Here is an 865,000-nt window from a genome sequence, read left to right on the forward strand (position 1 = left end):
CTAGAATTAAATTATTTTTCAAACATGAAAGAATAAAGGAAGAATGAAAATAGAAGCAGAAACTGACATACATAAGGGTTGCAATCAGAAAGAAACACAGCAAAAGGGAAATAATGAAAGCTTGAGATGGAAGTACAGAAATCAAAGGGGGCAGTCTGGGTACTTGCAGAAGTGTGGTCCCAAGAAATTTAACAGGACTTTTGTAAATGACGCTTTGCCTGGGCACTGCATTTTAGTTGTCACTTGCTAACACGCTAAGAGAGGACCTAGTACCTACTGCATAGCTGAAGATGACTTTGAACTTTGACCTTTAGGGCTGACTAAATCAAGCAGTTGACAGTGAGGATAAACCTCTACTGCCCACCTGTTACCATCAGAATTACAGGTCATCCGTCCACCTTCAGGATCCGTCCTGTAAGCGTGGCTATCAACAATCACAACGCCTCTTTTCAAGTTCATAAACAAAAAAGCAATGCAGAAGTTCTCACTGCACAGTCTTCACTTTACACAAGGCAAGGTCTCTGCTGAATAGCGAACCAATTGTTCTAACTTCTCCTGCTTCACTGCCGAGACACACACACACACACACACACACACACACACACACACACACACACACACATTAGTTGGTGTGGTGGTGGTTTGAATAAGAATGGCCCTCATAGGATCATATATTTGAATATTTGGTTCTCAGTAGGTAGGTCTGTTTGGGAAGGATGATGAGGTGTGTCATTGTTAGAAGAGGTGTGTCACTGGGGGTGTTGAGGTTTCAAAAGGACTCCTGCCTTTCCCAGATTGCACTCTCCACCTCTTGTGGATCAAGACAGTAGCTCTCAGCTGTCCCTTTGCTCCACTGCCATGGACTCTAAACCTCGGAACCCTTAAGCCAAATTAAATGCTTTCTTTTTAAAGCTGCCCTTGCTGTGGTGTTTTCTCACAGCAATAGCCAAGCAGTTAAGACGGTAGGAAAACACATATGAAAGGCTATGAGAGAAGCTGGCATGGCGGTACAGGCCAGTATTCTCAGCATGTGGGCAGTAGAGGCAGGCGGATCAGGAGTTCAATGTCACCTACACCGCAATTCTGAGACCATCGTGGGTTACATGAGCTACTGTCTCAAGACAGTATTAATTAAAACAAGAATTAATAAGTTAGCCAGGCATATTCCTTCATGTCTACTGTCCTAGCACTTGTTAGGTGGAGGCAAGAGGATCTAGCATTCCAGGCCAGCTTAGTATTTATAGTAAGACTCTGTCTCAAAATAATAATAATAGTAATAATAATAATAGTTATGAAATACACATTGCTCTTCCAAAATATCTAATGTCCTCAGTAAACAAGAAAAGAAACAAAAGAATTTAAAGACACATGTGTTTAGAAGTCAAATCAGGGATTCTACTCAATATATATGGATAGAAATGTGTGGATTCTAAGTGTTTTACTTGATGAATAATAGCACATAGTGAACAAACGTGTTTATCATCCTGATCATGATTGTGATGTTGCATTTCATCTTTTCTGTGGCTTTCTAGTTCTATAAGAAAAGAATGTTGGCATATTTTGCATGGACATCTATTTCCCTAGCACTGTGGATAAGTAAGATGGGGAGGCTGCAGATGTCAGGCATGCTTTGTACGTGTGCGGAGAGAGACCCCTGCTGGAATATTTCTTTTTCAATGTAATTGAGAACATCTAAATCAACCCAGAGAAACTGTGATAAAAGGGAGAGCCATGACTCGGCAGATTTTAAGATAGAATTTGAACATTGTTGTCCGAAGATAGAAAATATTTAACTTCTAACATACACACACACACACACACACACACACACACACACACACACACACACGTTTAACAGGAGAGGGTTTAGAGGTTTTGTTTTTTATTTCCTTTCAGCCTCCAAGCTTGAGAAACAAAGGGATCTGACTTTAACTACCCAACCTGAGATTCTATTCCTCTGCTCGACAAGAGTTAATCCCTTCAGTTCTGGAAGCCTCAGTCATGAGATGACATGTCTGCTCCTCTGCATTTCTTAGCTTGGCTGTTTTCAGGGCTGTGTGAGAGCATGTCCCTGGAGGTGGCAATTGACTCCACCATGGATTAGTGTCATGAGATTTAATGGATTCTAGAGGTCTGTCCTCTGCACCTGTTACTACTAGGATTCTGAGTGATGTTCCTGGGGTCTGTGGTTACAGATTATGAAAACTGAGTTTCCAGGCAGGCCCTGTAATCAAGAGTGGCTTGCCAAGACAGTGAGCCGACAGACTCTGGCACTGGAGTGACAGATGCATGGTATGTTAGCCAGCATGCAGTGGAAAATGCAAGTAAGAGTGATGCTGGCTTCAGCTGTTGAGCTTTGGTGAAGTGGTCACCAAGAGTTTCTCAGGCAGAAGATAGGCAGATAGGCACATTGAGATGTGTGCACCATACAATGGAATGTAAATTTGCTTACCTCCATTCCTACCCTTTTTTCTGTTTCCAAAGTAAAACACTACAAAAATGTCTTCTTTCCCCTCACTCAGAATGCTACATGTTCCCATACCTTCCACCTTCACCTGGACCACACTTAAATCACTACATTCTACTGATGACTAATTCTGTTTTTATATACTCATGATTTCTTCATTTCCCTGTTTACTTTTATTGATATATAGCAAGTGATGTGTGTGTGTGTGTGTGTGTGTGTGTGTGTGTGTGTGTGTGTGTGTTATTTTGATGCATCCAATTCAACCTATAATGATCAGGTCAGTGTAATTACATTTCTATCACTTTGAACATTCCTTATTTCTTGAGTTGGAAACTTTCCAATTCCTCTATTTTAGCTATTTTAAAATGTATATGGCACTATATTCACGCTACTGTGCAATATGACACTAGAATTCTTCCTCCTTTCTGTGCTCTGGTGCTCACTACTCACTCTCTCTCCATCCCTCACCTTGTCCTCACTTTTTTAACACGCTCTCTGTCCTTCCTTTCCAGCTTTTGGAATATGCTGGGGCTGCTCAGTGATGGCTGCCATAACTTCCAACTGGACAACTGCACTTATCTAAGAATTAGTATATTCAGCATTAAGAGATTCCATGTCTGCTGTTGGTGCATTTGAAGCTGAAGTTCCAAAAATGGCATGAAGGCCATTCCAAGTATTCTAACTACTTCTTGGGTCTCTAGTTCCCTCTATGGGCAGACACTTCTTTACATCCTGTTTCTCTGAGCTTCACCACTCCTCCAGGTGGTCTGTATATCCCAACAATACCCACTGGCTGTTACCATGACAACAGTTGTAAACCACCCCACCCCTGCCCTTTTTTTGCTTTCTAATCCTGCCCCTCCGACCCCAGGTGAAAAGGACCTGCACTTCTTCGAATTATGACTCTACCTGGCACATACTTTTATGACCATCATTTTGTAACATTTTAGACCTGGTTGTTTGCCTTCCGCCTACTCCAGGCTGAGACACCTGTGTTAACCTTCCTCTAAGTATTATTCGTAGTGTGGGTAGCCTGGGACTTAAGTTCCATAAATTGCACCTTAAATAGTTGCTAAATGCATAGTCAGGGGCCTTAAAATGGAACCCTAACACCTCAGAAAAAGCACTTGGCCATGCAAATAGCCTGCTGTTTGGGGCAGCAGACAGATTGAATGTATTTGATAAAATACTGTATCAGTGCACCAAATGCTTTGCAAAGGTAAAGAGGAATTCAGTTCTATCATGTCAAAGTTGAGCCCCACAGAACCAAACTGAGCAGAGCATCCAAGGGTCACAGGGTGGAGGCATATTTGGGTAAGAAATTAGAAACTGACTTAGCAAACTGAGTTTTTAAAGACAAACCCTTGTATTTTTGGTTGTGCACCTAGCCTTTAACGGCTGAGTTGGGGATTTAGCTCAGTGGTAGAGCGTTTGCCTAGCAAGCACAAAACCCTGGGTTCGGTCCTCAGCTCTGAAAAAAAAAAGACAAACCCTTTATGCTGATATGCCAGAAAAGTTGCTAGAGTAAATGCATGGTGTTCATAATGGCAATAATTTTCCCTTACATGGCATAAATTTTATATGACTGGACTGGACTTCTGAGTCAGGGAGAGACAAGAAGCCATTACATTAGCATTCCATGGGAACCCCCAATGTTTGAATGAGAAGCTGCCAATGAGGGCAAGAGAGGGCTAACCATAGGGAGCATTATCATTTCTGTTTGCTGCCCCCCCAAAAAAAATGTCTCCCAACAATTATACAACATGTACATTTTCAGCAGACTAAGCTGGAAAATAAAGAACTACATCTGGAGTCCAGGATACCAAGCTACAGAAAAGTCCCCTTTGAGGCCAGCTGAAGACTTCACCCAGACACTGTGCTAAGAAGAAAAGGCCGGAAGCCCTGTCATCTTGTTGTTCTGTGGAATCAGATCCCTGCTGACTGACTTAGTGTCCCTCCACTCTGAAAGATATAGGATGTCAAGTGTTCATTCACCATTTGTACCCGAAAGCAGCTGCTGCCTCTCTGAAGGCAGTAAAGAACTGGGATGTCAATAACAGGAGACCAGGGTGAGAACTGGCTGTTGGCCTGTGGACAGAAATACAAAGGAGAATTGAACTCTGTCGGGGATTGGGAGGATAGGAAGGGTGAGTCAAGCTGCAGCATCTGGCTCAATGAGATGAACAGGAAAAGGAAGACTGTCAGAAGCAAATGCTAACACAGCGATTGGCAGGGTTAGGAGATGGACAGAACACCCAGAGGCATGCTGCACAGAGGGTGGCCGCCCCCTGCGGAGGAATGTGTGGGTGGAATGGAACTGCAGGGGTCAAGCAAGTTCACTGGTCACCTTGTATTCAGAGTCCCAACACTTCCTGTTCAGGGTTAATTCTATAGAAGAGACTCTGCCTCTTCCCACAACATCACAAGGGAGACAGATGTTGCTTTTCCCAGTTCCCTGGCAGTAAGGACATGGCATGGAGCCCAGGATCAGCCAGCTGCTCCAGCTCAGAAGTTTAAGATTTAAGGGTGTAATGCTAACTTAGCACAGGTTTCCCAGGACATGGAGACTAGGAGAAAGAAACTTAGATGCCATGTTTCTATGGGGAGAGTGTTATCCTGAGGAAACACAGTGGAAGGAACAGTGGCAGTGAGACAGAGCAGGAACAAAAGTATGAAGTGATGTATTTCTGAGCTGGCCACAGCTCCTCGAGAAGACAGTGAGTGGTTCAGCTGTGTGAGCTCTATCACCAGCAGGTGCAGGAACTGTGGTCAGGGCAGCCTGTGGGGAGGCTCTACTCTGGTTGTGTGCAGGCTAGATTAGCCTGGAGCTTCTTGGGCTCATGTCACAATGGCAAGATACTGGATATATTGTTACTTTTCTTGTTGCTGGGACAAAGTGCCTGACAAGGAACAACTTAAGGAAGGGTTGTGTGACACTATTCCCCGGGAGATAGGAAGAAATGTCTACTCATCCCAGATAGGGAACCGACAACAGACCAAGGTTAGGATACCACCAAAGTCCAACTTGGTGGACCAATGAGCTTTACTGGGGTAACTTACAGGAGCAGAAATAATTACGACAGTTGCATCACCCAAAACTCACCACAGCTCATGAAATCTGGGAACCTGGAGCTCAGTACACAACCTGCAGGCAGATCGACAGGCTGGAGGGTCTCTCTTCCATACAGCTCAGCTAGGCTGAGCCTTTTGGGGCAGCTCCACTAGTCTCTGATTCTTCCAGGCTGCTCAGCTTGCTCTGAAAATGGAAGACAAGCCAGCCTCTCTGAGTGTATCCCTTCACATTTCTTATTGCATATAAATGCTTAAGGAAGGAGAGTCCTTGTCTGGTTTGTTTCAGGGACTTCCTGAAGCCTCTGAGTTGTTTACTTCTCGGCTTAAAGAGCTTCTCAGTCTGATGGGATGTTTTACCTCCTGTAGGTGTAATTTTCTGTCCCACCAGCCAGCTCCCAAATAACCACATAGAGACATATTATTAGCTCTAATAACTTAAATTAACCCATTTCTTTTCATTTACTTGCTGCCACATGGCTCGTGGCTTGTTTCCTCATCTTGTACACATTCTGCTTCCTCTGCATCTGGCTGGCTTCTCTACCCCTCTTCATCCCAGAGAGCTCTCTCCCTCTCCACAAGTCCCACCTAACCTCCTCTTGCCTAGCCAATTGCCACTGGGTTCTTTATTAAACCAACGAGAGCAACACATAACCAAGTGTCCAGAAAGATTATTCTACAACAACCTCCCTTCACAGCATCCTGTTGTTTCACCTCCCTTTTAACATGCCATGTCCTCATGGGCTTTCCAAGTAGAATAATGAGCTTCTGATTAAGATGGAAGGTTTCAGTCTTGGAGTAAAATCCTGTACCACAGAGCTTACGTTTTGAGTGTATACACTCTATCAGGGGTGAGGGGCAGGAGCAGGAGACTGCTGGCCACACTGCATTCACAGTCATAAAGTACAAAGGGAACAAGAAGTGTGTAGTTGGAGAGCTTCTCTCCAGGTGCCACCAAGCCCTGTTAGTCCAACAACCCACTTGTAAAATAAACACACAGACATTTATATTACTTAAACTGCATGGCCATTAGCTCAGGCCTACCATTGTCTAGCTCTTACTCTTATATTTATCCCATTTCTATTAATCTATACTTTGCCACGTAGCTCGTGGCTTACCAGTACCTTATCTCTTTCTTGTCATGGTGGCGGCTGGCAGTATCTCCCTGCCCCAGCCTTCACTTTCCAGAATTGTCCTCCTCCTTGTCCCACCTACCCTATCCTTCCTGTCTGGATACTGGCCAATCAGCTCTTTATTCATTTTAACCAATCAGATCAACACATTTGACATACAGAACATCCCACAGCAGAAGTATACATCCCCACCTGACACGCTACTTAGAAACCCTCAAGATTAGTCCCCAGTGGTAGCTCACTTCCTTCAGCAAGGCTTCAGTTGGCACAGCCTTCTCAACTAGTGCTACCAGCTTGTTGATCAAATGTTCTCACAGGAGCTTCCAGTAGACATTACTTTTAATCTACACTACTGACCATGCAAAGCCCAACCACATTCCAGGGAGCTCACTATATAGATAAATTTACATAGTTAAGTAGGAGGTTAATAAAATAGGTGAAGTGATGAGGTTTACCACACAATTTCACTCACCAAAAGACAAGCAGAACCATCCATAGGGCTGTGTCTAGGAAGCCACCTTCAAGTGGCCCAGATCTGAGAGCATAGGATTCCACAGTTTTGGGGTGCTGTGGAAACTAGGTCTCGGACCAGTAAGTAGTAAAAGAAACCCAGGGAACTACTGAAGGACAGATCTTAATGTTCAGGTTGGCTCTGCTATGAGTGATAGTGAAATAATTGCCCCCTTAGATAGGGAAACAATGAGCAATTGTTTTGTTTTTACTTTTTCTTTTTTTCAAACTGTTAGTGGATGGTGTAAGCCACTGGATTTTCTTTCAGTAAGAAAGTCTTAAATTACTAGGGAGGAATTTCCTTGCCTGCACTTGACACTCCTGATGTCTATCATGATCCATTATTAGTTGCTTTACAAAATGCCGTATTCTTCATTTGCTCCAGATGAAGGAGTGTGCAAACACACAGATACACAAAGGCACTTGAGATAAGCAATAAAAAAATATTTTTGTGATTCCAGAATCTATCAGGGAGAAAGAGGATTTATTAGAGTGGCTTGCTGGCTGAGGTCCTGCTAGTCCAACAATGGCTGTCTAATGACGGAAAATCCACGAATCCAATAGTTCAGTCCACGAGGCTGGATGTCTCAGCTGGTCTTCAATATGTACTGGAATCCTGAAGAAGTAGGCTCTATGCCGGTGAACGAATGGACTTGCCAGACAAAGTGAGGGCAAGTAGGCAAAGAGAGCAAGCTTCCTTCTTCCATGTCATTTATATAGGCTGCCAGCCGAAGGTGTGGCCCAGATTAAAAGTATATCTTCCCACCTTAATGATGTGGGTTAAAAGTGAGTCTGCTCATTTCAAATGGTTTTAATTAAGAAAAAAAAAAATCCTTCACATGTGTATCCAGTGGCTTGGGTTTTAGTTAATTCCAGATGTAGTCAAGTTGGTAACCAAGAATAGCCATCACATAAATCCTATCAAATTTTTAAAATACTATATCACAGAGTGGAAGATAAGAACTGGGTAGTGTTTGCTGGAGGTCAGTGTATATGCCATGTGTTTTCTGTTCTTTCACTTTAAACTTACAAACCATGTATGATAAGAGGCACTGTAGAAACTTGCAACATGACCAAGGCAATAATTCACAGAAGTTTCTTGGAAATCTTAGTATCTGATTTTGTAGTATCCTCTCTGTCTCTCTCTCTCTCCTGTATCTTTATGTATCTTATTTTGTTATCTATGAATTCCTTCTTGTGTTTAATGCAGCATTTCACATATAGTGAGAAATGATGTTCGAAAATGTTCAGCAAATATAGTTGGTGTCATGCCATTTGTTACCAAAGAAAAAGCCTTGCAGCCTAATTAAGGAGCTACTTTGTATTCACTCTGCACACTGTAGCAATGGATTTTCATTTTCTTCTGGACCTTTACAGCATAGCAATCTTGATGTCTCATCAAGCTTGTTAAAAGAAGAAATTACCTGTCTGCATAGTCTGTGCATGTATAAGTCTTTTGTTTTGGAAAATGACAGTGACTGTGATTACTATCTGCAAATCACTCAAGTGACGGCATATAATTAACCATCATTTCTACACTGTACCCACAAAGGTTCCCACCTGAGTTTAACTGCTTGTTACCATTTGTCTGTGGTTTGCTCTTCTCCTCATCATTTGTAACCTGCCATTTAGAAAGCTTTGTTCAGGCTGTGTTTTTTGCACTAGCTGGAGACCTCATGTCTTGACAGCTCTTAGTGGCGCACACTCACACATGTATTGAGTCTTACTATATTCCAAGCACTGTGGGGCTTAGGTGCCAATTGGGAACCAGCCAATTAGAATTACCTTGGTTCTTCACATGAACTCTCATGGTTTGTGCTACTTAAATGAAAATCTGCAAGATTGTAACAAAGACCCAACATTCCTAAAGACCCAGGAAGATTATTTTTCTTATCACATGGTCCAGAATGGACAGAGCTCTTCTGCTCTACATGGCCATTCAGGGACCCAGCTTCTCTCCTCCTGGCTTGCAATGTGTTCCTGGCTCCTGGCCCTCACTTTGTTGCTAGCTTCAATCATGGAGGTGGGAAAAAGAATCATGGCTAGTGGACTTAAACTAGTGAGGAAGGAGGTACATCTATAAAGATGATGATAGTGTGTAGTGGGTAGCCATTCCAGCATTGGCCTGGAAGTTCCAACCCCCATTGAGGCTTCGGTAATGGTCACGCCTACAAGGGGGTTGCTGAGAGAGGATGCTGAAGACCCAGGATCAAGAGGAGAGGTCTCTCTTGGTGCCACGACCCTGGATGCTGGAGGTAGACTGAGCAGAGTTCTCCAGAGAACACCGCCAGACTGTGCCATCCCTTTGCCAGACCCTACAACCTACCTATCCCTTTATTTGTAAGTTACCTCCCTTTTAACTACGTGAAGTGGCCTTAATAATTTCACCAATTATAGTGGACTGAACCTCTGAACTGTAAGCAAGTCACCACAATTAAATGTTTTCCTTTATAACAGTTTTCATTGTCATGGTATCTCTTCACAGCAATAGAAACAATAACTGAGACACATACATTGTTAGTTGACTCATTATTTCACAGAGTTTGGTCTATGCTTGCTTGGCCTCACACACATGGAGAGAATGTTATGGTGTGAGTGGGAGTATGGGGCAGGGGAGAGCTATTCACTATATGGCTCTCCAGGAGACAGAGAGAAAAACAGCAAGTGGTCAGGAATAATGTACTTGCTCTGAATAACTTACACCCTTCAACTAGACTCATGTCCTAAAGTTCCCAGAGTCTCTGAAAATAGTGCCACCAACTGAGGATCAAGTATTCAGAACTTGAGTCTCTGGAGGTTACTTCATATTTAATCCATAACAAAAGTCATGAGATGATAAGAACTTGAACCCAATGGTGGTGTGTGACCTTACTCAGTCTCTTTGTTACCATATTTGATCAGGTGATAAAGTATGTCACAGAAGGCCCAGAATTTGTCTAAATACACCTTGACTGATACTCCTGGGCAGATTGATGCAATCATCTGAAACAGTTATTACTCAGTTCCTGTCATTCTCAGTGACAATGCTGGGCTTGAGTCCTGCTTCATCCTGGTATGCTGGGACTATTGCACACTAGGCCAGTCTGGGAAGGGGTTAGGGGGCAGGGCCAGGACCAAATGAAAGAACACACCCAGGAGGCTGTGTTGGCAGACATCTGGTTTATTTGAAGGGGACAGGAGACAGTTATACTCTAGGAAGAATGGCTGGTTGGATCCAGTGGTATGTCATTGACTGGGGCAAGAACATCAAGGGTGCTTCATTTGCATATAAGGGAGCAGCAGAGGCCAGGTGAAGGAAACTTACAAGGTCATATAGAAAAGAAAGGAAGTCCAACCTGGAATGTTTCAGCTTCAGATAAGCAGCAACCAGTCCCTGCAACCTTGGAGACATATGATCGAGAGTACACACACTGGGACTGTCTCAGAGAAACAAAACAAACAGAAGAACAACTTTTCTCTGAAGTGCAGAGTTTCTCTTTTGAAGGAAATAATGGTTCAGTGACGTCATAGATAGAGAACTCAAAACTGTCAGGGCAGAGGCCAGTCTCCTTTCTGCTGTACTTATCAAGGAAGGATCCACCCCCTGTCCTTGGAAGCTGATATCCTTCAAACCTAAAATGTCAAGTTTTATCACTGCAACTGGAATACTTTTTGCTGCTGATGAAAGACAAGAGTTACTTACATGGCGACCTCAACTCTCTTTGTTTAGAATGTGTATATGGCTTTTATTACCCAGCACAGGACTCTAAACTAGGGATTGCCCTTACTGTAGCAGAAAAAGAGAAAGATACTTTATCTTTCCTGTTGTGCCTAGGGACCATGAACACACATAGTCTATGGTTAGAAAACAAGCCTCGAATTGGCCAGCTCATTATAAGGAGCCAGATTTGTTGAAAATCATAAGCAAAACTAAGGAGTCTGAGTAAGAATCTGTTTAAATGGTATCTCAGATAAAGAGTTTTAATTTAAAAAGTAATCAAATGTGTAAATGTAACTACTCGCTAGGGGATGGTATTGATTTACATTTATAATTGCAAAATAAATTGGTTAAAAAAATAACAGCTTTTGCTGTTATAAAAGCAATATTGGATACAAGGTTTTTGTAGAGGAGACATTTCCAAGCCAGCCAATAGGCAGCCTCTATCCACAGTGCTCCCAAGTTCTGTCTTATTTGGTTAAAATGAAGAAGCTATCTATCTATGTCTCCTATATTGACCCCACAGTGCTAAGAGGTTAATATTGTCACCTTGATTTTATACACAGAGAACCAGAGGCTCACAGCAGTCTACTATTCAATGGAGGCCATAGACTGTACCATTCTGCCTCCATGATCTCTCATGCTTGAATGGCCAGAACTCCCTCCTGGAGCCATCCTTAGGCTAACTCCTGAATGGGTGAAGTCAGTATCACCTAATTCCCAGGCCTGGGCAGATATGTGTGTGTGTGTGTGTGTGTGTGTGTGTGTGTGTGTGTGCGCGTGCGCACACGCACGCGCGTGCGCGCGCGCAGACAGATACAATTCCAGCAAAAAGCCTTCCTTTTCTGGTCATTTAAAGCCATCTCTTTTACATTGTCGCCCTCCCTCCAGTCCTTCTGGTAGATGGCAGGGAAGTGTCTCCAATGGTCAGGAGTATCTCCACTTCAGCAGGAGTGTCTCCTTGTAACCCTGCTCTCACCAACCCCCAACTCTCACTCTTGACTCAGACCTTGGACCTGTCAAGGATTATCACTCCCAACTAGAAATATTTACTTAGTGTCTTCCGAGCTTCCAGCACTGTGTTTTGGTTTTTTGCTCTCCTATTATAGTCAATATGGAAAATAAACAAGAATAAAATATAATGAATGCACCCACATGCATTTGACTGCACATTATGATGCATGCTTTGAAGGTTCAAACCCATGTGGTTGCAAAGTTGGCCAACAGATACTTTTCTTATTTTTTTTATTTTTATTTTTATTTTTCCTCTAACTGTTACTGTCTGAAGATTTGGGCTGAAAACCAGTAAAAAGATCCTTGGGAGATGATAAAATCGTGATGATGAAACTCATGAAGAAAGAAATTATCCTTTATGAACTCGGCCTGAGAGAGCTGCTTTGCCCTTCCACCAGAAGAAGACAGAGCAGGTGCCAACTATAAACTAGGAAATGTGCCCTTACTAAACAACAAACCTGCTGGGACATCAGTCTCAGACTTCCTAAACTCAAGAACTATAGGGAAGAAACTTCTATTGTTTACAAACTACCCAAGATGACTATTTGTTACAGTGGGCTAAATGAGCTAACACCACAAGATAGGAAAAAAGGCCATCCAACTGGACGATTCTGTTCCCCAGGGGTCTTTGGTAACATCTGGAGACACATTTAATTGCTACAATCAAAAGAGGAGAGGTCACTTACACCAAGTAAGTAGAGGCTGAGAAAGCTACAGAACATCAAACAATGCCCATGGTAGCCCTCCACACCAAGATGGCCTCATCTAAAATATCACGGTGGAAAAGGTGAGTGTTAAATCTTTATCTACCTAATAAAGACCTATCTGATACTCAGGAAATTGTGACTTGAGCTTTCCATTGATTAGGTCTTAGCTGTTAACCTGTAGAACACTGATAAGCAGCAAATGGCTTCTGTCTAGTATCAACATTTTAATTATTTATGTGGATATTGACCATTATTTGTCCAATTTTTCAATTTCCAATATTTTTTATTTTCTGAAAAAAAGTATCAGCTGCTCATTATTCCAGGCAGTCATGTTAAATAAACACATAAAATTAAGAACATTTAGTTGACCAATATTAAGTTATTTCTCCTACAGAAAATAGAAATGGGATTTTATATAATTTTGGTTGAATGTTTTGTTGGCTGATCAATATATAACCTTGCTTTATGTGTGTTTTCATTTAAGTACACCATATTTAGCTTATCTTGTTGATTTACTGACATTGAACTTATGGCCCACAACACTATAACTCAAGGCTGAAGAAAGCTTTTTTAACAAATATATGTGTGCCATAAGGCACACCATAGCCTTAGGAATATGAGCTGGCTCTCCAAAACCATTCTTGGGGGTCATTTTGAGCAATTAAACAACCAAAGAAAAGCTCATAAAATATGAAAACATGATACTAAATAGACCACAAGAAGACATTGCTCATAGTCTGAAGCAGAGATGAGCCTGAGGCCTCTGCATTCTGTGGGAGTTCTGCAAATGACTATGAGAGGGCCTGTGTATTCACCTCGAGATTGCATACTTTCAGAAGTAGACATGACTATGGAGTACAAGTTGGTGAATGATGAGGATGGATGACATTGGTTGTTCATATTCTTTACTGAGGTAGTGCTGGGACCTGAACCCACAGCATACTAGGCAAATGCTCTACCAATGAACTATCCCCAGCCACCATATTTCTTTTTGACAGTTTCATTTTGTTGTTGTTCGCTTTTGTTTTTGCATGCTAAGTAACTGAAGCTAGCCTTGAATCAAGATCCTCCAGCTTCTACCTCCTGAGTGCTCGGATCATAGGCTGCTGTGTGACAAAAACTTTTCCTAGGGAGGACACTTACACACATGTCTACTCATTCCAGAGAGAGCCCATGACAGACAAAAGTACAGATAACACTGAAGGGACTCTAGTCTGCCCAACCATGACAAACATGGTTCTGGCAGGCCTTGCCCTTCTCCCCCATTTCCTCTGCCTTGCTAAAATCCATTAGATTAAATTCCTAAAGCTAGTCCCAAAGTCTCTTCCCTTACTTGGCCACTTACTCCTCCTAAGGTTAACTACCATGGTCCAGGTATCAAAATGTTTAAGTCCAGCAATCAAACGCCCCCTTTGACTCACCTAATTAACATTCCCAATTAAAATTAAACACTTCATCCTACATGGCCCTTTTAACTTTAAAAACCAATGTTTGCCTATGGGCCAAATCTGTCTCCTCTCCATCCAGAGGCAGTCACCTTTTGGGACAAATATCCCTTCCCCCTCTCCCTTGTTCCCTTCTCCTTCTCCCTCATCCTCTGTCTCCTGTCTTTGTCTCTTATTCCCTGTACTTTGTCCTTCTGGGGCAAAGAAAATAAATTTCCTTTCTGCTGAAACTTGTTCTTGGGGTGTCTTGAGCCAATATTGGTCCACTTCAACCACTAAAGTCCAATGTAGTGAACCATGAGTTTTATTGGAGTTACTTACAGGAGCAGAAATGACTCAAAGACAGCTGCATCACCAAACCTAGCCCCAGCATGGGTGACAGCTCACACAGCTGGGAACCTGGAACACACTGCACAGCACCTCAGCAGGTTGGAGAGTATCCCTTCCAACTGACTCAGTTGGTCTAAACTTCTTCAGATGGCCCAGCTGGTTGCTGCTACTTCCAGGCAGCTGCTCTGGTCTCAGAATCTTCTTTGCAGCTTTGAAGTCTTCATTGCAGCTTGCCTAGCCTGAGGAATCTTAGCTTTTATTGCTCACTCTGGCTTGAAGGGATCTAGTGAATCTGTTCAGTTTCAGGAACTTCCTGAAGCTATTTTGAGTTGTTTACTTTCCTGTTTCAGGAGCTCCCTGCAGGATAGAATGTTTCAGTCACAGAGGAAATGACATCACAACACAGGCATGTATAACTTACAATTCATCTAACTTTTTTTATTTCTTTTAACCAGATTCTCATCTAATTGGTTCCTTGAATACTAAAACAGATAAATAGTTGATACATGATCACTATATTTGAATATGATATTTATATTTTTAACTTTTGGACAATCAAAATAGAAAAATGCTTATCAGGTATTAATATTTATGATGCACACAGGCCAGTGTTCCATGACTCACTGTGTTTGGAGTCAATTTGTCTTCTAGGTTTATTTTAGTGACCTGACTCCCTCTATAGGACCTGCTGGGCCTAGAAGTACTCTGCTTACCATACTCAGGGCCTTCTCTCCCATCAGGTGTGGCCCAAGCCTGTCTATCTGTGCCTGTTTCCTTTATTAACCTCCCCAGGCATAAGAACTCCTGAGCCTACCCTACCCACAGCTTTCAGAAATACCAGATTTTTCTGATTCCTAGCCAGGACCCAGAATGGGACTCCTAGATCCAGGTAAGTAGGCAGTCCTTGGGGCAGGGGCTGAGTCAGGAGATGTTCAACAACACTAAACTAAGAACTCTCAGGGAATTTGAAAAGAAAACATGAAGGAAGGAAGGGGGACATGCTGGAAGGTGTCTGGGGAAAGTGGCAGTTGGAGGTGGATAGGATCGAAATACACTGTATACATATATGAGATTGTCAAAGGATTAGTAAAAGATAGATTCTTAAAAACAAAACACTCTCAGAGGAAAGGGTTCCCCCAGGGTGAACCCTCTGCCCCCACTCAGAACAGACCATTCTAGAACCTAAACTAAGAAAGTCTAAGACCTACAAACGTAGTAAATATATACATCCTCAGAATACCTCTGAGAGCTTGTCAGAAGATGCATGTGGTTTAAATAAATAAATAACTTGGAAAGAAGCTATTGCATTTCATGATGGACTGCTTTGAGAAAGACAAATTCCTTAAGAATCAAGTCGCTTTAGGCTCCTTTCGCCTTTGAAACCCAGATGTATTTTATACTTAATGCCATTCTGGGTTTCATTCATTCGTGTTTAAAATTAAAAATTGTATTTTTTTTTTTAACTCAGGAAACATGCCCTGTCTTTTTCCACCCTCCCTGCCTCTTCTTCTCCTTTTTTACCCCTCCCCTTATAGTCCTCTGCAGAGCCTCAGCCAGGGGATTGCTGAGATGGCAATGCCTAAAGACATTTTTGCTAAGAGTTAGTGGCATCAGGTAGGAGAGGAAGGTTACAAACCCCAACACCAGTAGTGCATGCCAAGGCTGAGACATTCCTGTTGTACATGGGCACCACCACCACTCTCTAGAGAATGGGTGTTAAGACTCCGCTGCAACAGATTATCCAACCTATACTATTAAACAAGGTATGTGCAGTGTGTGAACAAATGAGTATGGCTACACTCTAGGAAATGTCTCATGTAGACGCTGAAAGTTGAAGCTCACTTAGTTTTCATATATCAAAAAATGTTGTTCATTGGATCATTTGAAATATACAAAAATAAGAAGGCTTCCATAGTCCATAGAACACATAACAGATGATGACCATGAATGGGTCTGAGGTTCCAGCACATGAAAAGCCTTGGTTTCTATTTGATTTCGAGGAAACACAGTATTTTCATTCTGTAAAACTATTTATTCATTATTTGGGTGTTTTGTTTTGTTATTTTTTTTTCACTTGTAGCCTTTTAAAGTATAATTTGTGCTTTGTGTGTTAAATACCGGGGATTCAGCTAAGCACTGTGGATGAAGAATGGACCTTTTATGTAAGCAATGATGTTATATTCTGGTCATTAAAAACTGAATTTTTAATAACCTCCTGGTCTGGGGAAATGATTCTTTTCTCTAAGTGTTTATGATTTGCTTGTTTAGTCTCAGTCCTCCGTCTCACTTTCTGAGCTTCTGCTGGCTCACGACTGCATTTTTCAGAGTGAAGCTAGACCCAGTTTTTGGTGGGGTTGAAATTTCACCAAGGGCAAGTTCATTCAGACTCTGGCTCATTTACATTTCAGGCCTGCAATTTGATCTGGTTATCACTGCTTGGAAAGAAACTAAGAACTTTGTTTTGTGGGCTGAACTGGAGACTTGAGCCCAGGGGACAGAGAGAAGCTAGGAGTCCAGAGAGCGGTTGCTTTCTTTTTAATTCTCAAAAATTCGAAGAGTTTGACAAGTGCCGTGTTCTAAACAGTCTGAGAAAAGCTCTGTATTTTGCATAGGAACCATAGGGAGAGACACACACCCCCGACCCAGAGCTACGGGGGGGGGGGGGGGGGGGGGGGGGGAACTACCTGGGAGAGAACAAGAGGGAATGTGATAGGCAGACTGAGGCATGCCTGAGAATAGCTGAGATTCCCTGTCATACTCCCAGTCCTTTCTCCTTTTCTTAGTGGTAGGAACAGGGCTCACAAACAGTTTTAGGACCCGAAAGAAAATGGCTTGATCAGGTACAATATGAAAGATACAAAAAAAAAAAAAAAAAAATCAATAATTTCTTTAAGTTTATTTATTGGAAGTCATGATAAGGAAGCCAAAGATTCTTTGCCCCATATGAACTAGGAATCATCCCATCAAGAAATGTCAGAACATACATGATGTAAAACACTGCACCTAATGGAAAGATGTAAGAAATAGACTGGACAAATGTAAGACATGATATTCTCCCAAGCTCTAGTCAGTGAAGCGAAGCCACCAGGAGTGGCCCAAAGGAGAAGAGATATTCAGGTGTGAAGTTAGTGTGATGCTATTGTTTCTGCAGAAGGCCTGTCCTCATATCATCAAGTCTGCAAATGAAATGGCCCTGAGGGGAGGCCACAGGGACCAAAGAATCTGTGTCCTTCATCTCCAACATCAATGACGTGGATGACCCACATGTTAAGCTCCTTCTCTTCCTGGAGAGCCCACTATGACCTGGTTAGTTTTTGTCCACTTAACACAAGCTGGAACTTTCTGGGAAGAAGGATCCTCAGTTGAGACATGCCTCTATCAGATTGGCCTATAAGCAAGTAAGTGGGGACATTTCTTTGATTAATGATTGGTGTGGGTGAATGTAGCCCACTGTGAGGGATGCCACCCCTACGCAGGTGGTCCTAGGTTGTATACAAAAGCAAAATAAGTGAGCTATTGTAAGACAGTAAGCAGCGGTCCTCCATGGCCTCTGCTTCAGTTCCTGCCTCTAGGTTCCTACCTTGGTTTTACTCAATGATGAACTGTGATGTGGCATATAAGCCAAATTCTTTTCCTCTGAGTTGCTTTTGGTCATGGTCTTTAACACAGTCACAGAAAGCAAACTAGGAGAATACAAATTGGTATAGGAGTAAGGTTTGAATGAGAAATGTTTCCCTGCCAGCTCAGGTATTTGAATATTTAGCCTCTACTTGCTGGTACTGTTTGGGAAGACTTAGGAAGTGCAGCCTTACTAGAGGGGTACATCCCTGCAGGTGGACTTTGAGATTGTATACCCTGCCCTATTCCCAGTGCTCTTTCCCTGCTTCATGTTTGCCCTTGAGGATGTGAGCTCTTGGCTTCCTGCTCCAGCTGCCATACTTGCTGCTTGCTACAATGCTTCCCTGCCATGATGAACTCTCATCCCCTAGAACCATGAGCCAACATAAACTCTTTCTTCCATAAATTGCTTTAGGTCATGGCATTTCATCTTGGCAACAGAGAAGTAACTAATAGATACCCACTGGACCTGGTAAAAATCTGGGGGCATAGATCCTGATTGAACTAGAAATGCGTCGACCTGGATCCTGCTTCATTTTTCACCCTTAAAAGTCATGCAGACAGGTCTCTCAAGGCTGACCCAACCAGAACCATGGCAGTGGGCAGGGGTATGTAGGGAGTGTGATTCTAGCCAAACTAGGGTGGACCAGTGTAAAGCAACCATACAGACCTTGTTAGACTTGTCTAGGTGTTTTGTATTAACTAGCTCACTACAATCCATGCAACAATGCTCTGAATGAAGTATTATTATTATTCTCATTTTATAAATGAGGAAATAACCCTCAGGTTACACAGCTTGCCTGTGATCAATAGGTTGCAAATAATAAAGCCATGCCATAAACCCAGCAGTCTGGGAAGACTTTAAAATGCTAGGCCTCCCCAGATTAATATGTTTTAATATAATCACGATTAAAATCCTCATGGACTGAGTGCTGAGAATTTTTGAAAAATTTCTAAAGGGCATCTTGCTATAAAACTGCAGTAACTGAAGTCTGAGTCTGTAGGGATCAACAAAGCATCTAACATAGCCCTAAACAGAACTGCAATGCACAACAGCCAGAGAAAAAACAGAACTCTACCAATGGCTTTTGGGAAGAATTCGATGGGATCCTGTCCCTCAAGCATCACAGTGTGGCTGGACATTGGCACTAGCAGTGCAATGTTAACTTGTTTCACTAGTTTGTCTCGGGAGATCCCATGACTTACCCATCCATTTCTTGAAAGGAAAGCCTCTTCAGTCACATCCTGTTATGAAAGTAGGTGGGGAATCTCAGGAGAACAAACTGGGGGCAGATGGTTCGGGCTGGCTCTTTATCATGCAGGAATTTGCAGAGAGGTGGATGCAAAGAGTCCATTCAAAGCCCCCACCCACTGCATACCTCTTCAGGCAGGGCTTCTCTTTGCCTTTTGGCTCAGCTTCAGATTGTGTGTGCGACTTCCAGATAGAATGTAGGGTAGGGAAACCTCACACTTTATCCTAGGCTGATGGTTTTTCCAGGATGAGACTTACAATGCTGAAACTGAGATGGTCCTAGGGAAAAAAAGGATAAATAAATTAAAAAAAAAAAAAAAAGAAGGGTGAAGTGGGTCCCTTTTGGTGGGCCCTGCCAAGGTATGCCACCAAACACACCACACCACACCACACCACACCACACCACAGGCAACAGAGATAGTGCAAGAGGTTTATTGGGGGAGGGGAGAGAGGAAGAGTGAAAGGTCTTGTGGGAGTCAGGACTTGAGAGGCAGACAAGAGGAAGAAGAGAAGCAAAAGAGAAAAGAAGAGGCAAGAGAGGAAAGAGACAAAGAGGAGCAAGAGGCAAGACAGAAGAGAGACAAGAGAAGAGGCCAAGAGCGTGAGCTGTGCCTGGCGGACACTTTTAAAGGTCGCACATGTCACATGGCTGACGGAGGAAGGGCACCTGGCAACAGATGATGATGTAACTGCTTTGGTGGCAGAGGCAGGCTGCTGCTGGGACAGAAACTTAGCACTGGGAAAACCAGCATGGTTGGTCCACAGACTAGGTGCCCTTAAACAGTACCAGTCGAACCCACTCCTCACCTCTCCTGGTGTGTGTGTGGAGGTCGGGGTCTGAGCAATAAGTACATATGCCTAAGTATCACTTCTCTAACATATAGCCCTGTGCTGCTGGGGGTGGGGGTGGGGGGCAAAACAGCTTGACCATGCAGCTGCCATGACAGGCTTAGAGGCACACCTGGACCCAGGAAAAGCCATAAGCTGACCCCACCCAGTGGGGCCTGCATCTAAGAGGAAATGCCTGACATTGCAAACATTCCCTATACCCCTAGACAAATGTCAGTCAGTCAGGGTCCTGAACCCCTGAACCCTAGAAATCCCCTCACCCCAACCTCTGCTATGATTTAAAAAAAAAACAACCCACCCTGCCTGGACTCTGGGCTGTCTGCTCTCACTGCTGAGTGGAACAGAGAGCTCAAGCTTGGAGCTTGAAAATAAAGGCGCTTTGCTTTTATATGTGGCCTTCGGTCTCCGTGGTGGTCTTTTGTGGGGGTCCCCTTGATCTGTGCGTAACACTGCCGGAGGTCATTTCAGCTAAGCTAGCTCCACAACTAGTGGTTTAATGTCTGTCCAGGGCATCAGTTCACAACTTGTGGGTTGCAACCTCTTTGGCAACCTCTATCTCCAAAAATATTTGCATTATGAATTATAACAGTAGCAGAATTATAGTTATGAAGCAGCAATGAAAATAATTTTATGGTTGGGGGGGTCACCACACACAAGGAACTGTATTAAAGTTGAGAACCACTGGTCTAGGGGATTTCTGAGCTCCTTCTGTAAGACAGACAGATGAACATCCAGGAAAGACAGAAGACCAAGCCACAGAGAAAGGAAAGTGACAGTTTTATTGAAGCGAGCAAACAGCTCCTTCTGGAGGAAGAAGATCAAGACATTGGAGTCCACTAAACCAACACTGGGTTGGGTGTTCTAGGGTTCTGGGTTCCTCCACCCCCTCATTATTCCTATTTAGATACCCGCCCCGTGCTTCCCTGTCACCTCTCTTCAATATGTCTTCTGAGAATAAGAAGCCACTGTCTTAAGGAGCCCACTCTTGCCTGCCCTGTCTACCTATGTCCCTATAACCCTGCCTTGGTGGGTGGGGAAACAGCCTAGCTTAGCTTCTGGTCCTTTAAATCCCCAGTCAAATGAAAACACATACCAAACTCCCTGAGTGACAGTTGCAAGTCCCCCCAAATCGGCTGAAGATGAGAGAGAGGACCCCTCTCTCATTCCCCTTTAGGGTTGATATGGGACGTATATAACCCAACAATATTAGTCAGCTTTGTGTCTCCATAACAAGATTCCTGACGCAGGTTTTATGGCTTAAACTCAAGGTGGTCAGCCGTGTTGCTTCAAGCCTCTGGTAAGGGTGGTGGTAAGAGTAATTGGCAGAGCTAACACCCGTACTTCCAGAAAATACGCAGTGCAAAAGACCTAGAGCCCAGCATCCTACCGTCCTTTCTAAGGGCACAACCCCCAGTGATCGAATATTCTCCCTCAGGGCCTCACCCCTTAATCAGCCTCCCTCCCCACTGCTCTGAGCACCAAACGTTTGCACAAGACCTTTGGGGGACGTTATCAGCAGTGCAGCTGGCTTTTCATTTTAGGCCTGTTTCTGTGGATTGGCCAATGGTCACACTGGTGTTTGTGAATCCCACCAGCATTGTAAAGTCACACCATTTTGGAATGTGGGAGCACCTGCACATTTCTGGTATTTCTAGGCCTTAGAAAACAATATAACAGAAACCATTAAAATTTTAATGCTCCATAAAGCCCTTAATTACAAAAAAGAAAGAAAGAAAGAAAGAAAGAAAGAAAGAAAGAAAGAAAGAAAGAAAGAAAAAAGAAAAGAAAAAATAACGTTTCAGAGTGTTGTGTTCTGTGTGGCTTCAGTGAATGACCTAACTGGGGAGACAAGGGAATGAGAAGGTCAGACACACAGACAAGTGTGACGCACAGCTGGGATCTGATGGAGTGTGCTTTCTCTAGTGGGGGGCACCAACGACACCCAGAACCTCAGCTTATTTATTTTATACATCTAAACCCAGGATAGGTGGAGTGTATATAAAGGGACGTGGAGGCAGGCTTAGCTAATCTTGATAGGAGGTCTCTGTAGGGGAGCGATCTCAATCCACAGTCATCCAGGAGGAGAAAGCCATGGTTGGTAGGTTCTACACCCACTGTCAGTTGTTCAGTGATACTCCGTTTGGAGCAAAGGGAGGCTTTGATAGTTCTCTGAACCTCTCCCAGGGAAGGCTTTGCCCCTCCCACGTGGGAGGCATTGGGATGGTTGGCATGGCTGTGCTTATGTCAACGGCACACATGTCACTCAGGACTTCATCCTCTCCTCACACATTTGATCAGGATTCCCTCTCCTTCCCACACCAGAGCAAGAGAAGCCTTGGTACACAGGAAAGTTAATTTGTTTTTGTCTTAGACAGGGTCTCACCAGACAGCTTGGCCTCAGACCTGCTGTGTAGCCCAGGCTAGCCTTGAAGTTGCAGCCATCTTCCTGACTCTGCCTCCTGAGTTCTGGGAGTACAGACTTGTAGCACCAAGTCTATGGAAAAGTTAAATTTTGATACGTCAAATATTGCACTCAAATATAGAAAACAAACAATAATATTTGGAATAGACTTTCAACAAAATGACAAGAGACTGAAATACACCACAGTTATATATTTTAAAATATTTGCAAACAGTGGGGGATCTACCTCCCACCACTTGCACCTGCACCTCATCTGTCCAGGCTGTGTGCATCCATTTTCTGGTCCAGAAGATAGAATGAGTCCAGTGGGTGGACCTCCTGCCCATGCTCCTGTTCACGCACCATCCATCAGTGGGAAAGAGCTTTTAAATCTGTAAACAGGACCATGCCATTCCTCTCTCTTAACTTCTATATGGCTTTTTGTTGCATTTAGGACAAAACCCAGTTTGTACACACCAGTTTGTGCCATCTGATGCAGATTATGTTTCTGATCTGACTTACACTGTCCTTCCCAGAATTCAGGGACTATCCATGTAGTTAAACCCCCACATGTAAAATGGTGCCTGGCACTGAGAAAACACTCACTTTTTGCTGAGGTAATTAGTTAATGAAGACTGGAGAGATGGTTCAGTGAGTAAGAGCACTTACAGGACAAGCATAGGACCTGAGTTCAAATCCCCAACACCCAAGTAAAACTGTTGTGCATAGCCAAAAGAGCCTGTAACTCTAGCATTGAAGGGTAGCAACAATTGTATCCCTGCAGGTCGCTGGCCAGCCAGTCTGGCCAAACAGTGAGCTTCATGTTCAGCTAGAGATCCTGTCTCAAGGGAAAGAAGAAAGAAGAGTCAAGAAGACACTTGACGTCCAACTATGGCCTCTGCATACCCATCCACTGGGGCTCATGCCTGCACACGCGCGCACACACACACCCACACACATTTTTAACAATAAAAGAATAGATGACTGTAGAAATGTAGTATCCAACAACATTTCTAAAGAAAACATGTCAGTCACCAATAGCTATATAAGGGTCTCCTCATATATTGCTTGTAAGAGTTCAAATTAGAATGGTTATGGTGGCACATATCTGTAATCCCAGCATTCGAAAGTGGAGGCAGGATAGTCAAGAGTTCAAGGCCAGCTTCAGCTACATAAAAATTCTAAGTCCACTTGGGCCTCTCTTAAAAAATAAAAAACAATTTTAAAAAATTTAAAATTTTGATATTAATTTGGGGAAGCAGTTAGAAAACAGTAATATAAAACATGGGGCTGGAGAAATGATTCAGTGGTTAAGAGCACTGGCTGCTCTTCCAGAGGACCTGGGTTTAATTCTCAGCACCCACATGGCAGCTCATAACTATCTGTAGCTTCAGTTCCAGGGAATCTGACATCCTCACACAGACATACATGTAGGCACAACACCAATGCACATGAAAATAAAATATATCATTAAAAATAATGCAAAACATAGGAAGATGATATCTTTTTAAGATTTAATAGATTTAATATTTTCAGTACTCAAAATATAGTATATGGCATGTCGGATGATCTAAGTGAGAGGGTTAATTATAGCTTCTTAATCATAATGAGAAACAGAACAATGGACATGTCCACTAGTAAAGGAATAGGAGAAACATTTTAATAGTAAATAGACTTAATAAAGTTTCATTTACTCACAGGGTAGATTATTCTTTAGGTGTTGAAATGTTTAAAAGCACATTTTTATTCCTAGGGGTATAAAATGTGCATGACATAAGGGTTAATTCAAAAGCAACAGAAAAATCCAAACTTCTGTTGTAAAAAATGTTTAAGTTAGACATCTGTAGCAGGAATCTTAAAAGCTCTAATAAATAAAATCAAACCTGAGCCCAGTTATTGGGGTGAGTGCTGGAAGATCAGAGAAGCAGAACAAGCCACAGCTACCTCATCTTGCCAGTTCCTCAGCTGATCCTGTTTCCTCAGATTGGAAGCCTCTCAGTCTTCATTCAGAATGGCTCTCAGTTGAACTGCTGCTTGAAAGCCTGAAAGCTTAATCAGCCAAAAGCTTCTAGTTCCTGGTCCTCACGCCTTACATACCTTTCTGTTTTCTACCATCACTCCCTCGGATTAAAGGCTCACTTGTTGGGATTAAAGGCATGTGTCACTATGCCTGGCTGTTTCTAATGTGGCCTTGAACTCAGAGATCCAGAGGAATTTCTGCCACTGGAATGCTAGGATTAAAGGTGTGAGTGCCACCATTTTCTGGCCTCTATGTCTGTCTAGTGGCAGTTCCATTCCCTGCCCCCAGATAAATGTATTAGGGTGCACAATATTTTGGGGAACACAATATCACCACAGACATCTATAACAATTTAAAGTAAATCCTTATGATAGTAGCTACAGGGAAAATTCTAACTCATAGAGCAATAATAGTACTTTTAATTTTCTTCTCTGTGCTTTGAAAATTAATGTTATGTTAAAATAAATAAATATATACATTTATATTAAAACATCATAACTTATAGAGAAATAGCTGATCAGTTAACGCCAGTGGTCATTAGTTCTGCTACCTTCTTACAAAACAATGAAAGATGTTCACTAAGAAAGATATGTTCTTTCTATGATTTAGTGTATAAAAATGAATTTCCCTTATTAAAAAAGTCATCCTATTTTACTTTCCTTTTCTCAAGTCATTTATTTGTTTGTTTCTGAACTTTTTAAAGATTTATTTTTATTTTTTTAATTATATGTATATGAGTATGTCTGAATGCAGGTGCCCAAGGAGCCAGAAGAGAGAGTCAGATCCCATGAACCTGGAGTTACAGGCATTTGTGAGCCACCAAATGTAGGTGCTGGAAACTGAACTTGGTTCCTCTGATAGAACAGAATATACTTTTAATCACAGAACCATCTCTCGTGCCCTTTTCTGACTTTAGAGACAAAGTCTTATGTAGCCCAGGCTACCCTCAAGTGTTCAGTGTAGCCGATGACCACTTTGAGCTCCTGATGCTCAACCTGCTTCCAACTCTCAAGTGCCAGAGTCACATGCACATGCCACCATAACCTGCAAGATATTTTATATGAAAGCATATTGGATTTGGTAGGGTTGAAATTACTAGTTTGGGAACTATTCACAATTACTGTCAATTAGCTTGGTCTATAACAGTTGGTGAGGAGGGGACAAATTGGGAATACAGCTCAGTGGTGGAGTATGAGACTTTACATTGAATTCCCAGGAGTGGGGAGAAAAAAATCTGACATAGTTCTCAACTTCCATTCTCTAGTGACTTTAAACACTATTGTTAAGTTACCTGGCTACAGCACAACTAGCCCCTGAGATAATGAGTGCTTATGTGTGTGTGTCTGCATGTGGATGTGTGTATACAAATGTGTTTTGTACACAAGTACAAAAGTGAAAGTCAGAAGTTGACCTTCATATCTTTATTTGTTGCTCTCAATCTTATCTTTTGAGACAAGGTCTCTCACTTAACCTAGGGCTTGCTGATTGGCTATAATGGCTGCGTAAGATCTGGCCATTCTCCTGCCTTCCATTGCCCCAGGTTATGAGATTATACCTAGAGCTAGGCTTTTACATGGGTACTTGTGATTGAACTCAGATCTTCACACTTGATTGCCATCTCCCAGCCCAACCCTTGAGTTTTCAAATGTGATTATTTTTGTTTTTCCTTTTGAAATAGGGTCTCAAGGTCTTGATTTCAGCAGGTAGTCAAGGAAGACCTTCTGCCACTACCACCCAAGCGCTAGGAATATAGGCATGGACCACTGTACACAGGCTACACCATGCACTTCTTTTCTTTTCTTTAATATAGAACACCTTGTGAACTTGGGACCATGCTAGTCTTTTCTGTATTGTCCTAATTTTAGTAGATATGTTGTCCAACTGAGCACAAGGCATGCCTTTTTTTTTTTATGGTAGAAAAGATTGTTTACTGTAGGCTCAAGTTGGTTCTATCTCATTTGAAATAACATACACTTAATCATCTTATGCTATTTGTTTTTATTTTTCCATTAAAAAAAAAAAGTCTGGTTGGTGTAACTCTGGAACACATAACTCAGCTCCATGGAAGTGTCATTTAGCCCTAGTTGGATCTGGTTATAGAGTTTCACGTCATTTGACAATTTGTAACATTGGCCAGTGTCTCCAAGACTCTTTGCTATTGTGTTCCTGCCCTGTCAAGCACAGGGGTATAGCTGGTCTCACCTGGTATCTGGGCAGTTTGCAGTTGTTTGTGTGGTGGTTGAGTAAGAATTGTCCCCCATAGTCTTGGCCATTTGAACACTTGACCCACAGTTGGTAGTACAGTTTGGGAAGGTTTAGGTGGTGGTACAGCTTTACCAGAGGAAGTACGTCACTGGAGGTAGGGGGTGGGGGATGCTTTGAGATTAACATGCCTTGCCAACCCACTTCTACTTTGTTTTTTTCTGCTTTGTGGTTAAAGATGTAAGCTCTCAGCTTCCTGCTCCAGCCACTGTGCCTGCCACCTGCCGCCATGCTTCCTTGCCATGATGAACTCCTGCCATTCTGGAATCATAACCAAAAATACACTCTTCCTTCTGAAAATTGCTTTGGGCCATGGTGTTTTATCACATGCAGGGAAAAGTAACTAAAACAATGACTGTAGCTACTAGGCCTTTACTTGGCATGTGTTACATGCAAGACTGTTGCTCTGACAATTTGAATTGTTAGCATGTTAACTCACGTCACTCACAACAGCTTTTGTGAGAGAGGTATACCTAAGGGGACTGAGGGACAGAGAGCTTGATCACCTTGCTTGCTGCCTGTAAATGTCAAGGTAAGAATGTGCCTGAAGGTGGGTACTGCCCTCTATTGTCAGGTCCCTTTGCTCTGACTGACTCCTCCTGAGCCCTTCCTCAGGAGGAATTTTTGATGCTCCTCCTCAGGCGACAGGGCTAGCCAGCTCTTATGAACTTGGTCTCAGATGCTGCTCTGAGGCTCCTGAGGCACTGTTGCCTTTCACCCCTGAGGCCAGGTGGACAGCAGGAATGAGGGGTTTGCAGGTTCTTCTGAGGAAATGACTAGAATACTCCGGAACCTGCCCATTATAGGCTGAATTCTTATATCCTCTAATACTCTTATGATGAAATCTTAGCTTCCATGTGACAATATTTGGAGGCAGGGCCTTTAGAAATTAGACTGAGAGTGGATTCCGTGGACCCCATGAGTTACCCTCTTATGTGAAAAGAAAGGCAGACTCTGATTAATATGATGCCTTTCTTTCCATGTCCTCTTTTGACTTCAGACTTTCAAACTTAATGTCAGAAAACTCAGTTTGAGAATATTCAGAAAAGTTATGAACATGCTGTGTTGTTAGGAAGGGAATCTTACCATTGATTTGAAGAAAATGTCCAAACCATTCTTAAGTTCTTATGTTACATTTCATTGATTTTATGGATTGGATATTATGGTGTAAAGTTAAAGAGGGAAAAAAAAAGAAAGAAAAATTAAAAATGCATATTACGCAGAAACAGCTTTGGCTAGCATTTCAAAACACGGCTCTGACTGACCCACCCTAGCAGTAGACCATCCCCACATGCAATCACCTCCTTTGTTTGAGGTATTCTCTCCCCGACTCTGCCAGCACACTGGAAAATTTGTATCCAAATTTTAATGTTCAAACTTGGCATTTGGAAGGCTGTTCTATTTCCAAGGACCCGAACAGTAAACTCCAGGCTGATGGAAATACAGCCCAAAGCACGCAAAGTTGTCTGAGCTGTGAATAGCTGGCATGTTGCAAGCAAAAGGCTAAGAGAGGAAGCATCAGAAGCAAGGATGGAATAACCAACATCTTCCTAGTGACAGTTCCCATGGCACAAATGAGTGTTTGATCACATGATGTACAGAATGGTGTGTGTGTTTATCTATGGGAGTCAGGAGGCCAAAACAGAGCCCTAGTTGGTGTCTTCACTGATCACACATCTACAGATAGGTTTCACCAAGAGGCTCAGGCTCATGTTAACTCTGTTCAAATTATAAAATCTCTAGGCTGTGGTTGCTGTTTGGAGAGGGAAAGAAGAAGGGAAAAGGAGAGAGGGAGAGAGAAAATAAAATCTGTATTTTAAGTTTGACTACTCATCCCCCAAGCCACTTGGATCAGGAAGCTTAACATGGACAAGCACAAACAAATGCAGCCACTCTGGGGGCTAATCTGGTTTTTTTTCTGCTTTGTCACCCAGAATGTGGCAGAGGAGGGGAAGGAAGGGACTGTTTAGTCACTTGTGCTATTTATAAGGTCTCCAGGAAAAGCCTGAGATAGTGGGAAATGTCCTTTTCTTTGTATGTTTTATGTAATTGTTTTCCTAGTCTGTCCTGTTGGCCTCAGTGTCACAGAAAATCCAAAGTTGCCCATATCCAAAGCAGCTGCATGACTTTGTATTCCATTCACCTTCCTTTTCTGCTTTCAAGGTCACTGTCACTGAAGAGGATTCCTGTGCCCAGTTTGGCTTTGTAACTAATGATCAGAGACCCAGAGAAGCTACTCTTACTGACATTCAAAGGTGAACAAGAATGAACCAGCAGGGACCTCAAAGCATGGCTCAGTGGTCAGGAGCACTGGCTGCTCTTCCCGAGGACCAGGGTTTGATTGCATCATGGCAGCCTACAAATGTCAGTAAGTCCAGTTCCAGGTGTTCCCACACCCTCTTCTGGCCTTTGCAGGCACCAGGCATGTAAGAGCGGCATAGACATGCATGCAGGCAAAACACAATAAAATACACACAAATAAATTAAAATAAAATAATTTAAGTAATAAAAAAGAACCCACAGACTATGCAGAATGGTAGAAAAGGCTTAAGTCAGAAGAATTTTTTTCACTAGGGTAGATTTATGAAAACAATTGTAATCAAATGAACTTTTTCCAAAATTTGAATCAACAAACAAGCTGAAATTCTAGACAATGCATTTTTGCTTTGTTTTGCAGTGGTGAATCTGAGTGCCCACCCCTTCACCACACTGTGTACTTCCCCCAAGGACCAAGGTCCAGAGGAACAGCATTCATCTGAATTAGCCTTCAACAGCCTTCTGCTCTTAGCAAAGTGTCTCTGACACTCTATTAGAATCTGGGTCTTGAGACTTTTGGAAGTGACTATCTGAATCCAAGGCTAAGCACTAAAAGACGCTATGGCTGCTTACTGGTCCTCTCCTTTAGGAATCCTCACCAGAGGTACTCCCACATTGTATGGAAAGCAAGGCATCCCAGTGAAAGATTTTGGTGTCTCAGCTGACAGCCAACATCTCTCTCTCTCTCTCTCTCTCACACACACACACACACACACACACACACACACACACACACACACCAATTTCAGTCTCTCAGTGGGAGTGAATTGAAACTTTGACATTCAGGCAAACTTAGTCTTCAAGCTACTCCAGCTAAACAGGACATTGGTCTTCTCTTAGTCTTCAAGTGACTCCAGCTAAACAGAGCACCAATCCTCTCTTCAAGCTACTCCTGCTAAACAGGGCACCTGTCCTGTCTCCCAGCTCTGCACAAACTGCAGATTCATGAAAAAAATAAATGAAGGATTATTTTAGGGCAGTGAGCATCAGGATGATTTATGAGCACAGAGTGATAAATAGCCAGAACACAGGGACAGTGTTGGGCAAGTTTTGAGATGATTCCCCAAAAGTGCCCTTCTAAAATAAAGGCAGGCACACAGGTGTCTTGGGTACAGTTGGAGTCTCCATTGGTCTCCTTAAGGATCTGTTGTCCCCCCATCATTTTCCCTCCCTTTGTCCCCAGGGTTTAGAGACAGGAAGATGAAAAAACAACTACCACACAATGATTGTGAAAGATGTCTTACAAGAACTCACTGTTGCTGTGAATTCAAATTTCGAAGAGACTCCGAGGCACAATGTCATTTTAATTTTGACAGAGACCACTAACAACTGGAGGGACTGCACATTCTTTTCATCCTTGATAGCCATCTTTGATGACTGCTGAAAGATGATCCAGTCACATTGCCTACATTGCCTAGGGAGTGGGCAGTAAACAGTAGCTCAACAGTCCAGACTGCTAGTGGTCAGTTCCTTCAGCACTGGTCCCATATGTTAGGCCAACTGGGGAAGGCCCAGCCCTGAGATCTGGCTGTGAGGAACCTGAACTCAGGAACCATGATGTGAAACCTGGCCCTACCATTGGTGTCTTTACTATGCTGAGTAACTAATCTTTCTGAACCTCAACTTCCTCAGCTCAATGCTGGCTCTAGGAACATTTCCTGCCACTTAGGGTGGTTGTGAGCGGCAAAGAGACATATGTGAAGCACTAACAGCAGAGTCTGGCACAAACGAAGTCCCCAGTGAACAATGACTGTTATTTTTATATTCCAGACACCAGATGTGCCACCATGTGTGATTTATCTAAATTAAGTCTTTGACAGTAGAATTTAAAGCACAGATGAAGTCCATGTTGCTGTGGCATATCTTTCTGTATGCTGTGAACATGTGTTGCTCTGATTGATTGATTGATTGATTGATTGATTGATTGATAGAGCTGTGTTGGCCTATGGCAGGGCAGGGCAGGGTAGAACCAGGCAGGAAAATCCAAGAGAGATAGTAAAAGGAGAAAAGAGAGGAAAGAGAGATACCAGCCTGCCACCCAAGAACAACATGCCAGCAGACCAGTAATGCCACAGCCATGTGGCAACATATAGATTAATAGAAATAGGTTAATTTAAGATGAAAGAGCTAGCTAGCAAGAATTCTTAGCCATAGGCCATATAGTTTGTAATTAATATTAAGACTCTGAGTGACTATTTTATAAGTGGCTGCAGGACTGTGGGTGAGAGAGATTTGTCCCACCCACAGGCTGGGTGGGACACAGGAAATCTTTTGACTACACCATGTGAGTAAGTCCATGTTCAAGGAAGACTACTTTTGCTGTAAGCACTGGTTCTTGCCTCTGCTCACATTTGATAGCTTTGGACCAGTAGTCTGGAGCCCAGTGGAGGCTGTAACACCTCTACCAAGAATTTTGCAAGGAATGGAAACTGAAACTTGGCTTCCCAAATACCATACAAATTGGGCTCTCCAAGTGTTGTGTTTAAAGTCTTTAAGGCAGTAATTCTCAACCTGGGGGTCAAATGACCCTTTCACAGGGGTCTCCTAAGACCACAAGAAAACACAGATATTTACATTATTCATAAAATTTATTACATAATTCATAAAAGTAGCAAAATTCCAGTTATGAAGTAGCAATGAATCCTTTTTTTTTTTTTTTTTTTCCGGTCGGAGCTGAGGACCAAACCCAGGGCCTTGCCCTTGTTAGGCAAGCACTCTACCACTGAGCTAAATCCCCAGCCTGAAAATAAATTTATAGTTGGGGATCACCACAACATGAGGAACTATATTAAAGGGTCTCAGCATTAAGAAGGTTGAGAACCACTGCTTTAAGGGGATGTGTATATACCAGGGCTTGGTTTTGTTATTCAGTCTTTCTACAGGCAAATGCAACAGGAGCCTGTGGAGGTTTTCTGGAGATGCTCAGAGTTTTCTCAGTGTGAGAGGCAGCTGGGGAGGTGGTGGCTGCAGCTACTGGCCCATGGCATGCAACACAGGTAGTGTCTTCCCCTGACCCAGCTACCCCTCCCCGCCCATTACATAAGTCTCCCCTTCTCTGCATTACTCCCCTCTAGCTCTTTTTCTTGCAGAAACCCTGACTGACTCCAGCTTGAACCATACATCTGTCTTCCCTACAGCAGTCCTTTGCTGAGTGACTCATTCCTCTAACATACTCCTATTGACCTTACTGTGCTTGTCTTAACACTGAACACAACAAGGAAATGAAAAGGCAGTCAGAGGTTTGTGAAAACAGGTTAAAGACAATTCCTGAGAAACGCTAGCAAGGTGGGACTGTTGTGTCTACTGGGGAGAAAGCCCACGTCCTGCATGTTTCATGAAACAGGCTTGTGCTCTGGGTAGTGAGACTATCTGAGGTGGCCTTTAGCCACCGTAAAATACTGTATTCAGATATTTCTACAGCATAGAGAAAGTGGCTTTGGAATAGCTATCATTTGTCAAAAAGACTTCCTTCATCGGGGCACGTGGAGTGTCTCTGAGACTATCCATTGACCTTGGTCCCTTTTCCTTGCTGCTTCCCTCTGCTCATTCCAGGACACACTAGGGAAGAAACAAAACAAAACAACAACAGAAGCATATATTGTTTTCTGTGATGTTTGAATGAGATGTCCTCCATAGTCTCAAGCACTGTCTGAGAGGTTTAGGAGTATGGCCTTGTTGGAAGAAGCAGGACAGTAGAGGTAGGATTTGAGAGTCTGAAGACTCTTCCCATTTCTAGCTCACTCTCTGATTGGCATTTGAAGTTCAGGAAGTGAGTCCTCTGCTTGCTTCTCCAGTCACCATGCCTGCTACCTGCTGGCTCCCGTCTGCCATCCTGGGCTCAAACCCCCTGAAACTGGAGATCCAAATCAACTCTTTCTTCTAAGTTGCTTTGGTCATGGCATTTTTATCACAGAGATAGAAAAGTCACTAATGCACTTTCTAATTTTCTTGCCTTAACAGTGGTCATGTGCTCCAGGTCTGAAAGAACTGTGCATGAGGTAAAATCTGTTAAGAAACAAAACAAAACAAACAAACAAAAAGGAATAGATATAATTACTCCCTTCTTTTGGATTTCATACATTCAAAATAAGTATGTCACAAGCCAATTTATCAAAGATTACAAAGACAAAAGATACCGTGACCTTGTGTTGCTTGGATCCTAACAGCTCCCCTGGGGGAGGGGGCGAGAAGGTGCAGTGTCAGCGGCACAGACACCGGGAGTCCATTGAACTCATTTGTTTAATAACAGGGAAGGCCTTATATACCCTCCTCCCAGCACCCAGTCTGTGTGATGGTCATCCCTCATTGGCTAGGCATGATCAGGAACTTTGGCATTGATCAGGAACTCTGACAGCAACTGTTGCTAGGTCCTCAGGCAGACTTGGCAAGATCAGGAACTCTGACAGCAACTAGGAATTCTGACAATGACCAGGAACTTTAACAGTGACCAGGACCTCTGACAGCTCCTGTCGCTAGGCCCTCAGGCAGACTCTAGGTTGGCTCTTAAGAAGTACATTATGTGCTTGCCTTGGCAACTAGTCTGAGCCAATTTCTTCAACCCTATGGGCCTGTCCTACTACAATCTTGGATATCACTATGGAGTCTACATCTTCCCTTGATGCCTTACCCCAAATATTCTCTTTACATGAGAATAATATCAATAAATACTTGTTTATATAAACAAGTAAATGCTTAAATGGCATTCTATTCCTTGTAGCCCAGAAAATAAAGTTGTGCCTTGGTATCTCCTGGAGTTGGTTATAAAATCCTGCCCTGACCAGCTCCATAGACAGCAAAATGTTTGTGTGCTCAAGTCTCTTCTGTTAGGCTGGGTCATAAGATGGCGAGATATAAATTTGCTTGTATTCCCATAAGCAAATCATCTCTGGACCATTTATAATAGCTAACACAATATAAATGTCTGTTAGTAGTTAGGCTGAGTTCTTAGAGCACAATGACAAAGAAAAGAGCCTATACACACTCAGTGCAGATGCTTTTCTAAAAACAGAACATTTCAATCTGAGGGTGCTTGAATCCACAGCCACACAGCCCACACACTGGGAGGGCTGGCTGCATATTATTTATACCACCCAGGGTTTTTTCTTAGGAACACAACAAGACAACCGCTGTGAAAGTACATTGAGCACTATAAAATGAGAACTAATTTTAAAGTCTCATTTTAAAGAAATCAGATGGGTTTCTGAGAAACTCAGGGTGAGGGATGTTTCAGAGGCATGCTGGATGTTGAAATGGGATGTGCCACTCATTGCTTCCTGCAGCAGATGAAGGCTGCTGCATCTCTAAATCATTAATAACCAGTTAGTGCTATCACAGCGCTTAGGCCATCATTTGATACTTAGTCCTTGGGATCTCTGCAGCAGATGGTAAATCTCATCTAACAGTGGAAGAACTGAAAGTAAGATTTTGTTGTTTTTTTATTAAGAAATTGTTTATTCATTTCACATACCAACCACAGACTCCCCCCTCATCTCTCCTCCTGCTCCCCCACAGAAAGCAAGGTCTTTCAGACTCTCTCAGAAACACCATGGGCCCGTGGCAGACTCAGATATAAACTCAAAGAATTTAGCATGCCCTTGTAATTGACTTTCTCATGTCTGTCTGATCTGACATAGCCCAAGGAAACACTATATTTAAAAAGAAAATTTATCTCATAGGTCTATTAAAATAAAGTTCATACACATGTATGAACTGTTATGATGAAGCCCACCATTATATATAATGACAGTAAAAGATGACAAAGAAAGAAAAAAATGGCTTCTTAATGTGCAGACAACTCTGCCCAATGCTACCATGCTGGAAGTGATGTCATATTTACTACTTTCAGGGTTTATGAAGTGATGAGAAATGAAGTGTTGCTCTTTTTTTTAAGATTTATTTATTTATTATCTATACACAGTGTTCTGCTTGCTTCATGTACCTGAACACCAGAAGAGAGCACCAGATCTCATTACAGAATATTGTGAGCCACCATGTGGTTGCTGGGAATTGAACTCAGGACCTCTGGAAGAGCAACCAGTGCTCTTAACCTCTGAGCCATCTTCCCAGCCCAAGTGCTACTCTTTTGATATTACATATTTTTAAAAAGTAGATAATGAAGAAAAATAGCTTCTTATCAGAAGAGAACATAGTTTGTTTTGACCTTTAAACAAACAAACAACAAACTGCAGAATTAGCTCTCACGCCTGTATTTCCAGCACTATGAGAGGCTGAGGAAAGAGGATCATGGGGTGATATCCCGTCTTCAAAGGTGGAGACAAAAAGTGGTGGGCAAAGAGATATTTTTGATTAAGAGAAATATACATTCAGAAGTGCAGCGCTCAGAATATCCCTCCGCCTTCCACCCAAGAAAACATTCTGGAAATTTAATAATGTTCTGTTTGATGAAACAGAAGTGTGGCCTTTAATTAATGATTCTGTTTTCAAGAACAAATTCATGCATTTCAAAGCCTTTTATCAAAACTGCATTAGTAAGATTTACGTGATATGAGTTCAAAAGGGAAAAATGGGAAAACACAGATGGAAACACAAAGAGGCCCTAGTTAAGCACATCTCCTTGCTGTCTTTGTTTCCAAATCGAGAGAACTCAGGGTGAGAGCCTCCTGTCCCCACGCTGCCACCTCCTTGTCATGAGATCTTGGAGAAGTCACTTCCTCTCCACATTCACCTCAAGTGTAATGGGCACAAGGATGAGTCTTTTCCTGAGTGGGATTAAAAGAGATGGATAGCAATGCTCATTGCCCAAAAGGGCCATAAAGCAATCACACAGGCAAGCAAGAGCAAGGGCACACTGGACACCTGCTACAGAAGCTGCTGCCCAGCCTACTCTAGGTGGCAGCAAAGGTGGTTTAACTCTCAGGATGGCACTGTTCCAACCAAACCTGTTTGGTTTAAATCATTGTTTAGGCATTTCTTCGTGGCTTGCTAGAGTCTGGCAGAACCTGTCTTCAGTTCATTTTGTAAAGCACTAGAGATAGATCCTGGAGAGGGGCGAGGGGAGAATTGGTTCATCAAGGGCTTGCCCTTGTATAGGTGGCACAGCTGGATGAGTCTGGGAAATGAGGAGGATGTTCTGTAGCAAGCAGAAGGGTATCTCTGAGAAATAAAACATCAGGAGAAAATGATAGTTTGTTGAAGAAATGCTATCTGCCTTGGAGGCAGGTGGCTAACCAGAAGTGTGCCTTCTGGAAAGCAGGTAGAATTTGGAATCTCCCATTGAACTTGTTGCAGGAAACAGGGCACTCATTGAGAGGATGGGAACTTTGTTAGATGTTTTAATCTCTGAGGCTTAGAAACATAACAGTGTATGTGCGTCTGTTTTCTGGTTCCTTTTGCAGTAGGTTTATGTTAGTAAGAACAGATTGTGGGGTACAACTACAACAGGACTACAATCTTGCCTTCTAAATACTCTGACTGCTCAGAATTCTTACAAAGGATTGGATTTTCAAAGTTCAAAGTCTCCACTAATACGTGCATCTGCCTCTCAGTGACCCCACAGGGAGTCTATCTTCTCTCCACTACAGATGGACTGAAAGAGATTTGAGAAAAAGACAGATGAAAAGGATACTCTAGAGAACAGGGGCTGTCTGTGGAAGAGGACAAGAAACCAAGAAGAAGAGGAAAACAAGAGGAGAGAAATGAGAAAAAGCAGGAAGCCATGTCTTGAGAGGGGCAACTGCAGAATCTCAGGACTCTACTCCATGCTGGGGTGGTGAATTTTGTGGGATATTTGTACACTTTGTGAAGATGTGTTGCTGTGATTGGTATAATAAAGAGCTGAATGACCAATAGCTAGGCAGGAGGTATAGGCAGGACTTCCAGGGAGAGACAGGACTCTGGGAAGAAGAAAGATGGAGATGTCAGGAGACACAGAGTGTGCAGAATGTGCTGGAGAAGTAACAGCCACAAGCCACATGGCAAAATGTAGATTAATATAAATGGGTTAATTTAAGTTATAAGAACTAGTTAGAAACAAGCCTAAGGTATAGGCTGAGCTTTCATAATTAATAAGAAGTATCCATGTCATTATTTGGGGCCTGATGGGAAGGAGGTGGATCTAGAATTGCATTCAGAAGGAAGGAAGGGAGGCTTTCCCTTCAAGAGAAATGGGGCAGAGAAAGGAGAGTGCACTATTTGTTGTCCCAGAAGGCTGGAGTGATTAATCATCTCCATGTCAATTGCGTTAAAGTTTGAATTTTCCTGTGGACAGAACCACAGTGAAACACACTCCAAAGCAGTGACGGGCTTTAGTTGAGGGGGAAATGCATAAATGAAGAGGGGAGAAAAATCCAGCCAGGTGAGATGCTTCAGGGACCAAGAAATGCCCAACTTCTGGGCAAGAAGGTGTAACACCTGAGAGGAAGCCAGGTGTTTACTGTGTTTGTGCACTGGAATGGAAGGGAGGGAAGGAAGAGAAGGAGGGAGGAGATGGAGGAGGGAGGGATGGAAAGAAGGATGGGTTGTGGCACTGTACACCCAAACCCCTTTGAAGGAACTCCATTTGGATGTACGGGGCTGGGAACAACTGATGTCTTGAGGTCTCACACAGCTGGCTATGATTTGCATGTGTCATTTCTTTGTCCCTTCCCTTTCTAACGAGGAAGTCATCAGGCAGAGACAACTCCAGTGTCTGGGGTTCCTACATAAGCAAACTGAAGCCAATTCTGGGTACACACAAAATTTAATTTGAGCCTGCCCAAGCAGAAACTGCCAACTGACCTCTTGGAACTTTACAGCTTAAACAATCAAGTGCTTTCTGCTTGGCTTCTGCAAACACCTTCTAAAGGTTTCCCCTCACGTGTCTTAGCGGAGCCTCCCTCCTGCCTCTCGGCAGAGCCTACATTGCTTATGCTTTGGCACTGCTCAGCACTTGAACTCCTGTCAGATCAAAGGGATTCTCTGAAGGTTAACTGCAGCTAGGTTTATCTCTTAACAGGGCTTGGTTTTGAATAAACTGTTAGTGCTTCTTGCTATTTGGGCTCCATTTACTTTATGGCCCAAATTGCTATCAACACATCCATTTGTCACACTGTCTCTTGGGGCAGTGCTTACCAATCTCCCACTAGTGTTACAATCATCCCAAGGAGTTCTTCCACTTTACCTCACCACCAAAACTTCTGGTGCAGGGCATCTGAGATATGAGAATCAATCAATCTCTCTCTCTTTCTCTCCAAATGATTTTTTTTTTGTTGTTGTTGCTATCCCCATGGGGATGACTTTTACATTTCTGTTTGGCCCCAGCCTGTGGCAAGGCCCCATACTAGAGATTCATATTATTACAGAAAATATAAATACATTTGTTGGGGGGACTGTCTAAGCTAATTGAGTGGTCTCTGTAATTTCATGTGGTTTGAGGAATGTTTGTGGTCATGGCTTCTGAGACCAACACTGGGGGCCGTCAGTATGGGTTATTGCTGCCTCACATTGCTAAAAGTGCAGACAGGAGACCATCCATGCTGGTTAATTTTTTTGTCAGCTTGACACAAGCTATAGTCATCTGGGAAGAGGGAAGGAACATCAATTGGGAAAATGCCTCTATCAGATTGACCTGTAGGTGCTGTGGGATGTTTTTCTATATGCTGTGAATATATGTTGCTCCGATTGGATAATTAATAAAGCTGCATTGACCTATGGCAGGGCAGGATAAGGTTAGGCTGTACATTAAACTGAAGACAAGATGAAGAAGGGTGGACTGGAGAGAGACACCAGCCGCTACCAAAGCTAGCAAGAAGCTGAAGCCATAGGTCATACAATTTGTAATTAATATAAGCCCCTGAGTAATTATTTTATAAGTGGCTGTGGGACTTTGGGTGGAACAGATTTGTCTGGACTGCTGGACAAGTCAGGACCAGAGAAAATTCCATCTACATGTAGGCAAATCTGTGGGGGCATTTTCATGATTTATGATTGATGTAGGAGGGCTCAGCCCACTATGGGTAGTGCCACCCTTGGGCAGGTGGGTATAGTTGTTTGTTTTACTCTTTGCTCTTTGGAGGCCCACCACCCAGCTCCCAAATAAATACATGGAAACATATTCCTACTTATAAATGCCTAGCCTTAGCTTGGCTTATTTCTAGCCAGATTTTCTTAAGTTATCCCATGTACCTTTTGCCTCTGGGCTCTTATCTTTTGCTATTTCTGTATATCTTTTACCCTTCTTATTCTGTGTCTTGTATTGTTGGATGGCTGGCCCCTTCCATCCTTCTCTCCTCCTTCTCCTTTTCTCACTCTCCCTTTTTCTTCTGTTTATTCTCTCCACCTGCCAACCCTGCCTATCTGTTCTCTTGCCAACTATTAGCCATTCAGTTCTTTATTAGACCCTCAAGAGTTTTTGGGCAAACAAAATAACACAGCTTCACAGGGTTAAACAAAAGCAACATGAAAGAATACAATGCATCTTTGTATCATTAAACAAATATTCCACAGCATAAACGAATATAACTCACCTTCAACTAATATTCCATAACAGGTGGGCCTGGGCTATTTAAGAAAGCAGGCTGAGCAAGCCAGGCAACAGCACACCTTCATGGTCTCTGGTTCAGTTCCTGCCTCCAGGTACCTCCTCTACTTGTGTTCCTGCCTTGGCTTCCCTCAGTGATAGACCAGATGGGGCCTATAAGCCAAATATTTCTTTTTTCACCTAGTTTCTTTAGCTCATGGTGCTTATCACAGCAATAGAAAGCAAACCACCAACCCAACACTTACTCAGATCCACACTGTCTGCATGCCACCCAATCCTAGAGCTCAGAGAGAGAGGCCCTTGCAGAAGTACACCTTCATGTGCACGAACCAGACACATTCCACACTGGTTTTGAGTCTCAGCAAAGGGTTTCATATCGGCCCCTGTACATTGTCCTCTCTGTGACAGTCTAGACATCTTTCCCTAGGCAGGTAGTCAGGCCCATGGAATAGAACACTCAGGCAGCTGGAGTTCTTCTCAGGGAACTTCTACTTTTGCAAAGGGGGAAAAAAAACCAACAACATCTTTGTGTCCTTTTCTCTCTTAATGAGTGTGATGGCTGGAGCTGCCACAGTCACTCTGAGATCTTAAGTTGACACAGCTCAGGGCATGAATGCAGACTGAACAGCCCTGCAGTGAAAAATCTTGTCCTTGACCAGTAAGATGACTCAGTAATTAAAGGCCTTTTCATACTGGCCGGAGAAACTGAGTGCAATCCCTGTATCTCATACAGTGATAGGAGGGTACTGGCTCTAAAGAGTTTGGCATCAGGAGGAAACCTACTTGAAGCGTGAACCTAATTAGTTTTAACAATAAAAAAACAGAGTCAGATATTAGGGTGAAAGCTGAAAAATCAGAGGAGCAGAGCAGGAGCCAACTTAGAGACCCTTAACTCTACAAATCCTCAGACTGAATGTGGGGCGGGATGTAGGGCGATCGTCCCTAATTCTGGGACTAGAAGCATGATCCTCCCAAGTGCTGGGATCAAAGGATTGAAACTCCCAAGTGGCGGGATCAAAGGTGTGAGCCACCACTGACTGGCTTCTATGGTTAACTAGTGGCTGGCTCTGCCCTCAGATCTCCAAGTAAGCTTTATTTGTCAGAACACAAACAAAATATTACATAGCACCTACTCCAAAGAGTTGTCCTCTGACCTCCACAGGTGCACAGTGGTGTGCACACATCTGTATTCATACAGAGACAACAAATAATAAAGACCATGTCCAATTTGAGAATAGAAAGATATTAGGAGTGGAGATGGGCAAGAAAGTGGAGATGTGGTGATGGTAGCAGGTGACCATGTGGTACTTGCAGGGGGTGAGTGCCTTAAGAGTCTGCCCCTTGTTTTTGAGATGAGACTTCTCTGCTCTGCTCTGCTCTCCTTGACAGGAGGGGGGAGAGCTGGAGGACAATAAGCAAGGAGCCTTCTCTGAATTGGAAGCAAGACATGACAGCCCATCCTCAAGTGCATTTCCCTGAGCACCCAATGCCATCTAGGCTTCACTGGTGTGCCAATAGAGGCTTGTCCATCACTGAGCAGGCTCATCACTCTCTGTGCTGGGAGACTGCTCCTCAATGCAGAAGAGCAATGGAGCAGAGAAGCTTAAAGTTTGGGAGTTCTGAAGGTATTCCATACTTGCGAGAGGGTCATTGACAATAAAGAGGTATATCTTGCAAAGATGAATGGCGGGGAGCTTTAGTCTCAGGCTGAGGGTGGCTAAGCTCCGAAGGAGCAGAGCTGAGTTTGAACCCTAGTTGGGAAGAGGTGAGTGGAGCAACCCTGGTAAAGGGGCCAGGGCCATCTCTGGACTCTGCAGTTCTGAAGGTGATCCTGACACCACCGGTCCAGGGACCTTCCTCTGAAATCTATGGTATTTGAGAAGCAATAGAACACTATTGCTGTGTGTTCATACCATGGAGATGTTTAAATAGAAGATTGAATTTCCAGGGATAACAACTACATGGTTCAGAAAAAAATATTGCTAATTCACAAAGTGATTGTATTTGTCATTGTATCCGTATTAAAAACAAAGTTTTCTGCGGTTTTGTAGGGTAAACATCTGAAACTCAGAACATTAAGGAGACGAATCATTTGAAGTCAGCCTCCTCAACTCACACTCTTCAGCTTTAAAACTTCAAATTCAGGAGATCCCATAGATCTTTGTCTTCATGAGGGTCCTGGTTTGGCCCAGTGAGAACACATTCACTTACTCTACCCTCTGGACATGGTCCTCACAAGGAAGCTCGTGGCCCTGTGGCCCTGTTCCATCTCCTATGGACAAAACATGTTCCCAGCACCCTTGATCCGTGTTCTATGCCAGAAAACTGTATTTCATAACAAAGGAAAGCTCTCACTCTCTCTCTGTCTATGTCTCTATCTTGTTCTGTCTTCTCTCTCTCTCCCTCCCTCCCTCCCTCCCTCCTCCTGATTTCCTGACTTCTCAGGTAGGAACAGGCTAGCCTCCATGGCACCAGGTAAGGGGCTTACCTGGGCAACATCTTTCCACAGACAATGTCTGTCCTAGAAACAATACACAACACAGGGCTTGTGCTTGCAGCCAGGTGCCTAAGTAAACTCAGAGTCTTAGACACAGGCTCAGATGCACCCTCAGTGTGAATGTGCAAATTCCAGATTGCAGAAAACTTCAAGCCCCAGCTGCATTCTCTGCTAATCTGGTAATGCACTTGCCTGTCTATCCTGTGAGTGGTTCCTTCCTTAGTTAACATACTGGAAGGAAATGGGAGTTTCAGATTTTCAATACTTCAAAAGTGTAGGTTGGGGATCATGACCATGACCATTGAACCAGTACAGGTTTTATGTATGCTGCCCAGTCTCTGTGAGTTCACATGTTGATCGATCCTGTTGTCTCTTGAAGACACTGTTTCCTCAGAGCCATCCCCACCCATCTCTTATAGTTTTTCTGCCTCCTCTTCTGCATAGATCCTTGAGCCTTGACGGGGAGAGGCTCCCATTTAGGACTGAGTGCTCTAGGTCTCTCACCAGCTGCACATTGTCCAGTTGTGAGCCTATGCTAACTCCCATCTACTGCAAAGAACAGATTCTCTGAAGAGGATTGAGTGAGACATTGATCTGTGTCTCAGCACAGTGTGGTCCCCGGGGGTTGCTCATAAAAGGGTTTGTGCAGGGCAGTGGCTGACACAAGGGATGAAGATGGCTAGAAGGGGAAACAGAGGGTTGGCAGAGGAGAGTGAAATGTCGAGTTCTTGAAAACAGATAAACTAGAAAGAAAGGAAATGTCCAAGCTGCCACTGTCAGTTGCGGGGAGGGGACTTCAAAGACCAAATGAAGAAGGTGAGGACTGGGAGAATAAACTGGGCCAACTCTCTCAGTGGAAGTCCAGACCAAGGAAACCATGGAGAAAGAACTTACCTTTTTACCTTGACCTTATTTTAAATTGTTACTTAGGGAAATATGCAAAAATGCATTGAAAAGAGAGTAGAACATGCTCAACTTTTATGTGTCCATCTCTCAGTTCTGGCAGCTGTCAACACAACTGTCTATGCCTGTGTACTCATCCAGCACCTGCTGGACTCCTCCTCTAAGCACCTGCTGGACTGCTCCCTCCCCAGACAGCACCTGCTAGACTCCTCTAAACACCTGCTATATTCCTCCTCCCATGCTAAGCACCTGCTGGACTCCCTCTCTGCTCTAGGCACCTGCTGGACTCCCTCTCTGCTCTAAGCACCTGCTGGACTCCACTCTCTGCTCTAAGCACCTGCTGGACTCCCTCTCTGCTCTAAGCACCTGCTGGACTCCCCTCTCTGCTCTAAGCACCTGCTGGACTCCCTCTCTGCTCTAAGCACCTGCTGGACTCCCCTCTCTGCTCTAAGCACCTGCTGGACTCCCTCTCTGCTCTAGGCACCTGCTGGACTCCCCTCTGCTCTAAGCACCTGCTGGACTCCCCTCTCTGCTCTAGGCACCTGCTGGACTCCTCTCTCTGCTCTAGGCACCTGCTGGACTCCCCTCTCTGCTCTAGGCACCTGATGGACTCCCCTCTCTGCTCTAAGCACCTGCTGGACTCCCCTCTGCTCTAAGCACCTGCTGGACTCCCTTCTCTGCTCTAGGCACCTGCTGGACTCCCTCTCTGCTCTAGGCACCTGCTGGACTCTCTCCCTTCTCCAAGCACCTGCTGCATTTCCAGACATCTCATCTATATTACCTTATACAAATAAGTTGTGTGAGCTGTTTGATTTGTTATTATTTTATTTGTGTTTTTTGAGATAAGGATCTCACTACATAGCACAGGCTGGCCTCATGTCAATTCTGCTTCCCAAATGCTTGTATTCCAGGCACAGATACTACATCCAGCTAAAGAAATAAGAAATTAAAGAAAATTTCAACAATAGTATTATTTCACACCTAAAATATGAATAGTCATATTATATAATACCTACCTTTGTCTAACTTCTCTAGTTTTATAAATGGCATATATATATTCCTCAATACACACATATAATTAGATTGGTTTGAATCAGGAAAGTGTTCACATTGCATTTGGTTGATATGTCCACTAATTTCCTTTCGTCTAACAGCCCCACCTCATTTTGTCTGTTTATTTGTCAAAGGAGCTATTGTTGTAGAATATTATTTTAAGGTGTGTTACTTTTGTTTATGTTGTATTTGTTTAATTCTGTGAAGCTGTCTAAAACACTTGATGGTCTAATAAGGAACTGAACAGCCAATAATGAAGCAGGAGAAAGGATAGGCTGGGCTGGCAAGCAGAAAGTATAAATAGAAGGAGAAATCTAGGAGGAAGGGAGAAAGGGGAAGAGAAGGAAAAGGAGCCACAGGAGGAGGACTCCAGGGTCCAGCCACCCAGCTACACAGTAAGCTATGGAATAAGAGTAAGATTTACAGAAGCAGGAGAACCAGAAAAGCCCAGAGGCAAAAGGTAAATGGGATCATTTAAGAAAAGCTGGCAACAAACTAAGCCAGAGTAAGGCCGGACATTCATAATTAGGAATAAGCCTCTGTGTGTGATTTATTTGGGAGCTGGGTGGCACCCCCCCAAAAAAAAGAGCCAAAAGAGTCAAAACAAGCACCAACAAGCGATTGTTTCTTTGAATCTAATATTTTGAGAGCAGTTTTCTTAGGTTTTCAGTAAGAGAGGAGATGGGAAACCTCAAGGAGTCACTGCATAGAGGAGTTTCAGAACTCCAAACAGCTTTTACAGAAGAACCAGGAAGATCCACAGAGTGCGCGTTAACATTGCTAGGTGGCCAGGTGGTGGTGGCCCACACCTGTAATCCCAGCACCTGGGAGGCAGAGGCAGGTGGATCTCTCTGAGTTCAAGACCAGCCTGGTCTACAGAGTGAGTTCCAGGACAGACTCCAAAGCTGCACAGAGAAACCCTGTCTCAAAAAAAAAAAAAAAAAAAAAAAAGAAAGAAAGAAAGAAAAGAAAAGAAAGAAAGATTGCTAGGTAAGGTAAAAGGTGGCACGCTCATTACAGGTGGCAAAACTCACATGGTCTTGGGCCAGTGAAGTGACTCAAAATCTGGCAAGATAAAACACAGTGAAAAGGGACCAGTTGGGTTAAAAAAAAAAAATCAGATCCAAACAGAGTGAGCTGCTGGAAGTCACCTTGTAGGAGGGACTGGCCAGCTTAGGGTGGTGAAGGTGACTGGATGTGTCTGAACAAAGCACACATTTGTCTTACATATAAGTCCGCTTTAAGTGGCAGACTCTGAAACAACTGAGTGATCTCAAACAGAAAAGCACAAGCACTACTTACAAGGGGTGAAGATGCACCAGAATGAGACCAATCTCAAGAAACTGAACAAAAATAATCTAAGTCTACAAGAAAGAGGGAAGTTAGATTTCAATGCTTTTTTCCCCCTCAATTCAACACTTACAGCCAGGGTTGGTGGCTCATGTCTGCGATCCCAGCACTTGAGAGGCAGAGGCAGGAGAACTGTCGTGAGTTCAAGGCTAGCCTGGTCCATATAGTGAGTTACAGGTCAGCCAGAGATACATAGCAGGACTTTGTCTCAAAAGAGCAAAACTGAACAAAAATACAAATCTCAATCATTGAGATTAGTGCTTTAAGTATTGAATATTGTTTCATGATATACTTTTTAAGCCTATTTAGGCTGACATTAACATGGTGTACTTTGAGCTACTTAGGCAAAAGCTCAATACAACTTTTGATCAACATTAGATGCTTAAACATCAACGTTAGATATTTGTTGTGATCAAACTTAGATGCTTAAAAGACTCAGCTGGAGTGCACTGCCATCTTTGATGTGGGTAGGCATAAGGAAACTTTTCACCCCTTTAGAGCATCATTTTGAGCACTGAACACACAGGTCCCAATAGTGCACAGAAAGAGTTCTCATGAGTGTGAGAGCAGCCAGCTCCTCTCTGGTACGATGCTGGTTTCCAGGCATGGCACTGTTGGATCTCTGAAAATGGTACCCAGCGTTCAGTGCTTGGCATCAATGTAAGAAACGGCCTCAGGATTTTTCTGGTAGACCTGGCTCCAGGACCCCACCCCTCTGAAGCCCTGGGTGAGGGTGAGGCTTCATCTGAAATTGCAGAGGTAGTTCCTGCAGAAGGAAAGCAATAGTTCTCTAGATCTTCTTAAAGATTAGTCATCATCTGAAAAACTCAATGTCTTCATCATCATGCCTGGCCTGATAGATTTCCTGTATGTTCTCTTGACATCTCTTACTGGGGAGACTCTTTGCATGGCAAAGACAGCCTTTGTGCTTTTAGCCTCTGCCCCTCATTTTCCTTTGATTTATCACCATATCACCTAGGGCTTATTTTGTCCTAGCCTACTGTTTGTTTTTAAGTACATTTATCCCATCCTTCTAAAAACCTGTTACTATTCCTCCAGATGTTGTTATAGCCCCATCTCCCCACCTAGTTCCCTCTTGTGAAGAGGGCATGTAAACTAAATCTCACTGCATCATGGAGCACTCACTTTGTATTCCTGTGATGTACCTCCAATACACTTGCACAGACTATATTTGCATGCCCCTTCTGTTAATGTAACTTTTGTCAATAATTACAGTAGGATCATGTGAGAGACCAGCTCCCACCTTTTGAAGGGTTCTTGGGTGGATGAGAGAGGAATTAGGAAATATTAGGTAGAAAGATAGACCTAGATGATGAGAAGAGAGACAGAAACACAGGATAGCTTTGGGAGGGCCTGAATCAATACCCAACAGCCTCTTTGTTTATTCAAAAGGGCTTTGTATAATATGCTAAGGGGAGAGGCAAAAGACCTCCCCCTTGCAAGATCAAAGCACATCATACAGCCAAGTATAGACCCTTCCAAATACCTGGTAAACACGCCCATGACCAAATCATCTCCTTATGCAGCCCTGCTGGGTAAAGCAAGCCCAGATTCTCTGACCCTGAGTAAGGTCTCACTAGAGAGCCTCTATGGGCTCCCGCAGGATCAATTAGTAAGCTTCAAGAAACAGAGAGGTTGTTCCCTTCACTATCACAGTGGTTCAGCTAATCAGGCTTCACATCGCCATAGTGGTCGGTGCAGGGTAGAATGTTTACCTATATTTCTGATCTGTTGGAAGTGGCATTGAATGTTTTGGCTTTTATTTTTGACCCCCTGTAACAGGTGCCATCTGAGGGGACCAAGGCGTCACCTGATTGAACTACTCTTTGACAGAGGTGAGTTTCCTAAGCTTGCAATCAAAGACTGAACCTTTCCCTCACAGGACTTGACCAACAATCAGTGAGCCTATGAGGGTAAGGGTGGTGAGTGCAACCCTAAAGTTCTTTCTCTTTCCTGTGTCGTCTTTGTAGGAGGCCATATTTTTAAGAATAGGCTGAGCTTATGGATGCTATGGGAATAAAATAACAGCTGTGCCTTAAGGAAATAGAAAACTAGCTTAAGGCCTGCCTAAAGTCATATCTCACAGGTGTGATTCTAGCACCCAGGAAGCTGAGACAAGGGGATTATAAGGCCAGCCCAAGCTATGCAGTGAGTTCCAGGCCAACCTAGGCTACAACCTAGGGAGAAATACTCTCTTTCTCTCAAAAAATAAAACCCAAACAAGTCACAAACAAATAAACCGGTTTATTCTGGGCCAGATAGTAGCTTGGGGACCTGGACTCAAGTTTCCTTGAAAGACATGTTCCACCCTGGAAGAGATTGCATGAGCTGATGTGATCACAGAACAAAAGAAGAGTGACAAAGCCATGAACCCACATGAGGCACTTGTGGGTGAGAAGAAGCACTGCAGCAGGGCAGGGAAATCTCTCTGATCACATTTTCAGCTTTCAGCTTGGTGGAGAACAGAGCTTCTTTGAGTTTAACGATAAAACCCAAGAGCTTTATCTCAAAGCAAGGGTATTAAATCAGAGGTGGAGGCTGGCTGGAAAGGCTAAAGACAGTCCAGGATAATTCTAGCAGTTGGCTTGTGATGTCTCATCTCTAGGCTCAGCATTGTGCTCAGTCCAGGGAAAGCCACCTGCAGGATCCGTCACATAGACACAGCTCTCCAGAGAGCCTCAGCTCGAAGTGGGTTCTGCTCTGCAGACTAGGGTTCACCACTGCAGGGGCATCTCAGAGTGTAGGGTGGACATGAAGTGAGTTCACAAGGCCTCTGCTTTATGCCACGTCTTCCAACAGAGGTCACAGAAAGTGTGACATTTCTTCAGTTAAGACTGTGGCCTGGAGGTGAGAGGTTCAACCTGCTAAGGCTCTAATAGGACAAGTCCATTTCTCACATAGAGCTAGAACCAGCTGAAGGAACAGGCTCTGGGGAGTCCAGTATTGTTTGAATCTTAAATTGCTGATCATCATTTGATTCTGCTTTTTTCAAATTCAAGGGTTCTCAAAGTGATAGTATCTTGACAAACAAGGTTGAAATAATTTCAAAGTACAATTTGGAATAAATGATTACTTTCAGAAAAGATTCCTTATTTAACATTCTTACTTTATAGACTTAATTTTGAAGCCTGCATTACTGAAGGAAAGTCATTTAGATTATCTTTTAAAGAAGGACACAGAGAGCAAACCAATATTCATAATCATCCACTGTTTCAGTGGCTGTGCTTGAGGTTGGCGTCAGGGACCAAGAAGGGCCTTTCTGCCAGCTACCATGACACAGCATTCTCAGTGGTGGTTTTAATTGAGACTTTCAGGTCCTGGTTATGGTCCAACAGACAATAAATTCCCATATCCCGAGTATGGCTATCTCAAAGGTTTGAGTTTGAATTGACTTAGGTGAGACAAAGAGACAAACTCTGTCATAGTCTGGTTGGAATTTACACTTCATTTTCAGACACTGTATCGTCCATGCATCCCTGTACTGTCCTCCAGCATCTCTTCTCTCCTGAAGAGAAGGTGGGTTACTAGGGAGAGGTGAGAAGCTTGGTACAGTTTCTTGGTTGGTTTATACAAAAGCAAGCTAACTTACCTCCCTCTTCCCTTCCCTTTCCCCCCTTTTCTTTCCTTATTCAGATTTTCATTTTGATTGAGACACCATCTCAATCTGTAGCTCAGAATGGCCTGGAATTCACTATATAGTCCTCACATTCACATCAATTCTATTTCTAAATGCTGAGATTTCAGGCATGAGTCGCTGCTCCTGGCCATACTAAATTGACTTAATCCAAAATTAACTTGAGTCACAGGGCAGTTTCTTTTAGGCAAGGGAATTGGAGTAGTTATGGGGAAGATGGAAGATTTAGGTTTTACAGAAAGAGGTAAATATATTTGTCACGTGGACACGTGAAAGAACAAAGAAAGGGAAGTTCTCAGGCTTCGGGGTTATCCAGGCTGACAGGTTCTGTGATTTTTGCAGTGTGGCTCCTCTTGTCTCTTCCCTGCCCCTGGCTCCAGGCTTCCTACTCCATCCCAGCCCAGAAGCCTACAGGGTTCAGGACAGTTACTGCTACTGGGCTAGCCCCTCTGCCTTGCCTGTGGAGATCAAATAAACTAAGAAGTCAGTGAGTCAATTTTCCCTTATGACTCGTCTCTCTATATGTGCAGGACAGAAGAGAAGTCAATGGGCCAAAGCTTCTTTTTATTGAAGAAACATGCTCCAGTAGTTAAGAGGTGCCATGGACTAGACAGAGGGGAGGTGATTGCAGGAAACAAGGTAAGAATGGACAGGATGGCAATTGTGTCCGTTTGGGCCCCACCTCATTCTTACAGCTGCAGATAGAATGCCTTTGCCCCTTTGATGGCCTGGGGATAACAAGGCTAAGTGACAGGCACATTGCCAGGCTCATCTGGATCCTGCAATGAACATGACACGGAATCCCTCAGTGTCTCCTGTCCCAGGTGGCTAGCCTCCCCAGCCTGTACTTGCAACCCCTTATAACACCAGTGCTCATTGCTGACTGTGAATTCCGTAACACTAACTGGGTGACATTCCCTCCCATGTACAAGACCTGCTCCACCCTGCCTTACCCTGGCAGGACAGGTTCCTCTCTTTGATTCCTTCTCGCTGGCTGTTGGGCTTTGTGGACAAGCTGAGGCAGGACATACTGGTGTCATTAAGCCAGGGAGATCTGTCCTTTCTCTTTCCTATCTCATTTGCTTATAGCTCATTTATACATACTTGTTTGTGTATGCATATGTGCTCATTTGCATGTGGCATCTTGGGATGAGCATCTTCAACACAGTTCCCAACAGGTTTTGAGACTGGGATTTAAAGGCATTTAATAATTTCTCTCAGGGCTCTGTTTTGCATTCCAGGGCCATTTTTTTGTTTTGTTTTGTTTTGTTTTGTTTTGTTTTGTTTTTCTTTTTGTCAACTTGACACAAGCTAGTATCATCTGGGAAGAGGGAACCTCAATTGAGAAAATGCCTCCATTAGAAAGCCGTAGGCAAGTCTATGAGGCATTCTCTCAATTAATGATTGATGTGGGAGTGCCCAGCCATTGCAGAGTGGTGTTCCTCCTAGGCAGGTGGTCCTGGGTGGTTTAAGAAAGCAGGCTGAGTGAGTACAAGTCAGTAAGCAGTGTTCCTCCATAGTCTCTGTATCAGCTCTTAGCTCTAGGTTCCTGTCTTGAATCCCTGCCCCAAATTCCTTTTATGAGGGACTATGATCTGGATGTATGAGCCAAATAAACTCTGTGCTCACCAAGTTGTTTTGATTATTACACTAGAAATCAAACTAAGACAAAGGGGCCTTGTTTGGGGTTCCTGTGAGAACGTGACACTAATGGTTATGGTCCTCAGGAACCAGCACAGTGCCTCCATTTTCAGCTGATAATCTTCCTTCCGTCAACATCTATCTCCTTAATACAGACAGCACACGCCTGGCAGTGGTGGCGCATGCCTTTAATCCCAGTACTTGGAAGGCAGAGCCAGGCAGATCTCTGTGAGTTCGAGACCACCCTGGTCTACAGAATGAGATCCAGGACAGGCACCAAATCTATACAAAGAAAACCTGTCTCACCAGGTTTAAATGAATACCCAGGGGTGTCTTGGTCCTGGAGGACATGGGAATGGAGGGGAGGGGCTGGGAGGAAGGTGGGGGTGGGGGTGGGAGGGGGGAGGACAGGGGAACCCATGGCTGATGTATAAAATTAAAACACATAATAATAAAAAATAAAATTAAAAAAAATTTTTAAAAGGCAGAAAAAAAAAACCAAACCAAAAACAACAACAAAAAAAAAAAAAAAAAAAAAAAAGAAGAAGAAGAAGAAGAAAAAAAATTACAGACAGCACAGCATTTGGGAACTTGGGAAACCTTGGCTATTCTGGTAATCTACTACCCTAGTTTTCCTGGAACACAAAACCGGTATTGGAAGTTAGGCTCTGGGTCAGGTGTTTCTGAGTTCTTGGCATCTTATCCAAAGAATTAAAAACAGGGCTCACACAGATTCACAAAAGAAGCAAGGTACCTTTGACTGGAGCAAAGCCATAGTGCAGATTGTAGAGGGAGACACTGTCAAGCTTGACAGCTGGCCACATGATTGACAGCACTCATGAGGGTCCAGAAAAGGGCCAAGAGGACAGTTTGCAGGAATCTCTCCTCTCCTTTCATTCTGTGGACCTCGGGAATTGAACTCAGGTCATCAGGTTTGACAGCAAGTGCCCTTACTCACTGAGCCATCCTGCCAGCTGCTTTCCTTTCTTTGACAAATGAAATCGTAAGGTCTTCCCAGAGGTGCCTTGAATGGAGTGGTAAACTGATAATAGAAAACAAACCAACAAAAAATAGGTCACAGAGCTGAATAAGGGAGTTAAACCTTCTTTTGCTATAGTGGGTTTCTGAGACCCCTAGCTTTTGTAACTGGGAAGGTAGAAAGGCCATGTGCACTGAGCCTCAGGACAACACCATACTATTTTAATGTTCCCATTTAAACATCTACGGAAGAGGAAAACTGTCTCTGTCCAAAACCTTCCCAGGGACTACTGTCACTGCGCTCCCCTTCTCCACTCCCAGCTAGAAGGAGGCTTGGACCAGACTTCCAGGTGAGCGGCCCCTTCCTCTACCCACTCTCCCTAGTCCTTCTAACACTGCCTTGCCATTCATTGTCAGCATCAAATTCGGAGCTTTGGAAAGGATTGTACAGCTGACCAACCATCTCGGGCTCCTTCTCATCCACTGGTCACATCTCTTTACTGGCTACAAGAGTGCAAATGACGTGGAAAGACAATCAAAGAACATGTAGTTTCTCAGACGGAGAAACCATGGCAAGAGGCAACCAAAGGGACTGACTCACTGATGGCTTAGAAAGCAGCAAAACAGGAAGTTCTCAGGTTTTGAATTTGTATTATCTCATAAATCTAACGACTCAACCTGTGGGGTTGCAAATCATGAAGGTGAGGCTGCTGGCAAAGGCTTGCAAGCAATTGCTGACAGGCTTCAGAACCTCTTGAATATTAGTCATCACAGAGATGACTGCCAAAAGGGGCGGTGCATAAGAACATCTGCCATGCACGCAAATGCCCCCTGCCAAGCCAAGTACTCAGAGAAAACCAGCTCCAAAATTTGTAAGCAAGGAAGCTGAGGCAGGGGAATGGTTGATAAGTTCTCCCAGAGTGCCATACTAGTTTTTGATGGGTTACCTTCCAGTGTCTATGTAGCTCAGGGAGACCTTGAATTCACATCAATCCTCCTGCCTCAACTTCCTGAATGCTAGAATTACAGGCCTGTAAGATTATAATTAGGCAGTTCCTAATATTATTATATGTTTGTCCTGAAGCCTTTAATGATGTATTTTTTTCAATATGCACTTGGATTCTCCATACTCAGTGAATTACACAATAGAAACGGAGCCCCAATCCATTCAGAATAGAAACTGGACATTAACACTCCTCTATGACTACCATGTGGTGACATGCTGGGACTCCACAGAATACCTGGCAGCATGGTGATTGGTTGTTAAAAGCAAGGAAGTGTTGATGTTTGCCAAGGAGGAAGAACTGGAGGTGCCACTGTCTTGAATACTTCCCTCTCCTTTCTCCCTCTCTCTCCTCCCTCTTTTTTCTCCTCCCCTCCCTCCTTCTCTCCCCTCCTTCCCTCCCTCTCTCCCTTTCTTCCTTTTTTCCCCTTAACACATCCAAATACCATAGTTAACAGGCCTAGAGTTTTCCTTTTGATTATTTTAGTTGGAAGGTCTACTCTGTGACTAACAGTTACAGAAAACCAGAGAATCATGTCCTGGATCTGTGCTTCTCAATTTAAGAAATAGTCCGGTGAAGTCATATCTGTCCATCCTTAGCACGAGGGAGGCTCTGGCAGGAAAGGAGAAACCTGAATGGGTGAAGGTAGGAGGGGATCTGCACTTACCCTTTTGAATCTGAAAAATATTGATGTGGTGAATTGAACTACTTTATTATCTACCTACAGTTTGCCAGTTATACAGCCTAAGAAATCATGCTGGAAACAGAAGGGGCATAGAGTCTACATATCAGCATCTTGCTTTCAGATTTGACCTCTGTGGAAGATCGCTTCCCAAAATGAACCATTTACAGAGAATGATGAAACCACCTTCTGGAGTTTGAAAAGAGACGAGGCTGCTTTAAGAGAGAAACAGGAAGTTGTAACTAGAAGCCCTCTGAATGCTAAGCCATCGCTCCTGAAGTAGCCACAAAGTAGCAGCGTTTATTCTGAAATCCCGTGGCTGACCATCCGCGCTAGGCAAACCTGTTCAAAGTGCTCATCCCTCACCCAGGGATTTTTCTGAGCATCACGTTCAGAGCGGAGAATGGCGGGGCAGCTTCGGCTTACGTCAGGCAAAGATGAAGATCATTTTCAACACCAGGGAGCAGTGGAGCTGCTCGCCTTCAATTTTTTGCTCATCCTTACCATTTTAACAATCTGGTTATTTAAAAATCATCGATTCCGCTTCTTGCATGAGACTGGAGGCGCGATGGTGTATGGTGAGTGTGTAAACGGTGGGATTCATGTGAAACTTGTTGCCTGGGCATAAATAGACACTTGTGCTCAGATGGCAAAGTACCGAAAATGAGGAGAAGATGCTGACTGAGGTGTCATTAGCTTGATGGGGTGCGCGGTGTTATGAATGCTAGCCTCTTTTGGAGGAGCGGCAGAAATTCGCCTGGCCGCAGAGCGGCTGTCACAGTCCTGTTCTGAGGCAGCACATTGTGTGAGTCTGTTGACAGCTGGAGTCCTTTGTCATGCCTGGCGTCGTGGAGCTCTGGTCCTGATAGTGGTCAGAGAGCAGCCTCTTCCTAGGCAGCCAGAGGAGGTGCAAACTTAACCCAGTCGCTTCAGATTCCCTGGAGGAAATACTCTTCCAATTATTTTCAAGAAGAAATACTTGTAGAAACAGATCTCACCCCCTGTTAGGGGAATCATTGTGTCCAAATCCTTTTTCATCATATGAACACTATTTTAGCTTCTGAAAATAAAAAGTGTTAAACCAAGACTTTCCTATGCAGTACTGTCTGTTGCTCAGCCTGAGTTCATGTGATCTTGTTTATGATACTTATTTGTGCTCTCACACTTTCTCCTGCTTCTGCTTTTTTTTGTAAACTTTTAGACAGGGTCCCACTCTGTGGCCTGGAACTCACTAGGCTGGCTTCATATAATGATCCTCCTGCCCCAGTCTCCTGAGTGTTGGAGTAATAGGCATAAGTAACCACACCTGACTCTTTAAACCATGTGGAAAAGTGTTAGTTTAAGATGTTCTTTCTATGCAAGTTACCATGTCATCCATCCTTTTTTGGAAAGTTTAATTAAATGTGATTATGCAGTCTATACAGACTAGATTGGATTACCTAGTTTTTTGTTTGTTTGTTTTTAAGTTAAGATACAAGGCACCAGTACTGAACTGGCACTGAGACAATTGCCGCACTACTAACTGGCTTCACTACCCTTATCCCGCCTAGTAAAAAATAACAACTTTGAGCACAATGCTAACAGTCAAGGGGCTGCTGTATTGCATATTGAAGAACATACTTTTTGGCTTACCCTCATTTCAGTAGTCTTGAGGCCCTTTGATATGTCTGAGGTCCAGGGGACAAGATGAGGGCACATTTTCTGTGCTAAGCATGCGATGTCCTGATGTTAAGTATGTACTGCCCTGAAGTGAAGCATGAGAAATCCTATCCTTAACTAGATCCCCTGCGAGACATCTGAGCTATAGGACAGACATTTAAGGCCAAGCAGTGCAGTTTGTTTTCAGTGCGGTTCAAAGCAGAGTTCAGTTCCTTTGTGTTGAGAGCCACACAGCACACAGCAGCAACTTTTTTTTTTTTTTTTTGGGGGGGGGGAGAGGTGTTGAACTCAGAAGAGACATGCCTAAACAGAAGGGCATGGTGCTTTCAGAGGCAGAGCCCCAGCCATGAGTCATTATCCCTTTCTCCATAATCGATTTACCGGGATCTTTCTCTGTCTTGGGTAATAAATAATCAAAAAGATACAGGATGTAATCTGAGAAGCCAGAAACAATGTCATCCTTAGCATCACGTCCAAGGGCTGTCCATACCTTAGTGATGCAACACAGGTTTAAGATTAAGTCCTTATTAGAGAAAGATTACCCCACAGCCTTAAACTTGCTTGAATTATAACTATTGTTGCCAATTTCCTTCTTTACTGTAGGGAGATTGTTTTGTAAAAGTAGTTAAAGTTTGATTGAATTAATTTCTGATTAAATTTTGGCTAATAAGCAGGCATGGAGGTCCTCCCCAAGCTGAACAGCCAGGTGTCATGGTCCTCCCTGTGAGTGTTCATAGATTTCAAGCTGTTAATGAGGTTTTGGTCCAGGCTAGACTCGGAAAATAATTCATCAGGATGGCCTTCACATTCTTCTTCCAGAATAATCAAAATGCTATACCTGAAGCGCTTCATACTTTCTGTCAGGGTTGCAATGAAATAAATAGTTAAACTAAAACCCAGGGAAAAGAGGAACTCTAAGAAACCTTTCTTAATAGTAAGTGGGAGAGAACTCCAAGTGCATTAGTTGCCCAGTCTTTTAAATGAATATGGAATTCATACAGTGGAAAGGAACCTTAACAAACAGAAGCCTCATTTTACAGAGGAAGTAGGACTTATGGAGGTCATGGTATTGGTTTATTGTTGAGCTGGGGTTCAGCATGGCTTTTAACTAAAGATACTGAGATAGTAATAGGTAAATTTCTTCAGAGATATTCCAGGGAGTGAGGAGTGAGTGAGTGAGTGAGTGAGTGAGTGAGTGAGTGTGTGTGTGTGTGTGTGTGTGTGTATGTATGCGTGCACGCCGGTGCATCCGCACAGGGGGTAGGTAGATAATGGAGAAATACAGAAGAGCAAGCACCAAAGATATGCTCCTGCTGTAAACACTTTAAGGATTAGTCATATAGTTTCTTTTCTAGTAGGTCTGACAAACCGAAATTCCAGGGTAAACCCTTTCTCCAGTCTGAGGATGGAAGTCCTTGTTTCTACGGGAGTCTGGTGAGATTCGTAGTGAAGGCTAATGGGAAAGGAGGATGAACTTAGATGTTTCAATTTTCTTGTTTTCTGAAGACTGACATTTTACAGTAGTCTGCAGCACCCCCCCATCCCCACCCCCAACAGGCTTGCTGCCTTAAAGTAGACTGCAATAATTCTCTCTACCCTACAGGCTTGCCACAAGACACCTTGGAGAGTGCCTTTTTCTTCAGGCTTATTGGTGAATTAGGCTAGCAGCTCCTACTTTCTGACTATACCATCTTGCCATCATCAACTGATTGAACAACTTGCCATTTGCCCCTATGCTGAGACTGGCATTTTCTTCAAGGCACCACATTCCCTGTCTCCCTCTGTGCAGGCATTCTGGTGACCTGTGCTAAATGTCCCTTAGAAGATTCAATAGATGTTGATACATTTAATCAGTGTACTTGGAAATCCAATTTAAAAAAATCCTAGGGATCAGAGGCTCAGAAAAATGAACAGTTAGAAGATAAACAAGGGGCGATGTGGCCAAGCAGAATGTTGAACAGTTCTTTCATAATTGTTGTTAGAAACAATTTTCAAGTTGTTAACCTTAAAATATTATATGCAGGGTTATACAGGCCAAGAAACTTCCTCTATGTTGATTGGAAATAAAACTGAAGATATAAATACAAGTAATTGCTTATATGAAAAAAAGTCTTCTCTCATTATTATGGGTCATGGGATGCTTTTAAAAATTAGCAGCGTCATTGTGGCAATATTTTTGCTTCACCAGGCATGGTAAAGGATAATTGTTGCTCATGACATCCTATGGCTCTGGTTATTTCAAAATGGAAGAATAAGGAACAGTAATAATCATTTAAAATGCACTAAAAGTCAGAATGAGCGTTAATGGTCAAAATATTGATTGGCAGCAGCTGGAACACTTAGCGCTGCTTACTCAGGGCCTAGAGTCATCTCTTCAATGTTCAGAAAAGAGCACTTGCTCCTTGGTCCCTGATAGCATTAAAGAGTCCATTGTATCTCCCTGGGGGCTGTCACATCTTGCAGGCCATTTGTTATGCCATACCTTTGAGGGTTGGAATTTATGACTAGGGACAGAACAATGTGAACATCTTAGACTTCTATCTTTGGTTTTTACCGTCATCCAAGTAGAGACTCTCCTGAATCCATGTAGAAATTTGTTTATCATTTAGTAGGAACCAAGGAAATTCCAAGTCTCTATACTTAGACTTTTGAGTTCCTCAAAAGGTTTGTCATATTCAGATGTTTTCTGATCCCTTAAAAGTATTCTTAGGAGTTGGGGATTTAGCTCAGTGGTAGAGCACTTGCCTAGCAAGTGTAAGGTCCTGGGTTCGGTCCTCAGCTCCGGCAAAAGAACAAAACAAAAACAAACAAACAAAAAAACCTTAACTTTAATAGAACAATTTAATTTAATCAACAGCCAGAGTTTTTTGTTTGTTTGTTTGTTTGTTTTGTTTTTTAGGTTTAAAGAAACTATAGTCATAAAACTGTCTTTCTCCAAATCTTATGTAGGCACTGGTTTTATCCCAGCCCTTCTCAGAGGTTCCAGGCTGAAACTGGATGGTTGGCATGATGTGTCTCCACCTTACTGGCCCAGTTTTGCTCTGATCCAGCTCAGCCTGTGCCCCCAAGAGCCAAAGCTACACGTTCATCACCACTCTCCCCTCTGCACCGGCCTGAGTAGTCCTTCTTAGGCATTTTGCCTGTTGAAACCTGGCAAACTCGTCAGAGAAAGCACCCAGGCTCTCTTTGAGGTTTAGGGCTCTTGAGGCTGATTCCCCCCCACCCCCCAGTAGTGGGATGTATTGTTTTGTTTTGTGACTTAATTTCTGGTCTGATTTTTCTCATCTGTGAAATGATGAGGACATGATCTCCTTTCTAGTTTCAAAATTTCTCCAAAATTCAGGCCCAGACACACTTGAGTCAAACATCTCAGAGTGACTTCCATTAAATCCAGTAGCTTTCTTTGTGGAATCAAATAGTCAGTCATGACATCTAGCCCTTTCTCCTTGACACGATTTTGCTTAGTAGCATTGGTTCATCACTCCGAGTTCTCTCAGGCCTGCTTTGACCTGTAATACAGTGCTCAGTAAATCTTACTGAACTTCTGCTGGAATTCTTCACTAGGAAGTGACCCCATCAGAGCACTTAGGGGTGGCTGTGTGCATCTCTGTAGGTCCTACTCTCACTAAGTCAGAGTGGCTCTGCCTTAACCTGAAGGATTTGCAGGCTAGGTAGTTAGGATCAAAATTCTCCCCTGTGCTATAAAAAGCTTGATTTTTGTACCCAAGGTTTTCCACACTATATGGTGTTAGCTAAATTAAAAAAGTAGAGGAACTAAATCAAAGACTTTTTTTTCTACATAAGATATTTTATTGAAGCATACTGGTACACACCTGTAATCCCAGCACTTGGGAGGCAGAGGTGGAAGGATCAAGACAAGTTTCATTTCAAATCACCCTTGCATAGTAAGTTATAGGCCAATGAAGGCTGTGAGTTAGACTCTGTTTCAAAAACTAGAGGGGAGGGATTTTTTAAAAAGTAAAATAACCTCTCTATTCTAAATAAGCCTGTGTATTGTGCTGAAGTTCTGAACCTTCAGAGTTGTACAGCTTTGGCCTGGCTGCCCTGGTGTCTCTTTATCACCCCTCTCAGGTCTGAAGGACTACTGATACTGTACACCACGAGAGGGGGGTTATTACTCAAGCTATATATGAGATATTATCTAGAGCCTAATTGAACTAAACTCATAGGATTAGTGACAGGGAATATTAACCTTTGTTATCTCAAAATGTTGATATATAATAAAAACTAGCTAACAACAAATAGAATATATCATGTAAAAATTTACAGCTGTGAGGACTTTGCACATATTAACCCATTTTACTCCTCACAACAGTCATTTTTGGATAGGGAAACTGGGACAACAGAGAATCAAGTAACTTGCCCAATATCACACAAGTACTTAAGGCCAGGTGTGGGACTCAAAGCTTGCTAGTTTGGTTCTATATGGCTTCCAGGTATCATATCATAAATGTGTGTGCCTGTGTTTTCATGTGTGTGTGTGTGTGTGTGTGTGTGTGTATGCTCAGTCAAGCATGCATATGCACAACGTAAGTGCATAAAGAAGAGTTTATTGCTTTTGCGCTACAGATGAGAAATTCAATACTCAGAGGCACAGAGTAACTGGTAATTGCAGGGCTGTGTTTCAAACTCGGGACTATGATATCAGTGCTCTTCTGCCTGCCCCAAGCATTCACTCTAGAATACCTGCTGTTGTTTACAAAGGGTTTATTCTGTTCCAGGCAATGGTACCTGTGCTGGCTAGTTTTATGTCAATTTGACACAAGCTAAAGTCATCTGAGAGGAGAGAACCTCAATGCAGAAAATGCCTCCTTAAGATCATGCTGAAGGCAAGCTTGTATGGCATTATCTTAACTAGTGATTGATGGGGGAGGGCCCAGTCCATTGTGGGTGGTGCATCCCTGGGCAGGTTGGTCCTGGGTTCTATAAGATGGCAGGCTGAACAAGTCATGGGAAGCAAGCCAGTAAGCAGCACCCCTCCATGGCCTCTAGTTCAGTTCCTGCTCCAGGTTCCTGCTCTGTTTGAGTTTCTGCCCTGGCTTCCTTCAATGACGAAAAGCAATATGGAAATGTAAGTCAAATAAATCTCAACTCCCCAAGTTGTTTTGGTCATGATTTTTCATCACAGCAATGGAAACCCTCAGATAGTACCTTTGGCAGTTTGCAAAATAAATATAAAGAAACTAGAAAATTAGAAAATGTACATGCTACACAAAGTTGGTGGGAACATTTTTGAGTGTCTGTGGTCTCAGATTTTGGTCACCATTGTGTTCTTATCAGAGTATGCCCATTCAGTCAATGGGGAATTGTTGTGGTCAGGGGCAGTTCAGTTCCTTTATTACCTGAAGCCTCAGAAATGGTAGTGTCCAGAGCAAAAAGCCCAATGTAATCCAGTGGATGCAATACTGTGACATCACATTCATGCTAAGTAGCTGGGGCTGAAATATTCCAGGGAAAGTGATATGGCTGCCTGGGAACACCTGACCACACCCCCTGGGGAAGCTACCTTGCCAACTGCCTTGTTTGTGTTTTAAATACCTGTGGATGTCAGAATGTGTGTGGTGGGTGTTTTATATAGCCTGAGAAAGGAAAGTGGATATATGTGAATCATAAAAAAATGGGCTTTCACCATATGTTAGTTGGACTGAATTTAATTTTTCAAAGAGTCTGGAAGATGATGACTTTTATTTCAGGGGTCTCAGAACCCCAAGAGCATCATGCTGAGTTGATACTGTTGATCTTGGTAGAATTCCAAGGCTGTAGTCTCAGTCCTACTGGCTAGTGATGGGAACTACTGTCTGCTGTCTTATACACTACTACTAACAGCCTGGATCCTGCCCTAATAGCATCATCCACTAAAGAACAATGACCACAAGTAGGTGGATATGATCAAAAACTCTGGGCTGCAGCCCAGCAGTGTATCTACAACCTTCTGGGTGGCTCCCATGTATTCACACTCTAGTGCTTCTCTAGGAACAGCATTAAACAGGTAGTTGCTGATTTCATTTTCTACCATCTTTTCTACCCGATTAGGGTGAAAACCATCTCCCTTCTTGGAAGCTCCTTTCAGTGTTCACAAAATTATGCTACTAGGAAAAATGATAAATTGCTTTGTGAAAATGTGAACTAAAAAACCACTGTTCAGCCAGTATGTATCCAGTTGGACCCTCTTGTCTACAGGTCTGCTCACAGCCTCTTAGGGATCATAAGGAAGGATGTTGGCTACAAAGAACTGGTGCCTGAAGTAGTTTCCAGGGAAAAGTAATCTATAATACATGTTAGATATCCCCAAACCCAGTGAAATATGTGTGTTGCATTACAGATGTGTATGTACACATGCATGTTGTGTGTTACGTGTATGCTCACATGTGTGCATGGCATATTAAGTATTATCTAATGTGTACCAAGTGTGGGTGGTGGGCATGAGGTATCTTACTCTTGTTGGATTTGTGCCATCTTTCATGGGAGTCCTCCACACAAATACTTTGAAGTTGTCCCAAGGTGGACAACTTGAGGGAGGGGTCTCCATCTGGGTGTATGTGGGGGTGCTCAGGCTGGGAGGCAGCGCACTCCAGTCCTGAAGTCATTATGAAACATTGTTCCCCACCAGGGAAAGTCCATAGTGAAGAGCGTGAAGCAATGAATTTTGTCCCTTTTAGCAGCACCCACACTCGGCTTTCAAATTTAGAAGGTTGGTGGGGGCGGGGCCAGGAAAAAAACAAAAGCCTTAAATAACAGGTGCATTGTATATATAGACATCTTGCTTTCCTTTTTATCTCTGACTGAATGCATGTTTAATCCAAATTACTAAACAGGAACTTGTTGGGAAATGCATTTGGACATTGACACCCAAATCTTTGTCATCTCTTTCAACCAAGACTTTGACAGGTGACTAGAGAATGGATAACCATAAAATAAGAAGTTGAAAGTATCAGAGATGTAGTTAAACTCAATATGTATAAATGTCCACTGCTTGGCTTTCTAGACTAGAGAATGTATAACCATATAATAAGAAGTTAAAAGTATCAGAGATGCCGTTGAACTCAATATGTGTAAATGTCCACTGCTTGGCTTCCTTAGAACATCATGCTCTTCCCTTCCTTGTGGCCCTATTGGTCACCCCTACAGCCTGATTGCCCACTCATCTATGCATGCCTCTTCCATAGACTGAACCAGTGCACATCCTTACCTGCCTGAGGGAGGCTTCCTCCAGTGCTGTGAGGACTGGGCTAGTTTATCTTTCCTTTAAACTCCTCGGAGTTTAAGATTCCCTGGGACTTGACACGTTATATTTTGAATAGAGTTTTAAGACATGTTCAGGGTTGGGGATGCACCTCAGTATCAGTGCTTGCCTGGCATGTACAGGACCTGGGTTCTATTCAGCAACAAGTGAACAGAAACCCTGACCCCTGACTCCCCTCTTATTCTCTCCCCGCCTCCTCCCTGTCTCTCAAACTCTTCTATGAAGCTCCCTGGCAGGATTCCCTCCACTTATTCCAGAGCTACTTGTCAGCAAGGGGGAAAAGAGGGTGCCTGGAGCTGAGGATGAAGTCAGTTTACCCTGAGCACTTGGCTGTGTGGGGAGGGATGGGCAGCTGAAAAACAAAAACAAAAACAGGACATCCTCTGTGTGTGGGTTGTATGTTTGCAATATCAGCTGCTGGTGATGGGATGACAGGAGGAACGTGAATCTGAGACCCTGTCACAACACAAACAAATAGGACTTTGTGGTGTGAAGGTAGAGAGAGATAGCAAACACTAGTTTTGTTGTTGTTGTTTGTTTGTTTGTTTGTATCATACATGTCAGGGTGAGATGGTTAGGGATTCACCTACTTGGTTTAGAGAAGGCGCAATGTCATCACTCAGCAAATGGGGCATCAACTCCTGAACTCAGCTGTCCTGTAGAATGTATTAGTAATCTTCATGTACTCACTGTCTGTGCAAGAGCCTTCCAAGGTCTTGTAAACTCCATGTAGCACTTGAGTGACTATTGTGCACACAGAACTCACACTCCCAGCTGGGCTGCCTGTGGCCTTCATCTCCAGGGAAGCACCATTCCTTCAAAACTGAGTCCCAGGGGAGCTGGAGTTGTGCTTTGCCCTTCTGTGGGGCACGACATGTGCCCATATAAACACAAAAGAGACTGACTGGGCTATGTCTGTATGTCGAAGACCATTCTGCCATCGGCTGCCACTTAGGATTTGTAAAAGTATTAAGGTCCCATCCATATTTCTCTAAGCAAAGCCCTGTCAGTGGAAGATGTCTGTACCATATTGAATAACTGTCAGCAGGATGCAGGAGACCTGACTGTAGAATGAGGTTTATAGTGAGACACTTACTATAGTATCTTATTCTTAGAGGACATTAGCATGCCAGGATTGTGCAAGAGGAACAGGCCAGTAGGCTGCTGGCATATTCTAATGTTTCTTGGTGATAAAAGCATTTTGTATTTCTTTCTTTCTAGCTTACCCAAGCCTCAGAACATGTCTTACATGTAAGATTGCATGCAAGTAGAATAAAGTGGACAATGAACTAAGAGAGATTCCAGATGACAAGGCTGATGTTTCTGAATACTCCTTGATGGGAGTATCCCTGAAGCTCTTTCCATTTTCTGCTCTCCTTCCCCCCCTCCGTCTTTCTATCCATCTCTTTCTCTATCTCTATCTCTCTGGTTGTTTGTTTTACACAGAGTCTCATATAGCCTAGTCTTGCTTTGACTTTCCTGCCTCTGTCTCTCAAGTGCTGGGATAACAGGTGCATGTGACCACACATCACTACCCGATTCCCTTCATGCTCTGACATGGTGTAGCTGCCTGCCAGACATCTCCTAGATGACAGTCATATAGAAAGCCCTACAGGACAGGGACATCACAGCATTTGTTGAGGTGCTCATTCTCTGTGACACTTTAAAATCCCTGGGATTGGTGGACTACATAGCAGAGCCTCTTCTTCTTGACTTCAAGGGGGTTTATGTACTGGGAAAAAAAATCCAACTACAAATCTGCCTAAAGTGTTTGTCTTTTCTGGAGGAAAGGAGATGAATCATAGCACAGAGCCTCTGCCTTAAACGGTCTCATTGTGTATTGGAATTCTGCAAAGCAACGCTGAGGAACGTGGGCTCCCATAAGACTGGCTCCTAATGCTGTGTGGCTCACACCATGTGAGCTGTACTCAGGTGAGGGAGATCTGTAGGCCAGGGCATATGTTTGCCAAGGTGAGGCCAAGGGCCTTTTTTGAGTACTGGGTTCTCTGTGAATCGAACTTTACAGAGGGGCTTGTGTGAAGCTGAAGGAGGTCAGAGTTCCTCTCCCTACCCCGGGTGTTCAGACACTCAGACTTAAAGACACCCCAATACTTCTTAAGTAGAGACTGCCTGAAAAGGTGATGTCAGCTCCTGTCAAAGGAATGTGTCTCAGAGAATGCTCTGAGTGCTGAGGCAGATCTAGGTTGTGGCTGTGAGCACGTGTTCTGGGAGGGGGTCCCTTACTGAGTCAGGATACCTTCTTTGATTGTCTGATTTTCTTGTTTTCCAACAGAAGTGGTGCTTTTGCGTTCTGCAGCTACAGTGGCCAGTCTTCTGTTCATTGGTGATACGGTGACTGGCACTTCCTTTCTCCTGTACCTTGGTGTGGATATGGAAACAAACCCTTCTCCTCAGACTTGTCTTCCTCTTGCAGCCCTCCTGTATCTCTCATCTACTCCCGTGCAATCTTGCCAGGGCAGCGTGTGTGTGTCCGTTCACCACTCCATCTTTGTGTCAGCATATGCCCAGAGCACTGAGTTTACCTGTGAGAAACCGTGGGAGGCTGCATGGGAGCGCCTGGCCTCTGACAAGCAAGGATTGTCTAGCTGCTGTTCCTGCAGCATGGGTGTGCTAGCTAGCCTCAGTGCCTCTGGAAACTGCCAAAATTTGATTCCTCCAAACACTTGGGGCTTGGCACAAACTAGGGCCATAACCTTTTGGCTCATATGCTAATTTGGCTCCTATAAGAAGGAAGTGCTGGAAGAGATTAGCTCGAGAAAATAATTCACTATGAGAAGCTTCTTTGAGAGAAAATGGGGAGGGGTGTGAGGACTCCGGGATAGATGTCTGTCTTTGATGTTGAATCAACATTTTTGGAGAAAGGAAAAGAAAAGAGCTTGTGCAGAGGACCTTTAGCCTACAATGCAGTTCTAGAGAAGGTTTGTCAAAATTATGGAGTGATTATACCTATCTATGGCTGTCCTTCAGAGGAGTACCTGGCTCCTTGCCTTTGCAAACCTGCTAGGCTCAGACATCGGCTGTGCACATGGTATAGGATGCCTCAGCCTAAGTGTGGTGATAGATGCTGGGACACAGATGCCAAGTCCATGCCGACTGCCCTCCTCTCAAGAGAGCCACATTGTCATGGCTAATACATCTGCTTATTTCTGGCTGAAAATGCCTCCACTTACTTCAGGGTGTTTCTTCTTGAAGTCTGAGACCCAAGCTGGTGCAGGACCAGGCAGGATCATTTAGTGTTTGAGGCCATATGTGAATTTAACCACACCAATGAGTAGGCGTTTGCTGTTGTGGCAAGGACTTGCTTTCTATACTTGAGAAATGACTACAGACAGACACTTTTTGTTCATTTCTTGCTACCTCATTGAGAGCATTTTCCAAAACTTAGTAGCTTACCTACCGGGAGTTTGAAATGACATTAATTCATGTTCTTCCATTGAGACCCCTGCAATTCTGCAGATTCTGTTTTGTGTTTCCTTTAGTTTTGCGCCTTGGCACCAGTTGGCTCACTTTTAGGGTATGAGTCGGCAGAGTGTTGTTCTTCCACAGGCACCTACATAGGTGTGAGTGATAGATCCTCTGCCCCTCTCTAGTTATCATAAGCATTCAGTACCATGCCTGGAAGGTTCCCACTGTTCTGTGGCAGATCGTGTACTCAATGAAGGTCATTGAGCTGCTGAGACTTCATTGCTGTGCTGAAATAGCCAAGACTACAGGGAAGGCAGAGTTGATTTGTGCCCATGGTTTCCGAGACTTCAGTCTAGCTGCTTGGTCCCATCCCTGTGGCCTGTGGTGATAAAGAACATCCTGGAAGTGGGGGCCTAGTGCCTAGAGTTCTTCCTTCATGGCAGAAACAGAGAGAGACAGGAAGGAGCTGGGACAAGGTACAGTCTTTGGGAATCCCCCAGTGGCCCCAATGATTGAACCCAGCAGCTAAGGACAAACTTTCAACATATGAACATTTAGGGGGACCCTTTATGTCTAAACCATAATGTTTAAGTGTCTTCTCTTGTTCATGAAGATTGGGCGCAGTGTTTTCATTATGAAAGAGCAGGTTAAACTGAAGGAACTGTAAGTGAGATTTTAAAAAGTCATCAAAGAAATTTGTAAGTTTGCTTTATTTCTTACCCTTCTATCAGTTCTCCACATTGTTGCCCAAGTGGTAATTCTTATGCAAAAATCTAATTATTTTACCATCTTACCTAAAATCTTTCATTAGTTCTCATTACCACTGAACTGAAATATCAGAGATGCCTTTTGATCTCCTCTCTTTCTCTCTCTCCCCCTTCCCTCCCTCTCTCCTTCTCCTCTCCTCTACCTCATATATTCTTTCTACACTACTACTGACTTCCTAAAAGCATCAGATCTCCAAAGTCCCTTTACGCTGGGACATTGTCCTAATGAGGTTTTTACTAGTGATTGTGAACACAGAAACACCAATTAGCAATTTATACAACAAAAGTTAAGTTTTCCCTCACAGCAGCCCAAAGCAGGTACTCCTGGCTGGCAGATATCCCCCCACCACAACACACACACACACACACACACACACACACACACACACACACACACACACACACACACACATTCCTGGATTCTCAGGGACCCAGGCTCCTTCTGACCAGTAACATTGTCAGTCTTTAGAGGCTTGGATTTCTCCCCATTCAACCAATAAAGGAGGGGAAGAAGAGAGAGAATTCATTAGATGTTTTCTGCCCCAACCCAGAAGTGAAACATACCATTTTTGCTTACATGCTATTGATGGATCTGGCCAGAGACAAAGCGGCCAGGAAATGGGCCCTGGATGAGCAAGCACCTCCACCAACAGTTGTACTGAGAGAGCAGCGTAGATCTAGATACACTTTCTACTGACTGATTCCCACAGCTGCCCAGATGTGCAGCCCAGACCCTGCTCATCGTCTGATCAGCTCCTCAAGATAAGACTCCTGTGAGCCTTCAGCTGCTCCTCCGGCTTTGCATTGTTCAATGCCTCTTTCTACAACAGCGTGCCTCCCAGCTGCCCTGGCACATGTCCTGCTGTATTAGAATTTTCTGCTTATGAGTCTTCAACTTATACAAACGCAAGCACTTCCAGGCCCGAAACTATATTTTTATTTTAGACCTATAGATTATGTGGGACAATGTATCTAATGCAAAGTATTCACTGGAAAAAAATGAAATTTTTTAGTAAGGTGGTACACAATGGCCGTCTCAGCACTTAGGAGACAGAGGCAGGAGGATCAGGAATTCAAGGCTACCCTTGGCTACATAGTGAGACTGAGGCTAGCCTAGACTACATGTGACACTGTCTGAAAAATACAAAATGAAACAACAAAGATGAAAAGAAATGTTACTAGATTATGGATTTCACAAGCAAGGGGCAAAACCTCCAAAAATCAAAATTCAAAGAATAAAGTTGGATTATTTCTCTCAAAACACATACATCAATCCAAATTTTAAATCAAGGACTATTTTGGTTCTCTAAAGCTCTTTTCTCCATTTTTGCTAATATATTTGTATTTAAAAAGTTTATAGCAGTCTTACTGCCATGAATGTCCTAATAGATTTTAGAAGCTTAAAAGTCATGAAGTGGCCCCTTGTATAAAGGATGCTGTGTCATGGGGATACACGTGACTATGGGCAAGCAAAACTTTAACTGGAAATTGTTTGACAAGGTTAAGAAAAGGTACCTTGTTGACTGGCAGGAAGTACAGAATTTGGTAGCTGGAGAAGAAGCTGCTTGATGTCACTCAGGAGGAAGCTCAGCGATGTCACTCAGGAGCCAGAGTCCATCTGTACCTTGGACCTGTGTCCTTGGACCAAAACCTCTTCAGATTGGTCCCAGATACCTGTCAGTAAAAATGGAGAAACTATTGCTTTGTCATGCCCCCAGGAAGAGAACAGGGCACTCCCCCCTCCCGGGGGCCTGAAATATAAATGAATCATGTCAGTGAGAAGGGACAGTTCTCCAAAAGACAGACCCTTCCCTAGGGATCCATCTCCTCAAAAACAGGCTACTCGACAGTTGGACACCTGGAGCTCCACCTGGGGCCTGGCTGAGGATCTCTGCATCCACTTCCATCAGTTATTGGATGAGAGTTCCAAGACGACTGTTAGGGTGTTTAGTCATCTGATCACCAGACTAGGTCAGATCAGGCTTTCTCTCGACCATTGCCAGCAGTCTACAGAGGATATATCATTGTGGATTTCTGGGGACCTCTCGAGCACTCTGCCTATTCCTGTTCTCATGTGGTCTTCATTTATCATGGTCTGTTATTCCTCGTTCTCCCTTTCTGTTCTTGATCCAGCTGGGACGTCCTGCTCCCCTAAGCTTTCTTTCCCTCAAATCTTGCCCTTCATTACTCCCACTGCCATCCAGGATGTTCATGTAGATCTCATCCATTTCCCTGTCATTGGGTGATCCCTGTGTTTTTCCTAGGGTCCCGTTTTCTAGGTAGCCTCCCTGGAGTTGTATATAGAACACATATCAGAACCCATATGGGTCTATCAGGCCGTCTGGCACAAGATAATGATGAATTTATCATCTATTAATAGGGAATGGATTAAAGCTTCAGAATTTTATAAGAAACAAAATGTTAGCCAAGATTTGAAGAAAGATTTTTCCTTTATTATTATTATTATTATGTGTTTTAATTTTATACATCAGCCATGGGCTCCCCTGTCCTCCCCCCTCCCGCCCCAAGCCCCACCTTCTGCCCAGCCCCTCCTCTCCATTCCCATGTCCTCCAGGACCAAGACACCCCTGGGGATTCATTTAAACCTGGTGGATTCAGTACAGGCAGGTCCTGTCTCTTCCTTCCAGGCTGAGCATGTGTCCCTGTGTAAGCCCAAGGTTCCAAACAACCAGCTCATGCACTAAGGACAGGTCCTGGTGCCACAGCCTGGGTGCCTCCCAAACAGATCAAGCTATTCAGTTGTCTCACTTATCCAGAGGGCCTGATCCAGCTGGGGGCTCCACAGCCGTTGGTTCATAATTCATGTGCTTTCTTTCGATTGGCTATTTGTCACTGTGCTTTTTGCAATCTTGGATTCAACAATTCACACTCTTGCAGTCCCTCCTCTTTCTTGAATAAATAATAAAGTTAATTCTGAATCAGCTGGAATGAGCTGGAGCCAGGAAAAAAAAGAAAAAGAAACAGACTACTCTATGTGCATCACAAAGTAAAGATTCTTTTGAACACTTTGAATGGAGAGAAAAGTTGGGTACCTCCTCTCCAAATTTGGGGAGGAAAAAACCATGGGTATATATTCTGAGTATTCAGGTAATAGTGTCCATGACTTATTCTAATAACACATCCCAATGAATTAGTATCTGTGAATGAACAATTTTCAAACCAAACAATGGCCTCGTGTTTCTTTATGTCAGTTCTATAGGTTCCAATCAAACGTTTGGTTCATTCAATTGTGGGAGATTTAGGTTTCCTTCCTCTAGAACAATTATTTGTTGTTCATTTTAGGTCTCATAATGGGATTAATTTTACGATATGCCACAGCACCCACCGATATTGAGAGTGGAACCGTCTATGAATGTGGGAAATTGTCGTTCAGCCCGTCAACTCTGCTGATCAACATCACTGACCAGGTTTATGAATATAAGTACAAGAGAGAAATCAGCCAGCACAATATCAGTCCCCACCAAGGCAACGCCATACTGGAGAAGGTAAGGACCCTCTCCGCACATGTAGCTTCATTTTCCATAATTGATGGCACCATATATATGCTTCTCTATATAAGATATAAACCTACACATCTGTCCTTTTCAACCCTGTAACGCTGGGGCATTTAGTTGACTATATAAACACAGTTGTCAGTATTTTTCATAAAGTTTGGGGAAAGTTGTTAATTTTCCAGCAAGCCAGAGCTGTATTTAATTCCCTTTAAAGATAAAATCTTTCAGCCATTTTTCCTTTCTTAAGATGAATCCCAGTGTTTATGAGTGTGATTTTAGTATTGTTGTACATGTTACCAGCTGGCAATTTGGTTCAAACCTCCCCAGGCCAAAGAGGAAATAGAGAGGAATGAACTTTGTGAACTTTGATATTTGGATGGCCTTTGCTGCCAATATAAGGCACTGGTTGCTGGTTAGCTGCTTATAAATACACTAGCCTAGAGTCTACCCAAGAAATCTTCACCATGGTTGTTTAAGGAATTTTTGGTTAAAAATTGCAAAATGATTCATATTTTTAAAAACTAACTGAGATGCAGTTCAGTGACAGGACACTTGTCTGGCATGTGTGAAGTTCTGAGCTTGAGTTCCAGCAAAATACAAACACACACACACACACACACACACACACACACAGAGAGAGAGAGAGAGAGAGAGAGAGAGAGAGAGAGAGAGAGAGAGAGAGAGAGAGAGAGAAGAGAGGTTGTATTGCACATTTATGATAGCTTAGCTACTTTGGCCACTAGCAAGAGACCATGCTCCTACTGCAAATACTTAGGATGAGGAGTTAGCTTCAACTCTCCTTTGTGGTACTTTGTGTGTTAAACATCACCCTTGAGGTGGTGACTTCTTGTTATCAATGGGCACGTGTGGTAGGAGCCAGAAGCTTGCAGGAATTATTTCAGAGTCTTTGGGTCAGAGGTGAGCACTCTCTGATTGGATGGTAGTACATTTTTATCACCTTTATTGCATACAGACTTAATTTTTTTATTAAAACATATTTCCATGTGGTTGTAAAGCATGCCTTTAATCCCAGCACTCAGGAAGCAGGGGCGGGTAGATCTTTGAGTTCGAGAACAGCCTGGTTTACAAAGTGAGTTTTGGGACAGCCAAGGCTACACAGAGAAATTCTGTTTCAAAAGCAAACAAAAAGCCAAGAACAACAAAAACATACATTTTGGGCAAAAAAAAAGGGGGGAGCTGGAAAGATGGCTCAGTGGTTAAGGGTGCTTGGTGCTCTTTGAGAGCATCCCAATCAGATGGCTCAAAACTCCCTGTAACTCAAACTCAAGCTTCAGATACCCAGACACTCTTCTGATTCTGTCACATACACACACACACACACACACACACACACACACACACACACACACACACACTTTTCTGCTTTTGAGATGTTTAGAGAAGTAGGGGAGGGATTTGGTTTTCTATTTTTTTTTCCTTTTTCAAGATGATTGATTTACAGTCTTTTTGTCTTTTTCTTCATTATCTTTCACTAGTATATTTCTGTATTAAGTATGTGATAAGACTTGCTAGGACTAAGAAAAGTCAAATTATAATATTAAGCCAAATCACACTTAACTAGGCAGGTAAATTTGAGCACACAGCAAGGAAGGTAAAGAATACACTTCTATAATAAATGGAGCAACTTCCAGGTTATGTTTTGAATGATCTCAGTCATATGATTCTCTCTATCCAAAAGGATAATAGAAAATTATTTACCAAAAGTAATTTTATAGAAAAGTATTTATCAAAAGTAATTTTTATATAACTTGTTAACACAGAATATTAATTTTAAAAGATTTCAGTTTTATTTGTTTATTTATTGTGAGACAAGGTCTCTGTGTGTACCCTAATATTTCCCAGAATTCTCTAACCCAGGCTATCCTTGAAATCACCTAGCCTCCCAGGTGCTGGGCTCACAAGCATGTACCGGAACACCTGGCCACTTTTACATTTAGCATTTCCTGGATATAAATTTCTTCTCTCCTTCTGCTCCCACCCAATTTCATCTGTATTTCTACACAGCAGTACTCCAGACAGGTTGCTTCTCCAAGGATGCTGGAATTATTCCTGTTGCCATAGCAATTTTGTTCTTTAGTAGGACTTCCCATAAATACCTGGCCAGAAATTTTGGTGCTGTGTTACGATATAGTAATTTCTTTATCAGCAGCCATAATCAAGTGTTTTCTTTTGAAAACAAGGCAAGAGATGAAAATATTTCTTTCCGTGGTCTGATGATGAACTGTGTCCCTGGGGTGTTTTCATTTTGTTTTGTTTTGTTTTGTTTTTGTTTTTTTTGTTGTTGTTGTTTTGTGGGGTTTTTTTGTTTTGTTTTTGACATTGAATAGCTCAGGCATCTTCTGGATATACTTCTAAGCCATGAAACTTTGAGTCAAGGTCAGCATTTGGTGCTTCAAATGCCTTGGGTTTGTCATCGGTGACTCTGTGCCCAGTACAAATACTCCCATCTCTGCTGCTGGAGGACAAGACATCTCCCAGAGTCCTTACTGTATTAAGTGACCCTAAAGGGACTAGCTTTTGCTCTTAAATAACTGGAGTATGACTTACTTGGTATTTGTTGCTCCTGTGACAATATGGGCAAGCCCTAGATGTATGAAAATGTACACTTACTGGCTTGGCTTCTTGAGTTCTCGAGTGCATCTGTTTGTATCAATCAGTTAATTTCTGTTAAAATAGAAAGAGACTCCACAAAAGGATTCATTCATGGAAGGTTTATAAGGGGGTAACATGGATCACATGGCATGTCATTTCCCCTAAGTTCATTTAAATAACTGTAGTTCCCAACATTCTTTTTCAAAACTATTTTAAATATTTATCTATTTTATTTTATATGAGTATTTTGCTTGCATAGCTGTATGCCCATTGCATGAGTGCCTAGTTTCTGCAGAGGTCAGAGAGGGGGTTGGATCCTCTAGAACTGGAGATATTGATAGTTGTGGGCTGCCTATGGGTGCTGGGGACTGAACTGGGTCCTCTGCAAGAGCAATAAATGGCCCTTATCCACTGACTAAACTCTTTAGTTCTCTAAACTTTTTTTTTAAATGCTACATAAAAACATAAAATTGTATACATTACTGGGGTATCATGTGATGTTTTCACATACATCCACACTTAAATAACTCTAACATGCCCATCATCTCAAACATTTATTATTTCCTTAAAATAGAAACAACCACAATTCTTTTTCTAGTTTTATAGACTGTGCAGTAAGTGTGTTACCAATATTAGTAATCACCCTACCGAGTGAGCAAAAGCACAACAGACAGCCTTTAAAAAAATCTATTACTATTATTTTAAATTACGTGGATGTGGATGTTGATGTGAGTGCAGGTGCCCATGGAAGTTAAAGATCAGAGGTGCTGGATGCCCCTAAAAGTGGAGTTACACCTACAAGCCACCTGGTGTGGGTACTAAGAATCAGACTCTGGTCTTCTCCAAGAACAGCAGTGTTCTTAATCACTGAGTCATCTCCTAGCTCAAGAAATTCTTAATCCTGTCTTACTGACTTAGTACCTGTGATGACCAGTGTCAATGGTCAGCTTCAGAGGACCTGGAATCACCTGGGATATGAGCCTCTAGGCCACTGCTTCTCAGCCTGTGAGTCTCAATCCTGTTGGCAGACCTCTATCTCCAAAAATGTTTACATTACAATTCATAACAACAGCAAAATTACAGTTATGAAGTAGTAACAAAAACAATTTTATGTTTGGGGGGTCACCCCAACATCAGAAACTATCAAAGGATGGAAACATCAGGAAGGTTGAGAACCACCACTCTGGACATTCTCTGAGGGATGATGTAATCCTTGGGTATGACTCTGAGGGGTTGATTACATTAACTGAGGTGGAAAGTCCCATCCTAAAAGTACTTGGCACCATTCCTGGTCTTGGGTCCTAGACTGTGTAAAAAGGGAGAAAGGGTACCAAGCACCCATGCTGTCTGGTTCTTGGCTGTAGATGCAGCTGCTTTCAGCTCCCACAGCTGTGACTTCCCTATATGATGGTTGTACCCCTGAATTGTAGCCAAAATAAACTACTTGGACTTTAAATTACTTTTTATCCTAGCAACAGAAAAAGAAACTAAGACAGCACCCACTGACCAACTTCTGTTCTTCCCTACCCACTGCTCCTCCCAGTCTTTGGTAGGCCCCAATCTATCCTCACTTCTGCAAGATGAACTCTTATTCTAAGACTTCTCTTGTAGGATTAGTTTAAATGAAATGCTAACAGGAAGCCCCAGCCCTTACACCATACTGCTCCCACTGCTCCCTCTACTCCCTCTGCTCCCTCTGCTCCCACTGCTCCCACTGCTCCCTCTGCTCCCTCTGCTCCCACTGCTCCCACTGCTCCCTCTGCTCCCTCTGCTCCCTCTTCTCGCTCAGCTCCCTCTGCTCCCACTACTCCCAATGCTCCCTCTGTTCCCACTGCTCCCACTGCTCCCTCTGCTCCCACTGCTCCCACTGCTCCCTCTGTTCCCACTGCTCCCTCTTCTCCCTCTGCTCCCTCTTCTCCCACTGCTCCGTCTTCTCCCACTGCTCCCTCTGCTCCCTCTGTTCCCTCTGCTCCCACTGTTCCCACTGCTCCCTCTGTTCCCACTGCTCCCTCTGTTCCCACTGCTCCCACTGTTCCCTCTGTTTCCACTGCTCCCACTGCTCCCACTGCTCCCTCTGCTCCCTCTGCTCCCACTGCTCCCTCTGCTCCCACTGCTCCCACTGCTCCCTTTTCTCCCACTGCTCCCTCTGTTCCCACTGCTCCCACTGCACCCACTGCTCCCTGTGCTTCCTCTGCTCCCACTGCTCCCTCTTCTCCCTCTGCTCCCTCTTCTCCCACTGCTCCCTCTGCTCCCTCTGCTCCCTCTGCTCCCACTGCTCCCACTGCTCCCTCTGTTCCCTCTGCTCCCACAGCTCCCTCTGCTCCCTCTGTTCCCACTGCTCCCACTGCTCCCTCTGCTCCCACTGCTCCCTCTGTTCCCACTGCTCCCTCTGCTCCCTCTGCTCCCACTGCTCCCTCTGCTCCCTCTTCTCCCACTGCTCCCTCTGCTCCCACTGCTCCCTCTGCTCCCACTGCTCCCTCTGCTCCCACTGCTCCCTCTTCTCCCTCTGCTCCCTCTGCTCCCACTGCTCCCTCTGCTCCCTCTTCTCCCACTGCTCCCTCTGCTCCCACTGCTCCCTCTTCTCCCTCTGTTCTCACTGCTCCCTCTTCTCCCTCTGCTCCCTCTGCTCCCACTGCTCCCACTGCTCCCTCTTCTCCCACTGCTCCCACTGCTCCCACTGCTCCCTCTGCTCCCACTGCTCCCACTGCTCCCTCTTCTCCCTCTGCTCCCTCTGCTCCCACTGCTCCCTCTTCTCCCACTGCTCCCTCTTCTCCCACTGCTCCCACTGCTCCCTCTTCTCCCACTGCTCCCACTGCTCCCTCTGCTCCCACTGCTCCCTCTGCTCCCACTGCTCCCACTGCTCCCTCTTCTCCCACTGCTCCCTCTGCTCCCACTGCTCCCTCTTCTCCCACTGCTCCCTCTGCTCCCTCTGCTCCCTCTGTTCCCACTCTTACTACTCACTCTAGTCACTGCAGTTCCACACTGCCAACATCTCTGTCACGCTCACTTCCTCCAGCAACGGTGCTGCATTGGTGCTGCAACACCTGGATGCTTAGTTTATGTCAGGGACACTAAACTGTGAGGCTGGTTTGTTCATTTATTCAACATCCCCTGGGAGAGATATACCGCACCCTAGATATCAAAGTTCAAAGGACAGAGACCATGCCTCTCATTGACCAGTGTATCCTTAAAACCTGCCACCATGCCTCAGGCTTAGTAAATATCTGATGAGTGAATAAAGAAATGAATAATTAAACAAATCTGAAAACTTGCCAATATATACACATCTGGAGAAACATGCAATGTGTAAAAATTATCATCCTGAATTTGAAAAAAATGATAGTGTCCTGGATGCTGGATGTTTTAAATTTTTCAATGATCCTCTCATCTTAGTTGTACATATGCAGATAATAAAATAATTGGTGTCTACAGAGATTACATGATGGGCCAGACTCCAGTGCCAGTGGAAAGAAGCCACACGGAGACTCACAGCATTTGATTCTGAACCCTGACAGCTTATTGTACCCACACACTGGCCAGGCTCTCCAAAAGCCCATTAAGAGGCTGAGGCCTAGGGAATTTCAGCTTCCCAGGCAGGAGGAGATAGGCAGGTCTAGAGGGCACAGAAGCCACTACAGGGCCCCACTGGATCTCCTTCCTTTTGGGCATGTATTACAATGAGTGTTCAGTCTCTGTATCTACATATTAGGATTTGATAGTCAATTTTACTCTTAGAAGAATGGAGTTTGGAGCTTGGATGAAATGTCAAGGATTTGGAGAGACAGGGAGGAATTGCCATAATCTCTTAGAAGGTTTGATATGAGCACACCCATTTCTGGTCTGGTTAGCTGCTGGTGGTTCTTGGAAACAGAGCACAGCTCAATGCCTTCACGCACTCCTTCCAATAGGAAAGTATAAAGCTGGAAAATTGAGAGCTACTGGTATTTACAGCAGCAGCGATGTGCTGTGTGCTTATGCTGCATGCAAACTTCAGGAAATACCATATGTTAAACCTGTTCTAGTCATGCTCAACACAGGCAGAGATGTAGGAGAGGAACTGGGTATTTGACTTAGAGACAAGTGGAAACAGTGCTGCACATGTTATGAGTAGATGTGCAATCAAAGCACTTGGCTGCACATGTCCTGTGCTGCTCCCCAACTCGCCATTTGATTCACAACACCATTTGCCGAAGCTGCTCTGTGGATCTACGGTGTCTTTAATTTTAACCTGTTGGGGCCAATATTATGTTACATAATGGCTTTACAAATGTTGATTTGTTAAGTACTATTTAGGACTAAACATTTCTGACTTTCACGTAAATAGGAAGTTTAAATTTTTCTTTTGAAAAGGAGATGGAAATTTAAAAAGTAAAATAAAAACAATCTATCCAAACATCAGATGTAGTTTGGTGATAAAGAGCTTTGCCAAGCATATGAAGGTCCCAGGTGTGATTCTCAGTGCCAGCTCAAGAAACAACAGACCTTGTCTATTAGTAATATTTCATGTATTTATTCTTCAATATCAATGAACTGCAACCCCACATGAAATAGACATGATTTCCTGGAGGGTACTAGTAAGCCAAAGGAAAATAGTACCTGAGTAATTCTGAGTAAGTAATATTAAAATGTAAGTACCAAAGGAAGGGAAAACTAGAAAAACAGGTAGTATTGAGGGCAGGTCTCCCCTCGGAAGCCCCTGAGTGCCAGGGTGGGTGCGTTCCCTCTTGTTTCGTAGTCAGCAAAGGAGGAGAATGTTCACAAAGGCGGAGGGCTCCGTAGGCTGCAGCAGGTAAGAAAGAAAGCAAAAGCTGAGAGAGCAGTTAGGTGGTGACCTAGGGACAGATGGAGAGGAAGGACAGGTGGACAGGTGGGGTTCCAATGAAATGGGCATGAAGAATAGGGAGACTACTTGGTGTTCCCCAGTGAGTTCATAGAAAGGAGGGATGGGAAGAAACGGAGGAATCTGGACGGAGGACAAGGAGCTGGATTACAGGGCAAACTCACAGGATGACTGAAAGTAGTGAATGCATCGATGTGTCTCTCTCATTAATACATTCACATGTATTAGCACACTATATATTTACACTGCTGAGCTGGAAGGGTGAGTAGTGCATTCGGCTGGGATGTTGTGCAAATCTAGTACATTTTTAAAAAGTTGTCAGCACAGTTAAATTTATTGTTCCTCTCCCCCATATATCAGATGACTACAGTTTACTGACAGAGGAAACTCCTCAGTGAAAATTTTGCTAAGTCTTCACTTCCTGTTTGAAAAGTGGTTATCAGTTGGTTAAGGGAAGTGGCTCTGGGGAGCTGAGCTATAATGTCCTGTTATGTCAAAAAAGAGCATCTGGTCTTCACCCAATAGGTCACAGAACATGGCTAATGTGACCATGATTCTTAAGGATGTTTTAAAGAAACTTATGGACACAGCTAATTGTGCAGCTTTAATTTGGTTGCTCCCAGTAAGTGGGTCAGTTCATTGTCTATTTTTCTCGCTGTCCAAATTTTCCTTCTGATTCTTACATTTATCTGTGAGCCTTCCAGTCTTTCACTCTGCTTGATGAGTTTCTTGCACAGAGGCCAAGGCTGGAGCTCTTCTGGCAACAGGTACAGTTTAACCAGGGAGAGTGGCTAGACCAGGAGATAAATATGTGCAGTTAACATTGGAGCACTCTTGGGAAGGATAAAGAAGGGCTGGGGGACAGTCTCCGGTAAAGTTTTTCTGTGCATGCTGGGAGGGAGGGAGCCTCTGGGTAATTAATCAGTATCAGGTATTGGAGATACATTGGTGGGGTCCTCTCAATGCAGTGGGTTTATCCTTCATATTCTACAAAGAAACAGGTGTTGCGATTTGTGCTTCTCCTGACCAGTCTTGGTTATATACTGCATGAGAGGATCCCAGTGCATGAGAGGGCCATGAGGCTGTCTGGACACTTAGCTGCTTTCAGAGATAAGACAACATCTGTTATAAAGAAGGAAGTTCATTGATAAATTTCTAATTGATACATTGTTATAAAGAGGCAGTCCCATTGGGTTGGTCTATGATGAGGGGGTCAGATGGTATCACCTAATAGTGGCAAAATGATCAGGAAAAGAAGGTCACATCTCAAACAGGAACAAGGGTGAGTGGCTTACAACCAGGCTTCCTCTTCTTGAAACAGACATCTTTAAAGAACTCAAGGGGGTTGCATGAGAAGTACCTCAGGACCTAGGCTCCACCTTCCAAAGGGTCCATCCATATTCTGTCAATGTCACCCTGGAGACTAGCCTTCAGTCACAATGTTACCAGACCCAAACCATAATAGTAAACACAAACACCTCAATGAAATGTCCCGGAACACCTATAACCCTATTTGTTTACAAATTACATACAAGCAAAACCCTACATTATAATGCACATATAAAAACAGAAATCTTCAAGGATTAACAAACAATGAAATACAACTGAACTCTCCTCTCATCACAACACCCCAGTATATGGACACCTCACGTTAGGGGTCAGCACAATGTCACATGTTTTACTGGAACTGTATTTTTACTTTAACTAGTTCTGTCTTGGTCCATTCTGGACCTTGATAGTAGAACACCACAAGACAAGGTAACTCGATGAAGGTAAACTTGGCTTGTCTTTCTGAAGGCTAGAAAACCAAAAAACAAAGCACCCATCTAGAGAGGACCCTTCTTACAGTGTCAGCATAGAAGAAGTCATCAAGTGGTAAGGGCAGGAAGTGGGGGAAGGGGACCAAAACTCATTCATTGTCCTGGAACACACTTGTTAGGGTTTGAATCTAGAATGTTCCCCCAGAGGCTCACTATAGTTGATTGTTTTACTCTTTGGGGGCCTGCCACCAACTCCCAAATAAATACATGGAAACTTATGAATGCCTGGCCTTAGCCTGGCTTGTTTCTAGCTAGCTTTTCTAACTTAAATTATTGTATTTCTCTTTAACTACATTTTGCCTCTGGGCTTTTTATCTTTCTTTATTCTACATATCTTTCTTTCCTTCTTACTCTATAGCTGGCTGGGTGGCTGGGTGGCTGGCCCTTAGCATCCTCCTCTCCTCCTTTTCTCATTCCTCACTTTCTTTTTTTCAAGCCCAGATTTATCCTATTTATTCTCTCTGCCTGGCAGCCCCACCTATCCCTCTCTCCTGCCTAGCTATTAGCCATTCAGCTCTTTATAAGACCAATCAGGAGTTGTAGACAGGCAAAGTAACACAGCTTTATGGAGTTAAACAAATGCAACATAAAAGAATGCAACACATCTTTGCATTATTAAAAAATATTTCACAGCATAAGTGAATGTAACACATCTTAAACTAATATTCCACAATAGCTCACCTTTTGAATATGCAGTCTTCAGCTTCTGGCTCTATTTTGAAGGCTGAGAAGACTTTATGAAGGCATGGCCTCCTGGTGGAAGTGGTCTCATCCCAGCCTGCTTTTGCTGCATCTTCCTCTCCATGATGGACTGAAATCTCTTAGCAGCCACAGTAGATCCTTCTTGTCTTAGGACAATATTTTCACATAGATTAAAAAACAAACAAAAACAACAACAACAACAACAACAACAACAAAAAAAAAAAACTAGGGCAACACTTTACAGTAATCCACTCCTGAGAACAATGCCAATCCATTCTTCAGACATAGCCCTCATTGGCCTGTCTCCTAAAGGCCCTACCTAGCTGTGAGTTGCATTGGGACTGAGTTTCTAACTCAAAGCTCTGGAGGACATATAAAAACTACAGCAACTTCTTCAGAAATCCTACTCTTCTGAAATCTATGGTATTCTGCCTTCACAGGGACAAGGCTGTGTGTGTGTGTGTGTGTGTGTGTGTGTGTGTGTGTGTGTGTATGTGTGTGTGTGTGTGTATTGGCCTGGCATGGGGATGTTCTTGGGAGCAGATACACCTTTGAGGAGTGCTTGTCCCTATCTTAAATGACCCCATGCCACCACATTCTGGAATCAAGTTATTTTGTGTCACAAGTGCATAGTCTCAGTACCCCCCCCCCCCCCACTTACTCTCCTTTTGCAGTTAGTAGTGTCGGAATTCAGTATTTCTCTCTATGATGCTTTGATTCATGTCTCTCCTCCCCAAACTTGCAAAGCCTCTAGGAGGTCAGGGCCTGGGTCTGCTTTCTGTCACATTGTGTTCCCAGTGCCTATCACATGGTGGGTACCTGGTAGATCTTGGCACACGAATAGATGGTGCAAGTAGGTATCTGTCAGATCGCTCGGTGTTGCCATCTGTCACTGCCACAGTGTCCTGTCTTAACTGCTGGCTGTTTTGTACTGAAGTGTGTCATAGGTTTATCCTCAGAGTAAACTACACGGGCTCTGAAATGGTTCTTGCTAGTCAGAGGCCTGGACTGCCACAAGCTTCACCTCTGAATAATCTGACAGGGAGAAACAAGGGCAGAGAGACCAAAGAGAAGGCCGAGCACAGGGGAGTCAGAAGGAGCAGGGGGAAGAAAGAGGCTTCCTCTTAGACAGTGAGTCTGAGTAGATAAAACTGCAAATGGACCTTGCACTCTCTCTCCCCATTTGCTTTGCTCCTTGGAAAATACTAAACTGGCAGGTCTGCAGTTTCATCATCACTGGTCTCCAGGGAGCAGTTACGTAAAGCTCAGTCCCATGGCATTCCCCACTTTTCTCCTCAGGCCACCTTCGAGAAGCCCCTCCCTAACAGCTTGCACAGCTGGGGTAATAGACACAGAGCAGGCAGAACTGAAGGACGCTGGTCAGGCAGCCGGCTTGTCTTAAGCTGGGGTGGAGGGTGAGGGGCCTCTGCATGGCTCCTCTCATATGATTTCTTTTTTTAAAAAACACATGAATTCCATTTGTTCATTTATTATTGTTGTTGTTGTTATTATTGGTCCTGAGATAGCACCCACAGGTGCAATCATGCTAAGTGTACCCACTCTAGTACCTCTCAGATCATTTCTCATCCCAAGGCCTGTGGAGCACTGATTGATGCAATTCCTCTGCAGACTGAGCTTGACACCAGAAGTCACACTGCTCTTGCCTTTTCTCCTGCCTATTGTTACTGAGTTCTCAGAGAAGCATGGGCCCAAAGCACAGGCAGCATTTGGGGAGCAGGGGACAAGTACTGGGAAGTTTCACTTATGCCAAGGAGGAAGAGGTCTGAGGGCAGAAGCATATGAGAGGAGAAGCAGGCCTCGGTTTTTGCTGTCTGCTTGGGAAGTTGTGGTCTCAGAGCCTGCCTCATCTGAACCATGTGATCTGGCCCCTAAAGGGCCGAACCATTCAGTGTCTGGATAGGAGACACTCTGGAAAGGGCATGACCTTGGGTAATGTGACTCTGTAGCCTTGGCAGTCACTGAGTAGACTGCTCACACCCCTGGCAGCAGGTGCAGCAGGGTCTTCAGCAGAGAGACCTCTCATCTCGATGGCACTTCACAATGTCACAATACTGACCTCCTCCAGCTAGGTTGTATGTCCCCAAACCACACCTAAGTCAGTTAACACAGAGTGGAACTCAGGGGACCCCATTGAAATGTGAGACTCTCCCAGCTCTTCTGAGCTGAATTTCAGTAAATTTTCAGAATCTGATGGGCCAGTTGTTAAGTTTGGCAGCATGAAATGGGTCACAATAGGAATATTTATGCCACAGGAGTTGAGAAATGTTTCCAACCCAGCTTGTAAGATTTCATCCCTCAGGAGAGATGATTTGCCAGGATAGACCATGTGCTTAAATAATAATATTTTTAGGATAATTGGAAGTATCCAAACATCTCAGTTTTGATCTCTCTAAAAAGCCCATCTCCCATAATGGCTGTCTTAATAATCCCCTGGAAGATAGAACCTCAGACCCTCAGCTTAAACTCAGGTGCTTCTAATCTGACCTGAGGATGTGCATCATGCCTTCCAGTTAGACCCAGGGGTGAATCTCATGTGGCCACTCTCAAGAATAGGACTAGCAAGCTAATTTCTTTGAGCAAAAAATCCCCTCATCTGTAATGTAGCAGCTAGTGATACCTACAGCAGAGGTTCATTTTTCAACACTAAATGTGAAAATAAGTGTCAGATATGTCGTAAATATTAGCCTGCTTCCATTTCCCATTTCTGTAGCATTTGCCACGGGCAGCGTTTATTCCCCTAGAGTGAGAAGTCTGAGGTGGGTCCATGGAGGAGGTCTGCAGCTTTCTTCCCGTACCATTTTTAAGGTGAATGCTCCGTTCTAAAGTGCATTGCCTCATCTTAATCCTACTTTCTGCTAATGTCAGCACACACTCCTTCCCCTCCCACCCCCTCCATCCTGCTCTGACAGTGCTTCTTGCTGACTCAGCCCTTCCCAGTCCAGCTTCCCCAAGCCAGTTGCTCCCTGGTGAGATCTTATGATGGGGAAACTGTATGCGCAATTCATAGCTGAGCCTGATAAGGATAAGGCAAACTCAAAACAGTTTCTAGGCTTAGAATGAAATGGTGGGACTGGGATTCCCCTGGGTCTGGTATGAGAGAAGCAAGGTGTCTTTGGCCTGAGGTATCAAGGTTGGCCAAGAAAATGAGATCAACTCCAGACTGGGGGAAAATAAAAAGCATTCGCTCTTGATGGAAGAATATATTGGGTGCACAAGTCCTAAGGAGGTTCACTGTGGAGTGATGGGAGATTAGGCCCTTCTCTTGTCCACCTGCTCTTTACTGTTCTGTCTGTCCTAGGCCAGTCTTAGAATTGAGCCTCCTTGTCACGCCAAAACCACAGACTGCAAGGCATGGCAGGCCACCACCCCGTGAAGGTCAGGCCCAAAGAGACCAGAAGCAGTCTGTGCAAGTGTAGAGTAGGTTAAAGGGTCAGAAGTCTTGGTATCTAGGGTCAGGAGGAAGAACCTGTTGCCTTTGTCCCGGAACTTGAGAGTGAAGGGGGAATCTATGTATGAGCAGGAGAAGATGGAGGCATTATGTGCAGCCACGCTATGTGATCACCTTAGTCAAGAGTCACGTAGGTGACATGGGGACTAATCTGTGAGATCAAGAAACTTAAGCAAAAGACAGGAGTCTCTCCAGGCCTTGCTGATTTGGTGCCATGGTGCTGTGTGGAACACTTTATACATAGCAGGTGAAGAGAGACACATGCAGCAGTGGGCTGAGTGACTTTAATCTTCTTTTGGGTGCAGAAGGGATAGAGGCCAGTCCCTGAATGGTACGACTTAGTTCAAATGTTACTTTATATCTATGTGATTTAAGGAATTCTAGGTAAACTCCTTACATTCAATTTCCCCCATTTGTAAAAGTAAGAATTTTCTGATTACAGTGCAAGGTGCTGGTGATTTACAATTAAAAAAATACATGCGAAGAACTTAAAATATTGGCTGGAGTTTAGTAGGTGCCCACTGTATTGGCTGTTCTTTCTTTCACTAAAATTACGTTTTCTGTCAGTAAAGCAGTTGGAATCTAAAGTTTGCATCCAGGCCAAGTTGCTTATCAGGTATGTGACTTTGGGCAAATCGTGTACCAGGGTTTTTGTTCCACATCTGAAAAAATAAGGCATTCACAATATTTAACTGGAAAGGTTGTTGGGAAGAAAAACTGAGTTGCTATGTGAGAAGGAAGTTTGAAAAGCAAAACAGCATCATGGAAATATGATTTGTTGTATTTGTTCATTATGATGATGAATTGCTAAGTGGTAGACACACAGGTCTCTCTTCTTTGTCACTCCAATTTGTTTGGAATGTGTGCCGTTGTGATTATTTGTGATGTGAATTTTATTACATTTTTGATATAACTTCCAGATAGCATCACATTGTCTATTTTAGGTAGAAACGTGTATGTTGAAAAGAAAGAATCCAAATAATTCTACAATATAACACAAAAGTTTCTAGATATTCAGGCTATCTTACTATGTGCATTTATTTTCAGGATGTTTAGACAGGATCTAAAACTTCACTCCTTCCTGTGCTTATTTAGACTTAAATCTTCTCTCAGATGTTTAGAAACGTGAGTGGAGTGGACAGACTGGTGCTTGGTATTTGTCTTTTTAAATTGTCGCTGGTGTGAGTGATATTTCAGCGAATGCCATCTATCCAAAGCTCCCCTGTGTTCCCGAGTACTAAGTGGGCCATCTTTCTGATGGAAGGTGTGAAATATTTATTGAAATGAGTGCTTCCTGCATCTTTGGAAAAGCACTAGACAGTGGCCACAAATTCAAGAGAGATCAGCGGGGAGAGGATGAACTCCTGAAAACTAGCACTTTCTCTGGGACAACTGGCTCTTTGTGCAACAGAAAGAAAATTATCAAGTCCTACTTCATGTCTGTCACATACAAATTTTGTGAGAATTAAGGACCTAATTGTAGAATACAATACAAAAATGGTCAAATTGGGGGGGGGGATATAGTTACAGTATTGTAAGTAAAACTATAAATATGGAAAAATAAAACCATCGCTATAACTCAAATAATAGAAAAATGCACACTTTTCACAACATTAAAATTATATGAGACTTTCAACAATGTCACAAAAATACATTGTTGAAGAAGATAATAAGACTGGAAGAATGTATTTGAAATATAAGTAACTAAACAGAATTGTAACCAGATTCTGCAAATAAACTAATCAATAAGAAAAACCAAACTGGATAAAAGATGTGATCAAGAATTACCCTGAAGAAATATCATAAAAGCCCAACAAGCAAAATAAATATACTTAATTCATTCATAGTCAGAAACAAAATAAGCAATATGATGTTTACTATTAATCAAATTGCCACCAAATTAGGAAATTATCATTAGCTAGAACGTGAGAAAATAGTCAAAGAATCCCCAGTGTGAGTGTAAATGGTGTAACCAGCAGTAATACCTATAAAGAGGCAGTACATGTTGCTTACTGTACTGTAAGTACATGTTGCTTACTGTCTGGCAGTCCATTTCCAGAAAGGCTTTTTTGTGTATGCAAAGACGTAAGTCCAAGAATATCTACTTCAGGATTGTGTGTTGGTGGAAGATAGAAATTAACCCAACTGTCCATCAGAGAAGAAAATCCGGATCCATTCATCCAGTAGAATGTTCCAGGGCAGTTTAAGCAAATAGACAAGATCCATATGTTCATTAGTATAGATAAATTTGAAAACCGATATCATATGTGGAAGTCAGGACACAAAAGGATATTTATTAAATTCCTGCAACATAGACAGTACCGATTATTATTTATGGACACGTCTTACAGAATTAAAGAATATAGCTGAGGAAGGAAAAGACACTGACTTCCAGGTGTACCTTGCTTCCTGGTTGAGATGAAGATGGACTTCAACCAGACACATATCACTTAACAATTTCCAGAAGTATGTGGGGCGAGTTACATGCCCCGCCGTCTTAGCACTTGGGAAGTTGACATAGGACACTTGCTCAAATTTGAGATCAATCTGGCCTGCGTAGTGAGTACCAAACTAGCCAGTACTACATAGCCCCATCTAAAAGATCACCACCCCCATAAGGAATCTTGAAGCAAAATTAAGACCATAAATAAAATAAAGGATAATGATGTCTAACTTAGAATTTCTAAGCCCAGTGCTGCCCCCAAGTGACCAGGACTTGACATGGATGCCTTGATTGCTCCAGGGTTCAGTTTCAGGCCAGGGATTCTCATACGTTTTGTCAGAGGAACATTTTGTTCAATAAAAGCCTGACACAGACAGCCTCAGAGAGTATAGAACAGGTAAAGTCAAACTGCTTAGGCAGGAAGGGAGGCTGAGCCCTGGCAGGAAGGGAGCTGAACCCTGGCAGGAAGGGAAGCAGAGCCCAGGCAGGAAGGGAGGCAGAGCCCAGGCAGGAAGAGAAGTTGAGCTCTGATTTAGATGCTGGGCAAGCACAGGACAAGCACCCTACTCCATTGCCTCCCAAATGATGTAGCTCCTCTACAAATGCCCCTCTCCGCCAACCCTGTGTCTATCAACCCTAGCCTATGTAAAGCACATTCTAACTCTCTGACAAGTGCCCACTGCATTTAAGATTTAAGGGTTCTATATAAAAATCTGGAGAAATGGAAGAGTGTTTTCTACACGAATAGTCATCCTTTAATGTGGCAGAGCCGCAGTCTTAATGTCCCGAGTAAGATGTCACTGATTTAAAAAGGGTCGCTATCGTTTATTTACACTGTTGCTTTTCCCACTTCTTTCTCTTCCTAAGCTCATTCAGCACCTTAATTTTGCTTTACCCCTCTGTCCAGCCCCCAATCTCCCTCTTTCCTGCTCATCATCTCTGTCCCTTTATCCACCCCTCTTCTTCCTCCTTCATATCTAGTAGCTGTTTTCCAGGGATCTACCCACTCCCCAAGAAAGCGGCCCGGAGCCCATTGCACCTGCTTTCTTAGCATACACTTCTTCCATAACCCCTGGACCCGCTTCTCCATTGAAGTCAACCCAAAAAGAACAGCCTGTGCTTCCAAACCATGAAATCTCAATCTTCAAATCACATTTCAGTATCTGGGTATGGGGGCGTGGGGTGGGGGGAGTTGGTCCCTTCCCAGCCCATCTCAGTGATCCATCCTGAGCAAAAGCACAGTTCATTTTGAAAGTTTGCATTCTTGCCCCTGTCTGAAGTGATTGAATTTCACATACGCAGTGAATAACTGAGGGAAATATGTCCCAGATGTGGTGCTAAGAAATTATTCTGAGAACGAGGTTAGGTACACAAAGCCCCAGCCTCCCTGCGCATCTGTCACTGATGCTGGCACCTTCATCCAGCAATGTTCTGTAGCTCTTACTGGGCTCCTCTGCAGCTGAGGTCTTTGTCTCTCAGCCCCACCATCTATCTGTCTGTCTGTCTCTCTTTGTGTATGTCTCTGTTTCTCTCTCTGTCTCTCTCTGTGTGTCTGTCTGTTTCTGTCTCCCTCTCTGTCTATATCTGTCTGTCTGTCTGTCTCTGTTTCCGTCTGTCTGTCTGTTTCTGTTTCTGTCTCTCTCATCTATCTCTGTCTCTGTCTGTCTGTCTATCTCCGTTTCTGTCTCCCTCTCTGTCTATCTCTGTCTCTCTCTGTCTGTCTGTCTCTATCTGTTTCTGTCTGTTTCTCTCTGTGTGTCTGTCTGTCTGTCTCTGTTTCTGTCTCCCTCTCTGTCTCTGTCTATTTCTGTCTGTCTGTCTGTCTGTCTGTCTCTCTCTCTCTCTCTCTCTCTCTCTCTCTCTCTCTCTCTCTCTTTCTCTCTCTCTCTCTCTCCTGTCTTCTACCCTCTTCTCCCCAGAGACCCCACTGCACTCCAGTGATTATGAAGTGTTTCTTCTTGACTCTGCTGTGCCATCAAGTACACTTCCCCCAAGTGTTCCAGAAAGTCATGCTTGGTGAGCCGGTCAGCCGAAGCTCCCAAGGCCTCGGGGTCCTTACCTCCTACCCTCACTGAGTCAGCGGCTCCCCAGCCCCATTCACTGTCACTCATGCAGGTGTAGAAACAGAGGTCTCTTCTTTCCTGTCTTTCATTTTTACTTCTCTCTTTCACCCCTAAGCCCTGCTAATCCTCCCTGCCATATGCCTGGTTTATTTTAAGCAAATCCTTGTTGAGTGAATAGCTGTGTCCTGGGTTTGGTTCTTCTCACTCTGTCACAGCCAGCTCCTTGAGCACTCACAGTCCCTTGTGCTGACTTGGTAGCTGCAGCCTGACAATGTTTTCCTTTTACCCAGCTCAACTTTGATGTGTCGGCAAACTAATCTCAAAGGATGTATCTTCATAAAGGAAAAAAAAAAAAAAAGAAGAAAACACACACTTTATTCTTTGAGTAGGTAGTCACATGACTCAGAATTTAAAAGATTCAAATGTATATGTAGGGGATGTTGAAGCATCCATTCAATGTCTCTCCTGTTGGCCTCATTCTGCAGCTAATAGCAAAGTAGATGAGAGATCAGAAGGGTAGAGATGAAAGCGAGATTAGGAAGGAGGTTTGGCTTGAAGAATTCAGGGATAGATGGGGGAAAGAGAACAGCAAAAATGGGGAGCCACTTGGAAGAAGTATTTATAACTTCTCTCTGGATTCAGTTGGTTGGAATTCAGACATAGACCCCACCTAACAGCGAGGGAACAGTCTGTACGTCAGAGCAGGAGACAAAAGAAATGGCATATGTGAGTCCTGGGCAGTGTCAGCTCCATGTCCCAGACATACAGCTCTGCCCCTTGTCCTTTCGAGTTGACAAATGACAGAAAGCAACTTTATCCATTTATAGGTTGCTTCCTTAGTGTTTCTAGTAGTCACATCAACTTTTAGCTGTGGATTATATCACAATGGACTAACCAGGCCATGGTTCATCCCACCATCTTCTCTGCTTTGTGAGGTTCCCATGCACACAAGTCTATTTGCAGAAGGAAAAAACTCTCAGATTAGATGCTGCCAAATCAAGTGAGCTGGACAGTGTTTTCATAACTGTTGTCAAATTCTACATCTTAGAGATCATTCAAGTTCAAATTCCCCATAGTATTTAGTGTTTGACCCTGTTTATAAAAGTGTCTTGACTTTTCTTCATATTTTAGTGAATAGAGTTCAAATTCATTACCACAGTTTGGGAGAGGTTTAATTTGGGCTGCCATGGACCCATTGGGACTCCCATCCCCCATTCCTCTGCCTTGTTAATTTGTGTTCTGTAGGTATGCTTTGTGTCTCCAATCCCCAGACGATTAGCGTTTTCTTTCATTTAGACTCAGATCTATAGCAGTCAGAATCCTCCAGATTCATTAATCCTCTGAAGCTGCTGACCTGTAGTCACTGCCCTACTCAAAGTGCAGATGGGAAAGTGGGACTCGGAGGGAGAAGTTGAGTAAGGAGATCACGGTCACCTGATTAGTGTCATGGCATAGTCTCATGGAGTATTTTGAGTCTGCCCTTTCTCTCACTTCTGTAGTTCAAGCCAAAGTTAAGCTGGGGTAGAAGACAAATGTATCCAGGAACCAACCACTACCAGATGTGTCCTGTGGCTGTGTGCCCCAGGTCATCTGAGTTTCCTCTAAAGTCTCCTGCTTGCATTAAAAATGCATGCATTAAAAATGCATGCAGATCATGGAGTTTACTTTTTAATATAGCTTCACTTATTTTAGCATTTAAAAATATTTAAGTTACTTGCTATCAGCTGTAATTGAGCTCTCAAAAGCGGCTCCCTTCCCCTGTGCCTTGATCTAGCCTGGCCCATGGGGCCTATAGCTGGTGAATGAGCATGGTTATGCATGTAGGGGGCCCATGGATAGACTCTCATCCATACTGCAGATCCCAGCTCATCTACTGCTTTGATATCAAGACTTACAACAGGCCAGCCACCCCAGAGGGGGGTCTCTGTGTTGGACAACTCCAAATTACAGTTTACCTCGAAGCCTTGTGCTGCAGGTGTACAGTTTGTTGCCTTTCTTTGTTTATAGCCTTCATGGAACCGATTTGTTACACAACATACCTTCACATTTCTTACAACAAGAGGCTTGATAAATTTCCAATGACTAAAGCATTAGAGATGACGGGATATGCCATTTTGCTGGCTGTTTTTACTTATCCAAAAGAATCAACTATTCTTCAAATGACAAATGCCTAATTCTTAGTCCCAAATCTTTCTTAGTTATATGAACTTAGTTCCCTTGGGAAGTATGCATTTAATTGGCCCATACATACACACTCAATTCCCAGTGATATCCCTGTCGTGTTGACTGACACTGGTTATGCCATTAATTTCTCCTTCTGTTTTTGGAAAATAGGGATAATTGCATTTGCGAGCTACCACTCAGGAATGTTGTCAGATGTGATGAAATACTGTTTTTAAAACAAGTCTTTGGAAGGACTAGGCCACATCAATCATGGTCCTTCACCAGTGTGGTTACTTTAGTGCTTATTTACTTAGTAGGTCAGTGGAACACTGGTATTTCTTCCAAGACAAGTCATACTGAATCATTGTGTGCTCAAGTCCAAATATAGTTTCATATCTATAACCTTCTGAAGCATCAAGGATTAAGCTTGGAACAGTCTTTCTGTTTTTGGAAATTTTCTAGTTGGTTATCTCTGGGAACATATATGTGGGCTGTTTCTAGTCAAATAGGGGTACATATGCAAAATAGCATTTCAAATATATACTACTGTTGTGAACATACTGATAGTTTACTGTCCTCCTGTTATCTTTTTTTTGCATTTTTTATTATTATATTTGCGTTTTAATTTTGCACATCAGCCATGGGTTCCCCTGTTCTCCCTGCTCCTGTCACCGCCCCCATCTTCCCCCCATCCCCTCCCCTCCATCCCCATCTCTTCCAGGGCCAAGACTCCCCTTGGGATTCATTTAAACCTGGTGGATTCAGTCCAGGCAGGTCCAGTCCCCTCTTTCCAGGCTGAGCAAAGTATCCCTGCATAAGCCCCAGGTTCCAAACAGCCAGCCCATGCTCTAAGGACAGGTCTTGGTCCTACAGCCTGGTGGGAATGTAAGCTTGTACAGCCACTTTGGAAATCAATATGGCGCTTCCTTAGAAAATTGGGAATCCTGTTATCTTTAAGATTTAATTCTGATGCTTAGAAATCTGTTTTCTTGAAACATAGATAATGCTTGCATCTCAGAGTCTCAGGTCTGTCTGTTGTTTTAAATCATCCACATCTTGAGGAGTGAGATGTAATGTTTGAAAACATAAATGGTGTGAATGTGGACTCTTGCTAACTGTGTAAAGATTAATATGCTATCTTATTGCCACTGGCCACCAGTGTTAGAGGTAAAATTTCAGTCCTTCTGTTCAAGAGCTGAGCATGCCATGTGGCCAGTGGCAGTACACACAATTCTGATTACTTGAAGTTCTGGAGGGCAGGGTCTGATCTGTAATTTGTGTCTTAAAAGATGTATGTAAATCCTTTGACTGGGGCATTTCTACTCTCTGCTCTTCTTCACTTTCTGCCCAGGTAACTTCCCCTGCCACACACACCTACAGACCAGTATTTTAATTTAAAAGATGAATAGTTCAGGCCTTTACAACCACCTCACTACCAAGGCCATGATCCAAGCACAAGTTTGAGGGAATCGACCGTGGGATTTTCCACGGAGGCTGAGGCAGCAGCAAATCCAGCCATTTCTGAGAAACTATCTGGCTTGGAGTCACTCCCAGAACTCTGATTTAGCAGCGACTAAGCCTAGAGCTAGGCTGAAAGGAACACAAATCTGTTTGTATACACAAATAAATCCCCCTGCACTGCGAGCCACTCTCTGCCTGCTGGCTTCATCTGGCTGCTGTAGAAACTGTGATCCAGCAGCGCGCTGGTTAACCCGCGTGCAGGGACTGGGCCGTTCTGATTATTGAAAAGTTCTGCTTCGGCAGTTCGCCCGATTTCTGCAGGAAAGCTCCAAAGGCAAGGGTTTTCCTGTGAGGAGTTCCTGCCAACGAGCTTCCACCTTCCAGATGTTCATAGCTGTATGCTCATCCCTCCAACTTCACCGATGCTCCTCTGCTTGGAACACTCACAGCTGCCCGTAGATCTAGAGAAATGACCATCTCAGGAAGAGTCAACCGATAGAGAGCATTAAATCTCTACCCACATTTTACACAAGTGGGAAACAGTCAGGAGATCCTGAAAACAGAGGAGATCTTTGGTGGTTTGTTTTGTTTTGTTTTATTTTGTTTTGTTTTTTATAGAATAGTCTTCCCTAGGGAAGAGCATACCTGCTTGTCCAATAACAAATGGTCAGCCCTGAAAACATACATATAAGTAACAATATACAGGCTGAGCAGGTTATATTTAGGATATATATATATATATATATATATATATATATATATATATATATATATATATATATATCTCACAATAACAATTAATGAAAAAAAGGCCATGAACTTGAAAGCAAGCAGGGTGGAGTATATGGGAGGTCTTGGAGGGAGAAAAGGGAAGAGAGAAATGTTGTAATTATATTTGTTATTTGTTTTTATATTTTTAATATTTAAATTATAAATATGATTGTATATGTATTTTGTATAAAATATATTATACAAATACAATATAAATATATTTATAAAATATTTTATATTTTGTATTTGTAATTATATTTGTTATTACATTTATTTATTTAGTGTATATATATATATATATATATGTGTACATATGACACAGCACACCATTGGAAATCAAGGGCCAACTGTGGGAGTCCGTTTCCTCCTTATACCATATGCGTCCCAAATATTGAACTCAGATCATCCAGCTTTGCCAAAAACACCTTTACTCACTGTGCCAGATAGTTTTATGCCAACTCAACACAAGCTAAAGTTATCGGAGAGGACAGAACCTCAATTAAGACAATGCTTCTATAAGATCAGACTATTTGAGCATTTTTTAAATTAATGATTGATGGCGGAGGACCAAGCCCATTGTGGGTAGTGCTGTTCCTGAGCTAGTGGTCCTGGGCTCTATAAGAAAGCAGGAGGAGCAAGCCAGGAGGAGCAAGCCAGTGAGCAGTACTCCCCCATGGCTTCTCCACACCTCAAGGTTCCTGCCCTGTTTGAGTTCCTGTTCTGACTTCCTTCAGTGATGAACAGTGATATGGAAGTATAAGCCAAATAATTTTTTACCTCCTTAAATTGCTTTTGGTCATGGTAACCCTCACTGAAACACCCACTGAGCCTTCTTCTTACAGGCCCATTACTTGAAAATACTTAGTCATAGATTTTTTTTTTATATTAGTAATGAACATTTACAAACTATTAACTAGGTACCAGGTAATGGTGTAGGGCTTAAAGATGACATCACTTAATCCTTCTAACAACCTTATCTGTACATAACATATTATAATTATTTATACAGTAAAGAAATCAAGGCACCAGGATGGTGAACAGCCACCCAGGCCAAGAAGATGGGGTTTGGATGTAGGCAGCATGGCTCTTTGGGTCCACACTCCTAAAACTATCTTAGGTAACCTAGATAATGAGGATTCTAGATCATGAAGGGCTTAGGGTTGAAATGGGGCCCTTTGACTTACTGCCTTGATTTTAATATATTAAAATCCAGTTAGTTTCCAAACTTCAAAATGAAAGTATAACATTAATGTTGTAGAATCTATTACAGAATTTATAAAGCAAAGGGAAGATGTCTTAAGAACCAAGAGTAAATTACAAACTACAAACCCTGGTGAAATTAGTCTAACTTTTTTTGAAAATAATGGGTAGTTTGTTTTACACATTGGGTGAACATCACCAACTTTACTCTTCGTGGAGATTGCTGCCTTCAGAGCGACTTTTTTTGAGTGAGGCAATGCACAAAACAAGATGATGAGTTTAGCTGTGTTCACATCATGTGAGATATTCTCTCTCTCTCCCTCTCCCTCCCTCTCTCTCTCCCTCTCTAAGTCCTCTTTGCTCCTAAAGTGCAGAGTCCCAGAAGCAATCCTTCCTTTCCTGTCTTCCTTACCACCTGCTTGTCCATCCTGCTTCCCAGCACCTCCAGAAGATGCTCTTCTTCCCCAGCACCAGGCCTGGATTCTGCAGCTGTCACCAAACTGCATCTCTTAAAGAAACAGTTCTCAGCCGGGCGGTGGTGGCACACGCCTTTAATCCCAGCACTCGGGAGGCAGAGGCAGGCGGATCTCTGTGAGTTCACGGCCAGCCTGGGCTACAGAGTGAGTTCCAGGAAAGGAGCAAAGCTACACAGAGAAACCTGTCTCGAAAAAAAAAAAAAAAAAAGAAGCGGTTCTCACCCTGAGAGTTACAACTCCTTCAAGGGTCAAATGACCTTTTTGACCTTTGCACAGGAGTCGCATGTCACAAATTTACATTACAACTTGTATCAGAATTACAACTATGAAATAGCAGCAAAATAATTTAATGGTCGGGAAAACAGTCCCGCAACACAGGGGACTGTTTTAAAGGGTCACAGCGTTAGGAAGGTTGAGAGCCTCTGTCCTAAAGCATGAGGTCAGATCTATCTCATCTGTGCTCCAACTTTCTCCTGGGACTGTTTCTCTCCTCGCCTTCTTTTGGTCTCCTCGGCCACACTCCCACCTGGCTTGCCTGGCCTAGCCACTGCAGCCTTGGCCTTCTGCTCCCTGCCTTGGACTCTGCAAGTGCTACTCTCTTGGTCTAGCTTTCTCTTTGTTCTTTTTGTGCTTTTTTTTTTTTTTTTTTTCATTTTAGCTTGAATGTTACTTCCTCAAGGAGCCCTCAGGAGGGTCTGCTGGGCATTACAGCCTGAATTATTTTCTTCACAAAGCTCTCTGTTCCTTGGAAAGCATGTTGGTCAGTTTAACTAGCAGGGAATTGATCAGCTAGTTTTGTCTGCTTTCACACTGAGCAGAGACGGTCAAGGGCAGAGGTTCTCAACCCTCCGAATGCTGTGACCCTTTAATACAGTTCCTCATGTTGTGTTGACCCCAACCATAAAATTATTTCATTTCTACTTCATAACTGTAATTTTGCTACTGTAATGAATCAGAATGTAAATATCTGACATGCAGGATACTTGCTACGTAACCCCCCAGGGGGGTCGTGGCCCACAGGTTGAGAACTACTGCTCTAGAGTGTAGGTCTTAAGTCATCCTGCCTCTGGTGTCTAGTACAGAAACGAAAAAAGGTCTTTAAGATGTGTGCAGACAAATCAGTCTTCAATTAAACAGTAACCACTCATTCACAACAGTAATACTGAGAACTGTCTCAAGTCCTGCAGTCAGTGAACAGCACCTTTTGTTTATAATTCTGCTGACAAAGCCCCTCAGATGACTCTGGGCAGAGAAACATCTAACTAATTTATGGTGTCAAAAGGTAAGGTTTTTAGCATGCAATGTGTGGAGGATGATAGAGACAAAAAGGCCTTGGGGACAGAAACCTACACCTAGAATTCCAGCTGCTTGACCTAAACAAGCTAAGACATCTCAAAATCTTGAAGCCCCCATTTCCTTATCTGTGAAATAGATTTGGCATTTTGTCTCTAGGGTGTTACAGAATATTCCTTTACACTGTGTGAAGATGTGTCACTGTGATTGGTTTAATAAAGAGCTGAATGGCCAATGGCTAGATAGGAAGAGCATAGGAGAGACTTCTGGGGACAGAGAAGACTCACAGAGGAAGAAAGGCAGAGTTTCCAGTCAGACCTGGAGGAAGCAGGATGGGCAGTACTGAGTAAAGGTAACTGAACAACATAATGGAATATAGGTGGCTAGAGATGGGTTAATTTAAGTTATAAGAGCTAGTGGAATGAGCCTAAGTTATAAGGTGAACTTTCATAATTAATAACAAGTTTCTGTGTCATTTTTTTGTGAGCTAGCAGCCCAAAGAAAAATCCGTCTACACTAGGGCCTAGTACACCTCTCGAATGGATGGCAGAGTGATGAGTTATAGCAATGCAAACTTGCCATCCCCATTTTCCTGTGGGTGCTCAATAAAATGTCAGCCAGCGTATACCACAGTGTCCCTGGGAATGAATGGCAGGTGCTAAGAAAACATGTCTTCCATTATTTCTCTGTGTTGTTCTTCTTCAATTTCTAAGGTGTTTGGTCAGTTACTGCATGGTAGTTGTGCAGTACTGTGAGTTGATAGCCCAGGAGTGAGAGAGATGAGAACTGTTATCTTGCTAGATGCCTCCAGGTATTCTTCAATCTGTCAAAAAAACTGAAAAAAAATGTAATAAACCCTTATCAGGGAGTAAACTATGCATGATGTAGAGAAGCAAATAAGGATGTACTCTTAGCTGAAGATGTGTTCCTTTTCCTAGAAACTTGAATTACATGGGTGAAATAAGGGTGTGAGTAAGGGCATGGCTGTGCAGGAAGCAGCTCTGTTAGTCTCCCATTTTCTGTCTGTAGAACATGTAAAACACTCAGAAAAAGATGCACACAGCAGGCTAGGCTAGAAACCACACCATGATCATTATCCCTGCTGGAGGGAGGGCTTGTGTGGATCCAAGACTTAAAGCTGATGGGCTCAGGAATTGTCACCTACTCAAAACAGCCAATCTATGGCCATCTAAATTCCCCAGTGCCCCCTAGACTTGGTGTAGAAAGATCAGCTGAACTATCACGTCCCAGTTCTCATGAACTTTGATAAACTGATGTTGAGGGAGCTAGTGGAGCAAAATACCATAAGAACAAGGCCATGGGGTTCTGACAGAAAACCGAGGATGTATATGCTGAATAGTTTTATGTCAACTTGACACAAGCTAAAGTCATCTGAGAGAAGGGAGCCCCAACTAAGAAAATGCTTTTGTAAGATCGTAGGTTATAGGCAAACCTGTAGGGCATTTTCTTAATTAGTGATTGGTGGGGGAAGGCCCAGCCCATTGTGGGTGGTGTCATCCCTGGGCCGGTGGTTCTGGATTCTATAAGAAAGCAGACTGAACAAGCCATGAGGAGCAAGCCAGTGAGGAGTCCCCTTCCATACCTTCTAAATCAGCTCTTGCCTCCAAGTTCCTGCCGTGTTTGAGTCCCTGTCCTGACATCATTCAGGACAGTGTAAGCAAAATAAACCACTTCCAACCCAAGTTGCTTTAGTCATGATGTTTCATTACAACAATGATAACCCTAACCAGGATGATGTACCATAGGCCTCTAGTGGAAGTCGGGGGAATTGAAGACCAGCCTAGATGCTCACTGGTACAGAGGTATGGAATCAATGGGTGACTCATTGGGCTTGTGAGACAGGACCAAGCTTAGTTAGTAGCTCCTACTTATTCCACTTTCCCTCCCTAAATATTAATTAGATGAGCAGAGTTGAAACTGAGCATGGAAAAAGGAGAAGAGAAGGTCTGACAGTATCCCTACTGTCCCCAGGGGAAAGCCACCAAGTCCTAGAGAGGCTCTTCTAAATGTTCACTTACTGTTCCTCACCTGTGGTGAAGCCAAGTGTGAATCATTCCTTTTTAACAGGTTTGACTCCCAAAGGAAATTCTCTTGTCTTTTCAATTGAGTAAATATATATTGAGCCATGGTCTAGGCATAGGGAGGGACCAAGGTGGAACTGAATTGATAAGGCATCATTGTGATCCTGTATTTAATGTAGAAAATGGAGCAAACCAGTCATCACTCAGCATATGTCAGAAACCAGACAACCAGGAGGGGTCAAGGGCTATGAACACATAGACAAGAGGCAGTATGGATGGAGAGGTTGGGCAGATCCACAGCAAAGCTACTTCTGGGATCTACTTCAAAGAGGAAGGCAGAGAAAGGCAACAAGAGGGAGATTGCAAATTAGAGTGTGAAACCTATGCATATAGGGATTTGGATGAGCAACCTAATAGTGGGTGGGTGTCAGGGATAAAATGAGTGGTGTGTGTGAGTGTGTGTGTGTGTGTGTGTGTGTGTGTGTGTGTGTGTGTGAGTGTGTGTGTTCATGATATATATATATATATATATATATATATATATATATATATATATATATGAGATGAAGATGAGGATTAGTGTAAGATGGCTTTAGAAACCAAATGAGCTCTTTGTAAATTGTCAAGTGTACAGCAGATACTGGATTCAAGAAATCTCACATCTCTTTCATTATACTTCATATCAGTTCATACATTCTTTTGGCTAAGTTTATTTTAACACAAGTAAAAAGACATGTAAAATTCTAGAAAATGTAACTTCATTTTCAAAAGTGTTTTCCTCAGCTTGGAAATATGTTTTTAACTTTGGAGGAAGATAAAATAGAAAAAAATGAAGACCAAATCTATAAATATCTTTTATTTGGGAAACACTTTAAATTTTTATCCACAGCTAAAAACTTGAGCATTACAGCTTTTTGACCAAGAAAAAAAGTGAAACATAATTAAAAACATTTGAGCTATGAAGAATGAGCTGGGCGTGGTGATGCCTCCCAGTACTGGAGAGACTGAGGCAGGCAGGTTGTGAATTCAAGGTCATTCTTGTGAATTCAAGGTCATTCTGGACTATGCAGAGAAAACTAGAATAATAAAATAAATTAGGAATGACTAATCAAGTTGAAATAAAAAGCTTTCTTTCCTAGAAATATTTCATTGAGGTGTTTTTGTTGGCTGTTATTGTTAGCAACAGGATAAAAAAATCTACATTTTAGATTTAAATATTATTTTACATGATAGTGTACTTATAAATTTCTAATTTTGTATTTTCTCTTATTTTTATCTTTGCTAATTTAATAGCATGTCAATATAACCTTCATACAACTTTTGCAAAAGTCCTATACCTGTTTTGTAAGCACATGTCTAACTTGACTTTTGTCTTTCTTTGGCAGATGACATTTGACCCAGAAATCTTCTTCAACGTTTTACTGCCTCCCATTATATTTCATGCAGGATACAGTCTGAAAAAGGTAAACCTAAGTGCCCCCATCTTTTATCATTGAGTAGAAATTTTGCCAACACTAATGAGAGGTAGTTATATTTTATGGGATTTCCAATTCAGTAATAACAGCACTGTGTAGATTGTGCAATTAATGTTTAACCCTGACATTCTTGGAATTCTTTTAAATCTATTAAGCCACACATAGCTAATGAAATCTGTGGCTTGTCTAAAAGTGAGATACACTGTAAATGCAACATGTACACTACATATTAAAATCTTAGCATTTTAAAGAAGAATGTAAATAATCTCAATAATGTTTTATACTGATTTTTGTAAAGAAACTATAGCATTAGGAATATACTGTGTTAAACAAAAAACATTAACAAACTGCATTTCATCTTTGAAAAGTTTAGTGTGGCCCTCTAGGAGATCTGTAAATGACATATGTGAACTGTGTGATTTGGCCATTGAGCAGTGTTATCCTAGATGACTGTGTACCAAGCACTCACATGCTAGCTCACACTGGCTTTATCACCACTGAGCAAAGTCAGGAAGAACGTGGTTGTTCATAGAGAGAAACACAGTTTTCTGTCTTTGAGCTCATGCCTGGCAGTTCTTGGGCACAGGCTGACTGTCCATGACACAGGTTAGTAATTCACTTAGGTGGTTAGTGATGTGCCACAAAGCAGGGAAGGGGGAACATGCCTTTCTTGTGCTGCCTAGCAGCACCTTGGAGACTTCCAGGGCTCTCCTCTGTCTCCCTTTAGCTTGCCATACCCAGCAGCCAGACAGCTTCTTCACTGCAGACATGAAGGGTTTTGTTGTTATTGTGTTTTGTGGACTCTAGGCTCCCTCTTGCTGTCAATGCTGGTTGTTCAGCTCTTACTAAAAACCTGGTAAGGAATGTTCCCAAGCAAGCACTTGAAAGGATTCAGGTTAGATTTTTGCAGGTCATAACTTACCTCAGTACTAGGCATCATTTCATATTTGACTCATAAAGTATTTGTTTAGTTAGATTTTAATGTTTGATTGCATCACATTCAGAAGATGTGTAGAGAGAACTCAGAATATTCTATGAAAGTCAGACGCCATTTAAGTCACTTAGAATGATATTTTAAAAGTTAAAGGTGTTATGTCTACAAAACCCTTCTAGACAACTGTGTCTTGGCTAAGTAAATGTCCCAGAGCCCTGACCACTCATGGCCCAGCCTGTTCCCTTCTCTGGGGTCTAGGCGGTTCTGTGGGTTATCTTTCCAGATTGTTCACTGCTTTTCTCTTCTCCTTATTCATTGCGGAGAAATGACTTACTAAGCTTCATACCCAAGGGAAGTGGATCCAAGGATAAGGCCCCAAGAAGATTTGCTTTAATAATGAGAGAGGGGAAGGCTGTGAGTGGCTTGGCTTATTCTTATTTCCTGTTTCAGTAAGAAATGCAAATGTACTCTATGAAATGTTTTCTGCTTCTCCCCAGAGACACTTTTTTCAAAACTTGGGATCCATTTTAACATATGCCTTCTTGGGAACAGCCATCTCCTGTGTGGTCATAGGGTAAGTGACATTCAGAGCTGGAGCTCTGGCGTGATGGGGGAAGCAGTGTGAGATGGATCTCAAATTCCTGAACTCTTGCTTCTGGAACCAAGTGCATCACGTTTGGGTTTGTTTCACTCCATTTGTGTTTCAGCTGTTTTGTTGAGGACCTAGCATGTTAGGCAAGCCTCCTGCCACTGAGTGCCAGACACCTCCAGTCCCAGGACGTCACTTTTGTCATAGATTTTTTTTCCAGCCCTGGTCCGACATTTCTATATTTTCTGACAAACATAAGGATTCAGAACAAAGCAAACTGCTGCTGGGTGACTGGATTTTCTCCGTGAGTTTGTGCTTCTGATTTAGGTGTGTGGACCACTTGGCCTGAGTTATGCAAAGGCAATCACATTCTTATTTAGCTTGAGTGATGAATATGGTCTCAGTTCATTTTTTCCCATCATCTTTGTAGGGCCTTGCCTGTATTTGAAAGAAATATGACAGTAACTATATGCCAAGAGTTTCCTTCTAAAGGGAAATTTATAAGCAAGGACTTTGAAACAGAGAGCTTTAAATATCAGCAGAATTGTATATGGCTGGGGTGGCACTGTAGAATGTGAGCCTCTTTTTTTTTCTAAATATATTTATTGGTTATGCCACTGGTCCAATGTCTAACTGCAGCAACTCAGGCACGCAGCTCACCATAAAGCAAAATAAGATCCAATAGGGTGGCGTTTGTCCAGTCTATCAGGACACGAAAGCCCCCCTGCAGAAAGATGCTCTGCTGCTGTGACTGTGATGATGCATCTGTCTTAAACTGTGAGACACGCCAACTCTACTTGTGATTTTCTTTTTTACTGCCCGCTGCTATCATCACGCTAACCAAGAAAGTGATGCTGAGCGTACACACCAGTTATGCTTGCAGCCCTTCTTTTAGGAGGTGTTCAGTGTGCCAGCCAAAGCTGAGGCGGTGTCAGGGCTCTATGCAAACCTGAGAGCAGGAGGAGTCTGTATTGAACATTTATTTAGTCAGTGTTAGAACAACTGAGCTACATAGCCTGTGAAAATGTGGAGCATGGGTGAGGTATTGAAGCAGCTAGTACCTAAAAGTGGAAGCTTGCAGGAGTGAAAACTCATCACATGTAGACTCTTGAGTGGTCACTAAACTGCCTGTGACCTGACACATAAAGCATGCCTGGTCCTTCACAAAGCTGTTTTGGGAGGCCTTCATGACCTGTGCATGTATGCCGGAGCTCGATATATAAATTTTGAAACTGGTAAGGGCCTTAAAGATCTGTGTCATTAGACCTGCTCAGTCTGAAGAGGAAGCATCTCGAAAGATTAACTGATTAGGCCAGTGTTATCATCAGTGAGAAACAGGCCGTGGTCAAGACAGAACACAGAAGCTCAGCTCTGACCCAGTAGAGTGTGCTCTTTACTTCCCTACACCCCTATACACTGCGCCACGCTCACAGAGGGTTCTGAGATATATGGCCTCTTGGCAGGTATTTGTTGGTTGATAACAAACATCAATTTTAGCAGTTTTGTATCATGAAGACCTGAATTTTTTAATGGGTAGTTTCAAGATGACTAGACAGCACTTAATTATAGTATAATTAGTTCTCATTAATATCCTGTTTCCTTTATACATCTAATTTTAAGTATATTTACATATATTTATATTTTATACTTTTAATTCTTAAAAATCTCTTCTTAGATCCATAAAAAGTAAAAGGAACCATACATGATGTGCATGAAATAGCTTTTTCCAGAATATTTCCATTTAAGAGACATGGTGATTTTCACTTATTGAAATTAGGAGTGAATTTTTTTTGGGGGGGGCATCACTGCCAAGGTTAGCCTGGAATCAGCTTTGTAGAAAACCTGGCCTCAAACTTGTCACAATCCTCCAGCCTCCCAAAGGGCTGAGATTCAAGATTTGTCTCACTGTACTTAGCTTCTTTTAATGGATGTTATGTGTATAACCAGAAATTTAAATGGTGGTTTGAGGAAAAGTGTAGTTCTGGGAAAATCTTCAGAACTATGTACTTTATTTACACTGTATATAGTAAGAGTCACAAAATTTTACAGGCTGCTTTCTTTTCAATTTTTTTTTATTTTGAGATTTTATACACAAATACTTACTTACATCTTTTATAACTCTCTCCTCATTGCAACTCCTCCTGTGCTCCCCATCTCTCTCTCAAGTTCATGACCTCTTCTCCTTTATTCTTTCATATATGCACATATGAATAGATAGATACAGCCCGCTAAGTCCATTTAGTGTTGCTCATATGCATATGTGTGTAGTACTGACCACTGGGGATTAACCTATCGGGGTTTGTCCATGGAGAAGACTGATTTTCTTTCTAGTAGCAGCCCTTAATGGCCTGTAGATCTTCACCTAGAGATGTAGCCTGTGAGATATCCCCCATTCGTGTTGGTGTGTTAACTGGTGTCATCACTGTGTAGGGCTTAAGTGACCATATGTTTGAGATTTTATGGATGTGGCTTCTCATGGTAAGACCCAATAGTGGATGTCCTAACCCTCTGGTTCTCATGATCTTTCCACCCCATAGTCTACAAACTTCCCTGAGCCCCAAGTGTCTGAGTTGTGTTGTTGATTTATCTGTTGGGCCTGCACACCCCACGGTCGGTTGTTCTCTGCATTTTGACAAGTTGTGGATTTCTGTAATGGTCTCCATCTGCTATAAAAAAAGAAGCTTTTTTGGATGAGGAATGAGAGCTATGCTTACCTGTGGGTGTAAGGTTAAGTACGTAGAATGCAGTTAGAAGTTGCCCTGGTTTAGGAAAGTGGTGTAAAAAAGAGGAGCAGCTTCCCCTTTGATGACCATGGCGTCACCAGCCATGCCTAGTTAGCTAAATTTCTAGTCCCTGAAGTACAATAAGAAAATTGTTGGTTACCTCCAAGATATAAAAGTGCCACTATTATACCCTTGGAATATCTTACCATCCTGGTCATTGTTATGGATCAAGGCTTTACAGCTAGTTGGGACTATTGATTTCTTTTGTCCCTTGGCATATCCCATAGCACCTTCTAGTACTAGGAGAACTAATCCTTAGGAAGAAGGCTTCCACAGCAGATCCAGCAGAATCATTTAAGTCCTGTGTCTGAAGTATGTGGAGTCTTTAGCAATAGGGACTTACCTTCAAATTCTGGGAAGCAATGAAAATACAGTGCAATGCCTATATTGCTTATGGGATGTCTCTTGGACTCCCTTGACCAATAACTCAAAAGGAATTTTCTCATGCCTGGGACTGTGATTATTTTTGTTAGGTAGTCTTAGAGGAGAATATTATCACCCCAGGTGGCATAACTTCATTTAAACTGTGTGTGTGTGTGTGTGTGTGTGTGTGTGTGTGTGTGTGTGTGTGTGTATGTGTGTGTGTGTAGACTCCCACATACCATGGCACTCATATGGACCTCAGAGGATAATATGTAGCTATCCATCATTCCCCTCTTCCACCATGTGAGTTCCAGGGGTGGTTTTTTGTTGTTGTTTTGTTTTGTTTTTTTGGTTTTTGTTTGTTTGTTTGGCTTGATGGAGAGTACTTTCATTCACTGAGCCATCTTGCTGACCCAAGATACTTTTATAAGAGCCTGAGACTGGTATTCTTTCCAGTTTTTCTGTTAATGGAGAATTTAAACCAACTGCACAATACCAGAAATATCTATAGAGAGAATAACTAGCATTTTGAATCTGTTCTCTCATGTCAGGTGCTGACATGGGCTTTTCTCATGTGTGTTATCTCATTTTGTTGTTGAGATAACCACTGTTGTTTCTTATGTTTATGTGCAAGGCTGCCAAGTCTGAGACTTTCTCAAACCTAGACAATAATTAAATAGTAGTGAACGGTAGAGCTGGCCAGACCCCAGAGTGCATATTCTCAGCTGCCCCTTACCCTCCTAATACAGCCATTATAGTTCTCATGGTTTGCACTGAGTTGCTTTACCTGCCTGATAAATTAGACCTTCAGTGATTTCAAGTTCATACATTTATCGTTATAGCTTGTGATTATGCAATCTGGGCATTTAAGAATTAGCTGTAAATATGATTGCATAGAGGAAATCGAACCTGCCTTCTCTCACTGGAGGCAGCTAGAAGGAAGATCAACCATACTTAACTTCTTTAATGTTTCTGGACTCTTGAAAATTCGCCCAGGAAAACCTGTATTTATAACTATGAGGTTGTTTACATTATTCATGCCAACATTCCTCAGGACTGATTTCCCTATAGGAATCCTTAATATATGCAGAATATTAAGATGCCCAGCAGCCTTGTCCACAAGGCACAATCTCCTGCAGGGGGCTTCGTGGGTGCTTGTTGCTGCCCTCTGAGTGGATATGGCTGCTCACCTGGGGACCTTTAGAGCTACTGGTAGGGTGAGTCCCAGCAGTCCCCCAAATACTGATTTCTTAGTCCTTAAAGAAGGGGCACATTGGTCCTTCAGAATGAAGTTGGCATCTCAGACAGGGAGAAGCTGAGACTCACTCATCTCTTGAAGCTCTAATCCCACGAAGAGAACAAATTTGAGATGAGCCCTCAACTTGAGGAACAAGAACCCTGAGGTCATCCACAAAGACTTCAGGGAGGAATGACGCTCTTTAAGTTAGTCATGAATTTTTATAGGCGAGAGGCTGCACAGATTTTGCCATTTCATCAGAGCCCCTAGGGAGCTACAATCTGTAAAAAAGAAAGCAAGAAAGAAAATAAAAAGAACCTGGATTTTCTAAAAGCCTGGGCAAAGACATAGTTGTAACAGTTAGGGTTTTATGTATCCCTGTATTTAGTTAGGACTGAGGACTTCTTTAGAATACATTGAGAGTGGCTATAAAGTCTGGAAATACACATACTGTCATTTTACCTTGTGTGGTGAGGTAGTGACAATACAGTAGATATTACCCATTTTGTTCCTGGACTTGATAGCCATCTGCCTTATTGGCTGAAGAGTGGAAGTGTGGGGATGTAAATCTAAAATAGCCACTCAGGTTTTTACAAAATAACACCAAGATCATTTTCCAAAGTCAGGTTACCATTTTTTTCTTAATGTTTCACAATCCAGTAGGTACAAAATGAAATTGCATTGTAGCCATCATTTATGACTTCCTGATTATTGAATTGGTTATACTTTTATAATCTTTTTTTTCCATCTGAGTTGTTTTGTTCATTTTCCACAGACCTTTTAGAGCTCTTTGTATGTTGCATATATTAATCCATATTCACTGACACAGTTTGTAAGTGCATCCATTTCCATAGTGTCTTCTTGTTGGTTAGCAGTTTCGTGTTCCCTTAATAAGTCCTTCTCTGCCCTAGAATCCCCAAGGTGCTGTCTTCTTAACTGCTGGTTGTAGTTTGTAGGGAGTTCATTTGGGGGAACAGTTGTGGTTTTGGTGGACAATAGATTTCCAGTTAAATTTTTCATCTCAAATGTATAGCCAATTTTGATAATACCATTTAATAGTTAGCCTTGCATTTCTCCAGAATTTTCTTCCAGATATTATTCTTTTTATTTTGTGGCCCTCAATTCTATTGGAATGACCTACACTCTTAGCCACATCAGCTTCTTAGGTTTTAATATTTTATACAGAAAGACTCAGGATATATTTTTCCTTAGGAATCATTAGTTCTTTATTTGTTCATATAAATTTACTACAATGTAGCAAACATTTCACATTTATAAATACCCTATTTTGTATTTTGTTCATAATTGCATACCTTAAGTTTTCTTAAGGATCCCCTTGGATATGAACAGGAGAGAGTGTGTACAAGGGAACTTGTAGCTTCGGTGGTCACCAGAGTGGAATCTTTGATACAATTTAGACCCCAGCAGTAGCACAGACAAGTAAATTCACACAACATACAAATTCACAGCAGGGAAATGCAAGAACATCTTCTATGACAACAGAGATGAATCTCAAAAATCTGATGTAAAATGGACACATTGATTATAACATCACTGTTTGTAACGACCAACCCTAATTACTATTAAGACATGTGGATGCGAAGATATATGTGCAAGCGTGTAATAAATAAGGGAACTGAAAACACAGAACTCAGTGCCACGATCTGTTTTTAGCGGCAAAGGCAAGAAAGAGGTCTGGAAAGACACGCAAAGAGAGCGACATTACGGCTAATGTGCTGAGCCACGGTCTGGGTGTTTCCCCAGCCGCACTGTCTAGTACATTATTACGATGTATAACTTGCGTAGGTCTTCTGTACAACCTCTTGCCTGTATCAGTCACATTAAAAAGAAAACAAAGAGGACAAGTGGAAGGGATTTAACGGATTTGTAGAAGTCTGCCTTGTTACCCTGCGCTTCATTCCAATCCTGGGAAACTATTCGTTTGCTGTCTTCCTCTGCCTGTTCTAATGAGAACAGTTCGGGTTGGCAGGCAGCAGGAGAGAGACGAGTGCCAAGGGAGGGGTTGCCAGCATCCCCGGGTTCACCCTTCTGAGTCCCCAAGCCCCCGGCTCCCCTCTTCCTTCCATCCGCACTTCTCTGTCTTCCCTTCTCTGGCTCCTTTCTCCTCAACCATCTAGTCCCTCTCTTGAGACCATCTGGACGACTCTCTGTTGCTCTCTTTCTTGGACTTCGAAAGCAGCTCAGAGAGGCCTCTTGGGCCAGGGTGGAAGGCCGGGGCCTCCCGTGTGCATTCATTTACTCTGGATTCTGAGCTGGCTGGAGTAGCTGTCGCTGGTATCAAGGGGGAAAATAAATACATCCCTTCCCAGACACAGCCAAATAAGAAACATAATCTCTAATCTGTGAAGGGACAGCCCAGGCTGCTGACAGGGCGGTTTCTTCTATCCACATCACAGGATGCTGGCGGTGGAGAGGAGAGGGGAGTGGGGGGTGGCGCATGGGGCGGGAATGAAACAGAGGGTAGAAAGGAAGACACAGGGAGAGCTTCAGAGGGGCAATGCAGAGGTGGAAGAGAGACATTAGATTTGCTAGTCTAATTCCCTTGCTGCCCTGCGCAGTGCTGGGGATAAAAATGGCAGGGTCCAGAAGAAAAAAGAAAGAACGAACTCCCAAGGAAAAATGAAACCTGACTCCAAATTGGAAAAAGAAGTATTGGAAGCACTGGAGAATGTTATGTAAAAGTGCTGGAGTGGAACAAGAATAGTGTCTAATCATGAAAGAAAAATGTGGAAATTATTAAAAAGTATTCTGAAAGAGGTTTTGTCTGCAGAACCCTTCCTTAGAGCAATGTAGCTGAAGGCTTCTAGCTGTGGGATTCTTAGTAAATGAAATTGTCCAAGCCTCCCCTTCATCCGCTAGCACCCTAAAATGTGAGGTCTGCTATTTTTTCTCATTTGGTAGAAGAATTACAATATATGTAGCCCTGATTACTCTCTCTCTCTCTCTCTCTCTCTCTCTCTCTCAGATAAAAAGTGGAAACAGTAAGGGAGGCTAAATTCATTTCTAGTCTTGTGTTATAACCTTCAACCTCCAATTCTTGGTGTCTTTGAACATCATGACTCAGCAGTTGAAGTAAAGGCTCTCCTGGGTAGCTTTTGGTTCCCTCTTAAAGCCCTTCAGTTTGACTGGGATTAGGTAGCCTAACTGAAAGCGGATCCCTCACGTGTCTGATGACTGATTGTGACTTGGTTGTGACTCAGCGCACATGTGTTGCTCTGGGTAGGGCTTCAGAAACATGTAGGGGACTGGAGGAGCGTCTAGGGACATGACTACTGACCTGAGATCTTAAACTGTTCCAGAGAAAGCCAAGTAGGGATCCAGGAGTGGATATCCTATCAGACAAGACAGCAGAGCAGAGGCCAGCAGCCGGACAGAGCGTTCGTACTGCCTGTTGTCCCAGGAGGCTAGAGGACATGATAGCAGTTAAATACGGTGGAGAGGCAGTGTTAGACCACATCTTAACCTGTATTCCAAAGTTTGGATATCACTCTGTTGACGATAGAGTGGTAATTGGGAACATACACTTTTAAGGAACCACTCCCCACTGCTTTAGGGACAATATGAAGATGGGTATAAAAAAGCCAAGGTGGAAAGTAACAGAACAGACAGGAAGTGCTGGAGTTTTGACCTGGAGACTGCTTAGTGGAGCTTGCTTAGGAGTTATGTGGGCGATGTCCAGGTGAAGAGAAATAGAGGCCATCATCATCAAACATAAAACTTCTGGCTTCAACCTGTTGGGAGGTCTTACTTGTCAGAGGTTGCAGTCTGTCATAGCCTGCATCTCTCTAAAGCTTAGCAACATGGGGGACTCCCTCCCCACGGGGACTTCCTGCTCTCTACCTGCCCTTACCTGGAGAATGTCCCTGTGCCTGGAAGACTGGCCTTATCTGAAAGCTGTTGCTAAGCCAGATGTTTGATTTCTCTCTAATGTGATCGTTGGCACAGTTTCCTGCTAGAAGTTTTCCCCCTTGGTAATTAAGATATGTGCTAGGACCTCTGCTACAGGACCCTGCTGCCACATACAAAGCCTTATGATAGGAGCGTGCCTCTTAGTGCAAACGAGGTGATGCCCCTGCCACTGTCCCCAACCTTTAGATTCCCTTTTCTTTCTGGAATAAAGCAGAGTTGTAACACTTAAGCTGTCTCCCAGAAGAGCCAAGAGCTGTCTCTGCCGACTCACAAGCCATCCGACCTGACCCTGCTCACTGTCTTCAGCTCCCTCTCCCTCTCACTTTAGATCCCTCTCCCCTGGCAGACAGGTGGCCGATGATCCCAAGGAAGAAGCAGAGCCATACAACCTTCTCACTGTGGGTTTGGCTATCAAGTCCATCCCAGTCTGAACCTCACACACTAGCCCTCCTCATCCTTACCTGTACTTTCTACAAGGCCGACCTTTTATCACTCTTCCTTTTCATGAGTCCATAACTAAATTGCCAAGTGAGAAGAGAATTAGTGGAAGTATGTGAAAGCTATGCATCCTTCCATTGTCAAACACATGGGGAAAATGATATGAGTGACATCAGCTTGTGTGCATCTTCTGAGTGCTTGCCCCTAACTGACCGCTCTATATTCATTGTCTCATTTTAACCTCACAGTAGTCAGTGCAGATAGATGTTTCTGCCCTCAGCTCCCCCTTTTGAGACATGTACCTAAGGCTCTGGTTGTTTAGTGACTTTTATGAAATGTCACTGATTCTGGAGTATGCCAAGCCCATACTTGCAACTGAAATTACATCCTTGGGCCTCCAACACATCAGCAGCATCAGGAGTTTGTTAGACATGCGCAGTCTCAGGTGGTACACAGACCTCTGGAACCCTGATTTGCATTTTAACAAGAGCCCTAGGTGACTCCCACTAGCACTAAAATGTTCCACATTCCCAAATTTAGCAGAGGGATTTAATAATTTTCTTAGGATTTACTAAATCCAGACTATAGGCATGGAAAAGTTTTCAACCAATATTTAATCTATATTATTCGGAAATCACCAAAACTAAACTAAATCAACTGATTTGATGATTCATAGCTGAAAGATGTATCTGACACATGTCTAGACAAAATAGTATATGTGTATTATACAGAAGATAATTGGTAGAACATTGTTAGTCTGGCACAGAGAAGTATTGCAATGAAAAACGTTCAGTGCTCTGGTCCAAGGATTTTAGCACTTCAGGTGTGGGAAGTGTTCAACCTGATTTAGCAATTACATTCTGATGTCATTAAATTAAAATTGTCTCAATAAAATGACTAGAAGTCAATCTTAACCACAGCTCTGAGAGGTTTTACTGGCCTATCTCACTCTTGCCTGCTAATCCTCACTGCTTGAGAGGCAGGTGGAAAGCTCATTTCTTACAGGCAACCCACGTGGTCAATTGAATCATGACTACAGATGGTGACATCATTGCTCAATATTGATAAGCAAGTGTAGTCTTGATGGTCGTTGCTACCAGATGGCAGGTACCTCAGGTCTGTATTTCCCTATGACTCTCGGCCACATGCCTTTTGGTTGCATCCCCTGACTTTAAAATGGAAGAGTGATTTTGTTCTCTGTAACTATACTTTTCTTGCAAGTTCTAGTACTTTCTGAAACTATTCATAAATGATTTTCTTGGAGTGCTTAGGGTACACTTGTTTTCTTTCTTTAAGTAAATTCTACCATATAAAAGAAATATTAAATACAAAGCGGGGTGTGGTAACATGTGACTGTAATCTACAACTTATGAATGAATGAAGAGTGGAGGGCCGGGAGTTCAAGGTCATCTTCAGCTACCTAGGCAGTTAAAGGTCAGCTTGGCTACTTGAGACCCTGTCTCAAACAAAACAGAGCAAAACAAAAAATAACCATAAAGTACAGCAATGACAGTTTCTTGCATTCTTTGAGAATTTCACATGTGCCAACCACTGCCTTGCATACTTTCTAGGTAGAAAACTCACCTGATCCTTCAAGATTTCCCTCAAAATAATTATAGCATATATTTACTTCTATAAAACGTCCCAAATTTGCTTTATTAGAAAAGTTTTCTAATTTTTGTTGTAATAGCAAAGAACTTACAAAGTATTTTGAGAGCTCTCTTAATTTGTTGTATAGTATGCCAAACATTTAGTTAATTTAAAATAGAAATTTAAGGAATCACACGAAAGAATATTTACATAGAATGTGTAAGGCAAAGAGAAGACCTTAAAATGTCAATTATGAGCTTTAAGCAGTAATAATTTTTCAGCATTAAATTAGGCTGAGAGCTGTAACAAGTGGACCAGATAGTGCAAGATGTAAGGGGAGACTGTAGTGAGGGGATGTGATCATATTTAGAACACTTCTACTCTTCTGTAAACCTGAAACTATAAAAAAAAAAAGCCTGTTAATTTAAAATAGGATTTCTGTATTATAAATATTTTATATGATCCCATTCATAATCAATAGACTGTAACATATTTTCCATGGCACCTCCTGTCCTGTACTGGTTGAAAGTTGGCTCCCTTTTAGGTACATGAACTCCCTGAAGTCATTAGGCCTGCTGGAGCTGGAGCATCTTGTCTGATAGTCTTTTTCCACTTCTGTATCCTGGCACCTGGCCGTCTGAGACCTTGGATGCCAAGGTTGCTGAGAAAATCTCCATTAATCAGCCTCACGTATATAACGGCCCTCTTGTCAGTTCTTTATACATGCTTGCTCAGTAGCCCAAGCTTAACGCTGTAGTTTCCCTATATTAAGGAGTGGATATTAGCTCTCTTGAAACTTTCGCTTCTTCTCTTTAAGTACCCAAACTGACAAAGTCATGAATAGATGGAGATTTGCCTGAGACTTAGTCTACTGAATTGCTGATCCTTAATTAACTGTAATTCAGACTATTTTTTTTTAAACAGGGCATATCTTCATTACATATTTTTTTTTTTGTGCCATGTAATGTGACAACATTCCCTTCCTTCCACATTACCTCCTGTTAATTGCTTCTGAGTCTCCCAGCTGCTTTTGTTTCCAAGTTCAGTTGTTCCTATTGATTTTTATAGCTTGGAATTCTATCACCAAGCCCTCCTCTTCCGACGCAAACCTTGGCTTCGTCCACATCAAGATAAATTGCTTGCATGATTGTGAAGATGTTGCTGTTAATTTGCAGCAGAACAGTAGCTATTGTAGGTTGCAGATTTAAGGCCTCCACAGAAATCAATGACCTGATTATTTTACACTGCACTGCACAGGGCTAAATACAATTACAGCCTTATCCCAGTGGAGGGGAATTAGGAGGGCAGAAAGAGGGAAACATTATCCTAGGAGAGTGGAAAGTAAAGAGAAACTCATTTGGAAGAATGTGAGTATTTACTGTGCAGGGCTGAGGCTTCGGGGAGTAATTTCACTTCTGGTCTCACTGCATCTAAAGGAAAGGCAGCTCGGGTTAGAAATAGAATAAAAGGAGCTGTTTCCTAGCCCTCTGCCCTCTGCCCACAAACAGTGTTTTTACATAGCTTATCATATTTTCATTTTATAACTATAAGAGACAGTCAGGGGCAACATTAATCTCCTGTATGGCTACAAACACCAAGGGTCAGTTACTTTTCCAAATGCTATTCATATTTGTCAAAGTTAAAGATAATAATTTGTTCAGATTTCTGGCTCTCGGCAAAGGTTTTTCCAAAGTAGTTAAGGGACTACTCACTACTACTGCTCTTCAAATCTGTCACCTAAAACAAAACAAGACAAAATTTGAGAGGTGTGATAAATAACATAATCACATATGTTGTATGTGCCTCTGTGTACACATCTGCGCTCATACAGAGCGCTTTCAATCTCAAAACGGGATTTTTAACCCGTTTTATTTCAGTTGCTTATCATGCACGCTAGGATTTGAACTTTTCCTCAGAGATGTCCATCCACAAAGGATGATAATGTAAAGGCTGTAATGAAGCTGTTCAGGGCCTGGAGGTAAAACCTATGTTACGAAGAGTCTAGCATTGTTAACAGACGCCATGTTCTCAAACGTTTCAAAACTGCATTTTGTTCCCCTAGAGGAAATTACATACACAGAGCATGCAGGTTGTCTAACGTTAACTCGCTCAATTACATCCCAAATTGCATGTTTCGGAAGCTATGTCTCTAAGCTCTCCTTAGACTCAACTGATCCATTGCCTCCACTGACCTCTAGTTTAGCTTGGCTACTTCCACTGAATTTGTAGGGGGAAGGAAATTGGCTTTTCTGTTGGAAAAAAATACAAATCGCCCCAAATGTTTTTCTTCGTTTCCTTCTAAATTTAACTAATTTTCCATCTATCATATTAGGAAAATACAACTACTTCTAAAGTACCTTCTTAAAGGTTGCCAAATAATTCCCACCCTTCCCCCTTCCCCCTCCCTCCCAGGCTTCCAGAAGAAGTTACAAGGAATATGCTTAGCCAGCACAACATCATTCCAAAACACATGCTCTGATTCCATTCCCTCCATGTTGAAAATTCCAGTATTTGGGAAGAACGGAAATTATTTTGTTTTAAATTTCCATGAAATTTAAGGGATTATAGTTTAACCTTGAGTTGTTCATAGCTATTTAAATATGCTGAAGAACTTTTGAATAGTGTTAATATTCTTCATATGATTAAATTATGAGCGCTTGTCAAGGCCAATTAGAATCATAACATGCGGGGACCAGTCAGGATCATACTGAAAGTGGACCTGAACTTAGTTCAGTGTTGTGTACAGACTTGGGCTGCCCTGGGAGTTGAGAGCTATCAGACTTGGGGTCCTCACTACAAAACTGAACATCAGCACTTAGGAATATTCACAGGGATTGGGAAGAATAATTTCATATCTATTAAATATGACAATAAAAATTGGATCATTTTCTTTAACATAAAAATGTTAACTATAGGTATAAACCTATAGATACAGAACTGTATGAAGCTGAGGCAGGAGAATGACTCTGAGTTTAAAATCAATCTGAGTTTCATAGTGAGTTTGAGGTCAGCCTGTGCAACATAGCAAGACTGTCTCTAAAACAACCCCCAAGCCAAAAGCCCTTTATTCAGCATGCCATTTTATTGCAATAATTTACAGAGAATATTAGCTGAATTAATCAATCCTTCCCGCATAGAGCTTGAGAAGTGCACAGGAGGGTTGATTCAAAGAATTCCTCTTGGTGGGGTCATTCATGAAATGAAAGACACAGGAACACTTTTAGGAAGTAGTTTAGAAAATATCTTTTGGTTTTAAGGTGAATAATGTTCATAAGATGGATAATTAATTGTTCAAAACAAATTTTAATTACATCAAAATCATCAAAAATTATCTAAGATACACTTTCAAAAATTGCATTTTTTCAAAATATTTAAAAAGTTATTTTATTTTGTGTATGAGTATTTTCCCTGTGTCTATGTCTGTGCACCACTGGCATGCCTCATACCCACGGAGACAGAAGAGGGCACTGGATCCCCTAATACTGGTGTTCTGTAGGGCTGTGAGCCGCAACGTAGGGGCTGGGAATTGAACCCTGGTCCTCTGCAAGAGTAGCAAGCCCTTAACCACTGAGCCATTTTTTGCAGCCCAAGAATATTTTTGACTCACAAAAGACTTAGATAAACTTTTTTTGTTCCAATTTTCTTTTACTGGGGTGAGAAAGAGGGAGGTTGTTGGATACTTAGGTGATTTCCTCCATAACTTGAATTTTTCCAGTTGAGTGTGTATTGAGGCAGCTGAATTTCAAGAAACCCTGATTGTTTGGGTTGAAATGAAAACATTATTTTCTAGAAAGAGCCAAGAGGGTGGAGTTTCAGGCATGACCTCAATGCTGGACCTCCTAGTGCCAGGCTGGGGATTCCAACAATCAAGAGCAAGCTTGTATAATGTTTGCTAAGGGTTGTGAGAATTATTTTATGTCTGTTAAATATAATAAAAGCAGAGTGGTTAAATATAATAAAAGTAGATTGTGGGGTCAGGAAAGAGATTTTTAATGGTATTTAGGGACCCTATTGTTCATTGGAAACCCCAAATTTGTGATATCTTTTATTTTGACTATGGTGAGTTCTTTGTCTCTCTGAAGATAATTTCCACACTGAGAATAGGGTTTTAGTACCCTGAAGTGAGTTTTCAAAATTCTTATGATGGGAAGTGTTAAATTGTACAGTTTTCCTAAAATAAGAAACATATGTTGGGATACATATTCCTCCATTAAACTATGTTCCTGGTGTAGTTATACAAAATGTGCATCTGTGATGAAAACGAAGTAGAATATTGCTTGTGATATGTCATTGGGCAAAAATATTCTGATCTAGAAAAAAAATCCCCTCTTATAAATTCTAATTTTTGACATCAAATACTCTTTGACTTCTCTGTTTTAATTTATAGTTTATATTTTTCTCTAATAAGACGACTCCTAAGAATCCACTATCTTGTAGAGAAGCTAGTTGAGAAAAGTAGCCTTTAGTTTACAGGAAAGATGTATAGTGGATACTTCAGTGTGTAAGTCCTCCAAATGAGAATCAAGAACAAATTCAAGGAGTAAATATTTTATACAAAATTTAATTTGAGAAGATGGGTGATAATGTAACCATTACCCAAGGATGGAGAGTATGCTAGTGGTGACCTTCATCACTATTACCCAAGGATGGAGAGTATGTTAGTGGTGACCTTCATCACTATTACCCAAGGATGGAGAGTATGTTAGTGGTGACCTTCATCACTATTACCTAAGGATGGAGAGTATGCTAGTGGTGACCTTCATCACTATTACCCAAGGATGGAGAGTATGTTAGTGGTGACCTTCATTACCATCTCCTTCTGCAAGTGCAAATGACAGAGAGTATTAGAAATCCTGTCCCTGACTTAAGCCAACACACATTTTTTAAAAAAGCAATAGATCGATTCCCCAAAAAATGTGGGACTTCAGATTTAAAGAACAGATACTTAAATTTTGAGGGTGATAGATTTTGTTTGGAATATAGAAGAATGCTACATTTTCTCAGAGTTCAGGGATTTGCATATAAACCAGATTCATAGCACAGCACAAGCTGGTAAATCTAGAACTGGCTTTTATGTCTCCAAAGTGGCTCAGAGTCAAAGATGATTTCGAATGTGCTCAGAGAACACTTCCATGTGTTATTCCAAATTCAAATCTCAAAATCGCTTGAAAGTTCTGATCACCTTGCCTGCTGGGAATGCCTGTTTTAATAAGCAGGCGTGAAAGGCCATTTTGATAAAAATTATTTGTGCATTTCAGAGTCAGTTAAACCCTAAACATGAAGAGTGGAGTATGGGTTTATATTAAAATGGATGTTGAAGAGGTAGGGACAACTGTTACCAGATGGGTGAAGCTGAGCGTCTACTCCAAAATGTACAAAATGAGACAGACACTCCTGCAAGGTAAATGGCCTGACTGCCTTAGCTGAGCAGCCATTGGCTTTTATATTGTGCCCTCTGGTGGAAAACTTTATAAATAGCAATTTCAATGGTTCTGAATTCATTTGTTAAAATTTTCTGTATAACCAAACTTCAACTTTCAAGAAAATGGATGACAAATATCAATTAATCCAACTGCCAAACTTTAGCTGGAAATGAAAAAAAAATGACTGTATGAGCTTGAAAGAAGTGAATTATTTATTATTGAGTTCTCCAGTGTTCCAGGGACAGTATTAATTATTGACTGCCTACTAAGTGCCAGACACTGCATAAGCATCATTTCATTAAATCCCATCAGCTCTAAGTTCAGTCTGAGACATGTCTCCTTCATTATCCCTGTTGCTTTAGCATCTTCCCAGGGGAGCTAAAACCCATCTCCAGACAGCAGACAGTTGCATAAATGAGCACTAAGTGCATCTTTTTCTCATCCTTCTTCAAAGAGGGGCCCGTGAGAAGCAAAATCAGCAGGCGTGGGACCCTCTTTGTGAGAACAGAGTCCTGAGATCTGGGATCCATCACAAAGTCAGCACTAAAAATGGGAAACAAATCTGTGCCCTGCACTGCTGGGCAGTAGAGATAAGGATAAATGGTGGAGACCACAGGGAGGCCAGTGACTCACTGTAAGAAAGCTGGAGGAAACACACACACACACACACACACACACACACACACACACACACACACACACTCATACACACACACAATGTGTTGCTTTTTTTAAATTGAAGTTATAATATACCCAACAAATGCAACTGAAAGAGGGTTTATTGGGGCTCATGGTTTAGGAAGGGATAGAATCTGTCATGACAGGAAGGGATAGAATCCATCATGACAGGAAGGGATAGAGTCCATCATGACAGGAAGGGATGGAAGCGGGAGTGTGACAAGTATAGCCACAGTGTTTCTGTCATCAGGTGGCAGAAAGTGGGCATAAAACCAGAAGGGCCACCCAATGACTCACTTCTTCCAATGAGGCTGTACCTTCTAAAGGATCTACAACCTTTCTGAACAGTGCCACCAGCTGAAGGCCCAGTGTTCAAACATATGGGCCTATGAAAGACATTTCACAACCAAATTGCAATACCAACAAGGTACTTGAGTAGTTGGGGAGGAAGTCGAGGGGTCCCAGAAGAGCTGCAAGCACATTGGAGCATTTAGGATACTGTCAGATCAATCCAAAAGGCTCAGGTTGGGCCTCTTGAATAGAATTGAAATTTTTCATAACTAGAAGTTGTCACACAATCATAGTTGAGCTTCTGGTTTTGCTCTCTGAAAAAGCATTACTTTTCTCCTTGTTTTAATATATGCAGTGCGGTATACCCACTAAGAGAAGAATGAATAGATGTCAATAATTTTCATATCAGTGATAGTCTAGCACTTCTCATATGTGAATCCATTCAGGCCTCACTCTCCACAAAGTGGATAATACTTTGTCCTCAATTTACAATGACAAGACGCAAGCCCAGGAAGAAGAGAGACCTTGCTGAATGCTGAAGGTCTTATGACAAAAGTGAAGAGCTGAGATCTACTCCCAGTTAACAGGCTTCAACACAACTTGAAAGTCCCTGGCTCAACTTCAAAACTGAACTCATCACTAGTACCATATGCCTGTTCGGTGGCTCCTGTGAGTTCACTTAGCAATCCCAGATAGCTGAACACCTGGACCACAGAGAGTCACTGGGTCTTGCCTAGTTTGACTCTAACTACTCCACGGACTTAGATTGTGACCATCCTAGAGGAAATGAAGATGTCTAAGAGGACACTTTCTCCTCCTCTTAGCCTATCAGATTATAGAAACAACGCATCCCAAGAGCTGGAGGTTCCCCAAGTTTCCTGCTTTCTGGTACCAGCCAGAGTAGGAGCTTGTCTCCAAGGGAAGATTTCACACAGTTCTGATTTGTCAGCACCCTGCAGGGGAGACCATGATGGTGGGTTGGACCATGTCTTGACAATGCTTCTTAGCTAAGGATACTTCTTGCCTTCTATTTAAACCAAACCTCATATCTGTACCCCAGGATGATGGACTTGGGGGACCACTGGACCAGATCATTTACTACTCTTCCCTTTGTGAACACATTTAGTAAATCTCTTCTCTCTGCTTTTCACAATTACTTCTCTTTTAATTGCCTTCTAAGGACAGGTGACTGAGCCTAGCTTTTCAAGGATAGGAGGGTCCAGGCTCTGACCTTAACAACTCCTTTAATAATATGGGCTATTAAATAGAAGCACAGGAAGAAGTTTATGAGTTGACTGATAATTTACTGAGGTCCAAACCCCCAGGGGTTTTGCCTTGTGTGCCATTTTGTCTTACATATGGGCAGTACTCAATGTTAAGTCTTAAAGAGATGTGTTTGGATAGCCAGTCCACAAGGCATGGGCTTGTCATGTTTCTTCATTGTCAACTTGATTGGATTGAGATGCAAGGCCATTACTAAAGCACACCTCTGGGTGTGTCTTTGGGTGTTTCCAGAGAGGATTAGCTAAGAGGGAAGACCCACAGTGGTGCTGGGATCCAGGTAGACCAGTTGTTCTCAACCTTCCTAATGTTGCAACCCCTTAATACAGTTCCTCATGTTGTGATGACCCCAAACCATAAAATTATTCCATTGACTGTAACTTTACTACTGCTCTGAGATGTAATTTAAATGTCTGTGTTTTCTGATGGTCTTAGGTGACCCCTGTGAAAAGGCCATTCGACTCCTAAAGGGTCATGACCCACAAGTTGAGAACCACTGAAGTAGACTAAAAAGGGAGCGCGTGCTCTTCTTGGTTTTGTCTCCCAGATGCCCTAATGTGAACTGCACTGCTCTTCTATGTTCCCTTGACTCGATGGCCTGAAACCTCCCATGCTGTGAGCATCTTTAAATTGTTCCACTCAGATGTTTGTCACTGACTGATTTACTTCCTTATGAAAAATGCCCGCTAGTTGCAATCACCATCCCGGGAGGCATGGATTCAATGGCTTGTACCAGCCGAGAGAGTGCTGATGGCTAATGTTTCAGGCATAAAAGCACTACAAAGGCTAACGAGCATCTCTTCAGGGCGCTAAGCTCAGAAGTTTCCCGTATGTAGCTTGAAATTGGGCATTGTGTAAGTGTTTATTCCGTGAAAATGAACAAATGTTACAAAGCAAGGAGTTTCCTTCCAAAACTCTAAGTTGTTGAACATTATCAACAAACCTCAGTCCCAGTGGAGATTCATAGGTACCTCTATCAGCCTCAACATTTTTTTTTCCTAATAGAGGCAGTGATTTGAACAATACAGTAATTTTTTTAAATTTGAAAGACAGAAAGAAAAGCTTGAGCATCAATAAATTCCACTGTGATTCTTAGCAATGGTAATTTAAAGTATCACTTGACCTTTAATGGAGATTAAAGTCAACCCAATTTCCATATTCCCCAAAAAGTCAACATTCCTTGGATTTGCACTTAGAAACACAATGACTGCTCTGGAACTGGCAGCAGTTCTGGAACTGGTCAGTGATGTGTCTTTCACAGACTGGACTCAAAGCCCACTGTGCTGGCTAAATAGCACCTCACAGTAGCAGTCCAGTCTCTTTTCTTTGGTCCCATCTATTCCCTTTGGGTGAAAAGGCATCTGCAATGTTTAGCCATCCTGTGACAGTCTATGACAGAGGTTACCCTTGCTTCCAGGACTGATTCTCACTTCAGACAATAATAAAGTAGACAGAGTGCTCAGAAACCTGCAGAGTAAGGACTTACAGAATCAAGCACAAATGACAAAACCTGGAAGTTCAGGACATTCTAACTCCAAGCTTCCATCTCTGATATCAGTCCTCAAATGCATTTTAATCCACAGTGCTGAGTGTGCAATAAATAGACTCTTCTATATATGTTGGGAACATGGAATTAAGTCTCTTTCCCCAGAATTACATCAAATTGCCAGAGGCTTTGAAGCACTTGGGCATGAGGATGGGGGGGGGGCTCCAGTGTGGGTCATCATCTGGGCATGCTGGATGGCATAGAATGGCCTTCAGGCCATTCATCAATCATTACACACCTTCCTTTTGCACCCTCCTTGTCCTGGCAACAAAGCCTCACTGGCTGCCAGCAGTCTGGGTCATGTTGATGCCGTTCTGTATCCCACAGGAACCAGTCTGCTGCTGTCTGTTCCCTAGTGTATGTATGAATAACACAACACACAACACACACACACACACACACACACACACACACACACACACACACACACACACACTGCTGAGTCTGTATTGGGCACCTGCCTAGACAAGTCCTGGCTGTGTGCAAAGCTATGACAATAGTCACAGCTCTGTCCAGGACCAGCCACAGCTATGCCTCTGACCATCCATCCAGGCATTTCTGTAACTTCTGCTGCCCAGCCTGCAGAGTGGTCTGGAAAGGAAGCAACTTCTTCCTCTGTACCACCTCAGAAACAGGATGCGGTCATTGCTTTAGCCCTTGAGAACTGAGGAGAGGGAGGGAAGTAATCCACTGGTGTTCTCCCAAGGACTAAAGGAGGGGAATGTGAGTGATTTCCCACACTCCCACAGCAAGGAGCCTGGCAACAAGCGAAAACAGTCGGGAGGAAATCGAGTCTTGTTGACAAGGTCCATTCTAAAGGTCAATGAAATCCCATTATAGTTCAGGAGTTCCTGAAGTCTAAATTATGGGAGGTAGGAATGGAATGATTCAGTCTAAAGAATAAACTTCTATTCAGAATTTCTAGGCATCTCTGAACTTGAGATTCTAGCTTTTCTCCAATGGTCCATATCCCAAGAAATTAACTTTATAGATTAAATTGATGAGGGGTTATATTAATATACTTATGAGGTTAAGTTCTACTAGCCAAGAAATATGAATAAAAAGTCATCAATGAGAATGACTTATTTATTTGATATTTGCAACGGACGCTGGCTCTCTATAAGCAGTCACATCTGCTGTATTCAGACAGCCCATTTCTTTAATGGAGACTACAGTCACAGCCAGTTTCCTAGGAATTCCATCTGCCTAGGTCTTATCTGTGAACAGAGGAGAATGTGTTCTACATGTGAACAGTGCCCACCCTTGCAGCACACTGGGAGATGAGGGAGGCTGGACTGCAGCCAGAACACATGCTCCTGTTTATCCAACATACAGGGCTGTACTTCATGGGCTTGTTCCCAGAGTGCTTTGCATATCAGAGTTCCCTAACTTGCCTGTTATACTGTTATGTTTATAGGGAAATTTTAATCCATTCCATCACATAGAACTACAAGTTAGCATCTTGGAAATCTGGGGCCACAGGCTGCTCTCAGACAGAACCAGAAAAGGTCCTTTGTAATAGAGTGGGAGAGGCATAGGTTCTGTGTTTTCTTGTATTTTCTACTGATTTTTGTTTCATTTCAGAGGAATACCTTAGGGATAGAAAAATAAAACATTAAATGAACTAGGCTGCTATCCACAACAGAATTCAATATGGGTTTGTTTGTACTAATGTTAACATAGGTAAGGATTGCATGAACCCATCTAGGAGAATAAATAGGAGCAGGTCTCATGTAGGGAGAGTCTGGTGAGAGAGGGCTCCGAGTGAGTTAGGTGTGAGGAAGCCATTCACTTATTCTTAAGATTATAAAACAGAATTTTATTTTGTCTTAACTCCTTAGCTTTTTATTTCATCATAATTACTAGGAATATTACATACTACTCACAGTGTGTGGAGTATTGAAGGTTCCACAATACATGTTTTCATCCATTCCTGATCATACTATCACATACTTTCGCCTCACTCAACAGTGGAGGAAGTGAGCTTAGAAATGTTAGTTAACTCAGCTGATGGTTAAGGGGGGAACCTGAGGAGATACCTGGGTTCCAAGCCACAGAGCTATGTAGGGTCTCTCCTGACAGACCAAAGGTTGTATTTTTAAGAAGCATTTTTGTACATTTATTTAGTGTGTGTTTGTGTCTGTCTGTCTATGACTGTGTGTGTCTGTTTGTCTGCTGTCGGTGACTCTGCACTTATGCCTGTCTGGTGTGTGTGTGTGTGTGTGTGTGTGTGTATGTGTGTGTGTGTGTGTGTGGTGTGTGTGTGTGTGTGTGTGTGTGTGTGTGTGTGTGTGTGTGTGTGTCTGTGACTCTATGCTGTGTCTTTGTGTGTGTGCATAATTAGGAACCCCTTTAACCAAAAGAGAGCTTGCTGGGGTTCTGATGGTGTTTAGATGGGATATATTCCAATATTCCATTACTGCTGCCATGTCCTCCTGAAATTGCCTTTCATTCCCTTAAAATAGAGAACAACCAGCTAGGCATAGTGTTATATGCTTCTAATCCCAGTACTCTGAAGGTAGAAGCAGGCAGATCTCTGTGAGTTCAAAGCCAGCTTGGTCTACATAGAGAGACTCTGTCTCAAAAACAAAACAAAAGAAAAAGAACAATCTTTCTTGAATTTATAAGCTGGGGTTAAAACATAGCACAGGTTATGGTGAACATTAGGCAAACCAACTCAATTAAGTGATAGTTTAAAAACAATGCCAGATACCCCAGTACATGGTTTATTTTGGTTGCTCATTATAATCATTATTGAGTTTAGGTAGTGATATTTCTCTGGTGTTTCTATAATATCCCAAATTAACCAGTAAGTTCCACCTGCCCAAGAACAAGGTAACTTCCTGGAATGCTGGGAGTTGTAGTTCTTGAAAACTGACGACCAAGCCTCATGGGAAAGTATGGTGAACTGTGAGTTTTGTCCCAGACTTATGTCTCTGGTCCATTTGGCTGGAAATTCCAGGGAGTGGTCCTGACCACAGTCCATCTTGGTCAGTATTTAATATATTAATAATGTTTGCTTCTAATTTGGCCCCAAATGTGGAACTGGTTTATGTCTGGTGAGTATCGGGATTAACATTTCCCCTGGCTGGCAGCCGGTGAGAGTGCTGAGCCTCTTGTGCACACCCCTTTAGTGGCTGGCACTCAGCGGGTGAGTGTGGAATGGAAGTGAGGGGAAGAAATGATGTTCTACAAGGACAGAAAGGCCAGTGTGTTGGCCACACTCCTGTGACTGTCACTAAAACACCTGGCTGGAACATCATGGTGGTGGGAGCATGTGGAAAGGAGGGTTTTTTAAACAACAGTGGACAGGAGAAGGGAGGGGGCCAAGTGGGGGCAGGTACCACCTTTAAAGGCACAGTCCCCACCTTCAGAATAACACCATTGTCTGGGAAGCAAGCCTTCAGCTGATGAACTTACGGGGGACATTTCATATGCATACCACGACAACCAGAAAGAGGGACAAGCCTATCTTGCAGGAGAAGGGAGTGGTGGGGCTGTCACTTTCTTACCTTCAATTTCCTGGTCCAAAATTTACAACAAGCAGACCAACATTAGAATTCACAGCGTCTCACTTCAATAAAACATATTTTGATCATGAAGCAAATTCTGGAGGAGTAAGAACTAGGAAGATATAATTACTGTCTGTATTATTAATTCTGAATCATTAGACTTCCCTGCATAATCAGTAGTTTATAAGATGGAAAGATGTCAGGAAGACACTTGAAATGATAAAGGCAGTTGGAAGCTTGACATCCACATAGCCATTTGTGTGAGGAAATAGGCTGTTATTTTTCCCAAATGCATGGCATTTGAAAAATTCATGCTGTAGTGAATAGAGGGAAGAGTTACACATATAGATGAAGAAATTCTAACCCTTTTCACATCCGCATAAACAAGTCCCACTAAATGTCCTTTACAGAAAAGAGCAGGAACAATGCACGTAGCTGAGGAAAGTCTACAATGTTCTTTCCATCAGCCATGGATGCTATAAAGCAATAAAAATGAGAACTCTCCTGGGGAGCTTTGCAGTTGAGGTTAAGAAGGCAGCCAGCTGTCCACAAAGCTAACTACCCTCCTAGCCAAATGTGCTCCTTTAAGTTCATTTCTTTTCACTCCTTCCACACACCCCACGTCTTTCAAAGGTCAATGCTATCCTACCTCTTTGTATGCTGGGGAAAGGGGACACACACACACACACACACACACACACACACACACACACACAGTGTGAGAAATTGACAGGAAGTGAGTTCTCCTTGTCTTCCATGCTCTCATTGCTCAGTGCTGCCCAAGGATACCTCAGCATGGATGGCATGAGGATGAGGAGCCTCACTCCTTTAGGATGCTCCCTGAGGACCTGGGAGATGCAGGAAAAGGGGAGGGGAGCATGTGTTCCTCAAACCTAAACCACGTCTCTCTCCAGCTCAGGTGCACACACCCCCAACTGCCCTGCATGCTGCACATTCTGCTTCCTCATGACTTGCAGCAATTATGGACAGACCCACCACAGCCATTACAATCATTTTTGCAGAGGGATAAATTAACAAACTGAAGTAATAGAATTCTGGGACACATGGAAAGCTTCAGAACACCTCCTGTCTATACCCTTCCTTTGCAGCAAGGGAATTGAGACCCAGGTAGACAAGTACCCGCATTTACAAGTGATCAGCTCCTCTGAACCTCTGCTGAGAGTGGCCCCTACCTGGTAGCTATCCTCTCACGCTGGAATTCTATTCCTTCTCCACATTTAGCCACCTATGGTTTTACGCGTCCTGACCTCTTGTCTGACTGTATCTTTAACAACTTTCTATCATAAAATGTCAATTTACCTACGATGTGGTCATTTCCTCACTTGTGTTCCCTCTGGCTTCCATTGTCCTGTCTGTAGCTAGGCCGCACTCTTCATGCTCACAGCTCTGCTGCCAATCAGGACTTCCTCTGGTTAACCACGAGGCCATTGTAAAATGCAGTGTTATCCTCTATCAGTCACATCTTGCCTCACCAAATGATGAGGAAGCCATGGCAAATCGTTTGAAGGTTGGTACTATCTTATATGTCTGTAGGCTGGGGAAAGGGGAGAAGGAAGGAACCCTCCCCGGCCTAAGCCAGGAAGGGCTCAGGGACCGTGTAGGCCAAGTTTATAGCTTTGCTCCATCAGCCACTTCTATTGCTTGGTCTCGTGTGTCTGACATTGGACTGGCGTGCGACAAGAGTGACAAGACAGGCTGAGCCATAAGTGTCCGTTATCTGGTAGACTTGCCTAGAACTGTTTTTATGGTGCTGGCAGGGGCCTTTCAAGAAACAGGATGCTTGTAAATCTTTGCCCTGGCTTCTCCCAAGCCTATCAAGCCACTTGATTTAGGCCACGGTCCCATTGACAGGACACGGCAAAGTTACAAAGAAAAGGGACGAAGGGGTGGAGCCATGAATACAGTCATCTCGCCACAGGTCCAGGGTAAAAACTCAACCGTGACATGAAAGTCACAGTATCATGGCTGCACGGGGCCCAGGTTGCCTTGGAGGCAATGGGGGAGAATCGTGATTTGTATCAGCGACCAGAAATTTCTGGTGTATCATGAAGAGCAGTCACCATTGACATCGGATGCCCATTTCTGCACTGAAGAACAGCTGGCGGTTGAATACTATTTAATCCGATTTAATAAGCAATTCCTTACCAAGTGTGACGTGCGTCATGAGTGAGAAGCTTGCTGGCTGAGCAGCAGCGGTATAACCAGACTCTAGTGGGACCTTCCATCTCTTCTAAGCAGCATGCTGACAGTCCAATAGACCCATAGGGTTTGAGTCCCATGAAGCTGGCCTTGGGGCTCCTTGTTTTAACTGGAGTGGATTCGAGGGCCTTAAAGAAAACATGGGAATTAATGAAGTGAGTGTGGAAAATTCTGCTCAGCCTTTCTGTATCAGAGGTGGCCACCAGAGGGCGGGACTGTTCACCGAGCAGTTTCCCACACAGGCTTAAAGCAAAAGAGGAAAGATCACAGGGTCCTGCTACAATGTTTCAAAAAGGAACATTTAAGGATCAGAGAGCTTAGAATATCTTAGAAGAGAAGCTAATAGATAATAATTTAAGAAATAAAGGTTCATATTAAAAAGAAGCAATGTCAGCTTATCACTCATTTTGTATGGAGAAAGAGAATTTCTCTGACCCAGGAACTCCAGGGTTTCTGTGTTCCTGTTTAACAACACGCGTTACCTTTCGAATTTCCACTAGGTGGCGCTCCTGAGCCATAGCCTGTGGTTTATGGCATACATGAAGAAATGTGAAAAGCCTTTTATTTTGCCTTTTTCCCCCTTCAATTTTTCAAGACTTTTTTTTTCAGTTTGAAAGATTGCAGAGAGGAATTATTTATCAGTTGGTATATTAAAGAAAATCTGGCATGTCCAAACAAGCACTTCAAAGGTTTTTAGTAACACCTATCACAAGACTGAATTGATATGAAGAAGGAGTGTAAATCCCATGATGGTATTTTATTATCAGAGAGAAATGGAAAGGGTTGTGTTTCTCTCTGTGAAACCACAGTGACCAAATCACACATCAACTGTGTGGAATGATTTGTTTATGAAGACATTTTAAATCAGATGTCTAGATTCTTGTAACTCAAATTTTGTTGCTGTTGTTTAGTCGAGTAAGTCAGTGGTGATAGAGTAGAAAGCTATACATTTCTAAGACGTGTGAACAAACACCCCTTGCTTTGGTGGCTGACATGGAGATCCAAATGCCGCTATAGATTGTACCTTGTGACTGTCACAAAGGCTCTAAAGGAAGAGGATAGAAACTTCTCTGGCTCCTGAAATGCCATATGAATTTCCAGTTCTTCACATGAAATACACTTGTTGCCACCAAAACCCCCGTGGAGGGCTGGTAATATCTTGTACCAGGCATCTAAGGTCATGTCAGTCAAAGTTCTCTTTGTTTGTGCCATTGGAGCCCCGGAACACAGCCTGAGTGAGGTCAGATCCAGAACCTGCTGCTTCTGTCTGGGCCTCTAGTTCTGCTGGCAGCTTCTGCCTGTCCTTTGACTTGAGCTCCTGTGTCATAACTCCACACCCTAGAGTCATGACCCTGTAAACTTGGCCTGCCCGGGGTGGTAAAATGCTAAGAGCATACAATCAGAAGCTGTGACTCCCAGTTCAGGGCCAACCTGCCTCTGAACTGTGTAGCTTGCTCTTCGGGCCTAAGTATCTTTATCTGTAAAAGAAGAAAAGCGAGGGGACTGTTCATCCACACACCCAGGAGTTACTGCAGAAGCTCAGGTCAACCTGAGGAAATAATCCTAGGTGGTACCTCATGTCCCCTCCTTCACAGAAGTGCGGTTCCCATGGCAATGATGCTGTGATGATCATCATTCAATTAATGCAATATATTGCCAAGTTTTATTGTGAACTAGAAAAATTGTGCTTCTATCTAATTGTGCTATTTTTGCTGTTTATTGGGGATGTCATGGCATTTGCTCTCACCTGAATTGAAGCAGCTCAAATACAACAAAGGTATTCTCTAAAGAAAATGGGTGCTTGTGGTATTAGATACGATGGTAGCAGCTACTGTTTTTAACTGTCTTTCTAAAGCCAGTGTCTCTGTCTTTTCCATGTTTAAAGCATGTACTTCATCTGGAGATGATTTCTAAAGAGGGCTGTGTGGGGAAATTCACGGAAGGCAAAGTGAGATCACGGCTCTGAGTCCATTTCTGTTCAGCTCCTGCTGGGGTGCTCCACAGATCCTCAGTGACACGTGTGAGATCTGCACGCAGGATCTGGCTTGCAGTGGGTTTGGGTAGGTGGTTTTGTTGCCACTCTTTCCAGAAGAAAATACAGATGTGCTGGTGTCTGGTCTTCTCAGTATTCCAACACTGAACCTCAGCAGGACTCCAGGAAGGTTGCCTTATCAGAAGGAAGGTAGAAATGCATAGGGCAGTGCTTTAAATCTGGGCAAGTAGGAACCACCCAGAGTGGGTGTCTCTGTGGTTATCTGTGTCAGGATGGTGACGTGACAGGGAGGAATACAGGACTGCTTGGAGAGCTTGGGTTTCATCCAGTCTGATGGTAACAAAGGAGCTGGGCCTCAAGGAAGCCCTGGAGTACAGATCTGGACAGTATTGCTCACTGTGTATCTCTGTGTCTGCCACATTTGCTCTCACGGAAGGTCAGATAGTAAGGACACTGACTATAGAAATGACTGCACTGAGCTCCTCTGCAGAAAAGGGCCAGTGGTAAAATGGTCATTTCCATCCCAAGGTTGGTTGGGTCATGTGTCCACCTTGATTGGACAACTCTGACCTCTGGTGTGGGGACTTCGGTCAGGAGTCCTCAAATGATCTGTCATCTAGAGACTGGCATGGCATGTCTGATGTGGAAAGTGATAGTGTTGCCAAATGGTTATAGACAGGGACTAAGGTCAGAGAACCTTCTTCAGTCCCTCCTCTTCCTATACAACTCTGGACATGTTGTTTAACTTTCTCTCCATTAATTTCTCCTGCTGTGAAATGAGAATACCCGCAGTGCTAGTCAGATAAAGAGTGAATGCTTGTAAAGTTGACTACACAATGCCCACAATGTAACTATTAGATATTTGTTGCTGAGATAATTATTAAATGGCACAGGTTTTATCCTGCTGTCCGGAGTCACTTGGCTCTGGCTCTGCTGCGGTTGGAAGTTCTGAGATTGTCTGGTACCAATGATGTCCTGGTTCCACCACTCCTACTTGGCTCATGTGCTCAGTTAACAGTTCATCTCCAAACTAAGTCTGCCTGTACTAGCTACTTTTCTGTTCTTCTGACAAAAAATATATCCACAAAAGCAACCTAAGGAGAGGAGGCTCTACAGCGTACAGTGCAGGGGAGAGGTAGTCTCCCAGGGTGGGAAAGAAGGGTAGTGCACAGGGAGGACACAGAGCAGCCGCTTGACTTGCATCTGCGCCTCGGAAAGTGTATAGGTGAGGCTGGCAGATAGTCTGCTGCCCCCAGTCACCCTCATATTCCAGCAAGGCTCTACCTCCTAAAGGTTCCACAGCCTTCCCAAACTTCACCACCAACTGAGACCAAATATCTGAGCCTACGAGGGACACCACACACTCACATCAAAGATCACCTCTGTCCCTCACAGGCTCCTGGCCATCTCTTGATGCAAAATGTATCCAGTCTGATTTTGAAAGTCCTTTTCCTCTTTAACAGTCTCAGCAATGTTCAAAGATCCAAAGTCTAAAGTCTCTTCTGAGACTTGAAGCAAACTCTTAATTGTGACTCCCTGTAAAATATATATATATATATACTGCTGAGATATAATGGTATAGAGTATACATTCATATTTGAAAAAAAGAAAAATGGGGCATAACGAGGAAAGATTGGATTGAAGCAAGATGAAACCAGGGCTGGTGTGGGGGGGGTGTCCTGCACCTCCCTCCATGACTGGCATCTGGGATTCATAATGGAATCATTTCCGTTCCAAATGGCTTAGGTAGCCTTGCTACCAGTTCTGGTGCTGTAGCACACATAGGCTCTCTCTTTGGATGGGTCCACTCTGTGTATGTCATTTTTTGTCTATGGACATCCCACAGGTTCTGGACTCTCTAATATCCTGGCCTCTCCATTGCAACTCAGGGTTCATCTTTACAGTTTCTCAGGTGACCTCAGTTTCTTATAGTGGTATCTTTACAGGTACTCTGACCCTGTCACATATTTCTTGGCCTTAGTAGTTCTCTGGAACCTTGGTGTGGTGTAAGACTCTATGACTCTTTCAATCTTGTGTCTTTCATGTCTGTTGACTCAAGGGTATTGGGAGTCCTAAATGATCAAGGGAGGGGGGGTGTCAGATCAATAGAATGTTTATTAGATCTCATTAGAAAAGGACAACTCCATGCCCTTCCTGGTTGGGAGCAGGAAGTAGGCGTGGCTATAAAGGCTGGAGACTAACCCCTGTGACTCACTTCCTCCAGTGAGGTTTCACTTCCTGAAGGTTCTGCAACTTTCCCAAACAGTGCCGACTACTGGGGATTAAGTGTTTGAACACATAAGCCCACACCAGACATTTCAGATTCAAATTATATTTTCTGGGAGACTATTTTAACCTTCTTAAAACTCTGAAGGTTATACTCTTCATCAAGGATGATTTCTACAACTGTTGGGTCCTAGAAGTGGCAAAGATTCTCCGTTCAGAAGAAACAAATAAATGCAGTGCCATACTGTGAGAATCATTGTGAGATTGACTGAGAATATCATAGCATGATATCAAAAGTAATTTCTATCCAGCTATGGTGGCACATGCCTGTAATCTAAGCACTTGGGGAGCAGAGACTGGAAGATTGAGTGTTCAAGGTCAGCCTCAACTTCATAGTGAGATCCTATCTCAAAAATCCAAACAAACAAATAAATCCAAAAGTCTTTTATATTTCTGAATATAACATTATATAATAGATATATTAACTAGGATTGATTTAAATAAATCAGAACTTGGTGCTTAGGTGTTTTTCATTTAAGGAAGCTAATTGTATACACTGTAGCACCCTGGGTGAGGGTTGTTGACCACAAGTTGGCAATGACCTCATTATGTAGAACTGGGCATTATAAATTGTAGTCATTAAGACAGGATTCTACTTTTAGTCAGGGGCAAGACACAAAATGCAGAGCTTCTCAAATTGGGCAATCTGGGCAAGATCAAGGCTGATGGAAGAGGATGAAAAGAAAGCAGGCTTGAAAGGCCCTGTGGTTGGTGGCAGCATCAGAGAGGACTGGTCGGTCCAGCCTTCCTGTTTGCATGCTTTCCCTGCTGTTCCTTTTGCCTAGTGACTGCCTTGCCTTTGATCATTTCCTCCTCCTCCTCCTCCTCCTCCTCCTCCTCCTCCTCCTCCTCCTCCTCCTCCTCCTCCCATTATCTTCATATTTCCTGCCAACTTCTCCATGGTCCCCTGTTGAATGCAGAGGAAGGTAATATAGAAGATCACCTTCAGACACCCCATCCTTAAACCAGAAAATCACAGCAGTCTTGGGTTAACACAAACTAATCATACAATGGAAGGTTTAAAATGTCAAGACAAGCTAGGGAAAGAGTTAGCTTTGGAACTGGACACAGTGGTTTTTACCAGTATGGGTGGAAAGAGAAACACGCTTGGAGTTCCCAGAGTGGGCATTTTATTTGTCTGGAAGACTCAGATGTGCATTGACTTACAGTACAGGGAATTCTAGAGTGAGAGATGTCTGTACATGAGAAACTTTAGCTGGGCGAGGAATGCGGTGAATATTTAAAACAGATCTCAGAAAACAGACATTAGGCCAAGACTACAACTAATAAACATATCTTGTTTGTCCCGAAGTTAACTTTACAGAAATGTCACTTTATATATGGTGGGTGCCATTATCTCCCCTCCAGAAGCCCTGGCTCCCTCCTGTTTTTCATCAAGTCACTTGTTTGTTTCACTTCCCTAGAACTCAGAGGCATTTGCCTCTGCCTGGTGATTTTGACTTGGGTGTCACAAATCAGTGTTTTAGGAAAACAACACCAGCTCTAACTTTTACTGACCTGGCTCTGATTTTTCCTTCTGGTGGCATTTCTGAAATGTGGTTGGTGGCAGCAGCCGAAAGGACTGGTCCAGCCTTCCTGTGATCGTCCATTCCCTGCTGTTCCCTTTCCCTAATGACTGCCTTGCCTTTGGTCATTTCCCCCTTCAGCACGTTTTATAAGGTAGAATCCTGGGTCATTAAGAGAAGCCTTAGACCCAGGCTGCTCTCGATCGTGGTCAGAGAAGTTTCCTTTAGTAGTGGGCACCATCAACACAGAGGTCATGTCGCTAGTCAGAGTACTGAGAGTAAAGGGACTGAGCGTGCAGCCCTAAAGAGACATCTGTATCCTCCTCCACCCCTACCTCCCCCAACCAAGACATAGGGAACACTTCCAAAGAGAGCATGGGAACAATGTCGGAGCAGGAGGATTGGAGGAGTGCAGAGAAGTGTCTTCTGGACATGGCAGGGCTCTGGCACTGGGAGTTTACAGCAGCTGTGGCTACCGCACAGGGTCAAGCCAGCCCCAAATACAGCATAGATGTCATGATGGCTAGGCTTCGCCCCTTACTGAGGAGCTACAGGCTTTGATAGCTTCTGGGGGAAGGGAGACTCATTCATTTTTGACGGTGTGGCTCCTGGAAGGATTCTCGTTTTCCAGTGCCTGGCCCCACACCCATGTACACATGGACAGCACTGAACTGGAGTCAGTGGTTGTTTAAAGAGAAAAAAGGCATGAAGTTGCACGGGATCCTGCTGGGAAGAACATGAGGAGAGGTGCACGGGCAGATGGGGAGGAAATCCAGTCATATGTCATTGTACATGTATGAAACCCTCAGAATAAAAAAAAAGTCTAAAAATATGTAAAGAGAATAAAAGGAAACAAATAATAAAGACAAAATTAAGTTTACAAATAAGCCCCAATCCTCTTCCTTCTCTTGTGCTTGGATATGAACTTTTTGGTTATTCCTACAGTTTACCTAAGCTGCCATAGAAAGCATTCTCAGTTTCTATATTTGTTGGTTCATGATTTTTCCTATTCTAAAAAGACTTGAGACAGCTTGTAGTAGTAACGAGACAACTAAAAACAGGATCAGAGCCATTTAAAAAATCAATTCAGAGGACAAGAATTACTAGAGTTAATTTGTTACTTCAGTCAGATATTTCACTTAACCCTGTCTCCTCAGATGAGTGAAAAATGGGGTATATAATTCTCTCTGTTCAGTTGAGAGAAGCCACACAGATTTAGGGACAGAGGCCACCCGTACTGACATTAACATCTAAGAGAATTCTGTTACATGGATGTGTTAACATTTTCAGCCCACCTGTATTTACTGCTACAAAAATGGATTACCAATGCTAGTCCGATTGTCCTGGATTCCAATGTACAAAGTTATAGATGAAGAGTAAGTGTGCTTGAAAATGCATTATCCCTCTGGTATATCCATGACAGATTGGCCTCAGGACCCTCACAGATTCCCACATTAAGGATGCTCAATTCCCCCATATAAAATTACCAAGATTTTGTATGTAACTCCCACACATCTTTATATATCTTTCTATCATATCTAGATTACTGGCAATACTTAATATAATGAAAGTATTATATAAGTAGTTACATTTTGTTCTTTGGGGGGAAATGAAAATGTCTGGACATGTTTAAAGCAGGTGAAAAATTTCCCCCCATATACTTTGGACCTGTGATTTGTTAAATCTATGAAAATAGAACCCAGGAGCTTTGACTGCGTACGCCTTTGAGAATCTTTGACTGTTGATGGCTACACATTTAATATGCACAGGACAGACATTATAAGGCAGATCATGTTCAGGATAAAGTTTTTCGTGGATTTGGGATTCAGACATGTTTAAGGAAGTGGCAGTGGAACTGGAGAGTATGTAGAAAGTACCCCAGTAGCTCTGTGCTCCCCACACTGAAGCCCTTGCCTATCCACCCCATAGCTTTAGCCCGTGTATTGCAAAGGCTAACCTGGCCCAATTGCTATTCCAGAAAAGAGTCTTCCTTCCTGAATATCTCAAAAGGCCTCTGGGTATTTTCTCCATATGAGACGCTGTGATGGATGAAATGCCATTTCTGTGACTGTGAGGTGCAGCAGCAAACGAGATCTGGTTGGTACAAAGTGGTGATTTACCTGGCATGGTCTTCCAGAGACTCCCCTTAAGCCACCACTGCATCACACAGACATGCCACTACACACGTTTCTCACTGAAGCTGTTTCCTCAAGCCTTATGAGGTATCCATCATATGTCCCCCTTCTTTCCTTTTTTCTAAGAAACTTACGGAGAAAATCAGAGACAGTTTGCTGCAACTTACTTTACTGGGATGTGGGGGGCACTGAGGTAGGGTCCCACACTGTAGGCCAAGCTAAACTTGAATTCCTGGCAATCCTCCTGCCTTGGTCTCCCAAGTATAGGGATTTTTCTTACTTCTTGATTCCTAATGTAATAAATATTCTCTCATTCTCCCTCCAGGTATGTTTGAAAATGGCATGCATAGTCAAACACACAATTTGCACATCTATTGTGGAATGTGTTTGGGATTAAATATATTATAGCATTATATTCTAAGTGACTTCAAATTCTTTTTGAAACTTAGGAGTATAATATAAATGAATTAAGTAAATAAAAAGTCATTAGTTTAGTTCCGTGTGTGTGTGTGTGTGTGTGTGTGTGTGTGTGTGTGTGTGTGTGTGTAAGCCAAAGCTCAATGTTTGGAGTCTTTCTTAGTTATTCACATAAATTTGGGGACTTGGTCTCTGACTGAACCTGAAGTTGACCAATGTGACTAGACTGGCTGATCAAAAAGGGAGTCATTTATCCCCATATCCCTAGGTCCATGGTCCATGTTACTGATGTGCACAACTCTGCCCATCTTTTTATGTGGGCACTGGGGACCCAAGATCATACAGAAATTACTTTAGCAGCTGAAACATCTCCTCAGCCTCTTTAGCTGCTTTCAGTCACCTGCTATATTTTCCTTTCTTGCATGTGACTGTTTAACAGGACACTCTATGTGACCATAATGGAGTCTCACAAGTATCTTTCAGATGGTATAAGAGCCCCTTTGTTTCTAATAGGGCTCTAACTCATTTTCAAAATTGGAGATCTTATAATAAATTTCATTATGAAATGACCAGGACCAAAGTTGCATAATGATCTAAGTCAGTGGTTCTCCACCTTCCTAATGATTTGACCCTTTAATACAGCTCCTCGTGTTGTGGTGACCCCAAGCATAAAATTATTTCCATTGCTACTTCATAACTGTACTTTTGCTAATGTTAGAAATTGTAATGCAAATATCTGTGTTTTTCAGTGGTATTAGGTGAACCATGTGAAAGGGTTGTTTGACCTCCAAAGGGTCTCCACAGGTTGAAAGAGCTAGGTGTTCTCATTTCCCTGTGTCTGGAAATGCAGTGTGTAAAATGCCTTGTTCTGAGATGCTGTGAGCAGATTAAACACATAAGAATATGACTGTGGCCACATAAATGTTTGTTGGTGAGGGAGGAAGTCTAATGTGTTCAACTTGGCAGCTCATTGAGACAGGACTATCTTGAGAGGTGTTTGGGGTGGTTTGGTGGCAGCTGGGGCTAGCCTAACAGCTCTCCATGTTCTTTGGGATGGTCAAGGCTCCTAAATCAACCACTGTGCAAACACCTATTCCCTAGTAAGTTGTGGTTATAAGATTATACATCCATAGCAGGGTTTTGATGGTGTTGTAAACCACTTGAGCTTGGCTCTTATAATTTATTGAAACATCAACTCCCCTCAAGGGAATTATAGACAGATAATTACCACTTGTCCAGTGTCATAAACCAAGTCAAGTGTCTCTGCATTTCTCTGTGGTGGAAGAAAATCCAGCATTGGGGGGCAGGAAGAATCTCTTAAGACTAAACAGCTTAGCACACAGGAACCACATCACCCAAACGGGACTCTTTTGATACACATGGTCTTGGATCTCTCCTCACTGGCCACCCTGGCTAAATCACTGCAAATCTCTTTATTGAAAGGGCTTCTGTGATAATTTTGTTCTTTCTCCACATCTCCAGAGCCTTTGTGATATTTGTTTCTGTCACAGGTTTTGTCTCTTGAATTCTGGCTCCATTTCCACCCTTCTGTTTCCCCCTTGTCCCTTCCCTCTTGTGGTATCCGCCCTGACTGACTCATCCTTTCAACAGCTTGCTCACACGGGGAAATGTCTATTCTGCACAGGACCGACTGAGGCTCCATGTCAATAAAGCAAATCGACAACAGGTTCAACACATTTCCCAATCATTGTCTGCAGGTGCTCTTCAGAGCAAGCAATCCCAGGATCCCTTCAAACACAAGAAAACACTCCTCTGGCAGAGACATCTTGTTGGGAAAAACAGAACAAAGGAAGAACAGAAGATATTCTCTGGTTGGGGCTTCTGGGCACATATATCACTCCTGTATAGAGGGAGAAGAGCAGGGAACATCATCAGATTTCATATCCCAACCCTGTGGCTTCCACATATTGGGGTTAACTCTTCTTGGAAGAGACAGGGCCAGCGTACCTCTCTGCTTACTTTTTGCTGTGTTTGAACCCTGGCTTAGTCTAGCACGCCGGATCCAGGAGTTTTTACAAGATGACATTCCCTCCTTAATGTCTTTCTCTTGACAGTCTTTCCCAGTGATCTCAGTCAAAATTCTGGAGTATAGAGGTAGGCCTCCCACCTCTCCCCTGTCTTCCAAAAGGAGCAAGAGCTCTTGCTGACCCCTAGACATGGTAGATGGTCCATCTCAAGGTTTCTCTGCTGGCACAAAGTCTTGGCCAGTTGCTGTGATGGATTTTATCTTTCTTTTTTAAAAGTCTGTCTCTTGTCTCTCTTCCCTCCCCTACTTCACACAAAGCATTAGGAAATTCTAAGACAACTCTTGTTTAAAATCTTATTATTACATGTCTTTCTGGGCAGTGCTGGTTATACAAGAGTGACCCCAGTGAGCCCAGGGATGGTGTGGTGGAAGATGAGGAGCTCTAATTTCCTCTGTAGTTAGTTACATCTGTGCATCATCACGGTGCATCAGAGACTGCAATCCCTGTTCAGCTGTAGCACGCAGCACACCTTAGTATCCACCCCTGTACAGCCATCTGAGGTTGCTCCTGATGATATCCTTGGTGAAAGTCCAGTTGTGGTCACCAATGTGTGTGCAGAAGGACACAAGAAAGAGCAAAGGCTAGAGCTACATTGGTCTAGGGGATAGAATCTGATGGCCTTCTGTCTTGTAGGAAATGTCCCTCTTTGTTCCTCCATCTACCCATAGACATGGGTGGAGCTTTGCACAGCCTGTAGATTAATATTAGAGAGAGGAGTAACAATGCAGAGTCCCCAGCTTCAGAGCATCTGGGGATTGCAGCTTCTCCAAGACGCTCTACCTTGGAGGCACTTGGTGAGCAGAGTGATACGTCCACACCTTTCCCCCACACAAGGCAAATCTTAATTTGGAAGAAAAATCCTCCCAAAGGTGGCAAAGCATGAGAAGGTAAAGCTACAGCCCGCAGGCAGATGTGCATCTTCGAAAAGCTGAGCAAAATTTCCAGAGCTCCTCTGCTCCAAGGGAATGGAAGAGAGAAGGAGCCAAGGTCTGGACTTCAAAGAAATGTAACTAAAAATGCCTCCCACTCTGATTTTAAGCTTCCCATTGGCTCTTTCTGTGAGGGAGGACCTGAGTGAGTGGATTTGCCTGCTCCTTCAGTAAATCAAAGCTTTTCAGAGCGGGTTCATCGGCAGGGACTCCTTACCCCAGGAAACTGTAATTGGAGGTAAATATTAATTCCAGAGGAAGGCCTTTAAGCTCAAGGAGCGCGGCAACAATGTGCCTCCAAGGGGCCACTTCTTTTCTTTTCCATATCCGTTGGAAGCAGATTGTGGGAGCAAAGCTTATCTCCCATTTTTATCCGTTTTTAACAATGCTCTGCCTACTGCTAGTTAAACTGAGCTGCCTTAAGCCCAGCACAAAAAGCTCTTTTCAGAGCACCTAGTAGATAACTTTTTTTAAAAAGAAAAAAAAAAGAAAGAAAAGAAATCTTTTCACATAGCTCTCCTGGTGCCCTTTCATGAGTTGGGGCTCTGTGCAGGCAGCTGAGCCTGAGATGGCTTTTGGGGACAAAGCCACCATCAAGTATTAAGTCCACATTCTTTCTTTAAAGCTATCACTGTGTTTGCGCCCCTACCTTCTGCCTCCTGTGCCCTGTGCCCTTATTGACCCCAGAATACATCTGTCAGTAAAGCACAGTGGGACTTTCCGAGCCAAATCCATGTCTCACCCTCACTGGGTGATGATGCCCAACGTGGACAGCCTTGTCCCGAGCCTTGCCTGTGCCTGAGGTGATGAAAAGGAGAATTCAGAGCCCACGGAATGGTGGCCAGCTTCTGCTGGAAGCTTAAATAGCTGTGTTCCTATCAGCAGTGCCAGGGGTAGACTGCTGCTTTCCCTGATAATGAGAGAAATTTCTGGAATCTCATTTTCCTTCAACAATAAGGGCAGGGGTGGTGCCCACTCAGTGGCGGCAGCCGATGAGATTTCTGAGGACTCTGTAGTTTATTTTCAAACCTCTGAACATCTGAACATCACTTTGAAGTCAGTCTGCTTTGAAGCAAACTCTGAACCAGATCCTGAAGAGCTTGATGAGGGTTTGAGAGGCGATTAAAGAGGTTCCGAGTGGAAGAACCGCCCGGTCCCCTCGACCCTGGCTCTTCTGTCCTCTCTAAGCTGACTGCACCGCTGAGGAGCCAGTCATTGAGGGTGCTGGGACTCTGTCCCGTGAGCATGCCCAGCTTGAAGGATAAACATGGCCTCATACATTCTGATCTTCAATATTATCTGCATCTCCCCCATCCCATTTGCTTCCCATAGCTTCCCTCAGCATTTGCCTGCTGAGGCCATAGCCACCTCATTACTTGGAGCAGCCAACCTGACAAGGCAGAGGGCAGTGGGATCCGATGGCCTGCTCGTGTTGTTCCACACTGGTACAGGATGTCATGTCTTTTTATAGCATTGGGTGCCTGCAGGAGGGATTAACTCTTGGGCAAGGTGGCTTTCTTCAACCAACACAAGCCCTGTGGTGGCTGACAGCTACAGGCTGTCTTTGCAGCAGCAAGGATGATAAATCAAGTGTTCTGAAAGGAGATGAAATCTGTGTCATATCACCCACCATCATCCCCTAGTTACACCAGAGATATTTCCACTGCTTGGAGGCATCCTGTTCTTGAGTTGAAGATGAAGTGTCTAATAAAGCCAATGTCTCTCAAGAGTGTGCAACCTCCCCATGTGCCAAGAACCAGGTTGACAGCAACAAGCAAAGTACCCTGTACTCCCCCTGCAATGCCAAACCAAGACCAACTGAGAATGTCCTGAGATCTCAGAGAGTGACATTTAAAGTGTGCCCTCTTCAGCAGACTTGAGAATGGGCTCGATCAGCTGGAGGGGACAGTGCCAGCATTTAGATGCTGCAGGAAACTTGGATTTCAACAGAGGAAAAATAGATAAATATTTATCTAATCACATAATTAGAGCAAATCTACTGGCCTCTACAGTTGCAATCTAAATAGCCCACTTCATTAAAATGCAGAAGTTCTTGCAAAACACTTTCAACTACTTTCTCCTCCAAATGGTTTTACTTGTTAAGATCAGGATTTGTCTTAGATAACATTAAAATTTAAATATATTCACATATACTTACGTTACATACAAAAATGGTATAATGATCTACATTTAGCACCATACACATGTATAGACTAACTGTACTGGCTTTATTCTTCCCATTGTATTCGGGCCATCAACTGTTATTGGCACTGAAGGGAAGCCTTATGGGACTGCATCAGCCTGCATCAGCATCATCTCCTCCCACCTTACCAGGACAGGACAGGAGGCAGATTTGTCTACACAGGTGAGGGAAGTGGAGAACTGAATTATTCAGTGAATTTGATTAATGTTTATGTCAGAGCAGGAACTAATGTATCAGTAATGGGGAAGTTCAATTAGTGCTTTAATTAATTAGACTCCCATTTTTAGCCATATTGTGCAGGATAATTATTTGTTAGCTTTGCTTAGGACCTGGGTTAAGGCTTTGATTACAGGTATTTAAAAAAAATACAATACAAGGAGGCTGGGGCTCTCTGGAGCAACATGAAGCTCCCAAGATTAGAAAATGCCAGGGAAAATGCAAACCCTTGTCATTTCCTGAAGTCATTAAGGGCTTCATGAAAAGCTAGAATGAAGTTCAAAGTAAATACTTGGGACTGAAGAGAGCATTGTGGGAGGGAATCTTGGAGACACTGGTCCTCCTCTTTTGCATCCAGGGCTAATTTGAATTGTGCTGTCAGTAGCAAGGGCCTACCAGGCAAGCTGATGGTAGAGTCACTTTCTCTTCCTGTCTCTGCTAGGAGCTTCCTTCATGAAGAGCAAACGATAAACCCACTAAGAAATATTCCAGTTGTGGAGGCTTAATCTTAAAGCAGGAGCAGAGTGGAGCAGTGCTTTCAGGGGATCCTTCACTGTTTTGATTTCACCCCAACTCACAGCCTGCTCTGAGTGGCACCCGAAAGGCAGAGGGACTTAATGTGTCTAAGGGACCTGTGTGTAGACACACTCTCCTTATGTTTGTGCTCTTAGACAGCCAGCTGTCCTCAGTATTTAGCAGGTACAAGGATTATCACACAGAAATACACTCTCGAACCCAGGATAACTGTACCCTATGGACCAATTCAGGGATGTTTTCAGGTGAATTAGATTATCTCAGAATTAGAGACAAATCCGATCAATTTTGGGGTATTTAGGTTAGGAAATCAATCAACTATTTACATCAACTCTGGCTTTCTAGTATGACAAAAATATTGTGCTACTAAAAACTAAACATACTACCAAACATACGGATGACTTGCCTCTTAACTTTGAATGAATTAGACGGCATTTACTATTCTTTCTATAAAGTAACATGGTTGTTCTATAATACCTATTGAGTTGTTCTGAGTAGGAGAGAGATAAAATTCCCAGCCCAGCTCTTTGTTTCTTAGCCTTTTGTTGTATGTTATGACTTCTTTAAATTTCTATGGTGTTTTTGGAATGTGATTTCTTCCTCAATTTAGCTGTGGATACATACTTCTAGAAGGAAACTATTCCAGTTGTATGTGAGAAAGTTTAATACCATCGTTCTTTGTTTTCCAAACTATAACTGTCTCAGTGCATCAAACAAGTCAGACATGTATACCATTTCTGTGAATGCTATTTTTTTAAAAAATAGCATGGTAAAACATAATGCTATGTGTTCAGCATATTTAAAGCATAATACTTTAAACTGTCTGTAGTTTATGTATGTGCCTTACTAATATTATCCATGAAGTTAGAAAGTAGAGTGCTGTGTTTAGCTGTGAGCTTGTAAGAACTGATTCTTTTATTCACATGATGATTTATCACTGTGATCAAGCCTATAATTTTAGCATAAACCTGTCTTTAGTTAATACTAGATTTGTTTTTAATATCTCTTACCCACCTTTTAATGATTTTATGTCATAGATGTGAGTCTTTCATGGTTTTAAGGTGTCTGGGGTTTTTTTTTTGTTTGTTTGTTTTGTTTTGTTTTTTGTTTTTTATGAAGAAAACCTCCATAGGTAAGGATTCTTTGGGAGAAGGGTGGTGGGAGCAAGACAGCAAATGAACAAGTATTTTTAAAAGCATACAAGTACACATGGCCTTGTTTCTTGTGCTTGGATGTACCTAGTAAATGAGTGCAATCAGGAAGAAGGCTAGGTAAGGATTGTATATTCAAGATATATGCAGGGAACATAAATATTTAATGTGTTTCTCACTTGCTGGCAAAAAGAAAATGATTGACAGCACATAGCCCCTGCTTTCATGGAAAAAGATTATAGATCTATTTCTGCTTTGTGTGATAAGTTCTAAAAATATGTGCATTTAGGCCTCCTGAAAGAATAAGGCCTCATGAGAGAGATGCCCTCTGTCATCTTGGCAGCAAACCAAAAGGTGGACAGAGTGGAGCAAATGACACTTTGCTGGAGCCTCACTGGACTGATAGAAAAGTGCTGTAGACCAAGCAGAGCTTGAACATTTCTGAAGCAGGAGGCAGTGAGGCCAGAAGGTCATGCACCACCCTCGTTGTCATCTGTGGAGGGCCTCACCTAAGAGGGACAACCAACCTGTACAACTTCTAAAGCTGCCCATGGTCATGCCCATTCAGGAAAGCAAGCACCATGGTGGACTCTGAAAGAACAGCAGGAAACTAGTCAGTAAGAGCCCAGTCTAGAGGACATCCTCTCCACCTCCATCCTCCATCCTCCCCATCTCCAGGAGAGATGATCAGTAATAAAACAGTGACCCCAAAGTTGTGCTTGATGAGATCCTGGATGCATCCCAGAGAGACTACAGGAATTAATGGGTAAGCTGTGATGTCCCTGAAAGCAGGAGTCCAGTCATTAGGAGAGGTGACAGTTATACATTCCAGACAGGGCCTGAGATACAAATGAACTCAGCATCTTTGGAAAGCAAATCAGAGGAAGAAGGGGTTGGATACAGAACGAGGGAGAAATAGGAAGAATGGGAAGTCAGAGGGGAGCCCATCCACAGAATATGGTGGAGAGTATGACTTTTATACTAAATACCCCAGGTTATGCTGAAAGAGTTTCCCCAGGGGAGGACTGTACATAAAGGTGGGTTTCAATGAGGAACTGTTGCAGGAAGGGAAAACTTCCTATAGAATTTCAGGTCCAGAACAGCAAGGAAGAGTGTGGATTTGGGGTAGAGTTGGATCAGCTAAAAACCTCAGCAGCTTTCTTGATAAGAGAAAGCCAGGGTGAGCACATATCAGGAGTGAAGAATTTTTCAATAGACTTGGCAAGAGTCCTGCTCTTGGAGAGAGACCCAAGACCTAGACCTCAAGGAATGGGGGGGGGGGGGGCATTTAATCCCAGCACTTGGGAGGCAGAGGCAGGCAAATTTCTGTGAGTTTGAGGCCAGCCTGGTCTAGTGAGTTCCAGGACAGCCAGAGCTGTTATACAGAGAAACCATGTCTTAGAAAAAAAAAATCTTCTCAGTCCCTCCTGGAGTTCTAGGAAACAGGAGATACCTTCTTCATTCCTTTGGATAATGTAAATCCTCCCTTTCAGTTGCCTTTTGTTCATGAAAGGTCAGCTAAGCTGCTTAGTAGCAGAAGACACCTGCTGTATTATGTGAGCAGACAGGTATTTAGGGGATTTCTATGAAAACTGAAAGACTCATGATTTGAAAGCCAGGTTCTGAATCTAAATGTGGTCAGTTTGGAAAATTTCTGGGTCTCACACTTGAAGAATGTTTAGTTGCTAGAATGAGAACAGAGCTGCTAACTTGACAGATGCCCAGTTTGCACTTGGAAATGGTTTATGGAGATGACTGGTTCTTTCAGATTTGCTGAGTCCTGATCCAGCCACTGACTTCTAACATTTGTGATCATAGGACAAGAGCACAAGTGGTATCCCCAAAACATGTCTGGATATTTAATGCTACAAATCAAGTTACCAGATAAACACATTTTATACTCCTGCCTTGACAGGTATGCCGTGACAATGCCCTCACAGTCTGGCTCAGTTTGGAGTTCTTGACACAAAGTTCTGTTTTGTTCTGCCCCTAGTTCCACTTCAGCTCCATCCCAGGCTTAGAAATGGAACCCATGGGAACCCAGAAGCAGTCTTGAGACCACAAGAGCAAGGAACTCTAAGGTCTCAGATACTTAAGGGTGGCTTGGCTAGAAGATTTGTGAGCTCACACACTCACCAATTTGTGGAAAGCATCCATAACAGAGCCTGTAAGTAGAAGCTCTGAAGCAGTGTGTGTGTGTGTGTGTGTGTGTGTGTGTATTTGTGTGTGTACGTGTGTGTGTATGTGTGTGTGTATGTGTGTGTATGTGTGTGTGAGTGTGTGTATGTATGTATGTGTGAATATGTGTGAGTGTGTGTATGTATGTATGTGTGAATATATGTGAGTGTATGTGAGTGTGTGTGTATGTGTGTATATGTGTATATGTGTGTGTGAGTGTGTGTATGTGTGTGTTTGTATGTGTGTGTGTATGTGTGTGTGTATGTGTGAATATATGTGAGTGTATGTGAGTGTGTGTGTATGTGTGTATATGTGTGTGTGTGAATATGTGTGAGTGTGTGTGAGTGTGTGTGTATGCGTGTGTATGTGAATATGTGTGAGTATGTGTGGGTGAGTGTGTGTATGTGTGAATATGTATGAGTGTGTGTGAGTGTATGTGTATGTGTGTGTGTATGTATGTATGTGTGAGTGAGTGTGTGTGTGTGTGTGTGTGTGTGTGTGTGTGTGTGTGTGTGTGTGTGTGTGTGTGTGTGTGTGTGTTGCTTTTGCTGTCTGTTGTTTTCCAAAGAGAGAGATGAAATGGAAGATAGAAGGATGGAAAGCAGACCATGTGCAAAGAATTCTAGCATGGTATTTGAAGTGGATGGAACACGACTCTGTTGGCTGCCTCTGGTCTCTGTAACTGATAACCACACACCAGAAAGCATTCAACAACAGACATCTTCGTTCAGGGTTCTGGGGGTTGAGGTCCAAAATCTCTGGTGAAAAGCAAAGCATCCAGGTGCCACTTTCCCTGCTGACCCTCCAGGGCAGTCACCATGGTTTCATCTGTGGTTGCTGTAATTCCTTGGTATATGGCTCCATCATTCCACAATCAAGGACCACATCCAATGCTTCTTTCTGCAATACTCACATCTCCCTCTATGTGCAATCTTTCTCTGCCTCTCTGCCATCAGGATTCATATGAGTACATTCAGGGTCCACTTGAATAATCTGAGATTAATATGTCGATGTTAATATTTGTAATTTAATTACATATTCAAAGTTCCTATTTCTATTTAAGGTCACATTTACATACTCTAGAGATGAGGGTCTGCTGTCTTAGTGGGACCATTGTTTTGTTTCATGGTTCAAGTGATAGCACTTGATGAGGAGAAAAATAAGAATAATATTAGATTTGATGGGAAAAAAACACATAAAGTTGTCAGAACGTTTGATGTAGAAAGATAAACATTTCAGTCTTGGGTGTTATAGAGGCCATTATCAGTGGTGGCAACTTTAAAAAAATTACGACTTTTTTCTATGATTAGAAAGTAAAACTAAAGCTGGGTGATGGTGGTGCACACCTTTAATCCCAGCACTCAGAAGGCAGAGGCAGGCGGATCTCTGTGAGTTCTATAGAGTGGGTTCCAGGACATCCAGAATTACACAGAGAAACCCTGTCTCAAAAAATGAAAACATAAAACACAAGAAAGTAAAACTGATAGCAGCAGGTAGCTAGAAAAAGAAACCTTTTCAGCCAACCGTGTTTCTAAGTTGGGGCTTATTAATGGCTATTTTTTCAATTTATGATGAGCAGGCTGAAAATCATACCGTGTAGGGAAGAAATTATTTGTGTTGTCCAAAAAGGTGAATGTCCCCACATTGGCAGGGCCTGATGACAAGCTCTTTTCCTGAGAAGTGGAGATAGCAGCCTTGAATTCAATTCAACTTTTCAATTAAACTCAAAATGCATTTATTAAGAGACCAGGAACTGCCAAGCACTGGGCTCCGTTTTGCAAATAGAAAGATAAATTATATCTCAAGTGTGTCCTCTGAGACCTCACAATTTAACATGTGAGAAAAGATGGTCATAAACAATTAAGGAAACGAAAACAATGCAGTACGTGCTGTGAGAGGGTGATGATTGAAATACAGGGATAGAGATGCCAATGGAAAAAGAGGAGACCCAAGGAAACGGTCTGATATTCAGGGATCACTTAATACATATTAAATGAAAAGAACCAGCCCAGTCACCTGGAGTGTAAGCTGTTCTTACCTCTTATCTCAAGCATTGGACAGCCTGTACAACCGTCCCCAGGTGCCGCTTTTATCATCCCAAACCCATTCTCCAAACAGGAGACCATGTCATCTCTGTCTACAACCTCTGGTTGCATCTGAGCTCACTGGAAACAACAGCTCATTCTGAAGTCTCTTGGAAACAAGAGCCTTCCTGGGCTGCCTCCCTTTGGATGTTTGCCATGATCCAGCTAAGCTAGCTCCCACCGTTCTAGAGCCCACAAGTTCTTTCCTGCTCCAGGGCCCTGTCTCTACCCTAGTGTCCCTGTGGAGAGAATCCATCTTTATAAGAGGGTACTCATAGTAAATTTTCCCTTGTAGCAGCTGCCAGTTTCCAAAATGATGTCTTCTGTCTTCTTCCTTCTACCCCACATCAAGATACAATTTCCTTGAGGCAGGGACCTTGTTAATCCTGCACAACATCTTATCCCTGGTGCTTGTCACATAATAGAAAAGTACTCTGGCACCTGGGATGGTATGAAAATTCAAAATCTGTACTCCTCAAAGTCAACATCCTGATGAAAGGATTTCAAAAAATAACAACAACAGTAGCCACCATTATACTGTCCTCCCCATTTCCTAGGCTTGGGTGACACTACCCTCCCAAGCCTATAGACATACCCAGGAGTTGATGCTACAAAGCTCATTGGGCACAGTTGTAAAGGTTTTATAAAGGACCATTTTAGTGTTCTGTTTTTTCCAGACTCATGGGCTAGAATTATGACACTAGAATAAAGATGAACTTAACAAAATAAGCAGTACTTTAACATAACAGCGGTCCAAGAGAGAACTCTGTGGTAGTCTGAATTTAGCTACATCCTTTGCTTCCTTCTCTAGGTTCTTTTTCTGCACCCCAATGACAAAATACCTGTAGTTTCTTTGCAACTAGAGAAAGACATAATAAAAGAAAATGTGCCTTGGTGCCTTAAAAATGGTCAGTGATCAGTATTTGCTGTCCATGTTCTGTTTGGCCTGAAGACCCCATCTCGCTTTCCTTTGAATTATCGCCTGAGCATCAAGGCAGCATCGTCTGTATGCCTGTCATATTAAATGAGAGGTTAAAAGGCAAAACCTCCCCTGTGGAAAGGCTAGGGTTCTTTGAAAAAAGCTTCTGGCATTCAAGGTTGAAGCAGTAAACAACAAAAGAGGATGGCAGAGTTGAACAAATGGCCTTAATTGGCCATTAAGCTTGGACTGCATTGAAAACGATGCCTAACCATGCACTGGGGTATCTACCTTATCTTAGGAGGATTCCCTTTGTGATCGAACTTCTGATGAATGTCATTCTGTCCCTTCTCATTAAAAACTTCCTCTGGGTTTTGGCATACTGAATACCTATATAATGAGATATATAAGATGGTTTGCATCTTATTTCTCTGATTCTTAACTTAGTCAGGTTTAGTTGTTTTTTATTTGCCTAATTCAAGAAACATTTAAACCTATTTTTCACTTAATCATTTCACTAAAAAAGCAGTGAAGATTTTAAAAGTTTATTTAAACCATTAGAGCATAAATTAATGAGTTCTAATTATTATCTAAATAGTGTGGAGGAACAGAATCAATTCTTCTTTTATGACAAGAAGAATACATGCAGGGTTCAGGCGGGTTGCTGAATAGAGATGGTACACTAGGGAAAGAGAGCCAATATTTCTACTATTGTGGTTCATCTCTGAGCAAGTTTTCAGTCAGACACACGTGTATAGAACATGGGTGATTGTCATTGCAGATTAAAACAGCCTGCCATCCTATGTGCCTCTGGAGTGGAGCAGCCCTAAGTTCCGATTGCTAAAGAGGATAGAGGGGATCTGCAGAAATACACCAGCCTTATGGCTGTCTGAGGCCACCAGAAACTATGCTGACAACTGAAAAACAGTGATATTTTAAACAAAGTAGAAAAATTGCCATTAGCCAGGCTGTGTTAAGAATTCTGAAGGTCTCAAAGATAAAAATGATGGTGACTCCTGTATCTCTAGCGTCTGAGACATTCTATGCATTACATCAATGCTAACTACTGTTATTACTATGAATAGTATTAGATGCACACCACTTGCATTCTTGGCATCATAATGCCTGGCTAGTCCTGTAGTCTAAACATTCACATTCAAGGGCTTAAAGGGGTCAGAAGTTATTAAGCTGAATTTTTCACTCATATTCACTACTAAAGAATTGTACAGCAGAAATGTTAGTCTTCTAACTTTCATGCCTCCATTCATGAAACAGTTAGGAATGACATGGAACCCACTAGCACATCCTGGTGCATTTGAGCACATAACACAAAGGTCCCCTTCTACAGTGCATCCTGTTTTCTGGCCCATGGCTTCCACAAGCAGAATAGGAATTGGATTTTGATTCTGATTTGCCCCATCCATGTGGCCCTCTACAGAAGTACTATTCAAACAATCTGAAGAGGGCCTCCTAAAGATAGAAAACAGCCTCTCCTGGAGAAGTGTGATATGTTTTATCCTTTTAAGCAATGGGTTCTGTACTTTGTAGCAATTTAAGATACACACAAACACTGAGTGAAATAGAGTTGTGTTACCCAGTTTACTTTAGTAATCCACTATTTTAGAACTCACCTGTTAGAAATGGTTGATTTATCCCAACTAACAAACTCTGTGTGGTACCCTATTACTAGACAGAGTTTGTTGCAGTTCCCTTGTGTGTGTGTGTGTGTGTGTGTGTGTGTGTGTGTGTGTGTGTGTGTACCCCCTGAGTGTCCCTTCCATGTTTTATGATCCTATCCAGTATTCTGAATTACATTTGGCTGTCAGGCCCCTTAGACTCTTCTTGGCTGTGACAATTTCTCAAGCTTGCATCTGTTTTAATGATTGTGACAATTTTATGGGAGTTGGACAGGTGTAGTGTAGAACGCCCTTGTACTGGAAGTTTTGTGATATCCACCTCATGATTAGATGGGAGTTTGGGGTTTGGGGGAGAAAGGTCATGGAAATACAGTACCATTTTCATCACATCACCACAAGGGCTCATACTCTCAACATAAATATGACACCTGATGTGAATTTTGACCCCCTGCCTGAGGTGGTGTTGGTCAGTATCCCTGTCATAAAGCTGCCTTCCTCCCTTTCCTGCTGCATGGTTTAAAAGGAGCACACCATGTGCAGCCCAAGGATGCAGCCTGCCATTTTCTTGACTTTTGGTGGAGAGGCTGCACACTTTTTAGAAAATCTTCTTCATGGGGACACATGCCTCTTGCCAGCTGCTGCTTGACTCAATTACTTGTCTGTCTCAGTGTGGACCCAGGGATATTTCTATACTTTGGTTAATATTGTGAAACTCCTTCATTATGTTGCTGAAATGATGTCAACTTTGGCCACTGGGAACTCTCTTAGTTGGCCTGCGTGCCAGTCTGGCATACAGACACCTCTGTGAACTTTCTTACTTCCCTGGCAGCACAAGATGCTCCAGGCTCAAGTTGAATATTCCCTTCTCTGTATTTCCAGTATAGGGAGGTTTCTTTAGGGATCCTGGGTTCTTTTCATTAGGGAATGGCATTAGAAATTGAAACTTGTTGCTAATACTAGTAAGTGGATTCCTTTAGATGCCCCAAAGTAACAAAGAAATGTACACTTGTGCACTAACCTATCCACATACACACATCTATACCTCTTTCTATATATAACCATCCATGTCTAGAGTAAGGCAAACCTGAGTTATTATTTATATCTTCAATCCTAGTTCATTACTACATCTTAGCTTCTTTTGTCTCACTCTAACAGTGAGAAACTAATTAATTGCTTAATGCTATTATACATGGATGTCAGTATCAGAATATTTCATCTCTGCTTCTATGGAAAAGAACTTGAGTTCAATACTACAGTCCAACACTATTTGATAGTTCATCTTGCCTTTATTCTCACAGACTCTGCTTGTTTCCACAAATATTAAGGTCAGCACCTTTCTCCTTTCCATTTTCATGAGATTTTTCACACATTGATTTATATATAAATAAATAATATATTCCCTTGTCAGTCAATATTCACTCCTGATGTTTCCTCAGTGGGAATATGTGATTGTTTATTAGCAAAATTAATCTTACAGTCATTAAAAGATGGTGTTATGATGCTTCTAAAAGTAACATTTTTATTTTGATGAGTATGCATTTATTTTGATATTACTAGGAAAGTACATAATTGCCTATCAAAACGATGGTGTCATAAATACTATTAATTAGGACAAAGACAGACATATTTCATTTAAAAACTGAATCAATTAAGAAAATCCGACTGTCAACTGGGAATGGCTTCAGTTTGGGAGATCCAGAATGCATTTACCTCCAAGGACCATACTCTGCTACTTTTCATGAATTATTCCTTAAAAATCCAACTTCCTCTTTAAATCCCCAAGATAGGACATTTTTGACAATTCAATGATGCCCATACATGTATGTATATGTAAGTCCCACACATACTTATATTTCCGTTTATGTGTCTACAACTTTTTGTGTAAATAGCAATGCTTCTATCTCTGGTCTCATATGACTATATTCTACATGTGGCAATAATCAATCCATAACTCAGCCAACTTCTCACCAAGTTGAAAGCTTCTTTGATAAGGCAGAATGTAGAAACTCCAGCCTTTTTCTAGCAGGAGAAGCTGGACGTTGTCAACATCTTCAGCAAGACAGTCCTGGTGTCAAAACCAACATGTTAACTCATCACATGGAAACCCAGATGAGAAGAAACATCTTGGATGGAGCATAGGCATGATCAAAATGTCTTAGACACACAAACTTAACCTTTACTAGCCCACAGGTTGTGGGGGCCCATCTCCATAGTTTCCAGTTGATTACGTCTCAGTAGATTTTCATTTTTAACAAATTTCTGGAAGACATTGATGCTGTGTAGATAGGGATCAACCTGATTCACTGGTCCAAGTGTTCACATGGTGGCTTAGGAGAAGCAAAAGGTCATGCTTGCCCTGAATGTGTTATAGAAAATAGCATTTCTTGCTGGCCAAAGCTTGCAAATGAAAGTTTAGGAATTTAAATGAAATTAAACTTAGTCCTTGGCATCTCCTTCATCTTACTGATCACAAAAGAAGATAGCATGGGAAAGGAAGCGCTTGCCTGTAAGTGTGATGAAGGTGACACTGAGCATAGCCGCCTGTAAGTGTGATGAAAGTGACACTGAGCATAGTCTCGTGGCAGTTCTTTTCTTCCATGGCAAAGAACATCAGATTTAAGTCTGACTCCCCCCTTACTTTTTATTGATTGGGATTTTAATACATGCATGTAATATATTTTGATTAAGCCTATCCCCAATTCCCTTCCCTCCAATTCCTTGCCTATTCCCCCACCACTATTCCCTCTCAATTTCCTCTATCTTATCTATTTCTATCTGCCTCTATCTCTCTCCATCTCTCCACCTCTCTCTCTCTCTCTCTCTCTCTCCTTCTCTCCATCTCTACCTATCTCTATTTCTATCATCTCTCTCCCTTCCATGGAGTCCACATAATGCTGCTGGTATGTGCACAGGACCATACACTGGAGCATGGAGAAGTGGCCTCCCGGGGGCTGCATCCCTGAATAAAATTGATTTTTCACACAGAAATCACAAAATAGATCTCATTCCAGGTATTATATAATAGAATATATATATTCTAGGTATGATATAGGCCTTAGGGGAAAACCTACCACTATTATTCTGCTAAATGGATATAATATTAACTAACTTCTAAAGACGAATCCTCATTCCCATAGATTAGTACATCTCTACGTCTTCATCAGAGAAGCTTCTCTTTGCAGTAGATTCACAAAGCCATACAAATAGTCAAGGTTCCAAGAACAAAAAACTGGGGAATTCTCAGGCCCAAACAGGATGTCTATATTACACACCTCCCTCCTCCCAAGTCTTGGGGACCACTGTGGAAGAGAGAAGAAAGGTTGTAAGAGCCAGAAGTAGACTACAGTGAAACATTGTTTTACATACACAGAAGAGCACTTGAACCTATGAAATGACAGTGGCTGTGACTGCGTGCTCAGGACCTGCATGAAATCAAGCCAGACAAAACCCCAGCATGGAAGACTGAGGTGGCCAGGAAATTCCTTAATGGGGAATTCCATTGTGGAATTCATAGACAGGGAGTTTTTGGCAATTAAGTCTGACTTTTTAAAGTCAGTCTTGTTATTGTTGTTGAATTTGGATTAGTTAGCTCAAATAGAACAGCCCAAAGAAGGAATCTTTTTTTTTTTTTTTGGTTTTTCGAGACAGGGTTTCCCTGTGTAGCTTTGCACCTTTCCTGGAACTCGCTTGGTAGCCCAGGCTGGCCTCAAACTCACAGAGATCCACCTGCCTCTGCCTCCCGAGTGCTGGGATTAAAGGCATACATGCACCACTACCACTCGGCTAAGAAGGAATCTTTTTTAATTAAAAATACTTTGTATAGTTTTGGTCTATCTGATGGATATTAATATCAGAATCTTAAAGTAATTTGTAGCCTGAGATATTGTAATTCAATTTTTAAGAAATTTCTCTTTGATACAAAATGAAATGTAGGGAAATATAAGCAAAATCTGAGAACAGAGACAGTCATTTTATCATTATTTCAAAAGTAAAAATTACAACTCATCCTAAAATCCAATATTAAGAAATCATTGAAATATAATATGCTAAATATTAGCAACAGAATGTTCTTCAGCTCCCGCAAGTCAAAATAATAAATGATGTAAAATCCTCATACTATCATTTAAAAAATAGACTACTGTAACATTCTGTAAGTGGTATGAGTCATAGATTGGTAAAAATGTATAAGTTGTAGATTGACAAAACGGTTCCAAAATGAAATACAATATATCACAGAAGTTCAGTTCTGCCCCTAGATACAGTGCCAGTGGGCATCAACTGCAGCTTATAACCCTTCTACCCCTGTAATTAATTTCCCCTAGCATTTGGTACAAACCCTTAACACCCTGGAATCCTCTAGAGACAGGAGTGATAGGAGCATCCCTGTAACTGTTTATGCTGTTTAGGTGAGTCTTGCTGGGTCCCCTCTAGCGTAAGTGTAGGAGCTGGTCATCACAAAGACAAAGGTATGAGTACAGCATTGACCTCTCAGTCCAACCCCATGCCCTACTCAACCAAAAAGTGAATTCAGTCATCAGTGGCTAATGGTTTACTCTATTATGCCTGTACAACCAAGTGTCAAACCTGAATATCTGAGAGCTTCTAGCTTGCCAAATACAGAAAGCCTCTAGGAGGGCATGTTTGCTTCATGCCTACCCCTACCTCACCGTGCTCCTCTCTTTCATTTGGCTATTCCTGAGTAGCATCTCTGTGATGTACTAGTACTATTGGGCAAAGCACTTGCTTGAGTTCTGTAAACTGTTCTAGCAAATAATTGACAGATTAGTCTAAGGGAGTTGTGGGGACCACTGATTTATTGCTAGTTGGTCAGAACTATAGGTAGTCTAGTTTTCAAAACTGTCAATTCAAGTGTGGGCAGTATTAGGGTAAGGAGACATTTAACCAGTTGGGATAAGACAGTAACTTCAGACACATACTGTCAGCATGGAATTAGATTGCTGGACACCCTACTGATGACAGATGAACTAAAGAGCTGGTATTCGGGAACACCCTAGGAATAATATTTTGCTGTCACAGTAAGGTCTTAATCAGGAAACAGATCCATCCTAGGTATTAAAAACAGAAAGAATTTAATTATATTTTGGAGCTTATAAAACAGCAGGAAGAAATGAAGAAGAAAGTCAAGGAAATATTTTATATAGTGCCCCAGATCATGGGAGATTCTAAGACCAGAGTGAGAAGCCACAGAAAACTTCATCCCATGCAGCTGCCTAAACCTTGAGTGCATGGCTAGAAAGGGATTCAGAGGCTGCCATAAAACTGACATCTGCTAAGTCCCACCCTCCACACTGTTGTAACACGAATTGCTCAATGGTCTTATTAATAAAAAACCTGGAGCCAGGTATTGGGGTGAAAACTGAAAGATCAGAGAGCAAGCTAGCCATGTCTTACCTCTAGGAACTCCTCAGCCCAAGAGAGAGAGCTACTTCCTGTATACTCATACTTATATACCTTTCTGTGCCCTGCCATCTTACTTCCTCTCTCCACCCAGCTATGTCACTTCCTCTTTCTTCCCAGCTCTATCACTTCCTGTCTGTACAGACTTCCAGATCTCTATAGTTAACTAGTGCTGGGATTAAAGACATGTGCCACCATGTCTGGCTCTGTTCCTAGTATGGCCTTGAACTCACAGAGACCATGATAAATCTCTGCCTTCTGACTGTTAGGATTAAAGATGTGTGCTACCACTGCCTAACATCTATGTTTAATATAGTGGCTGGCTCTGTTCTCTCATCCCCAGATAAGCTTTTTTGGAGTACACAAATAAAATATTATCACATTCACTGTAGTAGGCCTCCGAGTCTCAACTATCTCCCAAATCTAGAGATACAGCATGTCATTAGATGGGAAAATGTAAATCACTCACAGAACCTGTGATGGGGTCTAGGAAATGTAGCCCCTGGTCTTCAAACCCCCAGGAAAGCACAGAAGAAATAAAAAGCAATATAGAAATAAATATGAATCACTTACACTGGTTTTACAGTTCTAGCAGATTATCTTGTAATAATTTTGTGAGGATTAAGTCAAGGAATACATATGTATATACAGTGTTAACAGGACATGAGTAATTTCATATACTTGGTGGATATAAGCATTGTTCATTATGATGGTGATAGTGGTAACAAAGCTGATATGTTAGTGGGATAAGAAGGGATATCTTTCTTATATGTTACCCACATTTTCAAATTTTCTACATTGAAACTTAATCCACTTAATCCTTTTTATTTAGAGAAAAAGTTAGCTTATCCTCTAACATAAACACTAAGAAGTCGTGTTTTCTGTAACTTCATACTAAATATTGATGTAGGATATTAATCAAGTAAGAAAAATGTTCAACTGTAGCAGATAAGTGAACTATGCTTGTACACCAACCAAATGCATAGAGCTTGAACCAGACACAGACACGCTTGAAATTCCAGATTACCACCAGCTCTGCCGTCAGGGGTACTTCTTAATCTCATGTTAATTCTTTTTCTAGACATTGATTGAGTTCAGAATCTGCTCTTTATTTCTGTGTTTCAAACTTCACTATTTTGTCTGCTGTCTTTCCCAAATAAAATGCTTCTACCATGCATTAGAACATCTTGGCAAAACTGGAAATGGCAAGTGACTAACAGAGAACACTGATTGCACCCACAATATAACAAGTAATAAGAAAATGGAAAGACATTGTTTTTGGTGAACCCAAAAAGAAAACTCCAGTTAAAGACTAATTAAAATACCAGGACAGAAAATGTTGCTTTTAAGAAGAAATTTTATAAGAGATTTGGAAAGCACAATCCTTCCAGAACAAATCTTAAATTGTAACATACTACCATGACATTTTTAATGTGGCATGCAGTCTATTGAGTTGTTATTGCTGGCTGTAAATCTTCAATAATATAAAACATGATAACTTGATATTTTAATCAAGGGATATTATTAGAATGACTCAAAATCTGAGCTTTGTTCCACTTAGTGTATTAAAATAATTTTTTTCAAATACACCAATTATGATTGTCAGAGTAAGTGGGAAATAATTTATTTAGGAGAGAACCTCGTTCTTAATACTCCCTACCCACTGACTCATAGCTGATTAATACTTTACAAACCAGCTGCAGCCGGCCTCAGAAGAGCTGTCTCATTATTGGTCCATTATTGTGTTAGCCCCTTTCCCAGGAACTGATTAGCAGGCCAATTAACTGCCTTCTCCTTAGAGTTCAGCTGCCTGGATGGGGGAGGGGATGTTCCTGCCATGGAATCATTTGTTTCAGTCACCTGTTTTGAACCTGAGAACTAAGAATAAACAGTAGAGAGATTTACCAGCCTTTGGTCCTCTCAACATTATTAAAAGTGTTGCCAAGGTTGAGATGAAATACGAAGGAGGGAGGAAATGCCCATTAGTTGCCTCTCTCCTGAGCAACACAAGCCTGGCAATGGCAACCTAAGGAAGGGTCTGTTTTGGCTCACAGGTCAAGAGTACAGTTCATCACAAAGGAGAGAGCATGCTGGCAGGGGCAACTGCTCACTTCACATGGAGAGTCAGAAAGCAGAGGAGGTGGAGGTAGGTGGGAGTGGGGGAGCTGCTGGTGCTCAGTTCACGGTCTCCTTTGTATTCAGTCCAGAACCCCAGGCTATGAAATGTTGCTGCCCACTGATTGCCGTGTCATAAATGAATGTTCCCTGGACTGTAGCCAGATAGAAGTGATCACCTCCCTCCTTTTCCTCCAAGCCCCTTAGAACATCTAACCAATGTTCTATCTCTATAATTTACACATTCTAGATATTTCACAACAGTTGAATTGTACATTTGTCCTCCAGTGTGTTTGCATATATCACTTATTTTTGAGATTCACATGTTTTCATCACTTATTTTTGAGATTCACATGTTTTCATGTATCCAAACACCACAACATTTTATAACTGTATAATTTCTCCTTAGCTTATGTTCTTTGGCCACCTACATTTTCACAACCTTAGATTAGCTATGTAAAAAAAAAAAAAAAAAGACATGTGGTCTATGTCTTCAAGCTATTCATAACAGCAGGATAAGAGAAGGACTCATGGAAGATAGGAAGCAAACAACCAGTCATCCTGGACTATGTTTTAAGTATTCTCAGCATGCACACTGTAACAAAGCCACAAGGAAAATCACATGAATACAGTTTCATAATGCACTGAACAAAAGCATGTACTTGCTGAACCATAAGTTTTAGAAGTACCATTGCTGGTGGAAGGTAGACACATCTGTTTTCTTCTTGTCCTCTATCCAGAGTCCACACTTGATGTAAATTCTAGGTAGTTTCTCATCTTTGGTCTTAGCACAGGAATGCATGACCTCACTATCTGAGTGTCAGGGCCTTTGGGACTGCCTTGCTCATCTCTCCTACTGAAGTGACAGTGAGGTGAATGAGAAAGTTGCCTCAGTCCTCTTTGTGGAAAACTCACAGTTGTTTCCATTCCTTCCAAGGCACTCTCCACCAGAAATCTCAGTGGGATGAAGTGCTTTCCATGGGATTGACGTGTGAAACTATCCTTAAGTCTTATGCCCTGGTCAATTCTGTCAACCCTAGTGGCTTCTGTCCTCTCCTTCTCAGCCTCAGTCCACAAAACAGCAACATACCACTGTGTAGGATCCTCATTTTCCTTCTAATCCCCTCTCTTTCTAGCCTAGAAAACTGCCTTTGATCTGGACTTAAGGGTGAGGTGGGGCTAGAAAAACTGGTTCAGGCTAAAGCTCTTTTTATCAAATTCTATTCATCATATTCTAAGTCTTTACAGACTTTTGATTTCAACATTCAAAACATGGGCTTTAAGAAAACCCCCAAATCATTTTCTCTCCAACTGTTATATATCTTAAAGTATACCATCTAAGAAGCTTGAAATGAAAAGTTGAGCTGAGGTAAGATGAAAAGACAGTAACAGTTCATAGATGCTACTATTTGGGAGTGTGCTACCTAGTTTTATGTCAACTTGACACAAGCTAGAGTCACTGGAGAGGTGTGAGCATCAACTCAGAAAAGGCCTCAATAAGAACAGGCTACAGATAGGCCTACAGGGCATTTTCTTAATTAGTGATTGATGTTTGAGAGCTCAGTCAATAGTTTGTGGGGCTACTCCTGGGTTCTATAAGAAAGCAGACTGAGCAAGCCAGTAAAGTGATATGGAAGTGTAAGCCAAAAAACCCTTTCCTCTCCAAGTTGCTTTGGTCATGGTGTTTCATCACAGCAATAGTAACCCTAACTAAGATGGGAAGGAAACGCAAAACCTAATTGATGCAAAGAGTAAGACAAAGCCCTCTCTTTACACAGTGATGCTCAGTGTGGACCTGTCTATCTAACTGTTGACGGACTTTTCTGTCCTACCAGCTGATCCCCAAATAACCACACAGAGACTTAATATTAATAATAAATGCTCAGCTAATAGAGTAAGCTTTTCTTTTTAGCTAGCTTTTATAACTTAAATTAACCCATTTCTATTCATCTGTGTGCTACCCTGAGGCTCATTTACCTCATCTATGTACTCCCCATCCTGCTCGCTCTGAATCTCATAATGCCTCCTCCGACTCCACCCTTCTTCTTTCCAGCATTCTCTCTGCCCTGAAAATTCTGCCTAGTCATTGGCCAATCAGCTTTTTATTAACAATGGGAGCAAAAAGTCTTCCCAGTGTACGGAAGGATTATCCCACAGCATCTGCCTGTCATCTATTGATTAATGATCATTGGGTGGGGCACATGTCATGCATATGTTGTGAACAGAGAACAGTTTGGAGAAGTCAGTTCTTACCTTCTGCCATGTTGAGTCAAAGTGTCTGCTGTTTCTGCCCCTGGCTAGCCCTGGTGCCTGTAGGCTTCCAGGCAATTCTTCCTTCTTCCATCTCACCATAGGGATGCTGGAATTGCAGATGCATGCCACTGCATCTGGTTTTTCACATGAGTTCTAGAGATCCAACTCTGGTAAATAGGTAATTAACACTCAATTTTTACCCACTGAGCCATCTCCCCAGCCCCTGCATCCCTTTCTAAAAAACTTAAATTTGCATCATCTAGAGTATTAGTTTGAGTCACCACATTCAAAGAAAGCCTTTGCTCTCTTTCTTTCATCTTTTAAAACAAACAAACAAACAAAGAAAAAGACTAAACCAAAAACAAACAAACAAAAAACTGGAATTTGAAATTGTCTTGCCTTTACTTCCTGAGTGTGGGGATTACAAGCATCTGCTACTATAACTGGCTGAGTTTTATGTCCTGAATGAATTTATTCTAGTTGATAACCATGCTATATTTTATTACTTTTTATCCCTCTGTTCCAAGTTTCCTATTTCTGCAGCTCATGGGCTGGCCACCATTATTTTCTGTGAATAGACAATGTTCCTTTAGAGTAGGCAGCATAGCAGTACCTTAGATTCTTGGAAGGGGTAGCCTGGAAGGAGGTTACTGTAGTATGTAGCACAATTCTATTGGAGCCTAGATTCATCTATTATACAATTGAACATTAAACATGTAAGTGATGGCTTTGCTGATGAGATGTTAAAGTCAAAGTTGTCAGAGGCTGTCCTCAATCCCCATTCACAATTCTCATGGGTCTCACTGAGACATCCACACTTATACCAGAAGGCCACATTGTGTAAGGCTTGCTCTTTGAGGTTCATGCCATGAACACACACGTTCATTTATGAGAAATGGATCATTGAAAGTACTTATGGTGTCTCTGCCCTGACATGAGGGCAATAAGAGCTGCCCTAATTTCTTTGTAAACCCTACAGTGTCCACAAATAGATCACAGACATTATTTTGAAGGACTTGGGAGGCTAAATTAAGGAACACATGTATTTTTAGCAGGAAGGAATAAACTGGCACTAAGATTCAGACAGTACAGAATAGTTTAAATTCATGGCACGGTGTACTTACCTTTTGAGGTGTGAGATCCGGACCTTCTGTTGTCATCAAGTTTATCCTCTGAATCAGTGACACATGCTCCAATAAACATCAAGTGACAGCTCCTAGTAACTAACCAACACAGGGTTCCTGGAGCAGGTCCAATCGACAGGAACAGAAGCCATGTAAATAAACTCTGTTGGGCAGGTCATGCACAGAAAGTGAATTAGACTAAGACATCAAGACAGTTCCTGAACACACTGCTGTAGCTGAACAGATGGCCAGCAAGAGGAGCCCTCAAAGGAGCCACTGGAACTCAGTTCCAAGCTATGTCTCACATCCTTTGGCAGTCAGGGAGTGACAGAAGCAAACAGATCATGAGGGTGTGATAACAGTTAGAAAGGGATGATCAGGCTCAAAGACAGCCTGAGTGGAAGATAAGCTATTCCTGTTTAGGATACAAGGGATGGCTGAGACATAGACACCAGGAAGAGGACAGTGACCTTCAGGACATATTCTAGGTCAGAGATGTAACGTAGCAAGTCATTTTGTCATCTTTTTTTTTTTTTTTAACGTATCTTGTGATATCTCCAGAATTGTCTGTGTATGCTCAGTCCAAGAGTGTGTTCTGGGATTGTTGAGTGGAATGCTCTAAGCATATCTGTTCTGTCCATTTGACCTAGAGTCTTATTCAAGTCCCATGCTTCTTTACACACCTCTGTATGTACTATCCATTATTAAAAGGGGAATCAAAGCTTATTCATGTGTTGCTATTTCTCTCCTCGATGCTATTAATATTCACTTTCTTTTTTTAAATTTCCATTACTTTTTTTTCATATAATGTATTATAATCATATTCTTCCTCCTCCCTCCACTCCTCTCGGGTCCTTCCCACCTCCTTACCCACCCAACTTCATTCTTTCTCTCTGTCTCTATTTCTCTCTCTTTCTCTATTAAAAGAAAACACAGGGAAAAATCAAAAGCAGATAAACTAAAAATAAAATAAAATAAACCAATAAGATGAAATACATAGCAAAAACCTGCCTGCAAGGTATGCTGATAAAGCAGTAGCACACATAGTGCGGGAGTAATCAACTCAACTACTTTTTGATTGGATTTAAAGCCCGCTTCATGAGATGAAACCCACATGGGACACTCATAAAGAGGCCAAGAACATGAGACTAGATAGGTCATGGGCCTAGAAGAAAACCTACTACTTTTATTCTGCTAAAGGAGCAGAGGGATACAATGATTCCTAATGATTTATTGCTACACCCACAGAGCAGAGCATTACTCAGTCCTCATCAGAGAAGCTTCTCGCAGTAGATGGCAATTAACACAGAGACCCACAACTGAACAATGCACAGAGTGCTCAGCCCTAAATGAGATGTCTGTATCAATTCCCTCCCCACCTGAAGGCTCGGGGATCTATACGTATGAGGAGGAGAAAAGAGAATAAGAGTCAGAGGTGGTAGAGCACTTGAAGGTAGATGTTTTCAACCTGTGGGTCATGACCCCTATGGTTGTCAAAGGACCCTTAGGCAGAGGTCGCATATCAGATATCCTGCGTATCAGATGTTTACATTATGATTCATAACAATACCAGAATCACAGTTATGAAGTAGCAATGAAAATAATTTTGTGGTTCGGGGTCAACACAACATGAGGAACTGTATTAAAGGGTCACAGCATTAGGAAGGATGAGAACCAATGCTCTAAGGAAACTGTCTTCTAGACAAATCAGACATATCATATAAACTCACAAAGACTGGGACAGCACATATAAGACCTGCACAATTCACACTAGACAAAATCCCAGCACTGATAAGTGAACACCACTATCCAAAGAAGCTATTTGTAATAGATACCTGCTGGAAAAATGAAAGTCAGTATTCTCTAGTGGATAGATAACACTGGTTCTATCAACCACACTCTCGGGCAGGCCCCATGCCCAGGATTACTTGGCCAACACAAAATGGATACCATAGTTTTTGTTTTGTTTTGTTTCTGGAATTTTGTCACATCTTAAGCGTCCCATGTTTCTCATGAGGCACTGTGCCTGAGATCATGTCGACAGTGAGAACACTTGAGTAGAAGGAGACAGGTGTGGTCAAGTGCTTCTGACCTCAGAAGGAGGAGCAAAAGGCACTTCGAGATGATGATCAGGAACAGCTGCAACCTTGAGAATCAAAAAGCAGAGGAAGTGAGCTAGGGCAGATAATGCTCAGGAACATTCCATCCTTTATAAATCCTGCACAGGCCCAGCAAGAGCGAAAGAACTCAATTCAACATTGTTTGGGTGTAAATATTATATTGAGAGCATTGATTGGAGCTTAAACTTTGGAAAGGACACTGTTGATTGCCTATTTGATGTCCCCTCTCCTTTCCTACTCCCTGTATAGCCTATATTTAATTTAAGCATTGCATCTACTTTGTACCCACAGGACTCTGAGGAAGGTAGCTTCTTCCCTAGTCCATGAGAAAGTTCCTGTTATTATGACCAGGCCTCCTGCTAGAGGGTAGTTGGAAGAGGGCAAACTAGGTCTGGTCAATGAGACCTTTGGCCATCTCTAGGGACTTCTAGGAAAAAATTCCCTTGTCTAAGATGAAATGACCCTTTCATTTTTGGGGGGAGCATGTCTTGTCCATATGTAATGGCTAGAAGGTGATGCTATAGCCATATTTTGAACACAAAAGAACTGAGTCATCAGTTCATCAGATAATTATGGCAAAGCTTAGCAACGTAAGTGAGGGTTTTGCTACTGAAAGCCTATGGTGTCTTGACTGATGCTTTTTAAAATGCTGTGCCAACATTTCAGAAAATATAGCAGTGGTTTAGGGGCAGAGATAAGTCAGTCTATAAGGCTTCATCTTCTTCCTGTCCATCCATCCATCCATCCATCCATCCATCCATCCATCCATCCATCCATCTATCCATCCATCCATCCATGTACCTACACACCCATGCATGCATTTATCCAACATTAATTGAAGGCTTATAATGTGTTATGCATTTTGGTGAATGTTTAAAGTTATGAAATAAATTAGAAGTAACTTCTGATCTTCCTATATTTATAGCCTGAATAATAGAGAATATTTAATAATATGACAAAGTAAGTCCTGTAAAAAGCAAACTACTGAATGTCTTGGTAGTTCAGAATGATAAGTTCTTATCTCTAGATCAGACTTAAATAAGGACACATGGAAAATTAACATGATCAATATATGTCCTGAGCTGTAAATCTGCAGAAGCAAAGAACAGCAGCATAGATTCCCCCATCACTGCAAATCTGGATACAAATCCATGCAGAGAGCAGGGTATGTGTAGATGTACTCTCTATCACAGGTGAAGCTCAGAGAAAGGTGAACTAGAAAAGAGGTTAGTTTATTTAGATCCTAGAAGAAGGCTGGCTTGTGCAGAGGGCTGGAGGCCTACTAACATCCATGCTTTTAAATTACAATAGCCCTGCCCATGTGCACAAGATTCTTGTAGTGAAGCCTCAGGTCTTCATGCTTTGCTATCTGGCTCTGATTGGCAGAAACCGCTAAGTATTTCCATCTCCCTCATTTGTCCTAACGTGCATTTGGATTACACAAACCTTTAAACAGTTATTTGTCATGTGTGTGCTATAGTCCATAGGATAAGACTAGTAGATGAATAGTAGAGTTGGAACTAAGGGTTTACAAGCTAGAAGGGAAAATAGACACTTAGAATTATTATAAAAATGTATGCATACAGATGAAATTATTGAGGGATACAGTGGGGGGAGGTTGTCCAGGTGAAGAGAACAGGCTATATTTCTGCTGAAGGACAAGTAACAAGGGTTTTTCTTTTTTTTTTTTTTTTGTCTGTTTGTTTTATTTTTATTTTTTTATTTTATTGGCCTGGGAATACCTTCCGAGTAGAAGAAGCCACAAAGACAGGAAACCTCAGCCAAAGTGGCTGTCTAAAGTTGCAGTTTTTTAGAGAGAAGAAAGAAATCATGAAATGATGAGTGGGGCTAGCAGAAAACATTGGCTGAAACAGAGCCTAGAGTGATGGGAGATGGGCAGGGCTCATGAATCAGCAGAGGTCTCTCTTGACATTTTCAGGAGCCTTGATATCATTTATCCTCCATTTATTGAGTTTCTGCCATGTGCCACGTACAACACAATGAAGTACAGTGTCTTCTCAGACAAAATTTGTATCAATGGAGGAGACAGACATGGACAAGCTTAGAAGCCCTAACATGTATAGAGTCCTGCCCATACCAACACTGTCCAGATTGTGTCTTACAGTCCTCACAACATCCACTGAAATAGAAACTATTGAGCTGACTTTGCGGAGGAGAGACTGAAATATAAACAGATTAAGTATCTGTTTTATCTTAAGACATTATAGATAAAACATAGCAGGGTCTGGGTTAAAACTTTGGCCCATTGGGTTTCAGGACTGCTATAACATAGAAATCTGAAAGCTCAATTGAGTGGTATTTAACTCAAGTTGGAGTCAACAAAGGCTTCCTTCAGAGAGTTGATGCATACAATGTTCTAAAAATGAGAAGTCCATGAGGCAATGAAAGTTGGCAGAAAGAACAGGTTGAATGGGGTGTGGAGGCAGGGAGCTAGCTGCCCGATGCCAGTACTGGATATTGGTTTTCACCACTGTTATAAGGCAAGAAAAAGTGGAAATGAGCCTGGGGAAATCAGAACATGGATTGTCTTTGAAGGTGAAAGCTGGACATTGTCAATCCTAGCTTGTTTCTTGAACATCATTATAATTTTATCATCATCATCATTTCACTATCACCTTGGTTGATGTTAAACACAGTTGTTAATCCAAAGGGAATGTGGTTGATTATTATTAAGACATGGATTATTTTGAGCCAATATGATTGAGTGTGGCCTAGGAACATGGATTCGCACGGCCCCACATGACAGCCTCCACCATGAAATTGGCTATGTGAATTGTTTATTTGGTCACAGAACAAAAGTCATAAATCAATACATTCATCAAATCCATTGCTGGGGACATTAGGGAGACAGGTGACAGTGAAGCATGAGTAAAGTAGATGCTATAAGAGGTTTCAGATACTATCTGATGACATTCTTAGTTAATGAAGTAAATGATCAGCTAACTCCATACATTCAAAATAGTTTTACCTGATAGTTGGAATGATGTTAGTTCAGATACAGGATAGATGATAAATGGTTAATACAGGCATCAAATATAACTCCTGTAAGATGTGACTTTCTATCTGGAATACCCCAACTCACTAGAATCAGAAAACCCTAATCAGTCAATCCACAGGATCTACAGTATAATTGTGAGCTTTCCAGGAAATTTCAGTTCACACCCTCTGTCTTCACAATATCTCTACATGAGGTGTTGAGACCGCTATCCATGCAGCTGCTAGACCCTGAGGGTCATCAGCACTCAAGGATATTCTCTTTGGATACGTATCTAATCTGTCCTTCTTTATCTTCACTGTGGCCTCTCTGCCCACAAGACTGGCACAGGCATCTTGTACCTGGAATACAGTAAGGCTCCACTTTGAACTCTCTTGTACTCCACTCAGAAGCCACAGAAATCTCTTGAAAAGAACTCAGACTCTCCTCTCTGCTTTGTGTTCTCCTATGGCTTCTCTTTCACTTCTGAAATAAACCAAACAGCTTATCATGACTAGTGAGCATCTGCCTTCTGCCCCAAGCTTGCCTCACCCTCTCATCCCTGGTCCACTGGGATCCACTTTCTTCTCCTGGAAGGCTTTCAAGTCTCTCTTGCCTGAAGGTCATGGTTCATGCAATAATCTCTACCAGACAAGATATGTTCTAGATCTTTACAAGACTTCTTCAGCTTTCAGCTTCAATGGTGCTTTACTTGATCCTCCTGTTCCCCATCTTCAATTTGCTCTCTATCTTTAATATCATTTTTTTCTGTAGTGTCCTCATAACAAGTCATCTCCATGTCTATAGCAGTAAGTTGGTTCTGTTCCCATTCAACCCTAAGTGACTATCCCAGAATCACCACTGTCATTTGCAATGTAGTTGTCTTCTGTTGGCTGTCTAAGAACAGTTCCACCTACTAACAACTGAAGAGCTAAGACAGCTAAGAGACTGAATGTGAAGAGGAAAACCACATGTAGGACATGGGGAAGCAGGCTCTGCCTGGTGTTATGAGGGCTACTTTGGACAGTGACTGACAGAGAAAGGGCATCAATAAATATTTGTCCAATAAATTAATATTAGCCAAATGATCTGTGAAGTGTGCAGACAAATACTCTAATAACAACAGATTCCAGAGAGGCTGGGAAAAGCAGAGCAATAACCCAAGTACAGACGGGTCATTCTTCAAAGCACGTTCTTCATCTATGAAGGGAAGGCATACTATGTAATAATGTTTCATTTTCTCATCTGCCTTCTACTTCTTCACTATCCAAATCAAAGCCAGGATCCACTTTGCTATGGAAGATGAACCCTGCCAGCCATGACATTTTGGCAGGAGAGAGACAGAAGCACTTCCCCTTGGTGGTGAACAGAGATTGATTAGGTAGAGAGCAATCTAATAATACCGAGGGAAGAGAAAGTGGAATTTTGGTTCCCATAGGATGGGTAAGGGTGTGTTTAAATGCAAATGGTTCAAGTAGGAGAGTGACCAAGGCCATCAGAGTTGGTTTTCTGAAGGCAGCTCCACTGCCACGATGGTGTCCTTAGAGAAAGCATTTTATAAAATGTCCATCATGTGTAGCTGGAAACAGTCTGTGTGCTTGAGCTAAGTTGATTAGGAGCAAACTATAAGGCTTTAGAGCCTTGTCTCCTTACACAGATGCTCAGAGGAATTCGATTTAAGTCTCTAGTTATCAGTCAACAAATATTTATTGAATACTTGCTATGTGCCAGACAGTGTTAATTAAAGTTTGCTCTCTCCTGTCATGTTAAAATGCTCAGCTTTTATCTTTGTTTGCCTTACAATTAGGGATAGCTTCCTTTTCTTAGTACTTGTTCTTCAGTTCCTCATGACTTTTTGTGGAGGCAAGGACTTCTTAGGGCTAAACTTCTAAATAAGTCACCTCTGCTCTCCAGCAGCTATTGAAAGGTCCTGTAGGTGGTCCAGTCTAGGGACTATGACCTGAACTGTTCAAACTGTGTGATGGAAGCTTTTGTTATAAAGAATTCCTTGAGAGTGAGGAAAGCTAGGTGCCATTTGCTCACTGTTTTCCTAATCAACCATAACCTTCCTGTACATATTTTCTTCCCTTGAGCATTTTAGATAGTAGGTGGATTATTTCTTACCTTACCTAGGAGGATACTATTTACTTAATTAGGTCATTATCTTAAAATCTCTAGCCAAAAAATGTGTATTTGCCTCATGCTGCCTCATTCTGAAGATCCTCTTATTAGTAGCTTGGTGGACAAGCAGCTCATCTACTCAAGAGATGCGTTGGAAACAAATGTGTTCAGAATATTCAGAGGCAAAAACAGATCTAATGGTGTAATATGTGATAAAAATGAATAATACATAATAATGATTCTTATACTTTTCTTTAAAAATGAAAATTGTTAAGCTATACTTGCATATAAGTCAAGCACTCCTTTTAAGTGTATAAACTAGATGGATGTTAACAAGTATATACATCATTTAGTGCCATCTTAATAAACAGAGCACTGCCATCTCCCCAAGAGTGTCCATGGTTCCCTGTGAAGTCCCCATTGATTGGAATTGTTTCTAACTTTATGCCATTGTTGTCTCGAGTACAGGAAATGAGACAGCTTCCACTGTTGTATGACAAAACTTTTCCTGGGGAGACACAACACACACCCTAGATCCCATGGCACTCCAAAGTACAGCTGCCACCAAAGTCTGACTTGGTGACAGTGTGTTTTATTGGGATTACTTCCAAGAGCAGAAATGTCTCAAAGACAGCTGTATCACCAAAACCACCAAAGCATGGGTGACACCTCGTGAAAGCTGAGAACCTGGAGCATATTGCACACAGCTTGCAGGCAGATCAAAAAGTGGAGAGTGTCTTTTCCAAGTGATCTTTTCAGTTGGTCTAAATCTCTCCCAGGCTATTCAGCTGGTTTCTGCTTCTTCCAGGCAACTGGTCTGATCTCAATAGTCTTGCTTACAGGTTGACTCTCATCTGTCTGAGGGGGACTGTGAGCTTGTATTGCTTAATCTGGAAGGGAGGATTCTAGTGAATCTGGTCAGTTTCAGGGACTTCCTGATACTGTTTTGAGTTGTTTGCCTTCCTGCTTAAGGAACTTCCTGCAAGAAGGAATGTCTCAATCTTGGAGGAAGCTGTTATACAACACATGCCTTCACAGTCTTTAAATTATAGCAAGATAATTTTTACAAAGCACAGAAGAAACTGCCCAATAAGGAGCTGTATACATAGATGAATGGTGTGTCTAGAGCCCCGGCAGTGGTGGGTGGAAGGAGGGCTGGAACAAGCAAACTGAGCTCTGGTTCTTATATTATTACATTATTTCTAATTCTGTTTCTTGTTTTCCCATCTATAAAATGATGAGTGTTACCATCTGGCCTCTAAAAGCCCTTCTGACATCATAGTCTTTGTTTTGCACCTGAGAGTGGCTTCTCTTGTGTTGAGGCTCAATTTGTATGGAATTCTGTACTCTAATATCTATCTTCCCTGGTGTACATTTAAGTAAAAATTCTAATATGAAGCACTCCAAAGCCTCCTCATCAGAAGCAATCATTAGAGTGTCATTTCAATCTATTTACATAATTTGAAATAATTTGAAGGAACTACCTTGGTTTAGTTTTGAGAAATATGTCAGCTGATATTTCTCCAGCCTCCAGGAAATACTTCCAAGATACTCTTTTCAGTGGTCCTCATCCTCCATGCTGGCAGCACCCTTATCAATGCAGTTAAGTGCCCAGAAGGCTACAATTGCCATGGAGAATGAGATAGGTAAAGACATGGAAGAAGAGTTCTCTACAATAGCTTCAATTCCAAGAAGGACAAACTTCCATCTCTTGATACATATGAAGAACTGGGGTTTTTTTTTTTCTATGCTCCCTACACCTCTGATCTTCAGAATTGTTTTTCCCTGTAATAGGCAGTACTTCTCAATCTTTAACAAATTAAATCTTTCCAATGGAGCTCATGTCAAAATGTACATCTCAGTCTGAGTTGGGGCTCAGGATTTTACCTTCTTAGTATGTCCCCAGATAGACAACATGGACCAGAGAACACACCTGTGTAGTCCACTCCAACTGGAACTGGAACAATGAGACCGCTGAGTACTCTCTTAAGTTCTTTATGTGCCCAAAGCATAAAGATTGAAATCTCAGTATGCTTAGGGAACAGGCTACCTGTACCTTAAGCCCTGTGTAAATCAAATGCTATTCAGCAGGGCAAGCAACCCAGTCATCCAGCCTTCTTGCTGGAAAAATATGTTGTCCTTTGAACATGAAAGATGGGAAAATCACGCTCTGCCCCAAGTCCTCGGGGACCTGTATGCCAGCTGCCAATGTTCCGTTCATCACTACTCTGGTCTCAGAAATGACTCAGACTTAAGGTTGTGTGGTTTGTTTCCATAGACACCTGTCTTTAAAGTTCAGCATCCAACTCAGTGCATACTGGGGTCAGAACAAAGTTTTGTCCTGACCTTGCTTTTCAACAACAGGGTTTTATTTTTTTTTCCAGCTTCCCCCATACCCCATGTTTATTGGTTTGTTGATTTCTAAAAGCAATCTTTGTTCCATCAATCACATACCCATGGAGACATATTATTTTTATCACCTAAGGAAGGCAGATGCTGAAACTCGGAGCAGATTTATGTGTCATTGGGTTTATTTATCTGTGGGGTATCTGAACTAAATCAGCCTGTTGGGTTGACTAGACAGGAGAGATGTGGAAAGTAGACATCACACTGTAGTCAGGAGGTTGAGGGGAGGAATTACAACATACAAGCTACATGGAAAGGAAAGGCTAGATGACATTAGCAGTGGCTGGAACTGCTGATGTGGGATACAGATTAGCTGGAAACTCATTTTAAATGAAATGGAGAGTTAGGAGACAGCCAAATTATGGGTGTCCTGAGCCCTCTGCACTCTTGGTGAATATTAAGATTGCAATTATCTGAAATAATTGGGCCTTACAAAGAGAGAATGGGTAAATAGATAGAACTTGGTCTTAGAAAAAGCCGTAGTGAGACCAATTAGTTGCCACTAAAGATAAAATTTGCTAAAAATAAAAAGTTGGGGAGTGGGAAGAAAAATATCACTAGGCACAGGAATGAAAAGCAGCAGGAAAAAACAACAACAACAAAAAACCAACCCTCCCAGTTCTTAAGCCTTTTAGACTAGGTAGTTTGATAAGGAAGCCTGCAGCATACTGAATTCTGCAGATTTTATGAGTCTTTGGGAGGCCCTCCCCTCTCAGGTATGGTGGCTTATCCCTAGGGGGCCTATTCGTTTTTATTGATGATGGTGACTTAGTTTAATCTGCCAGAAGAACTGCTGGATTAAGGCACACTTGCCACCTAATGTCCCCTCCTCTACATCCATCAAATTCTTTAATACTTGACATGATAGAACTACCTGCTACTACTTTTATAAGTCTTGAGCACAGAACACCCAAATTGCACACAAGTGTTCTACCATTAAGCAACATCCCAGTCCTTGTTTCTGTTTAAAGATTTATTTTATTTATATTTATGGGTATATATGTCCTTCTCAGAACTACAAGTTATCTGAGTTGTCCAAATGAGCAGTAAATTGTCCTAACCCCTGAGCCTTCTTCCATCTCTAGCCCTCAATTTTTGGAAACAAAAAAAATCTCCCTATGTTGTCCAGGCTTACCACAAACTCATGATCTGCCTCTACCTTCTGTGTGTTAGAGTTGTCAGCCTGTGACCCACCTTCCCCCTGCCTGTCACTTTTGTTCACTTCAAAACACTTTATTTTTACAAAGTTTCTTAAAGGCCACCTTAAAACAGTAATTTTTATTTTATGCACTCATTTGTCAGTCATATTGCTGAAATGCAAAATCACACCTTAATTAAAAAGATAACACGGAGCTGAGAGTTCAGTGGGTCTACCTGGCACTCGCCTGGCCTGTGGGAAGCCCCTGGGCTGGGTCCCTCCCACCATAAATGATCGAGACTGATGGAATAGTCCCCAGGACTTGACACTCAGCTAAAGTTTGTTACCTTCCATTGTCATTACTCACTTCTCCCTCTTTTCCTTGCCTGCTCCCCACCACTCTAGAGACTTAACTGTCCATCGCTCTCGCCAGGCTCTACCTCACTTATGTCTACAGCTGGTGTGAAGAGTCTGAAGCCCTGGTTGCTACAAGAGGGAGGCTCTGGAGGAACACTCTCCACCTTCACAGCCCCTGCAAAATGCCTCTTCTCTACCTCTTTTTTCCATGGAGCAAGGGGTACATCACCGGGGCTCCCCACCAGATCCTGCTTCCCCATATGTTTTTATCATGAGCTCCTCCAGAGCACCCTACCCAGAGCACGCCTGTTGCTGAGTCTCCATCACATTCTCAGAGTAAACATCTGGTTTATTTTGACCGTAGCAGAAAAAAAGATGGAAAGATGACTATTCCAAAAGAGAATTCCCTCTGTAGTCACATGAGTGGCTTGGCTCTTTTCCAAGTACCCTGAAGTTGTAATAGATATAAGGAGGGGTCTGTATGAGGTCTGGACTTCATTGTTTTTTAAGTAAGAGAAGGCATGAGGGAAATACTTAATGCTATAGGCATAACATCTTCAATTAGTTCTTCCTGGATCTAGGAAGCCAGATTTCACCTCCCATCTCTCTGCCTTCCTAAAATGGACCTAGAAAATAGACCTGGGTGTGAAAGGCCTTCTCAGTACTTTGCCAGTTCTTCAATAAGGGCTAATTGAGAGTGGAGGTGGATTGGAGCTGAGCTGGGGACACAAGTGGAGACAGGAGAAGGTGGCAAGGAGGAGCAGTCCTGGCTCTGTGTCGTTACACAGGGTGAGGAGGATGCCAGGGGGCCGAGAGGAAGTCTAAGGTGTTTCATGTGGGCAGGAGAGCCTTGTTTCCTGACACCTCTATATGTCTGGGTTGATTGACAAAATAAAGCTGTACACCTGTTCATTTGTTCTTTTCTCAGCAAGTAAGGCCAGAGGCATTGGCAACTCACTACATCCTCCTCAGGTGGCCCAGGCTTCACAGGGCTGGTTCTGACTTTGAGTGCTAGGAAAAGAACCAAAGAGAAAAGCTCTGAGTCTACACAAAAATCTGTTTTAATTTTTCAAATCATTTGTCACATCTCTAGCCATGTGCAACTTTTTAAATGTTTGCCTCATGATTCAGGACATAGGCTCTATGGCTATCTGTCTATTATCTATCATCTATTTATTTATTATCTATCATCTGTCTTCCTGTTATTATCTATCATCTATGTACACATATACATACATTCATATCTCACATGATTTAGCTTTACAAACATCATGTACTATCTTATGTAATATATATTTTACAGATACTATAATATCTCAATTTTGCTCAAAATATGTATAGTTACATATATTAATATATTTTAATATATTATTTTTCCCTAGTTTTATGTACAAAATTGTGTGTGTGTGTGTGTGTGTGTGTGTGTGTGTGTGTGTGTGTGTGTGATAGGGTTTCACTATTTAGCTGGGGTTATAGGCATGAGTTATCATACACTACTCATGCATACATGCACATATACATGTATATACATATATATTTGTTTTTGTTATATGTTATCAGAATCTTTACAAATATCACTTAGACTTAACATAGTACATTCATTTGCAAGTCATTAAAAAATTCTGATGGCTACTATGGTTAGGAATTATAACCACAAGAGAGGAAAGCAGCGGCCTCATTATTGGATGGAATGATTCTGTAGAAGCTGTTTCCAGTGCAAAGCTGGGGGACTGAGCCCCAGGGGAAGGAGTTCTGGAAAACTGACATCTGGACAGACAGGCAGCAACAAGCATCCCCACGGCCAGTTTGTTATGCAGATTGATGAGTGAAGGATAAAAGCTGGTGATATAGTCTTTTCAGGTGTTCCCAACTGGGAGGACTTGATAAAGGCTGGGTTGCTAAAGCAAGCTTTAAAGGAAGCAGGTTCCAGTGGGAAGTTGTTAGGCAATTGGAGTCGTGCATGCACTTGAAGGGCTTTTATAGGGTCATAGTTCACTTTTCACTCCCTTTATCCTCTGAACATAAGGTGTTTACCAGTGTTTCTCTGGTATATGTCCCATCCATGATGAACTATTTAGCCACAGTTCTAAATACAGTGGCTCCAACTCACCATTAGAAATCTCTGAGGGTGGTAATCAAAATAAAATTTTTCTCTTTAAAAGTGTATCGCCATAGATGTTTGTTACAGTCACATGAAATTGACTAACATAGGTAATTTTCCACATGGGCAGCCAAGAGAGTCCACACTACACAAAACCAGACTAGAGATAATCCAATCCTGCTGCTGTAGATTCCTTCTTTCCTTGAGAGATTTGGGGAGAGGAGGACAGGTATTGGTCTTTGAAATGGGATTGGTCTCTGAATTGAGACCTGAAGGACATAGGATTATTCAGGTAGATACAGAGCCATGATAGAGACAGAATATATCCCAAAGTGGGAAACAGAGGCATAAAAAAGTAAACTGTGTCATTCCTGTAGCTCTGTGCTTTGTTCAACAGAAATGTTGTATTCATATCGTCACATGTTCTGTTGCCAAGTAAAATGCAGAGCACTTGCTTAGAACCTCAGCAGTTAGGAAAAATGAGAAGAAACTCAAAGCACTGACCACTTTTATCAGGGTACAGGTAACTGCTATGGCATGGCTATTAAATGTGCTGTAAAGGCCATACAAAGAGGAGGTCGGACATTGGCCAGCACAGCACCCTTTATGAGGCTTAACCTAGATGGAGAAAGTGTGTCATTCGGCTGGTCAGACCTGGAAGTGTCCTCTTTCCTGCTTACCTGAGGAGGGAAGCTTCCCTCGCTCCATCCTCTGCTATAGTGTTCTGCTCCACAAACCTGGAAATGGGGGAGCCAAGTGACTGCAAACAGTCCTGGAGACTGAACCAAGAGCAGCACTTTCTCCTTCAAGTTGATTATTTTTCCTTTGGAATTTTGTCACAACAACAGAAAGCAAACACTCTGATTAAAAGCTAAAGGCCCAGACTCTCCTGGTAAACTAAGTCCTTTCATCTGCAAAAGGTTCTAAGTGAAAACTAAATAGTAAGGTAGATACATTGAGGGAGCCTCAAGTCCTAGCCCAAAGAGGCAGGAGACTGAAAAATGACACATCACCCAACTGACCGGTTTACCCATGGACACTCTGTACTCTTCATCTGCCATGGGACACCCAGGCCCGCAGGCAGAGCTCTTCAGTGTGTGTTATGTTTCATAGAGATGCAGCCATGTGTTGACAAAACATATTAGGAAATCAATGCTCCGCTTGTCTGTTGAAGAAGTAGCATCCATTTATTGAGATGCCCACTGTGTCTCTGCAGGCCGATATTGCTGCCCTCAGTGAGCAGAAGAAACGCGTGTTCTAAGCGGCTGTGTCATTCCGGGTTAAACTGCTATGGGGTGGTAGTGCTGGGAGTTGAGCTTGGAATTTCTGAAGGGCTCTTCTCTTTACACGTAGCTGATACCTAGAAAGGAGTTGAATTTGTGATCATTTTAAAAAATATTTTATTTTTGTTGATATGTATATATGTGTGTGCCTGTGTGTTAATGTGTGTGTGTGTGTGTGTGTGTGTGTGTGTGTGTAGTCTTCGAGCCTGAAGTTAGATCACAGGTGGTTGTGAGCTACCTAATCTGAATGCTGTGATCCAAACTCTGGTCCCTGTAAGTAGTCTCCAGACACTCTTGTTAATTTTTGATAAAAGGAAAAGGGAACCTTGAATACAGGTGGGCTGCTGCTGAACTTGGCCTAGGACCCTATAGAGGGAACCATAAAGGGTTCTCAAACTAACAGAAGACTCTGCCTCTATCTGTCAAGTGGGAAGGGTCTGGAAGGTACTGGGATCCAGGAATTTCATTTATGAGGCAGACCAGATGAGAGGCATTAAGACCCCAGGAACACAGCTAAGTCTGATCTACTCTTGCTAGCATACTGCTGCCTGTGCCTTTAATTCAAATCTTTTGCTAACAAAGGCAGAAATGTTCTCTCTGTGAGGACTCCGTTGGTGTTACAGATACTATATCAACAAAGGCATGAAAGAATTATGCAAGGAAAACATTTTCCCCCAAGTTCCTTCTCAAAATCTTATGTGCGGGGGGGGGGTGGGTTGTAAGAAGAATAGAAAGAGATGTAAGTAAACAGCAAGCCAAGCCAGTTGGCGAGCTTGCAATCCAGAGACTGCAAGGGGACACTGGGTTTTTCCAGTGTTCTGACTGTTGGGTTTTTGGCCCTTAATGTTTTCAAACCAGAAGATCCAAAGCTGCCAGTTCCTAAGACACAGCTAGTGTTGAGATGCTCACCTCTCCCTCCCCCAGCTTCAGTCCATCTTTTTCCTCCTGTTTAACTCTCCATGATCCAGGTGATTCTCATCTTTTGTGGACTGAACTTTTAATCACCGACTGGACGCATTCTTCTGTTACTTGTGAACGTGATCAGCTGTTCAATGTTTAACACTTGAGAAAATTGCATCTGCATTTTGAAGCATAGACCTACTAACCCTGCTGCTGTTGGTAAAACCATTCACTGTTCCTTCCCTTATCTGCTAATGGGCCAGGCCACCCCACAGCAGGAAGTATGTTCTGTGTGGACTTGCTTCCACCCCTAGCCCCAGTGATGTAGCTCCAAATGGAGAAGGGAGGTGACTGCTAAACATGGTTTACTGGAAGCAAAACACTGTTCCAATAAATAGTTCAAGATAATATATCAGAATTTACAGACACAAATGCAACCAGGGCCAAGAGCAGTTCAGTAGCAAGCTTGGTAAGGGTCCCAGGAAAAGCATACAGACAGCCCCCGTCAGCTCTGATCATTTCCAGGAAGATACAACAGCCCAGCATGGCCTCCATTGCAATTTCCAACAGAAGTTCACAGTTTGACTTTTTACATATAACCTTTTTATTGTTAGTCAATGATTCTGAAAAAATGTAAAATACTCTCCTGGCACTCAGCTGCCAGTGTACAACTTCTAGTAGTGAGGAATAAAGGGAAAAACTCTACTAAGATAGCCCTATTCATTAGGAAATGGAAAGCTATGTGTAGTTCAGGGCCTCACTACTTACAGTGTATTCCAGAGACCAGCAGCATTGGTATTGGCTCTGACTGTTAGAGTCCAGAACCTCAGGCCTAATTCTATATCTGTTGAATCATAATCCATGAATTACCAAGGTTCCTGAGAGATTGGTCTGCACATGAGGGTTATTGTAGTTGGAGACCTTCTCTCCAGCCCCTGCCAAGCCCTGTTAGTCCAACAACCCACTTATAAAATAAACACACAGACACTTATATTATTTAAACTGCTTGGCCATTAGCTCGGGCCTACCATTGTCTATCTCTTACTCTTATATTTAGCCCATTTCTATTAATCTATATTTTGCCACGTGGCTCGTGGCTTACCAGTACCTTACATCTTTCTTGTCATGGTGGCAGCTGGCAGTGTCTCTCTACCCAGCCTTCCACTTCCCACAATTCTCCTCCTCCTTGTCCCACCTACCCTATCCTTCCTGCCTAGCTACTGGCCAATCAGCACTTTATTTATTTTAACCAATCAGAGCAACACATTTGACATACAGAACATCCCACAGAAGGCTATGATGATAATGACAACCTGCATGAATGTAGTGTGGGAACACGCCTACCCTGGGTCACAGCTCAGAGCCTTTAAGCTCTCAGAACTGTTGACTGACCCGCAAGTAGCACCTGATGTGGTCCACTGGCTGTCCTCACTTTGCTGTGGTTCACCTCTCACCTCCTTCCTCTCCCCTCCTCCTGCTCTCATTAGTCATGGCCAGGGAGCATGAAGCAGGCTTTATAGCGAACAGCAAAAGAGCCAGACAAGTGGCAGGGCTTTGGTAACTGCTTACCTCTTGCTCCAGATGCCTCTGGTTTCCTTTGCCTACAGTTCCTGCCTCTTCCTTAGTTACCATCTTGTTTGTCTTTAGTTGGTGGTGGTAATATTCATTTGTTCTGTTGTTTTCTTTTGCCTCAGTCCTTTGCCCATCATTATTGGAGTTAGAAGCCCCAATCTAGGATGATTCCCAGGCTCAGATGGGGGATCTTTTGAGGAAGCTTCATCTTCTTAGCTTTCACAAATGCCTGTCTAGTCTAATAGTTTTTATATTATTTAAGCAATAATGATAGGAAGATAGTATGTCTGTATTCACCACACATACATTTTTTTCAGATATTTTCTATCCATTATTAGTTGAATATAACATAGAAGCCAGAGATATGGAGGACCAATTGTGTGTGTGTGTGTGTGTGTGTGTGTGTGTGTGTGTGTCTGTTTCTTAAATGTATTGACATTTGAGTTCAAATGTAGAAACATAATTTCTCTTTTGAAAGTAGATAAAGGTAACACTTCTGTCAAACCTAGCTAAGTTGCTGTGGACTGTGATGGTTCCGTATTCTGTAAAATAGAAAACCTATTCTTTTGGGTATAAACCTCACATTTTGAAAATGTATTTAATTGAAAATAGCATCTTTGACAATAATATCTCTGGAAAATGTGTCATTAATTTTCGATGTCATTCCTCCCAGCTTTACTATGACATCGGGGGACTCTGATGCCTTTTTGTTGGCTTAGCAATGTGAGATTTCCTATGTGTAAGTGACCCTGAGTTCTCCTCAAAACCAGAAAGAGCCCTGTTGTTCAATGTGACAGAAAGATCACTAGACTTTGTGTTCAAGATCATTTGGAAAAGCAAAATTGTGTGGTTCCCAGTCTTGGGGAAAAGATTCCTAGTTTGCTTTCTGTTGCTGTGTTGTGATAGACACAATGACCAAAGGCAACTTGGGGAGGTGAAGCTGTATTTCTCTTTTGTTGTTGTTCTTGTTTTCTCAAAACAAGGTTTCTCTGTGTATGCTTGATTGTCCTGGAACTCATTCTGTAGACCAGCCTGGCCTTGAATTCACAGAGATCCACCTGCCTCTGCCTCCCAAGGGCAGATATTAAAGGTGTACACCACCACTACCTGGCCTCTTAAAACTTACAGTCCATCTCTGAAAGAAACCAAAGCAGGAACTCGAGGGAGGAACTTGGAGGTAGGAACTAAAACAGAGACCACAGGGGAACACTGATTTAATAGCTTGCCCTCTTGGCTTGCTCCATTTGCTTTGTTGTAAACCTGGGATCACCCATGAAGGGTTGGCCCCACCCACAGTAGCCTGAGCCCTCTCACATCAATCATTAATCAAAATAATGCCCCAGAGACTTGAGTACAGGTCACTCTGATGAAGGTATTTACTCCATTGTGGTTCCCCCTTTCCATATGAATCTAGCTTGTGTAATTGCCAATAAACAAACAAACAAAATCCTAACCATCACAGGAGTTAAATATGTTGTGTGAATGTTACCTCCATCTCCTGGGGAGACAGATATTCAGCATAGATGAAGATCATTTCTTCATCTATTCTCATTCTAATTTCAGTCTGAGTATTTGGAAAGGCTACTGTTAGGTTAGGAAAAAGAATACTGATTAGCAAAGTCAGTGGCCTGTTCTTGGGTTTCAGTCTGATGAAGGTTGTGTTTATTTCACTTTAATAAATAACTAAATACTAGAAAACATTATCAGTTACAGAATTGTCTATCTTCCTCTCTCTTTCCTTGCTTTTATTTTTCTTCAGACTTTTATAAAGATAGAAACTTTCCAAGTTCGAAGTCAATTTAGAAGTTATTTATCCCATCACCTCACTTTGCTCCCCCAAATGTAGATGTACATTTTTGTAGAATAACCCAGTATCCAGTTTGCAGAATCATTAAGGGCTACTTCTGTTCATCTGTGGAAGGAAGCTACTATCTCTCACAGTACTCCAAACTAATCTGACTGTCTTGAATTTTTACTATGTGACTGACTAAACTAACTGAGCTATTTGTGACTTCCTGGAAAGGTTGCTTTTGAGAAAACCAGTGCTCATTTTGATTCATGTTGGCCACAAGACTCCTCCCCACTCTCAAGAGCCAATATTCAGTCAATTGAGAGAGTCATCTCTTCCCAGTTAGATCTTGGCAAATTTTGAGAATGGGCATAGACACAAACATGTGCTTCCTTGTAGAAAACACCTACCTAATGACGTCTCTTGGCAGCTTCCAAAATAGAGCTTCTTTCAACTGATAGTTTCCTGGAGAGAGAGAATGCTCAATAGTCTTTTGTGCTTCCCAGAAAAGGTGTTAGCTGGGGAAAAAATGGAACTAAAGGCTTGGAACATTCAGCAGGAGTTCCTGGTCAAGCACACAGATTATTATAGTGTTTGTTAGATGACAAGGAAATCAATGAGATATAGGTAGCTGTCTATGGTCAAAGACCAAGGTTTCCTAATTAACACTCTGTTATTTCTCTGTTATCTCAGTATACTGTCCATTACCTTTTTCTTTTTTTTTTTCATTTTGTGTCCTGCTCCTGGCCACATAGTGTTGAACAAATTAATATTGGGCACTGAATTCAAAATATATTGTATGTAAACACTTCTTTATTTTTTTCTCTTAAAACTTTGTTTTTTTTTTTTTTTTACAAAGTAAAGACATCAATATCTTCTTTAGTTCTACCTTGTAAGGATCAAATCAGGTTTGCTAAATCACAGGCATCTTTGTTCTAAACAAATGAGTGATTGCATAATCAAATCAACTGTAGACTTTTTTATGCCTAAATCCAAAGTCTCAACTCAGACTAGATGAAGGCTTGTAGAACATTTCACCTCAATGCCTAATAGTGCAAAGCCGTTGTCAAGCTGGGGCTTGGGGAGTAGTGGACAGGGAGTAAAGGGATAAGAGTAACTTATATCTATTATCTGATGGCATATAGACCATAATACTGGGTGATAGTCCAAAATGCCCTCAATGATCAGTTAGTACCGTTGGTCTTATATAGGTCTGACATTAGTCTGGTTACTTAATATTATGTCAGGGGCATTTGAGAACAACCTCCAGATAGACCTTCTTTAAGATTCTTGGGTTGCTGGGCATGGAGAGCAAGAATAATGTTGGCAAAGCTCAGATACACCACAGAATCATTTCTAATATAAAAGTAGGCATTTTATATGCTGTTGTCCTTTAAAGTATTGCGGTGATTCCTTTTACATTTGATTAGTGGATACATTTTGTTATGAAAGCAAAGCCTCTGAGAAATCTGTCCACTCTGAAGAGTGAGTTGAATTATTACAAAAGAAGTTCACCTCATAAGCTCAACGGAATTTCAAGTAACAGGCTGTGTTACACGCAGCACAAGCAAAACAGACTCCTTGAAGCTTCCTAGTCTAGATTGAAAATCTTTCAAGAGTACATTGACATGGTTGAAAAGGAATCGGGGCAAAGAAATCATGTTTGGTTTTCATCTTTCACAAGATAAATTGTTCATTCTATCTTGTCATTAATAATGACAACATATTTTAAGGCCATCAATTAAACGGCAACTAATATAACATCTTAATTGGAACTAAATATGTTTTAAACATCTACATTATTTATCAGCTGACTGCTTGCTGGGATATCGATCCGATTGGGAAAAATCCAGAGGGTTGCATTTTCTTGTCATTTACATTCTGTTACAACCAGCAGTTCTTTTCAGGGTTCCAAATGGTACAGCTGGAAAAGATAAATATGCTTTAGAGACTATGAAACAAGATGGAAACTTTCCTATGAATGATGTATTAGGCAAATTATATTCAAATCAGAGGCTTTTTTTTTTCCCTTTGCTGAAAAAGGCTTCAGGAGATTGGCATGGATACCCAGTTCAGGTGAATTCAGGAGAAGTAAAAAATCACATCCCTGGTCCTGCTGCCAGCTGGCTTTAGTGTGGCTTCAGCTAAGTCACTGGCCTGACCAGGTCTTGATCCCTATAGTTCAGCAAGAGCTGATTCTGGACCAAATTGCTGGGCTGTTTCCCCTTACACTCAATCTAAACAGCTGGTTCCAAACAGTATTTTAGTCTCACACTTTGAGAAAGATGGCAGAGCACAGGCCAAGGGATAGATAACTTCTGCACACTTTGTGACAGGTCCCTTATCTGTGCAAGGAAATTGGGGGGAGTTGATTCTCTCCCCTCCCAGCAGGACGAAAACAAACAGGATGATGGCCATGCATGTGCTTTTAAAGGTGGAAAGTCATGGCCAATGGTCAGGGGTTTGTTCACAGCCTCTCTTCTGCTTTTGCCTGGGTAAATGTCTTAATTTTATTTAAAGACATATTTTAAAATTGTTATTATTATTATTGTGTGTGTATGTGTGTGTGTGATGTGTATGTGAGAAGGCATCCATGCCGTGACACATGTGGAAATCAGAAGACAACATGGAATTGGTTCTTTCTTCTCACCTTTATTGGGTTCTGGGGATTGAATTCAGGTGACCAGGAGTTTGAAGCAAGCATTTTGCCCTCAGAGCTGTCTTGCTGACTCCCTCTCTTTAAGGATCTTTCTGTAAAGCCTTCCCATCATTATTCATCAGAGAATATGTGTGTAGTTATGTATGCTTTATGTATGTATCTCACACCAGGTACTGATACACTTACACACACATATTTCACATCAGATGATCTAAGTTGATATAATTGGGCTCAAAACAAGGAAACCGCCTACACTATTCTGTTAATTAGTGTATACATGTTCCTTTAATAAAGGTAGAATTTATTCTGAGGTTTTTCCAATATTTAAAGTAAAAATATTGAGGATTCATTTTGGCACATTCTACTAACTTCTTAGAACCTTTCAGTGACCAGCATCAGATGTGATGAAAGGAGAAATTGTACATCTACTACTATTAATATACTCCCAGAACTATATATTCTATTTTAGAGTGTCTTATTAGTGTGGCTTGGAGCCAGCAACAATGATACCACTGGGGACCATATCAGAAATGCAGAATCTTGAACCCCACACTAGTCCTCTGGTTCTGTGTATTTGGCTTAATTAGAGCATAAAAAGTGATGACTCAGAAAACTTGGACAGACTTTAACAACATGATACTGGAACCCACCTACAGAAATTCTGCCTTATTTTGTCAGAAGTCAGCCAGTATCATAGCCTTCAAATGATTCATATTCACTATCATAGCCTTTATATGATTCCAATGTATAGCAAAATTTGTGAGCCCCTGAATTAGGCAATCTACTAGAGAAATTCACTGAGCTAAAATGTTATCCACAACACATTTACTGCTTCCACTGGTTTTGATAGCCATTTTTCATTTCTATGCTGTGACTTTCTTTTCTTCTTTCTCCCATAATCATGTCTGATCCTAAGCAACCTAATGCCTTCTTCCTTCTGACCACGATGCCCCTTCCCAGGGCGTGTGGTCCTTTAATGTGTATGGCTGGATTTGTGTTGTCTTCAGGATTCTTTTCAGCCTTGCACTGGTATATTTGAAGTCATTGACATTGAGTGGTGGTGGGTGGGCTCTGTGCTGGACACAGCTCCTTTTGAATGGCTACTACTATGCTAGACAGGGAATGTAAGAAGCATAAAATCAGGATGCCTTGTCAGGTTCTGCCTGTATGTAGTTCATTTTTTAAACCAGATTTCTTTTCTCTTCTACATTCAATGTTGCAATTATGCCCATTCCATATTCATGTTAGGGTTTATATCATATTTCTTCCAAGAACCTGAAGGCACTTCACATAAGGGAGTCTTGATCTCCAACAGGCAACTGTGTCATTTTCTGGAGCAGCAGGAACTAGCATAAAAATGCAAGGATGAGCGAAGCTTCCAGAGGATGCTGGGGTGGAAGCAGAGACAAGAAGAAAATGGATTCGTCTTTCTTCCAGTGGTCTCAAGGTCACAGACTGGGATCCCATCCAGGATTAAATAACAATGTATTTTATCACAGCTTGCTATCTGCAGTATTTTCCCCTCTTGAAAAATCATGGTGGGTAGTGGTAGGTTCACAGGAAGCCAAATACAGAACTGGCTAGAAGAAAACCATGGAAGGCACAGGACTCTACAACCACAGTCCATGCCCAGAGGGAACATCTTCTGGACCACATCTGAACCTGAAATAGGATAAGATGGTCTCCACCAGAAACAAAAGACTAGTGATGGACTTTAAAACTTGGGAAACTAAGGCACAGCTATGTTAAATTGCCTTCTTAATACTAAATAGTAAAAACAATAGAAATGTTTTAAAATTTCATTTATATTAATTATTGGTTTTACCTGTTTATAAAATGAGAATCATGGTGGCTGTCCAACCCCTCTCTCTCTCTCTCTCTCTCTCTCTCTCTCTCTCTCTCTCTCTCTCACACACACACACACACACACACACACACACACACACACACACACACACACACACACACACACACACACACATATTTCAGTAAAATTACATCATGTAGTATGATAATACTCCCACCAAGAGCCATAGAATGTCTAACAAAACCCCCAGTAGCAGGCATGAGAAACCCCCTGTGAATTGCTGTCTAGAGGAGTTCAAGAGACTCCCAAAACTCCCAATATAATATAGGGCATTGCTGCTGCCCTTGGTTGCCTTGTAGAAATTGAAGGTAAGTCCCTATTGCTGAAGACATCACACACTTCAGACACTGGGCTCTGATAATGTGTGCTGGAGCTGACTAGAAAGAAAGCCTCCTTCCAGAAGGCTAGTTTTCAGTGTAACACAAGATGATGTGCTAAGGAAGGAATGCTATCAATGGTGTACACGTATGAGCCACAACTATGACCAGCATGGCAAGAGGTCCCCAATGGTGCAATAAGTGGCACTTATATTTTGGCAGTAACCAACAGAAATCTAATTGAACTTAATAAGGCCTGCTTAACAGGAGAAAAATCATATCTGGAACTGGAAACCTAGCCAACTGCATATGGCTAGTGAGGTCATGGATCTTAGAAGAGAATCTACACTTACCACTTCCTTAAACCAGCATTGTTCCTAACTGTATTCAAAACACTTATAGTGTAGGTCAGTGTAAATCTCACACCTTATCGAAGAGCCTTTTGGCTGCAACAGGAGACCATTGCAGAAAACCACAAATAGTAAAAATGCTTAGTAACACTTTATGGATGCTCACCTCCAACTAATACATCTACAAAAATGTTACTACACCCGAGACTTAGGGAACATTTCTGGAAGTGGTTGGGGGTGGAAAGATGGTAAGATCTAGAGGACCAAGGGATCTAATATGAGATTGTACCTTCTATGACAGGGGAGCTACACTCATCAATCTCCAACAACATGGCTGGCTACACAAGACCTGAACAATTCCAACACCAGTTGACAACATTATGTTGATGAGGGGGAAATCCCACACATCCTTACCTTTAGATGAAGAGTTACAAGTAGTTAATTGCTGAGAGAGGGAGAATTAGTCTGTCCTAGGAATGAGCCTCCTGATTGGTTATCCAATACCAAAATGGCTAGCTTTAAAAGCATAAACATTCAGGCAATACTAAATGGATCCAGAAGGCTATATTTATATGCTTGTTCATTTACATGTATCTGTAACAATTGTTAAAGAGAGGCCATGAGCTGGGAGGTAGGGGGTAAGGAGGGGTAGCAGTAGGAGTGAAGATATGATGTAATTATATTTTAATTAAAGAAATAATAAAAAGAATTTGTAAATGGAACTCAACACAGGACAGGCCTATCTCATGTCCCAGTAGTAAGTAGCAAATGATGATGGCTCTAAGATTACCAAAGGTTGGGTTTTCCTTGTTTATCCATGAGGTTGTTTTTTTTGTTTGTTTTCCTATGTCAAGAAACTGCCTTGAATGAAACAGGATTTACAGTTCAGAAAAGCAATCAGAAGTTGGGAAGCCCACATAGCGTTGGAGCTCTATGAACAGGATCATTATCTGGATGCATCATTCAGGTTCCACAGATGTGTCAGCTGACTCTCAAAACCTGCCCAGAGCCCTCAAAGTCCCCAAAGCCAAACATTTCTGTTAACTGGACCTCTCACAGACACAACACTTTCCTTTATAAATTCTCCTGATTCAGGTGACTTCTCCCTTCCTAAGGGTAGAAATCATGTATTGGAATAGTTTTGTATTTTTCACAGGATTCAGCAGAGACTTTTATGAAAGTAAATGCTTACTAAGGCCATGGAATATGAGAAACAGTAACAAGAGGGGAGGAGGAGATTATGAATTTGATAACCACAAGAGCCACAGACACTCAAAATATAATCCTGCCATCCAGATTTCCCTTTGCCATTTTAAGCTCCTAATCATAATGAAGTAAAATTGTGTTTTCAAACTCTTCTTTTTGAGACCCATTAAGACATAAGCAGCTTCCTAACATCTCACTGATCTGAAATTGATTCAAGTCCCCCCCCCCCCCCCCCCCATCCCACCCCCCATCCCACCCATCTCACCCCCCCCCCCCCATCCCTCAATCTCTGTCTGGAGAAAGACTTGAGTTCCCTCTAGTCAGATGCCTAAGAGCTGCTTGTCTCAATTTCTTCTTTTTCCAGATTCTCTTCTGCTCATTATGATCTCACTTTACACTCTAATGGCCCTAAATTAATTGGTCCTCTTGACACTGCCCAACTTCTCTGACCTTATTAGAACATCTCCTCCTTTTGATGCCTGTGGCACTCACATCTCTGGAGACAGATTCCTGGCCTCTCTGTTTTCTTCATCGTCCTTTAACTTTCTTGAAGTGACAGTGTCCCCAGGCCTCAGCAATGGACCTTCTTCTACTGCATGTTCTTTCTAGACTTTTATCTATATCCAAGACTAGACTAATGCACCTCAAGTATCCATCCTCAGGTCTGATTTCTAAGCAACCCCCCTACTGATCTATTTCAGACACCCAACTGTAGTTGGAGTTTTCTTGCCTGGCCCACAATCAGGACAAATCTTTCTCACCCGCCAGGCCCATAGATGCTCAGAACCAACCAAGTAAGCACACAGAAACTTATATTATTTATAAACTGTATGGCCACGGAAGGCTTCTTGTTATCTACTTCTTGTATCTTAAATTAACCCATTTCTATTAATCTATACTTTTCCATGTGGCTTGTGGCTTACTGGTGTCTTTACATGTTGCTTGTCATGGCGGCGGCTGGCAGTGTCTCTCTACCCAGCCTTCCACTTCCCAAAATTCTCCTCCTCCTTGTCCCGCCTACCCTATCCTTCCTGCCTGGCTACTGGCCAATCCGCACTTTATTTATTTTAACCAATCAGAGCAACACATTTGACATACAGAACATCCCACAGCACTTCCCCTTTTCTTTTTTCAAAAAGCAAGGTTTAAACTTTTATATAATAAAATTTAAGATAAAAAACAATTATCAAGCAAGAATTACATTTACAACATTAAAGAAGATATCCTATCTATCTTATATTTGTGAGTCTAAGGTTTTATATCTAACTTATCTTTTATCATAACTGAGAAAATTATAACTATCTAGTCTTCAACCACATCGAAGACCTCAAAAGGATATACTATTACCTGAGAACCAGGAGAAGGATGCAAGCAACTTTCTGGAGTCTTGTAGGGTAGACAGTGACAGCTGGCAGCCTGGACAGTCACCTAACGTTCCTTTGTAAAGTTGGGGCATTTGTCTTCAGCCCACAGGGCTAGAGTCTCTTGGTCACTTTTCTCAGTGACCTGTAGAACGTCTGGTAATTTCCTCTGTGAAGCAGAAACCTGAAGGACCATTTTGTCAAGCAAAGTTCAGTAGTCACCTTTCTATGGGTCCTACATGTCCAGTTGATCAAGCAGTCCAGGCAAGAACAGTTTCTTGCCCAAATGGCTATTTTTGCCAAGGTGAAAATAAACTCCATATGAAGTATCTTCAATGCCCACCCTCCTCTCTGAAATAAATCGGAGCTGCCAGGAGCAGATATGTTTCACTGTCCAGAAAGTCTAAATTTTAAAAATATTTTAAATGCCACATTCTGTAGACCTTTGAAGTGTTTGAAGATTACCTGTCTATCTGAAATATATCTATGTATATCTAGAAAACTTAACATGACTATAAGTTTGACTATCATAGAAGACTAATTGATCTGTATTTCTTAATTATCCATTACAATCTAAATGAGTTGCATAAACATAATATCTCAAACAAGAGTAGAAATATATATACAGTATAACAAAATTAACTTTAAGTTTGTATCAATAGACTAAAATCTATACCAATGTAAAACATTTTAAACAAGTTGTTGCTCTTTAAAAGTAAGTTCATTAATCTACCCTTTTATCCTCTTATATCTATATCATATTCCCTTTTCTTCTTTAGAAAGAGATCGCATTTATAATCAACCTGATTTAAATAAAAATATTGTTTTTTCTCTGTCCCACATCAGAGGGCTCTTCTGATTTGGGACACAAGAATCTCTTAACTTTTTTTTTGTTTTTAGAAATATGTCTGGGTTTAGAGAAGGAGTGAACCAATTCCATCTCTAAAGCCAGCTTGATAATTTTGGGAAATTGGGCATAGTTTTTCTTACTACTTCCTGCTGGTGGGGGGTGCTGTATCTTATGGGGACACAAAGAAAATTTTAGGATTATGGAGTAGTCCATGAGGGTAAACCTCTCAGCCAGTTGCCTTGAAACCATTCTGGATGTTGGATCATCTGAGCCATGGTGTCATCAGAGACCTTTCATGTGGTCTTGGCTGATCAAACCTGATGTGTCTTAATCTGGAACAAATCCACAGCCTCTGGATTTCTGTGGAAACAAAAGCAGAGACTCTTTTCCAAAGCAACATATCCTTATATCCAGATTTTGAAGTCAAGGTACCTTTAAAATTTATATATTTGTTTAACTCAATGGCTTTTATGATCAAATCTTTTTCTGCAGTTAAAAATCCCAAAGACAACACAAACCAGATTCTCTGTGTAATATCCATTTTTTTAATACTGAAATGCTGCTGTGGCTGCTGGCTCTGCACACCTCAGCTTCCCAATACAGAGGTGGTACAGTTTACAGTCATCTCTGGGTCTGCAGCTATGTGTACCATCAACTATCAGAAGCAGTTCTATCAAAGCAGTGCATAGCCCAGAAACCCCTTTCTTTTCTTTTTTTCTTTTTTTTTTTTAACTAGCAAAGACTAAGTCTACCACCCAGCAGACTAAAGTGCTGCTTGTAGACTCCTCATTCCCGCCACACTGCAGGTCTGATGCACACACCAGGAACCCGCCATAGTAGCTCAAACCGGCAGGCTGCTGCTAACTTGAGAGAGACAACTAGGAAGCTGTTTTTAGCTCCATTTTAGAATCTTATTTGTCAAGTTTTAGGTGGAAACTCTCACCCGCCAGGCCCATAGACACTCAGAACAAACCAAGTAAGCACACAAGGACTTATATTGCTTATAAGCTGTATGGCCATGGCAGGCTTCTTGTTATCTACTTCTTGTATCTTAAATTAACCCATTTCTAGTAATCTATACTTTGCCACGTGGCTTGTGGCTTACATGTTGCTTGTCATGGCTGTGGCTGGCAGTGTCTCTCTACCCAGTCTTCCACTTCCCACGATTCTCCTCCTCCTTGTCCCGCCTTCCCTATCCTTCCTGCCTGGCTGCTGACCAATTAGCACTTTATTTATTTTAACCAATCAGAGCAACACATTTGACATACAGAACATCCCACAACACCCAACAGCCTGTCACTTTTGTTGAATGAAGAAATTTAGTGTTCAGATTAATGAATTCCTGATTGACAAAATGAATGAAATTGGCTAAAAGACCCAATCCCATGCAACATGGCACTAAGGACTTGTGTTTTTTCCAGTGGGGCATTACTATTGAATGTATACCCCAGTAAAAACAAAGTTGTGATACTGAAACCATCTATAGCACATAAACAAATAAATAGGAAGAATTCAAATTCAAAGGGAAACATTAGGAGTTAAGAAATCCATGGGCTGAAGAGACAGCCTAAGTCTTTGGAGTGGGCACTGTTTTTTCCAGACAACCTGAGTTTGGTTCCCAGGCCCCATATTGAGTGACTCCCAACTGCCTGTAACTCTAGATACATGGGGCTCAACATTTTCTTCTGGACTCAACATGTCCCTGCACTCATGTGTACATACTCACACAGAAACATGTTGTAGGATATTATTTTAACTATGTAAAGATGTGTTACATTAGTTTATGCTGCAGAATATTATCTGTGTAAATGTGTGTGGCATTTGTTTAATGATGTAAGGGTGTGTTTAATTATGTAAACATGTGTTGCATTTGTTTCACCTTGCCTGCCTAAGGCACCTGATTGGTTGAATAAAAAACTGAACAGCCATTAGCTAGGCAGAGGAGGGATAGCTGGGACTGGTGGGTAAAGAGAATAAAGAGGAGAGAAGAATGAGAGAAGAGAAGAAGAAGGAGAGAAGAAGGGAGAAAGAGAGGGAAACATCTGGGGCCAGCCAGGCAGCCACCATCCAGCAGACACAGAGTAGGACATATAGAAAGAAATGTAAAAAGCCCCAAGGCAAAAGGTAGATATAGAGGAACAGGTTCATTTAAGAGCTAGCCAGAAATAAGACTAAGCTAGGCTGATCATTCAAAACTAATAATAAATCTCCATGTCATGATTTGGGAACTGGTTGAGGCCTCCAAAAAAGAAAACCTGGTACATATACACATAATTATAAATAAATCTTTAAAATTTATCAGAAAGTTGGGTGCATATTGATACTGGGACCTGTGGGTCCCAGATTGCCTCACTAGTGAGTGAATTTTATATAGTTGTCTGTTTCTTGTGCTCAGGCAGATGTGTGATCATTCAGGGTGTTAATGGAAATAACCCATGCTCCCCTCGCTCAGCCATTAAGAGTTCAATGCAAAAATCATCCTTTCTTGGTGATACAGAAATAGCTTAGTGATGGTTATTCTTTTGAAAAGAAAAGGAGGAAAGAGAAAAAATTTTTAAAACACAGAGATTAAAATGACATATTTTGAAATTACCCAAGCAGCTGGATGCTCTGGAACTTTTTGTTTTGAAACATTTTCTCAGCATGCCTTTAGGTGTGTAGTTTAGAGAGTGTGAGACAAGATGAAGAAATTTAAAATTAGCACACGCATCATGAACACTCAGTAAAGTATGTTGGGCATACTTTTCCCCAAAATTCTCTTGCCCAGTGCCCTCCAGTAGAGCAAGTGACATACTGCCATCTTGTTACTCTGGTGACTTTTGCAGATTCCCAACCCTGTGGTCTCCATTGCAGCTGTGCTCCACTCTCCAAAGACTAGCACAAAATGGACAGCATGTTTCTGTGAAAGCCCAAGTTAAAATCCGTGTTATCCACAGCTGTGCTTTTGATGCAGCAGCCCCTGCCATTGTCCACCCCTCACTCGGGAGGCATCTGACGTCAGTAAGCCCTGGTGACCTCTGTCTCTGGTTTGCCATTCCGAGACACCTAGATGGGTTTCTATGAAGTGCTGATGGAAACAACACTCTGTGAAAATAGATGGCTGCTAATGACTTCATTTTTTAGCCTCCCAGTTAATATAACCACACCTAATTGTCATATTAATAACAATGTAGCAATGACAACAGTGTGCCAATATATGGAGAGCAGAATAAGAATAACTTGTTACAGTTAGCAGTGATAGTGATATTGTTAGAACAGTTTGAGGGAAAATGACCGAAATAAGCTCATACTGTGCTGGGTTCAGTTTTTTGGAGATTTCCTTTTTGCACTGCTTTACTTATTTGTTTATCACTTTATTTATTTATTATGTTAATTCAAGGAAGTAACTATGATTATAATTACTCTTGTCTAGTGGTTCATCTGGAGTTGATTATTAATTTATATTTTTAAAGCAAATGTATGTGGATCCCCACCCACACACTGATCTCACAAGTATTCCAAAGCAATGCAAAGCTATGCTCTGCGCTAAGCTTCTGTGTCTGTCCACCCAGATTCAACTCAACGGAAGCTCACTGTGTGACTACTTAACCTCTGTGACTCTTGATTGTCTCATTTGTGAAGGGGATAATTACAACGCCTTCCTCAGAGGACTGTGAGGATTAAATAGCACAATGACTATCTATTGTCTGTAATAGAGCTCACTAATGTGCATTATTGTTTGTTTCTACCATGGCTATTATTTTAAAAGAATTAGAAAAATGCAATAAAGCAGAAGAAAAGTTCACATTTAATTCCTTTTACGTAACTGCTATTAACAGTAATAATGGATCCTATGCTGTTCTAGTTAGCTTTCTGTTGCTGTGTTAAAGACCATGACCAAAAGCAACTTTGGGAGATGTAGGAGTGAGATGTAGGGGGATTTGGGTATGGGATGTGGTGACTTAGGTCTTACTGGGGCAAGGAGGGAGTAAAGAAAAGACAAGCAGATGGACACAGGAACAGAAAGCTGGGATCAGGTGGTCTGGGCACCCAGAAGCATAGCATGGAGCAGCTTCAGGCTGCAAATACCCTGGGTGAAAAAACTGTGGTGGACATTTTCTGCACACGCTATCAATACCCACACTCAGAACCCCAAGGAAGGCTTTGCCAGTTCTCTCTGGGTCTTGTCTGGGGAAGGCATTGTCATTCACATGGGGTTGAGGTCCTTGATATGGCTGTGCCTGTGTTAACAACATACGTCCATGCAGGACCTCATACACTCAGGGCGTCCTTGGTGCCTCACCAATAACAATAGCCAGATCACACCTGAGATTATGAGAACTTGGTGCTCTGTGCGGAGGATAGTCACCTCCACATCCAAAGTAGTCCCAGAATAGCTCTCACTGGAGAGATGACCAGCAGTTACTCAGTCCTCAAGGCTGGGGCCCTAGTAGTGCCATTACAGTGCTAGAGGCCTGGAAAATACATGGACAGCCACTGGTCCCTAAACCAAAATGAAAGCTTGGAAACTCAGGTTTTAGCAGTGGTAGCAGTAGTGGGACAAATCAACTCACTGGTGTGATGGAAGGCTGTGCCAGCGAAAGATGACCTTCCTTTTAGCTACCCAGATAAGGAGTTAAAGGTGCTGCCCACAGTCAGGGCGGGCCGTTGCACATCAGTCAAGGCAATTCCTCAGGAGAGGATCCCTACTCAGGGGATTTTAATTTGTGACAAGTTGACATAAGAACCAACCATGATAGAAAAAAAGGGTTTATCTGGCTTCTACTTCCATGTCATAGCCCGTTGTTGAGGGAAGTCAGAGCAGGGACCTGGAGACAGGAACTGAAGCAGAGACCATGGAGGAATGCGGTTTACTGACTTATCCCCATGCCTTGCTCAGTTTGCTTCCTTATACTAGCAGGGACTGTCTGACCAGGGGTGGCACCACTAATAGTAGTAGTTGGGATCCCTACACCAATTACTAATCAAGAAAATTCCCCCATAGACTTGCTTACAAGCCCATCTGATGCAAACATGTATCCTCTTCTCAGATGACCCTGGCCTGTGTGAAGTCAACAAAGCCTAGCCAGGATGTGTGCTTATAGTTTTTTTTTTTTTTTTCTGCTTGAACTTATGTCTACATTTACTCAACTTCAAAAATTTTAAATTTATTATTTATTAAATTTTGATAATAAATTTTCTGTATCCAACATATTCTTGTATATAATTTTAATGGTTGAATACTGGCCAGTCTTATATGCTGTATAACTGTTCTTTGAACTGCTGCTCTAATAAATACTTGTGATCTGAAAAAAAACTAAATATATATGTTTCAGAACAGATTTGATTAATTTATTGGTATTAATCCATAGAAAAAATGGATGAACTACAGACTACCCTGACAGTACTGTTACGGTGAATTGCCATATTGACTTATATAAGGACATCAGTTTTGTCTATGGCAAGTGTACAAACATGGCTTCTAGCTTCCTCTTAGCTTCACTCAGCATAGGCAGCAGGTATGTGTGTTGTTTTCTCTTTTCCAAATTAATGGCTTCTGAACAATATACCATAAGTATATTTCAACTCAGAGTTTCTTCTTCCATAATATTAACTAGTAGATCCAGAACTTATGGATATGATCATTGTTCATAATGTTTACTGTGATTCTGTAACCTGGTGGTGCTCGGTGTCTGAAGTACAGTTCAAGAGGGAAAGGACCTTCATGAAACTGGGGTGTGAAAAGGAAATATAATGAAGATCATTCCTCTATCCAGGTTGTAATTGTCCAAAACGTCACAGGGCTATCCATACTTGCAGATTCCCAGCAAGGGAATGATGTTGGTAACAGATACTATTTACATTTGCGTTTACTTTCATTTTTATCTGTCCTACTAAACCATATGGTCAATAAAGGCACATTCATTCTTAGTAGAGGACCTGATATAGTAGGTGTGAAATAAAAATATATATTGAACAACAAGAAAATGAGCTCGATGAAGCTTCCTGGGATCTGGTGGGAGATTTTGTATTTGGTGGCCAGTTTGTGGGCCCTGGGGAAGTTACACAGACTGAGATCCTTGGACTAGCCTCTTTGCAGCCCCTATGGTCATACCTTAATAGAACAGTATCTGCTAATATTGAGTACATTCAGTCTGGTTAAGATTCAGTTGCTCTCCTAGAATCCATGCTCTGCAGAGCCATGTTGGGTATCTCATCTCCAGTTTACTGTGGATCCACTCAGTAAGTTCAATGCAAAGGATGGTGTCAGCCTCAAGTTTTTAAGGATATTTCAATACTGCCCCTTGGACTGTCTAGAGTGATTACTTCATGGCATAGCTAAGAGTCCATTGCATGATACTGCTTATTAGTATAGTGGAAAATAAAAAGCCATTCTTCAGGTAACACATTATGGTGGCTAAAATCTCCAGCACTGGAACCAGGCTGTCTCAATTCAAGCCCTAGCATCCTGCTTAATTTGCCATGTTAAATAGGTTACTGCATCACACTGTGTAAATACTGTTGACCTTATAGGATCGACTGCAGATTAAGTTAATTAAAGCACGTGAAGAGACAGAAAGTGTAAACACATATTTCCCATGTCCAGCTTCTCAGAGCAGTAGGAAGCAGCTCCCTTAGAGGGATAAGGGCACTGGACACCAGGTGTTGCTTGTTTGATTCACCCTCTATTATTGTTACCCTATCTGATGAATCAAGGTACCGAAGGTTAGACAGTTTTAATAATACATATCCTGAATCATATAGCATAACAGAATCGAAAGTGTTTGTATCACTGTGGAAATCATTAAGTTCTAATAATTGATATTTAGCCATTTATTAACCATGCTCAAAACCTTAGCACATTTAAAAAAAAAAAAAACTAAACCGCAGGTATATATAAGTATTTCAACATCTGCCTAGAGAATGGATGGGCTGCAGTTTCTAAGGACTATTACTGATTTTAGATTATATTGGTACTGAGGGTCAATTCACCAATCTCTGTATTTTCTCTCTTAGGGGTTAAGCAAAAAAATCAATCCTTTAAATAAATAAATAAAAACCATGAAGTTTTCATTAGCATATGTTAATTAAATATAATAGTGGTCGTAATGATATTTCATAGGCGTGTGTGATGTATTTTGGTCGTATCACACCCCCCCCCCCCATGCCCTCTCTGGCTCTCCTCCTTCTCCAGCAGAGCTCCCCCCTTCTCAGCTAGTACCTTTGTGCTTGCATTTCTTCATTTTATTTTAGATTTTTTTGTTTGGGTAAATAGCTTAATTAAGGTTACTTATAGAAGGATCATGAGTGATGTGATATTTACAGGATCTTGGGCAACTTAGCCCATGTCTTTTCTGGTTTTACCTAGAGAATCGCTTTGGGTTTTCCACGATAGTAATGCTATCTCGTGCAGCGTACTCTCAGCTGCGCCATGACTCAGTACAGGCTTTTGACCAGGTTTAGAGTACCAGATGTGAATTCCCTCCAGTGAAGTAGGCCCCAAATTCAACCAGAAAATAATGGGTTACCCCCTCAGGAGTCACACAACTCTCTCACCGGTGGGCACGTCTGTAGTTAGAGTTTTCCTGCCTGGCCCAGTCAGGACAAATCTCTCTCACCCGCCAGGCCCATAGACGCTCAGAACCAACCAAGTAAACACACAGAAACTTACATTGTTTACAAACTGTTTGGCTGTGGCAGGCTTCTTGTCATCTACTTCTTCTATCTTAAATTAACCCATTTCTGTTAGTCTATACTTTGCCACATGGCTTGTGGCTTACCAGTGTCTTTACATGTTGCTTCTCATGGCGGCGGCTGACAGTGTCTCCCTCCAACCTTCTACTTCCCAGAATTCTCTTCTCTCTTGTCCCGTCTATACTTCCTGCCTGGCCACTGGCCAGTCAGAACTTTATTTATACAGTGTGATATCCACAGTACACGTCTTGCTTGGGAGGTCACTACTGTAGCCTGCGGGGTGCATGGCTAAGAATGTTGATGACAGCAGTAGATAGGCCGTCCCAGCACTGTGAGAACTAGCTGGGAGACAGCAAGCTTCCCTCTCAGTTCCAGCTTGACTTCTCTGTGTTCTGCAACCAAAGGATGTGGCATCTAGTTCGGGTGGGCAACCGGCAACAGTGGTAGGAGCCTGTATTGCTATTCCCTTTGTGGGGCTCTAGGGAGGTAGTCTACCCCTGGTACTGGGATTTTCATTTCCTAACCTCACAGCTTCTGGGACTGGCTTTCTTTTAAAACCACAGGATGGCAAATTATTACCCAGAGATATTGAATTCCGTGTTGTAGAGATATTAACTTATCCTTTAAATCTTCATTAAAGAGCGTCCTTCCTTGCAAGACCAAATATGTAGTCATTTCAGGGTTGTCTTCAATGCTGTTGAAGCTGGTGTGCTCTTACCTGACAGGTGCTTCTCCACCCAAAGTGGGACTGTCCTGACACCAGGAGCAAGTGAGGCACATCTGGGAAAGGGGCTGCTTGGCTGTGGTGTGGCTGCAAGCCGCAGCTGACTTCTCACCACAGCAGACACCCCTAGCAGATAAAACAAGAAAAACTGGAAAGAAATCCCCTTTCAGACATCAACACAGCTCTTATAGCTGTAGGCATGATTTGCTGGACCATGTTTGACAATTTTTTACATCTTTGAAGTTTACCTTATTTTCCATGGTATATGCTATCAAATGCTCCATTGTCATTTGCTAATTGAATGGATTGTGATATTTAGTGAACATACTGTTCAGAGCTGAGAGATCACAGTGGCCATGAGTTGGTAGGATTGGTGCTTTCTGCATAGTACATATGAAGAAAGCTCATTAGAATGTTCTCTGAGGTAGCATGGATTTACCCAGGATCCAGTTTGATGTTTAAAGGTCTTCTGTTTCTCTTCTACAGGTTAATTATGTATGGCTTTGTGAAGGCCATGGTGCATGCTGGCCAGCTGAAGAGTGGAGACTTCCATTTCACTGACTGTTTATTTTTTGGCTCACTGATGTCTGCTACAGATCCAGGTAACTGTTCAAATAATGCATTTCTTTCTTTGTAGAATCAAACATTTAAATTGGTGGTTTCTCCACAGGCAGTCATCTAGTCTCCCTGGTAATAATTCTTCATTCCTCATCACAGGCTGTTGACACATCTGCAAGTGAATTAAATAAAAAAGTCAAGAAAGAAAGGGAAAAAGAAATAGGTGAGATCAGACAGCTCCCAAGAAATTGGTCAGCAAGCAATCTCCATAGCGGAAGGGACACTGCAAAGCCAATGTTGCTTTCTCTCAAACTTAGAGCCTTTCTAAGCTGCTGTCCTTGAGTTTATCTCTATTCAACGCATCTTCTTTCAAAACTTATCTGTTAAATTAAATAGTTTAAAGATTCTTTTAAAATTATTTGTTGTGGAACTTTTTAAACACGTCAAGGATAGGGAGCAGATTAAAGATAATTGGCACCTACCCTTTATTAGCCAAATATGAGCACATGTTTTCCATCCACTCTTGTTTATTATGATGGTATCACATTAAAGTGGATTTCAAGTATCATATTTTGGTATGCAAATACCATGAAAGTGACCGTTGTTGCCATTATAAAGCCTACAACTATTCGTGACCATGATTTAATAACATGAAACCTCTAGTCACTGTTTAAATATTCTCAGTTCACTTGTTATTGTTATTATTGGTTTGTTAGTGGTTTTTACAAAACATATCCAAAGATGACACATAATTAGTTGCAATGTCCCCATGCCCCCAATGTTTCTTAAATGGTTAAAGCTAGAGGCTTAATCAGAATCAGGTTCAACCCTTTTCTATCAGGATTACCTTAAAAATGATGCTGGGGACATCACATCAGAAGGAAAATGGTGACTGGTGATTCAGCTGTTAGTGTAATCTATCACATTTGTGAATCGCCACTCTAGCAAAGACTTCCAGAATGTACTAGAGGAAGGAAATGGGTTCCTTATAGGATATAATGAAAGAGAATGCTCACTGTGGGTGTCAACCCAACACAAGCTGGAGTCATCAGAGAGGAGGCAGTCTCAATTGAAAAAAAAATTGCTTCCATAAGATTGGGCTATAGGCAGGCAAGCCTATAGGACATTTTCTTAATTAGTGTTTGATGGGGAAGGGCTCAGCCCATTGTTGGTGGAGCTGCCCCTTGGCTGGTGGTCCTAGGTTCTAGAACAAAACAGACTGAGTAAGCCATGAGGAGCAAGCCAATAAGCAGCACTCCTTCATGCTCCCTGCATCAGCTCCTGCCTCCAGGTTCCTGCCCTATTTGAGTTCCTGTCTTGACTCCCTTCAATGATGAACAGTGATGTGGAAGTGTAAGCCAAATAAACTCTTTCCTCCCCAAGTTGTTTTGGTCATGGTGTTTCACCACAGCAATAATACCCCTGACTAAGACAATAGAAACCATATGATATCTCAGAGGGTGTAAGAAGAAAAGGACTTGTCATGAGGCTTGGGTTCCCACTTGTGATATTTAGGGAGTCAGGCTTTTGCTCTGGATGTGTCGAGAAGTAAGAGTAATTCCATGCTTATCCATTTAGTTAAGTCTTCTTTTAAAAGAGTTGAGACCAGACTAAGCCTACATCTATAAATGGTAAAGAAGCCATTTTCCTCTTCATGGTTAGAATAGGCAGTGTTCTGTCAGTGTCGATTTGGATAATGCTCATTATTTATGGTTAGAGATGATTATGTAGTTCTTGTTTTCGTCCTGCTCCATCCTGCTCAGAGTGACCTTGCCTGGGGTTGTTCTGTGGAACTGTTTATGTCCAACAAGGGGACCACTAGACCCAGTAGATGGTAGCAGCCAACACCCCCTGACCAAGAGTGCTGGCATCAGATGAGGTATATTGCACACTCTCAGGCTCAACCTCAGACCTCAGAATTTAACAGTGAACCCAGCTACTTCCTAGGCACAGACATCTGACAAGCTGTACAGATTGCAGTTCCCTGTCTACCCGTTGGCTGCCCCAGTTCCCACTGATGGTCACTACTTAATCCTGTATAATCTCCTCAAAAGAGTTTTGCTGTTCAGCTATTGGAGCACTTGATGTAATATAAACAAACAACAAGAACCAAGCAAGACAAATGATTCTTCCCTCTAACTTACTAATCTCCAAAATAATGTGTCATTTCCATGGCATCCTCCATATGTTACCAGCAAGACAGGTCTTTAAAACACATCTTTCTGAACATATGGATTTTAACACAGCTGTTACATTTTAGTCTATGCTGGCTACTCTTTTTTATGGTTAAAATACTCCATTTTCACAAGGCGTGGGCCTTCAGGTTTCTACTGTATCTTTTTAACATGACTTTCCTGGTCTTTGATAAACTTCTTGCATTTGGGTAGGTCTAGTGTTCCAGCCTTATCATCTATGACTTCTGTCCCTCAATTTAAAAATCACTCATCTCTCCAAGGAGCCTTGGATCTTTTAAAAAGAAAATTTATTTAAGGACCACTTTTCATTACTATTGGACACATAATTCTTTTCAGACCTCTGTGTTTTGGCAAAGTTCTACCAGAAATTCCTTTTAATATTTTCAGCTCAGTTTTAGGATTATAGGAATTTTATTATGATGCCATGAATTTTAATTTACATTTGCATGTTTCTTCTGCTTCTTTTTCTTCCTCCTACTACATTAATATAATTTTTACTTGCTTAAAATATATACTCTTAAAATGATCTCACATACATTATTGCTAAAAATATAGCAACTGAAAATGGCTTAAGATTTCATGTGGTTATTTTTAGCCTTTGAGTATACCCCACTTGGGATGCAGTTAAAAGTTATTCCCTTTTAAAATCACTTGAAATTATTCCGATGTGTGGCTAGGCCCCAAGTCAATCATAATAATGCTCTTCTGTTTCACTGTGTCTTTTTGTTTTGTTTTGTTTAAAAATTAGATTAAATATCCCAAGGATTCAGAAATGAAAAGCCATGGTGGAGGTGGGGAGCCTAGCTGCTAGTCCCGTCCCCTCTGCCCTGACTTTTGAGACATTTTGGTGGTTTAGATTACATTTCCACTTTCAGGCATACATGCAAACATGAAAACCCTCTAATCTACACTGTGCTATACAAGCTATTTTTCTTAGCTGTGCTTAATTAGCAGCATTTTGGACATTGGCAGCATCTAAAGATCTTTCTCGCTCTCTTTTACAGCTACAGAATAGGCCACTATTTAGCCAATCTCCTATCAATGGGCATTCAAGGGTGTTTTCTTGTGCTTTTAAATTAGCAATTGTGCTGCAATTAACAGCTCTTAAACTAACAGCTTTTCATGTGTTTCCAGTGTGTCTTTGGGAATGATTTCTAGGAATAGATATGCCTAGATACTGAAATTCTCCCCTAAACGGTGTACCAGTTTGCATTCATGCTAGTGATCTATGGAGGTTCATTTTCCTCACAGACATGCTGAGGTAAATTTAGGATCCCCCATAGGTTAGGGGATTTATATCTTGCTGTGGTCTGCCCAAGCATTTCTCTTATTATGAGTAAGACTAAACATTTATTTACATGTCGAGGGTACATAAGGATATTTTTTTCAAACTCTGGTTTGGAGCCCACTGTGTAGATGAGGGATTCGGAGATCCATGTGGTATAAAGAGATAGACTGCTCCACTCCCAGGGTGAGCTACAACTTGGGTACCCCATCACTACTGAGAGATTTACATTGTGTTCTCCAGAATAATTTCATACTACATCATGTGCTCCAGGGACACGCGGAGGGGACTTGGCAATAGTTAAAAGCATAAGCACATACAAAGGATTTCATCCCTGGTGATTTTCTAGCTAGTCAGGGCTCTGCTCTTCAGCTAAATGTGAACATTCTGCCTTTCAGTGTTGGGTCAAATCTCAGGTCACCTTTACCCAAACATGTGTGTTGCAAAGCACTGCATCCTTTGTTTCCTGGTCTCAACAGTGAGTTTATTGCTACAGCCTGATTTTGTTGAATTCTGACTAAGCTGTCTCCAAGCACATCTGAATTGTGTTCAAGCTTTGGTCCTTCTGTTCCTAGTTATATTCCCAAGGTTCTGTTTGAACAATACAGAAAATGGACTGAAATGGTAGTAGGGGAAGATCCAGCCTAGTCAGCTGTTATTTACCTCCCTTGTATCAAATAACTAAATGGACAGATGAGTCCTTTAAAATCTCACATCGGCTTGCACTCAGGAGGAGAATGCAGGGAACGGAGTCCACCATCTGTGTCTGCACCTTTGGGCAGCTGCCTCACTTTCTTAGGTTTCACAGATTCTCTCAGGTGGAAGATATGCAGTCTCCTGACTTCTCACCCCCTGACCTTTCAGATGAAGACACTGCCTCTTCATCCATAAACTGGAAAGGACCACCCACAGCCCTTACACCCTTCCAGCTCTAGCAGCCCGTTATTCTTATTTCTGTGAGATCTCTTTGAAAATGAACTTTAGTTTAAAAGAGAATGTGAAATTCCAAACCCAATCAGCTGGTTCGTTTGGAATTCTAAGCCCACCCAGGAATGTGGTCATGATTTCACACTGCAGAAGCCTGTGGTACATAGGCAGGAGCCCTTGCTTCCACTCCTTTATTGAGAGCTAATTGTTATATTAAACACATTGAACCCACTCTCTACTAAACTGGTGTAATTTAAGATCTTCAATAACCTTAAAACACTTAGTTAATCTTACCCCACAATTATTCATTTATTGCCTAAATTCTCATGACTCATTAATTTATGAAAGAGAACCTGTGCTCTCCAGGCCTGACGTTTCTTGGCCTTCTTTAAATGAATCCTTTCCCAGTTAGCTGCATCTGAGGCAGGGTTATTACCTACTCATATGTATCTGTTAGAGAATCGTGTTTAGACTCGATTCTTCCTGCTGGTTTCTCTCCAGCTAGGTTTGGTTTACTTCACTTAGTAAATCTCCTAGTTTAGCTAGGATGAGTTGACTATAATTTGATTATTTTTCTCTCACTGATGAGGCCCTTGCTTCTGCAATGGTCAATGGCTGGGACAGTGAGTAGATACCTAAGGACAGACCCTGACAGAGATAGTGCAGGCTGGACAGCAGGGTACAGGAGCATCCACTCAATCTGTGAGGCAGCTTTTCTTCAGATAAATTCAGAATAAGGAGGTCAAAAAGATGGGGCAAAGACAAAGACATTTAAACACAATAGCAAAAGGCTCCAATGTGGGGAATGAAGGTCTGACTTGATAACCCCACTGTCAGATGGTCAAGCCCATGAAGGAGCTGCTGCTCTCTCTCCTCCTGGCTTTTTCTTCACGGACTTGGTGCCATTAGGTAGATTGAGACTACCCAAGATAATGATTATAGTGGGTAGCCATCCCAGCCTTGGCCTGGAAGTTCCAACCCCCACTGAGGCTTCAGTAAAGGTCACGCCCACTAGGCAGGGCTGAGGGAGGAAGCTGAAGACCCAGGATCGAGAGGAGAGGTCGCTCTTGGTTCTGGGACCCTGGACGCTGGAGGTAGACCGAGCAGAGTTCTCCAGAGAACACCGCCGGACTGCGCCATACCTTTGCCAGACCCTGCAACCTACCCCTTCATTTGTAAGTTACCCCACAAAATAAACCTCCCTTTTAACTACGTGGAGTGGCCTTAATAATTTCACCAATAAATGATTTTGACTGAGATCTCAGTGCCTGTTCAAGTGTGGTGGGTAAGGGAAGAGAGGGGTCTCTAAGGACCATGAAGACACAGAGCCACCCCACAGGGCCACACGTCTTGAACGTGGCTGGTCGGGTGTCTCGCTTGAGCCGTCACTCTTTAACCCCGCCTTCTTCAAGACCCCTGCTCAAGTGTCACCCTTGAAGTAACGTTAGCTTTGTCTAGCCTATTAAAACCACACCTGCCCCTCACCCCTGCCACTCAACATCCTCACTCCATTCATCTCAACAGTACTTACCAGCACCGATGAGTTATTTTCATTGAGCTATCTAATTATTGATGGTCTGTTCCCCAGGTGGGAAGGCTTTTCGCCTATCTTTTAAAGCTAGTACATCTACTGTCTGGAACAGTGTGTTTTCAATAAATTAATTAATGAGTATGTTTGTGGAAGGAACTGTTAGAGCAAAGTCTGGAGCATTGAAAAGAATCTCCTCTGAATTTGAAATGTGAAGCAGTCGAACATGCAGGTAGGTCACTGTCAGTAATCAGATGTTTCATGGTCCTGGAAAGGATGGAGACATGAGGTACAGGTCAAACTGGTATATAGAAATATTGAAATATTTGTTTTTGTCCTCTAAAATGATACAGTCAAATAAAATTAAAATGTGTGCATTATTTTCTAACCAAGTAGATAGAATTCCCTTCTCCCTGCCAGGTAGTCAGGTTGGCACTTTCCTGAGAAGAGCAAGCCATGGTTCATGGACATGTGGAAATGTAATAATTATGTAGGCATTTTAGATAGGAAGTTACTCAAAGTAATAGTGTCTTTTAGAAAAAAGGAAGGACCCCATACATTCTCCTATGTATTAAGTAATCAACCAGAGAAGTCTAAAACTCATCCTGGCATTTGACAAGAGGGATACTTTCCAGAGAAAGCTGCCCATTTGAGCACATGTGATCTGTGCATCTTTGCACTCCATCTGTTTCTCCATTTCTTTTTTGAATAAAAATGTCTTCACTTACTGTACTGCAGCTGCACTGAGACTCACATGCAGCTGCAGCACTTTGAGCTCCAGAAGTATTATTTCAGAACTCAAAACTGGAGGATAACTCTGACTTCATAGACATGGCTATTTCTCCCAGGAAAATCACTCCAGGCTGGCTTAGATTTGGGTCAGATTAGCTAAGGTGGGGGGTCTACAGCCCTGTCTGGTAGCTTACAAGATATACATGGCTACTAAATACTTAGAATGTGACAGGCTCAGTCAATATGTACTATAAGCATAAATATACCCTCTGTTCCAAAGACAATATTAAAAGGTATCTCATTAATAAATTTGTTGTTTCTGCCGTGCTGGAGATCGAACCCAGGGCTTTAAGATCCTAGGCAGGTGCTGTGCCCCTGAAACATGGAATTAATTTCACCTGTTTATCTTTACTGTTTTTAATATGACCACTAAAATTTTTAAATTATGTGTGTGGCTTGCATTACATTATTGATAGTGCTTCAATAGAGCAATGTCAAAGGGGAGGGCTGCAAGCCAAATACATGATCCTTAATAAAAACACCACAATAATTTAAAGTTAAATAAAAGAATCAGGCATGCTTACAAGGTGTGTTGGTTTGAATAAGAATGGCCCCATAGCCTATAGATTTGAAGCTTGGTCATAAGGGAGTGGTACTACTTAACAAGGATTAGGAGGTGTGGCCTTTTTGGAGGAAGTGTGTCACTGGGGGTGGGCTTTGGGGTTTCAAATGCTCAAACCAGGACCAGTGTCTCTCTCTGCCTGCTACCTGTGGATCTGAACATGTAGCTCTCAAGCTTCTTCTCCAGCCCCATGTCTGCCTGTGTGGCACCATGCTTCCCACCATGACAATAATGGACTAAACCTCTGAATGTAAATACGTCTCAGTTAAATGCTTCCTTTTATCACAGTTTCTGTGATCATGGCATCTCTTCACAGCAATTGAACAGTGACTAAGACACAGGGCACCAGGTGGATTATGGCCTTTGTTGAAATACAGATAATTTATATTTTATGAAATTGAACTAAGATGTCTGAACTTTTCTTTCTAAAAATCTCTTTTCCAGTCTCTTTTTTCCATTGTAATGCATAATGACCCATAAACTAATTTACACCCATGCTTCAGAAGCAAAGCAAGAAGGAAATATATGTTTGGATGATTTAAATACCATAGATGTGCCATCTAACACATAAATAATGAGGCCTCTGACTTGGTGAAAGGCAGCTTCAATGATCTCCAGACGAAGAGTCAGTCTGAACTGTTCCTCTCCTTATCAGAACATAAATAAATAAAGGCCCAACAGCTCCAGACACAGCCTCCTGAATACCCCCCCCCCCTGTGTGTGTGTGTGTGTGTGTGTGTGTGTGTGTGTGTGTTAAATAACTATTACTGTTTTTTTATACAGCTTGTCACAACCCCAGCAAATATGACAATCTACATTATCTTAGTCTCATTTTGAAGTGTATTGAGATATTTGATGTTCCTAAATTAGATAACTACTCAATATCAGAAATAAATGCTCTATGGGATATCTTTTTGTATGCTGTGAATATGTGTGGTTCCCATTGGATAATAAATAAAGATGTTTTGGCCTATGGCAAGAAAGCTTACAGCCAGGTGGGAAATCCAAGCAAAGATACAAAGAGAAAAAGGGAGAAGCAGGGAGAGATGCCAGCCCGTTGCTCAAGGAGCAACAAGATACCCACAGACCAGTAATGCCACAGCCACCTAGCAACATATAGATTAATAGGAATGGGTTGAATTAAGTTGTAAGAGCTAGCTAGCAATAAGTCTGACCCATAGACCATACAGTTTATAAGTAATATAAGCCTCTGTGTGCTTACTTGGAACCAAGCAGCTGTAGACGTAGGTGGGAGAGATTCATCCCAACTGTGGGGTGGGCAGGACAGGAGAAACTGCTGGCTACATAAATGTTTACATAAAAGAAGTCAATAGAGACTACCCATGTAGTTGGTTGGAAAAAATATAGCTCATAACTCTTTTCATGAAGTTTAGATTTAAAACTTTAGCTGCTGTAGATTATTGGTTCAGCTCTCCAATTAAGCAAGGCAAACCACAGTATTCAGTATGATTCATTTATTTGTCATTGACATCACTAAATGTCACTTAGTGACTAGATGTAAGAAAGCACCTACAGGTGCCACAGAATACAGAGGGCTTGCTGCTACGGAGTCCATAGTAGACATGTGATGAATAAATAGAAGAGATGATGATTACTGTTTCAGAACAGCCTGCAGGGTGTGAGATGCTAATGTCTAAATCTGCATTCTGTCTGAGCTGCGTGAGCCTTCGTTTCTCCATCTGTAAAATGGGGATGAGATTTATGTAGAGGTTTGCCTTTGAGAGGGAATGAGCTGACACATGTTTTAGTTGTTGGCATCATTTCACAATGACACCAAGATGGAGATGGCACGTTGCCGTGAGTGGGATGCAGCAAGGTGTGCACACTCATGCTTGCTTTTCTGGCAACAGTACTAAACTCTTCATCCTTAGTGGAATCTCCTTCATGGGCTGCTCTCTGTGGAGGGCTGCTTGGTCAAAGTTGGAAGTGTTATGTGTAAAACAAGGTGATTTTACTTTTAGAAACAAGTAACACTTTCACTTCTGTTTCCACTGGAAGGAGGTAAGGATTCTTAAAAGTACTGCCATTAAATGTAGGTATTGTCATAAATTTAGATAGTGCCATTTGATCCCTGAGTACCTAAAATCAGGTACAAGCATGAACAAGAGCCTTTCTCTTGCAAAAACTCTCAAAACCTTATAAACCTTGCCAAGAGTTTTAGAACCAACCACTGTTACCAACCAAACTATTCACTTTCGGATTCCCAGATCATTCATTCTGTCTGAAATCAGAACCCAAGCAGGATCCACAGGTGACATGTAGGTGCCATACCTCTGCCTTCTCTCTTAGTCCAGAGCCGCATGCCCTGAGGCCGTGTCTTTTATGCTGCTGCTGAGGAAATGAGATCTTCCATAGGAGGAACCACATTCTGACTAGACATGTGCTTCCTGCTGCACTATTTCTCTCCTCTATTTCTCGAAGTGGCAGGTAGCTTCCCCATCAGGCTTGCCGGCCACAGTTCCTTGTGGCCTATTAGTTCCACGAGGAATAGCAAAATGGCATATTTATTTCTTCTAATTTGTCCCTTTCTTCCAAATCTTTATCTCTAATGATTTCTGCAACAAAACTATTGTATGTACTTATTCTAAGTTATTCCTTATATAATCAAAAAGGATTATACATTCTCTGTACTGTTGTTCAAATGAACAATCCATAAACAAAATTCCATTGTAGACATGTATTAAATTTAACTGCAATGCCACCATTGCGCCTAAAATACTAGCAGCAACTTTTGTGGTAGGTGAAGTAATGGCCCTGCAAAGCCCGAATCCCCAGAGCCTGTGAGTATGATTACATGAACTTTCTTGGCAAAAGAGACTTTGCATATGTGATTAAGAACCCTGAGTTGAGGAAATTACCCTATCTAATCACGTGGAACCCTACAGATTGAAGACTTCTCCCTGGCTTTGATTGGAGGAAGATGTGACTAAGAAAAGAAGGCATAGAGAGACACGATGTTGGTGCTGATGGTGGAGGAAGGGAAATGTTATCCAAACTAGAGGTGGATACTGCCAGCTGGGATGCTCAAGGAAACTGGTTGTCCCTCGAAGCCTTACATTAGCTTCTTTCCTATGATTCTGAGAAAACATCTACCAAAAACAACTGAAGAAAGATAGACTTATTTTGTCTTATAATCTTGTGGTGGTAGGAAAGTCATGGCAGTAGGAGTGTGAGGCAGATGGTACACACACACACACACACACACACACACACACACACACACATTATCATCAGTTCTAATATCATCACTTTGGGACTGGAAGTGGGGCTTCACTATCCCTGAAGGTCTGCTTAGGTATTTCACTTCCACTGGAGAAGTTCCATCTACCACAGCTTCTATAGCCTTCCACACAGCACCATCAGAGACCAAGGGTTCAAACACTGGTATTGTGATGGATGTTTCACATTCAAACCTCTAACAAGGATTGTAGCCTTGCTATAGTTTTATCCTACTATGATTCATGTTGAGATCTACCCATAGAACTCTAAGATGCCAGATTTGTGTTGTTTCGGGATACTAAAGTTTCAGTTTGCTATTGTAGTAATTTAATACTAATAACAATTCTTCAATATTATCAACATGTAATTAGAGTAAAATTTCCCAAACTGCCTCATAAAACTTAGTATAGCTGCTTTCTTTGATCAAAAATCCAGACAATATGTGTCCATTGCTTTTAGAAATAATTTAAAATAACAAAGTTTTAGGATGTTTTTCTAAAAAGAGTCTTTAAGGATTGTGTAATCTAATATTTTCACTTACAAAGAACCAACAAATGTTTAGAGATGAGTAAACTGTCTCTACAACAATTGTTTGCAAAGCTAGCATTACTAACCAGAAGAGTAGTCATGACTATAAATCCATCACTTGAGAGGCAAGAGGCAGGACATTCCAAGATCCACAAGCCACTTGGGCTACTTAGCAAGTTCCATTGTGTCCTAGGCTAATGAGAACCTGTATTTTTAAAATTGTTCATATTTGTGATAGTTAATCATTATTATCAACCTGAGAGAATTTAGAATTGCCATGAAAACACCTTGGAGTATATCTATGAGGGTAGAGGATGTTTCTAGATGGGCAGGAAAGACCTCCCTGAATGTGTGACACCCCTCCACATGCTGTATCCTGAACTGAACAAAGAAAGCCAGCTAAGCATCAGCACTTACCTTTCTACTTCCTGACTGTGTATCCACTGTGACCAACTGCTTCATGTTCCTACCATCATGACTTCCCAGTCATGACTGACTGACCCTCAAAGTGTGAGCCCAAATAAACCCTTCATTAAGTCCATTGTGTGAAGTATTATCACAGCTAGAGAAGACACTAAAATAACATTACAATTACTCTAGAGGGTTACTGAGAGTCTGCAGTGGATTCTGGGAGAATGGCAGCCTTAACTTGCTCTCTCTGTCTTTTGTTTCTCTGCTTACCTGACTTAACTAAGCTCTTGGTTCCCATGTGTCCCCTAACTGCTAGTAAAGTCATGAGCTCTGTGTTGTTCCTGTAGAGGGAACTTTCTGTAGCATGAATAGTGTGAGCATCTAGACACCTATACCTGCTATAGAGGAGGCTCTGCATTGGAACTGGAAGGTCATAAATGTAAGACACGTGTACGTTGTAAATCTGTGCACTTTGGACGTTTATGATAGAAAGAGGACAGAGGTTGATGTAGATCTAATGTTAGTGAACTTGACCTCCTTGGCTCCTGGGTAGTATGGTGACTTCCATCTTGTTCCTGAGGCCTAGACATGCTGCTTCAGCACTGCCGCATATAGAACTGCTAACACAGAGGGATGTTCCACACTTTCAAGCTCCAGGAAACCGAAAGACAAAATAAAAGCACAGATTTCTTAGCAGCATTCCAAACAAGTGGAGTGCACATCCAGGGCACCAGTTACTTCAGAAGTTAGAAGAAAACTGCAGTGATCTTGAAAGGGAAGTTAAAAAGACCAAGTACAGATATGACCTATGATTTTCTAAGTAACAACTGAATGAAAAAGTAGTATCACCCATTGTAATGAAAGCCTGAATTGGTGGCAGATTAATTTAGAAGAAAACACTGAAAAGTAGGAAAGGAAATTTTAAACATTTGTTTATTCTTATTTGTGTGTGTATATGTGTCGGGGGGGGGGAGGTGTTTGCACACATATACCACTTGTGTGTAGGTGTCTGTTTCTTCCAGAAGAGGGTGTCAGATCTCCTGGAGCTGGAGTTATAGGCAGTTGTGAGCTACCAAATATGGGTGCTAGGAATTGGACTCAGGCCTATTAGCAAGCATTCTTAACCTTTGAACTATCTATCTAGCCCCATTAAAATAACCTTTTTAAAATATGTAAACCAAGAAGGTAAAGCCAGAACTGATAGCTAAGTCAAGAGGCTTCATACATTAAAAAAAAAAAAAATGAGAGGCAGCACAGGGAATGGTTAAAAAAACACACACACACAAGTAACAATTATACAAACAAATCATTTTTTCCCTGGGCTGATTAAAAAAGCCCAACCCCTCAGATTAAATCCATTATAGTCCATCTGGTTTCAGGCAGGATTGATGAGAAATCCTAAAGCATCTATCAAGGTAGCATTCCTGAATTACACAGAAAAATAGAAAACTAGATAAAGCAATCACATACAAGTGTAAAAGCAAAAAATAAAGGCATTGTCAACTTGACACAACCTAGAATCCACTTCAGACAAGAGGCCACCAGTAACTGCTTTTACTGTGTATTGTGAAGTGACCAGCTGTCTCTGTTCTCTGCACTGTGACTTTTCCACAGTGATGGACTACATACCTGGAGTTGTGAGCTAAAGATTAACCCTTTACCCCCAAGTAACTTTTTGTCTGGATATTTTATCACCTCAACAAAAAATAAAACGACACCATTGGACTTCCCCTCTGTAACATCTGTTGTTAGAAGGCAGAATATACACTATTGTAGTTGCTAAATATATGTTTACCAATTCAGGAAAGCAGGAAGAATTTGATTAAAGGGTAATTATGCTGGGTGCCCTCAATAAACTCTTTTAGAATTAGCTACAATAGAGAAATAAAAAGTAATGGATTGAATAATGTAACTAATCAACATGATATATGAGATATTTAATAAGTCTTTACTTCCCTAATGAAAATTGCTTTTTGTTAATCAACAGAAAATTTTAAAACTTGGCTGTGTATTTTGTCACAAAGGAACATCAACAATTTTTAACAAGAGCACGGGATTTGCTAGTAATAGTCTCTTATCACATTGCCTAAAAAAAAAAAGGAGACAATAGAATTCTTTTTACAAATTGAAAGAAATCAAGAAGAAAATAGTTAATGTCTAGGATATAAAGTAAGAGAAACTTCCAAGCCACATCTAATAGACAACCAGATGAAATGTTATGGCATTAAATATGGTTATTATTGAAGAAAAACCCCAATCTACAAAGGAATTTAGAACTTAACATAGGAACCCAGATAAAGAAAAATCAAATAAACAAAAAAATCCAGAAATGGGGACTTAATAGAGACAAATATCCTGAACAATGAAATAGGAAATAAAAAAACAGCAACAAAAAGCAAACAGAGAATTATGTCCAGGATGAACTCAGTGAACAACTACAAGGAGAGATGTAATATGGAGCACAAGCCTTATTAGAGACAGATAAGACAAGGATAATAAACAACCTAAAGGACAGGAGTCAGATCCTCAGATAGTACAATGCCAAAAATAATATTCCAGGCAACTTCAAGAAAAAAACTTTAACCACGAATAAAATTACAATAAACTTCTCTGGGAACAAATAAAAATCTGGAACAAAAGATTAGAAAGATGAGAAAATACTTACCATTGCAAAGGTACCATGGTCAGATGGCTTCATAGCTGAACTACATCTCACTTTCAAGGACAAAAAACTCTAATAAAGCTTAACTATTGCAAGCCATGCAGAAGCATGAAGGTATCCTGTACGTTTTAAGATGGCATGATGTTGAAATCAGACTACTGAAAAAGAACCACAACAGAAAGTTGTAATCCACCCCACTCAGACCGGTAAATACTAGAGTTCAAAATAAAACACTTGTAAATAGAAGCTATTAGTGTTAGCCATAAAAATTCAGAGACAACTACTGCATGCACTGTGGCTAACTTTCTCAGAGGAGACCACCAGTAAATGTTAATAAAATAAATAGATGCATCAAAATGATAGTAATGTTAAGTGGACTGGGGATCCAGCTCAGAGGTGAAACACTTGCCCATCATGAACAAGGCCCTGGGTTCAATCTCTAGGTCCAAAAGGCAGACCAACAAAAATATCCCACCAACTAAGCTTAATACTCAATGGATGTAAGAGTGGTCAACCTCATAAAATCTACCAGCTTCATCTACCTCATAACTATAGTAAAGAGGACACAACATCTGACATATTAGTGAGATAAAGGCATTTGAAACCATGCAGCAACATTAAAAATGAATTCCAGGTTTAAAAGATGAATATATTTTAATGTAACTCAAAGTATTAACCAAAACCTAATAGCCTATATCATCTTAAATAACAGCTTGAAAATAGCTAATTGCAATATGTATTTGTAGCAGACTTTCTTCAAAGCAATGGCTATAGAAGTATGAGGAATAAAACAGAACTCTAATGCTCTGTATTATCAACAGTGCTGACTCTGGGGTCCTTGGCTGAGAGGAGTAAGTGGCCCAGCAAACCAAGTGGGGGAAATGTATAGAGTCTCTCACTGTAGGGAAAGCTTCTATTCAGTGACACTATTGGTTCCATGGAATACTGCAGTGAAAATCAAGACATAAACATCAACATTTCCCTTTTTACCTTCCATTTGATCTCTCCTTGGACTTCACATTGGACAGACAATTGGATTCTAGGGCCTGGAGACTTATGGTTATCATCATGTGGTCAGTGTTCTATGGCAGAGAGCAAGGAGATACTGGCACAGTGTTCCAGAGATTGAAATAGGAGGAGGGGTATAGGACAAAATTTACTTATAGTAGAAACCAGTAAAATGTTTTTAACATTGTACTACCTAAAACAACTATTGCTTTAAATGTAACATTTTGTAAGGTGCCTGGATATAAGATAAATATACAAAACCTACTAACTTTAATATTTTTTAGCTGGGCCTGGTGATCTAAGCCTGTTATCTGACCCACTCAAGAAGCTGAAGTAGGAGGTACACAAATTCAGAGCCAGCCTATCCTAGAAAGTGAGCTCAAGGTCAACTTAGGCGACTTTGTGAGACCTCATCTCAAAATGAAAAGCATACAAAGGGCTGAGGCTATAGCCCTTGCCTAGTGTGCATGAAGCTCTGGGTTCAAGTCCAGGAACTGCCTCCTGTAATAGCAACAAAATATCCAGAAATAGAATACAATATCTACAAAATCCACAGATACTTGGGGTTAATATTAATATTGAAAATTATGACACATTAAATAGTAGAACTATCATTATAAACAAATGAGATAAATTCTACAATTGGGGACTCTCTTTTTCTTTCACTTGCTATTATGTTTTTAACATAGACTCTTTTTAAATAATAAAGTCCTTAGCAAGTTGCATCATCCCTGTTACTTTTGATGTCTCATTCCAAACACGCAAATGTCAATCTTTGTGTAATAAATTTTTTGAAACCTTGTAGGTATGGAAATATTTTATTTACATCATCTTATAACAGGAATTTGATTAGGTATAAAATTATGCATTCAAAGTTCCTTTTCTTGCCTATTGCTTTAAGTTTAAATATTTGAAGTTTAAGTATGTATCTCTTTACATTTTTAGTGTAATTTGCATCTGTGACTTCCTTTATCCAGCTGCTGTACCTCTATTTCTTGCATCCTGTCTCTCAATATTTTTAAATGTATTCTGTGTCTTAAATCTTTCTGGTAGCACTCCATTACCAAATTTCCCATTTAACTAATTCACTTCTTTATCTGTATCCATTTATTCACTATCTTATATCATCCTCATCTCTGTTTTGTTCTTTTTTTTAATTCCTGATTTTGTTCGACATTGATTGGTTTATTATTTGATGTGTGTGAGTTCCTGAGTGTGCATACCACAGTGTATGTGTGGCAATCAGAGTACAACTTGCAGGGGTCAGCTGTCTCCTACTACCATGTGAGTCTCAAGGACTGAAGTCTCTTGACAGGTGCCTTTACCAACTATGCCATCTTGCTGATAGTGTAGTTTTTGTCCCTTACATTTTCTCTCATTTATTTTTTATTTCCCCATCTCTTTGAGCAATTTATTAATTATTAAATAATTTAATGATAAAACTGTAATATAACTATTCTAGTATGTACCTGAAGTTTTCCTGGTCTTGCCCAGCTCCTGTGGCCCTGCAGCTGCTTGGACCCAAGTAAACACACAGAGGCTTATGTTAATTAAAACTGTATGGCTTAATGGCTCAAGCTTCTTGTTAGCTAGATCTTACATCTTAAATTAAGCCATTTCTATAAATCTATACCTTGCCACATGGCTTGTGGCTTACCAATACCTTTACAATCTTGCTTCTCCTCCTGGCAGCTCACAGTGTCTGTATGGCCTCTCCTTTCTCTTCCTGTCTATCTGTTTAGAATTCTTGCCTGCCTCTAAGCTGCCTTGCTATAGGCCAAATGGCCTTATTTATCAACCAATCAGAACAACACATATTCACATCATACAGAAAGAAATCCACCACATGAATACTGTTTCTGCTTGTTGCTTTGCTGTGTTGTTACAACCCTCATGGCTCCTTTGGTTATTTCAACAAACTGACAAGTACAGGAATGGGTCCTCAAGACTATAGTTAATCACTTTCACTTGCTAACATTTCTCTAGCCTAGTTACCTGGGATACTTGACTTTCAGGAGACATTAACCACAAAGATCACTTTTACTCATCTCAAGATGGGTAGCTAGGCATCTGACATTGAGAGGGCAGGAATGCTGCTAGGCTTTGATGATGCAGAGGACAGACACTCTAATAGGTAGTTACCTAGTGTAATGGTCATGAGTGCCCGGTTGAGAAGTCCTGAGATAGTTAACTGTCTGGCACAGGGTTTAGACCTTAGGGGAAAACAGCACTGCAATCTGCTGGCCCAGGATAAATGAAGAGCGTTTTCAGAGTCTTTTTTTTTAACTCCAGAATTTTCTGTAATGCTCTGATCTGACTGAAGTGAACACCTGACCAAGTGCCTAGCTAAATGTGCATCCTTCATACAGCAGAGAGCAAACAATGATTATTCCATGAAATGCAAGTCAAAAATGCAGATATCAAGTGAACTTAGTTGTTGTTGTTTCTTGAATTTTCTTTTCCCTGTCCCATTCTTCTTACCTCCAATTGCCTGCTCTTTATACACAGCAATTCCAAACAGCCTTCATCTTCCTAAGATTCCTCACAGCTCTTTTTGTCATTGTTTGATATATTTTCAGTTCTCTATAGACTTCTCATCTTTGGATTTGGAGAAAGCTAGTAGCATATTGTATTACTCTCATTAAATGTCACCTTCTCCTAAATTAATATGCTCTCAAGGAAAGCAGAGTACTTTCAAACTGAAACTGATAAAATTGTTTTAAGGATTATGATGTCAAATAAAAGTAGAAGAGGACCTGCCTAACCAGATACAAGAATATCATAAAAATTCATTATAATCAATCAGAATGACATTGCCCCAGGATAGAAAAAAAAAGATGATTAAGAAAAATATCCCAGAATGAATGAGAATCTGAAAGAAATGAAAACATGATAGATTCATTAAATGCTACTTGCACAACTGATTGGCTATACATTTAGAAGATGGTATTTATTTTAAAATGTATTCAGTTTAAAAGGTAATAAGTAAAAACTTCAAGAAAAATTTATAAATCATTTTAATTATGTATATAAATTGACCTTCATAAAAAATGGAAACATGATTTATAAAAATACCTGTTTAAAAAGAAAAATTTTAAATGGAAAAAGATATTATTTTAAAAAATCAAAGGACAAGCAACATATTATGGGAAGTAATTTACATGCACATGATGAATTAATACTCTCTCTTTACTGTGATAATCTGGCAATATGTAGCAGAAACACAGGCTAAGACCAGGCAATCTGTAAAGGATCAGATCTACTTGGCCACAAACATGACAAGTTGTTCCAGTTAAGGAAGTCATAGAAATGTACAATAAAACAACAGCATATCATTTTACCCCCCACAGTTTGGCAGTTGCTATAATACCAACTAACAGTTGCTGTTGGCAGGGATGCAGGGAAAGTGGACTTCTACACATTTCCAGTGGAAATGCAAATCATTAGGAGACTTTTGGAAAGCAATTTGGTACCATTTATTGTAACTTCAAACACATAGGCCCTCCTGTCCTAGCAAGGTGACTTTTAGAAGTCTAATCCACACCAGCACAGTAGATAAATAAACACACTAGCTCTTAAGAGTTTATAAACAAGGATGCTTATTGCAACATTCCTAAGAGGACAAACTGTAGGTATTGTAGGGCCCCTAAACAACATTATAGAGCCATCAAAAGGGTAAATTAGTTCTCTTTCTATAGACTTTAGGATTTTCTAAGAGGCATTTTTTCACTAGGTAAAGTAATATGCAGAAAACTAAAATTATGCAAATTTTTAAAATCAATGTCACACCCTGCTGTATGTTTCTGGAGGTAACTGGATCCTGTGCCTATGTTCGTGTATTGTATATTCTTGGATTAGACTGCTTTTTCCCCTTCTCATCACAGCATTAAAAAAACATACTGGGTGTTAGTTACTCCTCCCCACTGGTAGATAAAAACCTGAGGTATTTAAGTTGCCAACAGAGACTCAGGTTAGTAATGCGTACCTTCATTCCCACTTAATACTGTAAATTTTCAGTTTGATTTAAGGCCTAACTTTAACAACACTCTTCCTCACTTGTGAAAGTCCAAAGTTTTGAGATGAGGGGTGAGAGCCCCAGGAAACCCACATGAGTATGCGAGGAGGTCTCAGATCACAAGAGGCAGAAGCCCCTTTACAAATCTCAACCTCCAGGGAGAGCTAAGGCCTTGGGATCCTTTCACTGGCTTACTGTGGGTGAGAGGTTAAAGAGCCATGTAACTACCTTCCAGAAAAGTAGACGAAGACCACAAATTTCACTGTAGAAATGTTCTACTGTGCCTCTGTTTCAAATTCTGTTTTAACATCTCTTGCAGATGTGTGTGGTGATTATTACAAAGAGAAATTTACTGAGAAGAGAGCCTAGTGGGACATAGGCTGCAGGGTAAAATTGGGAAGAGAGAGAAAATGGGAGGTTGGGTTATGGGAGATAGGAGAGGCTATCAAAAGCAAAAATACCATTAAAACAAAGCAAACAAATAGTGCGTTTGTGTGCTTGAAAGAAAAACCACATATAGAAGTTAAGCAATCATTTCTATAGTGCTTTAGTAAACCACCATGAACTGTAAAGTTAAAGATCTTAAAACTCAATGCATGTCATGAAATTTAAAACAAAATCAGCAAATTCACATATGACATGTAAGTCACACATCTTTGCTTCCTTTGGCAGCTAAGATGTGCTAAGAATCCAAATTACCTGATGAGACTGTGAGCACTGGATATGGGCTTTCATAAGGAGACTACTGGCTCCCATTAATTGAATTTAGGAAACTCACAGTGACATTATCCTGTCTGGAGACTAAATGAAATGCACGGATTATAATTCATTTACTAAAATTAGATGCCAACAGGCATATGGATCTAAAGTCAAAGTCTGTTTTGCTTATATTCAGCTGGACCATCCCCTATTTGACACATGTCATGGACTGGTGCTATTTTTATTATTGAGAGGTAAGAGGAGACCACAAGTCTCATGCAAGTCCTGCTTCAAGTGCATAAGGCAAATTCAAGATGGATGCCTAACCTCTCTAGGCCTTGTTTCCCTTGTGTATTCATAGAGCAATGTGATGGTAGCTGAAATCACTTCCTGTGCAGTTAGGGGTGTGCCATTTTAAACACCAAAGGCTCCCCAGGAGAGTTTGTGAAAACACAAATTACTGAGTCCAACGTCCCGAAATTCTGGTTCAATGGCTCAAGAGTTGGTCCCAGTGTTCCACTTCTAACAGGTATCAGTGAAAAATGGTGGTGCTAGTCCACAGAGCTGACAAATCGAAAGCTTGAAGAGTGAAATATTTGCTTTTCTGAGTAAAAATAGTGAATTGTAAGGTGAAGTAAGCTCAATACTAGTGTCTTCTCTGAAATAAATATCTGTGCAAACCCTTGTGGTACACATTACAGTTTAAATATGTCACATCTCATTTCTTACTGTAATTGTTGGGAATCTCAGCTCTGTTTTCACACCTCCCATCCCAGATCTTGCCCCTCAGAAAGTCCTCCCTGGGGCTGCAAAGACCACGTGCCTACTTGGTATTTAAAACCTGATCACCAGACCACCTCATTTTCTCTCCTGCCTTTCTGAGAATCACCCAGGAGTTGCTTTGCTCTGTTTATTATTATTATTATTATTTTGGTTTTTCAAGACAGGGTTTCTCTGTGTAGCTTTGGTGCCTTTCCTGGATCTCACTCTGTAGACCAGGCTGGCCTTGAACTCACAGAGATCTGCCTGTCTCTGCCTCCCGAGTACTGGGATTAAAGACGTGCTCTACCACCGCCCAGCAACAAACAGAATTATTAATTCAGCGAAATTGGCTTATTGCATAGGTGGAGTTACCTACTAACGGGATATTTTTACTTATTAGTAATTATAAGAAAGATACATTTTTTTCCATAACAATTTCCTCCTAAGATAATCTGTGAACATCTAAAGTCTTAATGCCCAGGAGCTTGGTACATGTAGAAAGTTGGGCAGGGGTGTAGCTCAGTGATGGAGTACTTGCCTAGTATGTGTGAGGCCCTAGGTTCTATCCCCAGTTCTGCAAAACAATAAATAGAAATGAGGAAATCGATAAGTAGATAAAGAACTACAAAAGTGCTACTGACAACATCTGGGACTATGTACTGTGGATGGAGGGATTTTGCTGTAAGGGAAGGGTTGGTACCATGAGTGGAGGGTGGTACTATGATTGGAGGGGTGGTGCTCTGAGGTGAGAAAGACCTCAGCTTGAGTGAAGGAAAACCACAGATTAATGCCTTAAATTCTTGGAAACTTATATTGCACATCTTTGAATAGGCCTTGTCAAAACAAGACAAAATCAAACAAAAAGTATTTTCTGTTTCTTCATAGAGTTGCTGACAGATAAAATAAGATGCTTTGTAGAAAATTATTTATATACTGCTAAGTGTTCTATAATAAGTTCTATAATACAACTTAGCAACAGTCCACTCTTCCTTGGGTGTTTAAGTGGCTCTTTGGATGCCCCTCCCATAACACTTTTGTTATTTGTTACTGCACTTAAAATTGCCAAAAATCCATTCTCAATAAAGTGACCACAATAAAGAATTTGCTTTCTCACATTCATCCTCTGCCAGCATCCACTTCCATGTTTAACCACAAGTGTAAAATCACTGCAAGGGAGGAAATAAGCGATTATAGTTATGCTCATGTGGAAGCTTCCCTTTACATACCTGCTGTACACTCTAAGATTCAGAATTCATAACAGTCACTGGGTGTGAGGGTACTGTCCCCATTGGGCCATCCATTAATTAAGTGTGGCCATAGCAGCTTCTCTGTCAGGCTCCTTGTGGTGTTACCTGGATCATGAATGCTCTGATAGACTAATCAGCTGTGGGCACTTAAGCCTTTTATTTCCTATCTGCTAATGTTTCCCCACTTGGTCCTATCCTGCCCATGTATTGTAAAGCCCCATTCAGATCTGTGTTTGGGTTGGCCCTTTACTACTGTTCAAATCAACCCCACTGCTCCTCTAATTAACGATGCTTTTTCTTTGTAATTTGACTGCCAGTCCACACCCTGAGTCACTGTCTGCAGTTCAACCCATGGGATGTGTGTCTACCATCCTCCCCAGAGCTCATGGACACAAAACATAGCTTCTCATCTTAGGCTGCTTAACGTGAAATTTTTTTTTTCCTCTGGAACAAATTCTCCAACTCGGAAATATGATTATTACTATTACTGTTTCAATATCATACTCAGATAGAAGCACTAGAGAAATGTGCACATGTGCATACTCATCTTTTCAGTTACCAACACTTTGAGGAAGAGTTGTCCAAAATGAAAGACATTTCCATACACCACATTTGCAAGTCCAAATTTTCTCTTAACATTTAAGGAGTAGAAAAACAAAATTTAAAAGGGCCACTTTCATCCTTTCAAGTTTGCCTCAGTGTAACTATTCCAAAGGCACATGAACTATCTTACCTTTGATCGCACTGATAATCTGAAGACCCTTTCTATTTGGGGTTACTATGGTTACGCTGCACGGGTGATGTGTGAGCTGCACTGCTGCTGTTTTGATAAAAATAGGTATTAACTACCAGCCACGGTGCTTCTCACTGGAAGCAGCTCTTGCAGAGGCGCAGCAGCATATTTAAAGGGGGACATGAGGGGTGCAGAGGATTGTCTCCAAGGCAGCACGAGAGAACATCTGCATAAGTAATGGTGATTGGTCATGTGTATAAAAATATTTTTAATTAAATTCCTTCTAATTAAACAGGGCATTTTGCTGAATCTTTCTCTGTTATTTGCACCGAGCTTAGCCTTGAGGAAGATGGCTGATTAACAGACCCAGAACCTATAATTAAAAGCAGAACTGTTATTTTGGGAGAAAAGCCTCTTCAGTAGGGGTGACTTAATTGGGCTGTCTCTCATAATTTTTCATTTGTCATTGAACTCCTCAGTTAAAATCTCCGTATTTTTTTTTAACATGGGAGGAATGATTACAAACATTGGCCTAACCCATAGGGTTTTTCTTTTTGGTATGTGTTTTCCTCCTGTCTCTTTGATCATGCTGTCTGGTCACTGTTGTGTCTCACTACTTGACTGTGTTCTTCATTTATTTGTTTTGTTGGAGAACCTGTCATCCTTTTGTATATCACATTAGGCTTTTTTTGGTCAACTTCTGGCCCCCTCCACCTCTGTATTTCCTAGTGTCAAGTGGCTAGACACTTGGCTTATTGTCTTTGGTTTTAGCATCCTACCTTGCAACTGAATAACTTTATACACACACACACACACACACACACACACACACACACACACACACCACACACACACACACACACACACACACACACACACACACACCACATACCAATCAAACCAACCAGATGCAATTATGCAATTGACAAAGGAGTTTCTTCAGTATCACAATTAACATAGAGAACAAAGACAACATTCAATTAACATCTGCCATCTGCTAAGGAGCATAGGAATATACTGAGGCAGGTGTGTTACTCATATTCTTCAGAATAAAACCCAAGTACTATAAAGTTCATGGAGTGGAATTATCTGTGTGGTCCCTGTGGAGAAACATGTTTGATCCTCCTTTCAGTGTGTTATATTTGAAAGAGAACATTGCATTGAGGCTACAATAGAGGACAGGAGTAGAAAATAGTCATGTGCTTTCCTTGAACTCCAAAGGGGAAGATATTGCATCTCTGAGAAAGCCTGAGCATATTAGCTTAGAGCATTTCTCCCTGAAGCCATGAAGCTTTGAGATAATGCTAGCAGACCAGCATTTTCTCTGTGTGATCTGCTGCAAGCCTGCACAGTGTTATTTAACAGCACTCGAATGTGTTTTTCTCAGTCTATCCAATTCCATGTTAAGCACACTGTGATAGCATCAGTTTAAAAGCCTCTATATAAACCTTAGTCTATAAAACACCCTCATATAAACCCAGATTCTATTCTCGAGCAAATTTACTCAGAAATAAAAATACCAGCTTGGATTTATATTGTGTATCTCTTTCAAAGAACTCAAATAGCTTCCACACACAGTGTTTCTGTTCATTTCGCATCATTGTCTCAGGAAGAGAAAAGCCACTTTTTAGTAAAATAATTTGAGGTGCAAAGAAATTTGAAAATAGCCTGAGATTTCCCAGCCAACCAATGAGAACCAGACTGGAGTGCCATCTTTGGATTACCTTTGGTTTCTGGACTGTTCTGTCATGGACACTAATATCTATATGAGCAAAATGTCTTAATCAACTTCAGCCAACTTTGAGCCACCTGAAGATCAGTAGTGTTTTTACTCCACTCCTCACCATAGCATTCCTGCATGAGTTAGCAACAGAGGAAGCACCTCAAAGCCAAGAAGGTGCACAAAAGTAAACATTTCATCTTTCAACACAGAGAACCTGTCATCTACTGATAATGACCTTTAAATGTGTGTGCAAATATCTGACTTGATATCCCTGATTGGATCACCACCATGGCCAGATGATTTTATCCATCTCAAGAAGCAGGGGGTCCAAAAATACTTCATTGCTTAAGTCTACAAAGCTCACAAGCAGCAGCAGCGTTGAAGACAGAGCACTTCCAGGATTCTTTGTCTCATACTACTGCTATTTCTTGAGGCAGGAAAGCACTGTGCCAATCAAATTTTAAAAGAAAATGACACTCAATAGTCAAGAGTCAAGTTCTTATTTTACTATTGATTTCATTTAATGATCCTGCCTCAAGATACTCCAAGCTTGTGGAGGAATGTAGTTCCAACCATTGGCAATGAGTTTAAAAGTCAAAGCAGTGTCAGTGGAGGGATGGAGAGGGACTTTGTAAACCTAGAGGAGCCCTGTACTAGTCTAGTTGACTAAGGCTCTGAGATAGCTTTTTCAAGGCTACAAGCCAATGATGTGTTCTTTTGAGAAAGATGACATTCCAGCTAGTGGAACCAGGAGCCATATTCCTCGTCTGCAAGAGACAGGCCTGTGGTGAGCAGAGGGTTTTCACTCCCTTCCAGGGCTACAAACATCGTGACCCTCTCAACATTAGCAAAGGATTCCTGGGTTCAGACACTTCTGGGATCAAGGCTAGAGAGACAGTTCTCCCCTCATTTCAGAGAAGAAGGTTAAACTCATTAATAACTTTCACCATTCTCTGCTCTGCATTGAAGCTCTGTTAACTCTAAACCACCCCCTTAATGCCAGCACCACAGCAGGGCTCCTTCTGCATGGTTAGGAAGATGTGAGGAATCCACATCCAAGATCTGCAGCTCAGAGTTTGGATTCTGAGAACTATAAATTTTGAGATGTGGGAGGACCCTAAAAGACAATCTTTTTCAATCTCCTCATTTGTAAACAAGGACCCCAAGACTCAGAAAGGGGGGAGGGATAAATGTGCACACAGTATGCACAGGGTTGAAAGAAAGCATGCGTTTAGCCTTTCTCTATCTGTTTTCTCTACTTGAATCATTTTATGTCAAAAGGGAAACAAATAGAGATTATCACTTCTTTTATATATAAACCCACCACTGGCATGAACAATAATAGTAGTAGTGACCACCATTGTTTGTCCATTTGCAGTACATCAAGCACTTTGCAGATGGTTCCTCTTAGCCATTTACCAGGAATCTGAGGAATGAGCATTTCTCTTCATTTACCAATTCCACTCAACTTTATTCAGGTGGGTAACTGGCTAGATCACCAAATTAATTTGTATCATAGTTGGGACCCTAACTTGGGTTGGTTTGACAATCAGAGTCAGGTTTCTGACCACCTCCATTTACTCCAGAATAGTAATGAATAGCAGGGTCTCACACAAAAGTCTTGCTTGAGAAGTTGGAAGTCCAGCCATGGAGCATTAGCTGCACAGAACAGACTTGGAAGCGGTAATAAAGGATGGCCAGCTAGGCCTCAGGATATTGGACATAGATACAACAAGACTCCAGGTGTCCTGACAATGGGGTTTCAAGCACACACTGAAAAAAACAAAAAACAAAAAACATTTGAAGCAATTCAACAGTTCTGCAGACAGTTGGGGAACAGCTGTGGTCAATGGACCTCTCTGGCTCGCTGCTCTTGGGAATGGAATGACTCTGCTCCATGAAAGTAGTTCATTCTCAGCAGTGTTCAAAGGCAGACCTGCAGGATGGATGCTTTGCAAGTCACTGTCCAACCCATACCTTCTGTTGATGAGTTAGAGACAATGTTGTGCATTGGAGCAAACTGGATTCAGACATTTCTTAGATATTTTCCTTACTGCCAGGATCTTTTTAGGGCACAGTATGTAGTCAGATCAAAACCATGGAAAAATGAGGCAGTCAGAAAAGATCATGGATGTGTGAGGCCAATGGTGATACATCCCTAAAGGTGGGTACCACCTAAAGGGTAAGGGGTATATGGTAGGAGAGAGTACCTGCTAGCAGTGGACTGAGATTTTTCTTGATCTAAGAAGATTCTTGAGTCCTTGGGTTGAGAATCCTTTAGATGTCTTCCTTTTCCCTGGGTGTTCTAGATAAGAAACACTTTGTTGTTACTGTATTATTTGGGCAGAAATGGTGACAGTGTCTATAAACAAGTACTGTGGGCCAGCAAGCAAAGAGAGAAGTGGTGAATCACCTGGAAAATCCATGACACAGAAGCTGCTCCTACCTAAGAATTAACCTTGAGAGGGTCGTTCACAAACTTAGTGCTCGCTGCTTGCCAGAAAACATCAAGGCACTGACAAATGCAGAGCTGAGAAGGCAATATCAATGAAGTCTAACTTTTTAAAAAGATGTATTTATTTTTATTTGATGCATATGTGTGTTTTGCTTGCATGCATGTATGTGCACCACATGTGTGCAGTGTCTGAAGAGGTCAGAGAATGTTGTTGAATCACCTAGAACTAAACCCAGTTCTCTGCAGAAGCAACAAGTACTCTTAACTGCTGAGTCATCTCTCCAGCCACAATGATGAACTCGGTATCCCAGAAGACCGTGTCCAGTGTTTGTGTGCTATTTCTTGGGGTGAAAGTACTTAATTATCCCTTTCACATAAGAAAATAAATGCATTAGCAACAGAACTTTTTATTTTTGCATTGTTTTCCTTCTAGAACAATTAATGTAGGGGGCTAAAACTTCACAGCTAGCAAAGATAATTCTTGTTTCAGTGTCTGATGTAATATAACACATTCAGGATGGATTTCTGTCCCCTTGCATGACCTTGTAAACTGCTGGACTGCGAAGTGTGGTTTGATTCCTATTACTGTACTCTCTAAAGCTAGCAATTTTCCCATTGCAAATAAAATCTATCTTCTATCTATCATCTATCTATCTATCTATCTATCTATCTATTATCTGTCTATCTATCTATCTATTATCTGTCTATCTATCTATCTATTATCTGTCTATCTATCTATCTATCTATCTATCTATCTATCTATCTATCTATGTATTCTTACAACACAAACAAAAAGCTTCTAGGTGATGACAATGTTTTTCTTAGACCCAAGAAAAGCAGATTTATGGAGCCTGGCTCCTAGGGAATAGAGAACTAATCAAACAGCCATTCTGGATGACAGGCACACAGAGCTACTGCAGGTGGAACTGCCTCGGAAGTGGCTGGAGACCTGAGTATCTGGCAAGAGAAAGGGAAAGGTTCAAGACTGTGATTCCCATGGGGATGTGTGTGTGGTGGGAAGAACACTGAGTACACTTCCCTGGGCAGGGTTTGTGTTAAAGCAATGAGTTTCAGAAGGACAGAGAAAAGAGGTCAGAGAGCTTGGAGGAGAACCCTAGGAAGCCAGTCTCCCCAAACAAATGAGAGTTAGGAGGAAGCCAGAGTCTGTGACACATACAGAGAGGTCAGCAATCTGGAAGCACAGACAAGGCGCTCAGGAGGGCTAGGGCCTCACACATGGCACCCATGGCTTTGAGAAAGGGACTCTGGGTACCATGCTTCATGTTTTTAAGTTTGGCCAACTTTATGAATGGCTTTCTGCCCATTCTGAGCCAAAAAAAAAATGTTAAACATTTATTATAGAAAACTCAGAATAATGAAACAAAATGCCCCAAAGAGGAAATTCCTGTAGTCATTGTTTGCTCCTCTGTAGGGGCTACTTTGTGACTTGAAATTTATTCTCCCAAGACCTGGCTTGCCCAGACTGTTGACCTGGCACTCTGGTCTGACTCTCATCCATGTCAGTACCAGTTCCTATGGTAACTATATCCAGCAGTGTGGCCTAGAAATCAGGTGACTCTGTGAGTATAAAACAACACATTCTGAGGGACTGAAGATATGCTGTGTGATGACGACACCAGGAGGTATATTCACAAATGACTACATCATTGTTTAGTGTTAGTGCCCATAGCCTGTAGGCAGAAACCCATGGTTTTTACTCTGGTCCAAGCTTGTTTTTGTTAAGCATGATTTAAAACATGGATTTATGTATGTGATTTCTTTTATGCCAGTGGTGCTGTAGTGGCAGAAAAGGCTGTGCAATGGCTGAGAATAGAGTCATTCCAGTGATATCCCCACTCAGAAGCGTGGGTTCTAAAGAGTGCAATGCTGGCCCAACCATCATGTTCAAATTGCTATGGTCCAGGGGGCCCAGATATGTTAATGTGTTAGCAACATAGTAAATGACCACATATCCAACAGATTTGGGCACCATAAATTTATTATCTCACATCTTTGCAGGTCTGAGGTCCAGCTTGGCTGGATTGAGTTCTTTGCTCTGGGTCTTATAAGGTCAAAGTCAAGGTTTTGGCTGGTTGGGGTCCTTTCAGAAGTTCTAAGAAGAATCTCTCTGTAAGATTACCTGGGTTCCTGGCAGAATACAGATGATTGCAGCTGCAGAACTGAGGTCCCATTGCTCACTAACAAAGTCATCCGTGGCTGTCCAAGACCTCTCTCTCTCTCTACCATTTTGAAGCCAGCAAAGGCATGCCAAACCCTTCTTCTACCTATAATATTCCTGACTTTGCCTTCTATTCACATCCCTCCAGTTAGTCTTCTCACTCCAGCCTAAGAAATTTCACACCTCCCTATTTTTTCATTGTATGAAATTCATTTTTATGCTGCTGTTTTGCTGGTAACAATGTACAGAATCATGATTAATGACAATCATTTTTGCACACAAATTGTGAATTCACTTACATGCAATAAATGTTGCTAGAAGAACATTTATTATGTACATAAGTATCCAGTGCCATGCCAAAGAGTCTAGAGGACGCCAGAGAAGCTCAAGGTTTGGCCAGCCCTCAGGGATCTCAAGCTCTCAGGTGGGAACACACCACCAAGTGCACACACTCTAAAAACAGTGTGTCCAAATCATTCAGACCTATGTCTACTGAAGTAGCGGCTTTCTCCTGTCTCACATCTCCTAAGACCGAGATTTTTTTTCTGTATCATGAATTCCAAGCCTATATGTGTGGAATGTGCCCTTTTAAAAGTATTAATTCTTTGAAATGTCATACAATGTATTTTGATTGCATTCACCCTCCACTCCTCTTTTCTGTGGCGCTACACATCAAACATTTAGACTTGTGTCATTAATTTGGATCACCTATAGAATCCAGGACACTAGAAAGAGGCCATTAGTGGAGAGGGGAAGGAAAACTTTAAGGAAGGGAGTGGATAATAGAACACAGACGCGATGACTGGGGACATAAGAATAATGGTGGGAATGTTAAGGTGGGGAAAGAAATAGGAGGGTAGGGCAGAGGAAGGGATTGGAGGAGGGCTAACGCTCAGCACGTTTGGAAAGCATGTGAAAACACACTTTTAAAAAAGTTACATTCATACCTGTATAATAGAGTTTACTTAGTGTTACTCTACATCTCTGAAACCAAAGATTGCCAAATTAAAAAGCCCAGTGCTAAATGTGGGCTATCTCCTCTAGAGTTGTTGATCAGAGGGTCCCAAAGTCTCCTGAAGTATTGCAGGCTTTTGCCATTGCTCTTGGTTGCCCACCAGATCTTGAACCATATTGCTAAAGACACCAAATGCATTGGTTATACAGGACATGGAGAAATCAAGTTGGTGTTGGTCAGAAAATTTCTACTCCTCTGGCTAGCCAGGATAGTACTGGAAGGTGTCATGCAGGTTGTTGGAGGAAAACAAGTCATCAACAGTCTAACCCAGCTGTGAATCCTATGAACTGCAGTAATGTCTGGCATAGCAAGATGAGCCCATGAGTGCAATAGTGGCATGAATATTATGGGGTAACCAACTTCTTTATGCTTAGATTTGAGGCCTGTTCCATAGGAGAAAGCACATATCTGGTACTATAAATCTGGCAATAAACTCATAGCTGAGGAGTTCCCCTGAGGTAAACCTACTATGATTCTGCTAAAGGGACATAGTATCATGCATCCCTCTAAATCAGTAGCTCTTTGTATAGATTACCACATCTTTCAGGTGTCATCAAAGAAGTTTCTTGTGCAGTGGATATTAGTCACTACAGAAACTCACAGCTGGTCAGTGTGCAGAGGAGAAATGCCAGTGGAGTGTTCAGCCACAAGTGGATCATGTATCCCATACTCTCCAGTCCTAGTCTCAAGGCTCAGGAACAGTTGCAGAAGATGGAATCAGAAAGATTGTAAGGGCCAGTGGTGAGAGGGGAGTGAAACCCAAAATCTTCTGGACATGGCACCATTGTCACATGCATGAACTCACAGAAGCTGTGGTTGCCTGCACAAGAGCTAGGTAAAGATCAAACGTGGCAACATTCTAGCATAGTGAGGGAAGCAGTTTACCAGCCTCTACCCCTGACTGGGTAACTGTAAACAACTGATGGCTTCTGAAGTTTTCTTTAAGGGTGTGGCCTCTAGTAGACTGACTAGGCTCCAGTGATGGCCCCACAGCCCAAAGTATGTAGGCAGCACTAATTTGAGTAGATAGACTGTTATTTAAACACACACACACACACACACACACACACACACACACACACACACACACACAAAGCTGGGGTGTGGCTAGGGGAAATTTTCATCTTTAAGGGCTCATGTGACTAGGATTTATCATTGCTCCAGATGATCTAAGCTAATATGCCATTTAAAAGTCATCTGCCTTATATACATCCCAGCACCCTATCTTTATCTATAGGATAGGAAATTATGGTACATGATATCCATTTTATTTCTTTTTATAATAAGAAAAATATGCAAAACACTCCTATTCTGTGTCAGCCATGATTGTGACTAACACAACAGTCTTTTGACTTCTTGCTTTCCTTACAAGTGTTCTATGTATGAGCCATAGTATTATGTCTACCTCCAAGTGATGATTTCTTAGTGACCCATCACTAACTTTGGCTGCTCTTTGGAGCTACTGGGCTTTGCTCTGAATGTACTTCATGATCTGTAGGTAAACAGTTGCCTGACATTTTCCATTTTAAAATGGCAAAGTGCTTAAGCAATCATTCTGATAGGAGCATGCTTATGCGGCAGGGTGAGTCATCTTCACTTAGATAGTGGGTAAACTGCGCAGATCCCCATTAAGTTCCACCATGGCTCATTAAACCCCATTGGTGAGAAAATTGGGCCTTTGTTAAATGTTTATGTTCTACGCTAATGTTAATTTAGAATATTCTTGCTGTAGGGGCCTTTGGGGAAATTTTCAATACACTAGCTGAAGTACCAAGTGGATTTCAATCCATATACTCCCAGATACAAGACCTAGGAACTAGTCCCTGATGGGTTGATTATTAAATATATCTCTTTGCAGCATTTATATGTTAGTATTTGCTTTTCTCATTGCCAAATCCCATGACCTTCTAATTACTGTTTTCTATTCTCAGAGACCAGTAGGGGTTGTACTTGTGGCTTTTGAGCAAAAGGTGATGTCAATTATTTTCAAACACCATGCAGCCATAAATTCAAGGATGGGATTGTGATTGTCTGTGCTTTTACTGTATACCCTTCCATTAAAGAAACAACTCCCCAATATTTACCTTTCAAAAGAATGGCTTAAGCAAATACAGATACCAGGTATAGAATTGTAACTCTAAAAATATACTCCTGGGGTTAGTATAAAAAAGATGACCATTTCCTCATTTGAGAGTTACTGTGAAACTTCCGCATGTACACTCAGATTCGGTGGGTTACTACGTGGCAAAAGATGTTAAGACATAGGGAGCCTTTCTGGGTGTGGATCAGCATGCAAACTGAACTCCCCAGAAACTCCCAGATGGGACATTTCCTTATCTTCCTCCAACAGGATGCTTAGCTAATGTTATAGTGCATAAGAAATAAGCCATTATATGCCCACCTGTCATCTTAGAACAGTCATTCTCCAGCATTTTGCAATATGTTCCTTCACAACTTACTTAAATTCAAAAGGACCCCAAAGAGTTTCCATTGATATACCCATTACTATATATCCTATTAGAAACTGATACAGATCCCAAAATGTAATTTTAATGGTTAGTTTGAAGTATAAATAATTTACATGTGACTATAAATAATATATCTTATGAAAGATTAATTTATTTTCCAAGAGAAACAAAAATATGTTCAAAAGAGTAGCATTGCCTTCTTTTTGCAAAGTTCTTCAATGTGAGATATGAGCAATAAAAGACCGAGGATCCTTACATCTGCCTCTGAATGCAATATGCCGCATTAATACCATCATATAGCCATTTGAAAACTCTACTACACATGAAACAAAGAATAAGAATAAAAAGTGCAAGTAACACTTCCCTGTTATTGTGAAGATAGTTCTGGCTTTGAAGATCTTCCTGGATGTAGTTCAGAAACTCCAAGGATACCTGGGCTACCCTTTGAAACCATCACCTTGGCCATCAGAGCCTGTTTCTAAGGAGACCTGGAAGAAAAGACTGCATCAGTGTGCTGGCATAGAACATCTTTTTCACCACTAACTCAATACCTAAAACATGTATCACTGTGAAGATCAAATAAAATTGCTGTGTTTTAGGGCTAAGTAATTTGTGATGCTTTGTGGAATGTGCAATTTAGAATGACCTCAACAAAGTAGCATCTAATGATGTGCTTTCCAGACCAGGCATCATTCTTTGACCTAGTGCAGAAGTGCAGGAATTCTGTTATATTTCTATGATTATGACTGGCAGAGCCCCACTGGCAAAACCCATCCATGAGTTGATTTTATAGTCAAGTGCATGGGGAAGGAGGGTCCAGACTCAAAATAATTCCAGTATTCCAGACTGTTCCCACAAAGCTACAACTATTTTAGAAACTCCCCTATAAATGCATACCATTTGTGGAAAAGAAAAAGTTCACAGTACTTACTTTTGAAAAGAGAGAATGCTACCTCATTTATATAGAAATGAATAACACCTGTCAGGACGAACAAGGATTCAGCAGCAGAAGACTTACACACTTCTGATTCTCTGTTTGTCATGGACAAGTGTCATACATACTGATTTGCACAGAACGCAATAGTGAGAGCCAACATTTGACAAGGCTGAGTGATGACTTGGGATGACAAGGGAGGAAACGATTGTGTCTTATTGTCTGTCGACCTAGGCAGATCTTGTGCTAGGTTGCTGAGTGCTGGCACATTGAAATGCCATTTGAAATTTCAATTCCTTGTATAAAATATCAAGAAAGTATGGGCCAGAGAGCTACTAACAAAGGTTCTAAGGCACAGACAGTCACTAAATCACTCTGAAGACTTCAGAGTTACTGAGAGAGATCATTTACAGACAGGCAGTTAAAAATACACAAAGCATCGTTTAACAGTCAACACATTGGCATTCTGATGGGCTTAAATAGTCATCTGTATTTTTTTATTCTAAGAATGTTTTCTTATTATCTTCCTGGTTAAGACCAGACTAGTTAGAGTTTCAGTATGATGATGAGATTAATAAAAAAATATATACTATTTCAGTGTTGGATTTCTTTTGGAGGTTGAAAATTGGTCTGTATTTGATCCTAACACTTTGTCACAAACCTTGAGTTCATTCCTCTGGAGATGTTCTGGGGGCCCTACTCCTCCACTGGTACCCAGCTCTCAGCATATGACCTTGCATTACTAAGGAGCATATAACTTCTCTGCTGTCATCACATGTCTTCTGCCTTCTTCAGACCTTGCCCCAGCAGTTCCTTCTATTCCATTCTCTGTCTTCAACCTCTCTACCCTCTGGCTTATTCTACTCAACCTGCAACATTGTAAACATCTAGAAGAAAACCCTACTCAGCTCTGCATTCTCAAGATGTAGCCTTGGATCTCTATCCCACCTCACCACTTCTCAGAAATATAGCCACACCACCGTCTTCCCACTCATCCCATTGCAGTCCTATGCCATTTGGCTGCTCAAACTACTTTCTCAAAACTCTTCCATGGTTCAGGGGCATCTGTCAGTCACTCGGCTGTCACATACTTCCAGTGCCCTAGATGAAAGTACACGCCTGTATGAATGGGAATCTTCTTCAGCATAGGGTCATAGGAGCTTATACCCCTTATTACCAACTTGAGAGATAAAGTTGATTTTTCTGTAGCTAAAAAATCATGTCTTAAGGCTACAGAGATGGCACAACATTAAGAGCACTTGTTGCTCTTGCAAAAGACCTACACCAACATGGTGGCTCACGACCATTGATAACTCTAGTCCCAGGGGATCTGACACTCTCTTCTAGCTCCATAGGGACCAAGCAATCATGTGGTACACAAATGTACTTGCAGGCAAAACATTCATATGCATAAAGTAAAAATAAATAAATAAGAATCTGGCCTTAGACGATCTTGTAAGAGAAGATATGAATGAAGCTGTAGCCACTGCCATGAGGAGGCAAGGAGACCAACAGTGTGATACAGGTGAAAATGACCAAATCCTTCAATAAGATTGTAAGCTCAGAAAATCTGACTTTACCCGAAAGATCCTTCCTATACACTCTTACATGTACTATCTAGAATGTTCTCGCGAGGTCACAAAAGACTCATCTTAAATAAGTATTGAGTTTTAGCCTACCCTTGGGTAAGGACTAGTTTCCCCAACCCAGCAAGATCTAAGGAGAGCTGATGTGAGTCACACTGTGGCTGTTACAAGAAAGTCTGTAGTGGGGCAGTTCAGCTGAGCATGTAAACTAACTAAATGGGTTCTTTTAACAGTTCTAAGCTCAGTAGCAGAGTGGGTGGCTAATTTCCTGACTCACCTATTCAACTCATTTGCTGTCCTGACAAAATACTCCCTCCTCTAGGACACACTGGCTGGCTTTATTCTGAAGCCGTTCCATTTCTTCACGGGGTAGATAGGAATGTGCCAAGTAATAGCTTTCCCTTTTGTGTGGGATATCGTTTATGAAGCAGAGCTCAGTTCTTTGTTCAGGAGGAATCGTGTGAATGCCAGATCAGTTTTGAACATAACTGGATATATAGTTAAGACTTTCATCAAAACAGCCTTGTGTTCTCTTTAGAGAAATGCAGAATCAATCTCATAGAACAGATTGGGTACCAATGAGCAGGAACTTGGGGATAGGAATTCAAGCCTTATGCTACCCATGAACCTGGGAAGCCTCCCCAAGAGTAGAGATGGGTCACAAGCTATCCTCGGAGCTCAGGAACAAATACAGCCAGAAGCTGAAGTTGGCACTTGAGCTGCAGCGCTAGAATTTTCTGCTAAAGAATAACTTGTATTTTATTCCACAAGACCCTAGCAAAAGGAGAATGATGTTAATGAAAACCTCAATTGAAACCTCATTGCTTTGGTTAGATGTAGTCTCTGGGCTCAAGCTAAGATGGAGAAATCAGTCATGTAAGAGAGACACATTCTGTCCCTCCTCCCATCTTCACTTGCAGAGGCTGCAGGTTACAGCAAATGTTTGAAGCTACTCAGGAGTTGAGAGTAGATTTCCGCCATTTGCCTGGTGCGATTAACAGGACCCTCTCATCCTGAATAATGAAATTGATTCCATCCTTGGTTTTTAAAAGGGAATCAGGACCCACTGTCATTCTAATTCATGACCTCTGTCTCTTTCTCTCTTCATGTGTTTTGTTGTTAGAGTCTTACAGTAGCTTCTTTTTTTTAAGAATTAAAGAAAAGAAAAAATGTTTTAACTGACAAATAAAACTCATCTGTGTTTATAGTGTGTGGTATACTTCATGCCCATGAACAGTAGGAAAGCTGATCATGCCAATTAGCATGGTCATCACTTCACATGCTGATCAATCTTTTTGGTTTTTGTGGTAAAAACATTTAAAATCTACTCTCTAGCAATTTTCAAGTATGTAATACATTATTTTAAGCATGCTGTTCCTTCTATTCTGTCCTTACAACACTCATTCTTGCTTATCTACTTGCTAACAGCATGCTACATTGTATCACAGTGTTGTGGGGTTTGGATAAGAGAACCAATAAATAAGTTGTGTGTAGGCACTGTGGTCACTGGCCTGGCTGCACCTGCAATGCTAGATGTGCAGGGCCAGGAGTGTGTGTGTGTGTGTGTGTGTGTGTGTGTGTGTGTGTGTGTGTGTGTGTGTGTGTGTGTAAAAGAGCTTGGGACCTGATTCTACACCTCTATTTGTCTTGGATCTGCCTATCTTTTACTGGGATTACTAGGGAGGCCTAGAGTCACCTCTCTATCCTGCCTCTGCACTGATGTCTGAGCTTTTTGTCCAAGTTCAAACCAGAATGTGTCAACCCTCTTATTAAAGACCTTCAGGTGTTTCCTACTGTGGCAGACAGGACAACTTCCAAATTTCTTGATTACTTGCAAAACCTTCATGCTTAACTCATTTCCCTGCCCACCCCCCACTAAAACTCTGTTTACCATATACATTTTGGCCTCAGACTTCACTAAATAGGAGAGGAAAAGATCAGAAGTAAAATACCCATTCTACCTTAAAATTTTTGCCATTAGTATCATTTTGTACCACTCTCTTTCCCTCTTGGCAATCAATTCAGTGGATCATTTAGTGCTGCTCACACTTTGCATAACTGTTTTGATTATAGAGACACCAGGTAGTTTTGAGGAGCACAAATAATCAGTGAGTGGTATCCACTGCCCTGATCAATTGGCAAAGGCTCAGAGCTAAACAGAATGTAGTAAGTGAGCAAGTCCCACTCAGGAGGACACTGAGTCTGTGTTATGGCTGAATGTGTTCCTAGGAGCAAATGAGAGCCAGGATCTGGTTGCTTCTCCCTCCATAGCAATAGTCATTTGTCCATTCCTCCATGCATGCATCAAATAATTGTCGCATGCTGGTCAAATAAATATCAAGGTTTGCAAATTGGACCCTATTCCCAGGGAACTCAGTCCCTTCTATGAGTCTGTGATTTGATCCGAATGTTAGGATCATAAAGGAATGAGCCAGTTCCAAGCTGAGAAAATCAGGGATTGAGACGGAGTCCCTTTCAAGACTCTTAAAGAATGAACAAAAAGATCTTTGGAAGCAAGAATATCTGCGTATGCTCCCCCCCCTCCCGCCCCAATATGTGTATGTGTCTTCCCTTCCCATTTGTATGTGTCTGTGAATTGCAGAGCACATAAAAATTATGAGGGAATGGTGGAAGTGGGTGCCAAAGGCATTTCTGCCCTTTTAGGAAGAGTCAAATGCAAAAAACATAAAATAAAATAAAATCTTCAGTGTGTGGAAAGTGGCAGCAAGTTCAATGTGACTTGAGGGGAGCAGCAAGGGGTGGGCTGGGTGTATAGAGAGAGGCATCACAGGAAGGTAAGCATGGTCTGGGAAGGCTGCTACAGCTGGGGAGCAGGAGAATGATATAATAATCTATTACTTATGAATGAAGATCTCTTGTTAGTATGTAAGGTGAGTTTGAGAGATCAGTACTTAATGAAGTCTTCTTAAAAGTGACAAGGAAGGTCATTTTCATGGCTGTGACCTAACTAACTGGTCATCTTTGTGTATCTTCCTAGTGACAGTGTTGGCCATTTTCCATGAACTCCATGTGGACCCTGACCTGTACACACTGCTGTTTGGGGAGAGTGTGCTGAATGATGCTGTGGCCATAGTCCTCACATAGTAAGTCCCGGATCTCACCTCATTCCTTTAATCACGGTTCTTGCTGGAGGTAATTCCTGAGGTCTTTAATAGCATCTTCTCTCTATGACAGAGAAGAGATACAGACACTTTGTAGCTTTTAAGGAATTGTTATCACAGAAGATCTCCAATAATGGGCACAATTCATTAGGCACCTAATATCTAATACTGTTAATGGCTTTCACACTCCCAGCTTATTACAAGATACTACCCAGAGGGTAACAGATTTTTTTTTTCCTCAGTGCATATATTGAGTTGATTCACTGAAGTTTCCTAAGATGCATGGAAATGAGCTTCCTCATTTCAAATCATTGCCACTTAGTATTTTCTTCCCACTAGTTGCTTTCCAGTTAACAGACTGACAGAAGCTCTGGAATTTAGCTTTTGGCAGATGGGATCCTAGAACTCAGGGTCACAACACTACATCCTCCATGCAGATTCAGCGCTTTCAAGGGTGCACAGGCTGCTGACTCTTCCCGAGCACGCACGCACCCATGACCTGGAAGCTGCCTCAGCTGAGTGCGGGTGCCATTTCCCTTTGTGCTGAGGAGCTTCTTCCCCGGAGACCCAGCATGCTTTCTCCACCTCCCCTTTAGACGTGTAGCCATTTATATTTAATAAATGCCACTCTGGCAGCTTTCACTGTGTCAGAGGTCTCTCTGTGGTTGTAGATTAAGACCAACATTTTGGGCAATTGTCAGTTATCCCCAAGGAAAGCAGCTATCTGATAATTAAATGTGACAACAGAATCCTATTCCTGGCGTTAATTACTTTAAATGCAGTTGAAAATGTATTGTGAAGTAACAAAAGATTTTTAAGGCAGACCTCAGGGAGGGGGTGAGAAGCAGGCAGAGCTCAGCAGCCCTGCCAGCTACTTTTCCGGTTTCCTTTGTTTGCCAGTTGACATTTCTTAAGACTGCCTCCCTCCAAAGTTGCCACTGAATTCAGACATCTTTACCTGGCCACAGAGACACACAGGGTCTTCTGTGTTACAGGTAGCGACCAGCTTATATGAATACAAGCAAAAGCCTTGGGCAGAATCACAAATGCAAAAGGATGCTTTGAAAGAAACATCAAGAACAATTCATTAGGACACCAAGAATCTTTGTCCCAGAAATACTAACATTAAAGGAATATTTGAAGAAAAAAAATGGAAAAATCTGCTGAGACCTTCCTTCTTACTTCCTGTGCTGCCAAACTGTTAAAGGCCAAGCCAAGCCAAGTGACTGGAGCACAAAGAGCTGGGAGACTCAAGCAGCTCCATCCAAGGCAGGCTTGGCCTCTGCCCAGCACTGCCACTCACAGTGGCTCCAATTAAAAACAAGGACTTGGGGATGAATGTCACCCTGTTGAGTAAAGCCTGGGGCACTGGACACTGTTTATTTTCCATCTCAAGTCCATTTAAGCATCCCTAACCCATGTCTAAATAAATCTTAATCATAAAATGAATGCCCCCCCCCCCCCACCAGGAATAAAGTTTGTGGTGATATTGGGGAAGGTCTGGACACTTTAGGAGGTAGAATGCAGATGGAAGAGGTAGATCCCTGGAGTCTGGTCCTTGGTGGTATAGATCCTGACCCCTTCCTGGTCTCCCTCTTTCTCTGCTTCCTGTATGCCAAGGGCATTTATACCATGTGCCCCTGCTGACACAATGTTCAATCCAAGCACATGGATCAAGCAGTCACAGATTAAACTCACTGAAACCATACAAAATTCATCTTTTCATACCCAAGTTGTTTCTTTCAGGTATTTTGGTCACAATAACAAAGCAAATCTAATACACGTATCTTGACAAGGTATATTCCTTTCTGGGCAGGAGACAGCTGACATTCTAGCTAAAGCCCTGCAGTCTTCAACTTTGCTCTTCTGGCACTGTGCAGTGTAAACCCCGTGAGTCCCTGTTAAAATAAAGCTATATCTGAGGAAGACTATTTGACTGCCCAAAGTCCATACATGAGGAGCTCCAAGGTTTCTGGTTTCTGCCATTAATTTCTTTGACTGTCAGCCAGTGTGTGTGTGTGTGTGTGTGTGTGTGTGTGTGTGTGTGTGTCTGTCTGTCTGTCTGTCTGTCTAGCTCTGGCCTCTCTGTCCACCAGCATTTCCTAAGGCTTACCTTGTCTCTGCTTAAACTATTTTCCATGTGGCTTTTTTTTACTTGTTTATGCATTTCTTATTAAAAATAGTTTGTAGAATTTTGTAATGAGTAATATATATATAATATATATATATATATGATTTCTAACTTTACTCTCTCCATCCCATCCTTCAATGTCCCCCTACTTCCTCTTTAATTCATTATCTCATCTTAATTATATATATATTATGTTATATATTATCATATATGTTATATATACGTACATACACAACCTACTGAATCAGTTTAGTGTTGCTCACATGTACATGTGTTTAGGCTGACCACCTGGGATTGAAAACTCATCAGGGGCTCTCCCTAGAGAAAACTGATACTCCCCTCTCATCATCACTGATTGCCTATAGCTTTTCATCTAGGGGAAGGGCCTTAGGAAGTACCTCTCGTCCACGTTGGGATGTCAACTGGTTTTCTCATTATGCAGGTCTTGTTTCAGCAACCATATTGAGATTTCATAGGTGCAGGTTTCCTGTCGTGTCTAGAAGACATTAGCTCACAGTGGGCATTCCAGCCCCTCTGGCTTTTGCAGTCTTTCCCCTCTTCTGTCATTTTCCTTAAGCCTCAGGTATGAGGGTTGTGCTGTAAATGTATCAATTGGAAATGCGCACCCCAGAGTCACTTATTCTCTGTATTTTGAATCTTTGTATCATCTACATCTGTTTCAAAAGAAACTTCTTTGATAAGGAGTAAGAGCTACACTTATTTGTAGGTTGAATTATTTAGAAAACAGAAATTACATTGGTTTAGGAAAATTGCAGTAGTAAGTTCTATTTCAGTTTCTATGACCTGTCGAGCCATGGTCAGTTAGCTAGGTTGGAGGAATTGAGCTGGAACTAATCTGCAAGCTTCTTCCCTGAGAACTAACTTTCATAGTATCAGAAGGTGTTATGCAAGGTACAAAGGAAGAAAAGCAATTATAACCTACCAATCTGCAAAGCCTCCCAACCACAACCATGAACAGCCTTGCAAGAGATCCTGAATGGTATGATAGTGGCACTTTTATCTTGGGACTAACCAACAGTTGTCTAATTGGACTTAAGGCCCTCTCAATAGGAGAGAATCATGCCTGGTACTTCTTGCTTCTTCAATTTACTTTAGATCCTACATAATGATCTCTTCATGTTATTTCTTATTGACAACTCCTTCTAATGCCCATCTTAATCTCTCTCTTCCAACCATTTCCATCCCCTTTAGGGAAACCCTATTCAACATTACTTAAAGATTTTTCTTGGCTTTCTCATTAACATTTTATTTATACTTCCTCCTTTCTTTGCCTCTGTACTGAACCACACTTGATAGCCTCTGGGTAGTAAATCCAAGCATTCACACAAAAAATTCTTTTTCCTCCATTGTTCTCCCAGTATCTGGTTCTGCCTAGGCACATCTTCCAACTCTCACCCCAGTATTTTCCTTCAGGATCCACCGGCTCACAAATAGAACCTAGACTTCCCAAAGCTATTAACTCCTTTCCAGTTGCTATTGGATATGCATGTGCGTTTGACTTCTAGATAGTAACTTTTTTAAACTGGAGTATATACACTTAATGTGTGTATTAAAAAAACAAATAAAAGCTTCTTTTATGTTTTGCCTTTCTTAGTTCCACCCTTGGGTAGTTTTCAAGTTCAAGAACAGTGATAATTAATAGTAGTATAGCTCAGTAATGAGGCATTTGACTATCAAGTAATGGGGCTCTGGTTCCACCCCTACCACCAAAGTTTTTTCCAAAAAGAATAGCTCTCAGGCTATTCTTTTACAGGCATCATGGAAAAATAAAAGTTTTAAACTTTGATGTGAAGTCGGGTATACATTGTCTTTCCCTTTATGCATAAGGGTTACATTTCAAGATTATCATAATTATCTAAAAGTATCATACTGAACCCTATAGATGTAATGTTTTCTTTCTATACAGTAATAACTATGATAAAGTTTAATTTCATAGATTAGGTGAAGTAGACAATTAACAGCAATACCTAATGATAAAATATAACATTAATAACAATACACAATAGCAAACAACTCTTTTTTTAAATTTTTTTCTTTATTATTATGTGTTTTAAATTTTATACATCAGCCATGGGTTCCCCTGTCCTCCCGCTCCCACCCCCACCTTCCCCCCAGTCCCTCCCCTCCATTCCCATGTCCTCCAGGATCAAGCAAACGACTCCTAAAAGTTACCAATTGTGTACTTCTGGAAGCTTCTGTTTAATAATTTCATTGGACTTGACCATGGATTAATAAAGTCACAGAAAAGCAAAACAATGGATTAATAGAGACTACCATAATAAACTCAAATCATTGGCAACTATGGCCCTTGACAGGGTCTCTAAAACCTTTTGGTAATAGGCTTGCATTCATCAGCCATAAAATTTACTATAATAATACTGTCTCTTAAGTTTAATGTCCTCTCAATTTCAGAGAATTGATTTATAATTGTATTTGATTTTTCCATCTCTCCTACACAGCACAAGATGATGAGTGATATATTACATTTCTATGGTTTAAATGATCCAGCAATTCTTTGTCCTGAAATGAAAGTAGCTTTAATTAACACAAAAATTCTGAAATTAGCTTATCTCTGACCCATACTGTGATTTCTAGTATATAGGAATATCCTTTACAAATGTGTGCATACTAGCTCAAAATGAATGAATTCTACATGATGGATTTGCCTTTCTAAAAGGTGTTAAATAGACTTTAAAAGGAGGTAAAAGACAGAGCAAAGAGATCTAGAGGGGATATGTGTGCTAGAGTCCTAAACAAAGACATTAATTTCAGAGGCAGCATGGCAGAGTTGAAAGAAGCCACAATTAGAAATCAGATCTGGTGTCAGGATCCCCATTAATTAAGTGTGCAATCAGTACAGTTTTCACAGAACCAACTCAACCATTGTAAGCAAACAGGCTGAGCTGATGTAAATGAGCAGCAGCCATAGAAATAGCTCAGTAAAGGGCCTCAGGAAATGAGCAGGACTCTCCCTCCTCAGTCTTTCATGGTGAGTTTTCTCTTTTGGTTAGGAGACAACAGCCTCATTCTTCAGAATAAAGCAAAAACCATTACCCCACCATTCCTAGCCTTAAGTTTTGCTACACCTTGTAGATTCTAGAACACTTACTGCTTTAGAGCTACTCACTGAGGCCATGGAGACACTGCATAGGAGGTGCAAGGAGGCTAAGGCCATAAGTGACTTCACTTGGAACCAAATGAGTTGAGATGGGGAAAACATAATTATTATTCAAGCAAAATTGCCATGAATGAGGAAAAGTAAATGCTGGATAGAAACATAACAAAAGTTAGCATACCAGAGCAGTGGTTTTATATGGTCATAGTCATCTGTGTTTGTTTGCTTATCCACAAATTGTAAGAGTAGTTGTGTAGTATACATTACAAAGTTATTCTGAGCAATAAAAAAAGTAATACAGCTCAAAAATCTCTGCATCTCTATAATCTAGGAAGACTGTATCATAAAAATATTTTTTATTTATACTGTCATTCATATCAATCTCTATTGTCCTGCCTACGCAGCTCTCTGTTTTTCTTTGACTGACCTTCTCCTAATGAAGTAGTCCCTCATAAATGTGGAAATTTATGATCCAAAGAATATAAAGGATAACCATTTTTATATATGATTTCCCCCATTAGGAATGTCTTATGTAATTAAGATATATTGGCTAACATTGACAAATCAAGAAATAGAAGTTGGAGTATATTAAGGTTGTAACTGCTTGTTATACAGCCTCTTTTCCTGGGGAGATGTGAACTAAAGCATGAAAAATAAAGAAAAAACATTTAAATCCATATATTGATTTTAAAAAAGGAAATGCAGACATCTCAAATAAATAACCTAATGATGCACCTCAAGGTCTTGGGAGGAAAAGTCAAATTTAAAAAATTAATGGAAAATAATAAATAGAAGGCAGTCTTTAATGGAGATTAAGAAAAAAAAGATAGTACATAGAATCAAACAAAAAGTTGGCTCATTGAAAAGATAAACAAAATTAATAAACTTCAAGCCAAACTGACCAAAGAAAGCCAAATGGCCTTTATACTATGCATGATGAATTGTTAAACCTCCTCAATATAGAATATTTAGATAAGTTACTGTGGTGGTTTGAACGAGAATGGCCCCCATAGACTCACGTTTGAATACTTGGTCCCTAGTTGGTATAACTATTTGGAATTAGGAGCCGTGGCCTTCTTGGAGGAGGTGTGTCACTGGAGGCAGGCTTGCAATTTCAAAAGGCCCCTTCCATTCCCAGTTAGCTCCCTCTGCCTCATGGTTGTTGTCTCAAGATGTAAGCTCTCAGCTACTGCTCCAGCACCATGCCTGCCTGCCTGCTGCCATGCTCCCCACCATGGTGGTCATGGACTTTAACCCTCAGAACCATGAACCCCAAATTAAATGCTTTCTTTTGTAAGTCACTTTGGTCATGGTGTTTGTCACAGCAATAGACAAGTAACTAAGTCAGTTATCTTGGGTAAGTTACATAACATTTTGGTGCTTTAGCTGCCTTTCAGGGATGAGGGATGGTAGTAGCACATACCTCAGCCTTGTTGCACTCAATACATTGTCAAACATTAGCTTCTACTATTACTCTCAGCAGCAAAGATCTGTAATAAGAGGTAAGAATTACAGAATGATGTGCAAAGCATTTAAAGAGTAAACAAAAAGGACAAATCCTAATGGTCAGTAACTATGAATAAGATCAACTTCACTAATCATAAATGAAAAATTAAATAACCCCTAGTGTATCATTTTTTAAAACATCAAATCTTCAGATCTTAAGAACTCAAGATGGCATAGTCATACCCATAGAGTTGGCATCTGAGAAGCGGGAACCCTCCTATGTTACTGACAAAAGAGAAAAGTTTTAAAAGTTTTACAGAGATAATTTAGCGCTATTTAGTAAGAGTCATTAGACTTTGAGTCAAGTGATCAGGAACTACACTTCTGGAAATTTATCCTAAAAAGTAGTTGAGGCCATGAAGTTGTATACAATGGTTGACAGGAGGTTCAGAAAATTTTGTGCATTGATGTCACCCATACCACACATTTAAAAACTACAAAAGAGAAGGCAATGTATTGATGTAAAACATGCATAATATGTTTTAAGAAAAACAAAGCACCCTAATTTATAGTACTCATATATAATAAATGGTAATATCTGTATTTAGTAAATACTAGGAAAATTAAATATATAATAAGATCTAGATTGACAACAGAATTCCAACCAATGACAAGGCAAATTCAAGGTCATCCTTAGCTATACAATGAGAATTTGTCTCAAAAAATAAATCAAAATGAAGAGCACTAACTATATGTAAATACAAATATACTTATAATATTTATGTCCTGGTTTATTTGGCTTACATATGCTGAGCACAGTTCATCATTGAGTGAAGTCAAGGCAGGGACTCAAACAGGACCAGAACTTGGAGACAAGAACTAAAGCAGGGACTGTTGAGGCATGCTGCTAATTGGTTTGCTCAATTTGTTTTTTGTTATAGAATCTAGTATCATCTGCCCAGGTATGATACTGCCCGTGGTGGCAGGACCCTCCCATATTAATCATTAATCAAGACAATACCCCCACAGACTTGCCTACAGGCCAATCTGGTGGAGGTATTTTTTCGATTGAAGTTCCTCTTCCCTGATGACCTTACATTGAGTCAAGTTGACAAAAAATCCTAACCAGATAAATTATGTATATTATAATGATTACATTATATATAAATTATATATTTATGTTAGCTCTTTACATAGAATTATGAAGACATAGTGAAGTACTTTTTGTTATTTGTGTGTAAATTACTTATATATCATATATCAAATATATGCTATCTCCATACAAATATAATTTATATACTTAAAGTGATAAGTACAGCATTGTGCTGGAACATGTTCTTTTAAAATAATTCTATAGTGTATAAATGTCTCCAAGTTTTCTTAGAGATGAACTAAGGACCTTCGTCGAGAGCAGGCTCTCAGAGGGTAATAAATATACACTAAGTGCCTTTATTCATTGTAAAGCAAATACTGATAAAAGACAGAGAAACAGAGCAGTAATTTTCCCTTTCTCAGTTATGGTACCGTGCTGTTTGGAAGTTTTTGCTAGAAAACATCGCAGAAAGTGTGATGCCAGTGAATACTTGGCACTTAACCATGGGTGATATTTTGAAAGACCACAGTCCTTATGGCCAGTGCTTCTTAAAGGGAATTTAACATGCAAACTAATGGGATGTTGTGAGACTCAGCCATGTAACGAAGAGGAACCTTGAGTTATTATCCAGCAATTCACCAAAATGTGCTCAGCACCTATACATGCAATCTACAGATTGCCTGGATAGTTACCCATCCCTCCCATCATCAAGTTGGACAAATAATAACTATGACAGGATTTAATACGTATAAGAAAACATTTATCTAAAAGTCAATTCAGAAGAGCTGTAAAGTTTGGACATAAAAATAGGTCCCTAAGGAAATCCCATTCTAATATCATTTCTGAGAAAAATGCAAACTCCTTATAGGCTACTTAGACTTTTCTCTGTCCTCCACAACACAAACTAATTGTCTGGCAGTTTCTCCAATAATTACTGAGTGAATCAATTATGGTCTTTTCAGGTGCAGATGGAGGCATTTATTAATTCTCTCATTAACAGCCCTTCCAGAGGATGTATGTTTAATTGTCTTTATTGTGCTTCTTCCAACTGTTTGGGAAGCCCTGTTAGCTACTCTCAGGAGCCCCATGTCTCCCATTGGCTCCTGCTGGGAAACATGGACATGATGAGACTGTACACCTTGCTGATGAGAGTAAGCAGAAACTGCCATCATAACCCAGAGATATATTTCTCATGAGCCTGCTTAACTAAAAAGTAAGTACCTTATGTCTTGACACATCTCTCCAAAGGTGATTCAGAAATTAATTTTGGCTTAAGAACTGATAGTCAGCCTGAATTGCATTTGTTTTGATGGCTGTCTAGATATATACTCGTGTGTTACATAATTAAAAAAAAAATAATGTATGGTTCACTTTACCTAAGGACTCCTCTCCAGGCAATCAATTCTGTGCTAATGTCATTTCTTCAACACTAGGTGGTGTCACATGGCAGGAGTGGAAAAGGCTCCCTGGGCTTTTTAAATAGGACCAGGGCCACTGTCCTCAGCTGACAGTGGCTGTGAGTCAGACAGTCCCACTGGGATACTGCACACCTGTCCACTCACTGCTGCTGTCTTGGGTTTTGCTCTTTCCTGACCTCTGGTTCCTGTTTCTTTACCATGACTTTGTGGTCTCCTTTACCCTAGCTCTTAGCACCTCTTCAGATCTCTACGCTCCAACCTTGGCATTCTCCAGTGACTCTGCTCCATCTCTTGATTTTTAGATTAGATCTAACATTTGCTTGCTACTTCTTCAGAACTCAGCTCCATGATGTGGAAGTTGGCTTTCTCATGCCATACCACATATGACAAAATGATCTACTAAACATAAAGAAATATTGTGAATCTATACTGATGGTTCTTTATCTCAGTTTCATTGGTATATAAGTCAGATGTAAGTGACACAGACACAATTAAAATTAATGTAAGCAAAGGAACTCATTGGCCTGTGTATCAGGGTTGAATTGACTGGGGCATCCTGGGCTCAAGGATCCAATGTGGCTTCTTCTTTTCTCTCATTACCTGATTCTTTAAGGTCAAGCTTCTGTGTTTGCTCATACATGTAGATGGCTTATTTTGTTAAACAGGACAGGATATCTCTAGGCATATGCAATTTTGAGCTCAAAACAATACTTCATTTTCCCAGTATTTTTTTTATCAATCACAAAATTTCCAAATGGCTCTGCCTGCTTTTGATGATCTCCCATAGAGCAATCACATAATACTCCAAGGGAATTAGGACATGGTGATTGGTCTGATCTGAGTCTTGTCCCAGCCTGAGACTTCTGGCTTGTGGTCTACTTTTGAGAAGAAATCAATTGGAGGTAAAGTCTAACAAACTTTCCAAAACTGTAGGTGCCATATTCATCATGACATGATGCATTGAAGCAGAAAGGCCCCTGGGCTACTCTAAGCTTGAAGAAATGCTCTCTCTTAGAAAGCAAACATTCTTTTCTGCACGTGGAACTGAAGGAGAGAAAAATGAATTCTATATGTCACAAACAATGAAAAACATCATAGCAAGAATGGGAAAAGCCCACTGTGTGTGTGGGGGGGGTTGTTCTTGTGGAGGTTCAGAAGCTCTTGCTCTGGTGCATGCTCTCATGGAGGTTCAGAGGCTCTTGCTCTGGTGCATGCTCTCATGGAGGTTCAGAGGCTCTTGCACTGGGTACATGCTCTCATGGAGGTTCAGAGGCTCTTGCACTGGGTGCATGCTCTCATGGAGGTTCAGAGGCTCTTGCACTGGGTGCATGCTCTCATGCAGCTTCAGAGGCTCTTGCACTGGAGTCTCTCGTTCTCCATCTTTTGATAATGCAGCATTGGTGAAAATAAATTGAATAAAGTCTGAGTTTTCAGAGTGTGCATTCAGCCACATCTGTCCTTCTGCCAACCTTAAGAAGTGGTAAGGAAGCTTGCCATTGGCTTGGAATTCAGAAGATCAAAGGTCTTGGAACAGGCAGTGTGAAATTTGAAATGTAACTCTATAAATCAACAGAAAAGGTATAGAAGACAATTAAAACAATGTTCCCACCCACACTCCCCTCTCACCATTAAAACAATATAAACTTGTTCCAACGTGAGACTTTCCTAGGCAGGGCTATGGAAATATCACAGGAAAAATACAACAATTCTTCCTGAAAATGAGCTCATATGCAAAAAAGAACAGGCCACCAAAGGACATAGCTCCACCTGAAGGAAAGCCAGGAATCAAGCAGAGCAAGCAGATAAGAGGAAGCCAGAGGGGCAAGCACCCAGAAGGCACGGAGTCTGAGGAAAAGTTTAAAATGGGCACATTAAAAGTGACAGAAGAGGCCAGGAGAAGATGGGGAATGGTGAGGAAAGGAGAGTGCAATGCAAAATCTGGAGCTTGGCCAATGAAAATGCAAATATTGACATTAAAAACTCAATGGATGACTAAATGTCATATTATCAGCCAACTGGCAAGTGGAAGATGAAGTTGATAAATGATCCAGAATGAATGTAGCACAGGCTTAAAAACTAGGACAGGTTGGTTAAGAGATGTGAATGATAGCATGGAAAGAAATCCAGAAGACATCAGTAAATTTCAGAAGGAGAAATGAAAGGGAGTGATGGGAGGCAGTATTTGAAGAGATGGTGAATGATATTTTTCTAGAGTCAAAAAGGCAAATTGAAAGATCACATAGTATTTACAGCTTGATAAGTGGAAACTAATCTATAGTCAATACATTTTAATTTTTAGTTATTTTTAACTCTCTCTCTCTCTCTCTCTCTCTCTCTCTCTCTCTCTCTCTCTGTGTGTGTGTGTGTGTGTGTGTGTGTGTGTGTGTGTGTGTGTGTATGTGTATACATTTGACCAGACAGTGATTCACTAATTAGGAAGCATCAAACTCTACGTGACATAATGGAACATAAGAATAAAATGTAAAAGGCCTTTAAGGAAGTACTAAGAGAGGTGGGGATAATGAATGATTGATTGAAGTGCAGTGAGATGAAAGATCAGTAAAGATAAAGTGCAAATCTTAAGAGAACCAGAGAGGTAAGATCGGGTCCTTAGTATGAAGGTCATTCACAGCTACAAACTGCCCAAGAATAGTGTCCTCATTAGGAGTAAATGCATCCCAAGAAGAGAGGAGTGTCCAAGGTCTGGAAGGAAATAAACAATAGCCCAAGACCCAAATTCAACAAAACTATAATTTAAAACTAAAAGTAAAATATACTTTCAAATATAGTTTACTATCCATACATCATCAGTTATAAATCTTCCCAGGGGTGTAATTAAGGAGAAATAAGATGCTTAACTCAGTATGAAATGAGGAGCAGAGGACATTGAACTCATCTATTGGCAGAAATACCCATAGATAAAATGAGAAATGACTGTGGCAGATATAATGAAGATGAACACTACAATATTTAGAGACAATGGATATGGGATAGCTATGGGAGGAGAGATAATGTGGACACAGGAGAGACACAGCAGAGATCCATTCACTGTAACAATCCAGATCTCACTCATCCAAACGTTTCTCAAAACAGCACAAGAGGGTCTGCCAACAGGCCACACTTCTCTACTTCTCAGACTTGCTGAAATGAATGGAAGCCAGCTATGAAATCGCAGGTACTGTCATCATTTTGGACTGTGCAAATGGTACCTCATGCTAGGAAGCTGGGCCTGTCTTCTGCCACACCTCATTACTAAGTAATAGGTGCTTCATGTTCATTTCAGCCCACAGTTTGAAAATTTGTCCTCTTGCTTAGAAGCCCCACACTGTGCCCTAGTCTGAACCCAGAAAAACCAGCCATAAGAGAATGAGATACACTAAGGAACCAGGGTTCTTGTAATTAATGAAAGAAATTACTGATCCATGGGTGAGAATACCCATGCTGGTGTGGTGGGTTCATTTTCTTCCTGGAATCAAGCCACTCAGGATACTTAATCAGCATCCACTTTATTAATTCACCACAGGAAATTACTGTCATTGGGATTTCAAGAGCCCCAAAGATCATATGGTTTTTCTCACACTTTTTTTTTCAATCAGCCTTTCTTGCACCTGATTTGCATACAGGAACAAATACTAGAGGTATGTATAGTATACATGGGGACAGGTAGAGTTCCACTGGTCTGTTGGTTGATTATCTTCATCATTCATACAAAAGAAGCTACTTTCCAATGGGACCTGAAATTTTGGGTTCTTGGGAACCACCACCTGAATCCACAGTAATATTTGGAACCCTTCAAAACGACTCCAAAGTCTGACAAGATGAGTAGGAGTGGCCCTTTCTCCACTGCACAAAGCTGTGATGGTGACCTGCAGTCTTCAGTTTCACGATGCTTCTCATTCCTCCACGACTAGCCAATCCTTCCTTGCTGTACTGTCCTTTTGTCATGATGCAAACCATTGTTTGTCTCTATCTAATATCCTCCAGTATCTGGTTGGGTGAATTGATAGTATTTTCGGGTTTCTGACTCTGTCTTGAGCAGTGACATTCACTGATAGAACAGTATCTAGTGGCAGATGGTAGTTTATACTAGGGAACAGGCTGTAGAAGACAAGGATAAACCATGACTTTGACCTCATATCAGGCAAGGTTCCCAAAGACTTAAGAGCTTCTAGTGATAGTGTGATGTAAAACACTGAATTCTGAACTTCTGGTGGGAAATCAGAGACTTAAAGTCTGAAGAAAGTCAAGACTCTAATACCAGAGAGTAAAACAAGCAACCTAATAAAGTGGCAAGACTTTATAATTGAAACTCATTAAAATTTTTCATCATAAATCATGTTTTATTTCTAACAAACTTTTGAGGTCTCATTCTGCACAACCAGGAGAACATCTTTTTTTAAAGATTTATTTATTATTATGTATACAGTGTTCTGTCTGCACATATCCCTGCAGGCAAGAAGAGGGCACCAGATCTCATTCCAGATGGTTGTAAGCCACCATGTGGTTGCTGGGAATTGAACTCAGGACCTTCGGAAGAGCAAACTCTTAACCTCTGAGCCATCTCTCTAGCTCCATTTTTTGTTTTAAAGATTGATTTATTTATTATGTATATAGCATGTATGACTGCAGGCCAGAAGAGGGCACCAGATCTCATTACAGGTGGTTATGAACCATTACTTGGTTGCTGGGAATTGAACTCAGGACCTCTGGAAGAGCAGTCAGTGCTCTTAACCTCTGAGCCATCTCTCCAGCCCCCAAACATCTTTTATTTAAAGTACTCTGCTCTGAATTTTTTCCATATTTTTTTCAAGGAACAGGAGGTCAAATCAATATTCAGTCATAATTTTGGCCCAAATTAAAATCCCTCTTGTCCTGGAGATGATAATCTGCTCACATTACTTGGATTCCACAATGCATTTACATAGCAGTCTTGTTATGGGTCTGACATGGGTACTGCCTTCCTGAGGTGTGTAATGCTGAGGAAATCTGATTAAACTTTGGGAAAGAGCAACTGTTCGGCAATAGTGTATAAACTCAGGACCCATCTTTCAGAGCCTGACTGCAAAGCCTGGCACCCTCACCAGCCATTGGATGATAAATGAACTGTCCCTGAGTGCACAACTCCCATGCTAATAGCTTTAAAATACCAGGTGTTTATGAGAAAGAAGTTGGGAGCTCTGATGAATTTTTCTGTCCCAGGAGTCCACAGATACATCTTTTCCCCCCCATTGCTAGAATGGCAGGCAGTACTGTAAAGCAAGGGAAGAAATCCATTCATAATTTAGATGTTCTCCATGGGTTAACAACATCACACCGCACACATCAAAATATAGTACAGTGGGTACCCAGCGAATTCTTATGTGAAATGAGACACAAAATCCAGACTACCCTCTATTGCATTTTCCTGTCATATCAGAATTATTATGCAATTGCATCTGGTATTTACAGAGGTGTGGAATTCAAACTGGAGATCTGAATACCATAACCTGGACCAAAGGGCTTATTTTCCAAATGACAGTTAAACAGTCAAATGTGACTAAATGCCATTGACGTCCATGTCATATTTGAGGGTCTTTACCTTAAAATGTGTGGCTTTGTTCTTTGAGTCTTTCTCCATTCCTATCCTCATGTGTTTGTTTTTGCAGAGATTTAAATGTTAATTGTGATGTGAAAGGCAGGAGATTATCAGACATTGAGATTATCATCAGACATTGAGATTATCAGACATTGAGATTATCAGACATTGAGATTATCAGACATTGCCTATTCTCCAGTCTTTCCTTGTCATGTTCATAAGAAAAAGTCATGGAAGGAACTATGTGTATTGTTTTGTTAATAATTCTGATAAAATTTTTGATAAAAAAAAACTGTTGATCTCAGAACATTCCCCAGATGTATATTGAATTCTCAATAGAATCCGTCAGTTTTCTCATTTATCCAAGTGGGAGCTTTAACATACCCAGGGAAAGAAGAACCTACTTAGAAAGGGGACGTAACTGAAGGTGTGGATTACATAAACAGATGGACTAGATTTGATAGGGAACAAAACTAGAAAACCAGACTTAAGTGTGCAAACCTGGTCACTGGTAGGGATCCAAAGGGCCAGGGTATTCAGTACAAGGGGAAGGACTGAAATTATAAAAAGTAAACTTATAGAACTTTTAAATAGGAAAAGCAAAATAAACTACTTAATAGATACAACTTGAATTAGTAAATACGAACTATTCAAAGGACCAATTATTAGAGAACTCAGAAATCTAACTCTGCAGGAGAGCAAGACATAAAAATTAACCAGAGCCATCAAGGATAATAATTCTCTTCCTCAAATAACCTTCACAAGCCTAAAATAATAAAAAGTCTTAAATAATAAATGTATAAAATATCTAAAAAGAAAAATCTTTTGGCAATGGACAAAACAGTCTCAAAAAATTAGGGTTATAGTTTGAATATGACCCCTAAATTTCATATATTGGAAACTTAATCCACAATACAATGCAGAGAAATGGGGCCTTTAAGGAGTGAAGGGGTCATGAGTCTCTGTTCAATGCCATTGTCACAGGAGTGCATTACTTTATCACAAGTGAGCTCATGAGTAAGACATATAGGACATCCAGGAAAGAAATCCAAATATGCAGAGGCAAAAATAATCAGGTTGGCCTTTGACTTAGCCAGTGACATCCAATTTTAGAAGATAGAAAAATAGCACATGGGGAAAGGGTGTGGAACTAAGGCAATTTGTCTCTCCAGCATAAAGACATCATCACTTGAGAGTTTTAATAAACATGATAGGGCAGTGGACTGTACTGCTGTGAGAAAAAGTTAAAGACCTAATTCACACCATTCCTAAAATAAATTGCAAGAATTACAGAACCAAATGCTTAGAAAGACCACAAACAAATAGGAAGTGTTTTAAGTGATTTTTTGAAATGTTAATGTCTTTTGATTCAAAATCTAGAAACAGAGCTGGTGAGATGGCTCTGTTGGTAAAGTGCCCACTGTACAAGCATGCGGACCTGAATTTGGATTCCCAGCACTCAAATAAAAGCCAAGCAGAGAGTGCACATGCCTGTAATCTCAGTGCAGAGACAGGAGGATCAATGGGGCTGCTAGTGTAGACAAATTTCTAGATGGTCTTATTAAATAAAAAACATGGAGACAAATATAGGTGTGAAAGCCTTAGAGAAAGATCAGGGAAATAGGAAAAGCCACAGCTAATCTTACCCCACCAACTTCACAGCTTTCAAATCAAGTTACTTCTTGTCTACCCACACATTTATTGCCTTGCTATTCTGCTCTCTCATTGGCTCTCTTAGCCCAGCTACCTCACCTCCTCTTCCTACACAGCTCTGTCACTTTCTGACTGTCTGTGCAGACCTCAAGGTCTCTATGGTTGGTACTAGGATTAAAGGCATGTGTCACCACACTTGGCTCGGTTCCCTAGTGTAGCCTTGAACACACAGAGATCATGCCTGCTAAGTGATAGGATTAAGGATGTGTGCTAACACTGCCTAACTTCTTTGTTTACTTAAAATGGCTTGCTATTTCCTCTGAACTCCAGGCAAATTTTATTTATTAAAGCACAAATAAAATATCACCACTTTTCAGCACACAAAAAAATACCATCACATGCTGGCCCACTTGTCTAGCTCTTTGGTGAGCTCCAGGCACAGTGAAGAGACTCGGTCTCAAGACACACAAGATGGAAAGTGATAGAGCAAGACTCCCTCTGGCTTCCACATGCATATGCATACATACACATGAATATACATGTACATCCATACAGCGCACATGCACACCAAAACTTTAAAAATGCATAGAAACAATAAAGAAAAAGTTAGACACTCTACCTACATGTGAATTTTAAAAAATAAATAGCTTTAGTAGAAAATGAAGGATGAGTTTCTGTGTATTATGTACAGATATGGATATGTTTCTTTGCATACACATGGTCAGTGTTGCAAAGCTTGAGGACAGTTGGACTAATGTACTTTCTGGCAGTATTGGAATAAATTTAATATGCCCAACAAAGCAAGTTCTAGAAGCTTACCTCAAGAAGTATTTGCTTATATCAACAAAGATACCTATACAACCCAGCAGTCTGCCAACAATAAACATGTAAATAGCCAAAATGTCTATTGATAAAGAAGAGATTAAATATATCATGTTATATGCAAGCTATAAAAATTTCCCAGGGTCGTTAATAAAAGTATTATACAGAAAAATATCTAGAGCATTTCAAGTTATAAAATTTATGAAAAATGTACATTACATAATAACATTTATACAACAGACTCAATAGGCATATAAATGCAATAGAATGGCTTTAGACACTGTACTCTTTGTACTTCTACATTGCCTTAATCTTTAATACAGATAGTTATATTACTGTTATACTTTGATAGTAAAAGTGATTTAAATAACAAATACATTTTAATATGAATAAAAATATCTTACCTACTTACCTAATAGAATTTAAGGCTGTATTCCTATCACCTATAATTGGAATGATAGTTGGCTCACTTTTGTTGACAGGTTTTTGTTCACTAATCAATGAATGAATGAGTGACTGATTGACTGATAGATATTTAATGGGGGTCTCATGGTAGACACTGGTAAAAGGTGTCTAGAAATATATGTGTTTATGTGATGAAAAAGCTGTCTATAAATGATGAGAGTGAAACCCCAGAAATGAGACACACATCTCTGTTGCCAGAACAGTTGATTGAAAATTGCAATCTTTGGCCAGCCAACCAGTCTTCTGAATGATTAGCTTGGGAGTTTAATCAGTGGCTCTGAAATAGAATAGCCCTAACCAGTCCTGTCAGAGCCTATCACTAGATCAGAGCTGTATCCAGTTCGGTGGAACATTTCACATCAGTATCCAAGAGCATGAGAGCATCTGATCAAGGCAGCTCACTTTAAGATGCATTACCCAATTTCCTAGCCACATAAAAATGTTTATGAGGCATTAGATGTATGTACCATGAACTTGTCTTAGAAAAATATGTTTATATCAACTCAGAATTTATTGCTGGCAATGGAAGAGCTAAGTGCTTTGCGGGCCAGTCAGCTAATGTAGATGTGTGACTGTCCAGGATGTCAAGCAGTAAGATGCTATGAGGCCAGGGCTTAACAAAGATTGATGCCATCCAAAAATGTTTTAGCTTCCATTTGCATTTTCAACTGTGATATTCAAACATAACTGGGTATGGCCAGTTTGTATCCCCAGGACTAACTGCCATTCACCCCTGTTTTCAAGAGCATTTTGTCATCACTGTCCCTACCTTGGGCCACGCATTCATTTGACTGTCCTATGCCTTGTGCCTTATTTAATCAACAAAGATTCCTTCCAAGGCATACACTTACACAGTGTGTGTGTGTGTGTGTGTGTGTATGTGTGTGTGTGTGTGTGTGTGTGTGTGTGTGTGTGTGTGTGTGTGTGTGAGAGAGAGAGAGAGAGAGAGAGAGAAGGGGACAGGCAGGCAGACAGACAGACAGACTGTCTCCTATAGCCTAGGTTGACTTTGACTTCACAGAATCAAGGTTGTCTTTGAACTCTTGATTCTGATTCTCCTGCCTCTACTTCCCAAATGCTGAGCTTATATACATGTCCCACCATGGATGGCTCCCTGATCTCCCTGATCTGCAAATGGCAATCATTCTGTAAAGCCAAGCTCACAGCCCACTTGGCTGGCAAGCATTCTCAAGAACTTTCCAGATATGGATTCATTCCCATCTCTGAGCCTCTTTGGAATCATAGATGCATTGTGAATTTAAGGTCATTCAGTCCTGTTGTGAGCTGACTAAATTTCACTATCATTAGATAACACCACTCACCTGGATTTGGTGACCTCAGAAGACAGCAAGACATCTCTGAGAAGTTTCAAGTTTTCCCTTCCACACAAATTTTAGTTGCTCCCGAGTCTTTTCAAGCCACTGGGCTAGTACTTTATGGAAACCTCCCAGTAATAAGTGGTGGGAGTATTGAAGAAAATGTTAAATATGGGGGTTAGGGATTTAGTTCAGTGGTAGAGCGCTTGCCTAGCAAGTGCAAGGCCCTGGGTTCAATCCTCAGCTCCGGAAGGAAAAAAAAAGGAAAAATGTTAAATATGTTGCCCAAATTTAAAATAAAGACAACATAAAAATCCATATTTCTGGTCTCTTTAGAAAAAAGCTAGGAAATGTAATAAAATTGGTAGAACCTGTGTAGATTTTACCTGACAATAGTTATCAGGTATTAAAAAAGCACACATCTTTCCCCTTTAACCCAAGCACAGGGTCTGATATTGAGTCCAGAGTTTCATCTGCCTAGGACAATTGAGTTTGTACAGTGAGAGAGCTAAGATAATGTTTCTTGTTCTTATGCTTATTGCAGGAGAAGTACAAGAGTGACATTGGCCTAACATGGCCCATCCAACCCTGGTGGAATCCAAGCAGCCATCTTTAGTGTTAAGCTAGAATGTTCTCTCTGATAGAAAAACCCTTTAGAATTTGGAAAAATAAAGAAAGAAAGGAAAGCAATCAAGAACTAAATGTTTTCTTTTCTTCAAATCCCCACTTGTGCTCCGCAGTCCCTGGTCACACTCACTGTCCCTGCTGCCCTCCACTGAACAAGTTTGGTTCTGTTTTCAAAGTGTATTAAAGTTTTTGAGCCAAATGCAGGGATTATTTTTAATCCCTATGAAATTGTGTGTGGATTTACGAGAGATGCTTGGCCTCTCATCAGAAACTTGTGGATTAATACAGAGAATTTAGAGCTAGATGCAGGCAAAATTAAGTAATTGCATATTGATTTGTGTAGCAATAAGTCCCAATATTTGTAGCTTAACAGTGAGTTCTGTTCAGAAACTTATTCTGTTTAATATTTTTATTAATGGCTGAACTCCTGGGAAACATGGCAAGTTTGTCAGGTCAGCAGCTGGCATGGGCCTGAGAAGGAAATAAAGTGTAGAATAAAACATCAGGATTCATAAAAGAACAACAGGCTGGGGAAAGAGAGTACATGTATATTAGAGGGCCCTTTGACATAATCAGTCCCTGAATTATTAATTATTGTATCATCATCATGTTTTACATGATATTTAATCATTAATAGCCAGATTCCTTAAACACAATTTGTATGGTTTAGAAAGCACACAAGTATATTGAATTTATTAATGTTAGAAGAGGGAATTTTTTTAATGAATCACAAATCATAATTCTATTTTTGCCCCTTAAATTTTTTCATGATAAACTCAAACTGGGGCCTTATCAGTTTTCCCCTTAAACTATATCAATAATAGGTGAGTGTTAATTTTAAAAATCTGGCAGAAAGGCTTTACCTTAGCTTCTATAATAAAAAGAATTTTGGGTCTGGTGAGATGGATCTGTGGTTAAAGAATGGCATGTGGCATCTAGCCTGACAATCTGAGTTTAAACCCTGGAACCCACATGGTGGAAGGAGAAAACCAGTTCCTACAAGTTGTCCTGTGACCACCCCACATGCTCCATGGCATATTCATACACATATACACCTACACAATGCAAAATAGTTATATAGATGTAGGACAAAAGAATTGTTTGGCACTTTTCTCTAGAAGAGTCACTTCTCTGGGCTAGGGAGATGGCCCAGTGGTTACAGTCTCATAGTGCTCTTGCTGAGGATTTGAGTTTGGTTCCCAGTGTTCATATCAAGGTCATCTGATGCCTCTGGGCCCCAAGGCCACTTGCATTCACATGCACATACCCCCCATGCACACATCACACACACACACACACACACACACACACACACACACACACACACACAATTAAAAATAAAATAAATCAGTTTTTAAAAAATGGAAATCACTTTTTTCTTTTTTTAATGATCTTCATTTCTTTTATTGAATGTAAGGCTGTAGCCTTAATAACAATAGAAGCATTTCACCTACGACAATCAGGTTTTAACATAGGAAAGTGGATGTGAACATAATCAAATCAAACAATTCATTATCTTTGGTCAGTACAGTCAGATATATGTTACTTGAAATGATTTCTCAGTGTTTGTAAGACTGCATTGTTTGGTTAGTGGGAAGAAGACTGTAGCTTATGAAAACATTACACTATGTTGAACTTTTCTGTATTCTATTTTTGATTGGTTGAATTGGAATATCTTATCATGTCCATCCAAGTAAGAGAATGACTGTAAACACTGTAAAGTTGACTAGCCACCCAATCAAATTATAGAATACTGTAAATGTCATAGCAATTAAAAAAAAAAGGAAATCACTTTTTCACTCATGGTAAACTAACATGTTCAGAGAAAAAAGCAATCACTGGTGTGGTGTGTTTGTGACTTTCCTGAAGATCTCAGGGGACAGCCACATTACAAGACTGGAGAATATTCTTGTCATCTGTGGTCACATCCAGAGTACTCTGCTGCTGTTGGGATACAGTAGACCAGACAGGTGGTTCTGTTGTTTCTCTGAGCTCTACTTTTCCCATCACATAAGCTGATTGACTCCAGGGCTTATACCATGTGGCTAAAATCTCTAGAAAGTTCATTTACTGACAAGTGGCCCAAAGATGAGTATTGGAAAGAGTAACAAAAGGTGGTCTTTTTCCCCCTTTTGTATCCTTCCCAACCCCAACAAACTTGAAAAGAAATGGCTACTAAATTCAACAAAAACCCACACTTTTTTTTTCTATCATAGAGCCACATATTAGCAACTAAGGATATAAAATGGTGTGTTTGGATGACCTTTCATCACCTTCCTGATAATGATTTCACAGCTTCTCTATCTCAGCATCCTCAGCTGGTCCTTCAGACATGTAGCTTGCTACAGAGAAACACATCTCCTTTGCTCTGTTTCAGCCCATTGCCCAACTCTGTAGACACCACCCACCTCCTCAGCATTTCTCCCTCCCCTGGAGCATGCACTTGATTTTGTTAGCTGGTGCTTACTTAGTTCATGTGTGTTGAGTGAGGGATCTGGAGAGCAGGTACACTGCCGTATGTAATTACTTATTTCACACTAATCGATCAGTGACTGGAGTGGACAGACCAGTTATTTCTTCAGTGTTTTCCCTGCATGTTGGGACTTAGTATAGCCAGTTACAGTTAAAGAAAGTCACCTTCTTCTCCTTGGATGCTGTCATCACAGATGTAGCCTCTGTACATGCATAGGAAGACAGGAAGAGGGCCCTGGATTCACCCAAAGACTTAAGTAATCAAACAAGTTAGAATGAAGCTTTTCTGTTGATGATTTCTGCATCTGTTTTGTTTATTTATTTTGGCAAAAGAAGAAAACATAACTGAGTTACATTTAACATTTTTTTTACAAGATTGAAAATTTGTGCACATACATAGGCATGAGCAAATGTACACATATACAACTGACTATTTATATTTTATCTATCATTTTTGTTGGTTTCCTTTGCATATAGATTTTCCCACAAATAATCCCTCCAAACTGAATTTATTCATAGGGAACTTAGACAAGTTTGAATGGATTTCATGCCATAGAGTAGAAACTAATAATATAAAGAAGTGGAGAAATCTGGGGACCAGCTTGGGGACCAGCTGCCTTTGAGTCCTGCAGAGTCTAGCTCTTACCTGGCAAATCATCCTATGGGATTACATCTTCTGACTTCACCAGTGACAAGTCCTTCACCACTGGTAACCACCACTCAATGGAGGGCAGTGTGTCTGTGCTGCACAACCATGGATTGGCCCATGGAAAAGTGAAAATATTGCTGTTTCTCATGCTCAGAATAGGGCGGTGACTTATGAGTGTCTGGAGTGTGTGTTGCTCTTCTCTCCCCCATATTGATTAGTGACATCAAACAGGAACCTGTCCCTCAGCTCATCATAGCATGATGTGGTGAGTATACTAAGATGGAGTGCCTGCACCAGCTCACGGCCACTGTTCTCTAAAGCAAGTGCAGCAAGCTCCAAGGTGTCCCCAAACTGCTGACAGCCTTCTAAGCATAATAGTGAATCCCTAAACCCATTCCTGCTGATGTGGGACAATTATTCTCCCATTTCTGTTTTGCCATTTTCAAAGCACAGTTACAAACTCAGGCCCTTATGGCTGTCACTGAAGCTTTCCTGGGAGTTGTGCTGGGCACCCCATCTCCTCCTGTGGCTCGTAGCCTCAGCTTCAGCCTCTCTACTGCTGGGTTCTAGTCAGCCATGTTATTCTACTGGCCTACCAGAGCATATCCCCATTGTTGTTTTATTATTTTCTGTTTACCCTGTGTTATATTCTTGAAGTGTTTTGTGTCAACCAATCTCAGTCTCCCTAAATTATTATGCTATACATACTTTGTATTCCCACTTAGATGAGAAGGCTTGCACTGAGGGAGGCTAAGCTACTTGTTCAAACCCTCCCTCGCCTAGAAACTGGAAGTTCTGTTCCAATTAAGTGAGATAAATGGAATAAATGTCGAAAGAAAGAAAAGAGTTCCCATGAGAGGAGATGAACTGCCTGCAGATGAACCCAAGAACCACAACATGACTCAGAGATAGGAACCATCAGGGACAGGGATTCCCTCAGTCAAGGCTAATAGGAAGCAGGCATCAGGGTCAGTAGGAAGATAATGAGCTAAAGCCACCAGGGATGGAGCTTATCTTAGGCCACTTCCTAGCAATCCTGGGCAACTAACATGGCCTATCTAATGTCCAACAAGACACACATGGAATTTTCAAGAAAGACTAATGAGATTAGCTTTTTGTTAACTATAAGACATCAGATATTGATTTACTTGGCCTCTCTTGTGTTGGGGATATCAGAGCCAGCTGAGATACCGGGAAAGACAAGGCCATGTTTAGAAGTGGAGTTTTTTGTTGTTGTTTGCTTGCTTTTTGTTTGTTTGTTTTTTTAACTCAGTTTATTCCCAAACTGCCAGACACATGTGCATCTCTCTGCTGTCAGCTGGAAGGTAGTGGAGATTAAGGGGGACTAGTTTATCCTCTTACACAAAGCTATTGTCCTGGTAAAATGAAGATTTATGTGCCTTCCCTTGGGAGTGACAGAGCCCAACACCATGAGATGAATTTTTATCTAGGGCATAGTAAGACTTTTCACACGCACACTGAACTAAAGGAAAGCCTCTGTAAAAACGGGGTGCTTGGCTGCTGTACTCAGAAAATGTGTGTGCATTATGCATAAAATGTAAATTTCTGCAAAAATGTGAAAATCCCATTTTCATCAGAGAAGCATAATGGTTGTAGTTTGTGTCGAGTAAGCACCCTTTCTAAATATTAATCATTCTCTGTAAATGCATTTTCTTTTCTTTCACCTATACACAAAATTGCACTATTTGTTACAAGTTTTCTCCCAAACTGAGTGGTTGGTTACTTTGCTCTCAAGGTTGTGTGATCCTGTGGAGCCACTGTGTCCTAGGTTTCCCTTTTAACCTCTTTGCCTTCCATCTTGTCTTCAGTTACTCCTTGTGGGCGTTCTCCAACTTCTCTCTCCAGTGTTAATGAAATACAGGGCTTGGAAAACTGCCTCTGCAGCACCCCTGGGTGAGTTAGATGAGTGCTGGTGAGTTCTGGGGGGAATCATTGCATTCTGTGAGATTCTTCTCACTGTCACCTAGAAGTTCCTTGAGAAGCCACCCCAGCACTCATGGTGGCAGCGTGGCCTTGGTCCTCTGATGTGTTACTCTGTGGAAACTGCTATTTCCCCTCTCCTCAGAGAAATGAGCTAAACCTTCTGTGTCTTTCATTCTCTATTTGAAACCACTGGACTGAAACCTATAGGAAATTCTACTTGCTTTATCCTCTTTTCAAATAAATAGCTGTTTTGAGATTATCTCTACATTTGTGGGTGCACATGGGATTTCAATTTTGAGAGGTGGCCGAGCCTTCCCGTTAGGTGGGCATGCGCTAGAAGACTCAGGGGGTCTTGCTAGCAGCCAAGAATTGACTTGGCTGCAGTGCACATGGGGAATCTAGGAAGAACACCTGTCCCAGTGCCAGGCTGGTCCCACAGGGGCTTTTGTCCCACCATCAGGACATGGTATGGTTTGGGAGGCAAAATTCTAAAAATTCTGCACAATTTTCGATCCCTATAGAGTGTGGTGGTTATCTCTATCTACCGGAATTTTAAAACATAGGATGTACATTGGACCCCAAAGCTCCTGGCAAGCTCTTTCTCCCTTCAGAGATTTAGAGGTTCCAGCCCATTTTCAAAGGCCATGACCACTAGCCCCAGGCAGTCTCTTAAAAAGGTCTTCTATGTTCTATCTCCACTTCCACATCCCTAAAGGTCCTGGTGTGGGAATAAATCAGTAAGATATGGTAAGCATAGTCCTACTGACTTCAGGACTCTGCTGAGGGTGTTCTCCTGAGGGTTGGGAAATGTTGGATGTTAATGCCATTCTTCCCACCATTCCATTACTCCAAAACCTACTTGCATCTCAATCCCTGCTGTTTGCTCAGCCATCCTCACATGTTCCAGCAATCATCTCCTCACCTCCTGTCTGACACCATTTGAAGGCCTTTTCCAATCCTTTCTTGGATTCCGTTAAAAGAAGTCTTTACTGGCCTCACAGCCTCCAGTCTCGGTTCCCTTCAGTGTGTTCTTTATGCTCCTCTCAGAGTCCTGTTCAACCAAAAGCACTCACTACACAGCTTCAAACCCTAAGACTCAGCTCCTCCACAAGGTGCCCTTAGCCCTCACTGAACTCCCTCTGCTTTGAATTCTAGCCCTTTGAGGGTTCATAGACAGACAAGCAAGGCAGACCAGAATGGGCACGATGGACTTCAGGGAGACTCAGATCACCTACATTTAATATATCTGAAGGTGGCTGATGTTGCTGAGTTCTGTCTAGTTACTGCTTTCAGAAAACAGGGCCAAAACTGATGGATCTGAATTTTCTTTTTTGTGTGTTTGTTTGTTTTTCAAGACAGGGATTCTCTGTATAGCTTTGCGCCTTTCCTGGAACTCTGTAGACCAGGCTGGCCTCGAACTCACAGAGATCCACCTGGCTCTGCCTCCCAAGTGCTGGGATTAAAGGAGTGTGCCACCACCGCCCGGCTGAATTTTCAAGAGAAATGGGGAACTCCATTTTTTTTTTTTAATGTGGTGTTAAACTCTGATGTTTAAATGTTGAAAATACTTTCGTTTTCTTTTTCACAAGCAAATGAAAGGAGAATGAACAGACCCAATGAAGGCAGACAATCAGAGGGACCTGGAGCTTCTGAACAGCCTGCCCTCTGTCTCTATCTATGCTCTAATCCAGGGTCGAGCAAGCGTTTTGTTCTAACTGGCTACACTGGCCATGCTATCTCTGTGGATTCTTCCCTCTGCCGTGGAGGTACAAAATTAGCCACACCCACTGGGTGAATGAATTAGCAAGGGTGGGCTCCAATAGAAGGGGATTTATGAGAGAGGAAGCAGCTGGCCTAATCTTCTTGGCTGGGGTCACTCTGCTGATTTCTGCCTAATCACACTAAGGGATCTCAGGCTTAACTAGAGACTATTCATAGTGGCAGAAATGGTTTTTTACAGAAAATTTTTCTGAGTCATCATTTCCCCTGACTCTTTTTTGGACTAGAACCTAGAAACACCCATCTTAGAAAGCATGCCAGACCTTTTCTGAAGTGTAGCTGTTAGGTGGCTGCTGGCCTCCTGCAATACTTGCCTGAGGGTTCTTTTCCCACTCTTCTCCCTGATCTTCCTTTTTCTGCCTCTGACCGTCTCTGCAGGCGTTTGACTAGTATCTAACTGAGCAAAAGGAAATAATTAACATCATCTAATTTCACATCAAACTCAAGATTGTTTTTCTTTGAGTGTAGGAAGATGGAGTGAGAGGGTTTTGTGTTAACCCAGGCTGACCTTGAACTCACTATGTATGTAGCTCAGGCTAGCTCAACTTAACAGCAATCTGCCCTGCTTAAGTCTTTCAGAATGCTGGGATTGCAGCTGTGACCCACTATACCCAGCTCAATTTGTTTAAATGGATACATATAATTGCATGCATTTATACAGTTATAACTGTTAATAATTACACTTGTTAATGTATACTATAAATGATGTTCTGATGGTATATACATTGTATGCTGATCAAATCACTGTAATTAGCATATCTCATATCAGTTATCATTTTTTTGCTGGTGAAATGCTCAGGATTCACTTTTTTACACAATCGACTGTTAACTGTCATTATTAGCAAACTCTGCAATAAATATCAGAATTTACTCCTCAAATCCACTGTAACACTGCCACAACCTTCCTCCTCCTCTCCCCCATCTTCTGTGGCCACTCCCTCTTTCTTCCAGGTGTCGCATGCAGGTTCCACAGAGGAGTGAAATCATGTATTGGCTTTCTGTGAGGAAAATGTTCCACTGAGTCTAGTCCCATTATCATAAATGACAAGATTTTATCTATTTTTATGAGTAAATAATACTCCACTGCATGCATATTCAACTTTGCTTTATCAATTCACCCACTGATATTTGGTTGGATCCTAATCCTGGCTATTGTGAGGAACACTGCAGTGCATAGGAATTTGGATACCTCCAAACATACCCCAGTGTGGGACTGCTGGGTCATAAGATTGTCCTGGTTTTAATTTCTGGACCATGCTCCACACCGCTTCGCATGATGGCTTTATTAACTGACATTCTCACCAAGGCTTCGCTTGCTCTGTTTTCACCCACACTTGTTAGCTCTTATTATCTGCTGACCTAGTAGCAAGATAGTATCTTGCAGCAGTTACATTTGCATCTCTGTGATGATTAGCAGTATTGAACCATTTTTCACAGACTTGTTGGCCTTCTTTTAGAAACGTCCTATTTAGGTCTTTTGTCTATTTTCAAACTGGATTATCTGAGATTTGTTACTGAGTGTTTGAGTTCCTAACACATTCTGGATGCTGACCCCTTGTGACATGAGTAGTTTACAAATCTTTTCTCTCATTTTTCAGGTTGTCTTTTCACTACGGTGATTGCTCCCGTTGAAGTAAAGCTTTGTGACAGAGTTTGACATAATCCCACTTGTTTAGTTTGGCTATAGTCCACTGTGCTTTGGGTGTCTACTTTAGCCATCTCTGTCACGACATATCTTCACTATGTTTTCTTTTAATAGTCTGTGTTTCTTTTGGCTATCCATAGCCAGAGGATCTTCTACAAGGTGTCAATTCTACTAGGAATATGCTAGGAGGTGTTCAAAGTGTCCTGAATCAAGAGTTTGAAAGCGTGAGGTCTGTGCTAAGCCTTGTTAATGGCTAACGGCTAGGTCAACCCTTTCAGCTTCTGGAGTAAAATGGTTACATTTCTGGGAACTGAACCTGTATCCTCCCCAGTGATAGGCAAGCATTCTACAGTTCAGCTGCTGGACCTGTATTTGTTAACTCATCTGGCAAAATGGTCTGTAAATGTCTCTTCCATCCCCATAGTTCTCTGGGAAGTGGCATTTTACACCAGCCACAGAGAGAATCTTTCTAATGCCAACACCTGGTGCCAATATCAAAGATTGCCAAGGGTAGGGAGAATTTTAGCTTCCTCACTCATCATCTCCAGAGTATTTGTTTCAGGTAGGATTGTTTTGGTGTTTGGGGATATTTTAAGAAATATGTTTCTTCATTATGAATGTAACTCAAAACAGAGCACTTGCCTAGCTATACAAAGTCTTGCGTTCAATCCGCCATAGTACTGAAAAATAGTTTTTATTTCTCCTCCTTAAATTTTAGTTTTGGTCATTTGTATACTTGGTATCATTTAAACTCTTTATTTGCTCTTTCTGGGATTTGCATGGTAATGCCAGGTAAGCAAACTTCTCTAAACTTCTTAGAATTGTGTAGTTGATAGAAGTTAGTGAAAGTTGAGTGCTGTATTGAAAAGAGCACAGAGTCCTGATGGGTTGGATGAAGATGAACTTCTCCTCTGCCTCTGTCACTGCCAATGTGCAGCCTGAAGAAAAAGACTAAATCTCCCAGATACCCGCTTTCCTCCTGGACAAAATGGGCCACCACACAGCTGCTGTAAGCTGGTGTGGTAAATTATTTACAGCATCCAATTAACCCATGATAAAAACTCAACAACTGGCCAGGAGGTGGTGGTGTAAACCTTTAATTCCAGAACTGGGGAGGTAGAGGCAGGCAGATCTCTGGAAGTTCAAGGCCAGCCTGGTCTACATAGTGAGATCCAGGACAGCCAGGGCTACATAGAGAAACCCTGTCTTAAATAAACAAACAAACAAACTCAACAAATGGTCCTGATACATTTACTACTACTACTACTACTACTACTACTACTACTACTACTACTACTACTATCATCCTCATCATTGGCTCTGAGTTATTGTGTCATGGGATGGTCCTAGTCAATAAGCTTAGAGTGGGTACTTTTCTCATTTCTTACTAACGGGCATTAAAGATTAGTCTTTTAGATAGAGACATCCCAGCAGATTGCTCTCCAGTATTCTCCCAGAATAGATAGCTAGAGCATGCCAGTGGCCTATGCCAGATCCAACCAGGGACAGAAGACAGATGAGGAAGGCTGCATCTAAGAACCATTCTCAGAGTTTGGGATGCTCTGACACTCTTTCCTATGCCTGTATGCAGTTTTGGTGAGTGATCAGGAGTTTCATTCAAAAGTAGGTCTAATCTGTTTTTGTAAGGGTAAGTCTTTATGATAAGGTTCAAAAGAGCTGCATCTGAGCTGATTATAATGTGGTAGCCACTAGATCCTTGTACCTAGTGGTGATGACTACCATCACTTGCAATGCGGCAGCCAACAGATGCCCGGTGTGCAAGTGACTAGAAGCTAAAAGCTTCTGGCTCTGCCAGTAGTGAGGTGGGCCCGGGTACCTTGGGTCTATTGCTAACAGCAACCTCCAGCTGACATCAAAGGGTACTGTGCCTTCTGTGTGCACAGAAGGATGGGAGGACAACAGTGCCCCATCACCAATGTGACATTGCTAGGAACATTAGTGTAGGATTCTATCAGGGAAATTGCTTCTGTTTCACCCTCTGGAAGACAACAGCAGCTCAACTTTCTGCCAACAACTTTACCTCAGCCTTCTGTCTTTGCAGCATCATGATGTTGGAGCCTTTCTGGCAAGGAGCTCCTGTGTCACAGCAAGAGCTGGGGACACACCAGCTAAACTGGTTTTCAAGCCAGAGGCACATTCGAACAACCCTCCTCCTGGAGCCTAGCCCCACTTCCTGCTGAGCCTGAGCTGTCTGAAGAACCACTCAATTATCTCCCATGATCATTTTAATGCACTGACATAAGCTCCTATAACCTTTTTTTTTTAACTTCAATTTTCTAAGCGCATGGTTGTCTTTTGTAAATCAAAGCAAGATAGTATCTAAGAGAATGCCAAGCACCCCTCCTAACACATAAAAGATTTGCATAGCTGTGGAATGTGAATTGAGAATTCTACCATCGTTCTTGGCAGTGGAAAATTTCTAATGTCCTAACAACCATGCTTTATGCCTTTCTTACACTAATAAAAAGAAAAGCTGAAATCCTCCTGGATGCTTATTGAATACTATATGAACAAAGACATGATCCAATTACAGCCCATCCAGAGAGCAATTTCTTCTCCTTTAGTGGGTAATCAGTAAGATGTACTCTATTGTCTACTAGAGGACCCGTGAAGTCAAGTTCCTGGCATCTGAGGGGAGCTTTGCACAGTCTATTTCCTCCTGATCTGGAGCTATCTCTGAACAGGTGTGTGACTCGTTAGAGGAAAGACACAGAAGTGATTGAGTCAGAAGACAGCACAGGATCTGATATACAGGGCTTGCCAAGTGACGCATAGTGAGGATAGGAGTGGAAAGAGACCAGTAATGATCCAGTATTTAAATAAAGAGGAACCACTAGCCTTGACCCTTTTATAAACAATCTCTTTATCACTTGCTTTGGTCAGGACTCCCAGAGGACAAAGAAAAGGACTATGGCTCATTATAGGGACCAAGTACTCCTACCAGATAGAAAACTAACTAAAATCACAGGAATAGTGTGCACAGCCTAGAGACGCCATTAGAAAACCTGAGAAGAAGAGAAATACACTATGTTCTTAGATAGGAACACTCAATATTCACAATGCAAATTCTCCTGCATGGTTTTCATGTGGTTTCTCTAGCTATAGCAGAGCACTTGTCCTGATAAGCCTTGGTTTTCAACTTGACACAGCTTAAAAGCATCAGAGAGGAAAAACCTTAATTGAAAAACTGCCTAGGTCAGATTGTGGGCATATCTGTTTGGGATTGTATTACAGTTGACACAGGAGAGCCCAGCCCACTGAGGGCAGCACCATCTATTGGCAGGTTGCCCTGGGTTTTATTTAAGCAAAGAAAGAATGAGTGAAAGAATGGCAGGAAGGAAGGAAGGGAGGGAGGGAGGGAGGGAGGGACTAAGGAAGGAAAGAAGAGGGGGGAAAAACCTAGTTAAGCATGAGCCTATGAGTGAGTGAGCCAGCAAGCAATGTTCCTCCATAGTTTCAGCTTCAAGTCTCTGCTTGGGTTCTTGCCTTGACTTCCCTCAATGGTATACTGTGATCTGGAAATACAAACTAAATAAATCCTTCCCTCCTCTTTATTGCTTACGGCCAAAGTAAGTTGATCACAGCAGCAGAGATCAAACTAGAATATGAAGCCTGGAAGATATAACAAGAACTGAAAATAAAAACTCATTGCATCATCCCATGGTAGAAGATGGAAGGGCAAGAGAGAGCCAAATTCACTTTTATAATAAAGATGCTTAATGACAAGTCTCCTACTCTTGGGATAACACCATTAATCCACCCATGAAGGTGGAGATTTCATGACTAACCCCTTATTAGGATCTACCTCTTAACAAATTACATTGGAGATCAAGTTTCTAATATGTGGACCTTGGGGGCATGTTCAAACCACAGCTTCCCTAGATTAATTTTAAAATGTAATATAATCTGTGTGAAAATAATATAGCCATGGTTCCTAGAATTGTATTACATTATTTAAATTTCATATGGAAGAGTAAATGAATTACAATATCTAGTAATTCTAAAAATGAAGAGCAATGGAATAATACAGTTCTTATAAGTATTGAAATGTGATACCAGTATAGAAAATGAACCAGTATGGTCCAATGAACAGTGTGGAACATGCAGAAACAAGAGATTTATGTCACTGGACATGTATGTACATGTGTTACAAGTCTACAAACAGTGGGACAAATCTACCAGGAAAGAGAAAAGATGAAAAGGTGGGCATTTAGGTGGTCAATCATTTAAACAGATGAAAGAAAAAGTGTTAATTCTACCATCATACCTCATGTAAACAGGTTCTAGAAAACTTATTTTTATTATTTTTTATGTTGATCATATTCACCCCATCTCCCTGCCTACCTAAGTTTGTCCCCGTCTTTCTCTCTCCTACTCTCTCTCCATAGACTCAAATTTGTGTTGACTAACTATCCTGGAGTATGGGGCCTGCCCTGGAGTGTGTGATCAATATTCATACCATAAAAGAAAGCTGACTCTGTCTTTCCCAGAAGCTATCAAATGCCCAAATCTCCTCAGTTAGTGATGGACTACATGTCCACCGCCCCAACTATGGTGAGATTTTTGTCTGGCCTGGGCTTGCCATGGCGTCATAATGGCTGCAGGTTCCTATGTGCTTCTGACCTGTTGTGTCCTGAAAACATTGTTTCTTGACATTATCCACCTTCGTCTCTTTATCTTGCTGCCCTCTCTTTCACGATTATCTCTGAGCCTTGAAGAGAAGAGTGTTCTCTCCATTTAAACCCACTTTAAATTTTAGAAAGCTTCTATTATAATATGCTTCTATGTGGTTTTTCTCCCCATATAAGTTTCTGATAATTTTTATGTTAAAATTATAACATACCTGAAATGCTGTAATAGTTACTACTTAGTAAACAGTAACACTGGAGGAATACTTTTTGGTTATAATATTGGATTATAAAATTTGAAAAAAAGATCACAGTATTATGAAGGCTCTGATTGCCAGGGCCTTTGATATATTAAAATTAAACCTTATTTTTTTTTCAAAAAAAAATTCTTCATGATTTTGTACTGAATTTTCTTTTCAGTAGGTTAACAACTATCACTTCCAAAAAAAGTAACCACTTGCTCTTGATGTTTGGAGTACTTTTCCCACATTTTTCAATTTTAAGATTTTTTTTTAATATAGGGAATGAAATAATGTGTCTCTGATCCCTTTGGGTGAGATATTAATCAGAGTATCCTAACCACCACACAGCAAACACAAAGAGAAGCGATTGATCATGGTAAGAGTAGCTTGCGTGAGAGCATGTTTTGTATCTTTTCAATATTTCCTGGAGTCAAGGAATCAAACTGAGACAAGAATACAGGCAGTGTGTTATCAGGATACTCTTGTAATTGTCACAGCTGTTTCCAAATTGTTTGTCACATCTTTAAGAACCTGCTGTGGTACTTTTCCTTTTGTTCTACATTAGAAAAAAATCCATATTGGTCCAATTTGGCTTTCTTCATGTGCTTCAAGTTTCTAAGGGAATTCTTTAAGTAAGTTGTGTTTAAAGTAATTTCTCTTCTTTATGTTTAATATTCAAATCAAACTAACAGGAGTCTCTTCTATAAGCAAGCTAGAACATTGCTGTGAGAGGCATCAAAGAATTCACCCTCGGGGGTGTATAAATATGCATCTTGGTGCAAATCAGCAGGGGATTTTCTGTACCTGTCATTTCTCACTAATGGACTACTTGTTGGTATTTGGGTCTGCTTTCTATAAACAAGGGGGTATATGAAATGGAGGTTTGCTAATGCCCAGGAACCTCACATAGCCTCAGGAGGCAGTTACTATCTGCACCTCCAATTAGACATTCACACCATCACCTTGGCACACTAGCCCCCAGGTGCCTCTTGCAAACACAGGAGCGTGAGGGACCCCTGAAGAGCAATGATCTGGGCCAGTCCTTGCTTATTCACCTAAGATACTCCCATGAGGGAGAGACTGTTTGAGAACAAAGGACTACAAGGGTTGGGGTTACTGTGCAGAGGGTAGTCTCCTGAAATAGCTGAACTCATACAAATCGTGTGGGTTCAGGGTTTGAGACTTTGAAACAGCAGAACATGCAAAGTTGTTACTTCTTTGCCCTCAGAACCTCTCTCCCTCACCCTCACCCTCTTCCCCTCCTTCCCTGCTCCTTCCTCTCCTCTCTTGTCCTCTCTACCACCTGTGGCTCTCCTCACTGGGACTTCTATAAAGTACTGTTACAGAGCCCACTCTCCCAGTCTACATTGTATATGCCAGTCATCAAGTATTGGAGACTGACCCACACTATCGTTTAAAAGCATCCCACAATCCAGTTGCTTTGTGCTGACTTACAGATCATCTTCCACCAAGATCCACTCAACATTAGCTCATGCCACATGTTCTCATTCATGTTCAAGGGCTACACAGCTGTTCTAATCATCTCATAGACTAGGATCTAACTTATAATGTCTTTGGAAACCTTCTGGCTGTTAAAAAAAAAAATGACCCAGTGGTAATTTTTTCCCAGAAAAAGTATTTCATCCTAAAATTTTGTCCCACCCACCCACCCTGTTACTGATTTCTGAAGTACCACAGAAAGGTTATATAATAGCAATACTGTGTTCTCTTCCTTGAATATCCACTACTCTGGATATATGGAGAACTAAATGACTAAATGTTCAAAAACCTACATTTGTTTGAAAAAAACATTTAACATTTACTGGCTGAGGATTCTGATTGTGTAATTATTGAGACAGCTTAAAACATTAAAAAAAAAAAAAAAAAAAAAAACTAAGGGCAGCATCTTACTTATGAAGACCACTCCTTCATTACATCATGATTTCAGCACTTGCTGTACCACGGGCATATCCACCACTTTTCAGGAGAGTACAGAGCAAGCCAAACAGCTGAAACAATATGGTTAACTAAGAATCAACTCAAGCTTTGTGAATTAAAAGAAAGTGTCAAAAAATTACCAAAAAAAAATTCAATTTAGTATTTTTCTTCTGTGATATTTTTGTTGTTGTTGTTGGGTTTTTTTTGGTTTTTTGTTTGTTTTGTTTTTTGTTGTTTTTTTTGTTTTTGTTTTTGTTTTTGTTTTGCCTCTAAGCAAAAGCAACGTATGTGCTATAGAAGAAACCTCTCATTTCTGACAAGCAAAAGGAATTGCATTAGACCCCACAATGCTCCCACCTGCTCGAAGACAGGCATACCACTGTATATGGCCTTGAACTATGTATATACATGACGTACAGACCTGACACAGAGACTCTCTGTCTTACCACAGTGTCAAAGCACATGAATCTAGCCATTCCTTGTCAGATGTAGTTTGATTTTTTTATTGTGGGAATTTTTTGTTGTTAAAATTTTACTATTATAAACAGGTATAACCTTCCATCTCTACCTGGACTGTCATAGACTCTCTTGTATTTTGTCTACCAAACCTTTGTCTCTTGATAGCAAGAGACCTTGTCTTTGTCCTGAGCTCCATTTCTCTCCTACTGTTCTTCATTTGCACCTACCCTCTTTATCCTATCTATTTTATGGAACATTTTCAAGGAGAAGATTGTTTAGTGGCTTTCTAGAAGTGAATGTATGTGTTTTGTTTTTTACATTTATTTATTTATAGGTGGAGGCACACCCAGTATGAGGGGCAGAGGATTTGTAGGATTTGGTTCTCTTCTACCATATGGGTTCCAGAGATAGACCTCAGGTCATTAGACTTGAGCCATCTCACCTATCTCATTATTTTTTAATCATTATATTATTTGATGTGTGTCGTAGGATTTCTATTGCTGTGAAGAAACACCATGACCACAGCAATTCTTATAAAGAAAAAAACATTTCATTGGGGTGGCTTACATTTTCAGAGGTTTAGTCCATTATTATCATGGTACAACATGGTTACAGGCAGACATGGTTCTGGAGAAGGAGCTGACCACAGGCAACAGGAAGTGTTTATGAGTGTCACACTGAGTGAAGCCTGAGCAAAGGAGACCTCAAAGCCCAAAGCCTACCCCAAGAGTGACACACTTCCTCTAACAAAGCCACACCTACTCCAACAAAGCCACACCTCCTAGCAATGCCACTCCCTATGAGTTTATGGGGGCAATTACATTTAAACTACCACAGTGTGTATGGGTTTTATGCCTGCATGTATGTCTGTGAATCACATGTGTGCCTAGTTCCAAAGGAGGCAACAAGAGGGTATTAGATTTGCCTGGAACTGATGTTACAGATGGTTATGAGCCACCATATGGGAGCAGACAATCAAACCCAGGTCCTAGAAAGAGCAGCCAGTGTTCTTAACCAGTAAGCCATCCCTCAAACCCCATATTATTACAGGTTTTGCAGTATGGGAATTTGAAAACAAGCCTCTCACATAGGCTAGACAAATGCTCGACCACTGAGCCATGTTCCCTGCCCTCACTATTTTTTTTTTAATATTACATGGTGAACACAGATGTGTTTCCCATTTGTGAATGAAAGATCCTTTGACTACAGGGCTAGGTAAGAAATAATGTCACCTCTGAATTGTCCTGGCAAGCTTCCTTGTCATCAGTGAACGAGTGCTGTGTGCCTTCCACTCTTGTTGTTAGCCATGAAGTTAGTACCCGTCTCCTGTTTGAAGGACCGGGGGCACCTGGCATGAGTGGAGAGCTCTTCTCCACTATCTGAGCTTTGTATTTGGTGGGCACTTCAATTTAGAAACTCTCATCTTCCAACCCCAGGAGTTTTCCCATGGCAGTTTTACCTTTCCTCTTTTCTTTATCTTAATAGGATCCATTTAATAAGAACATTAGACCAGCCAATGCAACCTCCTTTTCTGTCTTTTCCACTTCTTTGTTCATGCATCCATCTAAGCATCTCTTTATCCATTGAAATAGTTTATAGGAGACTTCCTCAACACAGACGCTCCAAGTTTGAAATTTTCATTTTTACTTCTGTACTTCTGAGAACTCTCACTGTTTTCTGAATGTTTCTCTTTCTACTCTCCTATTCCCATTTCATGAATGCAGTATCTTCTCTTGCCTCTGAGAATATTGATAGGAAATTAAAAAAAAATGTTGGTACCTTAAATAGTGTTTGTTCAGCTTATCTCTCACACCCACCCTTTGTTCTGGTGTCTGTTTTTCTCTTAACTCTCCAGAGAGGCAAGTCTTAATTAGCAACCATATTAAGATAGAGGTATAAGAAACCCAAAATGGCACAGGAAGGGGGAAATTCTGAGCTTGTCAGATGAAAAGCATTGCTTGTAAGCTAACTGGAAACCTTTCTATTTGGGGATACCTCCAGATATCAGCATTTGTGAGCTACTCTATCTTTCCAGACAATTCCTCTGATTGGAGCTCTATGTTGAGGGATAACATTCTTGGAACTCTGGAGCAAAGGACCTGTGGTTCTCAGTATAGACTTTGACTCTAGCCCAATTATTCAGTTCTACACTCCACTTCTTCCCACAGGTCTGTTTTAGTCTAGAACCAATTGGTTCAATTTCTCAAGAGAGTAAATCCTCCAATTGTAAGGGGTAGGGATGGATAATAGCTAGCAGGCAGATCTCTGTGAGTTCAAGGCCAGCCTGGTCTACATAGTGAGTTCCAGCACAGCTGGGATATGATGCTGAAGTTCATCAGGAAAAGGAAAGAAGATTCTTAAAGTCTTGAGGTTGCTGGTGAGCAGTCCTCCCAGAACCTGAGCTTCAGAGAGTTGGGCCTGGGACGACACAGCCCAGGGTTTATGAAAGAGTGGGGTCAAGAAAAAATCAAAACCAATTCATGCTGGAATTTAAAATACAATGAAGAAGCTTTTCATGTATAAGGGAGAGGGAGGCGAGTCATATGAAGGTTTCTTTGCAACATTGATTATAATAATAAAAAAATTGAAACAAGCAAAATGTCCACTTAAGCAGAACTGGTTTATTAAATGTATTAACTGTGTATGAATGAAGTCTGTCTAGAAACGCATTTGGAAAAGCATCCAATATATAAACTTAATTAAAATGCAATTTACTGATGTATGTGCGTGTATACATCTTATTTTTTTTTTTAGAAAAAAGCTACATAGTTGCTAATTATACCCAAACTATGTTATAATTAAATATAGAGAAACTTAAAGAAGATTAACAGTGCTTACATCAGGAAGGACTCAAGGTAGGAGAATGAGAAAGGATTGTTGATTTATTCCTACTTTATTCCTTCTACGTTCCTCATGGGAATGTATATCATGGACAGGTAAAATTTTGTTAATACTTATTAACAATGTTGCTATCTTGTTGTCCGAACGCCAGACTGAATGAACAGTTTGGAAATGTGGTTGCAAAAACATGGGTTCTAGGCTGGCTTGCAGAGAATTGGTCCATGAACTGAGCTTTCTTCAAGGTGCCTTCACTCTCCATCTCCATGGTCATGGGTTCTCCTTCGCATTCTTTGTGGGGAGGTGTTTGTTTGTTTTGGTTTTGGTTTTAGTTTGTTTGTTTAAAGTTCTGAGATCTTGCTTTCCAGAGTTTTTATTTACTTAGCCTGCCATGGTGTGAGTGTTTCCTGACATTCTGTTCTCTTGGGGAGTGCACCATGGTCACAGCCGATCTGTCCATACATAGAAAACTGTAATTGGTGAAGGGGCTTAGCTCAGCTCCACACTCTGACCAGGCATGGGAAATAGATCAGCTATTGGATGGTTACTGAGCACCTCGTAAGACACAGTGAACTTGTGACAATGTGGCAACTGGAGAATTAACCCTCCAGAAGTTTCTTTTGTTCTAGAGAAAAGAAACTTTTCAAATACTTCTGTCAAATAATTTTGGTATCCATCACCCATACCGGGCTTTAAAAAACAAAAAAAAACAAAAAAAAACAAAAACCCACAGCAACGCTTTCATTCCTGTTCCTCCTCCCATCTCCAATCCTCCAAAATCCCTCTGCCTTGTACTGTTGCATCCAAACATCAGGGTAGGTGATCCTCAACCAGATTTTCTCTCATGTGCTATGTCTGCGTCCTGTGCCTATGAATAATCTCTTCCACATTTCTACATCTTCAGTCTGAGTGAAGGGCATCCCAATGCACTTATTTGTTTCAGTTCAACCATGCTAGACACAAGGAGTAGAGAATCATTTCCAGGACAGCAAATCAACAACAGCGTTAATCTTCTCACAAAACAAGTCTAATTAGGAACAGAAGTTCCAATGGTGGTTCCTGAGCTCACAGATGTTATCAAAGGTAGTGATGACGTTGTCTATCACCCTGCTCTGTATTCTGGTGTGTGCTGTCTGTAAACTGGGTACTGAGGCTCAAAAGTTTCCATTCCAGGGAGGTTAAAGGTTACTTAATCTCACAGAAGCAGGAGGGGAGAAAACAAGAACAGAAACATCCCTTCATATAGGAAAGTGCAAAGTAAGATGAGGCACGTTCGCACACAATGTGAGCAACAGCCTTTTCATTATTCAGTTTGACTTTCTATTGGGTTAGGGAGAGACAGCAGAGATGCTCACTGAGCAGGTGCTTTGCTTCTCCTGCAGTGAGAGGGCAAGATACTGAATGTTTCCTTTGGAATGCCTAAGGTAGAGAAATTCACCAAGACAAACAGAGGCAACTGATAATTTGTGTAACCAATCAAGAGGTGTTATAATTTGCTTTTTCATTTACTATGATGCCTTTTAAGCTTATCTGTATTTTTAATCCTAGATGTAAGTTGTATCACTTGCTATATAAAAGTCTTCTGGAACATAGTTATACATTGTAATTTACTTGACCATTTTCCAAATTTTGTTACCGTTACAACAATGTGTGGGCATCCTTGTATATCTCTTTGCAGTTGTGCAAGAATTTTTATACACATATAAATTAAAAGATAACACATTAAAACATATTTCATATGCAAATCCTTTAAATACTTACAAAGTACGTATGTTTTGTGTGCAAATGTGCCTCGTCTTACTTTGCACTTTCCTATATGAAGGGATATTTCTGTTCTTGTTTTCTCCCCTCCTGCTTCTGTGAGATTGAGTGTTCATCATCTCTTATTTTTTGATCATTATTGTACAACTGTACAGGAAGGGATTCATTCTGTTTCCTTCCATTATTTTTGGATAGCCTTATATTTCAGCATACTTAACTAACAGAGTCCTGACATCAGTGACTTGAGAGTTCTGGACATATGATGTCTTTATTATTTCACCCTTCCACCCTTCATGTTATCCTCTGCCATCCCAGTACCCACTTATTTTTAACCACTCAAGGATCATTGTCTAATTAGCACTTATTTTACTTTCTGCTTGCTCAATGGCCTCTTTTGTTTATCACTGCTGCTGGGCCTACTCTTTGCTCTGCATTTGCTGCTCTTCTAAAGCTTTTCCTGTGATGGCTAAGGGATTCACTAACGGATGTGCTTGGTAAATAACTTAACTTACTACTGCGACCTACCAGCTAGTGTTGGCTTCTGGATTAACAGTTGATTTCCTCCTGACTGTGGAAGGGTACTTTATGTGTGTATAGAATTCAGAATTGACAAGCATTTTCTCTCTTGGAACACTGGGAATATTGAGAGTTTAATGATAGATGTTTTATTACTTTGAATATGTTCTGAGGGCTAGAGAGATGGCTCAGCGGTTAAGAGTTTCTTCTGCATGCCTGAGATTGCTTCATGCTGTACCTCTTTTTCCCATGCTCTGTGAGTGATTTCCTCATAATCTGTCCAGTTTTCTTTTGAGCTATAACCTGAGTTCATTTTATTGCCTATATTTTACTTGCTAGATTTTTTTCTACCTTTTCTAAATTGGCTACAGTTACATCATTTTGCTATATTTTATATTTAATTTTATGGTCTGCTTAGTCATTTTAAATGGAGGTTTTAGAGTTTTCATCTTGTATTACTTTCATTTTATGGCAGTGGTCCTTTCTCTTTAAATGTGTACTTTTTAATTCTCTGCCTCTCCTTTATACTCATTCCTATTGTATATTTTCATATTTAAAATATTTTGTGAAGCAGTTATAATAAAAAGAGAACATCTGTTTAATTGAATTTTCTTATTAGAAGTTTATTGAGTTATATAGACCTCGGGTCTGATTAACTTTAGTGTGTGATGTTCTTATTTATTTGTAGATTTTTATAATAAAGTTTATAAAATTGAAAAGAATAAATAAATAATAAAGTTATCTATTTACTTGATTCTTTAAGTCAGTTAAAGAAAGCACATAAATCATTTTTATAAGAATTTTTGTAATTAGCATCAAGTGGAGTGTATCATCTTAGCTGTGAGTTTTACCTTTGTTTCATATTCCTAGGATCTGTCTGTTTTGAGTACAGCTAGGTTTTTTGTTTGTTTGTTTGCTTGTTTGTTTATTTTTTGTTTGCTTTTTGAGACAGGGTTTCTTTGTGTAGTCCTGACTGTCCTGAAACCAGGCTGGCCTCAAACTCACAGAAATCTTCCTGCCTCCCAAGGGCTGGAATTAAAGGTGTACCCACCGCTGCCCAGCTCAGCTAGGTTTTTAAGAAATGAGTATAATTTTCCTATAAACTTATGTAGTAGTACACGAGGGAGTTCCACTTTGGTTTGATTCTGTGGATGTTAGAACTACCTCTAGAGACTGTAAATGGCACATTGCTCGGGACTCCAGATAGTCCTTACTGATGGGAGGCCACCAAAATAAGAGGTCTTAAGGGTGGTGGTTTCTGTATAATTCCTTTACCACATGCCAAAGATGGTATGTACCAGCATGTCTGTCTACAGCTGAAGTCACCAATGTGACTTCCACCATCCAGACTCCATCAGCCCACAGACTGCATAACCCACACAATATTTAATATTTGATGTGCCTTTCCAAAATTTTTAAGTTGGCAAATTACACTCCATGCACTTAAAATTTCAGTTTCTCATAAAAAGCAAACAGAATAACCTTAGGAAATCGCTGTTAGACAGTATGGGCCTGGGCAGGTGTGAACAGCTTCAGGCTCCTGGTATTTCAGCCAGCTTGACCTCTGCATGAGACGTACAGCTTGCGGGCACCCAAGTTTGCAATTTCTGCTCTAAAGATTAACAAAAAGAAAAAAGAAAGATTGCAGAGTCCTAGAAAATAAATCATTATTAAGACCCTATTAAATATGTAAAAGGCTGATTAATTAAGCTAGTCTAAGAGGTGTTTCGTCCACATAGGTCAGAACATAGAGCAAGCCTACTGTGAGCTCTGAGGACAGAACTGGCCTTGTGGAGGATCTGGGGCTCTGAGACTGAACCACACCACACAGGCCAGCCACAGTCCATATGAACCAGTTAGATTGAGGTGAGCAGGAAAAGGTATTTCCTCTTCCTGTCCCTTTCCAGAATTGCAGGGTCTCTTTAGAACAGTGGTTCTCAACCTTCCTAATGCTGCAACCCCTTAACACATTTCCTCATGTTGTGGTGACCCCAATCATAAAATTATTATTGTTGCTACTCCATAACTGTAATGTTGCTGCTGTTGTGAATTGTAATGTAAATATTTGTGTTTTCTGATGGTCTAGGCGACTCCTGTGAAAGGGTCTTTTGGCACCACACACACACACACACACACACACACACACACACACACACACACACACGAGCATGAACAAAAGGATAGTGAGCCACAGGTTGAGAACCATGGCTGTAGAAGCTTAGCCTCTGGTGCCCTCACTGGACTTCAGTCTATGTGGCCCTCACCGGATACTCCCATGGAGATCTGTGGGTAATGAGTAAAAATAGGAGATGTTTCTAGGTCTACTAGATTCCTTCTCTGTACTTTTGTAGGAATTCAGCTATATCACAACTGAGAGAAAGTGGTGTAGACTCTTTCTGTATCTCCTTATCATCTCTGGCATGTTATCTGTAAGTCTAATGAGAGAAATGATCTTTTATTGTGCTGCAGTCTCTTCCAAATAGAATGTCCCCACCTATTTAGAGGCAGCTTTTAAAACTGACAGCTTGCATACATCTTCATGTACCCCACTGCACCCCTACCTTCTCACTACACTCTAGAGGAGCCTTCTTCCTCAGCCCTAATGCCTGGGTCTCCCCAGAGGGACCCAAGCTGATGGCCATGCTGCCCCAGAAGTCTTCTCTCTGCAGCTCTCCCACCTGCCTTGCCCACAGTGTGAAGAGTCTGGTTGCCACCTGTCTTTGTGATTGCCTCTCCACGCAGCTTCTCATCAGGAGGATTTGAGTGTCTTAAGAGCAACTTCTACTTGATTTATTCTTTTCTGTACTATTGTTTCCAGAGCCCAGGATTCTGCCTGGTGTAGCTGGAGTTATCTCCAGTCCCACCTGGGCCGGCAGCCACTCAGATTCAAATAAACACACAGATGCTTATATTATTTAATCTGTTTGGCCTAATGGCTCAGGCTTCTTGTTATCTAGTTCTTATATCTTAAATTAACCCATTTCTATTATCTATACCTTGCCACGTGGCTCATTGCTTACCAGTACTTCACATCCTGCCCCTCATGGTGAGGGCTGGCAGTGTCTCTCTGCCTCAGCCCTCCACCTCCCAGAATTCTCCTCCTCCTTGTCCTACCTGCACTATCCTTCCTGTCTGGCTACTGGCCAATCAGCATTTTATTTATCAATCAATCAGAGCAACATCTTGGTTATAACACTCAACAATTTCATAGGATCATTTCCCCCCTTTTTCTATGCTGGGAAAGACCTGATGGGATTAGAGGGTTCACTTCTATACAGGCTGACATGCTGTTGGTCCAAAGCTCCAACAATTTCTTGACAAGCATGTATAAGACTTGCTTCTCCAGAGACAACAATGCAAGATAAACACAGTAAGGGAATGTATGTAAGAGAATAAGAAAAGAACAAAAATGGTTCCTCAATGCACATGCGTTCTCATGGGGATGAAACCCAGGGCCTTGTACATATGAGACAAGCACTCTACCACTGAGCTATATCCCCACCCCTGGGATGACTTTTAAAATGTATTCTTTGATGACACATTACTACTTCTGTATCATTCTGTAGCCACACAGACCAAACCTGGTACATTGTGAAAGGATGCTGTAATGGAGTGTGATTCCCGAGGATCAGGAATCATTGAGGATCATCTTGACCACTAAGGCTCTGATTCTCATCTATATGAGATGATCCCCCTAAAATGATAACCTGTGTTTTCAGGTACTGAATGAAGACCATGCAGAACTGACTTGTTGGAATAGCTGTCACTATGCATGCTGTTGACCAGTGCAATCTGTGGACAGTTCCAATCCCAGAAGACAAGTACACATGGTCAGAGAGTGTGAAGTGCCAGGCTTAGTCACACATTTCTTTCCATCCTCCCATTGATAAGCCAATAGTTTTCTCCCAAGAGCCTGCATCTGAGGCACTTACAAGAACTTGAGATTACAGATATTTTTGTTCACATGATATGGAGTGGACATCTTGTCTTTTAAAGCTTTATGCTCATGAATGACTATGATCTTTCTCATCTACAAGTCTTGGAAATGTCAATAGATGTGCTTAATTTCTGGTAGGATTGTCTCTTTTCCCCTTTTGTTCTTTTGTTTTGTCAAGATGGCCTTTGCTTTGTAGCCCAGGTTGCCATGACAATCTTCCAACCTCTGTTTTGCCTTTCCAGTGCTAGGACTGTGTTACTGAGCCTGGCAGGAAGGCATCTTCAATGGCCTTCAGGGATGGAGTTGAAACTGAACAAAGGGAAAGGGGCTTCATTGTGTGAGCCCCACTGTACAGGTCAATTAAGCAACTTGGCATTACAGAGAGAAGCATCAGATATCCAGCTGGAATGGCACATTAGACCATCTCAGATTTGCTTCCCTTATGGCTGGATTTCTTAAAAAATCTTTTTAAATCAATTATTAAAGTGTTAATATGAGCAAAATAAGACTTTCTAGAAGATTAAAAAAAACACTAAAATTAACCAGATCTGTTTAAAGGCAGGGAATATTTTCAGCAATTCACGTGGCACAGCTGCCTTTCTCCATGGGAAGAGCAGAGCCTCTTCAGGGGCCAACTTTAAGATTACACACTGAATCCTGAAGTGTCTGGACCTGGACCCTCTGGTGTGAGCCTCAGGTGCAGCTTTGGTCAGGAACCTACACAGCAAAGAGGCTCTTTGCCCCAGGCTAGTCTACCTTGAGCTGGTCCTATAGGGAATGAGCCTGCAGCTTGCTGAAGCAAAATGTTCAATAGGCCTCCTCTCCCTGCTTTGAAACATCAATGTATCAGTGAAGCTGATGCTTAAAACAAGTGTTCCGGACAGATAAAGTTTGCAGAGGTGACTAATTGTTGAAAGTTGAGGAAAGCTTTGGCTACGAATTTTAAACAAACAAGGATGTGGGAAAATGCTCTTTGGCAGTTAGAAGGGCCCTTCTTGGGGAGAGACTGTGAGTGTGGTCGGGGTGGAGGGAGGTGGGCGAAGGGACAGTGAGGACACTGTGCTGACTGAATGAGCACTAGCCTCGAAGTCATATTCACCTTCCATCTGCTACAGCACTCATCAAAATGTGCAGAACTGGGGTTCAATCTGGGTGATTTTAAGTGATAGCCAGAGGACAGGCTTCCTCAATAACCTCCTAAGGGTTGCTTCCTAGGGCTCTGGGCTGGCGAACTGGTACATTTGACCACTTGCTTTGTTAGCTGGAGCTCTACTTGTCCTTGGCATTGACTGCAATGAAACTTCAGCAGAACACTTAGACTCCTCTTTGCTTGTAACAAACCAAGTCTAGGAATATGTGGGTAGACAGCTTTTTACAGAATTCTATTAGCAGTAATCATACCTTGCCATCCACCTCTGTTAGACAACATGATCCTAAGAGCCCTGAGAGAGAAATCAGGGAGACTTGTGTTGTCATGGTGCCCTCTTCACAGATGAGCCCACAGAGACAATGGAAAGGGTTGGATTTGTAACTATGTTATATGTACCACTGATCACACTAAGGCCTTATAATACACTGTCAGTTATTGTAGAGAGGCCAAGAGCTTGTGTAGCACACAGCCATCTCCCAAGAGGCACTACCTAATGTGGCAGGTCTGAAACCTGCTCTCCTCTCCTCTCAATGATGCTAACACATGCAATTTAATGGAAAAGACCAGGACCCATATAAAAAAAATGCAGGGAGTACTTCACAATTTTTCCCCACCTCTGAATTCCTGAAACAGTGGTCTATTTGCTTGGACCTGTAAAACTTATGTGAGAAAATATTACTATGCTTTATAAAAGGGGCCGTATTTTATCTCCTAATCATCTTCCAGCCTAGGCCCAGATCTAGACTTATACTAAGCAAGGCTTAGGGCCCCTTTGTTCCTCAGATCAAATGCAGCCAGTTCTCTCTAGTAAACATAATTGGAAGCAGCAGTCTGTCTGAAATCTACTGTGCTGCATATTTACACTAGCAGTAAGAGGGTTAATGTATGAACTCAGAAAGTATTTAAGACCAAGTTGGAAACTGAATGTGAATGTAGAGTTTTCCAAACAGTCTTTGGAAGTGAGATGACGCACTGAGAAGCAGACTGAGAGGAAGGCCTGGCTGCTATCTGTTGTGGAAATGAGTTTAGTCAAACCACATTACTGAATTTCAGTCTCCAGAGGAGATAGTATCGAAAGTCCTTTATAATTCTAAATTCTGAAATATTTTTCATTTGTGGGTGGGGTGAGTCACAAGTCATTTTCCATCTCAACAAATTGATTGTTGGGTTATATATTTATCATTGATTTCACTATATCCCTAGTACCTCTAAAACTCTAAGTGCTTAGTAGGTCCTCAGTAAATACTACTGTATGAATAAATGTGACCCCATCAAAGGGAAGACATTTTGAAAACTAACTCTCCTCCTGTTTTTATAGATGTAACTCCTCGCTCAGGTTCTCTTGTATAAAAAAAATGACCAGTGACCAGTGACCAGTGACAGCATCTTGCTTGCAGCCTCGCTCACCATGTTACTATGTTTGATTACATTAGGTCACACTGAACTTTCCCCCATGCTGTCTTCAGCCAGCCCTCCCAGAATGAGAGAGATAACCCAGTGGTCATTTCAAGAAGCTTTAGCCTTGGTGAAAGAGGATTAGAAATAGCTGAAGATTTATAGGAAAAGCAGCAGCCTTCCCTGTCTATACCCACCCTGTCTTCCCACCTGAGTTGCTCTTGACCAGGTGAAGTACTTTCCCCACCCTCCCTTCCCTGGCTGATAAGCAGAAGGTTGTTTACACGCAGACTAGCTCTCCTGGTGGACTGACTGTTAGTTGAGTTTGAGTTTAGGGAGGGTGTCTTCAAGTGTACCCAGCAAACAAGAATGTTGCCGATTTCTGCACATTTATTAATATTTAGAAATAGTGGGCTATGGCCCAATTATGTCATTGTTTAAAATTGATAAATTAGGTAGTTCTACTGTTTATTTTTCCTTTCTTGTAGAATCCTAGTCTGTCCAGAGGGAGCTTCTGTCTGTTCTCTGTTCTTATTGCTCCACCCCCCACTTAGGACAGCAGAACATACAGGTGTATAGACAGTAGGTCACCAACCAGAGCTGGGATGGACTGGGAGTTATTTCCAGGAGATTGTAGCGGCGTCTTTATTCTCCATATTCTCATTGGTTTCTGGGCTTACCAAAACATGTGCGCCATTGATGTCACATTTAGATGCTGAAAGAAGAGATGAAACATTTTGAGACACTTCAATTTCTCATCTGTAAGCTTTTATTCATTTGTTGTAATTATATCCAACTTATTATACACGACGTTCCTGTCAACATATGGGATTGTAACGTCCACAGGTACCTGAAAGAATTTGGACTCCTCCTTCCTATGGTCAGCTAGTAGCACCAATCACAAGGCAATTGTGAAGAAGATGGAAGCATTGTTTGTTACAGTCACAGAGTCTCTTGCAAGTGAGGATCAAACACAGGCTATTGCTTAGCTCACAGGAACTGCAGATGCCATGGATTATTAGTAAGGCCACATCTCAGCCTTGTATTAAGGACAACCACCTCAACGGACTTTGGTTACTTAGATGTTTAGCAAAGCAAAGGAAGGCCCTTATTCCAGAATGCAAGTACCACTTATACTTCCCAAGAAACATCCTTTTCTTTTTAGATTCCCAGGCATTGGGCAATTTGTGCTGACTACAATTCAATGCTCATAGCAATAAAAAAATAGCTCTAATCAATTGTTTGGTAAAATACTTTAAAAACTCCGAACAAGATTGTGTTCTTTGAGCATTCAGCAATAACATAACCTGGGGCATTGATGGTAGGATAATTTCTCTTCTGATGCTTTTCCCATGAGGAATATAGTCAACTTTCCTCCCTTCACTGTTCTGTGGCCACAGTCCCAGATGACACATTGTGTGGGAACATCAGCAAGAAGCAGTCCTTGGCATCGTTGAGGGGTAACCAGTTGAATCTTGTTTAGGAGGAGGAGGTCAGACCATTGTTTCATAACTGGGAGTTCTCACATCAGTTTTCATATCTGATTTGGCTAGCAATACCAAGCCCTAAACAAAAACAAACAAAAGATACCCACTACTCCAAAGACTAGTGACACAGATAATAACATTTTGCCCATGTTGGTGCCAACTAGACCACACACAAAGAGCATCAAACTCCCTTCTCTAGAAGGACTAGTATACTTGGTCTCTCTGGATAGTCCATATGGTTTTAAATTGCTGGGAGTATATTTGTAATGTGTAGGTGAGCAGCTATAGAAGTTAAGGTAATCAGGGAGGGCGTCCCAGCAGCAGTCACTCCTGGAGTGAGGATACATGCAGATTTAGGGGAGGTGGGTGCCTTTTGAAAGGATAAAACTGAACAGACAACAGCTCTAATTTATCAACCCCAATTCTGTTTACAGTGAAGGCAAATGGCCATCTCGAGGCAACCCACAGTCCCATCCTTTGGTCTATTAGAGGCACAGCATCATCCTCTGGCAGAGGCTGCAACGCCGTCACATTTGGTCTTGTTTTGTGATGCCTCATGGAAACAGCTGTGTTGTCTATCTTTGTATGAATACAGGTTTTTAAAAATGAAAATTGTCATGGCAACAGCTGCAGCCACTTATTATAGAGCAGTGGAAGTGACACAGGTATTTGTGGGGAACTCTATGCTCTCAGAATAATGTGCACCTTTACACTACAGTGGGTTTCTACCACTAGCATTTCTGTTCAAAAAAGAAAAGGGGTATGAGGATATGCTCAAAGAAATTCACCAGGAAACTGGAAGGCTCATGGAATTAGTAAGTGGGAGTGGAGCCTTTGATCTGCATGTTAAACCATACATGTTAAACAGTTGGGTTAACAACTGTTAAATAGCTGTTGGAAGCACCCATGGACAGATCTTGCATCTAACACCCTGGTACCTAATGAGCCACCTCATAGTCACTGAATATCAACCTCGGGCTGATTAGGATGTTCACTGAATCCAGTTTGCAGCCTCTTTTAGCATCCTACCTTCCTTGGAAATTTAAGGACCCTCTAAATTTGAGTCTATAGGAGCCAATTTTCTTCCATCTTTGTGGGGTAGCTAAGAGTAAGCTAAAATTTCCTCTTAAATCGGAGAGAAGTAGCAACTTTCATGGACTCATAATAAATGTTCTGGCACTTTCCTTTTTTGAACATTTGCTTGAGTTAGAAGAGTTTGAGAAAAGGGTGTTCTATGACCTGGAGGAAGAGAATCTGTGCATTAGGTTTTTCATACCCCGTAAGCAAGACTGTCATCTTAGTGGTCGCACGTGCCACACCTTGGATGGAAACATCCAGATAATCCAACAGGAACTGTTCAACTATGAAAGAACAGAGATGTGGCATCTACTCTGGGTAACTTATGGAAAAGATAAAACCTGAATAGGCTGGTGGCCTCTAGAGCTACAGATGAATAAGCCTTGGGTGTAGTAAGAGCATCCATCAAAGCCAGTATTCTTCATGCACTTGGGACAAACTCTGACACCTAAAGAAATACAGGGCTGTGGGTGCCTGTGAGTGAACAGGATTTGAGAATAGATTAGAATGCATGCTGCCCACCAATCTCTCACACGGTCCAGATCCCTTAAATGAAAGTCTGTACTTCATGAGCCCTGAAGCTTCAGCGTGTGTATTTCACCTCCATAGTCATATTTTGTCCAGGCTTTGCCAAACTGTGGTGTGCCCTAGTTTGCTTCCCACATCATTCAGAAGAGGTTGAGAAGCCCGCAGAGAAAACCTTGGCTCGGGGCTACAGAAAACAGATTGCCAAAGACTCTGCTCCCTTCTGTTCTAGAGAATGACAGAAAGCCAGTTTTTTTCCCCTTCTGAGCCACCAGAGAATGTTTTGTTTGTATTGTAGGACAGGACAGAATTTTACAAAGCTAGTGTGCAGGAAGCTGGATGTTCCAGCTCTCTCCTTCATGGGGCCAAGCCTGTTCCCTGTCCAAACCAACCAAGCCAAGGTCCCGGAACTGAAGCCTGGGGGTCAGAATGCCACGCGTGAATTCTCCATTGCTGCTGCGTTGCTCACATTTACTGTCTGGGCAGTTGAGGACAAGGGCAAGTTTCCAGTCAATCCAAAGACTCAGAGGTTCTTGGCCATCCCCACACTGTCACTCCCACACCCCACTCACATTGTGTCAGACTTTAATTGAGAAGTTCCAGAGGAGTACAATGTTAGTCATTTTGCCTTCCCTAAGCTAAGCAAGGATGAGCGCCTTTTGACTGAAATCCAAGAGTGGGGAGAGATTGTTGTAAGAAAGGCTGCAATAAAGAAGGAAGGTGAGGGTCACTGCTTGAAAGCCTTTCATGATGGGGAGACCTCAGGCAGATGACTGTTAGGGGCTGCAGGCAGAGCAAGGATCCCCCACTGGCACAAAATGTAGTTTCAATGAACTCTGTTGAAGCCAAAAGAATATGAATATGGGTCTATGACAGGATCTCCCTAACAGCTGAGCAAGAGGAATGAGGCTGACCGTGCATGTGTGTGCATATGTGTATGTGTGTGCATGCAGGTGGACACACATGCTCTAGTGTGTTCTGAAGAACAAATCACACAATTCAAATACCACTATTCAAGGGTGTCATGTACAGTTATAACCTACCTAAATGTACTCAGTTTGCTTCATGATGAGGGCCTAAAGTATCTTGCCTCCAAAAGGGTCTCCATTTGGAATCGTATTAAATTCTGATAGAAAAATAATGTCTTAATTACCTGAAAAAAAATAGTAGCAGCCGAGGATAGATATGCTACTTGCTGCCAGATATAAAAGGCACCCCACCTTTCAAACATAAACATTTTGTTGTGCCTAGGAGGAAGGTCTGGATCAAAGCTAACCTTGTTCTGTTTCTGTTTCAAAGGTTCTTCTTTTTGGGATAACCTGTTGGGCCACTTTTCTTTTTGAATTATTTTTGCTGGTTCACTGCTAAATAAACATAGGGAAAAATAAAAAAGAACAAAGAAAATGTGAAGAATCAAGTTAAACTAAGTTAGATGAAGACACCCAGTGAAGGTTATCTCATGAAAGAGCCTTCCTACTGGGCCACCTTCAGCTAACCATTTTTTAAAGCACAGACTTGCAAAACTGTTCACAAGGTGTGGGCATCAAGGTTGAGCATACAGCACAGGCACTTGGCTGCACATTGACAAGGGACCTGACGCCAATGGTACCATTTACTATGTGACTTTGCCTGTATTGCTTAACCTGTCTCAATTTCCCCTTGTAATGTGTAAACAATACTATTCCTGCTATGTGTTTATTGCCAGAATTAGCTAGTAATGTATTCAAAATAATGATCATAATTCTGGCTTGCAAAAGTCTCTCAATAAATGGCAGCTATTAAAACTAAAACATAGAACCCTCAGAGTCCAAGAGGATTTCATTGCCGAAACATTTTGCTGAAATAGACTATATAAGCTTTCCAAGTTCAGTATTTAAGTATCATTAAGATGGTACGATGCAGGGTGATCACTCAGTTTACTAACAAACTATTGGTTTTTGTGTGTCACACTGGATTGTTCTATTATGGTTTGAAAAGCAAGGCATCTTTACCCTTCTCATTATATTTGCTGTCAGTTAACATTCTTTTTTTTTTTTTTTTCTGAAATTCAGAATTTTAAGAGTTGAATGTTTTTGGTGGAAGTATCCAAACCCAGAAGTCTCCTTCCTCTCTAGCACCACAGACCCGACAAATCAGGAATGAAGGGTGGTCAGGAAGCCCTCAGGCCAAGCACAGCTTGGATGCTACCCAGTTCTGTGGGATGCCATTGCACTGGAGTCCCAGTACCAGTGCTATTACAGGATAACCCACATTTTCTGTGGGTGAAGTTCTTCATAAAATAGTCATGGTGCTGGAATCTCCATTATACACAATAGACTCTTCCTACTAATGTGCATGAGTGCTGATAGAAAAAAACAGGGATTTGTTATTTCTCAGCATGTGATTTTAAGGTCTCCCCCTTAGCCACCCTCACTGTCACACACAGGCTCTAAAATGCAGCACAGTCTTGCATGTTTCTTTCTTTTAAATTTAGTGGCTTTCTTCTTTCCTGGGCCACCTCACCTGTTTCCATTTGGGTTCTTTCTAACAATGGCCCTGGGGCATTATTTTAAGCGGAATTTTCTAAGAAGGTAATAATAGGCTTGAATAAAAGTCTAATGAATACACTTAATCCAGAGGAGATAGTGAGGTCTAAATATTGAATTCTACCCTTTCACCCGAAGAATTTGCAATTTATGTATAACCTTCGTCCCATCTGAAAAATATAGCACAACACTAGCTCGCTAGCTCACAGCAGCATTGTTACAGGGATCACGTGGTTGTATGAAAAACACCCACTCAATAAATTCAGAGAGAGAGGTGGGATGGGGAAGACAGAGGCCAAAGAAGGAGAAGCGGCTACCGAAAAGCTGTCCTGGTATCTGCTGGCCTCCAGTGGGAGCAGCCTGTCTCTGGCACTTTTGTGGGTTCCTCTTGAACCACAGAAGTCTGTGTCCTCTTATGAGCTCCATGAGAAGTTCTTTAGTTTGAAGCTGTCTCAAAGGCACCTGCATGCCACCTGGTTCTAATCACCAAAGTATTATTTCAAAATTTAGTCTTCAAGGGACAATTTTCCCAGCTTCTGGTGTGCATCAGTGCGCATGTGTGCATGTGTGTTATTTCTTGTGATATATAATGACTCTCTCTCTCTCTCTCTCTCTCTCTCTCTCTCTCTCTCTCTCTGTGTGTGTGTGTGTGTGTGTGTGTGTGTGTGTGTGTGTGTGTGTATGTGTTGAGTGGGGGAAGAATATATAATGTGAGCAGTGGATCTTGTAGAGATCTAGCCAGGGGTGAGCTGAAAACCAAGACTTTGGAACTGCTGCATCTCATATATTCTGGTTGACCCCAGGAACACCAAGCCCTAGTTGTGGTAGCCATGTGGCTTTTAATGTATTGACATACTTAACATTAATATCAATTAAGCCATGACTGAAAAGCCATGATCAGCTCAGATGTATATACCACCCTCAAAACCTCACTCTTTTTTTATGAAGGACTTTTATTTCTGTTTTTATTATTATTATATTTGTGTTTTAATTTTACATATCAGCCATGGGTTCCCCTGTCCTCCCCCCTCCTGCCCCGCCTCCACCTTCCCCCCAGCCCCTCCCCCCCATTCCCATCTCCTCCAGGGCCAAGACTCCCCTGGGGATTCAGCTCAACCTGGTAGACTCACAGATGGATGGATGTCAGGATCCTCCATTAGTTTCTCCTTGGTCTGTCTTAGTCTCCCCTGTGGAGTCTGGAGCTCAAGGCAGCCATATGGGCCCCCTGCTGAGCTGGAGGTGTGTGAAAGGTCAGGGCTTAGGCACAGAGCTGTTCCTATTACCAGATCTTCTTTCACACCTTGTTTTACCAATAGCTCTGCTTCTCACGTCTTCCCTGTCTGCTCTGCCATCAATATTGTGTACCTGCATCAGTCGTTTTTAGGGCTTGTGGACCATATAGGCAATGTGGAGGAAACCGAGGAGTGTCCTTCTGGATGAAAAGCATGTTATACATTGACACAGTTCAGTTCCCATCATGTCTGGGTTCCCAGAATCATTGATTGCTAGGCCCCAAGCAGGTTGTTCACATGGCTTAATGACTTGGTTCTAACTTGAACTTTCCTCTGATTGCTCTCCATCCCAACCATCACCAAGTCTTCCAATTACCTGTTCTTCCAGGCTATAAAGCTGTTACAAACGTATATACAAAACCAACTCTTAGTCTCCCAACTTTCTGGGACCAAGCAATATCTCAATGGTTTAACCAGGGAAGTACTGGCCTTTGTGTTGAGTCTCTGACTGGAAGGGTTTTTTTTGTTGTTGTTGGGTTTTTTTTTGTTTTTTTTTTTTGTTTTTTGTTTTCTTTTGTAAGTTTCTCTATTGCATGGTATTGGAGAGAGAGATCTGTTAATGAATATGTGTTATTATAAGCTGTGTTGTTGAAATTTAAATAGAATTTACCAGAGATGACTCAGTCTTCTGTAGAGTATGTACTTTATAGCTATTTCTGGATGTATAACTTAAAAAAATTAGGTAGAAGAGAACCTTTGTTTGGTAAGCTTTGTTGATCTCAAGGCTCCATGCTTTGTATATAATTCATATGTGGGTCTTGGTAAAAGGCTTTATTTTAAGATGGTAACAGGTGCTTCTATCCCAAACTTAACTTGAGATTTACTTAAATTGAGCTGTGATTTGGGGCCCAGATACACACTTAATTGCTACTAAATGGGAAAACAGTATCAGAAGAGGTGGTCTGGGCGAATCAGTTGATCAGGGCAAATATTTTCCAGGCATTACCCTTCTCCATCAGCTGTCTCAGGGAGGTGTTTACAATCAGAGGGGGATGAATGGAAAGCCCTCAGATTAGGAAGGCAGCTCATTGTCTGGGAAGTGTCCTTTGACCCAGCCAGAGGAAAGCAACATTTCATTCAGCCGCTCGCCAGCCATGTCCACAGCACACAGCACTTGTGGGGCACTCAGGCACCACTCCAAACGCTCACACCTGTGTCTAATTCTTCTTATCTCCATGTAGCATATGATGAGTTGTGAATTGGCAGGCTCCATGAAAGCAAACTGCACTGGGTTCATGCCTCCTTCCCTTGATCACTGTGATCAACAATTCCACAGAATGTCACTAGACACTGTTCACAAACACATTTTCTTCCAGGTGTAACAGTAGGATTCCTGTGATATGTCTGTGTGTCTGGGGGTCCCCTTTCCTGTCAGAACAGCTAGAAATTCAGCTCTGTTTGATTAACAGGACAACTGGGTGTCTGTAGTTCTCAGTTGCTGTTAAAAAATGTACATGCATTCAATTTGTTTGATACTTTCCCGGTAGCTCTATAGGCCTCACTGAGAAAAAGAGAAATTCAGTATTTGATCTAACTGTGTGTATTACTTATTCCATCCTAAAAGACTCTAATAAAGTTCTGACACTTACTGGCAAATCCTAACTGTCCCCATGCTTTTAGAAATAGTCCTTAATTTTTACTGATTTCTTTCAGGAGAGAAATGATAAAAGAGATGACAGTTATCTAGTAATAATGATATAAATATTAACAATTATAAAGCTAACCTGTATAGGAAGCTTTCTATGTTCCAGGTTTTAAGTATTACATACGTATACACACAACTAATCCCAACCCTGAAAGAAATATAACTTAATTTTGTCACTATTTTTTTAATGAAAGCTCAGAGAACAAGATAAGTTATTGCTATCAAGAGACAATAGTCACTACATGTTGCAAGTAGGATGAGCAACAGATGGAGTGGAAGGCCAGAGTTAATGTTGGCAGGGTTGTCAAGAGATATGGACACACTTCTTTACTACAAAGGAAAGATTTCTATTAAGAAATCCTAACCATTAATTGTCAGATTGAAATGGATATTTTCACTATTGTGATTTTTTTTCTCCCTTGCATTTATGACTAGGAGTCCTAAAATCTTCAACTTCTGAGAATGGTCTTTGTCTTGAGTGTATGAAGTTGTTTTTGCTGAGTCGTTTATTTGCTTGCACTTGGGTGGTGCATCCAAACGTTTCCCTGCAATCCCGGCTTCCCTCATGGAGACCTGAGTTGAGAAGCTGCTGTTCCATGGCTTCTAGTAAAGTTGGGCAAAGGATTTCACCTCTGTGAATCTGTGTGTAAAATGAGAACACTTTCTTCATTAGATTGTTGAGAGGACTGAATAAGATGAAGTGGGTAAAGTCACTTAATCTCATTAAGTCACAGCTTCCTTACCTACAAAATGAAATAATAATGCACCTGCTTCAGGGGTTATGGCAAGGGCTCTATGAAATAATGCTTACAAAATGTTTAACAAAGCAAATTCTAGACAGGAGTAAGAGGTATTTTGAGTCCTCTGTTAACCTGAAATGAAAGAGAATCTGACTCCATGCTCTGGTTTCAAACTTTGGGGATTAATATTTGTCTTACTTGTACCTGTTTATGGTTACATTTTCATTTTTACTGGACTTCCATTGTGAGTTGCTATGGACCCACTTTTCAGTATCTTTTCTATTTGACTCCAAGTTTCACATATCACAGGTTGGAGCTAAGATTTTATTAATGAGGATTAATGATACAGAAAATTTGGGAAGGGGGAAGAAATTCCCAATAGGACACAGGAATCCTATCTCCTCTACTCCCCCAAAACTCAATCTCTCACTTAGGGTCATGAAACTCAAATTCCTATTTCTGCTTTAAAAAAAAAAAAAAAAGGAAGGAAATGGAAATTCTAAGAGTGTTTGCAAGCTGCTTTCATCTCTAAGGCTATCTAAAATTCACTTTCAATATTAGGTATGAGAGAAATTTTCTCAGAGCCGACAGACTAATTTAATTCTGACAAGACTTTTCAGGCTAAATTGCAAAGTAATTTAGGATCTCCTTTCAAAGAAAATGCACATATAATTCACACACACACACACACACACACACACACACACACACACACACACCTTCCTTTTAACCACTTTTAAACTCAAGGGCTCTTTGTATCACCTTGAGGTTGGGATTTAATGGACCAGAGCCACTTAGGAAACTGTCAAGGGCATGATTCTGTGCTGAACTTCCTAGCTGCTCTCGATACTGTTCCCATGCGCTGCATCCTTTGAGAGACCAATTGCTTCTTCCTAGCTGTGCCAGCCTTTCCAGCAGCTGTATGCCCTGCCTCCTTCCCTGGCAGATGTGGAGAAAGATGGAAAATAAGTCAGTGACCCTTCAGTGAGCCGTCTCCTGGCACCATGTCATCAACTCTCAAGTGCATGAGTTTCCTTCATAGTGCCCTGGCTAGGGATTCTTTCATTCTATGTTTAAGCATCTCTATCTTCAGAGACATCAAGCCTCTTTTGTAGAACCCATCCCATTTTTTATTCAGACCTAAGAATCAGGACGTTTTGAAAGGGAATGTCATCTAAGATATCTTCCAATGATATTTTACTGTGGGACTTTATCTTCTCGACTAGAAACATGAGGCCACTCATTTCTCCCCAGAGCCTCCAGCCCTTCCTCTGCATGGTCACCTTTCAAATTCTTGCTGCAACTGCTCCTCTGAAATCCATCTCTCCTTTAGCCTCCTGTGCTTTCCTTGGTCTTCTACCTCACTACCCCTGCCTTTCCTGTGATCTTTTTCAAGCCTTAGCCTCCAGCTGCTGAGGAGAGATGGGGCTGCTTCAGTCTTTGGCTGTACTGCGATGTCAACTTGCCAGTTGTCTGACTTCCTCTGTTGTTTCTTGGAATAGTCTATATACCCTTCCTCTGCCTCCAACCTCTTCAGTGGCTGCCCCTAGCGGAAAATCCTAACACTGGCTTGAAAGGCTCCCCAAGAGTCAGCTGCATCCCCACTCTAGCCCTGCCTCTCACCCTTCACACATTCCTCCAGCCATACTGGTTCCTTGTGGCTCATCTGATCCTCCATAGACAACGCTCTGCTTCAGAGCCTAGGAAGTTCTTTCCAGCTCACTTCCCTCACAGTCCTCTTCAGGCAGCCTTTCCACACAGTACAAACACGCCCTCTGTCACCTTCTCCCTTCCACTCAGGGCACCCCAGTGTCTGTTTAGCGACCGTCGTGTCGTCTTGTTTGCGTAGCTGTACTGATGTTGTCGCCACTGCAATGTAAGGACAGCTGTGTTTTGTCCCTGTTGCATCCCCAGTGCTAGGAACAATGTCTGCACACAGTAGGGGCAATGGATATTTGTGGATGGAATGAATCCTTTTGGCTTGAGATTACATTACTCACAGTATGGCCACGACACAACAACCTCTACTTCCCACAGAATTATCCTTGTCTTTTTCTCTCATGGCTGACATTAGAATGACAAGATATTTGTCAAGGGCCTGGAAAATCACTTTCTAGCTATGAATTTGGGTTCTTAGCAAGCAATCATTAAATGATACTTCAGAAGTCGAAAGAGTTAATTAATGAGCCTCCCCTGGCACAGCCCTCTGCAGGGCCCTTTGGCCCTTGAGAAGGTGAAACCCTATGCTTCTAACTCATGCTCAGTGAACTTCTGGCCAAGACCTCTTATTATTAAGACAGCTCTTCTAACCTCCCAGGGTGCCTGGAATGCCCCCAATTCCTGAAGCCATTATATTTTACAGCAGGTTCTTTTGACAGAACTTCATCAGCCCTTGGCAGAATGTAAGCCCAAATAATGGGCAGGCAGACGCCAGAATGAATTCCAATGTGTACACACAATTCTTGGCCCCATAAAAATCAATTCCTTATTCATAATTAAGCAAGTTCCCTGGGAAAGGGCACGTTGGTATAGTTATTAAAAGATAAATAATAGATAAGGATCCACTTGTTTCTTGTTCTGTTCATCTTTCTTTTCTTAGTACAGAGAGCTTTAAACGCAAAATAACACTGTAATTAATTCTTTTCTCCTGCCTGGTCCTTACCTGTGACTTATAAGCCCAACAAAATGGAATGGCATCTAAGAAAGTTCATTTGCTGTTCTGTGCTGTATTTCTCTTTTAAAATGTGTCCAAAAGAGCAGAATGGCAACCCAACCTAGATGGGGAGAAAATAAACTGTAAGCACCTGACATTAAGTATCACAAGTCACCAGAGTGCTTATCTCATGAGCCTTTCTGGTTTTTCAGATTGGGTTAGGGACTTGGTTGAAAAAGCAAAAAGGCTGCAAAGGGGCTCCATAGTAGAGAGGCCCACACCTGCCAACTACTGAATTCAAGGAAACAGTCAATGCTACGAGTTGGAAGGATGGAGATGTCCTCAGAGAGTTGTAGTATTAAGATGCAATGATACTGTCCATACTCATAGGAATGCTTCCTCTCCCCTCAGCAGAGTGGGAGGGGCTCCCTGAATCACTAGACAGCTGGAGTTGCCAGTTCATCCTGTAAGGGAGAGAGTTAAGTCCCCCTCTAAGCAGTGTCAAAGAAGGGAATTCTTGCTTATGAATGCTCAGAGTGTGGGGCATAAACACATAGAGACTGCAGGAGCCAGCTGGAGAAGGATCTACAGGCCCCCTTGTTTGGTGTATTTGGGCAGCAAGTGAGACCAGCTAGCCAGCACTGTTTCTTGACTTAGGGGACTTATCGAGGGAATTTCCTGAGGTCAGGAGAAGAGGTAAAGCCACTGAGGCCAAGCAGCCATGAATTCAAGCCATGATGATCAACAGGAATATGTATAGCTTGCAAAGAAAATGAAGGTTGAGTTGGCACCTAAGAAGGAGTTCGCAATAGCATATCACCTGAGGTCTCTGGGAGAATGATTCAACAGGAATCAGAGTGAGACTAGAGCATGCCTCACCAAGAGTCAGTCATGCCCTCTACCACCCCGTGCCACAGGGTACCAGCAGGAGGATCTCACTGCTGCTCATCCCTTCAAGGAACCACCTGGAACTCTCTGGACCTTGCTATGTAGAAAAGAGGAATTCTGCTTTGAAGGTTGAAGTTTAAAGCTGGACTTAACTAAGTTTTAATCAAGAAAAGTAACTGAATAATGGAGTTTGACCAAGACATCATCAATGGAATTACTTACCAGTGGAACTACTTGTCAATATAACTACTCACCCAGCACAAATGGGGATTCTTTATAGCACAACTGGAGAAGTTTTAAGGGGAAAAAAGCCATTTTATATTTATGTCACATCTAATCAAGAGCTCTTATCAATGAACTGGCACCAATAGTTTGAATTTCTTTGTTAGACATGGAAGATTTGACAGAGAAAATAAAAGGTTATTTTAAATATTTTTGGCTGTAGTAATCATTTTCACATTTTTTAAAAGATTTATTTATTATGTATACAGAAGAGGGCATCAGATCTCATTCCAGATGGTTGTGAGCCACCACGTGGTTGCTGGGAATTGAAATCAGGACCTCTGGAAGAGCAGTCAGTGCTCTTAACCTCTGAGCCATCTCTCCAGCCCAATTTTCACATATTTTTTTAATGATTAAAGTCATAGAAATTCTAAAGGGGAGACAGTATGTTCACTTAACACTTTCTATAAGCTTTCGAGTGACCATGATTTCAAGTTAGCAAATGATTTCAAGTTAGCAAAGAGGTGAGGGTAGATTGAAAGGTGCAGAAGAAACTTGTTCCGGAGAGTCACCTAAATTGCAGGAGGACCATGCAGGATACGGCGTAGCTGCACAGCTGCCTGGAACCTGAGGCCATTGCATGGCTGGGTCATTTCCATAAGTAACTGTGTAGCAAAGTATTTTAAGGGGTTACAGTTGAAGAATATCAAGAGTGAAGGGTCTTGGAAGCTGAGATGCTTGACCTAGTTATAACAATTTGGAAAATGGTGGTTTGATAGGATGCAAAATGGAAAGATGATCAAAGTCATGGGTGGGACGGATGAGATCATACTGTATGTACTCTCACTGTCAGTCATTTTCCCCACAGCATCTCTTCTTCCTTTATTTACTTTTAGCTCCCCCTCCTTGCTGCCTCCTTTTGCACCATGAACTCATTATATGCCACGGAGTCACCCATACTAAATACTTTGCATGCACCAACAATTCCTGTCCCTCAGAGGTCTAGATCAGGGGATAGTCAGCAAAGTCTTGTTCCATATAGATGAAAGTTTTCACGGGACATCTACCTTGAAACCCTTCCTTCAGAACTAAACCAAGGTCTAAGAGAGAAAAGGAAAGAGGCACAGACAGAAATAGAAAGAAAGAAATTTATCATTTGAAGAAGGAAGATTTCCTAAGAAATTGCTATCTTGTTCCTTCCAGGCACCAGATGCCATTTTAAGAGCTTTAAAATGCCAATGCATTTAATTGTCATAGCAACCCTATGTGGTGGGTAGTATTATAATGTTATAGAAATGGGAATACAAATAGTTTAAGTAATTTGATCAAGGTCATACAGCCAATGAGACAGAGCCAAGATGTATTTCAAATTCAGATACTCAATGCTCCCTATGCTGCCAGACCTTTTCATTTCAGGACCATTGTATTATAGGCATAAAAAAATCAGTTATTGAGAAATAGTAGACAGAATATTAGTGGTGCCTGTGAATCTTAAATGGTACACTGAAAAATAAAGACCCTTATTAATGTTGTTTCTTCAAGTTACAATGCTTCATTTTATTTCAAATTTCTTAGGTAGAAGGGCCTGTGCACATTTATTTCCCACTTTCTGCTGAGCAGTCAGTTCTTAAACTGGATAAATCGATAACCTAGACTTATTTCCAACTTATGAGATGAATATTTAAACACTACTGGGTATTTCTGGTCATAATATTTTCAAAGCTATTGGTTTCATCCACCTCCAAACTCTAGTGACTCTACTAGCCACCAGCACAAGTTTGTGCTATACACATACCTCTGTGGTGTTCTGAAGGACAGCCACTGAACAGGTTAACAGAGAGCCTCCTTCCTTTCCCCTTCTCTTGTCCTTCTGATATTTTTACCCATTCATGGTTCAGCTATCACAATTGGTACAGGGGTCATCATAAGAGCTGAAGTTGCTCTTCATATTTCTTCATGAACTTTATATTTCTCCCTTAGGCTTAAGTTAAATAACTCTGTATGTGCTACCTAAATCTTGGGCCATTCCCAGCTTCTAAACCTAGCTGCTGCACCAAATACAGAGGTTTAATGTCATTACTGGAAACCAAAGTCCAAAGAGATGTCTTTCCAGGAGCAAGAATCCAGAGGACAAATTCACTGAAACCTTGGCAGTGTAGAGAAGGTGCCTCCCTGGGGACAGCTAGTTTTTACAAAGTCTTTCTCTTTCCTGTGTATTCCTCTTCCCTGATGCCTCATTCTTCCCCAAAAGTCAGGTGGCATTGCTGATGAGTTTCATCTTAAACAGTTTTGTGGCCTTATTATCCCTGGGGAGACCTCTGCCCAGCCTGCCAGGACACATTCCTTGATGATACAGTTGATCAAGAACTCTGTGATGAACATGACACTCTTTGAAATATACTGCTGTGGTACCTTGTTCTTCTAAACCCATCTCTATGACTAGCTCCTTTCTAACAACCTCAATCTTAGAGTGACAGGAGGTCAACCATACCCCTCCTGTCCACTCTTGGAACTAAAGCTTACTTCAAATTATAGAACTCTGCTATCTGCCAGTGTGAGACTTGTGGGAGTTCTTAGCAGGATGATGATGATAATGGGGATAAATAACTTTCATTGGGTTTTTCTTTGAGTGTACATTATAAGCATTTATCAAATAACCTTGGAATTGACAGTATCTACATAGGTGTTTTACATGTGCATTATACACTCACAGTTATGGAGGGATACTGTCATCTCTCTTGACCAGGTGATGAAACTGAGTCTGAGTGTGATGACTTGCCCAGGTCCTCCAAGAAGTGCCAAAGCTATGTCATTCGTAATAAGGTACAAGAAGGATTCTCAGAATTGGGCTGAGAACTCCAACAGATGCATCTACTCAATGCCTAATAGAACTCTTACAGAGAATAGTTCCTTTTCAGAGTTGACTAACTTTTTCAAGACAGTGTCTTTCATTCCCTCTCTTTCTTCCTTCCTTCCTTCCTTCCTTTCTTTCTTTCTTTTTTTCTTTCTTTCTTTCTTTCTTTCTTTCTTTCTTTCTTTCTTTCTTTCTTCATCCTTGATATAATGCCATCATCTTTAGCATAGCACAGACTTCCATATGCCAAGCACCAGGCCGTGTGCTCATAGGCATACAAAGAGGAACAAGACTCAAGTGAGGCTGAGCAAAGTTTGGTGTGTAGGTGAGGAAGCCAGCTTTGAACACAGGTTCCCTTAATGAAGCCCAGGTGTTGCTGCCAGTACCCACAGTAGTACCTGCTCACTTCCATCTAAGCAAAGCCTCTGGTACCCCAGAAACTACTGTCTTAAAGTGAGTGTAACAAATGCCACTCAACTATTTTCATGTGCATTCTTGTTTTCTCCCAAGGATTAGTTTCATTGTTGTTTGTTTTGTTTTGATTTTAATGAATAAGAAACAAAATGTTCACCTCATGAACTGACTAGCTATGTGACTCCGAGTTCTCTTTTCTTCAGCTACTTTATTTTAGTAAGTAGGAAGGGAGACGTGGAGGAGGACCCACAATTGACCCTGTTTATCTCACACAAATAAAAGACTAAAAAAATTATAATATGGGCATAAGATAGTGAATGCTGTATAAGTGAGCATCCTTAACATGGATCTACAGGCTCTAAGAAATGCCATGTTGTAGTTAGAGTTTTCCTACCTGGCCCAGAGTCAAATCTCTCTCATCCACCAGGCCCATAGACGCTCAGACCCAACCAAGTAGACACACAGAAACTTATATTGCTTACAAACTGTATGGCCGTGGCAGGCTTCTTGTTATCTAGTTCTTCTATCTTAAATTAATCCATTTCTATTAGTCTATACTTTGCCACTTGGTTCGTGGCTTACCAGTACCTTACATCTTGTCATGGCAGTGGCTGGCAGTGTCTCTCCCAGCCTTCCTGTTCCTAGCCCTCTCCTCTTCCTTGTCCCGCCTACCCTATCCTTCCTGCCTGCCTACTGGCCAACCAGCACTTTATTTATTTTAACCAATCAGAGCAACACATTTGACATACAGAACATCCCACAGTACCATGTCATTCAACTCTCCCTCTCCACATGGGTTCCTGTACACACTCCTGAGTTCCAGCCATACCCACACAGTAGCTATGCCTTGATGGTGCCCTGAACTCACCTACCTCACTGCCTTTCTTTAAACTCCCTTCACTTCCTGGAATAGTCTCTCTCCATCACTTTCTGTTGACTTGATATCAAATACCGTCTCCTTTATTATGAAATAGTCTTTCCTCTTTTGTACTGTTAAATGTTTTATAGCTCTCACAACATCACATTCAGCACTGTGCTTGTCATCCGTATCTTAGGATTTTCTGCCTAGAGATGTCTTCCATGTATCAGATGATATTTGTTGAATTTAATTTTGTTTCCATTCTGTGTGCTTCTCCACCTGTCTTCAGTACTCCATATGTAATGTGTCACCCAACATGTAGCATGTACCCAGTGATTATATTCTGGAGGACTTATGAGCAACAAATTCAATAGACTACCTCCCTGGACTCTAGTAAGGCAAACATCACAGAGAAGTACATGGAGTTGGGCAGATGAAGGCTCTATCATGTTTGGTGGACAGAAATAGGACAACATGTCACAAAGAGCATACTTTAAAAGCAGTAGGGCCAGCAGGATGAGTTGAGGTCATACACAGGAAACTTTATGTCAATGTACACTTTCTCACATATATTATAAAATATATTTAACTTATCAAACTTAAAATTTTATACAAATTCTTTAATGAAAGCTTTTACACCTGAATAAAAGTGAAATTGGTTTGAGAAAAGCAGTTCATAAATAATGTATAAGGTGTCACCAGCTATCACTGTGGCTACCAAGAGCAACCAGAAATAACATTTCCAGGGAGATGGGAGTGGGGGTGAAGAGGTGCCAGCTCAAAGGGTCAGATCCACGGGTCTACAGTCCCCAGAATTTTAGAGCTATTTACAAAGCTATATTACTGTGAATTAATTAATTAAAAGTACTTTTATTTGAAAGAAATGAAAGGATTTCCCTTTCACGTCTCTTCCCGGAAATAGAGAATGGTGCTGGTGACTGTCAGGTGAACTCCGCTTCCCCAGCTCCAGCTCTAGGTTTCCATCAGCCCTGGGGTTTACCGGGCTTGGCAGTGAGGAAAGCTCAAAGGTGTGTTTGGACCTCTGCTTTCCTGAAAACCTAGCATTCCACAGGAGGAGGAGCACCTCAAGGCAGTCCTCTCGCACATACACTTCCAGGCGCCCCTCAGCCCCGTTCATCTCCCTTCTCCAATTAAGAGATCAAAGTAGAAGGGTTTGTCTCACTTATCCAGAGGGCCTGATCCAGTTGGGGGCACCACAGCTCTGGATAAGTGAGACAACTGAATAGCTTGAACTGTTTGGGAGGCATCCAGGCAGTGGGACCCGGACCTGTCCTTAGTGCATGAGCTGGCTGTTTGGAACCTGGGGCTTATGCGGGGACACTTTGCTCAGCCTGGAAGGAGGGGACTGGACCTGCCTGGACTGAATCTACCAGGTTGAGCTGAATCCCCAGGGGAGTCTTGGCCCTGGAGAAGATGGGAATGGGAGGGTCTGGAGGGAAGGCAGGATTGGGGGTGAGAGTGGGGAGGACAGGGGAACCCATGGCTAATATGTAAAATTAAATTAAATTAAATTAGAAAAGAAAGTAGAAGGGCTTGATCTGCTTTGGAGGTTTAAAGGTATCCATAGAAACCCAAAAACATTTAAAGTCCCACCTTTCCTTACATATCTTTCTGGGGGAAGGCTGGAATCCACTCCTCCTTCCATCTCCTAACTAGTGTCTAGAGGCAGAGAGCCAAGGCAGAGGAGAGTCAGCAGGCTCTAACCATCCTGATGAAAAAGACTCTGTTACATTCTGTATAACCCTGTCTAATCTCAGTCAGCATGTCTGGTGTGCCTTTTTCCTCTCCACACAACTATGAAGTTCTTTTCAGAATTCACTGTCAAATTCTTAATTTTTTTCCTGACTAATTTTAAAGACTCCATGTTAAAATTAAAACTATTAAACCAATTCTAAAGTCTAACTTTGTTTGTCTCCCTAAGCCCTTCAGGTTTGATACATCAGCTAAGTTTAATGCGACACTATGAGAAGTTCATAGTGCCTGATATAAGACACACCTTGTCCTTCTCATTAGCACTCTGGGATTTGAAGCCTCCATTTAAAAAAAATCAAATAGATGTTTTATGCCTACCATCCTATTTGAGAGGCTGATACAGGAGGATTTCTATGAGTTGGGTCCAGACCAGGCTACAGAGTAAGACTGTCTCAAAACAAAGAAAAAATTTAACTAACCAGACTGCCTGTTGGTGGGTTGCACTTCTCTGGGGAGAGCTGTCCATTGGCAAGGTAACTAGATGTGAAAAATGACCTTGAGTGACTGCTGATATTCATTTCTGTGGGAAAGTGGGGCCTTTGACTGTCTGGAGAGTTAATACTGTGGGCTTCTGCACACCATCAGGGTTCTTTTTTCCACGGGGTTACAATGGAGAGACAAATGCTTTGTAGCTTATGACAAGACCATGGCAGGATATTTTGTGCATGCTGTGATTTGTATTGTCCATTTGTGCACAGGCCATAAAAGCACTCTTTCTCAGGAACATATGTGAATATATAAGAGCAGTGAAGACATATGACCACTAAATAATTCACAGTTATCTATCTTCTCAGCAGATTCCATATACAGCTACCATGCTTTCATGCCTAGTTTGCTTGGAAACAATATTCTTTACAACTCTCCCAATATAAAAATGTTTACTGACTGGCCGTAGTATGTGGACACCATGGGACTGGTCTGGAAGACAAGGGATGCTTGCTGCTTCCCTACCCATTCCCCCTTTCCTTCCTCATCCTCTTGCCAGCACTCAGTCTCACTGGAAAGTGTGCCCCTCCCGGAAGGTAGTGTGTGCAATGCTGACCGTCACTGACTAAGCTGCCTTCTCTTTTCAGCTCTATATCCATCTACAGTCCCAAGGAGAATCCCAACGCGTTTGACACTGCCGCCTTCTTCCAGTCGGTGGGGAATTTCCTAGGGATCTTCGCTGGCTCCTTTGCAATGGGCTCCGCGTATGCAGTCGTCACAGCACTGATATCCTTTGTCATTGTGTGGAGCTGGGGACAGTTCAGAGCAGCCAACATGCAGGAAATGTTTCTGAGGCTGAATAACCTCCTCAGCAGTGAGTGGCAAGATCAGTTTGAATTTGATACAGCACTGGCTGCTGAACCCATCCCAGTTCTGGGTGATACTGTGAAGCATTAAATCGATACTGGCAATAGAGGGGACAGGTTCTTTCTCTGTCTACAGTCAAGTCTACCACTGTTGCCGGTGCCTTCTCTTAGACAGCCTTAGGAAAACCAGCACCTAAGGAAAGTTGTGGGCATAAGACACCACGACTGACTACGTGAAGGTAAAGAGAAAGAACTGAAGATCCAAGGTCCAAAATAGAATAGCATCAACTGCAGTTGATAAAGCCAGATGCTCTGCTGTCACTTAACAGCTGATAGGGTAGGCCAGAACAAGGACTAGTTAAAAAGCTTCACAATTGTATCGTGGGAGAAAATGAAGAAATCATAGTTGCTATGTATGGCTTTCTTTTGTGTCTTAATCATTAGGTAGAGCAATGGCAGAGGTCATGTGCTGCCTGGGCTAGAGTAGTCATAATGATGATGGGAACACCAACTGAAAGTGTAGCATGTGCCAAGACCTTCCCAGGCACCTCTTCATTTGAATCCGCCCTACAGGACATGTCATTAATGCCTTCTCTTTACACAGAAGGTTAAGGAGGTAAGGGCCCTCCCATACTAACTCTGGGTCCCCACAACAGTAACAATGAGCATGGTGATAATAATACCAGTTAGAATTTACTGGGAACATTGACACCCCACCACTATCCCACTATCTTAAACATTTTTTTTTTAAATCTCAGACACTTTGTATAGGGATCCTGTAAGGTAGATCCTGTTATTATTCTAATTGTACAGCTGAATAATCTCAGACAATTAAAGTTAAATAATTTGACTGTGGCCATAGAGCTAGGGTGCAAGGAGGCTGTGATTAAAAAACAGGCTTTTTACTCTCATAGCACAGACGAGGTGGGAAGGTTGAAATCAGAACTCCCTTCAGGCTGGTGTGAGCAGAATGTGTAGACACAGAAGTGAGCAGGCTGATGAGGAAAGGGAACTAACTGTCCTGGAGGCCAGAAATCTGCCAGAGGTCAGGTCACATCTGGAAGAAAGAGCATAGAGACAGTTGAGCCAGGGGGCAATGGAAAGCGCTCCATTACAGTCAATTGTGTGGTACTTGGTGGCTTTCATGGGCTCTATAGACAGGCTGTAGAGAAGGCAGGTGCACACAGATGTCTGTCCACCCTATCCTGGACATCATGTCCACACCAAGGTAGGCTGCTCAGGTCAGGCCCTCAGGTTCTAGACTTGGACTTCCACTCAGAACTCCTGGAGAAGGTTAAAGAGAAGGATGTTCTTTAGCCTACTTAGATATACTACTCTGATAACCTAACAAGTGGAAACCTTCCCTTTGAAACAAACCAGAAAGAGTTAGGAGAATGAACCTGATGAGAAGCAAAGTCTTCCTTTTGAGTAACAAAGGGGGATGTTGGGAAGGACCTAAGGTAAGCCTGGTCCTTATTCCACATGATCCAGATCTTTCAAGATATGTTCTCAGGAACGATGTTTTACCAAAAGAAGTTAACCTAAGCCACTAACAGAAAACTTCACTCAGCCCTCACTGTGCGCCAGTGCTGTTCTGAGTACATCATTCTGTACGGGGGCATGTGGCAATGCTTAGATAAGACCATCATCCCACTTTCCGTTGGAGAACCAGAGGCACAAAGTGGCTTAGATATGTGACTAGGTTGAGAATGACTTCTGACTCTTGGTATTCTAGCTTCCAGAAATTTAACAAATCACTTTTCACATGCCTCATTTTACTCTCCAAACTTGGGGGAGATGTATTATTCTTGTTGCCAAGTCACATAGGACGGAGGTGAGGGTCAGTAATACACTGCTCAGAAGTCACACATCCAGTGACTAGACAAGCCAAGGCTTGAACACAAATATTCCGTCCTAGAGGTCAAAGGTCATGCTTTTCCATCCATCCCATGCACTATCCATCTTTTAATATAGAATAGGTTTCATATTTTCTTCTAAAAGCATTAGATTGCAAGTCAATCGCATCTCATTCTTTTCCAGAGCACTTTGTGCCTAGCAAACACTTTCCTATCATCAGAGGTTCCTAATCATCTCCCCATAACCCATTCTTTGCCCAGCTTGGGTTACCATCCATTATTTGCCTTCTAATTTATAGTTTATAGATTATTGCCCAAGCATCACCTTTGGCAAAATGAACTAAACCTAACACTAATCCTGCTCCATGTATTAATACCAAGAGGGCTGGAACAGTTCTCCTCTCACTGTAAATAACTGTATCTGTTGCTGTTTCCACCCCTTGGGGGGGGTCCTACAGAGGAGCAGGTTCAGGCTACATCCTAGGGACCAGCACCACTGCCTCCTCTAAGGGACTCCTCTGACTCCAAGGCTCTCTCCTTTGCTTGGCCTTTTCTATCTGGCCCTGTTTCTGGGGTGACACTCCAAGGGACAAACCACACTCGGAAGAGTTCATACCCACAGCCTGATGGGTTTACTCTTAGTAGATACTTTCTTTTCTAAATCCGAACACTGGTTTAAATTTTATGGGTGTGTTGAGCCTACAACACAGCATGGAACCAATGCTCCTCTTCTTAGGACCAACGAGCTACACCTACTCAGATATGAACAATCAGCCTTTTCCTCTGCAACTCTCGTCACCAAATCCATTCCTCTTAGCCAACAAGCAGATTTGGTTATGAAAACAGTTGTTGTTTTCCTTAACACATCTTGTCACTTGACCAAATTTACCAAGCTCTGTGAGTTCCCGATGCTGGAAACAGGCCTGTTTTTCCTCCTTTCTTGGAGTGCCTTCCTATCTGCAGAGGCTGCTGGCTTAACAGGTCAGTACTTCATGCTGCAGTGTGAGCAAAACCTGTGAATGTGGCTTCTTGTATGTGTGGCCCAGCAGGAGAGGAAATGAAGTCTCTCTTAAATAGTGAATCAAATGGATTCTATCAAAATCAGCCTCTGCAGGGCTCCCTGGGGAGAAATAATAAAAAATAATAATTCATCCACTTTGAAAAATAGTTTAACAGAATGATTTCAAAATGTTCTTTTTCTCCTTTTTGGACAGGAGGGGATGTTGAAAGGACTGGCTTATAGTTATGATGGATGACTTTACAAAGGAAAGGCTGCATGAACTGTGAAGGGATGCACACAACCAGCCTTGCTGGGGAGAATGGAGGGGCAGCCTCTCCATGCATGATGTGCACATATAAACACATCAGTGCGCATAAATTTTGCACAGCTGCCTGGCCAAGTCAGAAAGCCAAAAGCCAGTGGGTGGTTCTACCGTCTAATGTCTCATATGGCAGAAAGTGTACAGAGTCCTCTGAGGTCAGGCAGTTGATCCAGGGAAAGCTGTCTTTAAGGTCTCATGGACTTTGGATCCTTTGCTATGGATTCTTCAACCAAATGCCTATTCCATCACTGCATGGGCTGTACTAATTGGGTGACTGCCATGTGCAAGGATCACCAAGGCTCTTCAGCCCGACTTCCTGCTGCTCTCAAATTTCAGTCCTGGGCCCCACCACATTTTAACTGACAAGCAAGCGGTGAGAATCTCTGCTATATCATTACCCGGAGTTAGACCCATGTCCTTGGGGTATTTTCATTCTAATGATGAATAGCCTAAATAACAATTAAAATCGACACCCACTGACAGGAAGACCCCAAATTAAGAAGTGCCCCAGTTCATTGTGTGGTGAGTGGGGATGCTAAGATTTAAAGCTAAGGCAAATGAACCTCCCCTGTGGGAGACCAGGATGTCCTCCAAGAGAGGGTGCTCACTGGGTCCCAAGAGCCTGCTTTGTCTCTTGGGCTAGTCATTTCTGTCCTGTTACTGCCATACACATCGTTTTAGTGTATGACCAATTGATAAGCTAGCCTAGAACACTGCAAAGCCTTATGGGCCCTACATTCCTACAGGGTTCTAGACAAAAAACTGCCTTGAAAGTTCTCATGATGCGCTAATCAAGATGGCACCACCAGATTCCATCTTTTTGGGCACTTTATCGAAATCATTGCAATGCAAAGACTGTTACGTTGTCATGTTACTGAGGAGTTTGCTGAAGGGCTGTGCATCTAGGGGCTAGGGTGGATAATGTTTTTTAAATACAGGCAACTCCTTATGTCACAATTATTGAAAAGTAGTTTTCCTTTTCTCCTTGTTCGGTGTCCTGTTTTGTACATAACTTGTGAAATTATGTACATAATGCTAACAGTTGAGAATCAATACTTGACCTTCTAGAAAAGCTAGGAAGTGTCTTATAATAAAGTCATGCAAGTACACACATCACACACACACACACACACACACACACACACACACACACACACACACACGTGCACCCCTAAAAAACTGGTACATTTCTATGAATGAAGATTTTCTACTTCTGGGTTTCTTTCAACTAGATCTTGTAGAAACTGTATGCAAGGTTGTAGTCTACAGGAAACTTTACACTGCCACTCTCCTTACCTTGTTTTTTTACCTTTTCAACCTGATTCCCTTAGTGGATACCTGAAGGCTCAGGAGCAAGCCTCAGAAGATGAGCAGTTGCAGGTGTGGGCCTTGGTAGTAGGAAAATCCCACTGTCTATGGCTGAACCCAGCAGCAAGCTCTCCTGAGCAGTACTCCAGATTTAGGCAATATGCCTAGGAGGCATTTGATTCAAACCAAGTTAGGTACAAGCATTTCCTATTGCCAAAGACCAGGCCTAGGCAGTCCAAATCACTTATGTGTTTATTTGTTATTTAATCCTTGCCTATTTCCAAATTGGATTTGTGACAACTCATAATACCAGCCATGCATATCATGGAACCTCTTAGTTGAGGATAAACATTCATGTTCTGGGATAGAGTTTTTCTTCAAATTAGACAGCTGTGTATTTGCTATAGTTTGGCAATAAGTATGGCTCTGAGCTCTCTGGGAGCCAAAGTCAAAAGAGAACATGTTGACTAGTCCAGGACTAAAACAGCCTTATCAGAGGAAGTCACATTTACAAAAGTGAGCAAAAAATTTTAAGGGGAATTTCTACTAAAATTTGAGGAGATTTCATCATTTGGATCATCATATGGGGAGTTTGAGCACCTGAATGGAAATGTCTTTAATAATAATTTGGAGAAGTTGGAGACTTGTTCTTCTTATACTCATTTCTCATAATCACCTCTGAAGAAATCTGAAGGTCTGATATGCAATGTAATTCTCCAATCTCATCTCAGTGTGACAGTACCATCCTAGACCATAGGTAAATCAGTGTGGTGCAAAGATAAAACCTAAAGGCCTTTTAAAAATCCTTAACAAGTGAATATACAGCAATGAATGCAGTAAAGTAAAAATGGAATGAGCTAAGGAAGGCTTGACCAGCAATCATGGGGGATTGCTTGTCTAGTACACTAACAGTGCAGCATGCAGGACCTGGACATGGGACCCATGTGCCACCATTTCTCGGAAAGACTCTCTGAGCCCAGGCATTGCCAAAGGGTCTGTAGGTGGATTTTTCTTTTTCTCCTGCCAGATCTCAAATCACAACACAGAGACTTACTATTAATCATGAAATCTTGGCCAACAGCTTAGGCTTTTACTAACTAGCTCTTACAACTTAAATTAACCCATTTTTATCAACCTACTTCTTGTCTCATGGCTTTTACCTTTACTCTGTACTGCCCATGCTGCTTCTTCTCCACCTGGCTGGTGACTCTGCCTTTCTCCTTCCTAGCATTCTCTCTGCCCTAAAAATCCTGCCTAGTTATTGGCCAGTTAGCTTTTTATTAAACCAGTCACAGTGGCATATCTTCACATGGTGTAAAGGGATATTTTACAACATGGGTCCTCAAGAACATCACCCTGAAAGCAGGCTGTGAGCCTTCCATGTCTAGTTCACCTCTTTTGTAGGTTCTATGAGTTAGTTTTTCACTTATGACTTGGTCTTGAAAACAGAATTTCTGCCAGTTTGACTATAGCATATCTGTTTTGAAATACATATCTTCACTTTTTTAAAACTTTCTTCTATGGTAAGACATATTTACTATATAATATTTAAGAAAATATACATTCGCATAAGGAAACAAATTAGAAATAACTTGTATCATTATTTCCTATTTATAACTATTACTAATATTCTAGTGTCCATTTAATAAAATGTATGCATATACATTTACATTCACATATAACAAATTGAATATGTTCTAAATATATTCAGGCATTTAGATATTTAATCTAAATTTAATTTAGAAAAGTAATAAGCAACTTGCTTTCCTTACTCAACAGTTTATAACAAATGCTTTTTCTGACATTCAATACTATGGCACATAAAGTTAACTTCTACTAAGCCTTTTGATTATTTACAGTTTTTAGTATTAGTATTTTTGAGGTAATCATCCTTATAGCTAGATATCTTAGTTAGGGTTTCTATTGCTGTAAAGAGACACTATGACCATGGCAACTCTAATAAAGGAAAACATTTAATGTGGTGGCTTAAAGTTTTAGAGGTTCAGTCCATTATCATCATTGTGGGACATGGTGACATGTAGGCAGATGTGGTGCTGGAGAAGGAGCTGAGAGTCCTATATATCTTGCAGGCAACAGGAAATGGTCTAGGGGGTCACCGTGAGGGAAGCTTGAGCAAAAGGGACTTCAAAGCCTGCCTCCACAGTAACACACTTTCTTCAACAAGACCATACCTCCTAATAGTGCCACTCCCTATGAGCTTATGGGGCCAATTACATTCAAACTACCACACTAGGTATATGGATTTTATTCATAGAACCGCCTAAAAACAAAATTTCTGAGCTAATATTTTAAGTTTATGGAGAGCTGTTCTTACTGTCTTCTGTAAAATTCATACATACCCCCTGTGCTTCTGCCAACATGGGAGTTCACTCCCATGGACCTGTTAAACATACTGAACTGGTCATTGAGTTCCATTTCCCTCTGTATTCCCCTATTACTGGACAAAAGCGTCCTGATGGCGGGCTGTTTATAAGCATCTCTCCTTTGCTGAACCACCTGTTAGGCTCTCTGTCCTTTCGTCTCACTCAAATCCTCATCTTACCACATTTTGTTTTCATTGTTCTTTATCAAGAAAATTAAGCTGTCATTTGTCATCTGTTCTATGAATACTCTCCAATTTGTACTTGCCCTTTCATTTTAGTGTGTGTGCGCGTGTGTGTGTGCGTGTGTGTTCCCATATATGTATGTGGTGTTCATAAATGCAAAGGCCAGAGGTTGTCATAGGTACTTTCTTTGGTCATTCTCTACCCTATATATTGATGAGGTGGTGTCCTTGCTGAAGCCATAACTCACTGATATATATATATATATATATATATATATATATATATAGATAGATAGATAGATATAGATATAGATATAGATATATAGATATATAGATATATAGATATATAGATATATAGATATATATAGATATATATAGATATATATAGATATATATAGATATATATAGATATATATAGATATATATAGATATCGCTAGCCAGTGTCCTCAGGGATCCCTTGCTCTACATCCCAAGTGATGGGATTACAAGTGGATCATCATACCCAGTTGTCATTTACAGGAGGAGTATTAGGGATATGAACTCTCTTCCTCCTGCTTGTTCAGCTAGTCCTTTAGCTATGGAATCTTCTCTCTGCACCCCTGTTTCCTTTTAAGTATATTACATTGTGTTTGCTTGTATCAGGTAATATGATTAGTGTAGACATTTTCAAGTTTTGAATAAGTTCATCCCCATTCTACAATGCCCAATATTTCTTTAATAATAATATATGCTTTATTGTAGTAGTTCTTTGGTTTTACTTGTGGGATAGAATGGGGATTTGATTTCCTTCCCAGATGGTAAGCCACCCATAGATTTAAGTCTATCTGTGCAAACACGTATTACGTGTATGTTCTGGACTTTCTGTTGTTCACTTAGCATTGGATCTTCACTCTTTAAATTGTTTCAGCTTCATGATTTATCTTAATATCCAATAGATCAGGGCTGGAGGGATGGCTCAGCAGTTAGGAGCACTGCCTACTTTTCCAGAGGACCTAGGTTTGATCCCCAGCACCTACATAGTGGCTAACAACTGTCTGTAACTCCAACTCAAGGGAATCCAACATTCTTTCCTAGTTTTCATAGGAACTGCAAGCATGTGATGCACAGACAAAGACACATGAAGACAAAACACCAATACACATAAAGATAAATAAATCTAAAAAATCATATATATATATGGTACATACATACAGGCATATGGATATTGCTGATCAATATTCTACATTTCATCTTATTTTTAAAGGCTTCTGTACTGTTTATAGTGCTCATATATTTATAATTCTAAATGAATTGAAAATAATGTGTTTCAAACTGAAAATAATTTGAGAATTATGTCTATTTACTTAAGTCATTTTATGGCCCTCAGTAAATTTTTATGGTTATCTTCATATTAGACTTACAAATTACTTTTTAAGTATCTTTTTAGCTATTTTATAGTGTAGGGTTCTACAATGACTTGCTTGTCCATGCGCATCTAGAGCTCACTGTCTTACTTCATTTACTCTTACGGTTCTGAAATACTGAAGTACTGAAGTTCTGAAATTCTGGAGTACTAACCTAATGTGTAGGCTTGAAGGACAGATGTTACAATAGATTATCAGGTCCACAACAAGACTGAAGCATCCCAGGCAGTCTGGTGTGTGTGTGTGTGTGTGTGTGTGTGTGTGTGTGTGTGTGTGTGTATGCACATGTGGGGGTGGGGGCAGAGATCTACATCAGCTTTTCAATCATGGGTCCTCTAATTTTTTAAGGTAGGATCTCTCACTGACACTGGAGCTTACCTATTTGGCTACACTAGCTGGCCAATAAGCCCCAAGGACCCTCTTGTCTCTGCCTTCCTAATACTAGGGTAACAGGCACATGCTGCTGCCCTCCGTTTTTTGTTTGTTTTGATTTTTGTTTTGTTTTGTTTTATGGGTTCTGGAGTACTGAAACACGTCCTCATGCTTGCACAGCAAGCATGCTGTATACTGTACCTCCCAAGCCTCGGTGCTTGTTTTTTGAGTCTTGGAATAAGTGAGCACAATTCATCAGAGAGTCAAATCCCCCAATTCTGCATCACAGACTCCACGACAGAGTATTAAGTGCTCCTGGACCTGACAGTATTGCTGTAGTTCCTTTCTGGCCACTGGTCAGGCTGTCCCAGAGCAGATCCACAGACCAAGTAAATGATCCTCATGAATTTCATTCATCTGTAACCTGACTTCCATACCTCCTCAGCTAAAAATTAGATGTGTAGACAGGAAAATAGCCTAGTCTAGAGGAATGTAGTGGACATGTACTGGTGTATCTGTCCATCACTCATTCTCACTTCCACTGATAGTAATATCCCAGTGTTAATTAAGGAATCACTCTCCTATTCCACTGGATCATAGTATCTTAAGCAAGGTATTTCACCCTCCTTTGCTAAAATGATTGACAGTTCCTGGAGATACTTTCCCTGGGATAGGAGTCTTTAGGACAGGGCTAGGAAAATGCATAACTGCTGGCACCTGTTCTTTGCAATAGCAGAACCTTGTTGAAACCTTCTACTCATTCCTGCCAGCAGAGCCCTGGCGCTTAGTGCCTTTTTTTTTTTTCTTTCTGAGAGCTGCCATACTTCCTTCCAATAAACTCCCCCTGGTGACAGTAGCCAGGGTCTGTTTTGATTGCTTACAAAGAAGCCTAAATGGGATCAAGGAAGTAAAGATCTGCAGGCTATTTCGCAAAGGAAACCAGAAGTAGATGACAGACCAGGAAGGAAATGAAGTTCAAAGGCAGCCCGGCCTAGAGGCGAGAGTCCTCAGGACCATCTTATGCCAGGTGCGTACTTAGAGACAAACAAAGAGACAAAATTCAAGCTTTGAAGATGGTTTGCATGCTGCTCATTATCCTTGTCATTTCAGCTTCTTATTAATTCGTGACAAGCACTTCATCGGGGAAAGGGGCTTTCTCACTACCATGTCTCCAACTTTCACTCCAGTTGTTACTAATTTGATGATGATCATTTGATTTATTTTCATCATCTTTCACTTCAAGGGCCATGTTCGCCACCACCTCATCTCAGTCTCTTGGAAACTGCACCTGCACATTTTCAATAGTCACCCAGAAGAACTTGGTTTTATAGGAAAAACAAGTGGCTTTTAGACATGCAAATGAAGGATGGTGCTTCTATTCTCCAGAAGTTTGCTTCTTCCTGCTACTGGAAATACTACAAGTGCAGTTGGAGAAGCTTGCTTAGGAAGATTGGACAGATATAAAGTGCAAATGAAAAGTCTTCCTTGGGGAAGGAAGTGTGCACATTGAAATGGACATCAGGGATTCTCCATAGCAAGGAGTGCCAGGAAGAAAGAATGTGTGAGACTGTGTCTGCCCGACTTTCACAGCCAGCTGTGGAGGGAGCAGCCTCTGGCTTCTGGCTCCTCAGCTGACTCGGGGGCTGGAACAAGCCATTCTATTAATTGGTTCTTATCTCTTCAGTGCTAAAGCAAACAGATTTCATTAGTTTCCAGTGGAGGGACTTTGTACAAATACAGAAGGTGGCTTTTGAGGAAATGCAAGACCCTGAGGTGTTCTCTCCAAGAGATGCCTAGTATACCCGCATCCCTGACTTCTGATCAGGTAGAAATCTCCCCATCCAGAGACCTACTTTCTAAAAGTCATTAGGTTACTAAAGCCATTATTTTAAATTGAATATTGAAAATATTATGTATAGCATAATCCTTAATGAAATTGAATCCTGTCATAAGAGCTGATGCTTAGTTTATGAAGATAACAAAAAAGCACAGCTGGAAAGGTTATTTGAAAATTCATTTTTATAATCTCTTTCCCAGCAGAGACTTTGGGGGTCCGGTTTTTGCCAGAAGCAAACTTTCAGGACTCTCATTAAATACTGAAGTGTGTGATTTCTAAGGGTAACATTGACATGATGTCTAATGATTCCCTGCTCCCAGGCACTACTGTAATAAATGCATCTCCCATTTTTAGATTCCTGGGGCCTATTTGATAGCCACTGGAGGAAAAGGCAGGGGTATTGACATGCCTCCCTCTCTCACACAAAATTTAAACAATATAGCCTACTATTTATTCAGCTTGGAATGGTTTCCATCTAAGAAAATAAACTTGTAAAATATGAAGGAAACTAGTCTTGATGGCTGAACAAAGCTTTGAAGTCTGAGCCCAGAGAATAAAAGGCTCCATGAAAAAGAAATAAAGAAATAACCAGAAAGAGGCAGAAACAAGTTCTGATCTGGTTCATTCTCTGAGAGAACTGACCGAGATGCACTGGACACATGTATAGACCACAACAGCGAAGTCATGTCTGTCCAGTGCCCCACATGCTTCTGTTGGTCTACAGTCTCAGGCCCTAATTACACTGCCTGGTAAGAAAAAGCTGACACATATCAGGTCAGTTCATGAAAGGCTTTCCTGGAGTGAAAAGGGAACCAGGGAAAGTCTCTCTCTGATAATGGCTGAAGAAAATAGTTCTCTCGCTACAGTAACATTAGCAGACATGTTGAGACTTCTCTTGATCTCTGTGACTCCGCTCTTGCCTTCTCATCCCTACCATCTCGCCAATTGGCAAAAAACGGCTTGAAAATCTCAAAGAAAGCTTTCAGGTTTGAAGGGAATGTGTTGCATTTGACTTGCCTCTGACTGGGCTGGGGTATGGTGTTTATGGTGCTCAATAACTAGGGCAAATTGCATAACGGTCTTAATTAGAACTTTTTTTCAAAGCAAATCTGCCCAGCACCTCTTGCTTAACACTGCTTACTCTCAATTTCACACTGACAGAATTCTGTAAAGCTCACATAGCCAAGACACACCAATAGATAAGGAAGTATATTTACCAAGAACCTCAAAATGTTAGGCCTTCAGGCTATAGGAACAAATACCCATCATTCCAATTAGTTATTGACACACTGAACCATGGGCAAGCATGCCATGATGCAGGTTCAGTAAGCAAGTGTAAGTGAAACCCAAGAGTGTCTGTTTGAGGGGGTATCAGAGATTTATTAAGAAGTGAAGTGGGGAAATACACTCACGAATACAGGATATGGTAAATCCAGTTGCAGAGTCCTTGGAAAGCTGGGGACCAATCACACACTGCTTCATGACACCTAACTCAGTCTTCACTATTGGTGAAATTATTAAGGCCATTCCACGTAGTTAAAAGGGAGGTTTATTTTGTGGGGTAACTTACAAATGAAGGGGTAGGTTGCAGGGTCTGGCAAAGGTATAGGGCAATCCGGCGGTGTTCTCTGGAGAACTCTGCTCGGTCTCTTCCTGCGTCCCGTGTCCCGGAACCAAGAGAGCCACCTCCTCCTGCTCCTCGGTCTTCCACTCCCTCCTCTGCCCCGCCTTGTGGGCGTGATCATTACTGAAGCCTCAATGGGGGTTGGAACTTCCAGGCCAATGCTGGGATGGCTACCCACTACACTTCTCCACCCAAGAGAGCATACCACTCAACTCCCTCCACTCTTCAGGAGTCATGTAAGCAGGCAGAAAGCCATGCCCTAGAGTTTGCATCCCTAAAGCCATCAAAGGAATGAATTCCCACAACAAGTAAGTATAACCCATATCTCTGTAATCAGATTTTTCTTTTGGCTGCCAGCTCACAAATAATAGCACAGAGACTTATTGATTATGAAAGCTTGGGCTTTGCTTAGGCTTGTTCCTAACAAGCTCTTATAACTTAAATTAACCCATTTATATTAATCTATATTCTGTCATGTGGTGTTAACTCTCTTCCATCTTGCACCTCCTGTTTCCTCTTCATGTCTCCTGGTGTCTCCCACAGCTAGATCCCTCCTACTTCCTCTCTCTGCCTAGAAGTCCAGACTATATCTCCTGCCTAGCTATTGACCATTTAGCTCTTTATTAAACCAACCACAGCAATACATTTTCAAACAGTGTATAAATATTCTACAATATTTCCCCCTTTTGTCTAAATAAAAAGGAAAGGTTTTAACTCTAATATAGTAAAATTAAATACAACAAGAACAATTATTGTGTAAAAAAAATACATTTACAGTGTCCAGTCCATTTGTATTTGGCATATTTGGAGAAAATACTCTATTATTTATTCTATCTTTATGAATTTGAAACTTTATATCTATACCATTTTTATCATAACTTGTATTACTATCTTAAAACTATCTTTTATACCTCAAAATATTTTCTTAGATAAACAATTTAAACTTTTATGTCTTTCAACCTTACATACTTAATACCTCTTTTATGAGTTTCTTTTCTGAATTTGGTAACAATGAAAACTGTAACTATAACTATCTAGTATTCAACCCCATTAAAGACCTAAGAAGGATATAGTTACCTGAGTAAATAGGAAGTATAGAGCAGAAAACTTCCAAAATTATAGGAATGGCAGAAACATCTGGTTGCCTGGTCAGTCACCCAAGTTCCTCTGTACTATTGGGACATCCATTTTTAGCCTACAGGTCTAGAATATCTGACAGACTTTGTATGAAGCAGGAATTTTGAAGGACTGTCCTACTTTGTCTTGGCAAAGTTCAGAAGTCACTTTGTGTCCTGCTTGTCCAGTTTGGACAGCATTATGACAGCAGTTGAGGCAAGGGCAGTTCTTTTGTTCTGAAAACACATAAACTTTTAAAGGTAACATATATATCTACATTAACACAAGTATGGAATTACAGTGTGTTCAAGTCAGTCAAGTATTTTGTAGTTAGATTTTTCTTTGGGCCACCGGTTCACAAATAATGACATGGAGATTTAATAATAAGATTATGAAAGCTCAGCCTTATCTTAGGCTTCTCCCACCAGTGCATACAACTTAAATTAACTCATTTATTTTAATCTACATTCTGTCATGTGGCTTGTTACCTCATTTCTAAATACTGCCCATGCTGCTTCCTCCATGCCTAGCTGGTGACTCCACCTTCTTCCCAGAGTTCTTGCTCTACCTGGAAGTCCTGCCTATACCTCCTGCCTAATTATTGGCCATTCAACTTTTTATTACACCAATCACCTCAATACATTTTCACACAGTGTACAAATGTCCTCCAATATGATTTTTTGTTTTGTGTTTGAGCAGGTAAAAGGTATCTATTAACTTTATAAGTTTGTTTGGACTATATAACCAAACATCTGTCCATGTCATATGAAAGGAGGTCATGTAATAAATCACAAGGACTCCATAGCCAAGAAGATTTATCCTGTCTCATCCAGTCTCAGAGCTTTTCCCATAGTAGAGGGATCAGCATATATGTCACTTGTCCCTGTAGTCTTTTTTTTGTTTCATTTTTCATGTCTATAGCCAAGACTTTCAGGAGCTCTCACCCAATCAAATCTAATCTTTATTAATTTTGAAGAGAACCATAACTTTTTGTTTCCTGTGGAAACAAAGGCATAACCCTCTTTTTCAATTCAACATATTTTCTGACTTTCATTTTTAAGTTTTCATAATCCAGTTTCTCTCACCAGCTATTAAATTCAAGGCCAACAAAGCACTATACAAGATCCAGATACCCTGTGTGTTTCTCATATTTATCTGGCTTTTAAAAATCAAATACACACACACACACACACACACACACACACACACACACACACATTACTTTACTCCCTCTTTAAATACTTTATTACTTTAAAATTATTTTTATGACTGCCTATACCCTTCTTTTATCGTATCTTTTTAAAGGTTTTCTCGGTCTGGACTGCTTTACTGTACACCTGCAGCATTCTGACTTTGAAACAAACCTTAACTGGCCATGCCAGCTGCCTTGTGGCTCTAGTAGCTGGTTCTGTCCCCTCTCCACCCCCACTCCCAGTTCAATGAGAGACCAGTCTTATGCCAACATATTTACCACACCAGCTCTGGGAAGTTGCTGTGTCCATAATGCAGCAGGCATCTTTACCTAGCATGCCAGCTGCTCAAGAGCTCTGCTGCACAACAGGGTCTCTTCAAAGAGCCACACCTCTATACAATGAAGCCTACTTGAGAGACCTCTTTCTCAGATGCTATGTGCATTTTCGAGCCCCATGTTGAGTGTCTTATGTTGTCAGATTTTTCTTTGGGCCACCAGCCCACAAATAATAACACAGAGACGTAGTAATTATGAAAGCTTGGCCTTAGCTTAGGCTTGTTTCTAACAAGCTCTTATAACTTTAATTAACCCATTTATATTAATCTGTGTTCTATCATGTGGTGTTACCTCTTTTCCATCTTATACCTCCTGTTTCCTCTCTGTGTCTCCTTGCTTCTTCTGCCCCTCATTTTCTCCTACTTCATCTCCCTGCCCAGAAAGAAGTCCCACCTATACCTCCTACCTAACTACTGGCCGTTCAGCTCTTTATTAAACCAATCACAGCAATACATTTTCACACAGTGTACAGATATCCCACAACACATCTCCCCCTGTTGTAGCTTATCCGCATACACCTGTACTTTCTTGAGCCAAATTATCCCTCATGTCAATATCCAAACTATCAGTACAAGTAACTGAAGTCATGGACAATCTTACCCCTGCTTTCTTCACTGTGAGTGTTCTCAGCCAATACTTCATAGCATCAGGAGGCAGAGAGAAAAAAGTAAAATGAGTTCTCAAGAACTATATTCTGCACAGGAGTGCAAAAATTGCCATACCGTGACCCAAATAACCAATGTACAGGTAATGGAAGAAAAAGTAGTCAAAGAAATTTCTGGATACATACATTAATGGCTCTGTTTACTAAAACAGCATGGAAGAAAGACAATCTCTTGGTTTCTTCTCCTAGTGCTGTACTCTGACAAAAGAAATTTAAGGATGGAAAGATTTGGTTTAGCTCACAGTTCAAGGTAGAGTCCAAGGCAGTGGGAGCATGAAACAACTGGTCATGTAACACCTGAAGTCACAAGATAGAACAGTGAATGCATGCTGGTGCTCAGCTTGCTTTCTACATCTTATACAACCCAAGAGCTCCTTCCGGGCAGTGGTCCTGTCCAATCAAGAGGGTCTTTGAACACCAATTAATGTAATCAAGATACCCCTCTACAGGCATGCCCAGAATCTCTTCTTCCAGGTGATTCTAGATTCTGTAAGATTGGCAATCGTCACTACCTCTCACTGACAACAATTAGTTCACTTAAGGGCCTTCAAGATCCTACCCATGTGGAACAGCCACATGAGAAGGAGCATCCCACACTAATAGGTACAATTACTAATTAGGAATTCCAACTATTCCATTAGAATTGTGTTCATTGATTCTAAAGAAATGGATAGGCAGATGGGCTTAAGGCTGATGAATTACCAAAACTTTAGGCAAAATGTCAGAGATCTAAACAAACAAAAAATTCTCTTCTTCCTCAGCCCTCATGTTAACCTGTATTCACTACTACATTAGTATGAATTTCCTTACATTGATAGTCAGGGGTAGGGGATGGGGTGTTGCTTAGTGGAAATTTAAAAACTTTGCAACCCAGACATGAGATAATACTGAATTGTATGTGCACCAGAGCAGTCAGGGATGAGAACATAGGTTCATGCTATTTTCTCTCCTACATTCTGCAGACTCCTGACCAATCTACCCAGGTGCCAAACAAGGGGGACAAGACAGTAAACATACTCTTTGGAAACAGATTCCTTCATATTCCCTGAGGCGTTTTCCATTCTGTTAAATCTTTGACTTCTTAGTTCCAAGTTCTCTCTCTGTGGTAGTCGCAAACTTGTCAGAACAGCTCTTGTATTAGATCAAGAATACAGAAATGTGTAGCATAGAAAAATAACCCATCAACCTTGAAGCCCTCAGAGTACTGTGTAAGAACAAAACATGTTGTTTTCTTTCTTACTCTCTTTCTGTGTTCTGGTAATATAATCAATATTTCCTGTCTAAAAATGCAATATTCTCCAATTTTAGAAACCCCTCAAGTCTGCATTTAATGCCAATGAAAACCATGCTCCGTGTGACAGATATTTATTTTTATGCTTCCCTGTCTGAAGGCCTTGTCGACTTTTAATGAGAAAAAGGATAATGTTATCACTGACTGAGACTGTAGGTGAGAATGGACTTGAATAAAACAATTAAATATAAGGGGGAATGGACTCTACTACTAGCCAATCCTCATAAACATCTGTTTGTATGTAAGGATGTAAATCCTCACCCCATGTTCTCTTTGCAAAGTAAATAAGCATTTCCTTAAACAGGGAAGAATTAATTTGACAAACAAGCATTTGAGCACCTAGTATCTTCTAGAAACTATTATGGGTTGGAAATATTACAAAGAGAAAAGTAATGGATTTTTAAGAATAAGTAAGTGGGCAGGAAGTCAATATCCATCTGTAGGACCCCATGCAATCCTTCCATTCCATCTTAGGTAGACCTTGACACAATGTAAGAACTGTTGTGTCCAAATCACAGACACTTCCAGTTGGAAGATGTTTATAAGTTACCTACCTTCAGCAGTGCTTGCCAGAATTTCTTGACTCTTAGAGGCTAAAATATAAGTAGGTATATTATGTACCCCATATTTTTATATTTGTTTCATTTATTGTCCATAAGAGTACTTATATTACTTTATAGCAACAGTGCTTGTTAAAATTATGACGTTCTCATATTTTCTTTCAGTTGTCTTACCCCAATTCGAAACCACTACCGCAGACTACCTTCCTTAATTTACTGAGAAAACAATGGGATTTAGTGGAGTGCAATGAATTTAAATTGAACCAATCATCCAATTTGTGCAGTGTCTGAACAATCGCCTATGGGTCCTAGGCCTCCTCATTCCCAATGTAGTATTATTCTTTTTACATAATTTACAATCACAGAATCATGAACCTTGATTGTGGAAGCAAGCAAATTAATATGGAGGTCTCTAAGGGGGTCCAGAAGTATAAATAACAGAGAATGGTGAAATTGTATTCAGTCAATGAAAACGCAGTAATTGTTACATGAAAACTGACCTCTCTGGAAATAATTTACATACCAACAGTATCATTATTTTTACCAAATAGCTGTTTCCTAAATTTCCTTGCCAGTGAATTTAAACTGAACTGTGTGCTTTGTGGTTTCTCAAAACAGTTCTTTTAACTAGTGTCTGAAAGTGTTGGTTTAATTTTTGTTCAAAATGCATAAATGAATCCCTGTGGCCAAGCCTTTTATGACCTTGCCCACCACTGAAACCTCAGTGGGCAGATGCTGAAAGGCGATTTTGTGCACTAACATGAGTCAGACACTCTTACTTTCTCTAAACCACTTCCCCTGATTTCTTCCAGAGTTGCATTTAATGGCTGCTTTTTTTTTCCAGAAGTGGTAGAAATAGAACCAATATAATTTATATGGCACAAAATGAAGAATATTTCCCTTTTAATTTTATTAGTAATTTGAGAATTCCATTAAATGTGTTTTGATCATATTCACCCCCTCCTCCACCTATTTCCAGATCAAGTCCCTAAATAGCCAACTTTTTGTCTTTTTTTTTTATTATAAACCATGTAGTCCAATTTGTGCTGCCCTTATATTCTTGAACATGTAGCCTCCTACTAAAGCATAGTGGATCTACCAGGGGTACATTCTTAAAGCAAATTGACTCTCCCTCTCCTGGCAGTGTTCAGTTGCTAATAGCTCCTCATCTAGTTTGGACTTAGTGACCATCTCTCTTCTCCATGATAAGATTTTGTATGGCTTGAGCTGGCTTAGGGTTTATGTATCCTATCACAACCACTATGAATCCATGCATGCAACTGCCCTGCTGTGTCCAGAAAAAGACTGTTCCCTTGTAATTATCCATGCCTCTGCTCTTACATTCTTTCAGCCCCCTCTTCTGCAATGATCCCCGAGTCTTAGGCAGAAGAGTTGTAATATGTACATCCCATTTAGGGATGAGAAATATGCAGCTTCTTAGTCTTTGCACCTTGACCAGTTGTGGGTCTTTGTCTTAAACACCACCTACTTCAAACAGAAGCTGATAAGGGTTTATATATGCATTGATATAGGTTTACAAAGAAAGGTAAGTCACTAGGAGTCAGTTTAATGATATGTATATTTAGTAAAACAATAGTACCAGGTTCTCTCCTGGGGCTTATGGCCTGTCTAGGTCTAGACTCCTGGCCCCAGTAGTAGTTCCAGGTATGAGTTATGTCTTGTAGAAACAGGCCTTAAATCAAATTAGAAAGTGGTTGGCTGCTCCCATCATGTCCATGCCACTTTTGTACCAGTGGGCATGTCTTGTCAGATTAGACGTTACTGTAGTTCTCAGAGTTCATGGCTGAGTAGGACTGATGATTACTTTTTCCCTCCAGTAGCACCTTCTAGAACTGTGAAAGCTAGATAGTAGAGATGAAGCTTCCAGGTCATCATCAACTTGATTTCTCTATGCTCTATGATTCAAGTATATGATGTTTTCAGAATTAGGGTCTGACTGTCAGGTTCTGGAAGGTAATCAATAACATTGGCAATATCCTGAAATGTTTATAGGACTGTGGGACTCACAGACCAACAACCCCCAAAAGAGGTTAACACATTGCTGCCCCTTCCCTGTATGCTCTCCTCTACCCTGTCCTCCCACCCCCAACTTCAACCCTTCCTGCTCTATTATTCCCCTTTAGCCCTTTATATCACTGAGTTTCCCCTCCCATCTTTTTTTCTCCTTTTTATTTATTATATTTGTGTTTTAATTTTTCACATCAGCCATGGGTTTCCCTGTCCTCCCCCTCCTGCCCCCGCCCCACCTTCCCCCCATCCCCTCCCCTCTATTCCCATCTCCTCCAGGGCCAAGACTCCCCTCCAATCTTTTTAAAGCCCCTTACTAATTGCCTAATTTCTATGGGTATTCCCAATGGAGCACACATACCTGACAATTCAAAGCTAACATCCACAAAGTGAGAGGAATGGGTGACATTTATCTTTGTGAGTTCATGTTGTCTCACTCAGAATGCATTTTTTTAGTTCCATCCACTTATCCACAAATTTCATTTTTCTGAACAGCTGAGTAATATTCCATTATATAAATATACCGTGTTTTCATTATCCATTCATCAGTTGTTGGGCATCTAGGCTGTTTCCATGTCTAGCTATTGTAAATAGAGCACCCATGAACTGTCTTGGTTGTATTATTAGGACTAAGGAATTTTTAATCTGTTTTCATCGTTGCAGTAATAAGGGGGGAATAAAGCAATAAACGACCTCTGCGGGTATAGAATGTACACAGCACATATGACTCATATGTCTCATCACACAGTTCAGTTGAAAAGGTTGTGTTTGTCCACTGAATGAGTTCCTCTGGCTTATTACCCCCCTTTCATGTCTTCTTCATTTCTTCTGCTTCTGATACTTGCAGGAAAACTTTATATTTACTGACTTTTAGTAATATGATTAATTGGGAAAGCATTTTAGTCTATAGGACACTGCTTTACACTCAGAACAAGCCTGTGAAACATTTTAGAGCTATGCAAATGAGAAAGCTGAATCTTCAAACTATGAAGACATTGGCCAATACCACCACTCTTGGGGGGCAGACAAAATTCTGAGTCAGTGGGTGTTTTTGACATGAGTATAGCAATGTCAAGAATCCCCAGTGGCTCAGATTCATGGAAATGGCAAAGTGTTACCCTGGTCTATGTGAGAATGTTGAGAGATGTACAGAAGAATCAACCAGATTTCTCATCCTAGACGTTTACAGCTTAAAACTGCTTCCTTATAAAGACCCCCCCCTCCCCAACTGTGACTAGCTAGCCCTTCCTTTTTGTGCTGGTCATAATAAATAGACTGAGTTTCCAGGTTGGCAGTGTAGTGGGTATCCCACCATCAGAGCAAGGACACCCCACCCAATCCCAGATTTTCTGTATGTGTGTCAATCACTCCTTCAGTGTCTGTCATCACTTCATTCCCACTCTATCTTAGTTAGGTTTCCCAACCCAAGCCATGCTGGAGCTGCCAACCCCTATTTTATAACCATGTTCAGAGCCAGAAAATGGTAGCCTGCGTAGGACAGAGACTGGAGCTACTCTGGCCTGCTGAGAAGCACGGAGCATGCTGTTATTTTACTGCTCTATATTTTACCCACCATCTACATTATTAGATGCTAGCTGATTTTTATTATACTTATTTTGAATCTATTTTATGCCTCTTGAAGTTAATAGTCCATTTACTATCAATCTTTCTTTTACTAGTAAGTTCTATATACAGTTATAAAATTATCTGCCAATAATTTCATTTTTATCCCCTTGGTTTTAACAGAAATATACACTTAGTGATATATATTTCTAAGTAAGTTAAAATTTCTAATTTGATTTTATCTTCAACTCCAGCTTCATTAAGAAATGTCTTTTTGAAATCTCTAATGGGAACATTTAGTTTCCCATGTCTTTTTGTTAATTTTTGACCCTATGACATTTTGATAAAAAGATACGATAATTTTATAGTAATTAAATGATGGGAGTCATTTGCTTTCTTTGGAGGAGAAATCTTACTGAACTATTTGATGGTAAAATAAATTGTTAATTTACTCTGTGTAAGTAGTTTCTTAACTCACCAGCACTGCTTTATTTAAAAAGACAAAAAAATAATTAAAGCCCTTAGAAGTTCTATATGATAATTGTTTTCTAAAACAAAAATTTATTTCATAGAATCATCTCAATTCAGGAAAGCCAGAGAAGGATAAACAAGAAAAACACCTACAAAAAAAATCATGACTTTAAAACGCCCTTATCATTAGCAAGAGACATGGATAAAATAAGAAATAAAAGAAGGCGACAAAAAGTGTGTTGTTCCCAAAGAACCAAGAACAAAGCAAAGGTCTCATTTAGGGCTATGCAAGTTTAAGGCCAAGTTGTGAGGCCAAGGGTGAGTTGACTTTGGTCAACAAAGATTATTTCTTAAGTTTGGTCTAAGAACCAGGACATCTCCTGACAATATAGAAATGTAGAGTTTGGGGCCATCCTCCAACATTACTGTGTTTTAATAAGATCCCCTGGGCTTGCTCATCCAGATCTTCATTCGCTCTGTTTGGTTGGATTCCAGACATTCTCTTGTCTAATGCAGATTCTTGGGTCACAACAGCACTTCCAGAAGGGTAAAGGGCTTCTGGTGTTTAAAAAGGACTCTGACAAGCTGTAACTAAGCATATTCCAGGAGTGCTGAGGACAGGCAGTGTGAGGGGTGAGAAAGAGAGCAGAAGAGGACATGGGTCCCTCCTGCTGAGATGCCTCTGTCCCAAGGACAAACATTGCAAGATTCCTCATTTTCCTCATCTTTTGTTTTTTTCATAAAGCAGTTTATTTACAGTTCTAATCTGAAAGCAATCAGCTTCTTTAAACAAGATTATTCAATTTCATTTTTAATTAAAATACAATTACAATATCCCTACCCCCAGTCCTTCTTCTCCCTCAACCCTTCTCATACCCCCTTTCCTCTCAAATCCATAGACTTCTATTTAACTACTACATACACATACTATATATATATATATATATATATATATATATATATATATATATAATAATATAATTTAATTAACTATATAATAAATAACATGTAAGTATATAATGCATATTGAGGTATAATTATGGAGGGTTGATGAAATGTGTTTAGGAACGAATAAAGCATAGGACTCAAGTAAGTCTACCTTCCACCTGATGAAAAAGAACTCTTTCTACAATGGAAGATGATCATTAGCCTGAACATATCCAGTGAGAACATTCAGACTCCACTGTGGGGTTGCACATATGTCCTGCAAAGGCTGTGGGACTGGAAATGAGGAGACATGCCCAAGTCTGAACTGAACCTCTTCTTCCCTGTTCCTCGGTCTGACCTCTTCCTAGTCCCAAGCCACTTGCTTCTGTCTCAAACCCCTATTACTTTTATAACCACCTGTTCCAGAATTGGAAAGAAAATTAATTGAGACCTCTAACACATAAAGTCTCATCTGCCTTGGCATCCCACTTAGTCCCAGTTCTAAAAGAGACAATATAAACTGACTTTATTTCCAAATGGCAAGCATGCCACCCAAGTTTAGAATGAGAGGGTAGCCCCAAGAGTCCTTTCAAAATACAGTTGAAATAGAGAAGCCACCAGGCCCCTGACACACAGCTGAATGCAGGAACTTGGGTGACCTGGTGCTGTGGCACTAGGAAAGTCAAAGGAAGAACTGAGGTCATTCCAGATAGCAAATGTGAACAGCAGGACTAGGCAGAGCTATGGGGAAACAAACACAGGAATTTGGAGATGGAGCTGCTAGGCCTCTGGCCCTGAGCCACTTCCTGGCTGCCCTTGCTTTCTCTGAGAGGTGTGTAGAGCTGGCTCAGAGCACAACAAAAGGCAAACAGTGGAACAGGAAAGGAGGCTAGACCTGCCTGTAGGTCTAAGGGGGAGAACCACCATAAGATGCCCCTGAGCAGAAAGTGGAGCAGTGAACAAACAGGAGGGAGTCCCCTGTCCAGCGTGCTGCTCCCCCTCTGGGGCTGCACTAGCAGAAGGAGACAGCACCTGCAGGAGAGTGTGGCTTGTGATTCCTGGAGCTGGGATCAGAGTAAAGAAGGAAGGTGGGCTTAGTGCTAAACCACTGATTGGTGACTAGCACAAACAACCCTTGGCCTCTTGTCTCCCACATGTGGCTGTCTAAAACACAGAGCATTTAAGGCTGCTGTGCAGGGACCTACAGGACAGAAAACAAGGACTAGCTAGGTTACAGTGGGTGTGGAGAAGCGTCGTTACCATTAAAATGTGCATTAGAAACAGAACATGTCAACTCAGAAGCTGATCTACAATGGAAAATGTTATAGATACTACAGGTTCCCCTTTGCTCATGGGGGACATGGTCCAAGACCCCACCTATGCCTGGATACTGGACAAAGTAAGAGATCAGTGACAACAAATACAAATCAAAAGAACAATTAAGACAATGAGCTGAAAAAAAAGCTATGTTAAACTGAAACATTCCTGGAATTTTCTATCTAGTATTTTCAGACCAGAATTGAGTGCAGAGAAGTGAAACCAAATGTGAAACTATAGATAAGAAGGGGTGGCTTAGTTGATGTGTTTAGATGAGGCAATTTCAAATGTGTTTGGCTTGTAAAAGTCATCCTAATCATAGTAATTTGTGTGATTTAATTAATTACCGGGCTATAGAATTATGATCATGTATGCTAATACTAAGGGTCAAATCAACCTTGTTGCTTACTTTAATTACAGCGGCAAGCTTCTGGTCACATGTGTTTCTCATACATGCGCTGTAGCCACACACATGGTTCTGAAAGTATTAAGCAGGGGCATTGCAAGTTAGTGTTCCACAGGAGGCAAGGAAGTGAAACCCAATGCAGTGATGAGGAAAAACCTGCTCAAAGGACGAGGCAAGCCAGCGCAGGAATGTACTCCCTACCATCAGATACCTACTTCCCTGGATCATCAGAAATGACAGTTTTCAGATAGATGGGGGTCACTTCAGAGCAGTTGTAGATGGCCTAAGGTAGACAGAAAAAGCAAACAAAGTTGGGGGAGTGGTACGTTTCTGCTGTTGCTTTCACAGTGACAGGGATAGAAATATTCAGTTATTCATTAACAACACTCACAAGTGCCCAGTGCTTCTCTAAGAATTAGTGGCCAGAGTCTCTCTTAAGCTCTGCTTCAGTGAAGATGGCAGGAAAGCCAACGAGGGCAGGAACTGAGAGGCAGCAGTGGATACCATGGAGTGGGGGAGCGAGAGAGGGGTAGAGTGATGAAAAGGTCAGTTTCACAAAGCGGGTGGGGGAGGTTTGTCTGTTTATGTGACATCTGAAGAGATACCCACAGGAAGGAGGGAACCACCAGGATTTCTTGAGAAGAGCTTTTACAATTCCAGGACTTGGGTGCTCGAGGGCCTTGTGGCAGGACATGTGTGGTAGGGACTGTGAGTCAGGAGGGAGTGGGTTAAAAATAAGGTTAGACCATTGTACAGAAGGAAAGGACAGGGCTAGACCCTGGGAATACATGATCAAGTCTGGGCAGAAGACTCATGTGACGTGAAACGTTTTTAAAGAATCACGGTTTCTGTGTGAACAGAATGTAAGAGACCAGCTGGGAAGCCAAGGGCTTCATCTAGGAAGCCATGCTGTCATCCAAGATGAAAATGATGATGACTTGTTGGGGCCAGAGGAGTTGACAAGTGATTGGGCTAGACCAATCAATGCAGTTAGTGTTGTACAGGGAGAGGAGAAGCTAAGGGTCAACCCAGAGGCAGGAACGGCAGGGAAAATAAAGATGCTCATGCTAAGCAGAGGAAGGCAGCAGGCAGGGTTAGCAAGTCACCAAGGGCCTAAGCCTGTGTGCAAGGAAACAGTAATGCAGTACCCAGGAAGAGAGGGAAGAGGCTCCCTGTAGCTGTCTACCACACTGAGCCCCTGCCCTGCAAAGGGTCTCTTAGCCGTTCTTCTTCTCAGAGTGAACTAATTCACTGTCCTCCACACCTTCTCGTGTATTCACATCCTCTCCAGAATATCAACATATTGTTACATTAGTTTGCCAGTAACAAGGGGGCAGGGAGATCAGTGAACCCTGATTTAGAGAAGTTAAGATAGATACGTCATCATATTTTCGAGTAAACACAGAGAAACATTTGCTATCGAAACAATATATGAGTAGCGGTCCGGCTACTACCTCAGCATCCGTACCTCTCTTAAGCATCCCTGGTACTGATTGATTTTTGAAAGAAGTTCTGTGAAGAGTAAAAGTATTTTTTTTTTCTTAGAATTTCCCAAGACATGCTAAGAAACTGAAAATTTTTCCAAAATCTCCAGGAACATTTTCTAGATACATATTTCTTAACAAACTCTCCTGCTTGTTTTTATTCTTTATCTAAAAATTTGTAACATGTTGTTACAAGGAATAGGCAATGGAGAGGACTATGTACTAGTATTATATCAACATGTTTAAATAATATTTTATCTGATACCAACTTGAAAAATAACCAGCATGTAAATAAATGCATTCAGTCTACGTATGAAGAAGCTCAGCCATTTAAAATTCTTTATTTCAGCCTCATTTGAAATGCCAGTATTCCGTTCACATAGCTCTATACTCTTAAGAATCATCAGCATTTAATTTATGAGTGTTTTTAGATGGAGAGCCTCTGCTGCTTGAAATTCAGTTCTATCCTCTTGTTCTTCGATGAGGAATACTTATCTCCTATGCTTTTCCCCAAGCCCCCCTCTATGCCCAATTTCACATAATTAATCTAATCTTTAATCCAAAGTAGAGTGCAGCTCTCACCAAAACCCACCCCAGCCAGGGACACTAGCAGAGAGGCAGAGCCAAGGAACAAGTAACACATTTGTCCTGTTGTTGCTATTCTCTGTCCTCGAGGAGCATCTGGCATATGTGACTTCATGTAGCCTTTAAAGCTGTGAGTAATGTGGCTTAAGAAATGTTCCCTGCAGCTGGCCAGGAATGGGCTGGTGGGAAGCATGCTAGAACAGATCGCAGCCCCACTATCTTCATGAAGAGCATGGCTTAGGCAGAGGAACCCATTGATGCCCAGCTGTAAAAAGAGTGCAAACCCAGATTTTCCAGAGAGGCAAAGGGGCACACAAGGTCTCTTGTCTCCTTCTTGGCAAGTAAAGGCACTGGAAAGAGCAACAAAACCCTTGCCATGTCTTAGGTCTGTGACTCATGGCTTTCAGGATTAAATTATGGCATGACAGGAACCTTTCCAGGCTCCCCAGGGTTCCCAGGGGAAAGCAGATGTGCCAGTGTTTAGCACAAAAATGCAGCACAGTTGTTAGCACTGGCTCTGGGAAGCCCTAAGTTGACTCCCTACTTTTCTTCATGTGTTTCTAAGATTAGTTTTTCTAACTCGTGACTAGGGGATCATTTCTCTCCAGGAAGAAACTACTTCCATTTTTAGTAAAAATCTACTGCTTAATGCTTTTCTTTATGTTTCAACTCCAAGACCTGCTTCAAGCAAGTAGCAAGACTTACCCCAGGATTCATTACCATGGTCATCATTGAGAGCTTTACCTCTCTTGACAGCAAGTCCATTCTCCAGCCCTTTGACTTGGGAAAGAAAGTTGGTTTTGACTGGTCTTCTTTTGAATTTCAGGCATAGTTGCTGTTCTCTTCTGTGGAGTCACACAGGCACATTATACCTACAACAATCTGTCATCCGATTCCAAACTGAGGACCAAACAGGTAAAAGAAAACCTCGTGGCTGCCTTTGTCTCTTTCCTGGAGTGGTGGTTGTGGAGCCCCTCTGACAGCGCACGTGGGAAGAATTGCATTAGTTAAGGACGAAAGTAAGCTTAAGACTTCATTACAGGTTGGATATTTATAGATTTTTTTCCCCTCCAGGATAACCATTAACAATTCTCTTGGTAAGCAAAAATATAGTTCTAATAGTCTCTCCCTCCTGAGAGATGTGGAGCATAAACTGTCAGTCTGGAAGATGAAAGGCCTATAGTCGGTAATAATTCACAGTCACTTACATCTAAAGGCATTGGAAACCATGTGGATGTGGTTGGTTACACAGAGAAGAAAATGAAGAAGGATGTGGAAAAATACTTGGTCTTCAGTTGAGTGTTTTCATTTCCAAGAAAATTCAACTGCCCATTTCCACATGAGCAAAATGTGTCTCCCTTATTCTGAGGATATGTCAGTTTGGGTATCTGCAAAGGAACATACATAGGCTCCTTCTACTAAGACCCACTTAACCTTTCTGTGCCAAGCACATCCTGAGTACTAGATATGCAGAAACTAAATATTGCTTTTCCTTCAATGGAGAAACCCTTGTGGAGGCTACTGTTGTAATATCTGGAGAGTGTTTGGGGAGCATCCAGTAGGGCATTCTTCCAAGGTTGTGGTTGGGAAAGTCAGGAGGAAGTTGCCAGAGACAATGTCCAATCTGGAGCAAGATAAACAACAGAAAGGAGGTACCAAGTCAGATGTAGCAGAAGATAGAGAGTATTTGAGAAGATGGAGAGATGGCCCAGCAGTTAAGAGCACTGGCTGCTCAGAGGACCTGGGTTCAATGCCCAGCACCCACATGGCAGCTCACAACTGTCTGCAACTCCTGTTCCAGGGGATCCCACACTTTTACATAGACATGCATGTGGGCAAAACACCATTGTACCTAAAATACAAATAAATAAATGATTTTTAAAAAGGAAAGGATACTCAAGACCAAGGGATTGGCACAAAGTCTCTTAGGAAGTTCACTGATGCGCTATGGACAGTTCAGTGGACTTACCACAAGAGAGAAGCTGAGTCAAAGAGACATAGTGAGGAAGGAGACCACATAGGCAGCACCAGGCTAAGAAAGATTGATGGTACACGCTTTCTGAAGGAAGCTGAACTTCCTCCTAAAAGCAATAGGATGCAGTGCTTCTCAACCGTCCTAATACTGAGACCCTTTAATACCATCCCTCAGGTTGTGGTGACCCCCAACCATAAAATTATTTTGGTGCTGCTTCGTCATGGTAATTTTGATACTGTTATGAATCATAATGTAGATATCTGATAGGCACACTATCTGATATGTGACTCCTGGTGGGGTTGAGACCCATGGGTTAGAGTAACTAGAAGAGATCATTGTCTCAGGGTTGGGGATTTAGCTCAGTGGTTCAGTGGTAGAGCACTTGCCTAGTAAGTGCAAGGCCCTGGGTTCGGCCCTTAGCTGGTGGGGGGGTAGGGGGAGAGAAAATGGGGACAACAGTGCTGGCATTATTAGCTCCTTCTGGGGGAAAATACATAGTGCCTTCTCTTCATTTTCAGGGATTTTTCTGGCAATCTTTGCTGTCATTCCTTGATTTACATACAGATCATCCTGATCTGTGCCTTGAGGTCCACATGGTTCTCCCAGCCTATCTCCAAATTTCTTCTTTTGCCAAGAATATCAATCATATTAGGTTTTGGCCTACCCTACTCCAACATAACCTCCTCTGAACTGATTACATCTACAGTGATCCTTCCCTAATAAGGTCAGTTTCTGGGGCTCTAAGGATTAGAACTCAAATACATAAATCTGGGGGAAGGATACATAACTCATTTCAAAAAGCTATTATTGAAGTATTCAGAACAGACTGATGTTAGGATAATTGGAGATTTATTCTAGGACCCTCACTCTGGTGGATATGAAGAAAGAGTGCATAGACAAGTTAGCTTTTGCTGTTTAACTGCAGCAACAAAAATTAGTTATCCAAATAACATTGAGCCATAAGCAGTTGGTTCCCGTGTCTGTAAGTGTCCATCTTTTTGATTGATGGACTTGGTGGTTTACTTGCCAGGATTGAGCCATCAGACACTTGTCTGGGTATCTGTGGATGTGCTGGGGTATGTGTTCCAGGGTAAGCTTCACCAGGGCATCTTTGCTAGTGCTGTGTGCCTATCATTCTGTGAGTACTGAAGCAAGGCCGTTTCCAGTCATCGGCTTGGATCACCTCTCCTAATCATCCTGTATGGCTCAGTACAAAACAAGAATCCAAGTAAGTGTCCAGTGTGCGATGATGAGTAAGCTTTGCAGTACTATTTGGCAGGGACTGTGGCTATGCGATGTGATGAAGAATTGGACTCAGTGATGAGATCTATCCAAAACGCCAGTGAAGACAGGGGAGCCAAAGACTTCTCATGTGATACTGGGGCAGAGGGTGTAAGGAAAGTAAGACAGCATCCTGGCTAGATCTGGAATTGGCCAGGAGTTCCTAGAGGCTTACATGGAGCTCTCTGCAGTAGCTCTGGCTTGCATTCTTCCCTCTCTGTCATGTCTCAATCTCAGCTTGTCCTGATTGTGTCCTCTTGAACAGGGACTCTGCAAGGCCACCCTTCCCCAAGTCCAGCACTTCTCTTCAGGTGCATGCTTTAGTGACATCATAAAATGTAATTGTTGAATTTTGACAGCCCTCCAGTAAAACAGAAATAAATATGCCAAAATCCTGATACTAATACCCAGAAACCTCCAATTCCAGGACCTTTTAAATTATAAAGAGGGGTTGCACTCTCCTGGGCTTTAAGGGAAGTGTCTTGGGCTGGTTTTTCCTAGCCTTGTTTGGTTCTCTCCACATTTGTATTCTGGGAAGCTGAATCCTGTTTAGGGACTTGCACTTTTAAGTCATGCTATCTAGACTGCTCAGCAACACTTCAAAGATAACTCGTCTCATGGTGAGACAGCAGTCCAGTACCTAGGGGAGACAAAGCCAAAATCAGTGCCCTACAGCCTCTGAATGTCATGACACGCACTCCCTGACAGGCTCCCAATCCATCTCATAACACTCTCTTTCCTTACAGAAAGAGGTTTCTACAAACTTATTCTTTAACATCCAGATAACAGTACACCCCCGCCCTTGTTCCCTCACTGCCTTCTGCCTAGGTGAGGTAGGAGTTTAATAAATGCTGATTCTCTTTCACTCCCTTCTTGCGGCTCTCCTTCTTTTCTTCTACCACTCTCCACCACTTCCAATTCTTTCCTCTAATAACATTTGCATACATGCATATTTATATATGCATACACACCTATGTGTATGTATGGGGTCAATACATAACCCACACCCCCATATGCAGAGTCTGTGGTCACCGCTCTGCAAAACATGAGAGCAGACATACTCAGCCATATCGGCACAGAGTAGCAAGAAAAGTTCCAACTCCGCATGTGAGTTGGAGACTCACTATGTGCTGTACAGAACCTCCAAAGTATGGGTTACAGATGTGGCCACAACATCCCCACTAAACATGGGGACGCTTTGAAAATATTATGTGACATCACATGGCTGAAGGACACAGTATCTCTTCACACTGTGTCTATACTGCCAACAGGAGGAGCAGCTGCCTGACCTCTTTGCCTCGCTCTCCAGGACCATATAATGGGATGTTAGGAAGCTCACAAGGAACGCCTTGAGGGAAATCTATATAAATCAACTTTGTGTTTAAAACCTAAAGGTGAAACAATTGTGAAGGAATTGTATCCGTCCACTTTGTCTCTCGTAGCTAATCAAAGAGCTATAGCCAGAAACAAGTTCTGTATAGTTCTCCATAGCTTTAAGAATTAAAATACCTTTTCAAGAATTACATTTTCACTTTAAAAGATGTTGTGTAAATGATTGTCCTCTAAATGTTAGGTGAAATCATTTTCTTCTTCTTGAGCCTGTGGGGGAAAAACAAACCACTGAGCCTTTCCGTGTATTAGGCACAAAGGAACGTGTTGACCCTGTGCTACAGCCAAGGCCAGGAATCACAGAGTCAGCTGATGCCCCTTATTAAAGAGCACATAAACGTGACAGGAATTCTTTCCCCTGACTGGGCATGGTTCACTGCTTCTGCACGTGAAACTGTGTTCTAAAGTCAGGCAAGTTCCACAAGCCCTGGCTCTCTCTGGTTCTACACACTAATGCTGCTAGGGACATTCAAAGTGAACATTCACACACAGCAGCCTAGAGGACCCCAGCTCCCAGCCACTAGGAAGACTTGCATTGGGCCACTCACAAAAGCCCAACCAGCCTCTGCCCTTCCTCTGTCCACATTCCTCCCCAAGGCCGTCCTACAAGCTGGTTGACTGGCCAGGCTTCCAGTTTTTCCTTTAACTACCTTTACCTTGCTTGAGGCCAACTTGCAAAACCATGTATTAACAAACCATTCCTTTTTACTGGAATTTCTAGTTCCTTTCTCATGGTTCCCACTTAAATCATTTCCAGCAGATAAATATGCAGCTAAAGAAATCACCATAGTTAATACAGACAATGTACTCATTTACTTTGTATATACCTTTTAGCTCCTTTGACTATCACTAATTACCTCTATCCATTAACTAACTTTTTTTTCTTTTGTTTGGCTTTTCGAGACAGGGTTTCTCTGTGTAGCTTTGTACCTTTCCTGGAACTCACTCTGTAGCCCAGACTGGCCTCAAACTCACAGAGATCTGCCTGGCTCTGCCTCCCGAGTGCTGGGATTAAAGGCGTGCGCCACCACCTGGCTTATTAACTAACATTTTAAAGAGCCTCCTTAACCAGGCACCACTCAAGGTACAAGTAATACAATAGACTAAAAGGGTCCTTTAGAAGAAGAGCTGCATAGTAGTCATAATAAATGACACTAGATCATGTATTTACAATAGTCATGAAGCTGGCAACAGGACAAGAAATGGAGATAGGATTGAGGTTTGCAGTTTCCAATAGGGTAGCCAGAGAAGGCCTAAGCAAGACAAATATTTCACAGAGATAAAAATGGGAACCATATTAATATTTGGAGTATAACTGTTGAGAAATTGAGAGAAGCTCATAACAAGGGCAAAAGGACAGATATGGCTGGTTTAGAGTGAACCAAGGACAGTGTAAGAGACGGCAGCCTAGCAGCAAGAGCCAGGTCACAGAACATCTGAATGATGTCGAGAAGCCATTGAACACCTTCCTACAGGAATGTATTTGCTGTGACTTAATAGCAGAGGTATCCTCATGAGCCAAGGAAGGGTGTGAGGCTACCTGACTGGAGGACAATCAGAAGCCTGTGTTGACTTGCTCAATTGGGGTATGCATTAGGCAGGAAAATGAAACTGTGGAGTCACCAGCTGGACATAGAGTACTTACAGTCCAGGGAAAATGTCTAGGCCAGATGTGCAATGTTGGAAGTCATCAGCATGTAGCTGATATTGAGAGATGGGGCCTAGTGGGAAGTCATAGATGACTGAGGATATACCTTTAAAGAGAACTGTGAAACCCTGGTCTCCTCTTTCTACTCTGTTTACTGACCATGGGCTGAGCCAGGGAAGGGTGTTTTACCCCACTACACACTTCTGTGATGTGTTGCTCCACCACAGGCTTAAACAGAGCCAACCAATCCTGAACTATACCTTCAAAGCTATGAACTAAAATAATTTTTCTCACTTTTTAAGTTAATTGTCTCAAATATGTTGTCATAGTCAGTTAAAAAAAGAAAATCGGTGACAGTATCCCCTCTTAGAAATCAAGGGAGATCCCAGCTCATTAAGGAGTGTGGTGAATTACACCAATGGTGATGAAATATGAAGGAAATGGGAAATGTGAAGGTTGTTGACACTGATACCACAGACTGGCAGAGTGGCATGGTAAAACTCAATGAAAACAAGTCCAGGACATAAGAGGAGGAAAGGAATTCGAGCCTCGTAGTGTATAGACAAACCCTTCAAAGGGATTCCACTGCAAAGGGACCAGCAAAACGAATTAAGTAGCTGGCTATATTGGACAAAGGGGAGAATTAGCCATCCTTGTGTGTGCTGTGGAGTGATGTGAAGACTAGGTGACCAGTCAGGTTTGCCAAGTCTTCTCGAGGCAGACTTCAGCTTCAGACTCTCCGATACTATGGACCAAATGATTGGGCCTCTTAATAAATGCTTGTTATTAATAGGCAAGAGGGTACCAGTTAACTTCACTTATTCAGTGTGGCTTTCATGATTGGCATGGATGAGGGGACAAATGCTTGGTGTCCCAGTCACTGTCCTATTGCTGTGGAGAGACACCATGACCAAGGCAACTCTTGTAAGAGAAAGCATTTCATTAGGGGCTTGCTTGCAGGGACAGAGGCTCTGTTACCATCAGGGTGGGAAGTACAGTTGCAAACAGGCAGGTACTGGAACAGTAGGTGAGAGCTACATCCTGATCCATAAGCAAAGAGAGAGAGGCTAGGCCTACCATGGGCTTTTGAAAACTTAAAGCCCACCACCAGTGACACACTTCCTCCAACAAGGCCACACCTACTAATCCTTGTAAACCTTTCACTCAGTTCCACTCCCTGGTGACCATGCAGTCAAACATATGAGCATATAGGGAGCCATTCTTATTCAAACCATCATACTTGGCTACCTTTATCATACTTTCAGCTGGTTCAGATAGTAATTTTTATTACTTAAATTTATTCTGTCATACTTGAAAAATCTACCAGTTTAGGTTCATTTTACCTTCTTAACTGAAATGCAAGAGAGTTGGACATGCCATGCATTTGCTTTTGAAAAGTCAGAGTCCTTGTCAAGCATTTATGAGCAAACAATAGCACCTTCATTATAGCATTCTTTCCAGATGCTTATTTTATTTCCATCACCCCCCTACTATATTTTTAGTGTTTATTGCCATTGAATGGGAAAGCAGCAATGCAAATCCAAATTTAAATTTCCAATAAAAAGAGACAATGGGAGCCAAATTGAATGTGCTGTGCATGACTTTGCAAGAAAATTCAAATAAAGAATATGGAATATGAGAGGAGCAAGGAGATAAGGTGAAAGAACATTTGACTGAGAGTCCTCAAAGTGGGATCTTGCCCCAACTCTGCTGCTAATGGCAGGACCCCGGATGCTTAACATATGTGACTTTCAGTTAGCTCTCTTACTTTAAAATGAATGGTTGAAGTAAATGTGTTGTCAAGCATGTTCCAAACCTAACATTCTGTCAAACACTCAGCATAAGGTACACACTTGGTTCTTTCTCTTAAACTACAGTTGGGGAAGGATAACTTGCTTAAAAATGATAATTCATGGAGATGTGATGAGGGCCTGAAATTGCCAAATTAAATTCATGATTGGGGCAGTCAAAAATAACATTATTAGTCCTACTGGGAAGAAAAATTTCACACTGAGAATTGGATGGTTCTTTGTGGAAAAATTCTCAGCCTGAACCAAAGTGAATGGTTGCAATGGTTTTTTTTCTAAGACTGCCGGCATCCATGGCAGAGAGTATAAATGTCACACTGCCAGCACACAGTGTCTCAGGACATGAGCAAAAGACTTTCCAGGTTGTTGTTTTTTTTTTTTTTTCATTTTAAGCATGTTCTGAGCATGTACTAAGCATGTCAGTGGTTGTATGGCAGACATGATGGAAGGCTGGGAAACAAAAGCAAATAAGACAGTGATTCCCCTTAGGAGTTCCTAATGTAGCATAAATCTGTAGATGGAAAGGGTTGCATCCTCCCATGGGGCAAGTGTTAACATGGAAGGAGGCCCAACATACCCTAAGAATCAGAGGATTAAATTGCTTACTTACTAAAAGTGAGGTGACCCTGAGAAGCTCACCTGGGACTTGGGGACTTGGAGTTTGGTTCTTATGGTAATCAGGAGATCACCATGTAGATAAATAGAGCATCAACACAGAGAGAATTAAGTAATTAAAAGTATAACACAGAAAGAAAAAGCAGCGTAAGTCCCTAGAGTCAACACTGTGTTTAAGACCCACAAGGCTTCAGTGAAGTGGAAAGAGTGCATCTGGCTGCCGGTGTAGACCAGAGAACAGAGAAGAAGCATGTGGGAGAGAGATAAAACAGGGAGGTGAGTACAGAGGGACCTTGTAGCCACCACTGGGCCATTTTGGACAACTCTACCCAATTATGTTGGTGATTGCTTAAGACCTTCAGACCTGTGGATGATGATAATCAGATGGTTTTAAGGGTTAGTTGTGAGGAAAGTGATTATTGATCTTAACACTGCATTTTCTTCTAATAAGCCATTCATACAAATACTATTTAAATTCCCTTCAGCCTTTCAAGACTCTAGACTCTCATCTCTTAGGATAGTTAGTCTATAAGAGATGTTTATGGAAATCTATCATTTGGCTTTCACCTTGGACTTAGGAGCTCAATAAAATCTTACTGAATTAATAAGTAAATTAATGAGTGACTGGATTATGACCATGAACATTCCAAGATAAAAATTAGAAAGGAGAAACAATATGTGCTAATTAATGGTTTCTTCAATTCTGATATCATGCATTAATTTAAATTTAATGAGCTGGATGCATAAGGCTAATGTCTATGGTAATCCCGAGACCCTGAAAGAAAGATCAAGTGTATTTCTATTACTTGCTGCGTTTCCTGCAGTGTGTCTCTGCCTTATTGATTTGCATTACAGTGCTTTTGGATTATGGTTTTGTGCATTTTCACCCCTTGAACAAATTAACAAAAGCAGTCACGTTTCATGCCAGTTACCTGTTCTGAGAGGGTGGAGGGAGAGAGTGAGAGGGGAGAAACCATGCCCGTGTTGCCCTGACTTCTGAAAAGATCAAAGATATCTACAGAAAGCACAGACTCGCCTTTATTTTTTACTCTAATTACATTTCTTTTGTCAAGATTTTTACCACTTTTCTTCTCTTCATTCAAAGTACCTTTAAAATATTACCCTAGAAGGGCTGGATTATAAACGATGGCAAAGTCTTTAAACCTCTCTGTAGCTGAGCTGGTGATTCTTTTCAATGAAACTCATTATGTTGTATAAAGGACATTTAGTAGTTTGACTAATAAGTGTTCCCTTTCAAATGCTAATGACAGTGAGGTTCCCACATTAAGGCAAGAACACACTGTACCGTACTTTCAGTGCCCAGAATGTCTGTAAACCCCTAGTCTAGAAGTTTTGACTCCACCAGTCCACAGAATAACAGGGGCCACGGATGACCATTTAGAATCCCAGTGAATTCCCTCTGTGTCCTGAGCACTGGATCACAGGAGACAAGGAGAATAAAGATAAATAGGACACAAACCAAGAGCCATGCTTCCCTTTGAAATTTTTTCATGTAAATATGTTTCCCCTCTGGCACAACTGTAGTCAGATTGAAACTGCTCACATGGTCTTTACTGCTGTGTTAACCTCACATCTGTGTTGTTGATAATACACAACACACCACTGTAGTTGGGAATTTCCAGATTAAAACCCAAAAGATGAGAGCTAGGTAGGGCTATGAAGATAAACTTCTAAATTACACACACACACACACACACACACACACACACACCTCTCCATCCATCCATCTCTCCTTTCACCTTTAGACAACAAAAAATAACATCAATGTTAAATAGCAACCTATTAATATTTATGACCCATACTCTCATGTGATTATGTCTGATACCATGCAAAATGAGAAAAAATGTATCTGAATAGAGTCTAATCCATCAACTGTCCCAGTCCCTACTTTGATGACATTCAAGACAGATGGTTACCCATTATTACCTTAAAATTTCTAAGGATGGTAGTGGCATAACCCCCTTTAATGGCCCATTATACTTTTATAATCCTACTTATAGGTATAGGTATGAAGGGCTTTAGTATCATAATAGCATTTGAGGATGATAAATGGAAATGACAGTAATTTTTCTACACATTTTAATTAAATTTTATTGATGCAGCAGAACAGAAAACATCAAGGCTGAATGCATATGCCCAAGTGTATGTTTATTAAGAATGTGGCCAAATTTCAGGCTGCCATTTCCTTAATGGCCTTGAAGGACATAGAGAATGTAATGAACAGAAAGTCTCTTTCTTATTCCTTCAAGAAAGAAACTGAATTGCTTCTAGGAACATGACTCAAAAATCCAAAAACATCTGTGGAAATATGATCTGGAGCCCTGAATAAAATGCTTAAAAGGGAACTTGGTTTTAGGACGGTCACTAATGCAACTGTGCTATATAACACCAGGGTTGGGGGAGGGGATGGTTGGAATCCCATCTGGTCCTGAGAGAGAAGAGAATACCCATGATAGTGGACCTGCTTCAGGACAGAGCACCAGGTAATGAGTTGTTGCTGGTACATTTTCTTTTTGTTCCAAGTCGTTAAAAATTGTGCATTATGACATGCTTCTTTCCCCTTTTCATACTGTGCCTTGTTCTGCACAAATTAAACATTCAAAGACAAAGTAGAAGGGAACAGAACCTGATCCAAAAAAGGGGGGGATTTTCTTTAGTGGGAAAGAAGTTTTTATCTTGTCTTCACTGTAAGAGCCTGTGTTCACATGACTGCTGTTCCCCCAGAGACCTGTGAAAACAGGGCCATGGAGATGTCTATCTAGATAAGGATACTTTGAGTTTCCAGAAAGATGACATTTTGCTCCGTTCTTGACTTCCTTTCTTTGCAGACTCTGCCTATGATTCTGTGGGGTTCTGACATGGGATGGGGCAGATCTACTGACCACTAGGAACAGACAGTCAGGGAGGGGTTCATTGGTGGCACTTTGAATGGGAAGTGGCAGTGTGTCGTGTTCTGGGATAGGACACAGCAGGTTTCTGGATTCCTAATGGGAAGTTCTTTGCACAGGGTGCTCCCTGGGGCCAGAAGAGAAACTATGTCTTAACGTTTTAGGTCCTAATGCAGGTGTTCTCAAATGGGGGTCTGCAGGCTGATATCAGAGGGATTCATTTTTATGACACCGCCTGTACTCATTTCTGGCATAAATTAATAATTTATAACACCCTCTTAGGGAAAACACTATCCCTTTTTTTCTTCTGTGCTGATTTATTGTTTGCCTTTGGTCTTGCTCTTAGAGCACCATGTTGAGGTCTATGGGACACTTTTGTTTCATCTAATTATTTGAAGAATGGAAAGTTTGAGCCTATCCAGAAGAAAGCAGTTTGATTTTTAAGGGAACATTTATTTCCCTTAAAATTCCTGCTGGATATTTCCTGGAATGGAAATGTTGTTTGTAGAATTCCAATGTACCAGCATAGAGACTGGCACTCTTTGAAGGGTTTCTCTATACTAAAGACAGTAATCTCCAACTAAAGTCTCTAGAATGTTCATGGGCGTTACAATGTGTTCAGACCTGCTTGCTGATTGCCTGAGTTCCAGGCCACCCAAGGGAAGGAATCTGGATTTTATTCATAATTGGAACTCAAATATTTATAAGTTAATATGTAAAGAAAGATCCTTGAGAGGCAAATCCCTAGAAATGGAAGGGAATATGACAGACCCTGAGGGCCAGCATCTTCTTATGGGATAAACTTGACCACCCCAACTCACCCACCTGCCAGCATACCTGCACTTTGAGAACACTGATTGATACTTGAGGCAAGAGAGTTTCATCAGGAACACAGGTATCTCTTCTGGGGCCCAATCCTCTTCTCAGGGTGCTGGAGGAAAAAAAAAGAAAGAAAGAATTTGAGCAAGTGCCCAAGGAACAGAAGGGGATCACTTCTAAAAAAAATTAAGAGAGAGAGAGAGAGAGAGAGAGAGAGAGAGAGAGAGAGCGCTTTATCTGAGAAAAAAATTATTTGAAAGAGTCATACAAACCAAAGACAAAGTGCAGGAAAATATGGCCTAAGATGCCAGTAGTAGAAATAGCCGGTGTCCCCAAGGAGAGAGACAGTCCTGGAATTGCAGGTGACAAACCCTGATTAGTGTGGGCGGCAGCCTGGGGTGAAATCTGGGCAAGCTGGGTCTAGCTGCAGCTCTGTGGGCAGGAGAGTGCCACCAGAGCACAGCGACAGGCAATGCAACACTCTTGAGAGGAGCTAGCTCAACTCTCTTCGAGACTGCTAAAGCAATCCACATCAAAAATGCTGTTCGTAAATCCCAGGGACCTGGACCTTGTGCCCAGGACTTGTGGTTTATTTTGTCTAGACTAGGACATAGCTACAGCATTTTAAACACTACTTCAGTAATTCTAACAAGTGACTGACCACATAGAAGGGCTGACTGGGGTCCTGTTGGTCTGCAGGCAGAGAGCGTTTTGAGCCAGTGAATCAAGGTAAGGAGCAGCTGCATGCTGGTCGGCTTTGGACGGTGGTCCCCAAACCAGGCTGCACAATGGAAACACCCAGAGAGGTTTTTTTTTAACCTATATGTTCAGTGCCCCCTCAAAGATTCTGATTTATTGGGTCTGAAGTGCAGCCTCAGCAGCTGAATTGTCTAAGTCCCCTGGCAGGGGCAACACCCAAGAAGCAGTGATCAAGGAGACACTAAAATCAGTAAGGAACTCCTCCCTCAGGGTTTCTATAAATATTTAAGAAAAAAGAAAACTGCCAGGCATTTTATATTCTGTGTGAGTAGGTGGAGACTAAGAAACACCAAGATTTGAGTGTTTGTATAAATGCATATATTTTTGTAGGTGGGATGACTCCAAGACATCACCAAAATAAGTATTCTACAGTTCTCAGCTCTGACAAGGCAATCCCACTGCCAAAGCCCAAATCCACAGGTTCCTTTTTGAGGTGACCTACCCACTTATTCAAAACTCATTTAGAGGCTCCACAGAAGAGTCACACACAGATTCATTGTAGCAATCATAGCACATTAAACTGCCCTACTACACAAAAATAAATTAAATCAATTTTACCTACTCTAACTTTGTAAAATAGTCAATTGATTAACATTTGTTGGATATTTGTCATTCACTGCCTAGGATGGCTTGATGAAAATGAACATCTGTAACTCTTGTGACATCAACCACAGATAGACCTACATGCTGTTAGCTCTTGTTTACCAAACAGGAAACTGGAATATGAACAGTATGATAAGTCACATGAGACTACATGGTAAGGAGAAACATGGGAAAAATGAGATTGGAACCAATTCTAAGTCAATTGTGTCCTCACCACTAACACCTTTCCTCCATCTCCAGTTGGTGAACCACAAGTGTCTCCTGACCTCTCAAGTTCTAGCTCTTCTCTCACAAGTGCATTTGGAAGGTGCTCAGTATCTCTTAATAAAAAAAATATTTAATAAAAAAAATTCCAGTAACTCATATGTATTATATATGTATCATTGATCTTGAAAAAAAAAAGAATTTGCAAAGACCCATTTTTTATCCATATACTGTGCTCACTATACTAAACCTAGAAAACAGTAAAAACGTGTCTACTTCACCTAAAACCATGTGGCACCCCAACAAACATTTCTTGGATTCAGTAGTCTTGAAGCTTCAGAGACTGAAATCTAATCCGCAGTTTCGTCAGCTGAGCATAAACTGTTTCTTAAGTGACAATGATTGCAATTAGCATTCTATCTATATGTGAATTAGGACACAGCTTCCCATGACTGTTTCTTAAAAGCTTGATGAGTTCTTCAGAACTATATAAAAATAGAACATTTTATATATAATGAGGTAAATGTTCAAAGGAAAATCAAATGTGTGTTTGAGGTTATAATTCATGTGCAAGTATTCTGTAAGTTTGTGTTATCTATTTGAGAATCTTTAACATTCTCAAGAACCTTCATTCTCAAAATATTTTGTTGTACTCAATGAATTGCACCTTTGTCCAGTAAGTTGTAAGTATTCCGAAGCCCCATTATCACCAAAGGAATATATTCAAGGACTTGATAATAGATAAAGAAACCTCTACTTCCAAAATCATATTTAATAACTCCAAGAAAAGTTACTCAGTGATCTCCAATGCTAAGGAAAAACAATTTTAAAGGATGCAAATTCACTAATAATGTCCAACTGGGCATGAAAACATACTTCCCACATATCATTGGCTGACAGTAATAGAATGTAGCTGCATCAAGGTTTCTACTTTTCAGACTGATCTTTCTGCTGAGAAACAATTTATACTAGCACATTTTGTGATATGAAAATTATCCCAATTCCATGACAGAACATTAGTATTTTAAGCTCTTTTTAAGACTTTCTCTAATCTCTGTGTTCATAAATGGCTCAGTTTTACATATATTAAAAAAGATGTACATAAAATAATGTAGATCTCTCCTGCAGTGCATATGTATGTTATATGGAATACCTTGTCAACGCTGTAAGTGCATATGAGCAATTCTTCCTGAGTGGTTCCTCAGTCACAGGTAATAATATGAATGTTGACCTTCAGGAGCTGAAATCGGATCTGTCTTTCAAAAGAAAGGTGGCTGCTTTTCTATTGTTCGCACAAATGTTCTGATGAGTAATGGGATCAAAACAACATTTCTTATCCTTTTCTAATACCTCAGCCCAGGAATTTGAGAAGAAAATCCTTGATGTTAAATTGCATTGAAAGTTTCAGGTTATGCTACAAACCACACACACACACACACACACACACACACACACACACACACACACACATACACACACACACACACACAAAGCCTGACTTTATGAAGTGTTTTAAACAAAATGTTATATGTGCCATTAGCCTCCCTCAGACTCTAGTAAGGATGGAGACTCAAAGGAAATATTGAGGCAGATGAATGTCATTACTCTCAAGACATTTTTTCCCTCTCATTGTCTAGTATCAAAACTCATTTTCCAGTGTTGTCCTATGTGAACCAAGTGACCCTTTAGGCCAGTGAAGATACCTTTCATTCGGCACACAGGATTTGGGTAGGCTCCAGGCTCCCAGCTCTGTCTTGTTGCTATTTCCTGAGAGTAAGCAGAAACAAGGCCAAAATACTTGAAATTCACATGAGCCAAGGACAGTCCCTGTAAGATGCTCCTGCCACAGCATCCCGAGAGCATCTTCAGGTCTTGACCTGGGAAGGGGCACCACAGTGCTCCTGAATGTGTCCAGTGCAGAATATTGTACAAAAGAGCAGTTTGCTCAGCAAGCTCAGACTCTAAAATGACCATTTTGATAAAAGAAAGAAAGAAAGGAAGGAAGGAAGGAAGAAAGAAAGAAAGAAAGAAAGAAAGAAAGAAAGAAAGAAAGAAAGAAAGAAGAAAGAAAGAAAGAAAGAAAGAAAGAAAGAAAGAAAGAAAGAAAGAAAGAAAGAAAGAAAGAAAGAAAGAAAGAAAGAAAGAAAGAAAGAAAGAAACTATAAAATATTCACATTTCATAGTCAGACTTCAAAAAGCCATGCCAGGTTTGTGGTTCTGCTGAATGGAAGATGCATGTCATTTAAAGTCATTTTAGAATTTGTTTCAAAAATTCTATAAGAACCTATGTGTCTTTTCTTATTGTGCATCCTTCTGATGTCTAGGTTTCCCTGAGCCCTGAAATATTATCAGGTTTAATTCCCATGAGCTGGTCTTGACTCCCTATGTATTACAGGATAACTGAACTAATTTTCAACATATACCACGTGGGGGGTTTCTCATAAATAGAACTGTTTTTAAGTAAATCTGGGCAAGGTGGTTATTATTCTCTGATTGTAACTGTAAGAAATCTCTAATAAGAAAAGCATTTACCATAGCTTTGTGAATTATTCCGACCTGTAAGATATGACTCGATTTATTCATAGGTGCTTATGTTAGAATTTGCATTATATTTTAAACAATGGGTTAGGTGGATTGAACCCAGACACTTATTGCATTTCAGAGAGATCTACATTATTATTTTTTGAAAAATATACATAATAACTCTTCATACACGTTCACTTCATTAACAAAGAAATGTCATTTCACTCTAGCTACAAAGACCTTTCTCTGACAGAGGCGCATTCACAGAGATGGCCTATTTGAATTCCTTTCTCCCACTCTCAGACCTAGTTTTAAAAATCCCTTCACCTCCACATAATTCAAAGATGATATTTAAAGCTGTGGTCATTTTTTTTTCAGATAGGCCTCTAACACAACAAAGGTCAGTTTGCTATGCTTTGCTCATCTGACTATTTCAATCATTTTAGCCTCAGCAATACAATTTCCATAACTCAGCAGCATATTCATCCTTTTAAAGGCATCTTGAACTGGATTGAATCCATAGGTATATTCATTCCAGGATGCAGATATTCAAATGCTGAATTATCTTGTGTCCTAAGGCCAGTCTTCAGCCACCTCAGCCCCTGGATAAGGCAGAAGGATGTGGATGGAGGGAGCCCACCTGGACGGCCTGATTTCTCAGCCTAGATCTTCTGGTTCACCAGTGTGTGTCATGGAACAAGGGTCAGGTGACTCTAAGCCCTGGAATCCTGAGACCATAAAAGCAGGGGCATTTTCTACTTCTTTGACAGTGTTTCATAATGCCCAGCCATTTGCTTGGTGTAGGGTGGTACTCATGTTGTATTTGAGGTATGAATGGATGAGCCTCTGTTTGAAGCTCAGACACCCAGGAGTGCTAATAGTAAAGACCACATGACTCAGCTGTCACTGGAGACTATAGAGGGTAGTAAGTAACTGAGCTGGAGTCACCTGGTCCTTCAGGGGACATCAAAAGGAAGTTTCACTCCGTAGAAGTCAGAGGGTCCTTGAAAGAGACCTCAACACCAACTAGATGTGAAAACACAAAAGTCACTGGGAAGGATGGGAAATGGCAGATGGGGGCCTCATTCAGGACAGCTATCTTGTGAGGGGACAAAGGCCTAGCATCCTTATAGTGATCACATATGTGAGGAATGACCCAGGATGGGTGAGAATATTACCAGACTCTAAATTACAGGGCTGGAAGAAATCTTATTACTCAAACAAGCCCATAGACTACTGGGAAGCCCAGAAATCTCCAAACAATAGATTAAATAGATTAAAATACATTTCTTTTCTTTTCCATCTTCTATTTGACTTTCATGCTTCCTATGAAAATTAAGCCCACAACAGTTTATAGAGGAAAACCGACCTGGTTTTTGTTGTTGTTTTCCTTTAGAAACAACTGCTACCAGCAAATGCAGGTTTTTCTTCACTAGAAGGATAACTGATACATTGTCTCAGAATTTTTCTACGCAGTTGCATTTGAAAACAAAAAAGTGATTATCCTACATGTGGGACATTCTCAAGCATGGTTAGTTGGTGGGCTGGTGGGCTGGTGGGCTGGTTAGTTTTTTTTGTCAAGGTGACATAAGCTGGAACTGCCTGAGAAGAAGGAACTTCAAGTGGAAATATGCTTCCATCATACTGGCCTGTAGGCAAGCCTGTAGGGATGATGATGATGATGATGATGGTGATGATGATGATGATGGTGGTGGTGGTGGTGGTGGTGATGGTGGTGGTGGTGGTGGTGGTGATGATGATGATGATGATGGTGATGATGATGATGATGATGGTGGTGATGATGATGATGGTGATGATGATGGTGGTGGTGATGATGATGATGATGGTGATGATGATGATGGTGATGATGATGATGGTGATGATGATGATGATGGTGATGATGATGATGATGATGGTGGTGGTGGTGATGATGATGATGATGGTGATGATGATGATGATGATGGTGGTGGTGGTGATGATGATGATGGTGATGATGATGATGATGATGATGGTGGTGGTGGTGGTGATGATGATGATGGTGATGATGATGATGATGATGGTGGTGGTGGTGGTGATGATGATGATGATGATGGTGATGATGATGATGATGATGGTGGTGGTGATGATGATGATGGTGATGATGATGATGATGATGGTGGTGGTGATGATGATGATGGTGATGATGATGATGATGATGGTGGTGGTGATGATGATGATGATGATGGTGGTGATGATGATGATGGTGGTGATGATGATGATGGTGATGATGATGATGATGGTGGTGGTGGTGATGATGATGATGGTGATGATGATGATGATGATGGTGGTGGTGGTGGTGATGATGATGATGATGATGGTGATGATGATGATGATGATGGTGGTGGTGATGATGATGATGGTGATGATGATGATGATGATGGTGGTGGTGATGATGATGATGGTGATGATGATGATGATGATGATGGTGGTGATGATGATGATGATGATGGTGGTGATGATGATGATGGTGGTGATGATGATGATGGTGATGATGATGATGATGGTGGTGGTGGTGATGATGATGATGATGGTGGTGGTGATGATGATGGTGATGATGATGATGATGATGGTGATGATGGTGATGATGATGGTGGTGATGATGATGATGATGATGATGATTGAAGGGCCTGTCCAACTGTGGGTGGCACCACCCCTGGGCAGGTGGGTCTGGATGGTTTAAGAAAGCAACCTGAGCAGGCTGTGCAGAATCAGCCAGCAGGCAGCATTTCTTCATGGTTTCTGCTTCAGTTCCCGCCTCCAGGTTCCTGTTTGAGTTCCTGCCCCTGCTTCCCTCAGCGATGCACCACGATGAGGAAAGGATAATCCAAGTAAACATTTTCCTCCCCAAGTTGCTTTTGATCAGAATGGTTACTACAGCAGCAGAAGACAAACTAAGACAGCTCGGGTTTGTGGGATTTGTTGTTGTTGTTGTTGCTTTAATTTGTTTTGTTTTTGTTTGTTTGTTTGTTTGAGGTAGGGTCTCATTATGTAGACAAGGTTGGCTTGGAACTCACAGAGATCTTCCTGCCTCTGTCTCCAGAATGCTGGGATTAATGGTGATATGCCACTACCCCTGGCAGTTCACAAGCTTTTGGTAAAATTTTGGCAGTTCACAAGCTTTTAGATATTACTGAGGTCCCCCAAAGAACTTTGCTTTTGTGAATTGTGTTCAGAGGTGCTAGCTGGAACTACCTGCCAACTCAGCTTTAGCAACAACCTGAAAACAGAATGGGTGTATTCACACTGTGCAATCATCAGTCAACACCACATCAGGGTTTTACCACTCCCCACATGGCCAACTGTTAAACATTTACCAGCATAGGGGAAATTACAGGGATCAATGTTACTATATTAGAAATTTTAAATGAGGACTTAGAAATATTAGGCAACTTATTTGAAATGACAATAATGAATGTATCACATGTTAACATAAGCAACACTTTCTTTTTTGTTTGTTTGGTTTTTGTTTTTTTTCAAGACCGGGTTTCTTTGTGTAGCACTGGTGCTTTTCCTGGAACTCGCTCTGTAGCCCAGGCTAGCTTTGAACTCATGGAGATCCACCTGCCTCTGCCTCCTGAGTGCTGGGATTAAAGGCGTGCACCACCACCACCCGGCGCAACACTTTCTGTTTACATATTTGCAAATCTCTTTGTCTGGTTTATAGAATGCAGCTGAATTCTATCTGCTTCAACTGACATCAGGTTGTGGTGTTATGCAGTCTCTGAAAACCTCCACTGGAATATATTCACAAGAATGAATTCAGAGGCAAAGCATGGCTTCACTTTACAGTCTTGAAAATCCTGCCTCTTACCCTACAGACTGTAGGGGCCTCAGAGAGTCCCAGGGCCACTTTTATGCTTAAAAGCCATGTCACATAAATACTTTTCTTTTGATTGTCATCTTTTATAAAAAGTGTGTGTAGTTGGAGTTTTCCTGCCTGGCCCAGTCAGGACAAGTCTCTCTTACCCACCAGTCTCACAGTCGCTCAGACCCAACCAAGTAAACACACAGAAACTTATATTGCTTACAAACAGTATGGCTGTGGCAGGCTTCTTGTTATCTACTTCTATCTTAAATTAACCCATTTCTGTTAGTCTATACTTTGCCACATGGCTTGTGGCTTACCAGTGTCTTTCCATGTTGCTTTTCATGGCGGTGGCTGGCGGTATCTCTTCCCAGCCTTTCTCTTCCCAGCCTTCTCCTCTTCCTTGTCCCGCCTACACTATCCTTCCTACCTGGCCACTGGCCAATCAGAATTTTATTTACACAGAGCGATATCCACAGCACTTCCCCTTTTCTTTTTTTTTTTAAAGGAAGGTTTTAACTTTTACATAGTACAATTACATATAACAAAACAATTATCTAGCAAGAATTACAGTTTCAATGTTAAAGATATCCTATCTATCTTATATTTGTGAGTCTAAGGTTTTATATCTAACTTATCTTTTATCATAACTGAGGAAATTATAACTATCTAGCCTTCAACCACATCAAAGACCTCAGAAGGATATAATATTACCTGAGAACCGGGAGAAGGATGTAAGCATTTTTTAGGAGTCTTGCAAGAGTAGACAGAGACAGCTGGCAGCCTGGACAGTCACCTAATGTTCCTTTGTAAAGTTGGGGCATTTGTCTTCAGCCCACAGGGATAGAGTCTCTCGGTCACTTCTCTCAGTGTCCTGTAGAATGTCTGGCAGTTTCCTTTGTGAAGCAGGAACCTGAAGGACCATTTTGAAAGCAAAGTTCAGTGGTCACCTTTCTATGGGTCCTGTATGTCCAGGTGATCGAGCAGTCCAGGCAAGAACAGTTTCTTGCCCAAATGGCTATTTTTGCCAAGGTGAAGATAAACTCCATATGAAGTGTCTTCAATGCCCATCCTCCTCTCTGAAGTAAATCGGTGCTGCCAGGAGCAGACATGTCTCACTGACTAGAAAGTCTAAATTTTAAATGCCATATTCTGTAGGTCTTTGAAGTATTTGAAGATTACCTATCTATCTGAAATATGTCTATGTATGTTTAGAAGACATAACTAACATGGCTACGAGTATGATTATCATAGATGACTAATTATTAATCTATTTTTAATTATCAATTTTAATTTAAAATGAGCTATACAAACATAATACCTTAAACACGAGTAGAAATATATACATAGTATAACAAAATTAACTTTAAGTTTGTATCTATCAATAGACTAAAATCTATACCAATGTAAAACATTTTAAACAAGTTGTTGCTCTTTAGAAGTAAGTTCCTTCCTTAATCTACCCTTTCATCCTAATATATCTATATCATATCCCCTTTTCCTCTTTAGAAAGAGATCACATTTATAATCAACCTGTTTTAAAGAAAAATATTGGTTTTTCTCTGTCCCACACCAGAGGGCTCTTCTGATTTGGGACACAAGAAACTCTTAACCTTTTCTTTTAACAATATGTCTGGGTTTAGAGAAGGAGTGAGCCAATTTCATCTCCAAAGCCAGCTTGATAATTTTGGGAATGTGGGCATAGTTTTTCTTACTACTTCCTGCTGGAGGGGGGCACTGTATCTTATGGGGACATAAAGAAAATTTTAGGATTATGGAGTAGTCCATTAGGGTAAACCTCTGAGCCAGTTGCCTTGAAACCATTCTGGATGTCGGATCATCTGGGCCATGGTGTCATTGGAGACCTTTCAGGTGGTCTTGGCTGATCAAACCTGATGTATCTTAATCTGGAACAAATCCACAGCCTCTGGCTTTCTGTGGAAACAAAAGCAGAGACTCTTTTCCAAAGCAACATATCCTTAGATCCAAATTTTGAAGTCAAGGTACCTTTCAAATTTACATATTTGTTTAACTCAACAGCTTTTACGATCAAATCCTTTTCTGCAGTTAAAATTCCCAAAGACAAGACAAACCAGATTCTCTGTGTAATATCCATCTTTGTAAGACTGAAGCTCTGCTGTGGCTGCTGGCTCCTCCCACCTCAGCTTCCCAACATGGCGGTGGTACAGTTTACCGCCAGCTCTGGGTCTGGAGCCGTGTGTACCATGAACTATCAGAAGCAGTTCTATCAAAGTAGTGCATAGCCCAGAAACCTTTTTTTTTTTTTTTTTTTAACTAGCAAAGGCTAAATCTACCACTCAGCAGAGTAAAGTGTCACTTGTAGACTCCTCATTCCCGCCGCACTGCAGGTCAGACGCACACACCAGAAACCTGCCATAGTAGCTCAAACCAGCAGGCTGCCGCTAACTTGAGAGAGACAACTAGGAAGCTGTTTTTAGCTCTGTCTTAGAATACGTTTACTCAGGTTTTAGGTGGAAATTCTTGCCAACACGTTGGGCGCCATTTGTAGTTGGAGTTTTCCTGCCTGGCCCAGTCAGGACAAGTCTCTCTTACCCACCAGTCTCACAGTCGCTCAGACCCAACCAAGTAAACACACAGAAACTTATATTACTTACAAACAGTATGGCTGTGGCAGGCTTCTTGTTATCTACTTCTATCTTAAATTAACCCATTTCTGTTAGTCTATACTTTGCCACATGGCTTGTGGCTTACCAGTGTCTTTCCATGTTGCTTTTCATGGCGGTGGCTGGCGGTGTCTCTTCCCAGCCTTTCTCTTCCCAGCCTTCTCCTCTTCCTTGTCCCACCTACACTATCCTTCCTACCTGGCCACTGGCCAATCAGAATTTTATTTACACAGAGCGATATCCACAGCAAGTGTGCATGTGTGTGTGTGTGTGTGTGTGTGTGTGTGTGTGTGTGTGTTGCATGTATGCCCCACAGCACATAAGGGGAAATCAGAAGATAACCTTCAAGAGTGAGTACTCTCCTTCCGTGTTGTGGACCTTGGTGGATAGAACTTGGCTAGTCAGGCTTAACAGTAGGTGCTCTTACCAGGAGTGGCTTTTAGCAGCTGAGCCATCTTGACAGCCCCAGCTTTTTATCTTTTATAAAACTTTCCCCACCCCATGGATTTTGATGTAAATCTTCATTAAAATGGCTCGTGTCACATATGATAACAATTATGTACATCACTTGATGTTTTTATCCATGTGTTTTATCATATAGAAATCAAGAGAATACAAAGGAGGCAAGATGGAACCCAGTAGAAGTTGGGGTAAACTGCCTCTTTTTGGAAGGATTTGGGATGAGTACCCATTCTTTATGTCTTACTTTGGTCAGGGCTACCCTCTAGCTGACAGACAGATACACTGTGACTGCCCATTGTTTTAATCTCTTTATCCTCCATTTGAATACAAAATCATACAAAGATGTCCTCACTGCTCTTTCCAGGTGAGTCCAAATAAGCAAAATCCCACTGTGTTTACCACAATCCCCAGAGAGCAGGGAGCAGAATCAAGAGGAAGTGTGAGGATGATGTTGACAGTTCTGGAAAGTGAAGGTTTTAAAATCTCAGAAGCTGAGCAAAAGCAGAATGCTCAAGAAGAGGCTGGGGTGGAAACCACATTCATTAAGAAGAATAATGGTAGCCTTTACATCATGATGCCAAGCATTGCTGTAGACTCACCCCTAGTTCCTGAGACACATGCCCACAGACACAAAAGGTGGTTGAAGTGCCAGTCCCTTTTGTAAAGTGATATAGTACTGGCATATAGCCTAGACACACTTTCCACTGGACTCTAAATCATCTCTGCATTACGATTCCCTATACCTCATGAATGCTGTGTAAATAGTTGCCAGACTACATGGTATTTAGGAAAAAGTCTGTATATGTCACATCATATGCAATTTTTTTCAAATACTTTTGAACTGAGGTTGGTTGAATTGATAGCTATGTGACCCACACATGGGCCCACGGGATCTGACTGTCCTTACCAAATGAATGCATGAATAGGGTTGTAAGGATTAAAGTTTTCTTAGATTTGTTTACACAGATGTCCCAACAAACACAATGTGCACATGCAGTTTTGTTTAGGCTGTTTTATTTTTCCCTTGTTTGTTTGTTTGTTTGTTTGTTTGTAACAAGGTCTCACTATTCACCCCATGGAACTCACATTGAACTCCCAACAGTCCTCTCCGGTCTCCATGTGCTGAAATTGGCAATGTCCAATGGGGTTCTTTTTTTTTTTTCCTGAGCTCTAGAGTCAGAATCATAATTAAACATTACAGCTCAAGCTTCTGATCTATAATGGGATTATTTTACTCCATGAATAAAACTTAAACTATTAAAACAAGATAGGTTGGCATAGGCAAATCTGTAGTATGGCAATTTCTCAATGTGTTCAAATACAGTAGCTAGGAACCTAAAGCTGCATGAGAGCAGAATAAGGTCTTGTGGAATAAATCCACTGACAGCTCAGCAAGAGGCCAGAGCCAGCCCTTCAGAGCTGTCTGCTTCCTGTCTTCCTCCCCAGTGTTTGCAGAAACTCTTTGAGAAATGCTCTCAAAATCTGGGATAAACTGAGAAAAGGTATGCATACTTTGTTTGACCAAAGTTTCTCCTTCCTAGCTTAGCAGTCATACCTGAGTGGCCCACTAACCATAATCCAGGTACCTTTAGCCTCTTCTGGTTTTCCTACACAGGCCTCTGAACTCCTCAAAGACAGATGTTTATTACCTTCTCCCAGCACAGCACACCTTGCAAACTCAATGGATGCCGGCTGCAATAATGCAAACCCTGTCCTGGGATGCTCAGGGTGTAGCTGCAGCTCCAGGAAGACACCACCCAGGGGGACATTGCTGTCACTTCTCTCTGCTGCATCCCTTCCTCATCAGATAGTCGGAGGCAAAGTGGAGAAACTCCTTTTTTTAGGTCTTCTGTTGGAACCGTATTAGAAATACAGCATCAGACATGGTGCCCAATCATTCTAGACTTCCAGTCAAGAATGGTTCCCCTTTTAATGTAGACTCAATGACTTTATAAATACTGTATAAATGTATATAAATATAAAGCCTTCATAAAGTACGCTGGCTTTTCAGTCCCTTCTAAGAGATTAATGATCATTCTTGATCACAAAGTCCTTGAAATTGAAAATTACAATTTCTAACTCTCTTATCTCTGTTAAACTTTACTTTGGTTTTCTTAGAATTTAAAAATCCCTGACCTGCTGTGTTTTTATTTTCACCTAGTAAATAAAGCTGTCAGTGTTTTGGGGGTGGGGAGACAAAGGCAGTAGGCACAGTTCTCAGCTGTCCCCCTCAGCAAACTGAGGAGTCCCCTTAGACTCTCAGGGACCTTTACTCAGGCCAAGCCAGTTGATAAAGCTGAGTTGGAGTTAAACAAAGGTATTTTAACACAGTTTTAGGCACAAAGGCTAAGAGAAAGAAACAGGCCCAGAAGAAAAGACAAGGCACATGTGAAATATAGCTGTCTGTGGCTTCTGAAACGGAAGTTGGAGAAAACAAGCCATCCAAGCACGTGTATTGGATCTTCAAGGGAGAGCAAGATAGCTCAGCCTTGTTTCGTGTTACTTTAATGTCAACTATCTATAGGTGAAGGAAATATTGTCTCTATGCTAGATCCCTTCACAGTAAACATTCTATGTTGTTATGGGATTCTTGCATCTCCGCTGGAAAGAGATGAGAGGCTGCTCCCCCTTCCTATGTCCCCACAATCTCCCCATCCTTTCCATCCTGCCCCAAAGCCATTCAAAACAAAACCAAAAGCATTGCATCTTCCCACTTGCAGATGCCCTCACAGGAGGACATTTCTAAATAAAACAGCCTAATGTCCTTGATTGGTCCAGACTCTGAGAGGGGTTGCATAGCAATTTTTAATAGAAATTGGGCCAATATGCTGCAGATGAATTAAGAAATCCTCTCTGCCCTTTCCCTTCCCTGTCTCTTGAGTTTTTATGCTTTTTAAGTTGAATTTGTTTTTTTTTTCCCTGACTCTCTCAGCAGTGGTATGGGTCAGCACAGGAGATGCTAATTCCTTCCAGAAAGGCATTCCTCCTCCTGAAAGGATGCCATGTCTCTGAGCTCAAGGTGCTACAGAGGGAAGGAGTTGGTGGCACACAGATTCTCCTCCTTGGTAGCTCTGTCCCTCAATACTGGTCCAGGCTCTTCCCACCCCATTGGACTCCTTCAGGCTTTGTTCTTTTTCTCTAGAGTTACGCTCTTAACCAACTCACGTGTCCATATTTTCATAGTGTTCATTCTCTTGACCTCTGAGTCATGAAGAAAGTCCACGGCAGCAGTAACAAATTCCTTGTCCAGCAGGCAGTCAGACTCCTACCCTAGTACCATTAGTGCTTTAGACATAAACTTTTCTTTCTTGTAAACTAGCAGGAAAGGTGTTTGGGATAGAGATGAACACATAAAAGGTCAGTCTCCTCCTCAGCTCCCTCCTCACTATGTAGGACTTTTCTCTAGGTCAGATCTTGGGAAATGTTCCTATTTGATATTTTAAGCCTTATAAAAAGAAATGTGGGGGAGGGGTCGATTACACACTGCTAAGTAGCTGTTTTGGTTAATCTTGATTATCAACTTGATTGGACGGGGAAAAAATGATGAGATTGGTAAAGCATGTCTTTTCCAGCAATGATTAGATCCTTTGAGCTCTGACCTAACATACAGGAGAAGATGATCGATGTATAGCATGAAAGCATTGTTGGGAGGTGGTAAAAGGGAGACAGTTGGACCTAGTTGGAGGAAGTAGTCCACTGAGAATGTGTCCATGGTACTGTGTCATGCCATGGCCCTTTCTGGTTTCTCTCTCTCTCTCTCTCTCTCTCTCTCTCTCTCTCTCTCTCTCTCTCCCTCCCTCCTTCCCTCCCTCCCTCCCTCCCTCCCTCCCTCCCTCTTTCTCTCTTAATTTCTCTTTATCTATTATGAAATTAAGAATCTCCCGTTACATGGTCCTGCTATCATATGGTCTTGTCTCCATGACGTTCTATCCAAGCACACAGGGCCAGGCAACCACAACTCAAGTCCTATAAAAACATGAACCCAAAGAAACCTTTCCTGCTTCACATCACTTCAGGTCTTCAGTCACAGCAATGCAAAAATAACTAATACATCAGCAGGATGGTGTTCTGTTTGTAAAGTCCCCCTTCATAACCAGGGGGACCAATCATAGTGGTTTGCCCATGACTGAAGAGCAACTTCTAGGATGTCAGAATTAGAATGCTAACATGGGAGAAGCTCACCACTTGGACTGCTGAGTCACCCTGATCATTATACCAGTCTAATTCTACTTTATTTCCAAAACAGGCAAAAAAAGAAAAAAAAAAGTTAAAATTCGTCATGGCAATATCATAACAACTCAGGTTACACAAGCCTTGCTTGTGTAAGTAAGTACACGTAAGCACTGACTGACCTCATTCAGTCCTTCCAACACTTCTTAATAGATCTCTAAGCAATCCTCAGTTATTTTAATAAGCCGCATCTCAGTTTACTGCTAGGAAGAAAGAGATGCAGAGCTACAAAATGTCCTGACAAAGGTCATAGTGCCTATGGTGACAGAGCAGGGAGCTGAGAGGAATATGGGTCTTCTCAAAGGAGGGAGGGATACTTGTCCCTTCCATGAGGGCTTGTGTGTAGCCGTAAGTTTCTCCAGCCCCACCCAGCCATGGTCCTGCAGCCACTTATAAAATAATCATTCAGAGGCTCAATACTAATTGCAAATTATATGGCCTATGGCTCAGGTTTCTTGCTAGTTAGCTCTTTCATCTTAAATTAACCCATTTCTAGTCATCTATGTATCACCACGTGTTCTGTGGTTTTACCTGTGTCCTGTTAAATGTGGCTCCTCAGACAGTGGTTTGGCATCTCCCCCCACTCTCCTTTCTCCTGTCACTGTCTCTCTTGGATTTTCCCACCCAGCTCCATCCTGCCCTACCATAGGCCAATGCAGCTCTACTTAAGCCAGTGGGAGTAACACATATTCACAGCATACAGAAAAACATCCCACAGCACTTGTGGGTTTCTGAAAAGCCTGCCTCAGAAGAGGTTCCTGGAGGGAAAGGAAGGGAACATTCTCTCTAGCCCTCTCCAGCTGTAGTCTTTTTCTCACTCTTAGCCACTGAGTGTCTACTCTCAGTAACAGTTAATTAGCCTTGGCTGTGCCCTCAGGAAGCCCAGTCTGCCCATATCCCCTACCTGATTTTAGCTATTAGTGTAAGATGCCATGTTCTGTTCTACTAACCCTGTCTCCTCTCTGCCTGGACCACTGGTCACTGCAGAGCATCTTCAGCTGGGGTCCTTGCAGCCTTTTGGTTCTGCCTCTACTGCTAAGGCCTGTGGAAAGGAAGGTCAGACGCAAGAGGTGGGTGGGCCTGGTTGCTCCACCTGGAAGGGCCTTGAACATCATGTTAAGATGATGAGTTTTCAACCAGTAAACAGTAGGGAGCTATCCACAATCTACAAGCAATGACACAAGGCCCTCTGTGTTTTAAAAGGTGACATAGAAAATACATAGGAGCAAAGAGTCCATAGGGAGGTTGAAACCTGACACATTCAGATGCAATTCTGCTAAGCACATATGAGCATCAAGACAACCTGTCAATCACATGAGGAAAAAAAATCTGCCTTACGTAGTTCAAAATCTTCAGCTTTGAACCACGGCTCCCTGATTCTTATTTTCCTGAACAGAAAATTATAGCAATAAAACAAACACAAATCAAAAACAGGTGCTAAGCATTGGTACCTGTCCCCTGAACACTTGAACAACGTGAGAGCCTACCATGCTTCCAACGTCTTCATCTATCTGCTTAAAACACTAGCACATATTAATGTAATGCTGAAGCTTAAAGAGAAGCCTTGGGTCCACATTGCATGCTGGATTTGGAAAAAAAAATAGCAAAACTCAAAATTATGAAATCTCCAAAAGGCAAACGACAACACCGAAATGCACTTTCAGAGCATCTCATCATTGTTCACTTATGACTTAGGAGTCCTAAGAATAAACATCTACACCTGGGAGGAGAGCATTTTAGAACTGGAGACAGTAAAACCTACTTTAAAATAAGAAAGGAGCACCCCAAATAACCCTAACCTTTTCTACAAAGCAGCCCTGCTTTAAATGAATGCAACATAATCAGTCTATGTATAAATCCATAGTTCTCCAGGGGTACTGGAGCCCCTCACCCCACAGGGAGCCTGATACACATTTCAACAGGTAAGATAACATTACTTTGCCTTCAGACCTCCTTTCAAGGCTTGCTAAGTTCAGGATTTTTAAAATGGCTTCCAACTCAATGTTTCAAAAACTGTCTACATTAATACCTTTCAAAGACCAAAAATTTGGCAAGGAATAAAAATTGTTTTTGAATGTGCTTCAGGAATTAATATTAGAGAATATGAAGCTTTCCCTCTCAGCAAATTGAAGCTGAATAGGTTGTCCTCACTGCCCTTAGAAATGGAGTCTGGAGGCTGGAGATGAGTCCAGCAAGAGGAGGCTGAGCATGGCAGAGCTTCCGGACCTAGGTGGGACCTCAGGATGTGGTTTTACTCTCTTAAATGACACACATGTCCACTTCCTTAAACCCAGTGCTGATGCAAAAATGCAGGAAGTAGGTCTGTTAGCTTGGAGTCATAGCCTGGAGAGTTGGATTTGTGGGGCTGCTGTGGCCCCATGGTGCTGGCTGTGAACATGACTGTCGCACCCCAACTGCTTGGGCACAGTACACTGAAGCACGCATGTGCAGCACTTCTCAGTGATGAGAAGACAAGCCCCAGAGAGTTGGCTCCACAATGCTTTCAGCCATCTCTTTTGTCTGCGCACAGCCTTGGACAAGCAGGTATTCCTGTGGCTTGAGGGTTTAAGTTCCCCCACTTATTTAGAAAACCCAGCCTCTCATTCACAGTTTCAATGACAGCTTTCATTGAGTTCTCCTTTATAAAGATGACTTCTCTTTACAAAGATAACATAATTTTCATATTATATTGGTAGATACAAAACAGGATAATGAGGCTAGAGGAAAAATCCTGCCACTTGAAGGGGAGCATTGTAATTGCTAATATTGGGGCCATTTTCCCCTCTAGTCTTTTGTAGCAATTTTAATCTAGTTATGAATATGCTGTATGTGTTTAGTGTTGAATACTGCTCTGTCTCCCTGAGTTAGAACCCAAGCATGTCCCTTCCAACTCCAATTTCTCATCTTTGTTTTCTCATTGTTGCCCAAATAAAGCTATGTCAGAGACCGTCTACTCCTCTGTTACAACCTTTGGGTTTTGATCATTTCATTCCTTCACGTTTGGGGCACTAGTTTAACTTGGATTTTAGTAAGTTCATGTTTTTCTTACTCATGCAAGATATTCTACAGACAAAACTACTGATAGTATCTAAGTAATATGCTTAAAAATAGTAGAATGTTCCTCAGTCCTCAGAGACCCTGAAAGTACTCCAAAGTTGCCATGGAATTTTTCCACTACTTCCCAGCATAAATGATGAACACCTTCCCCAGACATGCCCAGAAAAAGAGCACATGGGAGACTCACATGCTGCCTTCCCAATCTAAGGGACACATCAAGGCTAACAGCCAGATCTTGAACATGGTATTTAATTTCCATGAGCCTCTAAGCCTCATCTACAGAATTAGTGAGGGTCCTTCTCTCACCCAGGGAGGCTGTTAAGCACGCTGAATATTTGGCCTCATTATTCACTGGGACACCTTTTCAAATCTGGGTTAATTTAAATATAGTTCATAAAAATAGAGAAATAGCATTTTCCAGAGGGCCTTAAAATATGAAAACTGGATTCTAAACTAACTACATTCCCTTTTCACTCAAGTCTCTCATATTTTCTCCTCAGCTCGGTTTCTTTGGCTCCTGGATAATTTTTGAAGCTCTATGTTCATCCTGATAAAGTGGGAATGTTGACTCTTAATATATCTAATTCCACAGATCTATAAAAATGGGGGAGTTTTATAAAGTTCAAAGGATCAGTGTAGATAGAATTTTAGGGATTTTTATTTTCAAACTATAAATGAGTGGAGTTGCGTTAGTCCTGTCAATGATTGCTAGAATAATTGTTGACACTTGGAGAAACAATGTGACCATAGCACATCCATGTCTGGACATCAAGGCATTTCTCCTTTCTCCTTAATCTGCATATTATCCACTCCCTGCTATCCCTGAGTGCCTCACCTCATATGGACTAAAGCAATCGATGGGATGGGAAACCTAGAAACCTTGGATGTCTATCTTAGTTCAGACTCTGTCCTCTTCCTGTCCTGTTTCAGCAGGTTCTTGCATCTCCTCAGTGTCTTCCTTAGTCCTTTTTTCCCTGGTGTCTTAGCCCCTGAATCCAACTGGTTCTCCTTAGCTCTGTCGTCACAGAGAAGAGTCATTCTTCAACCCCCTCTTTACTGGCTTTCTCTGAGACAGACAGCCCTTTTCTGGTGTGATTCCTACTTTCTGGTCTTCACTTCTCATTCTTCTGTTTTAGTAGGACACTAAAATCTACATTGAGAAAGATCCTCTAAACCATGTCCTCTTAGCATGCTAAAAATGGAATATTACCATTATACTTTGTTGTTTGGTTTAGGTAGAGGAGACAGCTGTATTTAGTTCTTTTTTCTTTTTATATTGTCTCCGTGACTATAAAGAACTGAAGATTAAAGAGTAATCCTTAATAATATTACAAATAGATAATATGTATACCACCAATATTTTGTTACCCTCTCATTAGCTCTCTGCCCCAGGTGTCATAATGTGCACACTGTTGTCATGATTGTCTTCTAGCAAACACTCATTAGGAATCCCTACATGTTAGACAGTGTAGAAAATTAAAAGGTACGCTTCATTTTACCCCTCATGTTTGCAAGAAAGTTTATATGACAAGAATCTTAGACCTTAGGTATTCAATTCCTCAATCAAAACTTCAAGTTCACACACCTTGCAACCAAGGACTGCATGTTCAGGCTGTATCCCTGACTCAGCACTACCTTCACATGACTGGACAGAAAGTGCCACCAATTACAAGATGCACAAGTTGGGGAGATGGCTATGGGAGCAGCTTTCAGTTCTGACAAAACTAACTATAGAATTATGTGATTTATTTACTTACCTTTCCAAAAATTAAGAGAAATTTTAAAGTAGTGGTTTTCTACAAGGCAAAAAAAAAAGTGATCAAATTACAAATCAGTCTTCTCTAGCCTTATAAAATCATGCCTGGTGCCTTAAAGCCGGTCAAGAACAAGAGAGGTCATTGACCCTAGAAAGAAAGCAACTAATGTTTTTGGTTTGTTTGTTCATTTTGCTTTTTCTGAATAGACATGTCAAATTGTCTTCTAAATACTTAAGTTTATTCCAAAATTATTTCTGCTCTCAGCCTTTGTCAGAGAAGCTTCTTTTCTGTAGTAGGTAGCAGTTAAAACAAATAATCACAACTGGTCAAATGCTGAGAATGACAGGTTTGTGCTTGGTTCTAAATGGGACATCTCTACCACCCATCCTAGGATCAGTAAACACTGTGGAACATGGAGAAGAAAGACTTTAAGGGCCAGAGGATGAGGAAGGGTGCTATAAATTCTGTCTTCTGAGCATGGCATGTTGTTCTCACAAACTCACTGTTGCTAAAGTTATCTACGTTAGGCCTACACAAGATTAAACTCATCAGTATTTCATCAGGGGTAGAGGAGGGGTTCAGAGCCCTAACCCTCCTTGAGAACTTCCTGTCAGTTAAAGATTGCTGTCATTTTCTTCAGAGTTGTAGCCATTTAGTGGTGTAGGCTCTGATTACAAAATAATAATTGTAGCCAGGCAGTGGTGACGCACCTGTAATCCCAGCACTCGGGAGGCAGAGGCAGGTGGGTCTCTGTGAGTTCGAGGCCAGCCTGGTCTACAGAGCTAGTCCAGGACAGAATCCAAAGCTACAGAGAAACCCTGTCTCAAAAAACCAAAATAATAATAATAATAATAATAATTATTATTATTATTATTATTATGATTATGATGATGATGATGATGATGATGATGATACTCATGCTCACAACCCTAGTTAAACTCAATCTATCACCAAACTAAAACAAAAGTCATGAAGGAAGAAGGGGAGTTACTGGGAAGAAGAGGGGGTCATCAGAAGAGAAAGGAGCCAAGATAATGTAATGAAGGTAAACATGACTGAAATCATTATGTACATGTATTAATTAGATTGTCAAAGAATATAAGAATTGGGGCAAAAATAAGCATTGTTTTGTTTTAAAAAATGAAAATGAACTCAGAAAAGTCCAGTGCTGGCCTTTTGCCCATCACTCCTAAGTTCTATGGACTCAGACGTCCTGTGATTTGGAAGGTGCTAAAGTTGTGTTTCTCTGACAGCACTGGCATTTTGTTTTCCTTCCTATGGCTTTCTAGAAGTTAAAAAGACCTTCTTATATGGTTCTCAAAATGAAAATAAACACCAGCCTGGTGCTCACATGAAATCAGGGCAAGTCAAAGAAGAGGCCGATGACTCTCTTTGTATCGATCGTTCTCCACTTTTTCAGGCAGCTTTAGGCGACACTTCACTGGAATTTTATGAACATTTCCTCGTGCTTTCTTTCCTTCCTTCTTGCAGATTTCCTGTGTAGTGATTGTTAGGGCATGAAGATGCAAGGCTTAGTGTTACTGGAACTGGGTGGAAGAGTCAATGTTAGGTGTCTCCAGGAAACCACCAGTGCATGTGCCTGATTCTGTGACACTCAGAGTGTGCCCAGTGTTCTCTGGTCTTGGCAGCTTCTTGAATTTTGCAGGAATACTAGGTGTTTCCTGTATTTCTCTCAGTTAAGGAATAATGAGCAGGTACAAGGGATGATAACATGAATGTTGATAAAGCATTGTGAAAGGTCCTGTGCAAGGAGAAAGAGAGCTAGGATTCATCAAGTGCCTGCTAAGGGCATGTGGAGAGGAAAGCCTGACATCCACACTTCGTTTAGGTCATTTCAGTGTAATAAGATTGTCAGCACCTCTGACAATGAACTCCCAGGAGGAAAAATGTGTTTTATTCTTTACTGAATTTCCAGTGACTACTACAGTATTGGCACCAGGTAAACAGTCAACTGGTATGTTAATGGTATGCAAATGATAGTTGTAAAGTATGTTTGTATCTGATTTATGTGCTAGATTTATCTAGTGAATAGTCCTTAAATGACGCCAACTTTGTGTAACAATCTCTCAGATAGCATTGGGTATGTTCTAGATGGAGAAAGATGTCTCCCTTGAGAAATTCAAACCTCGGGTTTGACTTTATGGGGGTTTGTGGTTTAAATTTATATTGCCTGTGACATCCAGGAGACTCAAACTGAAAAATCAATTTAAAACCAGGTCTTAGATTGGAACAAAGCAAAAACAAAGATAAAGCATCTTTGCAGGACTATATTCTCAGCCAAGGCCACTAAGATGTCACCTTTGCTAAAGCCTCCCTCACAGTGGGAAGTAAAAAGATACAATGGAGAAAATGGCCATGAGAGACAGCAGAAATAACAAAACAGAGAGCCCAAATTTTCCAATGGTGGAATAATTGGAGAAAGTTTATAAAATATTTGTGCTCAAATTAATTCAAATGGAAAAATTAGAGCACAGTGTTAAGAAAAAAGAAACAGAAATTATTGAAATTAGGAGCAAATATGTTGAAGACTTAGGTCCTTATAGAAGAGTTTCAAGGATATGAGGCTGGAGAGATGGCTCACTGGTCAAGAACACAGGCTACCTTTCGAGAGGAACCTGGTTCAATTCCAAGCACCCACACAGTGGTTCACAACTGTCTCTAACTCCAATTCCAGGATGCCCTCTTCTGGCCTCCATAGGCACCAAGCATATACATGGTGCACAGACATATTGGCAGGCAAAACCCCGTACACATAATTATTTTTAAATAAAAATATAAAAGTATCAAGGATAATTTATATTAAGTTAAATATATCTCTTATAACACAGTGAATAACATCCCAGGCAGCAGAAGACTAGAAAATAAAAATAATAAATCAATCATTGTAAAGGAAAGTGGGAAATAAGAACAGCAATAAATTCAAAAATGAAGGACAGCCAGAGCAATTTGGAGGTCAATGGCTGAAATAAATTCAAGTGTATCAATAGCAAGCAAAGTTGTGAGCAGACTAGCCTTGTGAGCAAACAGGGAAAGAGCTTTAGACTTGATTTTTAAAGCTTTCCATTGAAGTAAAAGATACACAAAGAGAAATGCAGATAAATGTATAGAGTGATGAATATTCAGAAACTGAACTCAGGTGCATAACCAGAATTCAGACATTAAGTGTAGCCATGCCAGCCTCCCAGAAGCTGCCTCATGTCCCTTTCTGCCTCCTTCCTGCTCTCTCCTGAAAAGATGGCTGTCCTGAGTCCATCAGCACATCTTAGTTTTGGTTTTTAATCCAAATTTGGCTAAAGATGTAAACACAAAAATTTCAGAAAATAGACTTTGTCATATCAGAGTCTATAAAAATCCTGAAATATAAGAATACATGCAAAGGAAAAGCCTGATGCATTTTACTTCATCAAGATAAAGAATGTTTGTTTACCAAAAGGTATCACAAAAGCAATAGAGAGTTTAGTAAAACTGAGAGAGAAAAAAACTGCAGCCAGACAAATCCCCAAGTATCGGTTCCCAGAGTACATAAGGAATCCCTCTAGATCCACGAGAAACACACTGCCAATTAGTTTTGAAATGGACAAAAGAAATCGGCACACGCTTCACTGGAGAATGGGTCTTTATGGCAGTCTGTGTATCACAAAACATTTGATGTGCTGATTACCCAGGGAACACAAATATGAAACTGTCACTACCAGATTGGTTAAAAACTAAAATAGAAGAGTACATTTCGAAGCAGAACCTGGAGCAGACTCTGGTTCCAGTCTCAGATCTGAACACTAGTTGTGTATTCTTGATCAAGTTGCTATTCTCCGTTCTCTGGTTTTGCCATCTATAAAATGAAATCACTATTTCGTCCAACCCACTTTAGTCCATTTTCTGTTGCTAATATCAAGAAGAGATTATTTGTGTTCATGGTTCTGTCCCAGGATTGAGGGCCACATCTGGGGGTGGACTTTTGGTGGCAGAGTTCTGAACTGGGGCAGAGCTTCATATGCAAGAGATGGGAACACAAGAAGAACCTACACAGAACTATTGTCAAGATAACCCATTAATTAGCCCATTAATTGTCTGACCAGTCCAACCCATTCATAAAGGCAGAGCCTTGATCATCTCTTAATATCTCATAATGGGGAAATTTTAATATGTGCCTTGAAGAGGACAACCCATATTATGCTAGCACTAGTTCATGGGGTTACTGTGATGGACACATTAATTATCATGTGCAAAGTGTTAGAAAAGGGCCTGACATGGTGTACCTTAAGTCAGGTTGTTAGGTCACCAGGCACTGAATTAATTAAGCAACATTTATTTCTCAGATGCTTGTCATCTAGGAAACTCAAACTCAAGGTACTGTCAGGTTTATTACCTAATGAGGCCTTCCTCTCTGGTTTTCAGAGAACTGCCGTCTGGCTGTATTCTCTGGTGGCAGACACAGAACTAGAGAAGGCTGCCGTGTCTGTTTTTAGAAGGGCACTAAACCCAGCGTCATAGATTTACATACTTAACCAACCAGAGAAGAAACCCATTGCACTGGGAATCAGCATTTCAACATATGAATTTGAGTGGCACACAATCATTCAGTCCATGGCTACATTAATAATTACGACTGTAGGAGGACCTTGGACCTCTTGTGTTTTCTGTCTATGTTGCCTCCCTAATGATCTTCTTCAGAATAATGGATTATTATACACTTCCAGCCCAAACTGTAGTCTCACATATTTATATATCTTCTCAACATAGGCATGTACATTTCTAATGTTCTAAACTTTAACATGCCTAAAACTGACCCTATCTACTCATCCAAATGCTCACACAGGCATTCATTATTGAGAGCAATCCATTCTCCCATTTGTTCGGGCCAGACCTTTTCCTGTCAACTTTGATTTCTTTATTTCTGTTATGCCCTAACTTTAGTCTTTTGTATATAAATACGACATATATTTACTCACACAGAGAGACACCTATATATATACATATACATATCCCCTCTTCACAATCCTATTACCACCACTCTGACCCAGGATGCTGACATCTCCCAACTAAGCTACTCCATCAGCCTTCACACTGGCTTGTCTACCTCAGCCCCGGCTCCCTGGAGGCTCTTCTCAACATAGCAGCTGAATGGTGCTGCTACAGCGTAAGGAAGAACTGCTGTTCAATTCCTCTAAAACCCTCCAGGACTTTCCCATCTTCCTCGTAAAAGTCTAAATTCCCATGGGATCCTGTGGGTTCCTGAATAATCTTATACTGTATCTACATTCTGGCTGCCTCTATTTCCACTCCATCTGCTTCATCCTTGGGGACTTAATATTGCTGCTCACTGTGCTTGGAGGGTTCTAGATGCTAGCCTGGCTTAACCCTCACTTTTTTTCAGACCTTAACCTAAATGACTTTTTTCATTGACATCTTCTTTCAACATTGTCTAAAACCTCAACACTCATTGACATACTTTGTATCTCCTGTGGTGGTTAGAGGGAGAATGCCCCCTTAGGTTCATATGTTCAAATATTAGGTGACAAGAGAGAACTAAATGCATGTAATGACACTTGAATCATGAAATAGGGTAGAATACTACTCGTTTTTCTACTCTTCCACATATTTTCATTTTTTCAGCAGTGGGTAAGTGCACAAAGATATATTTAATAGTGAAAGTACAAAATCCAGTGTGAAGTGCCACATCTCCAGAATGGCTGTTCTGACTCTATCATTTTCACAGACTTTGGGTCTAGTTAAGTTTGGTGTCTGATTTTTTTTTTACTTGCAAGTTCTTCATAATAGAGTTTTAATAAACAAAAAGAAATGCTGGTAAATCTCAAGAGCAAAATGTTGAGCAATATATACAACATAGTTTTATTCCCGTAACTTTTAAAACATGAAAGTAAAATTAATTTTTTAATATACACAACAAAATGCAAAGGCAGACCAGGCAGCAAAGTGTTCTATTTTAAAAGAATGACTGAGAGGGGAATAAGAAATGACAGAGTGTGGAGTGACTTTAAAGGCAGTATTGTGTTGGGGTTTTTTGTTGTTGTTGTTGTTGTTCTGTTTGTTTACTTATGGGCACAGTCAATGTTTGTTAACTGTCATAGTTGCAAAAATACCACAGTAGACACCCGAGTCCATTCTTCTAATTACCCTGTTGATTTGGCCTTTACTTTTGCTGGGATCTCTACCTCTTTCAAAATAGGATTTCTTTTCTTTCATTCTGCCTCATGAAAAGACAACTTGAAGGGTCATGGTAAATTATTTGTTTCCTTGAAGCATTTCCCAACAGTATAAATCTCACTAATCAGATCCTCCATTCATAAGACATCATATTTACCACAAGACTGACCAATCAGAGTGATTTGCCAAGGCAATTCACTTCTTAATGATTTTGCCATAACTGCTCCTATAGATTATTTCATTTCCCACCGTTAGGTTTTGGCCTTTGTGCCACATAGTTCTGCATTTCTCAGTGTGTTCTGAAGCCTTGTAACACTTGGCAAAGGTTCCATCCATTGAAGATCTGGCAAAGACGGTGAAGCTACAACAGCTTATAGCATCGGGGTTCACACCACTGATGCCCTGATTCTGGAGGTCAGTTTCTTGAAAACATAGGTATGGCCAGATTTTCTTGCCATTCCAGCCATTCTGGTATAAGTTCTGGACATTGTCCTATATTCTTGTGATAGTACTTAGCTTGTTCAAAGATTAATTTCCCCTTCGCCTTTTGAAGCATCTTTGGATCCTTTTTTTTTTAAATCAGGCTCCTTTTCCTCAACTCTGCTAAATTATTTTATTTTTATCTTGAGGGTTTATGTATAACAGAAACTTTTGTTTCTCATCCCTCTGGAACCCTCTTTGGTTCTGGCTAGAGAATAGCTCGTTGTTTTCCTTCAACTACATGAAATGTATGTAGATATTTATAGTATTATTTATTCTTGTTTCATGGTTATAATTGTTCCATGATGGCCATTCAACAGAGAAGAACTAGTTTGACAAAAACTTAAAGGGAATAAAAGAAAAAGATTGAAGAAACTAACTGGCTGGTAAAAATCAGAGATGGTCCAATCTCATAATTAATTAGGAATTGCAAGGAACACAATAACAGTGTTTGTAAGATTGAAAAAAAATACAAAAGTTGATCATATTGTGTATTAATAAAATTTCAAGGAAACAACTGGTACCCATGAATGAGGAGGGATGCTCTATCTTGGAGGACAATTTTGTATATCAGTTGAAATAAAAAATTCCTTTTGTATATTTTCAAGATAATAACATTTTGAAGACATAAAAAGGTACTATTTTATTGACATCTTTTTATATGAAAATATCTTATGTAGTTAGAAATACATCAAAATGGGTACAAGGAAGGCTTTATAAACAACAACAAAAATTACTTTTGAAGAACACATTTATACATTGCTTGTTTAATTTATAAACAAGTAAATTTATAAAAGAAATAAAATAAAAGCTGCATACCAAAATTTGCTAAATGCAGCTAATTAAATGTAGCATTTAATTGAAATTAAGCATTTATATCCCTTAGTGTTTATATTAGAAACTACAAAAGATCTAACTTTAATGAGGTAAGGTACCAATGTGAGAGGTTAGGAAAAGGCACTCTACACAAATCTAAAGAATGCAGAATTCAGCAAAATAAAGGAAGATAAAAACAGAAATAAAAGAAATGGAAGATGAAACTACAATCGAGAAGAGCAACAAGGTCAAAGTTGTTCCTTTGACATAACCAACGAAACAGACCATTCTAGTGAGTCAAAGTACAGAAAATAAACATATCTATAAAAGAAAATGAGGTCCTCAGCAGAGGCACTTGGGAGAATAAAAAGATAAGAGTATGTTATGAAACATTCATGCAAATAAATCAAAGTTTAGATGAAGTGGATAATTTTCTAGACGCATAAGCTTTAGCAAACTATCTAAAAAGAAGAAAGAAAGGAAATTGAATCAGTAACTAAAACATCCATTCCCCAAAAGCACAAGGCTGGTGTTTTTTAGCTTTCAACTTTATAAAAAGCTTTCAAGAGAAAAGATGAAGCAGGAATGCACCCACGATCATTATCATCACAGAGCTAACACAATGCACCTGAGGTCAAAACCGGTCAGCATCAGTGTCCTAGTTCCTTTTCTTGATGCTGTGACAAAATAGCTCAGTTGATTCTGTGTCACAGTTCAGGGGTCTAGTCCATCATGGCAGTGAAATCATGTCAGCAGGAAGGAGCTTGGAGCAGCTGGTTACATGGAAGCAGAGAGGGATAAATGCATACTGCTGCTCAGCTCTGGTTGTACATGTGTGCAGTTCAGGATCCCAGCCAGGGCAAAGTGCCACCCACAGTGACAGGTCTTCCCACCTCAATGAAAATAATCAAGATAATCCCCTAGACAGCATAGTCAGAGAGGCCTGTCTCCCAGGTGATCCTAGGGCTCATCAAATTGACAGCTGAGATTAATTACGGTCAGTAATGAAAATGAAACATGTATGTCAATTTCACATGCATGGAGAAGATTTTGAACAAAATAATATCAAGCTATATTCATTAGTATTTAAAAAGCATTAACCAATCTAGCTTTATTCCAGGGACGGACTGGGACTCTGACACTCTTACATCCTTTCCACTTCCTCTTCAACAGAGGTCCCTGAGTCCTGGGGGAAAAGATCTGATGAGACATCCCATTTAGACCTAAGGGTTCCAAGATTTCTCACTCTCTGCACATTGTCTGTGGGTCCTATATCTGTTCCTATGTGCTGCAGCAGGAAGCATCTCTGATGATGTCTAAGCAAGACACTGCTCTGTGATTATAGCATAATGTCCTTAGAAGTAATTTCATTGCTACATTCCTTTAGTAGAACAGTAGTATTTGATTTTGGAACTCCCCCTAGGTCCCTGTCCTATCTAGTCTCAGGCTCTTGACATTGGATGGGAATCTTTCAACACATGTTGGTTATATGGTTTCTTGAAAAACAGAATCAGGAATGATTTCCTTTATCTGATAAAGAATGTTTCATTAAAAACTATAGGAATGATGCATGATGGTGAAGCTTTGACATTGTAGTCTCTTTTATATAGTCTAGAGCAGTGGTTCTCAGTCTTCCTAATACCGTGACCCTCTCATATATAGTTCCTCATGTTGTGGTGACCCCCCCAACCATAAAACTATTTTCATTGCTACTTCAAAACTGTAATTTTGCTACTGTTATGAATCATAATGTAAATATCTGTGTAAACTGATAGTCTTCAGTGACCCCATGAAAAGGCCATTCAACTTCCAAAGGAATCACACCCCACAGGATGAGAACCACTGGACTTAGGTTTACCCTCTTTTATGTGTGTTTTTGTTGCTTCCTATCCCTTTGGTTCTAAACTGTGAACATCCTGGGTGTTGATCTGTATAATTGTCATTTGATGTCCTTACAAATTCTAAGATGAATCCTTACTCAGGTCAGGCTTTATATCCTGTACATTTTTATTATTATGTTCCTAACTGTCCATGAGGAAAGATTATAGAAGGCTACTCAATGGGGAGGGAGGTAAAATGTACTAATGGTATACCCAGTGTCTGTTTAGGCCTATCTCCCTAACATTTCCAGACAATATTCAGTCTCAGAAAACAAGACTTCACTAGCCAAATTACTGAGATTCCCAATGACCTCAACTAGTATTAAATATTCCTAAAGTTTAACAACATGAAGAAAAAAACCCAGACAAATAAAGAGTTGAAAATAGATTAAATAATTAATACTTTTTTTCCTTTTTTATTAAGAAATTTTTTATTCATTTTGCATACCAACTGCAGATCCACCTCTCTTCCTTCCTCCTGCCCCCCTCAGTCTTCCTTTCCCTAACCCATCCCAAGTCCCTCCTCCAAAAATGTAATGTCTTCCATGGGGAGTCAGCCTGGTACATTCAGTTGAGGCAGGCCCAAGCCCCTCATAGATCCACAACCAAGCACCAGGCGGAGCTCTAAGAGTCAAGTCAAAGAGAGGGAAGAGGGATTCTATGAGCAAAGGACATTGAGATCATGATGGGGAAATGTACAGAGACAACTAAACCAAACTATTTGGAACTCATGAAATTTAGACCAACTGCAGGCGAGGGACATCGAGATCATGATGGGAGGATGTGCAGAGATAATCGGCCACACTAGTAGAAGCCCATGAACTGTGGACTGTTGGCTATGGAGACCCCATGGGACTGGACTAGGCCCTCTGGATTTGGAAGATGTTTGTTTGGCTCAAATTGTTTGGGGGGCACCCAGGCAGGGGGATCAGGATCTGTCCCTGGTCTATGGGCAGGCTTCTGGAATCCGGTGCCTGTGGTGTGACACCTTGCACAGCTTTGGTGTAGTGGGAAGAGGCTTGGACCTGCCTAGGCTCAGTGTGCTGGGCTCTGCTGACTCCCCATGGGAGACCTCAATTTGAGGGAGGTGGGAATGTAGGGTGACTTGGGAAAGAGGGCTGGGGGGTGGGAGGAGGGAGGAGGGGGGTCTGTGGATAGCATGTGAAGTGAGTAGAGAATTTCTTAATAAAGAAAAAAAATCAATGAAAAGCTACTGTGGACCAATGGGTCACCAAAGTTAGTCTGTTTTCAAGTAATATATAAATTAATAAAAATTATGAATGTCAAAAAAAGAACCAACAACCATGGAGCCTCAATGGACCTAGACGAGGCCCTCTGCATACGCAAGACAGTTGTATAGCTTGATCTACTTAAGAGCCCCCAGCAGTAGGATTAGGATCCATCCCTGGTGCATGAGCTGGCTTTTTGGAGCCCATTACCTATGGTGGGACACCTTGCACAGCCTTAATACTTTAAATAACTTAAGTATACTATGAGTAATATGAAGCAGGTATAAAAATATGTAAGAAAAAACAAATGGAAATGTTAAACATTTTTTTTAAGTTCACAAATAGACAATCAACTCTATGGATTTTCCACCAACACAGAGTTTGAAGCATCAATTAATGAAAAAGTCAGTTAAACCAAGGAATCATTAAAACATACACACACACACACACACACACACACACACACACACACATACACACACAAATCTTAGACATTTGCTTTTCATTTAATATATATATGTATATATATATATATATGTGTGTGTATATATATATGTATATATATATATAAACGTATTTATTTGTTCAGTTTTTTGATTACTTGGTATGTTAGCATTCCATGATGACAGAACACTCAAGTTAATCAACTCATAAACTATAAAAAGAAATAGCTTATTCTGGCTCACATTTTTAGCCATGGCCACTTGACTCTATAATTGGAGCCTGTAGTGGCAAAAGAACACCATAGGAGCATATCACAAATGAGGGCATAGCACCTCAAGGGAGCTGAGATGCAGAGAGGAGCAGATAGCCAGTCCCAACATCCTCTTGAAGGTCACATCCTCAGTGGCTACATTTCTTCCATTAGGCTCCATCTCCCAAAGGTTCCATCACATCTTGATAGTATTGCAGGCTGAGGACCACACCTCTAAAACATGGGCCTTGGGGAACATTTCATGTATCAGGAAAAAAAAAAGACAAAATTTGTTTTAAGCATCTGTCTTTTGAATATTAGATTTTGAACTTGTCTTTATTACACAAAGCACCCCCAAAATATATCAACAAGAATGTCTAGCTCCATTTCTCTCATTTTAGGTCTGAGCCAAATGCTAGACATGGGCAAAGTAATATAAATTAAGAATGCTCCTATATTTAAATATGCAACATTTTACAGTTGTCTTGCTTACTGTTAATGTAGCAGCATTTGCTAAACAGCTTGTGTCAAGACTTCTGACATGTTTAATTTAGTTCTGTAAAAAGCATCAGCTCTCCTACATACTCATTTTTAATAAATCAATACAGCTAAATACACAATTATATAAAATTTAAAGCAGAGGTGACCAGGGATGAGTGGTTTAGTCAGTAAAATGCTTGCCTTGTAATCATGAAGACCTGTGTTTGAACCCCAAAACTCATATTTTAAAATGTCAGAGTTTTATGGAACACGTATGTAATTTTGGGGTGGAAGGGGAAGACGGGGATGCAGAGACAGGCCAATACATGGGGCTTGCAGGCCCACCAACCTAGATGAATTAGTGAGCTCCAGGCCAATGCGAGATGATCTCCAAAAAAGTGGTGGACAGCTCTTGAGGATTGACACTTGAGGTTGTTCTCTGACCTCTACATGTATGTGGATACATATACAACTGCACACACACAATCATGATACACACAAATAAATAGAAGTAAATGAGTCAGACATAAACAGATTGTACAACAAGCACACAGACTCTTGTTCAGCATAGCATTTGTGTGGGGGGAACAAAAGTTACCTGTCTACCTGGAAAGGAACCTACAGGCCACCAGTATTTGGTGTGTGTGATGTAGGAATCAGCATGTTCCACAGAAGCTATGGAAGGTAAATTTTAGTAGTAGAGTCTTTTCCTGAACACAAGCAAGTGATTTGTGTAGTGTGCAGAGTAGATTTTAATAAATCCACACACATCCAAAACAAATTTCAGAGAGAACTTTGTGAGTTAACTCTGTTGTGCCTAAATACAAAAATAAAATTGTCCATCAAGTCTAAGATAAAGCTTCCCTCCAGGCCTGATTTATCTATGCAAATTTTTTATATGAAAGTAGAAAGACCTTCCCCAGAAACAAAGAGAAAGACCTTCTTATGCTATAATAATTCATATTTTTTGACATTTTCTCTATATTGTAGAAGGCTGCAGTATCTTCAGTTCTAAGAGGCTCTCTGAAAAATGAACTTTATAAATCTCACCAAAAAAGAAAGCTCAATGAAGTTAATAGGTACAAAATAAGAATTTTCTGGAGTCCAGCATAAGCACTGATAATCTACATTCACTGTGTTTTAACTGTGTGCTCCAAAGGAATGAGTCAAGCAAACCTAATTTTCATCAGCTATTGATTTATTAGTAGTCATGCCTTCATAAAAATCATTTGATAGTGGTTCTCAAGTTGAATGGTATTATCCAAATGTCATATTTTTTTATCTCTCATTTCCATTGATTTCTCTGATTTATAAAGACTCTTTCACAGTTTCTACTTTCTCATCAGGCCCCGCTGAATCAATGTTCTGCTCTGGGCCCCTGGCTTTCTATTGAATGCCTTTCTGTGGTTCATTCTGCCAGAGTTTAAAAAAAATTGAACTCAGAATCTTCTAAACAAAATAATAATTTTTAACTCTTTGCTTGTAACTTTATTTTCTCACAGCCAAATCAATTAATTCTCTAACCACTTAGAGAACAAATATAAAGAATGTGAATATCATTGTTTACATTCAGTGTAAAGTTGAATTTTATATAAATTCATTAGCTTTAAGATCACATTGAAAAACCCAAGGAAAATATGAATGCCTCCTCCAAATTCTGAAATATTCCTCCATGTTTTTGTTCAAACTGGACCCCAAAGCAAACGTTTGACAGGAAATCTTGTCAAGTTAATAGTGAATCAGTTTAATTAGTATTCACATTCTTTTCCCTCAGAAATAAAGACTAATAGAAGGATGGTAGAATTCTGTAAAGTTCTAGTGCCTGGTATACTGTTTACGAGTATGTAAAATTATCTTCTTTAGAACATTTGCCCATAGAAATTTGAGTATGATGAATACTTTAGCATAAATGGTAGTGTTCATTAAGAAAACAAACAAACAAACAAACAAACAAACCACAAAGCAAGTTCCGTTCTTGAGATCTTCAAGTTAAGGATAGAAGTAAGTGCTATTTCAGACTCTGGCTTCAACATCTCACTGCAGAACACTGGAGGCAAAGCTTATACAAAAGAAGACCAGTTTGATGTGGTTGATCTAAAGCATTTCATTGTGGAAATAGCCAGTCAAGAAACAGTACTGAGCCGGGCGGTGGTGGCGCACACCTGTAATCCCAGCACTCGGGAGGCAGAGGCAGGCAGATCTCTGTGAGTTCGAGGCCAGCCTGGTCTCCAAAGTGAGTTCCAGGAAAGGCGCAAAGCTACACAGAGAAACCCTGTCTCAAAAACAAAAACAAAAAAAAAGAAAGAAAGAAAAAGAAAAAAAGAAACAGTACTGAATAGTGTCCTAAAATGTATGTTTTAGTTTACTGTATTTTCATCAAGAAAGTGGGATTGTTTAGAGAGCAAACTGCATGTAAAGTCTGGAGTAAATGTTTGTTGCCACAAGAACACATGGTTCTCATGGTGGGCAGAGTATCAGGTGTGTCTTAGGTAACTGTCATTCTGATGGATGACAAGGACGAGGATGGTGATACTCAGTTTGAAAGCCTAAAATGGAATATCGTTTGAATTCCTTTCTTCTATACTGTTATGGACTGCCCGTTTGTGCTCCATGCTCCTTATTCATGTGCTGACATTAGAATCTCCAGTGGAACTGCTATTTGAAGATGGTTCAGTAGGTTCATGTATGGCTCCAAGTTCATGATGGAAGGACATGAAAGAATTTAGAGAATTTTCTTCCCTCTCACTGTAAGGATGTATCCAGGCATCACAAACCAGGACAGGTAGTCTCAGCAGACTCTGATCTACATGCACTTTGGCCTTTGTGGAAACTACAGGCTTTCAATAATAATGATGTGTCAAGGTAGATGCCTCATAACAAATACTGCTGCCCTGATGGGGGATACTGATGGAGAAGTTGTCGGTAACAGGGGGATAGAGTATAGTTATCTCAATTTTATACAAACCTAAAACTTCCCTTAAAATAGCCCTGGAGCCATACACATAAGATGAATTAGACTAGAATAACTAAATGGGCAAAAAAGATTTTTAAAACTGAGTAGAAGCCTTTTAAAAATTAGTAATATGTGAAATTCTTGTATTAGTGCCTAATATTAATATCAGTGTGTCTTTGTACTTATTAATTGACTTTTTTAAATGCACAATCTAATTTTTGCAATATATATGTATATATAAAATATTGCCTCAACTCAGTAATTTTCTTTACCTACTGTTTATTGGTAAACCACAGAAAAAAACTAATTATGTTAGTCTACAACTTTATTTTTCCCAGAGCTAGAGCTGTCAAGTTTCCTGTAAAGTGGTTTCTCTAGAGGATCCCTGTTACCACAACCCCTACCACACACATACACAGAGAGAGACAGAGACAGAGAGAGAGAGACAGAGACAGAGACACAGAGAGACAGAGAGAGAACCACAGTGACATTCTAACCTCTAGGCCCTGTATACCAACTACAGCCCTCAGCAAAATATTTATTTTTCCAGACTAAGAAGACTGTTGAATGAAAGAGGGTAGTTGCCTGTCAATAGATGTGGCTCTTGCTTTTATGTATTCTGAGCAAAGTCTTCTCTACTGCCAGAGCCAAATAGGACAAAACAAGTGGATGCTCCAGATGATTCTATGGGCCAAAGAAATGTAAGTAAGAGAAGTAGCTAACATGCTCAAGTGGTAAATATCATCTGAACACAAGGAAGGGGTTCTCAGAGTTATGTAGCCACAAGATGCCATTTGCTTTCTTGTGTAGCATGGTGGTTTGAATAAGAACAGCCCCCACAGTCTCGTATTTGATGCTTGGTCCCAGTTGATGAGACTTTTTGGGGAAGGACTGTTAGAAGAGGAGTGTCACTAAGTGGGGGGGGGGGGGCTTTGAGGTTTCAAAAGCTCACACCATTCCCATTCCCAGTGCTCGTTCTCTCTCTCTCTCTCTCTCTCTCTCTCTCTCTCTCTCTCTCTCCCTCATGGTTGTTGTATCAAGATTTAAGTTCTTAGCTAAATTAAGTTCACTGCTCCAGCATCATACCTTCCTGCCTGTTGCTATGCTCCCTACCATGGTAGTCATGGACTCTAAACTTCTGAGACAGTAAGCTCCAATAAACTCTTCTGTAAGCCTTGGTTATGGTGTCTCATCACAGCACTAGAAAAGTAGACATGAGGTTTCTTCCTTTGGCCATTGTCGGTTACAGACCAAGCAGCATGCTCACAAGAGTATTGGAGAAATTAATAATTGTGAGGCTGTCTGGACTCTATACAGATTGACTCTGTATTAGAAATCTTGTGATCCTAAAGCATGTATTTGTATGTTCTTACATCACAAAAAAATAGATCTAAGACCAATCTTGTACTGGGACCAATATTTCTGATCCATGTCAATATACACATTGTGAAGCTGGAGACTGAAGTACTCTTGATGGTATCATAACATAAATGTGATGCTACAGGACCTGCAATTCAATAGAAAAAGAAAGAGAACGTTGTAATTAGAAAAACCTCCAGAAAAGAGACTATTATCAATGTTTACTGGCTAAAGTAATTTGGCAAATTGAAAGAAAACAGCCTTCCCTTTAAGTGACAACCTTGAAGATTTCAAGAAAATCTGGCGACAATAGTTGTTCACTATTTATTCAATTTAATGAAGCCCAATTCCTTGAAGCTGTAACTACATTTATTTCCTATATTAACTTTACTGGCTTAATGATGCCTATTCATCTTCCTAAAATGTGTTCTGTTGTCTTTTTATAGGCTGGGCTTTTGAAGGAGTCATGGTTTTTAAAGTAAAATTAGGTTTAGAAAAGACAATGAAATGCAAAAGATGAGAGAGGGCTGAGTAGCAAGCAGGAGTGCATCAATAGCCCAAAACATCTCAAGCAAAGAAACATTATGATAAGTGCTTATGCAGTATACTACAAAAATAGATAATCTCAATGACTTTACCTCCAGCAAAGGGATCAGAGAAAGAACAGCAATTCTGTAACATATATCTTATTTGAGATGTAAATAATCTATATATACCACCTCTCTATAATGCTATATACAGTCATCATATTACTCTAGAGCCCAGCTTCTTAAACTGTGGGGCAAGATCCCACATGGGGGATCATAGATGAGTGTGAGCATAATGAATAAATTTGACAATAATATAAGATTTCTGATCATTCAACAACCAAAAATTTATTCAAAGTGAAATGCATAAGGAACCCAGGTGTTTCTAGAAGCATTCACCCCTGTAGCATCATGCAACTTCACTGCAGCCTTGCTTCTAAACATGTGACATACACTTTGCACTGAGCATGCCTCAAACCAGACAATACAACCAATTCTACCTGAAGGCCTTCTGTTCAGATTAGAGACTATTGTATGTTATGAGCTGCTCCTGTAGAAATGTAATGATTTAATTACATGAAATAAGGATGCAGTGTTTTCCTACCACTAGTCTCTTTGTATGTCAAATTACTGTATCATTGGATTTAATTGTGTTATAGTATTGATTTTTAAAATTGCTGTTTGAGTTGCTGACTCAAGTTTCTTAAAAAGTAATTCAATGAATTTTGGCTTGGAATTAGAAGAAGATTTCCAGCAATTTCTGAAATAACTCTAAATATATCTGCATTTTGTACTGTACATATGCAAAACTACATTCTTAGCATTGATGAGTATAAAAATCAAATTATTGATCAATTCTGAAAATGTTGAAGGTGCTCTAATCCTGTAGGATCAAACATTCAGCCAAGACTTGATCCTTTCTATGAGAATAAATAAGTACATTCATCTCATTACTATGCAAAATTGCTTTAATCTTTATAAATGTTCAAATAAAATACACATCAATCTTGTTTTAAAATCTATTCCCTTATGATTTATTATCATTGTTTGATGTGAATACCTTTGCGTTTTATATATACCTATATGTTCAAAGTCCTGTAAAATTTCTTGCGTGGGAAGGGATCACAAGTGGGAAAGCTTAAAAAGTCCCCATCCAAAGCACAGTGGAGGTCTGGAATTTCTCTGAGGGGGAAATGGTGAGTCAGAAAGTGCTCATCCAGAGGGAAACTAGTTTCTAGCAAGAAATACTTTTTCTCTTGTTTGATGTTTTGAGTCTGTAAAAGGTTGGGCTTTACGGATAGATGAAGGTAATAGACATTTGTGGGAAAATAAGTATCTACTGGCTTAAGTCACCCTTCCTTAATTAGTCTCAATTAATTGACAAAGATAAGTTAATTGATTGAAAAGTAAATTTTGGCTAAATTTACTTCTTTATACTAAAAAAATGCAAGCGAAACTATCTGGTCAGAGTCTCATGTATCTTCCCTTCCAACTCCATAGCTGTGTTGACTAACAAACAAAATGTGAGTATAAAGATATACCACCAAAACTCTGAAGTAGTGCAGAGTACTACTGAGTCTATGAACAAGCATTATACCAGAACATGAACTTTCTCGGGGAAACTGCACATACTTGCAGAAGTAGTCTAAGCCTTGGACCAAACTCATGATAGCTTCATTTTTCTCAGTCCCGTGTTTCACTTGAACAAGTACATGAGTACCTTGGATGCAGTCTCTCCAGCTGTAGTATGAATCATAGTGCCACATCATGGGTGCAGGTCCTTGCAATATAACTTACTTAGAAATAATCTTAGGTTAATATATTTAATTTCTCCAGCATGTTAGGTCCTACAAACATGGGAATTCCTTCAGCGTTATTACTATTTTAGAAATATTAATACTGTTATTATTAGAAGGGTCTTCAAGAAGTGCACTTTACCAGTAGGTAACTAAGAATTTTCATCTTTGTGAGAAAGACCTTGCTCTGTGGTAAAATAGATCTCAGAAGGTCCCAATGATAAAGACGTTCATGATATCTTATCTCTTATGCCATGACCACCAGGATGACTGGGGTCACTTTGGCAGAATTTCTCAGAATGTAGAACTAAGCAATTATAAAATGCTCTTGAACAAAACTTTATATTTTCAATACTTCATTGTAATGGTCATAAATTCCACAGTGCAAGGATAAAAAATTCACTTATGCCCTAGTTTGTTCAAAATAGAATACATTCACTCAACAGTATTTGTTAGTGAAATCTGAAATGTTTTCAACAGAAAGCTCCATTGGGTCTATAATGCAATCTATAAAGTGTTTGCCATGTATCCTTGATGGTCTAAGGCCCATCTCCAAACCCATGTAACACAGCTTTGCACAGGGAGGTAGAGACTGAATTATCCTTGATGTTTGCTGGCCATACAACCTAGCCTAATGGACTAAAGTCCCAGTGAAAGAACCTACCTCCAAAAAACGAGGTGGTTGGCTCTGAAGGAACAACATCCAAAGTTGATCCTTTGTCATGTACACCAGCACATACCCAGAAAGAAAGAGATCCCAGTACAGAAAACAGAAAAGGACAAAACTTCTAAATAAATTTTTAAAAATACATTAATTCTTGGACAAAACTCTAGAGAAAATAAGATAGCATTTTTAGTCTTCACTTCATATTTATTGCAATTCATTCTGTAGATTATTTTATGTCCTGGTGTGCTGGTTGGGTTTTGGTTTTTTGTTTGTTTACTTGTTTATTTGGTTGGTTGATTGGTCTTTTGTTTTATTTATTTGTTTGTTTGTTTGTTTGTTTGTTTGTTTGTTTATTGGTCAATTTGGTACAAACTAGAGATACCTAGGAAGAAGGAACCTCAATTGAGGAATTGCCTCCATTGGACTGGCCCATGGGGACCTTTTCTTGATTAATGATTGGTGTGGGAGACCCCAGCCCACTGTGAATGTGCCACACTGGGCAGGTAGGCCTGGGTTGTATAAAATATATGAACTGAGCAAGCCATGGGAAGTAAGCCAGTAAGCAGCTTTCCTCAACAGGTGGCTTCTTCCCTGCTTGAGTTCCTGCCCTTACTTCTCTCAGTGATGAACTGGGATGGAGATGAAGAAGCCAAATGAGCCCTTTTATCCCCTTGTTGGTCTCTGTCAATGTTTTATTACAGGCATAGGAAGCAAGCCAGGACATCAGTCAGAATGAATTTTAGTGCTGTCCCTTAGCTGAGTACATGAAAGTCACTAGGTGTGTTAAACTGTCCTAAGCTTAAGTGATGTTGAAGCATTCATGTGAACTTACATTAATATTTAATATTTATAAGTTTAAATTAATTTTTAAATATCTGTGAATTTAAAATAATATTCATTAACTAGGTTATACTGGGCTATGTAAAATTTCTCCACATGAATCATGATAGTGTGATCAAATTTCACCCTTTGGAAGAAATGGGAAAATTTCTGTGAGAATTAGTGAGTAATGTCTTTCATAAAACGGGTGACTTCTTAAGGTCTTAGTGAGTACCTCATGCCGATCTGCATAGGACCTAGTGAGTATTTGCAGAACATGGTTTGCTGAGCAAAGTTATTGCCTGATGGACATGTGAATGGCTACCATGAGCTTCCAGAATATTTAAGTAGCCTGTCTGCCCTCTTAGCAGTTTGGTTCTTTCCTGTTCTTGTTGGCACTATTAGCTTGCTTTTCTCCCCCGAAAAACAGCTCTGCTAAGCACAGATTTCTTTTAACTTTTCATACTGTGAATACATGCAAAGTAAATATTATTTATGACACTGAGAGAGAAGGAGATAGATTAGAGGTTTTATACACCAAATTATGAATTGACTAGTTTGAGATTAGTTGCTGTTGTTAATATCATTGGCTTTGATATGTGAAGCTTTCTTTAAATTTTTATTTGTTCATTCATTTTTGCTTAAATTGGTCAGTAATTCCGTTTCCTCGGTGATTGACTACCTGAGGCCTGATTCAGACAGTGAAGTTCTAATAGTCAAATTGGATTTGTCTGATGAGGGGCTTGCTCTAGAGTCTCTTTTGAAACATCTTTAGGAGGTTTTGCATGTGAAATAAAATTGAATTCACCCACAGATTTTCATTAAGTGCCTCAAGAAGGAAATAATTACAATGCCTGCTCATTCAGCCCATGATGTTACATGCTAGATCTAGACAGAGAAGTGCTAATCAGCACAGCCGCCTTGCTATTAAAGGACCCTTTTGAAAATGCTAACAACCATCACAATTTAAAATAAGTGAATCTATCAGATTGTCAAAGGTTTTTTAAAAATTGATAAAAATGAATGTTGGCAGGAGTGTGGAGGAAAGGGTACCCTCTGCAACACAAGCAGAGATGCAAATTAGCTCATTCTTTTGAAGGGCAGGCTGGTGGGATGCTCAAAACGGAAAATTAATGCATCTCCACTGTCAGAGAGGCCTGTGTCAGGAAATCTACCTGAGGAGTAATCACTCACTAGGGAGAGAAGCCTGTGCAAAGATGCTCCAGGCAGCATTGTTTGTAAGTGAAGAGATCTGAAAATAACCAGGTGTCTGGGAGCAAGTACTGTGAAGTCAAATTCAGTAGGAGGAAAGATACAGAGGGATAGTATGCCACCATTAAGGATTGTTTAGCACCTTCAAATTCAGCTGTATGAAAAGAGGCTTGTGAAGTACTATTGAGTTATCTATACAAATACATATATCATTGAGGTTATTTATACAAATTTGTTTAGAATCATGTTACACATGTGGACTCTATGACTGTGCTTGGACAAATGGAGACCACTGAAACAGATGCTCTACAGAAGGATGAATGCTATTATGTTGCCATTGGCTTTCTCCATGCTGGAAAGCAACTTTTCAAGAAAGTAGGAAGTATGCTAGGACAGGACAAGGGTGCCTGGTGACTTCCTGGAAATACAGAGACATGGGCTAGCTGCTGAGGCAAAACTAAAGGAAGAAAATACTTGGAAAGATTTCTATTTTACCTTAATATGTTAGTTCTAATCTCATTTAATTTTTCCAACTATGAAAGTAATAGTTACAGAGGAAAGAAAAGGTAAGGAAACTCTCCTTATAAAATATGTGCAAGCATGCATATGAGTGTATTCAGATGGATTCACACACACACACACACACACAAGCATATCTTGTATGGCTCCAATTTTTCTTTCATTGCTTAGCAAAATTCCCTGACATATATACCATTATATAAATGTGTTATTAGTTAACCATTTTATTTATCCATTTATTTGATAGTGCTATATGTATATAGAGAGACTTTTCATAATTCTCACCCCATTACCCTCTCTCATGCTCTCTCCCTCTTCTACTGAAACCATTCTTCTTCCCTAAGAAGTCACTCTCCTGATTTCATATCTTTTTGTGTGTTTCTTATGGTTCTTTCTAAATCATTGCTAATATAAATAATGCTTATAATATTTCCTGATTGAAAATTACATGCAAAATTCATGGATGACTTATTACATAACTCACAGTCGGATTTGCCTTTTTCATATACATTGCTGGTCCATCCAAAGTGTGTTTGAGTAACAAGCAAGATTTATTTTGTTATCACTGTCTTCTCCTACATTGAAAAACATCTTCAAAGAAATTAAAAATAATGAACACTCGGTATTGATTGATAAAAATGCCTGCAGACACAGAGGTGAACAGCTGAGGCAAGGCTAAAGGAAGCATTTTATTTCTTATATTTTGTTTTTTTTCCTCCATATCACCCAATCTGTACTGTAATCTATCCCATGTCAACATAAAAATATAACCCTCACCTCAAAAAGGATAAGAGATAGTTTATTCTAGAGTCAATCATGAGTGACCAGGAACACAGACTTAGGTTACGCCAAATTTGCTGTCCCCAATATGGGAGCGGTTTCAGGAAGTTTTTAGAACAGAACACAGATAATCATAAAACAAGGCACTTTTTAAATACACTGAGTAGGTGGTTTCAGAAAAGCAAAGAAATCTCACCTATAGCAAAATATGGCCTCAGATGCTCCATGATGACTCTTAGCCTCTTGGGTGGTGAAAACTAGGGTTATGTTAATTCATTTCAAAAGGTGCTTGTCTGTTAGTTACAGAATATTAGGTCCAACACAAGAGTGAGTAGGGAATGGTTATTCATAGGGTTGAAGACATCCCAAGATGAATTTTAATTAGAGTCTGGAACTTCAGAACCCCAACATTTCTACTTCGCTGAAGTTGTAATTACTCTCTCCATCTTTGTAGACACACTTCTGTTGTTGTTTGTTTTGGCTCTTTTGGAGGGTCTACCACCCAGCTCCCAAATAAATCACACACAGAGACTTATTCTTTTTTTGGGGGGGGGGGGCGTTGAGACAAGGTTTCTCTGTGTAGCTTTGTGCCTTTCCTGGATCTCACTTGGTAGCCCAGGCTGGCCTGAATTCACAGAGGTTGTGAGTTGTAGTTAGTAATTCCAGATAAGAGATTTCAGAAGCATTATCCCTCTGCTGAATCTTAGGGGAAAATATTTGAAAAGGAACAGAATTTCCAGGGAAAACTGCAGCAGTTGCATGTGTGACTGAAAAAGTACAATTAAAAACCACCCAAAGAATCAACACTATAATGAGAGAGAAGAGAGCCTGCAAACTGCACAAATTTTGCAAATTGCTAAGCTGTCTCATGGACTATTGGTCCTTGCCAAGTGAGAGTCCATTTCCACAGGTGCCTTGCCCCAAGAAAACCCATTAGACAGGTAGTCATATGCTGATCTGAGACTAGGCTGCACAGCTCCCAACAGAAGAGTATGTGAACCTTGTTTATGAGCTTGACTACACAAGATATACACTTGTATGTCTTATACAGCTTTAACTGGACAAGATATACACTCAAAAGCCAACACAATAGCATCAAATAAAATTCAGTAGCATATTTAAAAAAAAATCTGTAACCAATTGAGCTTTCCTGATGATATGCCAGAGCCCTTTGTACCATATGATCTTAGTAAATGTGCCTGTTATTTGTCATCTTGACACCAACTAGAGTCACCTGGGAAGAGGAAACCTGTACTAAGGAACTGCTTTCATCAAATTGGCTTGTAGACATGTCTAGGAAGCATTTTCTTGATTGATGATTGATGTGGGAGGGCTCAGCCCACTGTGGGCAGTGCCACCCATTGGCAGGTGGTCCTAGGTGGTATAAAGAAAGCAAACCAGTAAACAGCACTCCTCTATGGACTCTGAGCCAGTTCCTGCCTCCAGATTCCTGCCTTGTGTTCCTGCCCACATTTTCCTAAATAACGAACTGTGACAGGAAAGTGTAATCAAATTAAAATATTTCTCCTCAAGTTGGTATTGGTCAGTATTTTATCAGAGCAATAAAAGGCAAACTAATATGATTGAGTAAAAAATTATGAAAATCAATACATTTTTAAGTCTCTTTCTAACATATAAAAATTGAAGGGAATAAAATTATAATGTGTAAGTTATTCTGAAATTGATAGAGAAACATTACACATTTTTCTTTAGGGATTAAAATAAAACAAAGATAGCCTTAGTATGCTATATATTCCATACTGTATTAGAGGTTTTGACAAGTGTAATGAAATGAGATCAGCAGATACAAAGGATGCCAAATACACATTGACTGCAATTGACTTACTCTTATTTTAAAGCAACATTGACTTTGAAGTCTAAAGTAATCTACCAATAAATATGAAAATTATTACATAAGTGTAATACAGTCCTAAATAAAGGTTCATTTAAAAATCAAATATATATGCATATATATGTGTGTGTGTGTATAGCAATAAACAATTAGAAAGTGACCTTAGACATATTATTGCTGTTTATAATAGCAATAAATCACCAAACAGTAGTAAATTTAAGCAAAGATGTCCAAAATATTCATGCCTGAGTTCTGAAGAGAAATTCAAGTGAAAATAATGATAAAGGTAGTGTTCATAGATTGATTCCATGTTCTGAAGCTAGAAAGAGTTTGTCCATATTTATCTAAAAATTCAATTCAATTCCAACTAAAATATCAGTAGCTATTTTGTCCAAATTGACAAGATGATTCCTAAATTCAAATGTCAAGAGGCAAAACTATGAATGTGAAAAATATAAAAAGAAAAGCAAAACCTAAGTATTGTCAGGAATGTGAAGCAATTGGAACCACTAATTGGAGTGTGAGTGGGTGTACCATTCCAGAAGACTGCACTCCAGCCCACTAATTCCCCAGAAAGAAAACACATAATAACAGAACTCATCATTGCTCCAAACTGAAACAGCACAAATGTACACCTGTACTAGTATGAATAAGCATTTATGAACTATTAATATAATAAAAAATTAACTGCTGCATAACAAATGAAGAATCTCACAGATATTTTATTGAATAGTAGATGATAAAGTTGGAATATTGTCTAATTTTGTTCATATGAAACTAAAAAACAAAAAAAGATAATTGGTGGTGGTATAAGTTCTAATTATGAGGAAGTGTGTATGATGTGGAAGGGGGGGTGAAGACTGGCTCTGAGTGCTGGCAATCCTTTTGTAAACTTTTAATTGTTGACATATGATGTATATGTCATATATAATTTTGTGAGTAATTAAGAATCAATACAATTATTTTAACATATATTAAATCAAGAAAATTCTGAATAACTTAGAGCATGGGATCAGGCCAGCTCTATGGAATATTGTGATGCATTATCGATCAATGTTACTTAAAAAGACCATGGGAGTCAGACAGAGCAGTCAGCAATGGGAACAAAGAAACAGATCCCAGAATGAACTTAAATGCCAAGTGGAAATCTTGTGTTGTGGATATGTACACAGATGCTGTAATGTGTAGCAGTAGGTTTCAGTAGGCTGAGTGGGTAAACCAAACTGAAATTCAGCATTATCAAAAGGAAGGAAATCTGTCGAACAAACACTTAAAACTATAGACCCAAAGTAAAATGAACAGTAAAAGCTCCTGTCATACCTCAATAACAGAAAGAACTGATGTGTCCCATAGGACCCTTTTCTCTCTTTAAGATGAGTGGCAGTAGGCAAGAATAATAAAGTTTCTTATTATCTTAAAAAGGGTCAGAAAATTGACCCCATACCTTTTAGAGCAGAAAGGATCTTGATTTTGCTTTGGGAGAAGTTGGATAAAAGAGCTGAAATAGAATGACCAAGGTTCAGCTTCCCTCGGAGCCATTTCCCCTGTGATCACAGATGGCTGTGGGTGGCTTCTGTGAGTATCCTTGTGACTTCTCATCCTGTGGAAAGGTGGGAGTCATCATCCTGCATGCCCTTCAAAAGCCTTGTTGAATTGCTTTGGCTCCAAATATACCAAATGGGAGGTGTAGAGAAATGCATGGATCTGAGTTATCTGGTCCAGAATTCTATGCTCCATATCCAAGCTAGAGAGGCTTTAGAGGCCATCAAGGCTACGGAGAATGTGGTACACTCTAGAGGGAAACTAGTGTGACCACACAGAAGAGGCTGAATATATTCCTGGTCACAAAATGTCCTCTCAAGGGTGAAATACACTTGGAGTAGGTACATGAGAGACATTTTTAACTTTGTCTTGACATTCACTTATCACTGTTAAAAACTACAGTGCTGCTAAGGACTGGGCATATTTTCACCCACCACCCACCCCCAAATTCAGATATAGGACCAATAGGATGCTACTTGGAAGTAAAGGCTTGGGAAGTAGTAAGGTGGATCCCCTCTGGCTTTAATCAGCCTTCTTATAAGAATAGACAGAAGAAAGTAGACTTTTCTGTGAGCGCTTGCCACAAGCAGGGAGAAGTGAAAAGGAGACCTTCACCAGCATCAGATCAGCTGCCACTTTCATCTTGTACATCTCAACCTCCAGAATTGTGGGAAATAAAATCCTATTGTTTAATCCAGGCAGACTCGATCCTTTGTTAGGGCAGCGCACACCGACAAAAATGATGATCAGATCTTGCTCTGGGGAAAAATAAAGGCATAATGAGGTAGCAAAGGGTTCTCCATCTTCTGTATTCCCCAGACCTGTGTTCTACGTTCGCCGCAGCTATTTGAGTGACAGCATTTGTTTACATTAGCTGCCCTAGATTGAGAGCAGAGTGCTCACAGAAATGGATGACACTGCCGCTGTAGAAAGACCATCTTGTTCTGAAGGAGCTGTGTCTTTTTTAATTCTTTCTTTCTACTACTGGTTTTAAATAATGTTTCTGACAAGATCCTGCTTCTCTTTCTGTCAGCTGTCAGGGAACAGGTATTGGGCATTATTTGTGGGGCTGTAAATACATTACATGAAAAAATAATGATTCTTCACGAAGTCGGGAGCAATGCCTCCAGAGACATTTACCTAACATGATTTATGTAGGTCCGGGAATGAAGTTTCAGAAACTTCCAAATGGAAAGCCTGGATCATAAAATAAAGTCTCTGCCAGATCCAACTTTGGTATAGCCCCTGGACACATTTCCCTTTTACTTTTAACATAAAAGTTAGAAAAAACGCTTTTTTATGTTCAACTTAAATTGTTTAGTTAATGGTCTAAGAATAACTCTAGGGAGCACCCCTCAGCATAGCATGTTATTACTCCATTCTTCCGACTGAACTTGATGGATCTATCATGTTCTTTCTGCAGAAGCTGATCCGTGGGATTAATCATCTCCTTTACTAGCTAGAAATTGTAGACATTTAATGGATATATCTACATCCGTCAGTTTAATGAGTCTCATTGTCTAGGGTTTGAAATAAACTAATCACTCTAATGTTAAAATGTAATTGATGTTCCTCCTCATTCCAAGTTTTCTAGGTTTGTCTCTCCTGCATGCCTGGAGAGGCCAATTTAGTTTAAGCTGCTTTCTTCTCTTTCGTTCGTTTAACTGGGGCCTTGGAACTCAAGCACATCTACTGTTTGAGGTACAGACAGGTTAAACAGTCTCAGCCTCTTTGCTATGGCACAGCTTGAGTGAGCCACTTGACTTCTGCTTCCTTGGCATCACAGTAGGAAAGTCATTGTAGTAGGAACTGTTCTGTTAACACCACCTGAGGTATCTCTGGAAGCCTGGCATGTGTTGACAATAATAGGACAGTGGCATGACTGTGGCATGAATCACTGGGCAGAGAACCAAGGACATCAACTGACCTGATGGCAGGAGCTCAAGGCCCAAGTGGCAGCTTGCCACAGGAAGGAGGGTTGCCTGGTTGTCAAAGTTACAATAAACAAGTGGTACACAAATCTGAGTCTTAATCAGTCAGACGGGGTCTCTCTTTTGTTTTCAGCTGTTTGAATTTATGAACTTCCTGGCTGAGAATGTCATCTTCTGCTACATGGGCCTGGCTCTCTTCACCTTCCAGAATCACATTTTCAACGTGCTTTTCATACTTGGAGCCTTTGTATCCTTTGAAGAAAAATTATAGAAAAAAAATGGTTAAACCTTCTTTCTGGTAGAACTTGGAAGTCATCATACAAGTCAATATGACATTTGTACTATCAACATCAAAAGCATTATGCACATGCAAGTTTATTTCCATCAAATAACATCTTCTGGGATTGTGAAGTTAGCTCAGCCAGGGAAGTATTTGCCTTACAAGCACGAGGACCATAATTCAAACCCCCAGAACCTAAAAAAAGCTGGCCACAGTGGTACATGCTTATAATCCCAGTTCTGGAGAGGCAGAGACATGCGAATCTCCAGGACCTTCTGGCCAGTCAGCCTACTCTAATCAGTCAGTTACATGCATGCATATATGCACACATACCCCAGCACATACACACATACATACATACATACATACATACATACATACATACATACATACATACAGAGAGAGAGAGAGAGAGAGAGAGAGAGGGAGGGAGGGAGGGAGGGAGGGAGGGAGGGAGGGAGGGAGGGAGAGAGAGAGAGATCATTTCCTCCCTAGGAGAACAGACAAAATCTAGACCCCACTTTTAATACAGAGGGTACTCCTTCTGCAGGGTTGGAGTAGGAGGCAACCCCCATGAAAGCAAGTATCTGGCCAAAGAGACACTGAGCAACTGCAAATGTCCCAAAGAAAAGCCTGCAGCTATTGTCCATACCACTTGGGAAATGAGATGCTGCCTCCATCGGTCGCTGGCAGATGATCTTAACTTCTGGAGAGCTTGCTATCTCCATGTTCCCACTCTTCACCTGAATTTGGTGTCAGTCTTTCACCACTGGGATTCTGTTGAACTCTCAAATTTCCTCTGAAACCTAGATCTTAGAAAGAAGGAAGCTATCTCACTTCAAATAGCTTCAACCTGCAGAGGACAAGCTAGAACAGACAGACCACCAAAGAAGGAACAGAGATAATAGCAAAGCAGGGAGGCTTATGGCTGAGCTTCAGCAGATGTTCACTTATGAGACTTTGACTTTAGGGAAGTCTCCTGAAGTAGCAGTTGTATTATATATGTTGACAATCAGCTTTTCTCAAAATTAAATCCACTAAATGAAAAGGGATTTCTAACAAGCTTGCTAGAAACAGACACATGAACTGATAGGAAGTGAGATGGAAACCACCATCAGAAATATATTTATTCTTTCCAAAGAGCTGCTAGAGAAGCTAATACCATCGTACCGGGGCGTCACTACCTCACAGCTTCCAGCAACACTGAGAATAGAGTCAGTCACCAGCAACGTAAATGTGATGGGAAAATTTAGTGATTGAAATGGCATTGCAGAACCAACTTTCAGCCAAGCATATGTTCAAAGACAGACAGAGTTTTATGTCATCCTAGGAAGGAATTGACATTGAAGGATGAATTTGGTGAGCAAGTTAGACATAGATGAGTTGTCATGTTTATACTTGTTTTCTGGGTCATATCATAGAGAAGCAGATGGACATGGTATCTGAGCTTGCTCAGTCAGCCCCTCTGCAACAATGTTTTCCTCAATGTGTCCCAACAGCTAGCAATTTTTGTTGCCAGAGCCTGCAACATTTACCCGCTCTCCTTCCTCCTGAACCTGGGCAGGAAACAGAAGATTGCCTGGAACTTCCAGCATATGATGATGTTTTCAGGTATGTGACTCATTGTACTCTCATGCTGCTGTTCTCCCCGCTCTGCAGAGCACAGAAAGTCATGGGGGACCTGAGTTTTCTTAACCCTTGGACCCAGCACCATGCTCATCCCTCAGTGCTGAGCAACAGGGAGTGCTCATTCCCAAGAGAAGGGAAGTTAAAGGGAATTTACCGGTGTGGCCTTGAGTATTTGACCAGAAGTGAGCCTCAGATGAGCACTGGACTTCCCTCCAAGCTATCAGAGCCATTTCCATACTGAGGAATTTAATTACAGTCTGCTCAGTTGCATGTCCCAGAATATAGTATTGAAGGGTACCACCCTTCTCCCCATGCTTTTACCATCCATGCAGGGCTCCAGAAACTTCTCCTGGTTACCACAAAGCTAATCAGATTCATGTAGGCTCAGTTATTAGTTGAAAAAACATGTTAATTAAGCCCCAGCAGGTGCCCAAGTGGATCCAGGCTCTATAATGCATGTGCTCATTGCTAAGATGTGGACAGAGGCTCTTTTCCAGAAGAGAATACAGCAAATGACTGTTCTGACCACTGAACTATTCTGAGGGGTTGTAGTTGCTCTCTGTTTCTTTCCCTGACTGGAAACAGAATTCAAAGACTCTGAATGTATCTTCTACGTGTGTGCACACCTACAGCGCCTTTCAAGGAGTTCATTGGCAGGTCCATGACATTAAAGTGAAAAAATCTGCCAGCAGAACAGTACCAAGACAGTTGCGGCACCTAGGAAAACATGAACAAAGTGAGGGAAACCAATATGGATTGATATGCATTGTTTGCTGCTTATAATTCACCAGTCCTCAGACACTAATATTAAGTTGTTTTGTGCATAGGATCTCTCACAGCTTAAGTAATTAGGCCAAGGACAAAAGCATTTACAATCCAGACTTCACCTCAATGCCAACCACGTGTTTTGAAGTTCACATTTTAAAAATCATTTCATTATTTTATGAGTGTGGGTGTTTTGTCTTGTCTGTATATGTGTCTATACCCCAAAGGTGTGCTTAGTGCCTATGGAGGCCAGAAGAGAGTATCAGATCCCCTGCAACCAGAGTTATAGATGGTGATGAGCAATCATGTGGGTGCTGAGAATTGCACCCACATTCTCTAGAAGAGAAACCAGTGTTCTTAGCCACCAAGCCATCCCTTCAGCCCCAAAATTAACATCCTTTAAAGTGGTCCTGAGAGTAGAAGGTTTGTTCCCTCCTTGATTCTGTGCTAGCCTGGCCCACAAAGCACTTGGTGCAGCTCCCGGGTTTGGAATGAGTTGTCTTATCAAATACAGGCACATGGAGATCCACAGTTAAAGCTTATGCTTCATAGGGTCTCTGACAGGGCTTTCTAACACTTCCAGACATGCTATGCTGAGAGAGTCATAAAGAAGTGAGGTGTCGCCAGGCAGTGGTAGTGAATGCCTTCAATCCCAGCACTTGGGAGGCAGAGCCAGGTGGATCTCTGTGAGTTCGAGGCCAGCCTGGTCTATAGAGCAAGATCCAGGACAGGCACCAAAACTACACAGAGAAACCCTGACTCAAAAAGCAAAACAACAACAAAGAAGAAGGTGAATTGTCAAATTGACAGTGATCTGTGACTGAAGGCAGCATTGAACCTTGACATTGTGCTACTTCTCTTGTGGGAAAGTAAAGGTAACCTTATTTACTTAAAACTTGAAAGCCAGTACTGGGGTGCGAAGTGTTTCCCATCCAAACATCCATAGCTTTCTTATCAGTATCTTATTTAGAAAGCTTGGCATTTGATTTCAGGCATTGTTTTATTAGACAAAGATGTTTTAGTAATAAGCCAAGATTGTAGACACGTGTGCAAACTCTTTGCCCAAATGGCCACCTGGCTTGATGGCTTCTTTGCAATTTGGCAATGTATACATTTGCTTAGCTATAGGACTGGAGCTGCAGAAAAACAAGCAAACAAACCTTAGTAGAGAGGCCACCAATGTGGTATATTCAGACAAGGACTGAGAAAAGTCCATAATTTGATGGTGTCTTCATGATATTCTTTTTTTTTTTGAACCCTTTCTTTGATAAGTTCACATATGCATATAATAAATTTTGGGTCCTTTTTACCTCCCATTGCTCTCTGTCCTCCCCCCCTCCTCTCCACTAAAATTCCTTCTCTTTCTAACAAGTCTCCTTACCCCTTTTGAGTCTTTTTTATTTAGCTTTTAATGACATAAGAGGCTTAATTGTAGTGGCTTGCATGAGCCTAAGCAGAGGGTAATGTACTGGATCCTGGGCAGTTTATCTGTGAATTCACATGCCCCCAACAGTCATCAATGGTCCATAGTCCCTTGGTGGGGGAAGGCAGCTTGGTATACAATCCAATGAACCCACACTTGGTAAAATGGTGATGGACTCAGTCTTATGCAGATCTTGTGCAGGTAACCACAGTAAAGATGAGTTCATGTGTTCAACAACTAGGTCAGGTCCAGAAGACATACAACACTCTTCCCCATCCTCTGGCTCTTACATTCTTCCTGCTTTCTCTTCCATAATGCTCCCGAGCATGAAGGAATTGACTTAGGGCTCCATTAAGACCAAGGACTCCACCGTCAATCTTTCTCAGCCTTCTAAGCAGTTGTGAGTCTGTACAATGGCTGCAGCTTACTGTCCAAAGAAGCTTCTCTGACAAAGAACAAGAGCAGCACTAATGGCTGGATATAAATGTAACTAGTCAGAGGGTAGTTGATGCCATGTCCGTTTAGCAAAACAACAGCAATAGGTTCCCCACTAGAGCCCATGACTGCCACAACCATGGGCTCACTACCAAGTTTATAGCATCAGGTATGAGTTCCTTCCTGTGCACCAAGCTGTAAATTCAATCATAAAGTGGTTGGTTATTTCATACTGGTCATGCCACTGTTGCCCTATCAAGCACATCTTGCCTTTCAGTTTGTTATTGTAGTTCATGGGGTCCACAGCTGGGTAGGATTGTTGCTGGCTTTCTCCCACAGTGTAATACATCCTGACACAGTGAAATATAGTCAGCATAGAGGAGGCTCCTAGATCAACTCCACTTGACTTCTCTGTGTCCTGTAACCCAAGCCGATAGCACCTTCAACAATGGGGTCTTATCATCGAGTTCTGGTGGGAAACCAAGAACTGCAAACCAAACAATATTCAATATCGTTTGGGGGGCTTCTGGGGCCTCCTTGACCAACAACTCATCATAGGGAGCTAGCTCACAGCTGATGCTACGTTTGTCATTTAATAGCCTTCAGCTCTAGGGGAATATTATCTATCCATAGTATGTCTACTTAAACCATGTGAGAGGAAGTGTGTGTGTGTGTGTGTGTGTGTGTGTGTGTGTGTGTGTGTGTTAAATGTTCTCATATTCTAAAAGGTAAACAAGACTCCTTAGCCCTGATAGAGTTGAAATGCTTGGTTTAATCCATGCGGGTGCTGGTTAGCTCCCTACAACAACAAATAGACTAGCAAATCTAATCAAGACACTTACCTATATGTGACCCTGATGTACAGAGAATGTTGTGAGTTGTCAGCATCTGCCTCATTTGCCAAGCACTGGCTGAAAGGAATCTGAGCAATATAGAGATTAAGTTGCTTCTACATGTTTTTAATAATAATTTTCTTACAAGTGAATAATATTCATAGTATTGCTTGGTATAGTAGAAAAATACTGAAGTTCCCATTAAACAGCTGGCCTCTTTTTCAAACATTTTTCCATGTTACATAACTATGTGATGGGGCCCAATGATGCCACAAGTCAGAAGTCACATTTTGTCTTCCCAAAGCCTTTGAAACCCATGGCTGGGGCAAGACAGGCAGAGATTAACAGCCTTTGTTTCTTGGTTGTTATTTTGTTTCATTTTTCCCTTTAATTTTTTGTGACTGGACATAACATAAACTTTATCATCTTAAATGCACAATTATTAGATGCATTCCTAAATTGGGTGATGATCACCGCCCATAGCCATGCTCTTTTCATCTCATAAAATGGAAACTGTATGTATTAAACAAAAGCTCCCCAGCCCCCTCCAGCCCCCTCCAGCCCCCTCCAGCCCCCTCCAGCCCCCTCCAGCCCCCTCCAGCCCCCTCCAGCCCCCTCCAGCCCCCTCCAGCCCCCTAGAAACTACCCTATTACTTTCTGCTTCTGTGATTTTTCACTGCTGTGGTTTCCTCATTTAAATGTAATTGTGCTATTTTGTCTTTTGTGACTGCCTTGGCATGGTGTCCTCAGTGTTTGTCACTGTTGTAAAGTAATACAGAATTTCCTTCCTTTTCAGGTTGAATGATAGTCCCTTATGTATGTGTATAAATAGCATATATTGCTTATCCAATCATCTATCACTCTTGGGTTTCTTTTTTTTTTTTCCTTTTAGATAGTACAAAACAATCCTGCTATGAGCATGGGTATACAAATCTCTTTTAAAAACCCTGCTGTCAATTTTAAATATATATCCAGAAGTAGAATTGCTGAATTATATGGCAATTCTACCTGCTAATTATTTGGGGAACTGCCATACCATCTTCCATAGCAGCTGTAGTGTTTCATAGCGCCACCAATGGCGCTCAAGGGTCCTGATTTCTCTATGCCATCACCAACATGGGTTCACTTGTCTTTTATGGGAGCCATGCTCACTGTATGAGGTAGCAGCACATTGTTTTGATTTACATTTCCTTGCTTACTGTGAAGTGTTGAGCATCTTTTCAGGAACACATTGGCCATCCACCTTTTCACTCATCTCAAATCAAGTCTTGTGTTTTGGTCAACAATTTTCAAATATTCTGTTTCCTAGATATTGGCCTCTTATAAGATAATTTGCCAAAGTTCTCTCCCATTCCATTTGTTTCTGTCATGCTGTGCTTATATCGTCTTTTGATATGCAACATTTTTTTAAACTTTTCATGAAGTCTAGTTCGTCTGTTATTTAATTTTGTCCTCTGTGCCTTTGGTGTTCTACCATAGAAACCATTGCCAAATCTGATGTCACAAGGATTGTGCCCTGTATTTCCCAATGAAGAATGTTATAGTTTTAAGCTTTGCTTAGCTGTGGGCACATTTTGTGTATGTCTAATTTGGGAGTGCACCTTCATTCTCTTACACCTGAGTATCCAGTTGTCCCCTAGCATTTGTTCAAAACTGCACTTCCTTTTTGACTGATCTCGGCAGTTTTGTCAAAAATAATTTAACCATATATGTGAGAGTTATGTTGTTGTTTTATTCTGCCCTGTATGTGTGTCATTCACCTGCACCACACTGTTGAGATGACTGAAAGTGTGTGTGTGTGTGTGTGTGTGTGTGTGTGTGTGTGTGTGTGCATGTGTGTAGGCTATAGGACAACCTGTAGTGTCATTCCTCAAGCAACATCCAACCATTTTTTTTAACCACATCTCTCACTGGCCTAGAACTCACCCACTAAATTAGGCTGACTATCTAATGATCCCCAGGTAGCCACCTGTCTCCTCATCTCCAGCGTTGGAATTGCAAGTGCACACTACCATGCCCAAACTTTCTTTTTAACACAGCTCTGAGGATTAAACTCTACTCTCATGCTGTCCCCATAGCCATTACTGAAGATGTTCAACCCATCAAGTTTGTTAATAAGTTTTACAAACATGGAAGCTTGAGTCCTCTTATTTTGTTTTGTTTTGTTTTTTAAGATTATTTTGATTATGGAGGGTTGGGGAGGTCCCTTGAGATTCATATGAATTTTCTATTTTTGCAAAGAAAATAGTCATTTGGGGATTTGATAAACATCAGATTAGGTAGTATTGCTAATCTTAATATTAAATCTTACAGTTCATGAGCAGGGAAAAGTGTTTTCATTTATTCCTGATTTTGAATTAGTTTACCATTTTATAATTTTAATTTCATCACACTGGTTAATATCTAAGTAATTTTTTCCTTTTTCTGCTATTGTAAATGGAATTACTTTTATAATTTCCCTTTCATTTTTTTTCATTGTTGGTTTATTAAAATACATCTGACATTTGTGCATTAATTTTGCATCTTTCTCTTTTGCTGAATTCATTTGTTATCTGTAATAGCTTTTGTGTATGTGTATGGAATCTATAAGATTTTCTACATATAAAATCTTCTCAAGTCTGTGAACAGAAGTTATTTTACTTCCCTTATGACTTGGATAACTTTATTCCTTTTCCTTCATTATTTGTTCTGGATAGAATTCCAAGTACTGTGTTGAATGGAAGTGGTAAGTGTGGGCAGCCTTTTCTTTCTTCTGAACAAGGGGAGTTTCTGTTACCAGACATGATACTTCATGCCATTCTTTCACATATGGCTTTTTCTCTTTTTTTTTTCTTTATTATATTTGTGTTTTAATTTTACACATCAGCCATGGGTTCCCCTGTCCTCCCTCCCACCTCCACCTTCCCCCCCTCAGCCCCTCCCCTCCATTCCCATCTCCTCCAGGGCCAAGACTCCCCTGGTGATTCATTTAAACCTGGTGGATTCAGTCCAGGCAGGTCCAGTCCCCTCTTTCCAGGCTGACCAAAGTGTCCCTGTGTAAGCCCCAGGTTCCAAACAGCCAGCTCATGCGCTAAGGACAGGTCCGGGTCCCACAGCCTGGATGCCTCCCAAACAGTCCAAGCTATTCAGTTGTCTCGCTTATCCAGAGGGCCTGATCCAATTGGGGGCTCCACAGCTTTTGGTTCATAATTCATAGGTTTCCATTAGTTTGGCTATTTGTCCCTGTGCTTTTCCAATCTTGGTCTCAACAATTCTCACTCATACAGTCCCTCCTCTTTCTCAACAATTGGACTCCTGGAGCTCCACCTGGGGCCTGGCTGAGGATCTCTGCATCCACTTACATCAGTTATTGAATGAGAGTTCCAGCATGACCATTAGGGTGTTTGGCCATCTGATCACCAGACTAGGTCAGATTAGGCTTTCTCTTGACCATTGCCAGCAGTCTACAGAGGATATATCATTGTAGATTTCTGGAGACCTCTCTAGCACTTTGCTTCTTCCTGTTCTCATGTGGTCTTCATTTATCATGGTCTGTTATTCCTTGTTCTCCCTTTCTGTTCTTGATCCAGCTGGGATCTCCTGCTCCCCTAAACTCTCTTTCCCTCGAACCTTGCTCTTCATTACTCCCATTGTGGAGCAAGGGGAACTCTCTTCCACTGCTGGTGGGATTGCAAGCTTGTACAGCCACTTTGGAAATCAATATAGCGCTTCCTTAGAAAATTGGGAATCCATCTCCCCAACGATCCAGCTATACCACTCTTGGGATATACCCAAGGAATGCTCAATCATACCACAAGGGCATTTGCTCAGCTATATTCATATCAGCATTGTTTGTAATAGCCAGAACCTGGAAACAACCTAGATGCCCTTCAACTGAAGAATGGATAAAGAAAATATGGTACATATACACAATGGAGTACTACTCAGCAGAGAAAAATAATGCCATCATGAGGTTTGCAGGCAAATGGATGGATCTAGAAAAATCATCCTGAGTGAGGTAACCCAGACTCAGAAAGACAAACATGGTATGTACTCACTCATAGTAGGATACTAGATATAAAACAAAGATGACTAGATTGCTACACAACTCCAGGGAAGCTACCTAGAAAATGGGACCCTAGGAAACACACATACACACCTCTTAGTAAAATAACTTTAAAAGAAAGCCTATAAACTGGACCAAACGTTTTTCCTATATGAATTGAAGTCATTGTGTGATTTGCCCCCTTCATTCTGTTGATACAGCGTTGAGCCATCTTTCTGCTCTAAGAATGAATCTCACTTGGATGTGATGAAGAATTTTTGTAATGTGGTGTTGAATTTGAGTTAAGGTTTCTTCTTTCAATAGTCAGAAGGGATGTCAGCCCACTAGTTTTCTCGTAGTGTCTTTGCCTGGCATTGGTGAGAGAACAGTGCTGGCCTTAGAGTGAGCTAAGGGGTGTTTTCTCTTCCTTGCTTTCTTTACAGAAGTCTGCAAGATGTTCATTTTTTCTTTAGCACTTAGCAGAATTCACCCACGAAACAACCAGTGCTTGCAATTTTCTTTCTCAGGAGAGACTTATTACTGGTTGAATCTTCTAACAGTTATGGGTCTTTTCAGATTTTCTGCTCACCTTTAGTGAGTGTTGTTTTTCTACTCATTTATCCATTACATTTAATTATCCATAGAACTTCCTTAAAATTCTTACATTCCTACAATGGATGGTAATGTCCTGATTTTCATGTTTTATTTTATCAATTTGAATTTTCTTTCATTTCTTAGTATATCTAGCTCAAGGATTGTCAATTTTTTTTTACCTTTTCCAACAAGCTTATGATTGCATTTATTTTCCCTGTAGTATCTCTATCCTGTTTCATTTATCTCTGCTCCAAACTTTATTATTTCCTTCTATCTGGTAGCTTCAGGCTTTTTTCCTAGTTCTTCAAATCACAAGGTTTGTTTGTTTGTTGGGCTGTTGGCTCAAGATCTTTCTTGTGTTAATGGGCTAATAGCTACATATTTCTGCCTTCATTTCATTGTGTCTTGCCATGTGTTTTTATTCTCATCCATCTCATAATTTTCTACATCTTCCTCTGATACCATCTTTAATTTATGGTTGCATGTATGCCTGTCCAAGTATATGTCATGTGTGCACAAATACCCAAAGAGGCCAGAAAAGACTGTTGGATCCCCTAGTACTGGAATTACAGTAAATTATGAGTCACCTGATGTGGGTGCTGGTCACTAAAATGGGGTCCTCTGGAAGAGCAGCAAGTGCTCTTAACCACTGAGCAGCTCACCAGCCTTTCAACCTCTGAACTTTCTGCTGAGCAATCTGCTGACCATCTAAGCAATGACTCTGGATGTGGTAAGTCATGGAGTCCAGCTTTTAAGAAATGCTTCCTGTGTGTGTGTGTGTGTGTGTGTGTGTGTGTGTGTGTGTGTGTGTGTGGTGTCTTTCAAAAACTAAATATAATGTCTTTTTGGTGTTCATATGTTTGGGTTCACCTTAGTTGAAGTTCATTGGGATTCTCAGATATTTATAGCCATGCCTTTATCAAACACACAGGGGAGGATCCCCGCCCCCATTATTTCTTTGAGTGTGCTCCTTGACCTTTCTCTTTTCTAATAACGTGTCTGCTTGATGACATCCTATCCTTCGGCTCTTGGTACTTTCCTATCTTTTTCCACCTTTTTTCTCGGTCTCAGTAGCATCCCTTACCCACTCAGTGATCTTCTTCTACGTGCTCAAATCTGCCTTGGAATTGCTCTAGTGAATTTCCATTTGAGTAACTGTGCTTCCCAGCTCCAGAAGCTTTCTTGCTTCTCTAGGTTCTCTGCCTGCTTAATATTTATTTTCTGCTCATATATACACTGTGGTGGTTTGAAAGAGGAATGTCCTCCAGAGGTTTGGTATTTCAGTACTTGGTTCCCAACTGGTGGTCTGTTTGGGGAGGTTTAGGTGGTGCAGCCTGCTTTGGGAAGCATGTCACTGGAAGAGGGCTTTGAGATTATACAGCCTCACCCTACTTCCTATTTGATCTCTCTAGTTCACGATGTGAGGCCTCTGCTTCCTGCTCCTATTTCCATGTCTGCTATTTGCTATTTCCACCATGATGGACTCTTATCCTTCTGAAGTATAAACTAAAATAAACTTTCTTCCTCAAGTTGTCTTCATCATGGTGTTTTATCACAGCAACAGTAAAGTAACTAACATACACACCATTCTCTGGACTCTCTCCATAGATTCCTTTGCTTCAGAACCTTTTAAAGGAAGTTGTTTCCATTACTGTGAACATAACCTTCTATCAGGTCTTTTTCTGTTGATTTTTCTTGAAAATAGCTGGCAAAAGTGAGAGTAGACTTCTTTTTTTAAAAGATTTATTTATTTATTATGTATACAGAAGAGGGTGCCAGATCTCATGACAGATGGTTGTGAGCCACCATGTGGTTGCTGGGAATTGAACTCAGGACCTCTGGAAGAGCAGTCAATGCTCTTAACCTCTAAGCCATCTCTCCAGCCCTGAGAGTAGACTTCTTTTTGTTGTAGTTGGAAATTAAACATTTTAATCTGATAATTTTTTTGATAACTTTGGAAAGCACATGTGCCCCCTGCCCTGGGTTCACTTTCTTTTGTTATTGTTGTTTATATTTGCTTTTAAATTTAATTTAAGTTTATTTAATACTTATTTTAGCTTGAGTAGGCTGTCTTTTGTAAAGGGTCAACCCAAGCTATAAGCGGCTCAGGTCCTTCCAAGCTTGCGGCTTTCTGAGCTTGTACAATGACTTTCTAATGTCACTTCAATATGCAGTTATTTTTTAATGTCCTAGTTTTTAATGTATAGCTCCTGAATGGAGAAAAGGAGAAAAACAAAACAGGCAACATAAAAGGACTCTCACCTTTTAAATCTCTAGGAACTCATTTCAACCAAAAGGCCAGGAGCTTGCAATGATGAGCAGAAGGACAGTAGTGATAGCTGCTGGCCTCTCTGTTTGTACCCTTGTGATGAGGACTAGCAATCAGCTGTCAGATCACAAATCTGTGACATTAGCCTACTGGTTCCTTCCAGATGTTCATAAGGAGCTTTAGAATCTCACACATCACTGCCTGCGCTTTGATGGACAACTGTCACTATACTGTCCTATTGGGCTTTCCATTGCTGTGATAGAAACAATGACCAAAAGCAACTTAAGGAACTTGGGGAGGAAAGGAACTTTGGCTTCCATGTCCCAGGCATAGTTCATCACTGAGGGAATCTGATACAAGAACCCAAGGCCTGGAGGCAGAAACTGATGCAGAAACCATGGAGGAATGCTGCTCAATGATTTGCTCTCCAAGGCTTCCTCAGCACTTTCTTGTATATCTCAAGACCACCTACCCTGAAGTAGCACCACACACAGTGGTCTGCCCACCCCCTAACACATACACATCAATTATTAAACAATAAAATGCCCAAAAGACATGTCTACCATTCAATCCGGTAGAGGGATCCTCTCAACTGAGGCTCCCTCTTCCCAGGCGAACCTGACTTCTGTCAGGTTGACAAAACTAACCAGCATATATATCAAGAGAAAAAAAAATGATCAGACTTATTACAATTTATTGTCCAAAGTTTGTACTGGATATCCCAAATCTTCCAATTTTAAAGAAACAAGAGCAGTTACATCAGAGACATATCCCACCATTATAATCATTGTCCAGGTGAAGAGAGATCCCTGTTCTTTCCACTCTGTATCTTCCCAGGATCTCCCTATTGGAACATGTAGATACAGGGAGAACCTGGGCATCCTGCTTACAATCTCACAACAAATTAAAGAAATAGTTGTGAATTGAACCCAGCCTGTTGACTTTGAATTTAGAATCTTGTCTATATGATACTACCTCAGATTTATCCTCAAGATAATGAGGATGTAAGTTAGAACCATGTCTTTGCTAAAGCAAGCCAACCCCAGCATATGTGGCATGTCCCTCCTTGTCTAGTTCACCAAATGCTAAGTATATGGCTGGCTCCTCCAAGGTGCAGGCTGAGACTTCTCCACTGGTGAGTACCACACACAAGGTGACATTTCTCCGAAGAAGATACCACACACTCATCTTTGATTTCCAGCATGGAATCTGACTGCTGTAGCTCACTCAGAACTCAAAGTTTACAGTTTTCTATTTGCCAGGAAACAAGTGTGTGTGTGTGTGTGTGTGTGTGTGTGTGTGTGTGTGTGTGTGTGTGTGTGATGTGTGTGCACATGTTCACATGCATGTGTGCGCTTTGTGGGTAAATGTGCACACGTGCACATGCATGTGGGAGAGAGCAGAAACTAGCCAAGTGGGCTAGGCCAACTCATGGGTGAGCCCCAGAGATCTTCCAGTCTCCACATCTCCAGAGTTAGGATTATAAGCATGCCACCAAGCCTGTCATTTTTTAAAATGGGTTCTTGGAATCAAAGTCAGGTCCTCATGCATGTAAAACAAGCACTTCTCTGACTAAGACATATCCCAAGACCCTAAAAACAAAGAATTCTAAAGCTTGAGCCATAGGAAGAGATTTGCAAAGAGAAGTAAACAACACACCATCTCTGAGTAAACGAAAGTAAGACCTTCTGACCCCAGGAGGAAAATGCAGCCACCTTAAAAGATACTCACTTCAAATGGAGGCTAGTGTTGATGATATCTGGAGTGCTGGGGGCCATCTGGTGAGGTATGACATCAGTAGTGCTCTGACAGAATCTAGTTGCCCATGCTTCACAAATAAATTTAGATGGGACCTTCTTTGCCTAACTCAAAACATTTTATAAGAAGCCCTTTGTGAAGAAAACCAATAATGTTTTTTCTAAAATGTGAACGTAAATTTTTTATTAAAAAATATTTTTTTCTCACAAAATATACCCTGATGATGGTTTCCCCTCCACCTACTCCTCCCAATTCTTCACTACCTCCTCTCCCATCCTGATCCACCCTCTTTCTGTCTCTCCTTCCAAAACAAAGAGGCTTCTAAGGGACAGTAATAAGATAACAGATAAGATAAAAGAAAACGAACACATTGGAATAGGACAAAACAGACAAATAGGAGGGAAATCCCCCCCAAAAAGCACAAGAAACAAAAAATATACATATACACAGAAATTCACCCATTTACACACTTGTGAATCCCATAAAAACTGGAAAAAGCTAGGAGCCATAATATATACACAAAGAACCTGTCAGAGGGAGAGGGAGAGAGAGAGAGAGAGAGAGAGAGAGAGAGAGAGAGAGAGAGAGAGAGAGAGAGAGAGGATAAATAAAAATAAAATTTATTTTTTAAAGCCCTGATATGACATTATTAAACAAGGCACCTCCAAAAGTACCACTGAGTTCATTTTCTTTTTGTTGTTTTTGTAGTAATCTGGGCTGGCATCTGTGCTCTCTTAGAGTCTGCAGGACATCTGCCCAGGTCCTTTTGGCTTTTAAGGTCTCCACTGAGAAGTCAGGTGTAATTCCAATAGCCCTGTCTTTATATGTTACCTGGTCTTTTTCCCTTGTAGCTTTTAATATTCTTTCTTTGTTCTATACATTTAGTGTTTGATTATTATGTGCCAAGGGAAATTTCTTTTCTGGTTCAGTCTGTTAGGTATTGTATGCTTCTTGTACCTTGCTTGATATTTCCTTCTTCAGATTAAGGATATTTTCTTCTATGATTTAGTCAAAAACACTTTCAGTGCCTTTGATTGGGGTTTCTTCTCCTTCCTCTATTTTTACTGCCTTAGATTTGGTCTTCTCATAGTATCCCAGATTTCTTGGACATTTTGGGCCAGGATTTTTTAAAATATTTTCTTTGACAGAGGTATCCTGTAGCCAGATGTTTATTTCTTCTATTGTGTCTTTAGTGCCCTGTGGTTCTCTCTTCCTCCTCTTGTGTTCTGTTGGTAAGGCTTGCCTCTGAGGTTCCTGTTCCAGTTCCGAAATGTTACATTTCCAGATTTCCCTCAGTTTGGGTTATCTTATTGATTCTGTTTCTGCTTTCAGATCTTGAACTGTTTTATCCATTTCCTTTGACTGTTGGTACTGTTATATATTTCTTTAAGGGATTTATTCATTTCCTCTTTATACATCTCTATCATCTTCATACAGGCTGTTTTAAGATCTTTTCCTTATATTTCAGATATGTTAGTGTAACACAAATTTAAAAGGTCTTATTAGTAGAACCAGAGCCAGGTATTGGGGTGAATGCTGAAAAGAATAGAGAAACAGAACTGCAGATGTAACCGACTTGTTAAATTAGAAACACAGAACCAATTGCAGAGTTAAAAACCACGAGGTCAGAGCAAAAGCGGAAAACCTTACCCTTCACTGCTTCTGCTGTTCTTCCTCTCTGCAAGAGACCTACTTCTGTGTGTCCTGTGTATTTATAGACTTTCTGTTCTGTTTTCTCATTGGTTGTAAACCCAGCCACATGACCTCCTCATCACTGCCTGTTTGTACAGACCTCCAGGTCTTCTATGGTTGGTATTGAGATTAAAGGTGTGTGTCTGCCATGCTGGCTGTGTCCTTGAACACACAGAGATCTACCTAGCTCTGCCTCCCAAGTGCTGGGATTAAAGGTGTGTACCACTACCGCCCAGCTTCTGCTCTGGCTTACTCTGACCTCGAGGCAACTTTATTAACATACAAATAAAATCACATTTCAATAAAAATAAAATATCACTATACAGAACAAGCCACCACTAACTTCACCTCAACAACTCCTCATCAGATCCTTTTTCCATGAATCTTCAGACTGAAAGCTTCTGACTCCTCACCCAAATGGACCTCAGCTGAACTGTTCAAAAGTCTAAAAGCTTAAAAGCCCTAGTTCCTGGTCCTCCTACCTTATATACCTTTCTGCTTCCTGCCATCACTTCCTGGGATCTCAAGTGCTGGGATTAAAGGTATGTGTCACTGGCTGTGTGGCCTTGAACTCACAGAGATCTAAATGGATCTCTGCCTCAGGAATGCTAGGATTAAAGGCATGTGCTACCACTGCCTAACTTCTATGTTTAATATAGTGGCTTTTCTGTTCTCTGACCCCCAGATAAGTTTATTAAGTGCACAATATATCAACCACATTTCCCCTTTTTTGTTTAAAATAAAAAAGTTATAAGTAATATATGAAAAAGTATGTATAATAGTATATACAATATATACAGTCAAGAATTATATTAACAATGTCTAGTCCATTAACATTTGACAGATTCAGACAAAAAGCCCACTACGGGGTTGGTGAGGTGAGGTGAGCTGGTGGCTTTCCATATTTCCCTGATCTCTCTAAGGCTTTAATCCAAATTTCTGGCTCTGTGTTTTTATTTAATAAGACCATTTAGAAATTCATCTACATGTTAGAATAGTAAATGCCTGATGTGATAGGGTTGCTGGACTATAGTGGAGACAAACTGTTCTGGCTGTTTATTGATTGTGTTTATGCTGGCATTTGGGATTGGGAAGATTATAATTCTGGGCGATAATATCTGGTCACCAGGTAGGTTGTTGTTGTTGTATTGTTTTGTTTGTTTGTTGTTTTTTTTTTTTTCTTGGTTTCTGTTGCTTTCTCTGGTTCTTGGGAGGATATAGTGCCTGTGTGTTGCCCAATAGAAAATTCTTCTGGGATCCTGATAGATGCGACCATTGGGGATTCCAGGTATGTTCTATGTGTTTCTAGGTATTGAGAGCTAACACCTAGGAATGGGAGAATGGGGGGGGGCACATTCCTGGAGGGAATCAGGGTATTCCACAAAGATCTACATAATCCTCTGAGATGGGGGCACAGAAAGTGAGAGCCACAACAGGTAGTCTGCTAAAGAGCTGGGATGAGACTGGGGGATTGGACTGGGAGCAGAGGAGGAAGAGTGAAAATTTGAAGCTAGCTTTCCTGCTTGGTGGACCTAATTTCTTCCCTAACAAGTTTGGCTGGCAGGTTCCCAGAGAATACCTGCTGGAATTGCAGGCTAGGATAACAGAAAGAGTGGGAAAGTTGGAGGAGAAGATCTGTGTGACCTGCTGGAGATGGGATCAGGGAAGGGGGATGCTGCAGCAGGTAGTCTGCTACAAAGTTGTGGGTGAGCCTGGAACATTTGATTTAGAGAAGGAGAAAGAGGTGATGATCTGCAGGTAGCTGACCTGCTTCCCTGGCTGGCACAATCTGTGGATTCCAAAGAAATGCCTGCTGGTCTTGAGGCCTGGGATAATGGGATGAGTGGCAGGGTGGAAGGTTGGAGGAGAAGGTCATGTGATGTAGGCAGAGTTTTGGTTTTTTGTTTTTTGTTTTCTTGGGGGGGGGGGGTCAGAACTGCCTGCTCCCAAGTAACCACACAGAGACTTATTATTAATTATAAATGCTTAGCTGTTAGCATAGGCTTGTTTTCAGCTGGCTCTTATAACTTCATCCATTTCTATTTATCTAGGTGCTTCTCCAAGGCTCATTACCTCATGTACTTACTTCCCATCCTGCTCACTCTGTGTCTCATAACATCTCCTCTGACTTCGCCCTTCTTCTTCCCAGCATCCTCTGGGTCTTGCAGTCCTGCCTTTACCTCCTGCCTAGCTTCCGGCCAGTCAGCTCTTTTATTAAACTAATCAGAAGGCACATTAGCAAAGATGTATCTTCACAGTGTACAAAAATATTATCCCATAACAATGTGATCGGGTGAAGATGTGGACAGAGAAGGAGGAGAGGCTGCAGCAGGTGGGTCTGCTCTAGAGCCAGGGTGAGAATGAGGGGATTGAATTTGGAGGAGAGGAGGCAAAGTTGAAGATCTGAAGTCAACCTACCTGCTTCCCTGGCCAGAGTCATACAATCATTTTTCTATTTGGTCACCCAGCTATTGCCTCAGCACACATTTGTCAGCCAGTGCAAGCTCTAAGGTGGGTGGGTACTCCGGTAAACGAAGACAAAGGTGCCTTTGTGAGAGAGATTTGGCTTGGCTTAGCCCACTAAGTCCATACACTTCAGACTCAAATGTCAATCACATAGAAACCTTAGCTTTCTGCTTCAGTCGATAGTACCTACCATTTACTAAATCTCCTATTTATCTGCCCTTACAATTTGCACACCTTTTGGCATTTGGCAGGAGGGAAAAGAATGTTTAAAGCAGATGTGAGTTCTTTGTGAACTTAGTGGACTTAAGCTTAACTTTCTTCTTTGTACCATAGTTCAGATCCTGGGGAAAACCCCAACAAAATATCCTGACTTGTGTAGATATACTCATGTAGTCTCTATTTATTTATTCTCATTCAAAAGAGCCATGTGTAGGCTTTAGGCTCCTCAAAACCTATCTCCAAATGTGGATGAACCAAGGGATATGGGGCTGGAGAGATGGGTTAAGAGCTCTGGCTGCTCTTCCAGAGGACCTGGGTTCAATTCCCAGCACCTGTATGGTGACTTACAACTGCCCCTAACTCAAGATTCAAGGGATCTGAATGCTTCTTCTGGCCTCCATGGACACCAGGCAAACACATGGTGTACAGAATATATGCAGGTAAGGCTTGCAGATGGCCTAGCAATGTTTCTGAGCGAAGCACTCATTGTTTGTGGGTGATTCAGAGATGGTTGCCCTCCCCCAGGCCTCCATCCCTTACCTCCAAAACAACAGTACTAACCAAACAACAGAAAGACTTCAGACATCTACAATCCCCATGGAATTTCTTCAATATAGACTAGTAGTGTGCATACACACAGCCTTGAAACAGTAAAGTGGTACATGGATCATGATCACCAGGTGAGGAATCTGGACCCACCATTTGTCTTCTCTGTCTTAAGGAGTTTTTAATTATGTCAGTTCTATTGGTAGTTTAGATGCTGTTAAATAGTCAATCAAAGAGGTTAATCCTGAGACATATTTAAGACTTCCTTTAAATTCAAGGCCAGAAGGCTATGACCACTCTGGTGTATCCTGTGACATCCAGGACAAAGGGCTTAAGCAGAATGCTAACCTCCCTTGAAACCTCTCCTTCTGATCCCAAGCACAGCCCTAGTAATGCCCCCACAAACAGCCCCACCCCGACTCTCAGCTCCCTCGAAACTACAGAGGCTGCTCTCTGTAGTTTAAATTAAAGGAGAAGTGTTTCACACAAATTAGCTTCCCTATTGATGTGGTGCATATTACAAAGATCAGTCTTCTTGTTTTAATTCAAATCCATGTGCTGCAATTTTTATGTAATTTAAAACTAAATAAGAGCCAGGAGCTGATAGAAGGAGGGGAAATGCCAAGCCTAATTGAGCCCTGGCAGCCTTCTTGGAACCACTGATTTGGGAACCGTAGACGCCCGGGTGGAGGAGCTACCATGCAGAGATGCTCTGTTTATCTGGCTGGAGGGGAGGCTAGAGAAGCATATTTGCAGAAGCCAGAGGATGTATAACAAAGAGCATCCTTCCTTGAATTCATCCCCTTTTGCTGCACTTGGAAGAAGACATGGAGGCAAAGATGTAGCCTATCACAAAAACCAAGATGAGCTTTAACTAGGGGAACGTAACCACAATGTTGATTTGTATGGCAATGCATCCCTCAGCTCATCACACAGTCACCAGAGCTACAATGCCAAGTCCATCAAGCTTTGCTGACCATGTTCACTGTCCATTCCATCACCCACTGGCACATGGTAATGTTGAAATAGCTGTTCAAAAGGAGGAAGAGAAGAGGGACATGGAAGAAAAACTTGAAAGGCATTTTTCATCAACATTTATTGTTGTGTAAAGGTGAGCATTCCCACAAATTCCAGTGGAGTGTTGTGTTCTTCAGCTTATGGTCAATGGAGGAACCACTGCAAAGCTGGAGGCCACCTTTCCTGGTGTCATTTTTGTGAAACACCAATCATCCATGATCTGGATTCCATTTGAGACTCTAGCACAAAAGTATTTTATCTAGAAATCAGCCAAGAAGAGAACACAAATGGGAATGAGCATGGATTAGTCAGTCTTATGGCATTGTGTCAAAACGATTATTAACTCACAGTTTCAGAAGGTTCAGTCTCTGGTGACTTGGTGCCATATGCTCAGGAGTGCATTGTAGTGGCAGAAAGCTGTAGCAGAGGCTGCTTGTCACTAGTTGGTTGACAGGGAGCAGACAGTACCCACAGGAGGGACCAAGGATCTGTTCCTATGGACCTTCCCTCACAGACCTACCTTTTCTTTCGAGGTCTTTACTCCTAAAATGTCCACTCTCCCAAAGTAGTATGACCAGCTGGGAACTGAGTGTTCAAACCATGACCTGTAGGAAACATTTTTCTATTCAAGCCATAGCTGAGGGAGAAAATGAAGGCAAAGTGTGAAGAAGGCCACTGGATCAGCAGCGTTAAGAAACAGGAGTCTTTGCATATCTTTTGTGAACTAATGAAACTGTTAAAATGACTAGCCTCTCTAGTCGCCAGTTAGTGTCTAAAAGGGACATTTTCATGTTCTTCTAATCCTGAACACCTCTGCTAGATCTCTGTGACAAAAAATAAATGAATAAATTGCCCTGCAAAATAAGAGAGTTGGATGATTAGCTTTAATTACCAACTCAACATAACCTAAAATCACCTGGGAAAAGAGTCTCAGTGAGGGATAGTTTACTTAGGTCTGCTCTGTAGGCCTATCAATGGGGGCATATCTTAAATTAATTCATGTGGGAAGACCAAGCCCACAGGCAGGGGTTCCTGAACTGTATTAAAAGTAGAGGAATTGGAATGACCACAGGCAAGCAAGCAAGCCAGTGTGTATGTATTCATTTCTTTCTGCTTTTGACTATGGACGTAATGTAATCAGCTGTCTCAGTCTCCTGTAGCTGTGACTTCCCTGTAGACTTTAACATGGGATGATGAGTTTTAAAAAATAAAAAAACTTTTCTCCCCTAACTTTAACTTGGGATTGTGAGTTCTCCCCTACGGTACTTTCTGTCCAAATATTTTATCAGAGCAAGGGAAATGGAACTAGAATAGAAAACAAGGACTTATTTGCTCACAGTTTCAGAGTTTCTGCCAATGGTCACTAGGCATTGTAGCTTCTGGGCCATTGGGAGGTGGGACATTATGGTGGGAACATGAAATGGAGCCTCTTACCTCATGGCAGATAGAAAGCATAAAAAGAAAAGAGAAAAGGTCAAGAACGAAACGCCCTTCAAAGCCATGTCCCTTCCACTGACTAGGCCTTACCTCCCACTGCCTCTCAAGAATGCCATCAGATTACAAATCCACCATGTACTGACCCACTCAGGTCAGAGCCCTTCTGATCCTGTCACTTTTCAATGACTAGACCCACCAGGTGAAGACCAGCCTTCAGTACGTGAATCTTTGTGGCTCACACTTCATAGCTAAACCATACCAATACCCAAAGTGTAGTCCTCAACTGAGAAACTCCTTGAGGGCTCGTTATGAATGCAAAGTTTAATCTACATTCTAACAGTCTCCAGGTAATTCAAGTGTGTGAGAAGAATGTTCCCCCAAGTCATTACAATTCATGGCTTCTGTTCTGAGCCCATCTCTTCATCTCATTCCTCCCATGTCCTTGTGTTGTTTACAGGCTGCAACCAGTGTGGCCTGTGGACCACATGCATTCCAGAATAGCTGTGAATGCATCCCAACACACTGAGATGATAGTGTCATGTTACAATGTCAAAAGATTGGACATTCCTGCTAGCCGCTCCTAGGTGCCTCCACTTGTCATCTGATCAGCATAGCATTGTTTATCTAGTTACTGAAACGTCCAATCCATTCAGGTGAATCTCTTTCTTCTGACCCACCTTTACATCTTAGTAATTCCATTGATTCTTCACACCTTAGCTTAGACTTTTCTTATTAGAAGGCTTTGTAACACCTCGAGTCTGAGTTGATATCCTTCTGATCTGTTTCTATGGCCCCTTAACATCCCATCCTAGAAGACGTTATATTCTACCACAGTTATCAGTCTGTCTACCTGTATCCCCTCTATGCTTAAAGTTTCATAAGGACATGATACTTTATAACTCAGCCCCCAAACACTGCTTCAGGAAACCAAGTAGCCCTCTATGCATATTTAGTAGATAATAGGCAAATGAGTGAACAATGTATAACACTGTCCACCCAACTTAAGTGATACATTTAATACACATTGACATTTAAGAATTCTCCATTCTATCTTGTTTTATTTCTGGGAGCTATTACAAAATTGTCCTGCCAGCTCACACTAGCCTTGCCCATTTCCACAGGTGGGAGATAAGCAACAATAATTTCAAAGCAAGAGATTCACAAATGAAGCCTACTATTATCTAGTCTGAAAGTTGGTAACAGTAACATGTGGATTTGAAAATATTTTTCAAATCTTTGCTTGCTCTATGCTGGGGGAATGTGTTTGCTTTCTTATTAAAAACCCTGAGGTTGTTTGAATCAAAAATGAAGCTAAACTCAAGTTATACTTAGGAAGATGATTTCCTTAAATGTGTGTTCAGGCTTATCTAAAACTCTGAAGTCTGAGCCCCTGTAACAGGGCGTTCCCTTTCCTTGTTCTTGCCTATGCTTCCAGAGATGAAAAACAGCTCAAGAATGCCATCGCCCTCTGAGCATTCCCTATCCAACCTTCCTCTTCACAGCCTTCTCACCTAAACTCCAGGGCTCTCCCTCTCCTGTGCTCTCTCCCCTCCCCACCCTCAGCCTATCTTATGTAATTAATTAGTTCGGTAGTAGGCCACTAACCAACTAATGGGGCACAGAGATGGACCATTTCTCCATTAGGGGATATGAGTGCCGAAGCCCCGTCTTTCTCAGGTGGAAAACACTGTGGCCTGGGGAAGGCATTAGTGAGTGGTGACTACAATCGGCCTTCTGAGGTCTTTAAGTGGCACAGGACTAATCAGCTTACACAGGAAATGAACCACAAAAATGTTTTAACCACTGTGTCAAGCAATCATAGAAAAAGTCATCCTGATAATGGATGAGCATGCACAGCACTGTTGTGGCAGGGCAGATGAGCATCACAGACCCACATGGATCACAGATCCCATTAGCTCCTCATGGTTTTACCCACTGGGAAAGGGTTGTATGATTGTGGTGAATACAGAGTAGCTGAGAAACAGCTGAGGATGGTGGCCGGGCCCATACATTTGTTTCTCCTATTAGGAAGTCAAAACATTATCATTCTTCACTTAGCTCCAAAACACATTTATAGTAAGAATGACTTGCTTTTGCATTTTTAAGCAGCAAATTAGATTTTGCTACTTGGCACACCATAGTATTTCATAAATAGGAACTACTGTTTTGTCAACATACAAAGAATTCAGGCTTTGACGTAGACTCTGCCCTTTGTGATTAAATGGTTCTAACCTACAGCTTCCTAGACTAACAAGTAGGAAGAAAAAATATCCCTAGCCTAAGTGGTTAGTATTGAAAACCAAACTAGCTATATAGCTGCCTTGGGGCTGGAGAGATAGCTCAGCTATTAAGAGCACTTGCTGCTCTTATAGAACGACGTAGGTTGAATTCTCAGCACCTATACTGGGAAGCTCACAACTGATTGTAACTCCAGTTCCAGAGAATCCAGTGCCCTCTTCTGGCCTCTATAGGCACTGCACACATGTGGTGCACATATAGATAACCAGATGCACACACATACACATAAATAAAAATAAGTATTTTTTTTTTAATGATACTTTAAAATTCAACCCTCCTGCCCAGAAACTGACAACTTGGAGACGCACAGAGGGACAGTTTCTTTTGCTCCCCTTTATCATCACAGATGACAAGACAGCTCTTACAGGAGGAGTGCCCCAAGAAACTGCCTGCTGCTCTCAGAACAGCATCCTGCCACAGACTGAGGTCTTCATTCTAAAGAAGGGCTGACTGTTAATCCCTGTGGAGGACACAGTCTGGGGCAGAAGCTAAGTGCAAGCAATGTACATGTCCCAAACTTTGTTCTCTCCCTTCAGGTAAGGACAATTTGATATTTCATGAGCAGGCATATAACCTGGATCACTACATCAACCAAAAATGTTAAAATTTAAAGTACCAGCTTGTATATGAAAAAATATAGTATTCCCCTCCTTCCACAAGTTGATCCATGTAAAACAGAGATCCTTTTTTGTCATTTACAGAGTGTGAGAAAGTGACAGTATCTTGTAGTGACCAGACTCACTTATCTTTTGAGATAGTGCAACCAATGAAAGCATGTGAGACTCCAGCACATTCAGTAATGAAAGGAGATAACCCAGAATGCTGCTGCTCCTGTGTCCCAGGAATACAGTCTTAGAAGGTTATAGGAACATGGACAATTTAGCCACTCAATTCTAGAACTTTCATGGACATTTGGGGGTTTTCAGATGTCCACAGTGAACAAATATTTTATTGATAGTTTTAACCAAATCAACCTTTCCACTGAGGCAAACAAAAAGACTATATAATTCTACTCTGTTTTCTGCTTGAATTTACTTACTAATTGTTTGCTGGTTTGGGGCATGGAGTAGACAAGACCATAGAAAACTATTAACATAAGCAAACCAATTTCAAAAAATTAGTCTCTGTGTGCCAGCACAAATCCCTTGTAATATCTGCCTCGGGTTCTACAGATAGAGTTTGAAAGAAGCCAATAGAATTGATTCAAATAAGTTATATGTGCAAATGAGCAAGAAGCAGTTGCATTTACAAATGCATTGTGCTGAACCCCCATAGGACCATTTAGTCATTCAAAATTGTGCAGCATTAACTCTGATACATCAAGAAAGTTCAAACACTGGTCAGCCTGTGTTTCAGACACTGACCAAACTTCTGTAGAAAGGCAAGATTTCTCACACTACCTCCCAGACACCCAAAGGCTCTGCCAGGAATTTGTTCCAAAGCCCAGAGCTTCAGAGGACTAGTGATTCCTGCTGAAAGAAGGAAGAGTCCTCTGGCAGCTGCTCAGCCTCTGACTCAGTCTTCACTGCCATTTGGAAAATGGGCACCAGGGTCATCACAGTAGCCACCCTCTCTACCCTTTACTGAAGCTATTTTCAATCCCACAGGCAGACACGTGAGCATATGTGTTAAGGTTTGTTGGTTTTGGTTTTGGTTTTTTTTTCTTTTTTCTTTTTTTTTTCTTCTATAAGTCTTACCCTGTATGTAGCCTAGGCTGGCCTGAAACTTCCTTTGTAGTCCAAACTCTCCCCAGACTAATGGTAATCCTCCTGCCTCAGCTTCTAGGGTATCTGGATTCTGTGCATGAACATTACACCTGCTGAATACTTTAAAATGTACTCCTCTTGGGAAGAATAGGCACTGCCCTCCAGTACATTTCTTATAATGGCATTCTTCCTGGTGGGATGCTCATTCTAGCTGCCAGAGGAAATGAAGGTCTTGATTGGAGAATCCAAGTGTGCTAGTTAGTTTTTGTCACCTTGACACAAACCAAAGTCAGCTGGGAAGAGAGGAACCTCAATTGAGGAACCACCTGCATCAGACTGGCCTGTGGGTATGTCTGTGGAGCATTTCCTTGATGAATGATTGATGTGGGAGGCCCCGCCCACTACGGGCAATGCTCCCCTTGGCAGGTGGTATTGGGTTAAACAATAATGAGACCATGCCAATACGCAGCATTCCTGGGTGGTCTCTGCTTCTGTTCTTGCCTCCAGATTCTTACCTTGAGCTCCTCCCTTATCTTCCCTTGGTGATGGACTATATAAAGTTTAAGATGGAAATAAACCCTTTCCTCTCTAAGTTGCTTTTGGTCAGTATTTTACCTCAGCAACAGAAAAGCAGACTAGAAAAATGAACCAAGCCACATTATTTTTGTCTAGGGTAGCAAGATCAATGTGACCTGGCAACTCTTTAGAAATGCAGTTTCAGTTGGGCATAGTGGTTGGCTTTGATCCCAGCACTTGGGAGGCCGAGGCAGGTGGCTCTCTGTGAGTTCAAGGCCAACCTGGTCTGTATAGCGAATTCCAGGGCAGCCAGGTCTACACAGTGAGACCCCATCTCAGGGAAAAAAAAAAAAGAAAAAAGAAAGACAGTTTTGTGTCTACCTCAAACCTAATAAATAAAGCTCTCTGAAAGTCCAAGAAAATCTAGAACCATATTATGCAGTATCTGGGATCATATTCAAGTAGATTTTGTGACAGGTAGCCATCTTTGCTAATGTAGCCTCTAGAGAAATATTGTTATTGTTTACAACAATGTTACAATAATATTCCAATGCAAAACATCATAGATATAAAGTGAGGTTTCTCAACTCTAGGAATCCTTGGCATTTAAGTTTAGTTAGTTACTGTGGTAGCTATTGTGCACATTGTGAATGTTTGCAGAACCCCTGGCCTCCGCCCTGTAGATACAGCAAAAATCTCACTAACTCCCAAACCCCACCCACCACTCAACCCACACCCCTGCTTCCCAGCCCCAGGATACCCATAAATGTTTCTAGACCTTGCCAAACATGCACTGGGGGAAAATTGCCCCAGTTGACAACTTCTGCTCTAAAGGGAAAGTTTGGGGCTCTCTTGAGCACAGCCTGGCCAAGAGTTGAGTGTGGCTCAGAGAATGTTGACTCTTTGGAAACCCACTGTTGGAGCTAGCAGTGAGGATCAGCCCACGGCATACTACCACATCCATCTTTACTATGTAAAAATCAACTTCTAAAGCCAGAGGCAGCTCTGTGTGTTGACTTCAGAGCTGTGGCAGAGCTAATCCCATCCCCAATTACCCTTCCTGCTGCCCAGGGCTTCCAAAAACAAACTTCATTCCAGCTAAAAATATATTGCTGTTGCCTTACTTTCCTTCTCTGCAGCCTTGAGTTTCAGTAATGCAAGTTCATGGGGAGATGAAGGAAAGAAAGTTCTACTTGTCTAACACAAGCTTGCTTTCTAGAAGCACTCAATTTATTTCTGAATGTAGACGATTTTTCCTCTGCAAACAATCTGTTGGCTTCCCTTCCCTGTGATAAAATGATGTTGAATTGAAAATGGAGCCGCGTAGCAAGGTTGCACGATTCGGGGAAAGCTTATTTTGAAACCAGACTGACATTTTTGCTGAAAGTAGTTACCCTGTGCAAGGTCATAAGACTTTAGCAAGTGTAAAAGCTATACATAATTCAATTGTGGGCCCGTCCCAGGCTTTGATTTACCAGGCTAATAATAAGAATTTGTTAGATCTTTGAAATCAACCCCCTCACAGCAGTTTAAGTGAGGGGGTGGGGAGCCTTAGACAGGCTTCTATTCCAAATGGAAAGATAGGTCGCTGAAAGACTCCTATAAAGGACAATTCTTTTCAAGGACAGATAGGATTCTCAGGAACATTTCTGTACCCCAGTCCTTCTGCTGCTCATTTCCTTTTGGATTCCAGTAACACTTTCAAATGCAAAAATGACCTTTTTCCTCCTCTATTCATCCCAGCATTCCTCACAAGGCAAGCTTGAGGAGTGCTTACCCTGTGAGAGGAACCATTCCCGCACCAGGGGGATGTCACAGCAAATGCCACAGACTGGGGCTGCTCTGCCCAAGCTCACATTCTAGTCAAGGAAAACGAATAAATAGACAAATAAATTCCAGATGACAAGGAATACAACACACACACACACACACACACACACACACGGCCTGGGTGAAGGTGGAGATACTGGCATCTGGCATCGGGTGGTCCGGCAGGCCTCACCTGAGATGAGGAGGACTGAGATGAGGGGTAGCATAGGGGGTGGGCGGGCCAGCTGAGGGGACAGTGAGTACAAAGGCCAAGAAGCAAAAACAAACACAGTTTACAATAAGCTTCGCCTTCCTGAACTTTTCAAATCCCAAGTACCCCCTCTTCCTCCCACTCTCTAGTAAGAGGGTTCTAACCATCCTTGAACTATGGACTCTTTCTTCTAAGTATCTGCTGCTCAGCCTCTCCACTGGGGAGGCTAATCGACCTCTCACATGAATGTGGCTATAATCCCAGCCTTGGTTACCCACACACACCCCATCCTCAAGCACAGTTCTTACATAGTTCTCCCTAATTCCTCTGAGTGCTCAGGACATAGTATTCCTGGCTGCCCACTCCACATGCCCTCATCTGACCCACCAACAAAGACTATAAGGATTGGCATGCCAGGACCCATCACACTTCCACCCCAGTGAGCATGCTTACCTGCTGCCTGGATTAAGGTATGGGACCCACTGGCTCCTAGTTTCAGCCTAGAAATTGGGCTCCCGAAATCTCTTGCTCATATAACCCCTCCTCTCTCTCACTAGTTGGACTCCTGGAGCTCCACCAGAGGTTTTGCGGTGGATCTCTGTATCTGCTTCCACCAGTCACTGGATGAGAGTTCTGTCATGACAGGGTGTTTGGCCATCCGATCACCAGAGTAGGTCAGTTCAGGCAATCTCTCGACCATTGCCAGTAGTTAATTGTGGAAGTATCTTTGTGGATTTCTGGGGACCTCTCTAGCACTCTGCTTCTGCCTATTCCCGTAGTGTCTTCATTTATCATGGTATCTCTTTCTTTGTTCTCCCCCTCTGTTCCTGATCCAGCTGAGACCTCCCGCTCCTGACTGGAAAAAGCACAGGGACAAATAGCAAAACTAATGGAAACACATGAACTGTGAACCAATAGCTGAGGAGCCCCCATGGCACTGGAGCAGGCCCTCTGGATAAGTGAGACAGTCGATTGTCTTGAACTATTTAGGAGGCCCCCAGACAATGGGACCAGGACCTGTCCTTGGTGCATGAGCTGGCTTTTTGGAACCTAGGGCCTGTGCTGAGACACTTTGCTCAGCCTTGGTGCAGGGAGGAGGGAACTGGACCTGCCTTGAATGAATCTACCAGGCTGAGCTGAATCCCTAAGGGAGTCCTTGCCTTGGAGCAGGTGGGAATCAGGGGTGGATTGCGGGGGACGTCTGGGGATGGAAGGAGAGAGGACAGGGGAATCTGTGGCTGATTTATAAAATCAAATTAATTATAAAATAAAAATATTTATTAAAAAAAAGAAAAGAAATCAGGCTCCCACATAGCAGCCATGGTTCCTTTTCCAGCCACTGAACAGATGAAATCACTGTCTTGCCTAAGACTTTCTTAAAATTTCTCATCTTAGAATAACAACCAATCACCTTGCCCTTCCAAAGCCCATTGCTACCTGGCTCTGTGACTTCTGCTCCTGCCACAGTCCCCCAATCTGAACCTCTTCATCATACTCCAGCCATACTGCTTTCCAGGTCTCTTCCTTAGAGCTTTGCTCCAGCTTCCCAACCAGACCTGTGCTTCTTTTGGAGTCTTTGCTTAAATGTCACTAACCGCCGGGCAGTGGTGGCACATGTCTTTAACCCTAGCATTCAGGAGGCAGAGCCAGGCAGATCTCTGTGAGTTCGAGGCCAGCCTGGTCTACAGAGCGAGATCCAGGACAAGTACCAAAACTACATGGAGAAACCCTGTCTTGAAAAACAAAAAACAAACAAACAAACAAAAGAGTCACTAACCTGCCAGGCTTCCCTAAGCATCCTAACACTGAACCCCTCATGTACACACAGGCTGTCCTCTTACCTGGTCTGGTTTTCTTCCCAGCACCTTATGTAACTAACCCGGATGCACCTTTAAGTCAAGAGTTAGCTCTCATTTGCTGTTCAACTCTGTATGCTGAAGGAATTGAAGAATTAAGTAATCACACATGGATATTGCCATATCCTATCTAGAAGATTGGAAGTCAGTGCAGTTGTTCACTTCAAGAGCATTGCTGAATTTCACATCCATGATGCTGTGGGAAATCTGGGAACTACTTTAAAAAGATGTAATTCTAACCTTTTGAGAGATTAGAAGTTGGGAGATTTTTCCACATACCACATTAAATATTGATTCAATCCTGATTATGATTTAGTAATACAAGTGGTCTGCTCAGTGTGTTGTATAGGATTTCAAAGAGAAAACAATGTGACTAGAGGATTCCAGGAACCCATGAGAGTGAGGGGTGGGCAGAAACATAGTTCAAATGGGCAAACACTGGAGAAGACCAAAGGAAATGCAGAATTCTGGAAGTGAAGCAAAAGGCTGAGGGGGCTCATGGCATAAAGACAACTGAACACTGCCTTGCTTACAGAGTCTCCCAGTGAGAACAGACAGAGGAAGACAGAGTGGGCTTTTGATTGAGAGGCTTCTGTGAACTATAGTAATCTATGTGCTAAGCTGAATTACCACCCTATATACTAGGATCTGGGGGACCTTTTCTGAGAGACATGGAGGAGAACAGGGGGTTCGTGAGGCACAAAGTGGACTTTCAACTAGTATGAGTTGAGGTGATGGCCTTGGGCCATGATGACCAGCGGCCTGAGCTGTGGCCTGATTCATTGCTCCAGAATCAAAATCTCTGTTAAGTCCCTGATGGGAAGATGTTAAGTTCCACAAGATTTTGATGTGCAGTCCAGTTGAAGGCCGCAAGTTAAGCCTTAAAATGTGCACTTAGAAATGAGTTAACAAGGGCTAGAGAAATGGCTCAACTGTCAAGAGCACTGGCTGCTCTTCCAGAGGACCTGGGTTTGATTCCCAGCACCCACATGGCAGCTCACTGTCAAGAGCACTGGCTGCTCTTCCAGAGGACCTGGGTTCGATTCCCAGCACCACGTGGCAGCTCACTGTCAAGAGCACTGTCTGCTCTTCCAGAGGACCTGGGTTCGATTCCCAGCACCACATGGCAGCTCACTGTCAAGAGCACTGGCTGCTCTTCCAGAAGACCTGGGTTCGATTCCCAGCACCACATGGCAGCCCACTGCTGTCTGTAACTCCACTTCCAGGGGATTTGATGCCCTCTTCTGGCCTCTGTGGCACTAGGCACACACATGGTGCAGACATACATCATGTGGTACATATATATACTTACAGGCAAAATACCCATACACATAAAATAAACAAACCAGTAAATAACTTAAAAATGAAAATGAGATAACAGAGATGAAGCAACCTGCTTAGGCTCATGTAAGACATCAGAGATAGTCCTAAGACCAGATTCCAGAACCCTTGAAACTCAACATAAGGACTTTTGAGGTTAAATAATAAAAAGTCAGCACTGGGCTTTCAGAAAATTATCCAACTATTACATCAAACTATAAAATAGCCATCATTTTCTTTATGTATCTGGATTCATGAAAGATCAGAAGATTTAGCTAGCCATCAATTTAGTTAATAAATATTCACTGAGCATTTATTATGTCCCTGGTCTTGCTCCAATGTTGCTGGTAAACAAAGCCTGACAGTCATAAAGCATTGTATGGAAGCTCTGAGGGGAACTGGACTGTTCTAGAAAAATAAGGAAGCCTGTCCCAGCCTCAGGCCTCAGAGGAGGCCTACTGGACAAAGGAGTATCTTAGCTGAACTGTGAAGAATAGTTAGAACACAGTGGTGTCTCATTAGGGGATATGGGAGAAAGAATTCAGATGAAAACAGATAATCCAGGAGGAGTACACTCCAGTGACTTCGGACCCATACATGCCACATATCTGTTGGCAGTGGTCATGAGTGGGTCATCATGACCCTCATCATTTCCCTTCATCAGTCTATAGTTTCAAAATGCCCCCTTTAATACATCCCGGTTGACCTTTTTAAAATATTTATTTGAGGATTTCACACATGAGTACACTATATTTGCATCATTTCCACCAACTACCCCCTCTAGCATTCATGACATCTTCTTCTATAATAACACATACACAACCTACTGAGTCCAATTAGTGTTGTTCTTATTTGCATGTTCTTATTTTCTGACACACTAGGATTGGGATCTCATCCCTGGGGGCAGGGGAAGCCTTTTTTTATTCCCTCATCAGCCACTGACTGCCTATAGCTCACCATCTAGGGATGGGGCCTTGTGAAATTTTCCTCCATTCATGTTGACATGTCAACTTGGTGAGATCTTTGTAGTCAGCCATATCATTCGGGGTTCATGGAAGCAGCACCCCTCTCATATCCTGAAGACACTAACTCACAGCAGTCATCTGGGTCCCCAGGCTCTTATAATCTTTCTGTTCCTTCCTCTGAGATGTTCCCTGAGACTTGGGTGTATGGGTGGAATTACTGATGTGCCATTTGGGTCTGGGCATCCCATAGTCACTCTACATTTTAACCAGTTGCAAAGCTCTCTAGTAGTCTCTAGCTGATATGTAAAAAGAAGCTTCCTCAAAGAGATGTGAGAGCTGCGCCTATCTATGGGGATAAGGATGAATATTTAGAAGTATTTCGAAAGCTTTAGTACTTTAGTACCAGATTGCTTGTAGTAGCAGGTTCTCCTCTAGGGCCTATGACTTCTCCAGTCAGGTTCTTGGCTAGGTTTATGGTATCAGGCATGAATTCCCTATAAGTCCCTGGACTTTAGGTCAAATCAGATAGCTGTTGTTGTCCTCAAAATGCAAGTGTCACTATTGCACCACTGAGGATATCTTGCTGGTCCCATTGTTGTGATTCTGGAGCTGTATAGCTGGGTAGGACTGTTGATACCTTTTCTCCCTTGGTGCTTGCATGGCACCTTTCAACATTATGAAAGCTAGTCCTCAGGGACGAATCCTCCAGGTCAGTCCCAGGATGGCTTTTCCAAGTCCTGTGGTGTCTTCAGCACTGGGGTGTGACTTCCATGTTCTGGAAAGTAATTGAGAACAATTTTGATAGTCTACATAGTTTGGGGGAGTCTCTTAGACCCCTCTGAACAACAACTTGAAGGTAGGTATTTCTTGCCTGGTATTGAGTTTTTTGTTAGCTAGCCTATGGTTCCTTGGGGGAACATTATCCCACTGTGTGGCATAACTCTATTAAAACCATATTATGTAGGGGCTGGAGAAATGTTTCAGTGGTTATTAGCACTAGCTGCTCTTCCAGAGGACCTAGGTTCAATTCCCAGCACCCACATGGAAGCCCACAACCATCTGTAAATCTAGTTTCAGGATATCTGATGCCCTCTTCTGGCCTTCACAGGCACCAGGCATGCATATGGGCAAAATATCCATATGCATAAAGTCAATATTTTTAAAAACCATATGCATATAAATCTGTCTCTATCTCTCCACCTACGTGTGTGTGTGTGTGTGTGTGTGTGTGTGTGTGTGTGTGTGTAAGTCAACTTATAAAATGATGGATTTCCCTGTGTTCCCTGTGGGTTTTACTGACATCTTTAGTGTTCTTTTCCCTCCCACTCCCTCTCCACACTGTAACATAGTCATGTTTGTAGGACTAAGCGCCTCAGAGAAATTGAACCTTTCTTACTGCTTTTCTACTCTGTGTTTTGGCTAAAGCTAGGCACATAATGGGTGCTCAGGAAATATTTACAGTTTTGCATTACCACTTTGCAACTTAAATAAGAATGTCTGAAGAGATATTTATACTCCTATAGTTTAAATGTGGCTATATATATCTGACCTGGACCAATTTGCAGCACCTTTGCAAATGTGTAATTGATTAAATGCTTCCCTTTTGCTCTTTAAAGATAAACAGGAAACTGAACAATTTCTGCAGCAGGGGTCCTTGCTGGAAATCTTTCTTTGGCTCAATAATGCTCTATTGTTATGAGCAGAACATCAATATAATTAACATAAGAAGCCCTTAGAGGCCAATTTCAAGTGAAACCACATTTAATTGTAGGTATTTCCTTTATTCCCCAAGATGATGATAACTTTCCAATTGGGCATATAAAATGTGTCAAACTCCTCACAAAGTCAATCTTTTTTAAAGCAAAATTATATAGTCTACCAATTCCCAGAAGTACAGAATTACTTTGACTAGCTGACTGAAACAAAAAGAAGAAGAAAGGTGAACCAAGGGGTCTAAGTACTCAGAAAATCAAATCAAATCCAAGTTTTGATGTGTTCTGAATTTCCTATTTCCAAGCAAAACTGTATGTGCTCTTTGAAAGTCGTATTTTGCTACAATGAAAATCCTGAGATCAATATCAATTTTTCTTTTTACATCTCAGTATTTTTCCAGTAGCCTGAATGATTTTTTTTCCCTAAAATCCTCCATGGCCTAAAACCATGGTGTTAAGAAGATAGGGACAGCATGCACAGAACTCCTTATAGGAGGTAATCAATATATTTGCATTAATCAAAGCAATGAACGGCCATCGATTAGACATTTGCCCAGGCTCTAGATGTGTGAGGAGGAACATCTATAGTCACAAGGGACAAGCAGGACAGCACTTCAACTTCCCTTTGCCCACTCAACAGGCTCAGTACCCCCAATAACTTGCTCTCACTGTTGCTGGCTGATCTCACCTATGGCAGGTACCATGTAGACTGAGGATGACCAAGGCAGGGTATAGAAGATCTGTTTCCCAAATATCCCTCAGCTCAGAAGTTCATTCATGCCTATCCATTCAGAGCCATCCTTTCACGGGGCCTTAGCGTTTGGACTTAATAAACATTTCCCAACCTGCCACAAGGTCATTGCTAGACTTTTCTGATTCCCCCACCCCCACCCCCAGAAATCTCCTTTGTGTGTGAATATAGGTTTTAATATAATTTCATGTATTAAAGTTTCATATAGATTGATTGATAGGAAGTCAAACTAGCAGATACGTTCCCCATATATGTGTGAGAGTGTTGAGGGATCTGGAGGGGACTTTGTTTCATTTTATTTTGTTTTTGTTTTGTTTTGTTTTGTTTTGAGATAGTCTTATTGTTGAAATTCGTACTGGCCTTAAAGTTGATGTCCTCTTGCTGTAGCCTCCTGAGTCCCAGGGTTGCACATGTATGCCATCAATCATGCCACTATTTTGAGTACATGTTTAAACCAAGGACTACTTACATATAACTTGCTTAAGAACATAGTTATGCCAGTTTGGCAAAATAACCATACATTATTAAACATGGTTAGGAGGGTTAATGATTGCTTACTATTTTCTCCTTGGTATCTAATATGGGTGAGTTTACAGTGGGCAAGATACAGAATGTTTTTATTTGTAGTCTATTTTCTACTATTTCTTATAAAAACTCAAAAGAACTACAAGTATCTAGGGCAAGAAACAAGCAGCAAATATGAACCAGTGTGTAGTAAGTCATACCTCTACCATCACCTCATATGGGCAGGGCTGCTTAGCTGACAGAGCGCAAAAAACGAAAGGATCACTTTCTCTCTCCAGGCTTGCACCGTGATTAAACAACCTTGACCCATAAATCCTATCCTCCGAGAATAGGAGTCTGTTTCCTTGCATTCCCATTCGCTGATGACACCAATGTTTGTGCATCCTGGAGAGAGCATTATTCAAATTGTCCCAGCATGGGGGCTTTTTGCTGCCCTCCCAGCCTTCTCCACAGCTGTGGCTGAGCCATGAACAACTGGGGAGGGGGGGGGGACACTTGGGGGGGGTGCTGGGCTGAGCACCGCCACCCTAGCGTTCAGAACTCCTGATGTAAAGGAACGTTTTTATTAATGTCTGCTTCAAATGTTAGTGTCCCTCACCTCAGGCCATTTCCTTGTCTACATGGAGATTCAGAATAATTTCCTTCCTCCCTTACATTGTCCCTTGGAGGTATTTTATAATCAGAGTGCACGTTCCTCTCTCTCTTTCTGAGGCTTTTTTGTTTCAGGCAGAATGTGTTCAATCTCTCTGGCCTAGTCCTCTGTCTCTCCTGTCACACCGCTTGTCTCATGTATGTTCTCAACATGAACAGAACAAAGAAGCATTATAATCTAAGTTCCGGGGGGGTGGGATGACTATAGTGTTCCTTGTCCTGCCCAATATTCTGAGGTCTGTTGTTGTTTTTTTTTCCAATCATTTGAAATATAAAATAACAATTTGAAATCCCAAGCTGTTATAAAATGCTGTCTGCCCTTTAGCACAACCATGGCCACTTCAGTCTTGATACCAAAGCACCTGTGATGATTTCTATGACACTCTCACAAGATCGGGCCCATTAACAGTACCTCGTAGAAAGATAAACACAAGGAGGGTCACTAGACCCTCAACGAAGATGCCAGCTACTTTCTCCTACACACATGCAGCCACAAGTACTCATGCCTCAACTGTGCATCTCTGGAGTGCCAGAGAACACAGGAGGTAGAATGCTGGCTAAGGGGGGAACTCCATAAACCCCCTTCTCAGTGATGGAGCTGTTGAGGGGTCACCCCGGTTTCTGGAAGCAATCCCAGTTAAATCCATTGGTTCACCAAGCTGGTCTTGGATGGGATTATTTCTCTGGTCTGTTGCTGACATCCTATCTAGGGTAAAAAATGGAATTTGTTTACCTCTACCCTGGGGAAGTAACAGAGAAGACCCCTAGCACTGCAGAAAACATAGAAACTGGACCAATGAGATGATATGTGTCTGACTTAAACCTTCTTATAGAAGTAGTTGAGTAGCTCTTGGACTTCTGCTTAGTGCTCAGCAAGTCTCAGGTCACCTGAGCCTCCTGCTTTGCCTCCTTTGCCACTCACACTTTATTTACTCCCCATCTAACTCTGCATTTCTGTTTTTATTACTATCATCACACTTTGAAGTTCTGGCCTTTCATTTTGTAATACCTCCTGTGCTTCATACAGCTTCATAAATAAACAACATACAATTAGCATATTTTTACTGGAGAACAAAAAGTAAAACAAAGAAAAAGAGGTTCTAGTAGATAAGTTCCAATCACAGAGTTTGAGAAAGTATGCAATCAGTCTAGAATGTTTTAAGCATTGGTTAATTAGTTATTAACTTTCAATAGTCCTGGTTTTCCTTGTCACCTGACACATTTAATTTAGAAAAGAAAGTGTTCCCATGAAGGTGTTCTTTTGTAGATAAATACAATATAAATCTATAGTTTTATGGGAAAGCAAGAAAACCAGAAAGCTATGATTTTGAAAGCAAAAAGTAAGTCAGAAAGAATCGCTGTACCTAATGAACAGGGCCACTGTGTACTTACAGCAATCAGGACAGTGTGCTACAAGAATGGATACAAATAAATGGAATAAATGGAGATTCAGAAACAGACTCACAAAATATAAACAGCTGAGTTTGGACAGATATTAAAAAATAAGAAAAACAATCAATGGGAAAAGTAGATGTCACCAGTGCAAAAGATAACCACAAGCCTCTCCCTTGATATGAAAACTGCTCCAGGATGATTGTTGACTTACTTATAAAATTTAAGGAAGAAAATCTTTGGGGACTAGGTTTATACAAGGAGTCCTTAGAATTGACTCTTAAAGTACAATTTATTTGAAAATTGACAAGTTTTATTTCATCAAACTTAAAAAAGATGGTTCTACAAAAAATCAAAGATGAGAAAAAGAAGCTGCAGAATAGAAGGAAATATTTTCAAAATATTGCCTTCAACAAAGGCCCGTTATGGACCGTGTATAAAGAACTCATCACATAGCAATTAGAAATTCCAGCAATGCAATTAAAAAGTAGAAAAAATACAAGAGCTATTTCATGTAGCAAAGTATACAGATAACAAATTAACAAATTAAAAATATTCAATGCTTTTAGCCATTCAGAGAAGAAAATTCAAGCCATAATAAATTATCATTCCCTACCTATCACTACAGTTTAAATTAAAGAAGGAACACTACCAAATATATCAAGGATGATGAAAATTTAGATGATTCTTACGTTGCTGGTTAGAATGCAAAAGTGGTAATTTCTTTACAAATGAAGCATGCAGATTCTGCAACACTCTGATCATAATCTGGAGCATTGCCTCAGAGAAAGCACAAGGTGTCACACACAAACCTGTATGCCAACTGGAGCAGTCTTCATTTAATCTCTAGACACTAGGAAAAGTGTACATGTTCTTCAACAAGCAGGGGACTAAACAAACCACCCATGGAACAGCCATACCATGGACTAAGGTTCAAGGATGGATCCAGTCAACAGCCTGAATACCTGGAGAATTGTACTGGATGGACACAGTGACAAAGTGATTTATAGACGTAATGTAGATGTAAAAGCAACAGTAAAGTGATAAAGTTACAAAAATGGAGCACAGACTGACTGGTAATTATGAGTTAAGGGCTGTGTGTGTGTGTGTGTGTGTGAGAGAGAGAGAGAGAGAGAGAGAGAGAGAGAGAGAGAGGGAGAGGGAGAGGGAGAGAGAGAGATGTACACACAGGGTGAGATTATAAAAGAGCAGCAAGTGAGACTCTTAAGTTGATTGGAAGATCTGTTCTATGTCTTATCTGTATAGATAGACATCAATATTCTGGCTAAGATACATGCTGTCTCTTTGCAAGATGTTATCACTGGCAGAGACTAAGGGAAAATATTTCTGTATACTGTTTCTCTGTATGAATCTACAATCATCTCTTGCTGTGGGATGGTCTGTATGTTAAATGCTTTGCTCTGATTGTTTAATAAATAAAACACTGATTGGCCAGTAGCCAGGCAGGAAGTATAGGTGGGGCAAGGAGAGGAGAATTCTGGGAAGTGGAAGGCTAAGGCAGAGAGACACTGCCAGCCACCACCATGACAAGTGAGATATAAGGTATTGGCAAGCCACAAGCCACGTGGTAAAGTACAGATTAATAGAAATGGGTTAATTTAAGATAGAAGAGGTAGATAACAGGAAGCCTGCCACAGCCATACAGTTTATAAGCAATATAAGTCTCTGTGTGTTTACTTGGTTGGGTCTGAGCAGTTGCGCTACTGGCAAGTGAGAGAGATTTGTCCTGACCCTGGGCCAGGCAGGACCAGAAAAACTCCAGCTACAATTTCTGAATAAAAATTTTAGTTAATAAAGAAATTATATTAGCAAGTTGTAAAGATAAATATAGTGAAAAGAGAATGAGTTAGTCTTGATATTAATTTCCTCCTCTCGGCTTCTCTATTAGGTTTGCGAGGTGCCATCGCCTTTGCCCTGGCCATCCGTAACACAGAATCTCAGCCCAAACAGATGATGTTCACCACCACACTGCTCCTTGTATTCTTCACTGTCTGGGTGTTTGGAGGAGGAACCACTCCCATGCTGACATGGCTTCAGATCCGGTAAGTGACCCTACTAAAATGAGCAAATCATTGAGAGGTGTGACTGGCTTGTTCCATTTATAGTAAAGCTGACTTGGTTGGGTGTGCAATGGTAGATCTGTATCTCAACTGTCCCCAGAGTCCTGGTAACCTTCACTAACAGGTGAAGTGATATGACCTACCATATATTGAGCTGATTTTTTTCAACAGTCTTGGAATGATGTCTATTTTCAAGCTGTCCTACAAATAGATTTATTCACCAGTGACTTCTTCCATTCAATGATAGTAGAGTTTAGTGCAATACACTATGAGACTTATAAAAATAAGTAAAACACAATCTTGTCCTCTGGATGCCTACAATCTAGTAAGATTATTAAAGAAAAGGCAGTGAGACTAACAAGAATGCAGATTCCCTTTGTTTTTAACTCCTCCTGGATCTAGCACTCAGGATAGGAGAAAATGCTTAACACATATTGGGTGAGAAAGCCATATGTTTTTCAAAGGGGATGCTGTACACTTTCTCACAGAAAAGAGAGCTATAACTTTCTCATGGAAAAGAAAGCCAAGGTCCCAGTTAGAAACCCTTTAATAAGCAGTGCCTGCAGCTAGCTGCTACAAATCTGGATTGTAGGGGTAGCAAACAATTAGATAAAAGTGGATAGCTGATGCCAGTTTGGAAAATGGCTAAATCTGTCATAGAGTGTTCTTATCTTTATTTAAATGTCTCTGTGACCCAGGTCCTCATTTTCAATTCCCAGAAGGAAAGGGATTAAGTAAACATTGTATTTCTCACATCCATACATCATAATGATCCTTCCCAGTTCCTAACTATTCTCTAGGACAAGATAGGAAAAGATCCTTCTCAAAGAGTTTCTGAGAAGACTCATATTAACAGGGACTGTGAGTTCATCACCATTGTATGGCACATTGATTATAATAAAAATGAATAAATAATTCATGAAAACTTAAATTAATATAACTATAAATACAAATACTTTTGTTATGCATTTGCCAAGGAAAAAAACAGAAGCAAGCCTCACACATTTAGTATAAGAAGGCTGGTGTGTAAACCAGGCCAAGTGGCTGTGAATTAAACTGAATTTCAGGAAAAAAGACCCCATGGACTACTGTGAATATTACTAAACACACAAAAGTGCCTTGACTAAAGGTGAACAGTGAGCATTTTGAAATGCTTGTTGAATTATTTTCTAGCCATATAAATGTGGCCTGCAATTTCTTTCACAGTGGTGGTTACCTGAAGGCGCCTAAGGATGAGTACCCACATTGCATTAAACTCTCTAGTGTTGGGTCCCCCGCAAAGCGTTAGTGAGACAGTAGCATGTTCAGATTTCGGAAAATAAAATTCAGGAGGTTGGATCCCTGCATGGAAAAATGAGGGCATAGAAGGCAGAGCTTAGAGAAAGTGAATTCCACTGAAGTATCAAATACACGGTCAAGATATTCTACCAAGGACACAAGGAAGAGATGTCAGAGTTTCCTTAAAATAACTAGGTATAATCTGTTTTCTGTGATTTCTTCCCTTACTCTCAAGTTGTCCCCAAATTGGTAACATACTTTGTGTAGCCAGCTCTTCTGTGGAGCTTTGCAGTGGCATCAGCTGACTTCCCACGGGTGTCATAACTTACACAGTCTCTGATGCCCATTTTTCACTGGGAAGAAAGAGGTGTGATAGTGGACCCTTGGACTGGCTAGAGCAGTTATCCAGATGACAAGACAAGGTTGATAAAGCAGATAATGTCAAACACAGTATCCGAGATGAGGTGCTTGAAGGTCAACCTAAGTCAATGTCATTCTCACTGCCAAGATCACAGCATGGGGTCACCTCATGGAGCTGCCCCAGTTGGGGAAGATTCTGAAAGAAAAGGAAAGGCTCAGGTGATTTCTTCTTGGTTAGAGTGCAGCTTTTCCCTTCTGTGGTCTCTGCCTCCGCGGCAAGCTCTTAAGCCTGAACCTAGCCACAGGTGCAAAGTTCTTGACTTAAAGGAACTTAATTTCTTTTAAAAATGACAGTAAAATATATTTAATGAAGCAATTTAAAAATAAATCAACTGTTAGCTTCTTTTTAAATTTTAAGGGAAAAGGACTCCTCCCATGTTATTTTGGAGGCTTAGATGAAAACAGAAAGTAAGAAGTTCACATGTGCTTACAAATGAACAGCAAAGGACCAGCTCTGTGGAAACGGTACTACACAACTAGCTGGTATGGAAATGCCTTTCTTGATGTAGGGTTGGGTACCTTGTGAAGCTAACAGACTCTCAGCAAATGGTACATGAGAATGAGCCCAGACCACAGGGTGAACCTTTGCCCCATTCCCCAGATACAGATGCAGAACCTGCATACTCATGAACTTACTGCCAAATCACAGCTGGAATCATAGCCTCACCTACACATGTAGCACAGAACTTGCCTCCCAGACAACACTGCAAAGCACCTGGGCAGAATGATGGTGACATCTAATTGTAGTCATCCTCAACTGAGTAATTAATCATTTTGTGTTGGATATTAGATTGTAAAATCCAAGCAAAAACCCCCTCTGTCTTAGTCTCTAAACTCTGAAATAGAGGTGATGATGTTAGCTATTTCTGAGCATGGGTAAAATCTGGCAATGTGGCATTATTGTGGGTTTGCGGCTTGAACAGAAAGCCCATGCCCCCAGATAATGCATTCTGTTCCCGCCTGCATAAGGGAGCTCATTCTGAATGCCTGCAGTCTACCTTGATTAACAGACCCTCTGGAAGAGAAGAGGTATACATTCATAACAAGACAGGCCTGAAAAAAAAAAAAAAAAACAGGCTTAGGGAGGACTGAGAGCAGGCTCACTTTTGTAACAGATTCTCCATGCAGCCTTTCTCTGTGACCTGTAACAGTTAAAGCTGAACAAAGCCAGCCCTGCCCCAAAGTTCCCAAAGGAGGAAACCTGTCTTTCTCAGCTACAAGCTAGAATTAAAAGAATTACAGGAATTTATTATCCTTCCCTATTCAAGCCAAGCCATCCCTCACTCTCTTTCCCAAATCAAGGAAACAAAATTGTATACACTAGACTGTGTCCATTACAGGGAAATAACTTTTAGACAGTTTGACTCCTCCGGGTATTGGTATTTTAGTTGTATATTTAAAATTGATTCTTGGGTCTTGGCCCAAAGCCATGCAAAAATATGTTCTTATCACTTTTGCCCACTGGCTATAAAGTTCTACGATAACAGTTGTCATTGGAATGTATACAGAGATAATGAGAGTTCTGTCACACACACACACACACACACACACACACACACACACACACACACACTACATAGTAACAGGTTAAGTACAAGTGCTTACACACAAAATTTCCTGTATTACTGAGGTGAGGAAACGCCAATTTAATACAGTGGAGGGATGCTTATAATAAGTTCACTTACAGTTTATCTGTTTGGTTTCCTTCCTGACACCAAAGTTCCCAAGCATGCTTAACAATTTTCTTCACAGAGAGATTAATGCAGTTAATAGCATGTGTGTGTGAGAGACAAACACATACATACACAGTTTGAAAGTGAGTCATTCTCTGCCTCTGTCTCTTAGAAGTGTGGGCTATGAGGTCCAAATTCAGCCTCTTGGTTCCTCAGTTTTCTTATCTATAAAGTAAGGGTGATAACAATAATAATACTGCTTTAGAACTCAGGAGCATTAGGCATTAAGTGTATAAGAATTTAAAGCATGCAACAAATGCCCAACAAATACTCCTGTAAACTCAAAGGGTATCTATGTGCCTTTTCTTAGCCACATACCGACTGCTTATTGTGATAAACACGAATACAGTGTTGTTAATTAGATGTATTTGTGAAAGCTTGCTTTCATGGAAAATGGAAAGAAATAGTCTATGGAGAATTTAGTTCATTTTGTACTGTAACTAGATTCATCAATTTTAGAGACAACGCCTACTTATGCATTCGAAATGATAGACTTCATTAAAACCTCACCAAACCTGTTCCTGCCGTCCAACAGCTCGAAGGGAGGCTTTCCAGAACATGCTATTTCCATCTTCACATAGTAATCCTTGCTTATGCGCTTTTCAAATATCTGATTTGTGTCATTTCATCAATTTATATCTTATGTTTATGTCTTGTATTGATTTTAAGCCAGCTCACACATTTTATATCAAGTTATCTCAATCAACAGACCTGAGAAATATGTTGTCTCGTGAAGCATGGGCAACCGGTTCATGTACTGAAATAGAATTATGGTTTCTGTTTCTCACCCACTGCTCCCTTTTGGAAATTATTTTCTGCTTTCTATAGATTCTTCTATAATGATTTCTAAATTTATGTATTTATTGCTAGCATCAATCTAATTTGACATATTAATTATAGATGTTGGATAACTATAGCAATCTGCTGCTGGCCTAAAGGAATGGCGTGTTTATAACTAGTGATATGAGTTAGCTGCTCCTGTGTTCCCAGCACCAACTGAGTGTTTTACTGTGCTGTGCTTATAGATACCAGATCTCTCCAGTTCCAGAGATACATTCTTTACTGCCATAGCCTCCAGCCACCCTCCACTAGCCCTGTTCCTATGTGTTTTCTCTGAACATCAGCATCAGTGAGCATCACCCAAGCATTTGTGTTGAGTTTACCAAACAACCGCATTCCACTCTGTGGAAGGCAATATGTTTGACTGTTGGAAAGCACTGTCCAAAACGGTTCCCTTTTTTTAAAGTAACAGACATATATTTACGTGAAATATGAAGTCTGACAAAAGTGGCTTAACTGCTATTTGAGGAACTTGTTATTCAAGGGTGAGGAAAAGCTCCCAGTCCAGCTAAAATAGAGCCTTCATGCTTACCCCCATGTCACCCAGTAAATGAAGCCCAAAGTACTTGACCCAATACAAGTAGCAATTATATGAAGCTCTAAAAGCAAATGGTAGGAACCAGCCTAGAAGCCCATTAGCAGATGAACAGAGAAAGAAAACGTGTTGTACACAACATGGTGAAATTTGATTCTGTTGTAAGAAAGAATGAAATCGTAGCATTTGCAGGAAAAACGGATGGAACTGGGGTCATTATGTCAAGCAAAATAAGCCAGAATTAGAACAAATTTTCATGAGCAAATTCTAGATGTGTGTGTGTGTGTGTGTGTGTGTGTGTGTGTGATGAATGAAGAAGAAGGGTTGTGAGAGGGAAGGGAGAGGAAGAGAAACAATGTGGTAGTGAAATATTTGAATGAGAGCAGGTGGAAACAGGAGGGAGACCTGGAGCAGGAGGCCAGGAAGGACAAGGGAGGGTGCTGGGGAAGAGGGGTGAATAAAAGCAAATATTTTATAAGTATATGCAATAACATAGTGGAACATGTTACTTTGTATCCTAACTTAAAAAATTAATAGCAAAAAGGGGAAGAAAAGGAAAAGCAAATGGTAACAGACCAGGGAATAAACCAGCTCTGGGGTCAGAGGTGAGGTTCCACTCTCCCTCTTCTGAGACTTGAGTCTCTTGACTTGGGCCCAAAAGCAGTTCAATGAATGAATTTCTGCAGCAAGAAAAGGAAAAAGAACTATGAAAGGAAGTCTTTGCTTCTGGTTTAAGGAAAAGAAAAGTAAGCCGGGAGGTGGTGGCACACGCCTTTAATCCCAGCACCTGGGCAGAGCCAGGCGGATCTCTGTGAGTTCGAGGCCAGCCTGGGCTACCAAGTGAGTTCCAGGAAAGGCGCAAAGCTACACAGAGAAACCCTGTCTCAAAAACAAAAAAAGAAAAGAAGAAGAAGAAGAAGAAGAAGAAGAAGAAGAAGAAGAAGAAGAAGAAGAAGAAGAAGAAGAAGAAGAAGAAGAAGAAAGAAAGAAAGAAAGAAAAGGGAAAAGAAAAAAGAAAAGAAAAGGGGAAGGAATGAGAGGGGAGGGGAGGGGAGGGGAGGGGAGGGGAGGGGAGGGGAGGGGAGGGGAGGGGAGGGGAGGGGAGGGGAGGGGAGGGGAGGGGAGGGGAGGGGAGGGGAGGGGAGGGGAGGGGAGGGGAGGGAAGAAAAATAGTGAAGCTGTAGGTCAATGAGTAGGGAAGGAAGGGAAGGAGGAGGCGGGGAGGAGGTGGGCTGAAGAGGAAGCGGGGAAGGCAGGCAGGCACGCCCCGGAAGAGTCCTGGGATGTGAGGTTCTTCTTTTTTTTTCCCTCCCCCATCTTAGACAAGCATGAGGCAGCAGGTGACCATGGCACTAACAAATGAAAAAATACCCCAAATGCCCCTAAAAGGAACCGTGGCACCATGACCAGAAGGGAGCATTACCCCATTGCGACTTTCCGCTCCTGCTCCTCTCACCAGTGATGCCTGGGAATGGGTGCGACTTTATGCACACGCACAGCAATGCAGGAAAACTGGAGCTCTGATTCTTTGTGAGCCAGCAAAAGGCTTTGAGAGAAGCTCTAGCATGTGAAGACAATTGTGGCTCTGGGAAGTTGTCGTTAATGCCGGGCTCGCTCTCTAGCTGTGTGTGGTTAGCTAACCCTAGATAACACACCACAGCATGAGAAACAAACCGCACAGCAGAGCCCGAGTCGGAAGGACACTGGGCAGCACATGTGCGAGGCAGAGCTGAAGAGAGCCGACAAAACTTTGCAACTGAACTGATACTGGAGCCACAGGCCACACAAGGCAGGAAAGAACTGGTGCCCTGGTTCCTGCCGAATGCCCGAAAAAAAAAAAAAAAAATATTTCAGAGGAAAATCTGATCGAATCATTTCACATAATATTCAAGTTTTCTAAGATATACCCATAATCATCAGTATATGAAGAATTAGAAAAAATTATACATCGAAAATAAAAACAGGATAGAGGCCAACCTCAACATGCTATGGCATTGGAACTTAAAGACTAATACTTTAATGAAGCTATTATGACTATGCCTCAAGAAGTAAAATCAAATACTACACACATACACACACATATACATATACACATTCACACACACACATACACACACATGCACACACATAAGCATGTACATATATGTATACACATACACGGAAGTAATAGCAAACACAATAGAAACAAACTTTAACATATCAAGAGAAAAATAAAGATGTGAAGTAGAAATAAATGAGTTTTTTGGAACCTAAAACGCGTGCCTAAATTGAACTATCCACTGATTGGCTTAATGGCAAAATAAAAGATGGCAGGTGAAGGGCTCGGTGAACTTGAAGATTGTTAAGATCTTGCCCTCCTCACAGAAATGAGGGTGTTTCCACCAGCAGACCCATTCTGGAGAGATACATGAAAACAATCCCTTCAGCGGGCAGAGAAACGTAGGAGGGCAGAAATAAGGAAGGGTGTAGAAACAGCAGGCATTAGGATAGTATAATAAGTAGACTTTTCCTTCTCTTGGGATCTACAAACCCTGTGTACTGCTGAAAGAAAAAAAAATTGACATTATCATGAATTTTCTTTTTTTTTTTTTTTTTTTTTGTTTGTTTGTTTTGTTTTGTTTTGTTTTTTGAGACAAGGTTTCTCTGTGTAGCTTTGTGCCTTTTCTGGAACTCACTTGGTAGCCCAGGCTGGCCTCGAACTCACAGAGATCCTCCTGGCTCTGCCTCCCAAGTGCTGGGATTAAAGGCGTGCGCCGCCGCCGCCGCCGCCGGGCCTATCATGAATTTTCAAATGAGAAGGTGGTATAAGGGTCTGCAAAATAGTAAGTTTCCTAAGATCTACTTGGAGTGGTCAAAATTTCATTCAAAATAAGTTGTAAAGAATTACATGTTTATATTCTAATTTCTATATCGGTTACAAAAATATGTAAGGCATCAGAGTATATTTTAAAATTGAACTAGTACTACAATGGAATATAAAATAAATTCAACAGCACGCCCCCCCCCCCCCGCCGCCGCCTCCCCGGGAAAGCAGTAGAACAGAGGAAAAACAGCACAAAGCCAAGTGATAAGATTGTGTGTCTACACCCACATTAATTATTGCATCAATTAAGTGAAGTAAATTGCCACAATGAATAAAAACTAACAGTCGACTATGTGCCCATAAAAGGCATACTTGACTAATGGTGTAGGCATGATATAAGTTGGTCAAACATAAGAGAATTAGAAAAGCTTTGCCGTGCAGACACCCAATGAGGTCTTGCGCATAATAATGTTCTAAGGAAGAAAATATCTCTGGTTAAAAAGAGGGGGGGGGCTATTATGTGATGCTGAAAGTATTGGTTTACCCAGACAATACAGCTGTATAAAATGAGCACACAGCTAACAACATTGCTTTCCAAGGCACACCAAGTCTGACAGATCCCCAAAGAGAGATGGAGAAATCCGCACTTAGAACTGAGGACTTCATAGCTCTCTCTCAGTGAATGACAAAACAAGCTGGCAAACAAACAAACAAACAAACAAACAAACCAGACTGGAGTTCAAGAGACAGCAATAATTGTAAAGAAGTGGGTTTACCGAGACTAAGCATGCTGATTAAATCATCTTTTCACATAGGTCTTTAATCATCTTTCCAGTGTCTCTACGACATGTAGTATGTCACACACACACACACACACACACACACACACACACACACACACACACCTACTTCTTCCCATCATTAATAAATTTCCCCTTTAACTTTCTCATCTTCCTGTGTATGTACATATGCACTAGCTTTATCTCTATGTAAACAATCTTTTTGTAGGGCTGGGATGGAGCCCAGGGTTTTGCATATTTTAGGCAAGCACTCTGCCACTTAGCTATAGCCCCATCCTCTATATGCTTTGTATTTATTCTTCTATTTTTCACTGTTCCGTTTGAATATTGGGACAGACAACATATTCTTCTTATCTAACGCTAAAGCATGTATCTTAAATGATAAAGACATTCTATTAAGTATCCAAAATACATACCTACATCGCAACAGCATTATTATCAGTTCATGTTCAAATGTTCCTTGTTATTGCAAAAACTGCTTTCATAAATGTTTTTAAATTCAGGATTGAATCAAGGTATTTTAGTATATTTTGGCCTTACTCTTTTTTTTCCCCCCCACAATATTGATTTTTATAGAAGAAACCAGGTCAGTTGTTTGATATGCATATCCACATTCTGGACTTGTTTCCTCATAGTGTCAATTAATATATTCTTTCCTGTATTGTATTTCTAGAAAATAGAAATTAGGTCAAGCCTTAAAATTCAGGTGGAGTACTTTTTTTTTTCCTTGCAAGAATGCCCATTGGTGATGTTGTATGCTTAGTAATGTGCATTGCTTTCTTTGTCTGTGCATTTGGGGGCCTTGCCCTGCCTGCATGCTCCATCAGGGTGTCCATTGTCATGATGCTGAGTTTATTCCCGTGGGACAGTAGTAACATCTATCACAAAGGTTCTTTTTTTTTTTTTTTTTTTTTTTTTTAAATCTTCTAATTTACTTTCAATCTACAGGGCAATAATTGAGTACCATATAAACATCTTCTTTCCAACAATCTTCTCCCCAGTTCTTCATCCACTGCTGATGCTTGTTCAATTCAACTATTCTACTTGGGATGACTCAGTTTCATTTGCTCTTGATATCTAAGTCTTTTTGTATGTGTGCACATGTGCACATGTGTGGAGACTGGAAGACAACCTCAGGAATTGTCCCTCAGGCATCTTCCACCATTTTTGTTCTGAGAGAGTCTTTCATTAGGCAGGGCCTCACCCAGTAAGCTAGACTAGCTGGTCAGTGAGCTCCTGGGATCTGCCTGCCTCCTGCTCCCCAGCTCTGAGGTTACAAGAACCTGCCACAACTCCTGGCTTCTTATCACAGGTTCTGCGGTTTAAGGTCAGGTTCTCCTGCATGCATGGCAAGCGAGTTACCTCCCAAGCCATCTCTTTAACCCTTGAAATTTAATTCCTAGAGAGAGAGTTCCTCCTTGCCAGAGGATTACATTTTTAATAACTTTTTAAATATTCCATTTTTTATTATTTTGTTTGGAGACAGTTTCATGGAATCCAGGCTGCCCTTGAACTTCAAATCTATCAAGTTCTTTCTCACCGTTGCTGAGGTTACAGGCATGCAACATCATGCCTGACAAACTTAATTGCTTTTTCTTGGTGATGGGGACTGAACCCAGGACTTTGGGCATGCTAGGCAAGTGCTCTAGCATTGAGTGACTCCTCCACCACAGTTTTCCCTTTAAAAATATGACATTTTTCTCTGTGACCAAGAACAAATGAGTGCAGGTTTTCTGGGCATGATGAAAGTGTGTCTTTGATATTTTAAGGAATAAAGTTCTGTATATATGCATTGGGTTAGTTATAATTCACTCAGCTTCCCAATACTGCTAGCTCCATCTTCCTAAATGGATTAGATTATGAAAGGTTTACATCAAATTTCCCATTATCATTTCTGTAGTCCAAGTCTTTTTTTTCTATAATAATTGTTATTACGTTATAATGCATTGCACATTAGTACGATGTGCATCTGGCTGCTGTTTGTGAGGCATGTCATTTAATGATAGACATCAACCCTGCCTTTACATATTCCTTATCTGTTTTGTTCACCCAGAAAACAAACACAATGGTCACATCTCCCTTGTGTGTTAATGCCCCATGTTCATCTCCAGTCTGGACAAAGTGGGATCATAAAGTACACACGCAATGGGGACATGTTGTATTTCTAAGCTCTAGTCGGTGGGGGCTTCCCTTCTCTCATCCATTGTGGTGCAATAAGCAGTAAATAGACTCCAACTTGGATAAATTTCAGCATTTTCATCAGCATCATTTAATGCCCTAGAATCTCTGATTCCTCATCAGAAAATAAACTCCTATGTTTTTCTAATCTGTTATAACCTTTTACCTAGTAATGTACATTTTAAATCTAAATGAAACTGCTTAAGAAAAATTACAGAGTAAAATCCAAGGAATTACATTAAAATGCCCATTTCACATCTACCCCAAAGATCCATTGCATAGCCAAAATATGGGATTCTAACTGGAATTATTAAAAATAGTACTCAGGTTTACACTTAACATCACATTGAGGAAATTGCTTTGGACAGAGAACTGCCTATTAGAGGCAAAATATGGCTTAATGACAATTTCACTGTACTCAGGGCAATTGTCTGGTTTGGAAAAATGCCAGAGGAATGTTTCGAAGAATATTTCTTCTTTTTCTTCCTTCCTTTTTTCTCTAAACTCCCTTCAGAGCTAAGTGTATTGCAGTGTAGAGTACAACCAGTCAGTAATGAAGCTGCACCCATCTTTGTAGATGATGACTCTGAGTGTCTCTGGCCATTTGCCCTCCCTCAGTGGCACTGGCTACCTTTATTTTCTGTGGGATTCAGTCTGGACATGAGGCTCTCCACTGTGAGCTCAAGTCTTTTTCCTCCCTCTCCTCCCAGAGGTATCCCTGTCAGCATGAGTCCCCCGCAGACAAACCACATTCTGTGCCAAGAGCACAGAGTGGTGCTGGACGAGGGGTCGGTGAGCCCACTCTGACAGCTGCCCCGGATTTACTTACGGCTTTCTACTGTCCCCTCAGGCTGCTCTGCCTTGCTGCCCTCGTGCCCTTGTGGGTTACAGTTTATTCTGATGTATCTATTAAAATAATTCCACTTTTCTTTGTCCTCATCATGGGCCTGCTCTTTTATCCAGTTCTTTTGTCATTTTAATAAGATTCTCAGAGTTGAAGATTATTGCTCAAAACAGTAAACTTAATCCTGTGTTTTATTAGCCAATACCAAGCATTTGCTCAAGTGGTTAATTTTTGTGCACACTAAAATAATGTTTATTACCTAAAATTAGGAATATTATTTAAAAGTTATATTTGCCTGGTTCACTTCACATGAAGGGAATTATGGTTAAAATTTTAGTATGTTTTGCTAAAAAAAATAGTTATTTTCAATGTTTCTATTAATAAGAAAAGTCTTTTTAACCTTTAGAACTATTTTAATGTGTTTAAATATTTTGCCTGTATGTCTGTGCATTGCATGCATGCCTAGTGCCTAAGGAGACCAGGGAGGGTGTAGGACCCCCTAGATCTGGATTTACAGATCGTTTTGAGCTAGCATGTGGGTGCTGGGAAGCAAACCCAGGTCCTTTCTGAAAGCAGCAGATCTTCTTAGCCATGTGGCCACCTCTCTAGCCCTTTCAACCTGTTTATAATGGTCCAGGACTAGTCCATGTTCTTGAGGGTGCATAACAGTAATTTAGAGCTTTGTCCTGATCCCAGAAGCTCATTTCTTAGCAGTCTGCAGGGAGATTTCAGTTTTCCTCATGCAGTAGAATATCCTGATGGGCCCTGTGCTGACTGTGTTGTCTTTGCTAGCACCCAAGTCTCTGATGAGTTCCAAACTCTTCCATGTGACAGGTGCATAGATTTCCCAAACTTCCCTCAGGACCCCTCTGATTAGTTATTACCTTTTACTGAAGCTACAGCTAACAAGTGCGAAGTGCCACATTTATAATACAGGCCTGTGACATCTCCTGTCCTTACTGCTTCATTCCCAGGCCCTGTGACTAGTCATTGCCTTCCACACCTGGCATCTCCAGCCTGGCCCCCATCTTACTCACAGGACATTTATCCTTTCGGGATACAATGTGACATCACAAATGCCAATGTTCACCCCCATCCTCTGCCATCTCCATTCACACTGTGGCAGTTAATAGTGACTGTCACCTTAATAGCATCTAGAGTCACTTAAGAGACAAGCCATTGGGCATGTGTGTTGGTTAGCTTCATGTTAACTTGACACAAACAAGAGTCCTTGGGGAGAGAGACTCTCAACTGAGAAAACGCCTCTATCATATTGCCCTATAGGCTAGTCTGATGGGCATAATCCTAATTAATGATTGATTTGCCAGGTCCCAACCCACTGTGGGTGGTGTCACCCCTGGGCAGGTGGTCCTGGGTTCTATAAGAAAGCAGGCTGATCAAGCCATGAGGAGCAAGTTAGTAAGCAGCACTCCTCCCTGGCTTCTGCTTCAGTTCCTACTTCCTGACCTCTTGCTTTGAATTCTTACTTCTCTCAGTGTTAGGGTATGACCTGAGAGTTGCAAGATAAACCCTTTCCTCCCAAGTTGCTTTTGGAGCTGTAGTGCAGCCACAGAAAAATAGCTAAGACAGCATATCAGTGAGGAATTATGTCATCAGGTTGATTGAGGTAGAAAGAACCACCCTAGACACTGGCAGGGCTATTTCATGGGCTAGGATCCTGGATGAATGAAAAGTAAGAGCTAAGCAGTAGCACTTACCTTCACTGGCTCCCTGACTGTGGATGTAATATGAACATCTGCCTCACACTCCTGCCGCCATGGCTTCCCCACCATGATGGACTTCCTCTCAAGCTATATACTAAATTAAACCCGTCACTCCTTACATTGCTGTGGTCAGGAGTTCTGTGACAGCAACAAAGAAAGTAACTAAGCTCTCAGGAAACATTTACTGAGCTATACTGTGACAGACAAAGACAAAAGCCTGCGACTTTGTATGGCTGACACTACACCCCTAGCTTTCATCATCAATGCCTGTGACAGCACCAGTTCTCGAAAGTGAGCCCTAGAGTGGGACTGTGGGCAGCATCTTAGTCTCTCCTGTTGTGCAGATGTTCTGTCCCTGAGATGACAGAGCAATAGGCCGGCAGTGGGTTTTTTTTGTTTTTGTTTTTGTTTTTTTTTTTCCCCAAATACTTCAGTATTGGGGGCTTCAGTGAGACCATCTGGGTCTTAAAAAGCACTGACTCAGAAGCTTCCAGTCACTATTAACAGCTACTAACTTGATACTATCCTGAACAGAAGTCACACAGGGCATTTGCTAACCACAGTTTACCTGCTCTGTGTCTTAGTTAGGGTTTTATTGCTGTGAAGAGACCACAGCAACTCTTATAAAGGAAAATATTTAATTGGGGCTGGCTTACAGTTCAGAGGTTTAGTCCATTATCATCATGGCAGGAAGCATGGCAGCGTGCAGGCAGACATGGTGCTGGAGAGGTAGCTGAGAGTTCTACATCTGGAATGGCAGGCAACAGGAAGAGAGAGTAATAATGAGGCCTGGCTTGAGCTTCTGAAACCTCAAAGCCCACCCCAGTGTCACACCTCCTCCAACAAGGCCACAGCTCCTAACAGTGCCACTCCCTGTGGTCTATGAGGGCCATTTTCATTCAGACTACCACACTAGGTTGTTGTTTACAGTTGTTCGGTGGGCCAGGTGGCTTTTTCTAAAGTAAATTGATTTTGAGGCAGTAATTTTTCAGCAAAAATTTCTCAGTTGGTAACAAAACAAAATAAACAAACAAAAACACCAAAGACTGTGGAAGTAAATGCATTTTATAAAGGTATGGCATGGCAAAGTTTCCACTTTTTTATTCACTTGTTTTACTGAATATTTCTGCTTTGAGCCCTTGATACAAACCTTTCTTCATTTGTTTTAATAGCTCACTGAGCCAAATCCTAGAGGTCAGACACCAAGGTGAAATGAAACTGGCCTGTGTTTCTGTCTCCTTGTCAGTTTCTCACTGGGTTGTATGGTGTGTCCTACTGTTTTCAATATATGTTATAAAAACAAAAAACACAACGTAGGCTTCCTACGAGTTTGTTTGTAGTCCGGGCTCCTGGGAGATACGGAGGTAGTTTCCAGTATGTGATTAATATTACACAGAAATAGGAAGGCCTGTTGTGCCGGATTTCAGCACATATTCAGCAGATATATTTCTGGGATTCCTCTGTCAAACATGCATGCATGTAAGCCTATACACATTGTGACTGGGTGTGTAGCTATGCACACATACCCCACATTTCAGTATTTTGTATTCTTTAATTTCTTCCCCAACATGCCATATAATCCCCCACGGGACTCTTTCTCGTTATTCAGGCAGTCAGCCTTCCCACTCTCATTACTGGATGGTCACTATTTCTTCTTCATGTCCCATACTAGGTTAGTCATCTCTTCTGAGACCCTTTCTCTCATCAACACTCTCTTGTCCAAGTAGAACAGAATCTTTCTTGTTTGGTATTCTCACCACCATCCTCAAACTCCCGCTCCTGATAGATCACTGACCCAGAAAGTGATTCATACTCTACTTGTGTATCTGAAAAGAGTTACTCCACTGTAGACTGGGGGACTCCTGCTGGTGAGAGTGAGTCTGCCTCCCAGCTCCTAGCACAGCCCCTGGCATACAGTAGGCACTTGGGCCCTTTGAAGATGCCCATCAATCATCCTGAAGTTCCCAAGCCCATTCTCTCTCACACTGCTTAACTGGTTCTCCTTCTCCTCTCTCCTCAAGCCCCCATCTCCTCTTTCTCCGCTGACTCTTTAAACTGATGCTCTTTCCAATTCACTAGAGCAGAAGCCATCAATAAATGATTTCACAAGTCTCCCACCAAATCTACCTTGTTCCTTGCATCAGTGCCCTTCCATTCCAACTTCCATCAAATTCCAGTGGGCAGACTGGCCCTGCTCCATTGAGGGCCCATGGTTTTGCTTATGTGCTAGTCTCGGCCTCTCTCCATTACTGAGATACATTTTTTCCAACATTCCCTAAACGTGGCAAAACCAAGATAGAGGTAGGAACGGAACAGAGAGGATTGGGAAGGGAAAAAGAGAAGCTCTGTTTGTGGCCGACCCAGCCTGGTGCAGGGAACTCACTGCGCATCAACTGAGACTGTTTCTGTGATGAGAAGTAACTAGAGGACTTTTAAAAAGAACTATCTGCAAATAATAAGGCCTCCCAGGAACCAGCTCCTCAGAGAGAGTCTGCACAAGTAGATTAGGGATCAGGAGTTTCAGGGAGATGGAAAACATGCAGAAACTCTCTCTCTCTCTTTCTCTCTCTCTCTCTCTCTCTCTCTCTCTCTCTCTCTCTCTCTCTCTCTCTCTCTCTCTCTCTCTGTGTGTGTGTGTGTGTATCTGCGTTTGCTTGTACATGCACATATATGCACACTCATGAGGAAGCCAGAGGTCCACATCTGGCATCCCCTCAGTTGCTGTTACCTTATATTTTGAGACTGCATCTCTCTCACTAGCCTTGAGCTCTCTTATTGGTTATACTGACTGGCCAGCAAAAAACCCAGGGATCCACCTGTCTTTGCCCCCCACCCCACCACCAAGGCTGAGGACACAGAAGGGTGCCACTGTACCTGGGTCCTCGTGTTTGCAGAGCAAATGCTTTATTGCTGAGCCATCTCCCTAGCCTCTCAAGTTCTTTTCTTTGGTTCTCCATTTGTTGCAAATGCTCAAGGCTCTAGCAATGAGCCCTGGACAGGTTGTATCAGATACTTTTCTCATCGCTGTAAGCAAATGCCTGATACAGATAAATCAAAGGGAGGAAAGATTGATTTTGTTCCTGCTTTCAGAGGATTTGTCACTCGATAACTACTTGGCCTCAGTGTGAGCAAACAGGACATCACTGCAATGGGAACATTTGCCCTCAGTGTAAGCAGGCAGGACACCATGGCAGTGGGGACATTTGGCCTCAATGTGTCTGGACAGGACACCACTGCAGTGCAGACATTTAGCAGAAGAACTTCTTCACCTCATTGATGACCCTATGCAGAGAAAGAAAGCAGAAGGCTAGGTACCCAGGACAGACTTTACAGCAGGCCTGCTCGCAGTCCCAGTGATCTACTTCTTCAGACTAAGCTCCAGTCCCCAGAGCAGCACTACCTTCCATAGACCAGGCTTTCAAACCATGACATTAGGCCACACGTTTGCATCACAATTTTGTGGAAACCTGGCAACTCCATTGCCATCTTTGACCATGAGAAAATGGGATGCCAGGACCTTAGTTTACAATTACTTGGCTGGCCTCACTCTTGACCCTGTTTATACAAAGGGAACCTAGGATTCTGGCCAATTCAGTACCAAAGAATTTTACAGCAAGAATTTGGTTTCCGTTTTCATTTCTAAACACAGTTGGTGCTGATTCCAAAGTGTTTTTAGGAAGTCAGTGAAAACATCGAGGCGTAGCTGCAAGTCTTTTATGAAATTTCATCTTTTGTTTTGACCTTCCTTGTGCTTAGATACGGAAATTTATGTGGTGTGACTGTGGGGTGCAGAGGTGGCTTAAGTCATTGCAGTACCCATGGGAAGTCAGGGAACTCTGAACCAAAGGTTCATTTCCTACTGTATCAAGCCAAGGACTGCCACTGAGTGTATGACAAGGGATAATATGACTCAGGTTAGGAACAGAGCCTATGGAATTTGTTTCCTGGCCAAAAGGACCAGAATTCAGTTGCTCCCAGAGTGAAGTAGAAAACGCACACTTTCACCTTCATTGGTGCTGTTCCTTTTAGGTTTGTTGGGACTGTGAGATTGAATTTAAACATGGTAGCATGGATTCTGGTTGTGGAGAACTAAGAGACCCATTGGGAATATTGCCTTGCTCAGGATCAGTAGCTGACCTTGGACGTCACATTTCTGTGGATAGTCTTAGAAGAGAGACCATTGCTCACTCACACTCAATACCAAGCTGGGGGGGAAAAATCTCATTTGGACACTGGCTTTACTAGTATGTCCCCTCATCTGTGGGTTCCTTTGTTTATCTGGTTTGGTCCTTTGTGTCTTAGAGTATAGCCTTTCACAACAGCACCTCAGGGAGTGTGAGCAGCACATTAGCACCGTGATTAACACAGATAAAAGAAACAAAGCAAAGCAGTGACTGAAGAAACAGAGCAGATTGTATCTTGAAATCCTATCATGCTGAAAACCTTTCCTAAAAGACCACTCACCTCATCAGTGTAGCGGGCACACGTGCACAGGGAAGAACCCTGGTAGAGGCTTTACGGGAGCATAATTAGAAAACATGTGGTGACAGGGACTGGGTCAACTTCCCCTTCGCAGCCTGGGCTCTGCTCTGCTCACCCGTAGATCGGTTTGTTTTACAGCAGCGCGTCCTAATGTGTCTCTTCAGCCAGCAAGCGTTTCAGAGGACTCAAAAGCCTCTTTCTTTCCCAGAGGCTGTAACTGGAGTTCCTCATTGTACATTACATGGCTTAAATGGCAGTTGATCATGCTTAAGTACTGGAAACAATCAAAGGACCACGACCTCAGAGAACATTCTTCCAGCTGAGTAGGAAAACCCTTGTCGTGTATCCCCCATTCCCACCCCACCCCTGGCCCCATCCACCTGATGGTTTCCTTACACAACGCTATGTCCTCTCGTGTCCTCTCATATGCTTTAAATGAGGCCTTAGAATTCTCAGCCTCAAGGGTCCTGTTTGTCATTCTAGTGAAACCTATAGCTTTAAACAGCATCTATGTGGGGGGCAAGCCGTGCAAAGAACAGAGGACTACAGTTGTCTATTGGTGAAATTATTAAGGCCACTCCACATAGTTAAAAGGGAGGTTTATTTTGTGGGGTAACTTACAAATGAAGGGATAGGTTGCTGGGTCTGGCAAAGGTATGGTGCAATCTGGCGGTGTTCTCTGGAGAACTCTGCTCGGTCCACCTCCAGCGTCCAGGGTCCAGGAACCAAGAGAAGCCTCTCCTCTTGACCCTGGGTCTTCAGCGTTCTCCCTCAGCCCTGCCTTATGGGCGTGACCATTACCGAAGCCTCAATGGGGGTTGGAACTTCCAGGCCAAGGCTGGGATGGCTATCCACTATAGTTGTCAGGTTTCCTAGCTGAGGAGAGCTTGTTGAGCTACCAGCAGGGTATACTGTGCTCACTCATGGAGGAGGATGCTGTCTGCAGTACAGGAGCCATGCCTTAGGAAGCCCATCTTGTTTGTATAAAAGTGCCACTATACGTCCATTTTGGCCAGAGTTCCCTCTGGCACTCCAGACAGAGAAGCAACTATGGTGATATTTTATTTGTACTTAAATGGGATTTTATTTGTATGTTAATAAATAAAGTTGCCTGGGGATCAGAGCTAATAGCAAGCCATAGCAGAAGCTGGGCGGTGGTGGCACACACCTTTAATCCTAGCATTCCAGAGGCAGAAATCCTGTTCATGGACACATTGGAAACAGCCAGGCATGGTGATTCATACCTTTAATCCCAGAAAGTGAACCTTTAATCCCAGGGAGTGATGGCAAAAACAGAAAATATATAAGGCATGAAGACCAGAAACTAGAAGCTTTTGGCTGGTTAAGCTTTCAGGCTTTTGAGCAGCAGTTCAGCTGAGAAGCATCCAGTCTGAGGAAACAGAATCACATGAGGAATTGGCAAGGTGAGGAAGCTGTGGCTTGTTCTGCTTCTCTGATCTTCCAGAATTCACCCAATAACTGGCTCAGGTTTGTTTTGTTAACAAGACTCTTTAAGATTCATGCTACATGAACTGGCTTTTTGGAGTCCATTCCCTGTGGTGGGATACCTTGCTCAGCCTTGATACAATTGGGGAGGGGCTAGGCTCTCCTTCATCTTGGTATGCCAGACTTTGTTGACTACCATGGGAGGCCTTACCCACTCTGAGGAGTGGACGGGTGTAGAGTGGGAGGGAGGTAAGGAGGCGGGAGAAGGGGAGGGAGGGGGAACTGGGGTTGGTGTGTAAAATGAAAAAATAAATAAATAAATAAACATGTTTAATAAAAAAGAAACAGAAAACAAAAGATTCATGCTACAACCAACTGTTCTAAGTACTCCTCACCTAAAGCTCATCATACCCTTTGCATGTGCTGACCTTGTCCTTCTAACTTCAGAAATCCACTATCCCATCTAAATTCATAGAGACATAAATGTTCCCTTCTCCACCTCATCTAGGTACTAAACCTTCTTAACTACAAGTACCCATTTCCTGTTTGACTCTGTCTACAAGCCTGATGGCCTATTTGTTTTGGGGTTTCCTACAAAGCACCTGTCAGTGACAAGCAATTAACTAGAGGGGTTAAAGAGTTTCTTTCCTGGATTTAGAACAATGCTCCCATCCCAGTTCCACCACTTTCCAAGTGAGTCAGCTGAGCCTCGGTTTTCTCATCTATAAAATGGGGCTAACGTGAGACTCTCCCCAGGTAGTCACTCACAAGGCCCCTCATTCAGAAATATTCACTTCCTACTGTTTTTAGACATTTCTCTGTGCTATGAGGACATAGAACCAAGACCCATTTCCTAGAGATTATATTGTACTGAATGTGATAGGAACCAATTAAGATTTGTGATTTTATATGATGGTGATCTTTGCTAAGTGTTGGGATAGTGAAGGGTAATGTGGCAACAGAAACAGTTATCTATTTGAGGAAGGACAGCCTTCCTGGAAAAGTGATTTTGATCAGAAATCTTTTCCATGAGGAATGTTTTAACCATAAAGGATAGAGAGCAAAAAAGTCTCTTCAAAGAGTGATGAAAGGGTGCCAAGGTTGAAGAGGGAAGCCGTGGGCCACAGGAGAGACCGGCAGGGGCTCATTACACAGGGGCTGCTTAGCCAGGGCAGGCATCGGGTTGTCAGAGTGAGATGAAGGATTTGGTTGGATGGAGCGAGTGATCGGATTCCAAAGAGCAATGGGCAGGTGGGTCATGGGGAAGATGTGCAAATGGCCTGCTACTTAGACAATATTTTAAAGATTATCCCATATATGTCCCAACTACAACTGTAGGGCTGAGATACAGAACTCAGAGAATGGCTGCGGAGAGCCGGGCCTCAAAAAGGCAGAAACCACAGCCCACCAGGGCCCACACTTAGTCCTTCAACATAACTGCACTGCAGACATTGGCTCTCAGGTGACAAGTGATGATCACAGTCTTGGGTTATCCTTATCGACAGAGATGCACACATTTTCATGATAAGACACCTGTGACTAACCCTCAGGTTCCTTGTGGCGGAGGAAAGACCACAGGCTATCTAGAGACTGTGGGCATGTACCAAGGTATCTGACACTGAAGGAATATCCATTTGATTTTAAAATGGTTCATCTGAAGTCCTCTATGAGACTCTCACCTTATTCATTTCTCATGTTCCCTAGTGTATCAACACACCCCTTTCCACATAGCCTGAAGACAAGATGTGTTCAGCATGAAGTGTACTGGATTAGGGTGAGAACTGAGAGTGGTTCCAGTCCATCCCAGTTACTGATAACCACTTACTGGCCACCAGGGTTTGCCCCTTGTCGGGGAGGGACACAGAAGGTAGGCCTGGGGAAGCTGGGTATTGATAAGAGGAAGGGGAAACAGGAATGTGAGAAAGACCTAGGTTAGCAAGGATATGTCAATACAGCCATGTCCTGGTGAGGGATGAGCCTGCCCGAAAAGAGAAACTTCCCGACGCCACAGAATGGGGTTGCCCCAAGTCCTCAAGTCAAAAGAGAATTCTCTAGAACAGTTCCTATAAATCTATACATAATTCTGTGCCAAATGCTATGGAAGAGCAGCCCCCAAAGTCAGCTAGACTCATTTCAAAGCCTCTTCTGCACAGATGTATTTAAACACTCCATTTTTGCTAGTGGAAATCCTTTGGGGGCAAAGTGCTCTTTCTAACCATGAGGCTGTGATCATTCTGGAATTTCCCATCAAAGAGCAGATCACCGTGTTCAGTGAAAATTCTCCTGGGGAACAAAGGCCGGCTGAGGCCCCCAGCTAACCCTTCCAGGTTCCTACCGCTCTTTGCCTAAATAGCTTCATATGCCTGATGAGGAGCATGCCCTACTCTGCCAAGAATGAACAGAAAGGAAACCTCTGGCAATTCACATGGCATGAGCATAATGGCAACTAAAGATTTTATTAGACTGCCTTTGAAAGACTTCCTGATTTCCTCCAGCAAACGCTGTGAAACTGCCGTATTTTCAGCACTTGCAAAGTCTTTAAATGGCATCTTGGCTGCAGAAGCAAGTGGCAAAGGTTGAACATGCGCCTTCTCGGCTGCCACCAGCAGGGTCCCCTCTTCCCTATAAATTCACTCTACCTCAATGACCCCTTCCAGCCATGAGCATAGCTAGAATGTAGTTAATGTGCATGAGGGCAGTGCATCTTGGGCCAGCTAATTCTGCTGTTCTGAAAACCCCACAATACCACTGTGGTGCCAAGGCAGCCTCCAGAATGCCTTCTGTGTGTTAGGGTTTAAGAACAAAGGCAGAGTTTTAATGAGCTGCCTCCGCCCCAAGGTGCGTGGCTCCTACTTTGTCCTCAAGGCTAAACATCTTGTCCTGAACCCCCTCCTTCCCACCTACCAAAGCCCATATAGATGCCTCAGCCTTTTGAGTCTCTGATTTCTGCCCCACCTACTATCTTCACACAGAAAGTGTTTGAGGGGGATGCTAAGGAGGTTGGGAAATGGATACAGAGAAGAATCAAATTTCCTCCAAGAGTTTTAACCTAAGTAGGAGGACAAGTCACACACATGGGAAGCCATCAAGACTCCCAAGACCAGGGGTGACAGCAACCTACAGTGAGTCACCTCCAGGCCTCTGTTTCTGTGGCTTGGGGTGTCCTGGTCCCATTTCCCCTATCCCACCTGTCTCATGCTTAAATGAGTTTTTCCCACCGAGGACTAAGCCCTCCCCCCTGCCGCCCCACTAGACTCTGAATGTGCAGCAAGCAGAGCCAGAGGCGGTCCAAACTCACAGCTTAGAAGGTGGACTAGAAAAATACTAATCCTAGGTCTGCTTCCTGTCCTTGCTGCTGTGCATCCTGAGGGGGGTTGCTTTACCCCTTCTGGCCTCTGCTGTGTCCCTTCTATAGTGAGGTTGACCGTCCCTACTGCACGAGGCTCTTTTGAAGGACTCCCAGAGTTGGCCCAAGGGAAAGGCATGTGGGTGATACCTATAACTGTTTCACATTCTGAAAGCTGTCACATGCACTGCATGGCTGTTTCTCCAGGGTACAGGTGCTGTCAAACCTTGTGCCTACACATGTGCAGTTGGATATAATGCAACCTATATAAACTCAGGAGTTGAATGTTGAACAAGTAAAAGAATTGAATAAATAATTAGTTTACAAATAAATGGACATTAGCAAGGACACATGTGGTGGTATTGTGTTCCCCGAAATATTGTGCAGGCTAATAAACTTATCTGGGGTCAGAGAACAGGATGACCACAATATTAAACCTGAGGATAGGCAGTGGTAGCACACGCCTTTAATCCTAGCATTCCAGAGACAGAAATTCCTCTGGATCTCTGTGAGTTCAAGGCCACATTGGAAACAGCCAGGCATGGTAACACATGCCTTTAATCCAAGAAAGTGAGCCTTTAATCCCAGGGAGTGATGGTAGAAAGCAGAAAGGTATATAAGGCGTGAGGGCCAGAAACTAGAAGCATTTGGCTGGTTAAGCTTTCAGGCTTTGGAGTAGCACAGTTCAGCTGAGACCCATTTGGATGAGGACTCAGAGGCTTCCAGTCTGAGGAAACAGGATCAGCTGAGGAACTGGCGAGGTGAGGTAGCTGTGGCTTGTTTTGCCTCTCTGATCTTCCAGCGTTCACCCCAAAAACTGGCCTCAGGTTTGCTTTTATTAATAAGAACTTTTAAGATTCGTGCTACAGACACAGAAGATAGCAGGGCATGGTAGCAAAAGGCTCTCAGATTCAGAAGACTGAGTTTAGCCAAAAACATGACCTTTACCCATCAGTCAAGACCCTGAATCCTCTTGAACAATGACCTTCCTGAACTGGGTATGGTCTGGCCCTGCAGGCTGCATAGGAGGCTGAGGTGCCTCAGACCAGTGGCTAGAAACTGGGGACCAGTCTCTTCTTAAGAATCACATGACTTGATTCCACTTTCCAGAGACCTGGAAATTTGTCTCTAAAAGCTTCAGCGGGAGCTCCTCAGACTCCCATGTACCTGGCACAAGTTTGGGAGTGATTGGACCAGGCCAAAGCAGAGATCCCCCAACACTGTTTTTCCATATCACCCCCACCATCCCATATACACTTATCTCATGCATGTGTGCATGCACACACATACTCAGACCAAGGAATAGTCTAAATAACTTCCCACCCTGCTCTGCAAACATAGTACCCCAGGTGCTTCCAACCCCTATGCTGACTTAACCCTTACTCCATGATGGAAGTGAAGATCCCAGGCCACCACAGTGAGGAGGCTGGGCTCCTGGCTCCTGCCCTCTCCCCAGCACACATATGACAAGCACAGGGTGGACCACCACCTCCCCTCATACTAAGCTGGTTATAAACTGTGATGGACCTGGTTAATTGTTTTGCCTGCATAAGCACATTTTGCTTCATCCATTTGTCAGGCTGAGGGGAGGTTGGTTTTATAAAAGGGGATTTAATTAAATGATTTGTCCCAGCCTGGCCTTTTGCTTCCACATCTACATTACGCTTGTGTCATATTTTCCCTGGAGGGCAGGAAAACAATTTAGTCAAAATGAAGGATCCATTGATTTACTGTTGAAAAGGGAAATGCCAAGCTAACAGCTCCCCTCTATAATTTCCTAGTGGCCATAAGAGAGAGCCCAGTCATTTAACTTAAAGGCAATGTGTTTCCCAGTCCACCTGACGCTTATGTCTTCTGAACTGTGCATGCTGCTAAGTTTATAGTATTGCTCGATAGGAATTATTTCATGAACACCCATTAGAGATATTTTTCTTCACTGAACAAAACAGATATTTCTAGTTGGTAAAATCCTTTAATTGTTTCCACCTCCAGTTTGGTGACTGAGGTGAGGAGTCAATTTTTTTTCCCCAAAACCCTAACAGGGAGGTCACAGCCTGCTTCTGTCATGTGACCACAGCGCTTCCCACCAGGCATAGAATTCAACTTGCCCTACTTTCCTACCAGCTAAGCTGCCTCAGGTCTCAACTGTTCTTCTAGCAGATATCAGATGCTTTCTGCATTAAAATCTCAGATCCCTAGCTGATACAATGCCCCTGAGCTTCAAAAGCAGCATCAGACAGGGCTGGATCTGACAGGCCCTTGCTGGTGTCCCCTGCCTCCTTCTGCCACCTTGGATCCACTGATGACTCTCTTGGAATCTGAGCATGTCTAGACAAGAATGAGATAGTTCTAGAAGCAACCTGCTTAATTTAAGGGAAGGGGAACTGTAAGTGAAATAGGAATGTAGGACTGGAGTCAGGACAATGTGACTTGCCACAGGAGCATGTGCGTCACCTCTGGGTTCTTTAGTGTCCCTTCCAGCCCCAGAAGTCTGTGACCCATTCACACCATTTATTGAGCACTTGCAATGGAGAAGTGACTGTGTCCAAGGCGATAGGGAGGAAGTTCAGGGTGCTGCTGACATGTGGTTCAGGAGTGCCAGAAGCAGATGGAATTGAGTCTTTAACCAAATAGAACATGACATGACAGTAGAGAGAGTCTCACCAGGGAGACCCAGTGCACTGCCCACTCTGGAGGAAGAGGGCACCAGGTAGACCCATCCACCCGTGTCATTCTTCCCAGCTGACAATGCTCATGTTCCTGTGACTAGAATATGGTCCATTAGAAATCACAGCTGCTGACCTCTGGATGGGAGCTGGTCAGCCAGAATGCATTTACACCTAATTGGCCACAAGTTACAGTACACAGAGAGGAAATGTTTTGCTTTGCAGCATTATATCAAAAACCATGGTCTCCTCTAGTCCCCACCTCCTTCTACACTGCAATGGTCTACAAAGGGACTACTCCCTTGCCTTCACTCTGCTTTTGACAACTCATCCGGCCAGACTAAAGAAGATGCACTGGAAAATGACAGTAACTCACCTCTCAGCTTCTGGTGGACAGAGCAGAGCTAGCAGAAGCTGTTTTGAATGTAAAGCACTTTCTATCTGAAGACCCAAAGTTGCTTTATTATCATGCACCATTGACTCCATGGTCACAGGAGTTGGTTTCTTTGTTTGCTTGGTTATCTGTTTTGCCACTGGGGATTGGGCCTTGGACTGCATAGATGCTATTCAAGTACTCTACCACCGAGTTACATCCCTAGTCTACAACTGCTGTGTGGGCAGTGATGATCAACCAGGCTCATTCTACTGCTAAGCGCTCTCACGGCAACTTTTCATAGGTGAGGAACTGGCTCCTTAGCAGTTAGGAGGGTGAGGAGGTGTGTCTCAGCAGGGACCATGGGTCACCCATGCCAGCAGCAAGAGCCCTCCTCAAACTAGTCCTCTCCTGTTCTCCTTGTTCTTCTCAGCTGGCCTTGTCTTTCCTGTGCTTACACTCCCTGCCTGTCAGCCCTTCTAGTGTAGTCTAGATGGCAGGGAGGGTCTCCCACCAGCATTGCCAGAACTGAAGGACTCCCACAGAGATGACTGGAAAGTAAAAGGGCAAGATGCCCGTCCATGAGTTCACCCGCTCTGAGGAGTTACAGGAGATGCCGATCTAGAGAAGGCTAAGCAAGGGGTCTTCCAGGATAGCCTCCAAAGCTTTGCTTTCCTTTTCTTCTCTGCCCTCCCTCTCTTTCCTTTCTCTCCTAAAATTCAACCCCTCCCCCCTGGCTTGCACTGACCCCCAATATATCTGCAGAATCAGAAGTGTGCCTACTTTCATCATGGCGTCATCTGTCTGTTTTAATTCTCCAGGACAGCCACCTTGAGAAAGGTACTAGGCCTTGGTGTGACAGATGCCTTATTATTTATTATCTTCTTATCAGATCCACTTGAAAGATCAGAAAACAGGTCCTGGGAGAAAGTTACTTATTCAAGACCAAAGAGGTGTAAACTGTAGTGGCTAGATCCTGACCCCAAGCCCATCTGCAGCACATCGCCCTCTAGTGATGTGGAGAGGAAGTGAGCACACATCCACTGAAAAGCTGTCATGCTAAGGTACAGAGATAGATGCCAGCCTTTGGAACTTCAGGGCCACTGAAGTTACAGGTTTAACACAACCTCTCTACCTACTGGTTGTTTTTAGTAAATTTTCAGAGAGACTCATTTCAATGCCAATAATATTCAGATGTCCTTGAGATTTGGAACAGGATAGGACAAGAGAGAAAGACACAAATAAACAGAATATAAATTAATTGTTTTCCAGGGTGTGTTTTAGAGTGAAACATCCTGTGTTATCCTCTATGCTTGCCACCTGGTGCTTAAAGGGTTAGAAGACATCTCACTTTCGTATTGTCAGCAGATCTCAATTCATCTGGCAAATGCTATAAATCAAGGGCCAGTGTGAAATTGGACACTAAATGTATTGGACGTTATTATAAAAAGAGAAATTGGATAATTTCTACTCATTTCTATCTGAAAATGAAAAACCGCCAGGGTAATGAATCTCCTTGATCTGCTGAAATGCCTCTCGGTTATAAAGTACTTTTCCATCAGCGAGATAAGCCATCAAAACACACAATGCAAATTATGCACAGAGATGTTTTTGAATAATAGTAAATAAATGTCCCTGTTGTTTAGAAGGATAATCCTCTAAAAGAACTAAGGCACAGCTTTAAAGTGAAGAGGGGCTCTTGCTGGTGGGAACTTGGAGTAAAAAGAAAGAAATCTTTGAAACTGTTACATGACTGGTCCACTATCTATAAAGACAGACGTCAACCACTGAGATAGATTCCTATGACGGAGCCCAGATAGATTTGCTTTAGAAGACTGATCAACTCAAAGGCTGTATTTACATAGTTTCTCATTGTCAGACTTCACCTCTTTCTCATTGTTCAGAAAAGAAAGTTACCGCACTAACAGCACTCTAACTTTATACCCCAGATCTAGCAGGTGCTATTGGTCTCATCAGAGTACGTCTTGAATCCAAGGGAGGGAAGTGGCATTAGTAGGGATAAAACTCAGGCATGATCATCCAGGAGGTAATCACTCTGGGGGAAAACTCTTCAAAGGCAATTGAATTATTAAACTATCAGCAGAATTATTAAAACATGTTTCTTTATAAATAAGGAACTACTCCAATCTGAAGCCATCTGATTTCCCCCTTTTCTTTTTCTTGGCATAAATTGGGAGTATAATCATAATGAGGAAAGCCTTCTAGCAATCACTTTAGTCCTTCTTCCTATATTTGATGAATTACTGTGTACCTATAAACAAGGCCAGTCCCATTTGGACTGTGGGATGAATAGACAACCAAGACAATAGACAACAAACTACAGCCCTTCTGAGGCCCAGGTCCCAGTGCATATCCCATTGTGAGGATTTCCACACAGTAGGTGCCCAGGACCCTGCTAGCCTCATACAAAACAATCCACACAGATAATAGATAACAGGTATGTGTGTGTCAAGGACTGTTCTGAGTACTTGAAATAGATCACATAACAACAAGAAAAGCAGTAAAGGAAGAGAGGAGAGGAGAGGAGGACAAAAGCTTGTCCTCAGGGAGTTTTCACTGTAGCAAGAAGAGAGAAATCATAAGCATATAGCATGATAAATATGCAGATTATCTACTAGCTATGTGAAGAGCAGAGTAAGAGAAGCAAGAAAAGAGATGGAGCCGAGTAGGCAGGGGAGGGGCACAGGGATAGGATGGGGGCTGGGATGTGATATGAATTAGGATCATCTTGTATAATATTAGAAGGACCAGCCTTAATATTATATTTCCCAGGAGCTCAGGAGAGAAACAACAAGCAGCAAGGACTATTTTCAGGAAATAGAATCTCAGCACACCGAGTTCTTTAGTCCACTTGCTTTTATTTCTATGGGATAAATCCTATCTACAGAGCTTCAGTTCTGTTCTCCTGCCTAGCTCCTTTCTTGTCTGATTTCTCTGTACCTTTATCTACTGCTCCCTCTAAGTTCTATCTTAATTCTCTCGTCTTAATTCTGCCTCATCTAGGTCCTTATCATCTCGTTTTTTACCCAGCTAGTACTTCTCCATCTGGCTCTTTCTCATCTTCCATCTCATCTACAAGTTCTCTCTGGTCAAAATCCTCCTTATCCTTCTCAGTTCTCCATCCTCAAGTCCTTCACTCCTCTCTTCCTCACCATCTCCTTATACCTCTCAGTTCTATATTTTTTCTCTGAAAATAAAATTGCTTTTTTATCCCTTTGACCCTTATCTGTCCAAGCTAGCTGCTGTTTTTTTCTGCGGGGGGGGGGGGGGGGGGGGGAGGAGCGTGCTTGGTTGCTAGGCAACCTGTGTTCAGCTAGATGCCTCTGGTGATAGCTAAAGGGAGATCTGGAACTAGAGGTAAGATTTGGGAAAGGAGAAAGTTAAGCTTAATTGGCACATCCCTCAGGCCTTCTTAAACAGGTAGCCTGGATGCTTAAGTCTGTTCTTAGAGAGTACAGAGGTATCTCTGATAAGGTACTTTCCTCCATCTGGGGATGGACCTGACCAGATGCTGCCAATGGTGATAATTACAGGGATGCTTGAACTGGGGCTCTGGCTGTGCATAGCTGTCAGCACAGAAGGTTATCTAAATATTCCTAGAAGTGGTTAGGTAAGAAGTTAGAGGTCTATAAAGTTAGTAAGGCTGTAAGAAAAGGAGGGTCTAAGCTAAATTGTGTGAAGCTATTACTTAAGATCCACCTGACCTAGGTGGTGTTTCCTTGTGGAATTTACCTTAAATCAGGAGACTAGCATGAGGTGGTCTGGGCTGTTATTTCTGTTAGTCCTTGAATGTGGCTAAGGGAGACATCTGATCCCAGTGCTGAAAGGGGAGAAATGGATGGGCTGGGGGGACAGGAAGCCTTTCCTGAGGCTGTTCTCCAAATATCTTGAATGTATATGTCTAAAGAGTGAACAGTCCACACTGTTAGCAATTCCTAGGGAAAAATCAATTGGGAAAACTATGAAGGCACATATGGTTCTCATAACAGAAGACAGCTGATCTATAATAAGCCAAATAACACCAAAAGCTCCCTGGGCTTTGGCTTCCTCTGAAGGAATTCCTTGGTCCCTTCAGGCAGTGGCTTTGCCATAAGCAGCTTAGTTCTTATGACATATTCCTGTGGCCTGCAGCAGGAGGGCTGAGGGATGCCTTGATAGTGAGGTGTCTCTTGGAAAATACTAGAAAGGGAGGAAGGAAGGACATGCTAGGAGGGAAACAGGAGAGATGGAAAGGTCTAGAGGCACAAGACCGTGGGGACTGGGATCTCAGGGCTACTATTGGACATGAAACTAGGGAATATCTAAACACATAGCCCAGCAAATGGGTCCTATTTGTCTTCTGTATTAGAAAATCTGGAAAAAGCAGCCCAGAACTGATGATCCCAAAACATACAAAAAGGTGAGCCATAAAGGTGGTAACTTGAACTCTTTCTGGTACCCGTGGTTTGCTTGTCCTGGTCCTAAGAGGACTGCCACCTGCAGATTCAGAAAGAGGAAGGATGGAGGGCAGCAAGGAAGGAGGGGAAGAAGTAAGCAAGGGAGGAAAGAAGGCTGGGAGGGAAGGAAGCAAAAGAGTGCCCACTTTTCCAACCAGGAAACAAAATCCCCTAGAAGCTCCAACCCAACAGACTTGGGCTTATGCATGTCTGTCCCAGCTGGCCACATCAACACCCCTGTTTAGAAGGTGTTCAGCAAAGGAGTAGCTCCCGTGAGTCAGCCATCCAGAGTACTATACAATCCCATGGTCCACTGGCTGCAAGTAAAGACCTTGCTTTCCCAGCAGGCGGAATGTGGCTCTGCCAGCCCCCTGGACTCTTAGAGCTGAGCTTGGTGCAAAGAATGCTGCCAGCAAGAGCCCTCCCCACCTCTGACATCATTGTCCTGCCTCTTCCACATCGTCTCACATGGAAAAGGCTTCTGGGCTTTGCCTTTTTTTTTTTTTTTAAACCAGTCTGTGAGCATCTTTGATTCAACAGGAGTCCATACACTGTGCACTGTGCTGATCATGGCATCTATGTATCCATGGAGAGAAGATATATGTGAATGAGCCCAACTCAGTATCAGTTATCTAAGTTATGAGTCTCCAAGACAGTGTGTTAGGAGGCACATGTGGCCATGCATCAATAAACCACACTGGGAGCCAACCAGGATGGATTCTGCCTGCATTCCTGTGTCACAGGTTTCTACTGTCCTTCTGCCTCTGCTGTTTCCAAATCTGTTCGCATAAAGGTCCAGGGGAAGTCGTTAACCCTGAAGCACAAGTGACTGAAAAATGACCTGTCTTCTATGTGTGTTTTTAATAGCTGCCAAGCTCCTGGGGCTCAAACCAAAGTGTGGCACAGGCAGGGTACCAGAGTATCTGATTCATGTGTCTAGCTCCATCACTCACTTCTCTGAGAATCAATGCATTTGAGGATGCAGCTTCCTCTTTGCAAAGCAACCAGTGACCTCCCAGGTCTTCCCTACTCTTCTGCTCTCTGCAGCGAGCCAGATGTGTCTCAGCTCCCAAGGAGCTGATGGTTTCCAGGATGATAGAGAGCACTCCTTTCTGCAGCTTCCAACACAGTACTGGCATGCAGCTGGCACTCAATAGATGCTTGTGAGGATGAGCTATCCATATGGTGGTTGGAAAGGTGGCAAGAATGGACTCCTCCTTCCACTCTTCCTCTTGGAGGTAGGCTCCAAAGCTGGACCTCTGCCTTCTCTCTGCCCTACATCCTCCTCCTCTCTTCCCACTGTCCATCACTGTAGACTCCCAGGGGAGATTGTCTTCCAAACACCACTGCCTGTATTATTTGACTCAGTTACTAATGTAAAGGTGCCCCTGCTTTGGATGTTCCGTTAATGATAACAGTACGCACCCCTAATACCCTTTCAAGTCTTCAAACCCTCTCTTCTACTCTCTCGGGGGGGGGGGACAAGTTTTTTGAGCATTTGTAGGTGGTGGCTTCTAAGAACTGTGTTTACAGCCAGATGAGAGACAATAGTGAGAGAGCCCCAAGATGCACACCCAAGAGGAATGTATATACTAAGTGCCTCAAGCTGACAAAGAGCAAATATAAAAGATTAAATATCAGAACCCAGGGAATATTGCTCTCACACATGTTGGTTCCTGCCATTTTAAGTATAGAGCCAAGCTTGACTGGATGTCTAAGACCTGTTTCGGGTATTCTGAGACCATCATTTTCCATAATAGGGGTGGGTCCCTCATCCACTGTTTCCTCTTGTCACTTAATGCTGTCCTTGTTCAAAGTCTTTCAATGTGCTTCACATCCAATTTTATTGAAAGATAGGGTACAAGTAAAAAGCAGGTTACTTTATAATTATAATTACAGATAATTTACTCCTCTATAAAAAATGCCTAATACATAGGAAGATCCCAGAATCATTTTAATATATTTTATGGTAACTCAATCATCTGCCTAACTATCAATCATCTATCTATCTGCCTGTCTGTCTGCCTGCCTGTCCGTCTGTCTGTCCATCCACTCATCTATCCATTATCTATACATCTGTCTATCATCTATCTGTTTTTCTTAATTGTTTTAAGTACCTAGCAGATACAGTAACACCACTTCTTTTACTAGAGTATGAGACCACATAAACTGATAGGGTGACTTCACTGTTACATACACATAAAGCTTTGCTGTCATTCCCAGTGGCTGTGCTCTGGCCATCTGACCCATGCCCTTTTTTTAGCCTGGCACACAGTAATTTCTGGAGCTGATTGCCAGTCAGGATCTTAGGAAGTTGCTTTTCAAAATGTTTTTCTTGCATTTCATGAGTTGCCTCTTGAAATGAAAATTTGACCAATCCTTGCTCTTGCAAAGTAGATGTCGCAGTGCTAGTAGATCCTCACAGATGTACTATGTACCAGCTCCCTGTGTTCTACTGCCACAGCCGGATCATTTAGCCTCGTGGTGCTATGACTATCGGGGGCGAGGGGGAGGTTGTAGAAACTGCAGATACCATAATGGAAACTATCTTAGAAAGTTCTTATAATGGTTATCATACACAGTTCATCAAGCACATGATACCTCATGATACCTTACCTGAGACATGGTAAGTACTTTGTTCATAGTAAGCACAGAGCACATTGAAGTTGTTGCTTTTATTCAGAGCTGAACAGGGCAAACGAGAGAGAAATAGAACAAGAAAATGGAGAATTGGTGAACTCAGAGCTTATTTTAAGAAAGAAAACTAATACATTGCTGTAAGAGGCTCCTTCCACGACTGGATCAGACTAGAAATTTCCATTGGCTTAATTGTGAGGGGCCAAAATGGTTTCGCACTAGTGAGTGAATATAGAAGAGTTGATTAAAATACTTTCTTGAAGATAAAGTCTTTGCTACAACCTGAGCCAGTAAGTGCTAGTAAACAGATAATTACATTATAACATGTTTTTTAATTGTTAATTATAATAAAAGAAGCAACAACCCAACAATAATTTGCCAGTCCCTACATCTGTGAAGTTTAAATGGGAAAATTGCCTCTTGTCTCAGCAAGGATGTAATTGATTCTTGGGCACTTAACGATATAATACCAGTTGCTGCCTGCTCTTCCCTCTTCCTTCAAAGAGCTGACACCATTATGTCACTGATATAAATGGAATCTTGAAGGTGCATCAAAAATTCTGTCTTTTGAGAGGAAAGAAAAAAGTCACTGTGTCTTTGTTTGGAACAGGGCACATTCAAGTGGAATGTCCCCTTGGAACAAAGTCTGAGTTTAGCCCAGCTGGAGTATTTCACCCTGTGAACAGGGTGGGGGAGCCCATTTGGTCCTGTTAGCAATGGTCATTGTGAACCAAATAAAATGTTTTAAAGTTACATTGCAAGGGACTGTTGGAGGATGATGCAAAGGAGCTTTGTCAGAGGCCATCTGCTCTTATGTCAGCTGAACCTAACTGGAAAAGTACACAGAGTCCTTGAGACAATTTGATCAGTGAAGATGAACTAAAAAAGTCCTCCACAAAAGATGTCTTCTGATGCATCATCCCCCAAACACATGCAGCTCTTAATATTGGATTGTTACAGCTGATATCAAGTATACAAGGATGGAAAAGGCATAAACCCAAAGAATCAAGATCAAAGTAGATCTAGATTCCCTTTCAGAGCAGAACATTGCTTGACATACCCTTTAAACTACTCTACTTTTAATTGAATTAGCCACACTTGGTGGCAGATATCCTTTAATCCTTTGTAACAGGCCAGGCTTGCATATTTTAAAACCATTTAAGAGACATCTTGTCAATGAGATAATCACTTTTTCTTCAGTCCAGTGTTTGAATTATTCCAAGCACAATATTTTCACCTGATAGAATGATTACATGTAGTAAAAAAAAAAATAGATAAAGCCAGACTTCATTGTGTCTCAAATGTATACCAACAATAAATTCCATCTGAAGGTTATAAACATATCTGTTGCATGACTTCTATCTACAAAACATATAGACTTCTGCCTGAATAATAGGATGGACCTATTGTCTAAGGGCACAAATGGTCTTGCCAGACACATGCTGTGAGGGAAAATGGATCCACTGGATGTTCTCAGGGAGAAAGACAGAGCACAGTTCTCAAAACTCACTGCAGACTGCTTGATATTAAGCACTGCATGTTATCAGCTCACAAAGCCCCTATGCTGCCATGGTTAACCCTGTCTACAGACCAGGGAAGGAGGACACAAATAACCTGGCTAAATCCACAGAGCTGTTAAGTGGCAAAGCTCGGATCAAACCCAAGCCCGTGGTTCGAGCACTTCTCTAGGCCTTCCACTTGCAGCACCACATAGGGTCCCTTCTCAGGTTGAGGTTCTTACCATTGGGGAAGATAACTTTTTTTCATCAAACTTTTGAAGAGCAAGTATAATCAATATGCAACCCTTTTTCTTCCTCAGTCACTGAAAGTCATTCAGCCCATCCTCTGCCACTTTTCAGTATGTCAGGGTTATGAGTCTGCCGAATGAGAATTGTGTGTCATAATTACTACACAGCCACCTGGATCACTCCGTTCTCCCAGTTCACGAATCATGCCATGTAGATCTGTAGTGACAATTCTGACTCATGCTGGTTTTATTGTCATGAGCCCTTGGTCACTTTGTATCTGGAATAGTTCCTCCATCTTTCATTTATTTTCTTTATATTTCTTTATTGAAAACTGCAGGCCAAGAATCTGCAGGAGTCCCCATTTGGGCATGGTTAGCGTTGCCTCATGATTAGATTCAGGTTTTGCATCATTATTAACAGGTACATTCTGGAAGTGATTCTGAGTCTGCATGTGCACTACGGGGGTGGGGGGAGCAGGGGGAGCAGAGGGAGCAGAGGGAGCAGGGGAAGCAGTGATTCAGATGTCTCCCATTCCTGGCAGCCTCACCTCGATCACTTAGTGTCACCCAGACGTCTCTGCTGTAATGTCACCCATCTACACACACACCTCCCCCCCATAGTTAGTCAGTATTTGGGGAAAGGTCCTTTGAAGCTATTCATTTTTTTTTTTTTTAATGTCAGCACAAACTCTGTGGGTTTATCCTGTGGATTGGAGAATGTTACTGTTGTTATTTATTTGGATTTTCAAACTGTCATCAGTTTGGCCATTGGGAGCCTCTTCACCCTGTCTGCTGAGTCACGCGTGTTCTCATCTTAGAGCATAAAAAAAAAAAAAAAACCTAATTGGAACAAGACGATTTTTCAGGCTCCTCTGGTATTTTCCTGGCTGTGGCCCTGGAGTTAACTGCTTTTTCAAGGATCCTTGTTTTATTTGGGTGGAGAACTCTACTTAGAAACCAAGTCCTGGGCTTGAGTGTGGTCACTGCTACTTCAGGGTCAAGTAGAAATAGGAAGGGTGTGTGTGTGTGTGTGTGTGTGTGTGTGTGTGTGTGTGTGTGTGTGTTGTGTGTGTGTGCACGTGCATAAGGAAAATAATTTACATGAAGATACATGTTTATACCTATTTATACATGTTTATACCTGGACTTTCTTTCTCATCTTTCCATTCCCATATTTGGAATGCCCTTCTCTGATAGTGAGAAACAAACATCCTGTTTTCTTAATGTGGTCTTCCAGGCAGGACAAAAAGGGAGGCTGAATTAAACTTCAAGAAAATGGGCTCACCATTGCTCTCCTCTTCTGTTGCTATAAGATGGTAAGGAAACCTCTCTGGGTTCAGTATTCTTCATCTCTAAACTGGTTCTGGCCATAATATGCTTCAGGAGGCCATGCAGGGTAGCAGGCAGAGCACAGGGCCAGACCAGCTGCTGGATTCTCACTTGCTGTGCAACTTTGAGCAAATGACTCAGCAACTCTGAACCTTGCCACCAGATTTGTTGTGATACTTAAACATATACAGAACTATTGCTCTGCACAGTGTCTGGCAGGTAGAACCAGTCAAATATGAACCGCCCCCAAATATGCATCCCTGCTCCTTGATTACAATGTGAAGTCATAACCGTAAGATCCACTACTGAGGAATAGCAGTAAAAACCCAAAAAAAGTTAAAATGACCATATGATTTTTTTTAAGGGCTGGAGACAGCAGCTGGACCCCATAAATTGTGTTTTTATGGACTTTTCACCCTTTCTGAGCATTCCCAAGGCAAAATAGAAACAGGAGAAAAGAAGATTTCTCCAGCAATAATGGTTCCACTTCAGGACACTCTGCCATTGCATTTCCGTCATCATGTTTAATTGTGTAACTCTAACTAAGGATGGCAGTGATTGACTAGACCTCTGTTACAGCAAGGACTTTCCAAAAACTCTTTGCTAATCCTTCTTAGATCCCTTCAAGAAAGGTAACACTTTGTCCATGTCATAAATCAGAACCTGGAAGCCTCCTAGGTTTAAATAAATAATTTCCTCAAGGCCATGCAGCCAATCTGTGGCCAAGTGCAGACTGAGTCCACATTGAGCAGCTCCAAGGCCAGTCTCCTCTCTGTTCAGTCTGCACTGTGTCCCGAGAATCACACAGGATGTACCCAGCCAGTTTATTTGAAGAATTCTGGACAGGTCCATTTGAACAAAGAAACCAATTAAACATGCTGAAAATGAGCTCTGGCCATGTCCCACCCTGTTCCCAGCGTTCCACACTCCCTGTTTCAGGAAATTAGAGCACACAAGGACTGTGGTCCTGTTGGTGCCTTGTTGCCATAGTATTTCTCCAGCCCAGCTGGATGAGCTGGCATCAGCTTGGGAACTAAAGGACTCCCACAGAGGCAGAAGTGAATTCAGCACCACAGACCCAACTCTCTTCTTCATATAGCTTATGTCTTCTGGAGCCTTGTGCATGTGGAGTGGGCCTGCATCCTTGGGTATACTTTGCCTGATGAGTGATCAGAATCCCCAGCTAAAATTCGAGTTCTTAGGAGGGGAGGAAAGTCTTGCATCATCCTTGTCTTTCCTAAAACAGAGTAGGACATCCATAAAAATGTACTTGTTACCTGAATGGGCGGATGAATGATACTGGTAACCCATCCTCAGTGATGCGTGGAAGGGATTGAAAAGGGAGGGAGAAGTCACAGTTAAGAGCTCAGTGGGACATACTATACATTTTCATAACAATAGTTTAAATCAACAGAAAATTGTAGGTACATAAGAGAAGCTTATGGAAACCAAGCATGTACTTCAGGGAAAACCTGCCTGGTGAACCCTTGCTCTGGTTCTTACTTCCTATGTGGCCCTCAGCAAGCCACTTATACTACCTGTGCCCTTATCTGTTACATGAGGTGGTTGTGAAAAATTGATTCGGTCATAAATGTGAATCACCTGCAATGTTGCCTGGCACACAGTAGGTATTTAGCAAGGATAGTGTTACCCTCCACTCTTATCACCACATAGGAAGATCCCAATGGGGCAATGAAAAGAAAATATAGTGCCCAAAGCTACATAAATGAAGAAAATGTGTTCTTTGTCCAAAGCATTCCACAAATTAAATTACCATAAACTGGCACTTTACACATGAAGTCCCCACGGAAACGAAAATGAAGCTGCCACAAGGTGAGAACTCAAATATATTTCCCTCCATCGTTAACATAGTGCGTAATGAGAAAATCAGCACAGTCACTGAGTGTGAAAGAAGACTCTGTGTGCACACCTCGCATGGAAGGGTTGTCAGAAGAAGCTGCTCCAGGCCTCTCCCCTGCCTGCCGCACTTAGGCAGCTGGAGGTTGGGAGAAGTTCACACCATCAAACCTATTTACACTTTACATCCGTTGTCTCCAGATTTAAATTGGCTGCAGATTACTTAGCAGGCTTTCTCTATTCATCTAGAAGGCTCATTTTCCCTCTTGGACATCTAAACTGCTCCTTGTCCATCCTTCCCAACTTCCTGGCCTCATTTACCAAAATGACCCTCAAACCTTCCTGTTTCCAGATGAAGTCTCACTGGTGGTTAGGGCTTCGACTTGGAGTTCAAACCATTGCAGCGGGTAATTCCAGTTTGTTGCTACAGCTCGGGAAGAGCTTCCTACCCTAGGAGGAGACTCACCCCTCCTACTCTGGAAGGTATCCCTCCCCTGAGCTCAGGTCCTGACCCACTCACTCCTCCACAGCTTCTGTCCCTCTGCTAACCCTTCCTTCCTTCCTGCACCACCATGTCTTCTCTTCAAATCAGACTGTGTGGCCTGTGTCAGCATCCCGACAGGTTCTGCTATATGCCCCTCCAGTAAACAGCCATCCCTTCTGTAACCGACCTCACCTGCTCTTCTCCAGCAAGACTGCAAGTCTCGGGCAATGGACTCGAGCAAGATGGCTCTTTCCACTTTGACTTCCATGAAGAGGTAGTGATTAGCAGCCTCTGGTGTGTTCTGATATGTACGTGTGTACACACTCACGTACACACAGAAATATTACAGATAGATGCTCCTAGACATATATACAAATTACACACATACACGAATATAAAGGCATACACACCTAGACATATGGACATCCAGTGTTGAGGGGATTGTAAGAGAGAAAGAGAGAGACTGGAATGTAACTGAGAAAACAGATGATGTCGAAGCTAAAGAAACAAAGAGCTCAGGCTGAACCTTGCTTTTCTACTGAATACCGACTCTTCCATTTTCCACACATCATTCAAGTGCCGGCTCCACATCTGGCTCTAGGCAAGGCACTGGCCCTTGCTTTTAAATGGCCCATTTAGAGCTACAGAGTGCTTAGGGGGCTTTTAAAGGGGGCAGCAGATCTTGCACCAAGAAGAGTGGTAGTATTTTTTTTTCCATCCAGGAAAGGCTGCTTAGAACATACTGGCACACCTTTACAACAAGAATACACACACACACACACACACACACACACACACACACACAGAGGGTGGCAACATAATACCTATCTCTGTATTAGTTAGCATTTTCAATAGGGCTTCCAGAGCAAGATTAGGAAATGGTTCCATAAGGTGGCCAAGCCTAAAGATACTAGCCACTGGAGCAGGGGCAGATTCTTTTCTTCACTCATTCCCAAGGCCTGAAGACATGGTAACAGGTGAAAGTAATCACTTCTAGTTTCCCCCTCCCTCCGCTTAGGTCCTGATGTCCACCCACAGGCCTGTGTCACCTGAATCCATGTGTAAAGCAGAGTCTGCATCCAGATTGAGTGGATGAGCCACTGTGCTGTAATGAGCTGCCTTTGGAAGGACAGCCCCTATTCTTGAGTGCAATGGTTTAATGGGAAATATCCCCCACAAGCCTGTGTGCTGGAACATTTGGTTCCGGTTTATAAAAATGTTTGAGGAGATTTCAAACCGTTAGGGCAGGAAGTCACCAGAAATGGGTCTCCAGGTAGACTTATATCACACCTTCTATGCTTTCTGCTCCCAGATTCACCAAGAGATGAAGAAGTGTGTCACACATTCTGACCACCACAGACCTACCATTACTCCAGTTGGCATGTCTTCCTTTCTGTGATGGACTGTATCTCATGAGCCAGGAGCTAAAATAATCCCTCATTCCAAAAACATTACTGTCAGATATTTGGTCACAATGACAAACATGTAACAAATCCATCCAACACTCCATAGAGTTGAACCTTTTACCACAGTGGACCTTTCCACACTTCAGAAAAAGCCAGTGCTGTTTTCTTCACAGTTCATCTCTTCCCTGAAAGGCACAGACTACTGGGAGGGATGCCTCTAAACCCTCTGCATCTGGGGCAATGGGAGAGTAGCCTCCACATCAGCTCAGTTGCAGTGGCCAACTGGTTGCTCATGGTGTGGGAATTAAAAACAATAGGAAGATCTGCCTTGGTGAGAGTTCATGAATTCTTGAGCGCCAAGGATATCAATCCCTTTGATGAAAGACCAGCTGAAGTTCCATGTCCTTGCCTCCCACATGTGGTGAGAAAAGCACAGAACTGGTCCAACAATGATCAGTGCAATTGATTTCCAGCATCAGCTGAGCGCTATGAAGAGGAGGGGTCAATTTCATGTAAGATATTGTGAAAAGAGATAAGATGATCCAGGTAGAGTGGATTGTGTCAGGTGCCACCACTGAAGAACAAATGGAAGTAGAGGATGAGGAAGAAAAAAATCCCAGTTGAGATTTCCTGGTCTTGTGAAAGATGGTGTCTTGATTATGCAATGACAAGGAGACTTCCACTTGAAGGGAGTATGTCAATAGTCACAGGAGGAGAGGAAGGCGCTGTAGTTGGAGAGCTTCTCTCCAGGTCCCACTAAGGCCCAGCAGTCCAGTAGCCCACTTATAAAATAAACATACAGACATTTATATTATTTAAACTGCTTGGCAATTAGCTCAGGCCTACCATTGTCTAGCTCTTACTCTTACATTTAGCCCATTTCTATTAATCTATACTTTGCCATGTGGCTTGTGGCTTACCAGTACCTTATCTTGTTCTTGTCATGGCGGCTAGCTGGCGGTGTCTCCCCACCCCAGCCTTCCACCTCCCAGAATTCTCTTCTCTCCTGTCCTGTCTATACTTCCTGCCTGGCCACTGGCCAAACAGCATTTTATTTATACAGAGCAATATCCACAGCACTTCCCCTTTTCTTTTTTTTTAAAAAGGAAGATTTTAACTTTTACATAGTAAAATTACATATAACAAAACAATTATCAAGCAAGAATTACAGTTACAATATTAAAGAAGATATCCTATATATCTTATATTTGTGAGTCCAAGGTTTTATATCTAACTTATCTTTTATCATAATTGAAATTATAATTACTGGGCAAAGAACTGCCCTTGCCTCAACTGCTGACAGTACGAATGCTGTCCTTTCTGGACAAACGGGACACAAGGAAAGCGGCCACTGTACTTTGCCAAGACAGGGTAAGATCGTATTTCAGAATTCCTGCTTCTAAAAATGGTCTGTCAAATACTCTAGGCCTGTAGCCAATTTGAATGCACCAACAATGCTGAGAAACATTAGGTGACTGTCCAGGCTGCCAGCTGTCTCTGTCTACTCTTGCAAGACTCCCAAAAGTTGCTTGCATCCTTCTCCCATTTCTCAGGTATTATTATATTCCTTCTCAGGTCTTTGATGAGGTTGAAGACTAGCAGTTATAGTTACAAATTAGTATATATATAATATCTTAGATAGAATATATTAAATATTAGACTCAGGTTCTTTAGGATAGGATATCTTTTGGAATAGTGTTTGTAACATGCCACCTACCCACGCTCTAGACTTCCCTGGATTTTAGTATGTGTTTTTTACTTGATATTGTTTGCATTGATTGTAGTTCCAACTTATCTAGGTCATTATCCCTCATTACTCCTGGACAATAGTTGATAACCATTTCTTTGTATATAGTCTTTTATTAGGTTAGAACCTTCTTATTAAGACAAAAGGGGGAGATGTAGTGGGTAGCCATTCCAGCCTTGGCCTGGAAGTTCCAACCCCCATTGAAGCTTCAGTAATGGTCATGCCTACAAGGCGGGGCTGAGGGAGGAAGCTGAAGACCCAGGATCCCGGACGCTGGAGGTGGACCGAGCAGAGTTCCCCAGAGAACACCGCCGGACTGTGCCATACCTTTCCCAAACCCTGCAACCTATCCCTTTATTTTTAAGTTACCTCACAAAATAAACCTCCCTTTTAACTATGTGGAGTGGCCTTAATAATTTCACCAATAAGGTGCAGCATGCCTCTGGAGAAAAGGAAGACTCCAGGATGGTGAAAAGCATAGAAGATAGAGTTTGCTCCAGAGAGTGAGCCTGAAGCAGGGATCGCCCCAAAGGATTAAGTTGTGGATGTTGCACCTTAGGGAACAGGGAGTCACTAAGGATGCTGAGGCCCTAAGAAATGGGGAATCACTGTGGATATTAGGTTACATATCAAGAAGAAACTCTGAACTTGAAGGTGTCTTTCCAAGAGAAATACCTGTCTTGGTCCTCTGTCTTTTCAGTCTTACCACTTAACTCAACAGAAGTGAGATTATGGGCAGATTCCAAAGGACCCACAAGGGCAAGATGGGGGGGTGTGGGGGGGGAGGGTTGCGGAGGGGTTGTGGGGGGGCTGTGGGGGGTTGCGGGGGGGGGGGGGGTGCGGTTTAGGCTCCATGATAACCAGCAACACCTTCCAGCACACAGAGGAGGAACACTCCTTCTTAGAGTAGAAGTCTCCTCCTTCATGGGTCTGAAAGAACCCATCCACCTCTCTCCTTAGAAAGAGAGTCTTCTCTGAATTTGAAGAGGTCATTGAGTCACACCAACTATTGGTCTCTCAGACAAAAAAAATGAGGTTTTAGTCATGGCAGTTCCAGTCCATTCTGTGGAAAAGGGGGCTTCATCAGCCCCATCAGCAGAAGGCCACCAACATGAGCTATTCACATGCTACCTGTTTCTGCTCTGTCTGATCAAATACCCCAACTGAATGAGCAGGACAGGCATTAAGGAAGCACATAAAATTGATTAGAGAATGGAAAATTACAGTGATTCAAAGGGACTCTGAAACCAGAAGAAATACCAAGCTGAGCAACAAGAGCTGGCAGCTTCATTTATAGTTGAACTAATGGAAAGAGAAAGAAGACATTAATAAAAGTAATTAAAACAAAGATATAATTAGAGTGTAGGAAAGGCTTTCTGGAACAAAGAATGATATTTCTGAATTTTAAAAATTCAGTAGACAAATATAAAAAAAGAATATTAACTGCCGAGAATAGATTTCATTTTCTAAGAGACTGAGTTTCTGAAGACAGAAAGAAATCACCCTCAAATGGAAATTGAATGCAAAAAGAAAAGGAATTAGAGATAAATTCAAAGAACAACTACATTCACACCAGGCGAGCCAGAAGACAAGCGGTAAGAACACACCAAGAGCGATAAGCAAACAATGAAACTAAGTACTGGGAATGTTCTCTAAGTGAGGAATATTTGGTGTCTTGAATGGCCAGGGAATCTTAGGATGGATTGGTGAAAATTAACCTTTGTTGAAGAACTTTGGCAAGATGTTTAGACTTCAAAGATAGGCAGGTTATTTATCAGTTGTCTGTCATGCTAACAATGCCTGAGTCAATCCACCTATAAGAAGGGGTTTGTTTGGGCTGTGGTTTTAGAACTAGCAATCTGCAACAGCTGGATGGGTTGTGTTGGGCCTGTGGCGTCACCGTGTGGTGGGAACACATGGTGGAACAACAGCATTGGAAGCTAAAGAAGAGAAAGAGGAAGAAAAAGAAAGAAAGGAAGGAAGGAAGGAAGGAAGGAAGGAAGGAAGGAAGGAAGGAAGGAGAAGGGAAGGGAAGGGAAGGAAGGAAGGAAGGAAGAAAGAAAGAAAGAAAGAAAGAAAGAAAGAAAGAAAGAAAATCAGTGCTTCCACAACCCCTTATGTCCTAAAGACCTCTGACTGAGCCAAACTTCTTAAAGTTTTGACCACTTCCCAACACCACATCTCTGAGGCCCAAGCCTTTAACAATGCCCTTTGGGGGCCATTCCTGATACAGGAAATGAGTTTAATTTTAGTGTAGTGAGTGAAGATAGAGTTATCTGTGAGACTCGGCATGGAGCACTGTGTTTCTGGATGTGCCCTGCTCACCCAATTTTCTTGTTGCTAACCCAGGGCACTAGATGGTATCTCAAGTAGACTATAAAAATGTATAGGTTTAATATAGACTGCTCCCAGAAGCAGCCAATGACAGCTCTAGAGTGAGAGACAAGGCCCAGCTTCTCCATCCCTCTCTTCCACTACATCTCAGAGGGACTGTCACCCTCAGAGATTGGAACTAGGGTGAGTGGGTAGAAAGACTAACAAGGTCAGAATTTCCTCTTCATTATTCTGCTCCAGTGCCCTACTGAGGAAACTAGCAAGCTTCTCAAGAGATTTGTCCCTGAAGTCTTTAAACACGATCTCAGCTGTAGCTCAATGATTATTAAATACAACTTGAGCACTCTAGTTCAATTTATGTTTTCTTTGGCCTTGCCCTCCTCCTGCTCCCCCAGCCGAGAATTCTAGCAACACAGCACCGAGAAACTCAGATCTGAAAACATCAGAACTGCTGGTCAGGATCCTTAATATCACAGTAACTCCTTTGGACAAATCCAGGAACATTTGTTCTGGCCTCTAGCCAAGTCATCCCTGTGCAGCTTCTAGGAGAAGCAGCAAGCCAGTAATAATACGCACTAGAAACAGAAAGGAGCCAATCCAAGTGCATGCTGAGAAGACTATCTCCCAGCTTGCACCTCTGCTTAAGCCATCTTGAATTTTTTAGAAAATCGCTTTGCGGAGTGGAGTTGCTGATTCTTCTACCACTGACTTGTGCTATGTCAACTTATTTCACTGTAGGATGGGATGACAGCCAAACTAAGAACGTCCATCACTAGTACCAGGTTCGAAATCAGCCTTTATAGTGTGCTGCTCAAGGCTGTGAAACAAAGGCTGATTGGTGAACTGGGAGATATTGTTCTGGACTCCCAGGAGTCTATTGTTACCCCATAGGGTCCTCAGGTTGGTCCTTCCTATCCTGTCTCCTGTATCTGAGAATGCTGCAGTCTACCAGAAAAGAGCCTCCAGGTTCAAACAGTAAAAGGTCACTTATTTGTCTTTAAGGCTGCCACTATCCAGTCAAAAGAAACACAAGGCCATCCATGATCTAACAATTGAAGCCTGTGAGCTTCGCTTTGAGTTAATACCCTTGGAGGTAACTGAGTGCTGCCTCCATGGCCTGACCTCACATCCAAAGGAGCTTGATTTATGCTCACAGAAAATAAAGACCTAGGCATCCAAAGCAATTCTGAGAGCTGGTGACATAATCACTGGAGAAAACCTGAGCCCAGAACTAACAAGCCTCCTTTGCAGGAAATTGTCAAACTGTATCAAGGCAGGAGTTCTTTTCTATTCAGATCTTTTATAAAGCTAGCCCCTATTTCTCCTGGCTGGCAATTCTTATTAGCCGTCCAGATAAAATGACAGCATAATGGCCTGAGTCTTCATCTTTTCTTTTTGTTTTTATTTTTGTTTTTTTTTCAGCTGTACTTATCTTTGTAAATCTATTGAATGTACCACTTTGGAAATTTAGGTGAGGTTTTTCTCTCCTGTCTATGTGCTAACATTATTCTCCTCTGTAGGACTGGTGTCTCATTTTTTGGCATTAGCTGATGAACTTTTAATAATATTCCAAAGAAGGGGTCTGAGGACTTGACCTTCTGATAAAGAAGCATTGGGGCATTCTAGAGAATATCACATGACTTGGAAAAAAAACAAATATCTGACCAGTATGCTCCAAGCAAAAGTACATGAGGTCATTTCATAAAGAACTGGCTGCCAGTCTGTGTGTTTTTTACTTTTAAACAGGAGCTATTTGTTCACAGCTTCATATATGGCTATAACATGCTTTGATCAAATCCCCCATTTTCCTCTCTCATCTTCCTCCCACTACATCTGAACCCTTTCCTCTTCCCAAGAAGTTCCCACCCACTCCCCTGTCTTTTTTCTTTTGTGTGTGTGTGTCCTACTGCATTTAACTGGGGTTGCCTGCATGAGCATGTTTATGGGGATGAGGGGGGAAGGCTCCTATTGAGTAAGGCCAGCTTAGCAGTGTCTATACCACTGAAGAATATGACTCCCACAACCATTAACTGCCCATAGCTCCTCAAGGAGGGTTGGAGTCTCGTGGATCCCTCTCCCATCCGTAATGAAATGGTGATGAGTATGGTCTTAGACAGGTCTTCTGTAAGAAGCCACATCACTGTGAGTTCATGAATGCAGTGACTGTCACGCTCAGAAGACAGCACTTCACAGCACTCTCCCCCATTCCCTACCTCTTACTCTCTTTCCATGTCTTCCATGTATTCCCTGAGCTTTGGAGGGATATTGACATCTTTCTTGTCCTGAACCCTCTATGGTCATCTATTCCTAGCATTTTGAGCAGTTATAAACCTTTACATTAACTACTGCCCATTGTGAACAGAAGCTTCTCTGACAAATGATAGTCTATGAATGAAACATTTAGAAAGTAGTTTGACATCATGTCCATCTAGCCAAGTAACAGTAGCAGATTTCTCTAGATCAGTGGTCCTCAGCCTTCTTAAAGCTGTGACCCTTTAATATAGTTCCTTGTGTTGTGGTGACCCCCCAACCAGAAAATTATTTTGGTGCTACTTCATAATTGTATGTTGCTACATAACAGTCGAATTGAAATGTAAATATCTGATATGCAACCGCAAAGGGGTTGTGACCCACAGGTTGAGAACCACTGCTGTAGACCCTCTAACCAAGCCATGGGCGTTTTTCTGGGTTTATTTAACCAGATATAAATTCCCTGTAGAGTGAACCTGAAATCCAATCCAAAAGTAGCTGGTTGCCCCCACAACAGTCACACCACTATTTCACCAGTGGTCACAGCTTCCGGGCAGGTGGGTAGTATAGCTCACAGTGTCCATAGCTGGGTAAGACTGTTGATGTTTCTTCTCGCCCAGCAGCCTGCATAGCTCACTGAAATTAGAAAGCTGTGAAAGGACGTCCAACTCAATTCCAGCTTGATTTCTCTGGGTCCCATAACCAAGTGTGTGATGTCTTCAGGAGTGGTGTCTTAACATCTAGTTCTTGTGGGCAACCAGGAACAATTACAAGCCTGTATTACCTGGGGAGTCTATATGGCCTCCCTAACCAAGAACTCATAAAGAGGGATCCCACACATGGCACTGGGATTTTTGTTTAATAACCTATGGATTCTGGGAGCAGCATTAAAGGTACCTCCTTCAAACTCTTTTTCAATTATATTTTTAATTAGCTTACAAGACAGTAAGCTTTCATGTGGCTTTTCATACCTTTGTTTGGGTTAAACATACAAACACTCCTTGTTTCCCTTATCCTGCCACTCCTGTCCTCGCGTGAACCTTACATGTCATTATGTCACAGGATTGATATTGTCCTCAGTATCCTTCCTGAACAGGACTTTCTGATACCATTAGCCACATGTTGTCCTGCTCATCATTGCTCAGCATTATTCTGTCTCAATATAGAAATTGGGTCTTTAACTTCAGAAAAAGGCATGTGAGCATGCAAAAAGCAAGCAGCTTAGAAGCCTAACCAGGAACTGAGTTGGCCATCCTCTTGCTCTTGGACTTTCTAGACCCTAGAATTCTGATGGCAGCTTTGTGTCACTTAAGCCATCTGATACTTTATGGTTTTTTTTTTTTTTTTTTTTTTTTTTTTTTTTTGGCAGACCAAACTGACTACCTACTGATTCAAAATATTTAGTCTAACAAGAGCCTCTGGTGATGAGTTACATGTGAAAGTTCAAGAAGCCTTCTGCTTCAGTTGACCTTGATCTTAAATTAGGAAACTTCTTGCCTGTTCTAACCATCATTTTTCACTGGAAAAAAAACTTGAACAGTAACCAGATGTGGCTTTACACTCTCTGAACATAAAGATCACTTTTTAGCCTCAATTTATCATTCTTGAAGATAGAGGGAACCCATGGGCTCTAGTTAAAAGTGAAGAGGTAGCCTGATGTGGTGGCACACACCTTTAATCCCAGCACTTGGGAGGCAGTGGCAGGTGGATCTCTGTGAGTTCGAGGGCAGCCAGAGCTATGGGAGAGAGGGGGGAGGGAGAGAGGGAGGGAGGGAGGAAGGGAGGGAGAGAGAGAGAGAGAGAGAGAGAGAGAGAGAGAGAGAGAGAGAGAGAGAGACTACCCTTTAGGATTACGGTGTGCCTAGAAGGACTGGGAGTTGCCCTTGGTTTGCAGGAAAGGCTTACAAGAGGATCACCAATGGTCATATGGTACAAAAGTGACCTAAATGCATGCTTCTTTGAATCATATACCTCCTGCTGCCTTCCCTATGGAATGCATTTTATCTTTGGTGTCTGGTCTTCTGTCTACTCAGGAGTCCCATCATTCATGGGGCTACGTTGTTTGGAACAACACTTATGAAACCTTTCAAAAAAAGAAAACCTTGGTATTTTCCCACATCTAGAACATATTAGCTGTGCCTTGTGGGTGTGACCCCTCTCAAATTTACATTGAAATTTAATCCCAATGCAATATTGTAATGGTGGGGATTTTAGGTGATAAAGTCATGAAAGTTTCAGCCTCCTGAATGGATCTATCATTTATTTATAAAAAGTCTTTGGAAACTAAATTGATCTTTTTGTCCTTCTATCATGTGAGGCCACATCTGTCTCCTCTGAGAGAGGCCGCACTAAGGCCCTTCTTGGGTCAGAGAGCAGCCCTCCACCAGCAGCCTGTTACCACCTTGATACTGCACCCCAAGTCTCCAGACCTGTGTAAAATAAATCACTTACGTTATAGAATTTTGTTATAGAAGCACACACTATACTGTGATAAATCAAAGCTTAACTCTTCCTGTTTCTTTGGTATTAATAATAGTTGATGACAAAGTATGTATGGCCACAATATGAGTAATAGGCAAATATGTCTCGCTCAAAAAGATTATCACAAGTAGCAATGGGTGTCAATAGAGGACGACTGGACAAGAAATATTTGATTTTATGGCCTGGTGCCAGAAAAGTACAGAACTCATTCTAGGGTGGGAGGAAGGGTCTCTGCCCTCACCAAGGGAAGCTAGAACAGGGTCAGTCATTTCCACCTGACTGGGTACAGTGGGTGGTAATCTGCAGTGAGCATGTTGATATTTGTAGCTTGAGTTTTATTTTAAACTCAAGTTAGAACATTTCATCTTAGAATTCCCAGTGCTAGATTTTTTTTATGCCACTGTATGACTTTTACATATTGCCTAATTCTTCTCCAAGAGAGCTGCACAGAGGCCTTATGCCCACTGGACAGTTTTGCTGTGTTTTCCTGACTGTTATGAAGTATGCCTCACTACAATCCAGAAGGTGTACCTGAGTGACTTACCTCTTCCTTTCTTCATTAATAAAGTCCAAGGTAATATGAATGTCCCCTAAGGTAGACATTCCTTCTTTGTCATTGCTGCTCTGTGTTTTTGTTCAGCACTGAGAGCAGAGTAGCATTCCCTATTGCGGCTTTCAGTTTTCTTTAGGTAATGAAGTTGTCAACAGAGAAAAAACAAGAATTAATCAGATAACTTGTGTCTTTCAAAAAAGCCTAACTTTTCAACAAATATCTAAAGCATCAAAGACCTCACATAGGATCGCTTGTCTAATCTCTGTCAATTTGCACTCGTGGTTGAGAAAAGTCTAACCACCAGGTTTGATGGCTCATGCATGTAATCCCAGCACTGGGAAGTCTAGATTCGGATGATCACTTCAAGCCCAAAGTCATCCCTCTTGGGCTCCATCATGAGGTCCTCAAAGTCAGTCCCTATCTCAAAACTAAAATAAATGGCCATAAATCAGAGCTTGTATCTAACCAGGCACTCTTCCCTTTCATACATATATCAGTACAATCATGTTTTTTCCTCTAAGATTTGCTTCACTTAATAGTATGCCTTTCATGTCCACACACTCATACACATGACTGCTTATCCTCTGTTATTAAATGTCCTGGAGCCAGGTCTACATGTCCACTAGTCACAGTTTAGTTCGGCCTCACCCAAGCACCACCACTGCAGAAGGGAAAGAGAAAAAGCAAACTCCCTGAGCATCTGCTGCTTTTCTGATGACCATTGCTATAGATGTATCAGGGTGAATAAGGCGGTCTCTAGTACTATCCTATAGAGGTTCTGTTTCTCCTTTATAGACACCAAAAGTGGAATTCCTGAAAGCAAAGGCTTCTGTCCACTGTCACATAACAATGGGGCAAATGGGGCAAAATTCAAATGGAAATGACTCTGGTTCCAAAGCCACCTAAGACATTCAGCACACATCTGTCTACAGGGTAACACAGTGAACTGCAGAGTGTTTTCAACACACCTGTCTACAGGGTAGCACATGGCGCTTGAGAGTGTTCTCAGTTGTGCTATGAGTAAAGGCATACATTCATTTTTAACTTCAATATAAGAAAAAAATCACCACTTAGTTCTGGTGCATCTTTATTTTTATATTTTAAGAACTTTTGTGAATAATGTTCAGAGGTGAAAATCAACTGTCTGAAAACACTCAGAAAGAAAGTAAACAAACATGTTAAATGCACTTTCTATTCTGTTTTTGCTGACGTGATAGCTAGATGCCAGGAAGATCTGAAATGGGGAATATCCTAGAGATTAATCAACTGCTTCTCGGTGTCATGCATGAAGCTGGGACACTTTACTTTTGCCAATACTCATTCTAGATTCCAAATGTATCATTAAGAGATTGTTGCTGTTCCTCACTTTTGACTATTCTTTACATACTTGTATCATCAGGATGAGAAACCTAAATCAAGTTTCTGGAATTTTAGATGATTCATAACTTGGCTAAAGTGAAAAAATAGGATATCTTATTAGGTCTAGAGTACAAAACATTTTCAATTTTGGATATATAATTAATAATTACTGATTCCATTAAATTACTTTTCTTCATATAATCTTTGTTATCTTTTTTGTTTGTTTGTTTGAGCTGAGGATCGAACCCAAGGCCTTGTGCTTGCTAGGCAAGCGCTCTACCACTGAGCTAAATCCCCAGCCCAATCTTTGTTATCTTAATGTACATACCTGATTCAACATTTACCCATTTACAAATCACATCAGATAATTTGGACTCAAAAACAGCATAAAAAATTAAAGGATAGTGAATTTTATAAGTATAGGATGGTCCATATTCTTGCTTCATAGTATTTATTATATGATAAAATTATTCCTGCAGAATGACTAACTGGACAAGAAGGCCACATTTCAGTTTTTCTTTAGAGTGACATTGTTCACTCATGGATTCTTGAGTTTCAAATACATCTAGGAGGTCATTATCTGCAGATGAATGATCTAAAATGATATGACTCCTACACAATCAATTTGACTACCATCCTCACAGTGGAGATGCCTGCTGCCTCTTTGCATCTGTCTTCTCATTTTTATCTATAATCCTGAACTCTATGACTTTGTAAATTGTATTCTTTTTGCTGTAATGAGTGAGGAATGAAAGATTCTGAATTTTCAATTGTGTTCAAAGGAAACTAAACAGAGACTATAAAGGGAGTATTTCCTGTCTCCTTTGTACCTTCTGACAGGTGATAAAATAAAATTGGCAACATAAAAATAAAACCAAAGAACAGTAAAATAACGATGAGTCATTTCACTATTGTATCTTGCCTTTGTATAATAATAATTTTTATAATAATTTTTTCTTTTTATAAAATTATTAAGAGAATAACGAAAATAATAGATAATAATATAATACCTAGAATGATGAAAAGTTTTTCAAGGTTTAAGAAAACTAAGATCACTCAGATTTTATTGTATATCTTACCTTTCATAGAGTTCAGTAGACCTATGTGGTAATTATAAGGCAAAAATAGTATTAGTTTTTAATAAGTAAAATTCTTCTTTGTACTGGAAGATTAATAGGAAGAAATTTTAAAAGTCATATAATATTAATAATTACAAATAGAATTACTCAAAGGAAGTGGAACTAAAACTAACTACAATGGACACTAAGAAAGAGAGATTAAAATATACAGCTTGTCTATCAATTGATGACTTCATAGAAATTATAACTTAAGACAAACAGCTTATAAAAACATCAATGGAGCAAGTCTTGTAAAAATCCTCCATAAGGAGCTTGGTAGACCCTCTCCTAATGAAGAAGGCATTTAACTGGTGAAAATGATAACATAATAATTTCATCTCTAGAGGTTGATCTTTAGGTATGTTGAAATTTCAGAGGTATTGTAAATATATATATATATATATATATATATATATATGTGTGTGTGTGTGTGTGTGTGTGTGTGTGTGTGTGTGTGTGTGTATACATATGTATATATACATATATATAGTAACATTTTAAACTATAAACATTGATGGCTTTATGAAGACAGTTTCATTTAAATATATCATGGAACAGACTATATTCATTTCCCATGCCCTCCTATATGCCCCCTCCTTCTAGTCTAGTTCTTTCCCTAGACACTTTTCACTTCAGTTTTCATGTAATTCATATTATGTGTGGCGTATGTACACATGCATCCATGGAAAACCTAACATTCTTAAATGAGAGAAAATGTGCAATGTCTGTCTTTCTGAATCTGTCCTATTTTGCTTCATGTAATTTCCAGTTGCATCTGTTTTTTAAGAAACAACAGAGTTTCATTCCTCCTTTGGATGAACAAAGCTTCATTGTATGTTTATATCACATTGTCTTTATATGTTGGGAGGCACAAAGGCTATTCTATAGCTTAGCTATTGTGAATAGTGCTAGCAAAAAAAGGTATGGATGTATAAGTAACTGGGGTATATATCAACTTGGGGTCCCTTGACCAAAAAGTGGTAATAACCAGGTCATATGATGGTTATATTTTGTCTGTTTGATTTTTGAGGAACCTCCATTGTGCTTTCCAAAATAGCTAGACTACATTACATTCCCACTCACTTCCATGGTCTCACCAGCATTTGTTTTGTTTCTTTTTTTTTTTTTTTAAGTTTAATTTATTTATTTTGCTAATTATTAGGTGTGTGTGTGTGTGTGTGTGTGTGTGTGTGTGTGTGTGTGTGTGTAACATGAGAGAGTACAGGCATGACCTTGCCAATGTTCTCATGTGGGAGACTTGAAGGAAGAATTTCAGGAGTCCATTCTCTCCTTCCCCATGAGTGGCTAATCTTGGTTGTCAACTTTATACAAGTGGAGTAGAGAAAACCTCAGTTGAAGAATTACCTTGATCTGATCAGCCTATAGATGAGTCTGTCACACACTTTCTGGGTTGATAATTTATGCAGGAGGGCGCAGCCCACTCTAGACTAAGTGCAGTCCCTGGTTGGCCTGGGTTATCTATATAAGAATGTGAGCTGGGCGGTGGTGGCGCACGCCTTTAATCCCAGTACTCAGGAGGCAGAGTCAGGCAGATCTCTGTGAGTTTGAGGCCAGCCTGGACTACCAAGTGAGTTCCAGGAAAGGCACAAAGCTACACAGGGAAACCCTGTCTCAAAAACCAAAAAAATAAAAATAAAAATAAAAATAATCCCTTTCTACCCAAATTTGGCTTGGGTCAGTGTTTTATCACATCAACAGAGAGCAAACTAGGATACTCACTAAGCCGTCTCACTGGTCCTGTTTTTGTTTGTTTGTTTGTTTGTTTGTTTGTTGTTTGTTTCTTTTGTTTGTATAACTTACAGCTGTTCTTACTGGACTGAGATGGAATTTCTGTGTAGTTTAATTTGTGTTTTTCTGATGCCCAGGATATTGAATTTTCTTTTCCTTTGTTTACTGACCATATGTACATTTCTGGAGAACTACCCATTCCTTAGTCCATTTATTGACTAGGCTGTTTGACCTTTTTTGATATTTAGTTTTTGTGTTCTTTACATATTCTAAATGTTAATCCTCTGTTGGTTATGTTGCTAGGAAAGATGTACTTCCATTCTGTATAGTGTTTCTTCACTCACTTACTTCCTTTACTATAAAGAACCTTTTAATTTCATGTAAGCCCACTTGTCAGGGTTTATGATTGCTTCCTGGGCTATTGGAGTCCTTCGGAGAAAGTCCTTACTTATGCCTATGATCTATGCTAGTTCATATTATAATAGCTATTAGCTGTGTGTGTGTGTGTGTGTGTGTGTGTGTGTGTGTGTGTGTGTGTGTGTAACATGAGGGAGTACAGGCATGTACTATGAAGCGTTCTCCTTCAACCATTTCAGAGTTTCCAGTCTTACACTAAGGCCTTAGATGTATTTTAAATTTTTTTGGTTTCATTGCAGGGCAAAATATGGGAATCCAGCTTCATTTGTCCGCATGTGGCTATCCAGTTTCCCTAACACCGTTTGTTAAACAGGCCGTGTTTTCTCCAGTGTGTGTTTTTGAAACCTTTCTTAGAACTCGAGTGGTTAGAGCTGTGTGGCTTTGATTCTTAGTCCTCTGTTCTATTTCACTGATGTCTGTGTCTGTTTCCATGCCAGTACCACGCTGTTTCTGTTACTGTGGCTCTGGAAGACAACATGAAGCCCGGCATTGTGATGACTCCAACACTGTTCCTTTTGTTCCTGATTGCTCCGGTTATGCAGTACCCTTTGTGCTGCCATATGCATTTTAAGATTGTTTCTCTAGCTCTGGGAAGAATGGCACTATAATTTTGATAGGAACTGTGTTGAATCTGTAGATGGCTTTTGGTAAGACAGTCATTGTCTTCATGTTGTTTCTGCCAACCCATGAATATATGCAGTCTATATATGGTCTAGTGTAAAAACATTTATTTATTATCTGATGTGTGCAAAGGTCAGGGATGGTTCTGTAGAGTTGGTTCTTTTCCTTCACCTTTATGTGAGTTATAGCATGAATCTTAAAAGTTCTTATGAATACAATCAAACCTGAGGCCAGTTATTGGGGTGAATGCTGGAAGATCAGAGAAGCAGAACAAGCCACAGCTACTTCACCTTGCCAATTCCCCAGCTGATCCTGTTTCCTCAGACTGGAAGCCTCTGAGTCCTCATCCAAATGAATCTCAGCTAAACTGCTGCTCCAAACCCTAAAAGCTTAACCAGCTAAAAGCTTCTAGTTTCTGGTCTTCACACCTTATATACCTTTCTGCTTTCTGCTGTCACTTCCTGGGATTAAAGGCATGAGTCACCATGCTTGGCTGGATCCTTGAACACACAGAGATCCAGGTAGATCTCTGCCTCTGGAATGCTAGGATTAAAGGTGTGTGCTACCATTGCCTATCCTCTATGTTTAATATTGTGGCTGTTCTGTTCTCTGACCCCAGATAAGTTTATTAGCGTGCATAGTATTTTGGGGAACACAATACCACCACAGTGAGTTCTTGCCCTGGGAATAGAGGTTAGATGGTCAGCCTCAGCAGAAAGTGCCTTTATCCTCTGAGATGTCTCTTCATCCCTCTGCTGTCCTTTTTAGTTTTTTCCATTGGTGTTCTGAAAGATTTTGCTGTGGAAATCTGTCGTTCCCTTGGTTAGATTCATTCCTAAGTTTTTTGTTTATCTTAAATGTGGTTGTTTTCCTGATTTCTTTTTTCTTGGCGTGTTTGTTTTTGTTAGACAGGAAAGCCCTACTGATTTTGTGTCCTGTTACTTTGCTGAAAGGGATACTCATTTCAAAGAGGTTTTTGGATGATTTAGGGTCTCCTATATATAGCATCATATCAACTCAAATTGGGATAACTTGACTTTTTCCATCCTACTTTTATTCCTTTGATTTCTTTATCTTGTCTCAGTGCTCTAGTTAAGACTTCAGGGACTATATTGAATAATAGTGGAGAAAAGAACATCCTTATCTCATTTCTGAATTCAGAAGACTCACTTTCTGCTTTGCCTCATTTAGTTTATTGGTGCTATTGTATTTGGATTCTATAGCCTTTACTATGATGAGGTATATACTTCTTAGTTTCTTTTAAAAATAAATTTAGATTATTTATTTTATGTGTATGTAACTAGTGTAGCTAGAGTTTTCCTCTCCGGGTCCCTCCAAACCCCGGCAGTCCCGCAGCCCACTTATAAAATAAACACACAGACTCTATATTATTTAAACGGTTTGGCCTAATGGCTCAGGCTTCTTGCTAGCTGTTCTTGTATCTTAAATTAACCCATTTCTATTAATCTATAAGTTGCCACATGGCTTGTAGCTTACCAGTACCTTACATCTCACTTGTCATGGCGGTGGCTGGCAGTGTCTCTCTGCCTCTGCCTTCCACTTCCCAGAATTCTCTTCTCTGCTTGTCCTGCCTATACTTCCTACCTGGCTACTGGCCAATCAGTGTTTTATTTATTAACCAATCAGAGCAACACATTTGACATACAGAACATCCCACAGCAAATGAGTCTTTCTCTGTCCTGCCTGTCAGCTCCTAAATAACCACAGGGAGACTTCTTATTAATTGTGAAAGCTCAGCCTTAGCTTAGGCTTGTTACTTACTAGCTCTTATCATTTAAATTAACCCATTTCTATTAATTTATGTGCTGCCTCATGGCTCATGGCTTTTACCTCTCCTCCTACTTGTCCTACTTCCTCTGTACCTGGCTGGCAACTCCACCCTTCTTCCTCTCTGAGTCTCCTCTGTCCCCAGACATCCCACTTAACCTCTTCCTGCCTACCTATTGGCCATTCAGCTCTTTATTAAACCAATCACAGTGTAATTGGTTGTAATTGTAATGAATCTTCACATGATGTAAAGGAATATTCCACAACATGTGTATGGATATTTTACCTGCATTGTGTGTCTATGTGCCACATGGGTGCCTGGTGCCGATGGCAGTCAGAAGAGAGGGTAGATAACCTGGAATTAGAGTTATGGATGGCTGTGAGCCACCACATAGTGCTGGGAACTCAATTCAGGCCTGCTATAAGAGCAACAAGTACTTCTAGCTATTGGATAAACTCCTCAGGCTCCCTTCCTAGTTTCTTCAGGGCTTTTATCATAATGAGATGTTAGACATTACCAAAGGAAACAATTTCATTACAACTATTAAGATGACTATGTGATTTCTCTCCTTATATTTATGTGGTATATTTATTGATCTGCATATGTCGGATCATTCTTGTATCCCTGAAAGTAAGTCAATTTAGTAATGAGGAATGACCTCATATTTTTTATTTAAATTTTATTTTATGTATCTGGGTATTTTTCATGCATTTATCTGTATGAGTACTAAGTATTGAATGTGAGTCCTCTGGAAGAACAATCAGTGCTCTGAACAGCTGAGCCATCTCTCTAGTCCCCTTTTAAAGGCATTCTTGAAATAAGTTTTCAAATATTTTATTTAAATTTTTCTGACCATGTTAATCATGGAGATTGGCTCATAATTTTCATTTTTTTAAATTGTTTATCTAGTTTGGTAACATGGCTTTTTAAAATGAAATTGATAGCATTCCTTCCCTTTTTTAATTTTTGGAATAATTTGAGTAGTGGAGTTAATGTTTATTTGAAGGGCTGATAGAATTTAGCAGTGAATCCATTTGATTGTAGACAGTTTTTTATTTGGGAGATTTTCCAACACTTACTTTGATTGCTTGCTATGGTCCTTTTAAGTTGTTTCCACCCTCTAGGTTTAAGTTTGGTAGGTCATATGTGTCTGGAAATTTATCCAGTTCTAGATTTTTCATTATATTGGAGTATAGGTTTCCAATGTATATTTGAATGATCCTCTGAATTGCACAGGTATCTGTTGCAGTGTCTCCTCTTTCATTTCGAATTTTCTTCTCTCTTTCTTTTGGCTATTTGGCTAAAAGTTTACCATTCTTGTTTATCTTTCCAAAGAGCCAACCTTTTATCTCATTGATCTTTGAGTTGGTATTTTTTGTATTGTTCTTTTCATTTCCATTTCATTAATATCGGCCTGATTTTATTATCTCTTTTGATCTACTTAATTGAGGTTTAATGACTCAGAAAGAAGGGGGCCTTGCATAAACACCAGATATTTACTCTCTCTCCCTTTCCAGGGTCCTAACAGTCAGTGCTCACTATCAGCCAAACCAATCTAAGGTCAATTGGTAAAAGAGCTCAATTGATGCTGTCCACATTTGTCAGGATCCAGAGCCCAAGGAGCAAGAGTGGGTGCAAAGGAAAAGACAGAAGAAGTCAGGACAGTCCCCAAGGATCCAATAGTAGATGTGTGAAAATGGTAGTAAGGTGGATTTCACCCAAGGTCATGACAGAGTAAGATAGCAGGATCCCAGGGATACACACAGAGGCATCCTTTTCAGGGGTGTGCAGATGCTCACCCCCATGAGCATGACCCCATGAGCATCTCACTCACCTCATTCTGAGTCTGGATTAACTACCAAGTAACTTGGGGATTGCTTCCAATAAGATTAAGAAAAGAGATGAGTTACCTTAACCCATAGCATACACTGAATAGTTTGATAAAGATATCTCTTTTAACTTTCCCCCTCAAAAACCTCTAAGTATACTAGTCATATAGGAAATAAACAGGGCTAGTATGTTTACAAGCAAGCATTGCTGATAAACCCTGAATTTTGAATATTTTATAAGTATATGTCACTGATTCTAAACTTACATTTTCACATCTTAATATTTCTGGAGTAAAGATTTGTCATATAATTAATGGTGTACCAAATATAATCAGCAGTAATTTTTTTTTCTTGGAAGTACATAAAGTAATAGCATGCCTTGTGATCGATGTTATCTTAGGTTTAGTGAAAACCAGCATAATTACTTTAAAGATGCACTAACAAATTTTTCATTTTTCCTAAAATAGCTAGCAAAACAACAGTAATATTCTATGAATGGATATGTAGAGGAAGGAAGAAATGATCTGGGCTCTCATAGGTATTTACCTTCAGGATAGATGTAGCATGTCAGTTAAAACATCAGTTCACACACACCAGTTGTTTAAGTAGTCATCATGATCTTCTAGATTGATCAGTTGAGAAAGCCTGAATGATGCATTAGTCATAATCATCCACCTAACTCTCATTATTTCATTTCCTGCCAAATTGATGCTGATGCTGTGCATTTTCCGTGGTCATGGTGATAATGTGAGAAGCTATTTTACAGCATCTTCCTCCTCTCTTTCATCTTTTCCCAATAGCATTCTTACCAGTTCTCAATTCAGTTTCCTGATCTTAAATCATTGGTTCTAGTATCAAAGTGCATTTTTCAATGTTATGCTAGCACCGAGCATGCATCCCTCAATGTTTTGAGTTTGAGCACTTAATTTCACTTCCGCCAAGTCAAGCCAGTGAGCATGCACACGACACCATGCTTAACAGCAGCTTGGTTTAAAACAGAGGAAAAAATTATTTATCTGTCACTTTACTATTTTTTCTAGTGATTTACTTTAATCCCACTCAGTAAGAGATGAAAATTATTTTTCCTCTTTTGATGAGTCACAGCAGTAACAGCTTCCTAACTTACCCATTACCTCTTCCTGTCAGTTTCCTTTGTAAAATCAAGAGATTGATTCACTTTTAGCAAACGTAAGATTATATATTAAAACTGTGTGTGACTTAACTCTTCTGGGGCCACAGAAATATCTTTTTCATTTAAAGAACGTGTGTGTGTGTGTGTGTGTGTGTGTGTGTGTGTGTGTGTGTGTTATGTGTGCATATATGTCATAAATCAGAGTGTTAATTATTAATAACACCATGTGGTCTTATAAAGTGTTAACCAATTCAGAGGAAAATAAGTTTTTCCCTACTGTGATTATAGATCACAATCTACTTCTAATCATGGGCTTAAATGCTAGGCTTGGCAGCCATTATTCATCCCAAAGCCGTTTTAATTTCAATTTCAGTGATTTATTAGTGTTGGTGAAACAATCTTCTTTGGCCATTTTTTGTTTTGGGTCCACATGGTTCATAATGTTGGAGCATCTGCAGGATGTTGGTGATGGATGGCCAGTGACTGGAGACATACTGGCACGAAATTACCATAGAGTCCAGTAGCAAGCGCATTGTAATGACCAACCTAAAGAAATTACTTACAAACCCTTCCTTTTTGTGTTTTTAATTGCTAACATACATGGTGTTACAATAACTCCAGATCTTCTTACCTAGATTCATATACTTTATATCACTTATGGATATTTCCTTGTTGAGATTTTTCATAGCTAGTCCTATTACAGTTTTGTGTCCTTGGCTTCAGGCTCTCTTACTCCAGTGCTCTGTGAGAGCATCTCCCAATAACTGTGGTGACCTTGATATTTTGTTTTCCCATTCTTCTGAATCAATCACTTTTACCTTATGTGAACATAACCCCAAGAATTACCTCTGCCGAGTCTTTGCCTTTTAAGCCTTATTTCCAAAGAGACACAGAAAACCACATACTGTGCTAAGGAAAGCTAGGCATTAGTACTTAGAGAGGGTCATGATTTGTTGGAGGTATCACTTTCTCAAAACCTGCCCCCAAATGGGACAGCTGATTTTGAATGGAGGGTCCTAAACAAAGCACTAGAATTCTACCTTCTGCATAGGATGATTTTTACCCTTCATGTGTTTGTTATACTTAAACATCCATCAGTCTTCAAAGCATTGTTGCTTATCTCTTTCTAGGGCATCACTGGACAAAAATATCTCCTGATTGTCATTGGCTTTAATTCTTAGATTATGCTTAGAGAACCTCTCTAAATACTTGTTTCACCTATATGATCCTTTGGTCAAAGTCCACTCTTGATTTCTGCAGATGATTTTCATACAGATACAGTCCTTGTACTGCAAGAGCATGTAGCCATGCGAGTGAGCTCCCGGGCTTTTGTGGCAGCTAGGAAACACCCAAGATCAGCACCACAAAGATGCTCTCAGATCTCTCTCCAGACCCACATTGTGCACCAAGCGTGGCCTTGCTGGAGAGCTGGGATTAGGCTACAGTTCTCTCTGCTGTTTCCTTTAGCTAGAAGTGGCTGGGGGTGAGGGTAAGCTGTCCTTTTGAATTGTCATCTCTTTCTGTTTGCTTGACTATGAGGTAGACATGTGGTTTTCAGGTATTAGGATTTCCACTTTCCCCCAAACACCCAATAGTCTAGGATTTATTTTCAACCACTTTCTATTTCATACCAACACATAAAGCATGCTCCTGTGACTGCTTTATATTCAGCAATAAAATGTCTTTTCCCATATAACATGTTCAGCCTGACTTTGAGAAGACACCCCACCTGGTAACACACTAGAATTTAAACAAGCTAATCCACTTGAAAGGATGGTTTTTCTGGGGATGTGCATTTGGCTCTGATAAATCCCTAATTGCTCAGGCAGCGCACCCACAGAGAAGCCTTAGGAAAGAAAGGCCAGCTGCCTCGCTAAGCTACTACATCTGTCTTCCCACCAAAGGGTGTCAGTGCACTTGTGGCTTAGGTCAAAATAAATTAGTCTGCAAAATCATTCTTAATCCAGTTTCTAACTGATCTTGGCTGTCGTCTGAAATTAGCTTACCTCTTGGCAGAACGAAACACTCTGAACTTAAAGGAGGTTTTGCTAAACATGAAGCACAGGATGTATGTGTGTCTGCGACACGCACTTGTTTATTGAAGTTTACTTTTCAAAACCACAATATTTTTAGCGTATCATACATCTCTCAACAGCATTCCCAAGTGAGCAGATGGGTATAAACCCTTGCCACATGGTGCAGCTGTGCAGGCAGAACACACCTACTTTTCTCAGTCATCATACCCCCAACTTGATTGCCAACAAGCCTCAGTGGAATCAGAAGTCACAAGGAAAACCTGCTTTAGGAGCAGGCGAGATGGGTGAAACACAACTGTTAGGTCTGAGATTTCAAAACAGAAAGCATAGGTACAAAAACAGTGCCATCAACCATCGATGCAAGCACAACTCTAGCTTCCAGGCACTTTCTTGGCAGGCCTTTGCTGGGCCCACAAAGCCACCAAGAACAGTCGCCATCATCTCTTTCATGTGGACAAAGAAACTGAGTAACAGCTTCTTGTCTGGAGTCACACAAATAGGTGCTAAAACAAGGCAGCCTTAAGGATAATGATGAAAATGAAGCATGCCTCTTGATAACGGTCATGGAGGATCTCCAGTAAACTCTATCAGCAGAGTTTAACAGACCAGACCCCCTTAGTCTGCTCAGCTTGACAGTCTTTTATGGAATCCATCCCAGCTCCATAATCACTGGAAAAAAACAGACTCATGTGGGCAGTTCAGGACAGCAAGGCAGGAATGCCAAAATAATCAAGAGGCTTGATACTCTCCACAGTCCTTAAGTTAGATGTCCAAACTGTCTCCAAATACTGAACTTGCCAGACAATGAAAATTTCCAGTCCACAGTCTGTGTGTGAAGAAGCCTGGAGCTATCCTAACTCCTTGCGCTTTACTCGTTGGTCTGAACCTCCATTTCAGACAAGCAAAGAACAGAAACCTGAAGGTGGAGGATTCATTTCTCCTGAGTTGATAATCTGGAGATGTGGCATGTTCTACTGCAGCAGAAATGCTCTGACCTAATGACCCTGAGTTTTGGTTTCACCTTTACAATTGATGTCACTTTGGGGAGACTCTCGCCTATGCTTCCTCCTCTTTAACATAGGAGGGAAGCAACTCTTTCAGGGGTCCTAGGTAGAAATTCAGAGATGTCTGTCATGTGTCCCTTCAGCCTCCTACCATGCATGGCCACACCTCTGAAATGTACCTCCTCTTCACCTGTGTCCTAATACAAAGCACAGATGCTGTTCAGGAAGTGGCCTGCATTTCCAGGAGTCTTGCTAACACAACACATACCTCCAGTGAGCTTTCTAATATGCCTTCCTGAGCATGGCACTCGAGAGTCTTTAGAATTGCCTCCAGACACTTTGCAGTGTCATAAAAGCAACCCTGCCTGAAGTCTAGCTGTTCACCATTCCAACCTTCTCTACACTGCTGTGCTTTGCTCCCTGTGCCTCAAGTCCACTCCCTTAACCTCTTCTGTCATAAACCTCATTCTCACTTTTTAGTGCGCAGTCTTCTAAGAGCCATACTTAGTTCTCCCTCACCCCCACCCCATCAGGCTCTTTACTGGTATGTTCAAATTGCCCATGTGTGACGATCCTCACTCCACACTGTAGTTCTTTATCTGCGCAGCATCTCTCCTCCAGTAAATCTTTGGCCATGGATGGCAGAAGTCCTATTATTACCCTTGTATCTTAGCATCTATCATTTATAGAAATGTCACCCTTGGTTTTAACCCAAGTTGTATTTATCACTTGATTTAAAGTACATCAATTATTCCCTAATAAGAATGATATAACTAATCTTCTGTGACTGTTTCTTGGGTGGAAGCCAGTGTTTTATATATGTATGTATATGTATATATATATTTTTTCTTCCCTGTTGAACTACTTAGTTTTTATTGTAAACTTGGCACAACCAAGAGTTGAATGGAAAGATGGAGCCCCAATTGAAGAAACACCCAGATCAAACTGGCCTATGTATGACCTTGTGTTTGGGGAATTATCTTGATTATGTGGGAAGGGTGGGCCACTATGGGCAGTGCCAACCCTAGGCAGGTGGTCCTGGGCTGTATAAGAAAGCAGGCTGAGCACGAACTGAAGAGAACAAGCTGGTAAGCAGGCTTCCTCCCTGGTTTCTGCTCCAGGTTCCTGCTTTGAGTTCCTGCTTTGGCTCTCCCCAGTGATGGATTATAACCTGGAAGTGTAAGCCAAATAAACCCTTTTCTCCCCAAGTTGCTTTTGGCCATGGTGTTTCTCACAGCAGCAGAAAGCAATCCAGAATACTTGTAATGACCTGTAAAATGGACCTATGCTTATTGCCATTTACAGTTGAGAAAATTAAGGTTTAAAGAAGTTACACAAACATTTGAGTTTGGTTCTAAAAACCCACATTAAGTTGGAAAGAGAGAACAGCTCCACAAAGGTGTCCTCTGACCTCTACATGCATGCTGTGGCCCACTCACCCCCACACACATACACACTATACTAATAAACACAACTTTAAAACTTTCAACGTCGCAAACGCAAAAAATGACAGAGGTTAAGTTTGAAACCCATGGCCCAGACTCTTTACTATAGTGTCATACTGAAATTAAAAAGGGAAAAGGATTACGGTGGCTTCTTCCACTTAACTTTGCTTTACTTTCTTCTTTCCCAAAATAAAGTTAAAGTATTTTAGTTATTAAAATGGATTAATTTTGATCGTACATACTACATTAATAGTTAATCCAAGGATGTGGGGAGCAGTGACAGTGTATATGTGGGGAACCAGACTATAGGCCCGGTGTAATGTCCTCATGCCCATACAAGAGTACCCAGGCCTTAGCCAGTGTCTCTCACCCTGCTCCACTGCTGAGCTGTATTTATGTGCTCAAGATTCTGTCACTCTTCTCTTACTGAAAATGTCCTTTTTTACACTGTGCCATCAAATGCCGGTCTTAGAGGAAATGGTTTCTCCTCCTTCACTATGCAGCCCATCAGCAGGAGGCTCAAAAGAATCAAAAGGGTTCCTAAGACCATTGGAATTCACATAATGAAACTAAGGCCTAGTAATATTTCACTGCCTTTCCAGTGCTAAGTGATAAGAATCAGAAAGGAATTTGTCGGCCTTAATGGGAAAAGTGAACCTTTTGTTAGTTGTATCCATTGCTTTCCTGCTAAGAAAAACTCAACTTTGAAGCATTCATTTGGCTATGGTTGGGTAGTATGGGAGCATCCAGAGATTTTATTATGCCTAATAAAATCCACCAAAGAAAGGAGGCTGCATTATGGTCCACAAGAGATGCATTTTGCTCTGAAAATGGAGCTGGATGCTCACTGTAAATGAGGAACCCAGAGTGAGATGTTCGAGGGCACAGCTGGGAATATGTGCAAAGCTCACTTTCATTTCCATGTGAATACCGTGGAGGCAGCACTCCACTCGCCTAAAATTAAAAGCTACATCAAGAATGCAAAATGTCATATAAAATTTTAACCGTACTTTTTAATCCTTTACGGGCTCTTCGTCTCTCTATTTTTAGAGAAAACCTTGGCCTTCTGTGCTGTGCATGCATCAACTCTTGGCCTCCTCTTTCTAAGGATACCTGGGCCCCAGCTCTTTACCTGTTTCCTGCACCTTTTCTTTATAATGTCTTTTCTTTTCCTTTGTAATGTTTCTATTTCTCCTTTGTCTTCTTCCATCAGCTCTTCCCTCATCCTTCCCTTTGCTCTTTAGATATCCTCCTTTTCTCCTACTCTATCAATAAATTATACATACATATATGTATTATATATATAATTTTATGTATTATGTATGATATATTACATAGATATACATATAACACACACACACACACACAGATATATATATCCTCAACTGAAAAATGTGGATAGAATTGATCCCCCCTGGAGTCCTGCTGTGCACTGTCATGTGGTTGTTGCTATATAAATTCTAGGATGCCTAAATGCAGAACCTAAGGGTTTGTCTAGAGACACTGGTAAGCAACAGGCATGGCAAGTCTGAACTCTGGTGCTACTGACAGAAGATACTGATAATAGCAAAAACTAATATCAATAGTAGCTGATATTGTTTAAAAGCTTTCTATGCACTAGGTTCTGAGGAAACGCTCCCTATAATCACTCAGTGAAGTTGTAGTGCAACTTTGTAGTTGTAAGGAAACTGAACAAAGACACTATGCATGGTCCAGGCCATATGAGTTGAGAGATAGATCCAGGCAGTCTGGCTTCAGACCACCCCTCTTAACAGCTGAGTGGCATTGATACTTCCACAGCCGAAGAGTGGCCCTGGAGTCATGGGCTCCAATGAGAGCTGGTAAACAATACAGAACTGTAGATGAATTTTTAAACAGTCTTATTAAGTAAGAAACACAGAGCCAAATACAGGGGTGCAAGCCGTAGAGATCACAGCAATAGTGATAGCCACCAAACTAACCTTAGCTCACCACACCACTGTCGCCTCCCAAGAGAGCCTCCACCTGTCTAACCTGCATCTTTATTGCCTTGCTGTTCTGCCTTCTTATTGGCTCTTAACCCAGCCACCTAACTTCCTCGTCACTGCCTGCCTATACAGACCTCCAGGTCTCTATGGTTGGTACTGGGATTAAAGGCCTGTGTCACCACTCTTGGCTGTGTCCTTGAACACACAGAGACTCTGCCTGACATGTGATTGGATTTAAGGGCATGTGCCACCACCACCTGACTTCTGTTTTATGGCTGGCTATGACCTCTGATCTCCAGGCAAACTTTATTTATTATTTATTAACATATATCACACTTCAGCACAAAAAAAATGTCACCACTCAGAACTCTAGGTTGTCTTGCAGCGCTATCTCAGTGTAGCCACACAGGTAAACCAGGGTATGCCAGGGTCACCATACACAAACGAAGGTGATCCCAGGGTACACAGGAACTACAGCTAGAGGGGAGTTTACCCAAAGAGGGTGGAACTTTTAGGAGAGGGGATCTGAGACCCATGAAGTCCTCATGGCCGGGGAGCCATGGAGACGGCAGGAAAAGAAGAGTCATGTTTGAAAGCTCAAAAAAGCAGGCAGGACATCACGGGTGCCCAGTGGCAGCCAGCGCGGCCCAAACAACAACCCTGGAGACTGGAGGAAAGACGCCAGGCCATGAGAAGGGCATGGGTGGAACAGGACACAAAGCTCAGAGGCAGTCTTAGGTACTGGCTCAGGAATGAAGTCCAGTTCACACACAGGCACAGGGCACTAGGTCAGATTGGCAGAAGAGAAAACTGACTGTGGGAGAGGTGTCAAGGTGTCCTTAGTATCATTTGAGCAGCGTGGACTTCATCCCACAAACCCTCGATTTCACTCGGGAAGCTGCTCTGCACACATGTGGCATCACAAGCCGGGGTGACATCATGTCTTGTTTCTATAATCTCTCCCAAACCCATAGGGTATAAGTGATCTGTAATGCATAAAAGTGAGTGGATGCAAGGTTAGCCTGAAAATACATCCCTTTCACATTCTGGTTTGCTTCCTTGAATACAAGAGGGAATGATAAGACATAGCCAGAACGTCTGCATAGCCCCGGGGATGCTGTGTGAGCGTGCCATGCACATCAATACAACGACCAAGGGAAATACAGAAAACCACCCCGAGAGGCAATATGGGGGTTAAGCTGAGGGTCTATGGGGTGAGGTAAGAACGAAAAACTGAGTGCTTCCGTAAACCTTTGTACAATGTTTGAAATTTGTTACTATATAATAAACCTAAAAATAAAAATGTGTACAATTTCATTATCAGGCTATTAGTCCCTTTAACTAAATAAAAAGTGGTGGCATGGCGGGGGACATGACAGAGAGAAAATATGCGAACATACTGTTGGAGCCAGGAAATAAAGGGAGTCTAATTGGCAGATTTTAAAAAAATAATAATAGTATTCGGGGAACATTTAATGTAGTCATAAAGAGGTTCACACACCTCTCAGAAATCATTATAAAGTGGCAAGCATTAGGTTTTATGGGACCAAAGGTGATGCTGAGGCCCCTAGTTAAAATGAGAACACCCTAGCACCCTGTGTTTAAGGAGGCAGAAAGCCAAGCAATATATTTTAGCAAGATTTTTTTAAAAAAACCAGGAATTGCCAAAGTCTCAAGTGAACGAGTGAACGGTGTTTCTTACGCTGTCCCTTCACAGCACTTAACTACCCTATTTTTTTTTTCCTAAAGTTTATTTTCATTAAACCTTCCAAACTAAATATATGTGGGGCCATTTGTTTTTGCTCCCCCCGTGCTCTCCCAGGCTGCCCCCGGAAAACGACTTTGAAGAGCTGCCCTCTGTCTTTCTTCAAGTCACTTCAGATACCCACGCTGCTTTAGGCTAAGACCAGCCGCAGCCTGTCCGGAAACAGACCTCCTCCTGCCGGAAATGGGCTGAGGTGGAGAAGGGCGGTGTTTTGTTCCCAGCCCAGCCTCTGAGGCCCTTAATCGCCTGCCATCCTTCCTCAGATCCATCTGGCTGCCTGAATAATTGGGATTACAAGTGTCTGCTTTCATTGCTGCATGGGGGAAATGCTTAAGTTTTGGTGAGAAACCTCAGCACTCCCTCTTTAATAGCTGGCTTTCTTGGGAAATTCCATTTCTGTTCTCTCCAGTGTTTCAAGCAAAGCACTAGGAAAAACAAAAAGGTCCCAAACTGGTACGGCCACCGATGCTTGGGGATCTCGGTCCAATTCGCAGCCCACCCGGGTGCCCAGCAGCCCTGGGACCGGTGGGGCCGATGCTGTAGAAATGCAGCGTCGAAGGAACTCCAGGCATGAAGAGGAAGGCTCAGCTCCACCAAGCCAGCGTGAGGGCATCCTAGTCGGGGGAGATGGGCAGCCTGGACCTCCACATATGCGACCCCAGTGGTCACTGCCTGCGCTGGACTTGCGGGGAGGGAGTCTCACCCTAAAGACCTTCTACCCTCTCTCCCCTCCCCCACTCCCTTCCTTCTCTTTCCTTTCTCCCTCTTACCTTTTCCACCTTTGGACTTGCCTCCACCCCTGCGTGTCCCATCTCCTTCTTAAAGGAAATCGTTAAAATACTTTTTCCTACTCTATCGGGGAGAATCGAACGTTAGTCCACTGGGAGCCCTATCCACCAGTCTGAATGCCACGGGTTGAGACAGAGCTGTTCCTTTTGGCTGCTCAAGCAGAGAGAGGGGTTCTGATTTGCAAAATTAGGTATCTTAAGCGGGTCTTCACTGTGGCTCTTGTCCTACCAGCTCGAGGCTCTGAGGAGGACTTCCACCTCTGCCTTCACCCCGGGCCAGATGCCTGGAGGATGACTCAAGAGCTCTTTGAGAGAGGTAGAGGCTGAAGCGGAGACTGAAAATCTAAAGGCAGCCTTCACAGGGGCTCTGCTGGAGCCTGACCTCAGCACTTCCTCCCACACTCCCAGCCCACCCCCCACCCCAGGGGCCCACTCTATGGAAGAGGAAATGTAATCATCAGACCCCCTCACTTGCCCTGGCTCTTCCAGGACCCTGGGAAGAACCTCAGCACTGTGTTCCCAGGGTCTGTGTTTCTGTAAGATGTCGGAGAGGAGAATGTTTGAAAGCACAGACTGAACGGCTGGTTCGGTCTACTACAGCTCCTCACTTGCCCTTATTCTTCTCTGTGGGCCTTTGGAGGATCCAACCCAGGAGCTGCTGAGGTGGGCATGTATTTCATTTGCAGTGAGTGGGATACATTTATCCTAGCCACAGTGACTTCTGTGTGTATGAGTCACTGCTGGTCGCCCTGGGGTAGGAAAAGCGTATAGAAACTGAGCGTAAAGGCCGCATTAAATGCGGACATAGCCTTCAGCACCTGGCAGCCAAGGCCTGTGGGTACAGGGTGGGAGAGGTGGTGTGAGGCGGGGTACAGGACCAGGATACACGGTATGAGACACACAAAGCCAGAAGCAATTCTGGAAAATGAAAACTCAGTTGTTGTTGTTGATGCCTGTCAAAATGGAGATGCGAAATGTATTCAGTCAGGAGGCATGCGTAGAGATCAGTCACTGCACATTGTTTATGGAAATTGCGTGATGTGAAATTTATCAGGAATCTTGCATTTGGCGGATTAGCATAACGGTGCTGAATGGAGCAAGCCAGTCTGGGAAAGGAAGCACGCCATAGTTCCTCTTGGCTAGCAGGAATTTCAGGATAGTTGGGGAAGATTCCCTTTTCTTTCCATCCTCCCTAATATGAGGTCATTATCAGATAAAGGAAACATCAAAGTATGTAAGCAAATTTTACAGAGGAAAAGGTGATTTTAGAGGCGCACAGTTAATTACAACTGTGGAGTATTATTATTATTGTTATTATTATTATTATTATTATTATTATTATTATTATTAATTGGCCGCATTTACTAGCTCTACAAAATGTGATTTCTTCTTTTCTAAAGAGTCTCGTTAGAATGTTCTATAGTTGTGTTTTATATTATTTCCTTAAAGAACACTCCCACCCTACCCCCAAATTATCTAAGTTTCAGGCCCCACAACCTAGACCTTCCCTGTGGACAGCCCACATGAATCTAGACAAGGCTTGATTGATTTTTTTTTTTTTTTTCTGCATTAGAGATTCCTGCCCCTGGCTAGGGACCCGGGATTCTGGGAAGTTTACTCAGCAAACCCTGTGGGGTACCCCTGGTTTTTAAGCCACAAAGGTCTTTCTTGTGGTATGGTCTCCTATCCCAAGTTCTCAGAGCCTTACTCCTGACTGAAAATCATTGTAGACGCTCACTTCTTCCTGCTGTGCCAAGCACAGCTGTGCAGGGTCTCTCCAGGATCAGTCAATAGATCGATAGATTGTGGATATGGTAGATTTTGTTTCTGAGGAAGCCAGACCGTTTACTGACAAACCTTTGCTCACGTTTACGTTGTGTTTAGGTCTGCTGATGATTCGATGCTCCAGATCTCATCTCAGCACCAGGACACTTATGGTTATCTGTTCTTTTTGTTTTTTAACAGAGTTGGTGTGGACCTGGATGAAAGTCAGAAGGAAGAGCCCTCCTCACAGCAGGCAAGTTGGATAAGTCAGTGTACTTGTCTGGTCCATGCTTATAGAGCACATAGCCAAGGTAGCTATTTTTAAAATGAACTGCCTCTGCTAACAGCACATAGGACTTCAGGGTGTTGGTCTATGAATATTTAACATATGAATGCTTAGAACCAACTCACTACAGCCTCTTGTGATGTCAGCAATCCTGAAAACACAGCCTGGGATTCAGAATGAGGCACCCCATGGTTCACATTCTGCCCAGCAGCTAGCTCTTCAGATCTCAGGGTACTTACTCAAAGCTTATTCAGTACACAACAGATGAACCTGTTTCTCCTGAATAGCTTCTCCTTCGTCAGATCTGGGTGTTCAGAAATAGTGAAACAGGCAAGGGACAGAGAAACAATTTAGGTGATCCATTCCTGACTTAATTGAAGAACCATTCTCTACAAAGACCCAGAAAGCCTTTGAGAAAATTACTCAGAACAATGTGCTAATCCCGAGTAGAAGAAAATTATTCTCCAAACCCCAGTTTCGAATCTGCCATTGAGGTAGGATCTGTCATTGGTGATATTGCCTTAGTCATTCCTAACTTGATCACTCACCTTAGAACAAAAGAACAAATGTGTGGGAATTTTCCATGTTTGCTGCAATTAGAAGTCTGACGAGATCATCGGGAGAATGCTGTAAATATATGGCTTTGCTTGATAAACTGTGCTTCGATCGTGTTTGGACTTGAAGACAATCCCTGCTTTGATTTCATGGGTCACCTCTCTTACCATCAATGTGACACACCTGGCTGCTATCCCTGGGCAGAAGGCCACTTCCCTGCATCAGACATCGAAAGAAAGAAGAGCCCCTGTTCTGCAGAGAAGGCCGAAGAATGGAATTCATGGTGGACATGGCTCTGTGTACTCTGAACTTGGTTGTCATGTGTGCCCCAGGGCCATATGGTGCTCTTTTCAAAGACCATTGCCGGGGAAGCAACCTCAGTGTGGGATAGAGCACCACATGGTCACCTGCACTATTGGGATTAGGGCCAGCTTGATGACCTTAGAGACAGAATCAAAGCTATCACCCAGGCTGTAATGAGTAGTGAGGAAGGTCTAGCTGTGGCTGAGTTTTCAAAAGCGTTTTCATCTACCATAGGTCAAATAATCTATTCTCCGACCTTCAAGCAAAACCTTTATCTAAAGTCTGTCCTTTTCATGTACTTTTTTTCTTTAGAAGACAGAATAAGAAAATTCATCAAAGAAAATCCTTTGTCTTCCTCTAATGGCCTAAAATTTTATAATCACATATAATTATTGGTAAAATTCCCTACTAGCCTAACTCCTTTTTAAAGTTTCTACATATTTTAGCTTATTCATACAACACTTTAAAATAAAGTTCAACATTGTTAATTCAGCAATGACTCTTACCTGGAGATATTACCATAATGAAAGGTATTTTTTAGTTGTTTCAGAAATAGGATTGTGCTCCATAGAAAGTGAGTATTAGGTGACATTTGGGTCTTGGAAAAGCTTTCACATCTTGGAGTTTCAGCTTCCCTGTCTGTACAGAGTGAATGATAATGATGTTTACCTCAGCAGGCTGTCATGAAAATCACAGACTTAAGGCTGGGGAGACGGCTCAGTGGGTAAAGTGCTCGCTGTAGAAGCTTGAGGCTCTGAGTTCAGATCTCCAGCACCCACATAAAAGCTCAACACGGGTGCACAGCTATAATCTCAGGGCTGGGTGGGGATGGGAACAGGCTGGCTCTGGGGCTCATTGACTGGCCAGCCTACCTCCAACAGTGAGCTCTAGGTTCAGTGAGAGCTGCAGGCTCAAAACAAGTAAGACCAAAACAACAGAGGGAGGTGTCCAACACCAGCCTCTGGCCTCCACATGTACATAATACAAGCAAGCACACACACACACACACACACACACACACATGACATCATTAAAAGTAAACCAATCTCATCTTGTAAAAGATTTTAGACAGTTAAGACTACTGCATATAATTAAATAATTGTGTATTTTAAATTTCAACAGAATAGGAGTCGTCACGACAGAAAGCAAACAGGGGTAAAGAGGCATCGAATAAGCAGGTTGCAGGGCCTGCATCCTTTCCCGGGCTCCATCTACAAATGAATTGTCTGTCCCCCAGAGGGCAGAAAAAAGGAAATAATCAGTCACATACTAAATCCTTCTCTTTAGGGAACAAAAAGCATTGTCCAGTGACGCCAAAACGGTGGCATTCACTATTCACCAACCTATCTCCCCAGAACTTCCTGCAGAGGGCAAGAAGGGGCTCTCTCCATGGCAAGCCCCTCCCACTTTAAATGCTGTACTTCCTGGGGAGCTTGTAGGGGCTTCTTGTGGGCATTTTTTCTCACCATATTCTATTGGTGAAATTATTAAGGCCACTCCACATAGTTAAAAGGGAGGTTTATTTTGTGGGGTAACTTACAAATGAAGGGGTAAGTTGCAGGGTCTGGCAAAGGTATAGTGCAGTCTGGCGGTGTTCTCTGGAGAACTCTGCTCGGTCTACCTCCAGCGTCCAGGGTCCTGGAACCAAGAGAGAGCCCTCCTCTCGATCCTTGGTCTTCTGCTTCCTCCTCCGCCCTGCCTTTTGGGTGTGACAATTACCGAAGCCTCAGTGGGGGTTGGAACTTCCAGGCCAATGCTGGGATGGCTATCCACTACAATATTCTGTTTGTTTGGTTTTTGGTTTTTGTTTTTTTGTTTTTGAGACAGGGTTTCACTGTGTTGTACAGCCTGACTGTTCTGGAACTCAATTTGTAGACCAAGCTGGCCTTGAACTCACAAAGATCCACCTGTCGTTGCTCCCTGAGTGCTGGTATTAAAGGCTTGTGCTTCCACCGCCCAGCTCTCACCATATTCTTTAGCTAGCAAATAGCAAAACTTGTTTCAGAAAGAGTTTGGGGCCATTGTCTCTTCATGTCAAAGGCAGTGGACTCCAACCAGAAGTAATTGGCCACAGGATCCAAGCAGCTGCCATTGAACCTGGGCAAAGAGTGTTTGATACTTTCCAAACCTTCTGTCAAGATGCTCTCTGCTCCTCTTTTGCCTGGCAGCGCCTCACTTTTCATTAGTATCTATTGATTCCAAGCCTAAGTCTGATTCTTAGCAAAACTGCTTCTACTTGCTTTGCATTTATTAAACTATGTTTATATTAACAAGATTAAGAAGTAGGATAATTTCTGCACTGGCCAATCATAACAGCAGTTCCTAACCAAAAGCTAAAACTGTTTAAAGTATTTACAGCCGTTTCCGACTGCACAGCCTCAAAATCAATACTAAGCATGTATAATTAAATGTGGCTGATTATAAAAGAATTTTCACCTCTGAGCTTGTAGGGAATACCTTTGGGATGTGAACTCTAAGCACAATTCCCTTCTTTGCAATGCATAATGGTGTTCTTATTATACCAGGCTGGGAAGATTTGGAAAGCATGCTCCAAGTGTGGCCATTAAGCTTTAAAGGCACACTGTTTGCAATTGTGCTGCTTTGGGAAATGGAAGATACTGGGTATGGAAATGGAAGAAGCTTGAAAAACAAATAGTGCTTCCCTCCCCCAACCCCTAGGAAGTTTTCCCTGTAATTGTGTCCCTGTTCTTGGAAGCATGCTCTTTTGACATAGGAAAAATCTCTGGAGTACCACTCCTGCCTTTGATGGAAATTCCCATCAAAGGAACTTGAGAGGCCTCGGTGGTATGTCTTCTTTTCCCCTTTCAATATTCTGTCATAATATTCCTTCCTATTAAATGCTGGGCATGGTTTTTAATACTGTTTTAAGTATATTATATGTATTACCCCAGTTTCAAAGATAACTCTGAACAGGTACTATATCATCCCATCTACAGACAAAGGAACTGTACACACGGAAGTTAGATCACATGACCAAAGGCACAGAGAAGGCAATTTGGTTCCAGAACATCTCATTTTACCAGATATGCATGCATGCATGCAAGTAATCATTGACCCTATGCCTGTGAGGAGAGTTCAACCATTACTATTTTGAAGTCTTTTCCCACATAGAACTTATGCTCCAAGGAGGGACACCTATCCAAAAAAAGACAGTAAGTAAAGGTTGTAATGTAAGTTCAGAGAAAGAAAATAAAGCGGGCGTGGAAGTAGAAAAGGGAAGAGAGGCCACTGGCTATATAAGACAGGCCTACAAAAGTACCATTTGATAGAAAGCCTAAAATGTGCCGAAGTAAAACAAGTGGAAATGGAGGCAGTGGTCCAGTCAGAAGGCACAGTGAGGATATAGGCTCTGAGTCAGTGGGCTGGCGTGAGCCCAGGCAGAACAGTGTGCAAGCCAGTGCAGCTGGGAGTGAGTGAACAAGGCAGAAGTAGATGAGACGAGGTAGGAGTGATGAACAGGGCCAGTAACTGAGCTGTGATGGCGAGTTCGAGCTCACTCTGCATGTGATGGACACACTCAATGGTTTCTCAAGCTTAGAAGTTTTCCATTTCTCCTAACCCTGCTCTATTAACTATTACGATAAAGATCACTAACATAATTCTATTTTTAACACAATACTAATCTCTCCAGGGTTTCTCTTAATATTAGCTTGTACTTTACTTCTGCTAGTCCCTTTCCTGAAGGTCTGGTTTTGGTTGTCCATTCTGTGTGGGTGTAATCTTGGTTCTGGTTGCTGTGGCTCCAGACAGTCGAATGCCAGCTTTAAAACGTCCCAAGAGGAGCAGAAGGACACCCACCATAACTGAACACCAGGGATTTAAAGGATAAGCTTTCTTCCCCAAAAAGACCCATGCTAAGCAGAGGCACAAAGAACTGTCTGTCAAATAGGAAGGACGTTAAGTACAGTGAACAAACACACTTGTCTGCCAACTCTCAGAAAGCAATAACCTTGAATGCCTTTGAAACTTGCTGTCACCAGTGCAGAGTAGAGGGATTTATTCCTCTGCACAGATGACACTTCCTACCCTGGGTCCTCTAGAGGTGCAGAGCTCAGAAACATAGGTAAGTTCAACCCACGGAGAGACTAGTGAGCAAAATGTAGGGTCGTTTGGTTCACTACATAAGACTTACCTTCCCATTGTTTATGTTTTCAAGTACTCCTAATTCAGTTACAAGAACAGAACCGTGGACTCCACCTCCAGTCATCACACTCAGCAATGAATGCCTTCTGCACTCGCCTCATTCCTGGAGTCTGTACAGTTGGCATTGGATTCATGGGATGCAAATTCCACACAACACCCAGCAAGTGTTTCAGAAATAGAATACCAGGCTCAGAAACTGATATGGCCCAGATGTGACTTTTTAATGCTACATTGTAACTAAAACTGCCTTGATAAAATTAAGATGAATATCCCTCAGCAAATTCCTTAGGTTTTCCCCTTGGCTAACTCTAGAATTTTTGTTTATTATACTTAACTGTGTCATACACACCCAGAAGCACACTCCCCACTAACATTTTTACATATAGGGCCAACTTCCACACATTTTTCTTACCAGCAGATTCTTTAATTTCATGCTCCAGAAAGCAGGAATAATAATGAGGAAGCAGAGGGAGGTGGAAGGTGCAACTTAAGGAGCCATTTTTTTTACACTTTTTATATATAAGATTTAAATTATCTTTAATTTTTACTTTGCCAAATCAGGATATCTATTGTTATAGCCCTATATTAAAGAGATAAGATGAAAGTTTTAAGAAGAAGCCTTCCCCAAGATAACCACCCCGTGATGTGTTGAGCCAGGACTGAAAGCCAAAGCCATTCTATCCTGGCAGTCCTCCATAGACACTTGCCTAGTCTATCCACAGTCTCCCTTCCCGTTGACACTGAAGTGATCACTTTCCCAGCCAGTCTAACTTCTCAGTTTTACCAAGAATATAAACAGATCCTCATTTCAAAGCCCTAGAGCATAGTCCTCACCTTTTACTTGATTATCTCAATATGGAATCCTCCCTTCCCCCATGTCCACTAAGCAGAAACCCTTGTTCCATTGTCTAGGAAGTCCTCTCCATGGTGTGTCAACCTTCAGTTATAGTGGAGTAGGGTCAACAACCTCCCCGCATTATCCTCTGCTTCTTTATTCCGCCTTGCAGGGCTGTCTGTCAAAAACTCCTGTTCCCATGGAGGTCTAAAAGAAGGACGTTCCAGATGGGACAAAATCCCAGAGGAAGACACATCCACAGTGTGATAAGTAGTAATGATGCTCTACAGCTGTAACAGCCACAGGGAACATTAGAGACTATGCATCTGGAAGACTTAGAGGCAGGAGCCAGCTTGTGTGGTTATCTGTCACCACATTAATACTGGATAACACACTAAGGGGTGTGCAACAGGAGTCCTACTGTTGTGTGCTACCTTGGGCACACCATTGTACTGGCAAAGATGGAAGGCAAGAACATAAGATAAAGCATGCAATATTTCTTAGGGCTAGCCTCAGTTCTAATATTGTGGCACTGCTTGCTGTATTCTATCCACCAGAGAGTTTGAAGAATATCCTAGAAAGTAGGTAGATAAATAGGCAACTCTTCTTGGTGGAAAGTACTGTCAGGTTTCATTGGAAAGCCAATAACATGGGGACAGTTGAGAAATTGGGGATCTCTAACATAATTGATCTTCCATTTGTGCTATGGTAATGAGTTTCAATTTTATAATAGATAAGATTTAAGTCTTTTAACATAATTGGCTTTATTTTATAATTATGATTGGTCCATCTTGGTAAACTCTTCCATGTGGAAAAGATGTGTCTTCTAGTAACTGTTTTAATAGCACACCAACAACTGCAGGATATAGCTGGTATAATATTACAAAAGTGTCAATCATTGGGGAGAGGATGTAGGTCAGTTGTTGAAGTGCATGCCTAAAGCCATGGCTTCAATCTGCAGTGCTGCACAAGCTTGGAATTGGTGTTCCGTGCTTGTAATTCAAGCACCTAAGGGGTGGTGGCAGAAGGATTAGAAATTCAAAGTCATCCTTGGATACATAGCATGAGAGTCTCTCTCAAAATAAAAGGCTGGGTAGGGAGATGTCTCAGTTGGTAAGGTGCTTGCTGAGTGCCTTGTTTCCAGTCCCCAGCACCCACATAAAAAGCCAGGCACAGGGATATATGTCTATAACCCCAGGGCAGGGAAGCAGTAACAGGTGGATCCCGGTTATCAGCCAACCAGCCTTTATGAATCAATGAATTCCAGGTTCAGTGAGAGACCCTGTCTCAGAAATACGGTAGAGAGTTTAAAAGTCATCAACTTCCGCCCTTTATACATACATGTACGCATACTTACATGCACATGTTCTCACACTCATGCAAATATATATGCACCATACACATGCACACAAAATGTCAACTATGTCAGATTAATTCTTTGTATTAACCTACTCATTTTACCTACTGCAGGGTTCTAAGTGAACAACAGAGTGAATGTAAATGCCTAACTCATAACTAGATTTAGAGTGTTACAGCTGGCTTGGGAATCTTGCATACCTTCTTCATGACTAATGGTCCTGCTGGGTTATCAGCTTTGTAGAGTCTCTTTCCATTCCATTATTTATATTTATATTCTTAGACAAGTTATGAGTTTGGCATTTACATTCACTCTGTTGTCCACTTTGAACCCTGTTGATGTTCCCTGTGACCCTAGTAGGTTAGGCCATGCTAGTCATTGCCAAAGTAGGGACAGTCCCCCACTGGAGTCAGGTTACCTATCCTTGACCAAAGGAAATTTTAGGATGCTGATAGAAATGCACTGCATGGTGCAGAGCTAGTGATACTTCCTTTCTGTAAAATCCCATCGCATTGTTGAAGTAGCATAAAGAATTGTTGCTTATTTTTGTAGTACTGAGAGTTTAAACCCATGGCCTTGCATATGCTAGTCATGAGCCATATATGCTTGCTCCCCTAGAGGTTTGCCTGTTTCTGCTTCATTGTTTGACCAATACTGCCTCATATACTTCAGAAATTTCTCTGAATATAGAATTCAATTTCTTTAAACACTTTGAAAATTGTATTCTCTTGCCTTCAAGCCTTTATTTTTTTTCCATGAAACGTAAGTAGAATTTCTTTTATTTTGCTGGACATAATTTGATCTGTTTTAATTTAATTTCTTATTTTCAGTTGTAGAAGTTTGACTATGGTTTGTTGTTCTCTAAATTTATCCTAATTCAGATTCGCTGAGTTTCTTAGATGTCCATGTAGATGCTTTTAGTCAAATTTATAAAATTCACCTGTTGTCTTCTCAACCATTCTGGTTTTCTGTTCCCTGTTCCCTTCCTGCATTCCAGTCAGAAAGTTGTTAAGCCACTTGATACATTTTTCTTATGTCACTTAGGCACTTTCCTATGATTCAAATCTTATTTCACTGTGTTCTATATGTTGAATTCTTTAATTTATCTCTTTTCAAGTTCACTGCCAGTGTTTACAGCGCATCTCTTCAGCCCTTAAGCCAATACAGTCAAGTTTTCTTTTGAGATATTACAACCCTTTGTTCTGAAATCTCCCTTTTTTCCTTCTTTCTTTTTTTTCTTTCTTTTTTTTAATAGCTCACATTTTTCTTCTGAGGTCTTCATTTTGTACTTAGTACCTCAGTGTATTTAAATTCTCCAGCATGGTTTTTAATAGCTGTTGTAAAGCCTTTGCATATTAATTCTAATACCCGAGTTATTTCAAGCTCTGTTTCTATGGATTGCCGATTCAGGTGTTTCATTTTTGTTGCTATTTTATCTATAGCTAACCCTGTCGTTCTCTGCTGCCTATTACCCAATCATTGAGTCCTCTTATGCCTGTGGTACCAGTCACTCCACAAGACACACCATTGCATATTCCAAAAGTGACTTTTGAAGTCATTTTATAGGGAAAGGAACATTGTTTCCTTCCACTCTGTTTCAGATGCATGGAGAATACAACATAATGGGGCCATGTGTCTGAATGTGCAACTCTTAGCTTTATTGTGGTAATTTTGTTTCTGGGAGTATATTAGCATATTTGAGGAAAGCTTGAGCCAGGATCTTGTTTTGTAAAATGCAGTTTCCATTATGGTGTGTGAGTGCATGTGGATACAGGTATATAAAAGGGCTATCATACCAACTAAACCATGCTATAAATCAGGTATCAGGTAAGAGTACTGTGGAACAAAAACAATGACATGGTGTGAACACCCTCCCCTCTTTAAGTTCATTTGTCTTTTGTTTTTGTTTCTGTTTTGTCTTTGTCCTCAGTCTTCAATTTGCAATATGGTCATTTTGGACCCATGATTAGTTTTTGATAGACTGTTCATAGGGAAGATAAATCTTCTACCTTACAAATAAGTTATTTGGTAAAAGAAAAAATACTCTGTAAAGAACTATGCAAATGCAGGCATCACCATTTATTACATTTTTCAATTCCTGTGAGTACCTTTTATATCTATAATTTACAATAGAGTGTAAGCTAGTTAGTACTCACTATCTACTGCTACATAATGACTTAGAGCAACATGTTTATTAGTTCAAAGGTATTATGTGTCAAGAATTTGAAAGCAACTTAACTGAGTATTTCCACTCAGGGTCTCCCATGAGGTCCCAGACAAGATGTCAGCTGGAGTGATTATCTTTGGAAGACTTCTGGATCCAGAGAATCCACATCTATGTTGTCAGAAGCTCCCAGTTTCTTTCTAGCTGTAGAAGACTCTGTGGTAACACATGGAGTGCTCCACAGGCCTGCTACAGAATCATCACTTGAAAGCCAGCTTCTCAGAGCAGGCAGTCTAAGAAAGGGAGCAGAGAGAGTGTCCTGGTGCCTTTGAGTGAATCTTGAGCATGGCATACCATCACACCGCTTGTGTAGTACATTTAGTCACAAGATACGAGTTTTTAAGTAAATACTGCACACAGTGTTGAGGGAGATTAGGCTCTACCTTTTAAGGAAAGTAGAATCAAGGAATTTGTAGGTAACCATTTAAAAACCAATATTGCATTTTTATGAGCCAAAACCCAAACAATTTATCTTCCCTGTTTGAATATACATATATTACCAGCCCAAGTCATATGGACCAGGCCTGCTCCTTGGCAGCTAACCCTGGAGCTGGTAGTACAGGCTACCTATAGATCTATGAAGATACCTGGGAAGCATCTTATTAGAGTTTTGTCCATCTCCTGATCATTATCGGCATCCATGTTCTCTTCTTACACATACATTTCCTGATTCCCTTATTTGGAACATTTAAGAATTATTTGGGAATAGAGATGGTGAGAACATTTGTGTAAAGTGTTTCTATGTGAAGACTAAGAATTAATGGTTGACCTTTTAAAAGGTAACTTCAAAAGTTTTCCATTTGCCCTTCAGTTATGCTATGCCCCCCCCTTCAGAATCCTATAATCTTTAGAGCACAAAATTTGGTTCTTTCCTTAGTAATTAGTAAATCAAGGCATAAATTTGAGATCACCACATAAGACTCTCCATCTGGACAAAAGTGATAAGAACACTGAAAAGCAACTTGGGAACCCAGACGGGTCCCATCATTGTTGAAATAATTTCAGAATCCATCTAGTAACCATTTCACTTAACTTCTACTGACATTAGTATTGAATATGAAATACTGAGAAAGAGAAAGAAAAACACTCCTTCACACACCCATCTGAAATGAGCAACAGGCCACAGTCGGTACCAGCTGCAGTTCCCAGTCCAGTCAGAGAAAGCCCCATTTTCACAGTATTGGGGGAAAGCCTTCACATTTCTTAGTACTTTTCTTTGGAGCCCATGCAGCAGACCATCCTTCCTTGCTTCTGTGTCTGGTTTTTATAGGTTGCTGGCCAGAGCCTTTGGTTTTTTCCTTCATCAGTCCAAATAAAGCCAAAATAAAGAAGACTGTCATAATTTCTCCTCTCAGAGTGGTGCCATACATGAGGGGCTCAGTAAAAAGAAAACTATCCACTTCCTGCTGGGCCCAGTCATTTCCCAATCTCTACTCTGTTCCCTTGTTCAAAGAGTGGGAGGGTGGGGGGGTAGGTGGGGAAAAGATCAGATTGCCTAGCCATTTTTAAATGTTCCCAGAAACAGAAGATAATAAAGGAGGCAGAAATTCCATATACATCCTTCATGCTGCCTCTTAGACGTAGCAAGGTACAAATGAAAGGTACAATTCAACACTCTTGAATTTCCAGTTCCCATGCAGAGCTGGGAAACCCGAGGCTCTGAGTTGGTGAGTGTATCATTGTTATTCAATGGAAGAGAGTCCAAATCTTGGTCTTGGGAACATTTAAGAATTCATCTGGGAGTAGAAAAGGTGAGGATATGTTGTATCCTGTGCTTGCTCTAAAATGCGTATCACTTCTCTGGAATAAAGAAACTTAATAGAGAATAGCCATTGTTAGTGAGAAAGAAAAACACCATGGAACTGTAGATCCATCCTCCTCCAGATGACCACTCACATCCTTTCTCCTTGAAGCCTATGTTGATCTCTATTTCAGAACAATGCAGATAGATTGATGCCCCTCCTATCCTCTGCACATTAGGGCCCTTCTAAGGGCCTGCTTCCCATGCTGTCTTATCGGCTACCTTCACCATTCCACAGTGACAGCAAAGGTTAGCCTTCCCTTGGCACCTTTATCTTTAGCCCCCACTACACGAGCAGAACACACACTGGACTAACTCATTTATTTCTGCTCATGTATTAATGGCCTTTCATAACCAAGTTATTAAGTCATCAATAACTCCAGAGAAATAAATGAATGGATCCAGATCTGGGCCAACAGATGTTTAAGATACATATTGAAATTTTTAACTAGGATCAGCAGAACAGTCAATTCTTAGTCATCAGTGGAATTTTCCCACCTGGGAAAACACATTCCACCCCTGTTTCATTAGAGTTAGAACTCCATTTACTTCTTTATAAGTGAGATGAATAAAATCTCCAGTCACTCAACTAAAATAAAGGTTGTTTTTAATTACATATTGCGCCCTTCAGCTGACTGAGGAAAAAAAAAATCTGTAGAAGTTTTTCCAGAAACATGTCCTCTCAGAAGTGCTTCTAAGTTCCGATTCTGTATTCTTAGGAAGCAAAATGAAAAGGAGGGAGAAAGAGGAAAGACAGGACAAGAGAACTTCTAAGATTATAGAAAATCCTTGAAAAGAATGCCCAAGAGCCTAAGTTGTATGTAGCTGTTCCCTCTCTGTCTCCATGACTATCTCAGTGTCCTGACTTTGTCTTCCTTCTCAGAGACCTCTTTTGCCCCCATTGGCTTCCTGTTTACACCTCAGAGCTCTAGCTAGATTAAAGAATTCCTGCTTCTAGGTGAACTTAAAGTGTGCTTAGAAATCTCCATGTTCCCCACTCACCTTGAGTTCCTTGTCTTTAAATGGAGATAATGACAGAGCACACTTTCATGACTTGTTCCCAGAATCTACAAAGTGCAAAAATCATTTAGGATGTTGTTTGACATTGATTGGCATGTGCTCAAGAAGCATCCACTGCTTTTAAGAGTGGTCAGTAATACAAATTAGTAATTCTAAATGATTTTCGTTCCTTAGAGACAAGTCTAATTTCCTCAATTAATTTTACAATTAAAAAACTGTAAGTCACACTGAGTATGCTATAATCCTAGCATTCATGAGGCAGGAGGATGTTGTTTGAGGTCAGCTGATGAAAGAGTCTGAGAAAGGAAGAAAACAAGAGGGAGAGAGGAAAAGAAAACTATGAAATTATGTTGTTCACTAGAGAATGGCTGTGCTTTCTACAGTTTAAATATGAAATCCTTGGAGGAAACATCATCTCCGGAGTCCAGCAGTTCAGTCCTAGACTCAAATTACTGCTGTTTCCTGTTAACTGTGTGCCTTTGTACTCACATCTTCCCTTCTCTATGTGTCTCTAGATCCTTGAGTACAAAATAACTAGACCTCAACCAACCTAGATGGATTGTGGTGAAAATTGAAAAATAATGATTGGAAAAATTAATGGCTGAATAATGTGACTAGCATGCTGCCTGGAAGTTAACGAGCCTTCAATAGCTAGGGACTGTCATTATTTCAAAGCCACTCAGCTAGGCTGTTGAAGGCTGGCAGCTGAGCCTCCAAATGCTATCCAAGCTTACCACCTCAACACCCACCCTTTCTTTCTAAAAGAGAGGAGGGGTCCCAACACTCTCTTTTGTCAACTTTACTCAGTAACTATTTTGTGATTAGTAGATGCAGCCAGCTACTGAAATCACCCGTGCCTGCTGATGGGTAAAACTCCAAAAGTCCTTGTTCCTAAGGAAAAAGAAAAGGAGACCCTGAGAAGAAAGCCCCCACATTCTGTGCAGAGCTTTTTTTTAACTAGTCCAGTTTTCCAGTTTTTTGTGAGATGTTTTGCTCTGGTAGCTGAGCATGCTACCCTGCCATGCTGTGAGCAATAGAGTCATAAACAGCTTGCCAAGGTTGCCTCATGGTGCAGAAATGGCTGTGTGAAGTAGTTGCCCTGAAGCCATTGTTAGGTAAACATAGCTACAGAGAAAGCATGGGGAGACCAAGCTAGATGACTACGTTTCCTTTAGAGAGAGATAGGAAGAAATTCTAACTCTTGAGACCAAAGCATGGCATTTCATCATTTACAGAGCAGAGACCTCATAATGCACATGAGAGGCAACAGGCTCTCATGGAAAAATTAGGAATGGAAAATGAGGTCTATAGTGCAATGGGTGTGAAAACATATCCTCTTAAAGATTTTTTTTTCAATGGTCATTATAAAAGGTTAGAAGGTGGTGGCACCAGGTCTTAAACCCCAGCACTTAGGAGGCAGAGGCAGGTGGTTCTCCATGAGTTTGAATTTGAACCAGCCTGGTCTACACAGCAAGTTCCAAAATAGCCAGAACTACATAGTGAGGTGCTGTCTCAAAAACAAAACAAAAAACCAAAAGGTTGGAATGTTGGGGTGTTAAGGAACCTTTGAAGAAACTGTCTAGCCTATCTGTCCTCATTGTTTGCCATGGAATTTCTCCCAGTATCCCAGGAACAGTGGTACTTCAGGGAGCATCGTGTAGGAAGTTTTCAGTTTTGAAATGTTAGAGATCTTAAGACAGAAGGATGATGGGTTTGGGTCTGGTTTCAGTGTGAGTCTCGGCTGCACCATTTTCTACAAAAGGTAAATGGTAAATAACAATGAGGCACACTTACCATTCCTGTATTCCCATTTCTTGGAGCTGTAACATTCACTAGCAGACATTTCACAGAGCAAAGCATAGCTGTTCATCATTATCAATAATGGAGCTGGCTGGGAAGAGCAAGAAACAAGTTAAATATAATGAAATCAAGTCAAGCTGGGCGTGAGGAGGGCTGACTTCAGCCTAGCGGCTGCGTTTCTATGGTCTTCATGCGTCATCGTGCATCAGAACAATGCTCACTTTATTGCTGATCAGCCAAGTCATAGTCTAGTTTGAAGTAGAAATTCTGGGCTCGGACAAAGCAGAAAGTCCACACCAAGCCCAGTGTGAGCAGCCATCACAATTGAGATTGATTGGAATTCACTTTCCTTAATATGCAGAATGGAATATTCAGGCATCAAAATGTTCCTGAATCTTGCCATGGTGCAAGCATTGTTAGCACAAAACCTTCCAGTTGCCTTCTTGCTGTTTCCACCTTTCGTCCTCTGCTCCGACATGATGCCTCAAATACATGGCCATTCTCTTTTGTCTTTACTTCCTTCTCCCTGACGTTCTGGTGTGTGTGGGGTGGGGAGAGACAAGTGGACCTACAGTTTTTATTGGCTTCCCACCAGGAACATCTCTTTAAACTGTTCCTAATCTTAACAGAAAGGCATCAAAAACCAGTCACAGCCTTTAATAGTGATCTACCAAAAAGAAAATGAATGAAAACCAGTGTAACCATCATTAGGCTGTTACTTCTCTAGTGATTTCTTGGTAATCTGTAAATAAATGTCACCCAGATTTGATTTAAACAGAGTGCAAAATTCCCACAACAGCAATGTGACAGAAACACCATTTTCACTGGTGTCCAAAAGGGATATCTCTTAGCTATTTAATAAAATTGATGATTAAGAAAAAGAATGCTGAATTGTACCAAAAAATCTCATCCACATAGTAAACTCTCAGAGCTAATTCAAAAATTCTTTCACCATTAAGATGAACATGCCTAGACTTTTTTTTAAATGTTTCTTTAGGAATGTAGTTAAATTAAATTTGGTTTGACATATATTAAAGATGTACCATTTTTTATGGTCTCTCTCCAGGAAGCAAATAAGTTGGATAAAAACCTGACAAAGACAGAGAGTGCACAGCTCTTCAGGATGTGGTATGGCTTTGATCACAAGTATCCTTTCTAATGACAAGCTGGCGGGTCCTCCTGGGGGCAGATTACTCTGCACCCTCATCATGGAGGAATGAGGCCTACATCCTGAGGAACACACAAAGGTAAAGTGAATCCACAAGCAACCTTACACCAAGGAATGAGTTCAAAAAATCTAAAACCAGGTAAACAGTTGTGGAGTGTTGAAAAAGCAAAGTGAAATCCCCGTGCAAAGTGTACATCATGTTTGTGTGGTGATTGGGTATTTTCCAATGTCAGATAACAAAACCAACAAATCCTGAAGAATTGATCTATTTTGTTCCCCTATACAAAGGTCTTACTTCCAGTTGGGTTAGCCAGACTTGCTTCACCGAACAGTCTCAGTGGCCTTTGCAGGCTTGGACTGTTCTGATGGGTGTGGACAGGACCAAGCTACATGCGCCTCCCAGGAGTCCACCATATACCTTTGTTTCCTGTGTAAAAAGATGGGATATGGGTAGAAATGACTGGGCTGAGGATTACAAGTCTGGTTCCTCCTAGTATAAAATAGCGTTGCTCTGTTTGCCCCTCAGGAACACTTAGGTGAGCACTTTCTTCTGAAAAGCATTTTTTTTTTTTTTTTTACAATTCTAGCCATCTGTGTGAATGCAGCAGCTCAGACATGCCCTGCCACGTGCGTTTGAAAAATCAGGCTGAAGTGCTTTGCCCTGTAGAAGCAAGCAGTCCATGGCTAATCCAGTCAGTAACACCACGCATGAAGAACACAGACAGTTGCATCATGAACTGAATGTGTTGGGTCTTTGCTGGTTTTCTGTAGTGACAAAACCCTCTCCATTCAGTAAGAAAAAGCCAGCCACTGGGATGAAAACCCAAAGCAATGATTAAAACCACAACGTGTCAACAGGAGAAGGGGAGTTAAGATGAGAGAGAGGATCTTTTTGGGAAGTTTGATAGAACTCAGCAAACAGGTGGAGGAGGAGAGGCTATGAGGGAACGCAACAAGGAGGCAAGAAATATTGTCGATTCACATCAGGGATGAGAGAAACACAGATTAGAGAAGGACTGGAAATTGGAAAGGAAGATTAAGAAGGAAGTGAAGCCAACTGAAGATGTGCAGAGGTAAGCAAGAGCATGTTCGCGGGTGAATTAGAAAACATCCCTGGAGTGCTGTGGAGTCACTTGGTGCCGTGGCGTCACATGGTGCTGTGGAGGGCAGGGCTTGGAGTTTAGTTCTGCTTAAACACATCTCTGCTGTCTGTGGCCAGGTGTCTTCCCTCACTTTAGGTTCTACGTTTGTGCAGGCAGTGCAGGTTACCTCCCTACAAAGAGCAATGCATCTTGGTCATTAGCAAGCTCTTGCAGTGGTCTCATTAGCTACCTGGAGCCATCCTGGTCTCTAGGGGAGTTTGTGCTTGGCAGGTGATTCCAGGTTTATACTCCTTCTGGACTTTCCTTCTAGAAACAGGATTGGCTCCTGCCTTTGATTTCAGTCTCTGATAACCAAATTTATAGGAAAGTATAAGAAATGACTGAAGAAAACACCTAAGGAAATACACAGCGAGGAAATAGAAAATCAGAGACTTGGTAAGAGGTTTTTATTTTCTTCCTCCAAATTGCGAAAGTGCTGTGTGGAAGCTTCACAACAAAGAAAAAGGAGAGAGCAGAAAAATTAACTAGGTGACAAGAAAATGAAATTTGGAGCCCACTCAAGTTTTTAGCTTGGAGCAGCGGCTCTAAATTTAGATGATGTCACAGTTTTTAATCTCACTTTCCACCAAAGGTTTATTTCCATACGATTAAGGACAGCCTAGTAGAAATAAGAGCAGATTTGTCCTCTGTGTAATATCTCTCCGCATTGCAATGTGTCCTCCCGTGCATTCATTCTAGAAGCTGCAGTGCAGCCGTCCTTGCGCAAATACATTTTCTCATAGACAACAGGGGTTCTGTGTCCTAGTTAAGGTCTGAATTTCACCTGGAGAGGAGCATGCCAACCAATTTTGACTCTGCGACCTCATCGTATAGCTATATTTTCAGACAAGTTATGAGTATGCTTCAACCATGCTATGGGATTTTACAGAAAGGAAGTATCACTAGCTCCGCACCATACAGTGCATTTCTGTCAGCATCCTAAAATTTCCTTTGGTCAAGGATAGGTAACCTGACTCCACTGGGGGACTGCCCCTACTTTGGCAATGACTAGCATGGCCTAACCTATTAGGGTCATAGGGAACATCAACAGGGTTCTAAGTGAACAACAGAGTGAATGTAAATGCCAAACTCATAACTAGATTTAGAGTGTTACAGCTGGCATGGGAATCTTGCATATCTTCTTCATGACTAATGGTCCTGCTGGGTTATCAGCTTGTAGAGTCTCTTTCCATTCCATTATTTATATTTATATTCTTAGACAAGTTATGAGTTTGGCATTTACATTCACTCTGTTGTCCACTTTGAACCCTGTTGATGTTCCCTGTGACCCTAGTAGGTTAGGCCATGCTAGTCATTGCCAAAATAGGGACAGTCCCCCACTGGAGTCAGGTTACCTATCCTTGACCAAAGGAAATTTTAGGATGCTGATAGAAATGCACTGCATGGTGCAGAGCTAGTGATACTTCTTTTCTGTAAAATCCCATCGCATGGTTGAAGCAGCATAAAGAATTGTTGCTTATTTTTGTAGTACTGGGAGTTTAAACCCATGGCCTTGCATATGCTAGTCATGAGCCATATATGCTTCCTCCTTAATTTTCTGTTTTGAGATAGCATCTTGCTAAGTTGCCCATGCAGGTCTTGAACTCAGTCTACAACCCAGGCAGAACTTGAACTTGTTACCATCCTGCCTCAGCTTTCTACCAAGTATTCAAGACAGATTGCAAAGGTAGTTCAGTGATAGGACCCTTGCCTAATATGAAAGGTCCCGGGGTTGACCCCTAGCACCATAAAAAGGGAATTTTTGACAAAAATAAATAAATGAGTGAGCCTTCAGACACTGAGTTAGCTAGAGTTCTCCAAAGAAACAGAAGCAATTGCTGGAAGGAATCTATGTATGCATATGTGCATAGAGAGACCCATTTCAAGGAGCTGGTTTGTACGGTTGTAGAAGCTAACAAGTACACAATTTGAAGGGCACACTCTCAGCCTGGAAGTGAGGGTAGCTGCTTGTGCTGTGATCTCAAGGAAGAATCCTGCAGAGAAACCTCCATTCTGGTTTCAAGGCTATGCAACTCATTACAAGAGACCAACTGGGTAATTTATTTTACTTAGAATTGACTGGCTGTACATTTAACCATATCTACAAATGCTTTCGAGAGTAACATCTAAGGGGAGGGGGTTGATTGACTAGTGAGGTAGTCTCTCAGGAATCTAGTCACGAGAGTCCCCATTCCTATGCAGTTGATACCCAGTATTCGGGTATGGCTTATTATTTTATCATTAGCAATAAAACAAACCACTGGGGCTCATATTTTTTGTTTTACTTTCATATGACATTATGTAATTCATACATATATTATAAAATTTTTCCTCAAAACTATGGGGATCGGGAGAACTACACAAAGGAAGATTTAATGAAGACAAGCAATAGCCAAGCATAGTACCAAGGGCTTTCCAGCACCTTACTTCTCTTCTGGGCTCTTCAGGAGAGTGGGGTGCTGGAGAGTACACACAAAGAGACCATTGGGATCAAGGTTGGCCTCAGCCAGCAACCTGGCTCTCCTGTTCAACCATATTGTTGGAAGCCTGTGGTGCCAAAACTGATGGTTAATGGCAGTCTCATCACAGTTCAGTGTGTGCAGCAATTCTGAATCATGCAACAGAAAGAAGAAATTGAGACCTAAGGGGACGGTAGGAATAAACGCTCTTGGGCACTATCAGGTACTGACTTCATGAATCTTCTAACCACTCTTTTGGTTTGGATTCTTTCCACCGTCCTTGTGATAGAAAGCCAAACTCCCAGAATACTTACCTAACTAACTTCACATTCCACAGCTGGTAAAATTCAATTCCATGATTCAGGCCTGGATCCCTCCAAAGTCCACTGAAATATTTAAATGAACTTTATGTGAATGATTCTCTTACTCTACTTATAAAACCCCAGATGCCGTGGCTGGAGAGATGGCTCAGAGGTTAAGGGTACTGACTGCTCTTCCAAAGGTCCTGAGTTCAATTCCCAGCAACCACATGGTGGCTCATAACCATCTGTAATGAAATCTGGTGCCCCCTTCTGGCCTGCAGTCATACATGCTGTATACATAATAAATAAATAAATCTTTTTTTAAAAAATTGTCAATATGTGCTTGAAGCTGCCCTTCAAACAAGGACTAGTTCTGATATGTCCGAATGCCTGTTGACAATATTCTGGTGATATCAGGGTTAGGGGGCAGAGCCAATCATAAAGAGAACACCATCACAGAGGAGCCACTACATTTCTGAGTCATATCCTCAAAGTCTGGACTGGGCTTATAACACAACACTAGAGTACTCAGAATATGTGAGGTTGTAAGGTCAATCCCTGGCACCATAAAACAAATTGCATCTTCAACTGTTCAGGGGTATAAAGTTAAATATGCAAGGGACTCTAAGAAGTACTTCCATCTCCTAAGACAATAGACTTAGTCTAACTAAGCTTGAAGGAGGCAAAATGTACACCAGACATCAAACTTCTGTATTAACATGTCCCCATGGGGTGAGATAGCCTTCCCTATCCAGGAGAAGACTAAAATCACAATCTGGCCCCATGTGCTCTGGGTGTGTTAGGGACAGCTCCTCACTGGTTCTCCCCTCAGATTGCCATGCCTCTGCCTTTCCCTTACCTCATTCTTCTTGCCTGCAAGACCATCCTTGGAATGAACAAGTCCCTATGGGGCATTCACTTAGTTCTTCTCTTTATAATTTATCATTTTCCCACAACAGTACTTTCTGATACATTATGTGCTTGGTTTTATTGCCTCCTCTGACCAGGATATATCCTTTCTGGAGATGGAGATTTGGGTCTGTTCTTGTTCTGTGGTTGTCCTCAGGACATAGAATAATGCCTGGCAGGAAAGGGACACTCAATAAATATTTGTTGAATGAATGAATGAATTAATTAATTAAATGAATGAATGAACAGACAAGCAGCAAGCAAACAAGCCAGAAAGCAATGTTTTCTATCACTTCAGATATTGATGTAGCAAGAAATGATTATTAATTATCTAAAGTTTACTAAATGAGTCTGCAAGCAGGACAAAGCCAATTGGATGATATTAGTGGTTTTCATCTAGACTGTCCTATGTAGATACTCACCCAGGGCTGCCTGGCCTATGTATCTCACTCTCTGGAAATAGACAGCCACACACCTGACCCGGGTCCTGATTACTTTAGCTGACTTCAAGTTTATGGTTGGTTCCCCCTTCATTAGTCCCTACCCTACATGGGGAGAAAGAAATGTGGGTTTTTTCCCATTAATTTTCTTGTGTAACCACCGGAATTTTGCAAGCCTAATTTACTAGTGACTTAATTAAGAACACAGGAGCCCAAAATTTCATGGCTAAGAATGTGGTTGGAGTTAGATAATTGTCCACTGCATATAAGGGAAGACTTTTTAGAAGTTTAAACACAGCCTGACCTCTTAAAGGACAAAGTCAAATGACCCAGATAATACACGTCATCACTTACATTCTACTCCAGAGCTGAACCGCTGTGTCTGGTCCAGTCCTGGTAGAAACTCCATGTGCTCTGTGGGGGTGACTGAGTCTTATCTTATCCCAATGTTGGTTCTATTAACACCAAACCCAAAATTTTAGAGCCACCTATCAACCTCACTAAGAATCTTAGATAATGAGCAGGTTAGAAGCGAAAATTGATGCATCTTTATTTATATTTTAAGACATCGCATAGAATTATTTGCCTAGATTCAGAGTGTTACAGCTGGTGTGGGAATCTTGCATGCCTTCTTCATGACTAATGGTCCTGCCGGGTTGTCAGCTTCGTAGAGTCTTTTTCCAACCCATCATTTATCATCGCTCTCCTTAAGCATGTGTATATATTAGTCCTACAAAAGCAAATGACACAAGATAAAAAATGACCTTTTCCAAAATAAAAAGGGCAGTGTAAAATCATTTTGAACACTTCCCAAGTGCCAATATTAACTAACACAAGCACTTAGTGTGTGCTTGCCAGCATTTTACATGGTGGGAAGAATTCTCAGAGATAACAGTGAGTTGGCCAATTGACCCAGAAATAGAATTCCAGAAAGCCACAAGGGTAGAGAGCTCACAGAGCTCGCATATGAAGTACCCACCAAATGGAAGGCCCACTGCAGGATGTGTGAATGCTGTGGCTCTTGTATCTTCCTGTTGGGCAGAGTAGCAGACTCCCTGCTACCCTGGAGCTTGAATGGGTGGGACTCCACTCCAGGAGCCATAAACACTGAATATCTGCGATGTTCTCCAGTGGTATTTGGGACCACATATTTAGGGGACTTAAGTGAAACAATATTTTAATCTTAACAGAGGAAAAGAAAAAGTGAGTGATAATGAAAGAAAGAATACCTCTCCTAAAACTTGACTCCATCCCACATGGCCAGTCTAATGTTAAATCCTAGGTATGAATATTATGAGCAGCAATTTTTCAATTTCAAATGGTGATTCCCCGCCTTGCAAATTTTCCCTGTGCTGACTGGTGGAAGCAGCCATAAGCCATTTATTGCATTAGTGCTATAGCCTTCCTGAATGACTTGAGTTTGCCTTATACAATGTTCCACAAGAGCAGGGACCTCTGCTTTCTAAAGGAGCCACTGAGTCCAAAGGAGGGAAAGGCTCGTCTGAGATACCCAGTGTTGCTGATGGACCTGAAGCCAGCATCCTACTCAATTCAATGTACCCATCAGAGGTACCCAAGGCTCCTGGCTCATGTGATCTATCTACTGAACTCTTCTGTCCTTGACTTAGGTACAATGCTAGTGCTGTACATGTGCCTCGCATTGTTTTAGTGACTGTAATGTCATCATTTCTTTAGTAGTTTTTAAAGGTGTCACCAGTCTGGGCACATTTTATTTTCATTAGCAAGCCGGAAAGATACCAAAATGTACAAGTAACACTTTAATGAGTGTCCGCTATGTGCCAGGTGACACATTAGATCAGCAGTTCTCAGCCTGTCAATCATGATCCCCATGGGAGTTGCATGATCTTTTCACAGGGGTCGCCTAAGACCATCGGAAAACACAGATATTTACATTATGATTCGTAATAGTAGCAAAATTACCGTTATGAAGTAGCAATGAAAATAATTTTATGGTTGGGGTCACCACAACATGAGGAGCTGTATTAAAGGGTTATAGCATTAGGAAGGTTGAGAACCACTGCATTAGATTAGATGGTACATTTCAGTAGCTAACAAGGTAGGTGGGCACGGTTGAGCCTCATGAAGTTCTGCTGCTTACCTAGCTGAAGTGAGGGTTGGCCCCACATCCTTTTGAAGTCACTAATGAGAGACTTGGGGATAGGAGGATGTGTTCAAAGGAGCTACAGATTACAGCTATATAGCCGTTTGTAGCTCTCACTTTCAAAATGCAATCAGATGATCCCAAAGTGGTTTCAGGAAGCACCATGATTTGTACATATTTGAGACAAGCAAAAGTAATCCTCTTCCTGAAGGCTCTCTCTGAATAGCTCCCTGATGGCTTCCTCACAGAAGAATGCCTACAGCATTGTATCTGCTTCCCCCAGGAAGCTGGCCAGAAGGAGAGCCCCTGCAAGGAACAGCAGCCCCACCACTGCCCCCTCCCCTTGGTCAGTTCCTTGGGCATTCCCACTGGCTTTTGGTCACCCTTGCCTTCATAGGTGCCACTATTGAAATAGCTTACATCTAGCCCTTGATTTTGGTCCTCAAACAAAAGAAATTAAAATTAACTGCAAGAAAAAGCCAGTTTCCTGGGCCCAGTGTTCTCACGACATTTTGGTAGGAGCTATGCATGGGACTTTTAACAGGGTAACAGAGACCATCATGTACAAGTCATAGTGTGGATTTTCACTGATTTCTTCTTCCGTGTAGTAGGATGAATGCATATTACCCTTTATTTTGTCTGAATCCATGAGAAAGCTGACTAGTTATTAACAGCCTCCTATTGAAAGCAATCCAACTCACTAGCATCACAGAACCAAAATACTGAGAACACTCAGAGTGCTATTTTCTCAAGACCCTACAGCCGAAATCCATAGTTGGAATATGGAGCAAGCTCTCCAAGACATGGACTGTAACTGCAGATTTGACCCTCTGAACAATTGTGTACACACCATAGCCTCCCCTGCCATTATGAAAATCAGGCTCCAAAGATGGTGACTGAGTTTTCTACAATGGTTCTACATGAGCTTTAAGACCCCTGAAATGTTTTTTTCTCTTTTTCCTATAAACATTTTAATAATTTCTCTATTGGAAGAGAATGCTCTCTCATTTCACCTTCAATTTAAGCAAAGTGAAAATTAAGATTTATGCAACCACAAAATCAGAACATAGCTCCTCCTTTTGTGAAAAATAGATTCACAAATTCCTTCAAATTATGACACCAAAGCAATCTATTGAATATTTTCCCAATGTACAGCATTGTCTTAGACATTCCTCACTCCTTCATCGATTCATTCTTTGGCTTATTGCATAATTGTCAAGAGTCTTCCAATGCCCAAGGCTATCCATGGTGTGGACGAATTCCGCAGAGTTTGTGTTCTAATATGGCTTTGTTTGATGGTTTCTGGTTTTTAGGCATCCTTCCAGGAAGGCATTTCTAGTAGAAAGCAAGGAACACTCAGACATGCCACTGTTGCTTTTTATCAACTGAAGGTCTGCTTTAATGGCCAGGCATTGATTCTCTACTGTGAATCACTTCTTTGCCTCTTAGCTTCAATCAACTGCGATTTGCTATTATGGCCTACCCAGGACTAGTTATGTAATTGTTTGGTTTGTTTTGATTATTAAAAGACTTCACTCAGGGCACTTGGAGTGATGCTTAATAAACATTAGAGTTCTGTTAACTTTCCTATGTATTGACAGCCACAGTTCTAAAAGATCTGTGTCATGAAAGGCATTTGATATTCATTATTACTTGTTATCTGTGAGTTACCCAGCTTCCATTATTTTACAGCCCAGCAGTAGTGGTATAACTGCTGTATTTCAGAACCGTAAGGAAGTCTTCAGTCTCCCCAAGCAAAAGGCTTCACTGGGGCTGCGATCCAGCCACCATTCTCACCCGATCCTGAGTAGTGGCCGGGCTGGGGGCTAAGCTGCACTTTTTTGTGCTCTGTGCTGTATACACTTACAATTTTTCCTAAGTTATGGTCCATCCTCCCATGGTTACTTTTCTGGAAATTATACGATGACGAGCAATTTGGACTTGATAGAGAAGTGCAGCAATTTTTTGATTCCACAATGGAAGCAATATGAGGCTTTGATGATAATTATTCCTCTTGTACCTTCCTTCCCTTGATAAAGGAAGTCTTCCAATTGCCCCTTCTGGGTGAAGCTGTGCTGTTTTGCCATTAGAAATGCAATGGCCTATTGATGATTTCTAGGTTAATACTGTATCATTTGGTTTAAAAATATTCAAAGAAAAAAATGTAAAGACTTTGAAAATCAGATGCACACTGCTTCAATGAATGTTGCCAGTATTGAATTTTGTTTTTTTATTTCTTCCTTCTTGGGGAGGAAAGTATTCTGTTTAAAATTTAATTATTACTTAGTCACTCCTCAACTGTGGCAGCCAGGGTATTTTCAAGTTGCCAACAAATTCATGAGCTACCAGAGACACAGTATCAGCATGGATGGCTGCTGCCGCCTGCACAGATTACCGCCTGGCACAAGGCAGAGCCTGCTCTCTCTGGAGGACTGAAGTTACTCAGCACCTGTCTGCGCAGGAAGCCGTTGTAGACACCACCCAGCACAGACTGCTCTAAATTAAGGATTCCTTCACAGGGTAGAGGTAGTGATGGTCCAGTCTCTCAGTGTATGTCACACCATCTCATAAGTGTGAGTGGACAAAATTAAGTACACTGATGCTTCACAGAAGAAGGGCTTCATGGAGTGATGATTACTGTTCTTTCTGTCCAGAAGGGGCCATGGAGGAGTTAAGGTTTCCTAACCTGGAATTCAATAATGAGAAGGGAGCTTGAGCACTCTAAGCAAGGAGAAAAACATGACAGAAAAGCCTGTGACAGATGTGGCACACATGGATCAAAGAAAACCAGCAAGGCAGAGCGAATCAGAAGAAAGAGAGGGGAAGACTATTTCCAGTAAGGGAGGCATTGAAGCATTCCACAGTTACAGTAAGAATTCTCAGCTGAGTGTGGTAGCACACGCCTTTACTCCCAGCACTTGGGAGGCAGAGGTAAGCAGAGCTCTGTGAGTTCAAGACCAGCCTGTTCCTTATGAGTTCCAGGGAGACCCTGTATTAGAAAAGGGAGTGGGGAGGAATTCTCTCCTACTGCTCACTAATTTGTATTTTGTCTGGTGGCTTGGGTGGCTAATAAAATGGACCAAAGTATTTTTGTTCATCCCTGTGACAGTCACTTATCAGGTACCTACGTTTAAAACTTCCAGGATTGGATTTGGTTTCAATGTCTTTATAAAAATTATACGTGTTTTGTTTGCTTTTTTTTTTTATTTTTCTCCCTTGGGGTTGGGGAAGTATGTCTTCAACCTTCTTCTGAAGCCATAGCAGTGAACTGGTCATCAGGTCCTTTTTATAGGGACAAAAGTCCCATTTATGAGAGCAGAACACTTTAAACCGAACTACTGGCAAAGGCTCCACCTCTGAGCGTCGCCCCTTAGGGCTTAGGTTTCCACAGATGAGTTCTAGGAACACAAACAACTGGAGCACTGAGAAGTTGAGGAAGCCAAAAAGGCATGTGATCAGCAGCAGCTCCCGAGAGTCAGGGATCCACATGGAGAGGACTCACTGAGCGGTGGTCAGAACCTGCAAGGAGACTGAGGGCATGAGAGAGGCTTTCTGGCAGGTCAGCAAGATCACCAGCAGGTGCAAGGTGTTTGGGAAACCAGCACAACTGTCAGGAAGTAACACCCGCAGGTTGTCAGTCATACGCACGTCATGGGCAAGAAAACTGTTTTTCCTCTTGAGAGCAGGAGATGAAGGCTTGAGCACAGAGTCACCCAGTGCCTTTGTTATAATGATGATGACCAGTGGCCAGATGTGCAGTTCTGTGACAGAGAGAATGAAATGATCTTAGATAGTTGCTTCCCAAACACCCACCAATTTCCTATTTGGTAAAAATTAGTGCAGTGAAATTCTCATTCTACTTTGGATGGTATTCTGGAGCCCTCAACATGCATTCTAAAGACATCCATGTGTTAAAGTATGAAAGTGTCCTCTCATGAAGAGATTGAGTCTTATATTTCCCTTAATAAAGATGAGCCAGTAGGGTAAGTATTCCAGGCAAAGTCAAGTAGAGCACTTTGCAGCTAAAAGCACAGCCATCAGCCAGCTGACCTGGTACTTAGCTGGCGATCTACTGTCAGAAACTGCAGGATTTCCGACAGAGGCCGTAGCTGACCTAACAGAAAATGTGTGGCTCAAAATTCACTTTCAAAGAAAAAGTTGCTTCTTGTTCCCAGACTGGTAAACTACCACCTCACCAGCATCTCAGTCACGCCCAGCTCTGGGGGCAGCCTGGTGTCAACAGTGGTGGCTGGTGCTGTTGTCTTTCAAAAGTGGGGGAGGAAGCACTGGGGAGCCACCCCCTCCCAAAGGAAGCAGACGCATCCTGAAACCATTGCCTTTGACACCCCTTGAAGCTATTTCCTCAAAATTCCTTGAAATCCAGCAGTGTACTGGGTTTCATTGACGTGTTGCCTGTAAACACAGCCAGAACACAGCATGCTATGCAAGCCCATGCCTGGAGTTCTCATGTGCACTAGCCAGCTAGCACTGGAAGGGTCTGGAACAGCTTCGTGTTACTCTCCCGGCTCTTCCCCAGCAACTGCAAAAACTGTTCCCTGCATCCCTCACTCTGACTTAGGCTTGGATTACAGGTGTCTTTCCAGCCTGTGCTCCAAGAGCACTGGGTCATTCTGGGCACCTTTTTTTTTTTTTTATGGTTTTTTGAGACAGGGTTTCTCTGTGTAGTTTTGGTGCCTGTCCTGGAACTCACTCTGTAGCCCGGGCTGGCCTCGAACTCACAGAGATCTGCCTGCCTCTGCCTCCCAAGTGCTGGGATTAAAGGCGTGCGCCGCCACCACTCATCATTCTGGGCACTTTCAAGTGTCTGTCAGGAGAGGCTGTGTGTTGTACAGGCTGTAGGTGCTGAGAAATGAAGGAGTCTCCAGAAGGAAGCACCCCACATCTTAAGCAGCTCCAGCAATATAAGCGCAGAAGCCTGCTCTTTAGCTGGTTTGACCAATGTGTCACCTTTTGGGGAAAAAATAAATGTCTTCACTCTGATTTTGAAGTCCTCAGGCCCTCTGCAAGCCGCAATGCTCAGAAGATGAACAATATGGTAATTGGTAATTGGACAAGCACTTTGCAAATACCAAGTGCTTCGTAAAGTTGAAATGATACTAAATTCAGTGACAGGTTTACAGGCCCGAAGGCCTGAAGACTCTATGCAGATAGAAACAAAGAATTGTATTACATTTTTATTATTTTTAAATTCTAGCTGATTTCCCACTCTATTCAAGATTATGATGAGCATGTAAGCTTCCTCTCAGTCTTCAGACATCTGATTGAGAAATCTTTCTCCCTGCATCTTTGGCTCAAACAAATCTCACCCCCTTGAAAAATGCCCTACCGGGACATGGCCACCTTTGACCTTCCCGAAAGGAGCTGATGTCCCCTGGCTGGCCAAGGCCTTTCCTTCCTGATCCAGTCTCGTCAGAACTGTTTGTGTTCCCAGGAGGAACTACACGTAAATCCCCGCTAAACATGTCTCTCTTGTGAGTCTAGTCTGTTGCAGACCTCTAAAAATATTGAAGGGCTGTTAGAAGATTTCAGGTCGAGATTCTCAAACTGCAGCTCAGAACTCAGCGTGGGTCTCAAAATCAGTTTAATGGGTTGCTAGCCACCGTTTGTAATACGTCAGAGTACACTGCGTTTTGAAAGCTTGACCTCTCTCTGGTGGCATTGTGCCCTACCATGCCCTTGTGCAGGAATTCTCAGGACTTTCCCCCAATTGTTTTAAGTAGTCAGCAAATGAGTCAAGTTGCTTTAAGGACCCAGAGGAGCGAGCGTGTCATCATGTGGTTTCGGGAAAAGCACAGAATTGGTGTATTCGAGCTGGACTTAACATTTGACAGACAGGATGGGGATGCTGGGGACAAAATGAAGTTTGAGGTCCTGACTTCTTAGGTGTGGAACCTCAGGCTCCTGGGCCCCTCTCAGCCACTGTTTTGAAATCCACTGAATGAGTACAGTCACAGTTGCCCTGCAGAAAAACTGAACCGTCCAAATGGAGTGAGTAAAAACTAACACGTCAAACAAACACTAAATGTGCTCTCCGTCTCCTGTCTCCAGGCAAAGGTACATTCAGAGAAGGCAAAAAAGGGAAGTGTTACACGCCTTTGGGCAGGGGGCGGGCAGAGGGGGAGGAGTAGCAGCCTGATACCTTGAGGACTGGCTGTTAGAAGAAGCGAGTCTAAGAAGGGAAATTTGTAAAGATTTTGAGTACTGGGGGAATTTGTCTGGATGTGATTCGGGAGACAATGAAGAATCAGGTGGTGTGTAGATGCAGGAGTGATATTGGCTGCCTTTAGAAAGATTGATCTAACAGCATTGATTCAGAAGTCACAGGGTACCTAATAATGGTGGTTACAATGGGGTTAGAAAGGAAAAGGGCAAGGGCTAGGAAACTCTTGCTTCAAGTCCTCAGAATCAGGTGTGATATTATTGAGGACATCAGATCTATGGAGATAAAGGACCAGGGTGTAAGGAAGTAGGGGTCCAGATGACCATAGGTGTCCAGCCCTGGTGACCCTAAGTTGGATGATATAGTCAAAGTGGACAGACTAGGGGGAGATAACTAGGAAGTGCATCCCCTCCCACCCAGGTATTTGATGAGTTCATGCAGAGCCAGTTCTTGGGGATAAGCAAACCACTTGCCTCACAGATGGCATTCTCTGGACCTCTGAGTGAACTTGCTTTTTCTCTTCAAGTGGCTCTCTAACGGGGGAATGCTCCACAGTTAACATCCTGCGCAGAGAAAGACATTTATTTCAATATTTTGCGCTAATTTGGTCTCATCCGCTTGTCCTCTGTCTGTAGACCTCGCTGACATTCACCTCAGGCTAACTTGTGTTATGAATGGGCAAGCCACATCCTACTGAGTCAAGTTCAGACTCATTAGCCCCAGGCAGCACAGCATGAGCCAAAGGGCTCAGTTCACACGGTTGTCACTTAACCAGCTATGTGGCATGGGGCTAACTACTGGAACTCTCTGGACCTTGATTATAAAATAAGGCTGGTGACAATAATAACGTCTTCATTGCATGGTCTGGGTGAGATTGCTACAACTGTACACAGCATATGTAACAAAGAGCTTCAAAAAGAGACTACTATTACCCAAGGGCATGAATTGGATATTGTTTGGCCATAACCACCCCATAGCCTTTCCCGATTCCCATAGAAGGGTTCACCTAGGTTCTGCCCAAGAGGAACCTCTGCCAGGGCTTTCCTGGCCAGTCCTGTCCCTTCAGGAGCAAAGTGTTCTCATTGTCCCTCTGCTCTCTGGACACCTTAAAGCCCAGCTACAGACCCTCCCAACAAAATAACTTTGTTCCAATTCAGCATGGTCTGGAAATGCCAAGCATCCCTCACTGAAGATCAGCATTCAGAGCTGAGACTGCTTGCTCCAGTCTTGATGAGCTGAAGACAGAGTATTGAGAGGAGAGAAGGAGTGGTCTCTTTGGCTACAGGCAGCAGCACTGATGTCACTGGCTTCCTCTTGCCTCACCACCAGTACAACAGCTTCTACGTGATCCTGAAAATGAATTTGCCCATTTTTTCTATCATAAGTTGTGGCTGTAAGCATTATATATACAAGTGCTTTTATTCAAGTGAATAGGATGTTCACTGTAGGAAAAGTCCATGTTTCCCAAATAGACCCAAACTTATATTAAAAGACCATGCACTTAGGTCCCAGAGGTCAACAGCAGCAAGATATGGATCAGGCTTGAATCTCAGGCTTGCTGGCCATGTGAACTTGACCCCGTCCTTCAAGGACCTGTTTGTCTGACAGCTTAAGGAAACCCCCTCCCTGTTCTCTTGCCACAAAAGCAACTTCCCTAACGCAAAGAAGTCTGCATGCAAGTTTGTGTAAGAACCCTCACACCCTAAGAACCCATATTTTCACGTGCCCCTTCTCCATGGTCTCATAAGGCTTGGCAATTAGAGCTAGTTTTACAGTTTTTCATCCAAAACCATACTGCAGGGTGGAAATGTTTTATTCTGTGAGAATCTGGCCCTTGTTAGCCAGATTAAGATCACTTGTGTCAAAATGAACAAGTATATCTTCATGGTTTTATTTAAGGAAAGGAAGAAGTCTCCTGGTTTGCTGTTATGTGTTGGAAATGTATCTTCCAGAACTAAGGTACATTTGTCATGTGTTTATCCTTACAAATTCAGTAAAATATAATAGGTCTGTTTGATGGCATGTAGTAAACAAGTGTGCTTTCTTAGGCCACTAGCAGGTAATTGACACCTTAACTTGATGTGATTTGGTCACAGAAAATAAGCATGAATATGAAAGAAAGTTGTGATATAAAGTTTAGTATGCTACCATAAATAGCTGGTTAACTTTAGATGTAGCTCCCAATGTGACCTACTTTTACTATCCTTCTCAACATTGCCTCACTCCTGACAGTCACAAACTCATCTATGGGACTCTTTAAATTGTCACCTTACAAATATATGTTTTCCCAACTTTGCCCCATTCATCATCTTGGCTTTGGAATAAACTTTTCTAGGACAAATTAGAAAGAATTGTTCTCTCTAAGTTGTCCAGAGTCACATTGTCAGCATTTGGGAAAAGAGCTGAGAAGACAGCCATCCCCCATCCATCAGGGTGACTGTGGATGGGAGAGGGCAAGAGATAATACTAATGGCCTTTCTGCCATAGTACTGAGCAGGAACAACACTTGGTCCTCAGAGGTAGGGAAACTGAGGCTCAGAAAAACTAAGACTAAACTCCAGAGCCAGAATTCCCTTATTGAAGAACCGTTTCCCTGACCTGTGCTTGTGTAACGCTGAACCTCAAAGACACTTAGTTTCCACCAAACTGATTTAACCAAAAATGGCCATATTTTCTTGGGACGAATTGTCTTTGAGGAATTCTTGTTTCATTTTTTTCATTCTTTCCATTATCTGCTTCCTTTAAATAATCTTCATCTTGGCTTCCTTTCTTATCTTTTTAATTGTTCCATTTGTTGATGCAAACAAGAAACATGCTGGTTCCTTCCATCTCATTAAGCCAGTCAGAGAGCCCCTTCACATGAAGCCCTCCAGATTCAGGGATCATGCTTGTAGAAAGAGGTGCTTGCATGCAAGGGGAAAAAATAGCCTGGTGTTCCCTGCAGGGAGACCTAGATCCATCATCTCAACTCACACAGCAGCGTGTGCTAGGATTCCAGCCTCTGCCTCAGGTCCATGGTTCAGTCCAGGTTGGTCTTTGAACAGTTAGATTATTTTTGTTTGTTTGTTTGTGGTTTTTTGAGACAGGGTTTCTCTGTGTAGCCCTGGCTGCCCTGGAACTCTCTCTGTAGCCCAGGCTGGCCTCGAACTCAGAGATCCACCTGCCTCTGCTTCCTGGGTGCTGGGATTAAAGGGATGCACCACCATTGTTTCTTTTCATTTGAGGTTTGATCAGTTTCCTTACCTGAAATTCCTGGTTGCTTTCCCTTCTGGGAAGCAGAGGTTACACTGGCTATCACTCAGAATTTAGTGAAGAAAATTGAGGAGTCGGCTAAAAATCTTGTGAAGTCTGACCATAAATTATTTCATTACTGTTTTCCTATCTACTTTCTACATAGCAAATGTGTTTTCATTACTTTGCTATTTCATCTCATCTACAAGTTTTTATAAAAATATTATCAAAAGGCTACATACTACAGAAAAAGGAAGGACACTAGAATGAGGAAGATTTCTGCTGTTCAGCCTCATGGATCAGTTTTCTAGAGCAGTTAGCTCAGATTTCCTTTCACTAGGATTATTGACAATTAGGGGAGGTTCCTGCTTGAGTAAGATTTTGATATTCATCCTTTTCCTCTGCTTTCTCCTTACCTGGATGGTGACTCTTGGCATACAATAACCCTCTTTTACTTTAGACAAATGGAGAGGAATGACGGTTTCTCCTACAAACTTCTTATTCTGGGAGAGCTGTGTCTGACATATCAGAAACTTATACTCACATATGAACATGCATTAGCATGGACTCGTCTGAAGTTTGTCTGTCTGTAGTCAGGGCTTCTATGAGCCGGATGGGAGAGAGAACTGTTCAAAGTTAGAACCAGTTCTCTGTCTCCTTTATTTTGATCAAGCGGAAATTCTTTATATTCAGAGCCTTTAAAGAAAAATTACAGCTTTCAAAGGAACACATGTTTTTCCTCCTTCTGTGGAACAGCTGTGTTAAAACTGGCATACCAGTAAATAAGGCTCTTCTTCAAGCCGATAGAGAGCCTGGCTCACACCCTTCCTTCAGTTCCCCTTTGCCCAGGTGGGAGCCATGCTTCACCATTTTACAATAGCCCTGCAAAGGCACTAGATTCCACCCCCTCCATTATACCACTCATCTGAAAAAAGTCCCCAGCAGTAAAATCTCCTACCCTTTGCTTCCAGAGCAACCACAGCTCATGAGTTAATGTTCTTAACTCAGTCTGAATGGTTGTACTACAGAGCTGCATACCCATAAAGACTGGTTTCTGCCTTTCTTATACATAAATGTTTGATCATCAACCTCTAACAGTCCTGCACTACTCAGCACCCCCTACTGGACACCTCTCACCGTTTTGTCTTCAATGACTTCAGAGTTTACCTGCCTTTCCCAAAATCTCCAGCCCTCTGACTTCTCACTCTGGACAACTGAGCTTGCTTCCTTCCTCACAAAGAATGTGGAAGACAGATTGGTAGGGACTGTTCCCATCAGCCTGTCAAATGTCAAGAACAGTCCATTCCTACAATTTCTCCTTTCTTGTGTAGTCAGCCTTCCTACTAAATCCTTTAAAAGGACTATTAAATGCATAGGTCCTGACCACTTAGCCACAAAGACATGAATAAACCCTTCAATGACTTCATAGCCCCTCACATGTCACCACCCCTTCCAGGTCAAACTCCTCAGAACACTGATCTTGCCAACTATTCATTTTTACCAGCTGTTCAACCTGCTGCTGTCTCCCCCTCTTTCCCTTGTCAGTCCCCAGGGACCACCCCATTACCAAACACTGGGTACTGTCAGCTCTGTTCGAACCTGTCATGCAGCAGCAGCTAATACTGCTGATCGTTGGTCATGTGGCCTTGTTCTTGAAGTGCTCTTTGTCCACCCCCTCCTTAGCTCCATGCTGTTTGGGCATTTCCCACCACTCTTCTGGGCAGGTATTTTCAGGCTCATCTTCCTTTTTAAAGGTGTTTGTTTTTTATAGTGTGTGTGTGTGTCTCTCTCTCTGTGTGTGTGTGTGTGTGTGTGTGTGTGTGTGTGTGTGTGTGTTCTGAAGCATGTGTACCCCATTGCACATGTGGAAGTCAGAGAACAACTTACAAGAGTCTGTTCTCTCCTAAGTCTGCTCTCTCCTCCCACCATTGGGTCCTTAAATTGAACCCAGGTTATCAAGGTTGGTGGCAAGCACCTTTATCCACTGAGTCATCTCACTGACCCAGGCTTACCTTTCTCCTTTAGTCCATTAAATATCATCGTTAACTATGGTGCTGTTAAGATCTTCCTTTCTTATTGCTAACGTCTCTGTCTTTTCCTTTCTATTCTGGGGTTAAAACAATATGGAAACCACGAGGTGTCCTACGTGTATTCCCCACACCAAGATCTGCCTCCCTGCTGTCCTCACTTAGTACTGCAAAAAGAAAAAAAAATCATATGCCAGGAAACATTTTGTTTTGTTTTTGTTGTTATTATTGGTTTTCAGAATGTTAGTAGTGGGCACCATTTTTGTTACCTCTTAAAGATCAGAGTCACTAAATTACACAGAAAATACTCCAACCTGCTTCAAGAATTTCAAAAAGTTGAAATGGATTATGGTCTCACCATCATAGATATATAATCCCTTATATTTGCTGTAAATGAATTTTAAAATTAATATTCTGATCATTGAATCTTGTAAATGAGCATGTTCATATTGGCTATCCACAAAGCCTCATGAGAATGAAGAGATCCAGTTGTTCAGGAAATAATCATTGTGTTTTTGCAAATAATCTCTTGTACCTTTATTGAAAGCTCAACATTCATAGGTACTTTCCTAAATAATTTGCTTCCCTCTGCCAATATACAGAGCACCCCTTGGTTATACAGACCATGACTAATTGTGACCTGAACAACAGATGACATCAGAGAAAACTAGCATAAATTATCCCAACGTGAAATATAAATGGATCTGTCCATTGAATGAAGCCAGTTTATACAAATCTTCTCCCTGCTGTCAGTTCTGTAAGTAATCATCCATTTAAATAATGTCCAGCACAAAAGCTGGAATCAGAATTATTCCAGGAGTCATGTGGCGTCAATGGGTAAGCCATTCTTTCAGCTGTAGCTTGCAAGCCGAGCCAGCCATTGATCACTCACCCGACTGTAAGTTTATCTAGAATATTGCTTGGATAGTTAGATGCGCACTCAGATCTCTGCTCATAGACACAAAGTCCCTGGGTTGGGTTGTAGAAGCGCAGCATGGGCAGATCCCTCAAGTGAAGACAAATCTCTCTCATTTTTAGTGTTCAGCAAAGAAACAAAACGTGCTTCCCTTTTTAGGTAACTGCGAACCCCCTTTGACACAGGAGGAATCAGTGGCAGACAGATCACCTGAACACCCCAGGTTCCAGCAGAATGACTCATTCATCCTGAAGGGACATAATGGGAACTCCTGCAGCTTTTTCTCTAGTATTTTCTTGCTGGAGCCAACACCACATTATGAAGCCATGTCATTGATTTGATCGACTCCCACTCATGCCAGCTAGCGCCTAGCTGTTGAAAATTACTTTTGTCCCCCGCCCCATATCTTGGTGGAACATCTTATTCTGAGAATTGACTTATTCTCGCCCTTTGTTCCCACACTTTTCTTAGGAAATGAATTTCTAAAAGAATACACCCCCTGCTCTTGCCAGCCCCCCCAAAAAAAAACTCAAAAAGAATGTAATATTTCCTGTCACACATATGTTCATGTGCTTGTGACCATGCACAATTTGTCTCCTGAACAATAGGGAGGGCAAAGCAGGAGAAAAGTATCTATAACTTCTCATCATGTTGAGTCTATGGGATACGTTACACAGTGGAATGCTCTATTAAGGTTAAAATACCTTTAGCTCCTCTGCTGGGTGTCTAAACTGCCCACATCAGTCATTTCAGTGAATAAAGGAATAAAGATTAGAAAATAGGATAGTTGCAGATTGAGCACTCAAAGTGCCACGGACAGCTACGACATCACTTACATTATTACAGTAATTTTTATATTACTAGCATTTGAGGATTGTGTTACCTGGCAGCTGAGGATTGCTTTGACAGTTTGCTCACAGACAGGAGAGACAGAAAGAGGGAATAATCCTCTCAAGAATAGACAGATGTCTGTGTATGTAGTTGCACATGCATGTGTGGCCTGCCGTATATTACTCATCCTGACTACATGGCAGACATGCTACACCTAGCCTGAGCGATTAAATAGAGATCTCTCAGTAGGAATTTTTGCAGCTCATTTTCATCTTTACCCATCTTTTGAAGTAAGGTGATGTTTTATGATGGGGTGTGCATTTTTTTAAAACATTGCCTGATTTTGATGACTTGCCCTAGTTAATTTTGCAAACTCTGGATCTGGGCCACTATTTGGCTTTGAAGGTTGTTCTAGTTGTGGACACTGATCTTGTTGCCCCAAGGGTGGAGGCACTGAACATGGTACTTTATATCTACAGTAGTCAAATGATAGGCTATCAGCTTTGAGGGCCCTTCAGTTATATGGGCCTTTTTAAAGGTGATTGTGCTGATTTTACATTCAGAAGTTTGTATTATTTTTGTTAAGAGGAAACCCATAAATTGGGCAGTCTTCAGGCTCCATGTGAGTAAATGCTGGAAGAAAAATAAGGTAATTTACAGTCTACAACATTAATTCTCCTAATAAACCACAAGTGTAAAAGATCTCAATCCCTACATAGCATCATTTTCTGTACCTGCCTGTCAGTGCAGTTTTGGTGAATGAATAAAATTTGAGTGTGTTTGAGCAAGGTTCAGACATTTTTTGAGTTTAACTCTCAGTGTTTTTTTTTTTGAGGGTTAACTCTCTTCACATCTCTTTACGACCATTCCGCACAGCTTTCCCTATCTGGTGCTAAGGCAAGCAACATGCCACCTTCTGAAGTGTGTATTTAAACTCATAGACAGGAAAGGGTAATCATTCCAGTACCTTCCATTCTCCCATCAAAATGTACATCATTCAGTCGTGGCCTGGCATAAGTCTTTTAGCCTCCTTTGCAACTCAGTCTACTGAATTGATTATTGCTTCTATAAAATCCTATTGAGCTCCCAGACTGCGGGCATCAGAGGCTCCCAAACTGATCCCATCGCCGGTATGCAGGCCCAAGACCAAAGTACACAGGAGCTAAACCCACTTCTCCAAAGAGCCTGTGTGATGGAGGCTCTAAGGAACAGTGGGAAGGATCCTAATTAAAGCAAATTGCCTCCCAATCAAACCAAATTAATGCTGCCCTGAGACACTCTCAGAGAAGAGAATTTATTATATTTACTGGAAGTGCCAAAAGGTATTTGGACAGACTATTCAGCCTGAAGGATAATGAGAGAGACAATCTTCAGAATTTTGTTAAGGATTTCTTCAAGAAATTTTTTAGAAGTAAGGGTCCTTTTCAGCTTTAATTGTGATTCTGCTACCAGCAAAAAAGCTTAAGTTCAAATGATGCATACTGTGTAAAATATGACGAAATGAATAAAGCCATTCCAGATGGTGCCTGACATCTCCCGACACATTTTCAGTTTCTCTTCTCTGCATTCCTCACACTAACCCCTTTCCACTCTCACCTTAGAGCAAATGAAAGGGACCCTGGGAACGGTTTCCAGGCCTCAGGAAAATCTTGGCTGAGTGCAGGTAGACCAAAGCAGAAGGCTTTTCCTGAGTCTGTTGTGAAATACAAACTGGCAAATATGGTAGGGTGAATAATTAATGGGAGCTACAACTGAGAAAGGGTAAGGAGTCGATGCCCCATTGACAGTAAGAACCCCAAAGAAGGTGTGGGAAACCTACCAGAGACCCAACTGGCACCTCCATGAGCCTCTCCAAAACCCCCCTGGCTCCAAAGTGGCTGAAGAGCATGCCATCTGGGTCTCTATTGAGAAATTGTAGGTGTCCATTCGTGCCTGTTTCCTCCGAGTTCTGGCCTATAGGCCCACTGTGCTTGGCCATGGCAGGCGCACCAGAAATACCTACTTAATGCTTAATCTGCAGAGAATGAAAAGAATCCTTCAGTTCAAGGACAGAGAAACTCTGAGGAATTCCAAGGAAAGCCTTGCTGTGTTTCAGGTTGGTAGTAGCATTGTCTTTTGACTGCTATTCACTTTTTTACTGATTGATTTGCTTGGCACTTAACTTCTGTGGCTTGGCCTGGTTGTGAACAGAATCTGGAGCCTAGGGCTGTATTAAGCTGGTCAAGCATGAAATTATAGCATGTTAGCTGCTGGCACTGCACAAGGATGCACAGGAGACTAAGCATGACCCAACAGTACCTGGGACTTCCAACGTGGATTTCCAAGGCACTTATTACTATTCTGTTAACAATGTCACCATGCAACCAGTTTACATTTTGTATCCTCAGTGCTTTCCAGATTTCCACTTTGTAATAGTCTGTGCTTTTTACCACATCCGTTAACACCCTTTGGAAGCTATGATGGCAGATAGCACAGCCCGCCATTGAGACAGCCCCATCCTTGTCCAGCATTTGTCACTTCGGAGTACTAGTAATAATTAGATGAAAGCAGTGAATTGAGCAACAGTTATTAACACGAAGCCAGAGATCAGAACTGAACGCAGCCAGACACAGCTTTGCAGCAGGGAAGAAAACCAACACCATATCTGTGATCATTGAGAACTCCGGAGAACAGCCCAGCAGTCTGCTCTCACTATTGTTCACCAACTGCCACGTGTTTTTAAATGACATGGCAATTTGGTGTGATGGAAGGCCCCAAGAACATTAGCAAAAGGGATCTGGAGAGGAATTTATTCACATTATGAAGCAAAGTAGGTGTCAGTGTGGGGGAGGGAGGTAGGGTATAGAGAGACAGAGAGGAAAAGGATTGCCCACCAACTGAGAAGTGAGCAGCCTGCAACTCAGGCAGAGAAACCCCCCAGACCCAGGCCTGAGCTGCCACAGGTGAGTGAGCGAGCTGGAAGCTGTGTTTCCTCCCTTCAACCTCTCACTTCACAGGAAGCTGTGCAAATTGCAATTAATTACCCAAGCAAAGGATGTCAGACAATGCATACTAGTAGAGGAGGCTGGAGGGTCCCTCTCCAAGGAACATCCACATCAGGAGTGCTTGCTAATGAGGAGATTGTGAGACAGGGTAAGGTGGAATTCCAAGGAACTCACAAATAATTACTGGCAATGACTGGGAGGAAAAACCATTGGTAGTAGCATAAGCAAACCAAAATACCATGCCTCGGGCTGTCAGTTGACAGGGTGTCCTGTTGGGGAGGCATCAATAAGATTTAAATATGGCATCTGAAGGATCCTAGATTTCTCAACTACCTCCTGTCTATAATTCACCAGCAAACCAGCAAAGGTCGACAGAGAGCAGAAGCCGAGACAGCCTCTGTCTGAGAGCTTTTCTTTCAGGCTCTAGAGCATGCAGATGTGTGCCCTTGCAGAATGTGAATTTTAAAAGCAGGATCTGAATCCCTGGCTCTTTCACTTAACACCTGAGGGACTTGAGCAAGCCGTGTTTTCAAATCTCTGGTTTCAGTTACTTAAAATGGGAGCCATGTGTCTTCACAGCAGAGCAGTGTGGCTCACTAGGCTACCCACAATTCACTCGTGTGGTCCTCCGGCTACTCTGGGTTATTTTTAGCGTAAAAATTGCCCATCCATTCTGATGCTTTTCCTCTGTCCAGTAGCTGTTGTGACTCTAAACCTCTTGAGGTCATGAGGGACAGCCAGGTGTGTCACAATTTAAACAAATTGTGTTAAAATGTGTGTCTATGTGTCCCAAGATCTGTGCATCTCATTTAGGATGAGGAGTTAATCAGAATATATGATTAAACTGAGCTGACTAGTGACCATCTTGTTGGCTCCCCCTCTTTCTCCTGCCTTCTCTTCTCCCTCTTCCTCTTCTCTCCTGGGATTCACAGAGGTGTCTTTAAATATAGCACTACCCTGTCTGCTTATTAGTCTAACACAGAATAACGTAAAGACCAAATTGGGCCCAAACTGTTTTCAATGACTTTCTCTTTGTGTCACAAGCTTTGTGCAAATAGAAACACTATAGAAAGCAGAATCTAGTTTTACTTACAACAAAGGATCTTCAAACAGACTTAGGCCCAGCCAGGCAAACGTCCACAACATTTTGACCAACATTGCACAACATTGCAACCAACATGAATACTTTCTCTTTCTGGAAACTCTCCAGGTCTCCAGATAAGGAACCTGGTGGTCCAGTGGAGGCAAAGAAGTGTGGATACCAAACACACACACACACACACACACACACACACACACACACACACACACACACACGTAATTAATTATGTCTTTAAAGGAGTTTTGATTTATTGCGTATTACTCTCATCTTTTAAAACAAGTCACTTAAATAGTGTTCAAGGATCTCTCCCTCCTTCATTCACCATCAAGGACGGGCCATCTGGAGATAAGTGACTTTGCATCAGCAGGACACGACTGGTTGCACTGTAACTGACTTTCAAAGCTGATCCTATTCTGACAGAGAAAGCACAGGTCAGGAAAGAAAATGATGTGAGAGGCCAAGGCCACCACAGGCTACGGTGGCCCTCCCATTCTGTAGCTTCCAAGAACCTTTCTCAGGTTCACAGAGCTGCCTCTCAAGGCTTCCAAAGGAGGAAGGCCCCAGACACCAGGGCACACTCTTAGAGTTCAGCTTGTCTTACACCTAAATACTGGGGTTCGGGTAGGGCCAAGAGGCCTGCATTGCTTAACCTGTGACAGGGGGATTCTGCTACAAAATCTACCAGAATGCCCAAGAAAAATGCAGACCCTAGGAAGAGGTGCCTTGACATATTCAGACAGAGCTTATCTGATGTAGGGGCTTTTTGAACGACCAGATCAGGTACATCAGAAGTTCTCAACCTATGGACCTTGATCCTTTTGGGGGTCACAATGACCCTTTCACAAGGGTCGCATATCAGATACCCTGCAGATCAGATATTTACATTACAATTCATAGCAGTAGCAAAATTAGAGTTAGGAAGTAGCAACGAAAATAATTTGATGGTTGTGGTTCACAACAACACAAGGAACTGTATTAAAGGGTCACAGCATTAGGAAGGTTGAGGACCACTGAGGTAAATGAACAGGCAAGAGGATGGTTTCTCAAAGAGGGCTTCCTACTGGGTGTCAGCTGGCTGCTCCCTATGGCTTTAACCCACTGTTCTCCGAGTAGCCATTGTACCAGACACCTTTTCCTAAGCACAACTTCCGTGAACAAGTGTCTCAGCAAGTCCTTTGTCCATTGTTCCAGTTGGGTTGTTCATTACTGTTGCTGTCCATGAGAGTTCTTGCTATGCCCTGAATATTAGCTCTTATCAATGGCATACAAGGATTGTCTTCCATTCTGTAGGCTGTTTTCCCACTTTGGTGATTGTTTCATGTACTTTGAAGTTTTATGATTTGGAATCACATTGTTGGTCTCTTTTCCCTTTTATTTATTTATTTATTTATTTATTTATTTATTTATTTATTTATTTATTTTTGGTTTTTCAAGACAGTGTTTCTCTGTGTAGCTTTGCGCCTTTCATGGAAGTCACTTGGTAGCCCAGGCTGGCCTCAAACTCACAGAGATCCACCTGGCTCTGCCTCCTGAGTGCTAGGATCAAAGGTGTGTGCCACCACCACCTGGCTTCCATTTATTGTTTTTTGATGTCATAGCAAAATATAATTCCCAAGCTCAATGTGTTAAAGCCTTTCCTCTTTGTTTTCTTCTCTGAGTTTTGTCCATTTTTAGTTTGGTTTTTCTTTACAATATGAGGTAAGGTTCCAACACCACTGTTTTACATTGATTCTCAGTTTTCCATGGTCATTTGTTGGAGAAACTGTCCATTCCCCCATTATATGTTCCTGGCACTTCATGGAAAATAAACTGACACAAGATCATATATATTGCTGGTCTCTTTACCCCCTTGATCCATATTTCTGTCTTTATGGTAGTATCACACTGTTTTGATCATTGTAGCTTTGTAATGTGTTTTCAAATAAGGAAGTATAAAGCCTCCAACTTTTATCTTTCTTATCAATGTTTTGACTATTTGGGAGCCCTTCTGATTCCATATAAATGGTACAAGTTTTTTGGTTTGGTTTGGTTTGGGTTTTAGAGTGCCCTTGAAATTTTAATGAGAACACTACTGAATTTTTTAGATCACTTTCTAGTGTAGACATTTGAGCAGAGTCAGCTGATCACGTGGCTTATTGGGGAAAAGACACCTGCTGCCAAGCCTAATGACCTGAGTTCTGTCCCAAGGTCCACAGAGAGAAAGGAGAAAAACAGCTCCCAAAAGCTGTCCTCTTACCATCACACAGGAGGATGGCATGCATGGAATAAATAAATAAATGTAGTAAAAATGAAAAGACAAAGAAATTAGGAGCATGGCACACCAAGAGGTTCATGTCATGTGTCTTCTTTGACTTGTCATATGTGAACAGAGCCTCTTCTCACCTGAATCAGACAGCACTTACTAATTGTCTAGTCTAGCTAGGCATTTTTTCAGGAATCCCCACCTCTGCTCCTCAAGAGCTGGGATTACAGGTAGGCCACCTCATCTGCTAGACATTTACATGGGCACCCGAGTACTGGCGCCACCTCATCTGCTGGGCATTTACACAGGCACTGACTACCAGAACCCTGGTCCTCATACTTTTGAACCATCTCTCAGTACCTTTGTTATTTATTTTTTACTTTTTACATTTACTTACCCATTTTCATAACACTTTCTTCTGACACATGGCAGCAAGATGTCTTCCAGTAGCTTGTGTCTGCTTTCATTCTATTCTTGGTCCTCCCCTGTGTTTACTACTAACGTCTTTATTCTTTTCAACCCTTCCATTAATGAGACTGAGTTCTTCATTTCCTTTGTCTTAGTCACTGTTGATATATGGAAAGTTAACTAATTCTTCCATATAGGCTTTGTATGCTGCAGCCTTCTGGTTTAATGGTTAGTTCAAATAGTCTTTTGGGAATTTTTATTTAAGATTTTCAAGATGTAAAAGTTGATCATTTTATTACTTCTTTTCACGGTGAGTCATTTTATTTATTTTTATTTATTTTTTCTTACTTATTTGCCCTGGCTAGGCCTTCCGTTGTTACCCCGTTGACTATAAGCAGCACAAGTCAGCAAGTTTGCCTTAATCCTGGAAACTTGTTTGATTTTACTCATGAGGTTGTTTATGAACTTTTCTAAAACATATAGCCTCTTGTGCTCCTAGCCCCAGCCTAGCAAATCTTTTTATATAATCTATAATTATATAAACCTAAGGATGCCATTGTCAGTTGGTGTGTGAGTGACAGTGCTGTCGTGACCTCAATGGTTTTGACCTCTAAAGAAATTGGCTTGGGTCACTTCCTAACAGAGCCGTTGTTACTGTGTCCTCTGTCTGTGCCTGTTGCACATAGGGATGCTTTAATCCACCCGAACATTAAGAGTCAGGTGTCGCAATTCAGCCCACTTTGTAGAAGAGAACACTGAGACCTGATGTCACAAAGAAAGTCAGGAGCAAACTGGATGGTGAACCAAACTCTGTCAGACTCTAGAGTCCACTCTGGCTTCTGTGAGGAATCAGTTCTCAGTGCCAGTCATGCCCCTTTGCCTCACTTCTCCCATCTATTATGTTTCAGTGTGTTGGCCTCAAACCACATTTACTAATGATGTTTCCTGAAACCTAGCAACCAAGACTATTAATTCAGCTATTGCATTTTTATGCCAGCTGCCTGCTGGTTACAGTAAAAGATCCACATGTGGACCTGGACCTCACCTGAGAGTCAAGTCTGTGGTCTCTGGGACAGCTGTGTCCCTGTCAGTTTTTGAAGACATATACAGGATCAAGATTGAGTTTCCAGATGACCAAATTAATCAATTCAACTGAATGACAAGTACTTTACCCAGAGATTTCCCCTGTCCAGGGCAGTGTGTCTCACAGAAACTGTAACAAATGATTTTTCCAATATAGAATCAATGAGAGGAGATGGGAGGGAAATGCTGCTTCTCCTCCACTTTCTTCTCTTCCTCTAACATCTGCTGCAGTCCTCTCCCCCACTGTGGAATCTTGGAAAGAGCCCAGCTGGAAGGGTTGGGTTCTCATCCCCAGGATAATTTTAGAAGCAAAAGCTAAGGAAATGCATGGAGTTTTGTCAAGAGAGTGAATGATAACAAATACATTAACTGCCCCTTGCTAGAGTCCATTGTTAGGGATTGATAGGATCTGATGACTGAAGGCAGCAGGTTCGGAATTCAGCACCCTGACATGCGCCACCCTTCTAGCATCCTTCATCACTAGCCAGCCATGAAGCTTGCTAGCTATGGGCTCAGGTCAGGAAGCAGCCTGTGACCTTATACGTGGGATCCAGATTGCCAACTAGATGCACATCTTGGGTGATGGCCATTTGTACAGAGACTCCAGACATTTCCAAAAGAGTAAGAACCCAGCACACACAGGGAATATTCTAACTACCAACAATGTTCTATTGATCAGTTCTGATAATTACACAGCCATGGAGGACTATTTGGTTGATAAGTGACATCTGGCAAAACAAATCAAATTTTATAAGTATCTGTGAAAGACTAAACAAAGTGAAGATGTCTTTGATTTGAGGGTCCTTTTTTTTTTGTACAGTGGATAGGAATTACAGTAGAGAAAACATAATTCTCAGGACTATAGTGTAGTCTGCACATTGGATTTGAGACAATCAGGAAATATTGTGAAAGCACTAAATGGGCAACAATGGTCTAATCTAACCCTAAAGAAATGCTCACATAACCTATCAACAATGGTCTAGTCTAACCCTAAAGAAATGCTCACATAACCTATGTCTTCCCAAAAATATGACAGTTAGTTGGCAATTGTAACTAATGTCAATTGCCCTGTGATCTTGAGTAAGTTAACTCAATGTCTCCAGGTCCCCAACCTTTGGCTACTTCATCATTTACTAGGATATATACTCAATTCAGTAGGCACATAGTTAGATAAGCACCAAAACATTCCTTACCAATATCCCTCCAATACTAGCAAATCCTTCCTCATCTTTGAGTCTGTATTGAAGGAGGTAAAATTTCAATTAAGTGCCTACATAAATAAATGTTTCCATGAAGAGAGACCCACTAAAATAGATTGCAATGCTTGAATGCACAGAACCACCTGGTTTGGGTTTTATTTGGATTAAATCCAGATAAGTTAGCCTAGGTGAAGCCCTGGTTTGGTGTTTTTAAAAATATCCCAGGGGGTTCAATATGCACCCAAGCTGAGAACCAATGGCTTAAGCCAGCAGCTCCTTTCTAATTTTCTTGGTTTCTGATCCTCTCCACTCAGTTTCTTCTCTATGGCACCCCTTCCATGGTGCTCCCAGCTATCAGCTCTGACCTTGACACTGGCCTCTTGAAAACTTTAGATTCCTTCGCCTGTAGCAAACATGCTAAATAGACTTCCCAGTGTGCCACTTCCAGGAAGTTGGCTGTGGCTTTGTGTAAGATTCTAGAACCAGCCTGGGCCTAGCAGAAAGGCTGCCATTAGGATCAGAAAGTAAAGAGCTCTGAGTCTGCCTCTCCCAGCATGCAGAGCGAAGCCAGCACATGAACACAACCAAAGATCTTGCGCAGGTTATTTGTCTTTCAGCCAAAAGCTAGATCCATCAGTTCCTTGTTGTCCCTACCAGGCAGAAAAAAACCTGAGTTCCGTGTCTTCACTTCCTGTCAGCTCCTTGCTAGAGTGGCCCCGCCCTTTTTTCCTCCCAATAACCCCTGACTCCTATTCCAAGATTTAAGCTGAATGTCACCTCTCCCCCAAAGGTTTCTGACTGCCCTGAATGTAATTAGTCTCTGTCTTCACAGCTAAGCTGCATAGTATTTTTCTCTTCTTTCTAATTGATTTTGTTGTGCTGTGTAGTAATGTACTCTGTGTTTACATGGGTGAAGCCCTCCTAATACGCTGAAGATCGCTGATAGGAAGGGAGGGAGGGAGGGAGGCAGGGAGGGAGGGAGGGAGAGAGGGAGGGAGGGAGTGAATGAGGGAGAGAGGAAGGGAGGGAGGGAGGGAGTGAATGAGGGAGAGAGGAAGGGAGGGAGGGAGGGAGTGAATGAGGGAGGGAGGGAGGGAGGGAGGGAGGGAGGGAGGAAGTGAATGAGGGAGAGAGGGAGGGAGTGAATGAGGGAGGGAGGGAGGGAGGGAGTGAATGAGGGAGAGAGGGAGGGAGGGAGAGGGGGAGGGAGGGAGGGAGGGAAGGAGAGGAGTCCTCAGGTGCTATGCTTATGCTGACTCCTCCTGTTTCCCAGTGAATAACTGACACATAGTAGGAGTTCAGGGGGAGCCTGCTGAGTGACAAGCAGTGTCTGTGGGCCCTGCTGCCACCCATCTGCTGCAATAATCTGGGCTCATTCTGAGTCATAAAAGCACAATCTGCCAGAAAGCTTCCATCTGGAGAGACCTCTCCCCCAGCAGCCTTTCCTCTCCATCTTTAGGCCTGTGTTGTTTCTTATTCAACAGGAAATAATTGAATGCTAGTACTGACGCAAAAATAGCTCGGAAGCTAAAAAAATCATGAGATGTCTATTAGTAATATTGCACAGGATGCTTTAGGGCAGAGCTGTTCAGCACCACACGTTTAGCATCCAGGGTCTCCCTATGCCTCATGTGTGCATGCTCCCCTGTCTGTGCCAAGGCGGCCAGCAGCCCCTCTATCCTGTACAGATCAGTCTCACGGCTTGTTCCAAATCAGCCATGTCCTGTGCATGTAGAGGGAATGTACTCCCTCTTCCCAAATGAGTTAATGTATGCAGGAGAAAGCCTGCAGCCACCAGCTTTCACTCCACCCACTTGAATCCCCAGTATTGGGTGTTATGAAATACAGAGGGAATTCTGGCCCAAAGAACTGTGTATAAGCACAACTCTAGTATTCAAAAAGAGTTAAGCTTTTTCTTTTTTTTTCTTTTTTTTTCTTTTTTTTTTTTTTTTTTCTTTTTTTTTTTTTTTTTTTTTTTTTGATTCCTGGTGATTTACTCTTTTAAGTCAGCATCACTGCAGAACAGAAACTATTTCAGCTCTGCGCATAAGTGGAATATCTAATAGAGAATTACATTATAATGAAATATGCATTAATACAAGCTTCATAAAATACTTCTCATGTTCTGTGGGCATCCAAAAGTTTAAAGTGCATATAATCTTATTTTAGTTGCTGTTCAAATGATGGTACATTGGGTTAATGCGCTTAATTAAAAGTCAAATTTGAAGCATGCAGTAGGGTAGTTAATTCACTATTGACATTTACTATAACATAGTTAAGCATGTGGAAGCAAGACAGTGGGATATGTCACTGCTGGGAGGGACTGGCAGGATAGAAGGAGGATGTCTCATAACGTTCAGGATAGAGCAGGTGTTGGACATGTCACTGCTGGGAGGGACTGGCAGGATAGAGGGAGGAGGATGTCTCATAATGTTCAGGATAGAGCAGGTGTTGGACACTCAGGAAAATGCAGCAAGCCCTCCCCAAGACATTGGCCATTGATAATTCATTTCTGGATAAAGAGCCACTCTCAAAATGACATGTAAACACTCTACTGTCTATGTTTAGATGAAGGTTAGTTATCAGGATGTTTCCAGGGCCCTGTGGGCACACTGCTTGAAGGGTCCATCGGCTGCCCATCCGCTTTAGATGAGCACTGTCCTGAGTTCCGACCTCGTGTCCTAACTGGCATACCTACTCCATTGCTCCTGCACATTGGACATCCAGGTTGTGAGTGAGCGGGTCCCACTTCCCTCGTTCTCATGTTCCACCCGAATCAGAGCCCGATGGAAGCCTGGGCCAGCCCAGGTTGTACTTCAGCCCACTCTTGCCACCAACATCTTCCAGTCTTCTAAAGGTTTCCTCAGCTTCCCTCCTAGCTACCCTCCCTCAAAGACCTCCCTCAGTTCCGAACCCAGAACCAGCCAAAGGGGAACACAGAAGAGAGGTTCAGGAATAACTGCACTGAGTGCTTGGCTCGGCAAGAAATGCATGGTCTGAGTCCTGCCACCAAGGGCACCTCAGCCCCTAGCTGAGATAAGAACTTAGAAACCAAAAGGGGAACCATAATGACTCCAGGGAGAGGAGTGAAGAGGAGGGAAGACCCTAAGCCAGAGAGGCCCAGCCTCTCCACCAGCACCAGGAACCTGAAGCCACAAAAGGCACAGAATCAGGTGAGGCTACCAGTGGACAGCTGTGAGCCTTGCTGGGAATGGCAGCATGGTACCAATCCCCACTTTACATGGTGCCAATCCCCACTTTACATGGTGCCAATCCCCACTTTACATGGTACCAATCCCCACTTTACATGATACCAATCCCCGCTTTACATGATACCAATCCCCACTTTACATGGTGCCAATCCCCACTTTACATGATACCAATCCCCACTTTACATGGTGCCAATCCCCACTTTACATGATACCAATCCCCACTTTACATGGTACCAATCCCCACTTTACATGGCGCCAATCCCACTTTACATGGTGCCAATCCCCACTTTACATGGTACCAATCCCCACTTTACGTGGTACCAATCCCCACTTTACATGATACCAATCCCCGCTTTACATGATACCAATCCCCACTTTACATGGTGCCAATCCCCACTTTACATGATACCAATCCCCACTTTACATGGTGCCAATCCCCACTTTACATGATACCAATCCCCACTTTACATGGTACCAATCCCCACTTTACATGGCGCCAATCCCACTTTACATGGTGCCAATCCCCACTTTACATGGTACCAATCCCCACTTTACGTGGTACCAATCCCCACTTTACATGATACCAATCCCCGCTTTACATGATACCAATCCCCACTTTACGTGATGCCAATCCCCACTTTACGTGATGCCAATCCCCACTTTACGTGGTGCCAATCCCCACTTTACATGGTGCCAATCCCCACTTTACGTGTTACCAATCCCCATTTTACGTGGTGCCAATCCCCACTTTACGTGGTGCCAATCCCCACTTTACGTGGTACCAATCCCCACTCTGCCAACAACTAGATGAAAAGGTCTGATTGTTTACTGGCCCATGATCTCCAACTTCATATCAGTAAGGATTGAATGGTACCAGGTCAGAGGGGTTTCCCGGACAAACCCTACATCTCTGTTTCGTGTGGGCATCTCCCTCCTAAGTGGTCACTCAGCATCTTATCTAGGCCTCTCGTTCTCTTCCTTGTGTCCCAAACAACTCTTTTCCTGATACCTCTACCCTAATCAACTTTCCCATTTTCCCTTCCCTCACCTCTCCCTCTCCCCCTCTCGCCCCCTTCAAGAGACAATGAATGAAAGGCTCTATTAGCTGGCCTGACAGGAGACTCCCCCTCTGCCAAGTGCAGCATTTGCTATGAGCAGGCAGGCAGAACATGCAGCTTGGCTCTGCCAGGCTTGGGTAGCAGCTCCTTGTTAACTGGGTGGTTTTCAAAGCTGGTCTTTTGACTCTGTGATCTTTTTTGAACAAGTGCCTCTCTCAAAGGTCAGCCTAAGTGGAAAGTACAAGGCCCACAGTTGGTAACAGGTTACATGTCTAGTGCCCTTTGGCTTGATTTTTACATGAATGGAGCGTGTTCAGGCCAAATTAACAGCAGAATATAAACACTGGGACTCGCAGGCAGGCGAGCAAAGGAAAGAGGTGCCTCAGACAGAGCTGCAAGGGTATTGGGGGTTGACTTCAAACTAGTCAGGAACAGCAAACTAGACATCTAGCAGCTAAAGAAACACAGACGTCTGTGTTGCATGTGGAACCTGGGAAAAGTTTAAAAGTTCCCAGGGGGTGATCTGGAATGATGGAAATGACTTATAAGTGGAGAGTGGAGGTTCTGAGAGAGCAGTTTGCACTGATCTGGACTTCCGGCACCATGTGGTGCTGAATCAAGGTGGCGGGGAACAGGGAATGGTTCCAGGGGGTCAAGGGCCACCCGGACTTCACCATTAACATAGGAACATGGTTGGAATGGTAGAAAAAATCAATATTGCTCCATAAGGAGCAATTCTTACACCACCTGGCCCTGTGTCTAAATTGATCCCCCACCCCTCCCCTAGTTCACACACATTTATGAGGAGAGTTCCTTTTACAGACTCCTCAGCTGGACCCCACCACAGTCTATACCTGTCATTCAGTGTGCTTTTCTTTACATATGCGAGGCTGTGACTGTTCGGAGAGGAAGTGAAGCCCTCACTTGGATTTATCATTGTCACTTTGGGAGACTTTAAGCTTCCTTCTCTCTGTCCTGTCTGCAAGAGCCTCTATAGTGGGGTCCAAGTGAAGTTCTACAGGAACATATTGCCAGTGCCCCAAGCATGCTTTCAGAAGACCTACAAAAGCCATGTGCGCTCTTTTTTCAGCTGGAATGATCTTTTAACATGTACACTGTACTGACAGATTCAAGGGAAGCATTACCACTGAGGGGAAAAGGAATAAATGACCCCTGTTCCTATTTGTAAAATTCATGAACAGAACACAAGAGAGTCTTGTGAGCATCAAGTATGCAAAGACATACACCCCACCGAATAAACAATTCCACAGTGCCTACTATGTGCTAGGCACTGTACTTGGTGATGAAAGATACAACCCCAGTTTTCATACAGCTTTCAGTGAAAGAATGCCGGGGGGGGGGGGCGTCAGATTAGCAAGAAACAATTACGTTGTGTGATCGTAATTTGACATAACAGAAAACAAATGAAGCCCTTAAGGGACCGTGTGAACGGAGGAGTCGAGACAGACTTTCTGAAATGAGGTGAGCAGGAGGCATCCCCTCAGAACCTGAGAGAACATGCCAGGCAAACAGCCCAGCTTGTGCAAAGACCTGGGAGGAAAGAGCTAAGCAGGCTTAAGAAGCAGAAGGCCAGCATGGCCACGGTGTAGGAAAAGCCAGTGAGTGAGGAGGAATCCACGCCACCTGAGTGGAGCTCCCATTCTAAATGGAGTAGATATTCATGGGGTTTAAACATCAAATGACACACTTGGTGTCACTTCCCTTCAGATGACTCTGTGCTGTGGAGATTGTTGGAATGTGAAGCCATGTAAGACTTGACTACCAACTTGACTGAATTGAGAGATACTTAGATTTGCAAAGCATTCCTCTGGTTACATCAGTGAAGATGTTTTTAGAGGGGCCTAGGCCATGAGGGCTCCTATCTACTGAATGATTAAATTCATTTGTGGATTCAAACTTTGAACAGACTACTAGGGGCAGTTAAACTGTGAAAAGTGGGTCCTTGCTGGAAGAAGCCAGTCACTGGGCCATGCCTTTGAAGGTTCTGACTTGGCCCTGGTCCCTTCTGGTTACTCTTCCTCTCTCTACTCTCCCATCCATTATCAGGTGGGTGAGCAGCCTCCTCTACCACATGTTCTCAGCCCATAAACAACAGTGCCAACCACCCATTTACTAACAACTCTGAAACTGTGCGTCACCAACCATGTACTAACAATTCTGAAATCTTGATTCCAAATAAACCCTTCCTACCTTAAACTGTTTTCTCAGATACTTGTTGCAACAATAAGAAACAGACTAGGGACCAGAAAGACTTAAACATGTCTATCTGTCTGCCTTCCTTCCTTTGTTTCTTTTCTTGTCATTGTAAAGGATACAAGAGATACTTGTATTTTGGCGCTGTACTCTAATGTCCATGGCTTGGGAACACAGATTTAAGCTACCCCAAATCCTGTGTCTCACAACTTGAAATTTCAGATTTTAAGTATATTGAACTTGGGTTTGCCTAAGGTGATGGTGGTCCAAACCTTCTAAACCTCTCCTGCTCCTTTCCCACTGCCCAGCTAGAACCGTGAGCAGCTCAGGCTTCAACTGTAGTGGGACCTTCCTCTGCCTGGGGTGTGACTTGTGGCACTGCTGGAAACAAAGCATGTCTATGCCTAGACCAGGACAACCTGTCACCTTGGAGCACTCCCCCCATACAGTTCCCGCTTGTTCAGGAAGGCTGGCATAGTCCTCCTGCCCAGACCTGTGTCCTCTCCCAGAAGAACAGGTGCTATAAGCCAAGTATAGGAAAGAGAGAGTAACAGCAAAGAAAAGCAGCCTCTCTCCCACTGTTGAGTACACTGGAGGGGGTGACAGCACACCGAGGGCAAATGTGTAACCAACCAAATAACTGAAGGTTGCACAACCACTTTCTTGTGTAACTGGATGGTGAGGACTAGCATGCACACACTCCTAATAGGTTTTCTGTAATGTAATAATGGGTTTCTCCACCAACTCAGTAAGGTAGATCAAGCTGAATTGAAAAGTAAAAGAACAGGTTTATTTGAGCAAAGCTACTCCCAGGTGAGTTCTCCTGTCCCAGAGATCAAGGCAGGAGAAGTCACACACCCAAACTAAAGTAGGGAGGTTATATAGCCTGTAGGCGAGAGGTGATGACGTGTCCACCACAAGCTGAGTTTGTGCCCGAGTATGGTCAAAAACTGAATGCTTTAGGTGGGGACTTGGGCTGCTGGCAACTTCAGGGGAGGAGCTGGAACAGGCATCAAGAATGTGGAATGGGGCTTTTTGGTGCCCTTTCTTTGTTGGACATTCTCTGAGAGGGCAGGGTTTGGAGAGAGAGAGATGGGGCTTCTCAGACCATGCAGGAGCAAGCTGGAAGTTCCAGCCAAAAAACTCCAGGCATCCATTTTTAAAATATCAGAAACTCACAGAGTATATGTATTCTAAATGGAACTAAGTGTTGGAAACAAAACAAACATAACTACCTTTTATGATTACCAGTGTGAAGAGCATGCCAACACTCTAATTTGGTAGATCTTCAAATATCTAGGCATACTGTGTTATAATAGTTAATATCCTAGAAGCAGTCCTTGGAATTTAGAATTCAAAGAAGCAAATACAGAAACACTTTGGACCATGGAGGGTCCATGGGTAATAAGTATATAGCTCACCTCTCCTTTCCCTCCTTGGGCCAGTGAAGGTAAAGGAAGAGGAGGAAGGGGAGGAGGAGGAGGGAGAGGAGGGGAAAAAGAAGAAGAAAAAAAGGAGGACAACGAGGAGGAAAAAGGAGGAGGAGGAAGAGGAGGAGGAGAAGGAAAAGTCAGAACCAGCATGAGGGTGGATGAATGGATGGACAGACAGGCAGACAGATAACAGAAACCTATTTGTGTAGCTGCTAATTATAAGGCATCGACTAAAGCATTAGTTTGGAAACTGAGAAGTCCCCAAGTAAGTCTCAGACAGCTGGAGCCTTGGAGATCTGTTGGTGATAATTCTTGTCTATGTCCAAAACCAGAGGTAGGAAAGCAGTATCTAGCTATGAAGTCAGGCAGAAAAATCAAATTCTTCCTTACTCAACCTCTTTGTTCTATTCGGGTCTTTGACTAGTTGAATGAGACCACTTGAGAGCAGACCATCTACTTTGCTCAGTTCAAATATTAATGTCACCCAGAAATACCTTCACAGATACCACCACCACCACAGGCACACCCAGAATAATATTGGACAAAATACCTAGGCATCACTGTAGCCCAACCAATTTGATACATGTAATTAGCCACAACACTAGTATAACTATTCAAAAAGGAAAAAGAGTCATTAGAGAGTGACCAATATGTCAGGATTCCTCTGTGGTCTCCCTGCTGGCTGAGGGCTTGGGCTTAGCCACATGCCTCAGAGAAGTTAGTAGAGGAAGAACAAGAAGCTGCTTCTTGGACAAGCTGGGATGGGGAGAAAACGTTCCAGCCAGGGGAAAGCATGGCTTCCTAACAGAGAGCCCAGATCCAATGTATCCTTCCTGTGCCACATGGATCTTGACCTTTTTGAGAGACTCTACAAAGTCCAAAACTCTCAAGAGCCCAACATTACCAGGGTGAGAGTCACTGTCACAAAGTAGTGCAATCTGCCTTAAAGCACAAAACCCAAACCCATGACCCACTGACCATCTCTCTGTATGGATTTACAAATAGTCCTTAGTTAGAGGAACCCTGGCTATACCACTGCTGCTGATTCTTTGGGCGTTACTACTTGTATAATCATTAAGTAAGAGAGGAAGTACCCCAAAACTTAACTGGCATGTAGAGCACAGTGCCCAGAGCAGTCCCTAGGACTCCTTGGAAACAGAGAACACAAACCAGACAAAGTGAAAACTTATGGCTTCTGACTTACGTGTCCAGGGTGTGTGTGGTCCAGGGAGGACCTCAGGTGGGCCGAGCTGAAAATCAGTTAGCAAGGTCAGGGACACCCCGGTACAGGGAGAGGGCCTGGTGGGCTCCACACATTACCCTACCAGCCTCTACACATCTGTCATCACCAGCAAGTCACCAGGCTGTGCCTGGAAACCTGCAGCTTTGCTCTGCAGTGGAGGCCATAGTAAACTGAGCTTTAAGCAACTGAGGTGGGGCTTGCCACCTGGCTTTCTGCTGGGCTCTGGTTAAGCTGTGTGGTATCAGGGATTCATTTTCTAGGGTAGCTGTAACAAAGTACCCCAAGCTGGGAATGACTTTAGCTACAATTGAGTCCTCACAGCCCTGAGGGTTACCTGCTGCACATGAAGGTGTCAGCAGTCCACACACCTTCCCCTGGCTTCCAGGAGGCATCCCCCCTGGCTCCTTCTTGCGTGTCTTGGTGGCTGACATCCTCAGCATTCCTTGGCTTATAGTGTCTTCCTGTCTTTCTTGCTTTGTCCCCCTGGCTGTGTTTCTGTCCCCATAAACACATATAAAGGCACCCTATTTTAATAAATGCAGACCCTCACTTTATGACACAACACTCTATTCCAGTGTGTCACAAGTTTCAGGGTTGGGGTTGGAATGTATGTTTTGTGGGGGATACCACTCACCTCATAATATTTCACAGAGTTTCCTCCCTTTCCAGACAGTGCTGGGGATCAAACCCAGGACTTTGCTCATACTGGACAAGTGCTTTACCACCGATCTCCATCCTCTGCCCTATATAGGAGTATGCTGTCATCGGCACCTTAGCATATAGCAGTCCTCCAGCTCCCATGCCCAGACCAGTCCCCCAAACTGGCATGCCACAGTGAATGAGCTAGCTGAGCCACCTGCTCTCAGGAAGCTCACCGAGGCATGGAGAGGCAGACTCTGAACAAAGGAGCACACCAAATAGAGGAAGAGAGGCAGGAACTCATCCATGCCAAGGAAACCATCTAGGTAGCCAAGCCCTAAGTGATCCCCAGCAAATAAGTGACTCACATGTATGGGCAGATGACGGTCCTAACACAGTAGACACCATGCTGTGGAGGAAAGACAGAGACAAAAGGACAGGGGAGGGCTGTCCCTCTCATTTCTGAGCCAGCAAACAGATGCATGCTCTCGGAAGGCGTTGCCCCCAGTGCTCAGGCCTGCACTGTCTGCTCCCACTTTGCCCTAACCATCTTGACACGTTTCTTATGAGGCTTTACATTTCAATTTCAGCTGAAATCCTTGGTGACCTGTCGCCTTCCCCTCTAGCTGCTCCACCCTCCCACCCACCCCCGGGACATCTAGTCTGTAGGATTTGTGTCTTGCAGCAGACTGCAAATGTCAGTGAGGAAAAAGACAAACGACAATAAGACAATAATAGTCTGGGAGCTGCTGCCTCTTTCCTACTCACAGAGGCAGCCTCTAGAAAACCCTTGCCTGCTAATTAAATAAACCTCTCCCCTGACAGATGAGAACACAGGGGAGATCTTATCCAAGCACTAGAGAGCAGACACTGCCCTGAGATGCAGCCTGTCTTCTGAGGGAACTGCCTTTCAAAGAAGCAGAGAGCCCTGGTTTTCAAAGTGATTGACAAACGCATGAACCCAACCCCTACCCTCCCGCACCCCTGCACCCACTAACCACCACCCTCATGAGACCCAGGCATCACTCATTGCCTGCTGCTTGCCAGTGGAAAACAATGCAGTGTAACAGTTGGACCCTGGTCCTAGGACTCAAGGAGACAGACAATCAAGGACTCCTGGGTCCTAGGTTGCTTCATGTTGAGGACTTCGGTAACCTGGGTCAGAGATGATGCCACCCCTGAGACCAGTTGTTGTGGAGTTTCTGTGGTCTTTACATACCAGGTGGAGTTTAGGGGATGTTATTTAAATCTTAGGTGTAGTTTTCAAAAGTAGACGATGTGGGAAGTTGTAAAACTGAAAAGTAGTTTTCCTGTCCAACACCCAGGCTGGTCGTTGGAATAACCTTCTAGAAATCTCACTGTGTGGTGAAAGCCTGCAAAGAGATAGATGGTGGGAGACAGAGAAAAGAGAACAGTGAACACTTCAGGCCTCGTAAGTAAATAATAAAACCTGCAGCACCACTTCTCTAAAAGAAAGAAGATAGGCAGATGGTCCGCATCTGGCAACCACTGGGAAAGTTTAGGCCCCCAAATCTCGTTGTTGTACTCTCTGATGGCGTCACAGCCTCCTGCTAGTGGGAACATCACAAGTGAGAGTAAGGGAGATGTTTCAATCCCGGAGACCCTGAGATATCAATCCCAAGAGAAGCAATCAGGGACAGGGTTGGGGCAAATGTAACAACAGGCTTCTCCTCAGCTGGCTCCTGGTGGGCTTGGTGCTTGGCTAGAGGGAGAAGACAGCTGGCGAGTGCTTGCCTGATTTCCTCTTGTGTTTAGTCATCAGAGGGGGAATCGTCTGTTTTTCCCTTAGAAGAAAACTGCAGTGGAAAGTTAGGTGTGTGTGTGTGTGTGTGTGTGTGTGTGTGTGTGTGTGTGTGTGTGTGTTGGTAGTTAACAATTATTGAGTGTTGACTGTATCCCAGACTGTGTTTCCAGCACGTTGCCCATATAAGGGCATATGGCTAGATAGGAAGTGAGATCCAATGTTGTACTTACTGCTTAGTGCCTTGGTACAGGGCAAGCACTGCACTTGACCCCTCCCTGCCTCAGTATACTCATCCTAGAGATAAAAATAGTGGTATCTCCTCCCTCCGTGGCTTGTTGAGAGAATTACATGCAGGGGTACTTGTAAAACTTAAGTACTCCTTCCTTTGCTCTTAGCATCGGCCATATCATCCTCCTCCACCCCTTCCCAGAAGGACCAGCTTTTCCCCCTGCCCTGTTTTGGGTCCGTGTCAGAGTCAGGGTTTGTTGAATGTCCAGGATGCAGTACTTTCTATATACACTCATGATATGGGTCCAACATGGCATTCTCTTAATATAACTGATGTATCAGTGTCAACACACTCTGCAGTTCACTGCATACAGCATAGTCTGCTGGTCACTGTTGCAGCCAGTACTTCTGCGAAGCATGGTACCATGGCAGAGGTCCTGTTTGCCACCAAATTTGTTATAAGCACCACTCCTGACACTTCCAGAGACCCCCCTCCCTTGTCTCGCAGGTCACTGAGCACAGAAATTGAAGTCCTCTGCTTATTTTCCTTGTCCTTACTGGGACAGAAACAAATTTGAGGGTAGGGAGTGTGTCTCAAGGGTGGTTATTACTGTTCTCATCCGCTGGTAGTCTTTGATGTTCTAGACATATAAATGTCGATTGGATCTGTAACTGCCCTGGCAGAAATGAAGATGTTCTAAAGAGACATTTGTGTCTCTCCATCTGGCTGTCAGAGAACTGAAAGAATGGATGCCAAAGAAAGGGTGTTCCCCCAGGAATCTCATGCTGAAAAAAGAGGAAAGGGTACCATCCAGGAGAGGGGCCTCATCTCCAGAAAAGAGATTTCATACAGTTGTAGCATCTTGTCAGACCCCCTTACAGGATGAGATTGAAATCCAGAGAGTAACAGGTCAGTGGTGGGTGCAACCACACCTCAACCAGGATAGCTGAGGTGTGCATATCCTCAGCCCTCTGTATAAACTTTGATCTCACTTCAGGACACCAAAGATGGACTCGCGGTCAGGGCAGGGGATTCACTGGATCTGTTTCCCTCTTCCCACTGTGGCCACATTGAATAAGACTTCTTTTTCTACTCTCCCTTTGCCGTTGGCTCTTTCCATTGGCTTATTGGGGATGGGTGGGCAGACCTGGCTTGAGACACAGGTTGTGACCCCCGAGCTTGATAATAGAACTATCAATAACATGAAATAAAACTGGAAAACCCACCCTCCCCATCTAGTCAAGTTTGGGGCCTTGTGGGTAGTGGGTGGCTAAAGATCTGGGGAATGTTTTCACCTGGATGAGTTCTACCGTACAGTCTTTTTCCTTCCTTTCTCCCTCAAATATTCTAACTCGGTCCATCCCCAACAACCATCAGCCCCAACTGCCTCCGCCAAGCATAATCCACCCATCTGCTCAGAAACCAATGGAGGGAACATAGATCCCAGGCAAGGAAACTAAATATCTTTCTGGGCCACTACATCTCTCCACCTAGATCAGCCTCCATTTCCTCTCCTCTTTGCAGCACAGGGCGAAGGGATGGTGTTCACTGCACCACTGCACATTAATATACACTTGAGCACTACCCCAGGGCAACATTAGACAGTGTCTATTTTTAACTCTGCCCAGTGGGAATCCTTACCATTAAGGAGACAATTAAAAAAAAAAAAACTAACCTAATTCGTACAGACTGAAAGTATCGTTAAATTTATGTCACAAAAGGACAAACCACTCCTGGGTCTTTGTGACCTGTCTATGGTTCCTGACCCATGAGCCTAACACATGATTTTTAACTTAGGAAAATTGCATAGTGGCAACTTTCAGTTCCTGTTGGGGTGTGGGAATACTTGACTGGGAACAGCCAGGGCACTTTTTTCTTTGTTCCAAGCCACAGAGGGGAAAGCAGAAGACCTTGAGCTTTGTTTTTTCAATGTCATGTGGTGACCTCATGAGCTCTAGAGACAGAGTATGCAAGATGGAGCTGAGCCACATAGTCTGCCCAGATGGAGCCTGTTGCCAACAGAGGCTCTCCCCACCGCTGGCCTTGTCAGGAGGAGCCAGCTCTATCTTTGCAAAGATCTAATTGTAAAGAACAGAGCTTGGTAATGTGCACCCAGTGTAACAGGAATAAGGTGTGACTTCCATTAGTTAGATGACCAGAAGATGGACTACACCTTGTCTTTGCTGGGGCCCTGCAGCTGGAGCATTTTAAATTTCATTTATTCTCGAAAATTGATTTGCTTTGTTCGATTTACCTCCTCATCAGGATTTCCACTAAGACTGCTCCATTGTACTACTGTTAATAACCACAGGGCACTCTGAAATTTCCTTGAGTGTCACACCTGGGGGTTATTTGTTTCTGTGAATTAGACTCTTAACTCTAATGAGAACATTCAAAAAGCCAAACAGTGTTTTCTGTTTAACATCCTAGGTGGGAAGGGCTGAGCCCTGCCCACCGGGCCAACAGCTGCTCTCTGTGCAGTAAGTACAGTGGTGGACCAGTTCCAAGAGTCCCAGAGCAGTTCTGAGGTTATTCTCCTGGAGTGTGGCTCTTGCCCAAAGCACGGTAAGGCTGCCTGGGCCACCTCTGCCACAAATGATACTTTACCTCCTGCTTCACAGACCCAGCCAGGGCATTTGTTGGGGCCAATTTACAGTTCTCAGGCTGAGCAGCCAGCAGGGAGGAGCTGGGCTTCAGTGCCTGTCTATGACGCAGCCCCAAGAAGGGTTTATCCATGGGGAGAAAATGGGCTAAAGATCTTGTGGGTCATCTGTTTCAAAAGCTTCTTTCCTTTGGGCCATTTTGCAATGATCTCAAATGATTCATTTCCATGGAGTTTTGTTTTAAATTCTGAGTTCATTGTAGTGATACTTGTTAATCAATTTTAAGTGGAAACAGCTGCTGTGTGTCACTCCCACGGTCCCCCTGAAAACCCTAGAAAACTCCAATTCAACCCATCCTCTCGCTGCTCTCAAACCTACTCTGAATGCTCGTTTGTAGCAGTCTGTGGGCCGGGTTTCTAGGCTCTTCCCTGGCACCAGCCCTCTGCATAGAGGGATAAGAGTGAGCGTGGGGGGGGGGGCCACAGAATTCAGCAGACATCTGATGAGATGTAACAGTGTGCCACCTTAACAGCAAAAACCAGGATCCATGAGAGATAGCCATGTTTCTGTCCTCGTTGGTCCAGAACACATTTATTGAAAAGTTACTCTGGGCAAGCAAACAGCAGCCTGCTGGGTTTGTAAAATAGAAAATGCAGCTTCAAGGAGCTTACAGCCCACTAGAGGCAGAGAACTTAAAAAAAAAAATCATAGCACAGAGAACTAAACAAGAAAGCTGTGGAGGCCACCGTGGTAAACAGGAGCTCAGTGAGAGGATGCTAAGCTCCTCTGTCCCCTTGACATCCAGCATCCCACAGAGAGGCATGAGTGGGTAGCATGACCAGCTCCATGCTTGCTATAGCATGGCTCCTCTGGAGATGGGTTCTGTCTGATATAGATAGGATCAGGTGCACTGTACTCTTATCTACTGCCATATTCTATGTAGCTCTGCCTATGAATGGTCAGACCGCTTCCAAAGCATCAGATTCAAGATAGTTCCCCAGCAATGCTAGCAAGTGTTCTCTCTAAAAGCCATGAGGTTAAGAATGTCCGTGCCTCTATTGTTCACAGGGATGGTGATAGTCTCTCTGTCAAGTAGAAATTATGCCTAGAATACTCTAGGACAGTGGTTCTCAACATGTGGGTCGAGACCCCTTTGGCAAACCTCTATCTCCAAAAAATAGTTGTATTATGATTAATAACACTAGCAACATTACAATTATGAAGTGGCAACAAAAATAACGTTGTGATTTGGGGGTCACCACAACATGAGGAGCTATATTAAAGGGTCGCAGCTTTAGGAAGCTTGAGGATCACTACTCTAGCAGGATGCAAGAAGGAAATGGAACTGTTGATGTTTTGGTCAAGGAGCATGACGAAACCTCATGGCCACTGTGATATGAGAGACAAGCAAACCCATCTCTGCATATGTGGCTTTCAGCGTCCACCCTACCAGAGCCCTGCATGCATTTTCTGAGTTAAAGTTATTCGTGAAACTGTTTTCTTGTGGCAACAAGGGGAAAAAAGAGGCTAGGCTGTAAGGAGAGTTAATCTGTGGGCTACAGCTCACCCCCATCATTTGCCCTCCTTCTGTGAGTAGCTATGTGGCTGAGAACAGCTTTAGAAACAGCAAGATACTGTTCTCCCACTGACTGCTGAATGCAAGCTCCATTTCCACAGCACTGAAGTAGCAATAACCACCACTACCTGGGAGGACCCCTGTGGGGGACAGTAGTGGGCCTTGTAAAAGCCCTTGGCATGCTGTGTTGTCTCCAGCAGGAAACTAATTAATTCCAGCTTTTTGCAGTTGTTTTCCTAACTCCCCGAGTCTATGTCCAGTAAAATAGAACCTCAGTGAAGTCTCCAAAAGGAATGAGTTCATTGTTGCCCAGACAGTAGTCTGATGGAAGATGTCTGAAAGAAGAGGTGTATATCTGAAGAAGAGCCTGTTCTCTAGGATGGAAGGATGACTGCGAAAACCCCTGGGTCTGAAATGTTAGGTAGTGGGGTTGTCATGAGGCAGGGGGTGCCATCTTGGTCTGAGCAATGGTTAGAGGTGTCAGTGACAAAAGTCTGGGGGATGATTTCAGTCCTCAAATGTCTGACACCATCAGAAACATCGGTCATCTCTTCTGAAGGGAGATAAGGTCAGGACCGAATCCTGCAATTGGAAGGGCTCAGATACAAAGGGAGATGACCTTCCCGGTAGCTGTGGGAATGGGGGACCTGGGGAAGGTGTAGAAAATTGCTTCTCAGTCAGTCAGGCAAGCAGGGTAAGTTTTCATCTGCGAGGCAGAAAGGTAGGATGATTGAACAGCTGGCTTCCCTGGGGTAGAGGGGCCAAGCTGATGCCTTGGTGGAGTGACAGCAAGCAGATCACCTGCTCCTCGGTTCTGAGAGAGAGAGTCAGAGACCATCAAGATGGAGGTTTGAGCAACAACTAGCCTCATCCATAAAAATGTTCATGCTTCTGCAAACAGACCCTTTACTGAGGGCTGCTGTGACTTTGCAGTTAGGCCAACAGTTTGAAAGCCATCTGGTTTTTTCTCCAGAGTCTAACCCGGCTCTTTTCAACTTGCTATTGTTTTGCGCCTGTGGCGATGCCTTTTACCACCCACACACCAGCTCTCACTAACTAAATGACACAAGTAGGTCTTGCTCTGTCCTCTGACACCATGACAGAGCGATTGATTATTTTCCTGCAATGTTTCAATTCTCTGTATCTTAAAAATCACTTAACAGACAAAACTGTCATAATTCAGGCTTTGTTCCCCCATGAATAGTGGAGCTTAGTGTGTTGTTTCTCCTTCTAGGAGACAAATAGAACGTTTCTAGCTGTCAAAAGGACTCATGTAAAATTTTCTCCATTGGATAGAGAAGAATGATATAGTTTCAAAATATTTTCTAAGGCTGTGTCTAGAATGTTCTTATACATATTAAAATATGGAATGATGGTCTTCACTCATCATTTTCATAATATTTAGGATTGGTGTTCAGGACACACAGGGGCAAAGTCAGCCAGAGCAGTGAGTAGCAAAGAAGAACACTCCCAACACATTTCCTGTCTCGACCCCGTCAGCACAATTGGATGAACATCCCAAGGAGACATGCAGAGAGGAGGGACTGCCCCCATCATCCCATCATTTCTATTCTGTGTCATAAGGCTGACATCTCACCTGCTTCTAATAGAACTGTACTTGGGCCTAATTCTCCCAGTTAGTGTCCCTTTGTTCTCAAGGTCAAAGGTGTGGGTTCCAAGATTAGAAGCTCTCAGCCTGCCCAGGAGGAAGGCTGCTTTCACCCGGTGACTAAGGAAGGCCATTTCATGACTTAGGAAAGGTAAATTCTCATGTGGTACAAAGAGCTTTGAGTTGGAGTAAGAAGCCCCAGGTTTGAGCCCCACACCTGCCACTTTAATTGTATTCTTATTAATAAATAATTTCCCATGTTTTTATTTCCCTATTTGTAAAACTGAGATCACACACACACACACACACACACACACACACACACACACACACACACGTCTGGAAAACATGAAATGATGTATGCAAAGGGTCGAATAAACTGTTAAGTCCTACCCTACACTACATCACAGTCTGACATTGAAATGTCTGAATGCCATTGATTTCCCACCTAGCCAGAGGAGAGGGTCATAACCAACAGGCAAAGGAGGCATGGTAGTTTATTAATGAAGATCATTTCTGACCCCATGCCAAAGTAATACACAGTTTTACTCCCAAGCTGTGGGAGGTCTCTGTTTGGCTTAGGGAGAATGGAACTACTAATATCAAACTTACAAAGTCATGCTTCTGTTTCTTTCTGGCACTCGAGACCATTTCACTGTCTTTGCTTGCTGAGACACCCTTTTCTTCATTGCTGAAGTGCAAACCCTCCCCCATGGGAGGAGATGCTGGCAGCGAGGAGATCTCACAGCTCAGGCAGGCAGCTTCAATTAATAGACAATGGGCTTTCTCTTTGCAGAGTGCTGGGGATATTGAAGATCAAACCTGGGATCTCTCATATACTAGGCAAGTACTATGGAGCTACATATATATGAGGCTACCTACTGTTTTTGAAACAGGGTCTCATTAAGTTGTCCAAGCTAGCCATGAATTTACTCTGTAACTCAGGTAGGCTTTGAATTTGTCTTATCCTCCAGAAGAGCAGGGATTACCAGTCTGTACCACCAGGCCCAGCTTGAACTTGTTCTTAAAGAAAAGACTACCTGGGGCTGGAAAAATGGCTCACTAGTTAAGAACACTGGCTGTTCTTCCAGAGGACCAGAGTTCGATTCCCAACATCCACATGGCAACTCACAACCGTCTGTAACTCCAGTTCCTGGGGATCCAATGCCCTCTTCTAGTCTCATTGGGCACCAGACACACACACACACACACACACACACACACACACACACACACACACACACACACACACACACAGTACACAGACATTAATGCAGAAAAAAACAGCAGCATACACAAAATAAAAATAATTGAAAAGGAAAGTCTACTGACTGTTTGAGGCAAAGAGCCCGTTTTAATATGGTCTGAGGTGGATGGCAAAAGGCTCCCTGAAAATCAAGCTGTTTACAGTTATTCCCCTTTACAACCTTGGGCAAGGCACTTGACCTTTCTCAGAATTCATTTCCTGGTATCTAAACAGAGAAGCCTAAGGACATCCCACATCCTCCCAGATAAACAATCCTGTTTAACTTAAGCTTTGGATGATTAGAGGCCCAGAAGATTTTTCTGGAACTTAAATATTATTTTCTATTTATGAACATTGTAACTACCTATGCTTGCCAATGTTTACACAGCCAAATGAGTACGTGGGAGCCCCGGGGCACAAGTTCTTGTGGATGCCCCAGCTCTAGTCACCACCCTCTCTACACATAGGGCACAGGATCTCTTAGGATCTCTAGCATAGGCACTATCTACCTACACGATCTTTTCAATGGTTGCACAGAAGTTCTCCATACAGAGAGCATCCCATATGTCATGAGAGTGAACAGAAAACTGAAGGTGTCCACCTCTCACATCAGTGCAAATTTAGATTCTAAATGGTTTGTTTGTTTGATTTTCAAGTTAGCCAATTGGTTTTGTTTTATAAAGGCCATACCACCCCCACACTTTGCTCCAAACCTCTCAGAACTCGTTGGCTTGATACCAATTATAATTTCATAGCAGCCTTCTAGAAAGACTATTCCTCAGCCCCATGGGAAAGGAAGAAAGCACCCACCCGAAATGGTTCCTAGTTTACAGCCTCACTCGTGGTCCCACACTGGCCTTCTTTCTAATCATGGGGCCTCCGAATTTCAGCCTTTGCACTTCATTACAAACCTTGAAACTGGAGAAAGTAGCATGTGGCCCTGGACATCCTGAGTATTTTGAAGACTGTTCCAGCTAGCTGGAGCTCTGCCATCAACATTTCTGTGGCAGAAGGTGGCACACGGCTCAGAAGAAAGCAAGCCTAAAAAAAATGAGAAAACAAAACAAAATACCATCTTCCCCAACAAAGAATATGCATCTGGCCCTGAGCCAGTTCATATTGAAAGTGAAACTTTTCATTTTTTTCTTTAAAATAAAGTCATCAATTGCCTTAAAAATGAGCAAGAGCCTCGCACAGCCAGGGCCCCGCTGTGGGAAGACCTGAGCACACAGGGTGGGCATGATTTGGGGAGCAACAAGGTTTCCAGAGCCAGAGACTGTTTTTCCCTTAACTCTTTACCCCTGGGAAAAGCTCAAAGGTTTCCAGCTGCCAGGCACATGACCAGATGCCCAATGATTTCACAAATCCCAGATCCAGGACTGAAGACATTGCTCCTCTCCCTCCAACTTTCTCTTTGAAGGAAATGGCGAATAGCCCCACCATACCACTTAGGTTGAGGGAGCTGAAAGGTTAGGAACGGTTCCTTTAAGACGGGCAGCATCCATTTACTCAGCAGCTCAGCAGAAAACACAAGAAAGGGTCTGGAAACCCTCCACTCTCCTAGCTGAATGCAAACAGACTGTAGAAAAAGCAGCAAGTCCATTCTGTGTCGGGTGTCCAGGCTTTGAGAAAACAGGAATAACACCTTTAAAAAAACCATATAGAGAGCCCAGATGACAAGGAGTGTTTTTGGTTTTGCTTTTCTGTCTTTTTTTCTATTTATTCTTATGAGAAATTATTCTAGAAAGAATAATTACAAAGTACAGTCATAGATAGAGGCATCCTGATATTCTCTTAGCCCATAAGAAAATAATGTAACACTGTGGAGGACTGGCTTAGATATCCACATCCCCCATTCCATCTTATGACCCTCTGAGTCCTTTGACCGTCCTAAGCCTCCAGCTGCTCATGTATGACATGAGTGATCTTTGGAGGAATTTTAGAAGTAACCTAGGAGCCCTTCATTACGTATTCAGAAGGCAGAGACCTCATAATGGGAATGGACCTTGAAATCCAAAGAGAATTTCTGCATCTACGGAGGGAGAAAGTGCTTCCAGAAGAACATTTAGACTCAAGACAGGTCTGGAGCGGGTGAGCTTTGTGGAGATTTCTGCAATCCCTGTGTGATAAATGGCGGGGGGGAGTCTGATCCTAGAAAAGCTGAAGTGACTTTTGGAAGATCACCCATTGAGTCAGTGTCAAGGTAAAACTTCAGACCAGACAAGCTGGGGAAGCAGAGCTGGACTTCGGTGAAACAGTCACCACTGGGCCGTGGATGAGACCAGTGCAGTAAATGTTGGAGCCATTTAACCCCTTCAGCCCTGGCCTGGGACCTTATCATCTCCAGGGCCAGATTCACAGACAGGAGACCTAGTCAGTTCCTGACATCCCCACTCAGAAGGACCGTGTACTTGGTTTAAGGTTCCTCCCAACCACTGGTTTGAAACCCTTTGTTGTTTTGAAACATTTTCATTTTGTGTTGATCCCCTCAAGTTAAGTGGAGAGTCCACATTATTTCCATTTGGTAGATGTGTCAACAGAAACTTGAGGAAATTCAACTGGTTGTTCTTGGCCTCAGCCGCTCTCCAAGACTAGACTGCAAACATCTCAGCAAGGGGAAGCAGGGGCAGATGCTGCTGAGCTGAGGAGGAAGTTTCATGAGTGGCGTGATTTCAGAGGCCTTTGGTAAACCCCTGTTAAGGATGACCCAAAGTCTCTTTACTCTGGGTCATGTGGCCAAATACGGTTATCACGCATCCCAGTTTACCATAAGCTAATTCTTTTTTCTGTGCTAGCTTCAGGAGAGTCCCTAGAAAATTAGGTTGAGCTGGTTATTACACTGTGGGATCCAAGTAATGCTTTCCAGAAGTGTCCCAGACCTTATCTGTTATGCCATTCTCTGTGCTGGTGGGCTACAGATACGACCTCCAAAGATGGGACTCATCCAGATAACAAGCTAAAGAGCCTGATCCAGGCCTAGATAGGCAGCTGACTGACTGTCATTGTGAGGCTGGGAGCCAGGCAAATAAGCACAGAGGGATCAGCTAGCTTGAGAACTAGCCTGCTATGGGTGACAGCCAGAGACCAGAGCCAGACTGCCAGCAGTATGGAATCCTGAAGGCGGCAGGATGGACCAGGACCTGTGTGCAGCCTCAGATCTCCAGCTTGTCTGCTCTATGACCCAGCCAAATAATCTCCCTTTCTTAAGCCTGAATTTCATCATTTGGACATTGAGGAAGTAGTATTAAACTCAAGAGTGAATGTCAAGGTCAAAGAGCTCAGAGTACACTGTGGCCACACTGAGACACTTCAACTTATGTTTATTCAACTCTTTAACTATTTCCAGAGCTCTAGTGGGAGCCAGGCTCTGTGGGGCAGACTGCGATACCTCTGGCACCTACAGAATCAGCCAGTAGCATGATCATAAATGTTTAAAAACCAGTTATCCAGAGAAAAAGGAAAGACTACTTTATGGCATATGCCAAGTATAATTGCTGCCCCTGTGGCACCATCTGTCACTAGATACAGAAGCAGGAGGAGATGTCCCTTATCTCATTTTATGGATCCTACATCAGGTGACCACTGGGAGCAGACTGTGGTACCGTGACAGAAAACAAATAGTCACTACAATGGGACAGGATGGGACAGGCCTCACTGAAAAGACAGAGTTCCACCAGTCAACGTCTGGATATAAATGGGATAAAGAAGCAGTGGTGGGGATGGGTCAGGAGGGAAGGGATGGAAAGATGCAAGCACATCTGAGAAAAGCCTGGGACAGAGAAAGAGAACAGAGAAAGACAGGGCTGAGGAAAAGCAGAGAGCAGAGGTGCCAGTGGCAGCATTTGACAAGTTCCAGAGCTGCATTCTATGCAGTGGGATGCATGGCACTCACCTACAGTTCAGATCACTCTGGCTGCAGTGAATAATACATATTGAGACAGAAGGTAAGCAGGGAGAGGTCATGAGACAGGAGAGGCTGGTGACCTGGGCTGAGTTTATAATCAGTTATCCTTCAGTCTCCCAGCACCCTGCAAGGAGACTCAAATCCAGTATATAGCATGGCAGAGTATTTGCTGAGACCTACACAAATCCTTCTGAATGTTTTTTTTTTCTTTTTTACGTTTTTGCAATGTGGGGGATGGCACCTAAAGCCTTGTCTGTACAAGCATCTTACTTCTGAGCTATACCCCCACCCCACTCCTAACATCATCTCTAGAGTACTGGCAAAACCCAATACCATGGAACTGCCTGTAAGAACAGCTAGATCTTTGGAGCTCATTGCATGCCCAGCACAACACTAAACACTTGGCAGACACTGTTCCGTTGAACCCTCACACACTTGTGGGGATAGATCCAAGTGCTGCCTTTGCTGGAGATACTGAGTAGGAACCTGGTAAGACTTCAGTTCAGTTGCCTAGAGTCTAGCCAGGATCTTAGCTGTCATCTCCAAGTTGCGCCCATTGGGGTTAGAAGGCATGGGGATGTGTAAGAAGGGCAGAAGTGGGCTGGGTCCCCCTGGAAAACTCCTAACCTTCTGTCAATAAGGCCTAGACTTGCTGTACAGTGGCCCTACCCCAGCTCCTCTGACTCCCTGATGACACCTCCATAGTGTCCAACAGTCTTGGTCCAGGAAACAGCCAGGTTGGTTTCAGACAAGCAGAAGAATGATACCCGTGTTTGCTAAAGTCTAACATTTTTAAAAATATTTTTTGAAGAAATCCATTTTGTGATTTTGCAGACCATACACACCAATAGGACTAAGCAAATGATCACAATCCGATTAGTTGCCTGTTAGAATACACTACAAAGGAGCATTTGCATCACCATTTTGTCCTCTTCTGTAATAAATCTGATAAGTGACAAGCATTGTCTTCCATCACAAGCTAAGAAAGACACTGTAGAGACAAGCCTGTGACCATGTCTGACTATCAACCAGACCCTAGCTGGTGATACACTTATCTCCAGTCGTTTCTTTTTATATGAGGTGATGGGCAGTTGATTTTGATCATGGGCTTTAAAGAGAAATGACCTCTACTAACTACATCTGTCATATTTCCCCAAAGATTTCCTTGAGACCATCCCATACTCTAATATTTTTATTTGTATAGACAGCCTCTTTCCTGGGCCTTCTCTAGCAATGTATTTCCCCTCGGCAACCCTTCATAAACACACAAAGACCCAACTTGGTGTGAATTTGTGTGAAAGAAAACTCTGCTTTCTGTCCTTCAAGGTCCAAGAGAAACAGTTCAGGCCTTGAAGTCCCAGTTTCTAACCACTTAGAAGCCCTGTCACTCTAAGAAATGTACCTACTTTCTCTGGGCCTGTTTCTGAGTAAGAATGTTATTCCTCACTTTCTGTGGTTGTCCAGAAAGAGAAATGAAGTAAAGACACAAAGTGCTCAATAGTAAGAACGCATACTGCTTCTGAGAGCAGAAATGACCTATCAGCAGCCTACCAAAGTGACTGTAACTCCAGAGAGAGTTAGGAGGATTGGGGACCACCTACCCAAACATGGGGAGAAGCAGCAGTACAAATGGCCGATAGCACTTCCCAGCAATCTGCTCACAGCTGTCTCTTCCCCAGCCTACCCTAACATCTCACATCTCACATATCACATTCTCAAGTGAATGGTGATAGAAAAGGGAGTTCTTGTGTCTTACTGTTTTCTGAGTTCATTAAAATGGAATCTGTTTCTTAATACTAGTAATTAGCAGTAATTCTGTTATCTTGTTCAGGATCAGATATAAAAATGTGTGTTTTCCAGAGCTAACATCCATAGACCCAAATCAGTTGGTTATTGTAAGTTACATGCAGAGTGAGCAGTCACTAGGAAGAGGTGCTAGGCCACCAAAGAGGGTGTGGGGCCTGGGGTGGAAAACTGGCAATGAACACATTCCTCCACTGGGCTTTCAGGGGAAGGGTCCACCTCTGGAATGATCGCTATAACTCCACCCTGATGTTCTGGAACTTCTGCTTTAATAACAAGACTCTAAAATGAAGGAGGGGTGCTAAATCAGACTTTCAAACTGTTGTTAACAGAAGGCAGATTCTCAGTGTCTGGGATACTCCGGGAAGAGTCATTATTCACATTATCTTTCTTGAGAGAAACTTCTAGAAGATGCAACCTTATCAAGCAGAGATAATAATAATTTATTGGCTTCTCCAAAGATACATCTTAAGTGTCCCATTGATGAGTCAAACTTGGCTGGACTCCAGTCAGATCTGAGGACTTCATCCCAAGTTCCCCACAGCCTCAGGGCCATGATGAAGCAAAGTCCAAGGGAGGTATTTGTCTCTGTCTTCTCCCAGTGCCTTTCTGGAAAGCTGCAGCGGATGGGGCTCCGCGCCTTGTCTCAGTGCTGTCTCAGCCTTGGGAACCTTTCTCCAGCTCCTCCAGTATTCACTGCTGGAGTTTAATGAAGCCCCAGGGCATCAAGCCGTGTACTTCCTGACGGCTCAGCCAGTAAGTGCTCCAGAAGGGTATGTCTACAAGACCTACAGTGTGGATTTTCCGTCTCACATCTCCCCAAGGCCATCCCTATGAGTAGCCTACCCTAGCTAAGAGATGGGAAAAGTGGGGAAACACTAAGGAAATGTCCTTCCTCAGTCATAAGCAAGCCTGCTATGAACTCAAGTGGAAGTGCAGAGGAAAGCTCTGGCTATCGTTCAGCTTCCTCACTCGCCATCCCAGCTGGTGACTAAGAATTGACCAGAAACGGCATTTCCCACCAAAGCCCAAGGCTCTTCATCTTCCTCCCCCGACTTCATCAGTATAAATGTTTTCTAGAAATCCATGTCAGACAACAGCCAATGGGGCCTTTGGGTTTAACTTTCTAAGTAGTGAAGACTTGGAGGAAAGAGAAACACTTAAACTATTTCTTTTTTTTAAAGGACCAAGGATGGTATCTATGCTGACCCAAACCTAGTCCTTGCTGGCTTAGCAGGTGGGGAGAAAGGAGGAAAATCTTGTGAATCACCTAGACTGAAGTGTGGTCAAGCACACACAGTGCAGTCAGGTTCTGGTTCCACCGTTGATTCTGTGACTGGAAACAGGTCTTTTACAAATGCCTCATTGGGGCCAAATGTTCTCCCAGTCTCACCTTCCCAGAATGACCATTCTCGTGGACATATTTCACTCTGTTTTATCTCTACTTAAAACCAAAAGCTTGACCCTTCCTGTCTCTTCTCACCTCATCCCCTCACTTGGCCCCAACATGGACCTCAGACAAACACACTCCCTCAGACAAACACACTCCACAATACTGAGTGTAAACCTCTGCCCACCCCTGCTCCTCTCCAGCCCCTGAAAAGACCTCACCGTCCGCCAGCCTTCCCCCAGAATTCATGCCTGAAGCAGAGAATATCTGTGCTTGACCCAAACTTTTCCGAGGCACTTTGATAACTTATTTAGTTCAGATATCCCTGTGAGGAATTTCCCTGGAGTTCCTGAGGCTGTGCCACATGCCACCCCAGCACAGGAGAGCTCCTTCCTGGCTAACTTTGTGTTGTTGTTGTTGTCTTGTTTTGTTTTGTTTTGTTTTCTCACCCACACCCTTCCCTATCTCATCTGCCCAGGATCCAGTCAGGTTCCTTTCCGTAATTGATACAAAAGCTGTTTGTAAGCTAGCTGCGGCCCTGGAAGAGTGAGGTCCGCAGGACAAGAAGGAGGCTTGAGTCCACATTGAGAAGGGAAATGCCTAGAGGTCCAGTTGTGTCTTGGTGGGGGTGGGGGCAGGATGTGGTGGGTGGGAAGGCCGCCAAAAAGTTGTCTGTGGTATTAGAAGAGGATGTCTGCTGCTTAGCCGAGTGGATTTGTCATGTGGGAGGGACTCTGCCGTCTTGTAGAGGATTAACTGAGAATGAAGAGGACTGTGCAATTTGAAAACTTCCCACTCCAGACACAATGAGAGCCCTGGCCGTTCACCGACATTGGCCCCGCCCTGCTCAGGCACAGGTTCCTGGATAAACATGGCCTCCCTCATGACAGCTCTAGCCTCCCTCCCTGGCTCTTCATTCCCTTCATCTGCCTTCTTCCTTTAGCCCCTCATCAAGGCCCCTGTTGTCTTCTCTCCTATCATTTCTTCGCTTTTTACCTGTCTGTTTCAGGGCCTCTGCTCCCCCCCACCCCCCCTCCACTCAAGCTGCTCCAAGTGCTTCCTGCCTCTCCCTTGCAGGGCTCTCACAGGCCTGTGCTTCCTTCTCCTTGCTGTTTATGGACACCAACACCCCATGTCCACCTACTTCCCTCCTTTGACGTTGTGCCCTTCTGTTTTCTGGTGTCTTTGGGCTCCTCTGTACCCCCTCTTCTTGCTACATTGTTCATTCATTGCTCTGAGAGCATTCCTTTTGAACTTTCAGTAGAGGTCAGAGGACAGCTGGCTGAGGTCAGCTCTCTACTTCCACCACATGAGTCACAACGATTGAACTCAGGCCATCACGTTGGTGGCAAGCACCTTTACCTGCTGAGCCATCTCACTAGCCCTGATAAGCATTCTTTACGGGAGTTCTTGCTGTATTCCAGCAACATGCTCCATCCTACTAAAACAAATATGTGTACCCCCTTTTGGCAAAGCCGTGGTGCAATTAGCCGGCTCTCAAAGCCCTGCACTCTCTACTCCTATCTCTAAACCCCCTCAGCTCACCATTGCTACACCAAATTTCAAGGGGATCCTGGCAAGCTATGCCAAAAGTGAGAGGGTCACAACACCTGAAAATGAAGTCTTCCAGTGTTTCTTGCTGGAATGAAGCCTTTTGGCCTTGGATGGATTGGTGCTTGCCACCAACCTGATGGCCTGAGTTCAATCTTTGGGACTCATGTGGTGAAATGGAAGACAGTATCTGTAAACAGTAAGGGACAGCTAGTGCTAAACAGAAGTCTCTACTTTGGATCAGTATGGAAATGACCTGGGGAACCTGGAAAAACACAAGGTTCAGGCCCTCTCTTGCCTGGGTGCTCAGCATCTTTGTGGTCTATCCCAGACTCCCAGGTAGAAGGACCACCATCATGTGCCTCCAAAGCATCCCTGTGCAGCAGGATAGCTCTGATTTCTAGACACACCACTTGGTTCTATGTACTGAGCCCCTTTGTCCCACCTTTCCACTGGAAGCAGTCTGACCCCGCCATATTACTTTTTTAAAGTCATTATTGAACTCTGGCTGATTCTCTGCACCTTCTAGTGCATTCATCCTAAACTCTGCATGAGAAAAGCAAGAGGCATTTGGCACCATTAAAGCAGACAGGGGACTGTGGTTTAACATGCAACTGATCCTCTGGACTCGCCAACTATGCATTTTTACTTAACTGTAGCATTCAGTCAGTAAATCAGAAGGGCTAGGGGACCTGTGGCAGGGGTGTGTTGAACCTGACGGTGTGTCCATCCTGAGATCACTTTACAGGATTATCCAAGTTTTGCAAATGAGAAAATATAGAAACATAAACATGAAGAAATTCCCCAAGGTCATGCTGAAGTCAGTGATGAAAAGGATTAGGGGCTCGGGGGATCTTTCTCTTGGGCCTGTTTCTTAGCTACTGGACAGCAGAGCATCTCCCAATACAGATGTTAAAAGGGATTTTGCCTACAAAGTAGGGTTGTTGGTATTTTTTAAGTTCTTACTTGGCTATATTTCAATGCAAGTCTCCTATGGGTCAAGGGTCCATTTGAAGTGAAATTAACTACTTAAATGCAAGATGATTTGGTGTCTCCCTGTGTCTACTAAGAATTACTTTAGGCTTTAGCGAGCGGTTCCCAAACTGGCTTCAGGAAGCAGCTAAAGGACCCTGATGCTCAGGCCTGAATTGGAGTCTTTGGGAATAAGTCTGCAGTATCATTCACTTTAAATGCAGTATGCAGCCAGCTCAGAGTAGAGGTCCTGTCTCGGCATGCTTGGAAGCCCCTAGGTAGCTACAACTGTGAGGACCGGTCCTGTCCCAAAGACACAGGAATCTAATTGGTAGGGACATGGCTAAGACTTGTTAAAGACCCCCACCCAGGGAATTCTAATATGCACCTGATTCCAGAACCACTGACCAAAGCCTTACTCCTCAAAGTTTAGCTCTGTGGGTCAGGAGCCTAGAGAGTACCCAAGAGCTGCTTAGAATCCCAGGCCCCACAGACCCCTGGAACCAGATCTGCCTTTGAACAATATCTTCAGGTAATTTGAATGCATTTAAAGATTGGGAAGCACTTTCCAGAGGACCTATTTTTACACTGAAGAGGCTTACAGAGGATAATCATCCTCCAATTAGATACAGGATAAGCACAGAGTGAACCAAAGAATTTCAGAATGACAATAATAACTGCTAATGAATGAGAGCCACACTGAGGACTCTTCTTGCATTATTTAATTGGATGTTCATCATGACCCTGGATATGGGTAGAAGCTCTGTGCCCATTTCATAGCTAATCAGACTGAGGCTCAGACCTAGGCGAACAGCAAAAATGCCAACCAGATGGTCAGGTAAAGACACACCTAGAGTTTCCAGGATGCAGCATGTGAGTGCTGTTGCTTTAGCTGTGTAGTTAGTGTGTCAACCCCACGTGTCAAACATCTGAATGGGTTACAAATGTACCCAGGTACTGATCCTCAGCACCCAGCACAAAGGAAACATCTAGCAAGTTCTACCTTAAGATTTGCCAAATCGTCCTTTCTTCCTATCACTAAGCAGAGAGGAAACTGTGCCCCTGGGGTTAAGGTCCTCCTTAAGGTCACCCAATTCCTTAAAACTAGGATGGGCCCAGAGTGCAGGAGTCCCAGTTCCCTGCATGCATCTCCCCACCGGGCAGTGATCTTCAGAGTGTCCTCCAACTGAAAGTATCTTCTCACCAGGAAACATGTAAGGTCCCCACCACCACCTCTAGATCTTCCTAATGAGCCTCTGGGTGGTTCTAACATTGTTCAGTCCAAGAACTGACCTCTACAGCAAGCTGCCCAGGGCCAGCCTGGAAGCCAGCCCTGAGCTCTGGAGCAGAAGCCCCTGCCACAGGCTTCAGCTCCTCTGCAAAGAGAGGTTTCTTAAGGGGCTTAGCTTTAAGCTAAACTGAAATTTACATGCTGCTTTAATCTTCTTAGGGCCTTCTTTACCCCTTAGGGGGGAAAAAACGCTGTAATGCTTTAGGATGTAAAAGTAAGTGGTGGCTAGCAGATGAAATAATAAATGCTCTTTCTGTGTTTTAACCCACTTTCTGCTAAGGTCATAAAGAGTTGGACATCACCAAGAGAAAGGAGAACCAGCATTTGAGAGCGTGTGCTCTCTGCTGGGCATCAGGAGCACAGGTCAATGGGTATGTCTATCATCTCATTTAACATCGTCTGAAGAAACTGAGATTAGAGACAGGTTGATTTGCTTAAGATCACAAAGTGGCAGTGGTGGTCTCAGGGTTTGTTGTATCACCTCTGCTCCTCTGTTCTTATACCTCCAGCAGGAAAAAAAAATGAATCTTTTCAGAGTCTGGAACAGTTGGATTCTAGAAAGATTAGGACAAGCCTCTATAGCAGAGTTGTCTATTCATAGCCCACTCGGGGCTCTGTTCCTGAGTCTGCGCTCACACTGTGCTTCGGAAGCTCTATCTCCTCGGGGCAGGCATAAGCTATGCATGAAAACTGAAGTAGCTCACCTGTGTGCATCTTGCAGCATTTAGAAGTCTCTTCTATCTGGCAGCACCTGCTCTGAGGCCCCAAGTATGGCATTTTGGTGCCCTGTAAGCAGCCCTGAGCTTTGCTCTTTATATGACCATACCTACAGCTTGGGCCAGGAAATCTCAAAAGATGAAGCAGGATAATAACAGTGCAGGGGAGTACATCACCCCTGCTTCCCAGTAAGAGCATCTTGTTCACTAAATGCCAAGAACAAAAAAGGCCATGACTGACTGAGAGAGCCATGGCAGAGCAAGCTAGTGGACGGAGGTCTTTAGGGGTTATGTGGTCAGTATAGGCTTTCGTCCCTGCCTGTTTCCTCAGAACATCTAAATACCCAGTTCCTAGTAATCACATCCCTCCCTAGGATGGGCACACACAGGTTACACAGAGCATCAAGACAAGGGAAGCTCTTCCAACTTGTAGTCCAAATGGCTAAAGTCATTTGCAGAACTCACTAGGCAAAATAAAAATCGTGCTCAGCCTTTCTCATTCATACAAAGAAAACACATTCTCTTCCCTGAGTGATGTTATTTGACTTTCACACTTGGTCCAATGCAGATCGGTTATTTTTGTGTCTTTGGTGGAGACTGCCCAGGCCTGAGATTCCTGCAAGCCCATGCCCAGCCCAAGGGTGACTACTTACTCTCACCATTTGAACTCAATTCTGAGCCCACTGCATCCCTTTTGCCCATATGTCACCACCCTGCATGACTGGTGTCCTCAAGCCAAGAATGGGCTCAGCTGCAGAACGTAAACCAATGTGCAAACGCTAACAGCAAACTGTCCCAAAAGAAAGCTAAAAACAAACAACCCATTACAATAACATCAAAAAGGGCAAAATATTCAGAAATGAACTTGACCAAGGTAGTGACAGATTTGCACACTGATAACTAAAAACACTGACAATAGAAATTAATGAGAAGATATCATATATTAATTCCACCTATGGTGAGACACAAATCTCACCAAAATTCCAATGCCCACCAAAATTCCAATGCCCACCAAAATTCCAATGTCATTTTTTTTTTACACAAATAGAAAAGATAATCCTAAAAGTCATATAGAACAGTGGTTCTCAACCTGTGGGTCATGTCCCCCTAGAGGGGGACAAATGACCCTTTCATGGTAGTCAACTATTAGATACCCTGCATATCGGATATTTACATTACAGTTCATAACAGTAGCAAGATTACAGTTATGAAGTAGCAAGAAAACAATTTTATGGTTGGAGGATCACCACAACATGAGGAACTGTATTAAAGGGTCGCAGCATTAGGAAGGCTGAGAACCACTGATTTAGAGCCACAAAGACCAAAAATGGCTGAAGCAGTCTTGAAAGGGTAGAATCATATTAGAGACTCTACATTTTTTTATTTCAAAACTTCTTACAGAGCTACAATAAAGTAATTAAAAGAGTATATTGCTAGGTGAAATGGATATTTTAAGCCAAAGGACTAAGAAAGAAAGCTCTCAGTTGTCAAGTCTATGTTGATGCAATAAAGCCACGCACATTTGGTCAACACTTCTCAACAAGAGCACAAAGAACACAATGGGAAGAGGAGAATCCATCGGAACAAAAAGGGGCATTGCATGTCTCCTTGAAAGTCAGTGAAGCTGGACCAATCAACTGAAGGAGTTAAACCCTATAGTATACGCTCCTAAAGGGAAAAAACAAACAAACAAAAAACAGGGAGACATGGCACTTGTCTAGGCAACGATTCCTTGGCTATGACACCGATAACACAAACCAAAGAGCAGAGCAAGGCAAGGCAAGCCAGGTCAACTGAAAGCTTCTTTACCATCAAGGAAATAGTGAGCAGAGTGGAAAGGCAACCTGCAGAATGGGAGAAAGGTTTGCAAGCAATGAATCTGATTCGGACCAATGTCCAAAGCATCTGAGGGATTTCTATGACTCAATGGCAAAAAAAAAAACAACAACAAAAAAAAAACCAAAACCTAATTTTAAAATGGGCTAAGACTTGAATTGGCATTTCTCCTAGTAGACTCTTAGAACTAGTGCATGGAAAGATGCTTGAAACACAAATAAGCAGGAAAACACAAGTCTATATTCCTTTTTTATTTGCCTTTATTTTTTAACTTAATTGTATTTAATTAACTCTTTTTTTTTTCATTTATTTTACATACCAATCAGTTTCCCCTTCCTCCTCTCCTCCTATCCCCTCCCCCCACAAGTCTAAATTCTAATGAGGTCCTTGTCACACTAGTTAAGATGGCTGTTGTTTTGTTTTGTTTTGTTTTGTTTTGTTTTGTTTTGTTTTGTTTTGTTTTGTTTTGTTTTGTTTAATCAAACATTGTGGGACTGTGAAGCAAATAGAATTCATTACATACCTTGAGTGAGGGCACAGACTGATGCAGCTGTTAAAGAAGACAATGTGGAACCACCTAAAAAGATGAAAACTTAGCAGGCCTCAATAACACATGTCTATAATCTCAGGACTTGGGAAACTGAGGCAGAAATACTGCAATTTTGAGGCCAGCCTGGTCTGTGTAGTAAGTTTGATGCCAGCTTAGGCTACATGGCAAAATTCTTTTCCAAAAACTTAAAAATAGAACCATCATCTGATCTAGCACCCCCACTTCTGAGTCCATCTTCGAATCAACTAAAAGCTAGACCTCCAAGAATATTTGTAATTCTTCACAGCTGCTAAGATATGAAACCAACCTGTCACTCAATGAACGTAGGGAGAAAATGCAGCATCCATATATAAAGGGATATAAGCTAGCCTTGGAAAGGACAGCATGGCAGAACCTAGAGGATATGATGTCACATGGAAAAATGCAGGCACCGAAGGGCAAATGCTCCTTAGGTAGCCCTCATATGCGGTGTCTAAAAGCAAATGCATTGAAGAAAATGGTGCTTTCCAGCCTGGGAGCAAAAGAAGTGGTGCCGCTGCTCAATTGTGGCCTACACTCTAAGACGGCAGCACTGTTATTGTCATACTGAGGTCAATAGTGAACCTTCCATGATGCAACTACAGTTGACAGAGTGTTGCCGTGTGTGTAAATACATGATCAGAGCATAGCTGTCATTTCAGAGTTCTTACCGCAATTAGTTCATCAATTTCCAGAAATCACTCAGCTCTGCTGGGCATGCCATATTATTGACTATTACAGGGCCTAGAAATAGAATAATAGAGAGTTATCTAGTGCCAGAAAGTACAGTCCCTTCTTTCTCAACAGCAAAGGGTGTCGTGGGCAGTAGAAAGCAAGATCCTTGCATGTTCCTACGTATTTGTTCCGTTTAGTTTTATATTATCACTTAATTACAGGGATGCTGGAAGTGGTATGAAAGCACAACAAAAATTCAGTTGGCTGGAGAGAGAATGAAAAAGAGGGCAGTTAAGGCTAAAAGGTATGAGGAATTAGTAATTACGTTGGCTGTGGGAATGGATGGAAGAGCATCTGTGTTGCTCATCGTCAGGTTCCGCATCCTCTGTGGCTTGGAGGCAGGGAATAATGTTTTTAAAAGAGTGCCTTTGAGCTATTGAATATCCACTGAGATTAATTTTCTCCAAACTAACCATCATCCCACTGAACCAAGAATAACATGAGCTTCCAAAGGGTTAATGGGCTAGCCTCGGATCGTGGATTTGATGTCATGGTCACTTCTGGAGTGCAAGTATCTCTCGTAGCTTTTGATGCTTCTCTGCCGTGTGTCAGGAAAACCTTCAACATGCCCACAGGACATGGCAGGCAGAGCAAATAAAAGAGGCTTCCAGATCTGAAGACTAGAAGAAGCCAAAGCTGTGGGTCCTTTGCCTGTCAGGATAGGGAGACAATAAAGCTTTGTGGGGACTGACTCAGAAAGGACTGCAGACAGTTCTAAGTGGCCAGCTGCCATTTAAAGTTAATTCTATCACACAGGGGGCCCAGGGAGCGTCTATCAGTGCCTTCATGTTATAGACAGAAAATTCACGTTGTAAACACCAGTCTAAATGATAATATTAATCTTTCTGTGAATGCTACTTTTGACTTATAACAGTTGTATTATTATATTATAAAGAAAGAACATGGATGTTGACATACCGAGTTTAGATTACAGATCTGCTAAGTGGGAGATGTGGGACCTCTCTGAGCATTATACAAAATGGCGACATTTGAGTAAGAGTCGAAATAAGATTTAAATGATGGACTGAATGATCAGATGTGGCTGTATACCAGACCCATCAGGAGCAGCTTGTGAAACTTCGGAAGTGTCTTACTGCCCTCTACCCCTCAGCCCTCCCTGAGCTATGAATTGCTTGGTATCATCGTTTGAGCCACCCATTTAGAATCCAGTGGATTTCCTCACAAAGTTAGTGTGGGACAGCAAGTGTGGCTTCTAGTTTGCAGATCAGTCTTCTGCTACACTTCTTGGCTAATTGGTTGAGCACTTGCTGGGTTCCTGGTTACGATTTGAAAGAGTGCAATAAGATCTTGAGCCCCCAAAGCTGTCATGGTGGCATACACCAGTGATCCTTGGACACTTGGAAGGTTGAGGCAGGAGGATTAAGAGTTCAAAGTCATCCTTGGCTGCAGAGCAAGTCCAAGGCTAGACTAGGCTACATGAATCAGTCTTTTAAAAAAATTAAAATAAAAAAGATCTTGAACCTTGCCCTGCAATCAGAATTCTGTTAGTCAAAAGCATAAGCTCCCAAATTCCTCCTCCTCCTCCTGTCTCTAATGTATGAATTTAGTGTATTCTTCCCCACTGTAAACAGCAACATCTGGGAGGCAGTGGACAATTTGGACTTAGTTTTGCTTAGTTTTATTTGAGGCTAAGTGAGTCCCACAGCAATGAAAAATCAATCCTATATTTGGCCAGATAGACATTATTAAGACACCTGGATTAAATGGAACATAAATAATAGCCCATTGATTTTTTTTTATCCAACTTGTTGTAATTTAGTTTACAAGAAACAGAATAATTCTCAGCTCTCCAAGCCCAGGACGAGGCTGAGCATGCCTGCTGTAGGAGTCTGTGTTGCATCACTCACGTTTGTTCTAGTTGATTCTATAAACATGGACGAGACTAGAGATGTTTATACCCTCCTTCTCTAGTCTGTCAATCCTGGCCCTAGTTAAACGCCCCATCTAACAGTGACTGTCCCCTGCAATAGCTGCAATGTTCAAAGTACTGACTTTTGCAAAAAGCTATGAGAAAAATTTAAGGACTCTTTTTTTACGATACGATCATGGTGATTAAACCAACTTCTGACTTGGAGACTAGCCTGTGCCTGGGTTATTGTTCGAGAATTATTTAATAATTTCCAATTCTTTCTGGGCCAAATGAGGCTCAGCTATGCTGCTGTGATTGACAGGAACGTATTGGAACTCACAGCCACCAATCTCAGTTGTCAGATAGATCCCTCCCCATACCTCACCTCTGCACAGGAAGACTCAGACCTCAGGTGAGTTCCAGTTTGAAGGTCCCCCCTTCCAGAAGCAGGGGATCCTGAGGGCTGTTAGAGGGAAGATGTCAATTATGGCCAGAATGAGCAGTGCTAAAATGCTAAATAGTGTAAACTGGTCTTTCATCCCCTGCCTCTTCCAGAAGCAGCTGTTCCTGTCAGCTGCTCATGTAAAGTGTCTTTGCACAGCTACCTTCATGTGCATAGTATTGACCTGGGGAGGAGGGATAAACTACTAAAATAACATGAGTATGTGGGCTGCACCACTCACTGCTAAGTGGGGCCCCGACTGCTGCATACAAGTAGGTCATCGAAAGTCACCACAAACCAGGGCAGCTCCCCTGGCAGGAGGCATTACCCTGCAGAAGGAATCTTGGCAGCAGGTGATACATTTCAGCCAGGCAGCTGTATATTTTATTTATGAACTGATATAAGTGGACAGATACATGAGGAGAGGAATGTATAGAAAATGTGTCCTTAAAGACTCCACTGTAAAGACAGATGGAAAAAGATGAATACCTGTGAATTTTCTAATTTGCACTACCACCACCGAAGAGAAGTGCAACTCTGGGGTCCTCCTTCTTCCTTCTCTTCTATCCCCAGCAGGGGACACGTTACCCACCAAGCTCCTGGCTCAGTTAAGACAATCTAGGCCTCAACCAGAGGAAGTGCCCTGAAAGCACAGAGTAATAAAAGGCCTCACATGTACACTCAGTCCACAACCATGAGGGTCTTGCAGTTTGGAAAATGTCTCAGAGGGGACAAATTTATATTCATAGTATCTATCAGGTGCAAGCCCATCTTAGACAGGGGACATGTCAGAGATATAGGAGAAGAGACAAGACATGACCTTCACAATTGCGGAGCCCACACACCTGGTTTTACAGCTTTGGGATATACCTAACAACAGGGTCTGCACATCCAACATAGGAGAGAAGGGGACCTTGGTGTGGTCAAAAAAGTAGCAGGCTCTGGGTTCTGCTGAAACTAGGCTGAGTTAGATTCAGGTCTCAATTGTATAAATCTCAAATATAAGAACTGAGGCACACTCCCAAAACATCCTGACTCCTGCTTCACTCATTCGAACATTGGATATAATACCATGAGTTCACAAGCTATTATCTGCAAACTGAATGTGTTTCATGATTCATTTTGTGGTAAATCTAACTAGAACTCAACTGACTGACTTGGAGGCAAAACCTCCTTAAAGTAACATGGAGTTGAATGTTACCACTCCTCATCCCACGGCAGCCAAGTACCAGCCCTCCAAGAGGCTTCTAAGCCCAAGATAAGGCCTCCATCCCTGTATCTTCCTTGTGATGGTCCCACATCTGGCTCATGTCTGCTCCAGTCAGGTAGCAGTTCGACCAGGAGGAGCCTGCAAACTGGCTCTTCTTTTGACACAAATGTTGTGTGTTTACACTCTCCCAGCACTGACCTTGCCACCCAGAGCAGAGGCAGGACAAGCCCCCAGGTGTACTCACCTGAGGCTCACAACAGAGTTGCACTGTGACATTTCCTGGAACTTTCCCCTCCCATTCTAATGTAGAGAAGAAACATCAGAAAAGGAAGAAATGCCAGGTGTGGTGATGCATCCCTATCCTCCTAGCATTTGGGGAGGGTGAGGCAGGAGAATTGTCACAAGATTCTAGGCCAATCTAGGCCCCAAAGTAAGTTCCAGGACAGTTTGAGCTACATAGCAAGAAAGAAGGGGGGAGGGCAGGGGGGTTCTCACTGAAACCTTAGGGGAATCCCAAGATTCTGTCATCTCAGAGGAAACAATCATCTGGTACAACCCCTCAAGCCATGCCTTTTGCTCAGGGAGCACTGGGTTCAGTTTTACCCGCCATAGCCAAGGCCATCCCTACAGATGGGTAGAGTGTGGAGTGGGCCCTGCTCAGAATAAGCCCTACCACCTGGTCCTCTGCCACTCGGTAGTTTTTCTTGAAGGTCAGAAAGGTTTTAGCCAACAGGAAGCTTCTGAGGCAGGTGCCCCTGGCTACAGCCAAGTCTCATCAGTGTAGAACTTTGGTCTCAGAGACTGACAGCTGAGAGGCTATGGGAGTAGACACTGGCAGGATGAGGATGGAGACAGGGTGATGCTCATAGGGAAGGTCAGCTGTGGTGACCTTACTGGTCCTGGGCCATTCTCAGACAGGTCAGAGTCCTCCTGCAGAGTTGGCCTGACAAACGCCATGGCCTCCCCAACCTCAAGCTCTTTACCTCCAGTCTAATGCAGACTTCCAGCCTAGGTGAAACAAGAATCCTTTGAGCCTCAGGTGAGAGCCAGGTCCTGGGCAAGGCACTGAGATGAGTAAACATCAGCTGGACTTTGGACAGATGTGAGGCTTTCAGCTACCCACCAGTGCCTGAGCCACAGCACTGTGCTGGTTCTCAAAAAAGGTTCTGTAGAACACAAAACCTGGGTGACAGATAAGGCAAAGGGGGCAGTGCCAGGGCTATTGGAATGTGAAAATCATTGCTTAGAAATAGTCTGAATCTACATGGCTTCTTTGGAGTTCCGAGCTCATCCGTCATATAACACCAGTTATCCAAGTTGCTTGTCCTCCTGAAACACACTTTGAGATCTGTTCTTCTCCACTTCATCTCACAAGATGCTCCTTGATATTCAGAATGTTGGTGGTGTTGGCAAGGCCATCTGGTACGTCCATTTCTGTGCCATGTGGGATGGCTGAGGGCTTTGTCAGAGGGAGAACAGGAAAGATTTAGCTCCATGGGGTATCCAAGCCAACTGGCAGTGTGCAGAGGCAGAGCTTTCCCTGGACCCTGGAATCTGGGACATGACCAAACTGTTCCTTTCTGCTGTCATGTTCATCCCTTAGATATTTACAAATCTGTACTTACAAATATGAACACTTCTTATGGAAGTCAGCTACACTGGGAATAAGGCATTGCCATCCTCTTATACGGGTCCCTGAGATGCTTTTCTTACCCCTCCTTCCTCTGGACATTTATGGCCTGCAGTATTAGAACCTGACTTTTGAGTTACATTCCAGATAACTGAGAAGGCAGTGACCAGGAACAGTGGTGAAGTCCAAAGGAAGCCTGTAAACAAGGCTCAGAACATACAGCTTCATGGGAGGAGATTGGTCTCAGAGGCTAGCTAACTATGTTAGACTCTTTCTAAGGACCAGTGGAGCCATTAGTGTTTTGTTTTGTTCTATTATGTTTTTTTGTTTTGTTTTGTTTTGTTTTGATCAGGGGAGCCCTATCATCCCATCAGCTTTACAGAATACTATCTCTGGCTCTGAGTGGAAGTTGAGCAAAGATCTGGACCAATCAGCACTGCCTGTAGACCTGTGAGGGCATCATTACAACTCTAGGGAGAGGTGCCAACAACCTGGGTGAAGGAATTAGTTATGGGTGGAGGGGAAGGAAGAGGGAATGAGTGGCTAGATGGTCTATCAGACACATAAATACAAGTATGATAGGAATGTGTCTTAGGAAGGGACCACACAGAACCTGATGGGTGATTTGATGTAGTGGAGAAAAGTGAAGAAAGACTCGCAGGTTAGGCTCATGTTGAGTCATGAAAGAGGAAGAGGCCATTTTGATGGGACGTGGAGCACAGAGGAGAAAACAGGTCCAGGGAAATGAGAGATGGTACATTCATTTTCAGTCAGAATAAGTGTAAAATGCCTTGCTGTATCTCTGAGAGTCCTTGGCTTTTTCCAAAGGTTCAGGGCTGAATGGGTAAAGACAACGGAACATTTGGGGGAAGAAAAGAAAAAAGAGTCAGAAACATCCTTGAAACTGAATGAAACAAAAAGCCAAGTCAAAGTGTACCAGGGCAGCCTTGTTACTGGTACCATGAATCACTGCTGCTGTTGTTGAGGAGGCAGTGAATTGAACCTCCAATGCCAAGTTCCTCTGCTTAGTCTCCTCTGTTGTGGGATGAGAGCCGGGATGAACAAGGATCTTGTAAGCATCCCTCCCACCCACCATGGGCACAGAGCCTTAGATTCCAGTCTGACAGCCCAGCTGGAGGATGACCCAGTATGAAACAGTCTCTACCAGTTAGCAAATGGTCTCAGGTGGGGACGACCTCTTATCAAACGGTCTCGGGTTTAAAGTCACCCGGTTGATAGGTGATCTGGAAGCCGTTCACCAGCTACATCATCTCCCTTCTTCACTGCTTCCCTATGTTCCAAATGTCCCTGGGTCACTGTGAACACAGACAGAGAGTTGGGGCAGTAGCATTTTTGTTGCTCTTGACCAGAGAAGAGCAGAGCTTTAGTTTATCACGAATGTTCTCAGGTCTGTCAAGGTCATTTGAAATCCTGTAGTTGGTTCTCTAGCCTTTTTTGGCTCAGAGCCTCAAGGCATATTAATATTTTTCACATTGACCTTAATCTAAAAATAAATAGATAGATAGATAGATAGATAGATAGATAGATAGATAAAATTCCCACACTTGTGGTGGTCCTACTTTATCCTTACTAAAGAGGGAGCAATGATTTTCAGAGCCGCCCCCAGTGGGGCTCTGTTCAGTAGACGGCACTGCAGTGGGGGCCTCCGCTCTGTAGCAATCATAAAGTCACCTTCTCTGAAACCAGTGGGGTCAGTGGCAGCTGGAGTCCAATTTCTAGAACCCTGAAGCATCTGAAGATGTGTAATTCACCCTACAAAGTCTAGTGCTGTAGTCCAGAGGGCCAAGCTTTGCAGACTAAACAAGAAAATTCATGATGTGTTGTAGTGACCCCAAGCGAGTATTAAAGAAGGCCTAGAAAGAACCCTGGAAGTAGATCCTGAGTTGGTTTGTTTTTTACGTGGCAATCCCCAGAAACTTACAAGCATTTGGTCTTTAAAAGTGTGATGTGTCCTTTGATTTTTTCTTCCATTGTTGTTATAATGGAAGCCTGGGCTTAGCTTCTTTTCCATGCTCTTTCTGTGTATAGCTGGAATAACAATCCTCATAATCAAGCATTTACGCAAACAAGAATAATCACTTGGAAACTATTTCCCACACGCTCTTTACTTCTCAGTTCGCCACGATTCCGTTTAGAAGGAAATGTTCCATTTTGTCCATTGTGGGCCTGTCAGCAGGAGAAGCGATGACCAGCTCTCAACATAGAAAATGAACTCCACTCCAGTTTTTCTGAATAAAAACAAATCAATCAAAAGCCTGGCTCCTTTTCCAAGAAAAGGCTTTTTGATAGAGACCAGCACTTACCAGAGAATGCCATCCTTGTTATAAAGTTACTTAAAGTAAGCAATTGATGTTAACTTAGGGTCTGTTTAAAAAAAAAAAAAAAAAAGTAATTTATCTCTGGAAAATGTATTAAGTCTTCCAAATGCTCTTTGGAGTCCACTTTATATGAGTGATCCTCTTCACCTAGGTCATTCCTAACTGAAGGGCAAAGGTGTGTAGGCTGATGAACCCAAGAAGCAACTCACCCTCATTCCGTAAGTACTGAAGAATGAGAGACTAAGAAAAAAAGAGAGAGAGGAAATGATTGCACTGGCCTCCATGAGAAGCAGCATTGGGAATTCTTCCAGATCCTGAGGCAGCAGCTGTACAGTCAGCTCCTTCATTGTGTGAGCAAGGAGAGAATTCATGGAGCTGCCTGGAAGCTGTGGGTGATCTGCCCCGTGTTATTCTTTCAACTCCAGGGCCTTGTGAACCACAAGAGCAGCCAGAGATGGCAAGCATGAAAGAGAAGCTTCCAGAATACAAGGAAAGACAAGAGGAATATTTCCCCCTTAGATTATAGTGCCTTTCAAGCTTATCTGTGGCAGGCTATTATTTCACTCACCCAATAAATCCCAGCATGCTTTCCTAGCACTAGTCTATGTCCACAAAGTGAGAACCATGTCCAAGCTGTGAAATGACCAAGGCAAAGGTTGAACACGAAGTTGGAAATGTTACCAGCCTTGCCATCTCTTCTCACCAGTGTTCACAGTCCATTCAGAAATGCTTCAGTGACTGTCTTCCCTCCTCCCTGCTTGCCAGCTAGTGTCCTTCAGCACACTAACCCAAGTAGCAAGGCAAGAGAGGGCCGGGGAAATTCCACCCATAAACACATCATGAAATTAAAAAAAAAAAAAAAAGGAACCTTCTGCTGCAAGATTTCTAGGGATGTGGACTCTGATGTCTCAGAGGTGAGCCACACCAGCATCTGTTTCACAGTCTCTCGGGAATTTAGAAATATTCTTCTAGAGAGTTCAGAGTTGGTCTGCATTAGGTGTGTCTCGGGAAACACCAGGAGACACCGTTCAGGTGGTGGTTCTGTCCAGTCTGGTTGCTTTCTAGGCATGTATTAATCTAGAACTGCATCCCTGACCTGGAAACAATCAATGGCAAAGACAAAAATTCACCCAAACCATGGCATAGAACACTGGCTGCTTTAGCCTGAGCAAGAACACTTGTGAAGCTCCAGCTGAACCAAAGATCAGAGCTAGAGGGGAATGTCACCAAGCAGTCAACACCAGTGGTTTGCCCAGAGCCTGGCTAATGCCTAGACTGGAAAGTACATTGGACTCCTTTCAAAATGTCAAATTACTCTACTGATTCTGAAGGCATCAGGCTTCTGGAGTCCTGAGAAAGCCAACAGAAGGGTGGCTGGTCTGCTTGCTTGGCCTCTTCCAAATGCTCTGAAAGGTCCTAGGCCCTGTCTGCATCTGTACTGTGTCTGTGGTCAAGCCATTGCCAGGGCTCTCAAGGAGGTCCAGAAAGGCCGATGGAGAGCACCTCACCCCTGCCCACCATGCTTAGCTGCAGAGAGTGCACATGCTCTTCTTGGCAAGCACTCTTAAGCTCAACAACAACAACAAAAAAAAAGCTCAATTAGGAGAAAATGGTAATAACTACCATTCAGTCAGCAGATGGCAGATGGAATATGGAATTTCCAGCTTCTAAAATCATCCACTTTTAGATGCCCTTGACCTCCCTGTATCTGGTTAGAAGAGAAAAGGATGCTTCAGTTCTGTGTGTGTTACTAATCCTTGGCTGTTTAATTTCCCAAATTCTCAAGGCACAACTCCTGGATATAACCTTGGAGACAGAGAGAGGGGGGAGAGGAGAGAGGGGAGAGGGGAGAGGAGAGAGAGAGAGGAGAGAGAGAGAGAGAGAGAGAGAGAGAGAGAGAGAGAGAGAGAGTTTCTTCTTCCTTTCTTTTTCTACGTTGTCCTAGAGGAACCTAAACACAATGAGACAAAAATACTAAAACTTCCATATTTGCAAATGGAAGTTTCCAGTAAATTTTCCAGTGGGAAAAAATCCTTGCCAAACAATCTATGGTTGGTTCTCCTACCATGAGTCATGCCACAGAGTTCTTGGGTTCCTTTCACCTACTAGGTTGATAGTGTTGGGCGTAAAGGCTGCCAAGCCTCAGAGTGATGTGTTTTCCTATGAGACCCCTCCAGTGACTCAGCCTAAGCTAAGGAAGTGGCTGTACTACATCATGCTCCAGAGACAAGGTGAAGTGGGGAGTATAACCCCTGGGGGGGGGTTCTACCTGGTACCCCTGTATCCTGACTATATGGCCATGGAGTGGCCTCTTGATCCCCCAGTGCTCCAGTAACCTCAGTCTTAAGATGAGGATAGTGATAAACAGATTAAAGAGGATTTTTCATTTGCAAAGCTGGCATGGAGCTTCCAGTGTAGATCATGTCTACTCAACAGTAGGCACCAGGAATATTTCAATCCCAAACTGAAAGGCCAGAGAGCCAGGAGTTGGCTGCTTTTGATTCTTCTATGAGAAACTCAGTGGTAGTCATGGAATTTGGGGAAGGACATAGCCAGTCTATACCCATAAGCTGGACAAGGCCACTGCTGTCAGCATGTGCACACCTTTCCTATGCCAGCAGGACAGCCCCAGAAATGGTTATTCAGTAAGCAGTTTGAAGGAGTTTGAAATATTGTGTAGATCCAGAGCAATCAGCTGTCTGTATCATGCATTTTGCGAACAGAAAGTCTTGGGCTTTGGAAGATAACCCATGAATAATGGCAGAGACCCTCCCATCATTGATGATGTCTGCCAGTAGGCAGCAAGTTTTCTGGTGATGTGTTTAAATGTTATAAGAGTGCCTGGGCACCAAAGTCCTGTGGGTTGAGGTGGAAATGTTTTAAGATCCAGTTTTCTTTAGCAAATTCCAGCTGGCTAAGGCTCAAGTTGAGCTGCAGATACCCACAACATAATCAAATTTCTGGAAAACTACCAATACTTTCTTCCTTACCACTGCTGAGCAGTAGGCAGATGCGTGTGAGGGGAAGTTCGACATCCTTCTGAAACATTACAGAGGAATTGTACCTCAAGGTCACAATCCATTCAGCTTCCCAGTTTCTGAGGTGATTTCCAAAACAGGCTTCAAAGCTGGGACAAGAGCGAAATCCCACTGAAATTTCCAGAGCTGGCATTAAGTGAATTTCTCTCCCAGGTCTCCTAGCAGCAGTTGGATATTAATAAGGAGAAAGGAATCATCATTTGGGACTCCAACTGCCACTTTATGCCTCTTTAAAGAATGAGTAGACTTGCAGTTCCACTCAGCTCTGTGAGTCTGCTCACAATTGCAAAGGAATGGTAAATAATCGAGGTGAATTGAGAGCGTAAGGCTGGCTGTGGGCTAGGCACTTCCTCCATCCCTTCTGCAACATGGCAAACAGAACAGCCCCTGCCACTGCTTTGGCTTAAGTCCATATCTGTACCTTCCCAGAAAGGGCCCTAGAACTGTTTATTAAAGTACGCACACAAACACCCACAGCAAACCTACCAAAACAATTTTTATTATTTTTACAAGGACAGAATAATCATATTATGAGTCACAGTTTAATTTGCTCTCCAGTGGTTTTATTTAGCCAAAGGATCAATTTTGTTCATGCCAAATAACATTTCAAGTGGTTTTAATAAAATGTGCATTTTCCATTTTCTCATCGCATCGGTTCCCTGGTAGCCATGACCTCTACTCCCCCAGAAAATGTGTTGGTACAGCAGATACAGGCTATGCCTTCCTTGGGAAAGCTGGCTTTGTACTTGTGCTGAAAGGGGTCTACACCCCCTCCCCCAATGGCAAAAACTTTGATCTGGAGCCTAAAAGCATCTTATCCAAACATACATTCATTTAATCTTGCAACTCAAGCATGGAGGGCCCTCCCAGAGTGCCTTGGGAGGGCCAAGGGGACAGGACTGGGGCTTGCAGAGGAGCCAGGCAGCCGTGCCTGAGAAGCCAGTTATCTCTGATCCCCAGTCCCAGAGGAAAAGGCTTTGCCTCTTGAGGAGGCTAGAACAGCCAGGCAAAGCATTCTTACTGGTCAGGCTGCTTCAGGGCTTTCTAGGGACATGGATTTTACAGCAGGAAAATGTGACAGCAAATAAGAACCACCCTGGGGGAATCCATAGCTGAAATCCATAGCTAGACCTTTTTTCCCCCTTTTCTTCCAATAAGGGGTTCAAAGGACCCCATCAGTGCCATACTTATCCCAAGACTTTATTACTTACTAGTGAAATCCAAAACAAAATCCCAAGAGATTTGGGGATTTAGGGGAGGAACTTTGCAATATCTTTCTAAGGGATCCAGCAGCCAGCAAAGGAAGTACTGTGAATTCTGCAGGCCATGTGCTTGATGTTACAGGAGTAACTTGACTTAGGATGTTTGAAATATATTTCTTTTTTAAAAGATTTATTTATTTTTATTTTATGTGTATAGGTGTTTTGTCTCTGTGTGTCTGTGTGCCTCTGTGTGTGTATGCACCATGTATGTGCAATGTCTGAGGAGGCCAGAAGAAGGTGTTGGAGCCCCTAGAATTGGAATTATATAGGGTTGTTAGTCACCATGTGAGTTAATAAGGGCATCGAACCCAGGTCCTCTAGAAGAGCAGCCAGTGGTCTTAACTGCTGAACCACCTCTCCATCCCTGAAATATTTCTAATATTTGTAACTCCTCAACGGAAACAGTGAAAAAATAATAATAGTAGTTAACATCTATTGAGTGAGTACTGATTATGTGCCCAGAATGGTGCTAGAAATTATGTCTGATTTTTATCTTATCTAATCTTCTCCATTATGAGGTCACTATGTTAAATTGTCTCCATTTTATAAAGTTCAAAGATGTCAAAAAATTTAGCCATCCATGGATAATCAGTAGCAAAGCTGTGGTTCAAGCCTAGCTTGTCCTTTTACTTCGAGAAAAATGTAAATAAATAAATAGCAGACTTAGATGGCTGCCAAGTAGTTAGGTATTACAGACTGAATAGTGCCCCTACCCCACCTGAACCCCCCCCCACACCAAGAAAGATATGTGGAAGTACTAACTTAAGGACCTCAAAATGCAACCTCATTTGTAATTAGGTTGGTTTGCAAGTATAATGAGTAAAGAAGAGCTGAGATCATATTGGAACTGGGTCCAGTATCACAAGTTTGCATACAAGAACAGATCACTCAGCCCACCTACATGAGAGGGTCAATTTCAAGCGCCCAGGAGACTTCATTTTAATAAGTACAGCAGGAGCTTCTGTCGAGTCAGGTGACCAGCTGGTAGAGACTGGGTTTAGACTTTCTTCTGAAGATCCAAGGATATAGATTGGATGAATGCTAGGGTTTCCTCCTTATCCCAGTACGTCTGCTGGTTTATCTTGACTCCATTTGCCCTACTTACACTGGTGCATTGGTATCTTAGAACGCTCTTCTTTCCTTTAAGCTTTCCAACAAACATCGATGCCCTTTTTCTGTCCTTGGATCATCTGGATCTGAGGAGCCAAGTGGATTTATCTTAGCATATGATAAGTAGATGCTATAGCTATTGCTGCTAAAACTAACCCCCAGAACAAACAGGATTGTCAGCATTTACTTTATCAGTCCTTAATCTGCCCTTGTTCTTAATCATTCTTGGGTTTCCTACCTCTCATGCCTCTGGGGAATGGGGACGAATTTCAAGGCATCTGGGAGCTCTGTAATGTCCTATAACGTTGCATTCAGATGATAAGCATGTTGGCACATTTTCAGAGATAAAGCCTCTGCCAGGGAAGGTGGAGAACCATGGCTGCGGGCATCATCTGACTACCCAGCTCACCTGGCTTGTGACCCCAGATGTTCATTTTGATCATTCTAAGGGGGCACTGTTTGATCACAGGCAGGTCTCAGGCAGCTTGAGCACCTCTGGGGAACTCTGGGAGGGTGGTAGTAGTATCAACACTGCCATCTTTGAATCTCTACAAACCCTATATAAAAATGAATAGAACAATTAGATAACAAAACCAAACACCCATGGACACATTTCCGACCAAATTAGGGTCAAGTTGTCTCACAAACCCAGATGACAAGTAGGGAGAAACACAAGCGTCTGGACAGAAGGAAAGAAAAAACAACTGAGTAGTAGCATCTGGGAGAAGCTGAGCGCAGAAGCCCCTAAGAGCAGACAGCATCCCTGGGAAGTTGGGGTACCCTAGCATGAACACAAACATTAAAGATGCTCACAGAGTGGAGAGTACCACCTTCTCTATCAAGACAAATGGAGAGGTCTCAGTAAGGGGGGCTGAAGGGGCAAGAACAGACAAGATGGCGGCAAGCTCTCAGGGGAGCTCCACCAGGGCAGGGTAGAAACTGCAGAGTGGAATCAAAATACATATGAGAGGCCAGGCGGTGATGGCGCACACCTTTCATCCCAGCACTTGGGAGGCAGAGCCAGGCAGATCTCTGAGTTTCAGGCCAGCCTGGTCTCCAAAGTGAGTTCCAGGAAAGGCGCAAAGCTACACAGAGAAACCCTGTCTCGGGAAAAAAAAAAAAAAAAAAAAAATGAGTTCCAGGTTAGCTGGGGAAGTAAACAGATGGCAAGGCTCAGAATACAAGCCGCCATAGTTAGTTCAACAGAAGAAGGACTCCGAAATCGCAAATAGTTTCCTGAAATGCGAATCTTTCCATAAGTTCAAGGAAAATAATTTCTCGTAAAAATGAACACTATGAAAATAATGGCATCCAGGTCCTAAGTAGCCCTTACAGGAAAAATAAATAAATAAAACAGAAATAGCATACACAATGAAAGTATGCCCTGAAATACAGCCATAAAGTAAATCAGAACTATACTATCACTCATTAGCTAAGTTAGAAAACAGCGTGCAAATGATACAAGATGCAAATGAACAACAGTAATCAGAATCATAAAAACTTAAACTCTAAAAATAATTTAAAAGAAAAAGTCATTTTAGAAATCATGGCTAAGTTACATAGAACATAAACCAAATAAGCACAATAAATAATATCTTCAGAAAAAAAAACAGCTGATAAAAAGGATAAAAATTTAAATAAAAAACAAAGAAGACCATAAAAAGAATTTGAGAGAAAATAACAAATATCAAAGGCAAGCAAAGAAAGCTGAACATCCGGGAAACAGGAGCCCCTAAAGAAAGAAGGCAAAACATATGTGTCACCTTCCTTTCTGTGTGACTAAACGTGTGAGGACAGCTGACAGGAGGAAAAGGTGTTTCCGGCTCCCGGTTGCTGGGTTTCAGCCTGTAGTTAGCTGGCTGCCCTGCTTCAGCCTAAGATGAAGCAGGAAATTACAACAGCAACTGCGGGCATCAGAGCAGGCTCCTTCCACCCTGGTAGCCAGGAAGCAGAAGGAGAAGAAGAGTGGAGGATCCTAAACACCTTCAACACCCTATCCAAGCTGACCCACTTCCTGAGCCAGACCCCGCCCTCTGCTACTCTTTTCAGCCATGAATTCATTCGTCTGTGGATTGTTCATCCACTGGAGAGGCTAGCACCCTGATGATCCAGCCACCCCTTGATGTCCCACCTCTGACCAGTGCTTAGGATCAAGCATGAGTTTGGGGTCAACACTTCCTATTCAAACCACAAGAGCAAGGAAACAGCAACATCTAAGTTGAGAGACACTTCCTGAAACAACAGGTTTGGAGCTGCTGATAGAGCATGTCTCATGCCTCCAAAAATCAGCCTAGAGCAGACAGCATCAGACAAATGTTAGTGATATTAATAAATTCTAGGGAAAAAGCCCTTTGAGCCTCAAGTAGAAAAGCACATGATTTACATTTTCATTATACTTTCAGGAGCAACTTCTTGTGTCAAAAGAAATAGAGTGATATATTTAAGATACTCAAAGAAAGTAAGTCAATGATTTTATTTCCAGAAAAATTGACTTTCAAAATATAATGGGCACCAACTGTTATCAATATACAAGAACTCAGAGAATATTGATCCCATGAGCCTTTCCTGAGAAATCTATTGAATAACAAGTTTCAATCTAAATGACTTGTGAGACATTGACAGAAGATCTGATGGTGAGCATTTGATACACAGTCCTTGCAGAGCTAAGACTAGGAAAATATTAATAGCCACACATTCAGGCAATATAGAAAGGGGCTGCTATCTTTGGTTACTATAGGGCTTTGTAAATGGAAGCTAGAATACGAAAGAAGTGTTAATGCAAAAAAATTATAATGTGCAAAAATTAACATTTTTTGGTAATTATTATGGTGGCAATAGTAATATTCTGTGTCTGCTCTGTGTGCAATATGGGAGATAACAAACGAATAATTATGGAAAATTCTAATTATTTTTTGATATGTCCTGAATAGTTAGAAACTTGAACTTTATGTGGAAGTATCCGCAGGAAGGCATGAGATATCAAACCTGAAATACATAGGGAAGTGGATTATTTCATCATCAAAATGCAAACTGCACTTTGCAGACTGCATACAACTTTCCTCAGCTCCCCACTCAACCATGTCACATTAGTATCCTAAAATTAGCTATGAGAAAAGTACTTACCCCATGGATATGATGAAGTGCTGAAAATAAGCCTGTATGTATGTATGTGTTTATTATTTATTTATTTTACTTAAATAGAAAGCTTGATTGGTGTCATTTACTTCTATTCCACTATATGTAGCAATCCTTAGTGTCCAGAGTCTGGCTCTGAAATACCACTTTTTCACTAAAAGAAAACAGGAAATTTCAGAGAAATCTTTGATCCAAAGTATGATTCAAGATATATATAAACTGAGACTGAAAACAATAGTCATATAGGTGATAAGAATGATACCAAAGATATTGGAATTGGGAATATAGACAGACAGGTCTCTATGAATTCAAAATCAGTTCATATCACTACTATGTCTGACAATCAGGGACACATAGTGAGACCTTGTCTCAAAAAAGAAAAAAGATACTGGAATTATGTCACTAAGACTCACTAACTAAAGGTGGGTCAATTTGAGCATCAACAATAATAACTATAACCAAATAAAGTTAAACTTATCACTTCACAATGATATTTAACCAAAAATAACAGTCACTGTTAGAAAGACTGAAGAAATTAATTTTTGCTGTGGAATAATCCTTCTGTATACTGTGTGAATATAGGACACTGTGGTTGATTTAATAAACAAGCTGACTGGCCAATAGCTGAACAGATATATGTCACTATGATTGGTTTAATAAACAAGCTGATTGGCCAATAGCTGAACAGGATAAAGTTAGGCAGGAGAGCCAAACTGAGAATGATGAATGTAAGAGCTAGTTAATAATAAGCCTGAGCTATCAGCCAAGCATTTGTAATTAATATAAACCTCAATATGTTTATTTGGGAGCAGGCAATCAGGACAGGGAAACTTCAATGCTGAGGAATACATGGAATGACTCAGGCTCTGTCTTCCATATCAAATGCCCCACCAAATATACCAAATGAATGAATGCCTCTTTAAAATATTCTACCTAATAAAATTATTCTAGAGATAGAATTTCATTATTTTGCAATTCCCAGTAAGAAATAGATAACCCGTTTTTTACCTGTCAGACAGTGGCTGCTAGGACAACACCAAGGATGACAATCAGGTATGAGCAGAGCTTGAATCTGATCCAACTGGAAATATGAAGGAAGTGCCCAGGGCAGAAGAAAGTTCAAGTTTCACTTGAGCTCCAATCAGCAAAATGCAGACTGTAGGAAATGCCCTAGGTCAACTGGATCACCAGCAGGTAGGCTGGAAAAAATGAAAATGTTGGGGAGGAGCCAAGAATCAGAGGACACATACACTTTTCTTAGTGGGCAAGACAAACTGTAGTGTGCAGGAATGCACTTATGGGCAATAAAACTATGAGGCAAGCTCAAGAATGTGGTTCATATAAAAAACCAGGATGTCAGGTCCCTGTGGGAGGAAGGAGACACTTTGATGAGGATGAAACACCAGCAAGGGGCAAGGGATTTTGCAGGTAGATGATCAAGTTATGTTTCCAAGCAGGCGTGGCTTCTTGTTTTATGAAGATTTATTAACCTATGTGTTAGATTTATAAGGTTTGCCAATTCCCTCTTCCTCTCTGTAATGAAAATCCTTTTAAAATATAATCAAGTATGCTCACCTGGTAAACACAAAGCCCTGAGTTCGATCCCCATCACTAGGGGAAAAAAACTAAATATAATAAAGTTCTTGCCATCAAGGAGATCAAGAGTCTAGAGTGGAAAATCATGTTGTAAACAGTTTTGAGGTTATTTGACAAATGCTTTCAGACAGATGTGTACACAGGGTTGTCAAAGCAGTGTAGACCTGAAGCAGTTCAGCAGGGCAGGTCCAAGAAGGCTCCCAGGAGAAGGAAACATACTGTCTGGGCTTCAAGGGACAGGCTTCTCCAGAAGGTCATGTGAGGAGACTAGATCAGAAGGGTCTCAGCTCACCTGGCGCTGGCTTCCTCTAGGGAATCCAGGGCCCTTGGTGTTTATTCTAGAATTTGTTTCTTCCTTTGTGGTCCTGCCGTTGTCTACAGCAGTTTCCTCTAAGAGAATGGAGGGTACAGTTGTTGACTGAAAGAGCGTAGTATTATGTGATTATGTGATGAATTAGTGTCACCAGCCTTTCTGTTGTTTTAAAATCAGAACATCAAATACACTCTATGATGATATATTGTGTACCCCAATAAAGCTTACCTAGGGATCAGAGGACAGAGCCAGCCACTAAATTAGACATAGAGGTCAGGCAGTGGTGGCACACACCTTTAATCCTATCACTCTGGAGGCAGAGATGCATCTGGATATCTGTGAGTTCAAGACCACATTGGGCTACTTGAGAGAAACAGAACCAGGCAGTGGTGACACACGCCTTTAATTCCAGGAAGTAATATGGCAGGACACAGAAAGGTACATAGGTGTGAGGAAATAGGAACTCTCTCACTTGAGGCTGAGGTAAGCTAGTGGCTGGCTCTGTCCTCTGATCCCCGGATAAGCTTTACTGGGGTACACAATATATCACCACAATAATCTGGGGAGGAGTTTGTAGGACTCTTCCTGCCATCTGAACCCTACGTGCCAACACTGCAGAATGGCCCACCCATTACATGCTTAACCAGCCAGGCAAGAGAGTGAGTGTCAGATGATAAGATCTGACATATCCGAAGGGAAGAGGAAGGACCCACTTTGTTAGGCTATGTTTCCCTAGAACCAAACAAAAAGGGTGTGATTTGTATACTGGAATCAAAGAACAATTGGGTGTGTATGAGTCTGGATGTTCTCTGCTAGCCCTGTTCCTGGATGCTCTGTAAACAGCACTGTGGGGCTCAGAAAGGTGAGAGCCAGAGCATGTGGGACCAGGTATTCTGCAGAAACCTAAGGGCTGGGAGTCAACTTGGCATCTGGTCCAGCATGCACTTAACCCTTCTCACCACCTTGGCTTTCCTCCCTCGCTCTCTGTGCTGGCGAGCTGGCAGTAGAAGCTGAAAGGACTCAGGAAATACAGTTAAGAGTGGGTTTGAAAATACTGGAACTCAAAGAATTGTCTGCTTCCAGGTTTATTGATTTAGGAAATGGGGCTGCAGCACCCGCCTCTACTATTGAGAAAACAAGATAAATAGGAATACTTAGAGATGCGTGGAGTAGAGTGTTCCCAAGGACCTGACCTAGAGACATGTACTTTTATTCTTTATGCAACTGGATCCTGGTAAGCATGTCATCCTTATATGAAACCCATTTACCAAGCTAGTACATTACAGGCTCATGTGAGTGCTCCCAGAAAAGACAAATTTTTCCTCCACAAGCCAAGACCTGTTGCTCTGATAATCCAAGACCAACATTAAGTATTCATTGTCTTAGGCCAAGTATCTGTGTCATCACTCAGACAAGATAAAACATCCATCAGAAGCCATTGCATAGATTTGGGTTCAGGGCCAAGTAGGCTTTCCTTCTACATGTCCTCATCCTAAACTTTGTAAATTTATGGATATGAAAAGACATTCTCATTGCCTTCCCCTCTAAGGTCTGCGTTAAATGAGTGACAGTGTGTATCTCAAAGAGACTCCACTGTGTTCCAGATTTGCCTGATCCTTTGTTAGCTGCATTGCTTGTTAAAAAAACAAGAGTCCCAAATAAATAAATAAATAAATAAATAAATAAATAAATAAATAAATAAATAAATAAAATTAGGCATTTCAAGACCCTTTCTAGCACCACTGAATCAGACTTTCCTAAGGTCTTTGAGATCAGAATTTTTAACAAAGCTCTCTAAGTGACTGGAATTTGAAGGCTAGCTTAGGGAAAAAGAAGGGTCCTGCAGCTGGAAAAGGAGTTTTCCATCCTTTCACATCATTGTTACCCTGCCCCTGTGGCTCTGTCCTGCTCTAGTTTGCCACATAAAACAACAAAAGCATATGATGAGAAACGAGCTTACAAGGGTCTCAAAACCAGGTTCAAGGCTGGAGATATGGACATCTTATTCTGCTGTGGCTTCTATAACAAAATGCCATAGACCAGTTGGTTTCAAAAAACATAAATTTATGTTCTCACTGGTCTGGAAACTGAAATTTTAAGAGTAGATGCCAGCATGGTTAAGTTTTGGTGAAGCCTCTCCTCCTGGTAGAGAGGGAGAATGCAAGTTTCTCCTGAGGACACTAATCACAGCATGGGAAATCCACACTGATGACCTCATGGCACACACTGATGACCTCATGACATCCTGATTACCCCTCAAAGGCTCTTTCTCTACTTAACATCACAATGAAGCTAGGACTTTATCCAACACAAAACTCAGAAAGAAAACAAATCTTGAGATCATGCAAAGGGGTAGTGGAGCCTTAGAGGGGAAAATGAGCAGGGTCTTTGGTACTCACCAATCTATGAAAAGTCACCTAGACAAGGCGCAAACACCAACAAAATGTACATCCAACGGTTGAAGGAACTTAAAATAAGTAAAGAGTGATGATTCACAGTAACTCAAACCTCAACCCAGAACAGACATGAGAGGCATTCCTGTGGCCAGGTACTTGCGTTGTTAGTGTGCATGGCTACTGAATTTTGCTCTACTGTCTCTGGCCAAAGGAGAAAATGCATTTGCTAATGGCTTCTCCTATTTCACATGTGTTAAACTTCGGTTGGGTTCCAGCTTCCACTCCTTCCTGAACCAAACCACTAATCCCTTTAAAAGTGAGAAAAAGCCACTGTTTTCCTCCAAGAGCTTCACATTTTTGTCTCAGTGCAATTTCAGCTTACTAGGGAAGCAAAACTAGTCGTAGCCAAATGCCCCTTGAGGGATCTCCCTCCCCAAACACATACTAGAGCCCTAATGAGAAAAATAACACATTTTGCAAAATCTGCTGTTGAGGATTTTTTTTGTAGATCAAAAGATTTTTCTTACTTTTTAATAATTCAGGTAACCTTGGAGATCCAGCAGCTTTTCCGATATTGCTTAGCAGTGAAGAACCAGAAAGTCTCTGCTTCCCCTGATTCCATTCCATCATCTTACTAGGCCAGTCCAGTTAGTCTATGTTGGATTTTAAAAGCAGCAAGAAGGAGTCACGCCATACAACAGGACCCATGTGGGAGGTTTATTGAGGGAAGAGAAGGGGCAGAGACTGGTCCCTGGGGACAGGAGCAAAAGAAGAGAAAGAGATGAAGGTGGGCAAGGCCCACCCTTCATAAGGGAAAACAGCAACTGTGCACAGTGGGTGCACTTAGTGGCCGCAGCAGAGGATGCACCCTGTCAGGACCCTAAGGGCAGGCCAGCACAGATGCCTAAATGCTAACAGTCTGCCTCTATGACAGGACAGAGCTGTGAGGGAACAGTCCATAGTCTCCAGCCAGGCCTGCTGGGTTCCACTGAGCCTGTATTCGCCCTCGCTTAGCTGGTGTCTTTATTGATTTAGCAATCATTTATTGAGTGACTAAGATGTACCAAATACTGTGCACAGATAAAAGGAACAGCCCTGCACTCAAGGGTCTGGCAGGCTAGAAACAAAGCACTCCATCTTCTCACGTAATTGTTACTCTGCTTCTGTGGGTGCTCATCTCTGTCTTGCACTAGTGTGGCACATGAAACAAAAGCCTACGGTAAGAAATGAGAGAGAGAGCGAGTGAGTGAGGTGGGTGGGTAAGCGAGTGAGTGAGTGGGGTGGGTGAGTGAGTGAGTGAGTGGGTGGGTGGGTGAGTGAGTGAGTGAGTGGGTGGGTGAGTGAGTGGGTGGGGTGGGTGAGTGAGTGAGTGAGTGAGTGGGGTGGGTGGGTGGGTGAGTGAGTGAGTGAGTGGGTGGGTGAGTGAGTGAGTGAGTGAGTGGGGTGGGTGGGTGAGTGAGTGAGTGGGTGAGTGAGTGAGTGAGTGGGTGGGTGAGTGAGTGAGTGAGTGAGTGAGGAGTGGGTGGGTGGGTGAGTGAGTGACTGAGTGGGTGAGTGACTGAGTGGGTGAGTGAGTGGGTGAGTGAGTGGGTGAGTGAGTGAGTGAGTCACAGAGGTAATATCTAAACACCTTATTTTATGACATCATCACTCTTCCTGGCATCCCATTGTCTGATAACACAAACTCAAATGGTCCCTTTGACCTTTCTTGGCTTTCTGTCCTCAGGAAAACCTCATGCACTGGCTGTAATCCGCCCTTCTCATTCTTCTCTGGAACTCATTCATAACCTACTTCTATCCCCACACCACACCACTTCTGAATATGATCCTGTACCAGAGACTCAGCAGATGGCCCACTGAGCACATCACATATGGCCATCACTGAGCAAACCAAGATGTTGAGGAGTCCAGCCCCAGCTCCACATCTCTATGACAATGCATGGAGCTTCATACCACCCATCATGCACAGAGCTCATGCTTTCTGGGGTTCACATCACTACAGAACAGTCAAAGGGCATCTCGAGCTTCCCAGGAGTCACACATCACCATGTCTCCCTCACTCATCACTTCCTGTTAGCCCCCACTCAATCTACGCAGCTGTCCAGGGGCACACGGTCTGCTTTCAGAGCATGTAATCCCATTGCTACACCAAATGCCTTAGTGGCAGCTGTGTTGACCCTCACTACTGATCCCCACTGTCACTTAGACAAGGGCCAGAACATCAAAAATGAATTTTAAAAACCAAATAAATAGTTCCAGGCCTGGTGGCAAAGGCCTGTGATCCCAGGTACCTGAGAGACGGAGGCAGGAAAGCTACAGGTTCAAGGTAGGCATAGGCAAGTTATGGAGAATGCCCCCTCTGCCCCCATCTCAAAATAAAGGTAAAAAGAGGGCTAGGGATGTAGCTTAATGGTAAAGTACCTGCCTAGTGTGAATGAAGCCTTAGGCTTAATCCTCAATGCCATAAAAAATAGCATCTGAATAGCAAGTCAAAGCTTAAAACCCTTGTGTTTATGTTATTTTAGTGGCTATAACAAACCTGAGGTTCGGATAGATTAATAACTGAACCATCCATTGTGCAATACAGCCAGTGTTCATGTCCATGGCTTCTTTGTATAATCTGCAGAGACTATTGAGAAGGGGCCAAATGGTTCTGTTTGGTTTGAGTTATAACATTCATTAAAAAAAAAAAAAATACTAGAAATTTAGCCTTTAAGGTTTTTCTCTAATGGTACATAATTTAAAGAGGTACCTCATCAGGATTAAAAGAATGTTCTTAATATAACACTAAATTTGTATTTTACTTAAATAACACTGTTTTATCATTTTTAACTTCTCAGCACACTGAAAAGCATGGTGGAGGGTTCCTAGCCCTCTCTCACACTCTTACAGCCTTGACCACAGTGGTACCCCTAAGACATTGTTGATGTGCCACCACTTAGACCTCAAGAAACCAACATGACTAGTTTCCCTTGCTCTTCAGTTGGTCATTCAAAAGCCTTTCCACAGATTTTCATGGGCCTGTGCTAATGGTAAACCCTGACAGGACATAGTGTCCTCCTACCCTGACCCAGAAGAGGCTCAGCTCACCAGCACAAAGAGACTCTAAAGTCTGCTTTTACAGAAACTTGCAGATCATCTACCATGCCTGATTCTACCCTGATAAATTCCCAAAGAGATTGAGGCAGTTTGAATAGGACTGGCCCCCATAGATTCATGTGTTTGAATGCTTGGTCCATAGAGGTGTAGCCTTATAGGTGTAGCATTATAGGTGTAACCTTGTTGGAGTAGATGTGTTCTTGTTGGAGGAAGTGTGTTGCTGGGGCCAGCTTTGAGGTTTCAGAAGCTCAAGCAAAACCCTAGTTTTCTTCTGCTGCCCTCGGATCAAGATGTAGAACTGTCAGCTCCTTCTCCAGCACCATGTCTGCCTGCATGCCACCATGCTTCCCACCATGACAATAATGTACTAAACCTCTGAACTATAAGCCAGCCCCAATTAAATGTTTTCCTTTATAAAAGTGGCCATGGTCATGGTGTCTTTTCACAGCAATAAAACCCTAACTAAGACAGAGATGATGATGGTGAATTCAAAATAATTGTAAGGGGTGGGGCATGGAGGGAGGGTTCAGCCACTAATGGCCAGACTATCAACCAGAATTGCAAAGGGAGACTTTAGGTTATATAAAATCATAATATCTCCAGGCCTTGATCCCTTCATCCAGAAAATTAAGGAAATAACACTTTAATGAAAATTAATAGGATCTCATCAAGGGCTTTCAGATTTGTATATGTACTTACAAGATGTGACAGCAAAGCCAGTCTCTGAAGGATAATTTCTTCCCTGGTCCTCAACTGGCCTCACCAGCCACTCATCTTAAAGGAGCCAACCTTCCCATTTGCATGTGGTACTGCAGACTGGCTTGCAACTCAGATCATTTTCCCCCAAGCAAACCTAGGCCATGTTCATTGCTGCTTGACTGTCAAGTGACCTGCCCTCAGAGGGAGCCAGAGATCCTCCCTCTGCTTCCACTTGCTGGGCCATCAAGGGAGTGAAAGAGGTGTTCTCCAGCTATGGGTGGTTCCTATATTCATCCCCCGATCTTCTCACACCCCGAGTGCCTGTGGGTGGCTGCAGATCTTCACGAGCCAGCCAGTGTCAACCGCTTCTCTTTTTCCTCTTTCCCTTTTTATCATCACTGTGCAGAGAGTTGATGAAGTAAAATACTCTCCAGCAAAGGGAAGAATATAAACTGAAAAGTCATTTCTAATAGAATGGTGGAATAATTCCACTACTTTCTTTCAGCTAATAACAATGATAATGATAATAATAATGATGATGATAATGATGATATCACATAAGGTTGCCTCTGGGGATTTCATTATTGATAGATTGGAGGGAAGCACAATGGCTTCAGATGAACAGGTTTTCCTTTTAACTGGCTAGAACACTTTGGGATGAAGAGATGGGAAAGACAGGTGCTAAACAATAGAACAAACCTAGCAGCAGCTTATTTGCATAATTTTGTATAGAAGTGCACTGATGTATGAAGTATAAAGTGACTGTATTGAATACTGAAAATGAAGAATCTTGGAAAACATTCCATGTTGACTACCCAGTTCTGAAATAGCTGAGCATTTTATGAAATACCTCTTGCTTCTTTGTGGAAATGACTTCTCTCTCTCTCTCTCTCTCTCTCTCTCTCTCTCTCTCTCTCTCTCTCCTTAGTGTGTGTGTGTGTGTGTGTGTGTGTGTGTGTGTGTGTGTGTGTGTGTTTTATACTATTGTTCTAGGTTATTCTTCAAACTGCATTCTCTAAACAGATTAGCCATGGTGCCGGGGCTGGAGGGATCAGGAGGGATATTTGCATCTCTCTCTAACATGTAGAACCCCTTCACCTTTTCTGCATGATGAAAGGCTGTCTGGAGGGCTGCAACAGTGTGTAGAGCAAAGATTACAAACAGCAATTTTTTCAGGCCAAATCGCTTCCTAAATGAGGGAGAAGAGGATTTAAAGGTGAACATAACTGTCTGTTTGGGCAGCATGCAAAGGTTTCTGCTGTGTGAGAAATGAAAGTCTAACTTCCTTTTGACAGTATTCCTTAACAGCCCCTACCCCAGATATCTGAAGCCCATCTTAACACACTCGGGTCCTCCACTGACCACCACATTGCCTGCATGGTGTGGACCAGTCTCCAGGCTGCTCACCAGTCCTCAGGCCTATGGGGTGAGTGAACCATCAGGGGAGGGCAAGCCTGGTGAGTATTGATGAGCTAGAGACATCAGGGCCCTTACTCCCTAGCTTGAAGAGGAGGCGGTTTTGACATTTACTGCACCAAGAAGTATTTCTCTTCTCTTCTCAGTTGTTGCTGATGTTGGCTTATTCTTCTTTTTTAAAAAGGCATTTTTTTTTTATTTTTGCCAATATCTTTAATCATAAAATGAACTTAGAAAATGTAAAAGTGACGTGTCTTCACAAACTGCTGCGTTTTGAAGTTTTGAATATTAGGTCTGTGCTTTATAGCTCAGGGGAGTAGAATAAAAAAATCTACTGAGAAGCAATTAGAGTCATTACCAGCAAATCAGAGTGTCAGGGAACTGGAGAAGAGCAGATTCTGGGAGCTGAAAGTGGCCTAAGGAGCCGTCGTCAGCCAGCATTCCCTTACAGACAGAGATTCTTTCTCTCAGATAACAGCAGCTGGGGGCTTCCCAGAGGAACATGACAGAAATAATCCTCACACAACAGACCTGTTTTAAATAGCTCTCAGATGCTCCCAGAGTTCTAAAGGTGGGAACCCTGTCCTAAGGTGATCCAGCCAGCCCTTGCTATACAGTGATTTGGTGTCATCCTCCCTAACCAATGGGAGAAGAGCTGAGATGCCAGTCCCTCAGGGAACCTCTGGATGAGGTGACCATCCCTGGTCAAATCTATGCATTTCTGACATTATCCCATTCTCTAGGGTCAATGCCAGTCACTTCTAGTCTTGTGACCCTTGTCTCAAGAAATGTCCTTGAAACCCCATTTAAAGTGAAATATAACATCTTCGGCTCCAAGGGTTTTCTGGAAGGCAGGGACCTCTCAAAACCATGATAAGACTTCTTTAAAGACACAGGATTTAGCTGTATTGAGTCTGATTGACCTTCCTGAGTGCCAGTGAAGAAAATCCACCAAATCCCATTCTTCTCCCCTCAGCCCAAGGAGATGGGTCATGTGTCTCCACTGGCCTTGAACTTGGAGACTATTTGAGGCTGGGTAGAAAGCCAAGTTTTCATGCTGATGCAGAGAAAGCTGTACTGTGAACAAGCACATATGGGCCATAGTAAAACTGGTCATTAATTCAAAGGAAAGGGAGTCTCCAGTGCTGGAGAGATGACTCAGTCAGTAAAGTATATCTTTGCAAACATGAAGACCTGAGTTGGGATCCCCAGCGCCAGGCATACACCTGTAATCTCTGCACTATAGAGATAGAGACAAACAGATCTCCAGAACCAGCTAGCCAGTTAGTCTAACTGGTGAGTCCCGGGTTTAGTGAGAGAACCTCACTCAAAAAAAAAAGAAAGAAACAGTGGAAACCCGTTAAAAACTCCTGATGTCAACCTCTGGCCTCTACCTCCATGTATGTATGTATCACTCACTCACACACACACACACACACACACACACACACACACACACACACACACACAAACAAACACACACACAATTCTATTTTTCTTATACAATGGGGATGCTTCTGTTTTCTGCCTTCATCATGAAGTTCTCTCTCTCTCTCTCTCTCTCTCTCTCTCTCAACAAACCAGGAACAGCTGAAAGAGGACGATGCGGAATGTATTGTAAACCAAGATGAACTCGCCATGAGTTACCAGGAGCCAGGCTGCTCACCCAGCAGTCCTACCGCAAAGCTAGCTCTAGACCAGAAGCCTTCACTCCAGACTCCGGGCAAGGAAAATATCTACGAGGGAGACCTTGGCCTGGGAAGCTACGAACTCAAGCTGGAGCAGACGCGGGGTCAACCACACACAGACTAATGGGCATGATGAGTGCAGATGAAATCACAAGTAATGTAAGACCACGGAGGAATGCCAAGAGCCTACGAGGCGGTGCAGAGAGACACAAAGAGTATTAAGAACATAAATTGGACAGAATCAAAACCTTGTCACATGTATCCTCCCGTGCCTTCAGAAATGAGAATTCATTCCCTTCCCTCTGTATTATGCAACCTCATTTAATTATCTGACAGCCATTTTTACTGCTGGATTGGGGGCCAGGCGAGTCAGGTGTGGCTGCCTTACAGATGAACCAGATGTGCTGGGTCTGCAGGGGGCTCCTCCTCCTGTTCCTCAGGCAGCTCTCTAGGCCCTTCACGTGGATTTTGGATTCTATTCCCTTAATTATGGAGCATTAATAACATGAAAAAAGAGCCTCTGAGCATAAGCGATAATTCTTATCTCTTAGGACTTGATTCCACTTGTTCTAACTAACTCTAGGGCTATGTGCAGAGTCCAGTGAGTGTCCAATGCCCACTCTTGATGGCCTCAAAGAATTTGCAAGAGTTAGAGGCCCTGTTGTTCTTGCTGGCACTCTCTCCATACTGTTCTTCCCACTACTCCAAGGAGCTGCTTGCCTCCAGGTGTGTCTGTGTTAAGTGCGGGGCCTCCTGCCAGCCTAAGGGAACTCTTTCCAGGGAAAGCTGGTTTCTTTCCCACATTCTGTGTTTTACTCCAATGATGAGCCTTCCCTCCTTGTATGCACTGGAGCAACTTCTTGGCTCCTGAATCAGGTTCCCTCTGCATGTGCAGGCGCCCTGACCTTTTCCAATTCCAATAGTGGTCACTGATTGGTGGCAAAAAGACAAAAAATAATAGGGCTGATGGCATTTAGACCACAATGAGGCACCAAGGACAAACACCGATCTGGACCCACCCTTTCCCAGAGTGGCTCAAGGCTGCATTGGAGAGACCAACACAATAGCTTTTAACTCAGCTGCATGACCTGTGCCTTTGAAGCCATATGATACCTCAAGCCTAGCTTCTCTTGAAATGCAGACCTTGCTATTTGGCTCCAAGGAGCAGGCTTCAGACTTAAGAGCCCAAGACATGATGGACTTGCTTTTGAGGGAGATAGAGAATGATGTCTTTCTCAGGCCCAAAGCTTAAAACTAATGCATGCTTTGCTGACCACTTCTTAAGCCTTAGAGCTGTGGTATCAGGTATACTGCTCTGCATGTCAGTTTTCTTGCTTCGAAATAGTAGAAACTGGGGAAAACTTTTATATTCAGTTAAGTAAAATCTTATCATTTGGGGGAAATATGGCAAGTAGAGAAATTTTCTAATTTGACATCATCCTAATAAAATTTTGTTATGGAGTATGATTGTGTTGACTGTAGGTTCATTTCAAGGCGTTTCCTCTGACCAATCTAATTGAGAGCACTCCACTCTGGTCTTTAGAAATCTGGGTACATAAGGGAGATGTATGGGCCCTCAGACCCATGAGCAGTCAAAGGGACTGGAACAACAAGCCATTGAAAGAATAAAGAAAAGGCTGAGAGGATGCCCCAAACAAGGGAAACTGAGTCAAGCCAAGTGGCACAGCCTCTTTTCATCCCACCAGAGGTGACCAGAATTTATGAAGAGTTATAAAAATAGAGAAGACACTAAAGGAGGGAGGAAAGAGGGCCAGAAGGTGAGGGTTCATCTCATGTCTGCCCACGTCAAGTAGAAGGGGAGCTACAAATCTAGTGTTTGCTTTTTGTTGAGAGGGGGAGGGGGTTCCCAATAGTAATTTTGCCAGAGCGAGTGGAAGGAAGAAGACTTTGACCTACCAGATGAAATAGAGTAAGGTGTGAAGGTGTGGAAGCAGACTAAAGGCACCACCAAATCATGAAGGATGAGTTAGAACAAAACTAGTCTCTGCCTCCCAGATGGCTGCTGGCTTAGAGACAAGCTCTCTTTCCAGCCTGCCATCATGAATTACGGCTGACAAGAACATGGGGATAACCCTTACCGGGCTGAATCCTGGAGTAGGATCCCAATCATAGCTCATCCTATACGTGAGACAGCATTCTCATCTTGCTATGTGACTACCTGCCTTCCACCCTCTGGATGAGTCTAAGAGCCTAGCAGAGGCTAGTACCCAGTTAGCAATTCAAAAAGACAAGCCCTGTTATGCTACTGCTGTGAAGGATAATGAATTATGATCTTAAGCAATGCCCTGTGCTTTGATTAGCAGCCGCATGACTGTGAAATTCAAACCTATTATTTACTGCCAGTTTCTAATGAATAATAAAGGCACGAGTTCTTTAGTCAAGCTACTAATATTTTCATTCATTATTAGAGCTTTAAACAGGATTCTCATTAATTAGATGACTGGAGCTTCCTTGAACTTTTTAACATGGTACATCACACACATGCACATTCACAAACATAGAGTTTGACTCACTCTCAGGGCACTGTCCAGAACCTCTCTGGTGCTTTCCATAATACTTGGGTATGTCTGAGCAGGTCTGAAACCCAGCATCAAACCCTATTATAGTCCTTATTCATCGTGAAATTTCTCAAAATTTCTTAGAGATCACTCTAACAACATACATCAAAGCTGATTTTTTTTTATTTTATTATTATATTTGTGTTTTAATTTTACATATCAGCCATGGGTTCCCCTGTCCTCCCCCTCCCACCCTTATCCCCACCCTCCCCTTAGCCCCTCCCCTCCATTCCCATCTCCTCCAGGGCCAAGACTCCCCTGGGAATTCATTTAAACCTGGTGGACTCAGTACAGGCAGGTCCAGTCCCCTCCTTCCAGACTGAGCAAAGTGTCCCTGCATAAGCCAAGGTTCCAAACAGCCAGAAGGACGAACATGGTATGTATTCACTCATAGTATGGTACTAGATGTAAAACAAAGATGACTAGACTGCTGCACAACTCCAGGGAGGCTACCTAGAAAATGGGACCCTAGGAAAGACACAGGGATCACCCAATGACAGAGAAATGGATGAGATCTACATTAACAACCTGGACGACAGTGGGAGTAATGAAGGGCAAGGTTTGAGGGAAAGAAAGCTTAGGGGAGCAGGGGATCCTAGCTGAATCAAGAACAGAAAGGGAGAACAAGGAATAACAGACCATGATAAATGATGACCACATGAGAACAGGAATAGGCAGAGTGCTGGAGAGGTCCCCAGTTTAAGCATTCCCTGCACCACTAACATCATGCTCAGAGCTAATTGTTTACAGTGAAAAGCAGAATAAAGGAAAATGTTCAATGTAACCACATTTTGGAAGTGGTACAAAGATACCCAGGGGACCCCAAGTCCAACTTGGAATCCTAAAATGAGAGTAGCATTTAAATAGAAGGCAAGAAATATGCAGAACCAGGCAGTCTGGCCAAGGTGTGGTCCTGCCCACCATTGTCTCTGCTCCTGTCTCTCCAGCAAGCCTGTCTCCAAGACACATTAGATTCCTCCTCTGGTAGACAATTTCCTCCTCCAATTGTCACCAAGGCTTCTGGATTTTCTTCTCAATTAGAATTTGGGAAATTCTGATTTGTTTGTGTACATTGTTTGGATAGTATAATAGCCCAAGAGAGGGACAAAAGTGTCTCTTTGAATGTATTTATTTCTGCCAGGCAGGCTGCTTACATTTCCCCACTCCTTGTGTTTGTTGTTTGTTTTTCTTTGTTTTGTTTTGTTTTTTGAGACAGACTCTTTTTACAGACCTGGTTGTCCTAGAACTCCTGTAGACCAAGCTGGCCTTGAACTTACAGAGATGCCCCACTCCTTGTTTTAACAACTCAGTGAAGTATACCTGCATTTAAAACAAATGGGAGCCAAGATGAGAGCACATTCAGTTAGTATCCGGTACACAAGAACCATTTCTGCAGAGCCTCTTGGTTTTAGTTACTTTTGGAAGGTCTGACATAAGGAACTCCATCTTATGGTTTGAGATAAAAATCTCACTATGAAGCCCAGGCTGGTCTCAAACTTTTGATATCTTCAACTTCCCAAGTGCTGAGGTTGTCCGTAAGCACCACATGTCCAACATGACTTCATTTGGGTTCTGACAATTCCTCCTGCCTTGTCTATGAACAACATTCTCCAAAGATATTGCTCACTCACCATCAGTGGGTTTGTTCTCTCTTGTGTCTCATTGCCAAGCTAAGATTTACAGTTGGTTGGTCTGATTTGAACATGCATTGGGAGGGTAAGAGACAGGTGTGAAGGAATTAGTGCCAGAAACCTTTTATGGCCGATTTTAAGCATTTTCTAGAGTCCATTCTGTTTATTCAGTGGGTAGTGTCCTGGCATCAGGTTTCTTGGTCAGAGGCTGTACTTCTGCGGAGTGTTCACAAATAACACTTTCATAAAGCTTAACACACACTGTCATGAGCAAATACTGTTGAAGAAATGCTAACAGAAAATAGTTACAAAGCTTCACAAAAGACATAATCAACCAGAATAGGACTAATTTCAAACCTATATACAAATGTCCAATGCCCATTCATTCTTAGAAGGCTTGTATACTATAAGAGGCACATGTACATATAAAAGACCCCCAAATAAGCAGCACTAGCCTGGAGATACAGATATAAATATAGATACAGATATAGCTTTTACTTTTAAAACAAAATTTAGACTCTTTGGTTCAGTAGGATAAGACTGCAGGATTGACAATCAAAATTTTAGACCTCTCACATAGTAAGGAACTTCTCTAACTACTACAAAAAGACGATATACAAGTAGACCTCATATGTATAGTCACACAAAAGCGAAGAGATACAGATCAAAGTTTCAATAACAAAATTGTTCAAATGTCAGGTTTTCTGTTTGACTATACTGAAAACAGCAATTTGTATTCTGAATGTATGAGAAATTACATATATTGAAAGTGCTTATTAAAACAACTTGATTGTCATCCTGACTAATAAATTATGGTACATCCATTTCATAAAGCAGAATCTTATATGTTGATATAGACTGAGTTTTGAGACACTGTGTTTGAGCAACAAAGTTCATGCTGAGCTCCATGAAGAAACTGATAGAAATGGTTGACTGTCGGAAACTAGAAGGTGTCTATTTTCACTTTTGTCCCTTTTGAGTTCTACACACTGCAGACATATTACTTATTCAAAATAAAATAATAATTAGACACTTTTGAAATAATCCGATGCAAAAGGCTGAGCAGTGAAAAGCTAGACACACTGTTATTTTCAACACCATCTTTCGGGGACCTTAAGAGTGTGAAGTGCAGCGTCCAGAGCACCAAGCACTGACTCATCAGCATGCCTGGGTGCCACTCTGCAAAAGCTCTTTGATTCACTGACTGCTGAAACTGCCCCTTCCTCTCCAATAATTAACACATTTTTTAAAGTGGTTTCCTATCAGATAGCAAAATACAGGAAAAAGAGACTGTAGCTAGAACAATGCTCTGCTGACCCAGAAACAAGCAAGATCATGAAGATCAGCACAAAGCCCAGAAACAGACCTGTGAATATTTTTAGAAGTCTAGTTTAGGAGATGCAGCATTTCAAGTTGGGCTGGGGATAAGTGGACTAATTACTTTTCAATGTAGAGAATGAAAGTTAGACACTGTCCTCTAATGCATGTAAAACTAAATCCCAGGTGACTGAAAAAAAAAAACTGAACATAAAAAGCGAAACAACAGGAAACTTCAAAGTAAATAATTCTTCAAAACATTCAAGTGACCTTGCCATGTTGTCTTCCTGAGACAGAAGCTAAAAACTAACACAAATATGACTTAAAAGTTTGAAACTTCCTGTGTTAGATACAACCAAATTTGAAAACAAGAAACAAACTTGGAGGAGTGTGTGTGTGTGTGTGTGTGTGTGTGTGTGTGTGTGTGTAGGTATAGGTTAAAGATTATTCTCCATAATATACAATTTGGGAGGCGGGGGTGGGTTTACTGAGACAGGGTTTCTCTGTGTAGCCCTGGCTGTCCTGGAACTCATTTTTTAGACCTACCAGGCTGGCCTTGAACTTAGAGATCTTCCTGCCTCTGCCTCCTGAGCGCTGGGATTAAAGGTGTGAGCCACACCACCAGGCACAAATAATTCTTACCAAAACATGAGGAAAATGTTTAAAAGACTACCAATTTTTAAAGAAAAAGGTAGTGCTGAGGCTTATAGGATTAGCTGTTGTTCACCTCCTAGTCAGAATTTCTACTTTAGGGTAACTATGGAGAAAACCAATAACTGACATTTACACATAAGGAGACACACAGAACAATCTTTAGAGTGACACTATCTGTTGCCCCAAAATGTTGGAGGAAATCTCAAAATGTCCATCAATAGCAGAAGGGTCATCTAAAGTGTCCAGTTTTGTGGAACACTGCAGCAATCCCATGCAATGATTAGCCCATCTGCACGCACTCAAATGGAAATGTTTCTAGACTATGACCTGCAGGGTTTAAATATGAAACACCCCCATAGGATCATGCCTTGTAACCTTTTGCTCTTTTGAGAGGGAGAAAAATGTTAGGAGGTGGGACCTAGAGCTAGAGGAAACAGTCACTGAGAGTATGTCCTTGTTCATTCTCGTGCGTGTGTGTGTGTGTGTGTGTGTGTGTGTGTGTGTGTGTGTGTGTGTGTGTGTGGTATGTCTCCTCCCTTCCTTCCCTCCCTTCCTCAGAGCTAGGAAGTGAATAAATTTGCTCCCCCATACCATTGGCTCTTGACGTTTGGTCTCCTCAAGGCTCAGCAACAAGGCTTGCCCTCACTCTGAAATTGCGAAAGTCATGAGCCGAAATAAATCCTTCTTCCCCTTGGACTGTCTCTTCTCAGACATTGACCACAGCAACAAAGAAACTGGAATACCACAGTCTTGTTTGTGGAAAGCAGTCTGGAGTGATGGAAGACCACAGAAGGGGGTTAGGATTAAGAGCAACATGGAGTGAGGTTTGGGGGTTTGTGTGAACTGTTTAATTTTTATAATGATATTATAATCATGATTTCTCTGTTAAAATAATTTGAGAAGTTTAGGAAAATCTGAGTAAAGTGCTATGGACTTGAATTCTGTATAAAGCAAGGGAAAGCCATGAAAAGCATGTGGGGTTTGTCCAGAGAGTGGCCCTGGCTTCAAGGTGGGGGAGGGGAGATCAGGAAAGACTCCAAAGCTTTCATTTGAGTGAGGTCTTGAAACACAAGAGGCTTTCCAGATCTCCTGAGCCCTGTCCCATAAGGAGAAGGAAGAGCTGAGTTATTAGAATATTCCCAAGGCATTCCCAGCTCAAGGGGAAATGGGGGACAGAGGGGCAGGGGAAGGGGGTAATTCCACATGGTTACCACAGGGGTTGCTATGTGTTTGAAGGTGAGAAATGGAGGAACAGGAGACAATTCTGGGGGTGTGGAACAAACTAAGGCGCACCACAACCCTGTGTGGACAGGGAGTCAGTGAAATACTTAAGGCAGGGAAGATAATCCCATGGACCGAGGGGAGGTGGAGTGCAGAGAAAGATGAGACAGTGAACTGCCTAGTGCTCCTCCCTGTGGGTGTTATTTTACAAGCTGAGAAGGGAGATGCATTAGGCACCTTTCTGTTGCTGTGATAAAATACCATGACCAAGAGCAACTTGTAGAAGGAAGAGTTTATTTTGGCTATGGTTCTAGAGGGAGAGTCCATATTGGTGGGTGAGGCATGATGGGAAGTGGCTGGAGGAAGATCATACCTTCAATCACAAACACAAAGCAGAGACTGAATCAGAAGTGTGGTGAGGTTGTCAAATCTCAAAGCCACCCTCAGTGACGTACTTCCTCCTACACAGTCCATAATCTCTTCAAACAGTGTCACGAGTTGAGGGCCAGGCATTCAAATACCTGAGCTTATGAGTGACAGGCAATACAGTGTCAGGAGGATGGAGAGGAAGGCAGGGTTTTAGATAAGGTTCAGAGGTGAAACACACACAGCTGTAACTGAAGGAATGTGGAAGGAAGGGGCATACAGGACACCGAAATGACCCCCAGTCTAAGGCATACATAATGACTGATGATTCTATCCTTTGGGAGTGAACTGAGAGGAAGAGGGGTTCACAGAAAAGCCAGTCAACCTGGTTCTGAACAAGATGAAACCGAGGCTTCCATTCAGCACCTCTGGAGATGTGGAGGTGCTGTTTAAGTAGATTTGAAGTTTGAGTAGGGGGCTAGGGTATAGCTTAGTGGCACAGCACTCATCCAGCATTTGCAAGGCTGTGCTTTTGATCCTCAGCTTTGCAGTAGAAATTATAATAATAATGAAAATTTAGGTAAAAGTTCTAGGTTGGAGACATGGGTTTTGAGGAATGAGATGTGCATCCTGAGTTCATGGAAGAGTTTTTCAGGTACCATTTGACTCTTGTATTTCTCTAACTTCTGTAAAGAGATTCCAATATGTTCTCTATGCAATGAGACTATAGGCTGTCTGAGGGAAAGCGTGACTGTCTCTGGAAGAAACCACAGTGTTTGGGGTACCATGGGAGAACTACAGACAAGCTGAGGCAAGCTGGAGTGCATAATTGGACAGACTATGCACCTGTGAAACATCCCCTGGAGGATCTCTTACTATGAATCCAAGATCTGACATTTGCATGGAATAGAGAGTTGGACACAGAGCAATATTGATTTCTGCTGTCTCCATATCTGTGGTCTCACACACCTGCTCTCCCTCTCCCCAGCTGTGACAGTCAGCCCGTGCATATTATCACTTCCCTGGTACCTATTGATCTGACAAATGCTTTGCTCTTGATAACTCGTAGAAACCACCAGAAGTGGTTGGCTTTCAGGTGGCAAGGCCAGCAATGCCACTTCACTGTCCCTCTGTCAGCTCTGTCGTGTCAGCTCTTTTAATATGGTCATAATTTAGACTTTGAGGACCCTGATCACCTTTCCCTTCCCCCAAGGCATCACACTGGCCTATTACAATGATGACATTTGGACCTAGTGAGCAAGGGGTAGCTATTATTCTGAACATAATGGTAAGACATTTGCCTGTCAGGAGCTTGGAAATAAACCTGACAAAAATGCCAGAACTTTGAACCTCAGAGAAATTGCCCAGTCTGGTGGTGTAAGCATATCAAGCTATCCTCTTGAAGATGAAGGTAAGCTATTGTATATGACCCCTTCTGAGACTAAAGGGGCATAATAGACACTGGCTGTGGACTGTAGAGGGGGCAGATTCTCTACCTGCTGGTCCAGCTCATTTACCAAGGTTGAATTATATACTCCTCAAAAGATGTGACACCCACGAATGTGGCTATACTTAATAATAGGATCTTTGCAGCTGTAATCAAGTTAAGATGGGATCATAGGGGATTAGAGTAATTCCTAATTCTAACAACTCCTGTCTTTATATGGAAATAGAGACATGCAGGGCTTATAGCATGTGACAGTGGAGGCAGAAAATGGAGTGATGCCAGCTACAAGCCAATGAAAGCCAAGGGTTGCTGCAGACTAGCAGCTAGGAGACAGACAGGGGGCATTTTTCCTCCAAAGCATACAGATGGAGAATGTAAGACCTTGAGTGCAAACTCCTGGCCTCTGGACCTGTACGAGAAAAATGTCTAAGTTTTTAAGCAATCGGTGTGTGGTAATGTTACAAGGGCCCTAGGAAAGTCTTATACAAATGATCTGAAGAGCTGTGAGTTTGAGAGGAATTCTGAACAGGAGAAGGCCTTGTAACTCATCCAAAATACAGTGCAAACTTATCTGGCACTTGGACCCCATGATCCAGTAGATCTGATAGTACTGGCTCTGGAAAGTCCCTATAGATTCAGAGCCTTAGGATTTCAGAGCCAAGTTCTATGGTCCTTTGTAGATAACTACCTATGCTTGAAAAATAATCTGGTCTATTTCTGGACCTTAGGAGAGACTGACACATACTCATGGACCAACAAGGGGGCATGTGACCTGAGATGCCATCATAAACAGAGTGTTTTATAGCCCACCAAGACATAAAGCTAAGGGAAATGATATATGAAATGACCAGGCAGGCATTAAAGGTACATTTTAATTTATGTGAAGATACATCAAAATGTGTATGGTTCCTCTTCCACCATTTACTTTCTCTTCCCCATCCTGCACCCATAACCTCACAAGGAATACCATATAAACAGCTGCCTGAGACAGGCTTGGTTTACAGATTGTTTTTCATGATATGCAGAATTCTCTGAGGGAGAGATGCCAGTCAATCCTCACAGTAAGCAGGACACTTGGTTGTTCTCTTTGTTTGGACGAGAAGTAAGCCAAAGATAAAGATCTCTACTGTCGTGGGCTACAGCTTTGACCAGATGGCTTGAAGTTAGAAATAGCATTATTGGGAAATTGAAGGCAAGAAGCCTGACAAAGAGGAGTGTGTAGAGACATCCCTGAGTGTGCAAGGAATGTGATGGCATTTATGTTTCATGTCCATGCTCATAAATAATAATGATCTCAGCAATGCTAGTTTTTAATAAGTAAGTAAAAAGTGAAGAGAATGACTCATTATATGGGTACCAGTGAGTCTCTTTGTCTAGCCACTGGTCTACCCAATGACCTCGTAAAGTGTCCACTGTGGCAGGGATGGAGATATGTGTGAGCTTAGCAACATGAACTTTCACTCCCCAAAGCCAACCTGGCCACAACCACTGCTGAGTGCCAGTCTGCCACTATCAGAGACCAACACTGAATCCCCAGCATAGCTCCATTTACTCGGGCAATCAGGCAGCCACCTGATGACAGATTAATTCCCCTGGGCTACTCCCATTGTGGAAGAGATAGCCCTTTGCTTGTACTGGAATACATATTTGGGTATTAATTTGATGCTGTGAGATAATGTTCTTGTAACTGTAAAGATTTGTCACTCATATTGGTTTAATAAAACGATGATTGGGCTAGGTGGTGGTGGTACACACCTTTAATCCCAGCACTCAGGAGATAAAGGCAGGAGGATCTCTGTGAATTTGAGGAAGCCAGAGTGAGTTCTAGGAAAGAATCCAAAGCTACACAGAAAAACCCTATCTCAAAAATAAAAATAGAAATAAAAATAAATAAAATTTGTTGATTGGCCAGTAGACAGGCAGGAAGTATAGGCAGGGCAACCAGACTAGGAGAATTCTGAGAAAAGGAAAGGCAGAGGTGGAGTCCCACACAAGATGCAGAGAAAGCGAAATGAGAATGCTGGACTGGGAAAAGGTACCAAGCCACATGGCTAAACATAGACAAGAATTATGGGTTAATTTGAATGTAAGAGCTAGTTAGTCGTAATCCTGAGCAATAAGCAAAACAGTTTATAATTTAATACAAACCTCTGTGTATAGTCAGAAGTTTTCCTGTGTCCCGCCCCAACTTGGTCCCAAGTAAACACACAGAGACCCATATTAATTGTCAACTGTATGGCCTATGGCTTCTTGCTAGCTAGCTCTTTCATCTTAAAATAACCTATTCCTATTAATCTCTATGTTGCCATGTGGCCGTGATGTTACCAGTCTGCAGGCATCTTGCTGCTCCTTGGGCAGCAGCTGGTGTCTCTCCCGACTTCACCCTTCTTCTCTCTGTATCTCTCCTTGGATTTCCCACCTGGCTGTGAGCTTTCTTGCCATAGGCTAGAACAGCTTTATTTATCAACCAATCAGAGCAACACATATTCATAGTATACAGAAAAACATTCCATAGCATCTGTGTGTTTATTTGGGACTGAACAGCTGTAGGACTGGGTGAGACAGAAACTTCCATCTACAATTTGACTCCCCTGACACAGTGCTTCACCCTTGAGAAAAAAATAAATGCCCTCATAATCCTATGTTCTCTTGGTCTACAGGTCTAGGAAAAGATGACTTCCACCCAGGGGCCACAATGTCTTGCCTGGCAACTCCAGTCCTCAAAAACCTGAAGCATAGACAAAGAAGAGTGTTGCTGTATAGACTGTGGTCTGAACTGTCTTCTGACAACTTGAACTGATACTGTATAGTAGAGCTAAAGAGGAAAAAGTCCAGAACATTGACAGTTCCAAAGACCATGTCTTATGCAAACCATACCTTGTAAGTCTAGTCAATGGCAAACTACAATAGCTCAATTAGGAAAATCTGTTCATGGCCCAAACTCATCAGGATGAGACCGTAAGTTGCTCTGGGGATCTAAGAACCATAGCCAGCCAACATTCTTACTGAGACAAAAAGAATGTGGAGAGGTTAGAGGAAGGTAGATCTAAATACCAGCTACAACATGATGAGCTACAGAAGTTAGAACTCAGTAGCCATGGTTCTTTCTGTCTTATTTTGTTATATGTTTAAATGTCATCGATATATTAATCTAATACTTTTGTTTTCTTTTATCCTATGATATTATCTATCATTCAATATAAGACAGATTAATGGTAGCTAACTTTATGTCACAGTACTAAGTTACAAGAAGTTAAAGAAAAAGAAGAAAATCTGTTCCAAGGACTTTCATCCTCTTCTGAGGAAAGGGTTTCTGTTGTATGCAAGAGAACTGTAACATCAGAAGGAACTGGGACTTTGTTATTGTCTTTTTGTTGAGACTAAATTATTTAAGGAGGCATGAATGACAAGGATGGATGTTCATGGCCATTTTTATGTGTAGAATTGGCTATGTTATAGTCCTTACTATTCAATCAAGTACTAATCTAGCTGTTGCTAAGAAGGTATACTTCATAGATGGTTGACATTCATAAATAGTTTACTTTAATTAAATAAGGTTGTTCCAGAATATCTAGGTGGCTCTGATTCAATCCATTGAAGGCCTCAGGAATAGAGCTGAAGTTTGTGGAGCAAAAACATTTTACCTAGTGATAGTAGTGTCCACACCCACCATAAGAGTCTAGTGCCCTAGTGACGGCCTGCCCTCTAGACACTACCTACTTAGAGAACTTCACAATCATACACAATATCGCTATCTTTCCTTCCACCCTTCAGACTAGATTCAGAAAGACATCGGCAGTGAGAAGAATATCCACAAGAGTAAATGATGGGATCAGATGTTTTCAAAGGGGCACTTCAGGTATTTCTTTCTAAAAAATTCTCTTAGTGTTGACCTGGTCAGTGGCCTCACCCTTCTCTGTCTGCAGTGTGTCACCCTTCTCTGTCTGCAGTGCGTCACCCTTCTCTGTCTGCAGTGTGTCACCCTTCTCTGTCTGCAGTGCATCATCCTTCTCTGTCTGCAGTGCATCACCCTTCTCTGTCTGCAGTGCATCATCCTTCTCTGTCTGCAGTGCATCATCCTTCTCTGTCTGCAGTGCATCACCCTTCTCTGTCTGCAGTGCATCATCCTTCTCTGTCTGCAGTACATCACCCTTCTCTGTCTGCAGTACATCACCCTTCTCTGTCTGCAGTGTGTCACCCTTCTCTGTCTGCAGTGCATCATCCTTCTCTGTCTGCAGTGCATCACCCTTCTCTGTCTGCAGTGCATCACCCTTCTCTGTCTGCAGTGTGTCACCCTTCTCTGTCTGCAGTGCATCACCCTTCTCTGTCTGCAGTGCATCACCCTTCTCTGTCTGCAGTGCATCACCCTTCTCTGTCTGCAGTGCATCACCCTTCTCTGTCTGCAGTGCATCATCCTTCTCTGTCTGCAGTGCATCATCCTTCTCTGTCTGCAGTGTGTCACCCTTCTCTGTCTGCAGTGCATCATCCTTCTCTGTCTGCAGTACATCACCCTTCTCTGTCTGCAGTACATCACCCTTCTCTGTCTGCAGTGTGTCACCCTTCTCTGTCAGCAGAGTAATTCAAGGAGAGCTGATGTTCATGAAGATGGTCCTGAAGCAAACCCTTAAAATACCTGAGACCAGCAAAGAAGCATTCAAGTGCATCCGTTATTTGTGTCAGATCAATTGTTAGGCTGAATATGGGGGTGTTGTTTGAGGGTATAAGGAATGTAGCTATTTAACATAGAAGGTTCCATATGCTTCATAAATATTTTCCATCAACCTGTCATTCACTGTGTTCAACAAACAATTATTAAACCCTTTTAATAGACTACTGATAATCATGGTTCGGCACTGCCAATGTGAGAGTCATTAATGGGATAAATATGACTGGGGAGAAGGAGCAACGGTAGAGGCCAGAAAGTGCATTGACTTGGAAACATGATCTCCTGCTTCATCATGCTGACTTCTCAAATTTAGTAATGAGTGGAGAAGAGAGGGGATCTCCCCCAGCCTAAGGTAAAGAAACATGGAGCAGCTAACTACCACACTATAGTGGTCAGCTTCTCTGCATATCAGTATCTGCCTCCACTCCTCTCCCCACTGAGCAGTGGGTGGGGAGTAGCTCAGCATGGTCTTAACACCAAGATCAGACTCTAGTGTCTCCCACCTCCTAATGAGGCCCAAAGCAATACAGAACCACACTGGGCACTCACCTAGCCCATGCCTGGTCTAAGAGAACTCTCAGTTAGTGGAAACCATCAAATAACCCTTCTGGAAAGCACGTTTTCCACCCACATCTAGCAGATGGCAAGCGTGAAAACATGCCGATTAAGCAGAACTAAACTGAATTAAATTTTGGCTCCCTTCTACCTGGCACTGTCTCCTGAGCAAAGAAGGGGAAATGACAGCAGGAGGGAAAGGAAGCGAACACGGCTGAGCCTTTGCACTGGCTGCTTTTCCACACATGCTATCTCATTTCATCCTTTGGACCCTGGAAACATCATCTTTAGATCCTTGCCTATGTGCATGGGCCAAGGAGACAATGTCTAAGATTGCATGGGTGACTAATGGAAGAAGCAAATTTTGAACCCAGAATAATATAGCTCCATGGGTATTTTCCTGCTATGCCAAGCTGCTAGAAAAAAAAAATATTGTATACACCAAGACCATCTCATACACTAGAATTGGATGGAGCATTGGACAGACACAACCCAGCAGTATGAGGTTTATGGCACTCAGACCAGATGCAGGGTAAATGGCCACACACAGAGTAGAGGGCAGTGCCAAAGGGTGAGCTAGAAGACCCGAGGGCCTGGATTAGTCAAACCTTAGTTGGTATACTAAGTGGCAGAAACCTTCATAAATCTAGCAGCAGAAAGGAAATTCTCCCTTGTGTAACCTAGAGATCAGTGAGCTAGTTCTGGAGCAGGTAAGGATCCTAACCAGGGCCTTATGATGCTGAATTCTCTACCATCTCTTCTCCCCTTTAGCTTGACCTCAGTAGGCCCTGGGCATGGCAAGGATGCCAATCGGCACTCCTGGGCTTTGGTCAGTCTTATGGCCTGTAATTCCTATACCCTAAGGGTTGCTTTTTCCTAATTATACTAGTCAAATTCTAAGAATTCTGTGATTGGTCATCTTGTGCCTCCTGCTCAGTTCTGGGCAGTTATTGGGTCAGCTAGTCATGCCCATTTTGTGGAGTCTCAAACACAAGTATTTGGTAGATAACTCCTGTCAAAAACAAAAATTAAGTTCTGTTGTGGGATATTTGTACACTGTGTGAAGATGTATTGCTATGATTTGGTGTAATAAAGAACTGAGCAACTAATAGCTAGGTAGGAGAGTATAAGAGGGACTTCTGGGCAGACAGAGAACTCTGAGAAGAAGAAAGGCAGAATCGCCAACCAGACACAGAGGAAGCAAGATGGGAAGTATGGAGATGAGGTAATGAGCCTTGTGGAAGAATGTCGATTTTAAAATATGGGTTAATTGGGGTTATAACAGGTAGCTAGGAATAAGCCTAGGTAAGGCAAAGCTTTTATAATTAATAATAGGTCTCCATGTCATTATTTGCAGGCTGGCAGTCCCAACAAGAAAGTACTGCTACAAAGTTCTTGTGTTGTATCTTCCTAAATTAACCTACATAGCCAACAGGAGACTGTGAAGACAATAATTCATAATCACAAAGCATTTCAGCCTCTGCCAGGTGGTGTTAGGTCTTAACACTATGGAAAATCAGCTGCTACCCAATGATAGTCATGTAGAAAAGTTTATGTGGCATGGAAATGTGGATGCTTGCCAATGTCCAGCACAACTCTTCACCATATGAGTGAGCCAGCTTGGAAGGGATCCTCCTTAAATAATAACACTCCTGGGTGACATTTGACTACAACCTATGAAAGCCCTTGAGCCAGAGCCACCCAGTGAAGCTGTTCCCTGATTCCTGATCCACAGAAACTGTAGAAAAGTAACTATGGACTATTGTTTTAGTAGTCACTGGCACTGAGGCTGGCTTGCTATACAGTAGTCACAATACAAAGCTCCTGGATGTACAAAAAGGGCTCTGTAGGCATTCATCCCATGAGGTACTTCTTGCAGTAAAAGCACATTCTTTGTTTAATGATAAAGATTGAATCTCCCCATCTCAGTATATACATATCTGATTTTCCCACCCCCTGGTGCTGAGTTCACAAATGGAAGGCAGTGACAGCACTATGTGGCAGTAGTCACACACCCTCTGACCAGGGTCACACAAGGGTTCCACCAGGGTTGAAAAGAGAGAGTATGGGCTCACTGAACTAACTGCTAATTCTATAAGGAAACAGAGAGAAGAAAATTGTTGTGGACTTCTAGAGGGTTCTGATCTTGGTATAGCAATAAAGTGAAAATGGCATTCTTTCTGTAATCCATAGAAACGTTAGGCTTAAGTGGAACCATAACAGGAAAGCATCATGATCCTGGCTCACCATTAGGCCTGCACATTGGACCAACCAGGAGAGCTTCTAAAACTATTAATGCATGGTTCCCACCCCCTGGAGCTTCAGAATCAAGCCAGAATGTGTCTCAAATCCAGGAATATTTTTCAAAGCTCCCCAGGTTATTCTATTGTGCAAACAACATTGAGAACCAGGTGTTGTGGGATAGTTGATTGAACTGTGAAACCCAAGACTGTGCTAATAAAATCAACCTTGGAGCCAGGGGGCAGAGCCAGCCACAGGTTGACAGGAATTAATTATAGAGAGTACAGAGGGTCCAGAAAGAGAGCTATACAGGAAGGGGTAGGGAGGGGTTTGGAGCTTTAAGGGATTTTGTTTGTTTGGGACACAGCTGGAGAGACACTTTCTTATTGGGTCTTGGCCAAAAAGAAAGGTCAGCTGGTTACTTCTTGGTCTCTCTGAGCTAGCACGTTTTCACCCCAACGTATGACTCCCAAGTCTTTATTAGTCAATACAACAACAGAGATTTATTTAAAAACAACAATAACTGGGAGCTGATAGGGGCCTCTAGAAGGGAGAGGCATCAACTGTTTGCAGAAAAAAACATCAGAGGCTTCCTAGAGCAATTGGGAGTTAGCATGTCAAGATTTCAAAATCAGAGAGGATAGTTCAGGAGAAGAGAAGAACCCAAGCAAGTCACAATGGTAGATGTGTGGTCATGTGACCTGAAGCTATGGGGAGCATCCAAGTAAAGAGCCACCGCAGGTTGATGAGGTTGCTGCCGAAGTTTCCATTCTAATTCCAAACTTCAGCTGCTAACTCCAGAACCAAAAACTTCAATTCACAAAACCTGTGAATCATCAACTTCTAAATCTTTGGCATGCAACACATTTGGGATATCATTTTAGGGAGCCACAGCTGTCTCCTGGACAAAGGAAGAAAGAAAAATAACCGCTCCCTTTGAGGCCCCATGATTGAGCTATAATGTCATCCAACATACCACTTCAAATTGTCTCCTTTCATTAATACCAGATCAAAAGCTGAAAACTGCATCCAAATTTGACTCAACTCTGGCTCGGTACACTTGGATGTATGTTTCTAAGTGCCTTCAGTCGCCACCCAAGTCTTCAGTGTCCCTACTCTCACCCCAGTTCACAATTACTGGTCTGACAGGATTTGCCCATTCTGAGTGTTTATTTCCTCCCTTCAAAGTCCAGTTGTTGCTTTTTCTGTAGTGAACAAGCTAGCCCTCCTCCTGCCCTTCTTATTCTGGGGGGGGGGGGGGGGGGGGGAGGGCTTCTTTAATTTTAGTATGCACTTGGATAAACCAAAGATCTTATTATAACCAGGCAGAAAGTCTGCATAGGACCTGAGGGTCTGTGTTCCTGGAGGACACTTCCAAGTGGCCAGAGGACAGAGCAATGTTCATCAGGCTTGAGACTTCCTTGCCTATAGGCAATCTGGAAATTTCAGGGCTAAAGCAGCCACAACATCTTTACCAATTTAACCACATTACCTGGTTAAGACATATTGACCAAGATATTCACAGAAATTCTTGTATTTTTTTAAAGTATGTCCACATATGAAAAAGATGGATTTGTGATTTGCACCAGCTCACCCTCCAGTTAATATAGGGCAAAGCCGGTTCTAATATATTTCATCTTATTTGGGTGCCAATGTTTGTTTATACTTAACAAATATCCATTTTAGTTGTTAGTATTCTATCATCAGAATTCATAAACCTCTATCAATCACCCAACTATAATTTTCTAGGGCATAAAAGCAGAAAGTAACAATGAAAGTACCAGAAATCCAACACAGCATCAATAGAGGTTGCAAAGGGGACTCCATACTCCATAAGACCATTTGTCCTGATTCTAGAGGCTGGCCAAGTGAATCTACAGAGCTGACACATACACAGAAAAATCCACAGGAGAAGACTGAAATTCTCTTAGCAGTTCACCCCTTACTTCTGTGGGATTCACCCTGTAGGAGGCTTGCTAGAGGTGCACATGAAATTGAAATTTTCAAAACAGAGAGTAGACCCTGGAATGCTTCCAGGACAAGTAAAAAAAATATTTTCTAGTACAAAAATCCAGAAATTTCATCCCCAATTAAGTAGACCCCTAAGCCACAAGAGTGTTGGTTAAAGCCACTAGCAGCAAGAATGGGTCAAGCTGTAGCTTTGCCAAAGTATTTCCTCAGCTAGTTTAATCGAAAAGAATGAAACCACCAGGAATGGTACCATGCATCACTAAACCCAGCTCTGAGAGATGGAGGCAGAAAGATCATGAGTTCAAGATCGGCTTAAGCCACACAGCAAGATCCTGTCCATAAAGCCAGAAGAAGACAGGAAAGGGAGAGGAGGGGAGATTGGGGAGAAGGAAGAGGAGGAGGAGGGGAGAAGAAGGAGGAGAAAGGAGAGGAGAAGAATGGACTCTAGGGCACAGCTTTCAAGGTGAAGCCCCTTTCCGATTACACATATTTGCTAGCTAATATTGGACTTTTCAGTAGTTCAGTGGTCTGGTTAAGTTCAACTGCCAACTTAACTAAGTCTAGAATCATCTTGGAGACAATATCTGGATGTGCCATGGAGGAGTATCTTGATTAAGCTAATTAAGTTGGGAAGACCCTCCCCTGCTGTTTGGGGCACCATTTCCTGGTTGGCACCATTGCCTGGGTTGGATTCCCAGACTCCATAAAATAAGAGAAAGCAAACTGAACACAAACATCCTCATTCTCTGCTCCCTGACAGCAGATGCAATAGGACCAGCTACCTCAAGCTCCTTCTACAGAATGTACCAACTTGGTGGACTTTAACCTTAAAAACTGAAGTAACCATCCCCTCTTATAGCAGGACTGGCCCTAACAGGGCCAGTCATTTTTGTTTGTTTGCTTGCTTGCTTGCTTGTTTGCTTTTTTCCAGGGGCCAGTTTGCTAAGATCTCTGCCCCATATTACTCCATCATCCTATGTTGACTCATGTCTGACTTCAATCAGACACTCAGGAAGTATATCCAATCAGGGTCTTACCTGGCCACAATCAGGAACTGTTCTTGCCATTTTCAGTCAAACAGACCCTTGATGCAGTAAACAGACCCCTGACACTACAACCACAGTTGCTGACCAGATGTTATAAACCAATCATAAAATATACCAGTAAGGGTCTGTACCCAATCACTTCAAAGTACGCTTAGCCACAGATGGAATTCTGCTAATCCTGCTTAAAAGGAGCCTATGAGCTTCTCTCAGGGTTGCCATTTTGCCACTTTGTCAGATGGTTTGACCCCAGCATGCAACAATTTTTATTCTCGAGAAATTAAATGTTCTTGCTAATTGCATATGTGACTGGTGGTCTTTTGTGTGATTACTCAAAGACCTTAACAAGAACCAAGCCAAAATAACCCCTTTCTCTCTGAAGCTGCCTTTGTCAGGGATTTTTGTTTGTTTGGGTTTTGTTTTGTTTTGTTTTTATTTTGTTTTGTTTTGTTTTATTTTTTACCACAGCAACAGCAAAGCAGCTAAGACTAACAGTATCATCAATGTATACAGAATACAAAACAGCTCTTAGCTGATGTGAGAGATTAGATGAAACTGAAAGCTATCTTCTTGTTTGTGAAACCCTTGCCACAGCAAAGACTTTACTTTCTGAAAATGTTTGTTCTAAGCCTGATGGAGCAGACTAGGGAAGAAGTGTTTGGGTCATATGGACAAAATCCTGTTAGGGTGACTGGGAAAGTCTTAGCTAGGAAAATAAGCATGTCTACCCTCACATTGCTTTAGCAGAGAGAACCAAGATGGTCGCCAATACATTCCCTGTTCTCTATTTGGTGAATAGCTAATGAGAGCCTATACTATGCCTGGCACTGTCCATGCATTCATTAAGGCAAGAGCCAGATGTAGCTATGTGGTATATTACCAAGCCACATGGCCCCACAGGGTGTGAGAGCAGAGAAAAGCAGGTTGAGAATACAGACTTGGCAGTGACTTGGAAGATAGAGCTTACATAGAGGGTATGGCCTCCATGGGAAGGTGGCATTTGAGACTTGACAAAGATGATGAGTTGGGTCAGATATATGTGTAAGGAGAGGTGGCCAGGTTTGTCTGGAACCCTCGAGAACATCGGGGAAACAAAATAAACAAGGAGAACTGTAGAATACTGTAGCTGAACTTTATTTGTGTCCTACCTGGCCCTCTGTCAGGAAAAATCTCTCATCTGCTGGTCCCACAGCTGCTCGGACCCTAATAAACACACAGAGGCTTATATTAATTAAAACTGTTCAGCCATTAGCTCAGGCTAACTATTGAGTAGCTCTTACACTTAAATTAACCCATAATTCTTATTTATGTTTAATCACATGGCTTGGTACCTTTTCTCAGTTCTGCCTTCACATCTTGCTTCCTCTGTGTCTGGCTTGCAACTCCTGACTCAGCCTTCCTCTTCCCAGAATTCTCTCTGCTTATCCCATCTATACTATACTTCCTGTCTGATTACTGGCCAATCAGCGTTTTATTTATCAGCCAATCAGAGCAACACATTCACAGCATACAGAGTGATATCCACAGCAGAATACAAGGTCAGAGTGGGAGGAGTCAAGGGAGGGCAGTTCCTGTAGGCTATTGTAAAGACTGGTTTCATGCTCAGTGAAATGAGAACCAGTGGCAGTCAGTCATGAGGGCTACCAGCAAATGGCAAACCCACCTTCTAAAGGAATCATTCTGCGCTTTGTGAAAATAAACTTAAGGCACATAATAAAGAATATTGTTCTGCTATTGCTTTATATACATTTTAAAAGCTCAGCCACAAGAACAGTGAGGGTTTCTTTAGAGAAGACATCTGTGTGGTGTTTGGAGGTTGGCTGGACTAGACTGAGTCCTACTGAGCCAGTATCACTGGATTCTCCTTACTCCTTTTCCAACAGAGTCACCTAGCTAGACCTGGAATTCTCTCTCTCTCTCTCTCTCTCTCTCTCTCTCTCTCTCTCTCTCTCTCTCACTTCCTCCCTCCCTCCCTCCCTCTCCCTCTCTCTCTTTCTGTCTTTCTAAAAGAGTTTATACAAATGTGCTTCAATCTTATTCACCCCTCCTCCAATTTCTCCCAGATCCTTCCCCCTCACCACCTGATTTTGTATTATTTTCTTGTTTTAATGTCCATCAAGTCCAGTTTGTACTGCCCATATATTCTTGGATATGTGGCCTTCCACTGGACTGTGATCATCCTATCAAGGGATACTTACATTCTTCAAGAAAGTTCCCAGCAGCTATCAATTGCCAATACTCCTCCTCATCTAAAGGTAGGACTTTGGGTCTCCTCCCCCCATCCCCCACCTCCCACACACTCTATGTCATGTAGACCTAGAATTTCCTTTTCATGACAATCATTGACAGTTCAGGTGTGACCTCTTGATCTAACACTAATGTTACATAATGTTAAATAAAACTACATTCCTTATTGTTTTGTTTGTTTACCATGCCTTTCAGAATGTAGTTTTTGTTTTTCAGTTTAAAAAAAAAAACAAAAACTCTTTTTACTCTTTGGCTCTTTTGGGGCCCACTACTTAACTTCCAAATGAATCACACACATTCTTAATCATGCTAAATCATTCTAAATCACCCTTATTCTTAATTATAAATGTCCAGCCTTAGCTTGGCTTGTTTCTAGCAAGCTTTTCTTAACTTAAATTATTCCATGTACCCTTTACCTCTGGGCTTTTATCTTTCTCTATTTCTGTATAATTTTCTTTATTTCTTACTCTGTATCTTGCCATGAAGCTGGACTCTAGAGTCCTCCTCTTTCTCTCACTCCTAGATCTCTTTTTTTCCAAGATTTCCCATCCTATTTATTCTCTCTGCCTTCCATCTCTGCCTATCCTTTCTCCTGCCTTGCTAATTGGCCATTCAGCTCTTTATTAGACCAATCAGAGCTTTTAGACAGGCAAAGTAACACAGCTTCACAGAATTAAACAAATGCAGCATAGAAGAATGTAACACATCTTTGCATCATTAAAACAAATGTTCCACAGCATAAACAAATATAATACATCTTAAAATAATATTCCACAATAGTAGACCATGCACAGTGAATATTTTGCACTTTCATTTCCAAGTGCTCTAAGTGGATGGCATGGTAGGGCTCACTGGAGTTAGGTTTTAGAGAAAAGATTTTTTTTTCTTCCATGGCAGTGAGTGGCAGCAGAAGCCATCTTTATAACTCATCATTACAGCTTTGTTCCTCATGTTACATGTCACAGCAATGTGTTCAGTTCCTGAACAGCTTGACTCTATCTCTACAAAAGCAAATTGCGTACAATTCCCATCTCTGGAAGTGACAATTTTCTAAGAAAATTCTTTTTCTCTTCTGAGAGAAAGAAATACATGGTTTATTAATGGGCATACATGAAAGCTACATCTAAATTATGACATAATTAGAAGAAACTTACAAAGACAGCCAAATAGTAAATAAGGAACTCATTTACCATTGGCTTTTATGCTAGTATATCTAAATCTCCACACCATCACTAACCCCTTTTATGGGCTGGGTGGATATAGAGACTGAGAAAATGCTGTGAAATTTGGGTTCACCTTCTACCCAGATAGCCTGAACTCCCTGACTCATTCCTTCATTACCAAAGACTTACAATAATGAGTTAAGCCTTTTAAGTTCAGGAAAGATATTAATGAGGAAAAGCAACAAGCTCTCTAGAGTTACTCATCTGAAGCCCACACTCCATCATTGTACCAGATGTGGTTGCCCTGCAATAGATCTTAGACTACAGATGTCATTGGACCAAATCGGACTAAATTATTATAATTAGTTGATTGAGCCACAGAGAAACATTGTTGAATCTTTTCTTCATGAAAGTGATGGGGCACTAGTATACTACATTGCTGTGGATATCACTCTGTGTAAATAAAGTTCTGATTGGCCAGTGGCCAGGCAGGAAGTATAGGCGGGACAAGAGAGAAGAGAATTCTGGGAAGTAGAAGGTTGGAGAAAGACACCACCAGCCGCCGCCATGAGAAGCAATATGTAAAAACACTGGTAAGCCACAAGCCATGTGGCAAAGTATAGACTAACAAAAATGGGTTAATTTAAGATTAAAAAAGGTAGATAACAAGCAGCCTGCCACAGCCATACAGTTTGTAAGTAATATAAGTTTCTGTGTGCTTTCTTGGTTGGGTCTGAGAGACTGTGGGACTGGTGGGTGAGAGAGATTTGTCCTGACTGGGCCAGACAGGAAAACTCTAACTACACTACATGCCCACTGGGTAGCTCATGAATTGCTCACATCTTGAGAAACAGGCCAAGAAGTACAAGCAAATCCAGCCCATTCCCTTGCCTACCACAAATCAGGTTATACTGAATACCGATGACAGATAGCCTGGAATAAAGTATACAAGACAATCCACTTGAAGGGAAAATACTCCTAATAATTTTCAGTCTGCAACACCCAATTGTGCCAACAAGCCAAGTGAGTTATAAGAATGATAAACAAGTGCAACCATAAAGACAGTGACCTATCCACATTAAAAAGAGAAAAGACTCACAACTCCACTTGGCACTGGATGAAAATGACCTCTAGTTATCACATTGCCACAGTGACAGCTCCTCCCTCTGATGCCATGTGGAAATGGGGCAATTACAAGCTCATTCTCTACAGACAGCACTTCACAAGCATTTACAATAGCCCTGACCTCAAGAGAGCTTGCTCTGAGGGGTAAACTTCCCTCCCTCCTAAGCAATTAGCCCATCTATATATCTCCCACTCTGAGATGATCTTCTGAAGGGCAGCTCAAGTTCACGTGCTGAAAGCAGATAACACATATGAAGAAGAGTGCAAGGAACCCTCAGTGGGGAGCAGGCTAATCCTGAAGGCTTCTGAATAAACATGGATACTGTGGGAAGCAGGATAACATTTTGACCATGTGATAAAGAGCTATGTACACACAGATGTCTGAACCAGGTGAGGAAGAAAAGTGGGCAGAGAAAAAAAAAAAAAACAGACACTGTAATGCATGCATAGTCCCTGAAGGACAGGGGAGGACTATTATTTCATCATGGTTTTCCATTCAACACAATCACAAGAAAAGAGTCACCACTAACAAGCTAAAATGGCAGTTGGTTAAAATGTAAGAAGGAATGTAAGGATGAAGCCAAGTAAAGCCGGGTTAACATAATCCCAGGAAGACATAGATGCTGGGCTGGATATCATCACCTGTGGAGTTGTCCCTGAATATTTGTCTCAGTCACTGCTCTATTGCTGTGAAGCGACACCATGACCAAGACAACTCTTATAAAAGAAAACCTTTCATTGGGGAGCTGCTTACAGTTTTGGAGGGTTAGCCCGTGATCATTGTGTCAGGAAGCACACATAGCGCTAAAGCAGTAGCTGAGAGCTTTACATCCTGATCCAAAGGCAGCAGGCAAAGAGAGAGAGACATTGACCCCCCGGCATGGGCTTTTGAAACCTCAAAGCCCACCTCCAGTGACACAACCCCTCCAGCAAGGCCACACTTCCTAATCCTTCTCAAATAGTTCCACTGCCTGGGGACTAAGCATTCAAACATAAAAGCCTCTGGGGGCCATTCTCATGCAAACCACCACAGTATTCAAACTATTTCTGTGTTCTGTGCACCTAAATTGACAAAAGAGGATAGGGATTTGCATTCTTCATGAGCCAGGTCTCCTGCCTCTGGATGCTTCTGACACTCCTGCCCAATTTTCACACAAAATACCTTCTGCTTTCAGGATGGGGAGAGGGGAGAGAATGTGAAAGCATATTTGCCAGTCCCTCCTTTGTGGAGTTATTGTGTGTATCCTTTGAAGACAGCAGGTATTCCTGCTCAGAGGTAAGACTGCCACCACACATGGAGAAAATGTGGCAGTGACTGTGGTACCCAGAGCCACTCAGAAGCACATCTGCCCGGCAAGATACCACCAGTAAAGCCATCAATATGCGTGAATTAAGCCATCTGAAAATAACCCAAAAGATTGCAGATGTGTGACTGGAGGGACTGGGAACACGCAAAACTCCAATCAAGGGGACCAGAGTATAATTTCTAAGAAACAAAACTCAACTGTGATTGTAATTGAGATAAATAAATCCTAATCAATTGTATTGTACCCAGTTTAAGAACAGATTCTGGAATGCAAGGCCGAGGGTTGGCATGGAGCACAAAGAGAGGAGCCACAGAGCTGAGAGTGGCAGCATGGTCCCAGCATAGTCCTGAGGGAGAGTCCTCAGGGAGAGTCCTCAGGGAGGTACCAGCAAGAGAATCCCACCTACCATAGAGCATAACTGGCACATTAGTCTCCTTGGGGCCACTGCAGATGAGGGGGAACCCAGCTCCTGTGATCTCAGCTCCAACCTGACACAGCCAGAGCAGCCCCAACCCCCATAAATCCCACATACTGATAGCCACTAAACATTTCCTTAGAAGAGAAAAAGGGAGGAGAAGGAGGAGAAAGAGGAGGAGGAGGAGGAAGAGGTAAACAACGACAACCAGGATTGATGGCTGAGGAGCTAGCTCATTCAATAAAAATGCCTGCCATGCATGAGGACCTGAATTTGATCCTGAAATTCGTGTCTTACTCAAACAAACAAAAATAGGGTCACATTCCTGTAACCCAAGTGCAGCGAGAGAGGAATTAAGTCAGCAAGTCTAGTCTTATCAGTGAGCTCCAAGCTAATGAGAGGCTGTTTCTCAAAAGCCAAGATAGATGGTACCTGAAGAATGGCATCAGGTTGACCTCTGACCTCCACATACATACACTCACACATGTGAACATGCATACATACATACAGATACTATACAGATATAAATATTAATTAATTAATTAATTAATAAGAGCCTTCATCAAAAAAACAGCTGTCCTTAACTAAATATCTATGAGACTCTCTAATATCATGCTCTTTCCCCTTGAGATGACGTCATAGCTACAAAGCAACCTTATGAAGATCATTTTTCTTTGCCTGCTAGAGGAAAAAAAGGGTTCCCAAATAGCAATATAAATATCAGCCACCAGCATGACATGCGCCTGATGAAAGCTGTGTAAAATCCAGTATAATCATCAGACTCATGACCTCAATTGCTCCTAATAACACATAAGTCAAGTCACCCTCCCATCTGGCTGAAGCCAGTTCCCTAGTGAATTTACCACCCTTAAGGCTCTCTGGGACCCATCAGCTAGCCTGCCACCTTCCCATGACAACATGGGAATCTGAATTAAATGTTTAACTTTGAGTATGTCAACCAAGGAAAACCCTTCCACCACCACAGAATGCAATGGATGAACAGATGTACAGAATTAACCATTACCTGTGGTGTTTGGGCATATAATCCTGTGATGCAAGAAGAAAAGGGGCCTTTAAGTCATGGGCAGGGTCTTTGAGATTTTGCCCAAACCAAAAATTATTCTTTCCTCTTCTAAAACATGGATTCATGAAGTCCATCCACATAGCAAAGGAAGTCAGCCTCACATGATCAAAGTACTTTGCAGTACAAGGAAGTCAGTCACTGGAAGGAAAGGATTTGAGGCAACCCAAGCCTTGACCTGGAACACATTTTGGTTTCCCACTCATATTGCAAATAATGCATCAATTTTAGTTGCTTCAAACACACCATTTATTACCTGATAGCACTAGAAGTCAGAAGACCAGCTGCACTGGTCCACAGCTCAGACTTAGGGAGGAGTTGGCTCCATTGGGGAGTTCTGAGTGCATCCGCTGTCTCTTGTCCCTTTCTGCTTCTAGAAGATGCCAGAATCTGGGGCTTGTGACTCTTCCTTGGATCACTAAATCTCTTGTTTCCATTCCTGTTTCCAATTCTTATCTGCCTAGTTCCCACTTGTTTAAGAATCTTAGATTACAACAGATCCACCTGGATACTCTAACACATTTCCTCGCTCACACCCCTATTCACATATGCAGAACGCCTTCACCATGGAAGAGGGTGCTAGAAAGCTCCAGGGACTAGGAAGTGAGCTTACCACAGTGTCATGATTGTGGGATAGAAACAGGAGTGATGACTGATGTTCATGAGACTGATTCTGAGTGACTACACCACAAGGCAGACACTCGAACTTGACTGAAATGGGCTAGCATGATTCACTATGAAGCGTAGGCTGCCAGAGGACATAATGTGGGCCAAGGACTATCCCAGACAATACCCAGGACCAGGAAGTGCCCAAGGACTATCCCGGACAATACCCAGGACTAGGCAATGCCCAAGGACTATCCCAGACAATACCCAGGACCAGGCAATGCCCAAGGACTATCCCGGACAATGCCCAGGACCAGGCAATGCCCAAGAACTATCCCGGACAATACCCAGGACCAGGAAGTGCCCAAGGACTATCCCAGGCAATACCCAGGACCAGGAAGTGCCCAAGAACTATCCTGGACAATACCCAGGACCAGGAAGTGCCCAAGGACTATCCCAGACAATACCCAGGACCAGGCAATGCCCAAGGACTATCCCAGACAATACCCAGGACCAGGCAATGCACAAGGACTATCCCGGACAATCCCAGGACCAGGCAATATCTGAGGACTATCCCAGGCAATACCCAGGACCAGGCAATGCCCAAGGACTATCCCAGGCAATGCAACATAGGAAAAAAGTCCTGGTAGGACCCAATAAATGCCCTGATCCTGGCCAGGTCCACATTTTGTGAGCTAGTAACTGAAGGAACTGAAGGTGTGCTCATTATGCTTAGGACTTGTGTATCTTTATTTTGTAATATATAGAGTGGATGAGAGCTATATTTTACTCTGTGTACTTAATTGCCCCTTTTGTTGACTTTATAAAGCCCAGGGCAGATAATTACTTTCAATCTTATTAAGTAAGTTACCCGAGCAGAGGTCCTAACTTATGTGGTCACTATGCCAGGGTCTGAGGTGTGGAGCTCAGAGTGAGCATCATGTGTGATAGCTTTTCTCTGGAAGATCCCTCTCCCATGCCAGGCATGCAGACCCAGGCCCCCATTAGCTGAATCATCTTCCCCAGGCCTGTAAGAAGCCTAGAAATTAGGATCTGCTTACCATCAAGCTTGGCTTCCAAACAAGGTCTATCTACGTCTTCCTGAGCACCTGGAAATATAAATATTAGCCATCAGTGTTACAAATGTCCAATTACAAATACATAAAATACACCACCAGACTCTTCAGAGCTTGGCTGATTCTAATGCCAAGGTTGTATTCCAACCAGTCACTGTCCTGTATGGCTGAGGCCCTGTGCTCAGTGATGTCACCACTCCTGTGGTCATATGATCTGTGCAGACATGATAAATTTACATAACTTTTCTGAGCCTTGATTTCATTATCTATAAAATATTGATTATGATCTACTACAAGTTATAAGCATAATGGCTAAAATAAAATTATAGAAGCGTTGGAGCACAGTATTTGATAGATAGTTACTGATATGGTTTTCTGGCCTATAAGACAGGCATAATATAATTAAGGTTTTTGTAAGACTCGAGGTGGGTACCACACATTGAGCTTAAGACACAATACCAAAGCACATAAAAGATACCTGTTCCCCAATCTCCTCCTTCACCTAAGCTCCCCCAAATCACTGTGGAAAGTTAACTGTAGATGAACTATTGTCTCCAGAAAACTGCTGTTTAAAGGCAAGCCTTGACCCTCACCCCTCCTGTCCCTCAGCCATCAGCTTCTAGGCACAGAATCATTTTACATATGGACTTACCACACACTGCTACCCAAGACCCAATCCCTAAGAAGATGGGACAGCATGTCTGCAGTGGGTTGGGATACTGCAGTATGCAGAAAGGCACCTACCTACTAGGGACCTTTCAGGAAAAGATGGCCAGTAACAGAGCTCCAGTTTTGCCAAGCTTAAGGGGAAAGGCAGACTAAAAGCTTCCTTGGGTAGCATCACTGCATGTCCCAGTTGGCATGTCTGATAGAGATGTTACTGGATCCATTTCTTGTCTTTGCTTTCTTCTGTTCTGTCTTCCTTTCTCACTGCACCCTGAAGGCAGTTTCTAGTCACCAGCTTAGCAAGCCCAGCAGACAAGAGTGCCTTTCTCCATAGTTTCAACAAAACCCCTGTACTAGATTTCACTGGACCACATTGGACCCAGTGACCATCCCTATACTAGTCAGTGAACCAAAGGAATAGCCCATGCTAACTGGTCAGGCCTGGGAAGCATGCCTAGACCTTGGATCTAAGGTTTGCTTATGGCATCGGGAGGGCAGTGAGTGGCAGCTTCTGCCTGAATCCAGACACTGGAAGCTGGTGACAAGTAGTTTCCCCAAAAGAAACCACAGCACTCAGATTGGAACAAACTGGAGAAGAAACATCTCAGGAGGTCCCAAGCCAAGCTAGCAGGCCCTGAAAGTGTGGAAGGAGACATGTAAGGTCTAGGCAGCAATGTAGGTTGTGGTTGTGGTCTGCTTGTCGTTCGAGAGAGAATCACATCTCATCGGCCTGCAGAGCAGTCTCGAGCATGTCCATGGCTAATTTTCTTTATGACACTGCACAGGACATTCTATTATCTCAAGTAGATGACCTGAGGTTACAGCCACTTGACCATACTGACTGGTCACGGATAAATGAGGGTGAAGAGACCGATATAAGCTGGGATGGAAGGGCAGGAGGAAGAAGAGGGCTGACAACCGTTTAGCTGGAGAGGCTTCTTTCTCAGACAGTGTCCTGCAGTGCAATTGGGAGACAACAACAAGAGAAGAATTTTCGTAAGTCCCAAAGTCCATTACCGGATCAAAGCCTGCCAAAGCGAAAACGCCCAGTAGCTCCTGGTGCAAGGTGTCACACCTCCTCCTCAGTCCGTGGCCCCTGGTAGCTCTGTCACCCCCAACACGGCTACTTAGTTGCTTTATTGTGAACTAGTTTTACCAAAGGCTTCTGAAAAGACTAAACAAATTGTAACTACTAGTCTCTTATCTGGCATTTCATTTCAGGGGCTGCTGACAGGTTCAAGGGGCTTAATCTCCCCCACTTCAGAGGCTCGTCCCATTCAAACTCTACCCATCCCATGGCCTCCCGCGACTCTTTCGCGATTCCTTTCACCCTTTGCCACACACACCTCAGCCTCTACACTGAGGAGTTTTATCTCCTGTCTACAGTTCCCAAGGCTAAGGCACCTTTGCTTCGGCATCTGCAGAGTATGATAAATGTGGCTTCCGTGAGAAGACATTTCTGACAGGTTTGGCCATGTCTGCAAAACCAGCTTTTCAGGATCAAGCGGTTTCACACCAGACTGACAAAACAGCCAAGAACATCGGCTCTTCCCCCTGTCCAGTAACTAAGGGAAGCAGATGCAGTGGTCCACAACCCAGCACTGGGCGGAGCTCCGAGACAACAGTCGAAGAGAGGGAGGAGGGACCACAGGAGCCAGTGAGGTCAAGATCATAATGAGAAAAACCACAGAGACAGCTGACCCAAGCTGGGAGCTCATGGACTCTGGTCTGTCAGCTGAGGAGCATGCATAGGACTAAACTAGGCCCTCTAAATGTGGGTGACAGTTGTGTGGCTAGATCTGTTTGGGGGAACCCCTGGCAGCAGGACCAGGACTTATCCCCAGTGCATGAAATGGCTTTTTGGAACACATTCCCTATGGTGGGATACCTTGCTCAGCCTTGACATGGGGGAAGGGGCTGGGTCCTGCCTCAACTTAGTATGCCAGACTTTGTTGACTCCCCAAGGGAGGCCTTACCCTCTCTGAGGAGTGGATGGTGGATGGAGTGGGGGAGGGTGGGAGAAGGGGAGGGAGGGGGAACTGGGATTGGTATATATAATGAAAATAACTTTTTAAAAATAAATAAAAGAATATCAGTTCTTTACTCTAACTATCCATTAAAGTCATCCAAAGAGACTTTAAGAGCAACTAGGCCTCAGCCTTAAACACAAACCTCCAGGGCTGGGGCCTAAGACTAAGAATTTTCTTTTGAACATGCAGCCAAGATGTGAACAACTCCACAGGAGATGCTGGGACCCTCGGGGCATTGGACCCGATTTCTAATTCATCTCCAGGCTGCCGACACCTGGGGACGATGTCTGAGGGAGCGTATGTCCCATCACTGTATCTTTTGTGCCCAAGGATGATGGTGAGCGAAGAAGGGCTCCCATAGGAGGTCAAATCTCTGGTATTTGTGAGGAGAGAAAAGGGGTTAGTCACAAAAGAGAACAATGACTATGTGGTGGAAGCAAAAGAGAGAAATCAATAAAGATCAGACCATGCTAACCAGCCAAAGCTTGACGTGACAACATGAGAGAGTGCTACTGGCCAAACTCCTGCTCTTTACCTGCATGCCCCGGGGCAACTCTGTGGCCCGCCCTTACCAATTGCCCACTTAATGAGTGGCATGTGACTTACGAGACCTTTTATAGAAACAGTGGGCACGAGGTAGCCCAGAATCCTAATTGTTGATCTGTAATAACCAAATTCTGGAACAGCCGCCTTTTCTTTCCTCTCTGTCCTTTTAATTCTGTCATTTAAGGAAACAAAAGACAAAATCCTGAAAATGTACCCGGCTGGGTAAAGAATATGTTACAACTCCCTTTGTGTGCCAAAGATAAATGCTCTGGAAAGTAAGTCGATCAGAGCTGTTCAGAACTGAAATGTGTTCAGCATAAATTAGAGACCCAGGAGTCTTCACAGTCTGTTTTTAAAAAGGGGTAAAAGCCCACAAGCTTTCAAAACTCACTCTAGATCTACAAATATACTTGCATTTTCTGTCAAATTTTCTCTTTTGGCATGCAGAACAAGAAACTAACAGGAGAAAATGAGGTGCAGAAGGGGGTTTTAACCATTGCAAAGGCCCTTGGCCATGCAAACAGGCCCATAAAAGCGGCACAGATCCCATGAGGGGACAAGTCAGAACTAGCATTCAATGCAGCTTGGCAGTTATTCGCCTGCATTCCCTATTAGTCCTAGAACAAGGAGACTTAAGGCACTAGGTGACCTCCCCTGTTTCAGAAAGGCAGAACCTAGGAGGCAGGCTGCTTAGCCACTTTGAGCCTGAGGAGCTGGCCAGAAAGAGCAGTGGTATCACGGCATGCTCCCTATGAGAGGACAGCAGATATGAAGCCTGAGCAGTTCATCACATAAAGTCACCTAAGCAAATAACAATGTCTAGATGTCTTACAGGAAGACCTCTCTCTTAAGTATTCCCATGGAGGTGATTGTTTTCATCTTTTCCCTCTCCTTTCTTTTTTCCATTCACCGTTTCAGAAAACACATGCCACATCTATCATATGCCAGTCTTGCTGCTAAGTGTGACACCGAATTCAAGCAACAACAGTGAATCCCTTTCACCCATGGAGTGTGTCCAGAGCTTGGATTTAGAAAGGGCTAACATGCAAAGGGAGAGAAGCTTGGCCCATATCTAAAGGTAGAGTTGGGAAGGCTTCCCGAAAGTGTCAACTGAATTGAATATTGAAGAAATTAATAATCCAGGGGGAGAACAGAGCAAGTGCATTCCAGAGTGGGGAGCATGCAAACTAGAGTCCTTCTGAGCAGGAACATTGTTCCCACAGCTGGAGTATGAGCTCAGACAGAGAAAAAAGGTAGTTAGAGGGCTGGGCAAATCAGGAAGAATGCCACAGGCTGTTCCAGAGCTCAGATTTTATGCTAAGATAACAGGGAACCAGTAGAAGCTGACTTAGTTACTTTCCTACTACCATAAAAAAAAAAATCATGACCAAGTCAACTCGTAGAAAAAAGCATTTATTTGGGGGCTCCCAGTTTCAAGGTGAGTCATGATCATCATGAAGGAGAACACAGCAGCAGGCAGGCATGGAGACAGAGCAGTAGTTGAGAGTTTACATCGGATCCACAGGCAGAGAAAGCACTGGAAACCCCGTGGATCATTTGAACCGCAAAGCCAGTGGCAATTCTTCTCCAAGACCACACCTAATCCCCCAGACAGTTCCACCAACTTTGGACCTAGACATTTGCATTTAAACACCACAGCAGCTTTAAGCAAGAAGAATTTAGCTAAGAGCAACCAAGTGAAAGATGGAGTGGAAAACAGAAAATGGAAACAAGGCAGCTATTAAGAAGACTGTGTAGAAACTATGGGGCCTTAAGACAGAAGATAAGAAAGTAAAGCAGAGGGCCCAGGAGACACTTGCATCACTGAACTTGGAGAGACAGAGTGAAGGGGGCTGAGCTGAGCCAAATTTCCCTACTGAAAGACTAGCAGATGGTGTTGAGAGAGAGTCATCCTGGAGGAAAATTGTGGCTGGGCAGAGAACAGTGGCTTCAGTGCTGTGGGATGTTCTGTATGTTAAATGTGTTGCTCTGATTGGTTAATAAATAGAACACTGATTGGCCAGTAGCCAGGCAGGAAGTATAGGCGGGACAAGGAGAGAGGAGATTTCTGGGAAGTGGAAGGCTGATGCAGAGAGAAGCTGCCAGCTGCCGCCATGACAAGTGAGATGTAAGGTACCAGTAAGCCACGAACCACAAGGCAACTTATAGACTAATAGAAATGGGTTAATTCAAGATATAAGAACAGGTTGCAGGAAGCCTGCCATGGCCATATAGTTTGTAAGCAATGTAAGTCTCTGTGTGTTTACTTGGTTGAGTCTGAGCAGCTGCAGGACTGACAAGTGAGAGAGATTTGTCCTGACTGTGGGCCAGGCAGGACCAGGAAAATTCTAGCTACACTTCAGTCTTTGCATTAGCCACAGACAGGTGAATCTGAAGGCCTAGGTGGGGAAGAGAGACTTAGGAAAGGCAAGCAGAAGCCTGGAGAGCCAGATGGAGGCAGAAATGTTTGTGATATAATACCTTGGCCAAGGCCAGAAACCTAGCTGCAGGACAAGAGGACTTATAGAGATGGAATCTGAAGGCTGGAGAATAAAGTAAGAAAAACCCTGTCAGATGTCTATATATGCCAGTATGATGACCATTCACTGGACACACAGCAGGTGACATGCAGGCTGGGCTCCAAGGGAGTGATGTCTCCCATGACGGTCCTCATTTCTCAAATGAGCAGATTTATAGGGCTTGAAGAACTGGCCCAAGGCAAAAGCTCAGTCAGTAGAGGATCCAAGTTTGTTATCCTTTTATCTGAATACACAGAGCACACTCTTAACTAATGTGATCTCATGTCAAGTACTGTTTCCAATAAAGAAAAACCCTTTCTTGTGTTCTGCTCTATGCCCAGAAAGGAGATGAATTTTCAGATACAAACAATAAAAGAAGAAACTTAATGATTTGGGAGCTAAGGGAGCAGAGAACAGTAAAATCACATCAGAAAAGGCACCATTCATAGCTTGCCTGTGTCAGGGGCATCAGGGGCAGCATGGAGACCTGATGCCAGGCAGTCCAATCCTTCCTTTCAAGATCTGACAAGCCAGCCAACACTGGCACGCTGCTCTAGTTCATGCCACATGAAAAAGAATTGAGCTGACTGGGTGGTCTAGGGACTGAGGTGCCTAAACTTGAAGGTCAGGTGGAACCCTGCCGAAACCAGCTTGTTTTCCTCAGTAAACCATCAAAAACAGACTGGGCCCTTTCAAGTCTTTGACATGACACACAAAGGGTTTCATGTCACCACACACACAGTGGAAATCTATGTCTCAGCAGGAGGGTCTGGTCTGAGAGCTGGTTTTGTTTCCTACAGTCTTCGGGTGTTCAGACACAGGCTTAGTGGGAGGGGTCCTTCTGAGGGACCGAGCTGATGCACTCTTATACAGCATACTCGAAGAACTGTGTTTTCCTCCTGGATTCCACACAGCTCACTGGATCCTGTCATCTCAGGACCAGATATATCTTCCTCCCCACCCCACTCCATCCCTCCCTCCCACTCACTCTCCTTCCACAATCCCTCCAACACACACACACACACACACACACACACACACACGCACACGCACACACACACACACACACACGCACACGCACACGCACGCACACACACGCACACACGCACGCGCGCGCACACACACACACACACACACACACACAAAACTTTCTTTCTAGCAGAATCTCATTGCCTTGTTGCAGAGTGCAGTGAGGCAGAAAACAAATGCAGAAAGTGACAGACAACACAAGCATTTGTCCAATTAGCAATAAGAAAATTACAGGCACCAATGGTGACCACTCATGTTGAGCAACGTGCTCAGCAAAGAGCCTTGTTACATGTCTCTCTGATCTGGGAACTGTTCATGCCATCACTGACCAACCTGCCTTCCCCAGCATTTTAACATCATGGCCCCCCTCTCACGGTGTTAATTCAGGGCATGGAGCCATCAATAGTTTTGATCCAGACACAAACTATTCAGAAGTAGCCCCTGCTCTGTTTGAATCTTTTTGTAAATCTAGATATGCCTTAAAATCAAGGCAACTGGCAACTGTGGATGCATTTCCATGGCCTCTGAACAGCAAACTTGTTGTGGCTGTTCATACTGTCATCATTTCAACTCAAAATTAAATACATGTTTTCAAGATGAACATGAGGTTCAATGATGCCAAAAGATTATCCAAATATTTTTTTGCATAATGACATCCAGTGAGCTAGTTTATCTACCAAAAAAAACATAGGAATAGAGGACTAGGTATAAATCTGAAAGTTACATCATGCTAAGGCAGCCATTATCTCTAGAGTGAATAAGAGGCAGGAAGAAAGGAAAGGGCAGGACATTGTGAGAGCGCCCCCACCTAGAACATGTTGGGAACCTTAAAATTTGAATTTTACTTTAAATACAATGGAAAGATATGCTGTTAATTCTTTAAGAAAAAAATTAAATGACTGCTTGTGGCCTGAAGAACAGTGTGCTGAAAGGATTTTATCATAGTTCAAGGGTTGTTTGTGCAAGGTCGGGCTAGAGTGGTGTCCATAGAGATGGAGAGAAGTGGCCACAGCTGAGACAGGTTTTATTCAGCTAAAATACATAGGATTTGTGGGTGGAGACATGGAGAATGTGTGAAAACAAGAAGCTAGGCATGATTCCCCATGTTTGGGTTGAAACAAGGACTTAAGAGGGTATCTGGACAGGTGAGTCTGGAGCTCAGAGGAACACTCTGAAGAGGACCAGTGGATTTAGAGAGGTAACAACCTATGGCTGCCATTTAACAGCACTGATTTAAAACTCATAGAAGACAAGATTATTTATAGATCTGGGTGTGGTGATGTACACCTGTTATCCTAGCACTCAGGAGCCTGAGGCAGGAGGACCATGAGTTCCTGGAGAGCCTATATAATAAGACCTTATCTCAAAGTCATAGAGTATGTACAGAGAAAAGGACATACCACCAGACTATGGACCTGAGAGGTTCTATACAGGTGAGATGTCAGCAAAAGACAGTAAACAAGTAAACAAAAAAGCAGCAAAGAGAAATGGTGTTTCAAAGCATGAGTCATCAGTAACAGCAAAATCATCTAAGATTCAAAGACATTGTTGACAGGGTGAAGCTGGCATTGCCATTAGTCACTAGGACAAGAGCCTCTTCAGTAATCTGGTACAGATAAGAACTAGATGGGAGCGGCTGACTGACCAAGGATAAAGCCACAAAGAAATGAAGACAATGTTTGCATGTCATTGACTAGGAGGACACTTAGGAAATGCAAGAAGAAAAGAAGAATAACAATTGAAATAAGTAACCATCTTATTTGAGCACCTACTGGGAACCATAAATAATCTCTAATCTCTGTAAGAGCCCAGCATAGTAGAGACTTTACTATATCACTAAATTTACAGAAATTTCTTGAATATTATATGGTGTATAAGCTTAATATATAAGTTTTCTATGCTGTGTAACAAATTTATCAGCTTGAAAAAATACACATTTATTCTTGCACAGTTTCTTTGGGTCAAGAAGCCAGGGATGGCTGAGCAGGATCCTCAGAAAAGCTGTAATCAAAGTGTCAGAGATGGGTTCTCATCTGGAAACTCAACTGTGAGATTATAACTTCTAAACTGCTTCAGACTATTAGTAAACTCTATTCCCTGTGGCTATGAAATCAACATAGGTAGCAAGACCAATAAGGGCAGGGAATGCTGGATAGTGTAACATAATGCAGAAGTGACTTCACTATTAACACATAATGTAATGTAATCACAAGAGTGACATATTCCGTGGCTTAGAAATAAGTCACAAGACTCAACTGCATTCAAGGCAAGAAGGCTGTGCAGCTGAATTCACGCCAAAAGGCAAAGACTCTGGGTACCTGAGCATCTGCTTGACTTACACACTCAGCGTAATGAAAGAGCTGTTGTAATACTAATACCCATTCTTTTTTCAGTTTGACCATGTAGATTCACAAACATATCAACAAGTCTCTACACATACAGGAGCCGTCTGAAAAATGTAACCCATTGGCTATGGAGTCACTAAGTTCTCTACCACTCAAGAAGTCCAAGGTTAAGTTAGACAATCATCTGATGACATGTCTGATCTATGGTTAACAAGCCAGATCATGGGCCAAGAAGAGGTGGGAGGAAGTTAGTTGGTTTGGTGACATGCAAGGTGTTCCTCAACTTCACGGTGCTGATTTTTCAAGGCATATCACAGGATCAAAGAATTTTACAGCCAAGAGGAATCTCCAAGATGAAGCTTGGCCCCTACACTTGGATAAGGAAATCAAGTTGTTTCCTATCCAGTGCAAACTGTTGGTGATGGAAACAAAGTGACTGGACCAAGTGTCTATTTCCAAGAAGCTTATAACCTAATTGGAGGAGCACAGTGGTAAAAATGTAACAACATATGCAATGAACATATCCTGTTTTAATTATTTGTTGCTTTGCTATGACAAAATACCCAAAAACAGCAACTTAGAGAAGCAGTGGTTTATTTTGGATCAAGTTGAAAGGTACGATGTGTGGCAAGTAAGTCACAGAGACCCCTAAGCGCTAGTATTCAGCTCTTTTTCTCCTTTTTATTCAGTCCAGGACCCAGGCTCAAAATAGTGCCACCCACAGTTAAAGTGGATCTTCCCACCTCAGTGAGCCCCTAGATAATCTCCTATGGGCAAGCCCAGAAGCTAACCTAAGCTAGAAAAATCCTTCACAGGCATGCCAAGAGGCTAACCGAATCTAGATAATCCTCACAGCCATGCCCAAAGGCATATCTCCTAAGTGATCCCAGAATCTGTCAAGTTGCCAGTCAGTATTAACCCTTGTGTGCCCTGTAATGAAACTCTGCTTAAAACAACCCAACTGTGGAGCAGCTTCAGGAAGGGGCACCCATTGTAAGGACAGATACAAGAGTCCTAATCAGAACCATGGGCATGCTGGGCTCTAACACCCAGTTCAGGGTTCCTTGAGCCCTTAATCCCCATATATTCAGCCAGGAGCTGTTAAAATGAAGTTGCTTCTTGGGCGGGTCTGGATGGAGCCTGTGTCCCTGCACTTCTGATGAACCCCAGGTTGTAGATGAGACTCATTTGAGTCTCAAGGATCTAATGGTGCAATTATATAAATGTGTCTTCAACTACCAGCCTTTTCTCTCTCCTCCACCTTATTCTGTCATTTTTTCTCTAAACTAGAGACACAGGAGGCCAATGCCAGGATGAGAAGAGAGACCCTGTGACTTCTGGGTTCTTAACCTCTTCCATGATGAGCACAGCACATTGCCTGAGAGGGTAAGATGCCTTTGAGTTGACCCGAAGAATTGATCTGCTGTTTTTTACCTTCAACTCACTCACTAACCTCCCTTTGTCGGGAATACAAAATGATTTCACCTCCCCCTGTAAGAACTGAATAATACAGATCAGTGTGTCTTATTGACCAGGAACTGCTGCCTTGATGCACATAATATAACAGGGCAGGTTTTGATGCTGAGGATAAAAACAAAGTATAAGTCAGCAGGGAAAAAGCTACAGGAGAAATAGGAATGGAGAGAATAAAGGCAAGAATTAGGAAAGTGTCCTAAGACATCCTTGCTCCATCAAGAAGGCAACTAGACCCACCCTGGGTAAGAATAAGTCATGGGCATGATAAATCCACAGTCCTTCAAATGCATTTTATCAGCCAAGGCATCTATCCTCAGTGTTGATCTGTGTGAGTCCTTCTAGGACTTCAAAAATGTTGGAGGCCAGGATATAAAGCCACTGCCTCCCAAATATGAAAAAAAACTAGCAAAATATAAATTAATAGGTATCTATTGCCAAAATATAACAGCATTTTAACCCCACTAACTGTTCAGCTTTGTTTTCCTAAGAATTTCATGACATCTGAACTCTATTTGTGGCTTCTGCTCACCTTGCAAAATCCCCTGAGCAAACAGGATGATTGCCAAGAAATCATAGCAAATTACCAATTAAGTAAGTTTCCAGTGGCCAGTTATTTCTAAAGGATCCTACAAAACCCTTTTTTCCTACTTTACAGGAAAATATGGTTTTAATATGGGCTTCGGGTGCATATTAACATGCATAGCATGATGTGAGATCTGAAAGCTGGTGTGGCAAGCCTTTGTGGAAAACTACAAACTGAAAATAAGAGAGGACTCAAAGGACACTGTTAGGAACCAACTGCACAATCTAATGGTTTACTCAAAATAGTCTGCTGATAAACAAGTCAGTGGTTCATTCATTCTGTAGCACTGAGAGGTACTTTGTCAGGTACCACTCCTGGCAAAGCCACAGAGAGCAAATCATAACCACACCTTGAACTACAGTTTGCTAAGCTCCTCCTACCCCATCCACTGGATCAGGGCCAGGTAGACCTGACGGAAAGCAGATGGAACCTCAATGGCTTGAGGAAAGCCATTCCCATTACCTCCCATAGAATGAGGGAACCCCACTTTGACTAGGTGCTATCTTCTATGCCCAGCTTGTGATCTTCTGGAACCCTCCAGCAACTCTACTAGGTTTTGTCATTTTCATATTAGTCATAACATAACTCTGGAATGGGATGGGGGTTGGTGGGTCCCCAAGGTCAGCCAGATGGCCAGTCAGTAGCCAGTTAGGATCCAAACGCAGGCCTGTCTACCTTCTCACTACAGTTCTTTATTCTGTATCTTAGTTATTTTTCCATTAATGTGAAGAGGCACCATGACCAAGTCCGCTTATAGAAGAAAGCATTTAATTTGGGGCTCACAGTTCCATAGGGTAGTGGAGTCCATGACCATCATGGCAGGGAACATGGCAGTAGGCAGGCATGGTGCTGGAGCAGCTGCTGAGAGCTTACATCTTATCCACAAGTTGGAGACTGAGAGAGACTAAGCCTGGTGTGGGCTTTTGAAAGCCCCTGTGAGACTCCTCCTCCAAGGCCACACCTCCTAATGCTTCCCCAAACAGTTCCTCCAAGCACTCATAAACATGAGCCTGTGGGAGTCATTCTCACTCAAACTCTCCCATTGTGACATCCTTTCTGGGGGCAGCCGGGTACACTCTGGGAAGTTCTGTGAACTGGCATGGTCGGGGGCTGTGCAGAGCCTCTTTGTCACCAGCCAGGATGGTAGTTCTCTGGCTCTCTGAGAGAAGCCAGATGGTGCTCTTGAAGGTTCTAGATGTACTTTGTCCCTGTTCTTACTTACAATTTCCTTAAATATCTCTCTGTCTGTGTCATCTGGCATCTTGAAAAACCACCCACCCCTGCCCTTTCTAGCACCCATTAGCCCTTCAGCTGTCCAACATTGCAATTACTGCAGCAAGGCATTGCCTTGGGTTCTGAGCTCAAATATTCCCATCCCATCCAAGTTTCTTTCCTCTCCCAGGACCTCAGTTTATATCTGCTGCTTTTCCCATCCCCAAGCCAAACTCAGTAGACTGGCTTCTCCAGTCTGGCTGCTCAGTCAGCATCTACACTGATCTCCTCCCTGACACCCACGATTTCCCTCAGTCAATCTCTAGGAACTCAAGAGCAACTACTCACCACCAAAATTTATTTGAAGACTCTCCACAGGCCATAGCAGAATGGTACCCAATCCCCACACCTATCTCTAGTGACCAGGTTGGTGGGGGTGGTCTTTATGAATGAGTCAAGAAGACAGCATTTTTGCTTAGCTTTCTAACACAATAATTGACATTTTCTTCCTCAGTACCTAAGATGAAGTCAGCCTTCCTGTCCTCGAAGAGACAGCTGGAACACTAGTAAATGGCTGGCCAGAAGCCAAAGCAAATGAAAGCAAGTAGGAAAGCCACCCTGCCTTGTAGTAACAGCAAATGATCCCAGCTGAGGGCAGACACACAATCATGTGTCACTTAACAGGGTTACATTCTGAGAAACACATCTTTAGTGGCATCCACTTGCACAATCATCATCTCTGTAGCCAACTGCTTGGGGTGGGCTTCTGGTGCCACTGGGGACTCCAATAACACGAGGTGTGAATGATGCCAAAACCAACATGACAGTACTCCCTGCTTCTCACTGGAACAAGTACACACTAAAATGATGACTCAAAGATCATCTGCACATACTGTACAAATCAGTAGCAGAGTTTTTTAAGGATTTCTTTATTTTTATTTTGTGTGTATGAGTGTTTTGCCTGCATGTGTGTCTGTGTGCCATGTGTGTGCAGTTCCGAGAGAGTCTAGAAGAGTGCATCAGATGGAGTTACAATGGTTGATAGCCACCATGTTGGAGCTGGAAATCAAACTTAGGGCCTCTGGAAGAGCAGCCAGTGCTATTAACTGCTGAGCCATCTCTCTAGTCTGCAGTAACAGAATTTTATTAGCATTATCATCCTTTGTGGACTGTAATTGTATGTGCTACTCTATTACATAATTAGCAGTCTTTGTCAGCACATCACCCCAAACACTGGAGACATGCCTCATGTGGTAATGGCACTAGGTGGTATGAAGGTTTCAGCTCCATTGTGATCTTTTCATTGTATTTATTTATTTGTTTGTTTTGTGTGTGTGCATGCACACATGCCACCATGCATGTGTGGAGGTCAGAGGACAGGAGCAGCTTCTCTCCTTCCATCATATGGGATCAAACACATTCAACAACTAAGCCAGCTCATGGTCTTCCATCAAAATCTTATCATACTACATTATATATTGATTGTTGTTGTTGAGTTATTACAATACTCTGTGTCTCTCTGTCTCTGTCTCTTTCGCTCTGTGTCTCTTTCTGTGTCTCTCTGTCTCTCTATCTCTGTCTCTCTCTCTGTCTCTCTCTCTGTCTCTCTCTCTGTCTCTCTCTCTCTCTCTCTCTCTCTCTCTCTCTCTCTCTCTCGTCTCTCTCTTCCTCCGTCCCTCCCTCCCTTCCTTCCCTTTCTCCGTTCCACTGCCTTCCTTCTCCCTCTTCCCACTAGCTTCTTTAGCAGACTCTGCCAGCTGCCCACTCCCCTTGTCTTCACGGGTTTGAAACCTTCACTTCTAGTTTGTCTTTCTGCTGCACTGACTTGACTGGCCTCATCCTCTGTCCTTCAGTACCCCTGTTCCCATGCTGGGAGAAGCTGAGTTAGGGTAGGATGGAGTTAGGAGGAGCCAGGTAGCAGAATCGACCTTCAAAACACCAGGGCTCTCTCCACACGTCTCATTCTTTTCATTCCTTGAGGTTAGTTCTTGTAAACCATCCTAGATAGCAGAAAGCTAATTTTCTTCCAGATGGAGAGTCTGTTGTACTCGGAGATTATTAAATAAACCATTCTTCTGCTACTGAAAAAAACACGCACCACATTTTCATATACAAAATTCTCCATATAGAATGGAATCTATTTATGAATTGTCCATCTGTACTCTGATCTATGCAGCTACCCTCTGCCTCTACACATAGATGGTGAGTTTAGTATCTTAATATTCAGCCAAGCAGCTGCCTCTTCACTGTGCAGCTTCTTGCATATTTACTGGCTGTTTATGGACACTGTTTCTTCATATGAAATGCAAGATCCCATTAGTTACTGCACCAAAAAGTCTGCATTAGAATTCCAGGCTATTTCATTAACTTCCTAAGACTGACATGGTTTGTTACAATATTAGCCCTGCCCATCCAAAGTTTTAAGTTTTTCCATTCCATCAGATATCAATTTACTTTCTTCCATTACTTCATATAGGTTCTATACTTTCTCTCAAATATTTAAAATCTTGTTAATGTTACAAAAGGAGCATTTTTCTAGCTCTATTTCTAAAACAATCTTTTAAAAATATTTTTACTTATTCTTTGAGAAGCTCATACAATATATTTTGACCATATTATATCCTCTCCCCAACTCCTCCCAGATCCATCCCCACCTCCCTACCCATCCAACTTCATGTCTCTTCTCTCTCTTAAACACACACACACACACACACACACACACACACACACACACACACACACACACACACACAGAGGGATGAGAGGAAGAGTCAGATTCCTGTGAGCATAGAGCCTGTTCTGGGGTATGGCTGATATACCCGGTGTCACTTCATTGAAGAAAATTGATTTTTCTCTCTGCTATCAGTTACCAGTTTCTGATGGCGTCTTGTCTAATGAGACTATGTATCCACTTCCCTTCCCACATGCTGGGATTTTGTCTGACTGGAATTTATGTAGGTCTTGTGCATGCTCTCACAGTTTCTTTAAGTTCATATGGGCAGCTGCCCTGTTGTGGCTGGAATATTCTATTTCCTTAAAGCCATCCACTGCCTCTGGCTCTTACAATCTTCCCACCTCCCCATTTCATAGATCCCCTAAGCCTTAAGGTAAAGAGTCTGAGAAGGATCCCATTTAGAGATGAGCATTCCAAAGTCTTTCACTCTGTACATTGTCCAGTTGTTGCTCTCTGTGTTAATTATCATCTACTGTAAGAAGCAGCTTCTCTGATGAGAGTTTGGAGATGCTCTGATATATGGGTATAGAAATGATTAAGTCGTTGGGAGTCATTGTTGTATTGCTATGTTCATTTAGCAGAAGAGTCAAAGTAGGTTTTCTCCTAGGGCCCTGCCAGACTAATACCAGGTTCTTAGGCTAATTAGCACTGTCAGGTATGGATGGGTTCCATCTCATGGAGTGGACCTTGAATCCAATCAAGAGGGTACTGCCACAGCATTTGTGCTACAATTGCACCAATTGGCTAATCTTGCTGGGTAGGTCATTATCATTGCTCAGAGAGCTCACAGCTGGGTGAAACTGATGATTGCTTTTCTCTGGTGGCATGTGTAGCATCTTCCAGTACTATGAACACTAGCCCATGGGGGTGATGCTTTCAGCTGACCACTGGCTAGATTTGTTCTGTGACATAAGTCTGTGGTGTCTTCAGCAACAGTGTTTTACTGTCTGATTGTGGAGGGTAATCAATGACATTGACAGTACCCTACAATGTTTGGGGTGATCTTTGGAAACTCTTTGGCCAATGACTAAAAAGATATAACCCATTCCTGGTACTTGGGGGCTTAATTTGGTAGTATATGATGTCTAATTGGGCATTGCATGTCCACGTTACATGGTAACTCCATTTAAATATCTATAGGGGTTTCCATACAGCTCTTCAAAAGGCCTTTAGTGGTAGTTGTCCATCCCCATATTCTCACCTGTACCCCACTCCTCCTTCCTCACCCCATTTAATCATCCCGCTCCGATTTCCCCTTTCTAACACTATATTCTGTTCTTCCTTCCTTAGAAGATCCTCTTCTACCACCTACCCCCACCATCCCTTCTTAGCAGCCTACGTCTGTAGGTATTCCTAACATGTGTATCTAAAGCTTAAAGCTTACAGCCACATATGAGAGAAAACAGTTTTCCCATTTTGAAGTTCTTAATCCTAAGGAAACCCTATTTCTATCATTACCAAATTACCTTAACTGTTCTAGAAATGCTTAAATCTAGACTTTCTTTGCTCTTCTAGATATAAAATCACATTGTCAGTTTAGCTTTTCCCCCTGTGTTTATACAAATTAGTTTATTATTTTCCTGTGTACATTCACTAAAACCTCCAAACGATGTTGAACAACAAAGGCAGTTATTTGCATCAGTGTTTCAATAGTGAATTTTGACTTATCTTTAAATATTTTCGTATCAGAGTACTTTTTCTGGCACTTGCTTCTCCAATCACATGGTTTCTCTCTTGATTTGTTATCTGATAAACAATACTGATCAATTTCCACATATCCAATCCCCCTGCTTTTCCTGTTAGTTCTGATGTGGAGTTCATTTGCTGGATTTTGGGGTAACATTTGTAGAAGTTGCTTTCCTCATCCCTGTGACTAAACTCCTGACAGAAACAGATTAAAGGAGAAATTGACTTTGGTTCATGGTTTCAGAAAGGTTTGAACTCTGGCAGCTGCCCCCCTTTTTCTTTTTATTACCTCAGGACTCCTCATCCATGGTAAGTCTTTCCCGAAGTTAATTCCTCTGGAAGCATGCCCACAGACACACCCTGAGATGTGCCACGCCATCTCCTAGGGGACTCTAGATCTAGTGAAGTTGACTGTGAGGTTAGCCCACAGACACACCCCGAGGTGTGCCACGCCATCTCCTAGGGGACTCTAGATCTAGTGAAGTTGACTGTGAGGTTAGCCCCAGGTTTCTATGTTGTCCTTATGTTTGTGCTATTTGGGTAACAGCTGCCATTGACGTCAGTGTGACACTGGCCTGATTAAATGAATTTGAGAGGTTTTCTAGGATCTTTAATAGTTGTCTAGCATTGTTTTCATTTTAAAGATGACTACTACCTAATCTTAGACAAAAGGCCAAGAAGCAATTTTTATCTGAAGACAAAATATTAACTTGTGAAATTACCTGACTCTGGTCTTTTAACCCACATAATTTTTTTTTAATTCTTCCACAATAATTTTTCTACTCAAATTTTCCATCTCTTATTAGGTCATTGTTGGCAAACTGTATTTTTCTATGAGATTATTATTTTCTTCTGGATCAAGTCAACAAACAGTGACCTCCAGGCCAAGCCTGGCCCAACATCTCATTTCCTACAGTTACTGAGAAAAATCTGATGTATAAATTTTTAAATGTTTGAATTTGAAATGGCACTTAAATGCCAGCATAATATCCTTTAGTTCACAATGTCTAAAATATTCACTACACACATTGGCCAACTCAGATTCTTAATTTTTGAAGAGCTTGTATAAGATGAGTTGTATAAGATGCTCCTTTGTGGTTTTAAGCCTCTGCATTGTCTATGACTCCTCTTTTTGCATCCCTGATCTTGTACACGTTGATCTCACTCTCCTTTTTACCAGCTCATGAAGAGTTTACAAAGCCATCACTAGCTTTTGCAAGAAACTAGTTTTTATGGTTACTTATGCATTCTGCTCTCACTTCTCCCTCTTATTAACTCTAGCATTTGGCTATTTTATCACATTTCATAATTATTTTGGACCATTTTGAAAAACAAAACACTTTCACATAATCTACAACATAAGGCCTTCTTAGCACTTCATTTACTTGATATTTCTTGCGAGAATAGTTTCAGATTTATTTAGACCTAAGTTTTGGTCTTATTTCCTGTGTGTGTTCATAAAAGGGAACTGTGAAACTGCTCGGGGTGTCTCTAAAATGTCTTCTCTGAGGGAGGCCAGCTCTTTGAAGTCACGGGTCTTAGCCATCAGTGTTCCTATCTGGCCACGGTGTTGGTCCTCACTGAAGCAAGGCAATGTTCATTTCTTGGAAGAGCGTCACACTATGCATTCCAAGTTTGTTCCACAAAGTATCCCTGCTCTTTCTGCACGTTTCCACACTGCTTCTCTCTCAGCAGACGTGTCACCCGGCGTAGTTCAGATATCGGCCCGCACTCACAGCACTGCTGAGAGATCACTTAAATGGCTTTTTGGCTGACGTGCCAAGGGATTTCAATTTTGTCACCAAAAGGACAGTCAAGTCCTTACACGCATGGGTAATAACAACGGAGCCATGCCACTACATGACCAACAAAAAGTGAGGACACATCCCAGTTGCAGAGACATCAAAGTGAAAAGTCAAGCGGGCCTTTAAATTGATGAAGTATGGTAATCCTTACTTCCTGATTATTTTCCATTATTCAACATTTTTGCTGTTTTTAAGATAGATGATGTCTATGTGGTCTCCCTCCTGTACTGCTGAGGATATTCAAGTCTATGAGTTTTTCTACAATAACAACTCCTCCAGTAGTTGTTGTTTTTTCATATAAATTATTATTCCATTCATTGCATTTCAATAGATTTCAAACTCAATTTTAATTTCCATTCTATCAGGCATTATCCCTTTATTCTTATTCGCCTTCAGCTGCTGTTTCTGGGACTTTCCAGTCTCTGCTTGTCATCAGGTTGGGCTATGCTGTGTGATTCACCTCGTAAAGTTCCACCACAAAAAGATAAGATCAGCCCAGAAAGATAAGATTCGCTCAGTGATAGAAACTGGTTAGCAAACAGTAAGCCCTGAGCTGGCATTGGAGCCTGGCACCAAAGCCTTTCTTTCAAGTGGTAAGACATCCACTGTGGTAACACGTGTCACTAATTTTATGGATTTTTGTTGACATATAATATGTATAATATTTATTCAAGGAAAATGAAGTAGATGAAAACATAATAGGCTAAAACTTTGAATCAGCTCAATTAATGGTTTCATTCAGTTCCTCCCTGTTTTACTGTGTATCCTCTGGTTCTGAGAAAGTAGGAAAGTAGGCAAGTTGCAAGTTCAGGGTGCTGATAACATGGAGCCTGAAGAGGATGCTGGGTCCTCTGATGGGAGTGGCTGAAAGAGGCCAGCAAGGGAACTCACCCTGTTTCTTTTCTTCCTGTGCTGGAGGCACATTACATGCAGTGACTATTCTATGACTTTTGTACATCTCGATAAATATGGTTTTTCTTCTTTTTATAGTTTTTTTTTAATGCTACCACAAGGTACAGTTACTCAGGACTGTTTCTTCTCTGTTTCGTTGTGGCCTTCCTCACCCACAGGCATTGATCTAAAACAAATATTGATTCCACCTCTAGACCTGCCCATGGAAACTGCTTCATGTTCCTGCTCCTGCTCTTCTGTTTCCGAGGAGGCTGCTTTAAGCGACAGTTTAATCTAACAAGGCTGTGGATTAACACGCTCATGGATAGCCCAGCACAGGTCACGCACAGGTCAGGAAGACTTCCTCCTTGTAGTTACTCACCCTAGAAAGCATGACCTTTAAATGTCACAGTAGCAGAGAAAGAGGAATCTAGAGGCCCATGCAGAAGGCTTTCAGAGCCATGACTGTGGCTAACTGTCCTTCTCACCAAAACCCAGGCTCAAAACCCCACACTAACCAAGGAAATGAGGGAGGGGATTGGGGGGGAGTGGGGGAGGTGGGAGGGGCGAGTAGCTGTCCTTTCGCCTGACCTGGAAGAGCATTCTCTACTCCTCACCATCCATCTTCTCAGCTGCTGAAGCCAGCTCTGCACCCCACAGCGTAGTACTTACTTCTTAACTACACAATGCTGATGATGATAGCTTTTTAAAAAAGTAATATAGCATTACAGAACTTTAATTGAGGACATTTACATTGCCAAAATTGGAAAACAGCATTTTTTGTTGACAGTGTTTTGGGTGCTGTTTTGTAGTCTCAGTACAGAAGTTAAAAACTGGTGTTTTAGTGGAAGGCCTTAACAAGGCTCAGTAACTATGTTACTTTTGGAGCTTGAGGAAATATGTGCAATACAACCCTATTGACATATAAGAAAATATCCCGAGGCTGTGTTGCCTTGTTTACCTGTGAGTAAAAGGCCATGTTAAGAAGTGGGTCTGAACATCAGTCTACAGAAACATTGCCAATTCCCAGCAACTAGCACTGGACATACTAAAGGCACTCTCAAACGTTTCCTTGCTTCTTTTCTTTTCTTTCTTATTTTTTAATTAAATTTATTTATATATGGACAGCAGCTTCTCCTCCCTCCTGTTCTCTCGTCCCCTCCCCCAACCTTCCCTCTGCCCTGCCCCTGTTGTTGGTTGTTTTGTTTACTCTTAGCTCTTTGGCTTTTTTTGGGGGGCCCACCACCCAGCTCCCAAATAAATCACACATGAAGGCTTATTCTTAGTTATAAATGCCTGGCCTTAGCTTGGCTTGTTTCTTGCCAGCTTTCCTTAAATTATCCTGTCTAACTTTTTTCTGGAGCTGAGGATCGAACCCAGGGCCTTGCGCTTGCTAGGCAAGTGCTCTACAACTGAGCTAAATCCCCAACCCTCCTGTCTAACTTTGTCTCTGGGCTTTTTCCTTTTCTTACTTCTGTGTATCTTACTTTCATTCTTACTCTGTAGATGGCTGGGTGGCTGGGTGGCTGGCCCCTAGCATCCTCCTCTCCTTGTTCTCTTGCTCTTTCTTTTTTCTCCCAGATTTCTCCTTCTATTTATTCTCTGTGCCTGCCAGCCCTGCCTATCCTTTCTCCTGCCTTGGTATTGGCCATTCAGCTCTTTATTGGGCCATCAGATGTTTTAGACAGGTACAGTAACACAGCTTTGCAGAGTTGAACACAAGTTGCAGTAGGACCAAGCTCCTCCCCTTGTATTAAGGCTGGGCAAAGCAATCCAGTATGAGGAAAGGTTCCCAGGCAAAGTGTTAGGGACAGCCCCTGCTCCCATTGTTAGGAGTCCCACAAGCAGACCAAGGGTCACAACTGCCCCACATATGTGGAAGGCCTAGGTCGGTCCCATGCAGTCTCCCTGGTTGTTGGTTCAGACTCTGTGAGTTCCTATGAGCTCAGGTTAGTTGATTCTGTGGGTTTCCTTGTGATGTCCTTGATCCCTCTGGCTCCTACAATCTTTCCTCCCTCTTCAGCAGGATTCCCCACATTCTGCCTAATGTTTGGCTGTGGGTCTCTGCATCTGTTTCCATCAGTTACTTGATGAAGGCTCTCTGATGTCAGTTGAGGTAGTCACCAATCTATGAGTATAGCAGAATATCACTAGGCATCATTACATTCACACTTTTTTCTCCAGTCATGTTTGGTTGTATCCTTGGTCTGGGCCATCCAGCCTCGGGGTCCTGGCACTCCAGATAGTGTCAGGGATGGGCTCCCTCTCATGGCATGGGTCTCAGGCTGAACCAGTCATTGGTTGCCCACTCCCACAATCTATATGCCACTCTTACCCTAGCACATCCCATAGTGTAGGTCAAAGGTCATGTGGCTGGATTGGTGTCCCAATCCCTTCCACTGGAAGTCTTGCCTGGTCACAGGAGATGGTCAGTTCAGGCTACGTGTCCACTATTGCTAGGAGCAGGCTGAGAGCAGTAGGCCAATCAGTTCTTGCTCCCCCGGCTTGCTCAGTTACCTTTCATATACAAACTAGGAACGTCTTCCTAGGGTGACACCATCTAGAGCAGGCTAGGCCTTCTCATAACAGCCATTAATCAAGAAAATATCCCACAGACTTGCCCACAGGCCAATCTGAAGGAGGCACTTTCTCAACTGAGGTTTCCTCTTTTCTGATGACCCAAGCTTGTGTCAAGTCGACAAAAAGCTAACCAACACAGTGATGGTTGCTCTGCATTGAACGTGTACAGACTTTTCCTCATCATTGTACCCGAATCAGTACCGTATAATGACAATTTACATAACATTTATATTGTATTAGACACTCAAAGTGACACAGAAATATTAAGAATACAGAAGGATATGCCCAGGTTACTCACAAATACCACAGCATTTTTATGTAAAGGGCTCCACACTCTCTGCTGAGTTCCCTCTGTCCTTCTAGGCAGTCTTCTTGGTTAGTATCTTAGCTACTTTTCTATGTAACACTTCCCATGACCAAGGCGACTTATAAAAGAAAGCATGTATTTTGGTTATGGATTCAGAGGGCCCATGATTGCAGTGTGAAGAAAAAGCCAAGAGCTCCCATCTTGACACACAACTGTGAAGCGGAGAGAGAGCACCAGAAATCCCCGGAGTCTATTGAAACCTCAAAGACTTTCCCCTAGTGACACACCTTTCCAACAAAGCCACACTTCTTAATCCTTCCCAAACAGTTCTATCAACGGGGACCAAGTGTTCACACATGAGAGGCCTGTGGGGCCTTTCTCATTCCAACCACCGCGGTTGGAGTCTAGATAACTTCCCACCCATTTCTTCACACTTACCAGTCCATCAGAAGGAAATCTGTGTCTTGCCCCAGTGAACTTGAAGAGTGGAAATCCTTCCTCTGTTGTGACACCTTCCCATGCTTTCCCAAGAGAAGCCCAGCAGAAGCAGCCTTTTCCCTTTCCACCCTTCAGATGTGACTCAGACACTTGTCTACCGGGACACGTGTCAAGCTCATTGGAGATTCCATTAAAGATCTTCTCCTAGGCTTGAAAGGAAAGAAAAACATGTTCCAACCTTCCAAACAAAATCATTTCTGATTCAAATTAGTCCTCTCATTACCTCACTGTCTGAGGGACATGAGGACTCCAAAAAGACTGTGAGCACATAATTTGCCTGTCCCTGCATGATGACCCCATTCTCCTCTTTCTAACAGAAGTTAGTCTTGAGGCCCTGGCCAAGGTGACACCAAAGGGGACATGTGTTCTCATCCTGTTACACTAATCTAATGGAAATATTAGAGATCTGAACACAGATGTACCTATCCCCAAGCCATACTCTTCCTATAATGCCGGAACACCATTACCTATGTCAGCATAGAGTATCACTTCAGATGCATTTACTACTTTATTAATGGTTTGTGTGTAGCTCTGGAAAAGATCTCTTTTAAAGTGTGTCTCTGTCACACTCTTCTTCTCCTGTATTTTTTTCGCCTTATAAAAGAAGAGAAAGCCAAAAGAAGCCAGCAGCTTTCATTTTTTCAGTAAGGTGGAGAAAAAGCAATTATCTCCTATCCTTAATTAGTAGTGTAATTTTAACTACTGGCAGTTATTTCTTTTCTTAAAAAATGGATAAATAGAACAGAGTACTGCATCATGGAAAGACAGATCAATGATAGATAGATAGATAGATAGATAGATAGATAGATAGATATAGAGATAGACATAGATAGAGATATGCATCTATAGATACAAGTATATGTAGCTATATAGATGTGGCTATCCCCCCAAACATCTTGGAAAAGGCATTTGCAAGCATTTGTTACTGTGATTTGACTTTGTAGAAGCCTGGTGTTTCCAAATTTGCACTTTTAGATGGCCATCTGTAGACAATATGTAGACTTTTCTGCACCCTATAGATGATACTGTAGTAGCCCTTGTGGGTCAGCTACCACCCTTCACCCTGAGCTCTGACCCCATGGTTAGCTGAGGAGTCCCTTAGGACAAATCTTTCCATAACTAAATGACTTCCCTCATCTAATCTACCTCTTTTGGTTATTGCTCCATGATGAAGGTACATCTAGGGTTTTATGGAAAACACAATAGTCCCTTCTCTTTTAATATAAAATAAACAGTATTCTCCAGAAGCACTTATCCAGCCACAAGGAGGACCCAGCAGGATCTCTCTATCTGGAAGCAAGTTTTGAAAATGACCTCACAGACATGAAACTCTCAGGCAGATGTGGCTCCTGCCAGAGAACAATGGGAGACATTTTTACCCTTGAACTTGAACCCAAAGCTTTTGATTACATTCACTGTTCAAATAACCAACTGTACCTGCATTGAGGGGACTAGAATTGTTTGTTTGTTTTTCTGTAAATGCTATTGATAGAATTTCAATAAAGGGAGTTAAAGAGAAGCATGAACACCTCTCATCCTACCCCTTAGGAATTAAAGTTAAGAGTGTGGCCATACATTTCCCTAACCATCTTTAAATACGTGTATATTAAAGTAGATTCTATCACAGGTAATTTTTATTTAAATGTTTTATTTTTGAGAATTTCATCCATGAGCACTGCTTTTACAACACACGCATCCATCCATTCCCCCCTCCAACTCCTCCCATGTCTCTCCCACCACTTCCTTTCATGTTCATGACCCCTTCTATAATTCTTTTTCACATGCATGCACGTGTGCACACAGACACACATACACAGACACACAAATGCACACACAACCTACTGTGTCCATTTAGTGTTGCTCTTATGTACCTGTGTTTAGGACTGACCACTTGGGACTGGATAACCTACTGAGTCACATGTCCTCAGAAACTGCCTATTTTCCTCTCATTGGCGTATCAATTGGGTTTGTCATTATGCAGGTCTTGTTTAGATAGCCATGTTGCAGAGATCTCAGGGTGCAGCTTCTAGAAGACACTACCTTCAGCAGATGTCCTGGTCCTGACTCTTACAATCTTTCTGTTCCCTTGTCCATGATGATCCCTGAGTCTTAGGTATGTGGGCTGTATTGTGGATGTATCAGTTGGGGCTGGGCACTTCATGGTAACTTATTCTCTGCATTTTGACAGATTATAGATCTTGGTGGTAACCTCTATCTGCTTAAAAAATGGCTTCTTTGATAAGGTGTGAGAGCTACACTTATCTGTGAGTATAATGATAAGTGTTTAGAATATAGTTACAAATTATATTAGTTTGGGGAGATGGCAGTAGTAGGTTCTCTTCCAGGGTCTATGGCCTTTGCACCCATGGGTGTTTGGCTAGTTTTACAGTACAAGACATGAATTCCTGCCTATTGATCAAGCCTCAAGTCCTATTTGATGGCTGTTAATTGCCTTCAAGGTAATAGTGTCACTACTATACCACCAGGGATATCTTGCCGAGCCAGACATTGCTATGGTTCCTAGGCTTTGCAGCTAGGTAGAATCATTGATTCCTTTCCTCCCTTGACTCTTTGCATAAGCATCTTCTATTACTCTGAAAGCTAGCCCTCAGGGAGGAGGCTTCCAGGTCAAATCTAGCTCATATCTTCCACATACTGCATCTGAAGTGTGTGGTGTCTTCAGCAATAGGATCTTAACTTCAAGTCTAGGAGGCAAGCAAGGAAAACAGCAATAGCCTATAGAGTTTTGGGAGTCTCTTAGATTTCCTCTAACCAACAACTCCAAGGATGTTCCCCATATTTGGCACTAGGAGTGTTGTTACATTGTCTATGGCCATTGGGAGGAGCATGATCTTCCCCATGACACACAGATATTTTTAAATAATACCATATTGAATGCACTACAACTGAATATCTTTTCTTCTTAGATATGGTGCTAATTATGCTATCAGTTGGGCACTATGGAACATATAGTAAAATGAACAGAAGTTTCTTTTTGCCTGACAACAATCCTAAGCTAGATGGTCCAAGAATCTTCTGGAATGCTACACCATGCAAGTTGCCCATCTCTGTAGCATGAATCTTAAATGGTCTTATTAATAAAATCAAACCTGGGCCAAGTATTGGGGTGAATGCTGAAAGATCAGAGAAGCAGAACAAGACACAGCTACCTCACCTCACCAGTTCCTCAGCTGATCCTGTTTCCTCAGACTGGAAGCCTCTGAGTCCTTATCCAAATGAATCTCAGCTGAACTGCTGCTCAAAAGCCTGAATGCTTAACCAGCTAAAACCTTCTAGTTTCTGGTCTTCACACCTTATATACCTTTCTGCTTTCTGCCATCACTCCCTGGGATTAAAGGCTCACTTTCTGGGATTAAAGGCGTGAGTCACCATGCTTGGCTGTATCCTCGAACACACAGAGATCCAGGTAGATCTCTGCCTCTGGAATGCTAGGATTAAAGGCATGTGCTACCACTGCCTATCCTCTATGTTTAATGTTGTGGCTGTTCTGTTCTCTGACCCCAGATAATATATAGCGAGCACAATATTTCGGGGAACACAATACCACCACACATCTCTCATCTCAACATAGTTCATGAACCAGGACATAGCCACATCCTGGCAAGGAAAACTGGAGAATGTTGTCCTCTTTGGTGTATATAATGAAAAACCACAGAAAGGGGTGGCCTTATGAGGGTGAAATGGGTAAATACCAAGCTGGTAGGCTTGTCCCTGGACAGAGCTCTTGGTGTAATCTGTTTGCTCTAAATTCTCTCATTTTAATAAATGCTGGCCTTCCTCAAGTGCGGCTGTCTCACCGTTTACTCAAGCATTTTTTTTCATATCTGAAATATGGGGTTATTTCCAGGTTTTCACTGTTTTCCTTTTACCACAGCAAGCAAGAATATTGAATTTGAACGATCTTTTTCAAACAAGCCCACTGTGTCCTGACTCTCCTTGACTGACAGGTGGAGAGACGACTATTAAGTCTTTCTTCTTCAATATTAAAGACTCTTGAAGCCAGCTGAAGAAACGCATGTGAAGGGCCACAGGATCCCCCGGTTTCCTGCGTCTTCTAGGCTTGTTCCTTTCTCAGTGACAGGAGCTGGTGACACTCTTGGAAATGGACCTCGACATACGGGCTTAGCAGAGAGGAGGCTGTCTTTGGGAACAGCCGTGACTCTGCAGACTTTCTTCAGACAACAGGTTGTGAGCCGCACTCTGGCAGGTATACCCTTTAGCTTAATTGCTCCTTCAAAGCTGAGAATTTGTTGCTATGTGGTTCCTGGCAAGAAAATGGCTTTGTGTTAAAACAAGGATTCTCTGTAACCTGAATGCCTGATCATAATGTAGTCTTGGGGAAAAAAGAATAGAGGTGGGCAGAAAGAAGGAGGAGAAAGGGGTGAAGTGGGGAGGAGAGAGGCAAATCTGGACAGTGACATGTAGGCATGGAGAATGGTTGAGCAAATGAAGTTGTGTTTTAAGTTAAGTCTCTTTGGTTCTGAGTAACAGGAGCTCATTTGTTTAAAGCTAAAAGGCATCTCGGGAGGCAAAAGAAAGCTGGGCTGAGGGAAAGGCAGAAGCAAAGAAGGAAAGAAAGTTCTCTGGCAATCTGTTTCACTCCTCCCATGTTACATCCCAAGACTCTATCCTTTTTTTTTTCTTTTTTTTTTTTTTAGAAGACCTGTGTAACTAAAATGGGTTATACTGTTAATTTACATTTCATTAAGGAAAAAAGAATATGCTAGCCCATCTAGCCTAGGTCGATGAACTGTGGCTAAAGAAGCTAAGTCTCCTAGTAGAAAACTGGCCTCCAAGACTCTGTCCCTAATGGTACAAGTGCAGACCTTCAGACATAAAGTTGCTGTGAGTTGAGAAGAACTTCAGACAAAGTGATACCTTGAGTCTCTTAATAAAAGCTATTACCCTTCAAATCATATGAATTTCTAGATGTTACTGACCATGTTTAGAAATGTCACCTGGATTAGAGATTCAGATAAGGCCATTCTAATAGATTCGACAACTCTGGTTAACAGTGTTAGCAAACCTCAGCTTTTAAACCTATAAACCAGGGGAAGGACAAGTATTGTTTTCCTTCACTCAAACACTATCCCAGCCAATGGCAAGGGAAGTTTGGGGGTTTTTCACCCTGCCCAGACCCAACTATTAGGACAGCCATTTCATCTCAGCATATGTAATGACCTTCTGCACTTAGGAAAGTGTAAAGCATAGATAAACACCAGCTTAAGAAATAAGAAGGAAGTTGAATTTCAGTTTAATATTCATGACATCCAGCATGGAGGAAGAGAAAAGTCAATGAGTTCTAACATAATACATATATCTGGTATATTTCAAAATCAGTGTCATGTATGAATCCCAACACCTGCTACTAGAGTATGCTAGCAGCCAATGGGATCAATGGCACTTTCACACACACAAGCTAGCACCCAGTTCTGCCCAGTAAACATTTGCTTCTCTTGACTTTATGCAAGGCGACTGACTTGTGGGTCTTCATTTTGATCACTTAACTAGAATAATGGTGCCCACCTCAGTAAGTCATCACAGAAAGTATGTAAGAAAGTATGTAAGAGATTTTAGGTCAGTGGAACTGTGACTGAAGTTCAATATAAAATGTCTGATTGGAAATACTGGGCTGAGCTCATGGCTTTATCATGTCCAGCAGCGTAGTTTCTGAAAGCAGCCTGGCAGCAATAGCTGCATCTTGCAGGTAACTAACTTAGATGTTACCCTAGCACTCAAGTCTTGTTCTGCCAGAAGAACCAGGATCCTTCAAGTGCAGAGGTTTCTCTTCTTTCTGGGGAAGAAATTTCAGGTCAAGTAAGGATTCTTTTCAAAGACAGAAGGACAACTTTAAGGGCAAAAGGAAGCTGTGTGAAGAGCCCCCAGTTGATGAAGATATGGTCATTTGAGAGCAGGATGCTGGCATACTTCATGGTTGATTGAAATAGTTTTATATATTTGTATGAAAAACCATGTCGTCTCAATAACACTCAGAATAAAACTGGTACTATAAAGTATTCTAAATGTGCCTGAAAGCACAATGTAAACATGATAAATTATGCTCACTATATATGGAATGTAATCATTAGTGTTTGAGTTTTTTTAAAGTTATGTGAACTGGGTTTATAAGATAAATATTTATATACACACACACATTCATACATTGCATAGGCAGAGAATAGTAAACATTGAGAAGTTTTGCAGGGTTAGGGGATTTAGCTCAGTGTTAGAGTGCTTGCCAAGGCCCTGGGTTCAGTCCTCAGCTCCAGCAAAAAAAAAAAGGAGGAGGAGGAGTTGAGATACAGTTGCAGGAGTGTCCTTAGCCAACCCCATGGGGTACCCTGAAGGTAGAATGGCCCTCCAGGGGATGCAGCTTGAAGCAACTAGCCACAAGAAATCCGTGTGTGGGTTGGAGGTGGACTCCTTCACCCCAAGGCAGGGGTCTGAGGTGCTGTAGCGTCTACTGTGGTCCCCTCTGCCCTGCCACCTCCTACCTCCCAGGGTATCTGCTCCATTTGTGTGAATCACCCCATTTAGAAAGAACACCTCCTGAAACCTGGTGCTTTCTTTTTCTGAAGAAATTTGCAAGAGAATGGTTAGTAGGGCCCAGTTCAGCCCTGCCACTGCTGCAGGGTTCCAGGCTACAGCTAGGACACTCAGCACAGTGGCCCTGCTTCACCCAGGATGTGAGATTTTCAGTGGTTAAACCAGAATAGTTCAGGGCCAGCTAGAAGGGCCAGTTATCTTGACGGCATCTGATAGGCACCATCTCCTTTGCAACCACTGACTCTAGATGCCTCCGTTTGCAACCCTGTTGAAAATTTCTCCACTCCTGACAGAGCTAATTTCTCATATATCCTCAAATGCTAGGCCATCATGTAGCATGTGACTTTTTCCCTCAGGATCATCAGAGGAGAGTCGCCTGACTTGGTGTGCAGGGATGGTCTCTCCTGCCCCACTGTGCAACATCAATCCATCTCCTGGTTATCAGGGCCAATTGACTATGCCAAACTGACCACTTATTCTTTCTTGGTGTTTTCTTGGTACACAGAGTCCAAAGAGACTCGCTGTTACCACAGCTTGAAGTCTGATGGTACTCATAGTATTCCCTGATGGAAGTATCTTGAACTTGTAGATCTAGAGTTGTAGAGAAGGAAGTGAAAAGTCTCCAAATGGGCCACTAGTAAGTCAACTCATTCCTACTTGTAGCCTCCCTACTGGGGACCCTGTGCCATCCAACTGTTGGTTCAGGATATATGCTTATGCTCTGTTCTGGAGGGTGGGACCCTTTCTTTTCAAGGTATCAGCTCTAAGGTGGGACCTCAGTCATGCTTTCAAAGGGCTCTTTTCTTCCTCTGTCGGAACACAAGCTTCTGTAGAACTTGTCGGTCCCATGCTCATGTCCCCTCTGTCAAATGCCTTCTGCTGCAAATGAAACGTTCACTCCAATGAAATGTTCTATCAAGTCCCATGGCAGCAGACAAAGAACCAGTCAGGGGGCTGGAGAGATGACGGCTCAGGAGTTCAAAGCACTGGTTGATCTTCCAGAGGACATGGTTTTCATTCTCAGCACCTACATGGCAGCTGACAACTCTAACTCTAGTCCTCAGGAGATATGATATGCCCTGCAGGACTCCCATGGGCACCAAGAATGCATGTGATATCCAGGCATACATGCAGGCAAAACACACATATACCTAAAAATAAATAAAAGTTTAAAAAACAAAAAACAAAAAACGCAGCAAGTGCCTGAGTATGCCTGGGAAATGTGCTGACTACACAGAACAAATTGCTTTCGCACCTCCCAGAAGGGAAGCGGCCCAGTGTGGTCACCTTACCTCTAGAGGGTAGAGTCTACATTGAGATTCACTGTTGGGCTCTGTTGCTGTCAAGGTGACCACTTGGTGTTGGCAGCAACTATACCAGTCACAGTAAAGGGCTCCATAAGTAGCTTCCATTTCAAGTCACCATGGCAACTTAATTTTGGGGCCAGCATTGCTATGACTGATAACAACAGACCAAGTCATTCAATCTTCTTGTCCACATGTGCCAGGCACAGCTGAAAGAGTATGAATGGGATACTAGGTCAGTCGAGGCGGGGGAGGGGAAGCTGGATAAAAGAGAGTTCATTGATAAGAGAATACTCTTTCAGGGCACAGGACCTAATGCTGGGGGGGAAAATGACTAAACACCTTACTTTTGGAGGCATGGAAAAATTTATGCCCCAACCCCCCTGGCAGATGTCTTCGCTTTTTCTGTACTTTTCTATGCCCACCGCGTCCCATTCACCAAACAACTGTGAACCAACTCCAAAGCAGACACGTGAAATTCTCTTGCTGCTGATGGTATAGGAGAACCCTACGTGCTTGGGAGAGTGAGGGTGAGGGTGGGCATGCACTACATGTGTACAGGTATTCTTAGAGACCAGAAGAGGACATCAGGTTCCCTTGCAGTTGGAGTTACAGGTAGCTCTGAGCTACCCAATGTGGCTGCTGGGGAATGAAACTCGATCCTCTGGGAGAGCAGCAAGTGCTCTTAACCACCTAACCATATCTCAGCCCCATATCTGCTTCTTAACCAATTCTTCCATCTTTCTCTCTTCCTGGAAAGCAGCAGACAGGGTGCATTCCAGAACCCCAGTAGCTGCCAGCTGGAACTAGCTACTAATTATTTGAGATTTAACCCATTTCCACTGAGGAGTCAGCTCTACTTCCTGGGTTGAAAAAGAGGAGGAGGGAGTAGAGGAGATGGTGGAGGAGAAGAAAGTGGAGGAAGAGGAAGAAGAAGACAGAAAAAAAAAAAAAAACAAATTTGGATTGTGTGTGTGTGTGTGTGTGTGTGTGTGTGTGTGTGTGTGTTTAGTACAGTGGACAGAAAATATTCCCTTACTCATTCCCCTCCCAAGCAGCCAAGAGTCAGGCAAAGATCCAGGTTTGAACCAGCTTCTTCCCGGGTATATTGTTCAGCATCCAGGGCTCCTGAAATGCGTGCTGTGAGTGTAAAAGACCCATCTGGAAGTATTCAGACGAGCCCCTCCAGTGAGGGTCCTTCCTTTTCTTTCTAAAGCACTTATGTCCTGTTCCTACAAGAGATGGCCTCCCTGGCCTCACGGCTTCTCCTGGAAGTCTTTTACCCTTGAGTGGGATCCAGGGTCTCAGCTTCCTGGCCCACTTTAAAGACCACAGAGGAAAATGCAGTGGGACCCACTCTTTGCTCAGATGCTTTTGTTTGTCTGTCTGTCTGCCTGTCTGTCTGTTTCATTTTTTTTTTTTTTTATTTATACTGCTGACTTTCTTTTCATTTTATGTTGAGGCACTTTTTAAAATTCAGAACCTGAGCCATCTTGTCAGCAAACCCCAGCCATGCTGTCCTGGAGCTGTCCTGGTGAGGAGACCGTGGAGAACCCTGTGTGCCTGGCAGGCACTCTTTAGTACTTCCTGCCTGGCAGAGCCACAAAACAGACTCTTATCACCTGGAAAAAGGCTCCTCTGGTCCTCTAAGTGACTCTTTGTGAAGCCAGATGAAGAGAGAGAAGGAAGTGTCTGGATTCTTATGCCAACACTGAACCACCGCTAGCTGTGTGACCTTGGTTAAGCCCTATCCCCTCTCTGTTTCCGAGTCCTTGTGCGTCACGTGAAGACAAAATATTAAGTGATATAACACATCTGACTCACTTGTTTTCAGCACTTGGAACTGACACTTTGAAGCCTCCTTCCTCCCCTTCTGCCCACATCTGGGAAAGTCAGTAAGAAAGTCCCAATTCTCACCCCCTGTGGTGTTTCAAGTCACACAAACCCTCTAGTGTACAAGAGCCTTCACATGACCCCATACCATACCCACCCAAAAAAAAAAAATCACTATTTCTTGCTCACACTCATTTTGGACCTCTTTAGGTCTACTGTGTTTTCTCCACAAAGTCCCATGAATAACACTTTTCATTTCCTACTGAGACGTGTGTGTCATAATCTACCTCAAAATATGAACCAATTTTGAGGCAATATGTTGCCCAGTTTCTATACAGAAGTCACAGCAGATGACCTCTGATATCTGTGTCCCAAGGCTATACCACAGATCAATGTAGTATAAGCTGAATGTGGAAACTCAATGTTTTCTAGAAGCCATTGTCTGAAAGTCAAAAGCTGCCTGCCAAACATGATGACACACGCCTTTAGCCCCAGCACTCAGGGGCAAGAGGCAGGAAGATCTCTGAGTTCGGGACCAGTCTGGTCTACACAGCAAATTCTAGGCTAATGAAGTGAAACCTTGTCTCAAATAAAAAAATAAGTAAATAAATAAAATTTTAAAAAAAGAGTTCTGTTACAATTCTACAATGTTTGGTTTGTCCCAGTAGCACCTGGAGGTAACACTCATTTCCTTATTTCCATGCAAGTAAATTGCATTCAATGCACTCAAAACACTATCATTTCATCTTACTTGTTTTTGTTTGTTTTGCTTTATTGTTTTTTATGGATAGCAAAGAAAAAAGCTAACAGATTTTGAAAATTGTTGCATTGTGTATGTGCTTCATGGTGATTACATTAATATTAACTGTTCGGCACACAAGTATCTGTAACAGTATCCAACAGTTGTTTCAGTCAGTACCAGAAAAATTCTACCTACTATCATATACCATGCTAAGCTAGCCTGCGTCAGTGTCACAGTTTTATTAATTTTAATTTTCAATTGACTAAAATTTATTCTGTTTATTTTTAAAAAAGTAAGTGAAAAAAAGCAGCTGAAGACATGTTCTAACAGAACAGTTTGTTTAGCCTGATATGCTCAAGAAGTTCTCATTTCTACACTCAACCAACTTAAAAAGCATTGAGTGTTCTCATTTTCTATGCCAAATACCCAGAACTTGCTGAATGCTCACAACAAAGCCTATCAGCCTGAACCTCCCTCACTGCAAGTGCTCAAAATCCCCACATGCTGGCCCTCTTCCCCAGACAGGGCTGCTCTGGAAGCTCCCAGGGATCGGGTCCTAAAACCAGTGTTGTTTATAGGAGTTTCACGATAGAAAATGAGAGGCCGTCCATTACAAGCTGAGATCTTACTTAATAAGACATCTACAAAGTTAAATAGCAATGCCACAGGGCACAGCTTTCATGCCTGGAGTGAGCACTGTGGACCTTGGAACTCTTTTGAATATACAAATAGTAGTTTCCCCTAAAAGCCCAGACCCCAGGAAAGCTCTAAGATCAAAAAACAATGTCTTTGGTGTCAGCAGACATTCTTCTCCTGTCCTCCCACCCTCCCTGCTTAAACTCAGGCTTTCCTTCCTTTCATTTCCTCTAGATGATGGAGCAGTGTCTGGACTAATGTCTGTGCCCCACCCCAGTCGTAGGCTGAAATCAGAGCCCCAGGCAATGACATTAAGATGGGTCCTGTAGGAGACCAGGAAACCAAAAGCAGTGGAGCTTGGATCGAAACCATTGCCCTTCTCCAAAAGCACCAAGGAGCCTTTGAAGCACGTGAAAATATAGTGGGAAGGCAGCAGACTGCTACTCAGGAGAGATCCTCAGCAGAACCCACTGACACTGGTACATGGGCGTCACACACTTAGCCTCCAGAACAAAGGTCTGTGGTTTGTACACACCCGGCATATGGCATTTGGTTATATTGGTTTAGCAACAGTGAAGTGTTCAGAGGGAGTGTGTGCTGATAGCGCTCACTGTATCATGGGAATCCCAGGTGTACCACTTGTCCAAAAGGACACCTAAAATGAGACATTTACTGACCACTGTGAGACAGCAAATTCTCCTAACCCTGCCACAGCCCTCTGAATGAATCATCCTTGTATTGCCATAGACAAAGAACAACAAACCAGACTCAGAGAGGGTAAGCAAGTTGCTCAAGGTCAAACAGCAAAGGCAAAAACATTTTAAGCCTGAGTCTGCCTGATTCTGAGCCCATGTATTCTGATAATCAAAAGAAGGAGATATAAAAGTGGGTTACTGCTAAGGTCCCAGAAGAGAACTACCTATCATCACTTGTCTTGGTAAGCCCAAAGAGTGAAGTTCAAATCTTAATTCTGCAGCTTGCAAAAATCTGAGTTGCTCTGGCATGTAGTTCACATGTAAAACAAGGATGAGAATGTTTTCATCACTGAAGGATAAGATTGTTTACTTTAAAAGCACCTACTGCTCACATGCCCTGTGCTGGTCTCCATTTCCAGTGCTGGGGGGTAGCTATGAGTAAAGGAAGCCCAGCAGTACAGAAGTAAATGAACAAGGCATCTCAGGGATTGGTCAGTGTCAAAAACCAATGGAGAGCTGGCAGAATGGAGCTAGCACTTGGGAGGCAGAGACAGGGGGATTTCTGTGAGTAAGACCCTGTACACAAAAAAAGAAAAGAGACAACAAACAGCAACAACAGAAATAATTAAAGAAGACAGGGCAAGCAAACTGCTCAGCCCTGGGCTGAACACAAAGAGAGGATCACAATGTGACTTAGTGTGGGCTGTGCTAACATATGCCCTTGACTGGGCCGCTCAACCAATATGCGTGTCGGTTCTCAGTGGAGACTGGGAATCTGAGGTGAGGTACCGGCAGATTTAACTTCTGGTGTGGGTCCTCTTGCTGGTTCATAGGTGGCTGCCCAGTGTTGTCCCCTCTCAAAAAAGGACGAAAGGGCTCTCTGGAAGCTCTTTTTAGAAGGATGCTAAATTCTGCCCATAAAGGCTGCATCCTCACAACCTCTCAGTCTCTATCTCCTATCCTCTCACATGGGAGATTAGGATTTCAATATATGAAATCGGGGAACTCAGACATTCAGACTAAAGCATTCTGCTCCTGAAACCCCAAAAAGTCCATGTCTTTCTTTGATGTAAAATATATCCATTCCATCTTAACAGTTCCAAATGCCTTAATTTATTCCAGCATCAACTCAAACTCTAAAGGCCAAAGTCTCATCTAAATGGCATCTAAATTAGATATGGATGGGACCCAAGGTGTGATTCACGCAAAGGCAAAATTCCTCTCCAGCTGTGAGACTGTTACATACTTCCTGAACTCAATAGCGGGATAAGCATAGGTTCGACATTTCCATTCCGAAAGGGGGAAATACAAGAGCAGAACAGGGTACGGCCCCCATAGAAGTCCAGAACCGAGCAGGGTAACAGCAGTAGACCCTGGGGATCACGGAGAACTCTGCTTAGCTTCAAGCCCACCCTCTGGGACCACTGGATGCTGGTCCTGTCATAAGGAAGGAGACCTGTGTCCCTGGATATCCAGGGTTGGGGGCTAACATGATAACTGGGTTTTTTTTGTTTGTTTGTTTGTTTTGTTTTTTAATTAAAATTAGTAGTGTTCAAGTCACCATTAAGAAGGCAAGTGACCAAAAGGACTCTGGTGAGGTTGATTTGAGTCTCTGGGCCAAAGAAAAGGACAGGGTACCCTACCTCTGCTCTCCCATCATTAGAAGGGGTGGCTGGGTCTCCACGCTGCACAGAATACTGGAACTCTCCACACACTGAATGAGATGGTGGTGAAAGGCCTGTGACTGTCGCAGGAGGGGCAGAGAGCCAGGGAAGGGACAAGTCATCGCCATCCCGAGCAGGGCTTGTTATGGGACCAATGCAGCTTTTACAGTCTAAACATTCCAGATACCTAGAAGGTGGGAGATGACAGAAATAACTGTGTGAATTTTGTAGGCAAGCATGAGCGGGACTGTGAAGCATCTTTAAACACTCGGGAAAGTCAATGTCTGAAATATCCTGACTCAGCTCCACGTGACTGGGGAAATTCTCCAGCCCTATGTCTAATGCCCATGCTCACAGCCACAGCCTCATCGGCAGTCTTCTCTATTGAAGGGCTGACCACTCTTCCCTAGGTCACTTTTCCCATAACTCAGCTTACCAATAAGCACTGCGTATGGGCAATTCTGCCCCCTGTGCTGCCTGCTGAGCAACTCGGGTGAAGGGTTCCTTGGCCTGTGTGTTTGGAAACACTGCTTGTGCCATATGCTGCCCCATGTTGAGAAGGCTGAACAACAGCTCCCTCTTCCTTGTCAACCCTTTGCCTGGGTTGGAATTCTGTCTGATTGGCTTGTTGAGACAGCTTTAGACCTAGCTGAGGTCTTCATGCAATTGTTGTTAAGCCCATAGCAAGCAAACACGTTAGAACATTCCAGGCCTTTCTTCTGAGCTTTTGAGAACTGCAGAGGTACAGCTATTGCATCACGAGTGACAAGCCACGACCATCCAAACCATGTGACCTACCTCCAAGGCTTCATCTATAGCCCTTGTCTGTGTTTTGAGATTCCCTTCTGTTTACTGGGGTATCCTCTGGAACTTAGGACAGTGTTTTTACAAATGGAGTTGTGTGTTCCAAGTTTCCTTGTGTCCTTAAAAAGAAAACCTGCTTAGTCACAAGAGGTGACCAAACACTGCAGCCAGAGCTGACATTTGATGATGGTGCTAACGGAGGAAGCCACCCGTGGATAGTGAGGAAGCCTTGGCTGGTAGCAGCAGGGCAGGAATTGAACATCATCTGTGCTTAGTATCATCGAGGAAATAGCTTCTCCATCCTTTGCCTTAGTGTGAGGTGTGTCCCTGGTGTTTTCTCTGATACCTCTAGAATGGGCACTCAGGCATAAGCATCATGCACAAAGAGTAACATCCCAAAGTAGCAATGAGATCCACTCTGGCCTGCCCATCAATCATACTGACAATTCCTGTCCCCAGAGGCAGTCCCAGCAAACTTCTCCACTCATCCTGCCCTACATATAAAATCAAGTGACCGCAGTGCCTTAGACAAAACATTTACTGCAGGGAGTCAAGAAAGAGATCAGCCTCCGGGATGTAAACACTCAGAGGACAAAGAATAGGGGTTCTGTTACTGTTCTCCTTTGTGTTGCTTAGAAATTTTTCTTAAGCTCACTGGCATAAAACAACAATGATTTAACAATGTTCACAGTTCGTAAAGGACTTGGGAGGGGTGACCAGTATCTGTCCTATGACATCTAAAATTGTAGGTGGAAAAACTAAGATTGTTGGGAGACCAAAATAGTTCCCTGAAGACCTCTTTGCATATGCCTGGTGCTTGGGCAGAAGACTCGGGAGCTGAGCTTGCTGGCTGATGATGCCTCCACATGGCCTCCCCACTGCAAGGAATCAGACTCCCTCTCTGGCTTCCCTGGGCTCCAAATGTAAGTGTTTCTGTGAACAATGAGATGGTTGAAGTGATTCGGGAACTCAGCCTAAGAAGTACTTAGCATAACTTTCCACCATTCTTTCTTGATTGCATCCATCCTTGGGTTCCCAAGATTCGAAGGGAAAGTATAGTGACTACTCTTCAATAAAAAATAAAAAATAAAAAAATAAAACAATTCCAATCATCTCTTAAAACCACTTCTCTGAAGCAGAGTCTAGCAAACAGTGGTGTGTGCCTTGGGATCAGAAATAAGCTACATTTTCAGAAAACAATCACAGAATAATCATACTTCGGGAAAATGTCTTGCAAACTTTTCCAATAGCCAAATCCCTGTTCAGCAGCAAGGCTATAACCTGGACCACCTACCCATCGATTTCATCTATAATTTAGCAATCAGGAAAGTTAGCACTTTTCAAAATATGTGAAGAGCAGTCTCTGCTCTCCAGGAGCGCTAAAGTTTAATAAGAAAAAAATAACTTGCTTCATGGCTCCTTTTCTATTGGTTAGAAGTTCTCCTGCATCCTCTCCCTCTTAAAATGACAGGGACCCTTGTAACCTGTTTGCTCCGGTTTACCCACCTATAAAATGGACTTAGCCAGCCCTGGAATACAAGGTTCTTGGGATTGCTTTTCTGTATTCACAGCAGACTTTGCAAGCCTCAGAGACTGTGCTGTTTAAATGCAAAATGTTATGACTATCATTTCATTACTGGAAAACCTAAACACCAGGAAGATGCTTCTGTTACCCCGTTGCTAGGTTACTGACAGACCTCCCTGCCTGCTCTGAGATGTTGAGACTTGCCGCAGCTTCGCACCAGGGCAGCCTTTCCTGGGCTGTGATGAAGGTGAGGGAGAGAGATGGCCTAGAGTCAAATTGCTGTGACCATCACCAGGGGAAGGAGGCATTTAACCTGCAGCTACCATGGCTGTGTTTACTTGCACTTGGGATCCAATAACTCAACTCCATCGGTTTTAAGCAACTGGAGGCCTTAACCTGGAGAAAGTTCAGATGCCTCTCTGAAGAAGCCACACCTATAAGCACCTTATTGTCCATGGAATGAGGAAGGAGATAATCGACCATGGCAGGCAGGCAGTAACACCTGGAACTCCTTTCAGATGCTCAAGGCATACCATCAACCTTCATACATGTTTGCCACATTTCTAAGGGGAGAGAGAAACATCTCAAGATTATTCCATGAAAACTCTTCCTTCCAGGGACACGCCATCTCCTGTTGATGTTCCGACTGTAGATGCCACTGCCACAGTCTAAAGGATGGTAAGCATTCCAATATGATGTTTAGATACAGTGACAGGTATTCACACACACACACACACACACAGAGAGAGAGAGAGAGAGAGAGAGAGAGAGAGAGAGAGAGAGAGAGAGAGAGCTCTAGTCCTGCCTTGCTTCTGGTGAAGGCAGTTTACAGAACATAGTCTTTGGCCAGGGGAAATTGTTGAAAGCTTCCCCCTGGTAAGCCTTTGTCTCTATAACAATGATTCAAGGCAGGCAGTATCGTCCCGGCTCTCAAAAAACCTAGGGATATTTTTCTCCCTGGCCATGTAAGTGTGAAGAATAATTTTAGCAAATTCCAAAATGATCTCATCAATGGGGAGTGATATTCAGTATTCAACAGAAATTCTCTACCCATCTGTTTCCTTCCACAGCAGCAAGGGAGATGTAGCAAGGAACCAACAGAGTTGTTACAAATGGACAGGGGGAAGGGCAGAGGACCAGAAAGGCAGAGTGGGAGAGGACAGATAGACATCAAGCAGCTGGAGAGTTCTTCCTACACTAGGCAAGGGAATGGAGATCAATGTTCCTTCAAAAGCCACCAAGTCCACTCATTTGTCACAGAGACTTCCTGAGAATCTTCCCTGTGCCAGACCTATCTTGGGACCTGGAAGTAGCAGGGAGCCTGGGACACACACAGATCAGCCAGAGAAACCAACCATGTGCAAAAAATAAGAAAGAAAGAAAAAGGAACACAACAAGACAGACCACCATTGGAGCCGCCAAAGAAACCCAGGCCACTGTATGCATAAGGACATGTAATTGAGACAGGGGGGATCCCGGCAGACCTCCTGAGGAGGTGCCATTTACTCTACAGAGACACCTAGAGCCTGTGGGTGGTGGCTGGCAACAAGGTCACCCCAGCAGAGGCTTTTGGTGTGTGCTCAGCTAAGGAGAGAAGCGGGGAGGGTCTCCACTGTTGCCACCACTGCCTTGGGAATGAGGAACCAAGCAAGTGCAAGCAGTGGGACTAACCCCTCCACCTCTTCCTGGGGACCCTCAAGGGGACAGCCATTCTGGTAGCAAGAACATTGCATCTTAAGACCTCTCCTGTCAGGAATGAAGTCAAAGACAACTTCCTGGTTGACTTTCTGTCTCTTGCAGCACATGGGCCTCCTTCCAGGATAACCATCACTGTCATACTCTTACGACCCCCTTTGACCCTCCATGTACCATTCAACATCTCAAAGAACCTTTCAACCCACACGGCTTTGCAGCAAGCTGCCTCATTGGAAAGGATGTCCATGTGTACGCAGGGGAAAGCTGTGTTATTCCAACTTCTCTTTACAAAATTAAAGGCTTCTGGCACTGGGAGTAAACCAAATATTTCTCTTGTTGTTGAAAGAACTTCTCAAGAGGACTCATCTCACAAGATAAACTTGAGCAGTGTCACATCGATTTGCTGTAAAGTAAGCTGGAATTAACCAGCTCTGTGGGAGAGCCTCCTTGTAACTGTCCTCCTGAACTGCTTTCTGGAATGTGGCTCAGCTGCGTCCTCTGATACTGGAAGCCTATGCAGAGAAGGGCAGCAAAATCCACAAGAGCTGGCCCTGCTCACTCTATCTGAGTCACATCTGCCATCCTGCAATAAACATTCTATATGCAAATCGCCTCGAGTGACTCTCCAGAAATTGACTAGTTTCTTACGATGTATCTTAACAGCAAGAGAAATTGAAAACATTTTTATGGCTTATGTCCATAATCCATTCCTTCAGTGTGTGCTGTGTTTTTAGCCAATATATTAAACTCTTCTTTCAGGACTTTCTAAGGCATCAGCTCATTTTTTTGTGACATTGGTGGGGGAAGGCTTTCATATGCACTCAAATGAGAGCTCTTAATAGCTACCACCAAAGTGAGCTCACTGCTTCCACTGTTTTGTTTTTTGTTTTTTGTTTTTTTAATTGAATTGTTTCAATGAGGAAAGTTGTGCGGATTAGAGCATTTATGATGCAGAAATTAAGCCCCATTCTTCTGGAAATGAAGTCTTGGGTGGACACGTCCAGAGTTTCTTTGCCTGGTCATCAAGCTTTGTCTACTTAGGACCTAAGCTTTACAATCCAATCAAAGAGATCAGGTGAAGCCACTATCCTCCGGGTTTCCTTTTTAAGTCGTGAGATGAAGGTGATTGTGCTTTTTGGGTAGGGACAGTAAATGCTTGGTCAGGCTCTCAGGGGCTCCATTTTCCTCCTAATCCCACTGCTCTTAAGAAGAGCCTGGCAGGGACCTTCAAAGTCCTTGTTTCTTTTGTTCAGATTCCCTGGAGCTTTGCAAAATGGTAACATGACCCAGGCCCCCATCCTTCATCAGAGCCCCCCCCTCTCAGCAGTCCCCTCTCACCCCTACTTTGGAACTGACACAATGCTAGTGTGGGTTGGTCTTCGATTTGTTTTTATCACGGAGTTGAAAGCTGGCAAATATACGAAATTGAACCAACTCCAAAGTGTACTTGGCTCTACTGTTTCCCAGTGAATGTCAGCTAGGAGCAGCGTGTGGACTTACATGCCCAAGGCTCTGTGGATGCTTGGGACCACCGTGCTGTGGACCTGTAACAACATCACTCCTTTTGGAGACCACAACTTTATGTCACACAACTTTATGCCCTAAATAACAGACTTGAGACTGTGCCTACCCAAAGAAGTCTGAGCAAACCTGACAGACTTCCTCACCTTACTGCTGAAATGCTGAGGCCCAGGTCCCTGTAGCCAGCCAATGCAGAGCTGGGGCAGGACCCACACTTCTTGGTTCAGAACTGCTTGGATCAAAACAGATTCCTCAGTGCATTTGCGAGTTTCTTCATGAAATTTTGGCTCATAAGTCAGCTATCTAGTGAAGAGACAGACTGTGTTATCAGGTGAAAGGTGCCAGATTCAAAGGGAACACTCAGGCAGATGAGTAAGAGATTATTAGAAGTTGTTAACAATACAGACAGACAAATGGACTGTGTGTCGGGGGCTTGGAGCAGAGTTCAGGCTCATCTGGCACAGTGAAAGAGCCTTCTTACAGGGTTCAGAGAATGGGGAATGTCTCATGCCACATGGTTGATGAGGCCTCTAGCTGTCCATGCTTGTAAAGAAGTTGTCTCTGATAGGGCGTTGTGCAGTTTGAGGAAGGAAAATGTTACCTCAGTATTGGGGATGGACGAGGAGAAATTTAAAGTGCATTCATCCTGTGGGGTGTGTTACCCAAAGTTCTTGTTAGCTTGAAGTCTGTTAGCCTGAGGCTTGTTGCAAAATCAGCTATCCTAGCTACAGATGGGCAAGACCTGAGCAGCTCCTGGAGTCTAACATTCCCAGCTTTTTTGTTTTATAAAAAGAAAGGAGGTTCTGGGGGAGGAGTTATGAGGGGTCTTTCTGGGTTCTAGGCACCATATTCAATTTCTGGCAGCTTCCTGCTGTCTATTGGGGAAGCACAGAGTTAGAAGGCCTCCCCACAGTCTGGGTCAGAGACTGGTAAAGGGGATTCAATCATCAAGAAGGTGCTGTCACATGAGTAGGTGTGGCATGAAGTGGTCAGAATGAATCGAGTTAGCAGACTGATCAGAGAGGGGCCTATGAATATAACCATCAACACAGGTTGTCAAAGAAATAACCAGGTATGTAAGGATGTCTGTGAAGAGTTCTGAGGACAGTTTGAATTGCAGTTGTCAAGAAGGACTAGTGGGTAAATAGAAGAGCTAGTAACACAATGGGCACCATCAGAAGAGGGAGTAGCCATGAGATCCAAGATCTTTATCCTAGAGGAGGTTGGGGTGGAAGGCAGAGTAAAATTAGGTCTCCATAGCTTTGTTATAGAACTCCACAAAGTTAATCATTAAATAGATTTTTTTTTAAATTTTGACAACAAGAATGTTAAGTCATATACAAAGGAGGTAATAGATTGGCTATAAGAAAGAGAGAGAGAGAGAGAGAGAGAGAGAGAGAGAGAGAGAGAGAGAGAGAAAGGAAGGAAAAAAGAAAGAGAGAGAGAGAGAGGAAGGGAGGGAAGGAGGGAGGGAGGGAGAGAGGAAGGGAGAGAGAGAAAAGTAGGCAGGCTAAAGTAGCCCAAGTACTAATTTTTGGCTTTAGACCTGTACATTCTGATTCTCCATGCTCACTGTTGAAGTTTTGATGACATGGTGTATGGTGATATTTTATTTGTGTTGAAATGTCATTTTATTTGTATGTTAATAAAGTTTGCCTGGGTATCAAAGCTAAGAGCAAGCCATTTACCAGGAATCTGGCAGTGGTGGCACACGCCCTTAACCTGATCACATGGCAGGCAGAATCTCTGTGTGTTCAAGTACACAGCCAAGTGGTGACCTGAACCTTTAATCTCAGTACGAACCATAGAGACCTGGAGGTCTGTATAGACAGGCAGTGACGAGGAAGTCATGTGGTTGGGTTTAGAACCAATGAGAAGACAGAAAAGAAAGGCAATAAAAAGACAGGACACAGGAAGAAGATCTCTCTCTAGGGGAAGGACAGTAGTGAGTGGTCTTAGCTCTTGGCTACTGCTCGATCTCTGGGCTTTTAACTCTGCATTTGGCTCTGTGTTTCTTATTTAATAAGACCATTTAGAATTACATATACAATGATATGTAGCTCACTGAAATTGTAAGGACACAGGCTTTGCTTTTCCTAGGAACTTTACGATTTCCCATTAGCCAAGCACAACAAATATGAGTTCATGTGTCACATTGCTAAGATGTTTTGTCCTAGAACCTGAGCAGGCAGGACAACAGATCTTCAGGAGAGAGAAATGGTTGCTAAAGTCATTAAGAAAGAAATTTCTAGGTCCTATTAATCTATGAACCATCGTAATCAGGAGTGATTTTTGTTCTGTTTCTGTAACTGATTTAACATTGAGGTAACAGAGGTATTATATCTAATAGAATAATTTTAAAAAATATATAGTGTATCTGAAAGAAGAAAAGCCAGTGGATGAAGGAGACAAAGACTCCACTTCAGATGAGAAGAGTTCATTTAAATCTTCACTATCACCAGCTATAGTAAATGGAAGTAAAACAGAAGTAATCTAAGTGGTTAGAGCAAAGCCAGTTAATAGTCTTTTCTTTTATCTTAATAGGAAAAAGAAAGTTTATTTGGGGCTCTAAAAGTTTGTATTTACAGCATGAGCAGCCCCCATGGAGTTTCTTCTGGAAGACTTAAATTAAGATTTTTGTCAATTTTAAATTAGAATTTTTAAATCCAAATTATACTGAATAATAAGGAAATCATTTTACCAAGATAGTGAAAACACTTGAATCATTTTAAGTGATCTTTTTCAAGTAAGATGGGAGAGAGAACTGAGTAAACACGGTGACACCAGAGGGACCAATGTCATCATCACTTGTACTTATATCAGAATCAAGATGAGCATCACTTTTATCATTGAGGAATAATGAAGCAAATTTTTGAATATTTTTAAATACAACAAGATTTAATAAATGCAAGAGCATGGTCCTTTCCCTTGCGGCTGGAAAGGGTCTTCTTCCAATTAATGAAATAATTTGGTTGTCTTTACTTTCCAGGCACTTTACAGTGGTAAACTTCAATTTCATTAGTGCAGCTGTTCATTTAATTATCAATCTTGATGACTGAAGATCATAGACATGATGAAATTTTGCATAATAGGCCAGCTTTATAGAGATTTATGTTTTTGTCCAGCAAGTAAGTTTGTAATCATTATGCAATTTAACAGGATTGACTCAAGTGGGGGTAATGCTTGGCGGCCATTTTTTTTTTTTTTTCTGGCTCTGAAGGCAGTATCTATGCACTAAGTGAAGGCTTTAGCCAATAGTGAAATGTGTTCAGGATTCCACGAAATAAACATATGTTTTCAATATCTCAGTAAAAGGACAAAGCAGAATCCTTGGTTTCTAAGCTGGTTTTTGTAAACATTTCTGTGATTGGATCAATACTTAGGAAAATCGCATTGTTGTAAACAGAATTGGCATTAATTTTATCTCAGTGCAATGGAATTCTAACCTCAGGAATTATCATGTCATATAAGATCTATGATATGTATGGTATATAGTGATTCTGACCATCCTTTACAAATTTTCATATCAAATCTTTTTCTCATCCCAAAGCATTTCCATTTCTTTAACCTTCTTTACCAGAAATGAACTCCATGTCTGTAATTCTTCTCTCAGGAAATTACATTGCATCATAAAAATTAGTTATTAACCCAAATATATTGTAATAGAAAAGTTTTGTTGATGATGTAGTAAAACACTTAAGATTATCTGTAAATTCTAAGAAGTCCTGTATATATTTGAGCAAAAATCTCTTTTTCTTAAAAATGGTTGTATCCATCTGCACACCCACGCATTCACATCCATGTGTATGTTCACATCTTACAATCAGGTATATAGCATTCTGTGAACTTAACAGTGGCAAGTTCTTACTTAGGTTTCTCCTCCCCTTCAGACACAGAGTGACACATAAAGACAATTTACATACAAGTAACACTTATGAACACAGATGACACACAGCTGCAGCACATAAATAAAAAAGACAACACATTAAATACCATGATTACATCTCACCACTGAGAGGGCAAAGGGCCGAGTGAAGGCTTATGGCTGAGCAGACAGTGTTTAGGAAGATTTCTGCTGCAGAGAGGGAGGCAAGTTAGGCAGCTTTCAAATCCCCCTGTGCATGCAGGCACATGCACACACACACACACACACACACACACACACACACACACACACACACACACAGTTTTATACCTTGTGGCTGAGAACTGCAGGGCAGGGGAGGGGTGTAGGAAGGATCAGATCTTTGTGTCCCAGATGTAGTTCTGGATGATGGAAAGAAATTATAAGAGGCTTGGCTGAGGAGATTTGGGAGGCTACAGGAGCATTTTTAGACCCTCTTGATGGAATATGGAATATCAGGTGAGTTGTCTGAGAATAAGCAGTAACAAGGCCTGCTCGATTCTGAAGTTTCTTTGGCTGCTGAGAACAAAGCCCCTGCAAGCTTAGCTGGTGGCAGTGGTGGTGCATACTCAACCCTGTTCTAGAGGCTTGCTGTTGAGGACTGAGCTTCCTGACAGGCGAAAGGCAGGAGGACCAATAAGTTGCCTTGGTTGGTGGGGTGGAAATTGAGTTTTACTTTTTAGTTTTTTAAGTGTAGCTCAGGGGTGAGTCAGTGTGGATTGTAAAGAATGAGGGACCCCTTTGTGTCTGCCTTGTGTTGAAACCTGATTTCACTTTAGCCATAAGACAGCGGTGAAGGAGAGGGCAGATTTATCCTTCTGGAGGGGCTGAGAATGTGTAGGTGGCGGCGACATGGTGGCCTTTTCTCTGGGAGAGTGCATGCAGCCCTGAGACAAGTCCGTGTGGGGCACCACATGGAGGGAAAGGCTGCATGGTGAATGTCTGTGCCAGGTCAGGGACAAAGGAGGAGGAAGCACATGTGTTTCAGAGCAGGGGAGAACTCAACGAAGGAGACTCTGGGTGACGCCATTTAGGAGAAACTAGACTCCTATATGATCAAAGCAAAGGAAGCTGGCTGGGGTGGGCGGGGCTGGGGGCGGTCACAGGGCGGGGCAGCCTATTGTCTCCCATACAGAAGAGAAAGAAACTCTGGGGAGTAAGTTTTAGTAGTAAGATTTGGCAAGCAGCATACAACAGGCAGAAAAGAACGTAGTTTTAAGGTAGAAAAATGCTCTGACACCGGAAGTCTTCAGCCATCTGCTATTTCACCACAATTCTGAAAGAATTCTGAGGTCAAAGGTACGTGTTAAGAGGTATGGGGCGTGTTAGTTGATTGGTGGAGAGGGAAAAGAGAGAAAAGCATCCTCAAAACTCTAACTCCCCTCTGGAAGTGTGACAAATGTCATGTCATGTCACAAATAGTAAACTGAGTGGCAATAAGTGTCCTTAGAGTCAGCTGGTTTAGGACAATGGGGTCTAACCCAAGCCGGGTGGAGGACTCTGACCAGGATTCAGGTTGTCAGAAAAAGTCAAACAGCAGGAAAGATCTCTCAGTTAACCCAAAAACTCCCCAGGGGAAAGTGGAGGCCTGTGCCAGGCATGGAGAAAGCGATCGATCGTACAGGAGTCCCCAAACAGCATTCTGTTTTAGTGGGGTCTTCATTTGAGTCACAGCACTATTATGAACCATTTCAGGCTTGGGAACCAAGGGGGAAACTGAGGCAGGGTGTCTTTTGGAGTGAGAGATTTAACAGAAGAGTTATTAACACCACAGATAGACAGACATCTGCCAGGAGCTCTGAAGAGAGTCCAAACTCATGTAGCACAAGCATCAGGGCCTTTGTATAGGTTTAGGAGGAGAAGAGGTTGTACACCTCCATGGCAGCCCATAGTATGTGCTTGACATCAGGCTATCTATGATGCCCAAGGAGCAGGGGGGAGGAAAAAATTTTTTCGTTTCAAGAAAGAAACATGTGACCTTGAAGGTGGAGCATGATCCATTTAGCTAATAAGCATCCATCATACAGGTTGAGTCATGAGGGAGAAGGCACAAAATCAAGAGTATGAAGTCCTCCAACAGCCTTTTACAAAGACTCTTCATTCCACTCACTGTAAAGACCTCATTCCCTAGTCACATCTTAAAGGTCCCTCCTCCAAACACTGTTGCTTAGGAGATCAATTTTTGTCATGAATTTGAAAGGCAAAGGGAATTGCTGAAAAGTGGGGAGGGAGGTTGTTTAGGTCATAGCACCTTGGGAAAGTTGAAGGTTCTCATGATAATGTAACACTCAGCAACTCCACTCTATTCTGGCTTTGTTAAAAGAAGGTGATAATGCTGGAGGGATGGACCCACTTTGTCACCCACCTTAATGGGCCGTAGTGATCAGCCTGATCCTTTTGCTAAAAACAGGAGCAAGCAGCAAACCTCCAGGAGCAGCTGAGGGGAATCAGCATCACAAAAGAGAACCACTGTGGAAAACAGAACAACAGATTACCAAGAATGCATGGGTAGATTATTTTTATTTTTTAAATTAGCTGACAAAGTAGCGGATATCCTTATGGCATTTTCAAACAAAGTATGTTTTAGGATACTTTCCTTCCCCTGGTCTCTTGCATTCCCCGGCTCCCTCTGATCTCCCCTTGTGATACCCTACACACAATTTCAAATGGAATTTTTTAAAGACGCAGGACCATTGTCACACATTACCGCAATCACACAGAGTAGCCTGAAACCTCCCAGGCTAGCCCCAAACTCACGAGTGCATTCCTGTACCAGCCTCCCAAGTTGCTAGAATTGCACGCCTTCACCACTACAACCAACCTCCACTGGATTTGTAGTAGTAATTTTTATTCTTGGAAATGCCATACATTTATGCAATGTATATTGGTCATATCTATCTACCACCACATCCCTCCAACTGGTGTCCTCCACTCAATCTCCCTCTCAACCTCATGTCTTCTTTTTATCTATTTACTTTTCTTATTAATAACTCCCAAGTTCACTTAATGCTGCCATTCTGCACAAAGATGTATAACCACTCACAGGGGCATGAGCAATCTGCTAGTACCATGTCCTCAACATTTGTGATTCCCCCTCCCTCAGCACCCATTGGCTGCCAGTAGCTCCTTCAAAGGTGGGGGGGTTGCGGGCCCCTCCCCTGTTCTTGCTGGAATTTTAACTGCAGGTCTTATGCAGGTACCAACAGCTACTGAGAACTGATGTGTGCAATAGCCATGTCATGGCTAGAAATTGACATTTCACAGCTCTTCACCCCAAACTGATATAACTGTTTCCATCCCTTCTTCTAGGTATCTGGAGCCTTGGGTGGAGGAAGATGGATACAGATGGCCATCCACATCTGACCATGCTGTGGTGATATATTGTGTACCCCAATATATAGTACACCCTAATAAACTTATCTGGGGATCAGAGGACAGAGCCAGCCACTAAATTAGACATAGAGGCAAGACAGTAGTGGCACACACCCTTAAACCTATCACTTGGGAGGCAGAGATCCGTCTGGATCTCTGTGAGTTCAAAGCCACACTGGAAACAGAGTCAGGCATGGTGGCACATGCCTTTAATCCCAGCACTTGAGATCTCATGCCTTTGCTACCAAGTATTTGGGAAGCATACAGGCTTTTAATCCCACTAGGAAGGAAGGAAGATGGCAGGGCCCAGAAAGGTACATAAGGTGTGAGGAAACAGGAAGTCTCACTGTGGAGGCTGAGGAGTTGGTAAGGCGAGGTTAGCTGTGGCTTGTTCTGTTTCTCTGATCTTTCACCACAATATCTGGCTCCTGATTTTTGTTTTTAATTAATAATACCATTTAGCAATTTGTGTTACACCATGTAGAGTTATTTATCAGTACTTGGATCAGTACTGATATCAGTACAAGGATCAGTACTTGAAGTACACATGAGTCTCTGTGCTAACACTACCCACTGCTAAAGAGCCTTCTCTTACCAAAGCTGAGACTGGCAAATATGTACAACTATAACCATAAATGCTTAGAATGAAGCTTGGCAGCATGACCACTTAGGGAAAAAAAGGTCCCCTTTAGGATCTAGGATTTCCTAACCATGAACTTTTGAGCAGGTTTACAGTACCAGACATAAAATCCTTCCTGTGGTGTAGGCCTCCTATCCAGTCAGATAGGTTAACCTCAACGACCACTACGCCAGTATTGTGCCAATAGGCACAACTTGCCAGCATGTCCTCTTGTAGCACGCAGGATTCAGAGCAGACTATTGGTGTCTCTTCTCCCTCAGCAGCCTGTGTAACACCTTCTAACTCTATGTAAGCTAGTCAGCAGAAAAGGGTTTCCTAGCCAGCTTGAGGTTGAGTACTCTGTATTGTACACCCTAAGTGATGTCTTCAGCAATAGGGTCTTGCCATCTAGTTATGGCGGGCAACCAAGAGAAATGGCAATAGCCTACAGCATTGTCCATTCATACAAAACACTACTGTTCAAACTCCCTTCTATAAAGAGTGTGTGTGTGTGTGTGTGTGTGAGAGAGAGAGAGAGAGAGAGAGAGAGAGAGCCTGGAGATCTTTTTTTTTTTTTTAATTAGCTAAAAACTGGTGGGTTTCTATAAGGCTTGTTCAAGAATCATCAGTTTTGACTAACCTGTCTCCTACTCTCACCCAGCCCTTCTCCCCACTTAAACTTTAACCCCAGGTATATCGCCCCCTCCTTTCACATCACCTGTGTTCAAGTATCCCCTCTAATTGAAAGGTGTTCATGTAACTTTTACACACACCCTTCATTTGGGTTAAGCCTTTGTCAGCAGCTGATTCCCCACCCCCATGCCCTTCCGTGCTCGAACCCTTCGTCCCCCCTGGTCCTCCAGTCAGTTTCCATGGTGCCTGTGCTAAACTGCTCCCCTTCCCTTAAGGCTTCCACCCTGAGTGGCCTGTTCCTAATTTGTACTTGTACTCCAGCTTAAACATTAAAAATGAAAGATGGAAGCTGTGATCTACATACAATAACAAACACATGGCATCTGTCTGAGCCTGGGTGATCTTACTCAGTATAATTTTTTCCAGTTTCATCCATTTACCTGGAAATTTCATGGTCTCCTTTTTTTTTTTTTTTTTTTTTTTTTCTTTTCTGAGACAAGGTTTCTCTGTGTAGCTTTGCGCCTTTCCTGGAACGCGCTTTGGAGACCAGGCTGGCCTCAAACTCACAGAGATCCTCCTGCCTTTGCCTCCCAAGTGCTGGGATTAAAGGCGTGTGCCACCACCACCCGGCTTGTGGTTTCCTTTATCTTTACAGCAGAGTAATATTTCATTGTGTCCGTGTACCACATTCCCCTTATCTGTTCATCAGTTGATGGGCATCTTGGTTGATTCTATTTCCTGGACTTTGTGAATTGAGCTGCAATAAACAAGAATGTGCAGGTGTCTCTGTGGTAGGATATAAAGTCCTGGGAGTATCCACCCAGGAATGATAGAGCTGAATCACATAGCGGTTCTATTTCTAGTTTTTTGAAACCTCCAGAATGACTTCTGGAATGGCTGCACTAGTTAGCACTCCCACAAACAGGAGATTGGGGCTCCCTTTCTCATCCAGGCCAGAGTTTGTTTTCATTTCTATCCTGATCATGGTCATTCTGACTGAGGGAGGTCAAATCTTCAAGTAGTTTGGAACTGCATTCCTGTGACAGCTAAGGCTGTTGAACACATTCAAAGTGTGTAGGAGCCATTTGTACTTCTTATTTTGAGAGTTCATTTCCATAGCCTATATTTTATTTGGGCTGTTTGTTTTCTTGATTTTTAGTTTTTTTTAGGTTCTCAGCAAAGAGGCAGCCCAGACAATAGAGATCTTTGTCAGCTGTACATCTGACTAGTATCTAGAATATATAAAGAACAAAACAAACTATACATCAGGTGGATTTTAACAGCAGCTGCCCCCGTAGGAAGAGGACAGGTTATTGAAACATAGAACAGAGAACAAATGCACTTAGAAATGTTTAACTATAATTTTCAAAATAAAACCAACATATGACAGAATCAAATAAAGACAAGAGAATGAAAACAAAGAAGAAAGAGGAAGACAGAAGAAACTAAAATTACAAATTCATAATTAAAATGAGCAACTTAGAGACTTTGTCTCAAAAAGAAGGGTTTTAATTTAAACTAAGGGCCAGGAATGTAGCTCATTAGTAGAGAACTTGCCCAACTTGAGTGAAGTCCTGGGTTTGCCCCTCAGTACTTCAAGGAGAAAGAAAGAAAAGCATGATTTAGGGAACCAGACTTTAATCCAAGAATTTTAATACTCATTCAACACACAGAGAGAGCTGGGAAGAGATTGAAAGGAAATCATTAAGTCAATCATAGAAGAAAGTCTCCTGGACCAGAGGCAAGAACAAGGTTCATTGCTGCAATGACTGATCACAGTGACCATACCTAAAATAGACTCTTCCTGAAATCTAAAACATCAAAGATAAAGAGTAGATATAAAACATCCACAAGAAGAAAAAAATCTACAAATGAGTTTTTATCAAACTTTTCATCAATCATACTGGATTTTCAAAGAAAGCAGAGCAAAGAGCAAAGCTGGCAAAATTCTGATTGATTATTTTCTACTGAAATTCAATACCTAGCCCAACTATCAGTCTAGTGTAAGGACATCATAATAATTTTGAGTTTAAGGACTTGGAAATGATAGGTCCCAACTGCCCTTCCTGGGAAAATTGTCTGTTACTGTGTGCCAGGAAAATATTAAGTAAAATAGAAGAATTTAAAAACAACACACAGACAAAACCAGAAATGCAGTGATCATAAACAAAATCTCAAGTTGATACCCATACAGTAATGCCAAAGGTAGAGCACAGGATCAAAGAGGGACTTAAACATATGTTCAGTTAAGACTACATACTTACTTCAATGACAGTGTAATGAAGAAACCTGGGAAGTTTCTGAAATTCATAAGGACATCCCAACATGGTTAGAATCCCAACCTCCAGGCTGCTCGAGCCAAATCACAAATGATATGAACTTGGGCAATCATTTGCATCTTCTGAAGTTTGATTTTCTTATCTGAAAAGCAAATGTAAGTAAGATGTGATGGTATACACCTATATCTCCAGATCTTGAGAAATTGATACAGGAATAACATGAGTCCTGCAGTATATACTGAGACTCTCTCTCAAAAAGAAAACTGCATATAAAATGATTTCTGGGCTGATGAAATAATTCAGCAGGGAAAAGTGTTTCCTCTGAACCCTGAAGACCTAACTTCCATCTTCACAACAAGAGCATACATAGTGAGAACAGGGGGCAGACTCCCACCAGCTGTCCTCTGTCTTCTACATGTATGCCATGGTGTGCATGTACCCACAGCTGTGCACACATACATGCACACACACTCACTCACATATAATAATAATAAATTAAATATTATTTAATATTTATTACTCCATGTCATATTAAATAGTAGATGACATAATGCATACAAAATACCTAGAATATTGCACTCAGCATTTTCCCCTAAAAGGCTTATTTTTAATATGCTTTCTATACCAAGAAAAAAAGGAAGTCAGTTAGAGATTTGGAGAAAGATAAAATGAAGCTGTCAAGAAATGTCATATGTCGAATCAAATAAAAATACAGTGTGATTTTGAGTGACTGAAGGAATGTGAAGCTGAAATCAGACTTCATTTGATCTGAAGATGGGGCCTTTGTAATAGAGTGCCACAGGTTTGGAGAGTTAGATTATTTTCTTTCTCCCTGAGTCTAATCAAACTACTTGGTTCTCTACTGAATAGTATTTACATAATCATAATTTCCAACTGCTAGTTAATGGTATTCAGTTTTAAGAAACTAAACTCTCCTCAAAGCACAGAAGACTTAATTATAGCCGCAGATCAGAGTATCAATGTAATAAACCTTGATCGTGAAAAACAGATGATGGAAAGCTGAGAGGGGCCAGAGAAAAGTGGGGAGGAAGTGAGTGGTCCTCACGTTCTCTCTGGACGTACCAACTATCCCAGACACTGTGGTCACGTCTGCTGCTATGGCTTTAATGGTAACCCGAAGAAGACATTTTAAGCAATGTGACTTGAAAAATGGTGCATGAGGAGATGAGTGATGTTAATTAATGTACTAGATTCTGTGACTTCCAAAGCCAACTTGCCTCTCGGGATTAGAGACTGGCAGCATAGTGCAGATGTCCTACATGCAGGCAAGAGGATAATGTCACTGTTATTTTATGCCTGGATGCTATCTGAAACTTTTCTTACATGCTTGAATTTCTTATATTACTTATATTTTAATGAATTAAAAATCTCTCATTCTCCTAGTCAATACATATTTATAGAGCGCTATTCTGCTCCAGCCATGTCCAAGTTCTGGGAATTAATAAATATAATCCTTGCAGTCGAGAAAAATCTAGAATTCTTATCAGTGAGACTGACAGTAACGGAAATTATTTGATCAATAAGCTGATTTCAAGTAATTAGTTCTGTGTAGATGTATTGAAGATGGGGGGGGGTGTACAGTCTATCTAGGGAAATCAAGAGAGGCTTCTGGGAGGGGACAGCAATCAGAGACCTGAATGAAGAGAAGGCAACCATTCCAGGGTGTGGGAGAGTGTCGCCTAAAACTAGAAGCACAGTCACGGGCTGGAAGGCAGGCCAGTAGGTCAAAATAGGTAGGGGGAAATAATGAGTGGAGCTGAGAAAGTGTGTAGAGGCCAGACTTGATGGGCTCTTTGGGGTCATAATTAGTAATCTGATTTTTGTCTAATTAACATGCAAAGTTATTAAAGAATTTTAAGTAAAGGAGTGATATCTGAATTGACTTTTAATAAATTTGTCATTTGAATCAGGCAATATGATTACACAGGCAATGATTTTAATCACCTTCCAACTAGGAACAGAATAAGCTGTCATCCAGGAGAGGGATGGGAGGCTAGGTGATGCGACAATTTCTAAACAGGGTGATAGTGGAGATGGTAAAACACCCAAATTCAGAATATATTTTAAGAAGAATGAAAAGACTACAGATAGATGCATGCATGGATGATGCATGGATGGTAGGTGGATGGATGAGGGGTAAACAAATGGATGATAAATAGATGGGTGGGTGATGGAGGGATGGATGGATAATGGATGGATGGATGGATGGATGGATGGATGGATAGATGGTTGGGGGATGACAGGTAGATGGATGATGGATAAACAAATGGATGATAAATAGATGTGTGGATGATGCATGGATGGTAGGTGGATGGATGAGGGGTAAACAAATGGATGATAAATAGATGGGTGGGTGATGGAGGGATGGATGGATAATGGATGGATGGATGGATGGATGGATGGATGGTTGGGGGATGACAGGTAGATGGATGATGGATAAACAAATGGATGATAAATAGATGTGTGGATGATGGATGGATGGATGGTTGGGGGATGGATGGATGGATGGATGGATGGATGGATGGATGGATGGATGGGTAGATGGATGGGTGGATGATGGATGGGTGGATGGTATGGAGAAAAGCAAAGGCTCTACTGTAGCTGCCAGAATTTTGTCAGGAGAAAATGCCAAAACTATAGTCAGACTTTCTTTTGGACCACCAGCTCCCAAATAATGACTTGGAGACTTCTTACTAAGTATAAAAGCTCAATCTTAGCTTGGGCTTATTTCTAACTAGCTCTTATAACTTAAATGAACCTGATTATATTAATCTACATTCTTCCATGTGGCTTGTTACCAATGGGGTACCATGGTACCTATGGGGCTCAGTACCATGTGTCCCACTTCCTCTGTGTCTGGCTGTTGCATTTCCCACCTCTCAAATTCCTCCCTGGAGTTCCTCTCTCTCCCTATTGGCTATTCAGCTCTTTATTAAACCAATCCAAAGACAGAGACACGTCTTCACAAAAATATTATTCCACAAACACAAAACTATGTGAATGGTGGTAACCTTTTCTTAAGTGATCATTCGAGGAGCAGCAATTTAACAGGAGTAGGAACTTAATTCTGCCCCTGTGTTTTAGCCCTGTTAAATCTGAAGCATCCATTAGACATCCAGGTAGCAGCAATACATGTAAGACTGATGCAAGAGAGAAGCTCTACACAGAGATGAAATTTATAAGTCACAGAGGCGGACTGCACTTTAAAGCCATGGGATTCCATATGATCACCATGAAGAGAGTCCAAACAGAAGTCAGAAGAAGACACCTCCAGAACAGCCAGTGGGACTCCACTTGGTAATCCAGCAATTGCATAAGGAAGAGCTGGCATTGCCTAAGGTCCCCTGGAGTAGCGGAGACAAGCCCCACCACTGTGACTGGATGAGGAACAAGAGATGAAGAATCTGAATTTGGAAGTTCAAATTGTTTTTTTTTTTTTTTAGAGACATTCTGTCAAGAAACAAAAAAAGAATCTTGGTAACTGGGCAAGATATGAAATCAAAGCAGGGTTTTGTTTTTACTTGCTTGTTTAAAGTAGTAATATCAAAGTCTGTTTGTATGCTAATTAGAATGATTAATTTAGCAGACAACTTGACATTGGAGAGGAAGGCATACTTGCATAATGAAGTTGTTGAGGAGACTGGAAATGATGGGAATGCCATACAAGCCCACCTCTTGCAATTGCATGGGATGGCTCAAGGACCTGTTACCCACACCAACAGATGGAAGGCAAAACACTCCACGTTCAGGCACATTGACGGGTGGTGGCAATGAATCACTTCTTATGTGACTGCATCATTGCTTCATAAAGCCAACCTTGGTGTAGAGTTAACCAGATGAGCTGGGTAACTTGGTAACTACCGTTGTCTAGAAGAGTAGAGTACTGTGAGGGAGTTAAGAAGGGGGAGTGGTGTGTAGGAAACCTACAATGGTGCAAAGTAGGAATCTAGGAAATGGTTAAAGCTGTTCAACTGTCTTGGTGAGATTCTGGGTGATAATACAGAGGTGAGAGGACTTGGGATGGTTTGTGGGTTTTCTCTAGAAAGTTTAATCTATTCAGCTGCAGACATGAAGTCAACAGACAATTGACCATCAGGACAGGAACAGTGCCAGGCAGGAAAGAAGGAAGGGATGATGTGGGAGACAGTGCTACTGTGAAAAAATTACAGGTTTGTGTCCCAATAAAATTGTGTTTCCAAAGTTGCTACAACAGGGATCTCCCCACATACCATCATTCTGTACCTCTTTTCCACTATGAACTTGGGGGGTGAATTTCCCCCTCACTTTAGATCTGGGTTCGCTATATGTGTCATTTTGACTGACAGAATATTGTATAGCTGAACTCCTGGAGTAAAACATGAAAAGGTCTGCAGCCACCACCTTTGCTAAATAGAATGCTTGCTCTTGAGATACGGTTGCAAGGAAGGAAGCCTACAGGAGACATGTGGAGGCCACCCTGACAAGCATGGGAAGGAGGAAGGAGGGAGAGGCAGACAGAGATCCCGCAGTCACCACCCAGGCTCCAGTCAACAAAGCCATCTCCTCCAAGAGCGTTCACTGTCTGACTACAGCCCCAGGAGAGTCTCCAGCAGATGCGGGGATGAAGAACCATCCAGCAATCCCTTTCAAATTCTGATCCACAGAGCTGTGGGCAAACTGGTGGTTTATTATACTGTGTCACATAACTAGTTAGAAAACACTCCTCCTCAACCTTGTCGTCAGGCACTGGAAGGAGATGAGGAGTGTGGGTATGCTGAGATATGGGGACCTGTGGGAGGAACAATACAGACGAAGGATTTGAGGCTCCCACGAACCTGACGATCTTCTGAAGTAGAAGTTTTTCAATAAGGAATTCCTAGGAGATCACACAAAATATAGAAAAACTGAAAACAGTATTTTGAGATAATGCTGTCACGCCTGATGCAAAGATGGTGAATACAGTCTCAGAAGTGGGTGGCTGTGGGTGTGTTAGAGGAACCAGCAAAGTCAAGGGACAACTATACATGATGCTGCCAGTAATATTGATAAGGAGACAACTTACCAGTTAAGGGTACATTCTTGGGACCAGATTATCTTTCTGACCCTGCTGGAACCACTGTGTGTGTTATCAAAGCACATTATCTCATTACACCTCACTCTACTCAGCTATAGAACGAGGGTGATATTAGCACCTACTATATTGTTGGAATTAGGTAAAAAAATGTTGTTAAGTGCTTAGAAGGTTCCAGGAAAAGGGAAATTCTCCAATAAGTGGTAACTCTTGTTGTCACTGGCACTAGACAAAGGCAGGCAGATGCTGGAAGAACCGAGGATGACAGCCAGTGAAAGGCAGCAACAAGGTGGGGTAGCAGGTGGCAGCATCTGATGATGCGCTTCAAAGGGCTGCGGTCTTTGAAGTTGAAAGCAAGTGCAATAATTAATTAAAGGCTGGAAGGGGGAGTAAGGAAGACCCTCCCCCTTTAAGGCACAAAATCAAAAGTGTCTATGTGAGAGGGCCTCAGAGAGAACAGTGTCCTTGGGGACAGCCAGGTTCCATCCGAGGGGAAAGAGTGAAACAACTCTGGGGAGATAAGGGTTTGTCTGTTGATGGCAAACTATGAACTCCAAAGGGTTTGGACTGATGAAGAGGAACAGAAGGGTCCATTTCAAGATGTATAGAGCCACGTGATGACAAGGGCCTGGCTGTGACAGGTTCTCTGATGAAGATTAAGGGGTGACGCTGAAATATTCATGACCTATGTGGAGTTGGTCCAGGAAGTCTCTCGTGGGGGAAGTGTGGAGAGATCTGAGACCAGCTGTAGTCTGTGGCAGTGTATATGGGAGAGCGCAGGGACCTCGTCAAAACTTCCTTCCCTGTGTAAGCCTTTAAAGGTAGCTGGGAGGGAAGGAGGGAAGAAGGAGGAAGGGAAAGAGTTGTATGCACACAGATGTGCAGTACTTAGGCCAGGGCATGAGGTCATGTGTCTTCCTCTATCACTATTTATGTTATTGAATTGAGCCCAGGTCTCTCACTAAACTGATAGCTTTGCATTTGGCCAGGTTGAGTGTCCAGAGAGCCCTCGGGATTCACCTGTTATCATTGCCTAGCGCTGAGGTTACAGACACACACAGTCGTGCCTGGCTCTTTATGTGGGTTCTAGGGATTTGAACTTGGGTCTTCATGCTTGTGGAGCAAGTGATCTTACCCACTGAACCATCTCCCCAGCTTGATGAGAATTCTTACCACAGCAAAGAAGAGGCAAACAGCACTCTTCTATATCAACACTAACCTTAAAGGAAACACTGGATCCCAGACTACAGAGGGCAATGGCGCATAGAAAAGGTAGGAAGTCCACAGCAAATGATGAGAGACCAAATGAGATCCAGAAACACTGAAAGCTAAGTTTACAGAGGAAGCCATAGACCCCAACTAAGAACAACCAACCAATGAACAAGCAAAGAAGGGAAAATCCCCGCCCTGCTCTGGGGCTGCAAACAAGGAAGTGGAAAGCCTCCAGAAACACTGCGAAAACAAAACCTGAGACAAAAGATCTGAGTGTTGTGATGGAGTGATGCTGGGGAAAGAACCCGTCTGCCTAGAGAAGGGCCCTGGTTCTGATTTGCAAGCTGGTATGAAGGACGGAGCCAGTGCTCAGAGAAACACTGGAGTCAAACTACTCTGCTGAAGAAAGTGAAAAATAAATAAAACCTCAAAAAAGCACTGTTATCTCTGTATGTGCGCCCACACGTGCGTGCACACACACACACACACACACACACACATGTACACACACACACGCGCACACACACACACACACACACACACGCACGCGCACACACACACACACACACACACACACACACACACACACACACACGCACGCACACAAACTCCACTGACTAAGCCAGAGACTATCCCAAGAACCATGGGAGCATGGGACTGGAGTGAACCTGTACACAAACACACTCAAGTGAACACTGCAGGCTACTGACTGACGGCAAAGCTGCAGAGCAGCGTTAAGAGAGCATGCCCCTACAGAGGTAGACAAAGATGCATGGCCCCTTTGGAGGCTCGGACACTGAAACATGTGGGTAGAAAGTGCTACCCACCACCAAAGAGGGTACAGCTAGGGCAGGCATCAAGCTCTGGGACACCCATGCTGAAGGCTGGAGAGACTTGTTCTCAGCAGGAGAGGCAGGAAGAGGGCCAGTTATACACAGGAATTCAACTCAGAAGCAAAACAGAGCACAGTCATTCTAGTCTCTTGTTTGAATACCAGGAAGATACGCTGGCAGCTGCTTGCCCACTGGCAGAGTTCAGAGTTCAGAGATACCCCGGGGGTAGAAAGCTACAGTCATCACATAAAAGTAGAAATGCTGACTATTGTACTATTATACTATTTTCTGCCTTTGTTTTGATTTATTTTTATTCTTTTAATTTTTAACTTTTGTATCTATATTTTAAATTTTTTGTTTTCATTTTTACCTTGCTTGAGTAGGCTTTATGATTGCTCTGCTTTTTTTCTTCTGTACTAAATCTATTGTGTTCTCTCTATTATCTCTCAAACCTTCAACCTGCTGTTATGGTTTTATTGTTAAATAGTCCTCATTGATCTCACCAGGCTGTGCACGCTGGAAACTACAATAATAGCCGGCCTAATCAGATGTGCCCACTGGTGTAATAGTGGCATGAATGTTATGGGAACAACCAACAACTCTCTGATTGACTCTAAGGCCTGCTCCGTGAGATGAAACCTATTCCTAACATTGTTAAAAAAAAAAGGGGGGGGGGCTGCAGATATGGCTCAGTGGTTAAGAGTGACAACTATTCTTCCAGAAGTCCTGAGTTCAATTCCCAGCACCCACATGATGGTTCACATCCATCTGTAATGAGATCTGGCACCCTCTTCTGTATACATAATAAATAAATAAATCTAAAAAAATATATATTTAAAAAAAAGGTCAAGAACCAATGTATAGACAGATCATGGGACCTGAGGACAAACCTAGTACTATTATTTCAGTAAATGGACATCATATTAAAATGATTCTTACTGACTTATTGCTTTACCCATAGGTTAGAGCATTTCTCAACTCTACTCAGAGAGGCTTCTTAAAGTAGATGACAATTAACACAGAGACCCTCAACTTGTCAACAGACAAGAAATAAGAAATATCAGCATTCTTGCATTCTCAATTCTTTTTTTTTTGTTTTGTTTTTTTTGTTTGTTTGTTTATTGTTTGTTTTGTTTTGTTTTTCGAGATGGGGCTTCTCTGCATAGCTCTGTTCCTTTCCTGGAGCTCGCTCTGTAGACCAGGCTGGCCTCGAACTCACAGAGATCCACCTGCCTCTGCCTCCCAAGTGCTGGGATTAAAGGCCTGTGCCACCACCGCCCGGCAGCATTCTCAGTTCTTAATGGCATGTCTGTGTTACATCCTTGCCCCCAAGGCTCAGGGATCTTTGTGGAAGAGGACTTGGAAAGACTGTAAGAGCCAGAAGTAACATCAAGGACACAGTGTTTTCCAGATACAACAGAAGTTGCACATGTGAACTCACAATGATAATGACAGCATGAGCAAGACATGCGCAAGTTCAACCAGACAAAATCCTAGCCTAGAGATAGAAGGTGGGCATGAGATCTCACCACTAACTGAGGAGTTAATGGCATTTGATAGCTTCTGGGAGAGGGAGAGTCAGTTTCCTTTAATGCTGTGACTGCTGGTAGGTTGACCACAGCACAGGAAAGGCCCCACTTCCAAGATTAGTTGGACAACACAAACTCGATGAGGAGGAAGAAGAAAACTCACATCTTGTGGGAAGGGAGGTCATGGTGGAGAGAGTGGCAATGGGAGAAGTTGGAGGAAGAGTGAATACGCTTGAAATACATTATATAAAATTCTCAAAGAATTAATAAAAATAGTTTTTAAAATATGGATGCCTTCCAAGAAGGTTCAAACAAGTGAAGGAATGATGTGAAGAAAACAACACAGAGCCTAGATAAAGTGGTCAATTATGTGGATGAGAAAGTCTACAATGTGGATGAGAAATTCGGTCACACAAAAACAAATCATAAAAAACGATATTCTGAAAAAAAAAACAAATAGAAATATTGGAAGTAAAAAAGTCAATCGACCAAATAAAAAATATGGAAAGCATCATCAATCGACTAGATTAAGCAAAAGAAAGAATACCATGGAGGACAAGGCTAAGGAAGTATCATATTCAGACTGCCATGCACAAAAAGGAATCAGGCCTGGTGGTACAGTCCTGTAATCCCAGCTACCAAGGGATGCCAGGACTGAGACAGAAAGATCACAAGTTCAAAGTTAGCCTGGGCTACAGAATGAGTTAAAGGCCAGCCTGAGCAACTTAGTGAGATTCTGTCTCAAAATTAAAATTAAAATGAAGATGAAAATATACTAAGTCTTAAAGTACATGCCTATCAGGCAGGAAACAACAACCACACAATCCCACCATCTTCTGCCACCATATTTTCCCAACCATAATGGATCCTATTTTCTAAAGCCATGAGACAATAGAATCCTCTCCTCCTTTACATTGCTTCTGCCATGTTTGTTGTTAGAGAGACAAGAAAAGGAACTACCATGTCTGAATAATTTTCCTATTGTTGCTATTTTATTTCTTTTTCCCTTTTCTGATTCCTGCTCTTGAAGATCTTGGGTTCAGCTCCAAATTCCAAAACAAAAGGAAAAGAAAGAAAAATAATAATAAAGCATTATCATGACTTTCAAGAACTCTGGGACATTATCAAGAGATCAAACCTGATCATCTACAGGGTAGATGAGCTATCCTATAGAAGAAGGGAAGAAGGAGCTAAGATAAAATACAATTTTAAAAACCTAATTTATAGAAAAATTCAGTCAATGAAATTATAGCCAAGATTTCCCACACCTAGGGAAAGAGATGGGCATATAAGTGCAAGAGACATCAAGTAGACCGTGACACAGACAATAAAAGCTCTCCAAGCCACTTCACTGCTTAAACTGCAGAACAAATAAACTAAAATCTGGAAAGGAGAGAAACCAACGCTCCTACAATGATAAATCTACTCCCTAAGATCTGGGAAAGCATGGATTCATAGAAGTCAGCTTCCTGAAGTCAGTAACTGCCAAACAAGATGCCTCTGTCCAACAAAGATATCCTTTTTAGTTGAAGGATATATAAGAATCTTCCAAGACAAGCACAGAATCAAGCTATTTATTACTACTTGGCCAGCATTATGAAAGAAGCTTAAGAGAATGATACACACAGATGAGGAAGAAAGTCACTGCATGAATGCATTAAAAAAATAAATAATTAGTCCAACAAAGGGACTAGATAAATAAAGAACCAGGAAAAAAATCAAATGTGTAGCTCAGTAGACCAGCAAAACCCCATGAAGAATAAGGAAGAAAGAAAAGAAGAAACACTCTTTGAACTAATCAATAAAACCAACAAATACTTCTCCACAATAACCCTTAATGTTAATGATCTCAGTTCCCCAGTTAAAGGATACAAGCTTGTACAGGAGAAATGGATCAGCTATTAAGAGTGTGCTCTACACTTACTGAGGACTCTAATTCAGTTCCCAGGGCCTACATCAGAAGTCTCACCACCACCTGTGGTTTCAACTGCATGGAACCTGACATCTCTGACCTCCAAGGACACCTGCAGTCACATGCATAGACCTACACACACACACACACACACACACACACACACACACACACACAATTGAAAATAATTTTAAAATATACCTTTTTAAAGATACAGGCTACTTGAAAAAACCAAAACATAAGATCCAACTATTTATGGTTTGCAAAAGACACAGAGATGAAAAATGAAAGGATGGAAAGCTATGTTTGGCAAGCTATAGGAAGCAGGAAACAGAAAGAGCCATCCTTATATCCAACAGACTAGACTCAAGTCAAAAGGAGTTAGACGGAAAAAGTCCTTGCACAGCAGTAAAAGGAACAAGCCAGCGAGATGATATAGTGATTACCAATAGTTGCACCAAATGTTGGTGCAGCTGATTTCACAGACATTACTAGACATAAAGAGGCAGATAGGTCCCAATACCATAACAGTGAATGACTTCAATAACCCGCTTTCATCGATATATGGTCATATATGTGTCATATTATACATGGTCATATATGCCACATTATATACATATATATTATGAGAAAACAGAAGGGAGCCTGTTTGGAAAGAGGAAGGGGCAAGTAGAAGAAGTCAGGACAGGAGAGGATAAAAGGGGATAATATGACCAAAGAGCATGATATTCTTGAGTGAAAATGAAGAAGCCCGTAGCTTTGTACAGAAAATATCTAATTGTTAAAGATAAAATAAACAGATAAACTGCCCCTCAAGGGTGAGGTGTGGATAACTCAGGCATTTGTTCATAAGATAGAGTGGAAACATCTAGATGACCCATTCATGAAAGCTAAAAAGATAATTACTCTCTGCCAGGGACAAAAAGGCTGAGTCACCTGACACTGCATCACTAATGGACAGCAGGCACTTGACATCTCCCATGGGAAAAGATTGGATTGTTGTTCATCTTTACAGTGCCCTGACGAATATCAAAAGAGAGAGAGAGAGAGGGAGAGAAAGGGAGGGAGGGAGGGAGGGAGGGAGGGAGGGAGGGAGGGAGGGAGGGAGAAGAGAAGAGAAAAAAGAAAATGGCGCTCCTGTCAAGGAAACTTCCCAGGTATATGGTGTGGGAGAAAGGAACGCCACCTCTCTTCACGCTCATAACAGGCATCACCAGTCTGTAGGTGATAACCTCTCAATGAGGAACCCTTTACAGTCCACACTTAAACATAGCCCATGGTGGTACTGACTAGATGTAGTCTACACATCAACTTCCCTCGGCTCCTTTTTTCACTATTTTATTTCATACATCCCAACCACAGTTTCCCCTCCCTCCTCTGCTCCCAGTCCCTACCCCATCCACTCCTCCTCTGTTTCTATTCAGAAAAGGCCAGGCCTCACATGGATATCAACCAAACATGGCATATCAAGTTACAGTGAGACTAGGCACCTCTCTCCTCGTATTAAGGCTGGACCAGGCAACCCCCTATGAGGAAAGGTGTCCCAAAAGCCAGAAAAGGAGTCAGGGACAGCCCCTGCTCCCATTGTAAGGAGTCCCACAAGAAGACCAGGCTACACAACTGTAACATATATGCAGAGGGCCTAGGTCAGCCCCATGCAGGCTCCCTGATTCTGTGGGTCCCTAAGAGTCCAAATTAACTGATCCTGTGGGTTTTCTTGTGGTGTCTTACACTCCTCTGATGCCTACAATTCTTGCTCTTCTGCAGGATCCCCCAAGTTCTACTTAATGTTTGGCTTTGGGTCGCTGCATCTGTTTCCATCAGTTGTTGGATGAAGCCTCTCTGATGGCAGTTCTTATCTTGTTTTTAACTGTGTTACCTTGGGTTAATCATTTCCCTTCTCTGAGCTCATTTGTCAACTATGACATTTGTCATAGGAACCAAAGTATTCTCCATATACCAAATGTGCAGGTTGGACTAGTACAATCCATGCATGTCTCTAATGCTATTAAGTGTCTGGCATGTGTGCTAGGCACCAAATACAAAGCCACACTGGGAACACCATCTTTCATAGACAAACATAAGCAGAGGTCCCATACTACAATGCAGCATGGGTGCTGTGACAAAGTGTGAACAGGAAATTGGTGAAGCTTAGAGGAATCCTTGCTGCTGTTGGTTTTTGTTTATAGCTCACAGACAAGCACATGTCTGTCTCCATATTTGACTTTAAGACCAACAGGAATAAACCTCCTAATCTTTCAGATTGTCAATTTCTAGCCCTGCTTCCTTCCAGTAATCTTTTCCTCCTCTTCCTCCTGCTGACTCAACTTCCCATAGTCTTAAAGCTTACTAGTATCAATAGCTCCATGCTCTCCAGCATCTTGATTTAAGTCCCCCACTATTCAAATGCTAGTTCTTCATAATTCCTGCTAAGACCAAAATCAGAACTCTCTGGTTCCATCAGGGTGCAATCTACCGGCCCAATGTTCACGGTCTCCCTTGCATCTTTCTACAGATTAGAATGAGATCACTCTAGCAATCACACTCTTGCCCTTTCTTTCCTTCTCGGTCATCTGTGAGAACCACAGCTGTAAGTGAAATACTTCTTGATCCCTATCTGCACATTCCAACAGCCCAACAGGACAAAGCAAGAGTCTCACTCTGAGGTCAAAACCTCCATGTGCAGCCCTTCCTTCACTCACTCCTGCTACTTTTCTTGAACTTACCCCCCTTTCCTTCTCCTACATTTCTTTCTACCCTCTTCTCTCCTCCTTTTAGTTAACAGTTTGGCCTTCCACTTTTCTGAGTATGCAGAATCAGCCAGAGAATTTCCACAACCCACTACCACCCCAGTTTCCAATACTATCACCCATCCCCACATTTCTGCCTTTTTTTCTCCTGAAGTGGCTAAACCACACGAACACACATCAGGCAAACTTCTTGGCTGATGTACACAGCCTCCTCCCTGCCCACTCCAGAATACCAACCCACCTCACCCCCTCCCCTGCACGACATCATTTTTTATTTCTTTGGTAGAAAATTCATAGCATATAAACCTGTTCTAAAGGCAACACACTTAAAACACAAATACTTTAACTTCAGCTCCTGCTGCAGCTACCATACTTCTCTTTTATCCATGGCCAATTCCAAAAGAAATTTAAATAGCTGCTCTTGCAGTCACTCTTGTCTCCATCTCTCCTAGGCCTGCTCTGATCCCACCACTCAACAACATAGTTTAGGATGTTGTTCGTGGGGTGGCTGTTAGGGTTGTTTATTTGTCTGCTTGCTTGCTTGCTTGCTTGCTTGCTTGATTGATTGATTAATTGATGTTTTATTCTCTCTTTGTACAATGCATAGCAACCACAGCCTCCCCGCCCTCCACTCCTCCCAGCCCCACCACACCTTCCTTCTCCCCGAGGTGCACTCCTCCTCTTCAGAAAAGAGCAGGCCTCACAGGGATCTCAACCAAACACAGGATAACAAGATGCAATAAGCCTAGGCACAGACCCTCACATCAAGGTTAGATGAGGCAACGCAGTAGGAGGAAAAGAATCCCAAGAGCAGGCAAAAGACTCACTCCCACTGTTAGGAGTCTCACCAAAACACCAAGCTAACAACCACAACTTGTATGCAGAGGGCCTAGTGCAGACCCAAGCTACTGCTTCAGTCTCTGTGAGCCCCTAATGAACCCTACTTAGTTGACTTATGCACCATATCCCCCTTGTGTCCTCCATCCCCTCTGGCTCCTATAATCCTTCCTCTTCCTCTTCCAAAGGGTTCTCCAAGCTCCACCTAATGTTTAGGTGTGGGTCTACTCCCATCAGGTGCCACAGGAAGCCTCTGATGACAGTTAGGCTAGGCACCAATCAAGAGTTCTGATGGCCAGCATGGCCTCTGTGTTTGCTCCCTTACTTTTTTGAGAAAGAATCTTACTATATCATCCAGGCTAGGCTAAAATTCCTTATACAGTCAGGATTGGTCTTGAAATGACCTCAGCACCCCAAGTTCTGGGATCCTAGGCATGCACCATTGCCCCTTGCTCCACAGCAGTTCTTGTTTATTGAATTAACTCATTGGTTATTTTTTACTGTAAACCTCATGGTCAGGTTCCCAGTCCCCCTGATAGATTTCTCACAGAAGATCACGCCCTCCTGCTTGATGTGCCTTTGCACTTGACTTCCGGGACCCTTCCCCGACCCCATCTCATTTCTCTGCTCCTCTCCTTGACTGCTCCTCTCTTGCCTCTGGTTCACATCCATCTCTTGCCCCTACAACCGATCTCTTCTCTTTTCTCTTGCTCCTCACTCTGCAGGGGTCTCACCTGAGTTCATGGTTTAAAAGGCAGTGAAGATCTCAGCTCATTATCCCAGAACTGAACTTCAGATCTGTTCCCTTAGCTTCCTGTCCAGTCTGGCTGTTTGTGCATCCAATAGGCAGCTCCTACTTAATTTACTCAAAAACCAAGTTCCTAATCTGTCTTCCTTACACTCCCATCCCTGACACCCCCCAAAACATGCTCCTCTTCAGTCTTCGTGTCCTTAACATATTCCTTGCATAACATATCCAACAGCAAAACTCCTGTACTGTAGTAGATAGCCATCCCAGCCTTGGCCTGGAAGTTCCAACCCCCATTGAGGCTTCAGTAATGATCATGCCCACAAGGCGGGGCTGAGGGAGGACACTGAAGACCCAGGACGGAGAGGAGAGGCCTCACTTGGTTCAGGGACCCTGGATGCTGGAGGTAGACCGAGCAGAGTTCTCCAGAGAACACCGCCGGACTGCGCCATACCTTTCCCAGATCCTGCAACCTATCCCTTCATTTGTGAGTTACCCCACAAAATAAACCTCCATTTTAACTATGTGGAGTGGCCTTAATAATTTCACCAATACTGTAGCATCTGCCTAAAACACCTCTCACATTCAGTGTCACCCCTGACTCATCCACCATCAATGCTTTCTTGGATTGCTACAGCCACTTTATAATAGGCCTTTGACCTTGTCCCTCACCCCTCACAGTCTATATCCAGCAACTTTTTAAAGTGTAAGATGACTCAGCAACACACCTCTGTGAGAACTTTCCAATGGTTTCCATACAGCTCTATATGAGTACCTACTGTCCTTACAATGTCCAAAGAAAACAATAACAATGACTTGCATGCCTTGCCCGTGCATGCCCTGGCCACTGGTGGCCACCTGCCTGGCTTCATCTCTTTCCTTTCATCTTTTCTGCTTGTCACTTTTACCTCCCAGTACCCCAAGCCAGAACAAGCACCTTCAAACTGCAGGGTGTTTTCCCCTCTCTCATCTATGTACCTGGAACATAAATTTGTTAAATAATAAATTTGAACCTTCATGATTGTTTTAGACAATGCTAAGGCTGTCATAACTGAGGCTATAGACTAAACATTTATTTCTCGCCATTCTGAACACTGTGAGTCAAAGGTAAAAACTCCAGCAGATCCAAGGACCCATCGACCCTGTGTCCTCTCATGGTGGACAGCAGAGACAAAGAACAAAATTTCATATCTCATCTTTTAAGGGCATGCCTTCATCAGTGCTCCAGTCTTATGACCTAAGAACCACAGCAAGGCTTCACCTCATAATGCTATCTCACTGTGGGTCAGGAGGTCAGCCACTATTTATGCACATGACCTCAAGCATGAGGCTTAATCAATCTATAATCTCTTCAGCCAGAAAACAGCTGTGAAATCTTGTATCATTAGTTAAACAGCATCGTATATGGTATGTATCTTCAATTGTGCTAGAATTTGGTAGCTAAATACAGTTGTTGGTGATGGTTTTACCATTCATTTACATTAATGCTGCAAACTATAGTCGGGAATATAGTTATGGATCCAACAAGTAATCTTCCTTATGCCCTTCCAGAACCTTCACAGACAAGAGTCAATATGTTCAGTATATATCAGGCAGGCATGCCCTGTCCTAGTAGACTGTTGGTGAGGCATCCCCCACTCCGCCCAGCAGAGTGAGGCTCCATCAACAGCCTTTCGTGTAAGTACACTTTTTCTAAGAGAAAAAAATAGCTCGCCCGTGTGACAGCAATTCCATCATTCAGGACACAAGGGTGGTATTCTGTGCAATGAAAGTAATTTACTAAATGGTCCTCTAGTGCTGTGGAAGAGTGAATTCATTTTGCACAGGTCACAAGTTTACATCCAGAGAGTGGTTTCCTCTCTGCCAGAGCAGACCCAAGTCTAATGGAAAATTGAGGCCCAGTACCAACAATGGCTCCCATTAGTCCTGATCCTTAGGAGTCTGGCTGAGGGAGAGAAATGTGAGCAGCAACTGTCTGAAAGACCCAGATGATTCTCCACTGTCGTTTGTAGGACTGCCCTCTCCTCTCCTACAGAAGGGACCAAAAGCCTGAGGAGTGAGAGAAAGGGTGAGGGGAGCGTGTAGAAGTGTGTGGAAGTTCAGTAAAGCTAACCCTGATTCCTGCGTCAGGACAGTGCACACTAATAGAAATGTGTGGGTGCACATCCTTTGTCTGTGTTGGTGGAATTACAGTCCAGGTGCAGACAACTTATAGTGTGGGATCTCTGTGAGAGATCTCTCTCTTTCTTCTCTCTCTCTCTCTCTCTCTCTCTCTCTCTCTCTCTCTCTCTCCCTCTCTGTCTTTGTCTTTCTCTCTCACACACACACATTTTTAAATAGTCTCCTCTTCACATGTGTGTGCCCTCCCTGGGGCTGCTTTTCCCAGATACATCTCAGTGTTTCTGCATTTAGAACCTGCCCTTTTTTGAGCATTCAGAAATCACTCCAAAATGTCACCCAAAGTCTCCCTGTATAAAGAGACCTCACAGCACACCCCACTAGGGCAAGTGAGGTTCACCACTACACTTCCAAGCTTATTTTTCAGACTGCCTAAGATCAGAAGGAAATCCAGCAAGGACAACACTATTCAGTGGTGTGAAATACCCATGGAGCAGGTTTCAGACAAGCTTGAGAGGTGAATGAAAGAGGGCAGACACCAAGTCTGGATCCCTGTCTCGTTTAGTTGTGGCTTTCAGCCGCTGTGCACTCTTCACTGGCCTGCTGGAAAAATTACAGCCTGTGGTTTGATTTTAAGGAACCAGCTTAAAATCAGGCAACCCCGGTCTACCGGGTTTTGATTTTTTTTCGGTGTGGGGGAGGATTGGTCAAACTAACTTGATAAATCCCAGGTTTTTAAGTTGAGGGCTTACATCCAAGAAATTCTTTAAAATGTTAGTTAAATATTAGATAAACACATCCATTCATAATACGGACATCTGAACCATACTGCAGCAGGATCATCTGAGACAAAAGTCCCCACTGGTTGACAACGGCCTGGCACAATACTTTAGCCCAGACAGTCCAGGGCCAGATTTCTGGGTTTGAATCCTGGCTCTTCTCTTTATTAGATGGTGGCCTTTTTCTAGTCATGACCTCTCCTTGTCACAGCTCTCTGCTTCTCTGCGTACATAAGGGAAACAGCATTAGTGGCACCTGTTCATATTGTTCTCATGAGATTTAATGAACTTAAAATGAACAAAGTATTTACACAAGTAGCTACTAACAATGCTGTTGAAAAACTGATATGAATATATATCATCTCAGGCTCTCAGGAACAAAATGGTGCATCTACCCTTTGATGGATAAAATTCCAGGGGCTGAAGATATGGCTCAGCCATTAAGACCACTGGCTGGGTTTAATTCCCAGCACCCACATGGCAGCTCACAACCATCTATAACTCCATTTCCAGGGGATCCAACGCCCTCTTGTAGACTCTGAGGGCATCGTACACATGTGGTTCACAGACATACATGCAGGTAAAATACTCAAATATGTAAGATAAAGTTAAACTAAATTATTTAAAAAGAAGAATATTGATTTCCTTTTTAAAAGAGGTAGGTCACCATTACTCTTTTCCTTTCTAAGAACTGACCTATTTTCAATCTGAAAAAAAAAATGCTTAAGTTAGAAATTAACAAAAAAAATTGACTGGAATATTATATAATATGCAGATGTAGAAAGATATTCAGAGTAGGAGGTTTTACAGAAAAATAGCAGTTAGGGACTGAATGCAATTTAGCCTAATTGCACAAAGTTCCAGGGCCTGGGGACATGGACATTTCATGCAGCTGGGTATGCAAACCAATACATATGGGCACGTTTGTATGCTCTGAGCAGTAAAGTTTCCAGACTTTGCCATTAAATTGCAGAATTGGAAAAAAAAAATAGCTTCTGTATCATAACACTATGGTCCTATCAACATCCTGAACTTCGCTGGGAGACGGTTCTTTTGATGACCGTATTTAAAGGAGTCTCTTGAATAACAATGATTATGAATCCTGTGTCCTTCTCAAAGTCCCTTCTCTGACATCTGTCACTGACATCTCTGTCCCCACTCTCTCTCCTAGTCTATCCCTTCTCGACCCAACATGAATGCCACACTTTCTTAAGACATGAGTAGAGTCCACAGCCCAGCCCACCAGGGCAAGTGAGACTGTACGACATTTCTAAGCTCACTTTCCATGCAACCTGACTTCAGAAGGGATCCGATCGGCAGCACCACTCAACGGCATGAAATAGCGACTAAGCAGACTGTAAAGTCTGCATTTTCCAGTGTCCTTATATATGCTCAATCTCATTGCAAGTTTCCTCTAAATGACTTCTGTCTTAAGGATGTGAGAGATGACTGGGACCCTTATGGACTGTCAGTCCTCAGCACAGGAAAGCCACTCTGTCAACTAGCCTCACAAGGCTGGAACTGCAGAAGAAGCCAGTAGCCTCTCTTCCTGTCCTGGTCATTGTTTTTTGTTTGTTTGTTTGTTTGTTTGTTTTTTCGTTTTTTTAATTTATTTTATTATTATATTTGTGTTTTAATTGTACACATCAGCCATGGGTTCCCCTGTCCTCCCCTCCCGCCCCCACCCCCACCTTCCTCCCAGCCCCTTCCCTCCATTCCCATGTCCTCCAGGACCAAGACACCCCTGGGGATTCATTTAAACCTGGTGGATTCCGCACAGGCAGGTCCAGTCCCCTCCTTCCAGACTGAGCAAAGTGTCCCTGTGTAAGCCCAAGGTTCCAAACAGCCAGCTCATGCACCAAGGACAGGTCCCGGTCCCACAGACTGGGTGCCTCCCAAACAGATCAAGCTATTCAACTATCTCACCCATCCAGAGGGCCTGATCCAGCCGGGGGCTCCTCAGCCGTTGGTTCATAATTCATGTGCTTCCATTCAACTGGCTATTTGTCCCTGTGCTATTTGCAATCTTGGATTCAACAATTCACACTCTTGCAGTCCCTTCTCTTTCTCAACAATTGGACTCCTGGAGCTCCACCTGGGGCCTGGCTGAGGATCTCTGCATCCTCTTCCATCAGTTATTGGATGAGAGTTCCAAGACGACTGTTAGGGTGTTTAGTCATCTGATTACCAGACTAGGTCAGATCAGGCTTTCTCTCGGTCATTGTTAATCAAACCTGGGCCTGTGGAGATCACAGATAGCTGCCCCCTGTCCCCAGGTCCATTCTTTGCCCTTCTCCTTGCAGTGCTGAGAGGAACCATGGGAAAGCATCAACCTGGCCTGCCTGACTGAAGCTGGCTTCAGCTTCAGGAGGGGAGAGAAGACGGCACCTTTCCTTGACACTCACTCCCTGGCTGGAAGATGCTCCTCTCCCACAGCTGCTGCATCTTCCCACTGTCCTGTGCACTGCTCTCTGTCCCTACAGGCCTGGGATGTGTTTATTCCCTTGATCTTGCCCACACTCCTTTAAGCAGCTTCCCGTTTGCAGTCACTTTGACTGTATAAATTAGATTTATTGGCTGAGATATTGACAGATAAAAGAAACTTAGTTTCCAAAATATATAAATCATTCCTCAGTGTTATGTTTAAATAAATATAACCTATTTGCCTGTACATATAGTCTCAGCTCTACCACAGGTGAGTAGCCCTGATGAAGGAAGTCAGGCTTACTGCAAATACCTTAACTTTTTCAGGAGCTGTGATACCCTGATTTCTAAATGAGTTAAAGCTGTGCATTTACAGCACCCACTTACAAGCCAGAGATAATCACTTAGCCAAGATTAGAAATGTTTTGAAGTGTACAAAGTCATGTTCTCTTAAAAGGAAAAAAAGGTACATTGAAAATTTTAATTTAGGATCTCACAACATTAATCCACTTTAGCAACCCTCTGGGGTCCCTTGCCTTTCTCTTCCTTCCTAGGACCTAAAGCTCTTCGAGGCTGAATTGTGCCCGTCATGTAAACTCCAAGATTCCCACTTAGAGGGGGTTAGGTAGCCTGTCTCCCACCCGGCATCCAGCCTGACCCTGCATGTCGTACTTTCCTCTCTTTGAGGGGTTCCCGTTTGTCTTCTTCCTCACTGGCCACAGCTCCACGGAACCTGAGAGTCTTCCTCATGGCTATTTTCTCAGCATGTGGCCCCATAGCAAGCACTCAAAAGAAAAATATTCTCATACGAATTAAAGGCAATGGGCACAGGAGACCACTTCCTGACTACAACACCAGTAGCACAGACACAGAGATTGACAATTTATAAATGGGACCTCATGAAACTGAAAAGGCGAAGGACACTGTCAATAGGACAAAGCGGCAGCCTACAGAATGGGAAAAGATCTTCACCAACCCCACATCTGACAGAGGGCTGATCTCCAAAATACATAAAAGAGCTCAAGAAACCAGACATCAAAAAACCAAATAATTCAGTTTTAAAATGGGGTACAGATCTAAGCAGAGAATTCTCAACAGAAGAATCTCAAATGGCTGAGAAAGACTTAAAGAAATGTTCATTGTCCTTAGCCATGAGGGAAATGCAAATCAAAATGACTCTGAGATTTCATCTCACACCTGTCAGAATGGCTAAGATCAAAAACTCAAATGACAGCACATGCTGGAGAGGATGTGGAGCAAGGAGAACACTTCTCCATTGCTGGTGGGAGTGCAAACTTGTACAGCCACTTTGGAAATCAGTATGGCAGTTTCTCAGAAAATTGGACATCAGTCTACCTCAAGACCCAGCTATACCAGTCTTAGTCATATACCCAAAGGATGCTCAATCATACAATAAAGACACTTGCTCAACTATGTTCATAGCAGCATTATTCATAATAGCCAGATCCTGGAAACAACCTAGATGCCCCTCAACTGAAGAATGGATAAAGAAAATGTGGTACATTTACACAGTGGAGTATTATTCAGCTGTTTAAAAATGACATCATGAAATTTGCAGGCAAATGGATGGAACTAGAAAAAAAAAAATCCTGAGTGAGGTAACCCAGACTGTAAAGTAAAGGACAACCATGCTACAATCCACAGGCCCAGAGAGGCTAAGTAACAAGGAGGGCTCAAGAGGGGCACATGGGTCTCCTCAGGAAGGGGAAATAGAAGAGACCTTGTATGTAGCAGGAATCTTAAATGGTCTTATTAATAAAACAAACCTGAAGCCAGGTATTAGGGTGAATGCTAGAAGATCAGAGAAGCAGAACAAACCATGGCTACCTCACCTTGCCAGTTCCTCAGCTGATCCTGTTTCCTCAGACTGGAAGCCTCTGAGTCCTCATCCAAATGAATCTCAGCTGCACTGCTGCTCCTAAAAGCCTAAAAGCTTAACCAGCCAAGAGCTTCTAGTTTCTGGGCTTCGTGATTTATATATCTTTCTTTTTCTGCCATCACTCCCTGGGATTAAAAGTATGTGAGTCACCATGCTTGGCTGTATCCTTGAACAGATGGATTTCTGCCCCTGGAATGCTAAGGTTAAAGGCATGTGCTACTACTGCATATCTTCATGTTTAATATTGTGGCTGTTCTGTACTCTAACCCCAGGGTGCATAATATTTTGGGGGACACAATACCACCACATTTCCCCTTTTTTGTCTAAAATTTAAAAAGGCTTATAACTAATACAAGAAAAACTATCCAATAAGTATATACAATATATACAGTCAAGAATTACATTATGATATCTAGTCCATTAACATTTGACAGATTCAGATAAAAAAAATTTACTACTTATCCTGTGTAAAACAAGTAGTTCCATTAGTCTCCTTTTTTATCTTATATCCATAGTCTCTCTTTTTTCTTTTCATAATAGATTCAATAATCTACCTTTTGTCATTTTTGTATCTTCCCCCTTTTTAGAGTAGATTCAGTGATCTACCCATTTATCCTATTATTTATCTTTTTTCTCAGAGTAGTCAGTGATCTACCTCATATGTATACCTTGTGGGTGGTCTGGGGGCGTGAAGGGATGGGAACATGAGGAACCGGCTGAGGGGTAAAAGGAGGAGGAGAGTACTGAAAGAGATGACTGGAAAGGGGGGCATTTCAGGATCAGATAGAAACCTGGTGCAAGGAAACTCCCAGGAATCTACAAAGATGACCCATGCTAAGAATCCTAGCAATAGCAGATATGTAGCCTGAACTTGCCATCTCCTGTGACCAGGCAAGACTTCCAATGGAGGGATTGGGACACCAACCAGCCATACAACCTTTGACCTACAGTCTGTCCTGCCTATGGGATGTGCTGGAGTAAGGATGGCACAGAGATTGTGGGAGTGGCCAACTAGTGACTGGTCCAGCCTGAGACCCATGCCATGAGAGTGAGCCCACCCTTGACACTGCCTAGAGTGCCAGGACCGAGGCTGGATGGCCCCAGAGACCTAGGAGAGAACCAAACATGATTAGAGAAAAAATGTCAACATAATAATGCCTAACGATATTCTGCTATACTCATAGATTGGTGACTACCCAAAGTGTCATCAGAGAGGCTTCATCAAGTAACTGGTGAAAACAGATGCAGAGACCCACAGCCAAACATTAGACAGAGCTTGGGGAATCCTGTTAAAGAGAAGAGGAAGGATTGTTGGAGCCAGAGGGGCCAAGGACATCACAAGAAAACCCACAGAAACAACTAACCTGAGCTCATAGGAGATCACAGAATCTGAGCCGACAACCAAGGGACTGACTTAGAACTTCTACACATATGTGAGAGTTGTGTAGCTTGGTATACCTGTGGAACTCCTAACAGTGGAAGCAGGGACTGTCCCTGCTTTTGGGAACCTATTCCTCATACTGGGTTGCCTTACCCAACAGCAATTTGATACACTATGCTTTGTTGACACACATGGGAGGCCTGCCCCTCTCTGAACAGAAACAGAGGGGGAGTGGATTGGAGGAGCAGAGGTGAGGAGGGGGTGGGAATGGGAGGAGAGGAGGGCGGAGTAACTTCTGTAAAATAAATAAATTTAATTTAAAGAGAATAATTAAGGAATGAATTAGTATTTCATATTTTAACTGAAACAACCTTCCATTCTTCACTGTTCCTGCACCCAAGAAACTGAAGAACTGGAGAAACAAACATCCCTCGAAGTGTATCACAGGACAAAGAACTCCAACGAGACATCCATCCCACTTCCAGCATGGCTAGCTCTTTTATGATTCTTTTATAACAGAACAATCAGCCCACTGAACACACACTACAGAGGTGTGAAAAGACTTTTAAAACTTAAAATCTGAAGACACTGGAAATTCTTGAGGAAGCCAGGATTTGCAGGACCAGGAGCCTCTAGTGAGGTGGGCCCAACAGCCTCCTTTTTCTCTTTCATATGTGCCATGTGTGGAAAGGCTGAGGCCAAGCAATAATCAGCCTCTAAGATACAAAATGATCAGAGAAAGAAACAAAGGAAGAAAGAAAGAAAGAAAGAAAGAAAGAGAGAAAGGGAGGGAGGGAGGGAGGAAGGAAGGAAGGAAGGAAGGAAGGAAGAAGAGAGGGAGGGAGAGAGATAATAGATAGATGAAATAAACAAATAATTTTGTGGATTTTTAGCAACCTACAGGTCTAGAGAGACAAAAATGGAGTTCAGGGCCAGCGAGACTGTTCAGACCGGGAAGAGTCTGAGCATTGGGAGAGAAGGGAAGCTAAGGCAGAGCCAACGGCCTGGACAACGCCACTCCTGTGAGGCATTTTGACTCATCAGTAACAGCTATGTTCAGGCAGAAAGAAGTTCTCAGGAAGAAAGAAGCTGGGCAGGGGTACTGACCATGTCACACAACAGAAGACTCTAAGGTCCCCCTGGAGAAAGTACCATTCAGAACCCGTAGTTTTTATACACACACTATTGACTACCAGTAAAATTTTATTAGATGTACCAAGAGGCATGACCACAAGATGTTTTAAAAGCAACAGGAGAAAGCTTGGGTGGAAATGCAATGTCGAGACAGAGTCCTGGCCTGGCATGCAGAAGGCAATGTACTACATGAAGGCTAAATAAAAATAGAAACAGACCCTCTAGAGACCCAACAGGCTATTTAAATACTTCTGAACACCTAAAGTTGCTAAGTTAATGGAAATCTATAAAACTGAAAATTGCAACAGGGAATTAAATCTATAAAAAGTAGATAGAAATTCTAAGTTGATATTAGCTTACCTATCATGCACAAAACCATGGGTTTGATCAACACTACTAAAAATAAATGAATGAACCAAATGAACGAGTATTAAAATGACTTCAGTAAGTGGATTTAGCTGGAAAGGGGACTAGCAACATGGAAGATAGGAAAGTAGAAACTACTCCAGAAAAATAAGATAGAAAAAAAACTGCAGGAGATACAGGGAAATCCCATAGAAAAATCTAACATAATCATCCTGAGTGAGGTAACCCAGACCCAGAAAGACAAACATGGCATGTATTCACTCATAAGTGAATATTAGACGCAAGCAAAGGATAACCAGGCTACAATCCACAACCCCAGAGAAGCTAGGTAAAAGACCTTAAGAGGGACACATGTGGATCGCTCCAGGAAGGAGAAAGGATTAAGATCTGGGTAAACTGGGGGGGGGGGGGTTAGATGGGAGAGGAGGGGAGGGGGGATCATGAGGGCTTGAGATGGCCGAGTTGATGGAGGGACAGAGAGAGAGGGAGAGCAATGAAAGAGATATCTTGACAGAGTGAACCATTAAGGGGTTAGGAAGAAATCTGGAGCTAAGGAAATCCCCAGGAACTCACAAGGAGGTCCCCAGCTAAGACTCATAGCAATGATAGAGAGGATGCTTGAACTAGCCTTCTCCTACACTCAGATTGGTGTCTACCATAATTGTCATTATAGAACCTACATCTAGTGACTAATGGAAGTAGATGCAGAGACCCACAGCCAAGCACTTGGCCAAACTCCTGGAATTCAGGGAGAAGAGAGGGAAGAGGGATTATAGGAGCAAGGCAGGTCAGGATCATGATGGGAATAACCACAGAGATAGCTGACCCAAGCTAGTGGAAGCTCATGGACTCTGGACTGCCAACTCGGAAGCCTGCATAGGACCTCACTAGGGCCTCTGAATGTGGGTGATAGTTGCACAGCATGATGTGTTTGTGGGTCCCCTAGAAATTGAACCAGGATTAATCCCGGGTACACAAATTGGCTTTTTAGAGCCCATTCCCTACGGTGTGATGCCTTATTCAGCAGTGATGCAGAGGGAAGGGGATTGGTCCTGTTCCAATTTGGTATGCCAGCCTATGCTAAGTACCCAAGGGAGGCCTTACCCACTCTGAGAAGGGGATGGGGTGGAATGAGGGGGAGGTGGGCAGAAGAAGGGGAGGGAGGGGAACAGGGTTTGGTAGGTAAAATGAAAAAAATTTAAAAAGGAAAAGAAAAATCTAACATATATGGGATTAAAGTCTCAAAGGAAAAGACGTGGAAGAGGCACACAGAGCAATATGTGCAGACACTGACCAAGAACACTTCAAAGTTGACAAAAGACATCAAGCCACAGGGTCCAGAAGCACCTCAAGCCCCACAAAGATAAATACAAAGGAAACACCAACACAGCTTGTAGAAAACTGATGGCCAGAGCTGGGAATACAGCTCAGCGGCAGAGCCCTTCCTTAGGATACATGGGTCCTGAGTTTGATTCCCAGCAAGAAAAGACAGTAATAATAATAAAACTACTAGACAGCAAGTACAAAGAAAGCACAAAAAGGAGAGTACTGAACTTGGGAAGATCAGATAAAAGATTCATAGTTCATTAACTCAAGGAGACACATGAACGTTTTTAATTTATCAAGAAGTTGAGCTGTAGCAAAAACAAAGGTTTAAAAAAAAAGACAACATCCTTTCATCTAGCAGCCCAAGTTTAATGCTAACAGAAACATAAATATAAACACGATCTTCGTAAAGCCTGCCAAGAGAATTTTGTTAAAACATCAAAAGAAGAGCATGGAAGCTATAGAACACGTGTGTGTGTGTGTGTGTGTGTGGTGTTGTTAGACACACAGAAGTAGAAATCCAGGAAAGACACAGAGGGGTGACACCAGACTTTCCACTGAGCAATAAGGAGCTGTCTCTTGGGATTCAGTACAGAGAGAAATCAAAACATAGAACTGAACAGCTGCAAACAGATCCAAAAGGAAATTGAGGCCCACCACAAGGAGTTTTTAGCAAGAAAGGACCTTACCCCAAGACATTCTGTGGGAAGAGTGCTCTGGGGCAACATGAATGGGGCTTCTGAGAAGAAATCAGTTTCTGCCACAAGGTCAACTAAACGGCCGTTTTATGTCATGCTCCAGACAAGCAAGGGATGGTGTGGCCAGAACTCAGGCAGCAAAAACAGAAAAGGAAACACAAGACAATGTTTCAAGGTCAATGTAGGAAACAAAACTGCAAGACAAAGCTGATTGAACGTGCAGACAGTGTCACAGTGGTTTTAGTGCATGTGCTGCTTAGAGAGAACATCACAAGACTTGTTGAGTTAGAAATATCCATGAAACCTTTCAGCAATGTCTACCAGGGAGCCCGAAAGAACAGCCTGGAGTCCAGGCATTGGATTGGTCCATACCAAGTTGTGAGGGCCCTGAAGGGGATGAGGCAGCCTAGAGAAGGCTCGCAGGGCAAGGACTGAGTAAAGATTAGCGACCTCAGAGTCAACACATGTCAGTAACCAAAGATTATCCCAAACAAAACAGACTTGGGTTAACCGTTCTGAGATCTGTGAAAATATTTTAATTGGAAAAAAAATCATGAGGTTGCTCATTAGACAGGAAAACCGTTTGAGAAACAGATCTATTACCCTTCAGAGTTTATGTTTTCCTGAAGCCTTTTGCTAAGCTGAATCCCATTGTTTTTCTGCTTAGGCAGCAGAAACACTAATGATGTGAGCTGTAGTTAAAAAGCGTTGTCCAAGTCTGCCAGTTGAAAGTTTCAGTATGAATAATGCCAGAGGCACTGGAGGGGAGAGTTGAAAGGTGATGTCTGTGCTGTGTTTTAAAAATAATGCACATCATATAAAGAGAAACATCATTTAAAATGAGATGAGGGTTTCATAATATTAATTACTTTGATTTAAGTGTATATCCGAATTCTCGCTGTGTGTACATGTCAACTGGGGAGATCTGTTCGCTCTGCGGTGGTCGGTTCCCCTGATGGCAGATATGACTTGTGGGCAGGAATATGCCGTCATTGGTGAGAGCAGGAGCTTCTGGCTGCCCTCACGTTACTGCAGAATACTGAAGTTCAGATCAAGAACAGCACACTTCCTTCTGCCACAGAAATCCTCTCCCAGGGTTACACCGGATGTGATTTGAACTCTTGTGGTTTGGGGCCATCTGTAGCTTATTTCTTAAAAAGTCTGTTGATCTACTTCAAGTTGTTAGGCTGTTCCAGAAAGGCAAACTTGGTTACAATCTTTCTCTTTTTGCCTTTAGAGATGACTCCCACAAACTACTTTTCTACACCCCTAAAAATTGGCACCCTACTGAAACACTCCACAGTAGATCTAACTAGACTGTGAAATAGTCAATAATTACTCAGTACCTGATATAGTCAATTCGGTCCCATGAGGGGGGAAAAGAAATCATAGAAGGAATAAATAGGAAAGCAAAGGGAGACAGAAGCTATGTTTTAAGGAGACAACCCAAAATATCAAGATGTTATAGGCAAGAGGTAAACTGGGCAGTGTCAGGTATTAAGCACAGTAGGATCGTCTGTAAAGGAGTTATTCTTATGAAGAATACAGAAGTTCCACTCAGAAGGGGAAGCTAACTATAAAACACTGGTGCATATCCTACTTTTTATTAATTTTGTTGTTGTTATGAGGATAACCTTTGTCCTACATTTTGCTACCCAGCTGAGGAACAGTGCCATAGGTTTGGTGTTTAGATGTAGCTGGATCCACTGAAAAGTCCTAAACTTCATTATTTATTGGAAACATGATCAAAGTTATGGTTCTCCTCACTCCTGAGTCCACATCTGTGCATCCTGCACCCATTTAACACACACACACACACACAAGGGGAGGGGATGAGACAGACAAAACAAACACGGAGGAAAAGCAAGAAGGATTCTTTGCCTGAAAATCGGATGTCTTACGTGAGTGGGATGCTTCAGCGCTGATGCTTGCCAATCCAGGCAAAATGGCCACCTGATGGTCACTGGCACACCCAGCCCCTTGTTCACAGCTCTTTCAGCAGTTACCTTCATTTAGCTTTTCACTAGATTTTTCTCTCTCGGATCTTATGGTTTACCTCACACCAAATGCTTATGAAGCCCCTACCAACTGCAAAGCACTCTGAGAAGAGATGTACATCAAGGTCAGGACTTACCAAGATTTATGCAGTCAGTTATGGAGAGCAGACAGGGTCGTCTAAGGCAAGGTGGCATCTAGAGTTGTGTATGGACAAATCTACAGCATGTCATAAACTTTTAAGTCTGCAAACATCAGGACTTTTTGCAAGTGATTTATTAAGTTCAGCACTGAGGGGGAGGAGGGGGGTGCTTGAAGTGCTCACCAGCCTGTTCTTTAGTACATAAAACTGAGAGTGGGGTCTACCCAAGGATTGCTTTGTAATCAGCAGGGGAGGAGATCTCATTAGACTCAAGGGAAGAAAAGACGGATCTGGGGAAAGAGAAAAATCAGAGATGCTGATGACAAACACCTGAAAGATGCCCTAGTTTGTTCAGAAGCCTTTCATGGTCTCTCACTTGCTAAATCTCTCCCCACCCTCCCTCTCTCTAATTGCTGGCAGTAATGCAGCTTTCAGCATTTGGCGGTACTAAGGGAGGGAGGCATCAGTTGGGGTGCCTTAGGAAGACTTTATGTAAGAAGGGATATCAAAAGCCAGCCCAATGGGTAAGCTATTTTTGTTTTCAGATGAGCTCTCCCATGTAGCTCAGGCTGGCCTCTAATATAACCTCCTGCCTCAGCCTCTGGAGTAGCTTAGGCTACAGGTACACAACACCACACCACCACACCCAGCTCCCCATGGGTGAATGATGAAGAGGAGAATAGGATGGAACAGGACAGAGGGCGCATCACAGACTCCACAGATCCCAGAGAGCAATGGATGAGGCAGGGATAGAGAACCCCAGCCAGGAAGAGCGGCAGAGGCCAGTTCTGTGGAACCTTGCCTGCCGCAGTGATTTTCCAGACCAAATCTGACTTCAGCACAGCAGCACTGAGGAGTCATTAATGGTTTCTGAGCAGGATCTGATCCCATCTCCTATCTGGTTGCCCCCCCCCATCATACTGCCTCAACTGTTAATGCCCTGGGAATATTTCTATTTCAATTAACAACTTCCCGGAGGCAAAGGGAGGGAGGGTGTTTGTTAATCCAAGGAAAGAGGTGTCGATGAGGCAATGTCTTTGGACAGAAGCTTCCAAGCATACCTCAGAATACTAAGATAGTACTTCTTTTTTCTCTTCTATTTTCTTCTCCTTTCCTTCCCTGCCACATTCCCTGCCCTACCCGCCAACACCCGCCACCCTCACCCCTTCTCCGACATAGGTCTTGCTTTGTAACATATTCTGGACTGGCATTCTATATACAGCTCAGGTTGGCCTCGAACTCATAGCGATTCTCCTACCTCGGCTTCCTGGGTGCTAGGATCACAGATATGTGACATCAGACTTAACCACTGCTGAGATTTAAAAAAAAGGGGCGGGAGTTGGGCCAACGTTTTCCTCTCCGTTTTCACCCTGAGATAGCCAAGATACTCAGCCAGCTTTACTGCATAGTCTGCACCAAGCATCACTCAAATTGGGAGCAACTCTATTTTCCTCTATCCACTGTCTACATATTTGCCCCGTCAGATTTTCCTTCTCTATTCCTGGACCACGGCTCAACAGATCGAAAGTTTTCCAGTCCCTGTCAATCCCACAGATAAGCTCGCTTTTCATAATGAAAGTCCATTCTCAGACTCAGGCTAGTCTCCATCAAAATAATCAGTCCCCTACAAATCCGTGCTTAGCTTCCTGTCCTTCAACAAATCAAGCCCCGCCTCTTCCACTTAGCCCGGCCAAGCACAGGAAGAGGGTGGCTGTACTTCCGCTGCCCCTTCATGTGTAACCCACCCCTCTTCTAGAGTTGGAGAAAGGAGGGGACAGCACACACGTGCTACCTAGCTGATACTCTTAGGGCCCTGTGTCGTGCCACAGGGAAGACCCAGCCCCGAGCACAGGAGGCTTGGTGGCCTCTATCAAGCTACTTGATCTCTGCTCTTCTCTTCATGTAGGTTGGAGGTGTCCACTGCCCTCATGTTCACAGTTTTCATCAACTCTTAAATGGGCGGTGGTGGCGCACGCCTGTAATCCCAGCACTCGGGAGGCAGAGGCAGGCGGATCTCTGTGAGTTTGAGGCCAGCCTGGGCTACCAAGTGAGTTCCAGGAAAGGCACAAAGCTACACAGAGAAACCCTGTCTCGAAAAACCAAAAATAAGTAAGTAAGTAAGTAAGTAAATAAATAAATAAATAAATAAATAAAAATGTGAGCAACACATGTTCAGCGAAACCTCAGATGAATTTATGATCTAATCGTGACTGGCTTTGGGGCTTCAGCACAAGTGCCAGAGTGTGTCTGATGCACACTCAAATCTCCACTCACTGATTGTGACAGCGCTTTTCTCTCCCACTCGCTCATGAAACCACAACAAATGCAAGGCAATGGTGATGGAAGTGTTACACAGGAGCCTTCAATCGGCTAGAATTTATTTTTTAACATATTGTAAGTGAACTTGGAAGCTGTAAGTATAACTAATGACTGATGTTTAGATACATAAGTGGAGCCTTTCCTTTGCTTGGGCAATTATGATCTATCAAATAACTCAACAGAAAAGTCCAATTATGTAGCTACATAAGCTCTACAATGTCATGCTACCTATGACTCCATTACTAAATCACACATCATGTGGGCAGGTAAGAAATTCTATCTAATTATACTTGATGTCCCTATTCATATCCTGACTGAGGCAGGAAATGGCAAAGCTAATGGGAAAGGCTTTGTAAACAGCATATGGTCTAGGCTGGAAATGGTGGCTTCATGTGTGCAACCTCACAGCACCTTTTTGCAGTATTTCTAAACATGATCCTTGGGTGTGACTACCTTTGGTCTCTGACCAAATATGTGCTGATCAGTGTTACAGCTATTGCTCCAAATTCACCAGTGCCTGGGCACAAATACCCATGTTCAGTTAATACTCTGCTACAGACAGTTCTTTAGTATACACAGTAAGTTACTAAAATCCAGCAACTGCAGAAAGCAAGAAAGAGGGTGATGGAAATTCACTATTCTTACACATTTCTCAATTATATAAAATGATTAGAGTCACAGGCCTGTTGCTCAGCTAACATATCCATGGAGCACCTACTAGACCCAAGATCCTGTGGAACCTACCACAAGCAATCTCTAAGACTAAGGGTGCTGGATTCACCCGTTACCACTGCAGCTTGCACCATATTTGCTTGAGGGGTGAACTTCAGCAAGTGCTGTGGGTCCAGGGGGAGAGAAAGGAAGATAATGGAAGATGAAATTCTGTATCCCTAACAGAAAACACTGGGCGATAGAAATCAGGAACTATGAAGAAGGGGTTTCTAGGAGGGTCTGGGAGGCAGGGAGGCAAAGATCAGGAAATATGACTCACAGACAAGTCGGGTTTTTCATTTGACAGATTGGGTCATGCATCTTCAAAGTCTTTGCTACCCAAAGCATAGCCCACAGACAAGCAGCATCAGTATTGCCTGCCTGGGAACTTGCTGTAGATGCAAACTCTTAGGCATGTCTTCAAATGAATTGTATGTGTTTGAAAGTTTGAAAAAGCATTGGTCCAGGTGTCAAGTATTAGCTGCACACACTGCACACATACACACACACACACACACACACACACACACACACACACACACATGAGAATAAATTCACTTGGGTAGACACTCTAAGCCACAGAGAGGAATAACTCAAAGGATGTCCTATACAAACCTAAAGGACTGTAGTCGCCGATGCCTCCACTCAGCACCCATTTCCTTCTGTAGGAAACAATGTTTGAGCAGCAGCTTTAAAATTCAAGAGAGCCTCTTACTATTGAGCAAGACAGCCAGAACAATGCTGAAGAGGATCTCACCCTTTCCTGGGCCAGCATTTATAGTGTTTCTTGATGTAACCACATTATTTATAGCATCAATTTGTATATTTACACTTCAGAAAAAGATCTGTACCAAAACAAAAGCATCCAATAAGACTGTCTTGATGGCATCCAAAAGAAAGACTGAGCAGAATAAGAAAGTAAAGAAGAATATGCTTCTAGCACCTTAGACATCTCGGACATTTTGACAATACATATAATTCTGAGTTGCTGGTATTCCAAGCAAAAAGAGACATATAATGAGCTGATAAATGCAACTTACCATGAACATTCCTCTCAAGAGGAGATATTTTTTTGTAATGCCTACTTATCATCAGGAAGAAGTTTAGTATTTAGACAAAGAGTAATGAACAACAAAATCTTCAGACAACAATAACAAAAAATGAATTGTAATCATGTTTTGCATTGTGCAGCTATATCTGAAAGTTTCCATAACAGAGAATATCTACCAGATTTTCTGTCCTCCACCACAGGTCTAAATGCAACCTGCAAAATGAAATCCATGGTCAAATTTGTAAATGCATTTCCTCTTGTTCTCTCCTTCAGAACATACAGTGGAGAAAACAAGAATTTTCACAGATTTTCCAAGTATTAGAGCTTGTCTAACATTCATAACAACCTGTGGATGTTATATCCCTCTTTGTACTATGTGGTAAGCAGTCTTGAAAGATCAAGGTACGTGCTCCATCCTAGAACTCAACCTGAGGTCCATGTCCCCTCTCCACAGTCCACTATGCTTGAAGCCACAACAAGCTGCCCATTCTTGAAAGTCGGGATTTAATTTTGGTGAGTGCTCTCAAAATCTCATTCCCAGCTACCAAATGGTAGGTCTAAGAGGAAGTAACTCACTAGAGGAGTGGAAGATGGGTCTATAATATACAGCAGGAGCATCGACTGCCTCCACTTACGAAGTTCACTCTCAGAAGGATCAGCCTGAGAGAGCTCTTGATCTACAAACTGCCTGCACCCACGTGCTTGATAGAGGCAGCTAAGAGAGTTTAAAAGTCTAAACTAAACCTGAGATTGGGGAAGAGAGAAAAAGCAAGTCTACCACAATCAAAGGAAAATAGCCAAGAAGAGGCAAAAAGACCTCTGCTGAGATTGACCGTCCAATGACAAGTGTGACTGGCCAGAACTCAAAAGAGGTGTCACACACATCAAAAGTGAGACTGCCACAGAGCAGTGTGATGATGAGCATGCAGTAAGCTACAGAAGCTCGCAGTAGATGACCACAGAGACTTGGGGCCCAGAGACGTTCACTTCCAGACCATCAGTGCCTTCCTGAAGCAAAATTAGCCAAGAACAGAAAGATCCAGTTCTTCCCCTACTGGCCATTAGCTCACTACCCAAGGAAACCAATCGAAAGACAGTGGTCATTTCCCCCTTTGCTGCTGTAGTAAAGGAGCTTGGAGCCTTCTCTGTAGCCTGCCCATGGAAAGGGTTCAGGACCAAATGGTGTCTGTGTCTCTGTGGGTTTGTCTTCACATTTTCTACACAAGTAACTATGTATTTTTATAAACCATATTAAATTGTCTTTGGACTAGTGGAATAAAGATGACAGATAAAAGCCAGGTGTGATGGTGGATGCCTGTATTCCCAACACTTAGGAGCCTGCAGCAGAATTATGACTTCCAGGTAAGCTTGAGCCACATAAAAGACCTTATCTCAAAAAAAATTTTAAAGTATGATTGATAAAAAGAAAAGAAGAAAGGAGAAAAGAAAATGAGAAAAAATAAGGAGAGAGTTCATCCGTGATTGTGTGTATGCCATGGGGGTGGAGGAGTTCCTAAACAGTTCTTCCTAAAACCTGTCCTGGTAAAATGCACCACTGAAGGAACAGAACAAAAGATCATATCTCTGTCCAGAGTCCCACAGGACTCTGTTCAGCCAAAGAGGTGGCTGATGGAAACACCAGCTTACTGAGGTAGAGTGTCAAGATACACAAGACACTCTTGGTAGCAGTGGGGCCGGCAATGCCCACAGCCTCCATTGCTAAGAAGCTGGCCTGCACTGTGCACTCTTCCATGCTTTTCTGTAAATTTAGGAATAGAGAAAACTGTAAAGATCTGAAGTACTCAGCTCGATGGCTTTTGACAGTCTCACACTCATGTTGCCTGAACATGAAAGTGAGACAGCCATTGTGTATCACCCCACGGCACCCCCTCTCCTCTGAGTCCTCTACTATACTCATCCCCATCTTTTTGACAGTATCCATTCTCTCAGGTGTGAGATGACATCCCACTGTGATTTTCATTTTTCTTCCACTGGGTTAGTTGTGTTCTTACTATTGAATTGTTTGAATCACATTTTGGGTATGAACCCTTAGCAGATACATACTTTGTAAATATTTTCCTCATCTATGGATTATCTTTTCATCCTGTTCACTGCCTCCCTGTCTGTCCAGAACTCTTTAGTTTGATGTAATGCCATCTGTCTATTTCTGTCTGGTTGTTTTGCCTTTCAGTTCACGTTGAAAGAAATCATTGTCTAGCTAGCCCAGGATCATGGAGACTTTCCCCCATGAGTTTTTCCTAGGTTTACAGTTTCAGTTCTTGGGTTGAAATCTTTAATCCCCTTTGAGTAGATTTTCATTCATAGTGTGAGTCAAGGGTCTAACTTTATTTTTCTGTACATAGCTGTACAGTTGTTCACATTTTGTTTATGAAGAATTCCATCCTTTACTCTCGTGTATGTTTCTGACACCTTTCCTGAAGACTGACTGTAAATGCATGGCTGTCTCTCTGAACTCTGCTCTGTCCCATTGGTCTGTATATCTGCTCTTGTGCCAGGAGCATATTGTTTCAATCACTATAGCTTTGTGATATATTTTGAAGCCAATGGTGCAATGCCTCTTGTTTTGCTCATTTGGCTCAAGATTGCTTTGGTTATATTGAACCTTTCATGGTTGATACAAACTTGAGGATTGCTGCCTTTATTTCTATTTTTAAAAAAAAAAATCATTGGAACTCTCATGGCAATTGCACTGAAAGTGAGAAGCGACAGGCTAGTGTAGACATTCAACAGTACCAAGCCTCCCAGTTCATGAACACGGCATGCCAAGTTCATTTATGTCCCTTTTTACTCCTTGCATCCTTACATTTGATAGATCTCAGTGTACAGGCCTTTCACCTCCATCATTAACTGTGTTTGTTTGTTTGTTTATTTTCTTTTCTGGTTCTGTGACAGAACCAGGGGCCTGGTGCGTGCTGAGCCAACACTCTGATACTGAGCTGCATTACCAGCCTGAGATTTTTTTTTTCCTCAATTTCATTTTGGACAGTTATTATCACAATTTCTTTTGATGACCAAAGTTTGTTAATTTTGAAGTAATTTGTCAACTTTCTTTTTCATGTTTAGTGCTTGTTATGCCCTGAGAGTTTTTGGTGCTCCAAGACTACAAAGACATTTCCCTTGGTTTCTTTCAGAAACTACAGTTCTAATTTTAGACATTTTTACTATAATCCATTTCATCATTTTTATGGATCCATATTTTAATATGGGTTATTAATTGGAGTTGAGGCTCACTCACTCACTCCCATATAGATGACCAATTATCCCAGTGCTATTCATTTAAAAAACTGAGATAAGTTGGTCCCTGGTCAAAATACCTGCTTATCTTAATCTTTGTAACAAGCCTGTGGTGTATTTTGCTAGCTGCTTTACATATTAGGAAACTGGTGCTCCATGGATGGGCTGTCCCTTAGATGAGGCACGTGACTCAGACTCAGCCTCCATATCTGTAAAGGCATGCCTTTGGAAATCATGCCACATAAATTTCTTCCTTCAAAGACTAGCCCAACCCCTTCTTCCCTAGGAAGACTTCCCCAGCACATGTAGTCTTCCTCAGCCTCACCTTCATAAATTCCAGTTGCACTCAGACATCTAATTTAATCACAGTGACAGTTGTTATACCAATTTGTATCATTCCCACTGGTTCCTTTATTTTAACCCTCAAAACTGAGTTTCCCACTTCCAACAACCTTGTTTTGATGTATCAGAAGCCAAGTCTAGATGTAATTGTCTTTTCTATCACCAGACACAGTGGCATGTGCATAGTAGATACTCAATACAGACTGCCTCTGGGTGGGGAGTAAGTGTTCTCTTAAACCGTGAGTCCTGTGCCCTCGTGCCTTGTTCAAACTATTGACTCACTTTAGTTCCCACCAGATCCTGCCTCCATCAGCCTGACAGTGACTGTTCACTGTTCTCTCACACAGAGAGCTCCTAAGGACATGGGGCAGACCCTTCACTGCCTCAGTCCTCAGCCCCAGATGTGTTAGCCCATTGACAAAAGAGTGGTCAATTTTGAATCAGAAGGGCATTGACTTCAAGAGGATTATAAACTGCCAAATGAGCAAACTAAAGTTAATCACATTCTGATAAATGAAGGGATTTTTCACCCACAACACAGCCTTTCCAAAAGCCCCTAGACCGTTTACTGTTTAGAGAGATTCAGGACAGAAGTCTAACACTGGGCTGATTGTGCAAAATTTGCAGGATTTTATTGGGAGAATTCCCTTATGGACATACAAGCTGTAAACTAAGGAAACAGACAGTGAACTATTAGAGAAGGGAAAACTTGTGATTAAACCATTAGATCTCCTGTAGCCCCCCCCCCATGACACAGCAAGAGGAGACAAAAGGGAGACTTGAGTTTAAGGCCCAGCTTCACACTTGGGAGCCATATATCAATCAGTCCCTGAATGTATCCGTGGGCTGGAACCTCCATTGGGTTTCCTGCTCTTGGGGATACAGGCACCTCATGGACTCTTTAGACAGCCCCAGCTCTGCAGGACAGAAGTACCCATGTTCACAAATAAAAATCTGCAGGCTTGTGTTCTACATATGTGCCTCTATTGCCTGTTTTGCCTTACAGTACAAAACTGTACATCCAGGTCACTGTCCAAAGTTGTCCCTGCCAATGACACATGCTACATTTCATAGGAGGTTAAGGATTTTTCAAGGAAAGGCTACTCGTGTGTTACTTTCACCCATGAGGCTGCATGCAGAATCTGAAACATGTGAATCCCTACAGCTCTTCTTAACGCTGATTCTGCCTCTGTCATGAGAACCAGCAGAGATGGTGCAGGCAAGCTGCCTCTTAAACAGAAAGTTACCAGGACGCTACAGCTGTCACAAACAAGAAGTGTACCGAGTTCTCAGACACAGAGGTGTTACAAGAGGACCTCAGACTAGACTGGAAAGCACTTAGATCAGGGGGTTCCTATGGCATCCCACGGAGTCGTTCTAAAGAACTGAAAAGGCGCCTGGGAGTGGTGGTGCACGCCTTTAATCCCAGCACTCGGGAGGCAGAGCCAGGCAGATCCCTGTGAGTTCGAGGCCAGCCTGGGCTACAGAGCGAGTTCCAGGAAAGGTGCAAAACTACACAGAGAAACCCTGGAGGCTTAAAGCACACCAAGAAATGTGTCTCAAAAGCAGCAACAGTGGAGGACAGTGATGTTTGAGAGTCCAGGCCTGGAGCCCACTGTAGGCTGACATGACCCAGAGACACAAGGATCCAAACTAATTCTTCAAATTTCCCTGTTTTTTAGGAGAGCTGAGGGAGCAGTTTCCATCTATCCCAAGGGCACTGTCAGCAGGTGATCATGAGGTGGCCGCAGTGGACACTGAGGCCCCAGGGCAGAGAAGGAAGACCGCCTCTAGAGGAATGTGAGGGGAAGGGTACATAATGCAGAGAGAAAGCAAAGGTCCCAGAAAGCAGGGCACTCCAGACGCAGTAGCCAAGGCAAAAGGAAGTCTTGTTTCTGCTCATGAGACTCCTTTGCTATATGGGAACACTCACAGTCCTGTGTCCACCAGCAGAACCCAGCGTCACAGAGCTGGGGAACCTGGGGCACTGAATTCACTCACGGTCAGGAAAAGGTTTGTCTATGTTTTCCTTTACCTAAATTACTAGACTAAGTTCTCAGCTTCAACTTTTAGAGGCAGAAAGACCTCTGTAATTAGGGACAAGTCTCACCATATCAGGACCTGTGAGGAATTCATGTGGTCGAATCAAATCAGTGTATAAGCATTCCTCCAAAAGTCTCCTAAGGTTGTTGCGATTTTTAGAATTATGTGAAGAAAATAAGAGCAATGGGAGCAATTAACAAGAAGTCAATTGCTCACACAAGTGTAAGGAAGCATGGATAATTCACCAAGAAACTGTATAAACCACTGCCCATCCCTTATTAGGGGATCATCACAGTGAAGACCCTCTGCCAAGCAACTCACATATAGGAGTCCATTTAATTCTCTAAAACACTATGGAAATAATAATAATTTTGGCAAGATACACAAACCATCTCATGTAATGCTCAGATCAAGCCTTCAAGAGTTAGTACCCATTTTATAGATAAGCAAAGAATGTAAGGATGCTGAATAACTTCTCTGTGACTGTATAGCTAGTGTGAACCAGAAAACCAACAAAATTTCTGATCCCTCTTCTGTGCTTTAAATTTGCCAGAACCTCCCTCATATTGATGAGAAAATTGAACCTTCTAGAAATTAAATAATGTCAAGGAACGCATGGCTGGTGAGTGGAAGATCCACTCTTCCCATCCTCAAATCCCATACCTTAAACTTGGCATTGTATTAAATCAACTCTAATGGTTTAATTTATATGGGAATTTTATTTGAGAGTATCATAAAATCTGACATCAGGAAAACCCCAGGGCCTCAAGCCAACATCCATGGCATGGACAAAGGGATGCTGGCTCCTGATCCTGAGTTCCCAGAGCTGCTCTGACCCACCATTGCAAAGCGAAGTCTGGCAGCTTTCCTTCACTTCTGTGAGTTGGCTGCCTCATGCCCTCCAGCATATCCCTCTCCTGCTCAAGCTGCTTTTCAGATGGGAGTAACTCCTGCTGTATGCAATGAAAACAATCCTCCCTGGATCTCGAGGTGGCAGAGAAGATACATCATTTGATCCAAACACTTGGCTTCAGAAGCCACTGCAAAGACCAAGGTGACTGGCAGGGAAGAGCTGCCAATGAAAGCATGTTTGAGAGACAAGAAGAGGAGGTACACTCTCATTTTCTGCGTATCTGCAGTTTTACACCCTGAGTCCTCTGTTCCTTGCTTGGCTATGTTTTTCATAATTATTCCTCATTTAAGCGTACAAATGTATCATCTTGTGGTAAATAGTTCAGCTGTCTGGAACAGGATGACAATGAAGGCAAGCCCTTCCAACTTGATCCTCACTGCTGGTAACCGTAGTTGAGAATCACTGGTGTGGAGGGCATGCCAAACCAGATTGCAGCTCTCTCAGCATTCCATGGGTACAGAGTAATTTTGGAAAATGCTAATCAAAGGCACAAACTCAGGTCCAGGTCATATTGGCAGGCTCTGCACTATGCCAGGTATTGCATTAGATACATCCTATGCATTATCTCATGGATGTCAAGTAGGCACTTGTAACAGACTGACCTAACTCTATGGAAGTGAATGATATAGCCCACACCAAAGACCATGTTGAAGAAAGGAAAAGAGCAAAGTAATCTTGAAAAACAGATCCCAACCCCATCCAGTAAGACCAAAGACAAAAGGGTGTACATTGAACACTGACTGTTATTGGCAAGCTTTGTTCTTTTAGGGATATTGACTTAGCAGTTCAGAAACGTGTGTGTGTGTGTGTGTGTGTGTGTGTGTGTGCGCGCGCGCGCGCGCGTGCACACCACTGTTGTAGATAAACAGAAGCAAGGTTCGTGAGAACCAAGAACTCTCTGTTAGAGGAAGACTCTACAGTTAAGGAAAGGGTGATGGTTGATGCTAGGGTGAAACCAAAGGTAGCAGTGTGAATCTGTGGCTGTTTTTGATACTGTGATAACATATACAAACAGGAAACACACTGTCAAAGCCCTTGCTAGGTGTGACTCAAAACATTCACACCACACACCTTAAACTGCTGTGCAATCATCATTACTCCCCACTTGCAGAATCCTTCTGTTATTTCCAACTGAAATTCTTACCTCCAATAACAGGGGTTATATAACGCATGTCCTTTATGTCTGCTTATTTTCAGCTTACATAATGTTTTCAATGTCCATCCATGTTGCAGCATGTATTTGAATTTTATTCCTATGGAAAGGGCTAATTAATACTAGAGGCCTTTCAAAATGGTATGTAGAAAACTACTACTGTGGATGCTCCCTAAAATGTATTTGTATATAAAAAGTTCAAGTGGACTTACCATATAATGGAGGATACTCTAGCTAGACCCCCGTATCCCACCAAATGAAAACCCTAGTACCAGATATAGATTATCCCTTTTTGAGTTTTTGGCAAATGGGTTCTCATAGAGACCCCCACAAAACATGATAGGCTATTGTCAATTCTATTGATTACCCTCTGGAACTTGACAGTAAGATCCTATTGCTGAAAACATCACATATTTGAGACACAGAACGTGGAGAAATCCAGCCGGTACTCAACTGGAAACTTCATCCCCATTTTCTAGCTTTCATAGTTCTAGAGGGTGACATGTACACTACCAGAGGAGAAAAATAATAATCAGTGGCCCAACTGTGAACTCTGCAAGCTACAGTAATGACCTGCCTAACAAAATATGTCCACTGGTGCAATAGTAGCACAAATGTTATGAGAGTAACCAACCACTCTTTTTCTTTTTTTAATTTTTGAGATCATAATTTAATTACATTTCTCTCTTCCCTTTCCTCCCTCCACACCACCTCCCTCACTATTCCCCTCATCAATCTTTTTAAATGATTTTTTAAGGCCTTCTGCCCAATATGGTAAGCATGTAAGAGGCCAAGTACTATAACTAAATAGGTTATGTGCCTTAGGGGAAAACCTACCGTTGTTCTGCTAAATTGACATAGCATTAAAATGACTCCTGATGATTTATTGCTATACCCATAAATCAGTGCATCTTTTACCTTTCATCAGGGTAACCTCTTATAGTAGATGGCAATTAACACAAAGGCCTTCAACTTGTCAATATGCAGAGAGTAAGAGACTTTGGAGTGTTCAGGCCTAAATGGGACATCTGTATCACACCCCTCTGTAGTTGGTTGCCTTTATTCTTTGGAGGCCTGCCACCCAGCTCCCAAATAAATACACAGAAACTTATTCTTACTTATGAATGCCCTGCCTTAGCTTGGCTTATTTCTAGCCAGCTTTTCTTAAATTATCCCATCTACCTTTTGCCTCTGGGCTTTTTCCTTTCTCTAGTCTATATTCCTTTCTTTCCTTCTTACTCTATGGCTGGTTGTGTGGCTGGGTGACTGGCCTCTGCTGTCCTCTCTTCTTCTCCTTTTCTCGATCCTCCCTTTCTCTTCTTCTCCTTCTGTTTATTCTGTCTGCCTGGCAGCTATGTCTATCCCTCTCCTGCCTAGCTATTGGACGTTCAGCTCTTTATTAGATTAGTCAAGGGCTGGAGAGATGGCTCGGAGGTTAAGAGCACTGGTTGCTCTTCCAGAGGTCCTGAGTTCAATTCCCAGCAATCACATGGTAGCTCACAACCATCTATAATGAGATCTAGTGCCCTCTTATAGTGTGCAGGCATACATGCAGGCAGAACACTATACATAATAAATAAATAAATCTTTAAAAAAAAACAAAAACTAGACCAATCAGGTGTTTTAGGCACGCAAAGTAACATAGCTTCATAGAGTTAAACAAATGCAACATAAAAGAATGCAACGTCTTTGCATCATTAAATGAATATTCCACAGCATAAATGAATGTAACACATCTTTAACATAACACTCCTCCTCTCAAGGCTCTAGGATTTATATGGAGTGGGGAGACAGAAGGACTGTAAAAGCAGGAGGTGGTGGATAGCATCAAGGAAACAGTGTTTCCCAGACACAGCAGGGCAATCACACATATGAACTCAGAGTAATTGTGGCAGCATGTATAAGCCCTGTGAACGTTTAAGCTAAACAAAAAAGTTTTAAGATGGAGGAGGGGAGGTGGCCATGAAGTCCCACCCCTAGCTAAGGAGCTATTGGCATTTGGTTGCTAATAGGAGAGGAAAAGGCATCTTTCCTCAATGGTATGTATGACTCCTGGTTTATCAAGCACAACCCAGAGCAGACCCCACACCCGGACCACACAAACTGGGCTTGATAGGTTTTAAAATGAAAGAGAACATGAAGTTGGCGGGTAGGGAGATGGGGGAGGATCTTGGAGGAACTGAGGAAAGGGAATGAATATGGTAAAAATACCCTGTGTGACATTCTCAAATATTATTTTAAAGCATTTTATTCCTTATGGCTGGGTATTATTCTGCTGTCTACATATGTGCTTTTGTTATCTATTCTTCTACTGAAGGTCATTCGAGCTCTTTCCATATTTTGGCTGCTATGAACATTTGGCTATGAATGTCGCACCAATGTCTAATTCATACACAGTAGCAATGTATATAATGTGGTGATTTTATGTACATTGTTTTGCATAATCACCACAATGTCTTCCACAATGGAGACACTGTTTGACAGTCCCCAGAGCACTCCAAGATCCCAGTATCTGCTCAGCCTCCCAGACGCTTTCATCTCCAGCTTAGGTGATGCTGGCCAGCCTGCTGGTGTGGTACAGAATTTCATGGAGGTTTTGAATGCATTTTTCTAATGGTTGATGATGATGAGTGTCTTTCCATATTCTTACCAGCTACTTACTATTATATTTCAGATACTGTATTCAGTAATAATGGTCTTTGATGCACAAAAAAATAAACATATATAACTGAAGTCTAACTTATCTGTTTTTTTTCTTTTGTTGCTCATTCTTCTTGCATTAGAGCCAAGAAATTGCCAAACCGTGAACTTTCCACCTTACGTTTTGTTGTTGTTGTTGTTGTTTTTGTTGTTGTTGTTGTTGTTGTTGTTGTTGTTTAACTAAAAGTTTTGTAGTTTTAGCTCTTGTGTTTGGGTATTGATTCCATGTTGAGTATGTGACATAAGGCAAGGCTTCAGCTTTATTATTCTCTTGCATGTGAATATTCAGTTCCCCAGAAACATATGTTGAAAAGACTGTCTTATTTCATTGAACGGTCTGGACACCCTTGTCAAAAACCATTTGACTATGTAGTTGAAGGCTTGTTTCTGGGCCTGCTACTCTATTCCACTGGCCTGTGTGTCTGTCTCTAGGCCAGTGCCATGCATTTTACTGTAGCTTTGTAGTGTATTTTTAAGTCAGTTAGTGTGCTCACTCTAGTTTTGTTATTCTTTCTTGGAAGTGGCTATTTATAATCTTTAATGGCTCTACATGAATTTTGAAATCCCTTTCTATTTCTGTTAAAAAAAAAATACCATTTGAGATTTTGACAGGAATTGTATTGAATCTGTGAATAACTTTGGAAAAGTATGGACACCTTACAATGAAGTCTACCAATCATAAATACAGAATGTCTTCATATCTATTAATATCTTCATTGATGTCTTTCAGCAACATTTTGGAGTTTCTAGTGTAAGAAACACTAGAAGAAAGGATTTTGGAAGATTTTATCAGAATATGATCAATGTTTGAGTAGATAACTTTAGCCTGATTTAAACATTGTATAATATGTATATGTATCAAGATATCACATTAATTCAAGTTGTTGACACTTATGACTTAATAATTCAGTTAAATAATAAATTTAGTTTTTAAAATATTCAAAACACATTAAAAGATATTAATAAATAAATTAGTTTTTTGCTTAATTAGTAAGCATATTCTTGAGAATTTTATTTTTTTGATGCTGTTATAAGTAGAATTGGTTTTCAAATTATCCATTGTCAGTGTATAGAAATATGGCTAGCTTTGTATGCTGAGCTTTTATCCATAGCTCCAGGATTCGTTGCTAGTTATTTGTCTTTTTGTGCAATCTTCAGAATTTTCCTCATATAAAGTTATGTTATCTCTGAATAGAAGAAAAATTTATTGTTTCCTCTCCAACTTGAATACTCTATATTTCTTTTTCCTGCCTCATTGCTTGGGCTCCAACTTCCAATGTTATTTGAATAGAAGAAGCATTTAACCCTAAGGGAAATGCCTTCAGTTTTTCTACCAATGAAATGGATGAGATGCTAAAATGGGAAAGGTATCTATTTAAAAAACTGATAAAATAGTAATAATAATCTATATTTTGTTAGTACTGTACCAGCATTGTTTTCTTAGCTTTTGTAATTACAATTATGCTAATTGAACATTGGGAAAGCCTGATAAAAGGTATTTAGAAGCTGTCTGCACTATTTTTGATCTCCTTTGTAAGCCCACAAAGATGTTCAAGTGAAAGGCTGCTTGATTATTGTCATTGTTCCTGGTTGCCCACTGGAACTTGAACATATGACCCTTTGCTGAAGACACCACATACTTTGATCACCAGACAGAGAAAAATCAAGCTGAACTAAACTGGAAGCTTCCTCCCTACTAGGGGATGCCTTTCTAGTACTGGAAAGAGATATGCAGGCTGCTGAGAGAGAGAAAAGACATTAACAGTCTTACTCAACTATGAACCTTTCAAGCAACAATAACAACCTGCAATTGAAGATATGCCCACTGGTACAGTACTAGCATGTGTTATGGGGTTAATCAACTACTTTCTGATTAGATTTGAGGTCTACTCTATAGGAGGACTCATGCCTGATATTGTACATACTATAAAACTAGTCAATAGTCATGGCTAAGAATGTCAGAGGCCCTAGGGGTAGAACTTGATACTGTAGTTTGAAAAATGGGCATGTTGTTAAACTGCCGTCTAAGTATTCATGTTTATAGCCATAGATTAGAGCTGCCTTCATTCTTGATCAGAGAAAGTTCTTACCCTTGGGTGGTGGTGACTCATAAGTGGTCAAAGTACCTAGAATAAGTGACAATGAAGTCCTCTGTCCTTAATAAGACTTGTACCACCAAAGCACAGGAAACACCACAGAAGAGAGCAGAAAGAATGTAAGAGCCAGGGGATGAGAACACGTGCTGTACAAAGACGTCTTGTGGGCATGACAGCCATTGCACTCAGGAACTCAGAGCACCTGTGCTCACTTGCATCAGACCTTCGCAAGGTTGGACCATGGGCATGTCATGGGCCTATGAGGAGCTACAAGCAGTTAGTCATTGTGGGGAAGGGGTGTCATTTTCCACAGTGGTGAGGCCACTGATGAGCTGCCCAGTCCCCAGTTAATCTCCCTAGCCATGCTCATGCAAGCATCTCTGGATGAATTCAGTGAGTCACACACAGAAAGGAGACAAGAGAGCAGAATGGTGATCTGGAAAGAAGCAGCATTTCAACAGCAAAGGAGATAAGGGTGGGCAGGGGCAGGTATGATTAAAAGTCCTTAAGTACATTATGAAACTGTCAGAAATAAGTAAATATTTAAAGTCCAAAAAGACGCTTTGATATGCAAAAAAGAAGATAACACATAACGAACCTCTCAGGTCTTGAAAGATCTTTTTGGGAAGATGGGCTGTTTCATTCTTCATGAACTAGTGCTCTTGGGAGATGTTCAGCCACTCCGCAGTGTGGATCTCCTGGAGGGAGTTGCTCACTCGGTGGGTTTAGGAAGAACCAAGCACTGTGCTTTGGCATATCCAAGTTCTCGTCAGAGGAATTTCTCAGTCAGCATATCTGGATTTATATTGAGAGGAGTTCTCAAGGGCAATTTCTTTCATATATGAAACATGAAAGCATCTTTCCAGGGACGGTTGTGAATATTAACCAATGTCATAGTTAAGAAAGAACTTCATCCATGGTAGGTACTCAAGAAATACCCTTTCTTTTATCATGTTGGGAACATTTTAGAACACAAAAGGAAAACAAGACATGGTACCAGTCCCCTCCTCATGCATATCAGGACAAAATGCAAGGGTGTGAAATGGTTACCAAGAACACTGTCCATTCTGGTCTAACCAGATGCTTAACTCACTCTAGAGCAGCAATGTGCCCCAGAGCAAAATGCATACAAAGGGCATGGGGGAGGGGCATGTGCTGTACAGCAGGCCAGGCCAGGCCCCCATGCATAGACAGAAATAGAGATACAGCAGAAATAGAAGAATTAGCCAGCAGAAGATGAGTGTGTCTGGGTAGGCGCCACTTCACATTCCATGAGAAACCAGTGGAAGACGCACTTGTGAGCACAGGATGGATGTGAGGAAACTGAAGAAACATCCTGACCAGGGAAAGGAGAGACAGAGTCCTGGAGATGAGGAGAGGCGGGCTGAGTCATGCTTAGCCCAAAGGCAGGAGAAATGGGGCTGGCTGTGAGTAAACATGGGACTCAGGAAGGAGACTTAGGTTGCAGGGTAGACTGTATTTACCAGTCACGGAAGCGTTTTAAACAGAGAAGCCAGATGATGGGACCATAGCCCAGTCCTTCAGGCTCAGTTCTGGTACAGAAAACCACAATCACTTTGGCAGCTTTCAGTGGAAAGAATGTTTAGGTGCCTATAAAATCACCAAAGGGCCGGAGGACCGAACTATGGGCTGTTCTGTTGGAACAAGGCATCAGAGGAACTGAGAAGTGATGAAGGTTTTTGGCAAAGCCACCGGATGGCAGCTATCAAAACTGTGAATACATATATGGTTGACGTAGAAATTCCAGTCCAGAGAAAAAAATTTCAATTCTATTCTATTCTAGAAAAAAAAAAACATTTATATAGGAACACAATAATGAATATGCACATCTTATCTAATGAAAATTACATATTTAAATAAGAGGTTAAATAACTTATAAGATAAAATATTACAGAATCAATAATGGAATTTGTGGAGGGGGCTGGGGAAGTCAGGAAATGCTTGCCACATGGACAGGAATCTTGAACTCAGATCTGCAGCACCTAAGTGAAACAGTTGAGTTCCCTGGGATGCCTGTAATTCCTGCACTGTGGAAGCAGATATGTGCCCTGCAGCTCTGGCCAGCCAGCTTAGCCATGCTGTTGAGCTCCAGGTTCAAATGAAGGACCCTGTCTCCAGAATCACAAAGTGAAGTGATTGAGGAAGGTAGCCAACACTGACCACTGGCCTGGAATTCTGGAATTTTCTGGGAGGGCAGAGTCCATCTCTGGTTTGGAATTAAGACAAATTCCACAAAGAATATATGGTACTTTTATGGAAAGATCTCCAGGATTGCCAATTGGAGGGTTGGAGAAAGGTTCAAAACAAACAAACAAACAAACAAATCCAGAGCTAGGTATAGTTAAACATGCCTGTAATCCCAGAACTTCAGAGCCTGGGGCAGAATTTAGACAGTTCGGTGGCTGCCTGGACTACACAGGGAGACCCTGTCTGAGATAAATGAACAAACAAAATTTAAAATGCACCTCTAGAGCATGGGCCTATTTCTGTGTTTTGGAGCTATATGGATTGGAGAAATGTGCTTTCACACGGGGCAGGGATCAAGGGGGCTTTGATTGAGGAGGTAGCTGCATCCTCCTCTGGAAACCCCACAGTACTTGACTCTGACTTGGGGACTAAGATCAGTTACTACTCACCTCTTAAAATGAGCTAAAGGAAACAAGCCTGAATCAGGTCATGGTGCAGCACACCTTTAATCCCGGTACTCTGGAGGCAGAGGCAGGCAGATCTCTATGAGTCTGGAGACGAACCAGGCCAGTTTCTTGTGGTTTTGCTGATGTGAGGGTGGGCCAATGGGAAGCAGGGACTGCACTGTCTTTGGTGTACCTGCTATGATTGAGGTTGTACCTAAATAAAGTGTGTAGTTGATATGTAGACAGGTGATACAAGGTCTAGTCTGGAAAACATGGGGGGAAAGGAGAGGCTGAGCATCCAGGAACATGTAAATCCCACCCAGGTAGGACACTCTCAGATCATTCCCAGCAAGATCAATGACACCCAGCTCTATCCACCATAGCCCATCTTCAGTGGACTCCTCACTCCCTGATAATTCCAAACCCTGCGAGATGTCAAGAAAAAGAGGGAGGAACGGTGGACACCTGCCCCCATTCGGGAATCACCCAGGACCAGCTCTGTCTGAGAGATAGATATTCCACAATAAAGAAGCATGCTCCGGTGCTGAAGAGGCCAACAGTGACAGCGACATCCATGTTTGGACCACTCTGTGTGTCTCATTTGGTTGTTAAACCTCACACTGCCTACCCACAGGTCTGGCAAATTCATTTGCCTCTGACTTATTAAAATATACATTTATTTACTGTATGTGAGTGTGTCTGAGTGCATTCATGTACAGCACATGCAATCAGGAGCCCACAGAAATCAGAAAAGGGTTTTGGATGATCTAGAGCTGGCCACCAGTGGTAGAGAGCAGATATGTGGGTGCTGGGAACCAAACCCAGGTCCTCTGCACAACCAGTAAGTACTTTTAACCACTTAGCCATCCTCTCTAGCCCACCCCCTTGCCTGTGATTTTTAAGTACTTTGAGTCAGCTCAGTACTGTAGGAGGGAGGTTGGTTCCCAGAGAGGAGGCCACCTCACTTCAGAAGGGTGAAGAAGCAGCCGAGGCAATGTGTCCCATCCCAGATGCCTAGGTATAATTGCATGGGATCCTGTCCCGGGTACATCCAGGCATGAGGAAACCAGTGGGGGAGTGTCAGTGACTACATCAGTGGACCCAGGGTTATAAGCCAGAAATGAGTTAAAAGGTCTGGACTGAGGAGACAGAAAAAGCAAATTCAATTGAGGTTCATAAAACTTATGAAGCATATGCTGGAAGTGCCTCCGCACCTGGCTCCAGAGCCTTCCATAAATGACACAAGGACAATGAGGTGACCAGGGCAAGTCCCTTCTCCCATGGGAGTGCAGTGGAGGATGGCCCCTGCAGGGGGCTGCAGCGCTGGAAATCAGGGATGACAGGACAGGGCGGGGCATCTTGGGGAGGCCTAGTTCATCTTAGTTTCTTCATCCGTTTGACTGTTTGCAGGTAAGTGGTACTGGCACAGTTTGTCTAATTATGTTTACTGGGAAAGGCAGGGCTCAGAAGGGGTCAGTTTCCACACTGCCAGAGCAGTTCACAAACCGCCAGCCCCTCTGTACCTCCCCCCAACTTCCCATCTGACCTCCTTTGTGGTGATGTTGTATTCCCCAATATATTGTGCACCCTAATAAACTTATCTGGGGTCAGAGAACAGAACAGCCACTAGATATAGAGGCCAGAAAATGGTGGCACACACACCTTTAATCCTAGCATTTCAGAGGCAGAGATCCGTCCGGATCTCTGTGAGTTCAAAGCCACACTGGAAATAGCCAGGCATGGTGACTCACGCCTTTAATCCCAGGAAGTGATGGCAGGAAAGCAGAAAAGTATTCAAGTCATGAGGACCAGGAACTAGAACCTGGTTAAGCTTTTAGGCTTTTGAGCATCAGTTCAGCTGAGATCCATTTGGATGAGGACTCAGAGGCTTCCACTCTGAGGAAACAGGATCAGCTGAGGAATTGGCAAGGTGAGGTGGCTGTGACTTTTTCTGCTTCTCTGATCTTCCAACATTAACCCCAATACCTGGCCCCAGGTTTGTTTTATTAATAAGAGTTTTAAGGTTCATGCTACACTCTTTATCTGGAAGGAGTGATCTGGAACTCTTTTCTATGGGAAATCTCTAGGCAGGTGTGGACACAGTGCAGACTTCAGAGTCTCCATTTGCTGGTGGCTGGAAGAGGCTGAAGATGATTTTTCCAAAGCTCTTACCAAGGCACACTTGGAAAGTGTGGGCAAGGAACATGCAACCCTACTGGTAGCTGTAAGAAATCACACCCCATGTCCCTCTCCCAGACCCCATGTCCCTCTCCCTGAGTACATGTCCCTCTCCCAGAGCCCATGTTCCTCTCCCTGAGTCCATGTCCCTCTCCCAGAGCCCATGTTCCTCTCCCAGACCCCATGTCCCTCTCCCTGAGTCCATGTCCCTCTCCCAGAGCCCATGTTCCTCTCCCAGACCCCATGTCCCTTTCCCTGAGTCCATGTCCCTCTCCCAGACCCCATATCCCTCTCCCTGAGTCCATGTCCCTCTCCCAGAGCCCATGTCCCTCTCCCAGACCCCATGTCCCTCTCCCTGAGTCCATGTCCCTCTCCCTGAGCCCATGTCCCTCTCCCAGACCCCATGTCCCTCTCCTTGAGCCCATGTCCCTCTTCCTGATAGCACATCCCTGTCTGAGACCATAGCCTCCACTCTATAATCATAGTACGCTTTCTGAAGCCCTGCCTCTGTTTTTGAAGCCACACTCCCCTTTCTCTTCCAGGAAACCAGGTCCTGCAGCAAGGAGAGAAAAGAGAAAATCCAGTAACCAGGGACACTTTGGACACTCAATTCCTTCTAAAGCGCCAAGAAAAGCAAATGTGACCGTCCCTGGCTTCTCTGCAGTCTCTCCACTTTGAGTCAAGGCACTCATAGCTGTCAAGGTGGACAGTGGCTACCTCTGCAATCACAGCTGCAGAGGGAACAGGCTTATATGATAAACAGTGCCAGGAGGAAGCCTGGGATATGACCAAAAGAAAGAGCCAGGACAAGAAATCAGGCCAAAGAACAGGACAGAGCCTAGCCAGATCCAGACACGGCAGCATCTGCTTCCTTACAATGAATTGTTTCAATTAATTTTTTTGAAGAATCAAAAGACACAGGAGGCCAGATGCCATAATTTAAGACAAAGTGTTAGCTAGAAAGGCCGGTTCTTTCCTGAGAAAGACTGTATATTGTTTTCATTATCTGTTCATATGTGCTCTGTTTTCCCATAAAACCTGGAGCCCATTTCAAAGGGTGAAGTTTGTATGTCTGCAGACCATTGATATGGAAGTTATTTGTGCCAGTTAGAAATGCAGTCAGCTGCACATAAGAGAAAAGCCTGACAAGCAAGGGCTTCAAGGATAATGATTTATTGGTCTTATGCAGAAGCAGTCTGGGTCAGCAATCTGGGAACAACTCAGGAGTCCAGCTTTTCTTCTGGCATCCCAAGCCTTGCATTTCAGCCCTCCATCTTCATGCTTCAAAGTTCCAAGGCAGCTGCGGCTCTTTCAGTCATCACCTTGACATTCCAGGCAGAAAGAAGAGAAAGAACTCTAAGTGGATAACATTTGTCTCCAGAAAGCAAAAACTTTTCCCCAAGTCCTTTAGAAACAGATTTACAAATCAGGGGCCAAAATGGGGTCATGGGGCTACTCTTAGCTATAAGGAGTCTAATATGCTCTTAGCTGGACATAGCCATGCCTACATACACACATGCATGCACGCATGCATACACACACCATGGTGTTACTGCTATAATGTGCCTTTATCACGGGCCAGTGGAGGAGTTGTACAGCTGAGCTGGCCACAGTGATACAAGCACACACAGCAGCCTGGGAGCCCCCTGTATCTGCCATCGAGTGTGAGTCTGCGGGACTAGGCTGCTGATATCAGAAGCCATGGGAAGAACCCAGCATCATATGCCAGTACCCCAATGTCCAACACTAATAACTTTGCATGTGATTAGTCTTGTCTACACCCCAGATTTCCTGGGCAGAGGTGGGGCTGTCTGATGTGGTGAGGAGGTTTAGGGCAACAGGTGCAGTGTGTGTTTTGTTTTCTTCCTCCTCTGCACAGGACTGGCCACTGGCAAGTATTGTCTCATACTTATCTAACTTCCAGTCTCACTAAAAGCAACAGCCAAGCAATTTTCAACAGTGGCTGGGGAAGCTGCCATTCCTGTTTATTGAGTGCCTCCTTCATGCCTGTATGTGCTGGATGTGTTTTATTGTTTAGAATCATCACGTTGTGAGGTTAGGAATGAGTAGTTGGCATTCTCCTCCACCAAGGTGTACCATATGGTGAAAGAAAGAAAAATAATAAAATAATTAGCTGTTTGGGCCTAAGGTTCTCATTTTTTAAAAACCTAGAAAAGCAAGAAATATCATTCAGCCATGGTCAAAAGGGGTATTAAAACTATAGTGTATGAGCCATCACAGGACAACAGAATCATGACTATTAAAGTTAAAACCTTTCCTTTTTATTTAGACAAAAAGGGGGAAATGTTATGGAATAATATTTGTTTAACTATGTGCAACTATGTGTTGCTTTTGTTCATGCTGCATTTGTTTAACTATTGAAAGATGTGTTGCTGTTTTACCTTGCCTGCCTAAGGCACCTGATTGGTCTAATGAAAAGCTGAACAGCCGATAGCAAGGCAGAGAAGGTATAGGTAAGGCTGGCAGGCAGAAAGAAAAGGGGGAGCAGCCATCCAGGGGCCAGACAGATAGAAAGACATGGAGGAAGCAGGAAAGCAGGATGAATAATATGTAGTTGAGGTAAACAATCCTTGAAGCAGCACATAGATTAATAGAAATGGGTTATTAAGGTGAAAAAAAAAGCTAGCTAGAAACAAGCCTAAGCTAAGACCAAGTATTCATAATTAATAAGTCTCTGTGTAATGATTTGGGGGCTAGTGGTCCAAGAAAGTCTGATACACATCACAGAGCAACAGAACTATCACAGAGCAACAGAACCGTCCATCACAGAGTAACCACCAGAACTTTCTCACCCTGGTAAGAGAAGCAGTTACATTCCTCCAACAACTATGCAATTGCCACCAATTGAGTTCACAGATCACTCAAAGAAAGAAGTGTGCTCAGTGGTCCTATCCTGCCTACCCAGTCCCCTGCAGACAGACTCTACCTAACTCTCAACTCCATTCTGTAAAGGGCTGCTGCAGGAACTGGATCATCCCCTGGAAGGATAGGTCGAAGGTTATGATTCTTGGGTAAGTTGCCTGGTGTCACCTTTTATGGTCAGTGGAGCCCAGGTGTGAAGCCTTTGACACCATATCTGTGTCGTTTGCCCTATCTCTAAGAGAAGCTTGTGGCTGCGCACGGTGTGTAGAGGAGACAGCAGAAGAGCATTGTGATGGCATTAGAGCACCAATGGAGCAAGGTGTCCTGGCTCAGGCTTGACTTCGGAGATGGCAGGAGCTGGTTTATTTTGTGCTCCCAAGTTACAAGGTTTCACTGTGAGATACCATGGTGGTTCGTATCCCATGAGAGAGAATATCATTGTTCTCTGTATAGAATATATTCCTTTGGACAGTCAAGCAAATAGCTGGATTAAAATCCTCCCAAGTCCCTTAAATGACAGCTCAGGACAACCTGCCCTGAGCAGATACCAGAGCCTGGAGAAGGCTTAGGAACCCAGTAGATGGGATGAAAAACCTGTTTCTCAACTAGTATATAGGGGCAACTAACTGCACAGTCTTCAGGGGTGATGGTGAGGCCTGGAAGAGCAGATGGTATCTGGAACACAAAGCAGTACTAAGCAAGCTTGCTGAGCACTCCTGATCTTCCAGCAGGAATGGGAGGACCCCAGAGGAGACCCCTGCCCCCAACTGTGGGGAGTTAGCAAGGCAAAGCGGGCAAAAGTTGTTCTTCCTTCAGAAGGCAGCAAGATATGGCCTGGAGGGATGCTGGTTTCTGCAGGAAGCCCCTACTCTCTCAATGAGTCACTGAAGATTCAGACCTTGATTCCTTCCTCAGCCCTGCTGCAGCAGCCCAAAACAGAATTTTCAGAAAACCATTTACCCAGCTGGAGACAGGACATCAAGATAAGAAAAAGACCCAGAAACAGCTCCTTGCAAAGTAGCCGTCATCCAAAGGCTAAATACACTTTTCAACAAAAATGCACAAAAATACTGTTTTTCTTTGTTTATACCATCTAGCATGGACCGTCGTGTGAGAGACACATTACCATAGCTGTGACTACCCTCTGAGCATAGAACTCTCTTCTTTCACAAAATGTAATTACCCTACTCTCCATGCTTTTAGCCAAAGATAAAGTTGTAACAATTTAAAAGGTCAAAGCCGAGATCAAACTGTGTGTGTGTGTTTTAATCTCAAAATTTAAAAAAAAAAAAAAATGTAAATTGGGCCAAAACTTCAAAAATAACAAGCCTTGTGGGTAGACTCTATATTCATGGAAAGTTTCCTGTGACATGCAATCTACCTCTCGGACAACATGCCTTGTATATGAGCAGCAGATGTCCCCTCAGATGAGATGTCTGTTGTGGAAGTGAATGCTGACACATCACTGCAAAGGAGCAAGCGAATGGAATGGAAACATCACCAGTTCCCCAGCCCTCTGTAGCTGAAGTCACCACTGTCCCCAGCATGATGACCTTGACAATTTATCTGGCCAATATTTGAAATAAATGCCTTGGTATGTTCATATCGATCGCACTTATTTTTTTTGCTGACAGAAATCACATCTGCTAACTCCATCCCTGGGTGGGGGGCTGGCTTCAGGGATAATAAATTCCACCAAAGGGCATCATAAACTGTCCTGAAAAACGAGCCCCACTTGCATGGAAACAAAATGCCTTCTCTTCCACATGGTTGTTCTTCAACAAGAAATAATGAAGGAAAACAGGGCCGAAGTGTGCACCGCAATTCTTTATGGCATTTTAATAGTTTAAATTAGGAGCAAAAGGCCTCTCGGCATGTGGCTTTGCATAAACATTGCCCTTTCGTGATATTAATTGGGGTAGGGAGAGATGTCAGATGGCAGGCTTCCACTCAGCTCCCATGGTGCAGCTGACTTGTGCACAGTCCCCTCAGAAGTAACAGCCAGCCCCCAAATTTCAGAGGAAAGCAAACCCTATGAGGACATGGTGGAGTACTTGAGCGTGATGTGTATACATTGCTGTGCGCGCACATGTGTGTGTGTGTGTGTGTGTGTGTGTGTGTGTGTGTGTGTGTGTCTTAGCAGACACAATCTGACATGAGTCACATGACTCTTCTCAGCCACTACAAAGATAGTCAGCAGAATAATAAGATTCCATAAGCAACAGCCACCAAGGCCTGAGAGTAGTCAATTAGGAGATGTTCCCGAGACTCCACCATGCCAGCAGAGAAAGCAAGATCAGTTCTGCTTTGGAGAGTGGAAGGTTCTATGTTCAGATCCACATGAGTGTTGTAGACTTGTCCTAAGGCAGAGTCTCCATACTGTTCTAGAGCCTGAGGATGCGCTTGTAACCTCTGTGAGTCCTCATGCTAGTTCCTAGAGTCTGGAAAAAAGTCAGCGCTGTAGTCTCAGCACTTGGAAGACCAAGACAAGAAGAGTCCAAGTTTGAAGCCAATATAAACTACACACTCAATTCCAGAGCAGCATGGACCACATCATTAAACTCTCTCCAAAAAAAAGGAAAGAAAAGAAGAAAAGAAAAAAAGGGAAGCAAAATTAGGGCCTTAGAGAGGTGGCTCAGTGGGTAAAAGTGATAATCGTGTGATTGTGAAGACCTGAGTTCGGATCCACAGAACTGGAGGAGAAGCTAGACATCTACTCAAATGTCTGTAACCCCAGCATGCCTATGTGGAGATGGGAAGTAGAGACAGAGAATCCCCAGCGCTCGTGGGCAAGTTAGCATGGTAAGTGAAGTGGAAAAGCGTCAGAGAGACCCTGTCTCAGAGGTAGAGAGGGAGGGCTGACATTTGACTTCTACACATATGCCATGGCATATGTACACACACACACACACACACACACACACACACACACACACGCACGCACGTACGCACGCACATTCACACAAATACATACAGACACACACAAAACATAACAACAATAATAAAACAGAAAGGAAGGAAAGCAAGGAGAGAGAGGGAAGGAGAGAGAGTACAAAGTATCAGGTAAAGTGTGAGTCATAAGGAAAATAAAATTAGAAGATGGATGTGATGGTGTACATTATTAATCCTAGCACTCAGGAGGCTAAAGCTAGAGGAACGGTACAAATTCTCAAGGCAAGCCTGGGCTACATAACAAGACTCTCTCAAAAATGGGAGGTATGGGAAGGGAGAGGAAGGGGAGGGGAGATGAGGGGAGGGGAGGGGCTCATGATGGCCACAGGAGCTCCCTCCCTTTATAGGTCATGTAGGACATGTAACTTGAGCTGAGGACTGCAGCTTCAACAGCAAGAGCCAAAGGGAAGACAAGTGTCCTTGAGCCAGAGGAGAGCAGTTGACTTCCTCCACACCAGGGGCTTTCACTGAGGGGAGGGGAAGGAAGGGGATGGAAGGGGAGGGAAGGGAAAAGGAAATTGGAAATTGAGAGAATTAGGGAGGGTGCCTGTGGGATCAAAGGAAACACTCAGAGAAGGGATGGCCATTGGATCCCTTAATGACCAGAGGGAACATCCTAAGATGGCAGGAAAGGCACCCCAGGTAGAGGGTGCCCCAAGTGAGTCACTGCCCAGGCCCCTCCCTGTGGCCCACACAGGCCCACAGCCATGCCACATACTGAGCAAACAGCCAACCAGGTCTCCAGGGCAACCCGGAGTGTGCTCCATAGATGTCTTATTGGCTTATTGGTATAGATGTAGTGCCAGGAGATCGAAGGGCATGGATTCTCAGGAGAATGGGAAAATATCAACACTACATTCCAGATGTTTACAGAACCCCCTTCTGAGCTCTTCATGGCAGCCACCAGCAGCACCACACGAATCATAGTGCAGGTGGGAAGGTCTGAGATCTTTGGCAGACACCAGGCTACATGTTAGACTTCTGACAGATCCTGGGGGACTGCATACCTTGCTGTCAAGGCAACTGATCTGGGTTAAATCATAAGTTTTTCCAAATTTCTCATGATGGCCACAGGGGCTCCCTTTATAGGTCATGTAGGAACATAACTTGAGCTGAGGACTGCCAGCTTCAACAGCAAGAGCCAAGGGGAGGACAAGTGCCCTTGAGCCAGAGGAGAGCAGTTGACTGTGGTGATATACTGTGTACCCTAATAAACTTGCCTAAGGATCAGAGGACAGAGCCAACCACTAGATTAGACACAGAGGTCAGGCAGTGGTGACACACACCTTTAATCCCAGCACTTGAGATCCCATGCCCTTGCTTCAGAAGCACACATGCTTTTAATCCTAGAAAGTAATATGGTAGGGCAGAAAAGGGTATATAGGTGTGAGGAAACATGAACTCGCTCTCTTTAGGCTGAGGATTTTGTAGAGGTAAGAACTAGTGGCTGGCTATTCTGCTTCTCTGATCTTTCAGCTTTCACTCTTATATTTGGCTCTGGGTTTTATTATTATTATTATTAAAAGATCATCTAAGATTGGAGCAACAGTTGACTTCCTCCACACCAGGAGCTCTCATTAAGGAAATACTCTTCCCTGGGGGCTTCATGTAGCATCATGTTGGGTCTTCAGTGCTTAACAGAGTACTAGACCAGATCTTATTTTTGCAGAATACATTGTTAAGTCAAACCACTCATGGGGAAGCATGCTTCTGCTGAAACAGTCCCTTGAAGCACACAGTAAGTCCAAGAGATGCTGAGTGTCTTTGCAAACCTTTCCCTACGGAAGACAGTGTCTCCATAAGGTCTAATAAGCACCCTACTTAGAGGCCACTCTTGAACAGCAAAGAGACCCAAAAGTAGGAAGGTCAAATCATCACAGTGAGGTCTATGCTATTTCTATAATAGCAGCCCAGGTTGGAGCATTCAGGAACGGCTCACTTTTGTAAAACTGGTTCAAGGCAACTGCAACTCCCAAACTGCATTTTAAGAGACTAGATGGAATTCTTCCTCACTTTTCTCTCTCTTGAAACCTTAAGTTTTTCTTTCTTCATCTGTCACTTGCCACCAAACTCATCAAGCACAACATAGGAAAGTCTTTGTAGATAAGAACTGGGTGTTTTGATTTATATGATTGCTCAAACTGCATTATCCACATGGGAAATTGTTGGCTAAATCAACATGATTGAATTGTGTTCCCAGAGTCTCTCACCAAACTGTGTGAGTGATTTTGATGAAGAACCCATAGAAAATGAAATAAAGACATCCTGCACTGAAACAGAACAAAATAGTTCTTGCACTGGCAGATTGGGGCTTGGCGCCCATAAATTACCTGCTGACTATGCACATAACCGCAGTGTTCCTTGGGGGAAAGGATCTTGACAGATGTATTACCAACTCATAAATTGAAATTTTGACCAAAGCTGTACATATGTGGTGACATTATTGTTGTAAAAGATGAAAAGCATAATTACTTAGATGATGACAGTGCCAAACAACTGTGTCAGTCTGATTTTTATTGCACGTGATTGAGCAATGAGTAAATGGCTGGTGTATCGGCATTGGTCAGCTTGCCATCACTAGAACAATTCCTGGAGACCATCAACTCATTCAACTAGAGGGTTGAACCTCAGACCACATGCATGCTAGGCAAGGGATCTTCCGTTGAGATAATCAACCTAGAAAGAGAATATGCTCATTTGGGTCAGAGCTGTAGAGGTTTTAGTCTGTGGTGATTTGGCCTCCCAGCTTTGAGCCTGTGGCAAGGAATCACAAGGCAAATCAAAGCCACTCAGCTCAGCCAGAATGAAAGAGGAAGAGACCAGGGTCCCACAGTATCCTGGGGGGCATGCACATTTCATCTTTTACTTTTGCATCTTAGTGACAGAAACATCTGACAGAAACAGCTTATGGGAAGACTCACTGTTTCAGAGGACCTCAGTCTACCATGAAAGAAAAGAAATGCAGAGTGGATGGAGGCAGAAGCATGTGGGGAAGGTTCCTCACACCATGGCTGTAGTGGTATTTGCTCCACCCCATGACCTTGGGCTGGGCTATAGGCTCCGAAGGAGGAAATGCTTCTTGCTGTTGTATGTGACCTCTTAAAAGGAGGGAAGAGGGAAGTCACATAGTCCTTTCTTCCACTTATTTATTTGTTTGTTTGTTTGTTTGTTTTTATTTTTTTAGCTTGGTGTGATCAAACTCCAAACAACCTGGGAATTGAACTTGGTTCCTCTGGAACATCAGTCAATGCTCTTAACTGCTGAGCCACCTCTCTCCTCTCTTCTTTACATGACTTACTATATTTTTTACATATTATTTTATTTGTTAAGACTTTATTCTATTTTTATGACTACCTATATCCTTTCTCTTTTCTGTCTCAAGCCTAGGAGCCGGGCAGGACACAGGAAAACTTCCAGCTACCCATGGGGGTGGTCTAAGAAGCAGCGAATATGCTGGACCTAAGGCCAGGCTATAAGCTTCTAAAACCCCCAGCAACCATTTTTCCCAGCCATCCCTCATCTCCTCAAGGTTCCATAGCCTCACAAAATGGCACCATCGGTGGAGAGACGCTGAGAACACAAGCCAGTGACCAACAGTGCAAATTCAAACTATTACATGTCCCATTACCTAAAGATCTCCGATTATGCTCCACCCCTCAAGGTTTCCACTCCTTCCTAATACCATCAAGCTGGGAACCAAGGTGCTGGCACATTCTAAATCCAAACTCATTGCGCTGAGGAACTGAGTTAGGGACCAGTTTCTTCACACCAAACACCTATGTGTAGCAACAGAGTTAGGTTGTCTTGAATCCAGTGTCTTCTCATCTATGCCAAGCATAAGTTTTGATTGACTAGTAGAGGAACTGTCAGAATAGTAACAAAAGTAAATATGTCTGCTGTTGTGCTGTAACTGTTAGAAGGGTGGCTTCTATCTAGACACCTCACAGACTGCAAAAATAAATTCATGAGACAGAAGGCACTAAAAGGAAAAGAAAGAAAAATGGCAGAAACCGATAAACCCACCTGTACTGAGACAAAATGGTTCTGTCAGAATGGCCAGATCTAGCTCCCTAGCCTTAATTTATAAATGTCATTCACCAACAAAAGGAATCAGAGCTCCTAGGAGAAAGGACTGAGTCTGAGTCAGTAAAAGATGAACAAGAACTATTTCCAGCTCTTAAGAAGTGAGAATCTTCAAACACTGATATTAAGATGACATGGGAACCAAATGTCCAAGTCTGGGACAGTTTCTGCAGTAAAATAAGTAATGACAGAAATGCATAATTCCCCATAAAATACAATAGAATCCATTCATCTATACTGATACAAAAACTAAACTGACAAATAAATATGAGAAGAAAAGGCTGTGTCTTTGCAGTAGAGTTTCAATTAATAAATATGGAAGGGATGATGGAAATGGAACAATCACCATTTGACAAATACAACAATAGCAATTGTTCCAGCAAGAATTATCAATGGGGACTAAATTAATTGAGCACAAGTAGATGGTCTCAAAGTATCTGTCCATAAAATACTTATGAGTTACATGGGGGAAGAGAGTAGCTTTTCAATATAGAAGAATCCTTCAAGCACCAACAGGTTATCAATTAACATCATCAGTTGGGGAACAATCTTGTGTAATTCCTGACAAGAAGGACAGCATCAGTTCCTGATATTCATGTCAAAAATGAATACCCTATATTTAACCATATGAGACATTAGACAAAGTCTGATTAAGGGATTATGCATGGAGTCACTGGCCAGTAACTTTCAAAGGTATCAAAGGTCATGAAAAAGAACTTCTCTACTAGGCTTTAGACAAGCTACTTCATTTCTTCATTATTCATTTATAAGATGGGGCCAATAATAGCAGCCAGATCATCTGGCTCGGATAAAGAGTACAAGAAATAATACATTGAGTGCTTTCCAGCACAGAGGGCTCTTGATAAACATTGGCTGCTCCCCTCATCTTCTTCAGCATTATTATCCTTTTATGTAGGAAGCACAACTGACTGCCTCACCAGATTCCAGTTGCTTGAGAATGGTGATTCTGTCCAGATTGGTCATCAGTGGAAGAAGACTCCAGCTACAGCTGACCTCTTGAATTATTTAAAACACAGACCTACTTGCTATAACAGAGACCCAAATTACCAGTAAATTAAGCAAGGTAGGCTATTTTTGTCATGTACCCACTTAATCATGCATGGTTCATGACTCTAAGATGCTTCCTGGATCAGGACCCAACTCCTGTCTTGGTTAGGACTATTGCCAGAAGGCTCATGACATCATCCATATTCTAGGCATATCATGAAGCAAAAAACATCAGGAGGGAGGACCCACCCCTTAGGGGCATCGTCATGAGCCACACGCAGTTGCAAGGAAGGTTGTGAGATGCAGTCTTTATTCTGGGAGGCCAAGGGACTTGCTACAGCTTGGTGGTCCTTTCACTCACTGCAGGTGAATGGAGAATGCTCTTTGGGAGCTGCCAGCAGTCCTGCTCACTGCTTCAGATCACTGCACTCAACATCCTGCCTGATTCCCCTTCCTGATGCTCACCCTTGCAAGTTATAGAATCCCTCTTTTACCCTTTAGTACCTGAAGAGATAGATGTTCCTTCCTATACCAAGCCTTCTCAAGCGCTTGGCCACCTTCCAGCAGGGATCAGCTTCTCCTGCCTGGAACTTGTCCTGAAGTGACATTTATCACACTGAACCTGAACCATTTATAAGTGTTCCCACAATGTAAACTACGTGATGTCCCTAGGACATCATATAGCACTTTATATTTCTGCTGACTATGACATAATGCGCTTTCAAAAGTCCATATTTGAATTTCCAAGCTAATGTTGTTTTGGCCAATGGAAGAATATTCTTGGCATAAATATGACCACCTCGCCCCAGATCCAGTCAGGTGGTAGAGAAAGTACTAGTAAAATCAAACCCACTGCTTAGGAAAGAAAAGAATCCAGATGTTGCATACTGCACAGGACGCCAGGGGTGCTTGTCCTGCTCGACTAATGTTTGCACCTGCTGAGGTGGAGGACAACATGTCCCTGGTTCTTCCTTCAAGGGAATCAGCCAAAGCTGGAGCTGCCTCCAGCCTGGGGTGGCACACACTCCTGAGCAAGAAGAGTTTGCAGCAACATCTGACTCCATTGGTTGAAGACACAGCAGAGATGGCTTAGGAACATGAAAAGCCTGTTTAATGTTAAAAAAGCCTTTGTTTTTGCTTTTGTTTTTCACATTAATTTCTCCTTTGGTATCTTGTGAGCAGTAGGCAAAACTATATGAGCCAAAGAAATGAGGCATTTCACCCCAAATACTAAATTTCCTTGGCTTCCTACCCTTTCCTTTAGTTCCAAATCAAAATCTTAAACACACATTTGTGGATCTGGGTTTTACTATTTAGTGAAAGAGGCTGAAAGATGCTCCTTAGACCATTATTCTTGTCCAGAGTTCAAACAAAAATAGGGGTATGTGCAAGGCACCAAGGCCTGATGGAAGAACAGAGAAAAGGGATCTACTGGATTACAGGAAGCCTGACCCCTCTTGACTGCCACACCTGGAGCTGTCTACTCTCTTTGCTCCCATTACACCACACCTCCAAAAGTAGAATCTTGGGCAGCAATTAGTGTGTTGAGAGTTTGCTCTTACTTCTCTGCAGAAGTGGGTTTTTATAGAGATAGGCCATTGAGCATTCTGTGTTCGGCTATCTTAGGAGTTTCACCCCATTTGATACCTTCAAACTATAAAATTCTGTTTCAGAACAGGTTAGAGTGGTACTTAGTTGATAAATAAGACTATCTTCTCACCTGGAAAAAGAAGCCAAAGACTTCTTCTCTCTCTGGAAACTCAAGGACAGTTAACAGGCAGCCAAGAACTCTTTCATGAAGAAGTCATCAACCAGGCAGATTATTCTGGGACCTTAGCCTGTGAGTCTGCAATATCATTGTAGTGGGTAGCCATCCCAGCATTGGCCTGGAAGTTCCAACCCCCACTGAGGCTTCGGTAATGGTCACGCCCAGAAGGCGGGGCAGAGGAGGAAGCGGAAGACGAAGGATCGGGAAGAGCTCTGTCTCTTGGTTCCCAGACTCTGGACGCTGGAGGTAGACCGAGCAGAGTTCTCCAGAGAACACCGCCGGACTGCGCTATACCCTTGCCAGACCCTGTAACCTACCCCTTCATTTGTAAGTTACCCCACAAAATAAACCTCCCTTTTAACTACATGAGTGGCCTTAATAATTTAACCAATATATCATCATCCACCAATGCCACTATCAATCAATGATCATTGGACTTCTTATTGCTTCCTAGTTGTTCAGTAGGCACAATGCAGAACCAGATCTGTGATCCTCAGCTATATCCCTGGCAGTGAGCACTGTGCTGTCACATGAGGCCATGAGAACTGTCTCACAATCATGTATGCATGCATGCACCACAGGCAACGACCTAAACCTTTTTACTAAATGTTTATTTTATCTGTATGTTTTACCTGATGAATGTCTACGCAAAACTTGAAAGACTGGTCCCTATGGAGACCAGAAGAAAGCATTGAGTGCCTTAGAACTGGAGTTACAGAGCTATCTGCTGTCATGTGGGTGCAGGGAATCAAATCTTGGTCCTATGGAAAAGCAGCCAGTGCTCTTAATTGTCAATCATCTCCTCGGCCCCTTAATCCTTATTTTTTAAGAGCATATATTGGGCAAGATGACAGGCTCAGAGTGTTAATTTCCCAGCCTACTCTGAACTGCATAGGATGTCTTCACAATGTCTTGAGAACCTGATCACTAAAGTGCAATGCCCACATGTAACTAAGCTTCAAATGTGTGCCTTTATTGGCAACAGGTCACTACAGGTCAGAGTTTTACTTCCAATTAAGAAAACAGGCAACTCAGTCTTCTCTAGTCAGTCTATACCAGCTGATTCAAAGTCACCCAAAAATGTAGTCTCTTTCCCCATCCTCCTAAAAAGGACATTTCTATTAAAGTTGATAATTTGGTTCCAATTGCAGATGATACGTAATGATGATTCAAATTAGAAATTACATCCTAATTCTATATTTGGATTGGATAAGTATTCTTTGAAAAAAAAAAAAAAAAAAACAACAACAACTAAAAGTAGAAAGCCAAGAATCACTCAGTAACTACTCACACAAAGGGAAGGAGTTGTACAATGCTCTCGTCTTCTTGTGAAATGACCACACCTATTCTGGGTTTTTTATTTGGCAGGAGTTACTGTAGCCATGTTGATCTAAATAAAAACAACTATCCACTCTATCAGCGAGATAGAGTCCAGTGTTAAGTCCCCAGAGGAGACTGCCTGTCTCTACCAATTTCTAGTTGTGTGACCTTGGCAAGTTACCTCACCTCTCTGACGGTGATCTGGAGACAACGTTATGAGTAGTGGCAATCTCAAAGGTTGCTGTGTGTGTATATTTAGCTCCTCACAGTAAGAATTAAATAATGCATAGCCAGTAGCTGGACCCATGCAGAGGACCAAAGTTACAAAGTACCATCTTCTGGGTGTCAGAGGATGGATGATCTTTCCATTCCTTCATTGCAAAATATAAAGCTGCTTCTCAAAAGTGAATGAACCACCCATTTAGCCAATATAGAAGGACTGGTACCTCTCCCAGAGGAAGAAAGCATTTTTTTGCATCCCACGCTTTGGATGCACTGAACCACTGTTTTGCTTTTACCCTGCTCAGCCTTGATATTGTACAGTGTTCCTTATCTGTGAGAAAGCATCCTTAGAAGTACACATGGGCCTGCACACATACTCACACACACGTACACACACACTGAGGGTTCTTAGCTTTCAATGGTGACAACCATTGGAGCCAAGCACAGAAAACTCTTGCTCTCTGAAGTTGAATATCTTCCATAATATGTCCTGCTTAATATGTAATGGCTTGACTCTGCAATTTATTGGAGTTGTAAACCATGTGGCTGTCAAAAAAAAATGTATAAATGAGACCACTTAACCTGCAGCAAAAAAAAGAAAAAGAAAGAGAGAGAGAGAGAGAGGGGGGGGGGGAGGGAGGGAGGAAGAGAGAGAGAGAGAGAGAGAGAGAGAGAGAAAGAAAGAAAGAAAGAAAGAAAGAAAGAAAGAAAGAAAGAAAGAAAAAAGAAAGACCCTTGTGGGATGGGAAGATGTTCATTGGCACTGCCGGAATGCCCTCATCAGAGCGCTGAGGAAACAACCTTCAAGCGTCGGGAAGTCGTGGAAGCCTCTGCTATCGGAGTAGGAGGCATTGTAACATTTGTCACCCAGAGAACTGACTCACTGTCAGGCTGGAGGCTGGAAGATCTCAAGGCCAGAGGTCCGGAGCCATTTCAGGTGTCCTGGAAGGCCCAGAAGAACATCTGCCATTGGCGACACCCAGACTCCTCCCCTACAGGGACAGTGCTGAGTTGGTCATGCCCCACTTCCTGGCAGACAGCAGCCACGGGGCCATGAGAGTGTTCCTATCTCCAGCTTAGCACCTCACCTTCCAATCGACAGAAAAGAAGTGACTCGTATTTGCCCTGCATTCATGAAATGAGCACTTCTGTCAAGTGTCTATGCATATAAATGTCATTTGCGAGCCTTCGATGAGACCCCCGTCTTGGCATCCCAAAACCCATGTGTTATGTTTGAGTGTAAAACTCCTTTGAGTAGAAATATATTCTCCGTGGATGGGCTGAACAGAAATCAGGGAGAATTTTAAAGAGTAAGATCTGCCATGTCACTTATAGCGAGTGGAAAGTCTAACAACTGGAACTTCGGTCACTTGAAAACAAGCTCAGAATCAAGCATATTAAGGCATGGGGAGATAAACCACCTACCCTGCAAGTGTGATGGCCTTTGTTCAAACCCCCAGAACCCATGCAAAGCCAGGATCAGTCGTGAGCATCTGCAATCCCAGTGCTTCTGTGGCCCTGTAGTGGGGACACGACAATCCCCGGAAGCCGAAGCCCAGCTAACCTGGTGGGTACAGTGGCGAACAACAGTGACTCTGCCTCAAAACAGGGTGTAAGGTGAAGACCAACACAAGCACTGTCTTCTAACCACCACACATGTGCCCACACACATGTATCATACATGCATGTGCAAACACACACACATTAAAGATAGTCGTTGTTTTGTGTTCTTTACACACTGTTTGTTTGCCCATAGCCCTCCTAATATTACATGCATAAAATTTCTTCTACAGTTCAAAATTCTGGAGTCAGCCACACGGCAAACATGGTGCAAGATGGAAGCCCGAAATTCACTTAACACATAGCATCCCCTAGACTGTCACAGAAGTTAGGCTTCACTTAGCCTTCTCCAGGCTCCCCAGACTGTGGGGAACCTGGTAGGTTGTTAACATAGGCACAAGTAAGCATGCGCTCTGCCTGCCAGTACACACAGAGCCAGGGAGGGATCCAGACATCCGGGGCTCTTTTGCCTCTCTCCTCCCATGGGGAGGGACCAATTTCAGATGTCACACTGAGCAGTCAGAGCCTCTTTAGATGTGTATTCACAGAGCCCTGTGAGCAGATTCTCTTATGGAGCCTGTACTGAACTGGCAATCCCCAGGACAGCCTCTACGAGCCAAATGTTTACAAAATGAAGTAGACCACAGGTCTCATGAGCCCAAAGCGCATGAATCCCTGAAAAATCATATTAAAATGCAGATTCTGATGTAGAAGTCTAGCGAGTGGGGTCTGAGGACCTCAGTCTGAGTTGCTGAAACTTGACCAAATTCCACCCACAATGAAAGAAACAGTTTGGAGACAGACCAGGTACCAGGTATTACGCCGTCGGCTGGAGGCCCACAGAGAAGGAGACAAGGGCCCTACCCTAGTGGAGCTGGGCCGCTTACCACACACTAAGTAAATTCTGCACCGAATACTGCCCCTCATATCTTTCCATGTAATAAGTAAGCTTACTTCTCCCAGAAACCTTAACAAACATCTTTACTGGTTATATATGGGCCATATGTTCAACCCTTAACCAAGCACTGTGGTCTTTGGATAATCAAACTTCCAGCAGCAAACCCTAGAGCTTTGAAGAACTGTGCACACCAAGACAGCAGAAGGCATGGATTCCCTCAAGAAAATCAGCTACTCCACAAATATTTCACTCACTACTTTGTGTGCAGGAGATATGAAGTAGAAAGTGTGATTTAATTGCTCCCAAGGAGATTACTGTCACATTGGAATATAGACCAGATCAACACACATCAAATGATTTGAAACCAGTAAAAAATGACTGTGCAGCCAGGTGGCCAGAGAAAAGAGACATGGGACATAGCCTGAGGTAGAAGCATCCACAGGCATGGCCTAGCAGATGCAGTAATGAGCTGGCTGGTGCCCTGAGACATGAAGAGCCTGAACAACTTGTAGAACAGCACTTTGTTATCTTTAAAAAAGATGTGGCCAGCTGCAAGCCTTTGGTGCCCATCACAATGATTTCCCCTCTGCTATGGCCTCCTCTAACATGATCCATAACTGCAGTGCCCAGTTTGAGCACCTAGCCATTTGACATCCTAGCCTTCATGTTTATATCATGGCCATCTTCATTCCAACATATTCCCCCTAACCCTTGACTAATGCCGTCTTCACTCTCTCACAAAGTGGAGGTTTCTGGAATTCCTGACATCACCACTTTCACATTCGGTTCCACCAAAAATATAGATGACAAATCTTTCATCTCACACTGCTTCCAATCCTGTATCCCTCCCGGTTCTCCACGACACATCCCCAACTACATGTCTCCTTTGCACCCAGCCTAAAGCTTCATACTGTAACTAGAGAATAACTGACTAACCTTGCAATTAGTTATAACCACAAATGTCCGGGCAGCGATGGTGAAAACGGTGACATTGTTGGTGATACCATTTATTAGTACCAATTGAGTCTGACTATGAGACGTCTTCATTTCTTGTTCTGAGTCGAGAAGCATGCAATTTTATTTGACTTAACTTATCTCAGTACTGCTCAAGGAAAGCACTATTGGCATTTGAACAGAACAAGCCTTCATTATAAAAGACTGTTGGGAACAGGGCAAAAGACTCGGCACCACTTTGCTAACCCATCTAAAACCCAATAGTATTCTATAATCATAAGGAAAAATGTCAGAGGTTTCCCTTCAATAATCTGCTCCCTCAACCAGATTGACGTCAGGCACAGTCCTACAACCACTTGAGAACTGCTGGCTAGTAGAAAGAGAGCCACTTTGGCCATCCAAACTGAACCTACTCTGCATTCTGAAAAACCTACTGTTCCCTAAAAGAAGACTCATAGTAACACTTCCACCCCATGGTTGCAAGTCTCAAATGATCAAATAAAATATTATTATTGAAGCTAATTGGTGAGTTCATTAGGACTGTGTTCGACTCTAACAGGAGGCCGCTGGCAACAGTTTAAGCAAGGAAGTATGTGTTTTTCCATATCACAATTATTCTGGAAACTAGTAGTTCATGGCTGGTGTGGTGACCTCGGGACACCATCAACAGCCCTGCCCCCCCCCCCCACATATTTCTGAAAACACATTTTACCATCATGGCTACATGTCGCTTGAAAGATCAGACCCACTTCCATACTCAATTCTGCAGGCCATCCAGAAGCAGAAAGAGGAAGGAAGATGGAGGAGGGAGGGAGAAGAAAGAGAGAGAAGGGAGAGGGGGAAGGAAGAAGGGAAAGAGACAGATGCGGTATTTGAAAAATGCTGATGTCCCCAGCAGGCTTCCACTTACGCCTCCTTTATTGTCATGTGATCATTTCTAATTCCAAAGAGGACTGGGAAATATTTTTAGGTAAGCATATTGCCTCCCTGAACAAAATTAAGGTTCTGTGAGTTAAGAAAGAAAATGTATAGTAGGCGGGAAGCTGGCAGTGTCCTTGGTAAACAAGAAAGTACTATGGAAGTGTAAGGTGGAATGACTGTAAAATCTTGAAGAAAAACTTATCATAAAATAGAGTTCCTCCAAGAATTTTATCACAAGAATTCCACCTGGCATGCCATTTATCTATATTACTTGGGACTAAGTAAACAATGGCCATACATCCAATAAGCTTGGCAGTCCAATTAGCTAATGAGGCGCACACCTCTGCCCACAATGCAGCACACTCCTCACGCATATCAGACTCTAAAGCAAATAGTACCTGATTATACATGGCAACCAGAGAGTAGTAATAAAAGTGGTTAAATGGGCATAAAGACGTTGTGGGTTTGAGACCACCTGGCATCCATTGTACATGTGTTTAATCATTACAGCCCATCTTCCTGTGAGAAATGCCCTTCCCCCACATGTCACACAGATTGATGGCACTGTCCACCAAGGTACCCTACTCAGGTGCCAAAAAAAAACACCTGAGCCAGCCTCAACCAATCCAACTCTGTCTGCCAAGACCTCTGAATGTCTGAAGCAAGGGAGGTGGGGAGGATAAAAGAAAGGAAAGGGAGAGAAATGGAAAGAAAAAGAGGAAGAAAGGAAGGAGGGAGGTAGCAGTGGGTAAGAACAGGAAGAAGGGAGGGAGAGATGGAGGAATAAGAATAAGAGAAGGGGTTGGGGATGTAGCTCAGTGGTAGAGCACTTACCTAGCAAGCACAAGGCCCTGGGTTCGATCCTCAGCTACACACACACACACACACACACACACACACACACACACACACAAAAAAAAAAAAAAAAAAAAAAGAATAAGAGAAAAGGAGAGAATCCAGCCTGGCTCATCATCGCTCACCAGTAGGCTCCCCCATTTTTCCACATGTTTTCCTGTTCCCCTCAACCGACTTGAGTCAATATAATGACCAATGACTTCAGACAGATGTTCTCAGAGCCTCTCAGCTGTAGGCTTCCAGGAAGACTGTGTTGGCCCCCAAAGCCAAAAATCTGAGAGCATTCCCTCAGCCCTAGATGCTCTATTAACTCATTTGGAAATACCGGAGCTGTCAAATGGCTGCTGGGAACCTACGAATAAAAAAACGCTTCCAGACCATCAGAGAGCTCCTGGCCAGGACTGCAAACTATAGTCTCTAGCTTGTGACTCTTCACTAATGAGAACTGTAAGTGTGGGCACGTGATTCATACCTCAGACTCCACATCTATGAATGCCACTACTGCATCAGCTTCTATAACATGCCAACATGCTTCAACCCGGCTCCTGAGCCTACCCACTGAGTCCCTTATGCCATGTCTTAGCCTCCTGCTCAGGCCTTGCCCCTGAAGCTGTGTCAAGACCACTTCACCAATTAGTGAGGCTGCTTTTTTTTTTTTTTCTCAGAATGGTAAAGACATTGTTCTGCTCCTCTGTATGCCCAGGGTGAACCAACACTCTATGAGTAAACTCCAGTTCTAACTTTCTAGGAGCTTCTCGGGCCTCTCTATGTTCTGCCTTAGTGGAAACTGCCCAACACACAGAAGCCATCACTGAGGTTTCATCAGTGACAACACTGTGGCTCAGCCAGGTAAACAACTCCCAACAGGACAGCTGTTCTTCAAGCCCCTGGCCATTGTCTTCTCTTCATGGGTATCCTGGTCATTTCCTCTGTTGGCCTCCAATATTCTATCTTGTCCTTATTTTTCTTTCATTTATCCAACCCCCAAATTCCTCACCCAGGCTTTCTGTAGAGTTACCTTCCACTCCCAAAATGGCCCATTACAGTGTTTGCTAAATAAAATCCATTGTAAGAGAAATTTTGACCAGCGTCTAAAATAGCAATTACCACTTTCTTCTGTTATATATGAATGCCTCTCCAAAGATACTGGCACCTAGTCAAAGTGCAGCAGGTGCTTGGGGTGCATCTCTCAGAAAGCAATTTGCTGGAACTGGGTTTTTTGGGGGGGGGTTGTTTTTTTTGGGGGGTAGGGGGTTGGAGGGGGCTTGCTTTTTGTTAGTAACAGCTAAACTGCAAACAGTGTGACCTCAGATGTACTAAACAAGAAGATAGCTTGCCCTTCACTAGTGACCTTAGAAATGACCCACCTGAACCTGTGTTCCCATCTGCCAAATGAGACCCATCATGGCACCTGTCGTATGGACTCTAATGGACCCTACTTACAGGACATTTTGCACAGTGCCTGGCACACTATCATCCTCAACATCCAAGGTATCTGAAGGTGAAATGGGAACATTGATAGGATGCTATAAAGAGCACTTCACATTAAGGAATCATTTGGGAAATGTGAAAACATAAAAGAAAAAACCACAGGCAGCCAAGTTTTAACCTCAATAAAGAGAACTCCAAACCCACAGCCTTAGGAAAATACTGGTCTCACCAGCTTTTAAATAAATAACTGGGTTAAAAAACATAGATGTGGATGTTATATCAGAGAGAAGATGTGTTTTTCTTTTTTGTTGTTGTTCTGGTTTGGTTTGGTTTTTCAAGACAGGGTTTCTCTGTGTAGCTTTGGCTGTCCTGGGACTCACTCTGTAGACCAGGCTAGAGTTGAACTCAGAGATCCGCCTTCCTCTGCACACCTTTAATTCCAGTACTTGGGAGGCAGAGGCAAGCAGCTCTCTGTGACTTCAAGGCTAGCCTAGTCTATAGAGTAAATTCCAGGACAGCTAGGGTTGTTACACAGAGAAACCCTGTCTTGAAGAGGGGGGGAGAAGGGAGGGAGGGAGGGAGGGAGGGAGAGAAGGAAGGAAGGAAGGAAGGAAGGAAGGAAGGAAGGAAGGAAGGAAGGAAGGAAGGAAGGAAAGCATGTGCCAACACCACCAGGGCTGTTTTTCTTTTAAAAGGTGATAACCCAATTCCATTCTTCATGTAGGTGCTGAACGCAAAGATGAGAACATGAAATACTTCAATTCCTCCTAGGTGCTAGTACAATTCCAGAGAGACAGAGAATTTGCCAGAGTAACTGGGACATCTCAAAGTGGAATTGTAACATTTAGACCTCAATGGTTCTTGAAATTTTTCAGGTGCTTGAAATGCCTAAAAGATGATCATATTGGCTGAGACCTCTACAGGTCACAAATGTACAATAGCAACCTACATTACAGTGACACTCTTTCCTGTGTCAGACTTTAAAAATTATCATTTTGTTTGACTATAATTCATGGGTTACTTTTCTATGGAGGAGGGTTCAAATTTGTTTATTTCTGTTTCAAACTTAGTATGAAAAAGACTACCATCTAGATCCTCCTTGAGAGTTAACTTACTATTCCTTGTCATCCGTACTAACTCACCTTGCTTTCTTAGCTTCTGTTAGCCATGCATCTGAAGGCTGAGACTTGGTAGAACACAGCTGTACTGAGTCTAAAGCTATTTGACAGAGCGTTTATCCCCAAATCATCCTGTTCTGGTTTCTTGGGTTGCATCTTTCATTTGGCACTCCCTTAAGAAATACCTATGTGCACAGAACTGTTGGTCCTGAGGAAACACAAACATATACTAACAAGATTCCATCCCTTCCTTTCTAATGGCTCTGCCCTAAGGGAGGAAAACAGGCCGACCAGCAAGTGATTCATACTGGCAGATCTGTGCACAGTGTGGCAAAGGAAACTAGAAAACAGGAAGACATTTCTACATCTTGGAGCAGCGTTGATAATACATAAAAGCTTCAAAAGATCCAGGACCTTCAATAATAAACAAGAATCCACAAGCAAGGAAGAGATTTTAATGGTGCATGCCTGCAAACCCAGGAGACTGAGGCAAGAATTCCAGCCTCGCCTGGGTTACATAGCTGAGTCCTTGTACAACAAAAAAGAAGGACAGGAAGGAAGAGGAGAAGGAAGCAGGGAGAATAGTAGAGACTAGAAAAGTGGTACCCAGGAGAAAATATGGAATGTGTATGTGTGTACATATGTATAATATGAACGTCTCAAACCTATAATAAAAATAATCTCAATCAACTGTACAGAACATAGTAAAGAGGTATACCAGTTGGCTTAGTACACCTCATGCCTCTGCCCTTTGGGTACACTTTAACTTGAGCTTTGCTTCTCCATGCTTGGATGCTGTCTTTATGCATGCTAACCATACAGAAAGAAATCCCTATACGAGTTCTAGAAGGAAGGATATATTATTAGCGAAACTTGCCAGCACTCTTGTTCTTCATCCTATGTGAGACTTCTGAGCTGTTCTTGTACAAACTGGCCACAGAACAGTACTTGTTCTGTCAATCTTCAAATGGATAATCTTGAGGTTCTCGGGCCCCACCCATGACTAAAGGGGCATTGCCAGGAACTTGCTATAGTCACCAAGGGGGATTTGTCATGTACACTCAGCTACTTAGAATTTCATCACCTATGTGTCCTTACACACCTCTGCTTTCATCAGTGTCCCATGCAGTTTCCCTTGCATGGATAGCTCGTCTCTCCTGTAACTAGGCATGCCATTCTCTGCATCTGGAAGCAGGAGCTCTAGAGGCGCACAACCCCCACAACTGCATGGTGCCACATGCTTAGGAAGGTTTCCCAGCTGGTTGAAATCTCCTGTGGCTGTCATCCTGAAAGGCCTACTAATTTTTTAACAAGGAGAACTGCATTTCATTTTGCACTGAACACTGCAAATTATGCATCTGTGTCTGTCCAGAAAACAGCCCACTATGAGGTGAATTCCTATAGAGCCTTGTCCATATACCTGGCATATGAGCCATCACAAAAGATTTCTGAGTCCAGTTGTGTTACAGTGATTGTTCTAGCTGTTATTCACTTTGCAGGGTGACTGTCACAAGCCTGGGAGCATAAGCAGCCCCCAAATACTTTTGACATTTTGTTACAGGTAACTGATTTGACCAAATGTTATGTTTTGACCTTGACAACACTTTATCATCCAATTAGCAACTGTGTAAATAGGTCTTCCTCTTTTAAAGTTCCTTCAAGTTTATAAATACCTGCATCCCCAAACACTGGTTCAAGTTTCCCATGCTGTGGACTTAATGTGTGAGGTCGGATTTTACATTTTCTTGAGCACAATTTGATTACGGATATGCAGAATTTTGATAAATGCTAAGTCTTGTCACTTCTGCTATTAAAGACTCAGAGCAGACCCTGGACTAGAGCTGGTCAGGGGCTCTTACTTGAGCTGTAGAAACAGCAGCTGAACATCCTTGATAATTAGAACGAGCTGTCCTTAAGGTGAGTGACAAAGAGGGGTCTGTAAACTCTGCATTCATCTCTGGACAGCCCATCACACCTCAAGCCTTCTCTCCCATTGTCATTGTCATTTCCTACCTGTCCACATTGTATCTTGACACAGAGCTGACACCAGTTTGATACAGTGATTGCTCACCGACTCTCCAGAAGCCTGAGATCAAAAGGGAGCTCACCATGTACTGTTAGCAGATACTAAGGCATTCTCTTGAGGACCAAGGATACAGTTCAGTTGGTAGAGTACTTACCTACCATGCACAAAGCCCCAGGTTCGATCCTCAGGATCACACAAACCAGGCATGGTGGTGCACAACCATAAGCCCAGCATTTGGAAGGTGGAAACAGGAAGCCAGAAGCTTAAGGTCACTCTCGGCCACATAATGAGTTTAAGCCAGCCTGGGTCATATGAAAACCTTTCTCCAAAAAAGAAAAAAAAAAAAAATGGCTTGAGAATGTGGCTTCATGATAGAGTGCTTGCCTTGGCCCTGCTGGGTTCCATCCTCAACACCAAAAAAGAAAAGAAGAAAATTTCTTGGTGAAGAACCCTCAAAGACAGTACAGGAAATCAAGTATGGGGGTATTGCATGGGTCTGTGTGTTGGTAAGGGGTGACAAGAGACACATCATTGTGATCTACCATGACTAACAGAAGTGGTATACATCTCATTTCTCTTACTCCTCCTGAATTCATGTCTAGAGACTGACTGTGTTTCAAACATGATCTTTATTTAATTGCTCAGTTCCCAGGGAATATTAGCTTAATAGTTTCACCCAAATTCATATTCATTTCAAACCAACAGCAGAGTCCAGCCACAACTATACAGTGCATGACCAAAATCTCAGACAGAACTGGCCGTAGCCAGGCTGTGGATCCACGGGAGCAGGTAGCCCTTGTCTGGCTCAGCATCCACAGTGGGACAGACTTTCTGACAGTAGCCATTGTGGCCTGGCCACAGCCTATATCACACCTCTTCAGTCTGTGCATTCACGGCACTCAGAACAGTAAACATCACAGTTGCTTCAAAACTAAACTTCACAGACCACCCCTAGGCACCTGGCCAATTCTGATTCTGGGATATGTCAGATCCCTGCCGGTCTGGGTTCGTGCAGTTTGGAAAACAAATACCAAAAGTCTAATTCCTTATTTTGAATTTGCCACATTAATAAATTCTGCAGTTCTTTCTCATTCTTTGGTGGGAATTAAAGAGCTGGATCACCTTGGAAACACTGCAGATACACATTGCTTGCTCCATGCAACTAATAGAGCCTGCAGGCCACGACCTCACTCAGCAGCCTGGCACTTTCTCTGTATAGGTTAACATAATCTTCTCCTCTTTCCCTCTAAACGTTTTCAATATTTGATAGTTACACATTTCATCCACTTATCTAACAAATATTTATCAAGCACTCACTGTGGGTAGATACTGAAGGGCATAGATTTTTGCTCCAGTCCCTGTACCCAGGGATCAGTGGGAATGCAATCTTTCATTGGCTCTGAGATTCCTGAAACTCAAGCACCCAGCCTGTGCCTCTGTCTTGTTCCAAACTAAAGGCACTGCCTGGACTCCATTCTCTAAATGGAGCTTTCTAATTAACAAATACATTCCAAAGTCAAAGGGCTAAGCCAGGCGTGTCAGCAGTCAGGCAGAAGTCACAAACAGAATCTCTGAGAGATAAGCTACTCCGAGGAATATTTCCTCCCGCTGATGGACATCCTGCCAGGTCGGGAAACGTGAAAGGATTGCTTTCATACGCGCTGCCTCAGAAATGGTCACAGCTCTGTTACAGTTTTTCATGGCACAGGTCTGCCTGCACCAGGGGCTGACAAGAGCTTGTTAACACCAAAAATGCTTCTCCCCTTCTCCAAGCTCTGGCAGCTAAATGTCACTGATATGACTATCTCGGCCTCTAGTGGGAACAACACCCATCTCACTTTCCTAGAATGCAGCTAGGTACAAATCTCCAGGAGCAACAATTCACCTTTTCAAATTGCAGAGCCCAGGAGTGGCGGAGTGGCGAGAATTCAGCTGCTGCAAAACAAGGAAAATACAGAGGGAAACTGTGCAAACAGAGGAGGGGAGAGCTGTTGGTGTTAGCTGAGAATTTCCTCTTAGCAGAGGCCGGGAATGCTCTGTAAGCTCCAAGGCTCTCTACAGCAGCTAGTAAGTTGTAAATACAAGATCCAAAAACATCATTCGATTCTAGTGCAGTCCAAGTGTGTGGATATACTGGAAAAGAATGAAGTTGAGTGCTTTAAAATCTTTTGCTCAACAAGAAATGAATTTCACTGTGGCTGAAAAGAGCTGATTCTAATGTCATACATACAAAATTTGTTTTTAACTGGTTAGTTTATCCAGAATCATTGTTTTTTAATGACACTACCTTAATTTGCTGCTAAGCCTTTTTCATCTATAGTCACCCCACATTAATATTTATTTTGTTCAATTTTAAAGTATTCTTAAATTAGGGCTCTTACGAAGACCCCTTGCTGCTGAAGGCACTACCGTAAACATACCATGAAGTCTTGATGAGTGTAGCAGTCTAGCTCAGTAGCAAGAAATGGGAACAACCTCGGGAGATCAGGAAATAACCCCTCCAATACACCGTTCTTTTAAAAAATGTGCTTCTTCATCTTGGATTTCACATCGTAATGATAATTAAACTCAAGGATCACTTCATGTTAAAACATTTCCTATGTACATATTATCTTTGTTTAATAAAGTCCTCAGCACTCAACCCACATTTGTTGGCTTTCCAGAATCTCATAATAAATTACTGTAAAATAAAGCTGCGAGAATACTGAACGTGTACCGTATTTAATATAATATACAATATACAACTATACTGTCTGTTTTTCCTATTTGGGTTTCATAATTTATCGTAACATGACACCATACAGAATACTTCAGCACAATATGAGTTCAGGACATAGGAGTATCATAACCACTGCTGGGAAATTCACTGAAAAATACCAAATCTCAAAGTCCTACACACTAATCCATTTTTATTTCTTCTTCAGAATCCTTTTAGTATCTAAAAGTTCTTAGCTAAAATCCTCCACTGTCTGCAGGACATACTTTGTTTTGAAATTTTGCCTTTAGGAAATAAAGAGAACTTCCTATCTCCAGGACACCCCAAATCCCAAGCAAACTATTTCAAATTCCTGTCCTTTAGTGTTATTAGTTTAGATGAGGCATGAGGAAAGAAAACCTGTGAGTCCTCCTCCAGTCCTCAGTTAAAATTTGGCTTTAAATATGCCTCCGGATACTGTGTCAAAGACAAAAACACTCCAAAGAGATGTTTCTGTCATTCCACTAACTACAGAAGTTGCTGCCACCACCACCAAGTATCCACTCCATTTTGAAACTTGTATTCTAGTCATCAGAACTTTAAAAAAAAAATTATATGCCTTTAAATTTTCTATTTTCTTTTTTTCTGAACCAACTTCAGAACAAAAACACCAGTCTCTGCTTCAAGGTACCCTGTCTCAATTCACAATACAGTAGTAATCAAAACCGAATGCCTTCAAATCTCAAGGGCTTGTTTCTTCCTTTCTCTACTCAAAGCTGAACAGGAGACTAGTGTGTGCTCTCTTCTCTGTCCTGCTTGGTTTCCTGTAGAAGGTTGGTTCCAGTCCTAGGCACCTGGCAGACTATGGTTTACATGTGAGAACAACACATGAAACACATTATTACAAAGGCTTCTCTTAGCTTAGCAGTCCCCCAAGTAGATGGCTGGAAATGTAGGGTGAGGAGGGGAGCAGAGGCCACCTGAAGTTACAAGGACAAGTAACGCTGGTAAATCCAGAGTAACGGAGGCACATATAAAAAAGGAATATTATTTATTGTCTTCTTTATTAATACTCACACGTAACCTTTGCTGTTTACACAAAAGTCTACTTTTGAAGAATGCCTCCTTGGGTTTACCAGCCCGGTGGGGGCTTGTGGCTCTGGGACCATTCTCCACCCACCCCACCCCACATCCAAATTAATCTTACACATTCACAGATACCACAAAAAATTTGTAAACAAGATTTGGGTTACTGGAACTTGATTTATCAACATTCCACTTCAATATGGAAGGGAGGAGGGAGAGAGAATGAGAAGGGGAGAGGAGACAGGAGGACAGGGCAATTTGTCAGAACTTTCAAGTCTTGCCTTTTCTGAGGTGTGTGTGTGTGTGTGTTTGTGTGTGTGTGTGTGTGTGTGTGTGTGTGTGTGTGTGTGTGTGTTGAGGCTGTTCCTTGAAATTCACTGACTCAAAACGTTGACAGCAAGTGCCTGTGTGGTTATTTATATTATATATCTATAATAGAATATGTGGGCTTCCTCAGCTTGGGTCTGGGCTGTGTTTGTTTAAACACACCATCCTCTTTGTGGGTGTCTCCAGAGGGCCTCAGATCTCTTGGGAACCCCTCAGAGCCTGGGCTTCCGAAGCAGGGTCTTGCTGAGGTCTTTGACCTCCTCAGGGCTGTTGACCCGCTCATAACCCAGAACTGCCATGGGCTGGTAGCAAAACTCCTCCACCTGTTTGATCTGCTGAAAGGTGAGCGCAGTCCGCCAGGCATTGGCGGCCTGAGTGGCATTGCGAGCTGACACCACGAAAGGCTTGGAGGAGGAGCCCGAACCACTGGTCATGTTCAGGGCAAACTGCTCCATTTCGGGACTCACCAGCAGCCCCACAAAGTCGTACACCCTCCGTAGGGTCTTAACCGGGTCTCCCACCAGATCCTCGTACCTCACCACTAAGTAGTGTCCCTGCAGCCAGTCAGGGGGTTGCAGGGCTGTCTGCAGCGTTTTGGCCATACTGTTGCAGATGACCTCCATTGCGCCCAGAGCATGGTAGTCTGCTGGCCCACCCAAACCCTCCTTCTTGGCACCCAGCTTGTGACCAGCGGCCTCCAGGAAGGGCATGCGATGGGCTCTCGGATCCCGGCTTCGCACCACCTGTAGGCTTTCCCGGATGAGGCCGTGGCGCGAGCGGATGCGGGAGCTGGCAACTGCACGAGGATCACGCACCAAGTGGATGACCTTGAGGTCCAGGGCTGGATCTCGAAGCAGCGGTGCCAACACAGCCACATCAAAGACGCGCACGCCCTTGATAACTAGCGTGCGATACTTGCGGCACTCCTCCTCGAAGCGTGCCAGGCGTTGAGGTGGGCACTTCTTGCACACGCGGTCGTCCACCAGCCCGACGACCTCCTTGCGGTAGGCGGGACAGAGTGGCGAGGAACACACCACCTTGTTGGTGGCTGCCCCAAAGATGCCCAGAGTGGTGAGGTTGCGCCCCCCACTGCCGGCGGGGCTATACAGTTGGAAAACCGACAGATCGCAGCGGTAGAGAGCGCTCAGCATGTCCCGCGCTGCCCCCTGCAGGGAAACCGCGTCCCCAGGGTACAGTTTTTGCCACACGTGCCACACAGGCTCGTAGAGGAAGAACACCTCAGGGTTCTGGTTGAAGAGCTCGCCGAAGAAGGAGGAACCGGAGCGCCACGTGGTGAACACATACACCAACTGCCGCTTGTCCCCTCCACCCCTGGTGCCTCGAGTGCCATTGCCTGGAGAGGCCGCGGCTCCTACAGCCCCCACCGCGGCTGCGGGAACTGGCCCCACGCCGGCTGCGGGAGGGCGGTATGGGGTTCGGGGGTCCATACGCGGGTGAGCGCGGGGTGGCGCTGCAGGAGGCGACCCCGGCCGTCCCCAACCGCCTCCGGCCGCCCCCGCCGCGGCACCCAGAGGCCCGTCGGGGCTGCACTGCTGCAGCGGCTCCTTATGCCACTTGTAGTCCAGGAGGTTGAGCATAGTGAGCACCAGCAGCAGTGCATAGCCCGCGCACAGCACCAGCGCCTTCCTGCGAAACACCTTCATCCCGAGCGGGGACGCAGGCCAGCGGCGTCCTGCGCGCCGGGGCCACGGCGGGAGCAGGGCCCGCTGCACGGCGGCAGGCGCGGCCGGCAGCGGCCGGGGAAGCGCGCCCGGGGGCAGAGCTCGCGGTGAGCTGCGGCTCATCACAGGCACAGCCGGGGCCGGCGGCGCGGCGGAGGCGGTCCTGCAGCCCGGGAGGGGGACGCTGCAGGCCGGCTGCGGGCGCCGGGACTGGGGCCGCCGATCCGAGGCGGGCGCGGCGGCAGAGGCGGCTGGTCCCCGGCGCCCAGGGCTGGCTCTCCCATGGCAGCGGCTCCGAGAAGGACCTGCGAGGGGAAGCGGAGTCAAGGGGTGAGCCTAGTCTCCCGCTCAGATGCCTCCTCCGCCTGAGTAACGCCCACCCTCTGGTCTGCGGGCTCCCACACTCACCTGGAGCAGCGGGTGCGCCCCCAGAGCGTCCCCGGATCTCCGACCGGCAGACTGTCCGGCTAGCACTCTCCTCGGTTTCTATCCGGTTCTCTTCTGCCGGGGGTCCTCGAGCCTTCGAGGGAGCCGCGGGACTCCGCTGCCTTAGCCCTAGGCAGAGTTTCCCGGCAGCGGGCGCCCTGCAGCTCGGGAGGGGAAACTTTCACCGGGCCCAGATCCCTGCTCTGCGCTCCAGCGAGCGCGGCGCGTCCCGGCTCCAGCGACGTCTCCCGGAGTCTCTTGGGACCGCAGCTTCCCTCCCGGCTCTGGGGCACGAAGCAGGCTGGTGGCGATGGTGCGGGGTGGCTTATATTCGTCCCAGCTCTAGGCTAATCGGCTCTCCATCTCTCGCTCTGGGCCTCCACATAGCGAACCTTCCCATCTCTCCGGCGGCGGCGGATAGAGTACAGCACGGCCCCGCAGCCGCCGCTGCTTCTTCCATCACCCGGAGGATGTCCCGGCAGGCGGCTCAGGCGAGCCCCGGAGCTCCGTGGCCGCCGACTGGCCCAGGAGGACCCTGGACACGTAGCTAGAGGCAAAAGAGCGGGACCCTCTCCCAGCACAGGCTGCTTCTGCCCAACGAAGTCCCGAGGCAGAGGAAGCCCCCGCCGCGGCCGCACTAAAGCGGCGCCCGGGAGGATGCTGCTACCCGACTCCCCCTACGCCGGGCGCCTGCAACGCGCTCGGGCCGGCCTCTGCGCGGCTCCTGCCAGCCCGCTCGGGGTTGGTGCGCGCCGCCGTCTGTCGCCCCGGCTCCTCCCCTTCGCCGCGCTACCCTCCTCCTCTGCCTGTCCCACACCCTCCCTCCTCGCAGCTCCCGACTCCCGCCAGCCACCTCCTTAGGGGCTGGAGATGCGACCCGGTTCAAGGCGGCGCCGCTCGGGCCGCCATCCCCGAGTCACGGAACAGAGTCCTAGGTCCTCCCAGAGCGCGGCGCCGGCGCCTGATTCGCAGCTCTCCCGGACTGCCCGAGACTTGGGTTCTCAGCGGCAGCAAGACTTGGCTCGAGTATTTGCTTTCGAGAAGAGTTGGTGACAAAAGTTTAGGCAGAAATCCCCCGTTCGTCCCCAGCGGTCAGCGCTGGTGTCCTCTCCCAGGGCGGGAGCAGCGCCGCCAAGCAGCGCTGGGTATAATGGGAACACAGTTCTGAGGCTTCGACCCTGGCGCTCGCCCTTCCCAGCTGGCTTGTGGTTTCTCCTTCGAGAGGAAGTAATAAATCTTTCTGGCCCCGGGGTCAGTGAAGGGATTCAGAGTGTGCTTTTCGGCACCCTATCCGAGTGCCCCGGACTTGGACAAGGCCACTAGGTTTCGATGACCCCCTCACCCCCACCTCCCGCCCTCCTGGCAGATGCTCTAGGCGTGCGCTCCTAGTGGTACTTCCACCTCCGCTAACATCCTCGGAGACCGGGCTACTGGGGGAGGGGTGGACGCTTTGTTTTCATTTCTAGTAAAAATACTTGTCGGGTCCCTGGACTTTAAAGAGGAAGAGACGAGATCCAAGAACTTGATCGCAAAGGAAAACGTTCTCGGTCGTTGAAAGTTTACTTTTTTAGTCTGATCTGTGTGGGCTTATATACTTTTTTTATCTAGTGAGGGAGATACCGCCAGTAAACCATAGCCTCAACGGTAACATGGAACAGCTACAGTAACCCTAGGTGAAGACAGGATAGGGGAAGGTTGGAGGGCGACATGGGTCCTCTAGTTTCCACCTAGACGGGCAGAAAGGTGAGTCATTGTGGTCCTGAGGTTCAGCCCTGTGATAAACTGCGGATCATGGGGAGGCTGATTGCCTCGTCCCTTGGAAGCCTTTACAAGTAAAATACAGTTGCTGCAGAATTATCTTAGTCTCCCAAGAGCAGCCTCTCTTGGCCTGAAGACCCTTCTAAATTTAAAGTGTTGCCATTAGTGACATGCTTCTTCAGGGAATCATACAGAATATTCTGGGTACAAGGATTCTTGGGGGAAGAGGGTGACAATTCAATTGTTCTGTGGCTTTGGTTTCGTTTTGGTTTTTTGTTTGTTTGCTTGCTTGCTTGCTTGCTTTATTTCTTCTGTTACTTTGTTTTGTATGGGTTTAGTTTGGGGGTTGAAAAATTTAAAATAACATGATGTAGGACCAGCGGAATGTTTCCTTGGTTAAAGGCACTTGTGCCCAAGCCCGAGATCTGAATTCGAATCCTGAAATCCATATGACCAAAGGAGAGAATAGATTCCTACAAGTTGTCCTTTGAAATCCGTATGTGCTCCCTAACACATATGCCCCCATCCTGACACACACAGACAAATAAGTAATACAAAAAAAAAAAAAAAAAATTGCTAATGGTTTGACTTGGTCCTGTATTCCAGAAAAATCCATGATGTCTGTCATGAGTAAGGTTCCGCTGAAGCATTATTTCCCTTATGGTTGTAATAAAGTATATGGATAGGACATTTCTAGAACATACTCAGTTTATAAAACATTTTTATATATAGGGATGTGCAGTGCCACAGCACTGACATGGAGGTCAGAGGACAGCCTGCAGAAGTTGGCTCTTCACCATGTGGGTTCTGCGGGTGTAACTCTGGTTTTTTGGCATAGTGGCAAGGACCTTTACAGGCTGAGCCATCTCTCAGACCCATCAACTCTCACATGTAACTTTCTTTTCTTGTTTTGGTTTGTTTTTCGAGACAGGGCTTCTCTATGTAACTTTGGTGCCTGTCCAGGATCTCGCTCTGTAGCCCAGGCTGGCTGCAAACTCACAGAGATCCGCCTAGCTCTGTCTCCTGAGTGCTGTGCCCGCTGCTGCTGCTGCTGCTGCTGCTGCCGCCGCCGCCGCCACCACCACCACCACCACCACCACCACCACCACCACCACCACCACCAGTCTCACATGTAACTTTCTTGGTTTTTTTGGGTTTTTTTTTAAGATTTATTTATTTATTATGTATACAATGTTCTGTCTGCATGTATTTCTGCAGGCCAGAAGGGGGAGCCAGATCTCATTACAGATGGTTATGAGCCACCATGTGGTTGCTGGGATTGAACAAGAGCAGCCAGTGTTCTTAACCTCTGAGCCATCTCTCCAGCTCACATGTAACTTTCTTAAGTGGATGCATCATTTCCTTCTCTCTGGGTAGAAATGAAGCCTAGAGATGTTGCCAGTAGATGTTTAACATGCTGCCTTCCATTCTCCTTTTTGCCCACCTCCACCTCCCTTCAAATATACCTCCTGCTTCTTCCCTCTACTCTTTCCCCCACCCAACCTAAAGCTGTGTTTTTGAGTGGGAAAAAAAAACTGATGGAGGAAACAGGAATAGCAAAAAAGAGAATAACACACCTATGGTCTCCATCGCCATTCCCAGAGAAATACCTTCTAAGAGTCTGAGGCTAATATGTGGGTTTGTGCTTACTCAGAAAGCACTCAATTGCAGTTATTTGAGGTAAGGGCCTTTTTTAAAAAACAATTGTTTGCATAGAAACAATTTTGATGCAATTGTGTAACGCTTTCCTGGAGTTGGCAAAATAGTGACTCCATTTGTCAGCCGCCTCCACAGTGATGTTCCGCTGTGATGCTCAGCTGGTATAAATTCACAGGTTCTGGCATCTCCACCCTCTCCCTGCTTGCAAATATTTTACTGTTTGTACAGTGTCATGATTAATTCCAAACTTTGTGACAGCTAATGAATTCCAAAAACTAGATGATGCCTTTCCACCTGCATTTGTCCAGGAATTTCTCTCCTTTGGGTCTAGTCGGGGTGTGTGTGTGTGTGTGTGTGTGTGTGTGTGTGTGTGTGTGTGTTAAATCATATAACAATTTCACTTGCAGGGGATCCCATCGGGCCACGGGGCCGTCATAAGTTTCAAAACACTGTTTAGTTCATTATAATTTGATCTCTTCTAGAATGTCCTTTGGGCTGTCCTGTCCACTCCTGGAAGGTGCTATGGCTTTGTCCTGCTCCTGGACAAAGAAGGATTCTAATGTCCTGTGCTGTGGAAGGCTAGAACCCAGCCTGGGGGAAGTGGCAGAGATCAGATGTTTCTGTTTGAAAACAGAAAACTGGAGAGACTGAGCCCAGGCTCACAGCTGGTTCCCATCTAGGTCTGTGAGAGAACCCAGATTTGTCTTTGGGAAACACTGTTCCTGAGCGCTAAAACTCATTTTTGCACTTTCAACTGATACAAGTTTCCTGTAGACCTTGAGTGTGCACAATTGGTTCAGAAATCTTTGGTTTAAGACATACTGTCCTCATTAGTCCAAGTGACTCCCTCCTCTTATATGTTTAGTATAATATAAATATATGTCAGCTTGGCTGTGGTGGTGCATGCCTTAAATCCCAGCACTTGGGAGGCAGAGGCAGGTGGATCTCAGTGAATTTGAGGCCAGCCTAAGTCTACAAAGCAAGTTCCAGTCCCTGTCTCAAAAAACAAAAAATTAAAATAAAAACTAAATATTTGTCTATCTACCTATAACATAGGCCAAGAACACCCAAAGGTAATCACTCCTAATAAATTTGTTTAGAAATTTAGATGAAATGGTCACATCCCAAAGAGAATTTTAGAGAATGTTTTCCTTTACAATCTCAAAAGGAAATAGCTTGAATAATCTTGAGATTATTAAGGAACTGGGGAAGTCACTTAAAATGACCCCATGAGAAAAACAGCTGGCTCAGGGGGATTTAAAGAAGATTCCCCCACACTTTGAAGGCCTAGGTAGCTTCTATCTTATACAAACTGTTCCCACAATAGTATCTGAGGAAGTACTCCCCCAGCTCACCCTAGGGGATATTATCTGGAAGGAGACTGGGGTTGGAGGAGGGAAATATGAGTGAAGGTGAATACATAATGTATATAAAAACATATGAGTAAAGTCAATCTAATCAAATTGAGGGAAGGACAGTGCTCTGTAACCAAGCTGTGTTTATCCCAGGAGCATAATGTCCACCTCATGAATATTAAGCACCTGCAGAATATCAGGTGCTGGTGGAGTTCTGCAGGATACAGGCGTGACAGAGACAAGTCTGCTCACCACCCTCATGGACTAGGAGACATTCAGTGCACATGGATTTAAATAAGTAAGATTGTTCTAAATGCAAGTGTTGTGATAATACCTGGGAGCAGCTACTTTACATTGGAGAGTTGACCTTTGCAATGGAGAAGTGATCCTTGCAAGGAATGAGGACACTACATGGGAAATTTAGGTATCTTTAAGAAGCAACAAGAGTGGGTCTGGAGATACAATTCAGTAGTTAAGAGCACTGACTGCTCTTCCAAAGGACCTGGGTTCAAATCTCAGAACCCACAGGGCAGCTCACAACTATCTGCAATTCCATGGGATCTAATGACTTCTTCTGGCCGCTGTGGATACTGCACACACACAATACACAGACATACATGCAGACAAAGCAGCAATACACATAAATCAAAAATAACTAAGTCAATCAATCAATCAATCAATAAAGCAAGCAGCAAGCACTCCAGTTGGACCAAAATCCAGTGAAGAGGTCATAGAGTCTCCTAACTAGGGTTTGCCTGGCTTGCAATACAAAAATGGTTTCCTTGACCTTAAACTTTAAAATGCAGCCTGATAAGAAGACTTAAAAGGATGTTGTAGCTGCCTGAAGGGCCAGGAATCAGAAATCAGAAGCTGGATAGCCCAGAGACCTAGGATTGAACCAAACAAGACTGGTGTGTGTGTGTGTGTGTGTGTGTGTGTGTGTGTGTGTGTGTGTGTGTGTGTGAGAGAGAGAGAGAGAGAGAGAGAGAGAGAGAGAGAAAGGAAAAAAGGGAGGAAGAAAGGAGAGAGAGAGAGAAAGAAAGAGAAAGAGAGAGAAAGAAAGAGAGAGAGAGAGAAAGAAAAGAAAGAAAGAAAGAAAGAAAGAAAGAAAGAAAGAAAGAAAGAAAGAAAGAAAGAGAGAGAGAGAGAGGAAGGAAGGAAGGAAGGAAGGAAGGAAGGAAGGAAAGAAGGAAGGAAGACCCATCTCCTGTAAACAGGCAGGACTACTTCCAGTAGAGGGATTGGGAAACCAAACCCAACCACAAAACCTTCGACGTACAATTTATCCTGCCCATAAGATGTGCTGGGGTAAGGTGGCACAGAAACTGTAGGCGTGACCAATCAATGACTGGCCCAGTCTTAGAGTCACATGAGAGGGAGCCCACCCCTGAGGACCAGGACCAGAGAGAACCTAGGATAGAACCAAACCCGACTGACAAAAAAACAGTAAAGTCAATGAAATGATTCTTTTTTTTTTTTTTTTTTGAGCTGAGGATCGAACCCAGAGCCTTGTGCTTGCTAGGCAAATTGCTCTACCACTGAGCTAAATCCCCAACCCAGTCTTAATGATACTCTGCTATGCTCATAGATTGGTGCCTAGCCCAATTGTCATCAGGGAGGCTTCATCCAGCAACTGATGGGAACAGATGCAGAGTTCCTCAGCCAAACATTAGGTGGAGCTTGGAGAATCCTGCAGAAGAGGAGAAGGAAAGATTGAAAGAGCCAGAGAGGTCAAGAACACCACAAGAAAGTGGCCCACAGATCAACTAACCAAGGATCTTGGGGCTCACAGAGACTGAACTGACAATTAGGGATCCTGCCTGGGTCTGACCTGTGCCCTCTGCCTATATGTCACAGTTGTGTAGCTTGGTCTCCTTGGGGGACTCCTAACAGTGGGAGTGGGGGTGTCTCTGGTTCTTTTGCCTGATTTGGGGACTCTTTTCCTACTACTGGGTCACCTCACCCAGCCTTAATATGAGGGGAGGTGCCTAGTCTTATTGCAACTTGATATGCCATGTTTGGTTCATATTCCTGGGAGGCCTGCCCTTTTCTGAAGGGAAACGGAGGAGTACATCTGGAGAAGAGGAGAGTTTGTGGGGGAGGGGAGGAGGAGAGAAGAGGGAGGAGTAAACTGTGGTCCAAATGTAATATATGGGAGATCTTTTTAAAAGGGGGGGAGGATGGGATGTAGGATAAATCATTTACTTCTCTAAAAACATGTAGCTAGTTTCCCAGTAAATGCCTTCCTTCAGTACTCTCCTCCCCATACCCTGCCTGGACGTGCTCAACTGAACTGAACCTTGCCCTTTGTACCAGCTGTCTACCTCCTGGGTCTTGCCTTAGTACTGGATGTTGGCAACAAAGCCTTAGAGTGTTGGTTTTGGTTAGGTTTGGTTAGGTTTGGTTTGGTTTGATTTGGTTTGGTTTGGGTTTGGTTTGGTTTGGTTTGGGTTTGGTTTGGTTTGGTTTGGTTTGGTTTGGGGTTTGGTTTGGTTTGGTTGGGTTGGGTTGGGTTTGGTTTGGGTTTGGTTTGGTTTGGGTTTGGTTTGGGTTTGGTTTGGGTTTGGTTTGGGTTTGGTTTGGGTTTGGTTTGGGTTTGGTTTGGTTTGGGTTTGGTTTGGGTTTGGTTTGGTTTGGTTTGGTTTGGGGTTTGGTTTGGTTGGGTTGGGTTGGGTTGGGTTTGGTTTGGGTTTGGGTTGGGTTGGGTTTGGTTTGGTTTGGGTTTGGGTTGGGTTTGGTTTGGGTTTGGTTTGGGTTTGGTTTGGGTTTGGTTTGGGTTTGGTTTGGTTTGGTTTGGTTTGGGTTTGGGTTGGGTTGGGTTTGGGTTGGGTTGGGTGGGGTTGGGGTTGGGGTTGGGGTTGGGTTGGGTTGGGGTTGGGTTTGGGTTTGGGTTTGGGTTTGGGTTTGGTTTGGTTTGGTTTGGGTTTGGTTTTGGTTTGGTTTGGGTTTGGGTTGGGTTGGGTTGGGTTGGGTTGGGTTGGGTTGGGGTTGGGGTTGGGTTTGGGTTTGGTTTGGTTTGGTTTGGGTTTGGTTTGGTTTGGGTTGGGTTGGGTTGGGTTGGGTTGGGTTTGGTTTGGTTTGGTTTCATTGTTCGTTTGTGCTCCTTTCCTTCTAGACCCTAATTCAGGGGCTTCTTAAACATTTTTTTCTCATGACCCCTTTCTGCCTGAGAAAATTTCCGATAACCCCAAATATACAGGCATATAGAATAGTATGCAAGTCAAACATTTACTGATAATAAATAACAAAGAAATTTCTTTAAAAATAATTCTTTGACACAAATAAAAGTAAATTTGCATACTGTATTTGTTACTAGTCTTGCTTGGTCAAGATCCCTGATGAAAGCAGCTTAAGCAAAGGAGGGATTATTTCAGCTCCCAGCTCATGGGTACAGTCGATGGCGGCAGAGAAGTCATGGCCAGAGAAGTCATGGCGGCAGGGCCTTGAAGTCACTAATCACATTGATTCCTCAGGCAGGAGGCAAAGAGAGGTAAATACTATCGTTTCGTGCCTTTTCTTGTCCAAGATTCCATCCCATTGAGTGTGGCTACCACGAAGATGGGTCCTCCTACCTCAGCCTAATCTGGAAAACACTTACAAACATGCTCGTATGTTTGTTTCCATGGCTATTCTAAAACTCATCAAGAGGACAATTTTCTAAACCTCAACAAGAGGACAATCAAGATTAACCATTACGCACACTAATCATCTCGTGTCGTTATTTATTTTTATGGAGAGCATTAAGTCTTGGTCTACATTTGATGCTGCAAGACAGAGAGCATCTTCAACATTCTTCAGAGCACATGGATATTTGTATTATATGATCATCGGTGCTAAGAACACTGTTTCACCCAAATACATAGAACAAATGGCAGAAACCTGTTTAGGAACATTTCAGAAACTACTGGAAATTTTCTCCTAATCTCAAGCCAAAATTATTCCGATGTTCTCTGTCCCAGTCCCACATCAGGACCAGTAGCATCACCTCTGGCACCCTCCCCCTGACCCTGTTTCTCAAGAGCCCTGGCCTGCAGCTTCCTAAGGCACTGGGAGCTCCTAACCTAGGCTACCTCACCTGGGCTACCTCACCTGGGCTACCTCACCTGGGCTACCTCACCTAGGCTTCCTCACCTAGGCTTCCTCACCTAGCAGCATATTTTCCCAGTAGTTCTCTCTTCCCACATGTCAGGGGAGGATGTGGTCACAAAGCATCTCACCACAAGTATCTGCTATGCCTCACACAACTGTTGAGATCTTTTATTATTTAACTGAAAACTCCTATTTAAAAAAAAAAAGAAAGAAAGAAAGAAGATAACAAGGATTCAAGGTGGTCCACAAAGACAATAACAGGAAAACCTCAGGGAAGCAAAGGCATGGCCTATATGAATTTATCCCACGAGAGCCTGAGCGATTGCTAACAGTGAGTTGAAGAACTTGGCTCTGAGCTTCCTAGGAAGCACAGTGAAAAAGAAAGGCTTCTTAGGAGATTGACAACATTGGCATAGATTTAAAAAAAAAAAATTCCTTCCCAAGGTTGATTCGTGTGGTTTCTTTGTTTTCCAACAAAGCAAATTATAACGTTTAGCAAGCAAGTGTGCAGTACGTACTTATTGCCTGGTTTATTGTGGCTCCATATAAATGACTTATGTGGTCAGAAGACTATGTCCTTAAGACTACAACCTTAAATACATGGACATGGCAAAATTGGGTCTTACCCCAGCTTCTTATGAAGCATCTCCCACCAAAGTAAAAGCTGTGTTCTGCTAGCCTCCGCTGCCAAGGGGCCTTGAGGCATTCTGAAAATCATTTCATTTCCCCATGGACTTTTCCTCCTCAGTACCACACAATCCATGAGTTGTGAGCCTACTCTAACGGCTTATCATCAAACTACATAGTGTGCCTCCCCCAGAGCTTCAGTCTGCAGGAATTTTTCCTAGAACCAGATTTCTGTCTCCTGTGGGTCTGCTCCCGGCACTGTGGGCATCTTGGGCCCCTTTCTCCACATGACTCCAGTCACTCAGAAGATATGACTGTATTTGGATCCCAACATTTGAAAACCTGTGAGAACTTTGACAGTGAGGCTTTATGTCATGATCAGAAATGTTTTGAAAACAAGTAATGACTCACCAGAACCAACTGTCTACAAGGAAGGAGAGAAAATGCCCTATCAGTAGGAATTCCGCAAGTCCATTGGCTCCACAGCCAGAGAATTCTGTTTAAACCAGATAAAAGGACATTTCCCATGATACCCCACACACACACAAAACCTGCAAGAGGCTGTCAATGGGAAGCTTCTCTCTATTGACGGAAATTAACTTCCTTAACATTGAGAAGCAGGATGTAGATGCTCACCGACAGGATTTGGAAAAAAAAAAACCTAGATCTGCTTCCTACCAGGTAACCTTAGAGACCTATGTTCTTGGTCAAAATGTGATCTGACACTAGGCCTGAGTTTCTGTCTGTAACCCAGGAGTAAGAAAAGCCCTCACACAGGATCCCTGGGGGGAACTGGGTGAGAACAGAGGACCTCAGGGTAGTTAGGCAACAGTCATTTTTCTCCTACCCAGGAAAGAGCTCCAGGGAGGAAGGAAAGGAGGTAAAAGAGACCACAGGGTCTCTTGGGCAGATGAGTGTTCTAGCAACTTCTTTACTGTTTCTTGCAGGGACATCAATGGTGGTTTAGGGGATGATTTCTGAGCAGCTGCTGGTCCTTGCAGTGGCCTCGTAAAGTTGAAAGGGATCTCTCTCTCTCTCTCTCTCTCTCTCTCTCTCTCTCTCTCTGTCTCTCTCTGTCTCTCTCTCTCTCTCTCTCTGTCTCTCTCTCTCTCCTCTCTCTCTCTCTCTCACACACACACAGGCGCTCACACATGCACACACGCACACACACTGCTTCCTTACAGCCCCACACCAGTCTGCACAGATAGAGAAGAGCAGTTAGCTTTCAGAACCACTTGCTTCTGACGCTGGAGTTGCAGACCCAACCTATACAACAGTATGAGGCCCTTGGTACCAAGACATGCAAAGTAATGTTTTCAAATTCTCAGAATTTGAGATTCCATCATTCTCTACTCCCCATGTTTATCAAAAGCAATAGAGATGACTGGTGGTATTGTGTTCCCCAAAATATTGTGTACCCTAATAAATTTATCTGGGGTCAGAGAACAGAACAGCCACTAGATACAGAGGCTAGAAAATGGTGGCACTCATGCCTTTAATCCTAGTATTCCAGAGGCAGAGATCCGTCTGGATCTCTGTGAGTTCAAGGTCACACTGGAAACAGCCAGGCATGGTGACACACGCCTTTAATCCCAGGAAGTGATGGCAGGAGGCAGAAAGGTATATAAGGTGTGAAAACCAGGAACTAGAACTGGTTAAGCATTCAGGCTTTCAAGAAGCAGTTCAGCTGAGACCCATTTGGATGAGGACTCAGAGGCTTCCAGTCTGAGGAAACAGGATCAGGTGAGGAATTGTGAGGTGAGGTGGCTGTGGCTTGTTCTGCTTCTCTGATCTTCCAGCATTCACCCCAATAACCTGGCTCCAGGTTTATTTTTATTAATAAGACCATTTAAGATTCCTGCTACAGATGACTGCTTTGCCTGCATTAATGGAAAGGAGAGGAAGTTAGAGCGGCATTTACAGTCACATGGTATGGTCACACCACTTCCTTGTGAAGAAAAATGTTCTGGACATGTCCTGAGCCACACAGTACATACACATGGCCACACACAAAGGCAAATTCCATTCAAAGCAGTGTACCCTGGTTCTCGAAACTTACAGATAGGTCACTTTACAGTGACAGACTTGCAGACACACTTCCCAGGCTCCTGTGTCCAATTCCTATGAAATGTTGGTGAGTAAAGTGGAATGTACAATCCCACGAAAACCTTGGTTTTGATATCGCAAGATGGAAAATGCAACCGAAGAAAGGGTGGAAGAAAGCAAGTGTTCAGAGGCTGGAGAGATGGCACAGTGGTTAAGAACTTGCAGAGGACCCTAGTTCAGTTCCCAGCACCCATGTCAGGTGTCTCACAACTGCCTGTAACTCTAGCTAGAGAACAGACAGCCACTAGATACAGAGCCAAAAAATGGTGGCCAGAAAATGGGTCAGAGCAAGCCATAGCAGAAGCTGGGTGGTGGTGGCGCATGCCTTTAATCCCAGCACTTGGGAGGCAGAGCCAGGAGGATCTCTGTGTGTTCAAGGATACAGCCAGCATGGAGACACATGCCTTTAATCCCAGGGAGTGATGGCAGAAAGAGAAAGATATATAAGGTGTGAAGACCAGAAACTAGAAGCATTTGGCTGGTTAAGCATTTGGCTGGTTAAGCATTCAGGCTTTGGAGAAGCACAGTTCAGCTGAGATTCATTTGGATGAGGACTCAGAAGCTTGCAGTCTGAGGAAACAAGACTAGCTGAGGAACTGGTGAGGTGAGGAAGCTGTGGGTTGTTCTGTGTCTCTGATCTTCCAGCATTCACCCCAATAACTGGCCTCAGGTTTGATTTTATTAATAAGAACTTTTAAGATTCCTGCTACAGTAGCTGCAGGGTGATCTGATGCCCTCTCCTATCCTTAGTGGTACCTAGCCTCATAGGTATGTGTGCTTGTGCAAACACACACACACACACACACACACACACACACACACACACACACAGAGTCTTCATGACTTTTCTATTACCATAACAAAACACCATGGCCATGTCAACTTACAAAAGAAAGCATTTAATCTGGGGCTTACATTTCCAGAGTCCATGACCATCGTGGTGGGGAGCATGGCATCGGGCAGGCAGAGATGGCACTGGAACGGTAGCTGAGAGCTCACATCTGATTCACAAGCACACAAGGCACACAGAGAATGAGCTAACTGGAAAAGGCCTGGGCTTTTGAAACCTCAAAGTCTGCGGCTACTGACACACCACAAGGCCACACCTTCTAATCCTTCCCAAATAGTTTACCAAGAGGGGGCCAAATATTCAAATATATGAGCCTACACAGGCTAGTCACATTCAAACCACCACACACACACACACACACACACACACACACACACACACACACACACACAAACATAACTAAAAACAAAACAAAGCAAGTGCTCAGCTCACAGGGTTCCGTTCTACGTCTCCATGGCTCTCTGCTTAGTCCATCCATCTCTGTCGTCTATGTCAGTGTCTGGGTTCTGAGTTCCCAGAGTTCTGTGTCAACTCTTTTGCTCAGATCTTGCCTTAGTTACATGCAAAAAAAAAAAAAAAAAAAAAAAAAAAAAAAAAAAAAAAAAAAAAAAAAAAAAAAACCTGGATGCATTTTCAGTTCAGAATACAGTATCCATTTTTGGCAGATGCGCCCTCACCCAGCACATCTTTCTTCTCAGTCACGACATTACATGTGGTCCCACTTACCTCCAAAGAGCAACCTTTCAGGCCACGTACAGTCCCTGCCACTTCCATTTCTAGAGCACAGAATGCTTTGTTGATGTGGGGAGCTGCTTCTTTCTCCCTGCCTTGTTACTGTCTATTTTTATGCCACATTTCATTGTTAGGACTCAGCTTCTTCTGCTGGAAATTCTCTACTGCAAACCCATGCCCCACTTAGAGCTTGGGAAATGATCTGCATTTTAATGCCTCGGGTCAAATGCCAGGTCAACAAACACCTAAGCCCCTAGCCTTCCTGCCAACCCCCAGTGTGTAACTTACTTCAAGCTGATGGGGTGACATTTCTGTGCAACATAAGAAACTGGGAATTTATGACACCAATATGTTCTGATTTGTATGACAAGCATCTGGCCTCATCTGGATTCCCTTTCCTATCATTATTCTAATGATGGCTATTTTGCTCCCACCCCAACTTCATTTTCTCTGACCAGTGGGCCTTACACTTGTTTTGCTCCATTGCTTCATACTCATTATGGAGAGCAACACGATGTTCCTTCAGTGCCAACACCTGGGCTCTGTCTGGAGAATGCAGATGTAATGTATAACATTTAGTATTGTGCCCAACAGTGGGCAGTCACAACCCAGAGGGAAGACCTGTGACTGACACAGACAGGAGCCCTCTCCTGCTGATGAGAATGAGCTCGGGCTCCCTGGACTGTTTGGTTCTGTCCACAACAATGCTGACATCATGTCTTTACATTTTTGCTGGTATCACTCAGTCAGGGATCCTGGAGACCCATCTCTCAAATGTGGCCTTTCTGCTTGGAATGCCATGTTACAGAGAAACCTGAGAGGCATGATGCCATTTGGGAGGTTTTGGCTAAACGACTCTTTCTGCAAACAGCTGGACTTGCCAGCCATGTTAGCCAGGAGTTTGGGGGTTTATGGCACTTGTGAGGATCCCACATCACTTGGGCAGTCAATTGCTTACTTATGTTCTTTTGGAAACCTTTAGAAATGTGTGCTCAATAGTTGTGAATGTGCCCACAGCCTGTCCACTGTCCCAGCCTGGGTCAGCAATCTCATCTCCCCAGAAACAACCCACACTGTAATCCCCAAACAGCATTATCCATCTGGTAGTTTAAGGCAAAGTGCTGATTATGCACCCTGTATTTGGGGCTCACATTCAGTTTAATCCCATGGTTCCTCCTAATTTGAAAAGTCTTTATTTACCCGGAAGCCCCACCCTGCCCCCCGCGCTGGGTCTTTCTGTTGGTTCCAGGCAGACAATGCCACCTACTCACACAGCCACGGTTTATTCTCAAAGCAATTTACAGATGCTAGGCCTTATAATTTCCCACTAGAGAAAGATGGAAATTTCAAGAAGCTGGGAAATGTGGTACTAATGCTTCCCATAAATAGCCAGGTCCAGCAGAATTTTAGCATCCTCATTTCACAGTGTCCTCCAAGGAACAGTGAATGCCAAGCCATGTGCTAGGCTTCTGTCGAGAACAGGGAAATGTGAGCCTTCTACATCCACACATTCTCCTCCCAATGGCTCCTACAGAAATGCCGCCTAATAGTAGCAAATATGCAGGTGAGTCTCCTGGGCAACATAAGGATACAGAAACCTGCTGAAACAGCCCACCACTGTTTGCAGCCAAAGGCAGAGGAAACCAGAAGTTGCCCAGCTGTCCCACAGTAGAAGGCCACTTGCAGAGGATCTGTGCTCAGTGTCTTCTGCCAGGTCTGCAGCTCTGAATTAAATTTTTAGATTTACAGGTTCTCTCAAGTGGTTCTAGGACCTGCTCAGAGTGAGGCTGGAATGCTCCCCTCCCCCACCCACTGACTCCATAAACTCCAAGGGTATAGGCCTTGAGAATAAGCATGTTAGAAAAAAGCCTTCTCAAGTTGGAAGTTCATGGTCAACTTCAGCATCCACTTTCACAGTAGAAGGTCTTATGCCCCAATTCCATTCTCTACCCATAGAAAATATTCTCTGGGGAGCCCTTCAGTGTGGGGGCCCACAGAGGCTCCCTAGTAAGGCCTTACTAGAAGTCAGAAAGTCTGAGCTTGCTTTACCCAGCAGGGCTCCATAATAGGATGATTTGACCACGGGTGTGGTTACCAGGTGTTTTGAAGAGTCTACACATGTTGATACTTTATACCTTAATCTCCAAAGGGGAGAAGTCTTTTGCCCCTCCCCTTGCTGATGTATAAAAAGCCTATCTTGAATAAACTGGAGGTGACTGGGTATTGATCCAGGGTCCTCCCAAAGCTATCGGGTGTCTCTATCCTTTCTTGTCATCTCCATCTATATTTCTATCTAATACTTCTTCATTCCTCATTCCTTCCCACAAGAACCCTTCAGCAGGTCAGAGCTGGTCTCCTCCACTCCAGAATTCCTACAGAAAGAGAAGCAGCCAGTGTCCAGGCTCCTTCTGCCATTCCTGTACAAACTATTGAGCTTATAAGGGAAGATGTGTGCTTGTCTTATTCTCCTGTGTGAGCCTCCCAGCTCTTCATCTGTCCCTTTTCTGCATTCATTCCTTGATTCCAGGTACGGCCACTACTGGCCTTATGGTATGTTTGGCATTTGCTTTCATCTGACTTGCTAGCTGAGACTTAACCTAAGTTGATTTTAATTAGAAGTTATATATCACCACTATAAACAGGAAGCCATTATGTTACAAAAATAAAGGTAACTGAAACATAGATATAGCAAAAAAAAAAACAAAAGAAAATCATTAAATTCTGGTTTGACTTACATGTGTTCCCTGCTTTCTTTTACATTTAAAGGCAGTAGACATTAGCTGTTAGACAGTGACAGGCATACACAGTCCCAGACTGAACTAAGAATCGTGTCTCACTCTTCTGAAAACTGTCTCATAGACCTTAAGTAAATACAAGGGCCCCTTTCTTTGAGGATCAATGCTCCACAAGTTTCAAGTTTCTCAAAGATAAGGGTTAAATTTTAGGGGAGATTCAAGGCTTGAAAGGTAGACATATTGCCCCGGAGGAAATCAATCAAAACATTTGATCACAATGTGCATGTTCCTAAAACTGCCTCAGAGCTTAGCATGAATGCTTTGCATAGGGAGTGTGATGGCCAAATATTTGTTGAGGGGATGAAGGACAGAATGTACAAACATCCAGGCTGTAAAACTGACTCTGTACCATTTCTCAGTTTAACTGCTCTGGGAGTCTCTAGCGCTTCAGTTCAGTAGCTCCTTAACACAATACAAAGTCTACCCTCCGAGTTCCTTTTCCGGTGTGGCGTGTCTCGGTTACACAAGAAGCAGACAGCAGCTGATTTGCATGTGGTTTGGCTGCAGTCAGCTTGGTCATTCATGGAGGCCCAAGTGGTTTTGTAGTTTATAGCTCACACTTTCTATTTTGAGTGCTCTTTTCTGCTGACACTCGGTCATAATCCACATGGCCGGCCGGAATCCACCACTTAGGTCTCGGGTTTAGGTTTCAGTTTAGGCCCTGATGTTAGTTTATGTCTGATGCTAACCCTCCATTCTTAGCTTCTCTGTACCTGAGGGTCCATGTTTACAGAGAGGAAACCTAACATGATTTCGCTCTATCTGAAGCCTGTACTCCAAACTACTCAACAGGTTCTTTCCCCCTGTTTTCTTTACTTTACTTTTTTTGTTTGTTTGCTTATTTGTTTTAGAGGCAGAGTCTCACTCTTGTAGCCCAAGCTGGCCTGGAACATGCTATGTAGACCAGTCTAGCCTTGAACTCACAGCAATCCATCTACCTCAGTGCTCTAGTAGCTGGAATTGCAGGCAGGCATGAGCCATGACACCCAATGCTATTTGGCTTATTATATTAGTTTACTGATTAGTAGCTTCATTCTTGGCACATTGCACATGACACTAGCAGGATTCAAGAACACTATTTTGAAATGCTTGTGGAAACCACTTATGCCCACAGCCTACTTTGATTATGAAAGTTTATAGTTAAGGATTTTCAATACATGTGCGTTGTTTTTCAGTGTAGCTAGATCATCTTTGTAGGATACTTCATCAACTGTTTTCTACATTGGTGTCACATGAATGTTAGTCTTTTTGTGCTGCTATACAAAAATCCAGAGAGCTGGTAGCTTAAAGGACAGGCCACTCACTGCTTCCTATGCTCCTGAAGACTGGAAGTCCAAGAGCAAGCTGGTTGATGAAGCTCCCAGGGTACATCTTCTTCCTGGCTTATAACTAGTCTTTTTTCCATCCTGCCAGACAGTTCCCAAACAGAGACTTCTTATTAATTATGAAAGCTCAGCCTATAGCTTAGGCTTGTTCCTAACTAGCTCTTACAACTTAAATTAACTCATTTATATTGATCTACATTCTATCATGTGGTGTTACCTCTTTTCCATCTTGCACCTCCTGTTTCCTCTCCATGTCTCCTGGCTTCCCCTGGGCCCCTAAATACCTCATCCTCTTCCTTTCTCTCCCTGGAAATTCCATCTATACATCCTGCCTAGCTATTGACCATTCAGCTTTTTATCACACCAATCACAGCAATACAACTTCACGTAGTATACAAATATCCCACAACTTTTCCCCTTTTTTCTAAATAAAAAGGAAGAGTCAAAATTCTGACATAGTAAAACTATATAAATAAGAACAATTATCAAGTAAAAATTACATTCACAATGTTTAGTCCATATGTATTTGGCAAATTCAGAAAAAGTACCGTATTATCTATCCTACTTAGTGAGACCAAAGTTTTATACCTAAACTATTTTCTATCATAACTTTTATTACCATCCTAAAAAAACCTTCTTAGACCTAAAAGCATCTCCTTAGATAAACAACTTAAGCTTTTGTGTTTCTCAACCTTATAAACTTTATCTCTCCTACGTAAGATTTTTTTCTGAATTTGCTAATAAGAAGAACCGTATAACTATCTAGTCTTCAATCCTTATCATAGATCCAAGAAGTATATAATATTACCTGAGTAAATAGGAAGTGCAGAGCAAGCAACTTCCAAAACTATAGAAACAAAGAGACATCTGGCTGTTCCTCTGCAATGTTGGGGCGTCCATCTTTGGCCTACAGGTCTAGAATATCTGACAGACTTTTCTGTGAAGCAGGAATCTTGAAGAACTTGTCTTGGCAAAAGTTCAGTCACTTTCTTTTGTGTCCTGCTTGCCCAGTTTGGACAGCATGCTGTCAGCAGTCAAGGCAAGGGCAGTTTCTTGCCCAAGTGGCTAGCTTTGCCACATTGAAATCAAACTCTATGTGGAGGATCTTTGATGCCCATCATCCTTTTCTGAAGTAAATTGGTGCTGCCAGTAGCACACATGTCTCACTGTCATGAAAAGCCTTATGTTAGTAAAACATCTTAGGATTGGGGATTTAGCTCAGTGGTAGAGCACTTGCCTAGCAAGCACAAGGCCCTGGGTTTGGTCCTCAACTCTGGAAAAGAAAAAAAAATCTTAAGTACCATATTCTGTAGATCTCTAAAGTGTTCGAAAACCATCTATGTATCTAAAATATATTTCTGTATGACTTTGAAAACATACCTAACATGACTACAACTTTGATTGCTATAGAAGACTACTAACCTGTATTTCTTAATTATCATAAATGGTTTATAATAATAGCTTTAAGGACTAGAACTTGACGTTATATTTTTAGACAAGCTGCATAGGTGCAGTAGCTTAAACAGGAGTGTAAACATATATACAGTATAGCAAAAATAACCTTAAATGTGTATCAATATATAAAAATGCATACCAATATAAAATATTGGTTGTTCTAGTGGTTGTTCAAAAGTAGACTCAACAATCCACTCTTTTATCCCATCATTCTATACCCTGCCTTTTTCCCTTCAGAAAGAGATCCCTGAATCTAATCTCCTTTGTTCAGTTTTATTCCTGACCATGACCAACAACAGCTTGTAACCAACCCCCTAAATGATGATAAACATCTATAACCCATTGAATGACCAAAAACCATCCACTGCACCTCTTGGGAGTGTGAGGGTTGTGTTCTGTAGACTACTTCCTGTTGTCTGGTGGTGATGGCATCTTTGGAAAACCCTGAGAAAATTGGGATAATGGTCAAGACCTGGGAAACTTTAGTCTCTATGTGATGGGAAAGTGTAGAGCTTATCTGAAGTCTTGGCTGGATACTCTGTAAGGCTGGACCATCTCAGCTAGCAGCTTGGAAATTGTTCTGGATGCAGAATTTTGAGGAAATTATAACAGAAGCGTTCTGAGAGGCTGGGTCACTTGAGCTACTTGTCTTTATTGGTATCTGGTCCTTTTTTTCAGAAAACACATAATTTTTTATAGGTAATATATATGTCTATATTAACACAAGTATGGTATGTGCAGTGTGTACAAGTCAGCTGAATATGAATTCTTTATTTTATGTTTGAGCATGTAAAAGGCATCTGTCAACTGTATAAGTTTGTTTAGATTGTATAACTAAACTTCGATCCATGCTATATAAAAGGATGGCATGTAATAATAAGTCATGAGAATTCTGTAGCCAACAAGATTTGTTATATTTCATCCAATCTCAGAGGTGCCTGCATAGTAGAGGGATCAGTATATATGTCACCTGTCCTGTAGTCTTTGGGTTTTTTTCCATGTCTGTAGTCAAGATTTTCAGGAAGTCTCTCCCCCCCCCAATCAAACCTGATCTTCATTAATTTTGAAGAGGGCCATAACTTTTTGTTTCCTGTGGAAACAAAGGCATAACCTCACCCCTAGTACAACTATTTTTTGACTTTCAATTCTAAAGTGAAAACATTCTTAAAATACATAGGTTAGTTTAATTTAGTAGTTTCCATAATCCAATGTCTCTCAATAACTTTTTTTTTTTTTTTGGTTTTTTGAGACAGGGTTTCTCTGTAGCTTTTGGAGCCTGTCCTAGACTAGCTCTGTAGACTAGGCTGGCCTTGAACTCACAGAGATCAACTTGCCTCTGCCTCCTGAGTGCTGGGATTACAGGCATGTGCCACCACTGCCCAGCTTTCAACAACTATTTTTTTATACATTAGCATTTAAAAATTCAAAGTCAACAAAGCACCAGACAGTATCCAGATGCCTTGAGTATTTACCATCCTTACATGTTACATGGCTTTTTTATATATTACTTTACTCTTTCTTTAAAGACTTTATTATTTTTAAACTATTTTTTCTATGACTATATCTGTTTTTCCTTATTTAGCATCTAAGTACATTTTTAGACACTGTATATAACCTGTTCAGAGGTTGTGTCAGCATGGACCTAGCTTCCCCCCCCAACCCCTCTGCAGCCTGCTCTGACCGCATGAGCCAAACTTAAACTGCTAGTACCATTGCATGGCTCTGCTTAGCATGTGGTGCACTGGTGGATGGCTCTATCCCCCATGGTTCTATGACAACCAAGTCTCATGTTGGTGGGTACCAGCCTGAGAGCCACATTAACCCACCCCAGCTCTGGGAATGTGTTGTGTCTGCCTGAAGCAGGGGTTTGTACCCAGTGCCAGGTGCTCAAGAGCTTGCTCAAGCAGGGCATCTTAAAAGACCCTACCTGAGAGTCTGCTTTATCAGGCCCTATATGGATGCTTGAGCCCCACACTGGGTGCCATCAGTAATTAGTCTTCTTCTGTCCCCCAGCCAGCTCCCAAATAATGACACAGACTTTTTAGTAATTATGAAAGCTTGGCCTATAGCTTAGGCTTGTTCTTAACTAGCTCTTAAAACTTAACTCATTTTTACTAATCTACATCCTATCACATGGCATTAGCTCTCTTCCATCTCAAACCTCCTGTTTCCTCTCTGTGTCTCCTGGCTTCCTCCATGTGCCTATCCTCTTCCTTTTTCTCCCTGGAAATCCCACCTATGCCTCCTGCCTAGCTATTGGCCATTCAGGTTTTTATTACACCAATCACAGCAATGCACCTTCACACCATATACAAATATCCCACAACACTGGCTTGCAGGTGGATGTCTTCTCACTGTGTTCTCAGGTGGAAAAAAAAAGACATTTCTCTCCTCCTCAAATAAAGTCACTACTTTCACAATGAAAGCCCCTTACTCATGACCTCAACTATTTTCTTCACAAGGGCCTTACCTCCAAATACCAGGTGATTCCTGACTCTGTGCATTAGGGGAAACAAAGTCAGTTCATAGCAGGTACCTTACATGTAGTATATTACTAAGGGAAAACACAGTCTGCATTCCAGGAGCCTTGGCCCTTCTACCCATTCCACCACCAGAATTTAATATGACTCATACATATCCAACATATTTTTGAGAATTTGTTAAAGGATCAAACTACATGCAGTACATATATAGTCCTTTCCATCCCTTGATCTTTTTATGATCAGCTCATGGTGTGAACGATGGTCACCTTCCTCGAGGCTCATTTTCTGTGGCATGACAAAATTCTTAAAAGTATTTGGCTCATTTTTAAGGATTTGTATATCCTTCAACATAGTTTTCACTTTTGCTACCATCAAAAGCACTTGTTCAGATGAACACACCACTTGCTATATTACATAAAGGCCAAGAAGAGCTGAGAGAACGTCAAACAGGGAGACAAGGTAAGAGGATTTGCTCACTTGTGTAAACTTCACAAATGAGTGAGACTGGTTATGTTGTTTGATATGTACACATAAGCAGAAAATTATATCTTAAAAAGCAGGATTGGGGGACTGGAGAAGCAGTTAAAAGCACTTGCTGTTCTTGCAGAGGACCCAGACTGAGGTCCCAGCACCCATGTGATGGTTCACAACCATCTGTAACTCCAGTTCCAGGGGATCTAACAGCCTCTTCTGACCTCTGTGGGCAGCAGGCATGCACGTGTTGCACATACATACATGCAGGGCGAACACTCATACATATAAAGAAATAAAGTCTTTTTTCTTAAGGCAGAGTATGCTTTCCACCAAAATCAGAGAGTAAAGGGGTGGGGTGGTCTACAGAAGAGTTTGGAGGAAGGAAAGGAAAGGGAGAAGTGATTCAATTATATTATAATCTTAAAAATAAAACAAATAATGTCTAAAATTCAGAGAGTTGTTTCCTTTGCATAAGTAGTTGGTTATATGTGACTGTTCATCAGTATGAACTACTGGGCATGTTTTCTGTATGCTCTCTTATATGTAGCATGTTTGACGAGATAAAGGGAAATGAAAGAAGGAAGGGAGGGAGGGAGAGGGGAGTGGAAACAGGAGGGTACAGGGAGAGAGACAAGGAAATAAAAGGAACTGTAAGTAGGAAGACCAATGCCTCTCATGCACATTCTACTTCAGAAACTTGTAAAGAAAGACTGTGTCTAAAAGTCTTAGCTAAAACATGACATTCTCTAACAGCAGATAAGTGGAATGATACCGAAGTCCAAAGCTAAGAAAGCAAATAACTCCATCTGCACGCAGTCCCAGCTCCAGAGAGTGTGTCCGGAGGCCTCCTTCAGCTCTCAGCTACTTCAGGTTTGACCCAGCTCCAGAGTGCCACTGCATAACCAGGCCTGTTGATTCAGTAGAAGATAATGCCCTGTAGGAAGGCCACACAACAAATGGGAGCCTTGGCTTGGAGGTGGACATTTCTGTCCTGCCAGCCAGTTTCCAAATAACAGGGACGTATTATTAATTATAAATGCTTAGTCAATAGCTTAGACTTGTTTTTAGCTAGTTCTTATAACTTAAATTAACCTATTTCTATTAAGCTATGTGCTGCCCTGAGGCTCATTTACCTCATCTCTATACTTTCCATGTTGCTTCTTCCAAGTCTGGCTGGAGACTTCTCAGACTCCTCCTTCTTCTTCCCAGCATTCTCTTAGTCTGGTTCTCCCTCCTAACCTTCTCCTGCCTGGCTATAGACCAGCCAGCTCCTTTATTAAACCAATCACAATGACACATATTCACATCATAAAGGAATATTCCAACTGGCCCCTGAGTGTCCATATGCAGCACAGCTATCCCACCAACTTGGATTTCCATCATATGCTGAGGGTCACAGTAGCCTCACTTAATACAACTGTCAACATTTCAAATCAGGACATTTCATATAATAATTCAGATGTCCAGCGTGTGTTGAAACTCTAAAGAGATACCAATGTGGAGCTTTTATTCCTTTTGTGTAGTACACATGTGTGGTGTAGGTGTGTGTACATACATGTTCATGTTCGTGTGTTTATGTGTGGGTGCATGCACACATGCATACGTGTGTGTCTGGAGGCCAGAAGTCAACATTGAGTGTCTGTCTCTATTGCTTTCCACTTTTTTTTTTTTCCTTTTGAGACAAGTTCCCTCACTGAACCTGGAGCTTGCTGATTAGGCTAGACGGTGAGATCAGCAAATTCCTAGGATCCTCTTATCTTTGCCTACCCAGTGCCAACATTATATGCACATGTCACTCTGCCTGATCTTTTTATGGTAAAGCTTGGGATATGGACTCAGGTTAAGCAGTTTGCTACTGAACCATCTTTCCAGTCCCTGAGCCTTTATTCTTTTAAAAAAATTTTTTTTCATATAAATATTTGTGTTTTAATTTTACATATCAGCCATGGGTTCCCCTGCCCTCCCCCCTCCCACCCCTGCCCTCACCTTCCCCCCATCCCCTCCCCTCCATTCCCATCTCCTCCAGGGCCAAGACTCCCCTGGGGATTCATTTAAACCTGGTGGATTCAGTACAGGCAGGTCCAGTCCCCTCCTTCCAGGCTGAGCATGTGTCCCTGTGAAAGCCCCAGGTTCCAAACAGCCAGCTCATGCACTAAGAACAGGTCTGGGTCCCACTGCCTGGGTGCCTCCCAAACAGTTCAAGCTATTCAATTGCCTTTATTCTTGTAAAAACAATCTGTGACCTCCAAGTAGTGTTATTTATGGGGGTGGGCAGCTCTTTTGGGGGGCAGCTTCTTGCTTGGTTCATGTTTTGATTTGGTTTGGTTTTTCTTCCTTTCTTTCTTTCTCTTTTTTGTTTTGTTTTTGTTTTTCAAAACAGGGTTTCTCTGTCTAGCCCTGGCTGGCCTTGAACTCACTGAAATCCACCTGCCTCTGCCTCCTGAGTGGAGTGCTGGAATTAGAGGTGTGCACCACTGCCCAGCTTGGTTTTCTTTAAAGAAAGACTCAGGTATCTCAGGCTGGCTTTGAACTCGATATGTAGCTGAGCATAACCTTGAATTTCAAATCTTGCGACTTCACCTTCCAAGTTACTAGGAGCACAAGTGTTTACCACTCATGCCTGGCTGGAGGGCAGTTTTTTTAAAACCGCACACATGCACAACACACACACACACACACACACACACACACACACACACACACACTCAGGCAAGCATGCATGCATGCACATAGGTAAACTGGCTTATGAGAGGAGCATTTTACAATATGGTGCTGCCATGGGTCCACTCCCAGGTAAGAAAACTAACATCCACATCGGCTGAGCCAAGATCACAGGTTAATCTAGCTATGGGTTTGTTTGAGGCAGCATTCTGTGTCTTTCCCCTTCTGTAACTGCCAGCTGAGTTCTTCCAAATCTCTCCCTCCGCCACTCCCACGAAGAGGCAGAGTCACATGCTGCTTTTGAGCATTTAAATTCCCGCCCCCTTTTAAAATATAAGAACCAAGATGGTTTAGCGTACTTGTTTGTTTTGTGCTTTTTAAATCTTGGTAACATTGACTAGACAGGATAGGAGGCGCACAGCTTCTTGACTGCCCTTTTATAGGCAGCCTTAAGCTGTCAACAGAGGAAACCTGCCGGTCAGTCGTCTTTTTGGAAAACACTGTGTTAGACTTGAAAAGAGTATCTCCCTTCCTTCTGGAAATCGGAAAATAACCGCTGAAACATTAGCGTGGCATTGGGCTGCAGATAGCTAAAACCCTGTCCTCTCACCAGCAACTCTGTTCAACTGAGGGAAAGCAATCAAGTTTAGGCTGTAAAGTCCAGGTGGGGCCCAATCCACGGAGTCTGCAAATTGCAGGTGTTTCCCACTCACAGGAGGCCCCCAACAGCAGCTCAGGCTCCAGTTCCTCAGCTTTTGTCGGTTTAAGTTAGTGCTTTAATGCAATTTTAATAGGTAGTGATTTTATTTTGTATCTAATGAAACCAACAGAGCGAGAATACAGACATCAGAATTTGGAAGATAATGAGTCTGTTAGCACTGGCGCCCGTTGCTGAGCGAGGTGCGGAGCTTAAGGTAGGAAGAATAGACTGCTTCAGAAGAGGTCTTTATTGGCTTCATTAGGGTGGTCATCAAGTGAATGATTTCATAGCAGGTCTAATTAGCCAAAGAATGTGCAAAAGCAGCATCTTCCTCCTGCTAATTAGGCATCTAGACACCAACACATACCAGCTACCTTAAAAATAAGTCTATAGGTGCACCTGATACACTTTGTGGGAAGGGCTTTCACCGGTCATTTGACTGTGGAACTAACACTAAAGAAAACCTCTCAGCCCCTGGCTCCTGAAGATGGTCTCTATACGGGTACATGCACAGCGCCCTTCCTGGCTACCAGGAAAGGTGCAGCCCTCAGCAGCGGACCAGAGACTGGAGGGGGTTCCTGTGAAAGGACTTGGCTGAGGAGGAAAGAGAGAAGAAATGGTAGGGCCAGACGGGAAAGGCAGAGTGATGTGCGTGAGGTCTTCACAAAGAGCTGCTCTGGAACAGTGCTGCAGGGTCAGTCAGGACTCAGGGACAGTGACAGCAGGGTCAGTCAGGACTCAGGGACAGTCAGGGCTCAGGGACAGTCAGGGCTCAGGGACAGTAACTGCAGGGTCAGTCAGGACTCAGGAACAGTCAGGACTCAGGAACAGTGACAGCAGAGATAGTCAGGACTCAGGAACAGTGACTTCAGGACAGTCAGGGCTCAGGGACAGTGACTGCAGGGTCAGTCAGGACTCAGGGACAGTGACAGCAGGGTCAGTCAGGACTCAGGAACAGTGACAGCAGAGACAGTCAGGACTCAGGAACAGTGACTTCAGGACAGTCAGGGCTCAGGAACAGTGACTTCAGGACAGTCAGGGCTCAGGAACAGTGACTTCAGGACAGTCAGGGCTCAGCAGCACTGCCCTGATTGGGGCAGAGGCATGTGGGTGCCACTGAAGCCCTCCTGATGCTGGCAAGTGAGATCTCCCAGGATACCTGCCAGACTTTGCTGGTCAATGTCCCCATGATATCAGCCTCTTTGATTCCCTACCCATTTACCTGAAAGCACAGGTTTCCCTTCAGTAAGACTCAGATCTCTAGAGAGGAAACTCATGCCAACTACTGGATGCTATGAGAAATGGTCAGTGTGAGAGAGAGACCAACAGTTAAGATGTATGACGAAATCTGCAGTGGTGGCCTTTAATCCCAGCACTCAGGATGCAAAGGCCAACAGTTCTCTGCTGGCTCCAGGACAGTCCAAGGTACATAGTGAGTTCCACGTCAGCCGGGGGCACACAGTGAGACCTTGTCAAAAGAAGAGAAGGAGAAGGAGGAGGAGGAAGAAGGAGAGGAAGAAGGAGAGGAGGAAGGAAGGAAGGAAGGAAGGAAGGAAGGAAGGAAGGAAGGGAGGAAGGAAGGAAGGGGGAAAAGAAAGAAATTAAAACACAGCAAAAAAAGTAGAGGCATGAAAAATACATTCAGGAAATTTGACACCCATCAAATAGTAATTCCAGTACAATTATGCAATCACACCTGAAAAGAAGAAACCATCATTTGGGAAGAGGGGCTGACTTAGTAATCTAATGGACACTTATTTCCTACCAAGAATATTATGCCTTGGTAAATCGAGTCAAGTATTAGAGTAAAATATATTCCCAATTAAAAACCAAAAGATTTACCCTGTATCTTACTTAGTTGAAAGAACTAAGTGAGCAAAACTCAATGAGCTAAAACAATGCACACACAATACAATTGAACACAAGCTTATGGAAGTGAAAGAAAGTTGAAAATTCACTGAGCTGAGAATTTGGGAAAAGCTTCCTCAGTAGCAAAGTGGGTGTTGTTCTGTTTGGTTTTAATCTTTGATCACATTTTTGTTTCTTTTGTCTCACACTTTGCAGTGACAGGACTTTCACTCATGTGCATAGGCAAGTGTTCTAACCCCGAGCCACACCCTGCCCTGAAAGGTTCTTTGGGATTGACTATCTTCTACATGCTTCAAGGCACAGCTGGCTCTGGTGGCCGACACCCCAGCATTTTTACAAAGGCATTGACAGGCTTTCACATTCCAAGTGAAGACAGGATGGAGGTCTGTGTTTGAACCACAGGTAGAACATGGTCTTTAGGGAAACACGGTGCTGTGATAATGACAGGCATGAATGGAGAGAGACAGTGGGAGGAGAGAGAGGACCCTGTAATAATACAGGTTTCAGCAGCAGTGGTACTCATGAGCTAAAGTGCACTTCTTTTTATTTATTTTTTTTATTTAAGCTAAAGAAGAAATTTAATAGGCTCTGCCTTGACCTTCTCATCCGCACATCTATCCCCATACTTCCCTCAGATTCACCGCCATTGTCCTCTGAGCCTTCCTTCTCAGTAGAGGGAAATTAAAAGTTCCCATTAAGGCTCATAAATCAAGAAATAGAAGCACAAACATATTACATCAATTTATGATGGTAAATGCTGGAAGAATTTAGGACAGAGACTACTTACAGTATTTGCTCTGGGGATAACTCCGGTAGCTGGAGGAAGCTTTCTGTTTCCATTTTTCGCTCCTTTGTAAGTTTGAAATGTATTCTTTTACCATGGCTGTATCTTCCTTGTGGAATTCTTTTAGTTCAAAGAACAACACTCACCTTCATGGCATTTGTAGTCTTTGGGACTACTTTTTCAAGGCAGTGGATAGGAGAATAGTGAACAGAAAGCTTCGTGGGCTTCACCAGATTGTTAACTCACTCATCTTTAAAAACCTTTAATTAGTTTGGTGTAAAAGATCAAAGTAAAATCTCACAAGTTTTTCTCTTTTTTTTTTTTTTAAAGTTATCCGGGCAGTGATGGCCCATGCCCTTAATCTTGGGAGATAGAGGAAGGTAAATCTCTGAGTTCAAGGCCAGCCTGGTCTACAGAGCAAGTTCCAGATCTACCTAACTCTGCCTCCCAAGTGCTGGGATTAAAGGCGTGCACCACTACTGCCCAGCTTCTGCTCTGGCTTGCTCTGACCTCAAGGCAACTTTATTAACATACAAATAAAATCACATTTCAATACAAATAAAATATCACTATGGGGGGGGAGTTAACTGTGTGTGAACTCTAAATAATATACACAATACTATATGCCTTATACAGTATAAGAATCTCACTCCAGGGTTGGGGATTTAGCTCAGTGGTAGAGCACTTGCCTAGCAAGCGCAAGGCCCTGGGTTCAAACCTCAGCTCAAAAAAAAAAAGAATCTCACTCCAAAACTGTTACTTCTGTCCCAAATATCACATCAGACTAAGGAAATTCATAGGAGAAAGAGTTTATTTGGTCTTAAAATTCCAGAGGGAGAGTCCATCACGGCAGGGAGGAATGGCAGCCAGCCAGCATCGCAGGAAGCTGAGAGATCACATCTTCAACCACAAACACGGGTAGAGAAAATGAACTAGAAGTTGGGTGAGGCTATGAATTCTCAAAGCCCATCCCCAGTAACTACTTCCTCCACCAAGGCTCCAGCTCCTAAAAGTTCCATAACGACCCCACCCCCACCCCATCCCCATCCCCCACCTCCCGATGCTGCCAAATCCAGACTGCCCACTGGAGACTCAGTGGTCAAGGACCTGAGCCTATGGGAACATCTCGAATTCAAACCACCACAGGGTCTCCATTCCACATCCATCCCTCCATTGGGAGCAAGGTGACTTCAGAGCCCCACACTGGGCATAACGACCACTTTTGACTGTTCAGCCAGCAAAGCCATAAAAGCTTGAGCCGGGGATGGGAGTAATCAGAGAACACAAAATGACAAGGGAAGAGGAGGTGAGGAAAGAGGGAAGAGAGAAGGGTCAGGTTCCCAGAGCACATTTCTCCACCCTTCCTCCGCTGGTTGTGCTATATCTTCAGGTGAAGAAGGGAGCCAGTAGGGATAAAGGTGTAGTAGCTGCATGGCTGAGCATTTAGCTAGCATTTTAATCAGGGTTCTCTAGAAGAAAAGAACCAAGAGAATGAACGTATGTTAAAATAGATTCTGTTAGATCGGCTTGCCTGGTACATTCTGGGTAGTCCAGAATGGCTGTCTTTATACTGAAGAGGCTAAGAATCTGGTACCTGCCGAGTCCACAAGGCTGGGAACCGCAATAGTCCCAATCTGAAGGATTCCTGAAGAGCCACTGGTCCTCAGTCCAGGTTGGAAGCCCAGAAACGCTAAGTTGTACCAGTGAAGGAATTCAGTGGTGGTGGCTGCACCAGACCTGATGATGTCACGAGCAGGTTAACTGAACTGCCCAGCGAGATGGGGAGGCACCAAAGACGAAACCAAACGATTCTCCCTTGGACCTCCTTTGGTCTGCTGCCGCAGGAAGTACGGCCCACATTTAGGATGAATCTTCCCACTTCAATCAACCAATGGAGAAAGTCCCTCCAGGTGTGCCCATACACATACCGCTTAGTCGATTCCAGATAGAGTAAAATCGACAACTGAGATTCACCCTACATGGGGTCCCGGACTGAATTCTCGGCACCAAACAAAGGGTGTGTGAAGAAGGGTCATCCAGGGGTCTCAAAGAAGGTCAACCCAGCTCAACTCTGAACCTTAGACCCTCCCACCCCAAGCCATGGCAGAAGGTCTCCCCGGTTTTTACTGCCTCTGGCCTCTCTTCACTCTCGCGTCCCTAACCCTGACAGTGGTTCAGAGAACTTCCCTAAACCCAAATCTAGAATTTTCTTTTCAATATAATTGTGGTGGTGCCCCGTGACCTTCATCCATTAAATCTGTATTTCCCCCTTACAGCCAGAGATACCCAAATTATCACTTCATGATTTCCTCCAAAATAACTTTTTTAAAACTTGAATACATGAATTTCTCAGTCTTTTTAAGCAACAATACCCTTGATACTGTGGGATTCATGTACTGTCTATAATTTTTCTCAGTGTGCCTTATTTACGATAATCATTAATTGAAAATGTGGTTTTTGTCTACCGCTGAGAGACATCCCACTGGTTTATGTCTCCTCAAAACCCTGTCAAGAGTGTATCAGTCAGAACAGGAACTGAGTTTGATTGGCAGAGAGAAATAGATTCTATTAAGGCGCTATGGAGAGAGGTCCCCTTACCAGGCAGAGAAGACAGAGGAGTCAAGCTCATAAAGGACAGAGTCAGGAAGTCTGCTCCCAGTGGAGGGCCCAAGAGCCTGCTTCAGCCACCGGCACCAATGACAGTCAAGTGTTGTCTGTCTATATGTCACTGTTGACATATTCCAGGGAGGAAATTCCTATCAACACGTTCAGGTCCCCTGCTCACCCTTTGGCTGTGGGTACAAGTGCATTCATAAAATGAGTATGTTCTGAGATGGGGAGTGGCTGGTCTTCTGGGTTCAGATGGGCTGCTCTGAGCCAAGAGCCACTCTGCTGACAGTGGCTGTATGGATTTTCACATCATTCCATTTCTGAATTCATATGTCTTTCTTCTTTTTTCTTGGACTTGCTTTTGTGCAGTATTATTTGCTTTGGAAACCTTAAAAGCTAGTCTAAGCATGACACATGGCAAGTTGTGAAGTGTGGATGATGCTGAAGATGGGAACACCCATGAAAATGATTCACACTCTGTCTACGCACAGGACGGAAGGAAGGAAATGAAGCATGCGTGCTGGGAGCAGGCACTGGAAAACGCTAGGATGTAAGGCATTAGGAAATGCTAAGACAGAAGCGTGAGGAAAGAAAGCCTTTGCAGCTGCCTGACCAGGTTAGCAAACCGGAAATCAACCGGGGAGGTCCTCACCTGATTTCTCTGCAGGCTCAGGTTAAGTTCAGCAGCTAAGCATAGAACCTCCACAGGCCAACTCACTTAGCAAATGCTTCGAGGCTGGATCTTTCTACATCTCCCTAATGGCAGGTTGTAGTGAATGTTCAATACATTTCAACAGATGTGGTAGGAAAAACCAATTGTGCAGTTTAAAGCAAGTTGGCTGAAATTCTAGATCAATGAATTCTGAGTTAAATGTTTCTATTAAAAGTGCAAATTCAAATAATGGGCTCCAGTTGAGAGACTGTGCCTTAGTTCTTTGAGGTTATGCCTTTAGAACATTATCTTTCTTTAAAAAATCAAAATGCACCAATAAGATTCTTTTATTTCCAATTACTCAATAAAAATGAAAGATCAAGGCATCCAGGGTGTTCGCACACCAGACATTTCCATATAACCCTACATACTATACTGCTCACAACAAACATTTTAATCTGAGAAATAAATATGCTTAATATTAGCTGAATGGTTAGGCAATTAACTGGCTCTTGTCTTAAGCTATTCATCATTTTTTCAGAAATCCCCCAATATAAATGAAAAAAAAAAAAAAACTTCTCAGAAAGAAGAATAAGAAATGCAATGAGTTATCAAATCAAGAAAGAAATGGGGGAAAGATTTGCAAAGACACTTCACCAGAAACCAAAACCTGTCTCATGGGGAAACATCATCAAGATGAAAGCGGATCCACCCCTTCCCCGTGCCGAAGGGGCTGAAAATTCCTGGTTTCTTTGCACCTAGGGTCTAGCCTTTGTCTGGTCCCCAGTGCAGAGACAGGGCTAGCAGAGTATCGAACAAATGGTAGGCCTGAGAGTCAGTGCTGCAAGTGCCAGGGACTCCACCATCCTCTCAGCCAGGCTTGCCTCTTTCCTACTGTTTCTAGGACCTACTAAGTACCTGTCAACAGGAAGCACACAATAGTGACTGTTATACGCAGGCAACAACCCTAATTTGTACAGTGTCAAGCCCCAGGGGTCACTATGTCTTGCTTTTTCACCTAACGTGTGCACCTGCTAACACCAAATTATTTACTGAATTCCTTTTTTAAAAAATCACTTCTAAAAATGAAAGCAGGCCTGTGGCATTGCTAAGTGATGTGGATGAAACAAGTGTGTGCATATGTTTTTGACCCAGCTTATTTTACAGAAGAGAATACAAATGTCAGAGGCAGAGGAGGAGAGGCTCTATTACACATCCATATCCAAGCTGCAGTTCCTTCTGGCAGTAAATGGGAATGCAGCCGTGCAGCAGCCTACTGGCACTTCAGGATTGATGGACCCTAGCTAGGAGAAGAGAAGGGCGTCTGCCCTGGTCCAGTGAGGCGAGCTACAGCTCAGCAAGGCATTGCTTTAGCAGCTCCTACCTGTATCACTGTGCGGGTGTTTTCCTGCCTGGTACCTCTTCCTTGCTGCTGAGCTCACTGCAGGAGCCCAGCTAGGAATTCATCATGCAAGTTGTTTTCTGCTCATCAGCTACAGCCTCCAATCGCAGCATCAGAAGCAGAAGCTAGGGACCTGTTAATCGTTGTCAAAAAGAATGAGTCCAGGAGGAGGAAACAGAACAAACAGGCTAACAGAAGAAAGGTCACTCGGTGAGGGGTGGGGGCGTGAAGCAGAGTGTCTCAAGAAGCATCCTTCATTTAAGCTGTCTTTTCAATCTTACAAGGTCAAGATGCCCACAAATGTTTGCAAACCCTTCCAACAGTATCCTATCCCCACTCACTGCAGATGCGCTGAAGGTGAACAGGAAGGGGACCTGGGGGCAGGCATCCCAGGCGGGGAGTGCCCTCAGCTCCAGGCACTAGACACTCAGACCAAAGTACTGCTCTGCGGCCTACCTGATGTGGGAGTTGGAGAGCCAGTTCTGCTCTGCCCAGCCTGTCATCCTCTATAACACCTCGAGCCCATCTGTTTTTGTTGTTTTCTCACCTGCAGCTTAGAGAAATTTCCGTGAATCAGCCTGTCAGCCGTGCACCCTTGCCCGCAACAAATCTCCGGTGGGCACAGATGTGGCTGTGGCCAGAAGGCCTCAGGGCGACTCAGAGGTTCCTTTTTATGGGAAGGTGCTACCAAGAAGTGGTAAAATGGGATGCACAGATGGAGTCTGGCAGAGTACTGTCTTCATGATCTCTGCAGGTACCTCTAGTGGGAACCTCAGAGAAGGGAAAAGATAGATGTCTGTTCTCTAGCTTTGCATGCTGTCTGTCCATGTCGCACCTCCAGGAGGAGGCCAGCCCAGGGCTGCTCATGTGTACTAGTAGAATTTAGGGAAAGGCAGGTGGAAAGAGTTCTGCCCCTCCACACAGCATGGAAATATCTGGGCAGAAGTGGTGCATATCCTCAAGCCTCTGCAAGGGTCTGAGATCGCCTCCACTCTGGTGGTAGGGCAGGTTGGCCACCCCACATTTACCCTCAGCCTGTGTCCCCTTCTCAGAGGGCAATGAACGGTCTCTACCCACTCAGAATAGATGATCAGTTTCTCTGGACAGGTGACCTTTGGGCTCCAGCTGTCAGTTCCAATGGCATCTGCCCTCTCTAGAGGGTGGAAACATGCAGTCCTGGTTCATCCACCATGCCCGGCATGCCTCTGGAATTCCATTCTGCACAGTGTCTCCAAGGCCCATTCTACTAGGCCCCATCACAATGGGCTAACTCCTTTGAGAGTTTCAATCATCTGTGTTAGCATTTTTCAATATTATTCCTAGATGAGACACGACTTTATTACCATCTCAAGCTGCCCTTTTCAGTTCTAATATTCTCATATTCTCTGCATCCCAAGAGGCCCCTTTCCTGACAAAGATATTTACCTTTGATATATGTAACTTCCTGGACTCTAAAATACGATAGTAAAGCTATTAGCGAACACAGTGGCTTTGATCTCCTCCAAAGCAGGACTCACGCCATCACTAACTCCCTTAAGCTATTCTTCACATAGCTCCCTTTATCCCTGTATGTGGGGAGTGCTTATTAGAGACTCTATCTTGGATCTATCAGGGGACCTACAGGATGAAGCCTACAAGGCATTTTATTAGCCCAATAGATGACATTCATGATGAAGAAGCGAAAGAGCAAGCTGACCTCCTGGGAGACCTTAGTACACCTGGGAGACCTCGGCACACCTAGGAGACCTCGGCACACCTGGGAGACCTCGGCACACCTGGGAGACCCTGGCATACCTGGGAGACCCTGGCACACCCACAGCACCCTTCCACTGGAACAGGAAGGAGTGAGAGGTCCAGTCAGGGAAGGGGTTAAGTGCTGTCCATAAGTCACTTCTGCCCCAGAAAGTGCAGAATACATCTGCTTTCCTAGAAATCAGCTCTGCTGTATCTGCTCTGGATTCGGGTACGGGTAGTTAGCTCTCAAACTGGAGCACTGCTGTGGGATGTCTTTCTGTATGCTGTGCAATGCTGTTCCCATTGGTTAGTAAATAAAGCTGCACTGGCCTATGGCAGGGCAGGATGGAGCCAGGTGGGAAAATCCAAGGGAGACAGTGAAAGGAGAAAGAGTGTGTGTATGGGGGGGGGGGGGAGCTAAACTGCTATCCAAGGAGCAACACGTAATGGGACGCAGGTAAAGCCACAGAACATGTGGTGATACATAGATTAATAGTTATAGGTTAATTTAACATGAAAGAGCTAGCTAACAAGAAGCCTGCCATAGGTCATACAATTGATAATTAATATAAGCCTCTGAATGATGTTTTTTATAAGCGGCTACGGGACTGTGGGGCCGGGTGGGCCTGGAGAAACTTCTGCTACAGAGCACTTCTTAGGGTCCGGCAGGACTTGACTACTGGCTCTGGAGGCCTGGAGACCTGGAGTCAGGCCGAGAACAGCCATTCCCCATGGCTGCAGCTGCTCCTGGTCTGGGGACCATGCTCTATGTCGAGTGGTGCTCCAAACTGGGCCAGTCTAGGGGAGCCAATAAATGATCTTGCCAGCAACCCAGCTGAGCTGCGCCCTGATCCTCAGATCCCAGGAGTGCATTGTGAGGACAGCCCTCTCCTTAGGAAGCCAGCCGGTCCAGGAGGGGCCCAGGTCCATTCACTGTGACTCAGGGCACATTACCCCCACCCCCGAATCCTAGTTCTGTCCATTTTAGCCTCTGCCAGGATGAGCTACAGAATTTGGGGGTATCAAGGAAAAATGAAGAAAAAAAAAAAGACTCCCGAGCCAATTACTCACAAGTCAATGATTTCAGTAGCGTGACAACTGAATATTAATCAAAGATGTGCCCTCCCTCTTAGGGCTTGGTTCTTTCTCAGCACCATCTGCCTCGTGTCCTCACACATCGGTTCCCCCCTCTACTCCACTCTACCCCACCTTCTCAGCTCCCTAGCCCCTTCCCCTCATTTAAAAAAAAAAAGAGTATTGGTACTTTTGAGGAAGGAAATTTAAATGCCTGTCAAACTGTAGAATGTAATGTTCCCTACTCTTGAACACAGCAATTCCACCCTGAGGGATTTTTCTTTCTGTGGATGCATTCCTTGGAGGGTTCTTACAATGCTCAAAGCCTGTTCATTGTACCACATGTGTAATAAAACAAAATGGAGACAACTGAAATGTCTGTCAGTAAAGAACAAGGCAGATTTGTAGGCAATGACAAGAACTCAGATCGAAGGCATAGTAAGGATAAAAAACAAGTTAGATGTGTAAAGGAGGGACCGAGGGGATGGCTCCATGAGGGAGGTGCTCACTGTGAAAGCATGGGCACATCGAAGCTGGGCATGGGGGCTGGAGATGCCTCAGAAGTTAAGAGCACTGGCTGCTCTTCCAGAGAACCTGGGTTCAATTCCCAGCACCCACATGGCAGCTAACAACTGTAACTCCAGTTCCAGCTGATCCAACACCCTCTTCTGGCCTCTGAGGGTATCAGGCATACACAGGGCACACAAACACACCTGCAGATAAAAGGCTCATACATATAAAGTAAAATAAAGAAATAAATACATCTTATTTTTAACAAAGGTCAGGTATGAGGTCATGAGGTTGAGTATGAGGTACTGACTAGTATGTATAGCCATAACACACACATGAAAAAATTTTAATTAAATTTTAATTAGTTAAACTTAGGAGTTAGAGAGATGGCTCAGAGGTTAAGAGCACTGGCCAGAGGACCTGGGTTCTATTTCCAGCACCCATATGGTAGCTCACAACTGTAGCTCCAATTCCAGGGAATCCAACATCCTCACACAGACATACATGTAGGCAAAACACCAATTCACATAAAACAAAATAATCATTTTTTTTAAAATAAAATAGCCGGGCGGTGGTGGCGCACGCCTTTTAATCCCAGCACTCGGGAGGCAGAGGCAGGCGGATCTCTATGAGTTCGAGGCCAGCCTGGTGTACAGAGCAAGATCCAGGAAAGGCACAAAGCTACACAGAGAAACCCTGTCTCGGAGAAAAAAGAAAGAAAAGAAACTTGAAACCTCCCAGGCTTCCTGTAGGCTGCCTCTCCAACATGTCAGGTCTCCCGAGAAGTAGACTCCTATGGAAACCTCATAAAATGTGTAAATGAGAAGACGCACTTATGAAATATGTTTCCTATCTACTGCTTTCTTTTTCACTTTAAGTTAACAGACCGAGTCTTCTTTTCATGTTTGGACTTTGCGTCTGTGCCAGAACACCCAGCCGACCCTCGAAATACACTGTACGTGGTTCTTCTAAGTTACAGGTCAGTTTAAAACCCGCCTTGGTGTTCAAAACGCACCAGGGTGCCTGCTGAAGGAAGTTAGGAAGTCTCAGTCTGCCATTCCAACCCTCTGTAATGACCTTCCTCCTTGCCTTCCCAGCCTCACACCCCCTTGCCAAGAGAGAAAATTTGCCATGAAGTTGAGTCAAACAGAAGGGTAAGCTGGTGGCAGGATGTGGGCTCCCCCCACCCACCCACCCCCGCCCTGCCCCTAATGGAGCTTTGCCTCAGGTATCAGCTCCAGTCTAGATAGAGAAAAGGGAGGGCAGGGGTTCTAGATGTTAGCAGTGTAACACAAAGAAACGTGACCCTGGAGAATGTGTTCAATAGCTAATCACTGAAGGGCAGCCCCGGTGTTTAATCCATCCCTTCACCACCAAATGCTTTCCTATGCTAAGCTGGACAGTCATCCCACTTCTAACCCACGCAACTTAGAGATCTTTGGAGCAAAAACCATTCCTCAATACTCCCCAGGGACAGTATGCCTGTGACACCCAATGGAGACAATAAGACACTGTAGAGTCAAAGCCACACTTGTAGCAGAGCTGTGTGTGAGCACAGAGGAGGCAGGCTGGGCTGCATAGCCGCATCACCACCAGCACCCTGGCCCTTCTCTGCCCAGTGTTGAACCTTCTCTCTCAGTCATCTGCCTCGTGACGCCTCTTGTGTGTGCTCTATGTTCCCATCCCACACACCTGTTCTTTCCAAATGACAAAGTCGGTAAGTAAATAAAAAGAACGTATAGAATTTTAAAATCCTATTTAAGTCATTTGCTTAAAAAAAAAGAAGGTAGGGTGGGGAGAAATCACCTATATATATATGTTAACATACTGCTATCACTTTGACATATTCCATTTAAAGTTTTTCAAATGTATATTATAACACTGTAAATATAATCCTGCATCTGGCAGCATAGTTCTCCAAGGCATTATTTAATAGCCTCAAAATATTCTTTCCAGCAACTTCTCAGCATTCTACCAAACCACTTCCCTGTTTTTGGAAGTTTGAACTACATGTTTTTATGGGATTTTTGTTTTTGTCTTACAGATCCCAAATGAAACTCTGATAGTTTTTCTATATTTTTTTTCTATTCTTTCCTTAGACCTACCTTTTAAAAGTGGGACTTCCAGATCAGAGAATGATTAGGGTATGGAATACACACACACACACACACACACACACACACACACACACACACACATACCCACACTTCTTTTTAAAAAGAATGCTATCAATTGATAGTGCAATAAGCAAAGAAAAAGAATTTAAGTCACATATAAGTTTTGGCTTATATAAATGTTTAAAAGATAATTTACACTACATTGTTTGCAGTCAGTTAGCAAGAAAGATAGCAAAAGCATTCTGGAAGAGGTTGGAGTAGGAAGGAACCTCAGGTCTAAACTAACAGTCCTTAAACTTGATGTCCTGTCAGAATCACCTGAGGAGGTGTGTGTGTGTGTGTGTGTGTGTGTGTGTGTGTGTGTGTGTGTGTGTGTGTGTAGGCCAGAGGGTGACATCCTGGCATCTTCTGAAGAGTCTTTTTAATAATGAGTCCCACTAAAGCTCCTTGGAGAAATGGCCATTTCAGGTCTGGAGTAGAAGTATACAAGAGTGTCTTGGAGAATTTGTTATTTCTAAAAAGTAGGAAGTTCTGAAAAAGCAGTGTTATCTATCAAAGTACTCAGCAGCAGCTTGAAGAGGCTGCCACTGGCCAAAGGGATGAATTGGAAGGATAAGGATGTGAAGAAATAAAGCCCTACCAACTACATCAGAATCAAGGTTACATGATGCACAATGGCCACTTTGGAGGACAATAGTGAGAGCCAGCACAGAGTGACTTTGAAAACTAAAGGGGAGAGATAGTCACCAAGAGGGAGCTTCTGTGCTAATCAGTGAAAAGGCAATGACCAGTTGCAACCAAAAAAAAATTAGTGGACTCAGGTATCAACAGTTGCTCGTGCCACAGAGACACAGGCAGACATCATGTGCCCCTGAGGGATTACACGTAATTTTCTGTCATATAATCATGTCAAAATGCTCAAATTTAAGTTCAACCTAGACTCCAGGTCAAATTACGTATTTTCAGGAAGTAAAACAAAGGTGGGGTACAGCTGACAAAACTCAGATTGTGGGTCGATCTAAAACAATCCAGTTTCTTTACAGAAAACTGAAACTGGGCCACATGGACTAAATCAATGCACTAAAAATATTTGAGAGCTATATTCATGCATGAATGGACCTGTTTGGGGCTTCAAAGGAAAAAGAAAAAGTTTATAAGACAATTGTGAATTTGTGAACACTGCCAATACTCCTGATGCCACCAAGAAGTCTCTTGTAACCTTCTGTGGGGTGCTATGGTATCATGGGCTTTCCATGCCATACCTTGTGAGGAAACAAGCATGCTGACATACGCATAATCACAGCACTGTCTGGGAATTACAGAGATTGAAGTGGCCCTGAATGACTGGATCAACTGCGCTGTTCTTTCTCCTTTTTTACACTGTTTGAATTTTTCCAGGATTCAATTCAAACAGACACTGAGTCCTAGGCCCTCTCCAGATTTGTTGGACCAGGAATCTGAGTTTCTGAGAATTTCGCAATTCTTCTGGAATTGGTCTGTGGGCTGGTGCCTGGGAAATTGCGACTCGAGGGAACTGGAGCACACAGACAAGAAATGTCTTGCCCACACTCAGTCTGTGGAAAAACCTAGGCTGCCTCAGTCTAACCCAGAGTCCTTCATGAGATACCTGCAGGTACCTGTGAGCTTTCATTCCTAAGTAACATGATGCTTTGACCCAGTTTAAAGGCACACAACCAGAAACTCTCTTGGGAGTTGTCTGGGATCTCTTGTCACCCCTGACCTGAAACCATTCCCATGGGGTTGCTTGATCGATGAAGACCTCCCTGCCTTCTGTGTATGGAGGGAAGTCACAGACAGCCAATGCCAGTTCCAAACAGGACTATATAGCGAGGTCATAGCCTTCCCAGCCATCCTCCAGTGTCACAGTATAGCTTTAGCAAAACTCTCTGTATCCTCATCTTTTATGGGATTTCCTTCAGATAAACACAATGCAACCCTTTTGGTTGGGATAGTAAGGATGCAAAGGTTTTGCTAATAATGCTGGATTTTGAATCTTGGACAGTATAGGGAGTACCCATCCCAGAGGTATTGGGATACTGGAGGTGAGGGCTGGCCTGTAACCTGAAACAAAGACAACTGATTTAGTCTTAGTGGTTGTCTTAGTTATTGTTCTATTGTTGTGAAGAGATACTATGACCAATATAATCTACATAAAAGAAAATACCTAGGGGCTTGCTTTCAGTTTCAGAGGGTTAGTCATGATCATTATGACAGGGATAACGGTAGTAGGCAGGCAAGAATGGCACTTGAGGGCTCGCATCTGATCCAAAAGTTGCAGGCAAAAAGAAAGACTAGGCTTCTTGTGGGCTTTTGAAACCTCAAAGCCACCCCCAGTGACACATCTCCTCCAACAAGGCTGCACCTCCTAATCCTTTCCAAACAGTTCTACTAACTTTGGACCAAGCATTCAAATATACAAGTCCAAGGGGCCATTTTCATTCAGACCACCACAGTGGTTATAACAAACAGAACTGCAGGTGTAGTTGGTTCATGGAGAAGGAAATTGAGACCAATTAACCTTAAGAATGAGCTTTATTAGAAGAGCAAGACTCACAACCATGAGACCATGATCAGTCCTTGAAGTGGGTATTATGAGCATTCTAAGAATGTCAGGAATAATAGTTTGAAAGAGTAGAGGAGAAAGCCCTTACGTAAAGCATGGATATAGGCATGGAGAGCCCTCATGTACAGCATGGGGACAGGCAGGGAGATCCTCCAGAGGAATTTCCCACCAAAGAGATTTTATGACCCTTCTGGGTTTTCAGGAGATGGTGGGAAGCTTCCCATCTCATGATTTAGTGTATCACAACCTCTATGGCAAGGTGCTAGATATTGATAGGCCCATACATTTATCTTATAGCTATAAAGAGGCTGAGCTTGTTCTCCTAAGCCATACCTTGAGATCTGTGTCCACTAACCTTCACAGCAAGGGCCTGTCAGCTGTAAGGGGGTGTGGCTTGATTTGAGAGTGGCAGCTTCAAGGTCCAAGACCTAATAGGAAGGTTCTAGGAGCACAGAGGTAGACCCAGATTGTGAAAAGCTGTGACAGGAAAAGGAGGCTTGAGTGTCTGGTTTTCTCATGACCACTGTTTAATGTGAAGGCTTTTTCTTGACTATCAGCGATGGGAGTTGTCACTATTAATCTGATAACCTGACCACTATTTGGAAAGAGGCAACCCATACCAAACGCTCTGACAAGCGAGGCCTGGGGTACCCTCACTCATGGCGAAGGGTAGGATGCTTTCCTCTTCCACATGGCCACATTTGATGCTCATTCCTGCTACTCTGTAGATAATAAACACAAAATAAGATTTGAAAGTAAGAATTTAGTGTAGTTTCTGATGAGCTAGCTCTCAGTGAAGGGCCCAGAGCATCCCATCCCAGACTTCATTTGGAAGAAGATTCCCAAGCAAATCATCTGCCAGTACACAATATAGAGATGGATGCACACCCAAAGGTTCTCTCTTCGGAAGAGGACAGACACTGTTGTTTAGTTTGATTTTTTTTTTTTTTAACTTAAGAAATGTCTTCCTTTATCCCCACCTGGCAACACATAGTGTTATATATTTGTGCATACACAAAACTAACCCTGCAAAATTACACATGAAACTTGAGAATAGGTAAAGTCATCCCAAGACTTGCACTGAAAGAGGGGAAGTGGGCTACAAAAGACTCATACTGGGTGTCTTTGGCTTTGTGCCTCAGCTGTCAGAGGAAATCAGTGAGCATCTGGGGACATGACTGCCACTCAGCATGGTTTATGCAAGTGGGATTGCTTTAGACCCACAGATTTCTCCAGATGACTAAACCAGTTACTTCACTCATCCAGATAGCCTGCCAAAATCTCCCCCTGCTTTATAGAGTCCAGAAATCTCCCCAGCTGGGAACAAGTAATTTCATCCAATTTGAATTCCTTTTTGAAACAGTGTGTCACAAATTCCCAGGGCTGGCAGAGGTGTGGTACATATTCATTTCCCACTACTACAAATCTAAAACAATGGTACTTTTTTTCCTTTTAAAGAAAGCTGACAGTATGTACTATTGAACTTTAAAATGTTTATATTCTTTAACCCAATAGTTCTATATCTAGAAACAACCAACTTTTTGTGTGCACTAACACTATCAGGCGTAGTGACAGGCATCACAGCATTGTCTAGAATGGGAGGAAAGTAGAAACGACCCAAGTTGCTAGCACGGAGTTGGCAAAGTAAACTATAGTAAATGATCTGATCACAGGTACCCTAAACTTCTCAACACTGATGGCAAGACGACAGAGTGAGGAGAAGGGAGATCTATCAGGCAGTCCCTTCCTGGAATCTGAACTTCTAGCCAAGATAGATGCTGAGGCCTGGGGCTTCAACCCTTCCTGGTGGGACCTTGGGGACTGCCCCGTAATTGCTTCCTAAGCCTGCCGCTTTCTCTCTCAACTACGCTGTCATTTCCCTGCCCCTAACAGGTCTTTCCAGGAATCCTCTTAATATAACTAGGGACAGTCTGTCTTTTTTAATCAAAAGACACTGAATAATAGTTACCTAACCACAGTTCCAAAGAGTTTTCCAAAGTGTGTTGGCTGTGCCTTATCCTCCTGAAATCAGGTTCGGGGATGTCAGCTCTGCCTGAGGACACACAATACACACGCATGGTCTTGAGAGGGGCTCCTGTAAAGCAGCCTGCTTTGCCCAACATAGTTAATCTCACAACTCAGCTTTCCAACTACTCCACTAACCCTCTGCAGTGCAGTGCAGCACGAGCTGGTGGCAGCAGATGGCAGTGAACTGGAGACAGGAAGAATCATTGTGTAGTACAGTTTCATCATTTTCTCACGTGCCAGCAAGTGCAAGGAGTCAGTCCTGCTCATTTGCTGGCAGTCTTGTACAGGAAGGCAAATGAAGTCAATCTGGGCAAACACTTAGCCTCTGTTGTGGGTGGGAACCACAGGATCCAGGGAAATGATAAGAGTGCTTAAATTATTTAGACGAGAGCTGCTACACATCAGGGCAGTGGAGATTCCTTACTCACATGATCACATTAACCTGCACAGCCATAAGCCTCCTCTCTGGTGTCCCTGTTGCTCTTGCCCCGTCCCATCCACTCTACACAACAGTCATCTTTTTAAATTGCATCTTGCTTCTCTGGCCACATCTTGTGCCATCCTCCATTCCTCCCTGTACTCAGGTTATAGTGCCTCCTGTTTGTCAGTGCAGGGGAACTGTGCCCACTTAAGACAAGCTAACTCCCAGCCCATTCAGCCTGCTGCTGTTGCCACCACCAGCCCCATCCTACTACTGAACCCTCAGCTCAGGCATTGCTGCCCTCCATGGCAGTACTTCTCCCTCTCACACTGCTCCCCATTTTTCAAAATAGTTTGCCATCTGAAACCATCCTGTTCAGTTTGGGCCTGGCCCCTCCCATTATTGAATTGCTTGACAGTAGACTTCTCTCTGGGAGTCCATCTATAGGGAAGTTGATTTAAAAAAACAAAAACAAAAACAAAAAAACCTTAGGTCCTGCTACCAAAACCACTTTACAAACTACCTAAAGACCTCAAAGGTCCTGAAGTCTCTTTGGACTCTCTCATGCATGAGATTGTGAGAGCGCTAATTAGCCTTCCGCTCCCCTATCCCAATCGTCTTGCATTGGGCAGCTCCAGTCACTGGATCTGTATACATTAAGCAGTTAAGGGACACATCATTCTAACCAGGACCAGGTAGTTTATCATTTTCAGCTGTTCGCAACACACAGTGCAAAGGAAAGAGGGAAAAGCTCCAGAGAAGAAAAAACAGCACTGTCAGGGAATCTAGAGCAGACGGGGGCAGGACAAGTCTTCCATTGTCCCACCCACCCACCCCCAAAAGCCCACCACAGGTACACCTTTCATTTCAATGGAGACCAAGTATCAATACCCGTGGGAGCTTTTGCAAGGCTCTCAAGGACCCACATAACATGGGTGTTATGCAAAGACATAATATAAACTGACCAACGACACAGATGTGGCATCAGACACCAAGACTACAAAGATTACACTGCAGGTTTTCTTCCTATCACCTGAGTTCTTGAAGGAGATCTGAGGTCCTGGGAAAACTGGCAATTGGTGTCACGAAGGACTTCTGAAGTTCACTGAGAAGTCTGGCACGCATCGAAAATCAGCTGCTCTTCACTGAATAGACACTGTCAGTACTGACACCATGATCACAAACCAAGAATATTTTAGAGAGAAGCTAAAGTCCTGACACTTAAGAACAGACGTGAAGTAGAGTAGGCAGCTTAATTCTTGACACCAGACCTTCCCCCATTCTCTACACATTGCTAATTCTAGTTTTATCATTTAATATTCACAAAGTAAAGGTTCCACTAGATTTTATTCCAAAACATATGCAAATATTCTGAGAAGCTTTAACAGGTTCTTATGTCAATCATGAGAACAAACAAGTAAAATGATCATTCCCCATTTCAAGACTTTCTCTAACATACCTGCTATTTAAGTCAAATTAAGCATGCTTTCAGGGCAATCAATTCAGAATTAAACCACTATTTTTAGACGCAGATGTAAATGCTTGAAAAATATTTCAGGAGTGGTACCTCTGCCTTGTGGCACTTACACATACAGAAGTTGGCATCACTGGCATACTCCAGATCTTTCTGGACAAAACATGTTCTTAGGATATATTCTGTGCACAATATAAAACATGTAAGCTACACATAGCATGTCATTTTGAAATTTACAGGGCTTAAGTTCATGTTACCTAAATGTTACGACAATTAGAAAGATAGCTGCTTATTAATAAAACAATCTCTGGTATCTAATACCTCACTACACTGCGGGAGGCTTGTGAAGGCTACGCCAGCCTTTATTAGAATGTTAGCACAGCAAACTTGATGAAAAGCAGCTTCCTGAACACTTTACTAAACCACTTATGCCCAGTAGCTTCTGCACACTGCTGTAAAATATGCTGAAACAAAAAAATCAACTAATACCACTCCTCATAATGGGACTATTCAGCTGCTAAGGAAGGCACTGTGCACAGAGGTGTTTATACAGGGCAGTGTTGTTTCCGCTGGACGAAGCCACCACAAGACGTTTTTCATCAGCTAGGCTCCTCCAAATTCATGTTTTACAGCTTTGAGAACCCCAAAGGAGCGTTGCCAAAGTCCTGAGGACATTACCACAAAGCTGCTATTTCAGAATAGAATTTCAAGTGTAATTTCCTTTTCAAATTCCACTTAAAGATCTAGCCTAAAAGTAGTGTTAGGGCACATTTCTTCTTCCACAATCTGAAGCTAGACTCCAACTTGCAAATACATATAAAATACAAGTGTGATCACATTTGCTTGGCCTGCCTTCATTTTCTTAGAGGATTTTGTTCTGTCCGTTTTATGAAAAGTGCATATTTTTGCTCAGCTCTGTTGATTTGTGTAAGACTTAAAAAAAAAAAAAAAGTCCTTTGACCTTGCACAGCAAACCTCCAGGTTCACCCCACACACCTTATTTCACCTGCTCATGGTCAGCTTCTCCATTCAGAAATCTTGACTAGAATTCCAGAGAAGTAAATGACAACTGGCAAAAGACATTTGGTTTTATATTGTTATTATTTTCAGACAGGGTCTTACCATGTAACTCTGGCTGGCCTGGAACTATGTAGACCAGGGAGGCCTCAAACACTTGCCCCTGCCTCCCAACTGGGATTAAAGGCACGTGCCACCATGCCTGGCATTCACGTTTTCTCCAAAGTAACTGAAAACAAAATGTTATCCTGGGCTAATAGATTTACAAAGTGGTCAATACTATGTAACACACACACCAAAAGATCACAGGTTATCTGTTAACCAAATGTGAGTGTTTTGTAATTTGTTTCTGATTTAAGTACAGGACGCCTCCACCACCAGTCCCCGGGAATACTGACTGTTTACTGAAGGACCACTAAAGATGACAGCCCTCTGCCAGCAGTGTACACACGGCTGCACTCTAGCTCCAGGTGAGAAGAAGTAAGGCATCCCAAACACCCTAACCTGACTCCACAGCCCAAGTTCTTCCTCCTCTTCTACTATTAATATGTCACACCAAAATTTAAAGCCCTCAAAGAAGGTTCTTTATTCTAAAACAATTTGATAGCACTGTTACCTAAAATGATGAAAACAACATTCAAAACCAAAATCAGCAATTTATCTTTTCCTCCCTTTGTAGCAAAATGAGTATCAAAGCAAGCTCTAAGTTTAGCAAGTACTGAAAAGTTCCATTCCTTTTCACAAGTCAATAAATAGAACCAGAAAAGCATCTGAACATGGTCATTAATATTAATCCATTGCAGTTTCAAAAACAGTTTGCTTCCTAAGTATTTTAGTATGCCAGGCTATGACGTGTTGGTGTGAAATTACATCATACAAACCATTAGAGAGACCACAGAGCACACCATGTTGTACAAATGGTAAAGAATTTTAATTAAATGTTTTATACTTTCTAGATTAGTCAAACAGTAACAAAGCAGAATGTGGCTATAAGGAGGAGAGGGGAACTCGGTGGGTACAGAGTTTCAGTTTTGCAATGAAAGAGTTATTTATATAGGTTGGATGCACAACAATGTGAATATACCCAACATCAGCAAACTGTACAGTTAAAAATGCTTAAGATGATAAATATTGCCAAGAGCATTTTATCATAACTAAAAATAAACAAAACCTGAAAAAGGAAACAGTGAGATTTTAGTGTGATGATACCATGAGGGGGGTTAAATTAAAACAGATACACTAACTAATAAGCTGATATTTATAGGTTGGTGGATAGATGGTTGGTATTGTATGCTGGACTCTGAAGCTTTCCTCAATGAAACAAACAGAAGAACTTTCTTAAAAGAGAAAATAAGGGTATGAAATTTCCTGTCATGAAACTATCTGGTGAGAGCATAAAATGTCCCAGCTCTGTAGCTACAATGGATAGACACAGCTCTTCACATCACTGTTCTGCATGGGAGAAAGTTGCTAAAAGCTAGATTACCCTAGAGGGTTCCCAGTAGAAAACTGTATGCAGAAAATTACATGAAGTCTCAATTTACTATGAAAACAATGTATTTTATTTAAGTAATTAAAAGTTTTTTTTAAAAAAGGCAATAAAAGTGAATCCCACGAGCTTTGTTTGCAACTCATCTTTACGTCTAGTCTGGAAAGCAGCCCCACTGCTTTCCATGGAGTCTGTCCCACTCTGGGCACTTCAGCTGAGCTGCTTCCAACTCTGTCATTCCAGTTCTAAAAAAAATCTGTCTTTTCTGCTACTTCAAATCACCAGAGACACAACATACAAGACCCTGCGGAAGTTAGAAGAATAAAACACCAGTCCTCTAAGCACAGTTACATATGAGAGTGAGGACATTTTATCTACAAAACTATACAAATGACCAGTTATACATATAATCCATTTACACTGAGCTCCAGGAGGTGGTACTGAATAAACAGAGGCATTGAAATTTAACAATGGAACAAGGCTCACTTGCAACAGCAGCACATTCCCACCTCTTGTCTATCATTACACTTCTCTGGGATTTATATTCATGTATTAGCTAAATCTTAGGAAGGTGATAACAAAAACAAGAAAAAGCCAAAAGGATAATAAATGCTCCCTAAAATCTACATGTATGTATTTGAAATGTGAAAACACCAAACACTTTGTTAATGTGAGTTTTTAATCACAAGACCCTTTAAACTTACACTGTCTTCACAAATATCTGCACTGAATTCTTTGTAGTTAGACTTGTCCACTAAAAAATCAAAAGAGGGAAATAATAAACAAAAAGCTTATTTTAAAAATATATTGTTTTAGAAAAGTGGCACTGTGTATTTGTAGAAACAACTTTCTCTACTGAAGAAATCACACTGTTGTGGTCATCAGAACAGGTTAAACCACTCTGACAACAGAGGTTTATCTGCCCTCATTTTTAACCATGATAAACTATTATCGTAGTCATGTAATTTTTCAGAACTTATACCACCATCATGGCAAAGTATATAGGAAATTTCTAATAAGCCTAAATTTGATCATAAACAAAATTTCTTTTGTTTTCTATGTATTTTTCAAGTACTCAAGAATATTAAAGACCAGGGACAATACATAGGTCAATGGAAGCATTCCCTCCAACACTCTTTAAATTGGAATACAATTCTCAGGTGAAGCCCACAGGAATGGTCTGCAATAAAGAAAATTAGGTCAGCATAGAACAATTTCTACAAAACTTAGCAAAAGAAGCCAAAAATATTGTGAGCCAAATAAAAGGATCCTTTGGGATCAGGGCTTTCTGTCTCCTCTAGTTCTTTAATCTCCAACTCACTACAGTCAGAAACCCCAACATGCTGACTCACAGCTATATGGAAATACAACGCCAAGGAAAACCACCAACACAATCCTTTTCAGTCACAGGTCTCAGACAAGAAACCGACCACCATGTTACCTTCTACCTGTGTGTAGAAAAAAGTCAAACAGCATCGCCTTGGTAAGGGGCTCCTGTGTTAGGTCCTTTGTAGGGATGGACAACCAGAGGATTTCCTCACACATACAATTTAGTAGAAGACAACAGCTGTGTGTCACACAGCTGCAACCATCTTTCCTGTAGCTCTCAAATCATTTATGAACATTTTAAGTCAACTCACAGAAGTTATGCTATGTGTTCTTTAGATATGAAAACTAAGCTATTAGAAGATGCAGAACAGCTTCCTTCTTGTAAGAAAATAACACCAGTTCCTAACCCCATGACACTTACAGGGAACATGTTTTTGAGACAGGATCTCACTCTATTGCCCAAGCTGGTCTCAACTCCCGAGTTTACGATCATCTACGCTGGAATAACAGATGTGTGTGCCCATCTGAGTCCACTGTGAATTTTATCAGCTTATTCTAGATATCTCCTCATAAAGTAAAATTGGAAATAACCTAGTTAATGCTATTTACAATTGAAAAACACAAAATTCAACACAACCTAATAATATATATATTAGAAAACTCGAGAAAATATTCTATCAGGTCTAAGTAATTTCCCACCTACCCAGAAGGAAGCCAAGTCTATCTGTTGCAAGATTTAACTATAATATTACATTTGGATCCACTGCAGTAGAAAACACCACAAATAAACACTCCAAACCAAGCTAAGGTTTTGTACTCGAGAGAAAGTAACTATCCCTCATGACTTGACTGAAAAAGAAAGAAAATCACTTTCTGACCAATTGTTTCTTGGTTTATCTAAAGACCAAGAATGAAGAATGACACAACTGCCAGAATTCAACACTATTTTCCCGAAAAGAAAGACTGACGTAAAATGCCATTCTTCCAGACAAGGAACACCGAAGAAAAATGTGCTCCTACTGCAACAGCTGTATTTATCAGCACCAAATGTTCACATAAATTATTCTAAGCAACTTTAAGGAACTAATATTTCCTAATAAAGTAAGTAAACAAAGGACTGAACAATGTTTTCATGCTAAGAACCACTATGTCAGACAATATGACTGGCCCATTTCTACAGCTGCTATAGGTGTGCTGGGTAAGGAAAACATGCCTCACTGTACAGCTGACAGGACAACCCCCAAACCACAGGTCAGGCGCCTTATTTTGTGATTAAGTAAACAAGGTGAAAGGATTTTAAAAAGTAAGTTAAATCCAAACAATCTGTTATTAGAGGAAAACATAACTAACTACAGAAAGTACCTAACTGAAAAATTGAAAGCAAGATTGACGACAGTGTTAGTCCAAGTCTATGTAACCCTTTATTACATTATTCATGGCGCTATTTTGATCAACACTCACAAGTTCTCCTATTTCTCCCTCAGACTACAGCAAGTTCTTTCCTGTTTGTAACAGAATTTAACTCTGCAAATGGTTTAAGTCAACTTTTTGTACCTTGAATTTACAAACCACTGGATGTTAAAATTGCCTGAAAACCATTTAATTTTCAATTTTTATTTAAAGCTGTACTTCAAACCAAATCCTTCAAAATAGAAAAGCTGTTTCAAACAAATTTGTACAAATATCATGATACCATTGTTTTAAAGATAGCCTACATTATAAAAAGGCAACTATTATACAAAAGAATTCTATGGCAAATCTTTTTTATAAAATCTTTTATAAATAAACTTATTTCATGATAGAAGATAAAAATTAAATTTACCCTAAAATATGTAATTGCTCAGAAGATGGGTTGAGTGCTTTGAAATCATGTTGCTTCTTTGAAAAAGAACTTTTAACTGGGCATTACACTAACAAATACCACATCATACCCACTCACTTAAGCCTTCTGATCTCTGGGTATGGACGTCTTCTTACTGGTCCCTTACTTTTGGTAGTCATTTTAGTAACTATAAAACACTAGCTGCTTGAACACTGGAGCTCGTAAAGTGCACTAGGTATAAGAAACAGCAGTAGTGCCAATTCGCTTAGCAGGTCTTTAAGGGACTTGGTGTCACCAACTGGGCAAAAAAACAACATTCTAGTTTTCTGTTCAGATTTTATTTGAAATCTAATTCAAATTGTCAAAGCTACAAAAGAGGGGAAGACATCTGTATTATGTGTCTAAGTCACAACATCCTAAAACAAAATACTACTACTGCCAGCAGGTCCATTGTACACATTTCTGATGAAATTCATTAGCACAATAAAAATTTCATCTTGAGAAACAGCCACAACAAAAGTAATTTATACAATATAAAACAATGACAGGTCTACAGATGCAGTTACTCATGAGTTTACACATGCATTCACAAACAAACAAACAAACAAAAACCCCAGGAATGCTCTTTCATTAGAATTTTGTTTTTGTGTGTGTGTTTTTTTATTAAAAAAAAAACAAACAAACAAACAAAAAAACAAACAGACCATTCAGGCACAAAACAAACTTGCATTTCCAATAAGTGACAGCATCTTAAAAATATATGTCAATGTTTGTTTTTCTTTGACTTTTTATGAGACCTGTGTGGAGACCGGGACTGGGATCTGGATTTCTTCCCTGATTTCTTAGGCGACCTAGACCGAGACCGCCTAGATCTTTTAGGTGTCCTTGAACCAGAAGGCGACCTGAAGAAACAAACAAGCACAGAGTCTAAGCACTGGTCTACAACACTACTTACATTCTTATAAGGCTTAAAAGGAGCTTCAAGTGGGCCCAGAAACCACTGATAAAACAACAAACTCAAATTTATTCTTTACCTTGTAGACACACACAGATTTATTTTATACTCACCATTCATGTATGATCAGTATTGTTTGCTTAAAGACAGATTTCTGAGCCTTACTACTGCTCTACTGAGAATGTGCATTTTAATAAGCTCCCCAGGTAACTGATTATCCCAAAATTTGATTCCACAAGATCAAGGTCAAGGTGGCAACTAAGACATTCACACAATTTTAAAAGCACAGAAGCTGTGCACTCTGTAATTTTGAGGGGGGAAAAATTCCTACTCAAGGCCATCATTTAAAACAACATAATTTGATGGTTTTGAGACAGGGTCTCACTATATAGCCCAAGCTGGCCTCTGCCTCCCAGGTAGTGGGATTAATGACATCTACCACTACATCTGGCCCCAGTAATTTGGCTAAATTCTGTTCATGATGATTTCCCAAACAAAAAATACATATACGCCTGCCTACATATACACAGGAGTATATGTGATCTTAACAGGAGAAAGTCACCTATTATAATAAAGATCACAGAAAATGGTTATGATAAAGTATTAGCATATAAATCCAGGTGCAATTCAAGAAAATTTCTCTAACATCAAATACATTTATGAACTACTTTTGTGAAATTAAAAGGCTTAAATAAAACATAAAATACAAAAGTATATATTGAAGAGATGATCTAAATAGTATTCTATTTCCTTACCCACACACTTACTTCTATGGGGAAGAGATATTCCCTTTCTTCAGCTTTGACAAAATCTAAGGCTATTTATTATACAGAAACAAAGATTAGAATGAAAAGTAACACCCTATTTCCAACAGTGGCATGTGGAAAATCCTTGGCCAATCTTTAACTTGCTAGAATTCTTCTATACTTGAATCATGACAAAAGCTAGAGTAGGAACGAGAGATAACAAATGAAAGTATATTTCTCTGGTTTTCTGAAATCTTAAAAATAAAAAGAAGAAGAAGAAAATGCCAACCCCATTATTTCTGAAGCTCATAGAACAGTTAACTGGGGATTGAACTGGAACTAGCAGTGCCTTGCATTTATTTACCTTTTGGCTTTTTTACTAGCATCTCTAGGAGAATCTTTGTGAGATGACCTGGACCGTGAGCTTTCTTTATGAGATCTTTCTGACCGTTCTGAACGTTCTGATTTTGGTGATGGGGACTTCACTCGCCTACCACTGCTACTTCGAGATGGGCTGGGAGAAGTACTGTGTCGTCTTTTCCTACAAAGCAAAGCACATAAAACTCCATAAGGGACAAAAAAAGACAAGTATTCATTTTCAATTTTCACTGAATTAGCTACAAATCCCTTCCAGCTTACACTAACTTAACTCTTACTATCCATACTAGTGCTATTTTCTAAAGACATTCAATGTCCTTTATTTCATGAACAAGTAAATCTTAAGACAGTGTGCCCAAAAAACAAGTGGATTCAATTAAATTCAATTTTCTTTTGCTGTAAGAGATTACTAGGAAGATGAAGAAAATCTGATGTTCTGGACTAGCTAACAACGAAGGTTTATTTTTTCAATGCTAACTTCTTAATGTGGTACTTTTACTGAAGTTAAATGATTACTATTCAGAGAACGAACTGTTTGGAGGTGAGTTAGAAAGGAAGAACTGAAAAAAGAAGTAAACGTATTTCAGTAGGTAGAACAATTGGGTAAAAGGTACATGGGGATTATTTATACTATTCTTATAACTTCTGTAAAACTGAAATTATATAAAAGTAATAAAAGACAAAAAAGTGGCATTTCTTTGTTAGCCAATCTGTATAATTTTGCTTTTTATGAGTATATACAGAGTGATTAAGCCAGGTTACTCATTTGCAACCGCTTGGTTTTTATAATATGGAAAACTCTGATTCAGTTCACTGAAGCGACTGCTTCACTACATTAGACATTTAAAAACTATGAAAGTAAGAAACAGTCCAGCGAGGTTGCTCAGCAAGTCAGAACACTTAACCTGAGTTTGATCCATTGGAACCTACATGGCAGAAGGAGAGAGCCAACCCCACAGCTGTCTTCTGACCTCCACAAGAGCACAATGGCAGGTACACACCCACACAAAATACACACACACACTCTGAACAAACAAAAGTTAAAAATATAAATTAAATAAAAACTGAAAGAGAAAAGCTGGAACCAAGGACTTAACATGATGAGCAAGTCACTGTGGCTTCTAAATATAATCTTTCAAGATGGAAAAAGGTGCTTACAGTGGAGTCAACAGGTGGATAGAACAAGTTGTTATTCAAGCCGTGGGGCTGATACCCAATAGTGTAATTGAATTCCTGTAGTGAAATTAAGGCTAAGGATACCATATGAACCAAATAAAGAGATGATGTCCTAATTAGTTAAGCCAAGTGGCAACTAACTGCCCTACTCAGGTGACTCTGCCTCCTACAGGCAGTAGAGAAACATGTTTATTGTAAAAACCACTTCCAGTTTGTTGCTTCTGATGATAGAAATACATTAAAACCAAGCAGCACTCCAAATCTTGAAACAAAGCAGATTAACTATGACATGCCATACCTTTCTTTTCTTGTTGGAGTACATTCATCTTTCTCCTTCTTGTCTTTGGATCGGGATTCCAATTTTTCTTTATCTTTTTTGTCTCTTTCTCGTTCTCTTTCTAATTCTTTCTCCTTCTCCTGTTTTGTTTTTTAAAAGAAAATATTTAGTTGTTTTAAAAAATGTCAATCTAGACTATCCTATGTATCTAACCATATTTTCTCTTTTAGGAATTTTTCAAGTACTAATTAAGGTATGATATCATTTTCATTTTCAAAAAAAAACTACCCTTTCAGGCAACTAGCCATTTATTATATACTAAATCATCATCATCATCCTTGTGCAACAGCAAAATATTTACTGAGTACTTATCATAGCCCAAACAACACAGAAACAATTTCCACACACTCAGTCACCCTGCGACCTGTAAAACACTGCCACTCTCAGTCTCGATATGGAAAACCGGACTCAGAGAGTCTAGGCACAATGCCATGGTCCACCAGTGGAGGAGCTCCTGTCCCTCCATCCCTACCACATCAAAACAGGGGAGGGAGGGAGGGAGGGACAGAAGAAATGAATCAGGAAAAGCTCGCAAGCAACAGATTGACCTTTCCATCACAGACTGCAAGAATCTAGTTATCAAAGCAATTCTGCCTGTATACAGAAGGTTCACTTCATAAAGAGTTCTCACCAAAGATTTATTGTAATTGTAAAAGAAAATGTAATCCTAACTTATAAACTGATTACATAATATAATTATATAAACCAGGAAAATAACTGTTTATCCTAGTTGTCCTTACTGCCATTTCTCAATAAAATTCTAATTTCTATTAATAGTAGAATAATTAAAGTAGTGGCTAAAGGCACTGAACCAACTAAGTCCTTTAATAACAGAAATGGAATGATTGGCATGCATCAAAAATGTTACCTAACTTCTGCTTCTCATTTTTAAAAAGTGAGAAAATCTTATAACTAGACACTGGCAAGTGTTTTTACAGAGCCAGACCAAAACCACTTTGGCTTGAGGGTTATATACAATCCTTTTAACAACTGCTCAACTGCACCATCACAAGAAAACCACAGAGACAATACCTAGGTAAAGAGGCATAGCTGTGTTCCAGTAAACTTTATTTACAAAGATCACAGTTGGCTGACCTTCGGCATATGCCTTCGAAAACACAATCTTGTCTCCAATTCACACTCACAGAGTACAGGAACTAAACTAGTAACTGACGTAGTTTTAGTTTGTTGCCACTGAGATGCAGGGAGCATTTCAACATGTAATCTCCCATGCAAACTAAGAACCTGACACCATCGCCAAAGGGACTCAAAGCGTACAGACAACTAGTACCCTTTAAAAACAACCTCACTTATCGTTTTCCCAAGCACGTCACAGAATATAACTCTAAAGAGGTACAAGGGAAACCAACTTCTCTTAATGATGGGCAGTCCACTTTCTGGAATGATGATAAAAATTATTTGACTGTCTATGCATTTTATAGATACTATACTACAATTAATCTATTTTAAACACTCTGATTTAACACCAGAGCAACAAGAATGGCAATTCTAACTATGATCTACTGGAGAGAACTCCAGCGGTACACAGCTGAGAACGGCACAGGATTCCACAGGCCAGCACAGCTGTACAGCCACTTGACTGGGCAGCTTCCTGCCACCAGTTCTGTGCCTGTAAACTCCTGGACACACCTTTTCTTCTACTGCTATCACTGTAACGACGGCCAAGGTACAAGATAAAACAGCAATTCCAACGGAAGTCCTGGGCATTCCAACAGTCACCATATGGGGCCCGAGTTCTGGTGCTCTACACACTCCTAATTCACTGTACCTAAGCCCAGCACTCCCTGATGCACAGGTATTCTACCTCTTAGTATACCTTCTTGGAAATGAACTTCCCAACAGCAGTACTTCCCAAACCTCATCTCCATCTTCATTCGTGTTACTTCCTAGCATTACTGGTTTCTTACTACCACCAATGGAATGTCTTCCCATAGGGTTCTCCAGTTCTGAAAGCATTTTCTTAGCAAGATTGTCTAGTCCACGGGGAGTGCCCAGAATCAAATATTTCCACTCCTCATTCAATATTTCTACATTAAAGGCTAGCATTTGCAATGCACTTCCCTGTAGAACGCTATCCCCCAACAGTCCACAGTAGGCTGTGACTGGAGAACATATTCGAATCTTACTCGCTGTAGCAGTTTATCCCTGTAGTGCTCCACTTGCTCCTGGAAGCTTTGGCCTGGTTTTTTAGGTCTCTTTCCAGATTCCAATTCATCTTGAAACTTCATAACTTTGAGCTGTGAAAAACAACATTTTTAATATGAATTTTCTATCCCAATTTCTCAAGCATTGCTTTTCTCCTATAGCAAAGCAGTGACTGGTTAGGACTTGATCAAAATACAACCTCAATAGAAAGTCTGTCAGGCAACCCAGCCACCACACAAAATTCAGGCCATCAAACACCAACACACATGTCCTCAGCCAGGAGAGGACTAAAACCATAGACTGTTTCACATCCTTAAGAACAATGAATTTGTTAACTAGTTCTCCAAATGACAAGGACAAAGGGAGTGCAGGCAAGCATACGTGGAGCAAGACAGAAGAGTCAGCAGGACAAACAGAAACAGTTGAAAGCGGCAATGAAACAATGGTGGCATTCTAGTTACAGCTCCTTGAACAAACCCACAGTGGCACAGTCTGCTGACAGCAGTGTACCACTGACTGTCAGAGCACTGAGTCAAACCACATTCTGACTGTACCTTTTAAGACAAGAAGAGCAAATACTGACCTAAAAAAGATCAGGATTTCTTGTTCCAGTTCTTAAAATGTATCCCTAAGAATGCCGTAAGCTAAGTATATGACGAATATTCCTTGTAGCATGCTAGTAGGCCACTTACATAGTCATCCTAAGATTTCTGGCTAATTATATGCAAAAATCAGAATAACACATTTGCAATCGATAACAATCTGAAAGCCTGTACCCACCCCCACAGTTCCCCTCAAAACAAACAAACAAAAAAACCCAACCATGTAAAATCAGTAACAGAAAAAGAAAATGTAAGAAAAGGTGAGACTAATTTCACACTTTATTCTGGAGACTGAAATATTTTAACCACCCCCTACTCCTGGAGACAATGTCTTACAATGAATCCCAAGCTGGCCTCAAACTTGTGACCCTTCTGCCTTGGGCTCCTGGGTGCTATGATTACAGGTATACATCACCATGCCAGAGTAAAAATTTTTTACAATTCTGTAAAGACTACTAAAAAGGATAATGTGGGCCAGCAAGATGGCTCAGTGGGTAAAGGTGCCTGCTGCCAAGCCTGATAATGACCTGTTCTATCGCAGGGACCCACGTGGTAGAAAGAGAGCACCATAGTTGTTTTGGCTTCCACTTGACTGCTGTGATATGCACATATGACACATACACAAAATAATAAATGTAACTTTAAAACTTTTTGAGGGGTTGGAAAGATGGCTCAGATGTTAAGAGTTCAATTCCCAGCACCCACATGGTGGCTCACAACCATCTGTAATGAGATCTGGCGCCCTCTTCTGGCCTTCAGGGATATGTGCAGACAGAACACTGTATACATAATAAATAAATCTTTAAAACTTTTTGAAGAGAATAAATTCATGATATATTTTAAACTTAAAGTAAGATACTGGGGTTGGAATGATGGCTCAGAAGATAAAACATCTGTTATGTAAGCTTGACAACCTGAGTTCAACCCCAGAACCCATGTTTAAAAAACTGAATGTGGAATGTCAGCACTTCTAGCACTACATGAAGCAGCCATGAGAATCAATGGGAAGTCTGCAGCTGTTTCATCCTGGAGTAGAATGGCAGAAATAATAAGACAGACCCCGTCTCAGCAAGGTATGAGGGAGCTCTCTCTCTCTCTCACACACACACACACACACACACACACACACACACACACACACAATTAAAATAAAAACTGTTTGAAGCTTCCAGGAGTTTAAATGTCCCACGAAATTTTAAAAGATGACAGTAGTTTCCTCTTCAACTAAAGGAAGGAGAGTGATGAGGAGAAGAGCATGTGGACATTCTAAACCTGTCCAACCCTGTTTTACTGAAGAGATGAAGAGAACCTCTTAGCAGACTACATCTCACTCTGCTATCTGTAGTAAAATGCCATTCAAACAGACTATATGCTACTGAGGCATTTAGGAAATAAAGCCTGTGCATTGGAGAAAGATTCTAATCCTCTCCCTGCCCCACAAAAAACAGAAGTGTTGTCACACTGTTTGAATTTGTGACTGTATCTTGTAAGTTCTTTGATTCTGACCTTTTTCTACCTATCTCACTTCCATAGCAGAGTTCTATAAACCAGAGCTTTAAGATTCTCTCCATCTTTTCCTTCAAAATCTTAAAATTAGCCTTTGTACTTTTCATGTTTTGATGAATTACACATTTTAAAAGACAGACACTAAACTGAGAGAAAAAGCAAGGTGATGCAATCCCTGAGTTCGCCACTGTATAAAAATCCTCCTCTAACCAAATTCTGTTGCTTAGACTGTTAACATTGGTAAATTGGTTTGAAAACTAAGCCATCTATGAATCAAACAACAAACTGAATGTTAAAGAAGGGAATATATTTGTAATTGTGTATGTGTGTGTAGACTTGAGGTCAACATCAGTTATTATTCCTTAGGATGGCCATCAACCTTGTTGGGTTTTTGTTGTTGTTTGGTTTGTTTTTTGAGATAGTCTCTTACTGGGGCCTGGAGCTCAGCAATTAGAACAGGCTGGGTGGCCAAGGAACTTGCAACTTCTGCCTCATCCTCTTCAGTGCTGCTACATCAGATACACAATAGCAAGCACAAAGTTTACATGTGTTCTAGAAATCTAACTCAGATCTTCTGATTTGCATGGTGAGCACTATACAGACTGCACTGTCTCCCAGCCTGTTTATTTTGAGGCAGAGTCTCACTATGTGGTCAAGCTCAAATCAAACTTCTAATTCCTGATCTCTGACTCTCCAGTACAAGGATTATAGGCATCAGCCACCACATATAACTAAAAATACTTTTTGAAAGTATTATGAAATCCCACCTTAAAGAGTTTCTGAGCCAGGCGATGGTGGTGCACACCTTTTAATCCCAGCACTCAGGAGGAAGAGGCAGGAGGATCTTTGTGAGTTCAAGGCCAGCCTGGTCTACAGAGCGAGATCCAGGAAAGGCACCAAAACTACACAGAGAAACCCTGTCTCGAAGAAAAAAAAAAAAAAGTTTTCTGATAATAGGGCCTAACTAAGGCCCAAAAGCAAGTTAAGATACCCATAAAAAGAGTGAACACAAAAGGAAATAGTCAGTACAAAGGCTTAATCATCATTCCTGCTGCCTTGAGACAACAACCAGGCTCACATTCTCACTTCAACAGTCCTTCCTTGGTTAGGGATAGGCAGAGAAAATTCCCCACCATCAAAGACCTTCCTTCCACTTGGCTCCCAGCATTCTACTTCCCCATCCCTGTTGGCAGAATCAGGGAAAGCAGCACACGAAAGACAGCACCAGCCAGGTGCCACTCTAAGTGGCATCCTGTCAGCAAAATGCATGGCTGCAGGACTTCAAGTATTGTTGTAGGGAATATTAGTACTGTGAAAGACAAATCCATTGGTTTATATTAGTCCCAGATTTAAAGTATGTTTAGCTGTTAGGCATTTTTATTAAGACGCATTTGGGGAAAGGAAGAAAAACTGTAGTATAAAATATAGTATATTAAAAAACTACCTAGGGAAACTAATCTAGAACTTTATTTTTTACTCAACAGTTCTCTAATAAAGGCACTGGATTTTAAGATTAAAAAAAACCTGACACACAAATGGACAGGGAAGCAAGGTAAGAAAGCATGGAAACAAAGTTCATCAGACTAGAGTTCTAATTGAAATCTGCTGCCAGCTGTGAAACTCTGTACCATGATTTAAATATCTCAGAGTGACAATGGAGAATTTAGGTACTGCCAAGATGAAGCTAAGACTTGCATTTTTAAACCTAGGATTTGGTTTATCTTCCGAATTATGAGTCAGGTAGGTAACTATGAGAGCTGGATATGGATAGGAAGCAGACTACAAAAGATCACATACAGTACACACACACAATATATACCACATACATACATACAGAATTTGGAAATAATAATGCTCATAAAATCCAGCTAACAGCCAGGCGGTAGTGGCACATGCCTTTAATCCCAGCACTCGGGAAGCAGAGCCAGGTCTCTGTGAGTTTGATGCCAGCCTAGTCTACAGAGTGAGATCCAGGACAGGCTCCAAAGCTACACAGAGAAACCCTGTCTTGAACTCCCCCCCACAAAAAAATAAAAAAATATAAATAAATAAAACCAGCTAACAAAGCTACATTATGTAGTTTCCTTCTCCTTATATTAATAAGGAAACAAAACATTTGAAAAGAATTAGGCAGTATGTACTGGCATTTTTAAAAACATTTCTTTTTGTGTGTGCATATAGACTACCACAGCAATTCAAGTGGAGGTCTAAGGCCTGGCTCTTCACCATGTGTATCATCAGGCACCTCTGCCCATGGAGTCATCCCCTAGCCCTATACTGACACTCTAAAGATCAAGAAAATGTGTTTTTACTGAATGCAGTCTTTATTTCTACACTGTCCTCCCCACCAGTCTTTTACATGCTAAAACAACTACCCTAGTAGATAACCACACGTCCAAGAACCACCCCCACTCCAAACACACACTCTGTTCCTTTCTTTTTAGTTTGAGACAATCTGCCCAGGCTGTTCTTGAACTCTCTAGGTTGCTGTGGAATAATGTTTTTGTAAACTGGTTTAATAAACGCTGATTGGCCAGTAGCCAGGCAGTAAGTATAGGCGGAATAAACAGACAAAGAGAATTCTGGGAAGGCGGCTGAGTGAGGAAACGCCAGCCAGCCAGCATGTAATGGCACACAGGTAAAGCTACAGAACACATAGAACATATAGATTAACAGAAATGGACTGAGTTTAAGTGTAAGAGCTAGTCAATAGTTAGCCTGAGCTAATGGCCAAACAGTTCTAATTAATATAAGCCTCTGTGTGTTTACTTAGGTCTGAGCAGCTGTGGACAGGGTGGGACACAGGAAAGCTTCAGCTACACTAGGTAGCCCAGGTAAGTCTCAAACTTATACGCTTCCTGCCCCACAGTCCCAAGTGTCTGAGGTTAGAAGCATGTGCCACCATGCATAGCTCATTTCTACTCTTAGTAGTTTGTTGAAGTAGGAAGAGCTGCTCAGGAAGACAGAGGGGTTAGTGAGTTACAAAAGATTTCACAGGATGAAAAAGATACAACAGTGAGTGTGTTCACCGCTACGCAACACCCTATTCCCTTAAAACTAAGGGAACAAAGGTGTGTCCTATAGGGGAAATGAATTAAATTTTACTAACTAAAAGCTTCTTATCTATACTGACAAATTGGAATCATGCTGATTCTACAGAGTTAAAACAAAATGCTTTCTTTGGTTCGGTGATGCTGGGGAAAGAGGTAATGGGGAAGAATATGCCTCCAGAGATTATGTAAGAAAGTAGAAAGGAGATCAATACAGTATGTATCATAAAAAGAAAGGTGCTGGCACATAGCAGGCATTCAGTGTTACTATTAATGGGTACTATGGATTGAGGACTGTCACACATCTTTTCAAGTTCTAGACTAACTGGTTATTTTACTGGGAAAGTTTACCGCCTTGAGCACTCAATAATGTTTCTCTCCTCATGAGATCCTGTCCCTCCCTGAGTATCTGTAACAGTTAAAGGTTGTTGTGTGAAGAAGAGACTTCGCTGTAAATAAACTCTTACCACTCAAGATCCCAAAGCAAACCTAATGAAAATTCATTGGGAGGCGCGCGCGCACACGCACACACACACACACACACATACACACACACACACACACAATCACCAATCATGAAAGTGTAAGATTGGTTGGAAACAGGAAGAGGCTCAAGAGGAGTGTGGGGGGTGGAGGGGGCACAAGAGGGTAATGGAACTTGAATATGATTAAAATACATTAAATCCATGTATGAAAATGTTATGAAACTCATTACATATAGTTAAAATATATATTTATTTTAAAGTTCTCCAAATGCTTCTCTCCAAGAAGTCCAAGCCGCCTGAGATACAAAACAAAGAGCATTGTAAAAGACAGGACTGAGGGGAGGAGGGAAAATTTTCCTGAGAGAGTTTGGGCTTGCCCATCTATTTTTTTCTTCTTAATGTTAAGACTCGGGCAATGTATTCTCTGTACCCTATCATGAAACTTTTCAAACAAACCACTATAATTAATAAAATGCAAACCTAAATTGAATGTGTCAGAAAACATTTTACTTTTTCCTAGTTATATATGGTATGCACTTAAAATTGAACGGTTTTTCCTGTCTCCTCAGAGGCTCTCCTATGTGCCATGCATTCAAACAGAGGGCAAAATACACACATACACACATCCTAAGTAAAATCACAGGGGTAATCAGGACAGGAAACAAATCTAGAGAGAAAAACAAGGCTAGTGTTCAGAAAAAGGGATCCTTGAACTAAGAGGCAATGTTAGTTAACCCGCATGGAGGTTTCCAAGCAGAGAATGCCATGCCAAGGGGAAGTCAATTTGGTGTTGACTGTTAAAGGCCATTAAAGTAGTTTTAACTTTACCACAATACAAACCTCAATCTCACGAAGCTTAGCCCGTTTCTCTTCACTCATTTCAGAGTACTTGGAGAACTTAGACTCGGTCATCTCTTCTCTGACTGGGTTGGAATATAAATGATGTTCTTCCGACTTGGAACTCTGAGTATCTTCTTCATCTTCACTTTCTTCTTCTTGACTTTGGAAATAAAGAATATACTGAATGTCACAGTAGGGAAAACAAAATATTGTATTTTACAGTTTGGGTATTTGTTTCTCATTGTCTTAGAACTTAAATGATATTGCAGAACATCGAAAACATTTTCTGCAAATATTTGGTCAAATAATATTTTAGACTATTCTGAAAAACATTTACTTCTACAAAAAAAGTTAAGTTTCAATATAATAATGCTTTTAATAAATTCCAAGTTAATGTTATCAGAGTGCTTTTTATTCTGTAACACTGTCATGCAAGGAAATAAAATGAACAGTTAACGAGTGTTGCATATTACTCAGTTCAGTGAACTCATAAAGGTTGCTTTGGTGGGGGTTGGTTTGGTTGGTTGGTTGTTTTGTGTGTGTGTGTGTGTGTGTGTGTGTGTGTGTGTGTGTGTGTGTGTGTTTTGGGTTTTCGAGACAAAGTTTCTCTGTGTAGCTTTGTGCCTTTCCTGGATCTCACTCTGTACACCAGGCTGGCCTCAAACTCAGAGATCCACCTGCCTCTGCCTCCCAAGTACTGGGATTAAAGGTGTGTGCCATCACCGCCCGGCCATTAAAGGTTTGTTTTTAAAAAGCCAAATGTTTACCCTCCTTCCACAAAGGCTATACTCTGGAAAATGAATTTATCACACTCACCATAAAACAATCAATCCAACACAAAAGAACCTCAACTGATTATTAGCACATTATATTAAAGTACCATATAAAGCTTGAGTACTAGAAAACTTCAACTATTATGTTATAACTGATCCTGAAAGCTAGCTCTTCATTCAGTTCTTGTTTTATATACGTTTATTGTTGGAGCCCACTAGGTTTCCTAGTGGCTGTACCCAGCAGGGCTGCATAAGAGGCTGATTGGACCATGGGCCTGAGATCAGGTGTTTGGAAGGGTCAACACTTGGCTGTACCTAGCTAGGGGGAGGTCCTTTGCCCCTCCCCTTGGCATTATTATAAATAGCCCTTTGGAATAAAACTCTTGACCAGTGGATAAGGATCCAGACCCACCTAAGGCTATCCTGCATTTCTCTCCCCTCTTTATTTCTAACTAAGTCTCTTATCCCTCATTCCTCAAGAGTCCCTAGGGGGACTCTTGGGGGGGTAGTCTCCCACAGTTTATGAAGTCTGTACTTCCTTTTGTTTTAGCTTTATTTGTTTTATTTGATGTGTATAAGTATTTTGCCTGAATGCATGTATGTGTACCATGTGAGTGTCTGTTGCCCATGAACATCAGGAAAGGGTTTTGGAGGCCCTGGAACTGAGTTAAGGATATGTGTGGACCTCAATGCAGGAACTAGGAATCAAATCAAGGTCCTCCTCAAAAGTAACAAGTGCTAGTAACCTCTGAGTCATAGCTTCCTGCTATAATTTTATGAAAAATGGAATTTCAAAATTCTAAATCTGTAACAAACTCATTACAAATGCTATTATTTTTAGCATTTCCTTCCATCTGTTACAAGTATTAACTTTAAATTCCATCTCTACTGAAAATGCAACAGTTTATTATATGAAGCAGCCCTCAGCCAATAGACATTTCTGATCCAGCCACTGGAGAGCAGTAGTGAGCTGTAAGAAATTCTGAAGGATCAGAAAGCTATGTGCAAATTAATGTTTCTTGCATCATAGTTCCATAAAACTATTTTTATACTAACATGACTTACTCGGAGGTTTAAGAAAAATTAAAAATATGAATTCTACTTCTGACCCATGTTTCTACCAATGATTATTTCCACATCAATATTAAAACACTCTCATACAGGAACACAAAAATCAATTTTATGCCCCCAAACCCCTATGTTTTCAGAAAATGAACCTAATTATGTATCTGGAGTTATCTGATGAACTTTCTACCCTTCACTGTAAATTAAAGAATTATTTGATCAGTACAGTATATGTTTATGCTAACATTTTGAGATGTTGCTAATGACAGAGTCATGGACATAAAGCATCAATGAAAACAGTTTCATAGCATTCAACTCTAGTACTCTGCAGTTCCAGAGAGCCACCACCATTGGTAAGCCACACTTTGAGTTTCTAAGTATCTCATCACTACCAACTTGTTCCACTCACAGCAAGATCACTGTTGGTTTCCCCTTGCCATCAAACTGTCTACAAACTATTGCCTTGCAACCCATCAGTCCCTTTACCAAGTTTACAAATGCACTTTCTGTGCTGGGCCACCAAAAGGGCTTTCCCGTTTTCCTTCTTCCATCTGAGAATAAAAGACTACAGTTTTTACAAACAAAAAGTTCTTCCTAGAATAATCTTGACACTAACTGTTCCTATTATAACACTCAATATTCACGCAATGATTTTAAAAAGTATGAAGTGCCCTAAAACTTATCAATACAAACTTTAAGTTCTTACCACCACTATGCCAAAGGCAAAAATAATTCTATGGTGATTACAGAAGAGAAAATTATCAAAATCATAATTTCTTTATACTCACAAAGGTCCTCCACCTTCATTCTTAGTTCTTCTGACATTTTTAAACATTTAAAATAATAAAATAGTACTTAGCAATGCACCATCCAAAAGGAAAGGAATATAATCTTCCCATTTAACATTTTAAGAATCACTTTTTTGTGGCTCTAAAACAATATTTGATGACAAAAATTTAAAACAAATACAACTAATGCATTAGTAGCTACAAGGAAGAAATGTATAGCCTCAGGTAGAAAACTCAGCAGGTGAAGCCTGATGCAAAAACCAGAGAGCAAAGCTCTTCATTCACTGGAAAAATGATGCAGATGATTCTCTCCCAAGGATTTGAAGGTGCAGTTTTCCTCTTCACTACTATTTCAACCGTATCTGTCAGTAAAAAAGGGAGTATACATGTGCAGGGAACTGGATATGTGTGAAACTTCTGAGTCTTACTTTTGGTTTTCTTCTTCTTCTGACTCATCGTGCTGGTCAAACAGCTCCCACTTAGAAGTTGTTACAGCTGCAGGGAAAAGGGAGGTTAGCATTTTCCAACAGCACAGTAGAAAAGCCCAGCTTTAGAGCTACAAGTTTATACTACAGAAACTTTTATCTTAAAGCTCATCTCTTCTTCATGTACTATACACCTTCTTGTCTCATACCTACATGATATCTATGCAAACTCAGAAATGATTAAAAACACTGTCATTTATTTCTATGGTGAATGGCAAGATTTATTTGATCAGACCAACAAATATTAACAGATACCAAGTAAGTGTAAAGAGAAAGGCAAATGTAAACTAGATCTAATAAACATTATGGGAGGTCAAAGCTCAGTTTCTCTGAAACTGACCCCTAAGTGGCTTTCCAAATGGATGCTGCTTCCCAACTACACTCTCCATTGAAATACCTTAGCCTGAAAGGTTTTCATGCTTTCTGACTGTACTTTCAAAGTTTCCAATCGGAAGGATCTAAAACAATTACTATAGGAGCACCAACAATCAACGAATGCTTATGACAGACCTAAAACATAGTAACACTGAGTGTAAAAGCTAAAAACAAAGATTTTACACAAAAAGAAAACATACACATGCAAATACAAAGGCACCAATAATTATTATAAGAACTCAATTTTCCCCTCACTAATTGCTGGGGATTCAACCCAGTGTCGTACATACGCTAAGCAAGTACTACACCACTGAATGATACACTACCCCAGTACACAATTGTTTAAAAGCTCAATATTTGTAATTTACTCACCTTGTGCTTCCAATTCAGATTCATCTACAGCCTCCCATTTTGACGGGGCTACCTTAAATATGGGTTCATTCTTCTTTGAGTCTTCAGTTGCATCCACTATTGAAGAAAAGATGAGCTATTAAATATATTAGGGAAGACTCAAACTAATGGCCTTATCAAAAATCTAACAGAACTAAGTCCACATGTAGAAAAAACACTGATAGTATCAAGAACCTGATTATAATGAACTCACTTTTTTTGCTTCAGACCCAATTTCTGAGCAGTGAAAAATAAGCCCTTTTACCCATGACAGACACATTCCAAGACCTCTAGTAAATGCCTGAGCCTACGAACAGCTCTGAACTATACACTGACTGTGTTTTCTTGTCCACACATACTTATGAATTAGGCACAGTAAAAATGTAATAAAAACAATCATGAAAGAGAGTAACTGTTAGGATGTACTGCGATACCTAAAACTTGTCAATTTTTTGAAACTTTCCATTTAATATTTGCAGACCAAAGTTGGCAGTGGGTGACTTTAAGCATGAACAGGAAGGCAGAAAATGGTCCTAAAGAAACTACTACCCAGAAAATTCAGGTGACACTTTAAACATATGGAGCTGAGAGGGAGATAGATGAATGAATGAATGAATGAATGAATGAATGAATGTTTTTAGGGCTGCAAAGTTCATGCTTTATCCAACACTTTAATATAATTTTAGGCCAGAGAAGAGCTGACACAGGGCATCTGACATTATGGCTATAAACAAACACAAGATATTGCCTATAGCTTTCAGACAACTGAGACAAAAAAGAAATCTGCTATTATTATTGGAGAGTGACAGTCCAAAAGAGAAAGATGATGATAAAAGAGCCCTTTCCTTTGCGAGAGTCAAACATATTGTTAGATGTTTGAGTTTTAAAATACCAGAAAAGGTGAGTAACTTGACACAGTCAAAAATTAAAACATTTCTCTACATTTCTCCAGAACATCATGTGAGAAAATAAAGCATTTTTGCAATTAAACCTGTTAGCTTCAATGTTTGAAATCTGAACTTACAAGGCACTCCATCCAGATCATCATCAAGACTTTTTATAGGGACTCCATCTAGATCATCAATGGGAGTGGCATCGATGGGAATCCCATCCACATCTTCCAGAGGCGCACCATCAAGCTCTTCCTCAATGGGAGCACCGTCAAGATCATCTGGCACATCCTACAGAAACATGCACTACTGTAGTATTTTCTTGACTTTGTAAATCTCTATTAGATTAACGTGGCTGGAGATCCGTATTTCCAGACACAACGTAAATACATGCTTTATCATCTAGCCTGCCAAGGCAGCAATTATCTATATACACTTATTTACCTAACATGTACTAGGTGCTTATTATTGGGGCCAGCTAGCCTGTGATCCAAGGATGAACAAAATCAGGCTTGGTTCTTTTGTCAAAGAACTTAGTAAAGGTTTTTGTTGTTTGAAAAAAAAATCTATCAGAACAACGGATTAAAAGGGTACATCAGCATCTTATTCTACTACTGAATAACTAAATTTCATGTAAAGAAGTCAGGAGGTAACCTGAAGTGACACTTGGTGACACACAAGGTCCAGACAGAAGAGTATGTACAGAAAGCAGTGGCAGGAGAACACTGTGCACTAAAGACACTGAAACAAGAGTGTAAGAAGGGAGCAGAAGAGGAGCTGTCTCCCCACCAATAGGTAAAGGAGTGGAGAAAATCCATGGAGGTGAAAACACTCTGGAGAAGAACAGAAGCAAACACATGTACAGCTCTAAGTGCAATTCCTAGCTTCCAGAAGCAATTCACCTCAACCTCACCAAAGAGTATTGGAGACTGAGCCCTCCAAAAAGGGCTGCTTAGTAAGACTCCCTACTACAAAGACCCAAAAGGACAGTCACACCTACAGATGCATGGGCTACAACACAGCAACACGAAAAAGATACAAGTCAAGGGCCTCCCAAAGATCCTAAGTCCTACACTAGGAAACTCAGATAAGCTAAAAGTCAGAAGACAAAGTTTTCTTGTAAACATAACGATACACAAACCAGGCCCTAAATGAGAGCAATGGAGAGGAAAATTGTTAAGAAAGTTAACAATCTGGATTTTAAAAAGTTAGAAATGCAAACCTCAATGAATCAAATAAAATTGATAGCAGTGAGTCAACAGGATGATATGGCAAGTGAGACACTTGCACACAGGCTTCACAATCTGAGTTCAATCCCTGAACTAAGTAAGGTGAGCAAGAGACTGACGAACGTTCAGACTGTCCTCTAGACTCTCCTCATGAGCTGTGTCAAGTGCATGCAGGCACATAAATAGTTTTAAAAGGGGGTTAGTTTTTTTGTTTTAGTTTTGTTTTTTACTTGTCTGTGTGTGTTTGGGGGGGGGCAGACTGGGGAGCTGGCTCAATGGTCAAGAATACTTGTTCTTGAAAAGAAAATCTGAGTTCAATTCTCAGCACCCGCTTGGTGGCTCCTAACCATCACTAACTTCAGTTCCAGGGGATCTGATCCTTTTGTCTTATCTCTGTGGGCACCAGGCATACATGTGGTACACATGCACATATGCAGGCGAAACAGCCATATACATAAACTAAATCTAAAGCAAAACCAAACAGTAGAAGCATCACCAATACTCTACCAAGCAGAACAAAGAATATCAGGTGTAGAGGACAATGTGGATGAAATGCTGCACTCAAATATCAATAAGGAAAAAAAGGAATCAATGACCAAGACCACAAACATCTAAGAACTCTAGGATATGGCCAAGAGCCCAAATCTAACCATCCCCAAGATACAGGACAAGTTGAGATAAGTACTAAAAACACAGTGAATTAATCAATCAGTGACATTTAGGAGTGGAAAATTTCATAAATCCAGATTTTTAAACATACAAGGTACTCAGGACCCCAACAGATATGACCAGATCAACCTCTCTGTGGCACACGTGGTCAAGACATTAAAATACAAAGGAAAGCAACAACAATAAAAGGTGTAAAGGAAAAATATTAACTCACCCACAAAGGCAGAAACATCAGAGTAATAAATCTCTCAGTAACCCCAAAGCAGGAGAGCAATGAATGATACAAATCAAGCCCTGAAAGCACATAACTGCCAACCAAAGGTGCTATAGCCAGCAAATCTGTCTTATTTTAAATACTGAGAAAGAGAACATTTCAAGACAAGAATAAACTAAGGCAGTTCACAAGCGCCAAGCCATACTGCAAAAGATATTTAAATACTATATACAAGAAAAGGAAGACAGTCTCAATCACAAGAGCAGGAATGAAAAAAATTTCAGGAGAAGACTGGATAAACAAAGAAAAAATGGGAAAGAATCCATCATATCCAACCTCATAAACCAGCAAACTCTGATCCTAAGAGGGAAGAAACTCAAGAACAGGAAAAAAACAAAACAATGAACAATTAGGATTATAACAATTAGGAAACCTTTCTCAATAATAATCTTAAACATGAATGGCCTCAATTCACCAACAAAGAGATTCATGCATTACTACCAGAAATGAAGATAAATGATAGACAAACTGCCGGGCGGTGGTGGCGCACGCCTTTAATCCCAGCAGAGGCAGGCGGATTTCTGTGAGTTTGAGGCCAGCCTGGTCTACAAAGCGAGATCCAGGAAAGGCGAAAAGCTACACAGAGAAACCCTGCCTCAAAAAACCAAAAAAAAAAAAAAAAAGGAAAGAAAAGAAAATAAAAACAAAGATCTACAAACCATTTAGAGGGGGCAGAAAGCAAGAGAATGATGATTAACACAATTTGGTATCATCATGCATCATGCTACATCTTCCAAGTCTATGTATACTTTTTGAGCTAACTTTAACATAATCAAAGTTTTTATACAGAAACAATCCCCAACTCTTGATGGTTTGACTTTTTGAAAATTTACAATGGCACAACACAATACACATTTAGTAATAACTTCAATTATGATCTTTAGCTAGTGATATACAGTGTGGTGTTTCCATGCTGTTGGGCAGTGGCACTTAGTTATGGGTACCAGTCAACCATCTGATCACATGGACAAATAATACCTATCTACAGTGTTTCGTTGCCATCATTTTTGATGGCAGGTCTGCAACAAGTTAAATGAGATACTCAATACTTTCTTTAAAACTGAGTTTCCTGTTAGATCATTTTTGCATAGCTATAGGTTAATTTAAGTTCTATGAGATATTCAAGGTAGGCTAGGCTAAGCTCTCAAATTCAGTCATATAAATACAAGTAGTCAATGTATCTTCAACTTAATGAAATTTATTTACAGTAATTTTATGAACAATCCCTTGCTAGTTGAGGACTTCTGTGTATTGTGTTTTCTACTAATATATTATAAATCTTTTCCTGCTATTAAAGAAAGAAAAAAAAAAAAACAGCCACTATCACATAAGAACACAACAATGAAAATCCCTGACATATCTAACATTGACTCCTGGGTTATTTAATGGTAAACAGAAACACTTCTCACAAAGAAGTTTTTATATATATATATGTAACATCCCTCTCCTCAGACCAGTTTTTAAGTACAGAATACCTACCTCTGTTTCCTTTTCTTCAATGATATTTACAAGTCCTAAGAAAATATTTTGAAGTTTGATCAGAAATGGTTCTGGATAGATTGCCCAGTCTTCCCAGGCTCTGAAGCAGGTCATTACCCGTTGCTAAATAAATAGAAAATAGAAAGTGAATGACTGGTTGAGGCAGTATGTCTCAAACTTCAGTTCATGAGGATAACCACTGTAATTTGTTGAATTTTCCTTTAAGTTGCTAGATTTTTTTTCCAAATTAAAGAAAATATATATGTCATTTCCAAATTTTTTAAAGTAATGTTATCTTCCAAGTAAAAAGAATAAAGGCCTAAAAATACAGGAGTGGGGGGGACCACTTGTTTTTTAATTAAGGTCAACTCTCATGTTGTCCATAGTGTATATGAGCCATATTCGGAAAAACAATCTCACAGTACCTTCTGACTACTAGAAACCAAAGCAATCAAGCTTTACCCTGAATTAATTATGACACAATGAAGTCTTGGCAAACACTTTCCTTTGCACATTTCCTATACTTTTCTATAAAGTATAACTTATAATCAAAACTTAAGGCTAAAAAAATTTTTAATGGATTTGTTTGAATATTGTAGTGATTTAAATAAGCATGGCTCCCCACAGACTCATGTGTTTGAATGCTTGGCACACAGGGAGTGGCACTATTAGGAGTTATGGCTTTGTTGGAGAAACTATTGTTACTGTGAGATCGTCTACGCTCAAGCTACATCCAGTATGGCACACAGTCTCCTTCAGCTGCCTGTAGATCAGGATACAGAACTCTCAGCTCCTTCTCCAGCACCAAGTCTGCCTGCACACCACCATGCTTCCAGCCATGACAATAATGAACTAAACCTCTGAAACTATAAGCCAGCACCAATTAAGTACTTTCGTTTATAAGAGTTGCTGTGGTCAGGGTGTCTCTTCACAGCAACAAAACCCTAACTAAGACCAATATCTATATAATAGGGTCATGGGACAGCTTCCCAAGCTAAAGAAATTTCTCAACAAAGTCTTCTTCCCGCAACAGTATATTCACTTATTCAATTACTACCTTAGGGGTAGGGGAGATTGACTGGCTTTTTCTTAACATTAGCCTACAGCTTAATGTTATTGGTGTTTTGTTTGTTTGTCTGGCCTCGAACTCAGAGATCTGCCTGGCTCTGCCTCCTGAGTGCTGGAATTAAAGGCTTGCACCACCACCGCCCAGCCTATAAATAGTAAATCTTATATGATTTTTTATTTTATATATTTTATAAGATATTTATTATTATATAATATATTGTATTATAAAATAGTAAATAGTTATTTTTTAAATGTAGATTATATTATATATTAAAATATATACTTATTTTTATTATATTTATTATATAATATATTATAAAATAGTAAATAGTTATTTAAAAAAAAACGGAATAGGTTTTTCTTCTTCAAAACAGCTCATTAAAATTATTCCCAGCTGCCTGTCTTAAATGTGTATTCATGATTTAAATAATAACAGTGTCCAGCACTCCCCACACTCCAAGAAATTTTAAATCTTCCACACAACTTCTGAAGACCAAATTTTCAAATCATTATCAAGGACATTCTTAAACCACCTTTGTGCTCCTACCATTGTTAAGCAAGTAGTGGTCACTTTCAAGCACCCATCTGCAAACTAGGAAACCAGTGATGTCCACTCTATTTCTATCAAGTTGGGCCCAGCTGTGAAGAACTGGTCTCAGATGGCACTCTGCTTATGTAATGACCCACTTCACACTAGGGTACAGTGGGGCCTTTCACTTCTGGTGGCATTCTATGGTAGGCGGCCACTAAATCTACTCAATCTTCCCATTTCCTGGGGAGGGGATACAGGCCAAAGCTTTGGGCCACCCCAAGACTCTGGAGGATGTGGCTGGCTGCTGCCCCCCAGCTCAAGCATGGTACCTCAGCAGATACAGGGTCAGGCAGCACTCCAGGCCCCATGCCACAGCAGGCCTCACATCACAACCATCTACTCTATCAACTGAGCTAGCAATGCCCTGAAGATACTTTCTAAACAACCATGAATAATCAAAATGCATTTTCCTAATCCAGACAAATTACATATACCATTATAAAACAAATGGCCTTCTGAATGTGTTCTGAGGACCTGAGTTCAGCTCCCAGCACCTACATCAGTTGGTTAACAATTCCCTGTAACTCTGAGTCCAGGGGGATCCTACACCTCTGGCCTAGCTAGGCACCCACACACATGTACATATATCCACACAGAGACACATACACATAATTAAAACTAATAAATCATGAAAGGAAAAATTTTAAAGTATCTAAATAATTAACATAAAACTAAAAACTACCTGACAACACAAGATTTAAAGAATTTTAAGAGTAATTTCTAAAAGATCCAAGTCTTATATAACATATTTGTCTGACATTCTTTTACAGCCCTCCTATGCCCTCCTCCTCTATTTGACACATCAGGGGAAAAACAATAAAATATACATACCTTAAAATTTTCAGATTGTAAATGGCCTTGAATTGTACGGTAAGTAGCATTGAGGTCTGAAAATATCTGACATAGCTTTGTTTCAAAACTGAAATTCAAACAATACATTCTTTAAAATAGAATTTGTTCAACAACTCACATTCTCTTCAGCCAATGAAAAACCACTCCTCGTCTTACATAAAGCAAATGAAGAAATTTAAAATAACAGTGTCCGTTAGTAAGCAATTTTATATTTAGGGTGAATTCAGCCATCTGGCCCTCCTTCTTTATGTCATATAATAGCAAACGTAAAAGGTAAGTGACATAAGAGAAGGAAAAAATTAGCAGCAGAACTAAAAGTAGGGCTCTCCTGACCCCACTCTCCTTTTCTCACCTGCACAAGCACTCACACAGTCACATACACATACATATGTAGCACAGGCTAACCTAGGACTTGCTATGTAGCCAAGGATAACCATAAACTTCTCATCCTCCCACCTCCACCTTCCAAGTGCTGGGCACACACCACCACATCTCATTTTATAAAGGGCTGAAGATCAAACCCAAGGGTTTTGGGCACACTTGGCAAGCACTCTACAAACTGAACTCCACTCATTTCAAAGGATGACCTGGACGCTGTACTGATCAGGGGGTACAGAGGAGAAACAAGTTAGGAGACTACTGTTGTAATTCAGGTGAGACAATGGCAACTTGGGCCGGCAGCCAGGAAAGAGGTGTCAATCAGCTTCTGGATAGATATAAAATCTATTTTTATCAGTAAAAAGTGCTGATGGGTTAAAGAGAAAGAGGGGAGCCCGAGAAACTTCAAAGAGCTAAAGAGACTAAAATGCAAATCAGTCCCCAGTTTCTTCCTCACTATACAGCTTAGTTAAGATGACCTTGAGCTGCTGATCTCCTGACTCTACCTCTGGACTGCCAGGATCAGTGTGCACTACCACACCTGGATTTAAGTGGTGCTGGACATCAAATTCTGAGCTTCTTCATGCCAGGCAAGCACTCAACCGAGTTTCAATTCCCAGTCCAGGTCATAATTCTTAATTTCCTTTTACAGTCAATTCCTTTCCCTGAGCCTGACTATTTAATAAACACCGACAGAGGGGGAGCTCTGTGGAACTGAAGATTTACATATGAATTACAATACCCACTACAACTCCCTCGTGCTTTAGAAAATAAGAGCAAGGAAAATCAACCAACAGGGCTGGCAAGCTAGCTACTTAAGAGCACTGAGGTTCATTCAGATCCCAGTATGGACATGGCAGATCATAACTATGATTCCAGGTGATTTGACTCCTTCTTCTGGCCTACATGCACCAGGCACACATGTGATGCACATAATACAAGTAGGTAAAACACTTATATTAAAAAAATCAAAATAACAAATCTTTAAAAAAAATAAATCAATACAATGATCTACCAAAGGAAAAAAAATAATGTTAAACTTTGTTTTCTTCTTTTACATATGCCATTATTTATTATGCTATTTATGTTTATTATAAAGTAGCTAAATAGGCAAAATATATAGTTTTATTTTTTTTTAAATGTCACCTATTTGTCCTTCTGTCAATATTTAAGAAATAAAATATAATGCATGGTGGTTCATACTATAATCTCAGCACCTGGAAGGTTAGGACAAGAGGATCACTACAAGTTTAAGGTCAGTCTGGGCTACATAGTAAATTCTAGGCAATCTGGGCTAGAGTGAGACCCCACTTCAATTAAAAACAAACAAACAAACAAACAAACAAACAAACAAGGGCGAGCTACATGGCTCAGTGGATAAAAACACTGTTGTTAAGGAGGACAACTTGCAATCTATGCCAGAGACCCATGTGGTGGAAGGAGAAAATCAACTCCTACAACTCCTGTAAGTTGACCACTTATAGGTCATATTCCACATTCACACATACATAAACACAAATAAATGTCACTAATAAGAAAAACTGAAAGAAGTTTTCAAAAAACTAATTTACCTTACATTGGTTTAGTTCAATAAACGTTAAGTCCATTTCTTTTAAAAATTCTACTAAATTTCTTTAACTTTTCTGATTTTTTATTATTATTATTATTATTATTATTATTATTATTATTATTATTGTTGGAGTGAAGGTTGAAGCCGGGGTCAGAGGAGAACTTTTTGGAGTCATTTCTTTCCTTCCACCATTACACGAGTTCCTAGACTCAAACTTAGTCACCAGGCTTGCACAGCAAACATCTTAACCCACTGAGCCATCTCAGACTCTGAAAATTATTTCTTGTTAATGAACAATATTAACAGAACAATCCTCTTTTTGATCTCCTTATCCTTAAATCCACCATCTCAAGAGTATCAGTTCATACTTACAATTTCCTGTAATATGAAGCATTGGCAACTTTGGCTGAAGAGTTATACAAAACATCAGACACCAAATATAATCTGGCAATCTGTAATGCAAAATGAGACAAAAGGAAAATAGCCAACAGCATATCTAGAAAACAACCTGAATACTCCTTCCTTGAGTTTAGCTATAATTTAATAATAAATACTAATTATTATCTCTATGAGATCCATCATCATTACAAACACGACTTTTGCAGGAATACAATCTGCTAATTTATTTACATTTCAACTAGTTTCTCAGACAAAAGAAAAGACTACATAGAAAATATTTTATCCATCAAGCTCTTCATGTAAAAAAGAAGCTAATTCCAATAAAAAAAAAAAAAAGTCAACTATTACCCCCTTATCTAATGTTCAGAAAGAGAAATCATTTCAATACCTTCTTGGGAAGAGGTGTCTTTAAGATGGACAGCGACTCAGTAATGCAATCCACTATTTCTTCAGCAGCTTCAGCGTTATTAAGACAGAAAACCATAGCATCTCCAATATCATTTTTCCTTGGCGTTAATCCTCGCAAGATTTCTTCTAATTTATCCCGCTGTCTAAATATAAATTTTTCACTTATAAATATTTAAACCAATAACTACTGCTCACAGACTAGCTTCTTGTGGGTGTTTCTCAGTAAATTTACCAGTCACTGTGTTCACCTCACAAAAACTAGTTTATTTAAAACCCACTCAGATAAAATAGTTTTAAAGATTGAGTTTTGTTAGGTTGCCTCCAAATTTGGTACAATTTTTTTTTTTTTTTTTTTTTTGAGGGGTATGGAGGAGTTCAAGTTAGAGTTTCTCTGTGTAACAGTCCTAATTGTCCTGGAACTAATTTTGTAGACAAGGCTGGCCCTGAAACCACAGAAATCCACCTGCCTCTGCCTCCTGAGTGCTGGGATCAAAGGCATGTGCCACCACTGCCCATCTACAATATTTTTAAAAACTTATATAGAGCAGAATACTTTTTCTAAAAATAACAAAATATTCTAGTGACTTTATGGTCATTTATTTTAAAGTCTCCAAAAGTATTCCACTCTTACTATGCCCATTAAAATAAAATTAAAAAAAACCTCCCAGTTCTCCATATCCTTTCTTTGGAGGAAGTATTACTTAGGCACTTTTACAAGGAATTAAGTAGGACAAGCTTTTTCTGTAAGGAAAACAAATATTTTAGGTCCTGCAGATCACACAGTCTCTGTAACAGTTCCTCTACTGCTATTATTCCAAGGAAGCCTTACATATATGCAAAGCAATGAGCACCATTGTTTTTCAATAAAACTTTATTTAGTTGGAAAGCAAGATGGCAAAGCAGGTAAAAACACTTGCCTCAAAGCCTGATAACCTGTTTCATCCCTAGGACCCAGAGGTGAAAGAAGAGAGTCCTGCAAACTGTCCCCCAGCCTCCACATGCATACCACACACACATATACAAATATAATAAGTAAATGTAATAAGAACTTTAACCTTCATTTCCAAAACCAGAAGATAGCTAGATTTAGACTAAGGACTGGATCTCGAGCTAATGTAATGAACATCAACCTAAAGGAACAAATACACTCAACAACCAAAGGACCCCACTAGCAAAAACAACCTCACCAGCAAAGCACTGATGCAATGGGTATTAAGCTTTCCACAGTGTGCTGTGAAGGATGTAGCATTACATGCTACAATCTTTTAGCCAACGTTTTCCACAAGGTATAAAGAACTTCTAAACACTCATTTAATGTCTGCTTTTTAAAATGGAGCTAACTCATTATACCAGTTCTGAGTGAGCACTAACTCTTTTTGTAAGATTAAATTTTATCTTATGTGTTTGAATGTTTTTCTTCCATGTATACAACATGCATATCTGGTGCATGCAGAGGCCAGAAGAGGACATGGGAGCCCTAGAACTGGAGATAGAGATGGTTGTGGGCCACTATGTAGGTGCTGGGATCTGAATCCAAGTCCTCAGCAAGAGCAGCAGGTGCTTTTATTAGGTGAGCCATCCCTCCAGTATGCACTAATATTAATGTTTTCCTAGCTGCCAGTTCAGAACTACTACACACTACAGTAGTAGTTCTATAGTTCTATATAAAACTACAGAAAGGCTTTAACTGACCCCACTACACGGTAATTTTTCTTCTTTTATCTTGCACTCTGGAAAAAATTCTACTAATCTCTAGGTAATTTCTCCAAGAACCTTAAGTATTGCAATGCTAGAAAGAAAGAGCTCAACTATGTTTAAGAGATGACCACTAATTTCATCAGAAAGTGGTCAAATTCAACAGGATACACTCTTGTTATTTGCCATTATATTTATCCAAGATGCCTAAAATCATAAAATATGAAATAAAACATGCTAAACACTGGCAAGTGAAAATACCACTTTATCGGACGGCTTGAAAGAATTACAGCAGACGACTAAAGGCAGCAAGCATTAAGGCAACTTTCCTGAACATACAACAGAAAAGCTCTTACTCTTCCTTCAGTGCTCCCTTTTTACTAGGCTCCTCCACAAAGGCCTCCGCCTCTTGCTCTTCTGACATCCCATGAAGGTATGGATTTAATGGTGGTGGCCTCCAAAAAGATCCATTTTTGAACATACGAAAATCTTCTGTCCGCCATTTAGTTGGAGAATCTCCCTAATAATACCCAAAAAGTTATTAGAAAGCTCTAACCTCAGAGTTAAAGTCAACAAAGTAACTGATCCTACTTGCCTGCAGAATAGAATAAAGCTTCCACCTGTAGTAGACATGGGCTGGTGTCTGGTTTTCAAATAAGAACCTAAACAAGACAAACAAAAACAATAAACACCATAGTCTTTAGAAGAGAGCTATCTGCTTTAGTGTCTACATGAAACCAGCTACTTGTAGCCTATTCAATTAGAGAGAGAGAGAGAGAGAGAGAGAGAGAGAGAGAGAGAACACTACTATCAATTAAATAAAACAAATGAGAAATATTATTTGTCTTCTTCTAAAGAAGACCAAAAGAAAAGACCCTGTGGCATGGGGGAAGGGAAGGAGTCCTTTCATTTTCCATAATATTCACCCTTCCCGTGCCCCAGACTGCCTTAAAAACTAATATGAACACTCAGAATGACTGTTTTTATCTTTTTTTTTTTTTTTTTTTGAGCTGAGGATCGAACCCAGGGCCTCTACCACTGAGCTAAATCCCCAACCCGACTGTTTTTATAATTTTAAATTTTTTGTTTGGTTTTGAGACAGGATCTCTCTATGCAGCCACAACTCACAGAAATCCACCTGCCTCTGCCTCCCAAGTGCAAGGATTAAAGGTGTGCACCACCAGGCCATAATTGGCATTATATAGCACTGGTCAGAAGATAAACTAGAATACTAGAGAGATTTTCTCAACAGGTAATTTGAAAAGCTTTTACCCTATTTAATAGAGTATTAAATCAATGTCTTAGATAAAGCAATTCAGATGATAAACAATTTCCTTTCAAACTACTTTGCTCAATTCTAGCTTGCTTATGACTTTCACTGGAAAGCATAATGGAAGTTATTTTCCTCCTAGACAATTCTAAGAGCTAAATCTTCCTATTTTTAGAAAAAATTCTTGGAAAAATACATCTATATACTATTTATCTGTTTGCATGTGTGCATGTGCTCATGCACACCACAGAACAAATAGCAGTCAAAGGACAACTTTTGGGAATCTGCTCTCTCTTTCCACCACATGGGTTCTGGATTCTGAACTCAGGTTGTCGGCTTGGCAGCAAGAGACCTTAACCCAATGAGCTGTCTCACTAGCCTACTCTTGAAAATATTTTTAATATCAAAAGAGAAAGAGAGTTAAAAGGCTTTCAAATACCTATTTGAAGATAAGTAAAGTATAGAATATAGACACAGACTTTACAAGGAGCTGGGGATGGATGATGGATTTTGCCTGAAAATCTCAGTACTAAAGTAAGGCAAGCACAGGGCCAGTCTACGCTACAGAATGAGATCATCTCACTCTATGCCTCATCTGCCTCCAAAAGAAAGTATCGAAGTCAAGTCAGTCCCAAAAGACAAACATTATATGATTCTACACTTAGAAAAATATGTAAAGTAGTCAAATTCACAGAAATACAAATGGTGTTTGCAAGGGGCTATGAGGAGAGATGAGAGTTACTCTTTAATAAGTATAGAGTTTCAGTTCTGGAAGGTGAAAAGATGTCTGGAAATGAATTCATAAATGGTATGCTATAAAATAATGTGAATGTATTTAACGCCACTTGAAAATAGTTAATGCTAAATTTTGTTATAGATTTATTACATAATAAAAGAAGCACACCTGAACATAGGATTGTTGATTTCTCTGTTCATAATCATAGCTTCAAACATTGGCCCTTCACGCACAACAAATTCTATCATTCGGTGTATCAGGGCGAGCAAATTCCTACAACAACAACACAGTTAAAGAAAATGGATTCAGACACACCCCTATATAAAACTACACTTGACCTAAGTTACTATAATGGTGCAGTTAAAAAAAAAAAAAACATTCTGCTGACTAACAGAATTTCCTATCAAAAGAGTAACCTGGAGCACACATTAAAGGCCTTGTGCGTTAAGAGGGAAAGGGCCAGTGAGGGTAGAGGAACAGGAGGAAGGAGAGGTGAAGGAGTGTGGGAAGCCACAAAACAGCCTGACGGTAATAGACTGAATTTTCTAAATGCCACTTAACATTATTTCCAAAATGCAAAAAAATTAAATTATAAATCACAACTAACTGGATTATCAGCAACTTGCAATTTGCATGTTACAGCCATCTAAAAATGTATACACTATGTCTTTTTTAAAGAAATTAGTCCTAATACAGATACTTTCATGATATTGAAATGTTATGACCATAACTTTAATTTACAAAAATGTAAAACTATTTAAGGCCTGATTTAATAAAAGACCCATCCAAATTACTGTGTTCTAGTACACACATACCAGATGTAGTTTTTATTAAATCTGACCTTTAATGAGGCAACATCCCTTTGAAGTACTTCAAAATTAGTTTAGAATTCCTAGCGTGTAATCCTGCCTGCATACTACCAACCAATGAAAAAATTATATTGTAAAGCCATGAGTAAATGAAGTCCTCACTTTACAAAACAGGGGACATGGTGAGGTGTCCACTCTCTGTAATGCTTATCATCTACCAATGTTTGAGCCAAAAAGATATGAGCTACTATTTACTTTATTGGTTGCACTCATAGAAAGAATTTAATTTTTTAAATCAGAAAATAAAATCTTTAATAAAAGATTCCCAACTAATTTCAGATATTGACTAATGTGCCAGGCAGAAATGACTCAGCTTACTTATTCCTAAGCTGCTCTTTGACCTCACCTCCACCAGTCCCAAAGAGTACAAAGTCAGCAAGTTACAACTGGGAAAAGCAAGAGGACATTGACTGTGGTAGAAGACACACATAAATTACATCCTGAGCATTCTTGGCTCCATTAAGTCCATGTAACTGCTAGAATATAAATATAGTTATACAAGACAGATTTTTTGGAGGGAGGTCTATAATATTCTGCTTCAAAATACCTGATCATGAAATAATCTCTTATACTAACTATATTTTCTACAGTTTTCAAACAAGCCCACTCAAATGGACACTAGTATTCCTACATAGTAAAAATAATTCTAAAGATCAAAAAATTACATGAAGGTTTAAATCTTTACAAGGGGGAAATTATCCTTTAGAACTATTAATTCAACTTCAAACTGTTTTTTAAAAAATCACTTAATTTTAACTTAAAAATTATTCTCCTTCACAAATAGATTAACTGCTGTGCAGACATGCAGTACTGCTCCCTAGTGAGCAGGAACTCAGCACCCTCATAGATTGTGGCACTGTTTAGAAAGGGCCATGCAGTTATTTGTCAACTCTAAAATCCCCACTGATACAAGGCAAATTAAAGCTCAGGGAAGTTTCATGTGCAAATCATAACACATGACCATTTACCAGGTAGCCAAATGTTATAGACCCAGAGACTTTTATCAATATAGTCAAAAACAACTTGACTTCAGTCATTTAAGGAACATGAAAAATGGTTTATCATACCAAAGGATTCATTCTAATGGCAAGTCAAGATTTTTCAGCAAAATATATACACAAAATTTTGTTTAGAAATAAGCTGAGTCACACATAAAATTACTGGATGTTTTTTTAATGCTACAAAAAATACTTTCCCAGTGAACATTTTAACAGTGGAAAAATAACCCACTATAGTTTTAAACAGGCTTGTACTGATAAAAATCTATCTATAAAAAATTACAAGTTTAAAGGTTAAAATGTTTCATATGATTATTTAAAATCAAAATCTGACAATTAGTTGCTGCTGTCTTGAAATCAAGAGTAAAGCATTGCAATCACATTCTTCCATTAAGGATTATATAATTTTCTCATTTAAAAAATGACTTCTATCAAAACAAAACAGTGTAGTACAAAAATGTTATATTTTAAAGTGCATTATTTTATTTTTAAACAGTAATTATCTTATTCTGGGCAACCACAACAAAAAAAAAAAAAGTCTCTCAGTTATAATAAAACCACATTTATTGGAGTCGATCGTACCAATGTCTGGTCAAAAACTGTATACTTTCCCAATCCATCCCATGATGTTTTCCTGGTCCCCCGCTGCCGCAGACAGTTCAGCTGGTGTTGCTCACCAAGGCCAATGTCAAAGAGAATTTGGAATTCTTTTGTGTTCATTTATTATTCAACCAGTGTTGTGTTCCTGTGTTTGGGAAAAGGCTGAGCTTGACTGAGCAAGAGCATACCTTGTTTGTTCTTCATTAGCAATGTATTTAAAAAGAAAAAAAGGGGAAGAAAGAAAAATAGAAAGATCCAAACATCTTTGTTATCATGACTAAAATTTCCTATTATGTCTTATGTCCACAAAAACAATTGAAATTTCTTCTCAAAATCAATTATGGGAAAAAAAATACAACTGCACCGCCAGTAACATCTAAAACCAAGGCTGTATATTAAATGTAGACAATACAGAAACCAAAAGAAAAGCAATAGATTTGTTCAAGTTGTAATATTATCTAAAATTTAAGACATGTTTTATTTAAAACACCTATTTTCCCTTCACAATAGTTTCATATACCAGACCAACAACTCTACATTAATCTACTTAAACGTTCTAATTTCTAAAGCTATCAAAAACTCTCTAAAATGATAATAAAAACAAAAGAAAAGATAACATAAAATTCCAAAGTGTAATAACTTATTAATTTTTACACATCCCCCAAAAGCACTGGGAAGGAGCCATTGCTCAGTCAAGATATTACCTTTTCCTCAACACCATTTCTTTTCAATTCAGAAGGGGATATTGTCTATATTTAGATCAGTAATAATAAAGAAAAACATGTACCTTTCTGTTGGGATAACCACTTTGACTATGGCTTGCGACAGAGTCTGTATATGAAGTCACATCAGATAATAAACATAGAATATGTGAGTATTGTTAACAAGTAACAAGCAAAAATATACATAATGCATTGAAAACACTACACATCTAATCACAAGTTCTGCAGGCAATCACTGCATTGGAAGTAATTATACACTATGAAATTACATAAATGCAAATGGATGTGTTCACAGTGAACAATTAATGTTCACCAAATGCAAAGAATCAGAACATTCCTGCTAGAATGCACATCAATGCACTGAAATAGGTACTACACTGAGAATTATCAGATAAAGATTTTAATTCGTGAAGTAATTAACTGTTTGCCTCTGAGCATACAGTTTGCTACTTTGTTCCCAAGCCTTTAAAAACAGCCCTGCAACTTCAAGTGTAATTAACTCGTAACAGAACCAACAAATTCTTAAACTTGAAATTAAGTTGGTTTTATGTTTAATAAAGAAAAATACTCACCCTTTGCCTTTACTACATTAGTTAACTATTTTTGAAATACCATATATGCTGTGATATAGTCTAGTACACCTCAAGACCTTGAAAGCTAAGTTAGTTTGCTGCCATCCAAACAATTTAACTATTTAGGTGGTCTTTCTAATTGAAAAGTCTCTTAACCAAGTAAAAACTATCATGTTCTTAGAACAAAGTAAATTCAAACACTGAATTCAAGCAAACCTGAATACAACACTGAACAAGGGGGGAGGGGAGCTTACCGAGGGGTCAAAAGGGAATGGTAGCCACAAATAAAAATATGACCTAAATTAATTCAATATAGGGTTTCCATGGGCTAAGGCAGGGAACATTTTATTTCTTTATTTCTTTATGAGTTGCCAGAGTAACACACATATTTCTATAAAATTGTTGAAAAGAAATACTACCACAGATTTAGTATTTACATATTAGATGCAGCCCTATGTACATTGTTTAAATTACCTTCTCAAAATCCTCCTTGTTTTTAGGTGGTGGTAACATGGGAGCATTGGGGTTTTTTAACCGCTCTCTAGGCTGCGCATTAAAAGGCAGTCCGGATGGAGGTGGGGGGAGTGTGTGTTCCATCATAGAAGGCGGAATGTATATTGGATGTGGAGGAATAGGTACAGCTTTACCCCAACCTAACTTCATTTCAAAAGACATAATCATTTTTCCTACAAAAGAAAAAAGAAAAGAGAAAGATTACTTTGACAAACCTCCAGAGAAAAAAGTATTTCTGGTTACTTGAATTAAATTTCCTTTACAGCCTTTCAAATTCGATCTAAAGTCTCAGTACAGTTTTTATGAATAATCTTCTACACCAAAGAAAGATATAAGTTCTATAAATGGACCATAAGAACTTTACCATTTAAGTTTTTTAAAGCTCTTTCAGCATCTCTTCTATTCATAAAAGCCACAAAGCCACAATTTCTTTCTCTTGCTCGTTCTTCATCAGTTCTAGGCCACATAATTTTTACACTAGCTAATGGTCCAAATCTTCCAAATTCTTGACACAGCATTTCTTCATTCATCTATTAAAAGATGGGAGTGTTTAGTTATTCACACAGGAAGTGCCCCCACACAAAGAAGTCTATGCAGCCCAGAAAGCAAAATCATTTTCACAAAGTAAAAAGCAACATATTAATGCTACAGTATTACATCTAAACGTTAGGAATTCAACACTGGGGCATTTGCAATATTTTCATATTAGAAGCCTTCTATTTAATTTAAATGAGCAGCTAGGGTTTAGAGTCTTAGAGCTACTGGAACCAAAGGTGTATCTGAATTCTCTTCCTGTTTGAAGATCTCAGGATCTAAGAATCTGTTTGACAGCAGTGGTTTAGCTATAAAACTGAACAGCATTTCAGGCAAGAGTGGGGAGTGTAGGCAAAGAAAACCACAGACTCCTACCGCTTTTCCTCTCTAGTACTCATCTACCAAGGCGATCAAAAAAGTCAGAAAACTGTACATGCACACCACAGTCAGAAGTAATGAAACTAAAGCAAAGGAACTGAAACACTGAAGCCAGTGTGGTGACATGTGTGACAATGGGGGAGGTGGGGAGGAGCCCCAGCTAAAACAGGAAAACAGTTCAGCAGGAAAACAGTTCAGCAGGGAAAGCGCAAGGAGGAAGGAAAAGGAGCTCTAAGAAAGCGAGCTACACCTCTGGCAGAGGTGCCTCCAAGAGCACAATCCCGTCACTAAAAGAAGAATGGACAGGAAACAATTTGTATCTAACCAGTAAGTCCTAAGTTTACAAAACAATTCCATCAGATTCATCAACTTCAGAATCTAAATTTTACTTTTCTAACTGTCCAACAAGAAAAATGACCGTTAAGTCAACACTCATTCTATTTTACTGAGATTACCTGTGGATTAATGTTTCCAAGGTATAAGTTAGTGGTACTTGGATCTCCTACATCATGTGAGCCAGGTGCATAGTCATCAAGAACTAAAACCAGGAGAAAAAAAAATTACACTCTGTGAAATACAAAGCTGAAACAGTTTCTATTAATTAAAAGAGCAAAAAACTGTATTACCACCAGATGATCGATTTCTTCTTGAAGGCACATCCACTGAAAAGGAAAAAAAGAGAACAACTCTTAGTTTTAGGATGATAAATCATAAATACATACATGAAAATCAACGTCACTTACTAGAACGTCGCTGACCATCAGAATCTGACTGAGGAGGCTCAAATCGACTTAACCTGCCTTTGGTTTTATGTCTCTCATCACGCTCTTCCTGAATTCTGTTGAAAACATTTAGCAGACTTAGAGTAAGCCAAATTCATATTTAGTAACAGAGCTTATTGAAGTAACGTCTTCAATAATGTACTTGCATTACCAGTAATTATAACCAAGGTTAGTGAGCTCCTCAAGTTACAAGACAGGAACAAGCCTATCGCTACAAGTCCACACTGAAAATAATGCCTCTTTGGGGGTGAAAAGAAAATTCAACATGAAACTACTGCTTACATTTTTGCTCTTAATAGATTTGGTGACCTCTACCCCAGTGAATAAATAGGATTCCAGATAGGAAATAAACCAACTGAATCAAATCTACACATGACAAGCAGCAATGGACATTGACTACATGCTAGTTGACTTTCAAGCACATACTACCATCTATTGTAGCTACAGCAAGCTCACTTGTAAGCCAGCTGATAACTAGTATACATATCAACACATCTGATATAATTATCAGTCCACGATGCTATGATGGAGAATTCCCCCTATAAAACTTACTGTTTTAGTTCCTCTTTGAAAAGTTCCAAATTGCTTTTTTTCTTTTCTTTCTCCCCTTTCTTCAGTGGCTATGAAGAATATGACAAGTTATAGTTGAAACAAAGAAGATTAAACAAAATTTATGGTTTCCTTGACAGTGACAAAAATCTTCTGGAATTGCAAAATGGCAATTTTTTAATAACTGTGAATATACTAGGAGTCCACCTAATTATATAGACTTTGAAAAGCAAATTTTAAGGTGTGTGAATTACATAGCAATAAAGCTGTTATATTTTAATTGCTTTCAGAGCTATCTTAACAGCCACACAAGAAAAATCCATCTCACTATTTAATGTAATCATATTTAATTAACCAAATGTGGCTCCAAGTGGCCTGATCCCACATTCATCAACCGACTGTCCCTTACGAAACTCCTATTTCCAGTGAACAAAAACTCTATAATGAGGGTTGGGGATTTAGCTCAGTGGTAGAGTGCTTGCCTAGCAAGGACAAAGCCCTGGGTTCAATCCTCAGCTTAAAAAAAAAACAACTCTATGATGAGAAATTAAAAGACAGATAACATCAGCTGACAGTAACCCCTAAGAAGTTCTAAAACCGTCCTAAGGAACATGTACATATTGCTAATAATTTTAGGATCTTAGTTTCAGAACTGTTGAAAAGAACAGTACTGTCCTACTTCTGACTTACAATAACAAATGTTCAACGAGTATTACTGCCATGTCCTAACCTAATCTACCACCGCTCATCTACATGAATTACTGAGTCAGACAACATCAAAACCCAACACCTTCTCCAAGACTTATAAACCATAAAAAGTTTCTTTCAGGGGATGCACTCAAAGTACCAGTAACAATACCAGCTTCTAAAATAAATGCTCAATTACTTAATAATTACTTACAGGTTTTTTCGTTTCAATCACAAGAAGAGATGGCGGCCTTTCATTAGATGACTGATTTGGAGGATTTTTTTGATCTGCAAATCTTGAAGATGGCTTATAAATTTTACCTCTTTTTTCATCTGTTTCATGTTCATCTGAAATTTAAAATACTAAATTGTAAAACTAACTTCATATAATTTTGGTTTTTGTTATTTTTATTTAAGAAGAAAATTAAGAAGCTTTTAGTATTAAGATTTGAATATGAAATTAAATTTACATTATTATCACTCTACCCAGAAAAGTCACAATTTAATAACATTATAGCAAAACTATGAAACATTAAAATTTCTGCAACATAATGTGCTTTTTTTTTTTAAACTTGGTACTAAGTTTTTTGTTTTTTTATTATTAATTCCTTCATTATTTCATATTTGGTCATTTAGTTTGCTACTTAATCTAAGCACTAGAGGGTGCTAATAGAAAAGAAACGTGAAACTCAAAGTCAAGTCTTCCATAACTATATTGCTGCATCATCCAAGATTTGTTCAAATCCAGATCTCTGCTCTTACCTTTAGCTGCATTAACAACCCCGCCTCGAACAAATGTTTTCACTTTATTACCATCACTTCCTTCAAAAGCAGCAAGAAATTCCTCATAAATTTCAGCAGCTGCCTTTTCATCCTCCTAAACACATAACGAAGTATTAGTGACATAAGAACTGCTGTTGGGGTATGGCTTGACTAGTTTTTGGCTTTTGAGGGATTTCACTATGTAGCCCAGGCAGACTTGAATTCACCATGTAGACCAGACTAGTCTTAAACAGAGATCTGCCTGCTTCCGCCTACCAAATGCTGGGATTAAAGACACACTTATGTAGAGAGACAGCTCAGCAACTAAGAGCACTTGTTCCTGAGGATCCAGGTCCCATCAACTACATGGCAGCTCACAACCATCTGTATCTCCAGTCCACAGGGATCAACTCCCTCTTCTGACCTCTCTGGGACTGGGCACATAAAGAGCACAAACACACACAGGCAGGCAAAACACCCATACACATAAAAAAGAACAAAGAAAAGAAATTATATACACAAAGACTCTTCCTTCCCAAATAATTCTAATATTTACTACTACTTGTAGCCATTAGATATTACCAATAATTATATGCTAAATAATTAAAACAAAAAGGCTTTGCTCCTTTACTAGAAATTTAGAGAAGCAGAAAACAACTTACCACATACAGGTAAACAAGTAAATGTATTTAAAGACAATTCATGAGTCAAGTTGTAAGACAAATGACTGTATGAAAACATATTAGCCTATTACTATCTGAGAAGTTCTCCAAAGCACAATGACTTAATTCATCAAACGTAAAATTTTTTCTCAAATAACCAAAGATACAATACAAGCAAAGCCACAGTACCTATTTCTAACATGGCATTAAAGAAGAAACTAGAAGAACTGACATTCTCAACTATACATCATCAAATGTCCCCAAAATATATATGAATAAGAATATCAAGCTGAGAATGGTGGTACATGCCTATCACTTCATAGGAGAAGGCAGGAAGGGAGAGTTCCAGACCAGCCTGAGTTACTAATGAGACTGCCTCAAAAACCCAAATCAAACAGAAAAATGGAACAAATTAGCAAAGAAATACATCTAATAACAAGGAGAAAAGTGTTACTCAATAGAGGGGTAAGTATATCAATAAAAGGAGTGTCTAGTGTCAGAGAGAGATACAGACTTTCCCACAAATAAAACTGGCATAAAAACTATTTGAAAAGAGATAAAATGCCAAGAAAAACTGCATGAAGATTAAATTTTCTTAAAAATGGAAACAATCCTAGGGATTCATTGGGATTCTCTTAAGAATGCAAATCCTAGAAGAAAACACAGGGAAATTCTTCTATAAGCCAAAAATGGAAAAGGAAGGAAAAAAACTTGATTATAAACAAGAAATCATGGGAAAAGACTTCACAATTGATTATAACAATAGTTTAATAAGAATAAATTTGGGTTGGGGATTTAGCTCAGGGGTAGAGTGCTTGCCTAGCCCTGGGTTCGGTCCTCAGCTCCAAAAAAAGAATAAATTCAGAAGAAAAATAAAACGGGGAAGGGGCTACTCAACTGTATTCCCACTGAAAGAATTGCAAATTCAAAACTACACTGAGGTATTATTTTTCACACTACAGACTGGCAAAGAGTCCTTCAGTAAGATTCACTACCCGAAAGTGTATGAGGGTGGGGTCATCACTTTTATTAATATACCATTCACTCCAACAATCTCCCCTTTCAGGAATATGTCCCAAAAGGCAAATAAGAAAAAATAAAATAAAATGCACCTATTCATAAAAAGCATTTATATATAATGTCCAAAGAGTAAAACCACAAATCCCTCAATAGGATTTTAAATGAACACAAAGTTATAAAAATGTAGACTTTTTCTATCCTACAAGTAACGACAAAGATATAACATTTGGGTAAACAAGATAAATGGAGGAAAGTACTCTCACTCTATAGCAGGTTATCATCCATCTAAGGGAAATGGGTACAATACAGTTTACCAGCACACACTCACACTTGGACAAAAAATAACGTCATCACAAAGAGCTATAAATCAGAGGACAGGCAGAGAGGCTGAACTCATCTAAACATCCTTTATGTTAAAGACCTGACTCATGTGGGGCGGCAAACATCTAAGCAGCAAACCGTTCTTCAGGAAACATGGCTTCTAGTGCTCCTTGCACACTCATTTCCAAGTATAACCTAAAATACACTTCAATCATTACCTTTTTCTTCAGTTCCTCTTGTTCTTTTTTACTTAGAGTTCGCTTTGCTGTGCTCATTTTTCCAATACTGAATGCTTTAAGCTTATTTTCTAGAAGAGGCTGTGAAAAGAAACAAAGATTATTTTGTCTTTACATACATATTTTAATGTTACCTCTGAATTCTAACATACTTTAACTGATAACCAAGTCTTTAGAAGAGTTACTGTTTTAAAAGTACCAATGCAAAGAAAAGCTGGGGTTACCTCAAGCAGATGCCTACCTCAGGCTGGTTCTTATGTAAATACTCATTCATTGAGGAAATATTTAAACTTGGGCCCACCACCAGCTTCCAAATAAATACACAGAGACTTATTCTTACTTATGAATGCCCAGCCTTAGCTTGGCTTGTTTCTAGCCAGCTTTTCTAACTTAAATTATCCCCATTTCTTTTTAACTACGTTTTTCCTATGGGCTTTTTGTTTGTTTGTTTGTTCTTTTGGTTTTTTGAGACAGGGTTTCTCTGTGTAGCTTTGTGCCTTTCCTGGAACTTGCTTTGTAGACCAGGCTGGCCTCGAACTCACAGAGATCCGCCTGGCTCTGCCTCCCGAGTGCTGGGATTAAAGGCGTGTACCAACACCGCCCGGCCCTATGGGCTTTTTAACCTTTCTTTTTTTTTTTTTTTTTTTTTTTTTGAGCTGAGAATCAAACCCAGGGCCTTGATCTACCACTGAGCTAAATCCCCAACCCTTTAACCTTTCTTTTTCCTTATATCGTTATTTCCGTCTTATTCCATGGCTGGCTCTTCTTCTCCTTCTCTCAATCCTGACTTTCTTCCCTAGATCTCTCCTCCTATTCTCTCTGTCCACCAGCCCTGCCCATTTCTTTCTTCTGCCTAGCTATTGATCATTCAGCTCTTTTTTGGACCAATCAGGTGTTTTAGGCAGGCAAAGTAACCTTTAGTGTTAAACAAATGTAACATAACAGAATGCAATCTTTGTATCATTAAACCAATATTCCACAGCACAAAGTAATGTAACACATCTTAAACTAATATTCCACAAGACCAAGGCTTAGAACAAAAACAAAAGCCTAGAGGAGGGAAAATATAGACACTGACAGGCAAAAGTAGCAATGACAGCAAACAGATCATCAGGTGGGAGGGGCATACATTTCCACTCTCAGGAAGCCATCTGTATTTCCATTTCAGGTATTACAAACCATATCACATCCTTTTATAACGTGATTAAGTACACTTATCAAAAATATTGATATTAACATTTCATTTTCTTGGCTGGGAATGTACCATCTACTGCAAGCTTCAGCTTTCAGCATTTATAAAACTTTATCAATAATTTTTGAACACACAAATGATCATCCCCAATCTGAAAATCCAAAATCTGAAACACTCCATACCACAAGTAGAAAGTTCCACAACTGATCTCAAAGAACAGGTTGCAGTCAAAATCCAGATGCAAAACACCCTGTAACAAATTGCCTTTGGGTTGTATGTATAAGATATATACAAAACATGCCGGGTAGTGGTGGTGCACACCTTTAATCCCAGTACTCAGGAGGCAGAGGCAGGTGGATCTCTGAGTTCGAGGCCAGCCTGGTCTACAGAGCTAGTTCCAAGACAGGCTTCAAAGCTACACAGAGAAACTGTCTCTAGATAGATAGATAGATAGATAGATAGATAGATAGATAGATAGATAGATAAAAAAAGACATATACAAAACAGAAGAATATTATGGTAGACTTGAGTCCCATGCCCTCGGGTATATGAAAATATTCCAAAAATCAAAATCTTTAAAAAAAAAAATCCAAAATCCAAAATCCTTCTCATGCCAAGCAGTTCAGATACTCAACTTACATAAGAACACTGTATCTGGCAACACTAAGTAGACCCAGTTGGTTTAAAAAATACAAAGTAGAAGTCCTCCTTCCGTCCTCCATCCTTTCCTTTGCCCACTGCCATCTCCACACCCACAGGCCTAGCTCCAGATGTGGAGTGGGGTTGGGAGCTGCATCTGCCTGAAAAATGTAGCTCTCAGCCCTCAAAGAAGCTTCTCTTTGTAGCAGTCGGAGACCACTACAGAAAACTACAACTGTTCAAAATATAGGAACAACTGACTGTGAGGTGCAAACCCAAGGAATAGCTCGAAAACATAGCTGGAGAGACTTAAGAGCCAGAGTCCAGCAAGTCTACTTTGAGATTGTGTCACCTAAAAATGAAAATGAAGCCACACCCTGACAATGTGGCTGCATAAACAGACCTGAATAACACCACCACCAGCAGACATCTTAAGTGGAAGAAGGAAATCTCCAGTGGCCTACCTCTAGACAGAAAAGAGGCCACTAAGACTGCTGAGAGGGAGAATTAGTCTTCCCCAGGGATGAGGCCTACAATACCAAGAGGTCAGCCCTAAAACCATCAGCAGGGTGTGTGTGTGTGTGTGTGTGTGTGTGTGTGTGTGTGTGTAAATAATAACCAAAGAAAAAGAGGACATGAATTTGAGGAGTCAGAGGGAGGAACAGGAAGGGGGAAATTATGTAATTTTATTTTAACTAAATTTTTAAAAATTAAGAAAAAGTGCATAAAGTTGGGAGGGGGGATATAAGAGGAGTTGAAAAGGGAAGAATGGATAAATAGTGGATTATACACATATGAAATTCTCAATCTTTTAAGAGAAAACATTTTTAAAGAATTTAGTACATTATTTTATTTATTTTGTGTGTTTGCATGTGAAGGACAGAGCACATGTACCAAAGCAAATGTGTGAAGGCCAAGGCACAACTTAAGAGAGCTGGTTCTCTTTGTCCACAACGTAGGTCCCAAGGAGCAAACTTGGGTGGGTCAGGTTTGGTAGCAAGTGCCCTTACAACCTGAGCCACTTAGCTGGTCCAAGGAAACAGTATTTTAATGAAGCTATCATATGTACAATTTAGAAGTAGTTTCCTTCTGAAATTTGATCTTAATAGTCCATAGGTTTTCAGTTGTTTCATGTTACTCATTTGATTCATAAACTTAAAAGGTAGGATTGTTAATTAAATACAACATAAAACCCTGAAATCTGAAGTTTTTCTCTTCCTTACTAAAATGAGAAGTTAACAAAGAAATAAATTACTTTATGGAAGAGAAACATTGAGGCCACCTACTTTGAAGTTATATTAAAAACCTCTGGGAAAGAAAAGCAGTTAAAAATACAAAAGGCAATCAATTAAGCAATCTCTCTCTCTCTCTCTCTCTCTCTCTCTCTCTCTCTCAGATGTTTACTTATTTTATATTTTGCTTGCATATATGCCTGTGGTGCACAATGAGATCAGATTCCCCTGGAACTGGAGTTACAGATAATTGTGAGTCACCTGTGGGGTGACTGGGAACTAAACCTGGGCCCTGAGCAAAAAAACAGCAAGTGCTCTTATACACTGAGCCATCTCTCCAACCTCAAAAATCAATTTTTTAAAAACAAATTCAAAATCACCTTTTCCTCAAAAAAGAAAGAAAAATGTCTTACTATCATTCACTGTCATTGGAGTTAGCTTCAAAGTTTAAACAAATGAAAATTACATAGAAATTCAAGAAAAAACACAATTTTACGAAACAAAATTTGGGGTTGGGGATTTAGCTCAGTGGTAGAGTGCTTGCCTAGCAAGCACAAGGCCCTGGGTTTGATCCTCAGCTCCACAAAAAAAAAAAAAAAAAAAGAAAAGAAACAAATAAACAAACAAAATTTGTGACTGGAATAGTTGGCACATGTTTTTAATCCCAGAATTCAGGAGTCAGAGGCAGGCAGATCTGAGTTTCAGGCCAGCCTGGTCTGCAGAGCAAGTTCCAGGACTCTCAGGGCTACACAAAGACACCCTGTCTCAAAAAACAAAACGGGGATTGGGGGGGGGGGGGGGGGAGGAGAAGAAGAAGAGGAGGGAGGAAGAAAGAAAGAAACAAACAAACAAAATTTACATGCTCAAATTTTATTAGTATCCTCATCGCTAGATTTAGATATCCAGAAGAGAAAATGACCAAAAAAATTACTAAGTGTTTCTCAAAGAAACAATATAATCATTTATGTAAGTTAGTAGTTTTTGGGTTGGGTTTTGGGTTTTTTTTGTTGTTGTTGTTTTTGTTTTTTTCGAGACAGGGTTTCTCTGTGTAGCTTTAGAAACTGTCCTGGAACTCGCTCTTGTAGCCCAGGATAGCCTAAAACTCAGAGATCTACCTTCCTCTGCCTCCTGAGTGCTGGGATTAAAGTCGTGTGCCACCACTGCCCAGTGAGATAAGGAAGGAAGGAAGGAAGGAAGGAAGGAAGGAAGGAAGGAAGGAAGGAAGGAAGGAAGGAAGGAAATGAAAGAAAGGAAAGAAAGAAAGAAAGAAAGAAAGAAAGAGAGAAAGAAAGAGAGAAAGAAAGAGAGAGAAAGGGAGAGGGGGGGAAGGAAGGAAGAAGGTAGGGAGGGAGGGAGGGAACAGGAAAGGAAAGGAAGAGAGAGAGAGAGAGAGAGAGAGAGAGAGAAAGAAAGAAAGAAAGAAAGATCAGTGTTTAATGCTGGCTGATGACTTAATATTTTCTGAACTTTTTTCACTAGAAAAATTATTTAAGTTGTACACTTTTTAAAACTAGTGCTAGGGAGTGAATGGAGGGCCTCATACATGTTAGACAAGTATGCTACCACTAACTTTTATACCTACCTCAAGAAAAATGATTTTAAATAGATTTTTAAACACTAAAAGACCCAGTGAAGCTTTGTAGTAAAGAACCCATTTCTCGAAGGCAGGTTAAGTAACTCAGAACCTGTGTATGGATCCCTAGTACCTATGCAAAAAGCCAGCGGTAGTGAGGTATATGTCTGTGACCCCAGCACTGTGGGTCTGAGGCTGGCCAGGCTTGCAGAATGGAAGAGGAGCTCTAGATTAAGTGAGGGACCTTGGTTCACAATAAACAACGTGGAGTGACTGAGAAAGATGCCCAATGTTGACCACTGGCCTCTACTTGCACTTGCACCTGCGCGCGCGCGCACACACACACACACACGTACACACACGTACACACACAGAGAAAAGAACCTCTTTCTGCGTTCCTAATTGTCCCAGGACTCCACTTACCCAAGTGACTAATATCTAGTCCTGCTTGTTTGTGAGAATATACGTGTTTGTGTTCATGTTGTGGGTTGGCAGTGTGTACACCAAGGCATGTCTGTGGAGGTCAGAGAACTCCTCTGTGAAGTCATTTCTCTCCATCCACCTATACATGGGTTCTAGGGATCCAACTTGTTTCTAGGCTTGCACAGCCAGCACCTTTACCTACCGAACAATTTCACCAGATCCAAGGACTGTCTTAATTGCCTGAATATGTCTAGTAACTCAATAAACATGACAATAATCACTTTACATTCAAATGTTTAAGTTTCAAATAAAATTAAACACCTTCAATAAAATGTCTAATATAAGTTACAAATGCTTCTTTAAATAAATGGAGTTTATTGCTAATAAAAAATGTTAATTTCAAATAATTGAAAATGAAACAAGTACAAAACCACCATACTCAATCAAGGACAGAGTAGACCGTTAGCCATCCTTTGTCATCTTTAGCAATACTCACTCTTGAGAGATTCTGATGAGGAGAGTCACAAAGGCTTTCACGGGCACTTTCATTCCTATAATTGTGTTTCCTTGGGCTTTTAGGTCGTGTTCGACTTGGCATATCACTCTCTGAGGGTCCAGATGCATCCATCTTCAGATAAAGTTTTAAAAATGGTTTCAAAAATGACATCCATAGTACTAAAAACTAGAATTAATCCAAAGTGTCTACATATTGAGATTTCACTAGGTTATCTAAAAAAACACATTATTAACAACACCAAGTTCATAAGTAATTCCCTTGAAAGCTCAAATATTACACTAAAAACATTTGTTACTCTTTCCTTCTCTTTCAAGAAAATAATCTGTCAGGGTTGGGGATTTAGCTCAGTGGTAGAGCGCTTGCCTAGCAAGCACAAGGCCCTGGGTTCGATATTCAGCTCAAAAAAAGAAAAGAGAAAATAATTTGTCAAATACCCAAGACAGATAAAGAGTTTATTAGTTCATAAAGCAGTTATGAACTACTACAAACACACTCTAGTAAGTAGCAGACCTTAGATGTACTTGTTTCATCACACAGGCTATGAAAACCAAAGACTTATACATGAGTTGAGTCTTAACAATTTTACAACTTTACTTTTTTTTGTTTTAACAATACTCATTTTTTTTTTTTTTTTTTTGAGTCAAGGTCTGTTAAAATAGTGGGTCAGCTTCAATTTCATGATCCCACAATCTTCCTTCCTGCTTTATCCTCCCAAATGCTGGGGCTACAGGCAGTATCCACCCTGCTCATCCACTAAAATATCCTTAAACTAGCATATTTTACTGTAGATGATGGGAATGAATGAAACAGTTTATTTTGGAGTCACTTCATTGATTCATGCTAATGTGCCAATATTTTTGCCTACCAGCTTCTGTACTATCAGGGAAAATGTCAACACAATGAGAAAGGCAAATAATGCCTTGGCATTGTTACAAAAGGGTTTTTATTGTGGCCTACATGAAGCATGGGAGGAGAGCACATGTGCACTTGTTTGCACAGGAGTCTGAAAGCCAGAGGTTGTTGTCAAGTATCTTCCCTAGTCACTTGCCACATTATTATTTGAGGCAAGGTCTTTCACTGAACCTGAACAGAAGCTGGCTAGCCACCAGAGTGCTCCAGGGATCCATTTGCCTGTCTGTCTCCCCAGGACAAAGAGTAAATGAAACATGAACCACCATGCCCAGCTTTCACATAGGTGCTGTGTCGAGCATTTTACCTACTGAGCCATCTCCCAAGCCCCTATTGAAAATAGCTGAGTTCATATACCCCTAAAAGGTTCACAACAGTTTGTAGGAGGAGTCTGCACACCATATTTTGAATACTGCTATAACATAGGAAAACAATATTCATTGCAATATTCAAAATGCCAAAAAGCTTTAAATGAAAAAGGTTTATAACCACTAAGAAAACAAATACATCTAAATTTCTATAGTGGAACATTATATCATGAGGAAAGAACTGATCAGCACTCTCTATGCCAGCTTATTTTCAGGAATTTCAATAGACAAGGTACAATGTGCAGCAAGAAAGGGGTGTATGTAAATGTAATCAATATATAAACAGATTCGTGTACACAGAAGTTTATGAGCACAATAAAAAATAAAATATACATGTCAAGTTTCTAGTGCAATTTGAGGGAGTTTATATACAATTTGAGGAAGTTTATATAAACAAAACACAAAGCCAGACACAATTAAATGTTCACATAATATAACTGTATTCATTTACCATGTAATTCATGCACAGACATATAAAGAGAAACTATTTTTAAGGAAAAAAGAAAAAGGTATCTTTTATACTTACATGGGCATCTGAAGATCCAGATGAATGTACATCAGATGATCGGCTCTACAAGTATCAAAATAACAAAAGCAGTATTTAAAGGATCAGAAATTCTTTCTACATTGTTTCTTATGCTGCAGAGGTTTAATCTTCCCTAGCTTTCAGCAACTGTTTTTCAGCTAATGAAAATGAACAATGCAATGGCATTCTCTGGCTCACCAAAAACAAAAACAAACAAAACAAAACAAAAAAACTGTGATCCACAGTAAATGTGTTAGGTAAATTCTTTAAAATTAACTGCATATTTCCAAATATGACATAAATGCAAGTGAAAACTCTGAACTGTAACTACCTTTTCATAGTACAAGCTGCAAACCTAACACTATTCCTAACAAAACATGTATACAACGAAGGCTTCTTCCCAAGTCCCAGCATTAACACTGCCAGAGCAACACTTCTTCCAACACAGAAATCTCCGGTTTTTCTAGTCACTCACAGCAAACATAAATAATGGGTTCTAACAGCAAGAAAACACATATCTTAACCTTCGTTGCTAAGGAGAAGGCTCAAAATTCACTGCAGAACTAGTTCAAGGAAGGAAAATCTTATCAAATCTCCATGCTCAACAGGCTGTAAGAGAGCTGTTTCTGTAGTGCATCCTTAGTCCCAGTACTCAAGGAGGCAGAGGCAGGAGGACCTCTGAGTTTGAGGCCAGTCTGGTCTACATAGCAAGCTCTGGGACAGTCAAAGCTACATAGTGAGACCCTGTCTCAGAGAAAGAGCAAGTCAGCAAACTGGCTAGCTATTTCTAAAGAAGCATGCCACAGGCTAACTTCTGGCATAGAAAAGAACTGTCTTTAAATACTGCCATTTTGGGGAAATGTCAACTGTTAAAATTTCACATTACTTTTTTCTTAAGTGACACATTTCAGAGTACACAAGGTGCTGAGTATTGTTTTACTTACCTCATCTACAACATTTACTTCTCTGAAACCCAGTGAGCCAAGCCTTCAGAAAAATTAGTAAGAGGCAGCAGGCACCACGGTCCCTGCCACCTTCATCTTTCTATGTATGGTTTGTCCTCATCTTTAAAGTGCCCTCCCACTGTAAATGTTCTTCTCCCTGCTAGCCTTTCTTAAAAGTAAAGATGATGTGGGGTGTGGGGGTAGCTACCTTGTAAAACACATCTTGATATCTGTAGTCATCTGGAACTTAGAAAATCCATAACAACAAATACCTACTTTTACAAAAGATGAATTCAGTCAAGAGGCTAAAGGAAAACTACTTTGCAATACACTAGTACTAACCCACTAGGAAACAAAAATAATGTAACAGTAACAAAAAACAGAAAATACTCAGAACTAACTTTAAAGATTTTTTTAGAAGAAAAAACACAAACTGTATGAAAAAAAAATCCATTCATCCAAATCACTTTTTTTTTTTTTTTTTTTTTTTTTTTTTGCCAGAGCTGAGGACCTGCGCTTGCTAGGCAAGTGCTCTACCACTCAGCTAAATCCCAACCCCCAAATCACTTTTTAAAGACTCATTCCTGGACAGGAAAATTCAATATTAAAACCATATTAAAATTATCCAAAATTATTTATATATGTAATACAACTTTATTCAACAGCTCAAAATCCCAAAGAGAACTCTTTGCAAGTGAAGTTTACATTAAAGCAGCAACTTGCAAGACAGCAGGTTAAGAGAGCATCTCCTTAATCTGTGTGTCGTCATAACCAAATGGCCTTTTCTAGTATTTATCTTTTTGTTTTCATTTCTAGGATTTCAAAATAAAAACCACCAGATACTACTCTGTTTCCCCAAAGTTAAGTCTCTTCAGACGCCAGACATTTGTAATCTAATCAAGACTATCACTTAGGGCCACTCAGACAGCAGGTAAAGGTGCTTGCCAAGCCTGATTGACTTGAGTTCAATTCCTGCGATCCACCTGGTGAGAAAGAACGCTCCCACAAGCTGTCCATCCACAATAAGTAAAATAATAACAAAAATGTAAAAAACAATTTTAAAAAAGATATCACTTAAATAACTGTTCAACAAGTTGGTAAACAATCTCAAAATCAAAGGTAACCAGTTCAAAAGTCAGCTACAATGTGATGAACTTGTAAATAGAACTGTAACAGCAGGACCTGAGAAGATGAATCAGCTGATTTCAACTAAGGTAAGACGTCAATACTTACTGCAAACCTTTTACCAATGATATGCTGCTTAGCTACCCAGCATTCTGATCAGAATTTTAAACTTCTGATTAACAAAGAAATGCAAACTGAGGTTCATAAGACTTTTACTTTATGTGCACGGGGTGTGTGTGGGTGTGTGTGTCTGTCTGTCTGTCTGTCTGTCTTATGAAGGGCAAATAACAATGTGTAGAAGTCAGTTCTCTCCTTCTACCACCTGAGTCTCCAGGGATTGCACTCAGGTGGTCAGGCTTGACAGCAAGCACCTTTACCTGTGAACCTTTCCCTGGCCTAGACACTAATTTAAAGAAAAAAAGACAGTTGAAACAATATGGTTATACCACAAGAGCACATCTGGCCAGGCAAATCTTAACCTGGCAGGGAAAGGAAGATTGCCAGGAAAAGCTTCTAGGAAAGGATATGAAGATATCTGAAGTAAAGCCAGCAATTCAATAACCTCTAACCTCTGGCCCTCCAACCTTCAAATTCTTTCTAATCTATATTTTGGAACAACTCTCCTAAAGGGCTTTCCAGCTTATTTTATTCCCTACATTCAAACCTCTCCACAATTTAGCCCAATCACTATCTGTCCAGTCTTTATTCTCCCCATGGAAGTGCACTGAACACTACCTGGACTAGTCATTCAACAATTAATTCATTTCCCATTCCTTTTCTGTCTTCATCTTCCCCAGTTCTTTCTAATACCCCAAAATACAACCTTCAAAGCTCTGCTCACTGTTAAAGCAATCAATCAAATTCCACTAAGCTCTGGATAGCTCCCAATCTCCATGCAAGCGTATCATTTCCTTACTTTGAGATACTTCTGACAGGTCTGCCTTGTTCTGTAGACTGACTCTCGTGCTACACAGCATACTCCCCCAAACTCTGGAGATTTCTTGTTTGAAATGTTGTATCTCAGCATTATACTCAAGATCGTGCAAGAGAAAGAACTTCAACATAACTGTTGACTTATACCCAGTCTACACAAGTGCCTACCAAAAGAGCTGCACTCTAGACGACACACCACTCTGCCCGCTCACTAACAAGTGGCTATTCAAGTCAAACCAAGTTTTTCACTTAAATTTGGGGGGTGGGGTGGGGGCAGCTCAGTGGTTAAAGAGCACTGGCTACTCTTACAGAGGACTTGGGTTCAATTCTAAGCACCCACATAGCCGCTCACAAGTCCCAAGGGATCAATGTCTTTTTCTGGTCTCTATGGGACCAGGCACAAACATGGTCCACAGATATACATGTAGGCAAAACACCCATATACAAAGTAATATTTTTTAAAACTTTAAGAACATTAAAACATTCTGTATAATAGTTAATATTTATTCATACTCATAAATACTATCAATATAGGAAACACTTAAATACATTTTTTAATGTCTCTAAATGTTCTTACAAGTTGAGGAACAAACCTATAACTCTTATTAGTCTCAAGTGTTACTACTGGCTTTCAAAACTTATTTCCAGGATTGAGAGTGTACCTCAGTAACAGAGTGTACACTCAGTGTGTACAAGGTCCTAGAATCAATTCCCAGTGACAATACAGTTTAAGAGGCAATCTGCAAGATTAATTTTTTTATTCTAAAATTCCATAACAAAATTTTTATTATTTATTTCAAAAGTGATACTCAGCTGGGTGGTGGTGGCACATGCCTTTAATCCCAGCACTCAGGAGGCAGAGCCAGGCGGATCTCTTTGAGTTCGAGGCCAACCTGGGCTACAGAGTGAGTTCGAGGAAAGGTGCAAAGCTACACCAAGAAACCCTGTCTCGAAAAACCAAAAAAAAAAAAAAAAAAAAAAAAAAAAAA

General features: G+C 42.1%; 3 protein-coding genes across 4 annotated transcripts in view; 1 reads left to right on the forward strand and 2 right to left on the reverse strand.

Moving 5' to 3' along the window:
• Window positions 1-53,173: 53,173 nt before the first annotated feature.
• Slc9a9 (solute carrier family 9 member A9) lies at window positions 53,174-603,082 on the forward strand. The gene is made up of 17 exons (XM_036193912.1): window positions 53,174-53,293; window positions 53,376-53,908; window positions 69,750-69,952; window positions 98,703-98,780; window positions 100,224-100,300; window positions 195,050-195,165; window positions 233,074-233,179; window positions 300,281-300,419; window positions 303,231-303,336; window positions 327,555-327,643; window positions 387,112-387,225; window positions 388,758-388,869; window positions 425,987-426,140; window positions 495,893-495,944; window positions 511,103-511,182; window positions 599,835-599,940; window positions 601,515-603,082. The coding sequence occupies exons 2-17, from the start codon at window positions 53,734-53,736 to the stop codon at window positions 601,740-601,742; spliced, it is 1,935 nt and encodes a 644-aa protein (XP_036049805.1). The 5' UTR covers window positions 53,174-53,293; window positions 53,376-53,733; the 3' UTR covers window positions 601,743-603,082.
• Window positions 603,083-760,303: 157,221 nt separating this feature from the next.
• Window positions 760,304-764,595, reverse strand: Chst2 (carbohydrate sulfotransferase 2). The gene is made up of 2 exons (XM_036192908.1): window positions 763,797-764,595; window positions 760,304-763,693 (listed from the first exon to the last, which is right to left on the reverse strand). Exon 2 carries the CDS (start codon window positions 763,509-763,511, stop codon window positions 761,919-761,921), a length of 1,593 nt encoding a protein of 530 aa, XP_036048801.1. The 5' UTR covers window positions 763,512-763,693; window positions 763,797-764,595; the 3' UTR covers window positions 760,304-761,918.
• Window positions 764,596-814,453: 49,858 nt separating this feature from the next.
• Window positions 814,454-865,000, reverse strand: part of LOC118586772 (U2 snRNP associated SURP domain containing) — a 55,662-nt gene continuing 5,115 nt past the window's right edge. The window contains exons 2-28 of one of the 2 annotated variants that reach the window (XM_036192015.1): window positions 861,010-861,054; window positions 859,186-859,317; window positions 853,613-853,711; window positions 851,392-851,506; window positions 850,844-850,977; window positions 849,946-850,013; window positions 849,355-849,449; window positions 849,238-849,273; window positions 849,067-849,149; window positions 848,064-848,229; window positions 847,661-847,872; window positions 846,680-846,723; window positions 843,594-843,698; window positions 842,015-842,081; window positions 841,776-841,939; window positions 839,705-839,867; window positions 839,290-839,369; window positions 836,949-837,036; window positions 834,458-834,580; window positions 830,941-831,097; window positions 829,899-829,994; window positions 829,095-829,161; window positions 826,041-826,200; window positions 819,539-819,649; window positions 817,353-817,471; window positions 815,865-816,041; window positions 814,454-814,701 (exon numbers count right to left, since the gene is read on the reverse strand). In XM_036192015.1, the coding sequence (XP_036047908.1) occupies window positions 814,563-814,701; window positions 815,865-816,041; window positions 817,353-817,471; window positions 819,539-819,649; window positions 826,041-826,200; window positions 829,095-829,161; window positions 829,899-829,994; window positions 830,941-831,097; window positions 834,458-834,580; window positions 836,949-837,036; window positions 839,290-839,369; window positions 839,705-839,867; window positions 841,776-841,939; window positions 842,015-842,081; window positions 843,594-843,698; window positions 846,680-846,723; window positions 847,661-847,872; window positions 848,064-848,229; window positions 849,067-849,149; window positions 849,238-849,273; window positions 849,355-849,449; window positions 849,946-850,013; window positions 850,844-850,977; window positions 851,392-851,506; window positions 853,613-853,711; window positions 859,186-859,317; window positions 861,010-861,054 (3,045 nt within the window). In that variant the 3' untranslated portion in view covers window positions 814,454-814,562. The remainder of the gene's footprint in view (window positions 814,702-815,864; window positions 816,042-817,352; window positions 817,472-819,538; window positions 819,650-826,040; window positions 826,201-829,094; window positions 829,162-829,898; window positions 829,995-830,940; window positions 831,098-834,457; window positions 834,581-836,948; window positions 837,037-839,289; window positions 839,370-839,704; window positions 839,868-841,775; window positions 841,940-842,014; window positions 842,082-843,593; window positions 843,699-846,679; window positions 846,724-847,660; window positions 847,873-848,063; window positions 848,230-849,066; window positions 849,150-849,237; window positions 849,274-849,354; window positions 849,450-849,945; window positions 850,014-850,843; window positions 850,978-851,391; window positions 851,507-853,612; window positions 853,712-859,185; window positions 859,318-861,009; window positions 861,055-865,000) is intronic. The other variant, XM_036192014.1, reaches the window with a different exon arrangement.

Source organism: Onychomys torridus, chromosome 7, assembly GCF_903995425.1.
Source record: "Onychomys torridus chromosome 7, mOncTor1.1, whole genome shotgun sequence".
NCBI lineage: Eukaryota > Metazoa > Chordata > Mammalia > Rodentia > Cricetidae > Onychomys > Onychomys torridus.

Bases quoted from the DNA above. Each gene is read 5' to 3' on its own strand.
- Slc9a9 (XM_036193912.1), top strand. From the start codon at position 53,734: ATGGCGGGGCAGCTTCGGCTTACGTCAGGCAAAGATGAAGATCATTTT. The intron at 195,166-233,073 runs GTAACTGTTCAA...GTATCTTCCTAG, and splicing joins GATGTCTGCTACAGATCCAG to TGACAGTGTTGGCCATTTTC. The intron at 303,337-327,554 runs GTCAGTACTTCA...TTTGAATTTCAG, and splicing joins AGAGGCTGCTGGCTTAACAG to GCATAGTTGCTGTTCTCTTC.
- Chst2 (XM_036192908.1), bottom strand. From the start codon at position 763,511: ATGAGCCGCAGCTCACCGCGAGCTCTGCCCCCGGGCGCGCTTCCCCGG.